Source organism: Bacillus rossius, chromosome 5 (genome assembly GCF_032445375.1).
Source record: "Bacillus rossius redtenbacheri isolate Brsri chromosome 5, Brsri_v3, whole genome shotgun sequence".
Classification (NCBI taxonomy): domain Eukaryota; kingdom Metazoa; phylum Arthropoda; class Insecta; order Phasmatodea; family Bacillidae; genus Bacillus; species Bacillus rossius.
In genome coordinates, this window is record NC_086333.1 from 11533062 (window position 1) to 12575067 (window position 1042006).

At 39.8% G+C, this 1042006-nt stretch overlaps 7 protein-coding genes and 1 long non-coding RNA gene across 24 annotated transcripts; 4 read left to right on the top strand and 4 right to left on the bottom strand.

Moving 5' to 3' along the window:
- Positions 1–1051: 1051 nt before the first annotated feature.
- On the bottom strand, positions 1052–162644 carry LOC134531585 (tRNA (guanine(26)-N(2))-dimethyltransferase). 8 transcript variants are annotated; one of them, XM_063367301.1, is made up of 10 exons: positions 162561–162644; positions 157439–157603; positions 112901–113009; positions 94157–94344; positions 74775–75003; positions 52100–52248; positions 34790–34949; positions 22526–22740; positions 13685–13984; positions 1052–1245 (listed from the first exon to the last, which is right to left on the bottom strand). In XM_063367301.1, the coding sequence occupies exons 2-10, from the start codon at positions 157549–157551 to the stop codon at positions 1113–1115; spliced, it is 1596 nt and encodes a 531-aa protein (XP_063223371.1). In that variant the 5' UTR covers positions 157552–157603; positions 162561–162644; the 3' UTR covers positions 1052–1112. The 8 variants fall into 8 exon arrangements, with proteins under 8 accessions (XP_063223371.1, XP_063223373.1, XP_063223372.1 ...); XM_063367303.1 differs by having other exon boundaries at positions 162350–162597; XM_063367302.1 differs by having other exon boundaries at positions 162416–162596.
- A 7602-nt stretch (positions 162645–170246) lies between these two features.
- Positions 170247–174245, top strand: LOC134531587 (putative nuclease HARBI1). The gene is made up of 4 exons (XM_063367310.1): positions 170247–170751; positions 170937–170993; positions 171465–171680; positions 172961–174245. Exons 1-4 carry the CDS (start codon positions 170461–170463, stop codon positions 173459–173461), a joined length of 1065 nt encoding a protein of 354 aa, XP_063223380.1. The 5' UTR covers positions 170247–170460; the 3' UTR covers positions 173462–174245.
- A 1585-nt stretch (positions 174246–175830) lies between these two features.
- On the bottom strand, positions 175831–178616 carry LOC134531588 (uncharacterized). The gene is made up of 2 exons (XR_010075038.1): positions 178129–178616; positions 175831–177633 (listed from the first exon to the last, which is right to left on the bottom strand). It is a non-coding gene; the product is annotated as an uncharacterized LOC134531588 (long non-coding RNA).
- A 110702-nt stretch (positions 178617–289318) lies between these two features.
- On the top strand, positions 289319–290568 carry LOC134531589 (nucleoporin NUP42-like). Its single transcript, XM_063367311.1, has one exon. It carries the CDS (start codon positions 289368–289370, stop codon positions 290421–290423), a length of 1056 nt encoding a protein of 351 aa, XP_063223381.1. The 5' UTR covers positions 289319–289367; the 3' UTR covers positions 290424–290568.
- Positions 290569–481388: 190820 nt separating this feature from the next.
- LOC134531590 (uncharacterized) lies at positions 481389–492300 on the top strand. 5 transcript variants are annotated; one of them, XR_010075040.1, is made up of 4 exons: positions 481389–486941; positions 487854–487979; positions 489119–489243; positions 490145–492300. XR_010075040.1 is itself a non-coding variant. In XM_063367312.1 (4 exons), exons 1-4 carry the CDS (start codon positions 486509–486511, stop codon positions 490628–490630), a joined length of 1170 nt encoding a protein of 389 aa, XP_063223382.1. In that variant the 5' UTR covers positions 481394–486508; the 3' UTR covers positions 490631–492300. The 5 variants fall into 5 exon arrangements, 1 of the variants encoding a protein (XP_063223382.1); XR_010075041.1 differs by having other exon boundaries at positions 481389–484098; positions 485121–487979; XR_010075042.1 differs by having other exon boundaries at positions 481389–484098.
- On the bottom strand, positions 492289–496521 carry LOC134531591 (putative nuclease HARBI1). Of its 2 annotated transcripts, XM_063367314.1 has the most exons (4): positions 494963–496521; positions 494141–494427; positions 493090–493681; positions 492289–492429 (listed from the first exon to the last, which is right to left on the bottom strand). In XM_063367314.1, the coding sequence occupies exons 1-4, from the start codon at positions 495172–495174 to the stop codon at positions 492420–492422; spliced, it is 1101 nt and encodes a 366-aa protein (XP_063223384.1). In that variant the 5' UTR covers positions 495175–496521; the 3' UTR covers positions 492289–492419. The 2 variants fall into 2 exon arrangements, with proteins under 2 accessions (XP_063223384.1, XP_063223383.1); XM_063367313.1 differs by having other exon boundaries at positions 492289–493681.
- Positions 496522–501038: 4517 nt separating this feature from the next.
- LOC134531593 (ER degradation-enhancing alpha-mannosidase-like protein 2) lies at positions 501039–642829 on the bottom strand. Of its 5 annotated transcripts, none has more exons than XM_063367316.1 (9): positions 642720–642829; positions 625539–625649; positions 609241–609426; positions 598801–599044; positions 581002–581332; positions 542710–542801; positions 524057–524221; positions 508417–508606; positions 501039–502178 (listed from the first exon to the last, which is right to left on the bottom strand). In XM_063367316.1, exons 2-9 carry the CDS (start codon positions 625631–625633, stop codon positions 501232–501234), a joined length of 2250 nt encoding a protein of 749 aa, XP_063223386.1. In that variant the 5' UTR covers positions 625634–625649; positions 642720–642829; the 3' UTR covers positions 501039–501231. The 5 variants fall into 5 exon arrangements, with proteins under 5 accessions (XP_063223386.1, XP_063223385.1, XP_063223387.1 ...); XM_063367315.1 differs by having other exon boundaries at positions 642600–642829; XM_063367317.1 differs by lacking the exon at positions 642720–642829 and adding an exon at positions 642530–642551.
- Positions 642830–661535: 18706 nt separating this feature from the next.
- Positions 661536–959645, top strand: LOC134531594 (exportin-5). The gene is made up of 18 exons (XM_063367321.1): positions 661536–661730; positions 678261–678543; positions 686305–686535; positions 702663–702833; positions 709489–709632; positions 727479–727625; positions 732348–732599; positions 745164–745439; positions 759937–760368; positions 784641–784833; positions 819170–819417; positions 832210–832470; positions 858182–858305; positions 877050–877135; positions 885948–886186; positions 930484–930721; positions 944157–944291; positions 957526–959645. Exons 2-18 carry the CDS (start codon positions 678265–678267, stop codon positions 957694–957696), a joined length of 3627 nt encoding a protein of 1208 aa, XP_063223391.1. The 5' UTR covers positions 661536–661730; positions 678261–678264; the 3' UTR covers positions 957697–959645.
- Positions 959646–1042006: the final 82361 nt, after the last annotated feature.

The following is a 1042006-nucleotide window of genomic DNA, read 5'->3' on the forward strand; positions in this document are numbered from 1 at the left end:
AGAGCCCTGGAACATTAGAATGGGGCATGACTGTAAGTGCTCACCTCAGGTGAACTCTGAGTAATGGGCTGCCCTGAGGAGCTGCAGCCACAAGCGGTCCTGGTCATGGCAGGAGGGGTGTATGTCAGTCGCTGGTCATGCAATGGGGCGGGGAAAATACGAGGCAAGAGCTAGCCTCGCAAAGATCGGCAAAGTCTCAGATACTGCGCTGGGAACGAATTGGAGAACTAGCCGAACTAAAAATAGGTGGGAGCGTACATTGAGCAGAACAAGTTTAAATTTTAGCTATAAAATTACAGCTAAATGATGGTTCAAAATCAAATTTAAAATTGTGCCTAACAGTCCTAATTGGCGGCACAAGTTTTAAAACTAGACAACTATATGTCGCTAGAAAAAAGTGTCAAATGCAGAATCATGCTGACGAAAATGCATGCCGAAGTTGCATTAAATTAGAAAAAGTTAGCATAATTATTTACGTTTTGTATTATTTCGTCAGTAGGTTGTCGATTGTATTGTAAATATTAGTTATGAGCTATGAGTTTTAAATTTACAAAAACATAAAAAAAAAAATTGCGAGGTCTGAGTTGGGTCAAAATGCTAGAATATTTTAATAACCATCTAAAGAACATGAACATAATCTAGAGCACACCAGCACAGTGCTCAAACACAATATGCAGTAGGCTACCATGACTTAGCAGCCACATAGCAAACTGCTCCTTGTGGGTTAAGCGATGAGTTTGCCATGCAATCGAGACAGTTTAATTAATAATGCAGTAATCAACATCAGCCACTTGAGAGACTGAATATCTTCAGTGAAAATAATGTCATTATGCCATGTTTTTTTTTTACAAACCATGTACATTTTGATCGTTGTGTGCCCAATTGCACATCTAGTGCCAAACATGTTTCTGAAAGCAGCAACATGAATTATAAGAGGTGCGTATGGAACTCAATAAACTCTTTGCAGCATGATTTCCGAACATAACTAAAATGAAACTTTCATGGGCCACACCTGAATGACATACAAGCTACAGGAAGGAGCAACACACTGTGATGAAACCAAAAATATTTATTATTTTTATTTGTATACATTAACAACATGTCACCTTTCGTCAGTCAACAACTTCCTCTTCTTTCTGGGCACATCTTGTTTTCTGAACTGGACTGCTGCCCTTGGACACATCTTTTCTTTTCCGTTTACCTTGATTTCTTTTGCTTTTTTCAATTTTATTTTCTCCTTGAACGCTAAAAAAAAAAATCATTATTACGATGGATCAATGGTATACAGATGAGTTACATAAATATTTAAAAAATTTTAAAAAATGGCAGTATCCTTCTAGCTTTACTGACCCTGTGCCCCTTGTAGGGATAAAGCTGAATATTTTTTATATTCAATATTCCTATTTGTTTTTAGTAAAATAATGTACTTAAATAAGTTTGGTTTTTTGTTTTGAGATATCCCAAACTTGTGTTCAATGATCTTCCTTAAGGTATACTTAGGTATTGAATTTTTTGTGGTTAAATATTGTATGAAATAATGTAATCTAAAATGTTTACATGTTAAATCATTATGTCCTTACAGTTAAAGTACATGGTTTAGGGTTTTTCCATTCTTATAGAGTCTACAACATACTTGCATGCTAACTTTTGAACAGCTTTAACAGAGTGTTGCTACTAGCAGGTACACTAAATGGTACACAGCTATGTGATCGCCTATTTCAATCTGACTAGCCCGGTTATTGGCAGACCAACAAAGAAAGTAATTTGGTTAATACCAAATTTGAGAACCTCTAAAGAACATATATGATCTCTGAGTATATGTTTATGATTATTGGTGGTGAATCAATAACAATCAGTAACACTTTACGTTAAGGTGATCCACTGTGTTATTTATAAACACAAAATTATACTTATCATTAATCTTAATTTTTACTCAAATTTCAATGATAACGCAAACGATTCACTGTTGTAATATGAATAGTTATATTACTGGAAATGATATTGTTTTCACATTACAACATTCTAATTGGAATTTTTACAAGAATAACTATATTCAGTAGAATGGTTTAAAAGATTAATATTGCACAACCTGTGTAATAGGACATTTCTTCAAATAAAATTTAATATTTATATTGCAATATCATCTTGAAACTTGATATTACAAATATTGCTATATTCAAATTAGTAAAGTTTTAACTTATTTTAGCTCAATCGGGACTTTTCGGTTAGTATCTCAGGTTATATGGGTGTAAGTAGGTGAATCAGACATAAGATTAATAAGCTGCTGTCGGGTTATGTACTGCTACTAATTATAAGCTTGTGGAGTTGGAAAGATGTAAAAATTTCTCGTAGTTCATAGTTACCTCAGAATATGCAGCAAGTTAGGGACAATACCACCTTAATATATGGTATTTCAACTATACCGTGAACTGCGGATCTCAGTAACTACATTCGTACTGACGTAGTGATGTCCTAGTTCTCGATCTTCCTGATGATGACTCCACAGGAACAGCGGCCCTCGGTGTGTACAGCTGGATGTGGTACAGGTCCCGATGTGGACAGCGATTGTTAGTTGATGGGTCTCCAAACCGGCGATTCTTGATGACGACGAAGGGCAGTTGTTCACATTCTTGACAATGATGCAGCGATTTACTATCCTCGATGACGCATATGTAGTTCTTGACTATCTTTGACGACGACTATGTAGTTCTGGTCTATCTTCGATGACGACTAAGTATTTCTTGAATACATTCAACAACGATTATGTAGTTCTTGACGAATATTGACAGCGATGAACTATAAGTTTTATATAAATTTTAGATTCGTACATTTCTCGAAGTCTCAGTCAAGTTTGCTGCTTATCATTTTCTTTTCATGCTCGCCGTTCGAATTCACCATTCCTAATAAAAATTCTCCATCGACCTTGTAATTCAAAAGCAAGAATAGAGGAAGTAGGCAAATAAATATTTTTAAATCCAAAGATATTGTTGTTAAAAGTTACTATGAAGTATAATGAAAATAAAAAGAAGAAAGTTTCCCAAAACACAAGTTGTGGCAATACTTCACAAATAAATATATACAAATTTTGAAATTAAATAACATTATTAATTACTATAAACTACTGGTTGGTTTATAGAATGCCGCTCCAAAGATGATTGCGGGTTCTATTTAGTGTCACTAAATAACAGTGATCATCTTTACCAAATTAATTAAAATTTGTTAAACTAAATTATAACAGTTATGTGCAATCTGCACATAAATTTTCATGAGATTAGTCTTAGAAGTGATTGACCTTTTTGTCAACTATTAAAATTAAATAACATATAAAATTGATACACTTACTTGCACCATGTCATATACACGAAAACTAAAATCTAAACATAAATGTAACAAATATGCATAATAAGCAAACAAAACATCAATGTTAGTATCATCATACTTAAACATGCACAAGTGATAAGTTTGTCATATCGTATAAAGTTCGATATTAAGAAAAAAACAGTTCAACATTTAACTTCTTAAAACAAAAAAAAAAACATTCTTCATATACAATTATCACACATACATCTATGAAGTCTAACGTCGATCCACAATATAATCTTGCGTATATGTTATATCTGGTGTGGTTAGTGTTGTTGACATTAATCTCGTATTGTACATGGTTTACAAGATATATATATTTTTCTTAAATTAATACTTTTTTTTAAAAACTTCCAATGTGTTTAGAATTTTTTTTAATGTAAATACCTAGTTAACAATTTACTACTGGTATCATATAAGTTCTGTTTTGTGTAAAATAACATATCTAGAAAAATAATCTCGTCGTTCCATGAATTAAAATTAGAAGCAGTGTCATATTTACATAGAGTGTGCAAACAGATCATGGGTAAGGTTCTAAAGTTTGATTGCAGATCAAATAGATAGTATATATTCAGCGATAAATATGTTTGGGAGATATAGATATATAACATTTAATCAACCAGGGCTTCGTTTCCTACCTGATACTCATATTTTTACTCTAGTTATCAGTTGTAACTTCAACTAAGACCTTGACCTAATATAATCAATAAATTTCAAATGACCATTGGTAAACATAACTTGCAGCATTGTGCTACTATTCGCAGTTCAGACTAATTCAAACGCTCACTCCACCATCCATAGAAGTGAGAACAATAACGTCGAAGAGAATGCATACACTGCATTACCTAGTCCATACTGGCATTTAGCTCAGTAGACTTAAAATATCTCGTCGACTATGCCTAAGGCAACAAAAAAAACTTATGTCAGTACTGATACTCTGACTCAGAAGACACTATAATAATTAATCTGCGAACTAACAACATAGTTTTACTATGAGTCACACGATAACTGTCTGCAAATGAAGTACTTATAACTACTAAATAAAATATTTTGTTTGTCTAGTCTTAAGTTGGTCATAGATGCTGTAGAGTATTCATAGTATTTCATAGAGTAGCCTGACGATATGGCCGTAGTTGTGTGATGTTGTATCTACCCACTATTTCTTCACTGTCTATTGTCTGCAAAATATAACAATTTTCGTTAACCTTCCCACATACTCTATAAGGACCCTCGTAAAGTAAGAATAACTTTTTAGTAAGTTTCTCCCAAAATTGACTAATGGGATTGGCTTTTTTCAGCACAAGATCATTAATATTTAAACTCACAATTTTCTTTCGCTTTTGATTGCGTATTCGTTTTTCCGCAGCCGCATGTAATCGAGCCTTTACAAAGTCCTCTAACTGTAAACTGAGATCTTCTTCAGACAATCCGGCTAAGTTAGAACTTTGACTTTTGTCTAAATCAGGTAAAAATACTTCCGGTAAAGCGTTAGATCTTTTTGTCGTTATAATCTCGTTAGGAGTCAGTCCTGTAGATGAATGTATAGTATGGTTGAAAATAAATTCTATGAACGGAATGTAATCCCTCCAACTTTGTTGTGAGTGGTGGCAATAAATTCTAAGGATGTTTCCCAAATTTCTCATCTGCCGCTCCACCGGGTTGCTCTGGTGATGGTGAACTGATGATGTGGTTGGAATTACCCCTAAGATTCGTAAACCTTCTGCCACAGTTTACTAGTAAATTGCGATGCTTTATCTGTAATAATACAGTATGGTTTACCCACTTGATCTATAAAAGATTTAGCTTTTGCAAACACTGTTTTGGCATTTGCGTTTACTATAGCATACAATTTGGTATACTTAGAGAAAATATCCATGAAAACTAGTATATGTTGTACTCCGGCTTTAGAAGTTGGAAGAGGTCCAAACAGATCTACGGATACTAAATGCAAAAGCTTGTCTGGTAAAATCGGCTGATAGATTCCCTCTAAATGTCCTTGAGTAGGTTTTGCCTTTTGACACAAGTCACAACTCGTGACAAATTTTCGAATTGATCGTGACATGTTGTTCCAATAAAGCCTCGTAAATTTTTACTGAACCTATATGGCCAAGAGTTTCATGTATTTCCTTAATAACCTTTTCTTGTATTTCTAACGGTATAATCGGCTTCCAGTGGTTATCTAATGGGGATTTTGATACATGATATATAAATAATACATCTTCATCTGAAATGCAATACATTTTATGTACTTTGTGTTCCGGTGGCAGTTCTGTTAATTTCCTGCGAACTTTGTTACAAAATTCATCGTTTAGTTGAGTAGTTTGTAGGTTTGCAAATAACTCTCTTAACCTGACATTATTCTCTATGGCGATGGTGATAGTTTTCGCTATTAAGAACTCTCTGGAATTTTTGTTGTTTGTGAACGGTTCGTTAGACACATCGGGTGCTCGGCTTAAGTAATCCGCAGCGAGATTATCCTGTCCCTTCACATGATGTATAGTGAGGTCATACTCCTGTATCAGTAGACACCATCTAGTGAGGCGACTTCCAAAAGTTTTACCAGCCTTTAAACATGTTAATGCCTGGTGATCGGTCATTAGTTTTATATTTTCTCCTAACAATAAATCCCGGAATTTCTGTAGAGACCAGACAATTGCTAAAGCCTCTTTTTCAGTAACGGTGTAGTTTCTTTCCGTGGCATTCATTGTTCTGCTGGCCATGGCTACTGTTTTCTCGGTACCTCCGTCATCACATTGCGCTAACTTGACGCCTAATGCGTAAGCCGATGCGTCAGTGTACAACATAAATGTTCGTCCTTGCACTGGATGATGTATTACGTGTTCCTCTAAAAATATTGATTTCAATGCTTCAAACGCTCTTTGTTCAATTTCTGACCAATACCAAAAATTTCCTTTTTTTAGTAACTGGAATAAGGGTAATGCCACGCGAGCTATCTGATCAGAATAATTTCTGTAGAACCCAATTACTCCCAGAAAAGCTCGAAGTTGTTTAACATTTCGTGGAGTAGGAAAATGGGTTATAGCATTCAACTTGTCTGGAGCTGTTCTTATGCCTGACGGGGTAAGAATGTGGCCTAGAAATGGTAGTTCATCTCTACAAAACTTTGACTTCTTCAGTTTCACTGTCATTCCTGCTCGGCCTAATTTTGAAATAACTATGTCTAGATGTCGTATATGTTCCTCAAAAGTGTTGGACATAACAAGGATGTCATCGACATATGCTCGAGCAAAATGGCTACATTCGGGTCCTAATGTTGCATCTAGGCAGCGCGTAAATTCAGCGACTGCGTTGCAAAGTCCAAAAGGCATCATCTGGAAAACATATTGCTGGTTCTTAAATAAAAATGCTGTATACTGTTGTGAATCTTTTCTTAAAGGTATCTGCCAATATCCAGCTGATAAGTCCATGGTAGTTAAATACTTCACTCCTTGGTATAATAATTTTAGCTTCATATAGTGTGTTACGGCCTGGTTTGTCGGAAAATACTACTCGATGATTCATCAATAATTGAAGCAATTCATGTCGTTGCTTGTCTGAAATAGTATTAATTCCTGTAACAGTAGACTCAAGATCTTCTACAGTTGCAATCAGCGAATCTTGACTTGAAAAACTAAAAACATGACTCTTTTGCAAGCTCTGTTGTAGCAAATTAATAGCTTTGTCTGATATTTGCCATTTCACTGCGGTATTAGGTGTAATACTATCGTTGGCCGTGACTAGCCAACCTCCAAAGTCTAAAATTATGCTATAAGTAGTGAGAAACTCTGTTCCTAGTATAACAGGTTTTGCAAGTCCTTTAACTACAAGTACATATGCACATTTAGTTTTTCCGAGGCCGTCAATAGTTATTAATGCTTGTTTGTTTACGACTGAACTCAATCGTGACGTAGCTCCAAGTATTTTTATCGTCGGTACAGGCATCATAGGTAACTCATATCCGGACTGCAGCAAGTCGTTGTATAGGTTCTCGCTGATACAGCTAATCTCCGCCCCGCTATCTAATAATAAAGGTGTTAGTATTCCGCATATGCGTAAATGAAACTCGGGACAATATGCTTCTTGGCTTTCATTAATTGTCTCTTTATCTTCGGTCAAAAATTCGCGTTCATTGTCAGATATTTGTATGTTATGAACATGTTTCAGTGTGGAATTTATGTTCGTCCCTTTTTCATTACTAGTGATCGGTAAGCAGGAACGGTCACTACCGATCTCAGCTAGTTTAACGTATTCGTGCGTACTACATCTTCAAGGGGTAGACCACGTTGAGTATTATTCCCGGGTGATGCTACTGTTTCCCGTGAATTTGAGTAATATGTGTCCGCAGAAATCGGTTCTCGTCGTGGAAAATATGTAGTGGATTGCGGCATTGTTAACATTTGTTTATCACCCGCGCTGGTACATGTTATTGGTATCATGTTACCCCCAGATGTATACACTTGAGTATTAATTTTGGGTACTTGACTACATTGATTTATATGCATTTCATTCATATCTGGACTGTTGTCAGAATGTTTTGGTGATCGATTTTCATTTCGCACCTCGTAGTATCTTTGTGATGGTTTTTCGTTTGCGAATGATTGCTGAATTTCCCTGTGTGGTGACGAAATATTTTTGTTCTGCTGCGATTCCGCTAACGGGTAGTATTGGTAATATTCATCATGATTTCTCGAATGCATGAATTGATTCCTCTTATGTTCGTCATAGTATCTGTTATCAGTGTTACGATGTTTCCATGAATAACCTGCATTTCCTCCTTCTAAGTAATTTGAACGCCATTCTCTTTGATGTGAATTTCGGTTGTTATTATCATCCCAGTGATTTTTGTACTTCTTTGATTTATTACCTCGCCATATGAAAGCATTGACAGGGGGTGTATTCCGCGTGTGATTTTCGTGGTTATTGTCATTTTTACGTTGATTCCACGGCTGGTATAATGGTGTAGTCTTAGGGTTGTTCGACCTATCGTGGTCCTCCCGAACATTCGTATTCAATCTACTTTGCCGATCCAATCGATCATATGTGATTAGTTGCTCGCGGAAATCAGAGATATTTTCAAAATTATATCCTGACATATACAATTGGTATCGCATCGGTAATTGCCCAAGTATCATAGCAATAAATTCACTGTCACACATTTCGACATCCAAATATCTAGATAGTTCAAACATTTAACTGAAATGCGACTCCAGTGATCTATTCTTTCTAGGGTCAAATTTCTCTCCATGCAGTGTGGCAAGCAAATTTCCTTGAATTTTAGAATTCCAGTACTGCTGCAAGAATAGTTGTTTAAACTGTTCGTATGAATTTATGGTGTGTTGATGCATCTCCCACCAATAGTATGCGGTGCTTTTTAAACTACTGCTCACGCATTTCAATTTTTCGCTATCAGTTAAATTGAATCGCGAAACGTATTCTTCGAATGATTTTAAGAACTTTCGTGGATTTTCACTTATCTTGGCTGCGAATACAGGTTTTTCCTCAGCCCAGTGTCGTGCGGGATGATTAAATGCTGTAGTAGAATCAATCATAATCATCTGTTGTCCCTCTGTAGTATATTGTGTTCTACATCGTGCATCGTTGCTCAAATTCTCTGTTTGTATTGGGATTGTTGTGTTATTAATACACGACTCTACCTGAATCGATGTATTAGAATTAGTAATCGGTACATCTGTTGTTTGTGTCGTAATATTCTGCACTCGATTTTCTAAACCGTCTATCCTCTGGTTCACCATCCTAAATTCGTCAGACGTAATTACTTTGTGTAGTTGTGATTCAGTAGCCATTTTCGTGATTCTCGTTTCAATCTCTCGTGTATGTTGTGTGATTGTTTCTTGTGTAGTGTTCTTAGCAATATCATGACAACTAGTTTCAGTACCTACAAGTTTTTGTTGAATATCTGCTATTTGTTCATCTACACTCGTGAATTTTACTCTAACCAATTCACTGACATTTCGTATTTCTGTGTCTGTCTCATGCATCTTAGTATTGAACTGGTGTATTACATCTGTAAGCCTGTCGTTTACCTGATCAATACGTTCTGATAATCTTTCTGCTAACTGTTCAGCGTGTTCCCTGTTTTCACGTGCAAGCTGTTCGATTTGCGGGAAAGTTGTTCGCTTTGATCTCGGAACATTCGTTGTAACATTTGTTCCAAACCATGACTTAGAAGTGTGTTATTTCCCGAATACTCTGTGTTATCTGTGGCGTTAGCAGTATTCGTATTCTCTATGGAAATAGAACGTTCGGTTTGTATGTTGCTACTAACCTGAATATTAACTGCTGCGATTTCCTCCTGTGGACCAGCTGTGCTAGCAGTTTCCGAGTTCTGTTCCCCACCTTCCCCTCCATTGTTTCTCCGTCTTAGGAAGTAGGTAGCAGTCTCGTCGTTTTCTGACATGTTTATTTTGTCTGATTCTGATTCTAGGTTGTTAAACAGTAATTCCTCAACTCTACTTGGTGTAATGTGATTTATTCAGTCCTATGTTAAGTAGTCGGATATGATCGGCCCCGCGTTGGGTAGACAAATTTCTTTGTGATCGCCTATTTCAATCTGACTAGCCCGGTTATTGGCAGACCAACAAAGAAAGTAATTTGGTTAATACCAAATTTGAGAACCTCTAAAGAACATATATTATGATCTCTGAGTATATGTTTATGATTATTGGTGGTGAATCAATAACAATCAGTAACACTTTACGTTAAGGTGATCCACTGTGTTATTTATAAACACAAAATTATACTTATCATTAATCTTAATTTTTACTCAAATTTCAATGATAACGCAAACGATTCACTGTTGAAATATGAATAGTTACATTACTGGAAATGATATTGTTTTCACATTATAACATTCTAATTGGAATTTTTACAAGAATAACTATATTCAGTAGAATGGTTTAAAAGATTAATATTGCACAACCTGTGTAATAGGACACCTCTTCAAATAAAATTTAATATTTATATTGCAATATCATCTTGAAACTTGATATTACAAATATTGCTATATTCAAATCAGTAAAGTTTTAACTTATTTTAGCTCAATCGGGACTTTTCGGTTAGTATCTCAGGTTATATGGGTGTAAGTAGGTGAATCAGACATAAGATTAATAAACTGCTGTCGGGTTATGTACTGCTACTAATTATAAGCTTGTGGAGTTGGAAAGATGTAAAAATTTCTCGTAGTTCATAGTTACCTCAGAATATGCAGCAAGTTAGGGACAATACCACCTTAATATATGGTATTTCAACTATACCGTGAACTGCGGATCTCAGTAACTACATTCGTACTGACGTAGTGATGTCCTAGTTCTCGATCTTCCTGATGATGACTCCACAGGAACAGCGGCCCTCGGTGTGTACAGCTGGATGTGGTACAGGTCCCGATGTGGACAGCGATTGTTAGTTGATGGGTCTCCAAACCGGCGATTCTTGATGACGACGAAGGGCAGTTGTTCACATTCTTGACAATGATGCAGCGATTTACTATCCTCGATGACGCATATGTAGTTCTTGACTATCTTTGACGACGACTATGTAGTTCTGGTCTATCTTCGATGACGACTAAGTATTTCTTGAATACATTCAACAACGATTATGTAGTTCTTGACGAATATTGACAGCGATGAACTATAAGTTTTATATAAATTTTAGATTCGTACATTTCTCGAAGTCTCAGTCAAATTTGCTGCTTATCATTTTCTTTTCATGCTCGCCGTTCGAATTCACCATTCCTAATAAAAATTCCCCATCGACCTTGTAATTCAAAAGCAAGAATAGAGGAAGTAGGCAAATAAATATTTTTAAATCCAAAGATATTGTTGTTAAAAGTTACTATGAAGTATAATGAAAATACCTAAAAAGAAGAAAGTTTCCCAAAACACAAGTTGTGGCAATACTTCACAAATAAATATATACAAATTTTGAAATTAAATAACATTATTAATTACTATAAACTACTGGTTGGTTTATAGCTATAAGAGCCAGGTTGTATTTGCAACCACATTTATGATAAACTTTAACAGAAAGTTACCACTAACAAACACTGTTGAACAGCTATTCCAGGGAGGAGATACTTTCTATCACATAACTGAACAGGTATAACAGAGAAATGCAACTGGCAGCCACATTACTTCCAATCTATACCAGATAGGTGCTACTGACAAGCACACTGCTGCACTGCTGCACTGCTATAACAAAGAGCTGCTTCTGTGGGACAAACAGCTGCACAGATATAACAGTTACGTGCTACTGTCAGCCACATTACTGTATACATCTATAATACTGAGGTTCTACTGCAGGCACACTCCTGAACAGCTATAACAAGATTTTGCTACTGTCAGGCTACTGTCAGGCTACTGTTGCACCGCTGAAACCGGTAGGGACTATTGGAGGCACAATCCTGAAAGCTATAACAGGGTGGCACTGGAAGGCCACTGGAAGGCACATTACTGAACTGCTATAACAGAGAGGTGCCACTGCAGATACATTGCTGCAGAGCTATAAAAGAAAGGTGATACTGTCAGTAACACTTTTGCACTGCTATAATATGGAAGTGCTACTGTCAGGCACACTGCTACAAAGCAATAACAGTTAGCTGCTTCTGGCATGAAAAAAAAATGCCAAGGAATAAAGGCAAGTGCTACTGGCACACACACCTCTGCACACGTATAACAGGTAGGTGCTACTGGCAGGCACACAACTGTACAGGTTTATCAAGTAGATGCTGTGGCAGGAACAAAGTTGCATCGCTACAACAGGGAGATGCTACTGGCAGGCACACCTCTGCACAGGTATAACAAGAAGGTACTACTGACATGGACACTGTTTGGCAGGCAAAATGATGCACAGCTACAATAGGGAGGTGCTACTGTCAAACACACTTTCCTACAGTTATAACAGGGAGGTGCTACTATAAGGGACATAACTGCATGGCTATATAGGGAGGTGCTACTGGCAGCTACATTATTGCATATATATAACAAGGTGATAGTGATGGGCACTAAACTGCTCAGCTATAACATATAGGTGCTACTGGCAAGCACACTGATTCACAGCTATAAGAAAGGTTTTTACTGGCAGGCACACAAATAATAAGCCACTTAATAAGAAGATGCCTCCAGCAGGCACGGTAGTGAACTGATATAATAGGGAATGGCTGCTAGCAAGAGCACTACTATATCACTAAAAGCCGAAGGTGCTACAATTAGGCACACTGCTGCACAGCTATAAAAGGGAATTGCTACTGACAGGCACACTGCTGCACACTTATAACAGTTAGGTGCTGATGGTTGTCACTTCTCTGTACAGCTGTAAAATGTAAGTGCTACTGGCAGGCACACTATTGCACAGCTATAACGGGTAAGTGCAACTGGCAGGTAACCTCTGCACTGGTATTACCGGTAGGTGAAACTGGCAGGCATACTACCACTAAACCCTATAACAGAGGAGAGGTGCTACTGGCAGACACACCTCTGCACAGGCATTAAATAAAGATGATACAGTCAGGCACACTGCCATGTTGGTGCACTGGCAGGCACACTGATGCACATATATAACATGCAGGTGCTACTGGCAGGCACACTGCTGCATAGCTATAAAAGGGAGAAAGTACATTCAGGCAGTATGCTGCTCCGCTATAAAACAAAGGTGCTACTAACAATCACACATCTGCAAAGGTATAAAAAATGTAAGTGCTACGGGCAGGCACAAAGCTTCACAGGTATAACAGGTGGATGCTTCTGGCAGTCACACTACTGAATAGCTATAAAAGGTAGGTGCTTATGGAAGGAACACATCTGTACAGCTATAACAGGTAAGTGCTACTGGCAGACACACTTTTGCACAAGTATAACCGGTAGGTGCTACTGGCAGGCACACAACTGTACAGTATAACAGATAGGTGCTGTGGCAGGCACACTGCACACCACTATTATAGGGAGGTGCTACTGGCATGCACACTGCTGCATCTGCTGTAACAGTTAGGTGCTACTGGCAGGCACACTGTTTCACAGCTGTAAGAATTATGTGCTTTTTGCACGCACACCTGTTTACAGGTATAACAGGTAGGTGCTACTTTTAGTCACATCTCTGTACGGCTATAAGAGGTAGGTTCTGCTGGTAGGCACACCTCTGCACAGGTATAAGAGGTAGGTGCTACTGGCAGGCACACCATTTTACAGCTAAAACAGGTAGGTTCTGCTGGTAGGCACACTGTTTTACAGCTATAACAGGAAGGTTCTGTTGGTAGGCACACTTCTGCACAGGTATAGGTAGGTGCTACTGTAACGCACAATGCTGCACGTACCAGGTGTTCGATCGCGTGCCCGGCCCCCAGTGGCGCCGCGGGTTCTCTTGGAACCTCACTAGCTTCAGCTGCCTGGATGGAGGGTTGGCTTCAGGAACGGTTGTCATGTCTATTGATGTGGCTGGCTTCTTGCCTAGTATGGCCGCTGCCGCCCCCACAAGACGCTCGCTGCGCACCGGGTGCGTCCTCACCCAGTGTCGAACTACGTCCCACACCACCTCCGCGGGCGCATCCGTCTTTATGGACTGTCGACAGGCGTGCGAGAATGAAACACGGTGACCAGTGTTTAGAAGAGCTGATCTGGAATCATTGCACCAATCGAAACATATCATTATACATGCTTGCGTCTTGAATCGCTTAATTATGAAAGGGCATAAGTCAATTTACTAAAAGTTGTGGGAATATGCAAAAAACTATATCATATCTGTTATACGTTTCATACATCCAATTAATATTTTTACATTACTCTGTACCTAAATGTTAATACATTGACAAGTGCATACCTTGCAGGTATTTCATTTACTCCGAGAAAAATATGTTAAATATCACAGACTTAAGCCTTTTTATAACTTAACCTTGCAAGTCAACAAAAGTTATGCAATAAAACATTCCAATCGAAAAACAATGATGTAATTCAACCTACATATAGTTTGGAAAACATGTACACCATGGTAGTGAACATTTTAAAGCATTTTCGCTGACCTAATAATGCATAACATCACAGGCATAACCTTTTAACACAACACTACAAAAGTTATGTAATAAAGCATCATTCCACTTTAAACAACAGTGATGTAAGCCTACACATTGTTTTGAAAACATGTACAAAAGGTATTAATAACTTCCAGGGACCGGAAAGTTACTTTTAAAACGTAACTCAGTTACAGTTACAAATACTCCATTGGAAATGTAACCCTGTTACAACTACAAGTTACACTACTGAAAATAAACCAGCTACAGTTACAGTTCTGAGAAAAGTAACTGTAAGTTACTTTAACAGATACTTTGTGAAAAACTAAAAATGTGATACGTTATATTGTTATAATTAAAAGCTAATAAAACATATTGTGTTTAGTAAAGATATATGTTTATTTAAACTGTAATTTTTAAATAGGTCTCAAATTACATTGAGTAATTAGTTCACACTACAAAATTGTTCGCAGCACCACACAACAAGCACTTCACAATAAGGTTATTTTTATCACTCGACCGAACTTCGAAAAAATTAGAATATGAAGGCCACGGCAACGAAAATTCTGGACTGCTTTCTCGGCTTCTCGCTTCATTAGATTCTGTCATTGCTTTCGCGCATGTTCACAGGTAGGTTAATTAATTAAACAGCACAGCAGTAAACCTGCATGTCGCAAATATCAAATAAATGACAATCAAAATACGAGCGCAGGCTAGCCAACAGCAGTTTTACAAGTACAAGCAATACCATCGCAAATAATATGCTTGTCCGGATTTTCGTTCTGGTATTGAAAAAATCAACAAATTGTTGTTCGTACAATAAGAAATAAATTTAAATAATGTAACACTAGAAGTAACGACAATTATCGTTACTTTAAGGCAGAAAAATGTAATTTAGTTACAGTTACAGTTACTGAAAATTTAATATATTGCATTACCACGATCGTTACCATAAAAAGTTAACTGTAACAAATAATGTCGTTACTAGTAGCGCGTTACTTCCAGTCCCTGATAACTTCTCACTTTGTATGTTCTAATGTAATATTGCCTGTTACAGTGACATGGTAGCTCTGTCTGTTTGCTTGGTCGGCCACTGGATAATCTCATCATAGAAGTCTTTGTGTTCAGCTGGAACATAACGGCGAACCTTCTTTAAGTCAGTAATCTTGTTTGCATTAATTGGCACTTTTTTCGCAGGATACGTTTTTGAACAGGAACAGTAGGATTCAAACCTTTGTTGGATGTTTGACGAAGCACAAAAGTATGTGACACAAGGCCGTCAATGAATTCGGAAGCAACTACAGTACCTTTATGGCGACTGCTGTACTGGAACTCGATAAACTTTGATACAACAAAGACTTGCTTCTGGCTCTGCGGAACTGCTGTACTCTGGCTTTCCAATGACAAGCATGTTTTTTTTTATAATGGCTGGGCCGCCAATTCTTGAAGTCCAACGCGTCATAAGATGTTACCATGTTGACTGTGAATTTTCCAGCAACCCCTGCAGATGTAATTAATTGGCAGACTTCCATGGGTACATAATATCTATCGGTCTTTTTAAGAACACGTTTCACCAGTGCAAAGTCGCGATCGCAAGCAAGATATGAATGACCACGTATCGGAAACCGATGGATAATGTCAAATCTGTTGGTGTCAGTAAGTGATAACAAGAATCTTACCATGCAATTGTTCTTATTTTGCCCTCCGCAAGCATCACTGTAAAGGTGTAGTTCTTTAACACATGGAGGCACGTTGTCATTTATGTATTTGTGGAGAAAAGAGCATGTTTCATTTGGCCCTTTATTTGCCTGTCCTTCGTGATACAAAAAGAAACTCGCCTCATCTGTTTTCAGGTTATGTATGGCAAAGGGGAACACAGAAAGCTGGTGGTAGTAGAAAAGATCTTGTACTGGAATGCAGGGCAGTGAAATGTTCTGCATATAATCAAATGTTAACCCTAACACACTATAATTGGTTTTGAAAATGGTTTTCGTGTCTTTCATACTTGTGTAAAACTTTTTAGTCCTTCTTTCATGAATGGCCAGCTCGGCCATAGCAACTCGCTTAGCACAGTCATTAAGATTAGGATTTTTTATCTTGACCTTCAGTTGTTCACATTCTCCACAGGTGTCAATCTGGGGGTCCCAAAGTTGAGGTTGAAATTGTCCCTAAAAATCTTGTAATAGAAAGAATACTTTACTTTAGAATCAGGAAATTTCTCTTTGAAAATTGTATGCATCTTCTTTATGTCCAACTGTGCATCAAGATATTTAAATTCTTTTGGTGCGTGGTGGCTTATCTTGACAGGAAATGAAGATATGTGGTCTTTGATGGCCTGAACATCACCAACAGGCACCGACTTCCTATTGTTTTGTTGGCCCACATGTCTTTTGGAGATTGTCCACATTGTAACAATGTTTGCAGTCTCCTTACCCTCTTGGCAGATACTCCATATAACTGAATGCTTTCTTGCACACTTTCACTCTTCGTTCTTGAATAACTACATGGAAAGTGAAGGAGGATAACCTTTTTCCGGACTTGTCATCATTCCTTGGTCAGCGGTGTTTAATTGGCACAGCATCAAGCAACCCCTGCTCATTCTTGCATGAAAATGAATGTATAGCATCTAGTAATCTCCCTCTCTGTGCAATGTTAATTTTGTCATAGAATTTTTTGGCACATCTAAAACAATAAAAAAAGTTTTATTTAATGAGTTGTGCGAGCTATTTTACATATTTCCAAGTTAGCAATAATACTTAATTACTAATACATTTCTACTATACTAACTGCATTGTGTTTACGTGAGTGAAATCAGAAAGATGTATGAATATACATATTAAAGAAAATAATATGAAGAATCAGGTTATCTGCACGACTTGGTTGTACTTTTGGGTTTCACAACATTCCCTCTGTAGTTTACATACTCCTTTCCTTGCAGACGAGCTTGTTTAATTCTTTGACATTTGTATTCTTCCACATTTCGCACACCTTTTTTACATTTCTTGGAATGGTTACAATCATTTCTCACACAAATCTTATTAGACACCATTTCACTCATTTTCTACTAAGTAAACAAACCACAAGTCACTACATGTACACAACAAAACAAATGAGAACCGAATATACCACCATGCAACACTGCATGACACTGCCAAGGAGGTCGGAATAGTATACTGCTGTATTGTTTTATCTAGGTAACCAGCTGCAACCATATGGTTATAAAAAGACATAAGTCCACTGACTAATTCCTTTTCATAACTAAATGAGATTTTCTGGCGGTCGGAAAACCCACTTCCTTGCATCAGACTAGTGCCTTTTAGTAACTAAAAGATGCGTAAACACCCACAGATTTGCATCCTGTATGTAACTTATTTCTTCAAAAAAGTTGACTTATACCCTTTCATAAATAAGCGATCCATTTTGTGTTTCATATGTTTTTGTAGATGTAATTGTGACGCTCGTAATGTTTTGGTTTTGTTGAGCCCAAACTTTGATTGTGATGTTAGCTCCTGGTGACATGCCTCAAGCAACCTTACGTAGACACATAGATGTGTGATAATTTTCTCACTGAAGTGATGTAATAGACGCCTTGCTCCACGTCTCTGCCGGTGTTCGGTAGGGGTCGCCACGAGGCCACAGTCAAATTTACTCGGCTGAAAGGTTCATTGCCGAGCCGGGTATATAAACTCACCGCCAGTGGACTGCACATTGCTGACCTGGGGCTCGAGCCTGAAATGCACTAGCCTCATCTAGTCGTGAGTCTCCCACACGACAACCTGTCTTCCGCCAGCATCAGTATTCTCAGATGTAAAAAAAAAAAAAAAAAAAAAAACCACGGGTAGGCGACATGAAGACTCCCGCATACTCCTTGTTCCAAGTGCGCTAGATTCGCACTGTCGTGACCCTGATCACGACTACCCGCCTTCCGACAATATCCGTATTCTCAAATTACAAAAAACATGGCTACTTGACATCACGACTACCGCCTATTTGCCGTAGTCTTTGAGCATTGCCGACTACTAGGCGGCAAAACTACTGTTGAATGCAGGGAAATAACATTTTTATTTTCTGCTGAAGCTGTCAAGATGGCGGACTACTAGTACTGGTGTGTTCTGTAGGCATGGTCAACTACTAATATTGGTGTGCATTGCAGGTAAGTATTTGGTGTTTTTAGCAGACAGTGAGACCATAGAAACCGTATGCACAGCAGGCAGGGGCGACTACTAGTACTGGTGTTATCTGCAGGATGGTCAACTACTGGTATTGGTGTGCTTGGCACGCAAACACAAATAATTTACTGGTTCTTTCAGCAGGCAGAGTGACTATCGGTAGCAGTGTTATTAGCAGGCAGGGGCAACTACTTGTACTAGTGTTTTAAGCATGTAAGGGTGATTAATATAATAGGTTGCTCAGCCGGCAGGGGTGACTACTAATAATGTTGTGCTCAACAGGCAGGGGCGACTATTAGTACTGGTGTGCTCAACAGGCTGGGGCGACTACTAGAGTACTAGTGTGGTCAACAGGCTGGGGCGACTACTAGAGTACTAATGTGCTCAGCAGGCAGGGGTAACTGCTAGTACTGATGAGCTTTGTAAGCAGGGGTGTCTACTAGCACTTTTGTGCTCTGCAGACAAGGGCGATTATTGGTACTGGTGTTCTGTTAATGCCGGGTCAACTACTAGTGTGCCCAGAATACCAAGTTCAAATTACTTTAACGACTTATTCAAAATAAATTAAGTTATCAGAATTAGTTAAAAACATAAACTAATATATTTTTTTATCAGAACAGGTTTTCTATCATACGAATACCACACAAAAGAATTAACAGGTGTTATTTACATCAAACCAGCGAAATTACCGAAGTATCCCTTATTATGACAAAAATTTATAAATAAAAATTTAATAAAATTTTATTTAAAAACGCACTTACATAATGGAGTCCTCGGTTCAAACGGGTGAGGTCAAAAATAAAAAAATAAACATCGATAGATCCTTCCTCCAAGGAAGCCGACGCCAAACTGACCTCCCACCACTAATGTCAAGGTATATAGTTATATATCACCAGTAGTATGGCGTCACGTCCGTCATCTTGTTTTTGTCTGCTTGAGGCCAACATCTTTTTTTCGTCTGCTCGAGTGCACTACTGATATATTAGTGTAAGTTTTACCCGCTAGAGTGGAATAATAATTTATTATTACTTAGGTGCTCGCCATCTTGAAAATTCGTAGTTATTTAGCTACAGATTCGGGAAAAATTCCAAAAATCATTTTTAATAAATCTACAATTAATATACTGATTGAATCGATGGATTCCTGCCCTCGGTTTAATTCTCAGTCAGTGATAAGCATACCTATAGCTTAAAATAAATATTACATTCCGTTTCACATTACCTTTCGCGGAGTTTACTAATCATTCACTGTACGAAAAAAGAAACTCTATACAAGAGCCTAACATGTAAGACTAGTTTTCAATACTTAGAATAACCTCTAAACCGTTCATGAACAATGATAGACATATAGGTCAAGTGTCTTTGGACCATGAGACCGGCTCATGAACAATGCCAGACGTATAGACCAGTCATTTCCGAACATCATGACGTTCTTCGTCGTCAGCTAATATAACAATATTACGACCAGTCAAAACAAAGTCTTCAAACTGTCGGAACTATTGTATCATAAAATCAATTACAATCAATTAGACCAACATAACATGTTTTATGCATACTCAAGGACCAATAGACTATGAAAAATATTTTATGAAGACCAAGAGGTATTGAACTAGTAAATATTCAGTCACTACAGATTTTACTAAGCACAATCATCGAAAAGGAAACACAATTGGAAGCACAACCAATGAAAGTAAGCATAATCGCTAGCACAATCATCAAAAAGGAACCTCAATCCGAAGCACTATCAACATAAGGAAGCACAATCAACATAAAGAAGCACCATCGGAAGCAAAAATCAATGAAAGGAAACTCAATTGAAAGCACAATCAACGAAAGGAAGCACCATCGGAAGCACAATCAACAAAAAGTAAGCACAATGGGAAGCACAATCAACAAATGGAAGCTCAATCTGAGGCACAATTATAAAAAAGGAAGCACCATCGGAAGACAATCAATGAAAGGAAGCACAATCAGAAGCACAATCAATGAAAGTAAGCACCATCGGAAGCTCAATCAACGAAAAGTACATTTGGAAGCACATTGAAAAAAAAAGCTGTGTAACAATATCTAAGTCTTAGTTAGAAATCAGAATACAAAAAATTCAACATTATTTTTAAATTTAAATTATTTATTTTATTTCTCAACATTATACACGGCAAGTTAAACAAGTCATTGTTGTATGTAGCCAGCCTTCTTCAGTTTTTTGAGTATGAAGGATATTTCTTTCATGTGCTAATAGTTTCCTGCACAAAGCGCAGCATGTTGAAGTCTTAACCTGTCAACCAATATGTTAGGATCTTCCCATGTAGCATAATTAATCTCATCTTCTAACATCATCTTTCTGGAATGTATGTAATTAATATTTTTAAGATCACTTTCTTCCCTGTGTTCATCACTAGCCTGATCAGAATAATTTATTTTATTACGACGTTTCCATTGTTTCGGTCTCAGGACACCATAACAGTTTTTGCCTTTGTCATCAGCCTCAGAGTCACTGTCGCCATCACCGTAGAAGGCATCGTCTTCACCCAGATAACTGTAAGAATTATTCAATATCGTTGATATCGAAGCTTCTTCATCATCTTCAAGCTTACTTTTTAGGAGTCCATCATTTTTACAAAGTACGAAAGATCTACTTTAATTCGGCTAGAATGTATTTTCACTTTTAACGTTAAAGATTCTTCCATTGATTTCATTCTTCCATAAATCATCAACGTCCTTCATTTAAGTTCTTTGTCGAGATCGGAAGAACCATGAACATAATCTCTTTCAAGACAAGGAAAATTATTGACGTAATGCAGAACTAAGTAAATGTAACTCTGAATAAAATGGAATGACTCATTAAGTAAAAAATCCTTCATGCAGAAATCGGTTTCTCAGAAAAAACCAGAAGCACTTGGAGAAACCACAAGAATAATCAGGAGAACACCATAAAAATATGGACAAGAATAATCAAGAGCACATGTAGAAAACCATCACACATTTTCTTTAATAACAGAAAATTACAGATAAATTTTAAAATGAAAACAAAAAATATATATAAAATTACAAAAATGCTTCTGACAGCTTGTGAACTACTCCTTTGTTGAGCAAGGATAAAGTTCTAGTACAAGCCAGAGACCACACTGACCGAGAATCAAACTTGACATTAGTGGTGGCAGGTCAGTCTGGCGTCGGCTTCCGTGGAGGAAGGATCTATCAATGCTTATTTTTTATTTTTGACCTCACCTGGTTCGAACCGAGGACTCCATGATGTAAGTGCGTTTTTAAATAAAATTTTATTAAAATTGTATTAATAAAATTTTTTATAATTTTTAATTTTTTTCCTAATTTCTAGCATAAGACTTATGGTTTTTCAAGATGGCGGCCGTAAAATAAAATTGCTACGTTCTAGAATACAATATGGCAGCCATACAGTAAAGTTTAGCGATAATGTAATAGTCAACCAAATTGGCGGACATAACGAATCAAGCAATGTATATAGAATCTAATATGGCGGGCATAAAAATATGTGCAATGGCGTTTTTAAGTAATATTTTATTAAAATTTTTATTAATTAAATGATTTATGAATTTTAAATTGTTTTTCATTAAAATCGGATAATTAAAAAATTTCAAGATGGCGCTCGTAACTTAAAGTGCAACGGTTACATAATAATCCTAGATGATGTCAGAGGCTTATTGTAGGCTGTATATATGGATGCTAAGCCTCAATAAGGAATATGTGTTCTTTCTTAGGCAAAAGTCTAATGAGACTTTTCAAATTACTAATTTTTTTAATTTTTCATGAATAAAACAGAAAATTTTCCCGCGAAGTTGGGAATTTTTTTAAGGAATTTTGAGACATTTTAGTCCAAAATGGCCACTGTGACGTCAGAGGTCGGTCGGTCGGTCATTAACCCCATCCACATCTACACCCAGAACCCAGTGCCAGTAGACCCATTTATACACTACTCCCCATACCTAAAATTAAGCTAACCTTACCTGAATGCTAGCATCGGCATAGTTTCGCAGTGCACTACAGCACACAGCCTCTCCAGAGAGTAATAGAGAGGAACATCCGGCAGCTCTTCCAATATCACAGTGAGTACACCCTCCATGCGAGGTTGGGTAGCAAATGCTCCCAATTTCACAACCTTCAGCACATTGATCGCAAACTCCACATCATGAAGTGGACCAATCCAAATGGGTCCTCCAACCTAGAAGCCAAACACAACTTACCTGTTAAGTGAACCCGATGCTTAACATTGCTGTTTACAACTCAAGCAATTTACGTATCAAGTAGTGACTAATGAGTAGAGGCAAAATTAGAATCGTCTTAGAGGTACATTATATAATTCATGGGTGACACCCAGTACTAACCGGCATGAAATAGCACAATATCATGTGAACATCCAGAGTTTGAAGATAACATTTAGGGTTGCTGATGTACGAGGGTTGTTGGTAGAATGTCTGTTAAGGCGCTGAAGTCGCGAGGAACACTTTAACGTAAGATCCAGACACAATGGCCTGTAACTTGGTTCCCGCCTACAAATCCCCACCACACCGAGCTGACTGTGACACTTAGTCGTTTTTTGGTAGACATGCGCGATGGAACTTCCACTCGCCAATACCACCAGGTGTGAGTTACTTTCTATAATTCGTTTTGTGTGTGCTACGGACACTGCGTCTAAAGAGAATCATCGACAGTTATGTGAAATGTAGGGACAAAAGTTTATTAACATCAAAAATTTGTGAAAATGGTGCAAAGTTTTTAAACACAGACGTACAGACATCCATTATAAACAGCGTGCCAGACAGCCATCTGTTTCGAACGAAACAATTGCATTGTGGAGAGGGTAATGTTTGGAGATCGATGGGTGACGATTCAAGAGCTGTGCGAACTTATCCCTGATGTCAGTAATACTACTATTGACAAGATTTTCACAGAACATCTGCATGATTACAAAGTGTGTGGTGTGTAAGATGGGTCCCCAGATTGCTCACAGATCACAAACTGCAATGGGTGAAAGCCAAATTACTTCATTGCTACACAGAAAAAGGCGAGGAATTCTTGGATCCAATTGTCACTGGTGACTAAACCTGGGTGCATTACACGACTCCAGAGACAAAAGAACGGTCCCGTCAGTGGCGACATTCAGGATCGATGAAGTCGCAAAAGTTTAAACAAACATTGTCCGACACCAAAGTGATGGCGGCTGTGTTTTTGGATAGGAAGGGTATATTGTTGTGTGAGTTTATGCCTACAAGGACAACAGTAAACTCTGATCGCTAATGTCAAACTTAGAACCTTTGCCAAGCAATTCGAAACCAAAAAGGTACATGCTGACAAAGAAGTACGTTTTCATAATGAAAATGCTCGTCCCCCAATGCACATGCAACAACCAGCCTTATCAACCAATTTGGATGGGATAACATCACGCACTTCCCTACAGCTCGGACCCAACACAAGTGATTATCATCTCTTCCCTGTGTTGAAGTCACACCTGTGTGGGATGAATTTCAGGACTTCTTATCTTCCACTACAAAACTTTGTCTACCATTAAAAGTACTTAAATATTTTCTATTTCTGAATACATTTTATATATATTAACAAAGGATAGGTAGTACTAGCCATATAACATACTTATAAATGTTTTATTTCTAATAGAGTCGAATTGAGAACCTCCTCCTTTTTTGAAGTTGGTTAAAAAGTATCAACTAATGTGAACAAATCACTTTATTCTCAGACTTACCCTCAATCTTTAACATTGAAAAGAAAACATTTAAACGAATAATCAGTTTAACATATGCATAATCACAGAATTATTAACTGAAAATAACATTTATTATTTTCATAACAAACTTAAAAGAAAAACTATTCTTATTTAAAGAATATTGGCAATGCCATCACAGTTTCATATATATTTTAGAGAAAAGAGAATTAGTTAAAATTAAAATAAAGTCAGCCTTTCAAACTTAAATAACTAAAACTTTCAATGTAATAAAATAATCTTTATAAAATAACAAACAATACACAAAATCCATCAATACTAAATATTGTAAAACAAAATCTGAAATACATTATCATAACTTAAAATACACTCTACCTAAGTAACTGTCAACAATCAAGCTTTACAAAATATTATCATCTTTAATTTATAAGATAATTTTTGCTCTCAGTAATAAGATATCAAAAATAACGTGGAGCATCTAGACTTCTATCACTCAAAATCAACCTATTTTACTTGCACAGGAAGCCAGTGCAGAAAATACTCTTTCTGTTTCGACACTAGTCGGTGGACTCGTAAGAAGATGGTCGAATGCCCGATACTGTTTTCAAAGAGGGCTATCTCTAGCCTAACCATCGCAGGATCGTCTCACACTCTGTGCTGGTGTTACACGTTTTTCACTAAAAACTTTTTCAAGCTCAGCATTTAACTCTTCGGCTTTTGTTAGAGCACTTCTTCTAACTTCAGGTTCAGCTTTCTCTTCTTCTACAAATTGAAGCTGTGAGCTCTGAGGTTCGGACGTTGATGACGGTGGTGACCAAGTATCAGTGCGTCTAAACAGGGTAACTATTTTGCGGCACATTTCCTCGTTAGTTGGGCAGAAAAATACTGATAAATTGTCGTCATTGGATTGGATTCTGTACGTAATTTGTTGCTGCTGTAACCTTCAATAGATGTTCTGTGTATTTTTTTTATCATCATGTGAACATTTTTTCGCCCACATAACTGTCATCCATATAAGATAACATTTTAATTGTAAACTTAATAGCCACATCTGCAATAAATAGTGTGGCGTCGCGGCAATATAAAGCCTCTAATGCAGTTCTATGTCAAAAACTTCATAAAGTTTATTATTTTCCACTCCAATTCTCAAAATTGCAAGTAGAAATTTATGTCAATCAACGCTTTTACGATGCACCTTCGCAGCTTCAAGAAGGTTCTAGCATTGTAGCAAGGCTACTCCAGTGTCTCATTGAGTCATGAGTTAGTGAATACTCCTTGTGGAAGTCTGCAATAACATATTTTTGTAGAACATAATTTTTTGTACGTGACTTGCAGAATAATTTTACCACCTTAATATTCGAAAGTAAATCAAGGTACTTAAATTGGCATTCTGAAAGTTCCTGAGTCATTACATTATTCGATAAAAATTTGGCCCCTTCTTCATCGTCGTCAGAATCGTCATTTGTTACGTCACTGCCTCTGATTTGTTGCGTTAAGGATACTTTGTCCTCATCTTGTATTGGCAAAAAAGGCAGAACTTCGACTTCTTCTTCATCTTTCTTGTAGAAAACGCTGACGATTGCAAGTTGCAGTACGTGTGCAATGAATGCATGTTTGATGATAAGATGTCAGGAATTTTCCAAATTTTACCATAATACTGGAACAGTCTGTTTTATAAGCAATGATGTCATTTTCCCACGAAACATCAAATTCATTTAACTAATTTTGTATTTCATCCACCATTTTTTTTTGCAGCTCCAGAGCCCCAGATTTTTGATGTGGTTGTCCCCCGTGAAATGTCTGGAATGTAAAGTCAAGCTTAAGTATCTCTGGTTGCAGATTGAAGTCCGCTCATCAAATGATATAGAAAATGTATGACCTTCCTTCTTTGCACAGTCTTAGAACTTCATTTTTAATTTGGTTTTTCTTTTGAGTGGCTACATTGACAATATTTTGAATAGTATCTAGACATTTCGGAAAATGGTGACCTAATGTTTTAAAGAGCATTCTTAAATCCTCATATTCTATGAATTGCCGAAATGGGTATTCTCCCAAAAAGTCATTTGTGAAATCATAACTTTCATATATAGTTTTTTATCAGTTTGGTTTTCTTCTTTGGCACCCCTTCAGTACTTGTAGCAGCAAAAGAAATTCTCAATTTTCTCCATGGCTCTGAGGTTTTTCAACCAAGTTTATATGAAATATTTCAACTCAAAAGTAACTAAAGTCGCAGTTTCATCACTTTTGAGTTGCCTCCTGTTTCTAGCTCGTGTACTTGAACCTTCCTCTAGACAAAAGACAAAGATTTCCTTCTCAATGGTCTTTAGTTTCAAATTAGAGCAAAAAATAGTCATTGACCCAGAGTGAAATTTGGAATTAAACGTATAAGCACCAATGTTTTGCTAAAACTTAAATTCTACATTCTGAACAAATACTTACTATTGAAGTGTCATCCAGTACACAAGCCAGCAGGCACTAGCATAAACACATAGCAACCCAAGCACCGAGCACCGCGTGGCGACTGAGGAGCGCTCGCCCGCGGGATCGCCTCGCCAGGGGAGTCTGTCAAATGAAAGTAACGTTAACGAGCAATAAAAACTAAATATTATGCTGTCGATTCAGTACTGAAAGAACCGGGAATCAATTTTCAATTGTTGATTCTTTTAATGTATCAAAAGTACCGGTACATTCGGGACCAGGATTTCCCGATTCTGAACCCTACAAGTAGCCTGTCAAAGCCCAGTCGGCACGAACTGCCAGGATTTGCAGGCAAGCCTCGTGCAGACCCAGACTGCTTCCTGCACCAGTGAGCCAGTGAGCCAGTGAGCCTCTGTGCACTGGGTGAGCCAAGTCAAAAAGCAGTTTGAAGTTCGTACGACCGCCTGGTGGACGAAGTATGACGAACAAGACAGACACGTCTGAAGGCTCAGTTTGCTAAGAACCTCTACACACATGGCCAAGGTCCTGCAGAAGAGGCCAAAGTATCCATAAGCCACACGGCTTACCTCCACCGAAGGCATATTGAACTAGCCTTATGACACCCTACATCAGAGCGCTAAGGCATTTAACAATAGAAGAGATGGTCAAGAGGGCCCGAAGTGCAGAACAGGACCACCTAGAAGCGTGACCCAACTTCCCAACAGCAGCCTTATGAAGCTGAGAAAAAACTACCAACTTCAAACTGGGGTCAACAGATAACATGGTGCTCTACTAGGGGTCAGTGTTCCGAAAATATTCAATATTCAAGAATAATTTGATATTGAGTACTCATAAATAATTTTTAAACTCAATTTGAATTTCAAATTAAAATATTTTTTAAATTATTTGTTAACAATAGGTAGGCCTACACTATGTAGGAGAAACAAACACCCTCCCCCCCCCCCCCAAAAAAAATTTATTGGAAAAATGTAACAAGTATGAGGCTAAGAGGATTTAATGATAACCTTGAATTGTTTTCTGCAACATTATTCAGACACTGATTTTATGTTTAGCAAATAATCAGTGACATTATTTAAAATGATAAAAAAATAGCCATTAGTTAAAAAAAATTATTTTCCAAATTAAAATTTTACTTTCCCCCCTCTCCCCTTCATTTTACACCTCTTTATTATGGTTCCATGTACATTAGGTTATTTTTTCCTTCTGTATTTTGGATAAATGTTTTTTGAACTCCTATGAAGCTTTAAATAGACTTTTCTTGTATGTAAAATTCTTATGGGGAAAAAAATATTTAATTCGAATGAATAAAAATTTTTTGGCAAAAGTTTATGCTCTACCCTTTCACCGCCCCAAAGCTGGCACAGCACAGGGTGTCTCTCAAATGCCACTGTTCTGTCTACTAAGATAAATTTGCCGGAAATAGCACAATGATAACCAGAATCACAACCGATGCACACTGAAAAGAAAGAAGAGGTGTCACCCGGGAAAACCATTCGACCGGGAAGCCCAAACCATACGGTAAGAGTACGCCTGATACAGGTCTCTTTGGATGATAGTCACCTTCGGAGAAAATCATAAACATTGATGCCAAGTGTAATTTTCAGTAAAAAAAGCCTTCTCACTAAAGAGCAGCTGTAGTAATTGGACCCCACCAGCGTTAGCATTCAGCCTTTTTGAGCTTCCTGAGTGGCAATATAAAGTTACATGATATAGCGATAGGGACCAACTATAATGTGACTCTGATAAAACTTGATCTCAGCAATCCGATAATCCTCGGACAAACCTTGCTACACCAAAACAAATCATGTTGTGTTGTGGCCAGAGAAGAATGTATCTTGGGGCAAATAAAAGAATATTTGTCACATGCAAGGGTCCTACACCAGCAAACCACATCACCTATTGGGTGAAAGACAACGAAGGAAACATCGGCAAGATAGTCTACGAACAATTTATGTAAAAATAAAAAATAACCTACAGAAGAAAGAAACTGCGCAGTAGCACTGAGTGGCAGTAGGTAAGGTATCAGTAGTTACATTTGTCACATCCAATGCCGAGGTTAGGCAGTAAACAACACCCAAATATGGTATATGTATAAATAATGCAATTTGTACCTTGTAGGCACGGGCATGCAGTTTTTTAACTAATTTTTTTCAACTTGCTACACAAACAGATAATTCACGATGGATTCAAACATTAATGGGTTTCTCACTGATTTCCCGGCATCAAAAAAATTCACAGATACTTCAAGGTTTCTCAATTTTCCTGGTCAGATGGTGTGCCATTGCATGGCTGTTGTTTGGGCATATACTCAACATGTTTAACTTTTATTTTCATTTTTTGTTGGCAAACTGGACAGCACGTATGCTCTAATTTTTGTAACTTTCTTATGCTTATATATAAGGTAAAGTGAATTATTTTTGTTGTTTAATCACTTCTTAAGATGAAATTTTTTGTTTATTCTAAATGAGATAATTATGTTCTTCAAATAAGACTGTTGTGAAGTGCTTCAAGACTGAAAGAAAAATAAAAGAACTATAAACAAAATTTTGAAACCAATTCGTAAAAACTTTAAATAATAATAATAATACATTTTAAGGTACAATGCAATCTTGGTTTAGATCAAAGCCGGAATTCGTAAAGTTTTTGCTAACAGTTTTAACATCTTGTGATGTGCTTTGGTCAGCCATCATGTGATACATATATTACTTTTAATTTTGGCTCAAAAATTGGCTTGATTTATGTGGTAATTAGTTGATCCGCACCGCCAACTGGGTGAGTTTTTTTGCTTTATGTCCCCGAGAATAAATTTGCTTATTTATTTTTTGGCTGATGTGATTATATATATATTCTTTTAGCAGTCCACGTGTTGGTGTCACACTTCCTGGCCATGGGTCATTATATTCCACTGTATACTGGAATGGGGACTGAGGCTTTCCACTTCTCGAGCTGCTTCGGGCAACAAGTATTTTCAGAAAAGTTCTCCAATAAATTGTTTCCTTCCTCTTCGCATGCAGCATATGGCGCATGTGTTTTACTTCTTTAGAATTCCACCCGGCCATTTCATCACCGAAATTCGAAATTCAGCTTAAAATAGACAAACATCGTACAGATTAATAAAAAGGAATCAACTAAAATTTTTTATTGCATGTTTTCCAAAGTAACTATTACGTAATGACTGTATAACTACCACAGTGATTTAAATGCAATCTTCTCTCTTTAAAGTAGTTGGATTATCTATTCTAATTTTAGTCTTTGTGTGGGGCCCCAAACAAAATAAATAAAAAAAAATAGTTTTAAGGTTAAATGGTAACGAATAATACCGTATTGGTCCGAATATAAGGCGACCATTTTTACATAAACGAGAGATGCAAAAATTGGAAGTCGCCTTATTTTCGCACCCAAGACGTCAGAACCGCAAACATTAGTTCCAAGCTGAAAGCTACAGTAGAAACATTGTTTAACAAAACGTTCACGATTTTTTATATTAACTAAAACTTTGTTACCTCACACGGGGAAAAACGATAAATCCACCAAATATTGCAGTAATTCACAATTGTTTGAAGTTGAAAATTAAAATATTTGTTCTTGAGTAAAAACGTGAATGTTGAAGCATCTCAAAATGGCAACCTTTTATTTCACAATTCATATTTGTACTTTGTGTACAATCGCGTGTTAACATTTACGGTAATTTATCTTCAGATTTGTAACGGAAATATTTGTACTAAAATATCACAGTTATTTTCAGAACGATTGTTTACATTTACAAACATTTAGGATGTAATGTTTGGAAATTCACGGCTGCCAACTGTCTTTCCACAATATTTCTTTGTTGTAAAACGAACATTGCCGAACACGCACGAAGACGCCATATTAACATGAATTTGGTACGTTGCTTCAAAAGCTATTTTAATAATCCACTCTTTATTTATGTAAAAACCTTTCATAATTATAATAGATTATTCTTTCAAATTCACAGAACAGACTCTCTCTGTCAGAGAGTAATATGGACAAATATACGCGGTCACGTAACCGAAGTTATTCATGGCCGTATGCTTCATCATGTCAGCTAGCCACTTAATTTGTTCCGGCAAGATGCATTCTTTGTTTGCTTTTTTTTACGTTAAACACACTACTAAATAGTAATACACCTTGTTCTGTGGTGATACGTAGCTTAAGTCAAACGGAAAGTTAAATGCTGTATTTTAAGAGTAATTAATAGCCATTGTAAAAATTTTAAATTCGTAGATACAGTAAACTGTGAAAAATGAACAATCACACATCGGTGGAACGGCGGTGAACGAGCTCTAGACAAATAAACAGCTCTGAAGATGACAATTATGCAACTTCATTAGAGTAAACATACGAAAAAATTTCTAGTGTAATATTTAAAAATGTAAATATTTTCTAATTGGTTTCTTTTGACTTTTAGGGTAGGCCATTCAAACTTATTTTAAATAAGTAATGTGATAAATATAAATTAATTGTTATACATAAATGCAAAAACGATTTATCAACACAAAATGTCTAATGAATTTTCACATTAATTTCTACCAAAAATTATTTTTACATTTGTTTGGCCTCCTGAAACTGCAGGTCGCCTTATATTCGGGGTCGCCTTATATTCGGGCCAATACTACTCAAACTATGAATTCTCTTTTGTTTGTGTGATACCGTGTTCCAGGAAATAAATTATGGCTTGACTACCGAATCAATGTTGTTTCTGTAAATTTACATTCAATTGTTTTAACCAAAATTTAGTTTTTAAGTATTTCCCCTATTTTAATGTTTTTTTTTTTTTGCACCTATTGAATGGGCAACGTGGCGAGCCAGTCGGTGCAGTTTTTGTAGACTGATATTTTCTCTGCACTTTTAAGTTTGGAGTGCCATCGAGCCTACGGTTCATGGAGCTTTCAATGTAAAACTATTCCTTCTTGGCAAACCTAACCTAGGAGGGATAGTTGGCAAAGTGGTCACTTAGTAAAGTACAAAAACATAGAGAAATCCATGCTACAAAAATAACTAAAATATTAATGCAATAATTTTGAGCATGAGTAAGTTTCAGGAGGTAGAGAATATTTTGAAACTGAGTTACATTAGATCAGGATGCCAGGTAGTCTTGTTTCATTTGTGGCATTTACTGTCACAATATTTTCATAATTTACTTAATTTCTCTATATTGGTTTGTTTTATGAAGTTAAAGCTCATATTTTATATCTCTTTACCTTTTTGTAAAGAGTTTCGGTTGATTAATTTTGTTTGAGACTATTTTCTAATATGTAATTGTTTATTATTATTATTATTATTTTAATACCGTATTTTTGTTTATGGCTATCAAATTTTATCCTCTTTCCAGTTAACTGTTCTAACTATCGCAAAAGCAAGTTTATACGTTCAAACTTTAGTGTGAGAGTTCTGATGGCTGATGTGCAAAACATTTGAGGAAGGAAAGTTGGTGCGACGGCGTTTGTTTTGGCCGGAGGCGACGGTGGCGCGGTGGTGAACTGTGTGAGGCGAGAGAGAAGCTTAGATAGCGACCATGATGTGGAAGGTGTCTAGTAGCGGACGGCATGGAAGATGTTTGAAAACGAGCTGCGGAAACTCCGACCATAGAGTTAGCCTGCTCGTTGTTCGTGCCTACCTCAGCTGCCGACTTCCTGCGGAACCTGATGTGGCGGCTGGCTTTTTGGAAGAGAAATTTGTTCTACAGTGCCGCTTGAGAATGATTTTGCCATGGGCTTTGATCTGGGATTTATCAAATTTTTGAAAATGCAGTGGATTTTCTGGCACCAGTGAAAAGTGAAACCCCTTTGAATAGTAAATGGTATTTGTGCGTGCCGCAAAATGAAAGCATGTTTGAGAGTGTGTCGTCAGAAACTTTACCGGAGTTTATGCTGGTAAAATGCACATTTATGGCAGCACGCGGTGCTGGTTGTCCCACTTTTACTGTGTTTGAATATCTTTATTTGCACGGCCCTAGACAAGAGTGTACCTCGGCCTCCATTCATGGGGCAGTATACAGCACAGCTGATTTCCCGGTTTGTTTTACCATTGCAGCGGACTTTGTAGTAAAGCACTGGTGGAAAATTTATGGACTCAAAGTGAAATTATTACGGGAAATTATTACCCTTTAAATTCTGGCGATAAACTATAAGTATAGCACTGTTTTTATATAGTTAAGTAGTAAGTGTTGCAAATTGTAAGTAGCATCAAAGGCAAATGAACAAGTTAAACCGTAATTGTGTCCAAATGTTGCCCAAAAACAGAACTGAGCACATATTTTTGTGAATTGATACTATTTATTTTTGGTGATTTCTTAAAGTGTGAAACATTATCAACAGAGTTATAGAGTCGTCAGCCAAAAGGGTATGGCGGTTATTTAACGGATGTTTTCATTACAACTTATATGTTTGTCGTCGTGGGCAGCGAGAGTAGTTTTTTGATTACCCCTTTTGATCAGCCATCGGATATAATTTTATATATATATATATATATATATATATATATATATATATATATATATATATATATATATATATATATATACATATATACACACACATACATACACATACATACATATATATATACATATATTTAATTATTTTTGGAGGCCAAGCAAAAGTTTAAGACTCCATAATGGACCGTAGTAGGCAACTAAAATATAATTTCATGATATGTCATTTGTATTGTACTAGTTATTTTATTTCTGCTATTGAGTTTTTTAAATTGGTGTAAAGGGATATTAAACAATGTAGCTGTTATTAAACTAGAGCAGTTAGGTATATGGTATATAGTATATTGTTTAGTGTTTGTATCAAATAAATCAAAAGGGGAATTGTGGGAAAATTTCTTATGGATAAAATAAATTGTGTTTGGGTTTATTTAGTTGTTTTTCTGACTCTACAACCTTTTTTAATTTCCTTTGTACAAGTATTTTACATCCATGGTACACCTATAGTCGGGATAAAATGTTGTTTTAAGAATGTTCTATTCTTTTTGGAAGTAGTCTCTTTTTGGCAGTAGTCGCTTTGGTGGCATAGTTGTTAGGGTCTGTGTTGCTTACATGTAAGAACACAGGACCGCATATAAGGGAAAGACATGGGAGATTCAATATGAACTGGATCGTGGAAATTAAAATGCATGTCTAATTAAACAACTGAAGAGCTTTAAGAAAAGGTCTGACAACATCACAACGCAAAGCTTTTGTTATAATACTGCTTAAAGAAGCAACAAGGAACAAGATGCATTGCTACTAATAGTTGAGAGGCAAAGAAATGTAGTACAGAATGAAGTATTAGTGGGAAATATCCAGAGAGAGAAGGCTTTCTTAAAAATAAAATAGGAAAATTGAGGTTGACAATTGACACTGAACAGAGATTAAAGTCAGTTAAGCCAAGGAAAACATTAAAATTATCCAACTATAATCATGTAGCAATACGAACAAAAGAAGACCAACAATAGGTTATTCAAGCAGACACAGAAAGATAATAAATGACAAAATTACATGATTATTAATTTTAGAGAAAAGGTAATAATAAATACGACAATGCTCCAAAACACTATCCTTATTGGCTAATAGTGACTATATTGAGTGAGTATTTATAAATTCATGAAAGTATGAACTGAGTATAAAAAGTGACCATGAAATGAAATGTTTTATTTTGTTTAAAATATTATTATTAATAACATTATTTTATATATAATTTTAATTTGATAGATAAGAAATAAATAGCATATTAATAAAATTAATTAATGATAAGAATACTGTGAGAACAATGTGACAATGCTTCAGGAAACTACACTCAACTTGCAATGAAACATTAGAAAGAGAACTCGGAATATTTCTGAACTGAATGGGCAGAGATTCCAACCTGAACATAATATATTTTACTATAAATAAAAACTGACAAAACACGGTATCAAATTCTTTAGAAACAGCTGAACTACAAAATTACTTCCAACCACTCAAAATTTTATCCAAACTCAAATAGACAATACTGAAATTGAAATGAAAATGTGAACCAGAAGAAAGTAAATGCAGTGACGGCGCAGTAAACAGAGCTGTGGGAGTAAACGTAATGTGTGCAGCACTCACGTGATGGCGGTGGCTGCAGTGCTGGCACAGCTGCGTGACGGGGGGACCGTGGGGGAGGGATAGCTTGGCCTGGGACTCTGCCCCCCGAGCCCCACCCGTCATCAGAGGCTGCAGGTTGACAACGTCGCACCCCACGCACTGGTACACCATGCCCAGCTTGCTGCAGCAACACCAACACCAACACAATTCATACAAGTTTCACTGTGCGATTTAATGAGGAAATTCAAATGAAATTATCTCCGGTAGTCATTCAATTTTTTTATGTTGTATTCATATATTGTAACGGCCGAAAATACTGTAGGATACCAGGGAAAGTTTTTTTGTTTTTTAATAGCTAGCCAGACGATCAGGAACGGCGGGACACGATGAGGAAATGACAAACGCAGCAGGAAACATTGAAGGACAGGTGAAGCGGGAGTTGGGGGGGAATGTTTGCTAACATAGCATAACACGGCCACGGAAACAAACAGGGGGGTTGCCACTGGTGCTCAGCTGGCGCGACCTTGATCACAGCGCAGCGAAACTCGGTCATAGGCACAGGGAAGGAGGGGGAGTGTGTAATGACGTCAGAAGCGGCGCCGAAGCGGAACTGTTTATGTTATTAATAAACAGACACAAACAGGGTCAAAACGGGCTTCTTAAACGGGGAGATTTTATTCGAGAAGGGAGAGTCACAGAGGCAGTGGGAAGCCATGCTACTCCGCCGCCGAGACGACACGACGATTGGTGAGTGACCAGTCACGATGCGACGATGGTTCAACACTAGACCGCAGCACAATGGCCTTATGCCCATGTAGCTGGTAATATTCGATATATCTCTCATTTCAAAAACTAAGAATACGCAGTTTAACAATCACGCGGTAGACATTATGAATAAAGAATAATAAATTAATTTAAAACCGTCACGTAACTTGGGAGAAATTAGTCTGCAAAAGTTGGTAACTGCACAAACAAGTAAGAGACAAATGAGGTCAAGAATAAGCTCTAGGAAGTTCTGATTTTGGTTTATTGTGATTTACTTATGGGTTATGTTTAGCCTAGTGGTATAATTGTTTTGGGGGTCCGTCCTTATTTATTTCCTCAATGTGTTACTGGATTAGTATTTTTATTACCTTTCTTGCTTTTGCTGTTGATGGTTTTGCTTGTTTTTTCGCGGTTCCGCGTTTGTTTTATTTTTTCCTATTTACGTATAGGGATTTTTACTCTTTGCACATGTTGTCTCATTAAGCGAGTATTATTTCATGGGAGTTTTCGCTGCTGAGGTTTTATCTGCATTGCGCTGTATTGCATTTGTGAGTGTCTGCTATATCATTTTGTTTTGTTTTATTATGTTTTAATAGGTTTATAATACCTATTTGTGTTGTTATTTACACTTGATTTATGGTAATTTTTTTTGTCACAGTTATAGTTCGGCAGTTTCATGATTTACTGGGCTGTACGTTTTTAATTGTGTTCCACGCTTAGGCTCTCCTGTAAGTTAGTATAGAATTTTGCGTGCCAGGGTCGAAAAACAACTTTCCCCCTTCTCGCTATCGTCGCACGAGGACTTTGTCAACAGTTTTCAGAGTGCTTACACGGCGTACAGACGTGTTTCTCTAACGCTCCCGCTTTGTAATATATTTTATAAATTTAATTATCGTTAAACGCTGTCGGTTGTGTAGGTTGCTCTCCACACTGCGTATATAAGTGTTACTATTTTTAATATATCTTTTTGTCTGCGTTTTTATTTTTTAATTACACGTCGCCGGGTTGGAGTGGGTGAATTCCGGTGAGTTTTTCTTTTATGTATGCTCTTTTGCTTTGTGCCGCAGCTGAGCGGGTCGGTGTTGATTTTTTTTTCTGGGTCTTGGCCCACTCCGTGCGGTTTTTTTATTTTAAATATGTTTGTTACTTAACGCTACGGTGCACGAGCGATCGTTCAACACTCTTTCCTACACGGGCGTTTGTTCAACATTTATTTAAATTTATTTGTTACACGTCGCCAGGGTGGGCTGGGTGCGTTCCGGTGAGTTTTTATTTTATGTATGCTTATTGGTACGTGTTGCAGAGCGCTATTTGGAGGGTTAGAACTGTTTTTATTTTAACTTTGCGTACATTTTTTTTAAACTGTGCCTATATGGTTTATTTCTGGCGTTCGTGCCGCAGTTGAGCGTTCCTACAATTGTATTTTTATTTTGTTTATTACTTAACGCTACGGCGCACGAGCGGCGCACGAGCGATCGTTCAACACTCTTTCCTACACTGGTGTTTGTACAACATTTATTTATATTTATTTGCTTATCATTACATATCGCCGGGGTGGGCGGGATGCGTTCCGGTGAGTTTTTTTATGTATGCTTATTGGTACATGTCGCAGAGCGCTATTTGGTTTTATTTTTTATTTTTATTACATCGGTAACTTATGTCGATCGTGCCGCATCTACATTTTATTTTTAATTACTTAACGCTACGTGTTAACTGTAGGGGTCCTAACTATGCTTAATACATTCCTGCTCGCCGGCGCACGAGCGAGGCTCGCAACACGGCGTTTGTACTCGACGTAAAATAATAGTCTTTGTCCTAACTATGCTTAATACTTAACTATCTTCACATTTTTATAAATAAAAATAACTATGCTTAATACATTTTTTTAAACTATGCTTATTACAATTTGAATGTAATATACCACAATAGAGGTCCTATATTTTTTAACTATGCTTATTACTTGGCGTGTTTCACAAGTACTACCACTAAATACATTATTATGCTTATAATATGTGGGAATTATAATTCCGCAGTTTATGAGTGACGCTCCAGCGGACAACATCTCGCTCTCTCTGCGCGAGGTTTTGAGGTTATGTTTTTTTAGTTATAGCTAGTATGGCAGGGCTTTTAAGCATACTGGTGGTGGGAGTGGGGTAGACATAGCTAGTATGGCGCCTTTTTGACGTTATGTTTATTTAGTCATAGCTAATATGGCGGTGTTTGTTTTAGACATACTCTGGGGGCTTTTAAGCATAGCGGTTGGAAATTAAACATGGCGGTTTGCTTTTCGAAATTTAAAGACATGGCGGGTTAAGCATAATGGTGGTGGTTTGCTTTAGGCATACATCATGGCGGTATTTTTTTTCGAAATCAGACATGGCTGTATTTTGTTTCTTTTTGGAAATGTAAACATGACGGGTTAAGCATAGCGGTTGGAAATTAAACATGGCGGGTGCTTTTCGAAATTTAAATATGGTGGTTAAGCATAATTTCTTTTTGGAACTTTAAGCATAGCGATATTTTATTTCTTTTCGAAATTTAACAATATGGCGGGTATTTTAAGCATAGCGGTTAAATATAATGGCGGGGGTTTCTTTAAGGCATACTTGGGGTGGGGGTGGAGTGGGTTTATAGACATTTTTTTTTTCTCGAAATTTAACGGTTTAAGCATAGCTAGTATGGCGGCATTGCTTTTCGAAATTTAAAGACATGGCGGCATATGTACGTTATTTACTTCCCCATACTTCAACTGGTCCCGTGGTCTAGTGGTCAAGTCGTCTGCCTCCTAACTTCGACGTTGCTGCGTCCCACGGATCGAATCCACCCACCGCCCAGGATTTTTTGTATACAATTCCCGCCTTCGAAGCGACGGTGGCGCGCTCCGGTAACTAAAGGCTGAACTAAGATGGCGGTCTCCAGCAGACGGAAAAAGATGGCGGCCCCCAGTGGCTGCGATGGTGGCGCGCCTTGGTAGCCAATGTCAACAACAATGGCAGTCTCCGTGAAACAAGATGGCGGCCCCCATGGTGGTTCTGGTGCAATGTTTACATCGTCCCAGAACCGCCTTGTCACTCCTACTTGTTATGAGTCGTGCTGCGCCGCCCCCAGCTACTTGGCGCCCTAGGCGGTTGCCTAGTTCACCTATATGGACGTGCCGGCCCTGATCAAAAGCTTTAAAATTCGTGATATATAATACACAATTCATATAATAACTCTGAATGCATTAAATATCAGTGCAACATGTGGGGTATTCAGTTTATGCACAACGGAAGATTAAAAATACACATCAGGAATTGTGACTGGTTGCGCATTCTTCGGAATCAAACTACATTTTCTGCAGCAAGTCATTTTTACGTTTAAAATTGATAAGTCATCATGGAATATAACACTGTCCTTTTAAAGAAATTGAGAACTCTGTGCTATATCTAAATGTGTTAGTCAACTATCGTGTGGAACTGCTCTGAAAACACATGTCAAGAAATGTTAAGTATTCTTCCTGTACTCTAAGAAGACTATAGAAAACTAGAAATGCAAGTAATTTGTTTGCTGTGTTTGTATTTGTAGTAGAGTAGAAATTATGTAATAATTTTTTATGTGTAATTTTGTTATTTTCTCTCTCCAACCTGTAATGTTTTTGATAATTTTAATAAATAATAAATTTTTAACTGAAATAATTTTGTTTGCGTTGATAACGGTTTGATTCGAGGTGATAGAACCAACCATTATTTTAACAGGTTATTTTTGTAGATTTACAGAATTTTTTTTTCCGAATTTCCGTCTTAATAATTAGAGAATTTCAAAATGGCGCACAAATTTCAATATGTCGGGTGCCACAGTAATAAATAAATACTGCACTCTAGTGGGTAAAAATTAAACTAATATGGTGGCAGTGCACTCTAGCAGATGAAAACATTATGTCGGCAGCAGCCTTCAGCACACGAAAAAAAGATGGCCACCATGACATAATGACTGAACGTAATATCTGCTTTGGCATTATTGGTGGGAGGTCATTCTGCCGTTGGCTTCTGTGCGCATAAAGGAATGAGTCCTAGCAGACGTCAACAAGATGGCGGGGAATATAGCACATTGCTTGTGCACACTGTGCATGTAAAGGTACGAGTCCCAGCAGACGGCAACAAGATGGCGTCCCCTATTTTTAAATGTGGCACTCTCTGGGAGCGAGAGTTGGAATTAAAGATGGAGGTACTCTCTGTTGACTACTTTTTGAATTTTAAATGTGGCGCCCCCTTTGGATAGCGAGGTTGAATTAACAATGGCGGCATTTATTTTTAAATGTGGCTATGTGCAATTAATAATGGCGGCATTTATTTCTTGAATTTAAACATGGTACTATTGCCTTAAAGACATACCTTATATTCCTTATTTATTTCTTTACTCTTCAAATGACCTTGTAGTCGAGTGATTAAGGTCTCCGCTTTCTAACCTTGACGTAGTCATGTCTCCCGGATCGAATCCCAGCCACCGTCAGGTTTTTTTGTACATAACACCTGCCTTTGGAAACAAAATGGCGGACATCAACAAGATGGCGGCCACCAGCAGACGACTTGTTTGAATAGTCACATGCCATGTCAACAACACTGTCCCTTCACCCCCTCAAAGGGGCTCTATTTACCTTGATTGATCATTACTGATCATTATCATTGTTCATGTGTATGCATGTACATATGAACGTATGTGTCGGGCATGAATTATTATTTAAAGTATTATGCCAAAATGTGTTTGAAAAGTAATTAATTAGGCTAAACTTGAATATCTGGTAAATGCATAGATGATAGCAAACAAATGTTTTATTTTGTATATTGAAATGAAGGGTTGCAACAAAAACAGGGGAGATTAAGTAAGTTTATCAATCAACTAGCAGGGTTTTTAGCAGAAATATTTGTGACGACGAGACCTCCATGATTATAAAGGGCCTAGGAAAAATTTGCTACTGCTTGGTGCTAATGAACAATGACATGTCGGTGGTTAGTCGGAAACACTTATTGGTGTTGTTTCATTGGCATATAACGTAATGTACTTGTGCGGTACAAACACCGAAGACCAAGTTTAAGTGACGTCAACACAAAAACTTCAAACATGGGCAAACCTTTAAAAATTTTAAAGAATTAAGTAATACAGTACTTCCAACACAAATAACACCTAACTTAAAATTATAAATTTATTAGTGGTACTTGGTTCTTCCAGCTGTATTTAGACCGTGGGTGTTCTATTATACAAACAATCAAAAATTCTTTCCTAAACTATTTTTTTTAATAGATTCAAATATTTTCATTACAAAATTCTGCAAAAAATAACTTTGTTATATGAACATGTAAGTATGTATATGATGATAATAAATTGGTTTACATAAATGTTTTTAAAATTATTTGGAGCAATAATGATGATGAAGTTTTAAATATGCATATGAAAACATGTAGACTTTCATTAGTAATAATGTGCAGTGGCACAATGAGAGACAAACTAACCATGCATCTGTGGCTGTGACACACAGAAAATTATTAGCTAAACTGTTTATCTAGCACATGTGTATAACTCTGTTGTCACAACTACTACATGCGAAAACCTCGACCAGTATTTTAAGAATTTGCTACTTGAGTGATGTTGATTAATACGTGTAAGTAACCTATGAGTAGGGACCTGAAAAATTCGCGATCGCCATAAACCCGAAAAATAACACGAATTTCTTTATTTAACAGTAGAAACGCGATTTTTAATGTTTTGAGTCAATAACGCGAATTTGTTGTAAACAAATAACAATTCACGATTCATTTAACGAATTTACGAGCTGGCGATATTTCCTATTGAATATATCGATATTTATCGTTTTCTTTGATATACGTGTTCTCTAAGTCGCTGTATCTAAATAAGTTCGACTAATCGATTTTGAGTAAAACATCCACACGCGACGCGAAACGATCGCCATTTCAGATTTCACTTCTTGGGTTTTGACGTGATTGTCGCATACGAGTGATTTATCTAAAGTTTCATGCCGTTATTATAAGTATAAAGATGCCAAAACTTCCAGTCAGTGTACGGCAACGAGCCGACGAATTCAAAAGTGCCGGTGTTTATGCGTCAGATGCGTCAACGCTTATGTGTAAATACTGCAACTGCAGAGTGGTATTTGAGAGGAAAGATTCCGTTTTAAAACACACAAAAAGTCATGTCAACTCTAAAAGAAAATACACGAATGGTTCTTCTGAAAGGAAAATCCAGACGTCTGTTGTCGAGAATTTCGGAAGCGTAAATCAACGTAAAATCGACATTGAACACATGGCAATGAAAACGACAGAGGCATTCGCCAAGGCAAATTTACCGCTGGAAAAATTAGAAGTCCCACATTTAAAGTCATGGTTAAATGAGTTCGTTGAAGGTAGGATTTTTCCCCGTTGCATTCTGAGTTAAGCTCTTCTGTTTTTATTAATTCTTGGTCATTAAATATCGTATTGTTAGATCCTACAGTGCATAGGCCTAACCATGTCGGAGAGTCGGTAAAACTCGCTGTTTTAATAAAAAATAATGCCAATGTCCATACACATTGATAAGCTGAAGGCATAATTTTTTTTTTCTTTCACGAGGCTGGGTATAACTCAACTCATTCCCCACCCTCCTCCGTTTCTTTTTTTGCATTTTGCAATGTGTGAAAACACCACCTCGATCTGTACACAACTTACCTGCAATATTAAAAGTGTTTCCTAAAATTATTTCGGCGAATTACTCACCAAATATTTATTATATTTGTGATACACACGTGTTTAGTAAAGTAATATAATGTAACTTAAGCCTATTTAGTAAAAATATGGTGGCAAGTTGGTAACTTGTAGGCCTACTTTATTTAGTATTTTTACTGCTTCGAAGTAGACAAAACTCAAAGTACAAAAATATGACATCGCAATTTCTTTACAAAAAGTGTGTGAATTAATTTCCTTGATGTTAATAGGCCACTCTACTGTGGTATTAGAGTAAATAGGCCCAACTTACTTTTTCTGTAGCATTTTAGGTTATGTTACTTTTTTTTACCCCACAAACATTGACACTAACTTATTTAGTTTCTTTGAATGCAGAATGAATGTAAAAATAAATCCTAATGCAATAAAATGATTTAGCATCGTAGGTCTAGGCCTACCCTTTTACTAGCCTTACCATTTTTTAAGTGCTCTATGACAAAATTCCTTTAGTGAAATTTCTTGTATTCAGTAAGTATTACTTTGTTAAATGATGATTTAAATTTGTTATTTTCTATGCAATTGTGTGTTATCAGCATATGTATTCAAAAGTAAAAATACTTAACACTTGTTTAATCAAATAATCAGACATACTTCAGAATACTTAGAATACTTCATTTGAAACATCCACGATGTCAAATTAAAAATAAATTTTAAATAAAATAACCTCGCTTTTATATCACGAATTTTGGGGAAAATAACACCACTTTTGAGAAAAAATAACCCCACTTTTTTCAGGTCTCTACCTATGAGTAATTATAAATGCAATATTCGATACTTGGGGTAGAAATAATGTTTATAGAAACAATAAAAATATTAAGTAAGCTGATAAATGGGGTTACATAAGGGATTCACCCTTGCTGGATTTGATTACGAAGGTCAGAAAACGTGATTATGTCTTACGCCTAAGGAAGAAAAAAAAATTATGGACATAGCTTAAGCTTTACTTCTTTGAGAACAATAAAATTAAGTAATGTAACTGAAATTTTCGATTTTAAGATAAGCTGAATTAGAATTTAATGAAAGTTAGTTCAATGGTTTATTTAAATTTATATTTTACTCTCAGCGGATTATAGAGATAGTCGTTTACAACAAATATTTACCATTATATAAATTATAATTTTAAAATATTCACAAAATGCTTACATTCTAAACTTTATAAAAAATACTAAATAATTTAAATAGCTGATACAGTAGAAATATTACATGACAGGTGGACACGTAACTGCAAATGTTAAAAATATTTTTGCTATATTTATCAATATCAAATGGAAAAGATATATTTTTTAAATTAATATATAGTTTAATCTGTTCATAAATCCTTTGTAAAACAAAAAAAGAGCAAAAAATTTAATTATCTTGAAATATTAGTTTATTGTGATGTATAACAAAGAAAAGGCATAGCCTAGATCACAAGCTACATGCTAGTTTGCCAACCTATATTTACCAAAAATTAATCTTTGTCATAAAGGGCTTGAGTAAAAGATTTTATTAAATTAGTTCAAGTGGAAACGAATAAAATAAAATTTTACCAAAATATATTTCAAAACCTTGCATAGCCACACTGAAAGGAATGTTCTCTTCTCGTTTCCTTTATTTATTCTGGAAGTAAGCTCAAAAGAGCACGGTTTAATCTTCACAGCTTATGGGCTGGATTTTATGTATGTTGAGTGCTCACGAACATTTCAGAGAACAAAAAAATTTGTTCGTAGCATATTAGTTGTGGTTAACCAACAATTTTCAGGTTGTTCTTTGCTAACCGGTATTGATATTTTGAATGTGATTGATTTATCGTAAAATATAACTAAGCAGTACCAATTCCATGCAGATAGATTTGGGGTGCTGTACTTGATTATCTTTCTACTTTATCATGCCGTGGACAAAAGGGGGACCTAAGTTATTAAAATGATTTGCGTTTATTACAAAAATAAACGCTTTCTTCCACAAAATAATGTGTCAGCTTACTTCTGAATCTCCTCAAACTGTTACTCTAAAAATGTGAAAGGATGTGTTTTATGTGACTTATAATTATTGTTGGCACGACTTTATTCTCACTGTGAAATGCACTAAATAAACACTTCAGTCATGTTAAAATCTTTTTGTTGGGGCACTATATTTCTATGTCTATTATGCACCTTAGGTTGCCGAATGGAATCTCATTCAAAATAACCTCTTTCTTGACATAATTAAGAATAGCTGACCTGTGTTTTGTAGTTAATTATTTGTTAATAATAATAAAGGGGATGCATATGGTGAACATGGTACATGTGATACATGTCTGTTGCAATACCAATCTCAGTAATCCAGTACAGAAGCCAACTCGTCCCCAGTGGCACTGTCAAGTAGGCCAATGACTTCTCATCGCAGACGGCTGCCAATCACGAGGAAGAAACCGCTGGAGCGGAAACCTTGTAGCTGTCTGATCTGCGTTCAAATTTTTCATGTAAAATGCTTGCCCCTAATAATGAGTTTAAAAGCTGATTTCATGCCCCAAGTAAATAATATTTCAGAATTTTAATTTGACATTCGTGGGGTTTTAATACCGGCAAGATGTAACCACTGCAATTGCGCGATAAAGATAAAAAATGTTTGTGCAGAAGATACCGTGCATTTCTGGTTTTGTTGTGGGGTAATGTGAAATGAATTTTCATATTCATAAAGATTTATTTCAAAACCTGTAAACTCAATGCTGGGGACTTAATAAATAAATAATTCATGTGTAAGCAGTGTTTGATAATGATTTTTTTTATATGAAAACCATACATTATTCATTTCTGGAATTTTTTTTATTCTTTAAGAAACTGGCAATTCTTCACATAACCATAAGATAATACATAGAACAAAACAATTTTCGGATAGACTTTATTTACACGCAGAACAATTACATGTCAATTTTGGTCACCCAACAAAGCTTAGAGGTTTTAATGACACACAACATGCAATTGATGGTGAACCACATTAAAACAATATATGTAGGGAAGGGAATTTTTCAGTACTTTCAAGTGGCATAAAGCGGTATTTTCAAACCCAGAAAGCGGTACTTTCAGGAAGGGAAAATCGGTGTTTTCATATTAAGTGTTTTAATGATTCCGCAATAGTTTTCTCATGATGTATAAACAATTTTAACCTTCTGATGCTTCCAATTGTGAATTAATAAATGGGGAAGTGTTTTTTAACTGAGGAAACGCCATAATACATATGAAAACAAAGCAAATACGGTAATATTTAATTTATTGCAAATAATTACTAAAAAAAAAGTTTCAAAAATACACAGGCAACTCTTAGAAAATACTTGTAAAAACAATGTAATACACTGAAACACTTGGAGAATAATATTTTCTTTTTAACATAATGTCTATGTCTGAGGAAACAGCGAAGTTTAACTTTCAAAATAAATTGCAGTGAACATTTCAACATTTTCTTGTTTCAGGCGATGATGCTTATCCCTTAGAATGTTGTTGTAGTTAGAAAAAACCTTTCACAGTCAACGTTAGCACATGGTAACCACACAGACTGCAAAGCAGCACGAGCAAAGTCAGGATGGTTCACTGAAACTGCCATAAGGAGTGAAACAATGTCAACAGTTTGGTTTTCACTCAACTTTTTTTGCACAAGAAACTGCAGTTCCTTGTACCCTTGAAGTAAAATGTCTTCACAGAGCTTGGAGAGCAAGAAGAGCTTTTTCAATTTTTTGCCGAGTTCGGGAGAGATGCTTTCGAGCACAATTTCCGAGGGATCAAATACAGCAACATGTTGATAAAATTTCTGAGAAGGATCACCTGTCTTTAATGACAGGAGTTTTGTTGATGCATGTGATGCTGCTGTCACCAAGGCAGATGTGATTTTCCCTTTGAAGACAGCTTTTTCACAAGCAATCAAGAGCTCATTTACTTTCTGCCCAAAGTTTCCACTTGTAGCAAGCTGCAAAACCTGCTCTATTTTGCAGATTTCACCACTGAGTGTGTGACTGCAGGGATATGATGACCCTTCCAGTTTCTTGATAAGGTGTACAGTAGCCTCACACACTTCTTTAACAAAAACTGCCTGGATTTTTACACATTTAACATCATCCCTTGATGCCGTAGTGAAGTACTCTACTCCAGTGTTGTTGATACAGGAAATTTCATCACTGGTCAAAAATTCGACAATGGCATCAAGATTGTCGGCGAGGTAGGAGGCGGAGTCGTACCAGGAAGACCACCTCGTCAACACTGGCATTGGAAACAGGGGAATGTCCTCACATGGGAACTTTTCATCCAGGAACTTCTTAAACAAATGTTTTCTCTTGTGTGTGTTTAAAAATGCTGACTTTACTTTGGCAAGAGCCTTCTGAAGCTCAGGGAGGTTTTTTCCAAGCTCATTTACAACTAAATTGAGCTTGTGAGCCCAGCATTGCACAATGAGCACATGGTCGGCCATGATGTCTTTTAGTGTGTCAAAACACTTTGCCATGTATCTGGCAGAGTCCAAAACAAGCGCTAACACGTTGTCAAAGTCAATGTTGTACTTCTTTAGGCTGTTTCCAGAGTATGGACATCACCAACAACAGTATCAATTTTGTCACTGCTATCAATTACTTCAAATAGTACAACAAATACAAAGCTTCCTCTTGAGTCCGTAGTTTCATCACACAGAATTACTATAAGTTTGTCTTTCACCTATTCTCTTAATACATCCTCTCTCTCTTGCTGCATCGATGGAAGATGCTTTTCTTTTAGTACTCTTAGACAAGGAATATCACCAGCACCTTCAACAAACTCGTTCAGGAAATCTTTCAGATGCGGATTTTCAAGTTTTTTTAGCGGAATATTTGCTTTCAGAAAAGTTTCCATCACTCGTTTGCCGAGGTATTCAGCAGTTTTTTTCTTCCTTTCCGCACTACTGAAGCATGTAGCGAACAAAGTCTGTAATTTTGATTCAGGGCAACCTTTTTCTGCACTGATGTGCTTGGCAGATTTTAGGTGTTTTTCTATAGAATCTTTACGCTCCCACGCAACCTGACACTTACAAAATTTGCACATTACGGTGCGACTATCTGAGCAATAGAATCCATTTTTCTGATATTGAAATGCCCTGTCGCGAGCACTTAATTTATTGTTCGGCATTTTCAGTACCTACTCTCACTTCAAATCATCTTTAGAATGTTTTTAATTCACCATGATCAAATTACCGATATTTGCCAGTAGTACAAGACAATTTGTTTATTTACATCTACATACGTACGTGCGCTAGGCAGGTTTTACCGTGACTGCTGTCGGGCAGGTGCACTGCGCAGGTCGTTTTGCTTCCCGGTTGGGCTGCGAGGGGGGTAGTGAAGTGTGTTGAAGATGAGGGAGGCAAAGCTATTTTTAGAGTAGAGCAGCCCGAAAGATAGTCGCCTAACAACAGTGACGCCTTCCTGCGTGCATTCCAACCACCCGCCTCTCTCTTTGTCACTATTGCCCTCTTCTCTACAATTTCACGCGCCAAGCCAGTCTGCGTCATTCCCCTCTTTTCCACTTCCTTCTTCACCCCCTCTCTGCTGCTAAGCAGCTGTTGGGCGGACAATGACTCACAGTTAGCTGTCGAGAAAGAATGAAAGGGTGAGGAGGAGGGGGAGGGGGTCTGGTGGCGGACAATATGCTCCCTTTCTCTCTGTCTCTTTCTCGCTCGGCTGTTTCAAGAAGCCCTTCCCCTCCCCCTCCAGCCTGTTCATTTGCTGCCGCTAGGCTGGCTTTCGGAAGAGGGGTAATTCTAAAAATAACCCAGCCCCTGTGTACGGTGTACTAGAGCCGTGTCCCCTGTGTGCGTGTGTGCATGTGTGTATACGAGAGACCACGTTGCGTATGTTAGCGTGTTAATGGAGGCTCGGCAGCAAAAAAAAAAAAAAGCACTCTTCCTGTCTAGCTTTACAGGATTTAATGATGCAATATTACGATAGCGTCTGAGCTTTCCCACAAAATTTCCTGTGTCTTGTTGTAGTGTGGTGGAACCAGGGGTACCGGCGCTATGTTGAAATGCGCCACACAAAGAATTCACTTTAATTAATAAACCCCTCACAATAACTTATATTCGGCATGCGACACCGGATATTTCCCATCAGAAACGGCAACAGCATAAGGAGGGAGGAGGGCAGATGTCCTTCCCCTCTTCCCTCCCTCCTACATTTTCCTTTCTCCACTCCACTTATCTCCTCTCCCCTCCCCTACACAAACCTTTCCTTCGTCTAGCACGGCGCGGCGACGGTGCCAGCGGTTACTTTGCGTCGCGTAGCTCGGTCAGGAGTCAGACCATTTCATTCGCGATTAAAAAAAAAACCGTTGAAGATACAAAAAAATTATACAGGCCTTTTCTATGAAATTTAATCTGCTTCAACTTTTATTCTATGCGTTTTTTCACTACAGTGCACCGTTTTGGAGTTATGGAGTTACTTTTAGACATTTTGGTAAGGTTCAGGATTTTAAACTAGACTTGAATTTTCTATGTTCGGTTATTACGAGTACTCGTTACGAGGATTTTTCTCGCCATTGTAAGCTCTCGTAGTAGCGAGGTTCCACTATGTTTAAAACTTTTTTATTAACAATAATGTGCAAGTTTTGCTATATTTTGTGACTAAGCTATAATTCACATTTTGCCTCGGAATTCGCGAATAATTCGCGACCGCGAAAAATTCCCTTCCCTAAATATATGTTTGGGATATTACACATAAAGTTGTTAGAGATTACTTCTGGCATTAGTGAAAGTGCATTGCATTCTCTAGGACTTTTGATACAATTACAAGGTATTAAAATAAGTCTCCGAGGCTATTCCTTGCCTCAGTATTTCACCACGAAAATTGATTTTATGAAAGTAATAACAAGTTGAAACAAATGCAAGATGCTGTCTTTTTCAGTAGATTATTTTTCCATGTTTGCGCTCATAGTGACTTATATGCCATTAACTTTTCCTTTTACCCTGAAATAATATTATTTAGTATAATATTAACGCTGGTAGTTAAATATGAATAACTTTTTTTAGTTACCTCAAAGAAAAAGCATTGCTTGTTCTTACAGCAACTACACATTAGGTATAACCTACGAGTGTAGTTAAGTCATCATAATTTTTCGTGTTGCTATTGTTTTTGGGTGTTTTGACTATAGATTATGGGCCTCAGTATTGGTAAAATAAATGTATAAACTGGAAAAAAATTTAAGAACTAAAAATCTTTGTAACAAGTTTCTTTCCTACAAATATGTACAAATGTACATAGAATATCCATAACTTGGTTTCGGTTAAAAAAACACAAAGTAATAAGAGTTATTTTGTGACCAAACATATATTCATAGTGTATCATTCTGTGTATTTTGTGGTGGTTTCTTAGTAATACATTTAAAATTGTGTGTTATGGCTTAGCTGAACACTTTTGAAACCCGTGCTTACTATCTTCTTTATCTTGTATTGTATCATTCTGCTAAACGGCGAAACTTACGTTGAACTTGACGTAGTGACTTATGTTTAGAAATCACGGAGAAATGTGAAAATATAACAAATTTCAAAATGCTGCCAACATACTAATGACTACTTTAGTTCTCATAAAGCCGGCAACTAAAATATTACACCTTTTATAAGACATTAATGCAATGAACTATACTTTTGCGCATTCATTGCCAACTTCATCGGATGCTTATTAGAAAATATTACATTATACAGAATTTTGAGCAGAGATGTTTTCAAGGGTTAATTTAATAAAGTGTTCATTTAAGCCGAAATGGATGGTATGCAATAAAAAAAATTACTTCCCCGTAACTATTTTTCCCAAAATGTATTTTAAACAAATATTTTTAGCATGTGCATATGATTTATCAATATATATTAATCAAAGCATATAACAACTTTCAGCGGTACAGTTATTTACAGAAAAATAATTTCTGAAATAAATATTATTTGAAAATTCCTGCTGTGCATATTTATTCTTACTATAACCCTTTCCAAAAACTATATTACCTTAAAAAAAAATTTCAAATTTTGTTTAATTGAAATACAGACTAATTTCTTGGATAAAGTATTCTGTTATGTAAAATCAAATCATTATCTTTAAAAATTTCACCGAAAGCCAATTAGTAAATTAATCTGTCTTTACTACTATCTTTTATATCTGGGTGCCTCTCAGAAAAAAAATTATATCAGAGAGAAAAACCATTTTCTTATTTACATTTTTAACGCTCTTCCACAAATGTTGAACTTCACACTGTAAGCCATATTCTGGCAGGTCTAGCAGCGAAGAGTAAGTTAGGTAGCTGATGTCTTCGAACACTGAAAGGCAGGGATGAATGACCTCACTTCCAAGAATGTCTCTGTCTGTACCTGCTAGCGTTTAAGTTTGGTAACATGGCAGCCCGCCCCCTTTCTGTCAAGGGACTTGGGAGAAAATCTTAACCCGGAATGCCCAAACCTAATAGAAAGAGAGGTCCCACGCGGGAGAGAGACGGAGATACAAGTGACCCTTGCTACCTGAACAGTACCACTAGCGCAGACATGCGAATTTCTCCACCAGTCCAGCGAACCCCGCGCCGTTAAGTCACACCATGGTAAAGCTACAATAGCTAGTATTTCTTTGAAATCTATTTAAAATCATACACTGTTGGCCAAGTTAGAACAATATTTAAGAATTTTTTATATTAGTCACTACATTCCTTTTTTTTTACTAATTTTCCGTACCAAGATTGATCTAGAATATTTTCATGATGTAATAATAGTTTGAAAATGGTAAATAACAAACATTCCCACCGAATTTACCAATGTATGAAAAAGTGACAGAATGGGGACAGTACCTCATATATGTTTTTAGAATATTTCTCTGTTTTGTTTCTCATGCTCTGATTGGTTTAAGATAAAAAGTTGGTTCTGTATTGCCTGGCTGCCAGGTTGTCATAAGTGGAGTGGACCACTTCATGCCCGTGGACCAGGTCGTGCTGTTCTACTTATTTCCAGATATTTAAACACAAAAAATTGTCGACCAAAGACGACAGCCTAAGCCTTCAGCGAGGCTTCGGTGTGCCGTTGTCTTTGCTCGAGAACAATGGCATTCTCCATTTGTACTGTGAATTTAAAGGCAAACGCAGGATGTAAACATATATATTTTAAATCTAAAATAAAATTTTACATTTCACAATTTTCATGTTTCCCAGTGACGGGCTGTTTGTTGCTGATAAATGTTTTGCGTGGAACTGTATCATTAGAAAATGGCATAGTTAGGTAATTTTGGTTTAAAGTAAAAATTTTATTTTCAAACTCTTTTTATTTTCTTAAGAAAAGCATGTAAATTCCCTGACAAATCATCAATAGTGGAACCCAAAAAAAAAAACACTTTTCAAAATCCCGCAAATTTTTGTGCATTAACTTGTCACTCATGAGAGACAATAACACATTGTTCTTCTAGCAAGGCACTGTCTGGAATGATACAAACCCATGAAATTACTTACAACTGAAAAGGAACACAAAATAACACTTATACACAACTGGCATGCTTGTGGCACAGGTGGCAATAACTAAATCCATCTGAACAAATATGCAGGTAGGTGCTAGTATCAAATGTTGGATAATGCATAGGTAACAGCATCGTCTCTCTCATGTTTCCCCCACCCGCTGCCCAGCGGCAGGCCACATGATACACCTGCGATAAATTTCTCCCTCCAAACACCACGAACAATGCTCTCATACAGCACTGAATCACAACATGTCCTAGAACCAAGTCCTTAATGTTATAAGACCAACACACTAAATAAGATAGTTACTGCTTCTTACAAAAAAGTATGAATCAATTTGAACACACAAAGTATTGAGAGGAATGTTGGTGTGTTACCTGACGCTCTGCTTGCACGCAGCTGCGCTTGTTCGCACCCTCACGAACACTCGAACATAGAAGTCTGCGCTGACGGAGAGCAATGGCACGATGTATCGACCATAACGGTTTGCGTGGGATTCAATGCATTGCAGCACTATTCTCAAGGCCTAGAACACAAAACAAACTTTCTATTTTTGTCCAAGTGTGGAATGTAAATATAAACAATATGTTATAACCTACAGTTAGTTTCTAGTTACTTTCAAATCCACCACAACCAAAACATTTCACTTCACAGTTAGGAAGATGATTTAACTGCTACAGTGAAAACTTGTCACCACTCACCACCTCCGGCTAGCTCAAATTTGGTGATGAGTGGAACATACAGGTTGCAGGTCACGAAGAAAGAAGAAATTTATACACAAAGTTCAATGTATTACCTGTTTTATTTATTTATGTAAAACTTACACTATATTCCGGACAGAGCGCACAACAAAAATTAAACTGTTCCTCAAAAATATAGATGACACTGAGCCATCGCCCGAACAACGACCTCTCGGCCCGGTGCTCGGACAATGACTGATCTTACAGCCTTCCTCTCCTTTGTGCGGGCAGTGTCCTGGGCTCGCTGACGTAATTTCCAGCCAATCACGGCGCATAGCAACAGAAGCTTCCACGAAATGCTTACTTCTGTTCCCACGACGCAGCGATTTGGTCTCTTTCTCACACTCCCGTGACTGTGACTCACACTCCTAGCGTGTGAAACAAAGCCTCGGTCGTGGAAATAACGAAGGAAAATCACTTCAGCATGCCTTCCCACACAAAGAAGCCAGCAAAAAAATATATACTAGAAAAATAAACTTATTCATTTTAAAAATAAAAACAATAAACTCAGAGAATTACGTTCACAATAACTTCTGAATGGGAAAAATCTTACATCTTTTGAAAACCTAACCTGAAATATGACAACAAATTTATAACAAATGATTATTACTGGATTGCATGAGGAAGGCTGTAATCTGGGTTGTTACAACTTTAACAGCTTAACTTTAAGTTAATGTTTAACAATTGAAGACATAAATCTCACAATTCTTACTAGAATTCATTTTAAGCATTACACATTAGTAAATATTGCAAACATACATATGGTTACCATTAAGAAGTTCAGCATGTCACAATGACATGGTGCTAGCGAAATCAACCAGACTGTTCCACCTGTGAGGTCTACCTGAACTCCTACTGTCATGTTTAAAAGGAAGCACAACATTACAATAAACAAACACAAGGCAGTTGTTTTAACACAAACTACGATAAGTTAATTATTTCTGTCACCCGAGGTTAATTTTTACCTGGTTTCTACAGATCCAAATTTGTGAAAACAATTGTACCTAAAATTTGAATGAGCTAAAATATTACACTTAAATGGACTGCTGGTATTATTGGTTACATGTGTTGTAGCACTACCTATAGTCGTGTATCACATGTGTAGTAAATTACAGTTAAAAATATATATACTCTCAAGTCTAGGGCGCCAACCAGTGAAGATGTGAATTTTCAAGTATCATAATTTCATTATTTCTACTGGGTTTTATCTATTTTGATACTGCAACAATTCTATTTTTTATATATGTCATGGAATTAAAAGTAGCCACTATCAGTTTAATGTTTATAACTATAGCAATAAATATCTATATATAAAAATCAATTGCAGTGCGTTAGTCTCACAAAAACTAAAAAACAGCTCAACCAGTTCGAATGATTTTTTTTTGTTTTGATCGCCTCATTCCAAAGGAGCTGGGAACAAAAAAAATTAGGAAAAACCCAAAGGAACAGCCGAAAAATCTAAAAAAATAAAATTAGGTAATTTTGTATGGAAATTGCCACTTCAAATTACTTTTGAATGTTTCTATGTTTGTCCTCTATGCATTCCTAAAACACTGATCCAATCTCGATGTAATTTTGCACACTTGACCTTCTAAACACAAGGAAGGTCACTGTCCAGGGTAGATTACGATAACCCCAACCCTTAAAGAAGAATTTAAGGTGGCGCGCGAGTCGTATGGAGAGTTACCTGTAAGTGTTTTATAGTATTTCCTCTTTGCTATTGTTCGAATAATAATGGTGGGAGGGAGGGTGGGACAGAGGAAGATAGAAGGAGGGAGAGCGTGAGAAAGGGGTAGAGGGAGGAAGAGGTTTATATATAGATATAGAGTTAGGTATAGAGAGAGCTATACAGATAGAGATAGATAGAGATAGATAGAGATATAGAGAGTTACAGAGAGGTATAGACATAGAGCGGGATAGAGACACACTCACACACACACTGTTTATATATAGCTGTTTTAAAAATTTGAAAAATAAATTAAAGAAGCATTGCAACACATGCCGGGCAATAGTTAGTCTCTGTATATTAAAATTAATTGCAGCACATTAGTCTTGCAAAAACTAAAAACTGGCTCGAGTGGTTTGAATAATTCTTTTTTTTTTGTTCACCTCAATACTGGGGTGGTTTAGGAAAAAGTAACATTTGGAAAAATCCAAAGAAACAACCGAAATAATGAAAAAATCAAAATTGGTCATTTTGTATGGGAATTGCCTTTTCCTATTATATTCAATAGATGGCGTACGTGGCGGGCCTTTCGTTTGACAGCTGCACCATGCATAACCGTTTCTCTTCTATGTTTTTTTTCATTTCGTGTTAAATAAAGATAGTGGATTTTGAGAAATGATTTGGTTAAAGCGAATTTAATTACATTTTGTGAACATTCTTTTTGATCAGCCATTCTATTTAAGGTAAATTGACTTTGCAGGCTTAGACATAAAAAAAAATTCCTTGAATGTGTTTCAGCGAGACTCAATAAATAAAAGCTGTGCCATGCATGACTGTTATTAATTCTGTGCGATTTTGTGAAATCTTTTACATTTAAAATCTTTTTCGTAAAAGAAAGGTAGTGGATTTTGAGAATAGATTTGGTTAAAGCAAATTTAATTACATTCTGCGAACATTATTTTTGATCAGCCTTTGTATTAAGGCAAACTGACTTTGCAGGCTTAGACATAACCACAAATTAATTGCAATGTGTTTTAGCAAAACTCAAGGAATAAGTTTGAGGTTAATAATAAGTTGTAAAGTTCTCAAGGTAAGTTCTACAGATTTCAGTGATTATGAAAACAATTCCATGCTGTTTTACAGTGCTCATTACAATGCCAAGGAGAGGACGAGCTGACATAGGTTGTCGAAGTCATTTAAATGCGCAACGAGCTACTTCACGAGAGAACCACACTGATGACCAGTGAGCGAGGGATAATGAAAATAGTCGTATTGGCATGTGCAAATTACGTTTGACAGCGACTGAAGAACGCCAGCGAGCACGACACAATGAACATACCCGATTGAGCCGATTCGGTGCTTCTGTGAACCTGGAAAGAGCGGTATTCCACTACGATCTGGAAATCGATTATGGTGTGGACAGATCAGTACTGATTGGAGAAATGTCAGTCGTTTGTCCGCAGTATAAGGCATTGAAATTCAGCGGTGAATCTCCTGAATTTTGTTGTGCGGGTGGAAATTGCCACAATTGGTCCCGCCACAAGAGCCATTATGCCAATTATTTTCTGGAACAGGAAGTGATTCTACCCATTTCCTGGCCAACATCCAACAGTGTAAAAGTTATTTCCAAATGAAGTTTGGCGCGACGCATATTGTACGGGACATTTTTATGCCCACTTTCAAGATTGAAGGGCAAATATATCATTTAGTAGGAGCGCTGTTACCACCACCCAATGTGGATCATCAATTCTTACAAATTTATTTCATGGGCAATTTGGATGCGGAAGTTAATCAGCGTTGTGCTCACAATCCGATAACGAAGCGAGACACTGTCAGAGAATTGCAAACATTTCTTCCTCAGAACAACGAATTGATCAAATTGTTCAAAATTGCATTGGATTGGATACCATCTGACAGTCATAACATCGGGTTCATTGTTGGATGTACTCCGTTTAATGGCAAAAGCATGGTCTGCCTCAGGCGCACATTTTGGTTTGGTTAGTTGACAAAATCAAGCTGGATGATGGAACTGTTGATTCGAAATTGCATGCAGTGGTGACTAAGAATATGACCCATGGACCTTGCGGGGTTTTCAACGACTTGACCTGTAAGTTCGATGGTAAGTGTTCCAAGCGATACCCGAGAAACCTGATTGCTGTCACCATCACTGGCAATGACCGATACCCATTGTATCGTCGGCGATCAGTTGCGAACAATGAGCAATCTGCAGTTGTGAAGGTCAAAGGACAAGATGTTAATGTGGACAATTGTTGAATTGTGGCATTTTCGCCGATATTGTCCAAGGCTTTTGAGGCTTACAACAATGTAGAATACTGTAACTCCGTCAAATCGATCATGTACTTATGCAAATATGTGAACCAAGGTAGCGATAATGCTCTTTTCGCTGTAACAAATGCAAACGACGAACTGTCAGTTGACAGTACTACAGTGTGTATAACAGAATAAACTCGCCAAACCTAAATGTCATTAATAAATTAATGGTTAAAGAAAACAACACACACTCTTTTCCCTTTGGTCTTGTGGTTTATCAGTTTAAAAAAATTAAGCTTGTTCTTTCCTGTTTGTATGGCAGGTCATATCACATCACTGTAGATTGTTTTTGTTGAATGCTTTAAACAGAAATACAAATTTGGATGCTTTCTCTAGAGGTAATTTTTCATTCTGATAACTTGACCCTCAAGTTCGTTGCCATGTTTTTTACATTTTTTCTTGACTCCTTAACTTCTTCAAATAAAAATAAAAGCCATACAATATCCCGCATTCTGCCACTCATGTTGAACCAGTGAAGTTATAGCATCAAAGAATTGAAGTCCAGCAACTCTGCACATCTGAATGGCTGATTTAAAATACAATGGTTTAAATCATGTTCAAACGAAGTGGTTTATGTAAAAAAAAAAAATCAAACTTTTTAAATAATTTTTCTAAAGAATGTCTAAACTTTTTTTAATGAAAGGTCTGATTTCTCTTTAATAACAACAAATGTTTGGTCATTAATGTTTTTTTGTGATTTACAGGGGAAAAATTATATCCTAATCAAGAACCTTTAATAAAAATTATCTTTATTAATTTTTTATACCTAAATAATACTCTACTAAATACACCTTAAAAATTAAAAACATTACATAGTTAATTTCTATTCTGTGGGAAATCCCTTACTGTACTTTATAGCATTATAACACTTATTATGTGGGGAAGACCCTTTCTATGTTGAATCCTACTCCTGTGGGGAAATACCTTTTCTGTAGGGAACACCCACTCTATGTAGAATCCTCCTCCTGTAGGGAAATACCCTTACTGTGGTTAAGTCATATTCAGATGTGCAGAGTTGCTGGACTTCAATTGTTTGATGCTATAACTTCACTGGTTCAACATGAGTGGCAGAAAGCGGGATATTGTATGGCTTTCATTTGAAGAAGTTAAGAAGGAATCAAGAAAAGGTGTGAGGGCCAAATGTAAAAAATGTGTCACTGAACTTGAGGGTCAAGTTGTTAGAATGAAAAATCACCTATCTAAATGTGAAAGTTCAGTTATGCAAGTTGAAGATGATGATGCAGGTAAGATCCATCAGGTGTAATATTGTCTGTCTCATGATTTAAACAGAAACATGGCTATGTTAAATTTGCTACATTTCTTAATTAATATTTAATAAGAAACCAAGTCACTTTGAAGTTTTAATTCTTAACTTAAAAGAAGTCACATTTCACATACCAATAGTAACATCATTAAGCTTGTTCATATTTTATTTTTCTTTTGACTGTGTTTAAATTGCATTCATAGTTTTGAAGTTTGACTTTTATTAATGATTTTGATGGCCTAATATAATATTATGGTGTCTCTGTTCTTTAAAATATTTAATATTGTTCTTTATTTATAACGATATTGTCATTGTGTATCAAAAACAGTGCACTATTGGCACTTGCTGCATATTTCTAAATTCTTAATGTTTTCTCAATTTTCATGCATGAGCCCAGCTTTATGTAGTTAGCTTTCAGTAGGAAAGCATGCAACCATGTTGTTCATAATAGGTTCAGAGTTATTATGAGAGCTAAAAGTTTTCATTTCAAATACTTTTCCCCATTTGTAATTTGGAACGAAATAAATAAGAAAAAAATTTATTTTTCAGACTGCATTACACCTTCCACAAGCCAAACTCATACATTCACTCATCTTACATCATCTGCGACTTCATCAAACAAAGGTAATGAGTCAAGATGTACTTTTGTTGAAAGAAAAAAAAGTTAAAAGTAGCATATCAATGGATTCCTACATTGTTCGATCAACATGAGTGCAGAAAAAGTCTTTGGACCAGCAAGTAGCTCGCTTTATATTTGCAACAAATACACCCTTTCGTAGTGTCAAACATCCACAGTTTGTGGAACTTGAGCAACAGCTTCGCCCAGGCTATACCCCACCAAACAGAAAAGAAATTAGTGGTCCATTACTAGTTGCCATTTATGAAGAAGAAGAAAAAAACTGTTCCCTTACTCTGGAAAATGAAAGTGTGTGCCTTGGGTTTGATGGCTGGTCAAATGTCCATAATGAACCAATAATATGTGCTACAGTAATGACCAAATCAGGTAATGTATATTTAGTGAACACAGTTGACACATCTGGTCATGCTCATACTACAAATTATCTGTCAGAAGTGGCTGTTGACAGTATAAAAATGTGTGATAAGGACTTTAGGTGCAAGGTTCTCTCTGGTGTTACTAATAATGCCGCCAATGTGTCGTAAATGCGCCAACTTTTGGAAAATAACGAAGATTTGAATATCAGCACTTATAGATGTTCAGATCACATATTAAACTTGTTAGCAAATGACTTGAATATTTTAAATGTGACAGAACATGTGTTACACATAATGAAATATTTCTGAAACAACCACTTTGCTAATGCATGTTACAGATGATATGATGTTCCAAAATTAATCCCACCAAGTGAAGTGCGTTCGAATATAATGGTAGACTGCCTTGAGACATATGTTAAAGGTTGGGGAACTCTGTTACAAATTTGTGAGGAACATCGTGACACTATTGATAAAGTAGTACAGAACCAAATTTCTAATATGACATTGAAACGGAATGTAGAGGACTTACTTAATATTTTGAAGCCTATTTCCATAGCCCTTGATGAAGTTCAAATAAATATAGTTTAAAAAACTAAAGAAACATGCTTTTAAAGATTATCAAACTAAAAAGTAAAAAATAATTTTAAAATTTAATTTATGACAATAGTATATAAGCAATACTAGTATAAATGAGAAAAAAGCTTGAGGCGCTGTGTGCCATATTTTTTGTATATTCAGCGCCCCATGCTTTTTTCTCATTTATACTAGTATTGCTTATATACTATTGTCATAAATTAAATTTTAAAATTATTTTTTACTTTTTAGTTTGATAATCTTTAAAAGCATGTTTCTTTACATTAGTTTTTTAAACTATATTTATTTTTAACTTTTTAGTTTGATATTCTTTAAAAGCATGTTTTTTTAGTTTTTTAAACTATATTTATGTATAATTATCATAGGGAAATGAGTTACTGACACTATCTATTACCATCTGAGATAACTATTTGGAGTTGCAACGTCACAAATAAATGGTAAAATCTCTCCGAATCATTTACAGTTAGATGTATGGATATAATCTTAGAATTTACCGGGAAAAAAAACCATTTTTTTTTTCGGCATGGCCGGGAGTAGAACCCACGATCGCTGAATCCAAAAGCTGACGTCACAGAAGTCGCGCGCCTTAGACCGCTCGGCTAACGAACGTAATGAAATTGGTGGGACATTTTACAGTGATGAGCCACTCACTCTTAGTCGAAAGAGTTACAGACGGACAGACAAACAAACATACAGGTGAAGCTAATATAAAGCATGTAAAAAATAAATGCACTATTTCTGACTCAGTGATCGTGTGGAAGAATCTTCAAATGAAAATGGAAGCCACAAAAGATAATAATATGGCATTGACATCTGCTCATTTTTTTTTTAGCTTTTATGCTGGATCCAAAAGAAAAAAAATCATCACTGGATGTTGACATTGATTTGACCGAAGAAGAAAAACGCATAGCATATGAGTTTGCAAAATCAAGGTATTCTAAGAGTTCACTGCTTCCATTAATTGTTAAATTTCAATCAAAAAGCTTACCTTTTCAAGAGTTGCTGTTTGAGAATGAAGTAACATTACAAGTTACAACATATGAGTGGTGGAGAAGTCAGAGGAATGAAATTGAGAATTTTAATGATGTAGTTTTTCTTCCTGTTGAACAGTTTATTACAGCACAAGCTTCTTCAGCGAGTGTAGAGACAGTATTCTCATCATTTGGATTTGTGCATTCTAAAGTACGTAATAAGTTAGGCATAGAAAAAGCATCTAAACTTGTATTTTTGTTTAAAGCATTTAACAAATACAACCAACTGTGATGTGATGTGACCTGTAATACAAAAAGGAAAGAACTAGCTTTATTTTTTTAACTACTTAATCTTGATGTTTTTATTTTACTAACTGATAATCCACAAGACTGAAGAGTAAAGAGAGAGAGAGTGTGTGTGTTTTTTTAAGCATTTATGACATTAAGGTTAGGTGAGTTTATTATTATTCATGGTGGCCACTCACAGTCACCAAAAATATTCCCTGATTTTTCCCTGATTTCCCTGATTAAAAATTCAAAATTTTCCTGATATTTACAATTACAAAAAAAAACATAATTTTGATGAAATAATATAATATTATAGAAAGAGATTACTCACATTTTAGCACCCTGCTGTATTTTCTTCATTATATACATACGGAAGTTCGTTAAATAACATAATACATTTTAAATATGTCACCTTACATTATAGCGTCCCTTTCAATGACCTGCAGTCTGTGTTTTGTTTTATGTCTAGAGACCGGAAAAATTCGCAAATTCATTTCGCGATAGGCTAAAATACAAATAGTTATACCTCAGTGCTGCCTCTGCTATTGGCTCACTACTCACCTGGATGACTCTGGGCCAATGAGAAACACCCGACCAAAGATTTATCGAATCTCAGGCTGCTACGTTGGGACGTCTCAAAAGACAGCAGCCAATGAGTGGGTGGCATTTGACCGAGAGTAAGCAGAACTATGGAGTTCATTCTACAGGTCATTGAACCCGCGATTTTTTCCTGTCCCTAGTAATGGAGTATTTCAGTGGTGAGCGCTCAAACATTTTTTCACACAACTTTTGATAACTGTTCTTACATTCATTTTTGATTTGAAGTGTAACATTTCTAGTTGCGAAATATTCTTAGTCTTAGTACTCTCAACAAGGGATAACAGTACAGTGCAAATTTTACCTTGTGTTTGATTTAAAAATGAAACAACTAATGGATAAATCTTCACTGCATTACAATCAGTACTCCCATCTGTAGCTAAAGCAAATGGTCCACTTACTAAAGATTCAACAGTTTCAATTTAGTTTCACCAGCCATATACTCCTCTCCACTAAGGCAGATGTTTTTGTTCTTGCACAGCTGTATTTCCGTGCAATTCTTGAGTCCGGAAACATAGCTCTATACAAATTACCCGAATGATCGGCTACTGCTATCGGTAAATTGTGTTCTACCAAAAAACTTGTAAACAATAACTCTGCGTTTGTTACTTTCGTTTCTTCAGATATAGCGAAAAACGACGATATAGATTTATTGCTCGTCACGGCTTTAAAATGTTCTGCATGTTTCTTTGATTTAATATGCCGTCTACAGTCATCCTTTCCACCATGCGCAATCGAAAAGTCAAACGTGCATACATTACAAAACGCGTGGCGTTCCAAAACATTTGAAGATGACAAGCAAGGACATTCTTTTGAATAGTTTGGCGAAAGTTCTGAAGAATAGCGTTCTTTTTTTTTGCCCCAGATACACATTGTTCTGTCACACGCTTCATTTCTACAATCGGCACTGAAGAACACAACACTATCGAACAACATAAACAGGTTTCACGTCTGTAGACACGACAAAAACACTTTGACGAAAAGAATGGCTTTCAAGAAAGTAATTAACACAACACAGGTTAGCCAAAGCACCGTAAAAAAATTATCTTGATGTGAGTAGCTAACAAACGAAAAGTCCGAGAATATGTACTAGTTGTATCGTACAACGGACGCAATACCGTACCATATCTATTACAAAACACAAGAATTAATCTACTTATTTCGACAGTACATGCGCACACTTACTAGTTCCGTTATCTGCGCAAACACGTGATGTATTCGAACTGCGTTCACGAAACACGCACACCAGAAACGGAATTTTTTTCCGTTACCGTGCAGCACAAAGCCTCGTTTCCGTAATAAACCAGCGATGTTCCGTAATAATTACGGAAAATCCGTAATGTTTGGCAGCTCTGCGGAAATATACATGACACAAAAAATTCCCGGTTATCAAAAAAATTCCCTTACATTTCCCTGATAATTCCCGATCAACGTGATTTCCCTGATAAATCCCGGTTTTCCCGGTGAGTGGCCACCCTGATGTTGTACACACTGTAGTACTGTCACAACGTTAGTTATCTTTCGGTACTTTAGTAACATATATGTGCAAACTCTTTGGTATTTTAGAATCAGTGGACAAAAAACTTAATAATGGGGCAGTTGTTGGATGTTCTTAAAAATAAATTTAAATATACATAACATATTGTAGCTGATATCAGAAATTGTGACAAAAATTATTAATTCATCTGAATTCATATATACACACATAGTTTGAACATGGTGAGAACAAAATAAAAAAAACCTGGTTTAAACCTAAAAAAATTGGATTTATAGCAAAACAAAAAACTGTATTTTTTTTCCAACCATCTGAATATGACTTAAACACAGAAAGGGGTATTTCCTCACAAGAGGAAGATTCTACATACATGTAGAGCAAGTGCACCCATATGAAGTACATTCAGGGATTTCCTACGGAATAAGAAAGAACTATTTAATGTTTTTAATTTTTAATAAGTAGGTACGCATTTAGCATATAACTTATTCAGATAATTTTAACTATAAGATTTTGGAATAATAGCTATATAATTTATTACTCCTATAAATCACAATAAACATTGATGATCAAACATTTTGTTGTTATTAGAGAGGAATTAGACCTTTCATTAAAAAAAATTAAGATATTCTTTAAAAAAAATATATTTAAAAAAAAACCTTGGTTTTTTTTTTAAAAACCACTTGGTTTAAACCATGATTTAAACCATCATGGTTTAAATCAGCGAACACTGGTCTATAAGGATGTATGATATCCATGGACGGATGTTTTTGTGTGTATCAATAAGGCAGCATGTAACGTTAGGGTTATAACATGTTATTAAAGTGGTTTACATAAAAGGTTCTATACTTATTTGAGAACATCAAAATGGTGACGAGGAAAATAAGTGTTGGAAGAATGTTGGTAAAAATTTTACGTAACCGGTTATCTTATCGGCCGCGCGGGTGACGAAATGTCCACGACGAAACCGTTGTTTCTTCGGCGGGATCGCCATTGACTGCTAAGGAAGAAGCTGTTTGCATTTTTGGCAATGTTGGAACAATTGAGGCATATCAGCTGTAACAAGATTGGAACATTTATTGCGAATCATATACATGAAGTTGATAAAGTGCCGGTACTGTTGACGGTTATTGGTACTCCTGCTTATAAGTTATTACGGGATCTGTGTGACCCTTTCTTACCCAAGGAAAAGAAATATGAGGAACTAGTGGTGATTTTGAAGCGACAATTCTCGCTGGCAGTTTCCATTTTCCGTAAACGCATGGAATTTCACAACTTGTATCAATGTCACGGGGAGAAGGTGACAGAGTGGTATATTAGATTAAAAAACGCGGCAATGTCATTTGGCTTCGGCAAATTGCTGGAGGACTTTCTTAAATACCGTTTTGGAGTTGGCATGTTGCCGGGATCGGTAGTGGATCGGTTGTGTGAAGAGGAGCTCAACAAGACACTTGCAGAGCTGGAGCTATGTTTTGAGAATTTCTAAAGACTGGGATCCATATTTTACTTAATTTTTAGCCATCTTCTCTATTAATGTTTGCTTGGTGTTTTAATATTTCAAATGATTCTCGAATGTAGCTTTTCTTCTATTGTCGGATGTTAGATATGGTGTGGAATTGGTTGAAATCAATGCTGTGTATGATTTCCATGGAGTGTTCTGCTATAGCTGATCGTGGTTTTTCATGTTTGTAGTCACTGATGTGTTCTTTAACCCTTGTGATTATTTGTCTGCCAGTTTGTCCTATATATACCTTGCCACAGGATCATGGAATCTTGTACACACTGCTAGCTTTTTGGCAGGAGTTTTGTCTTTCACCGATGTCAGATATCCCTCAATTTTGTTTATGTGTTTGAGAACTGTATGAATTTCATGCTTCCTAAGAATTCTTGCCACTTGGTCAGAAATTCCTTTGACGTAAGACTTTATTAGGAAGGCATTGTTTCTTTTTCTGTTGAGGTGGTTTCATGGCTTTCCTCATTTCTGACTTTCAATAAACATTAGCTTGAAGAGCAATTGTAAGATGTTTCATTTCTTCCCCAATATTGTCTTCTTCACAAATGGCTCGAGCTCTGTTTACCAAAGTTGAGATGACTGTTCTCTTCTGAGATAGAGGGTGGTGTGAACTTGCGTGTAGATACCTGTCGTGGTGGGTTGGCTTTCTGTAAACCCTGTGGCCGATGTGATTATCCTCTCCTCTTGTAACCAAGACATCCAGAAAAGGTAATTTTCCTTCTACTTCCACCTCCATGGTGATTTGTATGTTCGGGTGGATGCTGTTCACTAGTTTATCTTTTCAATGGCTCCAAATAACAAAGGTGTCATCAACATATCTGTAACAGCACTTGGGTTTAAGCTGGCTGGTACTTATTGCTTTCTCCTCATATTCGGCCATAAAAATGATAGCTAATAAGGGAGAGAACAGCGAGCACACAGCACACAGCCTTCTCGTTGCTTGTAGATCTGCCCCTTGAATGAGAAGAAGGTCGAAGAAACAAAGTGTTCAGTGAACTTAACTATGTCTGTGCTCAGATTGCCTTCTCCCAGGTGTGTGAGGAGAATTTGAAGGGCTTCTGGGTTAGGCACTTGAGTGAATAGTGATACCACATCAAAGCTGTAAGCCAACTTCACTGGGAACTGTAAGCGTTTAAAAGTAAAGGGCAATCCATTTGATATTAAAGGTATCCGTGGTATAAATACTATCATCTTTCCTTTTTCTTTACCAGTCATTATACAGGCTTCGATGACGTTATTTTGTAGCTGTTTGATGCAGAGTCTCGTACCATTACACAGTTTACGCGAGTTTAGATTTCATAATATGATAACTGGTGAACCAATTTTTAATTTAAGATAGTGTAATGGCATTCCTGGAACATTTTATGAATTTAAAAATTCAGTAGGAAAATTTATGCTTTCTAGCTCATCAATCATTGTATCAATTGACATGTAAATTTTCTCTTCTGCCGGAATCATTTCCTGGATGATGTTGTTGATGTCATTGACAATGTCGTTCTTCGTGGCTAGAATAATTCGGTCGCATAACCATTCTGAACTGGTATAATTTTTAACAATATTTGGATATACTTTATTAAGTTGTTCAGGTGTTTCAACAACATTACATAACTCATTAGATAATGTTATTTTGCCAGTATTTTCGTCTATTGGATAGATGCCTTCTTCTATTTGTAAAAGTTTTTCAGAAAATTCTTGTGCCTTTTCATCTCCTGAAATCTGCGCCCTCATGTTCGTTGTTAATTTGATTATTTTTACGTGTTCCCATATGGACGACTTCTTTAAGCAAGCATTAATTTCATCTGCCGGCGTCGATTTGGGAATGACAGGAAGCGTTTGACGAAAATCACCTGATAGTATTAACAACACACCTCCCATTATATTTGTGTTGTCGCGTAAATCTTGAAGTGTTCTATTGAGTGCTTCTAGTGATTGTCTATGGGCCATTGTGCTTTCGTCCCATATAATGGCTTTGCACTGTTTCAATGTTGTCCACGTGCTGATTATTTTGTGATGTCACACACCGGAAATTCATAGTCAGCTACATTTAATGGTAATTTCAAACCAGAATGCGCTGTTCGTCCACCATCCAAAAGTGTAGCCGCTATCCCCGATGATGCTAGGGCGAGAAAAATTTCTTTATTTGCACGGATTTCAGCTAGGATTAAATTGATCAAAAATGTTTTCCCGGTGCCGGCGGGTGCGTCTAAAAATATTATGCCACCTTTCTGTTTTCTATAATAATCCATTATTATATCATATGCCTGTTTTTGACTCTGAATTATTAAGGGTTTGTTGTGTTGGATGTAAAGCCCCAATTCGTCGATATTATGATTCGTTTCTTTTAAATATTCACTGTTCATAGCATCCAAATGACTTCGTTTAGGAGTTTGAACACCTAGTTGTACTAACGTTTGGTTAGATATTGTTAAACATTTATCTTCTATCAATATCAAAGCTTTGTTAAAAATTTCTTCATTGAAATCAATTTCTAAGTCCGGGTTTTGTCTTCGTAGTTCAGCCAAGATGTCATCGCTCATATATTCTCGATATTTTAGCCATAGTCGATTTGGATTAGAAGGATTACATGTAGTTAATATAATTGCAAATAGCTCACGAATTTGATTCGCTGTTGCCGTTTGGACTGCTTCGTTCATACCTAACTCCCAATGATTATCGTTTTCTAGTAGACCTAATCTTTGACATGCCTCTCAATATGTTTCACAAATGTAACCATTGATAGTTTTTAGGTCTTCAAAACACGTTGGGCCATGAATAGTGTGTAGTAGTAAAAGTAGATAGAAACAATCAGCATTTTTTGAATACTCCATCATGTCCTTCTACTAGCATTCCACATTTTCGAGGATTAAATTGATTATTTGTTGTATTCCATGTATAATAGCTTGGTACTTCTGAATAAAGTAAAGTCTTAGGAAATGGATCTTTCTGGCATAATTCAAAAAACGCTGTTAAAGTTGTTCGTGTTGGTGGTTCTGTCGCAACTTTTTGTGCCGTTTCTGCAGTTAAAAACACACGTTGTCCATTTTCTAAGTGGACGGATAAATGGAGAACCGGCAGATCTCGATCGTGAATTGGAAAACTTAAAATTTGCCAAATCGCTTCGTTGGTATTGATGTAACAACCCATTTTAACTGTACTATCTCATCATGTTGATTTTCTTTGGTTACCGTAAAAACAGCCATATCACTGCCTTTATTAATATATTTGCAAACATATTTAATCAATTTGACAGAACTACCGTATTCAACATTGATATGGGCATTAAACATTTTGGATAAAAGTGGATTGTATGGAACTACCCATTGATATTTAATTTGAATTTCTTCATTGCCTCGTACTTTAATTTTAGCTGTAAATCCGCCTTGTTCTGGTGGTCGACGTCTGTATTTCGGATATCCGTCTTCGCCGGTGACTGTTTCGTTCAAAAGTGGCTTCGGATAACGTTTCATACATTTTTCATCTTTCATGCACGGAGAACTTCTATTTAGTTCACCATATGGGCCATGAACCATGTTTTTCACTATTATATTATAAAGATCAGGATCTTCTTCCAGGTTTGGAAACTCAGCCTTGATGATATAATCTATTTGATTCGGTTGAATTCTATATTGAAACCAAATTAAGTTGTGAGTATGTGGCAATCCTCGTTTCTCCATTCAATTGAAAACATCCAGCAGGTAAAATCACCAAATATTTGATTTTTTACGATGGCGTCAATAAATTTAATTTGTTTTTGACGAAAAATTTGGGCAACAATATCATGTCGATCACTGGCTGCCTGTCCATATTGTAAATCGTCTTTTATTTCCACCCATGAAGAATTACATGTAAATGTTATAAATAAATCTGGTCGGCCGTGTTTTCTGACATAAGTTATCGTATCTTGAGCATATTCATGCATGTGATGTGGACTTCCAGTAAACGTAGATGGCAAGATGACCAATTTTCCCATGTTATCGACGATTTCATCATTCATCATAGCATCTTTCAAATGAATGTATTCATCCAAAGGCAACTTTCGTTGATTATGGCGAATAAATTATAATCTTTCCATCTCAGTTTTAGCATACATATCTACAATAAACTGCTGAAATAATTGACGACAATGTAAAATAAGGTTCTATTCACCATTTCTCGTCATAATTCGATAAGCATAAAATAGCATAGCTGATACTTTTTTGTTAGTTTCGACATCTGTAGCTGGATCGATTTGTTGAATATTATAGTGATAACAATCCTCACCTTGCCAAAAAATTAGCGGATACTGTAGCGCATCATAACTACGATGTGTTTCAGCAAATACGTTGCAATTGATTACTTCGGCGTTGGATAATAATATCACGACGACTATATTCGTTATCAACAATTACTACAGCAACTTCGTTTGTTTGAGGTGCATTGAACCTTCGTTCGTGTTGACCGGCTGGTCGTTTATCTGCGCGAATAACAATCTTATAATTGTCTGCAACAATTTGGTATAAAGAAGTTTTAAACACATTGATTAGTTGATTATGATTATGATTATGATTATGAAGTACACGTAATTTTTGAATAATGTCTTGTTGTAGTCCCTGAATGTGAGAGCAACGTTGATCTATTTCAAGGTCTTCGTCACCAATAAAGTATACTTGAAGAAACTTTGGAGTCTCATTTGACATCAGCATGAGTGACCCTACTCGGTGATAAATTTTACCTTGAACCTTGAAAACTGGACTGAAATTTTCTTCCTGGGATATTAAAGTAGCTCCAAATGAAGTCATTTGAAAACAAAAGTTGTACCGATGTATATTTTGTAGAAAATTATTCAGCAGTTCCTCCCTTAAATTTCTGTGCATGACAATACTCGCATATCATATCCATTTTTCCGATGACAATATTGGGATGGTCACTATATTTTTTTTTGGCAATCATAATGGAATGCCTGAAGTTCTAAACTCTCGTGTGTAGCAGCTCGTTGTTGGCGTAGAGTGACCATTGTTGCTTTACTTTTTCTCTTTTCCAATTCACGTTGGTCAGCAGACTGACGACTTCAAATCGATTTGACTCGGGATCGGGTTTCTTCGTTAGTGCGTGCTCTTTCTTCTTCGGTTTGATTTTCTCTAAGTCTTTTCACTCCTTGGCGAATATTTGAAAGCCGTTTTTCCCTTTGTTCTTCTGTTTCATTTTGACGTGTTACTTTTCTTCTTTGTGAATCCACTTTAGATTTGGTAAATACCGTATTTACTCGCATATAGGTCTCCATCGCATGCAGGTCGCACCCATAATTTGAGGTCTTGAATTTGGTATTTAAGATTCCCCCCATATAGGTCGCACCGGTAATTTAATGACACGAACGGCCGGCGCGCCGTGCACGAAAGAGTTAACGGGTACTGTAAAACTCCACTACTACGAGAGCTGATAATGGCGTGATAAATTGTTGTAACAAGTACTCGTAATAACCTAATATAGAAAATTGAAGTCAAGTTAGTTTTTGGAGTAGATAATACAGCGACAGACCGACAGAATGCGCTTACCCCCCCCCCCCCCCCCCCCTTGCCGTCAGCGATGATTATTTTGACAGCTCAAGCAATTATCTTTTCCACGACCCTTCACAGCATAAAAAAAAAAAGGAAAAAAAAAACACTTATTAACGGCAAAGGACAGTCATATAAGCCCATAAAAATATTTATTTTACCGAGAATGGACTATACAACCTGGCTTTTTCCGCACGCGGTGTGGGAGGGGAGGAGATGCTGACAGTTTCTCACGCAGAAGGTTGAAATAAGGAAGGGAATGTGTTGAAATGTTAGTTGGAAAAAGATGGGGGGGAGGGGGGGGTTTAAATGGCTTGTGGCTCTTGAAGAATTAGCAGGGGATGGGAGAGGTAAGCGTCGCGTCACGTCACGTATGACGCCTGGCCAGACGAGTTTCTTACGCTCTCGCAGAAGTTACCACAGCGGCTTTTTGTGCGGGCGGATAAGAAAACATGACAGCTGAGACGGCTTCGTGCGATAGCGGACGCGCTGAGCTCGGCTAGACACTGCCGCGTTGACAACAGTCTAGAGGGGTGGTATCTATTTTTAGCCGTCTTTTGTATGCCTGCCTGCTTACAGTACAGCTCTCGCCAAGATAAACGTGAACAAATAGCGCCCAACAAAGTGTAACAGACTTGTTTTTCAGCCAATTTTACTCAAATTTTTGACTTTCTCTTCTCAAATTTTTCACGGTTTCTCAAAAAACTGTTGTATAAACGGAATGGACGCATCAGAGGGGGGTCGCATCGGCGGGATTCTACTGTATTGCAAAAAAAATTCCTCAAAAATTTTAACAAATTTTTCTTTACATATAGGTCGCACTTCATTTTTTCCCCATCAAATCTGGTAAAATTGCCGCGACCTATATGCGAGTAAATACGGTACTTTTTTCCGCTTTGGCATTTTGTATATACAGTAAACTCCCGGTATACCGCGCCCCGATAGATCGCGGAATCGGGTATATCGCGGGTCAAACCATGTCCCCCAATCAGAAATTAATAATAATACTAATAACACAGTAGAACCTCGTTAATTCGTGATGGTCGGGACCGAGATAATCACGGATTACCGAATTTCACGGGCTAGCGATTAAAATCCCGGAAGGTCTTGTCAAGCTTCTCAGACACCGGCGTGCAGCTGGGTTAAGGCCAAGGTCATGTGACGTAACGTCTACCGAGGCTTACTGCGCCTTGGCAGCAGATGGATAAAAAATAGTAAACTCTCCATTATTCGTGTTAATTGGGACCCGCCGATGCCCGGATAGTTAAAATCCTGTAAAAAAAAAGTAATAAACCCGGATAATCCGTTCAAGGTAAGGACCGTCTTCGAATTAGTCTCGCCTTAAAAAAATACGGCACTGCCTAGCCATTAGTTCACGGTCATTTACAACAGCCGAAGAGAGAAAGATAAGATCGTGCTGAACTTGCACACATAAATTTTGGGTAGCCCCCAACCCCCCAACCCCCCCCCCCCCCCCCCAACTCATCCCACTTCGTCCAGCCGAATGCCAGCCAGACACGTCACTTGCCAGGCGCCTGCCGTGCGTTGGCGGGTGGAAACAAACAAAGGGAGACGGGAAGCAGAAGTCAGGACATCCCCCTCAAGTTTAAAGAGTGACAAATGTGACAGCTGAAAGGGGGGCGACACAAAGGGTCGGTACAAACAGCGTTGCAGAGTTTGGCGGCCCATGCGAAGGCTTGCAGTGTTTGCCGGCCGCCGGCCCGCGTGACGTTAATTTTAAGCGCTGACAAATTTTTACTTCTCTTTTTTTTTCTGCACTTTTAAATCGTCACGGATTAACGAGTTTCTACTGTAATAATAATGGAATAAATGGTTGACAGCCGATTAGGATAATTTTGCTTTGTAACTCACAAACTAAGCATCGGGAAGAAAAAATCCTAGGCGTAGAAAATGTCCGCAGTGAAATTCTAAACAAGATATCTCCGTACATTATTCCTCTATCTTGTAGTGTTTTCAAATTATGGTCCAATCCAGCCCAGTGTTATTTTCTGAAACACTAGTTCTTAACATTTTTTTTTAACCCACAAATAAAGCATCGGAAAGGGGACCCGATAAAGCCCACCGTCCAGCGACATTATCCAGCGTGACTCGGCTGGGGATTGATTTTGGATAGGTTTGGTTGACGGCCAGCGCTGGGAGGGGAGAGGCGAGCCGAGAATATGCGACCAAGACACCCGGGTAGACGGGAGGAGTGGAATATAAGCGCCAGTGATGAGAGGGGCGATTAAGCCGAAAGGGGGGAAGAATGGTGACCTTGAGTAGTTCACTCATTTCCGTCTGCACACTTCTCGTGGTCACGTGTGTTGACAAGCGGAGACACATAAATGTTTTGTTACAACTTGAACCTACAGACGTAATATTATTCGTTGTATTATACACGTTCATCTTTTTACTTTGGTATAATGTTTTAACATTAAATAGTAAAGTAAATCAGCTAGCGTATTTTTAATCTTTGCCGAGGAATTCCCAGTGGTCCAATACTTACGTGAACCATACTGTACCACTTTTGCCGTGAGGTAGTAAACAAGCCCCGGAAATGTTTATGTGTAGCGGCCTCCCGACCTTTAACCAGAGGCTGGGGAATATAACACTTGCCGATCTGAGCCACACACACTCAGCAACTCGACACAGCGTTTGATGGAATAAGTAAAGACAACGTTTAACAGACTTTTTAATACGGCGCCACTGATTGCGCTAAAATTATTTTGGAGCAATTTTTGTATCCCACATGTGACCATTTATAATTTACTGTAAGCATGGATAACAAAGTTTAACCACTTTACACGATAGACGATTCTTTATTTTATATTGTACGAATGCTAGAATCGTTTTTCACGTATCTGCTGCATACTTCTGCAAAAGACACGCTATCTGTAAGTACGTAAATCTAGAATTTTTATTTTGTCAATCAAACTCGGTACTTTGCGATTCATATTCGGTTTGAAGTATTACTATGGCCTTTCTATTTAGAAGACTTTGACCACAGAATCGTGTGTAACCGCACACACTGCACTTACTTTGTTACGGACACTTAGACGAAGCAGATACTGTGGCTGACACCACGAGACTGGCAGCAGCTTGTGTGCCGCACGTGTGTATGGCGGCGTGTGGCGCGCTCGTAGGCCGTGCGACAAACTGTGCGCGGCATGCGGAAAAATAAAAAATAAAATTCAACATTTAATATTTATCTTTAGAATTTATTATTTTTATTTTTTCACCCGCGTTTAGTGAAAACTGCGGATGCAAAGTCCGCACAAAGGCGGGCCGTCTATACTGTGCGTGCTTGCCGACCTATTAGAACACAGGCGGTGTTTTATGCCTTTTGACCTTGGTCACATCGAAACATCGCGGTTATGCAACAACGCGGGTAAAAGTTATGTCCCCCGACAACCGCGTTAAATAGGGAGTGTACTGTATATATATAACAACGATGTAATAAAGTTACACAAAATAAATCTTTTGATTGTTACAATGATAACACTGACGAAAAGTCACTGATTACGGTTTACATACCATTAGAGACCGACATTTCTAGTATTAGAACAGTCCAGAACATTCAAATAGTTTGTTCTTTTTCACTTGTGAAAATCACTTGAATTTTTTCTGTAACTGTTTACTCTTGATTCCAATTATTGATCTTCACTCGACTGCAAACACGATTGAACTGACAAACATTCACTGAATTTCAGTTTATATACCATCAGACACCAAAATTTCTGGTGTTAGAACTCTCCAGAACATTCAAATAGTTTGTTCTTTTTCACCGTAATTTCTAGTATTAGAACAGTCCAGAACATTCAAATAGTTTGTTCTTTTTCACTTGTGAAAATCACTTGAATTTTTTCTGTAATTGTTTACTCTTGATTCCAATTGATCTTCACTCGACTGCAAACACGATTGAACTGACAAAAAGTCACTGAATTACGGTTTATAAACCATCAGACACCAAAATTTCCAATACCAGATCATTCTAGAATATTTAGATGTACATCACTTCGATTTGGTTCTTTTAGATCAATAATAACACTCGTACACATTTGAAACTTTCCAGATCAATCCAAAAAATTTTAGAACTTTCTCAAACATTTTAATTCGCTTATAATAAATTGCACTCATTTTAAAATTTTCTAGATCATTCTAGAAATTTCTAGAACTTTCTCGAACATTTGAAATCGCTTATAATAAATTGCACTCATTTTAGAATTTTCTAGAACTTTATAAATCGATCATAATCAATTGCACTCATTTCGGAACTTTCCAGATCATTCGTAAAATTTCTAGAACTTTCTCGATCATTCTAAATCGATCATAATAAATTGCACTCATTTTGGAACTTTCCAGATCATTCGGGAAATTTCTAGAACGTTCTCGAACATTCTAACTCAATAATAACAGTTTTGGACATTTTGGAACTTTCTAGATGAAGTCAGAAATTTGTAGAACTTTCTCAAACATTCTATATCGATTATTATAGTTTGCACTCATTCTAGAATTTTCTAGATCGTTCCAGATATTTCTAGAACATTCCAGATCAATATACCCATTTTACACATTTTGAAAATTACTAGACCATTCAAGAAATTTTGAGATCTTTTCAGAATTCCTCATGCGTTAGAAAAAGGCAGAAATATATGTTTTAACATTTTCGCCACCCACCGCGACCAAACTCCCTTACTACCACCTGGAGACCAAGGGGTATTTACCACCACAACGGGAAGTTGATTGGGGTTGGTGGTGATTGAGAAAACTGTGTGTTTACGTACTAACAAAGCATTATATATATATATATATATATATATATATACATATTTAGATATTTAGATTAGATTAATTTGGCCTTCGCCTTACTATTATTCTGGATCTGCCCTTGATTTAAAATGATAAACAATTTTAACAACTTTTTACAATGCCTATAATGGACAGGAGCAAATTTTGCATGACTTTAAGTAGTTCATTATCATTGTCCTAATAAATTATTATTGATTCACAATTTTCTCAATTACCGTTTTATAAAACTAGTTGACTTTTGCCCAACCCAAAGTATATCTCACCATTTCGTGGCATGCTTTACTCTTGAGAGAGATGGCCCCATACTTGGCATGGCAGGTTTCAGGCGTGTTGCCGCAGAGGAGAGCCATGTCTGTGCACGTGACCAGTAGCACACCCTCATCCCTCACACACTGCACCGCGCCATCCAGGAACGCAGATGGGCAGCCATAAGGGTCCAGGTCCACACAATGAAACCTCTCCGTCTGCTTGCGGTGCTCGTACATCACCATTCTGCAAACACACAACATGCAACCCCTTGTAACCCCTCCGCCTGCCTGCGGTGATCGTACATCACCATTCTGCAAACACACAACATAATGTAAGCAGGGGGAGGGTGGTGGACTGGGGCCAATGGAAAGAGGGAGATAAGGTATTCATAATGGCTTATAAACATTGCAACACTGCTCCAGATTCACAGGTGGGCACGTCTCTGAGGCGCAGCGGTGCTACCAGTGGTGGTGGTTCTTTAAATACCACGTGGTGGAGAGGCGTCTGCTGGCGCCGGCCAATTTGCTTCATCTTTTGGATACTAGGTAGCACTGCTATGGAGCGCTGGTGTTATTTTAAAGAGTAGAAATCTATCGCCGCGAGCGTGCCGTGAAATCAGGGTCACGAATCGGCAGGCCGAGATGCTGATCGCCAGACCAGTGAGTCAGCTGGAATATGGATATACATATACCACTAGTTGCTGGCGCCAAATACAAAATAACAAGAGGGCGCCAATAACTATTTCATCTGCTAGTGATTTTAAATGCAGAGGCCGCCAGCTTTTGTTTCAGTACTGGTGCCAAGTTTAAATTCAGATGGGAGGCGCTAAGTTTTAATTCAGAGTCCGCCATCCTTTTTATTTTAGTACTGGTGCCAATCTCAAACACAAGAGGAGTGTCAATTTCAATTTTTAATAAAAATTACAACCATGTCATGTTCTATTGAGTTTAAATACTGTTACGACCTAATAATGTAAGGAGAACTAGGTTCGTAAGGGATAGCCCAATTAGGTTTTATTACAGTTTTATTGATTGCTAATATTGACATTAATAATATATCATTGTACTTCGAAATGACCGATCACAAATCACTAGTACTCAAAAATGTTTATTCTAAAGTCACTCAATGTCTTTCAAGTTCCACAGTTAGCACTCCTCACTGGAGCTAAGCTCAACAGTGGTTGGCCCCTTACCACGCGCATGTCCACACACACAGTCTCGCACCTCTCAGTCACCGCACTCTCAGATCCAACCGAACTCCGTGGCATGCCACTCTCAGGGGGGGGTCTCACCCTCTTCGTCGCACTTCCCTTCGCTCGTGGAACTCTTGGAACTCCGGGACTGTTGCGGTACTCACCAGAATCCGCTCAGAACCCTGCTCTCACATGGCACTCGTCGCGGAACTCTAGTCGCCAAACTTCCCCAGAGGCCAGCATCGCTGCTTAAGTACCCGAGGGGCACCCTTCTCGAACCGACGCGAGCGGCTGTGATAAGTCGCGTCATGCCGGGCCGACCCAAAGCCCGAAACATCAAGAATAGCGTCACTTTTTCATGCAGCGGCCAGCATGATTCCCCAAGACCGCTCTACAGCGCCGGGGCAGGATGCACGGCGAGCGCAGGAGAGGAGGGGGTAGTAATGACCCTTGTAATCCGGCCAGGCACGCGTGGCATGCCTTACGTCAATGGATGGTGCGTGACGTCAGTGGCCGTGCAGGGCTGCCAGCCAGCTCCGAACCTGGCATCGCGGTCTGGTCTTTCGCGTTCATAACAATACTTGTTTATAGTACTAGATGATGTTTAAATTTATAGCAAGCCATCTTTGACTGACATAGTGGCAGATACTCTTTAATTTTTTAATTTGCTGTGTAGTAGCTACCACTATAACAGAGCTAATGGCATACTTTTTTCATTATAGTGATATCTTATACGTGTGCTTAATTTGTTACAGTGACAGCTTAAAGGCATTATTATTTTTTGTGTTAGCGATATCTCTCCTCATATTAAAATAATATTTGTTTTAGTATAGTAATAAGTCAAGTCTTAATATATATTATACTTCTCCTCTTAATAAAAAAATATTTGTATTATAGTAATAAAAATGTTTCTGTTTAGCTAAATACAGTAGACTCCTAACTTTCCGGGTTAACTAAGCCATATTTCACTTTCGTAAACCATAAACGTCAAAATAATTTATGACTTTTTATTTCCGTGCGCGCACATGGCAAAAGCACTTGTGTAACATTTAATAGAATGGAATTAATTAGTAATGCAATTAAATAGTAATGCAACAAATTAATAATGTGACGAAACAACAAACAATATTTTGCTCTTTCCTAAATAGGGATTTGCTTCCTTCAATGCATAATTATTTACGATGAAACCTAAGTGTTCAGCAAACGCTTAAATACCGCCATCCTGTATGCCAACAGCAGCTCTGGAGAAAAAAGCCAGAAGCTTTCAGGGCTAGTTTACCTTGTGCCACTAGGATGCACTAGTGGCAAATCATGGCAACATTTGGAAGCACATTTGACAAAAAGTAAGCACATTTGGAAGCACATTCACAAAAAGGAAACACATTTGGAAGCACATTCAAAAAGAGCACATTTGAAAGCACACTCAATGAAAGCTTTGAATATATATACTGTATAGAAGTCGCCAGCCCAGGTTAAAATTTCTAATACGATTTTGAGGTAGTTGGTTAATTCACCGCCGCAATCGCCACCATCTCTAGGGCATCGACTTGTGGTGGTCCCTAGCGGACAAGTGTCGAACTCTTCAAACACCCCTTCCCCCTCCTGTTGAACGTCCTCGAGCTGCAGTGAATGATTGGTGGGGGGTGCAGGGAATGACAGCGGGCGACAGAGCTGCGCTCTAACGTGTAAATAACAACTAAGACGATACAGGGAGTTACGGCAGCGCACTGCAGCGGTGAAGTTCCCAAGCTGCTCATCATACAATTCTGAAAAACGTAGAGTAAATCCTATCCACTCGCGACTTATATACAGTATATATATTCAAAGATGAAAGTAAGCACATACGGAAGCACTTTCGAAAAAAAGGAAGCACACTTGGTAGCACACTCAATTAAAAGGAAGCATATTAAAAAAAGAAGCCTATTTGGAAGCACACTCAAAAAAGGAAGCACATTAAAAAAAGTAAACACACTAAAATAAGAGCAGTTTTGAAAGCACACTAAAAATAGGAAGCTGTATTATGATAACTGTCCTAGAAATCAGAAGTCGATTAATAAATCAATGATTTTTGAAATCCAAAATGTAATTTATTTTTCATTTCCATGCACATGTAGGTAAAACAAGTCATTATTGTATGTAGCCAGCTTCCCTTACTTCTTTGAGTATGGAGACTACTTTGTTGATGTGTGAATAGTTTCCTGCACTAACAAAGCCAGCTGCAGGCTCAGACTTTCAACAAATATTTATGGATCTTCCCATGACGTGTAATCAAACTCTTCTGCTTCTGTCATCTTCCTGGAATGTTTGTTACTAACATTTTTAAGATCTCTGAAGACTTCTTTTTTAACACAAGCCTCAACGTCACTATCATCACTGTAGCTATCAGTATCATCTTCAATGACAATCACATTCTCATCTTCATCTAGATTACTCTGAGATTTCAAAATATTTAACGTCAAAGCTTCTTCTTCTTCATCGTATTTTAAGTGTCCATCATTTTTCTGAAAAACAAAGGATCTACTTGAAATTGGCATGAATGTACTCCCACATTTCACGAAGATTATACTTATCATGTCTTCAGGCTTCCTTAAACCGTCAGCACTTTCTATTCAAGTTCTTTGTTGAGAACAGGAGAGCTATGGACATAATCATGTTCAAGTCAAGGATGATTATTTATGTCATGCAGCACATTGTTCTTTAAAATAGCAGCTTTATCATTGTCCTCTATCTTATCTACCTTGTAAGTGGGCTTGGTTTTACAAGTTCTCCCATGTATTTTTAAGCTCTCTTTTCGACCTGCTACACAGAATACTACTTATCATTTTGCGTAGTGGGTTTTTAACACAGTAATTCTCCTCATGTTATATGATGTTCTTTCTCAGGGCAAATTCCTTGCTGCAATAATTACACTTGTGACCTTTAGATAATGCTGCAGGCATCCATCTGGAATCCATATTACATTCTGTGACTGTAGTCAGATACATACTAAAAAAGTATTCAATTATCTGTACTGCATAGGCTGGCGGCTAGAGACATTTCACGTCAGGTCTGTGAGTCGTGAGCGGCTAGAGACCTGTTGCGACAGGTCTGTGAGTCTTGAACGGCTAGAGACATGTGACGACAGGTCTGTGAGTCACGAACGGCTAGAGACATGTCACGACAGGTCTGAGAGTCATGAGCGGCAAGAGACATATCACGACAGGTCTGCGACATGTTACGACAGGTCTGTGACTCTTGATCAACTCAAACTCGTTTTGGCTGGTTATTTTTTTGGAAAAATATATTGATCATAGTTTTATAATAGAATAAAACCGACTTTGACATACAAATGGAGTTCTACTGTATTAAAAATATTGCTATTATTCTGATATTAATAAAGAATTTTACAAAACCCAATATAGGTTTAAAAACTCGCAGACATAGAACATTGTTACAATTCAGACCTTCTGGCTAGCTATGGTCCGAACTCCATAATTCATAACAATTGTAAGAATTTTGCTGGGCACAAAAATTACATTTTAAGTTTGAAAAATGTTACACTTGGATATTGAGACTGTATACTCAGAATATTTGTTTGAATAAATAATACCGTATTTACCCGAATAGAGGCCGAGGTTTTAATCTCCAAAAATTACCTTCAAAATATTGGGTCGGCCTATAAACGCACATCAAAACAAAAAGCACTCAATCAAGTCAATTAAAATAATGACTTATCGGTAGGGACTAGAAAATTTCGCGATCGCGAAATATTTTCGAATTCGCGCGAAATTAAGTGCAAAACGCAAAAAATACCATTTGTTGCGAAAAAACGAAATTTCTACGAATTTTAACATACTATGCGCGAAAAGGTTTATTTATTATAAATTTAGTATCATAATCATAAAAATAAGTCGCAGTCACACGCATCGACGGAATTCACAAACAATATGTTCGTTTGAATAAAAAAATGTAAGGAAATAAATGTCCTCACCAAAAAAAAACATGAAGGGTAAACCTTATAATTAATTATTATTATGTATTATAATAATTTGCGATGCTAATCATTGCTAAGTAATTTACGATTTTCTATTTATTAACTAACATCCGCTTTAATATGAAACACTTAACGTGACGTTGATTCATTTTAATTAAATAAAAGTCCGCCGGTGTAAACCATTCCTTTCGCCAGTCATCGCAGCCATTTTTTTTGCTGCTATGGCCTACGGATAACGCTCCTAGCCAGTAACTTAAATTCATGATTAAAATTAACACGCCATTGAGTGGGAGAAATAACAAAAAAATTACTTAATACATCGGGCAAAAAGTGACGGTAAAAAAAGATAAAATTATTTACATGGAGACTGCGGGGTATATAAACAATTTTATTTTTAATACCTTGGGATCCACGGAAGAAAAAAAAATTAACTTGAAAGAGAATAGTTTTCACTGGTGTGCAACTGCTGCTGTCGTCATGTTCACTTTGGCTTCTACTCCGACGGGCAAATCGGCAAGTTAACAAGATTATTAATTGGATAGTGACTAGTGAGTGAGTAAAAATGCGGAATAAATTAAGTGCAAGGGATCGAGCATTTCAGTATAAGAAGGAGGGGTTTTACTGTACAGATAATAGCACGGTTATGTGTAAGTTTTGCAACACGAAAGTTTCGTGGGATCGAAAAGACACGATTGAAAAACATTTAAAGTCGGCAAAACACGTGGCGTCATTAGCAACAACAAAAGAAGAGACTACAAAACTACAAACATAAGTTGCATCATTCTTTAATAAAGTTGTCAAAGACAAAAAATCGGCAGATTATCTTGGAAAACGTGTCACAGAAACATTTGTAAAGGCTAACATACCACTTGAGAAACTTAACAATGAACACATGGTGAACTTCATGAATGAATTTATTGAAGGTAAGTAAAAATTCAGATATAACAGGTCTATTGTAGTTTGCGATACCGGACTGTTTTTAATGTACTTGAACTAACCAATCATCCCCACTACAAGTAACTTTTTTTTTAAAGTAGCTGACCTAACCTAACAAACTTTTCATTTTGTTTTCAATACCTCAACGAGTGTAGTACTAACCTAGGAAATAAAACGTTTTCCTGAACTACAAATGTCCAGTATTGTAAATTGCAATTGACCCAATATACAACAACAGTTAACTTGAAGTACATCGTTATGCCAGTAAACTATGCTAATGGTGGTCTTAATTTTGAGGAAATTTTTTTTTCAGGATCTGGCGCTTTGCCTTGTGTAAAGACTTTGCGAGAAAAGCACCTTCCCAGATTAAATATGGAAAGGGAAGAAAACATCAAGGAGAAGGTCAAAGGAAAGCACCTTGCGGTATGCTGCGATGAAACAACAGACAAACAAGGTCGGTGTGTTTTCATTATAATCTTCAAGATTATAGAAGCCAGTCACCAAGTTGAAATCGTAGTAGGTGATGTCCACATTCTTGAAACAGCTGATGCAAAAAGTTGTTCAAGAGCTATTCTTGATTCTTTGAACAAATATAACATTAGCTATGACAGTGTCCTGGCCTTAGTATCAGACTCAGCCCGATACATGGGGAAGTGTTTTGACACACTTACCAACTTAATGTCGGACAATGTTGTAGTGATTCAGTGTCGGGCGCACAAACTCAATCTGATTTTGAATGTTCTGGGAAAGCACCTTCCTGAACTTCAAAATGCCACTTCCAAAATAAAGAGTGCGTTCCTGAACACTCGAAAGAGAAAGCATCTGTTCCGGCAATTTCTGGATGATAAATATGAAGCTGGAAGGGTTCCACTGTTCCCAATGCCAGTCCTCACGAGATGGTCTTCGTGGTACGAGTCTGTAGCCTATGTATCCGACTACATAGAAGCTATTGTTGAGTTCATGAAGAGTGACTACAAAGCATCAGTTAGCAATGTTGGAGTTCAGTATTTGGCAAGTTTGTCACAGGAACAGGTCCTTAATGTTAAGGTGCAGGCTACCTTCATCAAAGAAACAGCAAAGGGAATTGTTGACTTGACGAAGTTGTTGGAAGGGTCGTCATATCCTTGTAGCAACATTTTGTGTGGTAATCTACGCAAAGTTGAGCAAGTTTTGCAGCTTGCTGAAGCAGGAAATTTTGGCGAAGAAACAAGTTTAGCACTGCAGTCGTGTGGGAGAGATGTTGCAAAAGCTCAGGTTAAATCTGCCTTAGTAAAAGCTGCATCACATGGATACACTAAGCTGCTAGCTTTAATTTCAAGTGATCCTGCAAGTCATCTTTATTCTGAACTGAGTGTTTTTGACCCTGCACAGATTTGAATTACGGAAGTAACAAAAGATCTTGGTAAAAAATTGAAGAAAATGGCATTCTTCAAGGACTGCGATGAAAGTCAATTGCTTCAAGGCTATAAAGAGCTTCAGTTCTTGGTGAAGAAACAGTTAGGAGACAAAAGTGATGCATCACTGGATTTGATTGCAATATTATTGTCTCTTTCTGTAAATCATCCAGAATTTTCTAAGGGTGCTTTGAAAAGTGTATGGTTGCCATGTGCAAATGCAGACTGCGAACGATTTTTTTCTAAGTACAGTTCTGTTCTAAGTGACCAACGACAGCGCCTTAATGCTGAAAATGAAGCTATTCTCAGTGAAATCTATTTTGAAGGTTGAACACTGTTTTAGTGTGTTAGTTGTACGCCATGTCTATGTGTTTAGTGTTACATATGTATTCAACTTTGCAGCTATAAATATTATGTATTGTGTTTTATGATCTGTGACAAGCAGGAAACTGTGAATTTTTTTGCTAAGAGCATTACTAACAAATATAGAAGCTAAAATTATGTACAGATATGACAATAAGTAAATAATAATTTCCTCATTGTAAAGGCTTTAAGAATGTTTTTACTAGTATCTCTGTATCAATATATAATGTTCATATTAATTTTGACTGTTAATTTTGGGAATCCACAAAAAAATCACATTGGTGAAAACACAGACATGAAAACACCGCTTTTAAGAATTCAAACCACCGCTTTTTGCACTTTCAAAACGACGACATTTTCCAGTCCCTACTTATCGGTACTTAAAACAATGAAAAGTATACTATAACCGCATTTAATGATTTACGCAATTGGATTTGGTTTTTCGTGGACAGTAGCAATTTCACTAATATATTGGTTGGGGAATACTGTATGTATGTAAGCAACATATGTAAGAATTATAGATAAACAAAACATTAGCCTGCAGAGTTACCAACATTTGTGCTTATTAGGGTGTGTTCCATTATGAAACAGTGTATCAGATGAACAGCAAAATGGCATCACATTTGAGCATGAACCATCATGGATGTTGGCACAGCTGGTGTTTCATCATAGATAAATACTGTTTTCTAACTTCTGATACTGGTATTGATGTCTTTCGTTAATAGGCATATTACTGTAATCTATGATCAGATTCCAGTGACAAACTAACATACAAAAAAACTTTCTTAGTAAACACCTGGTAGATAACGTAAGGTGTAATTAGGTGTTTATTATAATATTTATCAGATATTAACGATGGGTGACCATGTTGAAAAGCGTGGGACATCTTCATCTCAAATTTCAAAACAAGAATGGCACTATTTTGATGCTAACTATAAACTTAAAGTTATAAGGTGTGCCGAAGAAACAAACAACTGTGCGGCTGCACGAAAATTTGGAATTTGTGAAAAAAACGTGCGGCGGTGGCGGAAGCAAAAAGATGAACTTCAAAATGCTTCTTCAACTTGAAAATCTTTCGGAGGCCCTAAAAAAGGATGCTTCGATGCAGTAGAGGAAATACCAATTGCATTTGTACGTGAAAAGTGTGCAGAAGGAATGCCTGTATCAACAGAAATGTTAAAGTTGAAGGCTTTGGAAATAGCTACTACTAAGGGTATCCCCTGAAGCAGTTTCAGGGGCAGCACAGGGTGATGTGTCCGCATGATGCGCCGTGCAGGTTGTTCTTTACGCCGAAGAACATCCTTGGCTCAAAGACTTCCTGCTGACTTTGGTGAGAAGTTAATAAAATTTCAGAGATATGTAATTCAACTGAGGAAAAAATATTCCTATCTGCTAGGTCAAATTGGAAATGCAGACCAAACCCCTGTTAACTTTGACATACCTTCAAGTGTTACAGTAAACGAAAAAGGGACGAAATCAGTAATAGTGAAAAGCACAGGAAATGAGAAAGCAAGGATGACAGTGATGTTGTGTGGACTTGCTGATGGCCGGAAACTGCCACCATATGTGGTGTTATGTCGTAAAACAATGCCCAAAGAATGTTTGCCTCCAGGGGTAGTTTTTAGATGTCAGGAGAAAGGTTGGATGGACCAGAATTTGGTTATTGATTGGTTGAAAGTTGTCTGGAACAATCGGCCTGGTGCACTTCTCAGGAAAAGGGGGAAGCTTGTTTTAGATGAATTCAGAGGACACCTCACAGAGCCAGTGAAAAATCAGATAGAGAAATTAAACACAGATCTGGTTATCATCCCAGGTAGCATGACCTCGCAACTGCAGGTCTTGGATGTCATGGTCAACAAGCCATTCAAGGAACAGCTGCGTAAGCACTACAATGAATGGCTCTTATCTGGAAACCACCAGCTAACACCCACAGGAAAAATCAAGAAGCCATCAGTGGCCATGCTCGGTCAGTGGATCCTAAGAGCATGGATCCACATTTCAAGTGACAGCATCGTGAAAGGCTTCAAGAAATGCTGTATTTCCAATGCCATGGATGGGTCAGAAGATGATGATTTGTGGCAAGATAGAGTAAGTGGAAGTGAGCAAGATGACAGTGAGGAAGAAGAAGACAATACAAGTGATTGTAATTCTAATGTGGAGGATGACGACTAACTGTTTTTTTCCCACTGGACAGTGAACAGGATTTAGGGGTCGGCCTAGAATCGAGGTCGGCCTCTATTCGGGTAAATACGGTAAGTGTTAGCCAAAAAGTAGAAGATTTATTTTTCTTTGATTTAACACTGCACATGACTGCCATTTTACGGGGAAACATTTAAATGATTTAAAAAAAACACTTATAGAACAACAACTTCGCTTTATCAAACAAATTAATTGCTCGTTGATGGAATTTGCTGATCGTTCAACGCTAACTCTGATACTTGAAATCCTGCGGTGACTTCTGAACACACGGTGCAAATAATTCCTTGACGTGGCCATCTGTAAAACATAAAGGCTCAACCTGAGCCTTAACTATCCAAACAATTGTTCAGCAGCACGTCCAGGACCACAGGCATGAAATGTTGGTGAGCAACCAAAGAACACGACCACCTCTTGCAACCTCAAAACAACAAACAATGACAAGCCAGATAAAACACAGTACAAAAGACACACAAAATCTTCAAACATACATAGCTGGGGACTTCCTTCGTAAAAATGCCTTCATTGGCTGTACACTTGTCTCTAACAGCGAAAACTCTGGGACTCTCCAGACAAGAAACTCCAATTGTTCTGGGCTATCGCCTCTGTCCCTCTCTAACAACCTAATTGATGTATGATGTAATATTGTTAATTATTTCGGCACCATGGCATCGTAAACCTAACTTTCTTTCTTTAACTATAAACGTAGTCTAAAAGTTCTAGATACAATAACACCTGATACTAGACGTGTAATATACCAGATTAACACAATATTCAAGTAAAATAATCAAAGGAAAATATCGGGTACACATCGTTTGCCCTACAGGCGTTTGCCCTAAACGTAGGGCAAATGCCTGTAGGGCAAACGACTTTAGGGCAAATGCCGTTTAGTGCAAACGACTGTAGGGTAAACGCCGGCAAGCACTTTTGTTTTGGATTAACGAAACCACACCAACTTTTAGGGCAGACGCCTGTAGGGCAGACGCCTGTAGGGCAAACGACAGTCGAAAAACTTATTTTAGGGCAAACGCCTTTAGGGCAAATGCCGGAGCTTGGTCCGAATGGGATTATCAAACATTTTGTGCAAACGCCTTTAGGGCAAATGCCTGTAGGGCAAACGCCTGTTGGGCAAACGCCTGTAGGGCAAATGCCTTTAGGGCTAACGAAGCTTAGGTTATTTTGGGTAATGTAGGTTTTTTCAATTATGTATCCATTCAAACAGTGTTCTTGTAGTTTATATTTCCTCCGCAGGTGGCAGTACCTAAATAAATGTTTTCCCTCTAAATGCAAAGTTTACAAAAACGTCGCTAGATGGCACCTATGTAAGCCTATATAAGATTTGGTGGGAATTCATGTGGTATGAACTTCCTAGATTCACCAACAGATGGTTCCCTGCACTAAGTTCAATGTTATCGAATATTTTTTCTGTAAAATATTTCGGAACATTAGATGATGTAAGGTCTTCGACCAAAAAAAGAAATCGTATAATAAAAAAACAGTATTGGCGATTTAACAAAAATATCGCTGGAAAAAGGTTCAATTTTTTTTTTCCGGGGCTTTGCTTATTTCAATTTCAGCTGTCAGACGCGCATTACGCTATGATTACTTAAAATATTACGATCATATAGGTAAATAATGTGAATACTAGCTGTTAAACATTTTCTTAATTAGCATAATAGTACTAATGTGGTTAAACTCCTACACATTGTTCATACTATTTTATTCTGGAATGTATACACAACATACAGCTGAAGTACACAATGAAGAAGTATTCTAGTTAGTTTTGTTCTGGGTTTTCCATAATTTGCATTTAGTTTGTAATGTTTGTGTTAGATCATTTTGACGTTCAATTATAAGAGTTGGCCGATAATAGTAATTGGTTGGCATGATTCTTGAAATAGGCTATATCCGTAATATAATATATATTTAAATACATTCATAATATTTCCCATATTTCCATAGTGGATTCCACTTATATTTCCAAAATAAAATAATGAAGATACGTAATGGTATTTCTCAATAATAATAATAATAATAATAATAATAATAATAATAATAATAATGTGACTTTAGCCCACCGCACACAGAACGACTTTCCTTGCGGGATTGTATGCATATTTGTTTGTTCCACAATATTCCTTCTTTCTTCCAAACTGACTTGCAGTGACGCGATGTAATGTTTACACCTACTTAATAGTTCATTTTCAGGAAAATCACACCCTTGTACAATAGTAACTTGCCCTGATGAGGATCCATAGTCAACATTTTGTTTAGTCGATTGGAGATCACGCCGTTTTAGTTTCAACCGACTATCTCCTTGGTAAGCCAGTTTACGCCGAGTTGTGCCATGTCGAATCTTTTTACGAATGACTTCCTTGTGTATTGAACCAGGGCTCCTACCTGACATTTTTTTGAAAGGACTTTTCTCCCAAGCTAAACTATTCTTGAATCTTGTCCTGCCATGTAACATTTACGCTGAAAAGAGCCTCGCTGTCTCTGTGTGTAGGTAATTTATTATTTTGCGTCCATTAAATTTGGCAACGAGGCTCGTATAGAATTCTGTCGAATTACTGGTTTTGTTTTCTTTGAGATATCTGTCACAAAAAAAATGTCTTATTAAAAAATTAAAAACCTTTCCTTTGAACAAGATTGTTTTAGATATGAAGCGTCTGTGTGCATAATAGTGTCAAATCATATATCCCATAATTATAAATGAAAAATCCCCGATGGCAGCCAGTCGGAAAGGTAGATTTCGCCGTGCGGCCTAACAATATAAAAAAACTTTATGGAAAATTCCAGAAGTTTCAATAACTATGTAAAATCTTATGAATATTTATAGAATATCGAATGTAACAATAAATTGCAAATTAATTGTTGGCTCAACAATATGTATGGGATATAAATCCAATCCAACAATACATTAGACATTCATATTTACCTCAATTAGAAATTCTGAAATTCATAGGACCTAGATAGGAGAAAAAATCGTGAAATTTTCTGTAAGTCACTCTGCGAAATCTACCTAAAAACGATCTCGGGAGAAAAAAAATTATAGTCACGTACAAACTTAATTTGTGGAGATGAACTGCGCTTGCACAACTAATACTATTTTTGATACATGATTGTTATGCTAACAGTTTTTGTTATGGTTTGCTGTCCTGTAAGCCCGCCCCGCACCGCCCAATTTATGCTTTATATTCTATTATACCCATGGGTATAAAAGTGGGTATATAAATTTCATTAGCAGAAGTGAAGAAAGAATTCATTACTCAATACACACGATACCCAGAGTTCTAACAGAGAAAACAGCCAACATATTTGCTGACCAAGGCAAGCAAGTCGGGTTGGATAAACCTATTGCGTACATTTAACCAAATAATAAATATGTTAAAGTCGTAAGACTGTTTGTGGGCATGTGACAAATATGTAATTAACTAAATATAATTGCAACAGTTTATTTTGAAAATTATGTAATTCGGTGAATTATTTTTTTAAATATTATTTTCTAATCTTCACTTGCAAAAAATATAGAGAAGTTGATTCAGTGTTCAAAAACAAGATCGAAGCAATTTTGAAACTAAATTGTTTTGAAAATATATTAAATAAAATTGCACTATTTTTGCTGATTCATTAGCATCTGAAACAGAGTTATATTTAATGATCTTTCTTTGTGTATTATACTTTTACGTAATTCATTATTGTACATTCCACGACATATCAAAATTGTTCCTAGTTTACACTCATACCTATGACATTCATTCAAATATTGTGGCAATATAGATGATATGATTAAATGCATTTTGAAATGTTGTACATTTCATTGGCTGTCACACATAAAATCAGTCTTTTATTACTCTTCACTTGTTCCCATAAAACTTATTAGGGGTTAAGCTATAGATGGTCTGGGCGAATTAGCAAAATATGCACACTCTCGATGGAAGTATTTTCACCGCACTCTACAAACATATTAATAAAACGACAGATTCAGTTGGGCACATGTTATATAAAAATTGAAGGTCTCGGAGGCTATTTTAACACTAACTTTTAAACACTGAAAATGTTTTTATAAATGCATATGTATAATCTTCTGCCTTAAATTATTTTAGGGTCATCGTTTTTAGGACGACTTTAAGTGAAAATTCCAGCAGGCAAGGATAATAAAATTTTGTAAGCTCCTTTTGTTAACGCTTGTTTTTATATATAGCAGCAATATTAAATTAAGTTAATTCGTTCGCTAGTTAACCCCCCGCCCCCCACCTTGGAAAATATTACATCATCAACCTCTTTGTTAAAAATTATTTAAAAAATACAATCCAGTCACTGAGATTCATCTGTTGTAAGGTTCAATTACCAGCTGCATTCTTAGACTTCAACGTTGGGATAGCAAACCGTATGTGCTGCCATCTAATTTGTGAATTTTGTACTTTGTACTCATTTGGAGAATGGTTCCAACATTTGTCAACAGGGGCGACACACGTAAGGACATCTATCTTCGAAAAGGTTCGTAGGGCAAACGCCTGTAGGGCAAACGCCTTTAGGGCAAATGCCTTTAGGGCAAACGACTGTAGGGAAAACGCCGGCAAGCATTCATTTTCGGATTATTGAAAATTTGCAAACTTTTAGGGCAAACGCCTGTAGGGCAAACGCCTGTAGGGCAAACGACTGTAGGGCAAATGCCTGTAGGGCAAACGACTTTAGGACAAACGCCTTTAGGGCAAACGCTTTTAGGGCAAACGCTTTTAGGGCAAACGCCTGTTTGGAATGAGGAATGCGAGAATATGCTTCGAAAATGCATTTAGGGCAAACGCCTGTAGGGCAAACGACGCACTCCCAAAATATCTTCTGTGTACTCTAAAATTTGGTCACTATAAATTGAAAAAAAGTAAAAAAAAAAATTAAAATTAAAATTGTGTGCAGGACAGAAGTGAAACTTCTTGCTATTAAGCCACGTCCAGACGATGCGATTTTTCGTGCAACTTGCGCTGTGCGCTGCGCGCATGCAATAGCGCATGGCAAGCGCAAGCAGCCTGTGCGTCGAGCGCATGCGCGTTTACCTGGAAATCAGTAGCGCGTCTGGTAGCGCACGTGTTCCCGTTGTCAGTGGGTATCATCGGCCATTTCCGTGCGCTACGCCGTGTTTGTCTACACAAGTTTGCATGTGTTTGTGGTTGACGAGAGTTGTCAGAGTTCAGTTGATTGATACTGTGACTGTGCATAGTGTATAACATAATGTCAGATAGCCAGGAAAGCACATTGCAGTTCATAGAAGACTACCGTAAACATGAACTCCTGTGGAACACTAGCTTAAAAGAATACAAAAACAAACAACTTCGAAGGGATGCCATCATTGAACTAGGACGAAAGTATGGACTAAATGAAAAAGCTGTGAAAAATAAGATCAAAAGCTTACGTTGTTATTTTAGCAAGGAGCATGATAAAGTCCGTAGTGCAAAAAGTGGCATGTCAGCGAATGCAAAGGAAGTGCCGTCATGGTTCGCATACAAATCACTGTTGTTTTTGAAAGACACGGCCGTACCATTTCAGACTGTGGACAGCATTGATGACAGCACCAACAATGATGACAACAATGAGATGAATGTAAGTATAATGTAATGTATTTGTGTTGTGATACCTGGTATTATATTTTTGATTGCTGAAAAATATGTATCTGCATGAATATACACTGTTACATTGCATCTACCACATGATGTGAGAATGTTTCTATGTTAAGGACTCTTTTGTCTACTGAGCTGTAATAGGGGACTCAAAGTTGCAATTAACTATTTCTCAATGTATCTAATTTAAAGATAACTATCAAACAAAAAGTATCCCACTTGTACTGTCCTGTGTGTAAACATATTGCCGTACAAAATATATTTAAATACTCAATAATCATACTTCATTTGTAAATATAACTTACCGATTGGTATTTCACAAAACTAAACGAGCAACATCGTGTATCATTGTATCGCAAAATTTTTATAGGAAATGTTACACATAATTCGCTCCGGGAATGATAAAAATTATCGTCAGTAATTGTACATCCAGAATTTATCTACTGTAAGTATCTTTGATTACTAATTAAATACAGAAAGCGGTTATCAGAGCCCTTAATATTCAATTCAGATATATCATTACCTTATAGTCTCATTTCTGTTCTTTGTTTAAAGAATGTTTATACGTATATCACTATAGATTAAAACATGAATACAATACGATCTGCTGAAACATTACACATCACACATTACACATTACAAATACTGGCGTTGCCAAGGAACAGAACCCACTCTTGACATAAAGTATTCGCGAAATTCGATCCTTATGTCGTGAGCCCTCGCAGAAGGCTTACGTGCCCTAGTCTGCAGGGGCAAAATACCAGTATCAGATGCTACTGTTTGCCTCCACAAACCATCAATAACATTGCCGGTACTAGCATCCTCACTATCCAGGGATCCGAATGGCGCATACAACGTCCGGGAAGACTTCTGTTTTCGCAGAAAATTATGCAGATACACACAACAAAGTACAACGTCTGCAACGTTTGAAATATTTTTCATTTCTATTGGTTTCCTAAAAATTCTGAAAACTGATGCCAGCAAACCGAAAGCATTCTCAACAGTACGACGTGCCCTAGACAGTCGGTAATTAAACACTCTGTTCGGAGATCCCTTACCCAGTTCCACCGGAAATGGTTTCATTATGTGTTCATGTAAAGGGAATGCATCATCTGCGACAAGTACGAAAGGGACGTCTAAATTTCTGCCACGTAAAGGTCTCGGATTTGGCAAACTCATTCTTTTGCCGAATAGTTTCTTTGCGAATTCCGAATGCTTGAACACGCCACCGTCTGAAATTTTCCCTTGGCATCCCACATTGCAATATATAAAGTTATAGTCTGCATCCACAACTCCTAACAGTACTATACTATAGCATCCTTTGTAGTTGTAGTAGTCGGTTGCACTACCTTCTGGACACTGTATCACAACGTGCTTTCCGTCAACAGCACCACAGCAGTTAGGATGGTTCCATTTTGCTTCAAAGGTACTCGCAATTTCATTCCACTCTTCTTCACTTGATGGCATCTGAAATAAATGTATAATATGTATGCTATAGACGTATACATATTGCCTATATGTTAGTAATACTAGTTAAAATTATACATAGCAGCAAATTTCCGCATGAATGTGTTGTGTTTATGCTAGGTTCCTGAAGTAAACCAAGACACGCATGCAGAGGACGATGTGCTTCATACTTCTCATCTCGAATCTCCGATAGAGGGAACGTGTGCAGTTGTCAACACTACGAGTTCCAGAATTAACAAACGAAAGAGTTCGGTGACCAGAGAGGAAGAAGCATTCAAGATCATGAAAAGTGTGTGTGCAAACATGAAAATAAACGATGTGCATGCTTCCTTTGCAGACTTTGTTGCTCACAAGATACGGAACCTACCATCTACTCAATTACAAAACATTGCTCACAACCGTATCACTAACATTCTCTTTGAGATTGAGTCCCAGGATGTTGTTCAATCAGTCGTCTCTCCATTCCAACCACTAAATTACCTGCCAAGCACAAGTTCCACGGGTTCTTCATCGTCAGAGCAATATATCGAGCTGCGTGTGCCTAATCATGATGAAGCCGTTTATGGTTTCGGCAACAGCAGTGGTAGCAATGTGGTTGTGCCTGAGTAATGTGTTCATAAATGTATTGAATGCATCCCGGTATTCTTATATTTTGTATCCCTACTTTCGTTTCATATAAAGTGTATTGTATTTAACATCGTTACATTGTTGTCTCGGTTTCATTCACCGAATGAATATATCAATAACTAATGTATTTCATTGTATTTTTTAATGACTTACCTTTATGTACTCCCTCAAAACATGTATGATGACCTTAACAGTTTCTGGTATAATGACACTGATGCTCTGCACTGACACTTTAAACAAATATTTCAGGCTGTGGTAAGAATCACCCGTGGCGAGAAATCTCAGTGTCAGAAGAAGTCGCGTTTCTGCAGGAATCGCTTCTCGCATTACGGTGTCTTGCTTGCAGATCAATGGTCTCACTTTTTCTAACAGTACGTCAAAGTCCTGTCGCGACATTCGCGTAAAGTTACTAAACAGCACTTCTCCGTCCCATTCAAGCTCTCGCAACATGTTATTTTGTCTGCTTTTAAAGAACTCTTTTTGCCATAACTTTTTCTTGAACGAGACACTACTACATATGCAGCACAAACTGCAGCAACCACCGCACTATCGATGGACATTATTTCAACTACACACCTTGCGTCCAGCGCAGCGTGTAGACAGGAGCGTGCATTGCGTCTTCATGCATGTGCGTCTTGCATTTTCATCGTGCAATATTGCATGCGCTAGAGGCAATAGCGCACAGCGCAAGTTGCACGAAAAATCGCATCGTCTGGACAAACCTTTAGGTATAGACAGAGATAAATTATTTCCATTTTCTATCAAACTATTCGCATAAAAATTAATGATAATTATAAATTCAATTGCACAAATCAATAACTCTTATCCACAGGAATAAATAAATTGTATATTTTTTAAAATAAAATCAAAGCAATATGACAGCGTCAACTGTCAGCCATTACAAAAACTGAGGAATAGACATAAACAAGCAGCTTTACGAGAATTCCGTAGCATCACTGCTGCGTCATTTCTACCTCTCCCTTGCCGTCTCTGCTTAACGGCCATTACGTACCTATTCCCTCCCCCTTTTGCAATCTTCTCATTCAACTCCTAGCTCATGCGTTGGAGTGGCGTCACAGCTGACGCACTCTGCTGCTCTACCAGTTCCCCCACCACGTACCTAACTATTCCATGTGATTCTGTAACCCTCGAAGTTCGTTGACCCCTCAGTAAAGAAGTTTCACTTCAATAATAAATTGAATGATTTTCATGATATAAAATACTCAAATATCACTAAAAAAAATATAAAATATATACATGAGAAATACAATAACTATCAAACTAGGACAGTATGACCTTTAACTATTCATAACCAGAAGATGTACTGTAATTATGTATAAAATGTTTACATTCCTAAACATAAAGCAAAATACTTACAGAAGCTGGAAAGGCAGGGCATACCTTCTTCCACCTGCAAGCACTCTACATATAGGCAAGGTCCTAAACTGTTCAAAACAGAAGAATTTTGCACATTTTTTGAAATGCAACAGAAGGGACTGTTTTTTTTGAATTCAGCCTCTTTCATGTAAGAGGAGGGTGCATGAAGGCATGCAATAATATAATTATAATGGATAAACTTCAATAGTGTAAGAGGTTGCTCCTGTGAAGTGCATAAGGCAAGAGTAACACGTACGCCGCGTCGTTGTGGCTGGTGGAGACGAGCCCCTGCACCTGGTTGTGGGCTATGTTGGCCGTGATGCTCTTGACTGCCAGCTCCGAGATGTCATTGGCCAGCACCCGCTTCACTCCTGGCACCTCTCGGGCATACCTGATGCTGCGTAGTCCAGTCGCCGAGAAGGCTTCCAGGATGGTAACACCTTCCTGCAACACAACAGCAATACTAACAATTGCTACAAAAATCACTTCTACACAAAAACAATACTAACAACTGCAACACAACCCACTGCTACACAACAATACTAACAACTGCAATACAACAACAATACTAACAAATGCAACACAGCCAACTAACAAATCACAACCAAAAGCAACACAAAAAAAATCAACAAAACAAACATCAACAAAACCAAATACAACAAACTAACATCAATAAAAGCAACTTCAACATAACCAACTGCAACACAACAACTGCAACATAACCAAATGCAACAAAATGCAATACAATAAACTATAACACACATCAACAGCAACAAAATCATAGCAACACAATGATTGCAACACAACCACTGTAACAAAATGAATGCAACATAACTACTGCCATATGACTGTAGTAAAACCACTACAATACAACTGCAGCAAAACCACTGCAAAAAGCTGCATTAATACCACTGCAATACAACTACAGCTAAACAATTTCAACACAACTGCAACAAAACCACTGTAATTCAACTGAAGCAAAACCAATGAAATAAACTGCCATAAAAACATTGCAAAACAACTCCAATAAACTACAGTAAAACCACTCCTATACTACGCAGCAAAACCATTGCAATACAAAACCAGCAACACCAGAGTTTTAAGTTTTGATTTCTAGTCTGGTTGCAAATTTTCTCTAGTCGGAAATTACCTTCCTGGATTCAAGATTGTATTGTTGTGCTGCAATGTAGTATGTACCTTTCTTTCTGGAGAAAATAACTGCTAATGATGTTGAAAGGACTATTTCAAGACCAAGTTTGAAACCCCTATGATAAGTTTCTGGATATGAATGTTTCCATTTGGTTTGCCTAGATAATGTCGACTGCTATTTTCACGCAGCAAAGTGATGGCATCTTGCACAGCACCAACTGGTAGGTGGGCTTCAAGGTATTTTAGTACTTTTATTCAAAGCAATATATATACACACACAATTGTAACAAATTTTTTACTTGTATTCCTACATACTATTTGACATTAAATGAATGATAATTTATATCTATTATACAGAAATATTAATTATTTTAAATATATATTTTTTTTATTTAAACATAAAACATCCAGATTGCATTAACTCTATATGATTAATATTCTGGAGTAAAGTTGAACAAATCAATAAAAACAGTCCTTAAGTTCAAGTATCGGGGTTTTCGATTAAGTTGCAACTTTAGTAATATCTACAAAAGAAATCCAAGTTTTAACAGTACAGCAGCTAAACCATCATTAGGGCTTGAGTTCTAAGTCAAAGGAACTTCTAGTTTAGTGTTCAGTACTAGAATTATTATAAGTGTCAGTTATGCCCATTTCTAAATCGAAATGTCCAGCAATGAATAATGAAATTTCGGTATTCGTTAATTTCTTTGATTTAAATCAATTATTTATGTAACATTCAAGTTAAACACTTCAATTCTCTTAAATAGTTTGCAACACTTTGCAATTATAATCATATGCAGAAACTTACTGCAATAACACTTCCTTTATGATTATTATTATAATAAAAATCTTTTTCAAAATGAAAATCCCTTATAGAAGAAATATTTTTCTCTGTATGAATATCAAATATTCTTTTACTTTCATACTGCAACTCAATTACACACGACAGGGTTCAATGCAGGGGGGGGGGGGGGGGGGGGGACACTCCATAGGGCATGGCAATCACATTTTTCTAGTTGCTATAAAGTTTTATCCAACATCTGAGCACGAAAATTATAATCAAAATACCACGTTGATTAAATAATTATTACATTTGTTTTAACATTTTATCAAATTTATGGCATAAATTGGTACTATTGAAATGAAAATAAAATATTTACTTACTTAAAAGAAAATGAACAAGTTTTCGTTGGCATGTTGAACCACTTGTTCATCCAACAACACCATAATTAATGGCATCGGCATTGAATTAAGCAATATTAGGTTTAATAAAAAATTTCTAAGGAAATTTTGTTTCAATCTTGTTGAAATAGTAATCCCTTTAAATATTATCAATGATTTCATGAACTACTTTATAAATCACTGTTATGAAACATGCCTGATTCGGCTACATGTTGTGTTAACTACTGCTACAACAAGAGAAGAGATTATATTAATAATTTACTTTACTTTAAGTTTCCGCTTGACGAAACTAGGTATGTGTAAAATATTAAAACGAAACCAAATAAAAGTTTTCTATAATTAAAATAGTGATGAGCAATGAAATAACCTAACTAAAAATAACGTTGGGGACTATTCTAGAATATAATAGAATTAATCCTCTGCTTTATTCAATTTTACGATACCACTGGTATTGCAAAATAGAATTTACCTATATTTGCCCTGAAAGCAGTGTTTTAATATTCATACTGGGTTATGAGAAATCATCATTAATAGATTACATAACAATACTTTTGCATTGATGCGGCCATTACAATTTTTTTACTTTCCCGTGTGAGTGTCTGTGCAAGTATTTATTATTTCGAGAAATGAAGTTAAATTGTGAAAATGGTCGTTTTTGTTAGATTAACTACATTACAAATACTATAAAATCATATGAACGGTTGGTTAGGTCAGGATAGCTACGTATTAAACTGGTAAAATTCCCAAGCAACCATGTATGTTACTGGCAACTCTGCTACCCACAAAATTGAGAAAAAAAATCTTTTTATAATTGAAGAGTAATGAGAAAAAAAAATTTGTTTAAGTAATTACCATATTTTATAAAAAGATGACACGTTTTACATGTACCATAAATACTAACAAATATTTTAACTTCTCCCAATGAATACACAGCTGCAATGGCCATTCAACTTCAACACAACTCCCTCTAATTATTTTCTACAGAGCTTTAATACAATATAGACCCTGGACTCTTTGAAATGAGGGCAGGCTTTAACCTCACCCCTCAGTCACATTTTTCTATTTCGATGGGACAAGTTAAAAATTACAAGGAGACTTTCATTCTTGAAAAAATTAGTATGATTCAGAATTACTGTTGCTAACCTAACCAACCAACCTTACACTGTAGTTATAATATACATTAATTTCCGTTATTGGTCTTTGTCATCTTTTTGTTTTCATTTCAGGTGCAAAGAGTGGGTACGTAAGATAGGATGTGAAGACCTAGTGCATGTGCCCATAGAAAAATTGCATTCTATACGGTTTGTTTGCCAGGCACATTTTATTGCAACTGATTTCGGAAAGAGTAGGAAAAGACTTACTAAAACTGCTATTCCATCTGTGTTTGACAGTAGGATTATTCCTCTAGATAATGATTGTTTGAAAAATTTCCCTGCACACATTCATGTGACTCACTCAGCTGAAAGAAATGCACAAAACAAAGGTTAGTAATGCTCAAGAATGAATTTCATATGGTATGTAGTGTATACATGTCAATATTCTGTAACATACATTGTTGTTCACGCAGGAGAACAACAACCTGGTCAGGCCCTTTCACGGAATGCTGAACCTGTGTGTCAGGCTGTGGTTCATGTGAGTAACACAACTGAAAGAAATGTGCACAAAAGCAGTAAGTAATGCAGAGTATTGAACTTTGCTAGATAAGTACTAGTACTTTATATTTTTGGCACTCACACAATAAATTGTAACAAACAATTAAAAATTTAATGACAATAAAGTATTTAGGTTTAAAGATAATTTACTGGATAAACTTAAGAACCTGACGTTAGGCTAAATAATCCCCCAAAGTAGTTTTTTTGGTAGTTCATGTATTTTATTTGAGATACCAGTCATCAGAAGTTTTAGTATTCAACATCAAAATTGTAAGATGTTTTTCAACTTTTTTTCATGTATGTTGTGTTGAAGACCAAACTGGCGCGGCCCCTTCCGAGCCCAAATTTTATTTTTAATTTATTTTTATAAGAAAAATTTATGATCAACTTAAAACTTAATTAATGTGCTAAACTTTATTCTTCAAGAGTTATTTGAAACTATTAAATAACGTATTTGATACCATACATTTGTAAATATTGCAAGCCTATCTCCGACTTATTAAGAAGGGGGCCACTGAGCCCCTCCCTATAAGTCTTCCTGGAGCCGCCTCCGAGACCAAAGCTAGCTGGTGAGGTCTGGACTTAATTAAATTTGAAAAGTTGGTAAAGATAACATATTTTTGAATAAATTTATATGTTTTAAGAAATATTTTTTTAACCACAAGTTTTTATTATAAATGAGAATTTTCAATCAATATGTTCTACAAATGGTAACTATAATCAATATCTAGGCCTACAACCTTACTGAAAATAAATATGTTAATATATTTCTGCTTGGATGTATTATATGTATATTTGGCTGTAAAAATTTGTTATTTTTATAAAGATCTTGAGAGCTACACTTCACCAGAAGAAAGCTGTTCCAAATTAATCAAAACTGTTCTAGGATATGAAGGTAAGAGTTCAGGATGTTAGCAATAATGTTAACCAACTTAAATGTATAGACAACATAGGCGTACCCAGGGGGGGGTGTTTTGGGGGTTCAAACCCCCCCCCCCCCCACCCCCGAAATGAGGCAAGAAAATTATGAACACTCATGTCATTCGAGCTCAATTTCTAAAAACAGAGCAATGAGAGAAATAACATCACCAAGCAGCCCATTTGGTAAGTAAACGTAAATAAATTTGAATTGCAGTGGTTGGTTCTTGATAGGTCAGTCTAAATTCTCAAATCGCGGTGATTGGTCTATGGAATAAACAGTTCAACTCTACTTTGATTATGTTTTAGATTTGCTTAGTAGAATTGGGCATTGAGTAACAGTAGTGATTGCGACCTAATTTCATACAAAACTCTATAAAAGTATTAAAAACGTGGGGGGGGGGGGGGGGGGAGATTGGACTTTTTTGGTCATTTTGTCAAGTCAGGTACTTTCATTTAAATACTGTACATCTGTACGTATAACAAGAAGAAAAAAGTTTGATGTCGCAAGGTGCGTAATTTTAAACGACTGTTACAAACATTGAATAGCTGAAATGTAAATTTCTCGCCTCAGATGAAAGGGACCTCGTTGAGTGCAACGTGGTGTGAAGTTATGTTTGAGTCAGTAGCTTAATGGCCTCAACTCAATGTGTAGGTGTTTTTAGCGAATATTGTTATAGAACAATATATTTTAATATATATATGTAATATACTAACTGCCCGACCCAGCTTCGCACGGTTATACTAATGGGGAAAAAATGAGACTAAATATCCCATTTACAGTAATAATAAATGAAATCAAATGCAATTAATTTCAACAAAAATTTATTACAATGCTTTGTAATGTACCGGAGAGAAAATGAGTAGCACCGATGGTTTCCCGATACGTACAACTGATGTACCTGTACTTCGCCACGGCAGTCTACAGGCAGAACACTTGCGCCGCTCATTATACATGCCCCTCCTTGTGGGTACGCCACTGCCGCACCTCGAATGGAAAAAAAATCAGGGCATGTGTCGTTTTGCCTAAAGGCGTTTTGCCTAATTTTAGGCAAAACGCCATTTAGGCAAAACGGCGTTAGGCAAAACGCCGTTGGCCAAATAGGAGTTAGGCAAAACGCCGTTAGGCAAATATACGTTAGGCAAATCGCCGTTAGGCAAACCGCTGATAGGCAAAACGCCGTTAGGTAAGGTTAGCTTAGGTTAGGTTAGCTTAGGTTAGCTTAAGTTAGCTTAGGTTAGGTTAGCTTAAGTTAGGTTAGGTTAGGCTAGGTTAGGTTAGGTTAGGTTATGTTAGGTAAGGTTAGGCAAAACTCTGTTAGGCAAATCGCCATTAGCAAAATTGCGTTAGGCAATTCGCCGTTACGCAAAATGAGGTTTTGTTATCATATTAACATTTTAGGCAAAACGCCGTTAGGTAAATCGTTGTTAGGCAAAACGCCGTTAGGTAAATCGTTGTTAGGCAAAACGCCATTAGGCAAATCGGAGTTAGGCAAAACGCCGTTAGGCATAACGCCGTTAGGCAAATCGCCGTCAGGCAGAACTCCGTTAGGGAAAACACCGTTAGGCAAATCGCCGTTAGGCAAATTGCCGTTAGGCAAAATGCCATTAGGCAAATCGCCGTTAGGCAAAACGCCTTTAGGCGAAATGACTTTAGGCAAATCGCCGTAACGAATTCATGTTTAGGCAAACCGCCGTTAGGCAAATCACCTGTTACTCAAAAATCAAAGCAATGCTCGTTGCCATGGAGACGCAGAAGGCATAAACAATGCACAATCCTGCTGTCCCACTGTTGCCCGGGCTTAACCACCCTTGGGAGTTGATTTTCGGAAAACGTCATCCTGCATAACATGAGGAACATTACTGTCAAGTTAAAATCTGTAGGATATAAAATTGAAAAAAGGGAAATTTTTGATATTTAAAGTCCCCGTAAAATTTCAAAGGTGATGAGGACTGCACTAATAGTGAATTAGTTGTTGCCATAGAAACAAATGAAGCATCAACAAAGCAACAGCCATTTCCATGGTGATTTTCTACCAAAAACTGGAATTTTGATATTTTACACCCCCAAAACTCCCTTTGGGAGCTGATTTTCAGAAAATCATATCTTAGTGAGCATCTACATACATCACAAAATGAGTAACTATGCTAAGTTTCAATCGGTTGAAAGATTTCAAGTCAATCGTAATGAGTCAGTCAGTGGTATTTCGCAGAAATATATTTTTAAATTTAAATAATTTTACATTAAATAATAATTAAATCTATACAGAAATATGCCTTGAATTGAAAAAAAATCGATCTAAGCGATGCCCGTTGCCATGAAGACGCAGAAGGCATAAACAATGAAAAATCCCGTTGTCATGGAGATGGAGTACCCACTGTTGCCAGTGCTGAAACACCCTTGGGAGCCGATTTCCAGACAACGCTGTCATTAATCGAAATAAAATGACGCCTATATATTAAGTTGGACAAAGTTACAAATATTTGTGCGAAATTTCATTAAAATCAATGCAGTAGTTTCGGAAATTAACTCGGACAAACATCGTGACACGAGATTTTTATATATAAAGATTTAATTCTGTTTTGCTACACTTGAATTGTAAAGCCTGAATTACAACAGCCCGTCGCATCCGTCCATCAGCCGCCAAGCGATATACAACTTCACTTCACTTCACTTCACTTCACTTCACTTCACTTCACTGCTTGGATTTTGGACTTGAGCGGTATCCGTTTAGCCAGAAATATCAATTTAATTATTCTTTTTCATCATCTTTTATCGCAAGTGTATATTTTGAATAAGTCTCAGTTTTACTCCCATGCCTTACCCGGGACTCGAACCCAGAACCTCTCCCACTATAAGCCGGTGTGCATCCGACTACGCTACGGAGGTCGGCTGGCGATTTACAACACTCCGCTCGTCCGTCATAATATTTCTCCACGTCAATGCTGACAACTGTTGAGAAAACTTAACAATTTGGGGGAAAAAATGATCATATGTAATTATATTACTTAAACAATTATGTAAAGTAAGTAGGTGCTTGAAACTCATTAAACTCGGAGTGTTTTTTTTTTTCGGTATGTATTTTCACATTTCCAGAGTTACCATACGTAATTATAATACTTCCATGACTTAGACCATTTTTGATTCAAAAAAGAGCTTTCGAAATGTGTCTAAACGTAAGCTAAGAAATTATTTTGGAATCAGCTAAACAGTTAAACAAAATTTAATACATTTTAATATAATATTTTATATGCAAACACCTAGAAGACATAAGGAGGTTATAGTTTCATCCGTTCACCCATCAAAAGTATAAAGTTACCCAGCTTTAGACGGACGAGTGGATGACATTTTTCAGTCCATCTTATTGGGTGCAGGTCACATAATTGACACAGATGACGGATGGACGGGCTATTTTAATTCCGGCCTTAGTTGCTAACACCCTTACAATCAAATTATACAGCAATTATTCTATTGTCATGCCGTCAACTTATTAGGAATAAGTTTGTAAAGTGTGTACGTAAATTCGTTAAGCTAACTAATTATGTGTGTGTGTGTGTGTGTGTGTGTGTGTGTGTGTGTGTGTGTATATATATATAAAACATATATATATAAAACATATATATATATAACATATATATCTTTTTGGGGTTTTTCGTAGGTATTTTAATATTGTAATGTGAATTTACTTAAGTTAATTGAAAGAAAAATTACGTACAAATTACATATCAACAATAGCCCATGTGAAAAAATGAAATGCGAGACTATTCTATTTATTTACTCAAGAAATAATTAATTTTTGGTGTTTATGCAGTTTTTCCTAAAAATCTGGAAGAACACCCCCCGAAAAAAATTCCTGGGTACGCCTATGATAGACAATGTGTTGATATTTAATGTTCTCATGAAACATTTATGATGATTTTAATTTACATACAATTTTTAATTATACTTGCTATCAATAATTGTCTGACCTTAACAAAGGATAAAATGTTTTAGCAATTTCTGAAACATGCTTGAATGTGACATGATAACTGTTGCTAAAATGTCACTCTTTTACAGGCTACAAAACCCACAGGAAATTAAAGTTATTTCCTGGGAATTAAAAAAATAATTTACATGAGTCACAGTAAGCTTACCTACAGTTAGTGGCAGCCCACAAATTTACTTGTTACAGGCCTTGGCAATTTACTAAACTGAAAGGGTTTATTGAGTGAGATAGCCAGTAACTGCCAATAGGTTTGTGGGGGTTTTTTTAATCCTAAAATGATAGCCCAAAATGTGTTTTTAGATGTTTTCAAGGCATGTTGATGAACATAATCATTAAGTGAAAATTTTAAATAATTAAATAACACTGTCTTATACTCTGTATCAAGAAGAATGTGTGCTTAAAATCCCATTTGCACAGGTAATTAAAAAGTTAAAATGTAATTTTTTTTTTGCTACTAGCACAAGGCCTCATGGGACTCCCATTAGCTCTTAATATCATATATTGCATTATATTATTACATTGCATTTACAACAAGAAACCAATAACATTGAAACACACACACACACACACATATATATATATATATATATTTAAATAAATTGAGTTTTACATTTTGCCATAATTTCTGGTCTGTAATTGAGTTGACGGATAACCGATTCTATGTTACAATTATAAGTGTGCACTTAACATATTAAACTGAACTGATTAACATTTTCCTCTTAGTTTGTCATCTAATTTTAAGAGATTATTTGTGAATACTACTGTATTTTAAAAGATTATTTGTGAATACTGCTATGAACAAGCTCATTTCCTGGCAGGCTTCAAGAGATACTCAGCATAGTATTTTTTACGTAAATACAATACAAAACTTTAAAGGTGTGTATTGAAATTTGTTGCAGATCTTGCTATCCCTTTGGAGCTGAAAACATCAAACAGTACGCCAAGGTTGAATATTTGTACTGAAAGAAATGACGATGTTCATCTTGTTCTACAGAGGAATGTCAGACGTAGCAGAAGTAATAATTATTCCTATAGTATTGGTTTTGTTAACTTAACTTTGTTTGTAAAGTAGTTTTGATCCCTATGTTGTTCTTGTTGATACAGTTAAAACTCTCTTAAAACGTTCCCGCATAATATTTTTTCCTGCCATTATGTTTTAAAATTATTCCCTTCATCACTACCATATATCTCTATGTTAATTCTTCCTGTTTAAAATGTATGCATTTATAGATGCTTCTTGCATATAATGTTCAGCCTTTGTGGAGAAAAAATTAAATAATGTTTATCCATTATGATAAATTTAGTTTAAAAGTTTTATCATTAAAACTTTACATATTTCCAAACAATAACAAATTTGATAACGGCACATGACCATCAAAACTATTACAAGTTGTATTTTTTCGACCAATAGTCTGCTTGCATTTGTATAGACTTTGTAGGCTGTTCCACATGTAACGGATATCCCTCATTCCAGTCATAACATCTTACTAATACACAGCAAGCCACTAACCTTCTTTATTTTATTTATTTTTGGTAGAAAAAGGTATACAGCGAAAGCTAGTTTTTGCGTTCTCACTATCTACGTTTTCCTGCAATTAACATTATGTATTTACTTTAGGTCCTTTTTACACTGGTTTAAACCACAATGGTTTAAACCAGCGTTCAAACCTTGATTAAATAATGTGGTTAAAAAAAATTGTTTCAAATAATATATTTTCAAATAGAATATCTTAATAAGTTTTAATGAAAGGTCTGATTCCACTCTAATAACAACAATGGCGTAGGTACTCTTTAATGTTTCTTTTGATTTACAAGAACAAAAAAAATTATATACTAATCTTGCTTATCAAATTAAAATCAGTTCAAATAATTCAGTTTGCTGATATCATTTTATAGTTTTTCTAGTACACCAACAAAATGAGAACAGACAAGTGTCTTTTTTGAGTTAATTTGGTATGTCAATTGAGTGAAATCTTTTTTTTATGTAGCAACTGAATTATGTCTTTCTTAAGAGGTTTTCCCTGTTAATATGTTTTTAGCATACAGCCCCTTGAAAAACATCTTAACAGGGTTTTACTGTATTAGCCTTGTAATTGTTGCTGATATGGCAAGTAAAATGTACGTTACCTGAGAAAATGTAAGAAATATTTTTACTAATATATACTATGTTAAAAATACCAAATTTTTTTATTTATTTTTTTGTTTTACTTAACACTGCAATAATTTATTTGGTTATTTCATTGCATCCATGAGATCTTTTTTGTGTGTAGGCCACTGAATTAATCAAATATATTGGTTAAATCATTTTATTTTTTATTGTTAGTGGCTCTCTAACAGTGCCTCAACAGCTGTATTGCTAAGAAATTATAGAATATTTGTTCATGTTATACAGCACAGCTGTAGAAATTTCCCTTGACTGGAGAGCCTATGTTCTTTTCAGAATACAGAATTAATTGAAATAGAATATTAAACATAATTACTAATAATATATATATATATATATCCTTTTTTTTAAGGTGCCACAAGACTCTCCGAGAAAAAGAAAATAATGAAAGAACTGGGGCTGGAAACCACTGTCATCACACCAATGAAAAGGAAACTGTTGTTGGAATGTGTGAAAAACAAGGACCTTTTAAAAACGTTTGAAAGTTTGTAGAAATGCAGAAATTCATTGAAGAAACTGTCAAAGTTGAAGAGTGTTGGTGTTTTGATTGAAGCTGTAGAATCCAAGCATCTCAGAGGAATACTCTTAGGGAATCTTAAAAACAAGAAGAAAAAACCTAAAGGATATCGATGGAGACTGAAGGATAAGTTTCGTGCCCTTGTAATTTACAAGAGTAGTCACAGAGCCTACAATTATTTGAGACATTTGTTTTTGCTACCATCAAGCAAATGTCTTAAGAGAATATTGCAGCAGATTGCACTTAAGCCTCGGATAAACACTCAGATGATTGAACACTTGAAATTGGTTTTGAAGATGAAAAAAATTCACAGAAACTGTATCCTGATGTGGGATGAAATAGCACTCCAGGAGCGGTTGATCTACAACGACAGTACTGGCATTGTGGAAGGGTTTGTAGATTTTGGTTCACTTTGACGAACAGAGGCCATGGCTGATCATGCGTTGGTCTTCATGGTTCAAGGTTTAGGTCGTCGTTATAAACAGCCAATAGCCTTTTACTTCAGGAAAGGCACAACACCTACAGTTACCTTGCAATGCATTATTGTAGATGTAATCAAAGCATTGCAGTGTGCTGGTTTAAATGTTTTGGCCTGTGTATGTAATCAGGGACCAACAAATTGTGGGGCTATTGATACCCTCGTGAAGCAGACTAGATCTGATAGACCTGGAAGTTTTTTGGAGTTGATGGCAACCAAATCTACACTTTGTTTGATATTTGTCATATTTTCAAGTCGTTCAGGAATAACTTTATTGACAACAATTTGTTTTGGAATGGAAAACTTGCACGGTGGAGTGTTTTGAAGAAATTTTTTGAGCTGGACCAGAATTTTTTTCGCATGCATTGTTTGACTAAAATCCACATAAACCCTAAGGGAAGATCAAAAATGAAGGTTAAGATTGCAGCTCAGACTTTCAGTAAAACCACTGCTGCTGCTCTCAGAACTGTAGCCTATTGTTCTGCCAATGAAGTCATTGATGGTGCTGCTGAAACTGCTGAGGTTATTGATGATCTGGATCTTTTGTTTGATGCATGCAATGGACCTTCAACAACTGACAGGAAAAAGCCAAGAAGAAGAAATGTATCTGCTAACAGTCACCATATTGAATTATGGGGAGAAATTAAAAAAAAATAATTCTGGAATGAAGTTTACACGCACAGATGGCACAAATGTAAACACACGCTGTGTAGCAGGCTTCTTGACAACACTTACATTATTACAGTGCTAATGGCGACATCATGAAAAAGAAAATTTTCAGGTTTGAAATTTACGGCAAACAAACCAAGACCCACTTGTAAATCTTTTTTCCCTCATTTGACAACACGGTGTTACAAACCAGAATCCTTTATGTACAAATTTTATCGCTGCCCTGAAAAGTTGTCTTGTCACAAAACTATCTTCTCATCATAGCTCTGGAGCCAACTGTGAAAAAGATGACGGAAAACTTCTTGATGATTTGACACATTTGCTTCAATCTGAGAAAGAAATGGCCACACTGCCCAATACAGATGTACCTGATGTCATACTGAATAATGAATTGGAAATGTCATCTTCTGCGGAAGCTAAGTTGCTTCACATTCCTGACAATTTCACTATTGGTAATTTTGAAACTGAAGGTCCATCCAGTGTTGAGGTACAATCGCTTACCTATGTAACTGGCTACATTGGTAAGAAAATACTGAAAACAATGGATTGTGTTGTCTGCAGCAAGTACCTAACAAGAGATGTTGAAAACACAGATAGTGAAGTGTATCGGTTTGTCACGGAAAAGGATTGGAACAAGGGACTTCTAATATACTCTTCTCAAGAACTTCTGCAATCCATGGTAAATGCAAGTGTACTTTTTAACACCACAATAAAAATGGACCTGCACTGTGTCAACATCAAGAATATTACCAAAACTTCATTGATAATGGGTGATACCACATGGTTCAAATGTGAAGATCACATGAAAGAGGTATTTTCTTTACTACGTATTTGACATTTTAACTCATTTTCTCATTTCCACAGAGTGCAAACGGAGAAATAAAGCTGCGAAATTAAGTGATGTGAGTGTTGCAAATGCCAAACAAATTGCAAAATTTTGCGGTAGATAAATCAGTATTCCAAATCTTTTATGGATTGAATTTGAAGGTAAAGGAATATTTTTTTGCTCTTGATTTGAAAGTATCATAAAGCTCTCAACATTGTTTTTTGTGGAATTTTGTATCATGTTTTTAAAATTAAACTTTGTATGGAAATCTTCATAAAACCTAGTCCTTTATTTTTTCTGTTAAATCATTATAAATAAATGTACTTAATGTAATTTATCTCTTGCCTTAATTTTTTTTTTTTAAGTTCTTGCACACGTTTGATTTTTAGTGGCATGCATACTGCTTGAATAATCTGAGTAACTGTGTTTGTTAAAAGTTTAGTAAATATTTTACCACCATAAGTTAAATTGTTAAATTGCTATATTGCCCCAAAACCAAATGTGGCTAATTAAGGATTACACAATACTGCTAGTCCTTGTCAACCAAATAAGGTAACATTTGCTAATGTGTTACTTTAAAGAGTACAATGATATTCATTGAATCTATGCCCGAAGAGATTTTGTTTTCATGCCCTACAGAATTTCCTCTTTTTAGGTAGTGTGTAGTCGCACATTGAGGACAAGCACACAAGAGAATAATACTTAGGTACTGTTCTAAATGTCAATGAGTCTCAAATTATGCTCAAACTTGCTGCTTATATACTTTATTTTGTTTAAATGTTTTGTATGTATTTTATTTTTAGGTCGAGAGGGAAGTGTAGGTAAAAATTTTATGTTGTGTATCCAAGTCTATCCCTTAATACTAATGGCATGATCCTGAATACATTGATCCTGTGGTAATGATGCTTGCTGTTTTATTTAGTATATCGAAAGATCCTGAATATAACAAAAATTTGGATGTAACAATGAATTATGATCATATTATTAGATAAAAAAAATCCTGAAAAAACTTTGTATTACTTAGTAACATGGTTTGTATTATAATATCATTGTTATGTCCAGATCTTTCGAAGTACTGAATTAAAACAGCAAGCATCATGTGCCACCGGATAAATCATACATGATCATGCCAACTGGATCAAGGGATAAACTTGGATACGTGATACGGAACAATTACCGAGGAGAGGGTTGCGATAAAATGAAGTGTCTTTTAAATTTTGATGTTGGAATGAAGGTTTTTTTTCCCCTTAACAATTGCTACACACCTGTCTTCAAGAAGTGAAGATAGGAGAAAGATTTGTACTTTCACCTAATCCATAAAGAATTAGATGCCATTGGTAACAGCTTCATTTCAGTTTTTGTGGAAAAATTGTACATACATGTTAGGCTGTTAAATTTGCCAGAAATACACATTGCCTGTGTTAATGATTAAATACTTCTGCACGTTTTTTTATGCATTAGTTTTGTTTGCGATTTGTAATGCAATTTGGTAGGTACCTACGAAAATCCTAACCTTAACTTCAATCAACATGATTCTACTAGAACAGAAATTATTTCTTAGACATAAAAAAAAGGCAGCAATTTATTATAATCCGAAAATATGTTACATGTTATGCATTTTTACAAATGTCATGCTACGTAAACAAAAACATTTTAAACCGAAATGAGGTTAAGGCAAACACTGTCCCGAGAAATTTACTTATTGTTTTAAAAATATTGCTCTCCTAAATCATTATATGTTAAGTTTACCAATATTTAATTAAATGATTTGCCTTTTTTATAAGGAAAAAAAATAAAATCAATATTTATAAATATTAATGCATGCACGAAACAAGTCACAAGCTTGCCAACATTCAGTTGAAGCTGCAAATTTCCCTACTATTCAAATTAGTGTTTAAGCATATTAACTGCAAATTGTACTTTCTAGGATCAATGTGGTATTTAAATTAAAATTTACTTATAAATTGAAATGCAAGTCTTACTCCAGAAGGTACTTTATCTCGGTTTTAAGCCATTGCAACTTTGTTTTAATGTTTGTCAAGTTTGCGTTTTTGTATAGCAACTAGGGCATTTCTGAATAAAAAAAGTGTTGAACTACAATAGCATTGAGTGTCCTCTCTGTACTAGTACTTTATTTACTTTATGGTTTAATGAATTATTAACAATGTTTCTTCAAAAACATAGAGGACACTATCTTGTATTATAAACGTGAATAACATTGTCTTTCCCGTTGCATAGAGTACAATACATGTATAAACTTCTTACGTATTTCAACCACGAATACCTAACACTAAAAACATACCAACATAAATAAAATGATGATACATATAAAGTAAACAATGGAAATCATATGTAACGCAGTAGTGGTACACTATACAGTAAACCATCAGTTTACGAGAGGAAACCATTCTCGAGTAGATTTTGTAAATTGTTTTCCTAAGTCAAGCTAGTGCCTATATTCAACCGATACCAGGTTGGTTGAATAAAAGAAATGTTAACATATTTGTATGTAAAAAAAAAATAGGTCAATTTTGTTAACAGTAGCACTAAAGTATTGTACCATACATCTATTATAAACTTAAAAATAAAAACAATGTAAACATATTAAGAAAAGAGCAACTAAAGGATCGATATCTGGGGTAGCTTCCTGAAGTGTGGGGCATCAAAACCATGCGTGCCAGTGAGCATAGTTACCTTTCATTCAATTATGACAAATAATATTACATTATACTGCAATGGCACTTGGGTCACTTTTGCATCCCTAGGCAAAGTTATAAAAATAAAAAATTAAATACATCAAAGGTGATACCCAGGCATTACTGAGCTACCTTACAAATAAACACAAATTACAGTCTTCATCAATTTTATTTAAAAAGGAAATACTGACAGTCTACCACCATTCAATGTTCAACAACCTAAGTCACATTTAATTAATAATAAATTAGAGACCATGATACAGGTTCATCTCCAGTTGAAGTAAACATTAATTGGTGAAACCAAATTCCTATTCGGCTTAGTTAATCAATGCCAGAAAGTGCAGCCCATTTCGTGGCACCAAGGAACAGCCATTGCTCTTAAATGGTTTACCTCGTGCCTTCATTAGTACAATTTCGGGCACATTTAAGTTTTTTCTTTATTTTGTTTAATCAAAGTTCTTAACCAAGAGTTTACTAAATCCCTCTTTACAGTTTCTGTCATTTAGTTTTCCTTACTGCTGTTTGGTTTTACTTCATTTAACTGGCCTGAGTGGCACAGTTCGTCTACTACCTCCATGGATCTGTAGGACTTTGTGTTCAGATGCTTGCGTTAGCAGCGGGGACCGATAACTTACGCCTTATCACATTTCTGGGTGCAACAACCGCACCAGATCTGCATGCAATCACGTAGCATGGCTTATGTGTGTCTACGCTTAAAGTAGAATACTGCACAATAGGGCAGCTGCAACTTGAGATGGCCTAGCTCGTCTCACTAGCAGATATCAGCTCTCACCATACGTGTTCTCGTACATTAGTGCAAGCCTAGCCAGTTTTTCTCTACCTCCTCCCCACTTCATACTCCTCTCGTGGCTTCTATAGCTCTCTCCCACTATTGCAAGCATTAAGCAGGCAGGTTCAATACAGAACAAGGATTGTCAGGAAGAAGATTTGGTTAGGGCAGAAAGTTCCAATCATCGGAAGCTTGGACCTAACCATCCTCATTGGTGTTCGTGCACGTCTGGATTGGCGCATGCATCCCTGGTGGTGAGCGACTTCATTCGTCACCCTATGGCTACCAGTCAGCATGTGTACTTAAAACTACGGAAAGGAAAATGGTGTTGATGGAATATTATTGTAAATTAAATTACGTTAATTAATCACTAACTGGCCCATCAGGTCTCACTTCAGAAGGAATAAAGTGACAGGTCACCTTGCAGAGGTCAGGTCCGCTGCCTTAAAACTTCGCGCTTCACCGCGGGCGTCGGCACATCCTTCCCCCTCCTCCTTCCCCCTCTTAGTGTTGTGTTTTGTTTCTCCTCGGGGTTGGCGCATGCGCGCTGTGCCGCGCCGACTCCATATAAGCAGCCGTCAGGGTTTTATTCCTTCTCTCTTTTTGGTAATCATGAGCATGTAGTCTTCAAGTAGAGTTTTAACAACGTGTGAGAGCGACCTCGGGGGGAAAGCTATGTAAGTGTTATTTCTCGTGAGTGAGGCGGTGGCCCTTGCCTTCATGTAATCCGCGTACTTTAACTTTTTGCTATTTAGTATAAATTATCTTTCGGCTGCCACCTTGGAAAAATTTGTGTTTGGATTTAAATTTCTGTGGTTTAAGTTCTCTTAATTGGTTTCTCAGAGCTATTCTCCCCCGAGAAGTCAATATTATTATTCATTATGATGATGTTATTAATCGCGTGTAATAGCTTTTTTGATTCATGTATTTTTGCTACACGTTAAATTATTATACTGTATCTGTGGCGTAAGCCTTGTTAGGTAATTGAGCTGGTTGACACGACGGCCCTTTTGATGGTTCGTACAGGGATTATGCTCCCGTTATGCGGGCGATACTTGCATTAGAAAAGTTCATGGCCATGATATGATAATTGTAATGCTCGTCTACATTAGGCGTACTTGTTCGTGTATGTCCCTTCAGGATATCATTGCTTGAGGCAATTGTATTTCGCTAAATTGTACTTGGTATTTCACGTAACGTGCGTGTGCGTGCGTTTGCGTGCGCGTGTGCGTGCGTGCATGCATGCGTGCGCGTGTGCGTGCGTGCATGCATGCGTGCGCGCATCTTATCTATAGAAATGATACAAAAGCTTTACTCACAATGAAAGAAAGAGGTGGTGATGTTCAAAAAGCAGTGACTGACTTGAGTTCAGCCAATACATAACTATGACTACCCTGTAAATTAAGCTGTTTCGTTAAAAATTAAAACATTGCCAACTTATTTCTCACACTTGGTATTTGTTGATTGTTATTTGTTGTAAATGGTACACATTATAAATAACTACGTATATAAATTTAAACTAATGTACTAGTTTTAATTCATTACTAGGGGAGCACGAATGAATGGAGATGCAAATGTTTGTGATTATAAATATTTAATACAGTTTATATGCATAACCACTTAAAATATCTGTAGGTAATTAAAATTCTGGTAATGAATTGTATTGTGGTAATTGTGTTTCATTTATGAATTTAAGCCCTTTGACTGGAAAGTGTTCCCCCATGAAAGGTATCAATATTAAATAATCCTAAGCTGTTCACATAAATAAAGTATGTCATCAAAAAATGTTACACAATGTTAGTAAGAGTGAAATTCAGAAAGCAGTATTTGCACCAATGGCTTAATAAGAAAATGCACAGACATTGGAGAAGTATTTTAACTCCTTGAACTACAAAAAATATTTTCTAAATAAAACTTGACAATTATAGATACTAATGTGATAAGAATTGCATAAAAAAAAAACAATAGCTTACTTCAAACTTGGCTCCTGCAGTTAATAGTTTATCCCCCATTAAAGTCTTCTTCCTTGAGTCCATAATTCTTTTATGATGCTCTGCAGCATAGTGTGTTAAAACAGCAACACTGTGAACACAAATAAAAATTATCACTGAATGCTCTCATAAAGTTTCACATGCAATTTTAAATAACTAAGCCAACCAAACGTATTTGTGTGTGTACATGATGAATTTGTGTGTATGTCAGTATTGTAACAGAGCAGATTTTTTTTTTTTTAAGTGCATCGCCCTGTGTTGTGGAGTTGTTTCGTGCCTCGTGCAGTCCTGGCGCACCCGGGTTTTCCAATTAAGGTTTCTGCTGCATACATAAGACTGCACATAGCTAGTTTTTCTGGGATGGGTGGTACGACATCTGCTCACGGCGTGGCCAATTCATTTCAGCGGAGTTAGCAGAACTGCGCCATGCACACAGTTGGGAACGAGCAGAGCGTATTGCAAGCGACTGTTAGGATTGCTGGCCTTGCAGGTCGTTGGAGTGGGGATAACAGGACACGTGTTTGGCTTCGTTTCGAAATCCTTTCTTTTTTTTTTTGTTCTGCTGACATTTTTATCATGTCGCAATGACTATGTGATTTTGAAAGGTAATAAATTAGACTCCAAGGGAAGGGCCGATTTTTTTTTTCCTTCAAACTTTCCTATCAGGCGGATGCATGTTTCAGCCGTGCTGCAGAGACAAGTCAGGTTAAGTAAGCTATGGCAGCAGTAAAGGTAACTTAGACTTTTAGAGGGCCACGGCCCATTTTCCTGATATGAGAATGCACTGAATTATTTCAGAAAATAAGTGTTTTCAGGGTAGGTTGATCGGCGGATGCTATGTTTAAAATAAATAACATTTTAAATGAATCATTTTAGCATGCATAACAGGGCTCACTGGTTGCCGAGGAAAATAAAACAAATTATGTTTATAGCGAGGTGGTCTAGGTTGGTGGCCATTTGCATGGATTGTATTAATGTTTAACTATAAACATCAAAGGGGTTTATCATTAAATACTGAGGTTTATTTTTTGTATTTTATGGTGTATTTATTTAACTATTTATTTATTATTTATTGTTGTTTTGTTATCGTACAGTTTATTGATTTTATTGTAATACCTGTTTTATACTTTTTTTACTTGTATCTCTTACTTTCAGCGACCACCTACGACCACCATACCCTCCCTGTAGAGAGAGAGACTTTCCAGAGTGGCTAGTTTTAACAATGCTATCCCCCCCACTTGTAATAGCAGTGTTTGTTTTCAGATTCCGTTGGCCCACGGCCCATGCCTTCTTTTTAGTGGCTCCACAATATGTGCATCTGTGTAGGTTTTGCTATTGCACAGGGGATAGTTTCGGGTTAAGTTAGAAATTTTTTTATGCCTAGAGCGCCACCACATGTGTTTTTGGGCATGTGGACCTGGCTACTCCTGCTTCAGGGCCGTGATGTTGCCCGTGTGTAACAAGGCTCGTTAACCCCGCCCGCCACGGGCCCCTTTTTATAATAAAGCACTACGTCCACTCTCAGCGGTGGACACGATAAATATATTACAACAGTAAACTAGTTCTGCTCTTGAAGGCGACTCACACACCTCAGTCTGCTAGACATCGTTGCACGTGGTCATGCTCACAAATGACACAACTTTTCCTATTTCATAACTTTCATTTACGATATATGGCCACTCTGTAACTCCACATCATTTTACACAGTTAAAAGCCGGTGGCACAAATCAGTTTAAGAGTTGGTCCAGGAACCATGTTTTCTGGACAGAATTAAAATTCTTAGTGCATGACAAACATTCAGTAAATAAATAAAAAATAATAATAATTAAGTAAAGCAGTATACTACCCGAGGTAAGCCCTGAAGTTGCATAAAAGTGATTCATAGAATTTAAGCAAACAGATGGCAGTGGATCAGTGATTACAAAGTTGAAGATGACAGGTGAACGGAGCTTACCTCGGGTAGCAGCGGTGACAGGCTGGGCTCCTCTCAGCGCGCCCTAGAGGCAGGTCACCTGCTCATTTCCGACTTATGACCGTTACAATCATTTGGAAAAGCATGCCACCGGGTAAAATAAATACATATAAACTTCACTTACATTTAGCATAATGGCTGCAAACAATAATATTACATTGAAAATTTAAAACAATCTAAAATATTGATTAAAGCCCGCTACGGGACTGTTCGGGTCTCGGAATATTTATTACAATAAAATTAAAAATTACTCGCCTTGAAGTAATCACTCCGTCCACTAAAAAAAAAACACTGGGAAACAAATAAAACAAGTTACATACTATTAATTATTTACTTAATTTATGGGAACGAAGCACTGAGATTACCGCGCACCCTAGCGGTAGCTTGTGGTACGCTGTTCAAACACACTTACTTACACGCACATCCTTTTCGGGCTGGCGAGAGGCACATCGGGCTTAAGGGCAAGCTTCAAGGTCACGGTTGTGAATCATAGTCGCTAGGTAGTGCTTGGGTGCAGTGGAGAGCGAGAGATCGTGGACAGTGATATGACCGAGGCAGAGGATTTGTTGAAGATATTGTTCTGGGGGAAGGGGGGCACCAGCGTGATCACGTGGTCATCCAGTGTTGCCAGCTCTAGCCCACGGAGGAGAGCAGGTGAGTGCCTAGCTAGAGGTTTCAAGGTCAGACAGGCTCAAAGTCATCAGAGTTTCAGCACTGGGAGCCTGGGACGGCCGGACTCTATATTTGGCATTGTATAGAGCAGTAATTGTTTTTAGGAGATGCATTCAGACAATACAATGCTGATAATATAACATTTTGTTTAGCACTAATTCAACAACCAATGACTACTCAAAATGCTTCTCTTTTCTACGTATCTAAATTGATAAGAAGTCAGGTTCATCATACATATGCATTTCTATACATTCCATTAATGTATCTCATGTCACGTTCAAGGATGACGTGCACCTGCATGTCCCATCACACAAGCCCGTCACTCTGGCGTGTTCTTCTCGGTCGTGACGGGTTCACTTTACGAAACAGTAGTTTTTTTTTTTTTTTTTTTTATTTTATGGCCAAACATACTCTCCGAATTTAAAATTTAGATCATTTGAAATATTTCATGTAATATATGCAAATATTTCACTTTAGTGATTAGAAGCTTGAATTATGTTACATATATAATTGATTCAAGTTATAGAGCGTGAATAAATTGGTAATATTAAACAATTGGGCATTAATTGAGAAATGAAATGGTAGCAATAATAACTATACAAATACATATTTCAAGACATATTTTTCAAAAGAAATAAAACACAATATACATGCATAGATTTGCAAGACAGCGACTATGTACTAGAATGTAAAATAAAATGAGAACAAAATACTCACAGATGTATTATTACTTAAGTTTAGAAAAAATTGCCAAGTGCAAGTATAATTGGCACACCAAAGAAATCTATATCGTTCATCGATATTTGTTCTTAGCTTGCAAACTTTTAGACTGTTAGTTATTTGTTAAAAAAATTACTTTATTAGAGAAAAATCTCACATTTGTTACACAAAGAGATATTTTTTGTACTTTTACAAAAGATTCATTTGAATTGTGGAGAAATATTCTGTAAAATACTGAAAGAAAAATATTGTAATTAATACGACACATTGCTATGGTTATTTTTGCATTTATGAAATATGGTTTTAGAATCAATAATGAATAATTATTTTAACGCTTATGAAAATTGACATATAATTTTTAATTATTACTGATGTTTTACTAGCATTTTTTATACCATGGAAAAGTTAAAAGAATATTCAACAATTGTACTTGATTCTTATTTATTATGCTTATTTATATGCACAGTTAATACTGGAAAGCTGTTTAGGGAGCAGATTACAAATAATTTTAACAACTGGGACAACACAAAGCATAAATACGTTCTTTAAATGTTTCATGCAATGGGAAGTTTTGATTAAATGCAATTTTTCTTTTATACACGCCATTGCAGTTTTGCACTGATTTTCAGAATTTTTTCATTACAAACAGTGCAAAACTGTAATGGCATATTTCCAAAAAACTTCATTTAAACAAAGCATAAATGCCCAGTATGTATTATAGTGAAAAATGTTTTTGTATCGACAGTTTCTTTTGTGAGACTATACAAATTACAAATATATGTAATTTTTTATAATTATTTCAGTTCTATTTACAAGAAAAAATATGTTGCAGTGTATTGTCTCCATTTTGCAGTATAAAATTGCCCAATATTTCAGTTATATATTGGCTATAATCACAGTAAAGTTATCCTTAACGAGCTCTAAACTACTTTAAGTGGCCTCCCTGTGCCTTTGAAGGTTTTATGATTTTCATTTTACACGAGCAAGGTTTAAAAGGTTTAAAATATTTCTGCAGAATTACATAATATGTGGAAACTTAATATATTTTCTCTTTTATGAACTATAAGCCTATGCCAGACTGACAAGGCCAGATTAGACAAAACAAAGTTGGGCACCAAAGTTTAAATTATTTGACCTTCTTTTACTTGAAATAAGGTAGGAAATTTAAAAAAAAAAAAAAAAAAAGGTGAATCAAATCACAGCCATTACTATCACTCCGGATAGGCTTATAAGTAGAGATACAGTAATTTCACGAATCTTTTGGTTGTAAGATAGAATGCCAATATTTATACTCTTCCAATTTGTTTATATTTGGACTGCAGTTGTTTAGCTACACTACTCTGCAACCATGAGCTAATTACACCCAGCTAGGAAAGATGTAAGTGAATAAGGTAGTGCCGATTATCAGGGATTAAAAAAAAAAGTTCTCGCTAAGAAATCAGCCAATATTTAGTAAAAAAAGTAAAATAATAATTTACCTTGGAAGTTGCTGGGGTTTAAAAGGAAACAGGTTAATAAAACTTGGTACCTCAGAGGTGACACTAAAGGCCAAACAAAGAAAAAGATAATGCCTCCCTGAAAACACTGTGGAGACTGTGGGTCAGTAACTTTATATTAATAAATAAAAAAATGCAGTTTCGTCTGTAGGCGTGCTTCGATTTATTTTACTTCATGTGTCTGAATTGTTACAAAAATAAACAAACATCATTTAGATAATTGAAGAATTGAATTAGGTGGTTAACTTAATAATAATAATAAGTTAACTTTATAATAGAGTAACTTTATAATAACAATAATCAAAATGAGTAAATTTATGACAGGGTTAAATTTATAATAGGGCCAGCCCGAAAATGATGACACAAGTGCATTAAGACATAATTAATAAATATAGTTTAAAAAACTAAAGAAACATGCTTTTAAAGATTATCAAACTAAAAAGTAAAAAATAATTTTAAAATTTAATTTATGACAATAGTATATAAGCAATACTAGTATAAATGAGAAAAAAGCTTGAGGCGCTTTGTGCCATATTTTTTGTATATTAAGCGCCCCATGCTTTTTTCTCATTTATACTAGTATTGCTTATATACTATTGTCATAAATTAAATTTTAAAATTATTTTTTACTTTTTAGTTTGATAATCTTTAAAAGCATGTTTCTTTAGTTTTTTAAACTATATTTATTTTTAACTTTTTAGTTTGATATTCTTTAAAAGCATGTTTTTTTAGTTTTTTAAACTATATTTATTTTTAACTTTTTAGTTTGATATTCTTTAAAAGCATGTTTTTTTTAGTTTTTTAAACTATATTTATGTATAATTATCATAGGGAAATGAGTTACCGACACTACCTATTACCATCTGAGATAACTATTTGGAGTTGCAACGTCACAAAGAAATGGTAAAGTCTCTCCGAATCATTTACAGTTAGATGTATGGATATAATCTTAGAATTTACCGGAAAAAAAAAAAATGTTTTTTTTTTTCCAGCGTGGCTGGGAGTAGAACCCACGATCGCTGAATCCGAAAGCTGACGTCACAGAAGTCGCGCGCCTTAGACCGCTCGGCTAACGAACGTAATGAAATTGGTGGGACATTTTACAGTGATGAGCCACTCACTCTTAGTCGAAAGAGTTACAGACGGACAGACAAATAAACATACAGGTGAAGCTAATATAAAGCATGTAAAAAAAAAAATAAAAAAAAATAGTTAAGCAAGCTGAAAGGCTAGCACAGAGGAAGGAACAATTGAAACTGGTAAAAGTATGTGCTTTGCAAGAAAAGAAAACTTAGTCGAAAGAGTTACAGACGGACAGACAAACATACAGGTGAAGCTAATATAAAGCATGTAAAAATCAAACGTATTACAATATGTTAGCATATGGGATTTACACACTGGAGCTTTTGTTTGTCACATTAGTAATTCTAAAAATATGGCGGTATTTATATTTCACATATTTGCTCAACTTGCTGACGCCCTAATTCTTGCAGAAATGGCCCGCTGTGGGTGTCATGGAAGAAAAGTAGTTCTGAGTCGTCGTGGAGAATTTGGAAGTTGAAAGTCCGTAGCCTATGGGTCTGGAGTGGTAATTTCTAAGGGTGCCAGGAAGAACATTTGGCCGCAATCTCGGCTCCGGGTCTTGAACCCTGTCTGCGAACAAGCCAAATCCAAATGAATTAGATTTGGTCCGCAGAAGCCGAAAATAGGCACTAATGTCCGCAAATAAAGGGAATTATCAGGGAAGAGAATGGGTTTTAACAACTCACCAAAAAAGGGTGTTGCTCCTTAAAATCAGGAGGTGTCTTGCCGAGGTGCCCACGAAACTTGGCGTGAAACTAGCATGGTGGACACGGAAGCACTCATAATTAAAAAAAAATTAACAAATTATGAACTATAACACTGACTGACTGTTTACAAAAGGTAAATTAATACGATATTTGGGAAAACATCGCTGATAAGGCGACTACATCTTAATGTTAATGTCGGAGGCGAATCTCGCTAAGCTCCGTCAGTCTGAAGTCACGCCAAGAAGTCCCTGGTATGGCACCTGTGTCGCTTAATTAAATTTGGCGCTTTGCTTGAAAGAAGGAGGGGATACTTCGGCTTCAGGGCCAAAAGGTTCCGAAGACGTCCGAGGGAGGGGTCGAGAAATACAGGCTTCGAGAGCTCGAAACTGTTGTCGGTACCCTATCGCAGCGCGATCTACTGTGGAGTGGCCGAAGCAGAAGCAAAGTCAATTCGGACATCTCGAACAAGATTACTTCAAAAGCAAGGGGGCTTATGGAGAAGACTGGTGGAGCGCTTTGGTGGCTTGGAAGAGAACGACAGGAGAACGTTTGTTGTGTGGGTCGCTAGAGGGGGGCCTACCATTTGTCCTAGTGTCCACTTCTCTGAATGACCACTTGTCCGAGCTCCTTTTGTCCGAAGGACCACTTGTCCAAGTGACCACTTGTCAGAGCGGCCAACTCTCCGAGCTTTGAGGGGCGGATGGTGTCTCCCACCCGCTCGACCTTGCTCCGCCCTGCGTCCTCCTTGACGCCCAATCGCAGCACGGCAGATGGGCCGCCAATCAGCAATATCACACTGGGAGGGGCTACCGAAACTAAAACTGCTCGTACAATTACGTACATAAAGCGACTAAGTCGGACAGGCACGGCCCTAGGTACCCAGAGAGTGGACCCTCGGGCTTAGCATATTATCAACTGAAGCAGGGTCCCATTTAAGGTAGATTTCGCATTCCTGTCTCAAGACATGACTTAAAAAGATCTTTTAAAAATATTTTGAATTTTTAAACATTTAACGATATCTTGACAAGTTTGTAATTTAATTTGACATGGCAGTTTGTTGATTTTATGATAAGAGTTGGGACTAATTAAGACAAATTCAAATTTACGCTCAGCCCTTACCCTTGCTTGAACTCCTTTACCCCTCGCACTAAAAGCCGGCGTGTATCCAACTACATTACGGAAATCGGCGAGCTTATTTCTCAAGGCAAGGTCTCTTCTCTCCATGTTTGACAAACAGCAACTAGGACAATCTTCATAAACGTTGTGTTCTTTCGGATCAGGTTTTTTCTTACTACATACTTCCAGCTTGACGAGGCATTATACTCAACCTGTTGAAATGTGTCCGAATGTAAATGTAAATATTTTATATTTAAATACTAACGATTGGCGAACAACACCGATCTTACCTTTGAAAAGTTGCATACTATTTGTTAAACTGTACATTAAAAGTACATATGAGTTTTTTAAAGGTTTTGTATATTAGTCCCATAGTAAAGTAAAACTTATTTTGTAATTAATTCATGTTCTATTTATATTGTCACGCGGTAAAATTTTACGTGTAGAGTTTTTTTGAACTTGGCTTTGCGCATGTAGTGCTTTGTGAGCCCGCGTGAGTTCCTGACACTTGTTTGCGACACTCGGGCTTTGATTCGTTTTCCTGGCGCGGTAGATTGCTAACGCTCTCTGTTTTTCTGGGGCGGTGACGTGATTCGCCGCCCGAGAGCCTGGCCAGCTGCGCGGGCGGTTGCGTCATCTTGTCCTGGAATCTCCGGGAGTGTTGGCAGCCCTGGTTGGTTTCGCTGCGTTGGTGTTTGTGTCGCCACCAGGTGGCAGACGTGCGAGTCTGGCATGACCGGTGGAGGGGGGGGATAGCGTCGGTTGGCGGAATGGCGGTTGGTTTGTGGAATCGCGGCCGGGATTTTTGTTTTCGCGTGGAGGGTTCTCGACGTGATGACGTTGTGAAGTGAATTTAATAAATGGGGCCACCCTGGGTGCGCCGGTGTGTGGTTCTTCTCGGTGAGGTGCTGGAGGTCTGTCGGAGCCCCGGCCTGGCCGGTAGCTGCGTGCTGCCGTTCGACGGTGTTGTAAGTAATGGCGAACTCGTAATTTTCTTTCACCTCTTGTAACATCTGGGGGCGTATTTCAAACTTGGGTTAGGATGACTTAACGTTTTGATTCTTTCCAGGAGTGCAGGCAGTGTGTGGTATCCAGTAATGTAAACTTTCTTTCGTTTATTTAGCTTAAGGATGGGTCGAGGTGTGCGTTAAGAATAATCATGTTATTTTAAAAAGAAGTAATACTCGTTCTAAGAAGAAGATAAATTAATGTTTATTTATTTCAAAGGAGGATTTATTTATTTTTTTTTGTTGTTACCAGAGTATGTTGACATTATTGACTTTATTTATTTATTTAATTAATTAATTATTTACTTATGTGTTGGTCACAGTTTACCAGAAATAAAACCTGAAACGATGTGGGATAAATAATACTTTTTTTTTCTTTCAGTCAACACCCTACACCCCCTGTCCTAAGGAGGTTAGACAATCCCTGTACCAGCTCTACTGCTACCACCCCCCCCCCCCCCCCTAATGTTTATTTTGAGAGACATTTGTGTTGATCTTGACGGAGACCGAGGGCCCTTGGGACAAAATGGTGTGAGGCTAGGGTATGTCTAATTGTAGGGTGTGTGTTATTTTTTTTTAAATTTGTTTGGTGTAATGGTGATGTTTGGTTTTAACCATATCTGTTTCAGGGGTCACGAGGTACAGCCAGGTTATTTATAAATGTTTTAAGCATGAGAAAGTATTATTAATTTTTTTTACATTTGGCCTATTCTGTAATGGTAATCATTTTCTTTTTTTTCAGCCAGTGTTTGAGATAAGTGTTTATGTTTATCAGCAAGGAACAACATATTCAGGAGTTTTAATTTGCATACCTTCCTTTTTCAGGTTTTAATTATAGGAGTGGAGACAGAATGCCTACTTACATGTTCTCTGAATAAGTGTAGAAATGAAATGGTCTTGTTATAGAGTTAAGTATTTTAATTAAGTTAAGTAATTTTTTTTTACAAATTGCACTTTAGTATTTCATTTGATTTTTTTTTTTTTTTTTTTTTTTGGTATTGTGTGTGTAATTATAAGCAGTTGATTTAAGATTTTTTTTTTTTAAGCCAGGTTAGGTAACATTTGTGAGGAGGCTGAATGTTCATCAGGAGCATGATTATTTTTTTTTTAGTTTAAGTATGTCCACACACTGAGTATTCTGTTTATTTTTTTTTTTTTATGTTTGGGCATGTCTTATCAATACACTCTTAGCCTATGTACTGACGACAAGACAGGGATACCTGATATTTGTGGAAATAGTAGTTCAGATGAGGAGCCCCTGGTAAAGATACAAGAAAAATTGCATTTGTTAAACTCAGCACCTAGAGGAGACCACCACGACACAATGGAGGCAGGAAAATTTTTTGTGGAACCTAGCTATTTTTGGGGGAGACAAATAGAAGATGTTGATGAGTTTATAAAACAGTTTAGGAGAGCAGCCAAGGTCAATGGCTGGAATGACCAAAAATGTATTGCGTATTTACCCACATTTCTCAGGGGACCAGCTAGTCGCTGGTATGACAGTTATGAGTCAACATTGGAAAATTTGAAAACTTTTGATGAATTAGCCACTGCTTTAAAGGCTGCTTTTGTTCGTGTAGGTCAGGTAGAAGACCTGGAAATAAGACTTCAATCAAGAGTACAGGGTGGGGAGGAACCATTTGAATCTTTTATTTACGACGTTCTTCACCTTTGTAATCGGCTTGACCCCAAAATGCCAGAAGCCAATAAAGTAAGATATTTATTAAGAGGCTTACGACCGGATATTGTGGAGAAAGTTATGTTGTTTCCTAACAACACAGTAGACCAGTTGCTAGGAAATTTAAGAAAAATTGAGGCAGGCCTATACTATGCGAAGAGTCATGATAGATTAAAGGGAAGTGGGGCAGTAAAACCAGAACAAGTTCTTGTTCGAAATATCAGGGAGGCAGACACAATGGATTCAAAAATAGAAAACAGACTAATGGAGTTGGGGAAACAGTTAAAGCAACTGCGTGAAGAAATGGAAGTTTTAAGAGTTCAGCCCATACACTTACAAAATTTCAGACCTAGTGGAGAAAATAGAAATAATCTTAACAAACAGAAACACAACAGTACACCTAGAGACACAACCCAAGATCCCGGTTCTAGAACCTTTGCTAGACCCCAGAGGACCTTTGATGGGAGACCCATCTGTTTTAAATGCAACAAGCCGGGACACATTCAGTGGAACTGTCGCTCACAGCCAAATATGCAGAAAACAGGGAAACTAGGCAGGAAAAGTTATGCACAGACTAGGAATGCATTCTGTAAGAACACAATGTCCCTTTTTAAGTGCGATGGGGTGTTCAGTTTAAAAACTAAGATTTTTGGGACAGAGATCCCCGTTTTTATAGATAGCGTCGCTGCTGTATCTTTAGTGGATAGTAAGTTAATTCCTAAACGTTTTTGGAAACCAGCAGAACACAGAGTTGTAGCAGGGGTGTCTGCACAAACCCACCACTTGAATCACATGGTTATGCTGGGTTTTAAATTAGGCCAATTTTTTTATCATCACCCAGTAGGACTGGTAGAGACACCAATCCGTGGTCTTATTTTAGGATGTGATTTTCTTACTAAGTTTGAGGCAGTAATTTCATGTAAGGGAAACAGAAATACTTTATTTACAATAAACCATCCCACTGCGAGCATTCCAGTACAAGGAGCAGAGGTGAGGGAGGCTAAGGACAGACACAGAAAACATGATAAAATTAACGCACCCCCTTGTGATAACCAAGTTCAGAAGTCAGGAACCCAAGATGATCCTCCTAAAGTAAACAAAATTGAATCAGAACCTACTTTGAGGTTAGGTTGTGTCAGGATAAAAGAGCATTCACACAACGAGGCTAGGATGCATCAACGAATTCCAGTGTGTTTTGCAGGTAATGATTTAGCAGAGGAAGTTAGTAGTAGAACCCTAAGGGGCAAAGAGAAAACGTTAGAATTACCTGTTTTTGTTGTGCAAGATATTGATTTGACTAAGAAGCAACAGTCTGACCCCAGATTAATGCCTTCAGGACCTAAGACAAAATTACGTAGACGAACCAAAAATGTTCCTTTGCATGATGATGTGTTTTGCTATAATAATCCCAAGCCAGATAGAATAGACCAACGTAGGTACGACAAACGAAGACGAGCGGTGAGTTATAAGGTGGGGCAGGAAGTGTTAGTGTTTACTCCGATCCGGAAAAAGGGGCTTTCGGAGAAGTTGTTGCATCGCTGGTTTGGTCCTTTTGTTGTTGAGAAAAAAATATCTGATAATCTGTATCGGTTAAAAAAGTGTCAACGTGGTAAAGTTAGCTATGAGGTAACTAATGTGGAAAGAATGAAACCATTCTTTGCTGCCTGAGTTTATTTATTTATTTTTTTTTATAGTGATGTCAATTGTGAGCCCTGTTTGTATAGTGTCTAGATTCTTTGGAAGGCCATCAAGTATTTGTTTACTGGTGTTCGTTTGTTGTGTATTGTAACCTGTGATACATTTCATTTCGGTCCTGGGTTATTTTGTTTAATAGTGACTTGTCAATTTAAGATTTGTTTTTTTTAAGTCGCTCGTAAGAGTGTTTCAGGTACCCTCAAAGCCACTCGGGCCCTCATAATGAAGACAACTTGCTGGTGGCTACTGATGGGTATGCTGGTGCTGTCTCGAGGGGATGACGCGCCTCATTCGCCGTTCCAACCTGAGACAGTGGGGGTCATTGCTGGTGCCCATTTCGAACCTCTACCAAAGGTGATGTTGTATACCTCATCGGTACCTTTAAATTTTAAGGTCCCTAACCAAACTTTTTAGCGGTGGATGGTAACCACCTAGTGACGATCCAAGGACGTAATTTGTTGGACTGCCGGCCTTTGGAGGAGAATTTGTGTTTTGTGCCTAGATTTTCAGGAGACACCATGGGAAGTGCATTGTGCCCCAAAGCTTTGTTTCAGGGGGTTACAATCGAAAGACTTGCAGAACTTTGTACTTTTCAATGCCGTTCCGGAACTCACCTCATGATCACGCAGGCTGGGCCGGAACGCTATTTTTTGACTCACCTTAGGGGCAAGGTGGAGTTACAGTGTGCCAAGAATCCTAACCAAACTTTGATTATAGATGATGAAGAACGACCAGGTGCTGTGGACATAGAAGTTCCATGTGACTGTCGATTGTATTTGAATAGTGAATTGAAAATTAATGAATTGTACCCTTGTGACTATAGAGCTAAGTCTAAGTTTCAACTACTTCATGTGATCCCAGCAGCCTGGACCAGGTTAAAGAAATTAAAGATTTTTCCACGGACTGCTTCCAGCCACACAGTTTTCCCCTCATTGGAGGATTGTTTAGATGAGGACTGGCCCTCTGCCATTCCTCATTTGAATTTCACGGTTTCTCAGTTCACTAGATTGGACCCCATTTCTTTGAATAAACCGGTTGAAGTATTGAGTTTCATGGTCAGACATGTTCAAAGTATTGCATTATTTGTGATAGGGGGTACCCTATTTTTGATTATTATTAGAAATCCATACCTTGTGGGTATTGGAACGTTCCCACGTGTAGCTGCACTGGATGAGACCGCTATGTTAAATGCTGAACTTACTGTTATGGTTTTTGTCTTGGGAATTGTAATTGGTATGTTGGCTTTTCTTATCTGGAAGTGTATTCAACTTAAACGAAGTGCACAGAAAAATTTGAAGATATCGTCCCCAGTCACGCCTGTTGAGGCCTCCACGAGTGGAGAGGCTATGGACTTACGAGAACGATTACGTAATGAAAATGTAATAAAGGCCAAATTGTCCAGTAACACTGGTGATGAATTTCTTGTAAACATCACACTTATCGAACCATGAGGTAAATTTTCTTTGATTGATGGACTCATCCTAATTGTTTACTGTTTTCACGGTTTGTAATTATTTCAAAATGGTATTTGTTGTTTAATGAAGAATTAGCTATGTTTTTTTAAAACAAAGTAAGTTACGACTAATTATTTGGGCACATTGGTGTATTGTTTATAAAGATTTAGATTTTGTTTGTTAACCAGAGATGTCCCTAGGTGTCTGTTATTTTGATAGGTTATGCTGGATTGGAGGTTAAGCCAAGAAAGAGTTCCTTATCTCCTTTACCTCCCTTCCATACTCCTTCCAGTGTCATGTACTGTGCGTTTGAACCAGATTTCCATGGACTCGGAGAGCCAGGACCAACTTTAAACTCGACATGTGGTGCTAGTGTAGAAGATGAACTGTTATAGCATCAATCATCGTGTCCATCCTCATTACCGAGGATCTGGGACTATACAGCCTGTACCTGGTGGTGGGAAAAAGTAACTGTTATCCCATCCAGGAATTGTTGTGGGCTGTGTGTGACTCCTGTGGAAGTGCATTCGTCGGATGACCCCAGTTGATTGCGACATGTATGTGTGGACTCTCAGTTTCTAGAAGAGAAGAGACGAGACTGCTTGGTCGCAGTGGGGTTCGCCGCTATCATGGCATTGCTACGTTGAGAAGCCAGTGCTACATTTCTGTACTAATGATTTTAGTGAACGTTCTATCCCGCAGCTGGTTGCTGCCATTACGACTCTGTGAAGATTTTGGACTTCAACTAACTTTTGAAACTTTTGAACTACCTTCTGGTTCCTACCTAGCAGCGTATCCTCTTGTGCCCTCGGTCCTCTTAAAAAGGGAAGGATATTTTGGATGTAAGTTTTGTATCCTAATTATTGAATCTGCGGGGTAAACAGGCACCTGGGTTCATCAATGGTTAGGCGTTTTTGGATTCCCATACCTACCTTGTTTGAGATTTGCCTATGTTAGACACTGTTGTTAAATGACATTAATGAAAGGTTAAATTTATGAGTATGTCCTTTTCTATTGTTGAAGTATGTTGCTACCCCTATGTAAGTTTATGTTTTTGAATCACCTAAGATTATTTTTGTTGTTGTTATTGTTTATTTTGTTGATGAATCTGATGCTGGGTATGAAAGTTTCACAGTATTGACGGATGGCACTGCTGGCAACATGCAGCAGAGATGGCTGGAGCTGAGGGGTGCTACTCCAAAAGGTGGAGCCCTGGACTTGGGGACGAGCTGCAGATCGTCCACCGGGATCATGGCTTCCGCCACCCCTTCGAGCTGTTCTGTCACCATACTCCGCCTCTCTTGGCTGTAGGCCAGTCAAGTTAGGCTTAAATGTGCTTGTACCTCAAGATTACTTAATTTAGCTCAATACAACTATGTACACTCATTATTGGAGATATGAAATTGTAATTTTATGTTGTAAGCAATCGGATCAATCTTTGGATACCTCGAACCCGTCTTTAAGTCTAGCTCTGTTTGTTATGTCATCGATTCTCCTCTGGCCGGTCTTGCTATGACTTTTAGGAATTGGCTCGTGCCTCTCAGGCTTCTTTTGTAATCTTAATAGTTAGCATTGTAAAATTTTCTTTCAATCCTTTGTTTGTAAATTTAAAGTTGTGGTTCTTGGCTTGTGGGGCACAAGCCCTCGTCGTCCGGAGTGATGTCACGCGGTAAAATTTTACGTGTAGAGTTTTTTTGAACTTGGCTTTGCGCATGTAGTGCTTTGTGAGCCCGCGTGAGTTCCTGACACTTGTTTGCGACACTCGGGCTTTGATTCGTTTTCCTGGCGCGGTAGATTGCTAACGCTCTCTGTTTTTCTGGGGCGGTGACGTGATTCGCCGCCCGAGAGCCTGGCCAGCTGCGCGGGCGGTTGCGTCATCTTGTCCTGGAATCTCCGGGAGTGTTGGCAGCCCTGGTTGGTTTCGCTGCGTTGGTGTTTGTGTCGCCACCAGGTGGCAGACGTGCGAGTCTGGCATGACCGGTGGAGGGGGGGGATAGCGTCGGTTGGCGGAATGGCGGTTGGTTTGTGGAATCGCGGCCGGGATTTTTGTTTTCGCGTGGAGGGTTCTCGACGTGATGACGTTGTGAAGTGAATTTAATAAATGGGGCCACCCTGGGTGCGCCGGTGTGTGGTTCTTCTCGGTGAGGTGCTGGAGGTCTGTCGGAGCCCCGGCCTGGCCGGTAGCTGCGTGCTGCCGTTCGACGGTGTTGTAAGTAATGGCGAACTCGTAATTTTCTTTCACCTCTTGTAACATCTGGGGGCGTATTTCAAACTTGGGTTAGGATGACTTAACGTTTTGATTCTTTCCAGGAGTGCAGGCAGTGTGTGGTATCCAGTAATGTAAACTTTCTTTCGTTTATTTAGCTTAAGGATGGGTCGAGGTGTGCGTTAAGAATAATCATGTTATTTTAAAAAGAAGTAATACTCGTTCTAAGAAGAAGATAAATTAATGTTTATTTATTTCAAAGGAGGATTTATTTATTTTTTTTTGTTGTTACCAGAGTATGTTGACATTATTGACTTTATTTATTTATTTAATTAATTAATTATTTACTTATGTGTTGGTCACAGTTTACCAGAAATAAAACCTGAAACGATGTGGGATAAATAATACTTTTTTTTTCTTTCAGTCAACACCCTACACCCCCTGTCCTAAGGAGGTTAGACAATCCCTGTACCAGCTCTACTGCTACCACCCCCCCCCCCCCCCTAATGTTTATTTTGAGAGACATTTGTGTTGATCTTGACGGAGACCGAGGGCCCTTGGGACAATATGAACTAATTAAAAATTTTATTCTAAAAGAACAAAAAAAATCCCTTTCGGCACAGTCTACCGCGGAAGTTAAATTTCGAAATACATATTTCTTCTGGAATGTTCTGCAAAAATTTTTTAAATTCTAGAATATTGTGAGAACATAATATAGGCCTAAATAACTTCGTTAATGTTCTTCAATTTTCGAAATTGATTGATTATATATTTTTTTAATATTCTGAGGCCATTTGCTGGGCCTCAGTCTTATTGCACCTTTTTCTATAAATTCTTTTATATTTCCTTTTTTTTGTTTTAAATATTGTTCTGATGTTATTCTTGTTCTTATCTAGGCCAGTTATTATTTATTTAAATATGTGTGTAATTCTTTTATATTATATTTTTGTTTTGATGTGAGTCAGTTTCTTTCATACACTAATACGCAATATCGATACCGTTTCCTCGAATGGCCACTGTGCACGGTGTCATCGGCGGCTACCTGAAGTCACGACTGCCGGCGGGGCTGGAAGACACATCGTGGGACGGCTCCGCACGGACGCGCGAGGTCTCGCCGGGTGGGCGAGCCGGAGAGGCGGCCCGCCCCTACTTGTGCTGGCACATTGAGCACTACGTTTGTTGAGGACAAACGGGAGTGATTATACTACGGATAGCCGGCACCTGCAAGGTAAAGAGGCGACCGGTAGATTTGCATTTGGCCCCCGCCCGTAAGTGTTACACAATTGGGATTTGAATGAAATTTAGAAATTGGGAGACTTAAACATTCGTGCACGAATATATATTTGACTTGAAGACGTGTGTGATACGTCCCGTTTAGGTGCAAGGAATAGGCATACGTTCTCCTCGTTATGACTTTTATTTAGGAATCCGGAAACATAGACAGTGTGATAGCTAAGCCCTGATGATAATGGATTTTGCCTTTACGTGAGTCGGCGTGTAGGAACGTACATTTACGCAGTGGCTCGTCTCGCATGCGTGGACGCTTTTGACCTAGTTGAATTTTGGTATAGGACAGGAAAACAGCTGATCGTTTGTGATTCTCAAAAAAACGTACACGTTAAAAATATATACTTTATTACGCTAAATATGAAATTAATTAATACGACACATGTTTTCAATGATCATGTCAATAATTTCCGCTTCTGAAAGGATTTATGTATTTTATCTATGCTTGTAACTAGGTCTTTTGGTATAAGAATTTATAATAATATTTTAGCTACATCTATAATTTATATTCTCTGTAAAGGTATTATTTCTTTTATGTTATATATTCTAACTATTTATCATTAGCTTCCATCTGAGCCGTACAGCTAATTATCCTATTTTGTACTATGTTGAAGGAGTAAACTTTATCTAGTATATTTAATTAATTTTGTATGTTGAAGGAGTAAACTTTATCTAGTATATTTAATTAATTTTGTTTTACGTAGGTAGTTTTCCAAGACTAGCCCATAATGCCTTTACTTGCCTTTTATATTTACGACCGGCTATCGGTGGGCCACAATACCATGCAGCAAAAATGTTTTCAATTTTTTTTTTTAGTTCAATGCTTCCAACATCGAAGTAACTTAAAACCTACTTCATACTATAGGCTACTTAGGAAGGAAATTATGAAGTTTTTTACGTTCAAACACTAAATTTTATTCCTTGACTAATAAGTGGTTGTATAAAAATTAGTTTTGGATAAAGGTTTAAGATAATGTTTATATAGTTTGCAATAAGTTTCTAACGAATTCGATAGTGTTGGTAGTACGAAAGTTTTTTAAATTACTTTATTTAAACTCCTGTATTTTTAATCCCTTGCAACAACTTGCAACGCCTTATCAAAGGTTTTTCAGTTAAACGTATTAAATAATGTTTAGGATATTTAAAATAAATTGAAACAGATTTTATAGTGTACATATTAAGGGATTTATGGATTTATTTGTCCTTAAACCCATGGCTTTACATAATAAGCAACAATAATTGTATAAAAACGATTTCGCACAGACGTTTAAGATAGTATTTATGAGATTTATAAACTACAAGATGACCCTGTGAACTTCGTACCACGTAAAATTAATTTCATGGTAACTCTTCATAAGCAATTATCAATCCTTATCAACCTTCCAACTCAATTTATTGAGATCAAGAATTTTAGCCGCTTCGTGTACGGGTTGGTTTTTTTTTGATTATTAAATGAAACTTATTAATAACCTCTTATATATTCCTCGAGTTTTGTTGAAACACATTTAAAATTAATTTGTGGTTATGTCTAAGACTGCAAAGTCAATTTGCCTTAGTAGAATGGCTGATCAAAAAGAATGTTTGCAAAATGTAATTAAATTCGCTTTAACCAAATCTATTCTCAAAATCGACTACCTTTCTTTTACGAAAAATGATTTTGAATGTGATAGATTTCACACAACCGCATGGAATGATTAAAAGTTATGTATTGTGCATATATAATTCCTCGAATCTCGCTAAAACACATTTAAATGAATTTGTGGTAATCTAAGCCTGCAAAGTCATTTTACCTTCAAAAAATGGCTGATGAAAATAAATGTTCGCAAAATGTAATTAAATTCACTTTAAACAAATCATTTCACAAAATCCACTACCTGTCTTTAACGAAAGAAAGATTTTAAATATAATAGATTTCACACAACCGTACGGAATGAAAACAAACACATGGAGGAAAAACCGTTATGCATGGCACAGCTGTCAAGCGAAAAGTTCGCCATCTATTGAATGTATGTTATCGGAAGTGGTAATTCCCATACAAAATTACAAATTTATATTTTTTTCATTATTTCGGCAGTTTCTTTGGTTTTATTGTAATGTTTCTTTTTCTTAAACCACTTCAGTATTGAGGCGAAAAATAATAATAATTATTCAAAACGGTCAAGCCATTTTAGAGTTTTTGCGAGACTAACGCACTACAATTTATCTATCTTTATATACACACACACATACACACATATAAATATATATATTTAAGATTTCCACCTATGTACTGACTCATCATGATATCTCTGAAACTGTAAGGCCTAGAGACTTGAAATTTGGTAGGAATATTCTTTTCGCAGAGTAGTGGTCAGCTAAGAACGGATTTTACGAAATTCCACCCCCAAGGGGAGTTGCGGGGGCGTTAATTTAAAAAAAAATCTACATGAGTAGTATAGGAAAGCATGTCCGGGGACAGGCTTCAGGATGTGGTGCCTGTGGTGCCGACCGCCATTTTGGATTGTGACGTCACAGCGGCCATCTTGGATAACTGTGACCTTGACCCCGGTGGCCATCTTAGATCCGCCATCTTTAAATCGTGTGCCCCACTCACTCTTTATGAAATTTTCATCTCGGTCGCCATATTAATTTTTTTCTATTCCGCTGGAGGCCGCAATCTTGGATAACACCGACTTTGTTTCTGCTGTTTGTTCCTAGAGAGCACCAGCGTCGCTCTGTCTCATCATATTGACGTCAGCCGGGGCTTCGCCCCACGAGCCTGATCATCCTCCGTTCCCTTTCCCACCACCTTTCCTACCCGGCATTTGTGTCGTGACGTACGACGTAGCCGTGTGAGATTCAAACTGCGCGCCATGAACTACAGCAAGAGGGCGCTTATCTGCAGTGCGCCGCACCCCTAATATATATTAATTAATATTGTAATCCTTTTTCTTTCCACCCCAAAACAGTGTAACGATGGCTATGCATGTGAGTGTCTTTTAATTAATAACTTCATGATCTTTTGTTATTTAATAAGTCCAAGCACGAACAAGGACGTGAACATAGGCCTAGAAATCTTAATTTGTGAAATAACAACAATCACTTTTAAAATCTTCAATATAATTTATTATTTTTATTTATACAAATACAGGTAAAACAAGTCATTATAGTATGTACCAGCTTCTCTCAGTTATTTGTGTATTAGGGCTACTTCTTGGATATACGAAGACCTTCCTGCACAAAGCGAAGCATGTTGAAGACTTAACCTGTCAACCAATATGTTAGGATCTTCCCATGGTGAGTAATTAATCTCTTCTGCTACCATCTTCCATGCATGTTTATTATAAATACTTTTAATATCACTTTTGTCACAGCGATCATCGTAAACCAAAAAAATTAATCTGTTGGTCTAAATGCTTGTAATTGATTTGATTGATACTTTAGGTCTGACAGTTCAAAGACGTCATCTTTACTGGCTGAAATATGTTATATCAGCTGTCAACGAAGATGGTTATGAGGTTTGTAAATGTCTGGTCTATACACATGACATTGTTCATGACCTGGTCTCGTCGCCCATAGACACTTGGCCTAAAAGTATAGCATTTTACATAAACTTGAAGAAATGTATTCTAAGTATCGAAAAATTAGACTTCCATGTTAATCATAGCGGCAACGTATTTAATTGGTTGGACATGTATTTTGTGTATTAATGATTTTCGTAAAATGATCAATAAACTCCACGAAAGGTAATGGGAAACAGAATATAAAATTTATTTTAAGCTTTAGTTATCCTTATCACAGACCGAGAATCAAACCAAGAACGAAAATCTATCTCGCCAATCAATTTTTTTAATAATAGAATTTTTTGATAATTTTTGGGATTTTTCCCGAAATTATACATGATTCTTTAATTATACAATTAAATATACAGTTGGGTTTGTTTTATAGATCAGGTTATATGAAAATTTTGAAGCTGAAGCTGCCCGCATGCAATGTTTTTTTTTCCCTTACAGAACTTCGACAAACATTAACTACTCAAAACATCCAAGATATTAACATATATATATATATATATATATATATATATATATATATATATATATATATATATATATATGTATATATGTGTATATATATATATATAAGATAATCTTATGTATAAACAAATGTTTCACGTACAAGCCATTAGAAACCAAAGTAATGATAAAATAGCCTAAAATATTTATTAATGTTTACGTCAAATATTCTGTCAAATAATTACTACCCCTTAAAAATTCCTATATTTTTTTTTTTACTTAGACTTACGCGTCTATACATATAGCCAAGTGAGAATGTGATATAACAAGGAAGATTGACCTTACACATTTGTATCATTAATAAATTTACACCCCTAGCCTTTTGTTCATGTAATCCTACCAATAAACAAATTTCCTCACTGCATTTACTTTTAAAATTTTTAATCAATTAATTACACTATGTAGTTGTGATAAACCTTCCTACTTGGTCAAAATCTTTTAATAAACTAAACAAGCCTAAAAATACTGCATTTAATACTGCAGTGTACCTTGTACCTATCCAAATAAACATTTTTTGCATTCTGCTAGGAAATGGATAAACCCGGAGTTATTTGGACATACCAGATCACAATAAACACAGATGGAACAGCATTTGTGCACATGTATTTTTTGTGGTTGTCCAAAAATAGTTTTGCAAGTCTCCTGTATTAACATCCACATGGAAATGTACGGAACACACACAGACATTTTCTGGATTAAATTTGACACGTTGTTTCAGCGCGCAACCTAATCTCCTAACTTGTAGAAACTTTGGGGTACAAAACAACGACATAAACTGTTTAGAGAAAGTGGGTTCGTTGCTCGTCTTCCACACAATAACTGCAAGTGAGAAGTTCCGCTAGCGCCTCCACGTTGCACGTGAATTTGGTCGGGGGGAAAAGCGCGGGAGTCTGTAATAATTGGCGTTGAGAACTAACTAAAACCTTGACCATGGTTTGCGATATTCTTCAATGCCTTCTCACTTTAAATCTTTCAAAGAATGTCATTCGTGTTTCACCATGAGGAATGGTTATCTAAACCAATTTTTACACTTTAAAATAAAATCGAGTCTTTTAAGTAAAACAAGAAAAGGTGTAATTTTAACGGTTATAATTGCTACCGACTGTCTGCTTCCATGAATTTAATATAAAATCCTAGTGCGAGTACGCATAGTAATAAACGAATAACTGAATTACTGATTGCGAGAAAAAGAAGTATTTCCCCAAGAAAATACAAAGCAAAATGTGTTCAGGATACCTTCTAAAATATGTTGTTCCTATGGTTATTATCATGAAAAATCCTTATCTCTTCAATTAATTTAACAAATTTTGATTTGCAACATCTAAGCTCTTAGTAAACGGCACTTGGTTGGAGTATGTATTGCGTGAATGTTACGGAAGTAAAGGAATTTAAATGTTTAACAGATAGTGCTGTTACCTATGATGAATGGCAAAACCAGAGTTCACAAAGCCACAACAACACTTTATAGTACTAACGTTTTAGTGAATTTTAATAAGATGGGCAGTATTTTAATAAAAGCCCTTGTTGAAAACCATGCCTAAAGCTGGAGTTTACCTCGGTATGCTAATGGTATGATTCTATAGTCAACGCAGTTGCTCTGGCAGAAAATTCTAGCGGCGTGTGTGGAAATTGCGAGTGATTCGTCACCCGACGTGTACTTGAAAAAACAATTTGCTATGTTAATCATGCTCGGCATTATTTTAAAGAATTGTACGTTTGATTTTGTGTTCATATTTCATATTATAAGCGTATTTGCAACATGAGAACACATGAATTTGCTCGTACCTGAGGTACGATATTACACATTACCGGTAAGTACTGATATACTCACTCACATTTTTAAAACTTTTATGATCATTTCTCTTTTGAAATGTTATTTTTACATGGCAACTGTACTTTTCTTATATCACTTAAACTGCTTCAGACTACTGATCAATTCAAGAACGCCACTATTAAAGTCTAATTTAGTAAATAGTTTAGTTCTATTGAGTAAACCATTTTATACCATATAAGTACCATATTTATAAACTATTAAATTTAATATAAAGACACCTAGAACCAAATCATCAAAAAACAAAAAATTTAAATTACGGGCATTAGGCTTGCTCTAGACAATTCTCGAATCATTAAACAAAATACACCTAAATATTTTGGACACGTCACAGTAAAGGAATTAAATTTATACAAAGAAACATTAAAGAATATAACTATCAACATAAAATACTACTTATTTCTAGGCCTGATATAATTGAATTCCACCTATTTATGACTATTATCGAACATATTAATGGGGCCCAGCTTCAATAGATTATAAATGCACGCAATAACAATTAGTTTTCGTAATCTCTTTGTATATTTCGTGCATTTTGCCTGCAAAGAGGACATCGCAAAGTACCTGGTTGACTCAGCAGTTGTGCTGTGCATGCCGCACACAGAATGTGGGTACGGGGTGCAACAAGGTGCACAGTGCATCTGTTCAAGGGAGGCTCTGCGTGTTCTGCTAGCTCTGATTCACTTCTGCTGCTGTGCTCTTCATTGCCTTCACCTTGAGCTCCTGGAGCAACGTTCGCATCTTCTACTTCTTCCTGCAGTACATTCTCCATTTATGCATTAACAACTTGCACATTGTTATTTTCATCAACCTGTAGGTGGACTAAAACATTCTCGAACAACCCATTAACGGTGTTCGATAGTCGACGTAAATACTCGAGAAGATTATATTCTCCCATGATCAAAAGTCGGTTCGATTCTCTGATAATAATGGTGTTTTACCTACCTCTTCTTTGTCTAGACTGCATTGGACGTCCATGAGTTTCGATCAACGTTCAAAAACTCAAATACGTATCATTGCATAGACGCTGAAGGTAACCTGCAAACAAATATTTTAACATTAGTATTAATTCAAACAGGTATAAAAGTAAGTTACATATTAGTCTTCTATTTTCACCAGTTTGCAAATACCTACATTGTACCAACTTTACAAAAATGCTTAATGTAACACTTGCGCAATTTATTAACTGGTAAATACTAACCAATTTTAAAGTGTACTCGTCAACAATAAAACCCTGTTATTTTTTAAGCTATCTATATTACATGCGTAGTCATTTTATAGGTTAAGGGGGTGCCTCCTATTTCAGGTCAAGATGTTATTTTTACAGTAATGACAGATAAACTTTTAGACTTTTTCAATTGTTTAACTTTCACGAAATGAAAAATATATACAGCGCATACTCTTTGCATAATTAGCTGCCAAAGTTACATTTTTTTTACGTTTTTGGGTTGTACAAATAAGGAGTATTAAATTTTATGCGGAACTGAATCTTTTTAGGTTTTACTACAATGCCACTGGCTACTTCAAGAAATGGTTTGAATTTCTTTCAGAAAATATTAATTAATTTCACCTGACAATTAAAAATTCTCAAATTTGTACTATTTTGACAGCCAAGAAACATGAAATAAGTTTTTGTGATAGAAATGCAAACCATATTATGAAGTAGCCAGTGGCATTGCAGTTAAACCTAAAAAGTTTCAGTTCTGCAATAAACTAAATTCTCCTTATTTGTACAACCCCAAAACATTAAAAATGTAACTTTGGCAGATAATTATGCAAAAAGTATGCGCTGTATATATTTTTCATTTCGTGAAAGTTAAACAATTGAAAAAGTCGAACAGTTGATCAGTTATTAATATAAATATAAAATCATGACCTGACATGGGAGGCACCTCCTTAATGAAAGAGTGTACTCTGTAAACCAATATTTAATGCATGATTAAAAGATTTCACAGTCAGCACCCCTCGGGCCATTCCTCTTGCCGACGTACCTGACAACATGATGTCGATTATGAAGGCTGTACCCTGTCGCCTAGCCACCACGTGTTCAATTGTTGCATATATCAAACTCCACAAAATTTTAAATGATATTTCTTTGTGATACTACATACTTTTAGTTGATTTTTTGAACTTTTTATGTAAATTATTATTTTACTTCTTGTCAACAACGAAGGCATACGTAACAAAAAACTAAATGCATATAAATCAAGTAGGAATCTGTATTGCTCTAAGAAAAGGAACCTTCCCAGAAATTACCTACAGAAATTTCGGAAAACCATTTCAAACTGATGTTAGGATGGTTAGAGCAAGATTCCAAACCAAGCCCAACTAAATGCGAGTTCAATGTTAACCATGCTTGCTCGCAGCAGTAATTCATGTGAGAGAGTACAACAACGTAACCTACATGAAAGTAATGAAACATTGAAACGTGAAAATGCAGTTATGTGTTTGCAGCATAAACAAAAAAATTACATGTGAAATTTTTGTAGAAGCAAGATGGTTCATTTAATTAAATTGTGTATAATTGTATGAATGCACTTTGAAGAGCTATATATAAGATTAGAATTTAATTTCTTTAAATTATACATTAAATTCATACGGCATGCATAGATTTCACATTCAAATATGAGAAGTTGAAGAAAATGCTTGTAAATTCTTAGAGAGCAGGGGACCCTCTAAGTCGGTATCACCGACAGTGGCTTCCAGCCGTGAGTGAGGACTCGGAAGTGGCTCACAACCCAACTATACGCTTCTTCAGTTTTTTGTGTCATGATGGCGAACAAAACTGGTAAAGCCTACGTAAGAAAATCTATTACTGATCATGATACATATGTTTATTCAAAATAATAAAAAAAAGTTATGTAATCACGTAAATATGAACATACGAATATTAAATATCTTACACACCTTAATAATGAATATTTTTCTACATGCATACAATAATTTATTTTTATTACATACCTAATATCAAAAACATTCATAAGTTAAATCCTATTGATAGGCGAGACTTATAAGGGTCAACTCCTATATTTTCATATTTAAAATTGGCAGACTTTGCTAAGAGTTAGTGTGTTTTCTCCGACAATTCCAGCTTCTTAGTTTCCTCTTCTAATATAAGGTCAGTTTTCCATTTCATTTATTAGAAATAATATTCTAGGCTCCCTCATAAGTAAGTGCAACAACAGAAGCTTGTAACAACCATCTGTTTGCGTAATATAAATGCGGTAAACATGGTTTTTTACTATTTATCTGATAGTTTTTAATTTAGATAAAATTTAAATGTGTCAACTTACTTATTTGTATGTTTGTATGGCAGTCAGCCCGAATATTGCCTGGATTATAATCAGGCTTAAACTATTTATTTTTATACTGTATTATATGATTAATTTTGAATGTTTTTAAAATAGCCCTTTAATTCACTTTTATATTAAGGAACCTTAAATAGTTAAAATGTTATATATTATAGCTAATTTATTTCAGATATCAAATGCGTAAAGACACATTAAGCGGCATTTTAAACATAATGATATTTAGGAAATGCTCTTTCTGCCAGATTATAAGTATCTAAAGTTTCACTTTACAATTTAGGGTAGTTCCTGAAGATATGTGATAACATTCAATTTAATCTAACATTACTCGTACTTAGTCAACTAACGCTGTTAAAGTCAGTGAGTAATTAGTATGACCTTGCCTGACTGGCTTCAGGTCCCTATATACACTGCATCCAGATGAAGCCTGGACCCACATTTGCACAATCCTGTATTTGGGAACGAATGAACTGGAGTATTGACCCCGGGCACAACATTGTTTCAGTGTCATGTGGGTATTCAAACTGCTAATTAGGGGGAGGAAGTTACGAAGTTGTTATTTTTGCGAGTTTCAGCAACCATAATGGATTTACGTCGTCAGCTGCCTACGACCATCTTGGTTCAGAAAATGACAAGCAAGTGTCACAAGTGGTGCTGTGGTGTTTATTTCTTCTGAACAAACAATTTTGAGGATGGTGGTTAGGTTTCAAACCGAGGGAAGCTGTTTCCCAAGTTGAGGCCCAGTGTATATGGGGACCTGAAGCCAAGTTTATTTCTGGTGTCACAAGACCGGCAGGGCCTTACAGCTACAATGATAGTGTCTACAAAAATGAAAATGTGTACTTACCACTGCTTGAAAGAATATGTGGATTGAAAATAATTGCCGCAAACCAGCAGGAGTACGTGGAACTACTTTGAACATTGCGTCCATCGCAACACCTTCCATTTGTTCCACATTCTCCAACATTTCACGAATGAGGACAGGGCAAAAAAAATTATCGCGACAACAAGTCCAGCTGCATTTCTTAGGCATGAATTTACGAATGGGTTGCCATATCTGGTTTGTCCATAGCGAGCAGAAACTTGCGGTAGTTGCAAGTTATTACAAAAACCTTCCACTGATGTAGGTGTGGGTGGTATTGTCCGTCTCCATTGTCTTCTCATGCCATGCAGCACAATGTCGTTGCACTCGTTCACTTCCATTTACATTTCTGTCGAAACCATTCATTTTTATTAAATACTGAAAACTATTTGAAAACATTGTTCGAAATAATTGAAAAGTAAACCTGTCCTCACAAAATAAGTTTTGGTTTGATATAATTTTTTAATATTAAAGAACGACTATCTGTTTCCATAAATTTTTATGTTACTTTTGGGTGACTGCATATTAAATTAGTCAAGGCATTTGGTTTATTGTACATAAACCATCATTTTAAAATTTTAATTTTGGTGAATAAAAATTGCTCTGCATTTTTTAATTTCCATCTTAAATCAACCTCGTTAAATAGTATTGTTTAGTAGAGTATTTTTGCTAAAACGTGTAAGTAATATCTCAAATGTTAGTGAGGAAGGGTTTTAGTAAAGAACTAATATCCACCAAAGTTCACATTTAACCTACGGAACACAAAACATGATACTTAATACACAAATGATAAAATTTAACATCTGAACTTAATTTATTCATCAGGATAAACATTCGATAAAACTTACATGTTATGAAGAATCAATATAGATGCTGCAAACATTAATTTTTACATTAAATCAGAATTGGTTTATTGTAAGCAAAGCTAATAGAGGGACACACATGAACCCTCAGCCAGGAAGTTGATATTATCAGTATTTTTACCATCCAAAAACCGGCTATAACTAAAGCCTAAGTGACATTTAATTCCATATTTACGCTACGTCACATATTAGAGGGGGAAAACTTAGTTCCAAAATGGCTGTTGTTTAAACGAAATATGAAAGATAGATACGTAGTTGTTGGTGTTAATAAATAGGAGCTGCATGATTTTGATTCTCAAAATTTTAGATTACTTTAAATTTTTTAAAAACTAAAATTAATTTTATAATTCGATCACAACATTCTTCAAGATAGTTAATGATATGGTAACCGTGTCCATTAAACTCTTTTATAACCTTCTTTAACTATTTTAATATTATTTTTATTAATCATATAATTTTAAATAAATTTTTTCTTTAATATTTTGGTTGAAATTTTGTTTTAAGATAGACTTCTTTTGTTGATATTCTGTATTTCTTCAGATTTTATTTATTTTTATTTTTTATTTTTAAATGTTTGTAATATGTAGAATGTCATAATATTCTAGCCGCAAGACAATTCGTGTTTATGCAATAAATATTTCGCCGAAGAAACCATGTTTGTTATCATTACCAAGATTATTCTTGTACAGAAAAAAGCTGAAACTATGTAAGGAATGTGTAAATTTTCCCTTGGGACTAATACAATGTAAATAATTTTGCAGAATTAAAACGGAACATTTTTAAGGTTAAAAATGATCCAGTGAAGATGTCGAAAATCAAATGCCCCAGCATTTTTAAATGTCTCCAGTTCGGTTCTTTCCTCCATTTCTCTGATCTCGGACTGGTAGGGCATACCTATCAATAAATCTTACTCCTTTAAAGATAGTAGTGAATTTATATATACAAAGAAAGAAATCCATTACAAACATTAAACGTTAAAGTAAATTCAGTTATATTGGAGTGAATCATCATTAATTTCATTCGTACGTTTTATTTTCAATAAGTTAAAAGAATGAACTAAAAGTCTAGTTCATAATATTTGTAATTGTTGTATGACTTAAAAATTATTAGGTTTTAACCAGAGTAGTTCAATATAATAAATATTGTATCTATATTTGCAGTTATTACAGTAAAATTGAATACATATTCACTAAGTTTTGTAAAAAATAAGTTTAAAACGTTTTTTATAATTAAATTAAATATTGTATGTTTATTCATTTTGTATTATGTATTGAAAGTGAAATAATGAGGCTGTTTACAATCTTGATTAAATAACTAAATATTTTTAAAATTATGTGTGTCCTTCTTACAAGAAATAGAATATTACCAAATTGTTTATGCTAAAGAACCATAATCTATGTTCAGCTACTGTTTTCCTATAACAGCGTGAATATTAAACATATACTAATATTTAATAACAGCTACCTTAAAGCTTAATTTTGGCTCAATGTATCACGAAAAGTTTTACGGGCTGTATTTTCATTTAAGTTCATTGGAGAGTGTATGCTTAATATATAATGCGTTGTAAAATGGGAAACAGGGTTCTTGCGCATATTTTTCAGAAAAAGCTTGTTAATCTACGTAGAGCTTTAAAATAATACACTTTTCAAAATATATAGTCTCACCTGTCGAACTCTTCCTGAAGTATTTCTCTAAGCCCTGAGCTTTCACTTCTAGCTCGTTCATTCAGGCTTCCAAGTAACATTCTCTTATCTCTCTGCACTATATCTGAGGATGGTTATGCAGCGGACTACTAACTGTTGGAGTAATTGGAGCTCCTCTCTCCACTCGTATAGTTGCCTTTGCATGGCAACCTGTGGCCCTGTTTACGCAACGCAGTTGCCTGTGCGTACATAAAGAACAAAAAATATATATTCACAACGATGGCATGTGACATAGTTGGATATCACATGTTTTCTTAATCATGATGAATTTGTTTGCGCATTGTTAAACAAAACAAGCTAGATACCCAACAACAAAAGAATTTTGAGTATTCCGTGACCAACCAACATGTTGATTTATATCATCTCTCTATATCTGAAAGCTTTATGAAAAATGGCTGATGTATTTACAGGAACGTAAATGAGAAACAAAATTATAACAGAATAATTATTGCTTTAGCTGGGCTTACCCACGTATTTCAGATACTGCTTCTATATCATCTTTCTCAATATGTATCCAGTAATGTTAATAAATTTCAATTAATATTATGGTAATTTTTTTTACGTACTTACACTAACTATCTATATATATATATATATATATATATATATATATATAGACACACACACACACTAAGAATAATCAATACGGTAGCCATTAATAAAACTCAGGGGAAAAATTAAAAAAAAAGTAGTATAATTAAGGGCAACGACCATTTGTAAATACTGATAGCTGTTTTGATGTAGAACGTTAACCGAAATTTAAGAGTAAATATATCACAGTTACAATTCCCATTTGACTTGAAAATTAAGTAATCACCCAAAACGCTGGAACTTTTTTATGTTGGAATGATAAAAAAAATTATAAATATATATATTTTTTCTTAACTTTGTATTAAATATGGCAACGATACCAAATTTCATCAGGACTGCCTCCCAATCCCTAGTTCTGACACATCCGAATGACATAATAGCAAAATAGTATCGAGCCTATTATTTTACAGTGAGCTAAAGTAAATTCTAAACCATTTGTATACTCGAAAGTAAGAACCCACTGCAGTATTGTTTTTGTACGAAAAATGACATAAGGTGGACATACTGTATGTCTTGGCTATTATATTTACTATAATGTACCCATCATGTACCTAAATTTGTGGGATTCACAAAAAAAGGAGGGAGGGGGGCAGATATTCGCAGGGGGGCCCGCATGGCCCGAGAGTTTTGCACATGGTTTTTTAACCAACATACGTCACCTCTGGATAGGGAGCTTGTGTGTTGTACACTGCACATATGCATGCAATAAGCAGGAAACTTAAAAATATACAGAAACTTTTCCATAAAACATAGTTTTTACATTTATATATATCAACCCCATTTCACAATCACTATTTTGCAGTGAGAGGTTCATTATCCCAGGAGGAACGGGCCACGCTACCACACCACCAGGATCTACGCCCATGTACCCAATGTATTTTATTATTATTTTAAACACTTTGAGTCATACAAAAATTAAAAACATATCTATTTAATGTTGAGAGAATCCCTAATGAGCTTGTAATGATGCAGAACCCTGCCCTCCTAATTAAATAATTTTTCTTTTAAACTATTTTCATGAATGTAAATATTTCTAAAAAAAAGTCTTTTCAAGGATATTTACCGTTTTTATGTATGTTAGAGTTGATATTTTTCACTTGCTGAGTGTTTTAAGAATGTATTTTGTATTTTATTAGACATTTTTAATCACTACTATTTTTTATGTAATTATTCACAAATGAGCCGCTGTACTAGATTTTTGCATGTTTAGGCTTACTTTTTCAGGTTATTTCTAAATGATTTTAATTTTGTAAAATAATCTTATTATGATGGCTGTTCTTTATTTTAATTAACGTGTTGGATGATTCTAGAACAAGGGACTGTGTCTGGTGTGATGGTTAGAAAGAGAGGCATGAGAGGCCTGTAAGTGGGAGTGAGAAAGGAACAGTGCTTCCCCGCCAACCGAGATAAAGACGGTAATTCCCCCACTTCGTGGGAACCGAGTGATAACTGCTCTCTCACGGTGTGGGAGAGAGAACGAGAATGGGAGTCCCCGATTTTGATGTGAAATTGAAAAGAGACTGATCAGGGGAAGCCCATAGTTCTGTGTGTAAAAGGTTTTTTCATGTATTGTAACTTGTTCTGTGATTGGCTTGTATCTGTAAGAGTGAATGAAGCGTGCGTGTGATTGGTCGGTGAGGTCATGTGATGTCTACTCCCTGCGTGGAGGAGACGAGTTCATGAGATCACCAGTTGTCTGCCGACTGCTGCACCAGTAGGTCGCGTTCGGTGGCTTCTCGCTAAATTATAATGTAATTTACTAATGGATAATTTCACGTTGGTGGTCAGAGCCAGGCCGAATATTAAGTCAACCTAATTTGTTTTATTTTCTTTCGGACAATAATTAGAAATTGCGGCCACCTTCGTCGGCATTTGGCTCGGGGCGAAATTCGGTTTCGCTGGGTGCGGCCATGTTTCAGGCCGCACTGACTTCAGGTATTTTCAGCAAAACATTACTGAGGAACTTAATCTACGCTATTATTTTTTGTTAATTTTCATCACGCGAACTACGAGCAATTTTCGACAGTCAGATATACATGTGGAACGAGTGAATGAACCATTGTAAGTGTTTGGATTCGTCAGGGCATTCTGGTTGAAAAAATAAAAACAAAATTACCATCAGCGTTGAACATCTGTTTATTTTGTATATAACGAACCGTTATATTTGGCGCCCAACGTGGGGCTTGAATTTGGACACGACCCTGAGATTAAAACGGACTTTTCGGCAGCGAAGGAGAAATTATAAACATTCGAAAAACAGTTCGTGACTGCGATAACCTGAAATAACAAAAATTTGCTACTAATATTAAACAGTTTAGAAGAAAACGGTGAAGTATATCCCGAACTGTCGGCGCAGCTGAGCGACGAATGCAGCGAGAGCTGACTGGCTGATGCAGCGAATGAAGAGTTCCCGAGATGGAGGAAAGCGGTACATCGAGGGACAGAGCGACCCAAGGCACCGTGGGACTTCAGGCCTGTCTCGTCGCGGGATCGCAGAACCAAGCTTCGTGGGACAACGCGGGATGAATCGCCGGAAACAGCAAGTGAAAGGAGCAATATAATGTACAGAATTGTGTAATTAGGGTTTGAGAATTGTTGTAGTGTTTTGTATGTGTGTTAGGTTTGATATCCAGAATTGTTGGTTATTTGTATAAACATGAGTACCAGTAGCAGTGAAACTGACTTCATAGGATTTTTAGAAAATCCTGAAAATTCAAATAATTCAGATCCCAACCTTGATGTTGAATTAATAGAGCAAGATTTTTCATGTCGTCAGGAAAAACCTGTAAACATGGAACATCCTGGCGAACTAGGTCAGGATATGGAATCCCACACAATTAGCAGCCCAGTTGAGGTTATGGGGGGGTCAGATCTAATGCTACAGATCTTGTTGTCAATGAGGCAGGAAATGAAACAGGGACAACAGGAATTGAAACAGGATCTTACTAGTAAAATTGAACAGGGACAACAGGAAATGACACAGAAAATTGAACAGGGACAGAATGAAACCAACAACAAAATAGATCAGGCAATTCACAAAATTGAGGTAAATTCACAAGAGATTGCGAAGTTAAGGAGCGAAATAGACACACAGTTGCGACAGGAATTCAGCAGGGTGGCGAACAAATTTGATGACTTTAAAATTAATGAACAGATAGCCACAAGTACAAACAAAGTAGATGGGTGTGCAAATAATGTGGCAGAAATGCAAGTGGAAAGGGAACAAACTGGTTTAGGAACTAGTGAAATGAAAATAATAGTGTCAAAAGAAAATGTAGAAGGTATTGGGCATGATGTACGTGAACATGTAAATATGGGGAACGAATGTGAAAAATTCCTAGATGAGGTAAATAGGGAATGTTTAGATAATGTGGTTGAAAAAATTAGTAAATTCAGAGGTAATACACATGGTATCAGGATTTTGTGTAAACAAATGAAGAAAGTAGAAATTGAAATGAAAACAGTCTCAGATTCACTTAAAGATGAATTTGCTGGGGAAGTAATCAGTGAATTGAGTTTTGCAGATTGCAGAGAAATGATAAAAGGGAGATTTTGTCAAAATGTAAGTAGTAATGTACAAAGATGTGGGTTGTGTGTACCGAATAGGTTACTAAACTAAAACTTTCACACTGATCCATGTGAGAAAAACTGTGCAACATGATCAGAGGTTTTTTGTGTGGAAACATGTGTACAGAACTGTAGCCGAGATAGTAAGCAGTTTTTTGGTATGTGCAAAGACAGAAGAAATGAGTGGTAAATGGACAGGGGTGATGCAACCTCTGGAAACAGTGTGTGTAGACTTGTTTGGCCCACTGCCGAGATGGAGGGGTGGAGTCAAATCTAGTTTTGTGGTGTTTGATGTTTTTTAAATTTTTTGCATTTTTGTTGCCAATTTTTGTAAATGTTTTTCAGATTTTTTATTTTTTGAATTGTATACTTTTTAATTATGTTTTGTATGTTGTAGAGTTTTTGTATTTTTTGAAGAATAGTTATAGTGTAATGTAAGAATGTACAATGTTTATGACAGCAAATTTTTACAAGAGTCTTAGAGAGAAGGGAGATAAATAACTATGTTAATGTGAATATTTTCTGTTTTGAAACAATAATAGTAATAATGGTGTGAATTCTTTTGAGTAGACAGTTACTAAATATTATGTGAAGAAATGCTTTACATTGTGAGAATTTCATTGCACTTGGGTAATATTTAGTTTGTTTAATGTTGTGTCATGGGAAGATGTTAACTGAAATTTAGTATGAGTTATGTTTTTGGGAAAATGATATAATTTTGAAATGGTTAAATATTTTAAATGAAAATGCTACACATATTGGTAATGCTAAATGTTTGTTTTGGATTGAATGACAGGGTTACGTCCTATATTAAAGGTATGAAATGTAATACTAAACGTTAATGAATAACAGTCGTCGAGTTTTGAAGCTACAGAAGCAGTTGTGTGTTCATGATGGCCAGAGTTTAGGTGAATTTTGGTATTGCCCTAAATAATGCAGCAAAGGTATTTTTCTTGGTGTAATGTGTTTTGTGAGGCAGCTGGGGGGCCAGGAGGTTAGTTTTAAATATGTTTCCGGCATGGAGTCCGATGTTTTTTTTTTGCAAGGGTGTGTCCCTTCTCCTTGGTCGCTCCCACCCCTCATCAAGGTTAATTTTATGTGCTGTTGCTGAAAGGGGAGGTATGATTTGAAACCTGAGGAAGGGCATTAGTTCATGTAATTTGTTTTGCAGAATAGAAGCATATGTCTGAATCTTAATGAAGTATTTGTCATGCCATGACTGTAGAATTGTCAACTTGTTGTTTGTGGAAATTTAAGTAAGGTATGTAAAGCTTAAAATTTGATGTGTAATGACAAGTGCAGTGTATATTTGTGTATAGCTTTGTATAATTTTTTGTTTTAAATTTCGTCAAAAGGTTAGCCGAGCTGATTAGCAGCTAAAAGGGATGTAGTTTCGGCTAGCTCAGGAGTTAGGAAGGAAGATTGAGGAAGTTGGGAGAAATTTGTGTATTTTGTGTGTAATTTGGTAATAGGTTAGCCGAGCTGAATAGCAGCTAAAAGGGTTGTAATTGAGCGCCCCTTACCTTTCGGATAGCTCAGGAGTTAGGAAGGAATGATAGAGGAGGTTGGAATAACCTTGGTGTATTTTTTGTGTAATTTGGAAATAGGTTGGCCGAGCTGACTAGCAGCTAAAAGGGTTGTAATTGAGCGCCCCTTACCTTTCGGCTAGCTCGGGAGTTAGGCATGATGGAGGAAAGGAACTGTGTGTATTTTTTATGTCTGATGATAACAATGTGTTTGTGTGTTTTTTATATTATAGTTAATGATACTAGGAAATGAAAGTAAATAATGTCAACAAATGGAAATTCAGTGTGTTGATAAAGAATTAAGTTTGTGTGTATGTTGGTGTAAATATTATAAGGTTGTGTAACATTTTCATAAGAAATTTTGAATATGATAAGTGATGATGTAGTGGGTTATAAAAAAGTTTTTAAAGTTTTACATACTTAATTTAATGTTTTTTAGAGTTGTCTTTGTTGTGGAAAGTTTACTAGTTTCTGAGTCTTAGGAATTGATGCATCTGTTTAGAAATTATAGTTCATGTGTTATCATGTTGAGCAGACTAAGTATGAGTTTGAAATAAGTTTTATCCAGTGGTTGAATTTATGATAGAGGTATTGTGAAGATGCTTAGAAATTTATAATTTTAGAATTTGATAAGTTGTTTTTTTTGGATGGGAGTTTAGAAAAATTTTGTGTCAACAGTTTTAAAGTGATAGTGTTGTCAAGTTTTTGTTAGTGCAGATATGAAGAGTGGAGATATTGGTGGATTTGTGGGTTAAAGTGGTTGTTCCAGGGGATTTGAGGAGTTTGTAATAAGCAGCAGAGAATTAGAGTAACAGCGGTTTTTAAGGGATTTTAAAGGAAAAATGCGTTTTGAGGTTATTTATTGTTGTCGTCGAGGTTTCTGCCGAGGTGTAAGTTTTTGAAGAAGTTGAAGAATTTGTGTTTATTATCGTCGTCAAGGTGGTCATGGAGACGTAATTCCTGGAGTTGAAGATTTTTCGTCGTCGTTGAGTTAGTTATGGAGGTTATTACAGCTGGTGTTGAGGTTCCACGGTTGTAAAAGTAAGTTGTTCAGAGTTTTTTGTTGTTATTGAAGATTCTTCGTTGACCAGGGGGTGTCTGCTTGAAGCTTATAGAGAAACCAGTTTCAAAGTTATTTGTATCAGGCACTGATGAGAGGGAGATGACCAGTTGTAAAGAATTGTTGACACTTTGTAGTAAGAGATATGTTTTAAAATTTTTGGCTTTTTAACTAAGAATTGATGTTATTGCAATTTTTAAGTAACAGTTATTTGAATTTCTATATAAACAAGGGTAGTAACTACTGGATGCATTTATTTCTCAGGATGTTTTGTATTTATTTTGTACAGGTTAATTTTTCACTTTTTGTAACTTTTCAATTAAATGTAATGTTAATTTAATTGAAAAGTTGGGGGGGTAATGTAATGTTGCAGAACCCTGCCCTCCTAATTAAATAATTTTTCTTTTAAACTATTTTCATGAATGTAAATATTTCTAAAAAAAAGTCTTTTCAAGGATATTTATTGTTTTTATGTATGTTAGAGTTGATATTTTTCACTTGCTGAGTGTTTTAAGAATGTATTTTGTATTTTATTAGACATTTTTAATCACTACTATTTTTTATGTAATTATTCACAAATGAGCCGCTGTACTAGATTTTTGCATGTTTAGGCTTACTTTTTCAGGTTATTTCTAAATGATTTTAATTTTGTAAAATAATCTTATTATGATGGCTGTTCTTTATTTTAATTAACGTGTTGGATGATTCTAGAACAAGGGACTGTGTCTGGTGTGATGGTTAGAAAGAGAGGCATGAGAGGCCTGTAAGTGGGAGTGAGAAAGGAACAGTGCTTCCCCGCCAACCGAGATAAAGACGGTAATTCCCCCCTGTATGGGAACCCAGTGATAACTGCTCTCTCACGGTGTGGGAGAGAGAACGAGAATGGAAGTCCCCGATTTCGATGTGAAATTGAAAAGAGACTGATCAGGGGAAGCCCATAGTTCTGTGTGTAAAAGGTTTTTTCATGTATTGTAACTTGTTCTGTGATTGGCTTGTATCTGTAAGAGTGAATGAAGCGTGCGTGTGATTGGTCGGTGAGGTCATGTGATGTCTACTCCCTGCGTGGAGGAGACGAGTTCATGAGATCACCAGTTGTCTGCCGACTGCTGCACCAGTAGGTCGCGTTCGGTGGCTTCTCGCTAAATTATAATGTAATTTACTAATGGATAATTTCACGTTGGTGGTCAGAGCCAGGCCGAATATTAAGTCAACCTAATTTGTTTTATTTTCTTTCGGACAATAATTAGAAATTGCGGCCACCTTCGTCGGCATTTGGCTCGGGGCGAAATTCGGTTTCGCTGGGTGCGGCCATGTTTCAGGCCGCACTGACTTCAGGTATTTTCAGCAAAACATTACTGAGGAACTTAATCTACGCTATTATTTTTTGTTAATTTTCATCACGCGAACTACGAGCAATTTTCGACAGTCAGATATACATGTGGAACGAGTGAATGAACCATTGTAAGTGTTTGGATTCGTCGGGGCATTCTGGTTGAAAAAATAAAAACAAAATTACCATCAGCGTTGAACATCTGTTTATTTTGTATATAACGAACCGTTATAAGCTTTGGCTAAAATACATCATGTTTCGAAAGTATTTACAGGTATACAATACATATGGGTATTAGAAAGAATAAATAATTATAAAAATTAATGTCATAAATATTTTTAAAAGTTGTAGGTAACATTTAAAATTGTCTTTTAAAATAATTATAGTACGATTCAGAAAAAGAAAATAAAAGAGTAAAACATATTTTATTACCTGTCACAATGTTAAAGAATAAAACTATTGACATTTCTTACCTGGTTTGTGCACTTTGTTTGTTTCGAACATAAAAATAACCGGCTCCATCGTGGCATAGGATAGAATTGATGCGGTTTCCTTGAATTTCTTCGGATGCCAGAGGTAAAAGCTCGTCAGCTCTTCCTGGTTGAACATCAGGACCCAATTCATTGACTTCTGCATGATCCGACTCGTTGTGACCTTCATCTTCGCGTTCTAAAATATCACTCATAATATACGAAAAAACTAACTAGCTTACAAGTTAAAAAATATATATATATCCGGATTTCAGGAACGTGCGACACTTCTTTACGACTTTGCTTCTTTCCTAACACTACAAGCGTTTTTAAAATGCTCCCTCTGAACTGAAAAAAATGACATGTCTGCATTCTCTTCGGTGAACAATTTAGGAAAAGCGCGTTCTCACAAGCCCATTGCTGACACAGCCACCCGATACTGCCTCATAGTTTACGGCACGGCATGACAACCAGATTAGATTTGGCTGTGTACAATTCTTGTCTACCGAAATAATACATGACAAAAACGTCTCTGGGCTAGTAAAATTTATCTGGAAATATACAACTCAGCTACCAGCTTATGCGTATAGATAGCTCTAATGTATTCTTTCCCGCGGAGCATTCGAACGTCATGGCGTTCAATCACGTGCCCTTCCAGAGAGTGTAGTGCCACCCAAATAAGTGCGAAATTAAAATTTGCATGCTATTGTACGCATCTGGAACTTTGTAGGGTTACGTTTCCATAAATATGTTTATTCAATAAAAATAATTTATTTTATTTTCACTCCCTGCCACTCAACAAATTTATGTGCAGATATTTCCGAACATCTTGCATACGTGTCAAAGTTTCTCAAATATTTTACTGAGTAATTGAAAACCAAATTACTGTGCAATTTTATTGCTATTGTTTTTACTTGAAAGGATGTAATAAGATAAGTTAGTCCAAAATTTTAGTAAGATATTTTATTCCAATGGATTTAAATAAATAGGTAATGTTCTATTTACAACAGCTTTCTTACACTCGTACATAACTGACCAGTAAGAGAGGAAAGCCAAAAGCTGTATTAATGACGTGAAGTAAAATATGATGGAATGTATTTATTTACATAAGCTATACAGAAGCAGGACAAAATATTAATTACATTAAACTTTCATGATACACATAGTATTTAGCTTTAAGTTTGTATTTACTTATTTCAAAACTATATATATATATATATATATAATTCACATTACATATTGTGGTAGCATTTATAAGAAAATATTAAACAATGAAGCAAAAGCGAAACGAAACAAAGGGATTATTAACAAACTCAGTTTTAACATTCACGACTGTTAACTATGTAACACAGGTTTAAAAATACGTTACAATCTCAAGAAAACTTTTTCAGAGTCGAATCTTTTAACACTTTAAAGCCCAAGCCCGAGTATGTATCGGGCTTAGGTTAAGTACCTAATGAACGGCCCAAGCCCAAGGCACGCTCGGGCTTACACATTTAAATGAACTGATTTGAACTGCCGAATGATTATCGAGCAAAAGCTTTTCGTACTTTTTCTTGGGTCTCTACTGTATATTTTCTTTATATAAGTGCTGCTATCTGTTGGATTTTTAGGAACTTATTAGCCGTAACATATTCCATTTCTTCGTAACTCGTTTTTCTTTCTCTACTAACGTGTTTTGTTCGCTACTGCTATCTGGTATTCCTTTTTGTAACTAAATAGCGCGTGTTTTTTAACTTGCGCTGTAAAATGATTTTCCCGCGAATTTTAGTTGTATTGGCAAGTGGCGGAATATTTCTGTGATGAAAAATGGATGAATATAATAGTGGAGATAAGACAATTGAATTTATTTACGATTCTGCTTCGGATGGCGAAGTGGAAGAGGACGATTCAGATGCAGACCCAGATTTTCATCCTAGCAGCACCGATGAAGGTAAGATATTTTATTTATTTCATTTCTGCTATGTAAAGAGTGTAACATTTGTACAAAATGTTATTTGTTTAGGAATTGTACGAAATGAGTTCTCAAAAGTTAGTAAATAAATAATTTGCATCATATAAAATAAATGTAATGTAATAAAATAATTCCAGCAACATAGCTGAACTCTCAATTTTTTTCTCTGATGCAGTGTCATAGCGTTTGAGCCTATGCCAATATACGCTATGTAATTGGTATTTTGGAAGAAACAATTATTTCACATTATTATAATTACTACAATTTTGTTTCAAGCCTTCATTGAATTAGTGTTAGGAATAATTATTATTTTCCAAAAGTATAGGCCTATTTCAGTAGCAATATTTCTTTATTCATATCTTTACTTTAGGCTACATTTATAAAATAAATAACTCCTGCCGATAATTTCTGTTGTAGAAAATGAAAACGACACCATTGTTCACCCGGATATTCCAGGCACATCTGGCACAAACCGGAGTAAAAGAAAACGCAGTAAAGAACCAGGAATGGTCACTGATGCTGAGTTGGGGTGGTCACCTATTGATACTCCCCCACCACTGCCATCATTTCAGGAACACAGTGGTGTCTCAGCACCCCTTGACGAAACATCCACACCCCTTGACTGCTTTTTGATTTTCTTTCCAGCACCCGTAGTAAAACTAATCAAACACGAGACAAACAAGTATGCAGCTTCAATTGTTGAAAGACAAAGAAGTGCAAATAAATTGAAGAAAAATAGCATGTGGAGTTCTTGGGTACCAGCGAAACTGCAAGAAATATATTTATTTTTTGCCATCGTAATTCATATGTGTCTCGTCAAAAAGCCAAGACTACGAGACTACTGGTCAAAATCTGCATTCATATCCACACAGTTTGCACCATCCATCATGAGCCGCAACCATTTTAGTTCTATTTTGGCAAATCTTCACATAAATGACAATAGAACTTGTTTACCCCGGAACGAAGTTGGCCATGATCCCTTACACAAAATTCGGCCTTATTTTGATCACCTTTGTACAGCCTTCTCGTCCAGTTTCATTCCGTATGCCAACCTTACAGTGGATGAAGGCATGTGTGGATTTAGAGGACGCATCATATTCCACGTGTACATGAAAAACAAACCCGAAAAATATGGTATCAAATTATTTGTGGTATGTGATTCATCAACAGGCTATGTGCTAAAAATGGAAGTCTACACTGGGAAAGGTGCTGCAGATAATAGCATTCTTGAACTTTTGAAAAGAATATTAGCTGATTATTTTGACAAGGGATACACTGTCTATATGGATAGATTTTACAGTTCGCCTGTTGTTTTTGACTATCTCTGGCAACGTAAAACTAAAGCTGTAGGCACATGCATGCCAAATCGCAAAGAACTGCCAAAAGATGCTATTGTAAGGAAAAAAATAAAGAAACAAGAAATGGTTTATATGAGAAGAAATCATCTCCTTTGTATAAAATGGAAAGACACGAGAGATGTTTTAGTTTTGTCAACAGCTCATCAAGCAACATGCACTGAGAAAGTTGTTCAAACAAAGGAAGGCCAACAGACTAAATCAAAGCCCGATGCCATACTGGACTACAATCTTCACAAAACTGGAGTAGACAGAAATGATCAGCTAATAGCATATTACCCATTCAAGCGAAAACAGCTAAAGTGGTGGAAAAAATTGTTCTTCCACCTCTTTGTAATGTCTATTGTGAATGCTTTCATCTTGTTCAAGGAGACACGAAGAGCAGACGACAAAAAGCGCTGCCATCTTGCAACATTCATGCAAGAGTTGGGAGAAGAATTGGTCAAAAAAGGTGGAGCAGAAAATGAAAATGAAGATGTGGGCAGTGCTTCGAACGCAAACAGGCTTACAGGAAGGCACTTCCCTGACAAAATTCCTCCTACAGAAAAAAAATCTCAGCCGACACGGATTTGTAAAGTCTGTTCAGAAAAAGGAAAAGCAGAAACAGGAAAAGCAACACGAAGAGAAACATGCTGGTGGAGCTCTCAGTGTCAAGTGGCATTGTGTATCCCAGGTTGCTTTAGGCTATACCACACTAAGGGAAATTATGTGAAATAAAAAAAACATGTCTTTTTGTACACGTGAAATTCAGAAGGCATGCAAACAGATGTTGGATCATTGCATGTGTTTTATCATCATTCTCGAAGTGTGTTTTGTTGTAAACAGTATTTATAACCCTCCAAGCAGTAATTGATTTTTTTATTGATCAGTGTTTGAGAGTTTTATTCCACTATATAAATAGGTGTTTTTTACAGTGTAGAAAATTACATGTAAAATTATTGTATTTAGTGTGAGTTTGATACACTCAAATAGTATTCATTACCCTACAAGTAGTAACTGATAAGGTTTTATATCGAGAACAAAATGTTTCTAGATTATAATATAGTTATGTAAATACATTTTTACAGTGTACAAATTTATGATACATGTAAAATTATTTTTTTTTGAAATTATTATACTTGATCTAAACAGTGTTTGCAATTCGCTAGGCAATTATTTATTTTTATTTTAGAAAGTATCAATTCTAAAGCATTTGATATCTGATAATATCATTTTCTTACAGTGTAAAAAAATGGCCAATGTAAAATATTTATGTAAGATTTAATTTTTTATAATGTAATAACTGTCTAATTCATATTTATAAGAAAAAGATGTAAATACATTGATATAAATAATTTATTTTATTCTTATATAATAATGTCTGAGTTTTCTATAAATACATAAAAAAGCACTTTTTCAAAATAAAATAAAAATATTTTACTATCAAAATACGAGATAAATTCCTATTTTTATGAAGTATATAGTCTCAAAGATTTGATAGCTGTAAATATATTTCAATTCTTTCTCAAAATAAAATTTTAAAATTTTAATGAAAATAACAAAAAATGGCTGGGATGTCAGGCCAAAACAATAACATGATAGCTGGGCTTGAAAGTGTTAAGGAATACCGGCTAACAGGAGGAAAAGGTCATTTCACAAGGGATAAACTAAGGGTAAACTCCCTGAAACAGGGGTAGGGAAGGTGATGCACCAGGATTAAACTGGAAGTAGACTACCTGACACAGGGTGACATAGCAAGAGACACCCAGGAGTCCTGGCAGATGATGGTAAGGAAGGTTGTATCACAAGGGCTAACTGGACAGAATTACATAGCATGGTAAATGCTACAGAGGGCTAACGTAAGAGGTAGGAGAGGTGGTCTTCTTGACACAGAGGACATAGCATGGGACCTGCGCTTGAGGGCCGGGTGAAGTGAGTGGGGAAGGTGGTTACATGAGGGATAAACTGAGTGTGACTCCATAACAAAGGCCGACACATCATTTGGCACGCCCCCGAATTGGTGGCTAAATGAGATAATGAAGATGGTTGCAAAGGGATAAACTGGAAATTGACTCCCTAACAAGGGGTAAAATCAAGGTGGACTACTTGACACAGGCTGACATAGCATGGGACATGCTCAAAAGTGGCGGCTGAAGGAGGTAGGGAAATTGGTTGTACAAGGGTTAAACCGGAAGTGGACTTTTTGACGCAAGTTGACATAGCATGGGACACACCCAGGAGTGCCGGCTGAAGATTGTAGTTTAGGTGGTCGTAGGTGGACTCCCTGACACAGGCTGACATAGCATGGACCTACACAGGAAGGTCTACTAAAGGAGGTAGAGAAGGTGGATACAAATAGGATAAACTGAGAGTTAATAACTGACACAGGCTGACATACCATGACTCATGACACCTGCCCCGAAGGGCTTGTTGAAGGAGGTAGGAAAGGTGGTTACACAAGAGATAAACAGGGGGTGGATACCAGATACAGGTTGAAGGAGGTAACTTAGGAAGTTGCTCTGCAGATAAACTTGATGTGGAACCATACCATATCCTTGAATTAAATGGAGAACAAACTGAATTTTTTTTTTTAATCTGATACAAGACAAGTATTGGAAGAACTGGCAGAAAATGTATATTAATCAAGTTATTAAAGACTCATCTGAAAATAACTATTTAGTTCGGTTTTACCATTTAACTGTAGTTGTTGATGCCAGTAGTGGTCAATTTACCAAAGACAATCATTTTCATAATGATTTAAAATACCTTTAAAAAAACTTACTAATCAAACATTTACATTAGTTTAAAACAAGTCATTGTTGAATTTTTATTCTCTAAAATTAGGCTCTTTCATTTATATATGCAGTTAAAATTATCTGTGTTATTTTTAATTTTGTAAACTCAAAAAAAAATTATGAACCACTGTCATTGAGATTGTATTTCAAATAGACAAAGCCAAATCATACTCAGTACCTTAAATCTCTGTTGAATTCTTGAACAGGATTGTAGAACACATTCTTAGAGTCCTGAATGAGGATCTCTGCATCCCCTTCCTTGATGACATTAAGAGCTGTTTCCGCATTCATTGCGCCTCAACGCTCAGCACTCAGCCAGGTTGGTGAAGTCACCACTTGCAATCTTAAAATAAATTACAAAAGACCATAGCCAACATTGCTGCTGCAGCACTTAATACTAACTAAAAAATTTTTTTTAATTAGTCTCACTGTAAACTTAATACGGTGAAACATCTTTAAACCGGCATGTTCGGGACCACAGCTCTGTTGGATTAATAAATGTCAGTAAGGTTTAAACAAGAATACCTAATGTAAAAAAGTGAAATGTAACCACCTAGAAAACAGGATAAACTCTACTGAAATTAAAACATACAGTAATGCTAAATTAAGTGGACTAAAAACCCACCTGGTTGACAGGGTCAACAGTCTTCTAAAGTATATAAGTATACAGAATGTATCAAAATTCATGTTACAACGCTTGAGGGTAGAAAGCTCTTATTATTTGCAACCATTTTTGGCAATAAACATGTTGCCGGAAATGCGTAGTTAAGCCCCTGTAGCCCCAGAAAGAGTCAGCGTAGGCAACCCTTTAGGCTTTGTGCGAGACAGACGATGCTGTGGTGAATTACGTGTTTACGACGCCGGGCAGCGCTCGAGAGGACTGTACGATGTCAAATGCTGACCCCGCCCCTTTTTACTTCCGTTGGTGGCGCCCTCACCTCTTTTCTTCCGTTCGTGCCGTGCCATAGCACTGCGCAGCGTGACATCGCAGTGTCGCAGTGTGTTTTGATATCACTGGTGGTCTGTCGTTGACTGTTCTGTCGTACAAGCAAACTCGTGGTGTCATTTCTTTCGCTGTGGTTCTGAAAAAGGGCGACGTTTTAGTGGAGCTCAATGGAGTACACGTTTAGTGAGTACACGGACATGCTGCTAGTTTACGGGGAAGCTAGACAAAATGGACGAGCCGCCCGTCGTCTGTACGAAGAACGATATCCGGGTCGTAGGATTCCAGCTCACACATGTTTGCAAGACTTACTCAGCGAATGCGTGATACTGGTACATGTGCCGTCACAAGACCAAATGCTGGTGCTCCACGCAGGGTTCGTATTCCTAGTTTTGAAGAAGATGTACTTCAGAGATTTGAGGAGAGTCCGGATACAAGCACAAGGGCAGAAGGTTCCGATATGGACGCTGACAAAATGGCTGTTTGGCGAGTTCTTCATGAGCAACTCTTGTACCCGTACCACCTTCAAAAAGTGCAACACATGGGTCCGGCGGACTATCCTCTTCGCATGACCTTTTCTCATTGGTACATTCGAAGAGTATTGAGGAACGCCGAGTTAGCGGTTTTATTCAGCGATGAAGTCAAGTTCACTCAAGACGCTATTCTCAATTCGCACAACAGTCATGTTTGGAATGATTTCAATCCGCATGCAACGTGTGTTACAGCTCGCCAGGAACATTTTTCAGTTAATGTGTGGGCCGGTATTGTTGACAGCATACTCATCGGGCCTTTTTTTCTTCCGCTACGACTTACCGGCACCGGATACCTCCACTTCCTTCAGAACGAACTACCAGGTCTTTTTGAAGAAGTTCCATTGCATGTCCGACGTGTGATGTGGTACCAACATGACGGGGCACCACCTCATTTTTCCCTGCAAGTGCGAGAGTATTTAAACCAAACATTTCCAAACCAATGGATTGGACAAGCGGGCCCTGTCGCATGGCCGCCAAGGTCACCGGACATAACCACGTTAGATTTCTTTCTGTGGGGTTACGTAAAAGGGCTTATCTACGCTACACCAGTAGAAACTGTAGAAGAGCTTACACAGCGAATCATTGAAGCGTTCGAAATCATAAGGTCGACTCCACACATGCTCCAGCGTTTCCGTGAAAACATGATTCGCCATTGCCACCTCTGTGTCGCTCAAGGTGGGCGTGTTTTTGAGCCGTTGCTTTAGGCTGTCACGTTGTTAAAACGTATGCAACAATTTCAATGTTGTGAAACAAAGCCGAAGCTGTGATTGATTTCAGAGTGAAATTAAAATCTGTGCCATGATTAAAAAGGTTATTTCTCTACTCGAACGCCCGCACATCCACGACATAACACTCTACAACGTGTTGCCTACGCTGACTCTTTCTGGGGCTACAGGGGCTTAACTACGTGTTTCCGGCAACATGTTTATTGGCAAAAATGGTTGCAAATAATAAGAGCTTTCTACCCTCAAGCGTTGTAACATGAATTGGTATTTGCGAAAAAAAAATGTTAAAAATCCGAAAATACCTTTATTATATGCTCTTCAACTTCCTCTTGTCATTAAAAGCGGCGGAGATAGGAAATTCCAAATACTTTAGGAGATATCGAATTTTTAAATTTCATCACAATACCAGCGCATTCATGTGGCGTTTAACATTGTTTCTTGTTTACGAGTATCTATTTTTTATTGGATAATGATGTCACGTGATTGTTCGTGATAGGCCAGAATTCAAATGAACCAATACGTGTATATTTAGTTCATTTATTGTTTAAAATGGTGTTTAATTACCGCCTCCAACTAGGTGAGTTTTTAACGTTTCTAATTTTAAAGTCTTATTTGTTATTTGAATATTGTTGCGCAAGTAATAAGTAAAAAAAAATTACGTGAGTTCCTACTGTCCATCCTTTGTCCCGGTTGGTTAGGTCAGGTCAGTTACATTATAAATAATTTAAAACTAAAGAATAATTAAAATTAATTCACTTTATTTTTAATATCACCTTAGTTTGAAAGTATTTATAATGTAACTGACCTGACCTAATCGACCATTTTAGTTTACTGTTCATCCTCTGTCCCGGTTTGTTTGGTCAGGTCAGTTACATTATAAATATTTTAAAACTAAACAGCCATTAAAATTAATTCACATTATTTTTAATGTCCGCTTAGTCAGAAAGTATTAATAATGTAACTGACCTGACCTAATCAACCATTTATTAATTATGCATTCACGAACACACTGCAAAATAACAAAAATTGCACTGGTCCAATGGTTGCACAGGTCTTGTATTGCAAAATTAAAAAATTCGATATCTCCTAAATTATTTGGAATTTCTTATCTCCGCCGATTGTTTTGAAAAGAGGAAGTGAAAGAGCAAAGAATAAAAGTATTTTCGGATTTTTAGCATTTTTTTTTCCCAAATACCGCTCAACTACATATTTACCACTTGTATACCTACGTGATACAGAACAATTACCCCTGCCTTTTTTGTATTGCCGTTAGATAGTCAGGTTTGTTTAAGTTGCTGTATCTTTTGTTCCTTAGGAGTTGTGAGAGTTATGAGCACATGAACCTGGGTCAAAAAGGGTTGGTAACTCTAATATAGGCATTCGCTGTATCCGAATACATAGCGATGCATCCTTAGCACACACATCCCTACATCCCTTAGCAAATGCAGCCACAATGTAGAGGACGCATTTCTAATGGATGGATAGTATCCGAATACTTTTACTGCTAGCACCACCTGTTGAATGTCAGTCGTACTAATGTTCACGCAGCCATTTTGTGTAGGGATATCTACGAATATTCAGCAAAACGTAAATAATAAATTCCTACCAATTAAAAAATAATGTAACGTGTATGTTATACATGTTAGCGATCCAAATAAAATACATTTTATAAATTGTAAACTTTAAAAATACTTATGAGTTTTGAATTATCCTTTAAGTTTAAATTCGTATTTTGATTACATTTATTAACGTCTTCATTTGTCTCTGTTTAAGTTATCACTTTCGCTTATAATGTTTTAAACAAATCTTATGCTGAAAATCTGAAGTAATATTATACACAAACAAAATAAAACCCGATTCCGAAGCTAATGGATGTAGGAACGCGTTAGTGGATGCGAGTGTCGCATCCCTAGAAATCTCGAATTAGTGGATGCATGAAGGGATGCATCGGCATCCCTTGTGATAATTCGGATTCAACACAAAGATGGCCGCGTCCACTACGATGCACTTTTAGTGGATCCCTTAGCTAAGGGATCCATTAGGCCAGTATTCGGTAAATATGTAGTTGGGCGGTATTTGCGAATAAAAATGTTAAAAATCCGAAAATACTTTTATTCTATGCTCTTTAACTTCCTCTTTTCAACTTAGGCGAGTTTTTAACGTTTCTAATTTTAAAGTCTTATTTGTTATTGTTGCGCAAGTAATAAGTAACAAAAAAATTTTACGTGAGTTGTTACTGTTCATCCTTTGTCCCGGTTTGTTAGGTCAGGTCAGTTACATTATAAATACTTTAAAACTAAAGAACCATTGAAATTAATTCATATTATTTTTAATGTACGCTTAGTTTCAAAGTATTTATAATGTAACTGACCTGACCTAATTGACCATTTTCATTAATTAGGCATTCACAAACACATGGCAATAAAAAAAATTGCGGCGGTCGATTGATTACACAGCAAAATAAGAACGGCGATATCTCCTAAAGTGTTTGGAATTTCTTATCTCCGCCACTTTTAATGAAAAGAGGAAGTTGAAGAGCATCTAATAAAGGTATTTTCGGATTTTTAACATTTTTTTTTTTTGCAAATACCGCTCAACTACATATGATGAAATTAAAAAATTTTATATCTCCTAAAGTATTTGGAATTTCTTACCTCCGCCGCTTTTAATGAAAAGAGGAAGTTTAAGAGCATCTAATAAAGGTATTTTCGAATTTTTAACATTTTTTTTCGCAAATACCGCTCAACTACATATTTACCCAGTATTCAGATGCAGCCATTGAGAACGACTTAAGGTTTATTTTTTTAGCATGGCACACAAAAGCAGATGCTATTGAAAAATACAATTATAAATTAAGATGTCTGAAGGTGAAACTTCTTAAGCAATACCTAATATCGTGTAATAATGATGAAAACTTATGTTATGTGTGTTAATAAGGTTATACTCCACCCAACCTGTAATAACTAAAGAGATACATATTTACTAAAAATTTGTTCAAAATATTATCATATAAAAATATACTATCATTATTGTTGAATACAATGTCGTAAATAAGATAATAATTGTTCTAAGAAAAACAATACACTGAACATTACGAACATAGAAGCAGATGATAGCGTAAAAAACAACAGCAGACAACCGGAGATTAGAGAAAAACTCTGCAAACTAGAGATGCAAATATATATCGAATATATCGAACTATTCGATATTTTCTCTTGATATTATCGAAACGAGTAAATATTTTTGTAACTACGATATATTCAAACGATATTATAAAAGTATTCATATTCATGTAAATATTTTTTTTATTTTTTTTTATTTTAGGTTTTTAAAGCTAGCAACACTAACTGGAAACCCTCTATATGTGTTTATGACTTCACTGGGAGGTGGGAACTGCCACTTTATGTGAAGCACAAGGGGAAAAACCTTTTCTTATGGTTTTTTTTCTAAGTTTCTCGCCAAAAGCCTCGATGCATCACTCCTGGTTCCTGGGTCCTGGGCTGGCCTTTACTCTACTGTGTTCATCTCCTGCTAGTGCTGTGTTGTGGTGTGCTGTATAGTCTAATGTGAATTGTGTGTGCATCATGAGCACCAGTAGAGTGTGGAAATATTTCAGAAAACTGGAAAAAGACAGTAAAAGTGTGAAGTGCAATTTATGTTTTAAAACATATCGCAGCTCAGGAACAACTACGAACTTATTTGCACATCTTAAAAGTAAGCATATTAATGCTTATAATGAATGTGTGCTGGAGAGTAAGAAGCTGAAGCAAACTGTTCTTTTAACAGAGGTAAGTTTTCAAATTTTTGTTTGTTTAATATTGCGCCGAACAACTGATTTATACATCAACCTTGCATTGTTAAATGTTTTAAAATAATAATTTGTCATTGATTAGAATGAGTTTTGCATGCACATAATTTATTACAAATTTACAAATATGTACCTGGGATGTGTTACTTCAGTTATTTAGCGTGACGTACCGACCATGGCCTTTAAGCCCGTGCTCCGCACCGCCAGTACCGTATCCCGTTTTCGGAGCGCACCCCTTGCCCAGCCGGATTGAGTCAGGCGAGCGCCTCGGGTGTGACCCCAATAGACAACAAACCAAATTAACAGTCACCGCGGCCACTGGCCTTAATTAAAATGCCCGTGAATGTCGGAATAGGAGAAATCCCTCTAAAACAATTCACAGTGGGACAACATGGTAGTAAATTTACAGTCGCCAACTTGATGTCACATTTTAAATAATTAAATACATTAAAACTATTGTTAAGCCTTAAGCACCAATTACCAGGTGCTACATTTTAATTGGGCACCTGGAACATGTTTTAACTGATAATATAGTAAATTAAATTAATATAAGTCTTTTGACGCCGACTCACAAAGAAGAGAAAGTTTCTCTTCCTTGCGAGGTGGCCATGTCCGGCAGTCTCGAACCACTCCGCGCCGGGAACAGACGTGTGTCCGTGGGCAGCATCCAAGTTTCTTTCATTTTATTACTTTTTATTCTGTACTAAATCTTTAAAATTAAAACCTTTTGTTAATTCACCGCTGCCCACGTCGACTCGGCGCGTATTTTGCGGAGCCGGGCCTATCCCGACGGTCTTCAGTGTGATACCGCGATACGTATCGTAGCACAAAACGTACGGTACTGGCCGACTCCAGCGAAAGTGTTTTTACTTAAGGACGCCGTGCATATGCCTGCCGGCTGCACACACGTAAGTGTTTCGCCGAATTTAGGAGCCCGCTCATAGAGCACCGCATGCACCCATTAATGTTCGGCGCTGGCCGTCTCCAGCGAGCATCGACCCGCGTCCCGCGAGACTGCTGCGGTAACCATTAATGTCGCGTAGCGTTATGTTTTTTCTGTATTAATCGTGTAACGGCTAGACGTCGCCAAGTGTTGGTGAGAGTGTTTGTAGCGGGACTAGATTAAAGGTAATTCTCACCAACTCGTGTATACTAATTTTCCAGAGTCTCCCGTCCTCCACACGGCCGAGCGGCCTTCACAGTCAAGAGAGAACCATTCAGGGTAGATTCAAGCCGTGTACCTGGCGGGGCACGCGGGGCCAGAGTACCCACGACCCAACATCAACGGCCTAGCAGTCCGCTAGCCTGGCGCCCCTCCAGACAACAAGAGCACCGCGACGCCCGTAGCGCCCGTCAGGTACCCCCCGGGCCTTTCACATAGGTCGGGTGACGGCAAGCGTACCGAGTACAGTTGCCTAAAATAAATTCTTTTTCTATGATTAAATTTTTCATTGTATTACAGTATATAGAAAAATCACCTCTTCATTCTTAGACATAATACAAATTGTTCTTTACACATTTTCTGTGACTTAGGCCTAAACCGGTACAACCATGAGGAAAAGTTTGATTTATGTTTATTTTACAGCGTATTTTCAGATTCTTAAAAAAATCATTACTATCGTCATATAGTTTAATCAAAATGCATAGATAGCATTTTATTTTAGTTATAGAATACTAAAGCTTCAATACGTCCTGTGGGAAGTATTTTTACAGGTTAGCTCACAATACAAACAAAATTTATCAATGCAAATGTTAATTTTACTTGAGTTTGTGACTTGGTTTTAAAATGCATCTACATCAATCAATTAATTAAACATTATGCCATTATTTAATTTAAATAATTTTTGAAAGGTCTGCTGGAACAAATACAAACATTGCAGGTTGCAGCACAACAGGGTAAATTTATGATGCAGAAAAAATGCAGTGTGTTTTAGCACCATTTTTTTTATTTTGTTTTATATTACCTCTACTTGAACTCTAAAACTTATTTAAAAGTATTTTCCTCGAAACTTAAGTTATCCAATATGGCAACATATATCACTTTACACAGACTGTCCACTTAAAAAAAAACTCTTCCATACAAATTACATGTAAAACTATGGGTAAAAATATCTCCTCAGGTGTAGTTACATCCTCAAACTTATCGGAAATGAATATATGCTGTCAATAAAATTATATTGTATTTTATTTTATTTATATTGTATTTTAATTAAGAGTTTTATTCATAAAAAACAAATATTAAGAATTGTCCTAAAAAATCAGCATAACATACTGTTAATCAACCACTTTACAGTGAAATGCATTAGGTTATGGTGCTTAAATAAATAATGACATAACTTACATGATCTGTGCATCATATGATACCTACCGTACACAATGATGGGACATTGTTAAAAATAATTTTATTTATGTAAGACTTACTTCTGTATTCTATTTTGCGGATATGGTACAGCCAAGTGGCGTACAAGTAAAATATTTGTAATCATGTGTGTCAACAAATAAAATGACCAGATCCCATATTCGTTCCAGATAATACATAAGTATTACAAATTGCTGTAATATTGCTATCATTCCTGCCCATCAACCAAGATTCAAAAAGCATTACAAAGGATTCATTCTTTGTATTTATAGTACTGCCGTCGTCCGGGGTCTAGGGCTCAAGTCCCGGTGCGGCTCCTAGCGGGAATGGCTGTTGTAGATGCGTTGTTTCCGGGTGGGCGCCGGACTAGTTCTGTTTCCAGTCGAGAGGTGGGTCGTGGGGTCGGTTGCCCTGCGTGGCCCACTAGGACCGTCGGCGGTGTTGCGTGGGTATGAGGAGTTCCCTACTTGGTAGTGGTTGGGAGTCGTATGGTTAATTGAATAGGCGCTGAAGTAGTGCAACAAATGGCATTCATCGTTTATTCATGCTTGGGGTAATACCGTTGATTACACACCACGTCGTACAGAGGGGGACGTCACACAATACAGAAATTACCCAATTACACAAAGTTAGTTTAAAAGTTACGTAATAACGGCGTGGCACAAGTTTACAAAAAACGTTATGTGATGGTGCGTTGCACAAAGTTTATTCAAGAACGCTCCAGGTTCGAGGCATCGCACAAGATTACTAAATGTTACGTCTTAACGTGGCACTAGGCGATTCTGAGCCTGTTAATACAAAAGCGGGGTGGGGGCGATTAGAGGCGGCCAATCCCGTATATCAATGTCTCGAGGCGGTGTTCGCGTCCACTGTAGTGGAGCGCGGACCGCAGCTAAATCAGTCCAAGTTCCCTTACGGGGGGTGTCAGCGCCGGAGCGACTGGTTTTAGTTTAAGTTCTGTGGTTTGGGAGGCGGCCCGTGCCGTGTACTGGAAAACTACCCCACAGACCAAGTGTGGTGCAGGGGGTTTTAAAAGTTATGCGGCCGGATTAAGTCCTGGACCGAAAATTGGACCGGGTGCACACGGAGAGATAAGTAAAAAGAGGTTTTGGGGAAGTGACCATAATTACCAGTGGTGAACTCAATGCAGACAATGGGTGATGTCTCTCCATGGGACGTGCGTCCGCCCCGGTCCATGAGTCGCGCTGTACTGTCTGATGTCATGACGTCCAGCCGAGGCTCGGTGTCCCTCGCGCCAGGGTTGACCTCATTAAGTTATTTTCTAATCTAACACGTTCACAAGAGATTTTAAGGGCGCTAATTTCCTACATTAATTATCAAAGCTAAATTTACTTTACTTGCCCCTTCTACAATTTAGAGATTAGTATTTTTACGAATTACGTTCTTTAATTTATACGTCACACCAAAGACTGTTCGTCTCTTGTCGGGCTGCTCTGGTGTAGGTTAATAACGAACACAAGTGTCATATAATTACGTCACATGGATTACTTAATTAATCCAGGCAGAAGGCCGCTAGGGGAACACTCACATGCATGTCGGGACATTTACACACGTGAGTGCCCGGGCACTCCTACGTCGCACCTTGATTAAACGGGCGTTTAAATTTTACGTAATATTGTTTATGTTCTGTGTGTGTTTTTAGCAACGTGGTCGGCTGTAATGTTGTTCTGTTTATTATCGGGCCGGGCTCTACCTTGGTTGTTGGTGGCTCGCCTGACTCGGGTGGGCCATGGCTATGGGCGCGTTTCGTTAGCGGGAACGTATACTGGCGGTTGCAGGTCGGGCTTTGGGGTGGCCTTCGGTCGGACGACGTCAGTACATTATCATTAATATTTATATATTTGGTGGTGCAAACAACTTTCCTAGAAGTTTTTTTCCGAATTTCATTTGAAACATTTAAAGCAGCATACAGTATTTGTGATTGTTTAAAAATCCCTAATCAGAGGTGAATTTGAATGTGATATGAGATATATATTAATTTATGATACCGCATAGGAGCTATGTTCAGATTATTTCGTTTTTGTAAAAATATTACATGTTTCACCTCTTAATGGACGAAATTGTATGTTACAACCATAAATTTATTAAAACAGCCATAATTTTTCCCCCTGAAATGCAAGAGTTACTTATTCAAGTTTGCTATGTTTTTTTGTCAGGATATTGCTGACGTTGACGAGATAGAAGTTGAAAACTCTGGCAGCCGTACATGTTCACATAGCCTTGCAAATATAGCAAGCATCAGCTCATTTATGCAAGAGTACACGTGTACAAGTTCATCTTCTAAAATAAGTGATGACACTGACAGCAGTGTCGTTATCCAACAGAAAAAACAAACTACTTTCACAAATTACCTGAAACGAAGATCAAGATTTGAATTTGGTGGAGTAAAAGATGCAGCCATCACACAAGTTTTGACATACATGATCTGTAAGGATAATCTTCCTCTTTCTACTGTGGACAAAACTGGTTTTCAAAAGTTTATGAAAATTGTATGTCCTCTTTACAAGATTCCATCCCGACCCACCATCACCAAATTACTGGAAAATCAGTACTTTTCTATCAAGCAAATTATCATAAGTAAATTAGCAACATCTAAGTATGTTGCCATCACGGCTGACATATGTACAGTACTGAATTCTACTAGAAGTTTCCTTGTGATAAATGCACACTTTGTCGATGAGTCTGATTCCACTTTCCAATGTGTTTGCCTAGGATCAATTCAAATGACCTAGAGCCACACCAGCGAGCACATTGCAGAAGAGCTAGCAAAGTCAATCAAACAGTTTGGGATAGAAAAAGGAAGGATAGTGTCATTTACCACAGATGGAGCTTCGAACATGACAAAAGCTGCAGATATATTCTTTTCCGCCCAACAAAGAATAGTGTGCTTTGCACATATTCTTAACCTATTAGTTCAGGGTGCATTGTCAGCAACAAAAGATTTTGAAAAAATTCTGACTCAGGTGAAGAGAATTGTGACATACTTTAAACACAGTGTCTTAGCAATGGATGCACTGCGAGAACAACAGAAGAAAATGGGAAAATCTGAGGGCTCTTATCTCTATTTGTCCCAAGACATTGAAACTAGGTGGAATTCCACCCATGACATGTTAGATAAGTTTCAAAAACTTTCTCCAGTTGTTGCGCAAATTCTTGCAAGTGTAACCCATAAAGATGGACCCCAGATGCTAGCAGGAGCCCACCTGGAAGTGGTCTCCGAAGTCATTCAGGTTCTTAACCCATTTAAAGAAGCCACAAGAGAAATCTCTGGTGATAAATATATCACAGGGAGTACTGTTCTGCCAATTGTACACTGTATAAATGAATCGTTGAAGGAAATAAAATCCAAGACCAAGACAACCATTGCAACAAACCTTATAGTGAATCTAGAAGATGGAATTCAAAAACGTCTTTTGCCTTTAGAAAACAATGTTTTGCTTTGCATTGCCACAGTTCTCGACCCCCGTTTTAAAAGACTGTATACTTTTTCGCCTGTTTCTAATGCAGCTGCAATAACAAAGCTGTGCCAAGATATTAAAGATGAGACACTCAGGCTAGGTATACCCTCTGTGGAACCAGATGAAGGCAATCTGTTACCACTTCAACACCAGCTGACAAAAGATTCTATTTGGGACAAGCATGAAGAGAGAATAAAAAAAATTGTGAAACCTCGATTGTAGACTCACAGTCACAGGGTACAGTCCCTCTTGAGCTCAAACTGTATTTTAGTACCTCTTGTATTCAAAGAAACAGTGAACCTGTTAAATTTTGGACAAGCAGGATAACAAGTACACCTGCTCTGGCCAATACAGCACTTAAGTACTTGACGGTTGTAGGTTCGTCAGTTGCCTCAGAAAGAGCTGTCTCGGCTTTGAATCATGTTTTGAGCGAAAGACGAAGCCGTCTGACTTCAGAGCATGTAAATGAAAGATTGTTTTTGGCATATGTGTCGATGACAAATATTGGTGAAGTAAACTTATGTGTTAAAGGAGAGTTATGATTTAACACTTGTATTAGGTTTGTACATACAAGTTATAATCGGGTGTTCTTAATTTATTTGGTTGTAACCACATTTGGAATTGTGTTTTTGGCAGTTTTGTTGCATAAAGATATACAGCAAATCTCAATCTAGATTGTCGGTCATGTTTAATCAATATTGCAAATTGTGTTACTTTAGTGTTGTTTTAATTAACTTAATGTGTTTTAAACAAACCATTGAAATTGATATGTCATAATTGGTTAAGACCTATTTGTGTTCAATGTGGTGTTATACTACTGATAAGTTTTTTTTAAATATTATATGAGCCCGAAACTTAAAAATGAGTTGACCCCTACAAAAAATAATTTGACCTTGTTTTTAAATTATGGGACAGTTTTGTGTATTTTGTAGAGTATTGTATTCACCTTGAACCATGAAAATAATGATATTTTACTTTAATTATTTGTATAAAACCTCAGTAAATTTCTACACTTGTATTATTGAACTGTTATTTTTTTTTAATTCTTGGCATTCATTCGTGCTTTGATTACCAAAATATTTAACATACATACATAGATACAGACAGCAACAATTACTAAACTTAGGTTTACTCTCGTCAAATTTTATAATTTTCTGCAGTCAGTTAACTTAGGGCCGAATGCATAGACCATACTATTACTAAAATTTAGTATTAAGTTTAACTAAATCGGAATTTCGGTATGCACAGGTTGTGAAGTATTAGTGGGGCTTATTTTTTAAGTGCATTCGTGCAGAGAATATTTAGTCGCCGATTGGCCGTACTAAATTGCTATTTAGTGCTACTTTTCACAACATGGAAGCTGTAGGACGCATTGTGGATGACGAGTTTGTGGAATTTGTGCGATATGCTAGGGATGTTCCCTACAATCCGCCGCCTAGAAAGTATCTTCGAGATGGGGATAATCCATTGGAATGTTTTAGTGATGAAGAGTTTGTGAAACGTTTTCGTTTCACAAAAGAAACTGTAATTGGTACCATCGTGCCCCTTGTTGCGGCTGACAATGGAGATAAGCGTGGTTTGCCGGTGCCAGCAATTGTTAAAGTTACCACTGCACTACGCTTTTATGGTAGTAACAGTTTTCAGGTACGTGAGAGTAAAATTTATTTAAAGTGTCTGACGACAGGTATGTTGGTTGTAAATGAGGTGTAACTGATAGAAATACATTTACCTATTTATTGTCTTTTTTCGTAATGCTGTCATAAACATGCCTATTTACCCGATATTTCTTTTAAGAGAGAAATTACTAACCTGTGTTCGTTATTTTTCAGATTGTTTGTGGTGACCTTATCCACTTGAATCAAGCAACAGTAAGCAGAATTATCAAGGTTAGAGTTGCTTAAGTTTAGGTTATGTACATCATCATTTTGGAAGACAGTTTTGTGCCCTTCATTTGACATGTTAATTTCCATTAAAAAGTAGGAGCAGGGCATTTGGGAAAAAAGTTGAAAATAAATATTTCGAAATAATTTTTTTTTTTTTAGCAAGAGACCCCAAACTAGGCTATTACCCCAAATTGTCTATCTAATAACAGTTTGGTATTAAGAGTTTTCTGGAAAAATTTGTAGGTGGATTACTGTTTACATGCTAAATGAACCGATAAAGTAGTGACTAACAAAACAAGTTAATTTGTCATGGTAATACATTGTGCTGCCCTATTAATGTTGGTAATCATGGCAATAAATATTATAGAGCAGTTGTTTAAATTGTTAAAATTACGAGGCATTTACCTACACTTTTATGAGTTTGGAGTGAGTAGTTTATATTTAAATTATAAGTATGTGAAACATATTTTACAGGTAACTTCAAATGAGCTGGCAGGACATTTGCTGCAGTATGCACACTTCCCAGGACCAGGAGGTATTCGTAGTAACCAGAGGAAGTTCTACGATTTGGGTGAATTTCCTGGAGTCACTGGTTGTATTGACTGCACGCACATCTGTATTAGTAATCCTGGTGGCCAGTTTCCTGAGTTGTACCGTAACAGAAAACAGTACATGTCCTTGAATGTTCAGGTTTGTGTAGATAATTATTATGTTTGTGTCGTAAAAGAGAGGTAATTTCGAAAACACTTTTTTGGAGCACTAAAGCTGTTCTTATATTTTAACCTGAAAATAGTGTTTATAAATTGCTACTGATTTCTGAAAAATCACAGTTTATTGATTACATTACATTACCTTTGCATTGATGTGGCCACTCTCATTTTTTGCTTTCCTAGGTGGGCAAACCTCACGTTCACAACATCCATTCCGAGGCCACATTTGTGCATGTTCAGCATAAATATTACAAGTTTGTGATAGTGTGAGAATGGGAGATGGGTTAAGTTAGTAACATTTAAGTTATTTTAAAATATTTCAATGGGTTGATATAATTAGTATAGCTACAATAAAAATACTGTTAGATGTTTTTAATGGTAGCTTTGGAATTGCCATGTAGCATAACAACCAATTAATATCAGTGCATTCTGTGGCCTAAACAGTTCCTAAATTCATTGGAGGTCACGGAAGTTTGCAGTTCGCACAAGCAACTTCAATAATTGTACATACTATAAATAAAAACGTGAATAAAAGATGTCTATATTGTCTTTCATATACTTAAATGACAGAGAAATTAATTTTTGAGCTTTGTTTAAAATATTAAAAATAGTGTGGGCTGGTAATTAGGTTACGTTAGCTACATTTAAAATAGTGATAAATTGTGTGTGGTTGGTTAGGTGAGGATAGCTGTATCTTATATTAGCAATTCCTTAGCAACTGATAACATTATTTTACAGTATTTTTTGTGTAGGTTATTTAACTTAATAGACCAGTCTCATGATTTGACTTGAGTTCTCGAAATCATATACACAGACCCATGTGGGAAAGAAAAAATGGCTACAGGTGTGTCAGTGCACACACATTGTAATGTGCACTATAAACTGAATATTCGGAATCTGGTAGGAATTTAGAAATTATATTTTCAGGAAAATTACAGGAATGTTTCAGGTGTTCAAAAAAATTATTTAGGAATTTTATTATTAATGAATGGAAAGTGCAGCGGTGTGAGAATTTAACAAAAAATTGAATTCATTACTGTACTTGAGATGATAATTGAGAATTTATTTTTAGTAACCTGCTTCTGCATTCGGTAAAAACCTTAAACAAGTTTAAAATTAAATTAAACCGTTAATCATATAGATTTTTAAATGTTAACCATTTTTAGAGATTCTTTAGTATTTACTTTTTTTTTGTACAGCCAAACATTATATGAATTTTAAGTGTTTGGGTAATTTAACAAATGTATGTATATACATTAGGTTGTTGCAGGTCCTAACCTCGAGATCATGGACATTGTAACACGATGGCCTGGCAGTACCCATGATGCCAGGATATTTAGTAACAGCAGGGTGATGGTTAGGTTTGAAAATCAAGGACTCCCAGGAATACTTCTAGGAGATAATGGGTATCCACAGTTACCATTCCTGTACACACCAGTACTGGTTCCAACGACAGCAGCTGAGATCAGATACAATTTAGCTCACAGAAGAACAAGAAACATTGTGGAACGGTTATTTGGAGTGTGGAAGAGGCGGTTTGCATGCCTTGGGCAAAAACTACGAACGAAACTGGCTACTTCAAACAAGGTTATTCTTGCATGTGCTGTGCTGCACAACATTGCGGTTCAGCATGAAGAGCCTTTGCCACCTCCAGTAGAAGAACTTCGTGTTTTACCCATAGTGCCAGTTGCAAACTTGCGTCCACGCAACCACCGAGGAGCTGCAATGAGAGCAATGTTTATTGAACGTCATTTTGTGTGAATGCATTACGTAGTTTCCGTGGTTTTCTGTACATAACTGCTTCAAATGTATTTTTTAATTTTTTTTAATAGTTTCAGTAGTGAATTAATTTTTTTTTATTTTTCCAGGCACAGTCTAGAACATGGAATGTAATAGGCCTCTTGGGGAATCTCGCCATGTATATAAATATAGGAGATAACGCATTGAGCACTATACCTCCAGAGAGCTTCCTCTAAGGTGATGTGGAAACTGGTGCAATGGGTCAAAAATGTGAGTAAATGGGTAAGTTTCCTGCAATGTGTATGTAATGATGTTTATTTGTTCAGTTTTTTTATACAATTGAAATTTAGTGAAGCTTTTCTTTTCTTTTAACAGGTTTCTGTGTTGTTAAGCGATTACATAAAAAATATACCTTTTTAAGGTGTCAGTTAGCAGTCTTTATCCTAACATTTATTTAACCACTTTGCAAATCTTAAGTATCTAATAAAACTTTAGCATTTCATGATGTGGGTTATGTGAGGCCTATGGGAATCGGAGAAATAGTTAAGCCTTATGTATATAAATGAAAAGTGCATATTATCAATGAATTTCAATGAGTTTTTTTATTAATTATTCATGCATATTAATGTCGTGATAGAACATACCCTAATTTAACCAGCTGCATTTCTCAAGCCTCGTAATTACTGATTTTAAAATAAAGTGATTTGTGTGTTCATAATAATTACCAAGCTATATAGATGCAGAATAAATACTTCAACAAGATTTATATTGCACTGAATAAAGTCTCAATGATTTTAATACAAAAGCATGTGTGTCTTTTTTCCCCTTTTCCTTGTGCCAATGTAAGTGTATTGTGTGGTGTAGGGTGAGATTTGCTTGGAGACAGACTAGACACACTGACACTGCAGGTAACGGAAAGATTACTGCTAAAAGGTCCACAGTGATGAGAGTGATCACAATGGAGGAGTGTGTCTGACAATATAATTGGCCAGTGTTCAGCCCTTTTGCAGCAAGTTAAAAATTTTTAGTATCCTTGAAACCTGGTTTTCTAAATAATGAAAGAAAAATTGACAATAGTAGATACCAGATACTCTTAGAATTAGTGTATGTATATAGCAGTAAAATAAGTTCTAAAAAGTTTTAACCAACTATCTAGAGATATATAAATAGCTTATCACCCTGCTTTCAGCACCATTTATTGCTGTGTATGGTAAAGTCGAGTGAGAGACAAGAGATCTGTTTTTAGAGATTAGTGGTCATAAAAGCATTGGTTATGCAAAAAACAATAAATTGCTAATGAGTCCTCTTGGAATGGTCTGTTGCAATTTTAACATTTTTGCAGGTATTACAAAATGATGGAAAGTCGAAATAATGTCAAATATTTACATTTATTATTAGTCTGATGTTAGAGTTGTAACTATGTACACTGTTTAATGTGCTTAAAAATTAGCCAAACCTTCCTCTTATTATAAATGTTGTATGCATACTGTTATGCCTTTAATTGTCTATTTTGCTGTTTAACATTAAAGTTTCACTGCAGTTTATAAACGGGACTAAACTATAGCAGCAGTTAACACAGTAAGTTCTAACACTAATTTAAATAACATAGCAATATAAAACAAACCTATTGCTAGATTAGGTTTCAAGAGAATATCACATTGGACCAGTGCAAAACCAGGCAAGGTTCAAAATGCATAAACATCGCTGTATAAATATACAGAGATAAATAAAGGAAGAAACAACATTTTTGAAGCTTAGCATAAATGTTTGATCTTTAACAATGTGTACAATAATAAACAACTAATTGTCATTCTAAAATTTCACAATATTTTATTTTTTTAAGAAGCCATTAATTTTAAAAAGAGAAGATCTTTGGAAATAAAGTGAATAATAACTAAATTGAATGTTTTTCTTATATAAGCTATATTAATAATAAATTAAATCTATGCTAAACTGTTCAATATATTAATAAAAAAAATTTTCTGAGCAGCTTCTTAGAAGTAGATGAATTGGAACATGCGTAAATGGTTGGTTATGTCAGTTGTATTAATTATTTGTATAAATCTTGGAATTTTAGGGAATTTATTAGTCATTAATGTTGCTTACCTACCCTAAACAGTCTTTTCTCTTAATTTTTAATACATATATGTCTCAGAGGGTGCTAATGTAGTTACATGAAAATTTATAAACATATTTGCAAAAATATTTAAGACTACATACAGTAATTTCCAAGAGTAGGTGCACTTACGGGAGAAACAAAATTCAAAAATGGTTATTTTGATTACTTATCTGCAAAAATGTATAAAAGTATTTTAAACCACTTATTTCCTTGACATATCACAAAGTTGTTAGATAACATTATCAAACTAAATAAGAGAAGCTCAATAAAATAATTTTCAGACTTTTATTTCAATATTTTCAGTTGGAAATTGAATCAGTATTGTCTATGGTCAAGCAAAACATACAATTACAAATAAAATACACTGTTCAATACCTACCAACACTAGTTGTTTTCAATCACATTTTCTAATCATTAGTTGGAGTACACCACAACACCACAGATGACCACACTTGTCAATATTTTAACGAACCCCCAAAATTTTAATAAATTCAGTTACTGTCTGCTTATGAATGTTGTCATTTGTAAATGGTCCCAATAATTATAATTTGGATTCCTAATCATACATATGAAAAATAAATAACACATTGCTCATTTATGTTGTATACACCTTCTCTTAGGAACATTGAATTTTCAGCTGCATTTGGTAATTTTAAAGGAAAGCCTCTTTCCTGAACAAAAAAAAATCTAATCAAAATTCTGATGTTTTTACTTACATGTTATGCAATTTTTCTCTGTAAGATACTTCAAATATTTTGCAGTAGTTTACATTTTTAACAAGTAGATAAGTCAGGTATATTTATTTCAAATACTGTGTGATACTATGAAAAGGGATGGGTTTGCTACATCAAATAGTGGGCATGGGATATATTAGGTGTGGTAAGTTCAATTTAAAATCCTTGATTAAGTATTATGGATCATTAGTATTTAATTAAGCTATGCTAGAAACATTTCAGATCATTTAAATAATTTCTTAGTTTTACCAATTTGAAATGTCTCTTCATTTAACCCAACACACCATCCTAACTCTCTACTATTTGTAATGCTACTAACCTAACCAGTCGCTGACACAACTTCAAACAGTATATTTTTATATGGCTTAACAAACTTAACTGTTTAAACAATTTCACAGTTAGCTAACATAATAACCAACAACTCTCACAATTTTACACTATCTATTATATAACTTAATCTAACCACTCCTTAAAAAGATTCAATCTGGAAAATTGTAAACAATATCGCAATGCCCTCTTAGATAATGTTTGGAAAATATGTTAGGACATTAATAAAAACTGGTTTTTGGATTTTTTTTCAGCTAAGAGGCTTTCTTTCAATTTTACCGTGCCATTTTGCAGAATTTTACTAAGTGCAATTTAGAAACCACAGGAAAGAATAAATACAAATAAGGGCATAATATAAAAATGGTTATCGACTGTAATATGCAAGCAATTTACAGTGTTTTCCCGTTTCCTGATTTCATTAATTCCATTCGCAACTTGTGTTCTTCTTCACGATGATTCTTTGCCTGCTCGTGAAGCTCTTTTGTATATATTGCAGCAGTTCTTGCTGCCCTCACTCGCAGTTTCTGCTCAAGCATCAAAAGCTTATGATGCTCAATTTCCCGCTTTTCTGTACTGTTAAGTTTATGCAGGCGATGCTGCAGTTCATCTTCAATTGCTACTTCACGACGTGTATTTGACTTATTGGAGCGTCCAGAAAGGAGAGCATCCTTCTTTCTCACCTGTGGGCTGTCAACCTCCACCTCATAAGTAATTTCTTCTTCAGACATAGATTCTGAAATGGGCAGCTCATAGTCATGGTCCAATGCAATTACTGCCTGGTACTTAGCAGCATTTTCAGCACTGTCTGCGGAAACGACCATGTCATGATCGCCACCATCTACAATAAAGTGCTGTGTCCCAGCTAATGCCACTTCCAATTCGGGGTTCGTGGAGGGCTCCTGGACAAATGGACCACCACCAGTGGCCATTCGCTGCCTTGTGTTGGCAGCAAGGATCTTCTTCCTCTTCATTTTCTCATTTTCCCAACATTTCTTTAGCTGGGATGCAGTACGCTGCAACAAAAAAAGTAAAAACAATTGTAGTAATGCCATAAGTTCTGATAACTTTTCCAACATGCACAGTTTTATTATTTCAATAATGATGGAAAAACACAAACTTCTGAAAGCATAAAATGTATATTTTATGCAGAATATAATCCATCTAAAATACCACAATCTGATTTTATTAGCCTATTTAAATAGTTAATTTAAGTGATAGTTAAATGTGAAAGAAAAAATCGGCCAAAAATAATCTTTGCAGATGAGATATTTTAGAAAATTTTTATACACCCTTCAATGTAAAATAATTAAATTATTAACTGCTTAATGTCGCTGCTTTCAATAATGTGTATTAGAATTATGCAGAAATACATGATCAACTTTGGATTAACGAGAGGCAGTTAATAAAAAAATTTATAATGAAACATTGGGTACTATATGCAGTCCAACAGATCATATGATATAAAAACACTAAAGTACGTTCCTTTATTTTAATAATTTGCTACTAACCTTGGAGACTTCTGAATAAGAATTGAAATCTTTTTCAATCTCCTGCCAAGCTTTCCGCTTTTCGGCGACGTTTTTGAAATCCGTTTTTTTGGCTTCCACTATTTTTGCCCTATTTTCCACTAATGAAAATAAAATTGACTTCTCATTCATAGAAAACCTTTCGGCAAATTGCCTCGGAGCACAATCCATAACGACCACGTGGATCGGTGGATACACAAATGTTTATTATTTTCACATACAAAAAAATAAATATACAATATAGGTTTCCTATTGGCCGAGGTTATGTCGTCATGAACGACGTCATTGATTTCGGGCCTTATTCGAGTAAACTCGGCCACCTTCGTAATTAAGTAGCATTCTTCACTTTACTTTGTAAAACCTAGCCGGGCTTATACTAAAATATTTCTAACATACGAAATTTAGTGAACTTCAAATCCTTCACTAAAGGAAGTACGAGTAGACACTTGGCTTCTAGTAGAATCTGTGCATACGGCCCTTAATGTTTACCTCTATTTCAAAGAAAGCTTGCACCAGTTATATCAAACAATAGAAGAGCAAAACAGCCAGTCCACCATTTATGAGATTTTTTGTTATTTATCAAATATTAGGATAGCAAATTGATGCATTGTTATTACTATTTTTTAAATAATAATTAGAAATATTTGTAAATTTTAATTTTTTTTGCTATACACAGTTTTTTTCTGGCTATATTGTGATTTAAAATATTTTGTAACAGTGTACATGGTGTTTTGTTTACTTCCTGCACCTGATTTAAATAATGCATTTTAATTGAAAATATTTCATCAATCAGAAATGATGCTAAAATCATTTATTACAGCACCAACTGAACATGAGAAAGTTAGTTTCACTGTTCAAATATTTTTACTTTACCTTTACGTATAACATCGATACTTATTTTAGTCATCAAAGATGAAGAATTTATTATTTTTGGAAATTACTGAATAAAACTGAGTAATACAGTATATTTGTGCATTTATTTATGTAGTAGAAACATTTATCGTAAAATATTCATGTCGATGTATCGAAATATCGATATTTTTCCCTAAATATTCGTGGCGAATATTTGAATAGTTTTAAAAGTAATCGATATATTCATATTCGATATTTTCCGCCGATATTTGCATCTCTACTGCAAACAACTTACCATCCAAACTTTTCCTCGAGAGGAGACAATGGTCTAAGGGCGCGGTTACACGGGACCCTGAACTACTTCAGGTGAACATGTTTAAGTAAACACGTTTACAAACGCGAAAGTGTACGGTTACACTGTAGTTGCTGAAAAGTGTGTTTAGCTCTAATACCGATTGTCTACTGTCAACGAATGACTGTGTTGTTGATATCTATTTTGTAATTGTATCCTGAAAACGCGTGATATTCTCACTTGTTTATACAGCATTATCAGCACAAATGGAATGTGTTTTATATTGCTCAATATTTTTTTTTTACAAATCGGGAATTCAAACAACATGCACAGTAAAATTTTTAAACTTATTTATTATTATTTTTTGAGCGAGAGTACCTATCTCAGTTTTAAGAAAATTAGGATATATATATATATATATATATATAATTATCTGTTGATTTTTTTTGTTGCATTCGGTAAAATATTACTCGAACTTGTGCCAGAAACACTTTCCAGCTTGAATTTCTGCAAAAGACTGTTTATATTCTAAACAGCCAATCAGAGGCTAATGTAGAAGATATGTCGATCTGAACTACTTTGCCAACCTGTTTAAGTTAAATGGGAAATGGCCTCGAACGAAACATGTTCAGACTGTGTGTAACCACACTCAACAGCTGAACATGTTCACCTGAAGTAGTTCAGACTCCCGTGTAACCGCGCCCTTACAGATACGTCTCACAACTTCCTATTCTTTGCCTTGTAGTGTCTCGTCGGTTTAGAAAAGCTCGCAGCGACCTGAGAACTAACGGTGTTAGTAGTAGTTGAATCCATAATTAAAATTATATTAAAAGGAAGCTTCGTGTAAAATATGATATTATTCCTTATTCTGTCTCAATGTTTGAAATATTGTTTTCCAGATTAATCTTATTTTATTCTTATTAGTGCATGGTAAATGTCTAATATGTACCAATGCCTTACTTAATTTAATATATATTTTTTGACTCGTACAACATTTTAATTTTCAGGAAACCATTTACGGAATTTTTGTAAAAAATATAGGTGTGAATAAATAAATGTTACGCCATCATATTAAAGTGCTTTTTTTTAATCGCACTCGTTAGCATGTGCCTGGCTAATCTGTATACTTAAAATAATAATTTGCATAACCATTAAATAATGTGTAGCAGCTAAATTTAAAGGGATCTGAAGACCTCAGTAAACATTTGTTTCAAAATACCTACAATTGTATTAATTTTTGGGTAAACATGTATGTTTAAAAGTATTTGTCGATTCTTGAAGGTGACACCAAACCTCCTGCAATAATAAAGCCCAATCTCCAAAAGTAACAGTCCCCACTGGCGGAATGCTCCCCTTGTACACTCCGCACAGCTCTTAGAGCACGACGTTGACAATTAAAAACTCAAGTTAACACGTCCGTGCCTACTCCTCTTCTAACAAAGCAAATTTTAGAGGTCTCATTACATGGTTCCGTTTTCGTTTGGCCAGGCCATCTTCGAAACTTCGCAAATCGTGAATCTCGCTGCTTCTGACCTGTCTTTATGCCCAATGAGAGGTGGTAGTTAGACTCTACACATGCCTTAACTACACAATAATGGTTTTATATAACTATTTATTTTTACTGCCACTATTTAAAGTTAAAAGAGTTCAGCATCAAATTCCTGTCGCTCACTATGCATCATCTGCTATCTCCTCGACCATCTTCCGCGATACTCTCGATCCCTTGCTTCGACCTATCGAAGCCAAACTTACATTCTGAGCTGAAGTCATGGCAGATGAGTGGTGGGCTAAGCACCGACACAGAAGGCCTACGTCAATGCCTCCTTAATTTGAGACAGCAGCCCAATCTCATATGTGTGAGTGACATGCTCCCACCTGCCCCCAGACTAGCCACCCGAATGCACATGTGGTTGCTTGAGCTCCCTCCTTACTTGATGTTGCTTGTGCGCTCCCTTGTTTGACTGCTGTGGGTGGCGGTGTTGAGGGTCCGTGGTGTAGTTCGGACATATGCTTTGCCGTAGCCCCGAATATCACCCCCGTGATGCGGGTTGCGTCGTATTCTCAGGGAGGGTTCAGGCCTCGTGGCGGGGAAAATTAACACTATCCGAGCTACAATGATGTTTCGACAGTTTGACCACAAGTATTTATTGAGCCCTTCACGTAATCTAGGTACATGGGCAATCCGCGGCACAACACCCGTCCCCCAGCGGAGTGAGGCTCGGCTGCACGTGTTTGGGGTTGGGCAGGCGCCAAGTGCGGACTGCACCCCCTGTTTCCGTATGCGATTTATGAACTGTCTCTGTCCCTTCCCTATGATTGCGAGAAACCAATTAATTTGCACGCCGTCGCCAGCGACGTAAAGTCCGTCTCGTTACGGCACGCACGTGTCCCCCGATGCGCGCAATGTCCCGCCTCAAAAAACCAAGAAAATACTTATTTACAATTAAATTAGTTACAATGGCGACCGATAGCGTAACGCCCGTGAACGTGAAAGTCCCGATCGCCCGGATACAATCTCACAAGTCGTGGCTCATGTCTCGCTGCCGCACTCGTCTCGCCGTGCGACCTCCTTGCTCGGCCGCCAGATGACTACTGCCCCCTCCTGCCGCGTCTCTGCCTCTCTGCCCGTCATCCCCCCCACTTCGCGACACGTGCAGCGCTCGGAGTGATTCCGGGTGTTGGCCTCGGCTTCGTCGCCCGGTTACAGCAATTAACATTATACTTAAGAAAAATATATAATTATAATGATAAAAGTTTACGAAAAAATATAATATATACAAATAATAAAAATGACACGTTATTAAATATACAGTATGTTCCACATAACACACATTCACTGCACGGCGGGCAGGGCAGGGTCAGGGGTTGGCACAGCATAACGAACTTTATGAGCAGGGGAGACACTTGGGTCGACGTCAAATTCCCCCCCCCCCCTCAACGAGGCCACTATGTGCGCCAACGCCCCTCTTCCATGAACATATTTACAAGACACAATCGGATACGTGCTGCGTGCCGGCTGGCCGCCCTAGGGATGTCCTGTCCATGTTACCCCTGTGCGCGAACGAGGGCAGCAGGTTCATCACGCTGACATGTGGCGTCTTGTCAAGAGTGGCTGTCTGTGTAGGTAGTGGGTGGTAATCGTAGTCCTTCAGGTAGGTCAGCGCCCTGCATGCTCGGGAGGGTCTTCCTGTCCTGTCCCCCTGGACTGCGGGTCCCCGCCCCTCCCCTGATGTCGTGAACCCCTGGACAGCTTCGTCCGACACGTCGCACTACGTGTCTACCAGGATTCCCACCGGTACCTCCATGTGGTCGTGAGCCCCCTCATCAGGAATTGCCGGAGAACACGTCTGCACAAGCGCCTGCCATCGGAATGGCGGGTTCTTCCTCCTCTGTACTGACCCACTCATGCCCGTCTCCTCCCCTGACGTCGTGGACACCTGGACAGCTTCGTCCGACACGTCGCACGACGTGTCTACCAGGATTCCCACCGGTACCTCCGTGTGGTGTGAGCCCCCTCATCAGGACTCGCCGGACCACACGTCTGCACAGGCGCCTGCCATCGGCGTGGCGGGTTCTTCCTCCCCTGAACTGACCCACTCACGTCCGACTCCTCCCCTTCCGACTCCGGCTCCGTAACGGAGACCGTAAAACTGCAGGTAGCCAGGCTGACGTCCACTGGCCAGATAGGGCTGTACCAGTCCCCTAACGATTCCGTGTCATTGCTGTCCGCTTCTGGCACCATGACGGTGCCCTTCTGCTCAGTCCCCGCCAGCTCGTGGCTGGACGGCCACACTACCATGTCCCTCTCCTCCACTTACGTAATCTCCATCCCCTCACTATTCTCACCTATCAGTTCCCGTGCCCGACCAATGTCGTGTTCCCCTTCCTGCCCCTTAAGACACGCCACCTGCTCCGCTTTACCGTGATGCGGGGATGCCTGACATTGGCCCTGCACCTTATCACACGCTACCCCTTCCCCGCTAGGCAGTGGGCCCCTGTCCGGTTCCCTCCCGGAGCTCTTGTCCTCTGTCTGCGTGGCAAAAGCTCGCTCCTGGCTCTCGTGTGACTCAACATCCATGTCCCTCTGCACCCCGCGTCTCCCCTGGCCAATACTTCCCCGCGCAGTTCTATAGGGCGTTTCCTCCTCTTGGTCCATAGACCGCGCCTGCCTCCTGTTCCCCAGGGACCTCCCTTGCACCTGTCATCTCAGAATCCGCCTGGTCTCCTCCCGCCCGCCGAAGGTTGTCCCTGTGTAGCTTTGAGGTCGTCCGCTCGGCGTCTGTACCAGGTACGACGTGGGCCCGAACTTGCGGATGACCCGCCTTGGCTCTGACCATTTAGGTGACAGCCCTGCATTGAAGTTCTTAGCCTTGGACGACTGGTGGTGCTGCCGCACATGCACAATGTCACCGGGTTCCAGCGGCGGAGAAGGACGTCCCGCCACCGGCGTTGTCTTTTGGACGTACGCCTCTTGGCGCTGACGTGCCTGGTCCCGCATGACGGACATTTCTGTCCTGAGGGCGTCTCCCAGCTCCCCCTCCGTCGCCGCGGCAACCACCCGGCACTCACCCTGCAGGGCCAAGTTCTGGCCCTGGACCATCTCCGCGGGTGAGTACTCAGTAGCGGCGTTGGTCCGACGTCTCAGACAATAAAGCAATTTAGAGATATGTACGTCCCACTTCGTGTGATCGTTTCCCAACCGGAGACGGAGTTCAGCCTTGACCTCCTGGTTCCATCTCTCGGTTGGGTTGGCACGGGGATGGTATGTAGGGGTCGTGTGGTGCACGACCCCCCACTTCCTGCATGCCTCCCGCCAGCAGGCACCACTGAACTGTCCCCCGTTGTCACTCAACAGCACAGCCGGATAGCCAAACCGGGGCAACACCTCCCCCTCCAACAGTGCCACGAGTGTACCCAACCTTACATTGGAAACTGGGTATGCCTCCACCCAGCGCGTGAACAGATCGGTCACGACAACCAGGAACCGTTTCCCCTTGGCTGTCCGGGGATACGGTCCCATGATATCCAGTGCTACCGTCTGGAACGGCTGCTGTGGGCGGCGTGGTCGCTGTTGCTCCTCCCTGTCTGACCTCCGTGCTTTGCGTTTTTGACACGTCTGGCACCGGCGGATGTAATCACGGACATCACGCGTCACCCCCGGCCAATGGAATGTCCTACGTACCCCCTCTATAGTCTGGTCAGCCCCAGGGTGTCCAGCTAAACTGTGATTGTGAAAAAACGTGAGCACAGCGGCTCGTGCCCTCTTTGGTATGTACGTGCACCAGGTCCCCATGGCCCCTGGACTCTGGGTCTGCACGACTCCGTCCACGCACTGCTGAAACGGTGAGAACTCCGCCTCACATAAATCCCTCATTGTCAGTGTGTCTGCATCCCCTACCTGGGTCTGTTTTACGGCCTGCACCAGGTCATGCAGAGTGTCCACCGGCTCTGGATTCGCCTCTGGCACGGGCTGTGCTGTAGCGTACAGTACTGCGGGTGCGTTGACGTCCGCGGTGTCGTGTCTCCTGCCCTCTGGTGGTACCAGGTCATCCCAACTGCCCTCGTCCTCGTATTCTACTGTCGTGTCCGGGTGTCGGGAGAGCTCGTCGGCCAGCTGGTTCGCTTTTTCCGGGACATGCTCCACCTGGAAGTCGTAATTCTGCAGTGTTATGGCCCTACGCGCAAACTTGGACTTCCGTCCTTGCATGGTATTGAGCCACTTCAAGCACTGGTTGTCAGTGCGCAGGGTAAATTTACATCCTTCCAGATGGTGCCGGTAGCGGCTAACCGCCCACACCACGGCCAAGCATTCCTGCTCGTTGACATCGTAACTCTGCGCGGCCGGGCCGAACTTCGCGCTCGCGTACTCAATCACGCGCCGCTCGTTGTCGGGCCCGACTTGGTACAGTACGGCCCCCATACCCACTTGACTGGCATCAGTCTGCAGGTACTGGGGCTCGTACGGGGTCAGTCTCGCCAAAGTACTACAGTCGCGGAACAAACCCTTGACCGCGGTCAGCGCGCGGTCCGCCGCCTACGTCCATTGGTACTTTGTCTTAGGTGATAGTAGGTCAGTCATTGGTGCTGTCACAGTGGCGAAGTCTGGGATGAATGACCTAAGCCAATTCAGTAGCCTCATGAGCTTCTGCAGTTGTTCCGTGTCTTGGGTACTGGTTTTGTCGCAATCAGGTCCAAGTGTTCGGGCAGCGGCCGGCACCCTTCTACACTGACAAGGTGCCCAGAAACTGCAGCTCTGCCACCCCGACATGGAACTTACGTGGATTGCAGGTTAATCCATGTCTGGCCAACCGCTCCAAGACCAGAGACAAATGTTGCGCGTGCTCCTCCCACGTGTCAGACCAGAAAATCACATCGTCCAGGTAGGCTGTGATGAAGTCGCCAACAAATCCGTCCAGGACGCGGACCATCATGGCCTGAAACATCGCAGGAGCGTCCATTAGCCCGAACGACATGGAGCAGAACTGGAATCTGCGGCCGTCAGGAGCGGTGAACGCCATCTTGGGGCGGTCCACCGGGCAGACTGGCACCTGCCAATACCCGGACTTTAGGTCAAGTGAAGTGAAAATCTTTGCCCTCCCCAGGCCAGCCAGGGCAACAGCTATGTTAATTAGCGGTGGCGGGGCAGGAACAGTCACAGAATTAATAGGCTTAAAGTTTACACAAAATTTTAGTGAGCCGTCTTTTTTCTTTGTCATGACAATGGTGCTATTGTACGGGGACTCGCTAGGTTCTATGACTCCTGTAAGTAACATGTCCTTAATCTGTTCCTGTATGACCTGCCGCTCACCTGGACCAAACTCAAACGGTTTCACAAAAATGGGGGCATGAGGCCGAGTCGGGATCTTGTGTTCTGCGTACGTCGTGCGCCGCACGAGGTCCACCTCTGCAAACACCTGCGGCTGCTGCTGCAACACCTCCTCGAACAGGCGCACGTACTCGGGCGGCACCTTGTTGCGTATCCCTGCCAGACCTATGGATGGGGGCATCGGGGATGGTCGTGGTGGTCCGACAGCGTAGAGAGTACGTCGCTCTTGCCGGCCCACGTGCAGCTTACCATCGCCGATGTCGATCGCTGCGTCCTGGATCAACCAGGGCAGCCACAGGATCAGGTCCTCGCGCAAGCCTGGGATCGACAATGCGGTGGTCTGACTGAGCTTGTCTCGTACGGCGATGGTTACCTGCACGTGCCCAGACGTGAGCGCGTCTACTCCCTCCGTGGCCAGCTGGATGACGTCCTCCCCGGGCAGCAGCTGGGCCTCCGGCACCAGGTGGGCGGCGACGAACGTGTGGCTCACCGCCGTGTCCACCAGGGCGTGGATGGGCCGCCCATCCAGGCAGACGGGTACCCGCAGCAGATGTGCCGCGCCGTCCCCCAGCTGTCCCAGCCGGGCAGGTGCGGCGTCCGGCTCTGCGTCGGCGGTCGCGCCTCCCACGGCATCTGGACTTGCGAAGTCTGGGTCAGCCGTCTCGATGTGGATGTGGGTTGTCGCCTGTGTTCCACTCGGAGTCGATGTTGCCGTGGGACACCTCGTGCCCCAGGTGGGGGGCGTTGCCGGTGTCCGCGTCCGACGTCCGTCATGGCTCCGCATCGGCCGTGGTTCCCACCGTGCTGGTGTTGATTCGCTCGTCCCTGCTTGTGTGGCTGAGCTGGGTGGTGTTGCTGTGACGTCCTTCTTCGGCGATGGTGTTCTGATAGTGTCGGAAGGTCCGGTCTCTAGGGGGCAGTGTCCGACTGCGTCACTGTCCCTTACTGTCCGTTTCCCAGCTGACGTCCTTCTCTCGCCATCTTCTCCCACAGTCTGGCCTTGGTCGGAAACTCGGTGTGCCAATGATACTCTACATTGCGGCAGTATAGGCAACGTGGTGGTATCCCGCCGTCTCCCCCTCTGCCCTGACGCCTCGACTCCTGCCTCTCCGAGATGGGCGGGGCTGTTCTGTTTTGTCGCCGCATCTCCGTTGTTGTCGACGCGGATGCATATGGCATTACTGCCAGTGCCTCTTCGGTCTCCGACCGCTCCTGTATGTGTACTCCGCTGCCCCGTCCCTGCAACGCGTGCACACTTCTGAGTCTACACAGATCTTGCTCCACTCCCCGGGCTATTTCCACAAAGTCTATTAGATCCTGGTCCGCCACTCCCCTCAAAAATGGTCTCAGTTCTGGTAACACTAAATCGCCGATGACGGGAATGATTTTTTTCACGGGTACATTTGGGTTCAATCGGCGATGCAACCGTGCCTTCTTGTGTATGAACGCCTCGACACTTTCATCCCAGCCTTGCACTTCGCAGTGTAGTGTCTGTTGGCACTGTGCCCACGCGAGATGTCTGTCGAAACGGCGCTCGAATGTCCGTTCGAATTCGTCCCAGTCTGCTAGGAAATCGCTCGTTACAGTCCACCACAGTAAGGTCCGCCCTCGCAGTTGTCCGCTTACTCTAGTTGCCCAGGTGTTCCGCGGTACGTCTATCAGTGCTTCCCGGCACATCTGAATAAATGCTCGCGGATTTTCGTGCACTTCTCCCGCGAACTCCGGCAGCGGAGTCGACCTTTCCACCACCCGCAGCACCAAGGGAAACTCGTTACGTCCGGCCGTCACTGCTACCCCTCCTTCATTGTCCACCACTTTCCCCTCCTTGCTCAGCACAACCGCACTAGTCATCGCTTGTTCGTCCATTTCGCGGTTGCCCCTGCTCTGCGTGTGCGTTAGTTACCTCTACTGTCCCTGTCACACTCGTCTGTGTCCGGCTTCACCTCCCGGGTCCACAGACACGCACACGATCCCTCTGTGTCGTCGCCCGCGGCGTTATCGTCCCGACGCGGTAAGTCACACCACTCGCACTTTGCCGACATTACCAGTTCCGTCGACATCCGCTATCTTCCCGTCGCTATCTTCTCGGTGTCGCCGCCCGGCTTCTCTTACGCGCCAGCGCCGTGGGACGCATCGCAACTCGATCCGCTGCTATCTCGTCGCGCCGGCCTGTTGCGCCGGCTTCCGCACGCAGCTGCGTGTCCCATGCTCAGCCCTGCCACGCCGCGTCTCTGCCCCGCCCGCTCAGAATTTAATAAAAAGTTCGTAAAAATGTTCAGCATGAATTTCTTAAGAAATTGGCCACACAAGTTGGGCGACACTTGTCGTAGCCCCGGATATCACCCCCGTGATGCGGGTTGCGTCGTATTCTCAGGGAGGGTTCAGGCCTCGTGGTGGGGGAAATTATCACTATCCGAGCAACAATGATGTTTCGACAGTTTGACCACAAGTATTTATTGAGCCCTTCACGTAATCTAGGTACATAGGCAATCCGCGGCACAACACCCGTCCCCCCGCGGAGTGAGGCTCGGCTGCATGTGTTTGGGGTTGGGCAGGTGCAAAGTGCGGACTCCACCCCCTGGTTCCGTATGCGATTTATGAACTGTCTCTGTCCCTTCCCTATGATAGCGAGAAACCAATTAAGTTGGAACGCCATCGCCAGCGACGTAAAGTCCGTCCCGTTGCGGCACACACGTGTCCGCCGATGCGCGCAATGTCCCATCTCAAAGAACCAAGAAAATACTTATTTACAATTAAATTAGTTACAATGGCGACCGATAGCGTAACGCCCGTGAACGCGAAATTCCCGATCGCCCGGATCCAATCTTACCAGTCGTGGCTCATGTCTCGCTGCCGCACTCGTCTCGCCGTGCGACCGCCTTGCTCGGCCGCCAGATGACTACTGCCCCCTCCTGCCGCGTCTCTGCCTCTCCGCCCGTCATCCCCCCCACTTCGCGACACGTAGAGCGCTCGGAGTGATTCCGGGTGTTGGCCACATCTTCGTCGCCCGGTTACAGCAATTAACATTGTACTTTAGAAAAACATATAATTATAATGATAAAAGTTTACGAAAAAATATAATATATACAAATAATAAAAATGACACATTATTAAATATACAGTATGTTCCACATAACACATTCACTGCATGGGCAGGGGAGGATCAGGTGTTGGCGCAGCATAACTGACTTTATGAGCAGGGGAGACACTTGGGTCGACGTCAGCTTGTCTGCCGAATTTCGTTGCCACTGTCGCAAAATCGTGCTGTTAGCCAGATTTGGCATTTCGGGTGGGTCCTTACTGCAGCCGATTGCCACTATGTCTCTCTGCCTATGACGACTGCTTGGTTTAAGTCGGTGCATGGGTGTTCTTGGCTCTGCCACCCTGTCACCTGGCTAGTGAACTTCCAACTCTGGTGGAGTCAGACCTCTTATCATGACTACATCAGTGCTGCTTGCATGTGCATGAGCATGAGTCCTGCAATAGAACCTGATCATGATGCAACTTGATGATGTTTTGCGAGCCCATGTGCACAAACAACACTAGACTGTCAAGTACACTCGTGATCGTGTATGGGACACTCTACTTCGGCGCTAGTTCAGCACAGAAATTCTGATGAGCTACAGAATGTGGTTGTGTCTTCACATACACCAGGTCACCCAGTTCGATGGGCTGTGGTGGTTTCTGCACATGCGGTAGCCATTGTTTGTTGTATTGCACCTGTTTATACTTGCCCTCGGCGAGCATTTGCTCATGTTGATGATGATGGTGCTCGCGACAGTTGAACTCGCCACCTGAAGTGGTCACTGGCAAAGCATGCTCGCCAGGTAATCGCAACTGGCGTCCTTGCAAGATGGCGAAAGGTTATAATCCCATGGCCGTATTCTCCTGTCATCTCAGACTCAGGAGGTTGGAAGGGATATGTTCCTCCCAAGTGTAGTGGTCCTTGCCGACTCTTAAATGCAACTGTACCTTTAGGTACTTATTTCTTCTCTCAGTGGATTTTACACATGGATGGTAAATAGGCATGGTGTAATGGTGGACTCGCCACTTCTTGCACCAGTCATGCCATTTTCATCCCGTGAACTTTGTTGCATTATCCCACAATCATTTTTTCCGAGTAGCCCCACGTGGAAAAAACTCACATTCCAAGATGTTTGCAATGTGGTGTACTTGTGCACTGGGAATCGAATATGTCTCTACCCACCAAGATAATAGGTCCATCACCAACAGTAAAAATCTCTTACCCTGTTTTGACCTCGGGTATGGGCCACTTAGCTCAATCATAATAGTTTTTAATGGTTCGGTGGCTTGTCGTGGTTGTTGATTTTCATTGCCATCCCCTGTTTTGGCCTTACGCAATTTCGCACATACTCGCAAGTGTTTTGTTCTAGCTGGGCCAATGAAAATGCTCAAACATCTGTTTACAGATTTGTTTGGCACCTGGTGTCCTGCCAAATGGTGGTCATGGAAAAGTTTAAAAATAACCTGTTGTGTGGCCTTGGGCACGTACATCCGCCAGCTGTCTCTTGCAGCTTGAATTTATATTTCATTGTTTACAAAGTGCCACAAATTCGCATAACTTTGCTGGCATTCATGTCACTTTCTCCAGCCAACCTGTGAGCTTAGTTGGCTGTTGATAACTTGCATGTGCACAATATCTATACTTGTTGGTATCCTTGCAACTATGGCCTTGTCTTTTTTCATATGATGCAGCTGCGCAGTTTTCTGTTTTGGCTCTATATTGATTGACGTTTATGGGCGGCAACAAATCATCCCATTCGCCATCGTCTATTGCGATTTCCTTGGCATTTTGTGACCTTTAAAGTGCATCAGTTAATTGGCTGTTACCAACATGTACATGCTAAACGGAAAAATCAAATGCCTGCAACATCGATCGAGTTTACTCCGCCGAGATTGCATGGTATTTAGCCATGTCAAACAGCGATTATCAGTATGCAAGGTGAAAGGTTGATACTCTAAATATGGCCATATCATTTCAGCATCCCCACAATTGCTAGGCATTTGTTCTCATTGACGTCATAACTCCTTTCCACTAGTCCTAACTTTGCACTGCAGTATTCAATTACATATCTATCGCCGTCCTCTCTCTAATGGTAACACATAACCTATGCCTTCCTGGCTCGCATCTGTCTGGACTACTAGTCTGTGCTGTGGGTTGTATCGTGAAAGTTTCGTCCACTAGCGGAATTCCTGCTCAGCTCCTCGAAAGCGGCCTGTGTCTGTTCTGTCTACTGATAACATTTTTGCGGTGACAACGATGCAGTTAGTGGTGCTGTTGTACTTGCAAATTGCGGAATGTATTCCCTAATCCAGTTGACTAAGCCCAAAAATGTATGCAATTGTATTTGTGTATTTGATATCGGGAAATTTTCTATTAACTGCGGCTGTTGAGCATTTGATGTTTCCCTCTTCGTCCATGTATAGACCCAGATATGGCAGTTCGGTTCTCCCAATTTTACATGTATGGTTAGCGCATGTGAGGCCATGGATCTCCATATGCTCCAAAACTATGGCGAGGTGGTTGAGATGTTCCTCCCAGGATTGGGACCATACAATCACATTATCCAAATATGCAAGCACAAAATTTCTTATGAGCTCATTTAGTACTTGTTACCATCAAAGCTTGGAAAGTAGCAGGGACACATTTTAAACCAAAAGGCATGGCATTAAATTGGAACCGTCGTCTATCAGGTGTGGTAAAGGCGGTTTTCTCATATTCTTCCCTGTGTACTTGGATCTGCCAATATCCCGATTTAATGTAAAGTGTAGTCATAATTTATTGCATAGCTTAGGAGGTTCAGCATCTCTTTAATGTTAATGAGGGGTGGTGGCTCACTAATTATGATAAGATTAATCAGCCAGAAGTCGATGCAACACCTCCGTGTTTCGGTACTATTTTAATTGCAGAATTAAAGAGCTGGGAAGAGATAGGGCCCTCGTGCACTTATATTATATTATTTTAATTTAATAAAAAAAAAAGCCTAGGAAACAGCTGGACAAAAATTATAAAAAAAAAACAAGTATTACCAGAGGGGGCACGAGGTAATGAACAAGACAAATTTATACTCCCTGCACACAAGCAACTTGGGAGCTAGTGGATCGTTAAATAGAATAAGGTATATAATAAATAAATAAACACTACATAAGTAGCTTGGTCTATAGTTTTCCCTGTTTTATTTTAAAATGTAAATTAAATCTTTTGTTTTGGCATTGTTTCAATTTCACAATAAAAGATATTAGCAAGTAACATAAAGAAGGGCCGGCCCGAAATTACTTTAAACAATTTATATTATATTAATTAAACTTCGTCACAGAACAAAAAAATTAAAATATTTCACCATATTATATTCTTCCACTGATTATTTTACATATCCTCGTGGATTAAGTTATTAAGTGACTGTTCACTGGTTTGCATTATATAATTTGTTTTGTTGCCGCTGGGGGGAAGTTATATGTTAAATATCACCCGAGGCTTCAAGTTGAACATCTGGCCGGGAGGAAGCTCTTCTTAGAGAGAAATGAAGCTGGAGGTCCAGGACAATGTGATGGGTTCAATTTCGGCGCCCAAATGTTGGACCCTGTCTAAAACACAAGCCAAATTCTAAACGAATTAGACCTGCTTCCAGACAGCCAAACACAGTCGGCGCGAAAAGGCCAACAAACAGGAATTAGGGGAGGAAAAAGATCGAAGTAACTCACCAAACAGGGTGTAGCTCCAGGGCTCAGGAGATGTCTCGCCCCGACATCGGAAAGGCGTTGACCGAGAATTGCGCAGATGACGCGACAGAAATCTTCATTTAGAAAATTAAAAAAGTTTAATAAAATGTAAACTAAGACATGACTTGTACTAATTGTTTCTACTGACTGGCTACTACAGAAACTTAGCTGGGATCACATCCCTTAAGATAGCTGACTACATATCTTATTCACACGATTTCGCCGTTGCCGCGAAAAGCCTCTTAACACAGAGTACGCCGAGATGACGCGGTAAGTAGCCGAAGTCAGAGTACGGAGTGCCGCGGTGGCGGACAAAGCTCCTAATTAAAACGGGCGGTCGGTCCTAAGGAAAAAGAGAGGGAAGGTTCGGCCATGGGCCGAAAACATCCGGAGGTGACCAAGTGGTCGTAAGCACGACTTCAGTTGTTTTCTCCGAAGAGCGACTGCCACTCTCTCTACCAGCAGACACAGAAAGCAACAAACAATTGACTTCTACTGGTCGCGATTTGAAAGCATAGGGGCATATGACGCCGCAGAGCTGCTCTCCAGCGGCGTAAAGGGGAACTAACGGAGGCGGTGAGCTGAATCGCCACCAGGTGTCACGAGCGTGGGCTCTGCACGCTGGCGACCAGGGCCGAAGTTACTTTTTCTGTCACTATGTGTCGTAGAGGGCTCTGTAGGGCAAGGGAGAATGTCCTTGTAGTAGGCCACTGCCTTGGCGAGGTTCTCATCAGGGCAATGATCTTGGGCTAAATTCTTAAATCAAGGGGGGTGTAGGTGTTGTAAGGAGGGGCAGAAAACGCAACCAGGCTGGGAACGAGTCTCCTATCCGTGACTTTCGAGGAGTGAACCGAAGACGTATGCGTGACAGTAAAGGCTATGGTAAGCTCATCTCTGAGAAATGGTAACGACTCGTCTCGAGCTTCTGTATGCAGTTTTGGTCATGCAGGGAAATAATATTACAAACCCCGGACGTGACTGCAGATGGGAGAAATGTCATTCTGGCTGCTAACAACTACATTAGACAAGCAAAAACTCAGATTGATCCTTGAGAAAAGGTGCCTTGGTCCACTAGCACAAAGTTTAACTACATAGAGTACACCAGCCTAACTAAGTGTAAACACCCTTTTGTAACTAAATTATAAAGAAAAATAAAATATCAAAAAATAATTTAAGATTATAATAACAATTATAAAGTGTCGAAATTCCTAATTTCCGCCACATACTCACCTGCTTGAATGCGGAGCATAGAGAAAAAAATACAACACATATACTCGTTAGTGAGGCGAGTTACCAGGTTCGCCTGTATCCTACTACTTACAATAAACGCAGAATTAATTCAATGACCTTTGACTGTAATACCTTATAGTTTTTAAACAACATTTATAACTAAATGGGTCCATATAAAACTCTGTTTTAATTAATTTAAAATAAATACTTAAAGTCATTTAATAATAAAAAATTTAAATTTAAATTACCTTACAATGCTTACAACTATTTGTCGTTGCTATATTAATGAAATGAAATTCATGCCGTTGATCTCAGATATTGGATATCATGTAGGAACACAAAATGGGCACTATGAGGGAGGCCGAAATGCACTGAGGCCAAAACAAGGGATATGCGTCCTTGAGCACTCAGTGACGAATGGGGATTGTAACCCTTGTAAATGGGTATGGTTGCCCTGTATATGAGCGTGTTAGCTCTGTAACTTACAAACTAAATTGGGAATATAACCCCTGTACATGTTTCTCTGTCTTTCCATAAGAAGTCGAAGGCATTGAGTCATTGCTCTGCACAATCAGACGATGGATCAGACTGAAAAGATGAATTTATTACTTGCTTAAAAAGCGAAGTACACCTCGGTCCCGGATACCTACATTTATTAACTCACTTACGGACAATGCTCAGACTGAAAATTGATCAGACCAACAGACTGGAGCACAGACACCTAAGAGGGTATTTCACCGCGAGTTAGATCGGGTTCGAAACCCGAAAGATCAACGACTTGGATGAAAAATGGATAATGTAAAAATTATTTGAACTTAGAAAAAAGTTTTTCATGTGCACTCAAAATTTAATTAATAAAAAAATGTATATAAAATTGTAACACCTGATATTATAGTCCTAAAAAAATATAACTAAATTATAACCAATTAATTTTAATTTCGCCGTCGGATCTTCCATGGCGGGCATGAAAGTTCACACTGCCTGAGAGGGGGTTTGAACATAGGTCGTCCAAAGGGTGAGTGCTGGGGATCTAACCCAGTGACATTGGGTGGTCATAGGATGTTTCACCTAGAGGACCGGGTCGTGGCTCGTTGGCGCAGAGGGCCCTTACTTTAGCGCTGCTCGGTGGCTAGCTTGACCTTGCTCGACTTTTAGGAAACACACAAAAATAAAACCTTGATGCCACCTTGGAAGTCACAATTGCAAACAATGCAAAATCATATCATCATAATGGTGCAAAATAAACTACTAACTTTAGAGAGAGTGCAATAAAAGAACATGTTAACATAAAAAAAAATTTGTAAACATAGATGTACGAGCTGCAGTGCTCAGTTTTCTGTACGTAGCTGAACATCACCTGACAATAAAAAAAAATACTTATGTTAAAAAAAATTAAGAACTAAATGGTTTACTATAAAAATCGTAATTACAAAATTTATTACTCACTTACTTTGATAGTTTAAACTTTATCTCTTAGTTGTTTACCTATACGTCGACGTAAATAAAAAGTACTCTATCTTAACAAAAAAAATTAATCATCGCAGTGCTAGCATAAAAAAAAACGTGTGGGGAAAATTCGCCCGACACACTGACAAATATAATCTAATAAACCTTTAGTTGAAGGTAGCGACTGCACCTCTCGTTGGGTGATCACGAAAATCATTTAAATAAAAGCTAGGCACATGGATGTGCATGGTAACACAATTAAATGATGTGTCGAAGTATATTCACGTTGCTTGTGAACGACGCACTTGAATTAGACTACTAGTTAATATGACTTAAGAGCATATTCTTATTTTGTATTATGTAATGAATGGACCCTTTTTTTTATATTTATGTTATGTATTATTAAAAAAATTAATCGTTAAGTTTAAGATGCTTAGAAAATGTAAACAATGGCAGTTTCTTAACATTAGCTAAAACAAAATAGTTTATATTATCATATTATTTGTATTGTTTATAATATAATAAGTTATGTATAAAATCATTATGTTATATTTTAAGTTCCCCTAGACTAAGAAAATACTTTGCTGCTAGATTTAAAGCAGTATAGGTTATTTATAGTGCCTGTTTTGGTGACATAAAAGTAATATTATTAGGACATACAAAGCATGGGTAGTTCGTTTACAAAATATACGTGGTACGTGGGAGGAGCACACAGTAGAGGAGAGGGGGTTCCGCGCGGTTGGCGGCCCTGTTATGAAGGTGAAGAGATAACATGGCGGCGCGCGCAGACGCCGAGAAAAAAAAGTACCACGAAGTCCGAAAGGACTTATATTATCTATTTTTCACAAAGCTTGCCTGGTTTGCAGGCGGATGTGTTATAAAAAAAACACTGATAAAAGAATGAATTTAGACCAACTCAAGGTACTGTCGGTCGTGAGGAACAAACTAGATTGCAACGCATTATTTACGCTGCCGGAAATGGTGGGCAACGGAATGACCTTGCCTCCAACAGCCGGGGAGGCGTGAAGGGGAAGAGGTGGAGTGGTTGACAGGGAGAATGACACGCGAGCCTGATAACGCGCTGCCTCAGGGTCGTCGCACGGACAGGGCCGCGCAGTGTCTAACACCGCGCGCAAACACAGTCACAGCAGGACGTAAAACTCAATATAATTTTAAAATTTTCAGCACAATATTACTACAGGGTGTACCAGCGATCAGATCACAATGTTAATGATACAAAATAAAAATCCAAAAAATTAATTAATTTTTTTTATATTTTTTTAGGTATGCCTACTCGACTTAGGTATGCCTATAGACCAAACCACGCTCTGCTACCAATTGATACACCCCTCGTGCCCTTATATTATATTATTTTAATTTAATAAAAAAAAAGCCTAGGAAACAGCTGGACAAAAATTATAAAAAAAAAACAAGGATTACCAGAAGGGGCACGAGGTGGTGAACAAGACAAATTTATACTCCCTGCACACAAGCAACTTGGGAGCTAGTGGATCGTTAATTAGAATAAGGTATATAATAAATAAATAAACACTACATAAGTAGCTTGGTCTATAGGTTTCCCTGTTTTATTTTAAAATGTAAATCAAATCTTTTGTTTTGGCATTGTTTCAATTTCACAATAAAAGATATTAGCAAGTAACAAAAAGGAGGGCCGGCCCGAAATTATTTTAAACAATTTATATTATATTAATTAAACATCGTCACAGAACAAAAATTTGAAATATTCCACCATATTAGATTCTTTCATTGATTATTTTACATATTCTCGTGGATTAAGTTATAAAGACACTGTTCGCTGGTTTGCATTTTATAATTTGTTTCGTTTCCGCTGGGGGGAAGTTATATGTTAAATATCACCCGGGGCTTCAAGTTGAACATCTGGCCGAGAGGAAGCTCTTCTTAGAGAGAAATGAAGCTGGAGGTCCTGGACCACATGATGGGTTCAATTTTGGCGCCCAAATGTTGGACCCTGTCTAAAACACAAGCCAAATTCTAAACGAATTAGACCTGCTTCCAGACAGCCAAACACAGTCGGCGCGAAAAAGCCAACAAACAGGAATTAGGGGAGGAAAAAGATCGAAGTAACTCACCAAACAGGGTGTAGCTCCAGGGCTCAGGAGATGTCTCGCCCCGACATCGGAAAGGCGTTGACCGAGAATTGCGCAGATGACGCGACAGAAATCTTCATTTAGAAAATTAAAAAAGTTTAATAAAATGTAATCTAAGACATGACTTGTACTAATTGTTTCTACTGACTGGCTACTACAGAAACTTAGCTGGGATCACATCCCTTAAGATAGCTGACTACATATCTTATTCACACGATTTCGCCGTTGCCGCGAAAAGCCTCTTAACACAGAGTACGCCGAGATGACGCGGTAAGTAGCCGAAGTCAGAGTACGGAGTGCCGCGGTGGCGGACAAAGCTCCTAATTAAAACGGGCGGTCGGTCCTAAGGAAAAAGAGAGGGAAGGTTCGGCCATGGGCCGAAAACATCCGGAGGTGACCAAGTGGTCGTAAGCACGACTTCAGTTGTTTTCTCCGAAGAGCGACTGCCGCTCTCTCTACCGGCGGGCACAGAAAGCAACAAACAATCGTCTTCTATGGGTCGCGATTTGAAAGCATAGGGGCATATGACGCCGCGGAGCTGCTCTCTAGCGGCGTAAAGGGGAACTAACGGAGGCGGTGAGCTGAATCGCCACCAGGTGTCACGAGCGTGGGCTCTGCACGCTGGCGACCAGGGCCGAAGTTACTTTTTCTGTCACTAGGTGTCGTGGAGGGCTCTGTAGGGCAAGGGAGAATGTCCTTGTAGTAGGCCACTGCCTTGGCGAGGTTCTCATCAGGGCAATGATCTTGGGCTACTTTCTTAGAACCAAGGGGTGTGTAGATAATATCTCGCCACACACGGGCCACGTAACGCCCTGAGTTAGAGTTCTTCAGCCGGGTCCACGTGCCCACTCACATGGTGGGGCCCATTAGTTTCCACCAATATTCCAACTTCAACACCGGTACGCCCTCAAAGTTACGTGTATAAAATGTATGTATACACATAAAACATGTTAATTTTGAATGAAAAATATATAATAGCTTACATAATGCAACTGTATAATTGTAGATACACAAGTTAAAAGTTAATTGTAGATAATTACTTACAGAAAAACACTTATCTCTTTATGCTAAAAATGGAGCTGCAATTAGATCACTATTTTTAATTACTTTACCATTTATTTCTAGTTTATTTACTTCATTTTCAGGTTTAATGTCCCAACCCAATTCAGAGTTGAATATTTTATATGTGGTTTCAGCCACAAATACGTACTACATATTTAAATAGTATATAATTATAATTGGGAAAGTCTAACTATAAGAATAAACAAAACATCACTAGTTATTACATCTTACCTAGCTCTTTCAGCATCTGTCCTCCCGCGTGGAAATCGGTAAAATCGCCAGTCATGAGGTTGCGATGTACAACCACTTGCTGCACATTTTCTACCATATTCATATCGGGCAGGTATTTCTGCCTTCTCCCAATAATGAAAACCACAGAAAGAGTTTAATTTAAATTTATTAACAACCAAACTTAAACTATCTACGTAAACTAACCATAACAAATTCAAAACATAAACCGCAAACAACCACCTGAGTCAAAAGAATGGATTTGGACAGCAACAGCAACAGTTACACAGACATATGGTTGCCATGACACTTAGGCTACAATTTCACTATTTTAAAAACATTATCCCCAAATTACACAAACTAAAATAGTATTATAAAAAGAAGCAGAGGAAATTAAGTAAACATATATGTAACACAAAATCAATAAACCATTATAAATAATTAAAACTATATTAAAAGTAGTAATTTATATATATTATATCACACTTACTAACGATAGAGCTAGGATAGCCTAGACATGAGCTACATGGCAAATGAAAGCTTTAATCATCCTTAACAACATGTATATTTATGATTACTGATTGGACCGAAACTTTAAAGTCGACAGACAGCAACAAATTATCGCGCCCTTTATTCCTTGAAGGCTATTGAACCACCAGCCTATTACAAGACTCTTAAAAAAATTATTTAAGCCATCCAACTTTTAAAATTACATACGTAAACAAATTGCTATATCTTACAGAAAAGGGTAAAATATGTATAATAATCTTTATAAGTTCATTTTTGTGAGTAATTTTTTAAAGCATGACCAACGAAAGATGTCCTTTTTAGAAAATATCTCCTTATATTGAATCCACGACAGGGCTCATACCAAGGATTGTCCCAATATCAGACACTATGCAAATGAAAGCTCTAACCTTCACTAACAATAACATTTCAGAATTTCTATCTGGGCCGTCACTTTTAATGCCGACGGACAGCAACAAGTTCGCGCGCCCTGTTTTCCTTTCATGCTATAGCTTCTCCAGCCGATTGCAGGCTTCCAAACAAAAATTTATTTAAGACATTCGAAATTATATTTTAAAGAAAAAACTCGAGATTCTTTAAGAGGAAGGCCAATTCTTCATCAAATATACATAATTACTTTTTTTTTCATTTTGCACTTTTAAATTATATGCGAATTGAATAAAGCACTTTTTTGAAAATTATTTACTATATTAAAACCACCACAGGGCTCATACCAAGGATAGTCCCAACATTTGACACTATGCAAATGAAAGCTCAAACCTTCCTTAACAATATGTAAATTTCAGAATTTCTATCTGGGCCAACACTTTTAATGCCGACGGACAGCAACAAGTTCGCGCGCCCTGTTTTCCTTGCATTATATAGCTTCTCCCGCCGATTGCAGGCTTCCAAACAAAAATTTATTTATGACATTCTATATTTATATTTTGAAGAAAAAACTTGAGAATTTTAAAGAGGAAGGAAAACTCTTCATGAAATATATGTTATTAATTTTTTCATTTTTTTAATTTTAATTGCATGCCCATTGAATAAAGCACTTTTTCCAAAATTATTTATTATATTAAAACCACCACAGGGCTCATACCAAGGATAGTCCCAATATTTGACGCTATGCAAATGAAAGTTCAAACCTTCCTTAACAATATTTTCATTTCAGATTTTCTATCTGGGCCGATACTTTTAATGCCGACGGACAGCAACAAGTTCACGCGCCCTGTTTTTCTTTTATGCTATAGCTTCTCCCGCCGATTACAGGCTTCCAAACAAAAATTTATTTATGACATTCCGAATTTATATTTGAAAAAAAATTTGAGAATCTTAAAGAGTAAAGCCAATTCTGCTTAAAATATTCGTAATTCCTTTTTTTCTTTTCATTTTTTTTTTAATTTTTATTGCATGCCTATTGAATAAAGCACTTTTTTGAAAATTATTTATTCTATCTTTATAATGTTTAATATTTTATTATTATATATTTATTTGTTATATATTGTCTTTGGCCGATTACTCTCATCTAAACAAAAATTTATTTAAAGCATTCAGCTTTTAAAATTACAATATTTCACTGCTATATAGTAAATATTAAGGTCAGTTCTGTATAATTTACCTTAAATATATGTATGCCTTTTTAGTGAGTTATTTTTAAAATTATGTTCAACGAAATAAATCCATTTTCAGAAATTTTACTTTATTTTAAATCCACCAAAGGGGTAATATCAAAAAATGTCTCAATATGAACTACATACTAAATGAAAGCTGCAACTGAAATAAAACTGTTGGCCCCTAGTTGTGGCGACACTGAAACAACAATCTGCTTGCTACTACAGGCTACTAGTTTGTGGTAGCCACTGCAATAAACCTCCTTGCTATTGTATTGATGTGTTCTCATGGGGTTCTTGGCGCCTACCCTCGTTGCAGTAAATATCAGGACCGCTACTGCTGGATGTTCTGCCCAGACTGATAGTCCAGCTAGCACGTCACTGCCCTGGGTTACTGTATGGAGAGTAATTATAAAAAGGAAATTTAGTGGTGTTACGTGAATAGTGGAAATTTGCATATAAATGAAATAATAATAATTGAAAAACATATGATTTTAATGGTTCTTAAATATTGGTGTGAAGTTACGTTTAAAATGAGATTAATTGAGAAACAACCAAGGTGTCAAATCTAGGTGTCGGAAATTAGATGCAAATGACGTCACTAGTACACGTTGAATGTCTTGCCGGGTCTAGCTATCCGTCGTCGGAGGCTTGAGGCTCTCTTCACAGGACCTCCAGGTGGTCTGCTGCTACACTGGAACTCTGGATGCTGTAATGCTGTAATTAGCGAACTACAGAGGTGCTGAGGTCGCCGGGTATCAGCTGAAGACTCGACATCCCTCTCGTCCTGTAAAGTCTGGTCTAATTCTGGATTGGTCTCACCAATCTTCGTGGTCGAATCTCAGCTGGCGCTGCCCTCAGATGTCTGGAACCACTACGAGACGAAAACGGGACCGACGCGGAAGTTGGCACTCAAAGTCGCCGATACTCCCTATCTAGGATTTATTTAATCCAGATACAATTCTCTCAACTCGTAGAGAGGAGAATTCTAAGCAGGACACGATCGCGGATGACGCGAAATCTTCTATTTCTCGGGCGGCAACCAAGGCTTTGGTTTGCCCCAGCCCGAGAAACGTCTTCTTTCCGCAAGATGGCGATGGCGTCCCCCTTCTTCTTCCTAATATCTATTTACTGGCCGTCCTTAGCAACCAAGGAGCTATCGATATCAGTAAACAGAATAAGCAGCATAGTGAAATAAAAACGTGGATGTTGGAGTGTAAAAGAATCGAACTAATACCAAATGAATAAAGTTTCCAAGGAATAATTCTTAGAAGAACCTGAAGTTGAAAGTATGTCGTCTATGGTAATAATATGTGTCATATTTGTTATGCCTTGGTTGTCCTCTTTACAATCAAAACAATTAAATACATAATATTCCCTCATGGAATATACAATTAATATTACAATCATAATAAAAATAATAATATATAACTGTAAACAGTTGTACTGGTTACAGAGCCGCTTCAATGTTTGTTGTGATCTTTTCTTCCAGAAAAATCAAAATAAACTTTCTAAATATACATTGAGTTAACATGACTATGTTTTTCTTGAATAACAATTCATAAATTTCTCACTTCTGTTCGTTGAAAGTCTATCAGAGTCTGTGTGAGATAAATTTCATGACGTTACATGCAGCATATCATAAAAGTAATAATTATTAACATAATATTCAAGATAATAAAATTAAACATATCCCTTGTTTTAAACTAATAGGTAACATGTTGTTATCTTTTAAATCAACATCAATTAATTATTTAAAACAAATCAAATTCTCATATTATATATACACAATATCACATATCATCAGTATCTAGTCCTGAATAAAGTGACTTAGTGTTTTTGTTCCTTTTGTAGATAAAGATTAATAAAATAATAGAATAAACATGTACAATAGACACAAGTACGTAGAAATGTTATTGACAAATTCGTAGATCGTTGATAAAATATCTGACAATGTTTTCAGTTCAGATAATGCACGAAGTTATGAATCACAAATAAAACATTACGTAGTTATCACGTATACACACTCGTGTTCTTGAACACTTTCTCGTTGTCGACGAAAATGCACTCACTAGTGTTCACTTTCTTTAGTTTGTCTGACAAAAATATTTTAAATAAATGGTTGTTCTCTGCTTAGGCAAAATTGTTTATAATAGTATTGAAATGTCTTTATTACAAGCTCAATACTAATGGTTGAGTGTAATGATTCTCAAAATTAGCTCATAAGGCAAGCTTTTTCTTTTTGTAAGAAGCATGTGTCACATGACAAATTCAATTAAATGAAATCTCATCAGATTCATATATTTATAACAAGAGTAATGAAATACTATCTCTTTGTTTAGCTTAGCGTGTATGGTAGGAACAATTCCTAAATAGGAAAATAATATGAATGTCGAAGCTAGGAGAAATGAAACGAAATAGTGTATGTGTCAGTGCAAAAATGACAGAACGGTGTTCAGATATGTAAGTAAGTTGAAAGAAGAACGGTAACGTGAACTATATCTCAAAAGAATCTCAGGTATTAATAATAGCGTATGTGACAGTGACGTGTTTCGCCTGACTAACAGCTGGCTCTTCTCTCTTAGATGACGCCTCTCGACGAACGCTACTGGATCTTAACGAGTTATCTTCATGATCTTCAAATCTTCCATGACGTAGACATACAGTAGATATCAAATTCTTCAATAATTTCAATAATTAAATAATTATGTGGCATGGCTCAAATCTTACGCACTGGCTAATAAAAATTCACACCACCTATAGGTGTGACAAACATCGACGACGAAAATCGCATATCCGCGACAAATGTCCGCACTGGCCTACATGCTCAGTGGACAAAAACAAATCGTCGATAAGTGCTCTACGCACAGAAATGTCCTCACTGGTACTCCGACACAGTGGACACTAAATTAGCCTCAAGCATGCGTGCTTGTTTTAGCGATGCAACATATTGTTCCCTTACTGTTGGGATAAACATTAATTAAAGCCAAACAATAAATCTACTTCACGCCGAATGTCACTGATGACTTGACCAAACATCATCTCTTAAATATACGTTATAGATCAGCGTATCTAAGACTTAGGTTGCTTATAAAGCCTTAGCTGTGTTAGATTAAATCTTCCGATGACCTTGTCACTGTCAGTTTCCTTGAGAGTGTAACAGTTCTCATTTATTAGTTCACAAACTTGAAATGGTCCTTCGTATAATAAAAACAACTTCTTCGTCACCTGTTTCCACATGTCACTAACAGGATTAGTTCGTTTAAGCACTAGGTCTCCTATATTTAACTTCGTTACTCGTTTCGACTTCTGTAGCTTACTTCGACGTTCTGCAGCTAGATGTAGACGAGCTGTAACAAACTTCTCTATTTGTTCCCTCATATCTTCGCTTATCGTTTCCGGTTCTTTCGTGTTCTTATCGTGGTCGGGTAATATGGTAATCGGTAACGCCTCTGATCGTTCCGCAGTAATAATTTCATGGGGTGTTAATCATGTCGATTACCGGCGCCAAACGTTACGGTACTGGACGTAGACTTAGCCAGTATCGGTTCTATGCCTTGTGGATTTGCATAGTAGGTGATAGGGTTGACGGGTTCTTGTCTCGCAAAATACCCTGCGTACTGTGATGACGATGAAGGTTGATTCTGGAATGTATTTTGTGAAAATTGAATAGCTTCATTACCGGCGGCTTCACTTCTCAGTTGGTTAACCGATAACTTGCTAGGGGAGTTTGGTTTGTGTGGCTGTCGGTTCCGCGGACTACCGGATGACTTCGCTTCTCCTCGATTTTCGTAATAATGTTTCGAGTTGTCGTAGTTCTTACTCGAATATTTGGGCGAATGTCTGTCGTCCTTATAGCGCGGCGACCTGGGTGGCCGTCTCGGTGAGGTAGGCGGGGTTCTAGACTGTTCGCCCCTACCTTCTCGCCTAGGCGTTGAATCATAAGTACTTCCTCCGCGTCTGTATTCTCCGCGTTCCTCGCTGTTACGCCACGAGCGGTTGTGTTTTGAGCGTTCAAACTCGCGTGACTTCGAACCTCTATGGTAAACATCGTTGTTGTCACGGCCTGAATACCAAGTGTTTCGTCTATGGGCCGGCTTATTCTTGCCCCAAATTAGACTGTTCACGTGCGGCTGTTTACGTTGGTTATTGTCCGGGTAATTTTCATTACGCCGCTGATTCCAAGGCTGATACAGCGGTGGTAGTCTGTTCACCGGTGATTTTTCAGATTCCTCTCGCTGGCTATTTCTATTCTGCCGGTCGAGCCTGTCATATGCGAGTAGCTGTTCCCGGAAATCTGCTATCCCGTCAAAGCTTCTACCTGTCAGATGTAATTGGTAGCGCATCGGAAGTTGGCCTAGAATCATTGCCACGAATTCATCGTCGCTCATGACAACGTCTAGATAGTGGGTACGCTCAAACATGTCGCTTAAATGAGCCTCGAGTGTTTTGTTTTTCTTAGGATCATACTTTTCTCCGTGTAACTGAGCGCGTAAATTCCCCTGAATTTTTAAGCTCCAGTGTTGTTGTAGGAAAGCTGCTTTAAACTGTCCAAATGATGATATGGAAGTTTGGTTAACTTCCCACCAATAATATGCGGTACTTTTCAAACAGTTGTTCAAACATCGCAATTTTTCTGTGTCCGAAAGATTGAATCTCTCCGCGTATTCTTCGAATAATTTTATAAATTTACGTGGATTTTCCGTGGATTTTGAGGAAAATACAGGCATTTCCTCTGACCAATGCCTAGCAGGGTGGTTAAAGGCTGCTGTATCCACTAATATTACTTGTTGTCCGGTTGCAGTGTTGGTAATCACGTCTTGTGAACGGTAAGTAGGCGTAGCCTGGTGTGACGACGCGGACGGGTCTCGCTGCGCTGACGTCATCGTTTCCGCCGCAGACGCGCTCGTTGTGTCAACGTTTATCAGTGTATGCGCTGCCGCTCCAGACAATGACAAATGCTGCACGCAGTTCTCGAGCTGGATCAATTTTCTGTTCACGTTTCGAATGTCGTCTGCACTAGTCGCTTCATGTCGTTGTAGCGCGGTATTTACGTTCGCGAATTGTGTTTCGCTAAGCTGAACGTAATGGTTGAACTGTTCCTCTGCAGCACGTTTTGCGACCTCTATGCACGTAGTTTCCGTGTTGATTACGTGTTGTTGTAACTCGGTTACTTGCGCATCAATTTCCTCAAATCTGTTCATTACCGTTTCGCGAATGTTATGAACTTCCTCCTGCGTGTCGCGAATTTGTGTCGCTAGTTGTCTGGTTACGTCACCAATCTTAGCTTCTACTTTGCCTATCAATTCAAAGTGTTGTCGCGCTAGCTCTTCAGACAAATGTTTAGACTGTTCCGCCGCTTCGGACCTCTGCTTAGCCATTTCGTCAGATAATGTTTTTGCCTGTTCCATACGCTGTGATTCTAAGGCAGTATTAATTTGTATAGCCATTTCGTTAGTTAATCTTTCTGACTGTAACTGGTTTTGTTTGGTAACCTCTTTCAAGGCTCGCATCAAATCCTCCATGGAAATATTGTTCGTGTTTTCTTTAGCTGCCTGCACAACTGGTGCGGAAGCGTTACTTTCCTCTATGCGCGCGGGTTCGGGAGCAAAGCAAATTTCTTGACCTGCCTCAACGCTTAGTGTGGGTGTGTCCTCTTTGTTTTCGCTTTCAACACAACCTAGCATTTCTTTCTGGCCCTCGACTGACGTTTCCTCCTTGTCGGAGCTGGTCTTTTTGTGCCTCAGGAAATACATACCTTCGTCGGCCATATTGTTGTGGTTCCGACGTACTAGTATGCTATGCTACAGCAAACTACACAATTTCACTTTTGTAGACGGTCCAGTGAGCGTAGACCCACGTTGATGCCCCTAAGTTGGCTCGCCACTGAAATAAAACTGTTGGCCCCTAGTTGTGGCGACACTGAAACAACAATCTGCTTGCTACTACAGGCTCCTAGTTTGTGGTAGCCACTGCAATAAACCTCCTTGCTATTGTATTGATGTGTTCTCATGGGGTTCTTGGCGCCTACCCTCGTTGCAGTAAATATCAGGACCGCTACTGCTGGATGTTCTGCCCAGACTGATAGTCCAGCTAGCACGTCACTGCCCTGGGTTACTGTATGGAGAGTAATTATAAAAAGGAAATTTAGTGGTGTTACGTGAATAGTGGAAATTTGCATATAAATGAAATAATAATAATTGAAAAACATATGATTTTAATGGTTCTTAAATATTGGTGTGAAGTTACGTTTAAAATGAGATTAATTGAGAAACAACCAAGGTGTCAAATCTAGGTGTCGGAAATTAGATGCAAATGACGTCACTAGTACACGTTGAATGTCTTGCCGGGTCTAGCTATCCGTCGTCGGAGGCTTGAGGCTCTCTTCACAGGACCTCCAGGTGGTCTGCTGCTACACTGGAACTCTGGATGCTGTAATGCTGTAATTAGCGAACTACAGAGGTGCTGAGGTCGCCGGGTATCAGCTGAAGACTCGACATCCCTCTCGTCCTGTAAAGTCTGGTCTAATTCTGGATTGGTCTCACCAATCTTCGTGGTCGAATCTCAGCTGGCGCTGCCCTCAGATGTCTGGAACCACTACGAGACGAAAACGGGACCGACGCGGAAGTTGGCACTCGAAGTCGCCGATACTCCCTATCTAGGATTTATTTAATCCAGATACAATTCTCTCAACTCGTAGAGAGGAGAATTCTAAGCAGGACACGATCGCGGATGACGCGAAATCTTCTATTTCTCGGGCGGCAACCAAGGCTTTGGTTTGCCCCAGCCCGAGAAACGTCTTCTTTCCGCAAGATGGCGATGGCGTCCCCCTTCTTCTTCCTAATATCTATTTACTGGCCGTCCTTAGCAACCAAGGAGCTATCGATATCAGTAAACAGAATAAGCAGCATAGTGAAATAAAAACGTGGATGTTGGAGTGTAAAAGAATCGAACTAATACCAAATGAATAAAGTTTCCAAGGAATAATTCTTAGAAGAACCTGAAGTTGAAAGTATGTCGTCTATGGTAATAATATGTGTCATATTTGTTATGCCTTGGTTGTCCTCTTTACAATCAAAACAATTAAATACATAATATTCCCTCATGGAATATACAATTAATATTACAATCATAATAAAAATAATAATATATAACTGTAAACAGTTGTACTGGTTACACAACCTTCCTTAACAACATGTAGGTACTCTCCAGAATTTCTGTCTGCCTCGTCACTTTTAATGCCGCATACCATACTTAATTGAAGTCTTCAGCATTAAGAGAATTCATCACAGCTGATAAAACTGTGTACTGCAAGGTCTCAGGATTCTCTCAATATTTTACTTAACGGCGGCAAGGAGCGCTCGTATCTCCGTCTCTCTCGCGCGTGGGACCTCTCTTTCTATTAGGTTTGGGCATTCCCGGGTAAGATAATCTACCAAGTCCCGTTACAGAAAGGAGGTGGGCTGCCATGTTGTCAAACTAAAATGCTAGCAGGTAGAGACATTCTTAGAAGTAAGGTCATTCATTCCTGCCTTTCTGTTGTTCGAAGACTTCAGCTACCTAACTTTCTATTCGCTGCTAGACCTGCCAGACTCTGGCTTGCAGTGTGAACCGCAACTCTTGTGGAAGAGTTTTAAAACCTAAATAAGAAAATGGTGTTACTCTCTAATATAATTTTTTTCGGAAAGGCACAACTTTTCAAAGAATGCAAATTAGGGACAAATCGCCCAGAAATCAAATATAAGCAGTAGCAAAGACGCATTAATTTACTAAATTGCTTTTGGTGAGATATATAAAGATAATGATTTTATTTCACCTAACAGAATACTATTCAAGAAAATAGCCTGTATTTCGATCAAACTAAATTTTAAAATGTTTTATTGAGATACCATAGGTAGTTCTTGGAAAGGACTATAGTAGGAATACAGACGCGCAGCAGTAATTTTCAAATAATATTTATTTCAGAAATAATGTTTCTGTACATAATTGAACATCTGAAAGTTGTTATATGTTTTAATTAATATATATCGATAAATCATATGCACATGCTAAAAATATTAGTTTAAAATAAATATTAAGAAAAATAGTTACAGGGAAGTGATTTTTTTTGTGATGCCATACCGTACATTTACGCTTAACTGAACACTTTATAAAATTCCCCCTTGAAAACATATCTGCCAAAACTGCGTATAATGTAATATTGTATAGTAAACATCCGATTTAGTTGGTAGTGAAAGCGCAAAAGTATAGTTCAGTGCATTAACGTCTGGTAATAGGTGAAATGTTTCAGTTGCCGGCTTCTGTAATTGGTGAACTAGAGTAGTAATTAGTATGTTGGCAGCATTTTGAAGTTTGTTATAATTTCACATTTCTCCGTGATGTATGAACATAATCACTATGTCAAGTACAACGTATGTTTCGTCGTTTAGCACAATGATAGAAAACAAGATAAAGAAGATAGTACCCAAGCAAGGTTTTTTAAAAGTGTTTAGCTAAGCCACAACACACAATTTTAAACTTATTACTAAGTAGCTACCACAAAATACACAGAATGACACACTAAGAAAATATTTTGTGGTGACAAAATAACTCTTGTTACATTTTGTTTTCTTTAGTCCAAATAAGTTATGGATATTCTATGTACTTTTGTACATATTTGTAGGAAAGAAACATGCTACAAAGATTTTTAGTTCTTAAAGTATTTTCCAGTTTACACATTTATTTTACCAATTCTGAGGGCCATAATCTATACCCAAAACACCTAAACCAATAGCAAAACCAAAAAATATGATGACTCACTACACTCGTAGTTTATAATGCGTAGTTGCTGCAAAAAAAAAACGATGCTTATTCTTTGAGGTAACTAAAGAAAGTACGTTTATTTTCGTATTTGACTACCAATGTTAATTTTATACTAAATATAATATTTTTTTGGTAAAAGACAGATTTAATGGCGTATAAGTCGCTATAAGCGCCAACATGGAAATACAATAAGCTGAAAAAGACATCTTGCATTTGTTGCAAACTGTATTTTAATTACATAAAATAATTTTTTTTGTGAAATTCTGAGACTAAGAACAGCCTCCGAGACTTATTTGAATACCTTGTAATCTCATCAATAGCCTAGAGGATAGAATGAACTTTCATTATCGCCAGAAGTAATCTCTAACAAAATTATGTGTGATATCCCAAACATATATTGTTTTAATGTGTTAGATTATTAACATAATACGCAGGAATGAGAATATATTGTATCAGTCCACATACTTCAGTTCTTTATTAAAACACATTTTACATAACGCTCCTCACATACATTTTTTTCAGAAGATGCACCCACAATGTAAGTACCAACAGTACAACCCAAATTCATTGTTCCCAACACCTGTTTAATAAACTTCTTACAACATAAAATCAACATGGCAACACATTCTAACACTTCCCCTTGTTGCCTGTTTGTTTTATTTATTATAAACACCCAGCAAATTTGAAAATCTGCTGGTATTTGGACCTGCTAAAACTTTGGTTAATAAGTCTGATATATTTTCACCAGATGGAACATACATAAGAATAACAATATCATCATTTATGTATTCTCTTATTTTGTGATACATTACTTTAAAGTGTTTTTGGTTCTTTCTGCTACCCTTTTAGTTTCAGCTATTTGTTTAGCAGACTGATTGTCCACATACAAAACATATGACCCATCAGTATACAGTCCCATACCTAATTCAGACAGAAATTCTTTCATCCACACCAACTCTTTTGATGCCTCGAACATGGATATATACTCAGCATGTGTGGTGGAAGTTGCTATTTCCCCTTGTTTCTTACTTTTCCATGCAACAAGACATTTCCCTATAAATATAACATATCCACTTACAGACTTTGCATCACTGTCATTTGCCCAATCTGCATCACAATAGCTACTTACAAAACCCTTGTCACGTCTATACACTAATTTATAATCTTGGGTTGAAACAAGGTATCTCATAACATGTTTAACACCCCGCCAATCTGTAACACTTGGGTTGTGGCACTTTCTGCTCAATTTTCCTACACTAAAGGCAATATCCGGTCTAGTGCATGTAGCTAAGTACAACAAGCAGCATATAGCTTCCCTATAAATAGATTTATCAAAAGGTTCATTGTCAGAGTTAGCTGACAAGTTTTCCAAGTATGGCGAAGAACATCCTTTTGCTTGACTCATAGAAAATTTTTCCAATACACTGGCTATGTAGTTTGACTGACTCACAGTTAGGCAATCCTTCCCATCTCTACAAATTTCCCATCCAAATAAGTTTGACATAATTCCAAAATCTTTTATTTCAACCAGATTACCAAATTTGATCTTAAACTCATTAATTGCATCCATTTCACCCAACAATATCAGATCATCTACATACACACAAACAATAAGATTTTTTGAAGAAGAAAAAAAACACATGGATCTGAAACACACTGTTTCATCCCTAGACTGAGCATTATATTAGAGACATGATCATTCCAATCTTTGCCAGCCTGATGTAACCCATATATACTCCTTTTTAATTCAGACATATTCACCATCTGAGACATCATCTTTACACATTTCAGGCAATTTCATGAACACAGGAACTCTCAAAACACTATTTATAAATGCTGCCTTGACATCAACATGTTGCAGATCCCAGCCCATCTGTACACTCAGTGCAAACATTATTCTGATACTGTTTCTTCTAATAGCAGGACTATATGTTTCCCAGTAATCTATACCAAACTTTTGAGTATGACCTTGAGCCACAAGTATAGCTTTGTATTTTTGTACCTTACCCTCCTTGTTAAATTTCCTTTTGAACACCCATCGGCACCCAATCACATTTACTCCTACAGGTTTCTTTACAACTATCCAAGTTTGATTACGTTGTAAATTCTCCATTTCCTCTAACATGGCACTTCTCCAAAAGTCTTTCTCCTTACAATTAAGAGCTTCGCTTACGGTTTGAGGTTATTTGTTATTGCTGTACTCTGACAAATTACAACAACCCACACAGTTGGAAGACTGTCTTGGTACTTTAATTCTCTCCGACTTCCTGACTTCAACTCTTGGATCAACATTGAGTTTCTCCATTTCAGTGGGATTGTATCATTGTCGTGAACATCTACACTTTCAACAGCTACACTAGTCTCAGTCTCGATGTTTTCAATGCCAGCAACATGTTCATCATTCGTGTTTACAACAGGGCAGATATCTAAATTTTCTGCAATGCTATCATGAAAATTTCCTTTATCACCTTCGACATCACTTGAACCTACATCATCTAAATTTCCAATGTCATCCTCAACCTCTAGAGTTTTACACAGCTGGATGGGTGTATTTGGTTCTTCACTGTAAAATTTGAAAGGAAACACATTTTCATTGAACACAACATCCCTAGACAAAATAACTTTGTTTCTCCTCAAAATCCACAGCCTGTAACCCTTCACACCATGTTAAAAACCTAAAAACACACACCTTTCCGCCCTCTTTTCTAGCTTCCCATGATGTATGGTTGCTGCCCACGCTTCACAGCCAAAATTTTTTTATGTCATCAACATCTTCCTTACTAAGTGCTTTACCATTCCATACTTCATATGGAATTTTGAGGTTAAGTGGCTTTGACGGACATCTATTCCTGATAAAAGAGGCCATTACAACGGCTTCTCCCCAAAAAGCAGCAGGTAGACCTGATTCAAACAACAAACATCTAGATATAGATAAAAGTGTCTGATTTAACCTTTCTGTCCGTCCATTTTGCTGTGGACTGTATCCTACTGTTTTTCTATGTACTATACCCTTTTCATTACAAAACTTCTCAACTTCCTTATTTAAGTATTCACCCCCCCCCCCCCCTGTCTGATTGTACACACTTAACTTTCTTGCTGAACTGATTCTCTACACTGTTCACATAGAATACTAATGCACCTTTAACCTCACTTTTGTTTTCCAATGTGGTAACCTGTGAAAACCTGGATTTGTCTTCTAGAAAAGTCACAAAGTAATTTGAACCTCCATTCGTTTTTTGTTGTAGTTTACCCACTACATCTGTATGTATTATTTCCAGAATCTCCTTAGATTCGCTGTCACTATTTTTAAATGATTTTCGTTTCATTTTTGCTTCTACGCATGTATCACAAAAATCAACATTATCCTCAACCTCCACGTCACAAACCTTTGGCAACATGCTCATGTGACCCATTCTTTTGTGCCACAATACAGCTTTGTGAGCTTGTAAACTTCTCGTTGTTGATCAAAGTTAGAGCTCTAGTACAAGCCAGAATCTGTTTTTGTATTTTTTCGTTTTTATTTTTAATTTTTTATTAATTTTTTTCTGTAATTTTGTGATATCAAAGAAAACTTTTGGTGGTTTTCTCCTTGTGCTTCCGATTATTCTTGACAGTAATATGGTGGTTTTCTCCGTGTGCTCCTGAATATTCTTGACAATATTATGGTGGTTTTCTCCAAGTAGTTCCGTTTATTCTTGACAATACTATGGCGGTTTTCTCCGTGTGCTCCTGATTATACTTGACAATATTTTGATGGCTTTCTCCAAATAGTTCCGAGCATTCCTGGCTAGAAATCTGACGATTTTCTCCGAGTGCTTCTGGTTACAGATGATCACTTGATCTCTCCATGAAGGAATTTTTACCAAATGAGTCATGACATTTTATTTGGAGTTACATTTAATTCGAGAATTTCTGCTACTAAATCAGCACTTGCGATATTTTTTTTTATCAGGTGGAATTAAAAAATAAACAACCATTACTCAGTCAAATAATAATATGCCATGAGACATCTGAGAAACACTAACTGGAAGAACAAACTTCCTTCTCCTTGGAGTCTAGCGAAGCCATCCTTCTTTTGCGATTGTTAGTGAGCATCCCGCATCCCACATAAAAGAACTAAATATTATTTACCTGCAAGTAACATGTGGCGACATCTGTTGTTGAAAAGCAGAACTACTTGCAACAAGCACCTTTGAATGAGATAAATTAATTCTCGCTGATGAAATAATTAAAAAATTCTATTTAAGTAATAGATCTAATTTAAAACTCTTAGTTTGCATCTGGCATTAGTTTCAGTAACTAATATGAATCCTGATTCGGGATTTGTAGCTGTATCAAAACGTCATCACTGTAGATACTGTAGCAATGTGTTTACCTTAAGAAAGAATGCTAAACGACATGAGAGAAGCGAGTGTAATTTGGGTCCTTGTCAAAAACCATTTCATTGCAGTCAGTGTCAGAAATCCTTTGGTAGAAGATATTACTTGGATAGACATTGCAAGACCTGTACAATTAAGATGAATAAAGATAACGAAGATTGGGCTACAACATCGCGGAAGAGGAACGAAGGCGAAAAAGATAATGCTAAAAATACTGATCAAAATCAAGATAATAATTTAAAATTTAAAACAAACGAAGAAAGTTGCAACCACATTAGAAATGAAAAGATATTTACTCCAATATCTAGTCGTCTCCATGAAAATGTGAAAGATGGAGAACCACCTGAAGCTTACAAGGTCGAAGACTTTGATGAATCATCTGAAGCTGGCATGATTAAAGATTGTGGTGACACATCTGAGGCTGACATGTTCGATGACTGTGCTAACACATATAAGGCTGACATGATTGAGTACTGTGCTGAAGCACCAAAAGCATGCCAGAGCGAAGACTGTGATGGTGGCTTGAGACCAAAACGATGGAAACATCGTAATAAAATAAATTATCCTGAACAAGCTTGTGATAATCACTGGCACGATGACGAAAGTGACCTTGTGGTTGGTGTTAAAACGAAAAACACCAGAGATAATAATATTTATTATAAACATGCAAGGATTATGAACGTAGCAGAAGAGTTTGATTATACCTCATGGGAAGATCCTAACATATTGGTTGACAGGCTAAGACTACTACATAGTTCGCTTTGTGCAGGAAACTATTCGAACATTAAAGAAATATCCTTCATACTCATAGAACTGAGGGAAGCTGGCTACATACAATAATGGTTTTAATTAAATTGATGTGTATAAACTTGTAGATAAATTAATATTTTTTTTTCAAGATGGTATCTACCACTTCTCGAAATCTGATTTCTAAATAAAACTTATAACTTAAAGGCATAAAAAAACGTCACCACTGCCAGTCAAAATGTATGCTAATAAAGACATGTAAGTAATTGTGCCAAGTTCGATAAAAAAAAGTAATTGAAATCAGTTGACTTTGGGCGCATTTGGAGCAGTTGGAGCCATTTGAAGCTGTTGGAGCCTTTTAGAGCATTTGGAGCCATTGGAGATGTTGGAGACTTTTGGAGCTGTTGAAGCATTTGGAGCCTTTTGGAGCCTTTGGAGCCTGTTGGAGCATTTTGAGCCTTTTGGAGCTGTTGGAGCATTTGGAGAATTTGGAGCATTTGGAGAATTTGGAGCATTTGGAGCTTTTGGAGCCATTTTGAGCATTTGAAGCATTTGGAGCTGTTGGAGCATTTGGAACATTTGGAGCTGTTGGAGCTATTTGGAGCATTTGGAGCATTTGGAGCTGTTGGAGCATTTGGAGCTGTTGGAGCATTTTGGAACCTTTTGGAGCCTTTTGGAACCTTTTGGAGCCTTTTGGTACTTTTGGAGATTTTTGGAGCCATTTGGAGCTAAAGGCATTTTTAGTTTTCTTGAGGATATCAGGTAGAACATAATCAATCAGCTTACTGATGATGTAACAACGTACGGACCTTTAAATTATAACTTGTGGCTTGATTGTTTATATGGTAACGATTTATATAAAAAAATGTGTTAATCTTCCTTTTCCTTCCCCGATTTTCAAAGTGGGGGTGCTGACTTTTCACTTTTTTAAACATGATTATTATCAAAATTCCACAAATTATCAAATAAATCTTTTGGTTGATCAAAACTGATTTAACGATGATCTAACGATCGACATATAGAAAGTTTAAATTTTCTTGTTCCTTCCCCGATTTCCAAAAGTGGGTGTGCTAACTTCGCACTTCTTCAAACATGGTTATTTGGCAAAATAACTGATTTGATCTAACGAAACTGTTTGTTGATCAAAACTGATATAACGATGATCTAACGATTGACATATAGAAAAGTGTGATTTTCAAAAGTGGGGGTGTTAACTTCGCACCGGTGCTAGCGGAGTGGCTAGGAAAACCACTTCGTCCCCCACTATCGTCATGTAACAGTAGAATTAAAATTTGAAAGAGTGATGATTTTTCAGGCGTGAACCACGCCCTTAAGAGGAAAAATTAACACCAAGAAATAAACCTTAGGTCCATCCGAATGCAAGTGGAGCGCATTACCATGGCACCGCGCCAGCTTTTTTCGGTGACTATAATCAAGTTGGAGAAATGTTAATAGCCTAAAATAAATTATAGCCTGACTGTATAGCCGCAAACAATGTTGTATTGTTGAAATAACATGGGGCGTAATTACGATTGAACGATGGGCTACAATTTTATTTTATTTACTTTTTTTTTTAAACTTCAAACAATGTTCTCAACTGGTCACGCATTTACAGTGAGTAATTACATTTTGTCCTATTTTACAAATCCTTGATAATGGATGAACCAGCAACATTATCAGATTTCCGTGAAAATAACTTACGTCAAATATGTTCATGTTCGATTATGGTTCAGATTAACGTTACGTCTATAACTATGTGAGAGGCAAAGGATTTATTAATGTGTTTTATTTTTGCACTTTTACGAATCAAAAACATTTTAGTTAATTATCTGGCATTATACCAGCAGTGTTGATGATTATAATCCTGACTTTTGGTAGAGCCTCAGTGCCGTGTAGCAAGACTGTGGTCTGCGACGTGGCAATTTCAGCTCTGTATTTCTTCATTGCTTTGGAACATTTAATCATTTTACTTTTGAGATAACGTCTGCCGTATTTAATATTTACGGTGCCATCGCAACAGAAAAAATAACTATTGTATAGAAGTTAAATTCATTTCATTACTCTAATACATACAACATAATAAACCGCAAGCATTAAACCACCTGACAACTTGTTTAAACTGCCGTGGGGAAAGGAAGAAGGCCCGCTGGTATAGAAGCAGGTAGAGAGGATTGTCACAGACGGGTCAGGTACTCGGCAACGCCGGGCCAAGTCCGCGTGCTCTTTCCGGGAAGAGGGAAAGACGAGCCAGACAGTGCGGCACCACTAGAGTGGCGGGTTGCATTCAATATATTTTGGAATTCCAGGGGCTACATTTCTCTCATAGAGGCTCACAACTTTGATACAGTGAAAGTCACATTTTTTGTTATTTTAGATGAAAGAGTATTCAGATATGTATTTCGTAATTGAATTTTTATGTTTTAAACAAATATTTTTGGATCTAGAAAAAAAATTTATTTTCTTATTTTCTGACTCAAGCACACAAATAACTTATTATTTTTCAAAAAAAATTAAAATACAGCTCTCAATAGTATGCATAATGAACTCCTAAATTACTAAAAATTAATAAATTACGTTGATCGGCTATTGAAATAATGTCTACAAGAAATGTCATATATTTTAACTTTGAGTGCCAGCTATGAGAAAACTATAAGTTATAGCGAAAATCGGTTTTTGCACAGAAACATGTATGCATGAGGCCAACATAAAGACAAAATAATATGCTATAAATAATTTTGGGCTTAACACCTTTAAGAGTCAGAAACTGTCCAGAGACGGACAGTGGTAGGAGGTGATGAGCCACGGAGGCCACAGCATAACCTCCCAAAACGTTCAAGCATATCCTCATAGACCGCACTGTCGTAGCTGGGACAATCAACCAGGAATAGCTGCCGCCACTGTGTCTGTCTATAGCGGTTGGGTCTGAGGCTGGAGCTGGTAGCTAGAACTTTTCCCGCCGAGGGAGTTGGGGGGGGGGGGGGGGGGGGGGGGTTCGCATGCGCGTGACTACACCTTGTACTGCTACATGTTATTGTTTTGACAGATTAAGTACTATTATTTATGATTTATTTAATATTTGCTCTATGCCTAATATGTGATTTATTTTCAGAAACGGTGAATTATTTTTATGTATATCTATGAGAATGTGACTCTATGGACTTATTTGAACAATTTGAAGTTGAACATTGTTGAGACCCCTCTAAGAAGTAATTGAACTTTAATACGGTAAACGGTAAAGTTAACGCCGTTGTTTTGTAATATAAATTATTGTTTTAATAATTTTTTATTTAAATTTGATGTGAAATTTTGTATTCCGCGCTATTGTTGTGACGTGTGTGTCACGTCACATTTGGTGGCGGTTATTTTTGTGTACTGGCGCAGTGTTATTTACCGTTTGCCGTGTGGCGGCGCGAGCCGTACCTTCAGATTTGGTGTTTAGGCCGGCGTGGATCTAGGAGCGCGGGCAGGTTTCAGATTGTCAGGATCTAGAGCCGCTCGTGCTTTCGTGAGGCTCTGATCGGCTATTTTCGGTACTCAGTGTTTGCGTTTTTCATGTGTTTTCCTTTTGGTGGGTTGAGGTTGGTACCTGTGGCGCGCTGAGTTGTTGACGAGTTTTCTCTGAGGAGGGTCTGTCTGCTACGAGCCATGGCCTGAGTGGGTTACCTTTTACTGCCGATGGAGTGGCTGCGGGAATGAATTTCATGGCTGTAACTTAGTGTGGAAGTTCGGTAAATCCTTGGTGGAATATAAGAACTTAAGTTACGGCAGGTTTTGCTCCGTCGGTTATACCATGTTCGAGTGCAGCAGTGTTCTACGCAGTTATTACCAATGAGGAGAAAAATTTTATTTTTAGTATATCGAGAATTTAAAAATTTTGTAGAGTGGGCCTAGTCGCTAATGTCGTGGACGTCAAATGGTGCCGTGCGTGCTGCTGATCCTTCTTCAGCCCTGTTAAGGCTTGTCTGCGAGGCTTCTTGATTGGATATCTCCGGAAGTAGATGGCAACAGATAAACTGTAAGTTTTGAAATTTAGTCTTCGTCTATATTACGTCAGACGGACCTTCTGTGGACCTTCGCTGGGTAGACTTTGTGGCCTACGCTACGCCGGTATTTTTCACCTTCGAGATAACGTTTGAATATAACTGTAATTTTTTGAAGCAATTTTTTTATTAGACACAGCCGCAAGTAACTACGTCGTCAAGTCTGGAATTGAGTGGTTACCTATTTGGGAGGGAAATTGTTATTATTTTGTACCCTTTATGCGAGTTATGCGTACTGGGTAAATTTGTTTTTAATGAGATTTTATTGTAATTTTTTGTTGCAATTTTTATAACATTATAAATTTTTATGTAGCTATTTATCAAGTTAATTTCGAAAGGTGTGTAGTCAGGTGCTCGATAGGGTATTTTTGTGTGAGGCAGAAAATTGTCTGTGAACTATTATAATCATTTATCGTATATACATATTTTTTCTTTACTGCCTGATCATGAACTTTCGAATTGGACTGGAAAAGTTTGAGGCAACAAGTAATTATTTTTCCAAAAAACATTGAATGAGTAGATTAACTGAACCGAGCACCTAATTTATTTTGTGAAAGGTGGTAATATTTTATATTTCTATATATATATATATATATATATATATATATATATATATATGTATTTTAGGTTGCAGTTTTAAATGATATTGTTTTTTTTGAAGTAATATTGTATTTTATATTTATTGTGGTGGTTTTTGATGTTAACCAAGTCAGAACAGCATCTCGTTCATGTGCGACACCCGTGGTGCACCGGGGGGGTTATAGGTACACTTGTTATTTTATTGTGTTATGTAATTATAGTCAAGACGGGCGAAGCCTGATATACCCTGTTGTTAATTGTTAAATTTAATATACTTATTTATTGTTTGGCATGTTCTGCTTATATTTGTTTTATGGTCATATAAAGAACCAAATAATACATAACTAACTCACTATTTCGCTGTCTATTCTTTGTATCCTGCCTTCCGCAAATTTTTGGGTCTAAGGGGGGTACAGGCTGCGCCACTCTGCTAAAGCGAGAGCAGTGGTGTTAGTTGCGGTTTATCTTGGGTGGTAGTATCGTTGTGACAAATACCATTTATTATGCCGACGGCGTGGGTTCAGAAACTATCAAAACCAGACTTGAAAACAAACTTAATTGCTGCTGGTCTCACAGTTGAAGAGACTGAAGATATTGATACCTTAAGGAAACGGTTTGTTGTGTACTTAAAAGGAAATAAAGGGGATGTGCAGGAGGGGGCATGCAGTGTGGGGGGCACTGTGGAAAGTACTGATTTCAAAAGTCGATTAGCGTTGTCTACGCTGCATAATGTGCCAATGTTGAAATCTTTTGAACCTTGCGAATTATTGAGTTTTATCGTTGCTGTGGACAGGGTTAAAAGAAGTCTACTGTTACGGTCAGATATGGACCTCATTCAAGGGTTGTTATGTCGAGTCTCAGGGGTGGCATTGGAGGTTTTCCTGGCCGGTCTAGAAAATGGTGATAGTTGGGTTACTGTGAAGAAGCAGCTCTGGGTGGTGCTTTGTCCCACACGTGAAAAGGAGGATTTAATAAACAATGTTGTTAAACGTTTTCAAAGGCCCAAGGAAAGGATGGTAGAGTTTGTGCAAGATGTTGGAGAGGCGGCTTATGCGTTGGGGATGGAATTTTCCGATAATGAATTTATCTCGTTGGTCTTGGAAAACATGGCCCCCGCCATGAGACAACAATGTGCCTTTTTGACCTTGCCAACTACTAAGATTGAGTTAAATTCCTGGGCTATGCAGGTTGACAATCTTATGTATGCTTGCCAAAAGTATTTTGTGCAAGTGTCTCATGGAAAATCAAGCGAAGTTGGTTTGGGTGTCAAGGAAGTTTCAGAACCGGCAGGAAATAGTGGGAAAACAGTGGTCTGTTTCAAGTGTGGCAAAGTGGGGCATATAGCTCCTAAATGTAGGGGTGATAGTGCGATAGGGCGTAAATGTTATAATTGTGGGAAGAATGGACATTTTGCTAGGGAGTGCAGAAATAATAGGGATAAAAGGAGCAGTTCGGAGGCAGCCAATGTTAGTGTGGTGGATGAGCAGCATGTTGCGATTATAAAGCATGGGTCTGGAGGGAAGAAAACAAGCAGCCTTTGGGTTGATGTGAATATTGGTGACATCACTATACAAGCCATGATTGATACGGGGGCAACCAATTGTTTTGTTAGTCAGAAATTCGTGAGCCAGGTTGTCAAGGAGATGCCAGAGTTGAAAAATAAAATCATGGTTGAAGAAGGTTTCCGCTTACAGGTAGCAGATGGTGGTTGTGTTCAGGTGAAGGCTAATGTGTTAATACATTTTAAAATAGGAAAGTTTTCATGGAGTAGAAAGTTCTGGATTCTGCCTGGACTTCTGTGTGATATGTTGCTGGGGCTAAACTTTCTTGAGGAATCGCGAGCTCTTGTGGATTGCTCAGGGCATAGGTTAATTTTTGGTTTCGACAAAAATGTTTTTATTCCTCTAGCTAAGAAATTAAAGCATGGGGTGAAAGCATACTCTGGTATTGAGGCAAGAGAGAAAGGATTAAATGTGGAACAGGAAAAGGTATTACAGGAACTCATTGATGAGTTTGGAGATGTTGTTACCAAACGTTTGGGTAAATGTGAACTATTGCCCTATAAAATAAAAGTGAGTGACGAAGAACCCATAAAATGCCGCCCATATCAGTGTTCTCCTCCCAAACTTCATGCCTTTAGGGGAATTATAAAGGAGCTGGAACAGCAAGGAGTGATAAAGCACACTCTTTCCCCATATGCTTCGCCAGCTTTCTTGGTGAAAAAGAAGGAGCCCGGAAAATTTAGACTTGTATTAGATTATCGCCAACTGAACCAGAAAGTAAAAGTAGACCCATTTCCGATGCCTAATATCGAAACTCTGTTTCAGTATCTGAGTCAAGCCAAATTCTTTACTGTGCTGGATTTAAATTCCGCCTTTCATCAGTGTGTACTAGATGAATCCAGCAAGATGTACACAGGTTTCGTGACTCCTTGGGGACACTATCAGTGGGAGCGCGTGCCTTTCGGGGTGAATTTTGGAGGACAATGTTTGTCGCGTATTCTAAGTTCCCTGTTGGAAGATTTTCAATTCAAATTTGTGGTATCCTTCCTGGATGATATCCTCATTTATTCTGAGTCCTTTGAAGGACACTTGGAACACATCAAATTAGTTTTGGAGAAACTTCGTTGGGCAGGTCTCACAGTGAACCCTGGAAAGATTGTGTGGGCCAGTGACCAAATCAAATTCTTAGGGTTTCTGGTGTGTGAAGGGAAGTTGATTATGGATCCCGAGAAGATCTCCCCAATAGTGAATTTTCCTGAACCCAAAAACGTAAAGGGGGTGATGCGTTTTTTGGGAATGATGGGTTACTTCTCAAAATTTGTGCCAAATTATGCTGAGCGCTGTGCTCCCTTAAACGCTCTTAAGAAGAAAAACTGCATTTTTCACTGGGGTGAGGAACAACGAGTTGCCTTTGCAGACTTGAAATGGGCCATCTCCCATCCCCCTGTTTTAGCTTTGCCCAATTTCAATGAGAGATTCACTGTGCAAGTTGATGCCAGTAGTCTAGCGGTAGGTGCTGTGCTTCTGCAGGGAGATGAGGGAAATCGGCGTCCGATTGCCTACGTGAGTAGAACCCTAAATGACCACGAACAAGCCTACAGCGCGTATGAAAAGGAAGCCTTGGCTTGTATTTTTGGAGTTGAACGTTTTGCCTGTTATATTGAACATGATGAGTTTGACCTCCTAACTGATAATCAAGCGTTGACTTGGGTTTTCTCCCATCCTAGGCAGTTAGGAAAAATAGGAAGGTGGATTATGCGATTGACCCGTTTCCGTTTTAAGATTGTCCATGTCAAAGGAGCAGATAATGTGGCAGATGCCCTGTCGCGCATGTATGACCAAAGTGAGTTTGAGGTGCGGGAGAGTGCGCCTTCTGAGGAAGTCTTATCATTGCATAGTCAGGGTGAATCTGAGGTACAAGGAAAAGTAACAATAGGGGCCTGTTTAGTTCTTCAATCTATTCCAGAGTTTTTCACTAATTTGGGGTGAGTGGCAGAGAGATGATCCTGAAGGGGTTTTGCTTCATCAGAAATGTGAGGGAGGCACTTGTAAGAATTTTGTCATATATAAACAGATTCTTTATTTTGTCAACAAGCAAGGGAGAAGATTTGCTTGGGTTCCTAAAGCTGCGAGAGCGATGGTTCTGCGCTATTTTCATGACACCCCGGTGGGAGGCCATATGGGGGTTAGTAAAACAGAGGCCAAGATTCGTAGGGAATTCTATTGGGCTGGCATGCATGAGGACATAAAAATGTATGTGGCAAAGTGTTCCCACTGTCAGTTGGCTAAGCAGCCCCAGAACTCCAGAATGGGCCCTTATTCTGTACAAATCCCAGAGCGGGTATGGCAAAGAGTCTTTATAGACATCTTCGGACCTCTTCCTCGATCCAGTAGCGGAAATAACTGCATCTTATTGTTGGTTGATGGGTTCTCTAGGTTCATCATTCTGTTCCCTCTTAGGGATATGAAAGCCAGTACCATTAGTGGAAAGCTAGAACGTGAAGCCTGGAAAATATTTGGTAGTCCAGAACTCTTAATTTCAGACAATGCTTCCTACTTTACTTCTAAAACTATGTCGGATATGTGCTTTAAATGGGGTGTGAAGCAAGTACACACAAGCCCATATTACCCTTGCCCAAATCTAGTCGAACGGGTGAACAAGACTGTCAAAGTAGCTTTGACCATTTTTCATCATCGAAACCAAAGGTTTTGGGACACAGAGTTGCCGCTATTAAATGTTGCCTTGAATTCAGTTCCTCATGGAGCTACGGGAAAGTCACCTAGCATGGTTCTATTTGGTAGAGAATTACCTCATCCCTTATTGAGTATATGGGGAATTTCTCCCTCCTGTTTTGAGGCCACCGGAAAAGAGTTGGAGGAAATCTGGTCCGAGGTGGACAAATCCTTGGTGAAGGCTCATCAAACCATGAGTAAACGCTACAACAAAGATCGCATTGAGTGCAATATCAATATTGGTGATTTGGTGGTTTGTCGGAAGGTTACGTTGAGCAAAAAGGTAGATTTTGTGTCGAGCAAGCTTAGTTTGGCATATGAAGGACCTTATAGAGTCCAAAGTTTCTTGACCCCAGTCACTGTAAATCTTGTGGACCTTGAAGATGGTAGAGTTGTGAAGAAAGCTCATCTGTCAGCGGTGAAAAAGTATATTCCATCCTAGGAGGTTGTGTGGATTTGGTTGTTGCTTTAGGCACCAGCATCCTCTGTCCTCTTGAGATCTTTCTTTTGGCTCCTTGATGTAGTTTTTGTTGATCTCTTCAGTTTTTGGTTTGTGCATCCTTGTTTGTATTGGTGTGGTGAGTTAGCATTGGAGGTAGTTGACAAATTTGAAGCTTTTGTTTCCTTTGGTTTTTCCTTCCCGGGGGGTGTGTTTTTAGGAGGGGTGGCTGTGACGTGTGTGTCACGTCACATTTGGTGGCTGTTATTTTTGTGTACTGGCGCAGTGTTATTTACCGTTTGCCGTGTGGCGGCGCGAGCCGTACCTTCAGATTTGGTGTTTAGGCCGGCGTGGATCTAGGAGCGCGGGCACGTTTCAGATTGTCAGGATCTAGAGCCGCTCGTGCTTTCGTGAGGCTCTGATCGGCTATTTTCGGTACTCAGTGTTTGCGTTTTTCATGTGTTTTCCTTTTGGTGGGTTGAGGTTGGTACCTGTGGCGCGCTGAGTTGTTGACGAGTTTTCTCTGAGGAGGGTCTGTCTGCTACGAGCCAGGGGGGGGGGGACACTTCATAGGGCAAGGCAATCGCATTTTTCTAGTTGCTATACAGTTTTATCCAACATCTGAGCACGAAAATTATAATCAAAATACCACGTTGATTAAATAAATATTACATTTGTTTTAACATTTTATCAAATTTATGGCATAAATTGGTATTGTTGAAATGAAAATAATATATTTACTTAAAAGAAAATAAACAAATTTTCGTTGGCATGTTGAACCACTTGTTTATCCAACAACAGTTTACAACACCATAATTAATGGCGTCGGCGTTGAATTAAGCAATATTAGGTTTAATAAAATACTTTCTAAGGAAATTTTGTTTCAAACATGTTGAAATAGTAATCTTGTAAAATAATATCAATGATTTCATGAACTACTTTATAAATCACTGTTGACTGTTATGAAACATGCCTGATTCGGCGACGTGTTGTGTTAACTACTGGTACAAGAGAAGAGATAATAATAATTAACTTTACTTTAAGTTTCCGCTTGACGAAACTAGGTATGTGTAAATTATTAAAACGAAACAAAATAAAAGTTTTGTGTAATTAAAATAGTGATGAGCATTTTGTTTTTATGCCCTACAGAATTTCCTCTTTTTAGGCTGTGTGTAGTCGCAAGTTGAGGACAAGCACACAATACATTAATACCTAGGTACTGTTCTAAATGTCAATGAGTCTCAAATTCTGCTCAAACTTGCTACTTATGTAGGTACTTTAATTAGTCTAAATGTTTTGTATGAATTTTATTTTTAGGTCGAGAGGGAGGTGTGGGTAAAAATTTTGTATTGCGTATCCAAGTCTATCCCTTGATACTAATGGCATTATCCTGTGGTAATGATTCTTGCTGTTTTAACATTAATTAAAACAGCAAGCATCATGTGCCACCGGATAAATCATACATGATCATGCCAACAGGATCAAGGGATAAACTTGGATACGTGATAGGGAACAATTACCGAGGTGAGGGTTGCGATAAAATGAAGTGTCTTTTAAATTTTTATTTTGAAATTAAGGTTTTTTTCCCTTGACAAATTGCTATACACTTGTCTTCAAGAAGTGAAGATACGAGAATTTGTACTTTCACCTAATCCATAAAGAATTGATGCCATTGGTAACAGCTTCATTTCAGTATTTGTGGGAAAATTGAACAACTTAGGCAGTTAAATTTGCCAGAAATACACATTGCCTGTGTTAATGATTAAATACTTCTGCACGTTTTTTTATGCATTAGTTTTGTTTGCGATTTGTAATGCAATTCGGTAGATACCTACGAAAATCCTGCGTCGCGGCTGGCGCTGGAATGCCGAGTGGGGTGGGGGGGTGGTTGAAGCCCCTTTGTTCGCTTGCTTCGTCGCGCCGGCCTGTCTTGACCCTAATTACTTTTGCCTGTGCAAAATGGCCGTCCCGTGTCCGTGCTGTGGCTTGGCGTGGCCGGGAAAAAAAAATTATGATTTAATAATGGCTCAAAATTTCCGTTTTTTCGTGAAAGTTCTTGCAATTTTGTGTGGGGAAAATCTTGATTTTTCTATCTTCGCCCCACGCAGCGGGCGCCAAATGCCGTCGTCCGGGGTCTCGGGCTCGAGTCCCGGTGCGGTTCCTAGCGGGAGTGGCTGTTGCAAATGTAATGAGTCCGGGTGGGCGCCAGACTAGTTCTGGTGCTAGTCGGTAGTTGGGTCGTGGGGTCGATTGCCCTGCGTGGCCCACTAGGACCGTCGGCGGTGTTGCGTGGGTTTGAGGACTTCCCTACTCGGCGGGGGTTGGGAATAGCAGGTTGAAAGAAGCGTACGCTGAAGTGAGGTAATAAATGACGTGCGTCATTTATTCGGTCGACAGTGGCTCTGGTGTAACGTTGCTGGTTACACGCCACGTCGTACAAGGGTTGACGTTACAAGATACAAATTACACAATTACACGCAACTGAGTCTGAGAGTTACTGAATTACCGTAGCACAAGTTTACAAAAGGAATGTTACACGAGGTGGCGTTAGACAAGTTTACGAATGTTACGTGGAGAGATGCGTCGAACAAGTTTACAAAAGAATTGTTACACGAGGTTGCGTTGCACAAGTTTACAAAAGAATTGTTACACGAGGTTGCGTTGCTCAAGTTACAAAGAAATGTTACGAAGTCACTAATTATTCCGTATTATCGTGTCCCTAGGCGTTTCTGAGCCTGGTTACTCAACGAGGGGTGAGGGCGATTGGAGGCGGCCAATCCCGTAAATCTGCGTATTGAGGCGGTGCTCGCGTCCACGGCAGTGGAGCGCGGACCGCAGCTAAATTCGCTCAAGAGTTCCCTTACGGGGAGTGTCAGCGCCGGAGCGACTGAGAATTAACAAAAGTTCTGTCCTCGGGAGTCGGCCCGTACCGGATAATGCACCTACCCCGCGGACCAAGTCTGGTGCAGGGGGGGGGTGTGATATTTATGCGGCCGGATTAGGTCCTGGACCGAAAAGCTGGACCGGGTACACACGGAGAGATTATTAAAAAGGTTTTGAAGAATGACTATAGTTACCAGAAGTGAACTCGGTGTGGACAAAGGATGGTGTCTCTCCGTGGGACGTGCGTCCGCCCCGGTCCACGAGTCGCGCTGTACTGGCGTCATGTCATGGCGTCCGGCCGAGGCTCGGTGGCCCTCGCGCCAGGGTTGACCTCATTACGTTAATTTCTGATCTGATAAGTTAATAAGAGAATTTAATGATGTTAAATTCTTATATAAATTATAAAGGCTGAATTAAGGTCATTTGTCCCTTCTATGAATTGAAAGTTATTATATTTAAGAATTATTGTGTTTGAATTTTTTACGTCACATCAGTGACTGTTCGTTTCTTGTCAGATTGTTCTGGTGTGGTTAATGACGCAACACAAGGTTTGAATAATTATGTCATAAGGTCTGATTGATTGATTCAGGCAGAAGGCCGCCAGGGGAACACTCACACGCGTATTTATGTAGTTGCACACGTGAGTGCCCGGGCACTCCTACGTCGCACTTCTGTCAATCGACTTTAAATTACTACGTAATATAGTTTAATAATTAGTGTTTGTTTTTATACGTGGTTGATTGAAGTGACGGTCTGTTTATTTGGGGAAGGCCGGGTTCTACCTTAGTTGTTGGTGGCTCGCCTGACTCGGGTGGGCCATGGCTAGGGGCGCGTTCCGTTAGCGGGGTGAATACTGGCGGTTGCAGGTCGGGCTTTAGGGTGGCCTTCGGTCGGACGACGTCAAACGCCCCCCTCTCGAGAAGCCCGACCTTGCGCCGCTAGTGACCCCGCTACGTGGGGGCGCCCCTAGCTTCGGCAGCAGCTCCAGCCAGGTGGTGCTCTCGGCGGCCGCAGCTGGTAGGGCCTGCGTACTGGATCCAGGTCGTCCCACGTCGAACAGCCGGGTGTTGGCTCGTCGGTGTGGTCCGGCAGCTGATAGGGCCCGCGCTCTGGACCTGGTGCGTCCTGCGTCGAGTGCCCGAGGTGGTCCGGCAGCTGGTAGGGCCCGCGCTCTTGACCTGGGTGGTCACGCGTCGAGTGCCCGAGCTGGTCCGGCAGCTGGTAGGGCCCGCGCTCTGGACCTGGTGCGTCCCGCGTCGAGTGCCCGAGGTGGTCCGGCAGCTGGTAGGGCCCGCGCTCTGGACCTGGTGTGTCCCGCGTCGAGTGCCCGAGGTGGTCCGGCAGCTGGTAGGGCCCGCGCTCTGGACCTGGTGCGTCCCGCGTCGAGTGCCCGAGGTGGTCCGGCAGCTGATAGGGCCCGCGCTCTGGACCTGGTGCGTCCCGCGTCGTGAGTCCAGGTAGTGGGACGTGGGCGGGGGCCCGTGGCGCCTTCCCCCGTACGTAATCGTCCAGGTACCTGGGTGGCCGGCGGTTCCTCGGGGGGAGGTTCCCTGGTGCGTCTCCTGGGCCCGGGGGCTCCTGGGGCGATGTGGCGGCGTCTGGCCGTAGGTCGTCCGGGGCTGAACGCGGCGTAGTGTGGTACGGACGTCTCTCCCGTCCTGGGATGCCAGGCGGCCCCAGGTCGGTGGTCTCGTCGTCTGGCTCCGTCACCACGGGAATGGTCTCAGCCTCGTCGTCCTCTGTCGGGGCGCTGAGGGGGTCCGGGAGCTCGGTGATCGAGAGTGTCTCGACGCCATCCTCTGGCGGTCTCGGTGTAGTCGTGGGATCGTCAGTGTCCGGAGGCCACTCGATGAGGGGTCCTTGGGGCTCGTCTTCGCGGGTAGGTGTCCCGCTAGGCTCGTCGGCTACCTCTGGTGCCGGTGTGGCCGTCGTGTCCTCGTACACGAGCGTCCGTGGTCGGCTCTGACCAGTTGGGCTTCGTGCCGGGGTGGTCTCGGCGGGCGTGTCCCCCTCAGGCGCTCCCTCGGTGTCCGGTGTGGGTGCTACCTCCTCGTCGGGGGGGTTCTCCCCGGGTAGGTGGGCCAGCCGCAGATCGTCGCGGTGTACCTTCCTGTCTCGTCTCCCGCCGGTGCGTACTAGGAAAGTGGTCCTCCCGAGCCGTCGGCGTACGGGGTGGGGGCCGCTCCACCTTGGGGCGAGTCCAGCGCAATAGTTGCGGGGCGCGTTGGAGAGGGGGTGCACGCGGACAAACACCTGGTCGCCTACCCGCACCGTAGGCGGGGGGTGTTCGGTCGTGGGTGTTATTTCCTGTGCGTATCGCCTCTGACGTTGTCGAGCCTCGTCGTGTTCGGCGGTGCGCCGCCGATCGCGGTCGGCTGTGTCTTCCGCCGGGTGGGGTGGTCCGTGTGTGGTCCATTCCCCTGGCAGTGGCAGGTTGTGCCCCTGCACCATCTCTGCCGGTGTGCGGCCGGTGGCGGCGTTGGTGCGTCTCCGGACGCAGAACAGTGCGTCTGGCACGTGGGTATCCCACTGAGTGTGGTCCGCCCCCAGTCGTATGCGCAGTTGTGCCTTCAGCTCCTGGTTCCGTCGTTCGGTGGGGTTTGCCCTCGGGTGGTAGGCTGGCGTCGAGTGGTGTTCGACCTCGTGGTCGGTGCACCAGGCCTTCCACTGACGGCCCAGGAACTGGCTGGCGTTGTCTGTTAATATGGACTAGGGGTAGCCCCAACGTGACATAAACTCGTTGGTCAGGATGTGAAGTAGAGTGGTGGTCCTAATGTTGCTGCACGGGTACGCTTCGGTCCACCGCGTGAACAAGTCCATCACGACAAGCAGGAAGCGTTTCCCGCGAGGCGTGCGGGGGTAGGGGCCCATCACGTCCAGTGCAATGGTCTGGAAGGCGGTGGTGGGCTCCCTGGGCCGTTGTTGCTCCTCCCCGTCCCGTCGGCGTGCCTTTCGTCTCTGGCAGACCTCGAACTCGCGTACGTACTCACGGACGTCGTGGGTCAGACCTGGCCAGTGGTAGTGTCGGTCCACTTCGCGGCGGGTCTGGTCCGTCCCGGGGTGCCCCGCGAGGTCGTGGTCGTGGTGGAACCGCAATGTGGCCTCTCGCGCCTCCGTGGGGACGTAGGTTCGCCAGTCGCCGTGGTTGCCTGGGGTCCGCGTCATGACTACGCCGTCCTGCACACGCCAGGTACCGTGCTCGGCCGCTGGGATCTGTCGACGTCGGCGGTCGGCGTCGTCTGACGTCTCCTGGGCCTGGCATACGCGCCGATACAGGTCGGCGGCGGTGTTGGGCGGTCCTTCCTCGTCCTGGGCGTCGGCCGTGAGGCGGCTACATGTAGTGTCACCGTGTTCGGGTGGGTTTGGCGTGACTGGGGGTAGCATGGCGTCCCAGTCGTCGTCGTCCCGCAGTTCGGTGTTCTGGTCGGGTTCTCGCGATAACAGGTCGGGCAGCTGATTTTCGGTGCCGGGGACATGCTCGACCTCAAAATCAAACGATTGGAGAAACAAGGCCCAACGAATCAGTTTGCCCTTCCTGCCCTGCATTGTGTGTAGCCACGTCAGGCATCGGTTATCTGTCCGAAGTGTAAAGGTCTTTCCCTCGAGGTGTGGCCGGTACTTTTTCATGGCCCAGACTACGGCTAGGCACTCCTGCTCGTTGCTGTGATATCGGCGCTCTGCCGAGCCGAGCTTTGCGCTAGCGTAGTCTGTGACCTCACGCTCGCCGTCCGGGCCTACGTGGTATAGTACCGCGCCCACCCCGAGGTTACTCGCGTCCGTCTGCAGGTAGAGGTGACGTTCTGGGTTTACACGCGTGAGCGTGTGACACTGTGTGAAGACGAGTTTGACCTCTTCGAATGCGCGCTGGGCGTGGTCGTTCCACCGGTAACGTGCCTGGGGTGACAGGAGGTCCGTCAGGGGGGATATTGTCCTCGAGAAGTTAGGGACGTAGCACCGGAGCCAGTTGATCAGGCCGATGAAGCGCTGTAACTGTTTCCGCGTTCGCGGTACCTCGGCTTCCGCGATATTCGTGAGGTGGCTCGCTTGCGGCCGGTTACCCGCGGCGCTCACGACATGCCCCAGAAACTCGACTTCCTGCGTCCCGATGTGGCATTTGTGGTGCGCGACGGTCAAGTGGTGGGTAGCGAGGCGTTCTAGGACCAGTGTAAGGTGTCGGGTGTGTTCCTCCCAGGTCTCCGAGAATACGATTACATCGTCGAGGTACGCTAGTGCGAAGCGATCGACGTAGCCCTCAAGTACACGCGTCATCATCCCCTGGAACGTCGCAGGGGCGCATTTCAGTCAGAATGGCATCGCTCGAAATTGGAATTTGCGGCCGTCGGGGATGGTGAACGCGGTCTTCTCGCGGTCTTCGGTCCGGATGGGAACCTGCCAGTACCCTGATTTAAGGTCGAGGGTACTGAACACCGTTGCTCGTCCTAGTCCTGCTACCGCGTTCTCCACGCTGATCTGGGGTGGCGGGGCGCTAACTGTGATAGTGTTCAGTGGCCGGAAGTCTACGCAGAACCGCAGTGATCCGTCCTTCTTCGGCGCGAGTACTATGCAGGCGTTGTAGCGACTATTCGACGGTTCAATAACACCATCCCGGAGCATCTCCGCGACCTGTTCCTGTATGGCACGTTGCTCCCGGAAACCGTATCCTCTGGGGGGCTCGTACGCCGGGTTGTTGTGGGTGGTCGGGATGTGGTGCTCGGTGACCGTGGTTCGTCTGAGGGGGTCGGACACCGTGAATATTTCCTGTCGCTCTGCTAGTACCCGGTCTACGGCGGTGCGGTACTCGGGTGGGACGTCGTGACGTACCTGGTGAAGTGTGACGGTTTCATGAGCCCATGTGGGTAGGGACCCGACTGCATAGACTACCAGCCGCTCTTGCGTGCCGATGTGTACCCGAGTGGCCTTGGTCTCGATTACGGCGTCCTGCTCCGCTAGCCAGGGCTGCCCCAGGACTATCTCCTCGCGGAGGTCCTCGACGACGAGGGCGGTCACGGTGGTGGTGTAGCCTCTTATCCTAACCTGGAGTGTCGCTCGCCCTACGGTCAGGCCTGGTCGGGTGTTCGTGGCTAATTGCAATTCCGTCTGTTGAGGTTGGAGTTTCCCGGGCGGTACCAGGTGGGGGGCTACGAATACGTGACTCGCCCCTGTGTCGACTAGAGCAGCCGCGGCTCGCCCGTCAACCTCTACGGGGATGCGCAGGAGGCTGTCCCGCGGGTGGGTCAGCTGGTACAGTTGGGGGGGTCTTTCCCTTCCCGTGACAACCGGGAGCGGTGTACCTAATGCTCCGCCCCCGGGTTGGCGTTTCCCGGCGGTTTGTTCGCGCGAGGAAGTGGTAATGGGCAATCCTTGTGCCAGTGGCATGTACCGTCTGGGCAACCTCGCTGGCACAGTGGTAGTCCCTGGACGTCCTGTGTTGCCGACCTGGTGGGTGTGGCGTTGGTTTGGGGCGTGTTTTCGATGGCTCGTCGTCGGGTCGGTGGCTGGTTGTCAGCCCCCCCCCTGTGGTGAGGCCTGGCTGAGGCGTCCCCGACTCGTGTTCGGTGTGCCCCGTTGCCAGAGGTCGCGCAGGTTCTGTTAGATGGCCGCTGCTTGTTGCGCGTATTCCTCTACCGACTCTGGGCGACAACAACGCATGAAAGGCTGGAGGCCGGTGTGGAGTAACGCTGTGACAGTGGGTAGCGCTGTCGTGGGTCGAGCGTGCGGGTTGACGCGCGCGAATAGACGTAGTTTCCGTGCTACGAATTGTTCGGCCGTCTCGCCGTCCTTCTGCCGCTCGCCATAGAACTGTGAGGTGCAGTCGACTAATGCCTGTTCAGTGTCGAATCGGCGGGTTAGTGCGCCGGCGAACTCCGTCCACGGCATGCCGAACCGTCCCCATATGTCCCACCATTCGTGGGCTGTGCCTCGCAGTTGTCCGCTGGCCTGTCCCGACCACTCGTCTACTGGTATACCTGCTCGGGTCAATCGCACTTCACAGTTTTCTACGAAAGTCCGTGGGTCCTCATGTGTGAGGCCACCGAATTCAGGTAGTGTGAGCTTGCCCTGATAACCTTGGGGGCGGTTGTACGTAACGAGGTTTGGGTCGGCGGGTGGCGTTGGCTGTTGCGCATGGTGTTCCTCTTTCGCGGCATGTGTGCATGTCGTGCAGGTGGTCGGGCGGGTGCTCACCACGGTGGTGTTAGTTACTGTTTCCGTCTTTACGGTTGGTGCTTGGTTCTTCCCCGGGAACTGTCCATCCCACGGCTGCACCCATGAGTGGTCGTGTGGGTCCTGATTGTGGGGGGTGCATTGGCAGGTCATGTACCATGGTCTCGATCCCGTCAGTAGATCTGTCCCCCTGGGCAGCAAGCACTGGGCGCATACAACGTCGGAGTTCCGGGTTTGCATGTTGCGATAGTTATGGTGCGTGTTTAGCGGTGTTGGTCTGTGCTTCTCGCTCGCGGCTCTGTGCGCGCGGCGCAGGCTTGCGCGCGGGGTCGCGCTCGCCGGCTGGGCAGGTGCCCGGACAGCCGCACAAAACGGAGGCCGAGAATGGCTGCGGCGGAGGTGGTGCGCAGATCGTCGTGCGCAGCGGCGGCCGAGAGCACCCGGACAGCCGCACAAAGCGGAGGTCGAGAACTGTCCGCGTTGGGGAGGGGGTACGGATGAGCGTGCGAGGCAACGGGCGAGGGCGCCCGGACACTCGCACAAAGCGGAGGCCGATGATGGCCGCTGCGGAGAGGGGGGTCGGGCTGTGACGTAGGCTTCTGCGTCGCGGCTGGCGCTGGAATGCCGAGTGGGGTGGGGGGGTGGTTGAAGCCCCTTTGTCCGCTTGCTTCGTCGCGCCGGCCTGTCTTGACCCTAATTACTTTTGCCTGTGCAAAATGGCCGTCCCGTGTCCGTGCTGTGGCTTGGCGTGGCCGGGAAAAAAAATTTATGATTTAATAATGGCTCAAAATTTCCGTTTTTTCGTGAAAGTTCTTGCAATTTTGTGTGGGGAAAATCTTGATTTTTCTATCTTCGCCCCACGCAGCGGGCGCCAAATGCCGTCGTCCGGGGTCTCGGGCTCGAGTCCCGGTGCGGTTCCTAGCGGGAGTGGCTGTCACAAATGTAATGATTCCGGGTGGGCGCCAGACTAGTTCTGGTGCTAGTCGGTAGTTGGGTCGTGGGGTCGATTGCCCTGCGTGGCCCACTAGGACCGTCGGCGGTGTTGCGTGGGTTTGAGGACTTCCCTACTCGGCGGGGGTTGGGAATAGCAGGTTGAAAGAAGCGTACGCTGAAGTGAGGTATAAATGACGTGCGTCATTTATTCGGTCGACAGTGGCTCTGGTGTAACGTTGCTGGTTACACGCCACGTCGTACAAGGGTTGACGTTACAAGATACAAATTACACAATTACACGCAACTATGTCTGAGAGTTACTGAATTACCGTAGCACAAGTTTACAAAAGAAATGTTACACGAGGTGGCGTTAGACAAGTTTACGAATGTTACGTGGAGAGATGCGTCGAACAAGTTTACAAAAGAATTGTTACACGAGGTTGCGTTGCACAAGTTTACAAAAGAATTGTTACACGAGGTTGCGTTGCACAAGTTACAAAGAAATGTTACGAAGTCACTAATTATTCCGTATTATCGTGTCCCTAGGCGTTTCTGAGCCTGGTTACTCAACGAGGGGTGAGGGCGATTGGAGGCGGCCAATCCCGTAAATCTGCGTATTGAGGCGGTGATCGCGTCCACGGCAGTGGAGCGCGGACCGCAGCTAAATTCGCTCAAGAGTTCCCTTACGGGGAGTGTCAGCGCCGGAGCGACTGAGAATTAACAAAAGTTCTGTCCTCGGGAGTCGGCCCGTACCGGATAATGCACTTACCCCGCGGACCAAGTGTGGTGCAGGGGGGGGGGGTGTGATATTTATGTGGCCGGATTAGGTCCTGGACCGAAAAGCTGGACCGGGTACACACGGAGAGATTATTAAAAAGGTTTTGAAGAATGACTATAGTTACCAGAAGTGAACTCGGTGTGGACAAAGGATGGTGTCTCTCCGTGGGACGTGCGTCCGCCCCGGTCCACGAGTCGCGCTGTACTGGCGTCATGTCATGGCGTCCGGCCGAGGCTCGGTGGCCCTCGCGCCAGGGTTGACCTCATTACGTTAATTTCTGATCTGATAAGTTAATAAGAGAATTTAATGATGTTAAATTCTTATATAAATTATAAAGGCTGAATTTAGGTCATTTGTCCCTTCTATGAATTGAAAGTTATTATATTTAAGAATTATTGTGTTTGAATTTTTTACGTCACATCAGCGACTGTTCGTTTCTTGTCAGATTGTTCTGGTGTGGTTAATGACGCAACACAAGGTTTGAATAATTATGTCATAAGGTCTGATTGATTGATTCAGGCAGAAGGCCGCCAGGGGAACACTCACACGCGTATTTATGTAGTTGCACACGTGAGTGCCCGGGCACTCCTACGTCGCACTTCTGTCAATCGACTTTAAATTACTACGTAATATAGTTTAATAATTAGTGTTTGTTTTTATACGTGGTTGATTGAAGTGACGGTCTGTTTATTTGGGGAAGGCCGGGTTCTACCTTAGTTGTTGGTGGCTCGCCTGACTCGGGTGGGCCATGGCTAGGGGCGCGTTCCGTTAGCGGGGTGAATACTGGCGGTTGCAGGTCGGGCTTTAGGGTGGCCTTCGGTCGGACGACGTCATGCTTATAAGGGAAAAAAAATAATAATTTTTATAAATGCATGCACGAAAAAAGTCACAAGCTCGCCAACATTCAGTTGAAGCTACAAATTTACCTACTATTCAAATTAGTGTTTTAAGCATATTAACTGCAAATTGTACTTTCTACGATCAATTTTGTATTTAAATTAAAATTTACTTATAATTTGAAACGTAAGTCTTACTCCAGAAGGTACTTTATCTCGGTTTTAAGCCATTGCAACTTCGTTTTAATGTTTGTCAAGTTTGCGTTTTTGTATAGCAACTAGAGCATTTCTGAATAAAAAAAAACGTAGAACTGCAATAGCATTGAGTGTCCACTCTGTACTAGTACTTTATTTACTCTATGCTACGAGCCATGGCCTGAGTGGGTTACCTTTTACTGCCGATGGAGTGGCTGCGGGAATGAATTTCATGGCTGTAACTTAGTGTGGAAGTTTGGTAAATCCTTGGTGGAATATAAGAACTTAAGTTACGGCAGGTTTTGCTCCGTCGGTTATACCATGTTCGAGTGCAGCAGTGTTCTACGCAGTTATTACCAATGAGGAGAAAAATTTTATTTTTAGTATATCGAGAATTTAAAAATTTTGTAGAGTGGGCCTAGTCGCTAATGTCGTGGACGTCAAATGGTGCCGTGCGTGCTGCTGATCCTTCTTCAGCCCTGTTAAGGCTTGTCTGCGAGGCTTCTTGATTGGATATCTCCGGAAGTAGATGGCAACAGATAAACTGTAAGTTTTGAAATTTAGTCTTCGTCTATATTACGTCAGACGGACCTTCTGTGGACCTTCGCTGGGTAGACTTTGTGGCCTACGCTACGCCGGTATTTTTCACCTTCGAGATAACGTTTGAATATAACTGTAATTTTTTGAAGCAATTTTTTTATTAGACACAGCCGCAAGTAACTACGTCGTCAAGTCTGGAATTGAGTGGTTACCTATTTGGGAGGGAAATTGTTATTATTTTGTACCCTTTATGCGAGTTATGCGTACTGGGTAAATTTGTTTTTAATGAGATTTTATTGTAATTTTTTGTTGCAATTTTTATAACATTATAAATTTTTATGTAGCTATTTATCAAGTTAATTTCGAAAGGTGTGTAGTCAGGTGCTCGATAGGGTATTTTTGTGTGAGGCAGAAAATTGTCTGTGAACTATTATAATCATTTATCGTATATACATATTTTTTCTTTACTGCCTGATCATGAACTTTCGAATTGGACTGGAAAAGTTTGAGGCAACAAGTAATTATTTTTCCAAAAAACATTGAATGAGTAGATTAACTGAACCGAGCACCTAATTTATTTTGTGAAAGGTGGTAATATTTTATATTTCTATATATATATATATATATATGTATTTTAGGTTGCAGTTTTAAATGATATTGTTTTTTTTGAAGTAATATTGTATTTTATATTTATTGTGGTGGTTTTTGATGTTAACCAAGTCAGAACAGCATCTCGTTCATGTGCGACACCCGTGGTGCACCGGGGGGGTTATAGGTACACTTGTTATTTTATTGTGTTATGTAATTATAGTCAAGAGGGGCGAAGCCTGATATACCCTGTTGTTAATTGTTAAATTTAATATACTTATTTATTGTTTGGCATGTTCTGCTTATATTTGTTTTATGGTCATATAAAGAACCAAATAATACATAACTAACTCACTATTTCGCTGTCTATTCTTTGTATCCTGCCTTCCGCAAATTTTTGGGTCTAAGGGGGGTACATTGTTGCGTGCGGATTTCACGTTTTATGAAGTAATTTATGTAACTGATTTTGGTTTTCGGCCAATCACGGCCCGCCATTTGAAATTAAGTTGAGTATTGTTAACTGGCTTAATTTAAGAAGCTAAAGAGAGTTTGTAATGGCCAGCTAAGAGAGCTTAGATCCGTGACGTCGGCGATATTAAATCCTATGAATTAGCTATTTAGCGGTAGGCATCCCGGATAGAGGATGAATAATTATGTATCTTAGGGAATCTAGATACTAATTTAGGCTTTATCTAGAAAGATAAAGGGCCTAGGAGTGTAAATACGTGAGTAATTAAAAGTGAAAAAATCTGTTTCCTCCATTACATGCACATCGTCACGTAACTCCCGTAATTCGTCACATCGCTGCCTAAAACTAATATAAACATTATAATTTGAAGTAATTTGACATTGTACGACGATAAAACTGATATTTTAATACGAATGCGTTACTACAGCAACTCAGAGGTCCTACAGAGCGAGAGACTCTGAGCTCTACCGACTTTATTTTGAACCTTACTAGCCGAGGAAAATAATCAAGATCCCTAAAAACAACGAATATAAACTGTGTAGTATCGTCGAACCCCAATTAAAGACTATTGCTTGTTAATTAAATGTGCGCATCGTAACTCCTGATGGTTGGAATTTACATGTGGGATGTGATGTCAAGGACCAGTTAGAAATTGGAATATAATAAGTAATTAAATAATATTAATAATAAGAGTAAATTTTGAACTATTTTCGTTTAAATGATTAATTATATATTTTTAATTGTGAGTGTTGTGTTATGTTATTTCTTATGTCATTTGTCCCAGTGTATGTTTATGCATATTTGTTTCTGCTAAGTTAACACCTAACTGTGACATAGTTACCATCAACACATGCCAACGGAGAGCCACACAAGTAATATTGATTTTACACAGATTAACACAGCCCAACATGAAATATTTTAGTCTCCATAGAAGTAGGGCCATTCATGCAAAGTGTATACGAAAGTTGCCGCACAACCTCTTATTCTTCCCACCACGGTTGGGCCGATATGATATGGGGGAGCGACGTCATCCTGTGACGTAGCTGGGATGTGTAAGGAGTGGGTATGCGTATCCGTTATTTTTAATCGTCACATGCGCCCCAAAAAATTTGTCAAACTCAAATCGCCATAACTCAAAAACCATTCAGTCAAACGACGTTAAAATTTGTCAGTATAATTGTAAACTGTTCTGCCAACAATACTATCCATTAATCTTCTTAATGTAAGTAATTTAATGGGGAAAATAATTTTTTTTTGGATCTAGGAGGCCTTAAAAAACCTAACCGTGACTTGATGTATCTGATTTTTCATTGCGAAGTATTTTTAAGACTAGCTGCCCGACCCAGCTTCGCACGGCTATACAAATGGAAAAAAAATTAAGCCACATCTCCCATTTACAGTAATGGTAAATAAAAAAAAATCAGTGAAAATATTTTACAATGCTGTATAATGTACCGGAGAGAAAATTAATAGCACCGATGGTTTCCCGACTCGTGCACGCAACGTACAACTGATGTACCCGTACTTCGCTACGGCAGTCTACAGGCAGATCACTCTTGCGCCGCTCATTATACATGCCCCTCCTTGTGGGTACGCCACTGCCGCGCGATGCCCGTTGCCATGGAGACGCAGAAGGCATGAACAATGCAAAATCCTGTTCTCATGCAGACAAAGTACCCACTGTTGCCTGGTTTTAACCACCCATGGGATCTAATTTTCGGAAAATGTCATCCTGCGTAATATAAGGAACATTACTGTGAAGTTTCAAGTCTTTAAAATATATATAATTGAAAAAAAGGGCAATTTTTGATATTTAAAGTACCCGCAATATTTCAACGGTGATGAGGACTGCACTAACAATGAAATAGTCGTTGCCATAGAGACGAATGAAGTATCAACAAAGCAACAGCCGTTGCCATGGTGATTTCCTACCAAAAAATGGAAATTTTGATATATTACGCCCCCGAAACTCCCCTTGGGATCGGATTTCCGCATAATCCGTTCTTAGTGAGCGTCTACATCAAAAAATGAGTAACATGCTTAATTTCAAGTCAATCGGGTGTATAGTCTTAGAGATCTCTTGATGAGTGAGTTAGTGAGTGGTATTTAGCTTTTATATATAAACACACATACTATGATCGGTTACACTAGCCACTAGGGATGGGGAATATTTACTGTCACGGTGACTTTGTCACGGCGACTGCAATGTCATGTGTCACGATGGTGACTTTAGCTATAAGGGCCAATGTCACGTCTCTTTGCGCTTGTCGCTGCGATGCGTGTCACGGGTCACGTGTCGCTACGAGTGTGTCACCGCGGTGCGAGTCGCTGCGGCGTGGGTCGCAGGTCGCTAAGAGTAACGGCGCGGTTGGCATGTCACGGGTCACGTGTCGCTGCGATGCGTGTCACTGGCGCGAGTCACTGCGGGCGTGTCACTGCGGTGCGAGTCGCAGGTCCCTAAGAGTAACGGCGCCGGGAAATTAATGGTGACTTGCCGCAGCAGTGACACGTGACACGAGTACTTTCTCGGCGAGGTATGCGGCACTGGTGTGCCCAGTTACTCTGTTCAAAATCATTTGTGAATCTGAACTAAATGTTATTGTCCAAATTGGAAAAAAAAAAGCCAAACAAACACTGTTAATTCGGTGAAGTAGGATATTGCCAATTTTCGTGTTTTGAGTATTATTAAAAAAATGTGATGATTAATGTTATATTTTAATAAAAATATTTTATTTAAAAATATTTATAAATAATATAGAAGATATTTATTTCATTTGTAAAAATGCATAGTTAATAATTCCAATAAACTATGAACTAATTTGGTTTATAAATGATTACATGTTGTATGTCACATATATAAAAACACTAGCTGCCCGGGCTGAACACCGGGTGATATATTGTCCGCGAGTTATAGCACAATGGATAGCGATATGTCCAGTGTGGTGGACATTAAGAAATGACACATAATTACTGTTTGTGTATCTGTGACCTATGGTTTTCTGTTTACCCATGGCGATCGGTTGAAAGGTTTAGAAGTTGATGCGCTACAGCGTCATCTAGCGGCGAGTTACAAAAAAAATGGTTAGCATAAAAACCTTCTCCATGATAAAAACACTTCGATGTGCCAACTTTCATGGCGATCGGTCACACGGTGTAAGAGTTTATCGACGTCATACATGCCAACATCCAATTATACATATTATTCTTATATTTCGAAATATTAGGGCTTTCACTTATGTGGAAAGTGGATGTTCAGGACCTCGAATGGTTTGGAACACTCCATCTCGAAAGAATAGATATTTGAAATTCCTGAAATTGTCGAAATTTTGGGGCTTTGTTCCCAGAGGGGGGCGGGGGGTTTCGAGGACCCTGAATGGCTCGAAAACACTTAAAATCGAAAGAGATAGATTTTTAAAAATTTTTAAACTTTCGAAATTTTGGGGCTTTAAGCACCTGGGGGGGGGGGGGGGTGATGTTGAGGATCCCGAATAGCTCAGAAACACTCCCAATCGAAAGAGATATAAAGGAATTTAAGAATGTAGGCATTTACTGTATACTCCTATCTACCATAATAACAATATTGACAAATAGAAAGCTTATTACATACCTATGAATAATTATCTAAATAAATGAATAAATAACTGTATGTTTAAGAATTTACGTACATACATAATATTCAACTTCAAACTATACACACCAAAAAAAAACTAAGGACATTTGTGAAACTATTTTTTATTTGTCATAATGTTTAAAACATTTGTAGGATTTTTTTATATGTAAAACTGTGGTGGCAATATTCCGCTTATCCAGTATAGGAGTATATAAATTAATAGAGATATCACTCCCTGTACACACCAAAATCTTTGAATTAGTAAAAAAAAAACATAGTCAAAAATGAAACAAAAAGTATAAATATCAACTAATTTGACAAAAAAATTTATACAACTGGAATGACAATGTTAACATCCACCTGAAATTTAATAGAAGTAGGTAGGTAAGAATATATATAAGAAATTAAATGAAATTAAAACATACATAAATAAAATTATCTCACACTCAACCAAACATAATGTTTAATATGAAATAAAGGAAGATGGCAATTACACGTAACTATTCTAATTAATAAAAAAAAATCAACTTTCCTGAAAAAGTGAAATTCAAATCTTTCAACAATATATTACATAATTGATAAATATTTCTGGTCTTCGGTCTCAGCAGCCATAAGACTCTTGACGCTCAGCAGATAAATTATAAACACTAAACCAAACTCCTTGCAAATAAGTAGGTAACAATATTGACAATAGAAAAAATAAGTAGGCCCTACCAACCTATGAATAAATTTCGAAGAAATTTATAAGTTTAAGAATTTATGTACCTACATAATATTAAACTTGAAACTATCAACACAATAAAAACCTAAGAATGTTAGTGAAACTAATTTTTTTTATTTGTCATAATACCTAAAATACGTATGTTTCCAAAATGAAACAAAGTATAAATAATGACCAATTTGACAAAAAAAAATTGTACAACTCGAATGACATTGAAAACATACACGTGAAATTTAAAAGAATTATGAGTGCCCTAGGTAGGGAGAAAAAATATATATAGAAGAAATTAAATTTAAAAAAATGGGTGCGTGTACTTAGGTACGCGCATGAGAAGTTATACTTCTTTGGCATCATTAAAAAATAGTTTTTAATTGCATGCAAAAATATTGCGTGAGTCCCTCTGCGCGGAAGAAGTGAAACTTCGTAATGTGGAAATGAAAATAGGAAGGGGTAGATATTGATTTTTAGTGAAATCATATTGTATCAAATCAAACAAAAAAAAATAAAGGAAATAAATTTGTAACGATTCATAGATTGATTTTCAGAGAGAGAGAGAGAGAGAGTGAGGCACCTATTGAATGTCTATAAAACTAAGTTTTTTATGAGAACAGATTTTCATGAAATAAATCATGAAATCATTCAACGATAAAAGCTGTTAGTTTATTTAATTAAGCGTACGGGTTCGCCCCAAGGAGAAAATTGACGTGGCGAGACCTCGTGGACATAGAGAAATGACACACACTCACTATTTGTGTGTCTATGAAACATGATTTTTTTTCTTCAATTTAAATTGTAATATACAAAAAGGGTATTGAAAATTGAAAGAAATATGGCGACACTACAAACTGTCAGGATCTTTATTTTTTTCTTACTCTCTACTTAGTTCCTTACAATAGCAAAACGTAACGTAATAGCTTTGAATATATATACTGTATAGAAGTCGCGAGTGGATAGGATTTACTCTACGTTTTTCAGAAGCGAATGATGAGCATCTTGGGAACTTCACCGCTGCAGTGCGCTGCCGTAACGCCCTGTATCGTCTTAGTTGTTATTTGCATGTTAGAGCGCAGCACTGTCGCCCGCTGTCATTCCCCGCACCCCCCACCTAACATTCACTGCAGCTCAAGGTCGTTCAACAGGAGGGGGAAGGGGTGTTTGAAAGTTCGACACTTGTCCGCTAGGGACCACCACAAGTCGATGCCCTAGAGATGGTGGCGATTGCGGCGGTGAATTAACCAACTAACTCAAAACCGTATTAGAAATTTTAACCTGGGCTGGCGACTTCTATACAGTATATATATTCAAAGGTAATAGCTTAAAAGCTATTGCTCGGCAGACATAGAGGAATGAGACTAACAGTTTGTATATCTATGACACACATTACATAAAATTAAGACATATTTTTTAACATGTTTAAAATTTATTTTTTTTAGACAAAAGATAGCCTATGTCCATCCCCAGGATATAATCTATCTTTTTGCCAAATTTCATTACGATCCGTTCAGCCGTTCAGCCGGGAAAAGGTAACAGACAGACAGACAGACAGACAGAGTTACTTTCGCATTTATAATATTAGTAAGGATATATATATAAGTCCTTGTCAGAATTGTAACGGGAGAGGAAAATTATTGATGGTCCGAAAAATGAAAATTAATTAAAAATAATAAAAATAATTGTAGTAAAAGAAAAAAACAAATTAAACACCAGAGAGGAAAAAAAATTGTTTAGGTTTGCGATTTAAAGTGATAAAAAGTATTTAAATACTAATTGAACTCTTATAAGGGTACTGATTGCTTCGTTGTTAATATCACATGGGTGTTTTTTACTTGTATGGGAAAATTAAGAATGATAAGGCATCTAGTGCGTAGCAACAATGTTAATACGCAATAGGAAATTAACTTCTAGCGCCTGCGGCATTGTCAACACACACTTCGTACGTGTACTGCATGTTGTATCTAACCCCCTCCAACGCATTTGATTCTAAATTGGACTTTTAGTACGGATCCCTAATGTTATTGATAATATAATATAGCCTATAGCCTTCCTCGATAAATGTACTATCCAACAATGAAAGAATTTTTCAAATCGGACAAGTGATTCCTGAGATTAGCACGTTCAAACAAACAAACAAACAAACTCTTCAGCTTTATAATATTAGTATAGATAGAACCGAAATTTTTTCTGCATGCATAATAATGCTATATTTATAGAAAGAAAAATTGTAAAGGTTTCAGTGTCTTTTCCAGAATGATGTAATTTAAAACGAAAAATTGTGAACACCATTTTACAGTTAGGTCTTTTGCTGTAGCCGATTTCGATAGAATTTCAAAGAAAATATGCATGTTATATGACACGCAATCTGCGAAATGAATAAACATGCAAATTTCATATCTGGTATCAATTCGTATAATACTGATACCATATGTCTTCCAGGCAATGTGAAAACACGTAAAAAAATTTGAATCGTTAAGTGCAGAATGTAAGTAAACCACTTTTTCAAAGTGAATTTCACGCATTTCCCAGTTAAATGTGTTTTTAGTGTTTTTATCATTATACATTTGGAAAAAGGAAGGGAGGAAAGTATTTTCAGTACCTACTCAGTTCGAAATTTATCGTAAAAGTAAATACTTAAAGAAAACATTCAAACTTAATCTGTTTGTAAATACCAAACTGAGTTTTCCTTAACTTTGGTTGTAATTGGTGAAGAAAAATGATGTAGCTCGTTGGATCACATATCATAGAAGCAAATTGATTGTAATCATTAGTTTTGCATGAATTTAACACAAAATTACATAAATTAAATATTATGGATGTGTTAAGTAACATAAAAAGTATGCTGACAATATTTTACTGTTCCCTTTATATAGCTTTAAATGGAACATTTCCATTTTATGTTCAGCCATTGTTTTCATATAAAAACGTAATTTTTCAGAGTAGGGCCTATACCATCGTGTCAGTTATCATTAAATTGTAATACATTGACATAGTGTGACATTGTCTGGAGTCTTGTTGTAATCGAAATACGTTAAACAAATTTTCTGGCCACAACATTTCATAAACCGTATTTCAATTTCGATGCTACAACTAAGCACATGGTAAAGAAAAATTTAAAAAATCGAAGGTCTCGTGGCGTCCTCAGCTTATCATCCTTTATTTAAATAGTAAAGTAATGTTAGTAATGTTTCGCCCGCGCGATACACTTGGCTCGTGGCAGGGCACGAGCGCGTACGAGCCATCTACTGACGTCACTCATACCACAGGCGCCAGGCGGTATTAGTGGGCCCGCTTGTTCCACTCTCCCTCTCACAATGCTCCCCGCGCACCCTCTACCATAGGCCAATGTTATCCGTCCCCGAGCCACCAGTCTCCAGCAATTCTTCTTTTTTTTTTCCCTAACCTAACTAAAACTAAGTGTATTTTGGAGGGGTCCGGGTTAGGGAGGGACCTAGGTGCGTCTCAGGCCGAAGCCTATACGCCTAGTCATGCTGGGATTAGCCATGCAGGGAGAGGGTCGCATGCATCATGTGCTAGGAGGGGATTGGCCAGCCATGGCAGCGATTGGCGCCATGACTAACTCCCCTCACTCTTAAATCTAGACTATAACTAGAGATAGGTTGGGCCCAGGTAAAACCTGCATAGACACAGGGAAAACCCTGGGCACATTCATGCGGGATGCAAATTGGCATGCATTACGTGTAGGAATTTACAGGAGACAGAGGATGGTCTGGATGAAGTGTTGGACAGAGTAAAAAAAGTCTACCATGTGGGGGTTGGGCACTTGGACTCGTGGTCCGCTTTGCTAATTGTCCAGTACTAGATTTAGTGACCAGGGACGCAAGCGCCCCTGGTGGTGAGTGGTTGCACTGACCACTCACTCCGCCGCCAGTCAGCACCTAAAAAACTAAGAAACTAAGACAGAAAACAGATAAATGACTCACAAACTAGGCATTTCGTTACGAAATATGCAAACACCCAACTCAGGGATGGATGTGCAGTGCTTAAGATAAAACTAAAATAATAACTATAAATATTATTTTTATTATTTTTATTTTATTATTATTATTAGTTTTTTAAATTATTATTTTAGAAATATATATTTTTATGACTATTACTTAGTATCTAGGACTTATTACTAATTTACAAATCTTTAATATATACTACTATACTACTAGTTAAATATAGAGGAACTGTCGGTGTATAAAGTTACAGGTGAATTAAGTCAAGACCTATTCACATTTAGGTCTTTGTTGCAAGCTTGCAATTCAAAATCCCATGTCTTTCAGAAACACAACCGGCACTGGAGGTGAAGCCTGCCAGGTGGGCGAGCCATGCCCATCGGACATAGGGAGTCAGCCCTAACAGCACAGGCAGTGGAACTCCCGGGAGCCAAACCTACACCTGCGTGCTTTGAACCATTTTGAATTAGCAAATTATTTCATAACTCGCGGGAGACTGACTGGCCGATCGCTCAGCCAGCCACAGCACACTACGGAGTCTGTGAGCCAAGATTGAATTTGGCATTTTATATTTTCCATGCAACTCTGGATCTTGTTCGCCCAGTGGTGAAATATATGGGTTTCTGCTTATGGCACATTTATCATAGAATTTTTGCGCAGTTCGGAAATAATAATGTTTTAAAAGTTCGAGTTTGAGCTCTCTGTGCATAGCCCTTACGGGGTAATACACAGGCGCATCTGTCGCAATACGAATACTCTTATTCTGAATTCTCTGTAGCTTGATTAAGTGAGATTCCGCTGCTGTTGCCCACACCGGCGCTGCATACGTGATTATTGGTTTTATTAGTACGTTATAAATTATTATTCCGTTTTTAACAGAGCTACCTAAACGTCTGCTCATGACGGGGTAGAGGGCCATGAGCCTAGTGAAAGCTGTTTTTCTTTTCGCCTCTATGTGATCGCGCCATAGTAGTTTCCTATCCATGTGCACGCCTAAATATTTAACAACATTTTTGTGAGGAATTTGCTCATTGAAAAGTGTTAGTCGTGGTCTATCTTCGAGTGGCGGGAGATGTTTACGCGTAAAAACTAAAGCTTCTGATTTAGTAGGGTTTACCTTAATTCGCCATTTTGTACACCACTGTTCTATTGAATTTAACGCGGTTTGCAATCTGTCTGCTGCGAGTTCTAGAATACTAGATCTGCTAAACAATACCGTATCGTCCGCGTAGCAGCCAAACTGAACTGATCGGTGTGCGGGCTTAGGCATATCATGGATATAAATATTGAATAAAACCGGCCCCAAAATGCTACCTTGTGGTACTCCTGCTTTAATTATTTTTAAATCGGACTGTGCTCCTTCTGTCGTGACTCTAAACGATCGATTTTCCTAATACGAGGCCAGTAATTTAATATAACAATCGGGGAAGTTAGTTTTATATAATTTATAAATTAAGCCTTCGTGAAGTACTCTATCAAAGGCTTTTTCTATGTCCAAAAACGCTGCGAGATTATAGCTATTCTGATTGAACGCAGTTATTATTTGTTCTGTCATACGGACCAGTTGATGCGTTGTTGAATGCGCGCTGCGAAAACAAATTGTTCGTCCGGCAGTACGTTATTTTCTTTAATGTGAGCATTTAGTCGCTGCAGAATTATGCATTCAGCTACTTTTGACAATGTACTCAGCAGACTAATGGGCCTATAATTTTGGGGCAGTGTCTTATCTTTTCCGGATTTATGAAAAACTATCTCATTCGCTTCTTTCCACTGCAATGGAAAATACTGTAGTTCAAGTATTCCATTTATTAATTGAGCTAGGTATTCCAAAATTTCGTCGGGCAGTTTCTTAAGGACTACTGCCTGAATGCCGTCGTTTCCCGGTGCCTTACGTGGTTTCATACGCCTGATAGCCTGTTTAACTTCCTGATATTGAGTTAAGTAAGGTTTTGAAGTTAAAGGCTGATTAAGTTTAATTGTAAGGTATCTGTATATTCCGGCATTAAATTGCGGGTCACAGGGTTCGATATTAGGTTGAAAGGCTAATTCAAGGGTATTCGCGAAGGCTTGTGCCTTGTCTGTCGGTGTAAAAGCGAACCCAGTGCGAGTTTGTAGCGGAGGTATTTTATCTATCTTATGAAGGAATCGCTTTGTCATACTCAAGGTGCTACAATCTTGCACCTGTAGCTGAGAGACTTTCGTCTCCCATTGGCTGCTCCTCCATAGAGTTATTTCATCGGAAATTATTTTCTGTAATTCATTAATTCTCGCTTTAATGTCGCGCTGCCTACGTCGAGTATATTCGCGCCTTAATCTATTTTTCTGAGAAATTAAAACCCTAATATACACCGGCAGTTCATCTTGCTTAAATCTAACCACCTTTTCTGGGATGCACGAGTTAATTGCAGTTTGAATTTTAACTGTAAGTTCAGTGACTGCTGATTCGATGTTATCTTTCGTTTCGAAGTTGGCAGCAGTAGTATAGGAAAGTATTTCCTGCGCCAGGCTTCAGGCTGTGGATTGTGTGGATTGTGATTGTCTGTCCGCCATCTTGGATTGTGACGTCACGGTGACCATCTTGGATGACCTTGACCTCTGACCTTGACCTTGACCCCGGCGGCCATTTTGGATCCGCCATCTTGGATACACCATTTTGGATGACGTCATTTTGTTTTCTCGAACTTTCCGCCATCTTGGATGCAGCGTAACGGGACACAAAGTAATGGGACACAACGTAACGGGACATGACGTAACGGGACAAGTAGATAACGGCGGCCATCTTGGATCCGCCATATTTAAATCGAGCGCCCCACTCATTATGATGAAATTTTCGTCTCTGTCGACATATTGATTTTTTCTGTTCTGCTGGAGGCCGCCATCTTGGATACCGTCGACTCTGTTTCAGCTGTTTGTTCCTAGATAGCGCCAGCGTCGCTTTTGATTTTTTTTCTGTTCCACTGGAGGCCGCCATCTTGGATACCGTCGAATTTGTTTCTGTTGTTTGTTCCTAGATAGCGCCAGCGTCGCTTTTGATTATTTTTTTCTGTTCCACTGGAGGCCGCCATCTTGGATACCGTCGACTTTGTTTCTGTTGTTTGTTCCTAGATAGCACCAGCGGTGCTCATGTTTTTTTTTCTGTTCCGCTACAGGCCGCCATCTTGGATACCGTCGACTTTGTTTCTGTCGTTTGTTCCGAGAGAGCGCAAGCGTCGCTCTGTCTCAGCACATAAGGTCGATGTTCCATTACCTACCATAGCTATTATGAACCTTATCGACCTTTTAAATTTAATTTTTTATGAAAAATATATTGGAAACGCTGTGATTCGAACCATCGCAGCTCTGATCTCTAGGTTGGAAAACGTACGCCTTTAACCGCTTTTTTTTTTTTTTTTTTTTAAAAAGATTGATGGCACACTGGCAAGTTTTGACAGTCACCAGTGTGCCAACAATCTCCCCCCCTTAAAGTTGTAGTTTGAAGTCACCCCGAGTCAATGTGGAAAGGTAGTGTTGGTTGAAGGTTGTTATTAAGACAATACAAATTACACCCATGTCTTACCCGGGATTCGAACCCGGAGCCCCCGCACCGTAGCCCGGTGGGCCGTCGGCTGCGCTACGGAGGCCGACAGCGCTCGCCTATCAAGACATTTACCAGACTGAAAATTAAATAAGGTATATATAAAAATAACATGCATATTTGGACTTGTAATTTTTTTAAATTTAAAGTAATAATAGCACCACCTGTTCGAGACAGAACCACCATCTTGTATTAAGATGTAACTGTTGCAATTATCTTTATGGTCGCCATCTTGAAAATCCGTAATTTTTATGTTAGAAAATCGGGAAAAATTTTAAAAATCATAAAAAAAAATTAATCAACCTAATTAAATAATAAAAAAAACCTTAAAACCACCGTTGCAATTTTCGTGACGACCGCCATCTTTAAATCACCCGCTGGAGATCACCATCTTGTTTTCGTCCGCTAGAGTGTGCTGATACCATGTTAGTATAAGTATCTAGTCACCACACCTTTGTCCTTGACTTTGAACTTTGACCTTGACCTTTAACTTTTTCTTGACCTTGAAATTTGACCTTGACCTTGAAATATGACCTTGACCTTGAAATTTGACCTAGACCTTGAAATTTGCCCTTGAACTTGAAATTTGCCCTTGAACTTGAAATTTTACTTTGTCCTTTAAAGTTGACTTTGTCCTTGTCGTCCATCATGGATCCGTCATTTTATGTTTAGTACATGCTGCCTGGAGCTACCACCTGCTGGAGTACTCCATCTTGTGTGTGTGTATACTCGTCTTATTCTAACCCGCTACAGTGCAGTAAACATTTATTACCGAGGTGCCCCCACCATCTTGAAATTTGGGCGCCATCTTGAAATCGTGCAACTATTTAGCTAGAAAAACAGGAAAAAATCCAAAATTCATCAAAAAATTCACTCATTAATTTACATATTGAATCGCTGGATTCCTGCCCTCGATTCGATACTTGAACGGTGACACTTGTAACTAAATATTAAATAAATTTTAGATTCTGTTTTCCATTGCTGTTCCTGTAATTTATTAATCATTCACTCTTCAAAAATAATATACAAGTCAATATACCTGACCATCTAAATAAATACAGTGCCGCTATGCTTTACATGAAATTCTAGCTTAAGATAATCTGAATAACCTCTAAGTCGTTCATGTACAAAGTCACACATATAGACCAATTAATTGCCTTCAGTCCATGAGACCGAGTCATGAGCAATGTCAGTCATATAGACCATGAACTCAGTACACACAGGAAACGGGACGTACACACAAGAAAACGAAATGTACACATAGGAAAATGGAATGTACACACAGGAAACGGAACGTACACACAGAACACATAGGAAACGTCGATATGAACACACAGTACACACAGTAAAACGGAATTTACACACAGGAAACGGAACGTACACACAGTACACACAGGAGACGAAACGTACACACAGGAAACGGAACGTACACACAGTACACACAGGAAAATGGAATGTACACACAGGAAAACGTAATGTACACACAGGAAAACGGAATTTACACACAGGAAACGGAACGTACACACAGTACACACAGGAGACGGAACGTACACACAGGAAACGGAACGTACACACAGTACACACAGGAAACGTGACGTACACACAGGAAAACGGAACGTACACACTGTACACACATGAAACGGGACGTACACACAGTAAAACGAAATATACACACAGGAAAACGAAATGTACACACAGGAAAAAGGAATGTACACACAGGAAATCGGAACGTACACACAGTACACACAGGAAACGGAATGATCACACATACAGTAGCGGAAACACAGGCTTATTTGAAAATCAGTATACAAGAAATAAATCATACTTTTTTAAAATAAAAATAATTCATTTTATTTTTCATTAGTACACACATGACAGTTAATCAAATGATTATTGTATGTAGCCAGCGTTCCGAAGTTCTTTAAGTATGGTCGATACTTCCACGATATGCGAGTAGTTCCCTCTACGAACAGATGCCACCATCACTCTTAGCCGGTCAACCAATATGTTTGGATCTTTCCATGATGTAGAATCAATCTCTTCTGCCACCATCTTCATTGCTTGTTTATTATAAATATTATGATCTCTGGTGTCTTCCGTTTTAACACCAACCTCAGGGTTACTTTCATCATCTAGCCAGCGATCATCACAAGCTTGATCAGATTTATTTATTATAACACGACGTTTCCATCGCTTCGGTCTCAGGACACCACCACATTCTTCTATCTTGTCAGCTTTAGGTTCTGCATCACAGTCTATGCCTTTGTAAACAGCCTCAGAGTCACTGTAGCAATCACCGTAGAAGAAAACGTCTTCACCCAGATTACTGCAAGAACTCGATATCGTTGATGTCGAAGTGTCTTCATCGCATGTATGCTTCCTTTTCAGGAGTCCACCATATATACAAAGTATGGAGAATCTGCTAAATATAGGCTTGAATGTATTCTCACTTTTCACGGTGTTGATACCTTCATTAGTTTCAGTCTTCCCAATACCATCAACATCCTTCAATATTTGTTTCTCGTCACGATCGGCGTGCTAAGGCTTCCATCTTTTCTATATTAATAATATTATTTGTCTTAAAATCTCCGCGTCCGTGTCACTATCACAGATGTAAATCAGCATCATAGCTGTCATCAATATTATCATGAGCTGCATCAATATCACTCATTTTATAATATCGTTTCCACATTTCAGTTGTCAGAGATTAACCACAATCTATGATTTGCGAGCTCCATTCTCATTTTCTGTGAAAGCCTATGAGTCCAGTTTTATTATTTAATCCTTCAACCCATCATCACAAACTCAATTAAATAATTGTAGTATATAGAAAAAAAAATCATCAAAGTTCCTTTCATTTAATCTTAGGAACCGCATCATCCTTTCCACCTATAGTGAAGTTTCTTGAGCCCAAGAGTCTTTCATTATATACCATGCAGTGTTCTTCAAGAGATGTGGTATACCACCATTTCTACATACAAATCCATCATATCAATGATTTGTTTACACATAAAAAAACCTTCACGCTATTTTTACATGTTTTATTAAATTATCTCTTCGACTAAAATAATTACCACACATAGTATTTTCTACAAAGGACAGTTTGTCCAAGACATTTTAACCATCATCTGTCTGAAAACAACCACGTTCCATCTATATCACAAAGTAAACGAGGGTTAGTGGAGATAGGTCAAACAAGTGCTAGTCACTCATAGGGTAAGAACCATGTGTTCGATACCTATCTCAGTCATTGTAGCATCTATGTATTTTTCTTACCTCATGTAAAAAATTATGTTCCATTGCATACGAATTTAAACTTATTCACGTGCGACTAGTCAAAAGTACATAAATTCAAGCACGTCAACCGCAAAAAAAAATTCTCAAGGATAGAGACAGAGACTTAACGATCGAGACACGCCTACCGTCACCCGCAAATGAACATTGACCCCTCGCGCGGGAATTGCAAGCTTGCAGAATGCTGCGACACTCATATGTTAGCTCGAGACATGCATACATCACGTCGCTAGCCTTCCAACCCATTTCACGTAAAACTCCAGTGAAATCGTAATCCAGCATACGTAAAGTACTTGCTGGAACCACTTCAAAATAAACATCACTGAACCAGAGCAGAAAATTAGCTTACACATGTATAACTTGCTACCAACAAAAAAATTTGTAGCACATATACAAGAGGAGTCGAACCCTTCATACCATATTGTGAAAGTCGATACTCCGATAATTATAAGCGGCAAAATTTTTTAAATAAGACCCCGGCCAGTATATAATATTTTTTTCATGTTTTAAAAATTCATGTTAGTAATCAGCAACAAAGGAGTGAGTAACTTGGACGAAGAACCGTTTACCAAGTATCCAGAATCTTACTGATACAGCCTATACAGTGCACCAGAGTACTCCGAAGTATGATCAATTGATTAACATCATTTAATTTTTTAATATCACATCCGTAGTGTACACCAATATATGACAGGTTACGATTTAAGACCATAAATTTCCCACAAGTCTGTTAGTTTTATTTCGGGAAGTAATAAATTATTTCTCAAAAATAATAAATCAAGTTCCTATCAGATTTGCTCTAATGTTACGACATTACCTGTACCTGCACATTACCAAAACATCTCCCATAAAAATCTTAAGAATGCAGATGGCATACTCAGACAAAAATAATTTTTGCAAAAAAAAAAACAGTCTTCAGCATTATTGATAAAAAAAATAATACACACAAACAAGACAAAACGCGCATTACAAATTCGACCTAAATTACGTGTCACATGTAGTTTATTGCATTAAGATGAATGAAGTAGGTTAAGAAAAATATATAAAAAATTCTTTAATTCTATAATTTATTTAAAATTTTACATTTATACACATTAAAATCTGACACTGTATATATATTTTTTTTATATTTCTCAGTCTATGCGACATTCAATATTATTAAAATAAATTATTATAGTTCGTATTAAGAGTGAAAAAATACAAATAATTCATACAGATCACGATACATCAGATCAGGAGTGTAACATCTTAGAGGGCCAGAAATTATGCTAGAAACCCGTCTTTACAAAATTGATAATGTTTTTTCAAGTAAAATTTTCGTGTAACCTGTACATCGCACTTCTCACACAGAAATTTTACACGGCCAAGATTTCTTCTGCAGCCATGCCTTTCATGGATGCGTGTACTTCGTACTCGTTCAAAACGTTTACCACAGTAGCGGCACTGATAGAGATACTCATCGCAATTACCATCGCTTCCCCGATGTACAACTTGCAAATGAACTTTGCTTTTACAATGCCTAATCAAATTACTTTTGTTTGTGAAATGTACACCACATGGCTCACACGGAAACGTCAAACGATTAACGTTTCTTCTACAGACATGATTTTCATGTCTTCTTGCATGTTTTCGGTATTTAAAACTTTTGCTACAGTACGTACACAGATGTCTCGTCGTTAGACCGTTAGTCACCGTCGGCTCGGAAAGTATCTTACTTTCAATGCACACTGCTGTTGTAGGCGACGAAGTCCCGTATGTTGCATGAGCTGGAGATTTCCCAGTCGACATTGACAGATCATCTGTACTGGATGCCAAAGAATCTGAAGTATACACAACTGATGCAGAAGCTGGGAATTGCTCACAAAATGTTTTATTTACGAAATGCGGTGTATTTGCAGGTATCGGAGTCTCCTCTGCGTTCGATAATGAACACATTGAAGTCTCTTGGAGTGAAGAGACAGTAGATACAGCCATCATCGGGATCTCTGGAGATGGTAGCTTCGTTACCATCGGAATCTCTGGAGCTTCCCTCATCGTTGTCATAGGGATCTGCTTCGTCATCATCGCCTCCGTCGTCAGGGACCCCGGTGAAGACGCGAGACCCTCCGTCAAGATCTCTGCAGTCGTTGACCCCGCCACCATTGGGATTTGTACCGATTTTGACGTTGCTACCATTGAGTTCGGATACACATCAATATTCATATACCAGACTTATATGCAGACGAGCCAATCCATCAGATCTGCACTGTACCACTACAAGAGGTGGACTGAGGGTCCTGCTGTCTAAGACTCACTTAAATAACAGTGTCCGCTTGTATAATACGCAAGGCAATACATCATCCATTGTTATTACTTTAAAAAAATTAGGAATTTCAAGGAATAAGAATTTAAATTATATATTCAATCAACTAATCACACATCATACATACAAGGTTCATTTAGACCTACAAGAGGAGCAAGAGTCTGTAATCAATGGAACTTTCAGAATCCAAACAAAATTTAAACTACTCAAATGTAAATTTTATTATGTACAGCTACACATAACCTCCAACTGATTCCAAATTTCTACAACACATGACTAAATTATTTTATCCAATACCAGGCTAGGTCCAAAGTCAATTATTTTTTGTACCTCTCATCTACAGTTCAGGGGAGCTTCAGTGCTGATATAGCTACAGCCAAGACATGCTCAGTACCACACATCTTCAAAATCCTAACCCTTCAAAGTCGATCCTTGTTAAGCCTTACGACAAAAGTCTCCGAAACAAGAGACCTACTCTATAATTTTACTAGACATTTTTAAGCTTTTCATAGCACACATCGATAAATATCTTCGTAAATAACCCAAAATATTATCAGACCACTAGCATTCGATTTATGCACATACTGTGGGTCACCAACATATTCATCAACACATGACCATTCTACATTAAGCTCCCCACTTACTTCCATCAGTCTACTAGGCTCCACGCAGCACACATAAACTAAAAGAAGTCAATTAACAACCTATTATTTATTTACATTCGAATATTTAACAGCATACCGTCGACTATTAAAATAAGCCTGACAGTGAACATGTTAGCAAAGTTTACTTGTATATAGGACCAGGAATCCATTGAACATTCAGAACCTAGCTACACATACACAGTGCTGGATGCAAGGAATTCTACACTCATTAGCCATCACTGACACTCATATTACATCATAGGCACTTGAGTGAACACTCATTTTCCATCATTAACATGCACACAAATGCAAATTAACCACCATCGACACTCAATTCAACACTCACTTTCCATAATCCATTCTCAATTCGGCACTCATTTTCCATCATCGACACTCAATTCAACACTCACTTTCCATCATCGACACTCAATTCAACAGTCAATTTACATCATCGGCACTCAGTTTCCATATTCGACACTCAATTCAACACTCATTTTCCATAGTCGACACTCAGTTTCCATCATCGTCACTCATTTTCCATAATCGACACTCAATTCGACACTCATTTTCCTTAATCGACACTCAATTCAACACTCATTTTCCATAATCGACACTCAATTCGACACACATTTTCCATAATCGACACTCAATTCGACACTCATTTTCCATCATCGACACTCAATTCGACACTCAATTTCCATCATCGACACTCAATTCGACACTCAATTTCCATCATCGACACCCAATTCGACACTCAATTTCCATCATCAACACTCAGTTCGATACTCATTTTCTATCAACTACACTCAATTCGACACTCATTTTTCATCGATGACACTCAATTCAACTCTCATTTTCCGTCATCGATACTTAATTCTACATACTCCTTCCTTCTTCGACACTCATTTTCCATCATCTACATACAGTAAAATGGAAACTTTCCACACACACACACACACACACAGATATATATTAATATATTCTTACTCAACTCAATTCTATAAAGTAGCAAACACATGAACATGAATAACGACACATTTTAATAACAATTTTTAAAATTATATTAATATCAAAAATACAAAAGTATAAAAATTCGTCAGTCAATAAACATTACTAACTTATTATATATACCCTGAAATTCTAAGTTCATCAAGAATAGTCCACGTTTCTTTGATAACTGATAAAATTTCGTCATCTTGCGAAACAAGTAAAAGTCGCAACCTGTTCTCCAACACGTTCGGGTCTTTCCACGATATATAATCAATTTCACTTGATGACACCATCTTCTTCGATTGTTTGCTGAACATATTCTGAAAATCGTTGTAATAATGATTATGATAATTTGTATCATCATCATCATCGCTGTTTCCACATCTTTATCAAACACACTGACATCTTCATCTTGCATATCCCAGTATTTAGAATTTTTTGACATTGGAGTACCATCATTGGCATCAAGCTTACTTGCTAAATTTCCAAAAAAAAAATATTCCAAAGTCCGTAGAAGTCTACTATAAGACGTCTTGTCACTTTTTCTGGAGATGTTACTTTCATTATCTTCTACCTTACTTGTATCTCCAACACCATTTAAGCTATATACTTTCTCAAGACCTGGAGATATTTTATCACAATCGCTTTTAAGGCTAGGTAGATCAATTTCATTGTAAGACATACTGTCCCCGAGCATATCGTCTCCATCTATGTACTTTATCTCCTGAACGAGCTTGGCTTTACAAGTTTTATAGTGTCTTTTTTAATTCTCTCTTCGTGTCATCCGCCTACCACACTTGCCACAACTTAGTATTTGACGGAATGGACTTTTAACACAATCGTTATTTTCATGTCTACGAGCATTATAGCTTTTATCAAAGTATTTGCTACAGTATGTACAATGTCCTTCAGATCGAGATCGATATTTGAGTATCGTACCTTCACTAGACTGTACGTACTCCATAATGATTGAATAGCCACTAAAAGTATTTTTTAGGTACTTCGTATTTTTATGTATGAACATTCATCAACTATTTACGAAAATAGATTTTTTTTTCTCATTTTGACTAAAAAACTCATGTTCCACGTAGTTTTACTACCCACATTCATATTTCCTCATATGTTATGTTGTAAAAGCAACCAAAGTTGGTTGTAGGTTATGGAATGCTCACTCACGATCTCTTGAAGAAGGTGTGCCTCCCTAGATCTCAAGAGGAAGAACATTGACCTTATTAAAAAATTAGTGAATAATACCATGGCCTAGCAAGAATCACAAGATAATCCATTCTCATATTAGCAACCATCATGTATCAGTTGTCTGTATAAGCAGTCAATGATTTGTGTGGGATGCAGGATGCTCCCTGACGATCGCAACAGAAGGAGGGCTTCGCTAGAACTCAAGGGGAAGGGAAATCTTCGTGTGTGATAGCGTTTCTCAGTTGCTTCATGACGTAGTAATCGTCTGATTAATGAACTTTTGTTTTTGCCTGATATCCACCTTTTAAAATTTATTTTTTAAGTGTTGATTTGATAATATGACTTCGGAAATTTATACGAAACTCTGAATAAAATTACCTGTCTTAGACACCAAGGACAATGCAGTTTGTCCTTCATGTTAATGCTTCTCAGCTGTCTGAAAGCATATTATTTTTCTGAGTAAGGTTATTATTTTTTATATCCACCTGATAAAAATATTGTATGTGCTGATTTATTGACAGAATTTCACTAATTAAATGTAACTCTGAATAGAAATGACATGACTCATTAAGTAAAAAATTCTTCATGCAGGGATAGATTTCTCACAAATAATCAGGAGCACTCGGAGAAAACCATCAGATTTCTCACAAATAATCAGGAGCACTCGGAGAAAACCATCAGATGTCTAGTCAAGTATAATCAGAAGCACTCGGAGAAAACCATAGGATGTCTAGTCAGGTATAATTAGGAGCACACGGAGAAAACCACCATAATATTGTCAAGAATAATCGGAAGCACACGGAGAAAACCATCAGGGAGGATGTCGTTTATAAACATCATAAATTACCATTTTTTTTTTAAAAGTCTAAATTTAATCCTGCTTAAGGAAAGAGTTCTAGCACAAGCCCACTTGTGAACTCTTTGCTTAAGCAACATGAGAGTTCTAGCACAAGTCTGCTTGTGAACTCTTTGCTTAAGACACATGAGAGTTCTAGCACAAGTCAGCTTGTGAACTCTTTGCTTAAGCGGGATTAAATTTGGACTTTTTTTAAAAAAATTGGTAATTTATGATGTTTATAAACGACATCCTCCCTGATGGTTTTCTCCGTGTGCTACTGATTATACCTGACTAGACATCTTATGGTTTTCTCCGAGTGCTTCTGATTATACTTGACTAGACATCTGATGGTTTTCTCCGAGTGCTCCTGATTATTTGTGATAAATCTGATGGTTTTCTCCGAGTGCTCCTGATTATTTGTGAGAAATCTATCCCTGCATGAAGAATTTTTTACTTAATGAGTCATGTCATTTCTATTCAGAGTTACATTTAATTAGTGAAATTCTGTCAATAAATCAGCACATACAATATTTTTATCAGGTGGATATAAAAAATAATAACCTTACTCAGAAAAATAATGTGCTTTGAGACAGCTGAGAAGCATTAACATGAAGGACAAACTGCATTGTCCTTGGTGTCTAAGACAGGTAATTTTATTCAGAGTTTCGTATAAATTTCCGAAGTCATATTATCAAATCAACACTTAAAAACGAATTTTAACAGGTGGATATCAGGCAAAAACAAAAGTTCATTAATCAGACGATTACTACGTCATGAAGCAACTAAGAAACGCTATCACACACGAAGATTTTCCTTCCCCTTGAGTTTGTGCCGTTAATTAGTAATTTCGACACGATATATTTTAAATTTTTATTATGATTTTAAATTTTTTTTGTGTGGAAATTTTATTTGCTCTACTATAGTGTGATTTTACTTTGTTAGTCTGGTGTACTCCTCTGAGTTAAACTTTGTCTCAGTGCTCTGAAGCCCCTTTCCCATCGGCGTATCGGATATTTTGCTGGCCTAATCCCTGACTGGCAGACAGGTTACCATTTCCCCCGCCTTCAGTCACGCCTCAAGCCTGTAATATCATTTCTCTTCGTGACCCAAACTGCATAGACAAGCCTGTAGCTTGCAGGCGACCAGTTCTCAGAGACGAGCTGAGATTGGCCTTTTTCATCACGTATTAGTGTTAAGTTCGCTCCTCTGCAGGCACGACGGGACGTAGATTCCCAGCAGCGTTGCATTTTACCCTCACCCCCCCCCCCCCCTTCTCAGTTCCAAGTAAGACCAATGACCGGTCGTAACCCCCTGGGCAACAGTGACCGTCCTCAAGGTCTCCTCGCAAAAAACGAGTGCGCCAAAACTGATCGCAAGCGCTACCTAGCGACCAAGTCGTGAACTTCTCCGCTAGCCTACCCTCTAGGGCGCCAGAGAGCAGCACCTGCTTTCCCTTGAGTTATATGGACGCCGTGGGCGAGTCGATTGTTTTCAACTCAGACCCCTCCGACAGAGTTCTCTACTGTCGCCTAGTGATGCCAACTTCAAAACTCCTGCCAGAGTTTTTTTTCCGCCCGCATTCGGGCAAGTTCGGAATCTTTCGGCGGCCCAGACCCCCCTCCACCTGTAAGAGCCGGCGTCCCTTTTTAATTACGAGACGCGGTTTGCCGCGACACAGATCAGCGCGCGTCACGTTTGCAGACAGATCTCCGGCGAGCTCAGAAGACTCTGGAAGACTTCATCCGACCGCTAGCGACTATGTAATCGTCCTAAATAAGGGATGCTATCCCTCAACTAAATTCAAGTAGATTAGTCTGTCTGCATAGTGTTAGTAATTTTTTTGTTTTGAAATTTTCCCTTTTAATTTTTTAACTATTAAGAAATCATCCGCGCCCAGCCGCGCAAATCGCGAGCTACGGACCATGGCTGACTCCGCGATGGCAGCTTGAAGGCAACTCCCCTGTTTTGGTGAGTGATAATTCGCGACCTCCCCTACCTCCCCTTAGATTTTTCCGGGCATTTCTTGCCCCATTGACTGTCTGTATTCAAGTCCTAATCAGTCTTGATTTGGCTTGTTACAGTCAGGGGTTCGACCTCCCAGCGATGCACATATTCAGCTAGATTCGAGATCCAGCAACTACTGGTGGACGAATTGTCCATCAGTATGTTTTTCGGCAGTCCGAGATCCACCCATTAGAAGAAGCAGCTTCCTTCCATTCTACAGTTCGGCATTTTTAACTCCACACCTGAAAGACTCGGGTGATATGGTTTCTATTTCTATTCCCCCCCCTTTTTAAAGACAAACCAGCGATAAGTGACTATCCACTTAATCCACTGATATGGTAAACTAATCAGCGACCAATTTAATGTAGTAGAACATTGCAAGTTGTAATAATGTATCAATACAATGTACTTTGTTTTAAATAATCGCGGGCCGGCCCCTTTTCGTTTTTCTTTTGTTTTTTTTTAAATCTTTGAAACTTGTTAAAACCTTTTGTATGTAAAGTAATGGAAACAAGATAATTCATCAGGGCAAATAAAACAGGGAAACTATAGATCAAGTTAATCGTGTAGTTTTTATTTATTGATTTTAACGATCCACTAACTTCCTCCTTGCTTGTTACAGGAAGTTCCTAAATTTTGTTTGTTCCCCACCTCGTGCCGCCTCTGGTAAATCAATTTATTTAACTTATTTTTTTTATCCAGCAAGTTTCCAAGGCTCTTTTTAAATAATTCAAAATAATTCAATTTTGAGGCACGAGGGGTCTAAAGTTCTAGCGAAGCCCTCCTTCTGTTGCGATCGTCAGGGAGCATCCTGCATCCCACACAAATCATTGACTGCTTATACAGACAACTGATACATGATGGTTGCTAATATGAGAATGGATTATCTTGTGATTCTTGCTAGGCCATGGTATTATTGACTAATTTTTAAATAAGGTCAATGTTCTTCCTCTTGAGATCTAGGGAGGCACACCTTCTTCAAGAGATCGTGAGTGAGCATTCCATAACCTACAACCAACTTTGGTTGCTTTTACAAAATAACATATGAGGAAATATGAATGTGGGTAGTAAAACTACGTGGAACATGAGTTTTTTAGTCAAAATGAGAAATAAAATCTTTTTTCGTAAATAGTTGATGAATGTTCATACATAAAAATACGAAGTACCTAAAAAATACTTTTAGTGGCTATTCAACCATTATGGAGTACGTACAGTCTAGTGAAGGTACGATACTCAAATATCGATCTCTATCTGAAGGACATTGTACATACTGTAGCATATACTTTGATAAAAGCTATAATGCTCGTAGACATGAAAATAACGATTGTGTTAAAAGTCCATTCCGTCAAATACTAAGTTGTGGCAAGTGTGGTAGGCGGATGACACGAAGAGAGAATTTAAAAAGACACTATAAAACTTGTAAAGCCAAGCTCGTTCAGGAGATAAAGTACATAGATGGAGACGATATGCTCGGGGACAGTATGTCTTACAATGAAATTGATCTACCTAACCTTAAAAGCGATTGTGATAAAATCTCTCCAGGTCTTGAGAAAGTATATAGCTTAAATGGTGTTGGAGATACAAGTAAGGTAGAAGATAATGAAAGTAACATCTCCAGAAAAAGTAACAAGACGTCTTATAGTAGACTTCTACGGACTTTGGAATATTTTTTTTGGAAATTTAGCAAGTAAGCTTGATGCCAATGATGGTACTCCAATGTCAAAAAATTCTAAATACTGGGATATGCAAGATGAAGATGTCAGTGTGTTTGATAAAGATGTGGAAACAGCGATGATGATGATGATACAAATTATCATAATCATTATTACAACGATTTTCAGAATATGTTCAGCAAACAATCGAAGAAGATGGTGTCATCAAGTGAAATTGATTATATATCGTGGAAAGACCCGAACGTGTTGGAGAACAGGTTGCGACTTTTACTTGTTTCGCAAGATGACGAAATTTTATCAGTTATCAAAGAAACGTGGACTATTCTTGATGAACTTAGAATTTCAGGGTATATATAATAAGTTAGTAATGTTTATTGACTGACGAATTTTTATACTTTTGTATTTTTGATATTAATATAATTTTAAAAATTGTTATTAAAATGTGTCGTTATTCATGTTCATGTGTTTGCTACTTTATAGAATAATTGAGTTGAGTAAGAATATATTAATATATATCTGTGTGTGTGTGTGTGTGTGTGTGGAAAGTTTCCATTTTACTGTATGTAGATGATGGAAAATGAGTGTCGAAGAAGGAAGGAGTATGTAGAATTAAGTATCGATGACGGAAAATGAGAGTTGAATTGAGTGTCATCGATGAAAAATGAGTGTCGAATTGAGTGTCGATGATGGAAATTAAGTGTCGAATTCAGTGTCGATTATGGAAAATGAGTGTCGAATTGAGTGTCTATGATGGAAAATGAGTGTCGAATTGAGTGTAGTTGATAGAAAATGAGTATCGAACTGAGTGTTGATGATGGAAATTGAGTGTCGAATTGGGTGTCGATGATGGAAATTGAGTGTCGAATTGAGTGTCGATGATGGAAATTGAGTGTCGAATTGAGTGTCGATGATGGAAAATGAGTGTCGAATTGAGTGTCGATTATGGAAAATGTGTGTCGAATTGAGTGTCGATTATGGAAAATGAGTGTTGAATTGAGTGTCGATTAAGGAAAATGAGTGTCGAATTGAGTGTCGATTATGGAAAATGAGTGACGATGATGGAAACTGAGTGTCGACTATGGAAAATGAGTGTTGAATTGAGTGTCGAATATGGAAACTGAGTGCCGATGATGTAAATTGACTGTTGAATTGAGTGTCGATGATGGAAAGTGAGTGTTGAATTGAGTGTCGATGATGGAAAATGAGTGCCGAATTGAGAATGGATTATGGAAAGTGAGTGTTGAATTGAGTGTCGATGGTGGTTAATTTGCATTTGTGTGCATGTTAATGATGGAAAATGAGTGTTCACTCAAGTGCCTATGATGTAATATGAGTGTCAGTGATGGCTAATGAGTGTAGAATTCCTTGCATCCAGCACTGTGTATGTGTAGCTAGGTTCTGAATGTTCAATGGATTCCTGGTCCTATATACAAGTAAACTTTGCTAACATGTTCACTGTCAGGCTTATTTTAATAGTCGACGGTATGCTGTTAAATATTCGAATGTAAATAAATAATAGGTTGTTAATTGACTTCTTTTAGTTTATGTGTGCTGCGTGGAGCCTAGTAGACTGATGGAAGTAAGTGGGGAGCTTAATGTAGAATGGTCATGTGTTGATGAATATGTTGGTGACCCACAGTATGTGCATAAATCGAATGCTAGTGGTCTGATAATATTTTGGGTTATTTACGAAGATATTTATCGATGTGTGCTATGAAAAGCTTAAAAATGTCTAGTAAAATTATAGAGTAGGTCTCTTGTTTCGGAGACTTTTGTCGTAAGGCTTAACAAGGATCGACTTTGAAGGGTTAGGATTTTGAAGATGTGTGGTACTGAGCATGTCTTGGCTGTAGCTATATCAGCACTGAAGCTCCCCTGAACTGTAGATGAGAGGTACAAAAAATAATTGACTTTGGACCTAGCCTGGTATTGGATAAAATAATTTAGTCATGTGTTGTAGAAATTTGGAGTCAGTTGGAGGTTATGTGTAGCTGTACATAATAAAATTTACATTTGAGTAGTTTAAATTTTGTTTGGATTCTGAAAGTTCCATTGATTACAGACTCTTGCTCCTCTTGTAGGTCTAAATGAACCTTGTATGTATGATGTGTGATTAGTTGATTGAATATATAATTTAAATTCTTATTCCTTGAAATTCCTAATTTTTTTAAAGTAATAACAATGGATGATGTATTGCCTTGCGTATTATACAAGCGGACACTGTTATTTAAGTGAGTCTTAGACAGCAGGACCCTCAGTCCACCTCTTGTAGTGGTACAGTGCAGATCTGATGGATTGGCTCGTCTGCATATAAGTCTGGTATATGAATATTGATGTGTATCCGAACTCAATGGTAGCAACGTCAAAATCGGTACAAATCCCAATGGTGGCGGGGTCAACGACTGCAGAGATCTTGACGGAGGGTCTCGCGTCTTCACCGGGGTCCCTGACGACGGAGGCGATGATGACGAAGCAGATCCCTATGACAACGATGAGGGAAGCTCCAGAGATTCCGATGGTAACGAAGCTACCATCTCCAGAGATCCCGATGATGGCTGTATCTACTGTCTCTTCACTCCAAGAGACTTCAATGTGTTCATTATCGAACGCAGAGGAGACTCCGATACCTGCAAATACACCGCATTTCGTAAATAAAACATTTTGTGAGCAATTCCCAGCTTCTGCATCAGTTGTGTATACTTCAGATTCTTTGGCATCCAGTACAGATGATCTGTCAATGTCGACTGGGAAATCTCCAGCTCATGCAACATACGGGACTTCGTCGCCTACAACAGCAGTGTGCATTGAAAGTAAGATACTTTCCGAGCCGACGGTGACTAACGGTCTAACGACGAGACATCTGTGTACGTACTGTAGCAAAAGTTTTAAATACCGAAAACATGCAAGAAGACATGAAAATCATGTCTGTAGAAGAAACGTTAATCGTTTGACGTTTCCGTGTGAGCCATGTGGTGTACATTTCACAAACAAAAGTAATTTGATTAGGCATTGTAAAAGCAAAGTTCATTTGCAAGTTGTACATCGGGGAAGCGATGGTAATTGCGATGAGTATCTCTATCAGTGCCGCTACTGTGGTAAACGTTTTGAACGAGTACGAAGTACACGCATCCATGAAAGGCATGGCTGCAGAAGAAATCTTGGCCGTGTAAAATTTCTGTGTGAGAAGTGCGGTGTACAGGTTACACGAAAATTTTACTTGAAAAAACATTATCAATTTTGTAAAGACGGGTTTCTAGCATAATTTCTGGCCCTCTAAGATGTTACACTCCTGATCTGATGTATCGTGATCTGTATGAATTATTTGTATTTTTTCACTCTTAATACGAACTATAATAATTTATTTTAATAATATTGAATGTCGCATAGACTGAGAAATATAAAAAAAATATATATACAGTGTCAGATTTTAATGTGTATAAATGTAAAATTTTAAATAAATTATAGAATTAAAGAATTTTTTATATATTTTTCTTAACCTACTTCATTCATCCTAATGCAATAAACTACATGTGACACGTAATTTAGGTCGAATTTGTAATGCGCGTTTTGTCTTGTTTGTGTGTATTATTTTTTTTATCAATAATGCTGAAGACTGTTTTTTTTTTTGCAAAAATTATTTTTGTCTGAGTATGCCATCTGCATTCTTAAGATTTTTATGGGAGATGTTTTGGTAATGTGCAGGTACAGGTAATGTCGTAACATTAGAGCAAATCTGATAGGAACTTGATTTATTATTTTTGAGAAATAATTTATTACTTCCCGAAATAAAACTAACAGACTTGTGGGAAATTTATGGTCTTAAATCGTAACCTGTCATATATTGGTGTACACTACGGATGTGATATTAAAAAATTAAATGATGTTAATCAATTGATCATACTTCGGAGTACTCTGGTGCACTGTATAGGCTGTATCAGTAAGATTCTGGATACTTGGTAAACGGTTCTTCGTCCAAGTTACTCACTCCTTTGTTGCTGATTACTAACATGAATTTTTAAAACATGAAAAAAATATTATATACTGGCCGGGGTCTTATTTAAAAAATTTTGCCGCTTATAATTATCGGAGTATCGACTTTCACAATATGGTATGAAGGGTTCGACTCCTCTTGTATATGTGCTACAAATTTTTTTGTTGGTAGCAAGTTATACATGTGTAAGCTAATTTTCTGCTCTGGTTCAGTGATGTTTATTTTGAAGTGGTTCCAGCAAGTACTTTACGTATGCTGGATTACGATTTCACTGGAGTTTTACGTGAAATGGGTTGGAAGGCTAGCGACGTGATGTATGCATGTCTCGAGCTAACATATGAGTGTCGCAGCATTCTGCAAGCTTGCAATTCCCGCGCGAGGGGTCAATGTTCATTTGCGGGTGACGGTAGGCGTGTCTCGATCGTTAAGTCTCTGTCTCTATCCTTGAGAATTTTTTTTTGCGGTTGACGTGCTTGAATTTATGTACTTTTGACTAGTCGCACGTGAATAAGTTTAAATTCGTATGCAATGGAACATAATTTTTTACATGAGGTAAGAAAAATACATAGATGCTACAATGACTGAGATAGGTATCGAACACATGGTTCTTACCCTATGAGTGACTAGCACTTGTTTGACCTATCTCCACTAACCCTCGTTTACTTTGTGATATAGATGGAACGTGGTTGTTTTCAGACAGATGATGGTTAAAATGTCTTGGACAAACTGTCCTTTGTAGAAAATACTATGTGTGGTAATTATTTTAGTCGAAGAGATAATTTAATAAAACATGTAAAAATAGCGTGAAGGTTTTTTTATGTGTAAACAAATCATTGATATGATGGATTTGTATGTAGAAATGGTGGTATACCACATCTCTTGAAGAACACTGCATGGTATATATAATGAAAGACTCTTGGGCTCAAGAAACTAAACTATAGGTGGAAAGGATGATGCGGTTACCAAGCTTAAATGAAAGGAACTTTGATGATTTTCTTCTAAATACTAAGATGGTTTAATTGAGTTTGTGATGATGGGTTGACAGATTAAATAATAAAACTGGACTCATAGGCTTTTACAAAAAATGAGAATGGAGCTCACAAGATCATAGATTGTGGTTAATCTCTGACAACTGAAATGTGGAAACGATATCATAAAATGAGTGATATTGATGCAGCTCATGATAATATTGATGACAGCTATGATGCTGATTTACATCTGTGATAGTGACACGGACGCGGAGATTTTAAGACAAATAATATTATTAATATAGAAAAGATGGAAGCCTTAGCACGCCGATCGTGACGAGAAACAAATATTGAAGGATGTTGATGGTATCGGGAAGACTGAAACTAATGAAGGTATCAACACCGTGTAAAGTGAGAATACATTCAAGCCTATATTTAGCAGATTCTCCATACTTTGTATAAATGGTGGACTCCTGAAAAGGAAGCATACAGGCGATGAAGACACTTCGACATCAACGATATCGAGTTCTTGCAGTAATCTGGGTGAAGACGTTGTCTTCTACGGTGATTGCTACAGTGACTCTGAGGCTGTTTACAAAGGAATAGACTGTGATGCAGAACCTAAAGCTGACAAGATCGAAGAATGTGGTGGTGTCCTGAGACCGAAGCGATGGAAACGTCGTGTTATAATAAATAAATCTGATCAATCTTGTGATGATCGCTGGCTAGATGATGAAAGTAACCCTGAGGTTGGTGTTAAAACGGAAGACACCAGAGATCATAATATTTATAATAAACAAGCAATGAAGATGGTGGCAGAAGAGATTGATTCCACATCATTAAAAGATCCAAACATATTGGTTGACCGGCTAAGACTGATGGTGGCATCTGTTCGTAGAGGGAACTACTCGCATATCGTGGAAGTATCGACCATACTTAAAGAACTTCGGAATGCTGGCTACATACAATAATCATTTGATTAACTGTCATGTGTGTACTAATGAAAAATAAAATGAATTATTTTTATTTTAAAAAAGTATGATTTATTTCTTGTATACTGATTTTCAAATAAGCCTGTGTTTCCGCTACTGTATGTGTGATCATTCCGTTTCCTGTGTGTACTGTGTGTACGTTCCGATTTCCTGTGTGTACATTCCTTTTTCCTGTGTGTACATTTCGTTTTCCTGTGTGTATATTTCGTTTTACTGTGTGTACGTCCCGTTTCATGTGTGTACAGTGTGTACGTTCCGTTTTCCTGTGTGTACGTCACGTTTCCTGTGTGTACTGTGTGTACGTTCCGTTTCCTGTGTGTACGTTCCGTCTCCTGTGTGTACTGTGTGTACGTTCCGTTTCCTGTGTGTAAATTCCGTTTTTCTGTGTGTACATTACGTTTTCCTGTGTGTACATTCCATTTTCCTGTGTGTACTGCGTGTACGTTCCGTTTCCTGTGTGTACGTTTCGTCTCCTGTGTGTACTGTGTGTACGTTCCGTTTCCTGTGTGTAAATTCCGTTTTACTGTGTGTACTGTGTGTTCATATCGACGTTTCCTATGTGTTCTGTGTGTACGTTCCGTTTCCTGTGTGTACATTCCATTTTCCTATGTGTACATTTCGTTTTCTTGTGTGTACGTGCCGTTTCCTGTGTGTACTGAGTTCATGGTCTATATGACTGACATTGTTCATGACTCGGTCTCATGGACTGAAGGCAATTAATTGGTCTATATGTGTGACTTTGTACATGAACGACTTAGAGGTTATTCAGATTATCTTAAGCTAGAATTTCATGTAAAGCATAGCGGCACTGTATTTATTTAGATGGTCAGGTATATTGACTTGTATATTATTTTTGAAGAGTGAATGATTAATACATTACATGAACAGCAATGGAAAACAGAATCTAAAATTTATTTAATATTTAGTTACAAGTGTCACTGTTCAAGTATTGAATCGAGGGCAGGAATCCAGCGATTCAATATGTAAATTAATGAGTGAATTGTTTGATGAATTTTGGATTTTTTCCTGTTTTTCTAGCTAAATAGTTGCACGATTTCAAGATGGCGCCCAAATTTCAAGATGGTGGGGGCACCTCAGTAATAAATGTTATCTGCACTGTAGCGGGTTAGAATAAGACGAGTATACACACACACAAGATGGAGTACTCCAGCTCGTGGTAGCTCCTGGTAGCATGTACTAAACATAAAATGACAGATCCATGATGGACGACAAGGACAAAGTCAACTTTAAAGGACAAAGTCAAATTTCAAGGTCAAGGTCAAATTTGAAGGTCAAGTGCAAATTTCAAGGTCAAGGGCAAATTTCAAGGTCAAGGTCATATTTCAAGGTCAAGGTCAAATTTCAAGGTCAATGAAAAGTTCAAGGTAAAGGTCAAAGTTCAAGGTCCAGGACAAATGTGTGGTGACTAGATACTTATACTAACATGGTATCAGCACACTCTAGCGGACAAAAACAAGATGGTGATCTCCAGCAGGTGATTTCAAGATGGCGGTCGTCACGAAAATTGCAACGGTGGTTTTAAGGAATTTTTATTATTTAATTAGGTTGATTAATTTTTTTTATGATTTTTAAAATTTTTCCCGATTTTCTAACATAAAAATTACGGATTTTCAAGATGGCGACCATAAAGATAATTGCAACAGTTACATCTTAATACAAGATGGTGGTTCTGTCTCGAACAGGTGGTGCTATTATTACTTTAAATTTAAAAAAATTACAAGTCCAAATATGCATGTTATTTTTATATATACCTTATTTATTTTTCAGTCTGGTAAATGTCTTGATGGGCGAGCGGTTAAATGCGTACGTTTTCGAACCTAGAGATAAGAGCTGCGATGGTTCGAATCACAGCGTTTCCAATATATTTTTCATAAAAAATTAAATTTAAAAGGTCGATAAGGTTCATAATAGCTATGGTAGGTAATGGAACATCGACCTTATGTGCTGATACAGAGCGACGCTTGCGCTCTCTCGGAACAAACGACAGAAACAAAGTCGACGGTATCCAAGATGGCGGCCTGTAGCGGAACAGAAAAAAAAACATGAGCGCCGCTGGTGCTATCTAGGAACAAACAACAGAAACAAAGTCGACGGTATCCAAGATGGCGGCCTCCAGTGGAACAGAAAAAAAAATCAAAAGCGACGCAGGCGCTATCTAGGAACAAACAACAGAAACAAATTCGACGGTATCCAAGATGGCGGCCTCCAGTGGAACAGAAAAAAAATCAAAAGCGACGCTGGCGCTATCTAGGAACAAACAGCTGAAACAGAGTCGACGGTATCCAATATGGCAGCCTCCAGCGGAACAGTAAAAATCAATATGTCGACAGAGACGAAAATTTCATCATAATGAGTGGGGCGCTCGATAAAAATATGGCGGATCCAAGATGGCCGCCGTGATCTACTTGTCCCATTACGTTATGTCCCGTTACGTTATGTCCCATTACATTGTGTCCCGTTACGTTGTGTCCCGTTGTGCTGCATCCAAGATGGCGGATCCAAGATGGCGGAAAGTTCGAGAAAACAAAATGACGTCATCCAAGATGGCGGATCCAAAATGGCCGCCGGGGTCAAGGTCAAGGTCAAAGGTAAAGGTCATCCAAGATGGCCACCGTGACGTCACAATCCAAGATGGCGGACATACAATCACAATCCAAACAATCCACAGCCTGAAGCCTGGCGCAGGATATACTTTCCTATACTACTGGCAGCATCGGCTGCAGGCAAATTATCGACTAATACGTCTGAAAGCCTCTCCAGTCGGCTTTCATGTAGTCTTTTAATTTTTCTCGGAGGACTGTCCACGTCATCGAATAGTAGATGTACTGGAAAGTGGTCAGACGACATTTCGTGAAAGACTCTGAGTTCGAATCCCGTTTGAACTCTCTTATTTAATGCAATATCTAAAATATCGTGGTTGTGCCTTAGTACTCCGCTATCATGAGTGGGCTCTGAGGGAGCATGTACTTGATAATTTGTGTTAGACTCGTGTCTTTGCAGCAGTAGGCCATTGGCTGTATTTCTCCGACAGTTCCAGTCTTTATGTTTGGCATTAATATCACCGACTGCTAGGAATGTGGTATCTGAGCCATATAAGATGTCCAGCTCGTTTTCAGTTAGTGACCTCCCCGGTGGTGCATACATCGAAATAAGCACTATTTGTTGTTTATTGACTTTAAAAGTAATTGCAACAGCTTCTAATTTATTAAATTCAGGTAAATGGAATTCACTATGTTGTATACTTCTGTGGATTAGTAGGGCAACCCCTCCACTTCTGGTATCGCGGTCGCGCCTATAAATAGTGTAATTTAAGATAGTTAGACGATCTGTTGGAATTAAGTGTGTTTCGTTTATCGCCGCGATTCTAATTTATGTTTAATTAAATGATCGGTAAATTCGATTATTTTATTTCTAATTCCTCGTGCATTCCAGTAAAGGATAGTACTTAATCTACTGTCTACGGGGTAGTATTAATGGCAGAACCCAAATTAAGGGTGTGCGGCATTAAAGCTGGCCGCTAATGCTGTCACAAAGCCCATGGTGGCTTTTATTTTGTCCTCTATTGACTTGGACGGATTACACCAAATATCCATTAAAATGCACATTGGTTCCAGGATGTGTGCCAGGTTAGGGTCCTGTGCAATAGCATCCGATTGGCCTACAAGCTTCAGAAAGTCACTCGCGCCCATCGCTGGATTCTCCGCGGGTTTTAGCGGCGGTGAAGCAGTTGGCAATACTGTTGGTGAGTCAGTCTGCAACGGGCTGGCTTGTTGTTTCTCAGGCACGACTTTCTTGGAATCACTGTGGGGAGGGGTGGAGATGGGTGGCGCCTTATTACCTGGCTGATCTGTCACCTGACCTTGCGCCCGGCCTTTACCGTTTTTGTGCCCCGAATGGTGTTTCTTTGGGGGCCTCTGGGGCAGGGGCTGGCCTCTAGGCCTGGGTGGGTTTGCCAAGACAGAGTACTCCAGTTCATGCCTATCGCTGAACACTTAATATTGGTTAGGGCTCTGCCATTGCGGGGGAAGGGGGGGCGGGGTAGCTCGGGGCTCGCCACGGCTGCCTTGGGGGCTGGGGGCAGTAACCTGAGGGGCCGGCTTGTTGTGGGGGCGGGCGGACTTGAGCTGCGGCTGCTGCTCGCTTGTTTTCACGCACTGCGCGTTTGGACTGCAGCTCTCTGTCTTTCCGCTCCTGTTGCGGGAGGTGACGCCAGTTCTCCCTCTTGTAGGCCATGCAGCCTCTGTAATTGGCGCAATGCGAGCCTTCACATCACGCGCACTTTGCCTTCGTCCTGTCACCTCCCTGGGGGCAAACCTCGGTTTTGTGCCCTTGGCTGCACCATCGGCACACAGGGGAGGCTCTGCAGCCTTTTGCGGGGTGGCCAAACCTCTGACAGTTGCCACATTGGAGGGGGCCTTTGGGGTGTCGATAGTCCTCAACACGAATGCTGAGGTCTCCGAATGACTTCAGGTCGTAAATCCTTTCTGGATTTACGGCCTTCGGGAGCTCTACGACTAACTTATTTATAGGTTGCCTTGTCTGTCTGTTGTACAGAAACCAGAAGTTCTGCAATGGAAGCCCCATTGCGGCGAACTCAGCCTGAATTAATTGTTTGTCGGTGCTGCTATGCACTCGACAAAACACAAACTTGTTTGGGATCTCGTCCCGTTGCAGCAGCACAGAGTATTGCACTCCGGCCTGCTCCTGTGCACGCACTGCCCTGTGGTACTCCTCCACAGTGGCAGTGTGAATCATGAGCTGGTCATGGCCGCGACTGACGCACGACCAGCGCTCCTGCAGTGCTGCATCCAGCACTGTTTTAATGGCCGGGTAGATGTGGCCAGAATCCACGAATACATACAGGGGTTTCACCTGCATTTTCTTTGCCTGAGGGGCAGGGTTTGGCAGGGCAGGGCTCGAACCTGCGGACGTGTTGGCGGCCGTTTGACTGGCCTAGTTGTTTGCCCTTCTGACGGGCTGCTTGCGAAGTCGCTCGGCCTGCTGCCTGGCGATCGCGGGGTTCGTCAGTGGGGGGCGCAGTCTTTCGTTCTTTCCTCCCGTTTTTTGTTTTTTTGAGACGACTGTTGTAAAGCCATCGTCGCTAGACATTTCAGTTTCGTCGTCGCTCGGCAGGGGCACATCGATGCACTCCTGCATCACCTGCTCGTCACTTAACTGGTCAGTCATGTCGCTAGTTACACCCTACAACGCACTAACACCCACTGACCACGCACCCGGGATTAAGCCGGGTTGTTTTGCACGTTTACACCTCTTAGAAAAACCTGGGAATACCACCTGGCCTGTGTGCGAGTAAACAGGCTGTTCCTGGAATCTCGCAGCTCTGCTTGATGCGTCCGTCCTCGGCCAAGGATCGAAGCGAACTCCCCAGTCTCCAGCCAACTGGCATGCAGAGCCGAGCCTTCACGAAGTTAGTCGAAGCTTGATACAACGGCTAACAAAGCGAGTCACAAAAATTTGAAATTGCGCGCTAAAGCAAAACCCCATTTCACCTTCAGCAAGTTGCGATAAGTGCTTAACTAAACAATGTTTCATGAAGACGCGACCCACAAGTCATTTTTAAAAAAATTAGGTTATATTTGCGATTTGATTCTTCGTAATAGGATACGCAAATCTGAATACGTTTTCCGATTAAAATAATTACCACATTGTAATAACATTTACTAAATCCAACCCAAATTGTGCTACTCATAATAAAAAAAAATATTTTTTTTCCCTGCTAATTAAGACTTATTAAGTTAACCTTACAAAATTTACAACTTTGCAGTAGTTACTTACATTTATACCGAAAATATAAGTACCTATCCATCACAAGACACAGAGATACAATAAATAATTTTATAACTGCCTCGAATTAGATCTCTGATTAAGGTAAGTTTTGGAAAACAGATGTAAATTCCACACATTGAAAGTTATAAAAAGAGTCGAAACAAAATATTATCACCACATATATATGCAACGGACCTAAGAAGATGAACTGTAATGAAAATTGCATGAATAGTTGCACATTTCGTGTCCTATCATTGAAAGTAAATAACATTGAAAGATTAGTTGTACATATGTATACGTATAATTTAATGTTATCCACAAGTACTTGGTACACATTAGATATTTGCCGTTCCTGCATTTAAACTTATACTCACATAAATATTAATTTATACAAATTATTAAAATACATCATGACCTTTGTTTTAAGATTTAATAATTAGTATTAAAAATTGTTAGGCAACTCAACGCTATACTAAAAGAAAGTTTTGAGGCCCGCAATCGGTGGGTGGATAAAGCATTTGCCTTCATATAAATATGGTGCGCAGCCTTGTTGCAGTTCATCTACATTTAAAGTGTCGGGGCAAAATAACTTCTAAAAATTATATCTTGCTAAGGAAGGTTACAGTTTTCATGTGGTATGTATTGACATCGTACCTCCGTGGGCAGTAAAGCCCGGTCCCCACCCCGCCAGCACTAGCCCCCGCTGGCGAAATGCACCCTCACACCCCTCCTCCGCGCAGTCACCATCACTACTCAGTCTTCGCCCGCACGCGACCAAGCACGGAAGTGTAACCCTGTGAGACTCCGGGAGACGTGAGACCGCGAGACGTGAGATGCGAATAGTGAGATATGTGAGTGTTTTCCGGACGCGAACTCCGCACCGCCGGAGAGCCTAGTGAGCTGCACAGGGGCTGACGACCCACACCCACCGTGGCCTAGCTGCAAGCTAGCCTGGCGCTCATCCGGACCGAACAGTATACCAGCCGACTTCCCTACTAGGCTCACCCGCTAACGCAGCCTCCGTTACCGGGACAACAGCATTGGGCGCCCCTGCGTGTGGCAAAAATCAAGAAAATTTCAGTGTTCTACAGCAACTTTTCAACATCCAAGCTGAGTGGTATGCGGGAAACGGCCATTTCGTGCGCGCGACGTTATTAGGGTCAGAAAGGCCGGCGCGACCAGCGCAACGAACAAAGAGCATCCCTCCCCACCCTCGCAACTTTCCAGTGGAGCGAGCGACACAGCTGGCCTGCGTCACGACCCAACACCTGTCGGAGCTATCGCTCTTCTCTTTGTGCGATCGTCCGGGCAGCTATCGCCCTCCCTTTTGTGCGATCGTCTGGGCAGCTATCGCCCTCCCTTTTGTGCGATCGTCCGGGCAGCTATCGCCCTCCCTTTTGTGCGATTGTCCGGGCAGCGTCCTACACTCCTTCCTCGACGCTGCGCGCGCAGACAACTACAGCACGACCTAACCTCCCACTTTCCCCCCCCCCCCCAAGAGTTATCACTCTCCTCTTTGTGCAGTCGTCCGGGCAAGGGGCCACCACGCCTCCCCTCGTTTCAGAGTGCGCGCGCACGACCATGTAACAAACAACTACGATCAAAACAAACACCAGACACCACTCCATTAGTTTTGATTCTTAAAGATTCCAATGTTAAAAGTAATTTAAACATTTTATTAAACATTTTCGACTGACCATCACCTCAGATCTGATAGTAACACCAACACAATGTTACCCCACACAATGACCATCTTCTGTGCGAAATTCTCCTTGCCAAAAAACATGGATCTACTGACGGGAACATTACCGTGGCACAACACGTGCCTGTGTGCACCGGACATGGGAAAAGTACCAACCAAATGTTAGACCGTGGCCAACACATGGGACATACAAGGGAACCCTATATGGAGAGGGGAGACAGAGGTGAAGCCACCACTTCCTTGGCAACCAACCCAAGGAAACCCAAACACTGGTAACCCCTCCACCGGGACACCACCCGTCGACACGAAACCAACCCTATGTAAAAACTGCCCTCAGTGCGGCTACAAACAGACGCCCATGCAACAGTACTCACCACTGGTCGACCTGAGCCCACCATGGGTAGCAGCACCACATGTGGAGATGAGTGCCGGAAGGACCACGCTACCGGAGTTCAGCGGACTATCACACGAAGACACAAGGGCCTTCCTGCGACAGTGCAATGTACGCTTGGCGCGAGCGAGGGTACCGGTTGACGAGTGGGCGCAACGGACGAGCGAACAGCTACGAGGTGCTGCACAGCAGTGGTGGAGCCTTTGGGGCCAGTTCGACATGCCATGACCCGAGTTCGTGGACCGGCTCACACGTCGGTTTAACACCGGCCAAGCGATAGTACTCTGCACATCCCAATTCTACGGGGAACAGCAGTGGGACAGGGAGCAAGTGGAGCTGTTCATCGCCCACAAAGTACAGTTGTTTCGGCGGATCGCCCCAAACACGGATCTGACATCTGCGCTCCCGACCATCACCACACTGCTACGTGACGAGCTCCAGCCTTTTCTCCACAACAGCCAACACCTCTCAGTAGAAGACTACGTGCAGCAGGCAGTGGCCACAGAGAAGAACTTGCAGAAAATCTGGCGGCGAGGTGCACCAGCCCCAGAGCGGGCAAACAGCAGCCACTTCACAACACAGTGCAGCCGGCCAAAAAACCAACCAGTCTGGACAACCGAGTGGCAAACCCCGCCCAGACGACAACGGGCCATCGAGGGTGCGACAGCACCACCAATGGCACTCTACTCACAGGGCTACCGTGAACACTCGCAGCCACGTGAATATGACCGGCCACCACAGTGCCAACGAGGCTGTCCCAGCGGAACATACCACTGGCATCGTGAGTGCCCCCTCCCTCCATCACAACGGCAGCACCCGACGACAACCTCATCGGGAAACGGGCCACCGGGGGCGCGGAACTAATGAGCCCTCCCCCCACAAGACCACCATCCGCACCAACAGCCATGCCGGCACCACCTACCACAGACCCAGCACCATTAACATCATCGGCACCACCTGCCACAACACTCTCCTGGACACCAACTGCCCCACCACTGGGGGCACCACTGGCTACTGGGAGCACAACTGGCCCCAGGTCAACCCTGGGCCAGCTATTCCAACTGCAAGACAACCTGCTGCGCATACCGGTGGAGGTGAATGGCTGGCCGGCTGCAGTGCTGGTGGGCACAAGCGCCAGCCATGTGTTCATCACCCCGAGCCTCGTACCACCAGGGGCGCTCCGGCCTCACTGTGAGGAGCTGCGCCTAGCGACCACCACACGACCAGGAGTGATGGTGGGCCACGCGGAGATTGAGGTAAGCCTTCGGGACCTTACTACCACAGTGACTGCCCTTGTTGTGGAGGATTTACACGAGGCCCTTGTCCTGGGACAACCATGGCTAGCAGCACATGATGCTGTAATGGAGCTAAAGTCAGCCCGCGTCCACGTGGGAATACAGAAACGGTTCACAGTGTATGGCATAGGCTTCACACCTGAACCACTTAGTGAGCCGCTGACTCTGAGACAGTTACACCACAATGTCCCCCTACAGTATCAAGCCGCCATCGAACAGGTACTCTGCGAGAGGCAGGGTGTGTTCGCCACTGCCAGCCCACTCCGACGCACCACAGTAGCGGAACACCAGATACCCACCACCCATGTTCACCAGCCACCTAGGGGGTATGGCTTCAGGGAGCAGCGTGCCATCCGGGAGCAGGTGTCAGAGATGCTGAAAGATGGTGTCATCGAGCCATCCAGTAGTCACTACAATTCCTGTGTGGTGTTGGCCCCCAAGAAGGATGGCTCATTACGGTTTTGCGTCGACTTCCAGCCCCTGAACGCCATCTCAATCAGTGTTCCCCCCCCCCTCAGATCAGTGTCGAGGCCGCCTTAGCTGGGCTAGGACGGGCCAAGGTGTTCAGCACCCTTGACCTGAAGGCCGGCTACTGGCAGGTGCCCATACGGCCATGTCCAACACCTAGCACTCGTCCTGGAGCGGCTGGCCACTCACCACTTAACGGTAGCTCCGCTCAAATGCCACATCGGCGCTTCAGAAGTCGAGTTCCTGGGACACGTTGTGGACGCAGCGAGTAACCGCCCACAGCCCAGCAGCCACCTGCAGAAAATCGCAGAGGCCGAGGTTCCCAGGACCCGCAAGCAATTGCAGCGGTTTATCGGCCTCGTCAACTGGCTGAGGAGTTATGTACCGAACTTCTCTCACGTCATTGCCCCCCTGACTGACCTCCTGTCCCCACAACACCGCTACCAGTGGGATGCAATTGCTCAGAAAGCATTCAGCCAGGTCAAAATGGTGTTCACACAATGCCATACTCTGGCACGGGTCAACCCAGAGCGTCATTTGTACTTGCAGACCGACGCCAGTACCCTGGGGGTAGGGGCCGTGCTGTTTCACCTGGACCAGCATGGGGGTCGGCAAGTTATAGATTATGCCAGCGCGAAGTTCGGCTCGGCAGAACGTCGTTATCATAGTAACGAGCAGGAGTGCCTGGCTGTCGTGTGGGCAATGAAGAAGTACCGCCCACACTTGGAAGGGAAGTCCTTCACACTTTGCACAGACAACCAGTGCCTAACCTGGTTGCATACAATGCAGGGAAGGAAGGGCAAACTGATCCAGTGGGTGTTGTTCTTACAATCCTTCGACTTCAACGACCTGTTGTCCCGTGAGCCGGACGAGCGCAATGAGCTGATCAACCCAGAAGAGTGGGAAGACATGTTGCCCCCCAACAGCCGAGACAGGCTACCTCACCCAGATGCGACTTGCACTCGGATCACAGCCGACACACTGGAAGAGGGCGATCCTTCATGTACCTCGAACGACGTCCACCGACGGGTACTAGAGGCACAAGAAGTCTCACCAGAAGCTGCCCGTCGACGCCAGCAGGTGACCGAAGGAGATCAGGAGACCTGGAGTACCCAGGATGGGACATTGATGAACCGAGCACCCGGGGAACATGTCGAGTGGAAAACATATGTACCACCCGAGGCACGGGAGGCTGTGCTACGTTTCCACCATGACCATGACTTGGCCGGCCACCCAGGTACTGACCAAACACGACGGGCAGTGGGTCAGTTCTACCACTGGCCCGGAGTCACCCGCGATGAACGAGATTACGTGCGTGAGTGTGAGATATGCCAGTCGCGGAAGGCTCGAAGACGAGTTGGGGAGGAACAACAGCAGCCCTGTGAGCCCACCACGGCATTCCAAACACTAGCCCCAACCCACGAACTCCTAGAGGACACCGCTTCATCCTCGTAGTAACCGACCTCTTTACACGCTGGACAGAGGCCTACCCATGTCGGAACGTGCGGGCGGCCACGATCACCAAGATCTTGAGCACAGAGTTCCTGCCATGCTGGGGCTACCCACAGTCGGTTCTCATGGACAATGCCAGTCAGTTCCTGGGCCGGTGTTGGAAAGCCTGGTGTGGAGAGCAACAAATCCGGCACCACACTACACCTGCCTACCACCCACGGGCCAACCCCACAGAACGCAGGAACCAGGAGCTGAAAGTGCAACTCCGCATCCGTTTGGGCCAGGACCATGCCCAGTGGGACCAACATCTCACAGACGCACTCTTTTGTGTCCGGCGCCGGACGAACGCCGCCACCGGTATGACACCCGCCGAGATGGTCCAGGGGCGCAACCTGCCACTACCCGGGGAGTGGACCACTCATGGGGTTCCGCACACAGCGGAAGATTTGGAGGAACGGGGCCAGTGTCGCAACCACGCACACGAGGGCGCACGCCAGAGGCAATGGGCATACGCGCAGGAGATCACACCTATAACTAATCAACCCCTTCCTGGGGTGCGGGCCGGGGATCAAGTCTATGTGCGGGTCCACCCATTGTCAGCTGCCCCTCGCAATTACTGCGCGGGGTTAGCCGCGCGATGGGGTGGGCCCTACACCGTTCAGAAACGGCTCGGCCAGACGACATACCAGGTATGCCTAGGCGGGCGCCGAGTGAAGATAATACACGGGGATGACCTACGACTCGCCCCACTCCCAGGAGACAGGCTCCCGGGGACACCGACTCCCAACTGCCCATCCATCGACACGAGATCACAGGGGGAACCGGATGAACCGCAAACACCCTCCGCTGGGAGGAATAGCGAACTACCCGACGTACAAACCCCGTGCCGACTGCAGCCTCAAAAAGAAAGCCTGGGGCAATTCAGCATCACAGATGTCTCAGCAGAGGAATCTGAGCCCGAAGCTGATGGCATGCCGCCCACCCTACCAGTCGTGACTGAGCCGGAGGAGCTAGACCCAGAAACACTGGAGTCGCTCACTCGCGGTGCCTGGGGCCACCTTGCGCCCCTAGAAGGAGCCACCATCACAATGTATGTGAGCGATCCGGATGAAGAACCACCCATCGGACCACACCGACAGTCACCGCCCCCCCCCCCCCCCCTTCGTGGTGGACTATGCAGGAGACCGGCCCACAACACCCGGACCAAGAGGCCAAAACCCGAACTGCCCATGGCCCGGTGGCAAAAGAGGGAGTCCCCAGTGCTATCAGGCAGCTGAACCAACAATACAGACATGTCACCAGGTATCCCTGAGCGGGATAGGGTGCCCTACCGTTCATTGTCAGTCCAAATCGGCCCGGAGAGAGAGACAATTGCATCACTGGACCCACAGATGGGCCCTTCGGTAGGAAGCTCAGAGTAGGAAAGGAGTCCATGCCATCTGCAACAAATGCGGAGGCAACCCGAATATGGGGTAACCACCGTAAAGACCAATGAAGGCCCAAAACCTCTGGGGAGTCGGGCAGGAGACGGTCGACCTGACCACCCCCGCTGAGTACGACGGCCACCCAGGTACCTGGAGGCATACCACATGAGAAACATCCCAAGGGCCCTCGTCTGGAGACGCCACCCCCAGGTACACCACGAGGGACACAGGGGGAAGCAGAGCACAGACCCTACAAGCGGCAGCTCTCACAGGCGCCTCCCACCTGGACCTGCTGCCAGCAGTGAAGGTGCAAACACGCCGCGGGGGCCAGAGCGCGGGGTAAGACCGGTCTTTTCCAGGGGGGGCATTTGACATCGTACCTCCGTGGGCAGTAAAGCCCGGTCCCCACCCCGCCAGCACCAGCCCCTGCTGGCGAAATGCATCCTCACACCCCTCCTCCGCGCAGTCACCATCACTACTCAGTCTTCGCCCGCGCGCGACCAAGGACGGAAGTGTAACCCTGTGAGACTCCGGGAGACGTGAGACCGCGAGACGTGAAATGCGAATAGTGAGATATGTGAGTGTTTTCCGGACGCGAACTCCGCACCGCCGGCGAGCCTAGTGAGCTGCACAGGGCTGACGACCCACACCCACCGTGGCCTAGCTGCAAGCTAGCCTGGCGCCCATCCGGACCGAACAGTACACCAGCCGACTTCCCTACTAGGCTCACCCGCTAACGCAGCCTCCGTTACCGGGACGACGGCAGTATCTAATATTCAGACGATCATTGGAATGATACCTGTAGTATTTTAAATGTGCAAATTATGTCAATAATCATGGTTAGTGATGTTGCTGCTTTTTAAATTCCCGCAATTAAAAAATCACATAGAGGAAATTTATTGTAGCCTTAACACTTATCTTTATGATACCGCAGTTTTTTTCAATAATTCAAAATGCTAACGACATTTATTAAAATTTAGTAAGAGTTATAAGCTGTCAAGGAAGAATGGCGCGAGAACTTGTTGTTGTACGTCGGCATTAAAAGTGTCGGACTAGATAGAAATTCTGAAATCTACATATTGTTAGGGAAGGTTAGAGCTTTCTTTTGCATAGTGTATTATATTGGGAAAATCTTTGGTATGAGCCCTGTGGTGGTTTTAATATCATAAATAATTTTTGAAAAGGTGCTTTATTCAATGGACATGCAATTAAAATGTACAAAATGAAAAAAAGTAATTACATATATTTCATGAAGAGTTTGCCTTCCTCTTTAATATTCTCAAGTTTTTTATTCAAAATATTAATATAGAATGTTAAAAATAAATTTTTGTTTGGAAGCCTGCAATCGGCGGGAGAAGCTATATAATGCAAGGAAAACAGGGCGCGCGAACTTGTTGCTGTCCATCGGCATTAAAAGTGTCGGCCCAGATAGAAATTAAAATATATACATATTGTTAAGGAAGGTTTGAGCTTTCATTTGCATAGAGTCAAATGTTGGGACTATCCGTGGTATGAGCCCTGTGGTGGTTTTAATATAATAAATATTTTTTTAAAAAAATGCTTTATTCAATAAGCATGCAATTAAAATGTACCAAATAAAAAAAAGTAATTACACATATTTCCCTACTGGCCTTTCTCTTTTAGATTCTCAAGTTTTTTCTTTAAAATATAGTTTCGAATGTTTTTAATAAATTTTTGTTTGGAAGCCTGCAATCGACGGGAGAAGCTATAGCATGCAAGGAAAACAGGGCGCGCGAACTTGTTGCTGTCCGTCGGCATTAAAAGTTTCGGCCCAGATAGAAATTCTGAATAGTACATAATGTTAAGGAAGGTTTGAGCTTTCATTTGCATGGTGTCAAATATTGGGACAATCCTTGGTATGGGCTTTTTTTTTAATATGATGGCATGTTTTACTAAAAGTTTTTTTTGTGTCTTTAATAGACTCTGGTTGAATTTAAAAAGAAACAATTGAGTAAGAGGGACTGAATCTGTCTTTTTTTAAATTTTTTTATTGAGGTTTAAATACTTCTGAATGTATTATTTGTATTATATATCTGGTATGTTTTTAGGTTGGTTAGTAGAATGACCTAACACAATGTGAACCGCCATGTTTTTCTGTTGCGGTTCAGCGCATTATTTTGATTGCGGTCAAACAACTTCAAACCATGGAGGTAATAGTCTATGGAGTGGAAGCAGGCGTACTTTTCAAGGGTAATCAATGAAGCCTGTACCCGAAATAAAATCTTCGGACTGCGCATGCGCACGACGATTGTTTACATGTACCGCTATATTGCGGGTGGCAAAAGAATAGCAGACAGCAATGTGATTTGTATGATGCTTTAAGAAATGTGCATGCAAAAAATTTAAATATGAAACTATTCTTTTTACATTATTATTAATAAAGAACCACGCAGGACGGCTAGCATAGCTTACACATTTAAACGTTATTATAAGTGCTTAATTAGGAACGATTTAATTACAGACTATGAGTGTACGAACTGTCAATATCACATTAAAGTATTTACGATTCTGCATGTTTGTTTAATACAATGAGCCACTATAATACTTGGTTTTTAACATTGTCTTTGACGTCCCTCGGCTTGAGGCCCAATGTTCCCTGCTTGCGTGAATGTCCAATTATGCCCGTACTGCTCTGCGGAGAGTGGGTCCAGGCCAACGTGGCCGGGACCGGGAACTGCGGGACCTGGAGGGAGGAGTTAGGTGGAGAGGAATATTGGGAAACAGTTCCAATAACGATTCGGTGTTGACAGTTTTCACGAGCCCCTTTTATTAACGATTTATGACCCTGCCGCAGCCTGGCGGAACCACCGCGGAACCAGCTCCCTTCCCACGGCGACCCAGACTCACGTAACACCGTATGGTCCGTTATGACGTCTCGGCACAGATTGAGGCTGCTTATACGTAATACTAATCCCGTTAAGTTACACCACGACGAAGCGCCGTGCGCGCGCGCCCTGTTACGTAATGTTCCGTAAGACGCTAGAAGTTCTAAGTCCCGCAACGACACGTCCACGGTCCGGAATACTCTGCGAGTAACGTCTCTCGGCGACTCGTAAACTCAGTAACGCGGCGAATGACTCGCGAAGGCAGCTTGACTGCCATACTCTGCTAGTAACGTCACTTGACAACTGGTAAACTCAGTAACGCGGCGAATGACTCGCGGAGGCAGCTTGACTGCCGTATTCTGCTAGTAACGTCACTTGACAACCGGTAAACTCAGTAACGCGGCGAATGACTCGCGGAGGCAGCTTGACTGCCGTATCACTCGTGAACTGTAAATGAAAGGTTGGCCACGAACTCCGGGTACGCGCCTCGCAGGCAGCGCGGAGCGGCGTACTCGACCGTCCTCGTTCGAGCCCTGAACACGACTGACTCTCCCCGCCCGCCCGCGGGCCGGCGCCCGCGGGCCGCGGGGAGGGGAGGGGAAATCGGCCGGCGTGGGAGAGAGCCCCGTCCCGCGGCGTGCCAGGCTGCAATTACATACTAGCATACTTGCGGAAACACAGAATATTCACAGCTAAACTAAACATTAATCACAACAAGTTTACAGAATTAATAACTTATATACAATATTTACATACTCGTTGAGGCCCGTGACCATTTAGAAAATATACAAAACACAGAATCATCTCTAGCACCAATAGGCTCATTAGCCCGCTAGGGCGCGCGCGGGTGCGTCCCTGGCCATCGCACTTCACTGGGGACACAAGGGAGGACGTTGACGAGGCATAACGGCCTGAAGGAGCCGAGGAGACACTTGGGTCGACGTCATCTTGATATTGTTTTTTACTGTGAATATCATTATTGATGTACTGCGACGACTGATGCGAAGTGTTTTGAAATCGATACTATACTTAGATTACAATTAACGAATGTTTAATTCAAACGATTTTTTGGATTCCACGAAATGCTATGCTGCAAACTGTAATCGAATAAAACATTTTTTTTTAAAACAGTTAATGAGAAAATTGTACAAAGGTTGCGAAAGTGTAGAGTATGTCACAGTGTGTGTTGCTGTTTACATGTAGATACTTCTCAAGATTCGTGCAATTTGAATTAAAAAAGCATTCTGTTTTAATATTCCTTAAAATTAATTTAAATTAGTTGAAAGTTCCTAAGGTAGGCCAACATGATTTTATGCATAATTAACGTTGTTCATGCGCACATTTTTTTGCTAATCAACTTACCTAGTCCAAATGTTTAATTTATGAAACCACTGACTTTAATTCAATTCTTTGTTTTCCAGGAGACCACACTTTGACGTCGTCTGGCCGGAGGCCGATTCAAGCCCGACTTGCAACCGCCCGCCAGTAAACCCACCTCTTTCCGGAACAGACCCTTGTCTGAAAGACATTGTACATGTCTCCGACCTGGTGCTTCTATGGAATGTTAGTTAAGCCAGCGCCCATAGATGGCAACTATAATTTATACACATACAGACTAAACAATGGTATGTCTTGGCCTCTATTAAACTGTGGCACCAATTAGCATTCATGTGTAATATAGTAATGTTGTAAAGTATTTGTTAAATTAGGGAAGTGTGCCGAGATCTTATGGGTAACTGTATTTTGCCACTGTATGCCACTGACCATTGTACCAGGCTGGGGGATATATTACTCCAGCAATGTTCTCTCTCTCTCTCTCTCTCTGCAAGAGGACATTCCAGGGAGGGCAATCACCAGCCGGACAAGAAGGAACTCTTCGGTAGCGCCTGAACCCGCTACACCTCGGGGGTTTTCAACCCCACCTTAAAACCCTCCATCACCTACGGTCTCTGGCTGGGACACGTCAGTACTGGATAACTAGCTCTACGAAAACCCCCCTCTTAAATTCAATCACAGCCGAAGGCCTAGTGGGCCACGCCGGGGCAGAAAGTATCAACGCCCAAAACCATTGGTTAGCGACTGTGCTAGCCTGGCGCCCACCGGAACATACCCACACACCACCACTTCCCACTAGGCCCCACCCAGGTCTCGAAGCCAAGACCGCGGGTGACGGCAACTTATACAAAAATATGGCACAAGTAGTATAGGACTCGTCAGCAAAGTTATATTTCACAATATAAGTTACCTATTTTATTATATATAAACACTTGACAAGTGACAATAAACAAAGGGTAAAATTCTTGGGTCGCGGCTTTTCCGTAAATAATATAATAAAATTCTGACAATACATTTTTTAAACACTAATGACGTTCCTCTACTTACTCTGAAAAAGGCGTTTCTAAATTTCTACTAGTTTCCGAGATATTGCAGTTTGTAGGTCACATTAGATAGCCTAGACAATGAATCGGCCACCGCCATGTGCTTTAAATGCAATGCAGATCCTGTGGTTTTACATACAGAAGGTGTACCTATATTTTTGATCTGAATATTGTAGTGCAATGTAACATAAAAAAAATATATATTTAAAAAAAAATTACTTGAGTCCCTACTGTGCATCCAAGCCCAAGCGTGAACCCATTGACAGTTTTTGAAACACCGACGTGTTACGTGCGATAGCAATGGAGACAGTCCATTCCATTAGTGTACGTTGTTGAAGCGTGAAGGTGGTGATAATTTTATGTATTGTAACAGTGATCTTTATTCCGACGGATTATACCGTTGTGTTGTGCGGAAGTGTTGAGCGCAACATTTCATCATGTCATCAAATGAACAGAAAAGAAAGCGAGTGGTACTGTCCATCGACAGCAAAACAAAAATTATAGAAAGATTTCAGAGTGGAGAAACTATTGCAAACTTGCGACTGAGTTTAATGTCGGTAACACAACAGTGCGCAACATCATAAAAAATCGCGAAAAAATCCTTCAGTTTGCTTCACAGACTGACACTTCAAGTGGATTAAATATACACAAGACGATGAAAGAATCCACATTTAGCAGCTTGGAAACTAGTTTGTTTGAATGGTTTCAACAGAAAAGGTCGGAGGGTGTACCATTAAGTGGCGTAATTTTATCACAGCAGACGTAAATTTAAAAAAAAAAAACTAGGCTTGACAGAAGAACCATTTTCCTGTTATATTACTTCTCCGTTATTTTATGAGCACCGACTGTACGGAAGTGTGTGTGTTGCAACTAGTGCTTGGCACACAAGATAAATTCAGCCTATCACTTGCTGACGCGGCGCAGTGATACGACGGTGTTTGTTTATTTCAAAACTCAGCTAAGAGTGAACGGAGAATAGATATAACGACCCCTCACGGTTCCCGAGATTAGGGTCGTTATAGAGAGGTGGTCGTTATAAGATTTCCGACCCATCTGCAACACTAAGTCATAATAGGCCGTTTTTGCACTAGTTCCACGTTCAGAAAGCTAAAAATAAAAAATCTAACATTTAAAATTCATATAAATAAAGGGGGATAAAAACACAGTGAATTATACGAGACAGAGACACCGTTTCAAAACCATCAAATCAAGTCTCAATGCACTGGTATGAAAAATCTTATCTCGAAAAGAATTTTGAAGGCAGTCGTTCTGTAAAACAACAACCAGCCCGATGGTGTTACTGACAACAGAGCAATGAGCTAAGTGTGGCAGCGTCGCTTACGGGCGACGAAAAGAATGTGTGACCTTGGCAGCTATCAGCTGTCTTGGGCCCTCGGACTGGCGGGCGGCTAGTCACACACTTCGGTGCAACAACGACTCGCGTGCCCATGTCTCCGCACACGAAAGACTTAAAAACCACTGCTGCCCAGCACTAAGCAGTCCGCTTCTATGTCAACAACGCACACGCACACAAAGCATGTGTATATATGTAATCTCCGAATGTCCACAGATGGCTGTCTGTGGGCTAATGACCTTTGAGGCAAGCATGACTCGGCTAACCGCGATTTTCGATTATCCGGTTCACTCGTCCCCTTCATTAACACGGATAATCGGAGTTCTACTGTACTCAAATGAGGAAGACCTTAGATGAAAAATTATATTGTTGAGTTGACTTCAGTCTACAAAAATCTTGTAATTAAATTAGTATTGGCGTACCAGTTGTTTGTTATTCTGCAACTATGGCAGCATGAAGTTTATATATATACATATAGAGAGAGAGAGAGAGAGAGTGAGAGTGTTGTACTAGGGATGTAAGGGAACGAACAAATGAAATGTCGGAGTGGGCGCCACCACGTGATGTGGGCACGTGGACCCGGCGGAGACTCTCTTCAGGGCGTGACGTGACCCGTGTAGGGCTAGGCTCGGTTCCCTTAGCACGCGATATCGCTCCAGTGGGCTCTTCAGGCGTCCAACACGCCTCGATGTTCAGGAGCAGGGACACGTGGTCACTCGACTAAAAATCACACGTTCGACGTACCGGTACTCCTTTTATTCCAGCAACGTTACAACACTTCTCCAATTGCGCTACACCTACATACACTATGAAACTGTTAAAACGCCAACGGCGGGAAAGAATCAGTTGACAGGCTGACCAGGTCACCTCGTGGCCTGGCCTCGTGAGTTTAGGACGCGGTTCGTGGTTAAATGTTCGAAATGAAATTAAATATTTATTAAAACGAGTCGGCCACCCGGAGTAGGCCTCGCAGATAAAAAAGGTTTTAAGAATTATGAAAAGTCCGGTGGATGTTAAGAGATCAGTTGATTGAAAAAATATGAAGTTGCGCGGTGCTTACCAAGCATCTTACCCCGGGTGACGAACGGAAGCACATTAAATTTACATGTTAATGAATATAATATCTTACATATACATTTACTATTTACAATACTATTTACGTCGTCCACCAGCACTTAAAATTAGGTTAGGAAAATTGAAAAGCCAAATTTAGCTCTCGCTATGAACGCACATTATACATTTACAAAAAGAAAATAACAGTTTCTTACCTGTGGAAAGTTAATCCACCACAACTGCCGAATCTGTTAGTGCAACCAAAAGCTGCACAAGACTTCACCATCACGTGTATTAGCGAAAAATTAAAACCGTGCCATTCAAAACAATGCTAAGCATTCGCGTTTTTGCCACTACTAGCTCTATCCTTGTCTTTCAACAGCGTCTGCTAGGGTGCTTCAAGTTCGCTTCCAGAGTTCCACTCCATAGACTAATACCTCCATGCCTCAAACTGAAGTAACTCGGCGTGTCAGATACATAACTTTAAACTTACTTATCCTTTAAATAAAAATTTTTCTTAATTTAAAATTGTTTTTATTAATTTTTCTAACAGGAAGCTATTTCTCTCTGTTAACATATAAAAATAAATTCCAATTATTATCATTAGTCTCCAGCATGTCTACAATCTGTGGCAACTAGCGATATGCTCGTCCCCACGGGAAGTAAAGAAACTATAGAAAAAAACGGTCCTATACATTGCCAGCGATTCATATACCACTTTCTTCGGCATGATTACAGCATTCAATTGTTCTTGCCGTAAAAATGGTTGTTTGTAAATATTATCAACAAGGTTATTGTAAATTTGGCGATACGTGCCGTTTCGAACATTTAACTACGTATGGAAGTCATTATTTTCAGAACCGCAACCCACCGTCGTTACCCAGTGGTAAAATTTCTCAAGAATTACAAGAAGCTATCAGAAATGTGCAAGATGATATTATGCGTGGTGAAAAAGGTGGTCAGTGGCCTTTATCGTGTTATGCACCTTTCAAACAAAGAGCTTGCATCCCAGACTGGCAGGATGTATCACCTGAAGAAGTGCGGCTAATGTTTTACCAAGCTGCCCAGACAGGTAATCTTGAAACATGCAAGTCTCAAGTGAAAGGGTTACTTCGTAATGCAGAGTTAAGGAGAGCTCAGCTATTAAATTCCAACCCGGAGACGTATTCATTGCTAGATAAAATATATAAAGGTGATAATGAAGATCCGAAAAATTGTTCATTTGTACAGAGTTCAAACTCGTCAGCTACTGAAGCATTGGGTGGTTCATTCTTATTCGCAGGTGGGCAGCCAACACTTGTCTCTGGCAATGTAAACAATTTTAAATTTGCTGTACCACATTTTGAACAAGGACAGACTTATACTGCATTTGAAACATCGCCCTTTGGGGCTCAAAATTTAAACACAGATTTTCAGCAGCAGAGTACATTTGGAAATGCTCCTGTACAGCAAGGAAATGTGTTTGGAAGTAGTTTGGGACATGCCAAACCAAGTTCTGTGTTAGAGTGGAATTCACAGTCTAATGTCTTTAGCCAGCAGATTCCATCTGCTGTTCATTTTTCTTTTGACGTACCAGTTGCCTCGGAACCGTCGAATGACTTGAATTCAGGAAAATTTTTTGGATCATCATCAGTTAATGCCTCAACAGAAAGTCCATCAATAACAAAGCCTTTGGCTTCATCTTCTGAAGATACCTTTGTGTATTCACAGAGATCTGAGCTTACAGAGGAAGAAATTACTCAGTTCATGACTCCAACCTTTAGTTTATCAGCAGGAAAAATTCCTTCAAAACCACCATCTAAAGATTTATGCTTATAGCTTATGGCAGAATATTGGCTTATAAGTTAACCTGTATGTAGTTATTAAATATACAATTTTTTTGTTATTTTTAAACAGAGCATTTTTTTGAAGGGTAAAATCTGTAAAATTGCACTGCTACCTATATTACAAGACTTTTTTAGCTTATGTAGATTTTGTTTTCAAGTAGTTTTTTTAATATTTTAGTGCTAAGCTCAATATGGTAAATGATATCAAATGTCTGTCATGCCTTGGGAACATGAAAAAAAGGTAAAACTGCAGTTAAGCTTATGAGGTTTGTGCAGACAAGAACAATGTAAAGTCTGAAATGATTTAATTTTTACTTCCTTGCATGTTTTAGAATTATTCTCGGTAAATCTGTATTGTACGGATTAGCGCCAAAAAAAATAGTACAAATATAAAATAACTTTCATTATATGCTCTTTTACGTCCTCTTTTCAGAACCGCCTGCGGAGATTAAAAATTCCAATTACTTTTGGATATATCGCCGTTCTTATTTTGCAATACAAGCCCTATGTAATCATTTAACAGACGCCATTTTATATTTTGCCGTGTGTGCGTGAATGCCTAAATAACAGAAATTTTCCATTAGGTAAGGTTAGTTACATGATAAATACTTCAAAATAAACGGAAATTAAAAATAATATCAATTAATTTTACTTGTATAGTTTTAAGTATTTATAATGTAACTGACCTGACCTAACAAAACGGGACAAAGGTAGATTAGGTCAGGTCAGCTACAGTATAAATACTTTGAAACTGAACGGACATTAAAAATAATAAAAATTAATTTTAATGGTTGTTTAGTTTTAAAGTATTCATAATGTAGCTGACCTGACCTAACAAACCGGGAAAAATGATGAACAGTAGGAACTCACGTAATTTTCTTTTTACGTGACGTAGTCGTTCAACTACATCGCGAAAAAAAAAAAAATCATACTTGTAAACAAGCAACAATGGTGAACAGGTGAACGCGGGAAGCCTACGATTCACTCATCCTTCTGGACATACCCGAATACTCACGTTGGCAAGCCTTATTTCAACAGACGAGCGGCAAACGCCCGATCGTGCATCTTCGGTTTTTTTTTTTTGTTTATTGTAAATAAATATGCAACTAATGAAAACTAATGGTCAATTAGGTTATGTTAGCTACATTATAAATACTTCAAAACATTGTGGATGGTTGATTTGGTTAGGATAGCTACATTAAAAATACTGTGAAATCATGAAAACGGTTTCCTAGCGCTGGATAGCTACATATTAAAAAGTTATTTGCTAAGCAACCATTAAATGATTTTACAGTTTTTTTTAATGTAGCTATACTTACCTAATATAACCAACCATCTACAATGTTTTAAAGTATTTTTAATGACTTCTTGCTAATTTTAAGAAAAGAAGGCTTGCCAACGTGAGTATTCGGGTATGTCCAGAAGGATGTGTGAATCGTAGGCTTCCCGCTGAAACGCCGCATCAGTGCACAACATGAAAATTAAAAAATTCCATATCTCCTAGAGTATTTGGAATTTCTGATCTCCGTCGGGTTTAATGAAATGAGGAAGTTAAAGAGCACAGAATAAAGGTATTTACGGATTTTTAAAATATTTTTTAAAAAAATCGCCAAAAAATGAATATAAAAAAATTCGATATCTCCAAAAGTAATTAGAATTTTTTATCTCCGCAGGCGGTTCTGAAAAGAGGACGTAAGATAGCATATAATGAAAGTTTTTTCATATTTGTACGATTTTTTTTGGCGCTAATCCGTACAATACAGATTTACCATCTTACTACAAGTACTGTGAGAATGGTGGTTGGTTTATGTAAGCTAGGTGGTTGGGCAGCACGAGGCTGATTTATACAGATCATGGAAGTCCTTTAAGTCACAAAGGTCCCTAATAAGCAACAATGCTGCTGGAAGTTAGTCTCTTGCTGACTCGCACATTGCTGCTTGACCCTTGCTTCAGTTTATAGTTGCAAGCTAGATATAGATATTTGAATACATTTCACTCTAATAATTAGTGAAAATTATCTCTGAAAAGTTTTTAGCTTTCAAATTTTAAAATAGATATGTTTCTGTGAATTGTAGAAAATATCATTATTACATTTGCTCATGTTTAATTTTGATTTTTTTTATATATATATATATATATATATATATATATATATATATATATATATATATATATATATATATATAAAAATCCATCTGTACTATTTTATAGAATTGTTCCTTATTGCATTATCTAGTTTCTATCAAAGTTTTAAAATTCATAATTTCAACATTAAAAATATTTGTGTTATGGAACAGTTTTGCATCACAAACAAATTTAACTACTTACTTTATTTTAATATTGTAGGTACATTTTAATACATTTTAATACATTACACAGAACAATTGCTCCTGGGAACAATGTTCCTCGATATTTTATAGTACATATTTTCAAAAGCAAATATATTTTGGTTATTTTGTTGAATTTATACAGCTTTGCTTCACGAATACAACCAAATCCTTTATTTTAATATTTTATTTTAAAATAACACTGGACTCACAATAAGAAACAATTAATTTATCTAATGTAACATCTTGGAGAATGATTCAAAAACATGTAAAGAAGTGAAAAATAAAATTCAGTACATATGTTTATTCTTCTCGTTTACAGAAGCATCACAGCTGCACTATTATGTGAAAGAAATTGTTGCTATTTGTACCACTGGCTAGAAATAATCATTAATCAGTTTGAAGTGTGTGGTTTAACTTATTAAAATAAAAGTGAGTAAATACTTACTGATGAAAAATTTTTGAAATTGCTGTAATTTGATTCTAATAGTTATTTCAATAATTTTCACCTAAATATAATACTACCTATTATATTTATTTATGTTATTTTATATAGAAACTATTTTCTTAGGCTTAATTCCCCTTCTCACTACCAAGTAATTTTAAAACCCAGCCAGTCCATTGAGCTAGCCGGAGGTCTGGTCTGTTCAAGTACTAGAGCCTACGACAAGTCCACGCCTCATCAGGAATTAACTGTAGTTTGTATCCATCACTTCAGTGTTTAGGTAGCTACTAAAGGAAATGTACCTAATTGCTTGTACTTAGCAAGAAAATAAGTAACATTACTTGACTCAAATATACCAGTTTCAGAATTTTTTCATGGCCATCTGTTCAAGATTATTTTCTTTTAGTTTATCGTTCAGTTGTTTACCAAATGCATTAACATAATGGTTCTCAATGGTAAATGTTAAAAATAGCAATTGAACCAAAATAAAAATTCCAAAAGTGTTTTTGGTTATTCTACTAATGTTATTTAATTGTCTCATAAAACAGCAGTTTAAATTAATTTACACGGGATATATGTGGGTAGGTTTGATAAGTGTAGAGAAATTATGGGGAATTTCCCTACTATAATTCTTTTTTTTTTAATTGATGCTACCACACAACACAACTAGGTACTGTAAAATGTTTTCCAAAACTAAAATACAATTTTCGTGGAAATTAAAAATTTTATTGACAATTTTTCCGTACGTTTTAAAAGTTGTTGATCTTCATCTGGATAGTTCTTGAAGTCTGATGGACAGCGCACACATCCAGTTGGCTGCCAGTATTTTTACCTCACGTGGTTACTACATGTCCAAACATGCAGGTATCTTCGACAAACCTTAATAATGTATCATTCCTGAAGAAAAGGCTGGTGCTGCTCTTGGCAGCTGATCAACATGCACTAAGTTAGCTACAATGGTTTAATTCTATGAAACTTTTCCTGATAAAATTTATTGCATAGGCTTGATATAGTAAAATCAAAAATTGTATTTTGTTTTTCCTGACGTCGTATGCACGTATCGTAGACACTAGTACTCAAACAGTCCAGAGTGCAGGTAACTCAATGTGCCGAGTGGAGTGTTAATACATGTACACACTGGAATAATTTGCTGGGCATTGGAAATACTGTAAGTTCCATGAAAAATAGCTTTTGAGGTTGACTATATGCTCAGAAGATTGTCTTTCATAAATGAAAATAAATTAATATTTAAGTTTATATATTTAATTTTCTCTTTAAAAGCACTGATCAATGCCACCATTTTGTAACAAAACAAAAATTATATAATTTAAAACAGCAATTGCTCAAACAAAATAGTCTATTGCTTTGAAATGGCAATAATAAATAATTACTTCTGATATTAAATCACAATATTGTTTACACACTCATACCAAAAAAAAGAAACTTTTTTTCCCTTCACCTCTAAATTTGAAATTTTTCTTCACGCTAATGCTGCCTGTGTTCTCGCATGAACTCTGCTCTTATGCTGCCTGTGTTCCCACATGGACTCCGCTCTTATGCTGCCTATGTCCTCGCATGGACTCTGCTCTTGTGCTGCCTGTGTCCTCGCATGGACTCTGCTCTTATGCTGCTTGTGTCCTCGCATGGACTCTGCTCTTATACTGCTTGTGTCCTCACATGGACTCTGCTCTTGTGCTGCCTGTGTCCTCGCATGGACTCTGCTCTTGTGCTGCTTGTGTCCTCGCATGGACTCTGCTCTTGTGCTGCCTATGTCCTCGCATGGACTCTGCTCTTGTGCTGCTTGTGTCCTCGCATGGACTCTGCTCTTATGCTGCTTGTGTCCTCGCATGGACTCTGCTCTTATACTGCTTGTGTCCTCACATGGACTCTGCTCTTGTGCTGCCTGTGTCCTCGCATGGACTCTGCTCTTGTGCTGCTTGTGTCCTCGCATGGACTCTGCTCTTGTGCTGCCTATGTCCTCGCATGGACTCTGCTCTTGTGCTGCCTGTGTCCTCGCATGGACTCTGCTCTTGTGCTGCCTGTGTCCTCGCATGGACTCTGCTCTTGTGCTGCCTATGTCCTCGCATGGACTCTGCTCTTGTGCTGCCTGTGTCCTCGCATGGACTCTGCTCTTATGCTGCTTGTGTCCTCACATGGACTCTGCTCTTATACTGCTTGTGTCCTCACATGGACTCTGCTCTTGTGCTGCCTGTGTCCTCGCATGGACTCTGCTCTTATGCAGCTTGTGTCCTCTCATGGACTCTGCTCTTATGCTGCTTGTGTCCTCGCATGGACTCTGCTCTTATGCTGCTTGTGTCCTCACATGGACTCTGCTCTTATGCTGCTTGTGTCCTCACATGGACTCTGCTCTTATGCTGCTTGTGTCCTCGCATGGACTCTGCTCTTATGCTGCTTGTGTCCTCACATGGACTCTGCTCTTATGCAGCTTGTGTCCTCGCATGGACTCTGCTCTTCTGCTGCCTGTGTCCTCGCATGGACTCTGCTCTTGTGCTGCTTGTGTCCTCGCATGGACTCTGCTCTTATGCAGCTTGTGTCCTCACATGGACTCTGCTCTTGTGCTGCCTGTGTCCTCGCATGGACTCTGCTCTTATGCAGCTTGTGTCCTCTCATGGACTCTGCTCTTATGCTGCTTGTGTCCTCACATGGACTCTGCTCTTGTGCTGCCTGTGTCCTCACATGGACTCTGCTCTTATGCTGCTTGTGTCCTCACATGGACTCTGCTCTTGTGCTGCCTGTGTCCTCACATGGACTCTGCTCTTGTGCTGCTTGTGTCCTCACATGGACTCTGCTCTTATGCTGCTTGTGTCCTCACATGGACTCTGCTCTTATGCAGCTTGTGTCCTCGCATGGACTCTGCTCTTCTGCTGCTTGTGTCCTCTCATGGACTCTGCTCTTGTGCTGCCTGTGTCCTCGCATGGACTCTGCTCTTATGCTGCTTGTGTCCTCGCATGGACTCTGCTCTTATGCTGCCTGTGTCCTCGCATGGACTCTGCTCTTATGCTGCTTGTGTCCTCGCATGGACTCTGCTCTTATGCTGCTTGTGTCCTCTCATGGACTCTGCTCTTGTGCTGCTTGTGTCCTCTCATGGACTCTGCTCTTATGCTGCTTGTGTCCTCTCATGGACTCTGCTCTTATGCTGCTTGTGTCCTCACATGGACTCTGCTCTTGTGCTGCCTGTGTCCTCACATGGACTCTGCTCTTATGCTGCTTGTGTCCTCACATGGACTCTGCTTTTATGCTGCTTGTGTCCTCACATGGACTCTGCTCTTATGCTGCTTGTGTCCTCACATGGACTCTGCTTTTATGCTGCTTGTGTCCTCACATGGACTCTGCTCTTATGCTGCTTGTGTCCTCACATGGACTCTGCTTTTATGCTGCTTGTGTCCTCTCATGGACTCTGCTCTTATGCTGCTTGTGTCCTCTCATGGACTCTGCTCTTGTGCTGCCTGTGTCCTCACATGGACTCTGCTCTTATGCTGCTTGTGTCCTCACATGGACTCTGCTCTTATGCTGCTTGTGTCCTCTCATGGACTCTGCTCTTGTGCTGCCTGTGTCCTCTCATGGACTCTGCTCTTATGCTGCTTGTGTCCTCTCATGGACTCTGCTCTTGTGCTGCCTGTGTCCTCACATGGACTCTGCTCTTATGCTGCTTGTGTCCTCTCATGGACTCTGCTCTTATGCTGCTTGTGTCCTCACATGGACTCTGCTCTTGTGCTGCCTGTGTCCTCACATGGACTCTGCTCTTATGCTGCTTGTGTCCTCTCATGGACTCTGCTCTTATGGTGCCTGTGTCCTCGCATGGATCGTATTAAATAATATTTATTGAATACATATTTTTTCTCTAAGAGAATGCATACATTGATCACACTACAAAAAAATATCTGAATCCAGTTTTCTGTTATCTTAATATATATAAATCTCGTGTCACAATTTTTGTCCTCAATGGACTCCTAAACCACTTAACCGATTTCGATGAAAATTGGCATTTATGTGTAATTTTTTCCAACTTGAGAGATAGGATAGTTTTTATTTCGATTAATGGTCTTAATCTGATAATTTTAGAGTTTTCTAATGTGATGTATGTATGAGTTGGCAGAAAATCACCACGGCAACGGCTGTAGCATTGTTGATGCTTCATTCGTCTCCATGGCAACGACTATTTCATTGTTAGTGTAGTCCTCATCACTCATTAAATACAGACCACCAATTTTTAGATATATACAGGTAAATAACTATACACTGGTAGAACAAAGTCGGTCGGGATTTGAAAGTGATATAAATTATTCAAATTAAGAAGACAATTACTAAGTACATCTGATTTCTAAAAAGGTCCAGTGAACTCTTTACCAAGTCAACCGATTTCGATGAAAATTGGCATTTATGTGTAATTGTTTCCAACTTGAGAGATAGGGTTGTTTTTATTTCGATTAATAGTCTTAATAATTTATAATTAATAATAAACTGATTATCAATGTTGATTGGTGTTTAAGCCCGGGAAACAGTGGGTACTTCGTTTCCATGACAACGTTGCGTGCTTGAGAGTCGGGAAACCATCGGTGCTATTCGTTTTTTCTTCGGTACATTACAAAGCATTGTATTAAGTTTTTGTCAAAATTAATTAATTTTCATTTTATTTCATTTATTATAACTGTAAATAGGAGATTTGGTCTCATTTCACCCCCCCCCCCCCCCCCCCCCCATAAATACAACCGTGCGAAGCCGGGTCGGGCAGCTAGTATCATTAATATGTTTAATTTAGTTATAAGTTTCTTTTTGCCTAGCAGCAGATTTTGTTTTCTAGAGTAGTTGTACCTGTAATTCTAATTATTACTATAGTTTAGTATTTCATCTGATAATTAATATATGGGAACCTTAACTTAGCTTGTTTTTTATTCCAACAGTATATAGATGTGGATTGGGAGATTGTAATGAAATAATAAACAAACTTTCTACATAAAAACTAAAGGCTATTACAAGAAGTTTTTACAAAATAGACCTCAAGGAAATTATTAGCATCTAATCAAGTTAGAGCCTAATAATAAATTACTTCTTCAATGTCCTTTGATGTCTACTTTTCCAAGTAGGTTTATTTCTTTACGAATGTGGTTCGTAGATAAATTTCAGGCACCCGAGTGCACAAAAGATGATATTCGGTAAGTTTTAATTGATTACTTTTTTAGGTATAAAACTTGTATTTGTTAAGTGGTTTTTTTTAAATTTAAGATACTTTTTAGTTATGTATAATGAAATAACTTAAAAACATTCAATGCCACGTAATTTTTGTTAATTTTATGTATAATCCATTGTGAAAGTTTCTTAACAAAGAAAATACACAGTTTGTGATTATTTGCAACTCTGGATAACATAACTCGTTAGTTAAAATTTCAACATTTAATTTAGTACGTACGTGAAAATGCAAGAGGGTGGTTGACTGAAGGTTTCTTTATGGCCGTTATCACAAACACGAGATGCTCATATGAAGAGGTTCGTGAATTCAAAACCACTTCCCGGTATGACTAACTTACAAAAGCAGAGTCAGATCAATCTATATTTAGTACTCACTATAAACACAGAAATCCTGTCGCCTAAAGCGTTTGTGCATAACTAAATGTGCGACGTATAACATTAAATTCTATAGATGGTAATTACGCATCTAAGTCATTTTTAGTGATGTTCACCAGACCGCAGTTTTGTAGTGCATAGTCATATTGCGTAGTTGTAGTGCATAGTAATGCGTACTTGAAAACACATTGCCCAATTATACCTCCCTTTTTTACTAATGGAGCTTTGGCTAGCCTTTACTTCTGGACCTTTCCTCTTTATTGACCTAGCTTCTACCGTTTTGGTCGAATAGCTTGAATTACTCATATGCTTAATGAAAATTAATTTATTTCTTAATATATACCACACATTTTATTCATTTAGTTTGAAATTATTTGTATCTTTTCTGGATAAATTATTTGTATTTATTTTATATTTATTATTCTGAACACACTGCTTGTAATGTCCATGGCTTTTTAAAAATATGATTTGGCAACAAATCACAGTTATGTATTTATGGATAGAAATTCCAACATAGAAAAAAAAATTGAGTTTAAAATTTTGTAATTTCCATAAAAAAGTTTAACAATTTTGTGGTTTTATAAACATAGATAAATAAATTGTTACTAGGGAAAGACTTATCGATTTTGGCGGCGTGACACCAAGATTTCTTACTAATTACGTTAAACACATCTATGATTTGAGTGCGAACAAAAATGCAGACACGACAAAATTCCAGATAAGCAATATTTTCCGTTTCCCATCGCATTGCAGGTGCGGCGTTACTGAAATGATTGCCAAAATTTGGTTTTAGAATGCAGACCCACATGTACTTACAAATATAGCTGCACAACACACCAGTCTTCAATAGAAACTTCTTTGGAAACTTATGTTATTACTTGTTCCTAGTCTGGAACGTTGTGGCCGGCATGCGTCCATGCTGGTGATTTACTGGAAAGAAAAACACCGGAGTCTGCCTGTCCTGCAAGTGTGGTCCTGCCTGCGTGTGCTACGGTGCGAGGCGAAGAAACATAAGTATGGAAGGTTATGCCCTTGCTCAAAAGGCACACAGGGAGATGTGTTTGGAGCTCCAGAAATGAGACAATATTTCAGAACAATACTTAAATATTGTAAATAAACTTTTTATTGTTTGTATTTATGTTATATATTCTTATAACTTATGATTTTAAAACATATATACTTAACTGAACTAAAGTTTACAGCACACTTTCAAATGTATTTTTCTTTATTTATTCCGGATTTTTTGTTATTAATATTTCAATATTGGTATTTTTTTAATTAGACATAAATTATATAGGTATTGTTTAAAAAAACGTTACTTTTAACATTGATCCATAGTTTTCAGTTCAATAATTCTTATGAAAATATTTAAATAATTTTTATTTTAGCATAAGTTCATTTATTTTGTACTCCATATAGAGAATGAATCAGCAATCTGACCAGCAAATATAATTCACAAATTTAATTCCTGCCCCCTGCTTTTGATAACCTAGTAACCGCTAATGTGCTATGTTGCCGATAGTTTACTCGTGTTTCATAATTAATTTGTACTCATGTTTCTTCTGTTATGCATAGGTATTTAAGATATTTTGTTTATACTTATATATTAATTTTGGTTATATATTTCATAAAGATAAAAAAAAAAATTATTTTTCACTTAATTTATTTGGTCAGTTAAAATTAATATGTGTATTAATTATGTTTAATTATGCTTAATTGCCGTGTGCAGTTGCATCGTTGGCAACTCATAAAAAATATGAGTTGATATTTACGAAGAAATAATTTCATGCTTTGCTGGTCTGGGCCAGGCCAAAGTTTAACCTTTTTATATGTTTTATGACTCTTTTAAAAATTAGAAATTCAACCACAAGTGTTGGCATCAGCCCAGGCAATAACCCCTCTAGAAATATGACATCGTCCGGGCCTGCGGCCCCTTTTAAGTCCGATATGCCACCGCCCAAACACCACCCACCCTCCATTCAAACCTCCCGCCTACCTGTGCGTACGTGTGCGTGCGTGTGTGTTCGCCCGGCAAGAGGGCGCTGTCGAGCCAGTGCGCCGCACCCCTAAAAACATAAGTATATCGTCCCCCATATGCCAGAACCACGAATGTGCATTTTACAAGTTTTGAGATATTTAGATTTGAAACTTTAAACCCACTTTAAAATTAGGAAATATTAATCTGATGTAATGTGTTTATTCACGTGATACAGTGACAAACTAAACAAATAGAATAAGTATTTTTTTGAATGTTAATAATGTCCTCTACCCTGACATTTAAAATTTTTAAAAATTAAGTATGACACATTCGTGCTTTTGGCATATAAAATCCAATTAAAAGACACAATTTTAATTTTAAATGTAAATATATTCATCAACTTTATTGGTTGGTTATCATTATCAGCTCTTTAAAATTGTTTATTCAGCACACAGTATGAAAAAACTTGGAATAAAATAAATTTACAATGGAAAACAATGGGTTCAGGTATAAATTCTGTCGATATTCTTCAAGAACTCTAAAAAAATCATTTCAGTACAACTTAACAATAGAATCTGAAAGCAAAACACCATTGAGTTCTAGAATATTATGAAATATAATTTTTTATAGGTACTACTTAACAATACAAACTGAAAATGAAAAAAACACAACATTTAGTGCCGGTAGTAAATCACATCAACTCTTCATCTGGCTCATCATTGTCTGGTTCTGGAAGTGCATCACGTACACCTTCACTAGTTTTCAATGCTCGGTAATATGCATGATGTTCTCTTGGAATTATCAACTTGTCACATATTGTACATAGATCTTTGTACTTGGGCGCAGAGATTGAGAATGTCTCGTCGTGTGCCTTTGTGACTCCTTGTGTTTTTGAGGGCCGTCCTGCTGTTCTCTTTATTTGTATTGCCTGAAAAGGTTTGTTGAAATCAGTTTTAAAGAACAGCGATTGACATTTCTCTTTCTCGTAATGTAGCCAACATATGGATCTGGTGGGAATTTTTGGAACTCTTTTTGAGTCTGTTTTAAAGTCAAGAAAATCGTCGTGCAACATTGTTCTCACTACAAGTGGGAGAGGATTATTCCTGTTTGTTCGAATTATCTGCGCCCACCCTTCAGGAACATAAACAGGAAAATTCTTGTATTTCTTTTCTATCTTCGAATGTATTGAATCACACTCCATTTCAGTATGTCCTGTTTCGAAGAGTTTATGATCAATGGTTTTGAGCCCTGGATGAGTCTAACAAAGTGTCATGCACATTGATATAAAAATTACATTCTTTTGCTGTCCATCACAACTATCTGACATCATTCGAACTTCTTCGATGTTCTGTTGACTCATTATATAATCATAAATGCAACTTTCTATTTCAATAGCTCCTCGCTTGCCTACAAGTTCATTCCAAAAATAACATGTTCCATCTTGATTTCCCAAGTTGTAAAATGTAAGGTTATACACTGCTAACTTTCGTAAGTAAAATATTTGCCCACACAGTCCTTTGGGAGTACACTAGGGTCTCGATAATCCGAGCTCCGATAATCCGAGTTCCCAATAATCCGAGTCAGTTTCGGGGGTTATGAGAAAGAAAAAAAATACGAATTTTGCAAACATATATACACGTAGGGACGGCCAGGGCTACGTTGAGGAGGAAGGCCCGATGGGGTGAGTTGGGTAAGTGACTGTACATAGCAGGTAACGGCCCACCCCTGTCAGAAGTCGCAAGAATCTCTTTTTAGAACATTGGGGGAAACCCCTTTTCTCCGTCGGCCTAGATCCTCCGCCCCCTCGTCACTTCCCCGCGTTCCCTCCAGAGGGCAATTGTTAGTTCCCATAAGTTCTTCGCCGTGAGCACATCTATGTAGTTACATCCCAGTTCTATTACGAACCAGTATGAGTAAAAGAAAACATACTGAAATATCATTAAGTGATAAATTAGAAGCGCTGACGCGGGTTGATAAAGGTGAGCCGCTAAAAACAATTGTGCGTGATTTAGGAGTGAGTGCTGTTACTGTGGGCGACTGGAGGCGCAACAGACAGAAATTGGAGTTATGGCAAACTCAAAAAAATCTTTCTCAGGCTACAACATCCAGATCTCGTATGAAAAAAAGTGAGTACGAAAAAACAAGTGAAGCTTTGTTTTCATGGTTTTTAGCGCAGCGGCAAAAAGGTGTCCCTCTTTCTGGGCCTATATTACAAGAAAAAGCGCAGTATTTTCGTAATAAATTACAAGAAGGTGAAAGCAATTTTAATGCCAGTAAAGGATGGCTGGATAAATGGAAAAAAAAGATACGGTGTGCGGCAATTGCATATCACAGGAGAAAAGTTTTCAGCTGATGCTGCTGGTGCTGAAAACTGCGTTCAAAAATTTCAAAGCATGATCGAAGAAGGGGGCTACACACATGATCAATTATATAACTGTGACGAGACTGGGTTAAATTTTAAAATGCTACCTGACAAGAGTCTAGCATCAAAAGACGAAATTTCCGCTCCTGGGCATAAAAAGAGCAAGGAACGAATTACTGTTCTACCATGTTCCAATGCCTCTGGGACACATAAGCTGCGTCCCTTGGTGATAGGAAAGTCAAAAAAACCTAGAGCTTTTAAAAATGTAAATATGAACGCACTACCCGTCGCATACAAAAATCAAAAGAACTCGTGGATGAATACGACCATTTTTAAAAATTGGTTCTTCGAAGAATTTGTTCCTTCAGTAGAAACATTTTTAAAAGAACGACAATTACCGAGAAAAGCACTGTTGGTTATTGACAACGCTCCATCCCATCCAAACGTAGAAGAGCTTTCAAGTGATGAAATTAAAACTGTTTTCCTGCCCCCAAATGTGACTAGCCTCATTCAACCTATGGACCAAGGCGTCATTGCGACAATAAAGAAAAAGTACAGACGCATTCTTCTGACATATATTTTGCAAGAAGAAGAAATTTCATTAGTAGATATGCTAAAACAGTTAATATAAAAGACGTTATCTATTGGTTAGTTGATGCGTGGTCAGAAATTAAACAGGAAACTATACAGAAATCCTGGTCAAAACTTATAAAACCGAGAGTTTCACAAAGTGAAGAAGAAGAAACAGTTGAAGATGACTGTGATAATATGACTCTATTGAATTTAATGGTGGCAATCCCTGGCTGCGAAATGGAATCCAGTGCTGAAGAGGTTAAGAAGTGGTTAGACAGTGATGAAATTGAAGAATTGACGGATGAGAAAATTATTGAAATGGTCAACAACCGGGATGAGGACACCGAAAAAGACGAACAAGAGGAAGAAGAAACCAACAAAAAAATTAGCCATGCAGATGGGTTTCTACGCTTAGAAAAGGCACTCGAATACGTGGAGCAGCAAGATGACGTCACGCCAAATGACGTAATGTTTTTTAAGAAGTGGAGCACACGAGCAGCTGAGAAGCGAGGAGCATTAAAAAAAAAAAACAATAATAGATTATTTTAAAAAATAATAATTACGTATGTAGGTATATATTTCTATTCTGCCTTTCAATATTTTTGTATTTTCTTTTTATTAAAACATCGACATATGTGTTAGAAATTGATTTTGCGTGTTTTTATTCGTATTTCCAATAATCCGAGGTTCTGATAATCCGTGTTGGCCCCGGTCCCATCCAGCTCGGATTATCGAGGTTCTAGTGTATTTAAAAGAGCCTGCAAATCAAAGTTAAAGGCCAAAATATGTTGATCATCTTTTGCAGCTAATTTGTCTGTTACGTTCTTGGCGGGCCATTTCTGCTTTTCTTTTATGTCTATCATGCTCTTCTGTTTCCTTTTGCTTATCTCCTTCTGTAAGTGAATCATAAGCCAGGCATTTGCAGCATTGGTCTTTCTTTGGGAAAAAAACCCAAATTATACTCATTAAAAATTGCTCTATACTTAGCAAGGGACACAGAAGGTAACTTATTATATCTGCATTCTGCCTGGAATTCAGGGTTCATTATGAAAATATTCAAACTGGAATCTAAATACTTTCTTGTGCTCTTCTGTCTGCAGTAATGGGATTCAACACAAGGAGAACACAAAATATTCTTTCGGATACGGTTCTCGTCTTCTTCCGAAAACTTATTATGAGGGGTATGTTTACATATTGCATTTCCTTCGAAATGCCAAAATCGCGAATGTGCCACATTCGTGATTTTAGCTAAAGAATAATTTTATATTTCAAGACAATTTCACGAATGTACCACATTCACTATTTTGGCATAACAAAAAATGCTGACGACAGTCGTCGTACCCTCCCAGATACAGAGGCCGTACCTGGCCACCGACGCGGGCCTGAGGGGGCCTGTTTTCCCCCCCAGTGAACCCCAGTGTGTGCGACGGCCAGGGACGCACCCGCGTGCGCCCTAGCATGCCAACGAGTGTTTTTTCTATGTGACTTTATCTTTTATTTCAGTGTGTATATATTTGTAAACGATTAAGGGATTTGAATGTGTGTAATTAACTTATTTTATTTATTATTCATTGTGCAAGTTCGCTGTGTAATTAATGTCTCGTGTATGTCTTTGTAAATAATTCAATAACTTTTTCTGAAGTGTTTCGCCGTAGTATGTAATTGCAGCCTGGCGCGCCGCGGGACGGAGCTCTCTCCCACGCCGGCCGATTTTCCCCTCCCTCCCCGCCACCCGCGGGCGCCGGCCCGCGGGCGAGCGGGGAGAGGCAGTCGCGTTCTGGTCTCGAGCGGAGACAGACGTGTTCGTTGCTCCGCGAGCCGCGCACGTTGCGCTCGGGATTGAACGTTCGCTCAGTCCGCAGTCGGTCACGGCAGCTGAGCTGCCACCGCGAATCAGCTTAGCATTGTTAACTTACGAGTCATCGGGAGACGTGTCTAGCGGGCAGTTTCTACAACGCGAACGTGGTGCTACGAGTCTCTGAACTTTTCGCCGTCCACGGAACATTACGTAACGGGCCGCGTATGTACAGCGCTCCGTCTTCGGGCCCTCTCTCACTGAGTCAGCCTAGCATTAATAAACTTTACGATTCGCGCCGAAACGTATTTGAGAACCGCCCCGTCATCAGGGAGTCCGTGTCGCCGTGGTAGGGCACTTGTTCCGCGACGGTTCCGCCAGGCTGCGGCAGGACTTTATAAGCGTTAATAAAAGACGGCTCGTGAAATTCGTTAATGCCGTGTTCTGCTTGCGACAACCTACCAACATTCCTCGCAATCACTTCACTCTCCCTCCAGGTCCCGCCTTTCCCGGTCCCGGCCACGTTGGCCTGGACCCACACCTCTCCGACGAGGGCAGTACGGGCATAACAGGACATTTATTTCAACGGGAAAACGGGGACCTGAAGCCGAGGGACGTCATTTGGCGCCCAACTAGTGTGGCCGTAAGCATACGCAAGCGCACGCAAGCGCGCAGGTGCAGGACAGAACGGAAGCAGGTGCGGCTGCGCGGCGTGGGAGCGGCTCGAATTCGAGACGTCGCGCCGGCGCGCCGGCGGGAGATAACGCAGCGCGGGAACGGCGCGAACACGAGACGTTTCGGCGAGAGATAGCGCGTCGTGGGGGACAGAAATACAAGACGGCGGTGCAGCGGTATCCCGGACTGAAGATAACGCGCTGGGGAGGATCGTATTGTATTACTGGGGGAGATTGTGTTCACGATCCGCGGATCAGTAGCACAGGAGGACAGGATGGCGTGGAAACAGGCGGGACAAGAAAGATACGATCTAATCTGTTTCGAAACGGACTTGTGTGAGGAGGGAGACTCCGCGAAAATGGACGTAAAAAACGAGGTGTGCGGGTCCGGCGGCACGGCCGAGGGCGCGAACAGCACGGACAGCACAGTTGAGGACAGTAATCGGGAACAGGGGGACAGGCACGCGGACGCAGATGGGCCGGTAGTGCGGTACGTGAGCGCGCAGTTTGAGTTGCCAGAGTTTGCGGGGAGAGACAACGAGGACCCGCGGGAGTTTTTGCGGGAGTGTGAACACCTCCTAAAACTGTACGAAGTGCGACGGGCGGAGTGGACGCCGCGAGTGGCGGGACAGCTCCGCGGCGAGGCAAGGAACTGGTGGTCAATGGCCGGGAGTTTTGATACCGAGTGGGGACATTTTGTACGCCAAGTCAAAACTAGGTTTGATAACGATCAGACGCGGGCAATGTGTTTGCGGACATTTTATTGCCGAAACCAGGAGGAGGACGAGAGTGCAGAGCAGTTCATTTACGAGAAGTTACGCATGTTCCGCCGATTGGGGACAAGTGGGGACATGAGTGCGGCGTTGCCAACCATTGTCGAACAATTGCTGCCAGAGTTTCGCCCCTTCATGAGGACGGCTGCTGGTCGTGACACGGAGGAGTTCGTGGCCCTCGCCCGCGTGATCGAACGTGACATGTCGCAGTGGAGGACGGCACTCAGGGGCGCGAGAGCTCCCCGTGCTCGCTCGGGGCCGCGGGGGGTCACCGTCACAGAGGTCACGGACAGTGACTTGGCCGTGGTGAGCTACGCCGGCGGCGCGGGACCGCGCAGGACAACAGACCGCGGTGGCACCAGGGAACGCCCGGAACCAGCTGCGACAGGAGGAGGACGTCACGAGCGGACAGATACGAGAGAGAGGGACGAACGTCCGCCGCGATGCCGTTTTTGCCCGGACGCGTACCATTGGCATCGCCTCTGCCCCACCAGAGCCGCGTGGGAGGAGGCGCGCGAAGGCAACACGTCGCAGGCGGGAAACGCAGGACCGGGGGCGGAGGGACAACTGGGTGCCGCTCCCCGGCCCGCCAGCCACCGGCAGTCCCAGTAACTGACAGAACACGTCGACCACCACCGGCGCCTACCGCACTAACGTCCTGTATGCCGCCGGGAAGCAGGGGACAACGGGACTACTCCTCATCAGCTGTCCCCACGCCGAGGCAACTGCGGGGACAGCTGACTGCCGGCGCCACCACCGCGGCCCTGAGGCCGGTTATACCAGGGCCGGACCAGCCGCCTCGTCGACACGCCGTCGACGGGGTGGACAATCAGAGCATCAGCGCAGGCGTCCCGCCGGCCATCTCCGGGCAGGGACAGCTGACTGCCGGCGCCACCACCGCGGCCCTGAGGCCGGGTGTACCAGGGCCGGACCAGCCGCCTCGTCGACACGCCGTCGACGGGGTGGACAATCAGAGCATCAGCGCAGGCATCGTGCCGGCCATCTCCGGGCAGGGACAGATGACTGCCGGCGACACCACCGCGGCCCTGAGGCCGGGTATACCAGGGTCGGACCAGCTGCCTCGTCGACACGCCGTCGACGGGGCGGACAACCAGAGCATCAGCGCAGGCATCCCGCCGGCCATCTCCGTGCAGGGACAGCTGACTGCCGGCGCCACCACCGCGGCCCTGAGGCCGGTTATACCAGGGCCGGACCAGCCGCCTCGTCGACCTGTCGTCGACGAGGTGGACCACCGGAACGTCAACACGTCGGCGCCGGAGCGAGCCGCGGACCTCGCCGCGAGCTCCCCACGCCCGGACGGCCAGGTGGCCGGGGGCGGTGGGGGACAGACGACTGCACAGCTGGGGCAGGTCGGCCCCGAGGAGCCGGAGCTGCTGCGAATTCCTGTCCGCGCTAACGGGCGGGAGATGCTGGCCCTGGTGGACACCGCCGCCAGCCGAACCTACATCGCGGCCCACCTGGTGGGAGCGGAGGCAGTGACACCGCGGAGGGAGCTGGTGCAGCTGGCCACCAGGGACGCCGTCGTTGCAGCAGGGGGCATCACTCAGGTAACAATGAGCATCGTTGGTCACGTTAGCCACGTCGAGGCCTGGGTGGTCCCCGAGCTCCGCGAGGGGCTGATTCTGGGGGTCCCATGGCTGCACGAGGTCGACGCCACCGTGGAAGTACGAGCTGGCCGGATGCACTTCGGCACCCAGGGGCGCTGGACGGTGTACGGCGTGCACCAGGTTCCCCCCAGTCCCCCTCAGTCAGTCATTCGCCTAGAAGACCTTCAGCACGGTGTTCCAGAGGAGTACGTCGATGTCATCAACCATGTCCTCACCTCTCAGGCACAGGTATTTGCGGCCGCGGACCGGCTACGACGGACAAACGTGACGGAGCACCGGATACCGATGGTACCGCACCGCCCTCCCTTTGAGAAGGTATACGGATTTGGCATCCGGGAACGGGAGGCCATACAGACTCAAATTGACGAGATGTTACGTGACGGGGTAGTGGAACCCAGCACCTCCCCGTATAACTCACGGGTGGTGCTGGCCACCAAGAAAGACGGAAGTCTACGCTTTTGCGTAAACTTCAAGGCGATAAACAAACTGACCATTCCCGCCCCGCCCCCGCAGATCAATATCACAGACGCACTGGCAGGACTGGGGGACGCCACTATTTTCACGACACTAGACTTAAAATCAGGCTACTGGCAGGTGCCGGTATGTCTGGAGGACCGCCCTAAGACGGCATTTACGGCACCAGACGGTCGACGTTACCAGTTCTGCGCCATGCCGTTTGGTCTCATGGACGCCCCTGCCACGTTCCAGGCCCTGATGGTACGTGTTCTGGATGGGTACATTGGTGAGTTCGCCAGTGCCTATCTGGACGACGTTATCATCTGGTCCAGGACGTGGGAGGAACACGCGCACCATCTGGCATTGGTGCTAGAACGTATGGCCAGACACGGACTGACGTGCGCCCCAAAGAAATGCCACATTGGGGCCACGGAAATAGAGTTCCTAGGACACATAGTGACGGCGGAGGGGTGCCGCCCCCGACCTGAGCAGTTGGAGCTAATAGAGGGAAAGGGGGCACCGAAGACCAGGAAGCAGCTCCAGAAGCTGCTGGGGCTGCTCAACTGGCTGCGGTCCTTCGTCCCCGACTTCGCCACGGTGACGGCCCCGATGACGGACCTACTGTCGCCGAAGACTAAGTTCCGGTGGACCCCCGCCGCGGACGAGGCCTTGCGACAGGTGAAGCGCCGGTTCAGGAACTGTCACACGCTCTCACGCCTGGTGCCCAGCCGCCCCATCTTCATCCAGACGGATGCGAGTCAGGAGGGGATGGGGGCGGTGTTGTACCAGATGGATGACCGGGGCGAGAGCCGCGTGATCGAGTACGCCAGCGCCAAGTTTGGGCAGGCTGAGCGGAAGTATCACGTGAATGAGCAAGAGTGCCTTGCGGTGGTCTGGGCCCTACAGAGGTACCGTCACCACGTCGAGGGCCGCTCATTCACGCTGAGAACCGACAGCCAATGCCTCCGCTGGTTGGACTCCGCTCAGGGCCGGAAGTCTAAGTTCACTCGGTGGGCCATGCTGATCCAGGAATTCTCGTTCACGGTCGAGCACATTCCTGGACGTGAAAATCAGTTGGCCGACGAGTTGTCCCGGAATCCGGACCCTGAGAATGAGTTCCACGACGACCAGGGCTGGGAGGAAGTGCTCCTCCCTGAGCGTGAGCGCGGGGTAGAGGACTCGGTGCCGCGACCGTGCGCGTTGTACGCGCTGACAAGCCCCACTGCTCCTGCACCCGACGCGCGACCCGAGACTATGACTGACCTGCTGGCGTGGGTCCACGCGGCGCAACTCCGGGACCCCGACACCCGGACCCGACTGACAGAGTGTGGGGAGGGGGTGATACCGGGCTGCCGGAGCCTGAACGGGGTGCTCCAGACCAGGGGGGCTCACAGGTCGAGCGGATGGCGGACCCACGTGCCGCCCGAGGCCAGGCGCTGGGTCCTGAGCTACCTGCATTACCACCCCCTGGCGGGACACCCGGGCGCGGAGCAGACGCTGCGTGAGGTCAGACGGACGTTCCGCTGGCCTGGCGACGCGGCAGAAGTGAGACGCTACGTGCGGGCCTGCCTGCGTTGCCAGGAGCGGAAGTCCAGGCGACCCGACGACAAGGAGCAGCAGGTCCCATGACGGCCCCGGAATCCCTTCCACACTGTGGCGGTGGATATTATGGGGCCGTATCCTCGCACGTACCGTGGTCGGCGATTCATTGTTGTGGTCACGGATGTCTTCACCCGCTGGGCGGAGGCGTTCGCAGTACCAAACGTAAAAGCCGGCACCGTGATTGCCCTGCTCGAGCGCGAGTTCTTCCCGCGATACGGGTACCCCGCGGTCCTGCTGACGGACAACGGGGTGCAGTTCACGGGGAGAAGCTGGCGAGTGTCCTGCGCGTGTTGGGGGGTGGAGCATCACACGACGCCCACCTACCATCCGCGCGCGAATCCGACCGAAAGGCGGAATCAGGACATTAAAACTCAGCTGCGCATCCGGTTGGACGAGGACCACACCAAGTGGGACCTGCACCTGCCGACGCTGCTGTTTTGCCTGCGCCGTCGGACGAACGCGGTCACGGGCCATTCCCCCGCTGAACTGGTGCAGGGCCGGAACCTCGCCCTGCCCGGGGAAGCACGAGCAACCCCCGACTTGCACGACATGACCACGGACGATCTGCGCGAAGACGCCCGACGTCGCCAAGCTGACTACCTGACTAGATGTACGCCGCAGACGCACCAGCCCCCAGCACGACTAGAGCCTGGCCAGCAGGTGTTTGTTAAGTGTCATCACCTGTCGGCTGGCGAGCGGGGCTTTTGCGCCAGTCTGGCTCCTAAGTGGGCGGGGCCACAGGAGATCGTAGACAGACTGGGCACCACCTCGTACCTCGTGCGTCGCGCCGACGGACGGACAACTAAGGTGCACAGGGACGACATTCGACTGATAGGCGACCCGCACGACGAGTACGACCACGACGACAGCGGACCAGTGGACGGTGACGAGGCCGAGGATGACGTCACCGAAGGTGTACTGGCCGACCTCGGCGCCCCTGTGGTGGTACCGCCGGAGCCGGACCTGGGACGTCGACGGGGACACGCCCACCCCAGGTCACTGCGGGGGGTTGGCAGGAACGTTGACAGGGACGACGACACACGGGACGGGACCGATGACAACGTCGCAGTAGGGGTCCTGGTCGACCTCGGTGACCCCGTGGTGACGCCACCGGAGCCGGATCAGGGACGTCGACGGGGACACGCCCACCCCAGGTCACTGCGGGGGGTGGGCAGAAACGTTGACAGGGACGACGACACACGGGACAGGACCGATGACAACGTCGCAGTAGGGGTCCTGGTCGACCTCGGTGACCCCGTGGTGACGCCACCGGAGCCGGATCAGGGACGTCGACGAGGACACGCCCACCCCAAGTCACCGCGGGGGGTTGACAGGGACGACGACACCTGGGGCACGACACATGGACGGGCCCCCACGACGACACCGACTCAGCCTCCTACGGGGGGACAGCAAAAGGGGAACGGTGGTTGGCAACTGGCAAGAGGGGGCGGGGAACGGACGCCCGTCAGAAGGGGCGGAAGGGGTCCGCGTGGCGCAAGCATGGCAGAGCTGGAGCGCTTCGTGGACCGGGTGCTCCCGCCTGATGACGTCAGCGCCTACGCCAACGACACTGATGGACCACTCATCGAGGACGTAACACATGACAACACTGCTCAGGGCGACCTGGTCGACCTGAGTGAACCAGTGGTGACGTTGCCGGAGCCTACCCAGAGACGTGGACGGAGGTACGTCCACTCCTGGGAACGGCGGGTGACGGGGACGGACGTGAGCAAGGACGTGACAGACGGGGTAACGGTCCGGCTCCTCAGTGGGGAGGGCGATGTCGACAGGGCCCAGCAGGTGGTCCTGGACTTGCCTTCCGGGGAGCCGAGGATGACCGCTCACGCGGGGAGGGGACCGGCGTTGCGCCGGTCCACGCGTGAGAAGACGGCCCCCCACTACCTCCGGGACTACGAGTGGGGGAGTCAGCGCAAACCCCGCGACGTAAGACAAACGACCGATGGGGGGTTACGCTGCAGCGTGATGCAGCTCCTGCCCCAGTTTGCCCGACCCGGACGGAATGACGTGACGAGCTCCGACGACCAGACAAGTGGCCGGACGCGGACGCGGCTGCCGGTCTAGGTCGGCGTCGGGGGCCAGGACGGCCTCGGGAGAGGGGGGGCATATGACGACAGTCGTCGTACCCTCCCAGATACAGAGGCCATACCTGGCCACCGACGCGGGCCTGAGGGGGCCTGTTTTCCCCCCCAGTGAACCCCAGTGTGTGCGACGGCCAGGGACGCACCCGCGTGCGCCCTAGCATGCCAACGAGTGTTTTTTCTATGTGACTTTATCTTTTATTTCAGTGTGTATATATTTGTAAACGATTAAGGGATTTGAATGTGTGTAATTAACTTATTTTATTTATTATTCATTGTGCAAGTTCGCTGTGTAATTAATGTCTCGTGTATGTCTTTGTAAATAATTCAATAACTTTTTCTGAAGTGTTTCGCCGTAGTACGTAATTGCAGCCTGGCGCGCCGCGGGACGGAGCTCTCTCCCACGCCGGCCGATTTTCCCCTCCCTCCCCGCCACCCGCGGGCGCCGGCCCGCGGGCGAGCGGGGAGAGGCAGTCGCGTTCTGGTCTCGAGCGGAGACAGACGTGTTCGTTGCTCCGCGAGCCGCGCACGTTGCGCTTTGGATTGAACGTTCGCTCAGTCCGCAGTCGGTCACGGCAGCTGAGCTGCCACCGCGAATCAGCTTAGCATTGTTAACTTACGAGTCATCGGGAGACGTGTCTAGCGGGCAGTTTCTACAACGCGAACGTGGTGCTACGAGTCTCTGAACTTTTCGCCGTCCACGGAACATTACGTAACGGGCCGCGTATGTACAGCGCTCCGTCTTCGGGCCCTCTCTCACTGAGTCAGCCTAGCATTAATAAACTTTACGATTCGCGCCGAAACGTATTTGAGAACCGCCCCGTCATCAGGGAGTCCGTGTCGCCATGGTAGGGCACTTGTTCCGCGACGGTTCCGCCAGGCTGCGGCAGGACTTTATAAGCGTTAATAAAAGACGGCTCGTGAAATTCGTTAATGCCGTGTTCTGCTTGCGACAACCTACCAACATTCCTCGCAATCACTTCACTCTCCCTCCAGGTCCCGCCTTTCCCGGTCCCGGCCACGTTGGCCTGGACCCACACCTCTCCGACGAGGGCAGTACGGGCATAACAGGACATTTATTTCAACGGGAAAACGGGGACCTGAAGCCGAGGGACGTCAATACAAATATTCCACTTTCGTGTAAAAAGAACTTGCAATTATTGCTACAGGAATAGAGATACAACATTCGTGTTTATGGCGAAACTTGGATATTTAAAAATACTTTCTACCTATGTACATATCAAAAAAAGTTATTTTTGCACATTCGTGGTTCTGGCATAAGGGGGACAATATATAATTGTGTTATTTGTTTTTATATTCCCTAAGTGCAACGTTACGGCAGATCGGCCGGGAGGGTTTTATGTACTTTTATTTTAAAATAATATATTAAAATATCATAGCGTTTCCGGACATTCCCGAGGAAACCCGAAGCCAGACAATAATTAAATTTAAATCTTAATAATTATAATTTGTACAATCTTTTCTCTTTATTCAAAAATTGTCACATAATTTTCAATGCATTCTTGTCATGTTAATTTAGTTTCCCGTGGCACGAATACGCAAATATCTTTTAACGGCAATTGTTTCGGCGGGAGGACGCCATGTTAGTCGAGCGAGCCATGATCTCACTCCAGTCTTCCGCCATCAACGACCGAGAGCAGATGCTTTAGCACTCCGGGGACCTCACCGCTTGTTTTCTCTGCCAAGTAATTCTGATAACTTTAATTTCGTCTCAATAACTTTCTATTAGTCCTCGGAGCTACTCTCGGTCGGGGGACTGCTTCATTAATTAGTTTACGGCCAGTCTCAGCCTTTTTCCTCGTACTACATAATTTAATATGTGACCACGTGGTGGCTCATTACCCCTAAACCGATTCGTGCCGCGGGCGTTTTGTACAGTTTCAACCGTGTACGTGTGTGAGCTGAATTAGCGGAATAAATCAGGCGTGCGAATTTAAAGTATTATTCTTTTATTTTCAATCTGTATGACCACGTGGAGTGTGACGGCGTGTGGGACGCCTGAGAGCCCACTGTGTAGGTAAAAGCGTGCCCGACGCTGAGAGTGGGCAGGAATTAGTGCTAGATGTTTTCAAAGGGGAATATCACGTCTCACATGGGCGACGTCACGCCCTGAGATAGGAGTCTCACCGGGTCCATGTGCCGCACCACGTGGTGGCGCCCACTAACCTTCCACCTTAAAGCCGACCGATCGACCCCCCGCTTACCACAAGTGTCGCCACAACGAGTGGCCCAACAACAAGTGGCGCCCAACGTGGGGCGTGATAGAAGACGTCTAGTACCGAGACCTGTACGAGCGCGTGAGATAGGCGGTTGTTGCGCGGAGCGTGTGGAACTAAAGTTCGCGCTGGAATTTTTGTCGCGCGGAGCGCATAGCAGGACTGGCGCGCTGGCCGCGTGGCCAGCCAAGCGAGCACGCTTCCAGGAATTCGCGCACAAACAACACATTCCGGGCGCAGACAGCTGTGTGCAGGCAGCTCGCAGGGTGAGTGTGTGAGTTGGACCGCCTTCCGGGCCGCATGGCGAGGAGAAACAAGGCAGTACACCGGCCTTACCACCACACACCATCATGACGGACAGCGCGCGAAAGGACAGCAGTGCAGGCGCAGTGAAAACCGAGGTACTGTACAATGTGAACGGGATGTACTTTGTGAAATGTGCACGTCCTAAACACGTGGGCGGTGTACTGGGAACGTCGTGGGCGGACACGTGTGTGTGTTTAGAGTCATGCGTGGGTAACCTACCGCTAGGAACACCAGCTAGGACACCGGACTATCTTAGGTGCACGAACACGGCGTGTGACGGACAGGCAAGCGAAGGCACGTGGTGCAAGCAGTGCAGGTCATTCAAACACCGGAAATTCCTAACCAGGGGCGAGGCAAGCAGCACAGAGGGTAACTGGTATTTCTGTACGGAATGCGAAAGTGTGGCGCACGTGAAACATGAGGCGGCAGAGCGGGAGCGCCGTGACGTCACGTGGGAGAGGCGGCGCGTAGTTCTGGTAGGACCCATAGAACTTCCGGAATTCGCGGGGCGGACCAGCGACGATCCTAGGCAATTCTTAACCGCTTGTCGCGGACAGTTGAGTCGCTACGGAGTACCGGAAATAGAGTGGGCGGAGAGAGTAGGCGGTGTGCTACGTGCCGACGCAAAAACGTGGTGGACCATCATAAATGAGTTTGATATGCCCTGGCCGGAGTTTGTCAGGAGGTTCGAATCCCGGTTCGCGGACGCCCGAACAGAGCTGAGAGTGAGGACGGAGCTATTTTGCACGGAGCAAGGACACGCGGAGGCGGCCGAAGCGTTCGTGCTGAAGAAGATTCGCCTTCACAGACGCCTATTACCGACGCAAGCACCAGAGGAAGTTTTAGGGCCCATTATAGAACTCATGCGCCCTGAGATGAGTCCGCACATGCGCCACGTGGTATGCTACTCCGCAGAAGAATTCGGGCAGCTCGCTAGGACTGTGGAGCAGGACCTGAGTGCATTGAAAACGCCCCGCGCAAGTGTCGGAGCACCAACACGGACCGAACCAACTACAATAACAACTCAGGCAGTGGTGCCTTACGTCGCGCCACAAACAGCAGGCCGCCACACCGGCGCCCGACCCGGCAGCCAATCACCACCGGCATGGCGTCAGCGCGCCATTGGCAATGGACTACCACCCCTCTCCCCCTCAACAACAGCTGGAGGACACGAGTGCACGCCGACAGGGCCCTTCCTGGGTCACATCAGCGCCGAAGAGGGTGAACTCCTACGCATCCCGATCATAGTCAACGGGCGCGCAGTGAAGCCCTGGTGGACACGGCCGCTAGTCACATCTGTGTGGCGGCGCGACTACTTGCTGACAACCAGTACCAGCTTCACACGGGACAGCTGCAGTTGGCCACCGCCGGAGACGCCTGCCAGACGCAGGACGTCGCGACGCTCCACATCGAGATACGAGACCAGCAGTCGACCACGACAGCTGTGGTGATTGCCGGACTACGCGACGATGTCATACTGGGGCAACCATGGCTCTATCAACAGGATGCATGGATCGCGGTACGGGACGGCCGGGTGCATGTGGGCATCCAGGGCCGTCGCACCGTCTACGGGCTGGGAAGGACGCCGCCGACACCGGATGTAAAGGTCAGTCTCGACGAGTTCAAACACGGAGTTCCCCCCTGTTCCGTGTTTGAAACTGCAGACCCCCTCAAACGCACTACCGTCACCTAACATACCATCCCTACTCATCCTCATGTTCCTATGTTCATCCCACCCGGCAGTTACGGACATACAGGCAAACAGACCATTATGACGCAGGTTAATGAGATGCTCAGGGATGGGATTATAGAGCCGAGTGAGAGTCCCTATAACTTCCAGATAGTCTTAGCGGAGAAAAAAGATGGCACATCCCGATTCTGTGTAAATTTCAAACCTATAAACAAGGTGACAGTAAATGCCCCCCCACCCTTGTTAAACATGGCCGACACTATCGCCGGACTCGGCAACGCAAAAGTGTTCTCGTCATTGGACTTGAAATCTGGATATTGGCAAGTGCCAATAAGGCCAGCGGACCGACCAAAGACCGCTTTCACTACCCCCGACGGAAGACAATTTCAATTCAGATCCATGCCCTTTGGTCTCCAGGACGCCCCTGCCACGTTTCAAAATGCAAGGGCTGTTGAGTATCTTCCCTTCTCCTTGGCCAGTCCCACCCTTAAGCTGGGTTCACAATTGAAAAAATAACAGTAACAGTAACAGTAGGTCGTGTGCATAGGATATGAACGCCTTGTTTCCTAACCTAACGATTCACAATAGCAGAAAGTTGGTCGTGTGCATGGGAGCGAGGTCGTGCGCATAGCAGTGAAATGAATATATTTTATTTCGGTCGCGTACACATGGCACAACAGCCAATGGGAGAAGAGCAGGGTGCTTTTTTGGCGGGACTAGAAATATGTTTATATTTATTAACCATATTGTGGTAAGAAAATTTCGAGATAATAATAGTATTATCGTTATTTTGAAAGTTAATATGTTTATTTACTAACACTGCTAACAGATGTCGCATAGTTCGCGAAATTTCATTGGCTGAAATTAACAGTAAGAATTCAATTGTGAACCGATTTCGCAGTTCGCACAGGTCGTGTGCACAGGTCGTGTGCATGGCTTTCTATGCACTCGCTTAATTTTTTTAATTGTGAACCCAGCCTTATTGTAGAAGAGTTTTCGTCGTTTTGTTGCTTACAGTACAGGGAGAAAGTATTGATACCTACGTAATCAAGGGAAAAACGTAATGAGTCAAGGTTTGCATCAGAGGTTTGACAGTTTTGTTTGTATGTGGGTAACGGCAACAAGTTTAAATGCATAGAAGTAAAGAATATCCTGAAATTTGATAATAAGTTAACATGTTTTACAATGAATAAAAGGGATATTAATATTCTATAGTAATGGTGTAAAATTCACATTAAAAATCACATTTAAGATACATAAGTAAACAACATTTTTATTTTCAATTATTTTCAAGTAATCAACGAAAATAAATTTTTCTAATATGTTGAGAAATTGTATTGTCCATTTGAGATATGACAGAGTATTGTTATGTTCTGTTTATTGCAGAGTTTATTTTATAGTTGGCCAAAAAGGTATCTTGATGTCCAGAAGTTCAGCATTTTTGTATTTTGTGTAATTTTTCAAGACAACTGGTAGGAGGTGAACCCAAACTGGGCCACGACTCTTTGCGGCCCCACCAACTTTGGTGCCAAATTAGCCAAAAATTTCGTTCACCAGTCGACAGGTGGTGGTACTGGATGTAGACATGCTGATCCGGGGTCAGCGGGGCAGGCGGACGGGTTGACTGGGGATATGCTGTATCAAGAAATGTGCTTGGCGCTGCTTCACCTTCTCCCTCAGCTTCTCTACGGGAGGCTGCTCCACGACTCTTCCCGCCTGGACCTCCCTGGGCAGGGCGAGGTTCCAGCCCTTCATCAGTTCGGCTGGGGAGTATCCCGTCACCTCGTTAGTTCTACGATGCAGACAATATAGGAGGGTGGGAATGTGCCGGACACACTTTGTATGGTCCTCGTCTAACCTTATGCACAACTGAGACTTGATTGTCCTAATTCCTATGTTCGGTTGGGTTCATGGGTGGATGATAGGTCGGAATGGTGTGGTTCTCCAGCCCCCAACTACTACAGGAAACCTTCCACTGCGTCCCCATAAACTGCATCCTGTTGTCTGTCAGTAGAACACCCGTGTACCCTATCACGGGAAGAATTTAACCTCCAGAAGTGCAATCATGATACCAGCCTTAAAATTGGCCACCGTGAATGCTTCAACCTAGCGGGTGAAGATGTCGGTGACCACGACGATGAAGCACCAGCCTCGGGACATATGAGGATACAGCCCCAATAATGTCCACGGCGACCGTGTATATAAAGGGACCTGGGGCCATCGTGTAACCTGCTGTTCCACGACATCAGAACATTGGGGCTTTCGCTGCTGTCAGATCTGGCAGGCATAAGTGTAACGTCTGACGACCGAGGCCATACCAAGGCAAGGGAAAGTCCATTTGGCCTCCCGCAGTGTCTATTCCGCACAGGGAGGATGGGCTAGTTTGTTGTCATTGTAGCAGTGTCTAATGGCGGGTTGGACTGCTGGGGGCTCATACACCTACCATCTACTGTTCCTGTGGAGCCGCTTAGTCTGGAGAAGCCTCTCCATAATTCGGTGATTTGGGACAAATTGGGCCTCGCAGTCAGCTAGGCGCGCATGTATGTCTGGGTCCCGGTGCTGCTTCTTGCGCACCCCTGTGAGCAGCTCTGCTACTGTGGCTGGTTCATAGTTGTGAATGGCAGCTGGTGGTCCCCGCAGCATGTGCAGCGGGGGCTCGGGACAGTCACCAGCGGGCTCTAGCATGGGGGAAAGGAGATCCTCCCAACCTTGGTCGTCGTGAAACTCGTCCAGGTCCAGATGCCTCAACAGCTATAAAACAGCTGGTTCTTCCTTCTTGGCATAAGCTAAATGGAAAAGGAGAACCCAGTGAGCATCATGGCCCAACGAGCGAACTGGGAATACTGGCCCTGTTGTAAGTCGAGCCAGCACATGTACTGGCTGTCTGTATGCAGTGTGAATGTGTGGCCCTTGTGGTGGTGGCGGTATCTCTGGATGGCCGAGACCACCGCAAGGCATTTTGCTCATTCATGTGGTACGGTATTTCAGCCAGGCCTAACATAGCATGGCATACTCGACACCAAGCCTCCACCCCTCATTGTTGACTTAGTAGAGGACCTCACCCATTCCGTTCTGACTGTCATCAGTTTTGTAAAAAAAAGTGGCCAGTCTGGCTTCAGGTGCGACAAAATGTGACAGCGTAGAAGCAGGGACTTGACTTGGCAGGGGGCATTGTCCGCAGTAGCTGTCTGCTGGAACTTTGTCTTGGGCGACAGAAGATTGATCATTGGGGTGGTGACCATTGAGAAGTGTGGGATGAACACCAACAGCCAATTTATCAGTCCCATCATTTTCTGGAGCATGGTGCTGGCTTCTTCTCAATCAGCTCCAGTTACACTGGTCTTGGATGGAATACCTGAGCCATCATGACATTCCCCTGGTACTCATATCTCCTTTGCCCTGATGGGACACTTCTGGGGTGTAAATGTGAGCCCGTGACAGGCCAGCTGTTCGAGGACCAACACCAAGTGGTTGGTGTGGCCTCCCACCTATAGGACCAAATGATTACATCGTCGAGTTAGGCAGTGGTGAATTGGCCAATATAGCTGTCGAAAACAGAAACCATCATCGATCAACATGGCACAGAACGGGAACCACCGACCGTTAGGAGCTGTATATGCCATTTTGGGAAGGTCAGCGGAGCTCAGCAGCTCCTGCCAGTGTCCGGATTTCAGATCAATGGTGATAAAGAGCTTCGCATCTCCCAGCATGGCCAAAGCATCAGTACTGATTATCAGCAGAGGTGGTGCTGGGATCATAAGGTGGTTCACAGGCTTAAAGTTCAAGCAAAAGTGCAGTGTTCCATCCTTCTTTGATGTCATTACTATTCGTGAGTTGTGTCAAGAGGTACTGGGTTCAATAACACTGTTGCGCAGCATCTAACTTATCTGTCTCTGAATACCAGCCTGCTCGAGGGGCCCGAACCCAAACACCTTTTCTTATAGTGGCTTGCGGGGCAACATTGGAATCCTGTGTTAAGTGATGATGGTGTTCCGTAATAGGGCTGTCGTGGCGAAGACTGGGATCTGGACCTCCAGCACACAGTTGATGAGATCAGCATAGGTACTCACTGCTGGGAACATTGTGCAGGTGATAGTGGGTGGAAGGTGGCTGGGGGCGATGGACACCATAGACCGTCCAGTGTCCGCAGGTACCGAGATGGAGTCGCCCAGCATATGCCTTCATAGATGCATCCACCTGTTCGAGCCATGGAGCTCTTAGGATAAGTTCTTCCGGCAGGTCGGACACCACTAGGCCTTCGGTGTGACTGACATGGTCCCTGATGTCTAGCCTTACCTTAGTAGTGCTGGCTGTCGTCGTGCTGGCTCTCCTGGTGGCCAACTGCACCAATCCTGGACAAGGAGTTACCTCGGTATTGGGGACGAGGTGTGCTGTGATGTAGGAGTGATTGACAGCTGTGTCCACCAGCACCAGCAGGTTCCGCTCGTTCGCCCGGACTGGGATCTGAGCAGTCCATATTCCTCTGGCCTCAAGTGGCGGAGTCGGGACAGTTCTCCATCCAGGTCAGAAACTGACAACAGGGTTGCCAGAGCTGCGAGGCCAGCATGGGAGCTCGTCGCCGACCCGGGGCGCGGCTCGTTGCACTGTTGTCGGCCAGCCCCACCACCACCAGGTGGGCTGGGTGGCTCAGCTGGTCGGATAATTGGGGGTTCAGGCCCAGCTGCTTGTCCACCCCCGCTTAGGAGTTTCCCACTGGCGTTGATTCAGTTCCGCTCATCTCTTTTGAGCTGACTTGACTGGTCACTCCCGGTGCCAGTAATATGTTTCATTGGGGCAGTATCGTTGGCTGGGGGGGGAGGTTTGTCGCTCGTCACGAAAACCCTTGTCTACACTGCTCCCCTCTGCTTGGTTGTAGCCAAATCCACCGCGATGAGAGTCATGGTGTGGTGACGTGTTGCTGTGGTGCTCTCGAAATGGCGGGTGTTCCACGAGGTGGCGGCAGCCATGAGTATGGCACTACTGCCAATGTGTCTTCCAGTGGGGCAGAAGAGAGTCCACAGTCTTACATCTGCTATGTGTGTTTGTTGCTGTGATGACGGCATGGGCATGTCCCGCAGGTGTTGCAAGTCCTGCTTTACTTCCCATTCACCAACAGGATGTTTTTGAGGCTTCTTCCCGCTGTGTACCTCAAGAAGGAGCATAGTTCCGGGACCAAGAGCTCTACAATGATGGGCAGCACTCTGATAAAAATCTTCACCTATTGCTAGTGTTGGTGCAGCTGCAATTTGTCATATATGAACTGCTATACTCCCTCTACTTTGCCCTGTGGTTGCAAAGTAATTTTGTTTGGCACTGTACACATCGCAAACTCAAAGCCATGCTCTCAGAGCATAAATGTTAACGAAAAGGCTTCTACCAGGCTTTAGGAATTCGGTCTACTGGGTACAACCTACAATTATAATCAGTGGTGTGAATTAGCCATATACCAAAAAAATTGAACCTATATAAATTTAAAAAAAAAGATTCATTTTAATATTTACATTAGAAACATAACAATATGTATAACACTTAAAAAAATGACAAGTGGTTCACATTCTGTAGCTTAAAATGGAAGTCGTGTCCCGCGGAATTTACGGTGTGCCAGCATGCAGCTTACAACAGAGCAATATTATGAAATAGAAAAATAGTGACTTTCACATACACTAAAAGTTCTATGATAACAAAAACATATATAAATGATTCAATATGTAAATGAGCGATGATGGCATGAACAACCATACCTGTTGCTACCATCTGAAACACACTCTGTGTTCCATCAAGGTACTTATTAGATAAAAAAAAACTGGAAATGTACTATCTAAAAGAAACAACTCAGAGGCGAAGAACCGAAGGGCAAATTAAATTTAGCACACACACAACATAGGTTGGTGTAGGAGTTAATCGTGAAATGACGAAGCAAAATAAATTAGAGAATCTGGTTTCTGAGCAACAGATTTAATCAAAATAATTATGACTGAAAGAAAAGTCATGAACGAAGTTGTACGTTTTGGTTAACAAGAGAACAATTGAGCTAATGTTTAAAAATATTGACCTCATTTTTTACATTATTAACTAAGAACAAAATAATTGTTTAATTGAGAATAAATTAAAAAAAAAAAGTGCTTTTAAATGATAAGTTGACGTCGTCCGAACGAAGGACACCCTGAACCCGTACTGCAACCGCCAGTATCCGACCCTGCTAACGGAACACACCCCTAGCCATGGCTCACCCGAGTCAGGCGAGCGCCGGAACAAAAGGTAGCATTAAAAACCATGCCCTAATGAACCAGCCACCATGGTCCCCGTGTATGATAAATTAAACATAATTTAATGGCAACACCACTTTTAATTTTAAAAAACCAGTGCAAGGGAAGTGCGACGTAGGACTGCCCGGGTCACTCATGTGTGAATTTTTATTAATACATTTGTGAGTGCTTCCCTTGAGTCTAAATTAAATAAAGTAGTGTGTGACGTAATTATAACCTCCCGAATTTTTGTGTATCATTCGCCACTGGAGCAGTCAACAAGTGACGAACAGTCTCCAGTGTGACTTGCATTATTCAAACTTAATTAATGTAAACTTGTTAAACCCAATTCACAAAATGTATCTGTGTATTAGGTTAATTTTTATTATTTAATGTGTGAATTTAGAGCCACTTTCAATCTCCTATTAATTTAATAATTTCCGAATAACAGAACTTTAGAACTTTTGGCGCAAGCGGATGCTGAGCACTCCCCTCGCGCCAGGGCCAGACGCCAGTACCGAGCGACTCGCGAACCGGGACGGACGTGTGTCCAACTGGGAGCCTTCAACCTTTGTCTTCACCGATTTCACTCCTGGTAATTATAGTTACTCTACAAAACCTTTTTCGAATTCAACTCCCCGTGAGCACCCGGTTCTTTTACGGTGTAGGGTCTATCCCAGCTGCGTTAACGTAAACCCTCCACACCGCGCATTACGCGGGGCAGTGCACCATACGGCACGGGCCGACTGCCGCAAGCACAGACTTTTGGTTAATCGCCGAAGTGCACAGACACCGGCCACAGTGACCTAAAGACTTTTAACGAATTTCATAGCGAGCTGCGGTCCACACAGGTGGGCCTAGACGTCGCCATTCGCAATTTACGGAATTGGCCGACTCCAATCGAACAACCCCTCTCAACCTTGACTGGCGTGAGGACTTAAACTTAGTAACGGCGCGTCAGAGCGCCCAGTGTCAACCTAGTGTAATTTGTGTAGGGAAAATTAGTGTGCATAGTGTAACTGCCGATTTCAATTAAACGTCCACTCCGCACACTCCATGTGCGACATGTATATGACAGTGCGAACCATACTCGTGTATGTTATTTTGTGAACTTCCCCAATCCAGTTAGAGATCAGCATGTGTAGGGCCAGTAGTGTATCAATAACCAGGGATCCCTCACACCACGACCACCACCGCCCTTCCTAGCGGGCCACGCAGGGGCATTTGCACCCAACGACCCACCTCGTGGTTAGCCACCGAGTTAGCCTGGCGCCATCCCGGACACGTTTTCAGTAAAACACCAGCCTTCTCGCTAGGAACTACGCCGGCTCTGGAACACGAGACCCAGACGACGGCAAAGTGAAAGGAAAAAATGGCTGGCCAATACTTATTATTAATATATTAAGTTTGCAATGAAAAAAATCTTACAATAATTCAAATATAAGTAATAATAAAAATTTAACATATATATTTAATAGCTGACTTTATAATTGTCTATTTAGAAACATTTTAATAATGTTGAATTAAGTTTTCTTAGCATCGAAATTAATTGTCGTAGATTTAGGGCGGTATTCCAAGATGTTTGAGTAAGGTAGCGAATATGCACTGCCTTGTTGGGCAACTGCCATAATCTTAACTCTCGGGTCATATTCCAAAACGTGTCCTAACTGAACCTCTGTAAGGTATCAGATCGGCAGCCGTTTTAATAAACGATGACTTGTGCGAGGCTATAAACAGTTGTACTTCGTGGAATCCATAGTAATATTAGCTTATTTTTTAAAACTATAGAATTTTAATGTGAAATTAAATATTTAATTTTGGTTGTACAAGAATAAACGATGAATTTTTGGCCGTATTTATGTTTGCTGTTTTTTAAGATATTAGGGGGGGGGGGGAAATTGTAATCGTAAAAGTTCCGTTAAAGTTCATTAAAAAGGAAAATATATATATATACAGTTATGGATTAAATCGGCAACAGATAGGACACCAAAAATCAGTGCCCTAAAAATAAGGGACTGGCCGTATCCTATCGTGCACTTGGAATATGGTTATGGTACAGGTATTGCTTATTCAACACCTAAACCCTTATTTTTGTGTCTTGGAATACGGCCCTAAATGGTCCTGAATGTCCGGGTGAGAGAGTTGGAAATTCGGGGCCGAAACTGGTACCCAGCACTGGTTTCGACACTATTTCTTATAACTGGGACCTTACACTATATAGAGTATTCCAGAAGTCACCTCATGGATATGAATGAAGTTACTGTGGGTGCCTTGTACGAGAACACATTTAACCAGAACATGAATACTAAAATCTAACAATAGAATTAGAAAATGTTAAAAGTTGCGAGAAATCCCTTAGATCAAGGAGTACATCCACCAGAAACATATATGCCCAATCTATGCCATTGTATTTTAAATAATATCAATGAATGCACGATGTCACATTGGAAGTTGCGGGCGAATTACTCCTAAAGAAGCAGTTGTCACTCCTAGTTAAAAAAGGGGTTTTGGGGTCTCCAGAAAAATAATAATAGAATAATGGGAGAGGAGCTACCTGGGGTAGGGGAAGAAATGTAACCATATAAGTTGACAGTGGTGCGGAACTATGATCGGCAGTGCCAACATTTGGCTGATGAAAGTGCAATTTGATAGCATGCAGAGACTAGGTGGTAAATATAAGGACTGGGGAGATGAGGGTCTGGGAGGTGTTTCTCCCTGGTGGGAAGAGGCAGACCCCCCCCCCCTTTTCACACCAATGCCAAAGAGGTGGAATCGTGACAGATGAACTCCGCTGTCACTGTGCGGCAATCGAGGTAACCTATTTGCCGCATTATGTAAACGTACTATTGTCACTTGTCTGCACACACACTGGGCTACTGCACTGACACTCGCACTCGCTCACTCCCGATACACACGGACAAAAGCAAAGACGATGGGCAACAGCGGCGTTAGCGACTGAGGAAAAAAATATGGATTTCATCAAATGCCCCCGTTCTCCGAGGCCTCTTTGTTAATTGATGACACCTTAGATGCACTGACATGTGTGATACAGGGGCCTAGATGTATCTGGCATGCATTGAGGAGGACTCTATAGGTTCACCTCTGAGTGACCCTGGGGTCTGGTGGAGGTTGGCAGGATTTGTAAACCACAGCAACAATGCCCGATAGTCGGACAGGTAAGGTACCCCGGTGTGACTCGAATTCGGACTTGGCTTGCCGAACCATAGTCGCACAGCTAACCTAGGGCTTCACGGTGACTTGAGGATCGGCACACCACCATCAGGTACCTTGGTGGGTCGGAACTCTTTTCCTCTCGGCCCATGCTAATAAAGATGGGCTGTACCTGATATTTGTCCCCTTCCCCACAGAGAAGTTGTATTGTAAGTTCCCTGCGTCGTCGTGTCTGCACCAATGTAACCGCAGATGCCGGGTGTGATGGGGCATATGGCTGGTATCGCTACCGGCTTCCCCAAATTCACATCTATTGCTGTGTCTGCCTCTTTGCTTAGTGGTGTAGTCTTGTGAAAATAATCAAAGGCTCAGTTCCAGCGACTGGAGTACCCTGTTCTTCGCCCTCTGAGACCTCGGTAAATTCCAGTCCCTTGTCGATGATCAGGGTGTTCGAGATGCCCAGGATGGGATACGGACCTCATCGGGCTCCGGGATGATGTCTTCTGGAAACAGTCTGTTTATGAGCTACTCGAGCTCGGCGAGGGTTGCTCCGCGTGGCTCGTCCATAGCAGAAGTCTGGGTCCATGTCTTAACTTGGTTTTTGGTAATGGGTGGGCAAGTGCTCGGGTTGTTGGCCCCAAGTGTCTGTCTGTCCATGATCGGAGGGGGGGGGGCTGCACAGGCTTATTCCCTGTAGGGTCCATCAGAAACGATTCTATTGGGGCGGTGTATGGCTGGTCGTCAGGTGGGTTGGCTGGTGGAGTTTGTCCTGGTCAATTTTCACATTTTGCCCATTGGAACAGCACACCATAATTGCAGTGGGCCCGAGTCGGGCTAGCATCCTCTGCAGCTCAGACCACTTCGGCACCAACCCCACGCTGAACTTCTGGCTGGGAGCTGACAGGTGGTGGCACCATACACATACCAGCTGATGCAGGTCCAGTGGGACCAGGGGTCGGGTCGTCTGGAGTGTTTGCTGCGCGAGGAACTGCACTTGGTGCTGTCGGGCTCCCCTCTATCTCTCTGCTCTTCCACTGGAGCATAGTCTTTGATCCTTCGTGCTTGTACATCCCGTAGCAGGGCGAAGTTTCGTCTTTGCACCAATTCGGCAGGGGAGTGCCCTGTTACGATGTTCGTCTGGCGATGTAAGCAGTAGAGGCAAGTAGGGTGGCGCAAGTCCCACTTGATGTGGTTCTCATCTAACCTGATACACAGGTGGGTCCTGATGTTTTGGTTTCTGTATTCGGTAGGTTCACACAAAGGTGGTAGGTGGGCGTGGGGTGGTGTTCCATCCCCCTCCACCTTGCACTGGCCACCTTCCAATGCCATCCCATGAACTGCACCCCACTGTCCGTCATCACAGCACCCCTGCATACCTATATTGCGGGAAGACCTCATGGTTTAGCAGCGCAATCAGCATTCTGGCCTTCATGATTGCCATCACAAACGCCTCCACCCAGCAGGTGAAGCCATCCGTGACCGCGACGATGAAGCGTTGACCTCCGAATGTACGCAGGTATGGGCCCATAATGTCCATTGCGACGGTATGGAAGGGGATGTTGGGCCCTTGTGGCAACTGCTGTTCTTTCCCATCTGGGCTGTGGGATTTACTCTGCTGGCAATGTTGGCATGCCCTAATATACTGCCTGACATCCACGAACATGCACAACCAATGGAAAGTCCCCTTTACCTCCAGCAGTGTTTGCTCAGCACGGGGGTGCCCAGCCAGTGCGAGGTTCTGGAGTTAACAGAGGATGACGTATTTCACCACCGGGGGCGCGCATGCCTGCCATTCACTATTCTGGCGAGGGCCCTTCCTTTTGAGTAGCCCTTTCAGACTATGGTGGTTCGGGAACACCTGTGCCCCACAGTCATCCAGACAGCCTCTCGTATTCAGGTTGTGGTGCTGCTCGTCGCGTACTCGCACTATCATACCTGCCAACGTGGCAAGCTCTAACTCAGGAGGGGTTGCAAGAGAACTGCACAATGTGTACAAGGTATGTGACTGCAGCTCTGGATCGTCTCTGGCGGACTCGGGCCCCGGAGGAAGAAGCTCTTCCAATCCCTGGTCGTCTTAAAACTCGTTGGCCGAGTCCGAATGTCGGGACAACTCATTGGCCATTTGGTTCTCCCTGCCTGGTACATGCTCGATGGAGAAGGAAAAACCATGGAGCATAATGATCCAATGAGTATACTTGGACATCCGTCTCTGCGTGGAGTCGAGCCAGCGCAGGTACTGGCTGTCTGTATGTGGCATGAACAGGTAGCCTTCGAGGTGGTGCTGGTAGTGCTGGAGGGCCTAGACTACCGCAAGGCACTCCTACTATGATGTGGTTGTGTCTCTTAGCTGGGCCAAACTTGGCACATGCATACTCAACAATGAGTTTCAGTCACTCATCGCTCACCAGGTAAAGGACCATGCCTATCCCATCCTGGCTGGTGTCAGTCTGTACGAAGATCGGGCTGTCAGGCTTCAGGCTTGACAAGGCGTAGTAGTTATAAAATTGTTGTTTGACCTGGTGGAAGGCTTCATGTGCAGCAGCTGTCCACTGGAACCTGGTCTTCAGAGACTGGAGGTTAGTCATCAGGGCAGTGATTGCCACGAAGTGTGGGATGAATGACCAGAGTCAATTCAGCAGCCCTATGAGTTTCTGGAGCTGCTTTCTGGAGTGCGGCACCGGTTTGTGTTCAGTGAGCTCAAGTTGTATGACCCATGGCCAGCAACCCTCCGCCACACGACGTGCCCCAGGAACTCAATCGCCTTGGCCCGATGTTACACTTCCTCAGCACACAGGCGAGGCTGTGTCTGGCCAGCTGTTTAAGGACCAGGGCCAAATGATGGGTGTGGTCCTCCCATTTACGTTACCAGTTGATCACATCATCAAATTAAGTCATGGCAAACTTGTCAATATTGCCATCCAAGACATGGAACATCATGATCTGGAAGGTCGCTGGGGAATCCATCAGCCCAAAAATTATGGTGCAGAACTGAAAACGCCAACTGTCAGGCGCTGTGTAAGCCATCTTGATGTGGTCACCAGCGCTCAACAGCACCTGCCAGTAGTTCGATTTGAGATCAATAGTCGTGAAGATATTTGCATCCCCCAGGCTGTCCCAGTGGCTGGGCTGAAATAGTGAGGCAATTTATAGGTTTGAAAATTAAACAAAATCGTAGCATAACATAGTTTTTGCTAGCCATCACTATTCAGCAGTTATGCTGGGAATTGCTGGGCTCGATTATCCCATATCGTAGTATTTTTCCTATCTGTTATTGTATAGAATCCTTTTCCCAGGGCCCAAACCTAATCACCTTCGCGTACAGCAGTTGATGAGGAACCATCGGGATGGAGTGTTCGATGATCATCATGCGACATAACTTGTCTGCAGTGGCCAAGACCAGTTGTTGGCTCACTAGCACTCTGTTTATGAGACCAGTGTACACATCTGGCACTTTGAGCCGAAGATCATCCAGGCGGGTGACTGATTTGAGGGAGGAGGCTGAGTTCGATTAACTCTGTAAACATTCCAACGGCTCTGCGTTCCAAGATGTAGTTGCCTGGCATGAACCTCTATGGTGGCATCCACTAGGTCAAGCCAAGGAGCTCCCAGGATGAGCTCCTCCCACAGGTCAGACACCATGAGGACTTCTGTCTGACTGACATAATTACTGATGCAGAATCATACCTTGGTTGTACCCTCTGCCAACATGCTGATGCATCAGATTGCCAGCTGCATTCTGGGACAAGGTGTTACCTCGGCCTTGGGTATGAGGTGTGCCACAACATATGAATGGCGGGCAGCAGTGTCCACCAGTACCATCAGCCCCCACCTGTTCACACAGACAGGTATAAGAAGTAGTCTGTGTCCTTCCGACCTCAAGTGGCCGAGTCGGAGCGGTGCTTCTTCAGGTCCGACAGATGCTGCTGGAGTCGCTGGTGATGTAACACAAGCTGTGGCACTCGTTAAGAACCCAGGGCGAGGCCCATTGTGGTGGTGCAGGCCGGCCCTGCTGTGATCAGGTGAACAGAACAATGTGGCTAGTTGGGATGTAAGGGAACAGGGCCCAGCTGCCTCTCTGCCCCATATAAACTGTTTCCCGATGGCATGGGGTAAACATTGTCTGCGGGTGGGCCTGCTGGGGCACTTGCAGTGCCAGTGATATACTTCAGATGGACAGTATCTGCTGAAGGGGGCTGCTCTCCATGGGCCGCCTGACCTCCGCATCATTCCTTCTAGTGAGCCTGTCGCCAAACTTGCTGTGCCTGTGGTGGTGGCAGTCCTGTTAGTCACTACTGCCATAGCATCTTCTGGCAATATGACAGCCCAGGTAGGGTTAGTCCTTCGCTCCCCCGAGGCTCCGGGTGCTAGACACAGGATGTGGATATCCCATTCCACCTCTCTGGCCACAGCTAGAAACTCGATCACACTTCATCTGGCAATGCCGCGCTTGAACAGGCTTAAGTCTGGGAGCAGAATTTCCATTATCACTGGGAGTATCTGAGCACTGTGTTCACCAATCTTCAGACATAAGTGGAGCTGTATCTTATCATAGACGAAGCATTCCATACTTTCCCTGGCAGCCTGCTGGCAGTAGAACTGCTGATACTGACAGTCGGCCCATATGTGGGCATCGTCAAAATGGGACTTAAGTTATGTTGCTAACTTGTACCAGAGCATATGGTACTCGCCTGCCATTGACCACCATGCCTGGGCACCTCCATGAAGCTGTTCACTTACCCTCTCTGTGTACTTATCATTGGGCACAGAATGTGTTGTTAGTTGTGTTCTGATATGTCTGGTTAAATGTGCGCGGGTCCTCATTTGCCAGGCCCGCGAGCACTGGTAGTGACTCTGTTCATGACATATTGCAACGATATTGTTGCTCGCTTACATCAGTGCAAGTCCTATGCTTACATGTGCCGCACTGGTAGCACCTGGCCGTCTCGTCAAGCTGTCGAGGACAGCCTACTGCAATACACTTCAAACCTGCTGCACTTCCCATGTGATCAGTGTCCTGGTTGATTTCGTCCAAGTGTGCACACACACATGAGTGTAGCACTTTCTCTTCGCAAGCTAACACTTCCTTGCGATTTAGCACAAGTCCGGCATATTCCATCCATTTTTATAACTACGAGCGTGTACCAATGCATTGTCTCTCGCGGCTGGCCGGCTCAAGCGATAGGCCAGTACACTGGTGGTGGGGTACAAATACATAGAGAGGTCTGCCTCTCTTCCCCAAGTCAAGGGGTCCCTTTTCTGCATTCTCACCACCTCACATGTGAAAGGAGATGCGCTGTTTCCGCCGTGCAGCACTGACAGACAAAACATGCGTAATGCTTGTTATCAGATGTGTCCTGTCATGATGCGATGTAATTCCGTGCCGTCTTGGCGCACCACTAACGTTCCATACTCTCCAAGTCGCAATGGTCCCTGCTCGCGTCTGCTGCTACCATGCAACACTCTTCCATGTTAAGTCACTCGGCACAAATATTCAAGTTTCAGGTGTTTGTAAATAAAAAACTAAGCCACACAAGTTGGGCGCCATTTTGATGCCTGTTCCGTCTGACCCTCGGAAGTCGTCGTTATGGGTGGGGCTCGGCTCGATCTCAGGGGTAGGTTTGGGTTTTGGTGATGTAATGGGAATGGCTTGGCTAATGAGTATGTTCGACCCTGTAGCTGCTTTTCCCTGTAAAATCGAACCAGCAAATCTCGATGGCCCCTCCGCTTGTCCTCCAGGCAATTAGCTTCCCACAGCTCTGCCTCTCGCATCTGTTGCCCTGGCCACAACACCCTGGTCTGAAGGGCTTTGTCTCGCTCGATGTAGGTGTAGGGGTCGTCAGGGCTGCTCTGGTTGTCGGTCAGCACTCTCACCATTGCTCTCGCACTTCCACACTGACTCCAGAGCTATTTGGCATGCAGTGGTGGGCCCTCCCCTCCCTCTTTTGCCAGAGGGGTGTACCCACAATAGACACACTCCGCTGTTGCTGTGCGGCTGTCGAGGGAACCTCGTTGACACATCTTGTAAACAGACGACTTTTACTTATCTGCACGCATGCATACACACACACACACACACTGTGCCGCTGCACTGACACTCGGACTGGCTCACTCTTGGTGACACGGGCAAAAGTGACGGCGATGGACAACAGTGAACTTAGTGTCTGAGGAAGGCAAAATGGATGCCATCAAAGAGACAAGAATTTTTAAAATATTTAAAAACATATACATTTGTAAAAATTTTTCTTAATAATTTGTGTTATTGTAGAATTTTTCCTCACAAGAAATAAAGTTGAAAATTAATTATGTCCCATTAATAGTGGTTTTTCTGCACAGTTTAAATTTAAATTTTGAACTCTAATCTTAACAGTAATTTTAAAGCTTGTATTTAAACTTGTTCAACTCACTATTCCCACCCACTTAATTTTTGTTTGGCTGTTTCCTCGAGTCGTTCCCGGCAACGTACCTGTTATTTCGTTGACCCTTTGTGAGGCCAGCATCTAGCCTCATTTTCTTCCCGCCTTGGTGCACGACCGGTGTCTGATACTCTGCATGTCGTCATGAACTGAAGCGCTTTTCCCTGGAGCTTCTCAGGGCAGCTCGTTTCTCAGACCTCGCCTGAGGTGAGCACTTACAGTCATGCCCCATTCTAATGTTCCAGAGCTGTCTCGGGCATGTATCGGTGCCCAGGGTAATACATTTCTTATGAGCCAGTGGATCCCCCCCTCCCCCTTTTTTTCACGAATCTCAGCCAGATTATTGACCGGCACTTAACCCCATGCGACCGATTGCCTTTGTAAAGGACTGGCCACTGGTCTTCGAATGAACCACACCTGACATCTAGTGATGGAGTTGTCACTTCCCCTGGATGTTCGAGTTCTTGCTATACGCCACTGCTCCTTAGTGACCCACGCAACAAACATTCTCCTGTCGTTCTCTTCTGAGCCACCAGAGAGCTCCACCTGTCCCCTCAATTAGCGCCCTTGCCTTTGAAGTAGTCTTGTTAGAGATGTACGAATTGACTTGGTATCTGTTTCAGACACTTCACAGTATATAGCACTGTGATTGGGTGCCTACAACAGTGTTGAAATCTCTAATCCTTTATTTCTCAACCCCTCCCTCGGACATCTTCGGAACATTTCGGCCCTGATGCTGTAGTATCTTCTCCTTCTTTCAAGGCGAAACACCGGATTTAATTAAGTGCCACAGGTGCCATACCAGAGACTTCTTGGCGCGACTTCCGACTGACTGCATCGTTCTCAGACGTTTCGTCCTTGAGAGGCCAGCACTTAGCGAGATTCTCCTCCGATATTTACATTATGATATAGTCGCCTCGTCAAGGGATGTTTTCCCAAATCTTTTATTAAGTTACTTTTTTAATTATTCAGTCAGAGTTAATAGTTTATAGTTTGTTAATATTTTAAAATCATGAGTGCTTCCGTGTCAACCGCACTAGCTGTGCCCCAAGTTTGTGGGCACCTCAACGAGACACCTTTTGATTTCAAGGAACAACACTCTGTTTTTGTGAGTTGTCAATAGCCATTCTCTTTCCCGATTTTTCCCTTTTTTGCGGGCATTTGTGCCTTTTTAAGAGCTGTCTGTGAAGCAGGTCTAATTCTTTTTAAATTTGTCTTGTTTGCAAACAGGCTCCAAGAACTGGTGCCGAGATTGTGGCCAAATGGTCTTCCTGGCACCATAAGAAATAATCACTCCCGACCCACAGGCTTCGGACTTTCTACTTCGAAATTCTCCACGATGCCTCAGTACCTTTTTTGTTCCATGACACCCACAGTGGGATATTTCTACATGATTTTAGGATGTCAGCAAGTCGACCTAATATGTGAAATCTAAATTGGTATAATTTATTTTCTAAAGCCAAACCCGTGTAGTGTAAGTAGGTACACCTACCACTATGTACAGCCCCAAATTGTGTCGACACTTTTCTGTAGTGTGACACACAGTTAGTACGACACCTATGTGTAGTAGTAGTAGTAGTAGTAGTAGTAGTAGTAGTAGTATAGCTGATTGTGTAATCTTGTAGGTAATTGGGCGCCGTTGCTATACAGAATCTATGCCTTTTCTATGGGTTGCATGTAGTTGTATATGAACATAAATAGATAAAATAAAATGATAGTTAAATGAAATTATCAGAGGTGATGTGTCTTGCAAATGTGACACAAAATTGTTTAAAAATAAAGAAACATAACATGAACAAGTACACTGAATAATCTTAAATCTAAACAAAAACAAAAACAAAACACAAGACAATAACAACTTCAATTGCAAGACACTATGGTTAGATATTTTATTAAGAGTCGGGATATGGTGGTGCAGGTTGGTAGTGATAAAATTATGAATTAATATGGTTTACTGTGGCTTTCCTGGTTATGTATAACTGCTTAAAAATTCTGGATATATGTTGGCACAGATGTGTAATCAATACTAGAGTTCATGAATTTACAAATATTATCAAAAGTTCGTGTACGAAAAACAGTTTAGTTGTGCAAATAGTTCAAATTATTCAATTTACCGTCGCTCAGTTGCGGTAAAAATGTACGTGAAATAATTATTAGCTCAGTATTTTTCAAATATATGATGTTTATGCCTCGGCTATTACTCAGGGTTAGCAGAAGTTCTGCACTCAGACCTCTGAGTAGAATCAAACTATAATCACAGTCGAAATATTAAATTAATTTACTAGAATCTTCAAAAGGATGTTTAAAATGTCAAAAGTATATATTAATGACTTTAGAAATAGTTACAAAGATCACAAGGGAGTTTCAATAGAAGTCCGTGTTAAGGATGCTACAATGCTAAAAATGGCTAACTTTAGCTTATAGCATAGGCCTCAATATAAGTTGCAGATAACTTATCTCGTAGTAGCTGGATCCCGTTGTAAACACACACACTCGTGGTTGCAACAATATAGATTGTTTTACAGACACTGATTTTACTGTACTTTTTAATCTTATATAAAATTAAATGATTTGTCTGAGGCCGGTGACGGGATAGTCCCTGACGAAGAGATGCCTTTTCTTACTTCCTTTCACATAACATTGACGTCGTCCGACCGAAGGCCACCCTAAAGCCCGACCTGCAACCGCCAGTATTCAACCCCGCTAACGGAACGCGCCCCTAGCCATGGCCCACCCGAGTCAGGCGAGCCACCAGCAACCAAGGTAGAACCCGGCCCCCTATTAAACAGACCGACATTACAGCCGACCACGTTGCAAAAACAAACACAGAATATTAAACAATATTATGTATAAATTAAAAGTTGATTAACGAAAGTGCGACGTAGGAGTGCCCGGGCACTCACGTGTGTAAATACGTCGATACGTGTGTGAGTGTCCCCCTGGCGGCCTTCTGCCTAGATTAGTTAATTAACCATGTGACATAATTATTAACCCCTTGTGTTCGTTATTAACCCCCACCAGAGCAGTCCTGCAAGAGACGAACAGTCGCTGGTGTGACGTATAATTTAGAGGACATAATTCGTAAACATACTAACTCCAATTTGTAGAAGGGACGAGTGATGTTAATTTAGCCTTAATAATTAATGTAGGAATTTAGCGACCGTAAAATCTCTTATTAACGTGTCACATTAGAAACTAACGTAATGAGGTCAACCCTGGCGCGAGGGCCACGGAGCCTCGGCTGGGCGCCATGACATCACGCCAGTACAGCGCGACTCGTGGACCGGGGCGGACGCACGTCCCACGGAGAGACCTCATCCATTGTCTGCATTGAACTCACTTCTGGTAATTATAGTCACTTCCTCGAAATCTCTTTTTACTTATCTCTCCGTGCGTACCCGGTCCAATTTTCGGTCCAGGACCTAATCCGGCCGCATAACTTTTAAAACCCCCTGCACCATACTTGGTCTGCCGGGTAGTTACAGCATACGGCACGGGCCGCCTCCCGAAGAACAGAACTTTAACTAAAACCAGTCGCTCCGGCGCTGACACCACCCCGTAAGGGAATTTGAGCGAATTTAGCTGCGGTCCGCGCTCCACTACAGTGGACGCGAACACCGCCTCGAGACATTGATATACGGGATTGGCCGCCTCCAATCGCCCTCACCCCTCTTTTGAGTAACCAGGCTCAGAACCGCCTAGTGCCACGCTATTACGTAATATTTAGTAACTTTGTGCGACGCCTTGAACCTGGAACGTTTTTCTTTTGTAAACTTGTGCGATGCGCCTCCGCGTAACATTCAATAAACTTGTGCAACGCACCTTCGCGTAACATTTTTTGTGAACTTGTGCCACATCATATTACGTAACTTTCCGACTAACTTTGTGTAATTGTGTAACTTCTGTATTGTGTGACGTCACCCTCTGTACGACGTGGCATGTAATCAACGGTATTACACCAAAACCACAGTCGCATGAATAAACGACGCACGTCATTTGTTGCATCACTTCAGCGTCTGATTAATTAACCATACGACTCCCAACCACCGCCAAGTAGGGAATTCCTCATAACCCACGCAACACCGCCAACGGTCCTAGTGGGCCACGCAGGGCAACCGACCCCACGACCCACCTATCGACTAGAAACAGAGCTAGTCTGGCGCCAACCCGGAAACACTACACCGACAACAGCCATTCCCGCTAGGAGCCGCACCAGGACTCGAGCCCGAGACCCCGGACGACGGCAACATAATACACGGTTGCACTTCCGCCCACGACGGTATGCAGTAATCAAACATAGCCTGCGGCTGTAATCACTGCAGCCAAGAACAGGTAAATAATGAAGGTGATTAACAATCACAGAAAAACAAAGTGTGAAAATATTATACATAAAATATATGTGGTGAGAAAATATTAGAAATAACAGTAGTGAAGTTACAACAATCACAAAAATATGAAATCAGGTTAGGTTTGACGGTATTATGTTCAGTCCAATGTTTATATATGCTAAGCTGTAGCATGACAGTTCCGTAGTTCGATGGTCAAGTAGTTCATTCAGGATGTAACTTATATAAAAGTATTAAATAACATTGTAGCATTAGTAACAATAAATGAATACATAAATAATAATAATACACTTAATAAATAGTTTATATGTCTGTACGCGGTACCATGTAACCGAACAGAATGCTGTCCCAGATGAACTTGTGCGAAAGATCCTTGCAATAAGTCTAGGGGGTTTTCAAAAGTTCATCTTAACCCTTTCTTTCAGTATCCATTCTGGTCACACGATAACTCGGCGGCTGGCAAGAAAATGTTTTTTTTTATTTATTTTCCCCTAGCAGGTACGAGCTAAAAATAGCGCACGTCGGTTGGGCTAGGAACATGAGTGGAGGGGGGGAAAGATTCGCGCAAGAAAATTCGGCCAATCAGCGGCGCCAATTTGTCGCGCGCTCACTCGGGTGGGCCATGGCTAGGGGTGCGTTCCGTTAGCGGGGTCGGATACTGGTGGGTGCAGGTCGGGCTTTGGGGTGGCGTTCGGCCGGACGATGTCAATATATATATATATAGACGTCGACCCAAATGTCTCCCCGGCTCCTTCAGGCCGTTATGCCTCGTCAGCGCCCTCTTTTGCTTTAGTGGTGCAGCTCAGTGTGGTGTTTAGATCAGGGACGCACCCGCGTGCGCCCTACGTCTGATTAAGGACCGCTCAAAGACGGCTATGTATTTGTGTAATTTATTTATTTTATTTCGTAAGTGATATTGTATTTGTAGTTTTATAATTAATCGTTTAATGTTATTTCAGTGCTTGTGTTTTAGTTTGTAGATCCACCACCTGGCCTGCCGCGAGCTTGTGTTTTCCTGTGCCGGCCTTCTCTCCCCCCCCCCCCCTTTTCATGTAACCTGCGCGTAGTGGCGAGCGGAGAACTCAGTCGCCATCCAGCTGCCATGCGGAGCAGACCTGCATCGCTCCGCTCTGCGAGAAGTCACTCGTCACGAACATGTCACGTATGGTCGAGTATCGCGATCAGCTTATCATATCACGGGGCCGTCATCAGCTGCCCTACAGCACCTCGTTTCATTTAATATTGTAATTAGGGAGTCCGGGACGCGGCGTGGAAGAAACATCCGTATCGCGACGTGGTCGTCGGCCAGGCTGCGATAGGCTTTCATTAATAAATCTCGGGGTCGCAGCGTGGAAGAAACGTCCGTCTTGCGACGTGGTCGGCCAGGCTGCGATAGGCTTTCCTTAATAAATCTCGTTTACAGAACCGGGCAAGACGTCTTTTTCCTACTGCCTTCGTCAACCTCTCCAACTTCTTCTAAACTCCTTTCCCTGTCCAACATATTCCGGTCCTGTCCACGTTAGGCCTGAACTCGCCACCCTCCGGCTGGAGCTACTCGGGCAAAAACGACTTCCACAGGGCGAGCTTCGTTTAGTTTCGCCTCTGAGATTCCATGTTTTATTTATCTGTTCTTTTTTTTTAATATTTCAGCTCTTCTGAATGTACATTATTATTTTTTACTAAATATGTTGAAGGCACTAAGGGCCAATTTCACCAAACTTTCGTTAACGGATGTTTAACTAACGACAGTTTAAAGTTATCTGACATTTAAAAACTTCGGTTAAGGATTTACATTTCACCACGCATTTCTGGTGTTGTACTAACTTCGTGTAGTTACTCGTAGTTTAACTTTTTTCACTTTGAAAATTTATGACAAGGTGATGGCGATGCTAGTTTGTTACAGATTTGTGGAAGCGAATTGAAATAATTAGAGAGAAGTAAATATTCTATTTACTTATCTCTGGAAATAATAGTTAATTGCGGTGTTTTCGTTTTGAATATAAAATGACTGATAAACGAAAGCATGCAGTTAATTTTACCGCATTTGAAAAAGAAATACTTGCAGGTTTTTATTTGAGAACACGCAAGTGTACTTGAAAATAAAAAAAAACTGCTGCTGTAAATAACAATGATAAAATGAAGTATTGGGAATTTGTTACGAAAATATTTAATGCGACAAGCAATACAAATAACCCATCTAGGCCTTCTTCGCACATTATCATCCTCTTCGAAAATTAGATTGTACATGCGTGCGGCCATTTCGATGATCAAGCTAATATATTTTATTTTAACCAAAAACCCATAGAAACTTAAATCGCTAGTAAATCTGTAATTTCATGAACAATTCTTTTAAAAGCACATACAATGTTAATTTAGGTTAGGTTATTACATATAAATTAAGTTAAACTTTTAACTTATATTTTTATAACATTCACATAAAAATATAGGTATCTGTAAATATTTATATCATGCAGTAGTGTAGCCAGGATTTGTGAATTGAGGGGGCGGGGGTTAAGATGCATGGTCGTCCCCCCCCCCTATTAAAGCGGGGTGGACTGGGGGTCCTCCCCCTGAAAAATTTGGATTTTAAGGTGTAAAATAGTGCTATTGAGCAGTTTTCGGTACTTAACTTTAAATATTGTATTGGTATAAATATTATTGATTTTTTAATAAAAAAATTGTTTGAGTGATGAAGTAAGAAATTAATCAAAGATATTTTAATCAATCCAAGTGCCTTGTACACGTCCACTGAAAATCGTAAATCATGCTCGAAGCTCGACAATACAAAAAAAAAAATGGTTGGGTTTCGGCAGAACTGGCCTATTCCTGGAAATAATTAGCTTTAGCTTGAAGAGTTACCCAGTCACCACCTGCTTATAATTAACACGCTGGTTAAATACAATAGGTGTAAGATATTTGAAAACTTGGGACCCGTCATGGCGTCACAACCTTATAGCTTCTGCTTGCAACAGGGGTAGGGGAAGGTAAGGAGAATCAGTAGGGCTCGCTTACTCTTCCCCTCCAGTGCAGTGGCCGGTAATATCAGTAAGACACACAGGCTTTTAGCTAACCTGCTTTCAGATAAGAAAAAAATGGTGCTAAGGGGGGGGGGGTTAGAACCCCTAACCTGCCCCCCCTGGCTAGGCCCCTGATATCATGTAATATTTGTTTAATTGAAACACAAGCAGAAGATGACTTTCCTTAAGTGTATGTATTCTTTATTTTGTTAAAAACACACATTGAAAATAGTTATCATCACAATCATATTTAACTAGTTTTTGCTAACAAATTTATGGTTAAATGTGTGCTTTTTTATCGTCGTCAAAAATCAGCTTGACGTCGACCCAAATGTCTCCCCTGCTCATAAAGTCCGTTATGCTGCGCCAACTCCTGATCCACCCCTGCCCCGTGCAGTGTGACACTTTAATTTGTATATAAAGAACCTACTTATATATTTAATAATGAGTCATGTATTATTTTTATGTATTATTTTTCAGTAATTTTGTAATTTCATTATTGTTATAATATGTCTTAGGGCAGACGTGTCAAGGGACAAGAGTCGCAGGGCAACGACGGAGTAGTCATCTGGCGGCTGAGCGAGGCGGTCGTACGGTGAGACGTGTGTCGCAGGGAGACGAGAGCCACGACTGGTGAGATTGGGTCCGGTGGATCGGGAATCTCATGTTCGCGCGTGTTACGCTGTCGGTCACCATTGTAAATAATTTAATTGTGTATAAGTATTTTCTTGTTTCCTTGTTTCCTTGAGGCGGGACATTGTGCGCATCGGCGGACACGTGCGTGCCGCAACGTGACGGACTTTACGTCGCCGGCGACGGCGTTCCAACTTAATTGGCTTCTCGCTATCATAGGGAAGGGGCAGAGACAGTTCATCAAGCGCACACGAAACCAGGGGGTGCAGTCCACACTTGGCGCCTACCCACCCGAAACACGTGCAGCCGAGCCTCACTCCGCGGGGGGACGGGTGTTGTGCCGTGGATTGCCCATGTACCTAGATTACGAGAAAGGCTCAATAAATACTTGTGGCCAAACTGTCTAAACATCATTGTAGCTCGGATAGTGTTAATTTCCCCCACCACGAGGCCTGAACCCTCCCTGAGAATACCACGCAACCCGCATCACGGGGGTGATATCCAGGACTACAACAAGCTGACACAATTGTGCGGCCATTTTCTGTCCACTAAATAGCTGTTACAATGTTAAACGGTCGAATATGGGAGGGGCCCTAAAGGCCATAACAATTACACAATATTTTTCCTTGCTGAAATTTTTTTATATGTCATAGTATTTCAGTTTTGAAGGACATAACTTTAAATCTAATTTGTTATCATTACTAATGTGTTTTTACTAATAACTTTAATGTCCATCAACAAGAAAAGAGACGAAGTTAATGAAAAAACCAAACTTTCATTAGAAGTTTGACGTCGTACCGACCATGGCCTTTAAGCCCGTGCTCCGCACCGCCAGTACCGTATCCCGTTTTCGGAGCGCGCCCCTTACCCAGCCGGATTGAGTCAGGCGAGCGTCCCGGGCGTGACCCCAATAGACAACAAACCTTATTAAAAGTCACCGCGGCCACTGGCCTTAATTAAAATGTCCGTGACTAGGATCGTGTCAGATTAGAAGAAATCCAACTATTACAGCTCACAGTGAGACAATATGTTGATAAATACAGTCGCCAACTTGATGTCACATTTTAAATAATTAAATACATTAAAACTATTGTTAAGCCTTAAGCACCCAATTACCAGGTGCTACATTTTAATTGGGCACCTGGAACATGTTTTAACTGGTAATATAGTAAATTAAATTAATATATGTTTTTTGACGCCGACTCACAAAGAAGAGAAAGTTTCTCTTCCTTGCAAGGCGGCCATGTCCGGCAGTCTCGAACCACTCCGCGCCGGGAACAGACGTGTGTCCGTGGGCAGCACCCAAGTTTCTTTCATTTTATTAATTTTTATTCTATACTAAATCTTTAAATTTAAACCTCATTAATTCATAGCTACCCACGTCGACTCGGCGCGTATTTTACGGAACCGGGCCTATCCCGACCGCCTTCATAGTGATACCGTGCGGCAGATCGTATCACTCACGTAAGTGTTTCGCCTAATTTAGGAGCCCGCTCATAGAGCCCCCCCTGCACCCGTTAATGTTCGGCGCTGGCCGTCTCCAGCGAGCATCGACCCGCGTCCCGCGAGACTGCCGCGGTAACCATCAGTGTCGCATAGTGGTATGTTTTTCTGTGTTAGTGTTGGTGAGAATTTTTGTAGTGAGAATGAACCGCGGAGCGGACTGGTAGAGTGTACCGTGTACCCACATGGACCCCCGGTGAAACTCACAAATTAAACGTATTCTCGCCAACTCGTGTACACTAATTTTCCGTAATTCCCCGTCCTCCACACGTCCGAGCAACCTTCACAGTCAAGCGTAGAACCATTCAGGTTACATTCAAGCCGTGTACCTGGCGGGGCACGCGGGGGCAGAGTACCCACGACCCCACACCAACGGCCTAGCAGCCCGCTAGCCTGGCGCCCCTCCGGACAACCAGAGCATCGCGACGCCCGTAGCGCCCGTCAGGTACCCCCCGGACCTTTCACATAGGTCGGGTGACGGCAAATGGCGCCCAACGTGGGGCATAACTACAGCCGAAAATCAGACAAAGGGGACAGAAGACGGCCATTTTGGACGCGCGCAGTGGAATTTGGCACACAGGAGGGCAGCGACAAAGGGACCACCCGGAAGCGCGCGTCACCGCCCGCGCCGACCCTCGCCAACTTTCACTTTCACCCCCACCCCCCCTCTTTAGGTCTTCAGCGAACATCCTCGCCTGCACCCCCCCCCTTACCATCTTCACATCCTCGCGCTCTCCGCTTTGTGCGGCTGTCCGGGCGCTCTCGGCCGCCGCTACACACGGCTATCCGCATCCCCCCTTCGCAGTGGCCAGTCTCGGCTCTCCCTTTTGTGCGGCTGTCTGGGCGCCTCTCGGCCAGCAGCCCGAATCAGCGCGCGCGCCAACCCCCCACACCCCTCTCCATTCATCGGGAGTCTGTTTGTAAACAGAGCCACGTGCGCGCACGAAGCGACTGTCAACACCGACGCGCCGCGCGACACAATGGCAGACAGACTCAAGATGAACACCTGTCGAGTCTGCTACTGGCCACAGGGCAGGGACCTGGTAACGGGGAAAGCGAACCCTCTACAGACATGTAAATGCGCACCGGATTACAACTTGCCGGCAATCAAGGTCGAAGCGCTCATAGAACCGTGGCACGACAGCACGGAGACAGAATTACAGGCGCGAACACCACCGGTGGACCACACACCCCTACCGAGCCGTACCACCCCGGCCATCAACGCCCCCCCCAACCACCCACGCCAGCGACTGGAGCTCGCACCCTGGCCGCGCGACGCACGCGCTGGACATCACCGAGGCCAAGTGCGTGTGGCCCGGCCTGGAAGACCTGGCACGAGCCCTGCTGCCCCGCAGAGCGACTCTGCCAGAGTTCGCCGGAGCCCCGCACGAGGACCCAGGGGAATTCCTGACGCAGTGCGAGGCGCGCCTGACCGGGTGCCGGACGCACCAATCGGAGTGGGCAGAGCGTGTCAGTGAGCAGCTGCGAGGGATCGCTCGGAGCTGGTGGAGCATGTGGGGCCGGTTTGCCATGCCATGGGGCGAGTTTACAGACACGTTCCGACACCGGTTCGACACAGGATCGCCCCTCTTCGAGTGTTCCGCCTCATTCTATGGGGCTCGGCAGAAGGACAGCGAGGCAGTGGAGGCGTTCATCGCCACTAAACTACAATTGTTTCGCCGCATCTCGCCCAGCACTCCCCTGTCCGGGGCACTGCCCATCATCACGGGCTTAGTGAGGGACGAGCTGCAGCCCTTCCTGCGTCGCTGCCACACCGGCGGTGTAGCGGAGTACGTGCAGGAAGCACGCGAGACGGAACGCAACTTCCAGAGAGCCTGCCTGCGCGGCCCGACCACGAGCACCCGAGGGGGTGACAGCCCACCAGAAGCCCGGCGGAACACCGCACTACGGGACTCACCCTCACACCAACACCGAGGACTACGAGCCATCGAGGCGCCGCCAACAAGGCGAGCGGAGCGACCCCGGGATGCCGGAGCACGGGATGCCCGTGTGGCGAACGTCACTGGCACAGCGAGTGCCCGCGGGGATTCCGGGCGGCGCGACCCGCCACACCGCCGCGCCAGGAGACGCACGTGGTACCACCTCCGCCACAGCGCACCAGCCCGGCCCAGTCGGGAAACGGCCCCCGGGGGGCCGGGATTAGAGCCCCCTCCCCCCGCACAGACCATCAACCCCGCGCCTGGCGGGGTGCGCGCCTTCCCGACCTTGGGACAGCTGGGCCGCCCGCGGGACAACCTGTTCCGCATCCCCGTGGAGGTGAACGGCCGGCCAGCTGCCGCGCTCGTCGACACCGGAGCGAGCGACGTGTTCGTACGCCCCGCGTTCGTGCCCGCAGGCGCGTTGCGTCCGGCAGCGGCGAGCTGCGCCTGGCCACCACCACACACACCGGGCGGATGCTGGGGCATGCTGAGATCGTGGTGAGTACGCAGGAATTGAACAGTAGTGTGTCCGCAGTAGTCGTGCAAGACTTGTGTGAGGAGGTGGTGCTAGGACTCCCCTGGTTGGTCCAGCAAGATGCGGTCTTGGAGCTAGGAACCCCCCGCCTCAACCTGGGAAGAGCTGAGAGGTACGTGGTGTACGAGCTAGGACAGACGCCCCCCCGACAGGACGCGGTGCTGACCCTGGCGGACGTGCGCCACGACGTCCCCCCCTCCTACCAGGCTGAGGTAAACAAGGTCCTCGCTGCCCGACCCGAAGTGTTTGCCGTGGACGGAACCTTGAGGCGGACCACCGTCACCGAACACTGCATCCCCACCCTGACTGATGACCCAGTGTTCGACCCGCCCCGCGGCTACGGGTTTCGCGAGCAGCGAATCATCCGGGAACAGGTGGACGAGATGCTGCACGACGGAGTCATCGAGCCGTCCCACAGCCGGTACAATGCGTGCATTGTGCTGGCCAACAAGAAAGACGGGACAAGCCGATTCTGTGTGGACTTCCGGCCGTTAAATGCCGTGACCGTCAGCGCCCCGCCCCCCCAGATTAGCGTCGAGGCCGCCGTAGCCGGCTTGGGAAGGGCCCAGGTCTTCAGCACCTTGGACCTGAAGTCCGGGTACTGGCAAGTGCCCATACGACGCGGGGACTGGGAGAAGACGGTGTTCACTGTACCAGACGGACGGAGGTTCCAGTTCAGAGCCGTGCCGTTCGGCCTAAAGTGCACCCCGTCCACCTTCCAGTGCATGATGACCCGGGTGCTGGAGGGCTACATCGGGCAGTTCGCCCTAGCATACCTGGAGGACGTCATAGTATACTCAGACACCTGGGAGGACCACTGCCGCCATCTGGCCTTGGTGATGGAGCGGTTGGCCACAAACCACCTGACAGCCAACCCAGCCAAATGCCATCTCGGAGCCGCCGAGGTCGACTTCCTGGGCCACGTGGTCAACGCGGAGGGGAACCGCCCCCAACTAGGTCACCTCCAGCAGATCGCGATGGCCGAAGTCCCACGCACCCGGAAGCAACTGCAGCGCTTCATCGGGCTGCTGAACTGGCTACGGAACTATATTCAGAATTTTTCACAAGTCATCGCGCCTCTGACGGACCTGTTGTCGCCCCAAGTCCGCTACCACTGGGGCTCGCCCGCCCAGACGGCATTCGAGGCCGTCAAGAGCGCGTTCACCCGGTGCCACACACTGGCCCGCATCGACCCCGAGCGCCCACTCGTCCTCCAGACGGACGCAAGCGCCCTGGGAACCGGAGCCGTGCTGTACCAGGTGAACGACCACGGAGAACGGCAAGTGGTGGACTACGCCAGCGCGAAGTTCGGCGCGGCGGAGAGGCGGTACCACAGCAACGAACAGGAGTGCTTGGCGGTGGTGTGGGCCGTGAAGAAATACAGTCCACACCTGGAGGGCAGGCATTTCACCCTCCGCACCGACAACCGCTGCCTCACCTGGCTCCACACCATGCAGGGGAGGAAGGGGAAGCTGATTCGCTGGGCGCTGCTCCTACAGTCGTTCGACTTAACGGTCGAGCACGTGCCAGGCGCGGAAAATCAGCTCCCCGACCTGCTCCCGCGCGAGCCAGACGGCAGACGGGAGGTGCTGGACGAGGAGGAGTGGGACGAAATCCTGCCTCCATCCCACACCAGCACGACTGCCGACGGACACCCTACCTGCACCCGCCTCACGCTCGGCGTAGAAGGGACCGAAGACCCTCCCAGTACCGAGGCCGACCTGGAGCAGCGCGTCCTCACGGCCCAGCGCCGCTCGCCGGACGCCGACCGGCGCCGCGAGACAAGGCGCGGAGGAGACCACCCCGCCTGGCAGCTCCGGGGCGACCGGGTCATGACCAGACCGCCGGGGGAAGAGGACGAGTGGAAGACCTACGTCCCACCCGAAGCGCGCGAGGCAACACTGCGATTCTACCACGATCATGACCTAGCCGGACACCCGGGCTCGGACCAGACCCGGAGAGCCATCTGCCGGTACTACCACTGGCCGGGGGTGTACCGGGATGTCCGGGTCTACGTCCGGGAGTGTGAGACCTGCCAGCACCGCAAGGCCCGCCGAGGAGACGGGACACAACAACAGCAGCCTCGCCAGCCGTCAACACCATTCCAGATGCTCGCGCTGGACGTGATGGGGCCGTACCCCCGCTTGCCGCGGGGTAAGCACTTCCTAGTGGTCGTGACCGACATGTTCACCCGCTGGACAGAAGCCTACCCCTGCGGCAACGCACGGGCGGCCACCATCATCGAAGTCCTGATGCGCGAGTTCCTCACTCGGTTCGGCTACCCGGAGTCCGTCTTGACGGACAACGGCAGCCAGTTCCTGGGGGCCCGGTGGAGAGGATGGTGCCAAGAGGCACACATCATCCACCACACCACACCCTCATACCACCCCAGGGCCAATCCGACCGAGCGGAGGAATCAGGATCTGAAAACTCAACTGCGGCTGCGCCTAGGGGAGGACCACACCCAGTGGGACCGCCACGTCGCCGACGCACTGTTCTGCGTTCGGCGGCGCGTGAACGCGGCCACTGGGATGACCCCTGCCGAGATGATCCAGGGGCGTAACCTGCCGCTGCCCGGCGAGCTGGCAACACACGGCGTACCGCACCCAGGAGAGCAACCGGAGGAGCGCGACGAGCGACGAACCCAGGAGCACGACGCGGCACGCGCAAGACAAGCCCGCTACAGTCAGGGAATCACGCCCCAGACAGCGCGACCCCTGGCACAACTGCGGGCCGGCGATCGGGTGTACGCCCGAGCGTACCCCCTATCGGCAGCGCCGCGCAATTACTGCGCCGGACTCGCTCCCCGCTGGGAGGGGCCCTACACCGTGACGTGGCGCCTGGGGGCGACGTCCTACATGGTGGACTTGGGTGGCTGCCGCGTGCAGAAGATCCACCGGGACCACCTGCGAGTGGCGGCGACCCCCGGGGAACCACTCCCGGCCGAACCCGAACATGGGGACACGGCAGACGGACCAGACATCCCCCTTGATGCACTCCCTCCTGGAGGACTGGAGCAACAGCGAGAGGAAGCCGAGGACACCGCTCCAGACGAGCCCGGGCACCTCTCCGACGGGGAACTGGACGCTGACGCACCCCACGACCCCGGCGAGGCACCCTGTCCCGCAGAAACCGCGCCACGAGGGGAGGCCCCCGAGAGGGAGCCGCCCCCGCGGCATAAGGAACCTACGGAGACTCACACCACGTGGCGCCGGCGGAGAAGGGGCCGGCCCCGCCACGCCAGGTGCCAGATGACAGAAGTCGCGGCGGACGACTCCGACGACCCCGCCAGAGCGACCCCTGACCCCGAACCCATCATATCCGACCCAGGCGAGGACGAAGAGGAATCGCCCCCGAGCCCGACCAGAGGTGGTTGGGGGCACGCGGCCTCCCTTGCCGACGCAACTTTCCGCGTCACCGTCACACAACCGCGCGAGGAGGGGGCTGGACGTCCCCGGCGGACACGACGCAGACCAGCGAGGCTGCGGGTGTTCGTCCTGAACACCACCCCGGGGCGGAGCTCACCCAGCCCGGCGCTGATACCCGAGCGGGAACGCCAGCCCTACGGACGGCAAGGCCCGACGAGCCCCACGGAGAGTAGCCCGCGAGAGCGCCCCCGACGTGAGCGCCGACCCCCGGCCCACCTGGCCGAGTATGTCCTGGGCAGTCTCGTCACGCCGCCCCACACATAACGCGCCGCGGCGCCGCCTCCCGGCCCAGCTGCCCACGTAGCGGCCGAGGCGGCGTCCGCCTGCGCCAGCACCTCATGTGCAGCGGCGCCGCCTCCCGGCCCAGCTGCCCACGCAGCGACCGAGGCGGCGCCCGCCTGCGCCGACACTCCATGCGCCGCGGCGCCGCCTCCCGGCCCAGCTGCCCACGCAGCGACCGAGGCGGCGTCTGCCTGCGCCGACACTCGATGCGCCGCGGCGCCGCCTCCCGGCCCAGCTGCCCACGCAGCGACCGAGGCGGTGTCCGCCTGCGCCAGCACCTCATGCGCCGCGGCGCCGCCTCCCGGCCCAGCTGCCCACGCAGCGACCGAGGTGGCGTCCGCCTGCGCCAGCACCTCATGCGCCGCGGCGCCGCCTCCCGGCCCAGCTGCCCACGCGGCGACCGAGGCGGCGTCCGCCTGCGCCAGCACCTCATGCGCCGCGGCGCCGCCTCCCGGCCCAGCTGCCCACGCAGCGACCGAGGCAGCGTCTGCCTGCGCCGACACTCCATGCGCCGCGGGCGCTAAGGCGCCACGCGCTATGGGATCGCGTGTCGAAGTGTGCCGGCTGAGCTAGGGGGTCGTCTTACCGCGGGAGCGGGAACACGGGGCGGAGACGGGCTTTCACTGGGGGGGCATTTGACGTCGTACCGACCATGGCCTTTAAGCCCGTGCTCCGCACCGCCAGTACCGTATCCCGTTTTCGGAGCGCGCCCCTTGCCCAGCCGGATTGAGTCAGGCGAGCGTCCCGTGCATGACCCCAATAGACAACAAACCTTATTAAAAGTCACCGCGGCCACTGGCCTTAATTAAAATGTCCGTGACTAGGATCGTGTCAGATTAGAAGAAATCCAACTATTACAGCTCACAGTGAGACAATATGTTGATAAATACAGTCGCCAACTTGATGTCACATTTTAAATAATTAAATACATTAAAACTATTATTAAGCCTTAAGCACCCAATTACCAGGTGCTACATTTTAATTGGGCACCTGGAACATGTTTTAACTGGTAATATAGTAAATTAAATTAATATATGTTTTTTGACGCCGACTCACAAAGAAGAGAAAGTTTCTCTTCCTTGCGAGGCGGCCATGTCCGGCAGTCTCGAACCACTCCGCGCCGGGAACAGACGTGTGTCCGTGGGCAGCACCCAAGTTTCTTTCATTTTATTAATTTTTATTCTATACTAAATCTTTAAATTTAAACCTCATTAATTCATAGCTGCCCACGTCGACTCGGCGCGTATTTTACGGAACCGGGCCTATCCCGACCGCCTTCATAGTGATACCGTGCGGCAGATCGTATCACTCATGTAAGTGTGTCGCCTAATTTAGGAGCCCGCTCATAGAGCCCCCCCTGCACCCGTTAATGTTCGGCGCTGGCCGTCTCCAGCGAGCATCGACCCGCGTCCCGCGAGACTGCCGCGGTAACCATCAGTGTCGCATAGTGGTATGTTTTTCTGTGTTAGTGTTGGTGAGAATTTTTGTAGTGAGAATGAACCGCGGAGCGGACTGGTAGAGTGTACCGTGTACCCACATGGACCCCCGGTGAAACTCACAAATTAAACGTATTCTCGCCAACTCGTGTACACTAATTTTCCGTAATTCCCTGTCCTCCACACGTCCGAGCGGCCTTCACAGTCAAGCGTAGAACCATTCAGGTTACATTCAAGCCGTGTACCTGGCGGGGCACGCGGGGGCAGTGTACCCACGACCCCACACCAACGGCCTAGCAGCCCGCTAGCCTGGCGCCCCTCCGGACAACCAGAGCATCGCGACGCCCGTAGCGCCCGTCAGGTACCCCCCGGACCTTTCACATAGGTCGGGTGACGGCAAGTTGTTCTTTCCTAATTGTGATTGACCTACTGACATCGAACCAAGTGCCTCTCTAGCTCCCTACAGGCCATTATAACGAGGCAACACCCCTCCTGCCAGTTATGCGTGTGTGTTGCAGTGTAGCCATGACCGGGGGGAGGGGGGTAGGGGCCAGTTAGGCGCAGTGGTACCAACAAGTACGACAGTACTTCCCGGTGACGAGGGCAATATTTTTTTTTTTCAGCAGATAATTTATGTATCACAGAAGAGACTGAATTTGTATATCATTTTTTACTTTTATTTGAAGGGTCTTGTTCTGATTGTGCACTGGGCGACTTAGGTCCCACCCTGCCTGCGACACGTCACAAGCTCCGTGGGAGACGGTGAGGGGAGGGGGAGACGCATCAGGAGGGGTAGCGCTGTGTGCGGACAGCGGCAGTCGCGAGCGAGTCATGGGCCCGGTTGGTCACGGGAGTAGAGAGGGCGCGGTTTTTTCCCAGTGCGGGTAAGCATAGTCACTCAGCGTCACTGGTCAGGACGAGGATAGGCCTTTTGCTAGACGCGCTGAACTACATGGCAACGCCAGTAAAATCTAGGCTGTCGTAATTAATTATATATGTATGTTGTGAGAACCGCGAGTGGCTCTCGTGGCACGGGCGCCCTAACAGACAGTCCAGATTCAGACGCGAGAGACACGTCTCGCAACCCACAGAGACTTGGAGTATATTCTGAACATCGTGTATCCAGTAGACCTCGTGTCAGGGCACAATCGGGTCGCTGAACCATAGGGATGATAGTCATTATTCGTGTCAGAGCCAGTATCGCATTGACTTGCAGTGCGGCACAGATCGGCGTGGCACAGCTCACGGAGCCGGGCTTCCCCCTTAGACGTGCACAGGCGGGGTCGGGGTCAGCCCCATGTATCAGGGTCAGTGTATCAATAAAACCAGCAGTCGCCCGTTGAACGTGGACATTGTCATTACGAGCACCAGGTTAGCTTCCCCCGGAGGCTACGAGGCCTGAACCCCCCTCTACCTCGAGCAGTCGGGCAGATGCATTCTTCCCGAGGAATATCCTGGAAGACGACACTGCCAGCGACTTCAACATTAAAAGCAATGTTGCTACACTTTGATTGAAACTTTTGGTCAATCCGGTCAATTGTTGATTCCGATAGTCTCTTTAGCAGTTTCAAGAACATACATTTGGGCCACATTCCAAGACATTCGGGTTAGGTAGCAAATAAGCACTACCTTGTTGGATACAATTGTAACCTAAATGCAAGCCATATTCCAGCATTTATATAACCCTAATCCCTGTTATGTAAAGAAGTAGCAACCATCTTAATAAACTGTGCACTTTACGAGACTAGAAACTGAATTAATGCATTCTAGCGAACATTTGGAAACTATCAATACATTTGTTACACTAAAACTTAAAAGATGGCAGCACAATCGCGTGGATCAAATAGTGTATTTTTTTTCATATCTTTTTAAGTTGCTATTATTGGTTTTTATGGCTATTAAAGTGTATAGAATGTGTTGCAGGAGAGTTTCGCTATCACAAAGTTTCGTTTGGCGGCTGTTTTGGGGTGGTCGAGGCAACGAGAGGAGCCTGCGGTCAGCTGATTAATGGAAGACTGACTAGATTATCTTGGAAGTCTAGATCAAATGGAAATGGAACCGAATAGTTTGATGAAAAGGAAATTATCAGAAGAAGAATTGATTGAAGTACATCGTCATGCGAAAAATCATAGGACAATCACAGTTTCTCAACCTAATACTGAAAATACCAGGTATGTACATGATTCAAGGCAGCTTTACCCCACTAACCATCCTGGCCCATTTATAGTTTTGGTGGAATCACTAGATCATAATATAGGGAACCTGCATCCCATTTCTCTCGGTAGGAAGTTACACCCGAACCACGACATTCTAGAAATTTCTCGCTCCGGGCCGAATAGGTTAAGAATTTCCTTCAGTACCGCTAGTGGGGCTAATCGCTTCGTGTCCTCGGATATCCTTGATCGACTGCGTATCACTTACCACATACCTCAAAGTTTAACCCAAAGAGAAGGTTTGATTTATGGCATTCATCTCGATATCAACTTGGAGGAAATTATTGCGGGCATCGAATCGTCTCAACCAGTACTTCATTTAGAACGTTTAACCAAATTTGTTCCTAACAGTGCCCGTGTGCCTACAAAACTTATAAAGGTGACTTTCGAAGGGCAGGTTTTACCTGACTATATTGCTATTTTCAAAGAACGTTACAAGGTTAAACCTAGAGTGCAGTCGGTGATCCAATGTCACAAATGTCAACGCTTTGGGCATACTGCTAAACTTTGTAGAGCTAAACTACCTACGTGTGGTATCTGCGCAGAGAATCATACTCAGGATGACTGCCAAAATCAAAACAATCCTAAATGTGCCAACTGTAAAGGCTCCCATTCTTCTCAAGATAAAATACATTGTCGTATCTGGGAACTCGAACGGGAAGTAAAGCGCATAATGGCTTATCTCAACCTTCCATACATGGCAGCTAAACACCACGTGCTACAATCGACAGGACAATCTGTACAGAACACAAGCATTTCCCGACAACAGCTGGAGATCCCTACAGTAATGGATTTTCCCCCGCTCCAATCGGTACCTACTCTACCTCCTAATCGTCCTCCATCAGACCATACTTATGCACAAACGCTCCTACAGAAACCTCATTCTTCTCACATCAGGCCGGACGGCTATAATGTTTGCTACAAAGCAATCCCTCCAATTACCATGACCGCTGGTACAGAGCAGTTTAATCTTCAACGTTATTACTCACAATTCCGCCCTGACACTCCAGATATTACTAAAGGAAATCTTCATAGGGGACCAGTTCCACAGAGTTTGGACAATGCCCAGGCACAATCACCGGATTTACCACCCCGATCTCCAGAGCCCATTGACAATACACCTACACCCACCTGCCTGCAGCTTCCCACAATTCCTCGGATTAACATGGACAAACTTCACTCTTTGATTGATACTCTAAATATCATGTTTACTGAGGCACGTCAACAATCCTCCTATTCTTTAGATAAGGAAAGTTTAGTGGCCGCTTTTATTCAAGTTTTGGACTAACTTGGCTCTCAATAGGCAATTTTCTCTTCTCCAATGGAACATTCGCTCCTTCAACGCGAACCGTTTTCCGCTACTACACTTCCTTGCGAACAATCCTTGTGATGCAGTCTTACTTACTGAAACTAGGTTTTCACAGGGTCATACGTTTCGTATCCCGGGGTTTCAACTTCATTCGACATATTGGGGCGACAGGGGAACGGCAATCCTGGTAGCACATAAACACATTAGTTCTGGAATACACATTACCTTTCCTCGCAATACTACAGGTATAGAGGCGACTGCGGTTAAACTAACTTTTCAAAATTATAATTTGCATATTGTCACGGTTTATGTCCATCCTAATACTGCATACGAGACCCATGAGTGGGAAAATTTTTTTAATCAATTTCCCAGTCCATGTATTATAGGAGGTGACTTTAATGCTCATCACACCATGTGGGGTAATGCTTACAATGACACAGCCGGTGTGCGCCTATTTGATTTCCTCCATTCCACACCGTTCCTGTTACTTAATGATAAACAACCCACGTGGCTCGGTCCACCCACCACGTCACCCACTGCGATTGATTTAACTTTCATCTCCCCGGACCTAGCAGGTCTACTACGATGGAACGTCTGGTCCGATAATTGGGGTAGTGATCACTTCCCTATTCATATTAGTACACAAACATCTTCTAGTGAGGGTGCCCCCATTCTGGAATATTACTCTTTCCTCACCTCAAAGGCCGACTGGAATAAATTTTCACAGATCAGTGAAGAACTCACCATTACTACGCTCAATGAACATATAGATGATGTTGAAGACCTATATACAACGTTTTGTAATAATATACTTGCGGCGGCAACAGCAGCTATCCCACTTAAGTTGAAAGGTGTACCTACTAAATCGTGTAAGGCCCCATGGTGGGACAATCAATGTTCAGACATCAACAATCAGAGAAGAATGGCTCTCCGCGAATATCGTCGATCTTCTACCACAGCGAATTTCATTAAACTCAAAAAAGCCCAAGCCTCGGCAAAATTAATTTGGAAACGACGCAAAAAGACCCACTGGCAACAATTCTGTTCTTCTTTGTCACGTACCACCCCACTGCATTATATGTGGAAAAAATTTACTTCCTTCAAAAATTGTAGTAGTCCATCCCCTTCTATTAATATACCCCTCCCACTGTTACCTGACTTTATGAAAATGATTGCCCCAGATTATGCTCCTAATGTCAATCCATTTACCCAGGCTGTAACAGTACCCACCGGAGGTTGTGCTCCAAATCCTCACGTGCTGTTAGATACATTCTCTCTTTCTGAACTCCATAAGTGCCTTTCCTCTTCCAGAGATTGTGCCCCTGGGCCTGATTTAATAACGAATTCCATGATCAAACGCTTACCGTCCAATGCCATCAGTCTTTTGCTGCGTATATTTAATATGGTATATAATGCTGGGTATATTCCTTCTCCGTGGAAGGAGTTTTATGTTCTTCCCATCCACAAACCTGGTAAACCTCCCCTTTTACCTTCCTCTTACCGCCCTATAGCCTTGCGTTCTAATATAGCAAAATTATTTGAGAAATTGATTAAAAACAGATTGGTTTGGTGGTTAGAACATTATTCTCTTGTACGACAGGAACAATATGGTTTTAGATCTGGTATTGGTACAGTGGATGCCATCAGCTATTTATATTCACGTATTCAACAAGCGTTCCAACAAAAAGAGATCCTAGGTGCACTTTTCATGGACATTTCTTCAGCGTTTGACAATGTCCAATTACATATATTGCAACAGAAATTAATCTCCTTAGGCATTCCGCTGAAACTGAACAAAATTCTTCATGAATTATTCGCTCAGCGCCTTTATAAACCTCGAATGATTCATAATGGCCCTTATACTCGGCAAGTGTTCCAAGGTTTAGTTCAAGGAAGCTCACTCAGTCCCATTTTATTTCTTATTTATACGCAGGACTTAATCTTCCATCTTGGACCCTATGTTCGCCTTATTGCATATGCGGATGACATAGTACTATGGTATCAAGGACCCACCTTCCAGGACGTTAGTGCAAAACTGGCTGTCGCCATTACATCTGCCAATAAATGGTTAACAGCTCATGGAATGTCCTTATCGCTATCGAAGACCCATTTGGTCTATTTCACTAAAAAACGGTACAGTTCACCTCTTCCTACTCCGTCATTAGAAGGTCACACTTTTCCGGTCATTTCCCAAGTAAAATATTTAGGTGTTATTTTTGATAGAACGCTCAATGGTATTGGCCATATAAACTATGTGATCAATAAATGCTACCACAGAATACAACTGCTTAAAGCTCTAACTGCCAACAGATGGGGAGCCGATATTCATACCCTGAGGTCTATCTTTCTCGCTACCGTCCGAACTAATCTAATATACGGTTGTATTCTCCTACAGCATATATCTAAGACTCAAGCTTATCGGTTGGAAAAAGTACAGAACGAAGCCATGAGGATTATTCTAGGAGCTTTCAAATCTACACCAATTATATATCTGCAAGTTGAGTTAGGTATATTGCCTTTAACGTTATACCGACCACTAACTTACTGTAAACATTGGACTCATCTACATCAGACGAAGTTAACCAGCTTAAAAAGGTTGATGGATAGAGTATATGAAATTCCCCTGTCTATAAAACGAAGTTCGGTATCCATGCTGCCCGCCCAGATACAATCAAACTTTTCCTATGATTATGCATGTCACCATTATACTCCCACTGTCACAATTTTCGGAGGCAAAGATGTCTCGCCTATTGCTCTCCGTCAGATGGTTCTGGAAATGCTCGCACAATACCCGGACAGTACCCATCTCTATACCGATGGTTCCAAAACTTCTACTGGAACGGGAGCAGCTTGGTTTGATAAGACTAATCACAAAACGGGCCTCTACCAATTACCTACTTACATCACCATTTATCTGGCGGAAGCATTCGCGATTTATCAAGCATTGACATATATACTCAACTGTCAGATAAAAGCTCCTCTTATACTCTCAGACTCTGCTAGCGTTTTAACCTCGCTACAATCCTTCCGGACTCCTGCGGAGCTTCTTATCCTTGAAATTAAAAAATTATGCTTAGCCATTCGTCAATACACAAACGAACCTGTATTTCTATGGATTCCTAGTCATACTGGCGTACACAGCAATGAAATAGTCGATAATCTAGCGACAATGGCAATTACACAAGGTGTCCCTATGTACCCACGATCTCCGCAGCTCTTACAACCACTTATCAAGGCCCATTATCATTCTCTCATGATTTCCCAATTGACACAATTATCTGCGGCCCGCTCTACCTTATATCACGAGTTACATGGTACTACATTTAAGGTTATATCCCACTACCCCCTGTCTTCACATCGCCATCGTGCTATCATATCTTTCCGTCTTCGTTCCGATCACAATAGTTCACCGGCACATCTTTACAAGCTGGGTATTATTGATTCGGCGGGTTGTTCCTGCGGAAACCCTTATGCGGATATGCGACATATACTTCTGGAGTGTCCCAATTTTGTGGACAGACAAAAAATGTACCAGGACTTGCGAAAGCTGGGATTGCCTTTCCCCTTATCGTATCCTTCGATGTTATACCACCATCCACATGAGGTATGTCAGATCTTAATTGATTTCATTCTACGCAATCATATTCATGTATAACCCTGAAGTAGTAATAATCCGAGGTGGCCGGTTTCCGTCCCCATCCTCTTACTCCTTCATCCATGGCCTTCCGCTCCTGTGGTCGATAGGCCTCTACCAAGAAGACTAGCCTCCCTACCCATGTTTTTCCTTACTGTAGGTCACCCACTAACGTCTAGGTTCAGCTGCTTTGAATCATGGCTGCTGGTTCACACCGTAGGCCACTCAACCAAAAAAAAAAAAAAAAAAAAAGTTTCGTTTGGCACTCCAACACGCTTGGTACTTCCCCCGATAGTTACAAAAATGAATATATACGAGTTATTGTGATAGATGTGGTTCAGCAATGTGATCGAAATTTTCGAAAAAGTGATGGCTGTGTTTGTGTGGATTTGGGCAGCAGAATGGCAATGGATAGGACACCAAAAATCGTTGCCTAAAAATAAAGGTCTGGCCATGTTCTATCTTTCTCTAGGAATGTGGTTTAGGTACAGTTGTTGCATTTTCAACACCAAATTTTTTTTTTTCTTGGAAATATCGGCCTTATCTATCGATTGGTATGGAAGTAGTGGGTCATCATGTTACCAGAATTTTTCCGACTGTGTCAGTAATAGAATCCCTTTCTTTTGACATCATTATCAAGAAAACAGCATTTGCAACATTATTGCAGCATCGCTTGTCAGCAGAGTTTACCGAATCTGTAGGTACCTATTCCGAGAAGGGATCTTTTTTCGATATAACTATGGAATACAGAGACTTGCTTATGGCTGCCTTGGCAACTATGGCAAGTAGGAGCTGTGAAGTACAAGAAGAAGAAGAAGAAATTGTGTTTAGTCAAATATTTACAATATTTGGTTTAGCAGTCTGAAAAAATCCAGAAATATCGCAATGCCGTTTTTCAATACGATGAAAAAGGTAAGGGGAAAAAAATTCAATGTAAAATTTTGGTTAGCTTTATTTGCGGTGCCTCCTGTGCTCGCCTCAGTATTTCTCATACCAAATTAGTGTTAAAACCGTTTTGTTTTTGGCCATTCAGAAACTTTGAAGGTCTACTATATTATCATTTGGGATCTCTATTTAATAAATAAGTAAATGTTTTTGGTTTCTAGATTGTGCAAACTATTTTATTATTTTGTGTATTGTGTTTTTACGATGGATTCAAGTTTTAAATATTACAATCCATTTTCCTGAGCAGAAAATTTATTTTTGAATTGTGAATTGGTTGGTTAGGTTCTATAACATTATAAAGTAAAATTATTTCCATTGTTGGTTAGGAACCACTAATTTATCATGTAGCAGCTAACTTAATTTAACTAGTTAACTGTATTATTTTACATTATTTTTAATGTACGTAGCTAATCTAACAAACTGCTCTCATAATTTCAAGGTAGCCTATTATAATGTAGCTGATGTAACCCAAACCAAACCAACAGTTTACATGCCTTCACAGTATTTTTTATGTAGCTAATCTAATCTAACATAACCTAACCTACCACACTCAATATCACAGCATTTGTTAATGTAGCTAACTTAACTTAACCAAATGTTTGATGTCCCAGAGGTATATCAGGGATTAACGAAGGTCGTTGTGGGAATACTAACATAGGCATCACTGCGTGGATGAGCTCGTAGGCCCAGCGAGGACTTCATTACAGGACCGTGATATGCCCTTGTGAATGCAAGAATCAAAGTTACCCCTGTTTTGTTTAAACACAATTTTGAGATTCCCCTGTCCTGGTGAACAACTTTCTCTCTAGATTAGATTAGATTAGATTAGATTAGATGTTTCACTCACCTGGTGGCAAGAAGTCCTCCCTTTTCACTCACTTCCTTCCCCTCCTCTCCTTCACTTCAGACTTCTCTGCATATCCCATGCATCTCTTACCCATAGCATTCCTTCATCCAGCCCATTCCACTTCCTCTCTGTCCTCCCAAGAAAATCTTACACAGGATTCAATAAATTATATGTAGTCTATCCTTTCGGCGCTGCTGTGTCGCCATATGTCTTTATTCTTTTACACACAGCATTGTCTTACGTTCTAAACAGGTCATTCTCACGAAAGTGGCATATTTGGTTCATTGATTTTACTCAACTTAAAGTAGCTCCTAAAATTTAAAAAAAAATTTCAGTTGTGTACATGGTCATGGTAGACTCATTCCAATTAGTAGCCAAAATCAAACTTCATATTTATTATTTATAAAAATTATTTCTTAATTTATAGCTCCATGGTAGCCTAATGTATCGGTTATCCATGGTAATGTTCAATAAAATAAAAAATATATACATACATAGTAAATGTTATAAGTTATTAAATATATAAATGCCACATGCAAACAATGTACAATGTGTATATATATATATATATAATAATAATAAAAATATTTTAGAAAAAAAAAACATTTAAGGTTACCATAGTATATATTACAAAATGTAATACATATTAATGTTTGAAAGCCAGATTGTTGTAACGCCACAAACCAAATTTTTCAGGAGAACAAAAAACCTATATTTTGTATATTTAGGAAGCCACAGCGATGACATGAAGTTTGTTCCTTAATCATTAATCATTGGCGTACTTAGCTGTGTTCATAAAGTTGGGGGGGACAAATAATGATTTTGATGTCATGTAAACCCATTCCCCTCTTACTAAGACGGGGGGTCCGGATTTTAAAAGTACAAAATAGCGCTTTTTAAGCAGTTTTTGTGTCTAACCATTGGATACATCAATGTTAAAATTATTATTGTTTCCTTAAGATAAAATTTGAGAGTGAAGAAATTACAAATAAAGTCGGGCGGAATAATATTGTAAAATAAAAATATCACTGTCTAGAAAGTTGGGGGGGACAGTCCCCTCCACCCAAAAAGTTCAGGGGGACACGCCCCCCCTGTCCTCCCCGGTTCCTACGCCCCTGTCATTAATTCCATCATACAACACTGCCATATGTTTAAAAGAGTAAAAAAATTTGTTATATCATATTTATTTGGCTCTTACAACATTTTGGTGGTCACTTAAGACATGAGAATGTCTCTTACAACACGCACTAATAATTCTTACCCATTGATGATAGGTAAGGCACTTGCAACATTTTACCAAGTCACACTTTCGAAATTGTGGCTGATGTCACATTTATGTTTCATAAATAGAAGAAAAAAAACAATTAATTTTTCACTTTAATTGTATGATTATTTTAAAATCTCCTTAATGTTTTAAAGTGATATTGCAAAACTGCTGGTGAAAATGAGTGCATTTAGGACAAGCATGTAATGTTGCAGAACCCTGCCCTCCTAATTAAATAATTTTTCTTTTAAACTATTTTCATGAATGTAAATATTTCTTAAAAAGTCTTTCTAATGATATTTTACCGTTTGTTATATATTTTAGGGTTAATATTTTTCACTTGCTATGTTTTTAAGAAGATATTTTGTATGTTATTAGACATTTTTAATCACTACTATTTTTTATGTAATTATTCACAAAGAAGTCGCTGTTCTAGATTTTTACGTGGTTAGGCCTACTTTTTCAGGTTTTTTCTCAATAAGTTTAATTTTATAAAGTAATTCGTATTATAATTATTGTTCTTAAATTTTATTAACGTGTTGTAATATAATTATAAATCACGGGACTATCTGGGCTGGTGTGATGGTTAGAAAGAGAGGCCTGTAAGTGTAAGTGAGAAAGGAACAGTGCTTCCCCGCCAACTGAGATAGACGGTAATTCTCCACTGGTCGTGGGAGATTAGTGATAACTGCTCTCTCACGGTGTGGGAGAGAGAACGAGAATGGAAGTCCCCGATTTCGATGTGAAATTGAAAAGAGACTGATCAGGGGAAGCCCAGAGTTCTGTGTGTAAAAGGTTTTTTCATGTATTGTAACTTGTTCTGTGATTGGCTGATATCTGTAGAGTGAATGAAGCGTGCGTGTGATTGGTCGGTGAGGTCATGTGACGTCTACTCCCTGCGTGGAGGAGACGAGTTCATGAGTTCACCAGTCGTCTGTCGAACGCTGGACGAGTAGGTCGCGTTCGATGGCTTCTCGCTAAATTATCATGTAATTTACGAAGAGATAATTTCACTTTGGTGGTCGGAGCCAGGCCTATATTTAAATCAACCTAATTTTCTTTTTTTTTCGTTTTGGATATAACTTAATTAGAAATTGCGGCCACCTTCGTAGGCATGTTGGCTCGGGGCGGAATTCGTTTTCGCTGGGTGCGATCCTCTTCGAGGTCGTCCCATTTTCTTGTACTTGCAGTAAAACATTACTGAAGGACTCAATCTACGCGATTATTTTCCGGTAATTTCTCGTCATGCGAGCTACTGGCAGTTTTCGACGGCAGATATATGTGTGGAACGAGTGAATGAACTATTTTAAGTGTTTGGATTCGTCGGGGTATTCTGTTTAGAAAAATAAAAATAATAAAAAACATCAAAATTTGCAATCGGCGTTGAACTGTTTTATTGTGTATATAACGAACCGTTATATTTGGCGCCCAACGTGGGGCTTGAATTTGGACACGACCCTGAGATTAAGACGGACATTTTCGGCAATAAACAATAAATATAAACATTCTTAAAACAGTTTGTGACTACGATAACCTGAAATAACGAAAATTTACGATTAATATTGAATAGTTTAGAAGAAAACGGCAAAGTGTTTCCAGAACTATCGGCGCAGCTGAGCGGCGAAGGCGGTTTTTGTCCGCGACGAGAGTCTACGAGCGGCTTCAGCGAGTGAAGTGTTCCGGAGAAACGACGGAAAACGGTACTTCGAGGGACAGAGCGACCCAAGGCACCGTGGGACTTCAGGCCTGTTGCATCGCGGGACTTCGAGATCGTCACTTCGCGGGACAACGTGGGATGAATCGCCGATGATAGCAAGTGGAAAATTTAAGAAAACTGTATTATTTGTATTGGTTTAGAGAATTTAACTTGTATTTGTGTAAAATTTGGTAATTTGTGTATGTCAACATGGATAACGCTAGTACCAACAGCAGCGAATCAGATTTCATGGGTTTTCAGGAAAATGTAGAAAATTCCGAACAGTCAAATCCAAATTTGGAAACAAGTTTAATAGAGCAAGATTTTTCATGTCGACAGGAAAAACCTGTAAACATGGAACATCCTGCCGAACTAGGTCAGGATATGGAATCTCACACAATTAGCAGCCCAGTTGAGGTTATGGGGGGGTCAGATATGCTACAGAAATTAATGGAAATGATGCAAAGAATGGACCAGGAAATTGAACGATACAATCAGGAAATAAAACAGGGATATCGGGAACTTATTAAGGGGCAGAAAGAAATCATCAACAAAATTAAGGTAACTTCACAAGATAATGTGATGGTTAGGAGCGAAATAGCTACACAGCTGCGACAGGAATTTGACAGGGATGAAAACAAAATTGATGACTTTGAAATCAAAATCAATAAACAGGTAGCCACGTGTACAAACAAAGTAGATGGGTGTGCAAATAATGAGGCAGAAATGCAAGTGGTAAGGGAACAAACTAGTTTAGGAACTAGTGAAATGAAAGTGATAGTGTCAAAAGAAAATATTGAATCTATTGTGCATGATGTACATGAGCATGTAAACATTGAGAATAAATGTGAAAATTTCCTAGATGAGGTAAACAAGGGAAATGTGGACAATGGGGTTGAAAAAATTCGTAAATTCAGAGGTAATACACATGGACTCAGGATTTTGTGTAAACAAATGGAAAGAGTTGAGAATGAGATGAAAGCGTTCTCAAATACACTTAAGGACGGATTTGATGAGGAAGTATTCAGTGAGTTGAGTTTGACAGAATGCGGAGAAATGATAACAGGGAGATTTTGTCAAAATGTAAGCAGCAATGTACGAAGATGTGGGTTGTGTATACTGAATAGGGTACAAACTAAAATTTTCGCGCTGATCCATGTGAGTAACATTGTGCAACATGATCAGAGGTTTTTTGTGTGGAAGCATGTGTACAGAACTGTAGCCGAGATAGTAAACAGTTTTTTGTTCTGTTCAAAGGCAGAAGAAAGTTATGGTAAATGGACAGGGGTGATGCAACCTCTGGAAACAGTGTGTGTAGACTTGTTTGGCCCACTGCCAAGATGGAAGGGTAGAGTCAAAACCAGTTTTGTCGTGTTTGATGTTTTTTAATTTTTTTTGCAATTTTTGCCATTTTTTTGTAAAATTTTTCAGAATTTTTTGGTAATCTTTGAATTGTGTACTTTTTAATAATGTTTTGTATTTTAAGGGTTTTTGTATTTTTTGAAGAATTGTTATAGTATAATATAGGAATGTATATGTAAGATTTATGACAGCAAGTTTTTGAGATGGATAAGGTTTTTAAAGAGAAGGAAGGTTATACACATAAATTTTTAAGATAAATAAGTATGTTAATGTGAATATTTTGTTTTGAAACAATAATAGTAATAATGGTATGAATTCTTTTTGAGTAGACAGTTACTAAATATTATGTGAAGAAATACTTTACATTGTAAGAATTGCATTGCACTTGGGTAATGTTATGGTTGTTTAATGTTATGTTTCATGGGAAGTTGTTAACTGAAATTTATTATGAGTTATGTTTTTGGGAAAAGATATAATTTTGAAATAGTTAAATATTTTAAATGAAAATGACACATATTGTTTGTTGTGGATTGAATGACAGGGTGACAACATCCTATATTAAAGGTATGAAGTGTTATGCTAAACGTTAATGAATAACAGTCGTCGAGTTTTGAAGCTGCAGAAGCAGTTGTGTGTTCATGATGGCCAGAGTTTAGGTGAATTTTTTGTATTGTTCTAAATAAGCAGCAGATGTTTTGTTTTTGTGTGTGAGGCAGCTGGGGGGCCAGGAGGTTAATTTTAAATATGTTTCCGGCATGGAGTCCGATGTTTTTTTTTGCAAGGGTGTGTCCCTTCTCCTTGGTCGCTCCCACACCTCATCAATGTTAATTTTATGTGCTGTTGTTGCTGAAAGGGAAGGTATGGTTTGAAACCTAAGGAAGTGCATTGGTTCATGTAATTTGTTTTTGAAGAATAGAAACATACGTCTGTATCTTAATGAAGTGTTTGTCATGCCATGACTATAGAATTGTCAACTTGTTGTTTGTGGAAAATTAAGTGAGATATCTAAAGCTTAAAATTTGATGTGTAATGACAAGTGCAGTGTATATTTGTGTATAGCTTTGTATTATTTTTTGTTTTAAATTTCATTAATAGGTTAGCCGAGCTGACTAGCAGCTAAAAGGGTTGTAAATGAGCGTCCCTTACCTTTCGGCTAGCTCAGGAGTTAGGGAGGAAGGAATGATAGAGGAGGTTGGAAGAACTTCGTGTATTTTTGTGTATTTGTTTTGTGTAAAAGGTTAGCCGAGCTGACTAGCAGCTAAAAGGGTTGTAATTGAGCGCCCCTTACCTTTCGGCTAGCTCAGGAGTTAGGAATGATTGAGAAGGAAGTTGGAGGAAAAAGAACTGTATTTTTTATGTGTGATGATAATGATGTTTTTGTGTTTTTTATATTATGATTAATGAGAATAGAAGATGTAAGTGAATAATGTCAAATTAAAATGCAGTATGTTGATACAGAATTAAGTTAATGTGTATTTGGTGTAAATGCTATGAGGTGTAACATTTTAATAAGAAAATTTGAATATGATGAGTGATAAGGTAGTGTGTTATAAAAAAGTTTTAAAATTTCAATAACTAATTTAATGTTTTCTGGAATTGTATTTGTTGTGGAAGATTTATTATGTGAGTTTCTGTGTGTTAGGAAGTTGAGGCATTTAGTAGAAGTTGTAGTTCATGGGTTATCAATGTTGAGCAGTCTAGTCCTAATTTTGAAATAAGTGTTATCCAGAGGTTGAAGTTAATGATAGTGGTATTGTGAAGATATTTGGAATTTTAGAAGTTTTTTTTTTTTGGATGGGATATAGGAAAATTTTGTGTCAACAGTTTTGAAGCGATAGTGTTGTCAATGTTTTGTTGGCGCAGATATGAGGAGTGGAGATATTGGTGGATTTGTGAGTTAAAGTGGTTATTTCATGGGATTTGAGGAGTTTATCAGAAGCAGCAGAGAATATAGTAACAGCGGTTTTTTAAGGGATTTTAAAGGAGATAATTTGTTTGAAGGTTATTTGTCGTCGTTGAGGTTGGAAGTTTTTATCGTTTTTGAAGAAGTTATTTGTCATCGTCGTTAAGGTGGTCATGGAGACGTAATTCCTGGAGTTGAAGTTTTTGTATTTGTCGTCGTTGAGGTAGTAATGGAGGTTATTGCAGCTGGTGTTGAGGTTTCCACAGTTGTAAAAGTAAGTTGTTCAGAGTTTTTTGTTGTTATTGAAGATTCTTCGTTGACCAGGGGGTGTCTGCTTGAAGCTTATAGAAAGACCAGTTTCAAAGTGATTTGTATTTTGCACTGATGAGAGAGAGATAACCATTTGTTAAGAGTTGTTGACACTGTAAAAAGAGAAATGTTTTCAAATTTTGGCTTTTTAACAAAGAATTGATGTTGTTACAGTGTTGCAGTAACAGTTTTTTGAATTTCTATATAAATAAGGGTTTTAATTACTGGATGCATTTATTTCTCAGGATGTTTTGTATTTATTTTGTACAGATTAGTTTTTCACTTTTGTAACTTTTCAATTAAATGTAGTGTTAATTTAATTGAAAAGTTGGGGGGGTAATGTAATGTTGCAGAACCCTGCCCTCCTAATTAAATAATTTTTCTTTTAAACTATTTTCATGAATGTAAATATTTCTTAAAAAGTCTTTCTAATGATATTTTACCGTTTGTTATATATTTTAGGGTTAATATTTTTCACTTGCTATGTTTTTAAGAAGATATTTTGTATTTTATTAGACATTTTTAATCACTACTATATTTTATGTAATTATTCACAAAGAAGTCGCTGTTCTAGATTTTTACGTGGTTAGGCCTACTTTTTCAGGTTTTTTCTCAATAAGTTTAATTTTATAAAGTAATTCGTATTATAATTATTGTTCTTAAATTTTATTAACGTGTTGTAATATAATTATAAATCACGGGACTGTCTGGGCTGGTGTGATGGTTAGAAAGAGAGGCCTGTAAGTGTAAGTGAGAAAGGAACAGTGCTTCCCCGCCAACTGAGATAGACGGTAATTCTCCACTGGTCGTGGGAGATTAGTGATAACTGCTCTCTCACGGTGTGGGAGAGAGAACGAGAATGGAAGTCCCCGATTTCGATGTGAAATTGAAAAGAGACTGATCAGGGGAAGCCCAGAGTTCTGTGTGTAAAAGGTTTTTTCATGTATTGTAACTTGTTCTGTGATTGGCTGATATCTGTAGAGTGAATGAAGCGTGCGTGTGATTGGTCGGTGAGGTCATGTGACGTCTACTCCCTGCGTGGAGGAGACGAGTTCATGAGTTCACCAGTCGTCTGTCGAACGCTGGACGAGTAGGTCGCGTTCGATGGCTTCTCGCTAAATTATCATGTAATTTACGAAGAGATAATTTCACGTTGGTGGTCGGAGCCAGGCCTATATTTAAATCAACCTAATTTTCTTTTTTTTTCGTTTTGGATATAACTTAATTAGAAATTGCGGCCACCTTCGTAGGCATGTTGGCTCGGGGCGGAATTCGTTTTCGCTGGGTGCGATCCTCTTCGAGGTCGTCCCATTTTCTTGTACTTGCAGTAAAACATTACTGAAGGACTCAATCTACGCGATTATTTTCCGGTAATTTCTCGTCATGCGAGCTACCGGCAGTTTTCGACGGCAGATATATGTGTGGAACGAGTGAATGAACTATTTTAAGTGTTTGGATTCGTCGGGGTATTCTGTTTAGAAAAATAAAAATAATAAAAAACATCAAAATTTGCAATCGGCGTTGAACTGTTTTATTGTGTATATAACGAACCGTTATAAGCACTAGGGCAAGAAAGTATAAACAACACTGTCTTTCTAGACATCACCACTTGTGTAGTTAAAGTTTAGGTTTTGATTTTTCCTACTTTTACTTCATGTCTAAGTAAAGTTTTTAACACTGTAGGTAAAAATGTATTTTAAAAAATTACACTGGAGCAAATAAAAGTCACAGCAGAAGGTTTCTGGCATCATGTAATGTGGTTCACAAGTCGTATTCATCTTCATCATCAGTTTCTGTCAATCTTTCCACTCCATTTCCCTTATGAGGTAATTGCTGATACTCATGATGAAACCTTGCAGGTATTACTCCTTTTGTACAAAGATTACACAGGTCCCTATATTTTGTTTGTGTCACTGGTAGTACTGTTTGGTACTGTGCCTCTTCTGACAGGTGCACATTTCGGTTTGAGGGTCTTCTAACAAACGCTAATGCAGTTGGTTCTTCATTATCACTGTTATAGGTATACCTGAGTATTACTTCACGTTCCCCTTTTTGAAACATGCAACTTTTCATGGCACTGAAGTGTACTTTCGAACCATTACTAGAACATGTTAAGTTACGTGGGAAAACCTTACTTGTTACCACTTTCCAATCAACAAAATCATGGTGCTTCATTACTTTGGTGTTGTATGGTTTGGGATTCACACGAGAGTTGGCAATCATTGTTGGCCTTTCATATGGAGCCCAAATGTGTCTCTTCTTCGTGAAGTTCTCGATTTTGGCATGCATAGAATCCACTTGCATGTATGTATGCCCAGGAAGTAGGTATGTTATTCTAATAGTAATGGATTCTATATTTTGTGATGTTTGCAAGAAAACATAAAGCATAGATAACATGTGCTTATTCTTATTCTGCCCTGGGCAGCTGTCGCAAAACAAATCAATTTCTTTGATATGACCCCTGCTGTCAACCATAGACAGATATCTATGCATGATGGTACATATTTCATTCGCTCCTCTCTGCCCATCCGCTTCGCTCCATGCATAACAAAATCCTTCTCTGGTGTGGCTTTCATAGAGTGTCAGGTTATATACTGAATATTTCCATGAATAATACAGCAACATACTCTCTCCTTTAGGTGTGTTCAGTACCTTTTGTAAATCAAAAGACGTGCACAAGTATGTGGGCTCTATCGCTGCTCTCTTTTGAGCAGAGTCAAAAGTGGTTTTCGTAGACTCCTTCAACTGCAAGTGTTCAGAAAATTGAAGACTTTCTTCTTGAGACAGATTATTCATACCTTTGAGTTTATTCTTTTCACATACCGTGCACTTGTCTTTTTTGGGCACATGAAATCCAATATTAAACTCTTTGTTAAAGATGTTACGAAAAACCCTCTCTTTAACACAGAGTTCCTTGCTGACTTCAGATTTGTACACTCTGTATAAATTAGAGAGGTTTCTTAATTCTGATGGAAGATATCTTCTTGATGAGTCACGACGACCGTAATGCGACTGCACTGCAGGTAATTTTTTTATAAACATCATGGTAGCTGTTCTTTTTTCATGAGATGTCTTGTTGGCAGGAGCATGTCTTCCACGGTTATCTCTCTTTGCTGTATTAATGTTTGTGCAGTTTTGCTTTGTGTAAGGTAACATGCGGTGAGAAATGTCTAAAGTCTTCAGAAGGAATTTTAGACATACCTTTTTTTTACTTCGTTCATTGTTATGAAATACATAAATGTCTTTGTCCGTTTACTGTCTCCTGGTACTCTCCTCCTTTTCACAATGCCATCTTCTACACATGACAGCAACCAGTTCTTTCTTCCTTCGTAAGTTTTAATTTCCCAATAACTTTGAAATAGTTCAAGACATTCAGCTTCCGAGATACAAAAGCATTTGTTCTTGCATTTTCCTTCTACACATGGATTAGGCTTCAACTTCTTTTTCTTCCCTTTCCTGGCCTCCAGCTTCCTATTTTCTTTTTTTGATCTTCCTCATTTCTTTCTTAATCCACCATCTCCGATACTGCTTTCGCCAAATTCATTTATGCCTGCTTGTGCATCATTGTCTCTTCCACACTCGAAAGGTTGATGGCTTTCACCACAACCATTGGTACTTGCGAAAGCTTCTGTTAGTACGTAGGTATCACTGTTATGTCCACACTTGGAATGTTTGTCTGTTTCACCAATAACATCAGTACCTACTAAAATTTCTGTTTGTACATCACAGTCATGTCCATTCTTGGAATGTTGGCCTGTTTCATAAAGAACATCAGTACTTGGTAACATTTTTGCTTGTTTGTCACTGTCACATTCACACTCAGAATGATCGGTGATTCTAACACAATCCTTCCAATGTGCACCACAAGGTTTTTGCAATTCTGTGAACCATGATGCAACTGCTGCTTCACTAGATTCTATAGGTGTGTCAATCAAACTATGTTCATGCTGTAGTTTGTGTTGCTCAGAACTACAATTCACCCTGAATATGTCTTCCCAAGAAAATATTTCATTACTGGTGTTCACAATCACAACTTCAGAATCAATGTTTGGGATGGCATTCTCTGCTGTTATTTGTATAACGTCTGTAGTATTATTTGTAGTTTCATCGAAATATGATGTCGACACTTCAGGGTTGGTTCGAGAACTACAGGAATGAAGATCACTTTGTAGTGCCACTGTAGTTAATGTATCTGTAGATAAAGAGTGACAACAATTTTCAATATCTTGGTGCAAACACTCTGTGATCATGTGAACATTATTTTCATAGGTATGCCCTGTTGTTTAACTAATAACCCTATCTTTCGAAAGATGTAATGTAACACAAATGGTACTATCCACTGGCGAGGATTCTTTGTAATCATTAGGAATCCTATTTTGATCCCTCAGCAGTACCTACACAGTTAACATTTCTACCTTCATTACGTGCTGTATTATTAGTCAGGGCTAACTCCAATATTCTCCTAGGCCGCTCAGACATTGTTTACTTACGTAAACAACCCAACCGCACAATGAAGCTACCATAACACAACTTTGGCAGTCCCAGAATAGTACATGAAAAAATTTAACTAATTGCTGAAATATATTTGCCAATTTACGTATGCATTATAAACACTGAATATAGCCGATTAATTGTTAACAAACCTCAAACCCAGTCAAAAAACCAGAAATCGTAAACAAATATTTTGCTCACCTTGTTACTTACAACAATCTGTATTTCATGTTTTTTTCTGCCAATAGGCACTTACCACAATTTGCCATACACTACTAAAAACATACAACATTCTGCCTTACAAGATATACAACTGTTGGTGAATACAACAATCTTTTTTTTGGATTAGAAACAGAATTTTCCATAGGGAACATACAACATTCTGCTGGGATGTGCATTCAAGTGTGTGTCATCGAACAAGCACAAAAACACAAAATAGCTCAAAGTGGGCGCTTACAACAATCTGGCTTTCAACCATCGATATTACTAAGCCTACCATTACAATCTCAGGCTACTCTTCGTGCTATATTGTACACATAAATGCACTGTATTTTAAAATAAAATTAAAATAACAAACATGGTCTATCTGAAGCCATAACATCTCTTAAATAACTACGTATTTCATAATTGCTAAATCAATGTTGTGTAATATCTGATACTAAACAATGTTTCCATAGATTTTAAAAGTCAAACTTAAACTGGCTTCCACGGCTATCACATGGAACAGGTGGACTAATTTTCCGTATATCAGAATGAATGTCTTCACGGTGTGTCCATCTGAAATAGTTCTTGATGCCAGAAGGTTCCATGGCCTTCACTTACACAAAACTTGATACTTCATCCTTGATAATATCAACAACTTCTCCTGGGTATTGTTTGTTTTCATAATTGACGAGCATCCATTCCCCACAAATGATAGTTTCACCTAAAACATTGCAATAATACATTAAATAAATATTTTTCAGTTTGATCACAGTAGCAATAAACCTGGAGAAAAACATTTTAATGTATTTAGTTGCATTCATTATCTCATAGTGTTCTATATATTTTACAATTTTAACAGATTTTATTGGACAGAACTTGTTCCTTTCCTCCAGGTTTATTCCTACTATTTAAAAATTATCATACAATAAACATTCACTTGATAAATTTCATATTTACCTATTTCAGCAGTTGTAGAAGCAGCCTTCACCACATTTCGTTTGTTTAGTTTACCGGTTTGGTTTGCCTTATTTTTTACAATACCTTCAACATTTTTTGAAATGTTTGCATGGCCAAGGTTGTAATGATTACAGTCTCCGTTACATCCAAAACAACTTAAAGACTTGAGTTTCAGGACTCTAGAATAACTTGCAGTCCATCTGATTTGGAGTACTTTCATAGTACCTTTGAAGGTAGCCAATGTAGTCATACACTCTTCATTTTCAGTTTTCATTTGCATAATTTCATGTTCACTTATGCTCCTTATGTATATCCCTGTAATGTTATCCTTCAAAGCTCCGGCAAAACTTTCAAACGATTCCATGTTTTTGTTCAGAGCTACCATTCGGTCTGCTGTCCTCTTCAAAGTCACACCTCCACCATCAGGTACACCCTTGCCTTGCCCAGCTTCAGTGTAGTTCCAAGAAATGTTGATGACATTTGGAAAGTTTGAGGGAATTACTGTTCCGATAAGCTGAAAGAAAAACTTATTTCTGTATTGTGTTGCAGGACTGTCACTAATAAAGTGCAATTCACTTATTTCATCTGTCACAAATGTTTTCAAAATAGGTAGCAGATGTGCCATTATTGCATATGGACCATGATTCAAAGATTTGAAAATTGTAGCAAATGATGTTACAGTGCTAGTGTATATCATACTTGTATGTATAGTGATTTGTTCCCGGGATGCACCAAAATGAACACCTTGAACTTCATTGCTATATTTGCAGCAATAGTTTTCAGCGAAGTCAACATGACAAACCAGCTTATTTGCCACAATGTTTTTTTTTTAAGACTGTAAGTGTTACAAAAACAACATAATCGTTAAGTTTGTTCTTAATACTGCTTATGAGGGAATATTAACAATATTGTATAGAGGCACAATTTTTATGATATTGAATAATTTTTTTTTACATTTTTGAAGTTATACTTCTAATGCGACTTCCAACAAGGTTGCTTTAAACGTTTAACACTCCTGGGAAGGGGGAATAGAAAGAGAGAGAGCGAGAGTGAATGCTATTGTAAGGAACTAAGTAGAGAGTAAGAAAAAAATAATGATCCTGACAGTTTGTAGTGTCGCCATATTTCTTTCAATTTTCAATACCCTTTTTGTATATTACAATTTAAATTGAAGAAAAAAAATCATGTTTCATAGACACACAAATAGTGAGTGTGTGTCATTTCTCTATGTCCACGACGTCTCGCCACGTCAATTTTCTCCTTGGGGCGAACCCGTCCGCTTGATTAAATAAACTAACAGCTTTTATCGTTGAATGATTTCATGATTTATTTCATGAAAATCTGCTCTCATAAAAAACTTAGTTTTATAGACATTCAATAGGTGCCTCACTCTCTCTCTCTCTCTCTCTGAAAATCAATCTATGAATCGTTACAAATTTATTTCCTTTATTTTTTTTGTTTGATTTGATACAATATGATTTCACTAAAAATCAATTTCTACCCCTTCCTATTTTCATTTCCACATTACGAAGTTTCACTTCTTTCGCACGGAGGGACTCCACGCACTATTTTTGCATGCAATTAAAATACTATTTTTTAATGATGCCAAAGAAGTATAACCTCTCACGCGTGTACCTAAGTACACGCACCCATTTTTTTTTGCCCGTCTCCTTCCCCAAGAGAGAAAAGATGGCATGCTGCGCTATTTGTTTGTCAGTTCCTCTATTAAAAAAAGCCTTTTTCAGCATTTTATGATGAAATGTTGCAGTAGAATGCGTGGGAAATCTCACGACAAAAACAATGTTTGGATACAGTTGCGTTCACAAAACCTGTGGAGATAACCACGGTGCCAGTTCATGGACATTTACAATGATGAGAGAGGGAGGGAGAACATGAACACGCACTCAAACACACGTGCACGCACACCCATCCTCTTTCTCAGTCTCTGGCTGGTTTATTTGAGATTTTCCCCTCTTTCCGAGCGCCATGTCACTTGCCGACGGCAGCCGGGTAGCTGCTCGCCTGGTGGAATCACTTCTTTACGATGCAGTTCATGATGATTTACACACTGCTGAACTATTTTAATTAAACAAATTTTACTTACTCATAACACAATTATTAAAAACCAACACAGGCCAGTTATTTATGCACATATTTGACCACACGGTAGGGTCTTGATTAAAATGGTAGTCAGCAAGCACGCTTACCTGATTGGAAAACAAATTATTATGACAAAAAACATATTTGATTAGAGCTCTTCTTTTCCTGAAACAAATTAGGGCATAACTCAAGAGGCAGGTGTTAGTGTTTGTCTAGATAGTCGGGATAAAAAATTTTCACTAAACAGTTTTTTGACAATTCTTAATTTTTTTTTTTTGTTTTTGTTTTTCATGGACCTCTTGTCAGTCAGTACCCCAGATAATCGGAAGTCTACTGTACTTTAAATGTGTGCTAATCTTTACTGGTTGAACTTGTGATAATTGGGGTTATATTGTTAATTCTCTGGTACCCATCATTGTAGTGGTAAAATATATACCAGTTTTAAAGTCTAATAAGTTATTTTTACTATGCATGCTTAAAATGCATGAAACAGTACACTTTATTTGCATAGTGCTTACAATTGTGCCTACAATTTTAGTTATTGTATATAGTTCCCTTCAGATTGCCAATATGCCACCTTTTTCTGAATCCAAATATTGGTTACTGATGGGGAAAAACATGTTTTCTGTAGTGCTGTAACGTATGTATTCGTAATAGATTATGCTTTTATTAAAGATGGCCGATAGTACGCTCTATCTGCAAAAGATGGCATTAATGCAGACTGTCATATGCCCCTTGCAAATGATTTTAACATTACACTGTGGTGGGCTCTACCAGTATCTAGAACCTTTTACAATAACAATAATTTTTTTCATTTATTAAGGTTATATATTAATTAGTTAATCTTTATACATATTTTGAAGCCTAACTTACATTTTTACGCAGATGAACTAAATCAAGGACTGCAATTGGCTTTTATACAACTTTTGAATATAACACAGTGACACTTGGGTCACCTGGCTGTGATGTCATACAAGATGGCGGTCAAATCTACATGATACTATAGTGCCCTTTAGCAATAATTTTGAAATTAAAAATTGTTTATTGAATGTGCATAATATGTTGGTGCTTTCTAGAAGATGTTATTATAATTTAAGGTGGCCAACTATCTGTCCACATATACCACTAGCATCCCAGGGACCTGTGTTCTTTAATGTAAATGCTACGTTTTATTCTGTATGTTCTAACTGGCTGTTTGGCTCAATGACAGGGACTCGCCGTTCAACCCTGACATGGTCGACCACCTCCCTTGCAATCAGCTATTTACTACAATAACAGCGACTCTAGCACGCCCCATAGCCCGTCCCACTCTTAGATTGCAGTACACGGCTTATGGCGCGCGCTCTTGCCAAATCTCTAACACATTACCAATTTAAGGAGATGTGTGTCTTTGTAATTCGGATCGAACAAGAAGCATTTTAAGAAATCATATCGTAATTTATAATATTTTATACTATTACACATATAAATTTGTAATAATGCCACTTTTATGTAAATTTCAAATAAAAACTACCTATTGTAGACGAATATTTCTTATATTTTTCTTTTATATTCTAAAAATGCCATATATATATATATATATATATATATATCACATTTTCATGTGCCCAATAAATGCCGTATTTTTGGACAAGTCATGTCCAAAATGATAAATAAAATACGGTAATGGAAATTCTCGGTCGAGTAAGTTATGGGAAAAATCCGATCAATTGGGTCGAAATGGGGAAGATTTTTTGAAAAACAGAAAAATCGCAACAACTCCCATAATACGAATAATATCACATCCGTTTTAACGTATGATAACTCGGAGTACCTAATGCCAAAAAATGTTTTCTAAATAAAATTTTGATACGACCAGCCATAACTGCATGGGTTCGAAAAAAGTTTTCACCTGACAAAAAAAAGTAATGGCCTTAGTTGACACCTTATCAAATCTGTTTAAATTGTTTGTAAATATCATAATTATTTTCCAAAACTTTGTCTAAAACAATGTTTGATAAGATGCTTGGTGTTGAGAAGGATAGAAAAATAATTCAAAATTTTGTACCATGATCGCTATTAAATTCCTTTGTATTTATTTAATATATTTTACAAATTATGTTCAAGATTCAATTAAAATATTTTTGTAACAACCATTACTGCAAGGGGAAGAAAAAATATGGGTTTAAGGATACAAAAATCCCTTTTTGTTCTAATGTAAAGAAATATAATGATCAAAATCTTCCTGCGCCTTTAGGCTGTGCCGATAAGGAATTTTTTTTAACTTTAACTTACCTACAACAAGAATCTGTTCACACACATTTCATTCATAGGAATTTATACTATAAATGTAACGTTAACTTGATTAAGAAATTAATAACATCACATACCTTTTAATCACTATCGCTACCGCTGACCAATGTTGATACCCCTTCCATAAGAGTAGCACAGAGCTGACCAGAAGAATGGGGTTGGGGTGACGGATATGACTGGGATGAATTGGACGAGGCTAAACTTATCAAAAATCTTTCCTCATCATCTTGAAGTTCATCAGCTCTCCACAGCTCTTTTTCCATGTTTTTCACAGTTTGTACATAATTTTTCCAGTTTTCTTTTGATACGTGGTCATAACCCTTTGTTATTAAGGACTCCATATCATGTGCCTTGAAAGTTGTGTTATGCAGTCTTACGAACAATTTCAATTGGGCCCATACCATTTCAATAGGGTTTAGCTCGCAATGATACGGGGGCAAACGAAGTACAGTTCGACCTACGCATTTGGCTATTTCTTCAAGTTTGTATTTCTTTTACTTGTGCCTTTCTCGTCCTACTATGTGTAGCAATTCCCACTTAATCATACTGGCATCATAGGGAATGCTTTTCTCCGTGAGCCACTGTCTTATATCCCCCACACGCCAACGTTGCACGGGAATCGGTTCACACATCCTGCTATGGTATGACGCATTATCCAAAACAATAACAGATCCCTCTGGAGTGTTTGGCAAAAGTTGTTCGGCAAACCACTTTTCATACCCATCTGCAGTCATTTCATCATGAGCGTCAGCTGTGTTCTTTTTGCACAAGAAAGTAAGGGCAGCATTTTGAACAAAACCGTTCTCATTACCTGCATGCACTAATGCAAAACGTCCACCTCGTCCTGTAGGAGGTTTAAGGCCTCAACTAAGGCCTTCAATGGCTGCCTGCCGAGCGCTCTTCCCTGTTGTATCTTTCCATGCCTTTTCCACACTGAGCCCCACATTTACCCAAGATTCATTTGTATAGATAACTGGTTTTCCTAAATCCCTAAATCTTTTTACTTCTCTCAAGTAGGTATGCCGCCACCGAATTATGTTGTCACGTTCTATGAATGCTGCCTTGTTTCCTCTTCTTAAATACTCAAACCCAATGTCGTGAAGGAACCTATGCAGGGTGGTAGAGAGAAATCTGGCAGTGATTCGTCACTATTCACTTTTGCTAAAATGGCATTTAAAGTGGGAGGAATGTTAGCAAACAAAAAAGTGTGAACAATCCGCCGTAGCCCACTTTGCACAATGCCATCGTAAGTTTGTTTTCGGTAATTTTTCTGTTTGTCTTTCCTTTTTGATTTTACCTTACCAGGCGTACTTAGGGTACCATGTCGCTGCAGTTCCGTCCTTATGTTGTAAATGGTTCGTTCGGAACAGTCGGTTGCTTTGGAAGCTTCCTTAATCGCATTGCACACACTCATATTTTTTGAAAAATACTCAAATACTTCAACACAATCTTGCGCTCCCTCCTGCGTAGCCTACCGATATAATTTATTTTGGGTGTTCTATCTTCCATATTTTATATGTACGTAATAAAAATAAATGTAGAAAATAATATCATGTGTGTTAATATATAATTTGTCAGAATTATAACAGTAACGAGTCACCGGACACAACGCGTTTCTTCGTCGCGAGACGCGATACTAACTGGCAGGCGGGTTTTCAGAAATGTGTGTCTAAGGAAATACATGGTTGACTAAGGAAGCCATGTATTTGAAATTGCTTGCAGGACAGAACCCCACTTATCTAAACACACGACCCTGTTTCCTCTTACGACGGCAGCTTGTGAGAGAAACCTCTATTGCAGCGCGCTCTTGTACTGATAAGACACATCTTTAACAGTTGTTTCCACGGAAACTGTAGAAGCAATTGAGATGGAGCTGCTTTTAAAAACTAATTCAATTCATTGTGAACATTTTTCACGCTTTCGTCCCCCATCTATCTTTAACAGAAAAAAAGTTTTCCGCTGGTCAACTTTTTGATGTGTCAGTTTGTGAGAAAATGCATTTCAATATATTAAAAAAATTATTTAAGTGAAACCTGTACAGTTTTTGTCTTAACATTTGTTCGGTGGTGTCCTAAGGCATTAATTTATTAATAAAAAAAATCTGAATGAAATACTTATGTAGGTTATTTTTTTTTTATGTGAAACATCTCGGAATACTTCAAAACAGTTTGCAGTGAATAAGTTATGTTTTTTTAATTTTTTCGGACACTTAAAATATTGTTAAGTTTTCAAAATAAGCATTGCCTGATGCATATATCGATGTTATACAATATGAAAAACAGCTTGGTCCAAAAATTAAAATTTTAATTTTGTTTGATATTTGGCAAAAACGCACGAAGAAACAAGGACAGCACTAACAGCAATTGGTGTGTGTTAGAGAGAGAGAGAGAGAGAGAATGCGCCCATTTACTTCCACACTGCAATCTAAGAGTGGGATGCTCTTTAGTAGAGAACTTCTAAACCAAATGTAATGTCTTCCAAGGTGACGGCCGACAACAAATAATATCTACATCCTAACCCTCTCATCTGGTTGCTAGCATCATCCCCTCACATCCTTTCCTACTGTGACCTCATCCATGATGGTGCTGGTTCTCACGACTCAAACATAGTATTCCTTATCTACTAATGCCTGCACATGCCGCCACACACAGAGGGAGATGTATATATAGAGAAATGCAGAGAGAGAGGTTCTGACCCAAAATATTTCAGAAGGTCGGAAGGTCAGAGCCTGTTACAGTATTCTGTAGGGTTGAATTTTTTCTTTAAGATCAGATGTTAGATGCCATTTTATTAAGAAGTAAAGAATAAATTGTTCCATTTGTTTGACTGCTTAGGTCACTCTGTTTCAGCATGAAATGGTCTTAAAAGTTAAGGTTTCTGTAATTTTCCGTTTTAACAACTACTGTTTCTAAATCTGATTTTTAAGGTTGAATACAAACTGCAGGAATTCATTTATTTGAGTTATAAGTGGCTTGTTTGTGTGTTTCATTGTGTGAGAGAGAGAGAGCGTGATTGAATGCATTATGGTTTTGCATCTTGCCCACATTGAGGTCATTTAAGATGATGATTGGTGATGAGGATGGAGAATGATGTATGCATGGATGGAAACAATGAGTAGGGGGGAAAACCCACAAGCTAACTGCAACGTCTGCCACATTTTCCACTTGGGAAAACCCAGACTCTATCCCGGTAAAAATTACACCTGGATTGCCTTTGTGGGAACAGAGTGATCTGGCACCTCAGCCACCCTATTCCTGAAAGAGAGAGCTTCGTCTTGGGAATCATTCATAATGTCACTGAGTTATCCTTTAGATCTGGTACTAGTAGAACCAGGGTTGCCCTGTGTAATGTAACATTGTGTATTTATACTTAAATGCCTCTTTGCATTTAGTTTCAGAGTTACTGATGATGCTGAAGAGCTACAAAAGCCGACAACATAAAATTAACATTCGTGGATCTGCTACTGAGTGAATAATAATAATAACTGTTATTGGCAGTAAAGTTAAGTTCGGACATTTGCAAACATGACAGCAGAAGAAAACTCGGACACTACTCCGTCGTCTGTGGCAATGCTGACGAAGGAGCAAAAACAGTTTCTGGATGCTTGTGAGACAGAGTTTGCAAACCGCTACACAGATGATGATGCTGAATATATGTGTGAGCGAGAGGTGGGTGAGAATACACCCCCGATTGTAGACCCCTGGTACAACAAACCCCGTCGCAACTTTGACTGGTCACGGCAGCAGGGCATCTCCAGCAAACGCCACCAGAACTGGGGTGGCCGTAATGAGCGCTACAATGAAGGTAGAGGACACCAGCATCACAGACAAATGGACCGTTACCAACAGAGGCACAGACCATACTGAAACTAGCCTACAGCCATTTGTTCCCTGTTACTTTCAGTGCTTAAGTGTTTTTTTAGCAGTTCATCTACTAGCAACTTTAAATTAAAATTTATATTTATTCAACATGTATGTAACTTTTTACCAATTCACGTGTGTGTCTTGGTCTGAATAAAACTTTGATCTAGAAAAATAGGAATTTAGTTAGGCTTTTTTTACCTTTGTGTTTGTATTAAAATTTTGGGATTTTACTAGTGCAGTGTGTTCCTGACACAAATGAGGCTTTAGAATCTTAAAAAGCTTGCATTTTTATTAATAGTTTTTTGCCACATCAACATTTTTATACTCAAGCAACCAATCCCTGGCTTGACAATAATTATATTGTAACTTTATTTATTGTGAGTTTAATTCTAGATAATGTGAGTAAATTTCAGAATGGCTTACGAACTGTAAGCAAATTTCAGGATAACATACAAACCTTGATAGTTATTTACGATTTTTCAATATAATTTTCAAGAGTTTCACATAGTTTAGTATAGTGCATTATGAAACATGGTATTGTGTAAATTTATTGATTGGAAATAGTAAAATTAAATACAACAGTCATGTAACAATATTAACTATTAGAAATGCAAGGGTGAAGCATCCATGGAAGCAAAAAGACCATTGCTTATCCTATAATTTTTTATAAAATAATAAATTTGCTTTAAATCAAAAATTATAATAAATTACTCTTGTAAACTTTGACTACTACAGTTCTAGATTCATGCTTTGTGGAGTAATTAAGTTGAGACTAGGGAGGTCTTATAAACAGTAGGTATCAACAACACTAGTCTTGGCTCCTGGGCCATGGCAGTTGTGGAACCCAGTTAAAGGCTCAGGAAGCAGGGTGTAGAATGTGCTTGGAACAGAAGTTGGTAAGAGACTTATTACAATGTCTTGTGCTCAGTTACCTTTAGTCTGAGCTTCAAATAAGCCGGCTTGGGCTATGACAAAAAAAATTGGTTACCAGTACCTCCATGTTATAACAGATTAATGGAGGGAAATTTAAATTTTTTTTTTAATATTTTCACTTTTGTATCAGGTAATCACATTTATGGTTACATATCTTAATTTTTTAATTTTAGAGTAAATAAATCATGCCTGTTGTATATACCATTTCAAAATAAGGATTGTTTTAATAATTTTTTTAACTTATTAGTTCCCTACACCATAAATTAAATATTTCTATTTGGTTAAAAACCATTACAAATAATTCTTCAGATCTGCAATTATTTAAAAAAAAGACTAGTTATTCGTGGTTAAAAATTGGGAAAAAATCTAAAAATATATATATTTCATTTAAATAATTTGTCAATAAGCAAGAGCAAGGACGAGCTTGGAACAGTAAATGGCAAGAGACTAATTGCAGGGTCATTCCATGTCAAATCAACACACCTATTTTAACTCACCATCTCAGGTTTTTATGAAATTTTGCACAGATGTTACCTCCATACAGACTAACAAAAATATAAAATTTTAGAATGATATATCCATCCGTTTTGAAAATATTGCTTTGTAAATTTTCGAAAAAAACACTCAAAATCGCACGACAGGCATATTTTAAAATTACCATAACTCTTCTCCAAATTAAGTTAGAAAGGTGAGACAGGTGTCATTTTGCAGCATTTGGTAAGGCCTTTCATGTGATATGCAACACAATAATGCCTAGGGAAAAAAATAATTTTTAAAATTTAAATTTAAAATTTTGGAAAAAGTGCATTTTTAATTTTTTTTTTTTTTTCAAAAAATTCTATAAAATTTTTTGTACAAATAAAAATTGTCTACAAAGTTTCAAAGTGGAGAGTTAATGGGTTCATAGTAAAATTAATTGAAAACAAAAGCCCTTTTTGACAAACATCAGGTTAAATGTTGGCAGCAAAGGAAAGCATAACAGAATACAATAAAATCTTGTTGTAAAATACACAAAAAAAAAATCAGATAATTATATTCTGTACACTGAAAGTATCTTAAACTGAACAGTTTTTTAATTAAATTTTACAGGGAATTTAATTTAAAATGAGAAATACTTTATGCTGAAGTACAATATATGCAAGATTCCCCTGCACAATAATTTAAAATGAGAAATAAATTGAAGAAAGGAAATTAGCACTCACATGTTTGATTGCAATTTTCAATTACAGTACTTAAAAAATTCCTCATTGGTTTTTGAAGTGTCATTTTCAGATAGCACATAAATTCTTCCAGTTGGTGTCACAGGATTTACTGTACATAACACATCTGTGAGAGGAATCCATAATACATTTGGTTTCCCTTTAGAAGAAAAGAATGGTGATGGTCCAGCATAGTGGAGAAATGTTACTTTCACTTCATCAATTTCTTCGTTTTTCTCCATAACATAAGCTAGCCACCAGTTCTTGTCATATACAACTGCAGTATAGTCCTTTACGTCTCCTATTTGTGGTTTGTCTAGTGATCTTGTAACAGTTACCTACTTGTGATGAATGTGTAGCTCCAGAAAATATTTTCACAGTAATTTTTGATGTGCTTGAGTCAACAGGTATAAATGCATGCATTGGATGGTAATTGCCTGATTGAAACGATGTTATAAAAATATTTCTGACTCTATGTAATCCTCTTGTGTAGTGAAAGTGAAATTAATACCAGAAATATTTTATACTGCCCATTCATAAAGCTGGAAAGGGGTCATGATCTGGTTTTCGTAGGGCCGTTGCAAGCTAGCTTTAGCTGCTAATCTCTTAACCGTACCTCCAACTCCATCGCAAGGCCATTTACCGTGAGCTGTGGCTGAAAAATGCCATTCAGCTGATATGTTGAAGTCTTGCTTGTGAAAACACAAATTGATGAAATTTTTCTTATGAGGAACGTTTTTAAATTTTGTAATCAAAAAAGCAACCAAATTTCTTTGAAATGTGTAAACAGCAACTGTATTGTGCTCTAGGCAGTCAGAAATTACAATGTAGTTCAAATGTTCAATTCTTTTTTCTCCTTTATAATATATCACAAACGGGTGAACTGTGGCATGTCCCTTAGTCCAGTGATAAGTCTGGGCTTCATCTTGTACAACCATACTGTAGTTTTCTGAAAAGTCGAGTGTGATGGCAAATTCAGATTCTTTTAAATTTTCCTTTAAGTGATTCATGAAAGAGGTCTGTTGTTTAGCAATAAAGTCGTGGCGGACTAAGAGTGACAGCTTGTCACAGAGTAAATCTATGAAATCTGCTGATGATTTCTGCAGTGTCTCTAAATTGCAAAGGTCAACTGAAATCCACTGCCGAAATGTGATCTTTCGTATCAGGTGCTCTTCAAATGACTTCTCAAGGACGGTCCGTATTGCTGCAGTATCAGGACAATATGTACAATGTCCAATATTGCAATCTATTGTTGGTGGATTGCATACCATTTTTGGTAGGCAATGTTTGTAGGTTTTGATTTCCCATTTGTTAAATCACATAATATTGCATTTTCAATCATCAATTTGACATTTTGATGGATTTTACATACACACACTGCATGTGTCCCACTAGAACCCGCTAAAATACAATGCTTTGGACTAAGCTCCGCAAATTTTGAAAAACCTATTTTAATATTTGGAAATTTCTCCTTGAATAAAGTGTATCCCTCTTTCAGATTGCACAAAATAAGTCTTTTTGATATTTTTGATTTATTTTTATTAGGTTCAGTGACTGTTATGCAGTCTTTAACACCAGGCATCGCTCTACTGACTCATGGTTGCTACAGGACTAGAAAACCGGGAAATGTCAGGGAAATTAAAATGGTCAGGGAAAATTCTACGAATTCTGGAAATTTTAAAGTTGCTTATAATTCAAACAAAGCTTTGTTTTAATGCGCTCGTACCACTACCGAACGACTCCGCTAAAAGGTTGCTGCTTAAGGCACACGGCAACTGTACCATTTTTTTTTACTTGGTCTACGATTGTTCGTTGCAATAGGCTGTTACAACCACCCACCATAACTTCTGGCCAATCCAGGCACTTGTTTGTTCACTAGTGAACCCGGCCTTCATTTGTTCGTGTTTTGATCCTTTTTAATTTGCTCTTGAGACTTTGTGTTTTGTTCCATTCCATGCAGTGAACTACAGAACGGGCATGGCGTCGTTTATCTTTTGAAGGCTATTTTCACGTGGAATAAGATGAGTACAAAGCTTACGTGAATTTAAAGGCGTTGTTTCAGGTGAAGTTAGTTTTTGATGCAATCATAAGAAAATAAAGTGCATTTTGATAAAGAAGCAATACCAATTATCATTTTGAAAACTACCAAGCTGATACGATAACACGTAGCTTTGGGTGCGATTATGTTTTTGCATTTTTTCTAACTATTTTTTTTAATTACTTTTTTTTCAACCGTTATGATCCGTGAGTTCTGTTGCGTGACACTTACATTGTGTATAAAAAATTATGCATAACTGAACATGTTTTTCCCCAGAATCGTTAGTTAACATTGTAATAATGTAAGAGTATTGCATGTTGTAATGCTGCTATTGTAATTCTCGAAGTAGGCCCGTTATATTGCTAGGTGTGAATTTGTAATAGTTTTTGTATTTGTGTAGTAATATTTTTTTAAGAATTCATAAACAATAATTTTTTAACCTAACCTGAAAATATTAATATGTACTTTTTTTTTAGCTTACAGATGTCGAAGAAAACTACTTTTAAGGAGAATTGGCTCAAGGAGTCACAGTTTCAGCATATCAAACCCTCTGCTAAAAACATAAATTCTGCGTACTGCACTTTACAAAAGTATTCAACTCAGCAATATGGGCCGAAGAGCTCTCGCCAGCCATGTCGAAGGAAAAAAACACATTCGCAATTCTGCCGTCAAAATAACACAAAAAAAAACCTTATTTTACCTCATGTTGAAATTTTTATATTACATTTAATCATATGCATGTTAATATTTATGGTATGTACTTCATAAGAAAGTCAGGGAATTCTAAGATTCTATTTCTGTAGCAACCATGTCAGGGTTGCTACGGTAAGGGAATTTCATGGAGCCTGGAAAAGTCAGGGAAATTAAGAAACATACTGGAATTTGCATAGAATTGTTACATTCTTGTAAAATTTACCAAATACATTTTCGCCCTAACTGCAGTTCAAATTTAATACGTCACAGACATCAAAACTAACAAATAAATAAATGAATAAACGCTTTACGGACTTCGCATGACGATCTGTTGTGCTGTGCAACGCGATCGATACTGACCATGATCGATACTTCCCGCGATTTCGATTAGTCGATCGTGGCAGAGCGAAAAAAAAGGTTATGATGGCTGATTAGAGGTGTGTTGTTACAGCAATTTTCGGTATCTGTTCCAACCTGAGACTGATACAGTAATGGACCTAGTTACAAGTCTCTGATACTTTTGTATCAGCAGTAGCGGTCCCAGGAAGTGACAAGGTATCAGCAATCTCGTTACAGGGTACACATCCTCCGTGCCGTCATCACCAGCGTAAAAAGGTATCGGTGTCTCTGATACATTATTTATCACGCCCGGTAATTCTCTACTTCTGTTACTCTCATTCCCGCCTGATACAGCCAGTATCAATCAGTTCAACAACTTGTCCGCAACAAGTGTTGTCGGTAACAAGTATAAACATAACCTATATTCAGAAGTACATTCGCATAGTAAAAATGTCTAAACATTTTGCAGTCGCTAATAAGATTCTTATCCTACAAGAAATCAGAGATAAGAAGGAGACACTGTTTGGACCATTTTCTTGTACCTTAACAAAGGAAATGAAAACATCATGCTGGAAAGAAATTCATACTCAATGTGGCAGTTTGGGTTGGTGGCGGCTGATAAAGAATGGACTTACACTCGTGATGTGTTGTGGCAGAACCTAAAGAAATCAACAATGGTATGTGTGTATATTTATTTGTGTATTTACATAAAATTACAGTTACCTCTCGAATAGTACACAAATGGGCTATAATAAATATAATTACTAATTATAAGGCACTCAACACCAAAGCATATCATTTACATTAATTTTCTTGGAGTTAGTTTTTAACCGAAAGAAGACTGGAGCAGCAGGTGGTCCTGACTGCAAATATACTGAAGTGGATATCTTAGTTTTAGATATTATTGGAAAGGATAGCCCTGTCATTCAAAGTCTTGGTGTTACTGAGACGTGGGAAGCTGTAGGTGTTGAAGACATCATTGAAACAGTCATGCCTGAAGCATATACATTTGAAGTTGTTGAAAATGCAGGGAATGTTAGTGAATTAGTTAGTACACCTACAGGAAATAATGAAGGGACAAAGAAGAAAAGAAATGATTCTCAAGACCCATTGTCACAAGAGCCACTGCATCAGCTGAAGAAGAAGAAGCTGATGTTGCAGGTGGAATTTCTGGAGAAGGAAAACTACCTTAAGACATTGCAAATTTTGAAGTTAGAAAAGGAACTAGATCTTGCTCCCTCTAAGTTTACAGAATCATTAATGTCTGTTTCTTATTTGGTAGACTGAGTACCTAGATGATACAAACCATCGTATGTACAAACTGAAATTACTTAAGAGCACAAAGTACATTTAATTTAGGCTATATGATATTGATGATATTTAAACAATGTCTGTAGAACAAATTTTTTAAAATACATGCTTCATTGTGTCAATGTTTTTCATTTTCTGCCACAGTAGCTCTATTAATGTTCATGCAAAATGTTAGTGGTTGAAGTAATTCAGTAGTTCCTGCAATCTTTGTCTTGCATTTGGAGGCGCATGGTTAACCTCTTCAACAATTTCATTTTCCATAGGTTCTTCATGATTGACTGCTGGTAGGTCAATGTACTCCCCCTCACGTGAAATGTTGCAAAGTGTTGCACAACACTTAAATACATTAGCAGCATAAATTGGTGACAGTCGAAGATAATTGAGACAAGGGAACTTCTCTTTGAGAATTCCAAACGCATTCTCAACAATGCATCTTGTTTTTTTATGTGCTCTGTTAAATGCCAAGCTTCCAGCATGCACACAGTTTACGGTTGGCGTGATAAGCCATTGCAGCAAAGGGTAACCAAGGATGATGGCATTTGGGATTGGACGCCAGCCCCCTTCCATTGTTCGGAACAGGCTACTGTTCCTTAATACTCTCGCATCATGGACGCTGCCAGGCCATTTGGCACTCACAAAGTAGATTTCCATATTTGGACCACAAACTATCATGCAATTTATGGAGTGATTACCATTTCTATCGACAAAAGCAGACTCATAGGCAGGTGGAGAATCTATTTTAATTAGTGTGCCATCAACACATCCTATTACTTGTGGGAAATGCGCCACAGCAAAGAATTTTGCAGAGATGTTGAGAACATTCTCAGGCCACTTTATGACAGTGGAAAATTTTACTTCATTTACTGCATTCACAACACTCTTCACACATCTACACACACTTGCCTTGCTCACTCCATGTGCATCTGCTATGACATGGTATTGTCCCCCATTGCCTAGCCAATGCAAACCAATGCATAACTGTAATTTTGAAGGTAATGCTTGAGACCGGTTTGTGGGGTGAAATAATATGTGCCCAATGTCCTCATGCAACTGTTCCATTTTCACTGCATTCATCCGAAACCGTTCATTAAATTCATACACTGACTGAAAATTGCCATTTATTCTTTGAAAATTCTTCTCCTTTTTGGTGGATTCTCTTCATCTTCAGAAGAACTAGACCACATTTTCCCTTCAAATTAATGTTTTAAACTCACTTGTAGAGCAGTCTACCTACCTACTGAGACTTGTAAAAAAGACTTGTTCACAACAATTGTAATCTACAAGTTTGAGCCATTATCTTGTTGGTAACAAGCACTACAGTTGTCCGCAACAAGTATTTTTCTTGTAACTTGTCCAAATTCACTTGTAATCACAAGTGTTCACTTGTAGTTTCGTGAAACACCATGTTTACATTTTTTTTACAAGTTTGTCAGGATTTACTTGTTACAAACAAACTTGTAGCTTTGTGAAACGGGCCCCAGTTCTCTGAAAAGTGAGTTGTTATGAGTAAGAATATTTTAAGATATTTTTTTGTTTAGTAGTACATATTTCACTACATTTATACATAGTTTTAAAAAAAATCCATGTTTAGGTACATTAACAGATTATATTAAATTTATTATCCCTTAAGTGTAGTTAGTCTCGACACTTACTGTTGAAGAAAAAACTTATGCATTTCCAGATATCCTAAAGCAATCCCACATGGAGTATTTCCCTATATACCGACACAGCTTGTCAGTGACATAAAGATTTTGATCAATTACAAAAGACATATATTAACAGTTCAATATGTGTGAGATATAAATGCCATATCCACACTTTCCGCCTTATGCTACCGAGTACAATTATTATTTTAATGGCCTGGAAAAATTTTCATTTAGACTGGAAAACCTGGAAAAGTCAGGGAATTTCATATCTGAAAATGTGTAGCTACCCTGTAGCTGGATGCTTGTCTGAACTAATCTTTGAAATCCTGTACTATCAAAGACAAGCAAAGTGTAGCACTAGAATTAATTACAATTGTGTTATTAGTGATTTTTAATCAATTTTATGTGTTTATACTTTCAACATAACTTATTATAATTATAAAAATGGTTAAATATCATAATTGGGTAAAGTAAAGTATAAATATGGTTACAATTACCAATTAATTTTACTATGAACCCATTAACTCTCCACTTTGAACTTTGTAGACAATTTAATATTTGTACAAAAAATTTTATAGAATTTTTTGAAAACATTTTAAATTTAAATTTTAAAATTTTTTTCCCTAGGCATTATTGTGTTGCATATCACATGAAGGTCATACCAAATGCTGCAAAATGACACCTGTCTCACCTTCCTAACTTAATTTGGAGAAGAGTTATGGTAATTTTAAAATATGCCTGTCGTGCGTTTGTGAGTGTGTTTTCGAAAATTTACAAAGCAATATTTTCAAAACGGATGGATACATCATTCTAAAATTTTATAATTTTGTTAGTCTGTAGGAGGTAACATCTGTGCAAAATTTCATCAAAATCTGAGATGTTGAGGTAAAAAGTTTATTAAAAGTGTGTTGATTTGACATGGAATGACCCTGCAATGGCATGTGCTCAGAAATATTAGCTTTAACACCAAGTAAATGGCCCTAGGATCTGTAAGTGAAAATCCTGCTTGAGAGGTTTTGGAAGCAAGAACTAGGGAAAGTTTGGAACACTAGGTAGTGACAGAATAATTGAAATTTCCTGATCTCAGTAAGTAGCCAGAGTTCCAATGATGATAAAATTAAATTAGGACATTTAGTTGAGGAATGTCGCTCAAAAAAACAGAACTCAAAATTGCCATATTGAGAAGTCTCAATATGGCAACAGAAATTAAAAAAAGTAATCATTTGGGAAGTCACAACCAATTAATAAAATAAAAATCTAAAAATAATTTAAATAACCAAAATCAAAAGGTGGCTACCAAACCAACAAATACAAAACATTCTTTAGTTCACACTACTCAGTGAAAAATTTGTGTTTGTATGAACATTCCAGGAAAATTAACTTGTCAAAATTTTTTAAAAGATTTCTACAGTGTTGCCTTATGCTTGGCACTCAGGAAATACCAGGTTTAATTGATACAGGCACAATTCACAGTTGTGTTTCAGAAACCCTTTTTTCAAAAATTGCAAGGAAATTTAATTAAATTAAGAAAATTGAATCAACGCATCATTTAATGTCAAAACAACTGCAGTATTAAAGGTAAAGGTTGACTTTTTTCTCGTGGAAGTTTCCATTATTAGTCTGTGGTTATTTGGCAACTGGTGTTACTTTCGGCTCAGATTCAAAACACAATTGGTGATTGACTTTGCTATCACCTATGGTCCTGTGTCCAAAACCTCAGGGTGAACTCAGTGTGACAAATGCGTGGTAGTCAATGTGTGGTCAATTGATTTTTAATCACACATGTTTGTCAGGATGCTACACAGTCATGCTGCCACGTCATACACTATAAAACAATGTAATGTAAAACACTTGTGACCTGATTCTGCGGCAGTATTTTTAACCACACATCTCGCGGGCAGTGTGTGATATACCATTTACTGGTCAGTCCCAAGGAGTGGGTTCTACACACACACAGCTGTGTGACACAATTACCCGCAGATCCTGAATGGGAGTTGGCCAGTGCCGTACATAAGCAAACTGCACGCAGGAGGAACACTCGACGGTTGAGCTGTAGCCTAATAAGTGTAATCCCTTACCGTGAAATGGTACTGAGTCATGGTTAGCATAGATCAAGCCTCCGGATGAATCACTCGGAGAACAGAATGACTCCATCAAAGTTGCAACGTTGAAGGCTCTCCCGCGACACGATGCACCTGCGGTCCGGACCGAGGCTGGATGCAGACTACCGGAGATGGGGAAGGGGCATGAGAGGGGTGGGAGAATCCTCTCGCTCCAATTTCATGCAAACAAAACTTAACTATTCTTACATAGACTTGGTCAAGACCTTGACCTACTTCCACGGTCAAGGTCGACAAAAATTCCCCACAACCACGCTACCAAGAGGGTCGATCACACTGCTGCCTGAAACGAGCTGTCTACACTCGCTTCCCTGAAGCTTGAGTCCCCACCCTCTTGAGCATGCAATGTGAAATTTCAGAAATTTAACCAATGAGTTATCATCTAAATCTTATAGTAAAGCATCTAATAAAAAGAAAACCAACCAGTTATATTTTAGCTAACATTTTGCAGTTCATTAAATTCAATTACAATCGTGAAACAGACTTATGACTGTTGCAAGATACTTTAACATGCAGTGGCGCACCCAGGGGGTGGTTTTGGGGGTTTAAACCCCCTCCGAAAATGTGAAGAAAAATTTAGAATGGAAAAAGTAAAAACATTCCCAGTCCCAGAAAAATAGGTACGATGGTCTATGGGCAGCACTCAATCTACCAAACTTTGTGAGATGTTTTCACGTCAGTGTATACATTATGGTGTTAGTATTACGTACATTTGTAGTCTGCTACCGTGAATTACTTTAATTTTATTACAAATTAGTTTGTGTTATATAAAAACTAAGAATTGTTTGTGCGCTACGTTTATCTCAATTTTTGCATAATTTTGGACTGTATTTCTGCAGTTTTAACTAGACATTATGTGTGTGAATTTTATACCCTTTGTTTTTACTCGTAGAGTGAACTTAATTTGAGTGTGTGAATGTAGTAAAAGCAAACCATCATTGTCAGTGATTTAAGTAGCACAGAATGTGGACTTTAATGCATGCTATGATTCTCATGGCATTAAAATAATATTGATTTTGAGAGAACGAGACCCTGGGTTTGATAAAGGTATCTTTGTTTGATTCTTGTCTTAAGCAAAATTTTGTACCGTACCTACTAAAAATTATTTTTTTTCTACCAGCAGTATATTCAATAATTAGATACAAAAACTTCTTAAATAGCACAAATTTTCCCGGGAGAGCACCCGGACCCCTCTTTATTTTTGAAACTGGTGTTCCTTCATAAAAAAACAAACTTCAAACACCCCCCCCCCCCCCCAAAAAAAAATTCCTGTGTGCGCCTTTGTTAACATGCGTTATCGTGCACATGTTAAACCTTTTATAAAGCCAATTTACTTCATAACAACCATTTAATAATATATGTTATACCTACAAATGTTGATAAATATATTGCGACTAAAATACATGCTTCAATATAGCACAATAAAGTTAAGCAAATCTAACATTAATTCAATAATTATTATGAAGCGAAATAAAAAAAAATTGGTATCTAACACACTACCTAAATTAACTTACTACAATTACAATGGAATGCTCCTACATCAAAATTTAAAGGCCTTTAATGTTCACAAATTTCAATTTCATTTGTAAGAATGTTTGCCCAACTACCTTTTTCACACACATTCCCAGACTTTAATTACTGTTATGGCCTTTGTGTCTATTGTTATAATTTTATAGTAAAAAGAATTTATTTTGTAAGTGGCTGTCATTGGAAACGATACAAAACAACACTTTAAACCTCAGAGGTGACACTAAAGAACCAACAATGAATCAAGTCAATGTCTCCCTGAAAACATTTTGGGGACAGTAGATCATTAATTTAAAATTAACAAATTTAAAAAATGCAGGTTCGTCTAAAGCTGTGCTTCTATTTATTTTGCTTTCATAGTTAATTTTAACAAGAAAACAAACATTTTGATAATAAGTTGGTTTGATAAAGAAGTTAATTACTTAAAATTCATAATAGGGCTAATACATTAATAAGTTACAATTTATAATATGGGTTAATACCTTAATAAGTGAAAATTTTTTAATACGGGCTGGACCATACTTATTTAAAATAAAAATCCATTCTAAATAGTAAACAAATAGTCAATTTACATATTCACGCTTTCCTGTGTTTCTTACAGTTAGTACCTCTAGTTATTGACAATACCAGAATTATAATCATTAATAATTAGTGCAATTGAAGTGTAGCAATTATACAACTTTAGCTATCACATATTTTGTTGACTGCTGGCATCCCGCGTTCGTGCAGAACTTGCCCACTGTGGGTGTCGCGGAGAATTTGGAGGTAGTATTGTCGAAGCTTGCTAGCCAGGAGTGATCATTTATAATGGAGCCGAACTACCAGGTGGTGCCTTAGTAGCCTTCGGGTACAGAGGACCAGGAAAAACTGCAATCTCGGCTCCGTGTCTGATATCCTGTCTCTGAACAAGCCAAATCTAAACAAATTAGACCTGCTTCACAGCCAGTCGTTAAATAGGCATAAATGCCCACAAAAAAGGGAATAGTCGGGGAATACAATGGGTGTCGAAATCTCACCAAAACAGGGTGTTGCAGCTTGAACTCGGGAGAGGTCTCGCCGAGGTGCCCGCGAAATCCTGACCGAAACTAGCGCCGTGGACGCTGAAGCACTCATAATTTAAATTTAACAAAAACTTAACAAATTATAAAATTCTCTACACTAAAGCACAGTCTGACCGATAACTTTCTAAAAGCTTAGGGAAAGCATCCCTTGATGAGGCGACTACATCCTAGTAGTAGTAGCGAAGTTAAATCTTACTGAGAGCTGGCCAAGAAACGATGCAATCAGTGCGGAGTCGCTCCAAGAAGTTCCTGGAATGGTGCCTGTGACGCTTAATTAAATCGGGTGCTTCGCTTTGAAAGAAAGAGAGGGTACATCGGCTTCAGGGCCAAAAGGTTCCGAAGACATTTGAGTGAGTGGTCGAGAAATACTTGCTTCGATATTTCGATGTTGGTGTTAGTGCCCGATCGCAGCACTATCTACTGAGAGTGGCCGAAACAGAAAATAAGTCGACTCCATATCGCACAAGACTACTTCAAAAGCAAGAGGGCTTATGAAGAAAACTGGTGGAGCTCTCTGGTGGCTTGGAAAAGAACGACAGAAGAATGTTTGTTGCATAAGTTGGTAGGGGGCAGGATGATCTGGCCAAGACTCGAAGTAGTTGATAACTCCGCTACTAGAGATCAGAAGCGGTACGTTCAAAAGCCAGTGGCAAGACCTTGAGACAGGCTGTCACTGGCTGGGGTTAGGCACCGGTCAATGCTCTTGACAGTGATTCTTGGAGAAGAGGGAAGGACGGGGGTGCTGGCTCGTGAGAAAAGTCTTGCTCGGAGGTCCTATACGTGCTCGAGAGCCCTGGAAAATTAGAATGGGTCATGACTAAATGCTCACCTCGGGCGAGCTCTGAGAATCTGGCTGCCCTGAGAAACAGCAGTGACAAGTGGTCCTGTCATGACAGGAGGGGTGAATTTCAATCGCCAGTCGTTCACTGGGGCGGGGAAAATACAAGGCGATGTGCCGGAAATTAGGTATTTCGGCATGTTTTTTTTTAATTTTTAATTATTTTTGGAAATTTTATTTTCCATATAAATTGGTTACAAAAGGGTAATTTACACTTTGTTAGGTTGGTGTACTCTACTTAGTTAAACTTTGCTGCAGTGGCCCGAGGCACCTTTTCACAGGGGCCAGTCTGATCGTTTGCTAGTCTAAAGACGATGTTAGCAGCCCAGATGACATTTCTCCCGCTTGCAGTTACGCCCGGGGCCTGTAACATTAATTTCCTGCATGACTAAATTTTCATACAACAGCTCTGGACGAGTGGTTACCACTTCTCAGAGCCCAGCTTAGAGAAGCTCTTCCCGTCAGGCATACGTCTTAAGTTCACTCATAGAAAGTCATGTTAGGAGAGTTCATGAACCCAGCAGGGCGAGTGGCCTGAGTCAAGGCTGTTCAGCCTCCAGAGCTGCGGTGCGATTTGGAGACACCCACGCCATCTAACGAGCTCCTTTAGAACTAACCACCTCGTGGCTGACAGAGAAAGGCCCCCAGCACTCCCTGTGCGCTTGAAATGAGTACTTCCTTCCCCCCTCTCAGTTAGGCTGCCAGAGTGCAGCACTGGCTACAGCATAAGAACACAGGCTTCACCATCTCGACCTGGCTAGAGTCGATAGGCGGTTGTTTTCGGAGTTCTCTAGATAGCGCAGTGATCGCGCGAACTTCGAGTTAACCACTCGAGTTTTGTTTTGTTCTCGCCCCGCCCCTTCGGGCATCTTCGGATACCTTCGGTACACCCCCGCCCCCCAATCATTGTTCCAGGGCTGAACCCTGTTTTTAATTAAGACACTTGCCGTGTGCACCGGCACTTCTGGGTGCGATCTCTTTCTGGCTGGTATACAGTAATTGTCGATGCGGGTTCCAGCAGAGATAGTCGCATTATGTAGTCAAAATGCTACAAGGGATCAGATCCCTAGATTAGATAGTATAATATAGCCAGCCAGTAGTTAAAATTAGAGTTTTTTTTGTACTTCTATGTAAATTAAATTAAATCATGAAATTATTCTTTATCTACTGTGTCGGGATTTGGCCAGCCAAGACGCGGCACCGTCCGGAGTGACGGCATCATCCACCCTGCTTTGGTGAGTGTTTTTTCTACTTCGCTAAATTCTCCCCCCACACCCTTTTTAGGCCTTTTGGGCCAATATTTTTCGGGACTGTCTGCAAACAGGTCTTATTCGCAAGAATGGATTTATGTTGCAGGCAGGGTCTAAGAATCCAAGTAACAGGAAGATATACTTCTAGAGCCAGCCCCGGAGCTCAGGTAGTTTTCTCGGGAGTCTTCCCAGTGCTGTTTCCTGCGATGGCCTAGGGACTACCGCCCTGGTCCTCTAAGGCCTATTGCCACCTTTTTGATCCATCCCCCACCAAATTGTCAACGATTCGTGAGTGAAAACCAGCTGAAAAGTGTCAGCTTATGGACCGATAGGAAGATGTGAACTTAAGCAACAGGAACTTACAAATTTATATATACATCAAGACCAAATAATTTTATTGTTTTGTTTGGGTAATGTCTTATGATTGGAACAAAAAATAATTTCACTGATAGCTTGTTTTTACACATTTATAAATTAAAATAATGTATTTAATTTAATAATTTTGTGCTAACATGTAAAACGGTTTCGGACCCATCCATAGTTCGCAGCACTTAGCATTCTCTCTTTATATATATATATATATATATATATATATATATATATATATATATATATATATATATGAGTGATATGTACATTGAGTGCTATTTTAAAATTTAATCTTAAACAGGAAAAGAAAATTCTAAAAAATAAACCAAGATGCCTATAGACATGTTTGTAGTATCTCTTTAATAAATTACAATCCTCTTTCTCTCCTGTTTTAAAGGGAAAATCTAAATTAGTTTGTCTGACCTCTCGTTCCTCCCTCTGATTATTTATTTACTTAGTCTTTTTGCTCACACACTTCCAGTTCTTAATCAGCCACTTGGGCAATTTTATTTTATTTTGTAGCACGAGTGTCAGTTACAGCGAGAAGCTAGCCTCGCAAAGAATCGGCAAAGTCTCAGAAACTCTGCTGGGAACGAATTGGGGAACTAGCCGAACAAAGATTTAGTGGGAGGTTACAGTGGGCTGAGCAAGTTTAAATTCATGTGCCTTTCCCATACAGCTAGGGTTGATACATTTTAAAAATTCAGCCACGAACGAGGTTACTTTGCCCGGTTCAAGGCACACACACACATCTAACAACGTGGCCTCTGTGAGTCCGCTCACATGTCGTAGCCATGTATACTATGCACAGTACATCTCACTCAGGTCCAGAGAAGCACTTGAGTCTAATGTAAGTCCCTTGAACTCAGCCATAGTTTCACACGAATATACATAACACAGTACCTGCTTTTCATGCTGCTACGGAATTCTTGGAAGGTCTATGCGTGCTGTGGCCACGTGACCGGTCGATCATGTAGGCAGCTCTCGTTCCTTCGCACAACTCACCACTCACTCGTACAGGTCTGACAATCACGGTAGCTGAACTATCTCGCCCCACGCATTTGGGAGCCATTTGTCATGGTTCCAGAGGGTGTGAATGGTCAATGGTCATGAATTTAGGCACCACAGTATGATAAAGGCACATGGACCCAGCAGAGACTCGTCTCATGACTCGATGTCGCCCGTGTGGGGAACGAGATTCATCCTTCCTAGCCTCAAATTATCGCACAGATCTGACATGCTCTCAGCATCGGGCACACTTACACTTGACGAAGATGGTTAGGCTACACACACCAATGTCACATGGTCAGTAAATAACAATGTAAACTCGGTATGGTGTTTTTATTGTACTTCGATGTAAAGTACCCACGACACAAAATGAGATAGGCGAGAGCCGGAATATGCGGTGGTCGCACAAGATGATTACGCTTATTTTTCTGGCAAAGTCCCGCTAAGGGTTAAAAAAATCTGAATCAAACAGTCTGCCGGCCGAGGCGAGCCCCAAGGATAACATACAATTGATTGAGATTGAATTATGTTAGCAGATCCAAGTTCAGCTCGGCGATGCAAATGGATGAAGTTCCCGGGGGTATGTATGTGACTTACCTTGACGATTGATAGTTGCTGACTGGGCCGGAAGGGCGTGTCCCCACCAGCGACATGGCATCTTCTGCCAAACCACTGAACGATTACACTAGTTTATTTATATGCTGCAGGTAAGCAAGAAAAAATGCTTAAAATACTAACATAAAAATACATGCACTCTCGTTACTTAGCTACATGTGAACACACAGTTATTACTAAACTTACATATAAACAGGATCCAGGTTAGTTCATTTCCGGTCTGCTATGGTACTGTTTTACCGAAGCAATGATTAAAATGCCGTCTTCCGGTAGTTCGTGGCGCACTGTTTGAAAATACATAATTATATACTTCAGATAATTCCATGCCGGGAAGGAACACGCGAAGGTCAAGGAAGGGAGTTTAGTCCATACAGGCTTATGGGGCATAGCCCCGGTCGACGTCACAGCCATAAAAACGATGTTTACAAAATGTTTTGTGTTTCAAAACATTTTGAGGTAGGTACCTATTTCGAAGACAATACCAAGTTACAATTTTTTTTTAAATACTATTTTATTGATAATTTGGATATCATTGAAATTAATTTTCTTTGACTTCCTGGACAGCGCCCTGTGATTGGCCGAGGATTGGCATTGCCTTCCTGATGAATGTTACTAAATAATAGTTAATTTTTCGTGTGTGGGCGCGGCTATTGTCTGTGTCGGTACTCTATAGTGCACATAAAAATTCTGCGTGGTTTGCAAACATTTTTGTGCTGCGTGTGGAGTTTATGGTCCAGTATCCTGCATCGAGGTAGCCATACTGGAAAGTCTGTTATAACATTTTTTATGAGGCGCAGCAATTTTAGGCCCCTTTACTCAGTCGTGTTGGTGTAAAACCATTTTTATTGAGTGGTCTAGACTTTTATCTGTTGGCTTATTGTTTTCCAGGGCCTAAAGTAAAATAACACAAGCATAATCAGACAAACTTAAGCAAACAAAAGCTAGTGTTCCTGTTAGGCTGAGATTCAATGTTCTACTGCTCTGAGTTGGCCAGACTTTATTTTAAAAATACCCTGAGAAATTACATATTAGAAAATTAAAGAACTTTGAGAATAACACTGAAAAACATACTGACTTTTGTGTAGGTTGTGTGCAGCATATCTAGACACATGAGCTATTATTAATTTATTATTTCTTGTTTCCTTATCAACATTTTATTAAATGGAACCATGTTGGAATGGTTTGCTGTCAATAAAAACAATTTTTTCATCTTACCAATTACACCTTTTTGCCATTTTTCTATTTATATAATTTTTTTTTTGTTATTGAATGTTAAACCCTACCCTAAAATGTCAATTCTGAAGTTAAGCAATTTATTTCAAAAGAGTTTTTAGAATTTGTATGTGAAAGAACATGCATATTCAGTAGAGAGTACTTTTCACTCTGGCACACAGAAGTGTTAATATAATTACTTCACAGATTGGAGTTTTTTTTTTAATAATTAGTTCACAGATTATGTATATAATATATTTGTGTGTATTTATATTCACATATTGTATTTATAGTATGAGATACTAATGTTGCAAAGAAAGTAAATATGTTATAGGAGTGAAAACTATCAAATAGTGTACTTTTTGGTTTACATATATATAAAGTACATTCATATACGAAATTCAAATGGGTATGCTTCTTCCAGAAACATTTCTATGACAGGAGTAAGTCTGCAATTATTATAAATTAATGTTTTATAGCTTTTACGAACGTAATTATGACAGTCGAGTAAACAGCCTAAGATTTAGTAATGACTCATTAAACATTAAACATTCTCTTTACTAAATACATATTATTTAAAGTCATACCTCCTGCGGTGTCAAAGTCCGGTGCCTACCCCATCAGCACTGGATCCCACTGGCGAGACACACCCCTTGCAATGCCGTCACCAGGCAGTAGACAACCGACCATGGCCTAGGGTGGATGCCCGTCACACAGAAAAAAAACTGTGTCCTGATTAGGCTGACGACTACATTCGCGATTGTGCTCCTCAGAACATGTTAACGGCGACAAATGTTGATAGTGTGGGTGGTTAAGAACTATGAGATATGTGTGGTGGCATTAACCCAAATTTGTGACTAATACAACAAGCAAAAGAAAATTCTCCGGGAGAATAATTATGCTTACTAGGTATGAACAGGCTTATTTGGTAACTCTGGTAAACCTGTAAAATTGTTTCGCTGCCCAAAGTTAATAAATTAATAATCTCTGGGAGTCCAGTGACCCACGCAACCACAACGTTTAACCTGGCACCCTCTCATAACATAATCCAATATATAATCCCGAAAGCAATCATGGGGCTCATCCTGGGTCTCGAACACGAGACCGCGGTGATGGCAAATGGCGGCCCTGCATTTTGTAAAAATGCAACAATAAAATCAACCAAATTGATGGAAATTCAATGAAAAATGGCCATTCTGGATGCGCTAGGAAATCAAGGCCAAATGAAGTGGCGGCAGAATGAGATGACATTATCTCTCTCTCCTCCATTTCGCAATCCCCCTCCCCTCATGCGCATTTCTCGCACACTCCTTCCCTCATCCCCACTTCCCTTCTCCTCTGCTTCAGAATGCTCTTCCACCTTTTCAAAGTCACTCCTTCGCACATCACCCTCCTTCCTACCTAGTTCCATGCTCTCGAGGCCATGACTCGGCGAGTGAACAGATGAGTGATATCAGCAGAGCAACCATGCACAACCTAATTCCCTGTGTAAACATACAGAATTGTGCCATGTAAGATACCAGCGATGTGTCAGCAATGACTCAGACCACAGAATGGTGATATACTTACGAGCCCCTTTCAACATTGGGACACATGCACGTGCCCATCGAAGTCAAGCCTCATGCGATGTAAAAGAGAACCAGTAACACAACAGCGAGAGATTAAATGGGACGACATCTGAAGAGGAAAACTAGGAACAGAACTAACATGGCCCATACAACCCGAAACTAAAACGCAACTCATTGACACCATGAAGCATGAAACCAAAATTCAGATTAACAGCTAAATACACTCAACCCTCAACCTCACCTGCCATGTCATGGAAAGGACGATGCATTTGATGGAGCTGCTGACCTCGGCCAACTCGGGCGGCACAAACCCACCCGCACCCCGACCTATGATGAGCCGGCTAACATTACCAGAGTTTGGTGAAGCCTCACATGAGGACCCGGAAGCATACTTGCAACAAAGTGAAACTCGACTGGTGCACTGCGGGTTACCACAGGATAAGTGGGTGGAGAGGACAAGCGAACAAACTGTGCGGTACTGCCCGGAACTGGTGAAAACTGTGGGGAAGGTTCGACATCACATGGCAGAAGTCACAGAGATGTTCAAGCGTCTGTTTAATACCGGAGCACTTCTAGTACAGTGCGCGTCACAGTTTTACGGGACCAAATGGAGAGATGGAGAACCGATCGAGAACTTCATTGAGAGCAAACTGCAACTGTTCAGACAAATTTCACCAGATATTAACTTCATCCACGCACTACCCACGGTCACCATGTTACTACAGGATGAGTTACAGTCCTTCCTATGAGTCAGCCACACACCGACAGTAGAGGATTATGTCCAGCTGGTGATAGCGATGGAACGCAACTTTCAAAAGGGCTGGTGACGACAACCACTTGAAGCGCACAGGGGAGACCATGGACCACCCAGCAGCTGGAGACAACCCGCCCTGCCAGCTTCCCAACAACAATTCACTCGGGAAATTGACGAGTAGCCACCAGAACTGGCAGTCCAACACATGTCAGGGTTCTCATCCGGGACAGCATAATTCAATCGCCCCCCTCCGTGCCATCAAGGTTGCCCCCAAGGGACACTGGCATAGCGACTTACCGAGGATGCCAGCCTACCCACTGGCTGGAACAATGCAACCACTACAAAAGCAATCACAACCAAAACATCAACTTCCTCCGGGAAACAGGTAGCACGGGAGGCGTGAGTAGAATCCTCCTTCCCCGTGCAAACAGGAAGCAACATGCCACCTAAATTGGGACAGATCAGTCGAACCCCAGGAAACCTACTACGCATCTGTTAAAAAAGAAAAAGAAAATTTTGATCTTGGTTGAATAGCCACGCTGTCGTTGCCCATTGTGTTATATATTTTTGTATAGATGTCTATGACTGTTGTGTATTCTTGCTGTGCAATCGTTTGTTACTTTAATATAAAACATGTTAAAGTATATTTTCTCAGTTTTATTCACTAAGAAACCCTAACTTTAATAGGTTATGGGCCCAGGAAACTCTGAAAACTGAAGAATTAAGAAAACAGTAAAGAAGAAGTCATGTTTTGCATTTTCGAATAAATCACGCCATATAACCTCAAAATGGAACGAACTTTGAGTGTGGATAAATTTGATGGAAGAAACTTCAGGCAATGGAAATTCCAGATAAAATGTGCCCTGAAAGCAAAAGGAATCGATATTTCGATACAAAGAACAGAAGCAAATGCGGATGCATGGCTAAAAAAGGACGGCATGGCTATGTACGTTATCATGTCGTCGATGGATTTAAATCAAATAACCCTAATAGAAAACTATGAAACAGCCTTGGAAATTATGTCGAAATTAGAATCCATATATGAACAAAAAAGTGAATTGAACAAAGTGTTGATTCATGAACGGTTTTACCAGTATAAAATGTCACCAAGTGACAGTGTTGCACAACATATTGCAAAGGTTGAAAATCTCGCAAAACAGCTCAAGGAAAGTGGTGAAAGCATCAGCGACAATGCTATAATCACGAAAATATTGGGAACTCTGCCTCCTAAATATAGATCACTTAGGCAAGCATGGATGTCGCTTGATTCTGAAAAACAAAACTTGAATCACTTAACAGCGAGACTACTTGATGAGGAAGCTAATATTACTTGTGAAGAAGAACAAGAAATGGCTTTTTTGGTTGCTAATACTAAACTGAAGAAAGCATCAACCAAAAATGAACCTAGTACAAGTAGAATCAGCAAAGAGAAACCTGCGAAGCATCGTTTTGAATGTTACAACTACGGAACTTTGCCAGAGAATGTCGTGCACCAAAGAAAGTACATAAGAAACCAGCTCAATATAAGAATACCATGCTAGCTTTTAATGTAGTTGATGAGTCAAATATAGGCAGTGGTTCAGAAGAAGACACCTGGATCTTGGATAGTGGCGCTTCGGCCCATATGACATATAGAAAATAATTTTTTGAAGAATATACAGTTTGTACTCAAAAATCATTGACATTGGGGAACAAAGAGTCCATAGAAGTATGTGGAATTGAAAAAGTTCTAATAAAAAGATGTGTAAATGGACAGTGGGAGCTAAGCATGTTACATGAAGTACTACATGTGCCTAACTTAAGAAGAAATTTATTTTCTGAAGGCATGATAACAAGAAAAGGTTATTCCATAGTAAAGAAGGACAGTAATGCTCTAATTTACAATGGTGATGAAGTTGTGATGTGTGCAAAAATGAAGCTGAACAATTTATATGAACTGGACATTGTAACAATTGTTCCTGACACATGCAACTTAGTGCAGAAAAATAAAAGTGATATTAAAAAGTGGCACGAGAGATTAGGACATTTAAACGTTAAAGAAATAAAACAAATGAGCGTGAAAAATATAGTTGAAGGTTTAAATATTGAAAAAAGTAATGTAACTGAATTAGTATGTGAAGCATGTGCTTATGGGAAACAATCTCTGTTTCCATTCCAGAAATCAAGTCGGGCAGAACTACAACCTGGTGACCTAGTATATAGTGACGTCTGTGGTCCAATGAATCATACATCGGTTCAAGGTATGAGGTATTTTTTATTATTCAAGGATGCGGCAACCAGCTACAGACATGTGTACTTCATGAGAAATAAGAGCGATACTCTTGAATATTTCAAGAAATATAATGCTATTGTGAAAAACAAGTACATGCACAGTGTAAAAGCCTTACATACAGATAATGGATGTGAATATATTAATACTGCATTTAAAGACTACTTAGATAAAGAAGGAATTGTTCATGAATGTACTGCTCCATATACCCCAGAACAAAATGGGTGTGCAGAAAGAGATATCAGAACAATAGTAGAAAGCGCTCGATACATGCTGTATGCACGTGATGTATCTTTGGATTTATGGGCAGAAGCCATAAATTGTGCAGTTTATTTGCTTAATAGAACCTCATCTAGCCAAACATCAGACAAAATGCCATCAGAGTTGTGGAATGGAGTCAAACCAATTTTGGAGCATGTAAGGGTATTTGGTAGTGAAGGATATGTACATATTCCTGATCAGTTGCGGACCAAATTAGAAAAAAAAAGTGAAAAGATGATATTGGTTGGATATGATAATACCAATTACAGAATGTTCAACATGAAAACAAAACGAATTAAAGTATCAAGAAATGTTGTTTTTGATGAGAATAAATATCCTGAACAAAGACACAATATAGCAAAAATATTCATAGAAGAAAGTAATGAAAATGTCCAACAGGATAAATCTGAAGTCATACTCAAAAACGACCCTGCATTGAGTGATAATTCTTTAAATGAAAACTCACTGAATGAGAGTGAGGAAAGTATGCTCAGTTGTAACAATGATGATCCTAATTATGAACCATCACAGACCCTCAATGATTCTCCATATGAACCAATGAATCTGAGACCAAGGAGAAATTTGAATTTAGAAGCCAATTTAGTGGAATTTGTATTACCATCATCATTTGATGAGGCAATGAAGAGTTCGCAGAAGAATGAATGGTTGCAAGCCGTTAAAGAAGAACTAAGTGCTCATGATGAAAATCAGACTTGGACCCCAGTGAAGCGAGCTGGACAGAGAACACTCACAGCCAAGTGGGTATTTTCCATTAAGAGGGGTGACGATGGAAAAGTAAACCGTTACAAAGCTCGATTATGTGCACGAGGTTTCAATCAAGTCCCTGGTATTGATTACCAGCAAATATTTTCCCCAACCACAAGGTATGATTCAATTAGAATTATTTTAAATATTGCAGCTAAATATAACTTAGAAATCCAACAATTTGATGTCAAAGTCTTTAGGTTAGGCGTTTCATGCTCGAGCAAGCCGGAGCAAAACCCCAAAACTTTTACTCAGTGAACAATTTCAGGAACTTTATTTATTTTGTATTATTTTATTCAAGAGTCAGGTTATCTACGAGATCCCATAGATTTTATTTAATATTTGTTTGTTTGGTTATTATTTCCATGACTCGAGGTTTCTCATTATGGTTAAAACAATAAAATAAGTCTTATTGTGTTATTTTGTTGTTAATTCTTGATTACCTCTGGCGCCCTATTATTAATTCCTGGAATAACGTTCCGAGTAATAAAAAAATGGAAAATCTTAGTTTCATCAAGTACACGTTTGTGTACAGAAGGGAATAAGAAATTACAAACCATTTTTCTGGCGCACGAACTGTGGGGCCGATAGTGTGCAAATTTGTATTGTGTTTTGTGTGGTAAATTAAAACAGTAAATATGGAAACTAGGGGAAGGAGTAGACGTGTCAGTCAGGACAGCTCCAGGGACAGCAGTGTGGAGTCTACACACTCTGTAGATGTATCTGTTCCCACATCACCTAGCCAAGTACCTAACACAGATTTTGTTACCCCAGTAACACATGCTGGAGCGGCTAGAGTAGATGTGACACAACCCCAAGCTACCACCACACCACACACACCTTTGCCTGTATTGCCAGCTGCAATAAGTAATGAAACAAGTGCTAGCTTGCTCATCATGCTGCAGAGCATGTGGCAAGAGGTGAAAGCTAACCACCAACAACAGCAAGCTAGTTTACAAGAGCAGAGTACTCAAAATGCTAGGTTGGAGGAAAATCTCAATAGTACTAAAGATAGTATTAAGCAGCAATTGGACAAACAACAACTAGAACAAAATGCTAGATTGGAGGAAGGTCTCAGGGACACTAAGGAGTCTATTAATAACACACTTCAAAGGGAAATGAGTGAAGTCAAGAGTAGTGTGTCTGCTATTTCTGTACGGTTGGCAGAACACGAGAACTACACTGAGACACAGTTGCAGCTAATACAACAACAATGTAGCAGTACAACAACTAGGTTAGCAGCAGAATTGACTACCCAGACCAGCCAGCTGAATGACAGGTTAAATCAATTAGCTGAGCAAGCTGCTCAGAACAGCTGTGGCCTTGATAAAATTCAATCTACATGCCAGACCATGATTGAAAATGTAGTAATCAATCACACCACAGACATGAGGGAGCAGGTGGACACACTAGTAAAAAGGCAGACAGAGTTTTCACTTGACATAGAGCAGCAGGTAGGCAAGCTACAAGAGAAGGTATTGCAGTTGAGGGTAGACAATCTTACTCGCACATCCAGTCACCATGTAGCATTGGCCCCAGCCCTGAACACCAATGCCAATGAAATCCTCAGTAGCTGCGATTCACCGCAGGTTGAGCAACCTGAGCTCCCAATCACACGCTCCAACTCAGCTAACACACACACCACATTGGACCCAGTTGCAGTGATGCACCACCCGGCACGCCAATGGTCAGAGGCGATGCCTAGGTTCTCTGCCCATGAAGGAGAGAATCCAATGAGATTCCTTCGACGTTTCGAGGAATACGCTGACATGTTCAGGCTAAGTGATGCTGAACGCCTGAAATGCATGGCAACTGCACTGAGAGACCATGCGTATTACTGGTGGGAGGTATTACAAAGTACCATCACTTCCTACCAAGAATTCAAAAGCCATTTCAAACAGCAGTTTTGGAATGTGAAAATACAGGGAACATTGAGAGCACGTCTGCATACCGAGCGGTATGATAACAAGAAGAACCGAACTCTGGAGACCCACTTGTCTCAAATGTTCGAGAGGACGCGATACCTCGAACCAGAGATGGGTGATATTGAGTTCATGGCGATGGTGACTTCCCAGCTACCCATCAAGTAACAAGTACATTTGACAGGGCGTAGCTTCAACAATATCACAGAGTTCCGCGAACAGGTCCTCGCTTTCGACCGGCTGGAGCGGCTGTCCAGGAACAACAATAGTGAGGTGAAGAAAGACCTCAAGCCTACACATCAGAAGGCAGCACCACTCTACACACCCTGGCAGCGTGGTAACGACGGCGGCAAGGCCAACGTCCACTGCACGTCATGGCAGCCTGCGAAACAGTACCGGACAGGGAAGTGGAAGACCAGGAGGGAATTCAAACCTCAACATCAAGGGAACCGCCAGCTGAAGAAACCCTACACCCACAACCAAAACCAGTGGTGGGGAAAGCAGTACCGTCCTGAAGATCAAAATGGAAGGCCACCCAGGTGGGAGTATAGGAGTTACTCAAACTGTCAGCCGCCCAACAATATGCAACAGCATATGTTGCATCCCCCTGTAGCAGACACCACTCCTGTGAATCAATCACCAGCGAGTTTCTCTACACTCAATCATCCTCCAACCACATCGTACCCCATGCAGCGTGGATACTTTGCTCGGCAGCAGCCGATCCCGCCCAACTGCACTGGAACGCAGCCTCAGCAGACTGCGAATTGCAGCTACTCTCAAGCTGTAATTGAGGAGCATCAAAATAATTATGCTCAGTAAGGTTGTAGGTATTACCACCAACCTTATACCCGGAAGTGACACACCTGAACATGACATGGAGGGGCTAACAACTCAGGAAGAAATCGAAGAACTGGTACGAGACAAATTAACAAGAGAAGCCGACCTTAGGAAGAAAAGGAAGCCAGCATCCAGGATCAGTAAATTCACTGTAGGAGACTTAGTTCTACGCCGTACAGCACCAACTAGTAACAAGTGGGCTCATCTAGCGAAGAAACTATTTTTATTGTACTCAGGTCCCTACAAAGTAGTAGCTGTGGAGAAATGTAACTGCTACACTCTACAGGACCCTGATACAGGAAAAATTGTAGGGAATTACAATTTGAGTCAGCTTAGGCCTTACAAAACACCTGTGGTGGATTAGAACACCAAATATGTACCATTATTACTTGTGTTATGCTAAAAACCATTGTATTGTTTATGTTGCTAAGGAAATTTAATTATATATATCCTCTTAAGTTGATAGAGGTAATCCAGGTGTATAGGTACCTCATTGCTTCGATATGGTAATTTATATTCGAAGAATTAGGGTGTTTGTCAGTTGATGATGTTATTCCAACTGATATTTGTGCTTGGAGCATATGTGTTGCCTGAGCGTTGGTTTGGTACATTGTCCTAGAGGGACATACCAAATATTATGCACTGTGTGTACAGTTACTGTGTTGAGACACAGTTATTATCACCCTATTAGTCGAGTTCGACCATATTAGCAATGGATATACACCTGAGGCTTTAAATAAAATTTGGCATAAGATGTGTACAAACACTATGTGACATATTACAATGTAAAACTATGGCAGCACACAACTAAATACTACATATAAATAATGGCATAAAGATTGGTTGACTAATATCCTACTAAATGAACACACTTGTTGGTATGAGTACTTACAGTTTGATCCAGGCTACTGCCTTGCCCCTACCTATGCTTCTTCATCGTCTAGTAGTTAATGATGCACTTTAATTGGGTTCCCACAGGACACCCGAAACTATAAGTGGATATCAACTTCATCCACACTCTTATTAATAGGATGTAAAAACACTCCACTTTATATTGAGAAAAAGAAGAAATGAAAGATAAAGAATTTTAAAGATTGTCTTTAATGAACAGCTTTAAAAACATAAACACTATACACTAGCACTCAAACAATAATAATTATCTTGAGGTTATTGTCATTATTTCATAGCTGAGTAGCAAATAATGTCTATTCTTGTAAATAGGTGTATCTATTGTGTAACCTGTAATGAAGGAAAATATTCACACATGATATGTGAAAAGCATATTTAATATGTTATTGAAAGCCCAATATTATTGGCAAGTATCAATTAAGAAATTGAAGTAATTATTTACTAGGTGAGGATATTATGTTGATAACATCCATGAAATATATTTTATTTATTCATCACCTACTACAAAGGTAAACAATAACCTGTTGTTGTTATTGCAAAGTACTATGAAATGTTATTGTTGCAAATACTGTTTATTTATGCATTACCTTATTATTTAACAGAGTTATTATGTGTTCAATTAATGTTTATATTTATTATTAAGTTGTTATGAATTATTAATTTTATGAGTTTGAGGAATCTCGAGTCATTTAATTTATGTTAGATTAGGGGAGCAAGAGAAGAAGAGGGGTTAGTGATAGCATGAGTCACGATCACAGGACGCTGTATATTCATATCGCGCGAGTGATAAGAACTGTTATAGGACGAGTGATTAACGTGTGTGTGTCTTCTGATTGCCGACGAACTGAACGAGTTTTGTTGCGGTCCCCTTCGACACCGTCTGCAGCAGTAGATGCAGCAGCAGCAGCAGCAGCAGCGGCAGCAGTAGTCCAAGGCACATGTAGAGTCATGTGTTGGACATTTGACTCAGCAGCTCGTACCAGTTGGTACGACCCCAGCGAACACGCCGCAGACCCGGTGGGTCCGCATCAGCACGACACCACGGCATCCCTCGTGATGTCATTGGTGACATCAGGTGATGCGATCATCGATGAACAGCACACTGGTCCAGCAGTCTTCACGACGTCGATCGCCTACAACAGGGTATTGTTGGCTGAACCGCCATCCCAGCACTGTGGTTTACACCGCAGTCGACCTCTCTGCTCAGCTGTCACTTACCATGTATGGAGATTGGTGAGCCGTCTTCTACATCCTTGCTTCGCCTAATCAGGTAACTGATACTCCACAACATGTAGACAGATCATGTTTACAAACAACAGTGCGACTGTCAAGCCTACGAAGTGTAGTGTCGTTTGGCAAGAGAATAAAGTTTTTCAACTTTCATAGCAATGTTGCCAACTTGTGAAGTAACCAGTTCCAGTTATTTGTTTTAACGATCTAAATTGAATTTAACTTTTTGGACAGTGAAATATAAATTTATATCGGGAGCGGCACTGTAATACTACGGTATTATCAGACTAACTGAAACTGTTTGTTATTGTTTTACGTTCGAGGTTAATACCGCTTCCCAATACTTTCGGTAGTGTTTTGTTTTGTTTCACGCATGGCGGCGCGCGCAGCTCGTGCTGCGTCGTCATGACAACTGCTAAAATAAATAATCGCGCGGCGTTTGGAACAGCTTTAACGAGCCTATGCTTGATTGATATTGACATTTCATTGGCTTCATTAAAAAGGACGCTAACGTGTCGCGGCAGTGATTGGCCCTTTTCAATTAACAATTTAATTTCGGCAAGAGAGAAGAAAAAGAGTGGAAAATGACGCCATTTAGTGCGTGTGGTAGTGTATTCCCTCGGGGAATATTTTATTCGTGGCGATGCTAATTTCGGCGTTATTGGTCTGGAAATTACGTCAAAATACTGGGCAATATTAATTGACGGCCTGTAATTGAATGCAGAAGAATCGCATTCAATTCACGTGAGTGACGAAGTATTTTACGAACGACCTTAATCATCCAGAGTTAAGGTATGGTCTGCATCATCGCTATATAATAAAATTGACGTAAACTTTACCGTCAACGTATGCGAACTGTAATTGTATAAACTTTGGATTATCATAAAATTGGTTGAACATTGACTTTCGGTGATTAACGGCAAATTTACTCACATTAGCACAAACTATATGTACACAAGTCCAGAAGTCTTTAGGTTAGGCGTTTCATGCTCGAGCAAGCCGGAGCAAAACCCCAAAACTTTTACTCAGTGAACAATTTCAGGAACTTTATTTATTTTGTATTATTTTATTCAAGAGTCAGGTTATCTACGACATCCCATAGATTTTATTTAATATTTGTTTGTTTGGTTATTATTTCCATGACTCGAGGTTTCTCATTATGGTTAAAACAATAAAATAAGTCTTATTGTGTTATTTTGTTGTTAATTCTTGATTACCTCTGGCGCCCTATTATTAATTCCTGGAATAACGTTCCGAGTAATAAAAAAATGGAAAATCTTAGTTTCATCAAGTACACGTTTGTGTACAGAAGAGTTCGCAGAAGAATGAATGGTTGCTAGCCGTTAAGAAGAACTAAGTGCTCATGATGAAAATCAGACTTGGACCCCAGTGAAGCGAGCTGGACAGAGAACACTCACAGCCAAGTGGGTATTTTCCATTAAGAGGGGTGACGATGGAAAAGTAAACCGTTACAAAGCTCGATTATGTGCACGAGGTTTCAATCAAGTCCCTGGTATTGATTACCAGCAAATATTTTCCCCAACCACAAGGTATGATTCAATTAGAATTATTTTAAATATTGCAGCTAAGTATAACTTAGAAATCCAACAATTTGATGTCAAAACTACTTTTTTGAACGGGGATCTTGAAGAAGAAATTTATTTAGAAATCCCTGATAGTGTGCTTGTTGACAAAAGTAATGTATTAAAATTGAATAGGTCACTCTATGGGCTAAAACAGGCAGCAAGGTGTTGGAACAAGAAGTTTACTGAATTCTTAAAATCATATTGTTTTGTTCAGTCACAAGCTGATTACTGTGTATATGTTATAAATGTTGAAAGTATCAAGGTTATAATGATAATATATGTTGACGATGCTCTCATAATATCATCAAGTAAAAAGGTAGGTAAATAAAGATATAACTAGTTTCTTGAAACAGGCATTTAAAATTAAGGAATTGAATTTGTCACATTTTGTAGGCACAGAAGTGTTAAAGTCTGATAACTGTATTTATTTACATCAGCGAAAGTACATAGATAAAATTGTTAAAACTTTTGATGTGAGTGAATGCATTCATGCATCAACTCCTGCTGATCCGAATGTTGCTATATGTAAAAATCTTGAGGAAACTGCTGTGAAATTCCCTTATAGGTAAGCTATTGGTTCACTGTTGTTTCTATGCTCAGTGTCCAGACCTGACCTAATATTTCATATGCGGTGAACATGTTGAGTCGGTATATTAATAATCCTAGTATACAACATGTTAATGCAGTAAAGTGTGTGATTAGATATTTGGTTAATACAAAAAATGTTTGTATTAGATATGGAGAAAGCAATGATCTTATCGGGTACTCCGATGCTGATTTTGCAGGCCATGTTGATACTCGAAAGTCCACTACTGGATATATATTCTTAATGAATGATGGGCCAGTAACATGGTTAAGCCAAAAGCAAAATACCATTGCTCTCTCTACCACCGAAGCAGAATTTGTTGCAGCCTGCGAGTCTACAAAGGAAATACTATGGTTACAGCAATTGTTGTTGGACTTGGATGAAAAATATGATTGTATTAAGGTATATGTTGACAATCAGAGTGCCATTAAGCTAATTAATAACCCAGTATTTCACAAACGAACCAAACATATAGATCTCAAATACAATTTTAACTGAGAGAAAGTGGAGAATGGTTTAATAAATATATCCTATGTCCCAAGTAAGAATCAGCTTGCTGATATATTAACAAAGCCATTGCCCACTCAACCTTTTGTCTTTCTAAGAGAACAAATAATGGATAAGCTGTAATAGTGTATTGTTTAAGTGTAAAATAATTTTTTTTGCTGTCATGATGTAAAATTTTAGTGGGAGCGTTAAAAAAGAAAAAGAAAATTTTGATCTTGGTTGAATAGCCTTGTTGTCATTGCCCATTGTGTTACATATTTTTGTATAGATGTCTATGACTGTTGTGTATTCTTGCTGTGCAATCGTTTGATACTTTAATATAAAACATATTAAAGTATATTTTCTCAGTTTTATTCACTAAGAAACCCTAACTTTAATAGCATCCCAGTGGAGATTAAGAACCAACCCACAACAGCCCTGGTCGACACGGGGCGAGCCATGTGTTCATCCACCCCACCCTGGTGCCACCTAGAGTGCTATATCCACACCAGTGCGAAATTCACCTGGCCACCACCAACCATGCCGGCCAGTTAATCGGGTACACGGATGTCAAGGGAATTCATTACTCATGTCACTGCCATAGTCGTGCAGGAATTACATAAGAAGCCCATGTTGGAGTAACAGTGGTTGGCAGAGCACGACACAGTGCTGGAATTGGGAGACGCCCACATCCATGTTTGCCTGACTGAGCAACTTACAGTGTACGCCAAGGGATGAGCGCCTGCATTAACTGGCGAAGTATTGTCTTTGACCGACTTCCGGCTCAACATTCCCCTGCAGTTCCAAGACTGGGTAAACAGGACTCTTCATGAGTAGCAGGATAAGTTCGCCATGGCCGATCTGCTCAGGTGCACTACAGTGGCCAAGCACTCTATCTCTACTACCACAGACCAACCAGTGTACGACCCCCCATGATGGTATGCTTTTCCCGAACAGCAAGTAATCCGTGTAAAAGTCACGAAAATTCTGCATAAAGGCATCATTGTGCCATCGAATAGTGACTAAAACACAGGTATATTACTAGCCTCAAAAAAGGATGGGTCCCTCCAGTTCTGTCCAGACTTCCGGCCTCTGAACACAGTAAACATCAGTTCCCCACCACCACATATTAGTGTCAAGGCAGCAATAACCTGGCTCGTTAGTGTTTTTTAGTGTTAAGAACCCTGGACCTGAAGTCCGGTTACTGGCAGGTGCCGATCAGACAGGAAGATAGGGAACAGACCGCGTTCACCATGCCGAATGGCCGGTGCTACCAGTTCCGAGCGATGCCATTCGATCTTAAGTGTGCCCCGGCCACCTCCCAGGCCATGATGGCTCGGGTCCTAGAGAGCTGCATAGGGCAGATTACGATAGCATACCTCAACGATGTGATTGTTTTTTCGGAAACGTGGGAGGAACATAGACATCACCTGGCCCTAGTGATGGAGCTGTTGGCCACCTACCATCTTACGGTGAACCCCGCTAAATGCCACATTGGGGGTGGCGAAGTAGACTTCGTCGGTCACATCGTCAGTTAGGCCACCTGCAGATGATCGCGGAAGACGGAGCTCTCCTAACACGAATACAACTTAAAAAATTCATAGGCTTAATAAACTGGCTACACAGCTATATCCCAGACTTTTCTCAAATCATCTCGCCCCTCACAGACTTGCTCTCACCTAAAGCACGCTACCGCTGGGACCCCGTGGAACAATGGGCATATGATCAAGTTAAACTTCCCTTCACTCAATGCCACCCATTGACCCGGGTAGATCCCGAGTGCCCCCTGTTATTACAAAAGAATGATAGCGCACTGGGAGTGGGCATGGTGCTATTCAACGTGGATGTGCAAGCAGAGAGACAAGTGATCGACTACGCTAGCATAATATTTTGACCATCCGAGAGGCAATACCACAGTAATGAAAAAGAGTGCCTAGCGGTAGTCTGGGAAGTGAAGAAGTACCGGCCCAAACACGAAGGCAGACAATTCACCCTCCGAACAGACAATCGGTATTTGACTTGACTGCATACCATGCTGGGACAAAAAGGTAAATTGATATGTTGGGCATTGCTTCTCCAGTCATTCGATTTCATAGTAGAGCACACAAGAGGATCAGAAAAGCAATTACCCTATCTGCTGTCGCACGAGTCGGATCCTCGAGATGATGCACTTGACACACAGGAATGGGAGAACATTCTCAGCCCAGGCACATGTGCTGGACCTGGCTCAGCATGCACCCACACCATCGACGGCATAGACGAAGAAGACACACCCCCGAACATGGCAGCTGATGTGGATCGCCGCGTGCTTAAGGCAAAAGAGCTATCCCCCGATGCTGCGAGATGCTGAGGCCAAACGGATGGTGAGTGGTGCGCGATTTAGCAGAATTGGGACGAAATAATTATGAACAAGACACCCAGGGAAGTTTCCAGCTGGAAGACCAATGTGCCACCTGATGCCTGTGAAGCGGTGCTATGCTTCTATCACGATCACGATCTCATGGGTCACCCAGGTACTGATTAGTCAGCCAACATTACTACTAGCCAGGGGTGGCCCAGGATGTACGCGAGTACATGTGGGAGCGTGAAACCTGCCAGCTGTGCAAAGCCAACACCACCGAGACTCGAGGCCTTACAACATGTCCGTGATGTCACAGGCAGGAGGCGGTAGGCTCGTGGCGCGCGGACGTTGCTTTCTTGAATGTGTTTGAACGTGTTTCTCCCGCCCTTGCGTTCTGCCGCTACTCTTATGTTACTCTTAATGAAATTTTATTAAGCATGACTATTATGATAATTGCTAACGAAATTTAACTACATTCACTTAAATCAGCAGAGGATATTATAGATTATTATACACATTGCAGTTGTTTTCTTGGTATACTCCGTACAAAGATGTATTTATAAACATTAAAAAATTCTTTTATATAAATAACAAAATAGTTTTCTTGACACACACACCACAGCAAAAGTTTAAGTGCTGTATTTTTTGACAGAAGCCACATTTGTAAACAATATACCGATACAAATAATATACATGTATTAAGGGAAGTGAGAACAAACAAATTAAAAGTAACTTAAATGCTTCTCTTAGCACATGTTTAATTTAAATGCTGGGTGTATAGTATACTTTTGACAGCTCCTACAATTACAACGATTGCATGGATTGTAGTTTAACTTGACATGAATTATAACACACATGTATAAAATAGCAAATTATGTAGCTTATATTAAGGTACAATGTTGAATTTGGCATGAAAAAATGCATTTGTGCAGCCTGTGTAAGAATTCTGCTGTCTTTATATATAAAATGTCTATGCTAATATCCGACTCAGAAAATTTTTATGTTTTAGGCCAATAGTATTGTTATTAATAGAGAGCTTTTTCATCAGAACAAAAACATAATTATAAGAACACCTACGAACTCAGAGTTTAATGCTTGGTACTTTAAGGCTGTGATCGAAATGGTTAATTGTTATATAGAAATTTTATATAGTAAAATAATTATACTAGTTTAATTATTAAACTCGGCCATCGTCAGTTAACATTTCCATATATCCATACATCTACAAGCAGGGCCGGATTTAGGGGAGGGCACCTGGGGCGAAAGCCCCGGGGCCTCCACAAACGGAGGGCCCCCACTGACATCGTACGGCCGAAGGCCACCCCAAAGCCCGACCTGCACCCGCCAGCACTCGGCTCCGCTAACGGAAAGCACCCCTAGCCATGGCCCACCTGAGTCAAGTGAGCGGACCGCAGCCCAAGGTAGAGAATAGCGAACCATTTTAATTACGCATGCAACGCACTCCCCGTGCCTACAAACTTCCCCACACAATAATAAAGTAATCAGAAACAAACAAAAGCCCCTTATAAATAGAGTGCGACGTAGGAGTGCCCGGGTCACTCACGTGTAGCTTTCTACTAAAACAGCTGTGAGTGCAACCCTTGCGGCCTTCAGCCTAAATTCAGTAGTGAAACGTGTGATGTAACGCAAACCGCCCCAAATTAGCATTATCATTCGCCACTGGAGTAGTTTTCAAGAAACAGACAGTCTCCAGCTTGACTCTAATATTCAAACTTATTTTAGACAAACTTATTAAATGTCAATTCTAAAACATATATAGATATTAAGTTAATCATTAAGTTTTATTATGTGAATTTAGCGCCACTTAAATTTAGTTAATTATATAGATTTTTACGAATAACGGAACTTTAGAAACTCTGGCGCGACAGGGAGCTCACCCCTCCCCACGCGCCAGGGCTGCACGCCAGTACAGCGCGACTCGCGGACCGGGACAGACACACGTCCCACGGGGAGCCAGCATCTCTTTGTTTCACCGAATGTCCATCTGGTAATTATAGTCACAACCAAAACCTTTTTTTTAATACTCCCCGTGTGCGCCCGGTCCTTTTCCGGTGTAGGGACTAACCCAGCCCCGTCAATTTAACACGCCCCACACAAAGCATTACGTGGGGCCGTGCAGTATACGGAACTGGCCGTCTCCCGCCACCCCAGAACTTTATTTAATCGCCCAGTACACAGGCACAGGCTACATTCAAGCTCAAACGTGTTTTTAATTTAGTAGTGAGCCGCGGTCCGCACAGGTGGGCCCGCGCGTCGCAAGTTACAGATTACGAGATTAGCCGATGCTAATCGAACGCTCTCCCTCGACTGCAACTGGCGTGAGGACTTAAGTAAACGCACGTAGAGGCACGCAGGTGTCCCTCTCAGATAACGTGCGCAGTGTAATCTTGTACGTAAAAGCACCACAGAGTGCCGTTTATCAAGTGTAATTGTAATAATAGTGTAATCAAAACTTCTACGTGTTCCGACGCCTCATTGGCAGTCATGTACCGCCGAGTAAACCTCGCGCCCAATGTAATGAACCAGTGTCAATCGTGAACAATAAAAAGTCCACCCGCACCCCCCGTGCGCGACGTGCGACCCGTAGAACAACCAGAACAGTGTATGTAAATTAACCTAAACAACCCAACCTAATCAGGAAACAAATTCCATCACCGCCGACGGTTCTAGCGGACCAAGCTGGGGCAACGAACCCACGACCATCACACGGTTAGACACCGAGCTAGCCTGGCGCCCTCCCGGAACAGAAATCTCTTAGAAAGCCAGCCACCCCGCTAGGACCTGCGCCCGATCTCGAACACGAGACCGCGGCGGACGGCACCACAAAAGAGACTTCGGAAAAAAAATCTTTCAAATTCCGACAAGTAAACACTAGTAAATGTCTTTTCCTTTGATATTCTTTTTTCGCTGTTTTACCTTTACCTACAGTACTTTGTACATACATGATTATATTATTGTTAAATATTAACAGAAATAATTTATCTATATTTGTTCACTCCAATCAGACAATCAGTAAAATATCGAAATGCCTATTCAGCCTATTCCCGTATTTGCTCTCCTGAGCATTGAAAGCGATTTACTCCGGGAATTGGATTTCAGCGAAATCATCAACGATTTTTTGGCGAAAAAAGCTCGGAAGGTTCCGTTCATTAAAGGCCCTGGCAGAATGAACAGTGCTGATGGCAATGCTGATGGCTGGTGAACTCTGATTGGCCATTTGTTTCACTGCTACATCACCACCAGCATTCGAATGTGGCTGATGGCTAATGGCTGGCCAAGTTCGGCCAACTTCATCTTTTCATGGCTGGTCAGCACACCAGGGCCCTGATGCTCGAAATCGTTCGACTTCATAGACCATTCGAGTCGAGTAGAGTGATGAACTCGCATATGAGTTGGTGTGTTCGACATTTGCTATGCTCGAGGTGCTACTTGTCGCATGCGACTTACACAAAAGTCTTCGAGACGGAGAAGTCGAGTGGATTGTGGGAATTCGGAGAGAACTGTGAATTTGTCAGGATGGCTACTCTGCTCGTGTTCCAACTGGCCAATCAACGATCGCCGTTTCGTTTGTTGTCGTGTTCGGTAGGAAGAAGACAAACTCTTTATCGAAACATTTTTTTTATTTTGCCGTGTGTTCGTGAATGCCTAATTAATTAAAATTGTCGATTAGGTCAGGTCAGTTACATTATAAATACTTTCAAACTAAACTGACATTAAAAATAATATGAATTAATTTTAATGGTTGTTCAGTTTTAAAGTATTTATAATGTAGCTGACCTCACCTAACAAACCAGGACAAAGGATGAACAGTAGGAACTCACGTAATTTTTTTTTTACTTATTACTTGCGCAACAATATCAAAATAACAAATAAAACATTAAAATTTGAAACGTTAAAATCTCGCCTAAGTTAGAGGCGGGTACAATTCCTTTGCCATTAGTAGAAAATGATGTAGTCGTTCACGTATGTCGCGAAAAAAAAAGAATTCATACTCGTAAACAAGCAACAAATTTGAACGCCGCATGAAAGCACAGGTATTGTGATGAAAATTAAAAATTCGATATCTCCTAAAGTATTTGGAATTTCTTATCTCCGCCGTGTTTAATGAAAAGAGGAAGTTAAAGAGCACAGAATAAATGTATTTTCGGAATTTAATTTTTTTTAAACAAATATCGCCCAAATATGAATATTAAAAAATTCGATATCTCCTAAAGTATTTGGAATTTCTTATCTCCGCCGGGTTTATTGAAAATAAGAAGTTAAAGAGCATATAATAAAAGTATTTTCGGATTTTTAGCATTTTGTTTTGCAAATACCGCTACTCTACATATTTACCAAAATTAAGACTAAGTAGCATTAACTAGTGTTGTGTTTACAGTATTGTAATGAACATGTAGGCCTAACCATTAATGTTCAGTTTGGCGTTAGGGATCAGGCTACATAGGCTAATTTTAATGTGGATATACACAAGACATAGACGTTCACTTGGAACTAAATATGCCAGGCTATTACCACTGTCACAGGAACAAACCAAGCATTTTAACATAACTGAAATAGGCCTACCTATTTAAACCTGTATAATGCTTAAACAGGGGGTTTACTTATGTTTATCTTTGATTAGCTATTTATTGTAACTGGTAACTTAATTCAGGTATGCTCCAAGGAGGGATAAACTGCCATTCTGTGTTAATGGTGCTGTAGTGTTTGACTTCAGTCAATAATTATATTAAAAATGTACTACAGGCATAACTGCCTTCTGCATAACATTTCACTCTGACAGCTAACGAACCATTTGTTTTGTCACCGAAACTACACATAAGCAAGCACATAAAGATAACAATAGGGCTTCTTTGGTTTTTATAAGGTGCTAACAATTACTTTAGTTTTAACAGAAAGTGCAGTTGTACGAGAAGGTGCCGGCATAACCTCTTCCAGACTGCTAATCAGGTCTCCGGCACACCGCTTGTTAAGACGAAACAACTTAACAAATTTGTTGTCGTCCAGTTCAAACGCATCCTTCCGTTCTAGGAATCGACGAGGGTTTCTAGCTGCTTCTATTTCAGCTAATTCAAGCTCTTCAATGTCCAACACATCCAACCACTCCGCCATTTTCACTGTTTTCGTGACTTTTCGCATTCGTAATGGTTATCTCATTCGAGTTGGACCCCTCGGTTTCCATTCCGAACACTCGAGTCGCACACGAGTAAACTGGAACAGTTCGTGCATACCAAAGCATCAAACCGATCGGAAAAGACCACTCGGCTGGCAACTCGCATACGACTTAAAACTCCAGCATAGGGCCCCAGCCATCACGTGACAACCACCAGCAACCAATTGTAATGTATTTTGAAAACTTTGCGTTCGCGCATGCGCAGTAAACTGTGTTTATGTTTTGGTTTGGGCGCAACAAATTTCATATGATTTTCAGCAGATGTGGACGTTTGTTTACATTAAAATTTGCTGTCAACTGGGAACCTACAGAATAAGATAAATCGTAATGCAACTTAAATGTGTTAACATTATTCGTTGTTTAAAACGGAGGAATAAATAAACCCTTTCCTGTTCTTAATGTTTATATGAACAAAAGACGACAATCACTTCATTATTCGTCGTTTTGCCGCGAAAACGACTTTTCTGATCAGTTGTTGCTGAGTTCTGTACTGGATATTCACAAGTTTGTTCTAAATAATTAGTATGGAGCTGGACGACATTACTGATTTGTTAATAGACTGTGTTCGGCAGCGAGAATTGCTGTTCAACATACGGCACAAAGATAACCGAAATGTTTTCATGAAAGAAAATGCTTGGGCATCTGTCGGGGATGTTGTAAAACTTTCAGGTAGGACTCAAAATTATTTTTTATATTTCGGTAGTTAATATAGACCTATTGAAAAGTATGAGATAAAATGGGAATCACTTATTTTCATAAGCTTACTACCTTCTATTTATGGCTAATTTCTTCTTTTATCGCTGTGAATTACTCAAAGATGTTAGTATATAAATTATATAATTAGATTTATTTAAAGTATACTGATCAGAATTGGGCCTCTTACGACGACATAAAATCTGTTAAGCTTTAACTCTATTGGGTATGAAATGTTTGTCAGGTGATGAAGCACAAAAGCGGTGGCGAGTTGCCAGGGATAATTTCCTGCGCTTCCATAAAAGGAAGCTGTCAAAGTCTCACTCAGGGGCAGGAGCACCAGAAGATCCTAGCTACCCACCATTGTACAAAAAGATGCTGTGGTATCTAAAATATTGGAATGTAAAAAATAGGTAACTGTTTGAATTAAAATGAACCATGTGGCAGCAATGCACTAGTGTGGCTCAAAGTAATGATACTGTGGGTTTTACAGAACTACAAGTAATTTTCCAAAGGAGAATGACCCACAAAAAGTTACAAAGCAAAGCACAAGTACTAGCTTATGGGACACACCACTGTTGGAGGAGGAGTAGGCAGAAAGCCAGTGCTCAGTAGGTGCACCACCGACGAAGAAAATGTGACTTATTCTGGCTGCATCTTCGAAACAGAGACCTGAATTAGGCCTATCTCAGCCAGTAACACCTGCAGTCACACTTCAGTCTCCCCCTGCACCGTAAATATGTATTGTACGAGAGGTGACTGCCATGTCAGCGGCAGCAGCAGTACTGAATGATTCACTGGCACTGTGTTCTACTGCAGGACCTAGCCGCATAAATCATTCTCAAGTAGCTTCCACTTCAGAGTCACATGGTGCTCAGGTCATTGACATTACAGGATCTAGTAGTGCAAGAGACCCTGAAGTGGCTGTTGCTTCAGGATCTGGAAAAGGGAAAGGTCCTGCAGTCAGTAGCATAGGGCCAAGTGATGGAGTTGTCAGTGCAACTGCAGTGCCAAGGGTCAGCCCTGTAACTCTACGCAGGTGGATAAACCCTCCTGCTGACATGAACAACAGAAAAAGAGACACTGTAGAGATGGCATTTGTGAAAGGCATGAATGCGTTGGGTGAGCTGACTAAGCGGTTCATGAAACCTCCACCCACACCAGAAGAAGCAAGGCGTAATGCTTTCGCACAATACTTAGTTCAGCTCTTGTCTTTAGTTAATCCAGTGTACGAAAATGAACTAAGAGACAGAATTTTGACTATGGTTCAGTCATACATAGACAGAGACTAGTGTCTTTTCTTGTGTGGTGTGTGTTTATGTAAAGTTTCGGATCAGGTTTTGCATAAGCACACATGAAATCGTCGCTTTTTTTCTTTTATTCAATTCTTTTAATCCTGTAGACTACAATACATAATGCAGTCGCCCGGGTTCTAGTGTTTGAGACTCGGCGGTGTTCCTAGCGGGAAGGCTGTTCTGTTGCGAGGAAACGTGTCTGGGAGGGCGCCAGGCTAACGCGGGGGTTAGCCACGAGGTGGGTCGTGAGGTTCGAAGGCCCCTGTGTGGCCCACTAGGAACTGCGGTGGTGGTGATGATGCTAGGGATCCCTGATGCCTGTTGCCCCACTGGCCCTACACAGCATAGGATGCTGATCCCTAACTGGATTGGTGAGGTTTAGAAATCATATACACGGTTTGCACTGTCGTTCGCACGTCACGCACAGAGTGTGCGGAGTGGATTTTAATTACTTTGGCAAATTACACGGCACTTACAATCACACGAATTCCCTAACATAACATTGTCCATTACACACGAGGCGCTCTGACACGCCGTCACTAACGTTATGCCCTCACGCCAGTTGCAGCTGAGGGAGAGTGTTCGATTAGAATCGGCTAATCCCGTAATTGGTAAGTTGCGACGCGCGGGCCCACCTGTGTGGACCGCGGCTCGCTATTAAATTAAGAACACGTCTACGTTTTGATGTAGCTAGTGCACTAGGCAATTAAGTCAAGTTCTGTGGTGGCGGGAGTCGGCCCGTGCCGTATATTGCATGGCCCCACATAATGCGTTGTGTGGGGCGTGTTAAATTGACGCGGCTGGGTTAGGCCCTACACCGGAAAAGGACCGGGCGCACGCGGGGAGTATTTAAAAAAGGTTTCGGTAGTGACTATAATTACCAGATTGAAGTTCGATGAATGCGAAAGATGATGGCTCCCCGTGGGACGTGCGTCCGTCCGGGTCCGCGAGTCGCGCTGTACTGGCGTCTGGCCCTGGCGCGAGGGGAGGGGTGAGCTCCCTGTCGTGCCAGAGTTTCTAAAGTTCCGTTATTCGTAAAAATCTATATAATTAACTAAATTTAAGTGGCTCTAAATTCACATAATAAAACATAATGATTAATTTAATATCTATATATGTTTTAGAAATGACATTTAATAAGTTTGTCTAAAATAAGTTTGAATATTAGAGTCAAGCTGGAGACTGTCTGTTTCTTGATAACTACTCCAGTGGCGAATGATAATGCTAATTTGGGGCGGTTTGAGTTACGTCACATATTTCACTACTGAATTTAGGCTGAAGGCCGCAAGGGTTGCACTCAGCTGTTTTAGTAGAAAGTTACACGTGAGTGACCCGGGCACTCCTACGTCGCACTTGTGTTGCATGGTGTTATTAATTATATGTGGCGGGTTCATTAAGGTTTAGTGAATTTACTGTGTAACAGATTTAGTTTGTCTTGCCAATTAATGAAGGGCGTTGAATTACCTAAGTACCGCGGCGCTCGCCTGACTCGGGTGGGCCATGGCTAGGGGCGCGTTCCGTTAGCGGGGTCGGATACTGGCGGTTGCAGGTCGGGCTTTATGGTGGCCTTCGGCCGGACGACATCAATACATATGTGCAACACACAACAGTATAGCATATAAAATATGTTACTTCACTAAGAGCCACATTAACATTTATTAACTAGCAATGAACACAGGGAAGCTGAAGTAATTATATTATTACAATGACAATAATACTGTTACGATTTACTGTGGGTTCGTAAAGGATAGCCCAATTAAAGATTGTATTTCACACACACAGTTTTATTTATTTCCACTACTTATATCACTTACAATTAATCTTCTAAGATGGCAAATAATTAATTACACCTAAAGAAATGTCAATTCCCCAGACACTCATTCCGCACACCTCGCTGGGCCGCACCTCTGGCTCAACTCTCGCCGCAGCACCCCTCGTGGGTCTCCACCGCGGGACTCTGTCGCCGCACTCCACCGCCGCCGTCACACTCTTCGCCGAGATCCCACTCGACGCCTCGCTCGGAACTTCACTCGGGACTCCACCGCGCCCGCGACTCTATCGCCCGGAAACTCCGCCGCGGGAAAACTCCCGATTCCACTGAACTCACTCACTCCCTGCCCTGGAACCTTCGTCCAAGGACTTCGCCACTCTGCCGCACCCGCGGCACTATCACCCGGAAACTCCGCCGCGGGAGAACTCCCCACTCAGACTGACTCTGACTGACGTCCTCAGGCCAACCTCCTTATATAGCCCTTGGGTTCCCGTCCAGAACAATCGGGTATGTCTCCGAGATATCGCTCGACCTTCGCCGTCGAAATGTCCAGAAACGCGTCGTGAGTGTTGTTGAAGGACGCGGCGGCTGCTCAAAGAACGCCGATAAACGCAACAAGCATCGGGTTCCCACAAAACGCGCCGATAAACATGTCTGAGTCCTTTTATGCTGCAGTGCGGCCTCTTTTAAGTAACTCGATCTGAAGCAGGTGCGCGCTGCGAAGGTCAGGATCTCGCGAGATAGTATGGCACGAGATACCAGGGAGAGGATGCGGGTGGAAGGGGACGCAGACAGGCCGAACAAGCGCGGCAACGCCAAGCACTGCAGCCAAGCGCGATCGTAACAATACTAACATTAGTAATAACATTTCTCATAGGATCCCCTTCAGCACCTCAAGGAAAACTATGATGGAGGATAACCATCATTCAGTTTTTAAACTACTTTGTGCTGTTCCAGTAGCCTTAAAGATTTCCAGAGTATAGTCTCTGCTATTCAAGGGTTTTATCATCTTGAACGATTACAGTTTGCCTAACCACACAACCACAAAAAATTTAATTAAAATATTATTGAAACTATTGTTATAGTAATATAACATTGTCAAAGGCAGCATTATTCTTGTGTTTCACTTATTTTCATGCATATTATTACAACACTGTTGGTTATGAATAAACTGTATAATGTAATGGGACTGTAAGAACATTTATACCTTCATAAAGTAATGTATGTAGCACCATAGTATAAAAAAAAAGTTTATATTCCAAGTATGGTACCTCAATTTCTTACAAAAACATTACGTATTTAATGACATGCTAGTAGCACTAAAATTAAAAATAATCTTAAATGAATCTCAGGCTATTTTTTACCTAACTTTCTTAAAGGGGTAACAAATAATATTTCCCTAGCATATACAATCTCCATACATGTTATTATAGCTGTAACTGTCTTAAAATAATCAATAACATGGACCAACCTTAAGTGTCACATGAAAAACATATTACGTAAAAATATAAACCTGTATTGATCTAATATTACATGGTCAAATGCAGGGACTTTACCAGATTAACTGGTTGATGACCATTCTTTGTTAATATGGTCATATTGCCATGAAACTTCACCTTCTTCCATCAGGTAGTTCGATACTAAGTCTCTAACAGCAGCAACTGCACGCGTTGGGCTGTTGGAACCCAACCGCCCTAAATTATGATGTGGCATTTTATGTACTAGTTCTCGCCAAGCCCCAGGTACTTCACATCCATTTTCTTCATGGTAAACAAATTTATCAGGGCAATACCTTGTTGCTGCTTGTTGGTTTGAAGCCATTATAAAGTTGTGCAAGCAAACTGTTGCTAACACAAGTTTCTCGACAGTTTCAGGAGCACCAGAGAATTTACCCTGATAAATCTGCCATCGTGCTGCCAGGATTCCAAAAGCATTTTCAATTGTCCGTCTAGCACGAGACAGCCGGTAATTGAAATTTTTTTTGTGATCATGCAGTTCACGGCTAGGATATGGACGCATTATATTTTCTTCAAGGGAAATGCTTCATCAGCCACAAACCAGTGTGGCATACTGTAGTCAGTACCTGGCAGACATGCTTCTGGCAGATCAAGTTTTTCCTGCATGAGAGCTTTACCAAAGCTGCTCTCAGAAAAAATCCCGCCATCACTTTTCGAACCTGAAATAACAATACAAAAGACTTAATGAGTTGGTGTCAGCAAAATGCTCAGAAAAAATGTCAAATACTTGACAAAAAAATTATTAATTAAATTCTGTAGATTTCAACCCCCCTCATATGTCTAGGAAATAACACATACACAAACACATATTTCATCAAGGTATATGGGGAATAAAAATAATGTATATATATTTGTAAGTTTGATAACAGCAGCTAATCTATATAAAACACCTTTATTTGACTGACTAATTTGTAATAAAATTAAAATCACTTCAGTATAACTGACATTGCAGCACCTACATTATCTGAACATATTTCTGTCATAGAAATATATTCACAATTTTAATTAATGGCATGCATAACACATGTTGTCAAATCAACATTATATCTGTGTTAGTGTATTTGAAACTGCACTTTGCAATAATTAAATGTTTCTGTGTGTCTGGTTTCAGCTGATTTATAGTTAAACCTACAATATCACAAATGTTTTTTTAAAACAATTCTAATTTTAAAAATTGTTTGAAACACTACAATCACACACATAAATAATTACAGTAATTATTTTATGTGAAGAGCAGACATTTTGCTGGATGTTTGGCTAAAATAAATAACAAACATTTTTGGTGTCTCATGTTCCGCAGTGAAACACTTAAACAAAAAAGGCTGTAGTAAATAATGACATCTGGCCATCCTTTATTACAATGAAAAGTGTAGTTACACACTACCATTGATACATTACATCAGAATTATTAAATGCTGTGACTTTTCACTACAGAATCTTTAATACTATGTGTTGTTATAACTTTTTGTCTGTAAACCATTTGATTTAAGAGTACCTATTGCCATTTGTTAATTTTATTTTCTTACCTATAGCACCTACATCCACCCAAGTAAATTGTTATCTTGCATCACAGGCTGCCATCAAAACAATGCTATTAAAACCCTTATAACAATAGTATTCTCTGCCACAGTTATAAGGAACTTTTATAGCAATGGGTTTTGTTGGTTTCTGTTGTATTCCAGTGTTTTTCATTGTATTCTGTTGGATTTGGTTGTTGTATGTTGCACAGAGAGAGCTATCTAGGCAATTTTTTTTTTTTTTCCTAACCTAAGTTTAAAACTAAGTGTATTGGGAGGGGTCCGGGTTAGGGAGAGACTCTAAGTGCGTCTCAGGCCGAAGCCTATACGCTCTAATCATGCAGGGGGTACCATGCAGAAAGGGAACATGCATATGTGCTAAGGAGGGGGATTGGCCAGCCATGGCAGCAATTGGCGCCATGACTAACTCCCCTCACTTGACTATTCTAGACTATACTAGATAAGTTGGGCCCAGGTAAAACCTGCATAGACACAGGGAAAACCCTGGGCACTGACATGCGGGATGCAAAAATTCATGCATTAATTTCATGCTGGTTGGTTACGGGAGTATAAGGATGGCTCAGGAATAACAGTTGGAAGAGTAGAAAATGTCTACTAAGCAAGGGCGGGCACTTGGACATTTCTGTCCGCATTTTAGTTTGGTAGGACTGGTTTTTAGGGGGCGACTTTAGTCGTTTCCCGCCAGGCTGCCAGCCAGCCAGGTTAGCTGAAAAAGAAGTACATATTGCAGCTGTATATATATGACCGCAGCTCCCAGGTTGCTAGGCTTGTTTAGCCCGCATGCTATATACATTTACCTTCTACAATCATTCATGTTACAACTTTACATATTGCTATCCCTTTGGATGTTTTGCATTTACAATATTATTGACAAGGCTACAAAACATACTTACACTACACACTTAATAATCTTCATAAATATTTACAATCATAACATGTCTTAACATAACTATATATACATTGTCTGTTCATATTTTACAACTGCCATCTGGTGACGAGTGGTGGCACTACAAAGGCCAAGGCCGGAAAATTGTGACGCGGACAGGACTGTGACCCGGGTTTTTGTTTAAATAAAGAGGAGGTACAACGTCAATCTGTTGCAAAGAGTTCTGTTGGTTTCTATTGTATTCCAGTGTTTTTCATTGTATTCTGATGGGTTTTTTTGTTTTCTGTTGCAAAGAGTTCTGTTGGTTTCTGTTGTATTCCAGTGTTGTTCATTGTATTCTGTTGGGTTTTTGTTGTTTTGACGTCGTCCGACCGAAGGCCACCCTAAAGCCCGACCTGCAACCGCCAGTATTCACCCCGCTAACGGAACGCGCCCCTAGCCATGGCCCACCCGAGTCAGGCGAGCCACCAACAACTAAGGTAGAACCCGGCCTCCCCCAAATAAACAGACCGTCACTTCAATCAACCACGTATAAAAACAAACACTAATTATTAAACTATATTACGTAGTAATTTAAAGTCGATTGACAGAAGTGCGACGTAGGAGTGCCCGGGCACTCACGTGTGTAACTACATAAATACGCGTATGAGTGTTTCCCTGGCGGCCTTCTGCCTGAATCAATCAATCAGACCTTATGACATAATTATTCAAACCTTGTGTTGCGTCATTAACCACACCAAAACAATCTGACAAGAAACGAACAGTCGCTGGTGTGACGTAAGAATTCAAACACAATAATTCTTAAATATAATAACTTTCAATTCATAGAAGGGGCAAATGACCTTAATTCAGCCTTTCTAATTTATATAATAATTTAACATCATTAAATTCTCTTATTAACTTATCAGATCAGAAATTAACGTAATGAGGTCAACCCTGGCGCGAGGGCCACCGAGCCTCGGCCGGACGCCATGACATGACGCCAGTACAGCGCGACTCGTGGACCGGGGCGGACGCACGTCCCATGGAGAGACATCATCCTTTGTCCACACCGAGTTCACTTCTGGTAACTATAGTCATTCTTCAAAACCTTTTTAATAATCTCTCCGTGTGTACCCGGTCCAGCTTTTCGGTCCAGGACCTAATCCGGCCGCATAAATATCACACCCCCCCCCCCTGCCCCACACTTGGTCCGCAAGGTAGGTGCATTATCCGGTACGGGCCGACTCCCGAGGACAGAACTTTTGTTAATTCTCAGTCGCTTCGGCGCTGACACTCCCCGTAAGGGAACTCTTGAGCGAATTTAGCTGCGGTCCGCGCTCCACTGCCGTGGACGCGAGCACCGCCACAATACGCAGATTTACGGGATTGGCCGCCTCCAATCGCCCTCACCCCTCGTTGAGTAACCAGGCTCAGAAACGACTAGGGACACGATAATACGGAATAATTAGTGACTTTGCAACATTTCTTTGTAACTTGGTGCAACGCACCCTCGTGTAACATTTTCTTTTGTAAACTTGTGCCATTTAACCTCGTGTAACAATTCCTTTGTAAACTTGTGCAACGCAACCTCGTGTAACAATTCTTTTGTAAACTTGTGCAACGCAACCTCGTGTAACAATTCTTTTGTAAACTTGTTCGACGCATCTCTCCACGTAACATTCGTAAACTTGTCTAACGCCACCTCGTGTAACATTCCTTTTGTAAACTTGTGCTACGGTAATTCAGTAACTCTCAGACTCAGTTGCGTGTAATTGTGTAATTTGTATCTTGTAACGTCAACCCTTGTACGACGTGGCGTGTAACCAGCAACGTTACACCAGAGCCACTGTCGACCGAATAAATGACGCACGTCATTTATTACCTCACTTCAGCGTACGCTTCTTTCAACCTGCTATTCCCAACCCCCGCCGAGTAGGGAAGTCCTCAAACCCACGCAACACCGCCGACGGTCCTAGTGGGCCACACAGGGCAATCGACCCCACGACCCAACTACCGACTAGCACCAGAACTAGTCTGGCGCCCACCCGGAATCATTACATTTGCGACCGCCACTCCCGCTAGGAACCGCACCGGGACTCGAGCCCGAGACCCCGGACGACGGCATTTGGCGCCCGCTGCGTGGGGCGAAGATAGAAAAATCAAGATTTTCCCCACACAAAATTGCAAGAACTTTCACGAAAAAACAGAAATTTTGAGCCATTATTAAATCATAAATTTTTTTTCCAGGCCACGCCAAGCCACAGCACGGACACGGGACGGCCATTTTGCACAGGCAAAAGTAATTAGGGTCAAGACAGGCTGGCGCGACGAAGCAAGCGGACAAAGGGGCTTCAACCACCCCCCCACCCCACTTGGCATTCCAGCGCCAGCCGCGACGCAGAAGCCTACGTCACAGCCCGACCCCCCTCTCCGCAGCGGCCATCATCGGCCTCCGCTTTGTGCGAGTGTCCGGGCGCCCTCGCCCGTTGCCTCGCACGCTCATCCGTACCCCCTCCCCAACGCGGACAGTTCTCGACCTCCGCTTTGTGCGGCTGTCCGGGCGCTCTCGGCCGCCGCTGCGCACGACGATCTGCGCACCACCTCCGCCGCGGCCATTCTCGGCCTCCGTTTTGTGCGGCTGTCCGGGCACCTGCCCAGCCGGCGAGCGCGACCCCGCGCGCAAGCCTGCGCCGCGCGCACAGAGCCGCGAGCGAGAAGCACAGACCAACACCGCTAAACACGCACCATAACTAGCGCAACATGCAAACCCGGAACTCCGACGTTGTATGCGCCCAGTGCTTGCTGCCCAGGGGGACAGATCTACTGACGGGATCGAGACCATGGTACATGACCTGCCAATGCACCCCCCAAAGTCAGGACCCACACGACCACTCATGGGTGCAGCCGTGGGACGGACAGTTCCCGGGGAAGAACCAAGCACCAACCGTAAAGACGGAAACAGTAACTAACACCACCGTGGTGAGCACCCGCCCGACCACCTGCACGACATGCACACACGCCGCGAAAGAGGAACACCATGCGCAACAGCCAACGCCACCCGCCGACCCAAACCTCGTTACGTACAACCGCCCCCAAGGTTATCAGGGCAAGTTCACACTACCTGAATTCGGTGGCCTCACACATGAGGACCCATGGACTTTCGTGGAAAACTGTGAAATGCGATTTTCCGAGCAGGTATACCAGTAGACGAGTGGTCGGGACAGGCCAGCGGACAACTGCGAGGCACAGCCCACGAATGGTGGGACATATGGGGACGGTTCGGCATGCCGTGGACGGAGTTCGCCGGCGCACTAACCCGCCGATTCGACACTGAACAGGCATTAGTCGACTGCACCTCACAGTTCTATGGCGAGCTGCAGAAGGACGGCGAGACGGCCGAACAATTCGTAGCACGGAAACTACGTCTATTCGCGCGCGTCAACCCGCACGCTCGACCCACGACAGCGCTACCCACTGTCACAGCGTTACTCCACACCGGCCTCCAGCCTTTCATGCGTTGTTGTCGCCCAGAGTCGGTAGAGGAATACGTGCAACAAGCAGCGGCCATCGAACAGAACCTGCGCGACCTCTGGCAACGGGGCACACCGAACACGAGTCGGGGACGCCTCAGCCAGGCCTCACCACAGGGGGGGGGCTGACAACCAGCCACCGACCCGACGACGAGCCATCGAAAACACGCCCCAAACCAACGCCACACCCACCAGGTCGGCAACACAGGACGTCCAGGGACTACCACTGTGCCAGCGAGGTTGCCCAGACGGTACACGCCACTGGCACAAGGATTGCCCATTACCACTTCCTCGCGCGAACAAACCGCCGGGAAACGCCAACCCGGGGGCGGAGCATTAGGTACACCGTTCCTGGTTGTCACGGGAAGGGAAAGACCCCCCCAACTGTATTAGCTGACCCACCCGCGGGACAGCCTCCAACACATCCCCGTAGAGGTTGACGGGCGAGCCGCGGCTGCTCTAGTCGACACAGGGGCGAGTCACGTATTCGTAGCCCCCCACCTGGTACCGCCCGGGAAACTCCAACCTCAACAGACGGAATTGCAATTAGCCACGAACACCCGACCAGGCCTGACCGTAGGGCGAGCGACACTCCAGGTTAGGATAAGGGGCTACACCACCACCGTGACCGCCCTCGTCGTCGAGGACCTCCGCGAGGAGATAGTCCTGGGGCAGCCCTGGCTAGCGGAGCAGGACGCCGTAATCGAGACCAAGGCCACTCGGGTACACATCGGCACGCAAGAGCGGCTGGTAGTCTATGCAGTCGGGTCCCTACCCACACGGGCTCATGAAACCGTCACACTTCACCAGGTACGTCACGACGTCCCACCCGAGTACCGCGCCGCCGTAGACCGGGTACTAGCAGAGCGACAGGAAATATTCACGGTGTCCGACCCCCTCAGACGAACCACGGTCACCGAGCACCACATCCCGACCACCCACAACAACCCAGTGTACGAGCCCCCCAGAGGATACGGTTTCCGGGAGCAACGTGCCATACGGGAACAGGTCGCGGAGATGCTCCGGGATGATGTTATTGAACCGTCGAATAGTCGCTACAACGCCTGCATAGTACTCGCGCCGAAGAAGGACGGATCACTGCGGTTCTGCGTAGACTTCCGGCCACTGAACACTATCACAGTTAGCGCCCCGCCACCCCAGATAAGCGTGGAGAACGCGGTAGCAGGACTAGGACGAGCAACGGTGTTCAGTACCCTCGACCTTAAATCAGGGTACTGGCAGGTTCCCATCCGGACCGAAGACCGCGAGAAGACCGCGTTCACCATCCCCGACGGCCGCAAATTCCAATTTCGAGCGATGCCATTCGGACTGAAATGTGCCCCTGCGACGTTCCAGGGGATGATGACGCGTGTACTTGAGGGCTACGTCGATCGCTTCGCACTAGCGTACCTCGACGACGTAATCGTATTCTCGGAGACCTGGGAGGAACACATCCGACACCTTACACTGGTCCTAGAACGCCTCGCTACCCACCACTTGACCGTCGCGCACCACAAGTGCCACATCGGGACGCAGGAAGTCGAGTTTCTGGGGCATGTCGTGAGCGCCGCGGGTAACCGGCCGCAAGCGAGCCACCTAACGAAGATCGCGGAAGCCGAGGTACCGCGAACGCGGAAACAGTTACAGCGCTTCATCGGCCTGATCAACTGGCTCCGGTGCTACGTCCCTAACTTCTCGAGGACAATATCCCCCCTGACGGACCTCCTGTCACCCCAGGCACGTTACCGGTGGAACGACCACGCCCAGCGCGCATTCGAAAAGGTCAAACTCGCCTTCACACAGTGTCACACGCTCACGCGTGTAAACCCAGAATGTCACCTCTACCTGCAGACGGACGCGAGTAACCTCGGGGTGGGCGCGGTACTATACCACGTAGGCCCGGACGGCGAGCGTGAGGTCACAGACTACGCTAGCGCAAAGCTCGGCTCGGCAGAGCGCCGATATCACAGCAACGAGCAGGAGTGCCTAGCCGTAGTCTGGGCCATGAAAAAGTACCGGCCACACCTCGAGGGAAAGACCTTTACACTTTGGACAGATAACCGATGCCTGACGTGGCTACACACAATGCAGGGCAGGAAGGGCAAACTGATTCGGTGGGCCTTGTTTCTCCAATCGTTTGATTTTGAGGTAGAGCATGTCCCCGGCACCGAAAATCAGCTGCCCGACCTGTTATCGCGAGAACCCGACCAGAACACCGAACTGCGGGACGACGACGACTGGGGCGCCATGCTACCCCCAGTCACGCCAAACCCACCCGAACACGGTGACACTACATGTAGCCGCCTCACGGCCGACGCCCAGGACGAGGAAGGACCGCCCAACACCGCCGCCGACCTGTATCAGCGTGTATGCCAGGCCCAGGAGACGTCAGCCGACGCCGACCGCCGACGTCGACAGATCCCAGCGGCCGAGACCGGTACCTGGCGTGTGCAGGACGGCGTAGTCATGACGCGGACCCCAGGCAACCACGGCGACTGGCGAACCTACGTCCCCACGGAGGCGCGAGAGGCCACATTGCGGTTCCACCACGACCACGACCTCGCGGGGCACCCCGGGACGGACCAGACCCGCCGCGAAGTGGGCCGACACTACCACTGGCCAGGTCTGACCCACGACGTCCGTGAGTACGTACGCGAGTGCGAGGTCTGCCAGAGACGAAAGGCATGCCGACGGGACGGGGAGGAGCAACAACGGCCCAGGGAGCCCACCACCGCCTTCCAGACCATTGCACTGGACGTGATGGGCCCCTACCCCCGCACGCCTCGCGGGAAACGCTTCCTGCTTGTCGTGACGGACTTGTTCACGCGGTGGACCGAAGCGTACCCGTGCAGCAACATCAGGACCACCACTCTACTTCACATCCTGACCAACGAGTTTATGTCACGTTGGGGCTACCCCCAGTCCATATTAACAGACAACGCCAGCCAGTTCCTGGGCCGTCAGTGGAAGGCCTGGTGCACCGACCACGAGGTCAAACACCACTCGACGCCAGCCTACCACCCGAGGGCAAACCCCACCGAACGACGGAACCAGGAGCTGAAGGCACAACTGCGCATACGACTGGGGGCGGACCACACTCAGTGGGATACCCACGTGCCAGACGCACTGTTCTGCGTCCGGAGACGCACCAACGCCGCCACCGGCCGCACACCGGCAGAGATGGTGCAGGGGCACAACCTGCCACTGCCAGGGGAATGGACCACACACGGACCACCCCACCCGGAGGAAGACACAGCCGACCGCGATCGGCGGCGCACCGCCGAACACGACGAGGCTCGACAACGTCAGAGGCGATACGCACAGGAAATAACACCCACGACCGAACACCCCCCGCCTGCGGTGCGGGTAGGCGACCAGGTGTTTGTCCGCGTGCACCCCCTCTCCAACGCGCCCCGCAACTATTGCGCTGGACTCGCCCCAAGGTGGAGCGGCCCCCACCCCGTACGCCGACGGCTCGGGAGGACCACTTTCCTAGTACGCACCGGCGGGAGACGGGACAGGAAGGTACACCGCGACGATCTGCGGCTGGCCCACCTACCCGGCGAGAACCCCCCCGACGAGGAGGTAGCACCCACACCGGACACCGAGGGAGCGCCTGAGGGGGACACGCCCGCCGAGACCACCCCGGCACGAAGCCCAACTGGTCAGAGCCGACCACGGACGCTCGTGTACGAGGACACGACGGCCACACCGGCACCAGAGGTAGCTGACGAGCCTAGCGGGACACCTACCCGCGAAGACGAGCCCCAAGGACCCCTCATCGAGTGGCCTCCGGACACTGACGATCCCACGACTACACCGAGACCGCCAGAGGACGGCGTCGAGACACTCTCGATTACCGAGCTCCCGGACCCCCTCAGCACCCCGACAGAGGACGACGAGGCTGAGACCATTCCCGTGGTGACGGAGCCAGACGACGAGACCACCGACCTGGGGCCGCCTGGCATCCCAGAGCGGGAGAGACGTCCGTACCACACTATGCCGCGTTCAGCCCCGGACGACCTACGGCCAGACGCCGCCACATCGCCCCAGGAGCCCCCGGGCCCAGGAGACGCACCAGGGAACCTACCCCCGAGGAACCGCCGGCCACCCAGGTACCTGGACGACTACGTACGGGGGAAGGCGCCACGGGCCCCCGCCCACGTCCCACCACCTGGACTCACGACGCGGGACGCACCAGGTCCAGAGCGCGGGCCCTATCAGCTGCCAGACCACCTCGGGCACTCGACGCGGGACGCACCAGGTCCAGAGCGCGGGCCCTACCAGCTGCCGGACCACCTCGGGCACTCGACGCGGGACGCACCAGGTCCAGAGCGCGGGCCCTACCAGCTGCCGGACCACCTCGGGCACTCGACGCGGGACGCACCAGGTCCAGAGCGCGGGCCCTACCAGCTGCCGGACCAGCTCGGGCACTCGACGCGGGACCACCCAGGTCCAGAGCGCGGGCCCTACCAGCTGCCGGACCACCTCGGGCACTCGACGCGGGACGCACCAGGTCCAGAGCGCGGGCCCTACCAGCTGCCGGACTACCTCGGGCACTCGACGCGGGACGCACCAGGTCCAGAGCGCGGGCCCTATCAGCTGCCGGACCACGCCGACGAGCCAACACCCGGCTGTTCGACGTGGGACGACCTGGATCCAGTACGCAGGCCCTACCAGCTGCGGCCGCCGCGAGCATCACCTGGCTGGAGCTGCTGCCGAAGCTAGGGGCGCCCCCACGTAGCGGGGTCACTAGCGGCGCAAGGTCGGGCTTCTCGAGGGGGGGGCGTTTGACGTCGTCCGACCGAAGGCCACCCTAAAGCCCGACCTGCAACCGCCAGTATTCACCCCGCTAACGGAACGCGCCCCTAGCCATGGCCCACCCGAGTCAGGCGAGCCACCAACAACTAAGGTAGAACCCGGCCTCCCCCAAATAAACAGACCGTCACTTCAATCAACCACGTATAAAAACAAACACTAATTATTAAACTATATTACGTAGTAATTTAAAGTCGATTGACAGAAGTGCGACGTAGGAGTGCCCGGGCACTCACGTGTGTAACTACATAAATACGCGTATGAGTGTTTCCCTGGCGGCCTTCTGCCTGAATCAATCAATCAGACCTTATGACATAATTATTCAAACCTTGTGTTGCGTCATTAACCACACCAAAACAATCTGACAAGAAACGAACAGTCGCTGGTGTGACGTAAGAATTCAAACACAATAATTCTTAAATATAATAACTTTCAATTCATAGAAGGGGCAAATGACCTTAATTCAGCCTTTCTAATTTATATAATAATTTAACATCATTAAATTCTCTTATTAACTTATCAGATCAGAAATTAACGTAATGAGGTCAACCCTGGCGCGAGGGCCACCGAGCCTCGGCCGGACGCCATGACATGATGCGAGTACAGCGCGACTCGTGGACCGGGGTGGACGCACGTCCCATGGAGAGACATCATCCTTTGTCCACACCGAGTTCACTTCTGGTAACTATAGTCATTCTTCAAAACCTTTTTAATAATCTCTCTGTGTGTACCCGGTCCAGCTTTTCGGTCCAGGACCTAATCCGGCCGCATAAATATCACACCCCCCCCCCCCTGCACCACACTTGGTCCGCGGGGTAGGTGCATTATCCGGTACGGGCCGACTCCCGAGGACAGAACTTTTGTTAATTCTCAGTCGCTCCGGCGCTGACACTCCCCGTAAGGGAACTATTGAGCGAATTTAGCTGCGGTCCGCGCTCCACTGCCGTGGACGCGAGCACCGCCTCAATACGCAGATTTACGGGATTGGCTGCCTCCAATCGCCCTCACCCCTCGTTGAGTAACCAGGCTCAGAAACGCCTAGGGACACGATAATACGGAATAATTAGTGACTTTGTAACATTTCTTTGTAACTTGGTGCAACGCACCCTCGCATAACATTTTCTTTTGTAAACTTGTGCCACGTAACCTCGTGTAACAATTCCTTTGTAAACTTGTGCAACGCAACCTCGTGTAACAATTCTTTTGTAAACTTGTGCAACGCAACCTCGTGTAACAATTCTTTTGTAAACTTGTTCGACGCATCTCTCCACGTAACATTCGTAAACTTGTCTAACGCCACCTCGTGTAACATTCCTTTTGTAAACTTGTGCTACGGTAATTCAGTAACTCTCAGACTCAGTTGCGTGTAATTGTGTAATTTGTATCTTGTAACGTCAACCCTTGTACGACGTGGCGTGTAACCAGCAACGTTACACCAGAGCCACTGTCGACCGAATAAATGACGCACGTCATTTATTACCTCACTTCAGCGTACGCTTCTTTCAACCTGCTATTCCCAACCCCCGCCGAGTAGGGAAGTCCTCAAACCCACGCAACACCGCCGACGGTCCTAGTGGGCCACACAGGGCAATCGACCCCACGACCCAACTACCGACTAGCACCAGAACTAGTCTGGCGCCCACCCGGAATCATTACATTTGCGACCGCCACTCCCGCTAGGAACCGCACCGGGACTCGAGCCCGAGACCCCGGACGACGGCATTTTTATGTTGCAGAGTGTTCTGTTGGTTTCTGTTGTATTCCAGTGTTATTTACTGTATTATATTGGGGCTTGTTGTTTTCTGTTGCAAAGAGTTATGTTGGTTCAGGTTGTATTCTAGTGTTTTTCATTGTAATCTGTTGGGTTTTGTTGTTTTCTGTTGCAATTAGTTCTGTTGATTTCTGTTGTATTCCAGTGTTTTTCATTGTATTCTGTTGGGTATTGTTGTTTTCTGTTGCAAAGAATTCTGTTGGTTTCTGTTATATTCTAGTGTTTTTCATTGTATTCTGTTGGGTTTTGTTGGTTTCTGTTGTATTCCAGTGTTTTTCATTGTATTATGTTGGGTATTGTTGTTTTCTGTTACAAAGAGTTCTGTTGGTTTCTATTGCATTCCAGTGTTTTTCATTGTATTCTGTTGGGTTTTGTTGTTTTCTGCTGCAAAAAGTTCTGATGGTTTCTGTTGTATTCCACTGTTTTTCATTGTATTCTGTTGTTTTGCTGATAATTTTGAAGCACATATGTAAAGTCTAATTACCATCACCATTTATCCCGTACATTAATACTGATATAATATCAATAGGTAAAAGTTCTGTATCACATCTTATCCAAGATTATCACTTGGCCCTGTACATTTTGATCCCCCGTAACCTGAATAAATATTATGATTTCTTTTATACGTCACATTACGTGCTATCGGACGTAATACGTTGGCAATTCGCGCCTCCATACTGCTAAAAAAAAATCCCTGCAAGGATTAACGCATGGTTTTGGGTACACAGTAGGGACTCACGTATTTTTTTTGTTATTATTTACGTTGCATCAAGTAAAACAACAAAGCATATTTTTTATTTGGATACATTAAAGCAATGTAACATAAATAACAACAAACAAAAATTTACATTATTCCCTACTGTGCATCCAAGCCCAAGCGTCAATCCTTGATGCAAGCCTTAATGTTTAATAAATCTTATCTATAACCCTTAAATATATATTAAAAGAAATCACAATTCTTGCCAATTTCTTCATTCATTTTCGTAGCAAACAAATGTCACATTCGTAACCTTGCAGTGTGTCCCAGCCTGTACAAAGAGAGTGAGCTGTACGGTTACATGGTACCGCGTACAGCAACATAAGACTACTTATTAATTGTTTTATTATCATATATGTATTTCGTTATTATTAATAATACTATGATGTTGTTAACACTTTTATATAATATATATGACCTTCAAACTACGGAACTGTCATGCTACAGCCTAGCATTCATGAACATGGAACTGACTATACTACCATCAAACCTAACCTGATTTAATATTTTTAACTCATTGTTGTAATTTCACTTATGTTATTTATTGTATTTTTTTTCTCACCACAGATATTTTATATTTAATAGTGTTTCCACTTTGTTTTGATGTGATTAGTAATCACGTACGTCAGATTACCTATTCCTTGCTGCAGTGTTTACAGCCGCAGGCTATCCTGTATAATAGCATACCGCCGTGGGCGGAAGTGCGTCCGGGAATTAGGATAGATAGAAAAAAAGAAAGAAAAGGCGTCTCTTCGTCTGGGCCTATCCCGATGCCGGCCTTATAGAAATTGATATAATTAACATAATCTTGTAAAATAATATAAATTCAGTGATTGTAAACTTTGTGTTGTGGTGACTAAGACCGTGAGTATTTACAACGGGATCCGGCGGCAAATAGATAAATTATCTGCAAATTAGTTAGAGGCTTAGAGCCTAAGCTAAAAGTTGCCAATTTTTTTTTGCTGGATAGCGTCACTAGCACGGAATTTTACAAGTTAATACTATTGAACACAATAATTATATTCCAATCAACCACATATATTTCGGACAATTTTGAACATTATTTTTTTTTTTTTGCTAATTCGTTTGAACTTTATTACAGATTTGAATGATTATTTCAGAATGATTTATAGTGAATATTCTACTCAGTGGTCTGAAAGCAGAACTTATGCTAACCCTGAGCTCTAGCCGAGGTGACAATATTATTTATTGAAGGAATTTCATAATAATTATTTAGTGTTTGTATCTTTTACTGAAACTGATCGACGTTAAATTACGGAAATTTGAATATATTAACTATTAAACTGTTTCTCGTATAAGAACTTTTGACAAATGATAATTTAAATGTAACGAACTTTAGTATAAATCTGTGCCTACGTATCTCCTGCATTTTTAACCAGTCAACCTAACCAGGAAAACCACAATTAACCTGATTAATTCATAATTTTTTTCTCACTAATAATCTGCACAATTTATCACTATTCATAACAACACCATTAAAATCCCACTGTGTGGTAATATAAGTGTTAATGTCGTTGTGTTATTGTTTGTTTAGAATTAATATAGTTCAGTGTATTTGTTATAGTTGTTTGCATGTCTTTTGTCATTAAACTGTGTGTTGTTTACATTGTAATACCCATTCACTCTACACGATTACAGTTTTTACTTTTATTATTATAATTCATTTTTTTCCATAGTTAATTCACTACGTCCAACATATATAACGGACACTCACTTAACATAGCAACGGCGCCCAATAAATTTTAATAACTTTTAATTAGCTATGTTATGCCCATAGAATAATTGAAATTATACGAGAAATAGATATATAGAGTCGACCAGTCAGAGGGGTGTTACCATCATCCATGTACATTTTACAAACACTATACAGAATAAATATATAGAGTGATAATACATATACATAGAGTGGCCCACAACGTGGTAGCTCGAAGAGGAATTTCACTGTAATCACTGAAATATTCGGAAGACAATGTCTGCTGGAAAAGGGTACGAGCTTCGTAACCGAACTGCCAACCAGTCTGCTGCCATGGAGGAAGGTAGGGAGCTGGAGGAGTCAGGAGCCCCTCCATTAGAAAATGACCCTACAGCTGTCCAAGAGCAGGATGATCACAGATATGCTGCCAGCTACAGTAGCAGTACCAATGTACTAAGGGAACAGTTAGAATCTGCTGTTACTCACATTCCTGCCAAGTCACCCAACGACTCAGATGAGGAACAATCTGAGGAGGAGGAATACCAGGGAGCCGGGACAGCTGAAACCAGCGTGTCAACAGCTGGGACAGCAGCAACCACAGTTCCTGCAGTGAACTCCATGACTACACAGCCCTCTAGAATAACAGATATGTCACAGTTGCTGCAACAGCTGAGATTAATCATACAAATCGAAGGACAGCAAACAGCCAACCAGCTGCACAGTGTGCAGTCTAACCTGAGCAACTTAGCCAGCCAGCAGGAAGCCATGCAGTCTAACCTGAGCAACCTATTTAGCCAACAGCAAGACATGCAGGCTAACATAAACAGCCAGAATGCAGAGATGCGTCAACACATTGACAGCAAGATGGATCTGCTCAACTCCAGATTGCAAGAGGGACTGACTGAATTGGAAGAGAGGATAGAGACCAGATTGCAGGACCAGTCTCAATCAATGACCCAACTGTCAGAGCAGGTCCAGACTCAGGCATCCAGAGTTGACAATTTGGAAACTCATACTACCACCTTGGTGAGGGCAGTAGATAGGGCCAGATTGGAGCAGCAAGTACATGCCCAGGTATTGAGTGAGAGGTTGGAGGAAGTGGAGACTACAACAGCTCTATAAGATCAAGATGGGACAGCGTGGAAGCAGAGTTCAGAGCTGTGGCATAGAAGAATACATAGAGCCATAAAAATGTGTTAAATAGTTAATGAAAAATATGTATTTAGAGAAATGTTATTATCCAATGGTAATTTTACACTAATTAAACTCGGTAAATAAAATATGTAAACGATAAACAGAAACGTTTTTCTTAAATGCCAAAAATTATGTGGGTAATGCCGATCAGTGGTGAGAAATGTGATCACTGTGATCGGCATTACCCCCGAAGGCATCCGCCATGAAACAGGTTATGTACACGGAAAAAAAACAATTAGTATACAAAAATCACTAAAGAACAACAAGAAAAACAAAAAAACCAACAAAACCCAACAGAATACAATGAAAAACACTAGAATACAACAGAACTCTTAGCAACAGAAAACAACAAAACCCAACAGAATACAATGAACAACACTGGAATACAACAGAAACCAACAGAACTCTTTGCAACAGATTACAATGAGAAACACTAGAAAATAACAGAATCCAACAAAACTCTTTACAACAGAAAACAAAAGAATACAATGAAAAACACTAGAATACAACAGAAACCAACAGAAATTCTTGCACCAGAATACAACAGAATACAATGAAAAACACTAGGATACAATATAACTCTTTGCAACAGAAAACAACAAAACCCAACAGAATACAATGATAAACACTGGTATTCAAAAGAAACCAACATAACTGTTTGCAACAGAAAACAACAAAACCGAACAGAATACAATGAAAAACACTGGAATACAACAGAAACCAACAGAACTCTTTGCAAAAGAAAACAACAAAACCCAACAGAACACAATAATAAACACTAAAATACAATAGAATCCAATAGACTGCTTTACAACAGAAAACAACAAAACCCAACACTTTCTGTTCCAATATCTTTCACAACAGAATCCAATAAAAACCAATGAATTCGGTGGGCTTTGACAACAGAACCCACTAGAATACAATGATTTTTTTTTTGTGTGTGTAAATTTTCCCCAACAAAATACACTGAAACCCAATGAAGTCAGTGTGTTTACAACAAAACCCAACAGGATCCAATAAAATACACTGAAATCTCATCTGTCATACAACAGGATACACTAAAATTCCTGTTGTATTTTATTGGTTTCTGTTGTAAATTTTTGGTAGGAATATAAGCTAACTTCAATATTTACCAATTATTAAAAATATTTATTGCGACCATTACAAGCAATTATTTGTTTTTAAACATATTACAATATCTTCGGGTGTTTCCGAAGGTTAAAAATTACAGTCTGAATTTTTAGATGACTTAAAATTATTTACATATCTAAATACAAAATATGTTATAATAAACCCTAAAATGCATCTTCAAATAATTGTATTGAATATTGGGTCACATGACGTTTTATACAAAATATGCAGATTCGGACATGGAGTAAACTTATTTATAATTAGTATTTAAGTGTTTTTTACTGAATAATTTTACTATGCAGAAAATAATGGTACCTACTAAATCATGCTTATTGTTGAATACTATTTTATTTTAATTCCATTTGTCTATGCATGTTGTATGTTTATATATTTGAAACCAGATTGATTAAAACACTTACGGATTAACAAACGGCATAATCCCTAACTGAATATTAGCACTATTGGCAAATAAATACTGTAAAGAGTTAATGCACAACTTACCCTGGAACAATATGTGGGTATGAGTGTTCCCGTGGAATTGCGTTCAACAACGCATTTTTACTATGTTCACTGTCGGGAAATTTGACGACGTGAACTTTCGGACCACCTTCATAATTTCCATGACAATGTGGAACACAACACTTGTATACCATGACACATTTATTATGCTCACTCGCGACGTATGTATTTAAAAGTAACGTACAACGTGCCGCTGTAATATACCTGCTACGGTCAAGGCAAGTAGTTGAACTGACCGTTACACATTCCTGAGCCCGCCCAACCAACCCTCTCCTGGCCTCTTACCCGTGATGTCACAGGCTCCAGGCGACAGGGTGGGAAGGCCTTGAGTCTCGGTGGTGTTGGCAAAGCCCGACATGGAGATGACCAACCCAATAACCAACAAACCTGTTCCAGACCAGTGCTCTCGATGTCATGAGGTTGTACCTGCATTTGTAGCGGCTCAAGCGATTCCTGGTTGTTGTAACAGACATGTTTACTATGTGGACAGAAGCCGACCCCTGGGGACTATGCGAGCATTGACCATCATAGACATCCTAACCCATGAGTTTCTGCTTCATTGGGGCTACCTGGAATCCGCCTTCACAATGGTAGCCAGTTACTGGAAGCCTGATGGAAGTACTGGTGTAGCACAATGCACACGGCCCACCACACCACACCTGCCTATAACCCAAGGGTGAACCCCACCAAGTGCAGGACCCAGGAAATGAAGGTACAGCTGCGACACGGTGACCACCACATTGCTGACTCACTATTTTTGGACTGGAGATGCGTGAACACCGCCAGTGGAATGACCCCAGCGGAAATGGTCCGGGTCCATAATCTCCCACTGCCAGGCGAGTTGGCTACACACAGCAGACAGCACTCAGAAGAAGGGGCAGAGGAGCGCAACCAGCAGCATGACAGTGAATATGTGGTTTCATGGCAGTGACAGACCAGCTATGTTCAGGAGAAAACCCCCTAAACCATGTGACCTCTGGCCCCAATACAAGCCCACAAATGCTTGTTCGTGCGAGTCCACCCATTGTCAGCAGCTCTACACAACTACTGCGCCGGAATTGTGCCCTGACGGGGAGGCTCATATACGGTCCAACATCGTCTGGGGGCCACGTCCTACATGATGTACAATGGGTGAACTATGGCTAGCAGTGCTACCGAGAGAGCATCCTCCAGACAAATCAAGGTGACAGCGACCCCGTTGATTAACCGAAGTCTGATGACGACATACCAGCCACGGAGATCGCGATGCAAGGAGAGGGAACGATCGGTGAAGAACTCCTGCCAAGAAGGGAGAAAGACACCACGACGGCATCGGAGGCGCGGGGCCCGCCTCTTTCGGCTCACATAAATAGAAATGGCGACAGAGGAGCTCCAGGAAAAGGGCGTGCAACCACCCAAAACGATCCCCAGTGCGATGGAACCAGACAAACCAAGAGGAGAACCGAGTCTGACACCAACCCGAGGCGAATGTAGCCACCAGGGGACACTCGCAGATGCGATGTTCCGCATCTGAGTGGACGAGCCAGACGAGCAGGGGGCGGGTAGGTACAAGCTAAAGCGCGACTGCCCAACGTAACTGCGGGATTATGTAACGGACTGCAACATCAGCATCCACACCACCAAGCAGTCCAGAGAGGGTGAGACCGCTCTACCAACTACAACCCATGGACAACAGGGCACCCACACCTCCGCCCGGTATCAGAGAGCACGAGAGGCGATTCTACCAGCTGCAGCCACCCCAGGTGCCCCAGCTCTGTCCTGCAGCAAGAGCTAGGGGTGCAATCACGCTGTGTGTTACCGATCGCGGGTTTAGACCGGGCTTCTCAAGGAGGGGGGAATTCTATGTTGTACCTCCTGCAGTGGTAAAGCCCGGTTCCCACCCTGTGAGCACTGTATCCAGCTGTCAGAACTTACCCCTTGCACGGCCCGCATGGAGGAAGTGGCCTACCTTATCAGCAGCTGGAAATGTGCTGCACTTTACACACAAAATTGATAAAGCAAACAGTTTACGGAGCATTCAAAAACTAGAACATAGCAATCACATTATACCGTAACTGTTATTAGCACTGTAGTATAACCGCACTATCATTGTGCAGTATATATGAGCCAGCCAAGCATCACTGACAAGTGAGATGCAAAATCTTAAAGCTGACCCATAACGACACTCTCTCTCACTCTCTCTGATGGTGTTCGAAATCCCAGCATGCAGCGTGCTGGATGCTAACAATATTATAAACAATGGAATCGTCAGAAATTTTAAAGCTCCCACTGCCGAGGCAGCAGGCAATCACATGTTGCCATTCAGAATCGCAGCCAGACACACAAAAAACTTATAATTACATAAACTTCATTTATGTAACTACACAAACAAGCCTCTGTGACATAAAACCAAATAAACATAAGGTCCAAAAAAGCATGTTTGAAAAAAAAATCATATTTACAACAAAGTAAACTATGCCGTAACCCGAGGTCTCGGGTTCGGGACCCTGGATTAGCCCAGTGATTGTGGGTGGGATTATTTAAGAATTATATTATGAGAGCATGCCAGGCTATCGATTGTGGTTGCATGGGTTGTTGGCCCCAGTGTGGATCACTGGACTCGCGGTGATTATTAATTTAACAACTTTGGACAGCGAAACAATTTTACAGGTTTACCAGAGTTTTAAAATAAAGCATATTCATGTACACTGTTCATACCCAGTAAGCATAATCCTTCTCCTGGAGAATTATTTGTTGTTTTTTTGTATTCGCTGGAACACTGATGCTAACACACTTCGCACAGGTCTTCACCACACACACACACACACACTATTAACACCTGTCCCATTTACATGCGCAGTGGAGCACAATCGCGAATATAGTTATCGTCTTAATCAGAACACACCGTTTTGTTTTCTTTTCCCGTGGGACGGAACGTCCGTAGTCTACTGCCTGGCGGCAGCGTCGCAAAGCTTCTTCCATGCGGACAGCACCAGGGGTGCATTCCGCCAGCGGGATCTAATGCTGACAGGGTGGCGCCTGGGCTTTACCGCCGCAGGAGGTACAATGTCAAACGCTCCCCCCTGGAGAAGCCCGGTCTCACCCCACAATTTTTACCTTCAGGCATGGTCGCACCCCTAGCACTAGTAGCAGGACAGAGCTGGGGGTGCCAGGGGTGGCTGCAGCTGATAGGGTCGCCTCTCGTGCTCTGTGATACCAGGCAGAGTTGTGGCTGCCCTGTTGTCCATGAATCACAGTTGGTAGTGTTGTTTTGCCCTCTCTGGCCTGCTTGGTGGTGTGGATGCCATTGGGACATTGTGGTTTATTACATAGTCCTGATATTGTGTCGTGCAGTGGCGATTTCGTTTGGGCCTACCCAGCCCTGGCTTGTCTGTCTCGTCCATTTGGATGCGAAACATCGCGTCTGCGAGTGTCGCTTGGTGGCCTCATCCTTCTCGGGTTGGTATCAGACTCGTTTTTGCTTCTGGTTCATCTGGTTCCATCACACTGGGGACCGTTTCAGGTGGTAATATGCCCTGTTCCTGGAGCTCACCTGATAAAATTCTGTTATCGTGAGTCGGGATCGGCAGGCCCCACGCCTCCGACGCTGGTGTGGTGTGACATTGGGGCTCGTGTCTTCCTCCCTTCTTGTTGGGGGGGTCTTCACAGATCATTCCCTCCCCTTACCAAGCAATAAATGTGGCTCGTATGTCGACATCGGGTATCGGTCTGTCAGCGGGGTCACTGTCACATTGCTAATTTGGAGTGAGCTCCACCAGTAGCACCACTAGCCTTAATTGTCCCGCTGTATCTTACAGATTCCTTAGTCACCCAGATTCACCAGGTAGGAATTGGCCCCCAGACGATGTTGGATTGTATATGGGCCTCCCCATCAGGGTGCTTGTCCAGCGGAGTAGTTGCACGGGGCAGACTTGTGCGAACACGTGACTGCTGGCTCATATGGTGGTCTGAGGGGTTATCCCCTGCACGTATCTGGTCTGTCACTGCTGTGCAACTGTATGATCACTTTCGTGCCCCTTGTTGTGCTTCTTTGCCTCTTCTACTGAGTGTGGTATGTTGTGGGTAGCCTACTCGCCAGGCAGTGGGAGATTATGGCCCTGGGCCATTTCCACCAGGGTCATTCCAGTGGCGGCATTCACGCGTCTCTGGATACAGAATAGTGCGTGAGCAACGTGATGGTCCCACTGGGTATGGTTGTCGCCAAGCCGTAGCCGCAGCTGTACCTTCAGCTCCTGGTTTGTGCACTCGGTGGGTGGCAGGTGGGTGTGGTGTGGTGGGCATTGTGAACTATCGGGCCACGAGAAACTTGCTATCATTGTCTGTAAGGGCGGATTTCGGGTAACCCCAACAAGGCAGAAACTCATGGGTTAGGATGTATATGATGGTAGACGCTCGCGCATTTCAATAGGGGTAGGCTTCTGTCCACCTAGTAAAATTGTCTGTTACTACTACCAGAAAGTGCTTGCTCCTCGGCGAATGCGTGTATGGCCCCATGACATCGAGAGCGATGGTCTGGAATGGGTTTGTTGGATGGCAGAGTTGTTGCTGTTGCACATCTCTGCTTCGGGCTTTGCACAGCTGGCAGTTTTCACACTCCCGGATGTACTCATGGACATATCAGGCTACCTCTGGACAGTAGTAGTGTTGGCTGACTGCTTTACGGGTCTGATCAGTACCCGGGTGTCCTGCGAGGTCGTGGTTGTGATAGAATTGTAGCACCACCTCGCAGGCCTGGGGGGGCACGTAGGTGTTTCAGGTGGTCGCATCCCCGAGTAGCTTGTTCATCAGTGTCCCTTCCCGATTCTGCCATGTCACACGCCCCTCGCCATCCGTTTGGCCTTTGCATCTCGCGGCATCGGGGAAAAGCTATTGCGCCTTGAGCATGTGGCGGCCCATTGTGGCTGCCATGTTCGGGGACGTGTCCGCTTTGTCTATATCTGCGGTGATGCGGGCTTATGCCGGACCAGGCCCGGCGTGTGTTCCTGGGTGTTGGGGGGGGGGGGGAATGTTCTCCCATTCCTGTGTCGCGGGCCTTGCATTGAGCATCCGGCTCGCACCACAGCAGATCGGACAGTTGATTTTCAGATCTGGGTACATGCTCTACTCTGAAATAAAATGACTGGGGGAGCAACACCCAGCGAATCAAGTTACCTTGATGTCCTTGCATGGTATGTAGCCGAGTCAAACACAGATTGTCTGTTTGAAGGGTGAATTGTCTGCTTTGAAGTAGGGCCAGTACCTCTTCACTGCCCAGACTACTGCTAGGCAATTTTCATTACCGTGGTATCGCCCCTCGGATAGTCCGAATTTTGCACTGGCATAGTCGATCGCTTGTCGCTCTCCTTGCTCTTCTATGTGGAATAGCACTGCACCCACTGCCAGTGCATTAGCATCTGTTTGTAATAACAGGGGGTACTCGTGATTAACCCGGGTCAATGGGTGAAGGCAAGTTTAACTTGATCGATAGAATGCCTGTTGCACCATGGGGCCCCAGTGGGAGCATGCTTGAGGTATGTTACAGGCGAGATGATTTTGAGAAATCCGGGATATAGCTGCGTAGCCAGTTAATTAAGCCTGTGAAACTTTGTAGTTGTTTTCGTGTTTGGGGAGCTTCGACTTCCACGATCTTCTGCAGGTAGCGTAACTGGAATATTTTCCCACTCTTGCTGATAATGTGACTGAGGAAGTTCAACTCAGTGGCCCTGATGTGACATTTTGCGGGGTTTGCCGTAAGTTGGTGGGTGGAAAACTGCTCCATCACTAGTGCCAGGTAACGACAGTGTTCCTCCCATGTTTCAGAAAAAACGATCACATCGTCGAGGTAGGCTATTGTAATCTGTCCTACGTAGCCCTATAGGTCCCGGGCCATCATGGCTTGGAAGGTGGCCGGGGGACACTTCAGACTGAACGACATTGCTCGGAACTGGAAGCGCCAGCCATCCAGCATGATGAACGCCTTTTGTTCCCTATCTTCCTGCCTGATCGGCACCTGCCAGGAACTGGATTTCAGGTCCAGGGTGCTAAAGACTCGAGCATTACCCAGCCCGGCTATGGTTTCCTCGACACTAATATGCGGTGGTGGGGAACTGATGGTTACCGCATTCAGAGGCTGGGAGTCGGCGCAAAACCGGAGGTACCCATCCTTTTTTGAGGCTAGTGCTATACTGGCATTGTAGTGACTATTCGATGGCTCTATAATGCAGTTCTGCAACATTTCCGTGGCTTGTTCGCGGATTACTAGTTCGCGAAAACCATACCACCATGGGGGGTCGTACTCTCGTTTGTCTGTGGTGGTAATGATGGAGTGCACGGCCACTGCAGTGCACTTGAGTGGATCGGCCACGGCAAACACATCCTGCCATTCGCAAAGAGACTGGTTCATCTGTAATTGAAACTCTGGAAGAATGTCATGCCGGAGTTCAGCCAAAGTCAACACTTCGCCAGTTGGTGTGGGCATTCCTCCCATGGCATACACTGTAAGCTGCTCTGTCAGGCCAATGTGGACATGGGCAGCTCCTATCTCCAGCACTGTATTGTGCTCCACCAACCATGTATGTCCCAACATGAGCTCATCGTGTGATTCCTGCATGACCATGGCAGTGACATGAGTAACGAATTCCTGTAGGCTCACCCTGACATCCGCATTCCCGATCATATGGCCAGCATGGTTGGTGGTGGCGTATTGGTCTGGGTAGCACCAGGGAGGGGTAGATGAACACATGGCACACCCCCGATTCGACCAGGGCTATTTTGGGTTGGTCATTCTCTTAAACATGGATGCGGAGTAGGTTGTCAGTTGTTCGATTGATATGTTCTAATATCGGTGGCAGGTTGCTTCTTGTTGGTGCGAGGAAGAGGGATTCTACTCCCACCTCCCCTGCATTCTGTTTCCCGGAGGAAGTTGTTGTTTTGTTTGTGGTCACTGTTGAGGTGGTTGCGTGGTTCCATCTTGTGGGTCGGCTGACATCCGCGGGCAGTCGCTATGCCAGTAGAATGTCCCTTGGGGGCAACTTTGTCGGCAGGGAGGGGGGCGATTGAAGTATGCTGTCCTGGATGAGAACCCTGACACACATTGGGCCACTGGTGGCAGTGGCACCTCGTCAATTGCTCGGTTGCATCGTGGTTGGGAAAATGGTAGGGTCTTCAGGGCGGGTAGTCTCCAGCTGCTGGGTGGTTCATGATGTTCCCTATGTGCTTCAGGTGGTTTTCGGCACCAAAACTTATGAAGGTTGCGTTCAGTCACTACCGCCTACTGGATGTAGTCCTCTGCTGTTGGTGTGTAGCTGACTCATAGAAAGGGCTGTAACTCATCCTGTAGTAACATGGTGACTGTGGGTAATGCGTGGATGGGGTCAATTTTTGGTGAAATTCATCTGAACATTTGCCATTTACTCGTAATGAAGTTCTCGACTGGTTCTCCGTATCTCTGTTTGCTGCTGTAAAACTGTGATGTGCACTGTACTAGAAGTGCTCCAGTATTGAACCAGCACTTGAATGTTTCTGTGAACTACTGCCGCATGATGTCGAACCTTTCCCACAGGTTCCACCAGTTCTGGGTGGTACCGAATAGTTGTTTGCTGGTCCTATCCGCCCACTCATTCTGTGGTAACCTGCAGCATGCATGTGCAGTTTCACACTGTTGCAAGTATGATTCCAGGTCCTTGTGTGTGGCTCCACCATACTCTGGTAGTGTTAGCCGGCTCATCAGATGTCGTGGTGGGGTTGGGTTGGTCCAGCCCGGGTAGGCCAGGGTCAGCAGCTCCTTCATGTGTGTAGTCCCCTTCATGATGTGGCAGGAAAGGTTGGGGATGAGTCTACTTCGCTGTTCCACTATGTTCCAGTGCATGCTTCATGATGTCCACAGACTGCAGTTTTATTTCGGGTTTTAGGCGCAGTATTGGTTCGGTTCATTGGTTTCGTTTCCAGATGTCCCAGCGAATCTCCCCTATTGTGTTAATAGTTTGCTTTTACCTCGCATGAGGCTTGATTTCAGTGGGCATATGCATTTGTCACAACATAGTGAGGGGCCTGTCAGTATATCGACATTCTGTCATATAAGGCATTGCTATACACTGCCAGTGTTTCATGAAGCAGCATTCTGTATGTTAACGCAGGGAATTAGGTTGCGTGCGATTAGTCCGCTGATGTCGATCAGCTGTTCCCTCGCCAATTTGCAGCCTCGAGGGCAGTGGATCTCAGGGGGTGGGAGAGGGTGATGTGCGAAGGAGTGACCTTGAAAGGGGGGGGGGGGGAGTTTCGAAGCGGTAAAGATAGAGGAAGTGCTCGTAGAAGGGAGAAATGTGGTGGAACAGAGGAGAAAGAGAAAACATGAGAAACTGCAAGTGAAGCAGGGGACGGGGGTTTCCTTTGTCGCTTTGCTCCATCGCCACTTTGTCTGACCTTTATTTCCTAGTATGTACAAAATGGCCATTTTAAGTTGAACTTCCATTAATTTGTTTGATTTTTTCCTTGCATTTTTGCCACACAGCGGCACCACTTGCATTCACCCAAAGTCTCGGGTTCGGGACCCAGTATGAGCCCAGTGATTGTAGCTGGATTATTTGGGTATTAAGTTATGAGTGTGCACAGGCTAGCCATTGTGGTTGCATGGGTCGTCAGCCCCAGCATGGATCACTGGACTCGCAGCGATTATTAATTTATCGACTTTGGGCAGTGAAACAATTTTACAGGTTTACCAGAGTTTTAAAATAAAGCCTGCTCATGTACACTGTTCATACACGGTAAGCATAATCTTTCTCCCAGAGAATTATCTGTTGTTTGTTGTATTCTCTGAAGCACTGGTGCTAACACACTTCACACAGGTCTTCACTACCCACACTATTAACGTCTGTTCCGTTAACATGCGCAGTGGAGCACTTTCGCGAATATCGTCGTCATCTATCAGAATACACCGTTTTCTTATATTTTCCCTTGAGACGGAGCATCCGCCCTAGGCCGTGTTCTGTAGTCTAATGCCTGGCGGCGGCATCGCAAAGTATCTTCTATGCGGACCGCACGAGGGGAGCATTCCACCAGCTGGATTTAGTGCTGACGGTGTGGGAATCGGGCTTTACCGCTGCAGGAGGTATGACGTCAAAAAATAACACAGGTTGATAGATGGTATTTCAGCAACTGTTAATAAGCATAATTACACTGTTGACATTACTATGTATTGGTGTACCCATACAGCATTTTAATGTTTTAAATGTATTTGGGCATTTATAATGTACTGTTGTAACCTGAGAGAATTTTCTTTTGTTACATTTGTATCAGCTACCTCTGGTAGCAAACAATTTACCTAAATCGAATCTCTGAAGTTTGAGAACCATGTCATTTGCCTAAAATATTGTATTCTTTATACTTTTTCCTATATGAGGGCTTCAATTAAGTCTGAAAAACCAACAAAATAACAAACATTTCAACTTGTAATGTTGTGTTCACATTGTTCTAGTAATAATTTTGCATCTTCTTAAACTTCAAAAAGATGCCTTTCTTCTGTTTTGTAGATTCCTTTAGTCAAATTGCTCTTGCCGAAGGAACAAATTTCACTTCAATAAGACCATCTTCATCTTTCACTAATCCATTTTAACTGGCCCCTAAAAACCCATATTATAAGTCTATAAATAACCAAAATCTTCCAATTCTTACACCAGTTTCTTTTTTAAGTTGTTTTAAGGCCACACATTCAATTCGATGTCCGAACTCCATTGCTGTTGTGACCACTGGTGTCTTGTAAAGTAGCTGCTTGGCTGTTCACAGCATGGTGTTGCATCTTTTGTCTGGCATAATATGCCAGAATAGCTTGCAGTGAGACATTCAGGTTTCATGTCATACCACAAATCAGAAGCTGCTTAAACCAGAGTATCACACATAATTTTGGCTCTCTTATCTTTATTCACAAGTAATCTGCATGAAAATGCTTCAGATTTAATTTTCAATTATTCTACATGATCTGGATTATTAATCATGGGACCAAAATTATCATCTGTAAGAAATATATCTTTGCAATGTTTCACGTGATCTCCGGACTCGTTATAAACTATTGTGTCGCTAATAGTGATGTTGAACAAAATTTATAAAATTGTATTTTGAATTATCATATTAACAGTAATTTTATAGCTTGAATTTAAGCTTGTTCAACCCATTGTAACCTCCCACTTAATTTTTGATCGGCTAGTTCCTCGAGTCATTCCCAGCACAGTATCTGAGAATTTGCCTATCATTTGCGAGGGTTCAATCCTGCCTCATCTTTTCCCCTCCTCAGTGCACTACCGGCAAATGAAATTCACCCCATCTTTCGTGACCAGGACCGCTTGTGCTTGCTGCTTCTCAGGGCAGCCAGTTTCTCAGAGTTTGCCTGAGGTGAGCACTTACAATCATGCCCCATTCTAATGTTCCAGGGTTCTCGAGCACTATAGGCACTCTGGATAAGACATTTCTCACAAGCCAGCACCTCCCTTCCTCTATTCCATGAATAACTGTCCAGAGCATTGACATGGTTCCCACTCCTTTTTGATGAAAAAATTTAAGCACTTTTCAAGCACTTTCAAGGACTTTTTCCAAAATTTCAAGGACTTAAATATTATGAAATAATTTTAGTACTTATAGTTATATTATGAACATGTGCAGAATTGTTTTTTTTTCCTGTCTATTACTTATAAACAAAAAGATAAAAGCTTATCGGAGGGACAGTAACATTGCAAATTGGCTGAGTTTAACATTATACCGAACTGGTTCACAATTATTATAGTAAGTTATTTAGGTAGGCATTTGGTTAGGTAGGTATTTGGTAGGAATTTAAATTTAAGAATATTGAATTAGCACTCATGGAATTCCTAACTTCAAATACTATAACCTTGACAGTCCCATTATTACAGAATTCCTGTTCATAACAATGCTATGTTTAAGAGTGTGGCAAAAATACATACCAATGATGCAATATCAAATATTTATCAACTGCATAATTTACAACATGCTAAGTTACTGCACAGTTTTACATCTACACGCACATATAATTACAGGTTGCATATCAAGATAATAATATTAATGCACTTTTTACTCATTACTACTAGAAAATAGGAATGTACTCATATTAGACAGTTTACAGTACATCTTTCAAAGGTTCATGATATTAATATTTAATATAGCACAACAAAATATAACAATTTTGATTATTTTACTCTCCTCATGTTTTCAGATACTTCTTGAATTTTCTTTTCTATCTTTTTAATTTCAAGTAACTTTTCTTTAGCTGTCTTTCTAAAACTGTTTGACTGGATAATCAAATTCACATTTTCAGTTTTTTCTGCCTGCTCAGCAAGTTCATCGGCAGATTTTTGGAGACTGTCTATTGTTTGTTGTAGTCGAATCTTCTTTGTTTTATGAACTTCTAACTCCTCACTTAACTGAAGACTACGTTTCTTTTCCAGCGCATTAGATTTTTTCTTGCGTTCCTCTTCCAAGTATGACATGTACTTCTGACGAGCTGCTGCAACAGAAGCCCGCAACTCTCTTGTTAGAGGAACATTTGTAACACCGCCACATTTTCTGACCTCTTCAATGGTTAATCTCTTTGCTGCATACGAATCTTCCTTTAGATTTTCCACTTCTATATGGCGATTAACAGAAAACCCTCGCTCTACAGCTGCTTGGCCATGTGAAAAAATTAAAAGCATTTTTATAACTGGCCACAGTTTCACAAACTTTTTCTCACCACCAAGGTAATTGCGAAAGAAAACATCAATTCGAGACACATCAGGGGAAAAGTCACTAAATGCTGTTTTGTTTTCATGAGCATATCGGAGCAATTCTTGATACTCCAACAGGATTTCATCACACATCTTTTCCTGAAGTTGTTTAGCCTTTACAATAATTGACAAAATCTGCTTCATCTTCTTGTAGCAGCTGTGGCTATCGGTTAGCATAAATCTTGGATCAAGACACGAAAGGCTTCGAACGAAGGCATACTTGATTGGGGATTTTACCACTAGGTTTTCAAGCATCAAGAAAATGAAATTCTGTGTTTCATGTCTGAGTTCTAGTACCTCTTTTTCTGAAACTTCCCTTTTGTGAACAAGTTCTTTGACTAGTCTATCAGCAATGAACCCCAAGTTAACTTTGCATGAACTTAAAAGACACTTTCTGTCTTTAAAGTCAAAGAGTGAAACCTGGTATGGTGAAGATAATTTCGAAATGTACTCATTCCTCATAATATTGAAACTCTGCAAGCAACTAACAATCATATTTCTTAGATCTTCAGCTAAGAAAGGCAAGAGTGGTTTGTCACTTTGATACTTCGTAAGAAAAGGTTGTAACAGTTTGACGACCGAAAGGAAAATGTTCAACTTTGCTGGCATCAAAACATCCTGACATGCCTCCTTAACAATAAGGTAAGACTTACATTTAATTTTTGTAAGATGTCCCTTGTCAACTTCTCCGACATATTTCTTCAAGTCGTCCCAAATTTCGAGTGCTCTTTCGGCTGCTGGAACATTTTCCAACCAACGATGTTTGCAAAACTTAGAGGGGAGTTTTTTGTTTACAGAAAGATTCAAATAATCTTCCCTGCGAGCTGGAGAATCTTTAAAAAGCCAGTATATGCTCACCAAAAAACTGTCAATATCCCAAGATGTAGATCTACTGCCATGTTTGAAGCAATTATTCAAAGTGTGAAGAGTGCAACTGCCTACATCTATTAAGGTGCAACCAAAATCCTTTTTTAATTCAGCTTGCAGAATATTAAATAGCTTCCAGTTCACAGCTGGACCATTCATTGACAAGTTAAGCAGTTTTGAGTGATTCAACTTTTCTGTTGCTTCTTGCAAAGCTGATAGGGTTACTTCTGCGCTGGAATGTCCCATAAATACAGATGTGAAAAACCTTGTAACTACCTCATCGCTGTTTGGGTCCCACAATCTGATGTGTATGTCCATTTGCTTCTTTTGATTAGATATATTTAAGCTCTCATCAAACAACAGGCAATAGTGTTCCACTTCATTGGCAGTCTTGAAGATAGCAGCCTTGAAGTGTGGTGCAAGTCCAAAGCATATCATATATGCACATTTTGTGGCACTACATGAAAACTGTTTCGCAATACTGCTATCAGGAAAAATATTCTTGAATAGTTCTGGAAGTCCTTCGCACGAATTAAGTGAGTAATGACTGGTTGCACATTTCAAAGCCCATCTTATTTCAGCATTCATAACATCTGTTCCACTGAAATGTGAAGATACTGAAGGACTGGAACTGCTACTACAACTACTAACACTTGTAACATGACAGCTGTCTACAACTGAAGCAGAAGCTGGCCTAATTTTATTCTCTTCAGCTTTGACATTTACTGTGCTGGAGTTTTCAACACCAAAGAACTGTGTCAATCCAAGTGATTTTGTTGCAGCATCAGTGAAAGCAGCATGTTTTTTACCTGAAAGAGATGGAACAGGATATGTATAATTATGATTTACTATCACAAAACAATGTGTCCTAAGAAAACTAAGCCAACCACTCAGGCACTTCCTCTGTATAACATAATTTTTCTTAAAATGTGCATTCCATTAAAAAGTAGGGTTATGTAGAGAATTTGCAAGTAATTTACCAAAAATACGTGGGTAAACATTGATGAAAGCACAAATTAAAATCTGAGGACATGTTTCAACTTACTTTGGTTTTAGTTTTGTGTTATTTGCATCTCACATTTTGTCCCATTGAAGAGGAACAAAATCAATTCTTAGCTATTCACGACCTAAAAACCTAGAATGTTCTACCTAGAATGTTCTTAACTACTCATTTTTGAATTATTTTGGTAAATTACTTTCAAAATGTTATGTGCGATACAAATACTGTAATATTTTTTTACTTATTATGTGGCCTACAGCTTTACGCCAATGTCCAAAAAGTCAAATCTGCCACATTCAATGTTCAAATTACGTACACCAAAGCCTTACCCGGGAATTGAACCCAGAACCCTTGCATCCTAAGCCGGCATGCATCCGACTACATTATACACTCGCGAGTATCTGAGATGATTGGCAAGGAATACACAGATAACAGAAAAAGGCGGTTAAAAGCAGCAATGTCACAAAAAATGACTAAAATGTTAGTAACCCAAATATCTTAAACACTATAACATCCAAGAGCGTCGCCGGTAGATGGCCTGGGGGGGGGGGGGGCAGTTGATGTATAGAGCCATGCTTCAACAGTAGACTATAGCAGTGCAGACTGAATACTTGGAATGGAATAAGTAAAATAATTTAATTCCTCTAGAGGAAGGCAGCTGCCCCTCCCTACCCCCCTTGACGATGTCCTTGATAACATCGAGCCCTTAAATTAACACCCTAATTTCTTTCAATAATACATAGCGCTAGTCAAAACTGTGTTAGTTACATACCTACTTATTTTGCATAAGGGAGAATTTTTATAAAAATAACTCGTTTTACGAACAGGTAAGTGCGCTTGCTGGCTACTATGTTAATCAACACACTACTCCCGTTAAAATTAATTTACAGTACTAATAAATACGTATATAAATACATTAGAAGTACAGTTAAATATACCAAAAGAAACATTCTAAAATATGTTAAACATTTACGGATTAATCAAACTTATATTAAATTTAAATTTCATGAACAATATTAAGCTAAATACGGTAATATATTGTCATACTTTTTTTTCATGTATGCATTACCAACATTTCTGAGTTACAAAATAATAAAGTTATTGATACCGAAGATATATTTCAGTTCTAATGAGAATTTAAAAAACAAAAAATTACTTAACATTTTCTATTATTATAAATATTATTTAATCTGTTAAATTAATTCCAGACTGTTGTTTATTAAATGTGTGTTTTCCATCCCAGCGCATCCTAGTATCAAAGTATAAACTATCCCGGAAGCTTCTAGATTTTCTCTCTAGAGCTGCTGATAGGCAGCGCAGAATGGCTGAATACAAACATTTACTGAACATTTGGGCATTTTCGGAAATTATAGAATGAAGGAAGCTGATAGCAACTGAGGAAAGAGAAAATTATTGTTGGTGGATTCATCATATTAAGTTGCATTACTAATTCATTACATTATATTAAATGCTACAATGTTCCGTTGCCATTGTGCGCGCACGGAAAAAAAAAAGTTATTTTTGTTTTAACGGTTTGTGAAAGTGAAATATGGCATGGTTAATCCGCAACACAGATAATCGGAGTAGACTAAACACCAACTTTATGCCAATTTACCGATTTTCAATAAAAAAAATTACAAATGCAGCAATTCAGTACATAATTTGTAACAAACCAGAAAATTCATAATGGATCAAATAAAAATATGACTTACCTTTAATATGACATTTCAAAGCAGCTTCACCCATGCTACTTATGTCAAAATTTTTTGAACAAAACGAACATCTTGCTTTATTTTTTTCAGGCACTTTCACTAACCATAATGAATAAATATCGTTTGCGAGCCACGCATCACTAAAAACACACTTCCCTCCCGGCATTTTTACGAGAACGAAGTCAACAAACTGCAAATTCCAACATGGCTGCAGCAACGGACAATCATAGAGTAATGCTCTACAATCTGGACACAAAGCAAATGAAAGTGATCGTCATTTGTAAGAACAAAAACACTGATGACACCATAACTGCCGATAAAAATAGTGCATAGAAGATATCTTATCGTATGCCGTCGAAAAACGAGGCATTATTCAATGTAAAAATGACAACTATTTGAACATACCATAAATAAGTTATCGTAGAATTAAATTACGGTGCCACACTAAAAACTTGTCCTAAATAAATATGTACAACGTAATTATAACTTACAGTGTAAACTTTATCAAGCACTTTCAAGCACCTAAAAGTTTTTTCAAGCACTTCTAAGGGCCCTTAATTACTTCAAAATATTTCAAGCGTTTTTCAAGGACTTTCAAGGAGCGTGGGAACCCTGATTGACCAGTGCTTAACCCCAGCTAGTGATGGTCTGTCTCAAGGACTGGACACTAGTGTTCGAATGTACCTCCTCTGACCTCTAGTGGTGGAGTTGTGTACTTCTTCCCTGGGTGTTCAAGTTTTTGCTCAACACACCTGCCCTCTAGCGACTCACGCAAAAAACGTTCTCCTGTCTTTCTCTTCCGAGCCACCAGAGCGCTCCATCAGTCTCTTTCATAAGCCCCATGCTTTTGAAGTAGTCTCGTTCGAGATGTGCGAGTCGAATTCATCTGTTTCGGCCACTCCCCAGTAGATAGCGCTAAAATCAGACACCAACAGCAGCACCGAGTTCTCGACGCCTGTATTTCTATCCCTCCCTCGGACATCTTCGGAACTTTTCGTCCCTGAAGGCAAAGTATCCCCTCTTACTTTCAAAGCGAAGCTCCAAATATTTAACTAAGCGACACAGGTGCCATACCAGAGAATTCTTGGCGCGACTTCCGACTGACTGCATCGTTCTCGGCCAACCCTAGCTAGATTCGACTTCACTACTTTAACTAAGATGTAGTCGCCTCATCAAGGGATCTTTTCCCATACCTGAATTTTAGTTAACTTTTTGTAAACAGTCAGTCAGTGTTATAGTTAATAGTTTGTTAATTGTTTAAATTATGAGTGCTTCCTCATCCACCGCGCTTATTTAGCATCGAGTTTCGTGGGCACCTCGGTGAGACATCTCCTGATTTCAGGATCAACACCCTGTTTTGGTGAGTTGTCGATAATCATTCTCTTCCCCGATTACTCTCTTTTTTTGAGGGCATTTATACCTATTTACGACTGTATGCGGACTACTTACATCTAATTCCTTTGGATTTGGCTTATTCGCAGACAGGGTCCAAGAACTGGAGCCGAGATTCCGCCCAAATAATCTTCATGGCATCACAAGAAATAACCACTCCAAATCCACCGGCTACGGAATTTCAACTTCCAAATTCTCCATGACGACTCAGGACCCTTTTTGTCACGTAAATTCAACAGAGGGCCATTTCTGCAAGAATTAGGATGTCAGCAAGTCAAGTGAAAATACAAAATAAAATACAGCCACATTTTTATAATTACTTATCTAAGAAACAAAAGAGCCATTGTGCAAATTCTATATGTTGTAAACTAACAACCTAAACTTTGTTGTGCCAAAGTGTTCTCTGTAAAATATCATGCCCCACGTTATGGCATCAAATTTTTCTGTAAAGATACGGCCCCACCTTGTGGTAGCCAAATTATTCTGTAATCTATCATGAGCATACAATAAAAAAACAAATATACTATATAATAATAAACACAATTAATAATGTAATGGAATTTGACACCTTGTATTATGGTTAACATAACATAGTGATCATTAATAGAAACACAAAATGGTAGTTAGTCATAACAATAAAAATAAACATTTTGCCGTCGTCCGGGGTCTCGGGCTCGAGTCCCGGTGTGGCTCCTAGTGGGAAAAGGCGGTTCTTGATCTGTGTTGTCCGGGTGGGCGCCAGACTAGCTCGTTTATAGTCGTGCATTTGGGGTCGTGGATGTATGTGCCCCTGCGTGGCCCACTAGGGCCGGCGGCGGTGTTGCGTGAGATGATTTTAAATAAGAGACGTGGAGTTGAGGTGGTGGTGTCGTACCTTTTATTCAGAGGAGCGAGTCGTACACAATACAACACTCTACAGAGGTCCCCGGGGGGTTTTTACTTGTTATTCCGTGGCGCCGTATTGTTTGTGTTCCGCGTTACGTGGCCTCGGATGCTGTTATGTCTCAGACGTCTCACTGGGTACGCAGGTAACGTAATTTCGTAACACAAAGGCGGGACACAAAATACACTGAATTAAGGGGGCGCGTACAGGTTACGTGGCACTCGTTACTCGGGTAACGTAAGTTAGCAATACAAAATACGGGATACAAAAATACACTGAATTAAGGGGGTGCGCACAAGTTACGTGGCACTCGTTACTCGGGTAATGTAAGTTAGCAATACAAAACACGGGATACAAAAATACACTGGATTAAGGGGGCGCGCACAAGTTACGTGGCACTCGTTACTCGGGTAACGTAAGTTGGCAGTACAAAATACGGGATACAAAAATACACTGAATTAAGGGGGCGGGCGATTGGAGACGGCCAATCCCGTATGCAAATGTCTCGGCGCGGGTGTTGTGCCCACTGTGGTGAAACACGCACCGCAATTAAGTTTGTCCAAGTTCCCTTGCGGGTTTGTGGTCAGCGCCGTGCGCGTGACCTTAAATAAAGTTCTGTACGTTGCGGGAGACGGCCCGTGCCGTATGCTGAAGAGCAGCCCCGCTGACCAAGTGTGGTGCGGGGTGTCCTTAAGTTGATGCGGCCGGATTAGGTCCTGGACCGAAAAAAGGGACCGGGTACTCACGGAGAGGTTAAGTAATAAAAGGGGTTTGGTTAATTAGTGACTATATTTACCGGACGTTACTTTCAATGTAGACAAAGGATGTTGCCTCTCCGTGGGACGTAGGTCCGCCCCGGTCCATGAGCTGCGCTGAACTGCCGAACTGGCATGGCGTCCGAGGGAGGCTCGGCCTCTCTCGCGCCAGGCGTGACCTCATTACGCTAGACTCCAAACGGTTGTGTCTGGAAGAAATTTTATTGTCGCTAAAATCCTAATTTAATGTTTCAGGAGGAATGGGTACGGTTCTGCTCTTGTCTACTCAGGTTTCCGCGGCTTTGCCTTTAATTGCTGTTCGGGTCGCCTGACTCGGGTGGGCCATGGCCAGGGGTGTGTTCCGTTAGCGGGAGCGTATACTGGCGGGTGCAGATCGGGCTCTGGGATGGTCGTCGGCCAGACGACGTCAATTTTATAATGAATAATTGACAAGTGTAATATACATGACCTCAGTACCAGCTTTCTCGATAGAACAAAACCCAAAAAATTATTTCCAAACCTCTGTTCCGTTACGGTGGGCACATGTGTATTATAGTCCATCAATTTTTAAAAGTCTATTTATTATTTGCCTCCAGCTAGTCAGACACTAAACTCTGACTCCTAGGACCACTGGACCTGTTTGTGACAGTTTGTTCATATAGTTCGTTATATCAAATACAATTATTGAAAACATGTTAATCTCTAATTACGTGCGAGATATTAATAACATGGTGGCCACTCACAGTCCCTGATTTCCCTGATTAAAAATTCAAAATTTCCCTGATATTTACAATTACAAAAAAACAACATACTTTTGATGAAAAATTATAATATTAAAGAAAGAGATTACTCACATTTTAGCACCCTGTTGTATTTTCTTAATTATAAACATACGGAAGTTCGTTAAATAACATAATACATTTTAAATATGTCACTTTACATTATAGCGTCCCTTTCAATGACCTGCAGTCTGTGTTCTATGTCTAGAGACCGGAAAAATTCGCGAATAATTTCGCGATAGGCTAAAATAGAAATAGTTATACATCAGTGCTGCCTCTGCTATTGGTTCACTACTCACCTGGATGACTCTGGGCCAATAAGAAACACCCGACCAAAGCTTTATAGAATCTCAGGCTGCTACATTGGGGCGTCTCACAAGACAGCAGCCAATGAGTGGGTGGCATTTGACCGAGAGTACGCAGAACTATGGAGTTCATCCTACAGGTCATTGAACCCGCAAATTTTTCCTGTCCCTAGTAATGGGGTATTTCAGTGGCGAGCGCTCAAACATTTTTTCACACAACTTTTGATAACTGTTCTTACATTCATTTTTGAAGTGTAACATTTCTAGTTGTGAAATATTCTTAGTCTTAGTACTCTCAACAAGGGATAACAGTACAGTGCAAATTTTACCTTGTGTTTGATTTAAAAATGAAACAACTAATGGATAAATCTTAACTGCATTACAATCAGTACTCCCATCTGTAGCTAAAGCAAATGGTCCACTTACTAAAGATTCAACAGTTTCAATTTAGTTTCACCAGCCATATACTCCACTAAGGCAGATGTTTTTGTTCTCGCACAGCTGTATTTCTGTGCAATTTTTGAGTCCGGAAACATAGCTCTATACAAATTACCCGAATGATCGGCTACTGCTATCGGTAAATTGTGTTCTACCAAAAAACTTGTAAACAAAAACTCTGCGTTTGTTACTTTCGTTTCTTCAGATGTAGCGAAAAACGATATAGATTAATTGCTCGTGATGGCTTTAAAATGTTCTGCATGTTTCTTTGATTCAATATGCCGTCTACAGTCATCCCATCCACCATGTGCAATCGAAAAGTTACACGTGCATACATTACAAAACACGTGGCATTCCAAAACATTTGAAGATGACAAGCATGGCCATTCTTTTGAATAGTTTGGTCGAAAGTTCTGAAGAATAACGTTCTTTTTTTTTTTTTTTTTTTGCCCCAGACACACATTGTTCTGTCACACGCTTCATTTCTACAACCGGCACTGAAGAACACAACACTATCCAACAACATAAAATGGTTTCACGTCTGTAGACACGACAAAAACACATTGATGAAAAAAATGGCTTTCAAGAAAGTAATTAACACAACACAGGTTAGCCAAAGTATTGTACAAAAACTATCGTGATGTAAGTAGCTAACAAACGAAAAGTCCGAGAATATGTACTAGTAGTATCGTACAATGGACGTAATACTGAATTATTTATATTACAAAACACAAGAATTAATCTACTTATTTCGACAGTACATGCACATATTTATTAGTTCCGTTATCTGCGCAACCACGTGATGTAGGTATTCGAACTGCGTTCACAAAACACGCACACCAGAAACGGAATTTTTTTTCTGTTAGCAGCACAAAGCCTCGTTTTCGTAATAAACCAGCGATGTTCCGTAATTCTGTGTTAAATCCGTAATAATTACGAAAAATCTGTAATGGTTGGCAGCTCTGTGGAAATATACATGACACAAAAAATTCCCGGTTATTAAACAAATTCCCTGACATTTCCCTGATAATTCCCGATCAACGTGATTTCCCTGACAAATCCCGGTTTTCCTGGTGATTGGCCACCCTGAATAATGTTCGCTGGGACGGAGTTATCGATGTACGGTGTTAAAGTCACTAAAAGTTAGTGCAGCTGACCATACCTGAATCCTAGTACAAGGAAACTTCTCAACATTATATTTCGCGGTAAAGTTGTTCCCGCACGCTGCATTCATTTGTTGACGTACAGAGTAATTAGTTCTCGCATTTAGCTACAACTTCGTAGCTACACGCGACGCTGATCTGCTGCAAACAGCCGAATTCCTCACGGGAATTAACGCCGAATCACTCCATCTTTCCGGCGTCAGATTACACTCTTCCTTCTATATATTTAAATTCTACATTGTCGACACTAGGCTTCTTTATTACAATCGACCAATTATAATGTTATTGTTTAGAACATGACGGAGCGTTGTTGATTTCATACGTCGTCATGACAACGTCCGAGGCCGCTGAAGCTCGTCACCACGCCAAAAAAACACTGCCGAAAGTTCGGGAAACGAAAATAAACAAATAAAAATGAACATAATAAGTTGCAGTGAACCTCAACCTGTAAATAACGTAGTATTACAGTGTGAACGTATTGCATTAATTTCTATTTTTAATTGTCTTAAATGCATTTATTTATTTTCGCAACGGCCTTATTATAAATTACTTTTGTAATGCCGTCGTCCGGGTTCTCGTGTTCGAGATCCGGCGTGGTTCCTAGCGTTTTTTTTAATGAAAGTGTATCCGGGAGGTCAACAGGCTAGCTCTGCGTCTAACCAGGAGTTAGGTCGTTCGGTGTGAATGCCCCTGTGTGGCCCGCTAGGACCGTCGGCGGTGGTCATGGTTGGAGGGATCCCTGGCTATTGACACGTTACGGGACCTGCACAGCATAGCACGCTGATTCCTGACTGGGTATGGGAAGTTCACACAAAAAACGTACACGGGTTCGGTTTTGCACTGCCGTATACACGACGCGCACGGAGTGTGCGGAGTGGACGTTTAATTGAATCAAACAGTTACACTATGCACATTGCATTTCCCTACAAAAATTACACTAAATTGACACTGGGCGCTCTGTTGGCCGTCACTAATCCTAAATCCGCACGCCAGTCGAGGTTTAGAGGGGGGTCGATTTGAGGCGGCCAATCCCGAAAATTGCACACTGGCGATATCCGGGTCCACCTGTGTGAACCGTGGTTCGCTATTAAATTAATTACAAGTCTTTACATCGTGGTTGCCGGTGCCTGTGCACTCGGCGATTATCCAAAAGTCCTTGGTGGCGGGAGTCCGCCCGTGCTGTATGCTGCACTGCCCCGCATAATGCTTTGTGCGGGGAGTTTATGTTTAAGTGACTGGGTTAGGCCCTACACCGTAAAAAGGACCGGGTGCGCACGGGGAGTTTAAATACGAAAAAGGATTTGTAGAATGACTATAATTACCAGTAGTGAATTTCGGTGGAGACAAAAGATGACTCCCCGTAGGACGCACATCCGCCCCGGTCCACGATTCGCTCGGTACTGGCGTCTGGCCTTGGCACGAGGGGAGGCCTCAGCGTTCTCTCGCACCAAGGTTTCTAAAGTTCCGTTATTCGGAAATTATTAAATTAACAAGAGATTGAAAGTGGCTTTAAATTCGTACATTAAATAATAAAGGTTAACCTAATTTGCAGATACTCTCTAAGAATTAGATTTAACAAGTTTACATTAATTAAGTTTGAATAATACGAGTCACACTGGAGACTGTTCGTCACTTGTTGACTGCTCCAGTGGCGAGTTATACACAAAAAATGGGGATATCATAATTACGTTACACAATACTCTAATTAATTTAGGCTGAAGGCCGCAAGGGGAGCACTCACAAATGTATTGACGTAAATCCACACGTGAGTGACCCAGGCACTCCTACGTCGCACTTTCCTTGAACGGGGTTTTTAATTAAAAGTGACTGTACCATTAAATTGTGTTTGATTTATAGTTAACTGGGTTCAAGGTGGCTGGTTAATTAGGGCATGGTATTTGATTCTACCTGTTGTTACGGTGCTCGCATGACTCGGGTGGGCCATGGCTAGGGGTGCGTTCCGTTAGCGGGGTCGGATACTGGCGGTGGCAGGTCGGGCTTTGGGGTGGCCTTCGGCTGGACGTTAGTAACAATTCAGACATGTAAAGTAAAATAAATCGAAGCACGCCTATAGACGAAACACCATTTTTTTTATTAATATCAAGTTACTGATCCACAGTCTCCACAGTGTTTACAGGGAGGCATTATCTTTTTTTTTTTTTGTCGTTTAGTGTCACCTCTGAGGTACCAAGTTTTGTTTTCCTGTTCCCCTTTTATTAATCCCAGCTACTTCCAAGGTAAATTATTATTATATTTGATAAAATTATAACATTATTTTTTTATCTAATTTATCATTATGTTCTTAACTTATAATATTTTACTAAATATTTTATATACGCAAAGGCCATAACACTATCTGCGGCTCTTGGTTGTGCGGTGGTGTTCACTTTTCTTTGAATTAATTAGAGTCGTTTATGTGTCAGTGGGGCTTGCCCCGATCAACTCCCACTGACGACCCTTTTGAAACTGAAAAATTGCAACACTGCAACGACGCTGAGAAGACCCCCCTGGGGAATATTTATTCATTACCGTAAATTCATTTTTTATTAAACTTGATAACGCACACAATTATCGCTCACCTAAATGAAAAAGGGAAACAAAAAGATTAATCTGAATGAAGTCTAAATGGGTTATAAATAGTTAAAAATACATATATCCTTCACATATCGTCTTCCTAATTAAATTTATGCGCAACATGTTTTTTACATAGCGTTTAACACTTTAAAATGTAATTTACATATAACGTTGTATGCAGGCCGGTGTGCTGCCAACTACGCTACACAAGGCAGCACCTAGGCCAGATGGCTTGAAAAAAATTGCAAACATACATTTAGACAATATTTTTAGGTATTTTCTGTGAAGAAACATACAAATTACTGAAAACAGATTTAAGAAAGTTATTTTGCCTTGGGGAATTTCATTGTTTTTCACCAACAGATAACTACAACCGGTTTAGCGACAGCAAAATTGTTAGAAGCTACAACACTCAAATTTTTTTTTGTTCTTTTACAAGGATAATCCTTTGAAACTCACTTGCCCACTATATCTTCCCCTCCTATAATATCTAAAAGAACTGAAAGAATGATACCTGGAGGTACCTTGACCAAACTTCACCTCGTATTGGCGATAAATTTATTTTTGAAGGATGTTCTGTTATTTTTGAAGGATGTTCTGTTATTTAAAAGTCAAAACTGTTCTCTACTGGTAATTTGCACCCACTAGTGCATAATGAAAATGATTTTTTTTTGTAAAATCAAATAAAGGCAATAAAAATAAGTAAAATTAAAGGTTTTATGTCTACCTAGTGTAAAATAGCAAAACCAGACTGAGAGCCATATACAGGGTGTCTACTGACCCTGGAAAACCTGGAAAACCTGGAAAAATCAGGGAATATTGTAATCAGGGAATAATCAGGGAAAAATCAGGGAATTTTGTTAAAAATCAGGGAATTTTTGTTTGGTAGGTTGTAGTTGGCAATACGTTTTTTTGTTTATTGATCTGCTTGCATTGACGTAGCATCAAGTGTATCGCGTCCCATTATTTTATTTTTGGATGGAAAATAACGAACAGTTCCCACGTCCATTTTCTTTTATTTACCATCGGATTCGGAAGTGGCGTTAAATCACGTGATACAAACTGGTTCAAGCTGGTCTGTTATCCTGCTGACGTACGTACTGCAGCATGTGCTTCCCACGTTAGGATTATACCGACAGGTGCATCAATGGATGCCCTCAACGTAAACTGGGCATTTTTGTTAGCTTTGAAAATACATATCACGGACACTTTTGGTGAAGATTCGCCATCGTTGCTAGAAATTGGTAGCTGTGGGCTTCATACGGTCCATGGTGCTTTCAAAACTGGAATTTCTGCTATACAATTGGACGTTGTTAGTTTTTTCAGGCACAGTTACTATTTGTTTATGTATGTACCTGCAAGGAGGGCAGATTACATTAGAATAACTGGATCAGAGCTTTTTTCCAAGAAATTTTGTGCAATCAGATGGAATACTGCAGTTGCTGAGCATGCCATGAAAACGTTACCCCACCTAAAGAAATTTGTTAGTGAAGTTTCTATTTCATCTGTGTCTTTCAGTGTAGTGAAAAGTGCTCTTGAAGATAATCTTCTAGAAGTAAAATTGACATTCTTCTACTCTTTGGCATCAGAGCTGGAATATTTTCTCACAATGTTCCAAATAAAGCACCCATAGCACCTTTTCTCTGATTCACTGGTAGACATTTTATTAGCTTTGGCAGGAAAGTTTTTGAAACCAGAGGTACTGAAGAGCTTTAGAGAGTAACGCAATGTATCTCGATTGGATGTAGATAACCAGGAAAATCTATTGACTGCTAACAATATCAAGTTGGGTTATGCAATATGCCATGCCATCAAGAAAGAGAAAGTACCAGTAAAGTCTGTCCTGTTACTGAAAAATGATGTTAGGACTTGTCTAAAGGTTATGGTAAAAAAACTTCAAGACAAAAGTCCCCTGAAGTACAAACTTACCAAGGGAATTTCCTGCTTATGTCCGTCTGTGGCTTTAAATTCGGGTGTGAGGAAACAGCGTGTGAATTACAGTTTAGAATTTTGTTTTCAAAACAAGTGGCTATAAGGACAAGAAGCTGATAACATTGAGTGATCATATCAGTTGGTATGTTCCTCGCAAGATTCTGAAGCACTGTTCTCGTCTTTTTCTCGAGAAGACTGGCGCTTTGATCACTTGTGGATGCTCATCCTTAAGGCACATACAGTAGCTGCCAAAACAGGCCTTCTAAAGTTTGTGAGGATGATGTTGGTACTTTCCAGTGGAAATGCATCATTGGAAAGAGGATTTTCAATGAATTCTAATTTGCTGACTGAAAACTTGCAGGAAGAAATATTGATCGCACTAAGACAGATGTACGTCTTTGTTCAACGTTCTGGAGGTGTAGAGCATGTTGATATCACCAAGTCCATATTACAGTATGTAAGAAATGCTAGTTGTAGGCGTAAGGAAGCCCTGCAAACAAAACAATAAGAAAAGGAAGCTACAGACAAGAAGAAGGTAGAAAAAGAAGAGTTGAAGAGGAGATCAAGGCATTGCAGTTGAAGAAGGCTCGAGTGTTGGATTTGGCTCGTTCTGAAGCAAGTGTAATAGACGCAAAAGTTGAGTCACTGCGAAATTGATGGGCGCTTCCTTTTACTTATATTTTTGCAAAAGTAGGTGTGTGAAATATTTGTAGCAGCATGTTTTATTTGCCATCAATTGAGTCACTTTGGCCACGTCTGGAAGAAGGTATTTGTTTTTAATAATTTAAGTGAGTTGAAATACTTTAAAACCCGCCTATGTACTGTTATGCAGTTTTTTCAGTTTTGTGGAATGTCGTAATTGTGTTACAGAAAACCTGGAAAAGTTCAGTTTTAGACCTGGAAAACCTGGAAAAATCAGGGAATTTCATTTACTAGATCTGGTAGACACCCTGCATATATTAAAAGTTATTATAACAGATGATTACAAGAAATAAGATAATATACAATTTTCTTAAAATTAGTATTCAAATGCAATAATGATTTGTATAAAATGTAAAAAAAATAATACTTTCCAGTGACAGTATTTGAATTTGGTAACTCTAAAAAAGATTCCGTGCATTTAAACATGTAGATAATGTAGTCAAACTGAAACAATGGAGAATTTAGGTTTTGACATAATTATGGTGTAATTCCAGTACATATTTCAATGTACAGTAAACTCTCGATTATCAGTGTTAATTGGGACCTTCCGATGCCCGGATAATTGAATGCCCATAAAAAACACGGATAATCCATTTCACCACTTAAAAATGGTGTATTTACTGGCAAAAGAGTGTCTCTTCAGTAGAATTCTATGAGTACAAGCAAAGGCTTTGTATACTGTGTCCCAGCTTATTGGACCGTAAACAATACTGGCACTGTGTTGCCGCCATCCTTCTCCTGTCCCCTTTATTGCTACGGGAGGGAGAGCGGAGAGCGGCGGCAGTCTCAACTCAGCATCTCCCTCCGCGCTTTTAACGACCTATTATCCGGGGTCACTACAAAATAAGTGTCTGAACCACAGCACAATTATATACACCCTTTTTCCTCCCTTCTAGCTATTGCATTTTATTTTTCTACCTCGCGCGGCAAGATATTGTTTCTTGTTAATTCCGCCTATTAAAATTAGGACGCAATTTACAGTCATACTACGAGTATGGGATACTACGAGACCTTCAAAGTTACGAGAGTTTTTAAATGCACCGTCAGTTTGACTACGTAAATAGTAATCCTAAACTAATCTGGTTATTACGAGTGCTTCCTTATTGGCTCTTTCGTAAGAAAGAGTGATTTAAATTGCATCTTCAAACAAGGAAAAATACTGTTAGTTGGAAGGAAAAAAAGGTTACCGCAGTAAAAAAAGGCTGCAAAGCGAGAGAGGGCCGTGGCTATGGACCATGACTCACAGCTAGCTGTAGAGAAAGAATAAAGGCTGTTGTTGGGTGTAGGTGTGGGGGTAGGAAGAGGTGTCTGGTGGTGAACAACAAACTCTCTTTCTGTCTGTTTCTCTCGGCGGTTTCAAGAAGCACTCCCCCTCCCATTGTGTTATTTGCTACTTCGGCCGGTAGAGGGGAAATTCCTAAACCACCCCCCTCTCTTCCCCCCACCCAATGTGTGTACGTGAGCCCTGTTCCTTTTGTGCGTGTGTGAGACATCGTTGCGTGCGTGCAGCAAAAAAAAAAAAAAAAAAAAACACAAGCACTCTTCTTGTGTAGCTTTACAGGTTTTAATGATGCAATATTCCAATAGGTAAAGGTGGTAGAGGGGACTTTTTTTTTAGTGTGTGCGGGGCTATGTGAAAAAAACGCTTGAAAAGAAAAAAAAAAGGGGGGGGGGGGAGTTGAGCCGGAAGCAGCAGTCAAGGCATCCCTTTTAGGTTTAAAGTGTGTCAAATTGACGGGTGAAGGTAGCGGGGGAACGAGGGTCTGAAGGGTCAGGTAAATAGCTTTCTGACACAGCAGAAAAAAAAAAGCGCAGCGCAGTCGTGGTGTAGGTACACCCGTCATTTTTTTTTTTACAACTTCATAAAAAAATCAAGCACGGATAACCCGAAAACAGGATAATATAGGCCCGGATAATCGCGAGTTTACTGTAATTAAAAAATTGGAATAATTACTTTCAGTGAAAATTAAAAGCTTATGAAATGAATTCCAAAATAGTTTGACGTCCCTCGGCCTATGGTCCCTAATTTTCTGTCTGCGAAATGTCCTGCTTTGCCCATGTAGCTCTCGTCGGTGAGGAAGTGAGTTCAGGCCAACGTGGCCGGGACCGTAAAATACGGGACCTGGAAGGAACGTTGTGTAGGTAGGGGAAAAGGTAGGTGTTACCAAGGATAATGCGGTGATGTCCGTTTTCACGAGCATCTTTTTATTCCGTAAAGAAATCCTGCCGCAGCCTGACCGGCACGTCGCGGAACAAGCGTCCTCCCCGCCACGACCCGGACTCCCGGAAATAAGTCTCGTCCTCAAGATGCGACCCGAAACGACAGAGAGGGTAACTGTAGTGAATCGTACCGGTTACGAAAGTTCTGGGTTGATATACGTATACGTGGCCCATCACGTATGCAGATAAAGGTCCAGTAAGTACACGTACTGACCAAGAGAGTTCAGCGGTTCGAAAAGGCACATACACGGCCTATGACATATGCGGCTACAGTCCCGAAAAGATCTGTAAAACTGAGAAAAGTCCAGCGGTATAACGAATGCGGATAATAGCAGCTCGGCTGCCAAGACAGTCCCGTGACGTTATCACTGACTGCGAACTCAGAGTAAAGAAACGCGTCTCCCGAGCGGAGCGCACATCTACTCGCTCTCGCGTCTGGTTCACCACTGCCCTTCTCCGCCCGCTAGCAGGCCGCAGAGGAGGGGAGGGGAAATCGGCCAGCGTGGGAGCAGCCCGCCTCGCGGTGCGCCAGGCTGCAGTTACATGGCTGACATAACACTAGCATAAACACATAATTATTAAGAAAAGACATGACCAGTAATTAATTAATAAAACGAAAAAAAAACATTGATAAATGAATAACGGATTAATGATAGGCGAATTATTTGTACAAAATTTACACACTCGTGGAGGCTCGTGGTCACTTAAAGAAAAAGGCATAAAACATAATTATATACAACATCCTGACGTCCGCTGATGTGCCAAGGCGCACGCGGGTTTTTCCCTGTTCGTAGCACTTCACAGTCGGTGCACAGGGGGGGAAACATATCTCCCTTAGGCCCACGTCGGCGGATAGGTACGGCCTCTGCATCTAGGAGGGTACGACGACTGTCGTCATATGCCCCCCCTCTCCCGAGGCCGTCCTGGCCCCCGACTTCGGCCTAGACCGGTAGCCGCAGTAGCGCCGGCTACGTGTCTGGTCGTCGCAGTCCGTTACGTCAGTTTGCATGGGTCGGGCGAACCGGGGCAGGAGCTGCATTACACTAAAAAGCAGCCCCCCGGCGGCCGTCTGTCGTACGTCTCGGGGCTTGTACTGACCCCCCCCCCCCAACTCGTAGTCCCAGGGGTAGTGAAGGGCAGTCGTCTCACGCGTGGACCGGCGCAACGCCGGCCCGCTCCCCGCGTAAGTGGTCGTCATCGGCTCCCCGGAAGGCAAGTCCAGGACCACCTGCTGTCCCTGTCGACGTCACCCTCCCCACTGAGGAGCCGGACTGTCACCCCGTCTGTCACGTCCTCGTTGACGTCCGTCCTCGTCACCCGCCTTTCCCAGGGGTGGATGCGTCTCCGTCTCCGCCCCTGGTCAGGCTCCGGCAACGTCACCACAGGGTCGCTCAGGTCGACCAGATCGTCCTGGATAGTGTCGTCATTAGTCATGTCCTCAATGAGTGGTCTGTCGTTGACGTTGGCGTTGTCGTCGGCGGGCAAAAGTATCCGGTCCAAGAAGCGCTCCATCTCTACCATGATCGCGCCCCGCGGGCCCATTCCGCCCATCCTGTCAGACGTCCTTGCCCCGCCCCCTCTCGCTGGTCGGGAGCAGTCGTCCCCTCTCTGATGCCCCCTAGCAGGAAGCAGTGTCGGTACTCTTGTGTTGTCACATTCGTGCATCGTGTCCCGTGGGTCGTCGTCCCCGTCTACGTCCCCGTTTGCCACCCTCCGTGTCCAGGGGTGGGTGTGTCCCTGACGACGTCCCTGGTCAAACTACGGTGGTGTCACCACGGGGTCACCGAGGTCATCCAGTATTCCCACGGTGGTGTCGTCGTTGGCCCCGTCCTCAACTAGAGGCCCACTGTCGTCGTGGTCATCGTCGTGCGTTCCGTCTCAATCGGATGTCGTCCCTGTGGACCTGTCGTACGTCCGTCGGCACGACGATGAGGTATGTGGTGGTCCCTAGTCTGTCAATCACCTCCTGCGTGCCTGACCACTTAGGGGCCAGACTTGCGCAGAAGCCCCTCTCACCAGACGACAGGTGGTGACACCTGACAAAAACCTGCTGGCCAGGCTCCAGTTGTCCTGGGGGCTGGTGTGTCTGTGGCGTGCATCGGGCCAGGTAGTCAGCCTGGCGTCGTCGGGCATCTTCGCGCAGATCGTCTGTGGTCGTGTCGTGCGAGTCGGTGAGTGTGCGTGCCTTCCTGGGCAGAGGTAGGTTTCGGCCCTGCACCAGTTCAGCGGGGGGAATGGCCCGTGACAGCGTTCGTCCGACGGCGTAGGCAAAACAGCAGCGTCGGCAGGGGCAGGTCCCACTTGGTGTGGTCCTCGTCCAACCGGATGCGCAGCTGAGTCTTAATGTCCTGATTCCGCCTTTCGGTCGGATTCTCGCGCGGATGGTAGGTGGGCATCATGTAATGCTCCACCCCCCAACCGGCGCAGGACATTCGCCAGTTTCTCCCCGTGAACTGCACCCCGTTGTCCGTCAGGAGGACCGCGGCGTACCCGTATCGCGGGAAGAACTCACGCTCAAGCAGAGCAATCACGGTGCCGGCCTTCACGTTTGGCACTGCGAATGCCTCCGCCCAGCGGGTGAAGACGTCCGTGACCACAACGATGAAACGTCGGCCACGGGACATGCGAGGATACGGCCCCATGATATCCACCGCCACAGTGTGGAAGGGATCTCGGGGCCGTCGCGGGACCTGTTGCTCCTTGCCGTCGGGTCATCTGGACTTCCGCTCCTGGCAACGCAGGCAGGCCCGCACGTAGCGTCTCACTTCCGCCGCGTCGCCAGGCCAGTGGAACGTCTGTCTGACCTCACGTAGCGTCTGCTCCGCACCAGGGTGTCCCGCCAGGGGGTGGTTATGCAAGTAGCCCATGACCCAGCGCCTAGCCTCGGGCGGCAAGTGGGTCTGCCACCTGCTCGTCCTGTGAGCCCCCCTGGTCTGGAGCACCTCGTTCAGACTCCGGCAACCCGGGTACCACCCCTTCCCCGCACTCCGTCAGTCGAGTCTGGGTGTAGGGTTCCCGGAGCTGCGCCGCGTGAACCCACGTGAGCAGTTCAGTCATAGTCTCTGGTCGCGCGTCAGGCGCAGGGGCAGTGGAGCTGGACAGTGCGTACAACGCACATGGTCGCGGCACCGAGTCCTCGACCCCGCGTTCGCGCTCAGGGAGGAGCACTTCCTCCCAGCTCTGGTTGTCGCGGAACTCAGTCTCAGGATCCGGATTCCGGGACAACTCGTCGGCCAGCTGATTTTCACGTCCAGGAACATGTTCAACCGTGAACGAGAATTCCTGGATCAGCATGGCCCACCGAGTGAACTTAGACTTCCGGCCCTGAGCGGAGTCTAGCCAGCGGAGGCATTGGCTGTCAGTTCTCAGAGTGAATAAGCACCCCTCGACGTGGTGACGGTAGCGCTGCAGGGCCCAGATCACTGGGAGACACTCCTGCTCATTCACGTGATACCTCCGTTCAGCCTGCCCAAACTTGGCGCTGGCGTACTCGATCACCCATCTCACGCCGTGGTCATCCACCTGGTACAGCACCGCACCCATCCCCTCCTGACTCGCATCCGTCTGGATGAAGATGGGGCGGCTGGGCAACAGGCGCAAGAGCGTGTGACAGTTCCTGAATCGGTGCTTAACCTGCCGCAAGGCCTCGTCCGCGGCAGGGGTCCACCGGAATTTAGTCTTTGGCGACAGTAGGTCCGTCATCGGGGCCGTGATCGTGGCGAAGTCGGGGACAAAGGACCGCAGCCAGTTGAGCAGCCCCAGCAGCTTCTGGAGCTGCTTCCTGGTCCTCAGTGCCCCCTTCCCCTCGATCAGCTCGAACTGCTCGGGTCGGGGGGGGCACCCCTCCGCCGTCACTATGTGCCCCAGGAACTCGATCTCAGTGGCCCCAATGTGACATTTCTTTGGGGCACACGTCAGTCCGTGTCTGGCCATACGTTCTAGCACCAGTGCCAGATGGTGCACGTGCTCCCCCCACGTCCTGGACCAGATGATAACGTCGTCCAGATAGGCACTGGCGAACTCACCAATGTACTCGTCCAGAACACGTACCATCAGGGCCTGGAACGTGGCAGGGGCATCCATGAGACCAAAAGGAAGGGCGCAGAACTGATATCACCGGCCATCTGGTGCTGTAAATGCCGTTTTCGGGCGGTCTTCAGGGCATACTGGCACCTGCCAGTATTCTCGTTTCAAGTCAAGAGTCGTGAAGATGGTCGCGTCTCCCAGTCCGGCTAGAGCGTCCGTGATGTTGATTTGTGGGAGCGGGGCGGGAATAGTAAGTTTGTTTACTGCCTTGAAGTTTACGCAAAAGCGTAAAAGGAACTTCCGTCCTTTTTGGTGGCTAGCACCACCCGCGAGTTGTACGGGGAGGTGCTGGGCTCAACCACTCCGTCACGTAACATCTTGTCAATTTGAGTCTGTATGGCTTCTCGCTCTCGGATGCCAAATCCGTACACCTTCTCAAAAGGAGGGCGGTGCGGTACCATCGGTATCCGGTGCTCTGTCACGTTCGTCTGTCGTAGACGGTCCGCGGCCGCAAATACCTGTGCTTGGGAAGCGAGGACACTGTTGATGGCGTCGACGTGCTCCTCGGGGACATCGTGCTGAAGATCCTCCAGGCGGATGACTGATTGAGGGGGACTGGGCGGGACCTGGTGAACACCGTACACCATCCAGCGCCCCCGGGTGCCGAAGTGCATCCTCCCAGCTCGTACTTCCACGGTTGCGTCGACCTCGTACAGCCATGGGACTCCCAGAATCAGCCCCTCGCGGAGCTCGGGGACCACCCAGGCCTCGATGTGGCTAACGTGACCAATGATGCTCAATGTTACCTGAGTGATGCCCCCTGCTGCGACGACGGCGTTCCTGGTGGCCAGCTGCACCAGCTTCCTCCGCGGGGTCACCGCCTCCGCCCTCATCAGGTGGGCCGCAATGTAGGATCGGCTGGCGGCGGTGTCACCGGGGCCAGCATCTCCCGTCCGTTAGCACGAACGGGAACTCGCAGCAGCTCCTGCTCCTCGGGGCCGACCTGCCCTAGCTGCGCAGTCGTCTGTTCCCCACCGCCCCTGGCCCCTAGGCCGTCTGGGCATGGGGAACTCGTGGTGAGGTCCTCGGCTCGTCCCGGAGTTGACGCATTGTTGCTCCGGTTGCACACCCTGTCGACGGCAGGTATAAGAGGTGGCTGTTCCGGCCCCGGGAAAACCTCTGTCGGGGGCCGCCGTGGTCGTGTTGACACTCTGTTGTCCCTGTGGTTGCTCCGGCACAGGGACAGCTGCCGGGATGGATGTCTGTGTCGATTCTCAGGTCACCCACCTCGCCGACAGCAGGTCGACCAGGTGGCTGTTCCGGCCCCCGGAAAACCTCTGTCGGGGCTGCTGTGGTCGTGGTGACACTCCGTTGTCCCTGTGGTCGCTCTGGCATGGGGACAGCTGACGGGGAGCATTTCCATTCCGCCTCTTCTCCCGACGGCGGGCATGACGTCGGTGTTGTTGGTGCGGGCGCTGGTTGACGAGTCCTGCTGGTTACTAGGTCTGCCGGTGGTTGGCGGGTCGGGGAGCGGCACTCAGTTGTCCCTCCGCCCCCGTCCCCGCGTTTTCCGCCTGCGACGTGTTGCCTTCGTGCGCATCCTCCCATGCGGCTCTGGTGGGGCACAGGCGGTGCCAATGGTATGCCTCCGGGAAAAACCAGCATCGCAGCGGGCGCTCGTCCTTCTCCGGTGTTCCTGTCCGCTTTTGACGTCCCCCTCCTGCTGCAAATATGTCTGGACGTCCCCTGGCGCCACTTCGGTTAGTCGTCTTCCGAGGTCCCGTGCCGTCTGCGCAGCTCACCATGGTCATGTCATTGTCCGTGACTTCTGTGACAGTCACCCCCCGCGGCCCTGAGCTGGCCCGGGAAACCCTCGCGCCCCTAAGTGCCGTCCTCCACTGCGACATGTCGCGCTCAATCACGCGAGCGAGGGCCATGAACTCCTCTGTGTCCCATCCCGCGGCTGTCCTCATGAAGGGGCGGAACTCTGGTAGCAACTGTTCGATGATGATCGGTAACGCCGCACTCACGTCCCTACTTGTCCCCAACCGGCGGAACATGCGCAGCTTCTCGTAGATGAACTGTTCCGCGCTCATGTCTTCGTCCTGGTTCTGGCAATAGAAAGTCCGCAGGCACATCGCACGCACCTGATCGTTATCGAACCTAGTCTCGACTTGACGTACAAAATGTCCCCACTTGGTATCAAATCTCCCGGCCATTGACCACCAGTTTCTCGCCTCACCGCGGAGCTGTCCCGCTACTCGCGACGCCCACTCAGCCCGTAGCACTTCGTACAACCTCAGAAGGTGCTCACACTCCCGCAGAAACTCCCGCGGGTCCTCATTGTCCCTTCCTGCGAACACTGGCAATTCAAACTGCGCATTTACGTATCACACTACAGGCCCCTCTACGTCCGCGGGTCTGTCGCTCTGTTCCCGTTTGCAGCTGTTGTCTGTGCTGTCCGTGCCGTCTGCGTTCTCGGTCGCGCCGCGCCGCCGGACCCGCACACCACGCTTTTCACGTCCATTTTTTTAGAGTCCTCTTCCTCGTACATGTCTGCCCCGAAACTGATCACATTGTTTCTGTCATGTTCTGTCTGTTTCCACGCCATCCTACCCGCCGGTACTACTGATCCAGGACGTAATCTTAATCTCCCCTGGTAATACAGTCCACGCTTTCCCGTCGCGTTACCTTCAGCCGGTGATCCCGCTGCGTCGCCGTCTTGAATTCCCGTCGCTCCCACGTCGCGCTATCTCTCGCCGAAACGTCTCGTGTTCGCGCCGTTCCCGCGCCGCGATATCTCTCGCCGACGTCTCGAGTTCGCGTCTTCCCGCGCCGCATTATCTCCCCGCCGGCGCGACGTCTCGGGTTCGCGTCGCTCTCACGCCGCACCTGCCTCCGTCCTGTCTGCGTGCTCTTACGTGCGCTTCCGTGCGTTCGTGTGTGTTTACGGCCACACTAGTTGGGCGCCAAATGACGTCCCTCGGCCTATGGTCCCTAATTTCCTGTCTGCGAAATGTCCTGCTTTGCCCATGTAGCTCTCGTCGGTGAGGAAGTGAGTTCAGGCCAACGTGGCCGGGACCGGAAAATACGGGACCTGGAAGGAACGTTGCGTAGGTAGGGGAAAAGGTAGGTGTTACCAAGGATAATGCGGTGATGTCCGTTTTCACGAGCATCTTTTTATTCCGTAAAGAAATCCAGCCGCAGCCTGGCCGGCACGTCGCGGAACGAGCGTCCTCCCCGCCACGTCCCGGACTCCCGGAAATAAGTCTCGTCCTCAAGATGCAACCCGAAACGACAGAGAGGGTAACTCTGTAGTGAATCGTACCGGTTACGAAAGTTCTGGGTTGATATACGTATACGCGGCCCATCACGTATGCAGATAAAGGTCCAGTAAGTACACGTACAGACCAAGAGAGCAGTGTTTCTTTCAGGCACCTCTCCGGGGGGGCTTTGCCCCCCCGGAGTTCTCCCAGAGCCCCCCCCCCCGGGGAATTTTTAAAAAAATAAAATTGGAATCCATTTTAATGTTACTTGTTAAGGAAAGAAATTCGTTACAGTCACAATCTTCATGTAAATTGATGAAAAACTGGTTCATGGCCATGTCTATTATGCAGTCCCTCTTTCAGTATGTTAAGTTTTTATAAATGATTGCAATAGGTTTGCCAGGCATCCTTCGTTATAGATGCAGTTAGCAGAGTCCAGCATGTGTGTCTCAAGTGCTCGCCCCCACGGTATTATGTTCCCGAACGCACCTCTTTATCTTTGCCCTTTAACTCACACATGTATGGTGGGAATACAATGACATGTTAATTTTTTTAAGTACTGTGAACTAGTTCTGTCACCAGACATTTCAGTATTTTTTTCATCGAACTCTACACATCCGCGTTTTAGCCATGCATTAATTGTCACATTACTCATGACTACGGAAGATGTGCGGAAAGTTTGGGATAACCTATTCGAATAGCAATTTTTTTAAATTCCTTTGCTTTGTGAAATTGAATCGAAAGGCATTTTCGCATGCTTCTTGATCACAGCTTTATATTACTTTAATAGTTATTTCTTTCTTTCTTGTGAATCACCTTATTACATTTCCACCGCTTATCATTCGGATCGGCTCGGCCCGGACCAGACGGCAGTAATATGAACCCATGTTATCAAATGAAAGGCCGCGCGCTTTATCGGGTCGGCTCGACTTGTCTCGGCATTCTGCTATCGTACGGGGAAAAAAATCGTTTCGGCATCGGACCTGGTTATCTTTTGGAGAAACTCGTTCCGAAGGTAACAATGTACAGAGATGTGGATGCATAAGCATTTCTTTATCTTTCAATTTTCCACGGGGGCCAGAAGAGGGATATATTCTTTCACAAGTTCTTAACATTCTTTTTCCAGTAGACGCGGGTCATTTCCTCCCTGTGCGTCGTGCGTGTGCGTTGAGCTGGTGGTGCGTCAGACGGCTGTTGGTAACGGCAGACCTCGACGTGTAGGCTACTCATTGTTGGCGTGCTAGTGTAGTTTTCGTTTACAAGTGTGTAGTGCATATGCATACCTGCCAACCTTTACGATTTTTCCGGAAGTCTTCTGAATTATAACTGCTCTTTACGATTTTCCGAAATTGTCTGAATTCTTCCTATTTGGACGGCTTTTATATAAAAAGAACCAAGCGCCATTTTTTATATTTTTGAGATATACCCATAACTGAATGCATGAAACACACTAAATTCTTTAAAAAAATAGACCTAAGTGATATATAGGCTGTGCTCCTATCTGTGAGCACTTGAACCAACAACCATTTTACATAGAGGTTTTCTACTTTTATTTAAACCGAACCAAGTGACATTTGGCGGTTGGTTCTGTTTAAAGAAAATTTAATGTGTATTTTCTTTCTTGATTTAAAAAGAACCAAGTGATATTATGTTGATTGTACAGTAATAATATTGTTAAATCAAACACTGTTGGATTCAATTTGTTTTTAATTCAATGTAGATTTTGAAATACTGAGGGTACAAAATTCTATAAGTTAATATTAGATTTGTTATTGTGTTTTTTTTAACATGATCATGATGTATAGGCCTATTGTCAAAAGGATCATACAAATTATGATGAAGACTGGGATGATAGTGTTCAAGATCCAGACTACACTCCACATTTAGATTCAGGCAATCAAGGTGAATATAGAGAGACCAAAGACATAAAGGAAGAGAATGAATATAATAGTAATGTACCTGAAAAGTAAGATGGACAAACGACTCAAAATAAGAAAGGAGGTAGACCTAAAAAGGGGAGAAAACGAAAGCATGTCAGTCAAACATGTCAGTCATGGAAAAAACTAAGACAGCAACAAACCTCATTTCGTAGTTAAAGGTACTTACTGTAGTCCCAAGGAATTCAATGATTTTAATTGCAACTGCTCCAAACGATGCAAAGACAATGTTAATATTGATTTCAGGAAAAAAATGTTTGAGAAATTTTGGGATTTAGGATCTTATGATTGCCAGACTGCTTTCATTGCTGCACATATTCAAGAGGTATATGTTAAAAGAAAGAGGTCATCATCTAACAAACGACAATACACTAGAAAATACGAACTGGATAAAGTGAATGTCTGCAGAGAAATGTTTAGTAGGTACTCATACCTTTGGAGTATCAACAAAACGAGTCAACACATCACTGAACAAAATTCGCTCCGATTGTGTAACTGACTAGAGAGGAACTCAAGAAAAGGTGTACCTCGAATTTCTCCAGTTGAAATTAAAAAAATTAAGGACCACATCAACAAGTTTCCTAGGTATAAATCACACTACTGTCGGCGGGTGAGTGGTGATACAGAATACCTATCTACAGAACTTACAGATTTAAAAATGTATGAATTATACAAAGAGGAAAATGAAGGAAATGGAGCAGTAAGTTTTAGTTGCTACAGAATTATACTTCACAGATATTTTAATATCAAACGAAAAAAAGCTCAAAAAAGATACATGCAATGCATGTGACAGATTTTATGCAGCAATGCAAAACTGCAACATCATTGAAAAGGAAACAATTATGAATGAGTTAAATGTGCATCAGTCAGTAGCTGAAGAAGCAAGAGATGCAATGAATCGTGAACTTAAGACTGCAAAGGAATGTGAAAATGTGGAAACGTTAAGTTATGGCATGGAGAAAACATTGCCTCTGCCTAGAATCCCAAAAAATATAATTTATTACAAGAGGCAAATATGGGTTTATAATACTGGGATAGACTCTGGGAAAGAATCCAATAGTTAATTTTATGTTTGGGTAGAAGGCACTGCCGGAAGAGGTGCCCAAGAAGTGGGTTCCAGCTTGCGAAAGCATGTTGTTACTCATGTCGGAAAAAAATTTCACAGACATCATTTTGTGGTCTGACTCGTGTGGGGGCCAGGATAGGAATATCAAAATGGAACTAATGATGAACACATTGTTTGGTGATCTAAACCCACTGAATTCTGTCACACTTACCTCCCGAATGATTCTGATTTTGGCGATGTGGAATCTGCCCTAAAACAACAGCGACTATATACTTTGGAGGACTACATAAATGTAATGGAAGGATGCCGTAAAAAGAGAAAATTTGTTGTGACATAAATGCAGAATTATGACTTTAAAGGGACCAGTGAAATAGAGAAAGAGATCACCAACAGGAAGATTTACACAGAAGGAAATAAAATTAACTGGCTCACAGTTCGTCAAATTAAATTGGAGAGATGTAAACCACAAGTTCTTCAGATGAAGACCAGCCATTCTCAAGAAACTTTCATTGATGTTAACATTAACAAAAACAAGCGACGAGGGAGACTCATATGGATTTCAATCATCTAAATTAATTTCGCTGTGGCCTGAAGGAAAGCCTATAAGTAAGGAAAAGCTTAAGGATATTAAATCTATTCGTCATCTTATACCTTAAGGAGTCTGGCATTTTTATCAGAAATTTCAGTCGAGTACAGAGGTTGAAGATGACATAGATGGCTTTGGGAATAACGCAGAATTCACAATGGAAGATGAATAATAAATTGCTTATGTATTTTATGCTGAAATGTGTAAGTAATAGTTTCTCGTAACCAACTGACTTTTAAGAACATTTTTGTAATTTATTTGTCATCTCATATGGTATAAGTTATGCTTTCAATGTATCTGGCATTTTTAACACAAAGCTTATATCCGACAGATGAAGAACACTTGCCAGATTGTTTTAAGACCGATTATGTAGATTTACAATGGACAATTACTGAACAATGGATATTGAGGTAATTAAAATGGTGTATTATTTGTTTGTTTGACAACGTGACCATGGCATTCATGTTCCATTATACTTGGTTCTTTTTAAAGAAACTCTACTTTATTTTATTCAAAGAGAACCAACAGACATTTTTACTGATTAAACTATGATAGGAAGATAATTCACAATGTTATGCATAATAATAAAGCAGCTTATTATACATGTTAAAATATTTTACAGTGATTTTTTTATGTAGATGTTTCATTATTTTTTTGACATATCAATACTTTGAACAGTCTTTTCTCAGTTGTGACTGAATGGCGCTTGGTTCCATTTATATAAAAGCCGTCCATTTTAAAATAGCTTCGCGGTAAAATAAAGTCGGTGTCTTCCAAATCGATTCAACATTCATGTCGATCGATGTATCGTTTGTTGTGCTCATGACTATCGATTGTTTTTTTTTCTCGTTTACACAGTTCTACAGAGAGTATGTCGTCGCTTGTTCGTTCGATGGTTAGTTAAGACGGGTGATTTTGATTTATAATTTACGAGCTGCTATTACGTATTAAAATTTGAATTTCAAATACATTTAAACTGGCAAAATACGCTGTGGTCAACGAGTGCAACGTGAAACAGCTGTTTACGAATTTGTTTACTTTGTTACGGGCTATTGCCGTTGCCTCGTTTAGACGTTTGTGACAGGTTATGAAGCACAAACTGTCTGCATTATGTTTTCAAAGATGAGTAAGAAAAAACAATATTATTACCAGACATTCCGTGATACGTATAGTGCAGAGTTTCCATGCATTTTAAATTCTGACAAAGGGGAAAGGTTTGGCTTTTGTAAGATATGCAGATGCGACATCAACATATCGCATGGCGGTAAAAGTGACATCAGCGTGCACATCAAAAGTGCGAAGCATTTATCCAACGTGAAATGCCAAGAAGATAATCACAAACTTTCAAGGTTCTTTGTTAAATCTGGGGGTGCAGATCTTGACATTACGCGATCTAAGTGTTTATTTACTTCGTTTTTGATAGAGCATACCATTCCTCTAGCGGCCGCAGATCATGCAGGTGCGCTTGTCAAAAAAATGTTCCCAGACTCGGAAATTGCCAAGAAATATGGATGTGGGCGTACCAAAACTTCTGCTATTATGAAAGAGATGGCTTCGGATGCAAAATCCGGAGTAGTGCAGTACTTAAAAAGTGGGCCGTTTTCAGTCGCAACTGATGGTAGCAACGATACTAGTTTTAAGTTGTATCCCATTGTAGTTACGTTTTATGATGAAGCACAGTATAAAATTGTAAATGTTGTTCTTTCCATTCCTGTTCTGGAAGGTGACTGCACCGGACGGAATATTGGTAATTTAATGCTTTCCCAATTTGAATGTAATGGTATTCCCATTGAACACTGCATTGCATTTTGCTCAGACAATGCAGCTGTTATGATAGGGCATAAAAATGGTGTTGCAGCAGTGTTGAAGGAAAAACACCCTGGGCTTATTGAGATTGGCTGTGTTTGTCATCTAATAAACTTAGCTGCAGAAAAAGCTGCATCTTCTCTGCCAGTAAAAGTCGATGACATTCTTGTAGACATTTTTTATTATTTGGAGAAGAGTTCCAAGAGAAAAGAAAGGTTACACAAGTTTCAAGATCTGTACGATACAGAAGCCAAGAAAATTCTTAAACATGTGTGTTCAAGATGGCTTTCTCTTGGAAGAAGTTTGTTGAGGGTTTTTGAGCAATGGCAACCATTACTTAGCTTTTTTAAGGCAGAGGTATTAAATCAGAAACAATCTGTGTGTCTAACCTCTTACAAAATTCCTAAGCTTCAACAGTCATCCTGTGCAAGCTCTAGTGGAGCCCATCAAGGCATAGATAAAGAGACAGAGAAGAAAAGGAAACCAAGTTCTGTTTCCTTTACCAGCCATAAAAAAGTTGCTTCACCTTCGGCAAAAAATGATGTTTCTATTCTGAAGAATGAAAGTCCTTTTATGAATCGAGAAGAAAAACTATTTATGTTTCTTTCTTCTGACCTCAATAAAGCACTGTGTGCATTTCTCCTAAGTGTTGTGCCATCATTTGAAAAACTGAATGTCATTCTTCAATCATCATCACCTCATATTCACATTTTAAGAGAACTGTTGCTTAATTTTTTAAGAGAATTGATTTCAAACTTTGTAAAACCAAGAACTGTAAATAGTTGCTCATTACTTGAACTTGACTACCATAGTGTCCAGAATCAAAAAGATGACGTGGATTTAGTTATTGGATGTCAAGCATCTAGAATTGCACAAACACTTGATGAAAAGAAAAAACAGCTTTTCTTTGCAGCTGTTAGGAACTACTTTGTTACAGCTTGTGACTACATTGTTAATAAATTCCCCATCAGAAATGCAGTGTTGAAGAATGCAGAAGTGGCAAGAATGAAAAATATTCAGGATTCCAGCTTTTCATCTGTTCACTATTTTGTGGATTTGTTTCCTATTATTCTTCCTGTTCAAGAAGGCGAATCAAGAGATGCAGCTATGGATAAAGTGACAAAACAATTCTCAGCTCTTCAGATTGATGATATTTTGGGCATTGTTGACATGGAAGAGAGTGAAGATGTGAAGTGGGCTAAGTTAGCCAAAATTCGTGGAGTTGATGGTATTTTGAAATATGATAAAATTTGTAGAATAATGCTGTCAATACTTTCCATTCCACACAGCAATGCGGAATGTGAAAGGATTTTCAGTTTGGTGAAAAAGAACAGAACACAATTCAGATCCTCCATATCCAGTGACACTTTAGAATCCCTTTCAATATTGAAGACAAGAAAATCAAATTTGTGTTATGAACAAAATTTTAGTTCTGAGTTCTTAAAGAGAGCAAAGAAGGCAACAGTTGCTTCTTTAAAGCCACAGTGCTCCAGTGCTCCAAATTAGCTAAGCATTTATTTATTTTTTTTTCTTCTTATAATCCACATTTTTTGACTATATTATATTAATTTTCTGGCAAAATTATTATCGGAAGCAAAGATAGATTCTGTGAGTTGTATTCTTGTGTGAAATATTGTGCTGATCTTCAAGTATCACAGTGAACAGGTAACAACACACAAATATTTTTTAATGTAGCTATAGCTTATTTGATAGTGGGTGGTTTGTGTAATTTAGTTGTATTTTAGCAGTACAAGTCTGCATTGTAGCCATATAGGTAATTTTTTTTGTCGAAATCGGTAATTTTATTTGTGTTAATAATCTTCCTAATTCAGATTTTCATAGGTTGGCAGGTATGCATATGGCTTTCTGCGTACTTTTCTGTAAACCTGTAAGTATATAAACACAATAATTAACCAATCCAATGTAAAAATATGGCCGCAACAAAAACTTTTGGATACTAATTAAATTATTCTGTTATAAATCATCGCTTTAACGTTTTGAGTATCATCTTAACATTATCAAGTAATTTCTTTATAATGCATGTTAGTAAACTGTATGTAAAGTACTTAATGAATTCTGATGCCAAGAAACCTAGAAGTAGGTCAGTAGGTGGTTCACGGTTACGATGGACTAAGCCCAGGTTACGTATTTATAATATAACATTTGGCACAGTGAAACAAATGTATTGTTAGGAGTTTAGAATTTTAAAACATTCAGTTTGGCATTGCACAAGTACTACCATCTTGGGCTTGGTCAAACAAAAGTGTTTCGCGCAATTATAAATTGCCTGAATTAAAATGATGACTATTAATGCCCCTGATTACAACCAAATCGTTTAACAATAGATAGTGATACTATGAATTATGTTTTTTTATATGTATGTGCTGTTCATATTTAGTGTTTTTAGGTAGTACATGGTGATATTTTGACAGCCTAAAAGAGTGTTTTTTTTTTTTGTAGAAAAGTGTTTTCTCTCTTTTAGCTACTTCTTAAGTTTTGTCACCCCCAAAATTTTGCCACCCTGCTCATTTATCCACTTCTTTCTGAAAAGTAAAAATCAGTCAAAATGTGTGTGGATGCTGTGCGCGTTAGATTGATATTCTTCACATAATGCTGTTTTAATTAATAGTTTATACTGCCAGTCAGTACCAGACTATCTCCATTAAGAGTTACCTCTTTTGTTTTAGTGACTTCGACATGAAAAGAACAATAGACTCCTATTTTAATGTCGCAGCAGGGCCCAGTCAAAAACCGCGAACTGAAGCAGGCCCATCACCATCAGTCCAGCTGACTGAACAGAAATGCTTTGAAAATGAAAGTGCAGAATTATCCAGTCCGCATCCAGCAAAATCATCCGAAAAAGTAGAACGTCACTACAACAAAAATTGGGAACAGAAATACAGTTGGCTGATCTACAATGAAGAAAAAGGAGGTGCATTTTGTAAACTATGTGAAAACTTCATGAAAAATGATGCAAAGGTTCTGCAAAAAACAGGGAGTGTTTATTACTACTCCATTTACATCTTTCAGAAAAGCTTTAGGAAAGAATGGAAAATTAGAGAAGCATGAACATTCTGCAGCTCACTCAATAAGTGTAGAAATGGAGAACCTCAGAAGACATGCTACGAGGAAACCTATTCATACTCAAATGATTCAACAGAGTGAAAATGAAAGAGACATAAATAGAAAAGGCTTAAAAACTCTCTTGCGCGGCTTGTACTTTTTAGTAAAGAAAGAAATAGCTCACACTACTACATATAACAGCTTGATTGAAGGTCTTCTCGACAAACTGAATGAAGATTTTAGTAAATGGAGAAATTCTCTAAGTGACAGATCGAATTATAGCAGCAAGGACACCGCCTGCGAGCTTTTGGTCTGTATGGGCGAAATTTTGAGAGAAGAATTAAAGGCCACATTAAAACACAAGAAATTCTCTGTTCTAGATGATGAAAGTACTTCACTACGAAATGAAATGGAGCTCAGCATTATGTTTAGAGTTGTGGAAGATAAAGTACCAGTGGAAAAGTTCTTAGCAATAGTCAAAATCCCAAATGGAAAGGCAGAAACTATTGCAGATGCAATTGACAAGGAACTTGCTGCTCTTGATTTAAATTATGAAAATATTATTGCCTTTGGATTTGATGGTGCTTCTAATATGGCTGGAAACATTGGAGGTGTAAGAAGGAAGCTTTCAGAGAAGGCGAACAAGGAAGTTATTTACATACACTGTAGAGCACACATCTTGTCCCTGGCAGCAGCTTCCTGCAGGAATAAAAATCAGAAAGTCAAAAGGTTTTTCCATGTTTTGAAAGACATTTATAAGCTGTTTAGTAAGGGCCGGTTTCACCAAGCAGGTTTAATTTTGTTACAAAACGAGATTTACAAAACTAGATGAAGTATAATCGTAAGTTTAATTCCGACGTGTGTTTCACCATCGTTAAACAAGTTTAAATTAATCGAGATTTCTAAAACTCGATTTATAAATGCCTTCCACATAAAAACACCCATTACCTAGCGAATATACCCGAATATCTGTCGGAGATACCCGAATATGTATTTTTTTCCTCTCTCGTAGATGCAGCTTTTGGTCGAGCGTAATTTATGGTGGCCGCATCAACCTAAAAAAAACTTTTTATTTTTTTTTGAAAAAAATAGTAATACCGTGAATACCGTGGAAATTGTCATATCGCAAATAAATATGAATGGCAATGGTGCAGTTTCAGCTGCAATTAAAGAAAAGCGACAAAGAAGTCGAAATCTTTCGCCACATGAAAAGACAGTTTTGTTAGATCAGGTAACTGAACACTTCTCTGTGATTGAAAATCGTCGTACAGATGCTGTCACACAACAGCAGAAGGCGAAAGAATGGGAGATTATTGCTGCCGAATTCAATTCGATTTGCAATCAGTACCACCGAATGCCAGACCAGCTGAAATCGTCGTGGGAGAACATGAAGAAACTGACGAGAAAGATACATGCCGACAACCGAATTGAAACGTTATGCACAGGTAAGGTATTTTATGGCATTCATGCTGATTGTTTTGGTTGCAGTGGCCTTTTATTTGGCTAGATGTTTGTGTGTAACATGCTACATCAGACATGTAGTTTGTATATACAACAAAATATATCGAAACTTTTGAAACTGGTTAAATTATTGCTGTTGCATGGAACCCCCTTCCCCCTCAAAACACACTTTTATAGGCTTCTGTGTTGGTTGCATAGGTCGATTCCGTCTTGTCATAACCTACATTTTGGTATGATTTAACTTTGGGATACCATCGACTGACCTACGGATATGTAACTATGAATTGCAAATTGCTTTGCTCTTGTCAGAGTATCCTAGCCTAATGCAACCTATATTTGACTATAGATGGCCATCATTTGCTATTTGTGTTTAGTGGACATTTGAGTAATATACTAATCATTGTATTAGGCTTACGGTTAAAGTATTTATTTTGTTTTTTCTAATCTATAAAGCTCATAATGTTTTTTCAAGTTCAGCAAGTACAAGTCATCTTTCTCGTACACGAAAGTGAAATCTTTCTAGCCCACTTCTACTTGTAGCAAACTTGTATTGCGAGTATTGCTGAACTAGTGACTAGCATACAATATGTCTAACCAGTGACATTAGAAAGCTTAAATCTTTTTATATTTTTTCTTTGCATGGGAAATGTAAATCTTTGACATATTATCTATTAGCATTCAAAAACTTTAAATAAAAACTTACACTTTGCACCTTTTTCGCTAACTACAACTGTATGTATGCATCACAATTATTGTAGTTATTCTGGTTAGCATAATGCAGTACCTTAGTTGACTTTATCTTGTACAAATAGGCTATGAAGAGAGCATATGATGTCATGTAGGCCTATTTATCATTTGTGAGTTTACTATTTTTTTATTTTGTATTTTATTTTCAGGTGGAGGCCCACCAAAAAAAACAATTAAAGATGATCCACTGTTTGTTCGAATTTATGAGCTGATTAGGCCCACAGTAGAAGGCATGTATAATGCATTTGATACAGATTCGATTGCAGCACATCTGGGTAAGTGATAAATGAATGAAGTCTATTATGATTTATATTTTATTATGCTACCACAGGCTCCTGAACTGCCACACTATAAAAAGATTGTTGATTAATTGTCAAGTAAATTACCTGTATGTAATTTAAATTATAAATGTACAAATACTACACATAGACCATACATACAGTTAGTTAACTATGATGTCTGGATTTACATATAGAAAGTCTTGATTTGGGCCTAAGATCTATTTTCAAGGTATGTGTATTGTCATTGAAGTAGGCCCCTACCTATGTAAACCAAAATGGGGATTATTAGAGTGTATGTATAAATGAAATTTTAAATATGATGGTGATGACAGTATTTCGTCCTGCATTTGTAAGGGACAGTCATTGGAAAGTGGTGGTTTTGGGCAGTGTTGCAATTAAAAGTACATAGATGGAAATGGATACTGTGAATAAAATTAACAACATTTTTCACAAAATGTTCTAAAAATGGGAAGGGGGAGAGAGTAACACCAAATGAGATCAATAAAACCAAACAAGGTGGTGCGAACAACATAAATACAATAAGAAACTTTTTCATATTTACATTAGCTTATATGACTGCATAGGCATAATTAATTTGTATCTGATATATATAAAGTTGGCAAAATATGTGAAACAGTAACATATGGTGTATGTGCTCTTTGAAACCCTTAGAAAAACTGTGGCAGAAGTTAGCTCAAACATTTTCCTGTGTACCACCCTTACGCACTATTGTGGATCTTATAGTTCTGATGAAAGGAATTTATTGTTCTTTATTTTTTTTGAAGATGTTAATTTTTTAACTGTTGAAATCAACCCCAAAATTTGCATGTGCCCTTTCCAATATTGTGTTTCATAAAACATTCATTTCTTGTACATTTCTAGTGTATATTTGTAATAACATGTTGATGCTTTTTAACCCACAATTTGAGTAAAGAATATTATGGGCCATAAGTATTGATCTTCAGCAGGAGTTCAGAACTGAACCTTTTCAGGCCTCACATTGAGGTAATTTTCTGGGAGCAAGGGTGATTGTGTTACTTAAAATATTGCTGAAAGTCCTGCCACTTTTTGCCTACTGTGTCTGTCTCTCAATATAATAAGTGTGTATGTTGAAAATTGTGTCCTTATTTCAGACACGTCTTCAGCCGGAAACACTGTGCATGCAGACTGTGGACAAGAATCACAAATAGAAACATGCTCGAAAAATGAAGACATTGGAACTGTTGTTGATGTTACTTATGTGGAGTCAAGCGAAGATGTAAGTTCAGGTGTTGGTACAGTTCAATCAATTAGGAAGTATGTACCTGGAACACTTTTCGATTATTTAAAATCAAGGTAGTTTTATTGAACATAAGTTTTTACATTATGTATATTGTACATTTTGTTATATTATTTTGTTACTACTTTTATATAGTTGGTATAATTATAATTAATACATTATGTTAAATGTTTGGTGTGTGAAAGCATATAGAATTCATTCCTGTGAATTATTTTTATCAGTTTAGCATTTTACATATTTTTTTTTGCAATGCTTAAGGGGGTAATTGGCAATTTGAAAGCTAATTAGTTAAGCATAAAAGTAAATCATGTAATACTTACTGAAGACATTGGTGTACATCCATCCACAAATATAAATTTGGTATTTATATAAAAGGTTAGGTATTGCAGAAAATAATTTTACGAAGAAATATAATCAAACTTACTGAAACATAGACAATTTTTCCTATCATAACTATTATAAGTTATCATTGTGAAAACAGAAATGTCAACAGTAGCTACAAATAAAGTACAGTCCATGTGTAAATTAGAAAACATAAACTTGATTATTGGTAAGACAAAGGCCACCAGGCAACTAACTATACAGTTACTGGGATAGCTGCACGAGTACTCACAGGCTGGTACTTATATAATAGGAGATGACACATTATATCTGTGAACACGTGGTTGCGCGACATTCTGCAGGCTTTGCAAAACTCTTGCAATCATGTGTTCATGGATATGAATAGTCAATTCTGAATATGTATGCCTATCTACAAATACTAGCCTGTGAGTACTCATGCATCTATCCTAGTAATTGTGTAATGAAACTAGATAATTCAACTTTTTGTGATAACACTGCAACTTATTGTATATGTATTATTAATTATTTTTGTGTGTAGGCTCTCCTCAATGGAAACTGGACACATTATTCGCCAGCCATGCTGAGGAAAACAAAGTGCTCGCTACTGAGGACTCCAGTGAGCACTCCTAAAAGAACGCTGGAGGAACCAATGCCACAAACAGTGTGTCCAATGGGAAACGACAAAGCTGAAGATGAACCAGCTGCAGTGCCCTGTAGAAATGAAAATGTTAGTGTAAATTCTGTACCTGTCAGTGGAACATCTGTACCTGCCCCTGCTTCATCTTGGAGAAGCAGACGTCGTCCACCCTTGCATACGCAGAAGATTGGGGATTTAAGTGCCCTTCATGCCGCTAAAATAGAACTCATTGAGATGACAAAAAAACATTCTGTAGAGGAATCAAAAATGCAAAAGGAATGGTTTGACTTAAAAATGTTACAGGAACAGGAAATTTTGAAACAAGAGAAATTGAAAACTGCCATTTTATCACTCCAAGTGCGTAAATTGCAAAATGATCTGCAATAGGTAACTTTAAAGAGTGTTATTCAATTTTTTTATTAAACTAAATACTTTGTTGAATGTAGAAAATGAGGTACTCATGTCTTATCCTGTATGCTATTATTTGCATGTATTAAATTATGTATATTTTATAGACCTTTACTTAGCATATGTTTTTACAATAGACAAATTTTGCAGTTAATTAGTCCCGAAAAGCAGGGACTGGAAGTAACGCGTTACTACTAGTAACTACGTTATTTGTAACAGTTACTTTTTATGGTAACGATCGTGGTAACGCATTATTAAGTTTTCAGTAACCGAATTACATTTTTCCGCCTTAAAGTAACGATAGTTGTCGTTACTTCTTGCGTTAGATTTTTTAAATGTATTTCTTATTGAACGAACAACGATTTGTTGATTTTTTCAATCCCAGAACGAAAATCCCGACAAGCATATTATTTGAGATGGTATTTCTTGTACTTGTAAAACTGCTGTTGGCTAGCCTGCGCTCGTATTTTGATTGTCATTTATTTAATATTTGCGACATGCGGGTTTACTGCTGTTCTGTTTAATTAATTAACCTACCTGTGCACATGCGCGAAAGCAATGACAGAATCTAATGAAGCGAGAAGCCGAGAAAGCAGTTCAGAACTTTCGTTGCCGTGGCTTTCATATTCTAAATATTTCGAAGTTCGGTCAAGTGATCAAAATAACCTTATTGTGAAGTGCTTCTTGTGTGGTGCTGCGAAAAATAGGATGATCCGAACGAACGAACATTTCATTATTTTTTTTAGTGTAAACTATACTCAATGTACATTATTTTGTAGTGTAAACTATACTCAATGTAATTTAAGACCTAGGTAATTTAAAAATTTTCAGTTTAAGTAAACATATATCTTTACTTAACACAATATGTTTTATTAGCTTTTAATTATAACAATATTACATATCACATTTTTAGTTTTTCACAAAGTAACTGTTAAAGTAACTTAGTTACTTTTCTCAGAACTGTAACTGGTGTATTTTCAGTAGTGTAACTTGTAGTTGTAACAGGGTTACATTTCCAATGGAATATTTGTAACTGTAACTGAGTTACTTTTTAAAAGTAACTTTCCGGTCCCTGCCGAAAAGTGATATAGGCTTTTCAAATATAATAGTTTAAAGTTTAACATTTGTTTGTTACAGCAGGGCTGCTGTTGGTCAACCACTACTTTTTTTGCTATGAACGTAACTCATCGCTGATTCCCGATAAAAATCAATTTTTGAAACTTAAGAAGTTATTTTATAGAATATATTGCAATGAATAAAATGCAATAATATTCATAATTTTTTTAATGTTTGCATTGCCAATTTAGTACTTAACTGAAATATAAAATTAGATGAAAAAGTTCCACCATTCCATTAAATAGCCATGGATTTTTAAGTGGATATAAAATTACCTGTCATAAACTGTTTTCAAAGTGATTTGACCAAGATTTTTTTTCTGCTCATGCAAAACAAAATGGTTAAAAAACACGTGCTGCATGTTGATATGTTGTAAAATTTGCTTTATGTTCCAATTAATTATTTCTGCTTGAAATAATGTACTTGTATAGTTTTAACTTTCTATTACAGGGCAATCATTTCACATGTGTTACTTTCAACATACTTGTACAAAATGCTTAGAAGGAAAATAAAGTCATTAATTTTTGTGTAAATAATTGTTATTCTTTCTAAAATACATTTCTTCAGAACCTCCAAGTATTTCAATAATTAAACTAACTTGCATAAAACAAATCCAGTTAGTTTATATGTTCACTTCAGCCTCGGGATGCACTTACAACAAGCTAGAACACAAAAAAAAAACCAATCAGTTTATGCAATCAAATTTGTGTTTTATAACAAGCCAAATTAATAGGCAAGTAATTCTAATTTAATATCAACCTACAAAAATCAGTAATGTCTTGGCTTAAGAAATGCTTGGTTATTTTCACATCAAGTTGAAGCACAATACCACATTTTAAAAACATAGTTTTTTTTTAAATTTTTTTTTTTGTTTCCTGAAATTATAGACAATACATGTGTCTAGGAGTCTATTCATGGTCACTTTACAATTGTTTAACATTTTAACAAGCCATTATTATTTAACGTAATATTTTACAAATAAAATATAGCAGCCATGCGTAAATGTCCTGTTTGCAGGTGGCCGATAAATTTAACTTTGTGGGAGTTTGATGAAGTGTTAATTTATTGTGAATGAACTGTATGGTGATATCAAAATGAAAATTAGCAATTGTGAACAGTAAATGGATTACGAACTTAATATTTGATAATGAATGGTAAATGTGTAATTCGTAAACCTTACAATTGTTCCTGACATAAAATATTACTTTTGGTAAGTACAGACAACAACTCTATATGTAGAAACTAACAGGCCTACAATGTAACATTTCAAAAGTACCACAAAATCCAGAACATCGTAACATGAATGGTAATATTTAGGATACCTTCTGAAGTAGTTGTCAATCAAAGTACGCCTCTTAGCATCATTTCTTGCATGTCTTGCATTGTTGTTGACATTTTGTTCATCATTCCCTTCTTCTAATAATTCATCCCACGGTTTGGGTAAATTAACATCAGGGTCATCTGGTGGTAATTCTTCCCCAGCTTGCCGCAAGAGATTATGTATTACAGCTGTTGCCACTATTATAGGAAATGTGTTTTCCAGTTGTATTTGAAAACCCAATGCTAAAACGGGGAACCTTCGTTTCCAACACCCAAACAACCTCTCCACAGGATTTCGTGTTCTAATCTGAGATTCATTGTACAGATGTTCCTGTGGTCTATCTGGGCTCTCAAGTGGGGTCATCATGTATGATTTGCAGGCATATCCTGAATCTACGAGCAATACACAATCATTGTATCTGCCATTTTCAAACATAGCCCTCCTGTAGCAATTGCTGAAAATTGTGCTATCATGTGTTGAGCCAGGCCATCTTGCAACAATATCTGTAAACTGAAGTTTTGCATCGCATATTGCTTGAACATTCAAGGAGAAGTAGCCTTTCCTGTTTCGAAACATTTCTGCATTGTCTCCTCCTGCAACGCAGATAATTAGGCTATCATTACTATTCATTAATGTTGGCATTACATTTTATGCTAAATAATATATTTGATGTAAAATCAGCTGCACTCAATCCTTTAACCTACTCAAATGCACAGAATTTTGTGATTTTCATAATTCAAGTTAGTCAAATATGCATATTATGTGTCCTTGCCTACTTGAGTATTACAAAGAACTCTGGATTAATAAGAGGTGAATGTTGAATGGTATACGCTGTTTACATAAAAGTGTGTGTATGCATTTTGGTGTGTAAAATAATTATATTATATATTCTTATACTGTATTGTATTGTATTCCTGATATCTGCATGTATATATGTATATATTTGTACACATGACTTGTTCTATATTCCGCAGCACTCGTCTCCATATGGGATTCACAGAACCAAAGATAAATAAATAATTTATTATTATCATTATTATTAATAAACTTACCTGGGGACTGTAATCTCACATGAGTGCAATCCATTGCACCAATGACTTTGGGAAAGCGTGCAATATTATAGAAGTCCATCTGAGCAATGTGAACTTCTTGTGGTGTTTCTGGAAAATGTATGAAGTTTGGACGAAGCGAAGCTACAGCACAGCTAACTTTGTGGATAATTCTGTGTGCTGTGCTTTTGCTGAAACCAGCATAATCTCCAGTACTTAGCTGATGGCATCCTGTTGCATAGTATCTCAATGTAGCTAGCAACTGCTGCATAGGTGATACAGACATGTTCCTAAAGAGAAAATGACCACAACCTATTACTTCAACTGTAGTTATTCATATTCCAGGTTTTTACAAAAAAAAAATGTAAGAAATATGTTTAATGCTAGGTTACATCTAGTAAGGGTAATGTAGAACAAGGAGGCCAAACATCTGTATTAAATAATAACTAAATTCAGCAAAGTGAAGCTAGAAAGTACAGTGTAGGATAAAACAACTGTTGAGTTTCATCAGTCAACAACAGCTAGAGCATAGGTAAAGCCCACAGACCTTGGCCAACATAATTTTACAAATATACATAGTAAATTTCAACAGTGGCAGTTTGTAATATAAGCCTGTCAAATACTTTTACTACACGTTATTAACACACCATTATCAAAACCGTTTTTAAAGATTAACATGAATGTAACCAAACTTTTTTTTGGTTAGGTTAGGCCTATATAAAAGGGAATAGGCATATAATGGTTTGATGTAATTTCACAATACATGCCAAATAAAAGAATGTGGCAGAATCACATAAACCTAGACGTAATTTTTTCTAACCCTACCTGTCAGACGGATATTCCAGATGAGCCTCAATCATTTCCAGAAGTCTATGTGCAGACTGTTTCGACAGACGGAAATGGGTTCTGAATTCCACTTCATCATAGCTTTCAAAATAATTACTCCTTTCACGAATTGTACGAGGTCGACGCAAGGGAATAAAATCATCTCCATCCGAATCTTCTTCAAATATAACATTGTAAGCGGCTCGAGCCATTTGTTTACATACGATAAGCGAGATTAGCTGCGCAAACTGGATGAAATTGGCCAGTTAATATAAAATCTCGATTTACTCTGGAAAATCGAGATTACGCATGTGGTGAAACGCACAATTGACTAAACGAGTTTATATTGAAACTAATCGAGATTAATTTGCTTAAACTACGTTGGTGAAACCGGCCCTAAGTCACCAAAAAAAGAAAACATTTTGCATGAAATTCAAGCAGTAGTAAATGATCCAGTTCTCAAGATTCCAGAATGTATTGAAGTGAGATGGTTGTCCCACTACAAGGTAGTGAATACTATCTTAAGATGCTTGAAGTCTATTTTGATGGCTTGTGAGCACATTCATAAAGAAGGAGCAGACCTCGCGTCATTAGCTGGGGGAATTTTGCTGGAAATCAGAAATGAGAGTTTTCTCATAACTTGTCATGTGATGAATGAACTCCTCAGTGCACTCTCTTACCTGAGTAATGCTTTGCAGAGAAAGGATTTGAATTTGACCAAAGTCATTCCTCTAATTACTACAACAAAACTTCACTTACGAGATATTGCAGACCAATGTGGAGACATCAACAGCGACTTGCAAAAAAATGTCCGAAGCGAAATAACAGAGAAGTTTGGATCTGAGGTGTGCCTAGTTGCTGATGAAGATTCAAAAAAAACATTCAAGGGTATGAAAGAATACAGTGAAAGTGTCCTCCAAGATATTGAAGACAGGTTCAACGACAAATCGATAGATATCCTGGTATTTTCAAGCCACTTTGACACATTTAAATCATTATTAGAATTAAAAGACAATGATGCAAGTAAGTTTTGCGCACACTTTCCTATGCTCGATGTCGAAGGTGTACTTGCAGACTTGAAATCCTTCCAATTTTTTATACGATCCATGATTCATAGAGGGCAATTCAAATTGGACGAGAGTCCAGTGATAAAACTCCTTGAGGCTGATGTAGGCTACTGCGAGTTACAAAAACTTTGCGAAATTATTCTTACCATTCCTGTGACTACAGCTTCGGTGGAAAGATCTTTCAGTACAATGAACAGAATTTTGAATAAGACAAGATCTAGAATGCTACCGGGAACCCTATTTCATTGCATGATGATAAGTATCGAGGCTCCTGAGATTCCGACTGAGGAGTTTCTTGAAAAAACAGTTGATTTGTATGCAAGGAAAAAAGGTCGTCGGATACAATTTCTGTAAAAAAAACAATCAAAGTAGGCTTTAGCATTTAAATATTTAGTTTGTTTATTAACGTTCATTATTTTGTAATATGGTCATTTTTTTACATGAAATTGAAGTTTAAAGGTCTAATAATAATTGCTTGACCTAACAGACAAAATTTTTCTTCTCATTCCTTCCCCATCTCTCCCCCCCCCCCCCCCCCCCCCCCCCCCGAAACTTTTAACTGCCCCCCCGGGGGAAAATGTCTGAAAGAAAGCCTGCAAGAGAGTTCAGCGGTTCGAAAAGGCACATACACGGCCTATGACATATGCGGCTACAGTCCTGAAAAGATCCGTAAAACTGAGAAAAGCCCAGCGGTATAACGAATGCGGATAATAGCAGCTCGGCTGCCAAGACAGTCCCGTGACGTTATCACTGACTGCGAACTCAGAGTAAAGAAACGCGTCTCCCGAGCGGAGCGCACGTCTACTCGCTCTCGCGTCTGGTTCGCCACTGCCCTTCTCCGCCCGCTAGCAGGCCGCAGAGGAGGGGAGGGGAAATCGGCCGGCGTGGGAGCAGCCCGCCTCGCGGTGCGCCAGGCTGCAGTTACATGGCTGACATAACACTAGCATAAACACATAATTATTAAGAAAAGACAAGACCAGTAATTAATTAATAAAACGAAAACACAAATTGATAAATGAATAACGGATTAATGATAGGCGAAGTATTTGTACAATATTTACACACTCGTGGAGGCTCGTGGTCACTTAAAGAAAAAGGCATAATAATTATATACAACATCCTGACGTCCGCTGACGTGCCAGGGCGCATGCGGGTGCGTCCCTGTTCGTAGCACTTCACAGTCGGTGCACAGGGGGGGGAAACATATCTCCCTTAGGCCCACGTCGGCGGACAGGTACGGCCTCTGCATCTAGGAGGGTACGACGACTGTCGTCATGTTTTACTATCAGAAAGATGCAATTGATATGTTCATTGATGTCCACATAATAGAATATGTACATACAGGATAATGCTGCCACACGCGGTCGGCTATTATATGGACGGTCTGCTTGTGGAAATACCAGAAACACACATGCGCATGAGACTTCAACCTGTTAAAACTCCCACAGATCGTTATACATCCATCACATTCTAAAATTTAACTCTGAACGTGCCTAAAGACGTAAACTTCAAAAACCCTCAAAATGAGACACTTTACACTTGCAATTTACCACATGGCAATATGTTTTTGTAAATGGGACATATTCATCTAAATTTAAGATATTTGTAAACGTGAACATTTACATAAAATAAATGTATTACTACAAAATAGTGTTCACAGTAATAATGGGTTTGGATCTTACCCAAGTAATTATGATTTGTGTAGTCCCAGTACTTCCAATAGTTAAAAGTTGATACATAGATAAATAACCCAAATTCGAGTGCAGCTATTAGAATGAAACTGATCATGAGTTTTTTTTAACAAGATTTCAATTACCAGGGCATTGGTGAGTCCCAATTAACAAGGATAATCCAGTTTACAGTACTTAACTTGTGATGTTTCTCTGTAGGCCTTTTGCCACGTCTGTGGTATAAGCTATAGATGGTTTTATTTTCTTTATAACATAGCATAATTCCTGCCTCCTGCTACTAATAACACTTACCTGAGAGTGTGTTATGTTGCTGATGTTTTCTTAAGGATTCATAAATAATCTATAATCGTGTTTCTTTATGTTTAGATGCTCACTCTATAAAATAACATAAGTAATAATTAGTAATTTGGAGTAGATTTTACCTAAAGAGTGAGGTATTTTTTTTTATTGTGCTTCTACAAGAATAAAGAAAGAAGAAAGACAAAGGCGAGACATGGGTGCGACACACTGTCGCCAGAAAGTTATTTCTCACACCTCAAGTTAGTGCATTGTTGGGAAAACCAAGCGCATAGATGCACAACTGCACAGCAGGGAGTATAAGGTTTGCTGTGCGCTATTTCAGGAGCCAATCAGGACAAATAATGCAGTGGTGTGATGCATCTTTCCAGACTTTTAGAGAACAAAATTTTAGCACCACATTTTTTCTAAATGGCCAAGTACCTGGTTCTGTATTGTGACTGGTCGGTTGACCCACTGGGTTGCTTCCCCTTTATTACTACCTTTTGTAAGGGTAGCAACTTCGTTGTTCAACTAGTTGTTGCTCAATTGTCGCTGTGTACAGTCTCAATGTCGGCAACTCACCAAATATTCTTATGCGAACGTGACGGGATAATTTAATGCCTGGTGGTAAATTAGAATAAAAAAAATAAGTCGCGCAGGTTACTGTAAGGTAGGGTATCATTAGTCTGTTTTAGACCCAGACTAAAAATAAAGTTAACCAGGTACTGACCCTTATTTCTGATATAAAAGTTTACAATACGAGAGGTTGTATTGTTTGACCAGCCGACCTTGAGTGCATTAAAATCACCAAATAGCACAAAGTCATCAAGGCACCAAATTTTTCTTCTAAGGTTTCAAGGTAGGAAAGGTAAAGATTAGGCAATGTGTCAGGGGGTAGGTAAACATTGCCAAGAGTCAAAAAATTTGTTGGAGTTAATTTGATTTTTTGTCACACGGCTTCAATACCTGGATAGTCGTATTTGGTTATGATTGGACTGAAAGAAATTTACTTTTGTGAGATGCAATTAATAAACCACCTCTTTTATTTTATGATAGTACTTAATTTCTATCATTTCTGAAGTTTGAAAACCGGTCAGTAAAATAATGGGAATTAATTAACACTTTTATCATTAAACCATGTATCTGTAAGGCACATAATGTCATAATTTGAGTTGATAAGATTTACAAAGAATTAAATTGACTTGGTGCGCAAGCCTCTAACATTTTGGTAAGCAACTGAACACTTTTTGGACCACTCTTGTTGAACGAGCGGTAAAAGCATTTGATTCTGAGTTGTTTGAGATAAGTTCATTACCTGCAATTTGATCCGGGTGTAACTTGCCATAAAATGGGCTTATCATACAACTGCTGGGCCATAACACAATGTTGTTCATTCTGATAAATTCTTCTTCTTGAACTAAGAAGTGAAAGGAAGCGTACGAGTTGCAGTTGGTCCGTACTTTTGTTACTTTGGCATGTGTTAAATTTAGTTCCTTGGAGATATATTCAACAATTTCATGTTCCTGTACTACAGGATCTAGAAATGTAATGAACAAAGCTTTCATTTTTTTCGGTGTGGGCTTCCCTACAGTTTATAGGGTAAGAATGTTCCTAATGCCTATTTGCATGGGTGTTTTTTTTCCTTTCCTGTACATGTTTTACTTCAGTGTTAGTTGATGGCTTGGATTTATGTCTGTATTGCATAACGGTAAAACCATCTGGAACTTGGTCATCGTTCTTGATGTTGTCTCCACTGATGACGACATGCTTTTGGTGTTGGAGCATAAGTGATCTGAGCTGTTGTTGCTCAAGCTTATAGGGGTTTCAACATGTTCACGTGTGACCTTATTGCTATTCAAGCCGTTGGTTGATTCCATGACAATTTGACTATAAGATCATCAAATTTCATTTTGTGAGATTAAAATTTGATGTCTCGCCTGAGTTCTTGCTTGATTAACTCAGTTTTAGAACATGAATTTAATAAAATAGATTTTAGAATAAAGTTTTCATTTTTGAGGTTGTCGACCTTGGTACAAAGAGACTCGACAGTTTTTACAAGATCTTAAATTTTTGAGACTTCAGATGTGTGAAGTTCTATCAGAGGTTGTTCACGAATAGATGGCCGACTGGTGTTATTAGGCGGTGATTTGAATATTTTAAGTTGATCAGTCTGAAAAGTTACTATAGACGAAGCATTATCAGGGACAGGCTCAAACCCCAGAAAATCATACTGACTTACCAGCTATGCATATGATGACATATCACCGTTGTCAGTGAACGATCAGCCGTGACTGAACACTCGGCCATGACAAAACGAGGTAACTGAGATGAATCTAACTGCATTTTGTATTTTGCCTTGCATTTCAGTGATAAGCATTTTATTAACTTCCCTTCCATTTCACCATTATTTGGTTTATTACTATCCACCATATAATCTTAACCATCATAAACTTACATGTAATGGCCTAAGAACATTTGTAATTTACTGCATTAAAAAAAATGAAAAACGAATTCATTTCAATCTATAAATTTTTTTGTTCGTAAGAAATATCTTGTAAATGAACTAACACTTCCGAGGTGAAGTTTAAGAGTATAACATACTTTTTGTGAAACGACAGTTTCTTAATTATTAAATATTAATAAAAGAGCTAAAAGTAAAAATTCACAATTTTTCATTACTGTCTCATTAACATTTTACATTAAAAATGTGGACATTTTCATTGTTTATAATACTGACACCTCTATTAGTAAATTATAATTTTTTTTTATAAAACCCACACCAGTGCAAAAAATGAAAATACACAAGTTTCATGGCTGAGTTAGGTTTACATGGATGGATTATAAAATAAACAATATGACAGAAAATAAAAGTTGTTTTGTAGCGCAAACCTCTGTTATCAGATGATGTTTATGAGCAAATTTTTGTTGCAGCAGTCATAATTATGTTCACAATTTACAAAATCACACTTAAAATTCAATCCAACACATGACTATAGAGACTACAGGAGAGAGATGTCTTACAACACTTAAAAACAAACGTTACCAAATTCTAGTTCACTTTATTACCACCACACACTTAGTCAGGGTTTGGCTAGCAAAACATTGACTAAATATGAGTCATAATACCACCACTTGTTCTTTAACCTATGATAAGCCTAACTGAAGTTGATCAGATTTAACAGGACCACAGAATGAGTAAGTATTCTTTTATTACAAAGATTCCTTTCACATACTAATAAGTTGCTCCAAACATTTCACCAGACATAGATAATCTTTGTAAAAATTGTTGAGCTGGACATGACAAGACCTCATAACTTTTTACCCATGTCACATTGGGTTCGTACCTTTTACTGACACAAATTTTTTCTAATAGTATTTGAGGGTCAAACTGTGCTTTTAAAGGTAATTTATACTGTAAAAATTGCTTTAGAAACTCTGGAAAACTTGGGAACGGTTCAATTCTGGACACATCAAGAGAAGTTACAGATTTCTTCTGGTCCTTTTCTGTTGCAATGAAGTCACGTTCATCTTCAATGGTAGCAAAATCAGAAAAGTTCACTTTGGTCTCAGTCACACTAGGGTTCCTAACAATACATACTTTATCACTATCATCAGCACGGTATTCTAGAGCATCTTTGGCATTATTTACTGTATGTAAGCTCTCAGACGTGGATTTCATCTTTCCCTTTTCTGGAATTTTTATTGAACTTTCTACTTTGTAGTCAGCTATAACCTCAGTTACAGGTTCAAGTAAGTCAGTTTTGATTTCATCTTCAGTCACTCGTTCACCACTACTTTCCAACCCAGTCTTTGTTGAACCAAATCCATCGCCATTAGATACACTTGGAACTTTCTCAATTTCATTACTTTCTTCTTCAGGAAGATCATCAACTGAAGCTTCAGCCAGCTCATTTTGTAATTGTTTCAAAAATGCTTCTTTTACCTTCATCTCTGCACTATTAAATTGTTCAATATCCACTTTCATAGGTTGTTCAGAGTCTGGCTCGGCAACCTTCGAAGCTGCAGGTGAAGTGGACTTTCGCCGGTTCCTTAGCGTGCTTAGCTGGTCTCCCTGCAATGTTTCCCTGACCTTGTCAGAAGTGTGCAACATGTTCTGGACGTCGGACAGCCTGTGGCCACTGCAGCAATGCAGGGCGCCAGGGTCGATTGGATGGGCTTCTAGACATAAAACACAAGAGTCAAAAGTATTATACAAAATTAACAGCATTCAAATACAAAAAGTCAAAATGTCAAAAATAACAGTAAGTCATAGAGTAGCATAATTCCAAGTTGGATCTTGGCAGACAATATCACTTAATTAGAGTTTCACAAGATGACTATCTACAATAACATAAAAAATACCAATCAGATCAAACATTTATATTTATTGGAAACTTTTTTTTTAATTATGCTGTTGAAATAATTTTTTTTAAATATCAACATAAACTACTTTATTGAAATATGAAAGAATGAATTGAGGCTTAACGTCTCGTCGACATCCCGGTCACTAGGTCAACCCAGATAATGGGAGGGGTGGGGGTAAGGGGTGGTTGAGGGAACACACCGGCTAACAGCAACGTCTACCATATCCTAGATTGCCTCAGTGGGACCCAACTACTCTAGTAAGAAGATCATTTTGGGATACATGAATTTCTTCACTTGAGTTGTTGAATTTTACGACTCACAAGCGAGTTTGGAGACAAAGACCTTAAAATAATAATGAATAAACTAATAACTTCCCTTATTGTACACATGCTATTTGGGAGACTTTCTACAGTAAACTCTCGCAAATCCGGACCCCGATAATCCGTGGTACTCAGAAATCTGTGGTGTTTTGTAACCGAAAAAAAATGTTTTTTTTTATAAGCGTTCTGCAGTGTTGTGGTGCGCTGTTTTCCCACGGTAAAAAAGTGTGTGTGCCGCGCCGTGTAACTACGATACACGCACTCGCATCTCTGTTATTTTTTTCCGCCTGTCAAAACCCGTGACATCTACACGAACAAAATAAAAGACGCGCTGCGAGTGTAGGATATTTAGATAGGGGGAAGATAAATGTCTCACGATAGAGAGCAACTGCTTAGTGGAGCGTTTCCGGTAGCTCAGAGTAGAAGTGCACAGCAGTTGAGTGTACATATTTAAAGGTTTTACTGAGTGTGGAGAATTATGAAGGTGAAAAGAAAACACGTAACACTGACATTAAAACAAAAGCTTGAAATATGTGACAATTTGAATCGTGGTGTACATGTTGCAGCAATCACGTTTGAGTAGGGTAGAGTGGGGGAATTCCGATCACTTAAGCAAGATTGTCCATATTAAGACAATTTGTTACGGAAAGGAGGTGTAAAACAGAATATATATTCTCCTATATTATGACTTGACTTGTGGGTATTAGAAATAAAGAAATTGTTATTGGTTTGGGAAAAATTTTTTTTTTTTAATTTGTCATATGCTTGGTCGGAATTACCCCGACATTTGGGTAATTCCGATCATTTATATTCACCAATATATTTAAATTATTTTGGACATATGGCTGTTACTTAACTAATACTAAAAGCACAAATAAATGCATAGCACACTACAAGCAAATTAATTCAAATATCTTGTGTGAAAAAAAAATAATTTTGAGACAAAATAAAAATTATGTAAATTATAGCTGATAAAATCAACTCTTGAGTGATTGGTATTTATGACTGACAATAGTCACAAATATAATTGTCTGGTGTATCAAAACCAGTGCACTCTGCATGAGCCCACTCTGAACACGAAGTGCACCTATACCAAAGTTCATTGTCATGTCCTTTATCTCCACAAAGATCGCAAAAATCTTTGGCATTGCTTATTGTTGGTTCTATGTCATCACAAGGATCAGCAACTGCATCTTCTGAGGAACTAACTGGAAGTATCTTCTTACAACATTGTTTCTTTTTTGGCCGGGAATCTGGGCCTAAGTCTCCATGAAGTCCTTTCTTCTTTCTTATTCGAACTTCTTCATTTTTTTTGCAACAACCCTTTTTACCCTAGCATCTTCAAGACATTTCTTTTGCGGAGTTAAAGTCAGGATCTGAGAATGCATTTTTCTTCTAGGCCTTGTCTATGACTCTATTGCGACCCGAGAAATTATTTTTGGGACTGGAGCCACATCCTGGAAAGAACACGAAGGACCAGCACAACTGGAATGTGTAAAATCCATATTGGGCGAGACAATTCTGTTCCCAGTAGTTGAACTTGAAATAACAGGAGAAGTGACAGTGGTAACATTTTCAATTCCTCCTTCTATGATAGACCTATCCACCTCTTGCAGGTTACTGGGAAAGAATTCCTCTTCAGAAAAAATATCTGGATCTAGAGGGCAAATTCCAGTTTTCCGAAAACCATTGACTGCCTTCTCAATTGTTGCTACCTTCATAAACACAATGTTAAAGAGTCCTGAAAGTTCATCTGGGCTGAGTTTTTCGTGGGGATGATTTACCATCCATCTTCTGCATGCTTCGTGATAGGCCTTCTTCAGCGGTGCATAGAAAGCAACATCGAAAGGCTGCATTCTATGGGATATGTGTGGAGGCAGAGACAGCATGATTATTCCATTGTGACGACAAAATTCATATGACTCGAGAGATATGTGGCTGGAATGGTTGTCCAGAACAAGCAAAACTGGATTGTTAGTATCTGGTTTACAAAAGGCACTGAAATGTTGTAGCCATACTAAAAAGTTCCTCATTTATCCAGCCTGACTTGGAACACTTATTCAAAAAACCTGGGGGACCATCTGTCTTCATAATCTTGCTCAGCCTTTGACGTGGGTAGATAAACATTGGTGGTGCGAAAGAACCGCTGGCACTCATTGCACATACAACCGTCACATTTTGTCCCCATTTCCCAGGTGACTGCTGTTCCAACTCTCTTCTCCCCCTTTTTGGTGAGTATCTTGCCTGGATTTTGGACAGTACTTATGCCAGTCTCGTCTACGTTGAAGATCCTGTCATGTAAAAATTTGTGTTTCAACATTACGCCTTCCAAATTATCATAAAACAATTTGACTTCTAGCTTTATTGAACACTGTAATCCTATTGATGCAGGTTGCTTGTGGTTGTCGGAGTGATATGCTGGGATGTCGCCTCATGAAACCTTCCAGCCAATCCCTTCCAGCCAATTTACTTTCCATACAGAAATTGTGTGGAATCTACATTTTCTCAGCAAAAGAAAAAGCTAGTTTTCTGAGGTCTGTCATTGTGATCCCATAAAATAATTTTGACAGAAGAATTACATGATCTGCAATATCATTTTCCTGTGCAGTGTTAAATATTGGTGGTCGTCCTAAAATAACTTTTGAAACATTACCTGATTTCAGTCGGTCATGAAGTGTTGCATATGGAATTCCATAGCATTTAGCTGCTTTCCGAATTCTTTTCTTTTTTTCCTCTATGGCTGTAACAGCTGCAGTCAGTGATTCAGCATTCCATGATGCTTTTTTGTGTTGTTCGTACTCTATGTCGAAGCATCAGTGAACAGTGTATTACATAATTGTTGCTAAAATATTTTATATTATTAAAATTTATTGATCAAAATGCTATATGGGGTAATTCCGATCATTCGGGGGAATTCCGATCAGCACTGATCGGAATTACCCCGAATTACCATGTGTAAACAAACTCGCATCTTCTGTAACTCACGGTAAGTTAAAACAATTTGTAAGTTCATTATTATTCATATTAATCCTGTTTACTTGTGTATAAATAATTGCAGATTTTACTTATGGCTAGTTTATTACCTACCTTACATAATATGATCCAAATTTCTTACACGAATTATCGACGAAATAAACAAAATACTCTTGCGGCTGTCATTACGCAGGCAGAATCGCGCCAACTATCTGATCGTGCTTCATTTATCCTCCGCAAGAGCGTAGCATCGTACAACCGACTCAAATAAATCGATATTTCAGAGATCGATAGTGGTCGGAATTACCCCGATGATAGGAATTCCCCCACTCTACCCTATGGTATTGGCGAGTCAACCGTGTATGACATAAAAAAACAAAAGGAAAAACTCAAAGCTTTCGTAGCAGATAGTGAGTCGGAAAAGAACTGTTTGAAACGCAAAACTCTTTCCACGCCCAAACTACAGGAATTGGACTCTGCATTATTTAAGTGGTTTTCACTAAAGAGGTCAGAAGGTGCGGCAATATCAGGGCCGATGCTAATCGAAAAAGGGAAGGAATTTTATGAGAAGATGGAGTTGACAGAAGCTTGCACATTCTCGGATGGTTGGCTAACCCGTTTCAAAGAACGACATGGAATAAGAAAACTTTATGTGTCAGGCGAACAGAAATCAGCCGACACTGAAGCTGCTGACAGATTTCGCACTTACTTAGCAAAGCTGATAAATGAAAATGAACTCTCTGCAGACCAAGTCTATAATGCCGACGAGACGGGCTTATTGTGGAAATGCCTTCCACATACAACTCTAGCTGGTGGGAACGAAACAGCTGTACATGACTTCGAACTAAATAAAGAACGCATAACTGTACTGGTGTGTGCTAATGCTGCGGGGACGCACAGAGTGAAACTGACAGTTATAGGGAAATATGCCAAACCACGGTGCTTCAAGGACGCGCCCCATGTTCCCCTTCCAGTCCACTACAAGTCACAAAGCAATGCTTGGATGGATTCTGAGATTTTTTTGTGGTGGTTTATGAATGTTTTTGTGCCGAGCGTCAAAGCACACTTACAGGCTATAAATAAACCCGACAACAGCAAAGTTGTTTTGCTATTGGATAATTGTCATGCCCACCCTCCAGCAAATCAACTCATTAAAGGTAACATATCTGTTGTATACCTGCCACCAAACGTGACAAGTCTTATTCAACCAATGGACCAAGGAGTTATCCAGAATGTGAAGATGTTATACAGACGTGATTTTATGCGGCAACTGACGAGTTATGACGGGAGTATTGCTGAGTTTCAAAAAAAGTACAATATCAAAAATGCCATATTTAATGTCTCATGTGCTTGAAACTCAGTGAAATGTGAAGTCTGCACAAAGCATGGCAAAAGATATGGCCGCAGAAGGAAGATGATGAATTAGAAGATAAAGATTTCAAGGGATTTAGCAGGCAACCAGGCGAGGAAATACAGGATGTGTACTGTGAAATTATGCAATTGGTTGAACGTGCCGACGTTGAGAACCCTGTCAACAAACTTTTGTCTGTAGAAGTAAATGAATGGCTAGATGTTGACAAGAATGTTCCTGTTACTCTAACTTTAACAGATGAAGAAATTATTTCAAGCTCTTAAAATCGTAACACTGCCATCCCAGAGAGTGAAAGCGATGATGATGGTGATGATGCTACTGAAGTTGCCTGGAGTGACGCTGCTGCGGTGTGGAACACTTTAATTAAGTTTGCGGAAAACAAAAGGGACTGTTATTCTGTCTCCGAAATAATGCAGTGCTGCATATTGCATTCTACGTTTTTACATAAACGAAGACAATCAATCAAGCAGTCGGACATCAGGACCCGTTTTTCCAGACAAGAAACAACTGAGCTGTCATCCCAGCCCCAGCCGCCAACATAGGGCACTGCCACCAACACTGTTTATGACTCCGAAGACAGTGATTAAAGCAGCCGTGACACTAACTTTGAATCTTCTAAATACGGAAATTAAAAGTGATATTGTGTGTGCACGCTCTTGTAAATTGTGTTTATATGCGATACAGACGTATTGTAAAGTGGCGAGTTTGATTTTAATATGTGTAATAATTTTTGTGTCATAAGAATGAAAAGCCCAGTTAACGGCAAGGTAAGTGTAATGACAGTTGTTCACGTATTTATCCACGTCAGTTTATGTATGTGTTTTGCTCTCTGATATGTTGGCACTCGTGTACATTATGTTGAGACGTAGTCGTAAACAAAAGATTACATCACTGTTTACAGCCAGCTGGTCGGCGCCGTGCCGCATGTCTACCGTCCGTGCAGCCGGCTGGCTGTAAACAGTGCAGTGGGAGATGCTTTAGTACACAGTGTCAAAGAGAGACGTGGCGTTATTTTTATTTTAAGTAATTTTGAATCTTTTTTAGCAATGTATTCTGTTTTATGTAATTCCATTAGATATCTGCTAACGTGTCATTTACCTACACGAGGGAAGAGAAAAAACATGTTTTTAACAGTAAAAAAATAAACAATTTTTTTACCTCTCAAAAATCCGGAGTATTCACAAATCCGTGGTCTGTAAATCCCCAAGAACCCCGGACTGGAGAGAGTTTACTGTATATACAAACTTGATTTAATGTATAGGCTGGAACATTACAATTGATATTGCTAATAATAATATGTATGTGTATTTATGAGGTAAATAAAAATAACATTAATGAAACAGAAAGAAAAACTATAAAATGGCCAATCCAACTGCATACAAATTACCTGTGTTAAATATGTACCCTCCAGCTTCAAGCACGCAGTCCCCCCAGGGAGTGTTTATCACAGTTCCGTGCTGCCCTTTGTTGTGGATAAAATTCTCAGGATCAAACAATAGGTACAGGTATTTTGTAGTCTCTGCCAGGAAGAAAGACTCCATTCTGTCTTCTTTCCTGTGGTCACGTACATCCTTAATCTAAAAAAAAAAATATGTATATACATATACTAAATAAATCAACCTGTTGGAAGCCAAATAACACTGTGATTATGGAAATTATTACTAAATAATTTTTTTATTTCAAAAAATGATTAAATTAAAGAGTTAACTTCACCAGAACCAAAAAAAGTGAACATAGCTTTATTCATGAAAAAAAAAAAAAATGTTGCTCTCCACAAGCACAAAAGATAACAGTTTTACTCTGTTAGGTAACATTGTTACTCTTTTAATGCAACCTTGGAGTGGTGACAAGCTGTAGTTGTCTCGCACATTCTCTCCTCCAACCTCCCTCGCCAAGTCAAGGAACATGAAGTAGTGTGCATGTAATTGTACTATTTACACGCTGTTTGTGTGCTATTGCGAATGTAGCCTAGACTTCTTTACCAACCATGAACAATTGCTTAGGCAATGGTAATAAACATCTGTAAGTTCTGTAAGCCTGGTGGTCAAACTATTATCTATGCAAGGAATGATGAATATAGCTTACATAGCCATTGTATAAATTTTTGAAGTAAATTATATATGTATATGCCAGGGAGCCTCTACATGTGAATGGATGGTAAATGGGCGCCATTACGTGGAGGGCATGTGAACTCGGCGAAACTCTCTCTGCAGGGTCGCAATGTTGCCCGTGTGCGACGAGACTCAAACTCTACTCCATAGTAACAGCCATCCTGAACACATGGTCGAAAAGTACGACTCGCAGTCTCACAGTTAACAACAAGATTTATCAACACAATGCCTTAGATCTTGCTAGATTGGAGATAAAATGCCTCATGATACGAATCTGGTTAGTTGACGTCGGTCACCCTTGTGGCCGACAAAGTTACTCGCTCTAATTTGAAGTCCCTTAAAAGTGTGCGATTAATTATTTAAGCAGTGTGCCAGATCAAGGCAGGACTTGAGGATAAGAAAGGAAAGCGTTTAAAATTATTTAAAATTAAGAAACAGAATTACTAATCAGTGATGACGAATGATGAAGTCCTGGGGTTAGTCATGCTTCCTGCTGTGGCAGTTGATGGCCACACAGTGGACGGACACTGGACAATGATAACTGACACTGGACAATGATCACGGACACTGGACAATGACAACTCACTAACGCCCCTTTGCAATTACCATTATTGGTATTCAAATTTTTGACAATTACTACACGTGAGAAAACATAAAACTTATCCTTAATAAAAAGCCAGTAATTAAATAAATGTCAAAAAGTGTTCCACTTTGAGAATCCTCATCTAACCTTCGGAACTGTTCGGTATATGGCCTAGTTGCAAACCATTTAAGACAGATAAAGGAATGGGACATATTTTGGACGGTGTGGAAAGAAACTATAAACCTTGGGACAGATAAGAAAAACCGAAGTGGGAAAGTGATGGAGTGTTAAGGAGTCTCATCGAGCTTACCTCGTGGCAAAACCCCTGTACAACATCACAACAAATCAAGGGTGGTATAAAAATAATTATACAGAAATGACTTGAAATAATGGTAATGACAAGAAAAAAATCACCTAGACGAGCAAGACCAAGATTTAACTAGATGCAGAATGTATACCATCATTTTTCAAAACAAACATAATGCTGGCTGACATTTTCAATAGATAATCAAAGCTATGAAGATACAGTACAAGAAGTATCGCTTTTGGTTTGGCTATGCTCATGCCAAACATCGATACTATTGACTGACTCTGTGGTAGAAAATATACATGGGAGATAAGGCATTAAAATATTTTCTTCTCGAAGTTAGTTTGGAGTACTAACAAATGGCGCGTATTTCTTATGTTTCAAGGTGGCCACACTTTTGGAAAAATCAAATTCCATGTATTTTACAGGATTTTTAAGGCTTCCTAAGAAATTCCATGTCATGTTAGTATGTTAATAAAAATAGAGCTAACCATATTGGTTACCCAAATGAACCATTTAATATTAAGTACCAACCATAGACTATATTACAGTTAAATCAAATTGTTACGGTACGTCCCGGTTTATTAAGACCAACTCTTTCCGACGAACTGTAAAATTTTACCGAAATTGGCCAAAAAGTAATTTGAAACACGTTGCGCTTGGTCTCTCTTGGTGAGCGCTGTGCTGCACATAGCACCCCCTGGCTGAGCCGCTCCTCCCTCCTGCCACAGATAACTGTTCCGTGGCACCAGCACGACTTTGTGCAGGCCGCCACCCGCGAGCCAACCACTGCAATACCGCTTGTTTGTGGACATGCTGCCCTCTCTTTACGGTTATTATAACTTGCATTTGCATGATTTTGGGTTTATTACCGTTTGCTGATGAATTATTACTTTTTTTTTACTTTAGAATTGATTTTGTGAACAGTTGTTGACAATCCACACATTTTCTTTATATAATGTACAGACTTCTAATTAGTTTAAAATGAGTAGAGAATAGGGCTGTGCAAGATCACAAAATTCAAGAACAATTTCAGGTATGCTAAGATTTTTTTTCTTATATGTAGACAAAAAAATTGTTTTGAGTTTTTCATGTGGATTTTTTTTTTCCATGACATGCACCAACATAAATTGAGAGGAAACTAATACAGAACAAGACAGATTTAACATGCTTGGTCAGGAACATTACAACAGCATTATCGGCTTACTTAATTTTACTGAGAAGAGAGTAAAAAATATATTAGAATATCAGCAAACTGATAAAAACTTTATACCTAATCAATATTTTTGTACAAGCACACAAAACTTTCCTGTGAAACCAATAGTTTATGCTTGGATTGTGTTCAGCTCGGATGATGCAGCGCTTGCTTTGGCTGCTTTTTGCCTTGTTCATAAAATGAAAACATGAAAGATGAAACATGATATATGGTGTAACGATTGGTTAATGAAAAGAAAGCCTATTCCCACATTAATTTACTTAGTGAATTGAAGATATATCCACACAACCGGCATAGTTATCTCAAAATGAATAAGAAATGATTTGAACCTTTTGTCACTTGTAACATTTTTGAATAAAAAGAAGAATACAATAATATAAGAAGCTATAACTACCTACTAAAGATTAACAGCAACATTGTGATTTCATGTGACCAGAAGGAGTTATGAAGACCTCGAATATTAAAATATAATTTCAAACAAGCTTCTAGTTAAATAGTTCCCCAAACCTGCCATGCTATTTAAGAGGTGCTGAAAAGGAATAATTTGAAGATAAGTGAAATACTTTTTTTAAAATAAATTACCAACACTTTCAATTGTTATGTGAGAGATATGAGAAAGGGAAGACAATCACGAAACACTTTTAACAAAATATTATAAACTAAATTAAGCATCGCTGAAACTTGAACAGGGTTACTATACATTTCTGAATATGGAATTTCCTGACTTTTCCAGGTTTTTCAGTCAATATGGAACATTTTTCAGAAAATTACACATGATTGAAATCGTACTTGATAACTTATTTTCGAAAATTCTTAAACTACAATTTTGTTCCAGCATATTTGCAGGACAACTATCTTATAAAACCTAACACATGTCCATTCATAAAGTTAATCTCTTAGCATTAGTTAGCTTAAGTATTCTTTATAATGAGTGGTTTAACTATATGCATTTATCGTTCAAGTAGAATAAATAAATAAATTAACTGTTGAAAATGTACCAAAATATGAATTATTAATAATATTTATATCGGTAAGCCCACAATTGAAGAAACACACAGTTATAAAAAAAATTCAATTTAAATATTATTTACACATTTCAAACAAATAATTATAAAGTTGCTATTTTAAAAGTTTAAAATAGCAAAAATATAAGATGTTCGTTGAAAGTACAGTCAAACCTCTCTGAAACGACCCCTCACGGTTCCCAGGAATAGGGTCGTAATAGAGGGGGGTCGTAATAGATGTTTTCCGAAATTTTCAGTTAATTTCAACCCCCCCCCCCCCCCTTCCCAAACCGCTACTCGCTAACCAGCCGTACAATGGCAGGATGCTGTCACTCACAATGCTAGACGGCTTTGCTTTAAACCTTCAACCTTCATGAAAAGTCCGTCGCCCTACATGCCACCTCTAAAGAAAATATGTGATAGTTTACATGTATGTTTTCTGCTTTCCGTAGTTAAATACACTAGAACCCCAATGTCACGAACCCCGGATTTAACGAAGCAGTGATTTTACGAATACATTCTCGGGAACCGTCAAAAAATTTGACATTTTGACCAAAATATGAAAATCAGAAAAAAGAATTAAAAAAAAAAAAAAAAAAAATGAAATATCATTAAAATCTGTTAATTTTAACATACAACGTATTTTTGTGTCGGCTTTAATACAGTAGAATCCTGCCGATGCGACCCCCCTCTGATGCGTCCATTCCGTTTATACGACCGTTTTTTGAGAAACTGTGAATAATTTTAGCAGAGAAAGTCGAAAATTTGAGTGAAATCTGCTGAAAAACAAGTCTGTTACACTTTGTTGGGCACTATGTGTTCACGTTTATCTTGGCGAGAGCTGTACTGTAAGTAGGCAGGCATACAAAAGACGGCTAAAAATAGATACCACCCCTCTAGACTGTCCACGTGGCAGTGTCTAGCCCAGCTCGGCACGTCCACTATCGCATGAAAAGCCACTGTGGTAGCTTCTGCGAGAGCATAAGAAACTCGTCCGGCCAGGCTGGTGGTAGCGGCGGCTTGACGTCATACGTGACGTGACACTTACCTCTCCCATCCCCTGCTAATTCTTCAAGGCTCATCCCTCCCAGAGCCACAAACCATGTAAAAACACCCTCCCCCCCTTTTCCAACTAACATTTCAACACATTCCCTCCCTTATTTCAACCTTCTGCGTGAGTAACTGTCAGCATCCTCCTCCCCTCCCACACCGCGTCCATTCTCGGTAAAATAAATATTTTATGGGCTTATACGACTGTCCTTCGCCGTTAATAAATACTTTATAAGTTTAAGTTATTATGATACAATTTGTTTATTAGTCCCACAGCAGTTTCTGCTAAAAAATCATTAATACCTCAAATTTTATTGAATATAAAAATTTAGCAGGGCCGTAAATATATTTATTTTACTGCATAGTTACTTTACCATCTGCATTTGAACGTGTTTTTTTTCTTTCTTTTTTTTACGCTGTGGAGGGTCGTGGAAAAGATAATTGCTTGAGCTGTCAAAATAAACATCGCTGACGGCAAGGGCGGGAGCGCATCCTGTCGGTTTGTCGCTGTGATTATCTACTCCAAAAACATGTCACAGCATTTCAGGATAGCATTGTTCTTATATCTTTCGTTTATAGCCGAATGTTTTCTACCTGATCCACACAAGTTCCTTCGCCACGTTTTGAACGAAAATAACAACCAGCCGGCTAGCATAGCCGAACTCGCGTGACGTGAATTCACTTAAGGAAATGGGTGTCGTGTGGGGCTGGCTTAAGAGCTGACAGCGGTCGTAAACACGTTGCCACAAAAACCTTTATCTGCACCCTGCTGGCAAAGGGATGTGGAATGGCGGTTGTTAAGGGCTGACAGCGGTCGACAGGAAGTGGTATCTATTTTTAGATATGCGCTGCCTACGGCAGTACAGCACTCGGCAAGAGAAACGCAGTAACACACTACTCACCACAAGAAACTTATTTTCTGTCCGATTTTCTTCGGATTTTCGGCAATTTTTCACGGTTCCTCGAAATCGGGTTGTAACAGAGAGGTGGTCGCAATAAATGGGGTCGCAACAAAAAGGTTTTACTGTAGATTATTTCTGACATTTCAAAATGCTGATGACAAGTCTACACATGACCCCATACAACAATAAAAATAAAAACTTGTGATAAGCAGGTAAACAAAATAATAATTCACAACACTTTAAAACTGTTGCTTGGTAATTGAAGAGATTTCATCTAATAGTTGTGCTTCCTTCTGAGCCTCTTCTAAAATTTTTTTTTTTTTACTTACATGCTGAACAATTTCTGATTATAGCTAGGCTATAATCACAGTGTGCCATGGAAGTTACAAGAATTTATCAGACTATTGCTCGCATCGATTTGTAAAAAAAAATTGCCCAAGTAACTGTTTCAATGTACGTCACAGAAAAATCAGTGCCTATAGATTAGTCGAAATCGCGAGACACGTGATAAAGTATGTAGTGTTCACGACGTAACATAGTTAAAAATTACAGGAGAAAATAAACACGTTTTCTTGAACAAAATGAAAAATTTATATTTTAACAACTGGGAGAATCTATGTTCTTTATATATATATGTAGTAATTCCAGAATTTTTTTTTCTCCTGACTTTTGCATGACTTCTCCAGGGTACCTGGAATCTTCTGAATTTCTCTGAACATGTGACTACACTTACTATATAATTTAAATTAGCTGACTGTACTTCTGTATTAGCTTCACAATATAAACTCTAGCAATCTTGTGATCTGACACTTAGGCATTCACAATTATAGGTGCCTTATACTCACACAACTGTGTGAGGTTACATCTGCCAATCACATGTTTTGTAACAGGTTCAGTGAGCATGTAAGAGTTTTTATCACTTCTGTAATTTCATAGAGACCTGTAAATAATAAAAATTACTTTTGGGTAACATATTTCCATTTCTTGCTGCTTTGCGATGTCTTGCTTAGGACAAGGTCACCAACATGAAAACCTCTTCTTTTGGAAGCAGGCTTGTTCCTTTTTCTAGCGGCTGCTTCGGAAGCAGTTACTGGTGTACAAACTTACAACACAGCAAAATTCCTGCCCCCTGCTACTGTTAATAATTAACTGAAAATATTTTAAGTTGCTGATGCTTTCTTATTGCTTCATTATTAATTCACATTCATGGTTTCTTATATTATGCATAGTTTTTTTTTAAGTATTTTAATTGTACTTTAATATATATTATTAAATTTGGTTGGATTTTACATAAAGCTGAATGTAGTGTTTTTTTTTATTTCTTCACTCTTATTTGTTTGGTCAGTTAAAATTAATGTGTCTAAATATTCAAGTTTTTTTAATACCTATTATAAAGCACGCTCTGGGCAGTAAGGCTAACATTCTAGAAGTTTTAAAAAGAAAGAAAGATACAGGAGTGTCACTCTGTCGCCAGCAAGTTATTTTTCACAGTGCGTTGGAAAAACCCAGCACGTGAGGTAATGACTGCGCACCAATGAACTAGAACATTCGCTGGGCGCTGCCTTGCCAGCCAATCAGGGCTGATGTGTGTCTCCAGACTTTCAGAAAAATATTCTCGCAGCATAAATTTTCATAAATGGTCATTATTTCGAATCTTCTATGATTGGTCAGTTGGCATACGGGTATGTCGCCATGGTAAGGGAAGACGACTTGGTTGTCCAACTAGATGTCGCTCGATTGTTACTGCATCATGTTGTAAGTCGGTGAGAGCGCGAATATCACGCCTGCTGGTCAGTGCCCAGACTGAGTTTTAACACTTTTTGTATATGTAAATAACTTCTCGGATTCTTTTTATAATTTGAAATTGGGCCCAGGCGTTCTGTATCGGTCCAGTATGACTGCTGGTCGGCCCCCCTCGTGACAAGTTCCAGGAGTTTTTCTACCTCTGTGATGATTTCCCTTTTCCTCATTAATTTTAATCATTTTAGGAGTTTTCAGTCGCTGTTGATAATCACAACCGCAAACATCTGTAATCTTTGCAACATCTTTTACACAAATACAGTACACTCCCTATTTAACGCGGTTGTCGGGGGACATAACTTTTACCCGCGTTGTTGCATAACCGCGATGTTTCGATGTGACCAAGGTCAAAAGGCATAAAACACCGCCTGTGTTCTAATAGGTCGGCAAGCACGCACAGCATCCGCAGTTTTCACTAAACGCGGGTGAAAAAATAAAAATAATAAATTTTAAAGATAAATATTAAATGTTGAATTTTATTTTTTATTTTTCCGCATGCCGCGCACAGTTTGTCGCACGGCCTACGAGCGCGCCACACGCCGCCATACACACGTGCGGCACACAAGCTGCTGCCAGTCTCGTGATGTCAGCCACAGTATCTGCTTCGTCTAAGTGTCCGTAACAAAGTAAGTGCAGTGTGTGCGGTTACACACGATTCTGTGGTCAAAGTCTTCTAAATAGAAAGGCCATAGTAATACTTCAAACCGAATATGAATCGCAAAGTACCGAGTTTGATTGACAAAATAAAAATTCTAGATTTACGTACTTACAGATAGCGTGTCTTTTGCAGAAGTATGCAGCAGATATGTGAAAAACGATTCTAGCATTCGTACAATATAAAATAAAGAATCGCCTATCGTGTAAAGTGGTTAAACTTTGTTATCCATGCTTACAGTAAATTATAAATGGTCACATGTGGGATACAAAAATTGCGCCAAAATAATTTTAGCGCAATCAGTGGCGCCGTATTAAAAAGTCTGTTAAACGTTGTCTTTACTTATTCCATCAAACGCTGTGTCGAGTTGCTGAGTGTGTGTGGCTCGGATCTGCAAGTGTTATATTCCCCAGCCTCTGGTTAAAGGTCGGGAGGCCACTACACATAAACATTTCCGGGGCTTGTTTACTACCTCACGGCAAAAGTGGTACAGTATGGTTCACGTAAGTATTGGACCACTGGGAATTCCTCGGCAAAGATTAAAAATACGCTAGCTGATTTACTTTACTATTTAATGTTAAAACATTATACCAAAGTAAAAAGATGAACGTGTATAATACAATGAAAAATATTACGTCTGTAGGTTCAAGTTGTAACAAAACATTTATATGTCTCCGCTTGTCAACACACGTGACCACGAGAAGTGTGCAGACGGAAATGAGTGAACTACTTAAGGTCACCAGACTTCCCCCCTTTCGGCTTAATCGCCCCTCTCATCACTGGCGCTTATATTCCACTCCTCCCATCTACCCGGGTGTCTTGGTCTCATATTCTCGGCTCGCCTCTCCCCTCCCAGCGCTTGCCGTCAACCAAACCTATCCAAAATCAATCCCCAGCCGAGTCACGCTGGATAATGTCACTGAACGGTGGGCTTTATCGGGTCCCCTGTCCGATGCTTTATTTGTGGGTTAAAAAAAATGTTAAGAACTAGTGTTTCAGAAAATAACACTGGGCTGGATTGGACCATAATTTGAAAACACTACAAGATAGAGGAATAATGTACGGAGATATCTTGTTTAGAATTTCACTGCGGACATTTTCTACACCTAGGCTTTTTTCTTCCCGATGCTTAGTTTGTGAGTTACAACGCAAAATTATCCTAATCGGCTGTCAACCATTTATTCCATTATTATTACAGTAGAAACTCGTTAATCCGTGACGCGCTAATTCGGGAATCGGATAATCCGGGACGATATAAAAGTGCAGAAAAAAAAAGAGAAGTAAAAATTGTCAGCGCTTAAAATTAACGTCACGCGGGCCGGCGGCCGGCAAACACTGCAAGCCTTCGCATGGGCCGCCAAACTCTGCAACGCTGTTTGCACCGACCCTTTGTGTTGTCCCCCTTTCAGCTGTCACATTTGTCACTCTTTAAACTTGAGGGGATGTCCTGACTTCTGCTTCCCCTCTCCCTTTGTTTGTTTCCACCCGCCAACGCACGGCAGGCGCCTGGCGAGTGACGTGTCTGGCTGGCATTCCGCTGGACGAAGTGGGTTGAGTTGGGGGGGGGGGGGGGGGGGGAATTGGGGGATACCCAAAATTGATGTGTGCAAGTTCAGCACGATCTTATCTTTCTCTCTTCGGCTGTTGGAAATGACCGTGAACTAATGGCTAGGCAGTGCCGTATTTTTTTAAGCCGAGACTAATTCGAAGACAGTCCTTACCTTGAACGGATTATCCGGGTTTATTACTTTTTTTTTACAGGATTTTAATTATCCGGGCATCGGCGGGTCCCAATTAACACGAATAATGGAGAGTTTACTATTTTTTATCCATCTGCTGCCAAGGCGCAGTAAGCCTCGGTAGACGTTACGTCACATGACCTTGGCCTTAACCCAGCTGCACGCCGGTGTCTGAGAAGCTTGACAAGACCTTCCGGGCTTTTAATCGCTAGTCCGTGAAATTCGGTAATCCGTGATTATCTCGGTCCCGACCATCACGAATTAACGAGGTTCTACTGTGTTATTAGTATTATTATTAATTTCTGATTGGGGGACATGGTTTGACCCGCGATATACCCGATTCCGCGATCTATCGGGGCGCGGTATACCGGGAGTTTACTGTATATGCACTTTTAAACCACAATTTTTTTTATTTTAAATTTTACATGCAAACGTCAAATGGGCCTGCGCCCCGAAGCCTGGTCAGCCTCCGCCACCTTTCCCCTCACCCCCGTCCCACTTCCCGTACTGGCAGCCGCTCCGTCACGAGTACGTAGTCGTGTGTGTGTGTTTGAATAGCGCGCCACGAACTACCTCAAGAGGGCGCTGTAGCGGCAGTGCGATGTCCCCCTAAATTTGTAATAATTATATTGTATAGCTTTTTATTTTTTTCCCATTTATTTGTGTCGCCACTGACGGGTGGGAGGGCTTTTGTTTTGTTCAGCATGTAAGTTTTAGTGTGTAAATTAAAGACGTTGCCGGGTGGACCCGAGCGGACCCGAACATGAACAAAGTCGACATGCATTTAAATTTAAGTAATTAATAACTCTATGTTAAATAGTAATAGAGCCGTGGGAGAGTGTGTCTTAATTTTAGAAGTGTTTTTGTATTTCTTTATGTAAGATTACAAGGCATTTAATCGGAAAGGCGTAACAGTAATCTGGTAAGACGGGAAGGCTCGGTCAGTTCATCACCGCCAACGATTGAGGTAAGACGCTGCCTTCCGCACCCAGGGACTTCACTCTTTGTTCGCTGACCATTAATTCCGTTTCCTCTTAATAGATTCGAATCTCTTTCACGTTATCCCCGGGGCATGCCTCGGTCGGGGGACTGTTTAACTCAACCATTTTTTAACTCTTAACGAAACTTTTAACGCTCTTAAGTAATTGCTTGTTCAGGCCACGTGCGTGGACCTTATTCCTGTGTTCCGACAAGGTGCCTTGGGTCTTGGAGATGCACCTTGTGAGACCATGTATGGGAGTACACGCACGTATTAAACATCTTAATTATAATTGTCTTCTTGTATTTATTTTCTGCACCGACCACGTGGCGACCTATACCTCGTGAGCAGTCGTGTGGGACGCCTGGAGAGCCCACTATTACTTCATATACCATAAGCATGCCTGACGCTGAGAGCGGGCCATGTCAGAGCGTACTAAGGGAGTTAACCGAGGGTCTAGTCTTGCCTCACAAGGGCGACGTCACGCCCTGAGACGGATGATAGCTGGGTCCACGTGCCCTTCCATGTGGTGGCGCCCATTACCAATCAGCACCGTAGCGACCCTCTCGAAACCCGAACCGCAACAATGCTATGTGGCTTACAGCATGCACCAAGAGCCATAGGATGATTTTTTTCACATTCAAAGCTCTCTTTATCATATCTTATCAAATATTGATATGTAAATTAACACCCATGCCTTACCCGGTAAGCCGGTGTGCATTTGACTACGCTACGGGGGTTGGCTTTTCAAACCATATGCAAGATGCCTGTTAACCAACAACAGGTTTATCAACATTGGAGCTTGAAGGAACTTTTTTTTATTACTTTGCAGTGTTGTCAAGTTTAGAATAAGCCATGCACCATACTTTAAAAAAGACATTAAAAAAAAAATCCTGTGTGATTATTGGATTGAAAATGATACGGTTAACTCACATTTTCATAACGAATGACCACTGAAGATTACAATGATGAAACAAACTTATTTCAGAAAATTCCCTCATGCATAAAAAGAAATCCCTGGCTTCACCATGTTTTTCCTGACTTGTTCCAAATTCCCTAACTTTTCCCGGTTTTCCTGGTCTGTGACCACCCTTTTCATACAGAACCTTTCAAATACAGTAATTTGCACACTATGAATTTTGAGCTGCAAAACTACCTCCCTACTTGTACATCCTTCGCACCGCGCTCAGACAGATATTTATCAAACTTTATAAATACTGCCATGATTACAGTAAAATCTAAAGTGCTCCAATATGTTTCTTAAAATTATATGTATGTTTTAAACAGTTTGATTTGTTTAACTTTCAGCAAAAATTTAAATAAAACCAAATGGATGGAAAAGGGGAAGGGGGCAAGTAGTTTCCACTAGCGCCATGACACTTTGTCTTTGTCAGTCCTTTGTCATCGCCTCTTGTTGCATTCTTCACTTGATAAAAATGATCTGTTAAAACTTCTGTTGTTTACATTAATTTTTCTAAACATTTTGGTAAATATGTAGTTGGGTAATATTTGTTAAAAAAAAATTTTAAATTCCGAAAATACTTTCATTCTATGCTTTTTAACTTCCTCTTTTCATAAAACCCGGCGAAGATAAGAAATTACAAATACTTTAGGAGATATAGACGTTCTAAATACAAGACCTGTGCAAACATTCGACCGTCGCTATTTTTTATTTTGCCGTGTGTACGTGAATGTCTAATTAATTAAAATGATCGATTAGATCAGGTAGTTACATTATAAGTACTTTCAAACTAAGCGGACATTAAAAATAATATGAATTAATTTTAATGGTTGTTTAGTTTTAAAGTATTTATAATGTAACTGACCTGACCTAACAAACTGGGACAAAGGATGAACAGTAGGAACTCAATTATTTTTTTTTTTACTAATTACTTGCGCAACAATATCCAAATAACAAATAAAACATAAAAATTTGAAACGTTAAAAACTCACCTAAGTTAGAGGCGGGTACAATTCCTTTGCCATTAGTAGAAAATGATGTAGTCATTCACCTACGCTGCATGAATGCACAGGTATGATGAAAATTAAAAAATTCAATATCTCCTAAATGATTTGGAATTTCTTATCTCCGCCAGGTTTAATGAAAAGAGGAAGTTAAAGAGCATAGAATAAAAGTATTTTCGGATTTAAAAAATGTTTTTTTAACACATATCACCCAACTACATACAGTCAAACCTCTCTGAAACGACCCCTCACGGTTCCCAGGAATAGGGTCGTAATAGATGTTTTCCGAAATTTTCAGTTGTTTTAACCCCCCCCCCCCCCCCCCTCAAAACGCAACTCGCTAAGAAACCAGCCGTACAATGGCAGGATGCTGTAATGCTAGACGGCTTTGCTTTAAACCCACTCAACCTTCATGACAAGTCCGCCGCCCTACAGGCCACCTCTAAAGAAAATTGTCAAAAGACAATTTATTTTTACTGGTTAGTTTACATGTACGTTTTCTGCTGGCCATAGTTAAATACACTAGAACCCCGGATTTAACGAAGCTCCCCTTTGAAAAACCTTCAGTGAGAAAATGCTCATTTCACCCTCCTTTCTCCCGTAAAATTGGGCTATTATGAATGGGGTACTAAAGCGGTGAGGGAGGGGTCAAAATATGTCACTTTTACACCAAGTTCGAGTTCAGTCATCTCTGGCAAGGAATTTACAAGCTTTCAAACTTAAATATAAATGTATTTTAATAGCAAGGGTCCTATGAAAAGGAATATACCGAATAAAATCAAGCTGCTGTCACCAAACAAAGCATAAAACGGCCCAATGAGTGGTTGCTTCGTTATTGCTCGCGCGAGAGGCTAGACGTGGAATGTTAGAAGTAAGATAAATGCAGGGGAGACAGACGGCAGCCAGTGTGTTTCCTGCGTGGGGAATAAGTGGCGTAGCCTTTTTTTATGCTGGGTGAAGGGACCATTTTCTGTCAACCCACGGGAAAAGATAATTGCTTGAGCTGTCAAAATAAACATCGCTGCGGCAGTTAAAACAAGTCGAGGCGGGCGTGCATCCAGTCGGTCGCTGTGTATATCTACTTGAAAAACATAACATCTCAATTCATAGCAAGATTCCTTATAACCTACACGTATTGCCGGATGTTTTCAGCCTGATCCATACATGTTCTTTAGCCACGTTTTGAATGAAAACAACTGGCGGGCCAGTGTTGTGCCCTGTTTTGCGGACAAATAAAGCTTTTATCAATTTGCTGACAGTTTTAATATATTTTTACTCTCGTTAAAATGAAGCAGATAACGTGATTGTTAACAAGTATAAGCAGCATCCGAGATCGGCCGCAGCGCACGGTATGGGGAGAGGGTGAGCCGACTACCATGTTCACACGCTGCAGCCGGAGGGTTTTTCTTGCATTGTATTAGTTCACAAATTCAAGCCAGAAAATATACCAAATCGGACTTCATAAACTAAGCAAACATTGTCAACCGATAGTAATCAAAATCAAGAGAAATCCAGCAGGTAGCTTTGCCTTAACTGCGTACCAGACTAGACACTCGCAAAAAGCTAAACATAAACACGTTGCCACAAAAACCTTTATCTGCACCCTGCCGGCAAAGGGACGTGGAATGGGGGTTGTCAAGCGCTTACAGCGGTCGACAGGAAGTGGTATCTATTTTTAGATATGCGCTGCCTACGGCAGTACAGCACTCGGCAAGAGAAAGGCAGTAACATGCTACTCACCACAAGAAACTTATTTTCTGTCCGATTTTCTTCGGATTTTCTGCAATTTTTTCACGGTTCCTCGAAATCGGGTTGTAATAGAGAGGTGGTCGCAATAAATGGGGTCGCAACAAAAAGGTTTTACTGTATTTGCCAACATTTTTTTCCACTGCATTAATGCTGGCTTTGAGAGGGGGCAACGCAACTTAATTCTTTCAATTCATTTATGGATTTTTGCCATTTTTAAGATAAACTATATCTTACGCCAGGACATGAAGTGGTCTGGTCATCAGCATATAGAGATTACGTGCTTTTGATGTTTCAACTGCTTCAATGCTTATTATATGGTTTTAATTGATAAGAGGCTTACAGTGAACATGTGTTCAACTGCGGAACTGAGGTGTGTGGAACTCTGAAAAGCCCTCTCAGTTACCTTCTATGTTCGCCATATTCACTCATCACATGTGTTTGTAGCGCCTCATTGGCCACGTCACGGCCCTGAGTGAGAGTCAACCGGGTCCACATGCCATCCACCTGGTGTCCTTGCAGATGCTCCGCCATTCCAAACACTCGATTCCAACTCCCCCGCACTCACCCCATTTCAATGGTGAAAATGCCTTGTGTTAGATAAGTTTTGACTGGGACTTAGCAAACAGATTCTTACAAAGAGGTATTTGTTATAAAGAGTTTCATTACATAGAGGTTTCACTATATTTAAATATTGATAAATTTTATCTTGTTTAATATGATACTAACTAAACATGTATAATATTTTTTTTCTTTATGTATTTCACTCCCCAAAAAATTTATGTGAAATGTTTTCTAAAACATATTTTCTAATCTAATTTTTAAAAGCGAAATTAATGAGTACTTTGATGTCTCTTTCCTCTAATATGTGTGAATAATTCCTTCATGTGTTTGCTTACTTTAACCATGGTTATGTAACCAATATTTAATGAGTCTTGTAATCAGTACGTGTAACAAATTTTGTACTCACGGTTGCATATCCACAGGGAGTGTGAGCACTATGCTGTATGCTGCGCAAAATATCTATACCAACTTCCAGCAAGTACGGGTCACCTGTTGCTCTGTAGAGGTACATTACACTTTCAACCAACTCAGGTCGCAATGGGTAGCCTTCTCGATTTGAGCCAGCCTCCGCCTGAAAAGCAACACACACAAAGTATAGTTCACACTTCTAAAAATTAGTTTTTCTATGGTCAATAAATGTTAAAGCAAAGTAAGCTACATAATGTATGTAACTGAAGTGAAAATATATATGACTTAAAAGCTGGGTGGGATTCATTTTTTTCTTCCAAAGATTATTTTCTCAAAACATCATGTGCCACTTATCTAGTTTTCATGGCACATGTTAGGCTTGAATTATTTAAAAGGCGTTAATATTAAGGCATTTTAGCTTTACATTAGTTCTTTGGGCATTCCAATATTTTTATTGCATCTTTTCATTTTAATTTCTCCGGAGCTCTGGCCTGATAGTTATATTTCCTTTTGGCGCAGTTCTCACCATGCCCGCAGTTTCCCCTCCCTCCTCCATCACCTCTGGTCCTGTGTGCGACCTGTAGGACTCTTAAGGAACTAAACTAAGGGAATTGTAGTTCCGCGACAACTCCCAGGGTTACGTGAGTGTTGCACTGTAAAACCTTGCTCACTGACAAGCTGCTTGTTATAAGTATGTTGAGGATGTCACGTGATTCCCGCTGTGTCGAAAGTAGGTCACCGGTTGAGCCTTTGTCACCTGGGCCATCAGGAAATCTTGCAGTTCAATTCTCGTACTGCCTGAGGGCTGTTTAAGCACTTGACTAAAAAAATTTTCGTAGTCATTATTCTTGCGGAGGTCTTGTTTTAGTTTATTTAGTTCACATTTTATTTCCGATGATTCCGTGCTGGAATCCATAAACAGTGTTTTGAGAATCAAAATATAATTTTTGAGTTCATTAACTTTCACTGATTTCCTTGATTATTTCCGGTTCTTTAGAAGATGTCTTTTTCGGAGACAGTTTAAACAGATTCATTGAGCCATATTGAGTTAATTCCAGAGTAATTTCATCGTTATAGGGCGAAATAAACCCCAGAAAATCAGACTGACTGACAATTGATTAATTAAAGATGACAGATAACTAATAAAGATAAAAACAAACATGTGACTTAATCACGGATACCATAAAATTACGAGGAGCATTCCTGTGTACATCCGCCAGCTACAAACTCATGGTCACTACTGACTCACAGCCACTACTGACTCACAAATTTTACAAGCAATTCTTTTAATATTTCAGTTAATAAAGTCCTTAAAACATGTATTTAAGGTGTATGTGACTGCCAATTTACATTAGTCTTGTCACACCAGTATCACATTTTTTGTTGACATTACTTTCAACTTAAACATGTGTCAGTTGGTGGTATGAAGCAAATAAAAGTATAGGAATGTAATTTAATTATAATAGTGTTACTGCCCTTGTGTAGTTAAATAAAACTTTATATAATTTTTTTTATAAAAGCCCTGGAAGCTGCTTTAAGTGGGCGAAAGACAACAGTATACTCAGAGGTACACAAGAGAGAAACATTAAAAAAAAAACTTAGTTCTCACAATAGGAACTAGTAAGCAGATCATATTTGAAGTAAATAAATGAAACAAAATAAGTTTGCTTAACACTTCCCCTTTTTATTGTTAATTAAGATTTTCATTATTTTCTTTTGATATTCTTAGAAATTACAAAATTATAATTGTTAGAATTATTGGTTTGGGGGGGGGGGGGGAGGGGTCATTAAACGTTATCAATTACAAATATAAAATATATTTTACAAATTTGACAATCATATTTGCCCAAAAAATTAACATTAACAAATTTTATTAATTAATTGAAATATTTTTTGGTCAAACCAGTGCGGGAATATTTATTATTTGATTTCACAATATTCAATTGTTTATTGTTTACTGGCGGTGACTAGAAATGGGAGGTACTCGTGGCATTCACTCCAAAGAGACAGGCGTAAATTTAGTAGACTTCAGAGATGGGCTTGAGCCGGAGAAAAACATGCACTCTAGCACCATCTCTTCGATTAATTTTGGACCAAATTTTGCATTAATCTTGAAATAAATCTTTGACCCCCCTGGAACTAAAAAAGGGATCCAGTGGTCAAGAATTGAAAATAAATTGAAAAGTTAGGGCAAAAGGTTAAATAGGGAGGCAACTACAGCCAAAAGGATGTTGAAACTTCCACTTGCCAGTCAGGGGGTGGAATGAAGAGGATCGCTCCCTCGGAAGAGGCTGCACGAGTGCTCGCGGTAGTCCGTCGCGAGACATGGTACGAAATTAGCTACTAGACTGAACTAATGGCAAGTAGCCCACTAGAAGCATAAAAAAAATTAAAGTTAGGGAAAACTCCCGAACTTTAGGGATTACATCCCTTAATTTAGTCGTGGCGAGATAGCTTGTGAATAAAGTCGCAGGCGATAAGCTTTGGCGAGATGCGGCCGCGGTGACGACAGAAGGACGAATCTCTCGATCTATAGAGCTGAATGTAGTTAAAACTTAGGCCGGAGGCCCGGAGGCTTAGGGAGCAGGGGAACAGGCCTCTGATTGGCTGGACATAGTGCGCAGAGGGCTCGCTCCGCCTACCACAAAAAAAAATAACGAAGGATAATTGCACTCTGAAAACAGTGCACTCAGATGGGCTAAAAATTAATTAGAGAGAGGGGAGGTGACGGAACTAAAGTTAAGTAGTTGTCTTTTTCACCGCGAGGTGGCGGAAGCAGTCCTTTCGCCGGCGAGCGAGGTGTCCTCGAGGAGGCGAGGTTCGTGGCCCAGGTCGTTGCTCTGGACGGTGTTCCTGGGTGGGGTATGCTAGCTCGTGAGAAATATCTTACGATAGACGCCAATACGTGCCCGATGGCACTGGAACATTAGAATGAGGCGTGACTGGAGCTGCCAACCTTAGCTGGACTCTTGAAACTGGGCTGCTTTGGGAGGCAGCTGAGAGAAGAACTTCCTGTCACGAAGTCGTACTCAGTTTCTGGTCGTGTTCGTGACTCGATGCGGCGAGAAAAATTATGGCTGAAACTCGCTTGGCAAAATATAAAATAGTAAAGATTAAGGCGTTGGGAAAGAGTTGCGGGACTCTAGTAGAAAAGATTTGATCAGGATGCACAATGGCCAAAAAAGTTTATGTTGGAGAATTAGGTGAAAAATAAATTTGTGCCAAATATTTCAAATTTACGGCACAATAGGAATGAAATAGTGTTAAAATTAATAAGCACATTTTTCTTTTAAGATATTTGAGTGGGTTAACATGTGAAAACCTAAGTTCAGGGTAAACAATACAAGGTTAGGAACTGTTACTGTAGTAATTAATTTTTACGAATCTATGGTTTCATGTTGGATGCAATTATTATCTTTAATTTGAATTCATCATAAACAAATCAAGAAAAGCTTCAAATATTTGAAACTACCAAAAATAAATATCATTCATGTTTAACTGTAGTTTATGACAAACCAAATGAACAATTCAAAGGTTGCGGGTCCTTTAACATCACTGATTCCTACCATGGCTTACAAGCGTCTAAGATTATAATGAAACGAACACCGCATGTTGGCTCATAATCATTGAATGTGGTACTTGTTTTGATAGCGTGTCGAAAATACAGCATGTCTCTGTGAGTGTTCACATAAGGTTGGTCTGTGTGTAGAAGTTAACAAATGTGCACTTGAATATCACAAATAATATAGTTTTACATTAAATAAAAATCATAATAACAAAAGAAATTCCAAATATACCTATATGTGTAATCCCACCATTAAAAATAACTAATGCATAAAACAGTTTTAAACTTGAAAAATGAAAAATAATCGAACTGCTAACTTTACTGGTCTTGTCGTGCAACACAATGTGATATCTCTCTGATAGCATGCACAAACACTGATCACCAGAGCCATTTGTTTTATAAGTTTGTTCAACGAGCATCCACAAACACTGCTCACCAGAGTCATTTGTTTTATAAGTTTGTTCAACGAGCATGCACAAACACTGATCACCAGAGCCATTTGTTTTATAAGTTTGTTCAACGAGCATGCACAAACACTGATCACCAGAGCCATTTGTTTTATAAGTTTGTTCAACGAGCATGCGCAAACACTGATCACCAGAGCCAATTGTTTTATAAGTTTGTTCAACGAGCATGCACAAACACTGCTCACCAGAGCCATTTGTTTTATAAGTTTGTTCAACGAGCATGCACAAACACTGCTCACCAGAGCCATTTGTTTTATAAGTTTGTTCAACGAGCATGCACAAACACTGATCACCAGAGCCATTTGTTTTATAAGTTTGTTCAACGAGCATGCGCAAACACTGATCACCAGAGCCAATTGTTTTATAAGTTTGTTCAATGAGCATGCACAAACACTGCTCACCAGAACCATTTGTTTTATAAGTTTGTTCAACGAGCATGCACAAACACTGATCACCAGAGCCAATTGTTTTATAAGTTTGTTCAACGAGCATGCACAAACACTGATCACCAGAGCCATTTGTTTTATAAGTTTGTTCAACGAGCATGCGCAAACACTGATCACCAGAGCCAATTGTTTTATAAGTTTGTTCAACGAGCATGCACAAACACTGCTCACCAGAGCCATTTGTTTTATAAGTTTGTTCAATGAGCATGCACAAACACTGCTCACCAGAGCCATTTGATTATAAGTTTGTTCAACGAGCATGCACAAACACTGCTCACCAGAGCCATTTGTTTTATAAGTTTGTTCAACGAGCATGCACAAACACTGCTCACCAGAGCCATTTGTTTTATAAGTTTGTTCAACGAGCATGCACAAACACTGCTCACCAGAGCCATTTGTTTTATAAGTTTGTTCAACGAGCATGCACAAACACTGCTCACCAGAGCCATTTGTTTTATAAGTTTGTTCAACGAGCATGCACAAACACTGATCACCAGAGCCATTTGTTTTATAAGTTTGTTCAACGAGCATGCACAAACACTGATCACCAGAGCAATTTGCTTTATAATTTTGTTCAACGAGCATGCACAAACACTGATCACCAGAGCCATTTGTTTTATAAGTTTGTTCAACGAGCATGCACAAACACTGATCACCAGAGCCAATTGTTTTATAAGTTTGTTCAACGAGCATGCACAAACACTGCTCACCAGAGCCATTTGTTTTATAAGTTTGTTCAACGAGCATGCACAAACACTGCTCACCAGAGCCATTTGTTTTATAAGTTTGTTCAACGAGCATGCACAAACACTGATCACCAGAGCCATTTGTTTTATAAGTTTGTTCAACGAGCATGCACAAACACTGCTCACCAGAGCCATTTGTTTTATAAGTTTGTTCAACGAGCATCCACAAACACTGCTCACCAGAGCCATTTGTTTTATAAGTTTGTTCAACGAGCATGCACAAACACTGCTCACCAGAGCAATTTGTTTTATAAGTTTGTTCAACGAGCATGCACAAACACTGCTCACCAGAGCCATTTGTTTTATAAGTTTGTTCAACGAGCATGCACAAACACTGATCACCAGAGCCATTTGTTTTATAAGTTTGTTCAACGAGCATGCACAAACACTGCTCACCAGAGCCATTTGTTTTATAAGTTTGTTCAACGAGCATGCACAAACACTGCTCACCAGAGCCATTTGTTTTATAAGTTTGTTCAACGAGCATGCACAAACACTGCTCACCAGAGCCATTTGTTTTATAAGTTTGTTCAACGAGCATGCACAAACACTGATCACCAGAGACATTTGTTTTATAAGTTTGTTCAACGAGCATGCACAAACACTGATCACCAGAGCAATTTGCTTTATAATTTTGTTCAACGAGCATGCACAAACACTGCTCACCAGAGCCATTTGTTTTATAAGTTTGTTCAACGAGCATGCACAAACACTGCTCACCAGAGCCATTTGTTTTATAAGTTTGTTCAACGAGCATGCACAAACACTGCTCACCAGAGCCATTTGTTTTATAAGTTTGTTCAACAAGCATGCACAAACACTGCTCACCAGAGCCATTTGTTTTATAAGTTTGTTCAACAACGGTTAAGTTGAACAATTACGGGAAGTTTTTTCCTTTACAAACACTGCAAATAATAGTTTATTTAAATTTAAATCACTCCATCAGTACTGTAACAATTTTGATGGAAACAGCATCTTAGCTAATGTCACTGCAGGAAACAGTCAGAGATGGTCTATGGCCATTTATTTAAATAACAGGCATCTATAGTTTGTTTGGAACTAAATTTTTTGTCTTTAAGAGCATATTAAATTTAATTTTTTTTTATATCACAGAGTCACTTAATATGTATTAGCAAAATTAAAAATAATATGAAACAGAACTTCTATTTGCAGAAAGTCCATTTTTTGTTAGAAAACTAAAATATTTTCAGAGATGATTTCCACATGATTTAAGTAGATGGATGGTCATCAACTTTTAAAGTGTAATACACAACAATAAACCCAAGTGAAGTGCTAACAAACCAAATGCAAGTTAAATAAAGACTACAGGAAATTATAAGTGTCGTGACTACCACCTCTATAACGTTTACTTCGTGACTACTACCTAAAACCATTTACTTCGTAACTACCACCTCTATAACTGTTTACTTCATGACTTTTTTTCATGACTATTACTCCAGTTCCCTTACTTTTTCACGTCTTTCATGACCCGTAGATGCCTTTATTTTAAAATTTGGGGAGAAAAAGTATTCAAATGAAGGCAAAGAATACTAAAACAATTTAAAACATAAAAGGGAACAATAAACAAAGAGACCTGAAGATCTATGGCACAAAATAATTTAGTAGTAAGAAGGGGTAATGGAAAAAATACGTAATAAATACAGTAGAACCCCGATTTAACGAAGTGCTATGGTTACCGAAAATGTTTACTCTAAATCGATGTTTCATTAAATCCGATTAACCGATTTTCAATGACCCCCGCACTCATAATCGCGTCCCTACGTTTCCATATCGTAGACAGGGTCAACGTTGATCTTGTGATGCCGTGCTATCTCAGACTTCGTCAACTTTCCATCTCCAACGTTTTTGATCTCGCTCGTACGGCCCCCGGTTCGTACGTACACCTCGGTCGTACATATAGATTTTCAGAAACCGTGAAAAATGAGGCATAAAACAAAAAAAAAGTATAAAAATATGAAAAGTGTAAGAAATACGTTAAAGTTTATTAAAATACAGTCGCAACCTGCAGCGTTTATAACAAATACGAGCTGCATACACATTGCGTCACAGTAAAAATTAAAAAAAAAAAAAGGCCGCAAATTGATGGAAATTTACCGTCAATAGTGCGCCGTATGCGGAGAAAGGTCATTGTACTCGGTCAGCTGCTGTTACGGCGCGGCGTAGCCGCCAGCTGGCTCTCTTTGTTCGCTGAGCTGCGCATGCGCAGTATAACTCACTCTACGCTTCGCCCAGACTCATGACCTTCCATCAGCAGCCAGCCAATAGACGCAAGCTTAGCGTAAAAAAATAAAAGCTCCACCGCCCGTGTTCCAGTTTTGTCCAGTTCTAATACCAGTTTATTGGTATATGCACCAGTTTTCTCGCTACCTTGACATGTTCAAATTTACGTTCATCTTGATGTCTTGATACCAATGATTAATTATTTACAATCCCCAGAAAGAAATGGTTAGTAAATAAAGTCATGTAACAATAAAAAAGCTAAGCAGGTCGTCAACAGGCAGTGTAGTCAATTCCAATCGCAATCTATAGTAAAAATCCAAGAAGAAAAGCAAAAAATCGAAGTCCGAACAGCACTTATAAAAAACGTATTCCAAAAACTAAACACCGCGCACAAATCTCTTACTGAGAATAATATAGCTGTAGCAAACCGTACGTATTCGGTACTGAGTAAAGGGTGCGCCATCTAGTAACGAGTAACGAAACGTTACACACGGCTGCATCTTGTTACTCACATTTTTCGTATGTTTTACGCATGCGCGCACATATTAGATGAATTTGCGTTACAAAGAACGATGTTTGTTTATAAAGTAAAGTATAATTTGGAAATTCGTCGTCAAAGTTTTTTACTGTTTATTAAAGGTATTGTGTGTGTAGACAAAGTTTGAGATTGGAACAGAAACAATGTAACAAAGTTGACGTCGTCTGGCCGACGACCACCCCAGAGCCCGACCTGCACCCGCCAGTATACGCTCCCGCTAACGGAACACACCCCTGGCCATGGCCCACCCGAGTCAGGCGACCCGAACAGCAATCAAAGACAAAGCCGCGGAAACCTGAGTAGACAAGAGAAGAACCGTACCCATTCCTCCTAAAACATTAAATTAGGATTTTAGCGACAATAAAATCTCTTCCAGACACACCCGTTTGGAGTCTAGCGTAATGAGGTCACGCCTGGCGCGAGAGAGGCCGAGCCTCCCTCGGACGCCATGCCAGTTCGGCAGTTCAGCGCAGCTCACGGACCGGGGCGGACCTACGTCCCACGGAGAGGCAACATCCTTTGTCTACATCGAAAGTAACGTCCGGTAAATATAGTCACTAATTAACAGAACCCCTTTTTTTACTTAACCTCTCCGTGAGTACCCGGTCCCTTTTTTCGGTCCAGGACCTAATCCGGCCGCATCAATTTAAAGACACCCCGCACCACACTTGGTCAGCGGGGCTGCTCTTCAGTATACGGCACGGGCCGCCTCCCGCAACTTACAGAACTTTATTTAAGGTCACGCGCACGGCGCTGACCACAAACCCGCAAGGGAACTTGGACAAACTTAATTGCGGTGCGTGTTTTACCACAGTGGGCACAACACCCGCGCCGAGACATTTGCATACGGGATTGGCCGTCTCCAATCGTCCACCCCCTTAATTCAGTGTATTTTTGTATCCCGTATTTTGTATTGCTAACTTACGTTACCCGAGTAACGAGTGCCACGTAACTTGTGCGCGCCCCCTTAATTCAGTGTATTTTTGTGTCCCGTACTTTGTATTGCTAACTTACGTTACCCGAGTAACGAGTGCAACGTAACTTGTGCGCACCCCCTTAATTCAGTGTATTTTGTGTCCCGCCTTTGTGTTACGAAATTACGTTACCTGTGTAACCAGTGAGACGTATGAGACGTAACAGCGTCCGAGGCCACGTAACGCGGAACACAAACCATACGGCGCCACGGAATAACGAGTAAACCCCCCCCGGGGACCTCTGTAGAGTGTTGTATTGTGTACGACTCGTTCCTATGAATAAAAGGTACGACACCACCACCTCAACTCCACGCCTCTTATTTAAAATCATCTCACGCAACACCGCCGCCGGCCCTAGTGGGCCACGCAGGGGCACATACATCCACGACCCCCAAACTCACGACTAGAACCGAGCTAGTCTGGCGCCCACCCGGACAATACGTAGCAAGAACCGCCTTTTCCCACTAGGAGCCACACCGGGACTCGAGCCCGAGACCCCGGACGACGGCATTTGGCGCCCGCTGCGTGGGGCAGAAAATAACGTGAAAAATTTTTTTTTCACTTCTGGACATTTTCGAAATAAATTCACCAACAGGCGACAGCGGAGACACGAAACGGCCATTTTGGACACAGGAAGGGTCGAAGGCCAGACAGACCGGCGCGACGAGGCGAGCGGACAAAGGACACTCCAACCACCCCCACTCCGCGCGGACCGTTTTCGCCTCCTCTTTGTGCGGCTGTCCGGGCACCTACCCCCACCTCGTCACTCCGCTTCACGCTCTCCGCTTCGGGCAACCATCCCGATACCCCCACTCCGCGCGGACCGTTTTCGCCTCCTCTTTGTGCGGCTGTCCGGGCACCTGCCCGCCGCCGATCTAAAACCCGCGCGCTACAACACGCGCCCAGACTACGAACAGCCCGTCACAGACGGCGAACTTGAACGTACAACATACAGCTCAACATGCAGGCACCACCTACAGACCTCGTGTGCACGCGTTGCCTATTACCAAGGGAAATAGACCTATTGACGGGATCACTGCCGTGGTACAGGACATGCCAATGCGCGAACACCCGGGACAACGTCACCGAACAGACCTGGGGCAAGCCCTGGAGCGAGACGTTACTCGGCGAGCCGCACACCCAATTACCGTGGTCATGGGCACTGCTTAAGACGGAGGCACAAGCTAACGTCACACTGGGAGGCATACTACCGACTATGGGCCTCACGAGTGCCCGGACCAATCTGGCACCCAAATACATCCCACCACCAAGCGCAATCACCGGACCAAACATGGGGATGCATACACGCAATCCGTGCTACACAGGGAAGTTAGCACTACCCGAGTTCAGCGGAATAGGGCACGAAGTACCCAGAGACTTCCTAACACACTGCGAGGTTAGACTGGCACGGTCCGGAATACCGACCGATGAATGGTCGGGGCGAGCGAGCGAACAGCTGAAGGGGACCGCCCGCCAATGGTGGAACATCTGGGGACGCTTCGGCATGCCCTGGGAGGAGTTTGCCACGTCATTCAACCGCCGATTTGACACGGAACACGCACTGGTCCAATGCACGACACAGTTCTATGGCGAACGCCAACGCGACGGCGAACCCGTCGAGCAGTTTCTGGCCAAGAAAATGCAACTGTTCAATCGAGTAGCACCCGGCGCCGCGCCAGCCACCGCGCTCGCAACCATTACCACCCTCCTACACAATGAACTGCAACCGTTCATGCGGTGTTACCGCGCAGAGGAAGTCGAGGATTACGTCCGACAAGCCATAGACACGGAACGGAACATCCGGGGACTGCGACACTACGACCCCCTGAACACCGACCGGGACCTGGCCAGACGCCCAATGGGTCAGAGAATAGCCAGCGTCCAGAACCGGGAAGCAGGGGGCTACCCACCCGACCGCCCGCGACGAGCCATCGAGGACGCACCACCACCTGGTAGGCCCGATGGGTCATCGACACAGCAGGAACCCCCACTACCGCGATGCCAGTTGGGCTGCCCCGCAGGTACCCGCCACTGGCATGTCGACTGCCCACGCCGGCAAACACCACCCTTCACCAACACGTCGGGAAACGCCCACCCGGGGGCACGGCGGTAAAACCCGCGCCTCCGAGTAACCCGAGCCAACCCACACCCGCCGCGGAAGCAGCCACACCGCAGATAAACCAGCTAGTCCGCCCTCGCGACGGCCTACTCCGTATCCCAGTGGAAGTCAACGGGCAACCCACGGCGGCCCTGGTAGACACGGGCGCGAGCCACGTGTTCGTGGCCCCCCACCTGGTACCCCCCGGCGCGCTGCAGCCCCACCAAGCCGAGTTACGGTTAGCAACCAGCACGCAACCGGGAAGGACAGTGGGGCAAGCCGAACTCGAGGTACGCATTCGGGACGACGTCACCACGGTAACCGCCCTAGTGGTAGAGGACTTACACGAAGGGATAGTACTAGGCCAACCATGGTTAGCGAGACAAGATGCGGTGATCGAAATGAAACCCAGACGAGTTTACATTGGCACCCGCGAGCGGCTCACGATGTACGCCATGGGCACTACCCCCGAGAGTCAGGGGGAGAAAGTAACCTTAGACCAGTTCCGCCACAACGTCCCCCACGAGTACCGAGCAGCAGTGGAACGCGTGTTGGCAGAAAGGCAGGACGTCTTCGCGGTAGCCGACCCACTGAAGCGCACCACCATCACCGAACACCACATCCCGACCACCCACGACATCCCAGTACACGAGGCCCCGAGAGGCTACGGGTTCCGGGAGCAGAGGGCCATCCGGGAGCAAGTGGCGGACATGCTTCGCGACGGGGTAGTCGAACCGTCCAACAGTCATTACAATGCTTGCGTCGTATTAGCCCCAAAGAAAGACGGTTCGCTACGCTTCTGCGTCGATTTTCGGCCGCTAAACGCGATCACGATTAGCTCACCCCCACCTCAAATCAGCGTCGACGCCGCCGTAGCCGGACTCGGCCGCGCGAAAGTCTTCAGTACGCTCGACCTGAAGGCCGGGTACTGGCAAGTGCCCATACGGGCGGAAGACAGGGGGAAAACCGCGTTCACGATACCAGACGGGCGGAAGTTTCAATTTCGCGCCATGCCTTTTGGGCTAAAGTGCGCACCGGCCACGTTCCAGGGAATGATGACCCGAGTGTTGGAGGGGTACCTGGGCCGGTTTGCGATCGCGTACCTCGACGACGTGATCGTCTTCTCCGAGACGTGGGAGGACCACGCCAGACACCTGGCGCTGGTCCTAGAACGCTTGGCCACACACCATCTCACGGCCGCACACCACAAGTGTCATATCGGGACCCAGGAGGTCGAATTCCTGGGCCACCTAGTAAGCGCGGCTGGCAACCGACCCCAACCCGTTCACTTGCGCAAGATCGCTGAAGCGGCACCACCGCGGACGAGGAAGCAACTCCAACGGTTTATCGGCCTGGTGAACTGGCTCAGGGGGTACATCCCCGACTTCTCCCGTACCATCGCACCACTGACCGACCTCCTGTCACCACGGGCACGGTACCATTGGGGCGAACCCGCGCAACGCGCCTTCGAAGAAATAAAAGCCGCCTTCACTCGCTGTCACACCCTCACACGAGTAGACCCCGGACGCCGCCTCTACCTTCAGACCGACGCCAGCGCACTCGGTGTGGGCGCGGTGCTTTTTCACACGGACCCGAACGGGGTCCGCGAGGTCATCGACTACGCTAGCGCGAAGCTCGGACCAGCCGAACGCCGGTATCACAGCAACGAGCAAGAGTGCCTAGCCGTAGTCTGGGCCATGAAAAAGTACCGGCCCCACCTGGAGGGGAAGTGCTTCACACTGAGGACGGACAACAGCTGCCTCACCTGGCTGCGTACGATGCAGGGGCGGAAAGGCAAACTCATACGATGGGCGCTATTCCTCCAGTCGTTCGACTTCGACGTCGAGCACGTTCCCGGCACGGAGAACCAGCTCCCCGACTTACTGTCGCGGGAACCCGACGACCGAACAGAGCTGACGGACGAGGACGACTGGGAGGAGATTCTACCCCCGGACACACCACACGGACACGCATCGCACGACTCGGCATGCGCACGAATCACGGCCGACGCGGACGGGGACGAAGACCCACCCAACACCGTGGCCGACGTCCAGGACCGGGTACGTCGAGCACAGGAAACGTCAATAGACGCGGCAAGACGCGGCCAGCAAGCGACCGCCGGACACGAGGCGTGGCGCATGCAAGACGGCCTGATTCAGACTCACACACCCGGACACCAGGAAGACTGGAGGACCTACGTCCCGACGGAAGCCCGAGAAGCGGTCCTTCGGTTCTTCCACGACCACGACCTCGCTGGACACCCGGGGACCGATCAGACACGACGAGAAGTCACCCGGCACTACCACTGGCCCCGCGTCACGTACGACGTACGTACGTACGTGCGCGAATGCGAGGTCTGTCAGGCGAGGAAAGCGAGGCGGCGTGACGGCGAGGAGCAACAGCGACCCAGGGAACCCACCACCGCCTTCCAAACGATAGCCTTAGACGTAATGGGCCCCTACCCCCGCACGCCGCGCGGCAAACGCTTCCTCCTCGTCGTGACGGACCTCTTCACGCGGTGGACGGAGGCGTATCCATGCGGGAACGTGCGCACACCTACCATCATCAGCCTGCTGACCAGGGAATTCCTGTCCCGTTGGGGATACCCCCAGTCGGTGTTGACGGACAACGCCAGTCAGTTCCTGGGGCGACATTGGAAGGGCTGGTGCGACGAACACCAGATCGAGCACCACACGACGCCCGCCTACCACCCGAGAGCGAACCCGACAGAGCGCCGGAACCAGGAACTGAAGGCACAGCTCCGGATCCGGCTGGGGGCAGACCACACGCAGTGGGACCTGCACGTGGCTGACGCCCTCTTCTGTGTACGACGCCGCACCAACGCCGCAACCGGCCGCACACCGCCCGAAATGATACAGGGCCACAACCTGCCCTTACCGGGAGAATGGGCCACACACGGCACTCCACACCCCGACGAGACGACGGAGGAACGCGACCAACGACAGGTGACTCTGCACGACGAGGCAAGACGTAGGCAGGAGAGGTACGCCAACCGGATCACCCCAATCACAGATCATCCTCCACCCGCCGTGCAGGTCGGCGATCAGGTGTTCGCGCGGCTACACCCACTTTCAGCCGCACCCCGCAACTATTGCGCGGGCCTGGCCCCGCGCTGGGGTGGGCCATACACGGTACGGCGACGACTAGGCAGGACGACGTACTTAGTCCGCACGGAGGGACGGCGCCTGAAAAAGGTGCACAGGGACGACATCCGGCTCACCGCCCTGCCTGGGGAGAGGAACCCAGACGGGGACGCAGGACCCCCCACTCCGGACGACAACGGACGCCGTACGCCGGAGAGCGACGCCGTCCAGGAAGAGGACAACTCGCCAGAAGCGACCCCCGCTAGGAGCCGACCCGAACCGCGCCCATACCGCACCCTAGTGTTCACGAACACCACGTCCAACAGGCCCCGCGACGAACTTGCATACACGCCCGGGACATCACCCGCAGAGGCCGCGTCAGACGACGAGGCGAGGCCACGACCACGGCGGTGGCGGCGCCCGCCCACGTACCTCGACGATTATGCCCTTAGCATGGCCACGGGGGACACCGGGGGCGACCCCGCCCACGACGTGCCAGACGAACCAGAAGAGGTCCACGAGAACGCACCGGAGACGGCAGTGGTACCCTGGGAGGGAAGCGGGGTGTACGAGAGCCCCCCACCGCAATGCTACCCACGGGGCGATGAAGCAGAGGCCGTGGAGATCGCCGAGCTGTCGCACAGCATAGGTCAATACGATGCGGGCAACGACGACGGGCCAACGCCGATCGTCACGCAACCCGGAGAGACCGACCCGGAGATCGCCGCCTCAGCATCAGCCGCCATACCCGAACGGGAACGGACTCCGTACCAGTCCACGAACTGTCAACCGCCGCCGAAGGAGGACCTCCGCGGACCGGGACATCGACTGGGGACAAGCAAACCCGCCAGCGAGCCCGCGGAACGACCCCGACGGGCCCACAGACCTCCAGTTCGCCTGGCCGACTACGACCTGGGAACGAGGCGCAGAGCCTGTCAGCCGCAAGGCCACCTCGACGAGTCGACCCCCGGATGTTCGGCGTGGGACGACCCGGGACAGGTGCTCGGACCCTACCAACTGCGGCCACCGAGAGCGCCACCCGGGTGGAGCTGTTGCCGAAGCTACGAGGCGCCACGACGCCGCCCCCGGCACGTCTGCCACGACGGCAACCGGGGCGGCGCGCACGTTGGCCCAGTCGGCCACGTTCACCAGGTCCAGTGCGCTGACCCTATCAGCCGCTGACCCCGCCCAGGCGCCACGACGCCGCCCCCGGCACGCCTGCCACGACGGCAACCGGGGCGGCGCGCACGTTGGCCCAGTCGGCCACGTTCACCAGGTCCAGTGCGCTGACCCTATCAGCCGCTGACCCCGCACAGGCGCCACGACGCCGCCCCCGGCACGTCTGCCACGACGGCAACCGGGGCGGCGCGCACGTTGGCCCAGTCGGCCACGTTCACCAGGTCCAGTGCGCTGACCCTATCAGCCGCTGACCCCGCACAGGCGCCACGACGCCGCCCCCGGCACGTCTGCCACGACGGCAACCAGGGCGGCGCGCACGTTGGCCCAGTCGGCCACGTTCACCAGGTCCAGTGCGCTGACCCTATCAGCCGCTGACCCCACCCAGGCGCCACGACGCCGCCCCCGGCACGCCTGCCACGACGGCAACCGGGGCGGCGCGCACGCTGGCCCAGTCGGCCTTGATCACCAGGTCCAGTACGCGGAGCCAACCAGCTGCTGAGCCGCGAACCACGCCGGGATGGAGTGGCCGGAGCTAGGGGTGGCCCCATGTTAGCGGGACCATAAGCGGCGCAAGGTCGGGCTTCACAGGGGGGGGGGGCGTTTGACGTCGTCTGGCCGACGACCACCCCAGAGCCCGACCTGCACCCGCCAGTATACGCTCCCGCTAACGGAACACACCCCTGGCCATGGCCCACCCGAGTCAGGCGACCCGAACAGCAATCAAAGACAAAGCCGCGGAAACCTGAGTAGACAAGAGAAGAACCGTACCCATTCCTCCTAAAACATTAAATTAGGATTTTAGCGACAATAAAATCTCTTCCAGACACACCCGTTTGGAGTCTAGCGTAATGAGGTCACGCCTGGCGCGAGAGAGGCCGAGCCTCCCTCGGACGCCATGCCAGTTCGGCAGTTCAGCGCAGCTCACGGACCGGGGCGGACCTACGTCCCACGGAGAGGCAACATCCTTTGTCTACATCGAAAGTAACGTCCGGTAAATATAGTCACTAATTAACAGAACCCCTTTTTTTACTTAACCTCTCCGTGAGTACCCGGTCCCTTTTTTCGGTCCAGGACCTAATCCGGCCGCATCAATTTAAAGACACCCCGCACCACACTTGGTCAGCGGGGCTGCTCTTCAGTATACGGCACGGGCCGCCTCCCGCAACTTACAGAACTTTATTTAAGGTCACGCGCACGGCGCTGACCACAAACCCGCAAGGGAACTTGGACAAACTTAATTGCGGTGCGTGTTTTACCACAGTGGGCACAACACCCGCGCCGAGACATTTGCATACGGGATTGGCCGTCTCCAATCGTCCACCCCCTTAATTCAGTGTATTTTTGTATCCCGTATTTTGTATTGCTAACTTACGTTACCCGAGTAACGAGTGCCACGTAACTTGTGCGCGCCCCCTTAATTCAGTGTATTTTTGTGTCCCGTACTTTGTATTGCTAACTTACGTTACCCGAGTAACGAGTGCAACGTAACTTGTGCGCACCCCCTTAATTCAGTGTATTTTGTGTCCCGCCTTTGTGTTACGAAATTACGTTACCTGTGTAACCAGTGAGACGTATGAGACGTAACAGCGTCCGAGGCCACGTAACGCGGAACACAAACCATACGGCGCCACGGAATAACGAGTAAACCCCCCCCGGGGACCTCTGTAGAGTGTTGTATTGTGTACGACTCGTTCCTATGAATAAAAGGTACGACACCACCACCTCAACTCCACGCCTCTTATTTAAAATCATCTCACGCAACACCGCCGCCGGCCCTAGTGGGCCACGCAGGGGCACATACATCCACGACCCCAAATTCACGACTAGAACCGAGCTAGTCTGGCGCCCACCCGGACAATACGTAGCAAGAACCGCCTTTTCCCACTAGGAGCCACACCGGGACTCGAGCCCGAGACCCCGGACGACGGCAAAGTATTGTTTACAAATTAGAAATATGTATGTTTTTGTTTTTTACTATCACATATTTTCACTTTTTTTTCTTATCTTAAAAGAGATAATATAAAAAAGCCGCTCTAATGAGATTTAATTGTTTCTTGGTTAACAAAAACTGTTAATTATCAAATAGTTTTAATTGTTTATATTCTATTTATTATTATTTACGCGACATACTGTACGCGTACGCAATACGACTCGATTCGTTGCTGCAACATAACATAGCATGTTATGCGGTATCAGAAGTAACGAGTAACGTAACGATACGATAGTAACGAGTACTAATTGTTATAGTAACGAATACATAGGGGTACTTTTTTTTTCGTTACTTTTACACCTCTAGAGAATAATGATAATGGCGTATTGGTGTGACGTGGTCACAAGTTGAAAAAACCTGGAGGATGGAAAAGGGAATATTTGGAAATGTTTGATTATTGGCTAGCACTGTTACTATGAGGGCGTGATAGATAACGTGGTGAGTCAAGCCAGGGATAGACAAGGGGGAGGGGGATGCGGACAAAGAAACCCTTCATGACGTCATGTGTCGCGGACAGTCTATCTATCCAGGCGCACGCAATGGCACGCACCTACGCAATTCAGTTACAGTGCCCGGAGTTTTTACGCAATTTGAACAATTTTTTTTAATTTTTTCGTATTTGGACAGATGATGCAAAGGCACATATTAATATATAGTACCTCCATTCTATTACTGCCACCACAGAGTGTATTTTTTAATAAGATTCCATTACAATTTACTTTTATTTTTTGGAAATCTATATTATTATTTTAATAAATTGGTGTTTTTTGATGGTTCCTGAAAACCTTTACGTTAAATCGCTGTTTTTGTTAAATCCGTGTTCGCAAAATCAGGGTTCTACTGTATTACTCATTAAAGAGAGCGGCTAGAAGAACAGTCTCCCGACCATGAATGCGGGTGACAGTCGTGCTCAGCTTCTCCCTCATTGCCATGCCTTTTTTAGTATAGGGCAATTTTGAAACATGATTCACAACGTAGTGTTATGGTTTGCTGCGAATTGCATCTCAAGATATGAGGTGTTGTTATCTGCTATTTGCCAAAAGCCAGTCCAGAATTCAGCATTAACACTTTTGTTTGTCTAAATGCATTATGGTCACACTATAATTGTACTTTTGGTGTTACTTCAGCTGGACAATGTATAAAATGTATATTTAAGGTCATACTTTTAAACAATTATCATTAGAATTTAAAACTAGCAAGAAACCAAAAAATCAGACATGGTGAAGGAGTGAAGGAGGCAGAGCCTTAAAAACAACAGAAGCAATAGCTGGACAAGCTGCCTATCCAAGTGCAGCTACCTTACCTGTGGAATATTGTAATATTCAGGAGTAAAGCCATACTGTTTCCACACTTGGTGGTAGTTGTGAAGGGTTTTCATTGCTTTGTTAACATCACCTGAAAAAAATTAAAGAAACTTTCAAATTCAGGAGGAAATAAAGAAAGTAGGAGATATTGTTACATTGCTTAAAAAGCAAACATGCATATCCTGGATTAAAAAAAAAAAAACTTAACTTTTTTGAATATTAATGCTCTTTAATGCAGTTCCTGCATGAGGTTGACTCGCCTGTCAGGATGAATTATTACATTTTTGTCAGCATTTTTGTTTCAAAGAAATTCCTGCTAATGTTTACTCCATAAGAATCGGGATTTGTGTTGTGTTGTGGCCAGCGAGGCGACCGGAGACAGCAATCTGCCGACTGACAAGGAACCTGGGGAGAACTCGCCCACGGACTGCAGTGAGGAACAGCCGGCATCGCCTGGGGGGGATCACAGAGACACTGAATCTCTATCAGTTGATTCATAGAATTTCAATTAACTTAACAATAATATAATTTTGATCTAATTAATGAAAAGTAAAGAGAAAGAATAGAATCAGTAGTAGCATAAAAGGTGATATATTTGTTATTCTGAAATTACTAATTAGGTGATTAACATGCTGAAGAAAATATAATTTAAATATAAAATAGAGCAAAATCTTTTAAAGGGAAGCACAGTATTTTCTAGTTTGTAGTCATAAATAATAAGAAAATATTTTCCAGTAAATGATATTAAGATATACTAAATTAAGTTAGCACCAATTGAAATTTGCACTGAAGTCAGTTTTTAGTAATAGACAGTCATTGAAAGAATTAATTTTTCTGCAAATTTTGAGATCAGTCAGCAATAATGGCATGATTGGGAACATAAGAGATATCATCAATAAATATATTAAAAAGTAAGGGTGACAGGATACCACCTTGCGAAACACCAGAACTGGCTATATAGGTTGAAGAGATGCAAATGTTAATGTAAACAAAACAGCTTCTATTTTTGGGACAGCTGGACAACCAGTTCACAAAATTATTCCTTAGACCAAAGTCAGATAATACGCCAAGAAGAACTGCACGGTTGACAAGAGTCAAAAGCTTTTACTAAGTCAAAGTAGCAGGTGTCAACATTAAAAATGGGATTTAAAAAAGTAATAAGATTAGTGGCAGAGGTCATTCCTGATCTAAACCCACACTGATAGAAAGATAATTATTTTTTTTCAAGGGAAATTTATAATTTAAAATTATTTTTCTTTCAAAATTTTAAAACCACTTTTGTGGATGGAAATAACCTTGGTAATTTTCATTTGTTAGACAAAATTTGAGGTTTGAAGCTCATATTGAATAAATGTTTCAAAAGACATACTAGTAGGTGTAAATAAAGTAAGGAATTCCATCCGACAAGAGGACATGGAAGGGTCAAGGAACCTGATACCCCAAACCACAAGGCTTTCCGAAATGATAGGAACTAAGATTGTATCATAAAACAAGCTTGAAGTAGTAGTTTGAATCTTATCATTAGAGGACAAACACACACTAAAAAAATAATTAGCAAAAACATTAGATAGTACTGAAGGATCACTAGAAACAAGACCTTTAACTTTTAGAGCATGTAGTTCATCAAAACCATCTTTTATTAATTTAATAAAGTACCAAAATTATGTTATTAACATTCTTACCCAATTTATTTTATCGTGCTTGATTAAGGTCTTGACTTGCTTCCGGTAGAAAGAATAAAGTGAGTAGTAATAAAGGGTTACTATTTATTTTATAAAGTTTATGAAAACGTTTCTTAGATTTTAGAGCTTGAATTAACTCCTTCGTAAACCAGCAAGGGTAATTAGAGGCCTTTCTCTATAATCACAGAAATGAAGACGTTAATATTATTTATTACCTATACAAGTTATTGATTGTTCCAGTAGGTCATTAGGATCAGAAGATTTCTTATAGTTGGACCTATCAAAAGTTTTTTACGGAATTATAATGACATAGGACATAATTATTTTCAAAGTTCGTAAAAACAGTAGAAGGACTGATCATGCATGGTAAAATGTCCATTATAATTTTTATTAACCAACAGGGTCTTGGTTTATTTAAATGCTGGTTTTGTGACCGTTTTCAAGGTGGGAATATTCCTGATTCCCATTGGCATGGGCATTTTCTTTTATTCTTGATCAGATTTTTTGTCAGGGAACACATTTATTTTGGACTTGCAGTGGGATTACAATAAATGAACCCGTCTTGGTCTTATTTACTAGGCTGGAAGTTGTTTCCGCTGCTTATAACATCAAGCTTTTTATGCAACTAGGAAGTAGGTCAGGATTAGAACACGTTCCACCTTCTTACCATTTGAAGAATTCTCAAGAGTTTGATTGTAGGACTTGTCACTGGGAGTGTTCCTTTCTCCTACTGGGAGAGTGAAACCTCCCCAGGAGACGGTAATTGTTGTTTGAGGTGTCGGAGCAGTTGTCAGCGCTAGTATCCGAGACACAATCCAATAGGAATGGGTGCATAGATGTGAATATGTAGCCTCTCCCTCCGCGCCTAGGCCAACTCACTACCTCCATGTGGTACCAGTGGTCTCGATAAAAGTGAGCTCTGCTTGGGAGTCTTCGTCCTGACACCCAAGAGGAATCTGGTGAGGTCGAAACCCCTAACTGTGGCAACAGCAGAAGGGACGGAAACTTCAGTGGGGGAGTCAGCACTGCCGGGCCCTCCGGCCGTAGGTCCCAATGCAAGGTGTAATGGTAGAGGCTGGACTGGGAGATGGCTTCTGGCTTGGCAAATTCCACATCCAGGCCGTAAAAGCTGTACTCCAGGGAGCCAGAATCGGTGAGACATCCGAGGGACTGGTCCTACAGGTCTACAGTTCCCGAGGTAATTCCCTGTGTGAGCGGACCTGGGACAGTTACCCCTCTGACGTCAAAATGCCGGAGAAGCTCCAAGAGCAATGAAACATCTAGGCAGCAGTGCGGGACGGCCAATCGATCGCCTCCATCCGGGTGCTCTGGGTGTTTCGGCAGTGTAGCGTTGGATACCCACTGGCATTCCAATCTAGGCTAAACGCTAAACAGCTCTGGCCGGCAGTTTCATGAAGTTAAGTGGTCGCACGGAGGTTTACGAGTACACCCAATAAATCCCCTAACCAAAATGGGTGGAGCGTTTTGATCTGCTCCGGTACTAGCCTGGATAGCTAGTAGAGACTTGGATAGATGCCTCGGTCGGATCATGGGCTATCTGCAAGCACCGATATATATATCCGGTGGGGGTTTGCAGAATGTGAGAAGCTCAGGTAAGTGCCAGATAGTAACTTCTTGCTGAGGGGCATGACAGTGAGGATGCCGCTGGTTTGCTGTGTGTCTTTGTACAGTTGCTGTGTGGTGCATACTCAACTAGCTTAACTTTTTTTTTTGTTGGCCAACTGGAGGTCAAGTATGCCCTATTTTTGTAACTTCCTTATATATATATATATATATATACATACACATATACATATACATATATATATACATATATATACATATATATACATATATTTTATATATTTTATATATATACATACACACACACCTATATATAGGTATATATATAGGTATATAAATATATACAGGATAATTATAAAGTCTGTGAAACATTTCATAAAATCGGTACAGCGAAATGGAAAAGAATAACGTAACAAATTATATACCACGTGAAAGAAAAACTCGCAAAGTTTTTTTGAATGTAGTGCCAAAAAGCTATTTTAAAAAACAACCGACAGGGGCGCTAGTGCATGTAGTTGCTGAAAATGGCTGCGAACCAGGCAGAGAAAGCCTTTTGTGTGCTTAAATATGCCCGTAGCGAATCGGTAGTGAGTGTCCAAAGAGCTTTCGTGGCAAGTTTAACAAAACACCACCAGTTTACAATAGCATAATGAAGTGGTACAAGAAATTCGAGGAAGACGGCTGTTTGTGCGACGCAAAACGGTCGAGTCGGCCAGGCGTGTCACAACAGACAGTGGATTGTGTACGGGACGTGATGATGCGGAGTCCCAAGAAGTCAACTTTTCGGGCTTGTGCAGAATTGAACATCCCTCAGCCAACAGTGTGGAAAATTCTTCGTAAGAGATTAAGAGTGAAGCCGTACAAATTGCAGCTTCTGCAAGCCATCAGCCACGATGACAAATTGCTCCGACTGCAGTTCTGCATTGCCATACAGAACCGTCTTGAAGACGATGACTTTGCAAGCAAATTAATCTTCAGTGACGAAGCCACTTTTCATATCTCAGGAAGAGTCAACCGACACAAAACACGCATATGGGGGACAGAGAATCCACATGCAACTCTCGAACACGTCCGAGATTCGCCAAAAGTTAACGTGATCTGTGCCATGTCAAACAAGACAGTTTATGGTCCCTTCTTCTTTGCTGAGAGAACTGTCACTGGTATCACCTACCTTGACATGCTGCTTATGCCACAACTTGAAGCTGATAGCAGGGACTTCATCTTCCAACAAGATGGTGCTCCACCTCATTACCACAATGTGGTACGAGATTATCTGAATGAGACGTTGCCACATCGCTGGATGGGCCGTGGGGCGGCCGCTGACCAAGTGCTACTCCCGTGGCCACCACGATCACCGGACTTGACACCTTGCAATTTTTTCTTGTGGGGATACATCAAGGATAGTGTTTATGTTCCACCTCTACCACAGAACCTTGACGAATTGAGACACAGCATCGTAGTTAGGGATGCAACATCGCTCTTAAAAACATCGATATCACGAACATCGATGTTCAAACGAAAAAGCATCGATGTCAAAAAACATCATTCTGACAACCAAAACATCAATGTTTTAACCGATGTTTTTAAATATCAGGAAAAACATGCCAAAATGATTTAAACTATAGTATGTAGCCAAAAACCATACATACTACAGATTCCTGACCACAATATCCACAACCTATTTACAGTCATGTCTCGTGCAGAACAAAAACATGTATTAAAAGCAAAGTCTGCTACCAAAAACTTAAAAATCCGCATGAACAACTTGACCAGCTCTCAGTAAACTTCAAAGAGTTGTGGACAAATTTAAATGACTACAACTTCACAACATTAGCAGAAGTAAAGGTAAACAGTAAAAGGGAATGTCCGTAATTTAAATGTATGTAAAGCTGGCCGTCTGTTCGGGGTTTATGTGTGTCAGTGAGGCGGGATGATAAGCGCGACGCTCGCTGGTGCTTCTAGCGCGGTGTCTCCTCTGGACTGACGCGCGGTCTTCTCGTCGTCACAGGATAACTGAGAGAACTGAGCAGTGACCGTAACATTATAATGCCGAGAAATGAAAATAAAGGTGTACTGCACTGCCCTTAAGTGGTTTCCAGATTCTGTATCGGTTGTTTTATGCCTAAAAATTACTCCGAAAAAACACCTTTTAGCCATTTTCACTCTACTAAAAAAAAACAGTTAAAAACTTAATCCGAATTCAAAAGTACCTTTCGGCATTCAGCGAACACTTAAATGCTTTTCGTAAACAGACCCCACTCGGATATCTTGAGTAGTTTTCAAAACACGTTGGTTTATCCTGAAGCTCTGCGCACCGTATGTGCGCCCGGGCAGACTGCAGCCTTAAGACACCGGCTTACTTAAAATAAAATTACCCTTGTTTTTTATGTTTTTAGTTATCATTTCATGAATATATTGTAAATAGTACAGATCATGAGAGATCTATTTATCCAAAAACCATTGTGATACAACATTTAGTTTTCAAGAAACTTTTTTTTAAATTTTCGATACTTATAAAACTTACATTTTTAAGTATAAATAAAAGTTGTAAATGCTAAACCATTTTGGTTGGTATCCTTATCATTTTTACCCCGTATTTTAAGAAGTCCAAAATCATTTAAAAAATAACTATTTTTTACACAATTTATTTTTAATTGAAAAAAAAAAAAGGGAAAAAGCATGAAGTGTATGTGCAGGTTTAAAATGTAACATTAATTTTCTCGATAGAGCTAGCGAGACCGTATCGGTACAAATCAATAGCTTGTATGTACAACAAGCTATGAAATTGTGCTTAAAGTCTTGCTGCTTTTTCCTTATATTTTTTTCAAAATTTTAAAGAAAATTCTTATGTAAACAAATATTTTTAACGGTATTCATTTTTTCCAAATGATTTTACACATCTTATAGTACTGGAAAAAATTTATACTAAAATCAACCAAATAGTTCAGTATTTACAACATTTATGATACCTACCTACTTAAAAATGTAGGTTTTTATAGTAAGTATAGACAGTTAAAAAAATGGTATCTTAAAAACTAAATGTCGTATCGTAATTTTTTTTAATATATTCAATAAATATTCATGAAATGATAGCCAAAATATTATAAAAAACTTGGGCAATTTTAATGATGAACGATGTTGATGTTTTTGGAATTTTTCATCGATGCATCGGCGATGTATCACTCTTTAAAACATTGATGCTAACATCGATGTTTCATGAACGATACATCGATGTATCGTTCGCATCCCTAATCGTAGCAGCTGCACTCCTGATATTCTGGGTCGGGTATGGGCAGAATTGGACTATTGATTAGATGTGTGTCGTGTGACTCAAGGTGGACTAGTTTTTTTTTCACGTGGTATATAATTTGTTACATAATTCTTAGCCATTTCACTGTACCGATTTTTTGAAATGTTTCACGGACTTTATAATTATCCTGTATATACAGGTGCACCATCCTTTATCCGAAATTCCAAAATCCGAACAGCTCTAAAATCCGAATTTTTTTTCGAAACTTCAACTTCCGCGATATTGTTCGCAGTTGTGTGGCAAACTCAAGTCGCGATCGCGTGACTAGTGCGAGCGAGTGACTTGGCAGCACTGCATCAGCAAGGCAGCATGCAATTTGGCAATGCCGAGGCGCTGTGTTTACCGTTTGTCCGGCAAACTAGCGCCAGTTACAGCTTGCTGCTTGGCTACGATAGGAGTTGTTTTATCGCGTTTAGTAGTTAACCGTGTTGTTACGCGAACGTGTTGCCATATTTGAAGACAGCAATGGCAAAAAGACATTCCGATATGAAGATGGGTGGTAGCGAAAAAAAACGAAAACACTTAACATTATCAATAACTCAGAAGGTGGAATTATTGCGGAAACTAAACCAAAACAAGTGACACTTCAAGAGGCATTTAAAAATGCCATCATTCGTGCTGCTTCATCTCAGAAGGAAAATCCTGCTCCCGGCCGATCACGAGACGTACGAGTTGACGGCGACATCGGCGGCGATGACGACGCACCATAAACATTCTTCAGATGTTTTACAGTATCAGTTGTTAAAAACAAATTATTTTTGCGATTGTTTCAGGTGTTTATTTATGCTGCAGTGTTTATTTACGTTATGTACTTTGTTGTTTTTTGTACTATGTTGCTTGAAATCCTTAATACATCTGACATAACCTAACTTGGCTTTACTAGGCCTTCTGTATTAAAATTCCGAAATTCGAAAAATTCCGAAATTCGGAATTCTGCTGGTCCCGATCATTTCGGATAAAGGATTGTGCTCCTGTATAGTTATTTAATAACTTTGTAATGTGAATCTTTTTTATGTGCTATAAATCAGATAATTATGTTCAATATGACTGTTGTGAAGTTCCTCTAGAATGGACTATAATATAAAAAAACTATAAACAAATTTTAAATAATGCATAAAAACTTCAAACAATAACAATAAATAATAAGGTATTATGCAAGCTTGGTTTAGGAACAGAGCCTCTAATTGCAAAGTATTTGTTACGAGTTTTAACATCTTGTGGTGATATCTATGATCATCTTGGTTGTTGTGAGGTGACTTGCAACTTCTCTTTTGATCAGCCATAATGTGAACACAACTTCGGCTTTTGATTGAATCCTCTTGATTAATGTGGTTATTAGTTTCTCTGCACCATCAACTGGGCGAGTTTTTTGCTTTATGTCCCTGAGAACCAATTGGGTTATTTATTTTTGGGCGATATGTTAATTTTTATATATATTCTTTTCTTGTAGTGGTCCTTGTGCTGGTGTGCAACATCCCGGCCATGGGTCATTAATTTCCACTTTTTCTGGAATAAAGATGGAGTCTTTCACTTTCTCGAACAGCTTCAGGAAGCCACCAAAAAATATTTCCAGGAATTTCTTCAATATATGTATTTTTCTCTTCCTTATTCACATGCAGCATGTGGCACATGAGTTTTACTACTTTGAAACTCCACCCGGCCATCTCATCACCAAAATTCAAATCAAAATAATAAAAGTAAATCATAATCATAAAAATGAATCAACAAAATTTTTGTATTACGTGTTCTCAAAGTAATTTGTGTAACTACTGTGTAACTACCACAGCAATGTAATTTTATTTTTAAGTCATTTAATTGTCTATTCTAATTTGTTTGAAGGGGCCCTTAAAAAGGTACAGAAATTATGTTAAAATTATAGTGCAACAAATAATACTTAAAAATGAATTCTATTTATTGTGTGCTATCTTGTTCTAAGAATAAACAAAAGGTAGTCCTCTGAATTTTGTTTAGTTTAAATTGTTTTCAATTGTTTTGAGGTAAAGTTTCTTTTTAAGTATTTCCCCTATTTTATTAAGTGACTTTTAAATCAATGTATTGGCAACGTGGGGAGCCAGTCGGCGCAGTTTTTTTAGACTGATATTTTCTCTGCACTTCAAGTCTGGAGTGCCATCAAACTTAAGGTTCATGGAGCTTTCAATGTCAATCTGTTTCTTCCTGGCAAACCTAACCTAGGAGGGATAGTTGGCAGAGCTGGTGTTTTTGCTAGGTGGTGCCGATGCTTGGACTGATTCCTCAGCCTATCGACATAGCCCTTCAATGCACCAGATCGCTGAATTGGCTAGTATGCGGGTGGTGCCAATGCTGGGATGGGTAGCCCTGACCTCTCAACACAGCCTTCTCCAATGCTTCTGGGCTGCGATGAACGATGTATCCGTTTCCCTCTCCATATCGGGCAGCGCCTTGTTCTGGCGAACGGCCCCACTGGAGAGAATATGCCGGCTCGCAAGGGTTTAGGAACTTTCCCGTTATAAGTATGCGGAGCGAAAGCTTTGATTATCATTTAAGAATTGTCATTTTTATTTTTAGCACACAAGCTTTGTTTGATATTTCTTAGTTCTTGTTTGATTTCTGCAACTTCAGATCTTGAATCAATTAATGGTCGTCCGAATAATATTTTCATTCTTCAGATCATCGACCTTAGAACACAGATCTACAGATTTAAGTATTGTCCATTTTGAAGACTTATATAGAGCATCCCACTCTTAGATTGCAGTGTGGAAGTAAATGGGCGCATTCTCTCTCTCTCTAACACACGCCGATTGCCGTTAGCGCTGTCCTTGTTTCTTCGTGCGTTGTTGCCAAATATCAAACGAAATTAAAATTTTAATTTTTGGACCAAGCTTTTTTTCATATTGTATAGCATCGAAATACGCATCAGGCATTGCTTATTTTGAATACTTAACAATATTTTAAGTGTCCGAAAAAATTAAAAAAACATAACTTATTCACTACGAACTGTTTTGAAGTATTCCGAGATGTTTCACATAAAAAAAAATTACATACATGTGTATTTCATTAAGATTTTTTTTATTAATAAATTAATGCCTTAGGATGCCACCGAACAAATTTTAAGGCAAAAACTGTACAGGTTTCACTTAAATAATTTTTTTAATATATTGAAATGCATTTTCTAACAAACTGACACATCAAAAAGTTGACCAGCGGAAAACTTTTTTCTGTTAAAGATAGATGGGGGACGAAAGCGTGAAAAATGTTCACAATGAATTGAATTAGTTTTTAAAAGCAGCTCCATCTCAATTGCTTCTACAGTTTCCGTGGAAACAACTGTTAAAGATGTGTCTTATCAGTACAAGAGCGCGCTGCAATAGAGGTTTCTCTCACAAGCTGCCGTCGTAAGAGGAAACAGGGTCGTGTGTTTAGATAAGTGGGGTTCTGTCCTGCAAGCAATTTCAAATACATGGCTTCCTTAGTCAACCATGTATTTCCTTAGACACACATTTCTGAAAACCCGCCTACCAGTTAGTATCGCGTCTCGCGACGAAGAAACACGTTGTGTCCGGTGACTCGTTAGTTATAATTCTGACAAATTACCGTATTTACTCGTGTATAGCGCGCCCTCGTGTATAGCGCGCACCACGATTTTTGCAACTAATTCCAAAGAAAAAAAAAATTGAAATTTTTTTTTCCCATAAAAAAATTTTACTAAAATTTTGTGGTACCTGATTATTTAAATTGATGTGTGGTGATGCGTCAGGAAAATACATAAACTCTGCTGTCTAAATGGAAGATAATGAAGCGCTATATCGCCACAACTGGTACGTGGGCGGGCGGGAGGGAGGAAGGGAGGGAGGCGTGCCGCGCTACGTTGCTAAGCTGGCGCGGAGAACTATATGACTCACCGGTGAGGAATGGAGGAAGCGAAGAAGTTGGCTGGGAGGGGGGGGGGGGAACTGGGGACAACATTCTCTCTTTCTCTTTCTCTCTCTCTTTTTACTAGCTTCTGAGCTGGCTTTCTGTAAAGGGGGGAGGTCTAAAAATAAACAAGAGACCATGATGTGCGAGCTTGCGCGCGCGTGTGCGTGTGCGTGTTTGTGTGTGAAAGAGAGGCCTTGTTGCTTGTGCGTATGTGTGGGGGCTGGCCAGAAACGTCACCCGTCACCCGGCAGTTAACGACTTCCACTCCTCCCCGCCTCCCCCCCCCCCAAACTTTTTTTTCCGTGTATAGCGCGCATCCTTATTTTTTTCCTTTACTTGAGGGGAAAAAAGGGCGCGCTATACACGAGTATATACGGTATATATTAACACACGTGATATTATTTTCTACATTTATTTTTTTTACGTACATATAAAATATGGAAGATAGAACACCCAAAATAAATTATATCCGTAGGCTACGCGGGAGGGAGCGCAAGATTGTGTTGAAGTATTTGAGTATTTTTCAAAAAATATGAGTGTGTGCAATGCAATTAAGGAAGCTTACCATTCTTCTGGTCAGCTCTGTGCTACTCTAATGGAAGTGGTATCAACATTGGTCAGCGGTAGCGATAGTGATTAAAAGGTATGTGATGTAATTAATTTTTTAATCAAGTTAACGTTACTTTTATCGTATAAATTCCTATGAATGAAATGTGTGTGAACAGATTCTTGTTGTAGGCTAAAGTTAAAAAAAATTCCTTATCGGCACAGCCAAAGGCGGAGGAAGATTTTGATGCTTATATTTCTTTACATTAGAACCTTAAACACATAATTTTTTCTTCCCCTTGCAGTAATGGTTGTTACAAAAATATTTTAATCGAATCTTGAACATAATATGTAAAATGTATGAAATAAATACGAAGGAATTTAATAGCGATCATGGTACAAAATTTAAATTATTTTTCTATCCTTCTCAACACCAAGAATATTATCAAACATTGTTTTAGACAAAGTTTTGGAAAATAATTATGATATTTACAAACAATTTAAACAGATTTGATAAGGTGTCTACTAAGGCAGTTACTTTTTTTTTTGTACGTTGAAATTTTTTTTCGAACCCATGCAGTTATGGCTGGTCGTATCAAACATTTTTTGGCATTAGGTACTCCGAGTTATCATACGTTAAAACGGATGCGATATTATGCATATTATGGGAGTTGTTGCGATTTTTATGTTTTTCAAAAAAAATTTCCCCATTTCGACCCAATTGTTCGGATTTTCCCATAACTTAATCGACCGAGAATTTCCATCACCGTATTTTATTTATCATTTTGGACATGACTTGTCCAAAAATACGGCACTTATCGGGCCCATGAAAATGTGATATATATATATATATATATATATATATATATATATATATATATATATATATATATATATATATATATATATATATATATATATATATATATGGGATTTTTAGAACATAAAAGAAAACTATAAGAAATTTTCGTCTACAATAGGTAGTTTTTATCTGAAATTTACATAAGAGTGGCATTATTACAAATTTATATGTGTAATAGTATAAAATATTATAAATTACGATATGATTTCTTAAAATGCTTCTTGTTCGATCCGAATTACAAAGACACACATCTCCTGAAATTCGTAATGTGTTAGAGATTTGGCAACAGCGCGCGCCATAAGCCATGTACTGCAATCTTAGAGAGGGACAGGCTATAGCTTGACAGTTTCCGTCAAAGGGGCAATTTTAACATATTAACAACCTGTAGTTTATCTAGGGATCAAGCATTATACTAGGGTAGTGGAAACCCCTGGAAATTGGGTTAATCTAACATATAAGAATTTATTATGAAAAATTCACCATACAAATAAAAATTAAAACAGAATACGTCGAAGAACATTGAGGACCGCACGCGCAAACGGCCGTCTGCTCTAAACACATTACTGCATTAAAGTACCTGAAAGTTGCTTTTATCTATTATTTGGTTGTTTAAGTCTTCACGCTATTCATATAATTTTTAAAGTATTTATTTAGCCATTACTTTTTGTCTGAAAGCAAGATGATGCAATATGTCTCTACTTTACATCATCATAATACTAATAGCAATAGTGCGGGAACAAGGACTTGATGTACCTCATAAAAAGTTGGTTTGGACAAAAGTTGTAAAAAAATCATGTTCAGTTTTAACTAGTGTAAAGTGTTTTGTTATTGGTTAAAATTGTAAGATTCTTTGCAATTGACCTAGGACTCCAACTAGTCACAGGGCAAAGAAGGTTAAATCGTTGGTTGCCATTGTTTGGTCGCCGTTTGGAAGTCAACAGACAGTTGTGTTTTTGAGCAGTGGCTCATCATTACTTCACGTGAGTTTGAGGAACTTAACGCCTGTGGTCCGAGCCGCACTCTTCAACATTTTTTCCAACATCATTTTTAATTATAAGATTGGATCAGAGGCAGCAGCATAGGCCCAAGTTGGAGCTCTTTAATAATTTGTACCCCTGCTGAAAGAACAATGGGCTCTCTGCCATCTTTACAGCGAATAACCAGACACAGCAGGCTTGTTTGAGGGGGGACCCGAAAAAACTGGATTTTTGTCATAAAAAATTAATTTATTAACTTTTTTACAAAATTCCATTTGTCGCCTTCAAAGTACTCTCCAATAGATGCGATGCATTTGTCAAGTCTTTTTTCCCACTGTTTGAAGCATCTCTGGAACTCTTCAACTTTGATATCCTACAGGGACCTTTGTGAAACTGTTTTTACCACCTTCACATCATCAAAACAGTTTCCTTTTAGATTTTCCTTCATTCTCGGGAACAGGAAAAAATTGCACGGGACTATATCTGACAAATATGGAAGGTGGGGAATGACAGACCACCCCTGAGAGGCCAAATAACAGTTCACTCGTAAGGACATGTGCGGGGGCATTGTCGTGATGAAGGAACCAGTCACCTAATCGCCAAATTTCCGGGCGTTTCCTTGCACATCCTCTTGCAAACATCTTAAAACTTCCAAATGAAAGTGCTAGTTAACAATCTGGCCATGGGGAACAAATTTATGGTGCAGTATTCTAGGAACATCAAAAAAGAAAATGATTATTGTCTTAACATTTGACCTCGCTTATCTTGCTTTTTTTTTTTTTTCCGGTCTGAGGGTGTTGAGAGTCTTCCACTGGCTTGACACTTGCTTGGTTTCTGGGTCATACCCATAACACCAACTCTCATTACCTGTAATACTTTGGTCAAAAAGTTTAGATCACTTTCAATCTCTTTTTTCAAGTCCTGGCTCAAATTCAATCAAATGTTTTTTTGATCATGTTTGAGAAGGCGAGGAAAAAATTTAGCGCAACACGTCTCATTTGCAAATCCCAACTCAAAATCCGCTGGCACAAGCTCCAACTCATTCCTGTCATCGATCGTGAAATGACGATCCTCGTTGATTTTTTGGTGGAGTTTTTCAATGTTTTCATTGTTTCAAGATGTTGAAGGGCACCCAGAATGAGCATGGTCTTCAACACTCATCTCACCATGTTTAAAGCGCCCAAACCACTCGAAAACTTGTGTGCGGCTCATAGTATGCTCTCGAAAGCTTGTTGAAGCATTTTGTAAGCTTCCGTTGCTGATTTTTCAAGCCATAAACAAAATTTCAAACACACTCTTTGTTCTTTTAAATCTGCCATAATGACTTTGCAGGTAGAACACAAGAAAAGTAATACGAAAACAATACTACAATCAAACGTTAACCTACAAACTGAACACCGTCTGGGCAGCTGTTTAGGGAAGGTATTTACTAACCCCATCTAGCGGGAGAACTCTCTACTACATCTACGAATGGCAGCGCGCTCTCAGTCAGGTTTTTTTTGGGGTCCCCCCTCGTATTATTGTTATTAGGAGTAGCATTCTAATCTTATACCATTAATTTTTCCAAACGATGAACTACTTTAATTGAGCTAGCAAAATTGTTTGTTCAGAGAATTTTGTTTTTGTCATGTTAATGTTTTTTTTATCAAAAAATAGTGGTCATATTTTGTTAAAAAAAATTAGATGTACAAACTTTATTTGCAAATTGTGTTTTATTCACTCATGAGAATGTTCAGAGCATACAGCCTTAACATTGAGTGCCCGGTAGCAGCTGAGTGTTCAGTAGCAGACGGATGTCATGGTGTCCACTTATAAACTCAAAAAAATTTCCAGTACATGAAAAAAATTTCAAGTACATTTTCCACCAGCCAAAAAAATTTTCCGCTATTTCTCAGCAGATTTCTACAATAAAAATTTATTGGGAACTACACAAACATGAATGTCTCAATAAGAGGCAAGTATAACAAATTAAGAATATACAAGAATGTATTACAATTAGCTAACTTACCAAGTAGATAGTTGAATAGTATGTGGGCACTGCATATCATCTCTTCGCATCACAATTAAAAGTCATAGAATAACAAGTGCCACAACTGTTTTCCAAGTTTAAAATTCTTGAGATTAAAATACCTAGTACCAAGACTTGAAAATATGTTGAAATAAAATTAGTATGTCCCAAATTTTACCTTCTTAAACAAATCCTAAATACAAGAATATACACCTACACACTGTAGACATTTCTCACGTAAAATTAACAAGTGAACCGCCTGCTCTCACTTCTTTTGCCACCACTAACTCTCTTCTTCTCCCCAATTTTAATATTCAGCCCAAAGACACGTCAGAATATAATCTTTACGGGAGTGATAAAGGAGGGGAAAACAGCAACATAAGCTAGTTCGTCAAGACGTGCCCGGGGTCTGGTTGATAAGCTGGAAGAATTTCCGTCCTTGCATTTCTACTCGCTTCCCTTATCAGCTCGTCTTTAAAAATGTTTACCAAATGTAAACCAAACTTGAAAATCAAAAACGCTATCGTAGAATATATCTGAACTCAAAAACACCGTACAAAGACTAAGTGACGCTTTTCAGAATAAAATAAGGGGCTTTGGGGTGGTGATGTGACACGTGTTGTAGCTATGCACTGCACACGATTGCGGTTGCTATGCCTTACGCGCAGGAAATGTTGGACGGAGGGAAGGATGAGTATAGTTCATGTGTGGTAAAATAAATATTTTTACGGCCCTGCTAAATTTTTCGTTGAAGAAATCTCAAAGTTTCAGTGATTTCTCATAGAAATACTGCTGTGTGACTAGTAAACAAATTGTATCATAATAACTTATACGTTATACAGTATCTACTAACAGTAAATGGCTGTTGCGTGAGCCTTAAAATATTCATTTTAGCGGGAATAAACTATACAACCTAGTCACACGGGTGTGGAAACAAGAAGGGAGGGAGGAGGGTGTTGAAGTGTTGACAGTTTCTCACGCAAAAGGTTGCACGAAGGGAGGAAATGCTGGAATGTTAGGGGGAGGGAGGAGGGGTGACAGGATGGTCTGTTTTTCTGGGAGGGATGAGTCTTAAAGAATGTGCAGCAGGGGAGGGAGAGGTAAGCCATATGACGTCATGCTGCCGCTAGCCGGGCTGGACGAGTGACGAGTCATGCGCGTGCCTACTTACGTCGCAGAAGCTACCGCCGCCGCATTCTTAAACAGAATGTTCGATGTTTTTTTTTTTTGCTTATCTTATATGACCATTAGTAAGAAGGGTATTAAAGCCTGCACAAAATATATAATGCGTGTTAAAAAATAATATTTACATAAGCTTTCTATGTGATTTTTTCAATTCTTTTCTGATAATTTTTTTATGTCAAAATTACCGATTTTTTGACGGTTCCTGAGAATGTATTCGCAAAATCGATGCTTTGTAAAATCGGGGTTCTAGTTTATTTTAAAACACATGCGTTTGTCGGTTAAATTCAAATTCATGTAAATCATTAAAAACACTAAAGTCCCATATGTGATATTATATTACATTATTCCTTCCTACACCGCGCACACAACAGCCCGGCCGTGAAGGCATACAAGAATTATTGCACGTACTGTCCCACGTTAGCCGAGAACTGAGTGTATCCGAGCGAACACGGACTGGCAACCTAGCCACGCCACGGCCATGCTCACAACTGGAAAGGCAAGCCAACAGTTTTTGACGTTTTCGTTCATTGAATCTCGGTTCGCAGCGGGGCGTAACTCATGTTCCGCACAAATTCGTATTACCTTTAATTTGAGTTGCAAATGCACCAACCTTTTTAGATAATTTTACCTTCCCTCATAAACTTATCTTTGTTTGAAATTCCAGTACAAAACAATGACTTTCCCGTACTTTCCCGTATTAAAAAAATATCCCGTACTATTCCCGTACTTCCCGTATTTTCCCGTACAGTGGACACCCTGGATGTGTTTGCGCGAGCGCTCCTGGTTATCTATGCCTAGTGCTTTTTTTTCCCCCTTCTAGTACTTTGTGCGTGCCGTGGTTCAATATCATTAATTCATCACTGCATGATTAACATGATCTTCTGGGGATTTTATTACCCCTACATGATGTGGCAGCTATTATAATATAACAATACCCCAAATTGAACATGTTTCGATCTCCGCTTAAGAAATCAGACTATAATGTTATGGTGAAAGGAATTCAACAAACATGTTGAAGTGTCTAATATGGACAAATTAATAAAATATTTTAGATCTAAAAAATGAAAAAATTATCTTAAGGACCCTGCTAATGGATTCAAGATTTGAACCAGCCAAAATAAAACAATAATTACTTCTGATCAAACAAAGTCTTATTTCTCAGAAAGGTTACGACAATACTCTATTCAAATGGACAAAAAAGCTCCCGATCACAAAAAAAGCTGACCGTGTAGAGAAACCAGGAACATCTGGCAACTGCACAGTGACCAGTGACCTGCTTCCGATTAAGTATGAATCCCATGTAGTATCATGAGCTTAACAAACAACACCCAACATGTCGCCAGTGAAGTATTTACCGTTGTGCAACACACGTGCAAACTCCATCCAAACAGATACAGACACTCAACATGATCAAGACAGAAAAAAAAAAAAAATTAATTGAGAGTTAGAAATATTTCTACCTTAAAAATCATCTCTTAACAATTCACAAAAATCTCCCGGCGATCGAGGCCTCGACAGCCCAGCAAAAACCTGGCGCTCGGACTTTGTGTCTACCCCTAGGTACAGTCATTTTGGGTTATATAGGGGGTAGTGGTGTCTCGGGAGGTATTGTCACTATATTTGAACCAAACGTGCAGGAAAAAGACATTATAGACTATATTTCACAAAAAATCAACATGGCACAAGTTAAAGTGACGAAACTTTGCATAAAATTCAACACATAAACATCTTTCCATGTCCGATTTGGAAGAAGACTTTTGACAGAATTAAAAATATCGTATTAGGATTGAGTAAATGTGTTATACAGTGAAACCCGGTTATAATGTTCCCGCATATAATGTTTTTCCGCTTATAATGCCATATTTTTTAAGTCCCGACAATTTCCCCATAAGAGCAATGTATTTACTTCCAGTTTATAATATTTCACGAATTATGCTGTTCCCGCTTATAATGTTTGCTTTCTGAATCCAGTATGTGGTGGAAACGGTTTTATAAATGTAACTATTCCAACCATTATTCAACCAATTAAATTAACCACATAAATTAAATAATATCAACACATAATAATTATGTTTATGTTTACAGCCGTTATACCATAGATATAGATTGTTCAAATAGGTTTGTGTGCGAAAACAAAATGGAAGTGCGCCAGGACACTGGCGCTTCCAGTGAGCACTGGCTAATTAACTAACCCTGTGCACTGTAGCATTCGATACAGTACCATACACTCAAGTTTGCAGTGTCGTGTCTATTGGCATCTTCACCTAGTGAAACAATAACAAATAGTAAATATTTCCGTTGCTTATTAATCCTGTTTTATGATGCATGTTCTTACGTAGTTTTACAATATTCAGTATTAAATTTCATATTAAGTGCTATAAACTAAAACTAAATTGTTTCACAAATATGTAGATTTTTTTTTGTGAATGTACGGAGTTTAACAAGTAGGTTAAAAATATAGGAATTCATATTGGGATATATTTCTTTTAACGTGAAATTAATTTACTTAGCTTAGTGAGACCATCACTTATAATGTTTTTCTGCTTATAATGTTTTTTTCTTTTTCCCCCTTGAAAAACATTATAACAGGGTTCTACTGTATGCCCTTTTTACATGAAACTGCACCTAGATCAAATCGCCAGCAATGTCTTAACTGTTCAGCAGCGAGACTTTCAAGCTTTCCATTACCAGTGTGACTCCTCTACCATTATGACTGCCTCTACTTCATCCCCGGTGCCAGAAGGAGCATCTCAGTGTCCTTCAGTGCAAGTCATCAAACAAAGAGTGGGTAATTATGTACCAAAACGTCTGGGGACTTCAAACAAAATCGTTCAAATTTTTTGAAAACATTGTTAACTAACATTGTTAACTCCACTAAACATTATTTGTCTTACAGAAACTTTGTTTAATGAAAACAGTACTAACTCGCATTATTTAAAAAACCAACACCTTATTTTTAGAAACAAAAAGATTTTTTTTTTTTACTTTTAAGAATAGGTGGTGCTTTATTGCCATTAATAAATATAAATTTATATCTGTTCAACCAATTTATAATTATGATTTCCTGGGAATCGAAGTTATATGGCATAGCAACAAATCTTCCCTACTAATTTTCTCACTTCGGCAATGTTTACTTACCTACTAATGCAACTTCTAATACATACCAAGCTTATTTTGAGACTCTTTGAAGGTAAACTTGTTACCTGTCAAGATAATTTGTTACTACTTGGTGATTTTAACATTCCCGGTGTCAATTGGCCTTATAATAATACTGATAATAACTGCATTCCCACATTAAATCAAATGCTAAGTTCTTACTCAACTTTAATTCAAGTCTTGGTCTTTTTCAATAGTATAATAGTACTAAGCCAATGCTAAATCTTTTAGATCTCTGTTTAATATTTCTCAATGTAGAGCTATGCATGCTGTAGAAGTGCTCTTTAAAGAAAGAAAGAAAGTGTGTGCGTGTGCGCACTTGAGTGTGTGAGTGTGTCTATAATCCAGCTTTAACCATTAACATAACAGTGGACAGATTCCCCCATATTAACACATCTCTTGTGCTAAGGAATTACAAAAATGGCAATTTTCTCTGGTTTTACAATTCAATTAAAAACCATGACTGGTCAAATTTTTATAAGAGTAATGATGTCAATGATCTTGTTGACCAATTATACGCTTGTAATAATGGTATTATTAACTACTACTTCTTTACTCTTTATATATTTAAAAAAAAAAATCTAACTATCCTGCATTGAAATCAGAGAAACATTTCCACGAACTCTACAAAAGAAGTAACAACATGTACTATTATTCTTGTTTTTCTCATTTTCACAAACAAATGAAATTTTTAATTAATAGAGATAAAATCCAATGGACTCGAACAATCAACAATAACATCAAGTTCAATCCCAAAAAACTTTGGTGGTATGTAAAATTAATGACCGGTGATTACTATGAACAGATATAATTGAAATCCAATGGTGTTACTATTAGTGATCCTGTGGTGTTATCCAGTATGTTTGGTCAATATTTTTTTAATGTGTATTTGCCATCTATTTGCAATCACCCAGTCCTTAAACAGACACATGTCTTGATACTATACAGCAAAACCCCTTATTTGCACTTTTCATGGACACAAAGTAAAAAAGTGTAAAAAGCGGGAAAGTGTAAATAAAGGGAAAAGTATAAAAAGGAGTACAGCTTACCTTATTTAGTTTTTTTTTTTCCTTTTGTTTAATAGCACATACTATAATGCAGGTACAAACACACTAACAACAAATTTTACTTAAGTATTTAATCAATTATTAATTTACCACATTTGACAAAAATAAAAAAAGAATGAAAGCCAAAATGTTTTTCTGATTACTTCCTAACAAATAAATCTGAAATTTTCTTCTGCTTGCTTTTTTGGCTGTTCAAGGAGATTATTTGCCTCTCCAAGTTATAAAAGTTATCAAATGAACTAGCACTGCCTTCAGAACTTGATATATAACTGTGCAATGTTTGAAGAGCTGCGAGCACGTCTCTTGTAGTAGGAACTGGTTCTTCTTACCCCTCTTCTTCTTAATAATCATCGTCATCGTCATCGTCGTCGTCGTCGTCTTCGCCGTCTTCGTCTTCGTCGTCATCGTCATCGTCGTCATCATCATCATCATCTTCTTCTTCTTCTTCTTCTTGCGAGTTGGTGATGACACTATTGATAATGTCCTCCACACACTGGACTTGTCAGGTAACTACCTGCTGTTCAATTGCCACATAGTCCTTAAAAGACTCCTTTTGAGACAGTTGGCAATACTCAAGCACATCCTCTATGATGGTGACACTATCATCTTCACTGGCACTACAACCTGCCTCTGGAAAAAAAATAAAACCTGTCTTCGCAAAACAATTTTGGATCTTTGTAATTGTGACCTCTTTCCATGCTCTAGCTGTGAAGTGTAAGGCTGTCAATACATCAATCTTCATTGTCGAGGGATCCTTACCGCTGTCAAGCATGGTCACCGCTCTTGTGACCAGGTATTTTCGGTACAGGAACTTGAACGACTATATAATATATACCTAGGTCCAGTGGCTGTAGTTCACTGGTGCAGTTCGCAGGGAAAACAACAACTTCTGTATTACGAAGCTGTATGTTGCCCATGTGTGCAGGGCACTGGTCAATAAACAAAACAATTTTCCTGTTTTGTACACCATTTTGGCATCAAGTGCATGAAGTTGGCTCTGGAACAGTGCACACGTCATCCATGAATTTTTGTTCGCTGTGTACTTGGTAGGAAGGGTGCGTACATTTTTGAAACACCTGGGTTTCATAACCTTGCCAATAACATAGAGAGGCAACTTTTCACTTCCATCAGCATTTGTACACAAAAGTACAGTGATTTGTTGCTTACTTAACTTTCCTCCATGGCACTTCTCGCCTTTAAAAGTGAAGGTTTTGTCAGGCAGAACACTATAAAACAATCCAGTTTCATCAGCATTAAATACATTTTTCGGAGAATAGCTGGCAATCTTCTCCTTAAGCTGAGTTTCCTTCCAGTGTTCCACTGTGTCTTCATTCACAATCTTGCTCTCGCCGCATACAACTTTGTAAACAACCTTATGGTGTTGTTTGAACCTGTCTAGCCAAACCGGGATGCAATAACACAAGCTTTTTTTTTCGCAAAATGGACCCGCTGATTGGCAGATTCGCAGAACGTGCACCCACAAACCACTCCACAAGAATATCTTCAACTTCTATAAATTTTGATTCTTTACAGTATTTTAATTTTTTTGCATTTGGCCCGCATTTTACTGCATTTTCTGCAATGCTATTACGATTCTTCAAAATTGTATTGAGTGTGCTGATGGGAATTGAAAGTTCTTTTACCAAATCAACTCGTGTTCCCACAAATTCGTCATGCTATTATGTTTAATTTTTCGCCACTGAAAACGTATGCCGCTGCCTTTTCTCCATTACGTAACCATAAACGACAGTCTTCACTGATAAAAAAAATTCAAAATAAAAGGAAACTTTTTTACACAATATTTACTACCACGTTATTCTTGCATTCTATTTACCGTTACCAGATGTTGAATTTCCTTAAATACCATAATGTACACAGAATGTAAACATGCAGTTGTGTACAGTAAAACCTTGCCTGTACGGCCCCCGGTTTGTATGTACACCTCGGTCGTACGTACAGATTTTCAGAAACCGTGAAAAATGAGGCAAATAATAAAAAAAAATATGAAAAGTGTAAGAAATACGTTAAAGTTTATTAAAATAAAGTTGCAACCTGCAGCGTTTATAACAAATACAGGCTACATTTACACTGTGTCATAGTAAAAAATTAAAAAAAAAAACGCTAATTGATGGAAATTTAATGTCAATAGCGCACCGTACGCGGAGAAAGGTCATTGTACTCGGTCAGCTGCTGTTACGGTGCGGCGTAGCCGCCATTTGGCTCTCTTTGTACGCTGAGCTGCGCATGCGCAAGTATAACTCACTCTATGCTCCGCCCAGACTCATGACCTTCCATCAGCAGCCAGCCAATAGATGCGAGCTTAGCGGAAAAAAATATAAGCTCTACCTCCCGTGTACCAGTTTTGTCCAGTTCTAATACCAGTTTATTGGTATACGCACCAGTTTTCTCGCTGCCGTGACATTTTCAAGTTTACGTTCATCGTGATGTCTTCATACCAATAAATTTTTATTTACCATCCCCAGAAATAAATGGTTAGTTTAAAAAATATGCGTCAACTGTACAATACTTCCGAAATTATAAAATACGTATAAAACAGTTACAAAGACTCCGCTCATTTTATCTTGTGAAGTTTATGTCTCGTAACAGTATTTTGGCTAAGTTGTGACATAAATACAGTATCAGAACTTACAAGCAGCCACGTAATATTCCCGACATTCCCGTAACGTTTATACATTCGTGAGTTTACGTTTCTCCCTTGTGCATTTTAGATTGTCTCCTGCTATAATTACTCGGACTTTTACATGCCTAGGCTTAAATTATTACATGTTTAGAAAAAAAAGCAACTTTTCATGTTATAAAATATGTATATTTTGCGATTTAAAATGTTCATTACCAACTATAAACGTTACGTTTTTCACGATGTTTTTAGGCCTACTATCTAATCTTTTCTACAATTAAAGTACCCACGGTATTTTCTGGTTGTTTATGGTTGTTACGTGACGTAAATAGCGGGATGGATTCGATTTTTGAGACGTAATTCGCGTAAATGTATTGTATTGGACTAAATGGGAACTAAACGGGACCTAAAGAATATAGTGCAAATAATGGGAAAACATAAATAATGGTAACGTAAATAAGGGGTTTTGCTGTATTTGTTCCTAATATTACCAAAAGTCTTGTAGTATGGAGTATTAAGGAATTAAAATCATCTAGATTGGCCATTCCAGTCGGGATTCCCAATTTCATTCTAAAAGGTTGTTCCCATTTACAAGCTCCTCTTTTGACACATATATACAATTCTAGTCTCAAATTTCAAGTTCTACCTTGTAAATGGAAAATTGCAAAAATTATTCCCATTCACAAAAGTGGTTCTAAATTATCTGTTTCAAATTGTAGACAGCAGATTTCTTTACTTAAATTTACAGGGAAAATGTAACAGTTGATAAAAATATGATCATTCCAAAGTACAATGACATGACCAATAGTCCTAAAAGGGGTAAGAGCATTAAGTCTGTGCTGGAACAAATAGATGCCTAAGAGTCGGATGTGTCACAGATAAGTCTGGAGTTTTTGGAAAAAAATATTGTTTAGTAGAGCAAATGTGATAAATAGAAAATATTATACAATAAAAAGTTATAAAACCATCTGCAATACACGTTTTAGCACAGATAGATACAAAGTATATCATGGAAATGCATTCAGTGTATTATGAATAAGATTACAAAGTCATAGAGAAAGGTTTACAAATCATGTCATAGACTAAGGTTACATAATGTGACATGGAGTATGGTTATAAGGTGTGTCATGTTAAAAGGTTAAAATGAGTTTAATGTATTAAGATTACAATATGTGTTTTTGTTTAAGGTTACAATGTGTATCATGGATAAAAGTTATAATATGTTTAACGCGAAAAAACGCGATAATTGGACTTAAAAACAACATAAAACGAAAATTCGTTTTTTAAACTACCAAATGTGAAAAACAATCATTAAAACAAAAAATTGTACAATGATGAATACATTCTTTAGGTGCTAAGTTTACTCAATTTAAAAAAAAAAAATTCACAGTACTGAAGTGTGTGATTAAGTTGCAATTTAATTGTAATTACCATAGTTTGATACCGCGAACTAAGCATTCATGAAAACATAACTTTATACATGGTGTGCCGTGTATTAGGGATTTAGGCACGTTTTATTTAAAATTTTGTAATCTTAAATATTTTCGGAAATTTTTTTTTTCTCTCATCTTATTTTCTTTACAGCCAGGCCCTCAGCCTCTGTTCTCAGAGGCGAGCTGATTTTCTTTCCCAGCCTCATGCTAGGCTAGCATTCTGGCTAATATTTCTCCCGCCTCCAGGCACGTTGAGGGCCGGTAACTTTATTTCTTCGCGTAACCACTTTTGCCTAGAGCAGCTTGTGAAGCAGTGCTGAGCCCTGCTAACTCTGTCACGAATCGGTATAAGGTTCACTAGCAGCAAGACACGACAGGAGGATCCCGTGGGCCTTGCGTCCCACAGACCATGCGTTATTTTGAAGCCATCCCCCTCCTGCTCACCCACCCTTTCTTCTCAGAAGTGAAGCTAGGAGCGACGACCGCTCGGGTACGTTGACAACCTCTCTCCCCCTTATGTCTCAGGCCGCTAGGTGGCACCACTGGTTACTCCATTACCCCCTTAGCTTGACACTCTCGTCGGTCACTAGTCGATTTATTAGTACTTCTTCTCGCCACCAAAAGATAGCGCCTCAGTCGCGCAGTCACTCCAGTAAGATCTAATTTTTTTTATGCCGGACACCTTCGGGTGGACTCGGTAATTTTCAGCTCAGAGCCTACCCCCCCTCCCATTCTCTAGAGACCCCGCGCTTATGATATTCTGGTGATATCCCGCTCTGCAGTTACTTCGGTGCGCGCCTCCTGACTGACTGGTACCGTTAATAACTGCGATCTTCGGCGAATCATCGACATCGCATCATATATTATGTAGTCTTCTCAGACTAGAGGGATGAAGTCCCTATCTAAAATTAATATTAACCAGTCAGTAGTTTAGTTGAAAGTAGAGAACCTTGGTTTTTTTTAAATTATATATATATATATACATATTTTTTAACTCATGATGACTTCCGTGTCTACCGCGCATCGTGGTTCGGGTTTTCGGAGACGAGACGCCCTCTCCTGAGCGCCAGGACCAACACCCTGTTTTGGTAAGTCTTGACGTCATCCCCCCCTTTAATTTTCCTTCTATTGGCCTATTGCGCCATTTAAGTATACTGTCTGGAAACAGGTCTTATTCTTTGGAATTTGGACCTCTGTTTCAGACAAGGTACCAAGTTTGGGGCAGCCAAAATCCTCTGCCAGAACCTCTGGAGTCGGTTCCTGAGCAGAATCCACCATCTTTAGACCTACTACCTCGATCACCGTCTACCTACAGCCCCGGGTGATACCCGCATAATTCTATTATTCTATTCACGAACTCAAAAAAAAATAGTGTAACCCAGTTAAGACAGCGGACAGTAAAAGCAAGTCGAGGAGAAGAAATTTATATTATGTTTTGCAAGGACTATATGTACAACCCTTAAAGTTACCAATGTTGATTTCATTAATGTTCTTAAGTATTGTTTTTTTTGTTAAACATTCAGGGCCGGCCTGATAGTAAATAAGTTCAAAGAATATAATATAATAAGAGTAATTGTGAGGAATTTAAGTAAGATCACTTATCAATGAAAAACAGATGTTACTAAGGAAAATTTAATCCATAAAAAAAAGAAAGAACAATGTTTAATAAAATAAGGAAGTCTATAGACGTAACAGTTGTTTTTATTTATTTAATATATAATAACGATCCTTTTTCTCCCAAGTGTTCGTAGGGAGTCTCTAAATTTTCTTTGTTTACTCCTAGTGTCGCCTCTGATGTTGACTTTGATAGCTATTAATTGAGGGCCCCAGTATTCAGAGTTTCCAAATCTTTTTATCTAATTACTTAATTATTCTTTAAGACACTTGGGGTATTACAAAATGGTAGCAGAGCGTGGTTACATCTATAGGCATACATAAGTTGAAAGGTCATACCTAAAATTAAAATTAAAAAAAAAAAAATTGAAAAAAAAATAATAATTTTTTTTATATTTTTTTTTTTGTCATTTAGACCCTTTTTGTAGTAAGTAATTTGTGAACTGTCCGCTGATACACAGAGAAGCTAAATTGACCTTTGACTTTTAAAATTATCATAAGTTTTGCTGCACTTCAGTCTCTGTGTTTACATTTGAGCGCGCGCTGTGAGGCAGCTGGCTGCCACCCACGCAACTCAGCCCGCGCGCGTGGCTTATCTACAGAGACGTGTCCGCTGGACAAGATACTCCCTCCCCCCCCACAGCCCTTTAATGTCGCTACGCGCCAAGGTCAGTCCTGCCGGCTGACGTGACGTTCATTGTAGGTACCGTGTTGTGCAAGCTAACCTGACAGCTTGTTACACCCGAGTACACTGTTCATTTCCCGACGCGGGTAGTAAAAAGAATAATAAATTATGAGGGCACATACTTCCCACGCAATAAAGCAATTGTTTTAATCATAAGCTAGATTTAAGTGTATACCTAAGTTTAAAGTTTAAGAGATAATTTTAAGAGGGTATTGTTTTGTTTTGTGTAATACTATCAATCCGGACAGGATGATTACTCCGGAGCTATTACTAGTAGATGAATTAAGTTAAGTGGCGTAATTTACCAACTACTGGAAATGCGCAAGAGCTGCGAACGAGGCTTCGAGCCGCAGTACGTGATAAGTTACCTACCTCAGTACATAATCTAAATTTAGAAATACTCGAGGAATTCAACATAGCTTGCTCCAAATTTTACGACATAGCTGCTTTCGTAAGTTATTCAGATGTGGAAGAGAATTTGCCCAATGTAAAGCAACACATTATGCGATTAGAGCTTGTCACCAGACGACTGGAAAATCTTGTGGTACTTTCCGCAGATGTGCTCAATGGTGTTTATCGAACAGAGCTAAATCGTTGTCTGCAACAGACAAACGCCTTCCAAATTAAATTGAAAGTTAGGGCAGCCCAATTAGAAACTCAACAGGACCTCCGGGCCAACATTGCCCAGACAGAAAACCTAGGATTGGGATCACTAGGAAATATAGAGAGTGAAAATCCGGAATTTCCCCAGGAAATAAGGCAACCCGACACACAAGTATCTTTGTGCCAAACAAAGCAAGTTCCGCCCATTTCATTAACATCAACATCTCAATCACTCATCACAGTTTCAACCCCTCCCATCCCAGCAGCCACAACTCAAATTCCCTAAGGCGTGCATGTTTCTACTGCTCCCATCACCAGTGTCACATTTTCCGGTAACTTGCCTGCAAATCCGCATTCTTTAACACAGCAAAATTTGTTTTTCCCATTCGCCACAAACCAGCCATATTTTAATCCATATTCCCAGTTTCACTCTTTATTGACATCCGGGCAAAAAAATTCCAATCCCTACCATCCCCACCGCGCAAATTGCACATCCTTCACCCCCACCTCCGGCATCAACGCAGAATCAACCAGAAACAACATTACCAGTTACGCCAAGGGCGGCTGAGTATAGCTGTTATGGGAAAATTGCCCATCCAGTCGAGAGATTACTTGTTGGTTTTCCAGAAACAAGTGGTCTTGACCCAGATAAATTAATCGAATTCATAAGGCACTTACTTAAAATCAGACAGAAAGGGGGCATTCCTGACAAACAGTTGTTGGAGATAGTTTTTCCCTACACCCAACCACCACTGAGTGAAAGAATGAGTCAAGCAATAGAAAATAGTTACTCTTTTGACAAATACCACGAAGAAATTTTGAATTTTTTTATACCTGCCAGACTTTTGACAAATTACTGTTTGGAATGGTACAACAGGCTACAGCGAAGTAATGAAGCATTGCCGCACTATGTAGCATCAATCAGAGAAGCCGCGGCGGTTCTCAGATTGGGCGTATCAGAGAGCGAAATAGTTAGTTGCATAGTAGACGGACTAAATCAGGCAGAGCGCTCACGCGCTGTTTTCCAGGCTAGGCCACGGAGTTTTGTAGAACTAGATCAACTCTGTATACAGGCCATGAGTTACGAATATGCAGACACTCAGAGAAACAGGTCAGCGAAGTCCGTGGATAAGCATGATTCTCAGGCAGAAACTGCAAATAGTTTTCCATACACGAAACAACAGAATAGCCACCCACAACAGAAAACAAACTACTACAGAAATAATAAGTATGGTTCAAACAAGAACATACAACAAACACCTTTCTGTAATTATTGCAAGCAAACAGGACATTACATTGAGCAATGTAAACACAAAAATTTCAAACCAAATTTCAACAAGGCAAAAAACGCGTAAGTCGGTGGCCAGGCAAATTTCTACCTGGTCCACCTAAAACTTCATCCGAGAGGAATTTTTCAGTGCATAATGTGCATACTAACGAATCACAAAAACAAAACAAAAATCAAAAAAGGCATAACACAGGAAAACAAAAACACAAGAAAAATAAACGAAAGAAATACACAGAAAAAGACAGAAAACACAAACAGAAGATTATAACACAGCAAATTAATCATAAAGAAAATTCTGAGAAATTCACAAGAATTTGCAAAACATGTGTTAGCCTGACTAACCAAGGAAAACGTAAGTGTCACAACATTTTCGGTCACGTCCGAACTGTAGTACCATACACTAAAGCAATGTTTGGCAAAAATCAAATTATTGGTCTCATTGATACAGGAGCTACTCGTAGTTTTATTTCAGGTGATTTGTTTAGGGAATTACAGAAGAACAAGCAGGTTCTGAAAACAGAAGTCACGGATGTGCAGTGTTTTACTGCAGCGGACGAACCAATTAGTATATCCAAAGTGGCTATAGTGAAAATCAGGATAGAATTATTCACTTGGAATTTCCCTTTTCTTGTGGCAGAAAACTTAGCCACGCAGCTTATTCTAGGCTCCGACTTCATCGCTAAAACAGGTATTTTGATTGATCTACAAGCAGGAAGTTTTGTATTTAAATTTAATAAAAATCTGGTCATATCATTCGTGGAACCTGAAAATAAAAGGTCAGGACAAGTTACTAATGTTTCTACCAACACTGACGAGAGAAATTCTTTGTCCCTGGATCATCTCGAGCCCAGTAAACAAGTTGCTATTCGAGATTTGTGTAATGAATTTTCAGATGTGCTAACTAAGAAATTAGGTCGAACTAACCTAATTGAATATCAAATTGATTTGACTGATACCACGCCAGTCAAAAGTCATCCTTATCAACTTTTAGGTCCTAAAATGGAAATTATGAGAAAACACGTACAGAAAATGTTAGATAATAAGGTAATAGAACCTTCTAATTCTCCTTTCAGTTCACCTGCATTTCTAGTGCCCAAGGGCACGGAACAACGTTTCGTCACTGATTATCGAAAACTGAACAAACAGATTAAAATACCGCAAACAACCTCTCCCAGATTTGAACTCGGCCTTTCATTGGTTTAGTAAGGCCAGGTATTTCAGTGTGTTTGATCTCAATTCGGCGTACCATCAGATCCCACTCACGCAAGACTCAAAACCTATTACCGCATTTTGCGTACCTTGGAATCTTTACCAGTATAATGTGGTACCTTTTGGCTTGGCCACAGGTGCTCAAGTACTCACACGACTTCTTGAACAAGTAGTGGGAGATTTTAAATTTAAATTTGTTTACAATTATTTAGATGATCTTGTAATTTATTCAGAAAGTTTTGAGGAACACATCCAGCATCTGACTCTTGTCCTTGAAAGACTGCGCAAGGCAGGCCTCACTGTAAATACAAAAAAGGTAAAATTTGCTGCTTCCGAAATATCTTTTCTTGGACATTTGGTATCACACAAAGGTGTTACAATTGATCCAGAATGAACACAGGCGATCAGGGAATTCAAACCACCTAAAGACACAAAGGGCATAGCTCGTTTTATTGACATGGCTAATTTTTATGCCAAATACATACCAAATTTCGCCGAGCATGCGGCACCTTTGAATGCATTACGTAAGAAAAATACACAATATATTTGGGGTCCTGAACAAGACAAGGCATTTAATTTTTTGAAAGAAGCCATAGCGAATCCACCTGTTCTGCGCATGGCAGATTTTAGTAAACCCTTTATTTTACAAACAGACGCCTCAAGTGTTGCTATAGGGGCAGTATTGTCTCAGGAAATAGCTGGTGCCAGGCAACCCATTGCCTTTGCCTCACGTACATTAACGTTTCAGGAAAGGAAAGCATCTTCAGTGTATGAATTGGAATGTTTAGCAGTAGTTTTTGTTATTGATAAATTCCGACAGTTTCTGGAACATAGGAAATTTCTATTGGAAACTGATAATCAGGCACTCGCTTGGCTGTTAGCTCACCCTAAACAATTAGGAAAACTTGGAAGGTGGATCACCAAAATTTCTTCTCTCAAATTTAATATTCAACATATTCGCGGTACTCAAAACATTGTGGCTGACACACTTTCTCGAATGTTCGAGAACCCCTCCGAAACAATATCTCAGGAGGAACCTCAGATTTCGTGTCAGGCACTCCTAACCGATTTCCCCTTAGCTTTTCAGGACATACAAACACATCAACAAGCCGACCCATATTTGGCAAAAATAATTGAACAAGTTAAAACTGGTACAGCTCCGAAATTTTATAAGTTAGCTAAAGGTCTCCTACAAAAAAGTACACAACAGTCAAGGCACCTTAAAATTGTTCTTTCACAAAATCTGCGTGATATGATTTTCACATATTACCATAGTTCACCTCTCGGTGCCCATTTAGGTATTTATAAAACCATTCAAGGTATCCGACGCCATTTTATTTGGGAAGGAATGCACCGGGACATTACACAGCAAGTTAAGTTATGTAAGCTATGTGCACTAAGTAAACCTGCACAAAATACACAGTACGGTTTTCTTGCCTCAGAAGTAGCCGAAAGACCTATGCAAAAACTTTTTATTGATTTTGTAGGGCCATTTCCTCGATCCAAATCCGGACACTCTATGCTTCTTGTGGGCATAGATGCTTTTTCGAAATTTGTTTGGCTTATCCCACTCCGTAAGGCTACAGCTGACACCACTGTGCGTGCATTACAAAATCATATTTTTAAAACTTCAGGATTACCGAACATAATTGTATCCGACAACGGAACACAGTTTACATCCAGAACTTTCAAGAACATGTGTTTCTCGCATGGTATACAGCATGTGACGACATCGCCATACTACCCTAAACCCTCGCACGCGGAGAGATTTAATAGAAATCTTCGTTCGGCGCTCATAGCGTTCCACGCGAATGCGCAGGAAAAATAGGACAGTAATTTGGTGTGGTTACAGATGGCATTTAATTATGCCCGACATGAACACAAATCCACCCCATTTGAGATTATGTTTACTTATAAGCCCAACACACGCCTTTCCAATCTTTGGTCTCTCGAAGACCTACTGCCGGATGATCCCAAGGACATCACGGAGATTTGGAGAAAGGCGTGTAGGAATTTAAATTTGGCTCACCAAACAAGTCAGAGAAGGTACAATAAGTACCGCTCCCCTAACCCCTACAGGGTAGGTGACACGGTAATGTGCAAAGCACATCCGCAGAGTAAGGCCATGGATAAGCGATCGGCCAAGTTATCGTATCGCTGGAATGGACCATTACAGATCCAACGATTTCTAACCCCAGTGACTGTGAGTCTAGCCGACCCCAGTTCCGGAGAGTATGTGACACGAGCGCTCATCTCCCACCTTAAGAAAGCGCATCCGAATTTAAAATAGGAGCGATTACTTTCTCTAAGCCTTGGCATGCCAGATATATATATATATATATATATATATATATATATATATATATATATATATATATATATATATATATATATATATATATATATATATATATATTTAAGACTCAATAAGGAGTTTAACTGAAGAATACAAAACCTAGGTAGTAACATTAAGTAACAATAAAAATCCATGGTACTAGTTTGTAAGAAAACTTAATATAAGGTGTTAGTTCAAGTGGCCACTTAAGTTAATAATTTTATTTAAGATAATGAATTTAATCCAGTTAGTCATTAAGAATGTGCACATTAGTTCATAAGAGTGTTTAATATTTTTTTTGTGTGTTAGCATGTAAGTAGTAGGATACAGGCGAACCTGGTAACTCGTCCTACTGAAGTTTTTGGTTTTTGTTTTTGCCTTCCCCTAAGCTCCGCTTTAACGCGGGGAAGTATGTGTAGTGTATTAGGGATTTAGGCACGTTTTATTTAAAATTTTGTAATCTTAAATATTTTCGGAAATATTTTTTTTTTCTCTCATCTTATTTTCTTTACGGCCAGGCCCTCAGCCTCTGTTCTCAGAGACGAGCTGATTTTCTTTCCCAGCCTCATGCTAGGCTAGCATTCTAGCTAATATTTCTCCCGCCTCCAGGCACGTCGAGGGCCGGTAACTTTATTTCTTCGCGTGACCACTTTTGCCTAGAGCAGCTTGTGAAGCAGTGCTTAGCCCTGCTAACTCTGTCACGAATCGGTATAAGGTTCACTAGCAGCAAGGCGCATTGTGGTTCGGGTTTTCGGAGACGAGACGCCCTCTCCTGAGCGCCAGGACCAACACCCTGTTTTGGTAAGTCTTGACGTCATCCCCCCCTTTAATTTTCCTTCTATTGGCCTTTTGCGCCATTTAAGTATACTGTCTGGAAACAGGTCTAATTCTTTGGAATTTGGACCTCTGTTTCAGACAGGGTTCCAAGTTTGGGGCAACCAAAATCCTCTGCCAGAACCTCTGGAGTCGGTTCCTGCGCAGAATCCACCATCTTTAGGCCTACTACCTCGATCACCGTCTACCTACAGCCCCGGGTGATACCCGCATAATTCTATTATTCTATTCACGAACTCAAAAAAAATAGTGTAACCCAGTTAAGACAGCGGACAGTAAAAGCAAGTCGAGGAGAAGAAATTTATATTATGTTTTGCAAGGACTATATGTACAACCCTTAAAGTTACCAATGTTGATTTCATTAATGTTCTTAAGTATTGTTTTTTTTGTTAAACATTCAGGGCCGGCCTGATAGTAAATAAGTTCAAAGAATATAATATAATAAGAGTAATTGTGAGGAATTTAAGTAAGATCACTTATCAATGAAAAACAGATGTTACTAAGGAAAATTTAATCCATAAAAAAAAGAAAGAACAATGTTTAATAAAATAAGGAAGTCTATAGACGTAACAGTTGTTTTTATTTATTTAATATATAATAACGATCCTTTTTCTCCCAAGTGTTCGTAGGGAGTCTCTAAATTTTCTTTGTTTACTCCTAGTGTCGCCTCTGATGTTGACTTTGATAGCTATTAATTGAGGGCCCCAGTATTCAGAGTTTCCAAATCTTTTTATCTAATTACTTAATTATTCTTTAAGACACTTGGGGTATTACAATGGTAAATCAGCTATATCGGGGAACATGTTTTGACGTTGTAAAAATCTATACATATATAAATTCTTTTATTTTTATGAATGCACTAATTTCTTCACATTTTTAACATTGATAAATGGTTAAATATCACATTCATTGAGGCAAAATTATAAATATTATTCTGTTTTAACGTTAGCTTTGTTTTAGCAGAATCACCAACATACGAGAACACATAATTCCATGAACGCGACTTAAAACTAATTTCAAAAAGTTAAATATTAAGTCAATTCTCAACTAATTTTGCGCGAGTTAATATACATTTAGTTTCTTCAAAACGTAACACAATTTCATTGTCATTTTATTTTACCAGCACTTCTTATAGATACTGGTATTTTTTAGGGTTGTGCGTGAATGAGATTTAGGCCTCGAGAAATTTTCGAGAAAGAAAATATTTTTCTCGCGAGAAACGAGACGAGAATGACAAAATTTTTAAATACCTAATCAAGATTTACTGTAGATATCACTTTCAAAATATATTGTTCTGTACATAAAACTGTTGTTTATCATATAGAATGTCAATTTAGTTGCCTGTGCACAACTGACATGCACCACACGTTATGTAGGCCTATACTAAATTATAAATAAACATTCACTCACTTAGGTAAAAGTCTAGTAGCTAACATGTTAATTGTGGTTCCCGTTGACTTATCCCCACTTTTTGTGTAATACTGCTACACGGATATGTCTACATCTTCCATTTTACCGTAAAATCAAAGTTTAATTTGACAACAAAGTTTACTTCTGTTAAACTGTTATATTCCCGCAAGACATTTTTTTCCACTTGGTTACGCCGCAGTTAGAGATAAAGCAGTATTAGGAAATTATTCTCATATTCCTAATAACATTTTACAGGCGTCACATTATTTATTCATACCCGCAGAGTAACTTGCGTAAACGGGAAACTCTGGTACTATAATGAAAACAAAGAAATTGATACTAGGGAGGCTTTGGCGGGATTTATTACTTGTGACGTCATACGACTGAGAGAAACAAAGGTGGAAAAGGAAATGGGATGCCTTTTCAACAGGTTTGAACACACACATTCACGTAATTTTACGTAATACAAGGGCGTGAATTGTTCTGCGTGTTCAATCCATTCCTTTACATTCCAGTCCATTTTAATCATATGACTTGCGCAGTCTTTTATTGGAAATGAAATAAGAAACGGAACAGCGAAGCAGACTCGGCTGGCAGCATGACCACCATTCCCTTTTGTTCGTTAAAAAGTAAATTTTGTATTTTGCCATAATAATCAACATTTCAGTATGCTATTAAACATTACCGAACAAAATATTATGACTAAATTAAAGGTAATGCTTTTAATAACTTTACCGCAGTAACGTTTTGTAGGTTAGGTTCGAACGTATTTTATTATGTATTACGCTTACGTAATTTAAAAATTAAATACGGCAGTTTTCTTTCAGGATAAATTGCAATTTCATATGACAGTTTTTATTCACAGTTTCGGTTATTGATAAAGGTTTTGGATGGTTGACTATCGGCTAGTCTAATATCTCTTAATGATTGCATCATGTTTGCTTTTGTGTTCCGCCAAATCATTTTTCGTCCAAACAGGCAGACGCGTTTGGTATTTTTAAAACATTTAAACTAAAATAATGGCAGTGTGTGTGTAATGATCAACATATAAAAATACAACTATCAATATCAAATTAATTTCCATACCAAATTGAGTTGTTACCGGTACCAAAAAAAAATTCTCGTTTTTTTTCGAGAAATTATTTTTCTCGCTCGCTGTTCGAGAATGCAATATTTCTCTAAATTTTTCTCGAGGTTCGAGATCTCGCACAACACTAGTATTTTTATTAAATTTTTGTTTGGTAATGTTGGCTACGCGTAAATACTGGCAGTCCTTTGTCACGTACACAAGTTACGTTGCTGCTTCAAAACAATGCCGAAATTAAAGCCTATTGCAGAGTCCCGAGCAACAGAATTTAAATGTGAGGGTTTATATGCTTCTAACAAGATTTTATTTTGCAAGTGGTGCAATTGTAGAGTTGAATACGATAGACGCGACACTGCTGTAAAACATGTCAACGGTAAACACCACGTTAAAGTTAGGTTAGGAAGTGCAGCTGGTGCCAGCAGCAAACGTTTAGCCACGATGGAAGAAGTGACTACTGTTGCCAAAAAAATGAGAGAAGACCGAGAAAAGTTCATCATGAAAACTACACAGGCGTTTATCTCTGCAAATATACCACTTGAGAAATTGGACAACAAAGAGCTGCGACAATGGATAAGAGAAAATGTTAAAGGAGGAGGGGATATTCCTTCCGCAAATTCGCTTCGCCGATCGTACGTGCCTAAGTTAACAGAAAAAATAGAAAGTTACCTCACGGAAGAGTTTAAAGATAAGGACATCTTTATACTTTGCGATGAAACCACTGACAAGGGAGGGAGGTGTGTCTTCAACATTTTGTTTAAAAAACTAGAGCCATCGAGTACTCAGACAACAAAACTTATTGCTTCAATTGTTCTTATCTCTTCAAATCATGCCACTTATTCTAAAGCGATTTTGGATACACTAAATAAATATAAAGTTGACTTTAAGGCAGTAGTTAGTGACTCAGCACCATATATGACAAAGTGCTTTAGTAATCTTTCTGGCTTGCTAGAGCATGCTGTTCATCTTCAGTGCTGGGCCCATAAGATGCATCTAGTTGGTAACACTTTACAGGTCACACTAAAGCTTCTGAACAAGGCAACATAAAGCGTAAAAAAAGAATTTTTGAACACGAGGAAAAGAAAAAACCACTACTTGTCTTTTTTATCAGAGAAGTATGAAATGAATAGCGGTAAAGTGACAGTTTTTCCTGAACCTGTGCTCACAAGATGGAATTCTTAGTATCAGTCTGTGGTGTACATTAGCACCCATATTGATGATATTTTGGAGTTTTTTAAGAACTCTGATAGTTACTGTGATCTAGAAAATTCTGGCATAATCTGGCTCACTAGCAGGAGTACTGCTGAACTGACACAAACTAAAATTGAAAGTGAATTTGTTTCAGTTAATGGAAAACGAATTGCAGAGCTGATAACATTTCTTGAAGGCTCTACATATACAACTTCACACATCCTATACTGCAAACTAAATGACTTAGAAATAAAACTGCAGTTAAGTGTAGGTCAGATTGACCAGTTTTGTCCCACTATTGTCCGTTTATTTGAGCAACTATCTACACTAAAGCAAGCTGAGGAACTCACTACACTGAAATCAGCAGCACTGAACGCTCAGTGTAAACTGCAGGATTTGAAGAAAAGTGATTCTGCTGGATAATTATTATCCAGTATTGGTAAACTGTTGAACCCCGGGAACACTGTCAAACCACAAACAACTTAGGCATGAAATGAATAACATTCCATTCATCAAACATGTGGAGTTGCATACGTTTTTGGAAGGTGTTCATATTTTGAGGAAGACCGTCATTGAAGAACTTGGAAAATCAGACTGCTCAGATGTAGACATAGTGGTACTCTTATGTTCCTTGAAGACTGACTACAAAATATTTTCTTCAGAATGTTTGAGCGCTTTGTGGTTGCATACCAACAATGTCGACAGTGAGAGATCATTTTCACAGTATTCCCTAGTTGTGAGTGATCGACGCCGCAAGCTTTTGCCAGCAAATGCAGAGACTCTTACCATCATTAACTTTAACAAAGATTAAATACGAATAGTGGTGAAACTATGTAAATTTATTGACTAGTCATAAAGTTAAAAGTCCATTTTAAACAGTTTAAAGTGTTTCCGATAGCATGACAGTGTACAGAGTTACAAATTTAAAAATACGTATATTTTCATTATTTTCTGCTGCAAATTCCTATAAAAATACAGAAATTGTTGACTTTGGAAACGAAAGTGGCTAAATTATAAAACCATAATTTCACACCCCTAGTCATGAGGTAAGGTTACAATGTATGTAAAGTTCTTAGTATATATCTGTGACTGGAGTATAGTTACAATGTGTGATGTGCAGTATGGTTAAATCAGTTTATGGAATAAGATTACAATGTGTGTCATGAGGTAAGGTTACAAAGTATGTCATGGAGTAAGGTTAAAAAAAAAAGATGTCATGGACTAAGGTTACAATGTGTGTCATGGACTAAGGTTACAACGTGTGTCATGCGCCAAGATTACACTGGGTGTCACGAACAAAGAGTACAATGTTTGTAATGGAGTATAATTATAATGTATGTAGTAGAGTATAGTCAGAATGGATGTCATAAAGTATAGTTCCAATGAGTGTCGTGGAGTAAATTAAAATGTGAATATAGACTAAGATTACAATGTGTATCATGAGGTATAGTTACAATGTATGTCATGAAATAAGATTATTAAGGTGATCATAGACTAAAGTTACATATTGTATCATTGAATATTACAATGTGTGTAATAGAGTAGTTATGGAGTATGGTTACAAAGTATGTCATGGTGTCTAACTACAATGAGTCATAAAGAGTAGCTTCAATTTTGTCTGACGAAATTTAATTTAAGAGTACCTATTCCACTTAGTTAACTGAGGACTATGAAAAAGACTGAGAACAAGTACCTATCAAGCTGAGCACGCCAGGCCAGTAGGCTTCGAGCGACTGGAACACGGGCAGTGTGACCTGGCCCTTGGACATGGACACCCAGACGTGCCAGTCGTCTCTCTTGAGGTACTTGTCGATGGCCGCCCGGCCCTCCTCGAACATGCGCATCAGCTCCGGCCGCTGCAGCAGGATGGCTCCCTTGGCCAGGTACTCGTAGTAGGAGTCGACGCCGGCGCCGATGCCGGCGTCTTGCGCCGTCCAGCGTCCCGTCTGCACGTCTACGTGGTTGCCCACCAGGCCGATGGGCGAGCGGTGGTCGTGCAGCGCGTACAGGGCGTTCATCGCGACCTGCGACACCGTGCAGTCGCCGTGGGCTTCACCCGAGGAAGGCCTGATGTCTCATCGACATCGCGGTCTCCACAGATGATGAGGAGGGGGAGGAATCATGAGCACCCAGAGAAAACTCAATAGCTCATGCAATGTCCACTACATTTCACACTTGAGAAAAATCCAAGTTGTCCCTCTCCGGAAATGCTCGATCAACCTAGCCCACCTGGTGGAGGAAGTCGAGGTCTTCGAGAAAACCTAATAGCTTACAGCAACATGTACCACATATTCCACTTGCAAAAATTTGTATCACAATTGCTTGGATTCAATCCTGATATCAACTTTATAGGTGACTGATTAGTCGTCGAACTGTATACATACTACGTAATTAATTACACTGAAAGACAATTTATTTCTTATTTATTAATATTTCTTTTAGGTTTAGTTAAAAATTGGTACTGTAACTGTATTTATATATTATCATAATTTTACCTTTATTGCTTTTTAAAATATCATAAATATTTTTTTTAAATAATATTATGTATACACCTAAAAAAAATAAGCAAAGCAATGATTAATTATTCACATATTTACTATCAAACAGTTCACAATAAAATTAAAAATGAGATTTTCTACAGAATATTGGAGGGATTCATCTTAAAAGTGTGATTACTATCATTAGTTCACCCTATTAAATTACATTCATTGATGAGGAGAAAAAATCTATACTCTGGTAAAGCTACATTTTAAGAGAGTATTCAAAATCACACAAGGCCCATTGCCATATATTTATATAGACTAAGTGATTTTAAAAACGTGCATGTGTGTGTTTGCATTGTGTGCATGTGTGTGTGCTTTGGGTATGCTGACGAGTGCAAAAATTGTAAAACATTTTAATTTGAAATGGAGCAGTTGGTTTTAAAGAAGCAGCTGTAGTCATCATTGCTTTCTTTAAAAAATCTGTACTATAAATGTTTTCACAGCACAAATGCAGGAGCGCTCAAAACAGGAGCGTGCTGCTGGTGGCTAGCACGAGAGGAATTATCGCCAGGATGTACAGAAATATGGGGGGAACAGGAATCAAGCTGCTACACAGCGTGGGAAGAATAAAGCACGGCTGAGCCCTGTGATCAGATCAACAGGCTTAAGTTTAAATTATAAGGTCCCTTTAGGATACAAAAATTAGAAAAATTTCAATATGAGCCTCTTTAGTACGAAAAAAAAAAAAGAAAAGAATTTTCATGGTGCCAAGAAAAATGATTAATTTGCAGCACACTGTTTTCGGTGCATTCAACACTTCACCCCAAAGCCTAAATATTATCTGTCATGTTGATATTAACATGAGTGAATCACAAGCAATATTCAAAAAAATGTGACAAACTATCACAGTGTAATCGATTACAGCCAATCAATTGTTGCCATCAATAAAATTCAGTAGCAATCCAGAACAAAGGAATAATACTACAGCATTTGGAAATCAGAAATAGGAAAACTTTTCGGGAAGATTAAAATAAATCATAGGTTGGTAAAAAAAAAAAAAAACACGCACAACAATACAACGAAAGTAAATAACTCTTAAGTGACAATGACAAGCATAAAACAACATAACGTGGCTTTACCCCTGTGAGCCTGATAAGACACCGCTCCCTTCCCGACCTTCCCCAATCCCTTCTGGTAAGTGTACCATTGTAGTACCTGAGCCCAGTGTGAGTGAGTGTTTAAACAGTGCGCCACAACTCCGGCCAATCAGTGCTACGTACCATGTGGGCGTGGGAGGACTTGTCCAATTACGTAAGTGTTTTGGTATGTTTGCTTTCAAGTACCCATGGCACAAATTTAAATAAGTCTAAAGGTTGTTTGCTTAGCGAGGGGATGCCAAGATGCTCTGGAGAGCTAGCTCTGTCGGCCTAGTCTGACATCACCGGCCGCTGTAGGATGCGCCGGCATCCTGGGGACTTCATCCATTGCCATCGCTGACCAAGTAATTCTGTTTTCATTTGTATTTGTACTTAATTCAAAACGCTTTCTCAATGTCCTCGGGGCCAGCCTCGGGTGGCAGACTGCTTGAACAACCATTTTTTAACCCTGACTTTTAACCATGACCGCATGCTTTTCAATACTGTCACGAGGGTGGCCCTAAACTGATTCATGCCATAGGGTTTAAAACAGTTATATCAAGATGTGTACAAGAGAGAAGTGTAATTGTAATGAGATGGGTTGTGCGAGAATGAGATTTAGGCCTCGAGAAATTTTCGAGAAAGAAAATACTTTTCTCGTGAGAAACGAGACGAGAAATTTTTAAATAATCAACATTTACTGTAGATATCACTTTCAAAATATATTGTTCTATACATAAAACAGTTGTTTATCATATAGAATGACAATTTAGTTGCCTGTGCACAACTGACATGCACCACACGTTATGTAGGCCTACACTAAATTATAAATAAGGATATTATGACTAAATTAAAGGTAATGCTTTTAATAACGTTACATACCAATTTTGTAGGTTAGGTTAGAACGTATTTTATTATGTATTACGCTTACGTAATTTAAAAATTCAATGAGGCAGTTTTTCTTTCAGGATAAATTGGAATTTCATATGACAGTTTTTATTCACAGATATTTTCAGATATCTGTGATATCTCTTAATGATATTAAGAGATATCATTAATATCTCTTAATGATTGCATCATGTTTGCTTTGTGTTCCGCCAAATCATTTTTCGTCCGAACAGCAGGCAGACGCGTTTGGTATTTTTAAAACATTTAAACTAAAATAATGGCAGTGTGTGTGTAATGTTCAACATATAAGAATACAACTATCAATATCAAATATAGTTTCCATACCAAATTGAGTTGTTACCGGCACTACCAAAAAAAATTCTCGTTTTTTTCGAGAAATTATTTTTCTCGCTCGCTGTTCGAGAACACAATATTTCTCGAAATTTTTCTCGAGGTTCGAGATCTCGCACAACACTAGTAATGAGAATAAAAACGAGTATAGAAGTCAGTGTTACTTTCAGCCACATGCTGACCATCTACATGTATCAAGCATGTGGGATGCCTGATGAGCTCACAGTAACATATCCTAGTGTAAGCGTGCCCAACGCTGAGAGCCAGGTCCTGGTAAACTGGTAAATGCGTTTAAGAAAGATCCGAATCTTTCTACCCACATGGGTCATGACACACCCCAAGAGGAGTCTCCGTTGGGTCCATGTACCTTTATCATACAGATGGGGCTCACTCTAACCTCCTTCCCTAACTTTCTGAAACGTAACCCTCCGCCAAAAAAAATGATAAGCACATAAAAATTAAAAAAAAAAAAAGTTTAAATGGAGCAGTTTGTTATAAAGAAGCAGCTGTAACCATATTTATTTCTTTAGAAAATCTGTACTACAAATTTGTTCATAGCACACAACAGACTGTCTACATTTTGGGATGGAAATTACTTCTAGAGTTTCATGTCACAGATGACCTAAACGGTGTTTGGTTCTTTTTTATCAGGCTAAAAACACGTTCACATTCAGCGTTACTCTAAGGACTGGTAAGTATTGATACATAAATAATTCTTGATATCTTGTCATACTTAGCTATTCCATGAATACTGGCTATTTGAGCTCATTTTACATCAACACTTGCTCCTATTGCACTCTGTTAACTCTGCTATTGCAATATGTTCATAGCTGCGTGTTTTGTTTCACCTTCCTTTACAGCAATAATTACAGGAATCAGTCCCACAAAGTAGCAGAGAGAAGAAAAACTTGGGTTTTCAATGTCACAGAGTCTAGTAACTTCTGCATGTTTTGCTGTCTCATTTTTTAAAGGAAACTTATTGATAATTTAGTCACACACTAAAATGAAGTATTTGAGAACAAAAGAAAAGAAAATTTTCTTTGTCTCCCAAAGCCCTCACTATACTTGAAGTTTGGTTCCTTACAACTAAATCTGAGTCTTTCTTGTTGAAAATTAAGTGATAATCTACTTCTAGTACAGAGCTGCTTTTGATTACTGTTGGCTTCACTAAATTTGACAAAAAATATCTTTAAAATTCTTACAATAAATAGTTGTCTTTTAACATGAACATGGGAAGATGCAGATTAGACATGGGGAGATGCAGATTGTAGAATTATATTTATAATGGTATGACAACCATCAGGATTGCAAAAAATGCCTTGTTGAGATTACAAGACAAAAACATAAACAACTTTTCTTCACGATTCATTACAGGAATTTGATTCTCCAAAACACATTTGTCATGAGGACCTGTTAAATCAATTGTCATCTTGTTGGAATTAGAGAAACTAATGCAATCTGAATTCTTGTGCTCATTGAAATTTTTACTTTAAAGCCTGCATCAGTATTGCATTATTAGCAAAGTAATTAAGGAAACCACCCCTCAGAGGCAGAGGCATATGGGATGCCTGGAGAACTCACGAGTAGCTCATAGAGGGCTAGGGGGATGGGCATGGCACTACCCCATACAGGCGATGTCATGGCCCAGTAGTCGGGCGTCTCTGGCAGATCCACATGCCCACTTTCATGTTTTGGTGCTCATTACGGATGAGTGTGCGTGGTGAGTTCTGAGCAGCAGTCTCTTCAACAGCATGAAACATCTTAATCTACGGTAATTATTAATTATAGTGCATTCTAGGTAACATGTACCGTTTGTCAACAACTGCACAAAATTAAACATAAACATAGACTTAGACCTGTTCCAAATGTCTACATCAGCAGAACAAGTATTTTAAACATTAGAATTCCTTATGAACTGAAAGAAAACACTGCTAAGGTATTCAAAAATTTTCAGATTAGTTGGTATGTATATACACATATTGATTGCTCAGACATAAAGCTGAATCTGCATTTCGTGAAACTTTCTGTTCCCTGTAATCTGGGGTGTGATTCTTTAAATGTACACAGTGGGCAATAACGTATAGTGATTTTCTCCAACCCTAACGACAAGCTACAGGTGCTCAAGACAACTCTTATCATTTCACATGCTTCTCAGTTGTAAGGCTTTAAACAGTAAACAATCAACACAACAAATTTTTTCAATGATAAAAACAAATAAACGAATGGGTGTTCAGTCAGTGATTAGTGAAAAACTTTGTAAACTCTAAAATAAGGCTAGAGACTGCCAGCTTGAAGCAAATACTGAAGGTAAGTTTTTTTATAATTATATAAAATAAGTATACATAACTACCATACACTACATATGAAAGACGAGTATGTGATTTTGTCCCTTGTAATGACGCACTTATAAAAATAAAATTGACAAAACATTAGGGGTGTGCGGGATCCCGACGCTTCGGGAAAAAAGTCAGGAAAATAGGCTTCCCGAAATGCCGGGGGGGAATTTTATTACTCCCGAATTTTTCGGGAAATTGTTTAAAAATTTACAAATGTTTACTAATCATGTGAAAATGTTTTCTATCAATTCAAACTGTTTTTACAACAATATTTTTTATGGATTCGTACATTTTTGAAGAGTTTCCGTACTATTTAAACGCAAAACATATTTTAAACGTATGCCGATCGTAGCGACAGCTGTGGTGTGCAGTGAATTATGATAATCGTTTACACATATCTAATTGGAATATAAAAACGTACATGGAGTACCTTAAATATTGTATGCGTTCATAAATATATTTCTTCAAGGGTACAAATTTGCAAGATACGTGAATAGTCAGTTATATAACGTTATATTGCCGTCACCATTGAATACTTAACCTAAAACCACAGTGTGTCCTTAAGGCCGGTTTACACGCTACGTCTTAACGGACGTTTAGTCGATCATGCAAAACGGAAGACAAAACGTACGTTTTGTCCACTGTTTACACAGTAACGTTTTCCCTTCCGTCTTATTACTCAGTTTCAATCCAGAGTTCTACCTAGTGAGTTCTCAGTGAGTGTTTATCTCAGTGATTGATAGATATTGTTATATTATTTTGAACATGGAGGAAGCACAGTTTATTTCCTTTTATTGATGGAGTCACTAAATTTTTTTAAACAAAAACATGAAATAAATTTAAAGACTTAAACATTATAAATTTACTAATAATTTGTTAAATATTACAAGCTTCTTCGAAATACTATTAGCAATATTTTGTGACAAATAAAAAATTGAAATGAAAACATTATTGTTTACTTTACATTTATTGCAATATTTTCGCATCTACTTTAAAAAATTACTTAGGCGTATAGAAAAATTAATATCAGGGATTTGAATCAGAAAATGTTTGAACGTAATCGGCCAAGGAGGACCTGGCAGCTGATTGTCCTATTTCAGAAAGTACTGATTCGGGCTGTGTTATGCTATGCATGCCAGTTTTTTGAGCAAGCTGAGATTGTGGTTGTAAAAATTGATATTCCCGAGGTGCTATGTAATTTAAATTGCTTTGTCCATAATCAGGAGGGCAGGCTTCCCCCAGAGATGCCCAGGGTTGTGCTCTTCTCTGGTCTGTAACTGTTAGCTTCCAGTTCTCATTAAGAGATTCCGTTTCTCCTTCAAATAAAACGTCACTAATAAGTTTTTGGACGAATTTGATTTGATCCGGTTGGATTTGCCGTAGACGATCTGCAATGTGTTTTTCGTATCTTTCAAATGAATCACAGGCGGTGAGGGATTCCAATCTTTTTTCGGCCTTTGACAAAATTTCTAGAACGCCATCATCCGTTGAACGTGACTGTTTCTTCCCAGATGCGACTCTCCTACGTTCCCCTGAGGCTGATGAAGTAAGGCTACTTGAGTTATCTTCTGAAGTGGATGCGATATTACCAAGCTCTTCGTCACTTACGTGTTCATGGTGCTCACTCTAGAACAGAAATCAAACAAGGGAAAATAAATAAAAAAATATATTTAGTATTGGTTACAGAACAAGGAAAACTAACAATTAAAACCATTAATGTTAATGTGAATTTGTGATCGTTGTTTATAATGTGTTACGGTTATCTATTCATTAGCTTATTTGTTTTGTTTTTTTTTCAGTTTCCCGAAAACTCAACGGCCTGGGTGGACATCGCATATGGCTTTGAAAAGAAATGGCAGTTCCCCCATTGCTTAGGCGCAATTGATGGAAAACATATTCAGATTGTGCCTCCAAAGGAAAGTGGATCTTACTATTTTAATTACAAAAAAACTCATAGTATTGTTCTGATGGCCATAGCAAATGCAAACTGTGAATTTATTTACTGCAGTGTAGGTACAAACGGCCGTGTCTCTGATGGTGGCGTCAATAATCACACCAAATTTTACGAGAAGATGATCTGCAATGAACTAAAAATACCTGAACCAGCTAAACTTTCGAATTCAGATCAGGTTCTTGAGTATGTGTTTGTGGCTGACGAGGCTTTTGCAATGCATCCCAATCTCATCAAGCCGTACAACCGAGAGTCTTTAAATAGGAACAGGAGGATTTTCAACTACCTCTTATCAAGGGCACGACGTGTAGTTGAGAACGCATTTGGAATTTTAGCTTCCAGATTTCGCATCTTTCGCACACCCATAAACTTAAAGGTGGAACTTATTGAGACAGTGGTATTGGCTTCTTGTGTACTGCATAACTTTTTGCGTAGGAATGCCCCAGATTACTACACCCCTCCAGGAACCCTTGACAGTGAGGACATTGTCAAAAATGAAGTACAGTTAGCTGAAAGATGTGATCCTGAAATGATTCACAACCTACAGCGCGGGAGAAGGGGACAAGTATTAGCCAGCGCCAAGACAGTAAGAGAAAAGTTCAATGAGTATTTTAATCAAGAAGGTGTTGTGCCGTGGCAGAATAACATGATTTCTTTACCACTACCTACGTAATGAATAGGTGGATGCTGTTAAATAAGGTTACATTACCTGTTTGTATAACAATTTTTATGACAAATGTATCATAAACTATATAATATACATAATGTTGTGTATTAATATAAGAATAAGATTGTAATATACTGCATAAATGTATTGTATTGAAAGAAAAGTTTGTTCACTTACCTCTTGTTCCAACACATCAAAACCAGACTCCTCATCATTGTGTATAGTTTCTCATGGCGTCCTTGGTACTTCTTGGTCATTTAAAAAATCCAATAACTCGAAGTACCACAAAGATGGTTTGTAAACATCCTCTTCTCCAGTTCCAGAGGTTTCTGATTGTTTAACTTTATTCAATTCTTTCTTATAAACCGATCTCAATGAGTTTATTATTTTTTGTAACTGTCTCTTTGTTAGCCATTGCGTCCACTTATTTGTATTTATTTACAAGCTCTTCGTACGTGAGGTTTTTTTTTTATTTCGATCACTATAGTCTTTATTTTTTACCTGCCACAAACACGGAAAATTTTTGTATAGTTCAATAAATTCCGCGAGAAAATCGTGGGTACACGGCCGCAGCTCCGACATAATGACAACGGGGATAAAAGACGCGAGCTGAAGCACAGCTAGTAGTGAACTGAGCCAAGACGAACGTCTTATCCGAGACCTGCGTCTACACGTTCCCTTTTATCCTATCAGTTCTCGGAAAATGATGCTTTTCCCTTCAGTTCTACGATCTGACCTTGGATTTCATTTCGATTCGACAAGACGTACGTTTTGCTGTCTACACGCCACGTTTTATATGATAGGATTTGTCTAGTCAGACAAAATGTCCGCTAAGACGTAGTGTGTAAACCCGCCTTTAGACACAAACGAAACACATGCGCAATCCAACCTTTTCGCCAAAGATATAAGAATACTAAACTTCCGTGTCATAACGAAGCGTAACCGTTCTCATTACTTGATAGCAGTGGCGATGTAGAGAACTGTATTGGCACTTTGAAAAATATGAAATCACGTAGTTTTACACCACTGCTCACGAGTATCTAAACATCTATGATTTTGCTTTGGGAGAAAAAAATAGTTGTTTACTATTTAGTAGACTTGCGCATAATAGTTCGCGACCGGGAGCGCTCCTTTTAGTTCGCAGCTCCTTGGCGAACTAGGTCGCTCTTTTAGTTCGTCCGCTCCCATCTCGAATTCAAAGAAGACAGGTCACAGATAGTTCGTTCGCTTTGCTACCGCTACTGCAGGCGATCTTCTTTGTATGTTATAATAGTTATTTTTTATAATGATCAGTGTTGTGAACACCAAGATTATTATCCTTTTTTGGGTTATTATACATCAAATGAGTAAATAAAACAATAATTTACATAATTGGTTAAAATGGCGTATATAACAGTTCTGTTTTTATTCTTCACTTAACATACACTATAATCGAAACATTTTAATTTATAAAAGGATTTATTTTATAGCTAGTTTAAGAAATATTATTTATGGAATGTGTTTATTTTTATGAATAAAATACTGTTTTATAAATATACAAATTATATATTTTTTTAAAGAATTAATCAACAAAAAATGTGTTATTATGTACAGGCTACAAAATTACGTAAATTATTAAGAAAAAAGACCCATTACTCTTCTAATTTGTTACCTTACAATTAGACATAGAAAAACTAATAAAAACTCTTAAGTAAGATTGTATGCTAATATTGCTTAAGAATGTGTATGTTCATTAGGACCTATATATAATTCACTAAATTTAGCAAGTTCAACAACACTTAACATACACTATAATCGAAAAATTTTAATTTCTAAAAGAATTTATTTATTAGCTAGTTTAAGAAATATTATTTATGAAATGTGTTTATTTTAGCGAATAAAGTACCGTTTTATGCCTATAAAAATACAAATTTTAATTTTTTTTTAAGTTTTAGAAATGATCAACAAAAAATTGTTTGTCTGCAAAGTCGGTTTACGGACGAAAGTTTAACGTGACGTCAACACAACATTGATGAAATGATAGCATACTTTTATGAATAAAATTTAATCATTGTTATTGAATTATCACTATTTTGTATTTATACAAAGAAGGAGTGAAATGAAATCTACAATTTAATTGATAAATTTACTTTTATTTGCACTCATTAATTCAAATATGTTTATTTACTTTAACGAAGATATTATTTTAACTATAACTTTTATACATGTTTGCTATTTAACTTCTTCCAATCTGTGTTATTCTGTTAAGGATAGGACGATAATAGGAAAAGTAGGAAACGAATGGGAGTGTTTCAAGTTTAATGTGCCTCGAAAAAGTCCAATCAATGGTTGTTCCAATCGAGTGGAAGAGAGATATATGCAGCGCAAGCGTACAATGAGCGTAACGGGACACAGCGTAACGTGACAATGTGCGTAGCGGGACACTTTTTCGTGCGTGCAGCCCGCGTTCATCGATTTATTAGACGTCACGTCAAAAATAAGTTTATTTAACAATGGTTTTATATAAGTCAAAATTTTAATATTAAAGTTGTAATAAGCTGTCAAAATTATTTTATGAATATTGAAATCATTTTGTAAACACTGATATAACTACCTAATGTAACTATGTCTGACTTGTTCTCAGTATACACCACGGTTTCCCCACCACGAAGTTACCGTGCTCGGACACGAGTATAAAGCTATCATCTGAAAATGTTTCATTGCAGTAAACATTTGCAGCGATCAAGAGTCAACATTTTTGTAAAGTCAGTATCCATTATACGTCTGAAATTTCAGCTATCTGACCCGAGCAGATAACGATAGCCAGCCAAAAAGACCAGCGACAAAGCCGTAATTAATACCCGAAAGGGAGAACGAGTGACGACTTTTGATAAGAGCCAGATCATGTGCACAGAACTAAAAGAAGGAGATCGGAAAAAGAACGAACTAATGAACTGAGGAGCGAGGGATCTGGGAACTAGTTCGCGTAATTCGTCTGTGGGAGCGCTCTTCTGAACTAGTTCGTTCGCGAACTACACAAGTCTACTATTTAGTTTGGCGGGCTTTGTCGGCTGACGTTACGTTATTATGGCTTGTGCAAAGTATCTGTTCCTGTTTTCGATGCCGTTGTATATTAAAACAAACTAGCAGCCTACAAATAATGGAGGTCGCAACCGATCAGCTTGTTACTTGTAAACCTAAAAGTGTTTGGAAGTATTTTGAACGTCTGACAGACAGTAAATCCCTGACAAAGTGTGTCTCGTGTGAAAATTTTTTGAGATGCGAGCATGGTAGCACGTCATGATTACTAAGACATCTCAATAAACATCCCTCTATAAAAAAAGAATTTTAGGATGCTAAAAAATATGAAGTCGCCGCTGAAATAAGGGCAAGTGAAGCAGACAAAAGAAATAGCAGCAAAAAAACAACTAACTTTGCAAGAAACGTTTAAATAGCTATCTTATCATATTAGAATTAAAAATTGGCATTTTTTTTTTTTTTTTTTAATTTTCCCAATCTCGTCCCATTTCCCGCGGGAATAATTTATTTTTCCCGAAAATTTCCCGCAGTACAAAAACCTATTCCCGCACACCCCTACAAAACATGTTTTGCTCGTGGCAGAATATATTTGGTAAGTGTAAGTAAGGTTATTTAATGGACACCATTAATACAATTTTAGAGTACGAATACCAAATTTTTTTAGGTTATAAAAATAACATATACAGTGAAATTCCGTTACAACATCCTTCAGAATAACGTATCATTCAGTTCAACGTATGATTTTCAATTCCCGCTCAAAACACCAATGTAAACAATGTAAAAATATTTCACTTTAACGTTAAAAACGTATCCTACCTTTCAATACATCGACCATTCTTTTCCAGTTATCAGGAAAATTTTACATGATAGTTACTGATTTTGCACAGGGGTTATTAATATAAATGTACATTACGATTAATTTTTATCACTTTCAAGAATCGTTAACAAGTATAAAACGTAAACTAACAATGTCTCAACGATTCATAGAATCATAGTACAGTATAACGCGCCATTCTTCCTCCTCCATGGATCACACACTTAGTGCACGAGACGATCTAAATAATCGATTGCTGTCTCGCCCCTCTTCAAGTCAATTGTTTTTAGCTGCGCCATCTTTTGGTTATTTATAGAGCACGTTTTAAAAGTTTCAATTACCGCAGATACAAACGTTAAATAAAAATTATATTTAAAATTATATACAAAATATAAAATCCAATAATGTTAATTTATGCAGGTTAATTTTTGAACTGTTTGGTGTCACAACATGGCCGACTCTGCTTTGTTTTGCCACGAAGGTCGGAATGTTGCCTGGCACAGCCATGCTCTCGACGCACGCTACTAGTGCGGAGCTATGGTTATCTATGGATGAGAGGTTTGTTTACGTTTGACGTGGCATGAGGAAAACAATATTGTTGATTGAATATTTTAATCAGGATGGATGGTCAAAAAGATAAAAAGAAACACAAGCAGTTTACTTTGAAGGAAAATGTGGAAATTTTAAAAGTAGTTGACAAGGGCAGGAAAAATTGCAGATGTGGCACTGTCGTTTTGTTTAGTTCCCACTACACTGTCAACAATAATAAAAGATCGCGAAAAAATTATTAAACTGTATGAACAGTCATCTTTATCTGCTGGTCGCAAGAGACTTCGCCTAGGAGATGACGAGGGAATTCTATCCCAATAAATGTACATATCTGCAAAATAGTTTAACCCATTTGTCATTTTGTATATGTAGGCCTAGAATTTAGGCTACTGTATTAAGTTCAGTAATTTTTTTTAAATTCTTGTTGTTTACAAATATTTGCTTCAAAGCTAATGTAACATTTGATACCTTCCAACTTTATTTTTAAAAATTCAAAAATACTACGTTTTAAAGGTAACTTTCAGAATAAAGTACTTTCATTACTAAGTATAAAAGTTGAGGCTTTATTGATGTACTTTATAACAAGATTCTACTGTAGATACAATAATTTTAAAAAATGGGATAACAGAGAAATCATGATTTAAAAATAAGAAATATTCATTCATTGTTAACTGTTGAATCTGGGACATGGTATTGGTATATTTACTGAGGGAGCATGCAGCGGTTCGATGACAGAAACTGAACAACACAAATTATTTGTTATTTACAGGGTGCCATCGTAACAGTACATACATACTGTAGTATTTTTTTGCACATCAATAAATCAAAATATATTGGTTGTGATAGTTTTAATGGCTGCAAATAAAATAACCTAAGTCAAACAATACAAACTTATCTTGTAAAAAATTGGTTGTATGTAAACTCGGTTTACGGACGATAGTTTAACGTGACGACGTCATAACAAAACATTGATGAAATGATTGATCCAGAAGAAAAGGAAATAAAATATTCGGCCTGAGACTGAGCCGTAATAGGTTTTTGCAACCAAACCATTTAGGCATTAAAAATATTATATTCTTTGAGGAAGAAATTTTTTTTTTAATTTTTCTATCTTTTGTATGATAAAATCTACCTCTGCATACTTTTATGAATAAAATTGAATAATTTTTATTGAATTATCACTATTTTGTATGGATACAAAGGAGTGAAATGAAATGTACAATTTAATTAATAAATTTACTTTTATCAATTCAAAAATCATTTATTACTTTTGAAATGTTGCGTGCGCCGTATTTATTTTTACAAGTACAAAAAAAAAATTTCACAGCTGCCGGGATTTGAACCGACAACCTTTGGATTGGAAGATTAGCGATGCTGACCGCACGGCCACGAGGCCACACTTGAAAAATAATAGTTTCAGATGTTATATATATAATTATAAAAATTTTGTTCACAGTAGGGGAATAATATTATTTCGTTTTTATAACACGATTTTATAACAAATACGCATCCCAAATACACCAAACTTATTTATAATGTGTTACAATATTTTTTAAAACATTGTGCAAAAGATTCCGGGTGTAATTTGAATTATTATGTGCAACTGTAAAACACCATTGTTGGTTCAAAACATATTTGAATATTCAACATTACTTTTAAATAACCGTACCGATTGTGCTGAAAATCGGTGGACGATCGTTAAATTACATAATATTAATAATTAAAACGACAAAAATATGATAGAAAAGTCAAATCAATGGTTGTTCCAATCGAGTGGAAAAGAGATGCCACGCATGCGTACAGTAGGCATGAAGAGAGATGCCACGCATGCGTACAATGAGCAAACAGAACACATCCGTAGTGGGACACTTTTTCGTGCAGCCGGCGTTCATCGATTTATTAGACGTTGTCACATCAAAAAGGTTTTAAGTACATCACAGAATATGCAGTGCGTGGGTCACAAAAGAGACAGCTAAAATGGAAATTACATTTCTTATAAAGTTTGTCCTACGTGGGGCAGATGATACAAGTTTAAACTAGGGATGGGGCGAATCCTGATTTCCTCGAATCCGAATCCTAACTCGAATCCTCGACTGGAATTGCCGAATCTCGAACCCAAACCCGAATCTTTTAATAGATGATGTTCACATATCTAATGTGAGATGTATTCTGCTTGCACTAAAAGTCCCTTGACTTTATCACATGTAGTTTGGTACATTTCTGGTATAAGTGTATATAAAGACAACAATTTTTTCTTGAGAAATTTCAGTTTTAGTACAGATTAGCGGTTAGGATTTTTTCTATAAATAAGCTAGAGGTCTGCGAGCCTAAGAATTTTACTTCGAGCCGAGCTCGAGCTTTTGTGGTACAGTTACACTTTTGGGAAATTATTTTTATCTTAAACTTAGTATCATGTTTGAATAAAGTATTAAAATGAAGTGGGCTTATTAATTTTGGGTAACTATTTACAGAGTGTGTTTACATTTTGCACTGCTAGAAAAAAAATAACATTTTTTTTCATTGAATCTTACCTGTTTCCATTGGTTCATTAGTAACTGATATCATCCAACTAACATAACCAAGTATATGTTTGTGTAAATGTAACATATCTTTGGAAAAATTTCACCCTTGTCAATTTTTCTGGAGACCTTACTGAGCTTCAACAAACTTAGCACCAAAAATCATGTTGTTTGAAAAGTACATTCACATTGTTTCAACATTTCCACTTTTCAGCACAATAATCCTGAGAGAGATTGTCACAGAGTATTAAATTCTGTTCTTTAATCTATCATTCAGAACAATAATTTGTTCTGCACGTTCAGGAGTTAAATGAGCTCTACGATTGGAGATAGTGTTTCCAGCAGAAGAGAAGCGTCTCTCGCTGGCAACCTGCGTGGCTGGAATGCTTTAGTAAAACTGCTTAACCTCAAAATTAGTGTCATAAATATCTGTAACTGGTCATTAAAGTTTAATCAATTGAAAGTAATAAAAATAAAAACATTTTACTTCATTCGATTTACACTTGCAAAAAAAACATACACACAATAAACCTACATGGAAATTAAAGTCTTTTTCAATATCCTGAAGTCTGAAATATGTTTACTCATGTCATTAAATGTAGAGCTGTGCTGTATTGAAGAAGCCGATTTTGCCAATATTTAGTTGAATCGGCATTTCTGCCGACTTCCGATACAGTACGCTCGTTAATTTTCGGCCGCTATTACTGAAAAACGAAAGAGACTGCCATAACCTAAAAATCCACGAGAACCATTTTCACTTTTCGTAGTAGTACTGCATTCTTTTAGATCGCATTATTTCTTAGCAACATGTGCCAACCATACATATCAAAGTTTAACATCCTTTTTTTTTTTAACAATGTTTTTTAATTTAATACGTCATAAATAAATAATACATTACTATCACGGTAAATATACATCTCAGTTGTTGTAACTATAGTGCAAATATGGTAGCTATCATGCTTCTGTAGTAATTATGGTATTCTACAAAGAAACTTTAGTTCTTTTTATGGTAATTATCTTAAAATAACTATTGGGTTTGTACTGTAGTTATGGTACATCATCCATATTTCTTCGTATGTTGTTGTTCATTTGTCTTTTCTTCATATTTACGTGTGCCGCCATTATTTGAGACAGGAAGTTTCAGAAAAAATTTTAACGGACATTATATCACACATTTAATGGCGTAAATGACGAGACCTCGGGCAATTTAAACGCTTTATACGGAAAAACCTACCATGCGGGACCTCGTAAGCGAGTTTTACTGTATTTTTTTCCCCGTAATTAGTAAAAACCGAATCCTTTGACGAATCCTATATCAGACCCGCCGAACCTTCGAATCCCTAGGATTCGGCGGATTCGGCGGATATTGGATTCGGTCGCCCCATCCCTAGTTTAAACCCATCATTTAATACATCATTTTGAATAACAAAGAGGCATGGCATGTAGTTTTGTTTAAATAAACCAACTGTATAGGCATATTTCAAATTAGATTTGTGTGGATTTTGTCTCAAATTTATCAAAATTAGTATATCTATTACATGAACATATTGTTACGATTCTCCTGCGGGTTCGTAAAGGATAGCCCAATTAAAGATTTTTATCACACACACAGTTTTATTTATTACCACTACTTATCACTTACAAATTATCTTCTAAAATGGCAAATAATTAATTACACTTAAAGAAGTGTCTATTCCCCAGTCACTCGTTCCACACCTCGCTGGGCCGCACCTCGGGCGCAACTCTCGCCGCAGCACCCCTCGTGGGTCTCCGCCGCGGGACTCCGTCGCCGCATTCCGCCACCGAGACTTGCCTTCACCGAGGATCCCACTCGACGCCTCGCTCGCAAATTCGCTCGCAACTTCGCTTGGGACTCCGCCGCGCCTGCGACTCTATCGCCCGGTAACTCCGCCGCGGGAGAACTCCCCACTCAGACTGACTCTGACTGACGTCCTCGGGCCAACCTCCTTATATAGCCCTTGGGTTCCCGTCCAGAACAATCGGGTATGTCTCCGAGATATCGCTCGACCTTCGCCGTCGAAATGTCCAAAAACATGTCGTGAGTCCTGTTGAAGGACGCGGCGGCTGCTCAAAGAACGCCGATAAACGCAACAAGCATTGGGTTCCCACAAAACGCATCGATAAACATGTCTGAGTCCTTTAATGCCACAGTGCGGCCTCTTTTAAGTAACTCGATCTGAGGCAGGTGCGTGCTGCGAAGGTCAGGATGTCGCGAGATAGTATGGTACGAGATACCAGGGAGAGGATGTGGGTGGAAGGGGGCGCAGACAGGCCGAACGAGTGCGGCGACGCCAAGCACTGCAGCCAAGCACGATCGTAACAATATTATCAAGTGTTTTTTGCTATCAGTTTGGTTACCAATTAAATTACAGTAAGAATTAATTTTTACTACAATTTCATACATTTTCCAGTAATTATTTATATGAACACATTTATCACAAAATGGTTTTATGCCTTAGTATAGCAAGTGAAAAACTAATAAATAATATTTAAATTGTATATACAGGTATGTTATGATTTGTAACATATGATTACAAAATCATAAGAAAAAACAACATGCAAATTATGTTTACATGAAAAAAGGAGAGCATAGAAATAAGAAAACTTTTCTGATGAAATGTTTACATGCAGCCATTAAAACTATCAGAATTAACATATTTATTTACTAATATGCAAAAAATAAACTTAGTACATGCTTACTCTTATGATGGCACGCTTCAGTTTGTGACATGAAACAGCATTGAACAGTGGTGTAGTACCTCCTCGAACAAGGGATCCCCGGTGAGCCGAGACAGCGTCCCCATCTCGAGGATGAAGGTGCCAATGCCGGCGGTGCAGGTGATGCTGGTCTCGCCCTCGGGAACTCCGTGCCGCAGGTTCACCGTGCCGTAGGGCATGCCGGTGGCCGTGTCGAACGCTGCCATCAGGCGGCGGGCCACGTCCTCTGCCAGCTGCAGCAGGGGACCGTTGCACGGCCAACCCGGCTCCACCGGCACGCCTGCGCTAGAACAACCAGGAGCAGGTGATTGTAGTCATTGTACGAGACAGATTCCCTACCAATTATCATCAATAATCCAGAAAAATTTAATGATACCTAACAGCAGTCAATTAGAAAACTTTATTGAAAAAATATTACATTTTACATAGAAAATAAATTCGTAAAAATTACTTCAACAAAAATATGACAGATTTTATTTTATGTTTCCGTGTACTGTTAATACATACTGTTACGAACGTGACATTGGCCAGGACACGTGCAGGTGCAGATCTGGCTGGCGACTGCCGCAATATGATATGTGCCGCGCGCGTCCGGAAGATAACAAGGATTGCAGCTTTCCCCCCTCATTCCCACCTCTCCCCGCGCGGCGCCCTGCCTTTGACACGTAACTGACACCGGACAGCTGGGAGTTACGCGAGCCGCTGACACGTGTTTTCGAGAGATTTCTGCCGTCAGACGGCTCGGAGTGACGCAACAGGCCCCGGCCGCTCTCGTGAGTTCTGGAATTGCGCCGGGGCCTATATATAGGTTCGAGTACGTCAGGGTGGAGTCAGTGAGCAGTGAGAGTTCAGTGGGGAGTTCTCCCGCAGCGGAGTTCCCGGGGCGATAGTGCCGTGGGTGCGGCAGAGTGGCGAAGTCCTTGGACAAAGGCTCCAGGGCAGGGAGTGAGTCAGTTCAGTGGAGTCGGGAGTTTTCCCGCGGCGGAGTTTCCAGGCAATAGTGTCGCGGGCGCGGCGGAGTCCCGAGCGAAGTTGCGAGCGAGGAGTCGAGCGGATCCTTGGCGAAGGCAAGTGTCAGCGGCGACAGAGTCCCACAGCGGAGACCCACGAGGGGTGCTGCGGCAAGAGTTGCGCCAGAGGTGTGTGGAACGAGTGACTGGGGAATAGACTTTTCTTTAAGTGTAATTAATTATTTGCCATTTTAGAAGATTTTTGTAAGTGACATAAGTAGTGGCAATAAATAAAACACTGTAGTGTAATAAAATCTTTAATTGGGCTATCCTTTACGAATCCGCGGTAAACCGTAACAATACATATGGAAATATTTTTAACTCTGTAATCTTACCATTTATTATTAATAGTTTTGCAACATAAGAGGACATTAAACATAAGCAATACACTTAAATTAGAGGGTTATAAATAGGTAATTTAAGTTTGCTCAAAGATATGGAAAGCTATAATATTGTTACGATTTGCCTCGGGGGTTCGTAAAGGATAGCCCAATTAATAGATTTTATTTCACACACACAGTTTTATTTATTACCACTACTTGTCACTTACAAATAATCTTCTAAATAATTAATAACACTTAAATAAATGTCAATTCCCCAGTCACTCGTTTCACACACCTCGCTGGACCGCACTTCCGGCACAACTCTCGCCGCAGCACCCCTCGTGGGTCTCCGCCGCGGGACTCCGTCGCCACACTCCGCCCCTGTCACACCCTTCGCCGAGATCCCACACGACGACTCACTCGCAACTTCGCCCGGGACTCCGCCGCGCCCGCGACTCTATCGCCCGGAACCTCCCGACTCCACTGAACTCACTCACTCCCTGCCCTGGAACCTTCGTCCAGGGACTTCGCCACTCTGCCGCACCCGCGGCACTATATCCCGGAAACTCCGCCGCGGGAGAACTCCCCACTGAACTCACTCACTCAGACTCTCTGCCCTGGAACATTCGTCCAAGGACTTCGCCACTCTGCCGCACCCGCGGCACTATCGCCCAGAAACTCCGCCGTGGGAGAACTCCCCACTGAACTCCTCGAAGGTCGGCCCAACCTCCTTATATAACCCTTGGGTTCCCGTCCAGAACAATCGGGCATGTCTCCGAGATATCGCGCGACCTTCGCCGTCGAAATGCCCAGAAACGCGTCGTGAGTCCTCGAAGGACGCGGCGGCTGCTCAAAGAACGCCGATAAACACAACAAGCATCGGGTTCCCACAAAACGCGCCGATAAACATGTCTAAGTCCTTTTATTCCGCAGTGCGGCCTCTTTTAAGTAACTCGATCTGAGGCAGGTGCGCGCTGCGACGGTCAGGATGTTGCGAGACAGTATGACACGAGATACCAGGGAGAGGATGCGGGTGGGAGGGGGGCGCAGACAGGCAAAACGTGCGCGGCGATGCCAAGCACTGCAGCCAAGCGCGATCGTAACAATATGTAAAAGGTTATCAAGATGTTACTCTTCCTCAAAAATGTTAATACCCTAAACTAATTTACTCAAATTTGAATTTTATTTATTATTTATATTTTGTACATCTCTTGATAATGCAATCATAGGAGACTGGCAACACTAAAACAGGGGTATTGGGATGGTAATCCCAAACAGGATGGATTGACTAGGATTCTGGCCAGGGCCTTCCTCAGTTCCAATTCAATATTTTCAGTTGATACAAATCAGTGTTAGTGTTTAGAAACTTTATATTTCTTAAATTTTGTGAGAGTGGCATATCTATTAATATCACTCTCACTCGTGAAAATAAAGAAAAATAAAATAAAAAAATTCTAAAAACCCTTTAATTAAAAATATTGTTTTACTAATCCCACCATTACGTGTGTACCTATATTTGGCCGATTTCAAAGCTGTTAACATTTGCTACTCATAATAAACGCTTTTCTCATATACATAATATTGGTGCGGTTATGGGTTTGAGATAGTGTATACAATACTAATTAACTGAAATAAAACAAATTATGTTTTAAAACTTATGTTCTGTATTAAAATACTACTAAATATTTATGTGAGCTTTTTATGTATTCAAAAATCAGCTAGGGATAGAGTAAGTTTACTCACACATAGCAATAAAATGCTGTCGATTACTTATTCTGTAAACTCTTTGAACAGTTGTTACTTACATGCAGGACAACCTATTGCGAAGTTAACATAAAGTTTGTGTTCATCCTGAGAATAAGTATCAGCCTCAAATGTACACACGGTTCACGGGGATAAATGTACTCAGCGTAACTCAGGGATAGGTGGACGAAGCTCTGGTATTACAGGACCTTTAGTGCTGTTCTTTGCCGGATCAGTATAGATGCCAACTCGCTGTGTAGAAAAAATCTACACTACGACTCTGTAGAATATACGACTGCTAGAATGATGCTCTCCTTCGTCAAGTTGGGCTACAAATTGTTATAAAAGTTTGGTCTCACCTATGGTGACATATGTAAAAACTGCTCTTCTTGGAGACTGGAGTCTTGAAACACATGATGGCGGACATTGTACGACACGGATGTGCTGAGGAAGCGACTACCACTATCATAGTCTGTGTGAAAAAAACAGACTTCCTCAACTTGTAGTTTTAGCAAAGCTACATGCGCAGCTTCATGTCCCCAGTGCGGGATCCCTGGATCAGCGGGACCGGTCCTCATACTGGAGATGTCTCGAACGTGCAGAACCCTCCATTCCCTCCTTCTTGCCTAATGCTATTCTCTTACTTCAGCCGGACTGAGAAACTATGCTAGGAGGAACGATGGAAGAACCTCGACTCCCAACTTGGTGAGCGGATAAAATAATGGAAGACTGTGTTATAATGTGCACTGATGCAAAACATAGCAGGAAACGGAATACCAAATCTTTAATAGGATATACAGCAAAAACCAAATAAATCCCATTATAAATACCAAATGAACTGCTATGAATTAACCTTGGGGTATTCCACATGTGCAAACTCAATACTCAAACACATGAAAAAGATAGTTTAACATATTTACACATAAAATACATGTATGGTGCTGAAAAAATAATTAAGCTAAACGTGTAAGCATTTCCTAATATTTACAGAGCCGCATCAGTAAATTTAAGACTAAGTATCGTAATTTCCTTAACCCCTGATTTGACAAACATATAACGAAAAATAAAAAATAAAACTTCAAATACATAAAAAAAGGATAACATAAGTTGCTTGGTTGCAGTATATTCCTGTCCTTTCAAAAGTCAGTAGCAACTGTACTTGCTCTTAGCATTCTTCAATAAACATCCATCAATATCACTCTTGAATTTACATTATATTACAATGCTTTAAAATAACATAAATATAAAATTGTAGTGATAATACAAATTAATTTTATACAATATGACATAACTCTTATTTAAAAATACATGACACAACAATGTTTAAAACAATTTTTGGTTGTTTTCGCATCATCAATACAATGGTTCATGTCATTCGACAAAACCACCTTGAATCAGATGATGAATTATTGACTACAGCGGTGCCTCACGTTATTAGTTGTGTGCAGACTGAAGCACTATGTTCATTATAACACTCATACGTGTGTTACGACGTTATAACTTACAGGTATAACGTACAAACAATTGTTTACATTAAATCACTCCCTAAGAGGCTGTATCAATTAAATGGTTAAGTTTATCTACATCTACGGGTGTCCACTTAATCAAAATGATAAGTCACTATCCTTAATTTCATAAGTAGCATGCCAGAAAAATGTTCCTCATAATTTTTCATAACATAAATTATTAATTTTTAGTATCATATATGCTCTAAATTATTAACATTACAATATAATAGTATATATACTGACGTCGACCGGGGCTACACCCTCCCTGAGCCCGATGTGCCTCACACCGTCGCCACCCCCTCTCCTCCCACCACCACCCTCTGTTTCAAACCTCCCGCCGCCGAGTGCGTGCGTGTGTGCGTGCGAGCCTTGGCCCTGCAAGAGGCAGTAGCTTCAGTGCCACGTTCCCGTAAAAACTTAATTAAAATAATAAGTCATTGTAATGTAAACCTTTTATTTTCATTTTTTTTAATTCCTAAGTGTTTATGTTTTAAGTTTTTAGTTAGTAAGAACGGCAAAGCGCCCCAAGCGGGCAACCCCGGAACTACCTGCAACTACGTTTTTGAACTTTAACAAATAAATTAAAAATAAGTTAAGTTTGGTAATGATAAATCATTGTGGTCAGTTTTTGCTTAGTGTTTAAGAGGGTTTGTCATGTTATATGTTAATATGCTTCCCGGCAGCCATGATGCCCTGGCCTCGTTTGTCAGCTTCCATTCGCCGCCCGGGGTAGAAGGCCTGCGCGCGCCTCGTCGACTTCGATTTTAGTTTCACTGATCTGGTAACAACAGTCGCTCCGTAAATATTTTATAAACCTTTTTCTTTTCCTCGAGGTCTACCCCGGGAGGTTTGCTCTTTATCATAATTATTTAAATACAGTTGGCTATTTTATTTCGTCTTGATGCGTAATGATTTTTCGAGGCCAGGCCACGAGGTGACCTGGTCATTCTTTAAGCCGGTGTAATATTCCTGTTGGCATGTTATTTCAGTGTATCAGTTAATAACTCTCTTTTCACGTAATTACTTATGTAACGTTTTATTTCCCTGTGCCACTCAAAATCAATAAAGAGCTTTCCCTAGACTTGTGTGAGTTTCACTGAGCAGCCGTGTGAGTCCCGAGGCGTGTGGGACTAGTACTACTGCACAAGGGGCAGTCGAGCCTAGTCCCCACACGGGTCACGTCACGCCCCCGAGCCAGGAGTCTACGGCCTGGTCCACGTGCCCCTACACGTGGTGGCGCCCAAGTTAAACACCCCCCCCCCCCCCCCTTAACGACAATACAACGATAGTTTCTGTGTTCGAACACATTAAAATGATTTTACTTCCATTACATATCTAAGCATTTATTATGGATATGACTTAAAAATCGAATAATAATAATGTCATTAAAATATATAGCATATGATAAGGAGTGTGAAAACGAAGGCCACACTAAAATATTAATAACTGCAACAGCAGTCAAGCTCTTGACTGGTAAAGAATACTTTGCGTAGTGGAAAGAAAAAAAATCATATGTTAAAGTAAGCAGATAGGAGTATTCATGAGAGAACAAACAGAAGCACGGAGAAGAATCTTTCTCAAGCTATGATAAGCCTCATTCAAATATATATGTTGTAAACAATTATAAATTCATATGATTTTGTTTCTCTATTCTGGGGTAGTTGTTAGAACAAGTGTAGTAGGACAAATCCAATGAGTTGAAACGATAGTGTTGCAATTGACTCATGGAAAAACGATACTCGAGGAATAATATGGGGACCTAATATTAACATACTAATTCAATCGACAGCTAGCAGATTCATTGCAGAGATCTTGTCTACTGTGAACTAGACAATCGGCATAAGCGAATAAAATTTCAAGTTCTTTGATAAAATTATCACAAATAGAACTGTGGCATTTGCTCAATATTTAACATCAGGGCTAATTATGTCACACAACCTCATCTCGGGTGTGGACAACTAAATTGACATAAATGCACTTGCTGCATGAATGTCCACACTGGCCTACATAGCTCAGTAGATAATAACAATAACATCAAAATGCTGCACACATATCTGTCCTCACTGGTCTCTATTACTCATAGGACATAAACAAACTAGCCACCCTCAATGCTCAATCAATTCAGCGATGCATCTTATATGTAACTGTTACAATGGCAGGGTACAAATTATGTAATTGCCAAATTTTCACTTCTGCTTCAGGCCTCATTTCACTTTAAACATGACATCAATCTTGAAACAAAACTTCAACGATGTTATGGGTTACTGCAAGTCATGCTGTCTGTACAGTCTCATTGTGATTTCCTACCACCTCCTCGCTGTCCAAAGTTTTCAATGCGTAACAGTTCTCATTTATTCTGTCGCAAACTCCAAACGGTTCTTCGAAAAGGAGAAACCGTTTTTGGTAACTTGTTCCCAAAATTTGCTTACCGGATTTGACTTCCTTAAAACGAGGTCTCCAATACTGTTTGTTCTTGCGCAACCTCTTCTGTACTATTCTGCGCCATTCTGCGGCAAGGTGAAGGCATGCCTTAAAAAACTTCTCAATCTGCTCCCATGTTTCCTCTGTGTTGTTGGAAACTCCCTCCTTATGTTCGTTGTTTCTATCAATTCAGGGAAGTAAAGAGGTGGGTAGGACCTCTGAACGCCATTGCATAAAATCTCGTGGGGAGTTAATCCAGTCAAAGTGTGTACTGTGTTGTCAATTATGCGTTCCACGAACTGTGGACGATCGGCGATCGAAGCCTACCATCACCGATTCTTACTGGTTTAGCGCCAGCTGATTACTCGTCTCAATAAAGCCTGCGGCTTTTTGTGTGGTAATCTTGGATAATCATTTAATACCTTAGTTAGTAAAGTAAAATACACCTGGATTAATAGGTTCTTGGTGCTGAAAGTAACCCGGTAAATGTATCGATGAAGATGCTTGATTATCGTAGAATGTTGCATGAAGTTGTTTATTAGTCTTGTTGCAAGTGGCGTCACTTGTCAGCTGGTTTGCTTGCAGTTTACTAGAAGGATTCCATTGCTGCAGCAGTCAGCCCCGCTGACTTTAAGAAACTATTGATTAACTAGACTCTCGTTGACATTCATAATACTGTGGATTATGATGTTGCAATTTTTCATAGTATCTTTTGTCGTTTCTAGGCGAGTGTCTTTTTCCTCTGTGTCTTGGCGACCTGGGAGGCAGTTGTGGTGTGGATAGCGGAGTCCTAGATGGTTTCCTACGCTCTTCTTCTCAACATGGCATCGACTGATCCTAATCTCTGGCATAGCTCCTGCGCCAGGAATTTTGGTAATGTTGTTTACTGGAATCTTTATATCACCAGTTACGACGATTGTTGTTATTCAAACCATGATTTTTGTACCACTGGTTTTGTCGAACTGATTTATTTTGATACCAAACTAAAGTTTAAGATAATATTTTCTTGATTAAAATTATACCTTTTAATTGGAAATATGTGATCAGTTCTCTTGTTGTAGCTTTCTACAGTTTATTTTAAAATACTGTAGAGTTGAGTGCTTAAAGTTCTCTGCAATGAAGAATTTCTTAGTCGAGTTTAACATGTATGTACATATCTATCCTGAAGAGAACACATCATATGGTTCTAGAACTTTTAATAATTTTACAACAAGAAACCTATTTTTTGATTATAATGTTAAATGTAATGTAATTAAAATGATACTGTGATTAAAATGATAAGTAAACAATATTGACATTGGTGAAAAGCTTCTATTCTTCAGGATTTTCTTTGATGATCTTCTAAATCATTTCAGTTATGGAACAATGTAGAAGCTTACAGATAATTTCAGCAATTAAATGGGAGGACAAATGAATTCACAGTTCAGTTGAAAAAGGATAACAAAGAGAAAAATTCACCAAATCATTGGTCCAACAGCACTTACGTAAACTTTAATGAGGATTTTTGCTGATTGAGTGGTATGGTGTTTTGTGGAAAGGAACGAGTTTGACATGTCTTCTGACTGGTGCAACAGGAGAGTGAAGTGTGCTAACTATCTGCATAGCCAAGAGTGATATGTCAAAGGATACTTGTAAGTCCACTGCACAACCCAGGTAAGCTGGTACTCAGTGGTACGCAAGTGAAGTATGCCACCTCTAAATTAATCGGGCAGGGGCAAAGGGAGGGCTTATCCGGAACAAACAAACGGTGGAGGGGGTTTAAGGGATCAGCGACACTGGAGGAGGGGAACAGTGGCCAAGAGCAGGTACAGACTGAACACTGGTGTACACCAGCTGTAAACATCTCAGGTAGGTGAGTTCGGGGAAGGGGAAGTAATGGCTAAAGGCAGGAAGAGATTAAACAACTGAACAACTGACCTGCTCCAGCTGAAAACATCATGATTAGAGGTGGAGTGAGGGCTTCCTGAAGCAATAACCAGTGGTTGATGTTCAAAAATCAGCGACACTGGAGAGGGGAGCAATAACCAAGGGCACAGAGAGACTGAACACGGATGTGTGCCAGCTGTAAACAACTCAAGTAGGAGCTGAGGGAGGTCTTACTGAAGCAAATAACTGGTGGATTGGAGTATAGGGATCAGCGACAAATTTGGGGAGAGAAGCAACGGACAGGACAGGTACAGAAAAAACACTGATGTGTGCCAGATGTAAATGTCTCAGGTAAGGTAAGAGAGAGCTTCCTGGAGCAAATAATCAGTGGAGAAGGATCAGGGATCAGCGACAAACTGGGGGGAGGAGAGCAATGGCCAATAGCAGTGAGAGATTGGCACTGAAGTGCACCAGATGTAATCTCGAGTAGGGGCGCAGGAAATGCTTCCCATGGTAAACAACCAGTAAAGAGGGGTTCAGGAATAAGCAAAATAGTGAGGGAGTGGAGCAGTGACCATCGGCTGGTAGAGACAGGTATAACAAGGCAGTGTGTGACAATCCCCGACTTAGACTTTTGTACACCAGATTTGACCCTAACATCGAGTAGGGGTGTTAACTCTGTCCAAAGCCAATCCAGGAGCAAGTTATTGTTTTGAAGTTACAATTCACTGGTGTGAGTGTGACAGGTTCGTCCATCGAGACAGTCCAGCCAAGGGGGTTCATGGCATGCCCTTTGCTCCTCTGTTAGCAGTCGTCAAGAGAACTTCAGGCTCTGGGACAAAAGTACACCAACGAAGTCCATTCATGGCATCGTTAGGGAAGGTGGACGCTGAATGGCCGGTGCACAACCTCCAGTGACGACTCTGCGAGCGACGGCCGGGACAGGACGACCCACCGAGTGTGGAGGCGAGTGTCTGGCCATATTGGACCCGGTAGAATGAGGGGTCTATTAAATGTAAATATTCTTGTAAGCCATAAGGCAGACTGGACTTAAGAATTTTAACGTAAAATATTTTGTAAGATAACTTGTGTATTTTCACAACCATGATGTTTTCATGTTATATTTCCTTTGTTAATAGTTGTGTATTATATATATATATTTATTTATAGTCAAATTTTTCCTAATTAACGTAAATACTTTGTGACTCTCGCTCTTATTAGTTTCATAGAGCAAGCGAGCTAAGGAACTTTAAAATATTTCCAAGTCTTTGAAGAGTAATAATTAATTATGCTTGTATGTATTATATTAATTGCTAACAAATGCCTTATTTTTGAATTGGCAGCCAGCTGGGGTATTCAAGCGGGTCAAGTTGAAAATGAGATATTAAAGCTCCCAAGACAACTTGAGTGATGTTTATTGTTTTTATTTCATTCTTTCATGTTAATAAATTGTGTTACTCTCACAACACAGTTGTTTTGTGTCGCTCAAACTAATTCCCTCGTTTCCCCTATCCGGGGGCAAAACATTGATAAAAAAAATTATAATGTTGAGAATGCAGTCTGGCTCACTATTTTTTTTGGTAAACAAACAACTCTGAAAATACACTTACCGGTGAGAAAACAGATGTGCACTGAGTAGCCCTCCTATGATACGAATGTTTGTTTCAAAAACAGAAACATTAATGTTGGCATCGAAGTTTGCTCTAGCAGTAACTATTTTCACAACCCTCTGGAACTCTGAATAGTTGCCCATCACTGCTAAGGTGTCCAATGCATCAATAAGTGTGAGGGAATAACTGCAAATAAAAATACATTCATTAATGCATGTATTCAACAATTAATAATTTCATAACAATATTTTGTTTTTATTTTTATAAACAATCATGTTTAAATTATTTGAGTTAAACTTAAATTATTTATCTGCCTCAAGCCAATTATTTTATATTAAAAAAAAATAACCAGAAACACAGGACTAAAGAGATCAGTTTCAAAAATGTTTAAAAAATAATATTTTTAATACAATACACATAGTGGTATGTCTTAAGTTATCATTTTGGCTAGCCCCAACACGAACCATATTTAAATTATTTTAAAATATAAATAAAATTTAAAAAAATTACAAATGGGTGCATGGCTGCCATGACTTGAGTCACTCTTCATAGACAGAGAATGGAGGGATAGAAACTTTGCATAGCATGCAAATTTTAAAACAAATTTGTTGTTTCCAGCGTAACAAAAATGCAGCACTGTAGCATTGCTTTGCTCTCCACCACTGAACCCCTCCTGAGCATTGCTCTGTTCACTACGCTTTGGAATCATTGCCTCAACTTTTCCACGCAAAAAAGAAATATTTTTTGTTAGTAATTACAAAATATGTTTAAACATTAAATAATATAGATGATAGTTTAATATACAAAAGGGTGTACAAACTTTTTTTATGAGTTGAGATTGTAACAACCCAGATTTACAGCTTTTCTCATACAATCCAGTAATAATAATTTGCTATAAATTTTTTTGTCAAATTTCAAGTTAGATGTAAGGTTTTTTTTCCTTTTAAAAGTTATTGTAAACGTAATTCTCCGGGTTTATTGTTTTTATTTTTAAAATTCATAAGTTTATTTTTTGAAGTATTTTTTTTGTGGTATTCTTTGTGTGGGAAGGCGTGCTGACGTAATTCTCCTTCGTTTTTCCATGACAGAGGCTTTGTTTCACACGCTAGGTGTGTGAGTCACGGTCACGGGAGTGCGAGAAAGAGACCAAATCGCTGTGTCGTGGGAACAGAAGTAAGCATTTCGTGGAAGCCTCTGTTGCCATGCCCCGTGATTGGCTGAAAATTACGCCAGCGAGCCCAGGACACTGCCCGCACAAAGGGAAGGAAGGCTGTAAGATCAGTCATTGTCCGAGCACCGGGCCGAGCAGGCCGCGGCCGAGCAGGCCGCGGCCGGGCGATGGCTCGTGTTTTATATATTTTTTTTAGGTATATTTAATTTTTATTTATTCTGTTCGGAATATAGTGTAATTTTTCCATGAATAATTAAAAACAGGTAATACAATGAACATTGTTTATAAATTTAGTCTTTCTTCGTGACATACTAACCTGTATGTTCCACTCATCACCTAATTTGAGCTAGCCGGAGGTGGTGAGTGGTGACATTTGGCGGCCCAACGTGTGGCTGGCACTGACTTCTATACGCCCTGAGTTAGCAAAATTTTCAAAGAATATTTTTTTCTCTCTTCTCAAAAAAATACGTCAAGAACTTCAAGCTATGTGCATATCCATGAATCAACGGCTGTGCTGTTTACCACCTGGCTGTTTCAACTAGTGCTTTGTCTACGCGTCGTAAAAACCACGGGAGACCTAGGCTGCGAGACCCAGGGGTGTCCAGTACGCATAACTTCTAGATCGTCGCCTCGCGGGACATCGAGATAGTCACATCGCGCAACTACGCGGGACATCGAGATCGTCGCATCGCGGAATTACATAAAACATCGAGATCGTCACATCGCTATCTTCGAGATCGTCACATCGCGAAACTATGCAGAATTTCGAGATCGTCGCATTGCGGGACTACGTGGGACAGAGCGACAAACAGCAAGTCAATTAAGGTCGTAATTTAGAAACTTTTTTTTGTAACACTGGTTAGGTAGATTTCGTTTTATTTTGTTTCAGTAAAGTGTAAAACCAACTAAATTTAAACACAGAATTAATGAGACAGGATTTTTCAAGTCCCCAAGAAATATCCGGGAACATCCTGCAGGACCTATCCAAAGTGAGGTTATGGGGGGATCTGAACAGATGTTGCAAATGATATTTGCAATAATACAACAAATGTCACAAGAACAGGCAGAACTGAAAAGAGATTTATGGATTCAAATTGCACAGGGTCAACAGGAAAACCAATGGAAATTGGGAAAAGTGAGAACTGAAATTAAAAATATGCATGCTAATGTAAACAAATTTCCACATGTGCATCAAGAGTTGAGAGCTGTGAATCAACAGTGAAAAGGGAACAAGCTAGTTTAAAAGCTTGTGAAAGGGAAGGAATAGTGTTAAAACAAAATATTGAATTTATTGGGCATGATGTACATAAAAACATAAACTTTGGGAATAAATTGGAAAAGTTTCGAGAAGAGGTGAACAGTGAGTGTTTGAACAATGTGGAGACAAAATTTAGTAAAATAAGAGGTAATGGACATGGGATCAGGAGTTTGTGTTAACAGTTGACAGAAGTAGAGACTGAGATGAAAGCCTTCTCGGAAAAACTTAAGGATGAGTTTGCCGAGGATGTAATCACAGAATTGAGTTCTGCAGGATGCAGAAAGGTAATAAAAAGAAATTTTGTGACAAAAGGACATCTTTTTCAAAATGTAAACAGTAATGTTCCAAAATGTGGGTTGTGTGTACCGAATAGTTTATAAACTAAAATTTGCACACTGATGTATATGGAATCGGGACACTAAGGAGTGAGAAAAACTGTGCAACATGTTCAGAGGTTTTGTGTATACCGAACTAACACCAACATTGCAAACAGTTTATGTACACAGACAAAACAAATGAATGGTAAATGTAAAGGGGTGATGCAAAATCTGCAAACTGTGTGTGTAGACTTTTTTGGCCCACTGCCTAGATGAAGGGGTGGAGTCAAATATAGTTTTGTTGTGTTTGATGTTTTTTTAAATGTTTACATTTTTTGCCATTTTTATAATGTTTTCAGAATTTTTTTTGATACTTTTAAGTATGTACATTTTGATCATGTTTTGTATTTTATAGGGTTTTTGTATTTTTGAAGATTGGTTATAGTATAATATAGAAATGGATACGTAAGATTTATGACAGCATTTTAAAGATAAATAACTCTATGTTAATGTGAATGTTTTTCTGTTTTGAAACAATAATAAAAACATATGTATAAATTCTTTTGAGTATACTGGTACTAAATTTTATTTGAAGAAATGCTTAACATTGTGATAATTTCATTCCACTTGGGAGATGTTTTGTTTTTTTAATGTTGTGTCATGGGAATGTGTTGAATGAAATTTATTATGAGTTATGTTTTCGTAAAAAAGTATAGAATTTTTAAAAGGTTTAATGTTTTAAATTAAAGTGCCACACATTTGTAATGGTAAATGTTTGTTTTGGAGGGAATGACAGGGTGACAACATCCTATATTAAAGGTATGAAATGTAATGCTAAACGTTATTGAAAACTAGTCGTCGAGTTTTGAAGATGCAGAAGCAGTTGTGTGTTCATGATGGCCAGAGTTTAGGCGATTTTTTTTTACCCTAAATAAGTAGCAAATGTTTTTTTGTGTAGTGTGGTTTGTGAGGCAGCTGGGGGGCCAGGAGGTTAATTTTAAATGTGTTTCCGGCATGGTGACCAATTTTTTTTTTTTTGCAAGGGTGCATCCCTTCTCCTTGGTCGCTCCCACACCTCATCAAGGTTAATTTTATGTGCTGTTGCTGAAAGGGAAGATATGGTTTGAAACCTAAGGTAGTTCATGTGTTCATGTAATTTGTTTTTGAAGAAGAGAAGCATACGACTGTATCTTAATGAAGTGTTTGTCATGCCATGACTGTAGAATTGTGTCAACTTGTTTATTGAAAATTATTTTTGAGATTGTTTTTAAATTCAAATTGAAAATGTTGAGTACACCCATGACAGTTTAAAGAGAATTTGTGATTTTTCGAGACTTTTTCCTAAGTGGCAGGGAAGATAAATTTTTGGTGTCACCCATATTTGTAAGAATTGTTATTTTAGTGCATTGAAATGTTTATGATGTATGTAGGGAGGTTAGGTTTGAACAGATTTTTCTCTTTTTTTTGTGCTGTTTTAACTTCTCAGTGAAAAGCAGTGAAAAGTAATAAAACTTAGATTCTATTTGCATTTAAAAAACCTAATATTAAATGCTCACTCTTTGATGACATTTATCAGCAAATTTGGCTTAAACACTATTACGACAATATTTTTTTTAGTTGAGTCCATTGTTGGCCCATTATGAAACTTGGTATAGAGGTAGCCTATTAGTATACAAAAAACATATATTTTTCGAAAAAAATAATTAATAGGGTTTTTTTTTTGAGATTTTCAAAAATATTTTTTTAATTGTTTTGAAAAAAAAATGGAAGTGAAGGATGACAGCCTTGTTATATATCAGGTTAAAGCCTATTAAATACTGAAGAGAATAAAATAAGTTTGAGCTCTCTAGACCTAATAGTTTTGAAGTTATATATTTTTTTACTGTATCCAAATATTGCAAAAAATATTGTAACGGCCTAATACTGTAGGATATCAGTGAAACTTTTTTGTTTATTTTTAATAACTAGCCAGACGATCAGGACCAGCGGGACACGATGAGGAAATGACAAACACAGCAGGAAACATTGAAGGACAGGTGAACCGAGAGTTGGGGAAGCAATGTTTGCAAACGATAGCATAACACAGCCGCGGAAACAAACAGGGGGGTTGCCACTCGCGCTCAGCTGGCGCGACCTTGGTCACAGCGCAGTGAAACTCGGTCATAAGCACAGGGAAGGAGGGGGAGTGTGTAATGATGTCAGAAGCGGCGCTGAAGCGGAACTGTTTATGTTATTAACAACACACGCAAACAGGGTCAGGACGGGCAACTTATACCGAGAGATTTTATTCGGGAAGTCAGAGTCACAGAGTCAGTGGGAAGCCTCGCTACTCCGCCGCCGAGACGACGATTGGTGAGTGACCGGCCACGATGCGACGATGGTTTAACACTAGACAGTAGCACAACCGCCTTAGGCCCATGTAGCTGGTAATAGTTGGTATCTCTCTCTCTCATTTCAAAAACCAAAAATTCTCACTTTAACAATCATAATTAATTATTAATAATTTAAAGTAAACCGTCACGTATCTTGGGATAAATTAGTCTGCAACTGTTGGTAACAAATCACGAGACAAATGAGGTTAAGAATAAGCTCTAGGAAATGGCCGACAGTACGGTTTATTTATTAACGACAGTATCCCTGATAGGCACGACTATGGTTCAGTAATTATGTGTTAGTAATAGAAGGTACTTTTAAAGACACAGAAAGTAGAGAATTGATATATGTGTTGAATAAACTGTTAGTTGAAACTGCTGAAATAAACCTGTTATTGTGGAAACGTTCACCCTTAACCTCTTTATTTGAAATGTTTGGCAACTAGGGACTTGTCACCCTACCTTAAGGACTGTTTAAGGAAAAACTCGAGTGGTGGAACCGCCCCCAGAACCTGATACTCATGACAGGGCCGTCACGATATCAGGATCACAGACGATCCCGGTAGATTCACTTCCATTCCCTTTCCCCTTCATCCTTCACGATTCATTTCATTATCAACTTTTCATGTACATATTCCCTTCATTTCCATCTTTACGGTCGACACCGATAAAAGTAAGTCGACGGCCGTAACAATATGTTTTTTATTTTTTGAATGGCTATTGCTCAAAAACTATTAGTCCAAAAAATTTAAAATGTTGTATTTATCAACTGTCCCATAGCTACAACATGTGTACCAAAAATCATTCAAATCTAAAGGGGTAAGGTCCAAATTAATATTTCTTTATTGGTTAATTTCACATGGAATGACCCAGTAGTCAAAGTTAGGCCTGCAAGCTGTGCTCATGAAAATTGCATTTTTTTACAATACCGGTGTCACATGATGTACATACCTGAAGTAGGCCTACTTTAAGTTCTGTATCAATGTAATCTATGAAATAGCTGATTCCATGTTGACCATTTGAATGTAATTTTTCTCTCACTCACTCACCGAGTCTCAAGTTCCGGAACATTTACAGTGCGAAGAATGTTGACTAAAGGCACCCAGCATGAATCTTCCTGGCTATAATTACAATGTTCTTGCAAGTAAAATAATTTAGCTGGCCAGTGAGGATGCATAAACTTATTCATTGCATCTTCATCTTCTTTTTCAAGCATCAACCCAGTATACAGTGAAACCCCTCAAAACTGAACTAATTGGGACTGTAGCCTGTTCATATTTCAATTTGTTCGGATTAGCCGAAAACTATCCATGATATAATAACGAGCCCTTGTTACATTATAGAACTATACAATGAGTGAGGCAGGCTAGTTTTGACATGTGACGAGCAAGGTAGGCGGTGGGAATGTAGCTAACCATATTGTCGTTTGGCAGGCCTGCGCTAAAAATAGAACCCTACCCTATAAGTTAGTCAGCTCCCGTCTGTTGTTCTGTGCATGTCTCCTGTCACTACACTGCTTAATTTGTGTGCTCTTTATTTTTGTTTCTTTTTGAGTTGCGTTGTTATTGTTGAGTTTTTAATTATGTGAACGGTGTTGATTAATGTTTAGATTTTAAATTATGGCAAGCAAATGAAAACACAGTTCTCGTACCGTAGAACAAAAAATGAAAGCTTTAAAGCATCTGGATGCTGGGGAAAGTTTGACAAAGTTGGCTCGTGAGTTTGGTGTTGGTAAAGCAACAATCAGTGACCGGAGAAAAAATTGTGTCAAAATTAAACAGTTTTGCAATGTAACAAGTGATAAAACCTTAAAAGAATGCCATCACATAACAGTTTCCATAAATGAAAAAATTGACGAAGCTGTTTTTTGTGGTTTCCACAAAAGTGACAGAAAGGAGTGCCTGTTAGTGATCCACTAATTCAAGAGAAGGCATTACGGCTTAACGAACTAATGAACAGTGATTCGGTCTTCACTGCTAACAACGGATAGTTGGATAGATGGAAGAAAAGGCATGGGATCAGACAACTGTCCATAAGCAGAGACAAGCTATCAGGTGACACCGCTTATGCAGAAGAATACCTAAGCGAATTTGGTTATTTTATTTCCTCACAAAACTACTCACCACAGTTAACTGTAAAGCCCTTCCCACTAACCGTCTTCTGCGCCGGGTTTAAATAATTAACAAACAGTGTCTTACGGTTTTAGCCTGCAGTAACGTAGCGGAATCAAAAAAGCTTCCATTGATGGTGATTGGTAAATCTACCAAACCACAAGCCCTTAATAATATGAATATGAATTCTCTCCCCGTGTATTACCGGAATCAAAACAAGGCCTGGTTGACTACCGTGTTTTCTCGTATAATTGTTGTACATTTTATTCTAAAATCAAGTTTGAAAAGTAGGGGTGCAACGATTATGCGGAAAAAAAATTTTTTTTGTTAGGTAAAGTTATACATAAAAATAAAACCCGTTCATGGAAAGTACGTTTATTTAAAAAAAGGTGGAGTATACAAGAGCACGCCAAACAATCTATATTAATAATTCCTTAAACAAAAACCTTTCTTCAACTTTAAATAGAAAAACCAAAACTCTAACGCGAACGCAAGCCACTTGAATCTAACGTGAACTAACATGTTGTAGTACACACTTGCCACGAAAGAATGCGGGCTATCAAATGTAGTTAACTCGGCACCGGTCAGAGAGCGCGCGTTGCATCCAATTGACGAGATATCGATATTCGACTACGTTCGCGCGCTCTATACGGGAAGCAACATAACCAAACATGAATGATGCGCTGGCTGCATTTTTATAAGCGGTACGCCGCGGTAACACAGACAATCAGATAAAGGAAATACCGTTTAAAAACAATTTTAAAAGAAAATTTACACGTCAGACAAGTTTGTATTTCCGTTAATTAAATAAATAAGTGGTAATGACCTAAATTAAATTTTAGATTATACCTACACCGCGGCGACGCAGACGATCAGATAAAGGAAATAACGTTTAAAAACGTCTTTATAAGAAAATTTACACATCAAACAAACAACTTCGTATTTTTCCGTTAATTTATTAAGTAAGTGGTAATGACCGAATAAATATTAGATTTCTACTTTAAAATACATCGTTTTATACGGAAAAGACACTTACACAAAGCGCTCGGCATCTACTAGCGGGACCAAAAACATCATGCGACATTTACGCGATAAGTTTTTTTTTATCCCAATTTTGACAGTCTAAAATATGGTTGCGACGATTACGCGCGTGCGACGATTATGCTATAAACATTGTAGTTCTCTTGGAGTGGTTTAACAAGCAATGTGTTCCTTCAGTGAAAAAGTTTAATGAAAATAAAATGGACAACCACCTTGAGCTCTACTACTGATAGACAATGCCCCTTCTCACCCATCAGACATGCAGCTGATATGCGGGGACATAAAACCAGTTTTTCTGCCTCCCAATATGACATCGCTGCTGCAGCCTAAGGATCAGGGTGTTCTACAGAATATAAAACTAAGCTACCAAAAAATGCTCTTACCATATCGTAATGAAGAAAATGTTTCTCTTTCTATCCTTGAGAAGCTAAAGAAAGTTACAATAAAAGACTTTATTTACTGGGTTCCACAATCGTATCAAAATACAGGTGTGTTCTTACTGCGTAGATCCTAGAAGAAGCTTTGGCTCAGCCTCGAGTTCGAGAAAACACCTACCCCTACACTGTCACACAAGACAATAACACTGACCTCCTTCATTTTGTTCAGCAAGTACCAGGTTGTGAGGATGCTGTAGAAGGTTGTCTAGAGGAGTGGGCAAGAGTCGATGTCAATGATGAATGAAGCGAACATGAAATATTGAGTCTGGTCCAAAGTCAACATGACGGCAATGTAGCTAGTGACAGTGAGGAAGAAGAAACTTTGACAGTCAGTGTGACTTATATGCTCTTGACATCACCTTGTGCTTCGTAGAACAACATGCAGCAGCCAACAATGATATGTTCATATGATTGCCTCCGCGGGAAGGTTTTTGTCACTTTGACAATTGAAGATAACTGATATTAAGTGAAATTTTGTGTTTTTCTATTGTTATTTCATTGTTTTTGCAAAGTGATTAACCTAATTAATGGGAAGTTGTAGCCACTAGAGTTTTTCTCGTATACGTACTTTGTAGAGGCCATGAAAGTTTGTTGCTTAGTGGATGGATCAATAGCAGACAGTGATTACTTACTGTTGACACTGTGCCGTGAATTGATAACCTCGTGGCACAATTCAAGCTTATACCTAATTTTTATATTACTTATTTTTGATCTGATTTACCCAGCTGATTTAAATGTCTTTCCTTACTGTAGTCTCCTACTTAAACATTCCCTGACTGGTTTCCGTACGTTTCCCAGCACCTCGGCCAGATGATACAGCAGTCACTTGTTAGGTTAGCAAGGCTCATAGAGTTTCCCTTGACTCTTAGCACAACTTTGGATGTAATTTCCCTAGCCCAGCGAGATGCCTCCTTGGAGTTATTGTGCTTGTCAGCCTCTCCTGGAGCACGATCTTTCTAGGATGTTGTCTGTACTCTGCATCTTTGGTCAAGCGTGAAGATCTTGTTCGTCATCACCAGGACATATCTGGGAAACCACTTTCGCCCAGTTCCCACCACGCCAGCTTTTCCCCTGACCCCTTGCCCCCTGCATTTTTCGCTGTGCTTCCTAGAACCAGATGCCCAGAGCAATGACCTGATGCCCGACCCAAAGTCCAGTTCCCGCTCCCATGGGCACAAGCCATACCTCATGCCAAACCTCAGGTGCCCACTCGGACATATACGTACTAAGGGCAGATAACTTTTGGACCTCCCGCCAGAGTGCAGCATCTTGAAGATCTTACAGCCCTAGGCAATATGTCTTACCAGCACGCCTCGGCGCGCTATCAGCCCACGTCATTGTCAACTAAATGATGGTGTAATCAAGTTTTTTTTTGCATTGTCTTTCTTCTATGGCCTACTAGCCAATCGGAGGAGTCGCCCTCCTCCCGACCTCCATAGAGTCCGCCCCCTCCTTTTTTTTTCTGAGTTTCCTTCTGGTCGCTTTAACTATGGGAGCTACATCTCGACTGGTGTGAGTCCACATGCTACCACCGTCCTAACTCCGGGTCTCTCGAGGCTTGTCTCTGTCGGTACGAAGCTGAATAGTCGAACTAAGTTGTATTTGCTTCAGATACGGGATAGTTTTTTTCCACTACATGAGGATTGCCATCGGAAAATTGTTACGTAGTGTTGTAGAGGTTAATTTTGGGTTGGTTGGCATTTGCAGGGATGGAAACTGGTCAGTAAAATCAGTAAAAGTCAGTTTTTTGGAAAAGTCAGTATTTAGTCAGTATAAATGAGAAATGGTCAGTAAAGTCAGTTTTTCTGTAGTATTACCTTTGTTTTTTTTTTCTAAGAAGACATTTTTGGACCAATGCAGTAAGTACACATACCGATCAATGCCCAATGAAGCATATCTGAGGGCTTTTTAAGTGCTCTTATGCTTAATAATGGAAGCACTGAAGTCTTGAGCACAATGATTCAATCAAAAACAGAGCATTGGGTAAAATAGGACAAAGTATTGATTGGATCATTGTACTAGGACTTTAATAGATTTATATAAATGTTAAGATGGTGATTTTGTTCCTTTTGTTGTTGCAGATACAGTCAGTTTAGTGAATGGAAATTGATACAGTGGTATTTTTAATTTTGAATCTGTACCATGGGGAAGTGTAGCTTTCGCTCAGATTGGCTGAAAAAGACTGATAAAAATGGTTATTGTGTTTCAGAGTGGGGACGCAAAGCGAATGAAGCAGAAATGTTTTGTTTGGTGTGTTCAAAGACTTTCAATAGTACATGGGGTTTTGAAGCAGTTGAACAACATGCAGCAAATAAGAAACACAAAGAACAGTGTTGACTGATACTTTCAGAATCACAGCTTCACTTGACTACAGCACGCCCAAGTACTAGTGGTTTTAGTTTGTCAGGTGTAACAGAAACTATTCAGTTATATGATGTTAGGGAAGTTGCTTCAAGAGCAGAACTGATATGGGTTTTGAAAGCTATTTCTGCAGGTTTTTCATTTGCAGCATCATGTGAAAACATCCATGAAACTTTTGAAGCCATGTTTCCTTCTTCTGTTCCAAAAGATTTTTCTCTTTCTCGGACCAAAGCTCGATACTTAACAACAGATGCCCTTGCTCCGTATTAAAAAAAAATGCTAGAAGATATGGATGGGGAGTATTTTACTTTATGTTATGATGATACAACCAATAATGCTTCCATGAAAGAACTACAAATTGCAGTCAAGTATTGGTCAAAACAAAAAGAGAGAACAGTTACATGGCATCTGCAGACATTTTATTTGGGAAAAGCAACAGCCAGTGATATTTATGTGAAATTAAGTGAAGCATTGGATGGTGCTTAGCTCTCTCGTGCCAATTTGTTAATGCTCAGTAATAATGGCCCTAATGTAAATAAGTCTGTTACTCGGGTATTCTCTTTTTCTTACGAAAAGAAAAGTGATGGTAAACATAGGCAGTTGTAACATACATATTGTACACAATGCTTTCCGCAGTGGTATTTTGGAGTTTGGAGATGATGCTTCTAACCTCATCTTTCTTCATGATTTTTTTGATGGCTGGCCTGCTCGTAGAGAGAATTTTGCAGAAGTTCAGACGGATGTGAATGTACCTCATCACCATTTCATCAAACATGTTTCATCAAGATGGTTGTCTTTGGAGAGTGCAGGTGAAAGACTTCTTGAGCAAGGGCCTGCTGTCATAAAGTATTTTATGGATTACATTCCTAAATATAAGAGTCATTTAATGAAGTCATTCAAATACATTGTGCGACTCTTGAAAGACAAGACTATGAGAGCTGAAGTAATGTTTGTTTGTAGAAGTGCTGGTTTATTTGCTAATTTTACTGGGAAATTTCAAAAAGAAGAGCCTTTGGTTCATATCATGTACGATGAACTGAACACTCTTGCTAGAACAGTAATGAACCGTATTTGCAAACCATCACCTCCATTTTCTGTAGAAGCTTTCAGTTTTGAGCATTATTTACCACTGAAAGAAATATTCTGTGGCAATGGTGTGCATGAAGAACTGAAGAAAGTGAATGAGAAGGAGAGGGAGATTTTTATGATGCAAACTAGAAAGCATTTTACTGCTTCATGTAAAGACATTTTCATGAAATCGTCCTTGTTGTCCAAGCCTCTACTTAGGCATCTACAGTGTTTGTCTCCACCAAACCGTGTCAAAGAGGGAAGTCACAAAGAAATAGTGAAAGTGGCAAGATCACTTCCATTTGTTGTTGCCAAAGATATACTTGCAGATGAGTGGAAATTGTTGGCGCTGGAGGAAGACGAACCTGGTAGCCAGAAAAGCCACATATATGTGTACTGGAATCAGTTCTTTAAGAGGAAAAATAATTCTGAAGATGTGAAATTTCCCACAATGACAAAAGTAGTGAAAGCCGCTTTGTCACTTTCACATGGAAGTGCAGATGTTGAAAGAGGTTTTTCATGGTCTGGGCAAATTTTGACATGTGATAAAGCTAATATGTCAGAAAGAGTTCTGGATGCTCATCAGCAGGTTAAAGGTGCACTCCATCAGGTATACGATGATAATGTCCATCTAGTACACATAACTAAGGAGATCCTGAATTTGACACGTACTGCACATGTTCGGTACAAACAGTACTGTGAAGATCAACAGAAAATATGGAACAGAAACAGAAAGTTAAAGAGGAAGAAGAACACCGAATAGGAGTCGAGAGAGACCTCCAGCAACAGTTGAAAACAGAAAAAAGTAAACATTGTAGAAGAAGAGGCAACACTGAAGAAGTTAAGATCTGAAGAGCAAGAGAAGAGAAGCGTTACTGATAGGTTGTTGAAAGATGCAAACCAGCGCTTGAAAGATGCACTCAAGGAGAAGGATATGGTGGCTGCTAGTGTGGTCCAAGCTATGCTGGAAAGTGTAACAAAAGTAAGAGAGGAGACAGAGGAAAAGAAAAAAACATGCTGATAAAGTACAGAGGTCTCTAGAGAAAAGAAAGTAAACTCTTATTACAAGTTTTTTCAACAAAAAACCAAAAGCAAACAAATAAAAAATTATACTTTGTGTATTGGTGCTGTTTTATTCCATTAAAGTAGCTTATATGATGCATTAAGAAACTGAGAGTAAGTCTTTCCTCGTGAAATAATTTTGGATGTAACTGCAATATTTTTTATAAGGTATTTGCACAATTTTAAGAAGTTTAAGTAAAATGTGTGTATGGTTACTTTTATTGCTAACAGTGTTTGTATCAAATTAAGTGCAATATTACAAAAATTAAGATTATTTGTTTAGTAATAAAGTGTACTATATTGCTAACAATGTAACTAGACAGATTTATTAAATTAGTGTGTGCTGTAATATTATGATTATTGTGAATGGTCAGCGGTGTTTGTAACTAATGCAATTAAAAAAATATTCAGTATGATTTAATTTAATGGACATTGTTATGTAATAGACATAGCATGTAACAAGTTTTGTTTTGATAATGTTGTAACATCTGCAAACTGATAAGTTTATGAAAATGTTTGTAACAATCCAGTTTGTGAACTTTATGACTATGTAAATAGTATTATAAATTATATTTGTATGATTAAAATTTTTGAAGCATTTAAATGTGCGAGTTGGCTGGCTATGGGGATGGTGGAGGCCAGAAATTTGTACATTTTTTCTTCATCTTTGATGCACAGTAAAGTTTAAATAAGTTTGTACTTGGTCAGTTTTCCTCTCCTTGTTCCAGTCAGTAAAGTCAGTTTTTTCCTTGTTCCAGTCAGTAAAGTCAGTAATTTGAGCTAGTCAGTTTGTTTCCATCCCTGCATTTGTTTCTTCCGCGTCCATAGCTACTTTGACTCCATCACGTGGTGATCATCCGACTTTTCCCCACTATAAAAGTGGCCATGCACCAAAAGGCCAGTCACCAAGCAGGCAGACACCAAGATGGCATGCACAAAGCAGGCAGGTTCCAAGCAGACAAACATCAAGCAGGCAGGCATCAAGCAGGTAAGCATCAAGCAGGTAAGCATCAAGCAGCCACGCACCAAGCAGCCAGGCACTAAGCAGGTAGGCACACAACTGGTAGGCACAAGGCAGGTTGACACCAAGCAGCCAAACACCATGCAGACAGGCAACAAGAGGCAGGAACCAAGCAGACAAGACACCAACTTATGTGTATTTGGGCGGATTTAATAAAGAGAGGCACTTAACACCCTAACAAGCAAGTACTACCACAATTGGGCAGTATGATTTTTTTTTTTTTTAAGTTTATAAGTATTTTGAGATGTGTAACCACTTTTGAAACATCTGTAAATAATTACACCAACAGTTAAAATATAACTTTCAACAAATAACACAATGAAATACGACTTACCTTGTAAGTAATGCCATAAAATTATTCCAGCAAACTGTGTGCACTGTACAGACACAAGTCACAACTCATAAGAGTGAGTCTACTCTTACCTGTTTGCCAACCCAAAATGATTTCACCCACTCCACTTACAATTTCCAGTTTCCTAATCTCTGCTCCTCGCTCTTGGCTCTCGCATAAACTATTTGCTTGGGAAAAGACAGACTAGTGGTTGCAGGGTTTTGAAATTGGATACTAGAAATTGCTACTTCTCAGGTGTCTAGTTACAGTGCAGTACAGTAGAGCAACCCTCAACCGTAATTCCCACAAACAGAACTCCCGATATCCGGAACTAATTTTCCAAAACAAATTAAAACATTACAAAACATCTCCAAAACATTTCCGCACTGGAACGAGGTGTTTTTGCTTTTGCCTGACTGTACATGTCTTGTAGGCGCGCGCGCGCACGTCTGCCAGAGAGCTAATTATAGCCAGTCTTTCCCGCGCATTGCGTAAATACACCGCTGGTTTTCGCGTCGGACGTGAATTACTATAAAGATGTTTATGCTATAAGTAGTTTTATTGTTTCACTATGTCCAGTAAACGGAAAATTCCGGTCGGCCCGAGAGTATGTACACCGACTCCCACTACACACGCTGACACACGTGATAGCCAGTAACATTTACTTCCAACGTGTGATGCTTTCAGTTTGTAAACAATAATTTAGTGCATGAATATGTATTATGAACATATTTATAAGTTAATATATGGTTAAACAGTCTACATTTACCTGTATTTTTCTAACTTTGTGTTTGTAAACGAGATGCTTGAAGTGTTATTATTGTGTATGTGAAATGTAAACTGTGCGTGGCAGTGATTATACACTCTCCAGGAAGTGTGAATCACTAGCACGTCAACACCGAAGTAACACAACACTGCAGCTGTAGTCCTACTACCTCCCCCGAACCCTCTTCACCCTCTTCGCTCACGCACGCATCCACCCACAGAGATAAGAAACACGTGCCTGCCAGCTTGCTTGAATGAAGGTCATTCAACCGGCCCGGAGGCTGGCCCTACCGCAACTCCCCTTACCCGGAATTTTCCCATAACCGGAATAGACCTCCCCTCAATGATTCCGGTTGAGGGGTGCTCTACTTTAATGTGTGTGTGTGTGTGTAATTATGTACATATTCCTGATAACTAGTCAAAAAGACACTAAAAGAGACAGTAACGGGATGCTTCAGTAGGCAACTCTCTCCCATTAATATTAAAATTGTACAGTTCTCATATTTGCTTTCTTCCCAAATTCATATGCCTTGTTCGCAAATAAACATTCATAAAGAATCAGACAGACCATTTTTATGCTTCTCGCCTTATCTTTAACTTACCTTATAAGCCCCCACATGTTTAGTATGATATTAAAATGAAATTAAAGAATTTTACCAATTGTTCTGGTAAAATTAGAAAAAGAAACTATTTTTTCCTGGTTTTTTTCCTTTTACCATTAGTTTCTGGAAATTTTTATAATGCTTTTTTAATGCACAAGAAACAGAACTATTAATGATTTTAAATTAATATTTACAGAACAGTGTTGTTTATTTTGTTAATTCTTAATGAAAGATCTTGAGCCATGTCAAGTTCATTCTCAATACAAGATCATCAACAATTGTTATAGAAATTTACAAGGTCAATAATATAAAAGAGGCTGTAATTATTTTATGTATCACCTAAAAGCGAATAAACAAAATATTTATCTATGTATACGTTACCTTCCCCAAGTGTCTATGCCATCACAGCTCAGTGGGCGTAGTTCATCATAAGGGTATGCATATTTTAGATAGCTATCATAAGCATGTTGAAACATCTCTCGTACTTCTTCTCTGTAAAAAAAAATTCATTAATTAATTAATAAAACATGGTATCTTTGCAGATATATTTTATAAATGTGTTAAGATAATAATCACTAGTTGTACTGCTTGAAATAATCTTTAATGTTGAAATTTTAGGTTAGTTTTAGTCTCAGGGTATTATTTAATGTAAGGAATGCATTGAACGAGCCTCCTGAAGATTGTAGAAAACTTTAAGTTCATACAACAAGAATTAATATCACAAGTTGCGTGAAAAAATCAAAACAGATTATTTTTTTTTAACTTTAGTTATAGAGTGCTAATATTTTACTCTTAAATCAAATCGTCTTTGTAAAATCTTTTTTTTTTTTGGTAGTGTAAAGTATTGCTTTACGAGCATCAGTACTGAATTATTTATATTAAAATTTTTATTAACATTAAAAAAAGATGATGGACTAGAAGTTATTGTTTGGAACATTCAGTCATGTTTAATCATAAGAGATTAATAGAAATATTTGTATTAAGGGGCCCGCCTCGTCAGGGGTGTACGTGTGTTAGTGAGGTGGGATGATAAGCGCAACGCTCGCTGGTGCTTCCAGCGCGGTATAGCCTCTAAGCGCAAGTCTCTGAACTGGCGCGCAGTCTTCTCGTCGGCACAGGATAACTGTGAAATTTTAGCGGTGACCGTAACATTATATGGCGGAGAAATGAAGATAAAGGAGTTATGCAAGCCCCTTAAGTGCTTTCAAGAATCTGTACTGATTGTTTTATGCCTAAAAATTACTCTGGAAACACGCGTTTTAGGCACTTTAACACTTCTAAAAATACAGTTTAAAAACTTAATCCGAAATTAAAAGTACTTTTCGGCCCTCAACGAACTCTTAAATGCTATTCGTAAATAGGCCCCACTCGGATATGAGTAGTTTTGAAATTGCGTTGTTTTTCCTGAAGCTCTGCACACCGTATGTGTGCCCAGGTAGGCGGGCCCCTTAAGGAGACTTTTCAAAGTTAAAAATATTTAATTGAGTTGTGAAGCACTGTTTTTGAAGTGACAAATATTGTGGTTACGTATTGTGTACTGCTGCCGAATATATTATTTTGTGAATGTTAAAAGTGAATATGTGATGAAATTACCTATGCGTCGTAATAAGTATACCAGTTTAACAAGTGGATAAGAACTTTCTGGTGAAAGTAAAGTTTACCATAAACTACATTTAAAACTCTATATTGAACGTGACCCAGTTACTACGGGATTACTACGTATAAGAAGAGTTGAGAACTACCTTCAACCAGAGACCAGTCAGAGAATCGTTGGCAATCGCAGTACGGAATTCCTGATTCTGTGTACTTTTCTGCTGCTGCAGAAATATACCTACGCTTCAAAACTAATCGGACCCCATCTTGAGCTTCGTCAGATCACAGGACTATCGTTGTTGTGTGGCGGAGGACCAGACTACTCAGTACCAACCAAAGAGGACTACCAATTCCCAAAAGTAGGAATTATAAGTCTAAGGGTTATTGTGGATTGTAAATAAGGTAAATTACATTATGTTGTTATGTGTTTTGTGTGATCTTGTGTAGTGATAGAATGCTTTTAGCTAACTTCTACATTAGGTTGCTTTCACATATTTTTTCTAACATTTGCACAATTTAATACGCTTTCTTTTTTTACGCATATTTCTACATACTTTAGTAGGTATTCTACATTCAAATGAAGTCTCACTTTAACTTCTGCTTTATTTCCTCATATTAAATTTTATCTTGTTTTGTAACCTAATTAAGTGCTGTGATTCAATTTTTCCTTTTTCGTAATACACTCAGAAGATACCAGATATAGTTTCTCTTTAACATAATTATTTAATAAAGGCTCTACCAATGTTGCTAAGCTGAGTAACTGTTTGAATACTGATACTCAAGTGTCTAAAGTAAATAATTTTGCAGACTTAAATTGAGAATTAACACAAAGATTTCAACATACTTCTATTGGTAATAATATCATTAATGGCACGAATACCACACAGTTACACATTTGAATGTTTGCTATAGTTAACTAGTTCATAATTCTATAGCTCAAATAAGTAATTGAAAAAATTTTCTTTTGCTACACTGATGTTAAATTCCGTGCTGATTGATTTTGAAAATCCTAAAGATGTTTTTCTGAACGAATTATGTTAACTTCATTTCTTTTCTTGAGTAAAGTAATGTTCTTAGAATTTAAATGTTCTCAATGGATGCATTTCATTACTATTTTCAGACAATGATGAAATTAGTATTTTTGTGTTTTTAGCTAATATCACTATATCCAAGTTTTGTCTAAACTTAGTGAAACTTTAGGTTTGCATGGTATCGAACATATTAACTTGAGACGTAAGTTTCATACGCAACTATTTCTCACTTGTAGAGTTTAAACGCACACTCTCGTATGGAGAGACTCTGCAGTAGGCATAACCTGGACAACACTGGCACTCTTGCTAGCATCTGATCCTTCAACCATCGGGAGATATAGTGACATGTCTCCCGGACACAAAAACCAAAAAAGTGTGAGATATGAGCACAACTTCCATTCATGTAAATAGTAGCCTATATAAGAGACAAGGATCCTTAAAGAAACCAATCTGAATGGTATCTATTCAAGCATACAAAGCTGGTGCTAATGCTTTTGAAGTGCTATAAGTCATCCACAGTGTAAATGCTTACCATTCTTGATCTGATATTTTTTAGGGCATAGTCATGAAAAGTTACCACATAAACAGTTCATTTTTGTTCATCACTTACAAATTCTGGAAAAATATTTGCAGTTTGAATGGTTTTTGGCCAATAAGCTCAGCTAAACATGCTAACAACTGCACCAGCTGAATAATATCTGAAAGTGTGGCTAAGTGCAGACTGCCCGCAGCTGTTCCACACCTGCTCCTAGAAGGTGGCAATTTAAGCTATTTAAAGCTGTATGACCCAAAAATTATTTATTCCTGATTTTAATGTATAAATATTGTTTATACATGTAAAACAAATTTTGTGAGCAAATAATGTTGAAAAAAACTTAGTTTGAAAGCTACATGAGCTTAAATTTAACAAGATATTTGATGAATTTGTTCATTTTTTATGTAGGTTTGACCAGAAAGTTTGTATAAATAATTCCTATAAACGCCATAGTGCGGTGGAGAGAGCTGCCACATCGGTCTTTCCACTCAAGGTCATTCCCACCACACTCGGTCTGAGCCCGGCCGCTCTATGAGTCACTTGGGTTGCCATGTGCTTGATCAAACTCACCTGTTTTTCACGTGCCATTGGCATGTAGATTTATTTCTCTTGTTGAAAAGCAGCGAATCTACATCAAATTTCTTGTGAAACTATTTAAGAACGTCTGCGAAATTTTATTGGCTTTGAGCCAAGTTTACGGAGATGTTTTGAAGGCACCAACTATCAACAAGTGGTTGAAAGGGTTTTGGGAGGGCCAAGAATATTTCAAGAACGACTCTCGTTCAGCACACCCTTCCACTTGATGAAAATGTTGAAAGAATTTGCACTCGTCTCCTACGGAACCCTCGTTTAGCAGTCAGAATGATTGTTGAAGAGCTTCATTAAGCTAAACAATCGTTCACAAAATCTTAACAGAAAAATTAGAATTCAAGTTGTGTGTCAAAATCATTCCAAAGCATTTGTCTCCAGAACAAAAAGCACGGAGGGAAACTGAAGAGGTGGAGACTTTCTCAACAGGGTCATCACAGGAGATGAGTTTCGGTTCTACAAATATGATATGGAACTCAAATCCCTAAGCAGGGAATGGAAATAAGCTGGGGAACCTAGGACAAAAATATCAAAGAAATCAAGATAGAATGTCAAGACAATGCTGGTTGTTTTTTTTAGATTCTCAGGGAATTGTCAACCAAGAATTTATTCCTCCAGGCCAGACTGTTAATGGAAACTTCTACATTGACGTTCTCAGACACCTCAAAGCTTGTGCAACTTGGGTTTGCATGAATTCAACCAGAAGAAGGAGGGGAAGGGGGGGGGGTGCATAATCAATCACAACAATGCCCCTGCACACACTTCGCAAGTTGTGCATGAGTTTTTGGCCTCAAATTGGACAATAGCTTCATGAAAAATGCAGATATATGTACATATAGGTATATTAGTATGAAAAATGCCTACTTATGCATATACTGTATATGAATATACGCCATGTTCCAGAACTCAACGTCAAAGAAAGAACAGTTGGTAGGCCATATGATAGTTCTGATAAAAAAAAGTCATGTTACAGTTATTTTTATTTTTAAATGTTTTAGAATCTCCACACTGCACCAAATTATTAGAAAATGTAATACAAGTTTAATATTATAGAATTTATACTTTTTTACAGTCATAAATAACCACACTATTGATAAAAGTGGAAGAAAAAAATAGGGTTTGAGGAAAGAAAAAAATAGGAGTTCAAGAACAAACAGTACTAAATTGGTTAAAAGTTACAGTAAACATTCTAAATAAGAAATATTACCTTTGTCCAAATACAGTTTTTTTCATATGACAAACCATTAGTAGAAGGGGTGGAAAAATTAGGGGTTGAAGAACAAGCAAAATCAATACAGGCCAGTATTATTTCCTTTAAAAGTTATGGTCAACCTTCTAAATATTATATAAAACTTCTTTGTCTTAAACAATTTTTGATATGACCAACTCTTCTGCAAGGGCTGACCAAGAGACGGTCCCAAAACAAGATATATATTACTCCCTTAACACACAATATTGAACCAGTTGAAATAAATTCAAATTTGTAGTACTTTTGGAAAAACATTTATTTGCACCACTTAAGCAGCAAACATTTTTAATTGGATAGTTTGACTACTCATAAAGTAAAAATAACTTACTTTTCTAACTTTCAAGTTATTGAAAAAATATGACTCATTTGGTCAAGATTTCAAAATGGTACCATACTGACAAATTCTTTTCAGAAACCATATTTTGTATTTTGTATTTTTTTTGCATCAATAGATTGTTGAAGCTGTCAGCAAAATTAATTCTCACATGTCAGGGAAGTTTTGAAGTGAAGCCCCCAATGCCTAAAGATTTGGGGGCAATGTACTTCCGAATTTATTTTGAGGATGAAGTCCACAACATTGTGCTCCTTGGAAGTGAAGCCTCCAACAAGCAAAGCAAGTTTTTGTACAGCCTATACAAGGACTTGTATGTATATACTAGTGCATGAATACTTCTAACAAAATATTTCTTAAGAATATGTTTACAGCCTAGCATTTTATAGATGATAATTAGTTCAAGAAACTTTGTTCATTTGCAATACAGAGATTAATTTTTATTTTGTATTTTAAAATAAAGGGTTGCAACCTTGCAGGGAGACTAAGATAGGTAATCAATATCATGTTTTTACGCAGACAGGACCTCCATGTTTTTGAAGGACTTAGGAAAATTTGCTAATTGCCTTGGTGTAAGAAATGATGACATGTCGGTGGTTGGATGAAAGTATTTTATATTACTTGATGTATCAGCACAATGTGTTATCGGTATGGCCAACAGTGGCACAGTTTAAGTTGATCTTCACACAAGAACTTCAAACCTATGTCTTTTTTCTATGATTTTAAAGTAATATCATTTTTCTAAAAAAAAATTGAATACCTTAGCTTGGGAATTTATTCAAAATTGTGTGTGGACAAGCGCAAGGTAAGGGGCGAACCACTGTTGAGCCTAGCTCCAGCGAGGAGTGCAAACTGCGAAGCTTGACAGACATTGAGTGACCTGAGAATAAACATTTTTAAGTGCTAGTGACTTGGGATCAGACATTTTTAAATATAATTATTATTTATGTAAATATTAGTAATCAATAAAACTGTAATAAAACTTAATTGTGATATCCCTTACGAACCCAGTTTTCCCCCGCATTAAAAATTGTAACATTATGTTACTAAAAAAATTTATATTTTTTTCAGTGACAAAATTTGAACCACAACCCTTGAGATTAACAAGCTCGCACTACACTTCTATGTTAATAAGCCAATTGTGAATTTAGAAAGAGAATATATATTATAATCATTGTAATTCCAGATTTCTTAGGTATTTTAAAACTTGAGTTTACTTTTTGCTATGACTATTTTAGTTTGCAAAAAATATACAGGGTAGTTTCACTTTCATAAAGTTTCATTTGGTTCACCAATATGTTTGGTATGTACCCTAATGTTTACAAAAGTGATTATACATGGGTTCATGTTGCTACACATGGATCTGCGTAACTTTCATTCTATTTTCACAAAATTACTTCTACAAGTGCCATATACCAAGAGCTTAGATGTTTGCACATCAATAAAAAAAATTTATGTCTTAATTAGTTTTAACTTTTTCTCTACCACATGCTTGTACATCTGTTGTCATAACTATTGCATATCAAATTTTTGGTATAACTTCAACATTGTTCAGCACTTCCGAGCCCACAGAGCCTGTTATATCATTACCCATCAGCTCCCCCCCCCCCCCTTTTCCTATCCTCATGGCACTTTCAAACATCCCGTCAGCAACTTACATGCAACATGTAATTTGAGTAGCATGCCACTAATCCCAAAAAAAAAACACTGCAAAAGGGCGCAGAAAAATTAGTGCCTCGATCCCTTTTTGAAATATTAATTAGTATTGTAAATATTTTTTTTTCCATCCCCAAGTGTGTGTGTTATTTAAGGTGCCCGTAAACATTATAAGTGACTGCTATGACTGAAGAGTTTTTTTTGTCCTTGGGTTGGAAACTTACTGAATCATCAGCAGAACTGCCAGTAGGAACCACTGGAGTTAAAAACAAGTAATTTAGGAAAAGAAATTTGGAGAAGTAGTAGGTAATGTTGGTTGCTTTCGTGGCAGATAAAGGGCTCAGTATTGATAGTGTGTTAGGAGCAGATTGGTTACAGGGAAATGTTGTAATTGATTATTCCCAGCACTCTATTCAATTAAAAGGAAAAAAAGATTGGTTTTGAGACAGACATAAACACACAATTGTACAATAGCCTATGCAAATAATAATGGGGAAAAATTTTGAGGGAAAAATAGAACTTAAAAAGCAGTACATTTCAGAAACAGATGTTACTCAGATTGTGTTATATAGTGGTAACTACCAGCAGCAGAGTTAAGAATAATTTTGCAAGAACAGTACACAGGACGTTTGCAAATTTACCTGGCCTCAATAATAAATATGAATCTAAATTAAATTTGTCCAGAGACCTTACCCAGTAGCTTATCAGCCGAGGCGAGCAGTACTGTAAAAGTTTCATATCGCATATCCAAGTCTATCCCTTGATCCTAAATGCACTGATCCTGTGGTACATGATGCTTGCCGCATTAAATAAGTACATCGAAAGATCCTGGATACAACCAAAATTGTGATGTAACAATGAATAATGATCATATCAGATCAAATAATATTAAAATGATTTTTTTTTCACTTCTTAACATTTGGTATTTCGACACTTTTTTTTTAATTTTATATAATTTTAAATTTTTTTTGGAAATTTTTTTTTTCTTTATAATTTGGTTACTTTGGGTGATTTACTCTTTGTTAGGCTAGTGTACCCCCCTTAGTTAAACTTTGTGCCAGTAGTCTGAAGCACCTTTCCCAGAGACCTATAGGATATTTTTGCAGATCTAAGACTTCGTGGGCAGCCCGTTTAACATTTCCCTCGCTTCCAGGCACGCCCCAGGCCTGTAACGTTACTTCACTTCATGACTAAAACTGCATACAACAGCTCTGGACGAGTTGTTACCATTTCTCAGAGAAGAGCTGACCATAGCCTTTACCGTCACGCAAACGTCTTAGGTTCACTCCTTGAGAGTCACGGCATGGACGCTCGTTCCCAGCGTCGTGGCGCTTTTTGTTCACCCCCCTTCCCTCTCGGTTCTAAGAATTCGCCTAAGACCAATGACCGGTCATAAACCCCAGCAGACAGCGACACTGTGCTATTTTGTCACTTGTAAGGTAAATTACCTAGGCTGGTATTTATAGTCGCATCTTGAGCAATGTCTTGAGACCGTCTTGACGAAGACGGTCTTGTTTCTCAAGGCAGCGATTTCAATCTCCATGTTTCATAGTCCGCGAACAAGACGAGCTTCATGAAGACTGCATGCTCAAGCAACAGCTTGTTTGACGTAGGGGAGAGGGGGGCACATTTCAACAAATTTTATTGTATAATTTTTTTAAATTAAACATTTTATTTTTTATCTTGGTAATTAGCATTATTAGTTTTAATAGTATGTTGAGCAGCTTGTTAATTTTTACTGCAGTCTCTAATCTCAACTTTGAGATTATATTTTATATTTTATGAACCGCTTACCTTTGTTGAATTGTACCCCTACCATGGGGCACATTTCAACAATAAATAATATTTGTTTTTACTTTCAAATTAATAAAACATTTATTGGAATAAGTCAAATAAGCTAATATATGTATAACAATATACAAATGCAACAAAATAAAAAAATATTAATAGAATTAATAGATATGGTTAAATCATCTTATTCACTTCAAGCATAACATTTATGTTTTACATTATTTTCTTGTTAACTGAAGGTAAGTTTACAGTAAATGCCATAGAAGAAATGGCTCGAGATGTTCCTTCACTCCTGGTTGGCTGCGGGAGTTTCATCATAATGTCACTTCTGTCAACAATGTAATATCGTCTTTTTCAGGGAAATAAAATTTCTACGAGTCTTCATTCCTTTGCATGAGTCTAACTTTGTAATTGTTTTCTTCTTGGTCTTCTACTTGCCCTACAAATAGGACTTTGTACTTCTTTCCTGCAAAAGAAACTAGCACAAAATCATTTATTTGAATTACTGTATCATTAATTTCCAAATATAAATTTTTCTTCAAACTCTGATGTGGAAATCAAAAGTTGATCTATATATCTTTACAATCAGACTCGTCTTGCAAAAGAATTTCACTACCTTCACTATCACAAGATTCATCATTGAAACATTTTCTTGCAGGCTTGTGTTTTCCAGTTTTGATTATTTTCTCTAATTACATTTTCTTCGTGCCTAATTTTGACTTCTTTTCTAACCTTTTCATTGTTTCCTCTTCAACTCTGTATTTTTACAGTAAGTATTGATTACTCCTTTTTCTTTCTTCCTCCAATTTTTCTTCTTGGTTCTGCTTTTGGAAAAGGCCAAACATCTTCAGGTGTCAGAATTCCTTCAGGTCTACTTGTGTTTCTTTCACAGTGTTTTGATTTTTCTGGTGTGAAGTTTGAAACAGCAGAATCGTCTTAAGACGAGACACTTGCCAAGTACATGTTGCTTAAAAAGCTGCTGTGATGTTTTAGGACTAAATGAAGCAGTAGCTATATGCTGTGTTCATCAAAGCAGCTAGGTTATGAATGGTTACGGTTTTGCCAGGATTTGATAATCGCCAATCATTTTCTGCAATTTTCAGTTATGATTTAAATGGTCAATTTAGTTATAATGTAAATACACAGTTAATCTATTATTGTTTAACCCTAATTTTGATATTTTATTATAATTTTGAGTTGGAATACTGAGAAAACAAAAGGTATAAGTATTAACATTACATACACATGCCTAATATTTTAATGATAGTTAACTTATTTTAGGCATTTAGCATTTGACTCAGCCATTTTATTATGGGCCTAGGCATATTGAACTCAACAAAAAGGCTGTAATAGTCCTATGTTATTGCTTAAATGAATTATATACATGTAAGGGGGTACATTTCAACAATGTTGAAATCTGCCCCCAGCAGTTTGTTGATATCTGCCCCATGAGCAATCATTGAAGTTATAGTAATGTTACTACTTTTAGAAACTGTTTTTAAAGATGTTCATATTATTTTTAGATGCAGAATTTCTTATTTAATTGGGTAAATAAATCCTACTTACATCCATCAAAGTAGAGACTCTAAAATGCAGTGCTGAAAACAATAATCACTTTTTACTTTGCAACACATAAAACAGTGTTTACTGAATCACAAAGCACTTATGAAAAGCAATGGAAGGAAATCTATTGCTAGCTGTTGTTCTGTTGTGGAACTTGATTAGTTTCCCATTAACCAATCAAAACAAGGCTCCATTGGTATAAAATTCAAGCTGTTGAAAGGTGCCCCATGTTGAAATGTGCCCCCCTCTCCCCTACTTCCGGCTTGGTGAAGCACTTACTTGAGACAGCCGAAAAGACACGAGCATACACGAACTTTGCCGATTGAACTGTTTTCGTTAAATATTCTGGTACTATTCACACCAAGCACTGAAACCCCAGAATTTGAGGCTATTTATAGTAACAAGATTTAGTGAGTATATATCACATTCGAAGTGCATTTCAGCCACTCCGGCTTGAAAGAGGAAAAGTAAGAATTTTTTTTCCCTTCAGAAACCTTTATTATTTTCAGTCGAACAAATAAAAAAACTCCAAATTTAATTAATTATGCATTTTTAAATGTTATTTTTTCTTTCTAATGTGTCTAGTAAGTTCTTTTTCTGTTAAGTTTTTCATATCCCTAATGATTGCAATTTTTTGACAATAAGTTTGCACCTCTGTAACCAATCTGCTATTGTTTCCCTCCAATTTCCATGGCTGGATAGTTGTGGTTATGTTTTGTGTGTCGTATCTTGTAAAATTCCGCAGTTAATGTAAGTATATAAATTATTTATTTGTAAACAATTGTAGCCACATGCATATGTAACATCCGTGACAATAAATACCAAAAAGGTTTTTATACAACTTGTATATTGTTATTTTTTTTGTAAAAACCTGGTGGAGTTGACATGTTAAACATTATCTAACATCCTACTATCACAAAGTTTTTATATTAGTCATAGTTTCTGAAAACTAGATGTCACGGATGTTACATGTCACGGATGTTACATCATCATGCATGTAGTATGCAGTATGTTCAAGGAAGTTTTTTTTTGTAATCATAACCTATAATGATAACCAGTTAATGACCTTTGAATAACAAATGTCAAGACTAGTTACAATTATATTTTATGTATTTTAAAATGAATTTTTAAAAGGTTATATAAATAGGATTCTTGAGAAATTGAAGAAAAATGGCCCATATGCTTACTTAAGTGGGTTTTTTTTTCGTTTGTAGAAGCATTACGCTAAATTGAACATTCTGACAACTTACTTTTATATTTGGTTAGCCTTTATCTACCTTTAACTTAGTTATGGAAAGAAAGGGGAATTAAATGGGTTCATAATTAAATATTTTTCAACAGGTACAAGTAGAATGTGAATAATGGTAAATGTTACAGATCATGGCACCTACAACTTCAGCCCAGCGAATGGCGAAACTTAGAGCAAAATTGAAAGAAGATGCTGATAAGTTAGCAGAATACCATCAAAAAGACAGGAAGAGAAATCAGCTCAACAGGCAAAAGGCAAAAGAAAAAATTGAGAAGGATGAAAAATTAAAAAAACTTAATAGAGAAAAGACTAGGCTCAGAGTTCAGGCCTGGAGGAAGAAAAAAACTGGAGGTTCGAATAAGCAAGATTCTCCAGAAACTGTGCTAGGATCGTATGCTTCAACAAGTACACTTCGAAAAGCAGTACACAAGGTAAGACGAAATTTACCTTACAGTCCATCAAAGAAGAAGGCTGTTGTCAGACAGTTAGTAAAGGATACTTTTGATAATCCATCTGATATCATTGTTAAGAAGATGGCTTTGCCAGGACCTCGCTCGTACCCAAAGGAGGATTTGCAAGAAATTCGAGAGTTTTATGACTCTAATGATATTACTTGGCAAGCCCCAGGGAAGAGGGACTGTGTGACCATAAAATATGTAGCAACAGGCAAAAAGGAAAAGAAACAGATACGTTTTCTCATCATGAATATTGCAGAAGCTTATCAACTGTTCACACAAAAATATCCAAACATAAAAGTGTCCCTTTCCAAGTTTTATGAGCTCCGACCAAAACATGTAAGGCCTGTCAGTGAAACCCCCCCATAATGTATGTGTGTGTGTTAAACATGCAAACTTTGGTTTCTTAATTGAGGCAGTGAAACCATATTTGATTGTTGAAGATGAAATATCAAGTAATGTGAAAATTTCATCCAAGGTACTTATCGAGAAAATGTGTTGCGATGTCGACTCAGAGATTTGCATGATGAACAGATGCACACAATGCCATTGCAACATTCAGGGCTTCTTGAAACTCAGTTGTGACCTTTCAGAGAATGTAAAATGGAAAGGGTGGGTGAAATCTGATGGAGAGATGCACATAGAAGAGAAAACATTAAGTTTAAGCACAATAATAAGGGATTTAAATGAGTCACTGCCAAAGTTCAAGGAACATGTTTTTGTACAAAACCAGCAAGCTAGGTATTTTGATGAACTGAAGAAAAAATTGAGGCATGGTGAAGCTGTAATGCAGGTAGATTTTGCTGAAAATTACAGCCTCATCTCTCAAGATGAAGCTCAATCTGCTCACTGGCATCACTCTCAAGTTACAATTTTTACCTGTTGCTTGTGGTTCCTTGAGGCGACATATTCTTATGCAGTGGTCAGTGACGATGTCAGTCATTCAAAGCAGTCTGCTTGCATCTTCCTTCAGCGAATAGTCAAACACTTTCAGAATGAAAATCCTGATGTGCTAACTCACTTACACATCTTTTCTGATAATTGTTCATCACAATTTAAGAGCAAATACACAGTTTTTAATGTGTGTCACTTAGCAGATGATTTAAATGTTCACTCTGTCCAATGGAACTATTTTGCTGCAGGCCATGGAAAGGGGGCTGTTGATGCAATTGGTGGAAATCTCAAGCGTACAGTTTGGACAGCAGTGCAAGCTAGACAGGTTTCTACTCGGAGTGCAGAAGATTTCTTTCGTATTTCAAAGGATCATTGTAAATCAACACAAGTTTTGTATGTGAGCAAGGAAGAAGTAGATGACTTAAGCAGTATCCTAAATAAAAGGTGGGAGAAAGTGCATCAAATACCAGGAATCAGAAAATTCCACCATATCAAGAAAGCTGACAGTTGTCACATATATTGTGGGTTAACCTCAACAACTGCTGTCGAAAAAATAAGAGTTGGATTTCCAAACTTAGCACAGCTAAATAGCCAACGTCGCTGGAAATGCAGTGATGTTTACTCGTCAGACTCTGAAGGTGACGTTGTTGATTCAGAGTCAAACTTTGATGTCTTGATGCCACTTCAGACTACTTGCAGCGAAGATACTTCCTCTAAAACCAATGTAGCCCCTCAGACTGAAGCATCAAACCAAAATAAGATCAAGGCTGGTTCATTTGTTGAAGTTGACATTATTGGTAAAGGTAAAGCCCAAATAAAACACAAATATGTTGCAGTATGTCAGACTGGCATTACAGAAGAATCGGGTGATGTAACAGTGATTTTTTTAAAACAGTTTGGAAACAGTTCAAAAACATTTACAGTGTCTACGGAGGATGAAAAAATAATACATTTCAAGCAAGTTAAATGTATTTTGCCAACACCAGTTATGAAGACAGTTGGATCAAGAGAAGTGTACAAATTTGAAATTGATATAAACGTTTAAAAGATTTTATTTTAGTGACAGCTTTTGAAAACTCTATAGTACAGACATAATATATTTTGTATCCATAAAATGTTAGCATAGTCAAATTTATTGTTTTATAGCATGACTATTGAGATATCTAGACAAATTTTTGTAATTAATTCTAGTGTTAAAATATTAAAATCCAGGATTGTTGAGCTGTGATCTTGTCATTTGAAAAAGGAAAGTGAAGTAATTTAATTATCACTGTTATTATGCAAAAAAGTAAATGTTGTGTCACTTGTAACATCCGTGACGAAATAATGGTAACATCCGTGACGCTAAAAAATTATTTTTTAACTTTTTTGCAAGTACATGTTAAAACATGTTAGAGTGATTTCTGAAACTTCATTCTGTGTGCATTGACCCCATATACCAAACAAAGCCTTGGTTTTGGTCATGGGCCTGAATTTTTCATGTTTGCTTAGTGACCTCCCAACTGAGTTCACAAATGACGTAACATCCGTGACAATACATTCAGTCCCATTTTTTAAAAACACAGGTTCTTGGGGTAATAAAATTGTGCCTCAAGGCAGATAAAACAATAAGACTTAATTTGTGTGCTTTACAATTAATAAAATTTTATTCAATTTAAATCTATTACACTTAAATGAGCTGAATGTAACATCCGTGACAAGCCGGAGTGGCTGATTTACGTTGATGTGAGGAATTTGTTTATTGTTTTAATACTCTCTAATCACACATGGAAAAATTGATGTTTTGCGACCACAAATATGCACACCTTATAGTACATCTCAGCTTAGGTCACTTTAGATTAATGAAATTAAGAACTTTATAGACTTTTGCCTTACCTGTGCAAGTTTAACATTAAGAAATTATGTATCTAACGATTTAATAATACCCTTTTAACAAAATAATGCAATAAAATTAAGTTAGCATTTTTAGAACTGTTAATACTGAATTGCTACTTGTTTAAAAGCTACTTTTCTTTACAGAATTATCAAAAAATGTTTCAGGTAGTGAAAAACTTTTTTTATTATTATTATGAAAATGTCACTCTGCTTCAGCTTCAGGATAAGGTACAGTAAATGTTAGTTTAATAAAAATATCACATTTAACTACACAGTAAAAGAAAAATTTTAATTTAAGTAAGAAAAATTTATGTTTAGAATTATAACAATAAGTTTGAAGGAATCTGATAAGGGTACATAGTAAAGAACTTAAAATTTTGTAAAACCCTTTATAAAGTGTTTGTTTGTTCATCAATAATATAAGACATTAATTTCCTTATATAATAGGTTAATTTTTCTTGTTCAAGTTACTTGTGATTCTATAATTTAATTGTATTATAAGTAAAATATATAGACTACAGTATGTCTCAAAGCCTACTGCGTATGAAATAACCAAATCAATAAAGTGAGCTATGTATTTAAATATATTATAACAATAGATTTTAAAAAATTAATCTAATAAAATTTCTCTTAAAGCTATATATATTTGCATTTTTCATTAACTATAACTATATAAAAAAAGTACTATCAGTGCCAGGATTTGAACCACATTCGTATTGTTTCCTCTATTTAATAATGAATCGATCTGTTAATGTTTTTCAGATTGTGAAGGACGCCCCCTGTAAGGGTTAGTGTATTGGTGTATTGCTATCAAAATTTTATTTTGCATTATAAATACTTTATTATTATACTGTTATTACTGTGTATATTTATTTACTTTTTACCTTTCGGTATCAAAGCGTAATATAATGCATGCAGTTAATTAATCATTTTCTGTTCATGTTTTTCAGATTGTGAAGGACGGCCCATTGTAAGGGTTAGTGTATTGGTATTGACCATGGATTTAATAGGCCTCTTGGGGAAACTCACCATGTAAAAAAATGAGTTAACGCATTGAGCGCTGTACCTCTTGAGACAGATTTGTCTCAAAGGTGATGTGGAAATAGCGTATGTTTCTAGGATGTGAGAATTATTCAGAAGCAATCATGGAGTGTGAGTCAGCTACTGGGGGGCCTCTAGGCACAGAGTCCCTCCCCCGACCCGGCTGCCTCGGTTGACTTATCACCACCCAAGCCAACATTCCTGCAGCGAGCACCAGTGAGAGCACCCAGACCGAGATTCCCTCTGCACACAAGAGTACCGCAGCACACCTGCTGCGCGACTTCACTCTGCTCACCACACAGTAAATGACTACTCCAGTCTGACTATTGACACCAAAGCAAAAGTAACTAACCAAATATACATTTTGCAAGCTGAACAGGCCGCCAGTGACTCAAAATTAACAAGCCCAAGTACACAGTAGCACCTTTGCATCACAGCCAAAAGCAAATCACCTCCTTTTAACATGTTCTCAGAAATATTTTCCCCCAAAAACCCTCAAACATCTTTTTCGAATGAAAAAATGAAGTTGCAGCAAGCAATTTCCCATGGATAAAGCAACTTCTAAGTTACCTTACTTATATTTATTTTTATTTTTTAGTTTGTACTATTATGAATTGAAAAACCATAAAAATTACTGGTTATGACACATGATTTGCATTTAGAAAGTATGGCTTGTGTAAACAAATATGTGATACAATGGTATTCTTGCATAATAAAAATGATCATTAAATAGTGAGTGATTGTTTTATTCAACTACCGGAAGCAGAAAGAACTTATTTTCCATAATTAGTCTTGTCATTGATACATGCAAATAATTAATATTTTGTAAATACATATTTAATATAAAGCAAATTAATTTTAAGAAAATAAACTTATGTATGTGATATTTTACACAAGAAAAAAAATTTCACACTAAAACATAATAAATTAAATTTGGAATCAAATCATGTAACACCAAAAACCGAGTGTCATCAAGGAAACACTTTCCCGAGGATCACCAACACCTAACTACTGATATTTTTAAGATAATAAATTTTTGTATTTATGTTTTGTATATATTACACAAGATAAAAATATATTTTCACACTAATTGACAAGAAAAAAAAATTAAATTTGGAATCAAAGCATGCCTGTGTATCCTACCAAAAACAGAGTGTCAGCAAGGAAATACTTTCCGAGGTGTAGCTGCTAATTCATATATGTAGGTACTATAATAGTATAAGTACCTACTTTTATCAGTAATAAAGTAGTTACTTTAACTACAGCATTTATATAGCTTTGCAATGTAAATACTTTTTTTTAATTTAATTCACTTTTTTTTAAACTAGGTATATGTAAATATTATTAGTTTATAATACATCTTTGTGGCTGAGATAATATATTTATAATAATGAGAATTGTGTTTAACTAGTCCCCTCTTGAATTATTGAAGTGTACAGCATCTTTTTTATTGTATGCTGCTGCCACTCGAGTATTTGTAACATATTTTGTGTAACCAATGAGAGAGCAGTGACGTCATACCAGAGTGTCAGCAGTGATGTCCGACTCAGATTTTGCTGTGCCACTCGAGTGGCAGCAGACTCGGCCTTACCTAAGTAACTTCAAATCCTGTTTAGTAAACTTCCTAAAATCATAAGTTAATGCTGTACTGAATATACAAAGACTAATTCCCAACACACACACAGCATTACATAAATACATCGTAACTCACAAGCAGTTAGCTGATAGTTAATAAAAAAATTTAAACGTATAAATATTAGCCAACACTTTACATAATTATAAGCTTTTTGTTTTGTTTATGGTTAACGGCATAGAGTATATAAAGTACTAGTACAGAGAGAACACACAATGCAATTGCAGTTCAACGTTTTTTTTTTACACAGAGAAGCCATAGTTGCTATACGAAAACGCAAACTTGACAAACATTAAACGAAGTTGCCGACCTCCGTAGCGAAATCAGATGCACACCGTCTTACGGTGCTAGGGGTTCTGCGTTCGAGTCCCGGGTAAGGCATGGGTGTTAATTTACAGTAAGAGATTTTATTGCTACGATATGATAAAGATTAGAATGATTTAGTTCTGGTTGTGGGCGAAAGCCGTTAACCCAACGACCTAGAGATATATAGACCGCTAGTGGGAGGCCATCTTTGATTCCAATTGAATTTGACAGAATGGTGGGCAAACAGTGCTTTGTTAGCAGACGACGTACGTTGACAGCAGAAAAGTGGCAGTGTACTAAGTTAATTATGTAATTGCATTGAATCTGAAATATTAACAGTAAAGACACAACTAAAACTCGTAATGAACAAATACGACTACAATAATAACAAACCCACACAAATCATTTAAAAGTGGTCATTATTCTGTTGCAGTCGATTAATTTAAATTAATAGTACTTAGTGATGAGATAAATTTCATGTACTGTATCAAATTACATACACGAAATACATATATAATAGGTTCAATAACTGATCTACATATTGGTGACAAACATTGTGTCTAGGAAGGGTTAGCTATTTTCTAGCGCATTTAATGTCGTACCTACACATCGCATTACGATGAAACTGTATTTAAAATTATATTTCACTCGTTCCATCTTTAAGTATTACCCGCAAAAACTGTAAAATTGCGAAAAACCTACATTTTTAGGGAATTTACTAGCAACTTGCATCTTTCTCCCATAAGAACCAATGCTTTTACAGCTATGATTTGCCCACCATTCTGTCAAATAAGCTCTCTGTCTCTCTCGCTCGGATTGTAGTTCCCCAGTATGCCATCGACAGCAGCAATTGGCGCTGAAAGCAGTGTGATAAGCAGTCTATATATCGTTGCAACAATGGCTGACCATATGTTTTGTGCTGTGATAGGTTGGAATTAACGACTTCTATGTCAATCATAAACTGGAAAATGTAGTTTTGACTTAATCGTGTGCTCGATGTTAAGTTATAATTCTTAAGGAAATCAATCGTAAACCCAGCTTAAAGAGTAATAGACAAGATGGCGATCATAGTGTAGTAATGACTTTCAAAGGTTACAAATGATTTTATAAGAAGTGTCCATGAACAATGCAATGTTATATAAAGTTTTAATATAACAAATAACATGGTGCCGAAACCCGGGACAAACTGATGTTATAAGAACCAAGTGATTAAACTAGTGATATTATCAGATGTTATAATGGCCATGGAATAGAAAGTGAACCTAAAGCCTTCCAAACAGTTAGTAATAACTGAACAGGGTATGGCTTTCCCCTGGAAATCATGGATTCAACTATTCAAATGGTATTCAGTAGCTACTTATGTGATGAAGAAAAGTCCTAAAATACAAGTTGCTAAATTCATGACGATCATTGGACAGAATAATGCAGATATTTCCAACACACGTTCTCTAATCAGTGATGAATAAAAGGACATTGAGGTTATTAAAGGAAAATGTTATACATACTTTACACCCACGAACAACATAACCTATGAGAACTACATCTTTAATAAAATCATGCAAACAGAAAGACAACCTTTCCATGATTTTCTCGCAACAATAATGTGCTGTCAGCCGCGGTCTCGTGTTCGATATCGGGCGCAAGTCCTAGCAGGGTGGCTGGCTTTTTTAGAGATTTCTGTTCCGGGAGGGCGCCAGGCTAGCTCGGTGCCTAACCGTGTGAGGATCGTGGGTTCGTTGCCCCAGCATGGCCCGCTAGAACCGTCGGCGGTGATGGAATTTAGTTCCTGATTAGGTTGGGTTGTTTAAGTTAATTTACATACACTGTTCTGGTTGGTTTACGGGTCGCACGTCGCGCACGGGAGGTGTGGGGTGGACGTTCTATTGTTCACGTTTTACACTGGTTCATTACATTGGGCGCGAGATCTACTCGGCGGTACATGACTGCCAGTGAGGCGTCGGAACACGTAAAAGTTTTGGTTACACTATTACACGATTACACTTGAAAAAACTGCACACTGTGGTGCTCTTACGTACACGATTACACTCCACATGTTATCTAAGGGGGGCACCTGCGTACCTCTACGTGTGTTTACTTATTAAGCCCTCATGCCAGTCGAGGGTGGGGGGGGGAAGCTTGATTGTTTGTCGGCCAATCCTGTAAATCGTCTCTACGTTGTGGGCCGGGCCACTTGCGTAGGTCGCGGTCCGTATGCTTAATTAGGTTCACAAGCAAAATGTCGTTGTGGCCGGTGCCGGTGCACACGGCTTTTAGTTAAAGTTCTGCGGTGGCGGGAGACGGCCCGTGCTGTATGCTGAACTGCCCCGCGTAGCAACTGGTGCAGGGAGTTTTATTAATGAGCGGCTGGGTTAGTCCCTACACCGGAAAAGGACCGGGGACACACGGGGAGATTAATTGTAAGAGAAAAGGTTGATGTTTTAAATGTTTAAATGACTATATTTACCAGTAGTATTCGGTCGGTGAACAAAGGGTGATGACTCCCCGTGGAACGCACGTCCGCCCCGGCCCGCGAGCTGCTCTCAACTGGCGTGTGACCCTGGCGCGAGGGAAGGGCTCGGCCGTTCTCTCGCGCCAAAGTTTCCCAAGTTCCGTTATTCGGAAATTAATATGTTTACAAAAGGCTGAAGGCCGCTTAAAATTCCTAATATTATTACTAATGACAAGTTCTGACAAAATACTTTCTTAAATAATTGCAATTAAGTGTTTCACGTAATAAAGTTTGAATTTGTAACGTCACACCAGAGACTGTCTGTCTCTTGTCAACCTCTCTGGAGCTAATCAATCATGTAAGCACTGGGTTGCACACTGATGTTAATTAGTTGCTGTATTTAAATTAGGCTGAAGGCCGCAAGGGGGGCACTCACACACGTATTGTTTACTTAATACGTGTGAGTGACCCGGGCACTCCTACGTCGCAGTCTATTAGTTAGGGGCTTTTGTTTGTTTCTGATTAATTAATTATTGTGTGGGGAATTTTGTAGGCGCGGGGAGTGCATTGCATGTGTAATTAAAATGGTTCGCTATTCTCTACCTTGGGATGCGGTCCGCTCACTTGACTCAGGTGGGCCATGGCTAGGGGTGCCTTCCGTTAGCGGAGCCGAGTACTGGCGGTTGCAGGTCGGGCTTTGGGGTGGCCTTCGGCCGTACGATGTCAAATGAACCAAGGAAAAAAATTGTATTTCCGAAACTTATCCGAAAGTTTCCTTCGTGGCAAAATAGTTGTGGATGTACCTAGTGTTAAAGTGCGGTAAAGACTCCTGGCAGAAAAGAAACTGACATTTGATCAAACAGTGAAAATCTGCAGAGCAACAGAACTCACAAAACAACAACTGAGTACTATGACGGCAGGTCATTCAGCGAATTTTGATGCAGTTTGCTTAGAAAAAGTGGGTATAGGATCACAAATGGTAAAGAAACAATCGTCTCTAGCAGAACCAGTGGTACATATTTTGATTTACCCACCCATTTAGATCTTGTCCTGCATTTTGCAAATTTTGCAGAAAGTGTGGAAATCAAGGACTTTTGCACAGAAGTGTATGGCAAGGCAACGACACATTCATTCTTTCCAGGCGAACTACATAAATCGAAGGGAAGTCCGATGAGTATTTTCTGGTTTCCACCCTGTCTAAAGTTAATAATGAATCTCGATTAGTTGGAAACTCAAACATTACCTACAAATCATAAAATTAGTTTTATACTGGACACTGGTGTAATATCCCAACGACCTCCATCGTTGACAAAAATGTAAACTAAAATTCTTTCCATCGAAAACAAAATATATATTGCCATTCAGCAAAGACTCGGTACCGCTACTTAGTGAAAAATGTCACGAGTGGTAGCTAACAAACACAAAGAAGCTATAGTATCTACTTCAAGAGTGACAAGGTACGGTGGAAGATTAACAGACGTTTGCCGAATCACTTCTGCTTTTAATAGAGAAAAGTCACCTCTCTTTATTTCCTTTACATTATTCACATGGCCACTGATAAAAATATTTTTCCCTTACGATAATATATTCTCATCGAGGTTACTATTTTTAATCGGTAGGAAACCACATGCAGTTTCTATATCACACATGATTACAAACTGTAGTCAGCGTGCTGCGTGTCTTGGAGAGAGGCAGGCAGGTCGCGCACGGCAGTCCCTCAAGTTGTTTCGAAAAGAAATTCTACGCAGCGCCACCAGTACGATTATCAGACCCATGCATGGTGCCTATAGGGAGTCGTGTTTCGTAGCTATTTCTGCTACCATGACAGGCGAATATACATCTTTGTGCTGCAAGACTTCTAGGCATCTATACAACTACCATTCCTTTCTAAATTGGTGAAACACACCCATTTAAAGGAATTTTCAGCCTATCCTGCTAGTGACCGAGCTGAGTCGCCATCATCAATAGTTCTGCAGGGTCGTAGTTCTAGACTTTCTTCCACAGTACATCCTGTACTGGCTGGGGACAAGACCAGAAGTCCTAGAAGAGCGGAATCATCAATTGCCCTCCCCTGAACTCAGTCGAGTATAGGTATTTTATATAATTATCATGTGTAGAACCATGAGGCTGTTTCTTATTTTTTAAACTGAACACACTAGTATCGTCAATCAGTTTCAATGAGTCGTCGTACACTATAAATCAAAATATAGAACAATGGTTGAAAGAATAATAATTTGATTTTATTATTATATATTCAATAATTCTTTGTATGTGTTTCGATGGACTCATATTTGTAACAAGAATATTAATAAGTGTTTGTAATGTAATACATTTGCTAACAATCTCACACGACAGCAAATTGATTTCTGAACATGTTAATGGGATAAATGGCGCGCAACATATCAGTATAATATGTGTGTTTGTTTCAAGTCAAGATAGAGATTCACACACATATATACAGTTACATATACACAACAAAAACTTTTATCTTATTATATTTATTGTAACCATATTTTGCTAGGTATTTAAAAAAAATTCTTTTAGCAATGCCTAAGTGCTGTACATAGCGAAATTTTGAAGTGTTTTTCTGTATAATATCACTCATAAAATATATTTGTTGACACCTATCACAGCATGCTTGATGTCGATTTCAACCTTTCCCCGGTGGTCGTCGACATTTTTTGGGGCTCGGCTTGGATACAGGGGGTAGGTGTGGGGTATCAGGGGGCAGGTGTGGGCTATAGTGCCAGGGGGAAGGGGGTTGTTATGCTATGGGTTGAAGGGCCAGGTAAGCACCACTCTGGTTTATTGTCGTGGCATTTCATGTGTTACAAGGTGTTGTCTCGGTGCTCAGTCTCTTCCGGTTAATGTTTTCTGGTGGCATGCCCTGCCACACTGTGAGGGAAGTAAATCGGCCTGATGACGACTTGTTGAGTGTCTGTTACAAATCGAAGAAACAATGTCTATAACCTTAGAGATGTGATATGGTGGCACGTGTCTACTGTAGCCTGCAGTGACCATTAGTACAGTTCGATATAGGGTTAAGACCTTGGTGTTACACAACATTACAAAATAAATATAGTTCACACAGAATACAGTCCAAAAAGATGGTTATACACAACAAGAGCTACTATACCTACAAGGAGAATGACTGACATGCCGATAAAAAACAGTTCGCAGGTGGAGAGTACACAGTTCACAAATCACTGGGCACATATATGTATCCAGTCCTATGACTTACAGTTAAGGGAAGTACATGACAGTTTGTAGGCTAGGCACGAGTTCATAGTAGATACGCCGAAGGTGGTATCCTTGCACGTACTACAACTAGCTGTGGATGGGCCGTCCTGCCTATGTTCGCGGAAAACAATACTCACAAATCGCTGATTCACTAGAGTCAACAGTAGTATAGAATAGGGCAAGCTGGGACAGGGTCCAGGGTGAGGAGCGAGGAGCTGACCGAGCTCTGAGGTCACGTCCATCTCTGACGTCACGGCGGCCATCTTGTAGGAGTGTAACGGGACATAGCGTAACGGTACAAGTTTGACCTTGACCTTTGACCCTCAAAATTCGCCAAAATTGGGCAAAAATTACCCAAAATTCCTCAAAATTTCCATTTCTGTGGAAAAAAATTCCGCCAAAAAATCTCAAATAATTCCACAATCCAAAAATTAGGATTACGAAAATCCTCAAAAGTCGTTTTGTCCTAGAAAGAACCCAAATTCCTAAAAGAGGCTTAAGCATCCTTGTCTACAGCCTCCGATAAGCCTCTGATGTCATATTGGATTGTGACGTCACGGCGGCCATCTTGGATGGTTGTGACCTTGACCTTTGACCTTGACCTTGACCCCGGCGGCCATTTTGGATCCGCCATATTGGATACGCCATTTTGGATGACGTCATTGTGTTCTCGAAAATTCCGACATTGTGTTGTCCGCCATATTGGAAAATGACGGCACCGTTGCAATTTCCGTTACGGCCGCCATCTTTAACTTTTTTATTTACTATCCGATTATAATGAATTTTTTTTTAAAAATTATAAAAAAAATTAAATAATAAAAATTTAATAAAAAATATTTAAAAATCATACATTAACGACACGGAGTTCGGAGTCCTTAATTCGAACCCGATGGATACAAAAAAAAATGGCGACCGATCCTTCCCTCACAGTGGACGCTGGCATACTGACTCCCACCACTTTTTTCAAAGAATATATCGTCACCTAGTATGACGTCATTTACGCCATCTTGAAATTTGGACGCCATCTTGAAAATCTTTATTTATTATCCGATTTTAATGAAAAAAAATTCCAAAATTCATCAAAAAATTACGTATTTGAATTCTGTTTGATTATATCGATGTACGTCCTTGGTTCGATTCCCCGCGAGAGTAAACGGTCGATCCTTCCTCCATGAAAGCTACCTAGACTGATCTACCACCACCCGTACCAAGGTATATATCATCAACTGGTATGACATCATGTCCGCCATCTTGTCTTCATCCGCTGGAGACCACCATCTTGTTTTCGTCTGCTAGAGTGTGTCGATACCATGTAGTATAATTATCTGGTCACCATACTTGTGTCCTCAACTGTTGACATTGAACATTGACCTTGACCTTGAAATTTGACCTTGACCTTGAAATTTGACCTTGACCTTGGAATTTGACCTTGACCTTGAAATTTGACATTGAACTTGAAATTTGACCTTGACCTTGAAATTTGACTTTGTCCTGGAAATTTGACTTTGTCCTTGTCGACCATCATGGATTCGACATTTTATGTTCAGTACATGCTACCAGGAGCGACCACCTGCTGGAGTACATCTTGTGCGTGTACTCGTATTATAGAGTACATTTACATCTGGTTGATTTTATTCTAACCTGCTACAGTGCAGTAATCATTTATTACCGAGGTGCCCCCGCCATCTTGAAATTCGACCGCCATCTTAAATCATGTAATAATGTAGCTAGAAAAGCGGGAAAAAATCCAAAATTCATTAAATAAATCACTCATTAACTTACATATCGATTCGATCCGCTCCAGTCCTTGGTTCGATCCTCGATCGATGCAAAACATTTAATTTTATGAAAAAAAATAATAATTCCAATAAACCATGTTCAACATTCTTAAAGAGACTTTAAATCATCTACTACCATCATCCTATAAGCCATCAAGACCGCCATATTGGAAATTCGTAATTGTAATGCTAGAGATTCGGGAAAAAGTTCAAAACTCATTAAATAAATTTGTAATATATATATATATACTGATTGATTAGATCGACTAAGGTCCTTGACACGATCCTGGACGAAGCCAAAAAGAAATTTAATTTAAATACCAGAAAAGTGTAAGGTTCGAGGAATAAAACACCTAAAAGTCTTTTACAAACATAATATTTATTACACAATTTCTATCCTACTACAGAATCACTTGCGAAAGCCAGCAATCTTATAAAAATTTAGCCCTGCATAGACGTGCAACGACTACTTCTTAGCTCCAACAGCCTCCAAATGCTGCAAACGGCCTCCAAATGGCTCCAACAGCTCCAACAGCCTCCAAATGCTTAACACAGCTCCAAATGACTCCAAATGCTCCAAATGCTTGTCAGCTCCAAATGTCTCCAGCAGCTCCAAATGCTCCAAATGCTTGACAGCTCCAAATGCTTCAAAAGACTCCAATTGCTCCAACAGCTTCAAAAAAAGGCTCCAAATGCTCCAACAGCCTCCAAATGCTTAACACAGCTCCAAATGGCTCCAAATGCCTCCAAATGCCTCCAAATGCTCCAAACGGCCTCCAAATGCTCCAAATGTCTCCAACAGCTCCAAAAGGCTCCAAATGCTTCAAAAGGCTCCAATTGCTCCAATAGCTCCAAATGCTTGACAGCTCCAAATGCTTCAAAAGGCTCCAAATGCTCCAAATGTCTCCAACAGCTCCAAAAGGCTCCAAATGCTTCAAAAGGCTCCAATTGCTCCAAGAGCTCCATCTTCAATTGGTTCGAATTGATTCCAATTACTTTTCTTATCGAACTTGGCATGAATACTAACATGTCTTTATTAGTATACATTTTGACTGACAGTGGTAACGTATTTTGCACCTTTAAGTTATAAGTTTTATTTGGAAATCAGATTTCGATAAATGGTAGATACCATTTGGAAAGTAAATATATAAATTTATCTTCAAGTTTATACACATACATTTAATTTAATCCATTACTGTATGTAGCCAGCTTCCCTCAGTTCTTTGAGTATGAAGGATATTTCTTTAATGTTCGAATAGTTTCCTGCACAAAGCGATCCATGTAGTAGTCGTAGCCTGTCAACCAATATGTTAGGATCTTCCCATGTGGTATAATCAATCTCTTCTGCTGCGTTCATCATCCTTGCTTGTTTATAATAAATATTATCTCTGGTGTCTATCGTTTTAACACCAACCACAAGGTCACTTTCGTCATCGTGCCAGTGATTATCACAAGCTTGATCAGGATAATTTATTTTATTACGACGTTTCCACCGTTTTGGTCTCAAACCACCATCACAGTCTTCGCTCTTGCTTGCTTTTGGTGCTTCAGCACAGTACTCAATCATGTCAGCCTTAGATGTGTCAGCACAGTCTTCGTTCATGCCAGCTTCTGATGTGTCACCACAGTCTTCAATCATGTCAGCACCACAAACTTGATCAGGATAATTTATTTTATTACGTCGTTTCCATCGTTTTGGTCTCAGACCGCCATCACAGTCTTCGATCCTGCCTGCTTTAGGTGCTTCAGTACAGTACTCAATCATGTCAGCCTCAGATGTGTCACCACAATCTTCAATCATGCCAGCCTCAGATGATTCATCAAAGTCTTCGACCTTGTAAGCTTCAGGTGGTTCTCCATCTTTCACATTTTCATGGAGACGACTAGATATTGTTTTAAATTTTAAATTATATCCAGATCAGTAATTTTAGCATTAGCTTTTTCGCCTTCGTTCCTCTTCCGCGATGTTGTAGCCCAGTCTTCGTTATCTTTATTCATCTTAATTGTACAGGTCTTGTAATGTCTATCCAAGTAATATCTTCTACCAAAGGATTTCTGACACTGACTGCAATGAAATGGTTTTTGACAAGGACCCAAATTACACTCGCTTCTCTCATGTCGTTTAGCATTCTTTCTCAAGGTAAACACCTTGCTACAGTATCTACAGTAGTGGTGGGCAGTGAAATCCATACCTGTTACTTTTTCACCGATATCAAAATTTCACGGGTATACCTGCGACCAGTTTCTACAAGTATCAGTGAAATTCGGTGAAATTGATTACCTACAGTAATACGACCACTAGCTTTTAGTGTCCACATAATCGTTGAATTAAGTTACTGACGTTTTCAGTCTTAGTACAATCATTTTTTTATGTATATATTTTGAAGTAAAACGGTATGTGGAGTATACGAATTGCATACTTGTAATAATTACAGTAAAAAAAAATCACCGTTCACCGAATGAAAGCCTAGCAGAATATCACGGAAGATAATGAAATCTCATAAATGTTTTAAAATTAATATGTGTTCGTTATATTATTGAACTGAAAGGACAGGGATATAAATATGGAATGAATATTATTAAAAATATTTTAAAAATAATTATTATGTAGTATTTTTCAATTTTAACTCGAAATAAACTCAAAACAAAATGAAATATTTTTGAGAAAAACATTGCATGTATTTAATATCATCATTCACCGAGAGGCAGTGATTTCACTTATCCCCTTTATTTCACCATTTTTCCGTGCGAGGAAGCAGTTTACGATTACGAGCATTACTAGAGAGAGACTTCACCGTTCACCGTTTAATTTCACAGGAACCTAAATTTCACTGGAACCGATTTCACTGATACTCAAAAGTAACAGGTATGCCCACCACTAATCTACAGTGATGACGTTTTGATACAGCAACAAATCCCGTTTCAGGATTCATATTAGTTATTGAGACTAATGCCAGATGCAAACTAAGAGTTTTAAATTAGATATATTACTTAAATAGAATTTTTTAATTATTTCATCAGCGAGAATTAATTTATCTCATTCAAAGGTACTTGTTGCAAGTAGTTCTGCTTTTCAACAACAGATGTCGCTACATGTTACTTGCAGGTAAATAATATTTAGTTCTTTTATGCGGGATGCGGGATGCTCACTAACGATCGCAAAAGAAGGATGGCTTCGCTAGACTCCAAGGAGAAGGAAGTTCGTCCATCCTGTTAGTGCTTCTTAGATTTGTCAGAGATTATTTGACTGAGTAATGATATATATTTTTTTTTAATTTTCACCTGATAAAAATATTACAAGTGCTGATTTATTAGCAGAATTTCAATAATTAAATGCAACCTTGAATAAAAAATTACATGACTCATTAAGTAAAAAATTCTTCATGCAGAGATCAATTCCTCATCAGTAACCAGAAGCACTCGGAGAAAACCATCAGATGTCTAGTCAGGAATAATCAGAAGCACCCAGAGAAAACCATCAAAATATTGTCAAGAATAATCAGGAGCACACGGAGAAAACTACCATAATATTGTCAAGAATAAACGGGAGCACATGGAGAAATCCACCATAATATTGACAAGAATAATCAGGAGGACACGGAGAAAACCGCCGCAAGTTTTCTTTGATATCATAAAATTTCAGGAAAAAAAATATAATAAAAAATAAAAATAAATTAATAAAAAATTAAAAAATAAAATACAAAAAATACATAAAATGCTGGCTTGTACTAGAACTATATCTTTGCTCAACAATGAGAAGTTCACAAGCTAGCAGAATATATTTATGTATTTTTTGTATTTTATTTTTTAATTTTTTATTAATTTATTTTTATTTTTTATTATATTTTTTTTTCCTGAAATTTTATGATATCAAAGAAAACTTGCGGCGGTTTTCTCCGTGTCCTCCTGATTATTCTTGTCAATATTATGGTGGATTTCTCCGTGTGCTCCCGTTTATTCTTGACAATATTATGGTAGTTTTCTCCGTGTGCTCCTGATTATTCTTGACAATATTTTGATGGTTTTCTCTGGGTGCTTCTGATTATTCCTGACTAGACATCTGATGGTTTTCTCCGAGTGCTTCTGGTTACTGATGAGGAATTGATCTCTGCATGAAGAATTTTTTACTTAATGAGTCATGTCATTTTTTATTCAAGGTTGCATTTAATTATTGAAATTCTGCTAATAAATCAGCACTTGTAATATTTTTATCAGGTGAAAATTAAAAAAAAATATATATCATTACTCAGTCAAATAATCTCTGACAAATCTAAGAAGCACTAACAGGATGGACGAACTTCCTTCTCCTTGGAGTCTAGCGAAGCCATCCTTCTTTTGCGATCGTTAGTGAGCATCCCGCATCCCGCATAAAAGAACTAAATATTATTTACCTGCAAGTAACATGTGGCGACATCTGTTGTTGAAAAGCAGAACTACTTGCAACAAGTACCTTTGAATGAGATAAATTAATTCTCGCTGATGAAATAATTAAAAAATTCTATTTAAGTAATATATCTAATTTAAAACTCTTAGTTTGCATCTGGCATTAGTCTCAATAACTAATATGAATCCTGAAACGGGATTTGTTGCTGTATCAAAACGTCATCACTGTAGATACTGTAGCAAGGTGTTTACCTTGAGAAAGAATGCTAAACGACATGAGAGAAGCGAGTGTAATTTGGGTCCTTGTCAAAAACCATTTCATTGCAGTCAGTGTCAGAAATCCTTTGGTAGAAGATATTACTTGGATAGACATTACAAGACCTGTACAATTAAGATGAATAAAGATAACGAAGACTGGGCTACAACATCGCGGAAGAGGAACGAAGGCGAAAAAGCTAATGCTAAAATTACTGATCTGGATATAATTTAAAATTTAAAACAATATCTAGTCGTCTCCATGAAAATGTGAAAGATGGAGAACCACCTGAAGCTTACAAGGTCGAAGACTTTGATGAATCATCTGAGGCTGGCATGATTGAAGATTGTGGTGACACATCTGAGGCTGACATGATTGAGTACTGTACTGAAGCACCTAAAGCAGGCAGGATCGAAGACTGTGATGGCGGTCTGAGACCAAAACGATGGAAACGACGTAATAAAATAAATTATCCTGATCAAGTTTGTGGTGCTGACATGATTGAAGACTGTGGTGACACATCAGAAGCTGGCATGAACGAAGACTGTGCTGACACATCTAAGGCTGACATGATTGAGTACTGTGCTGAAGCACCAAAAGCAAGCAAGAGCGAAGACTGTGATGGTGGTTTGAGACCAAAACGGTGGAAACGTCGTAATAAAATAAATTATCCTGATCAAGCTTGTGATAATCACTGGCACGATGACGAAAGTGACCTTGTGGTTGGTGTTAAAACGATAGACACCAGAGATAATATTTATTATAAACAAGCAAGGATGATGAACGCAGCAGAAGAGATTGATTATACCACATGGGAAGATCCTAACATATTGGTTGACAGGCTACGACTACTACATGGATCGCTTTGTGCAGGAAACTATTCGAACATTAAAGAAATATCCTTCATACTCAAAGAACTGAGGGAAGCTGGCTACATACAGTAATGGATTAAATTAAATGTATGTGTATAAACTTGAAGATAAATTTATATATTTACTTTCCAAATGGTATCTACCATTTATCGAAATCTGATTTCCAAATAAAACTTATAACTTAAAGGTGCAAAATACGTTACCACTGTCAGTCAAAATGTATACTAATAAAGACATGTTAGTATTCATGCCAAGTTCGATAAGAAAAGTAATTGGAATCAATTCGAACCAATTGAAGATGGAGCTCTTGGAGCAATTGGAGCCTTTTGAAGCATTTGGAGCCTTTTGGAGCTGTTGGAGACATTTGGAGCATTTGGAGCCTTTTGAAGCATTTGGAGCTGTCAAGCATTTGGAGCTATTGGAGCAATTGGAGCCTTTTGAAGCATTTGGAGCCTTTTGGAGCTGTTGGAGACATTTGGAGGCATTTGGAGCCAATTGGAGCTGTGTTAAGCATTTGGAGGCTGTTGGAGCATTTGGAGCCTTTTTTTGGAGCTGTTGGAGCAATTGGAGCCTTTTTTGGAGCTGTCAAGCATTTGGAGGCCGTTTGGAGCATTTGGAGGCATTTGGAGGCATTTGGAGCCAATTGGAGCTGTGTTAAGCATTTGGAGGCTGTTGGAGCATTTGGAGCCTTTTTTTGGAGCTGTTGGAGCAATTGGAGCCTTTTGAATCATTTGGAGCTGTCAAGCATTTGGAGCATTTGGAGCTGCTGGAGACATTTGGAGCTGACAAGCATTTGGAGCATTTGGAGTCATTTGGAGCTGTGTTAAGCATTTGGAGGCTGTTGGAGCTGTTGGAGCCATTTGGAGGCCGTTTGGAGCATTTGGAGGCTGTTGGAGCTAAGAAGTAGTCGTTGCACGTCTATGCAGGGCTAAATTTTTATAAGATTGCTGGCTTTCGCAAGTGATTCTGTAGTAGGATAGAAATTGTGTAATAAATATTATGTTGGTAAAAGACTTTTAGGTGTTTTATTCCTCGAACCTTACACTTTTCTGGTATTTAAATTAAATTTCTTTTTGGCTTCGTCCAGGATCGTGTCAAGGACCTTAGTCGATCTAATCAATCAGTATATATATATATTACAAATTTATTTAATGAGTTTTGAACTTTTTCCCGAATCTCTAGCATTACAATTACGAATTTCCAATATGGCGGTCTTGATGGCTTATAGGATGATGGTAGTAGATGATTTAAAGTCTCTTTAAGAATGTTGAACATGGTTTATTGGAATTATTATTTTTTTTCATAAAATTAAATGTTTTGCATCGATCGAGGATCGAACCAAGGACTGGAGCGGATCGAATCGATATGTAAGTTAATGAGTGATTTATTTAATGAATTTTGGATTTTTTCCCGCTTTTCTAGCTACATTATTACATGATTTAAGATGGCGGTCGAATTTCAAGATGGCGGGGGCACCTCGGTAATAAATGATTACTGCACTGTAGCAGGTTAGAATAAAATTAACCAGATGTAAATGTACTCTATAATACGAGTACACGCACAAGATGTACTCCAGCAGGTGGTCGCTCCTGGTAGCATGTACTGAACATAAAATGTCGAATCCATGATGGTCGACAAGGACAAAGTCAAATTTCCAGGACAAAGTCAAATTTCAAGGTCAAGGTCAAATTTCAAGGTCAAGGTCAAATTTCAAGTTCAATGTCAAATTTCAAGGTCAAGGTCAAATTCCAAGGTCAAGGTCAAATTTCAAGGTCAAGGTCAAATTTCAAGGTCAAGGTCAAATTTCAAGGTCAAGGTCAATGTTCAATGTCAACAGTTGAGGACACAAGTATGGTGACCAGATAATTATACTACATGGTATCGACACACTCTAGCAGACGAAAACAAGATGGTGGTCTCCAGCGGATGAAGACAAGATGGCGGACATGATGTCATACCAGTTGATGATATATACCTTGGTACGGGTGGTGGTAGATCAGTCTAGGTAGCTTTCATGGAGGAAGGATCGACCGTTTACTCTCGCCGGGAATCGAACCAAGGACGTACATCGATATAATCAAACAGAATTCAAATATGTTAATTTTTTGATGAATTTTGGAATTTTTTTCATTAAAATCGGATAATAAATAAAGATTTTCAAGATGGCGTCCAAATTTCAAGATGGCGTAAATGACGTCATACTAGGTGACGATATATTCTTTGGAAAAAGTGGTGGGAGTCAGTATGCCAGCGTCCACTGTGAGGGAAGGATCGGTCGCCATTTTTTTTTTGTATCCATCGGGTTCAAACCAAGGACTCCGAACTCCGTGTTGTTAATGTATGATTTTTAAATATTTTTTATTAAATTTTTATTATTTAATTTTTTTTATAATTTTAAAAAAAAATTCATTAAAATCGGATAATAAATAAAAAAGTTAAAGATGGCGGCCGTAACGGAAATTGCAACGGTGCCTTCATTTTCCAATATGGCGGACAACACAATGTCGGAATTTCCGAGAACACAATGACGTCATCCAAAATGGCGGATCCAAGATGGCGGATCCAAAATGGCCGCCGGGGTCAAGGTCAAAGGTCAAGGTCACAACCATCCAAGATGGCCGCCGTGACGTCACAATCCAATATGACGTCAGAGGCTTATCGGAGGCTGTAGACAAGGATGCTTAAGCCTCTTTTAGGAATTTGGGTTCTTTCTAGGACAAAACGACTTTTGAGGATTTTCGTAATCCTAATTTTTGGATTGTGGAATTATTTGAGATTTTTTGGCGGAATTTTTTTCCACAGAAATGGAAATTTTGAGGAATTTTGGGTAATTTTTGCCCAATTTTGGCGAATTTTGAGGGTCAAAGGTCAAGGTCAAACTTGTCCCATTACGCTATGTCCAGTTACACTCCTCCAAGATGGCCGCCGTGACGTCAGAGATGGACGTGACCTCAGAGCTCGGTCAGCTCCTCGCTCCTCACCCTGGACCCTGTCCCAGCTTGCCCTATTCTATACTACTGTCAACGTTCACTACTTTAACACTCACTACTTTAACACTCACTAGGTCCTGTACTGAAACTGCGCATGGCAAGGTTCTCCTTGGAAAGCAGGTGTACATGGATAGGATCTGAAAACTAATTGTCTGGTCCTCTTCGGGCTTTCACAGACCTCTGTACGGCATGTTCGAATTGTGACAGTGCAGTATGCGAGCAGGACTGAGCACTTCGACATATAACAAGAAAAGGTGTTTATTCAAACAATGGTATAATAACAAGGCACATATTGATAAAAATTGATTGATTGCAAAGTTATACATGTATATACAAATAGTGCCCAGCATGTGTTAAGGATACACTTCTGTTAATTAAATTCAGGTTGCCAGCACCATTGTCCCTTGGGCCACTCAACACACTCGCTGTTGCACTTGGGTGCATTCGCTGCACTGCCACTCACTCACGGTGCACATGGGCAAATGGAACAGCGACGGGCACAGCGACCCTAGCGACTGGGAGGATTACGACTGATGTCATCATAATTTTAGAAAAACTTTCGTTTTTACATGGTAAGCTGCATATGTTTTTTTCTAATACAACATACAAGTACAGGTATCCAGGTATTTTATTATCATCTAAAGTTCCTTTCAGATCTAGAGGATTGGCCATATGTGCATGGCTTCTCCCTAAACTATAATTAATTTTTATTTTATTTTCTTGTAAATCATTATCATTGTTTACCAAACTCATTCAAGTATTATTTTACTGCATTGGTACAGGTAACAGGACTTTTTGAACCAAAAATAAAATGTACAAAATATTTCATTTCTAAATGTATTAAAATGGTATTAGAAAATTTCATTTGGCCTTCCCCTGACCAATTTTATGGATCCATTGTTGCCTTAAAGTTAAAATATTTTATTCTAAGCTAATTATGTGTTATTAATTATTGTTAGAACTGGTTTTCTAATTTTTAAAATCATAATAATTTAATTTGACGTCGACCCAATTGTCGACCCAGCTCTCACAGCCCGTTATGCCATGCCAACGCCTTCTCCTGCCCTGTGTTGCGTGTGCAACGATAGCGCTGTGCAGCTAGGGCAGGGGAGGGAAGAGAGGTTCACGCGCCAGTGGAAAATTAATGTAAATACTTAAGAACCGGACGGGACGAATTGTTGTAAATATTTTTTAACATCCTTTACTGTAATGTGTTAATTTTATTATTTGAAGTGTAATGTGTAATAAGTTGTGATTGTTCACCGGGCGCCAAAGCCGTGGCTTCCACCTGTGACCAATCAGCGTGTTCCGCGGGCTCGCTGGGAGGGGAGGGACGCGGGCGCTCGGTCGCGCGAGGCGGGGAGGCAGGCAGTCGGCAGCTGGGCGCTGGAGACAGCGTACGTGTCTGCGAGATCGCTCCAAGACGGTGAGAACGGGTGCGGTGTCTTGCTGGAGTTCAGGCCTTGCGGAGAGGAAGTAATTCCTATCTTACAGTCGTGTTGTCATTTAGGCGAGTGTGTCACCTCGTCACTCAGTCGCGGTTTGCATTCAGTCACTTCTCTCGCGTGCGTATTTTCTCCGGTCGTTTACGAGTCGCGGAGTTCTTTTTGCGGACTGGATATTCACCATTGCTTGTACGGTAATTTACAGGCCCTCCCGGGCACCATGTTGTCTGGTCAGTCATTCAGCTTAAGGGGCGAGTCTCATAAATTCAAGTCTTAGCGGCGCGGGTATTGCTCGTCACGAACAGGACGTCACGTTTTTTGTCCCATAAAGTATCAGTGCGAGGAACCGGGCTTCGCCCTACAGAATCAGTCACAGGCGGAAACGTCGCAGCCCCTTGTAAATGGTTTGATTTACCGTATATAAAAAACCTGGAAACTGTCTTCAAGTGTGTCAATTGTATCCTGGTGACTAAGTCCATTGGCCACGCGGCCCGAACCCCCCTCTACGGAACACTGAGTAGCCGGCTAAATACTATCATTCAGGGGCAAGTCGGCCAGCTGACGACAAATTTAACATGATGTAGATTTTTAAATCGTAGAGAAATGTAATATATTATAATTATGATATTTAGAACAAAACAATAGATGCTTATATGTTTTATTAGTTTGTGCATCAGTATTCTAAATTTAAAAGGGGAAAAGAGTAACTGTCCATTATATAGTTCAAACTAACAATGCTTATTTAATGTAGAATGGACACAATTGTATATCAGTGTGGAGTGAAAATGCAGGAGTCCAGATTGTTTATAAATTAAAATTCAAGGAACAAAAAGTTTATTTAACTTAAATAATACAATTTCGATTAAATTTTAATTTTTTCGTAACTGTTGAATTGTTTATATTGGAATTGTCCATTTTCTTGCAGCTTCATTGTCCTATAATTGTAAACACAATGTAAGTTGTAATGAAAGTCAATAATATATCGAAGGAGCATGTTCTGGATTCTGTTTATTTAATAACTGTTGTAGAGCAACGAGCTAATAGATATATGTTTATAATGTGACTTTTTAATTATCATGCCATAAAATTGAAATTAGTTCTTCTTCCAGGTACTGTTAGCGTTGCATTCGCTGTCAACACCTTTTTTTCTTGTGGTTGTGTTCTATACTAACCTTATCAATGGTCGTTGCTATGAAAAACTAGACGGCATGATTATTTTCGTGTGTTGTTGCAAAAATTAAGAATGTTTAGATAACACCCTTAACATACGTAGATTTTGTTTGAACTCTTTTCTCTCATTGCATTTTTTTAGTTATCTCATGTCTTTATGGTGTGCTGATTGACTGGTGTTACTTTCTTTAAAGATACCGGTGGGTTATGACAGTGTTGTAATTTTTAATGTTTAGATGTAATTTTGTGTTTTGATATTATAGTGATCAAATAATTTTTATGGAAATGAATTTAAATACACTTAGTATACTTAAATAATTTAACCTATAATGCAAATCTACTAGAGTACCTTTCAATTAACCGGCATCCCATTATGGTATGGACTTGTTTGGTGTTGCCATGTGGTGCTTTCAATTATGTATTTTCATTGACCAACTTTTATCGTGGGGCTGATTATTGATGAAATGCATACCAGCAAGGAGCACATATTCGTAATTCTTTGGACGTGCGTTAGTAAGTTTTGCACAGATTCAATGAAATATATACTACCTATTAATTGTTAATAAAAAATCGCAATAATTAAGTATTAAAATATATTTTATAAATGCAATATGTTGTAACAATGAATGTTTGTAGTCTTTGATAGTTGGGTTATCTCCTAGAGTAAGAGCTCAGCCAAGAAAAAAATTTGTTCTGATAGTGGTTCATTTTTTAGTAGTATTAGTTTCAAAAATGTTGTAGTTTAATTGGGGCTAACCTAACCAACCGTTAAAACCAATTTATAGTACTTTAAATGTTGATAACCTAACCAGAATAATTTCACACATATTTGTACAGTATTTTAGTAAATGCTAACCAATCTTAACCAACTGTTCACATGATTGAACAGAGTTTGAAATGTAGCTAACCTAACTTTACCAATATTTCAAAACTGTAAAATACCTAAAATATCAGAATGCCTTGTACATAATTATCAAAGCTAATGTAAAAAAACTAAAAATTAACACTTTTCAATAATTTTTTTTTTTTATAGGAAAGGCATGCTTAAGTACAGTAGTTTGGTTTTTGCATGTTAAATTGGTGCTATAATTACAAATATATACCTATGAACTGATTTTTGGAATCCCTTTGTTTTTAGTTTTTTATGGAGGTTTCCCTTGGAGTATGTTTCACCATATTAAGATCTTCAAAACTCTTTTTGCTGCTAGTTGAACAGTCTTGTTGAGTAGGGACAGAATCAGCCAATGAGGAAGAACTTTTTCATGGGTAAGAAACCAAGATTGCATTTTCTTGGTGAGTTAAAGATGAAATAAATTTCAGCATGTGGCATATGTTGTGTCGAGGTGGAAGCGAGGGGATCTGAAATGTTTTCTTGTAAAGTTTACTGATGGCGGTCAAATCTTTCCAGAGATCCTGGTGGAAAGGATGAATACCACCTCAAAATCCATGTTTTAATACATCCTCAGGGCATTTCTATCCATGCTTGGCCCAACATTCTAGAAAACTCTCGTTTGGTTACTTTCGACCCATGATTTGTTCTTTCCCAAGTGACACGTTTTTCATCCCAGTTAGGCTTCAGGGATTGAAATAGAGCCTTGTCTAATGGCTACAGAAGATGCATCATGTGGGGAGGGAGTCTGAGAATCACAACATTTTCTTTCAGAGCCTCCCTTACCACACTTTGGGACAAATGTGTGTGGAATGGCCATCAAAAATTACTCGAGCTGATCACTCAGGCCCCAGTGCAGGAACTGCTTTTGAAAATAATTTTGTAATATTTTCATTGTTATCCATACATCCATTGCAACAAAGTCCCTGGATATCCTGATCCTGCTGGAGCTAACCAATCATCTGAAGGTTTTTTTCGCTTTAAATATTATGAGGGGAGGAGCCTTCTTTCCTGATGCACTACATGTTGCTGTTACAGTAGATTTTTTTGCACCCTCCGCTTGTAATGCAGGATGATGGTGTGTTTTCAGCACCGACAACTTTAATGCGTGAAGGGTCAGAGCAAATTCCTTATAAGGTGGGGCTTGTAATGAAGCTTATAGTAGGGGAGCCCATGAGGCTATATGGGGATTTGCTCGAGCGTCGTGGGGACCTCTTGGATTTTGAAGATTAGATGATAGGAAGAATAAAATGTTATATAGGTAATGTTTTCTCTTTCAGCGGTAGGGGAAGTGTCTACAGGTTTTCAAAAATATAAAAATAAATCATCACATATAAATACTTGAGCGTGTCAGATATTGTTAGTTTAGGTGCCCCAAGGTATCTGATATCAAAAATTATACTAATCTGCCGGCTTGCGTGGTAGGGGCGACTATCCAGAAGGGTAGAAAATTGGGGGGGGGGGGGGAGGGGGAGAAATATTCGAGCACGTCAGATATTCAGAGGGGATGTTAAGTGAACCCTAAAAATGCTCCCGTTCAAAAAACTTACGATTCGGAAGTGACGCAAACTCGTAGTGAATATTTGAAAATGCAAAAAAAAAATTGCCTAGTTGAAATACTTGAGCATGTCAGATTTTTATACAGACAATTCAGCTAAATGTCCCAGTTGTGCTAGCCTAAAATCTGACTATTATTTAGAGGGGAATTCTTAATATAACAGCTAGAATTTTTTTTATTAATTTTTTTTCTTTTCAATAACCATTAAATGTATCAAATAAAAGCACATAAAATTAAGTAAATATTTAGAAATAAAATTTATTCAGATTAAAAAATTTACATAAATTATAATTGTTGAAAATATATATTTTTTTCAATCTTCGTCGTCATCTGAGGAGTTATCGTCGTACTGCAAATTTCTGATTCAATTGGGCCGTTGATATTAACTGCGTTTTCCATATTTGTAACAAGAAATCATTATAACACTTAACAATATTTTATTTATTCCATGAAAAGTGTGTTATTCAAGTATTGAAAAGAAATATAGGGGAGAGTGTTGTACCTATGGACAATTTTCAGAAAAAAAACATTTTTTCCACAAGGTTTTTTACAATACTTTAATTCTGATTACAGTCTAATAATTGTTGTTTTTCATAGGTTAAAACATATTTTTTCCCCAAAACTTATCTCTTAAAATTTTACCTTTTTCTAAGACAAACAAAAAAAGGTGCAATGTGTCCAGAGGTAGGTACATTATATACATGTACCTTTGGACATTTGTATTGTACCTTTGGACTTAAGATTTTCAATTAGTATTCCCTAAATAAAAACTTTAAATGAATAACCTAATTTTACTTAAAGTAATCTAATGGTATTAACAGGTAAGTTAAAAAAAGTAAGGAATCTTTAAAAAGATCACATGTTAGGCAATTAGTAGGCCAAAACATTAAACAATATCTTACTAACTTAATGTACAATAAGAGTTAGCGTTAGTGAAATTTTTTGCTGCAGATTGGAATGAAATTTTGTCAAAAGTTTTATTTAGCTACTGTTGTTGTCTGTAGGTAGTTTAAAAATTTTTCATAACATTTTAATTGAGATATTAAACCTTAAGTTTTAATAATTTAAAGCAGTTTTATACAGAATTTTAAAAAGTCTCGTGTCTGACGCATTAACTATATATGCATGTAACCTTCTTGTATACTAAAATAAAATTTCGTATTAATAGGCGCAATAATTCTATCATAAAATAATTAAATTATAAATCTCTGTATAATGTAGAAGTGCAGTCTTTTATGAAATTGTCTCTTTCACGTCACTAACATATTGTAAAGAGATGGGGTGAAGCCCTTATAGAGACAAAGCACCATGGATATTTGTTAAGGCTAAAATATGTCAGAGCTATATCTGGGAAAGCCAAACGATGATCAGCTAATATTACCAATTTTTCACACGTAGCGAGTGCAGACGTCTGTGAAACTATTTCCACCTAAGTTTGTATTCGACGAATCAAAATGGAAGTTAAACTACATACAGTAGAAAGAATACTGCATCGTTTGGTACCTAACATATGTCTGTGCACTGCCTGGTAACTCTAATCGAAGGTTTGTTGAAAGTCCAATTTCGCGTTGTTTTTGGAATTTTACACGCAGTTGTTTAAAAATAATACGCGCTGAAGAGCGCTGAACAGTGCTGCTAAGGATTGAGCAGCGGGAACTTCCCTGAACCAGGTACTACCTGCTCGTAGTGGGGACTGGCGAGACCGCGCTAAGCCGCTTATCTCTCTTCAAGATCAGGAAAGGGGGCAGTGCATTGTTACCTGCCTTTTTCTGACCACTGAACCATGGAAGTGCAGAGTATATCAGTGCTGTCGTTCAAGTTCCTTGTGCCAGCCGAAAGAAACTTGCATCAACAGCTTCTATGTTCAAAGATGTAATTAGTAATCATATTGAATTCTTTAACATTAATTTTTATTAACTTTACCTTATTTTTCCGTGTTCACTTACAATTTGGTTTATCTCACACATCTGCCTCCCTACTCTGAATACGCCTTCATGGCCAGTGACAGTACACCTTGTTATCATTAAGGCCCATTATGTAATGACATGGAAACGTAATCAAACGTAAACGCATCTCGTAAACGCAAGACGACCATTTATGGTACTCCGTCAGCTCATTCTACAGTGTACGGATTTCACGGAAACATAAGAATACTTGCGCCAATTGAGGCCTTACTAGAGGCACTTGAATTACGAGCCCAAGTACGCAGTCACCAATAAACTATAAACCAACAAAAACTACGTTCCCTAAGCAGGACAGGATGACGTTAGAAATAAAATAATGCAACACTGCCTTGCTCATATTTAATCTTTCCGAATTCGCAACATGACATAGGCTGGGTACTGTACATACAAGTTTATATTAATTGCAGGTCGTGACCTTTCTTTAAAACAAAATGCAAAAATTATAATAATACTGATACAACATATTCTTAAATTACCAATCATTTAACAAATAAAGATTTTACAAGTGATAAGAACCATATTAACAAAAGCTATATTGAACAACTATACTCATCATACTACCATACTAGAGTTACTCAGTCCGCTATCTTTTTTATTAATTTTTATTTTTCTTTATTTCCTCCTAAACGTTGTGAAACGTCACCGTAGACCACGCATTATTTAGCTGTCTTTAATTTGCTCCGCACGTCCCCTTTCATAGAGCTAAGCTTGTCAAATTGGGTCTGAATGGGCGTTGCAGTAGGCAGTGCCCACCCCCATGTCAGCTTCGTTCAGGAACCATGCCGTAAAAAAGTTTAAAACTCACTTCGATTCAAACCAAAGTTACATGAACATTTAGTTCGTACTTCTTTACGCCAATACCAGTTACGTAAAGTTTTAGTTCGTGGAGTTAACTATTTATAATAATTTGGAGAATCTGTCTAAAAAAATCGCGGACACAGCCACTATTGTCACTCAGTTAGTTTCACAAAAACTCAACCCGGTGCTCGGTTGATATTGAATGGTGCGTCGAGACTTACTTTTAGAATGCAATTTCGCCAAGGGCCGCCCGGGCTGGCCTCTCCTCGTGGCGTTGGCGAATGCGACCCCGTCTCTCCATAGCCGAGATCCAGCCAAATATTCTTCCTTCAGCAAGTAAATGTGCGCGCCGCCAGCCGCTCGCTTTGTAATGACTCGCCGGCCGCCGTCGCGGGCTCGAGCACGCCTCTTGTGACGTCAGGCCGACCAGCGCGCAGTGCGGTGACCACGCGTAGAAACAAAAAACAGCTGAGCGCTACTGTCCGTTCCGTTGAGGAACATTACAGGGCGTTTTAGGCAAGACAAAAAAAAAGGCGTATCCATAATCAAGCATTAGAGCAAACAAAATTAACAAACCAGTTAAAGGAAATTTCATAATATAAATTTAAGTAAGCAAGGATAAATGCTGAGGCGTGTCAAATGCCTCACAATAAGCATAATAAATACTGACGTCACGCAACATCATTGTAAACAAGCTCAAACATGAAATTTTAAACATGCATAGGTTTTTATGTTTAGTTAACATTGAATTGTGCATGATGACTTCTGTTTGATGCATTTAACTAGTCAAACGGCTTATAATTAGAGACACCTGAATTTCGCGAATATATTTCGTGACTGGTTGTATTGCATATCACTGCATCTCGTATTCACGTAACTGATTGGGTGCTTGTTAGTCTCGCGCGTCTGGGCACTTAAAAAAATATATGTCAAATATCGTACCACACATACGCTAATTTATGAATAATCACTTACTGTAATTTGTACATCTCGGAATGCATTTATACACAACACATTCGGTTTTGTTTTGATAAAACTTAAAAAATTAACTTGTCTGTATTTCACGGTAAATTTATCAATATACTGAAATGTCACTTTTGGTTTTAAAGAAATAAGTTTTATATGTCACACTGTATCAAAACGTAAAATTGTGTGAATTAGCACATAACAAACAAGGTAAAAAACCTAGATTTCATAAAATCATTGCTATATCCACCGGTTTTAAAGTCACATGTATGTAGTTTAACAGACATGTTACTTGTTGGAATTTCGCGCTTAATCTAGCTCTAAAACAGAATATTTCCATTCGGTAAAAGTGTGCCACAAATATACTTCTGTTTGTTTATTGACATTGGTTTTTTTTTTTCACTTGAGCCATCGTCGTTACCCAGCCTTTTATGGCCGTTCAAAACTGGTGTTCCCGAAAGAGATGTGTACACCAAACTAGACTTTCTTGATATTCCAGACAGAAGAAATGAAGTCTTAAATAATAAAGCGGAAACAACTACAAATACATAAATATTGTATGAGGAAGGTACCTGAGGGTAGGGTATCGTACCCTGAGTGCAGACTTGTTATTGGGCGCCTGTAGGCATCTGCGTGCCCTAAGGGATGATAAGCAATGAAGCCATGCAATGGCGAAGCGTTTGAATGAGCGGGACGGTGGAAACGGGCCCGAGAAACCCCGCCAACCACAAAATCAGAACGATTCCTACATGCGAAATTCCGAGCTTATGCCTCGCTGGGATCGAACCCAGATCGCTTTGGTGGGAGACGAGGGGTCTGACCCCTCGACCGCTGCGGACCCTAACATGACTATTCAAAAACAAGAATAAAATGGACATGTACATTGACGTCAGCCGGGGCTTTGCCCCACGAGCCTGATCATCCTCCGTTCCCTTTCCCACCACCTTTCCTACCCGGAATTTGTATCGTGACGTACGTAGCCATGTGAGATTCAAACTGCGCGCCACAAACTACAGCAAGAGGGTGCTTAGCTGCAGTGCGCCGCACCCCTAATATGTCTTAATAATTATTTTAATCCTTTTCTTTTCGCCCCGAAATAGTGTAATGACGGCTATGTATGCGAGTGTCTTTTGTTTAATTAAATTATGATGTTTTGTAATAAAATACGTGCAAGCACGGACAAGGATGCTCCCTAGCGGGCGATGGAGGAACTAGCATGTAACTTGATTTAAACCATTTTCTACCATATAAGTAATAATTACAGACAGTCTGTTCATGGATGTGATGTACTAATTTTTATAAAGAGTTCATGTTATTTTCAATAATAACCCGGAGCATGCAATAACTAAGATGTTAACGGTAATTGTGTTCGGCGCGAAGGGAGCCATGTTGTCTTCCGCAAGCCCTTGTCTCCGCCCAGTCTCCTTCTTCAACCGGCCGAGAGCGGACGTCTCGGCAAACACCCCCAGGACATCACCGTTGTTTCACCGAGAAGTAGTTCTGTTAAGTAATTTATCTAAAACGTTTTCTTTATATCCTCGGGGCCTCTCTCGGTCGGAGAGACTGCTTAATTAATAATTCTTTACTCTCCGGAGTTTTTGGTGATCTGTGTATTAAGTAACGGCTTGAGGCGACCACGTGCGTGGTTCGCCTCCTCACCTAATTCGATTCGTGCCTCGGGCGTTTTATAACAGTATCACAGAAGGATTGTGTAAGGGCGTGTAACGTGAGTAAATAAAAACCAACTTAATTGAGTCACGTGTCTTTGTGTTCGGGGGGCCACGTGGGTCCTTAACCTGGTCAGCGGCGTGTGGGACGCCCTAAGAGCCCACTGCTGTAATTAGAAGCGTGCCCAACGCTGAGAGCGGGCTTGGTTAGGAACAAGTGTTGTGTTAAAAATCAGGAGGGCTAATATCTCGCCGCACACGGGCCACGTAATGCCCTGAGTTAGAGTTTCAAGTCGGGTCCACGTGCCCACTCACGTGGTGGCGCCCATTATTTTCCACCAGTATTCAAACCTTAACACCGGTACGCCCTCAACATGGTATATGTAGTGATAGAATAGTGCATTGCTATTAGCTGCATGGAAGAACGTATGCACAAGAGTTCGGCATTGCCCATTTCTCCATCTCTCTTATGCTTGCAGATGTGAATATGTGTACACTTACGTGTGAATGTAGAACAAACTTAGAGTGTCTTACGTTTCCCTTTTCGTGATACGTATACGTTTGTGTGTCATGGTTAAATGGGCCTAATCATTACTTGCATAGCCGTTTCATAAATAAGTACTTAAAATGAAATGTACAACTCCTGTGCCCAGAAAACTGCTCGTAACTAAATAGGCACTTCGTTAGCGATGCTAAGACTTTGCTGCAACTATTTTAGTGTACAACGTGTATTTTAGTTAAATTTATTAACATTTCTGAATGCGTACTGCTGTATTTTCGTAAAATTAATACCCCACATGTGATGTCACGGAAGTTGTTATTATGGCATAGTTGTAATGCACGTGTTACTGAAGTCTCTATTGTTTTATATAATCATCCTAACTTCACTATTAATTTTGACAGTTTGTCATTTATTTGGAGAAAAATTTTTATCTTGGTTTTCATCTGAAATGAGTGCATATGGCCTGAACACTGGCGAAGTACACGGATTTCAAATAACACTGCAACAATTTAAATTACAAAAATTACAATTAAAATTTTTTTTAATATATCTGGTTATTTACTAAAAATACGTTAATGGAATTTTAAAGAAAATAGACCCTAGTTAACTTTAAAGAAACTGCGTCTCTATGAAGATTCAAACCACAAAACACTTTCTCTATATTAATCTTTACACTGCTAACTAAACATACCCCAGAACAAATGAACAATAAGCACCAAGACGAAAATATTTAACAGAATTAGCATAAAATGTACAAAATAAAAAACCTTTTTTACAATAGCATAAAAATTACAATATACAATAAGCGCGGATGTGAGTGTCTTACTGTGCCTGGTTGTAATACTACTATAACAACCATGATTTAGTGAAATATTTTGGACATACGCCATTTCTGTTTTGAACTGTTACTCATGTAAAAACTTTTGAAAACCAAATAAATAAAATATTAAAAACAAAAAATAATTTCCAAAGAAAAACAAGACCGAGTCAGATGTATTCGAACACAGTCTGAAACAGCAAAGAAAATAAAAAATAAATATGGACAATAGAACGAAAACGTCACAGACCAAATATTTAACCTCAAAAAAACTAGACAGCACAATAATTCCGTGAAAGGAACTTAGTCAAGAAAAATAATGTATTAAACACAGACGAACATAGTGGACATACAGTGAGACAGATTGGATGCAAGCAGACAGATAAACTGGACAACGCAGCAAACACATAAACACAACGATGAAAATAAAATATTCTGTGAACAACACAACGACGATAGCACTAACGAACACAGAAGTTTTTCAATGACATCAGGCACAAACAGTCTGTTTGTGCCTGATGGCGGGAACAGATGTCAGTTCCCGAAACGTCGCAACTACTGTCATTGAAAAACTTCTGTGTTTGTTAGTGCTGTCGTCGTGTTGTCCATAGTATTTGTTTTTTTCATCGTTGTGTTTATGTGTTTGCTGTGTTGTCAGTTTTTCTGTCTGCCTGCATCCAATCTGTCTCACTGTATGTCCACTATGTTCGTCTGTGTTCAATACATTATTTTTCTTGACTAAGTTCCTTTCACGGAATTCTTGTGCTGTCTAGTTTTTTTGAGGTTAAATATTTTGTCTGATGTTTTCGTTGTATGGTCCATATTTATTTTTATTTTCCTTGCTGGTTCAGACTGTGTTCGAATACATCTGACTCTGTCTTGTTTTTCTTTAGAAATTATATTTCTGTTTTTAATATTTTATTTATTTATATTAATACATGACTACCAGCTCAAAACTGCATTGGGGTATGTACAAATTACTTCACTAAATCAAAATTCTCCATTGCATCAAACTTTCAAAGAATGTATAACAACTATGTGTATACAATCGAGGCTATGACTATGTTTGTACAAATTTTCACTCTGAAAAATATTGTTCCAATCGGACCCAAGTTTTAGACAGTTTATATGGGTGAATATCGTATTGATGTTTAATAAACGTTGCTATCACGCTCGCGTCCGTTATTTTTGTAAAGTAGTATTTACTTCCACGTAATGAAGCCAGCTTTTGATGGCATAATTATAAATCGGCCCCTTTGCATTACAGTTATTATATTGAGGAAAATACATTTTGTGGGAAAAGATTTTTTTTTGCGGCAACCAATAAATAATTTGTAACTAAACGAATGTAGCACTAATAAACAGTTCAGTGTCTGAGTAAATATTATCAATGTTACATATGATCAACAGCGTACCAAGCTGCTAAGTTGGTCGATATTGTACTATTAGCCCCACCTCGAAGCTTAGTCATGTCCCGATTAACCATTTTGTGTTATTATGATTGTGTTTGATGCAGTGTTTACCATTTCCTTGCCTTGAACTTATACTTGCAACATTGCACTTATTCATTGTCACAATAAAATAATTCACCTTCCTTTAATAAGTTGACAAAATGAGATTTAAATACATATGCAGAACTCACAGTCTACTTGACAAATAACTTGCGGCAGTGACTGCAAAGGATGCTTTCATAGTTCTGTCTGGCCGTTCATTAATATGAACTGAAATAACAGTGGTAAGCAAGCATTTTAAGAACTTTTGTCTTTAACTTACGTTACGTAATTCTCCATGATGCTTTTAAATGCTTGTTTCTGAAAAGTTTTAATTTACAATACAGTACTTTGCAGACTTAAATTCAGTCAGACATCTAAGTCTGTTTTAATATGCACACTACCGTTATCATATTAAAACAGACTTAGATGTCTGACTGAATTTAAGTCATAAAGTACTGTATTGTAAATTAAAACTTTTCAGAAACAAGCATTTAAAAGCATCATGGAGAATTACGTAATGGAAGTTAAAGACAAAAGTTCTTAAAATGCTTGCTTACCAAAGTTATTTCAGTTCAAAAAAGCTAGCGTTCCACTAGTTCTTATATTTTTTAATCTTCGTGACATGATAAAGTTATATTATTACAGTGCTGTTTACGTAATGTATTGAAGTGACTCAACTTAAAGATTAATGCAGTGTTAATGTTGTTAATCTTGCTACTCTTTCGCCAGAAATTGTAATCTCCATCATCAAGGTAACAGCCATTGTACAAAGAGTGGGTAGGTGTACTGTGTAGGTCAGTGGTGAGGGCATATAGTTGAATACGTAACAATCTAGAGCCGCTACGCTGCCAGGAACATGGCAGATTATATTTGGTCAGTTATCACTCCTCGTTAATATGCCATACTGCACGCGCTAGCAACTGACGATCAAAAATAGCGGACGCGCATACACTCCTTGCGCCTTACACATCCCAGCTACATCACAGGATGAGATCGCTCCCCCCTCCCCCCTTCCTGTTTGGCTCTTCATAACAGCCCAACCGAACCCCAACCGCTCTAGCCAGACACAGTGGCGGCAGCTAATCATGCTTGATTGACAGCAGCTACCTAGCTACTGCAATGCGCTCTATGAGGATATGCTGGAACTTCTTGCAAGGCTTTTACATGACCTCCGTGGCTCCTCCTCGATTTTGTCATTTCCTCCTTCCGTCTCCGGCCTGTCGCTCACTCTTAATTGAACTAAAATCAACACTGAATGACAAGAGTGAAATTTGTCTTTCAGAACCTCCAACTGCAGTAGGTTGGGGGAGTTTTTTTCTCTATATCACCCTCAACAATATCAAAATTGTCTTCATTTTCTCTCTTAAACTTATTAGTTTTCTCTACACTCTTTAGATATTTCACTTGATATTCTGAATTGTTAACGACATTACTTATTTCAGCCACATAATAAAAAATCTCTTTCTTTCCTATTAATCTAACTAAGACCAAGTCTCCTGCTTTCACTGTGTTCTCTTCTAATGACCTTTCTTCTGTAATTTCTTCTTCTCTTGCTGTGTCTTGCAGTAGACTTTTGAATGTTTCATTCTCTGAATCTGCATCTTGTTCATTTACGCCGAAGTCATCTTCCGAACTTGAATAAACCATTTTCTTTTCACTTTATTTTTAATGGGTATGACTTCTGCCTTCTTTTATTGTTGTTTTTTTGTTTTATTCTTATTCTTGTTCTTTGTTTTGGATTTTTCTTCTTCAATGGCCAGTTTTTCTGGCGTGTCTGTCATGATCATAGATTTTCCTTTTTTCCGTCCACCTGTTTTCTTGCGTGGCAAAGCCTTAGGAAATGGTCTGATCACATATGGAGATATTCTGGATTGTCCAGCTTCCACAACTTGATTGCCATTAGCTGCTATTGAAGTTCCCACTGTTGAAGGTCCTGGCTGCACAGCAGTCTTGCATCTTCAGTGTTTTCATATGGTCTATCCGTTACATTAGAGGGTAAATACTCTTCATCGCCAAAAATATTTTCATTCAGTGGGTGTATCCCAGTAACTTCATAGCCGCTGACAATGTTTTTTTGCAGAAAATGCTTGCAAGTAGGCCTTACCACACATCTGGGCTACTTCGTAGATGGACAGGGGTTTGCCAGGATTGGAGAGCATCCATTTATTTACAGCAACATTATAAAACTTTTTGTATGGTCCAAATACAGTTTTGTCTAGAGTTTGCAACTTATGCGAGGTATGTGGTGGGAAGGTCAACATTACAACACTGGACTCCTTGGCTTTGTTAATGGACACAATAGAAATGTGTATCTCGTGGTTGTCTAGTATGGGCAGTAGATGGCTTTACATGCTGAATGAAGTGATCCAAATACTGTACAAACAGCTCTTCTGTTTACCACCCAGACTGATTTGCACCACCAATTGATCCTAGTGGAGCTCCGATCAACATGTGCTGCTTAAAATGGACTCTGGGAAAAATAAACATTGGTGGTACATGATTACCCGCAGCATTTACACAAGCAATCATAGTGACATTCGCACCACGCTCGCCAGAAGTCATGCTTCCTACTTGTTTGATGCCTTTTGGTGCAATAATTTTTGGTGGGGTGTGAACAGTTGAGTTTCCTGTTTCATCAAGGTTGTAAATATTGTTAGGGGAAAAATTGTGGCGACTAACTACATTTTTATAATTTTTGAAAAAGGTTGTCACATTAGCTCTGTTAAAAGAGGTTGCCCTTGCCAAACTAGTGGCTTCAGGCTTTCTTATTGACAATCTTGGACATCTTGCAAAAAAAAACCCTGAGCCATTCTTTTCCAGCAATTTTTCCTTCCATCCACTTATCTGGACATTTAATATTATTTGCCAAAGCATATTCATATGCAAGAATTCTTGCCTCTTCTTTTGAAAGCCCATAATGAAGCCTGGCAGCTGTGTCTAAGTAGGCCACTATTTATGCTTCTTGCTCCGTGGGAAACACTTTTTGTGTATCATTTTTCCCTATAGTTACATCAACAGTTTTGTTACCTGAGGCTTTGTGGGATGTAAAATAATTCCACAAAGTAGATTTACTGATGGAAAATTCAATATTAGCATCTCTGAGAGACTTGCCACCCAACACAGCTTTGATGGCTGCATCTAAAGTTTCTTTTGAAAACTTCACCCTCTTAACGCCCGTTTTGCTTCTCGGCACTGGAACAAAAATTAAATTTTTTGTGACGTTTATTTTTACCCTTTAGATTAGACTGTTTCTTCAGGCAACACTATTAACACTTAATTGTAATTTAAATTGTTGCAAATAACTCTTAAGAATATTGGAATGTTATGAAAAAAATTGTGTTTTGCTTTATTTTACCTTATTTTCATGCCATAATTTGATATTGTGGATGCAAAAATAATAAAAACTTATGGGTTTACTGCTACAAAATTTAGGTATTAGCACTAAGTTGCAATAGTTTTAAAATAACACAGTGATTCTTCAATATCCATTTTTACATTATTTGTTTTTATATTTTTTAAATTATGTAAAACCACTATGTATGGCCGTAAGTTGTATGTTATTTTTAAAGAACAAACACTTGATAGGCTATATAAAATGATTTGTTATGTTTTAAGCTATATGCCTCTTATTAATTTTATTACAGCCTAATTAATATTTATGCTAAGTTGTTGTACCTGTGAACACTGTCCTGAGGTAGCCTACATCAGCAATGTCCAGAGGTACAACACGTGCACTAATTAAATAAAATGGCATCTTAACCAAGATTGAGGTTGGAAAACAGCTAAATACATTGTATTGCTGAAAAGAGCACATTTCAGAAATTGTAATGGTATCTAGTTATAAGTATTAGTAAGAAAAATAAACTTACCAAAATTAAACAAAGACTGACTAAAAAACTTACTTTTAATGGTGTAAAACAAAGTTCTTCAAATAGCAGCAGGTATCATTGTCTTATAAAAGTTTCCCTCCAACTAAAAGGTTGTCAATAGTACCACTACACATGAGTAGGGAGAAAAAGTTAATATTCCCTCTCATTTAGGCTCAAATGAAATTGTCCAGAGGTACAACTGTCCAAAGGTACAACACTCTCCCCTACCTAAATCAGAAGTATCTCCTAGAATAACTGGTGTTATGACAACATCTTCACAGGCTTCTGGTAGGTGATTACCAACGAACCAGGTGCGAGAGTGTCAGAGATAGGGGAAAAGTGAAAGAAAGGTGTAGAGTGGGGAATGCATGCTTTACCCCAGCTTCACACACTAATTTGTTTAGACAATTTTTGTTATTTCGGCTTGTGGAAATTGGCAGATGATATTTTTCCTGTTATTTTTTCATTATTTCCTTCAAAATAAAAAAAAAAATCAACCATGCTTGAGAATGTCAAGAATTCATTTTTTTTTTTTGCAAGTTTGTGAATCCTCCCACTTCCTTACGTTATGCTCAAATCTTCAGATTATTGAAATGCATACTTTTCAGCTAGTAATTAACCCACCTTACCTTAATCTGACGCACTTGTGTATTTCTGACCATCAATTTTTTTTTACTATTCTGATGGGTTGCCCTAGACGCACGCTCCTATATAAAGGGCTTATATATGGTGGAGGTACTCAACAAAATGCAAGGTATCCTCCCTTATGTTCATCTGCCACCCTGGAGTAAATCCCAAAATCCCCTATTGGGCTCCCCTACTATTATGGGTATCCAGAACATTTTTCAACAAATAAAAAATATTTCCCCACCACAAATGGGCCTGTATTCTTTTTCTAGACATTCTAGAGGTTCAGATTTTTTAACGGATAAACCATGCAGAGATTTAAAGTTCAGATTCATTCATCACCAGGGTAATTATTACGGTAAAGAGTTTTGATATTGTTTGATTCCACGTACAAGTGAACTACTTCCAACACCTTTCTTGATAAACCAAAACCCCATCTTTCCATAGTTTTTAATGCCAGGGCTAGTTTTTATTCTTTAGCTACAAGGATTGCAGTTTCTCAACCTCTTACTGAAAATTCTTTTCTGACCTCTTGTACCCTTAAGCCTACTATACAATGTCATTTTAGAAATGCCATAAATGCCTTGAGCTCTGTGTGAATTCATGTGAATTCATAACACCTGCACAAATTTAAGCAAGAACTTAGTCCTTATAGCGCACAGCTATTCTTGCGCTGAATGTATTTTCCTACGGGATTTTGAGGCATCTTCTTACTGAAAACTAAAAGAAAAAAATTAGTTTCTTGGTGTGGGAACAATCAAACATGTTAAGGATTAAAATTGAAAGAAAGAAATAAGAATATAGGAACCACAAGAACACTGGAGTAAAGGTTTACCCCTCCAGAAAAAAGTACACAATTGCCTCACAACAGGAAAAAGTGTAGGGTAATTGTGTACCCCAAGATTAAGTAAAGATAGACAGTAATTTAAAGCCTTTGCTACTTAAACAGAACTACTTACCTTGAAGTGATTTCACCACAAAAAAACTAACTCCATTTGAAAATGGCAACCTAGCAACAATCCAAACACAGTTCTCCAAAATGCAGCTCACTGTAAACCACAAACTTGAGAAATAAAACAAGGTTATAAAAGCCTTCTAAATAGAATGAACAAAATGTCCTCTGAGAAGTGTTCTAGGTACTCAGTGCTTACATGTTTCATAACTAGGTAGCACTATCTATCATAATCCTACATTTTTTTTATGAGTACACATTAATCCCAAGTACACATCTATCCTTCTCCACCCTATTGTATTATCCTGTCTGTTTTTAATACTTTATCAATAGTGCTTTATCAACAAGAGCATCCAAGAACACTGAACCTTTTTTTTTGTGAATAATATATTTTTTGGTGTATATTTTTAATATTTAGTTATTTAAGGGGTATTATTGAAGTGAGTGTTAATTATATATATAAGTATGGCTACATTCCTCCGAGTGAAAACAGAGACAGTTATATTAATACAAATTCATCATACTGTATGAAGGTGTGAAAACTTGGGATTATGTTGGTATGCTTTGTCATGACAAAAATATGAGTAGATGGCGGAGATTGAGTGGCTGGATTCACCCGCGTGTGCAGAGCGATGGAAGTGAGCCCGGAGGTGGTCAGAGTGGCAGCTGAGCTGGCTCGTGCGGTGGAGCTGACCATGAGCCCTGCGGCGGTGCAACAGCAGCGTGCAGAGGCGTATGCCGCATGTGAGCGCTTCAAGGAGACATCGCCACTGTGTGCACAGTGTGGTCTGTTCCTCGCCCAGCAAACGGATGCCCCACACGTAGTGCAGCACTTCGGCCTGCAACTGCTGGAACACACCATCAAGTACCGCTGGAACCAGCTGTCGTTCCCAGAGAAGCTCTTCATTAAGGTTCGCAGTCTTAACCTCTATGCATGCCACAGTGTATTTCTGCTTTCAGGCCAGACCGGTTCCTGTCATTTCAGCTGTGTGTTACTGTCGCTAGTTATCTCATAGACAACGCAAAAACAACTCATCAGTTAAACAAATTTTCTCTGTTTGGAGTCAAGCTTACCATGTTGCCAACAAACAGAGTGGTGTAGGGTTCAATTATATTCTCTGGTCATCATCATCGTGATCATGACCATCATGATGATCATCCATAGTCATAATGATGATCATCATCATCCATAATCATAATGATGATGATCATCATCCATAATCATAATGATGATCATCATCCATCATCATGATCATCCACATCCATCTTCTATTATCATCCACCATCATTATCCATAATCCATCATCATCATCCATCATCATCCACCATCCATCATTAATCATCATCATCATCATCATCATCATCATCATCATCATCATCATCATCATCATCATCATCATCATCATCATCATCTTATCAGTTTCCCTGTGGCCAGGTCAGCCAAGTAAAATGCCTCCATCTTCCCTTGTCCTTCATCCATTCCTCATTCTTCACTTTATTCCAGTCTTCTCCTGTCTACTGCACTCCTTTATCTATCTGCTCTTCTCATCTTCTCCTTTGTCTTCCTTGTCTGGCTGGGGTAACCCTCTTCGGTAAAGGAGAAGACTGTACAGCCAGCAACTCAACGCAGAGAGTCGAGCGGCTGTAAATAACCTGACTCCCTATAGGGTGCAACGTCCTTGGGCGGAGGAGACCCTGTAGGAGGGTGTTGAGTCCCTAGTGGAGGGAATACTACTGGAGACTCAGCATGGTGGGAGGGATAGCAGCTCCCACCATTACTGGTGTGAGGCTTCGGCAAGGCTCACGTTCAGACAGTAGCAGGCATGGATGAAGCGTCTTGAATGGCTGCTACACTGCTTGGACCACAGGCTCACTTGGCAGCCTATAGGTGGCAGCCTCACCAGCCAGGTGTAGGGTGCGACAGGCCTAGTAAGCTGGTGACCAAATTTTAAAGACTCCTCAAGAAAATAAAGTGAGCTGCTGGATGGATTCTCTGGTACATAATGCTAAAATGTGTGTAGTTATTTATGCCTTTTCTTAATAACAAAACTACTGTTAGAATTAGCTAGCTAATAATGGTTGTACCAGTCGCAGCCAAGCATTCACAGAAATTGGACGTGTGTGCTGTACTTGGTCAACTAGAGCCTAATCCATCTAACCTTCCATGTGTATTGGAGATATCATCATTAACGCATCAGTTCGATTTTATAAGTTTTGAGCAAGCCCCTTATAATGCTTCATCTAAAGTAACTTTAAAGACTGATCAACTTAAAATTTTCAAATCACCACCTAAGAAAACCATTCATCCATCTATTCAGGAACAATCTCTGATAGAACTTCACACACCTGAAGTCTCAAAAATTGAAGATCGTGTAAAAATTGAGTATCTTTTTACCAAGGTTGACGACCTCAAAAATAAAAAACTTTATTCTGAAAACTCTTAGATTCACGTTCCGAAACTGAGTTAATCAAGCAAGAAAACTTTGAAACTTGAAACAAATTTTAATCCAACAAAATGAAAGTGGAAGATCTTATAGTCAAAGTGTCATGGAATCAGCCAAAGGCTTGAATAGCAATAAGGTCCCACGTGAATATTGAAACCCCTAGAATCTTGAGCAACAACAGCTCAGACCCACTTACGTTCCAGCATGAAAAGCATGCTGTCATCAGTGGAAACAACATCAAAAACACTGACAAAGTTATAGATTGTTTTACAGTCATGGAATACAAACATAAATCCAAGACATTAACTAACACTGAAGTAAAATGTGTTCAGGAGCAGAAAAAAAACCAATGCAAATGGGCATCAGGAACAATCTTACCTTAAAAACTGTAGTGAAGTCGACACACAAAAAATAAAAGCCTTGTTCACCACATGTCTAAATCCCATAGTACAGGAACATGAAATGTTGAATGTATCTCCAAGGAACTAAATTTAACTCACGTCAAAGTAACAAAACTACGTACAAATAGAACTTGTATGCTTCTTTTCACGTCTCGGTTCAAGAATAAGACTTTATCAAAATGAACAACATTGTGTTCTGGCCCAGCGGTTGTCTGATAAGCCCATTTTATGGCAAGTTACACCCGGGATAAAATTGTAGGTAACGATCTTATCTCAAACCACTCAGAATGGAATGATTTTACCGCTCCTTCAACAAACGAGCTCCCTAAGGCAAATAGCGAGTTACTTCACCCCTGACTTGTCTCAGTGCTTCATCGATATCTTCTGTGGTGCCTGGAGAAGCATTACTCTTCTGTGCATTTTGTCTCGGAAGAGTGTTCCAACAAGTGTTCAATTGCTTACCAAAATGTTTGAGGCTTGCTCATCAAGTCAAATTAATTTTTTGTAAATCTTATAAATTTTGATTATGACTTTATGGGCCTTACAGAAACATGGTTTAATGATCACAGTGTTAATTTCCATTATTTTATTGACCGATTTTCAATCTTCAGAAATGATAGAAATGAATTGCTCTCATCGTAAAAAAGAGCTGGTGGTATACTAATTGCTTCTAACAAAAGTACATAATTTATTTTAGTCCATCCAATAACCAAATGCGACTACTATCCAGGTATTGAAGCCGTGTGGGCAAAAATCAAAAAAACTCCAACAAAATACTTGACTCTTGGCAATGTTTACCTACCCCCTGACACATTCCTTTCCTACCTTGAAACCTTAGAAGAAAAACTTGGTGCCTTGATGACTATTTGCTAATTGGTGATTTTAATGCACCCAGGGTCGGCTAGTCAAACAATACAACCTCTTGTATTCTAAACTTTTATATCAGAAATAAGGGTCAGTACCTGGTTAACTTTATTTCTAGTCTGGGTCTAAAACAGACTAATGATACCCTACTTTACAGTAACCTGCTCAACTTATGTTTCATTAATTTACCGTAATGTATATTTTCCCCTGCAACTGAGTTTATGCCATCTTTTACACTAACACTTTCATTTATTATGGTTAAATGTATGCTTAGAATAATTAATTAATTTCATATTATTACAAATACCTCCCATTTAAGGATATTCCATACAATTCATCCTTTTTAATTGTAGAATACAGATATTAAATTTCTTATCCACTGTATTAGTTGATTCTTAGTTTGTTAAGTATTACTTAAATAAAAACCCCAAATTTTTTATCCTTCTCCTCTTGTCCCACATGGATGCCAATGTAAAATTGTAGAACTAAGTAAACATGGCAATAACAAAATAAAAAACCAAATTAATCACAATTTTTATTTTTACCACAGATGCGAACACGAAAATGATTATAGTTAACTTATATTTATATTGAGCTTATATTCATCTTGCTAATACTGTTTTAATGGATTCTATAACTTGTCTATTTTTTTGAACAATACTAACGTCTGTTAAAACTTAAAGAGGTAATATTTTGAAGAAGGTGGAATAAGAGCAAGTAGCTTAAGGTATTTTTATTTATCATTTCCATTTTTTTAAAAATTAAGTTTGATTTGTTCAGAAAATATTTTTTTAATGTTAAAACTGTATTTACAAAATTTCATCTTATAAAAAGTAGAACTTCAGCAAATTGTAAAAGAGAGTTTGTAGATTTTGCATGTTTATAAATCATACCACACATACAAACTGTTTGATTAGCTTCAGAGATACGACTTTTATAGTAAAAAAAAATTGACTGCCTTTTCACCCCTTTCGCGGTAGAACATAGAAAAATTTTAAAGTTTAAAATATATCAAATTATAATTTTGTATGTTAATCATGCTCAGTTTCTTTCTTTATCTTAATTTGCTTTGATTTATGATTTATTGTTATGAAACAACTTTGGGGTTGAATATTAAAAAATTGGTCAAAGTACTCTAATTAACTAATCATTTACGTTATTCTGCTATGTTTCTTACATCCGGCTTTATTTGTTATGAAGATATGAAATTTTTATGATAAAACCAAACTCACTTCCTTTTCACACACTTAAAAGATGAAACTGGGGAAAAGGAGGGGGAAAAAAAAAAACAAAAAAACTTTTATTTGCTTGTTGTTCATTCTTGATTTGTAATTCTTAGATATAGTAAATTCAAATATGCATTTTTTCTTTAAACTAAACTTAACCCCTCAGGGGCAGAATCTCGCAAATAAGTAATTTTAGTTTATTATTTTACAATTTAATTTACATATTACTAAATTAGTTTCGGAGGTAAAATTTTTTAAAATAAAAGAACACTTATTTTTTTTTTCACTCACAGTAAAAGACAAATTTTAATAAAAAAAAAAAAGCAATATGAAACTAGATGCCAGTTTGTTTTACTTTCTTACATCAATTACTAATTGTAATTTTTTTTACAAACACATCTTTTACCAACCGTCGGTTTTTAATTTTGCAAAAATAATTGTGGTAGGTACTTTTTGTATGTTATTATTGGTACCCAATTTTTTTTATTATGCTTAAAATTATTATCTTAAATCCATGTTGTTATGCTTTACCTCTATTACCTTATGTCTCCAGGAGTTTCGAGGGAAATAAAAACTATAGCATAGAACGTTGATACTAGGATTTACTGCCTCTTACTGGATCACAGTAAACACTTGAGCAGCTGCATCACCTGACTAATTACCTCTTACCTCTTATCTCTTATAATTGATGGAACCTAAGCGTTCACTGGTCTTTGTTGTGATAGCAGCTGCTCTCTCAGCGAGGTGAAATGCAGCGGCGAGAGACACATGGCGCGCCCGGCTCTGTCGTCTCCGACCCCAGAGAAGCCCTGCTCTGGGGTGTGGCCCGCGTCCTTGTTAACAATCTTTGTTTCCCTGTTGCTACCCCTTATTTTCACAACAGTGGCCAGGCCGGCATCTCAATGTTTCTGCTGCCACTGCTTGTTGAAGCTGGTGTTGAACTGAGGCCGGCCACCTGTGCGTGTCATAACAATATACACCCCTTTTTTACCCCTTAAGGTTTTAATTTTGCAAAATTGTAACATTGTGGTTAGTAGTTTGTGTGTGTTTATTATTGGTCCCAAGGTTTGCTTCGGAGACATAATTATCCTCAAACAATATTTACCTCTTTTTCACCCATTTTGCAAAATGGTAAAATACTGGTGGTAAGTTTTTGTATATTTATTATTTTTACTCAAAATATTTCTGATCCGTAGTTCACCTTAAACTCATTAAAATGTTGAAAAATTTATTTCATCAAATTAAAATTCATTGGGAAGAATCTCCTCTTGGATGTGTAAACATTCAGCATGTATAAGAAAGTATTTTCAGGTGGTGGGATTGGCCCTCAGCACTGAAGCCCGGCCGGTGGGCAGTTGCACGCATGGCCAGCTTTATCTCGGGAAGGCCAGCACAGTTGGCAATGCTGTCTGCATCTAGCAGGGGTGGGTTGAGGAAGGGGGAGGCATTTACCGTGTTTTCTCGTATAATCATCGCACATTTTATTCTAAAATCAAGTTTGAAAAGTAGGGGTGCGACGATTATGCGTAAAAAAAATTTTTTATTCATAAAAACAAAAGTATGGAAAGTATGTTTATTTAAAAAAATGGTGGAGTATACAAGAGCATGCCAAACAATCTATATTAATAATTCCTTAAACAAAAACCTTTCTTCAATTTTAAATAGAAAAACCAAAACTCTAACGCGAACGCAAGCCACTTGAATCTGACGTGAACTAACGTGTCGTAGTACAAACTTGCCACGAAAGAATGCGGGCTATCAAATGTAGTTAACTCGGCACCTGACAGAGAGCGCGCGTTGCATCCAATCGGCGAGATATCGATATTCAACTACGTGCGTGCGCTCTATACAGGAAGCAACATAACCAAACATGAATGATGCGCTGGCTGCATTTTTATAAGCGGTACGCCGCAGGAACACAGACAATCAGATAAAGGAAATACAGTTTAAAAACGTCTATAAAATAAAATTTACATGTCAGACAACTTTGTATTTCCGTTAATTAAATAAATAAGTGGTAATGACCGAAATTAAATTTTAGATTATACCTACACCGTGGCGATGCAGACGATCAGATAAAGGAAATAACGTTTAAAAAGTCTTTATAAGAAAATTTACACGTCAAACAACTTCGTATTTCTCCAGTTAATTTATTAAGTAAGTGTTAATGACCGAATAAATATTAGATTTCAACTTTAAAATACATAGTTTTATACGGAAAAGATACCCACACAAAGCGCTCGGCATCTACTAGCGGGACCAAAAACATTATGCAACATTTACACGAGAAGTTTTTTTATCCCAATTTTGACAGCCTAAAATATGGTTGCGACGATTACGCGATAAAACAGGGTAGACATGTCCCTTCCCATCTGTAAGGCCTCCTAGCAACTGACTGCTTTCTGTGATCAACGCAGTCTGTGTACAGACAAACTGATCGATGGGGGATGTTGAGTTCAACACCCTCCACCATAATCTATCATTAAAATCAATATTTTGATAAGTGATAAATTTTGGGAGGTGAGCAATCCCCTGTAGTAGCAGGTGACAATATTTAATAATCTTATCTGTTATTTCCGATAAAGTGCTTTGTTTAGTATATGAATTTTTTGTTTTAATTTTAAGATGAATGGAGGACATTATAGTTGATATCTCAGTATTTATTAAAAACCATTAAAACTAATTTTCATTCAAAGTAAATGTAAAAAAAATATAATTATATATTAAGTTGAAATTTGTCTTGTTAGAAGATAAACTTCTTTAGTTTCTAGCTATTTCACAGTATTTGACTAAAACAGAATCAAAGATTTGTTAAAGAAATTGGTTTAGTCGTAAACAATAATAATTGTGCAAAATTTATAAATATCTCTTTTTTGGCAAATTTTTTTTTAGGTAAATGTTTAATTCATGGAATTATAAAGTACATTCAATACTAATTGATTTCTATAAATTAAAAAAAAAGTTGAAGTTATTCGAGATGTAAGTACATTGCCGTAAGTAAACTTTGCCTTTAGTTATTTAAATTTAACAAAGTTAAAACTGATTTAAAATTATCTTTAAACATTAGAATAAAATTATTCATATAGCTACACTATCTGTTATGAATTGTGAAAAATCAGCATTTTGTCCGGCACAGTTCTCTGGGGAAACCTGCTCAATCCCAGTACATTACTAATGTACTCTGCCGTTAAAACAAAACTGATTTACAAATTACTAATTTTTCTTCAGAGATTTCAGGCATTTGCAAACAGAGGCAACACAAATTGTAAATAATGTACAAGGTTCAGGACAAGTGCCTGACTGGAATATTGCCACGATAGAAGAAATTTTTTAGGGCAAACAAAATATCTTTAGAGAATATCTTTGGAGCAAAATTAACTTCTAGAAATCTATCTAAAAGTGAAAATGTTTTGATTGTATTTAATTGTTTTTTTTAACATTTTAACCTAATACAAATATGACCTTAAATATTACAATTCTTAGATATCTTTTAGCTACTGTAAAAAAAAAGTACTTTTACCATGTACACCACAAGAACATTACAAAAATTAACACTATTAGATTCCTTTAAATAAAGTGAAGTGAATGTAGGTTACTTGCAATATATTGACTCTTAAGTAATCATAAGATGTTTACAATTTCTGTGATGAATGGCATCAAAAAAGTGTATAATTAATAGTTAAGATGATATAAAGTGCATATTGGCAGTAAGTTGTGATGAGTGTGTGGTGTTGCAGGAGAACACAATGCAGCTCCTGAACAAGGGGATGCCACCGCACCTGCAGGATGTGAGCCACATCAAGAACGCACTGTCTCGTGTGGTTGTGGAGATGGTGAAACGGGAGTGGCCCCAGCAGTGGAGCGAACTGATACCGGAGCTGAGTCAGGCGTGCACTCTAGGCGAGACCCAGACGGAGATGGTCCTGCTCATCTTCCTGCGTCTGGTGGAGGACGTGGCCGTGCTGCAGGTCAGTCGTGTCTCATTGTGTCACCCTCGGTCTCTCGGGGACTGACTGGGGTTCACCTGGGGCTGCTGTTTGCTCTCGGACCCCAAGTCAGGTCTACCAGGTGCGGGTCCGCTTGAGCGATGGCCGGCCGGAGGTCGTCCCGGTGGACCTTCACCTCTCGCCCGTTGGGACCCAAGCTGGGCCATGACTCTGCGGCCCTGCCACTTTGGCGCCAAACCGGCGCAGAACCTTTGGTCACCAGCCGACAGCTGGTGGCACCGGACGTAGACCTGCTGACCCGGGGTCAGCGGGGCGGGGGGACGGTTTGACTGGGGGTGCACTGCGCCAAGTAATGTGCCTGGCGTTGCTGTACCTCCTCCCTCAGCTCCTATACTGGAGCCTGCTCCACGACTTCCCGTCCGGACCTCCCCGGGCAGGGCGAGTTTCCGGCCCTGCATCAGTTCGTCTGGGGAGTATTCCGTCACCACGTTGGTTCTACGACGTAGACAATACAGGAGGGTGGAGAGGTGCAGGTCCCACTTCGTATGGTCCTCGTCTAACCTGATGTGCAACTGAGTCTTGATGTCCTGAGTCCTACGTTCTGTAGGGTTTGCGCGTGGTTGGTAGGTGGGAGTGTTTTGGTACTCCACCCCCCATCTACCGTAGGACACTGGGGTACTCGTATCGCAGGAAGACTTCACACTCCAGAAGTGCAATCAGGGTACCACCCTTCACATTGGCCACCGCGAATGTGGGTGAAGATGTCTGTAACCACGACGATGAAGTGCCGGTTTGGGGGGGTACGAGGATACGGCCCCATAATGTCCACAGTGACCGTGTGGAAAGGAAGCTGGGGCTGTTGTGGAACCTGCTGTTCCTCGCCATTAGGACAGTGGGACTTTCGCTGCTGGCAGATCCGGCGGGCATGAACGTAACGCCTGACGACAGAGGCCATACCCGGCCAGTAGAAAGCCTGTTTGACGTCCCACACTGTCTGTACTGTGCTGGGATGACTGGCTAGTGTGTTGTCATGATAGTAGTGCCGAATGGCGGGTCTGACTGCTGGGGGCGTGTACACCTGCGATCTACTGTTACTGTGGGGGCACTTAGTCTGGAGCAGCGCTTCCAGACTGGTGATTTGGGACCAACCAGGTCCCACAGTCGGCTCGGCATGCACGCGTGTCTGGGTCCGGTGCTGCTCCTCGCGCACCCGTGTGAGCAGCTCTGCTACTGTGGCTGGTTCAGGGTCGTGAATGGCAGCTGGTGGCCCCAGCAGCGCAAACAGCGTGTATGGTGGGGGCTTGGGACAGTCGCCAGCAGGCTCTGGCGCCGGGGAAAGGTGATCCTCCCACCCCTGGTCGTCGTGAAACTCGTCCGGGTTCGGATGCCTCTACAGCTCGTCAGCCAGTTGATTCGCCCTTCCTGGCACATGCTCAACGGTAAAGGAGAACCTTGTGAGAATCATTGCCCAACGAGCGAACTTGGACTTCCGGCCATGTGCTGAGTCGAGCCAGTGCAAGCACTGGCTGTCGGTATGCTGCGTGAACATGCGGGCCTCGAGGTGGTGGCAGTATCTATGGATGGCCAAAACTACCAGAGGCAATCTTGCTTGTTCACGTGGTACCTTCTTTTGGCCGGGCTAAACTTGCTGCTGGCATACTCGACAACGAGCCTCCGCCCCTCTTCGTCGACCTGGTAGAGGTCCGCGCCCATCCCGTCCTGTCTGGAATCAGTTTGGATGAAGAGGCGGTCTGGTGTGACAGTGACGAAACAGCGACTTGTCTTGGCGGAGGGCATCGTCTGCGCGGCTGTCCACCAGAACTTGGTCTTGGCGGACAGAAGGTCGGTCATCGTAGCGGTGACTGTTGAGAAGTGTGGGATGAATGCCCGCAGCCAGTTCAGTAGTCCCATCAGTTTCTGGAGCTGCTTTTCTGGTGTGTGGCTCTGGCTTCTTCTCAATCAGCTCCAGTTGCACGGGTCTCGGACTGCATCCCTCAGCTGTCACGACGTGCCCCAGATACTCTATCTCCTCCGCCTCGATGTGACACTTCTGGGGTACACAGGTGAGTCTGTGCCTAGGACGAACGCCAAGTGGTGGGCGTGGTCCTCCTACCCACGGGACCAAATGATGACATCGTCTAAGTAAGCGAACTTGCCAATATAGCCGTCATGGTCTGAAAGGTAGCGGGGGCATTCGTCAGCCCGAACAGCATGGCACAGAATTGGAAGCTTCGACCGTCAGGCGCCGTAAACGCTGTCTTGGGACGGTCAGCGGGGCTAAGTGGCACCTGCCAGTATCTGGACATCAGATCAATGGTTATAAAGATCTTCGCATCACCCAACCCGGCCATAGTGTCAGTAATGTTTATCAGCGGAGGCGGGGCTTGGATCGTAAGATGGTTCACAGGCTTAAAATTCACGCAGAAGTGCAGTGATCCATCCTTCTTTGATGCCATTACTATTCGTGAGTTGTAGGGAGAGGTGCTGGGTTCGATAACCCCGTCGCGCAGCATCTCACTTATCTGTCTCTGAATAGTGTCCTGCTCGCGGGGCCTGAACCCAAACACCTTCCCAAAAGGTGGCTTGTGGGGCACCATAGGAATTATGTGTTCAGTTGTAACTACCCCCCTGCTTGACCTTTCTTCACACTCAAAAAAAGGACTAAGCTGAAGGCAGTTACTTAAAAAGAAATAAGAGAGCAGTGGTTAAGTAATGTATTCAAAACAATTCTTACAAAATGGCAACAACTTTGCATAAAAAAGTAAAATACTCTCAACTTACAACACTTAATAATAGGTGACTCACTTCCAAAATATCAGAATAAAGAACTATAAAACAGGGATTATGTTCACAGCGCATCAGGGTAGCTCAGACTGTACAACTCCATTTTGCATCTTTCACGTGCACGACTATACTACAAAATCACTAACATGCTATAGGATACTACAACTTCCTGACCTGGTGCACCAGGGAATGCATTGACCACCCAGTCTATACCACAATCTGTTCATAACAGCAATAAATATTTTTTATTTTAGAGATCAACACCTTAATAAAAAAAAACCTAAAATCATAATGACAATGATCATATTTGTATAACAAATATATATAAATATCACAGAAAATATAAATATCAGGTAATACATGCCATTTTAAGGAACATCATGCAATCAATACTGCTTGTAAGTATAACCCTCGACCAATACACTACCACAGCGAGTTTAAAGAAACTCTGCTTTTTCTCACTAGATTCAATTCACAAAAATAATCTATTAGTCATTTTCTCTGAGTCAGTAAGAATGTCGTTCACGCAATTTCTAAATTCTTTAAGTATCTCTAACACATACTTATCAAATTTAGCATCATACACAAAGTATCACAGTTTTCCAATGGATTACTTCAATTTAATTGTAACTTCAGTTACTTATATATTGACCTTTTTATTTTGTACAACATTTGAAAAGCGTTAAACTGCATAGCTGTTGCATTCCTGCATTGCTACACCACGTAAAAAATATTATATGTATTTATATACACCGATCATTACTTCCAATTAACAATAAGACAAAAGAAGAAAGTAATCATCCTCAAAAATACCTTTTTCACTTTCACTATGAACTTTTATAAACAGGAGTACGGGTTAGAAAATCGAACGTCAAACACGTACAGTTTTTTGCTGACTCGTAGAGTTAACCTTAAAGTTGCCCTTCTCGGCAATTTAAAATACGAAGGATACTTGGTTCACATTCTTCCTTTTTAACTGTGCTCCAGCATGACAGCCCCATTCAAGCAGCCTCAGTGATGGAAAACGGGAATCGCATTACAGACAGTTGCAGTGCCCAGTACAAAAACTTTAAAAGTATGATTAATTTGTGCTGTCCTCTTGAAGATTTTGGGCTTGAAGCATGTTGGACATTTCATGCTACAAGTCATGGAAAAACAGCATGTGATGGAATAGGGGGTTCTGTGAAGAGGACAGTTACAAGAAGAAATCTGCAAAGTCTACAAGATGACCAAATAACTGTTGAGCATATGTTAACTTTTGCAGGAGTTAGTTCTCAAGCATTACTTTCTTTTTCCTTGGCGAAGAAGAAATCAACAGATGCAGAGTATTTCTTGAAAAATGATTTTCAACTGGGAAAACAATTACTGGAACGAGGAGCTTTCATTATTTCAAACCAGTATCAGCAAATTAAATAATAACAAAGAAAACAAGTCTGGACTCAGAAATTTCCCTCAGATACAAAATATTCACAGCAGATAATCCAGTGCCCACCGAGGAGTTGCCAAAACTTCAGTGTTATGTTGCTTGTGTTTATGAATGAAAATGGTGGATTGGTGTAGTTCAAGAGATAAATGAAGAGGAAGGAGATTATAACATTCAATTCATGCACCCTCATGGACCTAGTAAAACATTTTTTGGCCAGAAAAAATGGACAAATGTTATGTGTGCTCTGAACACATCTTGTGTGTGATTGAACCTCCGGAAACCACAACAATGCAAGGACGACTCTACACACTCAATTTTTCCACGCAGAAGAAAATTGATGTTAAGTGGGAATCACTGAAGTCCTCAAAATTGTAAATTAAGAGTGAGTTATAATGAATAATTATGTTTTAACTATTTTTAATCTAAAAGAGTTTCAGCAATCACAAAGTTACTAATAAATTATTTTATACACGTGTGTATCTAAAACCAAACATTAAATGCTTGTACATAACGGTTAAATGGAATTATCGTCATGTAAATTTCAAGTTGTATATAATAACGTAACTTTTAGGCCTCTGAAACTTCCTGATTGATTCACAGGTCTTGTTTTGTTGTTAGTGGTGTCATCACACATGTAGTGGTGTGAAGTTGTATGTATTAAGATTTTAATTGTAATTTTTTCTTGGCAATTACACAAGTGAGCTTATTAAAATAATTTATTCATTGTTAAGTTTTGTTAACTATAAGTGTAAAAATTAAACGTTGCAGTTGTGCGAATATTTTAGGACTGAATTTGAAAGTATAGTTACAAAGTACCAAAAGATTGTAAAAGTTGAGGGTTGTACCTCATCAAAGAATGGAAACTCAAAAGTCCACTAGTTTTTTTCCACCATCTTGTAGAAAATTGTCTCCTCTTTGCAATGGTATATGGTGTAGTGAGGTTATCTTGTGACAGAAAAACGTTGTAGAGGATTTTCATACTGCCTGTAAAATTATCAAAAAATTGTTTTTCTTAACTTTGAAGTAAATTTTGACTATGATGGTGATATTAAAACACTAATTGCAATACATCAACAGGATCTGCATTAAATTCTTAGTAGACTACAAAATGTTCAGCTAAATCGGTGCATAATTGTGATTACGAGGAAAAAAAATGAGAAAAACTGTCAGTCTGTGTGGTTTCAGGAAATACACATTTTACTACAATCAGGTCCAGCTTAAGTGCCTGTAGCTCAGAAACGGTTAGACGAAATGTTATAAAAATTTATTTGTGTTCATAAAATGATACATAGATAAAGTACATCAAGTTTCATAATATTCTGAGACAGATGGGTTCATGGCCTGGATGATTTGGCGTGGAATGACCCCTATGCGAATCGCTGTTGCAGCTATAATGGTGGATTTCATGACTTAGAGCCTGCCAGTTTCACGTTTTCAAAGCCACACAAGTCGGGCGCCAAATGACTGCACCTGGCTCTGACCCCTGTAATGAATGTTTCTCTATCGTGACATGGGCACCGACTAGCATGAAAACTCAGGGATTAAAAAGGGTCCTCACCATATGGCTTACTACAGGTGGCCAGGAAAACAGTGACCCCTCGAGCTGTCGGCTGCTCGAGATGCTATTTGGAAGGAAAGACACATGGCTGGTTCAATAGACCACAGAACACTATACTTGGTGCTATCAGACAGCTGAGCCTTACCGGGTGGCACCAGCGCGTTCCCGTGCACCTTTAATGAAGGGAAGTGGGTATAGTACACACGGTGTAGCGAAACGTCTGGGTTAGAGGTGGATAACCACAACTGTATACAGTAGTCCCGAAGCTATAACTATTAGACTAGCTCGGAATGCAAGGGACTAGGTCTCTCAGTCCGTACCGTAAAGGCTCCGTGACGTCGGAAGAACCCTTAATTCACTGGGTAGTTTGCATGCGCTTTTAATGTCGTTAATGCACTGGCCGAGCACGACTGCACTAAACGATGAACCATTACAACTCTGCAGCGGGGAAGCGGGTAGTAACGCTTCAAGGTGTCGGTCGCGGAGGAGGGACGAGTTAAGACTGCCTCCTGCGCACTGGCGCACGGCGAGCAGGAAGCAGGGGAGTGGGGCACACGTGATGCGCGATTCCAGGTCTACTCGCTGACGTAATCTCACATAGAATAAAGATAATACTCAAATACTCTTCCAGCCAGTCAGTAAATGATATATACCTGAAAGCATAAAGCAATACACACAAAATGATACCGTCGTTCGCAGCGCCAGCACTTACACTCGAATCACTTCGTTGCACTCACGCCAGGACAAGACTGTGATGGGCAATGGCCTATGGACCAGGAGGGAAATGACAGATGTCCTCAAGTTATTAAAACTGATATGGTTTATCTTCTCATTTTACTATTTATTATTATTCTGAATTTATTTAAAATATGAAATAAAAAACATTACTTTTCAAACCCACTATGTTTTCTTAAGTGTGTTTCACATTTCGCAACCACTTAAAAAGTGGTAATTCTATGTAATAATTATTTTTACTACTGGAAACTATTTTTGTTAATATTACGCATTACCAGTATTTGTACAGCCATTGGCTTTAAATTTTCTAACAGAAGTTAAATCAGTTTTTTTAAGAAAAGTTTATCCTATATTGTGTTCATTTGAATTTATTTACGTTGTTAGGAATACCAATGTTTAGATCATCTTATAAATAGCTTTATAAAGGTTTAACTCATATCGCTGCATCATAAAACAGTTTATAAACATGTGCCTTCGCCATCCAGGAATTTTATACCATTATTTATTACTAAGAAATAATGGTAATCTGTCAGAATCAATTCCTTTTTAATATTTTACCAAAAACATTTACTCATAAATAATGAAGTATATCTGTAAAATATGCCTATTCTGCGTTGAAACTTGTGGAACTAAGTTTTTTTCACTTACACACAAAAAGAAAGTTACGGTACGTAAATATTTTGACCAACTCTTAGCTTACATTAATTTACAGAATCTAATAAAAAATGCAATCAACTAAAACAGATTTCAATTTTGTGTAATAGTTGAGCTGTTAAGATGTACATATGTGGATGAAACTTTATTTAAAGATTTCAAGTTTTTATTAATTGTTATTATGAGATTATTTCTCTCAGCAATAGAATAAAAATTCATGAATCAGTTTCATGTAAGAATGCCCCTATACTTAGTTGAAATGCATTTTAAAACATATAACAATGCTAATGCTTGATTCTTACCATTCTTTCTCTACCCGGAAAGTACGCAGCTTAACAAAAACTATCATAATCAAAATAAATGATATTTTAATGAGATGTATATTAATTTTTTTCCAACATTCAGCACAAATTTTCATATGTATAAATATATGCTGCCCATAGATTGTTTGTCCATGAACGCTTTGTGATTATTTCCTTGGTAATGAAAAGCACACAAATAAATATAAATTTTTTTTAAATTTAGATTGAATGGCCACTTATAGAAAATTTAGGAAACAATGAAGAGAATAAATATTTGCTTTATAATTTGCAACAAAAATATTTGCGAAATTTCCGTATCTCTTCTCCTAAGCCTATCTGGACTGATAAGTCTTGGCTGTGATTTGATTCTCCTTTTTTTTTTTAATTTCCTACCTTGTTTCAGGTAAAAGAAGTTCAAACAATTTAAGGTTTGGTGCCCCACTTTGTTTTGTCTAATATGGCCATCTGTCAGTCTGGCATAGGCTTATAAATCATAAAAGAGAAAATATATAAAGTTTCCATGTCCACATATTATGTAATTCTGCAGAAATATTTTAAAGGGCAGGAACCTTGCATGTGTAAAATTAATATCATAAAACCTTCAAAGGCACAGGGAGGCTACCTAAAGTTGTTTAAAGCACGTCAAAGATAACTTTACCATTATTATAGCCAATATATAACTGAAATATTGGGTAATTTTTTACAGGAAAGTGGAGACAATATACTGATATATATATATACTGTTATATATATATATATATTTTTTTTTTTTCTAATATCTTTTCCATGGTTTAAAAATTTATGCTAGTACAAATCATCAGTCATATTTTAAAATTATATGCAGATTTTCGTAAGTGCGAAAAGAAATATACAGTATTGTTTTTGAAACCATATTTCATAAATGCAGAAAACACCATAGCAATGTCTCGTACAAATTACAATATTTTCTTTTGTAGTATTACATAATATTTCTTGGCAACTGGTTTTCAAATGAATATTTAGTGAAAGTACAAACCATTTCTCTTTGTGTTTTTAATGTGAGATTTCACTCTAACAAAGGAATTTTTTCAATACAACTAACAGTTAGATTACTTCAATCTAAAAGTTTCCAAGCTAAGAACAAACATTGAAGAATAATACAGATCTCTTTGGTATGACAATTCTACTTGCACTTGGATATTTTTTTATAAACTTAAGTAAAAATATGTTTGTGTGAGGATTCTGTTCTCATATTTTTTTTAACATTCCATTTCATAGTATTTGTCTTGCAATTCTATGCATGTATATCTAGTTTTATTTCTTTTGAAATATGCGCCTTGAAATATTTACTTATATAATTAGTATTGCTATTGTTTCATTTCTCAATAATGCCAAATTTTTTATTATTACCAATTTATTCACACCCTATATCTTGAATCGATTAAAAATATATATTTTTCTAAAATTATTAAAGCTTCTAGTCACTTAAGCATAATATTTGCATATATTACGTGAAATAGTTAAAATGATCTAAATTTTATATTCGGAGAGTATGTTTGGACATAAAATAAAAAAGAAGAAAACTACCATTTTGTAAAGAAATCCCGTCACGACCGAGAAAAACACGACAGAGTGATGGGGCTTGTGTGATGGGACATGCAGGTGCACGTCATCCTTAAACATGATATGTGATACATTAATGGAATGTATAGAAATGCATATGCATGATGAACCTGACTTATCCATTTCGACACGTAGAAAAAAGAACCAGTTTTAAATGACCATTGGTTGTAGAATTATTGCTAAAAAAATGTTATATTATCAGCATTGTGTTGTCTGAATGCATCTCCTAAAAACAATTACTGCTCTATACAATGCTAAATATAGAGTCCGGCCGTCCCAGGCTCCCAGTGCTGAAACTCTGTGAGCTCGTCTGACGGCTCTGTTGACAGTTGAAACCTGCTTTCCTCAATGGGCCAGAGCTGGCAACATCGAATGACCACGTGGTAACGCCGGTTTCTCCCTTCCTCCAGAACAATACCTTTGACTCATCTTCTGACACGTCCGCGATCTCTCACTCTCCGCTTCACCCGAGCACTACCTAGCAACCATGATTCACAACTACTGTGACCTTGAAGCTTCCCCTTAACATGGCTGGCTGCAGTCCTAAAATTCAGCTTTAGCCAGAGTGTGTTAAACATCTTGGACTTTGTATGATTTCTTTCTGCTCGCCAGCCCGGTTGGTGTGCTGCAAGTAATGTGCCTGGCTGCTTCTCAGGAAATCAGATTGAGCCAGAGTATGTTAGGCATCGTGGTCTGTGTTACGTATTCCCACTTGTTGCCAGTGCCTGTTGGTGGCCGGCAAGCAACATGGTAAGCTTCTGTACTGGATTTCAGCACTGTGGACAGTGTTAAGTTTTCCCTCTTACCCCAGTCCGTCTGGTGACTGGCATATAACATGGCTGTTAACTGCTCTGAAATTTAGCTTGAGCCTGATTGTGTGTAACAGTTCGCTTTATGAAATAAAAAGCAAACTTTCGTTGAAAGTTTTTTTGTTTTATTTTTCGAAAGATGAAACAACTGAATCCAATTACATTCAAACAGTTCTCTCACTCATTCAACTAGTACATCCACCTGTCGAGAATTGCTTACTACTCGGGCGATGAGAATTATCAAAAAATAACGTAGATTAAGTCCTTCCGCAAAATCTTACTGGAAGTACACGATTAGTGTGTGGCCACCAATCTGACCTCACCTGGCTAACCACAGTAGCCACGAGCCGAAATGCCGACGACGAAGGTCACAATTTCTAATTTAATGTTCAAAATAACAAATAAAGCAATAGGTTAATCTTTTAAGACTCCAGCATGGCTCTAACCACCGACGTTAAAATATTTCTCCCAAACTTAACTACATTTTTTGTGAGATACCGCCGAAACGCGCCTTCGCAGTGCTACGATCGACAGATGACTGGTGAGATCATGGCACTGTGTCCTTCACGCAGGGAGGGCAGTCACATGACCTTACCGACCAATCACACACACGCTTCATTCACACTACAAATCACAAGCCAATAGGAATGTGCGACATACATTGAAAACAGTTTTCTATACACAGAGCCAGGGACTTTACATTCTCGTTCTCTCTCTCACACTCAGTTATCACTCAGTTCCCACGACCAGTGGTGAATCCCAGCTTTTGTCTCTGTTGGCAGGGAATCTCAATGTCTGTCTCTCTCTTACTTACAAATCTCATATCCCTATTTCTCTCTATTTACATCTGTCACAGACACAGTTCCTTGTTCTAGAACCATTATGCAATATGTTAATGAATGTTAAAAACAGCAATCATTATACAAATTACTTGACAAAATTAAACTTATTTAGAAAAAACATGAAAAAGTAGGCCAAAACAGGCAAAAATCCAGTACAATGGCTTATTTGTGAACAATTACATAGAAAATAGTAATGATTGAAAATGTCTGTTAAAATACAACGTATATTCTTAAAACACACAGCAAGTGCAAATATCAACCCTTAAATACATAAAAACGGTAAAATATCATATGAAAAGCTTTGCAAGAACTATAAATATCAGTCAAACCTTATTTACAACATATATTAATATCCATAACGTCTGCTTATACTATTTTAGAAAAATATATACACCGCTCAAAAAACATTGACTTATTAATACTTACATATACAAAAAAGAGTTTAAAAGAAAATGATTTAGCTGGGAGGGCAGTGGCCTTGCAACGTTACATGTGTTAGCACTAGAAACCATGTTACTGTGTCCTCTGCTAATTCTAGCCCAGTAGGCAGGGTGTCCAGCAATCGGGAAATTCCTGGAAGTACTGGAAATGTACTTGTTTGTGTAAATGCTCGGGATTGTGCGGGAATGTACGGAATATTTACGTGGAAAACGGGAAACTGGTGTATGGCAATGCACGATCGCTTATGCCCATGGGCTACCGTGCATAGACGCTATATAGGGCAAAAAAAACAATGCAGCAGTGCTATGATCACTTCTTTCCCGTGACTGTTCTATTGCTGCAGTGCAGCGCGAGCAAGAAGTATACAGCGCACGAGTGCCAGCCCCTATACAAATGTTATAGAATAGAGAGACAAAAGTAGTGCCAGCCAGACAATTTGGCTAGCGCGAAAAATAAAATACATTTCGTGCATGCGCAAAAGCGGTGTAATTCCAAACAAGCCAATCTAATCAGAAAATGGCGCTTGTGCTGGCAGGAGCTAACATGGGTAAAACATTGAGATGTTCTGTTAAATGCTGTTGGCTGCCCTGCATAGGCATTGTTCTTGACTCTGTGAAATGAACTTTCACTCGTTCGCCATATTTGTTTTGTTTGAATTTTACATTTCTAAACTGTGAAAAGTGATGTTTGCAGTAGGCATTTTGCGTTAAATCAAATGTTGTCCGTGAATTTGTTTACCGTTTGTATCTTATACTGTCGAATACGTACCGTTTTGTTGAAGGCCTAGTGAATTATTGTGATGATACTTAAAAGAGGTTATGGAGAGGCCATGGCATGAAATGTTTGCGTAAATTCGTTCAGTTGTAGTGTCAGTTTATAATATATGTGACCTGTGTGTGCATAGACGTCTAAAAATAACTGTGCTGCAAAACTCGGCGAGGAGTAACAAGTACGTGAAAATAATAATTTTGCACTTTTTGTAAGATGGGTCGCACAGGAAGGGGAAAGATTAAGTTCAAACACAGATGGACTGAAGAATTCAGCTGGGTTTCGCCATGCCCTACAGATATATACCTTGCACGCTGTACATTGTGTAGTGTCGTTTTTAAAGTCGATAGTATGGGCAGGCAAGCTGTAGTAAGCCATAGTAAAGGCATGGAACATAAGAGGGCATTGAATGACAAATTGAAAACTGTGTCAATTCGTTCATTTTCAACTCTAGCTAATAAGTCACAAAGTGAGGAAATGTGTTCCAGTGCTTCCACTCCTCAAACGTCTCACTCTACAAAGAATATTTGCATCCAAGATTTAAATGCATTAGATGTAAACTCAGATGTGCAGCAACAGGTGAGTAGTGTTAGTATGAAAGATTTTCTAGCAAAGGACAGCTGTACAAAAGCGGAAATTCTGTGGTGTTTGCAAACAGTAGTATCGCATGCTTCACTGAGAAGTGCAGCAAAAAGTGTGAGTTTGTTTACACTTATGTTCCCAGATAGCGAAATTGCTAAGGGTATGCAATTGCAGAAGTCGAAAACTTCTTATGCAATAGTGTACGGGCTTGGATATTATTTCCATGAAGAATTAATGCATGACGTAAAAAATGTTAATTTTTTTGTGGTGGGTTTTGACGAGTCTCTGAATAAAGTAGCCCAGAAACAACAGATGGATGTATCTCTTCGCTATTGGGACACTTCCAAGAATCATGTCACCACTAGATATTTGAATTCAGTGTTTTTAGAACACACTGCAGCATCTGACTTGTTGAATGGCTTGAAGGCTGCCTTGGAAGGTTTAGATCTAAATTGTATCTTGCAGTTGTCAATGGATGGCCCCAACGTAAATTTAAAGTTGCAAAGGGACATGGCTAAAGAATTAAGACCAGGCAGAGAAGATCCTAAAATTCTTGATATGGGTTCATGTGGCCTTCATGTTATGCACAACAGTTTCAAAGCTGGTATCAAAGGAACTGCTTGGAATATAATTGAATTTCTGCGTGCTCTATACTATCTTAAAGATGTTCCAGCTCGCCGTGCAGATTTTGTAGAGGTTTGTGGCGAAAGAAATTTTCCATTGAAATTCTGTGGCATTAGGTGGCTGGAAAATGCTAATGTAGCAGCTAGAGCAATTTCAATTTTACCTGGAATTCGCAAGTATGTCACATGTGTTGCAGGAAGTAAGAAAGAACCAAAGTGTCATAGCTTCCAAATAATTGCTGCTTCAGTAAAAGACAAGTTGCTTCTAGCCAAGCTAACACTTTTCCAGTCTCTGGCCACAGAAATGGAACCATTTTTGAGGGACTTTCAAACAGATGCCCCAGTAGCACCTTTCCTCTACGAGGCAATTGTTTGTTTGATGAAAAACATTATGTTCAAGTTTGTGAAGAGGAACATTATTGAAAGTTGTCAGCTCAAGGATATAGATGTAATGAAAAAAGAAAATCTTATTAGATGTGAAGAAGTAGATTTAGGATATGCTACACGACAGGCTCTTAGGAAATGTGATGGAGCCAACCAGAAAGAGCTCTTACTTTTTCGCAAAGATTGCAGAACTTGCTTTCAGCTTCTTGTGGCAAAAATTATGTTTCGGTCGCCACTTAAATTTCCACTCACAAAATCTTTGCAGTGTTTGAATCCTGCTGTTATAGCTGCTGGAAATGGTGACTGCTATCTTTCTTCAGCTTTGGAAATTTTAACTGAAGGCAATTTGATAGCAGGAATTAATACAGCAAATGATATTGCCAGAGACTACAAAGAATTTTGTAATGATGTACTCATCAAAACAGAGATGAAATCTTACAATAAGTCAGATACCCGTTTAGATTCTTTCTGGATGATGCTTCTTAGAGGTTCAAAGTGGGAAAAATTGAAATCTTTTGTGCAGCAACTGTTAATACTTTCACATGGAAACTCACACCTTGAAAGAGGTTTCTCGGTGAATACTGAATGCCTCATTGAAAATATGAATGAGGAATCACTCATCGCCCAGCGTTGTGTTTTTGATGCTGTTTCTGTAGCTGGTGGTGTAGAGAGAGTAGAAGTTACAAAAGCAATGATAAACTCTTACAGGCAAGCCCATATGAGGTACAAACAAGCTCTTGAAAGAAAACGGAAAGAAGAAAATTCAAAGATTGAGCGTCAAGAAAAAAAAGTAAAGGTGGCAAGAAAAATTCAAGAATTGGAATCAAAGAGAAGAAAGTTAGTAACCGACACTCAGGTGGAAATACAAAAAATTGAAGAGCAAATAAATAAGCTACAAAAGTAATTTTAGTCTTTAAAAATATTTTTTAATCAAATGTGTGTATTTTTAAAATATTATTTTCTTGTCTGCATATTTAATATTAAACTTTGGACAGAACTGCTGTATCATCAGTTTTATACAGACAATTCTGAAGGAAAAAGAGTAGGCCTATCTTGTCGAATTTTGCATTAGTCAACTTGGTGAGATAAGGAATTTCATGAATTCTTAATTTTTGTGTTGTATATTATTTAGTGCAACATTTGTGATTTAAGGTACTTCCTTGTGTGCAAAGTTGTAATAATAAAATATAGTAACTGAATGCTTTAATTTACTAAACAGGCTGATTGTCAATAATAGTAATCTACCACTTAATATATTTTGCAGTAATTTTGAAGTTTAGAGGTTCGCTTGAAAAATGTATTTTCTTTATTACTTACAATTATTGGTGTTGTTCAATGTAGAATTAAATATAGATTAGGATTATGAAATCATGAGATTGTATTTTAGTTCTTTATATTTTAATATCAATGTTTTAAGATTAGAAAAATTACAGTGTACATGGCCATGTTTACATCTGAGGAAAAATGTTTATGAAATTGCTGTGTTTCAATGTGAAATTAAATGTACTTTACGATAAGTATATATATAATGATATACTGTTTATTTAACTATACGCTATATATAATGGTACATAGTAGGAAGTTTTTTTAACTGCGGACATACTTGCACTATTATGTTCAGAAGTATGTCATTGAGTACATTTTGACTTACTGAAAACAGATAATAAAACATAATTAAGATACATAATTGCTTCTACATATTCTTAAACTGTATTTTATTTAACATACTAACAACCTAAACTTTAGTAGTAGGCCTAGGCTACACTTCTTTTCTGAAAGCACTTGAGTTAGGTGTACATGGTCATATTTTTTTATTGGTCAACAATTAATTTGTTTTAGTAAGTAGATATTTATTACCTGAAATATTTATTAAAGCTTAAGTGCCATTATTTAAGATTAGTAATTTTTTCTAACCATAAGATTTTTGGCAATCAAAATTTTTTTAAGACAATGCATTTACAAGACGTATTTTTATTTAACTTATAAAGTTTAGAAGGATAGGCAAGCCTGTACTTGAATACTTTAGGGAATGTGGGAAATGTACTGGAATTTGAAACCAGATATTTGCTGGACACCCTGGTAGGTGTCTGGCAAGTATTGTGGCTAGCTGCTGCTAGGTGAGCCAAATTTTGTGTGTGTGTGTGTGTGTGTCTGTGTATGTGTCTGTGTCTGCGTGTCTGTGTGTGTCTGTGTGTGTGTGTGTGTGTCTATATATATATACGAAGAAATGTTAAGTTGTTTTTCTTATAAGATATTATATTTTATCATGAAAATAGTAAGGAAGACATTAAGTTACAAGTTAACCTGCTGCTTATGTTATTTAGAAGACATAACTGCAGAACACCATTCTATTGAAATAATATTTATTACATGTAGTGAGTGTTGTATGTTCCTTTCTTGCTAATTACAAAAAAATAACTGGTTATACACAATGGAATTGTATAATATCAATAGGAATGGATTATATTACAATCTTAGTAGTCTGATGTAATTACTTTTTAAATTGTTAATGCAGTTTTTTAGTTAGTGATGCATGATCTTGCTACCTTTAATATGGCATTGCATCTTGAAAAGTAAAGTTAGTTGCTGCAACTATTATTGTATTTTTCTCCATTTGTATATTATATGTTTATTGCAGACATTAGAAGCAACCCAGCGCAGGAGAGAAATTTACCAGGCTCTCACGGCAAATATGACCAGCATCTTGAGTTTCTTTCTAGTTATCATGGAGGAACACTATAGTAAATACAAGATCATGACCAGCCAGCTAAGCAGCAAGGAGGCCAGTGCCCATGCAAGGGTCTTGCAGGTAACTAACATAGCTGTATGGAGCGTGGTTGCATAGGTGTAAGTTTTTTTGCTGATTGCACTGTCCACTATGGTGATCCCTTAAGAATCGCTTTACCCAGTCTGCCCCTGGTGTGTTGTCTTCAAAGCAAGAAATATTTGCCCCCTTCTTGTTTATGTACTGCTTGACCATTTGTCGGAAATCATCTTCAGTCACAGGGAAACCAAATTCTGACAATTTAATCAGGTGTTGAACAAAAATTTCCTCCTCATTGTCAGAAAATACTTTCTGACCCCCCACAGTTCTTCCATGCTTGTTCTTTAATTTATTTTTTAATGTGGCTATAGGAATTTTGTACATACTTGAGGCTTTTCGTTGGCTGACAGTGCCATTTCTCACTGCATGAAGGCATTTTTCAAGTGTCTCTGAGGTGTAGTTGCAGTAGTTCCTACTTCCCACCTTTTTTTTGTACACACGTGGCATTTTTTATGTTGTCACTTCTTCTGCAACAGTAAAGTAATAAATAATGAAATAATAAAGTTATTGTTCATGTAGAATGCACACATCACACAAAGAAATATTCTTTAAAAATGCAATTAAAAAATTATCAGTAGGGGTAACTTTTTCTCAGGACAAAGACAACCCAATTAGCTATTTTAAGACATATTTTTGGTTAAAGGCTAGTATGACAAACAAATGAAAGAACAAATGAAAATGTGTTACTAAAACCTTAAGTCAAACAAATAAATAATGGAATTAAACACTTACCAAGCCCACAGCATTATAACTAGGTTAAACAGCAGATAAAAGTTTCAGATAAAAAAAAATCCATGCAATGTAACAAGTAAGTAAACAAGCAGTATTACCAAAATAAAAAAATATAATTATTGGGACTCATACATATTTTTCACTTAATAGTTTTTGTATCTATCGAACACATGAATAATAAATAAGAATTAACATAATAAGTATAAAATTAGTTGAATTTAAACTTTTTTCTTTATGTGGTATAAATAGTGGTGTGAAAAAATGGTGTAACCATTTTACGCGAAAAAACGCGATAATTGGACTTAAAAACGACATAAAACGAAAATCCGTTTTTTAAACTACTAAATCTGAAAAACAATATACAGCGTAAATCAGCTATATCGGTGAACATGTTTTGACGTAAAATACTATACATATATACATTCTTTTATTTTTAAGATTGCACTAATTTCTTAGCATTTTTAACATTGATAAATGGTTAAATATCACGTTCACTGAGGTAACAACATAAATATTATTCCGTTCTAACGTTCGCTTTGTTTTAGCAGAATCGCCAACATACGAGAACACATAACTCCATGAACGCGACTTAAAACTAATTACAAAAAGTTGAATATTAAGTCCTTTCCAACTAATTTCGCGCGAGTTAATATACGTTTAGTTTCTTCAAAACGTAACACCATTTCATTGTAATTTTATTTTACCAGCACTTATAGATACTGGTATTTTTATTACAATTTTGGCTTGTTAACGTTGGCTACGCGTAAATACTGGCAGTCCTTTGTCACGTACACACGTTACGTTGCTGCTTCAAAACAATGCTGAAATTAAAGCCTACTGCCGAGTCCCGAGCAAAAGAATTTAAATGTGAGGGTTTATATGCTTCTAACTAGATTTTATTTTGCAAGTGGTGCAATTGTAGAGTTGACCACGAAAGGCGCGACACTGTTGTAAAACATGTCAACAGTAAACACCACGTTAAAGTTAGGTTAGGAAGTGCAGCTGGTGTCAGCAGCAAACGTTTAGCCACGATGGAAGAAGTGACTACTGTTGCCAAAAAAATGAGAGAAGACAGAAAAGTTCATCATGAAAACTACACAGGCGTTTATCTCTGCAAATATACCACTTGAGAAATTGTTTTTAACAGAGATTAAATGCGGATAGTGGTGAAACTATGTAAATTTATTGACTAGTCATAAAGTTAATAGTCCATTTAAAACAGTTTAAAGTGTTTCCCATAGCATTACAGTGTACATGGTCACAAATTTAAAAATACGTATATTTTTATCCTTATTTTCTGCTGCAAATTCCTATAAAAACACAAAACACAGAAATTGTTGATTTTGGAAACGAAAGTGGCTAAATTTTAAAACCATAATTTCACACCCCTAGGTATAAAGTCACCTCAGGGTGGCCAAAGACACCCGGTTTTACGGTACGTTAAAAGAGCATTTACAAACACCTTTCATAGCGTTTATTTTGTGATCTGTAGCATTTTGTAGCATTTATAAAATTAGGAAAATAGCATTTTGTAACACATATACATTGAGAAAAATTTCATTTTGCAGCATCTATAAAATTAAGATGCAAACATTTTATACTATTTATAGCTTGAAAAAAAATAGTTTTTAAAATATACATTTTTTCCTGTGTACTGTCAGTCAACAGTTTACCCATACCTATATGTCCACTCACTTTCATTACAGTACTACACCCACAATGTAAATATTATTAATCCTACTGGTTGAACTTTAACATAGCAAAAGTCTCCAAGTTATTTTCTGTTAGTTTCCTCCTCCTGTCGGTAAGCACAAGATTGTAGCTACTGAAAAACCTTTCAGCATCTACGCTGTTGACTGGTAACCAAAGAGATTTGATAGCTGCACAGCTAAATTCTTCACAGTTTGGTCACATTGCCAACAAAATCTGAAGAACATCAACTTTGATTACTTCTTTAAGCTGTTTCACCAACTGCTCATGGAAATATAGGTAGCCTTCCATAAATTTCAAATCCACAGATTTGCATGCAGGCAGTATTGATCTGTTTGCATGAACAGATGCTTCAACCTTCACTACTTGTCCTGCAACAGCTGGGTCGAAGAGTTTGCCTGATGCCCTGTATAGATTGTTGGCTTCACATGGACCCATGTGCAGTACAAGCTTCATGTGTGCTTTTGTACAGGCATTTTTCAGGTTTTCAGTCATTTTTGTCTTCATCACTGTGTTGTTGCAACGAGACAAAAATGCTGCAGTTTTTTCTGGGAAGAATCCTTTTGCTGGTCTCCCCAATGACAAATCTATTCTTTCAAGGTGGTCCCAGATGATATGACCACAAGGGTACTCAGAGCCTTCAAAAATAGTAATCAGTGTCATCAGAGGTTGACAGATTTCAGATACGAATGTGATCTATGTCTTTACCTGCATTTCCTGTTCTGGGGTTGGGAGTGTTTCGCATACCAACAGACTACTTGCATTTTTATCTTCATACTGAGAAAGAAATTTTGTAAGAGGATCTAGGTGTTTGTCAAGATAGACAACACTCTTAAACCACGAATTCCATCTTGTGATGACTGGTTTTGTAAACAACACAGGACGTAATTCAGGGTATTCTGACATCAGAATGTTAATACACAAATTTTTTATCTTTCTACCATGAAGAAAGGACATTTTCAGGTTAACAATAAGCCTGTTCTGTCATAAAGACATCTCCAATGAGACTAATCTTGTGTGCCCAACATTTAAAATGTATCAAATGGTCTCCAGAAGAACTTTCAGAGCAGAGAAGCAGGTATTCATATACCGAGCTGAATCTGACACCAGACCAACAATGTGCTCATATGAAATGCCATATTTCTGAACAGTATATACTATGGCTTGACTACATGTGGTTTCTGTAGCTGTATCAAGAAAAGAGCAACTGGCAAGAGGAACCTTTTGTTTTGCTGTACTGTTTACAGTTCTAAACAATACTGCAAAAACACATTGTCCTTGAATGTCAGTCCTTTCATCAGCAACTATTACAATGTCTTCTCCTTCAAATTCTTTGCAAAGTCTTTCTCTCTCATCTTCGCCACACTTCTCTACATAAACTCGTCTCAACTTGTCGCCCTCTGGCAAGTCACCAGATCCCTTAACATATTTTGACAAGTATTCACGCACTGCTGGATTACCATATTTACTCGCGTAAAGGCTCCCTTTTTTTTTCCAAATTTTCGACTCCAAAAAAGGGAAGGGGGCCTATACGCGAATTTGGAGGAAAAAATAGATTTTTCTTTTTTTCAGGTATGAAAAACTAACATTTAATAAAAGCAAAATGAAATACAGCCACAACTTATTTAAACACCAATTAAATTTTCATTAAATGAAACAGCTGGCGGAACGACTGGGAAGTCGTGCGTCTTTGTTCTAATGAGAGAGGGTGGGGGAGGCAGCGACGTGGCAGGAGGGAGAGAGAGGCAGCGATCAGCAGGGGGGAGAGGCAGCGCTGCGATGGGGGGAGAGAGGCGGAGGTGTGGCTTAACCTCCCTCCTGCCAGCTAGCCAGCCAACCAGACAAAGGAGTGTTAGAAATACCAGTTACTTCCCTTCCTCCTTCTCTACCCCTCTTTTTCTCCGACAACACTGCACATCAACACAAGCGTGCGAGTCCAGCTTTCTTTATCTTTATGTCGTTTGAGATAAGACTAACTGCGTACGTCTGTCAGGCCTCACGACAGTCCTACTGAGAGCGGACAAACTATAATACCAGTCTCTGTATCACTGCCGCTTACAAAATCACCTCCCGCCGCTGACAATACATGGCTTGCTGTTTGATGCATGCCAAGCTGCCCTGCCCTCAGATAAACCCAGAAAAACATGTTTTTAAATTTTTTCTCAAAAATGTTTACAAAACAAGGAGGGAGGCTTATACGCAGGTGGGGCCTTTACGCGAGCAAATACGGTATCTAATTTATGTAGTGGTATGTTTGCCTGAAGGAATATCTTCACAGTATCCATGACAAATTCTGATTTTTCCTGCTTGGCTTTCTTTGCATTTTCATTTATTTCAAACAAACTGGCTTGCAACTTGCTGGAGTGAGGGTCACTTTCAACAGAATTTTTTTTGCTTTTATGCCCACCTGACTGACAGTGCTTGTCCAAGTTATCTTTCTTCTCCCATTCCAACCTTATATTACATACAAATTGAAATTCCCGAATCACTTACATAAAATTTTTCTTCTTTGTAGTCTCTCGCACGGTCTTTAATAGTTATTTTGTGTCGCCCCATATCTAGAGAAAATTATACCTACTTCCGCCGATGCACAAAAAAATGTAACAAAATGAACACAATGCAACGACTGGACAAATGTCACAACATTTGTACACACAAAACTATGGTGATCTGATCTGAAAGCAGCCAAAACAGTGCGTGCACAGCAAAATTAAAAGTGCATGCGATAATAAACGCCTTGAAACGGACAGTGTGAGCGTGCCGACCGTAAGCTGAGGCTTGCGCACGTACAAGTAGTTCGAACTTCTAACGCCAGATAAACACGGCAGCACTTCAGATGTGCTGCGATCTGTTGTCGATATTCGAACTACATCTATGTAGGAAGTCGATTAGTCGAATCACAGATTTTGTTCGCGGCGAGTGGCGAGCTTGTGCCATGCTGTATGTTGTAATTTCTTGTTAGTAAACAACCCTCGGAAGCAAAAAATAGCAAAATCGAAAGATTTTTCGTCTTGATTACAGCTGATTAGATAATGTTGCATGCTAAATAGTTTTCAAACAAATAATATTGATATATTGTGTTCGCACTATGTTAGCGGGCATGGACGGGATTTTTTTTTACATTACATTCGACAGTAAATGCGAATGCGTGACCAAAATTATACGACTGTGTTTGCCAAACCCTGAATAACGTATGTATTTGCCGTTAAAACATTAATGGTGTACTTAATTTGTTAAGTCTTATTCTGAACATAATATTTTGTGCTGAAGTGAATACTCTCAAAGTTAGTTATTTGTTGTGTAGGGCCAATCGGCACTTCTTTTAATGATCTTTCAAGTTTTGTAAATCGTCACATATATTTTGCAAAAACCCGGATATTTCGCATCTATTTCGCATTTATCTCAATTGCGATTTTAACGTACCATTACTGATCACTCATCAAAACGTAGGCCTATAAAGGGTGCGACAGCATCCACAGTTTATGAATACAACTTGCCTACATTATAAGCAATATGAGATTACAATTTTTGACGTTAGTTTTTTTTTATTTGTGTGTTAGTGGAAGATTTTGCGTACTGAAATACAAATATTATTACTTCAAATTATTTTCTTAACTACTAATAATATTTATTACAAAAAAGTAAGTTTTTCAAATTCAGTAAATTGTCACATGTATTTTAGTATCTAATAGAGATGTACACGATGCATTTGCAAGTGCATGTTATGAGCATATTAGATAAGAGTATCTAATAGAGATAAAGTCCCCCCTGAACAGATTGTCTGTTTAGTGTGGCTACCAAAATTCAAACCTGCCTCCCCCCATCTGCCTTGGAGGTGAACCTATATTGCCATTTAAATCTGAACTCACGATGGCGGCAGCGTCAAAGTGCTGTTGCCATCTGGACGCCTCTGCTGGCGGTGTCGGGGCAGACAGCACAAGGAGGGCTTGTTTCTGTGGGAACACTTGTATACAGTCTGGCTGGGGGCTCCAGTGCTGCCCAGTCAATAACTAGCAGTCTTACCAAGTGCTGCCCAGTCAAAAACGTAATATATACATTTTTGGAGCCAAAATAATTATAATAAAAACATGTAAGGTAATGGAACAAATTTCTTTTATGTTTAATCTCAACCCAAATTTAACACTATTCAGGTTTTTTTTTTTAAATTTCTTTTGTTTACTCCTGTGATGGAATGCAGGTTGGTTTGCTGACGCTGACTGGTTTCGTTGAGTGGGTGTCTATATCTGCTCTCACTGCCAACAACAATCACCTCCTTCGTGTTCTCTGCATCCTGCTTGAGGACACCTCGTTTCAGATCATGGCAGCCGACTGCTTAGTGCAGGTTAGTGCAATGTCTCATCTGTACAACCACGGTCACATCAAAAACATTGCAGTAACTTGCTTTTCATCTTATGTCATACATTATTCATAGCCAGTTTATAAAATGTGCTTAGTTTGCCTTGAGTTAGTGTGCTTATGTACACAAAAATGTAGAACTTTGTTGTATTATTGTTAGTTTAGGTGAAAAATCCAGACATTGTACAGCTAGCTATGGTCTGGATTGCACATACAAAACAACATTTGAATATTTGGATGCCAAAAATAATATAATTTCCATAGAATTTTTTTTTTTAAGTTTAGGACTGCTTACATTGATGATTTTCTTGCATAATACTATATTTACCTGCGTATGGATTTCACATTTTATACTGATTTTTTAAAAAAAGTTTAGTGCAATCCTTGTGTATTTCATTTTGGGTAAAAAAAATTAAGATTGCACTGAGTGGTTAAATAATTAGCCTGTGTTGGTTCTTAATAATTATGTTACGAGTAAGTGTAAATTGTTTAGTTAAAATATCTCAGAAGTGCTTGCAAAGCATCATGAACTGTGTCTGCTGCCTGTTGGGCGGCCAATTGGCCGGCACTGGTAAGTGACGTGGCTGTCTGCCGCAGTGCCGTGATAGCATTCTGCGAGAGGGGAACATTTAAAAACATTTAGAAAACTTAAGTGAAGCTCTAAATGCTGTAAAGAATGGTGTCGGGTTGAATGAGGCAGCGCGGAGATTTAATTTACCTCCAACTACACTTAAAGAGGTATGCAGCCGATCAAAAAAAGTCTGTTGTACCCATTGGACGACCAACAGATTTACCTCCTGAATTAGTGGAAGATCTAGTGCAGCATGTTTTGCACTTGGAGAGATTGTTCTATGGGCTATGGCTAGCATTCGGCGAGAGGGTAACATTTAAAAATAAATCAACCGGAGTGAGAAAGAAGTGTGTGTGTTTGTGTTTTTGTGTGGTGTGTGTGTGTTTGTATGGTGTGTCGTATTGTTTATCTTTCAACAAGCTGAGACACAGTACACAAAGACTTCAGTTGTGCTCAGAATTCTTCTTAAGGCAGAATATAGTGCAACCGAAATTTAAGGGTGGCCCTTACTGTGAAACTGATTATGCGTGCATCTAGGTCTCAATTAACACGGATTATCAGGAGTTTACTGTATTTAAATTTGGATAGGTTGTTCAATGACTCTAATTCTACTAATGAATAATGCGACAATATATTAAACGGAGCATTGTAAAAAAATAACATGTTGAATAGAATATACTATCAGTGTATATATGTAATATTGTATATAGTGATGATACAGAAACTCAATTTCTTTGCTAAGGCTCCACTTGGGAAACCAATTTTCTATGTGAGGCCAGAACAAAAATTTAACGTCTAATAGAATACAAATAATATTACACTTGTCCAACAATGTAATTAAGCCTAAAATATCTACGTGTCACTAAAAAATGTTCTAATGAACTTTTCCAAGGTGGCCTACCTGGATGCCGGATCCTAGACCATACATACATGTAAACACTGTATGAGTATGTGGAAGAATTGTGCGAAACTTGTCAGTACACAATGATCCGTGTACATCCGTGGACCAACACAAATAAACACCAGCAAAATACACGCAAAATTGAACTGTTTTCAAAGCTTCCGTCAGGACATCCTGTCGTAAAGCTACAAAAATCCAAGCGGTTCAAAACATTCTTTTTCCCATTATTCCTGGCGCCAGGTGCTTCGTTAGAGGTGCCGGCAAGTCTCAGTCAGTCACAAGGTGCTGTCCAGGAAATCAAATGAAAATGGTTTTAATGAAATAAAAATAAAAAATAATAATTTAGGCAAACTGTTAAACGGCAACGTCTCTGAAATTCCTGAAAATATGTTTAAAATCTAAAACAGTTTTGTAAACACAGTTTCTGTAGCTGTCAACAAAGAACTTATTTACGTTTCGTGGCTAGGAAACAGCAATTGAAAATTGTTAACAAACCATAAAATACACAGTTTCAGCACACAGTATTACTTAAATTTTACAGATGCCGTTCTCATACTTAATTTACACCATGCTCTAGAATTTGGTTGGATTCAGTATGTACACAGAAAACACTTACCTGAAACTGGCAACCGCGCATACGGCAACACCGTGCCTGCAACCGAAATAGTTGGCGCCGACACATCATCCCTCAAAGCGTGCCGTCAATGCGCGTTCTGCCATACTCGCTGTTTGATCGGTTTGTAGACACCTGCTGCAGTTGATGGAGGTATCAACGTACCTCAGTGAAGGTCTCTGGTACTGAAGAAACAGCGATCCAGACGTCAGTAGCACGGTAAGTGCCAAGGTCTCACAGCAAACTCTGGAAACTGCGAACATGGCCGTGTGGCGGTTAGTAAACAATCCCACGCGTGTGCAGGTATTCATCCCCCTGGAGCTGCTGGACAGGATGTCACCTGCGTATGTCACGTCATGGACGTCATGTGACGGAGGGGTATGCAGCCACCGCGTGTCCAGAAGCTGCGGAGAGTAGCCGCTCCAACCACCAAGCCAGCAGTTGGACTGATCCAGCCCTCGCGGCTCTGCCTGGCTGGGAGACGATGCCGGTGTAGATGGCATAGAATTACAGTAGTCACATGCTCAAAAGTTGTTTACTTACCCTGTTTTATCATTTGCACACTATAAAATAAGGCATCCATGATAGTAAAACAGTCCTTGAGATATTTCCGCGGCTGGTTCCTATGCTGAAAACCCTAATTTAGATAACTCCGTAATGGAATGATCTTTTGTAATTATTAAAATCAACAAAATAATGTAATAAGTAGAATAATAATAAAATAAAATTAAAACGTAAATCACATTTCACAAAGTCATTAACAGTTCAACAACATAAACATATAAGTTCTTGCAATAATATAGCATAGACACATTGTTAACTTGGTAATTGATAGATCTGAAAAAGTTTTTCATGACAAAATATACACTATTAACTTCATAGTTATTTAGACATTTCAGAACATTTCTAGTCTAATAAATATTACAGGTAAACATCAATTTTTGGCAAGTAATACTGTATTATGGGCCTTGGCTAAAATCAACAGAAGCATTGTTTACATTTAAAATTTTACAAGTCCAAACTCAAAATATTATATTCATGTGTACAACTTATAGCATATTAATGCATATTTCACTATGAATAATTAAAATAACATAAGATATTTTTGCATAATTTTTCACATTTGATACCATTTTGTGTCAGACTGACAGAAAATATTGTTCCAACATACATATATGTTTACAAAGCATATTTTGCTTCTGGAAACTTATGTAGTTAATTTTTTTTTCTTTTTACAAATAAAAATTACATATGGACTTCGTCAAAAACAACAGCTGATCATCAAAACAAACACATGTATCAACTGAAATTCATATACCCTTAATGTCAGCTGAATAGTTGGTCCATACAATTAATGAATACAGTCTATTGGTTTTTAATTGCATTTAGCAATTTTTTTTTGTGATTATTTGCCATTATTCTTTATTTTTTCATGATGAGAATGAGCAGGGTGGGTCGTACTGACGCTTGTAGTCTTAGTACCTGTCCCCTAAAACATTCATCTTCATCCTCACCACTTGTTACACCACCAGTATGCCACAACACATGCAATACACTGTACTTAGCACTGAAGACGTCTGATAACAACTAGACTAAAACTTCAAGAGTGAAATAAAGTGCATAGTGTGTGATGAAATAAATTGTTCCCTGTGCAGTGTAAGCTTTCACTTTAAACATGTTTTCAGATTTAATTTTTTAAAATAAATCTCAAAATTAGTTAGTTCCCAGTGTAAATAGAAAATACGTGGTTGATAGGAATAAGCATTTGAGTGTGTTGTGACCCTGTGGAAACACTATTAAAGTGACAGGAGTTGTCTACTAGGAGATGAAGAAAAGTGTATTAGGTGGGATTACTCACAAAAAGTAAGAACCAAAAGGCTCTTACGTAGCACACCAGGTCAATCCTAGTTATAAGTTTCTTACAGTGTTCAAATGTTGTCACTATGGTAGGATGTCAGTACACAATACACCATTGCCTGTAGGTAATCTGTAGCTTCACTGTATTCCTGTGTTGTCTTGCGTACTAATGTCACTGTACACTTTACGTACTCTTCTAGTGCCAAAAATTCTCAACATAACACAGGGGTGTATGAGCACTGTTTAGTTATGTTGGGAAATGAATTATTCTTATACTGAACTGTACACGCTTAGGAATACAACTACAGTGGGACCCGGCAATTACGTTCCCGCGAATAGCGTTTTCCCGTCAATTAAACCATTTTTTGCTAGTCCCAACATTTGTCCTATGTTTACAATACATTAGATTCCCGCTAATCACATGGTACAATCAAATGCCTTCCCGTGATATACACAGTTATTGTCATAAAATAAAGTGCTTGTTGTTACGTGTTGCCAACCATAACTGTAGTAAGATTCTATCGATTCCTCGAACAGAGTATCATTCCATTATGTACATGGTGCACTGCGTCGCAATTGGCAAATCGGGTGCTCTTATTGTTCTACTATGTATAAAGTCTGATTTCGGGACTGTGCTCACGTTTTATGGTTCAAAAAATTTTTGGTTTATGTACTTTACATACATTACGTATGCACTTTCAATCTTGAGTACATTAGTAATACCAAATTTTTTTTTGTTCTTCAGATCGTTCCATGTAGTGAATGGAATACGTCCGAATAGCAAATACATTTTCTCGCTCCTTGGCAAAAGTTGGCAACACTTCTGCGCACCACTGTGTTGGTTTGTACCAGTGATTTTGTTTACCTCAACGTAAATTTTCGCTTTACTGACACGTTCTGCAGATAATTTATTCATGTTTGTGATGATAATTTTCGCGATATTCGTATAATGGCGAGTGGTCGTGAAAGAAACCCTTTAACAGTTGAGCAAAAATTGAATATTTTGAGGCAGTTTGACAACCACTTTGGATCGTGTGTGGCCTTAGTCAAGGCATTGGATATTCCCGTGTCTACATACATTAAACAAAATTATTCGTAATCGAATGTCCATTGAAAATGCCGCAGAACAAAGTGGATCAATGGCAAAAAAATTAAAACTGTGAAGGTGTCCAAACACCAAGAACTGAACGGCTTGGTTAAGGAGTGGTTTGATGTTACACGGGCAGCAAACATCCAGTGGATTATTTGCGAAAAAGCAACGCAGATTGCGGATCGCTTAGGCATTGAGTTGGATTGATCTGTTCAAAAGGAGATGCAATTTTGTGTACCATACTGTTTGCGGTGAAAGCAAAAGTGTTGATCTAGAAACAGTTGAACAATGGAAAAACACTTTGCCATATGTGTTGAAGGGTAATCACCCTAAGGACATATTTAATGCAGATGAGACCTAGTTGTTTTTTAGTGTACTCCCCAACAAAACTTTAAATTTCAAAGGAGAGAAGTGTCATGGGGGGGGGGGGGGGGAAATAGAGCAAATTAAGGCTGACAGTTTTGTTGTTTGTGAATTCTGATGCCACAGAGAAGCTGACTCCCATAGTTGTTGGGAAAATCTTCAAAACCTACGTGTTTTAAAGGCATCAAAACTTTCCCAACAAAATATTTTGCCAACAAAATGGCATTAATGACTGAAGCCCTGAATTCCCAGCTCCATGAATTAGATGCAAGAATGGGGGTGTAAAACTGCAAAGTTCTTTTGCTAGTTGACAATTGCCCAGCCCACCCTAAAGAAATGACACTACGTAATGTAAAATAGCTTTCTTCCCTGCAAACTGTACCTTGAAATAATACGTTCTTTTAAGTTGAAGTACAGGAAGCGACTCGTGCAGAGGGCCATCACAACGCTGGATTCAGGAGAGGATCCAGCCACAATGCATATCAGTGTTCTAACTGCTCTGCATTATACAGCGTGGGCATGGTCAGAAGTCAAGTCAGACATGATCATCAACTGCTTCAAGAAGGCTGGATTTTTAACTGAAGGTGATGTTGCTGCAACCCAGCCAGAGGCAGCCCACACACTGCAGGTTCAGGCTTCAGAGTGTCACTATTGAGTAGTTTGTCAATGTTGATGCTGCTGTGGTCACTGGACGACATTATTGACCAGCACTTGCAGGACAAAGAAGACATGGAAGAGAATGACAAGGATGAGCCAGTACCAGCGTGCAGCCACAGTGAGGCACTACAAGCTTTGGACACTGAGAGAAGCTATTTAGCCAGTGTTTCTGGAAGTGATGAGGTGTTTCATCACTTGAATAATGTGAAAACTCATCTTGAGGGTGTCCGAATCAAGTCGAAATGTCAAAGTAAAATATCTGACTTTTTTTTAGGAGGCAGTGATTGATGTTTCTTTTTTTGTTTTTTTAGTGTACTACATATATGTGTACAGTAGTAGATGGTGTGATTACATTATACCTTTGTATTAATGATGCCATGGCTACGGTATGTACGTTTAACAGCTCAGTAGGGTAAGTCGAAAATTTAAAATGTTTGTTTATTCTGTCTACAATTTTTGCATAATATTGTTAATTTCATCCCATTTGTTTGTGTTATTGCTGCTGCTTAAAATAAATTCAAAATATCAAGTTGTTAAATGTTAAGCCTATAACAATTTTTGCTTAAGTTTTGAGATTGCCATTAACTACTAAAGTTAATTGCAAACAAAAATAATATAGTTATTGTTGTAAAACTTTATTATAGCAAGCGTTGACTTGAAGAATTATATCTTTGTGTAGTTTTTAGTAAAATTTTACTTTCCCCTCAATTAGGGTTGTGCGAATGTTCGGTATACCGAAACCGAAATCGAAATTTTGCTACTTTCATTTTCGATTTCGGTAAGAATTTCATCTGTCAAAGTTCATTTTTAGCGAAATATTTCGAGCCAAACGAAAGTTCAATAGCTTACCGAAGTTCGTTTGTTCTAGTTGAAAAAGAACTCGTAATTGAATAAAAATGTACAGTAGAATACCGGTACAATAACGTACCTCATTATAACGTATATTTCACTTTAACGTATTTTTTTTAAGTCCCCGCCAAAAATCGTATCTTCGCCATGCAAAACGGTTTCAGTTTAAAGTATCATATTTTCACTATAACGTTAAAATTCTACTAGTAGCGTGGCATTACTACATCAAAATTTACTTAAACTGGTAAATAAATTTCCAGCTAAATGATTAATGTTGTAGAACAATGATACACAAATACCAACGCAACGTATTTTCTAACCTCTAAATTCTCAAAACAAAGTTAACAAACAGTTGCGCGCACTACCATAGATTATAACGTACGTAGTATGCGACGTGAGCAACACAACACCATTCGATACATCGAAAGACGGAAGTTTGAGAGAAGTATTAATTATTTAGACAAAAGTGTTACGCTACGCTAAAAATACTGTTTGATGTCTGTGCCGGGATTGTTTATTGTTATTGTTGAGTTTATTTTCAGGTTACGTTATTTAGACACCGCATTGTATTTGTGCTACAATATGAATAATCCTGGAGATAAAAAGAAACAAAGCAATTCACGCTTAAGGAAAAAGTGGATATACTCAGAGAACTAGACAAGGGGAAAAGCAAGTCGCAGTTGCGAATACATATGGCATTGCGGCTCTCCTGTACCTATATTTTTTATATATTTTTTTCTCTTTGTAAAGATATGTATGTATGTTTCAGTACTAAGTACAAAAATTTGAGGTCCCTGTAAGTACTTAGCACTGAGATTCTACGGTAATGTCTTTATATGATTTGCAGTTATTACTAATAACTTAATAACATATGCAAATCATATAAAGACATTAATTAGAAAAAATATATCCATTAAGATTAATTAGCGTGGTGATGAAAAAAACTCACGTTAATGAAAATACGGTAAAATCATAATTTGAACAAACATTGCCGATAAAGTAAACAAAATTCAAACGTGATTACAGTAGGCCTAGGTATCAAAACAAAACAAAATCATGCAATATTTGAAAAATTACCTGATTCATTTGCTTTCAAACAGTAGTGTAGGTACTATATTCGTAAAACATACTTTCCAGAACTGTTAGTTCACTATTTAGTATTTACAGTATACACATAAACAAAGAACGTACCTACTTTTATTCGCGCACGGCCAAACAAAAACATTGTCGTCGGCTTTATTTAAATTGTACATACTCTGTCTGGCATATAAAATCCTCATAATATACAGCCAATTAGACAAAAAGGTCAAGTCACTGCGTGTAATGACCACTTGGCAGCAACCATTTGTTATGTTTTGTTTTGACGATGTCTGCCTGGTCTACAGCTTCCTGAGCTAGACATGTGACAGTGGTGCAAGATGGTGGCCGTTCCGCAGTAGTCATGTGTTTTTTCATCAGTACCATGCATGTGATAAATATATTATAGACTGCGACATTACGACTGTAAAGGAAATAGTCTGTGCGCTGAAAGATCTGGATTGATTCTTTAAATTTACAAGTGACATGGGGCTGTGTTGTGTGGTCTAAGGCGGATGTTGATTATATTAAATAGTAATATTTATATATACATCAAAAGGCACCAAAATGATTTAGGTAATAGAATTTATTACTGAAGAGCAAATTTTGGGGCACTTTTTTACTTTGTTAATTAAAAAATTTCGATTAACTTTTGTTAAGAATATATTTATCTCATAGAAAAATTCATTTTCGTTTCACTTTCGTGAAACTTGATAAATTTTCTTTCACTTTCATTTCGTGTGGATGAAGTCACTTTCGCACATCCCTACCCTCAATTACACTTTCCCCCGAATTACACCATTTTCAGTTTTCCCCTTGAAAAGTAATTCAGGGGTTCCACTGTACTTCTCTAAGCAAAAATCAGCTGAGTTCACAAACATAATACCGTATCTCAGCTGACAGACACCTTAATTCCCCGGCATTACTTTGCCATTATAAACATAGGCAGGTGTACACGCTTGCCTTGTACCCACTCACATGTCTAGGTAACACACATTAAATTTTGTGTGACATTCAGGCATGCTGCAAAATAGTATATAACAGCCTGCTAATTGGCATATTCAGTTATTCATATTTTATTTGCACCACAGGTGCAGTGTAGGCTATTAATTGGTTAATATTGTACCGTCCTTCTTCTGAGAACTTGGGGCTGGGCAATGACCGACCATACTCCACCAGTATCTCATTCCTGTGGGCATCACCCACGCCCATGCTTGCTCCCGGCACGCAGTCCTCATGTGCGATCTCTCGGCCACCTGTAGAACTAAATCTAAGCCCTTAGTAACTCTGACCCTTTTCCCCTGGAAGTGCCACCTCCCAGGCACACTTGTTCCAACCTTATGTATTACCGCTAAGACTCTTGAGCGCTACCTACCGACACTGTCGCCAACAATATGTTGGTGTACCAAGTTTAGTTTCACTTCTCTGCCACAGAGCGCTACCTTACATAACGTCCTCTTTTCCACCCTCCCACATCTCAGTGACTCCCTTCTAGCACAGTGCCTCGGTACCACAAATTCCCTCCTCTTCCTGGTGACTAAAGAAAAAAAAAGTAACTTTTCGCTACTGGCCAGTGTCCAGGCCTTGTCACTTTTACACCTCCGTGAACTACTTTTCTTTTTAATTTTGCCCCCCCCCCCCCCCCCCTCTCCTACTCCCTTTTCGTATAACCAACAGCCAATTTTTGTTCGAACTTCCTTACCCCACCAAACGGTCTGCTACACAAGCTTCCTACATCGCTCTGCTGTCGGTGTGATGTCAGGGAGAATCTTCTGGGCCATCATCCTGTCAGAAAGCTACCGCTGTGCTTGTTGCATCTGTGCCTTGTCGTCTAACTATGGGGTTGTACCCCAAAAGTTTCTTCTGTTTCTTCATGTAGTTTTGTTGCTGATAGGTGTTAAATTTTCGTGTGTTACCTTCTTGCGTGTTCTGCCACACGATTGCGGTTGACATCTTGCTGTTTCTTCTCCTCATCATGACGAGAAGACTTTGATTACCCACAATTGGTGAGTGTAATCTGTTTCTTTTTTAACTTCTATGCCCCTAGTTTTGGAAAGTAACGAATTTGCATCGAAGTTTGTTTGGTTATTTTTTGTCACTAATCATACTGCATTATTTGTAATGCGTAGGGTTCAATTTCTCCCCAATTCTACGTCTTTTGCGGTTTCCTGGCACTCAAAGTTGAAAACAGGAATGTGAAAATTTATTTTACCTTTAAGACAATGAACCTCTAATTCCCTTTCTTCGGACTTTCACATCTGACTCAAAAATAATAACCGCAACTCAGTGATCATCCTCTAGTAGACCACTCAGTGATCATCCTCTAGTAGAGACTATGTTAAGATCAACTATACCTTTATTGTTTTTGTTTTAATGGGTATATCTGCCAATTATAGAAGTAAATATACTTCAATTTCTACAAAATATATTTATTGCAAATCTTAGTGTAATATAAACGCGGCTGACTGGTTCCTTTTTGTCTGTTTTTTAATAATTTCTTTCTATTAATTTTTGTAAACAAAAAAACAAACAAATATTTATTTATTAACTATGACAACGTAATAGTTACAAAGCCATTATATTTTATCCTATGTTTTGAATAGTTTATATTATTATGATCGCGAGAGACCAGACCGCGATGCCAGGTTCGGAGCTGGCTGGCGGTCCTGCACGAACACTGGCGTCACGCACCGTGTCACGTGCCGTGCACTAACGTAAGGCATGCCACGCATACCTGGCCAGATTACAAGGGTCGTCTATACCCCCTCCCCTCGTATCATTCCGCCTTGGGCTATTATCACCTTGAACGGCCTGGGAATTCCGGGCTTACGGAGGCCGCTGCATGGAGTGATATGAAATAAGTGTCACCATTTTCGATGTTTCGGGCATCGTATCGGCCCGGGGTGAAGCGACTCGTTATAGTTGCTCTCGTAGGTTCAAGAAGGGCGCCACAGGTACACGGCTTCTGCGGGCATTCTGTGACAGTTTCAATTGAATTCGGAGAGTTCGGAGAGTTCTGCGAGTGAAGGGAAGTGCGACATACGCGAAGAATGTGAGAGACCCCCTCGAGAGTGGCGCGACGTGGAGCGACGGGACCGAGAGAGTGCGACTGGGTGGCGTGAGACTGTGTGTGTGGATTGGCGCGAAGTAAGGGGCAAACCACTGTTGAGTCTAGCTCCTGTGAGGTATGTGGATCTTGGCAGACATGGAGTGACTTGCGAATAAACATTTTTTAATTGCCAGTGATTGGTGATCGGACATTATTTTAGTACAGTTATCTATTAGTAATATAATTATTAGTAATTAATAAAACTGAACAGCTTATTTCAGAAAGGAACCTGAGTCACTATTGAATAGTTCTGAGATAAACACAAAAAACATTCTAAAAGCTAGAATTTATTGTTCTGGAGACTGATAATGGAGTATGTTGTTAACATAAAGATAATGCATCTTTTACACATGTTACACACACATATAAGCTGTTAGTTTTTTTTATATGAGGATTTAAAAGCCACTGACTGAGGTCCCTTTCTGCTATAAATCTGAATTTAAATATATTCGCGTTGTATTGCAAGTTCATATTATGGTTTAAAGGGTACATAAAACAATATTCAGTAGTCTTAACATAGAAAGGCATATTCAAAACAATGCATTAATGACTGACACCAAAGCACTGCTATGCACAAAAAAATTTTGCACTTTGACTATCATGTAGTACCATCTGCATTTAGTCACATACAGGCAACTGCATTATTTTATTGTAAAAGTCTTGGAACTCGCTTGGCACATATCTCAATACATTTCTTATATCTTCCTTCTTGGTTTTCTTAATGGGTATACATCCCAGTGGATATGCAGGGAATCGCACATGTACACGCCTAGGGTATTACCCTTGGACAGATGGAAAGTGGAGTAGTAATAACCCTGATTATCTTCAGAGCTCAGTTTGTGAATGAATTCTGAAGTCAAGATAACACCCTTTTTATCGGAATTGTATTCAAAACAGTGATATTTAGAGATACTGAAGTGTTCCCTCTCCTTGTATGGAAGCCTCGCTGTCTCCACTGAAGAGACAGTTTATTTGTAGAGCACTGGCCACCATGTGTCATAGTTCATTATATGTTGAGTTTCAACAAGGTTAATTGTGTTTCGAGAACTGTCCATGGCAATAATTAACTCACAAAGTGGTTTGATTGTATAAATTCTGCTGGAGCGCTTTATTGGACGTTTGATTACGCTAAACTTCCTGTCACATGTGTCCCCTCAGAGGGAAGAAGTGTTTCACTGTTTTCAATCTCCCACTATCCGTTAAAGCAAGCAAAACCCTGGCAAAAGTGTGGTTTTTGTTTTGACCAGGGCAATTATCCATGATGTTTTTTAATCTCTTCAACATGTATCATTCTTTGAAGATGAAGGTCTTGTTCATCTTTTGTTTCCATCCCTTACAGTGTGTCAAAAATAGTTGCTTTGTCAACTTCATCAAATTTCTCGCAACATTTTCTTTGGCATCTGAAATTAAATGAATAGGATTGGTTTATTATTTTACTTTCACAGCTTATATTTCACAGACTCATAAATTACATTGCCGAAATTACAATATTTATGCGGATATTTAATAACTACAACAATTTAAAAACAACGAATTTACCGACTGAAAATAATTATATTATTGACTGATGAAAAAGGAGATGTCATTGTTTCGTACATTTATCCTTTTCCCTTATTTACGCAATTTGTCTTGTACGTTATAAAGGAGTATAAAAGTTAATTACTACTCTCCCCACACTTACATTTTTCCTTAAATTACAAAATTTGAAAAAAATAATAAAGGGATTTCTCTGTAGTAATTAGTCAAATAAATGCTTCTCACAGATACCGATAACCATTATTTAACGAATAAGTATTCATGGTCTTACCTGCTAGGTGATCGAACTCGCTTTGCTCGTTTTGTTTTCCCTCCATAATCTGTGTACTCTTTTAGATTTTATAATATTCCTCTTATAGCATTCAGGATGTCTAGTTGTGGTGACGAATCAATACTAGAATTCATTATAAAAGCTGTTAAGACCGCAACATACAGACCAACTTGCTTTCCATAACCTTTCGAGAAAACTAAATGTCAACTAAACAAAATGGGAGCCAGAATGGACAGGAGCAGTGTGACCAACATCAACGATGATTGTATTGTTGAAAGATTCAGTGTAAACTAAGTGTATTGCAGAAGAGTACCCGAGTCAATGACTGAGGTACTTTTCTGCAATACATTCAGTTTCAGAAACCTCTATTAAGCAGTGCATATACATGGCACAGGGTTCCTTACTGCACTAGAATGTGCGTCTTTATTAGGAGAACAAACATCTGTTCCTAACGCAAAATCACCAAAAAAGTGACTCAGGTCCCTTTCTGAAATAAGCTGTTCAACTGTAATAATATAAAACTTTATTAGGCTATCCCTTATGAACCCAATTATCCTCACATAGGTCGTAACAATATGGTAACCAAAAATGCACGTGAGTTACTTTACCTCCATAAAAAGTTTCTATTAAATTAGTAATTTCAGCAACCATATCTTTCTGACTTTTTATTTTGTTTCCTTTGTCTACTATCCACATATTACACTCAAATAGTTTTATGAGTGTTATAACTAAATTTGTTATAACAACCCTTCAATGTTCTGTCTCCAAGCTGTGTTTGCCTAATAAATTTCAAGATTTTCTTACCCATACTATTACATAGTTTTTAACCCCGGTGGAGATATGCTCCCTTTCCCAGTAATTACTCCTTGTGCTGTTAGGTCAGAGGCAAGCAGCAAGCTTACTGACGTAGTTACTGACTGGTAACATGCTCCTCAGTCACACCTCTGTAAGTTCTTCGGATGGTCTTGTAAGCTTAGCGATGACACACATTTCGTATTTGCTCCCTTCTCTAAACCTCCCTTTCGCTACTACTTACTTAGTAGTCTTTTTTTTCCTTGTGCTCTGGCTCCTGTAGCCATGCATGATGTGATCATGTGTGTTTAATTTCGTAATCGCTCTGTAACATCGGGATTGTACACTTGTACTTGATTGCTCCATTCCTATTTATGCTGCCATTTGCCCTTTCATGTTTAATGATTCACATTTGGCATAGCTTTTTGTTGAGGTTATGGTACGTTATATGATTCTTTTCTGTTGGTTTGTAGTATATTGCCAGTCAGGGTGACATCACCTGTTCCGCTTGACTGTGTTACTTTTTTGCCCATAGAGTGTATGTAGGTCGTGTGCTCATCTTCGTTAGCGTTACCTTGTAGTTGTATAGAATGTTTTTTTTCTGTAATGAGAATGTTGCGATGTCTGACGTTGATAGCAGACTGTCTTCGTCTTGTCTTTGATGGCGACTTAACGCTTCCTAAGATAGCATGAAAGATTTTTATATTGCTTATGCTTTGGTGGATTTGCTTTTGTTCATGATGTGAGCTATGGCTTATCAGCTATTTAAATTTTGTACGAGTTTGTTAAGGGTCATGTTTGTATTGTATGGTTCTCAAACAATGTACATTTTGCGTTAAGGCAGCTCACAGGCTAGGCTGAAAGCTAATGAGCTTTCATTCTCTTGTGTCACTTATGCTCCAGCTAGGGTAATTGAGTAATGAGACATATGTTGAGGAGTTCATGTTATGTCTTGATCTCATTTGCTTGATTTTCATGTATCTGTATTTAATCATATTTTTTATATGTTTTCACTTTTCAAGTTGTTCCTTAATGGACCTATTGGGTAGGGCTTAACATAGGACCTTAAGTATTCCTATATCTTGGACCACTGTTTCATTGTATTACTTTTAGGGTACGTTTCTAGCATACATTGTAAAGAAATATTTTGTAACATATTATATTAAGGTCTTGTATTGATTCACGTTGTGATACATGCAGGTGTCATAAAGTGTATTGAAGGTTCTCACTGGACATACGTCTTTTCTTGTTAAATTATAACAAAGTTTATTCAAGGTGTCTTTGAAACTTTTTGTTTATTATTGCAATAACATAATGTCTCTTTATGTATGTTTGAAAGTGAGAAGTATTAAATGAGTGCCTTTTCTGAATTCCTTGTTTTTTTTCTTTTTTTTTTCTTCTGTATGTTACATTGCATCTCTTCATACAGATAACATTGCAGAACAAATACGGGACATACTGTCTTGGGCAAGAGGCCCTTTGTAATTTGTCATGTAGGACGTAGGGAAGGGGCTTGTCAAGACTGATTCCTGCCTGTTGGAGAGGGGGCCCTAATTTTTGACTACACTAGAGGGTACGAACCATGGCCTGTGACATTGAAGACTTCAAGGATTTTATACTTCAAATGACAAGACTAAATAATAGGAATGAAATAGTCTATTATAGGGATAAATAGGGATGAAATTGTTAATTGTATTGGATTTTAAAGGATTATGATTGTTAGATTGGGGTATATAAACACTAGCAAAATATTTATCTAAGCTGTTAGCAATAAATAAAGGGTCATTTCTGACTCAATTGTGTACTTTCAGAAATATTTGCTATTTGTAATGTCTCATGTCTCATTCGCTCATTAGGCCAAAATTGTTTAGGATTGTGCTTGATTTTCTTATTAACATTTTGTAGCTAATATTTTTTGTTGCGAGCAAGAAAGACAGCTTCTTTACAGCATTCGGAAAGCAAGAAATATAGTTTAAATTTATGTTATGTCTATACAATTTATGATAATATTATGATAGTCTTAATAGGTTTCTTCTAGTATCAGTGAGGGCAGCTTCAAGTGGTTTTTGTGGTCACGGTCGGGAGGTGATTTGAAAAATAATATAATTATGTAATTCGGAAGCATTTCAGGGTTGTGGTCTAGGCACACCTATCTATCAACTTTATCATCTTTTTGTTGACTGGAGTCATCGGTATATGCAAAAAGTCTTTGAAATTTTTTAAATTGTCATTCCAAGGACAGAGTCCTAGGGCTGTACTGTTGAGTTGGTGTGTAACCATGGGAATTTAATATCAATATAAATTTCATTTTGGCAGACATTTCGATACCATTTCATAGTAAATTGTGTTTTTGATGCAGCAAACCTTTTTGTGATGTTTTGTTGTTAATCTGGAATAGTGTTGTAGTCCGAAGATGGCGGACATTAAGGAGAAATAAAAGCAGTTAAAATAAAAAATGTGTATTTGATACCTTATTTGCATCATAAATAATTTAGATCAACAAATTAAGGAACTTGACATTTTTGTACTCAGAAAATTATTTTCTTCAAGTGTTTATGTATGTGCAATCTAGAACAATTAGAGTTAGCCGGATGTCTAGTTTGTTACAAACTTTGCACGTGCCAGTAGGAGGTATAACTTCCACTTTAAAAATAATCAGAGAAAAAAATATTCATGATAACTGGGTAAACCAGGAATTTCAAATTATACGTTGGTAGACACCATGATCAAGTTTAACTTGTAAATCCTTATATTGGCTCTTAGCTGGTGTGAACATGAACTGACCTTAATACAGTAAACTCTCAACTATCCGGGCTTGGATCTTATATTTAGTTTAATCACTTTTGTTGTTTTCGGAAGCTGTAAAAAAAGATGGCATCGCTCCGGCACACTTCTTCACTTGGCCATTCTATATTTTTAACCACCCTGTTACCATGTAAGAAAGCTGTTTGGTCCGAAAACACCCTCTTAGCTGTCACTTTAGTCACATTTTAAACCCGAGGGCATGTTTGACTGCTGTTTGTTTGTTTCATGAGCTGAGCCATTATGATACTTTCGGCCTGCCATCGGCTGACAGGCGCCCGGCGAGTGACATGACTGTGTTCAGTGTTGCGTTAACTTTCTCTCTTTGGCCGTGTAAATGACCGAAAACTAGCAACATACTTGTCTTATCACGATAGGTTTTCATAATGCCAAAAATAATGTTTCCTCATGCTATTTATTTGCCATGCTTGCAACTGCAACATTCCATGAAACAGTGACACCACGGCTGCATCCATCATTGATTTATGAAAACTTTCCTGTGGTAGGTCTATGAAAAGCAAGCCTCGGAGAGTGGGTGTATTGAAATGCTACTTAAATATTCCTTCAGCCTGGCACAATTTTCTCTGCGTGCTAGTTTTATGAAAAACAGGGAACTGAGAAGAAATACCATGAAGGTTGGTGTGGGTGACTGCTGACTATACGAAGACAGAGAAAGTCCGCATGGCGACACAGTGCCGTATTTTTTACTTTCCTATAAGCTTGGACACAGTACACTAAAACTTAACTTTTGCTCAGAATTCTACAGAAGACAAATATATGGTTCAACCCAAATTCGAGGGCGGCCCTTACCATGAAACAGATTATCTGGGTTATTTTTACATGATTTCAATCATTTCAGACATCAGTAGATCCCAATCAACATGGATAATTGGGAGTTTACTGTACTTTTTTTTAGTATAGTCATTTTTTGAAATTGAGATGTTCTTAATCTCATTTTTTTTACTAGTATCCTCTTTGAGGCCTGACATTGTACCATTGCTTTATATGCTCTAATTTATTAATAAAAATTGTTTAGGCAATGATTGGGGCAAGCCAATTGTGAAGAGAAAGAACATAAGATGAATTACGATGCAATTACTGAAATTTCTTTTAAAATTGCATGCTTTCATTGTTACCAGTTATTCTTTATATGTTTTTTTTTTAAATTATATATTAAGGAAATGTGTGTTTATGTTAAATAGTCTATATTTGGGGCTGTAACACCAACAGACTTTTTTTACCTAATTTTTTTATTTTATTTGTATGACTTTTTAGTAGCAGTATAGAATGTGGTTACGTGTGACAAAATATGTGAAAAATGTAGGCATGCTCATTTATTTTTAGATTGTGAATCGTAAGGGGAGTAAAGAAGATAGGAAACCTCTTCTTGTGTTATTTAATGAAGATTTAATCAAAAGCATCTTCCAGTCAGCTGGCAACCCTGGAAAATCCAAAGAAGAACACTACATGTTTTTGAAGAAACTTACACAGGTTCTGTTTACAGTCAGTTCTTATGTAGTTAATATGTAATAGCATTGTTATTGTTACTACAAAAATTAATTTGAGGGAGATTGGCTATATTATCTTTATTGCTTTTTCAGTCATGAGTCATTAATTGTTCATTTAGACAACACACTTGTCATATCTCACACTTAAAAAAAACTTCCCCCTTCCTACCACCAGTTTGCCCAAACCTGAAGTTGGAGAGACTGGCCCAGGCGACAGTGCAAAATACAAAACTAAACTTTGTGGGGAAAAAAAAAAAAAAAAAAAAAAAAAAAAAAATATATATATATATATATATATATATATATATATTAAATCTAATACATTCAAGACTTCTAGCAAGAAAAAAAAACAGAATGAAAAGGTCTAGACAGAGAATTTTTCTAACTTCATTTCTTATTTTAACAACATACAAAACTGAATTATCTTTGAGAAAAATCTGAAACTACAAATTGCACATCATCACTTGATGTTTTGAACTGACAAAACTTTTGGTTCACCAAATGAAAAAAAATTAATCTTAGTTCAAATAAGATAATACAGTGGTGTAACAGTTTTATCAGTGATTTTGTTTTAAATCACAAAACAAACCTACATAATTTTAGAGATGCAACTAGCCATTAGTCATTATGTAAGTGATGAGAACTTAATCTCCAAGTTATTTATTCAAAATTAACTCCTTATATCACTTTATGATTTTGTTTATTTCTACAATTATATTTAATGTACAGCAAAACTTGCTAAAAATATTTGAAATCACCAAATGTTTTAAAGTTTGTTTATAGATATATTGTGCTTTTTTGATAAGGTTTAAGGGTTTTACAGTATGAACTTGATGTCTCAGTTCATAGTTTGCAAACACACAATATGTATTTTTACCATTAATTACTAATATAGAATTACTGTCTGCAATTTTGTAAATAAGGCTCTTAACTGTCTAATTGTGTTTAATCACAATATGCAAAAAGCTCTTAGGTTAAAACCTTTACATGGACCAGGGCTATGCCCTCCCTTAAATCCAATGTGTTTGGGTTGCTTAAGGCCCTTCTCCTCCCACCAACACCCTTTATGGCCACAACCCAGTTCACACTCCCTGCCAACATGTGCCTCGCAAGAGGTGGGTAGGAACTGGGCCATGTATCCATGTTACCTACCTAATTACCATTTATGTTATTTTTATATTTATTTTAATTTCCTAGTGTGTGTGTTTCAGGCTAATAGAATTAGGATAAAGCAGCACCATGCTCAACCCCTTTGGAACACATCCTCAATTGAGCAATTTATATTTGAGCACAAGTACTAAATACTTACCTGATAAAGAAATATTTGTATTTTTTAATTATTTTAAATTGTAACATTCCTATCTATGGCAAGAATGCATTAGATGATAGGCACAAAGACAAATACACAATTACAATCGAAACAAAACTTAAACACAGAACTACTTATGAACAAAACACACATGTTCAAAGGCATGAAATCAAAACAAAAGTACACATAATTGAACAAAACTAAAACAAAACAGGACAATACATAAAAAAGACAATCATTGAATTCATCATGGGTTTTATATAATTTATCTAGAGCAATTAAATTAGGCTACTTCAACTTAGAAATATATAAAAAAACACATTACATTTATTTTATTATCTAAATAAAAAAAGGAAATAACTATCATACTAATATAACTTTGTGAGAGACTAATATATTAAAAACAGGATAAATACTTGTAAATTGGTATCAAGAGTTTGAAGGGTTTTGCTATATTTAGGGCCTGGAATTTTTTGCGATCATGAATTTTGCTAAAATTTGCGCAAATTTCGCATAAAAACGCGAAAAGTAAGTACATTCGCGAAAACCACAACATTTCAATATTACACTGCGAATATATCCCCGAAAAGTACCATTATTTGCAAATCACTAATACTCATGCAAGTTTAAAGTATCCTTTAACCCAAGTCTTGTGTTTCAGCATAATTACCTTATTTTTACATAAGCCGTGTTCGTGTATGGTTTTGATGCTCAAAATTGATCTCGGGTATAGTTCGCACTAAGTTTCTTCTCATTTGTGCGCCGGGGTTTGTTCAAGTGGCAACCCCGTGTTTCTCCACTCCATTATGCCAATACCGTATTTATTGAGTGCAAGCAAACTCAAACTTTTGCACTCTACTAAAAATAAAAATAATATGTTGCCGAATTCTAAACTACCGTGCACACTTGGTCGGATATCAGAACGCGTTTATTGTATTTTGCGAAAAGTGTATAAAATATTATATCAAAGAAAAAGAATAACCTAATATCTTGTATTTATCCAAGTTGCATCATAAACGGTAAAATGTAAACAAAACAAACCTGGTTTGTCCAGGTTAGCCAACCTAGTTTCTACTAACTTCTCACGTAAGCAAATGCTTCCTTTACGAAGATCATAAATTTCCCAGACTGTGAGAAGTTTTGTTTTGTGTAAAGCTAAACACATATGTTAGCGGCTAACAAATTTATTTTACCATAGTTGTTTATTTTGTGTATCTTCGTAAATAGCAAGAGAATAAGCAAATAATGATTTTGCAGGTACGAAATTAGTCTGCACAGCGAGACTGGGAGTGTGCGGGCATGCGTGACTATCATGCAGCCAGCATATGTTGTTGACGTCACGAGCCGCGACAGCATTCCCAACGTAGTGACATTCCACTGCTGATATTTATTTGCGCGCCAAGTTTAGTTGATTGTTTTCGTAACAGCCTGTATGTAGTAGGTTGCAACACTTTTCTGTCTAGAGTTTGAAAATTCCGAATAATACTTTAAGAGCTCGAGACCGAGCATCAGTATCAGAAACATGGGTTTTATTGTACTGACAATAGCACAGTGATGTGCAAATTTTGCAACTATATAGTTTCATGGGAAAGAAAAGATTCTATTAACAAAGAAATAATTTGCAAAGGGTACACTTAAGTCCAAATGCAGACAGCGAAAGGTTTTTTTCAAAGTATAACACTGTTCTTTCTGATCATCGCCACAGCCTATCAGAAAAAATTACAATTACTAAGTGAAATGTGTTTTGAAGTATAAAAGATTGTAAAGTACTCTGCTTTAACACTGTTTTTTCTATAGTTTGCACATATGAATTTTTTTTAAATGTCTATTTTGTGTAACTATTTTGAATTTAATTGGCTGTTATTATGCATAATAGTCTATTCCTAGTATACATGGATTGTTTATTAAATGTGTAAACTATTAGATTCAATAACTGCAAAATTTAGTCAACATTTAAAATACCGGTAAAATTTCCATTGCATAACGAAAATACCGACTTTAAACCACCGCTTTTCTAATTTGAAAGTACCGCTTTTTTCATACTGAAAACACAGAAATTTTCCAGGCCCTAGCTGTATTACTTTGTTTCCTCACCTAAATGTTCATGACCTAATAGTAATTCAGAATCTTCCTGTCACCATGACACCCTGACCACACCCCAGTCTCTATCGACCGCTGCCTGGAGTAGGCACCTCAAGGACTTTGTTCTTACTGAACCATTGCATCCATCATTTTTAAATAATATTTAATTCCTTTCCTGTATCTCCTAAGCATAATCTGTGTGGTAGACTGTTTTTATTCATAATTTAAGTTCAGTTATGGACAATTTGAATGTACTGACGAGATTTAACCTCTGTACCAGGACACGTGTCCCTAAGCCGGTTGAAATGCAGTTGGCATTTTCATAGCATCATTGCAAGCAGAGTCTTTACTTGCTCTCTCGTGTTGAAATGTATGTGAATAAAAACTATCTTACCATAAACTGAGTACTTTGTCCGCTCAACAAAGTGTGCCCCTGTGGAGAGTCCACTGATGACAACCATGTGTTATAGTAATAGCATGGCCTCCACTCAGTGCGGGTTGATGGGTAGAGTTGGACCAGGAAGGGGACATGGACTACATCATGGCCCAGGAACAGTTGTAAGCCGGGTCCACGTGCCCATCCACCACCAGCGATATTGCTAAATAATTACGCATAATTTCCCCAGACATCAACCTAAATCATTTTTACTTTAATTTTTATTTGGCACTTAATGCTGAACGGTATTGTAGCAAATCACTGTCTTATATATAAAGTAATTTGTTTTATTAACATTTAAATCTTTTAAACAGTTGTATGTAGCACATGGAAATAAATTACGTTGTTGCTATCTGTCAGAAATGAATATAGTCAAGAAGTTTCGTATGGAAAGTATATGGAATATTTTCAAAGTTTTTTATACTAAATTGTATATTATGCATTATTTTATTAACATATTATTTACTTAACTGAAGTGTAATTATAATTATAGACATTTTTAGCTAAATAAATTGTTTTTTGGCTATTTCACACTCCTTCCTTTTGTTACGTTATCAAATGAGGATATAGGAAACTCCATGTGTTGTTTTATTGCCTTTTTTGGCTTCTCTGAATTAACTTATATCTCAGCCATAAATATTTATTTTTGTTCCAATTTTCAGAAATATTTATTTTAGGAAAGGCATCACAAAATATAAACGAGACTTGGGCATTTACTCTGAACTCAAGTACATTACGTATGCCTGAGCCAGGGGGTGCAACAGTTAAACATTGCAGTCACATTTTGAAGGACGTGGGTTTGGATCCTGGTCCATGGCTCTGGTTCCCATGACGTGTGTGCAGTGTGCGGGGATGCAGCACTTCGTCGGTGGTTCCAGGTGCTGACGGGCGTCGGCATGCAGCTGTGCTCGCTGTGGAGCAAGGAGGACGGTCCCGCGGGCTGTCCCAGCAGCTTCTCCACGTACCTGGAGGCCATACTGAACGTGACGTGCCACCCCAGCCTCACGCTCGCCCACTACGCCAACAGCGTCTGGATGTGCTTCTTCAAGCATGACAACATTTCCAAAGACCCCGTCTTCTTCTCCTTCGTGCCCAGATGGGTCGAGAGCACTATTCCTAAAATTGTTAAGGTTTGTGATTTTCTTCTCACGAGATATATTTTGAATTTAAGTTTTTAAGTCTAGTAGAAGTTACTTCTGTTTGCATTGTTTGTTTATGGGTTTCTTTTTATATGTGTATAAATTTGTGAGAACGAATAACAACATAGCTATGTTTATAGGTTTTCTCAGAATTGTTTTCTGATTTATCTTATAATTATTAGGTATTAGGTTCATAGTATTTTACTTTAGACTGCTTCCTTGGTTTGTTTTGGTAGGTAATAAGTAAGAAGGTACTAACTATGGTCAGTACTTACCTACACTAAAAATGGAATATTGTGAGGTCAAACCCTGTTATTTTGTGCCTTGCTGTATTTTCCTGGAAATATGCAACCTTTTCTTTATTTTTCTGAACATAATGACTTGTGGATACAACATTTTCCAAGACAAATCTCCTCTACACATGTTTCCAACCCAGCCTGTATTTCTACAATTTTTACTTCACATTCAGTTACCTGTTTGAACACGTGGCTACCTGTTCCGTAAATTTAATTTTGAAATCATCCGTTTTTATCGTCAACTCTTTATTTTATCACTGTTACAATTTAGGTGTTATGTTATTTTGCATTTCTGTTATTTTGTTGCCTAACTGTAGCCTTGTTTCTGTGAATTTTGATCCATTTTGTTATTTGTTTGTATGATTTAATGTTTCGTTTGAGTGATTTGGTTTCCCAAATCCTGCTGTCCCATTGACATTTCCGGCTTAATTTCCTGAGTGTTTTGTGTGATTTCTTGTTTTGTCTGATCTATTTATGCAACTTCTGTTTGGTCTGATCTATTTTATTTCCTAGATCCTACATTATTCCCATTCATTTTTCAATATCAACTGATTTGACTTATTAAAAAAAAACCAAACCTTAACTCGAACAGGCCTTGCTTGATGTTCCACGTTACTAGTCATTGTCTGGGGACATGAAAAATCCTGACAGTCCATTAAATCAATATTCAAATTTGATTGCGCTTGTAAATTTTCCTAGCCTTCTGCAAAACCACTACTACTTGCAGTACTCATGATTCTTGTTTTACAATGTAACTAGCCTCAGAAACAATTTCTTTACCTTATTATACATAACAAAGACAGTCTTAACTTAAGATTTTTGTACAAATGTTTCCTTTGTTTGACTTGCTACATGCCCACATCTGTTCCACAAAGTCCCGCAATGTGAAGATCTAGAAGTTCTCCGTTGTTGGCGACCTTCCTGTCTTGCAAAGTCCCGTATTGTACTTGCACCGGGAACTGGATACAACTGGATCCCGCTGCTGGCGTTCACACATTCAACTCGTACAGATGTTGCTCCCATGATTGGTAGACACTGCATTCAGTCACTCAGCTAGGCAGCAAACAGCATAGCTGATGACCCTGAGACACCTTCATAGCAGTTCAATTTTCCAAGAAAAAGTTATTTTTTCACTTGATATTAAAAAACATGTTTTTCTTAACTACGCTCTTTTATCGCATAATCGTCGCACGCGCATAATCGTCGCACCCATATTTTAGGGCATCAAAATTTGTATCAAAAAACTCTCGTGTAAATGTCGCATTATGTTTTTGGTCCGGCTATTAGATTCAGAGCACTTTGTGTAGTTATTTTTTCCATATAAAATTATGTATTTTAAAGTAGAAAACTAATATTTTTTTGGACATTACCACTTACAGTAAAACCTTTTTGTTGCGACCCCATTTATTGCGACCACCTCTCTATTACAACCCGATTTCGAGGAACCGTGAAAAAATTGCCGAAAATCTGAAGAAGATCGGACAGAAAATAAGTTTCTTGTGGTGAGTAGCGTGTTACTGTGTTTCTCTTGCCGAGTGCTTCCTGTCGACCGCTGTCAGCGCTTAACAACCCCCATTCCACGTCCCTTTGCAGGCAGGGTGCAGATAAAGGTTTTTGTGGCAACGTGTTTACGTTTAGCTTTTTGCGAGTGTCTAGTGTGGTATGCAGTTAAGGCAAAGCTACCTGCTGGATTTCTCTTGATTTTGATTACTATCGGTTGACAATACACAGCGACCGACTGGATGCACGCCCGCCTCGACTTGTTTTAACTGCTGCAGCGATGTTTATTTTGACAGCTCAAGCAATTATCTTTTCCTGTGGGTTGATAGAAAAAGGTCGCTTCAACCAGCATGAAAAAAAAGGCTACGTTACTTATTCCCCGCGCAGGAAACACACTGGCTGCCATCTGTCTCCCCCGCATTTAGCTTTCTTCTAACATTCCACGTCTCGCCTCTCGTGCGAGCAATAACTAGGGCCACGATTATATGGTGAATCGCAAATTGCGAAATTTTCCGCAAATTTATATGGAAAATGCGAAAAAAATGATTTTTAAGAAAAACCGCTAAATAACACCGAAATTACACAATACAAGTCTCTTATATTTTAATGTGAAAAGCTTGATAGTCAAGACTTGCCCGGGTCCTGGTTGATAAGCTGGAAAAATTTCCTACCTTGCATTTCTACATGCTTCCTCTAATCAGCTTTAGGGCGCCGTCTGGTCAGCGTGATGATAAGAGCGACGCTCAATGGTAGTTCTAGTGCGGTAAAACCTCTAAGTGCAAGGCTCTGAACTGGCGCGCAGTCATCTCGTTCCCGTCAGATAACTGTGAAATTTGAGCGGTGACCGTAACATTATATGGCGGAAAAATAAAGATAAAGGTGTAATGCATTTCCCTCTGATACTTTCAAGAAATTTGTAACGGGTTTTTTACACCTAAAACTTCGAAAACATGCCTTTTAGCCATTTTATCTCAATAGAACCAGTTGGACATTAACAAATTCTTAAATGCTTTTCGTAAACAGACTCCAGTCGGATATCTAGTGTAGTTTGGAAATTGCGTAGGTTTTTCGTGGTTGTGCGCGGCACACGACTGTAGTTGCCATGCGTCACGCACCGAGAATGTTGTCCGGCAGGAAGGGCGAGTATAGTTCATTTGCGGCAAAAATGAATACTTTTACGGCCCTGCTAAATTTTTCCATTAAAGAAATTTTGAAGTTTCAGTGATTTTCCAGCAGAAATAATGTTGTGTAACTAACAAACAAATTGTATCAAAACAATTAACGGTAAATGGCTGTCGCGGGGGCCCTTAAAAATTTTTCATTTTACCAGAAATGGACTATACAAACCTTGCTTTCGTTGCACGCAGTTTGGAGAAGGGGAGGAAGGATGTTGACAGTTTCACATGCCAAAGGACGTTGAGGGAGGAGGGGGAGAGAGACACGATGGTTTGTATGCCTGGGAGGGATGAACCTTGAAGTCTGGAGAAGGGAAGGAGAGGTAAGCCGTATGACGTCATGCATCCGCCGCCTGTGCTGCCGCCAGCCTGTCTAGACGATATTCCCGCGCTCCCACTTACGTTGCACAAGCTACTGCTGCCGTATTTTTAAAGGAAATGTCCCATTATTTTTTTGTTATTCTTACATGAACATTATTGGAAGTATTAAAGCCGACACAAAAATACGCTGTGTGTTAAAATTAACAGATTTTAATGATCTTTCATTTCGTTTTTTTTAAATTTTTTTTCTTCTGATTTTCACATTTTGGTCTAAATGTCCAATTTTTTGACAGTTCCCGAGAATGTATTCGTAAAATCACTGCTTCGTTAAATCCGGGGTTCGTGACATCGGGGTTGTAGTGTATTTAACTACGGCAAGCAGAAAACGTGCATGTAAACTAACCAGTAAAAATAAACTGTCTATTGACATATTTTCTTTAGAGGAGGCCTGTAGGGCGACGGACTTGTCATGAAGGTTGAAGTGGGTTTAAAGCAAAGCCGTCTAGCATTGTGAGTGACAGCATCCTGCCATTGTACGGTTGGTTTCTTAGTGAGTAGCGGTTTGGGGAAAAAAAAAGAGGGGGGGGGGGGTTGATATCAACTGAAAATTTCAGAAAACATCTATTACGACCCCCCCCCATCTATTACGACCCTATTCCTGGGAACCGTGAGGGGTCGTTTCAGAGAGGTTTGACTGTACTTATTTAATTAACGAAAATATGAAGTTGTCTGAAGTGTAAATTTTCTTTTAAAGAAGTTTTTAAACATTATAACCTTTATCTGTTCGTCTGAGTCGCGGCGGTGTACCAGTTACAAAAATGGAGCCATCTCTAGTTGGCATCATTAATGTTTGGTTATGTTGCTTCCCGTATAGAGCATGCACACGTAGTCTAATACAGATTCATGCAACGCGCTATAAAGGCAATATTTACGCTTTATAGAAAGTAAATATTTAATTTCATGTAATATTTATGTAGTTTCTTTATACATATTTCATTATGTTTATTTGGACTCTGTGATCAACCCAGACGGTAAATTTATTTCGTTGTTTGTCTATGTATTACTCTATATATGTTTATTTTATTTTTAAATATTGTCAAAGTTAGTATAGCAGTAGTATTTTGAATTAACAATTAATTTAAAGATGAACACGTCAGAAATGGTCAGTAATTTTATCATCTTTTGTTTTAAAACAAACGAAAGAAAATAGTTTATTAATTATTAGTGAGGAAAAAATATTCTTTTAGAACGCATGGAGACTTGATCGAGACAGCAGCTAAAACGCAACACATTTTTAAATTGATATATAATTTAATACATTTATTCGAAGATTGGAAAAAACCGCTACTACAAATAGTAGTTGAGTTTGTAAGAGAATAACGATATTTAATCTATGGAAGATTATACTCCTATACAGTAGAGCACCCCTCTACCGGAATCATTGGGGGGAGGTCTATTCCGGCTATGGGAAAATTCCGGGTAAGGGGGGTTGCGGTAGGGCCAGCCTCCGGGCCGGTTGAATGACCTTCATTCAAGCAAGCTGGCAGGCACGTGTTTCTTATCTCTATGGGTGGGTGCGTGAGTGAGCGAAGAGGATGATGGAGAAGGTTCGGGGGAGGTAGTAGGACTACAGCTGCGGTGTTGTGTTACTTCTGTGTTGACGTGCTAGTGATTCACACTTCCAGGAGAATGTATAGTCACTGCCACGCACAGTTTACATTTCACATACACAAGAATAACACTTCGAGCATCTCGTTTAAAAACACAGAGATACAGAAATACAGGTAAATGTAGACTGTTTAACCATATATTAATGTATAAATATGTACATAATACATATTTGTACACTGAATTATTGTCTACAAACTGAAAGCATCACACGTTGGAAGTAAATGTTACTGGCTATCACGTGTGTCAGCGTGTGTAGTGGGAGTCGGTGTACATACTCTCGGGCCGGCTGGAATTTTCCGTTTACTTGACATAGTGAAACAATAAAACTACTTACAGCATAAACATCTTTATAGTAATTCACGTCCGACGCGAAAACCAGCGGTGTATTTACGCAATGCGCGGGAAAGACTGGCTATAATTAGCTTTCTGGCAGACGTGTGCGCGTGCGCCTACAAGACATGTATAAATAACACACAGATTCGCAAAACCTTTGAACCATGCCCTTAAACTGTAAACATACCAGTATTTATGAGAGTCTCAACAATTGTACGATGCAAGTCAGTCGTGAAGTATCGGACAGAAAGCTTTAGTGTTCGATAGAATATTTCGCTTGTCGATATCTGAATCCTACATTCTATGTTGTTTAAATTTTGACGTGACAACGTCTAATAAATTGATGAACGCCGGCTGCACGCACGAAAAAGTGTACACTTACGCACATTGTCCCGTTTCGATGTGTCCCGTTACGCTCATTTTATATTGTTCTTTGCTAACCTGAACCTCCTAGCATTGCGACCAAGTCCGTGGCGTAATTCTGTTTTTATGCATTTCAATGTAACTTTTTCATTGCTCTTTGCTAACCCGTTCCTCCTAGCATTGCTGTAGAATCCGAGGTGCAAATATATTATTTTTGACTGCATCTTGGTGTTGGGTAAGCCATTTTCCTTCAAATCATCCTTGAAACACTCCCATTTGTTTCCTACTTTTCCTATCATCGTCCTATCCTTAACAGAATAACACAGATGGATGAAGTTAAATAGCAAACATGTATAAAAGTTATAGTTAAAATAATCTCTTCGTTAAAATAATAAACATACACCAATCCCTCACTTAGCACGACTAATTCGTTCCTAAAAATGTTCGTGTTAATCGAAATCGCGTATTCTGAAGCATTAGTCCCCATAAATATAAGGCTAAATTATTTAATGTGTTCCAAGATGTGTAGGGAAGTAATCTTTACATAATATAAATGCGTAGAATAATACTTGAAAATGCATATGTCCTATCATTTATCTTTTTAAGCCTACCACCGAATACGTTAGATAAAGAAAACATGGCACAGTGTAACGGGAGATAAGTGGTAACATATTTACCGTCAGTCAGCAGGTTGGCTTGCCCGCCCAGGCGTGACCTTCAACACGCGCGCGCGTCTGTCTGCCTGCTGTTGCAAGCAGCTGGATCCTTTGTTATTACGTTTAAAACTTAACAAAATTAAAACACTTTTATGAAATTAAGAACCGGTTTTATATAACTTTAAAACACACAGCCATATGTAAACATTTAATTTGTTATGCACACCTCTTGTAAAAGCGGCTATGTAAACAAATCAGTTAACAGATAAACAGATTTAGATTTTCTCTAGAGCACAAACATAACATTAAAATACGGGTACACTCCCTATTTAATGCGGTTGTCGGGGGACATAACTTTTACCCGCGTTGTTGCATAACCGCGATGTTTCGATGTGACCAAGGTCAAAAGGCATAAAACACCGCCTGTGTTCTAATAGGTCGGCAAGCACGCACAGTATAGACGGCCCGCCTTTGTGCGGACTTTGCATCCGCAGTTTTCACTAAACGCGGGTGAAAAAATAAAAATAATAAATTTTAAAGATAAATATTAAATGTTTAATTGTTTTTATTTTTCCGCGTGCCGCGCACAGTTTGTCGCACGGCCTACGAGCGCGCCACACGCCGCCATACACATGTGCGGCACACAAGCTGCTGCTGCCAGTCTCGTGGTGTTAGCCACAGTATCTGCTTCGTCAGTGTCCGTAACAAAGTAAGTGCAGTGTGTGCGGTTACACACGATTCTGTGGTCGAAGTCTTCTAAAAAGAAAGGCCGTAGTGATACTTCAAACCGAATATGAATCGCAAAGTACCGAGTTTGATTGACAAAATAAAAATTCTAGATTTACTTACAGATAGCTTGTCTTTTGTAGAAGCAGGCCGCAGATACAGGAAAAAAACGATTCTAGCATTCGTACAATAAAAAATAAAGAATCGTCTATCGTGTCAAGTGGTTAAACTTTATTATCCATGCTTACAGTAAATTATAAATGGTCACATGTGGGAAACAAAAATTGCGCCAATTTAATTTTAGCGCAATCAGTGACGCCGTATTAAAAACCGTGTTAAACTTTGTCTTTACTTATTTCACCAAACGCTGTGTCGAGTTGCTGAGTGTGTGTGGCTCGGATCGGCAAGTGTTATATTCCCCAGCCTCTGTTTAAAGGTCGGGAGACCGCTACACATAAACATTTCCGGGACTTGTTTACTACCTCACGGCAAAAGTGGTACAGTATGGTTCACGTAAATATTGGACCACTGGGAATTCCTGGGCAAAGATTAAAAATACGCTAGCCGATTTACTTTACTATTTAATGTTAAAACATTATACCAAAGTAAAAAGATGAACTTGTATAATACAATGAATTACCCAATAATATTACGTCTGTAGGTTTAAGTTGTAACAAAACATTTATATACAGATGTCCAGTAAAGTACCAATTAAGATTCTGGAGTGGAATTTTAAACACCGTACTACCTGATTTTGCCATGTACGCAGCGACGCTGCTCAGTCAAGTGACTCATGCTCTGCCTGTGTGCTGCGTGAACACATTCCCTCCCCCACTCCCCCTGGTGTTTCTGCCCGCTCTAATCTCTACCTCTCTCCATATTCTCGGCTCGTCTCTCCCTACCCAGCGCTTGCCGACAACCAAGCCTATCCAACATCAATCCCCAGCCGAGTCACGCTGGACAATGTCGCTGGATGGTGGGCTTTATCAGGTCCCCTGTCCGATGCTTCATTTGTGAGATAAAGCGACGTTAAGAACTAGAGTTTCAGAAAATATCACTGGGCTGGATTGGACCATAATTTGAAAACCCTACAAGATAGAGGAATGATGTACGGAGATATCTTGTTTAGAATTTTACTGCGGACATTTTCTACGCCTAGGCTTTTTTCTGCCCGATGCTTAGTTTGTTAGTTACAACGCAAAATTATCCTAATCGGCTGTCAACCTTTTATTCCATTATTATTATTCATTTCTGACTGGGGGACATGGTTTGACCCGCGATATACCCGATTCTGCGATCAATCGGGGCGCGATATACCGGGAGTTTACTGTATGTACAATATGTACATATACAAAACATAAAAGTTAGTTAAATATTTTCTGGGGTGAAATTAACACTATCATCTTGCTTTTTTTTTAAAAAAAACGTGTCCAATTTCATCTGCTTTGGTTTCTGTACGGTACGGCCTGGTCTGCAGCCGGGCATCAACGGTAGGGCCTGGTCTGCGGCCGGGCATCAACAGTACGGCCCGGTGTTTGTTTATCTGCGTGCGCATCTCTTTCCCCTCGCATTCCAAACCACTCTTCCCCCCTCGAATTCCATACCTGACGTCGCGTCGTTTCCGAGATTTTTTTTAGCCTGTGGCGATTTCGTGCTAACTGAAATTTACAGACGTGCTATTCGAGACTAGGGCAGTAAAATTTACATCGTGCTAACTGAATTCGCATTAATTGAAGACGTGCTATGCGAGGGATTGGTGTATTTGAATTAATGAGTGCAAATAAAATTAAATTTATCAATTAAATTGTAGATTTCATTTCACTCCTTCTTTGTATCCATACAAAATAGTGATAATTCAATAAGAATGATTCAATTTTATTCATAAAATTATGCAATCATTTCATCAATGTTTTGTTATGACGTTGTCACGTTAAACTATCGTCCGTAAACCGACTTTACAGACAACCAATTTTTTTCATTTGTCTTCGTTAGAAAATCCAGACACCATTAACGAAGCCTTGTTTTCTTAAAACTGTCTGGACTTTGTATCTACGACTGTACGCAATCATAGTACGCTTGATGAAACTAGGCACACATTTGATATGCGAGAATAAATCTTCAATTTTGGAAGTCTTTGTTCATGTCCAGGTACGGATAGCTTTCTCTGTTTATAAAAATTGTTACACTTCGTGTTTGACAATTCTGGAACACAAAGAGGCTCACTCCTGCATTGAGCTGTCTTCCAGTCTGAAGCCTGACGATGATGTATCTTGGTTTTTCTGTTGTGCAGTTGGACTTACTATCCAATTGATACGATGACTTTGAGTCAAGCCAGAATATGTTTCCAGCCTCCAGGATTGGAATTGTACATCAATGTTCTTGCCATTTTCTACATTCTTCAGCATCTTGATACGTTTGACCGTGCTCACTTGGACGTGAGGCAGCATCAACTCGATAGACTGCAGTGTTAGGACACATCCTGTGGATTATCTGCTTCAGCAACTATATTTTATAAATCTATATTCGATAAACCATTAACATAAAACATTTTTAGCCAAAGTGTTACTAGTAGTAGGAGGCAGGAATTCTGCAATTATACAACTGTGTGCACGACACTTACAGACAAGGACAATATGACAAGGCTAAATGACACAATGACAAAAGACAAAAATATAAACAGACAAAAAAAATAAACACAAAATGGTTACTGAATACATGGACAGCTCCTGTCAGCACCAAAAGGGGCAAGCACTAGTACCTGAGCAGAAACCACAACAGGCCAACATACACAAGGTGACATGCCACATACTTACAATGACCTACACAACACAATAAAAACAACCAACAAAAAATAACAGGAAATGAGAAGTACAATCAAGATTTTGATTATAAAGATGATAATACCGTATTTACTCGCATAAAGGCCCCGCCCGCGTATAAGCCCCCCTCCTTGTTTTGTAAACATTTTTTGAGAAAAAATTTAAAAACGTGTTTTTTCTGGGTTTATCTGAGGGCAGGGAAGCTTGGCATGCATCAAACAACAAGCCATGTATTGTGAGCGGACCGTCGTGAGGCATGCCAGACGTAAGCAGTTAGTCCTATCTCAAATGATGACATAAAGATAAAGAAAGCTGGACTGCCGCTGTGTTGATGTGGAGTGTTGTCGGAGAAGAAGAGGGGAAGTGAAGGAGGAAGGGAAGTGGGTCAAGGATTCTAACACTCCTTTGTCTGGTTGGCCGGCTAGCTGGCAGGAGGGAGGTTAAGCCACGCCTCTGCCTCTCTCCCCCCTGCGGAGTCGTTGCCTCTCTACCTCCTGCCGCGTCGCTGCCTCCCCCACCCTACCTCATTCGAACAAAGACGCACGACTTGAAAAGAAAAATCTATTTTTTCCTCCAAATTCGCGTATAGGCCCCCTCCCCTTTTTTGGAGTCGAAAATTTGGGAAAAAAAGGGGGGCCTTTACGCGAGTAAATACGGTAATAATAAATGCAATGGCACAAGGGAAAAAACTACCCTTGGGCACATGTATGATAAAAATATAACAATGATATTTTGAAAATGGTGATAAACAAACTTCAGAAAATATATTTATGATATATAAATAATATAAAAATTAGGGAAAATTAACAGTATGTGTAACAATATGTATAGTGAGGCATTTCTAGGAATTTACAATTAAAAGAACAACAATAGAATAATATAATAAATCAGCAATAACTAAAAGATAATTAATTCAATATGATTAAAAGTACTAATTAAAAGTCTAGACAATTAACAAGCATGGTTTTAAATTAACGAATTTAAAACAAATTTATTGGAGTTTGTAACTAACCTATAGATAATATCATTATTATGGATTGTACTCAAGGGAGATAATAGGCGACTGTTGTATTGAGGTACTCTAAGGCCAGTATTATCTAAAACATATGTACAATTAATTTTGATATTATAACAGTTATAAACAAGAACTGCATCTAAATATGCTCTGCGAGCTGAAATTGAAGTTAAATTTGGTTGAGAAAAATTCTTTGAAGTTATAAGTCTGATGTTTTGTATTGCTTCTATTGTATTACTATTATATTATATGTTTTAATACTATTCCATATTTAAGAACAGTAATTAATTTTAATCTTATTAAAGCAAAATACAGTGAAAGAATGGAATCATAATAAAATTGGTAGCATAATAGGTAATGTATTTAATTTGACCATGGATCTTCTTGAATTAGAAATGATATGAACTACATGATGATGATAGAATAATTTGGAATCTAAAATTATGCCAAGATCTTTTAAAGAGAATGTTTTAAATATTACTTAGAATATATATCTTGACTTTGCATTCTAGTAACAATGGCTGGTATTAAAGCAGCTGGAGTTGTACATTACTCATGGAAAGGGTCATCAAGAGAAAATAATGCTTCATGGGTAAATAATTTTGTTGGTCCTCATCCCTATTATTTAATGTACAGCTTTTAACATCCCACAGATAAAAAAAAATCTGAAGAATCAAAGACTGTAAACATAATTGTGTCAATAACTGCAAAATATGATCTGTGCATACTGAATTACCTTTAAGGTATCTTATGAATTCCATTAACAATAATTTGTTCTATTCGTCCTATCAGGCATTAAAAAAATCTGCACAACCCTACCAGGGTCCTCTTGGTGCTCGGGCCCTGGAGATAAAATTTATCCCCCCCCCCCCCCCCCCCCCCCCCCAATATTGTTTCTCTTGTCGGTTCTGCAGTCAAGTTGACACCTCCCACAACTAATTTTGCAGGACACAAGTAAACAGAATGGTTTCCCAGGTGCTTTCATTTTTTTTGAGGGGGGGGGGGGGGGATCCACATACCTGTTTTTTTTTGCATTCCTTATTTTCAACTGGTCATTTGGCTGAATGACTAGCATGCTGGCTTTTGAACCTTGACATCACAAACTGCAATCATGGTTTTATACCAACACATATTAATAAGGATTCTGTTTACATATAAAATAAATTAAAATAAAATAAATTGCAGTGACAGTGTCACTACCTACCAGTGAACTTAAGATAGTGGTTATGACAACATACAACACAGCCAACAGCAGACAAAACAATGAACTTCAATACTATGATTAATAGGGGTGGATAGAGATGGAGCTTACAATAACTTGTACCATACTTGTAGCATATGTGCACTTTAGCATACCTTAATTTTGGTAATGACATATGATGTGTAGTATTAGATTCCCTATAATGTATATAATTTCTACACTTATGTACCATAATTACAACACATCATACTATAATATTATTATGAATGCTGAAAACTGGTCTAGAACTTAGCTTACTGCTGCTCTGGATTTTGAAACTGTTTTTCCACTTGTGATTACCATATAGTGTATTGTGTTGCATTTATTTATTGTGACTTTGTCCTTTAAGTCTTGTTTCACTTAACCTACTGAAACTAAGGAAACTCCTCGTAGCAAATGCAGGTCACACAATGTTTATAATGGGTTTTGTATGTTCCCAGTCTGACTACCCGATGACAAGGTATAGTGGTAGTCCTGAAGCAGCTTTCTATGCGTGCATGGACCACGACAGTGACGCTGAGTACGCCACCTTCTTCCATCGCTGCCGATTGGAATTCTGCGAAGCCCTAAAAGCTGCAACATTGGTCGCACCACTCGTCACGTATCACTTTGTCGAGAAATGGCTAAGAGTCAGGCTGGAGAAGTCTCTGAAGGAACCACCCACGAAATGCACGCTTCAGTCTCCTGTCTTCCTGGAGTGGGAGGGCTTGTCGCAGGTATGTCATCTGGTTGGATTCTCCAGGCCAGGTCATTAAGGGTAATGATTTGAAGAGCCACTGTGTGGTTAGGGCAGGCTAGGTGAGATGAATCTGCCCTTTGCAGTATGTTGATGAAGTAACAACACAGCACCTATGCCTGAACCCATTAGTGATTAATCCCCAGCCCAGGATGGAATCTAGCGAGTAGACCAAATGGTCAGACCATGTTATGGTGGGATTTATTGGTTGGTTTAAATATATGCATTGAAATAGTCTGCTGGTGTCTAATTGATACAGGACCTGACACATGTCATGCCACTGTTGCCAACCACTGCTGACTACCAGGGTCTGGCTACAAGTCTTGCATGAATGATTTAGGGATTTACAAGTGATATACACTTACTTTATTTGTATTAAGATGTTTTGGTTGCATTAATTTTAATTTCTTCTGCTGTCTGGTTATGATTTAATCTAGGTTTGACCCTTATTTATGCAATTTGTAGTTTTTTTTTCTATGGTATTTATGGATAACTTATCTCACTGCTTAGATTCCCGAGGAATCACACCTGGAATTTTCACAAGTGGAAAACATGGTTGATGTGTTTAGGGCTTTCTCTGATGATACACCCTTTAATCTTAAAGAGGGATTCTGGAAAGTGACCTACACTCACATTGATCAGATGTGATGTAATAGAACGTGTTATAAATAGGACATGCATCTTCTTGAAGAAAGCTACTAAATTGTGCAGCAGAAAGAGTATCTATTTAAGCCTTTGAATAAATTTAATTTTCCTAATATCTAAAATGTGGTTCCTTTTTTTCCCCCTTCATTTTAATTATCTGTATAAACTCAACTGAAGCAAAATAAAGTTACTTCTTTGCCTGCTGTATGTAGATATAACATGCAAATATCCATTTTTGATTTTTGATATCCATTCATGATTTACTTACAATTGTGTAACACTGTTTGCATATCCAAATGACATTAGGTGTATTTATATATCCATATCTGCTTGTTTGGAAGGAACCATTTGTTTCATAAATGCTTTAACACCAATCCCTTACTGTGCACAACTAATGTGTTCCTAAAAATGTTACAGTTGTCCAAAATCACTTATTCTGAAGCATTAGTTTCCATAAATAACAAGGCAATTTTACTTAATGTGTTCCAAAATGTGTAGGGAAATATTATTTACATAATATAAATGTATAGAATGAAACTTAACAATAAATATGTCACACCATTTATCTTTATAAGACTACCATCGAATACTTTGTATGGCAAATTTGACAGAGTGTAATGGGAGATAGTTATCATCAACTGGCTGGTTGACTTGCCAGCCCGGGCGTGACCTTCAACTCACGTCACGTATCTTTCCGCGAACTTTCCAAACCATCCTTTAATGCCAATGAAAATGATGTTACTGTCCGGATATTTACATTTTACTTTTTCAAAAATTAAAGTGCTAATTCGTGTATCACCGCTTGGTTCACATCAATTCTGTCAGGCCCGTGATTTTTTTATTGCAAAATTCCTTTAACAACCTTTTCTTTATGAATCATATGTTCATTTCTGTTCCGGCATCTAATATCAAATATATTCACACTAGTACAACCAACAGCATCAGACTTATATAAACGTTTGATGGGGTCCTTATTTTGTACGATAGTAAACACAGTTTATTTGCTTAACTAAAGTGCGACCAACATAAATGTGGCCTACATGACAATCTGCATGCTGTAATACAGTTTTGTCTAAAATACTTGAACATGAAGCATTATGCTCTCACTTGGAAGCCATGATTCCTTTATGATTCAAAATGAAGGTGCTTGCGCACGTACAGTTACCGGCAGAAGTATGGGCAGACATTGTGAGTTTCCTGCCACTGGCTAGACTGAGTTCATCACTGCCCAGTCTGAGACAATGGTATGGCATGGTGGCATATGCGTGGAGGTAAAAACATATGGTCCGTTACACTCCATAGCCGCAACTTAACTTGCCATAGCTGATGTTTGTACAACGGGCGATAGCGTAGTCAGACCTGGGTGTGCATCTATTTCCTCCTTGTATGGCTAACTGTAGCCACGTCGCATCTGTTTACAGAAGTTTAAACCGACTTTGTAGCATCATACACAAAAATTTTTGTTGCCTGCGGAGATTTTGCGCTACCTGAAATTTATAGACGTGCTATTCAAGACTGGGGCAGTAAAATTATCTATGAAATGTCAAATGTATTCCCGGTAGTACAACCAACAGCATCAGACTTATATAAACGTTTGATAGAGTCCTTATTTCATATGATTGTGCGCAGTGCATCCAACATAAGTGTGGCCTTCATGGCTTCTTGCACGCCGTAATACTTCTAGTTTTGTCTCAAATACTTGAACACGATGCATTCCGCTCTCACTTGGAAGCCATGATTCCAATATGATTCCAACTGCAGGTGCTTACGCATGTACAGTAACCAGCAGACAAATGGACAGATGTTGCTTTGTGTTTGTGAGTGTGAGTTGCCTGCAACTGGCTAGACTGAAGTTCATCACGACCTGCTCTGTGGCCAGTTGATAACGGTACAGCCCGGGACACACATACGGATGTAAAAAAATTTTGGTCCTTTACACTCCATAGCCACAACTGAAGCTCCCAGCGAAGTCCTGCAACGCAAGGACTCATAGACATGCACACATTTCTTCCAAATGATTCCCAAACCCAGTTTTAATGTTAAAAAAAAAAGTGAACGAATTGTTACTGCAAATTATACACGAGTTTATTTACGCTACCTTCGCAGGCGTCATGAGTGCGGACTTCACACGAGCACATTTCTTGCACTTGACTCGCGTATCTCAGTTAAATAGTTGCTGCGCCTCGTGTTCATGCTGTGTTTATGCTTTCAACCTCCAATGAAATATTTCATGAAATGGAATCATGAGGTTTTATCTTTCGCCAGTGGCCTGTGGGCCTGGACTCTTGCCCCGAGCCAGACTGCCCTCTCTCGCCTGTGCTTGTCCACTCGCTCGTTCAAATATATCACTGAACCTCCTCCTACACCAGCCCTCTCACGGTAAGGAAGGAGATCTCCAGTTCCATGCAGGTAGTACCAGAAACGTATCCAACATTCTGTAAAGATACTGATTCTTAAATATAACTAGAAACTGCATTCCAAAACTTTTTAAAATGATTAGAAATAAATTACAAAAAATTATAAACTTAAGATTTAGAAATAAATAAACTAAATAAACATAAAATACAAATACAGCGAAACCCCTTATTTACGTTACCGTTATTTACGTTTTCCCGTTATTTGCACTATATTCTTCAGGTCCCGTTTGGTTCCCATATAGTCCAATACAATACTTTCCCGCGAATTACGTCTCAAAAATCGAATCAATCCCGCTATTTACGTCACGTAACAACCATAAACAACCAGAAAATACCGTGGAGTTAGTAGGCAATGAACATTTTAAATAGCAAAATATACATATTTTATAACATGAAAAGTTGCTTTTATTTCTAAACATGTAATAATTTAAGCCTAGGCGTGTAAAAGTACGAGTAATTATAGCAGGAGACAATCTAAAATGCACGAGGGAAAAACGTAAACTCATGAATGTACAAACATGGCTGCTTGTAAGTTCTGATACTGTATTTATGTCACAACTTAGCCGAAATACTGGTACGAGACATAAACTTCACAAGATAAAATGAGCGGTGTCTTGGTAACTGTTTTATACGTCTTTTATAATTTGGGAAGTATTGTACAGTTGACGCCATATTTTTTAAACTAACCATTTATTTCTGGGGATCGTAAATAATTAATTATTGGTATCAAGACATCATGATAAACGTAAACTTGAACATGTCACGGCAGCGAGAAAACTGGTGCGTATACCAATAAACTGGTATTAGAACTGGATAAAATTGGTACACGGGAGGTGGAGCTTATATTTTTTTCCGCTAAGCTCGCATCTATTGGTTGGCGGCTGATGGCGTCATGAGTCTGGGCGGAGCATAGAGTGCGCATGCGCCGCCGCGTCGTTACAGCAGCTGACCGAGTACAATGACCTTTCTCCGCGTTTGGCGCGCTATTGACGGTAAATATTCATCAATTTGCGGCCTTTTCTTAAAAATTTTTTTACTGTGAGCAATGTGTATGTAGCCCGTATTTGTTATAAACCCTGCCGGTTGCAACTGTATTTATAATTTGGAGAGGCAAATAATCTCCTTGAACAGCCAAAAAAGCAAGCAGAAGAAAATTTCAAATTTATTTTTTAGGAAGTAATCAGAAAAACATTTTGGCTTTCATTCTTTTTTTATTTTTGTCAAATGTGGTAAATTAATAATTGATTAAATACTAAAGTAAAATTTGTTGTTAGTGTGTTTGTACCTGCATTGTAGTATGTGCTATTAAACAAAAGGAAAAAAATTCTAAATAAGGTAAACTGTACTCCTTTTTATACGTTTCCCTTTATTTACACTTTCCCGCTTTTTACACTTTTTTACTTTGTCCCCATGAAAAGTGCAAATAAGGGGTTTTGCTGTACACCAATCCCTCACTTAGCACGTCTTCAGATTGCGCGAATTCATTTAGCTCAATGTTAATTTTACTGCCGCCGTGCCATACCGTTGTCTACCGGCCTCAAACTGGGCCATGATGAACTCAGTCTAGCCAGTGGCAGGAACTCGCAATGTCTGCTCATTCGTCTGCCGGTAACTGTACGAGGGCAAGCACCTTCATTTTGAATCATATTGGAATCATGGCTTCCAAGTGAGAGCATAATGCTTCATGTTCAAGTATTTGAGACAAAATTGTATTACAGCATGCAGATTGTCATGAAGGCCACATTTATGTTGGTCGCACTTTCATACCTGCCAACCTTTCCGATTTTTCCGGAAGTCTTCTGAATTATAACGGCTCTTTACGATTTTCCGAAATTGTCTGAATTCTTCCTATTTTTGTAATTAATATAGCTTCGCGGTAAAAAAAAGTCGGTGTCTTCCAAATCGATTCAACATTCATGTCGATCGATGTATCGCGTGTTGTGCTCATGACTATCGATTGTTTTTTTTTTCTCGTTTACACATTTCTACAGAGAGTACGTCGTCGCTTGTTCGTTCGATGGTTAGTTAAGACGGGTGATTTTGATTTATAATTTACGAGCTGCTATTACGTATTAAAATTTGAATTTCAAATACATTTAAACTGGCAAAATACACTGTGGTCAACGAGTGCAACGTGAAACAACTTATTACGAATTTGTTTACTTTGTTACGGGCTATTGCCGTTGCCTCGTTTAGACGTTTGTGACAGGTTATGAAGCACAAACTGTCTGCATTATGTTTTCAAAGATGAGTAAGAAAAAACAATATTATTACCAGACATTCCGTGATACGTATAGTGCAGAGTTTCCATGCATTTTAAATTCTGACAAAGGGGAAAGGTTTGGCTTTTGTAAGATATGCAGATGCGACATCAACATATCGCATGGCGGTAAAAGTGACATCAGCGTGCACATCAAAAGTGCGAAGCATTTATCCAACGTGAAATGCCAAGAAGATAATCACAAACTTTCAAGTTCTTTGTTAAATCTGGGGGTGCAGATCTAGACATTACGCGAGCTGAGTGTTTACTTACTTCGTTTTTGATAGAGCATAACATTCCTCTAGCGGCCGCAGATCATGCAGGTGCGCTTGTCAAAAAAATGTTCCCAGACTCGGAAATTGCCAAGAAATATGGATGTGGGCGTACCAAAACTTCTGCTATTATGAAAGAGATGGCTTCGGATGCAAAATCTGGAGTAGTGCAGTACTTAAAAAGTGGGCCGTTTTCAGTCGCAACTGATGGTAGCAACGATACTAGTTTTAAGTTGTATCCCATTGTAGTTACGTTTTATGATGAAGCACAGTATAAAATTGTAAATGTTGTTCTTTCCATTCCTGTTCTGGAAGGTGACTGCACCGGACGGAATATTGGTAATTTAGTGCTTTCCCAATTTGAATGTAATGGTATTCCCATTGAACACTGCATTGCATTTTGCTCAGACAATGCAGCTGTTATGATAGGGCATAAAAATGGTGTTGCAGCAGTGTTGAAGGAAAAACACCCTGGGCTTATTGAGATTGGCTGTGTTTGTCATCTAATAAACTTAGCTGCAGAAAAAGCTGCATCTTCTCTGCCATTAAAAGTCGATGACATTCTTGTAGACATTTTTTATTATTTGGAGAAGAGTTCCAAGAGAAAAGAAAAGTTACGCAAGTTTCAAGATCTGCACGATACAGAAGCCAAGAAAATTCTTAAACATTTGTGTTCAAGATGGCTTTCTCTTAAAAGAAGTTTGTTGAGGGTTTTTGAGCAATGGCAACCATTACTTAGCTTTTTTGAGGCAGAGGTATTAAATCAGAAACAATCTGTGTGTCTAACCTCTTACAAAATTCCTAAGCTTCAACAGTCATCCTGTGCAAGCTCTAGTGGAGCCCATCAAGGCATAGATAAAGAGACAGGGAAGAAAAGAAAACCAAGTTCTGTTTCTTTTACCAGCCATAAAAAAGTTGCTTCACCTTCGGCAAAAAAATGATGTTCCTATTCTGAAGAATGAAAGTCCTTTTATGAATCGAGAAGTAAAACTATTTATGTTTCTTTCTTCTGATCTCAATAAAGCACTGTGTGTATTTCTCCTAAGTGTTGTGCCATCATTTGAAAAACTGAATGTCATTCTTCAGTCATCATCACCTCATATTCACATTTTAAGAGAATTGATTTCAAACTTTGTAAAACCAAGAACTGTAAATAGTTGCTCATTACTTGAACTTGACTACCATAGTGTCCAGAATCAAAAAGATGACGTGGATTTAGTTATTCGATGTCAAGCATCTAGAATTGCACAAACACTTGATGAAAAGGAAAAGCAGCTTTTCTTTGCAGCTGTAAGGAACTACTTTGTTACAGCTTGTGACTACATTGTTAATAAATTCCCCATCAGAAATGCAGAAGTGGCAAGAATGAAAAATATTCAGGATTCTAGCTTTTCATCCGTTCACTATTTTGTGGATTTGTTTCCTTTTATTATTCCTGTTCAAGAAGGCGAATCAAGAGATGCAGCTATGGATAAAGTGACAAAACAATTCTCAGCTCTTCAGATTGATGATATTTCGGGCATTGTTGACATGGAAGAGAGTGAAGATGTGAAGTGGGCTAAGTTAGCCAAAATTCGTGGAGTTGATGGTATTTTGAAATATGATAAAATTTGTAGAATAATGCTGTCAATACTTTCCATTCCACACAGCAATGCGGAATGTGAAAGGATTTTCAGTTTGGTGAAAAAGAACAGAACACAGTTCAGATCCTCCATGTCCAGTGACACTTTAGAATCCCTTTCAATATTGAAGACAAGAAAATCAAATTTGTGTTATGAACAAAATTTTAGTTCTGAGTTCTTAAAGAGAGCAAAGAAGGCAACAGTTGCTTCTTTAAAGCCACAGTGCTCCAGTGCTCCAAATTAGCTAAGCATTTATTTATTTATTTTTCTTCTTATAATCCACATTGTTTGACTATGTTATATTAATTTTCTGGCAAAATTCTTATCGGAAGCCAAGATAGATTCTGTGAGTTGTATTCTTGTGTGAAATATTGTGCTGATCTTCAAGTATCACAGTGAACAGGTAACAACACACAAATATTTTTTAATGTAGCTATAGCTTATTTGATAGTGGGTGATTTGTGTAATTTAGTTGTATTTTAGTTATACAAGTCTGCATTGTAGCCATATAGGTAATTTTTTTTGTCGAAATCGGTAATTTTATTTGTGTTAATAATCTTCCTAATTCAGATTTTCATAGGTTGGCAGGTATGCACTTTAGTTAAGCAAATAAACTGTGTTCACAATCATACCAAATAAGGACTCTATCAAACGTTTATATAAGTCTGATGCTGTTGGTTGTACAGAGTGGGAATGTATTTAACATTAGATACCGGAACAGAAATGAACAGATAATTCATATGGAAAAGGTTGTTAAATGAATGTGTAATGTTCAAAACCCCTGAACCTCCTAGCTAAAGATTTTTCTTTTAAACTGTTTTCATGCATGTAAATATTTCTTAAAAAAGTCTCGCTAAGCATATTTTACCATTTTTATGTATTTTAGGGTTGATATTTGTACTTGCTGTGTGTTTTAAGAATGTACTTTGTATTTTAACAGACATTTTCAATCATTACTATTTTCTATGTAATTGTTCACAAATAAGCCATTGTACTGGATTTTTGCCTGTTTTGGCCTACTTTTTCAGGTTTTTCTAAATAAGTTTAATTTTGTCAAGTAATTTGTATAATGATTGCTGTTTTTAACATTCATTATCGTATTGCATAATGGTTCTAGAACAAGTAACTGTGTCTGTGGCGGATGTAAATAGAGAGAAAGAGGGATATGAGATTTGTAAGTAAGAGTGAGACAGACATTGAGATTCCCTGACAACAGAGACAAAAGCTGGGATTCCCCACTGGTCATGGGAACTGAGTGATAACTGCTGTCTCACGGTGTGGAAGAGAGAGGGAGAATGTAAAGTCCCTGGCTCTGTGTATAGAAAACTGTTTTCAATGTATGTCGCACATTCCTATTGGCTTGTGATTTGTAGTGTGAATGAAGCGTGTGTGTGATTGGTCGGTGAGGTCATGTGACTGCCCTCCCTGTGTGAAGGACACAGTGCCGTGATCTCACCAGTCATCTGTCGATCGTAGCACTGCGAAGGCGCGTTTCGGCGGCTTCTCACAAATTATGTAGTAATTATGGAATAGAAATTTTAACGTCGGTAGCTCGAACCAGGCCGAAGATAGTAATTTAATCATTGGTTGTTTTTGGAACTCTTTGGACATCTTTAATTAGAAATTGCTGCTACCGACGTCGGTGTTTTGGCTCATGGCGAAATTCGTTTTTGCTGGGTGCGGCCCTGTTTGAGGCCGCGCTGATTTTGTGTACTTACAGTAAGATGTTACTGAAGGACTTACCCTACACTATTTTTTGTTAATTCTCATCGCCTGAGCTGCGAGTGATTCTCGACAGACGGATGTACGAGTTGAATGCGTGAGCAAAACATTGAAAGTGATTGGATGCGGTTGTTTTGTCTTTCGGACAATAAAACTCTTGAATGAAAAAGGAAGAAAATCTTTTTATTTCATTAAATGAACCGTAACAAATGTTTGCAATGAAAAAAAAATCACGGGCCTTATGTAAACCAAGCAGTGATACACGAATAAGCACTTTAATTTTTGAAAAAGTAAAATGTAAATATCTGGACAGTAACATCATTTTCATTGGCAGTAAAGGATGGTTTGGAAAGTTCGCGGAAAGGTAAATGACGTGAGTTAAAGGTCACGCCCGGGCGGGCAAGTCGACCAGCCAGTTGATGATAACTATCTCCCATTACACTCTGTCAAATTAGTCATACAAAGTTTTTTATGGTAGGATTATAAAGATAAATGGTGCGACATATTTATCATCAAGTGTTATTCTACACATTTATATTATTTAAAGAATATCTCCCTACACATTTTGGAACACAATAAGTAAATTAGCCTTGTTATTTTTGGAAACTAATGTTCAAATAAGTGATTTTGGATAGCACTAACATTTTTAGGGATTGGTGAACTGCCAAAATTATGCCAACCAGAAAATTAAATCACATAAACAAATAAAGTGTTAAAATAATATCTAAAAAAAAGTATTTATTAAATAAGCACTATACAAAATAAGGCTTAAACTAAAATAAAAAATATTTTAAAAGGACAGGGGTACCATTTCACATTTTTAAATTGTCTATGGGTCAAGTAAAGCATGTGATTACACAATATTACAAACATTTCTTTTTAGTTTAAGCAGTTGGTATTTTCTAGTCTGTGGTGGCAGCCATGGTCAAAATAAATTATTTTTTTTGTTCCTATCTAACTTTACAAGTTATTCAAGAACTTAGTTAATATTCAGGATGTTTAAGTTTGGTTTGTACGGCTGGCAATCATAGCTAAGAAATGATGCAAGTTTATAGTGTGCAGTATTATGAAAAGTGAAATAGGTACTCGTGGATTTTTAGGTTATGGTAATATTGGCTGAAAATTAACAAGCGTATTGTGAATAGGCAGAAATGCCTGTTCAACTAATTATAAGCAAATTATGTTTCTGCTGATCCGTATCAGCACAGCTTTAATTTCAACTTCTGTTTTTTTGTGCAAAATAATCACCATAATGTTTTACATAACATTAACAACCTTAATTTTCGTGAACTGTCGTGACCTATACTTACAGTGTTTCATCATTTTTTACCAGTACTGTATGTGCACTTAAGATCATAGCTAGCTGGAAAAGTCTGAACTGTCATTTTTGGAGGTGGTGGTAATACTGTCTAAGACATACTTGCTCTTTCATGAAAATTAAGGCATTGCAAAAGGCCACACTTCCCTGTATGTGTTTAGAATACAAGTTAATACGCACATTTTTATTGACTTTTTTTTAGGTTTGAATATGATGGCTGAATTTATGTGTAGATGTGTTAAAATTCACCTAAATTAATGTAAAACCTAGATTATTTTGATTTATATCTGGATGCGTTATTGTAAATTGAGACATGGCCTAAAACAATTTTTAACATTTGTTAAAATATAGCTAAAAATAATTTGTATAGTATTAATATCTGAATTTTATAGTTTGTGTGTCATCATTAATATTGCATAAGAGTTGTTGCTAAGAGCAAGGAAGGGATGCCCTGAAGTGTTAGAAAGTGACAGGAATGAGTGTTCCCCATCAAGTGTGGGAACTCAAGGACAAACATATCATCATGAATTAGGAATAGTAGGGAGAGTAGACCGGTTCTGGGACTGTAGTCCGGGGAGGATGAGATAAACATTAGTGTTGGTGAACATAGTATCCAAAAGTAGGGAGGCAATGGTATGTGGCATGTGATTATTCAAACAAGTCATGGAAAAGAGGGGATGACAATGGTAACGTTATCTGCTGGTTTTGGCCATCTTAATTCGGAAATTAGTACAAAAATCTTGCGGCGGCTGAGTTCCAAACCGAGGGATGCAAGCGTGTTGAGGTTGACAGGCAGAGATCTAAGTCATTGGGCTATCAGATCAGTTGATAAATAAAGAAATAAATAAAGATTATATGCTTTCAGAGAATGTCCTAAAGACAATTTTACTAGTGATGTATGTTAGGGAGCACCACATTAAAATTCAAAAATTAGTTGGGAGAGGATGACGGCGTCTTTAGTGCAAGAGTCGTCTGCTAGGAAACACCATCTTGAATGTGCTTGTTGTCTGCTAGGACTCGTTCCTTTACATGCACAGAGTGTATAAGATAAGTGTTCAATGCTATATATCCCCCGTCATCTTGGATTGAAAAAGGCGCCATCTTGACTGGAGAGGTGTAGACTTGATGCGCCTAAGGACTCGTTCTTTTGTATGCATAGGGCGCACCAAGCAAAGTGTGCTCCATCTCCCACCATCTTTGATTGAAAAGGACCCTGACTTGGACTGAAAAAGAGGCCTTCTTGAATGGAGAGTTGTGGACATAGTGGGCAGAATGATATGTTACTCTACGTGTATTGGAAGCTTGCATAAAAAAAAAAAAATATTTTTTGTTATAAGTCCTTATATTAATATATATGCTTATAGGGATAGTGGAAATATAGGCAAACTTTTTCTTGTCCAGTATTATGTATTAAAAAGAAGTAGATATAGTGCTATGTATGCTTGCATAGCATGTTTCTTTAAAGAAATATAGCATAATGTCTTATAGTAATTGTTTTCTTTGTAAACAAATGTTGTATAGGAGTTTTTTAGTTACATCCTGATGAAATCTGCATATGCCTTATTTATAATCTCTATAGTACTAGCCGTCCTTTTTTTAATATAATGAAGTTTCTATTGTGGCAAATAAAGCAAAAACATTCAAGTCTTTAGTGATAGCTCTCCTGTAATAGTCATGAATGGTTTATTAAATAAAATTATTTATAGTAATAAATTTAAAACTATTTGTTTATAGACATTTTATATTTTTAAATATGTATTACTTGGAAATTCTTTATAGTAATATATGTATTAATATATAAGGCTTATAGGCATATGTTGTTTATGAAGTATGTATAACTTTTAAATTCTTTATATTGAAGTTATAAGGCAAGTAATAAGTTGGGCTTATACATATACATTGTTATTAAAAATAATTATTTATAGTAATATAGGTAAGAGTAGTTTGGTCTTATAGGCATATAATATTTATTAAATATGTATATCTTTTAAATATTTTATAATAATATTTATGCTTATATGTTGATTATAAGCATACTATAAATATTAGATAATGTATATAATAAAAGTATGGTATATAAAAAGTAATGTTAAATAACATATGCTTATAAGGAGAAAGATTGTTAGTACAAAATATTCACTTTAGTTATAGTAATATTAAATTTTTGTAATGAAAGCTTTCCAGAAATAGTCATACATTCTTTATTAAATTTGTATAATAATACTTAAAATAAAGTTTAGTATAGTTATGTATATTTGCATGAATTCAAATAAGAAAACCATAGTGCCAGCTATCCCTCTCTTTCTCACCTTCTATTATATTTTTGTAAATTTGCTTAATATTACCAAAGTATGTCAACTTTTTTTTTGGTATTTGCACAAGGGGTAAATATACAGGGTAATTATAAAGTCCGTGAAGAATTTCAAAAAATTGGTACAGTGAAATGGCTAAGAATTATGTAACAAATTATATACCACGTGAAAGAAAAACTCTCAAAGTTTTTTTTCCCACTAGTTATAAATGTTATAAATGCCACATCTAATCGATAGTCCAATTCTGCCCATACCCGACCCAGAATATCAGGAGTGATAGTAAGAGCAGCTGCTACGATACGGTGTCTCAATTCGTCAAGGATCTGTGGTAGAGGTGGAACATATACACTATCCTTGATGTATCTCCAAAAGAAAAAATCGCAAGGTGTCAAGTCCGGTGATCGAGGTAGCCACGGGAGTAGCACTTGGTCAGCGGCCGCCCCACGGCCCATCCAGCGATGTGGCAACGTCTCATTCAGATAATCTCGTACCAAATTGTGTTAATGAGGTGGAGCACCATCTTGTTGGAAGATAAAGTCCCTGCTATCAGCTTCAAGTTGTGGCATAAGCCACAATTGCAGCATTTCGAGGTAGGTGATACCAGTGACAGTTCTCTCAGCGAAGAAGGGGCCATAAACTGTCTTGTTTGACATGGCACAGAACACGTTAACTTTTGGCGAATCTCGGACGTGTTCGAGAGTTGCATGTGGATTCTCTGTCCCCTATATGCGTGTGTTGTGTTGGTTGACTCTTCCTGAGAGATGAAAAGTGGCTTCGTCACTGAAGATTAATTTGCTTGCAAAGTCGTCGTCTTCAAGACGGTTTTGCATGGTAATGTAGAACTGCAGTTGGAGCAATTTGTCATCGTAGCTGATAGCTTGCAGAAGCTGCAATTTGTACGGTTTCACTCTTAATCGCTTACGAAGAATTTTCCACACTGTTGGCTGGAAGATGTTCATTTCTGCACTAGCCACTATCCCGATAAGTTGACTTCTTGGGACTCCGCACCATCACGTCCCGTACACAATCCACTGTCTGTTGTGACACGCCTGGCCGACCCGACCATTTTGCGTCGCACAAACAGCCGTCTTTCTCGACGTGCGTATTCAAGCACACAAAAGGCTTTCTCTGCTTGGTTCGCAGCCATTTTCAGCAACTACATGCACTAGCGCCCCTGTCGGTTGTTTTTTAAAATAGCTTTTTGGCTCTACATTCAAAAAAAAATTTGAGAGTTCTTTTACGTGGTATATAATTTGTTACGTTATTCTTTTCCATTTCGCTGTACCGATTTTATGAAATGTTTTACGGACTTTATAATTACCCTGTATTTATTTAATGCTTAGCATATGCGGAAAAAAAAGGTATGTAATCTTTATGGGAGGTTTCACACTCAGCACAGTACAAAATCTACCTACTTGCACCAGGCCAATTTCAAACTCATGAGTCATGATTTGGTCATCGTTATCGATATTATTCTAGAAATTCTATGAGAAAACATAAATACATAGAAAACATTTTGGCTACATGGAGTTTCAAAAATCATCCATAAACCTTTTTTTTAATATTGGAGAACATTTAGAATTTTTTTTTCCATTAAATTTTTTCAATATTCCTAAAGCTTATTGAATGCTACGTAAGTTTTCAGAACGTTCCAAAAAAAAAAGTACTTTGAAACCCGTGCCTGTAATCGGTGTCAAACAGTTTTTATTATTTTATTTTTAGGAACCCCAAAACTAAACACTAATAACTTTATTCAATATTCTGAACACGTATTGGAAACTGGTATTTTACAGTCAGCTATAAAGTAAAGCACAGCACAAACTTTTACACTGCCTTTTATAATAATGAGTGTCTTTCTGGAATTTGTTTGGTGACGAGTGTAGTTTATTGATGTGTTGTTTGTGTGCAGGCTTTGGAGTGCGTTCTGAGCCGGATCCTAATGTGTGCAGAGAGGCCCGGCCTAGAGTCGGGTATCGCGCTGCTGGAACTGTGCTTGCAGTACGAGCCAGCATGCCCTCTGCTACTGTCCGTGCTACTCTCTTGCATCTCGGCACTATTCGTGTTCCTGAGCATGGCCCCTCCGGACGGCTGCACGGCACTGCTGCGCAGGGTGCTCGCCAAGATATTCCGAGCGCTGGTGTTTGCAGAGCCGGGCCAGACGCACAACGCCCGGAGCATCGCGGTGAAGAACGTGCGCCGCCACGCGGCCAGCCTCACCGTCAAGGTGGGCGTCAAGTATCCTCTCATACTGCTGCCGCTGTTTGACGAGATCCACGCCACCGTCCAGAACATCGCTAGCGACCCCGCCCAGCTCTCCAAGATGGAGAGGGTTTCTTTGCAGGCAAGTGTTACCACCCTTTACACGCCCAAGCCTTCTGTGGTCCCGAGGAGGGGAGTGACGGGAGCGCTAGTGTCGCAGTGAGAGAGGGGTTGGCAGTAGGGGAATACCGTTAGCTGTGGAAGCAAGGAGTATACACATGCGTTCATAAGTGTACGCAACATGTAGCATGATTACCTGGATGAAACAATGGCCGTGAAGTGCAGTCGTGCAGTAAGAAATGTTGTGATAAGGTGAAGGTACAGTTGTATCAAACAGCGAAACACAGTGTCTACAAAGATGTCAGAGTGTGTACCAAAGTGTGTCACAGCATCACATCGTACCATTTGTGTTATAATAATTATTTCACTCAGCACCATATTTAACATACATGTCAGTATACATTTGCCTATAATCAAAGAAAATATTGTTTGTGTGATTAATTAATGAAACAAATGCAAGAAACATTTCAACACAGTTTCGTGCATAGTACACGTAACAAACACCTCCTCTGCCATTTAGTTCTTCAATTCTTGATATGTTACCATTGGAATATGTGCTGCTGCTGCTGTCCGAAAAGTCCCATTCACTGTCTGAGCTGGACTCCCCAAAGTTAACAACAACAATTTTCTCAATTTCATGCTCCATTAGACAGTCACCTGTCCAGTACTCTGCTTCTATATGTTTTACATGTAAAATAGCATTTTGCCATTCTTCTTTGGTGACACTATTGATTGCTTCAGTTGTGATGTTTTCAATGGTACATGATGATTGAGCGACATTTTTTTCAGCAACACGTGATTTCACAATGTTCCATACATACTCAATAGCGTTAAGCTCACAGTGGTATGGTGGTAATCTTATTACTTCATGCCCATGTTCTTCTAACATCTCATCTATGCGAAACCTGGGAGGTGGACGTCGACCACAAACGAGCTGGAGGAGTTCACATTTTGTCATATCATTGTCATGCGGAATGTTGTTGTTCTGTAACCATTGGATGATATCTTGTTTTCTTGTACCGGCTGTTGGTAGCTTATTTAACTGAACGGAATGATAAGGGGCACTATCCATTACAACCAACGAATTAGCAGGCAGATTTGGAATAAGCTTGTCTTGCACCCATCTGGAAAAGTTTGCGAAGTTCATCTCGTCGTGATAATCGCCACTTTTACCTTTGGACTTGAAAATGAGATATGCACCTGGAATGAAACCTAGATCGCAACCTGCATGTACGACTATCCAACGTTGACCAGCGCTGTCATTCTTCAAAACACCGGGTGTTTCGTTGTCTTGCCAACACTTGTTTACTGTGTACGTTGGGTGAATCCAGATTTCGTCAATTTACACAACTGTTTTTTTTTTTTCACCAGCCTGCTCATTTGCTTTCATTCGACATAAATATTTGCCCCTACTGTATGGGCCAGGAATCTTGCGAGCTGTCTGCGCGGGGGTGAAGGGGAAAGAGAGGTTCAAGGCCGGCAGGGGAAGTAGGGGTTGAAGGGGAAGGGAGTGTCATGCGATAGGAAATTCCGTCTCCCTTCCTGTGTTACTAACCGTGTGAAGTATATTGGCAGGTTAGTGTGCGACGAGTAATGGAGGCGAATGTAAAGCGTAGGAAAAGTAGTAAAGTGATTACAGCAAAGAGAGAGAAATTATTAGTAAAGTAATATCAATTTGTGATCAAGAAGCTCGTGAAAAATGCCTTTCGATTCCTATTCACAAAGCAACAGAACGTGCTGCAAATTATACAGATGTAAGCAAAGCAACAGTGATGTGTATTCGAAAGAAACAAATTGCAATGCCAAATGAACCGCATACAACACCAGGGAAAAAGAGGTAAGCTATGCATTTTAAACATGATTAATGTGCATTAGTGATATTATACAAAGGGTATGTATCATTGGTTATGTTAGTTTTACAAAATATATCAGACGTGCATATGTTTTTTTTATTATTAAGATTGCTACAGCATAATTTTTTTATGTGCAGGCCACGAAAAAAACGCAAAATTGATATCGACAGCTTCGATAAACGTGTCATAACAGACACAATCCAGGAATTCTATGCGGTTAAAAAAGTTGTCCTCACAGTACGCAAATTGATTCCCGTATTAAAGGAAAAGATAGGTTGGCAGTGGAGCCCTTCGTCGCTCAAGAGATTATTGGGAAGTATGGGCTTAGTCTGCAAACGGTGCGAAGACAGGCGGCGTTTGTTAATCGAATGAGCTGACGTAGTGACGTGGCGCTCCAAGTACCTCACTCAAATTAGACAGTGTAGGTCTGAAGGTAAGGAAGTGTTTTACCTTGATGAGTCGTGGGTGGATACTAATCTCACATTCCAGAAATGTTGGCAACGCAAAAATGACGTAACGGGAGTAACTAAAGGAAATGCAACCAAGAGGCTAATATTGGTTCATATTGGTTCAAAATGTGGATTTCTCCCAGGGGGATTATTGATATACAAGTCAGGTACGACAGTCGGAGATTATCACAGGGAAATGAATGCTGCTAATTTTGAAAAATGGCTTTCCGAACGTGTTCTACCAAACTTGCCGCCATCTTCTGCTATAGTAATGGACAATGCGCTATATCACTCCAAACAAGAGGATAAGCCTCCTTCGAAATACAGTACAAAAAACGAAATGATTACATGGCTAAAACGCAGAAGTGTAGAGTGTGATGAAAAAATGCTGAAATGTATGTTGATGGAACTAGTAGAAAAACACAAACCAAAGGAGAAAATATTTCGGGTTGATCAACTTTTAAAAAATGCAGGACATCATGTCATTTGACTCCCACCATACATGTGTGAGTTCAACGCTATTGAATTAGCGTGGGCAAAGATAAAGAGGTGCATTCGGGAATGTTATACCGTGGGAGAGTTCTCTGCGCAAGCACTTCAGACGCACACACTGGATGCTGTAAACTCTGTAACAAAGGATGACTGGGTAGGCTACTGCAATCATGTTCAAAAATTAGAAGACGAATACTGGAAGAGGGACTGCATATTAGACATGGCAATGGACCAGTTTTTAATAAATTTACATGACGACAGTGACGATGACGAATTCCTTTCATCAACAAGTAACAGTGTAATGGACAACAGTGATGAAAATAGTGATACTGACAGTGCTACATCGTGTTTGGCTCAGCCTTTGTAAGAACTGGTATTTATTCTTTGACTTATAGAGCTCTGGTAATATTTTAATGTTTCCATATCGCCTCGTTTCACATAACTAAGAGGTGCAATTTTGCCACTCTTGGCTTACATGAGCTGCGGATCTAACCAACACTGCTTTCACTGTGGTGAGTTTCGAAACTTTAGTCAATTTTTTTTTACAGTCAAGTCATGTTAGAATTATAAGTGTCTATATGTGTTCAGTGTAACAAAATGCCATTACGTTTTTACAGATACACATTTCAATGTTGCGCTTTCATTACTGCGCTGTATGTTTTTATAACGCCTAATATATAGCCGGGCCGTGCCTAGTTCCGTGCGCGCCGCCCCGCCGCCGCTTCGTTCTGCCGATCCGTGCCGAGCAATGTTTGTTGTCGGAACTATGGAATGCAGCTCGCTACTTTCATGGTCCCTACAGTACAAGCAACAATGTCATTGCGTTCCATTAATATTTTCCTTTTATTCTTGTATTTTTTGAACCGGAAACCCAATTTATGCAGGATTTTTCTCAAAGTTTCTTTTCGTCCAGGGAAATTTATTTCTTCTTTTAACACTGTAAGAAAATTATTAAGTGTTGGAACCTCTTCTTTCACCGTATAAAACTGTTGTACGGTGCACCGTATTACCCCAAGGTCAAACTCATCAACCGATATCTTGTTACTACTTGCTTTTCTTTTCTTTTCTGGTGTGCGCAAAATTCCCCCACTGATAGCGGCTTCTTTACTTTCTTTTCTAATTTTGCATATTGTTCCTTTCGATTTCCCTGTCGCTGCGGCCGCACACTTTGTTGCATTACATAATGGATGGGTAAGTTTGCCTGATGCCTTCTCCTGATCACAAAATGCAATCACATTGCGAATCACTTCCCTGCACTGGCTATGTGTAGTTTTGTGTTTTGTTGTACTGCCCGATGCCATTTGTCAATACACGTTATATTACAGTCACGCACGCTTCGAAACCTTGCTCCGCTTTCAAAGGATCTGTGAAATACTTGAACGGCGATACTCCCGTATCCGCGCACTGTCTCATGACTTATGGTAACAGCTCTACTTGCCGTCCCACCCTTGAGGCGGACTAGGGAAGGGAGGGGACAGTGTGGCTGAAGGGATGACGGCAGAGGGAGGGGTCCGCCTGACCTTGGGTAGTTCACATTTTTCCCGGGACCACAGTTGGCGTGGGTGTGTAGTACGTATTTACATTGTCCATTTGTAGAGTATATAACAAATTTATAAAGCAGAATTGGGTTTTACTAAGTAGAAAAAAGTATTTTGTGTTTTTTTTTTTTTTTTTTTAGTTGCAGTTATATATTTTTAATTAGAAAAATTGTATTTAATGAAAATGTTTCAACAAATATAGTGGTACATTGTTGTGTATGTAGAAACAAAGTCAGTACATATTGAACTTCTTAAAAAAGTTGAAATATTGTGATAGGCGAGTGAAATAGGCTAAAAAAATAATTAAAAACAAACTTTACTTTAACTTCAACCAAATTTTACAGTGTACTCAAATGATAATAAATCAACTGTTATGGAGCAAAAATATATTAATATCATATCTTTCAAACTCTTTACTCTTTTCTTACTTTACTTGGGGGACTCACAATAAATTCAAACACTCTTCTTCATATGTAGAGCATCACTAGCGAGAGGGTTTAGTAATACTTCTATCCAAGATTAGTATTACCGGAGAACCCCACCCTCCACAGGATGCATATGGTGAGATTAATAAACCATTCAGCTTGAATGAGTTTTAAAAATTTATTTAATACTATAAAAATATATATAACTTTATCATAAAAATTTAAAAAATTTGAAAATCAGTCTTTACAATTAGAAGTAAATGTACACATCAAGATATCTATTAAACTTCTTCACAGACTTGATTATCGTAGTACTCAAAGAAAATTAAATAAGGAGCATCATCAACTTTAAACTTAGCCTTTAGAGAGAAATACTTAAAACTATCTTAAAACTTATTTATACTACTCACATTAAAGTATGATATACTTACGAATGTCATGAAGACAGAGACTTGACACCTTGACATTGTAACTTCCTCCTGGTTGTTATAAAGGAGGCATCTATTCAAACTCACTAGAATATAGTGGTTACGTGTTAGGTAAAGACTAGACAACAAGAGTGAGGGAAAGATAGGAATGCTAGGAACTCTAAGACACTGAATCATAATAAAGATTTGCACTCTGATAATTTAATATTAAATAGCTTGTAGAATTCAACAAGGGAACGTACTGGCATTTAAATAAGTAGTCCAGGCTGTCCTCTCCCGCCGAGTATATATGCTCTCAATAGTAACACACGACAACCTTCTATTTAAACCCTGTTATTATATGAGAACACATTCCATACAGCTTACACAATCTCAATAGTCATTTATCATATTACGGTTTACTATATACATCAAGCAATTAGGCACTGCAAATAAAATTATATTAACTGATAATTATTAATACAGTGAAAGTCCGTTGTAGCGAATACGGCCTCTAACGTAAAGTCCGCTATAACGATAATCGCCATCGGCACAGTCAGTTTTGCATATGCTGCGTAGGATAAAAATTTCGGAAATAACGAATGCAGCGTGGGTTCGCTCATTTTCGCTATAGCGATAGATTACACACCTGTAATTTTGCTCTAAAACAATGAGATAACATCTACAATTTCCTTAATAAATGAAAAACAGCTTCGCACAATTCCACGCGTCCAGGAAATGCAACAACGCGCATGATGTGGCCGTCTTGGCAACACCGCACAAGGTGGGGCCCCACAGCGTGCATAGCTTGCCTCGCGGCGACGAAAGCAAGACAGGGCCCCGCTGCGAGAATTATTTATTTAGAATCACGCCGACTGTAGCCCATAAATGAGCATAACTCGTCTCACACTTGCATCGTAAGCGTGCGGGGAGTTGACGAACACGAAACTTGTCGAGCTTGTCTCTTCTAATCAAAATGAAGCGGCGTCTGAAGATGATGACAATAATGACGACGAACCAAGTGTCGTATCTGTTCCATCGAAAACGTCAATGATGGAGGCACTGGACACAATCAGTCATTTTTATCAGCATACCAATGCTTCGACGAAAGATTTGATGAACTTCGAAGAGGTCCAGTTGTTTATTTTGTCCGAAAGTCTAGTGAAATCATGGCAAACGAAAATTGATTCGTTTTTTAAAAAGTGATTTTTAATTTTGTGTTATTTTCCAAGGGTCTGTACGAGTGATTATTTTTGTGTTACTGACCAATTGTCGGAAAAATTATTTTATATAATTTGTATGGTTGTCCAACGTAATTAGAGATTTTTTAATTTTTTTTTTGTATTCAAAACTTCGCAAATATGCACCCGATATCATCAGTATAGCGCACATGTCTCCAGCAAACCAGCTGCGGTCAAAGCAACAGGAAGCGGCCATCATGATATTGCGTGACCCCGCCCGCCCACCTCCATGTAAACAAACAGCTGTGCGCTTAGCCACGATGTGCGTGACGGCCTTATCACGGCCACGCGGTCTCATATTTCGTAGTCTGCAAGTGCTGATATAGCTTAAAAAAGTAATTTTAATAAGTTTTATGTATATTTCCTTTACTTTTGTTGTGAATTTCCATAGTAAAAACAAGCGAGAAAATAATATATTTTAAAAATTCTACAAAAATATGATTTTTTTTTTAAATTTTGGCTATAACGAAAATTCGCTATAACATAAACTTTTGGCGCCGTTATAAATTTACGTTATAACAGACTTTTACTGTTATTTTATTACATACAGTAGATAGAACCTTGAGTAATATTTTATTGATTCATAACCATTAGGCTTTAGGATTACCATCCAAACAGTATGCCACAAATTAGTCAGATTTTGCTTAGCATTTTCATACTGGTTAATTACTTGAATATTAAATTATATACCAACATTATTAATCAATCAACAGTTAAACAATAAACGCCTTTAGAATTTACAGAAAGGCATTATCATAGTTCAAGATTAGTGGCGAATCCTTAAAACCTTTTACTGTCTGATCCATTGAAATGCATTTGGTCACCAATATTATACACAGTGAACTAATTTCATCTTGTTCAGTTAATGGGGTATCTTTAATTATGTCCAATAAGATTGGGCAAATTTCCTTTATCAGCCCAAGAGGAATCAGCTGTCTAATAAAATACAAGGTTCAAAGCACCAAGGTCTGTAAATAAATGTTCACACCCAGTGAATAGGTCCTCCTAAAATATTTCAAAATTAAAATTAGCTCCTATTAGCACAGTTCATTTGTACTACAACCTCAGTGATACATAACCAAATTACAGTTTATGTATTTTAGTATTTTACTATATACCGTGTTTACTCGCATAATCGTCGCAGATTTTATTCTAAAATCAAGTTTGAAAAGTAGGGGTGCGACCATTGTGCGGAAAAATTTTTTTTGTTAGGTAAAGTTATTCATAAAAACAAAAACCGTTCATGGAAAGTACGTTTATTTAAAAAAAGGCGGAGTATACAAGAGCACGCCAAACAATCTATATTAATAATTCCTTAAATAAAAACCTTTCTTCAACTTTAAATAGAAAAACCAAAACTCTAACGCGAACGGGTGAACTAACGTGTCGTAGTGTACACACTTGCCACGATAGAATGCGGGCTATCAAATGTAGTTAACTTGGCACCTGACAGAAAGCCCGCGTTGCATCCAATCGGCGAGATATCGATATTCGACTACGTGCGCGCGCTCTATACGGGAAGCAACATAACCAAACATGAATGATGTGCTGGCTACATTTTTATAAGCGGTACGCCGCGGTAACGCAGACATTCAGATAAAGGAAATACCGTTTAAAAACGTCTTTAAAAGAAAATTTACACGTCAGACAACTTTGTATTTCCGTTTATTAAATAAATAAGTGGTAATGACCGAAATTAAATTTTAGATTATACCTACACCGCGGCGACGCAGACGATCAGATAAAGGAAATAACTTTTAAAAACGTCTTTATAAGAAAATTTACACTCCAAAGAACGTCATATTTTTCTGTTAATTTATTAAGTAAGTGGTAATGACCGAATAAATATTAGATTTCTACTTTAAAATACATCGTTTTATACGGAAAAGATACCAACACAAAGCATTCAGCATCTACTAGCGGGACCAAAAACATCATGCGACGTTTACGCGAGAGGTTTTTTTTATCCCAATTTTGACAGCCTAAAATATGGTTGCGACGATTACGCGCGTGCGACGATTCTGCGATAAAACACGGTAATGCATTTGACTAGTATCACTTTATTCCTGTGCACAGAATACTTGTAGGTACAGCAAGCAATCTAGTATTTCAAATTATTTTACAGAAAAAGAAAGTTCTTCTGCCCACTCCAACAACCATTATTAAATCACAAAACCTCATAATATTCTTCACTTCAAATTGTACTAATCAACAGGTATGGGTAATGCAGCAAGAATGAATTTAAATTATTTCTAGATTTTACGAACTAATGTTTTTTGCACGATGAACATTTAAGTGAGGAAACAAAGTAATATAGCTAGGGCCTGGAAAACTTCGGTGTTGTCAGTATGCAAAAAGCAGTACTTTCAAATTAGAAAAGCGGTGGTTTAAAGTCGGTATTTTCGTTATGCAATGGAAATTTTACCGGTTTTTTAAATGTTGACTAAATTGTGCAGTTATTGAATATAATAGTTTACACATTTAATAAACAATCCATGTATACTAAGAATAGACTACAGGTGCACCATCCTTTATCCGAAATTCCAAAATCCGAACAGCTCTAAAATCCGAAATTTTTTTCGAAACTTCAACATCCGCGATATTCTTCGCAGTTGTGTGGCAAACTCAAGTCGCGATCGCGTGACTAGTGCAAGCGAGTGACTTGGCAGCACTGCGTCAGCAAGGCAGCATGCAATTTGGCAACTCTGAGGCGCTGTTTTATCGCGTTTAGTAGTTAACCGTGTTGTTACGCGAACGTGTAGCCATATTTGAAGACGGCAATGGCAAAAAGGCATTCCGATATGAAGATGGGTGCTAGCGAAAAAAAACGAAAACACTTAACATTATCAACAACTCAGAAGGTGGAATTATTGCGGAAACTAAACCAAAACAAGTGACACTTCAAGAGGCATTTAAAAATGCCATCATTCGTGCTGCTTCATCTCAGGAGAAGGAAAATCCTGCTCCCGGCCGATCACGAGACGTACGAGTTGATGGCGACATCGGCGGTGATGACGACGCACCATAAACATTCTCCAGATGTTTTACAGTATCAGTTGTTAAAAACAAATTATTTTGGCGATTGTTTCGGGTATTTATTTATGCTGCAGTGTTTATTTGCGTTATGTACTTTGTTGTTTTTTGTACTATGTTGCTTGAAATTCTTAATACATCTGACATAACCTAACTTGGCTTTACTAGGCCTCCTGTATTATAATTCCGAAATCCGAAAAATTCCGAAATTCGGAATGCTGCTGGTCCCGACCATTTCGGATAAAGGATTGTGCTCCTGTAATATGCATAACAACAGTCAATTAAATCCAAAACAGTTACACTAAACAGACACATTGCTATAGATGTTTGCAACTACAATTTTTTTTTTCGGCTGCAGATGCCACATGCTTAGCCGACTTTAGGTGTTTGTCAATGGAATTTTTTGGGTTAAAGAATACTTTAACTTTGCGTGAGTATTAGTTTTCTGCAAATACAGTAGAATCCCGCTGATGCGTCCCCTCACGGTTTCCGGAAAAACGGACTTATAAACGGAACGGTTGCAATAGAGAATTCGGGCCAAATATTACCCCCCCCTCCCCCAAATATATCCAAATACATAAAATACTCGCGCTAAATGAATTCGCGTCACGCGAGTTCGGCTATGCTAGCCGGCTGGTTGTTATTTTCGTTCAAAACGTGGCGAAAGAACTTGTGTGGATCAGGTAGAAAACATTCGGCTATAAACGAAAGATTTAAGAACAATGCTATCCTGAAATGCTGTGACATGTTTTTGGAGTAGATAATCACAGCGACAGACCGACAGGATGCGCTTCCGCCCTTGCCGTCAGCGATGTTTATTTTGACAGCTCAAGCAATTATCTTTTCTACGTCCCTTCGCAGCATAACAGAAAAAAGAAAAAAAAACACGTTGGAATGCAGATGGAAAAGTAACTATGCAGTAAAATAAATATATTTACGGCCCTGCTAAATATTTCTATTCAATAAAATTTGAGGTATTAGTGATTTTTCAGCAGAAACTGCTGTGTGAATAATAAACAAATTGTATCATAATAACTTAAACTTATAAAATATTTATTAACGGCGAAGGACAGTCACGGAAGCCCATAAAAATATTTATTTTACAGAGAATGGACTATACAACCTGGCCTTTGTGCATGCGGTGTGGGATGGGAGGAGGATGCTGACAGTTTCTCACGCAGAAGATTGAAAAGGGAGGGAATGTATTGAAATGTTAGTTGGAAAAGGGAGGGGGGGTGAAGAGTCAGCTAGTGTAATTATTTAAATTATTAAATGTAGTTAATAATTTCAGTGTCTCTAGCCTACCTCTCTCAGTTTTAAGAATTGTGTCTAGAACTTTGAGTCTGAAATTAAAAATTACAGTGGCAAAAGTTTGTTGAATACTAATCTCGTGACTAGACCTGGTAATGACGTGTAAACAAATTCAAATGTAATATTTATACTTGCGTGTAAGGTTTTGTGCAGACGGTGATAATATACTTCGACAGGCACAATATCACACTTTATATAAATAACTTAACTAAAATAATTTAAGTTAAGATACAGATGGAATTTGTTATCACTCTTGACTTCAAACATCTAACAATTCTCTCATTTGAGTAAGTTATCTTTAAGATAAAATGTTAATTACTTGTGTGTTATTTATTTTAAACTAGCTTCAGTCCGGCAGAGCGTGGACCACTGGGTACGCAACTTGCAGTACCAGTCAAACAAAATAGCAACATGTTCTTTCAATATCAAGTTCCATCTATATTATCTAATATTATTTAGTTCGGGATCGCGATTCCGGAATTTTAATGATAAATCTAAAGATGAACAATTACACGGTTTTTCTGTACAACGAATATGTTCGATAACATAAAAGATTCTAGTTCGGTGAAAACTGTTTGTCTTGTTTAAATCGTAATTCGTGAGGGTATTTCTCTAATCAGCGAGTCTTCGGGTGATGGGGTGAGGGACCAAACCTTGCTGCCGGATACCCACGAGACGTGTAGGTTCGCGGAGAATCCTGGGTTCGACTCAATCAGGACTGCGAACTTGGTATTGCTCCTCCGGTCTCTAGCGGGCGGCAGGAATACGCGCAGTCAAGACTACATCCTTCGGGCTGCGGGCTGCAACTGGGCTGGACTGCACGACGGTCATCCTTCCCGGGCTCGAACTGCGACTTTTCGTTCTTCTACAGGATTCTTCTTTCTTCAGGATGATCAACGGCCTTTATTCTTCGTAGTTTCCAAGCAATTTACAGTCATCGGACGATCTCTTGAATCTGGATGCTCGTCGACTTCTCTTCTTAATAATTATTTAGATTCTTGACGTTTGAGTTTTATCTTCGTTGATTAAATTTATTAGTTCCTTCAGAATCTCCGTCAATATTGGCATTAATAAACAGTTTCAATTCTTCTATAAATATTCAATTCTAACTTAATGTCGAAATCGTTGCGTTTCTAGATGTTGCCTTCATCGAGTCTCAATTTGTTCTAAAAGAATCTTTTCCCCGTCACTAATAAACGACTTTCTTACGTTTTGTTGATTAAACAAAAACTAGTAAAATTACTACCCGTTACTGTCGTTGTTCATCTTTAAATTAATATTGACTTCAAAAAAATACTGCTATCCTAGCCTTGTCAATAATTTAAAAATAAAATTGGCATAGAGTAATACATAGACAAAACGATAACCAAAGAAATTTACAGTTTGAATTGATCATAGATTACAAATATAAACATACGGAATAAAGTGTAATTAAACAAAATAAATAATAAAGGAAATTAAATATTTATTTTCTATAAAGGTAAATATTGCCTTTATAGAATTGCCCCTTTCAGAAATGTTCATAATGGCAATTATTTATGACGACATGATGACATTTCTCACAACTTAACTTGAAGTGTCTTTTCACTTTCGTCTATCAAATGTTCGATACTATCGAAACATAATCACCAATTAGTTCGTACATGTACACACACTAAACCATAATCTGACAATAACAAACGATACACCTACACGTTAATATTTACAACAAAATATAATTATCAACAAATAGTGTATTGTAAACATCTGCAATGTATTAACATATTTACAGGAATTTACGGTACGACAGGTGTGTAATATTCCCTGAGCTGTGTGATATTGTAGCAACCTACTACTTGATTAGTAACTCTTTCTGAGATTTCATAACAATTGTTTCTAATTATTTTAGTGACAATATAAGGTCCTTCGAAAAGTAGAAATAATTTCTTTGTGACAAATCTCCAAAACTGACTACTAGGGTTCGTTCTTTTTAGAACGAGATCTCCACATTTAAAATTCATGTTTCTCGATGTTTTCTGTTGATTCTTACGAATCCTGGCCGCCGATGTTAGTTTGGCTTTGACCATTTCTTCCGTCTCCTTTCTTATTTCATCTAATTCTATTTGTTCTTCGTTGGAAATTTCTCTATTTAAATTAGGTAATATGAATTCGGGAATGATTATTGATCTGTTTCCAGTCAGAGTTTCAAATGGGGTAATCGTAGTTGAACTATGCACAGTATGATTAAGTACACATTCAATGAATGGTAACTTATTTCTCCAACTCTGCTGAACATCATGACAAAACGTACGTAACATATTTCCTAAAGTTCGCATTTGTCGTTCTACTGGGTTACTTTGCGGATGCCGGATTGAAGACATGGTTGGGGTAATATTCAATCCTCTTAATCCTTCCTGCCATTTTCGGCTGACAAACTGGGTAGCATGGTCCGATATAATGGTTTCGATATGCCCTATTTCTGTTTCAAACAGTTTAACTTTATTGTAAACAATGTTACTTGTGGCGTTGACGATAGGGTAGTGTTTGGTAAATTTTGAAAATATATCTAACATTACAAAAATGTATTTAATTCCAGCTGTAGATCTGGGTAGTGGTCCCAACACATCCACAGACACCAGTCGTAAGGGCTTGTCTGGAATTATGTGTTGTGTTTCGCCAATTAAATTTTTATTTGAATGCTTGGCCTTTTGACACAGATCACAGGAGCGGGTAACTGCAGCTATCTTTTTAGCTAAATTGGGACAATAAATCTGCCTGCTTAATGACGATAGTAGTTTCTTTGATCCAATGTGTGCGCAGTTTGAGTGAATTTCCCAAATCATAGTGTTTATCACCGCTTCTGGTATCACGGGTTTCCAAATACTTTCAAACTTTGAATTTGATCAGTTTTGGTAAAATAACGTTACATCACCAGATAAACAATATTTCTTGTGTATTTGGTGCGTATGTTCTAGACATTTTAATTTTTCCGTTACCTTTCGACAAAAGTTATCTTCACTTTGTAATACTGGCAAATCTCTAAAATTGTTTTTGATATAATCACATTATTATTAATCTGTTGTGCCATCATATTCGCCATTAAAAATTCTTTAGGATTACTTTTTGCGGAGAATTCGTTAGATAATCCTTCAGGTATTCTACTCAGGAAATCCGCAACAACGTTTTCCTTGTCTTTAATATGACAGATTTCTATATCATACTCCTGCATAAGTAAACACCATCTAGTTAGCCTGCTTCCGAATATTTTGCCAGTTTTTAAACACATTAACGCCTGATGGTCCGTTAATAGTTTAATGTGCTCTCGTAATAATAGATCTCGAAATTTCTGTAATGACCAGATGATTGCCAATGTTTCTCTTTCCGTGACGGTATAGTTTCTTTCTGCCGTATTCAGGGTTCTGCTTGCCATTGCAACCGTTCGTTCTTTACCTTCGTCATCAATCTGAGCTAATTTAGAACCTAATGCATACGCAGAAGCATCCGTATATAATAAAAATTCTCGACCTAACATAGGGTGGTGTATAACCTGCTCCTTCATAAATATTCGTTTCAGATTTTCGAAAGCTTCCTCCTCTTCATCACCCCATTTCCAGATTTTATTTTTCTTTTGCAAATCAAATAGAGGTACCGCTATCTTGGCTACCTGGTCACTATAGTTACGAGAAAAACCGATGACCCCGAGAAAAGTTCTCAATTGCTTCACATTCTTTGGCGATGGAAATTTGGTAATATTCTGTAATTTATCAGGAGCTGTCTTGATACCAGTGGGAGACAGTATGTGTCCTAGAAAAGGAACCTCTTGCCTGCAGAATAAAGATTTCTTCAATTTTACCGTCATGCCGGCATCACGCAACTTGGTTAATACTATACTAATATGTTCGACGTGCTCTTCGAAAGTAGACGACGTAATTAATATGTCGTCGACATATGCTCTGGCAAAGTCTTTACATTCTGGTCCTAAAGTTTTGTCCAAACATCTAAATTATCTAGATTACTTGTGCATATAAATGCATACGGGTCTTCCCTACGAATAAGTGCTACGCATTTGTCTGTAATTTGCCAATTTTCAGTAGTCGTTGGTTTTTCTATTTCATCCATGGCCGTAACCATCCATCCGCTGAAATCCAGTATTATTTTACTTGTGGTAAGAAAATCTACTCCTAAAATAATAGGTTTGGCTAACCCTTTGACAGTTAGTACGGGTACATGTTTTTTTATTTCCCAATCCTTCTATCTCTAATAAGGTCTGTTTGTTTATAATGGGACTAGCCCTAGAAGTTACTCCTAAAATTTTCAAACTGGGTACAGGCATTAGTGGTAATTTGACTCCAGTAGATTCTATCATATTGACGCAATCTTCACTAATACACGATATTTCCGCGCCACTGTCTAATAATATGGGTGTTTTAACTCCATTCACTGAAAGTGTGATTTCCAGACATAAAGCTGCCTTGCAATGTTCGGTGTTTTCACTGGGTTCGCTAAGTAAAAATTCTCTTTCATTTTCTTTGAATAATATTGTATTAATTCGCTTAGTAGTTATACTCGTATCATGAATATTCGACGTAGTGTTAGCCCCTTTCATTTCCTCCTTATGGAATGACGTACGGAGCCATTTTTCGTCATTCCTACTTAGTTTCCCACATTACCGACAAAACCTTTCCTTTGATTTGGTAACCATGTTGTCGCTAAAGTTTCGTTATTCTGAGGTGACGAAAACGCCTGCGTTTCTCCTTGCATTACTTCGGTTCCTCCATTTGCTTGTCTCGGCGTCCATTTTGTGTTATTACTCTCTTCCCTCGGTGGAATAGAATAATGTGTATTTCCTCCTTGTTTAATCTTATAGTTTATACTCGTAAACTCATTATCCCTCTGCGATGGTACAACATTTCTAGCATCGACTCTATATGAATTAGGTGCTGTTTCCGCAGAACTTATAAAGTGGTTATCTGCGTGTTCTGAATGTAATCGTTTGGATTTAAACCAAACTGCCCCTTCCTGACGTGGACTATCTTGTCATTCCGGTTATCGACTATCTTGTCTTTTCCGTTTTGATTTTCGTATCTTCGTCGGTTCCAGTAATTGTTATACCGACGTCGCCCCTGATAACTATTTTTGTTCCAGTTATCATTAGAGCAAGGCTGCCGTTTTCACGGATTTTATCCGTTTTTGCGGATATTTAGAGGTTAAAACGGATTCGCAGACAAAGCACTAAATTCCACGGATATTTCAGACTTTTTTTTATACGTTCCTCAAAAAATTTTGGAATTTACGTGATTAAATCACATTAACCTCCGAACCGCAAACGGTAAATATCGCGCCGCCATGTCAACTGAATATTTTATTTCAGGTTAGCCAACAGTGATTTTTTTCTTTCCGACATGGTTATATCGATTCGTGTGCTCATTTTACTTAGTAGACGTTTACGAAAATCGATAGATTTTTGGAAGTCGAAAGCGACAATAAGCGTTTTCTGGCTCTAAGATGAGTATTAGCGGCGGTGTATTTTGTTGACAAAAACAAACAGTATTGGAATACGAAATTGTGACGTTCGTTGCGTTCAATAGCTATTTATTTGAAATGTTTTTGATATTCTTCCATAGCTAGCAACGGTACTTTTAACAATGGAGAAGAAATTTAAGCCATCTCATGAACGGTCTGTGTATAGGCAGAAATATAAACGTGAGTGGGAATCGGAACTTCCGTGGCTAAAAAAAGGAAAAGATGAATATCACGCGGTGTGTAAATTTTGTAATTCCGAGTTTGACATCGCCAAAGGAGGGCTAAAGGATTTGCGGCGGCATGAAACAAGGGATTACCACAAAAGAAATTTCGCTTGTGGCAGTAGTAGTAGTAGTAGCTCAATGTTAAATTTTATAACAAAACAAAATCATGGAGTCGTCGATGCTGAACTGCGCTGGGCGAATTTTATATGTGAAAATAATTTGCCAGTTAAGCTAAGTGACAGCTTTTCTAAATTAGCGGCCCAAATGTTCCCAGACAGTGAAATAGCAAAGAACTTCAGTTGTAACCGTACAAAAACAAGTCAAATTATTACTCAAGCCCTTGGCTCATGTGCAGAGGAGATTATTATTACCAACATGAAAAATTCTCCATTTACCCTGCTAATTGATGAGTCTACAGATGTTTCTGTCACCAGACAAGTTGTGGTAATGGCTAGAATTTTCACAACAGAAGTTGAAACTCATCTCTACAAAGTAGTTGCACTTAGGGGAAAAGCAACAGGTGAAAACCTGTTTAATGTTGTCAACAATTCCTTTGAAGAAGACAACATTCCCTGGCAGAATTGTATTAGCATGTCGTCGGATGGAGCTAAGTCAATGGTAGGAGAATTTAATTCTGTATTGTCATGCATTCGAGGCAAGCAAGAAAATGTGTGGTTCCTTCATTGTACTTGCCACGTAGCCCACTTGGCTGCATCACACGCTTGCAGTGAATTGCCAGACATTTGTGAACAGCTAACCCGAGATGTATACACACATTTCAAAGTATCTGGTAAAAGGCAAGATGAGTTTAAAAACATTCAGCAGTTGCTTGATGTACCAGAACATAAAATATTACGCCCATGTTTTACCAGGTGGCTTGCGATGCTGCAATGTGTTGATCGCTTTCTTGAACAGTGGTCAGCACTTCAAGAATATTTTGATTCGAAAATTGAACCAAGAGAGTGTAATATGGAGTCAGTACAGCGCATAAAAAAAATTTTGCACTCACAGTCAGCAAAGCTGTATTTTCTTTTTTTAAGTGCAACTCTACCACGTTTCTTGAAATTTAACCTTCTATTTCAACAGGAACGGCCTTATGTGCACAAATTATACTCAGAAATGAGTGTCTTGTTACGCCAGTTCACCGCTAGTTTTGTTCAGTTCAGTGCAATTCAACAAGCGCCTGATATAACAGCTGTTGACTTTGGAAGGCAAAACCAACTTCCAAATGCAGGAATCTTCATTGGTCATGCCACACGAACACATTTGGAAAATAACCAAATAAACTCACAGGAAGAGACAGAATTTTTCAATTGTGTTCGTAAGTTTTATGAGATGGGTACAAAAGAGTTGCATCGTCTTCTCCCACTCAGGAATGATGTTTTGAAGAACATAGACATTTTTGATCCAGCTAAACAGCAGTCTGGAGATTGGGTAAAGGTGGAAAACTTGGCCAAAGCATTTCCGAATGTCATCGCAAGCAATGAATATGATGAACTGAATTCTGATTTTGTTGCATATTCACTGTGGGATCCACCAGCAGAATTGAGTACTGCTAAGACACATGAGCCTGACAAGTATTGGCATAAAGTGTCACAGTATGAAATTAATGGGAAAACATGTTTTCCACTGCTCTGTAAGCTTGCAAAGGCAATGCTTATTCTTCCACACAGCAATGCAGGGGTGGAAAGGATATTCAGTAAGCTTAACCTTATCAAGACAGCGCACAGGTCATGTCTTGAATCGCCTATGCTAAATGCTTTGTTGCATATCTCTTCTAGGAAGAATATGGCAGAATTCCAGCCAACAGAAGACATGAGGAGAAGAGCAAAACATCTGAAAAAGTGATACATATCCAAATACTGCCAGTGGTGAAGTGCAGGCTACGTGTGTGTGTGTAAATACTTGTATAAAGTGTTAAAAATTGTGATGTTTTGATTGAAGTATAGTTACATACATTATGATCGAATAATTTTCATAAAAATTGCATATTTTTTTGTATTTTTTTAATGTACAGGATTTTACAGGATATTTTATATTGAAAACAAGGATATTACAGGATATTTCACATTTCAATCAAGGATATTGTTTTCAAAGTGGTGGCAGCCCTGCATTAGAGTATTTAACGTGTAACGAATTAACTTGCGGTGGTTTAGGTCCGTGGTTCTGGTCGTCTTTCCTATTTCTCCAATTTTTATATAACGGTGCCGACTGACTTGCGTTCTTACGTTCGCTAAATTCCTTTTGATTGTGAGAACGATCTAATTTTTCCAGTCTATCGTATGTTAACAGTTGTTCTTTAAAGTCAACTATCCCGTTATACTGACGTCCTGTCAATTGCAACTGGTATTTTAACGGTAATTGAGATAATATCATGGCAATGAATTCCTCATCTTCCATATTACAATCTAAATATCTTGTTCTTTCATACATATCACTGATATGGGATTCTAAATTTTGAAATTTCTTGTTCTCGAATTTCTCTGAATGTAGTTAAATCCTGAGATTACTTTGAATTCTGGTACTCCAAAATTGCTGCAAGAATAAATTCTCGAAATTACTAAAATTGGTGACGGTGTCTCTGAGTAATTCCCACCAAAAATACGCAGTGTTTTTTAAACAATGACTAACGCATTTCAATTTTTCTCCATCTGAAAGATTAAATACCATACAATATTCTTCAAATTGTTTCAAAAATCTTTTCGGATTTTCAGTACTCTTTCCAGTATATGTTGGCACATTATCTAACCATTTTCTGGCAGGGTGGTGTAATGTTAAAATAGGGTCAGTGGTCATTGGTAAAATATTTCTATTGGATGTGTTTTGTTCAGTGTTAATATCTGTAGAACTAGCTACACTAACGGTTTCCTTGTTGCTAATACGTAGTTCATGAGTGTGTTATCTCATTTCCTTTTCTACGTCACTTATCCTAAGTTCTACCCTATTTACTTTACCTTCCAGATTCTTTTGTAACTGATCTAGTTCCTTTTGAATCATTACAACTGTATTTTCCTTACATTTATTTTGATGTTCATGTAAAGTATCATTAATGTTAGCTTGTATGCGAGGTATGGCATTTTATACTGTTTCTAATCTTGTTTCCACTACAGAAAAGTTTTGTTCCATTTGTTGTTGCGTTTGTGTTACTTCTGCTCGAATTTGATCGGTTTCTGCGGCAATCTTATTCAAAGCAGTATTTAAAATTTTGGCAATATTATCTAACCTTATACTCTGTTCTTGTTCTTTACGCTCGCGTTCCTGTTCTTTACGTTCTCGTTCCTGTTTCTTACGCTCACGTTCCTGTTCTTTACATTCGCGTTCCTGTTTCTCACGTTCGCGTTCTTGTTTTTCACGTTCGCGTTCCTGTTTCTCACGTTCGTGTTCTTGTTTTTCCTTACGCTCGCATTCCTGTTCTTTACGTTCGCGTTCCTGTTTCTCACGTTCGCGTTCTTCCTTCTCCTTAATTTTCTCTTGCTGCAAGAATTTGAACAATTGCTCTATGGTAGTGGTTTGCGATTCTTTTACCTCGGATGCTATTTCTTCCTCCTGTCGCGGCTGATGATCGTTCGATGTGTTCACCTCGCTAGGAATTCCTGAACTAGTGCTCACTTCCATTTCTTCGGTCACTAATCTCACTTCGTCAGCTACGTCTGAACTAGAACTGCTACCAATATTATCCTTGTTTCCTCTGAGGAAGTACGTTGTCCTATTTTCTTCTGCTGCCATCGTGTTAACTGCAAGTTTACCGTTACTCGAGCTTCAACTATGGGCGCCAAAAACTGAAGAGTCAGCTAGTGTAATTATTTAAATTATTAAATGTAGTTAATAATTTCAGTGTCTCTAGCCTACCTCTCTCAGTTTTAAGAATTGTGTCTAGAACTTTGAGTCTGAAATTAAAAATTACAGTGGCAAAAGTTTGTTGAATACTAATCTCGTGACTAGACCTGGTAATGACGTGTAAACAAATTCAAATGTAATATTTATATTTGCGTGAAAGGTTTTGTGCAGACGGTGATAATATACTTCGACAGGCACAATATCACACTTTATATAAATAACTTAACTAAAATAATTTAAGTTAAGATACAGATGGAATTTGTTATCACTCTTGACTTCAAACATCTAACAATTCTCTCATTTGAGTAAGTTATCTTTAAGATAAAATGTTAATTACTTGTGTATTATTTATTTTAAACTAGCTTCAGTCCGGCAGAGCGTGGACCACTGGGTACGCAACTTGCAGTACCAGTCAAACAAAATAGCAACATGTTCTTTCAATATCAAGTTCCATCTATATTATCTAATATTATTTAGTTCGGGATCGCGATTCCGGAATTTTAATGATAAATCTAAAGATGAACAATTACACGGTTTTTCTGTACAACGAATATGTTCGATAACATAAAAGATTCTAGTTCGGTGAAAACTGTTTGTCTTGTTTAAATCGTAATTCGTGAGGGTATTTCTCTAATCAGCGAGTCTTCGGGTGATGGGGTGAGGGACCAAACCTTGCTGCCGGATACCCACGAGACGTGTAGGTTCGCGGAGAATCCTGGGTTCGACTCAATCAGGACTGCGAACTTGGTATTGCTCCTCCGGTCTCTAGCGGGCGGCAGGAATACGCGCAGTCAAGACTACATCCTTCGGGCTGCGGGCTGCAACTGGGCTGGACTGCACGACGGTCATCCTTCCCGGGCTCGAACTGCGACTTTTCGTTCTTCTACAGGATTCTTCTTTCTTCAGGATGATCAACGGCCTTTATTCTTCGTAGTTTCCAAGCAATTTACAGTCATCGGACGATCTCTTGAATCTGGATGCTCGTCGACTTCTCTTCTTAATAATTATTTAGATTCTTGACGTTTGAGTTTTATCTTCGTTGATTAAATTTATTAGTTCCTTCAGAATCTCCGTCAATATTGGCATTAATAAACAGTTTCAATTCTTCTATAAATATTCAATTCTAACTTAATGTCGAAATTGTTGCGTTTCTAGATGTTGCCTTCATCGAGTCTCAATTTGTTCTAAAAGAATCTTTTCCCCGTCACTAATAAACGACTTTCTTACGTTTTGTTGATTAAACAATTTTGTATGCCTGAAACGAACCCTATTTCATGGCAGAGTTTAACACCATCTGCTACCTGCTTCTCCCCCATAAACCAAAAAGTTGATGGGAAGTTTAAGGATGAATGGGGAGAGAAAGTCATGAGTGAGTGTGTTGGTCTGCGGGCTATGCTGTATGCCTACAGGTGTGGTGACATTGTCGAGAAGACAAAAGACATCCAGCGGTGTGTTGCATTTAGCGACTACCTGGATGCCCTGAAGGCCCACCACACATGGAGGGTTGTAGTTAGAGACTTATGCTCGAGACAGCATCTGCTATACAGCTAGTGTACGAATAAGCTAAGCATAACGAGGGAGGATGGTATCCACACACTCCCCTGCCGTTTAATCCTCGAATGCAGCCTATGTCTCGATCAGGTGGGATATGGCTGGTCCCAAGCCCGGGAAAATGTAGAGGGTGTGACAGTAATAGTGAATTGTACAAAATGGGGCTTTGATATTTCAATAAATAAGATTTTACCTACATAATGTTTATTATTTTAATATATTACCTGTATTTCTCTAGGTAATCATTCTTAAATTAGTCTTGGAGAAGAAAAAAACATGTATATACACAAACATTAAAATATCTGTTTTCATGCAGCTTTTAAACTTGCATACGTAAACTTGTTCCTACTTAAAAGAGAGAAACATAAATATAAGTAAACATTAAAATAGCTGCTTCCATGAAGTTTTTTAACACAAATACTCTAATACACAAGAGACATTAATCAAATAATACTTTGGGTGAGGAGACTCAGAAATCACTGGTCTTGAATTGTGTAAGGACTGTGATGGTTACATAAATTGCATAAATTAAATTAGTTGTAAGAATTTTTTTTAAATTGCTAATTATTATTAAATTACAATTAATTTAAAACAAATGTAAACATTGAATTCACAATAAGATAATTAATTTTTATATAACATAGATTAATTTGATATATGATTAAGATTATAAGTCAAAATCAGAATTTTAATATTAATGTAGATTTATATACTCTTGTCTTGACACCGTGTCATCTAGAAGAGAGATTTTAGATGCTTTATTTGTAAAGAAATCTTAAGAAAATAATCTTACCTGTTATCATCTTCTTGAATATACAGGTATTAAAGTACTTTCCTTTAACTGTCAATATCAACTTTTGTTATGTTCATTAAATAAATCAAATGAATAGTTTATAGGATAGTCCAAAAAAATTAATAAGTACAACAGTTTAATTCTTGTAATAAATAAAAAATTATATGATAAGAAAATAATAGATCACATCAATTCTATAGTCTAGCTTCTTTTTATTTTTTATCTAGTCTACTTTGCCCTTTTTTCTTTGTTTAGTTTTAATTTTGGCTCTTTTTTTTATACTGTTCTTTGGTGTTTTTGTATCTGTCCATTTTTGATTGTTTTATATAACCTTGTATGTATGGTTTTGTTTTGTCTTTGTGTCATTATTTAGTGTATCAATGTTGTGCCTCTCAATTAAGGCTAATCATTTGCTTTTTGTAGGCATGGTACAAATATTAAATAATAAATAAATAACATATATCGAAATCCATGCATATAATATATAAATATTATATATATTATGTTTTTAAGAAAAAATGCAATGTCTTTAAGATAAAAATGGTGGTCACAACCATCATCATCAGAATGGCTAAAGATTTTTAAATTTTTTAGATATTTTTGGTCTATGATTTTCATAACAACTCTGATAGGAAATAGAATATCAACCTTACATGCATGAGGAAGAGTGACACTAACGTACACCATAAGGAAAGATGGCGAAATCCATCAGATGAAATCAATATGGTGGACTGCAGCAGATGAAAACAAGTTGGCTGCCTCCAACAGAAGTAAACAATATGTCGATCCACTTTAACGAAAAATGCAATGCACAGGAGTGGGGTGTTCTATGTTGATGACATCATAATGCACAGGAGTGTACCCCGAGACCCAGTGTCCCTATACATACCAAACATACCTACTCACATGAGCAGTTGCCGCAATTTTTTTTACTTGTTTTCATCTGTATTTAATAATTTTAATGAATATGTAAACATATGATTTTACTCAAAATTGTGTAGGTTAGGATTCCCATAATTAGCTTGTTCTGTTATAGATCATGGAAAATTGTTAAAACGATATTGCAGTGAATAAACGTAATGAACATAACAGTAATTAAATTGACATCAATAAGCTTGCATAGTTAGCAACTAGCTAATTAATTGCCTTCCAATTGTGGTAGCATAATTTCTGACAGTTGTCGAGCTGTTTAGTTTATCTCCATCAACTGCACGGCATATTTGTTAGAGAGAAGCCCAAGTAATTATTTTTCAGTTTTTGTGCCATCTTAAAATTGTTTCATTATTTTTTGAGAAGCTTTTATAAACCAGTTTTAATATATTTAATTAAAATCAATTTGAAACATACCTACATTTTATAATTCTCCTTTTTATCGTACTTGGCAGTAAAAACCATGCTACTAAATTTAAATTTCATCCAAATTAAGGTAAAAAAGGGAGTAAAAATTATTTCAGGTTACTGTAAATTTGGACATAAATAAAAATGTTTGACTATCACATCATTTTGTATCAGATAGTGTGTGTGTGTGTGTCTTATTGGAAAATTTGGGTAGTTATTTATCTAGCAGTTAATTATAGAAACATATATTTGTGATAAGTTTATAAACTAATACAAACTGTATTATGTTTTAATCCCCAGGAAGCATTAATAATTATAAATAATCACTTTAGTGACTATGCCAGACAAACAAGATTTATTGGTGAAGTCATTGGCTCAGTTGCTGAACGCTGGATTATTTTAGGAGATGCTGCGTTCAAAAGCCCAAAGGAATTTATGTCTTTTGTTGGACTGGATAAACCTCCAGTTGAGGCAAGCAGTGAAGATATGAGTGGTTTGTATGCTTTTTATGACAATATTATTTGGTTTGATGCCAAATAGTTAACATATATTAGTAATGCATAAGTCAACAAGTGTTGGCAGTATTGGCCAAATTGTTTTGCTCATTTAGCGGGCTCAGTTTTTTGCAGTGACTCATGTTGAATGCACCAGGGTTCGTACACCTCATTAATATCCTTAAAAAAATCCTTAATTTGTCTTATTTTATTAAGAGCCCTTCAGTGTTCTAAAATTTCACTAAGAATCCTTGAAAGCTCCTTAAGGGGCCTCCCTAGTAAAAATGTTTAGCGCGGTGGGCCACTGGCCACGTGCTACTGCCAGTGGTTGGGCGGGGCGATATACCTGAGCCTGTCGCCTGCGCCGCGGTGGAGGGGGGAGAGGGCGTTTCAGCGAGGGGGGCGGAATAATGGGAGGGTTTGTCATTGTGTGGAGTCCATTTGCTACTTATACCTGCGTTATCTGCGAACAAGATCGTGGCAAGAAAGGTGACTGTTTTTCCCTTTCGCTACATTCAACCAAAAGATAATGTTCTCATATTGCCTTGCTTGCTTCCTGACAGTGTTTATTAACTTGAAACATTAAATTAGTGTTGCGATCCAGTCCATATCCATTAAATACAAACAATCGTCAATTCTGTTTAAAACATTTATTTTTATTTTTTAATTATGTTCTACATAATTAATAGATTTACATACATTACAAAAAATTGTCACCAAAAATTGATGCGTTAGCTTGTGTTTTCAGAAAAAAAATTGTAAAAATTATTATAATTAAAAATAAATTTACAACATTATACTTTAGAACTGACATTTGTGTGATGAATGGTTTTGCACGAACATTATGCTTTCATTCATAAAAGTCTTCCGCACCGCGACGAGAAATCACGTCCTACTAATAGATTGAGTAATAAAACTGGGAATAAAATGATGAAAATAATATTAAATATTTTTACTCTTAGACACAAATCAACTTTTGAAATCGCAATAACGACAAACAAATTTTTAACTTACTTCCTGAAGAAAAAGTGCATGTCAAACTCACTTTAAAATTCTGTAGAGAAAAAAATGTCAGGAACAAACAAGTGATCCCACCAACGACACATCGTCAACTTTGTATTCTAGGGTTCACATCGTATTTAGGTACACTAAATATTACAGCATATTATTATTTTTGGCACTTATTACATGTTTAGCATTTTTTTTTTTAAATATTTTTTAATGACTTTAACGTTGCATAATATGATGAATAAATATACACGAATGAACTGGAATCCCGTTCCGAGTTACATACAGACTGTTTACGAGCAGTGTAAATTTCTTAGCTGTTGCAACAGCGGCCTACAGGTGGATTCAGACTGCAGGCTTAGTCAGTCACGCTGAATCCACCTGAGTTCAGATTTTATCGAAGACAAGTGCGGGTGGTATGTAAGAACTCAGTGTGCACTGACTGTTGTGCTCAAGGTGTCAGTGAAATGTATAGCTGGAATCACGGGCGAAAATCTGTAGGATTCCCATGAGGCCCGCGGGATAACGTGAAGATTTTGCAAATGCAAGTGGGCCCCCTCCGATGGGCTTTTTTTATTTCAGGGAGGTTCGGGCCACCCTGAGATTTTCCCCTCCTCCCGGAATGTACACATGCAGCTGGAATTAATTTTTAGCCAAGTACGTAATTTGGTGCTGTATTTAGGCTGTCAAAGAATATACGAAATATGGCTGCTTTGATAATTAACGATAACTCCTTTTTATTGTGAAATAGTACCCATCTACAACGAAATCCCTAAATATATCACCACTACTGTTGGGGATTTTTTATACAAACTATCAAAATAATTTTGGTTTCGTCACTGTCACTAGCTGTTATTGTATCATACAAAAACATGTTTGTTTTGTGTATTAATTTACGGTATTCATCTGTGTCAAAAAAAATCCTTTTCGATAATAAAGTGTAAGCAAGGTAGAATATAAGGCTAATTTTAAAATAAAAATTGAATAAAGTATTTTTTGCTTGCAGTAGTTCAAATTTTTGAATTAATTTAGTTGTTTGTTAAAAAAAACCTTCTAAAATCAAAGAAACTACCTACTTCCTAAATAGATAAATAGCGCTTTAAGTGTTCACACGCTTTTATAAATATTTAAACGCCAACATTTCAAATGTAGGTTTCACATAATGATAAAATCTTATCTATTTTCATGGTTATGCCTAATGGAAATAATACACAACAATTCGTCATATATGTTTTTTATGCTTTTAATAACTACTCTACACATGAGCAAATTTCAATATACATAAAACTAAGGAACTCTGCATTACATTTTAAATCTGTGTACGACACTAACAGAAATTGAAGCATAAAATAACATTTTTATTTTTTAATTAATAAGTATTTCATCAACGTGAGCTATGCTTTCATCTCAATGAAGCCACGCTACATAGAGGAAGTGCACATGTATTCAGTCATAACAACAGACCCTGCGGATCACCGAGTAAACTAATGAATGGAATTCATAGCATTACCAGGGTTTTAAGACATATTTTCGCTTCTACTCAATCGCAACATCTCACTTAGCATGTATAATGATATGGTTTCAGTAAACATAACATAAGACATATTCGCCCCATGTACAGTAGAGGAAACTAAAATGTTTGGAACACTGTAAACTAATTGTATTGTCATTTCTGTAGTCGCTCGAAGCGGCAAACTATGTATTATTGTTTAATTAAACGAAATATTAAAACAAACAAACAATAACATTATGTTCAGACAATTCGTTACGTGAAGTGAATGTAATAAAATACACAAGACAGTTTCTTAAAAATACACACACCATTACCAAAACACAATCCCATAAAAATCATATAATATTCCATGTCGATTTAAATTATTATCTATTATTCACCATGATAATTTCTTGCGGGTAGCCAGCAGCAAAGGGACACAATTTTTATTCATTTAATTAACTTTGACCAAACTTGTAAAACCTGGCATGAGCAAAGTAAGCTAATTCACAATTTTATTTTGCGTCACAATATTAAACATCAACTAGTAATGATTTAAGAGTTTGCTTCGCTTGGTAGAACATCGAATATAGTCATCTCCAGGTATTAAACTGAATTTTGAAAGAGGGACTCAAGTTTCTGAACAAGTTGTTGACTTTCCTGATGATCCATCGACAGTTCGTAAACGGTCTCATCGTCGGGATGTCGAGCTTGGGACCTTTTTCCTCACCATAGACCCGTGGTCTGTTCTACCACTCGCACAGCTATCCAAACCTATACAAATAGCCGAGTGCTACTACTCCCGTTGCTTCTATCATGGAGCTCGCCCGCAGTCGTACTTCCCTATCCAGCCTACGTAATACACGCGTCCTACCTGCTAGCCGCCAAGAACGCGTCCATTTGTGAAAAAGCCTCACCCGCTAACAAATACTAACTCATTAATTATAATATGCAAAACATAAAAACATTACATATGCGATAAAACAAATTTGCTGCTGTCATAAGCCGAAGAAAAAGAATCAAGTTGAAATCCTTATAACATAGACAGATAAATCTAAAATAGAGTTATCGATAGTAATGTTTTAATAAACAGAATAATGTATGTCATATTACACTAAATACGTGTTCTTACTAACAACCGAATTTAAAAATAATATAAATTACTTTTTTTTCTTTTTCAACCATAACCGCATAGACGAAACAATTTTGATAAAAATTTTTGTATAACTATACGACAGGACTAAAAGTACATTGTACGTAATAAGTATTTGCTTATAGGAATTAATGCTGCAGAATATACGAATAGATTCAAATGCATAGAATTTAATATATTGTGGAATTTATTTGGCAATATACATGTACAAAAGATTGAATTTGAAATGAATTAACTGTTTTTAACTACAAATATAATTTTATCATATCTCACTTTCATTCAAACTTAAGAGTGTCATTTTCAACAACAAAATAGCCACAACTACACTTAAAAATATTTTAACTTGATACTTATATTGTATAACTTTTGATGAAATTAAATGTTAAGAGGTTCATTTAAGTTTGTAAGGAAACATAAATACAACGTTCAAAATAAATAACAAAAATTTTGTGTAGTTAGGAGCTCCGCATCATGCAAATAAAGGAAAGTTAAACTTTTCCGTATACGGCTGCAATAATTATAGAGGAAAATGTTATTTATTCTTTACTTTTAATTCCCGTTTGGATAAAATAAATCGAAAAGTGCTATACCGAAAGTATAAAGTTGAAGTTCAATATCGCTTGTCAAGTAAGTTCAAGAACAAAATTTAAAAAAAAAAGAAAATTTGTTTTCTTGAATCTACTTTTTTCAGAAAAGTATACATACATACAATATTATTATATTATAAAAATAAATTTTTTTAGTCCTTAAGTATAAATTACTGAAATATTTTTTAGTTAATTAATTTTTTCATGCGAAGAAATATTTAATTGTTAAAATCACGAGAACATAATTTATTATATTTATGTATTCCAAAAGCTTATGTTAAAGATTGACTATATGCTATTCAATTTGCCCAAAAATTTTACTGAAATAGGATAGCATTACAAAAACACAATTTAACTAATGTAGGTACTATAACAATAAGTTATGTTCATAAACTATATTAATGGGAAACAAATATTTATCATTTAATGATATGCAACTATTTTCCTTTGAGGTAAAAATTGAGGTATATTTAATGTAATAAGTAAATCCTCTCATAAAATTTACTGAAACTAATATTCTTCATTGTCCGTCATATTATGATTCCAAACAGTTTAAATCAACTGAAACATGAAATAAAATAGTAAGGTTAACCATGAGGTGTGGAAGAAATTAGAGATTGCTTTGTAAAATGTTTTAAAATTTTCTCATGAAATATTGTGATTATTATGTTCGTACATAATGTAAAAAAAATTTCAATACATGAAATTCAACACATACTTTGTATTGCAAGTTATTAAACATATATTTTAAAAACACATGTGCGTATCTAAGTCGAATTGTTATGTAATACATGATGAACATTACCGATACAACTTCCCTTACAAATAACTTTCACCCAAAGATAAGGCAGCGGACAAATTATACACACTGGTCGCACGAGGAGCTGAAATAAGTCATATAAGAAAGCCGGCCGGAGTAATTCTTTTCAAGCCAATACTGAAAGTAATGGATGTTGTTTGTCTAAAGCAGGCAGTGAAATGACATACAAGTTTACAGAATAGCCATATAAGATCTTTGACGCTTCTTATCCCGTCAGTGGACTGTACGCGAAGAACCAACTGCATCATGGCCCGCCGCCAGTTTTATACTTACGTATGAATACACTTGTAAACGTTGGTTTGTATACTTATGTATGTTGCCGACATCGATAGGTATTCTTTGGCAGCTCGATATGGATTCATTCAAACATGTTTGCGCTTAACACGACATATTTTTACATGAGAGTGACATCACGCACTGAAAAAAGTTGCAGGTCTGTAACGCAACAGTGATACAAATATTACATAGTTCGAACATTTTCTGGAGCACGACATTCACTTTGGGTAATGCTAAGCTACTTGATAGGTACCCTTTACCCGCTTTAAAAGTGATAACTTAAAAAAAAAGTGTACATGAAAGCAGACTCAGCCATATGTTTATTGCTGTTGTATTTGTCATAAACCTACCCTACGTTCAATACGGCCTGTAAGTAGAACAATGTTTTTTTTTTACTTGTGTACAAGCTGTGGTTGTAAAGCGAATTTATATTCTTAGTTAACTAACGTCTATCATAACATATTTGGAATAAGGCTACCTTAATTTTTTTTCTAGAACGAAAATATCTGGAAATAAAAATCAAGGAAAAAAGCATGAAAGATTACGGATTTTTTTTTCCAACAACAAATGATTAATGGTTTAACTGCTTTGTGTACTATATAAAAACATAACAAGCTTTCAAAATTTTAAATTTTTTTTTTATTATCCGTTATAGTTATGTTTTGTTTTAACTCATAAATATTTAAGTTGATTGCCAACGTCACGAGTGTACAATAATTTATGTCACACTGCTCCGGGTTGCAGGTAAAGTAACAGGCGTGAAATTTGATTAGAAACGCGTTCTATTTATTCAGGCCCTTTAATTGGGCGTGACGGACCATGTGCCAAATATGTAACAATTATAAGTAGGTGAAGTATTAAACAAAAAGAACTTGAATGCAAAATAATGCATCTAAAAAAAATAATTTGCAAGGTTCTTTCGTGGATGTTGTAATGTATGGGCAATATGTACTTAATTTTGGTTTTTGGATAAATTAATTGTGGTTTGTAAAATTTTATTAATTTTGTATAATTGCTGTAAAAAATTTATTTCCTGTCCTTATTAATTAATCGAGCTGTAGAAATAAGTTTATCTGAAAATTTACGTCATCTTCATTAAACATTGCCACTATTTATACTTTTTAACTTCCAAATGGTTTTTGAATTTTGTAATTAATAACGTACCATCCATAATTACATATGTGAGCGATCGGTCACTGACCTCATCTTCAATACTCCTCGTGACTCCTGCGCCAGGAGGAACATATATATACTTCTGACTAGCTTATTTAATATAGATCTTCCCTTGTTTTTATTTCTTATTTATCATTCCATGAACATTTTTAAAACAGAGAAGACCATCAGATATCTATCTAACCAAAAAGCATAGAAAAATAACATTTAGTTTTCAAAATATGATTTTTCTTTTAGTTTAAGATACATTTTATATAAACCTACATTTTTAAGTATGAAAACTTTTGTAAATAGTTAACCATTTGGTTAATACCAGTATAAATTTTTCTTCAGCGTTGTAAGATGTGTAAAATCATTTTGGAAAACTAAAATAATTTAAATTTAATATTGGGTAGTATAATAATTGTTTTTTGAATATTTATTAAAAATAGAAGGAAAACACTGAAGTGTATGTTCATGTTAAAAGTTAAATAAAAATTTTGTCGAATTAGCTAGCGAGACTGTAAAGTCACCAATAAATAGTTTGTACGACAAATTTCAACGTGTTGATTGATCAGTTTCAATACTTTATTTCGTAATACATGATCTAGTATTGTAAACTTTAGGATATTAGTAGTTAAAAAAAAGCGATGTTTTAGAGATACACGAATATACACACAGAGTAAGTCGAGCACATGGTACTGTGGCGAGGCACACTAAAAGCAATTCTGAGAATTTATTTCGGTCACAGGATTATCTTACCGGTGCCGGTTGTGGGTTGTCTCCCTCTCACGCACGCACGCACACACACAGGTAGCCTGCCTCCCCTCCGGGCCGGGGTCCCTCACCACGCTACCTGAGCGGTGGGCGGCGAGCTGGCTTCGCCGAGCGGCAGCACGAGACGGTGGAAAACTTTCAGGATTTGCAGACATTGCGGAAAAGATATCTCGGAATTCAAAGCGATGACTATATGTTTTAAATACATGAATTTCTTCAGAAAAAAATTATATTTTTTTCTAGACTTGTACTTTTTTTCTGTCATTCTCCTAAGCAGTATAAAATGGCCCCAAAGTTGGACAAGTTGGTGATTTTTTATTTCATATTTTGATAGAAAAAAACATAAATGTAAAAGTATACAGACAATTCGTGTAGTATCTTCTCGTGGGTGAAAAATTTTCAGATTCGTAGTGTCGATCAATAAAGTCCCATCATTATTCAAAAAACATAGTGTTCCGCTAACTTCTGATGCTACTAGGGAGGCCCCTTAATAAAGACTGATAGCTAGTAGTAATGGTAAATTAGGGTATTTGAGTTTTATTATTTCCGACTTGGCAGAAGAAAAAAAAGTTTCGTGCATGTGCAGTACAGTTGGCAAATTTCAGACCATGTGATTAGATTTTATGTTAAAAAGGTTTTGAATTAATTTTTTTATAGTATCTCACCTGTAAACAAAAATGGCGTGTTTTGCTGTGTTAATTAGAACTCATAAAGTAAATGTAATGACTGATAAAATTAAACGTTGGGACTATACTATGCTTGTGTTACATATGGGTTCCAGAGATAATTCTACATTGTGATAGTTTTAATTTATGACTTTCTAAGTTATGATGAGTCTAAGTCATGTTGTTTTAGCATCATGTATTTTTAAGTTATGACAGTTCTAAGTTGTGATATTTCTACGTTATGACTTTCTAAGTTATTATTATAATTCTATTTGTGTAGTTCAGCATTGTGTATTTCTCAGTTATGTGTTTCTAAGTTATGTTATGACAGTTACAAGTTTTGTGTTTCTAAGTTGTGATAGTTCTAAGTTATAGATTTGAAGTTATCACATTTCTAAGTTGGTGTTTCTTTAATGGTGAACATTCGTTTGTATTTTGGGGCGAAGGTTTTCATATGGTCTTTCATTTAGTCCCTACATAGTTCTTATTTCGACTGCTAGGGGGAAATGAATAACTATCTTGACCACAAGTGCTTTCTATTGGTGACCTACAACACTACTATTTATAACCTTGTTTATATATCAACATAATAGCATTCCAACATTGTACGTGCATATACAACGAACATTTCTGTTAGGAATAAATTATATGTATTATATAAATTATACACAGGAAAAAAATATATTTTCTTCAATAAATACAAAAAAGAAAACTATGAGCTAAAAAAATAGATTATAGAATTTAAAGCTATTTCTAACAAAAATCTACATAAAATTAATTAAAATGTAACTTTTAGCATGTAAATATTGACAAGGTCGGGGGATTTGGTAGTATTTATAACGTACGTTGGGCGCCACCTTGTCTAGGGGGCACGGACCCGGCGAGAAGACTCTGTCTCAGGCGAGACGTAGCCCGTGTGGCGGCGTGACTCGTTTCCCCCTTCAGCAATTACCCTAACCACTGACCTGGCTCGCTCTCAGCGTCGAGCACGCTGCTTATATTAGCCACGCAGTGGGATCTCAGGGCGCCCCACACGCCGACAAACAACACTCGAAGCACGCAAACACAATGGCTCTATGAAAACGCCTCGCGGCACGACAGGCACAGCTGTGGTCCAACCACCTCGATAGACGCACAAAGGCGAAGTCCTCGGAGAGCCGGAACGGAGCGTCTCTCTTCAGCTGGCGACGGGAAGCGACTGCGCGAGCAATGGCCGCAGAGGTAGCAGAAGGAGGTGGGGGTGGGGGTTTGGCGCCAAGCGCCCTGAACAGTTACCCTGTCTCCCGTCGTGCCGCAGACGTGGTTAGTGAATGAAATGCATAAAAATTACAATAAATTTTAATATAAAAACATATGGCACTTGGGGAACAAAACAAAAGATTTGCACAGTATTATTATTTCTTGGGGAGCGAAGCACTGATTCTACAGCGCCCTCTTGCGGCGGCGCACTATTTAAAAACACGTCAGCCGGGAGGATTAACATAAGGGGAGAGGTGGTGGCAGATCGGGCTCAGATGGGCGCAGCCCTGGACGACGTCAATATTAATATGGTGGAAGTAATGGCCATTTTAACTAGCTAGTAATGTATAAAATTTATTACTTGTGAACCTTAAATACAGATCACTAGTTTCCCAGTACCTCAAACTTACTGGGTAGCTATTATTGCATGGTTTGTGAAACTGGGAACCATATTCCTAGTCTTATCCTTTTTCATAGTGAATACCGAATATTACTTTATCTTTTTGAATTGCGTATTTTAAACAAATATTTTAAAGTTATATGATTTTTCGTTTAATTCAAAAATCTCCGCCAAACTGGCCATTTGTGAAGAAGAAAATTTCATTCATGGTCCAATATTCAATAATATATTTCGTTCACTGAATAATTGCATGTAATAAATTGCATTCATACATTTCCAGCATTTCAGCGGTGTACTGCCTATAGAATTCATCTTGCAATTAAAATTTACAAATTGGTGTACTTTTGAATGTAGGTACGCATCTTCAAATTGAGTTTCCATGACCACAATCGTTAATAAATACACTCAGAAATACTTTTTTTCTCATTTTTACCTTGTTTATGCATTTCCAGTGTCTTTTCACAAATTCATAAAATGATCACAAACAAATTTATGAAAATTTATTAAAATCTGGACAGGACAACATCTGTCTGCTCAGCTATATATATATATATATATATATATATATATATATATATATATATATATATATATATATATATATATATATATATATATAAATGACTCATTGTCTAGCTGCTTTGAAATGTTGAACCAACAGTGTACAGTTACAGTTTTTAATTCTACACCTTCATTTTTAATGTATTTGTTTTGTTTGTAAGTGTTTATATTAATTTAGAATGAAAATAAACATATTGCTGTTGGTAATTAAAGTATCTTCACTATTATAGTCTTACAACATACATATATGAATATATGTGGAAAAGGCAAGTTTTATGGAGGGGCTAGGGAGGGAGTGGTCCTCCCCCGGAATGTTTTTAAAAATCTAGCCCATAGTCTATCTGAGGACCCTTAAAAGCCCTTCCATAACCTGAAGTTCTTAAGAAAAAAATTTCTGCTTATATGAAAGGTCAAAGCAGTACACTACCACTGCTTGTAATTTTGTCCTAGTTTGTGTTTAAAGAAAGGTACTCTATATTATGTATATTCTGTGGCCATAAATCGAACCGTACTGGTGTTATTTTAAGTTTGCTCGTGAAGTGCATTATCATTTAAAAAAAAAAATGAAATAAATAGGAAACTTAAAAGGTCTGACATATATGTCTTTGTTATGTAAGAAAATGAAGTTTTTTAACATTTTGTCTAAATATTCTGGATCTAGGAAGAAGTACTTGACTATGCCCTACTAACGAGTTTCAATTACAACATAGAGATTAAATAAACAAATTTAACATACTTAAAGTATACATAGGTCTGTTGTTACTGCCCTTGTGTAGTTAAAGAAAACTTTACATAAATTTTATCAAAGTTCTGGAAGCTGCTTTAAGTGGGCGAAACAGTAACAACTGTATACTCAGAGGTACACAAGGAAGAAACATTAAAAAACAACTTAGTTCTCACAATAGGAACTAGTAAGCGGATCGTATTTGAAGTGAATAAATGAAACAAAATAAGTTTGCTTAACACTTCCCCTTTTTATTGTTAATTAAGATTTTCATTATTTTCTTTTGATATTCTTAGAAATCACAAAATTACAATTGTTAGAATTATTGGTTTGGGGGGGGGGGGGGGGTTGTTAAAAGTTATCAATTACAAATATAAAATACATTTTACAAATTTGACAATCATATTTGCACAAAAAATTAACATTAACAAATTTGATTAATTAGTTGAAATATTTTTTGGTCAAACCAGTGCGGAAATATGTATTATTTGATTTCAAAATATTCAATTGTTTACTGTTCATTGGTTGTGACTAGAAATGGGAGGTACTCGCGGCATTCACTCCAAAGGGACAGGCGTAAATTTAGTAGACTTCAGGGTTGGGCTTGAGCCGGAGAAAAGCCTGCACTCTAGCACCATCTCTTCGATTAATTTTGGACCAAATTTTGCATTAATCTTGAACCCCACTGGAACCAAAAAAGGGATCCAGTGGTCAACAACAGAAAATAAATTGAGAAGTTAGGGCAAAAGGTTAAATAGGGAGGCAACTACAGCCAAAAGGATGTTGAATTTTCCACTTGCCAGTCAGGGGGTGGAATGAAGAGGATCGCTCCCTCGGAAGAGGCTGCACGAGTGCTCGCGGTAGTCCGCCGCGAGACATGGTACGAAATTAGCTACTAGACTGAACTAATGGCAAGTAGCCCACTAGAAAATAAAAAAAAGTCTGGGATCACTCCCGAATTTAAGGGATCACATCCCTTAATTTAGTCGCGGTGAGATAGCTTGTGAATAAAGGCGCAGGCGATAAGCTCCGGCGAGATGCGACCACGGTGATGACAGGAGAACGAATCTCTCGATATATAGGGCTGAAAGTGGTTAAAAGTCGGGCCAGAGGCCCGGAGGCTTAGGGAGTGGGGGAACTGGCCTCTGATTGGCTGGACATAGTGCACGGAAGGCTCGCCTCGCCTACCAAAAGAAAAAAAAATAACCAAGGTTAATTGCGCTCTGAAAACAGTGCGCTCTGTCGGGGAACAGGCGAAACTGACTCGGTGCTAGTATGCAGGAGTCCCGTGAGGGGAAACTAGCGTAAGCCTGGTCCTTACAAGACCAACTGATAGTGCTCTCTGATGGGCTAAAAATTAACCAGAGAGAGGGGAGGTGACGGAACGCAAGTTAAGTAGTTGTCTGTTCCACCGCGAGATGGCGGCGAGCGCTGTCCTCGAGGAGGCGAGGTTCGTGGCCAGGTCGTTGCTCTGGGCGGAGTTCCTGGGCGGGGTATGCTAGCTCGTGGGAAATCTCTTACGATAGACGCCAGTACATGCCCGACGGCACTGGAACATTAGAATGGGGCGTGACTGGAGCTGCCAACCTAAGCTGGGCTCTTGAGAAACTGGGCTGCTGTGGGAGGCAGCTGAGAGAAGCACTCCCGGTCACGAAGTCATACTCAGTTTCTGGTTGTGTTCGTGACTCGATGTGGGGAGAACATGAGGCAAATTTCCAGCATAGGCAAAATCACATCTGGGTATAGATTGAAGCGTTGGGAAAGAGTCGTGGGACTCTAATAGAAAAGATTTGATCAGTATGCACAATGGTCTAACAAAGTTTATGTTAGAGGATTTAGGTTAAAAATAAATTTGTGCCAAATATTTCAAATTTACGGCACACTATAGATGTTAGCCTTTGTGTTTTCAGTCATGAGTGCTGATTGTAATATCTTGTACTGATATGACATTATTCTTTATGTTAGTAAGTATGAATTTCAGATAAAAATATCTCTCCAATATTTACTTTATATTACAATTTCAAGAATAATACTGTATATTTTCCTCCCATATAAATAAATTTGTTTTTAAATATTGACCATACATTTTTGTAACAAATTATCTCCAAATGTTCGTAAGTTCACATGAATTTTTTTAGTCATACATAATAAATAGTTGAATTTGAACGTGTTATAAATTTTAGCGCGGTGGGTGCAGAAGCACTCATAATTAAAAAATTAAACTATGAAATTCTCTACAATAGAAAAACTGACTGACTGATTACGAAGTAACTTAATATAAGATTTGGGAAAACATCCCTTGACGAGGTGACACTACATCTTAGTGTAAGTAGCGGAGGCGAATCTCGCTGAGCACTGACCTCTCAAGAAGAAATGGCAGAGAACGATGCAGTCAGTCAGAAGTCACGCCAAGATGTCCCTAGTATGGAACCTGTGATGCTTAATTAAATCTGGTGCTTCACCTTGAAAGAAAGGAGGGGAGACTTTGGCTTCTTGGCCGAAAGGTTCTGAAGACGTCTGAGGGAGGGGTTGAGAAATATAGTATTCAAGAGCTCTACACTGCTGATGGCACCCAATCGCCGCGCTATCTACGGTGGAGTGGCCGAAACATATACAAAGTCGACTCGTGCATCTCGAACAAGACTACTTCAAAAGCGAGGGGTCTTATGGAGGAGACTGGTGGAGCACTCTGGTGGCTCAGAAGAGAACGACAGGGGAATGTTTGTTGGGTGGGTCGCTAGACAGCAGTAGCGTATAGCAAGGACTTGAACACCCAAGGGAAGTAAGTGACAACTCCACCACTAGATGTCAGGGGCGGTATATTCGAAGACCTGTGGCTAGCCCTTGAAAAAGGCCGTTGCTCGTCGGGGTTAAGTGCCGGCCAATGCTCTGGCTGAGATTCGTGGAAGAGGGGGTGGGGGAGGAGGAAATGAGCTCTACTGAGCCTGGAGACGTGCCGGGGCGTTAGGTAAACTGACTCGGGAGCCTGACTGGAAGTGCTCACCTCAGGCAAGCTCTGAGAAGCTGCAGCAAGAAGCACTCCTGGTCACGACAGCAGGGGAATTTCAGGAGCCAGGCGTGCGCCAAGGCGGGAAGAAAATGTGGCTGGATGCTGGCCTGGCAAAGGGTCGGCAAAATATCAGATACTGCGCTGGGAACGCCTCGAAGAAACAGCCGAACAAAGATTAAGTGGAAGGTTACAGTAAGTGAAACAAGTCTCAATTTAAGCTATAAAATTACTGTTAAGATGATAGTTCATAATTCAAATTTAAAATTGTGCCAAAAAATCTTAATTGGCGGCACACTGTTATATATGTGGATGACCAATATAATATCATGACATCAGACTGATGCTATTTATTCCAACATGAATAAAGCTGTTTATATTGGCCAACACAATATTATTATTAAAAAATTACCCATGTTCTGCCTTGACAAGTAATACGTGGAATGGTTTATTAATAATCTTGAAAAAATATGTTTTTCAGTCCAAATGCAAATTCATTGTTATCAAGGTATTCTATTACATCAGGTGTTCCGCAAAGTGGTTATTTATCTCCACTACGTTTTTGAAAGACAGTGTGTGTCACCCCTTTAGCACCTAGGTTGCTTGACCTATGTGAACAACCTGCTTCAATCTAGGTGCTGACTATTATGGAAAAATATTCACTCCCTCACATTTCAACACCTTAAGAACACATTTTGGAATATAAGTAATGAAATATGAACATTAAAAATCTCATCTGTGAGTCTTGTGTGTTTCATTTGCCCAATAGTGGAAACATTACGTTATGATAATATTTGTACTGAATTTGCGGTCGTTAAAAAATTACCTACAATTATTTCAGTTATTCCAGTTTGTAACTATGGAAGTTATATCATGCTCATTACATTGTGATTTTATGTGTAATGGTTTTATGACTTATTTTTATAAAAATTGCATTTTATTATTATTTACATTTGAATATAAACATCCAAGGTTTTGAATTAATGCTTTTTTTTTCCCAGGGTGTTTTTCTCAAGATCTAGGTAATATATTTTTTAGGTATGTTTCGAAGAAAGACTACATATTGTAGCTGTTAACAAGGTGTGACTTGGTTCGATAAATTTTTTAATAGATTTTCGTTTCATGATCCATAGACCCCAAAATCATTGTCAACTCGAAAGTTTATATATATATATATCACATAATTATGGACACGAGTACTGCAGTAAATTTGCACAAATCACTTCCAAATTGATACATAAAGTAAAGCAATGGAAAATCTTGATCGAGTTTGTTTGTGGGCAAAATACCACCAAAGAGGTAGAATTGGGGAAGGTTATTAGAAAAACAAAAAAAGTTGCTTTAACTCACTTAAATAAACAGTGTAAGTCCATTATGGAACTAATTTTGCCCTGTCTTAATGATAAGGTATCAAAGCTAAGACTCGTCCAGTGAAATTCAACCACTGTTCTCTTATGATGCCTTAATATTATGACATTTTGTCATTAGACTCCAAATGATAACACATAGCATCATAAGAGAGAAACTATATTTTTCTGTGAGAATTTTTTTTTTATATATATATATGAACTTATTTCCTGCAAAAATGTTTCATAAATACGGTTATAAGATAGGTATTCCAGTTTTATCACAAATCTACGATAGTCTGCACTCTAGGATCACTGTGTTTTTTTTTTTCACAAGGAATTTTCATATATTATTGTGCAAACTTTTAAATAAGTTCAATTTATAACACTTAAACTAAAATTTTATCCCTAATTATAATAAGAACAAATTATAGTTACATGATTACCAATGAGGCAATGAAGTATACACTAACAGTGAATAATCATTATCTATCCTTGTATTGTGCTTTGCATCCTAGTAATTTCACCCCTATAAATCTACCATGTGTGCTAGTGCATCATACAATAATAATAAAATTATTAAAATTGTTATGATTGAATATACTTAGTTTCCCCCTTTCCCTAAAACCAATTCTATAGATTTTGTGTGAAGTTAAAATCATCCTCACAACGAATCAAGTGAAAAATGTATGTACAGTAGAACCCCGATTTTGCGAACACGGATTTAACGAAAACAGCGATTTAACGTAAAGGTTTTCAGGAACCATCAAAAAACACCAATTTATTAAAATAATAATATAGATTTCCCAAAAAATGAAAGTAAATTGTAATGGAATCTTATTAAAAAATACACTCTGTGGTGTCAGTAATAGAATGGAGGTACTATATATTAATATGTGCCTTTGCATCATCTATCCAAATACGAAAAAATTAAAAACAATTGTTCAAATAGCTTAAAAACTCCGGGCGCTGTAACTGAATTGCGTAGGTGCGTGCCATTGCGCGCGCCTGGATAGATAGACTGTCCGCGACACATGACGTCATGAAGGGTTTCTTTGTCCGCATCCCCCTCCCCCTTGTCTATCCCTGGCTTGACTCACCATGTTATCTATCACGCCCGCATAGTAACAGTGCTAGCCAATAATCACACGTTTCCAAATATTCCCTTTCCCATCCTCCAGGTTGATTTAACTTGTGACCACGTCACACCAATACGCCATTATCATTATTCTATAGAGGTGTAAGAGTAACGAAAGAAAGCGTACCCGTATGTATTCGTTACTATAGTAATTAGTACTCGTTACTATCGTATCACGTTACGTTACTCGTTACTTTTGATACCGCATAACATGCTATGTTATGTTGCAGCAACAAATTGAGTCGTATTGCGTACGCGTACAGTATGACGTCGCGTAAATAATAATAATAAATAGAATACAAACAATTAACAATATTTGATAATTAACAGTTTTGTTAACCAATAAACAATTAAATCTCATTAGAGTGGCTTTTTTTGTATTATCTCTTTTAAGATAAGAACAAAAAACCGTGAAAATACGCGATAATAAAAAACAAGAACATACATATTTCTAATTTGTAAACAATACTTTCTTACCTTGTGTCTGTTCCTATCTCAAACTTTGTCTACACACACAATACCTTTAATAAACAATAAAAAAACTTTGACGACGAATTTCCAAATTATACTTTACTTAATAAACAAACATTGTTCTTTGTAATGCAAATTCATCGAATATGCGCGCGCATGCGTAAAACATACGAAAAATGCGAGTAACGAGATGCAGCCGTGTGTAACGTTTCGTTACTCGTTACTAGATGGCGCACCCGTTACTCAGTACCGAATACATACGGTTTGCTAGAGCTCTATTATTCTCAGTAAGAGCTTTGTGCGCGGTGTTTAGTTTTTGGAATACGTTTTTTATAAGTGCTGCGCAGCTCAGCGAACAAAGAGAGCCAGCCGGCGGCCACGCCGCGCCGTAACAGCAGCTGACCGAGTACAATAACCTTTCTCCGCGTACGGCGCGCTATTGACGGTAAATGTCCATCAATTTGCGGCCATTTCTTTTTTTAATTTTTTACTGTGACGACGCAATGTGTATGCATTTCGTATTTGTTATAAACGCTGCAGGTTGCGACTGTATTTTAATAAACTTTAACATATTTCTTACACTTTACATATTTTTAAACTTTTTATTTTATTTTATGCCTCATTTTTCACGGTTTCTGAAAATCTGTATGTACGACCGAGGTGTACGTACGAACCGGGGGCCGTACGAGCGAGATCAAAAACGTTGAAGATGGAAAGTTGACAAAGTCTGAGATAGCAAGGCAGCACAAGATATCAGCGTCGACCCTGTCTACGATATGGAAACGTAGGGACGCGATTATGAGTGCGGGGGTCTTTGAAAATCGGTAAATCGGATTTAACGAAACATCGATTTAGAGTAAACATTTTCGGTAACCATAGCACTTCGTTAAATCGGGGTTCTACTGTATATATAAAAAACCATCTTCAGAGAAATTTTTTGTACAAATCAAACAGAAAGATGCTTGTAAAAAAATCAGTTATTCCCAAATGCTAGACTACGTGAAGTTACGACAGACCCTTTTACCAGCACTCAACTAAATATTATAGAACATATTGCTGGGAAATAAAATTAACCTAGTCATACCGAAGAACTAAGTACTCCTAGGTGATCTTATGGAGAATAATAACTTAATTAGAATTGCATATATAGACTGTTATATAAAAATTGGAACACAAAAGTTTGGATACATTTCCAATAAAATAATTTTGTAAACAGCGGCTTCTTGGAAATAAGGCTAATATAAAACTTTAAGTGGAAGTTACTATTCGCCTTGTTTCCCAGGAACCGCTATTCAGTAAATTTATCCTAAAACTTTGTGATATGGCATACGAAATATATGAAAAAAAGGTTAATTTTGAATGCATACTGAAGTGAACTCCTTATTCATTATAAAAACCTTTGAGCATGCACACATATTCTACTTCGTTTTAAGCATTCATTATGATATGAAGACGCAATTACACTTGTTTGTTGACAATACTCAAATTATATTAAAAGGAGTTTTACATTTTTCAAAGGAAAGGTCTTAATATTTATTTTCAGCTGCTAATAAAACCAGTTAATATAAGACAAAACAACACTAGTTAATATGTTTATATTACTAGTTAATGAAGGGTAACACTGATGAAAAATGCCACATTACATATAAGATAACAGTACTAGCACTTTGAAATCATTATATGCTATAACCCATTAGTGTCAGCATTGAGTAGTTAAATCTAATAAAAAATCGAAACCAGTAAATCCCAAAAAATAACATAAAATATATAACGAGATATTTTATAGAGATTTTTGCATTTACGATTTTACACTTTTTAGAACTGTAACTACTACAACTGTTATTGTTACAAATCAATAGTATTTTGTGGTTATTGATCAGCTGACTAGTGTGTTGCCATGATGACTAGATCACAAGACTTTAAGAGTGAACAAAATTGAAGTGTCAGTAACGCCAACTAGTGTAAATTATACAATACGAGTTTGCAGCTTCAAAGTTAAGACACCCTATGTAAGGCGCCACACTTATGACGAGGAGAAATGTAGTCACTTTTTTTCGCTCCCATCATAATGCGACCACCATAATAATGAGTCACAGTAATGACACCTGAGGCTTAAAGATCCACAGTCCACCTGCAGGGACTTGGGCGCAGCTTTCAGGGGAGGTGTGGGCCCACGACTTTGATGGCTTCCCTCGGCATTGCCTGCCTACATCCTAACTGAACACTCCTGTCCTCTTGTAAATATTCCCGCTTTTTAGTACTATTTTGCTATTAACAGCTATAGTCTAATTTTGTTTATAGAACTGTGTATCTGGATTATGTCCTTTATATTTTATGACACATTATTTCTCTAAAATTTTAAATAATCAAAAGGATTACAAATTTGCTGAATAAAAATATATTTCTTTACGCTTATATCAGATTTTGGCAGCCAAGTAAAACTGTAAACATATGTAAATATGTTAACCAATGGCGTAGCGTGATATTCTGATAGGGGTACGCCAGATTGTGCAGACTCGTAAAGAAAAATTAAAACGATGGTCTCCCTCTCACTCTCCTTGTTTTAAGCTTTTTTTTATGTTGATATGGTTTTTAATTTTTCTTTTTCAATTTTTACATGCAAAAAAAACTTTGTTTACGAAAGCTACATAAAATATCTCATGAAATATAATATTTTTATTTCTCTTTTATTAATTAATGACTACATTTCCAGGTAGAAAGATGAACAGAGAACAGCTTACAACAATCAAAAAATTCACCAGGGAACTTAACTGTGAAAGGTAAATACTATAGAGAACACTAAACCATCATGTGATCGTGATTCATGCCACTTAAATTTCATTAAGTATTTTTGACACAGCAAGTTTTTCAAGAAACATTTTAGTTATCTCACTGGTAAATGACTCACCCCCTCCCCAATCTACTCTTGGTAATGAACTAGTAAAAATTATCTTATAAAGTCACTTAAATAATTATCTGTGTGCAAATATATAGGTTAAAATTTTTGTCCTGATCACATCAACAGTCTTTACTTTTAAAATAATATATATATATTAAAACTTATTCCAATAAAGATAATTCTAATAACCCTAATTATCAATCCAGCTTCAGGAACTACAGTAAAGGTGATTACCTTTCTCTCTATGAGATTTTACTAAAATTAAATTGGGATTGTATTTATCATATGGACAATGTAAATGATATGGTTGAATATTTAACAAATAATATGGTAAATGCATTGGAACATTGTATTCCTCTCTCAACAAAATTTCAATCTAAATACCCACATTGGTTTTCGAAACAACTTATTTATCTTTTGAAACGCAAAGAACACTCATTTAGGCAGTACAAAAAAACAAATAATGAAATTCAGTACCATAAATTTTCAGACTTAAGACGACTAGTGAAAATAAAAATTAAATCAGATAAAAACAAATGGATTGAAAATATAAATAACAAAATAAAATCATCCCCATCTAAATTCTGGAACTATGTTAAAATTATGAAGGAAGGTTACAAACCGTCTCTTGAAGTTATCGAAAATAACGTACTATTAAGTGATCCAGCTGCTGTTGCCAATTCCTTTGGTAAACATTTTGCTGAAGTTTATGATCAGCCACGTGATGTGCAGTTCCAACCACAAACGCATAAGTATGAAACTAACTTAATGCCACCTATCATTACAATCAGCCGCGTTCTTTGGGCTATTAAATGTCTAAAATCAACCAAATCAGCAGGAGTAGATGGTATTCCCAACTTTATTATTAAAGGCTGCAAGGAGATATTAGTACCTATATTAGCTCACATTTTCAATAAAAGTCTGAGTTCTGGAATCTATCCAAAATTATGGAAACAAGCTATTGTTGTCCCAGTATTAAAAAAAGGTGATAGACAATTAGTTACTAATTATAGACCGATATCACTTTTATGTGGCTTTTCTAAAGTTTTTGAAAAAATTAGGTATACATAAACATATTTCTTTTCATACTTCCCATTTAATAGCGGATAGTCAACACGGTTTTGTACCTGGTAAAACTACGATCACAAATTTATTTGCGTTTGTTAATTATACGTACGGCGAAATTTTATCCCGCAAACAAGTGGATGCTATATATTTCGATTTAAGTAAAGCATTTGATACATGCAAGCACTCTCTAATTGTAGATAAATTAACTAGTTTTGGTTTGAATGCCTCCTACACTAATTGGTTCTGTAACTATCTAAATGAAAGATCCTTTGCTGTTCGTATTTGTAGCACTTTATCTTCATCTTTTAATGCACCGTCTGGTGTTCCTCAGGGTGGAACCTTATCACCTTACTTATTTGTAATTTTTATAAACGACATAGTTAATGTTATTCAGCATTCGAGAGCTTTGCTCTATGCAGATGATCAAAAAATATATAGTACCATTAGAACACCAAGTGATTGTATATTGTTTCAAGAAGATATAAATAATGTAACTAAGTGGTGTCAAACTAACGGAATGAAATTAAATCTTAAGAAAATTAAAATAATATCATATTCTAGGAAAACATATACAGAAAATTTTAACTATGTAATAAACAACAACATGATACAGAGAACTTATTGTATGCGTGATCTAGGTATTCTCTTAGATTCAAAATTTTACTTTCATCACCACGTGGATAATTTAATTGCAAGTGCAAACAAAATAATTGGGCTTATAAAATATTTAACTTATTTGGCTAGCTCTCTTGATTCTGTAATTAGTCTTTATTTTACCTTAGTAAGATCGAGATTAGAGTATGGCTCTGTTATCTGGAACTCTATAACTACCACTGACTCAAATAGACTTGAAAATATACAAAAGAAATTGTTCAGATACATTTATAACAAACATTTAATAGATGATAATTCAGAGAATTTTAACTACGATCTAATCCTTGAAACCCTGAACACGCATACACTGCAGTTTAGAAGGAAAGTTTCTGATACTGTTTTTGTAATAAATTGTTTTATAAATGTTTACCACAGCACTGAAATATTAAACAAAATTGGTCTTCGAGTTCCTTCATTCAATCATAGAACAATGCGACCCTTTCGAACGTATCACATAAAAAATTAGCTATCAAAACGGTGTACTGATAATTGTAATGATATGTTGAAAGATTTAGACCCTTTCCAAAGGGCAAAATTCTCTATGAAAGATATTTTGAATTCTTAATTTTCTTGCAGTTAAGATAACTTCTGATGTAAATAATGTTTTATTGTTATATCATTGATAAGAATTAATTTAAATTTGACAAATTTAGCTACTTAATCTTATAAGGGTCCTTTGTCATGTGTTTATGTTTGTGTTGTCCCATTTTTATTGTTGTGTTTATCATTGTGTTTTGTGTATGTTATTGTTGTTTCTTTATGTAATATTTGTTAAGTGCCTACCTGTTAAAGGCTTTGACTGTTGGTAGGCACTCAAATAATAATAATAAAATAAAATAAAATAATAATATATATATATATTAAAAAAAATTTTTTTTCATAAAACCATTAAAATAATCATCATTTTAAAGTTTATGGTGCGAAAAGCAAATTAATGTAGATTTGCTGGATTAAAAAATGTCTCGTCAACACATTACTAAAAATTAAGGATCAACTGTCATAGTAGATACATTATCTCTTATTTGCTAAGGCATTGGAGACCTAAAACTCCATAGATAAAATACACTACAATCTTACATGATGGGAGGGAAAGAAAGAAAGAAAGAAAGAAAGAAAGAAAGAAAGAAAGAAGCTCGTGGACCCTTCTTAGCATAAGCCCTCCAGGGTTTTCTATGTCCCTTTAATTCCGGGTTTCTTTTTTTCTGTGGCATTACATACCATCAAAAACTGGGTATTTTTTCTTTGTTAACCCGGCGCCAAAGCCCCGCGCCCCCACGAGCGTGGTTAATGGATCACGCCGTTACACGCAATCAGAAATTGGCTAACCACACAGTTGGCTGAGTCCCAAGCCCTTAAACTCGGCGCTACTGACGCCGCATTCCGATCTCCCACCTCATCCTGGGACCCCTCAAAACACCCAAAATAACTGTGGTCTGGTCGTGGCATATCCAACCTCTCCCAGTATACCAGGCTAGTAACCGTTGCTGTTTCGCCGCTCACTGCGTCAGCTTTTCACGAGGCTAGGGAACCCCAACTCCAAGCTTGCCCTAAGCGATTAGGGCACCACTGCCAAGTACAAAGCCGACACCAATCATGGTCCAGGGCTGTTAAGAAAACCTCAACCAATAAAAGGGACCACCCCGTACTACCACCAATTTTGGTGATGCTGTCTTACGTGATGGTCAGCCACGAGAGGACCTCGGGAGTGCATACCTCGGTCTCTCTACCGATCTCCCTATGACCTCTGGAGATTTACAGCATTACAGCCAGGTTGTAACTGAACACAGACGACTAACCAGTGTAGGCTAGACCCACAGGATAGCCTCAGAAGGGAAATCGAGGGACTGCGCGACCCCCTTCGTGGGTTGCCCACCGATCCGTGTGCTGAGCAGATTCACAGCCGCATGGCCCAGTGGCATCCCTAACCCACCACAACAGACAGAAGCCATTCCATTAGGCAATGTCTCTAAACAGAGACTGGCCTTTTGGGCCTCACCACCAGGGCTCGGCGGTCGATCCCCCTGGGAAGGTATCAAGCGCCTCTGCTGTTGCCCACAGAATTGCCCCTTCTCCAACTCTGGTCTCATTCAGGTAATTGAGGATACCTGAGGCGGAGTTACGCCCGGCATTGTCCTCTTTTGCTGGTTTTACAACCACTCATCGGTGCCACGAGGAGGCAGAGGATTGCCATTGGTGCGGAGAGGCTATACATTCGCATCCAAGTACCCATTCTGTGGGCCTGTTGGGTCATGTCTCGGATACTAGAACTGGCAACAGTTCCGACACCTCAAAAGAGCAATCACATTCTCCATAGAGGCCAATCCCGTTACCTCCGATGGAGTCAGGCCCACATATATAAATACACTACAATCTTCCGTGATAGGAGGGAAAGACCACGACAGAGAAAGAGAGAGTTAAATGAATGATTCAGATGTAACACAGGTCACACCGACAATATAGAGTGGAAATCTGGACAGCCAACAGAGAGCGACATTTTCGGCCGCATGAGTCACGCTGAAATATGAACTCAACCGAAACTTCTGCGTGCCGAAGGAACAGAAAAAAATCATTTTGCCCATACTTCTAGAAATCTGAGGTAATAAATATACAAGCGGGAAATACCCTTGCCGAATTATTACCTCAGTCAGTCAAAAAGATTAATAAATAACTATGTAGTGGCACATTAAAAATTATGCATATTTTAATCATAATTTTGTTATATAGTCAAAAAATTGAAAATAAGTTGTGTAAACAATTAAATTAATTAAAGTAACAAAAAAATTGTAAAAACTTTTCAAAATTAAACAAAATACCCATGCAAATAATTCTTTATAACACTTTAACTAATGTGAGTTACTCAAAAATGCTTTACATATGATTGAATGAGGTAGCACAATCGGGAGGGCTCTAGTTCAGATTCTTTTTCATCAATGTAAATTTTTTTTTCTACCCCAAGGTTTTCTGATGTACACAGCGTACGTCTCCAGTGATCTCGCTGTCACTTGAAACCAGCTGTCTGGCTAAACATTTTCTGCATATCCTGTAAGCAATGCTTGTGTAGTATTATTCTGAAAATTAACAGGAAAATAGCACCTTAATTTGTACTTTTTGTAAAAGGAAAATTTAATTAGTTTGTTTCTTGGTTAGATCTAAAATTTGCAATGGCTTTTAACTAATATATTTCTAAGAATTTAACTACTACCCCATGTGGCCATGTCTTAACATTAACATTTCTGTTCTCTATACATTACTTGCATTCACACTCAGTGTTATTATTTCAAACAATTAACATAAATCCTATACCTAAGCATTTTTTTAAGAAATTAAGTTGATAACTTTTTTTAATAAATGTAAATATGTCATATTAACTAATTGGCACCAATGTAACTAAAAAAAGCAGATTTAGTTATGATGCAACAACAACAGTAAATGAGATACTAAACGTTTAATTAATATAATTATCTTTTTATTTCGCCTTAAAGTCTTGACAGCAATGAGGTTATTAGAGATGGAAAAGTTATGTTAAAAGAATGTTCTTGGTGTTACCTGAATTTAGTAAAATAAGTTTGCGAAGTTTATTTAGTAAAAAAAAGTTAAATTCGCATAACGTTCATAGTTGAAATTAAATACAAACAAAAATACTTTTTATTTACACAAATTTTAATTTATTCATGGAAGACTGAATCAAATTATTTTTTCTTTCAGATGTTGTTGGCAAACCATCAGCTGATGTTAATTTAGCTATGTGTGGAACTGACAGCACCACATATACAGAGAGATCCAAACTAAATGCAAAAATTGCTATTTTGCTACAAGAATGCAGCTCTGAAAGTAGGGCGTGTAAAAAAAATATATTTCTCATTAATGCCCTTTCAATATACTTACGCCTCCTCAACCAAAATGCTTACTAACAAGATTTGACATTATGTGTTTCTAAGTTATGTCTTTCTAAGTTGTGTGGTTTGGCATTGTGTGGCTCTAAATTTTGTGTTTTTCTAAGTTATGTGTGAATACCCTAACACGCGAGGGCACATACACGCAAGGGCACTGGCTGCAGAGGGCACGGGAACGTGAGGGCATTGGCACGCAAGTACACTGGCACATGAAGGCAGTGGCACGCAAGGGCACAAGCACACGAGGACACAAGACACGTGAGCACTGCCACGCGAGGGCACGGAACGAGAGGGCGCTGGCACGCGAGAGCACTGTCACGCAAGGGCACTGGAACGTGAGGCTGCGGAACACGAGGGTACTTCAACCTGAGGGGACTGGCACGTGAGGGCACATAACGCAACTGTAAGGGCACAGAACGTGAAGGTACTGGCACGTGAGGGCACATAACACAACTGTAAGGGCACAGAACGTGAAGGTACTGGCACGTGAGGGTACTGACCCGCGAGGTCACTGGCACGTGAGGGCACTGATATACAAGAGCACTGGCACGAGAGGGAACTTCCATTTGCACGTGAGGGCACTGCAACTGGCATATGAGGGCACGGAACAAGAGGGCACTGACATGCAAATACACTGTTACGTGACGGTACAGAACACGAGGGCACTGACATGCAAGAGCACTTGTACACGAGGGCACTGGCACACGAGGGCATTGATACGTGAGAGCAGTGGCACTCAAGTACACTGGCACGCAAGGAGAGGACACGGTACGTGAGGGCACTTGACACGCAAGGGCACTTCCACTTGCACATGAGGGCACTGTCATGCGAGGGCATGGAAGGCAAGGGTACTGGCATGTGACGGCACAGAACACGAGGGCACTGACATGCAAGAGCACTGGTACACGAGGGTACTTCCACTTGCACGTGAGGGCACTGCAACTGGCACACAAGTTCACTGCAACTGGCATGTGTGGGTACTGCACTTGACATGCGAGGGCCATTGACCTGTGAGGGCCACTGACACAAAAGAGCACTACATGCGTGAACACAAACAAAAAAGAGCATGACATGCATGGGCACAAACACAAACGAGCACAACATGCGTGACTGCTGACTGAAAAGAGCACGACATGCGTGGGCAGTGACATGGGATGGCTTATTAAAGCGAGAACACAGAAACGCAAGGGCAATTCACCCAAAGGGAACAGAAATGCGAGAGCAATACATCCAAGGGCATGAACATGAAAGGTCAAGACAAGGAAAGACATGACACGCATGGGCACTACTAATCGAAGTCACAAACATGAGAGTGCTAGGAACACAAAAGAGCAGGATTCACAAAAGCACGAACATGCATGTGCACGACACGCGAGAGAATGAACACCATGCAGAACATAAATAGAGAGGGAACAACCATGCGAAGGCATACCACTAGAGGGCACGAACATGTGACAGCACGAACACGCGGGTTCAAGAATACATTCAAATAAAAATAAACGCGAGAGCACTAATGGGCTAGGGCAGGAACATGCAAGGATGCAAACATGTGAGGGCACGAACACACGTTGAACAGGACCACACACCATGTACATTGAGTTTGAATCCAAGAAGACCAGTGTGTCAGAAACTAGTGCACTGAGTTAGAATCAAAGAGGGTAAGAGGGTCAGAACTATGTGCACTGAGTTTCAATCCAAGAGGGGTCAGAGGGATAGAACAATGTGCACTGAGGTTGAATTCATGAGGGTCAGGGGGTCATAACCATGTTCACTGAATTTAAATACAAGAGGGGCAGAGGGTCAATACTATGTGCATTAGGTTTATTCAAGAGGGTCAGAGGTTCAGAACTATATGCACTGTGTTTGAATACAAGAAGATCAGAGGGTCAGAATTATGAGAATGGTGTTTGAATCCTAGAGGGTGTAAAAGATATCACTTGTGCGCCTTTAGTCATATATAAAAGAACGATAATTTAAATGGTTTTTTTTTTTTATGGATTTTGATGTTGTTAGATTATTTAGTTTAATTATCTATCCATGTTTTGATGTCTAAAATTTTTTCATAGTTTTTGGAATATCAAACAAACAGCAAATTGGTATTGTGTTAAAATATATTTGGTTGTTGTTATATATTGGATTGGAAGGGATCGGTGAACCAACTCAAGACAAAAACACATGCTTCATCTGGCCATCTTGGCTACTCTCTCCTTGTTTACTTCCTCTCATAGACATACATCACAACATCTCCCTTTTTTACAGTTTCTACATTCATTAGAATTTATCTATTTGTGTTTACAATTAATCCTGTAAATACACTGAACATACTCTGATCCACTTTCTTTTATAGACATACATCACAACATCTAAGGTACATAGTCATTTAAGTACACTGGTGTTTTTATTACTCTTCCTGGCCTTGACATTACTGTATTTTCTACTATGCCTTCCTCACGTCATTTTCCAAAATCCTGTTCTCTATAATCGTGCCCTTGTCCAACTTCTGTCTCATCAAACCCTTAAAAATCTACCATGTTCCTATCCTCAAGAGGCTGTGTTGGTCTATTCTGAACCACGTCATCCTGCATGCGTGATTGATTATTTGATTGTTGATCTTCCTGAGCTTGTGGTATCTCCTCTCGTATCCTTTCAAAAGGTTTTCCAGTAGTATTATCCATTAGATGTCTCTGGTTCCTTTCAACTTCATACCCATTCTCTAGACACACCCGGTAACCCCTGGGACTATCGAGAATTCTGACAATATTGCCCCTTCTCCATGCATCACCACATCTAACTCCTACATTGGTCCCTACCGCCAGTGGCTCTAGCTTCCTTGTTACCCTCTTATAATATTTTTCCTGATTTTGTTGTTTGCCCAGTAAGTCCTGGTGTATGTCTGGCTGTTGCTGTGACCGAAGCATGTTCGCTGAGTTTGGCATTAATCCCCTTAGTCGTCTACCAAACAACCTCTGAGCCGGTGATTGTAAGTGACTGTCGACTGGTGTGTTTCTGTATTCTAAGAGCGCCAGCATCACATCTCTACGGTCCTTCACTGCCTTTTTGAGCATATTTTTCACTGTTTGCACATACCTTCCCACAAGTCCATTGGACTGTGGGTACATAGGACTAGACGTCTTATGTGTAAAGTACCAGTTGTGTGCAAACCCCTTAAACCCCTGTGAAGAAAACTGTGGCCCATTGTCGCTATAAAGTACCTCCGGTATTCCACGTCTCGTCATTATAGCTTTGCAGTGCCCCACTATGTGACCTGATGTGAGACTCGTTAACTGACTGAACTCTACTTTGAGTAGGCATCAGTTACTAGTAGATAGTCCTTCCCCTTGAAATGTAGAATGTCTGCTGCTATTATTTGCCATGGCATACTCGATATTTCTCTGCTGACTATCGGTTCCTTGGGACTCAAGTTCTGTACCTCCTTACATGTCGCACAGTTACTTACCCTATCTTCAATTTGCTTTGCCATTCCAGGCCAAAATATACACTCCCTGGCCCTCCATTTGCACTTTTGTATCCCCATGTGTCCATAATGGACTCTAACATATCCTGTCTCATACTCTGCGGAACTACTATCTGTGTGCCTTTAAAAATAATTTCCTCGTGTACTGTTAAATCTTCCTTGTATGATCAAAAGGGTCTCATGTTAGCTTCTACCTGTGTTCTCTCTTTAGGCCATTCATTCATTATGATGCCTTTAAGTGGATCAAAGTCTCATCTCTCAAGGTTTCTAACCGTAGTCTTTCCACCATGTCCTTATTTGCTTGTATGAAATGCACTACCATGCCCTGATGAGCTGCTATTTTCTGTTCGTGTAATTCTAGTTTGTCATCTGGACCTCCTGCCCTTGATAACGCATCTGCGACTATGAGATCTTTACCCCGCACATATTTTAACTTTAAGTTGTAATTCTGCAATTTAATTCTCATTCTTTGTAATCTTAGAGGACATTTTTCAAGTGGTTTTTTGAATATGGCCTCCAGAGGCTTGTGGTCCGTCTCTACTAAAACTTTGCGGCCATAGAGGTATTGATGAAATCGCTCACAGCCATACACAATTACAAAGAGCTCTTTTTCTATCTGTGCGTAATTCTTTTGCGCAGGAGATAGTGATTAGGATGCGAACACTACTGGGCCTTTTGATTGCATCAAAACCGCTCCTAAGCCGTTCTGTGACACATCCACTGACAGTACTACGTTGTCTTCATGATCAAAATACTGTAGGATAGGTGTGGAGGTCAAAAGTGTTTTTAAGTGTTCAAATGCTGTGTGGTGTTGGTCGTTCCAAGACCAAATAGCATGATTCTTTCGACACAACCCACGTAACACATCTGTTTTTTTCCGAAAGATTGGGTACAAATTTTCCCCAATAGTTGACCATTCCTGAGAACCTTTGTAATTCTGTCACGTTTTTAGGTTCCAGGAATTCTAAGATAGCCCTCACCTTATCCATATCTGTCCTAATGCCGTCTTTCCCAAATATGTGCCCAATATACCTGACTTCCGTAAGTCGAAACTTACACATCTCTAGATTAAATGTAACATTCATTTGTTTTGCTCGTTTGAGAACTTGTTCCAACCTTCGATCATGCTCCGCTCTATCAACACAAAAAACTATAACATCATCTACATACACCTGTACTCCTTCCAGATCTTTGAACAATTGGCTGAAGACACTGTAAAAAAAATTCCGGAGCACAGGTCAAGCCATACGTTATGCGTGTAAACCGATGTCTTCCATGTAATGGAGAATCAAAAGTGGTTAGTTTTGAACTTTCGTCTGTGAGGCCTATTTGCCAAAAACCCCTATTTGCATCCAATGTGCTGAAATACTGTGCTCCTTTCATTTTTACAGTGACTTCCTCAAATGTTGGCATCCTGCAGTGTTCTCTCATAGTTGCTGCATTTAAAGACTGTGGGTCTAGACAAACCCGTATGTCCCCTGATGGCTTCCTTACAATTACTATAGGATTGAGCCAATCGGTTGGCTCCTCTACTTTCTCCAGTACTTTAAGTTTGATCATCCTATTAATCTCCTCCCTTAACTTATCATGGAATGCGAACGGTATTCTCTGAAATACGGCCGCTGGTGCCTTACTACCTTCTCGTAGCACTAAGGTACGTGGATCAACTTTTATCTCTCCAAGACCCTCAAATAAATTTTATATTGTGAAAGCAGACTTGTGATGTATGGGTCTTGGTGAGCACCCACGAGTTCCACCCTTTGCCAGTCAACCCTACTATAGGTATGGAATTTTTAACTCTCATAACCTGGAACTCTAGTACCCCTGACTGTCCTCGTGGCGTATGACAATGTAAGAAACACTTGCCTATCACAGGAATTTCAATACCCGCATAACTTTTGAGTTTAACATTTTACGTGAGCAAGGCATCACTTCTCTTTTGTAACGTAAGAAAGGTGTCCTCAGGTAAAACGTTAACCTGAGCTCCTGTATCTACTTTAAAGTTGACATAATGATTAGGTGACACTTTCAATTTACAAAACCACTCAGTTTCCACATCACCAATTTTACACTCTCTAGATTGAACATCCATTACATTACCATGCACATTACACTGTCCTTGTCTTTCACCTGTAACCTCGTCCGACTGATTGGTAGTAATGCACCCTAACATCAGATCATTCACACAATAGGCATCAGTCCCCTGTCTGTTTATTTCATGTACAAATTTAGATCTACAAACTCGTGCAAAGTGTCCCCGTTTGTTGCATTTTCTACATATTTCCTTGAACGCCGGACAACTAGATTTTGAATGTTGCAGTCCGCACCTCTGACACCCTTGCTCTACATAGCTATGTTTATTGTACATACCTTCACTGCTTGGATAATACTCTCTCTGTCCAAAGGTTGCCTTACTTGTAGGAAACCTCTGCTTCCCTCCACGTCCACGCTGATAGCCATTGCCTTTGGAGTGGTGAATGTTGTTGGGCCGGTGTTGCTTGTTGTTGTACTGTCCAGCCCTATATCCATCTGTATTCCTTTGTGTCTTAGCCTCCCCTGGTATTCATCTCTCTTGGCTGAGGTGTCCTGTCTTACTTCTTCTGCATAGCTGCTCGTGTAAACTTCATGCACCGCTTCCTTTTTGTCTATAGCTTTCAATAACTCCTGCGTTTGTTCTGCCGCTTTGCATATCTGTTCCGCCTTTGCAAGTGTCATATTTGGTTCTCTTAATAACCTGTCTTTTAGACGCGTGTCACGTACTCCACACACGATTCGGTCTCTTATCATGTCATCTTGTTGGCCTTTGTAACCACAATTAGCACTGAGTCCCAGGAGTGCAGTTATAAAAGAGTCAAACGTTTCATTTTCCTTTGTACATGATTATTAAACTTGTGCCGCTCAACACTCTGATTGGTCTTTGGAAGAAAGTATGATTCCAGACTCTGCAAAACGGTTTTATACTCCTTCCTGTTTTTCTCGGATACATCCAGTATATAATATAGGTCTTGCGCCTCTTCACCAACCACATGTAATAAAGTGGCGATTTTTACCTCTTCACTCTTGCTCTCGCCCCCTGTGGCTGTCATGTAGATCTGGAACTGTTGTTTCCACCGTTTCCAATTAACCGCCAGATCCCCATCTAAGCTAAATGGTTTCGGTGGTTTTAGCCCATCCATCTCTTGTTTGGGTTATGTTCACTTCTCCGTCGTGATTACAGTACCGTCCTCCAAAATCTTCATTTTTTTTTCTTCTTGTTTATACCACCGAATTATAGCTTCAAATACTAAACAATTAGTCCGCAGCGCCATGTTATATATTGGATTGGAAGGGATCGGTGAACCAACTCGAGACATAAACACATGCTTCATCTGGCCATCTTGGCTACCCTCTCCTTATTTACTTCCTCTCATAGACATACATCACAACAGTTGTTACAAATGTAAAACTGTATGAGTTTCTAAAAAAAAAAAAAACACATTGGTTTGGAACGCGACACAACATAACAGGAAATATTATTTTATGAAGTTAGTTGAATTCTAAGACTTAATAGCTGGAAATAAATTCCTGTTGTAAATTAGAAAGTATTATTGAAGTTCTATTACCATCGAAATAATATTTTTACTACAAATAAACTTGAAGAGGTACAAGTGATTTAAAAGGCAGACAAGAATATTATTACAGAAAAACAATTTTTCAAGAAAATGTAAGAAACTATTGATTTCACAAGAATCTACCAACATTTTTACTATAAGAATTTTGTAGAGTATGACATAACAGTTCAACACCAATAATTTAATTTCGTCGATTTTCCTGAATAATTTGGTAAAGTTGAATCAAAAAATCTGATAAGGAAAATCCGGAGGCAAACTGAAAGAAAACAATGACCGAGTATTCCAGTTTTCGTTCCGAGGTCCCAAACCATGACTGATAAATGTGGGATTCAGCAGCCGATTTTGCAGACCAGCTTGTCCAATAAGGTCAACTGCAATTTGTTAACCTTTTCAACTCATTTGCAGATGTCGGAGGGGCACCTTTGTTTTGTCATAACCGAGCATCGCAAATACATTGAATTAGAATCAGCATGAATACAAGATGTATTAATTGTCTTCTAAACAAGTTATAGACGTATCTAACAGTATTTTGTGTAGGTAACAACAATTTATAGAAATTACTAATCAATTTTAAATACTACATATCGATTTGCTGATTTTAATTGTTAGACAGGTAAGATCAATTCATACTACTTGGGATGTCTATTTAATGGTAGTCATTTGGTTCGGTTCATCTGAGTATATGTTATATGAAAGCACCATAAACTCATATTTGTTTTGAGTGTTAACTTTGCTAAGTTGTAATATAATAGTTTAATGTATTTGAATGCTTTGAATTTTGGAAGTTGACACCAGATATACCTATGTTGCAGATTGTTTGAATTTGAGAAATATAATTTTTGTTTTGGATTGAATTTGTATACTAAACTTATTGGTCCACTTTGCCGCTGAGTAAAGCCGAAATATAAAGTCACACGTAGTCGAGTAACTTTGTGAATCTAAGTATTTTTCTTTAATAATTGTGTTATCCGAGATTCAACTAAAATGTGATTTGTGAGAATAGTGTGATTCATTTTGTGTTATTGTAAATTATATTTGAATGTTTAAGTTTTGAATAAAGTTAATAATTTTGACACTCGCAATATAATTTGTTACTATATTATGTTCATGAGTTGGATTTTTCATGTAAAGTGTGCTTTAATTTTGTTTATTTCAGTTAGTTATTCATACACAACAATGGCACCTGGATATGTTGGAAGGTGTGAAAGCATGTATAAGACTGCAGAAACAGGAGTTGTTATTTAACAGTAAAGACATATTATTCCTTGTTATCAAAAACAGTTCTGATTGAGAGTATTTTGTTAAATACACATAGTTATTACGGTAAAATAAACTAATTTTCAGAATAAGTGTAAAGTATCAGAACCATGTGCACTGAGTTTGAATCCAAGAGGGTGGGGTGTCAGAACTGCTTCATTCTTGGTGATCTTCTTGAAACTCTCCATTCATATCTGTTCTGTGCTAATTTATTTGTGTACTAAACTATTTATACTTACATTTGCTTTAACCTGTTTTACATATTGTAGCCTTTGTCTATCTCTACGATGTCTTCCTTACATTTTTCCCCCAATTTCTGTAAACATCATCATCTGGTTTCTAAATTGTTCTATAGGATTTTTGAAATACACTTAGGCATCATCCTTCTGAAAGACAAGGTTTAGTTGATTGAATCAGTCCTCTGTCATTACTCATATTAACTTGTCTCGGATAGAAACTTAATGTTTTACGTCTCATCTAAGTTATGAAATTTCCATCATGTGCAAATCTTTTAGTATAAAACCTTTTTTTTACCTTTATGACAGGTAAATAACAAGGCTTTTGTTTTAATAATAAGTAAGTGAGCATTGTGACTTTTGACTGTATCTCATTATGTATGTCAGTAAGTAATGTTGAGGTGGTTTTCCTTGTATCTGTTGTAGGCCATAACCGCTCGCAAATAGTGTTGTGCGTGAACCTGCTGATGGCAGTGGTGAAGAGGTGCTCGTGGCCGGAGGACCCCGACAGGGCGGCTCGTGGGGGCTTCGTCGTGGCGAAGACAGAGTCGGGGAACCCGGTGTGTCGCAACCCGGCGGCCCCGCATGTCGTCCCCTTGCTGCCGCACTTGCTGTCGCTGTTGAGAGTGTTCAATGCACTGTGGACGCCCGAAGCCATGGCACTGCTCTCGGAGGTTAGACTGCCGTTACTCACGTGTCTGACTTCTTCCAATAAGAGACACAGGGCTGTGAAATCTTTCTGGAGAACATACATGTGTCACTTTAAGTGCAGGAAAAATATAACTTAAAGCATTTCTTCATTAATATTGTGAGTGACGTAATATGATGTTATTATGTTAGTTAGGGGCAGGAATTATGTTATGTTACAAAATGTATTTTCTTACACTTGGAAAAAACCCTATCTTGTAGACTTTGTGACCTGACTCAGCTTGTATTAATACTTTGATAGAATTATCAGCACTTAAGTTAATACACAAACATAGTTGCTACCAACTTTCTCACCTCACAGACGAAAGGGGTATGATTGGCTAATAAAATGGGTTGGGGGCAAGGGCGCCCATACCCGTGGGCAGGGGGGGGCCGTTGCCCCCCCTTAGCTTTCAGGGAAGGAAAAAAAAATATAGTGTAGTCAAGTGTTTTACTTTAAAGAAAATTATTTAAATTCGGTATTATGTATAAGTGGTTCAACAGGAAGATATTATTGTATATTGTTTTTTACATGTCTACTTCATTTTTTATGTTAGTTCAAGCATTAGTTTCTGCTGCTGCGATATAAGGTGTTGTGTACAGGGAGAAAACGCTGTTCAAGCGCAACGCCCGTGGCGAGTCATTCCCCTTCGTAATGCTACCCAAGCTCACGCGATAACACAACACAACAGATTTAGACCAGTCAGAGTTAGACGACGTGACAGTTGACATGTGCTTGTAGACGGCGAAATGTTTTGCTACTTTTTCGTCATAATAATGTGTATGTTCACAAATAACATCTCAAAACAGAGATTTTTCAATAGTCTTTAGTTCTACAGTTTTATGCATCTGGTCTAGATTTAGTTTAGTGTATTCAGTCAGTATAAATAACTTAGGTGTAAATAAATCAGTGAAAAGTGTAAAGATAAAAACCATTGTTATTATGTAGTGTTTTTTAGTTTTCCTCATTCGTCACATCCGCTCAGAATATTCACAATTTTTAAGGTAAGCTTACACCTTTAAAGTTACTCAATAAAGAATTATTGTTCAGAAAAGTCTACAACGTAAAATTTATGTTGGAATTTTGAGTTTAGAGGAAAACCAATTTTTCCCTTCAAAAGTGTTTAAAGGGATAAGGATTCTGCTACCTTCAGTAGACTCGGAAGCAATTTACACTGGAATCCCGATTTTACGTATGCTCACGGTCGCTTGGATTGCATTCGTAAAATCGTTATCTTCATAAAATTTTAAACACCCCACCCCCTGAAGATACATGTTATAATTTACTGAACGGAATGAATAAATATACAGTAGAACCCTGTTATAATGAATCTGAAGGGACTAGTTTATATGTTCACTATAGAGGGGAAACTTTATATCTGGGAAAACTTTTATATTGGCAATACATACTCAAAAGCATAATCTTAACTACACATAGGCCTAAGCCAAGAAAAGAACGAATGAAAATACTCAAAGCAACAGTTTTATGAGCAAATGCAGATATTATTTTTAATACACTACACATGTACAAACTTTCTATTAATGGTTCTTCGACATCGGCGTATTTTCCTTTTTTCAGGGGTTTAATACTCTGTGACGTATTCGCAGCTTGAGAAAGAAGATGGTTCAGCTTGTTTAATATTGTATTTAATGTGGATGTTGCAATTCCCAGTTCCTTTGATATTAACACGTGCGGGACAGTGGGGTTGGAGTCTACCTTTTTAATAATGTCCACTTTATCTCGCACAGATAATGCCTTACGTTTTTTAACGCGTTTTTCACCCTTTTTTATGTTCGTATTTCTTATTGAAGCACATTTGCAGCTTAATAACACGAAATTCTTTTTACCGTCAAAAGTAAATAAACGAAAAATAACGAGTCTGGCGCATCAAAGATCACTACATATCATTTAGTATCGCAGTTGCTAAAGCTGGAACGAAAATTTCTTACTTTCTATGGAAAAATTTAGCCCACAGAGTTCTATCTAGTGGTAGTCTTAAAAACCTTACTCGATCAAAATGTCCGAAACGTGAACGATAAAAATGAGACGTAAAAATATTGAATTTGCTGCTATAATGTACATACGTATTTGTGTGGCTGTAATTTATGTTTAATTTTGATAACTTATTAAATGTACACGCGTTCGCCCATTCTTTAACTATGCAGGGAAAACTATTTTTTATTTTCACCAAACTGAGCACCATTTCTGGCTACACGTAGCCTACCGAGGCCACTCGATTACGACTTGTTTATATTATGAACAGTGGACAATAGAGTAGCATATTGGGGAGAAAAACGTTAATGTGATCCAGAATAGACGTTTTGTGAAAATACTTGTAATTATATGAAAATATTTGAGATAAATGTGCATTATGTCGGCAAAATTTGTTTGTGGTACACGGGAAAACGTATCAACATTGACAAAAGTTGTGCGCTATATCCAATAAATTAATACATAACCTCTCATCATTTTGCCGGGACCGAGACGGAAATTCACTATAAACGGGAATTCATTATAGGCGGGTTCACTATAAACGGGTTCTACTGTATATATATAATATTAAATAGTAAAAACAATGACTGCCATCTGCCCTCTGCCCACCCCTGCGTTCCCCTTATTGTTTTAGCATTCCACAACTTGCCTCATTGCACGAGTGATATAAAAGTGACATCTCAGCGACTAAACACAATTGCACCACGCATTGTATCATGTTAACTTTTGTGTGGTGACAGTAGGTTGACTGACATGCCTTTCTTGGATATCTTTCCTTTTCGTAAGACGTGTGCTACTAAAATAAATTTATATTTGAGTTTGCAAACTTGTCCACTCCTTGCCAGAGACGACTGAACACAGACGAGACTTTCCAGGGTCGGGTTGATGAGCTGGAAGAATTCCCTGCCTTGCATTTTTATGGACTTCACCTTATCATATTTATCAGTTAATCTTTAACAGATAGGCTTGAAAAATATTAATGAACGTACTTTTAGTAACATAATCGAGGAGAATTAGCACACAGTTTAGTGTACACCTGTATTGTTTCATAAAAGTGATCATAGGTAGGTACTGGAAAAATTCGCAGTTTCAATGACCACTAGGATAGACTCCACAATTCTCTATGTACTCGGGCAACTATCACATGGTCATTGGCTACCGACTCGGGACACCTGTTTATTGCGATTTTTATGATTCGATACTTCTTTTGTTGAGCGATCGCCATTGGCTCAGAGTCCTTCAGGTAAATTGCGGTCCAATCACTGACGCAGCATTAAGCTAAACGAGTTTGGATTCCAGCCTGTCTCGATAGGAATTCGCGAATTTTTACGGTCTCTAATCATAGGCTTATTTGGTGAAGAAAAACGCTGCTCTGTAACGACAGACATTCATTAAAAACACAGTACATTTTAGTGCGAGAAGACCTTGAATTTGTGATAGCCATAGGGAATTATTTGTTTGTACAGTAAGTTAAAAAAATCTTAGTTTAAAATCCGCTCGTCGCGTCTACTTGCTGCGTCACTTAACCATTTTTGAGCGTTGTTTACTGGGAAACCGATGCAGCGAAGGTAATGAATGCGACACATGTCAAGATAATGGCATGGGTTGCTGGAGATTAGCGGAAAGGAGAGGAAGTAGCTACTCAATATTGTTTCTTTCTCTCATGCTTCACATGGTTTCAAGCTCAGTTGCTATGCTCACGAGCTGGAAATGTTGGAATGGGTAAGGAATGTTGAGTATAGTTCATTTGCGGTAAAATAAATATGTTTAAGGCCTTGACATAATTTTTCAGTCGAAGAAATTTCGAACTTTGCGACAAATAAAGTGTACCTAGTCCATTTTTTCTTTTCAATTTTGTGTTTAATTAATATTTTTATATGTTTTCATTGTGTTTTTTTTATTAAATATATTTTGGTGTCAAATTTTCCGCATTTTAGATGGTTCCTGAAAAATGTATTCGTAAAATCGCGGCTTCGTTGAGTCCGGGCTCCGTAAAATCGAGGTTCTAGTGTACTCTTTATTCTGAAGTTAAGTACTGAACATGTTATTTAAGGGTTTATCAGGGCCGTATCTACGCGCAGGCTATCTAGGCTGTAGCCTATGGGCTCACACCACAAACGGGGGCCCGCACCACACGACACGAAAAAAAAAATTATGCTGTGATTTGGATCTTCTTATATTCTTAAAATACGCGTCGACATAGTGTCCAGCTGTTTTGTGTGGATTAATTGTGCCGAACTAAACTCTTCTGTGGAAAGCTGATATATGAGTTGTGTCAGCATTTAGAAATTTTCGATCATTTTCATTGGTTTTGTTGTCACTTAATTCCTTAACCTCTAAATACTGTTTGGTTAAATTTTCTAGTTTAATAATAAACTATTTTTTTATGCGCTTTACTATCACTAAATAAACTTATGGTCATCAACTACTGAATCCATCTGTGCTAATTCTAAATGATAAGCAATTATGATTCATATCGAAACATAGTAATATTCATTTAATTGTGAAACAATTTTTGACTATAATTATAAGCGTAGTTCAGGTGTTACATTTAAAAACAACTATTTTCTGACTGTGATAACATATTAAAATTGTTTCTCTCCCAAAGTTAAATCTTTTGACCAACACGTTTTAAACTTTATAATCATTTTAATTTAATTTGTACGCGACATTTATTTAGGGGTAAAGAGAGCAATTAGTTGAAGGACTGTATTCTTGATATTCGTGTACCCGAGATGCTGCAAAAATATAAGGACTGTATTCCTGCATTTGTGTTGCTAAAAATTCATTTGTTTCAATAAAATAGTTAATATTAATTAATAAAGTAGCCAATAAAGTTTTTGTTATGGCGAATGAGTACTGTGGTCTAGTATATTAGTAATAGGACAAAAAAATTTTAACAGGGTCAGAACTGGAACTATTTTATGGCTAGTAATAAGCCGCAGTTAGTCTTGCAAAATATTAAAAATACTTAATACCCCTAAGTCTGCCCCCCCCCCCCCCCCCATACAAATTATCATATGGGCGCCCTTGGTTGGGGGGTGGGGGAAACATGCTGCACTTTCTTGCATTATGCTTTAGTGGTAGTATGAAGTAAACCACAACAATACCACAGATATTTGGCATCACTCCAAATGTTGCACTTAATTCTTGTTATTATTCTCTAAACTAGTTTTTGTGACCATACTTCGTGATATTGCTATGTGTCTGGATGCAGCCAAGTTGCATACATTCTCAGATAATTTCAAAATACAACCCAATTATTCCATAATTTTTATGTATTATTCTATGAATTAAACCTGTACCTTAATTTTTTTTTTTTTAGCATATTGCAGGATATTTATTTTAGTTCATTAAGCATTTAAATTTTTTGTGGATTTAATTTAAACAGAAATTAAAAAATTGTGTTTTATGTACTGAACTGAAGAGAAGGGTTATTTGTAGGGATGGGGCGACCGAATCCAATATCTGCCGAATCCTAGGGATTCGAAACTTCGGCAGGTCTGATATAGGATTCGTCAAAGGATTCGGTGTTTTACTATTTACGGAAAAAAATACAGTAAAACTCGCTTACGAGATCCAGCATGGTAGGTTTTCCCGTATAAAGTGTTGAAATATCCCGGGGTCTCATCATTTACGCTATTAAAAGTGTGATATAAAGTCCCGTTAAAATTTTTTCTGAAAGTTCCTGTCTCAAATAGTAATGGCGCACGTAAAAATGAAGAAAGGACAAATGAACAACAACTTACGAAGAAATATGGATGATACCATAACTACAGTTCAAACCCAATAGTTATTTCAAGATAATTACCATAAAAAGACCTAAAGATTCTTTGTAGATGCCATAATTACTACAGAAGCATGATAGCTACCATATTTGCACTATACATTCAAACCTCTCTGAAACGACCCCTCACGGTTCCCAGGAGTAGGGTCGAAATAGGGGTCGTAATAGATGTTTTCCGAAATATTCAGTTCATTTCACCCCCCCCCCCCTCCCCAAAACCGCTACTCGTTAAGAAACCAGCCGTACAATGGCAGGATGCTGTCACTCACAATGCTAGACGGCTTTGCTTTAAACTCACTTCAACCTTCATGACAAGTCCGTCGCCCTACAGGCCACCTCTAAAGAAAATATGTCTAAAGATAGTTTATTTTTACTGGTTAGTTTACATGTACGTTTTCTGCTTGCCGTAGTTAAATACACTAGAACGCCGATGTCACGAACCCCGGATTTAACGAAGCGGTGATTTTACGAATACATTCTCAGGAACCGTCAAAAAATTGGACATTTTGACCAAATTGTGAAAATCAGAAAAAAATTAAAAAATAAAACGAAATGAAAGATCATTATAATCTGTTAATTTTAACACACAGCATATTTTTGTGTCGGCTTTAATACTTTCAATAATATTCATGTAAGAATAACAAAAAAATAATGGGACATTTCCTTTAAAAATATGGCAGCTGTAGGTTCTGCAACGCGAATGGGCGCACACTATGCTCGCCCGGCTGGCTGGCAGCAGCGGCTTCATGACGCATAAGCTCACCCCTCCCTCCCCTCGGTGACATTCTTCAAGGCTAGCTCATCCCTCCCAGACACACAAACCCAGGGTGTCCACCAGACGGGAAAATACGGGAAGTACGGGAAATGTACGGGGATTTTTTATCATACGGGAATGTGCGGGAAATGAAAGTTTCCATCCGGGAATTCGAAACGATAAACGATAACGTCGTTGTGATAGCCAAGCCCATGTTCGGAAACGCTCGTTATGTCTCGGCTCGGTGGAATGCTAGATGCTACTGTGCTGTACCAATATTGTAGGACGTAAGAGAATAGTGGCACTTCTAAACCGGTAGCTTTGGGTGGTAATCTGTACGGGAACGAATTTTATGGCATGTAGTACGAGAATTGTCGTTTCTTGGTGCGAGAAACAAAAGGCGGTAAAAGTTACCGCAGTTCATTGGCAAGTTGATTTGGTGGATAGGCCGTAGTGTTACTGTTTTACGGACATTTTTTAAAGAGAACACAATATTTCTCTCGGATCACTGTTTAAATTGTTTCAGTTGAAATGTTACTCTTCGTGGGATAACCTCGGACTCTTTGTTAACATTCTCTAGACAAAGGTGTTGATACTACTAAGTGCGCCGTGAGAGATGGGTTATGACAGTATTTTTCCGCAGCGCGGTAATTAACTAGAATTACAGATTTGCAAAAGAGACGTGTAGTCCACAAAAAGTGTGATTTTCTTTGTTGTGATTAATTTAATATTTATTTATTTTTATGTGACGCTTCTCGTATGCTGCGTAAGTGATGTTCACATTGTGTTATGTTCGATACTTTTGTCTAGTATTGGTCATGTAGGCCAAGTTTACTAGTGTCATTTCAACATAGACGCCAGTGTCTGTAGTTCCTATAAATCATAATGCGTTCGCAACGAGGCAAAATAAAATATAATAGTAAGTGGGAGCAAGAATTCACTTGGCTAACCCTTGTTACAACCGACTTGTATAGAGCTAAATGCAAAGTATGCAACAAACATTTTGCTATAGACAGTATGGGTAGGAGTTCGGTGGTTTCTCATAGCAAAGGAAAGGACCATTCGTCAAGAATTAAAGTTCAGAACTCAACGCCACCATTGATGTATTCATTTGCATCATCTGTTGTACCTGATTTCATATCTGCTGCTTCAACATCTGCTTTACCTGCTTCTGCATCTACTGCTTCAACATCTGTTTCAACCGCTTCTACGTCTGCTATACATGCCTCTACGTCATTTGCACTTGATTCATCAGTTGTGTCTACATATGCATCCAGTCAAGATACGTGTAAAATAAGCATTGGACAAGAAACGTCAGTTGGTGAGTCAGTGAGCATACTAAGCATGCCAGTAAACAAAAAATCTGAATCGTCACCATTTCAATCACCTGACATACAACAATCACATTTACACACAGTTGAAGGTAGTGGTCTGAAAAGAATGCTGACTAAAGACAGTGTTACAAAGGCAGAGGCTTATTGGTGTTTATCCACGGTGCTAAACCACTCATCCTTACGCTCAGCAGAAAGAAATTGCAGCCTCTTTAAGAAAATGTTCCCAACATGTGAAATTGCCAATAGCATGCAACTCCACCGGACTAAAATGGCATATTCAATTGTTTATGGCCTAGCACCATACTTCAAGAATGAGCTAGAAGGTCTGTTGAAAACATGTAGTAAGATTACTTTAGGCTTTGATGAATCCCTAAACAAAGTAGCACAGAGCCAGCAGATGGATGTAGCTGTACGGTTTTGGGATTGTAACACCAATACTGTATGTACCAGGTACTTGACATCTGTTTTTTTGAAGCATTCTACATCTGAATGTCTCCTTCAAGGCATTAAAGAGGCACTGATAGGCATACCACTGAATAAAATTATGCAGTTGTCTATGGATGGACCGAATGTTAATTTGAAACTTCAAAAATTATTGAACAGTGAACTCTCGTCCTGTGAGGTTGATGGACCCAAGTTGCTTGATAATGGATCGTGTGGGTTGCACACGTTGCACAATGCATTTAAGGTAGGGCTCAAGGGAACTGAATGGAATTTAAATGAATTTCTTAGAGCTTTGTATTATTTGTTCAAAGATTCCCCTGCTAGGCGAGGAGATTACATTCAGGTTACAGGAAGCTCTGTTTTCCCATTGAAGTTCTGCAATGTAAGGTGGCTTGAAAATTACATTGTTGTATCAAGAGCCTTGCAGGTTCTTCCTTGCATAGAAAAATATGTAAAAACAGTTGAAGGCACTCCAATGGAACCCAAATGCAATAGTTTCAAAACTGTTGTTAGTAGTCTCAAAGATAGGTTATTATTGGCCAAACTGACTTTTTTTCAGTCTCTGTCCAAAGAGGTCGAGCCCTTCTTGAGAGAGTTTCAGACGGACAGTCCAATGGTGCCATTCTTGTTTGAAACACTGTCTGATCTTGTACGGAATATCATGACAAGAATAGTCAGAGCTGAAGTAATGAGCTCAAATTTTCTGAAGATTGACATTGGAAAAAAGGAAACTCTTATGCTTTCTAAAGACATTGATGTTGGTTTTGCGACGAGGTCAGCTCTAAAGAAATGTAAGGGTGCTACTGAAAAAGATATTCTTGTCTTCAAAAATGACTGCAGAACATTCCTGAAGTTATTTATCCAGAAATGTATGGAGAGGTCACCATTAAAGTATTCTTTTACAGAATCTGTTTCTTGCCTTAGTCCGCATATTTCTGCATCAGATAAAGTAAATATAAGGCTACGACAAACTCTTGAAACCCTTGTTTCAAGGAATGTAATGGAAGGCAATGTAGCAGATAAAATACGTGAGTATACTGACTTGTGCTCTAGAGAAAGCGTCAAATATCAAATGATTCACTACTCAAGAAGTGATATACGTTTAGATAAATTTTGGATGGAAGTCCTTGAGCACAAGGTAGAATACAGAAATCTAGAAAACTTTGTTAAACTCATTCTCATCATGTCACATGGCAACTCAAATCTAGAAAGGGGTTTTTCACTTAACAGGGAATGCTTGGTGGAAAACTTAAAGGAACAGTCACTGGTGGCACAGCGAATGATTCATGATTCTGTAACTGTGAAGGGAGGCTTGGACAATATTGAAATAACAAAGTCTGTTGTGTTTGCAATGAGAAATGCCAATGGTAAATACAAAGAAGCCCTGGAAAAACAGTGACAGGAGAAAGACTCAGAAGAGCAGAAGCAAGATAAAAGAAAATGAATGGCTTTGGAAATAAGACAACTGGAAATAAAGAAAAGAAAACTAATTGAAGAGAAGGAAAAGGCACTTAATGAAATTTCAGCGAAAATAAATATGTTCAAAAATTGAAGCAGCAGTTAGAAATGGATTTGGATTAATAAGTGATGCAATGCAGTGTTCTTGTAAAATAAATTTATAGAATCTGAATTTGGTTTGCAATAATACTTGCTTAAATTATGTATTATAGGCGTAGGCATATTTTAATTCACTAAACAAATTTTGAAACACAAATCCCAAAATTGGTTTACTGATTACAATAATCAAGAACGTACATTGGTTAACTTTTATTGAACAATTGCTTGTGGCATAGTTGTAATTTCCAGAATGTTGAATGGCGTGGGTGTCATTGAGGACATTGTTTATAAGTGATACATAGTGTACTCAGTATTAGCAAGGTTTTCAAGAGAAATACATAGACACTTGTACTGAAACAGTTTAACTTGCTACTACTCTAAAGGGTAAGTTTGCTCTGCAGTATTTTTAAAAGTATTCCATTTATATACATTAAATGGACTATATTTTGTATGTTATTTTTATTATGTGTAATTAAACTATGAATAAAGTCTACGTTCTTCGTGGTTTTAAGAAAATTAAATTGAGGCATCTATATTTATGCTATTTTCAAAATTGAGAAGTAACTAGAAATTAATTTGATATTTTTGAATGTACTGGAAAATGTACTGGAATTTTTTGTTATCTACTGGAAAATATTTTGTAAATATTGGTGGACACCCTGAAACCATCTAGTGTCCTCCCTTATAACACCCCAACTTCACTCCCCTTTGAAAAACCTTCAGTGAGAAAATGCTCATTTCACCCTCCCTTCTCCCGTAAAATTGGGCTATTATGAATGGGGTACTAAACCGGTGAGGGAGGGGTAAGATCGTTGTAAATATTTTCGGACCCCTCCCTCCTCTCCAAACACGCCCAAAAAAAATTATGTCAAAATATGTCACTTTTCAAGCCAAGTTCGAGTTCAGTCATCTCTGGCAAGGAATTTACAAGCTTTCAAACTTAAATATAAATGTATTTTCATAGCAAGGGTCCTATGAAAAGGAATATACCGAATAAAATCAAGCTGCTGTCACTAAACAAAGCATAAAACGGCCCAATGCATGGTCACTTCGTTATTGCTCACGCGAGAGGCGAGACGTGGAATGTTAGAGGAAATCAGGATTCGCCCCATCCCTAGTTATTTGTAGGTATTAGTATATATGATATTTAGAAAGTAAATATTAGGTTTTAAATAAATTTTATCCAGTATGCTTATTTCACAACAAAAGATGGTAAATTATAAAATAAATAATATATGCTAATTTTGGAGAGAGAAAATAGATGCTAATTTTTCCAGCGCCTAGTTATATGTTTGCTATGCCATCTTTGCAAGGCACTTCAACTGGCAAAAATATTGGACAGCTTTTATTAATAGAACTCAAAAACTTGTGTGTGCCTTTACAAAAGTTTATAACGTTTTGTTCTGACAATACAGCAGATACGATTGGACATAAGAATAGTGTGGTTACTATTTTATAAGAAAAACATCCGAATTTAGTGTTTTTTTTTTAACATGCCCTTCTTCATCTAATCCTTTAGGTGTATAGTAATTTTTATACAAATATGTGTGCATTAAACTATTGATGTATTAAGAATACTAGCTGCCCGACCCGGCTTCGCACGGCTATACAAATGGAAAAAAATTAAGCCACATCTCCCATTTACAGTAATGGTAAATAAAAAAAAAATTCAGTGAAAATTCATTACAAAGCTGTATAATGTACCAGAGAGAAAATGAATAGCACCGATGGTTTCCCGGCTCATGCACGCAACTTACAACTGATGTACCCGTACTTCGCTACGGCAGTCTACAGGCAGATCACTCTTGCGCTGCTCATTATACATGCCCCTCCTTGTGGGTACGCCACTGCCGCGCGATGCCCATTGCCATGGAGACGCAGAAGGCATGAACAATGCAAAATCCTGTTCTCATGCAGACAAAGTACCCACTGTTGCCTGGTTTTAACCACCCATGGGATCTAATTTTCGGAAAATGTCATCCTGCGTAACATAGGGAACATTACTGTGAAGTTTCAAGTCTGTAAAATATATATACTTGAAAAAAAGGGCAATAAAAAAACAAATTAAACACAGAGAGAGGGAAAAAAAACAATAGTTTAGGTTTGCGATTTAAAGTGATAAAAAGTATTTAAATACTAATTGAACTCTTATGAGGGTACTGATTGCTTCGTTGTTAATATCACACGGGTGTTTTTTACTTTTATGGGAAAATTAAGAATGATAAGGCATCTAGTGTGTGGCAACAATCTTAATAGGCAATAGGAAATAAACTTCTAGCACCTGCGGCATTGTCAACACACACTTCGTACGTGTACTGCATGTTGTATCTAACCCCCTTCAACGCATTTGATTCTAAATTGGACTTTTAGTAAGGATCCCTAATGTTATTGATGATATAATTTAGCCTATAGCCTTCCTCGATAAATGTACTATCCAACACTGAAAGAATTTTTCAAATCGGACCAGTGGTTCCTGAGATTAGCGCGTTCAAACAAACAAACAAACTCTTCAGCTTTATAATATTAGTGTAGATTGCAAATCTTACGATGCATGTTTCAGTACCACTTATTAAATCATTGTGCATGATTTTCACAAAAAGTGAGGTGGTTTTTGTTTTTGGTACTGTGCCACTTCTTTTCCTCTTCTGTGTGGTTGCTAGCCCTCTGCCTACTGTCGCCCTTCCTGGCTGCCTTATCCATCACCCCCACTTTACTTCTGCAGCAACTGCAGTACTCCATTTTCTACAGCTGTGGCTGGAAGAGGTCTGTAAATCATGTGTACTGACAAAAGTGGTACCAGAAAAGCTCTCGCAAATACCACACGAATGTAGTATGGTTCCTGCAGTCTGCATCGTAAATTTGGATCACAGTGATGTTTCACTGAAGTATGAATGCCAATGTATGTTTCAGGGATACAAGTCAGCCCATAACATGTTACAAGTTGAAAAGAACAATTATCTGGGAATAGTTTCTCCGACCAGCTCAGATCCTCTGGATGTGATGAAGCCCAAAACCCAGACGCCATTGGAGTGCATGCAAAATTTTTTGAGCACAATTTACGACTATAGTTATCATGTGATAGGAAATGTCGGCCACAGCTTTGGGAGGGACTTCTACAGTCTGCAGGGCCTTGCGCCAAGTTTGGTTGCCACTGTGTTTTCTAACCTTGAGGTAAGACTTTGTTTTAAATGTTCCTTCAAAGTAAATAATTTTTTATAATTTCCTAAATTTATTTCTACAGTAAGAAATTTTAATTTGTCTTAAATTGTAGCAAGTATGTATAAGTTTATGTTATTTTTTTTTATGACATGCATATTTTCTCTTCTTTTTTTATTATTTATTTGTTTTATTATGTTATATAAACCCCCACCTTACTTTCCTTTTGTATAGTTTCATAATGTTGGTAACCAGCTGAGTGGTTGCTAGTCAGGAGAGCAAAAATCTTTATTGTAGTTAGTGCTAGAATTGTTTATACAAATTATTTGTCACCTAACGAGTAGATTTTTCACAGTTGAATCAATACTACTAGTTTAATCTTGATACCTTTGTTTTTCATGAGTAACATCTAATGTAATTTATTTACTACAGATGAGCTAACAATTTTTGTGGGTCAGCTTTGAGATAAATCTGTATAGCAAGATTTGTTTTATTCTTAACTTGATCAGGTTTTGAAATGAAATATTTCTGTGTTGTTTAATTTTATTTAAAAATATGTAGTTGTATTCTACAAGAGTTCCTTATGATTTATATCAAAAATAGTGACATTTTAATTATAAATCAAACTGTGTGTTAAGTGAATGTCTTCGACACATTTACTCGTAAAAACCATAAGTTAGCAGACACTGATTTTGTAAGTACATACCACAGTAAATAATTGAAGAGGTTAGAATTGCATTTTTATTTTAAAAAATATATCTAGTTAATGTTTATATTTCCCTTCACTCTATAATGTTGTTAGGTATAGTGTTTAACATCTAAAATAACAATGATTGAATTACACTTGTTTGAGTAAATTATGTTTTATTTTGTTGTTTTACTTTCATTTTGTTATTAGGTGGTGTTTCAACTTTTATTTTAATTTTATATAATTTTTCCCTTACATTTTGGTGTTAATTGGTTCACTTGGTTAATTGAACCAATTAACAAACAGTAATAAAATAATGTCCAGACAAACACATACTATTCAGTTTGATATTGTATTAGTGCTCAACATAGAGCTAGTCTTTCCTCATTTTAGCTCCTGGTCTATGAGTCTTATTAGAGTTGTAACAATTCAGACCTCACCAACCAGCTACAGGCGGAACTGCACAATACACGTAAACACTTAAAAACAAAGTCAGGCACTGTGGGCGAAAATTATTTTCAAACATTTTGATAATTATTTATTTACTGAAACACACATGACATACCTTTCACAACGTTACAAAAGATTAGACAGAATAATACATTTTAAATAGCTGAGTGATGCTGGCATGTCCGTCTTGTCCTGCAAGTTACCATGAACCGAAGAACAACCTGCCCCCATCCACCCATGCAGCCAGCTAATAAGGAACACTGCATTTACCATCTTCCCAAATGCATCGTAAGTTACAAAACCTGACAATCTTCTACAAACATTTAGCAGGGGACTTAACACTAAGTGTTTTCCTATTGGCTACCACTATGCACTTGTGAAAAAAGTTTCAGTATTCCTCGGAGCAAAGTTATTCCTACGATTCTGGGCTATCACTGCTGTCTCTCTCACACATAATATAACCATACAGAACATTTCAGAGTCGTTGTGTTACCGAGAAACTATCAATCAGGCCGGTGCCACACACCTACCATCCTTTCTTACATTACCCGCAATATCTACCATCTTCTTGAAACATGCAGTAGCCTACAAAATGTATCTTAAAGAAAAAATTATTGAACAGTAATAGTATTTAAACAAACTCACCGATGAAAAATATATTAATGCTGATTGCAACCCAGCCAACAAACTGAAGATATGTAATTAAAACTTTGATTGGCTTTATAAAAGTATTTATTTATTTATTTATTTATTTATTTATTTACAATGCTGACATATACATCAACACTCCTTGAAGAGATTGCAAAAGTTTGCCAAAATATACAAGGAACAAAAAAATATTAAATATAAATACATTACACACAGGACATAACAAAAAATGGACACAGATACATTTAAACATTCATTAGATCAAACTTATAAAAATTCATAAAGTCTAAATCTACAATAAATTGGTGGGAATAAAATAGATTTATAAATTTTATAATACTTGGAGTATAAATCATATCAACTACATTAATTATAAGAATATCTACTGCAACTGAAAAACAAATAGCTAATTAGTTTTATTTCCTAGGTGATCTAACCTATTACAGTTATTAATTAGTCCAAAAAAATATCATTTTTCTGTGAAGTATATACATAAGTAGGTGTATGACAACTCAAAAATTGGGTAACTCTGATACTGGAATTATCCAAAACATATTTACAATGAACTTTGCAACTATAACAGTTAGTTATTAATATAATTATAGTTAGTGATAAAGAGAAAGTCAAGGTAGGTTTGCTGGTCAAAGAGAGAAGTTAATTTGGGAGGATGGACAGTTTTTTTGATAGTAAGATTGATACACTTATTTATAATATTTTCAATTTTATCATTGTCAGAAAAATTAATGTTATTCAATATTACTGAATAATACCCTAGTTTTGACCTAATAAGTGCTGTGAAGAGAAATAAAATACAATCAGAATTTGTATCATAATAAGTGATGTATTAAAAGGACAAGTGTTCTTTGGAAACTAGAAGTTAGATAATCTACAAGTTGATAAAATAATTTGGAATCTATAATAAATCAAAGATAATTTTAGTATTTTTTTGAATTAAGGTATTTTCCAATTTATAATCATATTTCATAGGAAGATATTTCCTGGTAAATGATATTATTTTAATTTTGTCACTGTTAAGATGAACTAGATTAGACTTTGACCAAAAATTTATTGCAAACTTGTCAGATTGAAATAATAGACAATCATTTAAAGTGATGATTTTTCTGCAAACTTTTAGGTCATCTGCAAACAATACACTGGTAGAATGTGAATTTACATGAGTAATATCATCAGTGAATAAATTAAAGAGTCAAGGTGATACTGTGCTGCCCTGTGGGACATCAGAACTAGCTTAAATATGTGTGGAGTTACAGTTATTGACTGAGACAATAAAATTTCTGGTACTGAGGTAACTAGAAAACCAATTAACAAATTTATCACAGAAACCAAATTAGATAATTTGCTTAATAATAATGGATGAACATAGTCAAAGCTTTGGCTAAATCAAAGTAGCAGGAATATGGTTTGGTATTGTTGGTAGCCTATGCGGCCCCTGTTGTCTGAACTATCAGAACAACCTACTTACATCTGTTCATAATATACCAAATACTCTGAATTACTGTACAATATTTTATTTGATTGTGTCTTCAATATAGATTAACCTTAACAATATTATGCTCTCTGTTCTAAACACCCTAAAAACACTATTATTATTATTATTATTATTATTGTTGTTATTATTATTATTATTATTATGAACATTACCATATGATAAACAATTATTTTTATAGGTTTTATTAACGTAAAGGGGGAAACTTGTGAGCCACCAAATAAATATCAGGCAACTCATTAACATACTTTTCTCAACTATATTGAACACATTACAAAACTTACAACATTGACCTTTATTATCAAAGTAGATTGATAACTACGACCATATTTTGTAGTATAATTAGGGATGGGAAAACCGATTCCTAATTTCATAGATACCTACCAATTCTACTTTAATAATCGAGAGTCGAGAATTGGTGATAAAAGTCAATTCCCACATGTAGCAAAAAAAATAATTTCACAACATTGCAAATCTGTCAGATACAATTATTTAACGACTCGTTGAGTGGGGTTATGACTGACTAGACGCATGTATAACACAGTCATATTTCCCCAAATAAACGATGTATAAAACTTGGGTCGATGTTATACACAAGTCAGAGTACAAAAATTATTTATAAAAAATTATCACTGTGTTTTAGTAGGGGCCTGTTCTTTTCGCGATCGCGATTAAACGACGATAAACGCGAAATCACTGTAAAATACAGTTTTTACGCGAAATTGCCACAACACAGCGTTTTACACGTAATTTAGTATTTAAACGCGAAATCGCAGTGTTTTTTATGAAAAATTTAAATACTGGGTAAAAGACTTGTCTCGTCACTGGTAAACAAACACCGCAACATGGCCGCCACTGAACATTAATCATAAATGCACTAAAGCAAACAAAAGCTTACACACGCTCACGTTATAATGTTAAACCCAAAAATATACTGTAAAAATATGCAAAACTACGGCGTTTATTTTCCTTTCCGGCATAATGTTTAGATAGATAAGACAAACAAGCGAAGTTTTAAAGCCTACGCACACCGCTCGGGGCACTGACGTCAGCTTGGAACAGCGACACCGGATAAATACAAAAGCAAGCAGATGATTGGGCGAGCGTTTGCGAACGGTGTTTGGAACAGCCTTACGTGAGTGGCCATACCACGTCAGCCGGGGGTGCTGGCATATAGTTGGAACAGCGTCGTAGTATCAAGCAGATTATCGGGCGAACCAGGTACCAGGCTCTGGAAACTCTTAAAGGTGACCTTGGGAACTATCTTTACTTCGTCACCCAGCCGTACTGGGCAGCACAAGCATTTTAAATCGCGCCAAAAAGCAGAAAAATGTAAATAAACATTCATTTTCGAATGGTGTGACGATGATGATTAGTTGGTCAACAGTGTTTTATAGATTTTGTTGGGTCGTTACCACAACGCCGAAATACCATAATGCAGATTGTCAAAATTGACCACAATGCCGAAATAACAATGAATGAATTTGTGTGTGTTTCTTAACCCATTTGCATCTACAAGCGTACTAGTACGCAGCTGTTTTTCTGGCCGATAACACCATAGGCGTACTGGTACGCAAAATGGCTAATCTGCCCAAAAAACTTGAAAAAATCCCTTTAGTTTGAAAATAACCCCTCAGAGTAGCTAGTATTGTTATAACAAAGGTATATTATCTTGAAACTTAAACTATTTTTAAAATTTTATTTAAAGAATAAAAATATATTGAAAATAGAAAATAACTTTAATAATAGTAATAAATAAATAAGTTTATGGATTCCATGGTATGTCTAACATTAAAGTGAGTGGATGCAAATGGATTAAATGTAACTTAACGCCGAAATACCACAATCAAGTACAACACTTTCATTTGATAGTTCTCTAGTTGTTGCTTAATTTTGTTACTGTTTCATTTCACAACTTTTTTAGTTAATTTGTACCCTTCTCTAAGTTAGGCAAGTTGTATGAACGAAAATAATTTATACTGCTCAAGGAAAGCCTAAAATATTTGTTTATAGTTTATTCTGTATTACAAAACAAATTTTCAGATTAGTTTGACCCCTTTGACATATGAGCCATTAACTTCTAATGATGTAAACATTTATATGAGTTAATGTTAATAACTTAGTTGTGTACTCAAATTTGATAAATATGTATTTATGATGTATGCTACATCATATATGTATTGAAAGCTGAAAAAAAAATGTTGCAAATAGAATTTGAATTATTTAATATTAAGTTAACTAGGTGAGTATCGAGTATTGAGAATCGAAGGATTTTTTAAGGAATCGCTAATCGGGTATCGGAATCAAAAATTTTGGAATTGTCCCATCCCTAAGTATAATAATCAAAATTCCTAAATATCATTAAATTAAGTAGGACACATCCACTACAAAAGTTCATGTGCTGTTCAGTCTACAAATTATTTGTGTAATATAAATTAAAAATATTATTTTTATCTCAGGGTTTATTCTTTACCAAAACTAAACTCAGCGGTAGCAACACAAAATTATCTCAGTATACCTCTGACTTGGAACATCTACCATTAGCATTTACGAAGTCAATATGAAGAGGAGCTTATTTAATGTCTAAGCAAATAAATGACCGAATGGTGTAGATAGTTCTTATGGGCTTCGAATTAAAAGTAGTTTGTTAGGCTACCATCTTCAAAGTAATTGTGACAGTATTAGCATCATGATATATGTTGGCTCAAAACACAACAAATCATACAACATGACCACACAAAGCTCTAATTAAAATCTTGGACCCTGAATTTAAAATACTTCAAACAAAGCTATGTGCCGTAGGACACAATCTATTACATAAAAACATACTAGAGACTTTTATACCTTCAGATCTAACAATAGTAATTAGTTAAACTATCAGTATTCATTGATATCATATTATAGGCCAAACAAAATTGCTTGATGCTTCAAAATATGGCCTCAGAGTCTCTCTTCTTTATATTGTCCCGATCCACCTTCAGAGGGGGGGGGGGGGGGGGGGGGGGGGCGAGAATCGTAGCTCTTTACATAGAAACAACTCGCTTGGCATCAACTAGTCTTAACTTCATAAAATACTTTACTGTACCTAGGATCATAGGTTCGTCATCCCGTACAGGATGTCTGGTGAGAGCTGAACTAAGGAGATTTTGCAAAATAACATAATACTTAATTAAAATTATTTTATTCTTAAAGTCAAATACTCAACATCATTTTAAAGAACATTTAAATAGCGGGATTACAATTTAAAACAATAATCTCTTTACTTCCTTAACGATTGAACGACCTTACAAGAGAGAGAATGAGAGAACTTCACTAAACACTTCCCTAGTCCTTCCGAATACCTCAAATCATAATTAATACTTAAAATTAAAACAAAGATAAGTCCATACTCACATTTTCCGAAAAGCCTTTCTTGATCGATTACTTTAAAAAAATAACGTAGGGGCCTCTCCTGCCCTTGAAATCCCGAACGAACATTACATTTTAAAAACTATGACGCGTGACCCCTGACGAGGGCCATAGCCTCCGCCCGAAAGCTTGACGACTACATTATGACCTAACTTAAATTAAACGACTCGTGGCCTCTGGCGTCGACCATAGCTTCCGCCCGAAAGCTTGAATTCCTACATCACGAACGAACTAACAACTCGTGACCACAGGTGAGACGCATAGCCTCCGCCTGAGTGAGCCCCGAGTCACCACTCACTTGCGCTTAAATTCGCGCGCCCTGCCGCGCCTACCATAACAAAAGCTCGTTATTGAAGTCAAATTTACTAAACAACTAACTAGAACATCTGGGAAGACTACCCCCCCTCTACCCCAATGTGCAGGCCACACCGCGCGGCTTGTTACGACAGCGCGCCCCAGTAACTGCGGCCCGTGGCTGCGCCAGCGCGCGGCCAAACAAACAAACAAAATTCTGCAAGCCCGCAGCGCGCCGCGCCGGCCCCGTGCCCCAATTACATGGTCACGCCACTTGCGCTGACGAGTGAACAGAGCAGCCAGCCCAGAGTCCCGTCAGTAAAGTCCCTAAATTTGATTTCAACAACCCTGCAAAATTTCAACCCGCGACATAACCCTCCCCTCACAGAGCTCGAGCCCCATCGAGCTACCTCAAAATTACAAATTGTCTTTTTCCATTAAACCATAACTATAAATTCCTCATTTCACAAAAATAATAATTTTCTTAGTTCCTTGCTGTCTGAACATACATCTAGATTCTGCATAAGATTTATTTTAAAACAACAAGTATTCATAAAATTAAATGTAAAACTTTTATCTGGTTTGTTCTCACAGGAACCTTCAGAGGCTCGAGTTCTCAATTCTAAAAAAATTGTTCTGTTAGTGAAGCTCTCTTTACAAATTAAATTACTGTTCTTAGTTTCTCAGTATTCGTTCAACAATGTGCAAATTCTTGATAATTATTATTATTTTTTTTTTTCGGTTTCCGTTTATTACCATACTTCTTTCGTTCTTCAAAAAAAATTAAGTGTCCTTACAGTGTTTCAATTAATTAAACTCTTATCTCGTGAAGGTTGGTGCAACTCCTCGAAGTCAGTGTTGTCGAGAAGAGTAGCTCCCTGGGCTGGCCATCAGCAAACACCACTCAACTCCAACAGCTACTGGACTGGCTTCCAGGGCAGCTCACAACTTCTCCCCACATCTGCTTCGGAGTTGTGCCATCCTCATCACGAACAGATTACAATTCTGAAACATCATCAACAGGCATTACCAACACGTCTTACAAATACCGAACTGACATCTAAACTGCAATCGATGGGCAAGGATGCAAACACACAAAAAAATAAAATTAATTAATTCAACTGCTAACATAAAGTATCCCACCCTTAGCATAATCTAATCAGGCAAATAATTTGATAGGAAAAACTTAAGGAAGGGAAACATGACCTCCAATGATTTTCCCTAACTCTTGAGTCTTGATCTTCTCTATACAGCAAATAGTCCCCACGAAGTAACTGGGTTGAAGGTCACTTCACATGACCCACCCATAACCTTTCTACTCTTCTTTTCTTCTGGGGGCAACCACAATGCCCACCAATCTCTCTCCATGGTGCCGAACCAGCTATCCCATGAGAGTAAACAACGTAGTCAATAGAAGCGCAGAGGGGAAACACCAATCTCTGGCTTGTCGAGTCATAAAACTGCTTTATCTTCTTCTTCTTCTTCTTCTGAGTAAAACATCTGATTAATCTTGCTACTATTCTTCCCAACAATAAAAAAAAAGTTCATCAGGTATCTTCATGAAAAAACATTCTAACTAATACTAAGTCTTCTTTTTCTTCTTTTTTTTTCTTCTGTTAGATGTAATAGAAGGCCATGTTAGGGAGGTTATAGGGAAAAAGAGTGGCCAATTCCCACCCCATCACCCACCTAGATCATGACTAATTAACTTTTAAATTTTCTATTTCAAACAAATAAAAAAAAAACATTTTTTTTTATTCAAACTTTTAAACTATAATTACTTTTACTTCATAACCTCAAAAGCTAATCAATAATTCTAAATGAAATTGTGATTTACTGCATCCTTGTTCCATCCGATCTGTTTGTTTATAACCTTTCTTGTAAAGTATAAAATTTTCAAACATTACTAATTCAAAAAAAAATTAAATTCTGGTGTCCTTTGAGTTACAATTAACTTTACTATTTCTTAGCTTGAAATAATTTAAGTTTTCAGAACTATTTCATTGTCTAATTCACAACACTTAAAAATCAACTCAAAACAACAAATCATCAAAATCAATAAGATCATCTGACCTACCTATCAGTACTGTGAACTTGAACTGTTCGTACACATTTATAATAAGCTATTGTATTTAAATTCCAACCTAAATAAGGTTTAAAAAAAACTACTAATCCCTCTGTAAATTAAGAAAATTAACTTTAAAAATTAAACTTAAGGTATTAGTTCTTTTTGACAGCTACCACAACTCACTAGTTCCATTACATTACTATAACCTAAAAAGTTCTGTAAATAATGTTTATAACAAAAAAAAACTCCAGTTACTGTCTTCCATAAAAAAAAATAAAACTTTACATGACCTTATTAATCTCCACTTGTAAGTCCATGGCTGCCAGCTTTCTCTTCTCTTGAATCTTCAGTCTTGGCTCTTGTTTCAGTGATCTTGTATCTTGTCTCTCGAACTCTTGTCATCTTGTAAACTGGACTGCTGCTCAGCTCATCTTAAGGAATCTGTAACAGTTTCAAAAATACATGTTAATTTAAATTACATAATTCCTGTTCTTTGGTCCTAAAAAAAAAATTGTATTATTAGTACACATTACCCTGAAACAACATTATTATTCATTGTTTATTACTTTAAAAAAATGCTTTACCATAAAATCCTTTTTTGTTCTTTTCATTAGGCCTATTTATTTTCCTTCTTCTTAATTAAATTCTGCTTCAAATGTTAATCCTAACTTAAGACCTACCATCTATTTATTATTCATTACCTACATTATTTATGTTACCCTAAAATTCCCATAAGTTTCTAATACTTCCTATCAAAGACATTCTCTCTCAAAAAAAATTTACTTATGACTCTTAACTTAACAAACTTAAAAAAAACTTTTACACTAGACTTAACTTATTATTCATTCTTAGTTACTAAATTTCTATATGTAAACTTTAGTACTTACAAACAAAAACTGCCTATTTCTCTCTACCTCTTAATCTCTTTCAATTATTACAATAATAATGTTACCTTGCATCTTTAAACTTTCTTCTTTTCAATTAAATTAGACATCTCATAACAATAAAAATTCTGCCTATACTCTTCTTATGGGTGTCCAACCCAACAACAAAATTTCAAATTCTCAAGTTTCCTTATATTTAAATTATGCAATGCACATAACCTCTGTGGTGCCTGTACCCTTTTAGGCCTACCACCTTCTCCTCTCACAGCATGACAACTCTTATTCCTCGGGGTCTGTATTCACTGTTCCAAATCAAATATCTCAAATAAATTAAAAACAAATTTATTATTTTAAGAAAACAAAAATTTACATTGAATTTACTATGGAGCCTGGAAATCTTAATGTCTCACAGCAGCTAACATGACTAAATCCCATGGAACCCCAGGTTTACATAACCTGTGCCCAAAAATTTAAGCATACCAGGCTTTCCCTGCACTGGTTTTACAGCATCACACACTATTTAGGGCCCCTGATCTGCCATCAGTCCCAAGGAGTTTTCCCACAACCCCTCTCTACACAAGCGCCTACCGCATTCCTCTCAATTGGCTATCGGTTTTACGGCATTCTTTTGGGATCCGACCATCAAGTTAGGGCTAATCGAACACTAAACCTCCATACTTCCAAACTAATGTAAATCAATTAAATTTTCTCTGTAATTTCTTAAAATCCAAATAAAAATTATTCAAACATGCCCAAGAAACTTTCAAAAAAAAAATTCATAATCTTATCTTCAAACCCTTAAAATAAAAATAAATAGATTACTCTGTTTTATCCTTAATAACTGTAAACTGTCAACAAATATTATGTCGTAAATTTAACTATGCTTACTGACTCTAAATCATAAAATCTCATTTGTCCTAATTAATAAACAACCGATTTCCTTAAAATCTCACTGTATCTCTCATACTCAAACTCCACTGGCTGAATATCTCAATAAATTCAAAAACAATTATCTAAACTCTTAAAGAAATTCCTCCCCAATTATTCAAACTTCTTCACATTATTTTATTTCATTACTTAAAACACCTTACTCAAAAAAATTAATTAATTCCCTTCCATTATTATTTGACCAGAAAAAACTTTCTCATTAATTAATTTATTAAAATTCAATTTCACATTAGGCAAGTACACTAACTCTCTACAGCAATGTTTCTCATTTCCCTCCTTCCTAACTGAATCCAATCTTACTTAACCTCCAGGGAATTTACCTCACAAAATAACCAAATTCACTGTAGTGCCTATCTGCTATAGGCCCACTACACAACAAGGGATTCTAACCCCACCAACAAACTTCATTGAAATGGTACCCTATCCCATACAGGATAGCCACTTCGGTACTACCATGGGGAACTCCTGCCCCAAACTACTCACAACTCTCAGGATTCTCCTGACCCTTAATTCCGTAGTCAGCCCATCTCCTATGGTCTGCGCTACAATTCCCTTTCTTCCCAGGGACACAACACCTCACCTTAGGGTCCCTCGCCCTAATGAAAACATTAATTTTGTCTCTCTGTTCTTTTGGAGTAAATTCCCTCTACACACAAAATCTAGCCTTCCCAGTTTTCTCAATGCTTATCGATTTTATAGTGTACCTCCTTAATAATGTTTACAAATCCCAAAAAAATATTTTTAAAACCGAGGTAGAATTTAACTAACAAAAACATAAACAACTTACAACGAAACACTTCTAGCCTATACATCATACACTTCTTAAATTAAATTACTTACATACTGAAAGTTCCTCTTCTCCTAAAACACACTTAAATTTAAATTTATTTAACCAATAGTCTATTTTCTTATCGCTAAGTTACCGTACAGCTGATCAAAACAAGGTCACGGCCTGTCCACGTCTCCGTATGATCCCGTGACGTCACCGAATTCCATCAGGTGCGCCAACCCTCGCTTGCGGTTCCTCCGTTCTCCGCTAGGTCTCAGCACCTCCCCGTCACGTGTTCACTCTGCCACGTCCACTGACGTGTCGTTCTGAAACAACTCTCAACATTTTTCTAATTAAAACAAAACATCACTATAAATTCTATAACTCTCTTTTACATAAACTCTCGTTTTCTCTTTAATTCCTTTCTAACGTTTATCCTTCCCTCGACTGATTTAATTCGTACGTCTCGTCTCCTACGCGCACGAAAACAAAACAAACTTCTCTTGAAAATAATTCCTATTTACGACAAAAAACTTTATTTTAAATTATAATTCTCTTAACCTACAATCTTAAAATGAACTTCAATTAAATTAAACCACTTGCATTATCTCTAATAAGCATTTAACTTATAACGTATTCTCCTCACGTAATAATCCCCGATATAAATCTACAATAAATTCAACGACTTAAAACAACTTATCACTATAAACTTTATCCTTACAAGTATCCTCAAATAAACATCTGTTACGTCAAAAAAAAATCTCAAAGACTTCCTCCACTATAGACTAAAATTCCGTAATCCTCTCCTCAAGTAAACTCTTAATAACCTGCTATCAGAAGCTGAAACTAACTTAATAATAAACATAAAAATCTACCTCTCTCTCTCTCCAGAAATAGAACCTACCCGGCGCCTCCACCATTTCTGTCCCGATCCACCTTCAGAGGGGGGGGGGGGGGGGCGAGAATCGTAGCTCTTTACATAGAAACAACTCGCTTGGCATCAACTAGTCTTAACTTCATAAAATACTTTACTGTACCTAGGATCATAGGTTCGTCATCCCGTACAGGATGTCTGGTGAGAGCTGAACTAAGGAGATTTTGCAAAATAACATAATACTTAATTAAAATTATTTTATTCTTAAAGTCAAATACTCAACATCATTTTAAAGAACATTTAAATAGCGGGATTACAATTTAAAACAATAATCTCTTTACTTCCTTAACGATTGAACGACCTTACAAGAGAGAGAATGAGAGAACTTCACTAAACACTTCCCTAGTCCTTCCGAATACCTCAAATCATAATTAATACTTAAAATTAAAACAAAGATAAGTCCATACTCACATTTTCCGAAAAGCCTTTCTTGATCGATTACTTTAAAAAAATAACGTAGGGGCCTCTCCTGCCCTTGAAATCCCGAACGAACATTACATTTTAAAAACTATGACGCGTGACCCCTGACGAGGGCCATAGCCTCCGCCCGAAAGCTTGACGACTACATTATGACCTAACTTAAATTAAACGACTCGTGGCCTCTGGCGTCGACCATAGCTTCCGCCCGAAAGCTTGAATTCCTACATCACGAACGAACTAACAACTCGTGACCACAGGTGAGACGCATAGCCTCCGCCTGAGTGAGCCCCGAGTCACCACTCACTTGCGCTTAAATTCGCGCGCCCTGCCGCGCCTACCATAACAAAAGCTCGTTATTGAAGTCAAATTTACTAAACAACTAACTAGAACATCTGGGAAGACTACCCCCCCTCTACCCCAATGTGCAGGCCACACCGCGCGGCTTGTTACGACAGCGCGCCCCAGTAACTGCGGCCCGTGGCTGCGCCAGCGCGCGGCCAAACAAACAAACAAAATTCTGCAAGCCCGCAGCGCGCCGCGCCGGCCCCGTGCCCCAATTACATGGTCACGCCACTTGCGCTGACGAGTGAACAGAGCAGCCAGCCCAGAGTCCCGTCAGTAAAGTCCCTAAATTTGATTTCAACAACCCTGCAAAATTTCAACCCGCGACAATATTAGCTTCACCTGTATGTTTTTTCGTTTGTATTTTTGTAACCTACTCCTTTGGTTGCGATTTTGACCCACTTTAAATGGCCAGATTTCATTCAAACTTTGTAGATTTATTGAGGACCGATGATAATACACTAATTTTATAAGATTATTCCATTGTTCAATTTGCAAAATAAGATTTTTGTCAATTTATATAATTTCATAATATTTAGTAGGCTTTTTTTATATCGCGCAAAAGGCAAACTGAAAGAAAAGAGTTCGCACATTGTAAAGAAAACCATTTCGCTCATGTGCGAACTCTTTTCTTTTAGTTTGTCTTTGGCGCGATACTAACAAAGCGTACTAAATATTATGACATTTAATTAAATGAAAAGTGAGAGTGGGTTATGATTATTGTGAACAATATACTTTCTTGAAGAGAATATTATCTATATTTGTAAAAATATGAAGGGAAAAAAAACCTGAAGGGCTTTAAATGTTGTTTCTTTCGTTAAATAGAGAAACACAATTACGTCTTTGTTTCATTTTACCAATTAACCAAGAGTGAAACATTATTATAAAACAACATTTTCTGCAAATATTTCACAAAACATGGAAAAATTGAGGTTTTATTTTGCTGTAAAACCAACAGCAGATGGGAAATCAAACACCATATGCATAACCTCAATAGCTACACCTGATGGGCAGATTTTTGAAATTCCACTCAAACACCAACCTGCAAATCTACACCAAGCAGTTACAAATACTCCAAACTATGCCAAGGTCAGTAAATCATTAAATAAAAGACATCAAACACGGAAAATATGGATAAGTTTGACAGATGATATATGAAAAACATATTTGGATAGAGAGCAAAACTTACAGTTTAAGGATTTTCACCTGGAAGAAATTGAGGAAAAAAACAAAAAGTGCTGAATCCATACCTAGTGTGGATCAAATTAAAAAAAATTGGAAAAACTGTTAGAAAAATTTCTTGAAGAAAAAAAAAAAACTATATCTGAAACTCAAAATTTAGGGGAAATTGCAAAAGATTTCATGATTGAGAAACTCAAATGCTTACCAGTGGATTAAAGTTTTCAACAAAGAATGTGAACGTTTCCTAATCAAAGAAGACAAAAAGAAAATAGAAATTTTAAAACATTTCTTAGAATACTCCAGTGTAGTTTGGTACAACTGCATGCAAATGAAACTTACAGTGGAATCGGACTGGAACAAATGGGAGAAAAATTTTTGTGAGACATTTGCAAAGAAAGGATGGTGACCCGTCAGATATTCTGACTTAGAATAAATATCAATGACTTCCCAAATATATTGATTTTCATACCAGGATATTGAAATTATTGAGTAACTGTAGTTCTTCAACATGCTATATTGGATATATATTTTAGAAGCAGCCAATATCTCCTCAAATTCACTTTAATAGTTAAGTCATGTAATAAATAAAAAATTGAGCCACATCTAGAGACACTTCTGAAATAAAACAATATTTATCGATTTTATTTTAACTGCAGCCAATATCTATTCAAAATCTACTTTAATAATAAATTGATGTAATAACTATCAAATTTTTTTACATTGTTATAAAATTTCTTTCATATGTTGATAAAGAAGTATCACTTTAAATTATAAATAAACCAAACTAAAAAGTAGAAAATAAATAATTGTTTTAAAAAAAACTAAAAAACACGCTTTATATAGAAAACCAAACTAAAAAATAAAAAATAAATTTTAATAAATTTGAATTAAGAATAGTGTAAATTTTTTTAATAAATATAAAATAATGATAGTGTATACAAGAAAAAAATGTATTTTATTTTAAAAAAAGCGTGGGGTGCATGGTGTCAATAGTTATAAATATTTTATTGACATATATATGAGTAGAAGGATTATCATTTCGATAATATCTTAAAAAGCACCCCACGCTTTTTTTTTAAATACATTTTTTTCTTATATACACTATTATTAATTTATATTTATTAAAAAAAATTCACTATTCTTAATTCAAATTTACTAAAATTTATTTTCTATTTTTTGGTTTGGTTTTCTATATAAGCGTGTTTTTTTAGTTTTTTTTTAAACTATTATTTATTAGCCTCCAACTCCTTATTCTTATAATTTTCTTAAAATTATGTTACTTAACAATTAGAAATAACAGCTTTTAAATTGGTGCCTTCAAGGTCGACAGGCCTTCGGTACTTGCAAAATGACAACTGATATTCACAAAAAAAAAATCTTGTACAGAATAACATAGAAACAATAATTTAGCAGTTATCAGTCCATACTGTCCTGTAAACATAATAATCTGGCATTAAATACACCATAGGACCATAGCACAATATTATATTTACATTGACAGTCAATGTTACGTAGTAAACAGTATTTCAAAGAGCATACACACCCGGAGTAACTAGTCTCTTCGGTGCACTGCTGCAGTTCAAGTCTATGGTCGTTGGTAACTAAATTAAAAATATAATTACAATGAAAATTTCAGCATATGCTGTGTGATATGTTAGCGCACACAACCTGACCCCTGATGGTGACTTTGTTATAAATAGGAATTAAGAATGTAATTAAGTTTGTAGTTGTGGACATACCAGATCTGGAACCATGTTGAATATCAGACAGTCTATTTTTAAAGAAAAAAAAATTACCTATTATTTTGAATAACATTTTCTCAAACATTTTTGAGAAACCATTTATAAGTCTTACAGTGTGGTAGTTAGAGACATTTAATTTGAAACATATGTTTAATGGAATAACCTTTGCAATTTTCCATTCATTTGGAAAGACTTCAGTTTTTAAACCCATGTTAAATAAATGTATTAGAATAGGTACTAATAGGTGAGACAGCCTTTTAATATAAAGTTTGGTATCCCATCAGGTCCAGTAGCCATGGAAGTTTTTAATCCCTTAATGCCCTAAAGCACTAAGCTTTCTGAGATTATAGGAACAGCAATAGTGTCATAAAATGAAGTAGTAGGAGGAGCATGATAAGTGCAGGTTGGTGACACAAATACTTGAGAAGTACTTGGCAAAAGCATTTGATAATATGCTTGGATTACTCGAAACATTACCATTCACTCCTAATGTATGTTGTTCATGATAACCATTTTTCATTATTTTCTCATAACATCAGAACTTCTATGGACTGTTCTTGTTATTATTGTTAATCAATCTCATCCAATTTATTTTATAACGCTTTGAACCATACTGTGCGCAAGGTAAGTTCAAAACGTCACAGCATCCTTCAAGCTGAACCAGCCAAGGATGATTTAAAGAAAAAGATCGTAAAAAGTAACAAGTTTCTTAAGAATGCAGGTGGTGTAGGGGAAAAACTCGGCGCACCATCTACAGAAGAGCCCAAGTTCAATGCAAGACTAATTTTTTATTCTCGTTAGTAACAATAACAAATATATGAACCGATGTTCAAGCATAACAAAGAATTAAAAGATAATACATAAGTGGTATACTATACAATTTGTAATACTTTACACAATACAGAAAAAAAGGTCAGGTGGTGACGCAATCGGTAAACGATATTTTAACTATAACAGCCTATTTTAACCAGTGACCTGCAGTCAAACCAGCTACGCAAAGGTTTGAAACAAAATGACAACACACTATAAATATTTACGGCGAGCGAGCCATATGGTCATGGGCGAAGGGAGAACAACTGATAAAGAACGTGGCCAACGAAAGAAAAGGGAAAATGACAAACACAACTCTAAATTAACAAGCCACTACAAACACAGTAAACAAACAAACTTCGTTAAGGTTCCAATTTACTCACGCCCATGACCACGGCTTCGACGTCACCAAGTGCACAAGTGCACACACCAAACGTCAAGGCAGACTGCAGGTAGCGACACCGCTAATAGCGTGTTTATATACTAGTTAACTAGGGGCGGAGTAAGCACACCGGGGAGAGGGGAAGGAAGAGGGGAACTAGCCCGAACCGTCCAGACTGAACTGGCTTGACCGAGCACACACCAGCGGAGGGGAGGCAAGGAGGGGCAGGGGAGGTGAGAAGGAAGTCACCACAGACACAGAGAGCGCAGTCACGTAGCAGCCGGCGGACAGTGAGGAGACGTGAGTAGACACGTAGCAGCCGGCGGACAGGTGAGACATGCGTAAGCACGGCTCAAAACCCCCCCGCTCTAACGAAGACTTCCAGGCGAAGAACTTTAGGCAGATGTAGGACTTCTATCCACCGAAGTAGCCGACGAGGATATGACCCAGCAGGTCCAGAGTCCATGTGTAGAAATTCAGCCATCCATCAGGGGTTTCGCCTTCCGGTAGGAACTCTGCAACTCCCAGAGTCCAGCTGACTAAACAATACTGGTGTGTGAAGTCAGTTCATACTCCACTCATCTCTGTCCGGCACCAACACATGATATCCTCTTGTAGTCACATAACGGGCCGAGGAGCATCGGAGCAGCCAAAAACTAACCAGTCAATAATAAATGGCGATACCCAGGTCACTCGACGAAAAGATGCAGGAGTCTGAGCTGGTCCGCGAATATCCGGCTGTCGTGATGCGTCCACCAGCGAACCAGTCCGGTCCTTGCGGCAGCAAACAAAATCTCCACTGTAGGTAATCCAAAATTGTCCATAATTATTTTCTTGTTTAAAGGAATAAAGTTATGTACAAGGCGGTAATCAATACCATTCTTCTTGGCTACCAGAAAGGTGGGCGTACTATAATTAGAAACAGAGGGGGAGATTACATCTGCTCGAAGAAGCTTATCCAGAATCTCTCTCATTTTAAGCTGTAGATGAGGGTTGGGCCTAAAAAATTTGGAACGCACAGGTATGTTGTCTTTCAACTGAAATTTGTAGGGTACAACATTACATCTCCCTATGCGAGTCGTAAAGACTTCCGGAAACTCGGCTACTAGGGCCTTCATTTTATGATTCTCATCACTGACATCATCCGAAACCAGAAGCTTAAATGCACTACGATCACCGGATTCTAATTTCAATGTTAAATTAGGTTCAAATCCAAATCTAAGTTCGTGATGTGAGAAATCTATGACTGCCTGTGAGTGCCCTAAAAAGTCTAATCCTAAGATGAAGGGGTAGGACAAATCAGGAACTACAAGGAACTGCCAGTCCCACGACAGTCGATCTATCTTGAAGTGTAAAACAACCATGGAATTGGAGGTGATAATGGAATTGTTAGCTACACAAATTTTAATCTCAGCCTCATGCTGAATGTGACTTTTCAAACCTGGGGTAGAGCTACTTAATTGCCCTAAAAATGACTCACTAACCAAACTATTGGTGGAACCTGAGTCAACAAGAGCCGAAACGCTTTTACCACACAGAGAGATAGGCACAAAGAACAAACGTGAATCAGAAGTGGCTTTCTTGTTATAAGAAGGATAGGTACGCCGACCACTCTCACGGGGTACCCCAATCAGTTTCCCGGACACTGATACCTATAGTGCCCCGCTTTCTTACACCGAAAGCAGGTTCGAGAAGAGCTGTCCCTGAGCGGCTCAGTACAACATGATGCCATATGTCCATACCGACTGCAATTGGCGCATCTAACCGATGAATCTCTGGTGACTGCCCCTAAAGGCCTCGAATTAACTGTCGTGATCCCTGGTTGAGTTACCCCATCCGATGAACAAGTACTAACCACATTGACCTGAGTCAACCTGCCCCGCGATGACTGACGCCCAATTGGAAATGTGGAGGTACCTGGAGAGGCTGGTGAAGGAGTAGAACATACTGAAGGAAATTGTTTTACATAATTATTCATAGCTACAATTTTGTTGTCTACTTCGCTGCTCCAACGACGCAACTCCAACATATTTGTAGGAGCGGTTAACATGACACTATGCTGTAAAATCAATGGTGAAATATTGTTAAGGATGACCTGAACTAATTGCGCTTCTGTTAATTTTAGCTCTAAAGCCTCGGCATAGCTGGACACTGAATTGATAAAATCGGAGAGACTCTCTTGTGGTCTTTGAAACCTGTAGACTAGTTCCTGTTTACATGCTTCTAAAATGCGCGGAGGACAAACCAGGGAAACCACACTAGCCTTAAAGGCGCTAAAAGTAAGCCGAGATGTAATCGCTTCCGTGAGTAAAGGTAAGAAGGCATCACCGCATTTCCCCAAATATGCCTTCAAGAAATCTGACTCACCTACTAACTTTAACTTGTGTACTCTAGCCGCTTCATGAAGCTGAGACAGAACCAGTTGTGGGGAACTACCTTCTAACCTAGGTAATCCCTTTAAAGCATTAAGGAAAACCTTTTGATCTAGGCTAGAGGGAGCATGAGTCTCGGTAGAGGCGGAAGAAGGAGCTGCGGGAGTGTCTATGTTGGCCCTTAAATGATTTATTATTTTAACTCTAAATTCTTTCACTGTTTCGGACTCATCAAACTCTATTTCATTTTCATTCAAATAATCAATAAGGTCGCTACGTTTTAAAGTATATACCCAACCTACAGGGGCCGCAGAAGTTGCCATGTCTCCCGAGTGCGCACACCACCAAAAAAAGTAAAAATCCTGATCCTAAATCCTTACACCTCCGCTATAATGCTCTTAAGGAGCAGAGTGGCGCAGCTTGAACCATACTGTGCGCAAGGTAAGTTCAAAACGTCACAGCATCCTTCAAGCTGAACCAGCCAAGGATGATTTAAAGAAAAAGATCGTAAAAAGTAACAAGTTTCTTAAGAATGCAGGTGGTGTAGGGGAAAAACTCGGCGCACCATCTACAGAAGAGCCCAAGTTCAATGCAAGACTAATTTTTTATTCTCGTTAGTAACAATAACAAATATATGAACCGATGTTCAAGCATAACAAAGAATTAAAAGATAATACATAAGTGGTATACTATACAATTTGTAATACTTTACACAATACAGAAAAAAAGGTCAGGTGGTGATGCAATCGGTAAACGATATTTTAACTATAACAGCCTATTTTAACCAGTGACCTGCAGTCAAACCAGCTACGCAAAGGTTTGAAACAAAATAACAACACACTATAAATATTTACGGCGAGCGAGCCATATGGTCATGGGCGAAGGGAGAACAACTGATAAAGAACGTGGCCAACGAAAGAAAAGGGAAAATGACAAACACAACTCTAAATTAACAAGCCACTACAAACACAGTAAACAAACAAACTTCGTTAAGGTTCCAATTTACTCACGCCCATGACCACGGCTTCGACGTCACCAAGTGCACAAGTGCACACACCAAACGTCAAGGCAGACTGCAGGTAGCGACACCGCTAATAGCGTGTTTATATACTAGTTAACTAGGGGCGGAGTAAGCACACCGGGGAGAGGGGAAGGAAGAGGGGAACTAGCCCGAACCGTCCAGACTGAACTGGCTTGACCGAGCACACACCAGCGGAGGGGAGGCAAGGAGGGGCAGGGGAGGTGAGAAGGAAGTCACCACAGACACAGAGAGCGCAGTCACGTAGCAGCCGGCGGACAGGTGAGACATGCGTTGCTTGGTCCGTTTCAGTAAGAATGGTAATTTAGAGTAATAAAACATGTTTTGATTTATTCTAGGATTGAATCAAGTTTTTAAAACCAGTATGGGTAGTAATTTATTTTTTTAAGCAAGGATACAAGTATTTAATTCATCTACAAGGTTATTAATATCAGATGATGTATAAAAATTTTACCAATCATTACTTCTAATAGCATTGTAAAGACCTAGATAATCACCATTTTTATAAGGACTTAAAAAAAAGAGGAGAATTTATTATGTGAGGGAGTTTTACAAATGTAATCTTGATTTTTAAGGCAGGATGATAAAAATCTTCCTTTACAAGAGGTTCATCGGCTTCCATTATTAAATATTGAAAATTGTCGCTGAAACTTAAGTCTAAGAGATTTTTAGGAGTTAGTGTTTGGTTGAACTGCAATTGACCAATACTAGAAATGAAGTTGATCAGATTGTGCGCCTTATTTCTGATGCGAGTATGTGCAATGTGAGTAGTTCGTTATCGGTAAGTCAACACCAGGTGAAGTCACAGAGTGTTGTTAAATAATCTTGATGTGCAGAAAGTTAATCTTCTAAGGCCTCAAAATAAGAAAGATAAGTATTTGGTGATGTTTGAGGAGGTAAATAAATATTACAGTGAGTAAAAAATTTGTTTTCAGATAAATTAATTTGTAACCAGACAGCTTCAATTCAAGGTTAATTGAGAGTATGAAGTGGTTGAACAGATAAAAATGTGTGAGTTTCTTAACTGCTATTAAGACACCACCACCACGTTCTTTAGATGTAGTAATGCATTTCTATTGTTTCTATATATGCTATACTGTTCAGTAAAGTAGTGCAAATTAATACTAAATTCATTAAACCAGGTTTATGTAAGGCAGATATTATCTTGATGAGAATTAATATGATTTTAAAAGAATTCAATAGGTTTCGTTCTTAGGCCTCTGACGTTCTCATATAATACTTCACACTTTATAAGGTTTGAAGACACTAAAGAAATTTGATGCTCCTACAGGCACCTGGGATGAGGTCGAAGCAGTCGTCCTTGCTGGGATAGGTTTGGGACTACCCCTACCTATATCATCGGGATTTCCAGTCATTTAATAACTAAGTTTTCAGCAATTATTATAAATATAAATAAATTGAGGATATAATTACTGAACTGGTTTGCTGTTACCTTGAACACCTGAATCGACAATCAGCTGTATCTAAGAATTTTAAAGCAATACAGTTCCCTATTCATATGTCATAATATGCGTATTTTGAGACAATTGATGCTACAATGGGAACTATTAAATACTCTCTTGGGCTGTCTTCGGTGTCCTTTATCCCTTCAACTCCCCTTGACACCTTGTGAACATGAGGCAAAAAGAATTATTAGATGTTACAGATTATTTGTTGTCCTGAAAAATGTGATATTGTGGTTTTATTGTTCAAATAATTTTGAATTCTCTAGGAAGAATGTTGTGCATATAACATTTACATTATTACGAGTGGGGAAAAACATGTTTGTAAGAATAGCACAATTAATTTAATATAGGTTTATTTCCTATTAATATTTACATTACTATTTAAATTATCACACTGAAAAATGTTTGTTCACAAATACTCAATAATTGTCACGTTCCACAGCTCACACTCCTCCCTGGAGCTAGGCTCAACAGTGGTTCACCTCTTAACCTCACGCCTGTCCACACACACAGTCTCACACCACTCACAATTCTGCATTTGCTGCCATGGCATCTCCCTTTCCGTCAGGCAGTGCCGCTGGGCATGTTCCCACCCTGGGAATCTCTATTGAACATGTCCTTGTCCCTGGCCGGCAGAACTCCCTAGGCGACTTTCTGCTCCTTGAACCTGAGAATTGACCCCCTCCTCAGTCCCATTGTCGCATCCTTCTGTTTTCTCCCTCAATGCCCCCTTTCTCAACATGCGAAACACCGTGGGCGATCCCTTGTTCCTTGAAACTGTGAACGATTCACAGCTTTCTTAATGACCTGAGAATAATCATTTTGTTAGTACTAGAGCTGTCATTTACTTTGTGTTAAGGTTCTATCAAAGCCTGCCTTGCCCTGATGCTCATGTTCTTTGAGGCAATGCAGGCACCTACAATTTCCAGGGCGTGAACAAGAGCATCGCAGATATTTTGTGGCGATCTAAACAAAGAGTTTGCTGAACCTCCGCATCTCTGAGCCCGTCTATAAAAGCACTGGTGGTTAGCTGCTGGCGGAACTCTGTTGGTGCTTCTGGGTAGGCGAGGTACACGAGTCGCTCGATGTCAGCTTCTAATTCCTGGAAGGTTTCCGAGGATCGCTGTTGAGGGCCGTTCTGTACACCTGGCCCATGTGTCGGTCACCATACCTCTGCTCAATAGCTTCTAATAATACAGCGTATTCATTCTGTTCCGGAACTGGTTTGTCTGAAGCAGCTCGAGCAGAGATCCTCGCAAGGACAGGACAAGGTCTGTAGCCTTCTCTTTTTCGCCCCAGCCATTCACTTCAGCAGCTGCCTCGAACTTTTGCCTTTAGACAGCCCACAAAAATTGGCCATCAAGGGTGGGTGGCTAGAATTTTAGGTGGCCCTTTGCAGTGCCTTCCACCTTCACTTGCCCGGATGAACTCCTCCATTTCGTAGCAGCTGTAGCTTCCTTGAACATTCGTCGGCATTCTTCAGTTACAGCTGCTACTTGCTGATCGGTGGCCTGCTTGAGGTGAGCTAGCTGTTAGATCATCAGTTAATGTTATGCAAAATGTTGCTGATGTTGGACCAGATGCTGTTTCAAACAATACCATTTTACCTTACAACTGAACACTGGTTTCATCCATCTTCATCTTTAATTCCTTTTGAGTAGCTACCAGTTCACCTCACTTTTTTTCCTGACTCCTCTTCATCTTCTCTTGGTTCTTCTTCATGTATTCAATCTTGGTCTTCATGTCATTCTTCATCTCTTCTTGACTATTTATATCATTATTCATCTCCTCTTGACCACTCTTCAGTCCCCTGATTTCGTCCTTCATTTCAGCCCTGAAAGCCATTATGTTCTTAAGTTTGTCAACCGCCATCTTCTTTGTCCACATATACTTTAGGTCTATCACTGTCACTACTGTCCTATGAACTACACCATAATTTCACCTAACGGCTAACCTAAACTTATATTCAAAAATAACACTAACTTTACTAGCACTAAACTCAAAACGAACTACAGTTCTAAACACCAATTTCAATCTCAAAAAATTTAATTGTTATTTAATTATTTTTGTATGATTTTTTTATTTATTTTCAATTCACTGTAATTTAATTTAAATCCTTTAATTAGGGCTATACATCCCACTTCTGACACCAAAATGTTACAAGTGGGGAAAACTGGTTTCTGAAGATAACCCAATTAATTTTATACAGTTTTATTTGCTACTAATATTTACATTACTAATTAAATTTTCACACTTAAAAATTACTGTTCACAAATCATTAAGTATCTGTCCAGTCCACAGTTCACACACTGCACTAGAGCTAGGCTCAACAGTGGTTCGCCTCTGACCTCGTGCCTGTCCACACAGACACACTCTCGTGGACCTGTTATTCCGTGTCCGCGCTACTCGCGAAGCAGGACTTGCACGTCAATCATCTCCTCTCAGAATTTCCATGTAGGCTGACTTCACCATTTTATACCATTTGGCGGTATTTTTGGAATGGACTGGAGTGGTTGTGACGTGTCGCGTCATTTCGGCCATCTCGGCCCGAAGCATCCAGAACACTGTCGTGAATAACACGTCGGTCCGTGCGGCAGCATCTGAAAGCCCACGGCATTTCCAGGCCGCTAAGGGATAGATGACAGAGCCGAGGAAGGAGGGAGCAGGGGCAGGGGGTTGGCAAAGTCTGGCTGCCCTAATCCTCGAGGTTATGCCCGCATGACGTCGGTGTTCGTGTGGGGCTGCCGGGCCAGCCTACTGCTGGATAGCCCTCTCAGGAACCGGGCATGTGTCACTGTGTGGCTTATTTCTATTCAACAGCTTCCACAACTTTACTAACACTTGTAATTATTTTAATTTGTAATTTAAACCAAAATTTAAAATTAACACTATTTATTCCATTTGTAAAGATGTGTATATCAAAGGGCTTTAAAATTTCACCATTAAAGATTTATTTTTTATTTTCCATATACTGTTGCTTTTATTAGAATTCTCATTAACACAAAATTGTTTTGTAAATATTTTTGTGTTTTATATGAATGCAGCTATTCAATAAATCTTACATCTTTTTACTAAATTACAGTATTTGACTGAATTACCCTCCCCCACCCATCAATATTTTTGGAAATACATATTTTGCTTGATTTTAAAGGTTACTTGGTTCTATTTTGCCATACCAAATAGTTTTCAGTTGTGAAACCAAGCTTTAGCAATAAAGCATCTTCTCATGTAATCAGGTAGTACAAATTTATAATTATGCCAAGGATTTTTTTTACACATCATTCTTAAATTGTTTTTTATCAGTTTTTCAATGAATTTTTGTAGTTGCTGTAGCTCTCAGTGTAGTTGTACATATTTAAATGTTTGTTTCCAGTTTGTTCCAGATCATCGTCTGCGACCAATCATCAAAACATTCCTTAAACCTTTCGTGAACTCGTGTCCACCTGCTTTTTACGAGCCTGTGATTCTACCTATTTTTGCATGCTTCTGTCCATACAGTAAGTGAGCACTGCTTTTTAAACTAGAATGGGCAACGTGCAATTGTGATAAATTTGACAGAAATAACAACAAATAATTTTGATACATATTTGGTATTAGGCATACCATTGGTGCTGACAAAGTAATTTAGTATTAAAATAGGTTATTCATGACCATTATCATGTACTGTGAAATGGTTTGTTATCAAAACTCTGACATAGTGGCTCTATTACGATGCACACTGTAGGTTAGGGTTGAGAACTTCACATATAAATTAAATAATAATGTCGTAATTTTAGACCTTGGAATAAAGTGTAATCAAAATCCAAATGTACTCTTTATATTCATGTGTAGTGCATGTTATGACGGTGACAATACACTTTGACATGTATAAAACAACACGTAACATGAAGATTACCTTAAACTACCTTATTCTAAAATACAGATGGAATTTGATATGACTATCAACTTCAAGCATCCAACAATTCTATTAACACTTGAGTGAGTTGTTTTCACTATCAAATGTTAAATATTTAAGTGTAATTTAAAGTATTTCACGCAATTAAAGTAACACATTAAAATGAAAGGTAAAATTAGTAAGTTATCAATTCTTAACTAAAATCAGTCCTGTAGAGCGTGGACCACTGGGTACATTCAAGCAGTACTTGTCAGCAATGTCACTGTAATGCAAGATGGACAAGTTTGGTGAAAGATCAATTTGAGAGTTTGCTACAAGAAAATAAAGATAAAAGCTTATTTAACTCCTGCCATTTGGAGATTTAATGAAAAGAATGAAATTACAATTTTTACTTGTGCTTTTAAAACTGACAGAAAGTAACATAAACAAGATAATTGTTATCTGTGTGTTAAACATGTAAGTGGGATATTTGGGAAATGATTCACCAATGCAAGAGTAAAAGCACAGAGCTATTTCCTTGTGCAACTTCTTTGTCACAGAATTCACAACATAATTGCCAATCACCTACTTTATGGTAACAATAATTATTATTTTGTTGCTGTTTTGTTCAAGAATAACCTTAATGTGTTAATTTTTTTTTTAACATTTAGAATATGTATGAAATATGCAGTTTCTATAAAATGTAAACTGTTATATATGTATAAAGCTTATTTTCTCTGTATAAAGTAAGTTACTACAACTATGGTAGGGTAAAGTTTTGACATCATGTCCTCAAATTTTTATGTTGGAATAGCCATTTTTTTGTCAATTGAAAATTTCTAGCACTATTATAATACCTCTTTCAAATACTAATAGTATATAAATACATTAAAACAGTAGAATGCAAAGTTTTATTTTTTTATGGAGGCACCATTTTGAGATCTTTTATTTTTGTAATGCATATTTATAAGATATTGAGGTTGTTGACCACATCAATACTGTTTCCAACTACTGTTTGCAACTACCCTAAAGTGGAGCTTTGCAACTATAGTAACTTACAGTGGTAGATGATTTTCTCGTTACGGTATTCATAATAGCTGAGTAATGATGAAAAGCATCAATCAAAAGATAGATTTTTAAATGTCAAATTGTACATGATGTATTTAAAACAGAGAATTATCGATAATAAATGTATAGGATAGCCAATCAAGATGAACTATGATTTTTTTTGTAAAACATTTACCACAGAAACTCGTAGAAAATTGTGTGTATTTAGCAGCTTTGTGAAGCTGACTGTGTAATGTTGTGCTGTTTGATTGGTCGGCTGGGCTTCATGGTCACCTCCCCCTTGTAATCGGAGGTGGTCATGTTGTCTAACTAGTTTGTTGCTTGATATGTTTTGGATCGCTCATGCCTCGCGGTGACTCATCGACAACATATTACATATGCAATATCAAAGCTGACATTTTAACATCTGTTGGTTGGGGCCAGGCTGCATATTACATTTTTTTTTTCTTTTTGGACTTTTTTAAAACATAACTTAGGACTTTCAGCATAAGTCCCAGAAAGCCAGGATGCCTCTGCTAGTACCCAGTTAAAAATTTCAACTAGAAATAATTTTGTAGGTTAAATTTTTTTTTGCCAAAATATCTGTTTTTGAGTTGCAAAATTATTGATATTTTAGTAAGCTATAAATAACTGTATGGAAGATTGATATGATATTTATGTTCTACGAGTGGTAAAGAATAAAATTCAAAACTTTTGTCTTTTTTGAATCAGTAATTCATCTAAACACTCATGTGTGAAGAAACTTAACCCCTAAATTGATATCTTATCTACCGTACTCGTAATGCTATAGATTCATAAATGTCAGGTTGGGTTTGGCTGTACTGCCGTGACGAATGGAAAATTCTATTTGCCTCTAGGTAATATCCCTTTTGTTGGAAAACAAAAAATTTGCTTAGAAAAAAAAAATATTTGAAGGAAAACTGCTAAACGTTAACTTTGTTGCATTTATTTTGGGCGCTTTACAATTTGATTCTTTTCGTAATCACTAAACTGCCAATAATGCTTTGTAATATTCCAAAGTTGCCAACCATTAGCGGAGTAGCTAGCACGAAAGATTTGCAGCTGCGGCCTCCACACGCCCTTACTGACAACCTGGCATTTTGTGTGGAGATCAGGAAACTCATGTTATTGCTTCGGGGTGCCCTTTTGGTTATTTTAGGACACAATTTATTTTTTATTTAATAATTAAAAAAATTTTGTTAATTTAAAAAAATATATTTTGAACTTTTTGACATTTTAAATTTTAATGGGACCTTTAATGTTAGTATTTTCTCCAGGCCATTCCTCTCCGCCGCCTCTCAATAAGAGCCCGCCCCAGGTTCCCTTGTCACATGTCAGCCTACACTGTCAGATACTGCGTGCCGTGCGCTGCTTGGCTGCCTGGATCAGTGTAGCCGGCAGCACCACTCACACTGCCCGTCTTGTGTTGAGAGATTGTGCATCGCCATCTTCCTGCAGAGATAACTCTGTTCCCTGAACAATGGCAGTTCCTCGCTCATGCACCAACCACAACCACTATAATAACTACAAATCCTTCTTTATATTTGGCACCTCTTGGCCAAATTATCTGTAGACAACTATTGAGTGTTTTTTTTATTTTTGTTAAGGGATGGACACTTTTTTAACAATTACATGATGTTTGTTGTTAATACTTGGGTGCCACCACAGGAACCTGGTTGAAACTCTGTACAACAGGGTCGTGTGTGATTCGTGTGCAGAGATGCCAAGTACAATGAATTTTCCGTAGTTTCTACGATTTTCGTTACTTGACTACGGCAATACGGATGGTAGGTTAAAACTACGGATTCAATGGAATTTATGGTTTTTCTGTTTGTTTACATCACGTCGCAGCAATATGCGGTATGTTGTGTTCGTGGTTCCATATATGTATGCATGTGTGATGTCACACTTGTGAAACAAAATGCCCTAGACTCACATTTCGTAACATTTTATTTTCAAGTGTCCAGTAATGACTCAATATATCTATGCCGTTTTGTTTTGCTTTGTTATTTTCCGGTGTGTCGGTTAGGTTATGTGTGTATTGATTCCGTGTGTATGCTACACTATATTTGGAGTGTTATTTGCGATATAATGACAGAAAATGTCAAAACGTAAACGTTCTATCACTGAAAATATGTGCGAGCCTTCAAGTTCGAAGAAATCTAGCGGGCTACCGAATCAGCAGTATCGGAGATCTTACACGGAAGAATATCAATGCCTACAACCTTCAAAAACGTCTACAAACAAAGTGTTTTGTGAGACGTGCAAGTGTGATTTTTCTGTAAAACAGGGTGGACGCGATGATTGTAGGCGTCATGTCGCATCCAAAAAACATGAAGAAAATGGTCGCCTTAGTGGTCAGTGTAAACCACTTACCTCTTTTTTCACATCTGCTGAAGACACGAGTGTTATTCGTGCAGAGTGTTATTTCACACGATTTCTCATTGAACACAATCTGCCGTTTTCAGCAGCTGATCATGCAAAACCGTTATTTAAAGCAATGTTTCCTGACTCAAAGATAGCAGACAAATATTTGTGAGGGAGAACAAAAACCACCGCAATTGTGAAGAGCATGTCTGATGAAACGGTCGCAGGTATCGTAAATAGGATTCAGAACGCACCCTTTTCCTTGGCAACAGACGGCAGCAATGACAATAATGATTGTAAATTGTGTCCTATTGTGGTTACATATTATTGTGAGGTAAAGGAACAGGTTATGACACTTCAGCTTTCTCTCGTTGAGTGTTTTGACAACACAGGGGAAGGAATATATAAGATTAGACAAAGATTTGAAAATTATGTCATTGAAGTGGGAAAATTGTGTGTCATTTGGATGTGATAATGCCAACACCATGATTGGCAAGAATAAGGGTGTTCTTGCATTTCTGAAGCAGCAGCATCCTGCAATGATAATACGGGGCTGTGTGTGTCATCTGCTTCATTTGGCATCAAAGAAAGCAACAAAAACATTGGAATTGGCTTTCAACATTGAATCATTTTTGGTAGATGTATATTTTTATCTTGAAAAGAGCTCTAAAAGAAAAATGCATTTGAAAGTTTGCCAAGAGATGTGTGGACCTGAACTTAAAAGCCATAAGATACTGAAGCATGTTAGCACTAGGTGGCTATCTCTCACTGAATTGGTAAACAGGGTTTTAGAGCAATGGGATGCACTGAAGATAATGTTTCATGTTGGGGAAGATACCAATGCTAGTGGAAACCATGACAGTAGATTTGTTGGTGTGAAAATTGTGATGGAAAGTGGCCCTTCAAAACTGTATCTTTTGTTTTTGAAAAACATCCTACCAGTATTCATCAAATACAATGTAATGCTACAGCAAGATGCTCCATACATACACAAAGTTGCTAGATTACTAAATTCTTTGCTCATGGATTTACTAGTGAGGTTTATCAAACCTGATTCTTTGGGAAAGCAGTCTGAAAGTGGTTTGAAATGTCTTGCAGATATAAATGTTGTAAACAGAAAAATTCAAAAACATAATGATGACCTTGTGATTGGTGTTGCAACAAGGCAGTACATGAAACAGGCAAGTACAATTGGGTCTTTGTCTGCTGATGACATTAACAAGTTTTATAAATGTGTGAGAGATTTCTATTCTGCAGCCTGCACATATATTTTCGACAAGTTTCCCATTTCTGACCCTGTTTTGAAACTTGCAGAAATTGTGGATTTTTCAACAAGAAGAACTGTTTCATTTTCATCAGTACTTTTCTTTGTTGACTTATTTCCAAATGTATTTTCTAGCTGTGAAAAAGACAGATTGGAAGTTGAGTTTTCTTTCTACCAGGGAGATCCCCTAAATGAAGACATTTTGCAGACAGAAAGAGTGGATATTGCGTGGGCAAAAATGTCCAAATTAAAGGATGCATCAGGGTGTAATAAGTACAAAGAACTTCCTAAGGTTATGCTTACAGTGCTTGTTATACCACACAGCAATGCTGCGACTGAGCACATATTCAGCATTTTTCGCAAAAAACATACAGACTTCCGAAGCAACTTGAATACAAAGACTCTTAGTGCACTGTTGGTGGAAAAAACAAACATGGTGTCATGCTCTGAACTATGTTACCAAAATTAATTTTCAAAGAAGGACCTCATGAGCGCCAAATAAGCAACAAAAAATATGCTGCAAGACAAATAAGTAGTACTGGTTTTATGTTAACAATTCAGCTCGGATCGTGCGTACACATTTATCTAATTTAAGGTAAGAGTATATTAAGTTATTTAAATGTTTTTCTTATATGTATTTTGAGTGATTATTTTCTCTAAATTGCAAGTTACCTTTAATTTAAGGCCGTGTTTTGATTGTTTTATGTGTTTAGCAGACATTTGTTCAAATACAGTATCAACCCTCCCCAGTCTCCTATTTCAGAAAATGTTTCTTAAAATAATATTGGTATTTCTACCAGGAAAATGGTTTAAATAGCACCATTTTGCACTTACTACACAAAATTTTCCTGGGGGAGGACCCCCGGACCCCCCCCCCCCCCCCCCCCCCACTCTTTATTATGCCAAATGTTGCTCACTACTGACAGGCACTCCACAAGGTTGGCATCTCTGCGTGTGGGTGCTAGGCTACATTCCTACCCCAGTATCTGGCCACGGAAACTCAGGGGTATGCTGCTTACAAATTATATTCATAATTATGTTGGCACTTAAGGCTGCCCAGAATCCTCTGTCTTTTGATGGTACACACATGGTCCCTCGAAAGTAGATGCCACAATTGCTCAGAATTATTAAAATAAAATGTTAAAATGGAACTTACTATGGGTAAACAGCCCATGGCACGTAATCATTTTAAGTGCAACTCAGAGCACCATGTGACCTGTACTGGAAAAAATCAGTCAAAAATTGTTATTCAAAATAATTGGGTAAAACAGTTTACCACCCGGAGTAGGCCTCTAGAATAGAGAAAAAGAGGTTTAGGATGACGTAAGCGGATGGCGGATGGAGGATGTGATCAGTTCAGCAAACAGTGAAGTCCTCAATCCTCAAGGTGCAGTGATGGTGCGTCCAACTCCGGGCGGCAATCTGGCGAGCCCGGGGCTTGGTCATAGTGTTGTGGCCACATGGGAAGGTCCCAATTATTGTTTTGTCTTATTGGAAAACATGTTGTGACCAAAATATTATAAGCCCTTCAATATTTTTCTAATTAAATTACAAATGACTAAAGTTAATATTATATATATAGTTGGGTGCTTAGTTTTTTAAAGTTCAAAACTAAAATCTCTCAAACAAGGGTTTGTTCCAAAATATTTGCGCATAGTGCCACACTGTCTGTACACTGACCTGAAAAACATGGACACTTAGGGCGTGAAAAATAAGAATTAAAATTAACCTAATACTGCTTGCGATGGCGGAGTGAAACATACGCACGCACCAAACACTGCAGGTGGGGGGTTTAAAAATATGTAAGGGACACAGAAGTTGGTGGTAGGTGTCGATGGGGGGGGGGGGGGGGGGGGGGGGTTAAAGCAAGGCACATCAGGCTTGATGGAGGGCATAGCCTTGGTTAAAGTCAAATTTTATCTTGGATTATTTTCCAACACTTCTTGTTTTTATCGTTCTCACCATGATTTGACATGATAACACCCGCATCTTTTGGTAAGTGGTTGCTAAAGCCTCCTGAATTAATTCCCTAAATTCAGTCTAAAAATTGGATTTTTTGTCGTGTTTGATGTAGTATCATTTAGTCTTCAACACAGTATATTCTTTATAACTTGGTACACAGCAATCAATACGAACACAATGCTGGTGTGAACTTATAGTTGGTGCACAGAATCCTTAGAATAGAATGTTACGCTCTGTATATTCTTTGATATTCAGTATGTTGTTTGTGCATTGATAAAACTGTACCGACTACGGTTGTGAGCTTAAGTGCTGTTATGCTGCTACTTTTCATCTCCATCTCTTCCTGCTTCCTGCTTCCTGTCTATGTCTTGAGAATGGAAGCAGAGCCCAAATTCTTTGCTTCGTGACCAGTCTCCAGTCTTAACAGCTGGCATGCTGTAACCTGATCCAGATAAAGATAGCCATATTAATGATCCATTATTGTATAACTGAATACAGAGAAGTCATGATACCAGGTTAGTAGGAAAGACTTTATTAAAAAATTTTTGATTATTACTTAAAAGTCCGAAATAAAAAAATTTAATTCCTGTACACATTTCTAATATCCAAACTACCTTGCAATAACTTTAAATTCATCTCTGATGAAAGTAAACTGATCCTGTATTGACTTTCAAATCAGTTTTAATTTAGGGAATTACATTTACAATTACATTTAGGAATTTGTGGTCAGTAGCCAGCATTAATTCTAATAACAATAACTTAAATGTTGAGTAAATAAAAACACCATCACCCTAAAGGACATGGGTTTGGGTATTCTCTGCATTTACACACACCCACCACCATTTGTGGCAGAAATTTCTCAAACGTCTTGTAACGGTTCGTTACATACAAAAATAAAAAGATTTAAAGCGTCAATTGTAGTTTTTGTTTTATTATTTCAAACTAGTGATGTCGTGAAGCCCCACGTTGCGGGACACTTGACGCGGGGGGGGGGGGGGGGGGGGGGGGTTGTTCGGTCGGTCGGCTTTACGGTGGATTGTTAGTAGGTGCCACCACGTGGTGCGGCACCTGGACCCGGTGAGACTCCTAACTCAGGGCGTGACGTCGCCCATGTGAGACGTGATATCCCCCCTTGAAAACATCTAGCCCTAACTCCTGCCCACTCTCAGCGTCTGGCACGCTTTTCCCTACGAAGTGGGCTCTCAGGCGTCCCACACGCCGTCACTCTCCACGTGGTCACACAGATAGAAAATAAAAGAATAATACGTTAAATTTGCACGTCTGATTTATTCCGCTAATTCCGCTCACCCACGTACACGGTTGAAACAGTACAAAAATGCCCGCGGCACGAATCGGTTTATAGGTGATGCGCCACCACGTGGTCACATATTGAATTACGTAGTACAAGATAAAAGACCGAGACTGGCCGTAAATTAATTAATAAAGCAGTCCCCCGACCGAGAGCTGCTCCGAGGACTAAAAGAAAGCGATTGAATTGAAATTAAAATTAACAGAATTACTTGGCAGAGAAAACAAGCGGTGAGGTCCCCGGAGTGCTGAAGCGTCTGCTCTCGGTCGTTGATGGCGGAAGACTGGAGTGAGATCATGGCTCGCTCGACTAACATGGCGTCCTCCCGCCGAAACAATTGCCGTTAAAAGATATTAGCGAATTCGTGCCACGGGAAACTAAATTAACATGACAAGAATGCATTGAAAATGATGTGACAATTTTTGAATAAAGAGAAAAGATTGTACAAATTATAATTATTAAGATTTAAATTTAATTATTGTCTGGCTTCGGGTTTCCTCGGGAATGTCCGGAAACGCTATGATATTTTAATATATAAGTTAAAAAATAAAAGTACATAAAACCCTCCCGGCCGATCTGCCGTCACGTTGCACTTAGGGAAAATAAAAACAAACAACACAATCATATATTCTTATGTTTTTAGGGGTACGGCGCACTGGCTCGACAGCGCCCTCTTGCCGGGCGAGCACACACGCATGCACACGTACGCACGGGTAGGCGGGAGGTTTGAATGGAGGGTGGATGGTGTTTGGGCGGTGGCATATTGGACTTAAGAGGGGCCGTAGGCCCGGACGATGTCACTAGGATGCACAGACGAATCCAAACACTTTCAATCCTTCGCTCACTCATTCCCGTCGTATATTCGCCTGTCGAGAAATGTTCGCAGCCTGGGCGATGAAAATTAATAAACAAAATTAACGTCGATTAAGTCTTTCAACAACCTTTTGCAGGAAATATCCAAAATATGTGCGGCCTCAAACACGGCTGCACCCAACTACGAACCGCGAGCCGCCGAAACGCGGCCTCGCCTGGCAGCGATCGCCCGACGACTACTACTGAACTCATGACACGTCTCCTCCACGCAGGGAGTAGACGTCACATGACCTCACCGACCAATCACACGCACGCTTCATTCAGGCTTACAGATACAAGCCAATCACAGAACAAGTTACAATACATGAAACAACCTTGTACACACAGAACTCTGGGCTTCCCCTGATCTGTCTCTTTTCAATTTCACATCGAAATCGGGGACTTCCATTCTCGTTCTCTCTCCCACACCGTGAGACAGCAGTTATCACTCAGTTCCCATGCAGGGGGGAAATTACCGTCTTTATCTCGGTTGGCGGGGAAGCACTGTTCCTTTCTCACTCCCACTTACAGGCCTCTCATGCCTCTCTTTCTAACCATAAATCATTCCACACGTTAATGAACCTTACAAACAGCAATTATAATACAAATTACTTTACAAAATTAGAATCATTTAGAAATAACCTGAAAAAGTAGGCCTAAACAGGCAAAAATCTAGTACAGGGACTTCTTTGTGAAAAATTACATTAAAAAAATAGTAATGATTAAAAATGTCTAATAAAATACAAAATACCTTCTTAAAAACATAGCAAGTGAAAATAACATATATTAGTATCCATAACGTCTGAATATACTGTTTCATAACCTATACATCACAAAAAACATTGACTTATTACTGCTTACATATACAAAAGAAGTTTAAAAGAAAATTATTTATTTAGGAGGGCAGGGTCTTGCAATGTTACAGTCTGTCTTCATTCCTCCCCTTCGCTTGTCTGAAGAATGCCAGTCACAGTGGTGCAGCCGTTCCTCACCTGCCTCTTCCCAATAACCCTCCCCTTGCCTTGATGTCTGGAGGCATGACACGATAACCCTGAATCACTAGATCTTCAAGACAAAGACAAAGTTTAATGTTCACAAGTCCAGGAATATATGTGCCACAGCAACTGTCCCAATGAGCAAAACAGCACAATGTGTCCATATGCACGCATAGAATATCATTTTTGTTTACCAAGACACAGTTTGTTCAAATAAATATAAAATTACTTATAACAGCGAGGCATTTTTATGCTAGAGAAGGTCAAACTAGGACTTCTTGCTGAAAATACAATTTGTTTGGTTTTTGGGGTCAGAAATAGGTAATTATTAGTGGTAACTCTAATAATAACACCTTAAAAACAAAAACCTTTTATCCGGTAACTGTGAAGGGTCGTAGAATAGAAAGTTGACTATGCATTTTTGCAGAGTTAGAATAAATTTGTGTTTGTTTTTATTTACTAAAATTATTCTAATTACTAATAATACAAAATAGTTATAAAGCTTTACCATTACAAAAAAAGTATAAAATTTAAAATACAAGAGCCTGGCCTACTGCCTATTATCACTTGCTGCAAACATTAGCACTTTGCACACACAATGAATGAGTAGGGAGCCTGCATCTTTAAGGAGCCTATCATATATTTATGTTAGTATTTTTCTTTATTGTGTAATTTAGAACAATACATATTTCTGTATTCCATTCTGATGTTAATTGTGTAGTTCAGCACTTGTAACTTTTAGACACCTCCTTTTAAAACAAACATACTTCAAGCTTAATGTGAATAAGATGAGGAGGATTTCGCATTAGATTCATGACATAACACTAGGTTCCAATACAACAGGTGCATTTTGGTAGACAGTTTGAACCTGATTTTTTTCACTGGAGCATTATTTTTTCGAAACATTTTATAGTTCACATAATAATGAGACATATAACCATACAAAATGGTATTCTTGTACTAGGTTTGAGAATCGTTAGTTTTTTATATCTCAAAAATGTGTTGGCATCTGTAGTACTAAGCTTGCATGTATCAAGAGACTGTGTAGTACATAGTCAGAAATAGCTGTGAGCTCATACAAAAACATTAATATATGGGTCATTCCATGTCAAATCACCCAGACCATGTCACCCACCAACACGGATTTCCACAAAATTTTGTGGACTTGTTGCCTTGATGAAGTTATGAAGCCATATGATTTTTTTCTTCATTGGTCCTTATAGTTTTTTTGTAACAGAAGGTCAAAGTTATATGCATTTGCTTGAATGTGTCACTCTTGATACTCCTTTTCATGAGTACAGCACATTGCTAAAAAATAATATTTCAGCATGTATACTTGTTTAATGTATGAAATTATTTGTGTAAGTGAAACAAGGTTTAAAGATTCCAAGAAAAATTGCCTGAAAGCATTTTTATGTTTTCTTATTGCTTAAAAAAATTATTTAAAATGAAAAGAGCTTGTTTTTACAGCATAACACATGAAATTGCAGATGAGAAAATTTATCAAGAGGCAATAAAGAAAACTCATCTGTATTGGTTTTACATTAATCCTGTAACTACATTTTATGATATAACGAAAGAAAAACAGTGGAGTTTTGAAGGCTTTGATATAAAATTCATACAGATTTATATAAGACATTAATTGGAAACCGACCACAACACTCATTACAAATATTTTCTTAATTTGTTGTAGCTGCTGCTAAAGAATAACACTGCATTTATTTATGAACTGGTGATAGTGTCAGTGATTATTATTAATTATCATTGTATTCATACCTTTTTAAGATATTTTAACTCAAACATATGTACTATCACAATTCATTGCAAGTTGCTATTTAATATGTTTGCAGTATTTGGGTTGATTTTCCATTTGCTACACATGTGTGTGTACCCACACACATACATAATCTGAAACCTGGTTATGCTTTAAACCAACGGCCTTATCCTTCAAGTAAGTGATGGTGCATAATTACCTTGTGCAGTATTTCTGGTGGTTGATGTTCCTAAAGTCAGGATGCAGGATGAAAACTTCTATCTCACATTAACTAATTTCCCTTGTTGCAGGTATATAAATAGAAATATTTTCCCCTTCCATATAAATTCATTATAAATGAATATTAGTCCTAAACTACCAATATACTGTATACAGTTAGTGTTATGAGCCAAAATGTTTGTTGAACAGAATTTCAGCAAACTTTACCTCTTTTTCTGGGAAGTACCACATCCTACCACTTCCTTTTGTGACTGGTACACTAACAACACTTAGGATATTATACAGTTGAACATCACACCTGTCTTCTGTCAACGGAAGGCCAGTGGAATGACCTTGCTGGTCCATGCGGATGTAAGAATTTAACTACCACATCTTCTTCTTCATGATTTAGCTTTACAATTGTTCCAAAGAACCAGTGAGAGTCATATACACATGAAATAAATGAGTTTACAGAAAGCTGTGACATGGTGACAAGCGTACAATTGCTTTATCTGAAATGGAACACAGAGGTGTAGTTTTCATCAAAACTTATGCGTTTCGTTGCTACAACATCTTGCGACAGTGGTATAAACTGATGAAATCCGCGTGTTCCAGGAATTGTCTTTACTTTTGTAAACCATCCTGACAACTCATGTCGCTCCTGTTGAATCAGCTCCTTTTTGACAAGCCTGAAATGAATATGTTCAATGCGCGATGTACAAAATTTGAATACTTCATCTACAGTTGTTATCTGGTTATCAAGACATCTTCCAAGGCTCTCTTTAGTAACTAAGCGTTTCACTGTGCCACCAATGCCATCACATGGGGACTTCCCATGGCTGGTAGCAAAAAATGACCAAGATGCTTCGAGGGAAAAATCCTTAGCATGATAGCACAAATTTTTAAAGTTTTTGCAGTTTTTATATTGGTCAGCACAGCCGCCACTGAAGTAACACACCTTTCGCACAAACGAAAATTTTTCACAAATTAGCTTGGCAATTTCTTTTTGTGTTGCATGTACGAAGGCCACATTGTGATCCAGATCATCAGACAACACACAACGATTACAAACAGACAAATCCACTGAGCCAGGCAAGCGGACATGAATGACTACAGTATGTAGAGTACAAGCATCACTTGACCAGTGATAACCTTGTGCTTTATCTTGGATAACATATGAGAAATTCTAACTGAAATCTAGAAGAACAACTGCTGTGTCTGACTTCAAATTAACTTTAGTTTCTTTCAAGTAGTTGGATTGGGCTTGTGCAATATATGAGTGTGGAATAAGTTTTTCTAGCTTTTCAATCAATTTGTTGAAATAGTCTTCAAAACTTGCAGTACACCGTATGAGTTCTGTTCGATCAGTACTTACCCACTGACTATATTCTATCTCATCTAAAGGATCATAATTCAGTTTTTCTTGAAGAATTCTCCTTAAATTCTCACTTGGTGAGCAATGAGAGCAGTGACGCACCATGCAATCTCTGTTTTCCTTGTAACAAACTAGGTAAGTTATAAGGTCATGATAGGATTCATTGATTTCACCAACTGCATGAAGGAGAAGTTTCACATTCTGGTGTATGCTACATACACATACAGAATGGGTTCCTGATGATCCTGGCAAAACACACCACTTAGGTCTTAGCATACAGAACTTAGAGAACCGAACAGCAGATTCTGGAAATTGGAATATGAAAGCAGCATACAATTCTCGTAAATTAGAAAGAATAAGACGTTTTTGCTTGTGGACATTCCTAGCAACACTAACTACATCCTTCTTTCCAGGCATTATTCTAGAATAGTCATCATTTTCATAAAAATTGTGCACCCGTTCAGCAGTTTCTAAGCTTAAGGATTTCCCTCTCTTAGATTGTGGAGTAGATAAAATTCCTTTTTCCTTAAGAAGATGTCTTGACTGCCTAACAGCATACTCACTGACTTCCAATTCTTCCATGATCCTTTGTCTGCTCCAAGAAATTGGAACTAAAGTTAAAAGTCTAATCTTTTCTGGTGTATTCTGTGTCATTCTTACTTTTTCCTTAATTAAAGATAAGAGTGTATCTAGATCTTCTGCTTTCTGTTTGATGTCCTTTGAAATCTGTGCATTGTCATTTTTCTCATTGGGAAAGCCCTGGCCAAGTACTTTGCACACTTTACTTCTTAAGCTGTCACATGCCGATTTCAATTTCCTTTTCCCATAAACTAGCTTGCTGTGTGCTGGTACAGCATGTAACTTTAAAGGGGATATTCCTAGTTCATCAAATGTAGTACTGATGGTCTTTGAAGCAGCTTCCTTGCTTGATGATGCATCAAGATCACCTATACTGCATACACTGGCTGTATCAGATATTTCTGATGATTCCTGGTCTGCTGTATTAATAGGAAGTGCTTGTACAGTGAAACCTCATTAATACAAACCTGAATGGGAGTAAAATATTTCAGTTTGTAATAACGAGGTTCATATTAATGAGGTTCTTGAGCCAATAGGTAGAATAAGAACTCGATAAGAAATATTGAATTCCTACATGTCAGAGCACTAAAAATGTGGAATATTATTATTGTAATAGAAGCCAGATATTGACATGCACACTAACAAAATACACTTAGAAGCAAATTTAATAGTTTTAGTAAAATACACTATAACAGACTGATAATTAGTATACATATACGTATGTATGTATTCTTATTTAATTTGTTTCCAAAGTTTTGACAAAAATGATTAACATTTACCGTACAGTTAATTGCTGTTGAGTGTATAGCAATTCTTATGCAAAGTATGCAAGATATATTTACATAGGTTTAAAAAAAATATTAATTTTTTTCTGGACACACTTATCTCTGTAAATATCATTTACAGCAGAACATATCTTCTCAAACCCTGCAATCAAGTCAATTGGCACATCACTTGCAGCAAGTACATTTTCCAGTGTACGCAAAGCACTGATTGTGTCACTTTTGCTTGGAAGTTTATGCACTACCTCACCATTGTCGTCATCACCATCATTATCCTGACTTGTACCACCCTCACAAAGTGACTGTACAGCGTCAGCCCTTGGTGTTTCCTGTAATCCTCGTGAACCAACAAGATCTTCTGCAGTTAATCTTGCACTGGTGTACACACTGTCATCAATATGAACAAACTCATTGAAGTCATTATCAACTTGCACATGTTCTTTTAACTCTTGCCAATCCTCTAAAGGTTGATCACAGTCAGGTTCTTCAACAGTTTGCTGGCCAAACCCACTTTTTGCAAAGCAATGCAATGTCTTTTGGCTGATGCTGTCCCACGACATGGCTATACTGCGGATAGCATCCAAAACTGACCATCTATGAAGCTCAGTCTTTCCTTTTTCACACTGCCTGATAAGGTATTTCACCAAGCGCTGTCTGTAGTTTCTTTTAAAGCACTGTATTATACCTTGGTCGAGTGGTTGTGTCACACTTGTTGTATTTGGTAGCAAGAAGAGTAAGGTAATGTTTTCCGAACTTCATACCATGAGCAGTATGTGCAGCACAGTTGTCCAACAATAACAAAATTTTGCGATTTAGAGTCGCCATTTTCCTGTCCAATTTTAACAACCACAACTGGAAAATTTTTGTGGTGACCCAAGCCTTACTGTTTGCCTCGTAATCTACTGTCAGGTTTTTTGCTGCAACATCTTTGAAACATCTTGGCTTGGCAGACTTGCCAATAACCAAGGGTCGAAGTTTAGTACTGCCATCTTGATTACAACATAGTAAAACTGTAAGACGAACTTTACTGTGTTTACCACCATGGCAGTTTTCACCTTTTACGGTTAGAGTTTTATTGGGCAACAGATTGTAAAAAAGCCCTGTTTCATCCATATTAAACACATCATGTGGTGCAAATTTACTTACGATGGTCTGTACTGACTGAAGCCAGTCACTCGTTGCTGTTTGGTCGACAGTTGCAGATTCGCCACAAATGGTTTTTGTGGCCAAATTATGCCTATCTTTGAAGCGTTGAAGCCATCCAATGCTGCAATGGAAATCATCAATTCTGAGTCGCAGTGCCAGCTGATCAGCCTTTTCTTGGATAATAGGCCCGGAAATTGGAACTCTGGCGGCGGGCATCTGATGAAACCACTCCAGCAGTTTGGCCTCTAATTCTGAATTTTTACCGACGCGCATCCTTTTCTTAGTTTGATTACTACCTTTCCTGACCGCTTCTTCTATTTTATCTGCTTGCTTTAGAATTGTACTTAAGGTTGATTTTGATATACCAAACTCTACAGAAAGTTCTGTTTTTGTTTTTTCACCCTGACGAACTGAATTTATTATCTTAATTTTCGTCTTCAATGCAATTTCCTTGCGTTTACGTTTTGCCTCCATTTTTATGTGTGTACGTACAAATTTTAAAGTTTAATAAAATTCTCACGAGATAATTCACTTAAACTTTCATTACAACGTACACAAATATTAAACGGGTTAGGCGTAATATATATTTTGATTTTATTGGTCTGGCACAGATTCATGTATACAAAGGAAGTACAAAATTGAACGTGAATACAATCCCACGTGAAGTTCGATATATCGAATATTCTACAAACGCGAGTGATTTCTGAACATATCGAACACACGAACGAGTGATTTTGAAAACATAAGAGTTAAAAACACACTTCGGACACTCAGGCGGGGCCGTATCTTTGTGGTAATCTTTGGTTCGTATTAAACGGTAAACATGACTGTTTGTTTATACGGAAGGGAATTGTTATTGTTCGCTATACATAATGAGAATTTTGTATTAACCAAACAAATCTTCATTGTGTTTAATGGACATATTTCACGGGGAAATAGTAATAGGTAATATTAACGAGTCGTTCGTAATAAGCGGGATAATATTAACGAGGTTTCACTGTATGCATTTTCTGCAAGATGAACAAATCTTCTGTCCTTGTGGTATTTTCAAATTTAATTTGTCATATATTTCCCTTGAAATGTCTTTATTTACACATTGTAGTGATTTGTAAATGGTTTTCTTATTTTTTTTAAGTGGATCACAACATGTAGTTTGATACAGTTCATATTTTTTTGTATAAAAAATCCTATGGTGCTCACTGACACTCGCTTACCTATCACTTTTTATTCCACTCCTACAGGATAAAAGTTCTTTGTCAGTATCACTTAGTGTTTCAATGTTGTTCAACCTCTTCAAATGGGTATAACTTGTTTTATGAGACTCTGTTCCAGTCTCCTTACCAACACTACATGGTTCACTAATTCCTGACTGCTGAAGTTCCATTACTGCTTCATTAACTTCACAACACTTTCACATAATGTCACTGGTTCAAAAACCAAATCATAAAGTTGTTGTGCGATCCCAGTAACAACACAATGGAAAAATTAAAAGAATAACTAAACAAAAGTTTGTAGTTCGTTCCACATGCTTGTTTATTAACCTTATACCAGAAAGCACTGAAGAACCTTCCAACTCTGCTTCACCGACTGGCTATCCTGCTACATCAGCAGAGGTTACTGCAGCTGCCTCTGCAGATAAGCCCAGTGTTGACTACACACTTGACTACTACACTGACATGACTGGACCTTCAGTGCAAGAAGATGATATAAGTAGCCATGTGGTTACCAAAGTGAAAACAAAAGATGGGGTTATTATACATGCACTTACATACATAAACCTTTAAAACCCCAGTTTTTCTTTCGTTATATCATAAAATGTAGTTACAGGATTAATGTAAAACCAATACAGATGAGTTTTCTTTATTGCCTCTTGCTAAATTTTCTCATCTGCAATTTCATGTGTTATGCTGTAAAAACATGCTCTTTTCATTTTAAATAATTTTTTTAAGCAATAAGAAAACATAAAAATGCTTTCAGGCAATTTTTCTTGGAATCTGTAAACCTTGTTTCACTTAGACGAATAATTTCATAGATTAAACAAGTATACATGCTGAAATATTATTTTTTAGCAATGTGCTGCACTCCTGAAAAGGAGTATCAAGAGTGACACATTCAAGCAAATGCATATAACTTTGACCTTCTGTTACAAAAAAACTATAAGGACCAATGAAGAAAAAATTCATATGGCTTCATAACTTCATCGAGGCAACAAGTACACAAAATTTTGTGGAAATCTGTGTTGGTAGGTGACATTTCAAAAAAATTTTGGGTGATTTGACATGGAATGACCCATATGCTAAAATTTCTGTGTATATAATGTACTGTTATCTGTTTACAGAAGTATAGAATATATATTACATCTTTTTTTTGTATTATTTTAATGTTCAAAAGAAAATAGCTATTTTATTTTTAATGGGTTTTGTATTTCGACTAATTTATTAAACATAAGCCAGATTGCTCAGTTGAGTATAATGGAAAGTCAATTTTTTTCTTAGATTATTTTCAGCTGACTGCAAGCTGGGTTTATTTTTATAAATGTTTGTCTTTTTTTTTTTATGTTAAGATAGGGTTGATTCTTTTGAGTATACAGACCATATTTTATCTCCAGGTTACTATTGTACCAGCTTTCCATCTTATCTTTGTTATAATCTGTGAAATTTTGTGAATGGTAATGAATTGTTGATTATTTTTTGTAGTGTTCACTCGACTCAGCACAAAATGGCAGTATATTACACAGTTGTATGACTCTGGTAGTATTGATGATGACCAAGCAGACACACAGGTTAGTTTGATTTTAATTATTATCAGCCAATTAGTTTAAGCAGTTTCTTTAAAACTATCCTGCGTATATTACTTTATGTACATAAAATCATACAAGGACATTAAAGCTGAGAAAAAAAAAATTATTTTACTTACCTTTGTAAGCAGTAAAGCACATGTATGATTTAATTAATAGAACATATTTAAGATATCAAAAATAACACCAAATTGTTTATTCATTCTGTTTCATCGCAAATAACTTTGTTTTTTGTTTGTAAATTCAAAGAGAATAATATTCAATGTGTAGAAATTACACTTGGAAACACCCCAACCACCTTGAAATCACTATTTCACGTGAGTGGGCAGAGCTTCACTGCTTGACATTTGGCAGTTCCAGTTGAAGTGCGCACTGTGACCATTTGAGATGTCCAATCAGTATCTACGTTCAACGTTGGGCCTAAATTGCTGTTGTAGTAGAGGGAATTATTTGCACTAGGTATAACTTTAGATTGTGTGTCCTTCGTCTGTGTCAATGTTCTAATTCTTTTTGTTTTGTATATGTTAACTGTCATTTTTTTGTGTTTGTTTTTATGTATTATTGCTACCACCCCGGCTCATCGCTGTTGGTAGTCATCTCACAACTTTAATAAAATAAAAAATATAAATAATCTAGAAGGCAAGCTAGCAAATGAGTCCCACAAAGTTCCAAGCGGGGCAGGGATAAAACTTGGATTTAGCTGTAATGAGTAAAGTAGTTGTTTCGATACCAGGACCACCCAGTCCATCGTTTTCTACCACAAGATGTGGATAAAGTGTGTAGTCAGCAGAACTATGAGGTAAGCCAACAGAGCAGGTTTAAAATCGTAGCTATGTCAGATAAAAATGATTTTCTTGGTTTCTGGCATTGAGCTGGTTTTTGTCTGTACAAGAAAGTGTGTGTGATGGGATTTCATTCCAATACCAGTATCTTCACATCTTACTTTCACAATCATCCAACAAGCATGAATGTGTGACAGCCACATCCTCATCTGGCAACCATTTAAGAAGCATGGAAGTGTTATTGAAGAATTTTCTCAGCTTGAATCCTTAAATGGCAAGCAAGGAAATCAGCTCTTGTATTTTTAAGGCAGTTTATACCACATTGGAACCAGTGACTAACATTATTTAGGTAGACATCTGACTTTAAAATTTCAAATTATAATGGAAAATTCTTGTTTTCATAATCTGCCAGCTGCTTACAGTACTAGTTTTTGTGATGAATGTTTATCTGTTTGGTATCAGAACCAAACCTCTTCATGCAATCTAAAATACAACAGTTCACAATAACCTTTCGAAGTTTAGACGCTGTCTCTGACTTAAACCATGTCAGTAAAGTATCATTTCTGGAGCTACCACACAAACGTTTTGATGAGGCACTGAAAATTACTCTGAGCTTGGTGGTGGAGCTCTATGGTTTTACCACACATTGGTGTGAGATGTAGTACAATGGCAACACTGCAGCAGATTTGTGATTAGAAATGCCTCTATGCCTATTGTCCAAGGAATCTTGACTGAATTCAGAATAAATTGTTCTCAGTTTAGGCTCTTTCTTCAGTTGTGTGTCTATACGAAGCAGATGAGTGCTTGAGAAATGTTTGCATAATTTGGCAATCTGGAAGCCATTGGCACAGTATATTGGTCCACACTGTCCATAGTGTGTGTTTGGACAAAATATCATCCACACAGAATAGCATGTTTTGGTACAGGTTTGAGTGGTGGACATTTTTCAATCTCCCAGGGACTTTACATTATTTCTTTGAAAGGCAGTGGAAATGTGAACATGGAATTTCAAATTGTTTATGAATCAGTAATAGTGTACTCATAAGGTACATTTTCCACCCAAATCTAGCCAAACACAGACTTTAAAACCATAGGCATCCCCAAATGCTTGTGTCCTGTCAAAAGAAGTGGAAAAATATCTGCACCAATCAGCAGATTAATTTTGCCTGGTGTGGCAAAAATAGGGTCTGCATGCTTGATATCAGTTACAGTCTTCATCACATCAGAGGAGAGATGAACTAACTACTTACTACTAACTACTAACTACTTAGTGATTTAAGAAATTACATACATAAACTTCACTTGTACAATATTTGGCCATATTTATAGGTGTATTTCTAAGTGCGTAGACTGTGTTCAGTGCTGATACTAACCTGGCTGACTGTGTCTTAACAGTGCACGAACAACATTCTCTTGCTGTAGGGAGCAACACTGTTGACCTTGCATTTGTGGCCAGAGACACCGCCGACACAACTTGATCTGGACAGTTTCTTGTCATTAAATTTAATATTAGCTTTATGTCAGAAGTGCAACAAAGAATGGTGTCTGTAACCAAACTAATGACATGAGGATTTTGATTGACACTGTTTTGAGTAGTGTGAGTTTGCAAGGCAGTTGATACACACCTTCAACACCTTGACTACCTGGTAGCAATCTTCTGAAAAATGCTGGTGGAAATATGAAAATTTGTGCAAGCCACGAGGTTCTTTGTACAAGCCACATGCAGTCTGAAATGATTATCAAACACTTGCCGAGCTGGCCATGATTATGTGCCCAGTTGGTGAGCTTTGCAATTTTCAGTTGGGCATTGTGTTTTACACCTTTGTCTGAGCCTACTGTTTAGCGTGCTCTACAGTGTTTTTCCAACAATTTTACAACTTATTGTTTGGAATTCACTTGAAAATGTCATTTCCCATTGTGTGTGGAGTATAGGATCCAAACTTTTCAAACTACTGGAAGCAAAATTAAGTAATATTGGTCAACAGGCCCTGCAATAGCTTTTAAATTTGACACATTTTCAGTTATGACTCTCGATAATTGACGAAGGGATTTTGGATATTCTTTGAATGCAAAAAGTGCTTACAGTAAATCATCAACGTGCATGTCTACTTGAATCGTTTGTTGTCATAGTGATTCAATATCATTTTCCAAGTTACATCAAAATTTGTGTCTGGCATGGGTAAGGACTGAAAACCATACCCAAAGACTTACCATTGAGTGAATTTTTCAAGTAGTCAAGTTGTTCTACTGGGGAAATGTCACTGCTATCAGTTACAAGGGTCTTGAACAATTTAGAGGAATTAGTCCATTGTTTTGGATCTTCATCAGTGTAGGAGAGTGTGTGGTGTGCAGACCCCTGTCATCTATAATGTCACAAGAGTCTTTTCAGACATGATGCTTTTCAGTAAGATGGTATATCAGCTGATAATATAGGTTAAGGTCATGTGATCTAGTTTTGTATTTAGATTTTTATAGTTTGGAATTTTCTCCTAAGTAATTCTGATATTTAATTTTTTTTTATTTAGAAAACAATCTTAACTACATTTTTACCAATTGTCACTATGCTCTTACAATTGCTATATATGTATGTGTGATTTTTGGTATTTTATTTAATTTATGTAGCAATATTTTTACTTGTGTATTTCTTGGTGTGTTTGGGATGTTTCTACAATGTGAGACAGTGGTGTCTGTGAAAGAAAGAACGAAAGTAAGATGCGCTTTGCTGAGGTGCCGAAATGAGAGACAGTATATCGCATCCTTTGTTAGAGAGGGACTGAGACATTTTCCAGGTCGTAGGAAAAATCTTAGACTGGGAATCACAGAATAATAATTGTAAGAACAATATTTATAGCCAATAGGGAGGCAGCTTTTTCGGGGAAGTCCACAGTTGGTAATTTTTTGTATTTTTTTGTACTGTGCTTTTCTAGCTCGTTGTTGTTCAAGTACTGTGTCAAAGGACGTGCGGGGCAGGGGCTCGTTGCAGGATCAGATTAGTGCTTAAGTGTCGGAGCCATGCTGCTGATAAGTTTTAACAATTTTTCTTAATTTCTGAAGTTTTAACTATAGTTTTTTAGGCTCCAGGCGTGTGACATAATCCCGGGTGGTCTGTTGGTCCACCAGGACATTAGTGCCTGTTTTCTTCTGTACCTAGCAGATGATAGGTCGCTAGGGATATTCTTTTGTTATGGCACAGGACTGTGAATAGCGATCAGCAACAGAACATGAGGGTTTTTTTCCTTCGAAAAATTGTGTGTTGAACATGTATTTTTCATGGGGAAAAGAATAAATTTTCATATTCAATTCAAACTCTTTATTTAATGTTAACCGGAACAGTTTTTGAATAATTAAATATTCATTAACAGAATTTTACACCCGATTATCTGCACAGTCATCCAGATGATTTGTAAATGTTGTTCCGTACGTGCAAGGAACAGTCGTCGTCTTAGACGGGCACATTTGTAACTTGTTTCAATCGTAATTTTTGGTAATGCTACTCGAGCGTCAAGCATGACTCACAGATAACTCATTTTCCATGAGAATGGTGATAGTATCAATTGCCATAATAGTAAATAATTATCTTCAAAGTCCAACATGCGAGCAGCATGTGCAGCTTCGTCGAAATGTGGCATAGTAGGGGTGGCTGTCTCAATGGTGACATAATCCGCATCAAACTGGTCACAGAGATTTGCTAAGTTATGTTTAGTACCTAGAACAAAACAGTTTTGATCCCACACACAGTGAACGAGATCATATGCACACTAAAAACTGTTTTCTGTTAGACAAAAGTAAACTAGTACTGAGCATATTTCAGACATATTGAGATAAACAAATTCATTGTTCGCTTGAGTCACATACACAAAGAATACAACATAGAAGAACTATACAACACAAACTAACATAAACAGAGTTATACCATAGAAAAAAACTAATCGCACTACTATAGATATGAATACAGGGTTCCCGCAGACAGGGAAAACAGGGAAAACCTGGAAAACTCAGGGAAATGTACATGTTCAACTGGGACAGGGAAAAAACAGGAAAATTTCTGATTAAATTTATCTTCAATTTTTTTTCCCCTCTGCATTGATATTTACGTTTCTTTAGACATCATTAGTGATATTCCTCAGTGTTTGGTACTTAGTGTGAACTCTTGTCTATAGAACTGTGTTGTGAGTTAACTTTGTGGCACTTGTACTGGGCCAAGTGATAGACACAGTTTAAATTACCCGCGCCCCAACTTTCTACAGTTGGCACCAGGTTGGAACACTGCAAGTGATGGCGTCCATAAACCGTAAGAGTGGCATCCCGGCAGTGAGAAACAAAAGACAGTCTTGGTTTGGTTCGGCATGATGGCGGTACGTCGCAATGGTGCGGGCGATTGCTATCGTGTAATTTATGTTGCATCGTCGATTAAAAACTTTTCGATACAGTCCACATATATTTATCAACATTAACACTCAGCCTTAACAAAAGCTTTCTGGGCGATTGTTTATATTTTTGAGTTGCTTAAAGCATAAAGTCTGTCAAATGGTGAAAAGTTAAACAAAGCTCCCCTTTCCTTTCATGAAATTCGAATGACTTTTTTTTGTAGCGATCTTATTTGGATAACAAACAGCTATTGGTGCGGCTGTTCCTCCGTTCTCTACTCCTCCCTACGAATACAACCAATGTAAACAGCTATTGGCTTGGCTGTTTAGCCAAGTTTCATTTCTCCCTACAATTATACCAATAGCGATAATAGACGTTGGGCTGTTACATGACGAGTACATTTCCCCGCTATTTTTACGATTATGTGTCATAAATGTTATGTTATGTGTTAATTGTATTGTTTTTAAAGATGTCCAAGTTTAACCCCTCTTGGTTAAACGGCAAACTTTTTCCAAATTGGCAGTCGTGGTTACGTCGTGTTGATGGAAAAGAGAACAGCGCTCGTTGCATATTGTGCTGGAAAATTTTTTTGTTTAGTACAATGGGAAGGCAAGCCATCAAAAGTCACGAAGAAGGAAAATACCACAAGCAGTTGCTTACGGAACGTGTGAGGTCAGCGAGCATTATGACATTCCTACCCCAGCCAGAAATAGTACAACAGACTAAGTCGATTTGCGTAAATACTACATGTACCAGCGGGACACAATTAGGCCTAGGCCTATGTCCCACATCTCCAAATGTGACCGAAACCCCTTCCCCTGGTACAAGTAAGGTTGGACAGATTAGTAAACTAGGTTTTCGTTCAGACACTGATGTAAAAAGCGCATAAATTCTTTGGGCATTGCATGTTGTAGCGAAAGGTTATAGCTTCAATAGTCAAAAAGGTATAAACACACTTTTCACAAAAATGTTTCCTGACAGTCAAGTTGCCAAAGAATTTTAGTTGAGTGCTTCCAAAACTGCATACAGTATTTGATTTGTTATGGTTTGGCACCATATTTTCATCACAAACTTAGTGACGAAGTGCGATTTGCTACATAGATCGTGGTATGTTTCGATGAATCCTTCAATGGCATTGCAAAGCAGCAACAGATGGACATTGCAGTGCACTTATGGGATGTAAATCGAAACAAGGTTATTACTAGATACTGGAACTCCTCATTTTTGGGTCATTCTACTGCTGCTGATCTTGTGGTAGGATTTAAAGAAGGTCTTGAAAATATTGAGTTATCTAAGATTATACAAGTATCTATGGATGGGCCCAATGTGAATTGGTCATTCCTAAAAAAGTTGAAAGCTGAAACGAAGTGCTGTGAAGAGGATCCAGAGATGTTGGATTTAGGTTCTTGTGGCCTCCATGTTATTCTTGGTGCCTTTCAATCAGGCTGTTGCAAAGCAGGTTGGGATGTAATGTTATTTTTGAAGTCCTTGTAGAATGTTTTTAAGGATTCGCCTACACGTCGATCTGATTTCACACGAACTACTGGCTGTAGTTTACTTCCTCGCAAATTCTGTAATTGCCGCTGGTTAGAGAATGTACCAGTTTGCGAGACAGTTATCAAAATGTTTCCGCACATCAAGACTTTTTTTAAGTCTTCTGAGTTACCTGCAACATTTTCTGTTCAGAAAGTTAAGGAATGCTCACTGGACCCACTTCTTCTTGCTAAGCTTCACTTCTTTTTGACAATAGCATACACGTTGGAGCCATTTTTAAAAATATTTCAGACTTGTAAACCAATGGTACCATTTTTACTTGAAGCCGTAGAAGATTTGGTGAGGATATTGATGTGGCGATTTATTAAATCAGACATTTTAAAATGTGCTACCACTGCATACAAGCTGACACAGGTGGATTTAGAAGATGTAAATAATGGAATCAAATTGTCAAATTTGAATATTGGTTTGGCTGCAAAGCACGAATTGAATGTTTCTCGTGTAAATGAACTACAAAAACAAAAATTCCTGCTACAATGCAAAACGTTTATGGTTTTTACTGTAAAAAAAATTGTGGAGCGAAGTCCTATCAAGAATAAAATGGTAAAATCGGCTTCTTGTTTGGACCCAAGGAAACTGATTAGTAAACAAGAAGAATGCAGGTCAGACATGGATACTTGTCTTCAAATGCTTATGTCTGCCAAGCATACCACTGCACTCCAATCAGAACAAGATAGTAAAAATCATTAAAAAATCAACTGCAAATAAAAAAATCTAATTTAGAAAAAGAAAAAGTGGAACTTGAGGAAAAAATAAAAAAGTTAAAAGCATGAAATGCAATATCTATGATTTAATGTTTGTACATACATTTTTCCCCCTTCAGATTTCAAGTTAAAACTGTTTATAGTTTTGAGTGTAAGTGTGAATTCTCGGTAGAATACACAGTGCTGTTATTGGTTAATAATCCATGTAAGTACAAACCTGTATCATATTAAGAGCAATAGTTACAATCTAACAAATTATTTTCATATTTAGTCGACTAACACTAATTTGTTATATTGCCTAGGCTTAAGTTTGTGAATATATTTAGAGGGTTGTTGTTCATTGAACGTGCTGTGTATCATTATTCAAAATGGTTGTCGAGATATGTAATAGTTATATAATAGTTTATGATATACCTAAGTCATTTTTGTTAGACAGGGAAAACAGGGAAAACTCAGGGAAATCGGGTGGAAGAAGTGTGTGGGAACCCTGGAATACTGGAATAAATCTGTTTTGGATTATTCTCTTTAGATTTTAATAAAAAAGTTGAGTTGTTGTTAGTGATGATTCGGAAGGAATAAATGAGTTGGTGTTATTTTTGATATCTTAAATCTGTTTTGTCAATTAAATCATACAGCACAGTTTGTTTTGTGCTGTTAAGATTTTTCTAGACAGATTTTTTTTTTAATTTGCATTCAAGGGTGAAAATAATAATTTCACAATATAAAGTTAAATTTTTTGAATTATATTTTCAGTAAAGTTTTACCTGATTTTTTTTATCCTCCATTTTATTAACTACTGTTTTATATGGCAAAATAAATATTATTCAAATAAATTTTAGAAATTAAAAATTTTATTTTATAATGTAAATATTATGGTGGTTTAGTGATAACTTAACTCAACCAAGTTATATGGATTTACTTACCTGTGTTAGTAAACTCGAATATTTTAAATGTAGGAGGCATAGCTGAAGTTACAGTGAGCTGTTTTCTCAGTGTACTCCTATTTTCTTCACCAAAGCATTCTGTCGTTACTACATTTAACCATTCCACTCCTCATCTTTTTGTAGCTTCCTTTGTACCATTCATCATTCAGTTTTAAACTTTGTAACAGCCAGCAACTTTGATATTTTTAACTGTTTTCAATCAAAATAAAAATTTCTTACTATTGGTTTCATTAATTAGGTTGTGTTAAAATATTATAGTATAATTATGGCCAAGAAAATTGTGATCCAGAATTTGATGGTTTTGAACATTGTCTCTTTTTCATTTCTTAAAAATGAGTATTTTCATATTTATTTCATGTTTGAATAATGAAATAAATATGATTTAAAAAACGGAACCTAACAATCTTACAATGGGCCATAAGTGTTTTATCTATTATTGATGCAGGAAGTGTTGGAGGACATGTTGAACCGCACTCTGACACGAGAGTATCTGAGCCTGCTGAAGCTGGCCCTGGTGGGCGGCAGCTCGGAGAGCAGCAGTTACGACACGATGGACCAGGATGCGGAGAGCGCGGAGCCTCCGAGAAGCAACTCCTCCCTCCAGGCGGTGGTCATAAGTGAGCTGGGAGGCCTGTTGCTGCGGCACGAGGCCACCTGCCAGTCCATAGTCCTGTGCATCTTGAGGTGTGTGTCCCCGAGGTCACACTAGCATCACATGACAGCCCTCCACCTAGAACTAGTCCACCTCCATTTTATGTACATAATTTTTTTCGGTTGAGCTTTTTTTGTTAGTATTGTTTCATAAGTAATGGGTTGTGTATCTTCCTTGCATTATGGATATCTACTGCAAGTAAATCTGTAAATACATCTGGTTGATTTCTAAGAGGCCAAGCAAACACTACTAATAGTGCAATGTATTTTTAAAAACGTTTCTGAGCTAACAAGTATTTAAATTGTTGTTTCAAAGTTGTAGCTTAGCAATTTTTTTTTCAGAATTCTGGACTCAAAATGCGAAATATGTTCGAGCAATTTAACGCTAACATGAAAATTCACACCTTAAAATAAAAAGACTACAACATTTGCTATCACACAAGATATGTACTAGTTTAATAACCTTTTTATAAAAATGTTTCTGCATTTGAAAAACTAGTTAAAACCTTGCGATGTGATGTAGTGAAGAAGTTTTGCGAAAAATACTCAAAGTACTTTGAATTGGTTGTAAGCAAAAAAACTATCCATAAATTAATTAAATAAATATGTGAAAATGTTAAACATGTGCACTAAAAACAAAAACTATACATTTATTTCTTTACAAATATGATGTTTACATGCTTTATAACTAGAGGCAAGATTATATAGTGAATAGCAGTTACTAAAATAACAAGCCAAATTGAATTAAATACACAGCCAAACACCAAAATAGAAGTAAATACACCGTATAACACTGCAATGCAAGGCAAAACACCAAATGCAGCAAAATTCACCTCGGTTACCTGATTTTGACTTTCAAGATATAGAATTTATTTCATATATCTTTAACCTATGCTTATCTGTATGAACCTAAAATATTATATACTAAGTAAAAAATATTGTTTTAATGTGTTGTGTGGGGGGGTTTCGAATCGGCGTACGTTTATACCTTGGGCGCCGCCGCGTGGTTGGGCACGTGGACCCGGCTACCGACTGTCCCAGGGCCGTGACGTGACCCATGTGGAGCTAGGCTCGACTTCCCCCTGCTAGCACTCAGCGGCAGGCATGCTATGTTACTGCTTGTGGGGTCTTGAGGCGCCCCACACACACCTCTGTGCTGGGAAACTTGTGGTCAGAATTAAGTACGAGTCGGGTGAATATTAAGTTTTATTAGCGGCGACATGAACACTGACAACGCATACAAAAAACAGCACATAGTCCAGCTTTAATGCTGACCAGGACACCGCGTGGCCCGGTCCCAAAAGTGTGAGTCTGCCGATTAATCCAAAATGCTCCGGGGAGCTTAATTAATTAATTTACACAGTCTGCTGCCAGGGTAGGCCGCAAAGGTGGATTAGAAAAAGGTTTTAACAAATAGTTACGACAGCGGATGTTAACGGATCGGTTACAAGCAAAAGTTGAAGTCGTCGAGGTACTGAAATGCTTCCTACCCCGCACGGCGAACGGAAGAGACTGCCCCGGGCCCCGGTTGTTATGGCCGCAGGAAGTGCTGAACTTACCGTTAGTACATTAATATTAAAGACAGTTAAACATAACTATTAAAACCTTTTAAAAATACAAGTTAATTAAGATTTAAGGATTACATATTACAGATATTTAGGAATTATATTATTTAAAAAAACATGCAGTCTCCACTGCTCCAGTTAGGGTGGGCGCCGAAAGGGTTCGCGCAGTGCGACCGAACACACGCACACACGCACTTGTTGGCGGGAGGCTTGAAACAGAGGGGATCGGCAGTGGCGTGAGGCACATCGGGCTTAGGGAGGGCGTAGCCCTGGTCGACGTCTATTGCCCCCCCCCCCCCCCCCCCCCCCCCCTGAAGGAGCCCGATGTGACTCTGCTACGCCTTCTTTCTCGTCGACCTTGGCGGCCTCGTGCTGCTGGAGGCTCGTCTCCTGTATTGTGCAACACAGGGGTGGTGCTGTCACCTGAAGTTGTAGCATGGTGGGGGGATGGGTGCCTCATTCCCTGCCACCCCCCACATAGCTTTCGTGGCATCTGTGTCAGGCTCCGGTGGCTCTTCGACGATCATGCGAAGAGTAGCATCTGTCAGGGTCGGAGTAGCTGGCTGTGCAGTTTGCCTGGGCTCCTCGGGTGTTAGCGCACTGGGTTCGTCGCCCGCCCCGTCCGGTTCCTCATTCGCTACCCAGATGGCGTCTTGTTGATACCTTGCAGCTCGTCCTGATGGTAGTTTCACTACTAAGGTCGTGGTGCCTATGGTCCTAATCACTGGCATCGTCCCAATCCATTTGGGTGGTAGTTGGGCAAAGTAATACCGGCTTCTCGCCGACAATGGGTGCAGGCGTCCGTAGACCTGCTTGCCGGATGTCAGAGGAGGTGGGGGCCGCGTTGTGATTGGGGTGATCTAAGCCTGGTACGTGGTTTGGTGTTGCCGTGCGGTTTCGTGTGTTTCCGTCAGCTCTCGAGCGCGCTCTTCGGGGGTTTGGTGGGCAGTTTCCGGGTTCCTCTCGTCGATGCGGTACTGGCCCGGCAGTGGGAGGTTGCGCCCTTGCACTAGCCTGACCAAGGTTTCTCCCATGGCTGCATTGGCCCGGCGGCATATACTGACCATTATGTCGGGCATGTGGGTGTCCCACTGGGAGTGGTCCTCTGATAGGCGCAGACGGTGTTCGCTTTGATTTCTTGGTTGCTACGCTCCGTCGGATTTGCCCTTGAATGATATGCCAGTGTCGTGTGTGCAATCACGCGCCACTTCTCGCAGAGTTTTACCCATCGCCGGCCCGAAAACTGCGCAGCATTATCTAACAATAGTACACAGGGGTAGCCGCACCGTGGGAGTGCATGCGCGATGGTTCCCGCCCGGGCGTTGGACAGGGGGTGGGCCTCCACCCACCGTGTGAAGCCATCCGTCACTACCAGTAGAGGTGCTGGGGTATGGCCCCATCAAGTCCAATGATAAGTACAGTGCAACCTTAATATAACGAGCCTCAATATAACAAAATTCTTGTTTCAACTAATTTTTTCTAAATCTCCTAGAACTGCCCGTAAGAGCTAGTTTTAAATATACCTTTACATTACGAACATATTTTTGAGAAACCTCTTTATAACTAATTTTTTCATCTCGGAATATAGATAGGAAGTATTATTTACCTCTAATTAACAAATTTATTTAACTTATAACCTTTACAAACGTATCCTTTAAATTATTCCCACTTAATTTCACAAAATTTTTCGTAAGACAGTCATTGTTGTTTGATGCTAAGGAATGTAAACACTGCTGTTTGTAATTGTTGTTATTTTTAAAGTTGCAATGGCTGAGAAACAAAAAAGGTGTTCCTTAACTGTTGCAGAGAAATGAAAAATCTTTTCATTATGTAGTGTGCTGGTACCCGGCTTTACCGCCGACTCATCGGGTTTTGTGGTCCGGCCGAAGATGAGCCGCCGGACGAATAACTTAAGCCGAACTACTAGTGTTGCTATTCATTTATTATCACATGCTCACAGGCCCCAGGTCACTGGCCAGCACTTATTATACAGCACGGCGGCGCTCGGCCATTCCTCTCGCCTCACACAATACAACTGCCTCTCTACCTAGTTCCTTCCTGCCCTTTCCATGAACAGCACTCTTTTAATCCAACATGGCGGACACCTTTGGCTCCACCCACAATCACAATTAAATATTACACAGTTCCTCATACTGGTTGCAAAACACATCTAGATATATTAAACAACTTTGGACTGCTCACCTATGACGATTAAACATTATGATAAGCCACAAAGATTAAAGTTACGTGCGGATGAAGAAATAGTCCCGCGGAGGGATCTGTACCCGACAGCAACATGGAACAGTGTTCTTTACCCATAACGTTCTAGAACGAAAGTGGGCCGCCAATGCAACTTCCGGCAATACATTCACACGAGAGCAAAAAGGCACAACTCCACAATAACAATTATTAAAATAAGGGAGGTTAACTAGAACAAAGAAAACTTGTTAAATATAAAATGAATGAAAATGGTTATCAGACATAAAAGATCAGAAATAAATCAGCGCTCACAATGGTACCTAAATAGTCCGTGATATTTAGTATTTAAAATTATATTAAATTTAATGACAATAGGAATTTGAAATTTAACTGTACCAGCACCATTTTCCATGTTACTGACGGTTACCTCAAAGGACCAAACACATGTTACACCAGGTTAACATCCTTTTCTATAATTATTAAACTATTAAGTGACAGACATTGAAGCATATAAAATTATGTTTCTTGTTCACAAATTAAGGGAATACAAGATCAAACACAAAAAAATAAAGATTACAAATATTCCAATTATGAGCAGTCTGCTAACTAGTTAAATTATAATAAAATTGGCCTTTGCTGTAACCCAGGGGAAATTTCATATTTTACAGTAATTTTATTACAGCATTTGGTTTTAATTAATAGTCCAAACAGAGAAAGAAAAACCATAAACATAAGGTATTAGCTCATTTTTGTCCTTCCAGTTGCATTGTAGAAGATGCTCATAAGTTCTTACTAGATTATTTATTGTGGCTTATTTAAATTGTAACACCAGATCGCCATCTGTTTTATATATATATATTTATTCAAACACCATGATGTCACTATCACATGCTCCTTAAATAACTCACACACAATGCTGTAGATCCTTGTTGGTGCGTAGGGGAAAGCATAATGACCCTAAATACGTTGACAATTTAAAACAATATAAGAGTGCAGGGATCCACATTTGCACCTATCCCTCTGTAGACAAATATGGGAGGATGGACACTTGACATACCTTTGACAGAGGCCAACTTACTTCACCCGGCTCGTCTGAATAGAATGCATCCTGGCTACATAAAAGTTAACTATTATATATAAATCAAAAAGGTTGGGCGGGTGGAAGGCCAGGTTCTTCACAACCCCCCAATATAAATTTTAAGAGTGAAGCTCGCAAGTTTATATTCTTTAATAAATATCAAAGATGGAAAATTTAAGTGCCCAAAAGTTAGCTATCACAAAAATAAAATATACATACTTGCATTCTATTTGGTGGCATGTTTGCTTAGGACCTTCATTAGGAGGCTTGGAGATTGAGACAACTAAGTAAAAAAAAAAATATTAAATGGTTTGAAAATAATTCATACTACACAGGCAAACAAATGTGCCATTCGCTCCTTACCAGGGTAATATTTGGAATGGAGCTGTTTACAGACGTTCTAATTTTCCAAAACGGCCTGCCGCATGAAGTATAGTTGGTAGTACCCTTTGTTTTTAAATAGTCAGTGAAAGCTCACTGAAAAGAAACTGCATTAGTCCAGCGGCACGCTTTCTACACTCCAGCAGTGACACATCGAACACCCAACACAATACCTCACTAGATTACATCACTAGGGAGACAAACTTGCTAAGCCTCACTGTTCTATACATAGTAAAAGTTATAAACACAAAATATATGAAGTGTGCACACATTATCTTGAGCTATTCAAAACAACAGTATGCCCATCAAATAAATTTTACCATAGGGCCCCAATGGTACCTGTATCCTGCATGGCTAGTTGCCTGCTCCACACACTAATTAACAAAGTTATCACTAAAACACTTATTCATGGAATTTCTTCCATTCTTTCCTAAACAATGAAGACACATTTTACAACCATCTCATGCATCCTCCATTTCGCTTGATTATTACAAGGACCCAAGTGAGATCATTGTGCAAAACTTTAACACACTAATAATACAGTAAAAAGGGAAATGGAACAATTTATCTTCATGTTACAGCAATTATACCTTATACTGGTGACCATTGTCATATTACATAGTACAAGGACGCAAACTAACAAAAGAAAAAAAACAATAAAGAAACGACTTGGTACAGCGCCGTGTAGTGCTACCAACAATGAGCCAGGGAAAACTGCTAGATGGGTTCTAACAATAATAATAATAATAATATGCATAGAAAATGTAAATATGACAAAAAGAACAGACAACAAAACTTTCATAACTCATATTAAGCAGAGTTTTCCCCTTACTCTTTGATACTTCAACTTATTCCAAATGCACATAAATGATATATATAAAACAAAACACCATAATCGAACATGAAACACTAAATACAGTTGCCATGGGTACCAGCTATCACTCTTTCCCTTGATTTTTAAGTAGGGACCGGAAAAATTCGCGGGTTCAATGACCTGTAGGATGAACTCCATAGTTCTACGTACACTCGGTCTAATGCCACCCACTCATTGGCTGCTGTCTTGTGAGACGTCCCAACGTAGCAGCCTGTGATTCGATAAAGCTTTGGTTGGGCGTTTCTCATTGGCCCAGAGTATTCCAAGTGAGTTGTGAGCCAATAGCAGAGGCAGCACTGAACTATAACTATTTGTATTTCAGCCTATCGCGAAATGAATTCGCGAATTTTTCCGGTCTCTATTTATAAGGCTTCAGAAGGTACGAGTTATATACACCTTTGATGCCGCCTGCCGGCATTAAATACCCTAACTCCCATGAGTTAGGCCCTGCCTGTCTTAAAATAACAAAAGGTCCGTCATATAGAAGCATCAATTTCTTTGTTTCCTTCGCTTGAAATTGGCTCCTCTCTGCCACTCGTAACAGGACTCTATCCCCAACGTGAAAGTTTTGGTACATGCTCCTCTGATATCTACCCCGTCTCTCTCCTTCCAGTCGCAGTTTCTCAGAAACGGCCCTTAACTTATCCTCTCTGGTTACGTTGACCTCGGGTGGGAAAACCAAACTGGCAACAAGGCTGTCACGCATAACACTGTCGCTGATAAGCTCTGATGGAGCAAAACCTGTAGTGGCGTGAATATGCAAATTGAGAAAGTTATTTAAAAGTGGGACTGCATCGGCCCAGCTACTGTGTCTCTCATGATAATAAGTACGAAGAAGGCGGCCTATTTCCCGCATGCATCTCTCCACCGGATTTCCCTGGGGATGGGGTATAGATGAATATACTAAATCTACACCTAACCAAAGCAATTCCCATCTCCACACGTCAGCAGTGAACTGCGTACCATGATCACTAATTATTCGTTTAGGTCTGCCAAATGACGGGAAATGGTCATCTAACAGACGGTCAAGGCATGCTTGCCCTGTTGCTTTCTTGAGTGGATAGCAGATGACATGTTTTGTGTAGACATCCAGAACAACAAACAAATACTTAACACCTCCTCGTGACCTTGGCAATGGGCCATACAAATCCACAGACAACAGGTCGAGCGGGCCAGCGGGAAGAATGACATTCCACGGGCCTTCCCAGCTCCTATTTGGAAATTTAGACTTCTGACAAACATCGCAGCAGCTCACCACCTGCCTCACTGAACGAGCCATATTACTCCAATAATAGCTATTCTGTAGCAACCAGAAAGTCTTCTTCTCCCCGAAATTTCCTGTGGTCTTGTGCACATGCTCAATGATTGCTCTTACCCAAATCTTAGGCACACACACACGCCAACTTATGGATTCTAAATTAACCTTCCTAAATAAAACTTCATTACACAAACAATACCAATTAACCACTTTAGTTACCACAGGATCGGCTAAGTCCCTATCAACATTCTCTAACACACAAATAATACTACTCCAAACAGTATCTGCACGCTGCTCTTTTGCAATACTACCAAAATTCTTAACTAGATGTGCATCTTGTTCCACACTAATTTTTGCGATTACCGGGCCAGACCTAGGCTTCTCTTCTGAAATGAGAGTGCCATTCTCGATGACCGTACGGCTCAATAGATCAGCATCGCGATTGTCCCTGCCTGCTATGTATCTAATTTCTAATTCAAATTCCTGCAGCGCTAGACACCATCTAGTTAGACGACTTCCCATGAGTTTACACGAGAACAAAAAGGATAAACTGTGATGATCCGATAAAATGACGACTCTGTGACCTAACAAAATATCCCTGAACTTGCTTAGGCCCCATACTGCAGCTAAACACTCCCGTTCTGTTACGGTATAAGAGCGTTCTGCTCCCGTTAATGACCTACTCATAAATGCTAAAAGCTTCTCTTCTCCCAAGTCATCAATTTGGAATAATTTAACCCCAAGCCCATAGCTAGATGCATCAGTACTTAAATAGAAAATGCTACCGAAATCAGGATGGTAGGCTACGCACTCATTTAAAAACAAATTTTTAGCCGCTTCAAAACTCGCCTGACATCTGTCGTCCCATAACCAAACTTTATCCTTTTTTAACAACTCTAACAATGGTTAAACAGTTGTAGAAAACTTATCTGCAAAACGCCGATAAAAATTACAGAATCCCAGGAAACTTCTAAGTTCTCTAGTGTTGCGCGGAACAGGGAATCTTTTTATAATTTCTACTTTATCTTCGTCTGGCATAACGCCCTGTGCACTCAGAACAAAACCAAGGAACTTGACCTGACGTCTTAAAAAACATGACTTGCTCAATTTCAAGGTTAGATGAACCTGACGTAATCTTCTAAATAACTTATACAACGACTCTAAATGCTGCTCAAAACTTTCACTAACTAGTAACAAATCATCGACGTAAGTATGGACGATTGAACTAACTTCCGGGCCTAATGACGCTTCAACTGCCCTACAAAACTCGCCGACACTATTGGACAAACCAAACGGTAAAACTCGAAACTGATATGTCCGCCCCCTATACAAAAATGCTGTGAATTGCCTATCATCTGGGTGCAGTGGTACTTGCCAAAATCCCTTGCAAAAATCTGTCGTGCTTATGCATTGAGCTCCTTGAAAAGCTGAGAATAAAAGGTCCGGTTCAGTTGGTGACTCCCTGTCTGGTAAAATACGTAAGATTATGCCTCGTGCGTCGAGACAAACCCTCACAGACCCATCTCTCTTCCTCACACACACAAGTGGGTTTATCCATGAACTACTGCTCCTCTCTATTATCTGTTTATCCTCCATCGCTAATATTTGCCTATCAACTTCTTCTTTGCAAGTCCACGGAATGGGATACGACCTTGACTTAAATGGCGATCGGTCAGAAACAGGGATGCGCGCGACGTAACTCGTGGTTAAGCCCGGCTCGTCGGAAAAAACATCACGAAACTCGTGGATGAGACTCTTAAGCGCTCCCCTCTCAGCTTCCTTTGCCGTCTCACAGCTGTCAATCACCTCACTCACCTTCTCTTCCCAACTCGCTACTGCCAACCTATTCACAGAATACTCGGTACCACTTATCAACCCTGCTAGCTCGTAGCCTGCCTCATACAGATCCGTTTCGCCCATTATATCCAACCGCAGCGACTCTACCGCTCTCTGTTCTCGTGAAGATTTCACTACCATACTGACACGATTTTCTCCAAGATGAATACCCTTGCCAACAAAATCCACGATAACATTATGCGTCTGCATAAAATCTATGCCGACAATTATATCCCTTGCTAAATTTGGAATTACCAGACAAACGGCCTCATAAACAACATTATTGAAATTCAATTCAAGAAAAACCTGCGAGTTAACCTTCTTGCTTTTACCCTTCGTAGCGCCGATAATAGTAAGCTGCGGAACTGGCAACGTTGGAAAATTGAAACCACGTGTTTTTAAATCTATGATGAGCTTTTCAGACACCCCTGTAATCTCTGAACCAGAATCGAATAATACTTCCACCTCCTTATCACCCAGCCGACAAACTAACTCTGGCACGACACAAAAATCCACGACAGGCTCATGTTCCGATAATAAGAACTCTCTCTCATCTTCAAATATGGTTGCGGTCATGCGGATTGGGTTCTCGGTCGTACTGCGCTGACCATTGTCTACGTACGACCGCTCACGTTTCCCTGTGTCTGCTGTGCCTGCTGATCAGGCAGTACTACATGTTCCGGTGGCGCAGTCTCTGTCATGTGCTCAGACCCCCCAAAGTCTGCATTCCTTACATTCTGATGGGACGCACTCCACCCCCCATTACCATGATTATGATAGCCGCGGCTTGACTGTTGATGACCCCTGTGGTATCTATTTCCCTGAGTAAAACCACGCCTAAACGCCTGCCCCCGATACTGATGTGTATCACTCGCATTATGTGCTCCATACTGCTGCTGTGACGGTGGTCCCGTGTATTGTTGTGACTCATTGTTTTGACGTGACTGTCGCGCATGCTCATAGACCCTCTCATTACCGTTGCTGCTACCAGGTTCTGTGAAAGTGTGTGTGACGTCCCCTATTCTGTCATATTCCTTCAGGACACAACGTAACTCTTCTATTGTACTTATTGATTTGCCTACCAGCATTCCCTGCACAATCTTAGGCGCCTGTTCATAGATTAGTGTTACAATGTCCTCCTCTTCCAATGGTACATCGTAGTATCGTGCACGCTCTACCACCTTTCCTAAGTGACTCTCTAAGCCTCCTACCTCGCATGTACCCTGGTACAATTTTGCCCTGTCAGTCCTTTGTACTTGTTTTCCCCAATACTCACTTAAGAACTGCCGCTCAAAATCATCATAGCTATTAACTCTTCCCTCGTGAATAATCCACCACTCTACACAGTTACCACCAATAGAACGGCGTGCAACTACTAGCTTTTCTGCTTCGGCACAGGAATAAGTCTGGAAAAACTCCCGCAAACGCATGATATGTCGTTTAGGATGGTCGCCTGTGCTACCCCTGAACTTAGGGATGTTGTGCTCTCGGTACATCATGCCTAACCGTATAGTTTGTGCGCCGGCGTGAGATTCACGATCTCCTCCGCCCTGTACTTCCTTGCGGAGAGCAGCAACTTCCCTATCCTGCTGACTCACTCTTTGGCCTACACCGTCAATATCCCCTTTCATTTCTGCCAACATCTCTCCTACTTCTTCAAACTTGCTCTCTACTTTATTTTTTTCCAACTCTATTCCCTTATTTATCTCTCTCATACTGTCCTCCTGCCTATTCACCCTGCTGATTACTCTAGCAACCTCTCCCTTTACTCCCTCCATTATGTCCCCCGCTCTACCAACACTGCTCTGCACGATTTCAAGGTCATCACGTAGCACTGTTTGCTCTGCAGCTATTTTCCCTGCAATCCCTACATTCACCTCCACTCTAGCATTTATCTTATTTGCTTCTGCAAAAAACTCACTCCTTACTTTATTTACCTCACTCTCTCTCTTCCCCCTCTCCTCTCCTACTTCTCTCCCGACTTCTGCTAAACTTTCTCGTAACTGTTCTATCTGCTCTCTCATCATCTCCCTGTCCCTCTCCCTTTCTGATTTACTCTCCGCCTGAAATTCTTCTAACTGTTTCCGCATACCTTCCTTAATTTCTCTCCTCACTATGGCTTGTAAGTTCGCATTTCCTCCTGCATTCTCGTGTTAATCAACTGCGCGATTAGACTGTAGTCTATGCCTGCTGAAACGCCTGACATCGTACTCACACCCGTCGGTGTATCATCGCCAAATATTCCCCCACTCATCATTACTTTCACTGGGGTTTCTGGTTCACTTTCATTACTTAGTCTACGCCCAAGGGAACTCCCCTCCTCAGACACATACTCCTCCGCCGACATTTTAATGCCGTATCAAATAAATTAATAACAGTTAAAACAAGTGGTCATTGTACCAAGACGAGGGAAGCAATATATATATAAAACAAAAAAAAACTGTACTCTTGCTCTGATACAGCTTAATCGCTACTTTACAGCCCATACACCAGGTATAGTTATAATTTAAATATCTGGGCATTACATCGCAAAAACAAAAAAAAAAAAAATTTTTAAATATTTATGATACTGAAGAAATTAAAAAGGAAAAATTATTTCCTTTCACTGCCGGCCTACAGAGCAACGTGCCACTTAACATACAGAAAACGGGTCTCTGCATGAACATAAATAAACAATACAAGAAGAGAATAAAAAAAAAAATACCATTACATTATACAATTAATAGTTGCCTTAGGTTACTCAATATGGGAAGGTCTTTATGCTTTTGCTGATGCTGGGAAAAACCTGTGGAAGTTGTTGAATTATCTTCTCCCTCCTCTGCCACGGCGGTCCTTATCAGCTGCGACGGTTTTATCAGCGGTTTTATCAGCTGCGATGGTTTTATCAGATGCGGTGTCCTTATCAGCTGCGGCGTGCGTGTCCTTATCAGCTACGGCGGCTTTATCAGCTACTGTGTCCTTATCAGCTGCGGCACTCGCTCCTTATATGCTGCGTCCTTCGAGTCACGTTTCATTGCCTCGTTGCCCACGGCGTCCTGGATGGAAAGCCTCGTCCGGCTGCTGCATCTAGTGCTGACTACTAACTTCGTCCAGCCGCCACGTTGTGCGCCAGAAATGTGATGGTACCGGCTTTACCGCCGACTCATCGGGTTTTGTGGTCCGGCCGAAGATGAGCCGCCGGACGAATAACTTAAGCCGAACTACTGGTGTTTCTATTCATTTATTATCACATGCTCACAGGCCCCAGGTCACTGGCCAGCACTTATTATACAGCACGGCGGCGCTCGGCCATTCCTCTCGCCTCACACAATACAACTGCCTCTCTACCTAGTTCCTTCCTGCCCTTTCCATGAACAGCACTCTTTTAATCCAACATGGCGGACACCTTTGGCTCCACCCACAATCACAATTAAATATTACACAGTTCCTCATACTGGTTGCAAAACACATCTAGATATATTAAACAACTTTGGACTGCTCACCTATGACGATTAAACATTATGATAAGCCACAAAGATTAAAGTTACGTGCGGATGAAGAAATAGTCCCGCGGAGGGATCTGTACCCGACAGCAACATGGAACAGTGTTCTTTACCCATAACGTTCTAGAACGAAAGTGGGCCGCCAATGCAACTTCCGGCAATACATTCACACGAGAGCAAAAAGGCACCATCTCCACAATTACAATTATTAAAATAAGGGAGGTTAACTAGAACAAAGAAAACTTGTTAAATATAAAATGAATGAAAATGGTTATCAGACATAAAAGATCAGAAATAAATCAGCGCTCACAATGGTACCTAAATAGTCCGTGATATTTAGTATTTAAAATTATATTAAATTTAATGACAATAGGAATTTGAAATTTAACTGTACCAGCACCATTTTCCATGTTACTGACGGTTACCTCAAAGGACCAAACACATGTTACACCAGGTTAACATCCTTTTCTATAATTATTAAACTATTAAGTGACAGACATTGAAGCATATAAAATTATGTTTCTTGTTCACAAATTAAGGGAATACAAGATCAAACACAAAAAAATAAAGATTACAAATATTCCAATTATGAGCAGTCTGCTAACTAGTTAAATTATAATAAAATTGGCCTTTGCTGTAACCCAGGGGAAATTTCATATTTTACAGTAATTTTATTACAGCATTTGGTTTTAATTAATAGTCCAAACAGAGAAAGAAAAACCATAAACATAAGGTATTAGCTCATTTTTGTCCTTCCAGTTGCATTGTAGAAGATGCTCATAAGTTCTTACTAGATTATTTATTGTGGCTTATTTAAATTGTAACACCAGATCGCCATCTGTTTTATATATATATATTTATTCAAACACCATGATGTCACTATCACATGCTCCTTAAATAACTCACACACAATGCTGTAGATCCTTGTTGGTGCGTAGGGGAAAGCATAATGACCCTAAATACGTTGACAATTTAAAACAATATAAGAGTGCAGGGATCCACATTTGCACCTATCCCTCTGTAGACAAATATGGGAGGATGGACACTTGACATACCTTTGACAGAGGCCAACTTACTTCACCCGGCTCGTCTGAATAGAATGCATCCTGGCTACATAAAAGTTAACTATTATATATAAATCAAAAAGGTTGGGCGGGTGGAAGGCCAGGTTCTTCACAACCCCCCAATATAAATTTTAAGAGTGAAGCTCGCAAGTTTATATTCTTTAATAAATATCAAAGATGGAAAATTTAAGTGCCCAAAAGTTAGCTATCACAAAAATAAAATATACATACTTGCATTCTATTTGGTGGCATGTTTGCTTAGGACCTTCATTAGGAGGCTTGGAGATTGAGACAACTAAGTAAAAAAAAAAATATTAAATGGTTTGAAAATAATTCATACTACACAGGCAAACAAATGTGCCATTCGCTCCTTACCAGGGTAATATTTGGAATGGAGCTGTTTACAGACGTTCTAATTTTCCAAAACGGCCTGCCGCATGAAGTATAGTTGGTAGTACCCTTTGTTTTTAAATAGTCAGTGAAAGCTCACTGAAAAGAAACTGCATTAGTCCAGCGGCACGCTTTCTACACTCCAGCAGTGACACATCGAACACCCAACACAATACCTCACTAGATTACATCACTAGGGAGACAAACTTGCTAAGCCTCACTGTTCTATACATAGTAAAAGTTATAAACACAAAATATATGAAGTGTGCACACATTATCTTGAGCTATTCAAAACAACAGTATGCCCATCAAATAAATTTTACCATAGGGCCCCAATGGTACCTGTATCCTGCATGGCTAGTTGCCTGCTCCACACACTAATTAACAAAGTTATCACTAAAACACTTATTCATGGAATTTCTTCCATTCTTTCCTAAACAATGAAGACACATTTTACAACCATCTCATGCATCCTCCATTTCGCTTGATTATTACAAGGACCCAAGTGAGATCATTGTGCAAAACTTTAACACACTAATAATACAGTAAAAAGGGAAATGGAACAATTTATCTTCATGTTACAGCAATTATACCTTATACTGGTGACCATTGTCATATTACATAGTACAAGGACGCAAACTAACAAAAGAAAAAAAACAATAAAGAAACGACTTGGTACAGCGCCGCGTAGTGCTACCAACAATGAGCCAGGGAAAACTGCTAGATGGGTTCTAACAATAATAATAATAATAATATGCATAGAAAATGTAAATATGACAAAAAGAACAGACAACAAAACTTTCATAACTCATATTAAGCAGAGTTTTCCCCTTACTCTTTGATACTTCAACTTATTCCAAATGCACATAAATGATATATATAAAACAAAACACCATAATCGAACATGAAACACTAAATACAGTTGCCATGGGTACCAGCTATCACTCTTTCCCTTGATTTTTAAGTAGGGACCGGAAAAATTCGCGGGTTCAATGACCTGTAGGATGAACTCCATAGTTCTACGTACACTCGGTCTAATGCCACCCACTCATTGGCTGCTGTCTTGTGAGACGTCCCAACGTAGCAGCCTGTGATTCGATAAAGCTTTGGTTGGGCGTTTCTCATTGGCCCAGAGTATTCCAAGTGAGTTGTGAGCCAATAGCAGAGGCAGCACTGAACTATAACTATTTGTATTTCAGCCTATCGCGAAATGAATTCGCGAATTTTTCCGGTCTCTATTTATAAGGCTTCAGAAGGTACGAGTTATATACACCTTTGATGCCGCCTGCCGGCATTAAATACCCTAACTCCCATGAGTTAGGCCCTGCCTGTCTTAAAATAACAAAAGGTCCGTCATATAGAAGCATCAATTTCTTTGTTTCCTTCGCTTGAAATTGGCTCCTCTCTGCCACTCGTAACAGGACTCTATCCCCAACGTGAAAGTTTTGGTACATGCTCCTCTGATATCTACCCCGTCTCTCTCCTTCCAGTCGCAGTTTCTCAGAAACGGCCCTTAACTTATCCTCTCTGGTTACGTTGACCTCGGGTGGGAAAACCAAACTGGCAACAAGGCTGTCACGCATAACACTGTCGCTGATAAGCTCTGATGGAGCAAAACCTGTAGTGGCGTGAATATGCAAATTGAGAAAGTTATTTAAAAGTGGGACTGCATCGGCCCAGCTACTGTGTCTCTCATGATAATAAGTACGAAGAAGGCGGCCTATTTCCCGCATGCATCTCTCCACCGGATTTCCCTGGGGATGGGGTATAGATGAATATACTAAATCTACACCTAACCAAAGCAATTCCCATCTCCACACGTCAGCAGTGAACTGCGTACCATGATCACTAATTATTCGTTTAGGTCTGCCAAATGACGGGAAATGGTCATCTAACAGACGGTCAAGGCATGCTTGCCCTGTTGCTTTCTTGAGTGGATAGCAGATGACATGTTTTGTGTAGACATCCAGAACAACAAACAAATACTTAACACCTCCTCGTGACCTTGGCAATGGGCCATACAAATCCACAGACAACAGGTCGAGCGGGCCAGCGGGAAGAATGACATTCCACGGGCCTTCCCAGCTCCTATTTGGAAATTTAGACTTCTGACAAACATCGCAGCAGCTCACCACCTGCCTCACTGAACGAGCCATATTACTCCAATAATAGCTATTCTGTAGCAACCAGAAAGTCTTCTTCTCCCCGAAATTTCCTGTGGTCTTGTGCACATGCTCAATGATTGCTCTTACCCAAATCTTAGGCACACACACACGCCAACTTATGGATTCTAAATTAACCTTCCTAAATAAAACTTCATTACACAAACAATACCAATTAACCACTTTAGTTACCACAGGATCGGCTAAGTCCCTATCAACATTCTCTAACACACAAATAATACTACTCCAAACAGTATCTGCACGCTGCTCTTTTGCAATACTACCAAAATTCTTAACTAGATGTGCATCTTGTTCCACACTAATTTTTGCGATTACCGGGCCAGACCTAGGCTTCTCTTCTGAAATGAGAGTGCCATTCTCGATGACCGTACGGCTCAATAGATCAGCATCGCGATTGTCCCTGCCTGCTATGTATCTAATTTCTAATTCAAATTCCTGCAGCGCTAGACACCATCTAGTTAGACGACTTCCCATGAGTTTACACGAGAACAAAAAGGATAAACTGTGATGATCCGATAAAATGACGACTCTGTGACCTAACAAAATATCCCTGAACTTGCTTAGGCCCCATACTGCAGCTAAACACTCCCGTTCTGTTACGGTATAAGAGCGTTCTGCTCCCGTTAATGACCTACTCATAAATGCTAAAAGCTTCTCTTCTCCCAAGTCATCAATTTGGAATAATTTAACCCCAAGCCCATAGCTAGATGCATCAGTACTTAAATAGAAAATGCTACCGAAATCAGGATGGTAGGCTACGCACTCGTTTAAAAACAAATTTTTAGCCGCTTCAAAACTCGCCTGACATCTGTCGTCCCATAACCAAACTTTATCCTTTTTTAACAACTCTAACAATGGTTAAACAGTTGTAGAAAACTTATCTGCAAAACGCCGATAAAAATTACAGAATCCCAGGAAACTTCTAAGTTCTCTAGTGTTGCGCGGAACAGGGAATCTTTTTATAATTTCTACTTTATCTTCGTCTGGCATAACGCCCTGTGCACTCAGAACAAAACCAAGGAACTTGACCTGACGTCTTAAAAAACATGACTTGCTCAATTTCAAGGTTAGATGAACCTGACGTAATCTTCTAAATAACTTATACAACGACTCTAAATGCTGCTCAAAACTTTCACTAACTAGTAACAAATCATCGACGTAAGTATGGACGATTGAACTAACTTCCGGGCCTAATGACGCTTCAACTGCCCTACAAAACTCGCCGACACTATTGGACAAACCAAACGGTAAAACTCGAAACTGATATGTCCGCCCCCTATACAAAAATGCTGTGAATTGCCTATCATCTGGGTGCAGTGGTACTTGCCAAAATCCCTTGCAAAAATCTGTCGTGCTTATGCATTGAGCTCCTTGAAAAGCTGAGAATAAAAGGTCCGGTTCAGTTGGTGACTCCCTGTCTGGTAAAATACGTAAGATTATGCCTCGTGCGTCGAGACAAACCCTCACAGACCCATCTCTCTTCCTCACACACACAAGTGGGTTTATCCATGAACTACTGCTCCTCTCTATTATCTGTTTATCCTCCATCGCTAATATTTGCCTATCAACTTCTTCTTTGCAAGTCCACGGAATGGGATACGACCTTGACTTAAATGGCGATCGGTCAGAAACAGGGATGCGCGCGACGTAACTCGTGGTTAAGCCCGGCTCGTCGGAAAAAACATCACGAAACTCGTGGATGAGACTCTTAAGCGCTCCCCTCTCAGCTTCCTTTGCCGTCTCACAGCTGTCAATCACCTCACTCACCTTCTCTTCCCAACTCGCTACTGCCAACCTATTCACAGAATACTCGGTACCACTTATCAACCCTGCTAGCTCGTAGCCTGCCTCATACAGATCCGTTTCGCCCATTATATCCAACCGCAGCGACTCTACCGCTCTCTGTTCTCGTGAAGATTTCACTACCATACTGACACGATTTTCTCCAAGATGAATACCCTTGCCAACAAAATCCACGATAACATTATGCGTCTGCATAAAATCTATGCCGACAATTATATCCCTTGCTAAATTTGGAATTACCAGACAAACGGCCTCATAAACAACATTATTGAAATTCAATTCAAGAAAAACCTGCGAGTTAACCTTCTTGCTTTTACCCTTCGTAGCGCCGATAATAGTAAGCTGCGGAACTGCCAACGTTGGAAAATTGAAACCATGTGTTTTTAAATCTATGATGAGCTTTTCAGACACCCCTGTAATCTCTGAACCAGAATCGAATAATACTTCCACCTCCTTATCACCCAGCCGACAAACTAACTCTGGCACGACACAAAAATCCACGACAGGCTCATGTTCCGATAATAAGAACTCTCTCTCATCTTCAAATATGGTTGCGGTCATGCGGATTGGGTTCTCGGTCGTACTGCGCTGACCATTGTCTACGTACGACCGCTCACGTTTCCCTGTGTCTGCTGTGCCTGCTGATCAGGCAGTACTACATGTTCCGGTGGCTAGTCTCCGTCATGTGCTCAGACCCCCCAAAGTCTGCATTCCTTACATTCTGATGGGACGCACTCCACCCCCCATTACCATGATTATGATAGCCGCGGCTTGACTGTTGATGACCCCTGTGGTATCTATTTCCCTGAGTAAAACCACGCCTAAACGCCTGCCCCCGATACTGATGTGTATCACTCGCATTATGTGCTCCATACTGCTGCTGTGACGGTGGTCCCGTGTATTGTTGTGACTCATTGTTTTGACGTGACTGTCGCGCATGCTCATAGACCCTCTCATTACCGTTGCTGCTACCAGGTTCTGTGAAAGTGTGTGTGACGTCCCCTATTCTGTCATATTCCTTCAGGACACAACGTAACTCTTCTATTGTACTTATTGATTTGCCTACCAGCATTCCCTGCACAATCTTAGGCGCCTGTTCATAGATTAGTGTTACAATGTCCTCCTCTTCCAATGGTACATCGTAGTATCGTGCACGCTCTACCACCTTTCCTAAGTGACTCTCTAAGCCTCCTACCTCGCATGTACCCTGGTACAATTTTGCCCTGTCAGTCCTTTGTACTTGTTTTCCCCAATACTCACTTAAGAACTGCCGCTCAAAATCATCATAGCTATTAACTCTTCCCTCGTGAATAATCCACCACTCTACACAGTTACCACCAATAGAACGGCGTGCAACTACTAGCTTTTCTGCTTCGGCACAGGAATAAGTCTGGAAAAACTCCCGCAAACGCATGATATGTCGTTTAGGATGGTCGCCTGTGCTACCCCTGAACTTAGGGATGTTGTGCTCTCGGTACATCATGCCTAACCTTATAGTTTGTGCGCCGGCGTGAGATTCACGATCTCCTCCACCCTGTACTTCCTTGCGGAGAGCAGCAACTTCCCTATCCTGCTGACTCACTCTTTGGCCTACACCGTCAATATCCCCTTTCATTTCTGCCAACATCTCTCCTACTTCTTCAAACTTGCTCTCTACTTTATTTTTTTCCAACTCTATTCCCTTATTTATCTCTCTCATACTGTCCTCCTGCCTATTCACCCTGCTGATTACTCTAGCAACCTCTCCCTTTACTCCCTCCATTATGTCCCCCGCTCTACCAACACTGCTCTGCACGATTTCAAGGTCATCACGTAGCACTGTTTGCTCTGCAGCTATTTTCCCTGCAATCCCTACATTCACCTCCACTCTAGCATTTATCTTATTTGCTTCTGCAAAAAACTCACTCCTTACTTTATTTACCTCACTCTCTCTCTTCCCCCTCTCCTCTCCTACTTCTCTCCCGACTTCTGCTAAACTTTCTCGTAACTGTTCTATCTGCTCTCTCATCATCTCCCTGTCCCTCTCCCTTTCTGATTTACTCTCCGCCTGAAATTCTTCTAACTGTTTCCGCATACCTTCCTTAATTTCTCTCCTCACTATGGCTTGTAAGTTCGCATTCACCTCCTGCATTCTCGTGTTAATCAACTGCGCGATTAGACTGTAGTCTATGCCTGCTGAAACGCCTGACATCGTACTCACACCCGTCGGTGTATCATCGCCAAATATTCCCCCACTCATCATTACTTTCACTGGGGTTTCTGGTTCACTTTCATTACTTAGTCTACGCCCAAGGGAACTCCCCTCCTCAGACACATACTCCTCCGCCGACATTTTAATGCCGTATCAAATAAATTAATAACAGTTAAAACAAGTGGTCATTGTACCAAGACGAGGGAAGCAATATATATATATAACAAAAAAAAACTGTACTCTTGCTCTGATACAGCTTAATCGCTACTTTACAGCCCATACACCAGGTATAGTTATAATTTAAATATCTGGGCATTACATCGCAAAAACAAAAAAAAAAAAAATTTTTAAATATTTATGATACTGAAGAAATTAAAAAGGAAAAATTATTTCCTTTCACTGCCGGCCTACAGAGCAACGTGCCACTTAACATACAGAAAACGGGTCTCTGCATGAACATAAATAAACAATACAAGAAGAGAATAAAAAAAAAAATACCATTACATTATACAATTAATAGTTGCCTTAGGTTACTCAATATGGGAAGGTCTTTATGCTTTTGCTGATGCTGGGAAAAACCTGTGGAAGTTGTTGAATTATCTTCTCCCTCCTCTGCCACGGCGGTCCTTATCAGCTGCGACGGTTTTATCAGCGGTTTTATCAGCTGCGATGGTTTTATCAGATGCGGTGTCCTTATCAGCTGCGGCGTGCGTGTCCTTATCAGCTACGGCGGCTTTATCAGCTACTGTGTCCTTATCAGCTGCGGCACTCGCTCCTTATATGCTGCGTCCTTCGAGTCACGTTTCATTGCCTCGTTGCCCACGGCGTCCTGGATGGAAAGCCTCGTCCGGCTGCTGCATCTAGTGCTGACTACTAACTTCGTCCAGCCGCCACGTTGTGCGCCAGAAATGTGATGGTACCGGCTTTACCGCCGACTCATCGGGTTTTGTGGTCCGGCCGAAGATGAGCCGCCGGACGAATAACTTAAGCCGAACTACTGGTGTTTCTATTCATTTATTATCACATGCTCACAGGCCCCAGGTCACTGGCCAGCACTTATTATACAGCACGGCGGCGCTCGGCCATTCCTCTCGCCTCACACAATACAACTGCCTCTCTACCTAGTTCCTTCCTGCCCTTTCCATGAACAGCACTCTTTTAATCCAACATGGCGGACACCTTTGGCTCCACCCACAATCACAATTAAATATTACACAGTTCCTCATACTGGTTGCAAAACACATCTAGATATATTAAACAACTTTGGACTGCTCACCTATGACGATTAAACATTATGATAAGCCACAAAGATTAAAGTTACGTGCGGATGAAGAAATAGTCCCGCGGAGGGATCTGTACCCGACAGCAACATGGAACAGTGTTCTTTACCCATAACGTTCTAGAACGAAAGTGGGCCGCCAATGCAACTTCCGGCAATACATTCACACGAGAGCAAAAAGGCACCATCTCCACAATTACAATTATTAAAATAAGGGAGGTTAACTAGAACAAAGAAAACTTGTTAAATATAAAATGAATGAAAATGGTTATCAGACATAAAAGATCAGAAATAAATCAGCGCTCACAATGGTACCTAAATAGTCCGTGATATTTAGTATTTAAAATTATATTAAATTTAATGACAATAGGAATTTGAAATTTAACTGTACCAGCACCATTTTCCATGTTACTGACGGTTACCTCAAAGGACCAAACACATGTTACACCAGGTTAACATCCTTTTCTATAATTATTAAACTATTAAGTGACAGACATTGAAGCATATAAAATTATGTTTCTTGTTCACAAATTAAGGGAATACAAGATCAAACACAAAAAAATAAAGATTACAAATATTCCAATTATGGTTACCGTGAGCAGTCTGCTAACTAGTTAAATTATAATAAAATTGGCCTTTGCTGTAACCCAGGGGAAAATTCATATTTTACAGTTATTTTATTACAGCATTTGGTTTTAATTAATAGTCCAAACAGAGAAAGAAAAACCATAAACATAAGGTATTAGCTCATTTTTGTCCTTCCAGTTGCATTGTAGAAGATGCTCATATGTTCTTACTAGATTATTTATTGTGGCTTATTTAAATTGTAACACCAGATCGCCATCTGTTTTATATATATATTTATTCAAACACCATGATGTCACTATCACATGCTCCTTAAATAACTCACACACAATGCTGTAGATCCTTGTTGGTGCGTAGGGGAAAGCATAATGACCCTAAATACGTTGACAATTTAAAACAATATAAGAGTGCAGGGATCCACATTTGCACCTATCCCTCTGTAGACAAATATGGGAGGATGGACACTTGACATACCTTTGACAGAGGCCAACTTACTTCACCCGGCTCGTCTGAATAGAATGCATCCTGGCTACATAAAAGTTAACTATTATATATAAATCAAAAAGGTTGGGCGGGTGGAAAGCCAGGTTCTTCACAGTAGACAAGAAGCCTACAAAAAAATAGACATCGCTAAAAAGTTCAAAATTCCCACAAGTACAGTGGCCACAATTCTCAATTTTAAAGATAAATTTTCCTAAGAAATTGGGTTGCATGCAAACAGTAAATGATTGAAATTATGTGACTACACGGTCATAGAGGAATGTGTTTTGAAATGGTTAAAACAGTGCCTGGACAGAAACGTGGCAATCAGAGGCTCTATTCTCCAGGAAAAAGCTCTACAGTTCGCAGTAGAATTGGGACATGCAGAATTCCGTGCTAGCAATGAGTGGCTTCAAAATTAAAAATAATAATAATAATGAAATTATTTTTTGACATATATGTGGTGAAAGTGCAGAAGTAAATGAAGTATGTGATGAGTGGAAAGACAAACTTGTAAAGCAGACCGAGGGATATGACCGCAAAGATATCTTTAATGTTGATGAAACAGGACTTTTCTACAAATGTTTACCTGACAAAACCTTATCATTCAAAGGCGATAAGTGTCATGGCGGAAAAAACAGCAAACTTTGTTTAACATTGTTGTTAGGAACAAACTGTACCAGGACATATAAACTTAAATCACTATTCATTTGAAAATACAAAAAACCACAATGTTTTAAAAATGTCAATAATTGGCCAACAGATTACACGTCAAACACTAAGGCTTGGATGACCTGTGATGCTTTTAAGAATTGGCTTAAAAGTCTTTGATAAGGAGATGAAGAAAAAAAAGAAGAAAATTCTAATGTTTGTCGATAATTATACTGCACATGGAGACATTCCTAATCTGACAAACATAAAAATAAATTATTTGCCTGCAAACACCACTTCGAAACTTCAACCACTAGACCAAGGCATCATTCAAAGCTTCAAAATGCACTATAGGAAGGAAGTTGTCAGACAGTATCTTGCTGATATTGAACACCAAACGCCAACAACAATTGACGTGTTACAAGCCATGTGGATGATTGCCAAGGCTTGGAATCAAGTCAGAGAAAAAACCATCACAAACTGCTTCAAAAAGAGTGAATTTAAAGTTCCATGTGATAAGAAAGATGACTTGCCACTCGCAGAACTCGCTAAGACCCGGCTAAGAGTTCAAGAAGAATTCAACCTTCAAGAGACTGAGTTCAAAGAGTTTGTTACCTTTGATGATGATTTAGCAGTCTGTGGGGAACTCACTGATGCTGAAATTGTCACATCTGTATTGCCAGTTGCTAATGAAGAAGCGGAAGAAGGTGAGTTAAAAAACAGTAAAATTAACCAACATGATTTTACAATAAAATATGCTCGTAAAGCTCTAGATGTAATACAAAGTGTATTTTTTTTTTTTAAAAAAAAAAAGGTGTTTTAAGTGACGGTGTAGTCAAATCCATCACGTAATTGGATTGTGCTTTTGATGTGATAGCTAACACCGTTGGTAAGCAGACCACAATTTGTGACTTTTTCTCTAATCAAGAGAAACAAAATGATGACTAAGCTACCATAACCACATTGTTGATTTTCTATTTTTATTTGTGAATATTGTTTATTGATTGTGATTTCTATTTTGACAGAAAATTGTGTCAATTCTTTTGAAATTAAAAATTGTACCTCATTTAAACGATTCGTAGTCCAACCTAACCTCAATATAACAAACTTCAATGTAACAAATATTTTCTAATTCCCTTCAGTTTCGTTAAATTGAGGTTGCACTGTATAATGGTTTTGAGTGTTTAACATTACACATTGATATTTTGATAAATATTAGTAGTATTGAAAAACTTAAACCAAACAATCAAATATATTTTTTCCACGCATAAAAAAGTTATGTGGATAAGTATTTCAAATAACACAATTTATTGTCTAGATATTAGAGTAATTTTATACATTAATGCACAATTCTTAAAAAATAAAAACAATAGCAAAAGAACTTGTAAAATATTGTAAAGTGGATGAAATGAATTAAATAATGGACTGGTGTTGGTAGATGCAATTATGTGGGCTATGAAAACCCGCTCCCCTTCACCATACTGGGTTAGTGAGCCTCATGTGACCAGGCGTCAGACGTGCCTGCAGGACCTCGTAGCACTTGAACCAAGTATGGTCTTAACCTGAATGCAAAACTTAAAGTTTAAGTATCCTTTGCAATTAACTGATGTGAACAAAACAATTTACTACTTAAATACTACTTACTACTTAAATAAAAAGATTAAAGAAAAAGAAAATAGGATTTACGTTATTTATTCAAAAAAAAAAAATTTAATTAAATCAGACAGGACAAATCCTTTGCTGCGTACCGGTATATAACTATTAACTTATCACTCAATACCTACCAGCACCTACCATAAGAATAACCTGTATTTTGTTTTAATTTATTTCCACATATTAGCTCAAGATAACTTTAAAAAAAATTTAAAATATGGCATTTAGCCATTTAAAAATTAATTATCAAATTATCAAACTTTTAAGTAACTCTACAATAGAGACAGAAAAATAACGGCATAACTAAACTTGGGCATGGTGGTTACGTTTAAAATTATTTCTTTAAATTGCAGGGGTTGAAGGATATTCATCTTTCCACAGCTATGACTTTGTTGATGCCTGAGTACCCTCCACTCTCAAACTCTTCTCCCGAAATGAAATTTCACGTCAAGCCATACAACACATGCGGGCATCACGAGAGCCAAAATTATATGAAGGAAAACAGTGGTGCGGTCAGGGCCCAGCCCATGAAAGGAGGACGTGCGACTGCATGGCTGCAATGGTCAGTGTTCCTGTCTGCTCTCCTCGCACAGCAACCATCATGTCATGTGAGTCATGAGAGCCAAAACTACAAAGTAAACTGAGGTTCTTACAACCATCAGGCCACCAAGAAGGACACGCTCCATGTTACCCTCTTCTACTAACCTTCATGCCAGCACAGCATCCATTACGTCAATTGAATGTTGAGAGCCTTAAATAGGAAGAATGCTGAGGTGCGGGCAACTCTTAGGACACACCAAGAGAACTTATGGCAACGATCCATGTGTGGATACTTCCTTTGAATACCAACCTTTATGTGAACAAAGCATCCGTCACGTCAAATGATTTTTGATTGTAAAACTAGAAAGCAAACTTAGGTGCTGTCATCCCTCCGCTCATTCCAGAAGGTGACGCTGCGGCAGCGGTCCGTGTGTGCATTCTTTCCTCGTCTATCAACCTTAATGTCATCACAGCATCCATCGCGTCAGATAGTCATGAGATCCATAACTAGAAAAAAAACTGAAGTGCAGTTATCTCTTAAGCTTCACTAGGAGAACGTGCTGCGGTAGTGAACCATGTCTTCCAACCATTAAGGCAGTTCAGCATCCATCATGTGAAATGAGTTTAACAGCCAAAACTAAAAGGAAAACTCAGATGCTACCAAACTTCAGGCCACCCAAGGATGAGCTGCAGCAGTGGTCTATGTCTGCACGTCTTCCTTGTCTACCAACCATAAATTCAACATAGCAACTACAAAGTCTATTTATCTGAAAGCACAAACTAGTTGAAGGAGAAAAAGGTGTAGCCAGGTCACAGCACACGCCAGGAGGTCGTGCTGCAGCAGTGAACTGATTGTGTCCGCTCTTCTAATATAACAACCCTTATGTCAGCACAGCATCCATCACGTCAATTGGATCTTGAGATCCAAAACTAGAAGGAAAATTGATGTACGGCCAACCCTCAGACCGTGCCAGGAGGATGCACTGCTGCAGCTGTCTGTGCATGCATCTTCCCTCGTCCACCTACCTTTTTGTCAGCACAGCAGCCTACAGGTGTATGGATTTTTAGAGTTAAAACTAGAACAAAATCGTAGTTACGGTCATCCCTCAACCCATGCAAGATGGAGGCGCTACGGCAACGGTCGGTTCTGCATGCTTACCTCGTCTACCAACCGTTATTTAAGCACAGCATCCATCTCGTCAATTGAGTCTGGAGAACCAAAACTAAAAGGATAACTGAGGTGTGGCCTGGAGGACGCGTTGCAGCAGCTGTCTGTTTTCCTGTCCGCTTTCCTCATCTAATAACCTTTATATTAGCACCTCATTCAACACACATGTCCGTCTCAAGAGACAAAATCACTGATTAATTTAATTATTGATTAGATCAATATCCTTCCTCGGTTCGACCATCGTTCAATGCAAAGAAAAGTAATTTAATTAAAAATACCACAAAAGTGACATGTTCGAGAAATAAAACGACAAAATTACAAGCATATAATTTACAAAAAAAAAGCCATCAAATTACTAAAGTCTTGAGCATTTCTCTATTTCTGCATACACTACCCACGAATTAAAGTGAGGGGAGAAGCCCCACCACTTGACATAGGATCGTCCAATTCTTCTTTTTATAATCGTCTCTACCAAATACATATCGGGATACATCATAGGCTGAATCTCTTCGCCATAAAAGCTGCCACGAAAAGTCTTGTGGTCCAAATCTTTGAGGTAGTAGGTTTTTGGCTCTGATTTACGAATGTGTGTTACACGGAAAAGTTCGGGACTCCAGTTTGTAGTGAAACCTTTCTTGAAGATGCCTTTCTGCTTGGAGATTCGCACAATGTCACCGATGTTAGTTTTACGCTTTCGTGGATCTTTCTTCTTTGTGTTAGAAAACACTGTTCGAAGCAAGTGATCATCCTTTACATCTTTAGGCTTCATTTTCATGGTAGAAAGCACTGTGGAATTGTATTTGCTTATTAGTTTCAGCAAAATGTCAAGCCACTTGTAATTTCCATTAGCTGTGAACTGTAGCCACATCTAGGTACGCAATGTTCTGTTAAACCTTTCGACAACAGAGGCTTTGACATTACTAAATGTAGAGTAGTGTTTGATGGCATACTTGTTTAAGAAAGCCTTGAAGGTCTCATTTTAGAATTCTTCACCGAGATCCGTTTGTAGGTGCGATGGTACACGGTCATTGTGCAAAATATTGGCCATGGCCTTGGCTACTTCAATTGCAGTCTTCGATTTACAGGTCTAGCCCAAGCGAACTTGCTATACACATCAATGATTGTCAACATGTACTTAAAACCTTTATTCAATCGGGAATATGGTATCATCTCAACAAGGTCCGCCTGGAATAAATCATCAATTCCGCGAACTATGACTTTGCGACGAAGGTATTTACATCTTGTAGGAGCATGAAGTTCGTAAGCGATTCCAGTTCGACTCATTTTATGTAGCCGGCTTCCCTCAGTTCTTCAAGTATGGAGACTATTTCATTGATGTGCGAATAGTTTCCTGCACTAAGCGAAGCATGTAGTAGTCTAAGACTGTCAACTTAATCATTAAGGTCGTCCCAGTACACATTCAAAGTTCCAAACACTTTCTTGCTTTTTTAAACCTTCACCATGAACTGAATAGATTAGGGAGAAAGTCTTTTTTTTTTTTCATGATCTTCGTTTTTATATACAGTAGAACCTCGATGATACGTTCCCGTTTCATACATTTTCCCGTGTCATACGCCGATTAATTTTGGTCCCGCCGAAAGTACTATATTTACAATGGTTTACTTTTTTACTTTCCCGGAACATAAAATCACCAATTTCCCGTTTCATACGTTTTTACGAAGCGGAAAAGTCCTAAAATTCACAATTTTTTTTGTTATATTTCTCCTGACAAAATACATTTTAATGCTTTTATTTTGAAAAACGTTCATTGTTTACCTTTGCAAACGTAAGAAATAACTTTATCGCACCATAGATATGGATAGTATCAGGAAGACTGTGCACCTCGCTTCTAGCATCTATGGCCAGCACCAAGCGAGACTAGTGGCGCAAACTAGCAATGATTATGAAAATGGTGCACGCGCTTTACCAAGGCACGGATCTCATATTTTGTGCATTCATTAATCTTTGAACTGAATATACCGTTTGTTATTGTTTTCTTACGATCAAATTGTTTTGTATTTTACGTTTCTCAAGTTAAAATTTTATTGAAAATTGTACTGTTGCATAAAGTTGTTTGTAAAATGAAACAAACAAGCAAAAATTTCTGATTTTCTTTTTACAATAGCCTAATTTTTTTTATTTCTAATTTAGGCTTGGTGACTTTTCCCCCCCTCCAAGAAAGGACTGCTTTACTTGATTATGGACTGTATTTTACATTTCTGGTGGTTTTATTATATGTGTATATAATGATGAATTCATATCTTTCATTAATATAATGCAATTATTTACACATTATGTATTTAAGTTTAATCTTACATTGTGCTGGTATGCTAGATTGAAATTTTATTTATTATTGCCATTCCCTTTTCATACACTTTCCCGCATCATACACCATTTTTGTGCCCTCCGTTGAAAAGTGTATGACAGGGGTTCTACTGTATGCCACTATCTGGATTGTTATCGCGAAAATGTGCATTGGTTAGCTCAAGCAGTTTTTTGTACTCTTGTAAATCTCTGTGAGAATAGCCTTTTAGGCTCCCTGCGAAACAGCAATTCGTACAGATCTGGGCCCTATTGCATAAATGAACTAATAATATTAGTAAAAAAGTACAAACTACAAGAGGACAAACTAAAAGTGCTAATATTCTGTGTTGCATAATCTTGTTAATAATATTATAGAAAAATAGTACAAAATACAAGCAGACAAATTACAAGTACTAATAATTTGAGTTGCATAATGTTGGTAGATGAACTAATAATGTTATTACTTGTAATATTATAAATATAGCAAACCTACGAGTCAGCTGATCCACTTTTGTGAAGTGGTCAACTTTTGAGGTTATGTGAAGTTAACTTATTTATCATTGACAAAGAGGTAGGAAGTTGGTGTTTATTGTGTGGTTGGTTATTGTAACAATGGCACCTCAAAAGGCAGGAAAACGTGAGGAGCAAAGAAAATTAAAACTGTGTGTATTACAAAAAATGAAGACAAATAAACCAACTCTTTTTGGTCAATTTTTGTCAATGCTTACAAAAGAATCAAACGTTAAGGCATGGCAAGAAATTGGGGCGTATGCAAAGTCGATTGGAGTAATTCCAGATGGAAAACAGTTGACATATTTGTGATGTCTGGTGGCCGAATGTCAGGATACTGTCAGTGGTAAGTAGTTTAATAATTTATTTTCAATAATTATGCAGTTAGGTACCGTACCTCTTTGCCCAAACAAAGGATGTAAGTTATATGTTTCTTGAAAGAAATATGTATAACTCTGGTTTTACACATGTATTGTAACGTAACATTGCCTAACCTTGAAAGAACATTACTAAAGTTCTTAATTCTGAAATTTTATAAACTTTACTACAAGTTACATAATTGACGATTTTTATGTTTAGGAGAAGCGCGACAATGCCAGTACAACAGGAACTGGAGGTGGTCCACTTTCTAAAGTAACTGAAATCGATGACATGGTTTACGACATTTTGGGAAAGGATTCTGCAACACTCGACGGTATTGGCGTACTCGAGAGTATGAACACGGCCGGCGAGGAAATATAATTCTGTGAGCAAGTAGGACAGGAAATACCGCAAGTTGCAGAAGTGATAGTTTTGGAATGTACTGTTATTGAGGACAACTTGTTAGCTGAGATTGTTACACCTTCTCACAAAAAATATCAAGGTAACTAACCACAGTGTTAATAAGTCTACCTTATTTTTTTTGTTATTAGTAGAGATGGGAAAAAATGGTGTAACGATTTTTCCGTGAATTTTCGCGAGAAAACGCAAAAAAAGATTTTTATACAGTAAAACCTTTTTTTTTGCAACCCCATTTATTGCGACCACCTCTCTATTACAACCCGATTTCGAGGAACCGTGAAAAAATTGCCGAAAATCCAAAGAAAATCTGACAGAAAATAAGTTTCTTGTGGTGAGTAGCGTGTTACTGCAGGGCTGCCACCACATTGAAAACAATATCCTTGATTGAAATGTGAAATATCCTGTAATATCCTTGTTTTCAATACAAAATATCCTGTAAAATCCTGTACATTAAAAAATACAAAAAAATATGCAATTTTTATGAAAATTACTCGATCATAATATACGTGAATTCTGCCATATTCTTCCTAGAAGAGATATACAACAAAACATTTAGCATTGGCAATCCAAGATATAACCTGTGCCCTGTCTTGATAAGGTTGAGCTTACTAAATACCTTTCCACCCCTGCATTGCTGTGTGGAAGGATAAGTATTGCTTGCCTTTGCAAGTTTGCAAAGCAGTGGAAAACATGTTTTCCCATTAATTTCATACTGTGACACTTAATGCCAGGCCTGCCACCAAATTAGGTTCCTAAACCCTCTTTAGAGCATTTAAAAATCCTGTAAAATTTATAGCCGTAATTGACATAATTTATTTTTCGCAGTAATTTTAAATATACATTGCATTCCAAAACATAATTTAAAAAAAAATCAAATGAATGTAAAAAATGTTTAAGATTTGCCACTTACATTACAAAACTAATAGTTGGTATCACAATAAAATGAAAAGTAATTTAAAAATTTCTCTTCAGTATAGGCTTTGGTGCTTTTCTTATTTACAAACTATAAATACATCCATACAACTGAAATTATTTACAAGTTAAAAAAACAAATGTATTTCACATCATTAACTAGCTACTTTTTCATGTTCTGTGCTCTTTTCCGCATCTCGTCAGTGGACTTGAAAGCCAGACCTGCAGATGTTCTCATTGTGCGATGCAACAGCGCATTTAACATTGGTGATTCCATTGACGATCTGTGAACAGTTTTAACCATCTTGAGATTGCTGAAAACCCTTTCCACAGCAGATTTTCTCCAGTTGCAGCACCACTCAAAGCCATTACTTTGTACAGATGAGTTTCAACAATCTCAGATGGAAAGAACCTTGCTAACACTACAACCTGCCTAGTGACTGTCAGTTGATTCATCAATCATCAGTGTGAAAAATTGTGTTTTCATTGCATAGGTAACAATCTGCAGCTGATGTACCCAAAGATTGAATAATTATCTGGCTAGTTGTATTGCGAGAACAATGAAAGTTTCTTGCGATTTCACTATCTGGAAACATTTGCGGCACAAGTTTCGTGAAATTATCGCTGAGTTTCACAGATAAATTGTTTTCACAAACGAAGTTCGCCCATAACAGTTCCGCATCAATTATTTTGTTTGGTTTGGTTACAAAACTCATCAAAGAACAACTCTGATCAGCAGCTCGTTGGTTTTTCGCATGAACGTACGTCTTCAAGCCGCCCTTTGTCACGTTCAGTTCCGAGTTGCAAGTCGAACAAACGGCGGAAAATTCCGTTTTTCCACGCCTAAACCATTTCAATTCTTGCTCCCATTCTTTATAATAACACTGTTTATAAAGTGACCTGTCCGGCGAAGCCTTTCATTTTTTCTCCATCACAATCAGCTAAGACCAAAACTACTACTTAAATCACGTATGAAGTTTGTAAACAAATGCCGCACCTAAAACATTGTAATGGCAAAAAATACCAATGTTTACTGATGCCATGACACTTCTTAGCGTTTAACTCAACAAACAAAACACATTTACCCCGAAACCATAGATGTTGTACTTCATGAAACGATATATGGGAGTATATGTTTTTGGTTTGTGGTTAAACGATTGGAAGTTCCATGGCGCTACACCTAATGTGAATGTTTGCTTTACTGTTGAATGCTTGTATGGTTTGACAACTTCAAATAGGTAGTTGAATGTAAATATTTACACGAACGAAATTGAAATATGAAAATATCGGCGAAGCATCGTAAATATCCGTGAATGTCGCCGTTTATCCGTTAGTCCGTTTTAAGCTTCAAATATCCGTGAAAACGGCAGGCCTGTGTTACTGTGTTTCTCTTGCCGAGTGCCGACTTGTTTTAACTGCTGCAGCGATGTTTATATTGACAGCTCAAGCAATTATCTTTTCCCGTGGGTTGATAGAAAAAGGTCGCTTCACCCAGCATAAAAAAAAAGCTACGCCACTTATTCCCCAAGTAGGAAACACACTGGCTGCCGTCTGTCTCCCCCGCATTTATCTTTCTTCTAACATTACGTCTCACCTCTCGCACGAGCAATAACGAAGCGACCACTCATTGGGCCGTTTTATGCTTTGTTTGGTGACAGCAGCTTGATTTTATTCTGTATATTCATTTCCATTCCGTTTATACGACCGATTTTTGAGGAACCGTGAAAAATTTGAGCAGAGATAGTCGAAAATTTGAGTAAAATCGGCTGAAAAACAAGTCTGTTACACTTTGTTGGGTGCTGTGTGTTCACATTTATCTTGGCGAGCGCTGTACTGTAAGCAAGGCAGGCATACAAAAGACGGCTAAAAATAGATACTACCCCTCTAGACTGTCCACGCTAGCCAATACCGGTAAACTGCGCGCATCACCTGATAGCATCTGCACGCGCATCTATTTCCGTCCCTGTCCCGTGCCGAAGTATTAGGTGCTTCAAATGTGCGTGAGAGATAAGATAAAGAAGGTGAAGAGAGAACGAGCCCTGTCAGCAAGTGTGTTTGTGGGAGGGGGAGACAGAGATAAAAGAGAGCGAGCCCTGCAGCAAGCGGAATTAGTGAAGGTCGACATTTACTGCCACTCTCTCGCTAACTAACGATGCTGCTGGTCGCCAGCAGCCCCCCCCCCCCCCCCCCCTTTTTTTTTTCTCACTCTCTCTTTCTTTCTCTCTTTCTCTCTTTCTCTCTCTCTCTCTCACACACACACACACACACTTACCCTACTTCTCGCATTCCTGCACGTCAGCCGGACGGACCAGAGCGATAAGCGCCGCCAGACCACCCGTTGTCACGGGACGCAACCTTTCAAACGCCACACTAATACAGCCCGCAAGAGACATAATAAACCTTTAATAAAAAGTTATCATTTTAACACTAAATCGTCTGTTTTTTCTATACAAAGTTGGCGAAAATGGACACGCTGCACTGTGTTGAAATTTTTTTTTCTCGGCAACGGGAGCTTCAATATTGCTTTCTAGGGTATCGTTTTTTTCAGGAGACATCGTGCTATTTAAATACTGTAATATGAATTTGAAAAGTGGTTTTTTTTACACCATAGACTATTTGAATATGAAATCTATGCAATCAAAGGGATATTTTTTATGATTTAGGGGGGGTGGGGGGGGGGGGTTAAAATAGTCCCGAATTCTCTATTGCGACCATTCCGTTTATAAGTCCGTTTTTCCGGAAACAGTGAGGCATCGCATCAGCGGGATTCTACTGTAACTATAAAACGTGAAATTCTGAAAATCTCCGGGAAAAAATGTTAAAATATGAATTATTTGCGACTTTATAAAAGATTATGTGCGCGATGTCACAAAATACAATGTTCAAACATTAGGTTGGAAATACCACTTATTTTAAAACACCTTAGCTGTCTTTTAGCGTCTTCCATTTGCCAGAAACATTACGCCTATCAATTCAGAAAATTACCCATTGTAGTACTTATTCAGCCGGCAGCCTCCATATTTACACACAGCAGTCCTTACTCCTTCCCTTTCGCTTCACAATAGAATACAACATAATTTTTCCGTTGATTAAATTTTTCATTCTTTTACTCCGCTGCTTAATTAGTTCTTTTCGAATACCTGGTACCGAAAAAATTTTGTATAATGTTTTTGTAAACATTTATTACGCCATCCCGAATTCTGAACTCGATATTCGTTTGTTTTCATTGACGCCAGATTGAAACGGAAGACAATTGAATGCGCTAGCAGCGAGCACAGCGATAGTACACGTACCAAAGTACCAATTTTTCGTTAGCAAAACAACACGTGACGTGTGTTATCTTTTGGTATACCTAGTTAATTTGCCGTGTTCATTAATATTCTATACTTTTGCAAAAGTTTACACGGGCAGGCAGTTTAAGTAAAACAAGAATCCTTGTAGGTTTCGACTTATTTACTGCGAGGCCCAATATAGCGATGCCAAAATTTAAAGCATCTTGCTTATTGCGGGCAACGGAATTTAAATCGGAAGGGCTGTACGTTTCCAACAACATTTTGTTCTGCAAATGGTGCAATTGCCGAGTTGATTACGAGAGAAGGGACACTGTTGTCAAACATGTTGCTAGTAAGCACCATATGAAAGTGAGGTTAGGTGCCGAGGGCACAAGCAGTGGCAGCAAACGTCTTGCAACACTAGAAGAAGTCGCAAAATTCGGGGAAAAAGTATGAGAGGACAGAGAGACATTTATTTTGGATACAAATGAGGCTTTTATATCTGCCAACATACCACTCCAGAAATTAAACAACACCCAATTACAGCCAGTTCCCTTAGGAGAACATATGTTCCAAAATTGGGGGAGAAAGTGGAAGCACAGTTAAAAGATGAATTTGAAGGGGTCGAAATATGTGTGCTATGTGATGAAACTACGGCTAAAGGAGGGGCATTTGTTTTCAACATCCTTTTTAAAAAATTAGAACCTGCTACTGGTCAAAACACAAAGTTAGTGGCATCCATTTTTCTTGATGCAGCCAACCATGCAACATGTTCTAAAGCAGTTCTGGACACATTGAACAAGTACAACATTGATTACAATTCAGTGAAAGCCATAGTAAGTGATTCTGCTCCTTACATGAACAAGTGTTTCACCACACTGAGTGGATTGTTGGTAGAAGCTGTTTATGTGTAGTGTTGGGCACATAAGTTGCTTTTAGTAGGCAACACCTTCCAAAATACACTGCCGCTTCTTAACAAGGCAGTATCTAAGGTTAAGAAGGCATTTCTTAACAGCAGAAGGAGAAGAAACCTATACTTGGTATTCTTGTCAGAAAAATATGGAACATCCAGTGGCAAAGTCAGGGCTTTTCATGAACCAGTTTTGACAAAATGGAATTCTTGGTTCCATTCTGTCACTTGCCTTTCTGAGTACTTTGATAACATAGTGGAATATTTTGAAAACATTGATGGCAGCTTGGAATTGGAGAACAGTGGCATAAGCTGGTTAAAGGACCGCACTGCTGCACAGGTGGTTCAAATAAAAATTGAAGCTGAATTTGTTTCAGTCCACTGCAGACAACTGTCTGAACTGATAACATTCCTGGAAGGTTCTGCTTACACAACATCACACATATTAACCTGTAAACTTGATGATTTGGTGAGCAAAATGCAGCTGTTAAGTGTAGGGCAAGTTGAGCAGTTTGGTGAATGTATTGTCCATTTATTGAAGAGTCTTTCACTTAAGCTTAAGGCGGAACAAGTATCCCTTCTGAAAGCAGCAGCTGTGAAGGCACATACAAAGTTACAGGATTTAAAGAAAAATGATCCTGCAGGAAAAATTTTTTCAAGCATGAGTTCATTACTGAATCCTAGAAAAATAACTCAGCAAACTCCTTCCAATGAAATGTTGCAAAGTTATATGCACAACATTCCTTTCATCAAGCAAATGGAACTGCAGACATTTTTAGAAGGATACCATGCCATGAAGAATGTAGTTGTGGAAGAGCTGGGAAGGCCATATTGTTCGGACATAGACATGGTAACCCTTATGTGCTCTCTGAACTGAAAACAGACCACCCACATTTAGCTTCAGTTTGTTTGAAGGCTTTGTGGCTGCCTACAAGCAATGTGGACAGTGAGAGGTCCTTCTCACATTATTCACTCGTAGTAAGTGACCGGCGCTGCAGGCTGTTACCAGAAAACGCTGAAATTCTGACAATGATTAATTTCAACAAGACCTGAAGTGTGTAGCGTTAACATGACTAAAGTTTAACCACTTTTATTGTAACAAAACTTTTGTACATACAGCATTCATTTCTTAATTTTTAATGGTTCGTAATCAGAATAATAGAAACGTAAGAGTGCACAAATAAATTTTCTGTTCTACATTTTTGATCATAGGTACGATGCTTTAAACTTTTGAAGAAAATTTCGTAAGTATCAATAGTAAAAAAATTTCTTTTTTTTAAATATTATTTTAAAATATGTTTTCCTATAAAAACACAAAACACCGCAATTGCTTATTATTGAAACGAAATTGGCATAAAAATAACACCGCTTTTTCCCATCACTTGTTATTAGTATCGATTTAAATATGAATATTTTTTTTTTAAAAAAAATATTAAGAAATGTTATTCTATAAAAGTGTATTGACCAATAAAAATAATTTATTTATGAGTAGCACTCATTTTATTACTTTTTTTTACAGGTAAAGAGAATCAGTCCTCCTTAAAAACACAAACTTTAAAGTCCTGTAGAAGGTCAGTATCTCAAGAGACAGAAACCAAGAACACAGATATGAGTTAGAGCTGACAGTTGAAGTGTTGGAGAAGGAAATTCATCTCAAATTGCTGCAGATTGCAAATATAGAAAGGGATAACTATCTGAAAGACTTAAAAATACTGCACTATGAAGTAGAACATGGATTGCCTAAGTCAAAATATACTGAACATTTACGCACTATTTCTCAGGGGCAAAAGTTTTTAGTTATTGACGATTCTTCTGTGACTGACAATCTTGCAAATTATAATGGAGATAATAGTGTAGTGTTTCTGCAGTGATATGGGAATTATGAACTCATGAACCGTGTGGTTTGCAACTTTATTTAAGTAATGGACATGTTAAATTAATCATATTTTACCACTGGAATGAATCTACACTGTAAAGCAATTGCATAATGACAAGGTTTCAGGTTACTGTCAATTATATAAAAATTGTGAAATAACAAATTATAGTTCACTGTGTTCACCTATTATTTACTTCTTTATACACTCAAGGTAACAAGCAAACTCTGGTTAACATCATCGATTGAATGATTTCTTGTTTTCGTGCTCTAGCATCTACTGCAATTTCCTCATTGTGTTCATAGTAGTCATCATTATTTACATTTATTTCATTCCGGATGAAATTTTCCTGATAACAAATTGCTCATCTCTTCGTGCTATGTTACACAATGTAGCACAGCATTTCACAATTTTGGCTGCGAATCAGGGTTCAACCCGCAGATGGTTCAAACATGGAAATTTCTCCTTAACAATTCCTATTGCTCGTCCCACAATTTGTCGTGTTGCTTTCAGCCTTCTGTTGTATCTCTGTTCACCGTCATTGTTGGGATCATTATGTAAAGGTGTCATGAGCCATCTTTTAAGAGGATATCCTGAGTCTCCTAGAAGAATACCATTTGGGAATATGTTTCCCTCTTCCATTCTGCGATACAAGGTGCTCATTCGTAGTACTCTTGCATCATGAACACTACCTGGCCAGTTGGCACTCACATACAAAAATTGACCATTTTCTCCACAGACAAACATACAATTTATTGAATGTTTCCCTTTACTATCTACAAATGCTTCTTCATTGATTTCAGATGCATCAGTGGGTATCAGTGTGCCATCGATAATACCCACGACACTTGGAAAATGAGCGACCCTGCAAAAACTGTCAACTTCATTGCCAATATGTTGAGGCCACAAAACAATTTGCTGGAAAAGTATTTGGTTAATCGCACCAATAACTCTATGAATGGTCCACCCAACTGTTGTCTTGCATATGCCATGACTGGATCCTGTTGAATGATATTGACTACCAGTACCTAGCCAGTGTAAAGTTACACAAAACTGCTGCTTGGGTGTTAAAGCACCACCTCGGTTGTGCAGCTGAATTGCATTGCCTATAGCCTGTAGTACTTCCTCCGCCTTGGCACGAGACATGCGACATGTTCATAGAAATCTGCTTCATGTTGAAAGTCAAAAAATTTATTCTTGGTCTATATACTTTTTTCTTTTAGTTTGAACATTGTTCATTATTTCCTCATCATCATCTGTGGGATACAGCACATTTAATAACATTTTAGCCCAATTATTGAGGAAAGTGATACTAATACTTTAAAATACAGCCTCCTTCTATCCAGTAGAAAAAAAATACAAGTTTATTTTAATATTACAATTTATCAGTGTTATTATGAAATGCTAACTAATATTATTTGCTAATAATATTAGCAAATCTTCTTGTAATATTAAACTTGTATGTTTTGACTTTTATATTTATTATGCAACATAATTATACAATTTACAAATTACAAGTACTAATAACCAGGCCTTCCAGACCTCCTATTTTTCCTACTTTTCCTACTTTTTAGTAGGAAAGTAGGAATGGTCCTACTTTTGCTAAATATGTCCTACTTTTCCTACTTTTTGCCATCATTTGCCATTTGAATTGTAGTCAAAGTATCCAAGTAGGTAAGTAATTTATTTTCATGTCAGCCCCAATGAAGATTAACTGAGGGGCACTTTACTTGGTGCTCCAGCCCTATGCTGTTGAAGCACCATTCTAGAAATTTAATGTAGTAGTGGGTGGTGCAGATAATATTGTTTGAAATAATGCTTCTAACTTAAAACTTGTCTTTTCCTTACAACACCATTATCAAGGATTTGTTTTTTTTTTTTTAATTTATTTTGTATTGTTACATGCCCACCAACAGTCGTTAGACTTTGTTGGTGGGCACAACGAAACGACAACACAACATAGCAAGTGGATTTTAATGTGCTGATATAAAAATTATTTATTTTAAATTACCTACTTATGTTTGTTTCAGGTATATAATCTTGTGTAACCAGTTAAGATGCCTAGTCACAAAACTTTATTTTCAGAAGACTGGTTGAAGGTTAAAGACTCAAATGGTGTTGTTCTGGAAGAATGGTGTGAAAAGAGTAGTTCAAAATTTGAAGCTTTTTGCAAGTTCTGCAAGAAATCAGTGTGATGTGATAATAGGGGGGTTGAGTCTGTTGATGAGTCATTCTGAAACAAAACTCCATTTATCTCGAACTCGAGATGTTTTTAGTGGAACACAAAAACAGATACAGAAGGTTGTTGTGCAAAGTGGTCCATCTGGTCCTACATCATCAATTTCATTATGGTCACAAAAAGACAGTGCCACTAAAGCTGAACTTATCTGGAGTTTAAAAACAGCGGCTTCAAACTTAAGTTAAACTTCTTCAAATTCTATTGGTGATACATTTAGGGAAATGTTTCTGGACAGTTCAATAGCTCGAAAATTTCAAATGAGTAAATCGAAAGTGTCTTACATGGTTTCCGAAGCCACTGGTCCATATTTACATTCTCTCCTAGTAAATGATCTAAACAGTTCCTGCTCACCATTTACTCTTTCATATGATGAACTGACAAATAAGCAGATCAAGAAGCAACTAGATATCAAGATAAGATATTGGTCTAAGGAAGACAACAAAGTGAATGTTAATCACTTAAGTACTCATATCATGGGGCAAGCAAAAGCTAAAGATATTACAGAGTGTATAATGAAGTCAATGAATGAAAACAACTTGATGCTCAAAGATCTTGTAAGATTGGGTAGTGATGACCCAAATTTTAATAAAGCAGTGTTTGCTGCTATTTGTGAATGTAAGAAAGCTCTAGATTTACCTTCTCTTTTAGATATAGGAACATGTCCTTTGCATTTGGTTCATAATGCTTTTGGGAAAGGTGTCAGAGAATTTGGGCAATAGGTAGTTGATTTAATTATTGATGTACACATCTTCTTTAAGTTATCTCCTCTGAGGAAAGAGGAGATGAATGAGATTCAAGTTGATCTTGAACTAGATGAATTGTCTTTCCTAAAGCATGTTGAAACACGGTGTTTGACTTTGGTTCCAGCCGCACAGAGAGTCATAAGCCAGTGGTCAGCTCTGAAAAAGTATTTCATCAGAGAGCTTCCAAAGCGAGATAAGACTGTCAAGCAATACACGATACACAAGAATTTTGAAGTGTTTGAAAGACACTCCTCTGAAAACTCTTGTTCAGTTGCATTTCATTGTTTATGCTTCAAGACCTTTCGAAAAGTTTCTTGTTTTGATTCAGAGAGAAGAACCTCTAATACATGTGCTTTATGAAGAAATGTGCGCACTTGTAAGAAGTTATTTAGGATGTTTTGTAAAAACTAAAGAACAGGAAAAGAGATCATTTCAGGACATTATATCATTGAAGTTTCCTTGTTCAGAGATTGAATTGGACAGCACCGAACTAGAAGTTGGCTATGAGACAAGGAAAGTTTTGGATAAGATGAAAGAAGAAACTCGGACAGTTCTTCTGTACTCGATGAGGAAATTCTACTATGTATAAGGTTATGCAGCATGCCATCTCAAAACTACCATTGGGGAATCCAATAATACGAAATTCGTCTTGTCTCAATTTAAAGAACAGGCATGATCTTTTGTCTAGTAAAGCTATGAAAAGTCTTGCAGAATCTGTACAGTTGGTTCCACGTGTGAATTTAGATGCTATTAGTGATGAATGGAAAATACTACAGTGTGAGAATATCCCAGAAGAGTGGCATGTTGAAGAGGAGAGTGGTGGAGAACATTCAAGTGAAAAGGAAGAATATTCTGAAAACATTAGAAGTAAAAGAATAGATCACTGCTGGGGGAAAATTTTTTCTTTACAAAATTCACTTGGAGGAAAAAAATTTCCAGAATTAACAAGGCTGGTAAAATCAATACTTGTTCTCCCCCATGGTAATGCTGATGTCGAGCGGGGATTTTCTGACACCAGTAATTTCCTCACATCAAACAGATCATGTCTGCCAGCAGCAGGTGTGGGTGGGCTTCAATCTACCAAAGATGGGCTGAGAAAATTCAAAAATCTTCCCCACAATGTTCCCATAACCAAGGATTTCATCAGAAAGGGTCAATTAGCATACAGGTCGAATCAAGAGAGAATTGCTCAGGAAACACTAATGAAAGCTGAAAAATTAAAGAAGAAAGCTGAAGAAAAAGAAAAACAGAGTAAAGAACTTGAAGAGAAACGAAAAAGAGAACATTAATGTGAAGAAAAAACAATAAAAGCCAAAGAGAGCATACAAAAAGAAAAAAGAACCCTACGGAAGAAAGAGGAAGAAGTTGATGAGGACATAAAAAATTACACTAAAATGATGGAAGAAGCTAATACAAGGATAAGAAATGCCTTGATTAATAATGATATGAAAGGAGCGAAGATAGGACAAACCATGCTAGAAGCAGCAATTAAGAATGTGGAAGAAAGCAAGTCAAGCTTAAAAGGAATACGAGTTGAACAAAGAGAAGTGGAAAAGAACAAGCGAACATTACTGGAATATTTCTCAGTATCTTCCAAGGAAAAGAAGTTAAAAACAAGTTAAAATAAAATTAACTTGTGGCAAAACATTTTGTGGTTCAAATCTGGAAAGGGTCTTGCATTTTTTAGTATGTAACTTGTTTTCATTGATATGTATATATATATTTTTTAGATACAATAATAGTTTAATGAACATTGTATAGCAAAATTTACTTTTTGAATCTTCTTTTACAATGTTTTATTGTTTAATTCTGTCCCAGATTCGTAATTATCTATTATTAAGTTTTCAGAAAAATAGGTTAAAATATGGAACTTGTGTTAGGCTCATTATACTATACTGTTTTATCTTTTACATCTAAATAACAGTTACATTAAACTATGGAAATTTTACTATAACAAAATAAAGGCCATACCTCATCCAGGGTGAACTCAACTTCTTTGGAATGGTCTACAATAGGATAGGGTCTTAGGAGTATGGCTTTTATTGTTTTTGTGTTCTGGGTTTTGAGTCAAAGATTTGTATGCCTTAGATTTTATTTCAGATTGAGGAACAGTATTTTTAACTTCTATTTTAAAAGTGTGCAAGTCTAGGACTACTAAACAGTTTCCAATGATATCACTACCTACTAGTTGTAATCTTCTAATCATAATAGGTTCAGAAGTTGAGTTTAGCTTAACCGGCCATTTGGTTGGGGTTATTTAAAAAGTAATAAGTAATAATATGCTTTATTTCCTGTAAAATCATAAAGACTTGTATTATGGCATTGCTAGAACTATATGCCGTTGAAAAATGATGCGAAAATAGGTCTCCTACTTTTGCCTACTTTTTGATAAAATAGTCCTACTTTTCCTACTTTTTGGGTTGGAAAAGTTGCTGGAAGCTCTGTAATAACATTAGTAATTTTCCTTGTAATATCAGAATTGTAGGTTCTAACTTGTAGAAATATTATGCTACCAAATTATACAACTTACTAGTTACATTACTAATACTATTAGCTTGTACTTTATTATGCAATAGGACCCTGGAGTCCCATGTGTTTTAAACTCTTCTACATGAACATTTCATGGTAAGAAGTGTTATTTCTTTAGCACCAAGGAACCACTTATTATGTTTTCTGTACACTCCATAGGTCGTGTCATTGTTTTGACTCATGAAAGATATCAGGTATGGCCGCACCATTAACTTGGTGTCCTCTTTACTGTAATTTTTTCTTGTGCAATGATTCTGTACTCGCAAAGTGCTCTTCTTCTCGAACTGGCTCATATTTCCTCTTCTTCGAATTTCGTCATCAACTTCTGTCTTCACAGTGATGGTTGGATCTTCCTTATTTTTAAGTTTATCGTGACGAATAGTGATTACTGCACTCTAGCGGGTAAAAATTAAACTATCATGATGATAACGCACTCTAGCAGATATCATGTGTACTACATGACACTAGCACTCCTTGTATTGATTACTGAATTCAAGATGGTGAGAGCGCTCTCTTGCAGACGCCATGTGTGTTAACTAGCGCTCATGGTAGTAAGTATTGAAAATAAGTATGGCAGTTTGGTCTCGAACAAACAATGCTATTATTCCTTCAAATTAAAATAATTACAAGCACAAATGTGTTTTATTTTTAAATACCTTATTTAATTCTCAGTCATGTAAATGCCTCGATGGCTTTGCGGTTAAAGGCGTGTGTTTTCCAACCTGGAGGTCAGAGCTGCAATGGTTCGAATCACAGCGCTTCCAATGTGTTTTGCATAAAAAATTAAATTTAATATGTTGTTAAGGGCCATAATAACTCTGGTATGTAATGGAACATCAATCTTATGTAATGAGATAGAGCGATGCTGGTGCTCTCTAGGAGTAAACAGGAAACAAAGATGGCAGTATACAAGATGGTGGCTTCCAGCAGAACAAAAAAAAACAATATGGTAGACATGTCATCATCCAAGAAGGGGCCTCCAGCAGACGAAAACAAAATGGTGGACATGATATCAGAATTGGAAAAAAAATGCTTTGAAATCAAATTCAACATGGCGGACATGTTATTGGAATTAAATAAAGCGACCGTAATGAAAATTGCAATGTTCTATGATCCAAGATGGCGTCCGTAACAAAATGTGCAACGTTGACACATGTCCAAGAAGGCGGGCGTAACGAAAAGTGCAGCATTAATGAGTGTTGCGCTCTATTAAAGATGGCGGATTTGAAATGGCTGCCGGGGTTAAGGTTATCCAAGATGGCCGCCGTGACGTCAGAGGTTGGTTGGCACCACCACCACACCCTGAACCCTGGGCCTGGAAATACATTTGTACACTACTATCACCCTTCACCATCTCTAATGACCTAAATGCCAACCAGGTTTAAGCTCTTATTAATTCATTCAATAATGTCACATAAACTATGTGAATTTTTTTTGCTTCTAAAATATTCATATAACTTTTTTTTTTACATTCTTATATAATTTATTATCAAAATTGAACTAGTATGATCCAAATTTTTCAATTTAAATACCACTACAGAATATCCACACATTCTGAATATGTTTATCATTGAGAGCAGCTTGTGAATGCATGCAGGGCCCTGTGGTGGGGGGACACCCTCGCCAGCACGCGGGCCACGCCGCTGGCCGGCCCCGTGGTGCGCCTGCTGGCCGGCGACGGCAGCCTCACCCCGGACGCGGCGGCCCACGTCATGACGTCCGTGCTGCACGCCCTGCAGCTGCACGGCCAGCACGAGGACAGCCTGGGCGTGCTGGTGGCCCTCGGAGCACAGCTCTACGAGACGCTGCGCCCGCGCTTCCCCAGCGTCCTCCAGGTACACCATTCCCCTCCATCTCATTTCACTGGAATAGGACGTGGTCACGCAGCTACCGTGGGTTCTGATTGTGGACAGTGCACAGGCGAGAGGGAGGGGCAGGTGACTGCGTGATGGAGTTGGACTGGGGGAGGGGGGGGGGGTTACGGGATTCGGGAGGGGACGAGCCCTGGTGATCCGACAGCTGGTGGAGGGTAGGCGTCAAGCCAGGAGGAGGAGGACACTTCGTGGGCTAAATTCTCCAGTTATGTCATCATCTTTTGGTCTAATCAAATGTAGCTAGGGTATTTTAAGACGTGCTGTTCTGAAGACCTAGTCCATTAGTAATTTAATTAAACTGTTGTTTAGGAGTCATGTGGTTCAATTTAAAGTATGGAGGAATGAAAGATAATTTGTAACAGTATCATAAAGAATCATTTTGAGTGAATGTTATTAAATTGAGTGATAACTGTAATCTTTGAAATGCTACTTGTGTTTTTATTAAGAGGAGAGTTAAAGTACTTGTTTTTGACAGTGGGTAAGGCATATTTACCTTTACCATTTTTTTAGATTTTCATAAATTGGTTTATTGAAGTTTAATTAATGTAAATTAAATTAAAATAACTATTAATTATTGTAATGAGTAAGTTAGGTCTAATAAATATTGGTCCGGCAGAATGAATTAATATGTTTTATTTCTAAGTTAAGGTTATTTCAAGTAATTAAAAGAAAGGAAAGTCATCTATCAGGAGTCAAAACCCCCAAAATCTCAAGTTTAGCTTTGCAAGTTTGTTACCCTATAAAGTGTGTGGGTTATTAATTAGCGTCAGGTTTGTCTTGCACCAGCTTGACCACGCGTCGAGGAAACACTGTAGTTGAGGTTTTATTTTATTAACGGTTTTGACTCTCAGTCAAATTTAAATAAGTTGTTTCCATATAAAGATTATAAGAATCATCAAGCCACTAATCCTCATTCATCAATATCACCAATTCCAATGTCATTGTTTTAGGTCGTAACAAAACACTTAAATGGACTGCAATTTAAATAATTTCATATGTTATGGGTCCACCATCTGACCATGTATTGAATTTTAGTTTGTTATTGTTTTTTTTTTATTACCAATTTTATTCAATTTTTAAGGGGCTAAAAGCTATTTTTCTAAAGCACTATATCTAGTGACTTTTTGTAGCTTTCGATTTAGTTGTTTGTTTTATCTTGTGATTTTAACTTTTAGATTTTAATTTTTTGGAAAAATTTTGTATTTGGTTGGTTAAATTTGAGTTTTGGTTTTCTGCAGTAATTTTACCAGCCATCTTTTTTTATATTTACTATTGGTATTATTATTATTATTATTATTATTATTATTATTATTATTATTATTATTATTATTTAATTCTTTTCCTTGTGCAGTGAGTGATATTTCTTTTTATGTGTGCAATGATATTTATCACAGGCGTTTTACAAACTGGTTATAGATTATGCCACTGTGAGGCGCTGCTGTCCCGACAGTGTTGAGGTAATGGTGTTTCATGCCGCAGCACGGCATTGTACTGTAAGATATGCGAGACTCGGACGGGTCAATTTCACGGGAGGGTAAAGTGCGCACTACCTTGCGGAAACTTGTACGTCGCTGTTGAATTACTGTACTTGGATCACTGCGATTTGGAGGACTTATCCACTACTTATGAAAGCAATAACTTTGCGTTATGCAGCATCTATGGGAACTCATTGATTAGCAAGCTTAAGAACTTAGCTCTGATTTTTCCTTACCCTGACATCGGCTTCATGTTAACTGTACAGAAAGCATGGACCAAATTATGTGACAGTAATTTTCGTTTGGGAAACAACTTTGCAATTTATGTTCCCAGTGGCTACAGTAATTGTTTATGAATTTGTTTTTTCCACAGCCCGTGTACGTAAAGTATAATGTATTTTGGTTGCAATATGTGTGGGCCCCCATTGCAATGACTTGTACAAGTTCATACATGATCTTGTCAACACACTGTAACCTGTGGTGTTACATAATTACGTAAGGAGTTCTTTTTACAATTTCATGTAAACTTATGGTACTTGAATGTAGGAGCTGTAATTGGTTTAATTGGGATATTAAAATTCCTGCAGGGGTTATAATAACGTCATCATAGCTCTGAACTTTTTGCATGCAACAGTTGCAACCTAAGTGCACTCCCAACATAAAACATTTATCAGTATTAAATCTGAAGCTAGGAATTAATTTTCAGTAATGTTTTATAAGTGCTGAAGATGTAGACATATTTTTATATTGGTCTATACTTTTTTGATGTTTCTAGCCATAGTCATTGTAGCATAGCATAATTCCTGTACCCTTTGTAATTGTTAACAATTAACTAAGAATATTTCATCTTGCTGATGATTTCATAATGTTTCATAATTGATTCATACTCATGTTTCTTCTATTATGCATAGGCATTTGAGGTATAATTGTTAATGCTTAAATATTAATTATGGTTAGGTTTTACATAAATATGTATGTATTTTTTAATTATTTGTTCACTCTATTTTGTTTAGTAATTTAAAATTAGTGTGTCTACTAATTAACGTATTTACATTTAAAATGAATATTCTGGTTAGTGAGGTGATAACATTCTAGAAGGTTTAAAAAGAAAAAAAGACATGGGCGTGACACACTGTCGCCAGCAAGTTATTTTTCACGCCTCAAGGTAGTGCGTTGTAGGGAAAACCCAGCACCTAGGCTTATAACTACACATCAATGAACTGCTCTCAGACTGTTTGTGTAATCAGACAACACTGCGACACAGCCGCAAACTGTATTGTCATCATAGCTATTGCGGGCCTCGTGATCCGTATGCCAGAGCCGAGCATCAAATAAGGGCCCATGAAGAGTTCCAGGCCGCAGAATGCCGCCCAGTACCTCTTGTTGTGAAATAGAGTTTAGGTGTTTATGTCTGTGAGAAGGATGATACTGGGTTCCTTCCAAGGTGTTGTTAAAATTTGTTTCTTTGGCGGGATTGTGGGAGGGACTCGAACCCATGTGCTGCTGAGGGCAATGCGATGAATAAAGATAGAAAACACTTCTTTTCCTAGAGCCATCTGCATCATCGGTGATTACTTGTGCAGATGAGAGCAATGACACACTGCGCAGGAATACGGCCCCTGGGAGCTCCCCGTCTCTCGAGCCCTCCGCTCGCTCCAGGAGACTGCACAGCCAGTGCTGTGGTTCACAGTCACGCGGTCGGGTTCCCTGCTACGAGAGAGAGCCGGCACCACCGTCCTGTCTCACCCTGCACTCGTTGCGGTCAATGCCAGAGTCGTGGGTTCGCGCACCGGTGACCCCAGCTGTTCCTGTCTCGCCTGGTACGACCGGCTTTGAAAACTAGCGGCTGTCCCACTGCGGGCGCGTGCGGGCGCCAGTACAGCCGCAGCGTGTTGAGCGCCGTGCCTGCCTGCCCTACGCGCATTTGGAGGCGCCTTTAACAACTGCGTCCTCTTAGGTTTGCCTTTGTGGACCTCTTGTGGCGGCAGCGCGGAGAAGCCCGAGCAAGGCACTGAGTTGAGTGGCTGTGGAACGAGTGTGGGTCTGTGGTGTTGCATCCCCCCTTCCCTCTCTTTCAGGTGTGAGTGCGATGTATGTGGTGCGTGGCTCAACTCCCACGCGAGTCCGGCCAGCCTCCGCGGAGTGCTCAGGGTGCTGCGACACATGAGCCTCCTTCGCGTTGAAGCTCCCCAGTTCGCGAATTAGGGCATCTGTGCGCCCTGAGAGTGTTGTAGAATTTGATGTTCCTGTTGAGGATCAGCTGTGAGATGAGATGCATGTTTTTGAGTCTTTGAAGAGTGCAACTGAGCGTGAAACAATCCAAGCGAGTGATGAGTCGTAGGGTTTGGTTTTGTGCGACCTGGAGTCGTTGGATGGTGCGGCTGGCTGCATAACCCCACACCTCGACGGCATAGAGCATTGCGGGTAGGACAACTGCTTTGTAAATACGTACTTTAAGTCTGTCTGGCAGCACTCGGCCTTCAGTAGTGGCTAGAGTGCTCCCACTCTCTTCTTGCACTCCGCCACTGTGCTGGCCACATGGTGCTTTCAGTTTAGACCCAGGTCTTTAACTGTGGGGGATAGGGGAATGGGCGTGTCAAGTAGCTCCAGAGGTAGTGGCGGTTCCGGCCTGCGATGAGTGAAGATGCCGGGCCTGTGGCCCACACAGCAGTGTCGTCATCGAACAGCTGGACGGGCACGTCTGGCGCTGTGGGGATGTTGGCGACGTACAAGCTGTAAAGGAAGAGGCTTAGCCACGCCCCTTGTGGCACTTCACTGAAGATTGGCCGTGGCCTGGACAGTCTGCCCTCCACCTTGACTCGGAAAATCCTGCCGGCCAGAAAGCTGGACACGAGGAAAGTGTAGCGGGGCAGGAATTGTAGTGAAATGAGCTTGTTAATGAGTCCCTCGTGCCAGACTTTGTCAAATACCTTTTGAACATCCAGCAATACGCCCATCATGTGTTCCTGGGCATTGAAGGCACCTGTGGCAGACTCCACGATCCGTGCCAGAGGTTGTGTCGTGGAGTGGGCCTCCCGGAAGCCATATTTAAAGTCGGAGCACCACGAGGGCGGTGGCACGCACTGACAGCCGACTCAAAATTACCTTTTCAGTCAGTTTGCTGAGCTCGCTCAGCAAGCTGATGTGGCGGTGATATTGTGGGAAGATTTGGTTCTTGCCTGGTTTAGGCAGTGTAATGACGTGGGCCTCCTTCAGGCGCGTGGGAATACTCCAGTGCACAGTACCGCGTTCAAAACCCGAACCAAGAACTCCACAGCACAGGCGGCAGTTTCTTTAACATCAGGTTGAAAACTCAGTCCAAACCGGGGCTATCTGCGCCGGAAGATCCCGTATTACACGCCTTACTTTGGCACCCGTGACAAGCTCTTGTAGTTCGAGTTCAGGCGTGACTGTCGTGCGGAGATATTGGCGAACTGTGTGCTCCACCTGGACCGTGAAGTCATCATCCTGGGGATTCTCGTTCGTCTCAAACTCGCTCGAGTGATTCAGCAATAGCTTCTGCCTTTGCTTCAGCCGTGTATGTAATTCCGTGCAAGCCATGGATTGCAGGGACGGCACGCTGTGCCTTAGCGCCGCGCGGGGTGCTCGCCAGCTTCCACAATCGGGCTTCAGCCCACTCCGCCCCTTGAAAATGATCCTCCCACTGTGTTGTTTGCCTCAGCTGTGCCTTGAGCCTGTTACAGCCCGTCTTGGCTGCGGGCGCATGAGTGTGCTGGTACTCGTGCCGTGCCGCATCTTCACTGCAGTGTGGTAGTCCAGGTCAGGGTACTGGGTGCACTGGTACTCCCGCCGTGCCGCATCTTCACTGCAAATTGGTAGTCCAGGTCAGGGTACGGGTGCGCTGGACATTGTGCCTGACAGGTGCAGCTGTGTGAAGTGGTTTGTGAAGCACTCCACAGTCGCCTCTACGTCATCTGGGGTCTTGAGGCAAATGTCTGGGAACAGCGCATCCTGTAGAGTGCAGATGTATTCTGTCCAGCTTGTCATTGAGTATTTTATTTTGGCTCTGGGCTGCACGTCAGCATGAAGTTGCATCTCGCACAGGTCAGGGTTGTGGTCTGTGTCTAGTTCATCTAGTCAAGTCAGAGTAAAGGGGTGTCTAGTGTCATTCATCAGAACCACATGCATTACGTCCCCCCCTCCTTCCCCTCCACTAACGGGAAGTGTGTCGGGAGTTCCTGAGGCCCAAACTAAGTTTTTTTTTTTTTTCAGCTGCATAGGTCGATAGTCGCCTGCCGACTGGAGAGGTAATGCGCGAGTGCCAATCTTTTTGTTTTGCATTTAAGTTGCCTGCCATAAAAAAGTGAGGGCTGTGACTTGTGACTATGTCAAGGTCATCTTCGTAGAAACGTTTACTGGGGGACCTGTATGCCGCGACCACTAAAAAGTCCCCTGCCTGTAGTTTGTGTGACGGGATAGTGTTGTGGTCCATGCTTTATGAGCTCGGCTGTACTTCACCCTGAGTCGTCCCTGTAAATTATATAGTATTAAACGCTCAGGCGCTGCGTGGATGATAGAACAGTTTCGGTAATAAGTGCAATTGAAATTCCATAAATTATTAACACTTGTTTGAACTTGTTCATTTCTGGTCGCAGTCCTTATGAGTACCAGTATAGTATGTTGAATGTGTCTTCAGTCCCGTCAGTCCCGTCAGTCATGAAGTTAGATCAAGTACTCAGACATGGCCTGCAGGAACGCCATCTTGCTCTGCGTCAGGTCTGTAAACAAACGCATGGCAATCAGGTGTGGTTGAAAGATATGCAGCATCCTCAGGAGGTCCATCTCGCAGAAACAAAAGAGCTCTCCCAGGGATGCTGTGGCCGGGCTTTGAGGCGGCTGTGAGTGTTCAGCATGTGTTTGGGAACTGACTTTGTGCGCCGGAGCAGCAGCTGGAGCGGGGTTGGCAGCCCTAGTCTACTTGCTCCTCGCTCCGTGCTGTGTCCTGCTGCACTGCGTGGTGCGGTTTTAAGAGCCCGAGCCAGGCCTTCTCCACCTGTCCTGGTGGGGTCAAGTTAGATTGAGGAGGAGGGGGTTGCTTGTCAGTTCGGCCATGGTTGCTCTGCACCGCATGTCTCGTGCTTCCCCCGGTCCTTGCCAGCACCATTTTTTAGGCCCTGTCTGCGCAGGAACGGGCCTTTTGGTATGTTGCTTCGTCCTGACAGTCACTGAGTAACCTTGGTGGGGGGGGGGTGTGCCCCGCTCCCCGTGCTCCCTCGTCCCATCCCCTCCAGGCCCCACGGGTTCGCTCTCTGAACCCTGCTTGAGGCACCGCTCTGGAGCTCAAGGTGCAGAGGGCACTGTTTGTAATTTGCTGTGTGTGGACCATCGCACAGGCAGCATTTCAGCGGCGTCATTGGGTCTTTGGTGCAGGCCACAGTTGCATGTGCCTCGCAGGCCAGCTGCAAGTGTTCTTGGTGTGCTCATAGCGCTGGCATCTATGGCACTGGACAATCTGCTGGGTCCTCAGACCGTAGGGAACATTTTGCACTGCAGATGGCCAACCCGGGGCCTGGGGCTAGCATTTTGCATTATGTAGACTGGAGTAGGCAGAATGTGCCATTGGTTAGACACACCATCTGTGCATGCCAGTGCTAACTGCTTGCACCTAATGGCTGGTATTTTTTAGTCTATAAAGGCCTGAAGGAGCTCATTTGTTTTCACACCAGGCGAGACCTCGCGGACGCAGACGTGCACCGACTTATCTCTGTAGGCACTGTACCAGTGCGTCGCGTAGTCCGATCTGCGCACCAAGTCCTGAACTGTCGTAAATGTTAGCCTCAGCATTCGGCCCCGGGTAATTATGATAGTGTAGGCTGCTCTATACTTCTCCTTGCATACTTGTGCAAGCTTCAGGTACAGTGAGGCATCCACTACCATCTTGTACCACCGGCGACACCGCACGCTGAGTTTTATCTGGGTAGTATTCTGAGTTGTCTTGTTTGGGGCTGGAGCTATGTTAGTTGTCTCTCCCGCAGTCATTTTACAATTTTTTTTTTGCCTTTTTTTTGACGTGGATGTACTCTCTATCTTCATCAGATGCATTGCCCGGCAGATCTGGGCCGACTGGGGGATGATCTGGGGGGCTTGCTCCCCTCCCGACCCCCCAGGAGAGCTGGTGGTGCCGGTCACTGAAAAACTCTCCCCCGGCGGGCCGAGGAGAATGGACTTAGCTGCATTGGCAGGTTGGGATTTAACTGATCCCTCAGGTCCGTTCGATGAGGCGAGGGTTGAAGGCCCTGGCTGTGAGGGTAGCTTAACTGCACCTCCCGCAAGGATTACGGATGGGGTGAGTTATGTGATAAGAGAGGGGAGCCTCTTTCTGCATTTACAGAGACCGCCTGCTCCACAGGAGGGGCGGAGGTGGCAGACTCGGGGCTGGCACTTGGTAGAGCCGCAGTTTGGCGTGACTGTTCATGCTCACTCTAGAACCATGTGTTGACACCAATAGGGATGAAACGATACTCCAGAGGTATTGTATCGATACTTTTACTCGATACCATATCGGTTGTAAAGTATTGATACATACTCAATATTGTATGAAAAGTATCGGTACTTACTTGTATTGGAAATATCGGTTGTTTTTTCAGACAAAATCATAACAGCGGTTTTAATATTTTGTTTATTGATGAGTGCAAAAAAACTAGACTAAGAAAAAAAACTCTGCTTTTGATGTACTCCCCAAGAATAATAATTTTTCAAGGTGTTTTCTGTTAAACCGTTTTTCGATGCAGTGATTGTCACACCAGCTTTGGAAAACAATCTCTCGCAAGTTACAGAGGTACCGACAATGTGCAGATACATTCGCGCTTGTCTGTATAGTTTTGGAAACACAAGTTTTAATTCTTCCCATTCTTCTAATGGGTTAGCTTTTAATGCGTAAACAGGATTAGCCAAATATATTGACACCTCATCGGTTTTTGACTTGGCACGTCGCTGCTTTTGGCCCGCTGCTGTTGCTTATGGTATAACGAAAAGTCAAAATCTTCAGACAGTTTCTTCTTCAGATCCACTAGTTGAAATTGCCTGCTGTGAATCTTCTTTAACGATGTTTCTTTATTTTTGTATCGCCCTTCCACATACATCTGAATCTTGGAAATTAAGATTTTGGAAGTGTGAGTCTAAAATTGTAGCTAACGCCACAAGTGTATTAAATTCAATGAGACCAAATCTTTTTTTACTTTCAGCTAATAGTTTGTTTTGTAACTGAATGGCACATTCTATTGATGAGGAAAATGTATTTAGCTGCTATGTGAGGCAATTTATCATGGGAATGATTATGGATATGGTGACGTAATTCTGGCTGGAATATTTTCTTATAACAAATTCGAACGGTTGTAACAACTGAACTATCTATTTCAATATTTTGATTTCCTGGCCCGTCACCAATTCAGGACTATTTGTAGCATCAAGTAAAAGTTGTGAAGCAATTTTTGACATTTCCAAAAATCTAGCAAGCATATAGAATAAATAATTCCAGCGTGTTTTAACACCTAGAATAAATTCTTTTCTACTTCCTTCAGAAACTCCACTGTCGATCTGATTTTCCTTAATTTTTCTGACTGTATTACACTGTATTTTTACCTATTTCACAATATCTCTAACTTTTTTAATAAAATTATTAACTTGAATATAAGTATTGCTTATTGAAGAATCAACCACCAAATTTATTGTGTGCGCGAAACATTGCAAATGTTTTGAATCACTAAGTGTCTTTTTCATTGCAGCAACCATATTAACACCATTGTCAGTAACTGTGCAAGTGATTTTAAACAGCGGAATATCCCAGTCTTTTAGAATATCAACAAAAACATTAGAAATACATTCCGTTGTGTGATTTGATTTGAGTTCCTTGGTTGCTATGTTTCTTCAGAAAATGTACTGTAATACAAAAAAAAAACTTGTTCATGGTTTCGGTCCATATATCGAGAGTTACACATAACTCAGTTGAATTCAGTTTTCTCGAAGCAAATTCCATCTTCATGATATTGTATTTGTCACAGAGTAACGTTGTGAAATGTGTTGATGAAGGCACTTTGTAATAAGGTGCCAATTCCTTCAATTATTTAAAAAAAAAACCTTCTTCTACAATATTGAAGGTTTGCATATCTTTGCATGTAAAATATTGATATATTTTATGCCACCTTTTGTGAAGCAATTTTTTGGAAGACAACTTTCAATGGATGAAGATCCGAGAGAAGTTTTAAGCGTAGACTTCGATGTCGATGTTGAGGCTTTGGAAATATCAGAAGGGATTTCACTTTTTGATTGTTTTTTCAGGATCTCTTCAACAGATAATCTGCCACTGCTTGCGCCGACATCACTTTTAGGCTCCTTATTTTTTTCTATTTGAAATCTTGTCATTGTTAGGTGCAGTGTAGTCCAGGTGGGATTTAGAGTGTTTATGCAGATTAGATGTCTTCCCATAAAATCAAATTTTTTGTAGCTTGCTGTTTTTTCGTCTTTTCTTGTGAAGTATTGCCACACATTACTCTTTTGAGACTCCATTTAAAGTCAGGCAATAAATATTACTCTCACATTAGTAAAAAAAATCATGATTTATTGTTTCACAACATAAACATAAACAAAGCCAAACAAAGCTGCCAACTGTGTAAAACTAGGAAAGGATGCATTCAGAAATTTAGAAATTTACGAAACTTAGGCAGGGGTCACATCAGAGATCAAACCTCAGTATAGGCTCGTGGATAAAGTAAATACACTTAGAAAACCAATTAAGAAACACGAAAGTGTACGATTACACTGCAGTTGTATAAAGTATGTTCAACTTCAACATTGTTTGTCTACTGACATTGAATGAATGCACTGTGGATCATATTTATATGAACAAATGTTATCTAATTACTATCAGCATAAATTTCCAGACAATAAAATATTTACCTGTTGATTGTGTTTTGTCGCACGTTATTCTTGTCTTCTGACCCGACTAAATAAATCTCAGCTGTTGTTGTTGCATACCGACTATCGATACTGTCCAAAGCACAGTACTTTTGGCCGATACCTACTCGGTATTTGATGCCAAGGTATCGATACCAAAAGTACTTGGTATCGAAAGGAAAGTATCAAGTAAGTACTCATATTTAATAGTATCGTTTCATCCCTAGACATCAAGCAGATGTAATTCCTCTGACTCAGAGCCACTCAGGGACTCTTCGTCTGTGGCCTCGTTACTGGAACCACTCGAGTCTCGGGGCGAACTCACCGCAGTCCGAGCTCGGGGTGGCTGCCCTTATCGTGCATCCCACCTAGATCCTGTTACTTAAGAGTCCCGTTTGGGGGAGGGGGAGAGATCTAGTGCGGCCCACTGTGCGCGACTGACTCACCCCTGAAGACCGCGCTCTGCTCACTTGGGCAGGGGAAGAATGAACTAGAACTTACGCTAGGCGCTGCCTTGCCAGCCAATCAGGGCAAGTCATATGGTGGTCTGATGTGTCTTTCCAGACTGTCAGGGGAAAAAATATTCTTCCAGTATTATTCCTTATATGGTCATATTTCTGGTTGTGTGTTGTGATTGGTCGATTTACACACGGGGTTGTCTCCTCTTTGTTTTCGTCTTTGTAAGGGAAGACAACTTCGTTGTTCAACTAGTTGTTGCTCGATTGTTGCTTCATGCGTTCATGTCATCGGCAGCTCGCTGAAATATAATATAATGTAAAAGTCGTGAAGGGAGAATTTCACATCCGCCGGTCGGGATCAGGCCGAGTTTTAACCTTTATTTTTTTTTTATCTTCGTTTGGCAAAAATTAACTTGAAATTCGACCCCAGGCTTCTGTATCAGCAGTCATCGCCCTCCCGAAACATATCCGTGGGATATTGTACCTTACTTAAAAGATTAAGTAAAGGATCTAATTTTTTTTTGTGATTGAGCGATGAGCTAAGTCGACAGTGAATGATAATAAAATTATCTGGACATGTAAGTTGTGATCAATGGTATGTTTTAAGGAATTTATAATAAAACAAAAGACTTGTCAAAATATATTTTATTAAAAAAATCTCTTGTAGAAAAAAGACACTCTGGAAAGGATAATTCACCATCATATTTTACAACAAGACAGATTTAAAAACAACACTTCCAAAAAATTGTATATAAACATCATAAACTGTCTAGTGAATCAATTGTCTTGTTAATATTCTGGGTTGCTTAGCCAGGCCAACCTGGAATGTAACAAGTTTTTTAGAACTTTATGATACATTTTAAGTGGCTGTTTCTTTTAGATTGTATTTTTATAAAGATTTTATTAAACAATAAAACACATTTCATTTTAAGGTATGCATTATTTCAATTTTCTTTTCAAGCTTTTCTTATTTTTTGCAGGAGGTTGCAGTTGGAAGTATGATCAATTGTTTGGCAGCTTAATTGGTTATCATGCGGGGTTTAGCTCTAGCCATATTAACATCTTTGCGTGCTGTTTCTATTATAAGCCTTGTATGCAAATGGTTTCCACAAAACCCTTTAATGTGTTTATTCATTAATGAAACCCATTTAAAGCCATTCCCTGTTTGGTAATTGCATGTATAGCTTTTCTTTATTTGGATAAAATATACATATTTTTGAGAACCTTTTTAAAGATTTACGCCCTATAACGACTCTTTTTTCTTGTACAGCTCTGCTTTACCACCTTCAGGCGATATTTTTTTCAGGATTTAAAAAGTTCTTTAATGGTGTTTAATTTAAAGTTATTTACAAACAATTTTCTTGTATAGTGAATCCTGGCCAGGTATTGTGTTTAAAATGGTTGTTTGTAGCTGAGTTTATGGGAGGCAACAATTTCAAATATTTGGAATGTCAGATAAAAGGCATTTCAGCTAACCTTTTAAATACTTAACTTGTTCTATGAAATGGTTTTTTTTCTTCTTTTTTTTCCCATTTTGAGAGAAAATTACATGAAAACTGCCTTTAGACACTCTACTAGGACTTAAAACCTCGGAGACCTGAGTCACTCGAGGCAGTGAGGGTGTGGCGTAGTCAGGGAATAAATTAGTGGGGGTAGAGCCAGCGGCTGATGTTCCTCACTTGTGAGGAATCCTGGCTGGACCCCACCCGGAGCCAAGCCGGAATTGTGTGGGTGGCAGGCAACAACTGGCCCTCTTCGACAGCACAGTTACTTCTGGAAATAATGACCCTTTCAAACTAACCTCTTTTTTTGGAGCCCCATGAATTCGGTTCTAAATGTTGAGAGCTTAAAGAAAATTAACTTTCTTTCATAATTTTGGGTGCTTTGGTTTGAATTTTCTCTTCATGACCTGCCATAGTGTTACCAATCTACCAAAGGTGTTCGTCATTGGCAGAATGGCTGGGAATTGAGATCTATCATATGCTGTCGCTAGGCCTTCGTGTAGCCGACTGGACAGTGAGTCTGTGAGACCAGGAACTGCGTATTCTAAGCATTTATTCATGTCACCCACACAAATTCCAGATATGTATCCCTCCAGCTGCCCTTTCCCTTCCCATACTGGGCTTTCATCAACTTCAGCTGTTAGACGCTCCTGTATTTACCAGCGAGGCACCTTCGTCCCGCACCCACTTTGGGCCTGTGTCTATCCTCGTCCCCACAACCACACTGTTTTATGTGGGTGTCGTGATTTAGACCAACCTTTTAACAATATTGAATTAAAATTATTCTGCTCCTTGATCTGTCATTTAATCTGACAGTTTTGAGATCATCTTTTATCACACATCTATTATTAATTCTGTGTACACCACTACAAAGTCTTTTTACCTTTGAAATAAGATTTAATTTTTTACATTCCCAGTACCTTTTAGTGTTTATTTTTGTGCAAATAATGTATATACTTCCAAAAAGTGTTATCCTAACTGTGGTCGAACTTTATATGTGCATATACAATGTATACATTTACTAATATATTTAAAATATTTTTTCTAGGTCATGAATCAGATTCCAAATATCAACCCACAGGATTTACAGAAATTTGACGAAAAAGTTTTATCGTCAACACCTAAAGGAACAAACAAAGTGGACAAAAGTAAAAAAGACATCTTTAAAAAAGTAACCAATCATGTAAGTTTTCAAAATATATATATATTTTTTTTTTTCTTAAGATTTTATTATTCTTTTCAATTGGTAGATATTTGCCAAAAATAAAAAGATATTTTTTCAAGCACATGAGTATGATTGAACCATCGAATACAATACCAAAATATGAACAAACAGTTTATGAAAAAAAAAGACTTGTAAAACCCTTTTATTATTTTTTTTTTATCATTTCATTTTGATTTTGTGGTTGGCAGAGTGCATTGCTTTTTGCAGAGATTTACCTGGAGTACACAATTAATGTTAATGGCAATAGTACCACCTCATTAATAATTGCACAAACATTTTTCTGAGTTATAGAGAAATGTGAATGGATTTTTTTGTTAACATTCACAATTTACATTATTGTAAGTCTTAATAACGTAAATATTAGCCATTGAGTATTTATTAAATTTGTGGTTTTAGTGCTCTTAATGTATCACTAACATTTTCAAAATAATTTCTTGTTGTAAAATATATATGAATGAAATGTTTACAGATATTTTTAAATACCACGTAATTTAAAAAATATTGTATTATTTAAATATTTTGATGATGAAATATTTAATATAATTAAAATATTTTGTCACGAAATGCTATTAACATATTATAATGTATTTAATATTATTTTCAACATACAAAACCTCATTATGTTAGGTGTGTTTCGAAGAACTAATTAAATTAAAACAATAACAGTTTTGTGGCAGTATAAGTCGGAAATACTTTAAAACCTTTTATATTAGACCATTTCTGTTTTGAATAACTGAATCTTAATGTTTTGGCCTCTCTAATCACAGCCACTTCAAGAGCAGAAATTATCTACTAATAGGCATCCAAGTTTTGTTAGGTCTTTGGGTGGGCAATCTATGAAAATGTTTTCAACATGTTTATATGTACCGCTGTGTACAATAATTGTTTAATTTCAAGATATCTTCAAGCGGTACACTGCAACGACGCAGACGATAAGATAAAGGTTATAACGTTTAAAAAGTATTTAAAAGAACACATCAGATAACTTTGTATTTCCATTAATTAAATAAGTAAGTGATAATGTCCGAATAAATATTAGATTTCTACTTTAAAATTCATAGTTTTATACAGGCGGGGAGTGAGTTTGCAGAAGCGCTGTACATTCACGAGACAAGCATAATTCACCAGTATCCATAATGCCCAGAGAAGCCAGCCACTGCCAAAAATATTACAACCAGTCAGAGCCACAATGCACTGCAATATTTTAGTGGGTGATGCGTCCACTGGAAACAACTTTAAAGAGTTCGAGTGTGTTGCATTCTTTCGCTAGTTTCCACAATGCAGCATGTTACAATAACATTACGTTACAATAATGTTGTCAAAATAATATTGAAAAACCTTGTATTTGATAGTAATGTTAACTCAAACATTTAAAAATTGTTCAACTAATAACAATCCTTTGAAAACTGAAGTAGATCTCGCGTGAACAGTTGTAAAAGGGATGCCACCAAATGATGTAAATGAACTACCTCGGTCCTGGCCGCGAATGGAGAATGGCATTATCTGGTTGGTGGTGGCTGTGGCGGCTACTTCTAAAAGTCGCTCCGTGGACTTCCTGTGCTTCCTCGGCTATTTCACTCGCACATAACGTCATTGCGCTGATTACACCTTCTTTACTGATGAATGTGGTCTTGAAAATTACCGGCTGCAGACTCACTATGCAGATTAATAATGTGGCCTAGCCTTGCACAAGGCACATCGCTCACAGAGGCATGCCTTACTTCCCGGCTCCCTTCTGGGTAACAATTCCCCAAGAATAATACTCAAACTAAAGCTATCTGCTTACAGCTGCTCCATTGCTTGGGGCAACACCACAAACATAGCAACGTTGTTTGTAAAAATTACATTAAATCAAAATCAATTTAAACAAAACAAAAATTAGCCTAAAAACAATATTTATAATGAGAAAGAAACTGTCAAAAATAAAATAAGCATAATAATATATATGCCTTTCCTGATGGTAACTTGTAAACTAATTTTTGAAAATAGAATTAATGAGTTTAGACGCTTGTAACATTACAGATATTCTGTGAACTAAATAAAATATTTCCTTTATTGTTGCAACTGTAAGAGCTTTTGTCTCTTAGATATTTGACTTTTTTTAAACATATTTGAGCATCTTAATGTACTGTATTTACCTAAATTAATTAATTGTGTTACATCTGGATAAGCTAACTCTGGTAGCAAATAATTTATATAGTATCTGTGTTGTTTGGGAACCATGTCTTTTCCTATAATGTTGTACCGTTTTTATTTCTTCTGTTCGAAGAGCTACATTTAAGTGTGAAATAACTAAATAACAAGCACTTTGTCCTGTAATGTTGAGTTCAGTGTTTACTTATTAATAGTAATCACATTTCTTGAGGAGTGGTTATTTGTCATCATCTGTAACTTCAACTGTTATTGCAGTTTTGTTTATTCCCATTGTTCTTGCCTAAGAAACATATATCTCTTCAATAAGAGCTTATTGGTATTTTACTAATCCATCTGGACTGGTCTTAAAAGCCCATTACCAAAGACTGTAAATGAACTACATTTTTCAGTTCTCAAACCAGTTTCTTTTTCAATTTATTTTTGTTTCAAATAAATGTACAGTTTATGATACCTTTATTGTTATTTGTCTTAATTATGTATGTTCTTTTTGATTGATACAAACAGTCAATAACTTATGATGCTTAAAAATACATTAATTTTTATCTCTCTAGTAACTGTGTTTTTCCCCCTACACGGAAAGACATAAAAATTGTGGGTCAGCTCCACAGTCTTTATTAGCCCACCTTTCTCACTTGCAGCACTACCGCCATATCTCGCCACATTTGTCTGCAGTGACAAGAGAGCCACACAACAAACACACTGCATCATCATTACCATCACCACATTATCACCTTCAGAGCCATCTTTCAACCACCTTTTTACTCAAAGAAATTTCATTGCTGGAATCTTCATAATATTTTAGTAACTACACCTATCCCTCACTTAGCACGACTAATTTGTTCCTAAAAATGCTCGTGTTATTCGAAATTGCGTCTTCTGAAATATTAGTTTTCATAAATAGCAAGGCTAATTTATTTAATGTGTTCCATAATTGTGTTGGAAAATTTACTTTACGTAATATAAATGCGTTGAATAACACACTACTATAAATATGTCACACCATTTATCTTTATATGCCTCCTATCGCACTTTGTATGACAAATATGACACAGAGTAACGGGAGATATGTGGTTATGTACATTATCGTCAGTTGCCTGGCTGACTTGCCCGCCTGGGAGTGACCTTCAACTCACGTCGCGTACCTTTCCAAACCATCCTTTACTGACAGTGAAACCAATATTACTGTCCGGATAATTACATTTTAATTTTTCAAAAATGAAAGTGCTTATCACCACCACCTGGTTCACACCAATCCTGTCAGGCCAAAGATTATTTTTTTCATTGCAACATTCATTTAACTACCTTTTCCAAGTGAATCATCTGTTCATTTCTGTTCCGGTATCTAATGTCAAATATATTCCCGCTAGTACAACCAAAGCATCAGACATATAAACTTTTGGTAAGAGTCCTTATTTTGTACGATTGTGCGCACAGTTGACTTGCTTAAAACATAAGCGTGGCCTTAATGTCAATCTGCGTAATACTTCTAGTTTTGTCTCAAATACTTGACCACGATGCATTATTATGAGTGATCAAGCACGTACAGTGACCGGCAGCTGAATGGGCAAACGTTGCTTTTGTTTGAGTGAATTCCCTGCCACTGACTAGACCAGGGGTCGGCAACCTTTTGAGTCGGAAGAGCCAAAAATTACAATTTACAAAATTTCAATGTTTTCAAAGAGCCACAAAAAATTTTTCTTTCCAAAAATAAATAGTACTTGCATAAATAAAGTTTTTTGATAAAAAAAACTAATCTATTTATTCATAAGAAAAATGTATTCATATTTTTTTTTCAAACAAATTAGATAATATATATGATCTTATTAGATAATCACTAATTATATTAGTAAAAAATTAAACAATTAAACACTTACTTACAGCACTAACATGTACTTCAATAACAATTAATTGCGCAAACACATTCAATGGGAGCGTTGGCTTTGCATGGTTTTAGAAAGTTTGGATAAATTTGGCTCATAACTTGTTGTTTTAAGTTTCAAACACGACTCTAAACTTTCATTTGTTAGTTGGCTTCTTACTTTACTTTTAATTATATTCATGCAAGAGAACGCTTGCTCGCACGAATATGTCGATCCGAAGATAGTCAGCACTCCAAATGCCAACTTCTTCACCTCACTGTAGCAATCAGGAAGACTATTCCATGCGTCGAATATAAGTGCCTCAACTCACGGCATTTCTTTTAAAGCTGTCCACTTTTGTTGCGTTACGTACATACATTTCTGGACATCCAACTCTTCCAACTTGCTTTTCAACTCTGTAAATTTTCCACTCAACAAAGCTTTACTTTTTAAATCGATCAATTGCATTTCTAGAGATCCAGTATCAACTCCAAATGGCTCAATGTGGATTTCGTTACCATTTGTGTTGAGAGGATTTACTATGAATGCTAGAGTGGTTTTGTTGGTTTTGAATTGTTGAAATCTGTCAGCAAATTCATCTTTAATTTTTTTTATAACTGTGCTGAAGTATTTCGTGTCAACAGTTGCACTGGTTTTATCACGATATTGCTTTAGAAATTTAAAATGAAGTAATTTACTGCTCTAAATATCTTCTGCAAAAATAATTAATTTTTCTTCGAAACTAACCAATTCTTCTACCAAAACATAGGCTGTGTTTCCCTTTCCTTGCAGTTTTAGATTCAGCTCATTTAATTTCGCTGTGATATCCACCATAAAGAAAAATTTTTGCAACCATTTGCCGTCTTCTAATTCAGGGTGATTAATGCCTTTTTCATTGAGGAATGTATTTATTTCATTCAAGCACAAAGCAAAACGTTTCGACACATTACCTTTGGAAAGCCATTGCACTTTATTGTGAAGAAGGAGGTCGGAATACTGAGTCTCCATTTCGTTTAAGAATTCTTTAAACTGACGATGGTAGAGTGCTTTTGACAAGATGCTGTTAACAATCTTGTTTACCAAATTCATGACCTCAAATATTTCGGCCGGAAATGTTTGGGCACAAAGTGCTTCTTGGTGTATTATGCATTGAAACGTAAGAATTTCGTGGTTTATTTTGCTCTGAAGAATCGTTGTTGTCCCTTTATTTTTCCCTGTCATACTTCTGGCTCCATCAGTTGCTATTGAAACGATTTTATTTAATTCGATCTTATTATCTTCGAGGCATTTTTGCACGGCATTCGCTATATCTTCCCCTCTAGTTTGTCCCGAGAGTAGTAGTAAACCTAGAAGTTCTTCTTTTGGACCTTGAAAGACATATACCTAACAAAAAGGGCAATTTGTGCCGTGTCTTTAATGTCGCAATACTCATCTATAGCAAGTGATAAGGCAGAAGTCAGTTGAATGTCTTCCACCTGAAAATGTGTTCAAAGTGTTAAAAATATAATACTTATTATGTTACCTAGCTTTACTTCGGTTTTATTATTATTATTATTATATATGTACATACATGCCTCTGAGAAGATAATTCGCTTCTAACTCTTCTACTTGAAACAACAAACTATACGTCACAGCCAAAGCACTGGTGAAGACGCCAAACTGTCTTGCGTCGAAACGAATTAAATCCTACATAGAAACATCCGACGACGGCATCATTCGAGAGCTTCCGACGGACCACAGAACAAGGAGGGAGATATAGAAGTGCGACTGATATGTTGGAAACTGAAACCATGTTTGCGCGTCAAGTGGCGCTATCTGTTGGGTGGCCCCGTAAGTACTAGTAAAACGAAAACTTCGGGCGGATGATTAGCTTTAAATTGATAATTTAACTGCTTGATGACATATTATTTAGTAAAATATAACAAGCGTGAAAAAAAAACCAGGCTTACTACTGGTTTGAAATAAAAAAGTATTTTCTGTATAAATGACCTGGTGATGCAGTATTTCTGGTACGGAACTAAAGAGCCGCAGATTCACATCCAAAGAGCCGCATGTGGCTCGCGAGCCGCAGGTTGCCGACCCCTGGACTAGACTGAGTTCACGGGCCGGGTTGTGGCACGGCATGGCGGCATACGTGCAGACGTAAAAACATTTAGTCCTTTACTCTCCATAGCCGCAATTTAACTTACCATAGCTGATGTTTGTACAACAGCCAATAGCGTAGTCAGACCTGCGCGCACATCTCTTCCCCCAAATGTGGCTGACTGTATCCCGCGGCACATCTGTTGTTTACAGAAGCTGAAATAGACTTCGTGGCGTTGTGCCCGAATTTTTTTTTTGCCTGCGGAGATTTCGTGCTAACTGAAATTTACAGACGTACTATTCAAGACTGGGTCAGTAAAATTCACATCGCGCTAAATTAATCCGCGCAATCTGAAGACATGCTAAGTGAGGGATAGGTGTACTTTAACCATATTTAACTTTGCTTGACCATTAGCAAAAGGCCTACTTGTTGTTTTGTTTTGTAATTTCTGGTGCTTAAGAACCATGTTCTTGCGATCATATGATTTCTCATTACTTTTAATACTTTCCGTAAAACATTTTTGTAAGGTGATGATTTGATGATACCTGCGTGGTCTGCATGTCTGGGAGTGTGCGCTGACCATACCTGCATTGCTGCAACAGGCTCAGGTCATGGATGGCAGGGTCCTTCTCTGCCAGTGGTGATGCTTGTTTCCCCTAGAGTTTCATGCTCTTCTGAGTTTCTACTCTCAAGCTTCAAAATCGTAGTCACAAAATAGGCTCCGGTGAAATGGAAACAAACCCGTTTTCTCGCAAGTGTTGACAGATATTTCCATTGTTGCTTCTCGGTTATATGCACTAGTGAAGATTTTTTCAACCGTAAAATTCATAAAAACTTTATTTGGGTTTTGGTGCTATCAATCTTCACATTTTGAACATAATATGTTTTTAGTGGAAACATAAAACCAACATCCAAAGGCAGCATTTTATGAGACCTTTTCAATACCTGCAATATTTCTGGCATGTGTGTTATGGCCATCCAAAACTATCATTACTGGATCATCTTAGGAAAGTTTCACAAATTTCTTGAAATGGTTGAACCTTATGGGTGACATGCTGATATTGAACCTGTACATCAATTCATCTTTCATGTTTTTTTCTTACCCAGTTTATCAATAGTAGCACATAGGTTCCCACTGCATTCATACAAGCAATCACTGTGATTAAAAAAACCCTCCCTGCTGAAGTCAAATAACCTGCAATTTTTTCCCCCTTTGCTTTGCTATGCTTGTGCTGCACAACAGTTAGCCCTATTTCATCTTATTTATAAATCTGGTGAGGTGGGTGATTAGTCTTCTCCGATTTCAGTTCATACAATTCGAAAAACTTTGCAACTCTGCCAGGACTGAACCCTTTCACTCTAGCTAAGGATGTTCCCATTGGACTTGACAAATAATTCTGTGTATCGTTTCAAAAACCCCTCTGAGCCATTTTCTTTCAGCACTATTTTTGTCTTTGGAAATAGTATGCTATAGCTAGCTGAAATGCTAAGTGCTTTATGTCTTTTTGCATAAGTCCTTAAAACCTGTAATCCAGATCAACAGAGGAACATACCAAGTGTGATTCTAATGCATCTGTTAACACTTTTAAGTAGGTGTAATTAATTGTGAAAAGTGTACCATGACTTCCAGATCCAAAAGCTCATAACCAATTTTAAGAAAGGTAAGCTAGTTGTATCTTGTGTACAAAATGTGGGCTAAACTTCTGATTTTTTTTGGTGGCTAGTTATTTATTTATTTATTTATTTATTTATATTTGTACCATGCCCACCAACAGTGATAAGACTTCGTTGGTGGGTATGGCACGTAAACACAAATACACACTAATCACTGCAAGGGTATGGACTCCCACCTCGGTACCACAGCAAGCAGTACATCCGCAGATGGCCAACACAAGTGCAACTGTACCACACATTAGCCAACAGATACACACAAACACTAATACAGTAAATAAAAACAAACACAAAATAACACAAAAATTGTGTATTCATAATTGCTAAAAATAATAGACATGAACTAAGTACAAATAACTATAATATTGAATAACTAAAGTGATTAAAAATTCAAACACCGTTAAGAACCTGTGTAATGAAGGATATATTTGCAATTAAATTTTGAAGAATAACAATTTTTGATTATGATAGCATCTAGGTATGCTGTACGGTCATAAAGTGAAGCTAATTTAGGTGGTGGAAGTTGTTTGAGATTGACAATTTTTAACAGTTTTTTTTTTATATTTTCAATTTTAGTGCTCTTTGTAAATTCATGGAGTTCCAAATAATTGAACAGTATTCTAATTTTGATCTCATTAGGGATATATAGAGAGAAAGAATAGAATCATGGTTAGAAGCATAAAAAATAATATAATTGATTAAGGCTAGAGTTCTTCTAAAACTAGTTATTAGATAATCCACATGTTGATAAAAATATAATTTTGCATCTAAAATAATGCCTAGATCTTTTGAAGAGGAGGATTTGGATTTTTATTTGTAATCAAATATAAATGGAATGTATTTCCTTATAAATTAAATAATTTTAGATTTGTTACTATTGAGAGTCTGATTAAGTTTGCACCAATTAAAAATTTAATTTATATCAATCTGAAATAATAAACAATCATTAAAAGATTTAGAGATTCTAAAAAATTTAGATCATCAGCGAAAAATATGCGTGTGGAATGACTAAGAACATATTAATATATTAAAAAGTAAAGGAGAGAGGGTACCACCGTTTGGTATACCAGGGTTGGCTAAAGAAAGCTTAGCATTACAATTGTTAATAGAGACACAAAAAGTTTTATGACTAATATAGCTGGCAAACCAGTTTACAAAACTAACACTAAGATCAAACTTGGATCATTTGGCAAGAAAGATTACATTGTTTACAATATCAAAGGCTTTCGCCAGATCAAAATAACAGGAATCAACTTGACCCCTATTGGTAACTTAATAGTAAATGGTATTAAGAAAAGTAGTGAGATTGGTAGCAGTGGTCATTCTTGTTCTAAATCCATGTTGACAGACTGATAATTTGTTTTTGAGAGAAAGAAATAAGATTTTGAAAATTATTTTTTCAAAAATTGTTGAGAGACTGTTAAGGAGGGATATCGGTCAATAATTGAAAATTTTAATTTTTGACCATTTTTGGAATGGAAATTAACTTTGCTTTTTTCTATGTATTAGGACAAACTTGTCTCTTAAGGCTCATATTGACTAAATGTTTCAAAATAGGTACAAGTAAGTGAGAACAGCCTTTCAGGATAAAGTTGGGCATTCCATCATGACCAGAGGACATGAAGGATTTTATGGACTTAATGCCCCAGAGCACAAGTCTATCCAAAATAATAGGAAGTGCTATTGTATCAATAAGGATGTTTATAATGGCAAAATTTTATGTCTGATAGAAAAAAAAATATTTTTTATAACAACCATAGACCAGTCCAAAACTTAATTAATGGAAATAAAAGTTGCAAAACAGACTATAAAAAACCAAAATAATTCATGTTGCCAAATACGTTGGACAAAATCTACACAAAAGGATAAAAATTTTATTTACAATAGAAATCCCACAGTTTGTAGTATTTTTCAATCTCAGGGTAGTTTTGCTATAAAGTCTGCCTAATTCAGCGCAGTAGGTCATTAGAAATTTCAAAAGGATCTCTGGCCTTGGTTATCCGTGTTCGTCTGAATGTGTGTGTAATAGTAAATACTTGGCCTCGGGGCAGATCAACAAAGTTTGTAATTAATAGTTTGATATTTAGGCCACACAGTGTCATTAGGCCTAAAATCGCTAGGCAACACTAAAACATGTTCTATTGAACTTTTCCAAGATGGCCTGGATGCCGGATCCTGGACCATAAATACATATGAGCACTGTATGAGTGTGTGGACGAGTTGTGCGAAACTTGTTAGTACACAGTGTCCGGTGTACATCCGCGGACCAACATAAATAAACATCAGTGCCCACACACACAAATTTAAACTGTTTTCAAAGCTTCCGTCAGCTTCCTGACAGAAAGCCCGCAAAACCAAGAGGTCCAAAACTTTCATCTGTAGCCAGGCGCCAGCAAGCCTCAGCCAATCACAAGGCGGTGTCCAGGATATCAAACAAAAATGGTTCTTAATGAAATAAAAATGTTAATAAAATAAGAATTTAGGCAAGCTGTTATGGCAACATCTCTGAAGTTCCGTAATTAACTTAACAGAAGAAAAATTGAATTTGTTGACTGCAATCAGAACACCTCCACCACGTTCTTTTAACATCAGAAGTGGATCTCTATCATTTCTAAAAATAAAATATTGGTCCGTAAAATAGTGTGAATTTAAACTGTTTTTATTAAACCAGATTTAGTTAAACCAGGGAGTTGAGAATGTTTTCAAAGAATTCAGTAGATTTTGATCTAAGTCCTCCGATGTTTTGGTAAAAGAATTCACACTCTTTAGCTGTAGAAAGCATGAATGTGAGAATAATTTTACGATACTCCTCCAGGCACCTGGGTTGGGATCATCACAGAATAGGAAACAGTAAAGGTTAGGCTAGATCTTCCTGAAGTGGTAGGAGTAGTGATTAGCGGCAAGTTGATCTGGATGAAGTTTGCCGTAAAAGAGGCTTATTAAGCACACACTTGGCCAAAACACTGTATTTTTTATCCTCATAAAATCATCTTGTAGAACAGATACATGTGAAGAAGTGTAAGAATTAAGTTAAGTCCAGATTTTCGCTACTTTTACATGAGAAGTTGAGCTCATTGGTAATATATTCAACAATTTCTTGCTCTTAATCTGAAAGATCAAGACGGTTCACAAACAGAGCCTTGATTTATTTCATTGCCGGTATCCCAACTGCTTTTATAGTAGTAGTTTTTCTAATACCTGTTTGCATGGATGTTTTCTTACATAACATTTGTCATCAGCGCTCACATTAGGCTTAGACTTGCGCCCATAGCACAATGGTGAATCCATCTGGGTGTTGGCTGGTTTGCTGGGTGTTGACACCGCTACTGACGGCCTGCTTTTCCCGTTGGGTCGTAAGTGGGTCATAGCTGTCGACGATGCCACAAGTTACAACATGTTCACTTTCCAACCACTTGACGAATTCTAGATAACTTGACTATTAGATTTAATATTATCATTTTGAGATGATAAATTTTGTTTACTGTCATGAAGCTCCTGTTTGATCTCTGCAGCCTCAGTACACGAATCAATGATTAAATTTGGAGAATAATATTTTCATTCCTAAGGTCATCGACCTTAGCACACAGAGCCTAAACAGTTTTGATAAGCTCTTCCATTTTGAAAACATCAGGTTTGAGAGCTACAGTTGGAGATTGTTCCCAATTAACAGTTTGTTCAGACACAATTTGGTTAGATGGTGACTTCAACATGTTAACATGATTTAAATGTGCAGTTTCTTAAATAAAGCATTATTAGGTGGCAGCTCAAACCCGAGGAAATCTGGTTGGATGAAAAGTGATGAGTTAATGAAGAGCTCACCATACAGATGCCCAAGAAAGTAAACGTGATGAGTTAATGATGAGAGCTCACCATACAGATGCCCAAGAAAGTAAACGTGATGAGTTAATGATGAGAGCTCACCATACAGATGCCCAAGAAAGTAAACGTGATGAGTTAATGACGAGAGCTCACCATACAGATGCCCAAGAAAGCAAACGAGATGAGTTAATGATGAGAGCTCACCATACAGATGCCCAAGAAAGCAAACATGATGAGTTAATGATGAGAGCTCACCATACAGATGCCCAAGAAAGTAAACGTGATGAGTTAATGACGAGAGCTCACCATACAGATGCCCAAGAAAGCAAACATGATGAGTTAATGACGAGAGCTCACCATACAGATGCCCAAGAAAGCAAACGAGATGAGTTAATGATGAGAGCTCACCATACAGATGCCCAAGAAAGCAAACGTGATGAGTTAATGATGAGAGCTCACCATACAGATACCCAAGAAAGTAAACGTGATGAGTTAATGACGAGAGCTCACCATACAGATGCCCAAGAAAGCAAACGAGATGAGTTAATGATGAGAGCTCACCATACAGATGCCCAAGAAAGCAAACATGATGAGTTAATGACGAGAGCTCACCATACAGATGCCCAAGAAAGTAAACGAGATGAGTTAATGATGAGAGCTCACCATACAGATGCCCAAGAAAGTAAACGTGATGAGTTAATGATGAGAGCTCACCATACAGATGCCCAAGAAAGTAAACGTGATGAGTTAATGACGAGAGCTCACCATACAGATGCCCAAGAAAGCAAACGAGATGAGTTAATGATGAGAGCTCACCATACAGATGCCCAAGAAAGCAAACATGATGAGTTAATGACGAGAGCTCACCATACAGATGCCCAAGAAAGCAAACGAGATGAGTTAATGATGAGAGCTCACCATACAGATGCCCAAGAAAGCAAACGTGATGAGTTAATGATGAGAGCTCACCATACAGATACCCAAGAAAGTAAACGTGATGAGTTAATGACGAGAGCTCACCATACAGATGCCCAAGAAAGCAAACGAGATGAGTTAATGATGAGAGCTCACCATACAGATGCCCAAGAAAGCAAACATGATGAGTTAATGACGAGAGCTCACCATACAGATGCCCAAGAAATCAGACAGGTTGCCGATGACCGCGCGTACACACGTCCGTTAGCTGTGAACACACAGCTGCAACTCTGTGCACATATTCAAAAACTGTTAAGTTTAAATTCTGTTAGTTTACATTCTGCTACCCTGCAACGTTTTCAGAAAAGTCATTAGAAATGTTTAAACATATTTTGCTATAACACTTTACAAAAAGTTTTATATGTAAAAAATTTTGTTTACAGAATTAAAACCATAAATAGAATTAGGTAGGGCATTTTTGTAAGGACAAGGAACCAAGTGTAACATTTAACATTTTATTTACAGATGTAGATAAACTTTATCATATCTTTAGTTTTATATTAATAAAGTTGGTATTATTTAGGACATAACAGTGGATAAATATCAGTCTTAAAAAAGTCTAACAGCACCATTTGTGAGCTAAGCTTTGCCCGGTTAAATGATGTTTGTTAAATATAGTTTTCTTCCACAGCTGATTGGTCGCAGCATGGCGCAATTGTTTCGAAAAGAAGTTCGTATTAAAGATTTGCCCCGGCTGGAACTCCCAAAACGAGAAATCAAGAAAGTTTCATTGGATGAAAAGAACGGAGAAGATATTGGTTTGAGTGCGTTATTTACGAATTCGGTGGCTAGGGGAGATTAGTTTGTGTAAAAATTGTGTATAATAATGAATGTGTAATATTTCATACAAAAATGTTATTAACTAAGTGATTTGTTGTTTTTTATTGCAATATTGTCAGGTATAAAACTTTGAATTTATATTTTGAATTAGTGAAAATGTTTTTATCCAATAATGAGAGACCTTACAAAAATATTTTTCTCAATTAGTTCTTTTTCTGTTACATGAACTTTATTTTATAAGTAACTTATTCTCATAGAATTCTGGAATCAAGTTTAGCAGAAGACATCTTAAAAGTTAACCTAAGTAAAAACTTAAAAATGTTTTTGAAAAAGCTCCTTTAAACTGTGTTGATTGTCAAAATATTATTTTTACTGTGAACTTTGCAGTAGGCCGGTTTGCGATGTGCATTGTTTTGCCGGAAAGTGTTTACTTTAAAACTATTGTGTGGATTTCTTTGTCTCTTAAAGATTATTCATTTACAGGATAAGCTTTATATATACATATATACACACACACACACACACACGCACACACACGCACACACACACACACACACATACATAATATCAGTGTTGTTAAAAGTACTCGGTAAAAGTAATTGGGCTCAATTACAATTCCTGTGGTGATTATGTAACTAATTACAAGTAAAAATTACTTTACATAGAAGTAATCAGTAAAATTACAATTACTTTCCGCTACCATTTTAAAACTGACCTACGATTCAATTTTTTTTACACTTTGTTACATTAATAAACATACATACATATATGTTTTGTTAAAAAATGATTTCATGTAATGATTAAATTTATTATCTTTAATTAAATGAATAATATTTGAGGACAAACTTGTTTGAATAACATCAAAAGACTTTATACAAATAGCTACCTGTAATAAAAGTAACACTCTTTAAATTTTGGAATTGACCTTACAAAACAATTGCATTTTAAAGTTCTCATCACATAGATTCCCTCTCTTGATGGCAAAAACATCTTTACCAACACTAAAAAGATGCTCAACGGGAGCACTTGACGGCAGCGATGTGTTAAATTTTAAAAATGGAGATTTTAGGATAGGGTAATGTTAGAGACACTGCAAGTCACTTTGGCTCTTCATTTTCGATCATAGATGTTGTGCATACGATTGTAACACTACAAGCTTAAAATTATAAACTTTACTAACACAAAAGTGTATGATCTTCACGTTCTTAATTGTATTCATTATACGTTCCGAGAATAAAAGTAACAGCAAGTAAATATATATTATCAATTATCTTAATGTATCAATTACAATTAATGTTATGTATTCCGATTACAAGTACTAATTACATTTTTAAATGTAATTCGTTACAAGTATAAATTACTTGAAAAGTAATCGTTACAAGTAATCCGATTACTTGTAATTCGTTACTTAACAACACTGCATAATATACACATACACACATACACACGCATCAATTTGTTCGGGGAAAGCCCTAAATAAATAATAATTGTTTCAAAATTTCTTTTTTGGTTACAAAAAATTGTTAAATAGAATTATGTAATGGAAAAAAGTGTTGAAAAAACCATTATTATTATTATTATTATTATCATTATTATTAGCATAATAGCATATGCTGTTTTTTTTTTTTTTTTTTTCAGATTGTAATAAGCAATGAAGGATTTACTTTTTAAGATTTTATACTTACTGCACGTTAATGTCTATGTATTTATTTGGACTCCATCTGTGTTATTGATACCAGTTAATGAATATTTAAGACATTTATTTATATTATGAAAGTTTTCATTTCAAAATATGATGCTTCTTTTCTTTGTGGTATTAGTTGAGAACACTTTTTTTATAAATTTTGTGCAGCATGTGTAAACACTATAGGCAGTGTTGAAAAAAGTATCCATATAAATTATTAAATTTGTCTACATGTCATGTATGTTTACAGACTGATGTAACAGCTGCAATAAAGCAATGAAAATTGACTGGAGTATATTGAATATGTGTCTGTTGCATTCACATTTGTTAAGTTTATAGGTTGGCAGGTAAAATTTGGTAGTGTAAATCCTGGTGTTGTGCCAACTGTGATTACAAGCCGACCAGTCTATTCATCACCCCAAGACTAGGCTTTATTGTTTGGGTCAGTGTTAACACCCTAGAATGACTGAAATTTATGAACAGTTTGTCTACCAGGCTGTTTGTTATCAGCTGGCAGGGAGATACCAAAGAGCCAGCGCATTGTTTTTTTTTTTTTTTTACAAAGATTTCATAAGCTGGCATGTCACCAAAATTATTTCTTCAAATACTGGCTAAAATGGCATTCCATAAAGGGTTTTATATTGGTTTTTACTACCAAATTGTAATAATCTGGTAGGTTATCTTTATTTCAGCAGTTAAAAATATTTTTTTTATCTTTTGGATGAGGAAATAAACATTATATATAATGGAAATATATGTCATGCATTTGCTTAAGAACGTATGTAGTTTACTGCAATAAAAATTGTAAAACAAGTGTCATTCAACCTATAATTCATGTGTTTATGAGAAATAGGTTGTCAATTAACTACCAGAACTTGTGGCAGCAGTGGCGAGGCGTGAGGTTTACATGAGGGGAAGCAATAACTCCGTTCACACCAAAACATGATGAGGTTGGGGGGGGGGGGGGGTCTGGGGGCCCTCCGCCGGGAAAATGTGGATTTCAAGGTACACAATGGTGCTATTTAAGTAGTTTTCTTAACTGAACATTGACTATTCCACAGGTAGAAAAATTTACATTTTTTTTTAAATACATTATTTTTGAAAAATAATGATTGACTTAAATTATTCTGATAGTAAAATACCTACTCTACATTACTTATATACTAAGTGGGAGTGTAGTATCATCGTACGCCCACAAATCCCCCACGCACTGCCAGCCAACAGCCCGCGGGAGAGATGCGCGCGCCCCGAGAGACGACCGCCGACTGAAACGCGACATCGCCACCTGCCGTGCCGAACTGTACCGGACATAGCCGAAGCAGTCGGCGGAAAAATTCCACCGTCTGCTTCGGCCATGTTCGCTCCAGTTCGGCAAGAAAGCGTTACCTTCGTAGCTTCTACCGCATATTTTTCCAGCCAATCCCCTCCCTGAACCTTTGTACCATGCCACCCCCCTTCCGAAAGGAAACTACTGCGGCAGCCTTCCTGCTGAAAGCGATCCTACCAGCGCTTCTAAACCTAGCAACGCTTCTAAAACAGCATGTTTTTGTGTCAACGAGTTCTTTTTTTATAGCGCACAGCGCACAGTATTGGGTCCCAAGAAGATAGTGTAAAAAATACATACACCCAACTGCACGAGCCAAAGTAAAATACTATTCTGAATAAAATATTTATTTAAAAAATACAATGTCTGGAAACTGCCTGGGCAAGCACTGCTTGCCTTGCTTGCCCTGACGAGACGCCACTGTGTGGCAGATATATATACATATGAAACTTTTTCGATATAAGTAGACATATGACGGGATTGAAATATACTTCAATTACATGATAAAGATTATCCTTTTTTCCCCTATCTTACGAACCTATACTATCTTCCTGCCTTGCAAGTAACATTTGTGGTTAATATCATTGAAATGAAAATAGGACACCAACAAAAGCCATACCAGTGAAATGAAAATAGCCATTTAGTTTCCTGACGCAGGGTCTACAAGAATGGATTATTAAATAGCTCTATAATTTTTGTGTGTAGAGACTTGTTCCGTTTGCTTTATCTCAAATTAACCTATCATAATCCAAGAGAGTTCATGCTTTGAAATTCAAAAGTATCATTGAAAACAAGAAAACTGATACAGTTATGAGGAATGAAAAGAATAATAGATGTCAAAAGTAATAATTTTGTTTCATTTTATGTAATTCTGTTGCCAGATAAAGTATACGACATAATTTTTTGTGGTAGCCGTCATAGTTACGATTCAGAATTCACAATATCACACAGACAACAAAATTCAAACTAACAGCTGACTATCATACTGCTGGCGAGAGATGTCTTGTAACACTTAAAAAACAAATGTAACAAAATTCTAGTTTATTTTATTACCAACACAGACAATATTAAACCACATGCTTTTTTAGGTTTCGGTTAGCTTATTTGTAGGTTGGCTATCCTTCAGAATTTAACAGGTGGTTGTAAAACCGGCTATAACAAAAAGAATACTGTAGTGCTAAACAAAAAATTACTATCAGCACTCATTACTGAAAACATGAAGGCCAACATCTGTAGACCTAATTATGCTTTAAGAATGTTAACTTTATTTATCCAACATGTTGTACTTCAAACTCGTTCCATCGGACACACAAATGAATCCATGCCAGTTGCATGATAATCGCATAAAAGTTTTTGAAAGCCTATAGATAGGTAATGGGCAACCAGTTATGTAAATTTTTGTATAATTTTAAACCTTCCCAGGGTTTTTGGAAGTGAAAGTTAAGGTAAAATTTTAGGCCACACGATTTGGCACCGATATTCAAAACAGCGACACCTACATGATTATAATGGGTTCCAAACTATATGGTACCGACTTTGTGCTTATAAATATTAGTCAAGCCGGGGGCTTGTATAGAAACCATGAACCTCGCCAAATTAATACGCCGTGCTAAAATATCAGGCAAATTTCATTCCTAAGTACACATATAGGAAATAGAGGATGTAATCAAAGGAGGAAGGGGGACCATGTCCCCTCACCCATAGCCAGATTGTTGTATGTCAGAGTCAGGCATTTTAAGGTACCTATTTATTTAAATTCTTTTAACGGAAAGTCATGTTGTAGGTAGCGACGACTTACGGTTCATTTTAGCCGCTTTACAGATGACTCCGTCTTCACGCACAGTTGTTGCTCTAGGCCGGCCACTGCGTGGTTTATCCGTCACCACACCCTCCTTTGTAAATTTTTTTATTGTGTTCGTTACACATGTCTTACTCACACCTAACTCTAAGGCAATCGTTCTGTGAAACTTGGCATATTTACTCATACCCAGGGTCGCCACTCACCGGGAAAACCAGGAAATATCAGGGATTTCACTATCAACTGGAAATATCAGGGAAATCTCAGGGATTTTTCCCTTAAAACCAGGAGGTTGTTTTTGCTGATCTGAATATTTTTATTTTTAAATTTGCAGGGTGTCTACATACATGGAACAACAGGATTTGTATAGAAAATATAATACCCATAAATAAAAAATAATGGATATTTGGTTCTGTGCCTCACAAACCTTAGCTTACTTACTTTCGTGTTTTGTGTTCAGCGTGCACTTGTAGCGCCGGGATTTGCGTTATGGTATGTACTCGCCATGCGGGGCCGTATCGATGCGCACTTGTATGCGCCTTTCGGGGCCTCTCAACTGCGCAGTCGCGAGTAGAATGGAATGTTGTTTAGTGTTTACAGTTTTTTTTTTTTTTTTAAATGGCAGGTGTGTATGTAAAGCTTGGTTGTTTCAATGAATTACATGGGCCATACCATTGTTAGTAACTACTTAATATGTCTTTTTCCGCTGCGGCTGTTTTGTGACACCCACGCGGACAAATATATTTTCTTGACTAGCGGGTTCGAGTCGCCTTAATAATTAACTATGTTTAGCAAACAGTGTTCACATTTTATTGGCTACAGTATGTTTGCGGCTTATTGAAATGGTTGGCTTCTATTTGTATTTTGCAGTGTTGCAGTGTGTTTGTGTAGAATAGAAGGTACATTTTTTTCATGCGACTTGTAAAATGAATGCCAATTATAAGTGCAAGTTTTCACAAGAATGGCTTGTTGATCAGCGGTTTAAGGAATGGCTTCGCCCGGTAAAAGAAAATCCATTCTCTGCAGCATGCAGTTTGTGCAACACAGCCTTTTCATTAAGTAATATGAGAAAGACTGCAGTGAGGAGTCATTTAAATGGCAAGAAACATAAATCGATTACAAAGCTTTCGGGTTCGGGATGCACATTGGACGTATTTTTTAATTGTGCTGATAAATCACCTCATGGATCTGAGATTGCACTTGACTTATTTTCGCAGCAGTCTTCTACACCAGCAGCTATTGCTGTTACAAATATATCAGAAAACACTACAGCTGTAAGTGAGGTTAAATCTAGGCAAGAGTCATGTGGTATGAATAGGTTTATTATCAATGAAAATGTGACTAGTGCGGAGATCATTTGGTGTGTTTTAACAGTTATGTCACATATGTCAGTTCACAGTGTGGACCTAAATGCATCGTATTTAAAGGTTATGTTTCCTGATTCTATGATTGACCAAAAAATGCACCTACACCGGACAAAAATTTCTTATCTGGTTGTGTATGGTTTGGCACCATATTTTCATAGAGAACTTGTTAAAATGTGTTCAGATGCTTCACACATTGTGATTGGTTTTGATGAATCTCTCAACAAGGTGGCACAAAGATGTCAGATGATGTTATGGTTAGGTTCTGGAATGAGTTAACCAATTGTGTAGTTACAAGGTATTTTTGTTCTGCATTTGTTGGGCATGCAACATCACAAGACCTGTTAAAAGCCCTGACTTCAGCCTTAAGTGATATTGATTTGTATACAATTGTACAGGTTTCAATGGATGGGCCAAACGTTAATGTTAAGCTTATGAAAGATTTATGTAACTTTTTTAAGAAAGATCCAAGTGTTGCATCAATTTTGGATATTGGCACATGTGGGCAGCATTCTTTTCATGGGGCTTTTAAGGCATCAATCAAGGCCACTGGGTGGAAGGTAATGGAGTTTCTGAGAGCTCTGTATTTCTTATTTAAAAATGTGCCTTTGCGTAGAAGTGATTATATACAGTATTCTGGCTCTTCTACTTTCCCATTGAAATTTTGTCCCATGCGATGGTTGGAAAACACCAATGTAGCAGAAAGAGCAATGATAATTGTGCCTTTTCTAGAAATGTATGTAGTAGAAGTAACCAAAAAAAAAAAAATTCCACAGTGTAACAGTTTCTCAGTCGTGTCAGAACTACTGAAAGATAAGTTTTTACTTTCCAAGCTAACTTTTTTCCATTCATTGGCTTCAACTGTAGAGCATTTCCTGACCGACTTTCAATGGCACCTCTGTTCGAGGCACTAAACTCACTGGTGAAAAATATCATTACAAAATTTGTCAAATCTGAGAAGCTGGACTCTTCTAGTAAGGTCACGGGTATTGATCTTTCTGATAAAAATAGTTTACTGGGAGAAAAGCATGTTGATATTGGTTATGCAACTTGTGATTCTCTGCGTAAAATCAAAAGTGCATCTGAACTGGAAATTCTGCAGTTTAAAAATGATTGTAGGAATTGCTTGAAAACGTTTTGTGAGAAAATGCTGGAACGCTCGCCTTTTAAATACTCTCTGACTGAAGGGATCTCCTGTCTCGATCCAGATGTTGTAGTGCGACCAACTCTGCGAAACAAACGTCTAAAGCAGACTCTAAAAATCTTGGTGGAAAACAATTGGATTTCAGAAACCAAAGCTGACAGAGTTGAGAGTCAGTTCAGGGTTTTGTGTGATGCAGAAGATGTGAAGAACACCATGAAGACATTTGTAAGAAAAGAGAATAAATTGGATGGTTTATGGATGAAACTTGTAGCCTCTCAACCAAATTGTGATGAGCTTGTATCCTTTCTTAAATTGGTCCTCATCTGGTCGCATGGAAATGCAAATCTAGATAGAGGTTTCTCAATTAATCGCGAGTGCTTAGTGGAAAACCTCAGAGAAGAATCACTTGTAGCCCAGAGACATGTTTATGATGGGGTAACAACAACAGGTGGAGTTAACACCTTTATATCCAATATTTCTAAGGGTGTCATTCATGCTGCCCGAAACTCTCATGCTCGTTATAAGGAAGCAACATCTAAAATGAAGGCTCAAAAAGAAGCCAATAATGAGAATTATAAAAAAAAAAAAAAGAAATGCAATGGCTGTTAAAGATCCTGCTGTTAGAAAACAAAACTCTTAGAAGAAGCAAAAAAGGAAGCTTCACTTATTGATGCAGAAATTGAGTCTCTTAAAAATACTTAGTTAGGTTTTAACAATTATTTTAATCAAAATTTTTGTTTTATGTTTGTATACTGAAGTGAATTAGGATAGTGTTATGACTGATAAGTTTTCTGTTTGGAAATTTATACAAAATGATAAATTGGTTTTGAATATCTATTTACATTAGAGGATGATTTGATGTTAGTAACTGACACTAACTTTCACAGACACAAGCTTATTTATTTTACCCTTGTTGATAAAGTCCATAAAATTTTCAACGATTTTGGAATACAGGTATGTAACAAATGCCTTAATTATGTACATACCATATACTGTAGCTTGCCAGGAAATGTCAGTTTTCACATGGAAAAATCAGGGAATTTTATTTTGTGGATTGGGTGGCCACCCTGATACCAATTATTTGCCATTTCAAAGACTCTGATACAGATTTTTTCCCCATTTTAACAATAATTAACACACTCACAACCTACACCCATAACCCATACGAACGAAAACTATTCTGGTGAAACGTGTTCTTAACAAAAAGGTGTCTGTGCTGCTATCTTTTGAGAAAAATATAAACTACTGAATGGCGTTCATATGGTCTCGCTAGCTCACTTGATAATATTGTTTTAAAACATATTAACATGCTAATACACTTCATTATTTTATCCCTATATTTTTCAAAAAAATAAAAATAATAATACGTGTATAAAATATTTTTTATTATGGTTTTTTCTTTAAAATAATTTCACACTTATCTAAATGCTAGTAAAAAATTGAATCAGAAATGAACCAAAGGGTTTAATATTTACAAAATATTTTATAATTAAAAATGTAGGTTTTTTACAACTATTATCGTAAGCAAAAAAATTGTATCTTGAAAACTAAATGTTGTATCCCAATGCTTTTTGGTTGGATAGATGTCTCAAGTTCTGCACTGTTTACAAAATACTAATGAGATTATAACTTTAAAAAATTGAAAACTAGGGTAATTTTATATGAAATAAGTATGTGGTCTTAAACTTTTGTTAGGAACTGTATATTTAAACAATCATAAGCAATGGTAATTAAACTTTTCATCTGTAGCAATTTTCACCTCAGAATTTCAGTTTTTAAAAAAGTTCTTAAGTTTCCTCAGGTAGACTTTAATACATTTTCAGGCACTACATTTGTGAAAAATGTCCAGTGAGGACCACCCTTTTCCCTAGAAAATATCTATAAAAATATATTTATACTAGCTGCAGCACCCGGCTTTGCCCGGGCTGAACACCGGGATATATATTGTCCGCGAGTTACAGCAAAATGGATAGCGATATGTCCAGTGTGGTGGACATTAAGAAATGACATATAATTACTGTTTGTGTATCTGTGACCTATGGTTTTCTGTTTACCCATGGCGATCGGTTGAAAGGTTTAGAAGTTGATGCGCTACAGCGCCATCTAGCGGCGAGTTACAAAAAAAATTGTTAGCATAAAAACCTTCTCCATGATAAAAACACTTCAATGTGCCAACTTTCATGGCGATCGGTCAAACGGTGTAAGAGTTTATTGACGACATACATGCCAACATCCAATTTATATATATTCTTATATTTCGAAATTTTGGGGCTTTCACTTTTGCGGAAAGTGGATGTTCAGGACCTCGAATGGTTTGGAACACTCCATCTCGAAAGAATAGATATTTGAAATTCCTGAAATTGTCGAAATTTCGGGGCTTTGTTCCCAGAGGGAGGCGGGGGGTTCGAGGACCCTGAATGGCTCGAAAACACTTAAAATCGAAAGAGATAGATTTTTCAAATTTTTTAAACTTTCGAAATTTTGGGGCTTTAACCACCTGGGGGGGGGACGTTGAGGACCCCGAATGGCTCGGAAACACTCCAAATCAAAAGAGATATAAAGTGTTATAAGAATGTAGGCATTTACTCATTTACTGTACTCCTATCTACCATAATAACAATATTGACAAATAGAAAGCTTATTACCTCCCTATTAATAATTATCTAAATAAATTAATAAATAACTCTATGTTTAAGAATTTACGTACATACATAATATTAAACTTCAAACTATACACACCAAAAAAAAACTAAGGATTTTTGTGAAACTATATTTATTTGTCATAATGTTTAAAACATTTGTAGGATTTCTTTATATGTAAAACTGTGGTGGCAATATTCCGCTTATCCAAAGGAGTATAGAAATTAATAGAGACATCACTCCCTGTACACACCACAAATCTTTGAATTAAGTATAAAAAAAACATAGTCCAAAATAAAACAAAAAGTATAAATAACAACTAATTTGACAAAAAAATTATACAACTGGAATGATAATGTTAACATCCGCCTGAAATTTAATAGAAGTAGGTAGGTAAGAATATATATATATATATATATAATAAATTAAATGAAATTAAAACATACATAAATAAAATTATCTCACACTCAACCAAACATAATGTTTAATATGAAATAAAGGAAGATGGCAATTACACGTAACTATTCTAATTAATAAAAAAATCAACTTTCCTGAAATAGTTAAATTCAAATTTTTCAACAATATATTACATAATTGATAAATATTTCTGGTCTTCGGTCTCAGCAGCCCTAAGACTCTTGACGCTCAGCAGATAAATTATAAACACTAAACCAAACTCCTTGCAAATAAGTAGGTAATGTAAAAAAAATAACAATATTGACAAATAGAAAATATTAGTAGGGCCTACCTACATATAAATAAATTTCGAAGAAATTTATAAGTTTAAGAATTTATGTACCTACATAATATTAAACTTGAAACTATCCACACAATAAAAACCTAAGAATGTTAGTGAAACTAATTTTTTTTATTTGTCATAATACCTCAAATACGTATGTTTCCAAAATGAAACAAAGTATAAATAATGACCAATTTGACAAAAAAAAATTGTATAACTCAAATGACATTGAAAACATACACGTGAAATTTAAAAGAATTATGAGTTTCCTAGGTAGGGAAAAAAATATATATATAGAATAAATTAAATTTAAAAAATGGGTGCGTGTACTTAGGTACGCGCATGAGAAGTTATACTTCATTGGCATCATTAAAAAATAGTTTTTAATTGCATGCAAAAATATTGCGTGGAGTCCCTCCGCGTGGAAGAAGTGAAACTTCGTAATGTGGAAATTAAAATAGGAATGGGTAGAAATTGACTTTTAGTGAAATCATATTGTATCAAATCAAACTAAAAAAATAAAGGAAATAAATTTGTAACGATTCATAGATTGATCTTCAGAGAGAGAGAGACACCTATTGAATGTCTATAAAACTAACTTTTTTATGAGAGCAGATTTTCATGAAATAAATCATGAAATCATTCAACGATAAAAGCTGTTTATTTAAGTAAGCGGACGGGTTCGCCCCAAGGAGAAAATTGACGCGGCGAGACATCGTGGACATAGAGAAATGACACACACTCACTATTTATGTGTCTATGAAACATGATTTTTTTCTGCAATTTAAATTGTAATATACAAAAACGGTATTGAAAATTGAAACAAATATGGCGACACTACAAACTGTCAAGAGCTTTTTTTTTTCTTACTCTCTACTTAGTTCCTTACAATAGCAAAACGTAACATAATGGCTTGAAAGCTATTGCTCGGCAGACATAGAGGAATGACACTAACAGTTTGTATATCTATGACACACATTACATTTTTTAGTTTTTTCTTAACTCAGAATCTAGATAAAATATCCAATTGTGAATCTAAACCATCCTCGAATCCCAGTGAACTCACACAAAAAATTTCATCAAAATCGGTCCAGCCGTCTAGGAGGAGTTCAGTGACATACACACGCACACAAGAAATATATATATAAAGATATTCTGTCTTTGCCCCCTTATTTGTATTAAAATCCTGTCAATGCCCATGATTACAAATGGTGTGTTGTAAGACTGATAGGGACAATACTTTAATTGCCTTCAGCGGTATGTTTAATTTTATTGTAATTAATTATAAACTCATAGAAATGAATACTTCAGAAATGAAGTCTTTGAATTATAAATGGTAACTAATAATATACACTTCTGGTTCAACATTTATTTGGCTTTATGTATTGTTATGACCTATGTGGGGAGAACTGGGTTTGTAAGGAATAGCCCAATTAAGTTTTATTGCAGTTTTATTAATTACTAATATTTACATTATTAATAACGAATTGTATTTATAATGTCCATATGTAATAATCACCAATCACTGGCACTTATAAATGTTTATTCGCAAGTCACTCAATTCTGTCAAGTTCTGCAGTTCGCACTCCTCACTGGAGCTAGGCTCGACAGTGGTTCTCTTACCTCGCGCCTGTCCTCACACATGCAGCCTCGCGCCACTCAGTCGCACTCTCACAGTCCCATCACTCCACGTCGCGCCACTCTCGAGAGGGTCTCTCACCCTCTTCACCGATGTCGCACTTCCCTTCACTCGCGGAACTCTCCGAACTCCAGGGATTTTTTTTTTGCTAACCTAACTAAAAACTAAATGTGTTTGGGAGGGCTCCGTGTTAGGAAGGGAGACTAAATGCGTCTCAGGTCGAAGTGTATAAGCTCTAATCATGCAGGGTTTAAGCCATGCAGGAGGGATAGCATGCGTCATGTGCTAGGAGGGGATTGGCCAGCCATGGCAGCAATTGGCGCCATGACTATCGCCCCTCACTGACTATTCTAGATTAAAACTAGTTAAGTTATGCCCATATAACCTGCATAGACACAGAGAAAACCCTGGGCACTTACATGCAGGATGCAAAAATTCATGCATTAATATCAAGCAGGTTGGTTATGGTAAACAGAAGGATGGTTCTGGAAGAGTTGGACAGAGTAGAAAAGTGTCTATCCTGCGGGGGGTTGGGGGCTTGGACATTGCTGTCCGCATTGATTTTGGGTGGCACTGCTTATTTCGAGGGTGACTTTTTGTCCTTTCCTGCCGGGCTGCCAGCCAGCGCAATTTTTGATTAAGAAGTGTGAAAAATAATAGTTATATTATTCTACGCTGGATCGTGGAGGCCAGCATCATTGCTTATATACCTGTGGCGTCCTCACAGGAACAAGAGCGGCTGTGACGTGTCACGTCATCCCAGGCCGACCTGACGCCCGGAACATCAATAATAGCGATGCTTATCCATGTCACTCCACATGGCGGCCTCTGTAAGCCCGGAATTCCCATGCCGCTGAAGGTGATAACAGCCCGAGGCAGGACGATGCGCAGGTAGCCGGGGGGAGGGGTCATGCCTTACGTCAGTGGACGGCGCGTGATGTCAGTGGCCGTGCAGGCCAGCGGTCAGGTCCGAGCCTGGCCGCATCACTGCCCTGTCCATGTCAGCATGAACACTTGCACTGGTTTTATGACAATAAGAAAGTGTGTGTGCGTGTATAGAATTCTCCCCTGGTGCTGTTCCCTTAGTTTTGCATTATAGTACTTTTCCTTGCCCTCCTCGGAACCGGCAGGAAAGTGCCATAATGGAAAACTATCATAATGGAAAGTACCAGGGGAATTCTACTATAGTTATTTACATATCGTGGTTATAAGAATACAGTGCTGCTTCTCCCTATAAGAAAATTTTTGGAAACATTTGTTTCTTCTCGTTAAATTAATACAGTACACTCCCTATTTAACGCGGTTGTCGGGGGACATAACTTTTACCCGCGTTGTTGCATAACCGCGATGTTTCGATGTGACCAAGGTCAAAAGGAATAAAACACCGCCTGTGTTCTAATAGGTCGGCAAGCACGCACAGTATAGACGGCCCGCCTTTGTGCGGACTTTGCATCCGCAGTTTTCACTAAACGCGGGTGAAAAAATAAAAATAATAAATTTTCAAGATAAATATTAAATGTTGATTTTTTTTTCCCCGCATGCCGCGCACAGTTTGTCGCACGGCCTACGAGCGCGCCACACGCCGCCATACACACGTGCGGCACACAAGCTGCTGCCAGTCTCGTGGTGTCAGCCACAGTATCTGCTTCGTCTGAGTGTCCGTAACAAAGTAAGTGCAGTGTGTGCGGTTACACACGATTCTGTGGTCAAAGTCTTCTAAATAGAAAGGCCATAGTAATACTTCAAACCGAATATGAATCGCAAAGTACCGAGTTCGATTGACAAAATAAAAATTCTAGATTTACGTACTTACAGATAGCGTGTCTTTTGCAGAAGTATGCAGCAGATACGTGAAAAACGATTCTAGCATTCGTACAATATAAAATAAAGAATAGTCTATCGTGTAAAGTGGTTAAACTTTGTTATCCATGCTTACAGTAAATTATAAATGGTCACATGTGGGATACAAAAATTTCGCCAAAATAATTTTAGCGCAATCAGTGGCGCCGTATTAAAAAGTCTGTTAAACGTTGTCTTTACTTATTCCATCAAACGCTGTGTCGAGTTGCTGAGTGTGTGTGGCTCGGATCGGCAAGTGTTATATTCCCCAGCCTCTGGTTAAAGGTCGGGAGGCCGCTACACATAAACATATCCGGGGCTTGTTTACTACCTCACGGCAAAAGTGGTACAGTATGGTTCACGTAAGTATTGGACCACTCGGAATTCCTCGGCAAAGATTAAAAATACGCTAGCTGATTTACTTTACTATTTAATGTTAAAACATTATACCAAAGTAAAAAGATGAACGTGTATAATACAACGAATAATATTACGTCTGTAGGTTCAATTGTAACAAAACATTTATATGTCTCCGCTTGTCAACACACGTGAACACGAGAAGTGTGCAGACGGAAATGAGTAAACTACTCAAGGTCACCAGACTTCCCCCCTTTCGGCTTAATCGCCCCTCTCATCACTGGCGCTTATATTCCACTCCTCCCGTCTACACGGGTGTCTTGGTCGCATATTCTCTGCTCGCCTCTCCCCTCCCAGCGCTTGCCGTCAACCAAGACTATCCAACATCAATCCAACATCAATCCCCAGCCGAGTCACGCTGGATAATGTCGCTGGACGGTGGGCTTTATCGGGTCCCCTGTCCGATGCTTTATTTGTGGGTTAAAAAAATGTTAAGAACTAGTGTTTCAGAAAATAACACTGGGCTGGATTGGACCATAATTTGAAAACACTACAAGATAGAGGAATAATGTACGGATATATCTTGTTTAGAATTTCACTGCGGACATTTTCTACGCCTAGGCTTTTTTCTGCCCGATGCTTAGATTGTGAGTTACAACGCAAAATTATCCTAATCGGCTGTCAACCATTTATTGCATTATTATTACAGTAGCACCTCGTTAATCCGTGACGCGCTAATTCGGGAATCGGATAATCCGGGACGATTTAAAAGTGCAGAAAAAAAAAAGAAGTAAAAATTGTCAGCGCTTAAAATTAACGTCACGCGGGCCGGCGGCCGGCAAACACAGCAAGCCTTCGCATGGGCCGCCAAACTCTGCAACTCTGTTTGTACCGACCCTTTGTGTCGTCCTCCTTTCAGCTGTCACATTTGTCACTCTTTAAACTTGAGGGGGATGTCCTGACTTCTGCTTCCCGTCTCCCTTTGTTTGTTTCCACCCGCCAACGCACGGCAGGCGCCTGACGAGTGACGTGTCTGGCTGGCATTCGGCTGGACGAAGTGGGATGAGGGGGGGGGGGGGGGGCTACCCAAAATTTATGTGTGCAAGTTCAGCACGATCTTATCTTTCTCTCTTCGGCTGTTGTAAATGACCGTGAACTAATGGCTAGGCAGTGCCGTATTTTTTTAAGCCGAGACTAATTCGAAGACGGCCCTTACCGTGAATGGATTATCCGGGTTTATTACTTTTTTTTTTACAGGATTTTAATTATCCGGGCATCGGCGGGTCCCAATTAACACGAATAATGGAGAGTTTACCATTTTTTATCCATCTGCTGCCAAGGCGCAGTAAGCCTCGGGAGATGTTACGTCACATGACCTTGGCCTTAACCCAGCTGCACGCTGGTGTCTAAGAAGCTTGACAAGACCTTCCGGGCTTTTAATCGCTAGTCCGTGAAATTCTGTAATCCGTGATTATCTCGGTCCCAACCATCACGAATCAACGAGGTTCTACTGTGTTATTATTATTATTATTATTATTATTATTATTATTATTATTCATTTCTGATTGGGGGACATGGTTTGACCCGCGATATACCCGATTCCGCGATCTATCGGGGCGCGGTATACCGGGAGTTTACTGTATATGATAAACTACAGAAAGTTGCCATCTATAGTCTTTTAAGTTAACCTAAAAAACTGTTAGGTTTGACAGTGCTACCTATCGACGTATTCTATACATATATGGACTTAGCCTGCACTTTTTGGAACTGGAGAAGACCAAACAAAAATTTAAATAAAAAAAAAACCTTGTTCCAGAATCTTTATTTAATAACTTAACATATGATAGGTTTTTGAATACTCTGAAAGGTGATCAGTCTAACAGGCTGGAACAGTTATGCTTAGAGAAATTCCCAAAGATAGATGGCTAGAGAACCTAAAAGTTTAACACCTCAAAAATACCAAAGGAAATTAATTAAAAGATAATTTAGCAACTTTAGCAATAACAACTCTGATTGGTACAAGATAATTATAATTTACAATTTAATCTTCAATTGTATAAATTAATATTATATACTCATTTTGAAATGTATTATTAATTTTTTTTGTTAAAAATATATTAATTAATCCAAGCACTCAAAATTAAATAATTAAAAAATATAAACAACTCCAACCTCTCTTTACATGAGCAATCAATCAGATCTTCCATGGCTGGCATAAGTTTGGACACTGCCTGAGAGGAGATTTTAACAGAGGCCATCCAAAGGGGAGTGGTGTGAATTGATCCCAGGGAACACTCGGTAGAGGTCATGATATATTTCGCCCAGTAGACCGAACACATTTTAGCATTGATTAAGTGATTCTCTTTGGCTAAGCATGGCCTGAGCTCTACTTTAGAAACACACAAATAAATAAACAAACCTTTTGCCATCTGAAAGTCAGAAAATCCAAACATTGTAAAATAACATCTTAATTATGATAGCAAAAGTGACTTCTAACTTAGAGGAGAATGCAAAAGAAAAATGTAAATAGTTGAATTTTTGTGTACCTAGAAGCTACAGTGCTAAAAGTTTGTGTAAATAGCTGCACATCTCCCTATAAAAAAATGTGGGCTTTTAAAACCAAAAGTCTTTAAATCTTTAAAAAATGACTTGTAAAATATGTTATACCGTATATACTCGTGTATAGCGCGCCCTTTTTTCCCCTCAAGTAAAGGAAAAAAATAAGGATGCGCGCTATACACGGGAAAAAAAATTTTTAGGGGGGGGGGAGGCGGGGAGGAGTGGAAGTCGTTAACTGCCGGGTGACGGGTGACGTTTCTGGCCAGCCCCCACACATACGCACAAGCAACAAGGCCTCTGTTTCACACACACACACACACGCGCGCGCGCAAGCTCGCACATCATGGTCTCTTGTTTATTTTTAGACCTCCCCCCTTTACAGAAAGCCAGCTCAGAAGCTAGTAAAAAGAGAGAGAGAGAAAGAGAGAATGTTGTCACCAGTTCCCCCCCCCCCCCCCCCCGGCAACTTCTTCGCTTCCTCCATTCCTCACCGGTGAGTCATCAAGTTCTCCGCGCCAGCTTAGCAACGTAGCGCGGCACGCCTCCCTCCCTTCCTTCCTCGTACCAGTTGTGACGATATAGCGCTTCATTATCTTCCGTTTAGACAGCAGAGTTTATTTATTTTCCTGACGCATCACCACACATCAATTTAAATAATCAGGTACCACAAAATGTTAGTAAAATTTATTTATGGGGGAAAAAAAAATTTCAATTTTTTTTTCTTTGGAATTAGTTGCAAAAATCGTGGTGCGCGCTATACACGAGGGCGCGCTATACACGAGTAAATACGGTATTTAATTCATTAAAGTTTTAATAATAAAAATAAATCCTCAAAATGAGCCAAAGAAATCTAATAAAACTTATAGCCAAGTTACAGAACATAAGAAGATTGAACAGAAAAAGAAAGTTGAAACATCTGTCACCGCGCCGGTTGAACGTGCGGCTGACCTCATTGTTCCTCAGCACTTTTCCCCGTGTTGCAAGCAACGCTGATGCAAGCAACTCCGAAAGCACTTCTCCTATCAAGCGAACTACAGATGAGCAAGGTTTTTACCACCGTGCATTATTCACGTAAGAACAAATCCAACGGTAGCCACGAAAACCAGCCTGAGTTTGTCAACAAAAAGAAATCAAAAATACAAGTTGGGATTAGGAACATCTCATCTCTTTCAAAACCAGCTTTCAAAAAAACAAAAGCATTATTTGTAACTCGTTTTGACACTTCAGTTGAAGAAAAAGAAGTCATTGATTATATAACCAGTGATCTTAACCTATCACAACTGAAAGTCGTTAAACTACGATCCTAATATGACACCTATTCATCTTTCCATGTATCAGTATTAGAAAAAGACTTTGACATGATACACAACACAGTTTTCTGGCCGAGCGGTTGCCTTATCAGCCCATTTTATGGTGAGCTACTCCCGGATCAAATATTCAAGAAAGCTGATAATAACATCAATAACCATGAAACAACCAACTCTGCATGGAATTCTTCTGTCCAAGATCACATTCCGGTGCCTGGAGGAGCACACTGAAACCCGTGTTGCGCATACTGGACTTGTGTGAGTGGGAAATTCTTTACCAAAATGTGAGAGGACTGAGAACCAAATCAATAGAATTTTATAATAATTTAGCTATTAATAATTTTGGCATTATTTGCTTAACTGAAACTTGGTTTAATAATAATTGTATTAATTTGCATTACTTTGATGATAGATATCTGATTTTTAGAAATGATAGAAACGCAAAATTAACATACAAAAATAGAGGTGGTGGGGTTTTAATTGCTATCAACAAGCAGAAATTTAATTCTCCTTTCTCGATTAAGATAACTTAACATCATGAATTTGAATCTATTTGGGTAAAGGTCAAAACGTCACATACCAACTTCGTATTACTTGGCAATATTTATATTCCTCTTGATACTTCTACGGCAACCTACCAGTCCTACTTTGAAGATTTCGAAGAAAAATTTGCTAATTGTCTAGATAACGTTGTTATACTTAGTGATTTCAATGTGCCTGGTATATATACACTGGCTAAATTCTCAGTCTGATAATATAAATTATAGAGGCTTATCAGCCAAAGCTATGGCTATATGCAATTTCAAAACAGGTTTAAGCTTGTCTCAATTCAATTATACTCAACAGCCCAACCATCTTTAAGATATTTGTTTTTCTAATTTACAATATTGTCTGGTCAGCAAATCATTAGAACCTCTTGTTACGGAAGATATTTATCATCCTGCTATCATAGTTGATATCCAAAATGATATATTAACAAGAAATGTTAATACTAAATCTTCTTATCTGGACTACAAAAAAGGTGATTATTTAAGTCTATTTATGGCCATTAAAGAACATGACTGGTCTACACTGTACAAATCTGATGATGTTAATATAATGGTTGATTTTCTCACTACTACTTTGACTAATTACATTAAGAACTACATCCCGAATAAAATAAATAAAAAATCCAGTTACCCGCATTGGTATTCCAAACAACTTATAGAAACATTAAAATCCAAAAAACATTTCCATAAGTTATATAAAACAAATATGAACCCCTATTATTATGATTTATTTTCTCAATATCGTAGAGAGGCCAAAAGTCTCATTTCTCGGGACAAAAATTTTTGGCTACAAAATTTAACAATAAAGTTAAAAAAAATCCAAAAAAATTTTTGGCGCTATGTAAAAATCATGAAAGAAGGATACAGACATAAATTATCTCTTATAATTAATGATAATGTTACAACGACCTAGTACTTATAGCTAACAGTTTTGCACAACATTTTTCTAGTATTTATATAACTCCTACAAATAATTTAAACTTCTCAATTTCTGAAAACAGTAAGTAATCTTATTCCTATGACTACCATATCTGAGAGCCATGTACTTTGGGGAATAAAATCCTTGAAATTCACTATGTCAACTGGACCTGATAGTATTCCAAATTTTATTATAAAAGGATGTGCTATTATTCTGGCCCCTATACTTCATTTTATTTTCAATACTAGTATAAATAGCGGAATTTACCCCAAAAAGTGGAAAATTGCAAATGTAATACCTGTACATAAGAAAAAGAGTAAACTTAATGTTGCAAACTACAGACCGATATCGCTTTTAAATGGATTTGCTAAAGTATTTGACAAAATTATATGTAAGGATCTTGAATTCAATCTTAAAAATAGACTCTCCGACTGTCAACATGGGTTTAGAAATGGGAAATCTACTACTACTACTTATTTAATTAGTTTTGTTATCCCAGTCAATTCAGAAGTGATAACGGAGGGTCAAGTTGACGCATGTTACTTTGACTTAGCCAAGGCTTTTGACACGGTTAACCACTGTATTTTACTAACAAAATTATCTAATATAGGATTAAGCAATAAGTATCTAAAGTGGTTTAATCGCTATTTATTAGGTAGAATCTTTTATGTTTCTATTAATAAAATTAAATCTGATCTACATATAGTTAGTTCTGGTGTACCCCAGGGTGGAACACTATCCCCTCTTCTCTTTAACATTTTTATAGACGACATTACCAAAGTATTACCATTCTCTAATTGCCTACTTTATGCCGATGATCTTAAGATTTACAGAAAAATTTCTCTTCATCTAGACTGTAAACTTCTTCAAAATGACATTTCATTAGTTTTCAAATGGTGTAAAAGAAATCTTGTCGACCTTAATTATGAAAAAACTACATCTATAACCTTCTTCAGAAAACATCTGATTATAAACTTGGTAATCATGTTATCTTGAAGTCAGTTTGTGTTAGAGATTTAGCTGTCTTAATTGATAATAAATTGTTCTTTCATAACCATATTGAATCTCTTGGATCGCATTGTAATAGATTGTTAGCGTTGATTAAATATATTACTTCAATGCCACCAATTTAGATTCTATTGTTAGTTTATATTTAGCTTTAGTAAGATCCAAGATTGAGTATGCCTCTGTGGTCTTGAACAATATCACAAAAACAGATAGTGACAAACTAGATAAATTACAAAATAAATTAATCAACATCATTAATCAAAAGACCAAAATTACCAACAATTATAATAGTCTATCCTCTCTCAGATCTTTAGATCTAAGAAGAGAGCTATTAGAAGCCCTTTTTTTATCTATAACTGTTATATGTACTGACGCCAACCGCCCGTGCTCCCTCGGACAGCCTAAGTTTCGCCCCCATAGATCGACATGCCCTTCGGGCTGGTTCGTACATGTTCGGGTTTGTTTTTTATTTTTTTTATCTGTACGTTCAAAACAAACATTGCATTATTGATCAAAAAATTGTTGACTAATGTTATTTTATATTTTTTTAAGAGTAAAACACATGTACACAAATATTTCCTTGTTACTAATTATGAGATTTTCAGGTAAGTTATTGAGCTATTTCTGTTTGATTTGTTAGGAGATTAGTTTTGTCCGTTTACAAGTTAACATTGCTTGTGTTATTCTTGGCAAGTAATCATTTCTTATATAAATTTTTGTACTCTATAGGCTTATCTTTTTAAATTTTAGGTAGCAAGTGGAGATTTCATCTTATGTTCATGAGCGCACAACGTATAAAATCATAAGAAATGTTTTCTGGTGGTGTGTAGCAGTTAACTGCATTTAAGTAAAAATATTTTAAAATAATTGTTACCAGAGCTGAATTACATTCAGGTGAGTGAACTTAATATAATTTGGGGTATTGCAGGAAAAATTATAAATTCCTAAAGTGTTTTTTACTTCCTGACATGTTAAAAATTATTATTCTCTATGAGGGTTGTTTGATACTGCAAGTAGTTTATCATGTTTAACATGTGGATAGGTTAGGATTATTTATTACAAATCTGTAATATTGAGATACTCAGTGGCGTAGCCAGGATTTGTGTATGGGGGGTGTTAAGAAGCATGGCCTCACCCCCCCCCCCCCCCCCGTATCAAAGCGGGGGGTCCGGGGGTCCTCCACCGGGAAAATTTGGATTTTAAGGTGTAAAATAGTGCTATTTTAGCAGTTTTCGGTACTTAAATTTAAATATTGTAATGGTAATTTTTTTTTATTAATTTAATATGAAATTTGTTTGAGTGATGAATAAGAAATTAATTAAAGATTTGGTGCTAAGGGGGGGGGTTTGAACCCCTAAAACCCCCCCCTTGGGATAGCTGGATTAAAAATACAGTGAAATTTGTTAGGTTAGTAAAATTATACGTACAGTGATTCTAAGAACAGTGGAATTTACATTTGGTTAGCTTAGGATAGCGCCAATAAAAAATTCTGTAAAATCATTTGAACGGTTGGATGTTACTAACCTAATCTAACCAACCAATATACATTTTACAGTGATTTTTTAGGTTATTATCTCACGTTGCTGCTTTTTGTATGCAAAATAAACTTTGGACACTTTTTTTTTTTTTTTTTAACTTTAAATATGTATCTGTATTTACTCTGAAAAAAGGTTTTTCTAAATTCAGACTGGTTTTTGAGAAATCACTGTTTATAGGTTACATTACATTACCTGTGCAGTAAAGGGCCTGACACCATGTTGTTCTTTAATTGAGTTGCAGAACCTGTTGTTTTTCATACACAAATTGTATATTTTTTATTTGGATATTGCAATGCAGTAACGTAAATTAACACATTAAAAAAGTTATGTGACTCCTTATTGTGCATTCCAAACCCAAAGCATCAGTCCTTGAGAGCGATATTTTTTAGCAGTTTATAGGTGCAAAATTCTGATTTTTTACGTGAGACAACATATAACCTGACATATAAAATAAATTTTCAGTTTGTAACAAATGATTCCTTTTATACGTCAGGTTACGTGCTATTGCAGGTAACTAATCTGCGCTTTGCGCCTCCATACTGCTATAAAAAAATCCCTGTCAAGGGTTGGCGTTTTGGTTTGGATACACATTAGAGACTCGTAACTTTTTAAAACTATTATTTACGTTTCATTAGGTTATAATATTCAAATAAAAAATATATACATTCTTATATATATGGAAAACCACAGGATCTGCAATGCAATTAGAGGGAAAAATTGCGACAGCTGCTTCACTGCATAAGCTATCTAGTGTGACCTGCAAAATATGATTTCTTGAAAACCAGTAGGAATTAAGAAAAGCTGTTAACAGTTTTAATAGAGGAAGGTTTTTAGTGTCCGAAAAGGTATTTTCAAAATTTTATAATTTAATTTATGGATAAGCAGCAACAAAAGAAAATTACCTTTTTTTAAATTTAGCTAACCAACCATTCACATGATTTTACAAATTTTGTATTGTTTATACTTACCTGCTTTAACATTAAACTACTGTTAAACAATTTATTTTAATTTTTTAAAAATATCTTTGGGAATTAGCGCAGTATAATTGAAGAGGTTTACTGTATTGATGATTGATTTACTTTATTGATGCACAACGAAGTTGTATAATTGTTGGATTGGTTAAGCAAATTCAAGCATCAAGGGTACTGATCAATGGTTTTTAACATTATATTTTCTTAATGAGTCCATTGGTAAAACGTTAAAACACTGGAATGGGTAAAATTCCATCGACTGCTTATGTTTTTTTCCGCATGCTCACTTGAAAACAATTACAGGGTTATACTGTAGTTCACAGTTGCAATACTTGGTTAGGTTAGTTACATAAGTACTGTTAAATGATGAAAATGGTTAGGGAAAGGTAACTTCTTCATAACTACTGTAAAATGGTGTAAGCAATTATTCTTTAGGTAAGTTTACCTAGACTTTAAAAATAATTTATTTGGTGAAGTACATAGTAAGTACTAAGAATTATGTACTATTTATCAAATTTGGTTTGTGTGGAAAAGTTGATATTCTAGGAAATTTCTAAATCCATCTTTGTAGGAATATAAACTAATATTATTAAAAAAAAAAAACAATGTGTGGTATATTTTAATTTTCTAACACCCTCTGAACTCTGCAGTTAAGCGATTACCGATAATAATTGTAAATCATTGCAATATACATCCGACACATTTTGTAGTGATTTCACAACTGTACTATGAAGTAATGCCATCGACTGCTGCCAAATAACATGCTGACATCTATTCTCGTGTAGGCATTTTGTTGATACGACTAAAATATGAGCATATAGGATATATATAGAATCTTACAAATTTTGGTAACCTACCTACTAATACTCTCCCCGAATACTTTGGTTAGATACTTTTTTAAAAAAAAAAAAAACTGCTTATGTGACATGCATTACGTGAAATTAATTCAACTTGTTAACATTTTGCTTGAGTCAAAGCCTAGATTTGCTAAAGCTAATAACAAGCAATTACATCACTTGAGGCCCTGAGAAACATACTTCTAAAATTGTGTAGTTACTTGGATTGTTAAATAGGTACCTAGTTTTTCTGCAATAATGGGCACAAGAGCAATAGAATTATGTTTTGCATATAATTTTTTTCCACATAAATGAGTTTTTGTCAAAAAGTATTTGGAAAAAAATATCTGTTTGAAAGGACAAAGAAAAATGTTAATTGTAGTACATAAATGAGAATTTACCAAAATATTGAATGTATCAAATTTCTAACAAATGGTTTTGAAATTAATTTATCATTCTGGTATGCATAACTTTTTTCTTTGATACATTTATTTATCAGTTTCATTTCTCTTTAGTACAATATAAATCATTTAACTTTGATTTCTTTTTTGTTTCAGGCTTGTGGAGAACAACTTTTTTTATCTACTCTTTGGCTGGCCAATGTAAATAAGCAATGATTTCATGAATGCAGCGAGAGAGTTTATTTGATGTATTTTAAAATCACTGATAATATTTATTGATGTATTTTAAAATTACTGATAATATTTGTTTTGTGGCTGAAAGATGGTAACCATGGTGACTTGTGAATTTTTATGAAGATTAATAATAAAAAGCAGTAAAAATGATTAATGGTTGTCAGAAGGAATTTTTTTTTTCAATAATCAATCAATCATCTACACTCTACAGTAACAATAATAATTTACACCTGCAATTGGGCATCTGCCCGGTGGCAAGGAATTCCCACCCCCCAACCACCCTCACTCCTCCCCCCTCTGGAGCCTCCTTAGCAAGTCCTGCCCTCCTTCCTCATCCAGTGTCCTCCTCTCAAGCTCGTTCCACTCTCGCCCCGTCCTCACAAGGAATACCTGCCTTCCTCTCTGTCCGTCTCCATTCTCTCTGAATCTTCCACTCATGATCCCTCCTTCCTCGATACAGCCCTCTGTTCAACAATTTTCCTTAACTCAAATAATATTTCAATACATATCTTATAAAGTATTCATATATGTATGTACAATATAGACCAATTTTGAGCTAGTCTGATATCAGGTTATTAGTTATTATGAACATATAATATCAGAACTACCATTTGCATAAAGTGCACATACATACATAACACTAGCCAACAACCATTAAAAAAAACACTACTATATACACTTACATAAAAAAAACAAATCATAGACAAGTACAGATTATTCACTATTATATTCTAGAGCCAATTCCAATCAATAAGTGTATTATCAATAAAAGAAAATTATTATTTTTTAAATAATATTTCGATATGAAGGAAAATCTGTATTCTGAAGTTCTTGTATATGTTTGGTATCAATCAATGTAAATTAATCAATCTTTGATAAAAATATCCCAAAAATGATTAATAAATTAAAAAAATTATTGCCTACCAGCTCTGGGTTTTGCATGAAGGTTCAACTTCTCTGACTTCTGAGATTACAGACAAGATTTTAATTAATAATACTATTGGCTTCATTAATAGATTATCTTTCAACCTATAATTTATTATTTCAATCAGTTCATTGAACTGAAATATTTGCAGCAATTTCTTTAAATGTTTATGAACTTGGATTATTAAAAATACAAATGTAGGTAGGCTTACTAGACCTTTAATGCTAGAAGATTGTAATCACATAGGCCTAATTTCACATTTACAACTTAAATCTTGGAGCTGATTTACATTAATATTTGTGCTAGACTTTGTAATTCTTAAAATTTTATTTTCTGCAATGTTCCAAAGAGCATTGCTCTATTTTGGAACAAAACAATTTAATCTGACAGTTTGTTACAACACTATTCTTCATAAAACAATGCACATTAGCCTGTATAATATGAATTAACATAACTAACATAATTAACATAAGAACTACAAACTGCACATTTGCACTTAAAATATTCATCAAACAGTTAGGGAAAGAGATAAACATAACATTTAACTCTTAAATTGTCATACTTCATTTTAGTTATCACACTTATGCTTGTATGTGAACGGGATCAGAAATTAGCACTGCAAATGCACTTTTAACACTAATAATTAATTATATCAAACACAAATGATATCAGTAACATCATACTTCATTTTTTGTGTTACAGTAAGCTTCCATAAATGTTTCTTTTTCTCAGAACATACATCAGAAAACTTTTCTTGAATTTAAACATTACAATAAATTTTTAAATACCTAATGATTTGTTACATAGCAAACCTTCAAAATATGATTTACTTCCAATTTTTGGATAAACGCCATTGAAGTTTTGCATTGTTTGCCATGGAAAACTATGGAAATAAATAAACAAATAAATAATTAAAAATATAAAGACACAACTGAATCAGCTGTAGTTGAACATACAGAACCAGCGAGGAGAATAAAAATATAATAAAATATAATATGTTAATATGTTAATATGTTCACTAAAGGTATGCAATGGTTGGAGGATGCCCTACATTAATAATAATTAGTAACAGAGAACAAAGCAAATTTGTAGAGAAGAGACTTTTAACAGTAGGTAGTAGAATAATAAAATTCCAAAAAGGGCTGTTTCAAAAATTGCAAACATTCCTACACATAAGAAGCCCTTAATCTCAAAGACTTAATTCAGTATACTGGTCATTACCTGCTGCTCACGATCTGTAAAGGTAAGGTAATTAAATTAATGGTGGAAAAGGTAATCAAGCATTAGGTTTGTGGTCTTATAAATGTGGTCATTAAAGGCAAACATTAGGTCTCTGTGTTTAAGTGCTCACTTTTATGTCACCAAAGTGATCTGGGTTTGATTCTCAGCAGGGTCATTAATGGATCTTTTGATAGTGGGGAACATAGCAAACATTGCAGTGGTTAGTTGGTTTTCTCAGAGTTCTAACGTTACTTCACCCATCCATTCTGTCATATCATTAGCATTTTATAGCCCTTTATTTTTTTGTAATGATCTAGAGGTCACCAAGCTGAAAGCTCAATTAATTTCCTTCATTGACAGATATAAGGGTTGAGGATTTGAAGCAAGCAAGATAAACAGCTTGCTTCGTCCTCTATAGAAAATTAAATCTAATATTTTGAATTGCTCCTGTGCTGCACTACTTCTAACTGAGAACGAGAAACCTGCACTTTTTAAGGCATCAAAGAAATTGTTATAACCGATTTCACTGACTACATATCCCGGAATAGTGTTATCTTTATCACTTTTGGTACAATTTTGCAATTTATCTCTTGCTAGATCAAAAAATGGTATCATTGTTCACGTTCAAAAGCTGGTAGCTATAGCGATTTTTTTTTCCTAACCTAACTAAAACTAAGTGTATTTTGGAGGGGTCCGGGTTAGGGCGGGACCTAGGTGCGTCTCAGGCCGAAGCCTATACGCCTAGTCATGCTGGGATTAGCCATGCAGGGAGAGGGTCGCATGCATCATGTGCTAGGAGGGGATTGGCCAGCCATGGCAGTGATTGGCGCCATGACTAACTCCCCTCACTCTTAAATCTAGACTATAACTAGAGATAGGTTGGGCCCAGGTAAAACCTGCATAGACACAGGGAAATCCCTGTCCACATTCATGCGGGATGCAAATTGGCATGCATTACGTGTAAGAATTTACAGGAGACAGAGGATGGTCTGGATGAAGTGTTGGACAGAGTAGAAAAGTGTCTACCATGCGGGGGTTGGGCACTTGGACTCGTGGTCCGCTTTACTAATTGTCCAGTACTGGATTTAGTGACCAGGGACGCAAGCGCCCCTGGTGGTGAGTGGTTGCACTGACCACTCACTCCGCGGCCAGTCAGCACCTAAAAAACTAAGAAACTAAGACAGAAAACAGATAAATGACTTACAAACTAGGCATTTCGTTACGAAATATGCAAACACCCAACTCATGGATGGACGTGCAGTGCTTAAGATAAAACTACAATAATAACTATAAATATTTTTTTTATTATTTTTTAAGTTTTTTTTAAATTATTATTTTAGAAATATATATTTTTTATGACTATTACTTAGTATCTAGGACTTATTACTAATTTACAAATCTCTAATATCTACTACTATACTACTAGTTAAATATAAAGGAACTGTCTGTGTATAAAGTTACAGGTGAATTAAGTCAAGACCTATTCACATTTTGGTATTGTTGCAAGCTTGCAATTCAAAATCCCATGTCTTTCAGAAACACAACCGGCACTGGAGGTGAAGCCTGCCAGGCGGGCCATGCCCATCGGACATAGGGAGTCAGCCCTAACAGCACAGGCAGTGGAACTCCCGGGAGCCAAACCTACACCTGCGTGCTTCGGACCATTTTGAATTAGCAAATTATTTCATTAATGTCTATAATTTAAGTTTCAACTCGCGGGAGACTGATTGGCCAAAAGCTCAGCCAGCCACAGCACACTACGGAGGTCTGTGAGCCAAGATTAAATTTGGCATTTTATATTTTCCATGCAACTCTGGATCTTGTTCGCCCAGTGATGAAATATATGGGTTTCTGCTTATGGCACATTTATCGTAGAATTTTTGCACAGTTCGGAAATAATAATGTTTTAAAAGTTCGAGTTTGAGCTCTCTGTGCATAGCCCTTACGGGGCAATACATAGGCGCATCTGTCGCAATACGAATACTCTTATTCTGAATTCTCTGCAGCTTGATTAAGTGAGATTCCGCTGCTGTTGCCCACACCGGCGCTGCATACGTGATTATTGGTTTTATTAGTGCGTTATAAATTATTATTCCGTTTTTAACAGAGCTACCTAAACGTCTGCTCATGACGGGGTAGAGGGCCATGAGCCTAGTGAAAGCTGTTTTTCTTTTCGCCTCTATGTGATCGCGCCATAGTAGTTTCCTATCCATGTGCACGCCTAAATATTTAACAACATTTTTGTGGGGAATTTGCTCATTGAAAAGTGTTAGTCGTGGTCTATCTTCGAGTGGCGGGAGATGTTTACGCGTAAAAACTATAGCTTCTGATTTAGTAGGGTTTACCTTAATTCGCCATTTTGTGCACCACTGTTCTATTGAATTTAACGCGGTTTGCAATCTGTCTGCTGCGAGTTCTAGAATACTAGATCTGCTAAACAATACCGTATCGTCCGCGTAGCAGCCAAACTGAACTGATCAGTGTGCGGGCTTAGGCATATCATGGATATAAATATTGAATAAAACCGGCCCCAAAATGCTGGCTTGTGGGACTCCTGCTTTAATTATTTTTAAATCGGACTGTGCTCCTTCTGTTGTGACTCTAAACGATCGATTTTCTAAATACGAGGCCAGTAATTTAATATAACAATTGGGGAAGCCAGTTTTATATAATTTATGAATTAAGCCTTCATGAAGTACTCTATCAAAGGCTTTTTCTATGTCCAAAAACGCTGCGAGATTATAGCTATTCTGATTGAACGCAGTTATTATATGTTCTGTCATACGGACCAGTTGATGCGTTGTTGAATGCGCGCTGCGAAAACCAAATTGTTCGTCCGGCAGTACGTTATTTTCTTTAATGTGAGCATTTAGTCGCTGCAGAATTATGCATTCGGCTACTTTTGACAATGTACTCAGCAGACTAATGGGCATATAATTTTGGGGAAGTGTCTTATCTTGCCGTCGTCCGGGGTCTCGGGCTCGAGTCCCGGTGCGGTTCCTAGCGGGAGTGGCTGTTGCAAATGTAATGAGTCCGGGTGGGCGCCAGACTAGTTCTGGTGCTAGTCGGTAGTTGGGTCGTGGGGTCGATTGCCCTGCGTGGCCCACTAGGACCGTCGGCGGTGTTGCGTGGGTTTACGGGATTCCCTACTCGGCGGTGGTTGGGGATAGCAGGTTTAAAGAAGCATACGCTGAAATGAGGTAATAAATGACGGGCGTCATTTATTCAGGCGACGGTGGCTCTGGTGTAACTTTGTTGGTTACACGCCACGTCGTACAACAGGTGACGTCACAAGATACAAAAACTACACAATTACACGCAACTAAGTCTGAAAGTTACTTAATTAACGTGGCACTAGTTTACAAAAGGAATGTTACACGAGGTTGCGTTGCACAAGTTTACGAATGTTACGTGGAGAGATGCGTCGCACTAGTTTACAAAAGAAATGTTACACAAGGTTGCGTTACACAAGTTCACGAATGTTACGTGGAGAGATGCGTCGCACAAGTTTACAAAAGAAATGTTACACGAGGTTGCGTTGCACAAGTTTACAAAGAAATGTTACAAAGTCACTAATTGTTCCGTATTATCGTGTCCCTAGGCGTTTCTGAGCCTGGCTGCTCAACGAGGGGTGAGGGTGATTGGAGGCGGCCAATCCCGTAAATCTGCGTATTGAGGCGGTGCTCGCGTCCACGGCAGTGGAGCGCGGACCGCAGCTAAATTCGCTCAAAAGTTCCCTTACGGGGAGTGTCAGTGCCGGAGCGACTGAGATTAATAAAAGTTCTGTCCTCGGGAGTCGGCCCGTACCGGATAATGCACCTACCCCGCTGACCAAGTGTGGTGCAGGGGGGGGTGTGATATTTATGCGGCCGGATTAGGTCCTGGACCGAAAAGCTGGACCGGGTACACACGGAGAGATTATTAAAAAGGGGTTTTAAGAATGACTATATTTACCAGAAATGAACTCGATGTGGACAAAGGATGATGTCTCTCCGTGGGACGTGCGTCCGCCCCGGTCCACGAGTCGCGTTGAACTGGCGTCATGTCATGGCGTCCGGCCGAGGCTCGGTGGCCCTCGCGCCAGGGTTGACCTCATTACGTTAGTTTCTGATATGATAAGTTAATAAGAGAATTTAATGATGTTAAATTCTTACATTAATTATAAAAGCTGAATCAAGGTCATTCGTCCTTTCTACAAATGAAAGTTATTATATTTAAGAATTATTATGTTTAAATTTTTACGTCACACCAGCGACTGTTCGTCTCTTGTCGGATTGCTCTGGTGGGGTTAATGACGCAACACAAGGTTTGAATAATTATGTCATAAGGTCTGATTGACTGATTCAGGCAGAAGGCCGCCAGGGGAACACTCACACGCGTATTGCTGTAGTTACACACGTGAGTGCCCGGGCACTCCTACGTCGCACTTTCGTTGACCAACTTCAAATAAATACGTAACACTGTTTAATAATCTATGTTTGTTTTTTAACGTGGTTGGTTTTAATGACGGTCTGTTTATTTTGGGGGGGCCGGGTTCTACCTTGGTTGCTGGTGGCTCGCCTGACTCGGGTGGGCCATGGCTAGGGGCGCGTTCCGTTAGCGGGGTTGCATACTGGCGGTTGCAGGTCGGGCTTTAGGGTGGCCTTCGGTCGGACGACGTCAATCTTTTCCGGATTTATGAAAGACTATCACATTCACTTCTTTCCACTGCAATGGAAAATACTGTAGTTTAAGTATTCCATTTATTAATTGAGCTAGGTATTCCAAAATTTCGTCGGGCAGTTTCTTAAGGACTACTGCCTGAATGCCATCGTTTCCCGGTGCCTTACGTGGTTTCATACGCCTGATAGCCTGTTTAACTTCCTGAGATTGAGTCAAGTAAGATTTTGAAGTTAAAGGCTGATTAAGTTTAATTGTAAGGTCTCTGTATATTCCGGCATTAAATTGCGGGTCACAGGGTTTGATATTAGGTTGAAAGGCTAATTCAAGGGTATTCGCGAAGGCTTGTGCCTTGTCTGTCAGTGTAAAAGCGAACCCAGTGCGAGTATGTAGCGGAGGTATTTTATCTATCTTATGAAGGAATCGCTTTGTCATACTCCAGGTGCTACCATCTTGCACCTGTAGCTGAGAGACTTTCGTCTCCCATTGGCTGCTCCTCCAAAGAGTTATTTCATCGGAAATTATTTTCTGTAATTCATTAATTCTCGCTTTAATGTCGCGCTGCCTACGTCGAGTATATTCGCGCCTTAATCTATTTTTCTGAGAAATTAAATCCCTAATATACACCGGCAGTTCATCTTGCTTAAATCTAACCACCTTTTCTGGGATGCACGAGTTAATTGCAGTTTGAATTTTAACTGTAAGTTCAGTGACTGCTGATTCGATGTAATCTTTCGTTTCGAAGTTGGCAGCATCGGCTGCAGGCAAATTATCGACTAAATACGTCTGAAAGCCTCTCCAGTCGGCTTTCTTGTAGTCTTTAGTTTTTCTCGGAGGACTGATGTCAGTGTCCACATCATCGAATAGTAGATGTACTGGAAAGTGGTCAGACGACATTTCGTGAAAGACTCTGAGTTCAAATCCCGTTTGAACTCTCTTATTTAATGCAATATCTAAAATATCGGGGTTGTGCCTTAGTACTCCGCTATCGTGAGTGGGCTCTGAGGGAGCATGTACTTGATAATTTTTGTTAGACTCGTGTCTTTGCAGCAGTAGGCCATTGGCTGTATTGCTCCGACAGTTCCAGTCTTTATGCTTGGCATTAATATCGCCGACTGCTAGGAATGTGGGAGCTGAGCCATATAAGATGTCCAGCTCGTTTTCAGTTAGTGACCTGCCCGGTGGTGCATACATCGAAATAAGCACTATTTGTTGATTATTGACTTTAAAAGTAATTGCAACAGCTTCTAATTTATTAAATTCAGGTAAATGAAATTCACTATGTTGTATACTTCTGTGGATTAGTAGGGCAACCCCTCCACTTCTGGTATCGCGGTCGCGCCTATAAATATTGTAATTTAAGATAGTTAGACGATCTGTTGGAATTAAGTGTGTTTCGTTTATCGCCGCGATTCTAATATTATGTTTAGTTAAATGATAGGTAAATTCGATTATTTTATTTCTAATTCCTCGTGCATTCCAGTAAAGGATGGTACTTAATCTACTGTCTACGGTGGTAGTATTAATGGCAGAACCTAAATTAAGGGTGTGCGGCATTAAAGCTGGCCGCTAATGCTGTCACGAAGCCCGTGGTGGCTTTTATTTTGTCCTCTATTGACTTGGACGGATTAGACCAAATAGCCATTTAATGCACATTGGTTACAGGACGTGTGCAAGGTTAGGGTCCTGTGCAATGGCATCCGATTGGCCTACGAGCTTCAAAAAGTCAGTCGCGCCCATCGCTGGATTCTCCAAGGGTTTTAGCTGCGGTGAAGCTGACGTCGTCCGACCAAAGGCCACCCTAAAGCCCGACCTGCAACCGCCAGTATTCACCCCGCTAACAGAACGCGCCCCTAGCCATGGCCCACCCGAGTCAGGCGAGCCACCAACAACTAAGGTAGAACCCGACCTTCCCCAAATAAACAGACTTCAATCAACCACGTTATAAAAACAAACACTAATTATTAAACTATATTACGTAGTAATTTAAAGTCGGTTGACGGAAGTGCGACGTAGGAATGCCCGGGCACTCACGTGTGTAACTACAGCAATACGCATGTGGGTGTCCCCCTGGCGGCCTTCTGCCCGAATCAATCAACCAGACCTTATGACATAATTATTCAAACCTTGTGTTGCGTCATTAACCCCACCAGAGCAATCTGACGAGAGACGAACAGTCGCTGGTGTGACGTAAAACATTCAAACATAATAATTCTTAAATATAATAACTTTCAATTCATAGAAGGGACAAATGACCTTAATTCAGCCTTCATAATTAATATAAGAATTTAGCATCATTAAATTCTCTTATTAACTTATCAGATCAGAAATTAACGTAATGAGGTCAACCCTGGCGCGAGGGCCACCGAGCCTCGGCCGGACGCCCAGACAAGACGCCAGTTCAACGCGACTCGTGGACTGGGGCGGACTCACATCCCACGGAGAGACATCATCCTTTGTCCACACCGAGTTCACTTCTGGTAAATATAGTCATTCTTCAAACCCTTTTAATAATCTCTCCGTGTGTACCCGGTCCAGCTTTTCGGTCCAGGACCTAATCCGGCCGCATAAATATCACACCCCCCCCCCCCCCCTGCACCACACTTGGTCAGCGGGGTAGGTGCATTATCCGGTACGGGCCGACTCCCGAGGACAGAACTTTTATTAATCTCAGTCGCTCCGGCGCTGACACTCCCCGTAAGGGAACTCTTGAGCGAATTTAGCTGCGGTCCGCGCTCCACTGCCGTGGACGCGAGCACTGCCTCAATACGCAGATTTACGGGATTGGCCGCCTCCAATCACCCTCACCCCTCGTTGAGTAACCAGGCTCAGAAACGCCTAGGGACACGATAATACGGAATAATTAGTGACTTTGTAACATTCTTTGTAACCTTGTGCAATGCACCCTCGTGTAACATTTTCTTTTGTAAACTTGTGCGACGCAACCTCGTGTAACAATTCTTTTGTAAACTTGTGCAACGCAACCTCGTGTAACAATTCTTTTGTAAACTGGTTCGACGCATCTCTCCACGTAACATTCGTAAACTCGTATAACGCAACCTCGTGTAACATCCCTTTTGTAAACTTGTGCTACGGTAATTCAGTAACTCTCAGACTCAGTTGCGTGTAATTGTGTAATTTGTATCTTGTAACGTCACCTCTTGTACGACGTGGCATGTAACCAGCAACGTTACACCAGAGCCACCGTCGACTGAATAAATGACGCACGTCATTTATTACCTCACTTCAGCGTACGCTTCTTTCAACCTGCTATTCCCAACCCCCGCCGAGTAGGGAAATCCTCAAACCCACGCAACACCGCCGACGGTCCTAGTGGGCCACGCAGGGCAATCGACCCCACGACCCAACTACCGACTAGCACCAGAACTAGTCTGGCGCCCACCCGGACTCATTACATTTGCAACAGCCACTCCCGCTAGGAACCGCACCGGGACTCGAGCCCGAGACCCCGGACGACGGCAAAGCAGTTGGCAATTCTGTTGGTGAGTCAGTCTGCACCGGGCTGGCTTGTTTCCATGCGCGACTTTCTTGGAATCACTGGGGGGAGGGGTGGAGTTGGGTGGCGCCTTAGTACCTGGCTGATCCGTCACCTGACCTTGCACCCGGCCTTTACCGTTTTTGTGCCCCGAATGGTGTTTCTTCGGGGGTCTCTGGGGCAGGGGCTGGCCTCTAGGCCTGGGTGGGTTTGCCAAGACATAGACTAAGGGTTTCCCCCCTTTTGTTTTGCTAACCCAGCGCTCTTAGCATATGCCTTACCGCCCTGGGGCCCCCACGGGCGTGGATGCGGATACGCCGCATACGCAACCAGGAAGAGCGTTAGAGCTTTTGGCTATGCAAAGGGACTGAGGCTACCCATCTCAGTTTATGCACCACCTCCGGCCCCCTACTCCACTCAGCTAACCAGAAAGTTGGATGCTCCCTTGCCCTCTGGAGTATCACTTCTGGCGCCTACCCCGGTCTCCCGCCTCACACTGGGACTCCTCAATCACCCAGCGAACCCACGGTCCGGTGGAGGCCTACCCAACCTCTGCCAGCTGTCCAGGCTGGTTACCGGAGCTGTCCTCGTCGCTCACAACGTCGGTACTTCAATGGGCCAGGGAACCCTGATACCTGCCCCTAAAGCACTCGGGGCACCACTCCGAAGTACGAGTCCTACCACACCAAGAATCCTGGGCCATAAGAAAACCTCAGCGGGGAACCATTCAAACATGATGGATTCTTCCCGCACTACGACCAACTTTTGGTCTCGTCGGCAGACTGTTCGCTGGTAGTTTGACCAGACCACCGCGCTTCAGAGTGAAGCCACGAGGTGTCCTTGTCGCCTCGGAAAACCTTCCGACCCGCCGTACCTCGGCCCTGCGGGTTTACAGCCGATTAAGGCCCGTATGTGACCACACTCGTCAGGCGACGACCGCCGTCAACCCCAGCTGGAAAATGGCAACTACAGTGCCCAGGCAGGAGGCACCTGGGGGTTTCCTCAGTACCTCCACCGACTACAAGGCTAAAGGGGAAACCTCGCCGTGCAGTTTACAGCCCGTTTTTAGGCCCGGTCGCCCGACACCGCAACCACCATACCCAGTCGAACTCCTTTACCATGGGGCCTGATCCATTCACTATGGGGCCCTTTGCGTCCGATGCACCGAAGCTCGTCCGTCGAACCCCCCGGAAAGGTTTCTATCGCATCTGCTGTTGCCCGCAGATTCAGCCCTTTCACCATTTCCGGTCTCATACATGCAATTGAGGATGCACTGTGGCAGAGTTAGACCCGGCAGCGCCCTCTTTAGTTAGAGAGGTGCTATGACCAGAGGTTGGGGAAACCCTCCCAACATAATCACCACCATCCTCCCCCAACAGCGGTGCCAACGTGGAGGTTTGCCAAGACAGGGTACTCCAGTTCATGCCTATCGCTCAACACTGAATATTGATTAGGGCTCTGCCATTGTGGGGGGGCGGGGTAGCTCGGGGCTCGCCATGGCTGCCTTGGGGGCTGGGGGCAGTAGCCTGAGGGGCCGGCTTGTTGTGGGGGCGGGCGGACTTGAGCTGCGGCAGCTGCTCGCTTGTTTTCACGCACTGCGCATTTGGACTGCAGCTCTCTGTCTTTCCGCTCCTGTTGCGGGAGGTGACGCCAGTTCTCCCTCTTGTAGGCCATGCAGCCTCTGTAATTGGCGCAATGCGGGCCTTCACATCGCGCGCACTTTGCCTTCGTCCTGTCACCTCCCTGGGGGCAAACCTCGGTTTTGTGCCCTTGGCTGCACCATCGGCACACAGAGAAGGCTCTGCAGCCTTTTGCGGGGTGGCCAAACCTCTGACAGTTGCCACATTGGAGGGGGCCTTTGGGGTGTCGATAGTCCTCAACACGAATGCTGAGGCCTCCGAATGACTTCAGGTCGTAAATCCTTTCTGGATTTACAGCCTTCGGGAACTCTACAACTAACTTATTTATAGGCTGCCTGGTCTGCCTGTTGTACAGAAACCAGAAGTTCTGCACTGGAAGCCCCATTGCGGTGAACTCGGCCTGAATGAATTGTTTGTCGGTGCTGCTATGCACTCGACAAAACACAAACTTGTTCGGGATCTCGTCCCGTTGCAGCAGCACAGAGTGTTGCACTCCGGCCTGCTCCAGTGCACGCACTGCCCTGTGGTACTCCTCCACAGTGGCAGTGTGAATCATGAGCTGGTCATGGCCGCGACTGACGCACGACCAGCGCTCCTGCAGTGCTGCATCCAGCACTGTTTTAATGGCCGGGTAGCTGTGGCCAGAATCCACGAATACATACAGGGGTTTCACCTGCATTTTCTTTGCCTGAGGGGCAGGGTTTGGCGGGGCAGGGCTCGAACCTGCGGACGTGTTGGCGGCCGTTTGACTGGCCGAGTTGTTTGCCCTTCTGACGGTCTGCTTGCGAAGTCGCTCGGCCTGCTGCCTGGCGATCGCGGGGTTCTTCAGTGGGGGCGCAGTCTTTCGTCCTTTCCTCCCGTTTTTTTTTTTTTTTTTTGAGACGACTGTTGTAAAGCCGTCGTCGCTAGACATTTCAGTTTCGTCGTCGCTCGGCAGGGGCACATCGATGCACTCCTGCATCACCTGCTCGTCACTTAACTGATCAGTCATGTCGCTAGTTACACCCTACAACGTACTAACACCCACTGACTACGCACCCGGTATTAAGCCGGGTTGTGGCTAGGCTGTAGGGTTAGCTACAACCCGGGTTGTTTTGCACGCTTACACTTCTTAGAAAAACCTGGGAATACCACCTGGCTTGTGTGCGAGTAAACAGGCGGTTCCTGGAATCTCACAGCTCCGCTTGACGCGTCCGTCCTCGGCCAAGGCTCGAGCGAACTCCTATAGCTATAGCCCGTGCTTTTCTACTACCGAAGTTACCCGATCGAGCATCGTACTTCAGAACTGTTCGGGCATGTCGATCTATGGGGGTGAAACTTAGGCTGTCCTGCTCCCTCTGGTCCGCAAAGGTCGTTATGCCACAACAACACTTACTCTTAAGTGTGTCGAACACGCCCGAGCGTGATGACTGCCGAGTGTGTGAAAGTGCGCCGCGACGAACACTAAAGCGACGTCAGCGCCCGGCCGGGTGTGGCAATGCGCCTAATTAATTATATAATTATTCTGTCAAATTAAAACAATTAATTAATAACAATTTAAAAGAGGATCATGTAAGGGAAATTATGTCTAATTGTCTTATAAGCAAATATTGTGTAACATGTCTTTAAGTCCGAAACATCGCCGCACACCTGGTACCTGAGGCGGAGCTTGAGCCGGGGGAGGAGGACATCCTCATTGACACTCGTGGGACCCGGGCGCTCACGTCTGGGCCCGCCCAGGTAACAATCACCATTAAAGATATGATCAGTCAGACCACCGCCCTGGTGCTGCAGGAGTTGAGGGACGACCTCATCCTGGGACTCCCGTGGCTCGTCCAGGAGGACGCGTCCATCGACTTAAGAGACGGTAAGGTACACGTGGGACGTACAAGTCGCAGGACGATATACAGCATCGGCGGGGACAGGCCACTCATGACTACGCTAGCCATCCCCGTAGGGGAATTGCGCAATGAGGTACCTGTAGAACACGTGGACAGGTTCAATGAGGTTCTGGCACAGCATCCCCAGGTGTTCGCGGCCGCGGACATGTTACGCCGCACCACGGTGACGCAGCACACAATTCCTACCCGCCCTCATGAACCTAAATTTGTAAAACCTTTTAGTTTCGGACCCAAAGAACGTAAGGCCATACAGGTACAAATAGAAGAAATGTTACGTGACGGGGTAATTGAGCCGAGCGAGTCGCCCTACAACTGCCTAGTGGTGATGGGGAAGAAAAAGGATGGCTCTCTCAGGTTTTGCATCAACTTCAAACCCATCAATTCCGTCACCATACCAGCACCCCCACCTCTCATTAATATAACGGATGCTCTGGTAGGACTGGGGGACGCCCGCGTCTTCACATCATTAGACCTTAAGTCAGGGTATTGGCAAGTCCCAGTATGCCCGGAGGACAGACCCAAGACAGCCTTCACCGCTCCCGATGGCCGCAGGTTTCAGTTCTGCGCCTTGTCGTTCGGGCTGATGGACGCCCCCGCGACCTTCCAGACCATGATGGTCCGCGTCCTGGATGGGTTTGTGGGCAAGTTTGCCGCGGCCTACCTGGACGACGTGATCGTCTGGTCGCGGACGTGGGAGGAGCATGCGCAGCACCTTGCCATGGTCCTCGAGCGGCTGGCCAGACATGGGCTGACCTGCGCGCCCCACAAATGTCACGTCGGCACCACGTAACTATAATACCTGAGTCACATTGTGAGTGCGGACGGATGCCGACCCCTGCCAGCGCAACTTGACCTGATTGAATCTATGACCGCACCGCGTACCCGCAAACAATTACAGCAGCTCATAGGCCTACTCAATTGGCTGAGGGGCTTCATCCCCCACTTCGCCACTGTCACAGCACCGATGACAGCTTTTCTCTCCCACAAGAACAGGTTCAGGTGGACAGATGAGGTGGACCGTGCGCTGGCTGACGTGAAGCGCTTATTCCGGGAGTGCCACACACTCGCCCGCCTCTGCCCCGAGGAGCACGTGTTCTTGCAAACTGACGCCAGTCAGGAGGGGATGGGGGTGGTGTTGTACCAAGTAGGTCGAGAGGGGGAACAGTGCATAGTGGAATACGCGAGCGCCCAAGTTCAGTCCAGCGGCGCGCCGCTATCACGTCAATGAGCAGGAGTGCCTCGCGGTCGTGTGGACGGTAGGGCACTACAGACACCACCTGGAGGGTAGGCCATTTACCCTGCGTACTGATAGCCAGTGTCTCAAGTGGCTCGACTCGGTACAGGGCCGGAAGTCGAAATTCACGCGATGGGCCCTGACACTCCAAAGCTTTGACTTCCACGTCGAACACGTTCCAGGCCCGAAAATTAACTGGCTCACGAACTATCACGACACCCCGATCCTAACACCGAGTATCACGACGAGGGCAGCTGGGAGGGGCTGCTACCACCAGTAGGACACCCCGCACACACTCCGGGGACAGGCGAACCCGCAGTTCTGTACGCCACCATTTCCAACACAGATCCAGACTCGTCCCTCCCGGACACGCTCACGGCCCTACATAGTGTCGTGCTGGAGGTGCAGCACGACGACGAGTCAGTTAGAGGGTGTGTGGCCAGATGCGGGGAACAGGTGCAGCAGTACCACAGATGTGTTGACAGGAAGCTGCAGACACGGGTACCGGGGAACATGGAAGCCTGGAGGACGTACGTACCCGCGGCTGCGCGTTCAGCTGTCCTAAACTTCTACCATGACCACGACCTGGCCGGCCACCCGGGCGCAGAGCAAACTCGAGGGGCGCTACGTCGGGAATTCCACTGGCCCAGTGTTGCCAGGGACGTCCGCGACTATGTGCGGAGGTGCCAGCTGTGTCAACAGCGCAAGTCGCGGCGGGCCGACGGGGTAGAGCAGCAGCAGCCCCACAGGCCAAATGATCCCTTTCACACACTAGCCTTAGACATCATGGGACCATACCCCCGCACGTCACACGGGAAAAGTTTTTTAGTTGTCATCACTGATCTTTTGACCCGCTGGGTCGAAGCCTTCCCAGTCTCTAATGTCAGGTCAGGCACCATCTTGTCCCTCCTAGAAATGGAGGTTTACCCACGATTTGGCTTCCCGAAGATACTGCTAACAGACAATGGATGCCAGTTCACCGGGGGGCGCTGGCGGACCGGATGCCGCCGGTGGGGAATTTTCCATCATACCACACCTACATACCACCCTCAGGCGAAGCCCACGGAGCGGAGGAACCAGGAATTAAAGGTTCAGCTCCGCCTCAGTCTCGGGGAAGACCATTCTAAGGTGGACATACACCTGCCCAAATTATTGTATTGTCTGCGCCGACGCACCAATGTAGTCACGGGCCACTCCCCAGCCGAACTACTCCTGGGACAGAACCTGGCCCTCCCTGGAGAGTGTCGGGTGGCCGCGGCGGCTACCGAGGACCTATGGGGGGAGGAAATCGCAGCCATGAGGGAGCAGGCATGCGTAAAACAGACACAGTTCCTGGCTCAAAAAACACCACAGTCCACCCGTCCTCCTGCACAGCTTGAACCAGGTCAGTGGGTGTATGTGTGGCAACACCACTTGTCTTCTGGAAAACATAACTTCTGCGCGGGGCTGGCCCCCAAGTGGTTTGAACCCCACCAAATTCTGTGGCGAACCGGTCCATCCACATACACCGTGCGCACCCCCAGCGGGCGACAGGCCAAGGTGCACCGAGACGACTTGCGTCTCGCAGTAAACGACCCGGCCCCAACAGGGGCGGGACCCCCGGATGATAGGCCACCAGACACACCTCCGAGCCCGACTCCAGGCTCGCCCGAACCGGACGTGGCTAGCCCGCACGGACACCACGATGGCCACGCAACGTCCACTTCACCTACACAAGTGTCAGATGCTGTGTGTTCCGCACCAGGGACTCCAGCCGAGTCCACAAACATCATGCACTCCCCAGTTCCCAACTGCCCCCCACCCAACATCCTTCCTCTTGCGGCGAACAATATCTTGCCAATGACCAACCTAGCCCCGACCTCTCTGGATGAGGAGGAGACGACTCACCTTGTCTGGCAGCCGGACGATGGGGACTCTAACAATGTGGAGGACGAGGTCGACAAGCCCTGGTGGCCGCTGGATGTCAGCTTGAGATAGTCCACTTTCACCATGTCCATTGAGGAGCCTACGTCAGAGGGGGAGGGGGAAACAGTGCAGAGGCGGTATCCGCAGAGGCGGCGGCGGTTGATGACCCGCACATGCTGCTCACAGCCACAACCGACAGTTGGAGGCTCGACAAGCTCTGGGAAAGGGTGCGCAGCTGATAACACCAGGAACAGTGGTGAGAGGGAGAACCAGGCAATTTTAGATATCAATGCTAGTGATAACACCGTACCTTCCAGGTGGGCACGACGCCCTCCGGTCCATCTGCAGGATTACGTCACCAGAAACATACAGAATCAGGGAAATGCGAGCGTCCAGGGGGTGACTAGTGCACACCAGGGAGGGCGAAGGAACAGGCAACACCAATATTACATCCTATCAGAGTATCACACCGCATTCCACAGGTACCAACACACTTAGGGGACTACTTCCTGGGTCAGATCATGACGGCGGAGTCCCGAGGAATGACAGGGCTGTCCCCAACTCCGGCAAGGGAGAACCCACACCCATATTTCGACCCGCTAATAGGCTCGCTATCACATACAATTAGAATTCCTCAGGACTCACGATTCACACCCTCCAGATGGGTCATGCCAGAACCACCATTAATTCAATTATAAACATATTCACTAGGTATGCCACGCCCAGGTTCCCACCTTGCCTGACCTCCTGAGTGCATCGAAACGGTGCACCACTTCCATGCGTGTGAGGAGCAGTGTTGTTGAGCATAACGGCCTCGTTGGGGGGGGGGGGGGGGGTGGGCATTTGACGTCAACCGCCGGTGCTCCCTCTGGTCCGCAAAGGTCGTTATGCCACAAAAACACTTACTCTTAAGTGCGTCGAACACGCCCGAGCGTGATGACCGCCGAGTGTGTGAAAGTGCGCTGCGACGAACACTAAAGCGACGTCAGCGCCCGGCCTGGTGTGGCAATGTGCCTAATTAATTATATAATTATTCTGTCAAATTAAAACAATTAATTAATAACAATTTAAAAGAGGATTCATGTAAGGGAAATTATGTCTAATTGTCTTATAAGCATATATTGTGTAACATGTCTTTAAGTCCGAAACTGGCCGGGTCGGTTTTCCTGCGTTCCACGTGGTTAGGCGCGAGGCCACAGGGCGGTCTCGCGCTCAGTTACCGTCGGGACCTCGCAGGGGTCGGTCGCTCCGCGAACGTCGGGCCATCAACTTTCGCGCTACATCCACATATCAGCAATAGTGTAAGTTTTTAAAAATCCTTTATTCAGCTCGGCGCCGACCCCACCCAGTCGCATGATACTTCGTGCGACTCGTAACTAATTAAATTCATCCCAACAGGGAACTTTACTTTTTATACATAATAACGTGTCCAGAGATTAAGGACAGCGTAATAGTGTTACGCAGTTTCGGCTTCATAGCCAATTAATTGTTATCATCGGAGACTGTTTGTAACGAGTGTTGAATTCTTACTGACTAACTTTCGCCTTTTAATTTTCACCATCTTAAATGTGTAACTTGTAATGTGTAATCTAACCGAATAACTTTCAATTCCAAAAGTGACTATAGTGTGTACGTCTCCAGCTTACCGGGTCTACGTATTTTTTGAGACATTAATATTTGGCCGCAGGTTAGATTGCAAACAATCTTGAACATAGGTGCTACTCTTCGTGTTAATGTGTCTGCATGAGTTGTTGAAATACAGAAGCTCCGCGACTATCCGCCAAATCCTTCATATGGATAAGTAACCACTGTATCAGTTCATAGATACTACTTTGCAACCTATCCTGGTCGCGTGCACCGTTTACGTATAGAGATACGCGTGTCGCAGCGGTCAGACAACGGACGCGGCCAGTACCGGGACCAATAAGTGTATCGATTCTGAATAAAGTGCAGTGTCCTGTCAATTCGTTTACCAGTTATTTACAAGGCGTCCTGGGTGGCCTGAACAGCCCAGGTAGGTTCCGAACCACGACGTGCTCCTGCCGGCAGCCACGAGGCCGAACCCCCGTTAAAACCCCTGAGAACTTTTCCAACGCTAATATTTAATTAAAAGCTTAAACAGGCAGCGGGAGTGGCATCAGTAATAATAAAAAAAATGCAATTATATTCTAGAAAATACTGGGATTAAAGTACCCACCTATAACAGTCGACAGGCTCATTTATTATGCTCCTTAAGCAAAACAAATTATATATTATACAGAATTATATAAAATTTTAATAAACATGGTTGCTATTTTTCTCTATCAAAAAATAATTTAAATATAAAACACTTTTTCTAATCCTAATTTAAATTTAAGATGTTTAAGGTTAATGATGCTACCACATTTGATTTTTTTATAAACAGGTTTTTGATTATCTTTATTGTTGTTATTTAATTATGAAACTTGTTCTTGTTTATCTGTTAGTTGCCTGCTGTGTTGTCCTCAATGTTATTAATTTTGTTTCATGTGTTTGTTTTGTCTATGGGCGGTATTCCAAGACATTTGAGTAAGGTAGCGAAATTGCACTGCCTAGTTGGGCAACTGCCATACCCTAACTCTCGGGTCATATTCCAAAACGTGTCCTAACTGAAACCCTGTAAGGTATCAGATCGACAGCCGTTTTAATGAACGAGGACATGTGCGAGGCTATAAAAAGGTGTACTTCGTGGAATCCATCATAATTTTTGCTTATTTTTTAAAACTATGAAATTATAATGTGAAATAAAATATTTAATTTTGGTTGTACAAGAATAAATGATGAATTTTTGGCCGTATTTATGTTTACTGTTTTTTTAAGATATTAGGGGGGAAATTGTAATAGTAAAAGTTCCGTTTAAGTTCATTAAAAAGGAAAAAAATATATATACTGTCGTCGTCCGTCCGAAGGCCATAAAGCCCGGCCTCCACCCTCCAGTATTAAACCCCGCTAACGGAACACAACCCTAGTCCAGGTCACGTGAGTCAAGCGAGCCGTCGACGTCGGTGAGTGTTTAAATAGATTACGCCCATATGCCAACTCCACCAAACAGCTCTTATGCTTCATTAATTACTGCAGGTAATTAAGTGTTTTTTAATTAACAAAACAACCCTTAAGAGTGGAAGTGCCTCGTAGGGGTGCAGCAGTTTCCCCCGTGGGAAACCGCAATTAATAAACGTCCGGAACATCCCTTGCGGCCTTCCGCCAATAATTAACCCCAGCATAAATCAACCTAATTAACCTCCCTGTTTTCACCTGCATATAGCCACTGGAGTAGTCAACAAGTGACAGACAGTCTCCAGCTTGACTTTTGATTTTCAAATATTATTAATCTCAATTTTATTATGTATTATTATTATAGGCCTTCCGCCAACTAATTCAGACAGATGTCATTAAGTAACGAGGGTTCTAGAAATAATAATGTCTAATTATAATTATAAATTTGGAATAACGGCACATTAGAAAGTCGGCGCGTCATGACGCTTCCCCCCCTCCCAAGCCGGGAAAAAGCGGCAGTAGAGATTTACTCACGGGCTGGGGCGGACGTGTGATCCCGCCGGGAGACTTCAACTTTTGTGCTCCTGATTTCTTCATACTGGTAAATATTATAATTCATTAAAACCTCTTTTTCCTCTCCCCGCGTGCCCCCGTGCCCTTTTCCGGTGCAGGGCTTAACCCGGCCGCATTAATTTTTGCTCGTCGCGCAACAACGGTTCGCGACGCAGTCACCTTACGGTCCGGGCTGACTCCCGCGAACAGAACTTAATATAATTCGTCGAGCAGACGCCTGCCGACTACAAACTTAAAGACTTGTCTCTTAATATTACCTTCGTGGCCCGCGACTCACACAGCTGGGCCCGGGCACGAAGCTAGTTCCACTTTATCACGGGAGTGCCCGTTAACCCATTCAAACTCTTCGACGATCCCCAAACCCATGTAGGGATCTTATTTGCAAGTGCCGCAACGTAACACGTAATTAATTATTCAGTGCGAGTGTGTGTAGTGTCAGCGTAATTGTCAAGTGTAATTGTGTAAATTGTGCCCATCCACACTTTGTGAGATGCGGGATTAAAAATCAGCACCTAAGGGCCGTATTCCAAGACACAAAAATAAGGGTTTAGGTGTTGAATATGCGATACCTGTACCGTAACCATATTCCAAGTGCACAATAGGACACGGCCAGTACCTTATTTTTAGGGCACTGATTTTTGGTTTCCTATCTGTTGCCGTTTCGTTGCCAAAATCACGCGCATGTGCAGAGCTCACTTTTTCGTTGATTTCTCCCAGATGGCTGAATCGCATCTGGCGCCATTAACTCATATATAGTCATTTTAATTATAATCGGGGGATGTATAATGTGTTTTAGTGTGACAAATAAAACTTTATTATAGCAAAAACTATTCTGAAATATATTTTATTTCTTTAATGGTCATAATCAATAACTTTAAAATTACCTAGTGTGTCAAATAAAACTTTATAATAGCAAAACCTATTCTGGAATAGTTTTGAATAGTTAAATGGTCATAAAAACAAATAATCAACAACTTTAAAATTACCTGAGAAAATTAAAATTATGCCAATTAATTCGCACGATAGTGCTGCTATCTGTAGGATTTTGGCGTAGCTAATCCATCGACGGTTGCCAAACATCTGCTAGAATGCATTGAAATCAGTTTCTAGCCTCGTACAGGGCACAGTTTATTAAAACAGTTGCTTTTTCGTTTCCTAACAGGAATTGGATTGGGACGCGCTCTGGAATACAGTCTGAGAGATAGGTTACAGTTGTATCCCAACAAGGTAGTGCTTATTCGCTACCTTACCTGTATGTTTTGGAATACCGCCCTAAATAACATTTTCTTTATTTCATAGACGCCCCCTGAACAGTTAGGAAACAGTCCTCTACACTGTTTAGGGCCTGTGCGTATTAAAAGCAGGGACTCCCTTCCACCATCAACAGCCTCCGATCCTAGTGGAACACGCAGGGGCAAAAACCCACGACCACCTCGGTTAATACTCAAATTAACCTGGCGCCCACCGGATATTTCATTAAGAGCCACTAAAACCACTAGGACCGCCCCGGGTCTCGATCGCGAGACCGCGGGTGACGGCAATACAGTTATGGATCAAATCGGCAACAGATAGGACAACAAAAATCAGTGCCCTAAAAATAAGGGACTGGCTGTGTCCTATCGTGCACTTGCAATATGGTTAGGGTACAGGTATTGCATATTCAACTCCTTAACCCTTATTTTTGTGTCTTGGAATACGGCCCTATGTAATTATTATTATGTTTATAGTGCCTACCACCCATGGCCTTATGCCGTTGGTAGGCGTGTAACAAATTAATAATAAATAAATAAATAAAACCAGATATATCAAATACTAAAATAATAATTCAAAATATTTCTTGGTTAAAAATCACTGGTATTGTTAACTGTGGTAAATACAAAGATAGGTAATGCTATCATTCACATGTTAATAAATTGTCGGAGGAAATGAGTAAAGTCACAATTTTTTTTATAAATAGATGCTTCGCTGAGGAAACCAAGAACAAACACATTGAGGTAAAGGAACATGGAAAGTGTGTCAACATTAGTGACATGGACATTTACAACAGAATAAATAATTAGTAACAACTTAGTGTTTAATAAACTGTGATAATGTTTCAAATCTATAACTTAAATGCAGTCAGAACAGTCAAAGTAAATAAATGGACTCAATCTCAGAAAAATCATCATCCTAGTGCTAGCATAGGAAATGTGTGGAAAATTCAACCTACACACACACAATTTTATTTAGAAAACTTTTCATTGTAGGCAGGAGTGATTGCACCACTTTCAGTGATAATGAAAACAGTCAAAACCAAAACTAAACACTTAGGGCGGTATTCCAAAACATTCAGGTAAGGTAGCGAATAAGCACTACCTTGTTGGGATACAACTGTAACCTGTCTCGCAGACTGTATTCCAGAACGCGTCCCAATCCAATTCCTGTTAGGAAACGAAAAAGCAACTGTTTTAATAAACTGTACCCTGTACGAGGCTAGAAACTGATTTCAATGCATTCTAGCGGATGTTTGGCAACCATCGATAGATTTGCTACGCCAAAATCCTACAGATAGCAGCACTATCGTGCGAATTAATTGGCGTAATTTTAATTTTCTCAGGTAATTTTAAAGTTGTTTGTTATTTGTTTTTATGACCATTAAACTATTCAAATATATTCCAGAATAGTTTTTGCTATTATAAAGTTTTATTTGACACACTACGTAATTTTAAAGTTGTTGATTATTTGTTTTTATGACCATTAAAGTAATCACATATATTTCAGAATAGTTTTTGCTATTATAAAGTTTTATTTGACACACTAAAACACATTATACATCCCCCGATTATAATTAAAATGACTATATATGAGTTAATGGCGCCAGATACGATTCAGCCATCTGAGAGAAATCAACGAAAAAGTGAGCTCTGCGCATGCGCGTGATTTTGGCAACGAAACGGCAACAGATAGGACACCAAAAATCAGTGCCCTAAAAATAAGGTACTGGCCGTGTGCTATCGTGCACTTGGAATATGGTTAGGGTACAGGTATCGCATATTCAACACCTAAACCCTTATTTTTGTGTCTTGGAATACGGCCCTTAGAAGGGTGACTAATATGGTGTTTTGTAACACAAATAAATTAAATTAGTAATTTTACAATAAATGTAAACAAAATATTGACTGGTGTATCTACTATTATAATTTAATTATAAAAATGAGAATATTATTTCATTTATAAAAGTAATGTCTAACCCCATTTAAATTATATGAAGCTTTAAATGAAAATAAATTTGAGATATCCCTAAATTTTTAAATACTTTTTTTAAGAACACTATTTAAATATGATATGCTTATAATATAGAAATGGTGGCATTATCTTAACATATATATTTTGTAGTTCCTCAAATAATACTAAGGACTCTTGGTATTCTATTACTTTTATTATAGCCACTTAATCACAGTTACAATGTCTAGAAGCAGTACACATCTAACTTACTCTTACATATCACGGCCATCTTAACCTATATTTTCTCAACAGTCTCGCCAACTTCACCTCCCCTTTTACAGGGTTTTCTTATGTTAGTTTAAATGGTTTCTTTGTTATAACCCTTCTGCCGCTTCTGGTAATGTACACATCAGTACCAGCCTTTTTATTAGAGACTGGTCCCTCTATTTCTTCCCCCACCTTACTGGTCTTACAGTCTATCGGCCCCTTAGTCCCTTGATCAACTGCATATCTTAGCCCAGTTATTCCCTCATCTAGAGAACTTCCAAACCCCTTAAATCCCTCTACTAGTGAACCATCAGAGCTCCCTTGTTCCTCACTCATCGGACTTCCCTTTGTTTGAATGTGGTTGTGCGCTTGGCTCGCGGGAATTTTCTCTTGTTCTGTAGGCTTAGTTTTGGAGAATTTGATTTGTGTGGCGTTTCTCCTTACCTCCCTTCTATATTCGTCTTTTTGAATCCAGTAGGACCTAGGTTCGGCACATTTCCTAAGCACGACACCTGCCTGCCATAAGTTATCTCTCTCTGTCCAAATAACTACCCTACCACCTTGTTGGTATTCCCTTTCTGTTTTCCTGGCTGTTTTGTCATGCCACCTTTTCACTCTGTCTTGCTTTTCACAAAGTGATTTGTGAACATCGATCTGAACTATGGGTTTCAGTGCCTCCATGCTTACAGGCATATATGTTCGTATGCGTCTGCTAAACAGTATTTGGGCTGGGGATGCTTTTATCCCAGTCACTGAAGTGTTGTTATGTTCTCGTACGAGGTCCCTGTAGTCCGACCCTTCTACGTTACTTTTGCGCAGTATCATCTTGCAAATACCTACTGCCTTCTCTGCCATTCCATTCAATCGGTTGTAGTGAGGAGTGCTAGTAGCCAATGTGAACCCTTTAGAATTATAGTATTTTTGGCAGTCACGTGACAGGAATGGTACGTTGTCGGCAACGAGGTGTTTGGGGAACCCACGTGTGTTAAATACATCCTGCATGGCATTGATGACCGATTTGGAGTTCTTATTAGGAATGGGGTGAAGGTCAAGCCAGTGTGATAGATAATCTACTAGAACAAGATAGACCATACCAGAATATTCCAGAATGTCGGCTCCAACCTTGAGATACGGCAATTCTGGTATTTCATGAGGAAGTAAGGGTTCCCTATGATTTGTAGCCCTAAACTTTTCACATGTTGCACATGCAGATACCAGTGTCGCGATGTCTGCAGACATCCCTGGCCAATGAAACAGCTGGCGTGCTCTTGCTAGTGTTTTCCAATTCCCTGATGCCCTTTGTGAACCCACCCCAATACGACTTACCGTAGTGACCCGGGGACAATGATCTTGTGTGCCAAGGAGACTATACCATCATTGACATGAATGTCGTGTCGCAATTTGTAGTAGTGACTGCATTCCCCCATCACCTTGCTTACATGTGGCCAGCCATTAACCTGTAATTCCATTAATGTGCATAGTAAGGGATCCTTTGCAGTTTCCTTTTGAAATAGGTCCCATTTGGCATCAGTCATGGGTAAGTGAACACTCACTGTGTGGACTAGCTCTAGCATTTCTGGGTCCTCAGTCGTTTCGTTCAAGTGTGAACGAGACATCATGTCTGCAAAATGTTAATCTTTACCTGGGAGATAGTAGACGTTTAGCGAGTATTTAAGAAGTTTAAGACGGAGATGCAGAACGAGGAGAACCTATGCTGGCAATTTTCTTACACATTATGCTAACAAGCGGCTTGTGGTCAGTTTGGACATTAACATGGGATCCGTATATGAACTTGTGAAATTTGTAAGTGGCAAAATGAATGGCTAGCATTTCTTTTTCAGACTGAGAATAATTTTTCTCAGAGTCATTTAAGCCTCGAGATGCTGCTGCTACCAGCATTAGGTTACCTTTCCCTGGTGTATTTGCTTGGATGAGACAACACCCTAGCCCATGCTGTGATGCATCACACTGCAGCGTGGTCAATTTAGAGGGGTCAAACACAGACAATACAGGTGCTGATGAAATGTGTAATTTAAGTGTGTCAAATTATACTTGGTGGGCAGGGAGCCACGGCCACTCAACCCCAGCCCGGAGAAGTTCACACAATGGAGCTAAAGTGGTGGCCATGTGCGGTACAAAACACCGGACATAATTAAACATGCCAATAACCTGTTGAAGCTGTTTTTTGTTTTTTTGGTGGCTCTAGTTCTAGGAGGGCCATAACCCTATCGGGATCAACCTTCATTCTATCCAGCTAGAAGTGGTGCCCTACATACCTAACCTCCGGTAGTTTGTATTGGAGTTTCCCCTTGTTAAATTTTATGTTTCTCTCCCTAGCCCTCTCAACGACTTGACGTACAGCTTCAGCATGGATTTTATTTGTTTCCCCCATACACAAAATGTCATCAAAATAAATTACAGTGTTATGAATATCTGAGAAATTACGTTCAACGAGGTTTTGAAACAGTTCAGGAGCGTTTGCAGTTCCATAGGGCAATCTCAGGTACCAGTAGGTGCCATATGGGCTGGAAAAACAACAATTGAGAGAGGACTTGTCATCTAGTAGAATTTGATGAAACCCTTCGCGGAGATCAAAGACGTGACGTCGTACCGACCGAAGGCCATTAGCCCGGCCTCAGCCCACAGTACTGGCTTCTGCTGGCAGAACGCACCCCTCGCCAAGTCTCCACTCAGATGAGACGAGCGGCGTAACCTTGGCGCATGGAGGAAATGTCCCCCCCCCCCTCTGCAAGCCAACTCCTGAGGGAGTTCTGATCAGCTCGCAGCCCGGAGCGGACGTGCGCGTACCGTGGGGAGCCTTCAAGTTTTGTCTCTGATTCCTCACGACTGGTAACTATAGTCATCACCAAATACCTTTTTAAACGCAACTCCCCACGTGACTCCAGGTCGGGTTTTTTTCTACGGTGCAGGGATTAACCCGACCGTAGCTACTTTCCAAGTCAAGCCACAGAGTCTAGGGAACACGCTGGGGCCAATCGACCCACTCACGGTTAGACAACAGAGCTAGCCTGGCGCCCTCCCAGAAAACACCCCATTTATCACGTACAGCTCCTTAGACTCGCCGCAGGAATCGCACCCAAAACCCCGGCTGTTTTCAAATGGCGCCCAACATGGGGCGAATAGTGCAAAATAAATTAGCAAGAGAAACACCCATCAAGCAAAACCGGACAGAAAACAAACCAGGATAACTCTCAAAACAGAATTCTTCAAGCCATTCCCAACTCAGACGACAAAGCGGGCACAAAACGGCCATTTTGTGGGCGAGAGCGGATCAGGTTGAGACAGGACGGTGCGTCGAGGCGAGAGGACACAGGAGCTTCTGCCCACCCCCTCGCACCCACCTGCTTCACGACCTTCGCGACGCGGGAGCGCGACGCCACAGCCCGACATCCCCTCCCTTCAACGACCGTTATTCACCTTCGCTTTGTGCGGCTGTCTGGGCGCTTTCGGCCGTCGCTTCGTATGCCCATCCACATCACCTCCTCCACCGCGTCCATCCTTGACCTCCGCTTTGTGCGGCTGTCCGGGCGCTCTCGGCTGCCGCTGCATACAGCTATCCGCACTCACCCTCCTCCACCACCCTTTTGGTCCTCCACTTTGTGCGGCAGTCCGGGCGCTCTCGGCCCCTACCTTCACATGGGTGTCTGCACCACCCCCTTCTCCCGAGCCACTGGAGCAGCGTGCGCAACCAACCCGTCCTCCCAATCGCGATCTCCGCTTTGTGCGGCTGTTAGGTCACACGGCCCATGGACCCTCTAAAGTGCGCGCGGAACGTCAACGATAACAGCTGTCCAAAGCACCAAGAGTCGCAACATAACTATGTTTTACCAAACATCCAACGGGACATGCGCACACTGCAAGCAACCGAGAACCACTGACTTGCTGACTTGCTCACTGCCTTAGCAAAGCACGTGCCAATGCACAGTGCAAACCAATACCACGTCACCAACCAACCAAGCGAACCATGAACAGTGGAACATAGACTGGGAGAAGATTTGGAAGGAAAAAGTAGAGACAGGGTATACAATACCACCACAACCCACACTGACAGTGCCAGTCACCGGTAACAATCCAAACACGTGTTACGGCATGCCCCCACACCAAACCACAGCACAACCGATTGGGCACGACATAGCAACATGACCCACCAACATGCGCATGGAGTCGGTGCGAACTGCCCCATACTCATCAATTCAGTGGTGCGCCTCATGAGGACCCTCGTGCATACCTCCACCAGTGCGAAATCCGACTCATGTGAAGTGGAACCCCAATCGATGAGTGGCCCGAGTGGACCAGCGAACAGCTGCGGGGAAGCACCCTGACATGGTGGCGCCTGTGGGGCCGCTTCTATATGGAGTGGCAGGAGTTCACGGAGGCCTTTAGCCAACGGTTCGATGCAGGCGCGACGATGGTGCAATGCACCGCGCAATTCTACGGGAACACACAGCGAGACGATGAACCCGTTGAGAACTTCGTGGCACACAAGCTACAGCTCTTCAAGCGCATAGCACCACTCGCAGAGCTCACCAGAACACTCCCCACCATCACCCTACTGTTGAGGGACGAGCTCCAGCCATTCATGCGCGTCACCCACGTAAACACCGTCATGGAATACGTGCAACTCGCAGTGGCGACGGAGCAAAACGTTCAGAGGATGTGGGGAAGGAGCGCACGTGGCCCCAAGCGAGAACAGAGCAGCCCACCCAATTGCCGACACCTGCTAGCAATCCAGGCACCACCACCCCAACCACAACAGAGGGGCCCCAACCTCAGGGAGCCGAGAACGCTACACGCCGATGGCCTGATGTGGCTGGAAGCCATCGTGAGTTACCAACCACCGCAGTGCAGGTTAGGATGCTCCCAGGGCACGTACCACTGGCACAGCGACTGTCCTAGGGGGGCAAACGCCCCGCGCACGACACAACCCGCCTACAGGCCACCCACCACCTCGTACGACCAAGAGCCGATGGGAAACGAGTAAGGGGCGGACACAGATGGAGCCCCCCCCAACCCGCAATACCTACACACGAACCAGGTGATGCTACAACTACGGCAAACTCACCCGCGACAAGGGCAGCATGACGTAAACCACCCACCACGACACTCACAACAGGATGCGATAACCCCAGCGCCGCACCACGCTCAACCGCCGAGTGCATCCACCGTGCCGACCGACATACGCCAAATGAGTGCCGGTGACAACCACGACGATCCACGACAAGCGCCGCCCACCACAACACCTTGCTACCGAAGACCACCAGGTATGCCAACCACGACAGAACTCACCACGACACTCACGACAGGACCCGGCGACCCCAGCACCACACCATGCTCAACCGCCGAGCGCACCCACCACGCCGACATACACCACGCCCAACAGCTTGGCCATGGCAGACCAATGCAGTTACAACAACCCCCCAGGATGGGACAACTCGCACAGCCCAGCGACCACCTGCTCCGCGTGCCCGTTGAGGTGAAGGGACGCCCGACCCTCGCCCTCATCGACACGGGGGCGAGCCAGGTATTCATCCACTCCTCACTGGTACCTCCCGGCACCATCCGCCCACACCAGGGCAAGCTCCGGCTGGCAACAACCACCCACACCGACCGGATGATGGGACATGCGGATGTGAAGGTAAGCCTTAGGGAGCTAACTACACCAGTGACCGCTGTTGTTGTGGGGGACTTGGGGGAAGAGCTTGTGTTAGGGCAACCCTGGCTGGCAGAACACGATGCCATGTTGGAGATGGGGCCAGCTAAAATCAATGTGGGGCGAACTGAGAGGTTCGCTGTGTATGCGGTGGGTCGAACACCTAGACCATCAGGCCCGACCGTAACCCTGGACGACCTCCACCACGATGTACCACCAAAGTTCCGTAGTGGCATCAAAAAAGTCCTGCACGAACGATGAGGAGTATTCGCGACCGCCGAGCCCCTACGGCGCACCACTGTAGCCGAGCACTCCATCCCGACCACCACCGACCAACCCATCTATGAATCACCCCAGGGCTATGGGTACAAGGAGCAGAGGATCATACGGGAGCAGGTCACTGAAATGCTGCACAGTGGGGTGATCGAACCCTCCAACAGCCCCTACAATGTGTGTATCATTCTGGCCCCCCAAAAGGGACGGTACCCTGCTTTTTTGTACTGATTTTCGCCCCCTCAACACCGTAACCATCAGCGCACCACCCCCGCAGATCAGCGTTGAAACAGCAGTATCCAGCCTCGGGAGGGCCCGCCTGTTCAGCACGCTAGATCTGAAGTTGGGGTACTGGCAAGTACCAATCAAACACCAAGACCGGGAGAAAACCGCCTTCACCATCCCCGATGGCAGGCGATTCCAGTACAGGGCCATGCCTTTCGGGCTCAAGTGTGCACCAGCGACATTCCAAGCAATGATGACACGGGTGCTAGAAGGGTAGTTCAGCCAGTTCGCCCTCGCATATCTAGACAACGTTATCGTCTTCTCGGAGACATGGGAGGACCACTGCAGCCACCTAGCACTCGTGCTCGAGAGACTCGCTACCCACCACCTGACCGCAAACCCTTCTAAATGCCACCTGTGTACCGAGGAGGTTGAATTCCTGGGGCACTGCATCAACGCAGAGGGGATCCAGCCTCAGATCGCCATCACCAGAAGATCGCGACCGAGGAGGCCCCACGTATGAGGAAGCAGCTCCAAAGGTTTATTGGTCTGATCAATTGGCTGAGGGTATACATACCCGATTTCTCCCGCGTAATCGCACCCCTCACCGACCTGCTGTCACTGCAAAGGCACTACCACTGGGGCAGCGATGCGCAACGCGCATTCGAGGTGAAGAGTGCATTCACTCGCTGCCACACCCTTGCGCGTATTGACCCCGAACGCCCACTCATCCTGCAGACAGATATCAGTGCCTTAGGGTTAGGCGCCATCCTGTTTCAAGTTGACCACCTAGGAGACAAGCACATAGTGGAGTACGCCAGCGCGAAGTTCGGGCCTGCTGAGCGTAGATACCACAGCAATGAGCAGGAGTGTTTGGTGGTGATCTGGGCAGTAAAAAAGTACTGGCCGCACCTCGAGGACCGGACCTTCTGCCAGACGCCCTGTCGCTGCAACCGAGCGACCAACATGAGGTCATCGACGTGGATGAGTGAGAGGACATGCTGCCGCCCGGTCCCAACACCGAACAACTCTCGCCACTAAACACCTGTTTACAGATCACGACCAACGCCAACCAAACCGACCTACCACCTGACACCGCAACTGACGTCGACCAACGGGTAAACGTCAATCAACCGAAATGACCCGACGACGACAACAAGCCGGAGATGAACTACACCCGACGTGGAGAGACCAGGATGGCCGGATCATGCACCCAGCGCTTGGAGCGTCTGGGTTGTGGAAGACCTGTGTGCCTCCCGAGGCGCGCGAGGCCATCTTGAGGTTCTACCACGACCACGACCTGGCAGGACACCCTGGTACGGACCAGACACGACACGCGGTCTCCCAACACTACCATTGGCCCGGCGTGGTGCGGGATGTGAAGGAGTATGTCCGGGAGTGCGAGGTCTGCCATGTCCACAAGGCGTGCCGACGCGACGGAGAGCAGCAATAGCACCCACGACAACCGACCCATGGCTTCCAGACCATCGCACCCGACCTGATTGGGCCCTACCCCAGGTCGCCCAGAGGGAAGAGGTTCATACTCGTCATGATGGATATGTTCACAAGGTGGACAGAGGCATATCCGTCCAGCAATGCCAGGGCATCCACCATCATCCACCTCATGATGCAAGAGTTCCTGCCTTGGTGGGGCTACCCACAGTCGGCCTCGACCAATAATGGCAGCCAATTCATCGGCAAGCAATGGCAGGACGGGTGCATGTGGGTGCATATCCAGCACCACACCACCCCAGCTTACCATCCCAGAGCCAACCCCACCGAGCACAGGAACCAGGATTTGAAGATCCAACTCCGACTCCGACTGACTGACGACCGCTTGAAGTGGGACCAACACTTCGCCGACGCCCTGTTCTGCATCCACCGTCGTGTGAACGCAGCCACCGGCCACATGCCCGCCGAGATGGTGCAAGGAAGTAACCTGCACCTCCCAGGCGAATGGGCCACCCACGGGACACTGCACGATGGAGAAGGGACGGAGGAATGCGACCAGTGCAGGAGAGACATGTATGAAGACGCACGACGACGACAAACGACCTACTCGCAGAATATCACCCCCAAGACCACGCAGGAGCCACCCCTAGTCCGAGCAGGAGACCAAGTCTACGCCCGGGTCCACCCGCTGTCAGCAGCCCTCCGCAACTACTGCGCTGGATTGGCACCACGCTGGAGTGGGCCTTACAAAATCCAGAGACGGGTGGGCAGGACCGCATATCAGGTCAGACTCTGGGGGGCGGAGTATCCTGAAGATCCACCGCGACGATCTACGACTGGCCATTACACCGGGTGAGCTGATGACGGAAGATCCCGACCACGACGAGACACACGACGACATGCACGACGACGAACAACCGGTAGCAGACGAGCCCGAACTGGCTACCAGAGAGCATGACCACGACATCCGAACCAGGACACCAGAAGAGGCCCTCGACGACCTGGAAACACCAAGTGACGTACAAGATCCCATGCACGAGATGACAACGTCACGCCAACCGGGACAGATGACCCGCCACGGACAGGTTACCATCACCGATGTCTCACATAGCGACCCGGAGGGCCTATTGGGAGACACCACCACCGTCGTCGACGAACCCGACGACGTGGTACTCGGCATCGCCGGACAACAACTACAACTCTGTGCGGCTGGGCCAGTGATCGCCCACGCATCAGAGGAGGAGGCAGCAACCCTACCTGAGGGCACAACACCCGTCGTGGAGGAACCCGACGACGAGGCAGGAGAAACCCCAGGTATACCCGAACGAAGGAGGCAGCCTTACTCTAGCGGGCCATCCAACAACCACGACGCGAGCAACCGCCGTACAACACCGACGGAAGACCACAACAACACCACCACAACCACCACTCGGACGCCTCACGAACTACCAGGAGCACCTGACGAACCGCCCACACGCCAAGTGATGTAACCGCCAGGGACAGGCGGCCCCCGGGGTACCTGGCTGAGTACAACCTCGGGAGGGCCTAGAGGGGCCACCGCGGCCCCGCAATCCCGAGGGCATGACGGAGGAAACTCGACCACCGGTGAACATTTACTACCACCTGCGACTGCCCAGAGCCCCAACCGCCTCTACATGCTGTGAAAACTGGCCACCACACCACACCACCACATGACCACAACACTGCACACCACCACCTCATCACACCTCCATGCGGCCCCACTAGCCGCAGCCACCAGGTCCAGAGTGCCGGCCCCACCAGCCACAGCCACCCCAGGCGCCTGGATGGGGAGTCAACAACATGCTAGGGGTGCAAACCGCTGCAGAGCCTGATCGCGTGCAAGGCCGGGCTTCTTCAGAGGGGGTGTTTGATGTTATACCGACCGAAGGCCATTAGCCTGGCCTCAGCCCACAGTACTGGCTCCTGCTGAAGAAACGCACCCCTCGCCAAGTCTCCACCCAGATGAGACGAGCTTAACCTTGGTGCATGGTGGGAGTGTCCCCCCCCCCCTCCGCAAGCCAACTCCTGAGGGAGTTCTGATCAGCTCGCAGCCCGGAGCGGACGTGCGCGTACCGTGGGGAGCCTTCAAGTTTTGTCTCTGATTCCTCACGACTGGTAACTATAGTCATCACCAAATACCTTTTTAAACGCAACTCCCCACGTGACTCCAGGTCGGGTTTTTTTCTACGGTGCAGGGATTAACCCGACCGTAGCTACTTTCCAAGTCAAGCCACAGAGTCTAGGGAACACGCTGGGGCCAATCGACCCACTCACGGTTAGACGACAGAGCTAGCCTGGCGCCCTCCCGGAAAACACCCCAATTTTCACGTACAGCTCCTTAGACTCGCCGCGGGAATTGCACCCAAAACCCCGGCTGATGGCAGACGGAAAAATATTTTTTTCCTGCCAGCTTTTCCGAAATCTCACTCACCTTATGTACAGAGTGGTACTGTCTGATAATACTTTTATTCAGGTCAGAGGGATCCAGACATAGTCGAATTTTCCCATTTGGTTTTTCTGTAATCACAAGGTTACTGACCAAGCCCCTTCGTCAACCACATGTACTTTTTCTATGACATTCCTATCTACTAACTTGCTTAATTCTTCTCTGAATGGCATTCTTAAAGCTATTGGCACCCTCCTTGGTGGCTTGCTTACCGTTATGATCCCAGGCCTGGTGAGTATTTTACCTTTTTGTGGAAAACAACCAAGACCTTGAAAAACATCCTTGCTTTCTGCTATGAACAACTCTTTGATAGCTGTGGTTACTGAATTAACACGTTTGACAAGATTTAAGGCTAAGCAGCCTGATAACCCCAACAGTGGCACAATTTCCAAGTCTACCAGCGCAAATTCAATCCAAGTTTCAAAGTCACGAGTTCGGCAACTTAAGAGAACTTTCCCTACAGGCTTTATGAGACCATCTAAAGCCTTTAACTGGAAGTTGGTGGGCTGTATTTTGAAATGCTGGTTAATCTTTTTAAACAATTTGAAAGGTAAAACACTTACTTGAGCCCCTGTGTCAAGTTTTACCTTTCTTCTCCTATTTTCAATGTCAATGGTCTCATGCCACTCATTGGGATATGTCAATTTGCTTTGTGTTTTAGCCTGACCCTCCTTTGCACTAGCACTAACTTCTAAGTTATAACAATACAATGATTTGTCAGAGCTATTTGAATCACAATTTTCAACCACTTGCACTGTCTTCACCCAGCATGAGTTTGCAAAATGATTCTGTTTCCCACACTTTGCGCACTTTTTCCCATAGGCTGGACAAGCCCTTGGTCCATGTATGGATTGGCACCGCTTGCAGAGGAAGTCGCTGCTCTGGCAGTTTGATCCCTTTTTTGTATTCCATTCCCGTTTTTGCCTCACAGCATTCACCGACGCACTTTCTCCGATGTCACTGTTTTTATGGATGTGTTGTACTTGTTGTCGGCTTTGCTCACACACCCGACAATGTGCGGCTGTTTTCTCCAAGGTTAAGTGATCCATCCGTAGCAATGCTTCTTGGACTCCTTTGTCCCTAATGCCAAACACGATGCGGTCACGTAGCATTTTATCCTCATCATTTTCCTTTGCCTCCTAGGATGCTGTGTTAAAGTTGCAATTTTTTACCAGCTGTCGCAACGAGGTTAAGAAATGCTCGAACCCCTCGCCTTCTTCCTGCACCCTCTGGTTGAACACGTAGCGCTCTAACACCTCATTTAGCCTGGGATTTACATACCACTCGATTGCTGACTTTACTTCCTTGTATACATTTTTGTCCTGGTCTGGGATGTTTAGTGAGACGAGTATACAAGATGACTCACTTCCCATCATGTTACGAAGTAGAGATATTTTTACCTTGTCGGGCACATTATCTTGACCTGTGCTTACGAAATAGTCTTCAAACTCAGAACTTCCAATCGTTATATGCGCTCGTGCTTTGGAGATCAAGGTCAGGTGGGAGTTTCACTCCGCTGGTCGCCATTGTTTTCACACGTCGAATTTAGCTTAAGTTTAATTTGGTCCTTTCGACTGCACCATGTTGTAGTTCCTCAAATAATACTAAGGACTCTTGGTACTCTATTACTTTTATTAGTGCCACTTAATCACATGTACACTAATCACAGTTACAATGTCTAGAAGCAATACACATCTAACTTACTCTTACATATCACGGCCATCTTAACCTATATTTTCTAACATTCTCGCCAACTTGGCCATATACAACAATATGTGTGTGTGTGTGTGTAATGTTATAAGCTTTCATAAATAAAGAAAATATTCTGTTCGGAAAATGTATTGAAGAATGAAAAATGTGTTGTGTGGTGTGCCAGATAAAAATAAGAGGTGGATGCAAATGCATGCGTGCTTTGTTTACAAACACGAGGAATGCATATACCACATGCTAGCGGGCCTCCCGTGAGCTGATGGAATTTCCAATTTACTACTGGAGGAAAAGGGTAATGGAATTAAACACACGTCTACAGTGCCAGAAAGGACAAAGTAAACAAATATAAACAAACACAGGCAAACAATAGAAGCCCTGAGTTCACAGTTAATAAAAAGAAACATACAGGGGAACACACAAAAAATTTATGCTAGAATATGCTAGAACGTTTTACGGTTCCCTGATATAATAATAATTTATCTTGGTTATATAACAGCAAATTTGCATATTTGGATTTTAAACTTATTTATTTATTTGGCATTACTACTTTGACTACCATCCCCTTGGATTGAATTTATAAGGCCCAAAGCAAGGTATTATACAGGCTGCACTACTATGCAGGTTAGTGTAATTATGGTTAGTAGTAAGTGGGTGTTGGTTTGGTTACCTTTGATAGTTGTAAGTGAGCACAATGCTGATAGCGTGGATTCAAAATTCATCCAAATCACACCGTAAATTAGCGAAAGCAGGCATTGCAAAACAGGAAAGTGATATTGATTGTCTAAAGATACATTTTCTTGCCTATATAAAGGGGAATAGTAAGAGATTGATGCAGCTGAAAATTTGCAATAAGGGTCAAGGGATGAGTTAAAAATACCATTGGCATTGGCATCCTTTCAGAATGTACCTCAGTTGAAGTCATATGAGCCCACCAAGTTATTAAATTTCATTTTAGCAATGGAAAAAAAAAAATCAAGCATCTGTGTTGAGTTAGTGCAAAGTTTAATCACCAGGAGTTCTGATATAGCGCTAAAGTATTATTGGAAGGACTATCCAATGGTGGAAACTGGGAAGCTATTAAATCCAGCTTGTGAGTACTCCTGTGTCTTCATGAAAAGTAAGATTTAGAGGTTGCTTGCCTAAAATGTTTTCAAAGTGTAAGGGAACATGGTGGCTTTAGGAAAGGTATTTTCAGAGAAAGGTTTAATTGGTCAAATCTAGGAAAATATGAGTCCTGCTATGAGGCAGCATTATTTTTATTGTCAGGACTCGATAATATGGATGAACTCAATGCATGGGCTATCGATGTTGATAACTTGGTTTATACATACTGCAAATATGATGAGGCCATGGGGGTTTAGGAAGCTAGTGGTCTAGCACCCTTTGGGAAAGCGAAAGAGGAGTGACCTCATACTTGGTGATCTTCACAACTACTACCCAACTGTTTTAAATGTAACAAGACGAGGCACATAGCTTCAGTCTGTAGGTGTCGGATGTTTGATAACAGGACCTGCTTCAATTGTGGGGCAAAAGGTCACATTGCCTAGTTTTGTCTCTCTGAGAAAACCAGTGTGAAGAGAGGCAGGATTACAGTGGAGAAAGTCACTGTTGTTGGTCAAGTGGCTATGATTAAGTACAAGGGAGAAAGAATAATTCACAATAGTTTTTGGGTGGATGTACAAGTGTGTGAAAAAGGCATCCAAGGTATGATCGCAACTGTTAAGAATTATGTTTTGGATCCTACTGAACATAATGAGTAATACTGTTTTTGGGCTAGATTTTCTGGAGGAAACCACTGTGGTTTTTGACTGTGCTTAGCGCAAATTAACCTTTGGTTTTCAAGAAAACTATATGGTTCTTGTGATAAGGAAAAGAGATGGTTGTACTGTTACATCGTTCAATTTTCCAGCACATAATTATTACATTGCATATTTTATTTTCAATATTTACACTTTTTCTGGCATTTATTTAATAATACTATTATGTTCTATACTTAAAGAAAGCTGTATCCATCTCATGTAATCTCTGGGCTAAGGCAGACCTTGCTAGTTCAACAATGCTGCTGGCATGTCCATTGAAAAACCATACTATTAGCGTGAATTTTGAGCTTCTGTAATATATCACATGTATGTTAACTTATATATTTATAAATAGTTATTATTAATCTAATGATGATTGGCACTGAGATTGGCACAATAATTGTTTTTGTTAACAGTCTTGTGTGTCTGTTGTAAAATTAACCGCTGTTGTATGTTTGAAGTATTAGGCAATCAGAGGCCACTTTTGTTAGGACCCCGACGCTCATGGGCGTAAATAAGAGTAAAAATAGGAACGTTTTTGACGGCATCCCTTGGGAGACGCGAACTAGACTAGCTCAAAGAAATTAACATATTTTATCTACATTAGACCATCCAAGTCTAAGAGATGGTGTTTTAACGACGTATTATAAATATATGTAAATAAGGAAGGGCTTATCCTGACGGATAAAGCAATTAGGAGTGCAAAAAGGTATGTGCTAAAGTCCTGTACGCGTGCTAACAAATTTGTAAGCCCTGACTCCTAAATAAATTGAACTGTGTAATTAGTTTCAACCCCGTAGCAACAGAAGTAGACTGAAAACATTATCTATTGGTTGAAATTAAATGACTATTGGGCTTAAATATTAATTCACCAAGGTAAATATATTACACCCAGAAGTTAACTGGGATGCTAAAGACTATCATTTTTGACTGAGCGAAGTTGAGGCATAAGTAAAATCAGGAAATAAACTGTAATTTTACATCTAGTAATTATTTTTATATAAAATAATTTCGACATTATGTCATGCGTGTGAATTTACGTGAGAGAACGAACATGAACTGAATGGACCGTTGAGATAACTTGTGCGCAACCTAATTCCTGTTGTTTCTTAATTTTATTGTCCCCAAAGAGGAGTTAATTGTTAAACTATATTTTCTTATGGATGCATAAATATGGGATGCTCACTATTGAAATAGTAATCATTTGTTTCCGTACGACCCATAATTCTTATTATTGAATAAATTTGATCCTTTATTAGTTTTATGTTATTTGATTTTTTTTATTTGAAATAACTAGTGTTGCAAAGTTATATGTATATATTTAAACTATATCTGCGTCGAAACTCATGGTACACGAATACTTATAAGGGAATTGACAGAAATTGCAACCAACAAGCAGAGACTAACAAAATTGCAAGAACACGGACAGGTATACACACCAGTCAAGAAAACTTACTTACATGGTGATATTTCTCTGTATTCCAGAAAGAAAACTAAAGAGAACCATCTCACCTCCGATGGCGGAAAACCAAACTTGAGGAATCTGGGGACATATTAACTAAGCACCTGGGGAAATGTGAGTTATTCCTGTTAAGGTTCTAGTAAGCAATGATCAATCCATCAAGTCCTGCCCCTACCAGTGTTCTCTTTCTAAGCTGCAGGCCTTTAGGTAGATTATCAGAGAAATAGAAAAGGAAGGGATCATAAATCGTACTGTTTTCCCATATGCATATCCTGCATTCTTTGTGAAGATAAAGAGCCAGGAAAATACTGCCTTGATTTGGTTTATCATCTTTTGAACCATAAGGTTGCCGTCGTCCGGGGTCTCGGGCTCGAGTCCCGGTGCGGTTCCTAGCGGGAGTGGCTGTTGCAAATGTAATGAGTCCAGGTGGGCGCCAGACTAGTTCTGGTGCTAGTCGGTAGTTGGGTCGTGGGGTCGATTGCCCTGCGTGGCCCACTAGGACCGTCGGCGGTGTTGCGTGGGTTTGAGGATTTCCCTACTCGGCGGGGGTTGGGAATAGCAGGTTGAAAGAAGCGTACGCTGAAGTGAGGTAATAAATGACGTGCGTCATTTATTCAGTCGACGGTGGCTCTGGTGTAACGTTGCTGGTTACACGCCACGTCGTACAAGAGGTAACGTTACAAGATACAAATTACACAATTACACGCAACTGAGTCTGAGAGTTCTGAATTACCGTAGCACAAGTTTACAAAAGGAATGTTACACGAGGTTGCGTTATACGAGTTTACGAATGTTACGTGGAGAGATGCATCGAACCAGTTTACAAAAGAATTGTTACACGAGGTTGCGTTGCACAAGTTTACAAAAGAATTGTTACACGAGGTTGCATCGCACAAGTTTACAAAAGAAAATGTTACACGAGGGTGCGTTGCACAAGGTTACAAAGAAATGTTACAAAGTCACTAATTATTCCGTATTATCGTGTCCCTAGGCGTTTCTGAGCCTGGTTACTCAACGAGGGGTGAGGGTGATTGGAGGCGGCCAATCCCGTAAATCTGCGTATTGAGGCGGTGCTCGCGTCCACGGCAGTGGAGCGCGGACCGCAGCTAAATTCGCTCAAGAGTTCCCTTACGGGGAGTGTCAGCGCCGGAGCGACTGAGATTAATAAAAGTTCTGTCCTCGGGAGTCGGCCCGTACCGGATAATGCACCTACCCCGCTGACCAAGTGTGGTGCAGGGGGGGGGGGGGGTGATATTTATGCGGCCGGATTAGGTCCTGGACCGAAAAGCTGGACCGGGTACACACGGAGAGATTATTAAAAGGGTTTGAAGAATGACTATATTTACCAGAAGTGAACTCGGTGTGGACAAAGGATGATGTCTCTCCGTGGGACGTGTGTCCGCCCCGGTCCATGAGTCGCGTTGAGCTGGCGTCATGTCATGGCGTCCGGCCGAGTCTCGGTGGCCCTCGCGCCAGGGTTGACCTCATTACGTTAATTTCTGATCTGATAAGTTAATAAGAGAATTTAATGATGCTAAATTCTTATATCAATTATAAAGGCTGAATTAAGGTCATTTGTCCCTTCTATGAATTGAAAGTTATTATATTTAAGAATTATTATGTTTGAATGTTTTACGTCACACCAACGACTGTTCGTCTCTCGTCAGATTGCTCTGGTGGGGTTAATGACGCAACACAAGGTTTGAATAATTATGTCATAAGGTCTGGTTGATTGATTCAGGCAGAAGGCCGCCAGGGGGACACCCACACGCGTATTGCTGTAGTTACACACGTGAGTGCCCGGGCACTCCTACGTCGCACTTCCGTCAACCGACTTTAAATTACTACGTAATATAGTTTAATAATTAGTGTTTGTTTTTATAACGTGGTTGATTGAAGTTTGTTTATTTGGGGAAGGTCGGGTTCTACCTTAGTTGTTGGTGGCTCGCCTGACTCGGGTGGGCCATGGCTAGGGGCGCGTTCCGTTAGCGGGGTGAGTACTGGCGGTTGCAGGTCGGGCTTTAGGGTGGCCTTCGGTCGGACGACGTCAAACGCCCCCCCCTCGAGAAGCCCGACCTTGTGCCGCTAGTGACCCCGCTACGTGGGGGCACCCCTAGCTTCGGCAGCAGCTCCAGCCAGGTGGTGCTCGCGGCGGCCGCAGCTGGTAGGGCCTGCGTACTGGATCCAGGTCGTCCCACGTCGAACAGCCGGGTGTTGGCTCGTCGGCATGGTCCGACAGCTGATAGGGCCCGCGCTCTGGACCTGGTGCGTCCCGCGTCGAGTGCCCGAGGTGGTCCGGCAGCTGGTAGGGCCCGCGCTCTGGACCTGATGCGTCCCGCGTCGTGAGTCCAGGTGGTGGGACGTGGGCGGGAGCCCGTGGCGCCTTCCCCCGTACGTAGTCGTCCAGGTACCTGGGTGGCCGGCGGTTCCTCGGGGGGAGGTTCCCTGGGGCGTCTCCTGGGCCCGGGGGCTCCTTGGGCGATGTGGCGGCATCTGGCCGTAGGTCGTCCGGGGCTGAACGCGGCGTAGTGTGGTACGGACGTCTCTCCCGCTCTGGGATGCCAGGTGGCCCCAGGTCAGTGGTCTCGTCGTCTGGTTCCATCACCACGGGAATGGTTTCAGCCTCGTCGTCCTCTGTCGAGGTGCTGAGGGGGTCCGGGAGCTCGGTGATCGAGAGTGTCTCGACGCCATCCTCTGGCGGTCTCGGTGTAGTCGTGGGATCGTCAGTGTCCAGAGGCCACTCGAATAGGGGTCCTTGGGGCTCGTCTTCGCGGGTAGGTGTCCCGCTGGGCTCGTCGGCTACCTCTGGTGCCGGTGTGGCCATCGTGTCCTCGTACACGAGCGTCCGTGGTCGGCTCTGACCAGTTGGGCTTCGTGCCGGGGTGGTCTCGGCGGGCGTGTCCCCCTCAGGCGCTCCCTCGGTGTCCGGTGTGGGTGCTACCTCCTCGTCGGGGGGGTTCTCCCCGGGTAGGTGGGCCAGCCGCAGATCGTCGCGGTGTACCTTCCTGTCCCGTCTCCCGCCGGTGCGTACTAGGAAAGTGGTCCTCCCGAGCCGTCGGCGTACGGGGTGGGGGCCGCTCCACCTTGGGGCGAGTCCAGCGCAATAGTTGCGGGGCGCGTTGGAGAGGGGGTGCACGCGGACAAACACCTGGTCGCCTACCCGCACCGCAGGCGGGGGGTGTTCGGTCGTGGGTGTTATTTCCTGGGCGTATCGCCTCTGACGTTGTCGAGCCTCGTCGTGTTCGGCGGTGCGCCGTCGATCGCGGTCGGCTGTGTCTTCCGCCGGGTGGGGTGGTCCGTGTGTGGTCCATTCCCCTGGCAGTGGCAGGTTGTGCCCCTGCACCATCTCTGCCGGTGTGCGGCCGGTGGCGGCGTTGGTGCGTCTCCGGACGCAGAACAGTGCGTCTGGTACGTGGGTATCCCACTGAGTGTGGTCCGCCCCCAGTCGTATGCGCAGTTGTGCCTTCAGCTCCTGGTTCCGTCGTTCGGTGGGTTTTGCCCTCGGGTGGTAGGCTGGCGTCGAGTGGTGTTCGACCTCGTGGTCGGTGCACCAGGCCTTCCACTGACGGCCCAAGAACTGGCTGGCGTTGTCTGTTAATATGGACTGGGGGTAGCCCCAACGTGACATAAACTCGTTGGTCAGGATGTGAAGTAGAGTGGTGGTCCTGATGTTGCTGCACGGGTATTCTTCGGTCCACCGCGTGAACAAGTCCGTCACGACAAGCAGGAAGCGTTTCCCGCGGGGTGTGCGGGGGTAGGGGCCCATCACGTCCAGTGCAATGGTCTGGAAGGCTGTGGTGGGCTCCCTAGGCCGTTGTTGCTCCTCCCCGTCCCGTCGGCGTGCCTTTCGTCTCTGGCAGACCTCGCACTCGCGTACGTACTCACGGACGTCGTGGGTCAGACCTGGCCAGTGGTAGTGTCGGCCCACTTCGCGGCGGGTCTGGTCCGTCCCGGGGTGCCCCGCGAGGTCGTGGTCATGGTGGAACCGCAATGTGGCCTCTCGCGCCTCCGTGGGGACGTAGGTTCGCCAGTCGCCGTGGTTGCCTGGGGTCCGCGTCATGACTACGCCGTCCTGCACACGCCAGGTACCGTGCTCGGCCGCTGGGATCTGTCGACGTCGGCGGTCGGCGTCGGCTGACGTTTCCTGGGCCTGGCATACGCCCCGATACAGGTCGGCGGCAGTGTTGGGCGGTCATCCCTCGTCCTGGGCTTCGGCCGTGAGGCGGCTACATGTAGTGTCACCGTGTTCGGGTGGGTTTGGCGTGACTGGGGGTAGCATGGCGTCCCAGTCGTCGTCGTCCCGCAGTTCGGTGTTCTGGTCGGGTTCACGTGATAACAGGTCGGGCAGCTGATTTTCGGTGCTGGGGACATGCTCTACCTCAAAATCAAACGATTGTAGAAACAAGGCCCACCGAATCAGTTTGCCCTTCTTGCCCTGCATTGTGTGTAGCCACGTCAGGCATCGGTTATCTGTCCGCAGTGTAAAGGTCTTTCCCTCGAGGTGTGGCCGGTACTTTTTCATGGCCCAGACTACGGCTAGGCACTCCTGCTCGTTGCTGTGATATCGGCGCTCTGCCGAGCCGAGCTTTGCGCTAGCGTAGTCTGTGACCTCACGCTCACCGTCCGGGCCTACGTGGTATAGCACCGCGCCCACCCCGAGGTTACTCGCATCCGTCTGTAGGTAGAGGTGACGTTCTGGGTTTACACGCGTGAGCGTGTGACACTGTGTGAAGGCGAGTTTGACCTCTTCGAATGCACGCTGGGCGTGGTCGTTCCACCGGTAACGTGACTGGGGTGACAGGAGGTCCGTCAGGGGGGCTATTGTCCTCGAGAAGTTAGGGACGTAGCACCGGAGCCAGTTGATCAGGCCGATGAAGCGCTGTAACTGTTTCCGCGTTCGCGGTACCTCGGCTTCAGCGATCTTCGTGAGGTCGCTCGCTTGCGGCCGGTTACCCGCGGCGCTCACGACGTGCCCCAGAAACTCGACTTCCTGCGTCCCGATGTGGCACTTGTGGTGTGCGACGGTCAAGTGGTGGGTAGCGAGGCGTTCTAGGACCAGTGTAAGGTGTCGGATGTGTTCCTCCCAGGTCTCCGAGAATACGATTACGTCGTCGAGGTACGCTAGTGCGAAGCGATCGACGTAACCCTCAAGTACGCGCGTCATCATCCCCTGGAACGTCGCAGGGGCGCATTTCAGTCCGAATGGCATCGCTCGAAATTGGAATTTGCGGCCGTCGGGGATGGTGAACGCGGTCTTCTCGCGGTCTTCGGTCCGGATGGGAACCTGCCAGTACCCTGACTTAAGGTCGAGGGTACTGAACACCGTTGCTCGTCCCAGTCCTGCTACCGCGTTCTCCACGCTGATCTGGGGTGGTGGGGCGCTAACTGTGATAGTGTTCAGTGGCCGGAAGTCTACGCAGAACCGCAGTGATCCGTCCTTCTTCGGCGCGAGTACTATGCAGGCGTTGTAGCGACTATTCGACGGTTCAATAACACCATCCCGGAGCATCTCCGCGACCTGTTCCCGTATGGCACGTTGCTCCCGGAAACCGTATCCTCTGGGGGGCTCGTACACCGGGTTGTTGTGGGTGGTCGGGATGTGGTGCTCAGTGACCGTAGTTCGTCTGAGGGGGTCAGACACCGTGAATATTTCCTGTCGCTCTGCTAGTACCCGGTCTACGGTGGCGCGGTACTCGGGTGGGACGTTGTGACGTACCTGGTGAAGTGTGACGGTTTCGTGAGCCCGTGCGGGTAGGGACCCGACGGCATAGACTACCAGCCGCTCTTGCGTGCCGATGTGTACCCGAGTGGCCTTGGTCTCGATTACGGCGTCCTGCTCTGCTAGCCAGGGCTGCCCCAGGACTATCTCCTCGCGGAGGTCCTCGACGACGAGGGCGGTCACGGTGGTGGTGTAGCCCCTTATCCTAACCTGGAGTGTCGCTCGCCCTACGGTCAGGCCTGGTCGGGTGTTCGTGGCTAATTGCAATTCCGTCTGTTTAGGTTGGAGTTTCCCGGGCGGTACCAGGTGGGGGGCTACGAATACGTGACTCGCCCCTGTGTCGACTAGAGCAGCCGCGGCTCGCCCGTCAACCTCTACGGGGATGCGCAGGAGGCTGTCCCGCGGGTGGGTCAGCTGGTACAGTTGGGGGGGTCTTTCCCTTCCCGTGACAACCGGGAGCGGTGTTCCTAATGCTCCGCCCCCGGGTTGGCGTTTCCCGGCGGTTGGTTCGCGCGAGGAGGTGGTAATGGGCAATCCTTGTGCCAGTGGCGTGTACCGTCTGGGCAACCTCGCTGGCACAGTGGTAGTCCCTGGACGTCCTGCGTTGCCGACCTGGTGGGTGTGGCGTTGGTTTGGGGCGTGTTTTCGATGGCTCGTCGCCGGGTCGGTGGCTGGTTGTCAGCTCCCCCCTGTTGTGATGCCTGGCTGAGGCGTCCCCGACTCGTGTTCGGTGTGCCCCGTTGCCAGAGGTCGCGCAGGTTCTGTTCGATGGCCGCTGCTTGTTGCACGTATTCCTCTACCGACTCTGGGCGACAACAACGCATGAAAGGCTGGAGGCCGGTGTGGAGTAACGCTGTGACAGTGGGTAGCGCTGTCGTGGGTCCAGCGTGCGGGTTGACGCGTGCGAAGAGGCGTAGTTTCCGTGCTACGAATTGTTCGGCCGTCTCGCCGTCCTTCTGCCGCTCGCCATAGAACTGTGAGGTGCAGTCGACTAATGCCTGTTCAGTGTCGAATCGGCGGGTTAGTGCGCCGGCGAACTCCGTCCACGGCATGCCGAACCGTCCCCATATGTCCCACCATTCGTGGGCTGTGCCTCGCAGTTGCCCGCTGGCCTGTCCCGACCACTCGTCTACTGGTATACCTGCTCGGGTCAATCGCACTTTACAGTTTTCTACGAAAGTTCGTGGGTCCTCATGGGTGAGGCCACCGAATTCAGGTAGTGTGAACTTGCCCTGATAACCTTGGGGGCGGTTGTACGTGACGAGGTTTGGGTCGACGGGTGGCGGTGGCTGTTGCGCATGGTGTTCCTCTTTCGCGGCGTGTGTGCATGTCGTGCAGGTGGTCGGGCGAGTGCTCACCACAGTGGTGTTAGTTACTGTTTCCGTCTTTACGGTTGGTGCTTGGTTCTTCCCCGGGAACTGTCCGTCCCACGGCTGTACCCATGAGTGGTCGTGTGGGTCCTGACTGTGGGGGGTGCATTGGCAGGTCATGTACCATGGTCTCGACCCCGTCAGTAGGTCTGTACCCCTGGGCAGTAAGCACTGGGCGCATACAACGTCGGAGTTCCGGGTTTGCATGTTGCGCTAGCTATGGTGCGTGTTTAGCGGTGTTGGTCTGTGCTTCTCGCTCGTGGCTCTGTGTGCGCAGTGTAGGCTTGCGCGCGGGGTCGCGCTCGCCGGCTGGGCAGGTGCCCGGACAGCCGCACAAAACGGAGGCCGAGAACTGTCCGCGTTGGGGAGGGGGTACGGATGAGCGTGCGAGGCAACGGGCGAGGGCGCCCGGACACTCGCACAAAGCGGAGGTCGAGAACTGTCCGCGTTGGGGAGGGGGTACGGATGAGTGTGCGAGGCAACGGGCGAGGGCGCCCGGACACTCGCACAAAGCGGAGGCCGATGATGGCCACTGCGGAGAGGGGGGTCGGGCTGTGACGTAGGCTTCTGAGTCGCGGCTGGCGCTGGAATGCCGAGTGGGGTGGGGGGTGGTTGAAGCCCCTTTGTCCGCTTGCTTCGTCGCGCCGGCCTGTCTTGACCCTAATTACTTTTGCCTGTGCAAAATGGCCGTCCCTTGTCCGTGCTGTGGCTTGGCGTGGCCGGGAAAAAAAAAATTATGATTTAATAATGGCTCAAATTTTCCGTTTTTTCGTGAAAGTTCTTGTGATTTTTCGTGGGGAAAATCCTGATTTTTCTATCTTCGCCCCACGCAGTGGGCGCCAAATGCCATCGTCCGGGGTCTCGGGCTCGAGTCCCGGTGCGGTTCCTAGCGGGAGTGGCTTTTGCAAATGTAATGAGTCCGGGTGGGCGCCAGACTAGTTCTGGTGCTAGTCGGTAGTTGGGTCGTGGGGTCGATTGCCCTGCGTGGCCCACTAGGACCGTCGGCGGTGTTGCGTGGGTTTGAGGATTTACCTACTCGGTGGGGGTTGGGAATAGCAGGTTGAAAGAAGCGTACGCTGAAGTGAGGTAATAAATGACGTGCGTCATTTATTCAGTCGACGGTGGCTCTGGTGTAACGTTGCTGGTTACACGCCACGTCGTACAAGAGGTGACGTTACAAGATACAAATTACACAATTACACGCAACTGAGTCTGAGAGTTACTGAATTACCGTAGCACAAGTTTACAAAAGGAATGTTACACGAGGTTGCGTTATACGAGTTTACGAATGTTACGTGGAGAGATGCGTCGAACCAGTTTACAAAAGAATTGTTACACGAGGTTGCGTTGCACAAGTTTACAAAAGAATTGTTACACGAGGTTGCGTCGCACAAGTTTACAAAAGAAAATGTTACACGAGGGTGCGTTGCACAAGGTTACAAAGAAATGTTACAAAGTCACTAATAATTCCGTATTATCGTGTCCCTAGGCGTTTCTGAGCCTGGTTACTCAACGAGGGGTGAGGGTGATTGGAGGCGGCCAATCCCGTAAATCTGCGTATTGAGGCGGTGCTCGCGTCCACGGCAGTGGAGCGCGGACCGCAGCTAAATTCGCTCAAGAGTTCCCTTACGGGGAGTGTCAGCGCCGGAGCGACTGAGATTAATAAAAGTTCTGTCCTCGGGAGTCGGCCCGTACCGGATAATGCACCTACCCCGCTGACCAAGTGTGGTGCAGGGGGGTGTGTGATATTTATGCGGCCGGATTAGGTCCTGGACCGAAAAGCTGGACCGGGTACACACGGAGAGATTATTAAAAGGGTTTGAAGAATGACTATATTTACCAGAAGTGAACTCGGTGTGGACAAAGGATGATGTCTATCCGTGGGACGTGCGTCCGCCCCGGTCCACGAGTCGCGTTGAACTGGCGTCATGTCATGGCGTCCGGCCGAGGCTCGGTTGCCCTCGCGCCAGGGTTGACCTCATTACGTTAATTTCTGATCTGATAAGTTAATAAGAGAATTTAATGATGCTAAATTCTTATATTAATTATAAAGGCTGAATTAAGGTCATTTGTCCCTTCTATGAATTGAAAGTTATTATATTTAAGAATTATTATGTTTGAATGTTTTACGTCACACCAGCGACTGTTCGTCTCTCGTCAGATGGCTCTGGTGGGGTTAATGACGCAACACAAGGTTTGAATAATTATGTCATAAGGTCTGGTTGATTGATTCAGGCAGAAGGCCGCCAGGGGGACACCCACACGCGTATTGCTGTAGTTACACACGTGAGTGCCCGGGCACTCCTACGTCGCACTTCCGTCAACCGACTTTAAATTACTACGTAATATAGTTTAATAATTAGTGTTTGTTTTTATAACGTGGTTGATTGAAGTCTGTTTATTTGGGGAAGGTCGGGTTCTACCTTAGTTGTTGGTGGCTCGCCTGACTCGGGTGGGCCATGGCTAGGGGCGCGTTCCGTTAGCGGGGTGAGTACTGGCGGTTGCAGGTCGGGCTTAAGGGTGGCCTTCGGTCGGACGACGTCAAGGTCAAAGTCAACTCTTCCCTCTAATAAGCATAAAAGTGAAATTCCAATATTTGAGCTGGGGTTAATATTTTATTGTCCTCGACCTGAATTTCGCATTTCATCAATGTGATTGGAATAGAATAATAAGCGTTACACAGGTTTTGTAACACCGGTGGGATACTTCCAAAGGCGTAGTCATGGGGAAGGGTTTTAGAGGTTCAAATCCCCCCCCCCCCCCTCCTCTGACACCCTCCCTGAAAATTCAAAAATCACATTAATTTACATTGAATTACTAACACTTTTTGTTACACAGTATTTACTTATTATTACATTAATATTTTGAACTCGCCACGCTGTCATCCACAGCCGATTATCCAATATCACCGCCGGCATCATCGCATTCGTTCGGTAAACCTTCGACATGTTTTTGTATTGTACATTGTGCTACGCATTTACCTGTTGCATTTAGTCAGTTCGGCTGTCGCTAGTCGCCACCGATTCCGGAGTGAATCTGTACCGTGTAGATTGCACTGTGAATTATGTTATTTTGTCATTTGTGTGATCATTGCACTGGCTCTGGCCGTGATTTCACTTCAAGTAGCTTACTGGCCATATTACATGAGTAAGTATATTGTAATTTAATAATATTTTAGACAATTCAAGATGTGCAGTGTAGATGAATATAAACTTGGTGAAAAGTTTTAGTTAAATTGTCAATTTGTCAGACATGTTAATGGATTTTCTTTAAATAATAATTTATATATAAGTTGAAATATATTGTTAATTGTCCTGTGTGGTTTTGTGTCCCTCATGTCTGGCATAGTTAAAGGCTATTTGTAACCATCCCAGGTTGGTATCCCATTTATCCTGCGAGTTCGCATGATATGCTATTAAAGCAGATCGGAGGTTCCTATTAAAACGCTCCGCATGTGAAGGCTGTGAATAGTATGTGGAAGTGGTTACTTGTTAAATACCATGTAAAAAACATATTTTTGAAAATTCTTGATGTAAATTGAGTCGCGTTATCTGAGACTATTATTGAAGTTAAGCCTGATATTTTAAAAAATATATTTTGCAATGCTTGTATGGTAGTTTCTGCGGTGGCTCGCTGAAGGGGAGTGAACCATACAAATTTAGAAAATGCATCAATAACTACAAGAAGCATGGTGTGTCCAGTTTTAGAACAGGGGAAGGGCCTCACAAAATCTATAAATTTATTTTTGCATAGGCCTTTCAGCCACCTCAGATGTTAAAAATTCCGAATTGTGTTTTCTGAGCTGGTTTACTCAGGACACATAATTTACATAATTTTACTGTTTCAGTAATGTCTCTGTACATTCCATCCCAGATAAAATGGCGGCGTATCCCTTCAATTGTTTGGTAAATGCCCAGATGTGCTCCAATGGATGATCTATTATAATACTTGAATACCATGTCTCTTAGATTTTGAGAAAGGGCTATTATGAAAGTTTTACATTGTTGTGTTCTATACAGGAATCATTTTGAAAGCTTACAATATCTTGGCGATGAACCTGATTTTATTTGCTGTATAATGTCTTAAATATAAGGATCTGCATTTTGATGTGACTGTAAGGCTGAAAAAGCTAAAGTAAAATCTGTGACACGAAATGAGAGATTCCTCCTGAAGATTAGAGTTGGAGGGGTTCTCGAACATTCGAGAAAGAGCATCTGCCACGATATTCTGCGAACCTCGAATATGCTGAGTTGTAAATTTACGGGAAGAGTTTTTTGCTATCCATCTACCAAGTTTTTCTAGTATCTTGGGGTGAGCCAAAAGCCAATAAAGGGCCTGATTGTCGGCCTCTAATAAAAATTCCCTGTGTTCTAGATACTGCCGAAATTTGTCTATTCCAAAAACAACTGCAAGGCATTCGAGTTCGTAAACTGAGGTCGATTTTCTGTCTTGATGAGTTAGTGCGAGAGGCGAAATCTATTGGTTGCCTGTGACCATCGAACTCTTGTAACAGAACCGCACCAATGGCGACACTCGAGGCGTCAGTCTGTAGGATGAATGGTTTAGTGAAGTCCGCCTTACGAAGAACAGGTGGGCTGGCTATAGCTTGTTTTAGGCAATGAAAGGCTTTTTCTTGTTCTGGACCCCAATAGAATGATGTGTTTTTCTTTCTGATGGCATTCAGTGGCGCTGCATGTTCAGCAAAGTAAGGAATAAATTTCGAATAAAAATTGGCCATGCGAAAACCTCCTTGAAATGCCTTTTGGGTTTTTCGGTGGTTGTAAATCTGCTATTGGTTGTGTGCGGCCAGGATCAATGGTTACTCCTCTACTGGAAATTATATGTCCCAGAAAATAAATTTCAGAAACTGCAAATTTAACAGTTAGCCCTGCTTTACGCAGTCGGGTGAGGACTTAAGATAAATGAGCTACCTATATGTTCTTCAAAAGGTTCTGAAAAAACTACTACATCATCAAGGTAATTAAACACAAATTTTAATTTTAATTCGCCAAAAACTTGGTCAAGTAGGCAGGTTAATAGGTACCTGTGCACATGTGGCTAGGCCAAATTCCAGGGTACAAATTCCAGTGCACGCAAAACCCTGTGATGTGTTTTGACTTCGGTCTTAATGGTATTTGATGATATGCCGAATTAAGGTCAAAAACGCTAAAGAATTTGGCGTTTCCAAAACCAATTGAAAGCTGAATTCAAATCAGGTAAAGGTACCATTTCTATCTCTATCTAACGGCTGACTTTACGAAAATCGACCACGACCCGGTGACCTTGACCTTTCGGGACCAAAAATGCTGGAGAGGCGAAACTAGAAGTCGATGGTGCAATTACATCTTTGTTTAATAGATCTTGTACCTATGTGTTCGCGCATGACTTGCTTATTGGGGCCTAATAGTTTATAAGGGTGGCATCTGACTGGGGATTTATCCAAAAGTTTTATTTCATATTCCACTAAATGTGTGCACCCTAGTTTTTCGGCATGACGTCGTACCTCCGTGCCTTGGGGTTAAAGCCCGGATCACAGCCCTGTCCGCAGCGCGCCGGCGTCCTGGTCTCCAGTCCCGTGCAAGCCACCTTCGAGGCTAGACGCGGCCGCGAGACGCTCCATAAACTCGCCGCTATTATCACTTTTTGTTTTCTATTCTATAGTGTGTTATAATCTCTTTAATTGTTTTCTTTACCGTGTGCGTGAGTGTTGTTTTTGTAGCTGGCATGTCCGCGGGCCAAAACACGTGGACTAACACAACTAGCCTGCACCGCACATTTCTCCAGCGCGCGAGACGTCCCTCGGCAGCTACACGGGCCGGACGGTCCATCCCTGCCTCCCTGCAGGAGGCTGCTCTACGCGAGAAAGCTGGCGCCGGGCAATACAAGTAAACGGCCGAGAGACATCCGCCACGTCTCCATGTATTCTGCGGAGACGGGCACGCGACAGGTAAAAACATCTGGAAAACTGTAACATAAATTTTCATACTGATTTTTTTTTTTTAAATAGGTTGAGGTGGGCCAAGGACAACTCACTTCCATCCTCAACTCCAGCCTGGATTGCATTAACGTTACTCTTGATACTCCATTTTATGAGAACTAAATGGGATGATAATTAATTTATTAAATTTGAAATTGAAATTTCTTGCTTTAAAATCAATTACCAAGCCTCTTTTGACTATGAAATCGGATCCACAAATGAGATCAGTTGCTAAATTCTGTGATACTAAAAATGGGAATTTCCAGCAGAACAAATCTATTTTAATTTTAATAAAAGCTACCGTATTCACGTCTAATGGTAGCTCTGATGCAGTAAAACATTGTATATTTATTTATTCAGTTTTTTGAACTAACTTGTCCTTTTGTAAAACATGAAACAGATGTCCTTAAATAAAGCTTCGGACTGAGCCTGTATCAATCAGTCCTGGAATTTCGTGTTTACCAATTAAGGTGCTGGCAAAAGATAAAACAGCAGGTAGGCTTGCAAAAAATATTATGACAGGTCCTATTGCCTGGATTTTTAGGATTCTTGCAGGTTTTGCAATGTTCCCTAGGGTCTGTAGAATTTTTGGCATTTTTTTTGACTTGGTGGCCAATTTGCTGTTTCTCCCTTTACCAGACTTTTTTGATTTTTGCTACCTATTTTAATTTGTTGATTGTTTTTGCTTTTGCTTTGCAGTGTAATTACCTTTTGGGTGTTGATTCATTCTGTTATTGTATCACTTCTGTACATGTGATGTAGTGATCGTACTGAATAAGTTATCCGAATATGGTTGTCGATTAGGTGGCGCAGAGATAGGTACCACTTTCTGGCCACCTCATTGCAGTTTTTTTTGTTTATTGTTGTATTAATAATTTTGCTGTCGGTATTTTGTGCGACATTGTTCAATCACATGCCCAAGTCTTTTACAGAATTTTCAAAATGGCATCTGTTCCTTTTGATGGCTATACCCACTCTGGGGGTGGCTGTGATCATAGTGTTTTGCTTTGAAATTGGTGTTCATGGTTTCCTTTATGTGTTGTTTTTGTGGCTCTGAATGAATGGGTTGTCTACCAGGAAACACTGGATACTGGTTCCTTTGGTAGTCGGCGAATTCTACATTTTAGGCATGAATACACAATTGGTCCAGCTCGGCAAAATTCTGTGGTCGAGTCTGGAGTACTGCTTGCGATCGCTATGCAGGACTAATACCATCAAGTATGTTTGAGACGAATTCACACTCTGAAACTCCTAAACGAAGGACTCGAAAAGCCTCCCTGATGTCAAAAATGTATTTACATAATGGTTCATTTTTCTGTTGGAGCCTGTTATACCAATCGAGTCTCAGGTTTGTGAGCATACGAACTGAAATACAAAAAACTCAATCTATCAGCATGATACTGATCGAAGGTTAGGTTATTTTCTATGGCCAACGAGGTTCGTTCGCTCAGAAATGGTTGAGTAAGGGGGAATACTATCTCGAATAGCTCTTTATCTGATAGGTTGCATTTTTTGTGTAATCTGAGAAATTGACACTAAAACTCAATCAGTTTTTTCGGATCCAATCCGTTAGTAACCAATTTGTTAGTAACCTTTTTGCTGGGTGGGCAATTGGGATTCATGTCCTTGGGCAGCTGGTGTTGAGGAGGCACATTCTGTGATGGTTTAGAATTGGGGTTGTGCCGGGGGAGGGGTGCTGCAGGGGGCAGTGGGAGGCAGGTGGTTGGAGGGCTGTTCGGCAGAAGTTGTGGGTCTGGTTGAGAAATATGTGTCATGGTGATTGTCTGTGTTAGCATATCCGCCGAGTTGGATGTGCTTGCCAGAGATGGGTGTGAGATTTTCATACCCAAGGCCGAAGAGGAAAAGTGATGTTCAGGGGTGATTTGGAGCGATGAAAAAGCTGACTGAAATTGATAAAATGGATTGAATATGGCTACCGAAGTGGGTGGAAGGTACATGGGTTGGGTGGGGTGGGAGGGTGTGAAATGAGCTCGGGAATAGGGCGAGCGTAGGTGACCTTGGTGACTTGGTGGGGTACTTGCCTCACGGTCGTAGCAGAGGGGAACCACGAGTGGGTGGATGGGTAACTGGTAGTAGTGAATGTGGGAGGACTTGGGAATTGGATTGAGGAAAAGGAAACTAGTAGCAGTGATGAAGAGTGCAGAAGGGGTTATACTGCTAAGGGAGACTCCAGAGTGACCTTGTGATATGGTCCCTGTTTTTCTGTATTTGAGACCTCAGGTGGTGTATTTGGATTGGCTGCCGATCTGGTGTTCGTGTCAGGCATTTGTTCCTGGGGATCAAGGTCTAGCTCAGCAGCCTCTGGGTGTGTTTCCTGTAGTGCTGCGAGTTTGGTTCTCAATTTGTTTGTGAGGATAGGGATTTGCTGTTGGCATTTGTCTATTTCTTTTCTGTAGACACCATCAGTATATTTGCTGCTAATATGCTCAGTTTGGTAAACCTAGTGGCGACATGGGGAAGTCGTGTGATGATACGCAATATGTTATCTTTGTTTGTCTCATGTTGCACACCATTAACATAAGTAACAATATTCTGAAATTTACTACATACAATATTAAATTTGCAAGCTATCGTGGTGTCCTCCCGAATAGATTTCAACCATCCAGCACCACATACCAATACGCTTACCCTGAGTTTCAGCCACGAAATCGCGGATGATGGAATTGGCACCTAATGTGGGGCGAATAGCAGAAGTCTACAGGAAAATCTCATTGTGGTAATATAACAGAATGGACGTTGCGGGAAAGCATAGATAAACCAGCTGGGACAATTAAGGGTACCCCTCTAGGGAGTAATTGCTTCTCGTCATGTTATGGTGCTAAGATACCTCCCTCCCCAAACTTCTCCACCTGTTACAGGATCCTATCATTGCTACACCAATAATAAGTGTTGATAACATGTGCCGTAGCCTCGAATCCCAAACATCTCATATTTTACCCATCGCTCCTTCCCCTCCCATCTCTACTTCTGCTCAATCCTTCTCCTCTTCCTTCTCAAGCCAGACGCCCTTTCCCTTTCAACTTCGGACATCGTTGTGTGTCATCAGTCGTGTTCTGCCCCATGTTAATAAACAACGAGCCACGTGTTTCAACGATATATGTGTGCATGTTGTAACGCAAGTAAACCTTATTTCGGCACTCTCAATACCTTTATTGAGCATCCGTAGACATTGTGACTACGTGAGTCCCATAGTGTTAAACATGCAAGATGTTATCCAGAAGATAGTCAACCAGCTACGAGTCGTGTCGAATTCCTAAGGAAGTTTGTGATCTACTCGCATCCCGAAACAGCCATCACCTTCCCTACCTGTTTTTCGATCAGATGCCACTGTCACCAATGCCTTCCTGAAACAGTCATCACCCTCCCTGACTCTGTTGTACAATCAGTCACCACTGACACCGACGCCCATCTCACCAGTATGGCACATGATGTCACCTTGAATCGTCGCGTATGTGCACCACGAAGTATCGACATCCTTGGGGCCAGCCGCACTGCCAGCTGCAGATAAGCCAGCACAGAGCATTCGGCCATCACCTGGGTTTGTGGCACTGTGTCCACCTGGTGTCACTGCACCAACCCAGCCCATGGAAATCGCCTAACTGCCTTTGAGCACTGCTATGCCATCTTAGCTACTTGTATTTCTGCCACTGCTTGAGTTTGCTGTGCTACCACTGTGCGACCCAGAGGCACCGGCACCTGGAGGTGCATTCCGGCCTCTGGTCCAAGCCAGTCCAGGTGGAGTGGATGGATGAACAGAGACATGACACACTTAGCAGAGCGGGAATGGATGTTTGGAGGGGGAAGACTGAATGTCGGCTCGCACAAGGGGAGATCGTAGCCCACCCATGTGCCAATAATTTTACTACTGGACAGTATTGGCTGATGTTCATTTGTTTATAAACCCACAAACAAAAATTAACTTAATACTTACATATTATACATATGTACATATGTGAAAATTAATGCCACACTAATCTTTAAAAACTTCCTTTATAGTTGTATCTATTTAATGGCAGTTTTTTTACAACAAATTCTCTTTAATGAAGGCAATTCAACATCTCTTTACTTGCACCATGATACTGTAACACAGATGCAAACACTTTGCTAGCTTTAAGAATGTCTCTCATCATAAGGGCGTCTTCGAGCTTCTCTTCAGCTTAATTTATGCTGCTCATGGATATGCACTCCAAACTGTAATGTTATAGTCTGCTCTAATGAAATTTCTTGAAAATGCAGCCTGGGACAAGTCGCTTCTGTGTATCCTCGCATGGTAAAGTGACAGTCAGGAGAGCAGGCCCATGGGACTAGCTGGGACTTGGCATCTGCTGTCGTTGGTTTGTTCGAGTACTATGGCTTGGAGGCAGCAAGCGGAACATGGTTAGCAGCCTCGTCATCGACTGGTGTGATGAAGTTTATGTATTAGAAGCAGTTTGCAACACTGCCTTGCAACTAGTGACGATTGCTTCCATTGCCCTAAAACATATTTCCACTTCTTCACATTCTTGTTTATCTCCGACTTTAAAATTATGCTCCACACAAGCATATCCTGGAACTTCAGCTTCGAATGTCAGGTTATCTCCTGTTCTACGAGTATAAGCACACTTGTGGTGTTCTTTGGCAGAAACACCAGCCCAATGTTCCTGAGGTTCTCCAGAACAGGATGTGCGAAGTAATTGTCGACAAAGAGGATGGACTGTTTGCGGCGCCCGTATTTGCTTTGAAGTCGAGAAGATACCTCTTGAACAATAAGAGCTTTTTATTAAAATCATAAGGGCATGTAAATATATGGCTTTTTAAGCTTTTAGGAGCTTCAATTTGTGACTGACATCTTTGTTGCAACACAGAAGGATAGTCTGATGTTCCTTGATCTTCTTGGATCCTTGCACACATCTCTTTTCACTGCAAGAGTGTGATCTGGCATCAAGTTATGAAACATCTCCCGCTCCCCAGCATTGTGAAAATTCAAGGCTGGTAGCAGCTGAGAATTTTTTAGCTTGGGAGCAAGGGCAACCACTCACTCGGTGATGTGGGATCAACTGATGCATTTTCCCAGACGATTATGTGGCATGCTTTGAAACAATCAAGCCACCTGTTTGAGCATTTGAAGTTGCTGATATTAAACCAAGGCAGGTTCGTCTGCCTTTTTTTGCAGCAACTGTCCACTAAATGGCAAGTTTTGGGCACTGAGCTGGCCAAACAGCAGATTTTTGTGCACCATGTGCCTTAGTTTTTTTAACTTCACATTATGGCCAGTCTGTTGCACTGCATTGACAATTTTCAAAACCCATGAAAAGAGCTGACTTAGGATGCCATGATGCTAGGCAATCTTCATCTTTGGCATCTTATTTTCAATCATTTCATGGATAATTTACTACTTATAATGGACAAACTGGCTCACTTTCTGCTCATTTATCACAGATCATAAGACTGTTCAATATTTAAAAAAAAAACATCAGTTCATCGGAGAAAAAAAAAAGAAATAAGACATCATCAAACATAATCAAAACCAAGAGGGATCAAAAATTGTACACCTCCAAGTCGTAATAATAGGAGCAAAAATGCAGGGTAGTATGGTCAAGAGGAAGCGATATCAAATGCTTGACTGCTGGGCATCGTGAAGACATGCATGGTGCCATGGAACCATTATCTGTAGTAGAAAGTTTAAAAAAGATCAGCCAGAGAGTTGGTGTGTGTACTGCGGTAAGTGCAGAAAAGCATTTGCCAAAAAAATAGAGCGCAATAAACTTGTTTTTTTTTTTTAACTTTAACACAAATTTTTAACAGTTCCTTGAAAATGGGTCCTAGTAGAGAAGTATGGACACAGTCGTAATAAGCATGGTTTTATTGCATTTAAGTGATGTGTCTCTCCAAAAAATCCCCACATAAAATTATAATAAATTCCAAACTACATTAAAGGTAAGTTAAAAATTATTGACGTCAAACCTCATACGGTGGTAAAGCCCGATCCCCACCCCATCAGCATATGATACTGTTGGCGGAATGCACCCCTCGCGCGGCCCACACGGAGGAAGTTTGCGACGCCGCTGCCAGGCAGTAGACTACAGAACGCGGCCTAGGGCAGACGCTCCGTTCCATGGACAAAAAAAATGGTGTGACCTGTTTAGGATGGTGACTACATTCGCGTTTGTGCTCCACAGCACGTGTTAACGGCGACAGACATTAATAGTGTGGGTGGTGAAGAACTACGTGAAGTGTGTGGTGGCATTAACCCAAGGTTCCAGCTAATACAACAAGCATAAGATAATTCTCCGGGAGAATAATTGAATCATTTTTTTCTTCAGAAACCCCATAAATAATATTTTTTGGCAAAATGAATTATTGGTGGAAATTGATTATTCCCATGTAAATAAACATTTTTGTGCATAAACACATTAAGTATGAACTCTACATATTATGTAGGCATGACTTGTTTTTCAAAAAACACCATAAGTCACTGACTTATGGTGTTTCTGAAATAAAGGAACGATTTTGTGCCGAAAGCACACAAGTCATATTACTGATAGTTATGCATCCAAAGATATTATTACTCTATGGAGGTAAGAGAAGACATTAGGTTTCAGTGATGTGGTAACCCTGTTATTGATAAATACACTATCAAAATGGCGTCAGGGAGTAGTGATGTGGTCTGTAAAAGTTTGAAAAGTGAACGTAAAAAAGTTAAATATAAACGTGATATTATACGAAATGCAAGAGTGAAGTGCCTACCTTATGTAAATTAGAAGGGAGTTTAAGTTCCTGAGAAGAAACCTGGGGATGACTGCAAGTAAGTTTCATTTTGAACATCCATTAGGTGTTTAGTTGTTTTGTTTTTACAGCTTCAAACAATAAATTAGGAAATATTAGATAATATAGTTACAACTTCTATATTGTTTCTTTATTTGGATGATTCATGATGTGAATATAGTAGAAAAATAACTAACAAGCTAAGTATCTTTATAGATATCATTAATTACAGCAGTAATAAATATCACTCTTGGTTCTACAATGATCCATCCATCTCTGTATAATTAGTACTTATTTTTTGTCTCTTTGTTTCGACTGTGTTACAAGAAAATTTCAAGTTACTTGTTAAAGGGGAATCTCCCAAACATATGAGAGGGAAACATACATCAGATAATGCAAAACCTCAATCTCTGATAAATAATATAGTAGAACAGATTTCATCATTTCCCGTGAAAACAGCTCACTACACCAGTAAGCATTAGGTATACATAATTGAGTGAAGTTCTAAATGTAAAAATAATGCATAACCTTTTTCTTGAGAAGCATCCTGCTCTGAATGTTACTTATGGCTTCT

Bases quoted from the DNA above. Each gene is read 5' to 3' on its own strand.
- LOC134531589 (XM_063367311.1), top strand. From the start codon at position 289,368: ATGGTTGTTTGTAAATATTATCAACAAGGTTATTGTAAATTTGGCGAT.
- LOC134531590 (XM_063367312.1), top strand. From the start codon at position 486,509: ATGCAGCTTTTGGTCGAGCGTAATTTATGGTGGCCGCATCAACCTAAA. The intron at 486,942-487,853 runs GTAAGGTATTTT...TTTTATTTTCAG, and splicing joins AATTGAAACGTTATGCACAG to GTGGAGGCCCACCAAAAAAA. The intron at 489,244-490,144 runs GTAAGTTCAGGT...TTTTGTGTGTAG, and splicing joins ATGTGGAGTCAAGCGAAGAT to GCTCTCCTCAATGGAAACTG.
- LOC134531594 (XM_063367321.1), top strand. From the start codon at position 678,265: ATGGAAGTGAGCCCGGAGGTGGTCAGAGTGGCAGCTGAGCTGGCTCGT. The intron at 732,600-745,163 runs GTTTGTGATTTT...GTATGTTCCCAG, and splicing joins CTATTCCTAAAATTGTTAAG to TCTGACTACCCGATGACAAG. The intron at 886,187-930,483 runs GTGTGTGTCCCC...GAATGCATGCAG, and splicing joins ATAGTCCTGTGCATCTTGAG to GGCCCTGTGGTGGGGGGACA.
- LOC134531587 (XM_063367310.1), top strand. From the start codon at position 170,461: ATGGAAGCTGTAGGACGCATTGTGGATGACGAGTTTGTGGAATTTGTG. The intron at 170,994-171,464 runs GTTAGAGTTGCT...CATATTTTACAG, and splicing joins CAGTAAGCAGAATTATCAAG to GTAACTTCAAATGAGCTGGC. The intron at 171,681-172,960 runs GTTTGTGTAGAT...TATATACATTAG, and splicing joins ACATGTCCTTGAATGTTCAG to GTTGTTGCAGGTCCTAACCT.
- LOC134531585 (XM_063367301.1), bottom strand. From the start codon at position 157,551: ATGAATGCGGAAACAGCTCTTAATGTCATCAAGGAAGGGGATGCAGAG. The intron at 52,249-74,774 runs GTGAGATATACT...TTTGTGTTCTAG, and splicing joins GTAAAGCATGCCACGAAATG to GCCTTGAGAATAGTGCTGCA. The intron at 34,950-52,099 runs GTAACACACCAA...GTGTTGCTGCAG, and splicing joins GCGTGCAAGCAGAGCGTCAG to CAAGCTGGGCATGGTGTACC.
- LOC134531593 (XM_063367315.1), bottom strand. From the start codon at position 642,709: ATGTATTTATGTAATGCTGTGTGTGTGTTGGGAATTAGTCTTTGTATA. The intron at 599,045-609,240 runs GTAAGTGTATTT...TGGTTGTTCTAG, and splicing joins GCACATCTGTTTTCTCACCG to CGCAGGCGTGCCGGTGGAGC. The intron at 502,179-508,416 runs GTAATTTGTATG...TTTTATGTCTAG, and splicing joins AGGGTACATATTTAACACAG to AAGCCCATCCAATCGACCCT.
- LOC134531591 (XM_063367313.1), bottom strand. From the start codon at position 495,174: ATGGCTCGAGCCGCTTACAATGTTATATTTGAAGAAGATTCGGATGGA. The intron at 494,428-494,962 runs GTAGGGTTAGAA...TTTTCTCTTTAG, and splicing joins CTGGAATATCCGTCTGACAG to GAACATGTCTGTATCACCTA. The intron at 493,682-494,140 runs GTAAGTTTATTA...TCTGCGTTGCAG, and splicing joins TGTGAGATTACAGTCCCCAG to GAGGAGACAATGCAGAAATG.